This window comes from Hypanus sabinus, chromosome 27 (assembly GCF_030144855.1).
Source record: "Hypanus sabinus isolate sHypSab1 chromosome 27, sHypSab1.hap1, whole genome shotgun sequence".
Lineage (NCBI taxonomy): Eukaryota > Metazoa > Chordata > Chondrichthyes > Myliobatiformes > Dasyatidae > Hypanus > Hypanus sabinus.
The window spans coordinates 8,552,678-9,666,227 of record NC_082732.1 but is presented as its reverse complement, the minus strand read 5'-3'; the positions used below and the strand labels follow the sequence as shown (position 1 = coordinate 9,666,227).

General features: G+C 41.9%; 1 protein-coding gene and 1 non-coding gene across 14 annotated transcripts; both read left to right on the top strand.

Annotated features, from left to right (window-relative positions):
- The first annotated feature begins 254,001 nt into the window (after positions 1–254,001).
- On the top strand, positions 254,002–880,858 carry disp3 (dispatched RND transporter family member 3). 13 transcript variants are annotated; one of them, XM_059951721.1, is made up of 27 exons: positions 254,002–254,399; positions 379,991–380,074; positions 380,173–380,263; positions 421,084–421,169; positions 470,777–470,884; positions 493,895–494,240; positions 525,512–525,583; positions 584,805–585,877; positions 617,646–617,865; positions 642,517–642,653; positions 668,279–668,413; positions 680,302–680,462; positions 690,797–690,936; positions 749,028–749,188; positions 754,471–754,632; positions 759,696–759,857; positions 796,434–796,541; positions 801,619–801,755; positions 803,034–803,215; positions 806,587–806,717; positions 813,491–813,672; positions 813,795–813,921; positions 836,912–837,057; positions 845,121–845,280; positions 859,230–859,343; positions 873,934–874,100; positions 876,388–880,858. In XM_059951721.1, exons 8-27 carry the CDS (start codon positions 584,923–584,925, stop codon positions 876,748–876,750), a joined length of 4,050 nt encoding a protein of 1,349 aa, XP_059807704.1. In that variant the 5' UTR covers positions 254,002–254,399; positions 379,991–380,074; positions 380,173–380,263; positions 421,084–421,169; positions 470,777–470,884; positions 493,895–494,240; positions 525,512–525,583; positions 584,805–584,922; the 3' UTR covers positions 876,751–880,858. The 13 variants fall into 13 exon arrangements, with proteins under 13 accessions (XP_059807704.1, XP_059807700.1, XP_059807698.1 ...); XM_059951717.1 differs by lacking the exons at positions 379,991–380,074; positions 493,895–494,240; XM_059951715.1 differs by lacking the exons at positions 379,991–380,074; positions 525,512–525,583.
- LOC132382302 (U2 spliceosomal RNA) lies at positions 789,233–789,431 on the top strand. Its single transcript, XR_009508278.1, has one exon. It is a non-coding gene; the product is annotated as a U2 spliceosomal RNA (small nuclear RNA).
- Positions 880,859–1,113,550: the final 232,692 nt, after the last annotated feature.

Here is a 1,113,550-nt window from a genome sequence, read left to right as displayed (position 1 = left end):
GAGAAAATCAAAACTCTGAGAAGGAACAAGGAACAGAAAAAGTTGCTGGAGGAGGGAGGAAGTGAAGGGCATTGACCAGGAGGTCATGTCTTCTCTGCATGGGTGAGGGCCGTTTTTGATGTGGGCTTCAGTGAGGAGCAGCATGTGAGGTACCTGCGCCTGAGAAAGAATTTCTGCACTGAAGTCTGAGTCCTGCTACAGCCATGCTCATCACATCAGAGCAAGTCAAGGGCAGCTTTGTTATGATGTCAAGAAGGCCCTGGAGAGGGGTCGTGAACCTTTTTGAGAACCTTCACTCAAATTCATGATAATCTTCTAAAAAAATTCTCTCACATGCCATAGTAATTTTGTGCAGAGGCTGTTATTGATTAACAAATTAGTAACAATAATTATGGACTTTTTAAGGAAAAACAATACATCATGTTGCTTACTCATATGTATTTATTTTTTTATTAATAAAAGAAAAAAGGAGGCAGATTCATATAAATGAAGCATTTTAGAAATCGTGTTCAAAAATTAATATTAATCTTTCAAAATGACAATTGAAAAATAACCTAATTTTTAAATAGTATTGATATTTGTACCTTATATATGAAAAAAGAAATGTGAAATATGGAAGAGAAAACATAAGCAGAGTGAATTGGCCCAGCTATTTACTGTTCAAATATTGATACGTCCACTAGTTCTGTGAGGATTTCAAAATGTACCATCCAGCGTTAAGTTCACACAACAGTCTAGGTGGCATCAAATCCGTATGAGACATTTCCTATGTGAAGATCTTCCTGCCCTCAGGTTGTAAAATAATCATTCATTCTTCGTTTGGTAGTAAAGATAACCATTATCATTAGGTTTAAAGAATCGAGAGGCGGCACTGTACGTCATCTATCAAAAATAATTTGTGCGTGCCACCTTGTGTACATGTGCCATAGCTTCACCACCCCTGACCCTGGCCATTAAATATTATGCATCTCTTCTATGCTGCAGCTAGACATATTTCAACATCTTGCAGTTTGCTGCCCACCAATCCAATATGAGAAGTTACTGTAGATCTCTAAAGACTGCTGACAACAATTCATTCTTTTTTGCTAGACAATAGCCTGGGATCTCTAATGAGAGCTGATTATGAATGCACAAATCATACTGAAGTAACACTCCTGATGCTTGCTGTGTTCTGAAGGAGCACTGTGGCACACGGTAGATTAAACACCTACATTTGTGGTGCTCTCCAAAGTGTTGCACAGCTTTGCCATCAAAAGCAGGTCTCCCTTACCATTAGCCACATAAGAGCAAAGAGGAACCAAAACATAACGAAGACAGAGCAGAAATGCAAGAGAAAGGGAGAGGCCAATCTGTACACTGCCTTCCTGCATGGCTGCCAGTAAAGGATGCATTTTGGTATGATTCTGATAAACTAAGTTGTAATTCCCCTTTCACAACAGTACACCAGAGCACATTACCAGAGCAGCTGACCATCATAGCATTGCTTTCTAACATAGAAGGTGCCACAAAGTAAATGCTCCAATGCAAGCTAATGAATGAAGTTGTTTAATGTTGAATGCAAAGATAACTTTTGTATACAGAAACTCAAGAGGTTCTGCATAAGCTGGAAATCTTGAGCAACAAACAGAAAGTGCCAGAGGAACTCAGCAGATCAGGCAGTATCGATAGAAGAAATCAAACCAAAGATGGTTTAGGTCAATACCACAGTTAGTAGCCACTTTATTACTTATACCTGTACGCCTGCTTATTAATGCAAATATCTAATCAGCCAACCGTGGCAGCAGCTCAAAGTATAAAAGCTTGAACAACACAAGTTCAAGAGGTTCGGTTGGTCTTCAGAGCAAACATCAGAATGGGGAAGAAAATTGGTCTAAGTGATTTTAACCATGCGAAGGTTGTTGTGCAGATAGGATGATTTGAGTATCTTGGTAACTTCTTATCCCCTGGGATTTCCATGCACAACACTTTCTAGAGTTCACAGAGAAAGGTGCGAAAAACCAAAAAAAAAACACTGAGTAGCAGTTCTGTGGGTAAAAATGCCTTGTTAATGAGAAAGGTCAGAGGAGATTGGGCAGACTAGTTCAAGGTGACAGTAATTGGTGTGCAGAAGAGCATCTCTGAATGCACAACACATTGTACCTTGAAATGGATCTGCTACAGCAGTAGAAGACCTTGACCATGAACAGTGGCCTCTTTATTAGGTACTCCTGTATGTAATAAAATAGCCACTGAGTGTACTCTTGGTGCCTGTCACTGACATACTTTCTCTCGTTTCAATGCTCCTCAACATTGCTGTCCTAATCTAACTGATGGAAGGATTTCAGCATTGGTGGCCTGGAGTTTGGCCTCATGGATATCTGATGAGCAGATGAGCTTAGATGGAAGGAGTGGGAGGTTGGCTTCATGGGAGATGACAGCAGATTTATGTTCCATAGAGGACCTGGAATTTCTCCAGCATAGTACCTTAGTAATCCTACTAATTCTGTCCATTTCACAGGACGCTGCACTACTGTAACCATGGACTCCATTGCACAAGATTCATTATAATATGAAATCCATGATCATGTAGACAGCAGTCTAAGTTTACATAGCAGCAGCCCAGGATTAGTTTGGCATCAGTCTGAACTTGTGCTGCAGAACCCAGGCAATCCCCAATAGTCATCAAAGAGTGGACCTTGGATGGACCTATGTACAATGACGAAGCTGGTCTTCATCACCGTGCTGTAATGGATAGGATCCAAGAGACATGCTGTGGGCTCTTGGACGCTTCCTGAAACTGATCTCAGACTGCACAGAGCAGCTTATTGTCTCTTCCCACCAGTTTAATTCTGCAACCAGTCAACATCAGTGTCTTCTGCAGCTGATCTCCTACAACCTATAGTCAGCAAGGAACCACAGGATACTTACTGCGCCTTGCTTCAAAGCTGCTCATCCCTGATGTTTCACCTCACATCGATTCTGCTCTTAGCTTTCCACTAAAAAAAACACCGACTTCCTGGTCACTGTGAGTGTGCGGATTGTCTTAGAGTTAGAAAGCTTAAAATTAGGCCCTTCAGCCCATCCTTTACACCAAGCACCAATCTGAGCTGATCTCATATTATTCCTTTCTCATTCTCATCAGCTCCTCCCCACACTACACGAGTCACCTCCACCCTCGAGGCAGCTCATAGCATGGAATAAACCTACCAACCCACATACCTCTGGTTTGTGGGAGGAAACTGAGACAGCTAGAGGAAACCAATGTGGTCCCAGTGAAATGGGCAAAGTCCACATTGAGTTTGGACTAGTAGGTCCATGAGGCAGCAACTCAATTCACATTGTCATTTCCCATTTCCTTCCCTATCCCCAACACATAGGACTTGGCTAAAACATGAGGATCGATTACTCAAAATGACCTCTAGTGGATCGGTGGTACCTTGACAGAGGGGATTTAAAGGGAATATTAGGAGATGCAGTTACAGGAAAGTTAGTGAGAGAAAGGGAACGTTCCGTAGCCCAGCATTCATGCTTTTGGCTGAAGGGTCTCTTTCTGTGTTGTATGATAATGTGGATATGCCTTCATTACTCTTATTTTTGGTTTCTAGTATGTATGACAAAGTTATACATTTTTGGTACTGAAATGACAAGCAACACAGTGTTGAGGTTGTGCTGCAAGGGGATCTGAAAAGGAACAGCTGAGTGCTTATGCTTCTGGAAGTGTTTGGATCAGAGGAGTTTGTGTTTCGGGAAATAAGTGTGGTGTATTTGTATGGAAGAATATAGTGTACAACATAATCATTCAAGTGAATTACCTGTTAATCTGCATTAAAGAATAGCCACATACTCTAAATCTTCTGGTACGGCAGAATTTATACCAAGTGCTCATCAGCCCTCCTACAGTTACACCAGGGCACCTTCCATTACACCACGGTAGATATTATCAGGAGGAATTATAAGCAGAACTCCAGTGTTGATATTTTGATATCTGCTATTGGACATGAACTCAGGGACAACAATTTAGCTTTACACGGGTCAGATCAGCCTTAGCTGGAGATAAAGTGTCACAGTACTGATGCTCTGCTTAAGTCCCCTGCCATTCTGTGGTATTCACTGAGCTGCCTGCTCCAGAGCAAAGTGCAGCCAGTGAAAGGATGAAATCCTGACAGCAATCGGCAGCTGGGAATTACTCACATATTGTGATTCCAGCACTTACTTTCCAGGACTATTGGATTTAGTTTCTCAGTCACAGGGGATGTTTTAACATTTGTACTATAGTTTTGGAGGATATTGGATCAAGAGAAAATAATATAAATATGTTCTATCTTTTAATTGAAAGGAAAAATATCATTAGCAAATTCTAGTTGTCCAATTCCAAATTGTATTGAGGCTAGGTCAAAAGGTCATGGTGAAGAGCAGGCATTTTGACAGCACTGTCATCAGCCTCTTATAGTTTATGATAAAGAAATTACTTTCTTGACATTACTCAGTATTAAAATCTTCTGGATTTTGTCAACTGTACTAATACATTATCGGTTTCATTGCACAGATCATTTTCTCTGGTTTGCAGTTGAGCTTTATAATTTACAATTTTAATTATTCAGCAAGTTTTGCATTACCAATGTAATGATCTATGCAAGGAAGTTTAAATTTACAAGTGAAGATTGATTAGTTTGCAATAAATTGTTATGAATAATGAACATAGAAATCTATTTCACTGAATGAAGTTTTTATAAAACTTCCAAAAGGAAGTCATTTTAAAAATTGCAATACTGCCACATATCATCCCTTTAATTGCTTCCATTGTGAAGTTTAATCTTTTTCCCCATTTTGGCTGCTTTATTATAAATGTACAGCCCTTTATTTTCACTTTAGAAGTTTCTAATCAAACTGTAATGGAATTTTTAATTAATTGAACACTAAAACTAATGTGAGTAGTAAACAGGTATGACATTCTGCAGCAGAGAGATAAGACCACCAAATTATATTCTGGAACCTATCCATGGAGAGGAGTAGGATGATTTGAGCCAGAGGTACAAGAAGATCAACTCAGCAATGCCCAGGAACAGTTTCTTCCCTTCAGCCATCAGATTTCTGAATGGACATTGAACCCATGAACACTACCTCACTACTTTTTTTTTTGATTTTTGCATTACTTATTGAATTTAACTATTATATATAACCTTGAAGGCAATTAAAATGCCACAGAGCAACTAATTAGACAAAGAGGATACAAAAGGGATTGTTGAAATCAGGAGCAACACACAAGGTTCTGGAGAAACTCAGGCGGCATCTGCAGAGGGAGATGAGCAGTTGATGCTTCAGGTTAAGACCCTTGATCTGGATAGAGGGAAGATAGCCAGTGTACAAAGATGGAGCAAGAACTGACAGGTGATGGATGGGTAGATGAAGAGAGATAGATAGAGGAAAGAGTAGGAATAGCACCAAAAGCTGAGAGGTGATATGTGGGAGCCAGAAAGAGCTGAATATGATGGAATCTGACAGAGGAGAAAGGTGAAACATAATGAGGCAAATATCAGAAGTCGGGGGTTAACCGAAAGTTGGGTCAAAGGATTTCCTCCCACATTCCAAAGCCATACTGGCAGGTTAATTAGCCACTGGAAATTACTCTATGGTGTAGGTAAGAGGAGAAAAGAAGCAAAGGGGAACTGATGAGAATGCACAGGTTGCAGGGTTACAGGGCAACAGAGACAGACTGATGGGATTGATCAACAGGAGCCTGCATAGATCCAGTGGGCTGAATGGCCTCCTGTGTTATTTTTAATATAGAACATGTGTGGTAAAATGTCTAAAATAAAAGGAAGATTTCAAAAGAGTCTGGGGACTTCAGGGTGCTGAACTGATACAATCAGAACATCGGTCATCAACAATGTACTGAGAGAGGAAGAAGGGGAAAAAGAGCGAGGCACTCAAGATTAGAGCTGGGAAAAGAAAAACCCTCAGAGGGCTGTAAGGAAGTGTGGCAATAGGATTGATTAGAAATTTAAATTTGAGGCATTGTGGAATTTCTAACTGAAGTGGACTAATGAATGCAGTGGGTAGGGGTGAATGTGTTTAGGTGCAGGAGAGGAGTGGAGTTTTTGGCTGACTGTTTTATATAGCTAAACTCAGTAAGCTATATCTGATTGACCTTGCCAAAGGCTGCAGAGAGACAGAGCAGAGAAAAGTGATATGGGACCAAGCTCCAGGCCTTTATTTCGTATTTCTACATTTCCTTACATATTGAAGGAAGCCAGTTTGGCTCATCAAGTCTGTGCCACATCACAGAGCGTGTCCATACATCATACTTAGGTACACATTTATCAACAGTTATTTGCTCATTCATTATGCCTGCTTCAGTGACAACCAGTAGCAGATTAAAAATTCTCATATTTGCTCAATGTCCACATTGGACATCCATGTGCTGCACGCACAAACACACAGACAGACACACAAGGTTCCTGCTTCCCGGGGTTGAAATACAGTGCTTTTAAAAAGTATTCAACACCACCCCCACTCCCCGTAAGTTTTCATGTTTTATTGTTTTACAACACTGAATCACAGTGGATATAATTTGGCTTTTTTCCTGCATCTGGAAGGTCCAAATGCTGGAGACAAAAGGACACCACAAGCAACCCTGCAAAAAGATAATTGAAAAGCACAAGTCAGGAGATGGATACAAGAAAACTTCCAGGTCACTGAACATCCCTTGGAGTACAGTTAAGTCAATCTTCAAAAAATGGAATGAATATGGCACAGCTGTAAATCTGCCTAGAGCAGGCTGTCGTCAAAAACTGAATGGCTGTGAGAGAGGTCACCAAGAGACCTATGACAACTCTGAAGGAGTTGCAGGCTTCATTGATTGAGATGCAGTGATTGCACACACAACAACTGTTGCCCAGGTGCTTCACCAGTCACAGCTTTATGGGAGAGTGGCAGAGAGAAAGCCTCTGTTAAAAATTCCTCACATGAAATCACAGCTAGAGTTTGCCAGAAGGCATGTGGGAGACACTGAAGTCAGCTGGAAAAAGGTTCTATGGTCTGATGAACCCAAAATTGAGCTTTATGGCCATCGGACCAAACACTACGTTTGGCGTAAGTCAAAAACTGCACATCATCAAAAATACATCATCCCCTCTGTGAAACATAGTGGTGGCTGCATCATGCTGTGGGAATGCTTCACTGCAGCAGGCCCTGGAAGGCTTGTGAAGGTAGAGGGTAAAATACAGGGAAATCCTGAAGGAAAACTTGACTCAGTCTGCAAGAGAACTGCAAATTGCTTTCCAGCATGACAATGACCCCAAAAGTAAAGCCAAAACTACACAGGAATGGCTTGAAAACAACAAAGTTAATGATCTGGAGTGGCCAAGTCAGAGTCAATCCAACTGAGGCTGAATTTAAAAAAGGTTGTTCACTCACAATCCCCATGCAATCTGACAGAGCTTGAGCAGTTTTGTAAAGAAGAGTGAGGTAAAATTGCAGTGTCCAGATGTGCAAAGCTGATAGAGACCTATCCACACAGAATCAAGGCTGTAATTTCTGGCAAAGGTGAGTCTACTAAATACTGACTAGAAGGGGGTGAGTATATATGCAATCAATTATTTTGTGTTTTATATTTGTAATTAATTTATGTCACTTTGTAGAGACCTATTTTCACTTTGATATTTCTGTTTCTGTTGATCAGTGTAAAAAAAAACACAAATTAAATCCATTGTGATTCAATGTTGTTAAACAATAAAACATGAAAACTTCCAGGGGCGGGAGGGGGGGTTCAATACTTTTTACAAGCACTGTATTTCAGATACCCCCTGTCTCCTCTGTCTATGCCCGTCATAATCTTGTAAACCTCTATCAGACCTCCCCTCAGCCTCCGCCACTCCAGAGTAAACAACCCAAGTTTAACCTTTCATAATAGCACATGCCCTCCAAACCAGACATAAGAGACAGAATCCAGGTCTGAATTTTTCATGATTTGATCAAGTGACCTAGTGCTCAGTTGCTTCTGACAGGATTACGTAAAGCTGTCCAATGAATAAAGTGCAAACCTTCTGTGATACGACTTGGTGGCATATCAAGCAAGTGATTTATTAATTTATTTATTCAGAGAAACAGGGCAGAACAGGCCCTTCCAGCCCGATGAGCTGCACACCCAGCAACCCACATACTGAACTCTAGCCTAAGCACAGGACTATTTTCAAACACCAATTGACCTATCAATTAGTACATCTTTGAAATGTGGGAGGAAACCGAGGCATCCGGAGGAAATGCGCAATCTCACGGGAAGAACATACAAACTTCTTACAGACGGCATCGCAACTGAACACCGAAGTTCAACTGAAATAGCTCTAATAGCATTGTGCTAACCATTATGCCAGGTAAACTATTATTGGCAAAACTGCAGTATTTCATAATTTAAAACCAATTCTACTGTATAATATGCATTGTACACCAATCAGCTCCCATGGTAAACCATATCTTTACACACCAAACTTTGGACTGAGTAATTAGTTATCCAATCTCCTGCGTACAGTATTGCCTAGGGCTTCTGATCCTGAGTTAAAATGTAGAAATACAAGGTCTGCAACTGCACACTCAGAAAGAAATTAATTATGTAATGGATATCCAAAAGAGAATGGGTAAACTGCACATTTTCAATTCTTCCTGGGTATGCTTTTTATTTAAATTTGTAACTTGTCTTTTCTATCCATTTTTAAATGAGCTGTCATTATCTTATAAATTAACTGTCTCTCCATTGATAACGCAGGGTCAGCTTTCGGGAGATCTTAGATTTGATGACAAAGAGTGCATTTTTCAGTGGAGCAATGGAACAGCAGGTAGTGCTGCTGTCTCACACGTTCAGCCTCTTGCTTCTGTGCTCAGCAGTTCCCACCTGCTTCAGAGAGGCACCTATTATTCTGGTACCCAAGTAGAGCATGGTGACCTGCCATAGTGGCTATTTTCTGGTAGTGCTGTCAACAGTTGTAATGAAGTGCTTCAAGAGGCTGAGTATGGCGTAAATTAACTGTTGCTTCAGTTTCAAAAACAAGAGAAAATCTACAGACGCTGGAAATGCAAGCAACGCACACATAATGCTGGAGGAACTCAGCAGGCCAGGCTGCATCTATGAAGAAGTGTAAACAGCCGACGTTTTGGTCCGAGACCCTTCATCTGTACTAATGGAGGGTCTGGGCCAAAACATGGACTGTACTCTTCTCTATGGATGCTGTCTGCCCTGCTGAGTTCTTCCAGGGTTTTGTGTATGTTGCTGCTTCAGTCTATCTACCACCACAGCAGGTCAGCAGCTGATGTGATTCATCTAGCTCTTCATTCTGTCCTGGACTAACTGGGCAATGAGAACTCATATATCAGGATGCTGTTCATTGACTCTAACTCCGTGTCCAACACAATCATTCCATCCACACTCATCATTAAGCATGAAGACCTGGGCTTCTATACTTCTCTCTGCAACTCTAAATTGGATTTCCTTATCAGCACACTTCAATGTGAGGACTGGTAACAAGATTTTGTTGACCATCAACACAGGTGCATTGCAAGCTGGGAGCTTGGTACCCTGCTCTACTCTACTTAACTGTGTGGCTAAGCACAGCTCCAATGGCATTTATGAACTCTTGGTGTTGGACAAATCACAAGAAGTGATGAATCAGCTTACCAGAGTGAGACAGGACACCTGGTTGACTAATGCTGTAGTAATTACTTCTCACTCATTGTCAGTATATCTAAAGAGAAGACCTAATTGTTGAGTTCAGGAGAGGGAAGGAGGACAAACATGTGCCAGTCTAATTGGCGGACCGATGGTGGAGAGAGTCAGCAGCTTTAAATTCCTGAGTATTAACATATCGGATGTCCTGTCCTAGGCTTAGCACATACAGTAAATACAATCTCGAAGAAACAGTGCAGATTCTTTACTTTCTAAGGAGGTCAAGTAGGCTATGCCTGTCACAAATTTCTACTGAAGTTCTATTGACGGTATCCTGACTGGTTGCATCATGGTCTCATACGACAATTCAAAAATGCAGGAATATAAGAAGCTGCAGAGGTCCATGAACCCAGCCCAGTACATCACTGGCACATCCCTCTCCATTGTCAATGGTACCTGCAGGAGGCGCTGTCACAAGAAGGCAACAGCTATCAATCAAAGATTCCCACTGTCCGTCTTCTCGTAGCTACCATCAAGCAAGGGCCATAGAAGCCCAACATCCCACATCACCTGGTCCAAGAACAGCTACTTCCCTTCAACTACCTGGTTATCGAACCAACTGACACAACCGCAATCTCTTCAGTTTACTGTGACCACCTTGATCACTTTATATTAAAATGGACACTTTTTTTATTCTTATTGTGTACTTTCTAGTAAAAATTGTGCATACTTTACATTTTCCTATGAAATTTGTATACCTGATGCTATGTACCTGCATACATGAACTTGTACGTATTGCAATAAACAATGCTTTGACTTGGATTTTTTGATTTTGACATTTACGCAGGTATTTGAACATACAAGACACAGGAGGATGCAGAACCAGTGCAGGCAAATTGGATCACCAAAGATGGGCGAAAACAGTCTGCGTGGCTGTGGGCCAGTGGGGGCCCGTTTCTGGGTTGTGTGGCTCTATGACTCGATTTAAGTTTCCAATGTACTTTTCTCATACAGTAAATATTTTGGAATATGGGATTCATATTTAAAATGGGAAGCCTTATAACTGAAGATGCAGTGCAATATTCCCCAGAATTTGGTGTGTGGTGCTTTGGATTTCCAGCATTTGGTGACTTCCTTGTGTTTATCTTTGTGTTCAGTTTCCTTTATTTTCTAGTAATTTCCAGTAAGATGGCGGTTCACCCAGACGCAACAGCCACTCTGGGTCCAATCCAAGGTGTTTTTGTTCACTTTGTATATCTTTTTTATGATCACAAGTCACCACTGGATACTAAAAACATGAAGTGCCCCAAAACTATTTCATCAGGGTTGCTCGGTAGTGATGCAGCCAGCCTTAGTGTGTACCGATGCTGTGTTGCTGCCTGTACTGTTATGCCAAGAAGGTGTGTGATCCCAAATAAAAAGTGCAAGTGATTGTCTTGAATATTTTTATTGTAATCACAAGACCCTTTTGGAGACTGCTAGTGTAGAATATTGCAAGTCTGATTTACTGGTTCCTTGGAGAGACCAACGGCAGGGGAGTTGCATTGCCCTGGTTGTGGCGAGGACTAAGCCTAGGCCAAGGTGAGGGGGTCACTTGCAGCAGTTGCCCAGAGGGGAGGTACTGAGAAGGTACTTAATTGCAGTGTTTGCTCAGTGCTGCCCTGCGGTGTTTGCTCGGTGTTCCCTCTGGTGTTTGCTCAGTGGACGAGCAAGCAAGCTGGGCCAGGACAAAGGGACCTGGGCTGTTTTTTTTCACATTGTGACTGTATGTTTTTGTTCTGAAATGATAACAGTGTGAGCTATTTGTGCTACGTGCTCTGTCACTGTGTGTTTTTGGTAATGAGTTCTACACCTTAGCCCTGAAGGAAAACTATTTCATTTGACTATATTCATGTATGGTTGAATGATAATTAAACTTGAACGATCTTTAAATCGCTTCAGCTCAACAACCCTTTAATCGCTTTGTCCTCCCGTGAACAGCCTCATGTGCATACCTGATTCCTTAGCTCCACACATGTCAGGCATCCATTGCCAAGGCCCCAACCCCTAATATTCTCCCTGAAACTTCTACAGGTCACTGCCACTGTCATCTCATTTTAGACTCACCTTCATTCAAACCTGCCTCTTTAGCCTTCCCTGATACCAAACAGGTCGTTTTCTGTCATTGTTTATTTGTTAAACTCTATGACCTATTTATTTGAAGGTACGGTAACAAGTCCTTTCAGCCCAACAAGCTTACGGTGACCAATTACACACATGACCACGGGAACATTGGAAGAAAATGCATCTCCTTACAGACAGAGGCAAAACTGTTCGCTGGCACGGTAGAAGTGTTACGCTAACCACTATGCTACCATGCCACTGTTATGTTGGAGATGCAATATAATTACAAATAGTTCTTGCAATGCAACCTCCACTGAATCGCAACTAGTTGGTTCATAAACATGGTTTTGAAAACTGAGAGGGCAACGCACAGAAAATGCTGGAGGAACTCAGCAGACCAGGCAGCGCCTAAGGAAAAATGTATAGTGAATGTTTCCGGCAAGATCCCTCATCAGGACTGGAGAAAAAAGGAGGAGGAGTTAGAGTTAGAAGGTCGGGGAAAAGAAGGAAGAGACACAAGGTCTTAGGGGAAACCAGCAGTGAAGGGGTGGTGAAGGAAAGATCTGGGAAGTTGATTTGTTAAAGAAATACTGAGCTGGAGAAGAGGGAATCTGATAGGAGAGGACAGAAGGCTATGGAAGAAAGAAAAGGGGGGAGGAACACCAGAGGGAGGTGATGGCGAAGTAAGCAGACAGGGTCAGAGAGGGAAAAGGGAATGGGGAATGGTGAATGAGGGGAGCAGCTTTACCAGAAGTTCAAGGGGAGTTAAGGGTCAGGTCAGGAGTTAGGAACAGGGATGTGAGGGAATTAGAGGTCAGGCCAGAGTCCCCGACTCCACTCTGTGTTCAAAGACCAGTATAGTGGATAGGGGACATCCATGGTCAGATGTCGGATGTCAGGCCAGCAGAGAATGGATGAGGGGCCCCCAGACCAGCGAGTTCCCGACAGTTTCTGAAATTATTTGAAGAATACATCACACGATGCCTGAACATATCATCAGTGTTGTAACCTGGGGTCATTAGGTGTTCTGAGTCTTTCAACATTAAACACCCTCACCCAGGCAACTCAGCCATGGCTGATCAAGCCCACAACCTGTGTTCAGGTTGCACGTGCTGCAGATCCACACGGACCTTCTCTCCTCACCCACAGCCATCCTGGGGCTTCCTCTGTTGTCTTGATGATGTTGCCACTGGCTCTCTGTCTCCTTGTACCAGCTGTGCTCAACACGCTGCAGGCTCAGTGAAGAGGCTGTCCAGTGAAGCCCCAGATGCCCACTCCAATGAGCATGCAACTTGCCTTCCATCCCTGCCTCTGGCAGTTCCTCATACCTGGCAAGCTTCCTCTCATGGGCTTCCTCCCACGGCACTGTCAGCTCCAGCAGGATGATGTGTCTTGCTGTCTCTGCGACCAGGAGGATATCTGGTCTCAAGGTGGTCTTGACGTGGTGTGGGATCGCTAGTTGTTTCTTCTGGTCAGTCATGAGCTGCCAGTTGTGAATAGGTGCAGAAATCCCTGAGGGTGGCTTTATTCTTGCTTCTGGTTGCTCTCCTGCTCTCACAAAGGTGATGGTTCGATTGCAAGGTTCAGTTCATTTGCAGCTCCTGATTCTTAAGAAGGTTGCTTCCACGAGGGTCTTTAATATTTGTTCAGGTCTCCAGCGGCATTAGCCCACTTCAAGAGCTTTCGGCCAGCAGCGCACAATGTGTGCCAAGGCTCCCCTCCTGGAACACAGCAGACAGTCTGGGCATCAGCCATCCCTCAGTTATGCAGGTTTGATGGACTGGGCAAGATGTCAAACACTGCCTGGACAACGAACTTGATTTGGCATGGCTCTGCTCCCACCTGATCCAGGCTCCCTCCTGCTTCATGCCTACTGCTTTGGTGGATCTCTCTTCATCCACGTCTGCTCTCACTTCCTCCTAGATAAGCTTGTGTTACTTCCTCCACTTGAAGCTTCCAAGGCTAGCTCTTCCTCACGTCGTTGCTCCCACTAGGACATTGAGGCACAGCTGAGATTCAGCCTGCTGTACCGTCTCTTCGACCCCCCACTTCTTCCCGGTCTTCATGATGACCCATGCCTGGGCCACCTTTGGGTCGCTGAACTCTCTATACTGTGCATCGCCTCTCTAGTTCTTGTCACCTTGAACTCTTCCTCCAAGGATTTCAAGGGCAGCCATAGCTTGGTGTTCTTTTCATAGAGGGCGATATTGCTTAGAGTCCATCCCAGCCACCTCCAGAGAAAACTGCTGACCTTTTTCTCTAGGTTCTCGACAGTGGAAATTGAAACTTCATTTGCCAACAATGGCCAAAGTCCTGACGAAGGGTCTCGACCTGAAACATAGACTGCTCCTTTCAGCAGATGCTGCCTGACCTGCTGAGTTCATCCAGCTTTTTTGTACGTCTTTATTTGACCACAGCATCTGCAGTGCACTTCGTGTTTAATGGCCAAAGAAGGCTTGGTGAGATACCATGCCGATACATCCATGCCTTGAACTTGCTAAGTAGTCTTAGCTGATGAACTGCTCTCAACCAACGTTCTAGCTTCTGACAGGTTGCCTAGATTGATATCTTCCAGGCTGCTGTCAAGCACCTTACCAAGGATCTTCACTGCCTTTTCAGTGATGGTTGGAATGAATGTTTCTGGTATGTTAAGGCGGAATCTGTCAGTGACTCTGCCCTTCCTCAACACCAATGATATTGATTTTGTGGATTTGCAAATCATCCTTGACCATTTGATAAACTTCTCCAGTCCTTGCAGAATCCAAGGACTTTGTGATGACCATCAGGTCATTTATGAAAGCTCTAATTGGTGGTTCCCAGACAGCAGACTTAGTGCAGGGCTGCAGCACACTGGTTCAGCAGACTTTGCAATCATATTCATTGCAAGGGCAAAGAAGGTCACAGAGATGTTACAGCTTGTGATGATCCCAATCTCCAGCCTGTCACTAGCTGTAGCTGATGAGACTCTCATAATGAAGTGGTTGTAATAATCCAGGATGAGGTCCGTCACTTTGCCTGGATCATGATGCTTGGTCCATGGTTGTCTGCACCAACTTGTGGGCGATTGATCCAAAGACATTGGCCAGGTCAAGACAGAACACCGCCAGGTCTCCTGTGCCTTTCGAATGAGCTGGGTCACCACTCCTCCCTTCTCCATGGATGTATCGATGTAGCCACTGTTGGAGAGGAAAGCTAACAACCATCTTGTGACAATGCTGAAAAAGAGCAGGAGATGATCCTCCAGTTGATGTTCCTGGAGTTTTCTACCTTGGGGATGAGGACTCTATCAGCAAATCTCCACTGCTCAGGCATCATTCCTTAGAGAATGAGCAAGGTTCACTAAATCCACCAAGAATTAAAGTCCCTGCAATGCAGGAACAATAAGGCCAGTAAGGAGCAGCAACTACATCTGGTAGAGATGTGTTGCATCCTCAGGGGGAGGCTTATGATCCTGTACAGAGATGAAAGGCAAAGAAGATGCCCAAAGGAGAGAGGAGATGAGCAGCCTTCATAACCAACCCGTTCGGGGTCACCAAACAACTACTGGGGCAGAAGCTAAGTGGGACTTTGGTGTGCTCTGACATGGCACTTAGACCTACATATCCAGACCACTTACTGTGACCCCAGCAGAGGAAGAGATCTGGATCACTGTAGAATTTTGATAGATCCACCTCCACCCAGCGCTGAATTGGACAGCAGGGAACCACTTCTGAAAGAAGTGCAAGATGTGGTGAGGAAGGCAAGATCTAGCTCTGGACCTGGACAGGGTGGAGTCTTATACGAAGACTATAAGCACTGTCCCGAATGCTTAAGCAGCTGTGGAGGATTCTGAGCCATTTTGGAGGAGAGGAAAGGTTGTGAGTGATGCACCATCAATAACTCTCGGAGACGGGAGGTGAATGATAGGCTTTTATTAGCAGCAAAAGTGAGCACAGCATCTCGGAGACTGAGGGAGGAGCGGTGCCTCCAATCGCCTTTGTACAGGGGTCTGTGGGAGGAGCCACAGGAGCAGTCAGCAGAGGGGTGTGTCCAGACAGGTCTATGTAGTTCACCACAGTGAAGTCTGTGAGTCAGCTGGGAAAAGTCGAAGCTTAGTATCTGCAGGCCTGAGTCTGCCAGTGGTTAAAGGGCTGTGTGTGTGCAGGGATGGGAGGGAGCAATGGAGCTTGTTTAGCTGTTGTTGTTTTGTTGCTCGTTGTGTTCATTGTTGTTCAAACAAGCATCGTGGGCATGCTATGTTTGCGATGGAATGTTTGGCATCACTTGAGGGCTGACCTCAGCACACCCTCGGATGTGTTGGCTGTTAACATAAATAATGCCGCTACTGAGTGTTTCCACATGCATGTGACAAATAAGCTTGAATCTTGAATAGTGGAACGACTGAAGGGAAGCAGTTGGTTTCATCCAGCATGTGGGTGGAATACTGGAATTATACATGTTTAAAGCTCTCAGTGATTCTTTCTGGGTTATATGTGAGTAGAGAGTCAAATAGGTGAACATTAGACACTGCTAGTTAGCGAGTACATTCTACCGACAGTAACAGGTAGAAGATACTTAACTTACATAAATATCGAATTTTACTTCAAAGTGCGAAATTCAGCACCCCGTGGTGGTCGCCACATCCTCTGAACCCACAACTCATTTAAGTTTTATACATTAATTTCCCGTTGCTCTCCCTTTCTGAAGAACACCTTGCTCAGTTGTATACAGCTATTGGGCATTCAGACTGCTGACGAGCTCCCTCAATAATTCCCACTTATTGAGTTGTATGCTTCTGCCTGACTTTGTATTAGTTCCTTGAATAAGATCATTTGCAACCTCTTAACTTGACCCAGAGCTCATCAGAGTCTCGTGAGTAGTAACTGACTCTGGATTAACAACAGGAGCAGAATCATTATCATCATCACCACCACAGTCAGTATCTTACAGGTGTGTAGCTGTCATTATTTGATCTTCATAACCACTTCTGACAACATTTCCAATAAATACTACACTGAGTGCTTTTACAAACTACAGACATTGTCTGATTCATGCTGACTGGGGTGAAGTCAAGGTAACGCTAAATGGTGACTCCTTCGCTTGCATCAGTGGAAACACCTCTATTTCTATTTTTGATATCTCTTTCCTTCCTTTTCAATGTTCTTTTGGAGACCCTGACCTGGAGTTACACTCTGAATTTGATTCTTTGTGAGAATCGGACCCACTCTCAGGGCCTAATGACCGGCCTCTTTTTGATATCCCAAGGATGAGGCCCGGAAGACGAGCGCATCTTCTGAGTTCCGGGTTTTTGTGTCTCCGGGGACATGTCGATTCTAGGCCGGTGCCCCTGACTGAAGCGTCACGGGAGAACAGGGAACACCAGGAGCACTGGGTTAGCTGCCCGGGGTTGAGTGTCTGGAGTGTTGCGCCTCTTTGGTGCCGACTTTGGTGCAGAGCTGGGAAAAAATGGCGCAACAGACTTTTAACATCATAAATCAGTGAGTTGTTTGTTACGTCTCTCATTGTAAAATGGGGACACCTCTTTTTCACTTATTTGGGAGAGAGACAAACCCTGTGGTATGTCGAATTACCAGGTGAATGAGTAGTTTGTGGGGTACTGCAAGTCTGTGTCCTTATTGATGCTTTGCTGCACACTTGAGTGCTCGGTGGAAGGAGCCAATGCTTTTTTACTGGTGAGGGTGGGAGTGGAACCATTGCTTTACTGCTGCTTGTGTGAGGGAGGGGGAGCTGGTGGGGCTTTGGGGTACAAATGTTTTAACTGTCATTCATTCTTTGGGGCACTCCTCTGTTTTCGTGGATGTCTGCAAAGAAAAAGAATTTCAGGATGTATATTGTATAGGTTTCTCTGACATTAAAATCCTGAAATGGGGACACCTCTTTTTCACTTATTTGGGAGAGAGACAAACCCTGTGGTATGTCGAATTACCAGGTGAATGAGTAGTTTGTGGGGTACTGCAAGTCTGTGTCGCTTCCCGGAATCTTCTCGGAGACAGTAAAGCACTGGGTCACTCAAATAATCTCTAAACTGTAAATCCCAGGCTCTAACAGACCCAGATACACATTTAAGGTGAAAAACAGTTGTAAAAGAAGTAAAAAAAACATTTTCATGGGCTATCTAGAAGATATCAACCAAAGGAGTGTTGTACGCTGGTGCCATCTTGACCAGAAAAGCTGTCAGTAGATAAGCCAGAAGCCATTTTGACTGGCAGATAAGCGAAATGTTAACCACTGATGACTCATTGCCATGGTAAAGTGACCGCAGACTACTTGTTTCTTCAAGGTTTTCTTTAACAGACAGTAGATACAATACTCTCTGCTGTCCCCTGGGGAACAGGATGATGCAGAGATATCAGTAGATATTTAATGTCATAACATTTCATGAAATTCTCAAAGTAATGTGATGTATTGCCATCTCATGTCAAATACTCATTCTATCCTTAGCAAAGATCCATCACAGCTCTTCAGTTGCATATTCTGCTGTTGTACAACTGCCTACACATCCAACCAAATCTATTTTAAATGTGCTGCTCAGCGCTAATGAATGATTTTCCCCAGTTGGCAGAGCTTCGTATGCGCCTATTGAAAGGGTTGTGCAGGCACATTTCCATTTAGTGAATGTGTCTTCACCATAAAACTCTGCATTTCTTGTACTCTGTACGTGAACACACTTTCTTCCAAGTCTTCATCAATGTTTACGTTTTACACAAATACCTGGCAGTCCCCTTTTTACGGACAATTCCAGTGAATTTAGCAAGTAGTATGCCTAAAATCCTTTTCCTGCAAATACTTGGTGTGGCCAGTTAAAGTCCCTATTTTAATATCTTTTGTTGGTTGTTAATGAGGCTTGCTGTTTTAAAATAGCAATGAAGATATCAATCCTCTCAAAATATGTTCATAGACCCACTTAACTATTACGCCACGCTGGACTGTCTAAGAGATCTCAGCAGCAAAAAAAACCCTGACTATGAGTGGCAGAATGAAAGCCAGAATGTTTCTACCATGTTAGTTGGATTCATGCAATAATCTGAGCTGAGCATCAGCTAGAAAGGCTATGCAAGTTAGAGCCTTCTCTTTGCAACAAAGGATAATGAAAGGTGACTTATTGAGGTGAGTAAGATTAGAGTATAAGAGGCTTGGAAAAGGTAGACAGCCAGCTCCCTTTTCCCAGAGTGACAATGGCCAATACCTCAGGGCATCCATTTAAGGGGACTGGAGGGAAGTTTAGGGGAAATGTCAGAGGTAGGTTTTTATACACTGAGAGTTGGGTGCACTGCTGAGAGTGGTGCCTGAGGCTGATATATTAGGGACATTGAATGAACTCTTACATCTAACATAGATGTAAGAAAACTGGAGGATCTTGGGGCTGCATAGGAGGGAAGAGTTAGATTGATTATACAGGGCGGGCACAACATTATGTTCTAGATCTTCAGCAAACAGGTTCAGCAACTTCTGGAGCAGCCAAGAGTCAGCTGGAGGAATTCAGTGGGTCAAGCAGCATCTGTGGATGGAAAGAAATTGCTGAAATTTCAGGTCAAATCCTTGCACCAGGACACCAGTTGTGAGCTCTGAAGAGTGGAGTCTTTAGGTATGCTTATGGGATTCCTCTGGGTATTTCAGCTTCCTCCCACATCCTGAAGCGGTGCAGAATGATAGGCTGAGTGGACTATTGTAACAGAATGGTGTCAGAATCTGGGGCCAGTTGTTGAGAAGATAAGACGAACAAAGTGGGATTAGTGTAAAATCACCTGAGTGTTTGGGGTGGACTTGTTAAGCTGAAGGACCTGTCACCGAGCTGCTTGACTATGACTGGCACTGGTTCCTCTATAGTCCCCTGCAACTGTGGGTAACTTTCACCAACATGGCACACTGTGACCTTTTATGTCAGACCTGCTCCCACTGAAACCTCCCAGCCTGCATGTACAGGCACCATCCAGTCTCCACCCAGCCAATAGGATTCACTCATTCCAGACTCATCACCTGCAGTCTATTTAACCCCGTTTCTCATCCACAGCCCTTACTCGTTCATCAACCAGTTGCTCCTAGCCCACACTCTCCCTGTCCAAAGTTTACCTTGGTACCTGTTGTGTTCAGTTTCTATTTCTCTTTTTTACTGGCCCCTCATGGCTTGTTATTTTGCAGTCTATTATTAAAGTTAGTGGTCAATACGAAATTGTCTCCACTCCTCTGCTTTTGCGTTAAGTCTCCTCTACATTTTGTGTCTCCTTCCAGCCTCCGACTCTGGCTCCTCCCCTACTCCCATTTGGCCCCATTCCTTTCTCTCACTCTCTCCTTACATGCATGTGCCTATCACCCACCAGCAGATCATAAACATGGGGGATTCTGCAGATGCTGAAAATCTAGAGCAGGGTGCACAAAATGCTGGAGGAATTGTACTGAATGTTAATGTCCTATGTTATATGAACTCAGCAAGTCAGGCAATATCTATAGAGGGGAATAAATAGTCATCTCTTTGGGCCAGGGATAAAGGGTCTCTACCCAAACTGTTCACTGTTTCTTCTTCTTCATAGATCTGCCTAACTTGGAAGGAATTCCTCCCGAATTTTGAGTGTGTCACCCACCCACCCAACAATATGTCTTCCAGCTCTGTCCTTCCCTCTTCCCCACCTGGCTCCATCTGTCCATCATCACCCTTCTCAGATGGTACTGCCATCCCCCGTCAGCTCCTGCCCCACCTCTGCCAAGCCATCCCCCTTTTATACTGGCACCTCCCCTCTACACACTCAGTCCAGATCCAAAATCTCAGCTGCTCTTCTCCCTCTACAGGTGCTGCTCAGTTTGCTGAGTCCACCCCGCAGTTTCATGTTCAATGATTCTGAAGTGCATATTCATGGTTTCTTGTACCTTTTGACTGTATATGCTGGATTTATTGCTCCCTACTGCTAGAAACTATTCTGAGTTCATGTAGTCTTCCAACCTTTGTACTAGCTCTGTAAGTGGGATATCATTAACTTTCTGCAGAATGACTAAGCAAGTAATTACACATTGGAGCCCAATCCTGTTAATAATACAGTCTTCTTACAATCTCTTGCTGTAATATTCACTGCCTGTACACTTTCAGCAGTCTTCTACATCAAGACATGAAAAGCCTCTCCTGCCTATCCATGTAGGCTGTGAATAATTCGCACACTTTGTTAAACACCCCCAGGCTGACTACAAATTTTGAATCTCGACTTTCTTTTCCCACCTAAGTCTATGTCACGGCATTCAATTCTCCTTACATTCAGCTTGTTGCACCATTTGGAGAGTTGATTTTGTTATGTTTTAAAATTTATTGTCATGCCTTTAATTGCTGCTGCTTTGAAGGCAAGAGCAGATGCCTGTGTGTTCTCTCTGTCACCAGGATGACCAGACAGCACCCATTATTAACTTTGACTGTGCATTGGATTGTTCTGCATCATTTGCCTCCTATTTTGGAGGTTCCCATTAGGTCTAAGACAGCAGCACTGCTCAAAAAGTAAGAACTGACTTTCTGGATCTTTTCTGTTCCTCTGCTAATTTGTTTTAATGAGCTTAGACAACTTTGTTGCCAAATGTAATGTGTCCTAAGATGCCCTGTGTTATGTGCCCTTGGATACTGCTGGAGTGCTGATAAGTTCTTCCCACAAGATTAATTATAAGATAAAGGAGTTGCAAACAAGATGCTTATTCTATCTTGACAGATGATCTCTTTGTTCAACTCAATTTTATTTACTACATGTCATATATGATTATGTAACCCAGTCCACTGGCACCACATAACTCTTTAAATATTAAACATAAGGACACTACTGTGACCTTTCTAGCATACTGCAAGATTGAATTTCAGGACAAAGCATACTGCTGTGATGGTTAAAATTGGACCCCAAATTCTGAGAGTCTCGAATAGATTTCAAGAATCTTTGTTTTTCTCAAATAGATTTTTTAAAGTAGTTTCTTGTATAGCTCAGATGTTTGGATTAGGGATTGAAATTTGGACATTTCAGAGCTTTTTAAGTAAACAGACTGAATTTATAAATTATCATTTTATTATTGTATGGCAAACCGGGTATCCCTTCATCAGTTCTGTTGAAATGATCCTTTAATGCTATGCATCTGCCTACAGTCGCTGAGACAGGTGGGGGATTGCTGAGCCGATGATTGATGCTTCTCAGCAAAGAGAGGAGTTCTGTCCACCACTTACTGCGCAAATTGCCTCTTCCACCTGTACCATTGATTGAGTGTGCAATGTGCAAAAGACGCTTGGTGCTTCCCAAAGAAGCTCAGTATCAAACACCATGACAACATATTTTCACACAGCAAGGTCCTAATAATAAGTGTGATGATAGCAACGTTAAACTTTACTGTCATGATACTGCATTTGTGATATCCCTCAGCTGCAAATGGGCAAGAGTTTGCACTCTGAATGGTGATAATTGGGTTCCAATACTGCAGCTACTATGACAAGGGACTTTGAACCCCAGGTGAACCAAGAGTATTGGCAGGGGTCTTCCTCCTTACCACAGAGAAACACAGCATCTGCAGCACAAAGGGGTGCATCATCTGGCAATCAGAGTGACAGCACAGAAGGTCATTTGGCTCGATTCCATTCTCATTCACAGAGCTGCCCGTTAATCCTAATATCCAACATTTTCCCCACAGTCCTGCAAACCCTTTCCCATCTGCTACCTATCAGATAGGTTACTACTTTAAAAGATAAAATGGCAAAATGGTTGGAATTTCTGAAGATAATTTAAGTTTAATACCATTGCCACCACAGAACAAATAAATCTTACTGTGGCATGGTGAAATCACCCCAATCCTTTCAACCTTGCAAAATCCTCCTCACAAAACTGCTGTGGCTGGTCTTTAATTTGAAAGTTCTCTCCCACAGACTAATTAGGCCACACCTTAGCATGCACAGCATCAAAATTACAGACAGCATTCTGGTTTCCTCCATCACAGTCCCTGAGTATATCATATTCCACTAGCAGGACAGATCCATAGAGATTGGGGCATATGAATATACGGGCAAGAGGGTGTAGCCTCTGGAGTCATTAAAATTGACTGTAGACCTCCAGAAGTCTCATGGTATCATAGACCAGGATAGTGCCTCCTGATTACCACTTACTATCTACTATCATCAGAACGTTCTTCTATATTGAACTACACCTGGAAGAGGTAATAAAAGTAGCAGGGTCATGGATTGTATTCTTGGCGTGGTATTCAATGTCCAGCACAAAGAAAGGATTACAGCTGTCGATTGGGGGTTTGCAATGACTGGAAGTGATTAATCCGACACAAGAGACAAATCTACCTGACATCATTTTCGCCAAACTACCTGTGTTGATGCATCAGTCCACAACAGCTCATGAAAACCGTTTAATCCTTGTGGAGATAAAGCTTGTGTTGTGTGACACTTCAAGCATGAAAAATGAGATAGATTGGGTAAAGTTCTGTCAGATCAAACTGGCCATCCACAAATCATTGTGGATCATTACCAGCTGCAGAAACATCCATTACCACAATCTATAGCCTCACTGCCCAAGAAATCCTACATCCTCACGTTAGTATCACGCAGCAGTATCAACTCTGAGTCAATAAGAACTTCAGAACGGCTTGTCAGGAGCAGCTTCAGGGATGTTGAGAAATGATGAGGTGGCAGCCCAGTGAAGCCTGAACACTGGACTATATGTATATAACACATACAGGGAAGAGATCTCATAAATAACAGATCAGATTGAAGCACTGCAGTCCTACCACACCTAATGGTTGTCTTCGTCTTCCTACACCCACCGCGTTCCGTAGTTCTGCCATACCTAATCGTGAATAGAGGTGGACAACAAAATAGGTTTTGGGAGGATGAGATTCCCAGGACATTTCCCATCCTCAGTGATGGCAGAACCCAGACTAAGAATACAGGAGCCAAGGCTGAAACAAAGCTCAAGCAAATAAAAAGAGGGAAACCTCTAGCGGAGCGGCCTGTCGGAAAGTGGCCTGGTCGAGGGAAGTGCCTAGTGTGAGAAGTGCTAGTCTTTGGATCGAGAGTCTTCGGTGAGGAGGCTGAGGGAGGAGACTAAGTCAGGCACAATTGCAGAGGGTGGAGACATGACTGGTAAGCTGATTCAGTGTGCTACGTGCATGATGTGGGAGGTCAGGGACACTGATGGTGCCCCCGGCTGCTACAGCTGTGGAAATTGTGTCCAGATTCAGCTTCTGAAGGAGCATGTTGCAGCACTGAAGAAAGAACAGGATGACCTCAGGTTCATCCACGAAAACTAGGGTTTTCTGGACAGGACCTACAGTGAGGTTGTTACACCGAGGATACCGAAGAGAGAAAGGGGGCAACGATGAGGAAGGAAAGGATGTTTGAAGTACAGGAGACCCCAGGGGATGTACCTCTCGTAAACAGGTTCACCCTCTTGGAATCTGTCAGGACAGAAGATACTGCCAGTCTAAGAGGTCTGCGAGTCAAAAATTGGTGCAGAAGCAGAGCCGAGGAGTCAGACATCAGGAAGAGCCGTGGTAGTAGGTGACTGCAGGTACGGAAAGGGATTTCTGTGGCAACAGACAAGATTTAAGGATGGTGTGTTGCCTCCCTGGTGCTAGGATCCAGGACATCACGGACCGATTGTAGGGAATCCTCAGGGGTGAAGGTGAACAGCTGGAAGTGGTAGTGCATGTCGGCACAAATGACATTGGGAAGAAGAGGAAGGACAGTCTGCAGTGGGACTTCAGAGAACTCGGAAAAAGGCTGAAAAGCAGGACTTCCAGGGTGGTTATCTCTGGTTTGCTTCCAGTTCCTCGTGCTGGAGAGGGCAGGAACAGGGAGATAATGGATCTGAATGTGTGGCTGAGGAACTGGTGCAGGAAGCAAGGATTTACATTCTTGGACCACTGGGATCTGTTTTGGGGTAGGGATGAATTGTACAAAATGACGGTTTGCACCTTAATAGGTGGAGGGCCAGCATTCTGGCAGACAGGTTTGCCACTGCAACACGGATGTGTTTAAACTAAGTAGTGGGGGGAGGGGATGAACTGGAAATATAAGGATGGAGTTAAAGGGAAAGTGAAAATAAGAAAAGTTAAAAAGGACAACAGAATCAATGGAGCAGAAAGCTCAAGAAGAGATCATACAGTATGGCCAAGTGAAATAGGAATTGATATGAAATGTGAGGGGGGTAACAAATTAAAAGTATTATATATGAATGCAGGAAGTGTAAGGAATAAAGTAGATGAGCTTGAGGCTCAGATGGAAATTGGCAAGTACGATATTGTGGGAGTAACAGAGATGGCTTCAAGCAGACAGGGCCTGGGAAATGAATATTCAAGGATATACATCTTATAGAAAGAACAGACTGACTGGCAGAGGGGGTGGGGTGGCTGTGTTAGTGAGGAATGATATTCAGTCCCTTGTGAGGGGGAACATAGAATCAGGGAATGTAGAGTCAGTAAGGATAGAATTGAGAAATTCTAAGGGTAGAAAGACCATAATGGGAGTTATCTACAGGCCCCCAAACATCAGTCTGGATGTAGGGTGTAAGTTGAATGAAGAGTTAAAATTGGCATGTCGCAAAGGTAATGATACAGTTGTCATGGGGAATTTCAACATGCAGGTAGACTGGGAGAATCAGAATGGTACTGGATCCCAAGAAAGGGAGTTTGTGGAGTGCCTCCGAGATGGATTCTTAGAACAGCTTGTACTGGAGCCTACCAGGGAGAAGGCAATTCTAGATTTAGTGTTGTGCAATGAACCAGATTTGATCAGGGACCTGGAAGTAAAGGAACCATTAGGAGGTAGTGACCATAATATGATATGTTTTAACCTACAATTTGAGAAGGAGAAGGGAAAATCAGATGTGTCAGTATTACAGTTGAACAAAGGGAACTATGGAGCTATGAGGGAGGAGCTCGCCAAAGTTCAATGGAACAATACCCTAGCAGGGAAGACAGTGGAACAACAATGGCAGGTATTTCTGGGAATAATGCAGAAGGTGCAGGATCAGTTCATTCCAAAGAGGAAGAAAGATCCTAAGGGGAGTAAGGGGCGGCCGTGGCTGACGAGGGAAGTAAAGGGCAGTATAAAAATAAAAGAGAAGAAGCATAACATAGCAAAGATGAGCGGGAAACCGGAGGACTGGGAAGCTTTTAAAGAGCAACAGAAGATAACAAAAAAGGCAATATGCCAAGAAAAAATGAGGTACGAAGGTAAACTAGCCAAGAATATAAAGGAGGATAGTAAAAGCTTCTTTAGGTATGTGAATAGCAAAAAAATAGTTAAGACCAAAATTGGGCCATTGAAGACAGAAACGGGTGAATTTATTATAGGGAACAAGGAAATGGCAGATGAGTTGAACAAGTACTTTGGATCTGTCTTCACTAGGGACAACACGAACAATCTCCGAGATGTAATAGTGGTCAAAGGAACTAGGGTAAAGGATGAGCTGAAGGAAATTTATATTAGGCAAGAAACGGTGTTGGCGAGACTATTGAGTCTGAAGGCTGGTAAGTCCCCGGGACCTGATGGTCTGCATCCCAGGGTACTTAAAGAGGTGGCTCTAGAAATCATGGACACATTGGTAATCATTTTCCAATGTTATATAGATTCAGGAACGGTTCCTGCTGATTGGAGGATGGCTAATGTTGTCCCACTTTTCAAGAAAGGAGAGAGAGAGAAAACAGGGAATTATAGACCGGTTAGCCTGACGTCAGTGGTGGGAAAGATGCTGGAGTCAATTATAAAAGATTATATTACAGCACATTTGGATAGCAGCAGAAGGATCAGTCCAAGTCAGCATGGATTTATGAAGGGAAAATCATGCTTGGCTAATCTTTTGGAGTTTTTTGAGGATGTAACTATGAAAATGGATAAGGGAGAGCCAGTGGATGTAGTGTACCTAGACTTCCAGAAAGCTTTTGATAAAGTCCCACATAGGCGATTAGTGGGCAAAATTAGGGCACATGGTATTGGGGGCACAGTACTGACATGGATTGAAAATTGGCTGGCTGACAGGAAACAAAGAGTAGCGATTAATGGGTCCCTTTCGGAATGGCAGGCTGTGACCAGTGGGGTACCGCAAGGTTCGGTGCTGGGACCGCAGCTGTTTACAATTTACATTAATGATTTAGATGAAGGGATTAAAAGTAACATTAGCAAATTTGCCGATGACACAAAGCTTGGTGGCAGTGTGAAATGTCAGGAGAATGTTATGAGAATGCAGGGTGACTTGTACAGGTTGGGTGAGTGGGGAAATGTATGGCAGATGCAGTTTAATGTGGATAAATGTGAGGTTATCCACTTTGGTGGCAAGAACAGGAAGGCAGATTACTATCTAAATGGAGTCAAGTTAGGAAAAGGGGAAGTACAACGATCTAGGTGAGATCTAGGTGTTCTTGTACATCAGTCAATGAAAGCAAGCATGCAGGTACAGCAGGCAGTGAAGAAAGCGAATGGCATGCTGGCTTTTATAACAAGAGGAATTGAGTATAGGAGTAAAGAGGTCCTTTTGCAGCTGTACAGGGCCCTGGTGAGACCCCACCGGGAGTGTTGTGTGCAGTTTTGGTCTCCAGATTTGAGGAAGGACATTCTTGCTATTGAGGGAGTGCAGCGTAGGTTCACAAGGTTAATTGCCGGAATGACGGGACTGTCATATGTTGAAAGATTGGAGCGACTGGGCTTGTATACACTGGAATTTAGAAGGATGAGAGGGGATCTGATTGAAACATATAAGATTATTAATGGATTGGACATGCTGGAGGCAGGAAGCATGTTCCCGCTGATGGGTGAGTCCAGAACTAAAGGCCACTGTTTAAGAATAAGGGTAGGCCATTTAGAACAGAGATGTGGAAAAACTTTTTCACCCAGAGAGTGGTGGATATGTGGAATGCTCTGCCCCAGAAGGCAGAGGAGGCCAAGTCTCTGGATGCATTCAAGGGAGAGTTAGATAGAGCTCTTATAGATAATGGGGTCAAGGGATATGGGGAGGGGGCAGGAACGGGGTACTGATTGTGTATGATCAGCCATGATCACAGTGAACAGTGGTGCTGGCTAGAAGGGCCGAATAGCCTACTCCTGCACCTATTGTCTATTGTCTATTGTCTATTGCCATCCCAGTCAGCAAGAAGTATCAAATAGATGATCCATCTGGGTTCTGTCTTAACATCGCACCATCACCAGTCTTCTGCCAATTTGATTTACTCCTTGTGCTTTCAAGGAACAGCTGGACCCTGAAAAGTATTGAAGACCTGCATTCCTAAACAAGCTGACCCTTGAACTAATCAGCCTCAATGTTGCTACAACACTAACATCAAAAACTCGCCAAAATGGAAAATTGCCCTGGGAGAACCTTGTTCACTAAAAGTTGGACAAATTTGGTTTGCTTTATGACCGTCCTATCAGTCTCCCTGTCACCAGTGAAAACTGTAATCAATGGTGCTATACCTGCACACTAACATCCAAGCAACATGCACAAAACTTGGAGGAACTCAGTAGGCCAGGCAGCATCTATAGGAAAAAAAGTGCAGTCGAAATTTTGGGCCGAGACCCTTTGGCAAGACTGGAGAAAAACAGATGAGGAGTAGACTTAAAAGGTGGGAGAGGGGAGAGAGAAACACAAGGTGATGGGTGAAACCAGGAGGGGGAGGGCTGAAGTGAAGAGCTGGGATGTTGATTGGTGAAAGAAATACAGGGCTGGAGAAAGGGAGAGTCTGATAGGAGAGGACAGAAGGACATGGAAGAAAGAAAAGGAGGGAGGAGCACCAGAGGGAGACAAAGGGCAGGCAAAGAGATAAGGTGAAAGAGAGAAAGAAGAATGGGAATGGTGAAGCAGGCATGGTCATTACCGGAAGTTCAGGAAATCAGTGTCCGAGCCATCAGTTTGGAGGCTACCCAGACGGAATATCAGGTGTGGTTCCTCTAACCTCAGTGTGGCCTCATCATGACAGTAGAAGGAATGGGAATGGGAATGGGAATGGGAATGGGAATGGGAATGGGAAAGGGAATAAAAATGGTTGGCCAGTGGGCAGTCTCACCTTTTCTGGCAGACGGAGCTTAGGTGCTTGGAAAGCGGTCTTCCAGGAGGCCACACCGTGAGCACCGTACACTGTATATGACCCCAGCGGACTCACAGGTAAAGTGTCGCCTCACCTGGAAGGACAGTTTGGAGCCCTGAATGGTAGAGAGGGAGGAGGGGTAGGGGCAGGTGTAGCATGTTCTGCTTACAAGGGTAAGTGCCAGGAGAGAAATCAGTGGGGAGGGATGAATGGACAAGGGAGTCGTAGGGAGCAATCCCTGCGGAAAACTGAAAGTGGGGGGAAGGGAAAGACGTGCTTGGAATGGGATCCCGTTGGGGATGGTGGAAGTTGCAGAGAATTATGGGCTGGACACGGAGGGTGGTGACTGGTAGGTGAGGACAAAAGAAGCCCTATCCCTGATGGGGTGGTGGGAGGATGGGGTGAGCGCAGTGTAGATTGTGAAGGAAGGGAAGCCCCTTTCTTTGAAAAAGGAGGACATCTCCTTCATTGCCTTCTCCAGCCCTGTATCTCTTTCACCAATCAACTTCCCAGCTCTTTACTTCATCCCTTCCCCTCCAGGTTTCACCTATCACTTGGTGTTTTCCTCTCCCCTCTTTCAGCTTTTAAATCTACTCCACATCTTTTTTTTTCTCCAGCCCTGCCGAAGAGTCTGGGCCTGAAATGTTGACTGTACTTTTTACCATGATGCTGCCTGGCCTGCCGAGTTCCTTCAGCATTTTGTGTGTGTTGCTTTGATTTCCAGCATCTGCAGATTTTCTCTTGTTTGTGTTTGGAACGCTAATGTCCAATCTAGGTTGCACCTGCAACACTCAGCTTCAGACATCATCACAGTCTTGGTCCACATGTTGACCAGAGGTCAATTCTGATAGTGACCTGAGAATTTTCACCCTTGACTTTAGGCAACAGATGAGGAAACAAGGAGGCAACAGACATCACGGGCAAAACATTTCAATATCAGAGGTCTTCTTCGACTCACAGTTGGGATTGAGGATGCCCTGCTTCTCCTCTATCTCACTGTCGTGGCCCAGTCTGTGAAATCCTTGTTCTGGTTCACGATCCAGTCCATGGACTCTGGGTCTTCTGGCTCTCCCTTGTTTCAGTTGGGCTTAATCACAGGCACCTGATTCTCATATTGGGGCTGGAGTATAAGTGGCCCTGGGTTCGAGTGTGGGTGCTGGTTTATCTTTCAGTATCTTGTCCTTGTATCTGTGGGGTATGTCAGGCTGGCTTTGCCATTACCTTGAGGCTGGACTGTTCCCTTCCCTTCCCCTTCTTTCTGTAGCCCTTGGCTGAAGCCTTGCCCTGCAAACTGTATCGAGCCTTACATGCTACCTTTCACTTGGAGCCTTGCCTGTGTCCTCGCCTATTCTTGCTGTCAAGTTCTATTGTCAGAGCAAGACTGGAGCCTTGCTGTGTCCAGATAAGGAACCGTCTTTCGTTGTTTGGAGTTGTCTCTGTCTATGCCTTTGCTAGGGAGGTCTGGCTGTTTGCTGCTACCTAGCATTGGGAACTGTCTTGTTGTGTGTAGCTTTCTGTGTATGAGTCCTGGCCCTATGTTCTGTTCCAAAGGAGGGGTCCTGGCTCTGTGTCCCGTGTTCCTGTCTCCCAAGACCAAGTCTGGGCTTCATGTCCTCATCCAGCTCAGGATTCCCGCGTCTGGGCTTCATGTCCTCATCCAGCTCAGGATTCCCGCGTCCTGTCCCCAGGTCCAGTCCTGTTCCCTTGCCACGTCTTCTCCTTGCCTGGATCCAGAGTCCGAGCCCGAGTCAAGACCCAGGTTCCGGGCCCCTGTCAAGTCTCTTGCTCGGTGTCCTTGTCCAGGTTCCAAGTTCCTAGTTCCTTGTCCAGGACCTGCTTTCCCAGTCTAGTCCTAGCCCAGGCCCTGTATCCTAGTCTCGTCCAGGGCCTGCGTCTTCTCCAGTGTTGTTTCTTCCCCAATTCCCTTGCTTTCTTGACACACCTAGTCCTGTTCCTAGTACTTCAGTGTCTGTGTCTTGCATTTGGGTCCGTTCTCAATGCCCACCTTATGACACTCACATCACCATGACTTGGAAATGCCTCACTAGTCCTTCATCCAGGTCTAAATCCTGGAACTCACTATCCAATTGCATTTTGGGAATAAAATAGGGAATTCTAGCATTATTCAGCAGATCAGTAGCAATAGAATTAATGTTATAGGTCAAAAATTCTTTCAGGCCTGGGAATGAGAAAGCAAGCTGAGCTGCAAAGAGGGTGAGGGAGAATTAAATAGAGTAAAGGGAATATAGGATAAGAACTGAATTGCCATGGTGTGTTGCTGCATATGAAACTACCCAGTTGATAGATTAATGAGAGAAGTTGATGGGAAAGTAGAGGGATGTGGTAATGCTGGGAAATGCAGGTCAGTGCTTTTGCAGAGACTGAAAATTGAGAGAAAAAATTAGTTAATACTCTAAATGAATAACCATCTTCAGGAAGAGTGAGTGCTTGAAACTATTGCATTCATTACAGAGACTGGAAGGATGCAACATTGCCGATTGGATGGTAAGGTGTTATTCCTCAAACTTACATTTGACCTCATTGGAATAATGTAGCAGTCCACAGGTAAAAAAGTGGATTCTGATGGAAGATAATAGGTGCAGGCAATTTGAAGCTCAGAGTCTTCCCTGAAGTCTGAATGCAGTTGTTCGGCTCAGTAATCAGCTGATCTGCATTTGACTTCACCAACATAGTGGAATCCCTAATGCCTTCCAAAGGCAAAACACGAGATTGGAAGAAGTGGTGTTGTGCCTGAAGGGACACAAATCCCTGGATGGTGGGAAGATACAAGCTTAAATTCAGGAGTGTTATACCTTGCCACTGAATGAGAAAGGGCCCACGGTGGGAGTGATTGGTGCAGGTGGAAGGTGGGAATTGCAAAGGGAACATTCCCTTTGGATTGCTGACAGAGGATGGTGAAAACTTGTTGAACATTGCACAAACTGCAAAGCGTGATCTGTTGAATGTGGTGCAGGTGAATGGAAATGAGAAGCAGGAGAAAATTATCCTTGCTCCATTAGAGAGAAGAGTGGATAGAAGCAGAAGTGCATAATGTACAATACCTATTAAAAATTATTCACCAACTTGGGAGATTTCATGTTTTATTGTTTCACAACATTGAATCACAGTGGAGTTAATTTGTTTTTTCACACGGATCAACAGGAAGAAAATCTTTAATGTTAAAGTGAAAACAGATCTCTACAAAGTGAACTACGTTAATTGCAAATACAAAACACAAAATAGTTCATTGCATAAGTATTCACCCCCCTCCTTTAATATGGCACACCAAATCATCACTGGTGCAGCCAATTGGTTTTAGAAGTCACATAATTAGTTAAATGGGGATCTGTTTTTGGAGACCTGTGTGCAGTCAAGGTGTTTCAACTGATTGTATTAAAAATACACCTGTATCTGGAAGGTCCAATTGCTGGTGAGTCTTTATCTTGGCAAAAACTACACCATCAAGCAACTACAGGAAAAGGTTATTGAAAAGCAGAAGTCTAGAGATGGATACAAGAAAATTTCTAAGTCACTGAATATCCCTTGGAGTACAGTTAAGTCAATCATCAAGAAATGGCACAGCTGTAAATCTGCTGTGAGTAAGCTGTCCTCAAAAATTGAGTGACCATGCAAGAAGGGGACTAGTGAAGGAGGCCACTAAGAGACCTATGACAACTGTGGAGGAGTAACAAGCTTCAGTGGCTGAGATGGGAGAGATGCGCATTAAACAACTCTTGCCTGAGTACTCACCAGCTGATGATTTATGAGAGAGTGGCAAAGAGAAAGCCAATGCAGAAGAAATTTCACATGTAGTCGCAGCTAGTGCTTGCTAGAAGGCATGTGGAAGACCCTGAAGTCAGTTGGAAGGAGATTCTATGGTCTGATGAAATCAAAATAGAGCTTTTGGCTGTTAGACTAAAAGCTATGTTTGGCATAAACCAATCACCACGCATTGAACTGAATTGACTTTATTTCTTACATCCTTCACATACATGAGGAGTAAAAATCTTTATGTTACTTCTCCATCTAAATGTGCAACATGCAATCATAGTAATTTATAATAATTTATAATAAATAGAACAGTCAGTGTAATATAGAGTACACACAAATCTGTGTGAGTTAATCAGTCTGATGGCCTGGTGGAAGAAGCTGTCCCGGAGCCTGTTGGTTCTGGCTTTTATGCTGTGGTATTATTTCCTGGATGGTAGCAGCTGGAATAGATTGTGGTTGGGGTGACTCGGATTCCCAATAATCCTCTGGGGCCGTTTTTCCCACCTGTCTTTGTAAATGTCCTGAATCACGGGAAGTTCACAACTACAGATGCACTGGACTGTCCAAACCACTCCCTGCAGAATCCTGCGATTAAGGGAGGTACAGTTCTCATACTAGGCTGTGTGCAGCCAGTCAGGATACTCTCAATTGTGCCCTGTAGAAAGTCCTTAGGACTTGGGTGCCCACATAGGAGATTGGTGGGTAAAATCAAAGCTCAGGGGGGAAGACATTGACATGGATAGAAAACTGGTTGGCAGATAGAAAGCAAAGGGTAGCGGTGAATGGGTGTTTCTCGGAATGGCAGGTGGTGACTAGTGGGGTGCCACAGGGCTCGGTATTGGGACCACAGCTGTTTACAATTTACGTCAATGATTTAGATGAAGGCATTGAGAATAACATCAGCTAATTTGCTGATGATACTAAGCTGGGTGGCAGTGTGACATGTGATGAGGATGTTAGGAGAATTCAGGGTGACTTGGATAGGCTGGGTGAGTGGGCAGATACTTGGTAGATGATGTTTGATGTGAATAAGTGTGAGGTTATCCACTTTGGGAGTAAGAACAGGAAGGCACATTATTATCTGAACGGTGTAGGGTTGGGTAAGGGAGAAATACAAAGAGATCTAGGAGTCCTTGTTCATCAGTCACTGAAGGTGAATGAGCAAGTGCAGCAGGCAGTGAAGAAGGCTAATGGAACGTTAGCCTTTATTACAAAGGGAATTGAGTACAAGAGCAAGGAAATCTTCCTGCATTTGTACAGAGCCCTGGTGAGACCACACCTGGAGTATTGTGTACAGTTTTGGTCTCCAGGGTTAAGGAAGGACTTCCTGGCTGTAGAGGAAGTGCAGCGTAGATTCATGAGGTTAATTCCTGGGATGTCTGGACTGTCTTACGCAGAGAGGTTAGAGAGACTGGGTTTGTACACGTTGGAATTAAGGAGATTGAGAGGGGATCTGATTGCAGTATATAAGATTATTAAGGGATTGGACAAGATAGAATCTGGAAATATGTTCCAGATGCTGGGAGAGTCCAGTACCAGAGGGCATGGTTTGAGAATAAGGGGTAGGTAATTTAGGATAGAGTTAAGGAAAAACTTCTTCTCCCAGAGAATTGTGGGGGGGTCTGGAATGCACTGCCTCGGAAGGTAGTGGAGGCCAATTCTCTGGATGCTTTCAAGAAGGAGCTAGATAGGCATCTTATGGATAGGGGAATCAAGGGATATGGGGACAAGGCAGGAACGGGGTATTGATAGTAGATGATCAGCCATGATCTCAAAATGGCGGTGCAGGGTCGAAGGGCCGAATGGTCTACTTCTACACCTATTGTCTATTGTCTATTGTCATACCAAACTTCCTCAGCCATCTGAGGTGAAAGAGGCGCTATTGTATCTTTTTCACCACGCAGCTGGTGTGTACAGACCATGTGAGGTCCTCAGTGATGTGGATGCTGAAGAACTTAAAGCTGTTCACCCTCTCAACCCAGATCCATTGATGTCAATAGGGATTAGCCCGTCTCCATTCCTCCTGTAATCTACAACCAGCTCCTTTGTTTTTGTGCCTTTGATAGGAGAGGTTGTTCTCTTGACACGACTGTGTCAGAGAGATGACTTCTTCCCTGTAGGCCACCTCATTATTGTTTGAGATAAGGCCAATCAATTTAGTGTCAATTTAATTAACAGATTAGAGCTGTGGGTGGTGACATCCTCATGTGTATTCAGGGAGTAAAGTAGGGGACTCAGTACACAGCCCTGAAGGGTTCCTGTGTTGAGAGTTAGAGGGGGTCCACTCTTACCATCATCAAAAACACACCATCCCTGCCATGAAGCATAATGGAGGCTGCATCATGTTGTGGGGATGCTTCACTGCAGAGGCTCTGGAAAGCTTTTGAAGGTAGAGGGTAAAATGAATGCAGCAAAATCCAGGGAAATCCTGGAGGAAAACCTGATGCAGTCTGCAAAAGAACTGCAACTTGGGAGAAGTTTTATTTTCCAGACAATGATCCCAAGCATAAAGCCAAAACCACAGTTTAAAAACAACAAAGTTAATGTACTGGAGTGGCCAAGTCTGAATCCAGACCTCAATCCAATTGAGAATATGTGGCTGGACTTGAAAAGGGACATTCACTCATGATCCCATTGTAGAAATCTGTTCTCACTTTGGAAGAGTCTTTTTCTGTTGATCTGTGTCAAAAAAAAAGCCAAATTAAATCCACTGTGATTATACATAGAGCGGCAGGTGGCTGGAATGCACTGCCAAGTGTGCTAGTGAAGGCAAATATGAGAGAGGATTTTAAGAGACATAAATATGTAGAGTAAGGAGAAATATAGATCACAGGCAGGCAGAAGGGATAGGTCTCACGAGCACAAGATTGTGGGCTGAAGGCCCAGTTCCTGTGCTGTCTTACTTTAAGTTGTACGTCTTGGATCTCTAGAGGCATCAGGAAACAGTGGAGATCTCTATTCAGAGAACAAGCTGCTGGGTCAGTGAATTATTGGGCCTCAGTTTTCATCTTCCAACATAGCAGCAAGGAGGCAAACTGTGCTGCAGAGCATGTAAACGTTGGGTTTTATATATAAGACAACATTTGAAGGATTGACATCTTGTTCTCTCTGTGAATGTCCTTCAGTTTCCAGTTTTTTTTAAACCTCTCATTCAGAATTTTTTCTTTCCCATTTATTCCCTTTTTTTTTGCAATATTGATGCTGCAGGCCAGGTCAGTATTTATTGCTTTTAAATAACTGGTGGTGAGCTGCCTTCTTGAATTGTTGTAATTCTTCTGGTGAAACAGCACTTGAAAATTATCCCAATTCCTTTGTCTTTGTCATATTTACTCTGATGATGAGATTTCCCACACAAATGCTTCCAAGATATTATCTTTTTACCTTAACTACATCTGTCCCTGTGCCAAAGTTAACAGACTGTTGATTGTGCCTCATCTACAGTGCCTAGAAAAAGTATTGACTTGAAAGGGATGAGTAATTCTGCAATCAGTTATTTTGTGTTTAGTAACTCTAATTAATTTAGATCAATATGTAGAAATTTGTTTTCACTTTGACACTTTTAGAATGATATTTGGATTTAGGTCATTTACATTTAGCAAGTGGCTTTGGCTACCAGTCTTCTGTTCCTTGAAAATGTATAATTGATTTAATTTGGAACAATGCATTACTAAAAGCTGTGAATCCCCGTGTAGACGATGCTGTCTGTGGGATGGATGCGAATCAGAAGGTGTGAGATGTAGTTTCAAATGAAAGCATTGTCTACACTTTGTAAATATGGAATTGTCCTTTGTATTGAATACATAAATATTGAGCCCCACGTTGGGCCAGGGGACCTTTCCACCAAAAGTGTCTCCATATGATGCCTGCTGGACCTTGTTTTGTTGAAATCAATAAAGCCAAATTAAATCCTCTGTGATTCAATGTTGTAAAACAATAAAACATGAAAACTTCCGGTGTGGGTGAATAATTTTTATGGGCTCTGTACATTAACTAAGGCAGTGACAGTAATTGAAATAATACAAAAAAAGCTTTTTATTGAAGTTTGATGACTTCAAATGAATGGAGCCACTCTAGATAGAGGAGCTTTGGAGTTGTGAAGCTAAAGGAACAGATGAATATTGCAGACACAAAGATTGCAAATGCTGGAACCTGGAGAGAAACAAAAAAATATTTGATGGAAGAACACAAATGTGTTGAGCAGAATCTGAAGCAGAAAAGGAAATGTCAATATTTCACATTGAACCCAAAGTTCAAAATTTCAAAGTAAAATTTATTATCAGGGTACATGCATGTCACCACATACAACCCTGAGATTCTTTTTCCTGTGGACATATAGAACAGTAACTGTAAACAGGATCAATGAAAGAGCATAGAAGACAACAAACAGTGCAACCGCTATATTCTTGTTCTTTCCCTGATCAGAATTAATCCAGAATCAGAACTAAGAGTGGAGAGGTAGATGGCTGAAATAAAGAGGAGAAGGGGAATGGTGAGAAAGGACTCCAAGATGATTGTGGACTGAGGAGATGTATAAGGTGACAGGTTAGTTGTGCCAGGTAGGGGAGGGGAGCTAGGTACTGTTTTGAGATAGTAGCAGGTGAATGATAAGTGAGGCAGACAAAGAGAGAGAGAAGAGGATAAAAAGAAACAAAATCAGATGGAGTGAGGTGGGGTGGAATATGGAGTGTTTCAGTAAGATGGCAGTGTGTTCGGATACAGCTGCCTCTCCAGGGCCAATCAAAGGTGTTTTTGTCTTTAATATGATCACAAGATAATGCTGGACATGATGAATTCCACATACTGCAGGTCTACCCCATCAGTAAGTTACTCGATATTGAGGGGCAAAAGGAGCAGACCACGTTTTTGCCTGTTACAGACAGGTGTCAGAGTCAGTGTGTGCAGGGTATGTCCAGTCTAACAGCAAGTGATTGTATTGAACATTTTTCTTGTGATCATGAAACTCCATTGAACATTGTTAATGTAAAAGACTGCAAGTCTGGTTCACTGTTTCATCGGAGAGAAGCCGGCAGTGGGGGAGCTACGTGGCCTGAGTCTAGACCTCATGCTCCAGGCTTGCCTGTTGCACCAGTCCAGGAGAGGAGGCACCAGAGGTGGTGTGGTGCAACATCCATGCTGGGTTGGAGACTAGCCCCTCCCATTGGTGCTGCCCTCCAGTGTTAACCTGGTGGAAGACAAGCCGGATTGCAGGCACCTGACCATGTATGCATGCGCCCATGCATTCGTCTGTAGACTGCTGAGGGCTTCTTCTTAGTGAACAACGCCCATGCACCAACAATTCACAGGACATGTCATTATATTCATGGGTATACATGTAAGGTTGAAAGATAATTAAATTTGAACTTTGAACTTGAACTTGAAATTTGGAGACAGTGGCTGGAGGGAGACAGGCACATCGTGTATCTGCTTTCTAGATTATAGAATGTTCTTGGATTCAGTTCTTCCAGAGGTAAGATATGCCCACATCAGGTCAGTATAAAATTTATGTACATATGCACTGCCTTGTGAAGGCATGGAAGTACAAAGTTCTTTTAGCTGATGTTACCCAGCAGCTAACTAATGGTACTCTGGGAAATATTCAGCTAGCCTTCATTGGGATCCAGCCTGTTGCCTCTCTTATTCTTTCTACAGGTGCAACCTAGCCTGCTTTATATGCTTCCAATGCTTTTGCTTTCATTACAGTGCCAAGGTGTCAGTGCGTATGCAGACTGCCAGACTCCAGACTGTGTGGTGATCACTCAGCTACCAGGTTAAGGAGAAACCCAGTGGAAGGGACAGGGTGAAAGCCTGAGTGATTATTCATTATGAATAAACCTGCATCACCTCACTGTGGCACTTCCATTCATTTCACAGTGGGAAAATATTAATGACACAACAGCACACACAAAATGCCGGAGGAACTGAGCAGTCAGGCAGCATCTATTGAAATGAATAAACAGTCAATGTTTTGGGCGGAGACCATTCTTCAGGACTGGAAAGGAAGGAGGAAGACACCAAATTAAAAGGTAGTGGGAAGGGAAGGAGGCTAGCTAGAAGGTAATAGATGAAGCCCGGTGGATGGGGAAGTTAAAGGGCAAGAGTGGAAGGAATGTGATAAGAGAGGAGAATGGGTCGTAGTGTAGGTTTTTGCAAATAAAATAAAGTAAGGCATTTTGTGTTTAACAAAGCACGTAACTCATTTTATTGAACTCCAAAACCTATACAGCAAAAGCGTGCTAAAAAACCTTCTACGTAATAACGTCATCATGTCAGACCAGCCTCTTAAAGCAAAAACCCCAATTCAATGTCTGTGGTTGAGACTGATGTTCACTTCTCCCAGTTACGTTACCCTACACTGGTTCCCCCAGAATTCACTAAAACCGGCATTGTGAACCTGTCTGTGGCTCAAACAAGCCACCCGACTCGGGTCCTGTGTTCCATGGATGGATGAACCACAGTCACCTCTGGCTCACACAGAGGTGCATTGACATGCTCATGGTCACGTTGTGACACCAGAGGTAAGGCAGTGGAATACTCCAAATCTTGATTGCCAGTTTAAGCAATCCATAGAAATACATTCAAGTTTACCCCTCTTATCTACAGTAAAAGTCTTTTCTCCCCATTCCAAAATGTGGAATGGGCAGGCAGAATTGAGGTCAACAGGGACCCAAAAAATGCTGCACTCCATGATGGGAGGTAGGAATAGTGAAAAGGAATTGAATTTACTGAGGAGGGTAGAATGCTGGTGGCAGTCATGACATCAGGAATAAAATTACCTGGCACTCGTAACGACTGCCCACAGAGCATCTCAGCCACGGATGACTGCAGGCCTTCCTTTGGAGCAGTTCTGAGCTTGAGCAGGACCTATGGGAGCTGATCTTGCCAACACTTACCGGTCAGGGAAGTCTTCAGAGCAGCTTTTAAGGAGTGGTGGAATCGCACCCGTAAGTCATTGGGTTGCCGATGAAACAGATTTGTCAGGCTAGATTTTCCCTTGAGGAAACCATGCTGACTACGGCTTATTTTATGATCTACCTCCAAGCACCCTGACACCTCATCCTTTTAATTAACTCCAACATCTTCCTAACCACTGAGGTCAGCCTGTAGTTTCCTTTCTTCTGCCTCTCTCCCTTCTTGAAGAGTAGAGTGACATTGCTAATTTTCCAGTCTTCCAGATCCATTCTAGAATCTAGTAATTTTTGTAAGATCATTACTAATACCTCCATGATCTCTTCAGCAACTTCTTTCAGAACTCTGGGATGTACACCATTTGGTCCAGGTGACTTATCTATCTTCAGATCTTTCCCAAGAACGTTCTCTTTTGTTATGGTAACTTCACACACTCCATCACCCTTGACACCTGGAACTTCCACCATATTGCTAGCATCTTCCACAGTGAAGACTGATACAAAATACTTATTCAGTTCATCCGCCATTTTGTTGTCCTCATTACTGTCTCTCCAGCAGTCCAATATTTACTCTTCCCTCTCTTTTACACTTTATGTATCTGAAGAAACTTTTGATATCCTCTTTCATATTATTGCCTAGCTTACTTTCAGATTCCATTTTTACCTCATTAATGACTTTTTAGTTGCCTTCTTTTGGCATTTTAAAGCTTCATAACCTAACTTCCTACTAATATTTGCTCTATTATATGCCCTCTCTTTGGCTTTTATGTTGGCTTTGACTTCTCTTGTTAGCCATGGTTGTGTCATCTTTCCTTTAGACTATTTCTTCCTCTTTGGGATGTACATGTCCTGTGCCTTCTGAATTGCTTTCAGAAATTCCAGTTATTGCTGCTCTGCTGTCATCACTGATAATATTCTTTTCCAATCAGTTATGACCAACTCCTCTCTCATGCTCTGTAATCTCCTTTGCTCCACTGTAATACTGATAAATCTGACTTTCGCTTCTCCTCAAATTTCAGGGTGAATTTGATTCCATTATGATCGCTGGCCCTGAAGGATTCTTTTACCTTAAGGTCTGTAATCAATTTTGATTCATTGCACAGCATCCAATCCAGAATAGCTGATTCCCTAGTGGGCTCAACCATGAGCTGCTCTAAAATGCCATCTTGTACATACTCCAGAAATTCCCCTCCTGTAATCCACAACCAGCCTGATTTTCCCAACCTACCTGCATATTGAATGCAACATTGCCCTTTCAGCATGCATTTTCTATCTCCCATTGTAATGTGTAGGCCACATCCTGACTACTGTTTGGGGGTCTGTATACAACTCCCATCTGCGTTTTTTTACCCTTGGTGTCGCTTAGCTTTATCCAAAACTATTCAACACCTTCTGACCCTATGTCACCTCTTTTTAATGATTTGATTTCATTTTTTACTAACAGAGCAATGCAGCCCACTATGCTTTCCTGCTTATCCTTTCGATACAATGTGTATCCTTGGGCATTAAGCTCCCAGCTATTAAATTTCAGCCATGATTCACTGATGCCTGCAACATCATACCTGCCAACCTGCAAATGTGCAGCAAGTTCATCTACTTATTCCATATACTGTGCACATCCTGTTACAACACCTTCAGTCCTGAATTCACCTGTTACGATATTGTCGGCCTTTTACGTTGCAGCTCATCCTGTTGATTACAATTTTGTCCTGTCAACAGCCTCTCCTCACCACACGTTACCTGTTTGTAAACCAGCTAGCTCATCTTCAGCACTATTATCGGCCTTTCCTACAAAACTTCTTACATTGAAAGTTAGGCAGTTCAGGGCACTTGTCGCACCATGCTCAGCTTTTTGATTGCTAACCTTGTCTGAGGTCTTACCACACCTCGCCATTAACTGTTATGACATTTTGGTTCCCATCACCCTGTAACTCTAGGTTAAACCCACTGTGCAGCGTTAACGAACCTTCCCGCTGGGATATTAGACCCCTCCAGTTCAGATGCAAACCGGATGTCCCTCCTTCATTGGAAGAGATCTCAATGATCCAAAACTCCCATGCCCTCCCTCCTACACTAATTCCTTAGCCACATCGTCATCGCCTTCCCTTGAGGTCAACGATGATGGTCTTCATTCCGTTTCCACAGAGCAATGACACCTGTGCATATACTTGATGTTGCACTCTAAGAAGCACACAATATCTCACAAATCAACCAACCGATTCCAATGGCATGGAAGCCACGTCGACTGGAGCTGATGGATTTGTTGCAGCCTTCACCCGCCTTCACAGCCGTTGAGTTCAAAGTAACTTGTTCCTCCTGTTCCACCATTGAGGTCTTGGTTGGATTGTTCTTTGTCAGGGACCTCACCCTCGACCTTACCGCCATGGGTGACCCCACCAGGAGCATAGCTCCAGACAGCATCGCTCTCGGGATCTCAGGACCACACAAGCTTCTCCACCACGACAAGGTGACAATCCACAGAGAAGCCTTAGCCACATATTAAACTGTATAATCTTCCTAGTTCTGTCCTCACTAGCACACAGCATGGGTAAGCAATCCTGAGATCACAACCCTGGAGGTTCTGTCCTTTAACTTAGCACTTAATTCCCTGAACTCCCTATGCAGAACGTCATCATTTGCCCTACCCATATCTTTGGTACCTACATGGACCACAATTTCTGGCTGTTTACCCTCCCACTAAGAATGCTGAGGACTTGATCTGAGATATCCTGGACCCTGGCACCCAGGAGGTCACATACCATCTGGGAATCTTGTTCTGCCCCACGGAACCTTTTGTCCATTCCTCTAAGTAATGAATTCCCTATCACCACAGTGTGCCTCTTCTCCCTCTTTCTCTTGTGAGTCTCAGACTTTATGCCAGAGACCCGGACACTGTGACTCTCCTCTGTTAGGTCATCCCACCCTCGGCCAACCGTATCCAAAGTTATACACCTGTTGTTGAGGGAGACAGCCACAGCAGTACTCTGCACTGGCTCCTTAACCCCTTTCTCCTTCCTGACCATTACCCGGGTTTCCTGTGCCCTGCACCTTGAATGTATCTACCCCTCTATACGTACAACTGTCACCTCTACAGCTTCCTGAATGATCCAGAGTTCATCCAGTTCCAGCATCAACATCTAACAAGAGGAACTTCCAGCGAGAGAAACAATTCACTATCCTGTCTGTCCCGAGCTGAGCAGGAGAAGGAAAATGAAAAAAATTGAGCTTTTCTTTCCTTTGCTTTCTCTGACTAAAGCCTCGAAGAGCTAAAGATTCAAGATCACCACTCTGACTATGTCCACTCAGACAACGACTGCTGCAATGATGGCCACTGCACTTGTCCCTGCCTTCCTTTACTTCCTTTAATTTGTTCTTACTAATCAATCACAGATGCCCAATGGCAGCTGGTCATTCTCTATTATGCAGCCTTGACCTGCCGCTACTGCCTTTTATCCTTGGGCGGTGGACCTGATTGAAGCCCCCTCCTCTCCAAACTTCTGATGTCCAGATTGGCTGCTGGTCAAAGCTCTGCTGTCCTGATGCTCTAGCACTGTCAAAGCTGCAAAGCAGTCGGTACTTCCTAGCGTTCCTACTAAAGCGAGCATAGTGAAAGCACAGGCCGGTGTCATCTGTATTGCACCCGTGGGCATCCTTATGTTGGGGGCCTTGCTGAGCAGGCTTACTGAGGTAGAGAAAGGAAGAGGAATGATGCACCACTGCCCAGCTGAGTGTGAACTATCAGCTATTTTAGCAAGCAAACTATAGGCCCTCACGGGTACATTAGTGAGGGTTACGCAAATTGGATCAGGCATTTGCTGCATGAAGAGTTCTTTAAAAACTAAAACAACAATGGTTATTTCCCAGGAGAGGCAGCATGTGGTCCATTAGCTCCACAGACTTCACAGACCCGAGACCGGGTAAGGAGCACAACTGTTTGACGTGCTCAGACTCCAATAGTCCAAGCAGTATTTAAAAGGTGAGATTTCAGCAAATGGTACTTACTGTGCTCAGGAGGGGTGTTCAAGCAGACTCACCACACTCGTAGCCATGGAATTGCTGAGCGACACAACCACACAGTGGAACTTGGTGTTGTCGGCGGAAATTTCTCGCAGAGCAAACTGGGCTTCAGCTTGTACAAACCAAGCGACGGCAATTTGCTCCCAAAACTCTGGCAGTTTCAAAGTGACTGCGTTGGCCGACATATTCAATAAATCTGGAATCATCCTAGAGCATCACAATGGCCAATGTAGGTTTCTGCAAATAAAATAAAGTGCAGTGTTTTACGCTTAATGAACCCCAAAACCTACACAACAGAAGCACACTAAAGAACGTCTTATGCAATGATGTCATCACGTCAGACAGACCAGCCTCTTAAAGTGAAAACACAGCTCAGTGTCAGTGGTTGTAAATTACGTACATTTCCCCAATTTCATTACCCTACAATAGCATAGAGGGAAGGGAAAGAGACCCAAGGGGTGACGATAGGCAGGTGAGAAAAGGCAACAGGACATAGTGGGGAATAGAAGAAGGTGGAAGGGGGAGGAAATTTTGTTTACTGCAAGGTGAAATCAATATTCATGCCATCAGGTTGGCTACCCAGACTGAATATGAGGTGTTACTCCTCCACCCTGAGGTGGTGCTCATCTTGGTACAAGATGAGGCAATGAACCAACATGTCAGAATGGGAGTGGTAATGGGAATTTAAAAAGTTTGGCCACCAGGAAGTCCCTCTTCTGGCAGATAGAGTGGAGGAGCTCAACAGAGAGCTCCCCCAGTTTATGACGGGCCCCATCAATGTAGAGGAGGCCGCATTGTGAGCACTGGACGTAATAGACAACCCCAGCAGATTTGCAGGTGAAGTGTTGCCTCACCCAGCAGGGTTGATTGAAGCCCTGAATGGAAGTGAGCGAGAAGGTATAGGGGCAGGTGTAACACTTAAGCCACTTACAGGGATAAGTGCTGGGAGGGAGATTAGTAGGGAGGACAAATGGACAAGGGAATCATGGAGGGAAAGATCACTGCAGAAAGCAGAGTGAGGGTGGGGGAGGTAAAGGTACGTTTGATAGCAGGATTCCTTTGGAGATGGTGGAAGTTGCAGGGGATGATATTTGAATGCACAGACTCACAGGGTTATAGGTAAGGACCAGAGAAACACTATCACTGTTAAGGTGGCGGGAAGATTAAGTGAGCATGGATGTTCTGGAAGTTGAGGAGATGCGGGTGAGGGCAGAATCAATAGTGGAGGAAAGGAAACACTGATCTGCAAAGGAAAACTTCATCTTGGGTCAGAGGCAGCAAAGATGAAGGAACTCAGAAAAGGGAATAGCGTTTTTTGCAGGAGACAGGGTTGAAAAGCATATAGTTAAGATAACGATGGGAACTGGTAGGTTTATAAAAGACTGTCGGGTGACAGTTATCTCCAGAGATGGAGACAGAGAGATTGAGGAAGGAGTCAGAAATAGACCAAGTGAATTTAAGGGCAGGGTGGAAGTTAGAGGCAACGTGGGTGCAGGAAGCAGCACCAATGCAATCGTCAATGTAGCGGAGCAAGAGTTGGGGACTATTACCGCGGAAAACTTCGAACGTGGATTATTCTACACCCTTTGAGTCTGGAGAAATTGAGAGGAGCAGAAAGAAATATTATTGAGGGTGAAAACCAGTTCTGCCAGACAGAGGAGGGTGGTGGTGGAGGAGAAGGGGAAGAGGAAGAAAGTTGGCCTGGTATTGAGAAAGAAGCAGAGAGCTTTAAGGCTTCTTGTTGGGGGATAGAAGTGTATAGGAACTGGATATTCATAGTGAAAATAAGGCGGTCAGGGCCAGGGACTTGAAAGTTACTGAGGAGACTGAGAGCATTGGAAGCGTCAGGCAGGTAGGTGGGAAGGAACTGAACCAAGGGGACAGAATGGAATTGAGTTCAGTGGGGCGGGAGCAGGCCGAGGCAATTGTTCTACCCAGACAGTCACGTTTGTGGTTCTTGGATAGAAGGCAGCAATGAGCAGTACAGGGTAAGGGAACTATGAGTTTGGTAGCAATGGATGGGAGTTCTATAGAGTTGATGAGGTCAGTGATGGTGTCAGAGACTGTCTTCTGATGGTCTAGAGTGGGGGCTTCGTCAAGGAGTAGGTAAGAGGAGATGTCAGAGAGTTGCTGCCTGGCCTCAGCAAGGCAGAGGTCATTCCGCCACACTACCAGAGCACACCCTTTGTCTGAGGGTTTGATAGTGAGGCTGGAGTGGGTGCAGAGAGAGTGGAGGGCAGGGTGTTCAGAAGGGGTAAAGTTCACAGAGGACAGAGGAGTGCTGAAATCGAGACAGTTGATGTCTCGTCAGCAATTCAAGATGAAAAGATCCAGGACAGGCAGAGACCAAGAGCAAGGTGTCCAAAAACGGAGGAGGGTTGGAGACAGGAGAAGGGGTCAACAGAAGAAGAACTGTGCATCATGGCGGTTGAGGAGCTCACTGAGGTGTGAGTGAAGGTGAACAAAGGTAAGGCTTCTGCTGAGGTCAGACGTTCTGCTTCGGAGAGCCGGAAAGTCAGAGGGAATGGTGGACGCAACAGGAACTAGAGCTCAGATCAGAGGGCGGAGGAAAGTAGTGGTGCCGGAGGAGACAGGTTGGGGTGTTCAGGGAAGGTTGAGTTGGAGGAAGATGGAGACTCCGAGGACCCAAGAAGTGACTTGAGGGGGTTGGAGAGCGGTGGTGGGGGAAGGGGAGCCTGGGGGCCTAGTGGCACAGTGAGACATGGTTCAGTATAATGTAAGTAGCACAACATTACAAGTTAACCACACCAATAACTCTGCATCCTCAGAAGGCTGAGGAAATTAAGGAAGGCCCCAATGACCCTCACCAGCTTATACTGATGCATTAGGATCGTATGTGTACAGATAAACCATTGAAAATACCCTTTCTAAATGCATCACAGCTTGGTATGGCAACCCAAGAAATTGCAGAGAGCTGTGAGTACAGCACAATCCATTATGATAAACTGTTTCCTCTCCATGGACTCCGTTTACATTTCCCATAGCGGTTAGCATTACGCTGTATATTGCCAGCGACCCAGGTTCAGTTCCTCTGTTGTCCTTAAGGAGTTTGTACATTCTCCCCATGACCGCCCGGCTTTCCTCTGGCTGTTCTAGTTTTCTCCCACATTCCAATGACATGCGGGAAATGATGAGTAAGTTGTGGGCATGCTATTTTGCCATCTAAAGCATGGCAACATTTACGAGTGGCCCCCACAACATCTCATACCGTGTTGGTTGTTGAAGCAAACAACGCATTTCACTCTTTGATTTGATGATTCCATGTACCTGTGACAAATAAAGCTAACCTTTATCTTTAATCTTTAAACAAAACATAATTAAAAACTCCACCACACCTATCATTCTCCCTTCATACTACCTTCCATCAAGCAGACGATACAAAAGTTTAATCATCACCTCATTTGGACCGACTACAGTACTAGAATAATAGGAACTGATTAGAAGCTTGGCATTCACCACAGAAAGCATCAGATCTGGAAGCAACATAGCTTGGTATGATACCTGCACTGCCCAAGACGAGAAGAACCTTCAGAGGCTTGTGAAGACAGTCCAGTCGATTACAAAAACCAGCCTCTTCTCCATGGACCCTGTCTACGCTTCCTGCTGTCCAGCAAAGCAGTGAATATAATCAAGCGTTCTTCACAGCCGGTGATTCTTCCTTCTGCACCCTCCATCCGGCAGAAGACAGAAAAGATTCGGCAATGGACACCAGGCTTAAGAATATTTATCCCGCTGTTATAAGACTCTTGAACAGAGTTTTTTATTACAATAAAGATGCACTTTTGAGCTCTTAATCTACCTTGTCATGGCCCATGCACCTTATTTGGCTATTTGTACTGTACTTTGAAACTATAACACTACATTTTATTTTCTACTACCTCAATGCACTGATGTATGAGAATGCCTGTCTGGATGTCTTGCAAATAGAAGGTTTTTACTGTCCCTCGCACTCATGATGATAATAAGATCATTAGTAATTACTGTTCGCTAACCACTATACTACATTTGTGGGTTGGTGGGAAATGTAAACCGAGTCCATGGAGAGGAGACGGTTTATCATAATGGATTGTGCTGTACTCACAGTTCTCTGCAATTTCTTGGGTTGCCATACCAAGCTGTGATGCATTGAGATAGGATATTTTCAATGGTTCATCTGCACACATACGATCCTAAAGCATCGGTATAAGCTGGTGAGGGTCAATGGGGCCTTCCTTAATTTCCTGCAAACCTGTTAGGACACCTTTAGCATTCGGTGCTCATGGTGCGGCCTCCTGAACAGTGGTGAGACCCGACGTAGAATGGGGGATGCCTTCATTGAGCACCTTCGCTCCTTCCGTTAAAAAAGACCAGACCTCCTGGAGGTTACCCATTTTAATTCTAATTCCCATTCCCATTCCAACATGTCTGTCCATGGTCTCATCTACCACCATGAGGCCATTCTCAGATTGGAGGATCAACATCTCATATTCCCTCTGCGTGGCCTCCAACCTGATGGCATGAACTTGGCTTTATCCGACTTCCCATTTCTCCCCCTTCCCCTTTATCCAATCCCCATTCTGGCTCCCCAATCACTCCTTCTTTTCTTCTCATCTGCCCAATATCTCACTCTGTTGCCCCTCCTCCTTTCCTGTCTTCCCATGGCTACTCTCCTCTCCTATCAGATTCCTTCTTCTTCAGCTATTTACCTCTTCCAGCTTTCACATCCCAGCTTTTTATTTCCTTCTCCCCTTCCCCCATCTACCTACCCTCCCTGGATTTCACCAATCACTTACCAGCTTCTACTCCTTCCTTACCCCCACTTTCTTAATCTGGTTCTTTCTCTCTTCCTAATGAATTGTCTCAGCCTAAAATGTCAACTATTTACTTTCTAAATAGGCACTGTCTGACCTGCTGAGTTCCTCCGGCATTTTGTGTTTGTTGCTGTCAATTAGCAATTAAAATCAGTTTTCCATCCCCATTTTTACATTGTTTCAAAGTTCAAAGCAAATTGATTATCAAAGTATGTATGCATATTACACACTGAAATTCATTTTCTTGCATGTCTCCACAGTGCAACACAGGAATACAGAAGAATCAATGAAAAACTTCACAGAAACGAAGACTGACAGCCAATGTGCAAAAGAAGACAAACTGCACACATACAAATAAATAAATAGCATTGGGAATAGTACAATCCATGAAAGTGAGACCATAGGTTGTGTAATGGTGAGAGAAGTTATCCACGCTGGTTCAGGAGGCTGTGGTTGAAGGGTAATAACTGTTCCTGAACCTGGTGGTATGAAACGTAAGGCTCCTGCACCTCCTTCCCAATGATAGCAGTGAGCCGGATGGTGGGGTATCCTTGATAAAGAAATGCCATTTTCTTGCAGCTGTGGTCCTTGTAGATATGCTAATGGTTGGGAGGGCTTTTCCTGTCATGGAATGGGCTGGATCCATTATATTTTGTAGGATTTTCTGTTCTTGGACAGTTGTGTTTTCAAACCAGGGAACGGTTCAACAGGTCAGGATACTTTCCATTGTCCATCTGTACGAGTTTGTCCAAGTTTTAAGTGACATGCCAAATCTGCTCAAACTTCCAAGAAAGTAGAGGCATGACTGTGCCTTCTTCATAATGGTAGGACCTCTGAAATGATAATACCAAGGAACTTAAAGTTACTGATCCTCTCCACCTCCAATCCCCCAATGCGTACTGGCTCATTGAAATGTGGTTTCCTCCTCCTGTATTTAATAATCAGCTCTTTGGTTTTGCTGACGTTGAGTGAGACAATGTTGTTGTGGTACCACTCAACTAGATTTTTATTGACCCTCCTATATGTCAATTCGTCTCTACTTTTGATTTGACCAACAATATCAGCAACTTTAAGTATAGCATTAGAGCTGTACTAAGCCTCACAATCATAAGTATGAAGCAAATAGAGCAGGGGTCTAAGCGCACAGTCTTGTAGCACACCGGCGCGGATGGTGATTAATTGTTCCCATTCTGAATTGACTGGGGTCTGCAAGTGAGGAAATTGAGGATCCAGTTGCTCAGGCAGGTATTGTGCCCTTGGACTTGGAGTTTTTTCATTAGTGAGGAGGAGATAGTAGCATTGAATGCTGAGCTGTAGACAATGAAGAGCATCCTGATGTATGCATCTTCATTGTTCAGATATTCCAGGTCTGAGTGAAAAGTCAAGGACCGAAAGCGGCCTGGTTGAGGGAGGTGCCTGGAGTGAGAAGTGCTAGTCTTTGGCTTGAGAGATTCTGGTAGTTTTGGCAGTTGGATAGTGCAATCAAGAATTGATTAGCAGTTGATCGGCAATCAAGATTTGAATAGCTCAGACTCAGCAGAAGACAGCTGATTGGGCAATCGAGGTCAGGTGACCTTGCAGCTAGCAAAGCTCAAGCAAATAAGAGGGAGCGCTCCAGCAAAACAGCCTGTTGTGAGAACTGCTAGTCTTTGGTGAGGAGACTAAGTCAGGCAGAATTGGAGAGGGTGAAGACGTGACCGCTAAGCTGATTCAGTGTGCTACGTGCATGATGTGGGAGGTCAGGGACACTGATGGTGCCCCCGGCTGCTACAGCTGTGGAAAGTGTTTCCAGATTCAGCTTCTGAAGGAGCATGTTGCAGCACTGAAGAAAGAACTGGATGACCTCCGGTTCATCTGTGAAAACAAGAGTTTTCTGGACAGGACCTACAGTGAGGATGTTATACCGAGGATACCAGAAAAGAGAAAGGGGTCGATGATGAGGACGGAAAAGATGCTTGAAATACAGGAGACCCCAGGGGATGTACCTCTCGTAAACAGGTTCACCCTCTTGGAAGCTGTCAGGACAGAAGATGCTGCCAGTCTGAGAGACGGACAGGTCTGCGAGCCAAAATTTGCTGCAGAAGCAGAGCCGAGGAGTCAGACATTAGGAAGAGCCGTGGTAGTAGGTGACTCCATAGTAAGAGGTACAGAAAGGGGTTTCTGTGGCAACAGGCGAGATTTAAGGATGGTTTGTTGCCTCCATGGTGCTAGGATCCAGGGCATCATGTACCAATTGCAGGGAATCCTCAAGGGTGAAGGTGAACAGCCGGAAGTGGTAGTGCATGTTGACACAAATGACATTGGGAAGAAGAGGAAGGACAGTCTGCAGTGGGACTTCAGAGAACTCAGAAGGCTGAAAAGCAGGACTTCCAGGGTGGTCATCTCTGGTTTGCTTCCAGTTCCTTGTGCTGGAGAGGGCAGGAACAGGGAGCTAATGGATCTGAATGTGTGGCTGAGGAACTGGTGCAGGAAGCAAGGATTTACATTCTTGGACCACTGGGATCTGTTATGGGGTAGGGATGAATTGTACAAAATGACGGTTTGCACCTTAATAGGTGGAGGACCAGCATTCTGGCAGACAGGTTTGCCACTGCAACACGGATGTGTTTAAACTAAGAAGTGGGGGGGAGGGGATGAACTGGAAATAAGGATGGAGTTAAAGGGGAAGTGAAAATAAGAAAAGTTAAAAAGGACAACAGAATCAATGGAGTAGAAAGCTCAAGAAGAGATCATACAGTATGGCCAAGTGAAATAGGAATTGATATGAAATGTGAGGGGAGTAACAAATTAAAAGTATTATATATGAATGCACGAAGTATAAGGAATAAAGTAGATGAGCTTGAGGCTCAGTTGGAAATTAGCAAGTACGATGTTGTGGGAATAACAGAGACATGGCTTCAAGTGGACAGGGCCTGGGAAATGAATATTCAAGGATATACATCTTATTGAAAGGACAGACTGTCTGGCAGAGGGGGTGGGGTGGCTCTGTTGGTGAGGAATGATATTCAGTCCCTTGCAAAGGGGGACATAGAATCAGGGGATGTAGAGTCAGTATGGATAGAACTGAGAAATGCTAAGGTGTATAAAGACCCTAATGGGAGTTATCTACAGGCCCCCAAACAGCAGTCTGGATGTAGGGTGTAAGTTGAATGAAGAGTTAAAATTGGCATGTCGCAAAGGTAATGATACAGTTGTCATGGGGGATTTCAACATGCAGGTAGACTGGGAGAATCAGAATGGTACTGGACCCCAAGAAAGGGAGTTTGTGGAGTGCCTCCGAGATGGATTCTTAGAACAGCTTGTACTGGAGCCTACCAGGAAGAAGGCAATTCTAGATTTAGTGTTGTGCAATGAACCGGATTTGATCAGGGACCTGGAGGTAAAGGAACCATTAGGAGGTAGTGACCATAATATGATATGTTTTAATCTACAATTTGAGAAGAAGGGAAAAATCAGATGTCAGTATTACAGTTAAACAAAGGGAACTATGGAGCTATGAGGGAGGAGCTGGTCAAAGTTCAATGGAACATTACCCTAGCAGGGAAGACAGTTGAACAACAATGGCAGGTATTTCTGGGAATAATGCAGAAGGTGCAGGATCAGTTCATTCCAAAGAGCAAGAAAGATCCTAAGGGGAGTAAGGGGCGGCTGTGGCTGACGAGGGAAGTAAAGGGCAGTATAAAAATAAAAGAAGTACAACATAGCAAAGATGAGCGGGAAACCAGAGGACTGGGAAGCTTTTAGAGCAACGGAAGATAACAAAAAAGGCAATATGCCAAGAAAAAATGAGGTACGAAGGTAAACTAGCCAAGAATATAAAGGAGGATAGTAGAAGCTTCTTTAGATATGTGAATAGCAAAAAAATAGTTAAGACCAAAATTGGACCATTGAAGACAGAAAAGGGTGAATTTATTATTGGAAACAAGGAAATGTCAGATGATTTTAACAAGTACTTTGGATCTGTCGTCACTAGGGAAGACACAAACAATCTCCCAGATGTAATAGAGGTGAAAGGAACTAGGGTAAAGGAAGAACTGAAGGAAATTTATACTAGGCAAGAAACGGTGCTGGATAGACTGAGTCTGAAGGCTGATAAGTCCCCCGGACCTGATGGTCTGCATCCCAGGGTACTTAAAGAGGTGGCTCTAGAAATCGTGGACGCATTGGTAATCATTTTCCAATGTTCTATAGATTCAGGAACAGTTCCTGCTGACTGGAGGGTGGCTAATGTTGTCCCACTTTTCAAGAAAGGAGGGAGAGAGAAAACAGGGAATTATAGGCCGGTTAGCCTGACGTCAGTGGTGGGAAAGATACTGGAGTCAATTATAAAAGATTAAATTACAACACATTTGGATAGCAGTAGAAGGATCAGTCCGAGTCAGCATGGACTTATGAAGGGAAAATCATGCTTGACTAATCTTCTGGAGTTTTTTGAGGATGTAACTATGAAAATGGACAAGGGAGAACCAGTGGATGTAATGTACCTGGACTTACAGAAAGCTTTTGATAAAGTCCCACATAGGAGATTAGTGGACAAAATTAGGGCACATGGTATTGGGGGCAGAGTACTGACATGGATTAAAAATTGGCTGGCTGACAGGAAACAGAGTAGCGATTAACGGGTCCTTTTCGGAATGGCAGGCTGTGACCAGTGGGGTACCGCAAGGTTCAGTGCTGGGACCGCAGCTGTTTACAATATACATTAATGATTTAGATGAAGGGATTAAAAGTAACAGTAGCAAATTTGCTGATGACACAAAGCTGGGTGGCAATGTGAAATGTCAGGAAGATGTTATGAGAATGCAGGGTGACTTGGACAGGTTGGGAGAGTGGACAAATGTATGGCAGATGCAGTTTAATGTGGATAAATGTGAGGTTATCCACTTTGGTGGCAAGAACAGGAAGGCAGATTACTATCTAAATGGAGTCAAGTTAGGAAAAGGGGAAGTACAACGATCTAGGTGAGATCTAGGTGTTCTTGTACATCAGTCAATGAAAGCAAGCATGCAGGTACAGCAGGCAGTGAAGAAAGCTAATGGCATGCTGGCCTTTATAACAAGAGGAATTGAGTATAGGACTAAAGAGGTCCTTCTGCAGCTATACAGGGCCCTGGTGAGACCCCACCAGGAGTATTGTGTGCAGTTTTGGTCTCCAAATTTGAGGAAGGACATTCTTGCTATTGAGGGATTGCAGCGTAGGTTCACAAGGTTAACTCCCGGGATGACAGGACTGTCATATGTTGAAAGATTGGAGCAACTGGGCTTGTATACACTGGAATTTAGAAGGATGAGAGGGGATCTGATTGAAACATATAAGATTATTAAGGAATTGGACACACTGGAGGCAGGAAGCATGTTCCCGCTGATGGGTGAGTCCAGAACTAGAGGCCACAGTTTAAGAATAAGGGGTAGGCCATTTAGAACAGATGTGGAAAAACTTTTTCACCCAGAGAGTGGTGGATATGTGGAATGCTCTGCCCCAGAAGGCAGTGGAGGCCAAGTCTCTGGATGCATTCAAGGGAGAGTTCGATAGAGCTCTTATAGATAGCGGGGTCAAGGGATATGGGGAGAGGACAGGAATGGGGTACTGATTGTGTATGATCATAGTGAATGACAGTGCTGGCTAGAAGGGCCAAATGGCCTACTCCTGCACCTATTGTATATTGAGATGACAACTGCCCTTGACCTATTTTTAATCTAGGTAAATTGAAGAAGATCCAAGTGTCTCAGGCAGGAATTAACTAAACTCTCAAAGCACTTCATCACAATAGATTCAAGTGCTCTGGATGATAGCTATTGGGGCAGGCTATCATGTTCTTCTTAGGCACCTGTACAAGAGAAGCAGCTGACTACTATAGACTGCGAAAACAAATGGCCAAAGATGTCAGTAAACAGACCAGCCAGTGTCTGCACAGGTCTTCAATACTTGGCCGGGTACACCATCTGGGCCAGATGATTTCCATGGGTTCAACATACTGAAGGGTGCTCTCACAAAGGCCTCGGAGACTGAAGTGCTGTGGTGGTTCATGAAGGTGCCTCCATGTTCTGTTGGTCAAAGCAAGCTTATAAAATGCGTTGGGTTATCTAGGAGTGGAACATTGTTGTTACATACACTCAGCAGTCACTTTATTACCCCTGTACCTGCTCATTAATGCAAATAAATGATCAGCCAATTGAGTGGCAGCATCTCAACACATAAAAACATAAAAACTCAAACATGGTCAAGAGGTTCAGTTGATGTTCAGACCAAATATCAGAACAGGAAAGAAATGTGATCTAAGTTACTTTGACCTGGGAATATCTGTTGCGCCAGACAGGGCAGTTTGAGTATTGCAGAAACTCCTGATCTGGGATTTTCATACACAATAGTTTCCAGAGTTTACAGAAAATAGTAAAAAAAAACAAAATCAAAAATATCAGATGAGCAGCAGTTCAATAGGAAAAAAGGCCTTGCCAATGAGAATGGTCAGACTGGGTCAAGTGGGCAGAAAGGTGACAACAACTCAAATAACAATGTGTAACAACAGTCATGTGCAGAAGGTCATCTCTGAATGGTCAACATGTCACACCAGGGGTCAGCAACCTTTTTGCCTCTGGGCTGGATTGCATATTAATGAGTGGACAGTGGGCCAAATAAATGCCATAAAAACTCAAAATATGGGAATTACCATTTAAATACATCTAGTTATGTTTTGCCTCAAATTAATGAATAACGCATGCTAGAAAATCATTTGTGCTTAACCAAGGATGCCAATTAGTAACCAAAGAACTCAGTTTAGTTGCAATTTATTTCAATCAAGGCATCTTTTGAATCTATTAAAAGGACACAAAGAATCTTTAAACATAAAGCACATGATGCATTGAATGGTAGTAAATTAAGTATAATAAAAAGAAAACTTTAATGCAAACAGTTGATAAATCATTAAGAAACTTGTTGCTGTTTGTTGCTTGAAAGCTTCTCAATATTGGGTGTCAGATTTGTTGATGCCAAGAGGAAGACATTATCCAGATGGGCATCAGTCAATCTTGTTCTCAAATGGTCCACTAAGTTAGAATACTTCCCACTTGGATAAATATATTTTCTATAGAGGTCAAGCACTGACACATCTTCGGAATGAAATTTTGATCTCAATATGTCATCACACTGCATCTCAATCAATTCCATTTGCAAAATTTATGATGCAATGTCCACTTCCACATCAAATGGAGTAGCAAACAGCTTGAACTCATTTGCATGCAAGTGAAAATCAGCAAAAACAGATGAAAACTTTTTTCTCAATTCTTGGACCATATTCACAAAAAAGCCTGGATCTTGTGCTTTACTTTTTTGAGAAGTGGGAAAATGTGCACAATTTCCTTTTTGAAGCTGGTACTGCCACAATTGCAGCTTATTCAACAAGTATCATAGCACATGTAAATATCTGGTTACTTAGCGTGGATTTCTTGTCAAAACACAGTGACATTGTTTCTGTTTACAAATTTGAACGATCCCATCTGAAAACCTGCGCGTGCACGGAGAGTATCTAATACATATTAATCAGGTAGTCTGCCTTCCCATCGTTCATATATACCAGTGTTTGGTTTGGAACAAAACAGAACTTGGGGCCAGTGTCACAAGACACCATGCATGTCCATGAGTGTGGTTGCGTGAAACACTCAGAATAAGGAAAAATCACTCGTGGGCCAAATTAGCATAGTATCTTGATATTTGCTGGCAGGCTGGATGCAGCCCGCAGGCCATAGTTGCCTGTCCCTGCGTCAGACCTTGAAGTGAATAGGCTACAGCAACAGAAGACCACACTGGGTTCCAGTCCTGTACCTAATAAATTGGCCACTGAGTGTTTATCGCTTGGTTTTGCTTTGTAGGAGTTGATCACATTCAAGTCCTGCCACGGCTGTCAAGTATCCTTCTGTGATTCAAGTTTGACTTTAACTATTTGGTAAGTCATTTTGAAAAAGACTGTGTTTATGGCTTTTCATCCCCCAATGTTAGAAATAACAACCCATCCCTGACCCATGACTCCATTCCATCAAAATTGTTTATTAGATTTTTGAACATAATTAACTGGAGCTCTCCTTGATCTTTTCATGTATTTAGCTGCAAAGCAAAGTTATATGACTTTAGAAGTAACAACATCAAGCAGTATAGGCTCTGAGAGCCTGCACGAATTAGAGCAAGTGCCAGCGAGGATTTGTAAGTAGTTACTTGGGGGCATCTTCCTCAAAGCTCTGAGAACATCTATAAGAAACATATTCACTGCTCTCAGTCCATTCAGAACTGGAACTAGATTCGGCATTCATCAATATTATGAAAACAATAACAACATAAAAGAAGTCTCATCTTTTACACAAATCTGCTGCATCTGTTCATAATTAAAATAATAGTAATTTGTGCACTCCATTCAGAAACACTCTTTGAATGCTGCAGCCTGTTAAGATGAGATAATGGATTGTCTCTCAAACCTTTTCTGTCAGTGGAGTGACCGTTAAATCAATCACAGCCTCCTCAATTTCATGGCAGGAAATTGCAAGGCCATATACTTAGCAGCATCTGCAATCACTCTGAGCACTGATAAGAGCACTTCTGATTATTATAAAGAAATAACTGCAATATTGCTGCATCTTTCTCCAAAGCATATTACATTTAAGATTGTCATTAATGAAGAGCAGCAACCCCTTGATGTTGGAGTTTGTGTTAATTGAATCACGAGCGATACCGTATGAAAGCAGGCCATTTTGTCCAATATGGTGTTAATTCCATTTCATTCTTCACAACTGCCCATCAAGCCTTCTATATTCTACTCCACACCTAACCACTAGGGGCAATTTACAGTGGCCATTTAACCCATCAACCCGCCAGTCTTTGAGATGGAGAAAGGAAAACATGCAAATTCCATAAAGACAGCATCACAGTTCAGGATTAAACCCCTGCCATCCAACTTACTTCAGGTCTTCATCCTCTTAATGTTTGATTGCAAAACATTATTTAAATTCACTGAGTTACTGATGTCCAGAACCAGGAATAGTGAGTCCTTGGTGAGATTGAGTTTAATTCACTGTAAGGGAAAGAAAGAAGAAGTCCTGATTCCTTCTGTAGCTGGAAAGAAAAAAATGATACAAAGATACTGGATCCCTGCAACCAAAAGTTGCTAGTTACACAGTAATGTGGCACGTTACAGGTGCTTTGGATCAATCATACCTCTTTGCCAAAGATGTGAAATTTATCTTCTGACTCTGCCTGGAAGAAATCTTTGGAAGTATTAACTAATTCAAATCAAAATGAAGATAATGAGAAACAAAATGTTGACGCTTCAGTTGCCATAAGTGATAACAAGGTGAATTTATTTAAATGGTGCCACATGAGTGAACAATGTTATCAGGCACATGTGATGTTCCTGTAGTTCCTTAGTTATAGGGTCATTATACCACCCTAACTAAAGAGTGAAGATTGTAGCTTAATATATCTAACAATACAGATGGCCCTGGGACTGCACTATAACAGTAAATGAAATACAAACATTTGGCTCTAGATAATGAAAAGGGCAAGGCTAAGAACTGATCTCAAAGCTACAGGATCTGGTAGTTGAAAAGTTGATTCCAAATGCACCCAGTTTACCCTCCCCAATATTAGTATACAAAGCATCAAAGAGCAAACATTTCAAGGTGAGGATTAAGTGTGAATTGTTGCCTCTGCTTGTAGCTCATTACTTTAGTAGCTGCTAGATTTCTTGTTTTACTTTGAATTTTTTGTAGTGTGGTTCAACAATTATGTGCATCAATATCATGCAGTCAGACTGTGAGGAAGGGCAGACAGATGTTAGGACATAATTGCAGCGAGCAGGGTGAGTATCAGTACATTAGGGATGCAGAATCAAAAAGGGTAGCAAATATAGAGCTCAAAGTGTAATATCTCAACACATGAAGTATAAGAAATTAGGTGGATCATGTGGTTGCACTATTAAAGATGATCAGGTATAATGTCGAGGCTATCACTGAATCGTGGCTGAAAGATGGTTGTAGTTGGAGCTGAATGTCCAAGGTTTCACATTATATCGGAGGGATAGGAAGATAGACAGAGGGGATGGTGTGGCCCTACTGGTAAAGAATGGCATCAGATCAGTAGAGTGATGTGACATAGGAACAGAAGATGGTAAGTCCTTGTGGGTTGAGTTAACAAACTGCAATGGTAAAAGGACGTTGATGGCAGGTATATACAGGCCTCCCAACAGTGGCTGGGAGATAGACCACAGGTTACAACAGGAAATAGAAAAGGCGAGTCAAAAGGGCAATGTTTATGGTAGTCAAGGGAGATTATAACATGCAGGTCGATTGGTAATGGATCTCAAGAGAGTGAGTTTGTTGAATGCCTAAGAGATGGCTTTTTAGAGCAGTTTCTCATTGAGCCTACTCGGGGATCAGCTATACTGGATTGGGTGTTATGTAATTAGGGAGATTAAGGTAAAAAAAACCCTTAGGAACCAATGATCACAATATGACTGAGTTTAACTTGAAATTTGATAGGGAGAAAATAAAGTCTGATGTAGCAGTATTTCAGTGGAGTTAGGGAAATTACAGTGGTATGAGAGAGGAGATGGCCAAAGTAAATTGGAAGGAGCTTCTGTCAGGGATGTCAGCAGAGCAGCAATGGCATGTGTTTCTGGGGAAAATGAGGAAGGTGCAGGATGTGTGTATTCCAAAAATGAAAAAAAAACACTCAAATGGTAAAATAGTATAACCATGGCTGACAAGGGAAGTCAAAGCTATTGTAAAAATAAAAGAAGGGGCATACAAGAAAGCAAAAATTAGTGAGAAGATAGAGGATTGGGAAGTTTTTAAAAACCTACAGACAGCAACTAAATAAAATCATAAGAAGGGAAAAAAATGAAATATGAAAACAAGCTTACAAATAGTATTAAAGTGGATAGTAAAAGTTTTTTCAAGTATGTAAGAATAAAAGAGAAATGAGAGTGGATATAGGAGCACTAGAAAACCAGGCAGGAGAAATAATAACAGGGGTCAAGGAGATGATGAACTAAATGAGTATTTTGCATCAGTCTTTACTGTGGAAGACACTAGCAGTATGCCTGATGTTGTAGTGTGTGAAGGAAGAGAAGTGGATGCAGTTACTGTCACAAGAGAGAAGGTGCTCAAAAAGCTGAAAGACCTAAAGGTACATAAGTCACCTGGACCAGATGAACTGCACCCTAGGATTCAGAAAGAGGTAGCGTTAGAGATTGTGGTAGCATTAGAAATGATTTTTCGAAAATCATTGAACTCTGACATGGTGCCAGAGGACTGTAAAATTACAAATGTTACTCCACTCTTTAAGAAAGGAGGAAGGCAGCAGAAAGGAAATTATAGACAAGTTAGCCTGTTAAGGATGAGGTGATGGAGTACTTGATGACACAGGACAAGGTAGTTCAAAGTCAACATGGATCCTTCAGGGAAAATCTTGCCTGACAAACCTGTTGGAATTCTTTGAGGAGATTACAAATTGGATAGATAAAAGGGATGCAGTGGATGTTGTATATTTGGACTTTCAGAAGGCCTTTGACAAGGTGCCATACATGAGGCTGCTTACCAAGTTAAGAGTCCATGGTGTAACAAAACAGTTACTAACAAGGTTAGAGGACTGTCTGATTGGTAGGAGGCAATGAGTTGGAATAAAATGATTCTTTTCTGGTTGGCTGCCAGTGACTAGTGGTGTTCCGCAGGGGTCCATGATGGGACCACTTCTTTTTAGGCTGAATATAAATGATCTAGATGATGGAATCGATTGCTTTGTTGCCAAGTTTGCAGATGATACAAAGATTTGTGGAGGGGCAGGTAGTGTTGAGGAAACAGGTAGGCTGCAGAAGGATTTAGACAGATTAAGAGAATGGGCAAGAAAGTGGCAAATGAAATATAATGTTAGAAAATGCATTATCGTGCACTTTGGTAGTAGAAATAAATATGTGGACTATTTTCTAAACGGAGAGAAAATACGGAAATCGGAGATGCAGAAGGACTTGGGGGTCCTTGTGCAGAATACCATAAGAGTTAACTTCCAGATTGAGTCAGTGGTGAGGAAGACAACTGCCATGTTAGCTTTAATTTCAAGAGGTCTAGAATACAAGAGCAAGGATGTGATGCTGAGGCTTTATAAGGCACTGGTGAGGCCTTACCCTGAGTAGTATGAACAGTTCTCAGCCCCTCATTTTAGAAAAGATGTACTGGCATTGGAGAGGGTCCAGAGGAGATTCACAAGGATGATTCCAGGAATGAAAGGGTCATCATATAAGGAACATGTGATGGCCCTGGATCTGTACTCACTGAAATTTTGAAGGATGAGGGGAGATCTCATTGAAACCTTTCAAATGTTGAAAGGCCTAGAGAAAGTAGATGCAGAAAGGATGTTTCCCATGGTGGGAGTCCAGGAGGAGAGGGCACCAACTCAAGATTGAGGGGCACCCTTTCAAAACAGAGATGCGGAGAAGATTCTTTAGCCAGAGGGTGGTGAATTTGTGGAATTTGTTGCGACATGCAGCTATGGGGGCCAGGTCTTTGGGTGTACTTAAGGCAGAGATTGATAGATTCTTGATTGGACATGGCAACAAAGGTTACTGGGAGAAGGCCGGGAACTGGGGTTGAAGAAGAGATAAAAAAAAGGATCAGCCATGATTGAATGGCGGGGAAGACTCAGGGGGCCAGATGGCCTAATTCTGCTCCTATGTCTTATGGTCTCATGGTCTTTATTCCAGGGTGGCAATGGCTAAAATAAGAGGGCATAATTTTAAGATGATTGGAAGAAAGTATAGAGAGATGTCAGAGGTAAGTCCTTCTACAGAGAGTAGTAAAAGCGTGGAATGTACTGGTCGAGACAGATAATCTGGGACAGTTAAGAGACTCTGTGATAGGCACATGGATGAAAGAAAAGTGGAGTACTCTGTGGAACTGAAGCGTTAGATTGATCATGGAGTAGGTTAAAAGGTCAGCACAACATTATGGGACAAAGGGCCTGTACTGTGTGTGCTGTTCTTTGCTTTATCTTCCACACAATGTTCTATTTATGTTTAAAAAAATATATATATATATGATCAATTTCTTCTCAAATTCAGGCAGTCCTAAATCAACTTAATTCTAACACTAATTAGGGCGAAGATGAATTTTTTTTTAGCTTTTTGCCATCTACTTGATAACACAATTCCAAAGCATTGGCATCTCCCAGTGGTTCACACACTAACGGCATGTGCCTTTGATATTGGTGTGGGAGGATGGTATTCATCACAAGCGCACTCACCTGATGTGTGTACATATCTGCTTCATTGTCCATGCCAACAGTAGGATCTAGGCTCATTCTGAGAAACACTAGACTGGTAGTCACAGAGAGCTATCACCCAGCCAAGTGGCACAGAGTGGCAACCGCCTGTCGGCAGCCATCCTGTGTTAATACTTTTCTCGGCACATTCTCATCAGCGTGGTGATGCTGCCACTTCCTGGTACCATTAATTCTGCCTCTCCCGTTATTGTCACTTTTAGCATTTCTTTTTGCATTACCTCAGTGTACTTTGCATTATTCCGTTTTTGTGCTCGTTGCAATATTCACTGTTGCCATGTATACCATTTACCCCGTCATCTTCATGTGTGCAAGGAATTTTGTGGTGCCCTGGTGTATATTACAAAAGACTAGTGTGAATCTGGACTCTCCCCTTTGTGCTCACACTGCATTCTACTATGCCCTCACCCACACACTAAGGCTGACTTACAATGTCCAACTAACCTACCAAGGAACATGTTTTTGGGATGTGGAAGAAGACTGGAGCATGGCAGCAGGAATGTGGAAATTCCACACTGACAGAACCTAGAGGCCAGGAGTGAAGCCGGCACTCCGGCGCTGTGAGTCAGCAACTCTGCCAGCTGCGTCACTGTGCCAACTGATGGTGAAGTTTCAGTTTCCTGCGTGGAAAGCACCAACTGTCCACTCTACCAACTTATACATGTCTATCAAACCATCTCCTATCCTCCTTTGCTCCAAAAAGAAAAGCTCCAGGCCACTCAGGACTTCCTCATTACGCGAGCTCTCTAATCCAGGGATCATCCTGGTAAATCTCTTCTGAAATCCTGAAAACTTCCACGTTCATCCACATGAGGCGACCAGAAATGAACACAATTCTCCAAGTGTGATTTAACGAGAGTTTTAAGGAGCAGCAACAGATCTTGAACTCAAATCACATGACCAATGAAGGCCAACATGGTAGCGTACTGGTTAGCACAACACCTTACCGTACCAGTGACCAAGCTTCAATTCCCACCAATTGCCTGTTCTCCCCATGACCGCATGGTTTTCTTCCCGGTGCGCTGGTTTCCTCTCACCGTCCAGAGACGTACAGATCAGTAGGTTAATTGGTCATTGTAAATTGTTCTGTGATTAGGCTTAGGATAAATTGGGGGATTGCTGGGCAGCACAGCTTGAAGGGTTGGAAAACCCATTCTGCACTTTTTTTTGTAAATAAATAAACAATCATGTTCCTTCTTAACTGTCTTATCATCCTACATGGCAAATTTGAGTAATGTATAGACATAGGACCCCAAGATCCCTCTATTCCTCCACAGAAATAACAGAACCTCTCCTGTGTGCCTCAGAAAGGTGACTAAAGACCCATAAGAGAAGCAGGACAGTTAATGTCATTTAAATGACAGTTTCATACACATTAAGGTTCAGCTTTCAAGTCTGCTTTCTCAAGATCCTAACAGATGATGATCCCATGTGTTACTGTGTGAGGATATGTGTGATTAGTCACAAGCACAAATATGGTTAATAATGAGCATGCGTGCACTCGTGCATGAATTTGATTGAGTTAATACATGAGTTAACCAGCCCACGGTCATGCACAGAAGATAATGTCCCCTTTTGTGAATGTGGAGAAGAAATTCAGACAATGCATCATTCATCAGAAACTGCCCCATCATTTCCCACATACAGAACATCACGGGCATCTATGAAGCATTGCCAGAATTCAAGACTAAACGAAAATTGAAAAATCAACAAAACTGGAGTCTGATACAAGAACAAACAATGCAGGGGATGCTCAACAGATCAGGCAGCATCTGTGGAAACAGAAATAGAATTAACTTTTCAGTTTGAAGACACATTCATCAGACTTTAGCTTGTTTGTTATTGGGGTGTAAGGATGGGATTTATCACAGTGTGGTGCTTCCTAACTGAAGTCACAAGTACAAACCTGGCTCATTGATTTCTGCTATACTCAAACAGAGCTTTGCTTATAGTTAGGCTCAGTTTCTGCCTGAGATTAAGATTTAAGATTGCTACATCCACACAAAACTGTGAATGTGTGGGTGTGAGAGACCTTGGTGAATGTTCAGAACTAAATTGAGAACAATTTATATTGTGTGAACAAAAATGCCCCTGGCAGTGAAGAATAATCTTGTTCCTGAGTATGGGATCAAACGTGAGTGGTACTGCAGCCCAGTTGCTAGAACTGCTGTCTCACAGCTCCAATGATCCTGGCTTAATCCTGACCTGAAGAACTAATTGTGTCAATATTACACATTCTCCCTGTGACTGTGTGGATTTCTTCCAGGTATTTCAGTTTCCTCCCAAATCCCAAAGGTGCAAATGACCCATGTAAATTGTCACTGGAGTCTAGGTGAGTGAGGCTGACAGAAATGTGCAGGGAATAACTAGGTTGGCCTAAAATTGCACACCTGAATTTTAAAATTGTAGAATTGTACACTTGAATGCTGGCATGGCCTTGGTGGGCTGAAGGGTTTATTTCCATACTGCATCCCTCTATGACTCGACCCAATATAAAACCATCATTTCCGATATACCTCGGCTTACAAAAGGCAGAAGATAAACAAAAAAAAAGATCAGCCCGGGCAAACTTGGATTCTAATGCTGCAATTCACATGTGACTTTTAGTGGGTGTATATAACATCTGGAGGAATGTGCATGTGTCCTAAGGAGTTTGGGAAAAGGGAGGTAAAGGGAATCAGAGAGTGATAATCTTGCCACAACCCAATGGAATTTTGTGACAAGCTTTGAAGAGGATATGACTCCAGAATTGAATGACCACTCTCACCAGCCAGAGCACCAGTCTGCCATCAAGACTAAGTCTGGGGCAGGCAAGTTAATGAATAGCAAGTGATGGAGGTGCACCGTAGCATCAGTGGACAGAGAAGCAGGGCCAGCACTTGGTGCTCAAAGTAAGCTCTGCCCAGAAGCAGGTGACAGAAGCTCAACAGGAGTGCGTGTCACCTGTTTGTGGGCAGGTACAAATGGACATGAGCAAAACCATTGACAACTGCAGTTGTTAAAGACTAAATCAAAATAAAAAGCTTCTGAATATTGTCAGAGCTGTTAATAAGTTATAAAAACACAGGAAATGTAAAATATCTAAAGCTTGCTGCTATTCTCTCAGCTAAAATTAAGGCAAAGCACTCACTTTCCCAAATCCAGCAGGATCTAGGATCTTCATTGTGGTTGAAAACCCTCGCCTAAACTCTATGATCAATGTAGCATTAGAAAGTATATGAAACGATGGCAGCAAAATGTTGGCTATATCTTCCAGACCTCTCTCTTCACTTTTCCACAAAATCCAGGGCAATAATTCAATTTGATCCACGAGGTAATGGAGACAGAAAAGGGTGCATGACCCAAAAACAATTTACCTCTAAAACTGAAGATATCAACTCCCACCACAAAACCCAAGAAAACCTAAGTGGCCCAACTGCACCTCCACCAACTTATATTTAATCACGGTAAATGTGGTAGAATGCATCATTACTGCTCCCAGGCAGAGGACCGCTCATCAAAACTTTACTTTGCATTCTGCATAGTACAGCTCCAATACCTTATTCGTGTTTGCTGATGACACCACTGCTGTGGGCTGTATCAAAGATGGAGATGAATCAGCACATGGGAGAGTGATTGAAAATTTGGCTGAGTGGCGTCAGAACAACAACCTCTCACTCAATGTCAACAAAACCAACGAACTAATTGTAGTCTTCAGGAGAGGGAAACCAGAGGTCCATGAGCCAGTCCTCATCGGAGGAGCACAGGTGGAGAGCGTCAGCAACTTCAAATTCTGGGGTATCAAAATCTCAGAGGATCTGTCTTGGACCCGTCATATAAATGTAATTGCAAAGAAACCACAACAGTGCCTTTACTTCCTTAGGAGTCCACAGAGATTTGGCATGTCATCAAAACCTCCCAATCACTGAGCACATGTACATGAAACGTTGTCGCAGAAAAGCAGCATCCATCATCAAAGATCCTCACCACCCAAGCCATGTTCTTTTCTCAATGCTGCCATCAGGTAGAAGGTACAGGTGCCTCAGGACTTGCACCACCAGGTTCAAGAACAGTTTCTACCCCTCAACTTTCAGGCTCTTGAACAAAAGAACTACGTTCATTCTGTTTCTGGTGTTCCCACAACTGATGGTCTCACTTTAAGGAATTTTTATCTTGTTATTTCATGCTCATTATTTATTTATTACATGCTGTTGTTCATTGATCCTATTTACAGTTACTGTTCTATAGATTCGCTGAGTATGCAGGAAAAAAAGATCTCAGGGTTGTATATGGTAACATGAATGTACTCCGATAATAAGTTTTACTTTGAACTTTGAACTTTTGAACTTTAATAACATTAAGCAACACCTCTGATTTGGCCATAGGAGTCAGCTCTTATTACACTTCATACCTATTCTCAACATCACATCAGATTTTGTCTGTGTGAGCACCATGGAACGAGAGAGATAGTTCATGTGGTGGGATCAAGCGTAGAAACTCAGCAGTTAATGGAATGTTACTGGAACCAAAGGTTCTCTAGTTTCAATTTTCAAGGCTGTCTGATATGTCTGATAATCCACAAATGTCCTAGTGAATGCCATTGCTAGACAATTTCATATTTTAAATTGACTGTGTAGGTTGCCATTAATGAAAGAAGAATCCTTCTTTCAATTCTGAATGTCAGATTTAAATTATTTTTTGTTATTGTTTCCCAGTCCCAAACATCTCCCCACTCTCCCTTCAAACAACAGAAGTAGTTTCTTTTTTCTTCCCCTAACAAGTGACTTTGCATTTCAGAACTTTCACCAAATCATCATAAAGCTTCTGAATCTCTAGGATTATAAAAATAGATTGTATTTGTAATTTGGCTTTGTAACTCAACACTTAGAATTTTAGTATCTTCTCCTTCCAAGGTTAAACACTTTTTCTGGTGTCCAGCACAGCTCAAGTACTCCAGGGTGTGTTGAACCAAAGATTTATATAGCTTCAAAATTAGTTCTATCACACAAAACATCAATTCTCAATAATTAAACACAGACTTTCAATTAAATGCTTTGATTAACTTCTGTGCTTGTCTGTGATATTTTAATGTTCATCTTTAGAATCCTTTCTTCTTTTATGGCCTTCATCTTGTAGCAGTACACTTCTCTATCCTTTTTTAACTCCAAAGACCAACCACAGAAAACCATTTGTCACAGTTTCTTGCTTGGTCTTTTATAATCTCATTGTAATTTAATCATTCTGGAAGTATAATGATTCAAGTAATTGGATTAGCGGTTAGAATCTGGGCCATTGATCAAGGGACAAGTGCTGATAAATGGGATTAATAGGGAAATTTACTTGATAGCATGGGCATGTTGGACCAAAGGGTCTGCTTTGGTGCTCTTAGAAATTTGGTGTGGACAATAAATAGTGGTGTTACAAACGACACCTAAGTCATATTCTTTTTTTCTTTCCTTTGTTCCATTCCCTCTCCAGAAAACCTTTTCTGTATGTTTTCTCTCACAATGTTCATTCCCTTATCTTTTTATTTTTTCCAACAGTCCATCAAATGTCCCTTTTCCTTTCTACTTTTCTCATTTTCAGTTCTGTACATCTGCGTCATTTGTTCACTCTGTTATTGAACTTGCCTCAGTTTCCCCCTTTCCCTTCTCCTCTGAACTCTCTTCCAGGTCATCTCTCACTTTTATTCCACTTAACTCCTTCTTTTCCATATCTACTTTATGGCATATTCTATGCTTTATCTTCATTTAAAAATATAATGATAAGTTGCCTCATTTCAATTCCATTCCATTTCCTTCGCTTTAAATTTCACTTTCTTAGAGTTTTCATCTAACTCTTTTTAATCCCCTGCAAACTCCACCATCTCAGTCTCTCAATGCTTATCCACTACCTGCAGAGCCCTTGACCATGTCTTACCTATTTCTTGCACCTCTTTCACCTTGCCTTCTCCAGAACAGAACAAAAACAGAGCTCCCTTGCTGCTCAGCTTCCACCCCACCAACCTGTGTCACATTCAGCTGATCATTTCCTGCATTTTTGTCTGCTCGTAGAGGAGTCCAACATTGTACACATATTGCTGCCACCTACCTTTCATCATTTTGTACGGGTGTTCCCTTTGCAATACCTTGATCTGCTCTTCCATTTGTATTCATTCCACCCCATCATCTGGTACTTTCACATACAATAGCTGTTCTTTGACTTCCTCCTTTTCCACTTCCAGACAACTGAACAGTCTTTCCAGATAAGGCATTGATCCAAGTGCATGTCTTCCAATCTAATCTACAATATTCAGTGTTCACACTGGACAAACCAAACAGAGACTGAGTGATTACCTTGCAGAGACTTGCATTCCAGTCTGCAGGAATGACCCCTAGCTTCCTTTTGCATGCACATTGAACCACCATCCCATTCCCACTCCGGCATCTCTGCTCGTGTCCTCCTCACTGTTAAAACAAGGCCCAATGTAAGCAACACACACAAAATGCTGGTGGAACACAGCAGGCAGGCAGCATCTATAGGGAGAAGAACTGTCGACGTTTCGGGCCGAGACCCTTCGTCAGGACACTGACAATGTAAGCTCATCCTTCCTCTGGATATGTTGCAGTCTGTAGGACTCAGTATTGAATTCTCTAGCTTCAGATAATCTAATCTTTCTTCTATTTGTATCAAGACCAATTTTTTTTTTGTGTGCTGCAATTCCTCTCTTTTATTTAATTTTCATCTGTACGCCCTGACCTGCTCAGTACAGATTATACAATATAATCCAGACTTAGACGATAAAGCCATAAAACATAGGAGCAAATTCGGGCCATTTGACCCATCAAGTCTGTTCTGCCATTCAATCATTGCTGATTTATTTTATTTCTCAACCCTATTCTCATGCCTTCTCCCCATACCTTTGACACCTGACTAATCAAGAACCTATAAACCTCCACTTTAAATATATGCCCAGTGACTTGATCTCTACAGCCAAATGTGGTAATGAACTGTGCAGATTCACCACACTGCAGCCAAAGGAACTTTTCCTCATCTCTGTTCCAAAGGGACACCCTTCTATTCTGAGGCTGTGCCCTCTGGTCCTAGACTCTCACTATTGGAAACATCCACCCTGTCTAGGCCTTTCAAAATTTGGTAGCCTTCAATGATTTTCATTCTCCATTCTTCTAAAGTCCAGTGAGTATACACCAAGAGCTATCAAATGCTCCTCATGCATTAACCCTATCATTCCTGAGATCGTTCTCGTCAACCTTCTCTTGTCTATCACCAAAGCCAGCTTATCCTTTCTGCAATATAGGGCCTAAAACTACTGACAATGCTCCAAATCTTTTCTGACCTAAGCTGATAAACCTCAGTAGTGCATTCTTGGTTTTATATTTTAGACCTCTCAAAATGACTGACAACATTGGATTCCTTACTAGCAATTCCACCTGCAAGTTAACCTTTAGAGAACCCTGTACCAGAACTCCCAAGTCCCTTTGCAGCTCTGATTATGAATTCTCTCCCTATTTAGAAAATAGTCTAAGTCTTTATTCTTTCTACACTACACTAGATTCAAGATTTAAGATTGTTTAATGTTATTTCCAGTACACTAAAAGAGATTGAAACATTTGTTACTCCAGATCTAATGCAAAACAAAAAAAAATAAGATAGAATAATAAATGTGTTTATCGGCATTTACAGATGCAACAATTTACAGATTAATAAGATGCTTAAAAATGTAACCAAGGCAAGTACATGCTTGATAGAGTTCTTTAGAAAAGCATATAATTCAGATAATGGTAGTAGAGTCATTTCAAGCATGTATAAGGGGTTGTCAAATCTTAAAACACATTCGACTTCATACATTAAAACAAAATGGGAGAAGGAAGGAGGGATAATTATATCTGAGGAAGAACGAACAACAATGTGGAGATAACAGTGGAAGTGTACCAGTTCACAGAAATGGAGGGAGTTTGGATGGAAAAACTTGATAAGATATTTTATTACACCCTCTCAGAAATCCCATTATGATAGTAACCTCCCTGTTTGCTGGAGAAATTGTGGAAATCAAAATGCAAATCGTTATCATATTTTTTGGGACTGCCCTGTTATCAAAAACTATTGGAGGGGGATACACAATGCCCTACAAGACATCTTTAACTGTGAAATACCCTTGGAGAGTAAGACCATATATTTTGGATATATACCTCAAGAATGGTTGAAAAGAGACAAATATTTAATGATAATACTGTTGGTGCCTGGTAAAAAAACTTTAACTAGGAAATGGTTATCACAGGAGAGCCCAGCTTTAAATACATGGATGGAAATTACAATGGACATTTACAAAATGGAGAAGATAACAGCATCTGTTAATCATAAGCTGGAACAATTTGATTCATACTGGGAAAAAATGGTTTAACTACATAATGCTTCATAGGCCTGATTTTATTCTTGCAAATCAATGAATCTGTTGTAAAAAAAGAAGATCACTCCCTACTTGTACATAGTTCTTTCCTTTTACTTGTTTTTTCTTTCTGCTCTTTTCTGTAAGTGTATACCTCAGATAAATACTTTGTGGAGATTTGTGATATATATGTGCAATGTCTGAAATACAACTTATGGAAATGTTTGTTTGATGAACTTCAATAAAAAATGAATTACAAAGAATAATAAATGCACAATAAATATAAATACATAATGTTCCTTATATACATACTGTAGATTGATTGTGTGTTCATAAAGTGACACGAGGCACAGGTGTGTCTGTACGTGAGGTGACTCTGGCAAGTGCTGCTGAGTTGGGTTAGTGGGTAGAGGTGTTACTTCAGTTTACTGCTTAGGGAAGGTAACTGTTTTTGTGTCTTGTAATCATGATGTGGATGCTACGTAGCCTCCTCCCTGATGGGAGTGGGACAAACAGTCCATGAGCAGGGTGGGTGGGATCCTTCATGTTATTACTGGCTTTTCTTCTGCACTTTTCTGTATTTATGTCCTTGAAGGCAGGTAGGCTGATGCTGGTGAAGCGTTTGGCAGTTTTGACTACCTGTTGTAGAGCCTTCCTGATGAGAACAGTGCAGTTTCGATACCATGCGTGTTAGAATGCTCTCTGGTGCTCACCAGTAGGAGATCATGAGTTAATGTGTTTTACTGCTCCATCATCCTCCTCAGAAAGTAGAGGCATGGATGAGCTTTCCTGATTATGTAGAAAATGTTCTGAGACCACGAATGGTCATGAAATATGTGCAGTCCCAGGGGTCTGAAACCGCTCGCGTGTAAAGAGTGGTGTGAGTCCTCCTGAAGTCGATCGCCATCTCCGTTGTCTTGTTGACATCTCTTCTCTGTAGGTTGCCTCACTGTTGTTGGTGATGAACCCCAGCACTGCATTGTCATCGGCGAACTGGACAAAGTGATCACTGAGGTGTTTGGCTGTGCAGTCGTGTCCAGCTCCTGGCCTTCACAAGTGGCTTAGCCACTAAGCCCGACGGAACCATTTCTACCGACTGGAGAAGGGGCAAAGGCTGATTACTGGCACCTTAAAACCAGTCACTTCCTGCAGAAGGGGCATGGTTAGCAGCTCATCTAGAAGAAGGAAAACTCTGATCATAAACCTTGCTGTTTTATCCATTCATAGGAAAGGCTTCGGGAGTAAATCCCAAGGGAAAAATATGGAGCTGGATTCCCTAAGGCAGCCCTACACACTGAGTTCAATGCTAACTGGCAACTCCTGCAGTGCTGCTGGTACCAAACTGTGTCAGTCTCTGCCGTTCCTTTGGGTTCATCAGATGCGTGGAGAGGGGGAGCTTGCAACACTGGCAACAGCTTGCTCTCCATATCATACTGCCGAGGCATGTGTTTCTAGACAGCATGGACGCAATATCCATGGTCAACTCTGACTGATGAAGACCCTCACCTCACCTCATATGTATGGGCAGAGTGTAGAGCAGGTACCTCAGCACACAGCCCTGACAGGCATTCACGTTGGGGATAATGGGAAGGGAGGATAGTTGCACATCCGGACTTTCAGAGGTACAGAGAACTCCAGACATAGTCTTCTGAATGACCTATATAACTGAAACATAACTTTTCTTTCTTTTTCAATCTTTTTATTGATTTTCATATATACACATAAAAAAACATAACATAATAATAAGTAAATTATGAATACAATAGACTTGAAGTCACGTTGATAATAAGATAACAATATCCTATTAAACATCAGCAGAAAAAAAATACCTTAATCAATCAAGTCCATATGATTATATATGAAAAAAAAACAAAAATAACCATTAAAAGAGAGAAAAAAAATTTGAAAATATGTGAAAAAAAAGTATATATTAAGAAAAATAAAACACTAAACTAAACTAACATGGGCAATAATAACAGTTTGTAAGTATATGATAGTGTCAACAAACTCCGGAACTCCATACCTGAACATGAATAAGCAGAAAGAAGGTCTGGAAAAGGCCAAATTAATTCATATGAAAATGTCGAATAAACGGTCTCCAAGTTTCTTCAAATTTAATTGATGAGTCAAAAATAGTGCTTCTAATTTTTTCCAGACTCAGATAAGAAATAGTTTGAGAAAGCCATTGAAACGTGGTAGGAGGATTTACTTCTTTCCAATTTTGTAATATAGATCTTCAACTTTTATACTCAATTTCGACTGCAATAAACTGCAACAGTCTGCCAATGTTTCAAATTATTTGTTGCAGTTGCTCTCTTGTCTTTAGGAAATAGGACAGCCAGAGCTCTCCTATCCTCTCACCATTTACTCCATGTGCTTCTTTTCAATATTTCGGCATCCAAACAGATGTTAGAACAACTTTTCCGGATGGAAAGTAGACTTATTAAAACCAAAAACCAAGAAGCCAGATGGCTGTTGGTTCGGAATTCCAACGCCTGGTTGCACAGTGTTGCACTTACACCGAGGAGCAGATGTTTGCTCACTAGTGGCTGTGGGCAGTAGAGCTGAATGCCAAAATGGAATCCAGACACTGGACTCTGATGAGTATTCCTGTTTTTTTAGGTGTGTCAGGGCTAGGTGCATGACAGATGCTAACTGTTATAGAGCCATTCTGGTGGTAAGTACATTGGTGAGTGCCCAGTGTGGCAGGAATGGAGTTTCGATGTGTGTCTTTACCAGCTACTCGAAGCACTTCATTATGAATGGCATCAACGTCACCAGGTGGTAACTGTTTAGTTCCGACGGAGTGAAGGCGCTTTGAAGCATGTAGGGGATAGCAGGCTGGATGAGGACAGTGTTGAAGATGTCAGTTTGCTGGTGTGAGTCCTTGGCCTGATATGTTGTCCAGTCTCACAGCCTTATGGGGGTTGACTCTCTGCAGAGGCCTTTGCACATCTGCTGCTATTCAGACAGTAGGTTGTCAGCTGGAAAAGGCCTCCATTGTGTTGCATGTCTTGAAGCGCACACAGAAGTTGCGTAGAGCTTCAGGGAGAGTGTTTCCATTAGTACAATCGACACTGATTTTCCTTGCATAGTCAGCAAGGCCTTTGATGCCCAGCCACATATTTTGGCTATCATTATTAGATGGTAATGAATTTATTGTGCACAGGTAGTCATTGCATCTTGATGCTTGTTGAGATTTCTCCTGGCTACTCTGAGAACTATTATGTCTCCAGACTTGAAGGCAGTGCGTTGTCTCAGGCTCTTAGAATGAAGGCCATGTCTCATCTCAGGCTTTTAGAATGAAGTGCACCTCTGCATTCAGCCAATGTTACTGACTGGGTCGCGAGATGACCTCTCTTGAGGAAACAAAGTCATCTACACACTTACAGATGTAGCTGGTGACAGATCATGCATATTCCTAAGTTTATGTCTTTTTTGTTTGTGATGATTTTCTTGAAGCAAAGTGATTGCCTCATTAGGCCTTAAAGTGAAGGTCCTCTTTACTGGTTTCTCCATTTTCAGCAGTGGCCAGTGTGCTGGGATTAGCATGTGGTCAGAGAGGCCAAGACAGAACGTGCCATGGATTTGTAGTTTAGAATTCACAGTATTAGCAATGCATTATACAGTCAATGGAGGTTAACTCATTTTACTCGATCACAGACATTCCCTTTGTTTTCCATTTTTCCCTCCCCCAATTTCTCTCCCTTATTCTAACTTGATTTCTCCTTTTCTCGGTTCTGCTGAAGGTTAGGGTTAGGGTTAGGGTCCTGGAATGTTAACTATTTCTCTTTCCACGTATGTTACCTGACCTAATGAGCTCTTCCAGTAATGGTTCAGAATGGCTTCCATCCCACTGTTAAGGGACTCTGCTTGAAAAGATTAATTATTGAAGTTATATTCTCCCAACTAACCTTGTTGTAGGCTTTGCACTGAATTTATCTACCTGCACTGCATATTCTCCCTAATTACAACTCTATCGTCTACATTCTGGGTTTTTTTCTTGATGCACTCATGCATGGCATGATCTGTCTGGATGGTACACGGACAAAGGATTTTCACTGTATCTTGATATATGTGACGAAAATAAACTATTACCAATGTTCCACTTCTGATGGGAAAATGATCCAAGAAGAATGTTGAATCCATTCATGGGATTTCGCTTCCTCTCAGGAAGTGCCAGTTTCTTGATCAAGAAGCACCACTTTGTTGTCATGAAGCATATTCACCACTTCTGTCACAAGATTAAGAGGAAGAGTTAAGGGAGCCAGAAGGCAGTCATTCGGTCTCCAAAGTGTTATGGATGAAATAAATGTTTAGACAGAAATCACATTCGAAGCTGCTAGAATGAAACAATTTCAAAACGTGGTTTCAAACAAAATGGATATTAAAAATGAGTAGTGAGACAAGATGTAGGCCTGGTTAATAGGGATCACCTCCCATGAGCAGCAAAGACAAATAGAACATAGAACAGTACAGCACATTACAGGCCCTTTGGCTCACAATGTTGTGTCGACCTTCAAACCCTGCCTCCCATATAACCCCCCACCTTAAATTCCTCCATATACCTGTCTAGTAGTCTCTTAAACTTCACTAGTGTATCTGCCTCCACCACTGACTCAGGCAGTGTATACCACGCACCAACCACTCTCTGAATGAAAAACCTTCCTCTAATATCCCCCTTGAACTTCCCTTCCCTTACCTTAAAGCCATGTCCTCTTTTATTGAGCAGTGGTGCCCTGGGGAAGAGACGCTGGCTGTCCACTCTGTCTATTCCTCTTAATATCTTGTACACTTCTATCATGTCTTCTCTCATCCTCCTTCTCTCCAAAGAGTAAAGAACTAGCTTCCTTAATCTCTGATCATAATCCATACTCTCTAAACCAGGCAGCATCCTGGCAAATCTCCTCTGTACCCTTTCCAATGCTTCCACATCCTTCCTATAGTGAGGCGACCAGAACTGGACACAGTACACCAAGTGTGGCCTAACTAGAGTTTTATACAGCTGCATCATTACATCACGACTCTTAAACTCTATTCCTCAACTTATGAAAGCTAACACCCCATAAGCTTTCTTAACTAACCTATCTACCTGTGAGGCAACTTTCAGGGATCTGTGGACATGTACCCCCAGATCCCTCTGCTCCTCCACACTACCAAGTATCCTGGCATTTACTTTGTACTCTGCCTTGGAGTTTGTCCTTCCAAAGTGTACCACCTCACACTTCTCCAGGTTGAACTCCATCTGCCACTTCTCAGCCCTCTTCTGCATCCTATCAATGTCTCTCTGCAATCTTCGACAATCCTCTACACTATCTACAACACCACCAACCTTTGTGTCACCTGCAAACTTGCCAACCCACCCTTCTATCCCCACATCCAGGTCGTTAATAAAAATCACAAAAAGTAGAGGTCACAGAACAGATCCTTGTGGGACACCACTAGTCACAACCCTCCAATCTGAATGTACACCCTCCACCACGACCCTCTGCCTTCTGCAGGCAAGCCAATTCTGAATTCAGCTGGCCAAACTTCCCTGGATCCCATGCCTTCTGACTTTCTGAATAAGCCTACCGTGTGGAACCTTGTCAAATGCCTTACTAAAATCCATGTAGATCACATCCACTGCACTACCCTCATCTATACACCTGGTCACCTCCTCAAAGAACTCTATCAGGCTTGTTAGGCATGATCTGCCCTTCACAAAGCCATGCTGACTGTCTCTGATCAGACCATGATTCTCTAAATGCCCATAGATCCTATCTCTAAGAATCTTTTCCAACAGCTTTCCCACCACAGATGTAAGGCTCACTGGTCTATAATTACCCAGACTATCCCTACTACCTATTTTGAACAAGGGGACAACATTCGCCTGCCTTCAATCCTCCGGTACCATTCCCGTGGACAACAAGGACATAAAGATCCTAGCCAGAGGTTCAGCAATCTCTTCCCTTGCCTCGTGGAGCAGCCTGGGGAATATTCCATCAGGGCCTAGGGACTTATCCGTCCTAATGTATTTTAACTCCCAACACCTCTTCTCCCTTAATATAAACAAGCTCCATCTCAGTGGTGACTACCGAAGAGAAGTATTCATTGAGGACCTCGCTCACTTCCACAGCCTCCAGGCACATCTTCCCACTTTTATCTCTAATCGGTCCTACCTTCACTCCTGTCATCCTTTTGTTCTTCATATAATTGAAGAATACCTTGGGGTTTTCCTTTACCCTACTCGCCAAGGTTTTCTCACGCCCCCTCCTTGCTCTTCTCAGCCCCTTCTTAAGCTCTTTTCTTGCTATCCTATATTCCTCAATAGACCCATCTGATCCTTGCTTCCTAAACCTCGTGTATGCTGCCTTCTTCCACTGGACTAGATTTTCCACTTCACTTGTCACTGATGCACTATCAATAACTCTCAGAGACGTGAGGTGAGATATTTTATTGGCAGAAAGAAAGAACAAGCAGCAATTGACCACTACACAGCATCCTGGAGACTGAGAGGCCGGGCTCAGGCCTCAATCGCCTTTATACCGGGGTCTGTGGGAGGAGCCACAGGAGCAGTCAGCAGGGGGCGTGTCCAGACAGGTATATGTAGTTCACCACAGTCACCCATGGTTCCTTCACCCTACCATTCTTTATCTTCCTCACCGGAACAAATTTATCCCTAACATCCTGCAAGCGATCCCGAAACATCAACCACATGTCCATAGTACATTTCCCTGCAAAAACATCATCTCAATTCACTCCCGCAAGTTCTAGCCTTATAGCCTCATAATTTGCCCTTCCCCAATTAAAAATTTTCCTGTCCTCTCTGATTCTATCCTTTTCCATGATAATGCTAAAGGTCAGGGAGCGGTGATCACTGTCCCCCAGATACTCACTCACTAACAGATCTGTGACCTGACCCAGTTCATTATTTAATACCAGATCTAGTATGACATTCCCCCTAGTCGGTCTGTCAACATACTGTGACAGGAATCCATCCTGGACACACTTAACAAACTCTGCCCCATCTAAACCCTTGGAACTAATCAAGTGCCAATCAATATTAGGGAAGTTAAAGTCACCCATGATAACAACTCTGTTATTTTTGCACCTTTCCAAAATCTGCCTCCCAATCTGCTCCTCGGTATCTCTGCTGCTACCAGGGGGCCTATAGAGTAACTGCTCCCTTCCTGTTCCTGACTTCCACCCATACTGACTCAAAAGAGGATCCTGCTACATTACCCACCCTTTCTGCAGCTGTAATAGTACCCCTGACCAGTAATAATCAACCTTCTTACATAGCATGTGGAATAGCCAATTAATGCTCAGTGCTTCATTATTACTGATTAGCAGATTTCTTCCCCCACACAGAATCAGCTTTTATTCATCTTCCTCTTTGTCAATATTTCAGCACTGTTTGTACCTGTTCTGTTTCTTTTCTAATAACTTTGTAACCAACAGCCTTGAAAGTGTTAATCTTTTCCATACCTGAAGACCTTCCAGATTAATTGTGAATAACAAATATTTCCAGCTCATGTACCTGGTATGAACAAACCAATAAACTACGATCTGAGGAGCCTCCTTCGGCTCAGTACCTTGTTCTCAAAACTTCTTGGTACTGCAGAGAGTTTCCTCACGGTGCCAGAGAGTGGGGTCTGATTCTGACCTCCAGTGCTGGTTATAGGGATTGTGTGTCCCCTGAATCCTCTTGTTTTCTCCCACGTCCCAAAGATATGCTATTTGGCAGGCCGATTGCTCAGTGTTATTTACCCTAGCAGTGTAGGAGGCAGGAGCATCTGGCCGGGGGAGGAGTGTTGTTGATGTGTTTGTGACAGAGAGGAGATTACAAGGAAATAAATTAGGGGGTGAAATTTATGGGATTACTCTCAGAACCAGCATAGATGAGCTGAAATCTGATTGGCCACCTTCCTTTCCGTATACAGTACATATATATTCACAGTTATTTAAACTATCGTTTCTTCACTCTGGTGTAGTAATCCTCAACTGATCCACACAAGACGAATTGGCCTGACTCTGCCCACACTGGCTTCATGTTTGTCCCTCTCGGTTCAAGTGCAGAGAAGGACTGTCAAAAGTATGTAGCATCTAAAGGACAGTCCTAGTCCACAAATTTGCCCCGATTGGTCTGAAATAAAAGGATGAAAGAATAAAAAAAAACCCTGGCAAATTACAAATTACTTTCACTCAATTCTCTTTCTTCCTCTCTTTCTCGCGCGCACACACACACACACACACACACCTGCTCCCTCAACATTATACCAGCAGTGAAGATGCTGCACTATAAGTGTGCAAAATACGCACAAAATGCTTCGTCCTGAGGAAGGGTCTCGACCGGATATGTCGACAGTGCTTCTCCCTATAGATGCTGCTGTGGTGAACTATGTGCCTGTCTGGACACGCCCCCTGCTGACTGCTCCTGTGGCTCCTCCCACAGGCCCCTGTATAAAGGCGATTTGAGGCCTGACGCTCGGCCTCAGTCTCCAGGACATAGTATGATGGACACTCACTCCTGGTTCCTTCTTCCAGTCAATAAAAGCCGATATCTCGCCTTACGTCTCAGTGTGAGTTATTGATGGTGCATCAATTTTATTGACTGGAAGTTTTAAATCATGGAAACTGTTTTGCGTCCGGAAAGGTTGGATTTGGACCCTCATGACCCTGACGCAGCTCTCGCTTTTGGACACTGGCTTGCATGCTTCCAATCGTACTTGGAGGAGGTTCGTGCAACTGAACCCGCCGTTATGCACAGAATTCTACTCTCGAGGGTCACCCCCAAAGTTTACTCCATTATCCGGGACCTGCCGACCTACGATGGGGCACTGGATGCCCTCAAAAGACAGTACCTGCGGCCGGTGAACACCGTCTACGCAAGACATCGTTTAGCTACCCGGCAACAGCGGCCTGGCAAATCGTGCGCTGAGTTTCTCTGAGCACTACAGACACTCGTCCGAGCTTGTGACTGCAAGACGCTCACGGCAGAACAGCATGCGGAGCTGCTAGTGCGAGACGCTTTTGTGACGGGACTGAGGTCCGTGTACATGCGCCAGTGACTGCTGGAAAATGCCGACCTTACCTTACGCTCGGCAATCGAGAAGGCCAACGCTCTGGAAGCTGCTTTGCAAAATGCTGACGCTGTCCAGTCGCGCAATTCCCCGCCTGTTCCATGGACACCTCAGACCCCGCCACCGGCGGTTCCCAGGACCGAATTCGCCAACGCCGATGCCAGTCGCGATTCCACGAGCTCCCCGAACCTGACCACGGCTGCGGCCTGTCAGAAGCCCGTGCTTTGTTATTTCTGCGGCCATAAAAAACACCCTCGACAAAGCTGTCCAGCGCGAGAAGCGACCTGCTCCAGCTGCGGAAAGCGGGGCCATTTCGCCAAGGTCTGTAAGTCTCAACCTTGAGCGGAGTGCAGCGCTGCGGGTGAAACGTGGGGGCCGCCATCTTGCATGCCCGGATGTGGGCAGCCATCTTTGTCGGCGTCAGCACGCCCCACCCCCGACCCTCCGATGCTGACCGGGTACCCCGGATGTGAGCGGCCATCTTTGTCGACGTCAGCATGCCTCGCCCCCGGCCCTCCGATGCTTACCGGGCACCAAGACGGTGATTCAACTCTGGCCACTGTAACTCTCGACCAAAGCGCCCCACACCAGCTTGCAAGGTCCATGATGGACATCCGGGTGGAGGGGCAAAGGACTAGATGCCTGTTTGACATGGGCAGCACTGGGAGTTTTATTCACCCGGACACAGTGCAACGCTCCGGACTTGCAACGCGGCCAGTAAGTCGGAGGTTCCATTTGGCTTCTGGGTCGCAGTCCGCAGACATCCGGGCGGGTTGTGTAGCGACTTTGGTGGTGCAAGGCACAGAATATCGGAACTTTGAGCTGCTGGTCATGCCTAATCTGTGCGCACCTGTGCTATTGGGGCTGGACTTCCAGTGTGACTATGGTATACGACGGGCCCCTCCCACCACTCACTGTCAGGAATCCTCAGTTTTGTGAGACTTCTTCACATACCCCGCTACTGACCACACACACACACACACGGGCACATACATCCCATCCAGAACCAGGCCGACAGCTGCGCTACTGACACCACTTGCAGCCTCTCCACTCTCAAGGTCCCTCCCCCACCGCTGTTCGCCAACCTGACCCCTGACTGTAAGCCTGTGGCAACTAAAAGCAGGAGGTACAGCGCGGGGGACAGGGCCTTCATTCAGTCAGAGGTGCAGCGGCTGCTCAGGGAGGGGATCATTGAGCCAAGCACAAGTCCTTGGAGGGCCCAGATGGTTGTTGTTCGGACCGGGCAGAAAAATAGGAAGGTGGTGGACTATAGTCAAACCATCAATAGGTTTACGCAGCTTGACACGTACCCCCTACCCCGCATCACGGATATGGTCAACCAGATTGCTCAGTACAAGGTGTACTCGACAATAGATCTGAAATCCGCTTATCACCAGCTCCCCATCCGCCCGGAGGACCGCCCCTACCCCGCCTTCGAGGCGGGCGGCAGGCTCTATCACTTCCTGCGCGTCCCTTTCGGTGTCACGAATGGTGTCTCTGTCTTCCAGAAGGAAATGGACCGGATGGTGGACCAGTACTAACTGCAGGCCACATTTCCCTATCTGGATAACATCACCATCTGTGGTCACGACAGGCCAGATCATGACGCCAACCTCCAACGATTTCTCCAAGTGGCCGCAGCTCTGAACCTTACTTATAACAGGGACAAGTGTGTGTTTGGAACCACCCGCCTTGCTATGCTTGGGTATGTCGTGGAAAACGGGGTCATTGGCCCTGATCCCGACCGTATGTGGCCCTTGTTTGAACTCCCTCTTCCCACCACTCTCGCCCTCAGACGGTGCCTGGGTTTTTTTCCTATTACGCCCAATGGGTCCCCCATTACGCAGACAAGGCACGCCCCCTGGTCAAGTCTACCTCGTTTCCCCTCTCTGCTGAGGCCCGCGCGGCCTTCAGCTGCATTAAAGAGGACATTGCTAAAGCTACGATGCATGCGGTGGACGAGACCGCTCCCTTCCAAGTGGAGTGTGACGCCTCTGATTTCGCTCTGGCTGCTACCCTCAATCAGGAAGGCAGACCAGTAGCATTCTTTTCTCGCACCCTCCAAGGCTCCGAAATTCGGCACTCCGCGGTGGAGAAAGAAGCCCAGGCCATAGTGGAAGCTATTAGGCACTGGAGGCACAATCTTGCTGGCAAAAGGTTCACCTTGCTGACCGACCAGCGCTCGGTTGCGCTCCTGTTCAGCAACCAACAGCGGGGCAAAATCAAAAATGATAAGATTTTGCGGTGGAGAATAGAACTCTCCACCTACAACTATGATATCCTGTACCGGCCTGGCAGACTCAATGAGCCCCCTGATGCCCTATCCCGGGGAACATGTGCTAGCACACAGCTCGACCAGCTGTACACCCTTCATGCACAACTTTGCCATCAGGGGATCACCCGATTTTACCATTTTGTGAAAGCTCGGAACCTGCCATACTCCCTGGAGGACATCAGGACGATGACCAGGGACTGCCAAATTTGCGCTGAGTGCAAACCGCACTTCTACCGTCCTGACACGGCACAACTTGTCAAGGCCACCCGCCCTTTTGAACGACTGAGTGTTGACTTTAAGGGCCCCCTTCCCTCCACTGACCGCAATGTCTATTTTCTCAGTGTTATCGACGAGTACTCAAGGTTCCCCTTTGCCATCCCCTGCCCCAACACCACTGCCACGTCCGTCATAAAAGCCCTGCACCAGCTCTTCACTCTGTTCGGGTATCCCTGCTATATCCACTGATAGAGGGTCCTCCTTTATGAGTGAGGAGCTGCGCCAGTACTTGCTAGCTAGGGGCATTGCTACCAGTCGGACCACGAGTTATAATCCCCGGGGTAATGGCCAGGTGGAGAGGGAGAATGCCACAGTGTGGAAGGCCACACTTTTAGCCCTTAAGTCAAAAGGGTTGCCGGTCTCTCGATGGCAGGAGGTCCTCCCTGAGGCACTGCACTCTATCCGCTCTCTGTTATGCACGTCCACCAATGCCACCCCTCACGAACGCCTATTCTCTTTTCCCAGGAAGTCTGTCACTGGGACCACCCTACCAGTTTGGTTGACGTCCCCGGGGCCAGTGCTGCTCCGGAAACATGTGAGGAGCAATAAATACTCCCCGCTGGTAGAGAGGGTTCACCTTCTACATGCGAACCCCCAGTATGCTTACGTGGTCTTACCTGATGGGCGGGAGGACACGGTCTCCATCCACGACCTGGCACCCGCAGGTGCAGCAGACCACTACCCTGAAGGCTCTCCGGTAACTATGAACCCTGCACCTGAGGTGACACCGTGCTCACCAGGCCCTACACAGACTCCTCACGACACTTGTATACCGGGCGTTTCGTACGCATTTATACCAGGCGCCTCGCACATGCATGAGGGATCACCAGTGCCTAGTGGGCAGGAACAAGCACAACCTCCGTCTCCTGTGCAATCACCATGTTGCCGGCATCCATGCGATCACAGCCGGTGCTACGTAAATCGCAGCGACAGATTCGACCACCTGATAGACTTGACTTGTAAGAAACTTCGCCACATGGGGACTCTTTCAAACAAAGGGGGGGTGAATGTGGTGAACTATGTGCCTGTCTGGACACGCCCCCTGCTGACTGCTCCTGTGGCTCCTCCCACAGGCCCCTGTATAAAGGCGATCTGAGGCGTGACGCTCTGCCTCAGTCTCCAGGACATAGTATGATGGACACTCACTCCTGGTTCCTTCTTCCAGTCAATAAAAGCCGATATCTCGCCTTACGTCTCAGTGTGAGTTATTGATGGTGCATCAGCTGCCTGGCCTGCTGTGTTCCACCAGCATTTTGTGTGTTTTGCTTGAATTTCCAGCATCTGCAGATTTCCTCAAGTGTGCAAAATATATATGATTTGAAACCAGTACACTTGGCAAGGTGCCAGCAGACTTTTTGCAGCGTAGAAGTTCCTCCACACGTTACCAGGAGCAATACAGCATGGTTTGGATCCTGAATAAAGAAACCTCTACTCTACCTAGCATTAAATATTCTGTCCTTTATAACGTCCTTCTGGTGGCCTAGTGGGCAAGGCATCAGACTAGTAACATGAAGGTCACTGGTTCGAGCCTCAGCAGAGGCAACGTGTCTGTGTCCTTGAGCAAGGCACTTAACAACACATTGTTCTGCGATGACACCGATGCCAAGCTGCTTGGGTCCTAGTGCCCTTCCCTTGGACAACATCGGTGGCGTGGAGAGGGGAAGGCCTGCAGCTTGGGCAACTGCCGGTCTCCCATACAACCCTGCCCAGGCCTGCGCCCTGGAAATTCCAGGTGCAGATCCATGGTCTCTCGAGACTGACGGATGCCACCACCACCAGCCACTGCCTGGCTAAGTACAGAGTAAAGCATCTACATTGGCCAGTCATGCACTCCAAGACCAGTGGACCTCTTTCTAAGCTGCATTAACAAAAAAAAAACAAACTCAGATACAAGGTGTGTTTAAATCAGCTTAAAACTGTCTTGTCATTCCTCAGAAAAGCATATCAGTTCACTGACATGACTGAAATAAAAACACCTGTGCACCCAAGCAGTACCACACTCCAGGTAAAGCATGGGAGAACTTTGAATACAGGTTAAGTTCTGTTAAATTTTGCCATTTTTAAAACCAAACATTAAACTATCCACCAGGGAAGTTCTCAGTTGTTTTGCCCCTCATCTTGGGAATATCTTGAGCAATGGGGTCTCAGCAAACTTCTCCTCCTTTTGAATACTTGCTTCAGTGTGTAATTGAAAGAAAGGATATCATGTTCTGTGAACCTTCCTCAGTGTAATAGGCTGATGATTCAACTCTTCCCTCCACCTTCCTGTCACTTTAACAATTGGTTCATTTAAAATGATTAAAATTAATTCTAGAATCTAAATTTGGAATAGTCGCCATTTTAACAGCTTCAACTACTTCAAATTAAACTTTACTTACTTTACTTTATTGTCACCAAACAATTGATACTAGAGCATACAATCATCACAGCGATATTTGATTCTGCGCTTCGTGCTCCCTGAAGTACAAATCGAATTAAATATAATAAGAATTTAAATTATAAATCATAATTAGAAAATAGAAAAGGGAAAGTAAGGTAGTGCAAGTCAGGTCCGGATATTTGGAAGGTACGGCCCAAATCTGGGTCAGGATCTGTTCAGCAGTCTTATCATAGTTGGAAAGAAGCTGTTATGCTCCTGAACCTTCTCCTGGAGGGAAGAGAGACAAAAAGTGTCTTGGCTGGGTGGGACTTATCCTTGATTATCCTGGCAGCACTGCTCTGACAGTGTACAATGTAAAGTGAGTACAAGGATGGAAGATGGTTTCTGTGATGTGCTGGGCTATGTTCACGATCTTCTGCAGCTTCTTCCGGTCTTGGACAGGACAACTTCCATACCAGGTTGTGATGCACCCTAGAAGAATGCTTTCTACGATGCACCTATAAAAATAGTGAGGGTTTAGGGGACAGGCCAAATTTCTTCAGCTTTCTCAGGAAGTAAAGGCGCTGGTGGGCCTTCTTGGCAATGGACTCTGCTTGGTTAGACCAAGGCAGGTCATTTGTGATATTCACCCCAAGGAACTTAAAGCTTTTGACCTGTTCCACCTGCGCACCACCGATGTAGATGGGGTCGTGCAGTCCGCTACTCCTTCTGAAGTCAACAACCAATTCTTTTGTCTTGCTGACGTTGAGGGATAGGCTATTGTCTTCGCACCATGCCATCAGGTTCTTAATTTCCTCTCTGTACTCAGACTCATCATTACCCAAGATACGGCCTACAATTGTGGTAACATCAGCAAACATATATTGAGTTCAATGGAAACTTGGCTACACAATCATGGTTATACAGTGAGTACAGCAGGGGGCTGAGTACACAGCCTTGTGGGGCACCAGTGCTAAGAGTGATTGTAGAGGAGAGCTTGTCCCCTATCTTTACAGCCTGGGTCCTGTCTGTGAGGAAGTTGAAGATCCAGCTGCAGATCTGAGTGCTAAGACCCAGGTTCCGGAGCTTAGGAATCAGTTTATTTGGAATAATGGTATTAAAGGCAGAGCTGTAATCAATGAAAAGGAGCCTTACATATGCATCTTTATTCTCCAGGTGTTCTAAGGAGGAATGTAGTGCCAGAGAGATGGCATCTGCCATTGACCTGTTGCTCCGGTAGGTGAATTGCAAAGTGTCGAGGTTGACCGGTAGGTTATGGTTGATGTGTGCCATAACCAATCGCTCAAAGCACTTCATAGCAATTGATGTCAGAGCCACAGGTCAGTAGTCATTCAGGCATGCCACCTTGCTTTTCTTCGGCACCAGGATTATCGTTGCCTTCTTAAAACATGAGGGGATCTTAGACTGAAGCGGGGAGCAGTTGAAGATGTCAGCAAACACTCCAGCTAGCTCGCTTGCACAGGCCCGGAGAACCCATCCCGGGACGCCATCTGGGCCCATCGCCTTCCTTGGATTTATCTTCAGGAAGGCTTTTCTAACGTCTTCCTCAGTGACGATGAATCTCGATGACACCAGGTCCGGTTCATCCAGAGGGGGGCGGGACGCTCCTCTTCTGTTCGAATCTTGCGTAGAATACGTTAAGTTCATCAGGACGAGAAGCTCTACAGTTATTGATATTCCCAGCCTTTTCTTTGCGTCCAGTGATCTCATTTAGACCCTGCCACAGTCTACTGGCATCCCTCTGGTTAGCCTGGGCTTCCAACTTGGCTCAATATTGCCTCTTGGCGCCCTTAATGGCTTTCTGGAGTTCACGCCTGGATTCCATGTAGCGACTGGTATCCCCGGACCTAAAAGCCGGAGCTCTAGCCTTCAAAAGGGACTGGACCTCATAATTCATCCAAGGCTTCTGGTTAGGGAATACCCAGATCGTCTTGTGAGACACAGAGTCCTCTGTGCATTTCCAGATAAAGTCCATGACAGCTGAGGCATACTCATCGAGGTTAGCTGCCGAGTCCTTGAATACTAACCAGTCCACCGATTCAAAGCAGTCACGGAGGACCTCATCCGTTCCCTCTGTCCAACGCGACACCACCTTTGACCTCCCGCTTCAGTTTCTGTTTGTAAGCCGGGAGGAGGAGTACGGCCTGATGGTCCGATTTTCCGAAGTGAGGTTGTTGGACGGAACGGTAGGCATCCTTGACTGCTGTGTAGCAGTGGTCAAGTATGTTCGGGCCTCTAGTGGAGCAGGAGACATGTTGATATAACTTTGGCAGTGCTTTCCTGAGGTTGGCCTGGTTAAAGTCCCCAGCTGTAATGAGCAAAGCCTCTGGATACCTGGTCTCAAATTCACTGATGTTGGCATACAGTGTATTCACAGCACACTCCACGTCCACTGGGGGGGAATGTAGACCGCTGTCAGTATTACTGAGGTGAATTCCCATGGCAGATAATAAGGACGACACTTCACCAGCAGACATTCCAGGTCTGGACTGCAGGACCTTGTCAGTGCCACTGTGTCCGAGCACCATGCAGTGTTGATCAGTAGGCAGACTCCACCTCCCTTCATCTTGCCCGATAATGCCGTGCGGTCCATCTGATGGATCGAAAATCCCTCTGGTCGGATGGCACAGTCGGGGGTGGCAGGGGAGAGCCAGGTCTCTGTGAAACAGAATACACAGCAGTTCTGCATCTCCCTGCAGTAGGTGAGTCTCCCTTTAAGATCATCAACCTCGTTCTCTATGGCTTGCACATTAGCTAGTAGGATGGTGGGCAGAGGGATCCTAAAGCCCCTCCGCTTCAATCTGACCAGCAGCCCAGCTCTTTTCCCACGCTTCCTTGGTAATTTGTGCATCTTTCCAGATTTCCATCGATGCAGTGTGTGGTTGGCAGCTCTTTGAGGTTGGTGGACACGTCCTGTGGGGATCGATCGGCTGGTCACGTCGTCGGGTGCTCCAGGTTGGGCCAAGTGACGGGGGGGGGGGTGCTCCGCTGCCACTTCCAACTGTCAGGGACCCAGGCTGTCGATCGGGTCGGGCCCCGAAGCCGACACTTAATCCCGGAGGGCCAGGCTGGCAGCTGAAACAAGTCCATGAACTGTGTCACGGTTGCTGAGGCCTCCTCTCCAGCCGAGCCCCAAGCTCGATTTCTGAGCTCGGCGGCAAGGCCTCACTTCCGGCAGCTGTGGATATCCACCAACGAGGCTCTACAGTAGTAGATTCGGGGAAGCGTCTGGGGTATCTTGAGGTCTCCGACATCACTTCTGTGTGGCCATCTGCTTCGGAGAGGTGCTGGTTGGAATGAGCCGCGTCTCCAGGCGCTCCAACACGGTAGCAGGCCACGGATCTCCAGGAATGTGGTGGACCTCGGACCAGGCCTCAACGATCGGGTGCAGGTACGATCTGGAGTTGAAGCAATTCTGGCGCGTCGATGATCTCCAGCTGGGTCAGTAGCTTCACCAGGGTGTTGTTGATCTTGCTAGACATAGCAGATTAGAGGTTTAGAAGGGTTTCTCAGGTATAGCATAGTGTAGAGCGCAGTTTGCTCGGCAGAGCACGCGCAGAGTCGCCAGTTACCGGCGCCATCTTACTCAGCCAAAAATGTAATATTGGCTCCTATACTTTTACCAATAAATTCTGTTTTTCCTTTTCTATTTATGGGAATTAAAATCTCTCCCTTCGCCCAGCTAACTCTTCACCTTCTCCCACAGTAACTCGACTGGTGGTGTGCAACACAGATATAATATCTGTTAAATGCAAGGAATACACTCAGAGTGCTCTTAAAGGGATTATGCCATGTTGTCCAGCATGGGTTATGTCCATTATATAAACTATATTTAAGTGTCAAGCAGAACCAGCTGAGGAAAGAAACAGATAACTTTATGTACAAGCCAGGTTTCCAGTCAAGCTGTCAAATCATGAACTAACACTTATGATATGAGTTGAAGAAGCTTCCACTTCCTGTCAATCTCCATTCTGGCACAATCCTGAAGATGACAATCTATAAAGGTACTAACTTTTGCAATCTTTGAAGCACATTATTTCACACCAAGGGTTTTTATTTGTCAAATTTGATGTGTGCTGTAAATCCAAAGACCATTTGATGTGGTTTAGATTCAACCACATCATTTCCCTCTCTGAAACTCTGCTCGTTTTAAGAATATTTAAATATAAAATTGATTAACATTTCTAGAATCTACAGCTGGAGTAAAATATATGTGTATTTTAATTTGAATATATTTTAAATTAATTACTTTTCTTTCTAATACATACTCGGGTCTTGTATGCACGTCCATAGCTCCCTGAAAATGGCAGCACAAGTAGATAGGGCGGTAAAGAAGACATATGACAAACTTGAATTTATTGATCGGGATACTGTGCCGGGATAAAAGTTGGGAAGTCATGTCACAGTGGTACAACTGTTTGTTCAGCTATATGTGACGTTCTGGTCACTGCATTATTGGAAAGATGTGGCGGCATTGGAGAAGGTGCAGAAGACATTGCCTGGACAAGACAGTACTCGCTACAAGAAGAAGTTGGATAATCTTGGATTGCTTTCTCAGGAGTGTCAGGGACTGAGGGACAACCTGATAGAAGGATATAAAATTATAAATGGCATAGATCATTGTTTTTGTGCCAGAGCAGAAACATCAAAGCTTTAACGTGAGACCAGGAAAGTTTAAAAGAGGTTAAAGAGGTAGGGTTGTTTACAAAGAGTGTGGTGAAGCCTGGGGAAATGATGAAAGTACATACAATAGCAACACATGCGAGGCATTTACACAGGCAGAGAATGGAGAAGTATAGGACATGGGCAGGCAGTTGGAATTAGTTTGGATTAACATCATGGTCAGCACAGGCATTGTGAGCTGATGTGTGTGCCTTGTGTTGTACTGCTTGATGTTTGTATTGATTGATTTTATTCCACTTTCTAAATGACCTAAAGTTGTTACCTACAAAAACTAGTAAGCTATCTCTCAGGACAGTAATTTCACCAATTTGGTTGGTAGTTCTTTAGTTATGTGTAATTGAGTTTTGCTATTAAAGATTAATTATTTTTTGCTTGTAGTAAAATACATTCAGCATTGAACTCAAGAAATCAAGCACTATAAAGTTGTGTTCCAATATGTTCAAGAACATTCTGGAACCATGTAATTAATGAAACCTACTTGTATGATCTCAGAGGCTACTGAGGTGGGAGATACCTTGTGGGACCAAAGACTTCTTTGCACCTTAATCTTCAAACAATAAAATATCACTGTTTAATGGAATGAAACACACAGGGAGAATGGGCACTATGAAAGCACCCGGCCCTGACACCCTCAGATCTATGACCAGTGGCTGCAGTTTGGTTTATGGGATCCACAACTGTTTCAGTAACTGTTCCTTGCTCTGCAGAGTAGGTTATTCATTGTACCAAGGAGACAACAGAAAGGATTGTCAATGACAATTTATAAGGCCTTTATTCCAAAAGGCATTCAGAATACTGAAAGCAGCTGGAACAAGAAAGACGAAGGTGGTGGTAGAATCTCATTGAAAGTTGTGGAGGATGATTCATTAATTGCAAGGGAAATGACAAGGGAAAGTTTGGAAAATGACAAGTAGGGGATCTCTATCCTTGCTTTGTCTGGGAAGAGAACAGGTGTGAGAAGAAAATAGATGTGATATCGTAAATGTCATGGTCTAGATCAGTTTCCCTTTAAGTTTTTCTAGGTTGTGTTATGATCCGGACCACTGACTCCTTGTTCCCCTTTAGTTCCCTGATTCACGTGTCCCTCGAGCTTGGTGATTAAGGTAATTTACTCTCGACCGAACCGGCAGTTTATAAGCTCCTGGCTTCTGCCCTTCGGCGCGAGAGTGTTATGGAGCATTAGCGAAGTCACTGTAGCTACCGCGAGCCAAAGTCATCTAGCCGAAGCCAACTCAGATTCTCGCCGGAGCAAGCCAAGACTTCTCCCGCAGCAAGTGCCAGGAACTCGCCTTCCCTTCCCAGTGAGTCCGGAAAGGCTAACCCACCAGGGTGAGCTAAGGGCTCCCAAAGCTTGGAACAAACTTGAGTCCAGTGATAATACCATCCGTGGTTCTGTCATTGTATATCCAGCGCAGTAGGCAGGCCATTTGCTGCTATTCGCATGGACTGTCATTGTGTGGTCTCCGTATCCATATTCTGTCTAAAGAGGGGTCCCGGCCCTGTACCCTAGAAGGGTCCTGACCCGGTGTTAAAGAGTCCCGGCTCCATGCCTGGTGCCTGAAGGCGGAGTCCTGGCTCAGTGTTTCATGTCCTGCATTTGAGTATCAAGTCCTGACCCTGGTGTTCCAAGTCCCAAGTCTCCAAGTCCTGGCCCTGGTGTTCCAAGTCCCAAGTCTCCAAGTCCTGGCTGTGGCGTTCCTTATCTCCAAGTCCTGGCCCTGGTGTTCCAAGTCCCAAGTCTCCAAGTCCTGGCTGTGGCATTCCTCATCTCCAAGTCCTGACCCTGGTGTTCCAAGTCCCAAGTCTCCAAGTCCTGGCTGTGGCATTCCTCATCTCCAAGTCCTGACCCTGGTGTTCCAAGTCCCAAGTCTCCAAGTCCTGGCTGTGGCATTCCTCGTCTCCAAGTCCTGGCCCTGGTGTTCCAAGTCCCAAGTCTCCAAGTCCTGGCTGTGGCATTCCTCATCTCCAAGTCCTGGCCGTGGTGTTTCGTGCTCCAAGTCTCCAGGTCTGTGTTCCCCCAAGTCTCCAAGCCCCAGGTCTGTGTTCTATCCTTGCGTCACAGTACCCCTTGTAAAGAGTAATAAACTCTATTTTAGTTAACCTGACAAAAAACGTGTTTGTGTCCTGCTTTTGGGTCCTCCTTGAGCACCCTTGCCCCCCACCTCTTAGCAGTAAAAGGCTTTGTCAACTATGAAAAATCAGAAGCCCCCCACCATTCAGGTAGAAGGAGGATTTTGCAAAGACTCCTAAGTGGAATATTTCAGCTTCAGAGCAGATACAACAGAGACTGATGAACCAGGAGATTGAAACAGCAGGAGGCAGGATGAGAAGAAGATTGCTTGGGGTAGTTGTGAGATTTTAGTGGATGTTTATCACTAATCTATTTTGCAATATGGAAATACAGGGTTGCAGAAACTATAGGAATGAATCAGAAGTGGACCATGTGAAAATGAGTGAAGAGTGGAAATTTGCAGCAAATGTCATGAAATTTTCTAGTTCTGTATAAGAACAGGGAGCAGTGTTTATACAATCATTAATAGACCCAAAAAAAGTGTTCAATAAGACCAGAGACAAAGAGCATTCTCTGTATCCTACACGAAACAAATAGAACTTGGATTTGTCATGTGACCTCCTATCACTACACCTTTGATCTCGAGAAAATGAATTAAGACAGAGTTGTTTAGTGTGAGGATTCATTTTAGCATTTAAAGTTCAGAATAAATTTATTATTAAAGTAGACATATTTTGCCATATACAACCCTGAGATTAATTTTCTTGAGGGCATTCTTAATAAATCCAATAACCATGATAGAATCAATGAAAGCCCATACCAGCAGGGTGGACAACCAATGTCCAAAATACAACAAACTGTGCAATTACAAAAAGAAAAATGAGAAATAATAACAATAAATAAGCAATAAATATCAAGAACATAAGATGAAGAATCTTTCAAAATGAGTCCATAGGTTGTGAGAACAGTTCAGTAATGGGGCAAGTGAAGTTGACTGAGTTATCCCTTTTTGGTTCAAGAGCCTGATGGTTGAGAGGTAATAACAATTCCTTAACCTGGTGGTGTGAGTCCTGAGGCTCCGTTCCTTCTTCCTGATGGCAGCAGTGTTAAGGGTGCATGACATGGGTGATAGGTGTCCCTGATGATGGATGATGTTTTCCCGAAGCAATGCTCTGTGAAGATGTGCTCAATGGTAGGGAGGGCTTTATCCACTATTCTTGTAGGATTTTCCATTCTGAAGTATAGATAGGTGTTTTCATGCCAGGCTGTGATGCAGCCAGTCAATAGACTTTCCACAACGTATCTATATAAATTTGTGTAAGTTTTAAATGTCATACCCTGGCCTGCATGGCCTGCCCTCTCAGAGAAATTGCAAAAGGTCCGCAGACCTCCCATTGTGCGATGGAGATGAAAAAGATTGTATGTCCTAGATAAAGAGGAGCTAGTTGGGACCAGGGAACTGGACACTATCAAAGTAACTGAAGAGATCCGTAGTGTCACATACCTAAATGTAAAAGGACTGGTCTGGGTAAGACAGGATGGAGTCGAGTAGAGAGAATTAATTTCTGCAGACAAAATCAAGCAAGAACAATGTGTTTGCCAGGGGTTTGGTACTGTTTTGAGATCTTGGGGATAGAAGTGAGCTGTACATGTCTGGGAGAGAGTGAAGCTGAAAGTAGTGCTGGGAAAACCTTCCAATGAAATGATGGAGTCAGTGGCCTGATGTTCATGGTGGGGTCATAGCCCAGGAAGAGGTATGAGGAGGTGTCATGAGACCTGACATTTAGCCTCTGTGAGATGGAGATCAGTTTGCCAAAGCACAGTAGTGCAAATGTGTCAGCAGGCTTGGTGATAATATTGGGGTTGATTATGACAGTTTTAGAAAAGAGTAGATTAAAGTTAATAAGGGAAGGAGATAGATCAACAGAGCCAATGTAGTGTTACCACTAGGCTATAGGTAGGATGAGAGTGAACCAGGAAGAGACCAGAACTGATTTGCGTTCATGGTCTCTGTTCCATCTCCCCTCTCCTAATGGAAATATATTCCTCTGTTCACTCTATTCATGTCCCACCTCAGTTTACACATCACAATTACAACCACAATGAAGTAAGAAGTGGTAAAAATACAAATGATTTGGAAGTTATTAACCTAATTTGGCTCTAAGAGCCTTAGAACAGTTGAGAGGAAAAATCAAACGTGGATCACATCCTGATCACATCCTTGTAACAGATGCTGGAGGTGTGCACATGTTAGTTAACTGACAATTTTATTTGGTGAGGTATAGTGCCCCAATTATGCAACTCACGCCTTTTCCCTTGACACTACTCCCACCATCTGCTGTCATCATAAGTGAAGACATACAGCCAGCTGAGGTGAGAGAATTGGTCAGTGTCTGGGGAGTTATTATTTAGCTTCTTCCAGGCAAGAAAACTGATAGAATAAAAAAAATAAAACTCATACCAGACATTGGGAATGAACACCTCATGAAAATTGAACAAGATAAGCTTAATTTTTTCTGGTTTCATAAGCTCATTAGAATCAGACCTAGCTAGTAACTGCATGGTTGAATGCCATTGAATGTCGGAAGCTGCAGTTTTACATGGTGAGGAGGTGGAATCCACCATGTCATAGAGTCATGGAACCATAGAGTAATATAGCATAGACCAAGATCCTTCAAGTCTATTCATCAGTAAAACCATAAGATATAGGAGCAAAATTAAGCCATTTGCCCATTGAGTCTGCTCTTCCATTGCATTTCACTCTCAGCTCCAGTCTTCTGCCTTCTGCCAATATCTCTTCATGCCTGGACTAATCAAGAACCTGTCAACCTTTGCCTTAAATAGACCCAATGACTTGTCCTCCACAACCATCTGTGGCACGAATTCCACAGATTCTCCACTTCCCGGCTGAAGAAATTCCTCCTCATTGCCATTCTAAATGGACATCTCTTTTCTGAGGCTGTGTCCTCTGGTCTTAGACTCCACCACCATATCAACTATGATGCTAAGTCAAAAGCTGGTTCCATTTGCCCATATTTAACCCCCATCTTCTAAATCTTTTATATCTATGTGTCTGTCCAAGTTCCTTTTAAATGTTATTAATGTACCCACCTCAACCACTTCCTCACAGCTTTTGCCATACCCACACCCACCTCTGCATGAAGACATTGCCCTTCTGATCCCTTTTAAATCTTTCACCTCTCAACTTTAACCAAAGTCCTCTAGTTTGCAGCTCCACTACCCTGTGAGGCAGTCTAGGTGCACTCACCCTGCTTTAAGGTCACCCCTCAGTCTCTTACTCCAATTATCTATGTCTTAGACTTGCCAGCCTCTCCCTATTACTCAGCCCCTTCAGTTCTGGCAGCATTCTCATACATCTTCTCCGCATTCTTTCTAGTTTAATCCTATAACAGGATGACCACAACTGTGCACATGTCTCCAACTGTGTTCTCATCCACTTACAATAGAATGACCTTTATTCAATGCCCCTCATGATGAATGGCAACACACCAGTTGCTTTCTTTACAACCTTGTCTGCCTGTAATATTGCTTCCAGTAAACTGTACTTGTACTCCCTCTGTTCCACAATACTTCTCAGGGCCCAACCATTCGCTGCATAAGTTTTACTTCCTAAAATGCAATACTTAATATTTATCTGATTTTAAATGATCTTATCCAGAAACTACTACCTTTACCTCCCTTCCCTATACTGCCTCTTCTTTGCCCAAACTCTCAACCTACTCAAGTCCTTTTGCATGCTCCTTGTTTTTGTGACACTAAATGACCCTTATCTTGGTACCAACTGCAAACTTGCCCAAAATACCATCAGTTTGTTTACCTAGGTCATTAATATGTAATGGGAAAAGAAAATTAAACATATTTAAGGAATGTTTATCCAAATGAGTTAGTTTCGTTGAACCAAGTTCCGAGACTGATTTCAATATTGTAGTTTGCACTTTTCAGGCTGTGTTGAAAAAGGAAAAGGGAAAATAATATATTCACTGAAAAAGTAATCAACAGATGTTCTGGATAATGCACCACTGCTTAGTCAGTCGACTTTGGTTTGATATTTCCACGCTGCATTCCATCTTTAACCTTCTTCTGCCATTCCCTCACTGAATACTTGACACATCTTGGCACACCCATTCCATACAGAGTATGAGGAGGCACCTTGATACTCAATTGACCGGTAGTCATCATTCACCCTGCCCTACTTTCTCATCAGTCTTTTTTTGTTATTACTAGCAAGCAAACATGTGCAAAGGTGCAAACTAGTTTGGCAAGGGGATGGGAACAAAATGTAGAGGGATTGAGGGAAAGGTTTATCTTGAGGCTGGAGCAAAGTCATAAGATATAGGTTGAAGTGTGTGTATTTAATGCCAGGAATATTATGGGTAAAGGTGATAAACTTAGACGATGGATCAATATACAGAGCTAAAACATTGTAGCCATTAGAGAGGCTTGGGACAGGAATGGATACTTAATGTTCCACGTTTCAATGTTTTACGAAAGCTAGAGGAAGGTAAAAGGGTGCGGGATGAGGGGAGAGAGTTATACTACTAATCAAGGACAATCTCATAATTGCACTCGGAGGGGACATAATGGAGGGCTTGTCCACTAAGTCTATATGAATATAATTCAAAAACAGGAAGGGTGAAGTCATATTGAGACACAGATATACAGGCAGATTAAGAAAAGTTGTTAAAAACTTTTATGGGGTCTTCAACTTCCTGAATATAAACTGGGACCTTTTTAGTGCAAGAGATTTAATTGGGCAATATTTGTTAGGTGTTTTCAGGGTGGTTTCTTCAATCAATTGGTAGATAGTCCAAAAAGAGGAGTGAATCTTATAATAAAGTCTGGCCAGGTGACCAATCTTTCTGCAGGTAAGTAGTTAGGGAACAGTGACCACAGCTCCTTAAGTTTTAAAATTGCTATAGATAAGGATAAATAGGTAGCTTGTAAGAGAATATCAAAACTAGAGCAAGGGCAAATTATGAGAGCATCAGACAGAAGCTAAAGAGAATTAACTGGGAACAGAAGTTTTTGGGCAAGTCCACATCCAACATGTGGAGGATGTTTAAAGATCAACTGCACAGAGTACAGGAGAGGTATGTTCTACTCAGAAGAAAGAACAAGGATGGCAAGGTAAGAAAACGTTGGATCTCAAGAGAGGTGCTGAAATTAGTGAAGATGAAAAAGGAACTGAATGTAAATCTTAGGAAGCTAGAATCAAGCAGAACCCTTAAGGATAATTAAAAAAGCCAGGAAAAAATTCAAGTAGAGATTTATGAAAGGCAGGAGTGGCTATTAAAGATGTTTGGTAAGTAGGATTAAAGAGAATCTCAAGACAGAAGGCAATGGTCAGAGGGACTTATTCTAGCCGGAGGTCTGTATAAAGAGATAGTACACTGTTAAAGGCAAGATCCTTCACAGTATTGAGGAGCAGAGGGATCTTGGAGTCCAACTTCATAGCTTCACAGCTATGAAGGTAGTTAGCAAGGCATATGACATGCTTGCCTTTATTAATCGAGGCACTCAGTTCAGAAGTCAGAAAGTTATTTTGCAGCTTTATAAAGTTCTAGTCATGCCACATCCGGCATATTGCATACATTTCTCATTGCCACATTATAGAAAGGCTTCAGAGAGGGTACAGAAGAGGTTAGCCAGGATGCTGCCTGGATCAGAGGGCATGTGCTATAACTGGAGATTGGACAAACTTGCGTTATTTTTTCTCTGGAGTGCCAGACACTGAGGAGAGATCTGATGGAGGTTTATAAGATTATGAGAGGCATCGGTAGAGTAGACAAGCAGTATCTTTTTCCCAGGAACGAAATGTCTAATACCTGAGGGCATGCATACAAGGAAAGGTTATAATTTTAAAGGAGATGTGATTTTTTACACAGAGATTGGTGGGTGTCTGGAATGCACTGCCTGGGGCGGTGGTAGAAGTAGATATGTTTAAGAGAAGTTTAGATAGACACATGAATGTGGGGAAAATGGAATGTCATGGACATTGTGTAGACTCTGGGTATTAGCTTAGTTGGCCATTTGATTACTACTTTCTTTGGTTTGGTTCAGCATTGTGGCCTGATGGGCCTGTACCTGGACTGTAATGTTTCTATGTTCAATGTTTTAAACAAAATTAAACAAGTTTGATTCTTTTCCTAAATTCTGTAAAATATGGCAGTTGCAATAACAATCCAAACAGGCTATGCATTTAATTCATTATTAAAATTATCATTACTAGAAAAGAAGTGTATTAGTAACATTGAATTGTTGCAGGTGTTGGCCTTTTGATAAAAAGTGGTGGAAAGAATAATTGTGCTGTTGTCAAATAGATTTGCTGTTCAGGGTTTTAGGGTATATGCAAGTATTCCCAATTTTAGACCTCAGGCTCCATTTAATAAAGATCCATACTGTCCTAAGCATTTTCTTACAACGATCCTACTTTTTGTAGGCTTTTCTGTTCTTGGGCATTGATGCCAGGCCATGAGGCAACCAGTCAAGATATTCTCCACTGTGCATCTATAGAAGTTTATCAAGGGTTTAGATGATAAGCTGATTCGGCGGAAACTTCCAAAAATTAGAGGTGCTGTCATGTTTTCTTTGTAATTACAAGCTGGTCCCAGCACAGATCCTCTGATATCGTAAAGCCAAGGAATTTGAAGTTATTGATTCTCTCCAGCTCTGGTCCCAATAGGAGCTGGGTCATTGACTTCAACCTTCGTCTTCCTGTAGTCAATAGTCAGCTCTTTGGTTTTGCTGACATTGAGTGAGAGGTTGTGTTATGAAACCATTCAACCAAATTTTCTATCTTCCACCTGTAGGCAGATTAATCACCACCTTTGATTTGGCTTACAACAATGGAGTAATCAGCAAATATGGCATTGAAGTTATCTTTATCCACAAAGTGCAGAGAGCTAAGCACACAGGCTTGTGGTGCACCTGAGCAGATGGTGATTGTAGAGGAGATGTTGTTGCCAATCCATGTTGCCTGGCATTTTCAAGTGAGAAAAATTGAGGATAGAGTTGCACATTGAGGCTGAGAAGCATACTGTATATGGTTCTTAGATGGAAAGGTTATTCCCTTCTTAGGGAAGTGTAACGGATCAAAAAATAATCCCATCTTGCATCATATGTCCCTCCAAGAAGACTGCAACCTTATGGTCGGGTTTGGAGGCTTGCATGCTTCAATGACCCAGAGAGCTATGTTGGTTGGAGTCAGGGCTTTATGCTTTGGCTCTTAGTAGGGTCACCCATGCCAAACAGGTCAAAGGTAGAGGTCAGACCAAGAGCGGTCGACCAGTCCTCCAGGTTTGGGGGCTCAGCTCAAGGCTACCAGTACTGACTGGTCAAGCAAAACTGTTACAGAAAAAGCAATGACAAATCCTTCTATATCTGAGTGAACAAGGATGGAGTGTGTTTGTGTGTGTGTGTGTGTGTGTGTGTGTGTGTGTGTGTGTGAGACGTCCTCAGTATATCAGGGAGAGGTAACATCTCTGTTGAAGGGGCTTGCCATGTCCACTCCAGGACAACTGACTCACATTTGTCACCTACCAGACACTCAGCTCTCACCTGCGGCTCCAAGTGGCTGTTTGCATGGACAGTAGCCACACCCTGGTACACGACTTCAACAGGCGGGCAGCTGGCAGCCTCATACCCTGGTGAGATAGGGACATGCCTGTCCTAGCTTGCAAAGTCAGCTCTGGCAGACTGGCGGATGAGATCCCATGGCCTGGACGGCAGTTCTGCAACGCTCTGTGGAGAGTGAAGGGCATGACAAGGCACAGAAGGTGTCATGGCATCCACTGCAACCAAGGAAGACATCGTTGTCTGTACCTCTGGACCTGGACTTCTGAGGTCGAGGGAGAGGAAATGGTCCAGTGGCAACAGCTTTTCAAAAACTGACACACAGGTTTCCTGTCATCATCAGACACAATGAAAAACCACAACCACATCAGGAGGACCCAAAGGATTTGAGGGGGACTAATCAGGTGTCAGTGGGAGCCGATGGAAGAGTGTGATTTCAACAAGAGCGTGATGGAAGCCTTGGATTCCCTGTCAGAAGTTTAGCAATGGAGCAGGAGAAATCTCGGAAGTGCCCTGCTAACACGCTGACCAGTTGTATTTAATGGCTGCATTTTAGTAAATGTTCTTAGTAGAACTTTAAGACAGTAAGATGTTGGTATAGAATTTTTAGTCCAAGATACATTCTTAAGCGAGATTTGCCACCCACACCTGCAAAGAGAATAAAGACGGCAATCTGCTTTGCTGAGCCATTCAGTGCCTTTGCAATGGATGCTCATCATGTCCACTTTTTAATTACTATCATTTGAACCAGCTGCTCTGCTGCTCCATGGCTGTGCATGTTGTACCTCTGGCTCCCAAGCTGCTGATAGATAGGTGTGGATCACTCTCTCAGCTCAGTGACATATTGATTACTTCTGGGTCTATTACCAGTGGGGAGATTGGTACAGAAAAACAAATACTGCACCATTTACACGCATTTTATTAATTCAGTAATAGTCTTCTTCACAAATAAAAACATTAATCAGATGGACTAATTTACAGATGTATACCATTCACAGCTATGAAAAAACTTGAAGTAGAGTATGCTTTCATTTCTTGATGTACCTAGAAAACCAGGAAAAGTTAGTTTAAGTCTGCTCAGCATTCAATTTCAACTCAGGAAAGTTCTACTGAACCTCATGAAATTCCATTCAAATATTCAGAACACACTTAGAATTAAATGTTGTTAGTTTACATCCCCATGTGCTGTTCCTTATTGTGGTGGGGAGTTTTGTGTGCCCTAATGATGCTGGGAGCTATACCAGCTGGGACTTCAGTCCCTGGTAGGTTCAGTCTTGCTGGGCAGGTTCCAGGTGACGGGCCAGACGAATACAGCACCTGGTCCTCTATGTTGGGGGTTGGGCGTAGGGCCAGCAACCCCACCCTGTAAAATCTTCACCGCTACAGAAACCGAGACAAGGAAATTTATTGATGCCGGTGAGAGGATTGATGCAGAACTGGGGACAAAAGTTATGATGGACAGAGATCAAAGCCACCAGGACACCTCCGGACTGAGAGCTAATCTTCTTTCACCCAAAGAAGCTATCCATATTGGATGCTGGAATGTTCAAACTTTATATCAAACTGAAAAGCTTGCAAAGGCAATCAAAGAGATGCTTAACTACTGACTGCAGCTGCTTGGAATACAAGATGTACATCGGACAGAGTCTGGAAAGCGGCCCCTAGCATTTGGTGATACAATCATATGGTCAGGCTGCACAATCACCATTTAGAAGGTGTGGCACTCATCATGGACAAAGATGCTTCGAAGGCCTTATTAGAATGGAACCCCATCTATGAAAGACTCCTGTATGTATTTAAACTCTAAGTTTGCTGAACTGTCCATAATTGTGGTATATGCACCTACTGAGGATGCGGAAGAAGAAACTAAAGATGAGTTTTATAACAGCCTTCAAGCTGCTGTGGAAAAGATCCCCAAAGATGATGTGCTCATTATAATGGGGACCTTAATGCAAGAGTTGGGAGTGAAAACAACAATCACAAAAGTACTATTGGAAGGCATGGTGTTGGAGTCATGAATAACAATGGTGAAAGACTTTGCGACTTTCGTGAAATGAACCGTCTTACAGTAGGAGGCACCATTTTCCAGCATAGAGATATCCATAAACTCACATGGAAATCCCCAGATGGGAAAACAGAGAGTCAGATTGACCATATCATTATCAACAACAAATAGAAGAGATCACTCAACGATGTTCAGGTAAAAAGGCTAGCGATGTTGGCAGCGATCACCATCTCCCTGTAGCAAAAGTGAAACTAAAATTGAGGAAATTGAGAATGGGCTTAGGCAGAGGCCGACGCTTCGATTCCAGCAAACTTCAAAACTTTGAGGTACAGAGAAAATTTACGCTCAAACTTACAAACAGCAAACATGACAATCCACGACTTTAATAATGTGATGAAGGAGACTAGTAAAGAGATCCTGGGATACCAAAAGAAACGGAAAGAAGAATGGATTAGTGAGACAACCTGGATGAAAATAACGAAAAGGAAAGAAACCAAGAAAAGAAAGCTGAGTACAACTTCCCGTCGCCTGAAGGAGAGACTTGCTGTTGAATATGCCGAGAATGACAAGGATGTTAAATGAAGCTGCAGAAAGGACAAGTGACAGTATTTTGAGACACTCGCCTCAAAAGCTGAAGAAGCTGCAAAAAAAATGGATGTGAGAACATTATACAAAATAACCAAGTGCATGAAGAGGAACTATGGAAACAAGCATGATATCGCTATAAAAGCAAAGGAAACGAGAAAGGAATAACCATCAGATGGAAAGAACATTTTGAAGGAGCTTTGAATAGGCCAACACCTGGAGAAACCCCTGAGATTTGTGAGAGTAATGAAGACCTTGATACCTCCACAGAACTACCCACAGTTGAAGAACTCCAGCAAGCTATTAAGAAAATGAAATCAGGAAAGGCACCTGGAGAAGATGAGATAAGTGCAGAAATGCTTAAGGGAGATGGTAGAGAAATGTGCCGGATGCTATGTCAAATCTTTAACTCCATCTGGAAAAGTGAAGAAATACCCGAGAAGTGGAAAACTGGACTTACTGTAAAACTACCAAAGAAAGATTTAAGTATTAGCGACAACTGGAGAGGTGTTACACTCCTCTCAATTACAATCAAAGATTTCGGTCATATCTTGTTAAATCGGCTCTCAGAAGTTGTGGAAGATATCATCCGGAAAGAACAAGCTGGCTTTAGAAAAGGTTGATCTTGCATAGACCATTTATTTGTACTGACAAATTCTCAAACAATCTGCAGAGTAGAACAGCAATCTTTATGTACTATTTGTGGACTTTGTTAAAGCGTTTGACAGTATTCACCGAGAAACACTCTGGAAAATTTTAAGGAGATATGGATTTCCCCAAAAAATTGTAAACATTACCCAAATGATGTAGAGCAACTTTCAGTGCAAGGTGATTTGTGGAAAGCAACTGACAGAAAGCTTCAGGGTATGCACAGGAGTTAAACAGGGATGCATCTTATCACCTTTGCTCTTAATTTTAGCAATGGATTGGCTTATGAGGGAAACAATCACAGAAAAGAAACGGGGTATTCAATGGACACTTACATCAACATTTGAAGACCTAGTTTTTGCTGATGATATCAGTCTGCTAGCAAGTCATCATTGTGACATTCAGGAGAAATCAGACAGAAAAATCATATGCATCGCAACTTGAGATGAACATTCAAGTGAGAAAAACAAAGATCATGAAGATGAATGTTTCCAACCTCCAACCAGTAATCATCAATGATCAGCAAGTGGAAGAGGGAGATGAGTTCACGTTGGGAGTAAAGTCAACACTGATGGAGATGGTGGTAAGGATGTATTAGCAAGATTATCAAAGCAAATCAAGCTTCTGGCAGCCTCAGTGCAGTTTGGAAATCCACACAACTCAAACTTATGACCAAAATCAAAATTTTCAAAAGCAACGTCCTAAGCCTGCTACCTCATAGAAGTGAATGTTGGAAGATGATGAAAAACATATGCAAGAAACTTGAAACGTTCCAGACAAAATGTCTACGACATATCAAGAAGATCTTCGGGCCTGAGAAAATCAGAAACCAAGACTTGCTTACATCTTGCAATATGGAATCAATCTCAGTTTGTGTGAAAATATGATGATGGAGATGGCTGGGCCATGTAATGAGAATGCCAAATGATCCACTAGCAAAAGTAGCACTAAGGTGGACCCCACAGGGAAAGTGAAGTAGGGGCAGGCCCAAACTGACGGTGGCAAAGATCTGTGGAAGCAGAACTGAAAGAAGTAGGCATGAACTGGGTAACGGTAAGCAGCAGAGTGAAAGACTGGCAGAAATGGAGGGCCCTTGTGGAAGCCCCATGTGCCACCTAGGCACTAAGGGTTCAGACGACAAGTCGATGTTAGTTTAAGTGTTTGCCCATCCCAGCTGAGGCTATTTATAGAAGTCTCTTGGTAGCCAACATAACATTTCTCCTTTTTCTGCACACATTTTTCTACTGGCTATCTTTTTTACCCACTGCAGATGAAGGGTCTTGAGCCAAAATGTTGATTGTCTGTTATCCTCCATAGATGTTACCTGCCCTGCCCAGTTCCTCCAGCATTGTGCACATTGCTCCTGATGTTCGTCATCTGTACTCTCACTTGAGCTTGCATAAAGCTGTTCAGTTTTCATTTTAAAAAAGAAAGCTGAAACCAGAGTAATTCTTTCAAGTGTTGTGCAAAATAAGTGACTGTTCTTTAGAAAGCGTTTTTTACATTTGTCCACAAGGCCAGTACTGTTCCAAGTTGTATAGCAGCAATGTCCTGGAATATATGGCACTTCATGTGATGGGAATTAGTCATTCATTTGGCTTATTTTTTGGTGTATGTTACATTGATATTGTATACCCTTTGATACAGAATTGCAGTGCAAAACACTATTATTTGAAAGGGTAAGGAGAATACTCTCTGTACTTCCCTCTCTCAACAGGATCCTCAACTTCCTAACAGGAAGACCACAGCCTGTGTGGATTGGTAATAACACCTCCACCTCACTGATGATCATCACTGGTGCACATCATGGGTGAGTGCTTAGCCCACTGCTCTACTCTCTCTATATCCATCTATAGCTCAGACGCCGTCTGTGAATTTGCTGATGATACAACCATTGTTGGTAGAATCTCAAATAGACGGGAGGGCATACAAGAGCAAGATGTACCAGCTAGTTGAGTGATGTCGCAGCAACAACCTTGCTCTCAATGTCAGTAAGACCAAAGAGTTAAAAGGTAAGTCGAAGGAACACATACCAATCCTCACAGAGGGATCAGAAGTGGAGAGAGTGAGCAGTTTCAGGTTCCTGGGTGTCAGCACCTCTAAGGATCTAACCAGGTCCCAACATATCAATGCAGCTGTAAAGAAGGCAAGACAGCGGCTATATTTCTTTTGGAGTTCCAAGAAATTTGGTTTGTCACCTAAGACACTTGAAAACTTCTACAAATGTACCATGGAATGCATTCTGACAGGCTGGGAGTGGGGAATGGGGGTGGAGGGCTATTGCACAGGATTGCCATAAACTGCAGAGAGTGGTAAAATTAGTCAGCTCCATCATGGGTACCAGCCTCCATAGTATCCAAGACATCATCAAGGAGCAGTGCCTCAGCAAGGTGGTGTGCAGTACTAAGGAGCCCCACCACCCAGGACATGCCTTTGTATCATTGTTACCATCAGGAAGGAGGTACAGGAGGCTGAAGGCACACACGGCAACAATTTAGGATCAGCTTCTTCCCCTCTGCCATCTAATCTCTAAATGAAAATTGAATCCATAAGACCATAAGGAGCAGAAATCGGCCATTCAGCCCATCGAGTCTGCTCCGCCATTTCATCATGAGCTGATCCAATCTCCCCTTTAGTCCCATTCCCCCACCTTCTCACCATAATCTTTGATGCCCTGACTACTCAGATACCTATCAATCCCTGCCTTAAATACACACAATGACTTGGCCTCCACTGCTGCCCGTGGCAACAAATTCCATAGATTCACCACTCTCTGGCTAAAAAACTTTTTTTGCATCTCTGGTCTGAATGGGTGCCCTGCAATCCTCAAGTCATGTCCTCTCGTACTAGACTCCCCCACCATGGGAAACAACTTTGCCACATCCACTCTGTCCATGCCTTTCAACATTCGAAATGTTTCTATGAAGTCCCCCCTCATTCTTCCAAACTCCAAGGAGTACAGTCCAAGAGCAGTCAAATGTTCCTCATATGTTAACCCTCTCATTCCCAGAACCATTCTAGTGAACCTTCTCTGAACCCTCTCCAATGTCAGCACACCCTTTCTTAAATAAGGAGCCCAAAACTGCACACAGTATTCCAAGTGAGGTCTTACCAGTGCCTTATAGAGCCTCAACATCACATCCCTGCTCCTATACTCTATTCCTCTAGAAATGAAAGCCAACATTGCATTCACCTTCTTCACCACTGACTCAACCTGGAGGTTAAGTCCCGTTGCATCTCAGAACTTTGAATTCTCTCCCCATTTAAATAATAGTCTGCCCATTTATTTCTTCTACCAAAGTGCATGACCATACACTTTCCGACATTGTAATTCATTTGCCACTTCTTTGCCCAATCCCCAAATCTAACCAAGTCTTTCTGCAGACTTTCTGTTTCCTCAGCACTACCGGCCCCTCCAAAGACATGGATGTCTTTGTATCATCCATGAACACTACCTCACTACATATTTTATTTTCATTTTTGCACTACTTATTCAACTGTTTTATGTGTGTGTGTGTGTGCGCGTGTGTACACACACTTTTCTAAATCTGTTTTTGTACTACTTATTTAAATTCATTATTTAATATACACATATAAACTACAGCAATTCAGTTTTTTTCTATATTATCGTGCATTGCATTGTACTGCTGCCACAAAGGTAAAAAACTTTATGACATATACGGGTGATATTAAACCTGATTCTAATTCTGATTCATTTGTAGACTCGTTTTGACTCAGAATACCCACCAAACAGACCTCACTGTATTAAAATACGAGTGCTTGTATTTTTGTCTAGGTACCATTAAGCCACCCCATGCAGGTATCATATAACTAGACTCTGTCTTCACAGAGCTGGGAGAATAATGTGACAAGACTGATGGCAATCAACCTCCTTCCTTTTGTGATAACACACTATGAATAAACACAAGACACAAGTCCTGTTTTATCTCTGAACAGTTTGAGTGATCATTTCAAGAAGATAAAGGAGATTGAGTTCTATAATAAACTGCTGAAACCCACACTCTTTGACACATAATTGCCTGCATTAAAAATACACACTATAAATAAAGGCTCATGATGCATCTCTTTTCAAATCCTATAAGGACAGCTACTTCATATTATTTATTTCAAAGCTACATCTCTTAAAAAACTCTTTCTAATATAGATTCTGCAGATGCTGGAAACATTGAGCAACAGATGCAAAATGCTGGAGGAACTCAATTGCCAAAGCAGCACCTATGGAGGGAAATAAACAGTCTTGCCCTGAACTATTGACTGTTCATTCCACTCCATGGATGCTGCCTAGCCTGCTGAGCTCCTCCAGCATTTGTGTGTTGCTTGTCCTGATGTAACCGCTCATGAGTTGTTCAAAGACAACTTCATTTACTAATAGGAATGATATTCTATGTTTATCTTCTGACATTCACGAAGTTAGACTTTGCTGACTTGTGACTGGCATCATTAAAGCTTTATTTATTGCCTGGATAGGTTGGACATGAAGAGGATACTGAAGATAGGAGGGTCTAGAAACCAAAGACACAGTGTTAGAATGAAGGGACATTTCTTTAGAAATGAGATTTGGAGCCAAAGAGGGTCATGAATCTGTGACGTGTATTGCCACTGAGGATGCTGGAGGCCACATTAATAGGCTCTTGACTGGTAATATGCTTCAGGGTTACTGCGGGAAGCAGGACAAAGGGGCTGAGAAAAAATAGCTGTGTTTGAATGGTGGTGCTGACTAGATGGACTGAAAGGCCTCATTCTGCTCCAGTATCTTTTTAGTCTTTTGGTCTTCTTTCTAAATGCAAATACTTTTACACAAAGTAAGACTAGTGGTGACACTTGCCTGTTGCTGTCGAAACTAACACTACTCTTTGCATTTCTGGTCCTTTCCAGCATTCCCCAGGAGACTTATCCAGGAAATGCTAAGTCAAAAATATGTAAGACAGATGACCAGGGTCTTATTTATCAGGGGTAACAGTAATGACAATTTTGCTTGTCGTAATATCTGTCAAAATGAGTGAGGACCCTGGGTTTAGGTTGGGTTTTTCTTCCATTTAGTGAACTAAGCTACACTGTTGATTTAAATCATTGATTATTTTCCCATATCATTGATGCCTTCTACCAGTCCTGCAACTGCTACAGGGTCCTGGATTAGCACCTGTCAATCAGTGGAGGGAAGCATAACCTGGAGAGAACTCTGATTTCATGATGCAATTTAGATGCTTTTAGTGGCATTTCAGTCTGTATTTTGGGGCTGTGAGATCAGCTGTCATTGTATTAAATGACAGTTAAGTTGGTTATAATTCAGTATATGACATTTCAGATTAACTACTTTCTCTTCCCATATAGCAGTTTGAGAGTTTTAGTGTTTAGAATGTGCTGTTAAACCTGCTGGCATTTCGTTTAAAGGTTACCAAAAATTTCACTGTTTTTAAGCTGTTAAAATATTACAATATTTATTTTAAGGTTTGAGTCTAAGTTAATTTTAAGTATTTATTTGTGCCTCTAATTTTATTCCCAATAGAAAGGCAGCAAAGAATAAAGAAAAGATTTGCATTTATATGTGTGATTCCAATGTAATAAAATGTATTAGTCCTATAGTTATACATTGAGGGAATGCTTGCTCGACAAAGCAATCATTTTAGTTGCTGGAGAAGATGAAGGGATGTGTAAACAAAACTGCCTCAAAGTATTTCTTCCATTAGCACTTCGGCTTAATATGTAAGGATGAAGTGGTTTGGAACTTCAAATGTTATTACCGATGCAAAACATAAATGTCCTACACTATTTCAGTAACAAACACAAAATGCTGGAAGACCTCAGTAGGTCAGGCAGCATCTATGGAAATGAATAACCAGTCGATGTTTCGGGCCCAGACCCTTCATTGGGTCTGGAAAGGGAGGGGAAAGATTCCAGAATTACAAGGTGTGGGGAGGGGAAGGAATACAAGCTACAAAGTGACAGGTGAAGCCAGGTGGGCGGAATGAATTAAGTAGCTGGGAGGTGATAGGTGGAAAAGGTAAAGAGCTGGAGAAGAAGGAATATGATAGCAGAGGAGAGTGGGTCATGGGAGAAGGGGAACGAGGAGGAGCTGTGATAAGCAGATGAGAAGAAGGTAAGATGGGAGCCAGAATGGGGAATTGAAGAAGAGGGAAGGGGGAGGGTGAAAGATTACTGCTATTGGATTGAAGACTACCCAGACGGAATATTAGGTGTTCCTCCTCCAACCTGAGAGTGGCCTTATCATGGCAGTAGAGGAAATTATCTACAAGCATGTCAGAATGGGAATGAGGATTGGAATTAAAAAGGTTAGCCACTGGAAAATCCTGCATTTTGTGGATGATGGAGCAAAGGTGCTCAGTAAAGAGATCACCCAATCTATGTTGGGTCTCACCAATGCAGAGGAGGCCGCATCAGGAGCAATAGATGGTCCCAAAACATTTGTAGGTGAAGTGTTACCTCATTTGGAAGGACAGTTTGGAGCCTTGAATGGAGGTGAATGGGCAGGTGTAGCACTTGGGCTGCTTGCAGGGAGAGGGTCCAATGGACAAGGGAATCTCAGAGGCAGCGATCCCTGCAGAAAGCGGAGAGTTGAGATGAGATAAAGATGTGTTTGTTGACAGGATCCCATTAAAGATGACAGACGTTACAAAGCAGGTGGATATCCAGTCACACATCTGGTGGTTATACAGAGCGCACTGAAGCTGCCCTCTTCATTTTTCACAGTTCCACAAAAATAAAAGTTACAGGACGTGCAGGGGTGGGGCAGGTAACCGCTCAACCTGACTCAGCACTGAAAAAGACCTTTGTGACCTCAGCCACATGATCCCACCTACCTTGAAAATCTATCTCTTCAACCCGATGGGCTTCTGGTCCTCAGTTGGAATCTTTGAATAAAGGTGTCAGGGTGTATTACCCAATGTCATAGAGTCATGGAATCACAGAGTATACAGCTTAGAAGTAAGCTATTCAGCCCTCTGGTTCACACCTACCAATATTCCCATCTAAGCTAGTCTGATTTCTCTGTGTTTGGCCCATATTCCCCTAAACCAGGGTTCCCAACCTTTTTTATGCCATGGAGACTTACCATTGACTGAGGGGTCTGTGTATCCTAGGTTGGGAACCCCTGCTCTAAATCTTTCTTATCAAGTATCTGTCCAATTGCATCTTTAACTTGCCTCAATCACTTTCTCTGACAGCTCATTGCATGTACAAATGAGCCTCTGGGTGAAAAAGTTGCTCCTCTGGTTCTTATTAAATTTTTCTTTTCTCACCCTAAAACTATGACTTCTAGACCTCGATTCCTACCCTGATAAAAAAAAGGGCTGTGCATTCAACCTTTATACACTTCCATCAGATCACCCCTCATTCTCCTACCTTTCTCCAAACTCAGTCTCTTAAGTCTGATCAGTTGCCTCATAAATCTCATCAGCACTCTTTCTGGCTTAATGGTATTCTTCCTATAGCAAGGTGACCAAAACTGAACACAATATTCCTAATGAGACCTCAACAACATCTTATACAACCGCAACAAAACATCTTAATTTTAAACATCCTAATCTCAATGCCCTAACTGATGAAGATCAACATGCCAGAATCCTTCTTCACCACCATGCCTCCTGCAATTTTACAAAAATCTGGTTCCTGAAAGCCTGGTTTGGCTCACAAATCATTAACACTTTCACCCTACCCTTATCAATGAGTCATTTGAAAATGTACAGTCCTTATCTAGACAATCACTAGATGTCTGAATTTGGCTGACTCAAGTTATTCTCCATGATAATATTCACATTCCAGTCATTGTGTGTCAATCGTTGATTGCCACTAAGTCATTAAAAAAGAAGTTAGACTTTGAACTCATGAACTAACGTTTCTTTATTGGAACATTCAGCATAATATAACTGACAGTGCCACAGTTTTACATGGTTATGAATGAGGCACTGTCAGTTATATTATGTTAAATGTTCCAATAAAAAGATGTTGGTTCATGAATAGACACTTCAATTGGTATGTCAGCATCAGCTGGGCTTTATCCATTATGAGCTGATATGGCGCTTATGCTCTTGAACAAGTAGAATCTATGGATTGAATGTGGCTCACGTTTATCAGGTATTTTAGTATCAGCTCTACTCTGTGTATTACAAGATGGCATAATGAATATCTTGGATTTCCATCATTTAGATAGATAGGCAGCAGATATAATTTCCATGTATAGTTACAGCATGAATAACTTTGCATAAAAATCTGTTGAATTCAATAGAGTCTCATTAGTTCAAAATTGAACTCTCACTAAGGATCCAGGAGCCTCAACATTTTTGCTAATGATTGCTTTAGTCCCGTCAAGGAGGGCGTTGGGATTCTGTTATCTCTCCCAGGTTTGTTTTAACCAGCTGTACCTCAAAAGCCATCTTCTATATTAATCTCTTCTAATATCATCTTTGTTACATACCAATCAATTAGAACATGGCAGGGATTCACAAGGTTCAAACTATCTCATCATGATCCATGTTACATATTTCAAATAAACAAATTTTTGGATCTCTAAATGTGTCCATTAACCACAGTATACTTTTCACTTTCTTTGTCTCAAAATAACAACAATAGCATTTGATTGCTCTGAATTTCCTGTCACACTGATGGTATGCCTAGTTATTTATGCACACATTTTTTCTTTCAACGTTCAGCCTACAAGTGATTATCTTTGGCCACCTGTATGGAATGGTTAATATCTAGGAAAACTTATTCTCATTATTCAAATACAAGAGAGCACTCAGAATTCCAGCAATATTTCTGTTTTTCTAGAGATCAGTAACATGATATTGCTCCATTTTAAGATCACCCCCAAATATTTTAGGGTGATTTCCCTCCATCATAAGAACGTGGAACATAAAACATTACATCAAAAGAACAGAACCTTTGACCTACAATGTCTGTGCTAGAGGTTCTCAACCTTTTTCTATGCTATTGACCAATATCATTAAGCAAGGGGTCCGTGGACCCCAGTTTGGGAACCCCGGTCTATGACAAACATGATGCCAAATTCAATTAAACATCTTCTGCCAGCACACGATTCATGCCACTCCATTCCTGTATATTTATGTGAACACGTATTTCTTAAACACCATTATAATATCTTCTTCCACTACTTTCCCTAGCAGCTGGTTCCAGGCATCTACCATTCCCTGGATAAAAACCTTGACCTGCTTATCCCCCCTAAGCATTCTCCTCTCAACTTATCTGCATGTCCTCTAGTGTTCGACATTTCCTACTCTATCTATTCTATCTGTTTATATTTTATAAGACTTGCTCTTTACAAAGCTACCACAAGCCAGTTTAGTCTTTTATCAGCATTACTACCATCTTCTGATCCTCACAGAGTCTTACTCATTCTGTTTCTCTTCCCGGGTGCCTTTGTGTGTATGTTAGTTGTTGTTCGAAAGGTGGCCAGCAACTGATGCCAGAATAAGGCAGCTAAGTTAATAAACTGCAGTAAAAAGGGGATTAAGGACCCCATCCAAGCTCTAAAGGAATTCAGTGCTGCCCACATGCAACCTTTGAGCTGCCAGCAGCAAGACCAAAGTAATCCAATTGGATTCTCATGGGCTTTCAGTATTCCAGTAACCTGCTGCCTTTGTGAATTCCCTATTGATTCTATGAACCCTGTATATCTATGTTTAGTGCTGAACAAAATACAAGAGCAGTAACAGTACAAAGCATGCATCCATCAAATTCTAATCAGGAAACCTCGGCACTATCATGATGTGAGGAGCATTTTACTTGACCATTTCAATTTTGTCATGACAATATCAAAGAGCTCCTGCTCAAAGATTATTGTTACAGAGCGTTCATTACTAAAACTCCAATTACCAAAAAAAAATCAATTGATCAAATGATAACTCGGGTAAAGCAGATTCATTTTAGCTAGCCTTTCCTTTTCTTGACCAAGCCATGATCAGGAAAGCCACAGATTTGACTCCCCTGCTGAGTGAGATTTTAAAATGATTCCCTTGAGATTCTCTGAATAAAATATGTAGTGTTTTCTGACACTAACACTTCATGGCTAGAACTTTGGATTTTTCCCTCCTTTATTAATGTGTGGATTAGGTCCAGGAATATTATGAGGTTGAAATGAGCAACATCTGAATGGGTTATTCAGCCTAAGGAGTGGGTTATGAGAAAGAGCAATAGCCATTAATCTTTCTGATGTTAACCTTGTGTTTAGTGTGTAACTCGACCTGTAAAATGGAACATTTGTGTCTCGGGCCCCCGAGGGAAGGTTCCAATTATAAGAATGTGGGAATCAGGACATGAAGGAGCCAACTCAAGCATGTGGAGGGTTGTGTGAGTGCATTCAATGGAGAGTGGCTTAGAGCATCGTGTCACTTAAATATTTATTCTTATCCATTTCTGGGCTTTTGACTTGTTCGATATCTATAACATAATTTAGTAAGGTTGGGGCCCAACTTTTGTTTAATCTAAATGGAAGGGCAAATATAGTTAGATTAGCTGATGTTAAAGAGACACTGTCAAAGGCAGAAAACTATAGGAACACTGCTCCTGCAGGAGCAGGGGTTGCAGGCTGTAGAGAGGTGTGAAGGGCCTCTATTTTGGATGGAGGACCTCTACATAGGGTCACGGATACAGCATCATGGGTTTGATTCTGACCATGGGTGCTAAAATACAGACCTTTTCTGACCATATCAGTTTCCTTTGTGTGCTCTAGTTTCCCCCACCCACACATCCCAAAGACACGTGTGCTGGTAGGTTAATTAGCCACAGTAACACAGTCCTTAGCATATGGGTGAGTAAGAAGATCTGGGAACAGATGATAGGATTGTGGGGAGAATGAAGTGCATTCTAAAGATTAAATGGGTTTGTAATGGTCAACATGAATTTGATGGACTAAAGGGGAGGTGGTTGCTACTGCACAGGATTGAAATAAGCTGCATAGGGTTGTAAACTCAGTCAGATCAATCATGGGCACTAGCCTCCATTGTGTCTAGGACATCTTCAAGGAGCAATGACTCAAAAATGCAGGATCCACTATTAAAGACTCCCATCACCCAGGACATGCTCTCTTTTCATTGCTACCATCAGAGGCGAGATACAGGAGCCTGAAGGCACATACTTAATGATTCAGGAACAGCTTCTTCCCCTCTGCCAACAGATTTCTGAATGGACATTCAACCCAGGAGCTACCTCGCTACTTTTTCAATTTTGTTTTTGCTTATTTTAACTTACTGATTTAATTTAATAAGTTATGTATTTACTTATTTATTTTAAATATTCAATGTAATGTAATGTAATTGACAGCTTTTCTCTATTACTAAGTAGTGCATTGTACTGATGCCACGAATTTCACAATGTTTGCTGGTGATATGAAACCTGACTCTGATTTCTGTGCCGTTTCGCTTGATGACTCAATGAATTACAATTAGCATGGTAAGACCACAAAAAAAATGAACAAGCTCTCACATGCCCTCTAAAAACAACATTTTAGTGGCAGTGCTAGAGGGAGGGAGATAGGGGAAAAGATGCTTAGTATCAAATTTTCTAAACTTCCAGGTTAACATTAATTGTTAAAATTGGGGACTTACAGGCACAATTGGTCTTCATTACAGACACAGTGAAGCATGGACATATAGAGAGGGCAAGACAATAATGAGCCCATTCAGGTTTCAGACAAAGAGGAAGAAAATGCCAGGAAATTAATCATTTTAAAGGTAATGACCATTATAAACCAAGCATGGTTTCCCCATGACTAGATTAGTGGGCCTAGGTCATTTCTCAGATCGACCATATGCCCAGACACAACCTCACTGTATAATGTATACAAAATGTAAAATATTTACAAAGCATCAAGAAAGCCTAATGCAAGGAGAAGAGTGGCTGTGGCTGATAAAATACATACAGCTCATGGTCTCATTACAAGACCTACTGAACAACTACAAAAAATACACACGGAAGCATTCATTTGAGAAATTCATATGTCCGTATTCCTTTCCTATTTGGAAATGCTTCAGGCACAGAGGAGATGGAATGTTACAAATAAATCCCCAGAAACACACACTTGTATGTCTATTTTTATATATATATCCCATGCTGTATATGATCACAATAAAAATAATTGTAATTTATTTCTTTCTATACAGATTCTTTGAACGTGAATGTACTAGCACTGGACAAAATCTTTGATGCCCAAAAGGTTCCAAGAAAGCTATTGTGCTCTGAACAAAATTGAAAAATCAGGAATGAACTGACTGGAAGTGGATAAGTTACAAGCTGCCTTCCGTGTGGGGTTTGTATGCTCTCCCCCTGACTGTACAGGCTTTCCCCAGGTGTTCTGATGTCCTTCAATATCCTGAACATTAACCAGCTACTGTAGAATACCCCCATGTGGATTTAACTGGCAAAAGAATCAAAGCAGAACCAAGGTAGTATGTGAGAGAGTATAAATTGCAATAGTGTAGGGGAATATGTGGAAGAATTGGATTGTTGCGATTTCTCGGCTGGGAGCTAGTATGGATTCTATGGGCCGACTGAACATCTGTGTCATACTAGAAAGGTTAAATTGGTAAATTGATTTATCACTGTCACATGTACCATGGAAAAACTTTGTTTTGTGTGCCATCCATACAGGTAAATTCATCATATCTCTACATCGAGGTAGTACAAGAGAGAAGCAATAAAAGAACGCAAAATAAAGTGTTACAGAGAAAGGGCAGAGCAGGCATACATTGGGTACAAGGTCATAATGAAGTAGATAGTGAGGTCAAATGTTCCTCTTATTGTACAAGAGGACCACTTAGCTTTATCGGTGGGATATCCTCTGCCCAATGAGAAGGAGGAGAATAGAGGATGTCCGGGGTAGGCTGGTTTGCTGAAGAGCTGAGAAGATTTGACAGGGTCCATGGAAGGGAAGCTGATTTTTGTGATACTTAATGATCTGGCTCCTGGACTGAGAGAGTGTGTTGAATGGAGTTCCTAAGGATCAGTGATGAGATCTTCACTGTTTGTGACATGCTGAATGACCCAAGAAAGAGTCGTTAATTACAAATCTAATCAAACTAGTGCTCCTATGCTGAGAGAGGAATGTACACAGCACGTAGAACATTACAGCACAAGGCCCTCTAGTACTATGCCAAAATGTCAAATTAAACTAAATCTCTTCTGCCTTTTCACTTTATTTCCTGCACATTCGTGCATCTATCTAACATTCTCATTAACGTAACTATCACATTAAGATCCACTACTTTAAACTTTTATCAGGTCGCTCGTTAGCTTCTGATGTTCCAGAGAAAACAACATAAGTTTGTGCAGCTTCTTATTATAGTTCATTCCCTCTGATCCAGCCAAACATCTTCTGCACCATTTCCAAAGCCTTCTCATCCTTCCTGTTGTGGTGGACCAGGACTGTATACAATACCCCAAGTGAGACATAACCTAAGTTTTACACAGCTGTAACATGACTTCCTGACTCTTATTACTCATTACCCTGACAAGTGAAGGTACTGTAAACATGCTATTCACCTTCTTTACCACCTTATCCACTTGCATGGCTAATTTCAGTGAGCTATGGGTTTGGACCAAAGATCCCTCAATATATTGATGCAGAGAGTCCTGGTACTAACTACATACTTCCCGCTTTCATTAGATCTCCCAAAGTGCAACACCTAATACTTATGGAAATTAAACTGTTGAGACATTGATTTTTTTATTCCCCTCCATAGATGTTGCCTGGCCTGCTGAGATCCTCCAACATTGTGTGTGCTGCAGAAGAAAAGATATAATGTTTCAAGCCAACCAAAAAAGAAACGCTTCATCAGAATATTCAAAGCACTCAAGCTTAGGACAGAGAGCCCCTAAGTGACTTTCAACCTGGCCAGAGGAAACGCCAGAAGAGGTGGTGGACACAGATACAATTACAACACTTAAAATACATTTGGACAGGTTTAGAGAGATATAAGCCAAATGCAGGCAAATAGAACTGAGCTCAGGAAGACACTTTGATCAACCTGGATGATTTGGGCTGAAGAAGTTGTATTGGTGCTCTAGAAGGCTATGACTGTGTTCAACAGTTATTCAAAGCTGTCTCCACATGCTGTACATTATTTATTCAGTTCATTTCCCACATTAACTTTAAAGTAAAGAAAAGCATCTTTCAGAAACTTGTAATGCCGCAATCCACTTTACAGTCAATTAGGTATTTTTGAAGCGTGGTCATGAATTGATGCACAGGAACATCAATCAATTTGTAAAACATTGAAAATATAAATAAGGTTATTTTTCCAGTGATGTTTATGAAAGAATAAATACTGGGCAGGACATGGAAGAATTCCACCACTTTTCTTCGATATGGCAGGATTTTCAAAGTTTGCTTAGATGGCAGGTCTAATACTTCATCGAAAGGATGAACTGACTACAGTTCAGTGAAGTACCCACCTACATCTTGTGTTCATCTCTCACCTGGAATTTTAATCAGACAAACACCTGACCTACACTTGAGATTCTTACTAATGGAGCCTGAGATTGCATTTACAGAGCACAATGTGCAAGGATAGAATCAACAGAGAAGGGGATTTATCCCTTCGAATCCATGCCAGCTTCACATATGAACAATCCACCAGTTCCACTCATCCTCGCTCACTACACAGCCCTGATCTTTTGATCACTTGTCACACTTTATTTTGAATCTGCCTCCACTACGCTCAGACAGATTCAAACCACAGGTTGCATGGTACAGTTTTCTGCATGTATTTTTTTACAAATCATTTTCAGTCTATGTCCTCTGCTTCTTAATCTTTTCAGCAATGGAAGTCTAATTTGTCTCTACACTTCGTAATGTCAAACACCTTGGAAGATGCTCTCACAGCTCCTGCTGCTTAAGGTAAATCACTTCGCTGAAATGTTCACATTTTTCCCGGAAGTAGACATAATACTCCAATTATGGCTGAAACAGTGTCCCAGAAAGGTTCAACACAACCTCCTGCTCTATCACTCTGTGCTGCTATTTACAAACCATAGGATTCTGCCTGTTGTTTAACGACTTTCAAAAAGCTTCAATAATTACCTCTAGATTTTTCTTGTTTCTGAACCCCTTTAGAATTGTTCCCTTCAGTTTCAATAGCCTTTCCTTATTTTCCAAATAAAATGTGACAATTAGATAGTTCTATACTGAATTTAATCACCTGTTCATGTGCCTATATCCCACTGAAGTTCAGTATTATCTTCTTCAGAGATGCCAAGCTTTATATCATCTGTAAACATGACAACTCCATCTGGTGCACTGAAGTCTGATTCTCTTATACACATCAAAAGCCCTATAGGTCATAAATTCCAAGGATTCAGTCTCCTCTAGTTAAAACTCAGTATTATGCACTCTGTGCCAAGTGACTGATGCTTTATGCTCAGTCATTGAACCATGGACCTAAACAAATTCCTGCCCAATCAGTCATCTAAAAGAGAACTCTAAGGTTTAAATGATCTATTGGAGGGGGGCAGTTTGATACTGACTTCTAGGGTACATCACGGTGAATTTCCCCCAGACTAAAACAATAATGTTGCATTTAGTTTCAATAACTTAACCAATTTTCTATAAAGCTCTTACAGACTCTTCATAGGATTCAATCCTGAAATACATCCTCTTATTGAGAATTTTATTAAATGCTTCTGAACAACATCCACAACCCTCCAAACCTCCGGAACTCTCCCGTCCTCATTGATGATACAAAGATTATAGCCAGAGGCTTAGCAATCTCCTCCCTCACTTCCCACAGTAGCCTGGGGTACAAACCATCTGGTCCTGGTGACTTATCCAACTTGATGCTTTTCAAAAGCTCCAGCACATCCTCTTTCTTAATATCTACATGCTCAAGCTTTTCAGTCCGCTGTAAGTCATCCCTACAATCACCAAGATCCTTTTCCATAGCAAACACTGAAGCAAAATATTCATAAAGTACCTCTGCCATCTCCTTTGGTTCCATACACACTTTTCCACTGTCACACTTGATAAGTCCTATTCTCTTACATCTTACCCTCTTGCTCTTCACATACTTGTCAAATGCCTTGGGGTTTTCCTTCATCCTGTCCACCAAGGCCTTCTCATAGCCCCTTCTGGTTCTCCTAATTTCCTTCTTAAGCTCCTTCCTGCTGGCCTTATAATCTTTTAGATCTCTAGCATTACCTAGTTTTTTGAACCTTTCATAAGCTCTTCTTTTCTTCTTGAATAGACTTACAACAGCCTTTGTACACCACATTCCCTGTACCCTACCATAACTTCCCTGTCTCATTGGAACATACCTATGCAGAACTCAACACAAATATCCCCTGAACATTTGCCACATTTCTTCTGTACGTTTCCTTGAGAATATCTGCTTCCAATTTATGCTTCCAATTTCCTGACTGATAGCGTCATATTTCCCCTTACTCCAATTAAACGTTTCCCTAACTGGTCTGTTCCTATCCCTCTCCAATGCTATGGTAAAGGAGATAGAATTGTGATCACTATCTCCAAAATGCTCTCCCACTGAGAGACCCAATTCATTTCCCAATTCCAAATCTAGTACAGCCTCTCCTCTTGTAAGCTTATCTACATACTGTGTCAAGAAACCTTCCTGAACATGCCTAACAAACTCCACCCCACCTAAACCCCTCACTCTACGGAGATGTCAATCAATATTTGGGAAATTAACATCTCCCACCACAACAACCCTGTTATTATTACTCCTTTCCAGAATCTGTCTCCCTATCTGCTCCTTGATGTCCCTGTTACTATTGGATGGTCTATCAAAAACACCCAGTAGAGTTATTGACCCCTTCCTATGCCTAACTTCCACACATAGAGACTCCGTAGACAACCCCTCCATGACTTCCTCCTTTTCTGCAGTCATGACGGTATCTCTGATCAACAATGCCATGCCCCCACCTCTTTTGCCTCCCTTCCTGTCCTTTCTGAAACATCTAAAGCATGGCACTTGAAGTAGCCATTCCTGTCGCTGCACCATACAAGTATCTATAATGGCCACAACATCATAGCTCCAAGTGCTGATCCACGCTCTAAGCTCATCCACTTTATTCCTAATACTCCTTGCATTAAAATAGACACATCTCAAACCATCAGTCTGAGCATGTCCCTACTCTATCACCTGCCTATCCTCCCTTTCACACTATCTCCAAGTTTTCTCTGTTTATGAGCCAACCGCCTCTTCCTCCGTCTCTTCACTTCAGTTCCCACCCCCAGCAATTCCAGTTCAAACTCTCCCCGATAGCCTTAGCAAACCTCCCCTCCAGGATATTGATCCCCCTGAGATTCCAGTGCAACCCGTCCTTTTTGTACAGGTCACACCTGCCTCAGAAGAGGTATCAATACTCCAAAAATCAGAAAACCTGCCCCCGCTCCAATCCCTCAGCTACACATTTATCCTCTACCTCACTGTCACGTGGCACAGGCAGTAATGCTGAGATTACTACCTTTCTGGTCCTACTTCTCAACTTCTTTCCTAACTCCCTGTAGTCTGTATTCAGAACCTCCTCTCTTTTCCTACGTATGTCGTTGGTACCAATATGTACCACAACTTCTGGCCATTCTCCTTCCTACTTCAGGATATCATGGACATGATCAGAAACATCCTGAACCCTGGTACCTGGAAGGCAAACTACCATCCATGCTTCTTTCCTGCATCCACAGAATTGCTGTTTGACCCCCTAACTATAGAGTCCCCTATCACTGCTGCCATCCTCTTCCTTTCCCTACCCTTCTGAGCCACAGGGCCGGAATCTGTGCCAGAGGTATGGCCACTGTTGCTTCCTGCAGGTAGGCCGTCTCCCCCAACTGTACTCAAACAGGAGTACTTATTGTTAAGGGGTACAGCCACTGGGGTGCTCTCTAGCATCTACTTCTTGCCCTTCCTTCTCCTGACTGTTACCCACTTATCTGTCTCCCCCCCGCCCCAGAGTGACTCCTTGCCTATAGCTCCTCACTAACCCTGACCAGACTGCATCTCCAGTTCCCTAACATGGTCCCTAAGGAGCTGCAGCTCGACACACTTGGTGCAGATGCGGCTGTCCGGCAGGCTGGGAGTCTCCAGGCCCTCCCACATCTGACACCCAGCACAGAAAACCGGCCTCACACACATACTTCCTGTCCGTTTTCTAAACAGATAACCTACCTGGCCTCGACCCATGATCACCGAAGCCCTGTTGAGCCAAAGTCCTCCTACTCTGTCTCCCTCTACTCCATCACCCGCTCCTTCCACGCCCGCTCTGTAAATCTGTCTTCTTTATAAACTCTTCTCTCTGTTCTCACTGGCCGACTTCCACGCACTTGTGCCCCGTTCAAACTGCTGAAGAAATAAATTCATGCCGACTTTCCCTAATCTCCCCACAACTGTCCAGATGAGTGCTAATTCTGTCTCTGACAATCACTTCCAAGAGATTGTTCCCTCTCCCCACTGAGATTAGACTGACTGCCCTGCAGTGGCTGAATTTATCATTTATAACCATTTATTTTCAGGCATTGCCTGCACTTTCCACAATACTGCCACAATTTTCCTTCTTGCTTCCATCAGCAACCTTGGTTTCACGTTGCAGTAGCGAAAGCAAGATCTGTGTGAGAAAGGGAACATATGAAGAGGGAAATTTTGTTCTGTGCTTGTTTCTAATGGGCCATTAAAAGGAAGTAGGATTTAAGCGGAGTGACTATTGTTGGAATGGGAAGAGATAGAGTGAGGACAAGAGGCTCAAGAGGCATTGGTGAGAAGGGGTGGAAGCCATAGTTCTGGTTGCCAGTTTGGATTGGCCATTGTATGAGTAGGCCAATGAATGAGTTCAAAATCTGAGGCATTGGCTAATACCTCAGAATCTGAGGTATAGTAATTAACTAGAAAAATGTATTTCAAAATACAACAAATTAACTACAATGGAGATGCAGGATCAGGTGATGTGCTGTAGCTGCATAATATGGGAACTGGTGGGGCCCACTGTCGTTCCTGTTAAGCGCATCTGCAACAAGAGTTGCCTGCCCGAGGAGCTCAGGCTCAAAGTTGATAACCTGGAATCTGATCTTCAAACACTACATACATCAGGAAGAGGCCAGGTTACCTAAGCACTACACTTCAGGAGGCGGTCACATCCATTAGATTAACTACAACAAATTTGGTCAGTTGCCACAGACAACAAGGTGGAACTGTGAGTAAGGCACGTAGGGGGATTCACATAGGAGGACCCCTAGCCCTTGAACTTACCCAACAGGTCTGAGATTGTTGCTACCTACAAGGATGAGAGTGTTGGCTGTAGGAATGATGAGCCACTGAACTGCAGCACTGTGGATCGAGGGAATGGAAAGAAAAGAAATGCAGTTGTAATTGGGGATTGTATATTGAGTGGAATAGATATGATTCTCTGCCACAAGGATCAAGAATGCAAAAAGCTATGAGGCTTGCATAGTGCCAGGGTTTGTCTTATCTCAGGTGGGGGGACAGATCCAGCTGCCATGATCCAGGTGGGTACCAATAATGTAGAAAGAATAAGGAAAGAGGTTCTGCTAAGGGAATTTGAGCAGCTAGGGCCTAAATTAAAATACAGAACCAAAAAGGTAATAATCTCTGGATTGTTCTTGTGCAAATTGGCACGGGATTAATAAGGGCAGACAGCAAACTATGTGATTCAAAGATTGGTGTGAGAGAGTTTGATATGAATTTGTGGAACAATGATACCATTATTGGGAATGGAAGAAGCTATTCCGATGGGATGCACCATGAACCACGCTGGGATCAAGTTATTGGTGAATCACATAAATAGAGCTGTGGTAGAGCTTGAAACTAATCAGTGGGGTGAGGTGTAGTTTAACAACTTGGAAAAAGTATAGATAAAGTAAAAGGAGAAGAGATTGCAGGAATAGTTTCAGCAGTCTTCAAAATAACGAAAAAGACAAAAAGTTTAGAAAGTGATAAGAATTTCACTTTGGAGACAAAATTGAAAAGGGTTGTGAATACAGGGCTGGTATTATTTCTGAATGTATGTAGTGTATGGAAAAAGGTAGATGATCTTTTGGCACAGTAAGAAGTTGGCAGGTATGATATTGTGGGGATCATTCCATCATAGTTGAAAGAAAATCAGAGCTAAGAGCTAAACATCCAAGGATACACATGACATCAAAAAGACAGGCAGGTGGGCAGAAGGCGTGGAGTAGCTTTGGTGGTTAAAAAAATGAAATCAAATCCTCAGAAGTAAGTGACATAAGATCAGAAGATGTATAATCCTTGTGAGTAGAGTTTAAAAAAAAGGCAAGGGTAAAATCATTCTGATTGGAATTATACCCAGGCCTCTCAATAGCAGCTGGAATGTGGAGTATAAATTACAAATGGAACTAGAAAAACCATATAAAAGGGATAATGTTACAGTGGTCATGGGGGATTTCAATATGTAGGTAGATTGGAGAAGTCTGGTTGCTGCTAGACCCTAAGAGAACAAATTTGTAGACTGCCTGAGAGATGACTTTTTAGAGCAGCTTATGGTCAACCCAGAAGGAAAGGGCAATGCTGAATTGGATAATGTACCACACTTGATTAGAGAGCTTAAGGTAAAGAAAGCCTTTGGAGACAGAGATCATAAAATGATAGAATCTGCCTTGCAATTTGAAAAGGAGAAACTAAAATCTGATGCATTAATACTACAGTGTTGAGATGTCCAATGCTGATAGGAAGAAAACACTAGCAACAATGGCTAGAGTTTCTGCAAGTGTCAGTACCTCCAACTGAACTCTGTCTTTTTGTGTGTTTCCCTCAGCTGTGAGTCTGTGCTCCCGCTCCCGGTCCCAGCCCTGCCCCTGTATAGCCCCTGTATTACTGAGTACTCCATCTTTCATCTGCTTCTCATTATTACCTGTATTGCTGCCACCTGTCTCATTGTGCTCCGCCTATCATCTGCCTCTCTGTTTATTGCTCAGTGTATTTCACCTGTGTTTAAATACAGGTGAAATACTGTATTTTCACCTGTCTGCTGCCAGATTATGCCAGTGAATTTTCCAGAGCTTTTCCAGCATTTGTATCTGTCTGGTTCCCAGTTCTAGTTTTTGGATTTCTGTGGATGTTTTGATCTCTGTCTGAACTTTGATGCTAACTTTGTTTGTACCTTGAGATTTGTTACTCAATTAATATCACTTTGTGCACAGTACTGGGCCTGTGATTGAATCTCCATCCAGTGTCCTGACAGGGAGTAATTTGGAAGGTGCAAGATCAGTTCATCCCAAGGATAGCATGAAAGCAAAAGAGTTAACATAGTTTATAGAAAATATTAGTGGAAAGCTAGAGAATTGGAAATCTTCTAAAAACCAACAGGAGGCAACTAAAAAGTGGGAAAAAAAGAGAAGGAATGAAATGTTATGGTAAACTAGTCAATAATATAAAAGAGGATATCAAAAGCTTTTTCAGATATATAAAGATTAAGAGATGAAAGAGTGGCTATTGGACCATTCAAATGACACTGGAGAGGTAATAATGAGGGCAAAGAAATGGTTGATTAACTCAATAGGTATTTTGTATCAATCTTCACTTTGGATGACACCAGCAGTAGGCCAGAAGTTTGAGAATGTTGGGGTGAAATGAGTGTAGTCACACTTAGTAATTCTTCATAGTAATAGTATCAGATGATGAGAGACATTGATTGTGTGGATAGTCAGAGGCTTTTTCCCAGGGCTGAAATGGTTGCCACAAGAGGACACAGGTTTAAGGTGCTGGGGAGAAGGTACAGAGGAGATGTCAGGGGGGAAGTTTTTTACTCAGAATGGTGAGTGTGTGCAATGGGCTGCTGGCAACGGTGGTGAAGGTGGATATGATAGGGTCTTTTAAGAGACTTTTAGATAGGTACATGGAGCTTAGTAAAACAGAGGGCTGTAGGTAAGCCTAGTAATATCTAAGGTAGGAACATGTTCGTCACAACTTTGTGGGCTGAAAGGCCTGTATTGTGCTGTAGGTTTTCTAAGAAAGTTCTTTGAGTTAGAATGTCTGAAGTCTAGATCAGATGGACTTCACACCAGTGTTCTAAAAGAAGCTGCTAAAGAGATTGTGGAGGCATTAGTTGTGATCTTTCAAGAATCACTAGTCTCCAAAATGGTTCCAGAGGTCTGGAAAATTGCAAATGTCACTTCACACTTTAATTGAGGGAGGCAAAAGGCAGGAATTTATAGGCCAATTAGCCTGTTGTCTGTGCTAGTAAGATGTTAGAATCCATAATTAAGAATGAGATTTCAGAGTACTTGGGGGCACTTGATAAAATCAGCCAAGGTCTACATGGTTTCCTCAATGGAAATCATGTCTGACAAATCTGTTGGTATCCTTTGAGGAAATAACATCATCAATATACAAAGGAGAGTTAGTGGATTTTATTTGTTTGGATCTTCAGAAGGCCTTCAATAGGCACATCAGGCTGCTAAACAAGATTAGAGCCCATAAGAAAGATACTAGCATGGACAGGGGATGGGCAGCTAATAGAAAGCATAGAGTGAGAATAAAAGGAGTCTTTTTTCATTAGCTGCTGGTGACTGGAGATCTTCTGCAGGGATCACCGTTAGGTGGTGTATCTCCACTTCCATGCTCATCTCTCCACCCTACATTCCAATGCCCTCATCCAAAATATTGGTTCATCAAAAGAACTTGCACAATTCTCTCCTAACTCAAACTGATCTTCCTTGTTTCTCTCAATGCAAAGAGTACAGGTTGGAGTTTAGGTTATGAACTATAAAATGATAATAGTTCTTCCAAAAGAATACCTGGTATGTGAAAACAAAAACTGATTTTCAGCACTAAGGTCAAGTCTAATCTTAACAGCCAAAACAAAAAAATGTCAGAGGGAAGTTTTCAAATAGCTCCATTGGTAAAATAATATGCCAACCTTCCCACTCAACTTTCTTTGTCAGTTTCCTATTATAGATTTATAAAATGCCTGCCTGTTAATGCCATTGGGCAAATTTGAAGTTTTAGCACATCATACAACCTCTGATTCTTCAATCTCCAAAATTTATCACTTGCTAGCTTTAGGTTGCATCTGGAAATCTTCTACGCCAATCTGATGTATTGGGAAATTATGTACTTCCAAGTTACAGCAGTGGTTTGACGTTGCCTTCTGCCAGGTGAGTTTAAAGAGATCACCACCTCTTGCAGTGGATGACCAGGATCTCTAAGTGCCTTGTCATGCTCTTAGCGCTCCACTAATGCCTGCTGGCCTGCCTTCTTGACCGTTGGACCATTAATCAGTCTCCTCTGCTCCATCTGCCAGGGGCAGACTTCACACGCTGGGACAGGCAAATCCCCTACTTCACTGAGGGTCAAATACCCTTTGGCTACCCTCACCTGGTTTGGCCCGTCTGCCGAGATGGTTTACCAGGATGTGGCCGCAGCATGTGATACAGCTACTTGCATCCATAGGTGAGAGCTGAGCGCCAGGTGAGGACCAAAGGTGGACGAGCTGTCCTAAAAAAGGGCATGGCAAGCACCCCCCACCCATCAGAGGTGCTACCCCTCCCTAGACACCCCATACACCCCCTCCAAAGTTATACAGTCGGTCATACTTATCCATGAGGGATTAGTTCCCGGACCCCTCGTGGATACCAAAAAACCTGGTGCTCAAGTCCCTTATTTAATCTGTCTTGGTGAGGTGGACTTTAGGACCCAGCAGACCCCTGGAACTTACTTAATCTGTGTCAGAGAGGTGGCCTTTAAACCCGGTGGAGCTCTGAATCCGCAGTGTTTCTATTTGCTAAAACAATCACGATCACGATTGAAAATAAAGTGAAAATAATAAAGCGATCGGAGCAAGGTGAAATGCCATCAGTCATTAGAGAAGTGTTAGGCTATAGTCGGTCGACGATCGGAACAATTTTAAAAGATAAAGTGTGAAAGGCCCTGCCCCGATGAAAACTACAATTATTACTAAGCAACACAGTGGTTTAATTATTGAAGTACATATGTTTCTTAGGTGTTTTATATGGATAGAAAGGTAAAATACATACTATATAATAAGACAAACATTTGAACAAATAACACTAAATAATACCGGATGTACCTGTTCCGAATTACTTAGTAAGAGAACTTCCATTTTTTTTATACTGATCCATGATAACTTATGCACATCCTCCCATATGCTTTAAGTCATCTCTAGGTTACTTATAATGCCTAATACAATGTAAATGCTATGTAAATAGTTGTTATACTGCATTGAATAATGACAAGAAAAAAAGTCTATACATGCTCGAACAACAAATGCTGGGAGAGCACTTCCGGGTTTTCTTGGTTCGCGGTCGGGTGAATTTGCACATGCGGAATTCGCAGATAAGGAGAGCTGACTGTACTGATTAGAAAGCTAATACATATGCCAACATACATATATTGCAAATGTCTATTTTATAGTCAATGCACACACACTACAGTGGAAAGAAGGTGAACTATGATAGCTAATATATTGACACTCTTGGAAAACGAGAAAGAAATCTCCTAAAAATAGCAAATAGTCTTTGCGATCAATTTAACATCACTAATAACAAAAAGAAGCATCCATGGAATAATGGTTTACAAGGTTCATTTTGTAAGTGAGCGGTATAGGTGTGTAAGCATCACAACACATTGTTGGTGTGGTCACTGGTGTTCTTCCAAGCTCTTTTCTCATCTGGATTCACTAGCTGGTTCTTTATCTCCACAGAGGAAATGGCACTAATTATAAAACTTCCTCTGCTACTAGAGCGAAGATTGCAAGTGTTCAGACTTGATTCTTACTTTCTCTCAATAAGTAGGTTTAAATCAGTGCCTTAACGATGAAGTTCCATTGTACAAGTTGCCACTGACGGCTGGAGGGTAGGAAACCCCTTCTGTCCTAAGCAATGTAATTCAAGAGAAAGATTCAAGCATTTGTATTCTGGGATGATACAAGCAAAAGAAGAGGGAAGATTTCTTCACATCAACCTCTATTGTGATAGTTTATCAAAGGTATACCATTTCTGCAAAGTAAGAAATTTCAGGTAATTTGCTTTCATCTTCATTTCATGGCATCTTTTACATAAACAAATAATTTATTGATTAAAACATTAATGAAAATTGTCCAAACTATTGTGTTTCTTATGCTCATGAAAAGCTACAAAATAAAGATCCTGATAAATGAGATGATACACCTTTTAGTCAGATTCATGTTGTAGCTTTCTGTGAGTATAAGTGCAATTACAGTGTACAAAGAAAACCCAGAAGTGCCACTACTTCCTTAGGAGTTTGCGAAGATTCAGCATGACATCTAAAAATGCTGATAAACTTATGTGGCTGTGGAGTGGAGGGTATATTGACTGGCTACATCAGAGCCTGATATGGAGATACCAACACCAATGCTCGTGAACAGAAAATCCCACAAAAAGTAATGGATACGGCCCAGTCCAGCATGGGTAAAGCCCTTCCCTGCACTGAGTACATCTACATGAAACACTGTCGCAGGAAAGCAGCATCCATCAGCAGGGACCCCACCACCCAGGACATGTTCTCCTCTTGCTGCTGCCATCAGGAAGAATATACAAGAGCCTCAGGATTCACACCACCAGGTTCAGGAACAGTTACTACACTTCAATCATCATACTCTTGAAGCAAAGGGAATAACGTCACTCAACTTCACCTGCCCCATCGTTGAAATGTTCTCATAACAAATGGGTTCACTTTCAAGCACCCTTCATCTCATGATCCCGATCTTTAATGCTTATTTATTATTATTATTATTTCCTCTTTTTGTACTTACAGTGTTAGTTGTCTTCCGCGCTCTGGTCGAATTGCAGAGTGAAAATGGTTGATTCTGTCATAGTTAATACTTTATAGATTTATTGAGTATGACTACAACAAAATGAATCTCAGGGTGCTATATATGTACTGTGATAATAAAATTTACTTTGAACACAAAACCTTGCTTGCATTCTCACAATACTGAATGCACTAAAGACTTCTACAACCAATGAAACTCTTGTATTGATATGCAGGCATATCTAATGTTAGAAGTGTGACTGAAAAATCCCCACAAACAATCAGAAAATCTGCTCCTTTCAACGACTTTGCTTGCAAATTTGACCCAGTAGTTGGGATAACTACTTCAGAATACAACAAAGGAACTTCTCCCACCTGCTGATCCAATAAACACCGTCCCTTTAAATTATTGCTCTCTGTTCTAGCTTTATCAAGAATTAAACTGTGAAGAATAATTTTAATATTAGTACATAATATTAAATTCCCTCACACAATATTAATTCCTCCATGCACAAAATACCGGAGGAACTCAGCGGCATCTATGGAGAGCAATGGCCAGTCAACACTGCGAACCAGGAGCCTTCATCAGGATTGGAAAGGAAGGAGGAAGAATCCTGAATAAGAAAGTTGGGGTGTGTGGAGGAAGTGAAAGAGTACAAGCTGGCAGGTCACAGGCAAAACTCTGTGAGGGGGAAGGTAGGTGGGTGGGGGAGAGGGGTTGAATTGAGAAGCTGGTAAGGGATAGCTGAAGAGGAAGGAGACAGTGGGCCATGGGAGGAGAGGAAAGAGGAGCAGCACTGGAGGGAAACAATAAACAGGTGAGGAAAGAAGAGGTAAGAGGAGAGACAGAATGTAGAATTGAAAAAGAGAGAAAGTGGATAGCGAGAAATTACCAGAAGCTAAAGAAGTCAATATTCATGCCATCAGGTTACACTCCATCCAGATAAAATATGAGGTGTTGCTCCTCCAACATAAAAGATGGCCTCATTGCTATGGTAGAGGAGGCCAAGAGCTGACATGGTGGAATGGGAAGGGAAGTAGAATGAAAATGGGTAGCCATTGGGAAAAACTGCCTTTTGGGGCAGATGGAGCAAAGGTGCTTGAAGCTGTCCCCAATTTACGTCATGTCTCCTGATGTAGAAGAAGCTGCACTGGGAGCACTGGAGACACTAGATGAATCCAAACAACTTGCAGATAAAGTGTTGCCTCACCAGGAAAGGCTGTTTGCTTCCCCTTATCCTTACCTACCACCCACAAGCCTCCATATCCAGCACGGCCTTCTCTGTACTTCTGCAAACTTCCATGGGATCCTACCACTAAACACATATTTTCCTCAACTTATTCTGTGCTTTCTGCAGAGATCACTCTCTATGTGACTCCCTTGTCCACTTGTCCTTTTCTTCCTTCTGGCACTGATCCTTGCAAACAGGTCAAATGCTACACCTGTCCCCACACCTGCTCCCTCACCACCACTCAGGGTCATAACCCATCAGCCCGGATTTCTAGCACTTGCAGAATCTCCTGTGATTAATATTAGGAACTAAGAAATAGGTGTAGGCATTCAAGACTTTGAGCCTATTCCATCATCCAGTCACAAGATGGCTGATCTCAGACTTCAACTTGCCTTCTTCTCAAAACCTTGATTTTATTGTCTTGCAAGAATTGGTCTGTTTCAGCTTTGGTAATTTCGGTCATCTAGAGCTTTCAGAGGAGTGTGATTAAAATTCACATGGTTCTTTTGTAAAAAGGATGCCTTTTACTACCCTGAACAGATCAGCATTAACCCTCCCGATGAAGGGTTTTGGCCCGAAACGTCATCACTACCTCCTCCCATAGATGCTGTCTGGCCTGCTGAGTTCTGCCAGCATTTTGTGTTTAAATTAGATCAACATTAATGTCAGGTTATGGTAAGTTTCTCTCCCTCACCCAAACACAGCAGTGAAATTAGTTTTTATCTAATCAAATCCTTCAATCATTTTAGCTCTTTAATTTTCAAGGGGTCAAAGGTTCATTTTATTATCAAAGAACATATGCAGAATACAACTCTGAAATTTGTCTTCTCCAGATAGTCAAGAATACAGAAAATCATGGAAGTAGTTGAAAGAAAGACATCAATCTCCCCACCCCCATGCAAAAACGAAAAGAAACAAAAACTTGCAAACCCTAAACACTCCCAACCCCTCCCTCACACAAAAACTAACAGATTACCCAAACCCCCAGCCCGCCAATTGGCAAGAAGAAAGAATGGGCAAGAACATGCAAAAAACATAGACCTGAACGAGACCAATATGAACTGCAACTAGTTTGAACTGCAGTCCAGTCTATAAATCTGAGAATTTTGATAACACCTCTGAGAACATCGAGACCCAGCAGCCTCTCCGAGAGCATTGGACCCAGCAGCTTGACCGAGAACATCAGACCCAGAGGACTTTCTGAGGGAAATGACTCAAGCCAATCGCCCCTCCATGGAAAAAGACATCAACCAGCAGCTTTTCTGAGGGAAGTGACACAGACCAGAGGCCCCTCCAAGGCAGCAACACGAACCAGTGGCCTCTCTGAGAAGTGCTTGCTCTCCTCCGCATTTCCCTCGATGTTTCAATCTTCCTCAATGCTTTAAATGGTGAGAAATGTAATCAATCACGGCCCCTCATCTCATCTCTGAGCTCTTCGCATGGCAGCTTGTGCTCGCATTTCTTTCCTGGAGTTTTCCCGAGGACAACAGAGTTCTAGCTCACTCGATCACTAGTGGTCGCCAACCCGTCAATTGCGATCAACTGGTCGATCTTTGAGACTTTCCCAGTAGATCCCAAAAAAAATAAAGAATAAATACACAAATACTGTTGAGAGATTGTTTCCGGGTTGAGGGGTTTTAGTTCCGTTCTTTCTGACCAGTGCGCATGCGTGTAGCTCCCCTGCCACACACTACACAGTGTACTTCAGTGGTCCCCAACCACCGGGCTGCGAGGAAACGATATGAGTCAGCTGCACCTTTCCTCATTCCCTGTCATGCCCACTGTTGAACTTGAACGCACGCGAGGTCATCAGTTGCCTAAACACAGTGACACCCTTGCTCCAGGGATCACTAGTTGGCCTCGCGTGGCTGGCAGGAAGTGCCGATGCTACTAGCCTGGAGCGTGGACAGATGGGTGCCGCCTCTAAACCTGTTTAACACACCAAATATTCGTGGGGAACCCAGTGCTAAAATATTCACAGATGACCTAATTCGGGCTCAGGGTTTCGTAAGTAACAGAGCAGCTACCTTGCTGCGATCGACTGAAAGTCATCCCTCCAGCCAAGCTTTTGTTGGCTGATAGATCCTACTGGGGGGTGGGCGCTCATCCTGTCACACTCCTCACTCGGTTGGTTGCTCTCTCCAGACTGCGACTGCCACGGCCTCGGTACGGGGACCTCCGAACCTTACTTTGACCTCTCACCCCACCCACGACCAGCCACACCTGGCCAAGGCGTCTGACGGCGGGTGGGCGGGAGGCTGGAGTTTGGGCCCGGAGGCTGTCTAATGAGGCAATGAAGCTCCCAAAACTGCCTCATCACCTTGGCTAGAATCAGCTCCTGACTAAGCAAGGATCTGGACCCAATCGCAAACAAGAGGAAATCTGCAGATGCTAGAAATCAAAGCAACACACACACACACACACACACACACACACACAGGAACTCAGCAGGCCAGGCAGCATCTATGGAAAAAAGTACAGTTGATATTTTGGGACGAGACCCTTTGGCGGTTCTGAAAGGTCCTTCCTGTTGCAGGATCTCATCCCAAAACGCTGACTGTACTTTTTTCCAAAGATCTGGGCCTGCTTCAGTTTGCCTCTGGACAAATAGATTTACAATGGATGCAATCTCACTGGCTGTCCACTTGACCTTGGATTACATGGACAATAGCAAAACCTATGTCAGACTGCCGTTTATTGATTACAGCTCAATGTTCAACACCATCATACCCTCAATACAAATCAGCAAGGTCCAAAACCTGGACCTCTGTACATCCCGCTGCAACAGGATCATTAACTTCTTCACCAGGAGACCACAGTCAGTGTAGATCAGAAATAACATCTCCTCCTCGCTGACAGTCAACACAGGTTCACCTCAAGGATGCATGCTTAGTCATCACCCTACTCTCTCTATTCTCACAATTGTGTAGCTAGGCACAGTTCAAACACCATCTATAAATCTGCCCATGACACAGCTATTGTTGACAGAATTTCAGATGGTGATGATGAGTCATACAGGAGTGAGATAGATCAGTTTTTTGAGTGGCATCATATCAACAACATGGCACTCAATGTCAATAAGTCCAAGGATTTGATTGTGGCCTTCAGGAAGGTGAAGTCGAGGGAACACCCCAGTCCTCTTCGAGGGATCAGCAGTGGAAAGGGTGAACAGTTTCAGGTTCCTGGGATTCAAAATCTCTAAAGATCTATCCTGGGCCCAACATATTGATACAATTACAAAGAAGGCTTGTCAGCAACTATATTTCACTTGGAGCTCAAGGAGACTTGGTATGTTACCAAAGACTCTCGCAAATTTCAAGAGATGTAGGGTGAAGAGCATTCTAACTGGTTGTGTCACTGTCCAGTATGGAGAGGCCACTGCATAAGAGTGGACAAAACTGCAGAGGATTGTAAACACTGCTACCTCCATCATGGGCATCAGCTTCCCCAGCAATGAGGATGGCTTCAAAAAGCAATGCCTCAGAAAGGTGGCATCCAACATGAAGGCTCCCCATCACCCAGGGGAGATGATTCCAGGGATGAGGGAATTCAGATACACGGAAATATCAGAGAAGCTGGGTTGTTCGTCTATTAATACAGAAGACAGACGAGATACTTAAAATCATGCACACACAGCCAGAACAGACAGACAGAAACCGTTCTCATTTGCAGAAGGATTAAGAACAAAGGGACAGAGAAAGAAAGCAAATTGGCAAAACAATTAATAGTGACAGGAGGAAAAGTGTTTTAAACCCAGCAAATAGTTTCGGCCTTGTACATGCTGCTGAAGGCTGTGGTGAAGAAGGACTCAAATGTCATGTTCACAGGGAGCTGCATAATTATCTGAAAGAAGAAAAAATGTTTGCAAGACTACATCAAGAAGGCAATGGAGTGCAACAACCTGTAAATACTCTTACACAAAGCCAGTACCAACACAATAAATAGCCCCCAAGCTGTTGTACCCAAACTGATTCTGTGATATGTCACAAGTTGTTGATGATTCTGAATGATCAGCTGCAGCCTCTTCTGGGAAATAGTTAACTGTTAACTAGTTGCACTTGATTAAATATTACACTTTAGAGCTGATTTGACTCTGAAAAATTAATACAGGGATATTTATCAACTCTCTGATATTTTAAACTATCAACATTTAATTGGTAAACCAACAGCTTCCACTGAGTAAAGTATTGTTAATTCCGATCTCAGTTCATCATCCCCAATGTCAAGTATTTTCTACTTGGTCCAGAGATATAATCCTGTAGGGCAAGGTGTTCACTTACTCTACACCCTCGTTTCAATGATGCAATCAGGCAGGAGGTACAAGAGCCTGAAGTCCCACACCTCAAGGCTCAACGACAGGCTCAAGAAATGCCAGCCAGTTCTTGAACAAACCTTAGCAATGTTTTGGATTACGTTTCTTCTTTTTTTCTTGGTCTCAATTTGTATTATTTACTTAGTTATTGTGCAAGTTATGCAGAATCTGGTAATTTAAGTTTATGTGAGTTTATATTTGTTCTCATCTTGTTAAGTACTGTGCTGTTGCTTCAAAAAGCTAATTTTCATGAGATTTATACCCTATGCATGTCTGCCTTTGAATTTCAAGAAAGTTTGTTAAAGGATAATCAGGGACTCAGCATACAAAATACTCAAGAATCTCAGTGGGTCTGGTAGAGGGAAATGGACAGTTGATGTTTTGAGTCTGGGCTATGATGACTGTAATATCCATTCATTTGTTCAGCAAACTTTAAGTATGAATATACTGTATAAAAGCACAGAGACGTGCAGTGGTATCCAGTGGAACAGAGAAACACGGTGGTACCCAGTGGAACAGAGACATGCAGTGGTACCCAGTGGAAAAGAGAAAACACAGTGGTACCCAGTGGAACAGAGGCACACCGTGGTACCCAGTGGAACAGAGACGTGCAGTGGTACCCAGTGGAACAGAGACACTCAGTGATACCCATTGGAACAGAGACACTCAGTTATACCAAGTGGAACAGATACATTCACTGGTACCCAGTGGAACAGAGACATTCAGTGGAACCCAGTGGAACAGAGAGACACAGTGGTACCCAGTGGAACAGAGAAAATACAGTGGTACCCAGTGGAGCAGAGACACTCAGTGATAACCAGTGGAACAGTGACACTCAGTGGTACCCAATGGAACAGAGAGATACAGTGGTACCCAATGGAACAGAGACAATGCAGTGATTCCCAGAGGAACAGAAATATTCAGTGGTACCCGCTGGAACAGATACATGCAGTGGTGCCCAGTGGAATAGAGAGACACAGTGGTACCCAGTGGAACAGATACATACAGTGGTACGCAGTGGAGCAGATACACACCGTGGTACCCAGTGGAACAGAGACACACTGTGATACCCAGTGACACAGAATTCAGTGTGCAGATGTCACTTCCATGATTTTGCTGCACATGGATGCCATGACTGACCTGTTTTCTTCCATCCATTCTTCAAACCCATTGCAAATGTGTAACAAGGTCGCAGCTTGTGAAGTCCAGCTTAGGAAATGGCTTCAAGCAGGTCGACTTTAACTCAAAATTAGCTGCATATCCTTTTAAACCTCCCATCAAACCCAAAGCTGACCCCAAATACAGACCCTGCCCTACCCATCAGTAGACCACTCAACTCCAGTGCTAGTATCCAATTCTCTAGATTGTCAACTAATGACTTTAGCTCACCTGTTATGCTTACACTCTCTCCCCTCCCCTTAGCGAGTCTTTGATGTAGCTGCTTTCCTCAGCCTCCTTCATGGTAGTATCAGGGCTCAAGTGCCATAGAACATCGCAATGGGTGAGCCTGCAAGGAAATATTTCTTTGCTCGTTATACACTGCCTGCTTAATTTGCCACTCCAGATATTAAAGAAAACAGCACCTATCTATTACTAATACTTGAAAGTAGTACTCCTCACCTAAAGGAAGACTACAGGCAATCAAATGATTGATGAAATCCTGAGCAAACACTTTTCTGTTCATCCTCACTGAATCTGAACCCATTCAGAAAATCCCAGCCTAGAACAACATGAAACTCTCATTCTCCACAGGCCAATTTATTGATTTAATGGTCTGCTTGCATTCTGCAGCCAAATAAACTCTTTATGTCATTAATGTGGCCTCAGAGGTTTCCGGATCCCAGGGAAATTCGAGAAATTGTTCTGAGTGCAAATGTAATTGCTTAAAAGCAACTCTCTGTTTGAATTGTTTTTCGCAGGGATTCTATTAGAAAGATGGTTATAGACTGGCAAGGGAAAGTAACAAAACTGCAATTCGAGTTACCCCACACAGACTGGTCTAGGTATCTGTATACATTTATGAGAAATTTACAAGAATTCACGGGCCTAAGTTATAGAAAGACATTGGACAAGGTAAGGTTTTATTCCTTGGAGCATAGGTAACCTTATGAAAAGTGTATGATATCATAGATAAGTGATTGCATGGTCTTTTTTCCCAAGGAAAGGGAATCCAACTCCAGAGGAAATAGCTTTAAGATGGGAGCAGTAAGATTGAATAGGTACCTGGGGGGCAACTACTTTGTGCAGAGGGTGGTGTGCATTTGGAATGAGTTGCTGGAGGAAGTAGTAGTAACAAGTCCAATAACAGTACTTTAAGAAGGCAATTGGACAGCTATATGAATAGGAACGGCTTAGGAATATGGATCAAAGGTATAGAAATGGAACTGGCTTCGATGGGTTTGCACACGTGAACTGGGCTGAAGGGCTTGTTTCTGTGCCATCTTTCTTTATGACTCTAAGCCTTGTTTCTGGTTTTGAATAAGTCTTCCAGGAAGTCCTTTTACCGTCATAGTGCTTGTTCTTGCTGCCTCTCATGCTGCCCAGCTCATTAGAATATTTATATTGTGCATTGTGAGCTGTGTCCACTAAAAACCCTGATCAACATGAGATTTACCCCAACTGAGTAAGACCCAAGATTTAAGAACTGAAGGATCTTTTCCTCCTGCTGTAAACATACCCTGAAATTAAAGTGCCAGGTATCTTCTAACAGTGCATTTCAGAGCCCTTGACCTTCAAAGAAGCCCTTGCTGGCGTTTTTGATGATGTTGTTTTGAAGCAATCTGTAATACTGAAGGTGGCATTGCTAAATTGTTAATAAGCTTCCGTTCTTTCATTTATTCACTTCTCAGCATCTGATGCACTCAGTGAGTCTGCCTTCAAACACAAATCTTCGTCACACACTTCTGTGCAAATAGCTTTGCTCCCAGTCTTTCAGGAAGCAGCTCATGCTCTCCTCTGCCTTAATCAATCTTCGTTCCTTAAATACTTAAAACACACAAATAAAACATTTATTTAGTGTTGCAATTGCATAAAGAAGAAGCCACTTTAAACAAACAGCTATAAATAATTCAAAACTCAGAATCATCGAGTCATGCAGGTTGGAACAAGCCATTTGGTCCATTGTTTCCATGCGGATTATGATATCCCTTTACACTAATCCTATTTTATTCACTCCACGTTCCCAACAACTCAAACCCTTCCTTCCCCTCCACTTTCTTTCAGTCCTACTAAACTCACTTCCACACTGGGAGAAATTCACAGTGGCTGATTAACCTACCAATTTAAGCATAGAGTCATTCAACAGGGATGTATGCCAACCACAATTCCCATCTAAGCATGCCCCATTTGGCCCACGTCCCTCTAAACTTTTCCTATCTGTGTACCTGTCAAAGTACCTTTCACATGTCATTAAAGCACCTGCCTCAATCACTTCCTCTGACTACTCATTCCATATACTGTCCACTTTCTATGTGAAAATATCACCCTCATGTTCCTATTAAACCTCTCTCTTCGCACCTTAAACCAATGCCCTTCAGTTCTTGCTTCCTCAACCCCAGAGAAAGAATGTGTCTCAATGTGTGTCTCAATACCCAATGTGTCCCCCTCAAGAATTCCTCTACAACTTTGGGACACGGGAGGGACCCGAGCACTGAAGAGGAACACAGAGGATCGCAAGGAGAGGTGAAGGGCAGCAGAACTGCATTCCCTTTCACTGTGACTTGCTGCCAGATTATCATAGAAGGCTGATACAGATTCAGCAGCCCTTATTCAAAATGCTTGGGGCTGGAAGTGTTTCGGAATTTGGATTTTTTCAGATTTTGGAATTTTGTATCCCAGGGGATGGGACTTATGTCTAAACACAAAATCCATTTATTTTACTTATACAGCTTATAAATACACCTAGAAGGTAGCTGTGTAATAACTCTGTGCATGAAACAATAAGAAGTATGTAGAACCATCAGAAAGGTAGGCAATCACTACTTCAGCTGCCCAGATGGAGAATCACTGGCTGTTTGACATCGCCACCATTCCTGACTCTGAATTCTGAATGCTACCAGTAAGCAGAATTTGTCTTATCTTATCTTATACATCACACTAATGTATGTAACAGTAAAAATTATTGCATAGCATTAATATAATGTGTGCAGGGAATAAAGGCAGCACAGCAGCATCAGAATACATAAATGAGCTGTTGAACAGCAACAAACAATAGCCAGGCTTTCAGTCCCACCTACGATGCCATGTTTTGATTAAAAGATTACAGAACACTGTAATTGTATTTTAACTTTTGTTTTAGGTTTTGTGTAAGGTATAAAACAAAACTTGAGTTTAATTTCAGGTAAATGTGTTGAAAACTGAAGAAAAGCACAATATTTTATTCTTAATGCAATAATGGTGTTAGTCATGTTACACTCAAACATGGGATTTTAGATGGAGATGAAATTCAGATTTCATGCAAAAATCAGGTGTTTCTGATTACCAAACAATACACGCGATGATCTTCACTTACAAAAGAAGATAAGAGCAGCAACAAACACCAGGCCTAAGAAACTTGAGGGAGAGGATGCATCATTGTTGACACCACAGAGAGGAGAAACATCAGATGTGGTTGAGGGACCGGGAGGCAGATGCTCTTGGGTTGTGGATACACTGTGCTGGATGGTTTTCTGTAATGTTTCTTCCAGTGTCACCTGCTGCATTAACAGGGGCTTTTGTCTTTGGAATGCGGAAGGAAATCAGAGTACCTGGACGAAGCACTCACGGTCACAGAGAGAAAATACAGACTCCTTACACAGAGCTGCAGGAATTGAATTCTGATCTTCTGATCACTAGTGCTGTACATTGTTACGCTAACTGCTACACTACCAACTAATTAGGTAGAGGAGGCAGGAGGTGTTGGGAGAGGGGAGGCGTCGAGATGGTGAATGCTGTCGAGACCTAGGAATTAAAATTGATCTATATCTTGTACCACAAAAGAGGAGGCCATTCTGCCCCGAAGCCCATGGTGCCTCCAGTCCAGATTATCAGAGCACTCCATCAATGTCAAGTAATTGCTGGAGGAACTCGGCACATCAAGAAGCATCTGAGAAGGGAAAAGTATAGTCAATGTTTCAGATCAGACACTGATGTCTCAACTGAGTTCCTCAGCAGTTTGAGCTTTTTCTCTCCGCATTCCAGCATCCATCATTTTCTTATGTGTCAATCAATCTTGTTTTCATTTCATCTCTTATTTCCGTTACCTGATCTCTCTCTTATGTGCCTTTCAAATTCTGATTTTCTGTTATCCATGGCACTCGAGTAATTTAGAGCTTCCAATTAACCTGCCAATAGGTACGATGGGATTTTTAAAATTTTTTTATTAAGAAATAGCATGAAATAGGCTTTTGGGCCCTTCAAGCCATATTGCCCAGCAATCCTGATTAAACCATTGCCTTATCAAGGGACAATTTTCAATGACCAATTAACCTACCAACCAGTACATCTCTGGATTGTGGGAGGATACTGGAGCACCCAGACATCCTGCACAGTCACAGGGGGAATATACAAGCTCCTTACAGGCAGCAGTGGGAATAGAACCCGGGCTGCTGGTAATGTAAAGTGTTGTGCTAATCACAACACCAGCATGCTGCCCCAGATGTGAGAGGAAACTAGAGCACTTAGAGAAAGCTCATACAGTCGCACTGGACAAGTGCAAGCTCTGCACAAACAGCACCCGAGGTCAGGATTGAACTCAGGTCAATGGGTGTGTGTGGCAGCTGCACTACCTACTGCACCAGGCGTTAAGGTCACCGGTGGCCTTGTTCTTTATGACCCATTTTTGACATGGACCTTCCTCTTAGTCCTGCTCTTTGATGAAGTCAAATTTTTCTTGTTATATTTCTTCTCCAATTGTAAAGAATATCTTTGGAATGGATATTTTGAATCCATTCTCTCTACCCTGCCTCTGGCAGTACAAAAGCATGAATAAATTACAACACATCCTTTTTGGAAACCCTGGGTATGATTTTAAGCAGTCTGTAAGTGCTTCTTCTGTGGAGGTGTTTGAAACTGGAGGAGCAGTGGATTAGTCAAAAACAAGCTGCAAGTGCGAAAGTGAAATGTGGAAAAGTGCAGCGGTTATCTCTGTACATGTGGGCTGATATTGAAAAATAAATGCAATAATGAAAGTCTTATTAAGTGGAACTTTGAAATTGAGGGAGAGTGTAGAGATTTCAGAGAGCAGTGGTTGTGATATTAGAAAGCAATATTTTGGGCAGATAAGATCTTGCAAAAAATATGTTCAGGGCTTTATGGTTGAGTAAAATAAATGAACATTGAGAGGCAAATGTGGGTCGACTAAAAAACCTTAGGTTAACACCATAGGTGGAGAGCTATCTACTGCTTTAGATGGTATAATACTAGAAAGATATTATCTCATTAGAGTGCAATGCATGGATCAGGTAGAGATATGAAGTGGTATAAAAATGATGAAATCTTGAAGGGGTAGAGCAGGTATATTAAGATGGTGAAGTCATGGACAGAATTTAGGAAGCAGACAATGAGCACACGCACTATAATACTGCGTACTTAGCACACGCATTGGGCTTCCACTCTGAGCTGTTCTAACAGCGACAGGATACAAAGAACAGGGTCAGGCTGCTTCCCACAGGTGAGTGGGCAAGAACAAGAGGAGCAAGGCGTAACATTAAATATCAGGCATTTGGGATGAAGAGATCATGTCCGTGAGCAGGTGAAGATATTCTATCCCCAGATGGCTGTGTTGATAACAATGACTCAACAGAAGACAGGGTATTTTATAATTTATTAAACAGATAGCGAAAAGAAAGGAAAGAATAGGTGTATGGGAAGAGGATAGATAATTGGGATGATGGAAGAGGGGTAAACATCAACAGAAGAGCAAGAAGTTGATTACCATGGTGTTGGTTCTAATATTAATAGATGAAGACCACTGATGCAACTAATGAACAGGTGGAGAGAAAGAGAAGGATACAGAGAATGAGAGGGGAGAGAGAGAAAGAGAGGGAGAGAGCCCAGTTGAGCATACTACTTGAATCTATTGCTGCTATATTTGTTAAAGCAAAGAAGATCTAAGGGATCTGGATACACAGTCCATTGGTTTTGTGGTCAGGTCGCAGTTAGAGTACACTTTGTAGTATTGGTTGTTGTGAGGAAGGACCGGTACTGGAGTGAGTGCAGAGGAGATTCACTAGGATGTTGCCTGAGGTGTCGTAGAACATATGAGGGACTGGAGAAGAAGGTTCTATTTTCCTTCAAAAAGAAGTGGCTACGGGATGGGTTCTGGGTGTCCTGATAGAAGTATACAAAATTATGAAGGGTGTAAGTCAGATGGATAGCTAAAAACTTCTCCCATAGCGGACATGTTTAAAACCAGAGAACATACTGTAGGCTTAAGGTCAGATGTGGGTGGCTTTGAAGGGATCTGAAGAAAATTATTTTTTTATCCATACAATAGGAGAATCTGCCTTGCACTTCTTGACGTAGTATTTAAGAAGTACTCTCACAACATTTTAGAAGAACCTTAATGCAGCCTTGAATGACCAGGCTGTGGAGCAGTTTGGTTGGTGGGATTGGTATAAGCAAGTAATCAATACTTGGCACAAGCAGGGCTTGAGGACAGCAGGGTTTGTACTGGGCTGTAGGGCTTGCATCTCTGTGATGCAAACTGGAGCACAGAATGAAACATGAAGACAAATGGTTGCGGTTGTTCCCACATTTTTCATGACTTCAGTTTGTTCCGATATGCTTTAATAGTGCAGCATATTACTGAGTAGTCAGTGTTGTAATTAATGAGAGGCAAAAATCTCTTTGCTCAGTACAAGGTCCTCATAGAACAGCATGATGAAGACCAGATAATCAGTTTTTAACGATGCTGGTAGATTGGGCTTTGCATAATCCATTTGATATTTTGCATTTCCGATGGTCAGTTTTAGCAGTGAATAATCTGCAATAAACCAGAAGCCCCAAAGAGTTGCAGAGAATTAGTCATGTTGGAAGCACTTCTTCAGTTCAATTGATGCATCTACTTGGATTAAGCATAGGAAAAATCAATTCTACTTCTGACTAATTTAACACTGAAGAATTAACATCTGTTACTGAAAAAAATCCACATTGAAGCATCTGTCAACATGAAAGTATTCATGATACAAATTAGTGCTTTTAGAGACTTGGCCAATAAACACATGAGCCAGTGATCTGGCATTGATTCTAGTGTGGACTCAGGACGCTGTTTTTAGAAAGAGTGGCAGAAGTCAAAGAGGCATAAACATCCTCTGAACCCATTGACATGGAGAACTGAAAGGCATTCAGCTCGATCACAAAGCAGATTGTCAATATCCAATAAAGAGCATCTCTGATAGTCTGGGTTAAATGCTGGGGAGTAAAATGTCGCTGGCATCTATAAAATGGGCCAGAGTACCAATAAAGCACAAGATTAAGTCGACAAATGAGAGGTTTTGATAGCCAAGTTGCTGCAGGCAGCATGATTGGATTTATTATGGGAAGCAAGGCTGAAACTTTGTCATTTCAAAATCAATAATGAAAGGCAGGTTAATTAAATTCTAGAACAAATACAATTAAATTGTAGCTTTAACCCCAAGACATTTAACTGATATTTTCTTTGAAGTGCCCATTAATGACCTCTGGAAGGTCTGTTTATATTAGATTTTTCTTGTTCATTATTTTCCCTTTACCCTGTCAGGTTCTGAAGGGAGGTGGCAACTGAGCACAGTAGCATTGATTCCCCTGCAGTGCATCTCCCCGAACCACTGCACTCTTTCTAGATACGCTTGCCATTCTGCCGTGTTCAAGCAAAGACTTCAACGTGCCTGAGGAAGAGAGTAATTTTCTTTTTCTCCCCAGAAAATGAAGGAAAGTGAGTTACAAAGTAATACACATATTTATTTACAGTATCTCCTTCTGTACTTCTATTTAGGAAAACTTCAGCATGTAAATTATTTTGTTGGAAATTAGAATTAAATCAGGGCTTAAATTGCGAGAATAGGTTACATTAAGTTTGTTTCTTTGCCCTTCAACACAGGAGATTGTGGATTGATCTGGTTCAGGTGTCTGAATGCAGCAGGGTAAATACAGAGAAGCTACTTACTCTCAAAGGGACTTTAAGGATCTAACATGCAAATTAGAGCCAGGATGTTCATGACGGTTAATCAGAAAGCTATTTGTAGTCAAGAACAGCAGAAGAAATATAGGGACAATAGGTTCTGAGGATGCTGGAAACCTTGAGTAACACGTACAAATGCTGCCTGACCTTTTGAGTTCCTCCAACATTTTGTGCGTGTTAGTGAGGAAACATGGAATCATCTTCAAAGTTCAAAGATCAAAATAAATCTATAATCAAAGTACATATACAGTGCCTATAAAAGTATTCAACTGCCTTGTAAGTTTTTCAGGTTCTTTTGCTATACAACATTGATTCATAGTGGATTTAATTTGGCTGTTCTGACACTGATCAACAGAAAAAGGCTTTTGTGTCAAAGTGAAAGCAGATTTTTATAAAGTGTCCAAGGTAATTACAACTATAAAACAGAAAATAATTGATTGCATAGGTATTCAACTCCTTTAATATGACACAGCAAGTCATCACTGGTGTAACCATTTGGGTTTAGAAGTCACATAATCAGTTAAATGGAGATCACTGTGTACAGTCAAGGTGTTTCAATTGATTGTGGTAAAAATACACCTGTATCCAACAGCTGGCGGGTCAGTCTCCTGGCAAAAACTACACCATGAAGACAAATGAACTTTCCAAGCAACTCCGTAAAGAGGTTATGGAAAAGCACAAGTCAGGAGATGGATACAAGAAAATCTCCAAGTCACTGAATATCCCTTGGAGTACAGTTAAGTCAATCATCGAGAAATGGAAAGAATATGACACAGCTGTAAATCTACTTAGAGCTGGCCATCCTCAAAAACTGAGTGACTGTGCAAGAAGGGGACTAGTGAAGGAGGCCACCAAGAGACCTATGACATCTCTGGAGGAGTTACAAGCTTCAGTGGCTGAGATGAATACAACTATTGCCCAGGTGCTTCACCAGTTGCAGCTTTATGGGAGAGTGGCAAAGAGAATGTTACCAGGTTCAGGTATGTTCCAAATGCAGAGTGAGAGACACTGAAGCATTTCGACAGTTCACAGACTTTAATACGAACAGTGTTAAAGGGAAAATAAAACAATAAACGCTAGGCCAAACAGGGCTATTAACTAAAACTCTCAAAAGGAAAACGAAGTCTACACTGCGGCTGAAAAGAGCATCTGAACATTAAGCAAATACCAGTAGCCTTCAAAGTCAATTGATGAAAGTCCAATAGCTCAAGGAAGGCCGAATGCAAAACAGCAGCGAAGTGTTGCTATGCTCTGTCTGAGTCTCGCCAAAGCACTGCTACTAAATACTGACTTGAAGGGAGCTAATACTTATGCAATCAATTATTTTGTATTTTATATTTGTAATTAACTTCTATCACTTTGTAGAGATCCGTTTTCACTTTAACACGAGAGAGTTGATGGTGTTGATCATGTAAAAAAATTCAAATTTAATCCATTGTGATTCAATGTTGTAAAACAATAAAACATGAATACTTCCAAGGGGGTGAATACATTTTTATAAGCACTGTCTATCACCATATACAACCTCTGAGATTCATTGTCTTGTCGATAATAAATCCAAGAAACACTGCAGAATTAATGTAAGGACACACCCAACATGACTGACTAATGTGCAAAAGACAACAAACTGTGTAAATACAAAAGAAAAAAGACATAATATTAAATAAATCAGCCATAAGTATTGAGAACATGAGATGAAGAGTCAATGAAAGTGAGTCCACAGATTGTGGGAATAGTTTATTTCTTCATTTCTTTAATTTAGCAATATAGCGAGGTGTAGGCCCTTCGACTCACGCCTCCCCAGCAACAGCCCCCACAACCCAGATTAGCCCTGACCTAATCACAGGACATTTTACAATTACCAATTAACCTATCTGTCTTTGCAGTGTGGGGGGAAATCAGAGTACCCAGGAAAAAAAACACACATTCCGCTGGGAGGATGTACGGAGGCTCCTTATAGAATGGGGCAGGAGTTGAACTCCGAACTCGGGAATGCCCTAGACTGTAATAGGGATGTTCTAACCACTAAACTACCATGACACCCAATGATGTTCTGTGATGGGACGAGAGAAGTTGAGTGAATTTATCCCCTCTAATTCAAGAGCCTGATGGGTGAGGGGTAGCAACATTCCTGAACCTGGTGGTATGGGTCCTGAGGCTTTCTGGACGGCAACATTGAGACAAGAGCATGGCCTGAGTGGTGGGTGGGGGGGGGGGGGTGCCCTTAATGATGGATACTGCTTTCTGTGTCTTCTGCAAAAGGCTGCAAATGTTGTGTCAGCCAATACCTTTGAGATCAATTTTCCTAAGTGGTAGTGTTTATTTATTCATTTCTGTGAATCTGCAAGATATGGGATGTGGGGCCAAATTTCAGCTTGTACCAGATGAATGTTTCCAGGATTTTGTATCTTAATTAATATTGTCTTCTCTTTGCTGCTTGGCTACCTATAAATGCATGCCACTGGATGCTAATTCTCTCTGCAGCCTTTGCCTATTGGCCCCAACCAATGATTCCCCAATACCGTGGGTGTTTGGTATCTAAAGAGCAATCTCCAAGTCCAATAGTCTAGAGTTACCTTAGCAAAAATGGCACCATTCTACAGACAAGAGCACACAGAGCAAGCACAATAAATGCAAAGCGGAAGTGTAAAGCATTCAGCCCAGACCAGTGTAGATACTCCTCATCCAGAGTTTCACACAATCCAGTCTACTCATTTATCCCTCATGGACTTCATTGCTTTCCCCCAAGTCCTTGCTTTTAGCTGATAGCAATTTCCACATTCTAACCATGAGCTGTGTCAATGTTTCTCTTGAATTCCTTTATGGGTTTGTCAGTGACCATTGACATTCATAACTTCAAATTTCATCACTCATAATTTCTGTCTCCTTTGACTAGCCTCTTCATAACTTTTAACCTGATCACACATTAGTCTTTCTGGAAGTTTTAGAGAACTTTTCCTTTTCCTTTCCAGTGCTGATGAAAGGTCTTGGCCTGAAGCCTCAACAGCTTACTCGTTTCCATAGATGTTGCCTGACTTCTGAGTTCCTCCAGCAATGTGTGTGCTGCCTTGGATTTCCAAAATCTGCAGATTTTCTTGCGTTTGTGACACATTAGTCTTTGCTCACTTTATGGATGACCCCAACCTGTTCACTTTTGCATGATAGAAATATCTTCCCACATTTGATGTAAGCCTTACAAGTCTTCTTTGCAGCTTCTGCAGTGCCTCTTTGCAACATTGAGACAACTGTCTAGCATTCTGCAAGTGATCTCAGCACTCAACATAACGGCTCTGGTTTCTAATTTAGCTCTTTTTACTTGATGTGTTTTATCTAAAGCTCTTTTTTTCATGACCACCATCCTGGCTTTTGTGTGGCTTAGCTACTAAGCCCAGCAAAACCATTTCTACTGACAGGAGAATGGGCAAAGGTGGGTTACTGGTGCCTTAAAACCAGTCACTTCGGGCAGATGGGACTCTCAGCAGCTCAGCTAGGAGAAGAAAAACTCTGACCCCAAAACTCCTCTGCCTCGCGGCGATATCCATTCACGGAGAAGAGTAAACCCTGATGGAAAAATCTGAAGCTAAAGTTCCTAAGCCAATCCTACGTTGCGTTCAATGCTGACTGGCAACTCCTGTGTTGCTGCTGGTGCCAACCGTGTCAGTATCTGCCATTCCTTTGAGTTCCTACGACGCACTGAGAGGGGGAGCTTCCCACATGTTTAACATGTTGTGGCGAGCATTTGATCCATAATGACAGACAAGGATGCTCCCTGAACTCAACAACCATTTTATTGCGATAAACACAAAACAGACTGGGCATCATGACCCAGAGAGTGAACCCAGCCAGTCTCACACAGACAGGGGTGGTGACCATCACACACCCTGGTTACAGTCAGGGTGACCCACAAATGTACAAGCGAATAACTGTACAACCCAAGCTAAAATGTAACATGAAATGAACTGGAACTTCCCACCATAATCCAACAAAAGCATTTTAACACAAGAACAATAAACAATGCGGGTCATTAGAAATGCAGGGGCAGGCTGTTGACCATGCCACTCCACCTCCCCCCAGAGCGTCACAATATTGCTCTTCCCAGACTGGCACACGAAGACAGCCAGGATGTAACATCCATGACCGACCTTGACCAACAGATGCTCATAATAAAGGAGTATGTATGATCCCAGATCCACTTGATACCTTTCCCTCAGTTGCCAAATAAAACATGTCAGGTGTGTCTATTTTAAAACTCGTTGACAATACAATTTCAGAATATATGACTTTAAATTCACTTTCTAATACACTCAGTGGCCACTTTATTAGGTACTGGAGTGCAAGGAAGCCACAGGAATGAAATGGTGTACTCTTCTGCTCCAGAAGGCCGTCCACATGAAGATTTGATGTGCTGGGTGTGCAGGCGTGCCCTTCCTCACACTACTATTGTAGCGCATTGTTCCTTAAGTTATTGTCAGTTTGATCCAATCTGGCCATTCTCCTCTGACCTCTCTCATTAACAAGGCATTTTCGCCCACAGAACTGACAATCACTGGATGCTTTTCATTTTTCGGACCATTCCTAAATTCTAGAGACTATTGTACGTGTGAAAATCCCAGGAGATCTGCAGTTTCAGAGATACTCAAACCATCAAACAGCATTATGAAGGACCCCATGCACCCCTCATACAATCTCTTCTCCCTCCTGCCGTCTGGGAAAAGGCTCCGAAGCATTTGGGCTCTCATGATCAGACTATGTAACAGTTTCTTCCCTCAAGCCATCAGACTCCTCAATACCTGAAGCCTGTACTGACACCTTGCCCTACTGTCCTGTTTATTATTTATTGTTATGCCTGCACAGTTTTTGTGCACTTTATGCAGTCCAGTGTAGGTCTGTAGTCTAGTGTAGCTTTCTCTGTGTTTTTTTTTATTATGTAGTTCAGTCTAGTTTTTGTACTGTGTCATGTAACACCATGGTCCTGAAAAACATTGTCTCATTTTTACTATGCACTGTACCAGCAGTTATGGTCGAAATGACAATAAAAGTTGACGACTTGACTTGATTTGATCTGGTCTGGCACCAACAATCATTCCCCAGTCAGGTTCACTTAGATCACATTTTATCCTTTTCTGACGTTTGGTCTGAACTTCTTCACCCTTTAATGCACTGAGTTCCTGCTAAGTGACTGGCTGATTAGATAGTTGGAATAATGAGCAAGTGTACCTAATAAAGTGGCCACTAAGTTATGTAAATAATACGTCATTAATTATATGTTAATGCTAAATAGTAAGTGGACTACACTTGAAAATAAATGCTTACTTTTCTAAATACAGGGAAGGAGATGCCAACTGCAAATCCTACACCAGATACGCTGTCTTCACCTGGACCAGAATGCTGATCCAGCTTGTTAGTAAAAGTCCTGAGCACTCCAGGAAAGGAGATAGCGAATCAGTTCAGTTCCTTGCACTGATGTGAATTGAGTAGTATCAGTTATGCTGTGAGACGACTTTCTGTTCTTGTACAAATGATGCCATGGTAGCCTTTAACTTCCATCCAAGCTAGCAGCACAGCAACAGACAGCTTATTGTCTTCTGCTAAAGATGATAATGCAGCACTCTTCAGAGTGTTGGCTTGAACAATGAGCTTAGATATCATGGCAGATTTGATTTTGAAAATTTGTGATTTATTTTGTTGACAAAACAAGACCAGCTAAGGTGTGGACTGTGGACTTGTTAACTGGTCATATTATTCCATCCTACACCTAAACTCATTCATGCACTGAAAGAGCTTCATGGAAACTTCAGGGTTAAAAATGTGAGGGAAATGTTTTTACTAGTTCTTTCCAGCAGCCCATGATCTGATCAGAATCTGATGTCTTTACAAGAATCATTAGTCTTCTTCAGACTTTGAGATGGTAAACAAAAGGATATTGAAAATAATATCAACACTCACAAGGAATGTGAATACTGTTATAGCTCTCCTTTTTTCTTTTTAAATCTTTTTATTAATTTTAAACAAACATAAATGAATCATGAATACAAGGTGTTTGAGAGTACATAATTAATAGTTTAAATAGACATTCAGATATATAATAATAAAAATATATAACCTCCCAAACTCAGAACATTAATGAACAAAGAAGAAAAAAGAAAAAAAAAACACAAAAAAAAGAGAAAAAAAAACAAAAAAAAACACTACCCAACATGTGCCATTGAATAATGTGAAGTACATATACAGTAGTGCCAATAACTCCGAACCTCCATCCAAATAATTAAGGATAATATAAGTAAGGTTTAGGAAAAGACAATTCAACTCATATGAAAGTGTTGAATAAATAGTCTCCAAGTTTCTTCAAATTTAACTGAAGGATCAAAAACCACACTTCTAATCTTTTCTAAACTCAAACAAGAGATAGTTTGAGAAAACCACTGAAATACAGTTGGAGGATTAATTTCTTTCCAATTCAATAAACATGATGTTGTGCCATACTAATTAATGACATCTAATCTCTGGCTAATCCCATGGTCCACAGCCCTCCATTCTCTGCATGCTCATCTGCCAATCTGAGAGCCTCTTGATTGCCTCGATCATATTTGTCTCCACCACCATCCTGGCAGCACATTCCAGTCACACAGTACTTTGTCTAAAGATCCCTACCCCACGGAATCTCCTTGGAACATTCTCCCTCTCTCCTTAAATGTACGTCCTTTAGCATTAGCCGTTTTGAAATAAAGGTACCATCTGTTTACATTATCTATGCTTCTCATAACCTTATAAACTTATATCCCATTTCCTCTTAGCCACTAATTCAGGGAAAATAACTCCAGTTCCCCCAACCTCTCCTTACAGCACTTGCCCTATATTCAGGCAGCATCCTGGTAAACCTCTTCTGCATCCTCTCTATAGTGTTGGCATCCTGCCTATAAAACGGAACCAGAATTCTCTCAGTGTGGCCTAGCCAGAGTTTTACAAATCTGCAAGAAAAACCTCTTGAACTCAATGGCTCAACTTATAAAGGCAAACATGCTACACAGTTCACAAACCATATCAACCATTGACTTTTCAGCAATCTAAAGGACTGAACGCATCAAAAATTAGTTTGTGATCATGTAAGTGAATCTGTGGACAAATGAGAAACTGCCCAGCCTTAATAAATTAATCCCTGTTTTTGTATAAATATATTTAGAATATAGTACGGTACAGTTCAATGCAGGTCCTTCAGGTGACAATATTGTGCTGATTTTTTAACCCAGCCCTAGATAAATCTAACACTTCCCTCCCACGAAGCCCTCCATTTCTGTTTCATTCATGTGCCTGGCCAAGAGTCTCTTAACTGTCCTGAATGTATCTGCCTTGATAATGTTAGGTAATGTTAATGCATTACCCATCCATGCACTCAGCCCCTATACTTTCTTCCAACCATCTTAAAGTTACGACCTTTTATATTAGCCATTACTGCCCTGTGATAAAAGTGCTGGCTGTCCACCATATCTATGCCTTTTATCATCTTATAAACGTCCAGGGTGGGGTAACCCTTCTGGTGAAGGGGCTTATTGTGTCCATTCTGGGACAGCTCACTCACCCTACCCTGGCCCCCACAGGACACTCAGCTCTCACCTGTGGCTCCCAGTTTGCATGTGACAGCAGCCACCAGCCCAGTACACCGCTCCAACAGGTGGGCCGGACCAGGTGAGGGTAACCGAGTCTCATACCCCGGTGAGATAGGGACCCGCCTGTTGGAGCATGGGAAGTCAGCTCCAGTGGACTGGCAAGATGAAAAACACAATGAGATCCAGTGGCCAGTTACAATTTCTTGTAATGTTCCGTGGAAAGTGAAGAGCATGATGAGGCCCAGTTGTCCAGTGCAACCAAGGAAGTCGTAAGACTTGTTTTATACCAGTGTACTCAGATTTCTGAGGTCGAGAGAGTGGAACTGCCCCAGTGCAATGGCTTCTCCCCTTGAAAACGTTCCTGCACAGGTTTCCTGTCATTGTCGGACATGACAGACAGCCACCATACCAAACCTCTATCTCAAATTGCCTCTCATTCTCCTGCACTGCAAAGACAAAAGTCCTAGCTCATTCAACCTTTCCTCATAAGACACGCTCTCTAATCCAATTAGTATCCAGGAAAATCTCTGCACCTTCTCTAAGGTTTCCACATCCTTCCTATGACCAGAGCTGAACACTTTGCAATCTCAATAATAAGGCAACTAAGGCCAACCAGTTCCCTAATTGTCCTGTCCTGGGTATAATACACAATTCCTACACCCAGTACCTGAGTCTCAAAGCAAGCACTCTACTTCGAATCCGAGCGATTCCCAGTGGGACAGGAAATGCTTTACGGATGTCCTCAAAGCCTCCTTGATAAAATGAAGCATCCTCACTGAACTTTTAGAATCTCTGGCTGAGGAGCACACAGAAAAGGACAAAAAAAAATCTCAAGTTGCTCCGGGAGCACGTTCAGAATGAACACAGGAAGTAGAAAGAGAGGACAATAGGAGAGAGACAACAACCATCCATGCAACATCAGCAAAACTACGTAACTGAATGGGATGTCAAGCAAATTCATACAAACCTCATTGAAGAGTTGACAGGCTGAGGAGCTTCAACTTCCTGTGAGTCTCCATCTCAGAGGACCATCTCAAGGGCCTAGCACCATGACACAACCACATGCCAGTGTCTTCACGTCCTTAGAAGTTTAAAGATATTTGGCAGGTCATTGAATACTCTGACAAACTTCTACAGATGTACAGTGGGGACCTTTCAGGCTAGCTGCATCACAGCCTGCTGTGGGAACTCCAATGCACAGGAACACAAGAGGCAGTAGAGAGTGGTGAATTCAATAGGTTTCATCCCTGGTAAGAGCTCTTCCCCCTGTGAAAATGTACAGTGCCTATATAAACTATTCACCCCCTTTGGAATTTTTCATGTTTTTTTTTACAACATTAAATCACAATGGATTTAATCTGGCTTTTCTTTGACACTGATCAACAAAATAATGCTCTTCTGTGTCAAAGTGAAAACAGATCTCTACAAAGTGATCTAAATTAACTACAAATATAAAACACTAAATAATTGATTGCATTAGTATTCACCCCTTTAATATGATGCACAAAATCATCACTGGTGCAGCCAATTGGTTTTAGAAGTCACATAATTAGTTAAATGGAGATCACCATTTCAAGGTGTTTCAATTGATCATAGTAAAAATATACCTGTACCTGGAAGGTCCAACCGCTGGTGAGTCAATATTCTGGCAAAAACTACACCAGGAAGACAAAAGAACACACCAAGCAACTCTACAAAAAAGTTTTGGAAAAGCACAAGTCAGGAGATGGCTACAAGAAAATTTGCAAGTCACTGAATATCTCTTGGAGTACATTGAAGTCAATCATCAAGAAATGGAAAGAATATGGAATGAACAGTTGAAAATCTCCCTAGAGTAGGCTGTCCTCAAAAACAAAGAGAGCATGCAAGAAGGGGCCGAGTGAGGGAGATCATCAAGAGACTTATGACAGCTCTGGAGGAGTTACAAGCTTCAGTGGCTGAGGTGGGAGAGACTGTGCATACAACTGTTGCTCAGCTGTTCCACCAGTCGAGTTTTTTGGGAGAGTGACAAAGAGAAAGCCACTGTTGAAAAAAACTTCCATAAAATCTCAGTTAGGGTTTGTCAGAAGGCACGTGGGATCATCTGAAGTCAGCTGGGAGAAGGTGAAACCAAAATTGAGCATTTTGGCCATTAGACAGAACGCTATGTTTGGCACAAGCAGAATACCATACATTGTCAAAAACACACCATCCCTACCATGAAGCATGGTGGGGGCTGCTTCACGCTGTGGGGCTGCTTCACTGGAAGGCTTGGGAAAGTAGAGGGTAAAATGAATGAAGCAAAATACAGGGAAATCCTGGAAGAAATCCTGATGCAGTCTGCAAGACTTGGGAAAAGATTTGTTTTCCAGGAAGACAATGACCCCAAGCATCAAATCAAAGCTACATAGGAATAGCTAAAAAAAACAACAGAGTTAATGTCCTGGAGTGGCCAAGTCAGAGTCTGGACCTCAACTGAGAACTTGTGGCTGGTCTTGAAATGGGCTGTTCGCTCACGATCCCCATGCAATCTCATAGAGCTTGAGCAGTTGTTTAAAGAAGAATGGGGACAAATTGTAGTGTCCGGATGTGCAAAGCTGACAGAGACCTGTCCACACAGACTCAAGGCTATAATTGCTGGCAAAGTTGCATCTACTAAATGCTGACTTGAAGAGGTTGAGTAATTTTGTGTTTTATATTGATAATTAATTTAGATCACTTTGTAGAGATCTGTTTTCACTTTGACACAAACGAGTCCTTTTCTGTTGTAAAACAATAAAACAGGAAAACTTCCAAGGGAGGAAGTGAATGTTTTTTATAGGCACTGTATAAAAGATGCAGTGTCTCTAGAAGTCATTCCATAAAACACATTTTATGTTAAGTTGGATTCTATGAAGCTATATGCATAATTTATGATATTTTATACTTTGATAGCGGTGTATTCTAATCTGATGGATTCTGTACACTACATTATGTACTGAATTCTGCAATAAAATGAAAATACATATTGATTAAATTGATTATAAAATAATAGAAAAGATTTGTGGGTTAATTAAAAAGTTATTTAACACTAACCTCCCTTACCTGTAACACAACATTCTGCATTTTGTATTTTATTATACCTTGATGTAATTATGTATGATTTATTAATGATTATTTATTAATGATTTAGATGATGGGATTAAAAGTAACATTAGCAAATTTGCTGATGACACAAAGCTGGGTGGCAGTGTGAAATGTCAAGAGGATGTTATGAGAATGCAGGGTGACTTGGACAGGTTGGGTGAGTGGGCAAATGTATGGCAGATGCAGTTTAATGTGGATAAATGTGAGGTTATCCACTTTGGTGGCAAGAACAGGAAGGCAGATTACTATCTAAATGGAGTCAAGTTAGGAAAAGGAAAGTACAACGAAATCTAGGTGTTCTTGTACATCAGTCACTGAAAGCAAGCATGCAGGTACAGCAGGCAGTGAAGAAAGCTAATGGCATGCTGGCTTTTATAACAAGAGGAATTGAGTATAGGAGTAAAGAGGCCCTTCTGCAGCTGTACAGGGCCCTGGTGAGACCCCACCTGGAGAATTGTATGCAGTTTTGGTCCCCAAATTTGAGGAAGGACATTCTTGCTATTGAGGGAGTGCAGTGTAGGTTCAAAAGGTTAATTCCCAGAATGGCAGGACGGTCATATGTTGAAAGATTGGAGCGACTGTATTTTACACACTGGAATTTAGAAGGATGAGGGAGGATCTGATTGAAACATATAAGATTATTAAGGGATTGGACACACTGGAGGCAGGAAGCATGTTCCCACTGATGGGTGAGTCCAGAACTAAAGGCCACAGTTTAAGAATAAGGGGAAGGCCATTTAGAACAGAGATGCGGAAAAACTTTTCACCCAGTGAGTGGTGGATATGTGGAATGCTCTGCCCCAGAAGGCAGTGGAGGCCAAGTCTCTGGATGCATTCAAGAGAGAGTTAGATAGAGCTCTTATAGACAGCGAGTCAAGGGATATGGGGAGAGGGCAGGAACGGGGTACTGATTGTGTTTGATCAGCCATGATCACAGTGAATGGCGGTGCTGGCTAGAAGCGCCGAATGGCCTACTCCTGCACCCACTGTCTATTGTCTAATGTATGGAATGATCAATATGGATGCCTACTGAAGCATTTCACTGTACCTCAGTACATGTGACAATAATAAACAAACTTCTCATTACTAATTAATTCCTAGTCCTGCCTTGGTCTGTGTAACAGTAGGATGTTGACTGAAGAAAGAAATGGAGGCTAGTGGTGAAGATGACTATCTTGATGCTGCTGGCAATTCAACTGCGTTGTCATCTAGTCCAGCACAGAGCAATACCAATTCCTTTCATTGTGGCCGGGCTTGCAGCTGGACACACCATTTACCAAGCATCTTCACATGTGGCAGCACACCAGACCAATACCCAAAAACACTCACGGCCTCACCATCAGGTAGTCCTAAGTACTTTATAGACAATAGACAATAGGTGCAGAAGTAGACCATTCGGCCTTTCGAGCCTGCACTGCCATTTTGAGATCATGGCTGATCGACTACTATCAATTCCCGGTTCCTGCCTTGTCCCCATATCCCTTGATTCCCCTATCCATAAGATACCTATCTAGCTCCTTCTTGAAAGCATCCAGAGAATTGGCCTCCACTGCCTTCCGAGGCAGTGCATTCCAGACCCCCACAACTCTCTGGGAGAAGAAGTTTTTCCTTATCTCAGTCCTAAATGACCTACCCCTTATTCTCAAACCATGCCCTCTGGTACTGGACTCTCCCAGCATCTGGAACATATTTCCTGCCTCTATCTTGTCCAATCCCTTAATAATCATATGATTCAATCAGACCCCCTCTCAATCTCATTAATTCCAGCATGTACAAGCCCAGTCTCTCTAACCTCTCTGCGTAAGACAGTCCAGACATCCCAGGAATTAACCTCGTGAATCTACGCTGCACTTCCTCTATAGCCAGGATGTCCTTCCTTAACCCTAGAGACCAAAATTGTACACAATACTCCAGGTGTGGTCTCACCAGGGCCCTGTACAAATGCAAGAGGATTTCCTTGCTCTTGTACTCAATTCCCTTTGTAATAAAGGCCAACATTCCATTAGCCTTCTTCACTGCCTGCTGCACTTGCTCATTCACCTTCAGTGACTGATGAACAAGGACTCCTAGATCCCTTTGTATTTCTCCCTTACCTAACTCTAAACCGTTCAGATAATAATCTGCCTTCCTGTTCTTACTCCAAAAGTGGATAACCTCACACTTATTCACATTAAATGTCATCTGCCAAGTATCTGCCCACTCACCCAGCCTATCCAAGTCACCCTGAATTCTCCTAACATCCTCATCACATGTCACACTGCCACCCAGCTTAGTATCATAAGCAAATTTGCTGATGTTATTTTCTATGCCTTCATCCAAATCATTAACGTAAATGGTAAACAGCTGTGGTCCCAATACCGAACCCTGTGGCACCCCACTAGTCACTACCTGCCATTCTGGGAAACACCCATTCACCGTTATCCTTTGCTTTCTATCTGCCAACCAGTTTTCTATCCATGTCAATGTCTTCCCCCCGATGCCCTGAGCTTTGATTTTACCCAACAATCTCCCATGTGGGACCTTATCAAATGCCTTTATTGTGTATGTATCTATAAAAGTCCATGCAACTTTCAAATTTACACTTAAATGTATAAATAGAGTGTTATATAATCTGGGGAACACCTGTAATAAACCAGAGGATCAATCATCTAAATAATGTTTATTCAAATCCCAACAAGGCATTTCAAGAATTTGAAGACAGATTTCTAAAAGACCTGGAAATGCGTAAATGGTATCTGTAAGAGAAATCATCCCTTAGAAATTGATTGGAAAGCTGAGCCTATTGAACACCTCCCTCTGCAACTGGATCCTAGACTTCCTGACTGGGAGACCTCAGTCAGTCTGGATCGGGAGCAGCATCTCCAACACCATCACACTGAGCACGTGGGCTCCCCAGGGTTGTCTGCTCAGTCCACTGCTGTTCACTCTGCTGACCCACGACTGTGCTGCAACACACAGCTCGAATCATATCATCAAGTTCGCCGATGACACGACCGCGGTGGGTCTCATCAGCAGGAACGACGAGTCAGCTTACAGAGAGGAGGTGCGGCAGCTAATGGTCTGGTGCAGAGCCAACAACCTGTCTCTTAATGTGAACAAAACAAAAGAGATGGTTGTTGATTTCAGGAGGGCACGGAGCGACCACTCCCCCCTGAACATCGACGGCTCCTCAGTAGAGATCGTAAAGAGCACCAAATTTCTTGGTGTTCACCTGACGGAGAATCTCACCTGGTCCCTCAACACCAGCCCCATAGCAAAGGAAGCCCAGCAGCATCACTACTTTTTGCGAAGGCTGAGGAAAGTCCATCTCCCATCCCCCCATCCTCATCACATTCTACAGGGGTTGTATTGAGAGCATCCAGAGCAGCTGCATCACTGCCTGGTTCGGAAATCGCACTATCTAGGATCGCAAGACCCTACAGCGGATAGTGCGGTTAGCTGAGAAGATCATTGAGGTCTCCCTTCCCGCCATCATGAATGTTTACACTACACACTGCATCCGCAAATGAAACAGCATTATGAAGGACCCCACGTACCCCTCATACAATCTCTTCTCCCTCCTGCCGTCTGGGAAAAGGCTCCAAAGCATTCAGGCTCTCATGACCAGACTATGTAACAGTTTCTTCCCCGAAGCTATCAGACTCCTCAATACCTGAATCCTGGACTGACACCTTGCCCTACTGTCCTGTTTATTATTTATTGTAATGCCTGCACTGTTTTTGTGCAATTTATGCAGTCCAGTGTAGGTCTGTAGTCTAGTGTAGCTTTCTCAGTGTTTTTTTTTATTACGTAGTTCAGTCTAGTTTTTTGTACTGTGTCATGTAACACCACGGTCCTGAAAAACATTGTCTCATTTTTACTACGCACTGTACCAGCTGTTATGGTCAACATGACAATAAAAGTTGACTTGACTTGACTTGACTTGAACTTACAAAAATTGATTCACAAATATCACAAATAGAAGGGTCAGAGCTGTCTCTATTCCTGAGGAGACTGAGGTCCTTTAACATCTGCCGGACGATGCTGAGGATGTTCTATGAGTCTGTGGTGGCCAGTGCTATCATGTTTGCTGTTGTGTGCTGGGGCAGCAGGCTGAGGGTAGCAAACACCAACAGAATCAACAAACTCAATCGTAAGGTCAGTGATGTTGTGGGGGTGGAACTGGACTCTCTGACGGTGGTGACTGAAAAAAGGATGCTGTCCAAGTTGCATGCCATTTTGGACAATGTCTCCCATCCACTCCATAATGTACTGGTCTGGCACAGGAGAACATTCAGCCTGAGACTCATTCCACCGAGATGCAACACTGAGCATCATAGGAAGTCATTCCTGCCTGTGGCCATCAAACTTTACAACTCCTCCCTCGGAGCGTCAGACACCCTGAGCCAATAGGCTGGTCCTGGACTTATTTCCACTTGGCATAATTTACTTACTATCATTTAATTATTTTTGGTTTTATTTTGCTATATTTCTACACCATCCTTGGTTGGTGCGACTGTAACGAAACCCAGTTTCCCTCGGGATCAATAAAGTCAGTCAGTCTGTCTGAAATGGACAGACCCCAGACTGCAGATTTAGGTCACAAGTGCAGTTCCCCTTTAAGAAAACAGAAACACGGAAGACGTGCTGAGCTACAGGTACAGCTACAGGGTTTATTCATTCACTGGGCAACTGAGTCTTTTAAAAGGTAGAAGAGCTGGAGTATACCTTAATGGTTAACTCATTGTGCTGCACAAATATGGCAGTTCTGTCTCAATCCTGCTCACCTGACTTGGAACATCTAACTTGGAACAGTCTACCGAGGGAATTTTCCACCAACATCCTGGTAGTTGTGTACATTCCACCTCGGGCTAACGTCAGGCAGGCACTGGAGGAGCTGAGCACCATGATTAGCAGGAATGAGCAGCTCACCCTGATGCCTTCCTTATTATCGTGGGGCATTTGAACCAGGCCAGTTTGAGGAAGTCTCTGAGAAACAACCACCACATATCACCTGGGGAACAAGAGGAGCCAACACACTTGCTCACTGTTATACCACCATCGAGAACACTTACCATTGGAAAGTCAGATCACTTGGCTGAACTTCTACTCCCAAGGCAGAGACTAAAGACCAAGAAAATATGGTCAACAGAGATGGAGAAGCACTTACGAGACTGTTCTGAGTCAGTGGACTGGACATTATTCTGTGATTATCTTTGAATCTGAATGAATATGCCACAGCTGTTGGTGACTTCATCAAGACCCGATTGTTGAGTGTGTCTTTGTGAACATATTGGATATACCCAAACCAAAAGCCATGGATTAACCAGGATATTCGTAGTCTGCTGTGAGATAGATCTGTGGAATTCAAGACAAATGATCCAGAACTGTGCAAGAAGTTCAGTTACAACCTCCAGAAAGCTATTTTAAGAGTGGTAGAACAATTCCGATTGAAGTTGTAGATGGAATCAGATGCACCTCAGCTCTTAAAGGATTTACAGACCATTACTTCCTGCAAGGTGAAACCTACCATCATGGATGGCTGTGATGCTGTGATGGGGTTAATTAGGAAATAATTTAACATAAATCTCACTTATCTATAACACTATATTCTGCATTCTGTATTTTTGTACTTTGATGTACATTAAATCTAATTCTGATAGTGTTTTTCCAGAGGAATTAAATACAATAGTAGGAGGAAAAGGCTCCATATCTGAAATTTACAATTTACAGTATCGGTCTCCTTATTTAAAGATTGATGTTAATTCAATGGAAGTAACTCGGATAAAAATTAATTGGCCAATACTTGTAAAGTGAGAACTGTCTTGTGAAGGCAAGTTGGACATGTTAGGTTTGCATTCATTGAAGCTTGGAAGATTGAAACTGAACTTGAATACCAGCTCCTGAGAATATTGATATGGACAGGATATTTTCTTTTATGGGAGAATTTAAAACAAAAATCACTTTTTTCAAAATAAGAGATTTAAAGTCAGAGATTATGTGAAAAGTTTCTCTCAGAGGGTCATCAGCCTGACAAAATTTATTTTTCAAAGGGCAGTAGAAACAAAGTACTTCTACATTGTTAAGTTGGAGATAGAGAATTGGTAAGTTGGTTGGGGTTGTCTAGGCTTACTAGGGCTTGACAGGAATACAGAATTGAGATTACCATTAAATTTGTCCTATTCCTATTAAATGATAGAGTAGGCTCAAAGGGCTAGAGTGGCTGGCTCCTTCGCATATTTCCCATGTTCAGATGGATGGTGTGGGACATTAATCAGGGAGAGTTCCACTGCATCTTCTCCCAGTGCCACCAGATATTAGCTCTCCTAGAATGCTAACTTTTCCATGATTTTGGTAAACTTAGAATGTAGGCTTGGCTTGCAAGACTGACATCCATTGGCCAGCTATACATATTATACCTGGCTGAGCACCTCCGCACCATCTGCCATATGTGGGATTTCCCCGTATCTAAACATTTTAATTCTGATTCCCATTCCCATTCTGACATATCCCAAGATGAGGCCACCCTGAGGGTGGAGGAGCAATACCTTACATTTCATCTGGGTTCCCTCCAACCTGATGGCATGAATATAGATTTATCCTACTGGTGAAAAAATCTCCTCCCCCCCACCTTCCTCTATTCCCTACACTGACCTTTCACTTCTTCTCACCTGCCTGTTACTTTCCCGGTATTCCTCCTCCTCCCTTTCTCCTGTGGTCCACTCTCCTCTCCTATCAGTTTCCTTCTTCTCCAGTCATTGATCTTTCCCACCCACCTGGCTTCATCTACAACCTTTCAGCTAGCCTCTTTCCTTGCCCTTTTATTCTGGCATCTTCCCCCCTCTTTCTCAGTCCTGAAGAAAGGTCTCAGCCCAAAATATTGACTGTTTATTAATTTCTATAGATGCTGCCTGACCTGCTGAGTTCCTCAAGTATTATGAGTGTGTTGCTTTGGATTTCCAGCATCTGCAGACTTTCTCGTGTTTGTGATTGTACCTGGTGAAGCAATTTAAGAGCGAATCAGATTAATGTGGATTATAAATACCTCAGACTGTAAAAGGATATCAAAATTCCTTTCTGAAGATAGACAGACAGACAGACAGACAGACATACTTTATTGATCCCGAGGGAAATTGGGTTTCGTTACAGTCGCACCAACCAAGAATAGTGTAGAAATATAGCAAAATAAAAGCATAAATAATTAAATAATAATAAGTTAATTGTGCCAAGTGGAAATAAGTCCAGGACCAGCCTATTGGCTCAGGGTGTCTGACACTCCAAGGGAGGAGTTGTAAAGTTTGATGGCCACAGGCAGGAATGACTTCCTATGACGCTCCGTGTTACTTCTCGGTGGAATGAGTCTCTAGCTGAATGTACTCCTGTGCCTAACCAGTACGTTATGGAGTGGATGGGAGACATTGTTCAAGATGACCTGCAACTTGGACAGCATCCTCTTTTCAGACACCACCGTCAGAGAGTCCAGTTCCACCCCCTCAACATCACTGGCCTTACGAATGAGTTTGTGTTTCTATTGGTGTCTGCTACCCTCAGCCTGCTGCCCCAGCACACAACAGCAAATATGATAGCACTGGCCACCACAGATTCATAGAACATCCTCAGCATTGTCCGGCAGATGTTAAAAGACCTCAGTCTCCTCAGGAATTAGAGACGGCTCTGACCCTTCTTGTAGACAGCCTCAGTGTTCTTTGACCAGTCCAGTTTATTGTCCATTCATATCCCCAGGTATTTGTAATCCTCCACCATGTCGACACTGACCCTCTTGGATGGAAACAGGGGTTACTGGTGCCTTAGCCCTCCTCAGGTCCACCACCAGCTCCTTAGTCTTTTTCACATTAAGCAGATGATTCTGCTCAGACCATGTGACAAAATGTCCTGTACTCTGTACTCCTGTACTGTAGTCCTGTACTCTGCCTCATCTCCCTTGCTGATGCATTCAACTATGGCAGAGTCATCAGAAAACTTCTGAATTTGGCAAGACTGTGTTCTAGCTGAAGTCAGAGGTGTAGATGGTTAAGAGAAAGGGAGACAGGACAGTCCCCTGTGGAGCCCCAGTGCTGCTGACCACACTGTCTGACACACAGTGTTGCAAGCGCACATACTGTGGTCTGCCAGTCAGGTAATCAATAATCCATGACATCAGGGAAGCATCCACTTGCATCACTGTCAGCTTCTCACCCAGCAGAGCAGGTGCTCTGAGGATCAATAGATTTTCAAGATGATTTAAAACAATGTTGCATACTGTTGTACCCATAACTGTAACTGTAACTGTAATTGTAGATTTCATCTGTAGTTGTCCTAAATGGGAATATTTGATGATTCCAATCAGAGCTGCATACAAAGAGTCTTCCTTTATTGGAGCCATCTTGTCTAGACAGCTTTCTGTTAGTTTTCCCAAATACTTGCTGTATCTCCAGAACATCTATTTGCAAATCATGCACTAGAGTACCAGGATCCTTCAGAATGTCCGGCTTCTCAAACCTCTTCAGTGTCTACTGTAATGTGGACTGTCAATGCCTGATCAGAAATGGTTAGCATGTGAGGGAAATAGTGCTTGGCGAATCTTCTTAAGCCTTTCAAGGAAGTAACTAAGGGGACAGATGAAGGTAGGGCAGTAATTGTTGTCAAAAAGGCCTTTGACATGGTCCAACATGGCAGGCTGATCTGGAAACTTAAGTCAGATAGTATTCAAAGGAAGTGTGGTGAACTACATATACCTGTCTGGACACGCCCCCTGCTGACTGCTCCTGTGGCTCCTCCCACTGACCCCAGAAAAAAGGTGATTGAGGCCTGAGCCCGGCCTCTCAGTCTCCAGGATGTAGTATGGTGGTCAACTACTGCTTGTTCTTCCTTCCAATCAATAAAAGCCGATATCTCGACCACGTCTCAGAGAGAGTTATTCATGGTGCATCAATTTTATTGACTGGAAGTTTTAAAACATGGAAACCGTTTTACATCCGGAAAGATTGGATTTGGACCCCCAAGCCCCTGGAGCAGATCTTGCCTTTGAACTCTGGCTTGCATGCTTCCAATCATACTTGGAGGAGTTTAGTGCAACTGAACCCACTGTTATGCACCGAATTCTCCTCTCAAGGGTCACCCCGAAAGTTTACTCACTTATCAGAGACCTGTCGACCTACCAAGAGGCACTGGATGCCCTCAAAAGACAGTACCTGCGGCCGGTGAACACCGTCTATGCAAGACATTGCTTAGCTACGCAACGACAGCAGCCTGCAGAGTCAAGCGCCCAGTTTCTCCGAGCCCTACAGACACTCGTGCGAACTTGTGATTGCAAAACGCTCACAGCGGAACAGCATGCGGAGCTGCTAGTACGAGATGACTTTGTTACAGGAATCAGGTAAGTGTATGTGCACCAGCGGCTGCTGGAAAATGCCGATCTTACCGTACGCTCGGCGATCGAGATGGACGACAAACTGGAGGCTGCTCTGCACAACGCTGACGCTGTCCAGCCACGCAATCCCCTGCCGGTTCCGTGGACACCTCAGACCCCGCCACCGCCGGTTCCCGCGAGCGAATTCACCAATGCTGCTGCCAATTGCAATTCCACAAACTCCCCGAACCCGACCACAGCTGCTGCCAGTCGCAAGTCCGTGCAGTGTTACTTCTGCAGACTCGAAAAGCACCCCCGAAAACGCTGTTCGGCCCGAGAAGCAACCTGCTCCAGCTGCGGGAAGAAGAGCCATTTTGCCAAGGTCTGTAAGTCTGAACCACGAGCGGGGTCGGGCAGCGCTGTGTGTGAGGCATGGGGGCCGCCATCTTGCATGCCCGGATGGGGGCGGCCAACTTTGTCAGTGCCAATATGCCCCGCCCCCGACCCACCAGTACTTACTGGGCACCAAGACAGCAGTTCAACTCTGGCCACCATAACCCTCGACCAAAGCACCCCACACCAGCTTGCAAGGTCAATGACGGACATCCGGGTGGAGGGGCACAGGACTAGATGTCTGTTTGATACGGGCAGCACTGAGAGTTTTATTGACCCGGACACAGTGCAACGCTGTGGACTCGTGACATGGCCGTTAAGTCAGAGAGTCACCTTGGCTTCCGGGTCGCATTCCACAGACATCCGGGTGGGTTGTGTAGTGACACTGGTGGTGCAAGGCACAGAATATCGGGACTTTGCGCTACTGATCATGCCTCAACTGTGCGCGCCTGTGTTATTGGGGCTGAACTTCCAGAGCCATCTTGAACGTGTGACTATGGCATATGACGGGCCCCTCCCACCACTCACTGTCAGGAATCCTCAGTTTGGTGGGACTTCATCATATACCCCGCTACTGACCACACACACACACACCGACCCACACATCCCACCCAGCACCATGCCGACAGCTGCACTACTGACACCACTTGCAGCCTCTCCACCCTCAAGATCCCTCCCCCACCGCTGTTTGCCAACCTGACCCCCGACTGTAAACCTGTGGCAACTAAAAGCAGGAGGTACAGCGCAGGGGACAGGGCCTTCATTCAGTCAGAGGTGCAGCGGCTGCTCAGGGAGGGGATCATTGAGCCAAGCACAAGTCCTTGGAGGGCCCAGGTGGTTGTTGTTCAGACCGGGCAAAAAAATAGGATGGTCGTGGACTATAGTCAAACCATCAATAGGTTCACGCAGCTAGACGCGTACCCCCTACCCCGCATCGCGGATATGGTCAAGCAGATAGCTCAGTACAAGGTGTACTCGACAATAGATCTGAAATCTGCTTATCATCAGCTCCCCATCTGCCCGGAGGACCGCCCCTACACCGCCTTCGAGGCAGGCGGCAGGCTCTATCACTTCCTGCGTGTCCCCTTCGGTGTCACAAATGGTGTCTCTGTCTTCCAGAGGGAAATGGACCGGATGGTGGACCAGTGCCAACTGAAGCCACATTTCCCTATCTGGATAACATCAGCATCTGTGGCCACGACTGGCCGGATCACAACGCCAACCTCCAATGACTTTTCCAAGTGGCCAAAGCCCTGAACCTTACTTATAACAGGGACAAGTGTGTGTTCGGAACCACCCGACTCGCTATCCTTGGGTATGTCGTGGAAAACGGGGTCATTGGCCCTGATCCCGACCGTATGTGGCCCTTGTTTGAACTCCCTCTTCCCACCACTCTCAAAGCCCTCAGATGGTGCCCGGGCTTCTTTTCCTATTACGCCCAATGGGTCCCCCATTACGCAGACAAGGCCCGCCCCCCGGTCAAGTCTACCACGTTTCCCCTCTCTGCTGAGGCCTGCGTGGCCTTCAGCTGCATTAGAGGGACATTGCCAAAGCAACGATGCATGCGGTGGATGAGACCATTCCCTTCCAAGAAGAGAGTGACGCCTCCGATTTCGCACTGGCTGCTACGCTCAATCAGGCAGGCAGGCCGATAGCATTCTTTTCTCATACCCTTCAAGGCCCTGAAATTCGGCACTCCGCGGTGGAGAAAGAAAGCCCAGGACATAGTGGAAGCTATTAGGCACTGGAGGCACTATCTCGCCAGCAAAAGGTTCACCTTGCTGACTGACCAGCGCTCAGTTGCATTCATGTTTAGCAACCAACAGTGGGGCAAAATCAAAAATGATAAAATTTTGAGGTGGAGAATAGAACTCTCCACCTACAACTATGATATCCTGTACCGGCCTGGAAGGCTCAATGAGCCCCCGATGCCCTATCCAGGGGAGCATGTGCCAGCATGCAGCTCGACCGGCTATATGCCCTCCCTGCAAATCTTTGCCACCCGGGGATCACCCGGCTTTTCGACTTCGTGAAAGCCCGGAACCTGCCGTACTCCCTTGAGGACATTAGGACGATGACCAGGGACTGCCAAGTCTGCGCTGAGTGCAAACCGCACTTCTACCATCCTGAAAAGGTGCAACTTATCAAGGTCACCCGCCCCCTTGAGCGACTGAGTGTTGACTTTAAGTGCCCCCTTCCCTCCACCAATCGCAATGTCTACTTTCTTAATATTATCGACGAGCACTTGCGGTTCCCCTTTGCCATCCCCTGCCCCGACACTACTGCCACATCCATCATAAAAGCCCTGCGCCAGCTCTTCACTCTGTTCAGATGTCCCTGCTATATCCACAGTGATAGAGGGTCCTCCTTTATGAGTGACGAGCTGCACCAGTACCTGCTAGCTAGGGGCATTGCTACTAGTCGGACCATGAGTTATAATCCCCGGGGAAGTGGACAGGTGGAGAGGGAGAATGCCACAGTGTGGAAGGCCACACTTTTAGCCCTTAAGTCAAAAGGGTTGCCGGTCTCTCGATGGCAGGAGGTCCTCCCTGAGGCACTCCACTCTATCCGCTCCCTGTTATTTACGTCCACCAATGCCACCCCTCACGAATGCCTATTCTCTTTTCCCAGGAAGTCTGCCACTGGGACCACCCTACCAGCTTGGCTGACATCCCCAGAGCCAGTGCTGCTCTGGAAGCATGTGAGGAGAGGGTTCACCTTCTGCATGCGAACCCCCAGTATGCCTACGTGGTCTTATCTGATGGGCGGGAGGACACGATCTCCGTCCGCGACCTGGCACCCGCAGGAGCAGCAGACCACTACACTGAACATTCCCCAGTAACTATGAACCCTGTACCTGAGGTGACACCGTGCACACCAAGCCCTACACAGACTCCTCATGACACTCCTATACCAGGCGTCTTGTACGCGCATATACCAGGCGCCTTGCACATGCATGAGGGATCACTGACGCCTAGTGGGCTGACACCTCCAGTTAGGCCGGAACCAGCACAACCTCCGTCTCTGGTGCAATCACCACCGACACCTGTGTAATCACAGCCGGTGCTACGTAAATCGCAGCGACAGATTCGACCACCTGATAGACTTAAACTGTAAATATACTTGTAAGAAACTTTGCCCCATGGGGACTCTCTTTTAAAACAAAGGGGGGGGGGTGAATGTGGTGAACTACATATACCTGTCTGGACACGCCCCCCCCCCCCCCCCCCGCTGACTGCTCCTGTGGCTCCTCCCACAGACCCTGGTATAAAGGCGATCGAGGCCTGAGCCCGGCCTCTCAGTCTCCAGGATGTAGTATGGTGGTCAACTACTGCTTGTTCTTTCTTCCAGTCAATAAAAGCCGATATCTCGACATACGAATCAGAGAGAGTTATTGATTGTGCATCAGGAAGCTAGTTAAGTGGATTCAGGATTAGCTTTATGACAGGAAGCAGAAGGTGATGGCAGAAAGCCAATTCTCCAACTGGAGCTCTGTGACTAGTGGGGTACCCCAGGTATCAGTGTTGGGACCTCTGTATTTCATTATTTATGTAAATGATTTGGATATGAGTATACTGCAGATAATTAGCAAGTTAGCTGATGATACTAAATGAGGTGGTCTTGTTAGCAAAGCAGGTTACAATGAATTGCAAGGAGATCTTGACCAGCTAGGGTGACGGGCTGAGAAATGGCAAACAGATTTTAACCGGTAAGTGGGAGCTAAAGCATTTTGGACAGTCCAACCAATGTAGGACATCACAAGCATGAGAAAATCTGCAGATACTGGAAATCCGAAGCACACACAGAAAATGCTGGAGGAGCTTAGCAGGTCAGGCAGCATCTTTGGAGAAGAGTAAAGAGTCAACATTACAGGCTGAGACCCTTCATCTGGACTGGGTGTGTCTGGATAAGACAGACGGAGACTGGTCGGGCATTGCCACGAATGGTGAAACAGAAGGACCTGGGAACACTAGTGTACAGTTCACTGAACATGGCCGTGCAAGGAGACGGGGTGGCGAAGAAGGCACTTAACATGCTGGCCTTCAGCAGACAGGATGTCACGTTTAGGTGTACGGACATTATGTTATATAAGTCAATGGAGAGGCTGTACTTGGAATATTGTGTACATTTTTGTCACCCTGTTATAGGAACAACATTGTTAAACTGGAGATGGTGCAGAAGAGCTTTACGAGGATGCTGCCTGGACTAGAAAGCCTAAGGTAAGTATGAAACCCCCTTTTACTGGGCATCTCTGGAAATGTGGCTCGTTAGCCCCTCGCTAACAGCATCTGGATCCCGCGGCGAGACAGCCACCTTTCTCAGCCTCCGTATGTCCAGGGTGTATACACCAAATCCATGAGGTGGGATGTCCAACCCACCCAAACCCCAGTGGGAGTGATTGCTGTGTGATTCACTGACCCCCGGCAATCACCCATCAGCAAGAAATAACAGATCGCACACTGCATACAATGAATCGGGTGTATATTGGAGAGCGTTAACTTAAGAAAGCAGTTATTAAAGGAAAAAAAGTAAAAGAATGGGAAGGGCCCATAATACTTAAACAGTGACATGTACATGGTGGAACTCAAATCTTGAAGTTGTCTGTAACTCACGCACTGGACTCTTGATCTGTGTGAAAGCACACACCACATTCCGAAAGTCTCTCAAAATCCATTTGAGCAAGCAGGCTTTCCCACAGGAGCGTTGGCCTTTCTTCCTCGAGGCCATTCATCTGCACAAAGCACCATCTTCCCTGCTGTCCTCCCCCAGCTGAGTGAACTCGGCCTTCCCTCCTTGGAGCAACGGAGGATGAGAGGTGACCTGATAGAGGTGTATGAGATGATGAGAGGCATTGATCATGCGGATAGTCAGAGGCTTTTTCCCAGGGCTGAAATGGCTAACATGAGGGGACACAGTTTTAAGGTGCTTGGAATTAGGTGCAAGGGTAAGTCAGAGGTAAGTTTTTAACACAGAGAGTGGTGGGTGTGTGGAGTGCACTGCCAGTGAAGGTGGTAGAGGTGGATATAATAGGGTCTTTTAAGAGATAGGTGCATATAGCTTAGAAAAATAGAGGTCTATGCAGTAGGGAAATTCTAGGCAACTTCTAGAGTAGGTTGTGTGGTCAGCACAACATTGTGGGCCAAAGGACCTGGAATGTGCTGTAGATTTTTTATGTTCTATATTCTATCTATGTTCCTGCCTACAAAAACTTCTCTGCCCCACTTTCTCTAGAACCTTCTTCCAATTTCACCAACCTGATTGGCTGACACTACATTCCTAAGTTGAAAAACAAAGCCTCTTATCTCAGCTCAAACCCAAACAAGCTGAAAGAAGAATAGACTGCTCTTACAGAATTGCTAAAATGAAATGCACACAGCATAGCAGTAAAAACCTTAACCAAGGTGATTAAGAGAGATATAAAGAGAGTATAAAGAGAGTTTGGCAAGGGAATAAGATGTGATCTCATAGGAGTTTATAAAATCATGAGGGGTGTGGATAAGGTGGGTAGATAGAGTCTTACTCCCAGAATAGGGGAGTCCAAAGCTAGAGAGCACAGATGAAAGATACAAGGGTAGAGATTTAAGAGACTTGAGAGGCAATTTTTTCCACAGAGGGAAGTGATTACCTGGGATGAGCTGCCACAGGAAGGAGTCACAGTATGTATAGTTGCAACTTCTAAGAGGCATTTAGATAGATACATGAAGAGCAGAGGTTTAATGGGTCATGAACCGAAGGCAGGCTACTGGGACTAGCTCAGAAAATGTGTAGTCAGCATGGACCAGGCAGAAACTTGGAGGAATTTACTCAAAAGTCTCTTCCATCGTTTGCAGTTCTAAGCCCTATTTGGATCCCAATGTCATCATGAACAGCAAGAATGACTTACTAATAGTGAAATCTGAACATCCATTCAAGTTTATCAGTGACAGTAGGTCAAGAGTCATGGATTCAAAGCAGTAAAAGACAAATTTAGCTTTGATATCAGGAAGCTGGTGTGCACACGCAGAGATCAATCATTGAAATGGACTGTCAGATGATGTACTGGTGACAGAGATCCTATAATTATTTAAGGAATACTTGAATACAGTGACAGCAAAATTGTGACATCTGTTTAGATAGATAAGATGAATGGATCACTTCCTCTCTATCATGAGTCCAAAGTTGTTTCACCAGCTTATCGCTATTTAATTCTGTCATCAACATGGTTAATGATATACACTACCTTTCCTTTAAGTAACTATCTTCCACCATTTCAGACCTGCTCTTGGTTGATGTGAGTGCTCGTGCAGTGTTTGGAACAGGGAGCACTGGAGGTACAACAGACCGCAGATGCTGGAATCTGCAGCAACAATCTGCTGGAAGAAAGTAAAAGGGGTGAGCAGCATCTGTGGGAGGAAAGGAACAGGCAAAGTTTCAGTTGAACCCCTGAATCAGAATTCTGCAGCCATTCTGAAACAGAATTTCAACCCAAAATGTTGACAATTCCCTTCCTCCCACAAACGCTGCTCGACCCACTGACAGCAGATTGTTTGTTGTTCCAGGAGACAGCTGGACATCAGGTTAAGTTTCAATGGTTCAATAGTTCCATTTAATATCAGAGAATGTATACAATATGCAACCTAAAATTCTTACTCTTCGCAGGCATCCTCAAAACAAGAAAAACCCCAAAGCATGAATGACATAAAAACTCCTGAAGCCCAAAGCCTCCCCTCCACCTTCCACACACAAGCAGTGGCAAAGCATCAACTTTGTCCTCCCTTCTCCCCCACTTGTTCCAGCAGAAAGCATCTGCCCCGCCCACCACCCAGCATGTAGATAACAGCAAAACCCCAAAAGTGACCATGATCGAGAATCCATCAAAAACCACTGTGCATCCCAACAGGCTCTCCCTCTCACTAATGAGGAAGAGAGAGGTATCGCTCCATCCACAGGGAGAAGGAAGGCCAACAGCTTGCAGCTTCAATTTTACAGTCTACAGTATCACTTTATTTCGAGTTCCCCCAACTCGAGGGTTGGCAGCAAGCTCTCTCTCACCACAGTGTGTGAGAGAGAGAGAGTGTGCAGAGGCCTCTAACAGCTGCACCTGCTATCTCAATGTTGCGATCTCCAACAATGCATTATTTGGCAATATCGGCAAGGAATTGGGTCATCCACAGGGCTGTACAAGGCCACACCCCAAAGACATGAATCTTCCAGGCTGCACCTGGAGATATCACAAAATCTAGGCTGCTCAGTGAGCTCTGGGAGCAGCCGTGAAGAACAGCAGATTGAATGCGGCTGTAGATCATGGACTCCGAGAGGACCCCAGCCACCTTGAAAGGGAAAGAAAAGACATTAGAGAGAAGAATTCTTCACGTTATTCCCACTGGCCGGTGACAGGGGCCATAGGAAAGTTGATAAACTAAAAGTTAGGTAGCCATTGTAGACTCATTACTGATTGTAAACATCACATTACTTCATGGTTTATTTCCTTTGTGAAAAGGATTCAGTGATTTATTAATAGGGAATGAGAAGAAATCACTTAGCATGTGCTCCCTTGTCTGTCTTACCAGCCCATAATTGTCATCTTTCATGTATATACACTTCACCAAGTGATAAGTATTGATTCTTTCTATATTGTAAGAAATATTTGTGCTGAGAAGGAGGTTGTGGAGATACAACAGAATAAAGTTCATTATTTTCTTGACTGTTGAATTAATCTTAGTTTGATCATTTTTGTTTCTGGCCTGGCAGACTCGATTGGGTTATTCGTCACTTCTCTTGTAAAATATGTTTTAATTCTGCCAATCTAACTTCTGTTCAGCTTGCTGGTCTTCCTGCCATTACTCATTCTATTTACACTGTGTCAGTTAGGAATAGCCGCAGACTATAGCAAATCCCTCTGGTCTACTATAACATTTAATTAGGTCATGACTGATCTGCATTTTAACTCCGTCTGCCTGCCTTGGATTCATAATGCTTGAACGTTCTTACCTAACAATAGCCTATCAATCTCAGGTTTGAAATGTCCAACTTGTGTTCTGCACTGCACCAGAGGGAGTTGCAGTGTGAAGACTGCTGGTTCTTACAGGGCGTTGCTGGGCAACGTATGAGGGAACTGGCCGGCCCTGGAGTTGCTCCATCTCCTCCAGGATACCCAGAAGGCATTGGTGTTAAAATTCTGACTGGGGACCAAAAGGGAAAGAAAATCTACTCATAAAGAGGTTTTGGCCATAGAGAGATACAGCATGGGAACTGGCCCTTTAGCCATCAGTTCACAGTGACCATCAAGCACCCATTTAAACCAATTCGACATTAATACCATTTATTTATTCTCACTAACCACCCTCGCCTAAATTCTACTATTCTCCTACACATTTGGGGCCATTTACAGTGGGTAAATAACACCATTACTCACACTTTTGGAATGTGGGACAAAACCAGAGGTCTATGCGATCACAGGGAGAACATGCAAACTCCACACAGACAGCAACCGAGGTCAGGGTTCAACCTGACTCACTGTCACTGTGAGGTAGTGACTCAACCGGCTCATCCACCGTGTTATGCACAACACGCTGGGGGAACCTAGCAGGTCGGGCAGCATCTGTGGAAATGAACAGTCAATGTTTCGGGCCGAGACCCTTCGCCAGTACCTGCTGAGTTCATCCAGCGTGTTGTGTGTATTGCTTTGAGCCCAGCATCTGCAGTGTACTTTATGTTATCCAGTGTGTTACCACTTCTTATAAAAGTATCCCGTGTATAGGAATGACGAAAATGGAAAGCTGTTCTCCAGGCCACAAAGAGAAGTGCATTGTCTATACGTTACCGAGCACATCAACGATGGTGGATGCAGCTGAAGAGAGATGGCAGAGAAAAAAGTCAGTTTCTCTGTTTCACTGTAATATGGAGGAACAGAATTGATCCTGATATTTCAGAGATAATTTGGAGTAAGATCAGTATCATGCCTCACTACTAACAGTCTGTTAGATTGTGTAGAATATTGGATTACTGTGATCCAGTAATCTGATTAACTTTACTCTCGACAGACAGCCATCGGTTTCAATTCAGAAAGCAGCCATACCCCATCATCATGTCAGTGTCAGCTCTATCTAGTAAGAAGGGTATGACAAAGAAAAGGGACTACATACAGATTAAGTACCCCTTATCCAAAATGCTTGGGGCTGGAAGTGTTTTCGATTTTGGAATATCTGGCTTGCGGTCAGCGTCATCTCCAACTCTGTATTTACGTGCTACCGATAAGAAGAATTTGTCTTCCGCTTGTTCATCACCTGTAACAGCAAAAATGATTACATGTCATGAATATAATGAAAATCGAATGGGTGCAGGGTAAGAAGAGCAGCACAGTAGCATTGGGAAACTACCTGAACGACAACAGGCTTTCAGTCTCCACCTACGATGCCGTGTTTTGATTAAAACTGTTCTAAGCACCGTATTCTTATTTTACATTTTGTTAGGTTTTATGTGAGGTATAAGACCCACCCCCCCCCCCCCCGCCCCATCAGCATCGTGGACTTGCCTGGTGTTAGGTTTTCATCAGCGACGCTTTAAAAATTTCATGTCATGACGAAATCCATCTCACATGCCAAGTGGCAATTCCCAACCAAACCGGAATGACAGAAGGATGCCCCACAGCTTTGGCAGTGCTTGAATGCTGTCACCGCAAAACCAAGCGACATATGTGACAACAACATTCCACTCCCAGACGAGCTGACTGCCTCTGATGCTCAGTTTGACTGACAAAGCACGGAGACGCCCTTGCGAACTCTCACGGTCACTGATGACCCCGTGGTTTCCGTTTCTGAGGCTGGAGTGAGAGCATCCTTCAGGAAGGTGAACCCACGGAACGCATCTGATAAACCTGAGAAAGTCTGCAGTTGCTGGAGATGGGCCGAAATAAGGAGAGGTTGAAAGGCTGGATCGTTATCCTCTGTAGCATAAGAGAATACCATGTGATCTCATAGAAGTTTATAAAATCATGAGGGGTGTGGGTAAGGTTGAAACACTGCAATAGGACTCTCAGGTGTCCTAAAGTTGATAGTGATTCAAACCTATTGCCTCCCTCTCTATCTGGAACACATAATTTCCAGTGCAACATTGTCAATTCTGATGACCTGAAGTATTAACCTTGCTTTGCTCTTCACATATACTGCCTGACCCTCAACATTTGCTTTTAGTATTACCAGAGAGACCCTGTTCAGCTGTTGAAATGAAATGTAAATACCTAGTGACTGGATATAAGTGGAGAGGACAGAAAAAGAGCATCTTAATGGTAGAGCAAACACAAGGAAATCTGCAGATGCTGGAAATTCAAACAACACACACAAAATGCTGGTGGAACACAGCAGGCAAGGCAGCATCTATAAGGAGAAGCACTGTCAACATTTTGGGCCTAATGAAGGCCAGCAATTTGTGTGTGTGTTATCTTAATGGTAGCATTTGTTGCTCAAATAGTCATTAAAAAATAGATTAACTTGCAGCTCTCTTCACTGCTCTGCGAGCTTACTGAGCATAAAGTGGTTCAAATGACTGTAAGTGATTTCAGCTTCTATATGCACAGTAGCTCTCACGATTTACTGTGCATAATCACAATCCAATAATTCACTGTGTGGCTTTAACATGACGTTTCAAATCTTGCATCAATGAAAAGTGGAAAGATCTACTTTCAGCTGAAAATGCAATCAATTGAACCTCAATCCCACTAACCTCACAGTTTGTGGCAAAAGTGGTCATTCTCCACCCGCCCCCCCCCCCCCAACCCCAGTACTGTGAATGACAACCAAACAGAGAGCATGGCACCACACCTGTAGGGATACATCCAGAGCAGTGTTCGGGAAAACCTTATTATTTATTGTGAGGGGAAATGAGTACCTTCCCGGGTTAAGAATGGCTGACTTACGGACACTCTGTACAAACAAACGAACATTTGGTAGATGGATGGGGAAGGATTTTCCAGCAGCTGTAGGGCTGCAACATCTTCTACCGGACGGAAAGGAGCATTTCCATGTGCCTTCGCTTCCCCAGCCCCACACCGAACCACAACAGTCAGGGTCTGGGTCAATCCAAGCAGAGCAGGGAGCGCTAGGCAGATTCACTCACTCACTGTCAGTTTGGCTAGTCTTTCCATATCTGTTCACATTCATGTCACTGTAGTTCCTATAGCCCTTTGGTTTCTCATTTTCAACCGTTTGGGTTCTGAGGACAAGAGACACAAGAGATTCTGCAGATCGTGGACAACCTGAGCAACAGGAGTTCAGCAAGTCAATCAGAAGGGGAATAAACAATTAACCTTTCAGGATGAGACTCTTCATCTTGGGTTATGGGTTGTAAACAGTTCTCAGGTACAGAACCCTGGGGTCTCTCTTTAATTGTATCTTGGTCGTTTTCTTAGGCAGTCTCCCAGGATCCAAACACAAAAGAAAATCTGCAGATGCTGAAAATCCAAAGCAACACACATAAAATGCTGGAGGAACTCAGCATGCCAGGCAGCGTCAATGGAAAAGAGTAAACGGTCGATGTTTCTGGCCAAGACCTATCATCAGATAGATCCTGCCTGGCTTGCTGAGATCCCTCAGCATTTTATGTGAGTCGCTTCAGAATCCAGGTTGACTTGCTTCCATTCTGGGCTTGTGGGTTCTGAAATGGCTGTTGAGGTCCACAGTCTCTTCAGCAGGCAGGGTGGGAAGTTGAATTGTCAATTTGTAAGGGGGGCCTCTCCAGGTGAGGTTAATGCAAAGCTTCTCTGTGTTCACAATGCACAAACTCAATGGTCTCCACACCATCGGAGCTCCTTCTTTAAGTTCAGAGGTGAAGTTTACCAAATGTCATGTAAACCTGGTGATACTTGCAATGCACAGAATGAGGATAACTGATCTATTCACTGAGTCACACAGACTGCTAGTTCATAACACAATCTTGTCTCACTCAGGTGAATGAAGGTTGCCAGTTCAATAGAATTACAATTTCAATCAGACTTTAAGGGGCTAGAACAAAACAATTATCTGAGCCGGTCACACATTTGGAACGCTTTCACCAGCACCTTCCCACATCTAATACTAATCATTAATTAGTACCAAGAGGAAAGAAATGAATCAATAATATGCAAATTAGTCATTAATGTATAATTCTGAACTGCTCATTTTCATTCTTGAAAGTGTTAAGAGGGTTCAGACAGATAATTAATTAATATTGTACATCCAATCAGTGTAATAGAATTTAATCTTGCATGCAGTGAGATTCACTCTGGGCTTGTGAAGGTGTTCAAATTCAATTCCACCACAATATTGATTTGACAATGTTATCTGCCATTGATATTGCAGTCATGTCTTTGGAGGAGGAGCGAGGTGATAGCTGGGATGACAGATTTTGCTCTGGGGTCGGGGAGCTTTGTCTCAAAGGTGGTTTTATTTTCCAATTCCAGGGCAACCAAGGTCAGTGATCAACGCTCAGTGTGGTTAACACTGTGGAGGTAAATGCAGTTGGCCTCTGCTTTTCACTTCTGTATCTTGTTTTGCACTCTGTAACCTTGCTAACCATAGTCTGAAACCAAGTGGGGATGAATGAGCTCAGGAGGCCCGCAACTCTAGTGAAGACGGGAAGTGAAAGAGAGCACTCTTCTTGCTCTCAAATCGCTAAAGGCCATAAGGGCAGGTGAATGATTTCCCCACTGACAATGGCCCTGCTGGCAAAAAAATACAGAGCCCTTCCTAATGGGAGAATCAGTGAAAAAGAGGAATGTTTTCAATATTTCAGAACATCCCAGAGCACTTTACAAGTGCTGGGTGTACAATTGAATCAATATCACTCTGTGATGTGTGTTTCATTCACAATGTAGACCTTTCTGCAAAGTTGTAGGTTTCAATTAAGGAAAGTGACAGGAACCGAAGTAAAGAGAGTGTAACAATATTTAGTGGCTGTAAGGCTGCTACAGCCCTGGGCCCCACAAACAATACTAACTTCTCTTATGAGTACAGTTATGATTCAAACTGATGAGGGTTTTCAATCCAAGAGCCTCCCTCGGAGCAGAGGAGCGTCAGTGGGGAGGAAGCAAGGGGCTCAGTCTTCACAGCCGGGCACCATGCTGAAAGGAAAGCCAAAAATGGTCGGCAAGTCAGCAGCGTTTGTGGAGAGAGTAGCAGAAATAACAGGTGCAACAGGTACTGCAGAGGCTGGAAACCTAGAGCAATGCATACAACGTGCTGCTGGTACTCAGCGGGTCAGGCAGCATTCATGGATGGGAATAAACAGTCGATGTTTCAGGCTGAGACCCCTCATCAGGACTGGAAAGGGACTTGGCCTGAAATGTCAACAAGTTTCTCTCCATCTGTAGATGTTGCCTCATCTGCTGAGCTCGGCCAGTACATCGTGTGCATCGCTATCAGAGATAGCATTGAGGCCAATGGTATTTCATCGTGAACCTCAAATGTTAACTTTGCTTCCAGCTTTCTATGTTTGCAGCATCTACAGTTTGTTGCCTTCAGATAGTGGTAAGCGACTGTTCTTATGACCTGGTCCTAGACAAATGATTTGCAGATATATTCAAATCCCATTACAGCTGCAGGGGCAAAGTCATGTAATTAAGAATAAATCTGGATTTTATTCAAAGCAAGAGTCAGTCGCCCTGAAAGAACGTTTAAGCTTTTCATTACAATCTATCTTGCTCACTGACATCCTTCTGGGAAGGAATTAACATCTTCCTTACCTGGTCCATGTATAATTCCCAACTGACCAATCCCATTGACTAACACTTAAAAGCAGGAATACTCAGCAGGTCAGGCAGCATCTGTGGAAAGAAAACAAAGCTAATGTTTTAAGTTGATGGCCTTTCTACAGAGCCAAGGACGTGAAACACTGACTCTGTTTCACTCCCCGTACGGTACTTCTCACCCACTGAGTTGTCCCCGGTTTTCACTTTATTTCAGATTTCCATCATCTGCTCTTCCTGTCTCCTTAGGGTCAGTTAGAGACTGGTGATATATGTGCTTCAGCAACAATATCTGCATCCAGCAAGTTAATAATAAAAACTAAAGTAAAACTCTAGTGAAGTCCAATGCTATTACTTATTCAGTACATTAACCACATACTGTTCCAATAAGAACATAGTAGTCATTATTTTCTTTTCAATTATGCATCCAATTCCTTTTTGAAAGTCACAGTTGAATCCACTTCTTTTGCTCTTTTTTCCCCATGTAATCCACCTCAAACCCATCCACAGAACAGTCTGCAGGCTAGATCATGTTACCATAGGGCATCACGGTGGTAAAGTGGTTATCGTGAGACTTACAGCTCAAGCATTCTGGAGCTTGGAGTTCAATTCTGGCACCGTTCTGCAAGGAGTCACCGCACGTCCTCCCCAAGAAATGCATGGGTTTTCTCTGGGTGCTTCTGCTTCTTCCCGCCGTTCAAAGTTGTAGGCTAATTGGGCATTATAAATTGTCCCGGAATTAGTTTAGGGTTAATTGGGGTTGTGGGCTTGCTGGGGCAGCTTGGCTCAAAGGGCTGGTATCAGAAAATAAATCTTTGCAGAAAGAAATTGTTCATAGGCATGAGATCTTTCCCCACACAGCTAAATGCATAAATAAATATTTCAAAATAAGGTGTTACAGTTACAGACAACGTGCAGCACAAATGTTTGAAAGTGATGTTTCAATTTTATTAAAAGCTTGGAAGCTGCATATCATTCAGTGTATTTCTTAAAAGTAATTTAGTCACTTAAAATTGGTTGACTTAAAAGTGGCAGACCAGAGCCTTTGAATTACAATTGTTTTTTTTAATGAATAACACACTTTCAGTTACCTTAATGTATCTATGCCAGTTTACCATTCTGGGGCAATTTTGGGTACTATTTGCATCTGAATTACTGATTGCATCCATGTTGAATTTTAGCCAGCATTTGCACACACATCTGATAATCTCTTTTTCCAAAGTGGAAATGCTAATATCTGCCTTTAGATTGCAAATTGGTTCTGTAAGTTTGCTCTATGGAATTAAATTCTTTCCAAGAAGTGAGGACATTGATAGAAAGATAAATACACAGTTGGCATTTTAAGTGGGCAATTTCCATTACAAGTTTGGACACAGGGATTTACAGGAGAATATGGAAGTTCAATATTGGTACAAACGTATTTCTTCCCGCACAATTCCAGCTGCTATATGTGTCTTGACTGTGTTTGCATTTTGAACAATGTATTTGGCTCATCATCTCTACCAGATGCATTATTTATAGATGATTAGTCCCATAACTCATACTAATCTTTAGTACATTCACATCTTTTGATTTATACATTTCCTAGTTCTTCATTTCTAATTTGTTGCAATTCATTTTTGGTCAATCAACAAAATGAGACTATTAAAATACATTCTTGGAAATATATAGCACACCCAGGGAGTCCCTGCTTTTGTTTCATACATAATACATTATTTGTGGATTTCTCATCACATTGATCGAGTTAATGACATACTCTTTTATAGTAATGAAATATTTATGCCACCCTGTTCATATCTTCAAGACTGTTGTTTTACTGTGAATGAATGCAGTAAGTTCTCTATTTTAGATATTTTATTTATAGTAGCAGTTTTTTCTACAGGTATTTTTTAAAAACATATGCCTATTAAAATAAGGAAATAGGAATTTAAAGTACAAAGATGATAAAAAAATAATAGTCAAATCATGGCCATAGAAAATAAATCTTTGAAGAAAGATTTCATAGGCATAAGATTTTTTTTCCAATAGCATCTTGGTGTAAGTATATAATCTTTATTTCTGTTGAGTCCCAATATTAACCACTATTTCATATATATATATAAACAATTTCAAGACAAGACAGCAAAACCTCAATGATCCATTATATTATTGGACAGATTAGGAGAAGGAATTCAGATCATAATTTAATTTTGATTTAGTGTGGGTAAGAGAGGTTGGAAAAATAAAATCCAAAGCCAATGTCAATATTCATTTTATATTCTGCATTGCCGCTTAAATTGTTCACTAATAATTTCATGAAAGTATACAAAATAAAAGTCCAAACTGTAATTTCTGAAGGACTCAGTTCATTTGTAAAATCAATACCTCTACTTCAGTAAGAGTCTATTGCTAAAGATTATCAGTCTGTTCATTACATCTTCATGCATTCAGTCTTTAACTAACTCTGGATAATCTTCCATTGCCAGAATCTGAATTTATGCCAATGTAGATAATCAGAATCTGGACTAGAAGTAAATTGATAGAATAATTTGCCAGAAGGGCCATCCTTACAAGAGATTAAAATGAAAATCATGCTAATTATCCCAGTAGTGCCAACTGGATATTAAAGATGTTCAGACACTGTTCTAGGAAGAGAAAGACACTCTTGTCACATCCTGGAAAACATTCCTCTCTCAAATAATAATACAACAGAACAGATGCACTCTAGAAAGTGTGAAATGCTTTTAGGGAACATAAAAACTTGTCAAAAATGAAAATATTGTATTTTTAGAAGATGAAGTAAAATTGGAACATGACGGTTGAGTGATGAGATGAGCTGATGTGCATAGAGCACCAGGGTCCTGTCCAGATATCTGCTGAGTTCAGGATCAGTGGCATGCTCTAAACCCGCATGCCTTCTAAACCCAGGCATACTCTAAACCTGGACTTACCCAATGAGTAATTAATACTTTGTCAATCATGTACCTCAGAAAGGATTACACCCTCAAGAAATGGAAATAGAATTATGAAAAACGAGGTAAAATTCTATAAATGAATATGAAGATATGCAATGGGCTAATTGTCATCACAGTCCAGCATCCCACATGAGATGAAGTCTGATGTTGAGATTGTAGGCTTCCACAAATAAAATGGAGGAAGTGTTTATTTATTGAACAGAAGCAACTCATTTATTGAACACCAAAAAGCTGAATTCAAAGTGCACTAAAAAGCCTTCAAGTAATTACATCATCAGACCAGTTCTTAAGGTGAAACCCCATATCAATGTCAGTGGTTGTGAATTATGTATATTTTCACCAATTACGTCACCCTACACGGGCTCCCTCAGAACTCACTAAAACCAGCACTGGGAGACTAGCTGGAGGTCGGACAAGCCGCTCATCTCAGATCCTGTGCTCCAGGGGTGGAGGAAGAACAGGTGCCTCTGGCTTGTCCAGAGGTACATTGACATGTTTGTGGTTACATTGTGGTGACAGAGGCATGGTAGCAAAATCCTCCTAATTTTGGTGGGATGGTTTAAGGCTATCTCCCAAAATGTGTTCGGGTTTACCCCTCTTATCGATGATAAAAGTATTTTCTTCCCATTCCAAATCATAGAATGCGCCATCAGAAGGGGATGTTGGCGTGCATCGTGGCGGACAGAAACAAACAAGGCAAAATGTAGGTTAATAAGGACCCAGGAGTGCTGTGTGCCATGGTGGGGTGTAGGGATAGGCGAAAGGGAATGGAATTTACTGGTGGGGTGGGGGGGAGGGTGGGACACAGTAAAATGGCCGACAGGCAGTCATGGTGTCAGGAGTGAAATCACCTGGCACTCATAATGACTTTCCATATACAACTCAGCCGCTGACAACTGCAGATCTCTCATGGAGCTGTTCTGAGCCCCAGCAGGACCCACAGGAGATGGTCATGCCAACACTCATCAGTTAGGCAAGCCTTAAGAGCAGCCTTGAAGGACTGGTGAAATTGCTCATGTAGGCCATTGGACTGCGAGCGATTAACTGGGGTGCGAGGTAACCTAACACTGAGGTTCTGGGCCATTGAAGCTCAGAGAACTAAGGACTGCATTGAGAGGAAATATCAGATGGTGTGCCAAACCCAGCCACACGGGTGCTGACGAATGGCTGAGCTACATCTGCGGCTGTCATCGACGCTAAGGGGATGAACACTGGCCACCTGGTGCTATGGTCCACAATGATAAGGAAGTGCATGAAACCGTGGGGGGAGGGAAAAGGATCAACAAGGTCCCTCGGGGACCTCAAAGGGTGCCATTGGCACCTGAACAAAGCAGTACAATTTTGCCCACTGGCACTCCAAACAGGCTGCAGTCCAATCTTATGTCCTTTTGAAGGGCCACGCAACCTTCACTGCATCCAGTTTCTGTGAGGCCATTCAGCTCGATGCGAAGGGCCTTGTATGGAGTCATAGACAGTCCGTCTCCAGTCTGCTGCCACGATGGGGCAAGGGCAATCGGTTGAGAGGGCACAGGAGAGAAACCCCAGCTTCCTTAAAGTTAACGTCAGCCATCTGCAGGCCCATGACAGCTGTTCAGTCAGCCTGGACTTCTATGTCAGTAACTTGTTCAGCCGCCACGATAACATAGTCAACCCCTATGTGTATAGCCTCAATGGCTGGCCATGAGAGGCAATCAGCCACACCATTACCTTTCCCCTGGATATGTTGTATATTAGTTGTGAACTTGGATACGTAGGCCAGGTGGCGATGCTGCCATGCAGACCAAGGGTCTGACATTTTAGCTATTGCATGCTCAAGGGGTTTGTAGTCAATGAACGCTCTGAAATGGCGACGCTCTAGAAGAAAACAAAAATGGCGGACAGCCAGATAGAGGCCGAGAAGCTCGCAGTCCAATGTGCTGTATTTCCTGTAAGGGGTTGGAGCTGCCGGCTGAAGAAGGTGAGTGGCTGCCAGACATCTTCAACCAGCTGTTCATTGAACAGCACCCACAGCATAGTCTGAAGCTATGGGTGAGGGCACCAGTAAGATCGTGTTACAAAGAGCTTGTGTGGTATCACCATTTCCTCTGATGATGTCCGCTGATCAGTCAAGCACTTGATTAGGGGTATTACCTTTAAGCACACAATACAGGGCAAACATAGATTCAGCAGCTCACAGAATGAAATTATGTGTGATAGAAATTCACCATGCCTAAAAACTCCTGTGGCTTTTTAGTAGTGCCAGGCAGTGGGAGATCCATAATAGTGACTACTTTGATGGGAATGTTTTGCACCTTCTGCAGAGATGCGATGGCCAAGATAGTCAAAGGTTGATAGCCCAAACAGACAGTTAGCACGGTTAATAATCAACCTGTGTTGGCTTAAGCACTGGAAAAGTGTGTGGTGATTTGGACGCACTGGCAACAGGTATGTTATCCAGGTAAACAAAAAGAAAATCCAAGTCTTTTAATACAGGGTCCAGCAGCCATTAGAAAGTCTGTGCTGCATTTTTTCAGCCCAAACAGCATGTGCAGCAACTCAGAGGCCAAACGGGGTTGTCACAGCTGCTCTGGAAATATCCTCCGAACACAGGCACCTGATGGTAGCCCCTAACTACGTCGGCTTTGGAGAATATTGACTTTCCAGCTGAACGTGCTGAAAAGTCTTGGATGTGTGTGGCCAGGTGACCTCGTTAAGGTGTCAGAAACCGGCACATGGGTGGTAACCAGCAATGGAGGGGCAAAGCCCAGGGGCTATTCAACTGGCATAGAGTGCCAAACCTTTCCATGTTGGCAAACTCAGCCTTCGCAGTTGCTAGCTTTTCCGGGTCCAGTCAATGCATCCGCATGGTCTGGTGGGCCACTTGTGGAAATGTGGTGCTCAATCCCATGCTTTTTGACTGTAGTGGAGAATGTGGATTTGGTAAGGTTTGGGAATTTGCCCAGGAGTCGAGTAAACTGACTGGTGCATGCACTTTACAGAGTCGTTGTGGGGACCTTACTGCAGGAGCAGGGTAACGACCCAAAGTCCTTGACATTCACAAGCCGGCAGTTCTTAAGGTCGACCAACAATCCTTGGGCACACAGGAAATCTGAACCAAGCAGAGGTCTAGCCCCTTCAGCAAGGACGAAGTCCCATGTGCAACATTGCCCACTGAAGCACTGTAAGTCGGGATCCTGCTGCCGTTGGCAGCCTCTAGCAAGGTTTCATCACTCTTTGCCTTTGCATCAAAGGCAAAGCACACTCACTTAAGCACTTGTGTCACACAGGGAGTGCCACCCTGAAAGGGTTTCCATAGTGAACAGTAGACAACCCTGGCAGCTTGAACCCACGGTGTTCACAGACCTCCTATATTCCAATGCGCTGGCATTGTTGAAGCTGCTAGAAGGTCAGAACTTCCTAATGTTCATACCAAAGTGAGATGGTAAAATGTCTGGCTTGGTATCATCTGTTTCGCAGCCGTGGGCGTCCTTATGTTGGGGGCCTTTCTGACTGGGCTTATTGAGGTAGAGAAAGGAGGCGGAATGATGCATCGCTGCCTGGTAGAGTGTAGACTATCAGCCATTTTGACAAGCTCCCTAAGGTCCATCATGGGTGAATTAGCAAGAGCTGCAGTATAAGAACTTGATCAGACATTTGCTGCATAAAGAGTTCTTTAAAAATAAAACAAGGATGGTGATTTTCCAGGAGAGACAGCATATGGTCCATTAGCTCCAAGGGCTTACCATTGTCGAGGCCAGGTAAGGAGAGCAACTGTTGGGCACACTCAGACTCCAATGGTCCAAAAGTCTGTAAAAGGTGAGTTTTCAGCGATCAGTATTTATCATGTTCATGTTCACCACTCAGGCAGCCACAGAGCTTCCGAACAACGCAACCGTATGGAAATATTTGGTGTGGTCGGCGGAGATTTCTGAAAGTGCGAATTGAGCCTCCACTTGTACGAACCAAATGACAACATTTTGCTCCCAAAGTACCGGCAGTTTCAAAGGGACCACATTCGCTGACATGTTCAAGAACTCTGGAATCGTCCTAGAGCATCAGGGTCACCAATGATAGATTTTGCAAATAAAACGGCGGAAGAATTTTGTTTCAGAAAAGCAATAGCAACTCATTTATTGAACGCCAAAAAACTGAACTCAAAGCTTGCTAAAATCCCCTTACATAATTACGTCATCAGATCAGACCAACCTCTAAAATGAAACCCCAACTCGATGTCGGTGGTTGTGAATTATGTACACTTCCACCAATTACGTTCCCCTACAAGATAATATCAATGACTCATCGCTGCTGCAATGGTGCTACTGCTTTCTTAATCAGTGTTTCTCTAAAACAAAGTTTTCTGTTGGGGCACCTGAATTTTCCAAGTTAAAATATAACTAAAAGTGCCCACTTCTTGAAATGAGTGGACCAGCCAGAATCTTGATTTTTGAGAAGTTAAAAGGTAGAATTAAGAAATATCATTATCATAAATATGTTAAATTAAGTAATATCATTTACCTAAATTGTTTTTCCTGTACACCAAAATCTTGCTATCCATTATTGATGTGATTTCAGCCGCATTATAACATACTGTACGTCTTGACTTGCAATTCAACATATAATTGCCATTTATGTGTATTGTAACATAAGAAGAAGGTAGACGGCTGGTAGAATGGTACAAGTACAACAACTTGAGTCTGAATGTGGAGAAAACACATGATTGTGAACATTAGGAGGTACACTCCTCACTGTACATAAACGGTCCCTCTGCAGAGAGTTAGGCGCACCAAGTTTCTGGGAGCGCACATAGTGGATGATCTCACCTGGTCCCTCAATACCACCCCTTTGGTCAAGAAAGCACATCCTGAGGAGTATGTGCTGAGTGGAGATCCCCACCCCCACTATCCCACTCTTAGCAATTTTTGCAGGATCACAAGCAACAGAGTCATGACAGGTGAATTACCATCTGGTATGGGAATTGAAAGGTATCTGACTCTTGAATGACCAGAATCTTGTCACGGTTTGAAAACTTGTGTGTCTCAATGACCTGGAGAGCTATGTTTGCTGCAGTCAGGGCTTTATGACTGGTAAAACATATTTATTATAGAAACAGGAATGAAGAATCTTTCTACATCTCAGTGTGATGGTATTCCTGAGTGTCCACCCAGAACGTGAATGACTGATAGTAGTGAAAGCCAAGACACTGGCTCAATGAAAGAAGCCCTGAACACGTTCAGAGATGAAGGACTTTCATTGCTGCCCTAAATGCCAGAGATGTAATGGACAGTAAATAAGTAAGTGACCGCACCCTACAAATGATTGCAAAGACTGCTAAGAGGATCATTGGGATATCTCTTCCACTGATCAGAGATGCTTATTAGGAGCTCCTTGTACTCAGTGCCCTTAGCATGGTCATTGATCCCTCCCAACCATCCAACATTCTCTTTGAGCTTCAGCCAAGTGATATCATTTCATTAAAACAAGAACAATTTCTTCCCCCGGCCATAAAACTACTGAACTGCCTGCCACCACCCATGTCTTATCAAGTTTGAAGCACCATGGGAGTTATACTGTTTATTATTTGTTAATTTATTTGTGGTAATATTACTTTGTGTTGTGCATGTGTGTTATATTACAGTGTTGTGTACTTTGGTCTGGAAAAATTGTAGGCAGTATACATGTGTATGGTTGATTGCCAATTAACAGTACTTGAACTTAATTACTGTCAATGCCAACTGTGATGAACTGTGCTGTCCAGTATCTCTCTCTCATCCACTTCATTACAATTTTAGATTTGTCAAAAGTTCATTTGCATTCCTATTTTTATGGTGTATTATATAATATTATTCCACATTTCAATTAGATTTGTCCATCCCAATATTGTTGTTACAGCCTTTGGCACAACAAACACTGTGCTAATTCAATGAAATTTGATATTATTTCAGAGAAAACAGCCCTGTTTCATTATTGTCACATTATTTGACAGTATGATACAGTTCGGTAGAATTATTAGACTAGTGAATGTATATTAATAACTGCATAAGTGAACATGTGGTCTAATCTTAACAATTACATTTTCAAACTTCAGTTCCCTGATTTGTTCTAAAAGCGTGTGGTGATTGTCTATCATGTCCGATGATGACAGGAAATGCATGTGGGGAAATTTTTTAAGTGGAATAGCCGGTACACTGGAGCAGTTCCACTCTCTTGACCTTAGAAGTTCCAAGTCACAAACTGGACTCTATCCTGATGGCAGTGGATGGCCATGTCCACTTCTGTGCCTTGTCATGCCCTTCGCCGTCGCCATCAGTCTTATCCACCCAGTCTGCTTGAGCTGACTTCACGTGCTAGGACAGGCATGTCATATTTCACTGGGGTATGAGGCTGCTGGCTGCCCTCACCTGATTTAACCTACCTGTCTGAAGCGGTGTACCAGGGTGTGGCTGCTGCCACATGCAAACAGCTACTTGGAGCCACAGGTGAGAGCTGAGAGTCTGGCGGGGACCAAAGGTGAGTGAGCTGCCCCAGAATGGACACGACTAGCCCCTTCACCAGAGGTGCTACCCCTCCCTGGCCACTCCATACACCCTTCTAAACAAAAAAATCCAAAAAAGGCTATTTGTCTCAACAATTCTATACCAACTTTCGGCGTATATCCATCAATTTATTTCCGCCAGTTATTTGCTTATCACCTTTTCTCTCATACATGTCCAACAAACTTTAATTTCTCCTGCCACCCACCAAAAGTCGAGAGAATTTCCAGTAGCAAATTATCTTTTTAGTGTCAATGGGAAGTCAACATTTTAGTGGATCTGTTTATTTAAAATATAATCCATTTGGTGGGCTAGGATAGAGTGGGTATGAAAACCAGGTTATAGAGGATTAGCAAGTGTGAAGACTCCCATTGGTGTTTACCAGCAACTGAATCACACAATTCAGTAGCTAGATATATTAGCTCTCCACATCAATGTTGAAGATGCATTTAAAGAAGTGTTGTTATTCCTTAAGTACTGGATGAAAGATGGTTTGACATGCTATAAAATGCAGATGGCCACTGTCACAATTTTTCAATGTTTATGTCAATTACTTGGACTGAGTTTGTGAAGGAAATCATGAAGGTCACAATGTTTTAGTCTAGTATATGCTACAAGGATTAATCTCTCTTGCAACCCAGCAGGGTGAATTCATTTTGAATAATTCAATTCAAGAAAATTATTTAGAATTTAGTAACAGTTCATCAACCCTAGGCTGTTTTATCCCTACATTGCAACAATATTCAGAGCTGTGGTTTAACTTGTGAAACATTTTAAATTAGTATTCAGAGAGATAACACTGAATGCTTCAGCAACCATACATCATAAATGGTTAGGCTTTCCCATAATGGTTAATGTGTACGTTCAAGAAAAAGACTCCTCTGAGGACCACAACCTAGTCATAGGGTTTGGAGACTTCTGTGCCTCAATGGCCTAGACAGCTATACTGGCCAGAATCAGGACTTCATGCTTGGGCTCTTGATAGGGTTACCCATGCCAAACAGGTCAAATGATAGAAGCCAGGCTAAGAGTGGTCCACCAGTCCTCCAGGTTTGGGGGTTCAGCTGGTCACCCTGACTGGTAAAACAAAATTACTAGGGAAACAGCAATTACTACATCTGAGTGTGATGGTATTCCTGAGTCTCCACTCAGAACTTGCACGACGGACAGTAGTGAAAACCAGTAGAAAGCTACTGACATGATGAAGGAAGCCCTGAACACCACCAGAGATGAAAGAGCTTCATTGCCGCCTTAAATACCAGTGGCATAAAGGGCTGTAAGTAAGTTAAGAAAAACTAGGAATGTCAGTGCCCATTTCTTAGGCATCACAAGTGCTCAGAGCTCAGAAATAGGGCCCTTGCTTTCAGCTATATGCTGTAAATTTCACTCAGTCCCATTTTGGTAAAGACAGAAGCATGAGGATATTTACATTCATCTAAGGTCTGCAGAGCACGTCATTAGGAAATGAAAAGCAAAAATCTGCAGATGCTGGAAACTTGAAGTAAATACAGAAAAAAATCTGCAAACACGAAGCATCTATTGGCAAAGGAAGACTATTTCAGGTCGGGGACCTAGGATGGTGCAAGGACAGGAAGGAAAGTGTTGAATAAATTCATATACTTCCTAGTTGAAGAGAATGTGTACTGAGAGGAGCTGTATTTACTAAAGAAATTCCGTTGTTAAGCCGGTCCTTGACAGAGCAGCCAAAATGAATCAGCAGTATGTGAAGATTAAAAGAACTGCAAATACTGGAAAGCTAAAACAAAAAGGAATATACTGGACATATTCTGCATGCCAGTTAGCATCTATGGAAAGTGAAGCAGAATCAATGCTTCAATGGTCGGAGACCCGCCATCAGCTTAAAGACACATGTGATGGTGGCTCTGGTCAGTTGTGTCCAGATGCCTGGATATCATGCAACACAGCTGTCTGAGCATAACTTCGAAGGATTTGCTAATACTAAGCTGATATCAAGAATTTCTTACTCTCCATCCTCTCCAACGGGACTCCAGTGTACAATCTGGATTCCGGAATAGTTCCAAGGTAGGAAACTTAATACCTATATTTAAGAAAGAAGGGAGAAAGAAAAAAGAGAAAGATAAATGAGACAGCTCGGCACCAATAGAAGGTAAAATGCTAGAATCCTTTGCTGTCAAAGTAGAAAATCATTAAAAGACTGGGGAAAATGAAAATGAATTTATAAAAGGAAAATCATGTTTGACAGATTCATTGAGTTTTCTGAGATTGCAACTCTTAAGGGAAAATAAATTTTAATACCATATTTGACCATTCAGAAGAAGAACTGTTCCACACAAGAAGTTATTAAACACACTTAGAGCACTTGGTATTAGGGGTAATTCACTGGCACGGGCTGATGATTGGTTAATAGACAAAAAACAACAGAGGATAGGGACCAACAGGTCACTTTCAGGTTGAGAGCTTGTGATGAGTAAGATTTTGAAAGCATTAGTACTGGGTCTAAGCTAGTCATGATCTATATCATTGATATGAATTATTAGATCATGTGTAAAGTATCTAAATTTGTTGCTAATGTAAAGCTAGCTGGCAGTGTGGGCAGCAAGTAGTGGACAGACAAACTTCAAATGGAAAGAAATAGGCTAAAGGATACTTAAATGGTGAGAAATTGAAATATATTGGTGGTCAAAGAGACCCACATGTCCATTTATACAAAGTACTGAAAAGTAATATGTATGTCCTGTACAGAGCAACAAATTAACCTTATCTCTTCTGCCATATGTCTGTCCATTTCCTGAATGTTCATGTCTTTTAAATGTCACTATCACCTGCTTCCAGCCCTGGTATGACATCCAAGCTTCAATGTTCTGTGCCCCGCACATCTCCTTTAAACTTTCCCCCTCTCACCCACAGGTACATTGGCTTTTATTGCAAGAAGATTTGAATCCAAACTTGAAGATGTCCTGTTTTAATTATACAAAATCTCAGTTAGCACATCAGGAATATTGTGTACAGCTCTGTTCTCCCTTCCATGAGAATTCCAAAAAATGTTCCTGAGATGGATTGCCTTGAAGCTCTCAGTTCGGCTAGCACTTATTCTAGGGGAAGACAGCCCTCAGCCTGGTCAAACTTAAGAAATCTTGTTTGAGTGAATGCTGCCTGATGTGTCCCCTGTTACAAATCAGTAACACAAAATAACAAACAACACACAATATGCAAGTAAATGACTGAGCTTTATAATTCTTAATTTGACTATATGGTTAATCAAAAAACAAAAAAAGAGAAAAGGGCCCATTTCCATGAAACAGTCTAATATGCAATGTTGGAGCTCACAGTTCCATTCATTTGTTCCCCATTGACCTCCTCCAAGCATAGATGACCTTCAAATCCTCACTCCAAGTCCACTCCATCCAGCTGTCTACCAACTCTCTTCATTCACGTCTTCTCTCCTCATCTCTCCCCGGCAAAAGACTGCAAAATCCCTACTTCCAGACCCACAAGAGAGAACAACATCCTGCTCATTGGCTAGCATACATTCCAAAGCCCGGTTATCTCTAGTCATAAACCAAACATTGCTACTACAGAGAAACCAATACGTTAGCAGTGAAATCTTACAGTGCGTTACAGGCATATGAGGAGAAATGAAGCAGACTTGGCCTATGCAGTCTGGAACTTGAAGGAATGAAAGGTGATCTCATTGAAACATACAAAGTTCATATGGACCTGATAGCACAGATGTAGGGAAGATATTTCTCCTGGCTGGAGTGACTGAAGCCTAGGGTGAGCCATTAAGGACTTAGACAAGAAGGAAATTATTTCACTCAGAGGGCAACAGATCTTTGAAGGCATTTAATAGGTTAGATGCAAAGATAATAGGCAGCCCAGCAGTCAGTGCAGCAGTTTGTGCTCTTTCCCCACAGCTCCAGCATCCTGGGTTTGATACTGACCTCAAATCCTGCCAGCGTGCAGTTTGCAAGTTCTCCTGTGACCATATGGGATCTGCTCAGGTGCTCCAGTTTCCTTCCACTTTCCAAAGATGGGGTTCCCTAGAAATAAGTGAATGAGAGGTTCTAATGCAAATAGTTTGAGAGCCGGTGTTGACTTGGAGGGATGAAGCAGATCTTAGGTTGTGAGAAAATATGGAAGATATGGAAGAGCCTGGCAATGACCATAAGACCATAATATATAGGAGCAGAAGTAGGCCATTTGGCCATTGAGTCAGCTCCACCATTTTATCATGGCTGATCCATTTCCCTCTCAGCCACAATCTCCTGCCTTCTCTCCGTATCCCTTCATGACCTGACTGAACAAGAAGCGCTTGCTTTAAATATACCCAATGACTTGAGCAGCACAGCCACCTATGGTAACAAATTTCACAGATTCACCACCTTCTGGTTAAAGAAAGTCCTCCTCATCTCCATTTTAAATGGATGTCCCTCTACTTTCAGGCTGTGCCCTCTGGTCTTAGACTCCCCCCACCATAGGAAATATCCATCCTCTCCACGTGCACTTATAGAGATCTTTCCACGTTCGATAGATGTCAATGAGATCCCACCTTGTTCTTTAGAATACTAGTATGTACAGGCCGAGAGCCACCAAATGCTCCTCATATGACAAGCCTTTCAATCCCGGAGTCACTTTTGTGAACCTCCTTTGAATCCTCTCCAAAGTCACCACATCCCTTCTTAGATAAGGGGCCCAAAACTGCTCACAATACTCCAAGTGAGTCCTCACCAAGCCTTTATCAAGCCTAAGTGTTACATCCTTGCTTTTATATTCTAATGTTAACATCACATTTGCCTTCACACTGACTCAACTTGCAAATGAACCTTTAGGGAATCCTGCACGAGGATTCTCAAATCCCTTTGCATCTAGAATTTTTGTATTTTCTCTCCATTTAGAAAATCGTCTTTTATTGCTTCCACCAAAGTGCATGACCATACACTTTCCGACACTGTATTCCATCGGCCACCTTTTTGCAAGTTCTCCTAATCTGTCTATGTCCTTCTATAGCCTCTCTGCTTCCTCAATATTACCTGCCCCTTGGCCTATCTTCATATCATCCACAAACCTGGCCACAAAGCCATCAATTCCTTCAACCACATCAAAATTTATATTTGTATTGGTTTATTATTGTCTCGTGTATTGAAATACAGTGAAAAGCTTGTCTTGCATACTTTTAATAGATAATGTCATTACACAGTGCAGTGATGGAGTTCAAGGAAAAGCAATAACAAGGCAGAATAAAGTGTAAGAGATACCGAGAATATGCAGTGCAGCTAGACAATAAAGTACAAGATCATAATGAGGTAGGTTGAGAGGTCAAGAGGCAACCTTTTTGTAAAGGAGGTCTAATGAAATAGAATGAAATAGAAGCTGTCCTTGAGCCTGCTGGTACATGGTTTTAGGCTTCTGTATTTTCTGCCTGATAGGAGACTGAAGAGAGAATGCTGGAGTGGGTGGGCTCTTTCATTATGCTGGCTTCTTTACTGAGGGGAATGAGCTCTGCTTGGCCAGTCTAAGCAGGAGCTTATCACGAACTACTTTTACCTCGAGTGATGGCACAAGTAGAAGCAAAGTCAGATTGTCTTCTGCTTTAGATCAGCTCCAATTTCCTTTCACTTTGGTGATCAGCCTTTGAAAACAACACATGTAGGAAAGTACATGATTCGGTGATATCAGTTGTTGGTACACTAAACCATTTTGCCACAGCATTGACCGCTTGTTGAGGCACACTCCAAAATTTTACTCAAACTATCATCAATGATTTTCACAGCTAAATGAGTTGTGCAATATCCTTTTTCAATTATGCTCAGACAGTACTGCTTCTTTTGCAGAAAAGACAATAAGTAATGAAAGTAAAGTCTAGACCCATGCAATTTGCCTCAATAGATCCCTGTCAGAGTTCATACTCCATACAAATGTTCTCCCAATTTACTACATAACATTATATTCCTGCTTTCCACATTTGCTTGCTTAATTTCACCTTAAATGCATCAATGCTTTGTAGTTCAAGTCAATGCCCACCAAGCTCTTTAACTTTAACTAAGGAGGTCCCAATTAGATCTATAGTGATCCACTTTGTATTCTGTGAAAAGTAACAACTGCTTTGTAAGACACTTCCAGAGTAATACAAACCCTTAAAAGGAGGAATTTCTTTAAGCAGAGGGAGTTAGTCTGTGGAATTCATTGCTAGAGACAGCTGTGATGGCTAAGTCACTGAGTATACTCTAGGCAGAAGTTGATAGTTTTTTGTTTAGTCAGAGTCATCAGTGGTTATGGGGAGAAATCAGGAGAATGGGATTGAGAAAAATAATCCATCAGTCATGATGGAATGGCAGAGCAGACTGGGTGATATAAATGGCCAAATTCTGCTCCTGGGTCTTAATGTCAGATGGTCACAATGGTCACAATTAACAGCTCTTTCCTAGAGGAAGACATCAAAACTTATTTAAATTTGGAGACCCTGCCCCTGCCATAGGAAGCAAATCATTGCTTCCAACTAATGAAAGGGCAATCACACAGAATGCTAGGACTATTCGTATTCCAGAAATGTTGGTACAGATGACCTGTCCAGACCATCCAATAATTCAATGGATGCCCTCAGCAATAACAAAAACTGTGCCCTTTGGAAAATGCTCAGATGTTAGCAATGAACTGGTTGTCAGCAATACTTTTAACCACCTAATAACGTATACATGGAATATTTCACTCGTCATCAATGCACAATGATGCATTTTACAGCAATGACACACCATGAATAGATAGTGACCACCAGGATTTGTATCTCCAGAAAGGCACTGTTTTCATTTATCATTCCTCTGTTGAATCATTCACTTACAGATTTCTCTGGAATCTTTTTTAAGTAGCACAGACATGGCATTTCAGTTTTATTATCTTTGCAATCCATATGTGATTTCTGTTCAATTATAAATGAGCAATAAATTCTGCAAACACTCTGAGAATAATGAAATAGCAGCAGTCTACAAATTTCTCACATCATGCACAGTAATTCCAGAGAAAAAAAAAAGTGATTTATTTATGTATGGGCACCCTAATGTCATGTCTTTGATTTGTTTCTGTGCTGGTTATGTAAAGCCTTTAGTCTGGAAGTTAGAAAACAGGCACCGTCGTTTAGACCAAAACTGAGAAAATGCTGTGAAAATAATGGGTTTGTTAGTACCTGAGAAAAGGACAATATTTCAAGAAGAGGATTTCAACAGAACTGATTAAAGATGCACCAAAAATGGTAACCTGCTTTTCCTTTCATTTGATAATTGGATATGTGCTTCAAACTAAATGGTGGACAGAATAGACTGTTCCTGCTCCTATTGTCTTGCATATTTATTGTAAGCAAAACTAGCATTTATTGCTCAGCCCTAATTGACTAAGAAGGTGGTGCTGAGGAGGACGTTCCAAGATTTTGACCTAGCTACGTTGAAGGGCTAGTAACACACAGCTCACCACTTACTGTGGCTTAATGCAATTGTACTTTGATTGCTATGGAAGGCAGTTGGTACCATACGAAAGCAAATGTTTTCCTCACTCAGTGCCTGTCAACAACTCACTGAGCCACTTCACAGTTTCTCTCTCTCTCTCTCTCTCTCTCTCTCTCTCTCTCTCTCTCTCTCTCTCTCGTGAATAGCATACTAAGGCATAATGGTGATATAGTAATGGTACTCTGTAATGAAGGCTGGTTGCTGAAGGTAGATGATTGGTTGAATAACATAGAATAGAAAAGATACTGGGGAAAATAAACAGGGTGGATCTTAAGTTAAAGCAGATCCATTTCCCTTTCAGTCTCAATCTCCTGCTTTCTCCCCATATCCCTTCATGTCCTGACTAATCAAAAATCTATCAATCTCTGCCTTAAATATACTCAATGATTGGCCTCCACAGCGAGACACAACAGATTGCAGATCATGGAATTTGAAGCAACAAAAATCTGCTGGAGGAACTCAGCAGGTTGAGCGGCACCTGGTGAGGGAAAGGAACTGTTGATATTCAGGTTGAAACGCTGCATCCGAAACAAGGGTGGACAGAGCAGGTAGCTATTGTAGAGTCTACTTGCTTTCTCCCCTTTATGCTCCCTAATTCTCCCTCAGTCCTCAATCCCTCAGTCCATATTTTCCCTCTCTGCCCTCAGTCCTAATATAGGGTTTTGACTTGAAACCCTTCTGAGTTTCTCCAGCAGATTGCAGTAGCAGTAGGTTATAATCCAATGTAAACATTATTAAAAGAGCGTTATCTATAATCTTATACTCAGCATTAGATTAACCAACTGAAGCAAAAATAAATAAGGCTATTTCACTACATACTTATTTCTTCAATTATAAAGCTTTCCCCTTCCTTTTGCTTCACTAAATTCCATAGATGCTATACTAGAAAGGCTTTGTATGCTACATTAAAACATATCATCAAAATATCTTCTCCAACATGGTACATATAGAGTGCTACAAAGATATTGTTTTGTCCCTTCTATTTAGTTTCCACTCTATCACTTTTATGTACATGGAAGTAATGGAGAAAATTATTATCTATATTTTCATTCATATAATATCATTGTTCCATCTCTTATTGTTCGAAGTAAATTGAGCCATTAAGACAACTAAGACCAGAACTTAGAAACTGACAGTAATGCAAATTGCTTATAGCTATCAACATTTGTCATATGAAACAGCTAAGTTAGTTATATCATTAGGCACCAGATACTTGGTTATACTTTTACTTTTTTATTGAAGGAGAGAAAGAATACAACTGTGGAAATATTGACCTCTGCACCAAATTCAGAAACGGTAACATTGCTGCCAACCCAGATGACCTTACAAAATCTGCCTCTCAAGTATCTGCTGACTGGTGTGTAAATTGGGAGAGGAGAACTGTTCCCACTGAGCCTGATATAGTCACACTCAGAATCATACCGATGAATAAGATGCCAGACTCCTCTACTGTGCGATGCCATGTTCCACCACTGAGATAGACTCCTCTCAGAGATGGCGGCACAATGAATTATGGGGGGGGGGGGTGGGAGCAGCCCCGGGTGCCCTCAGCATTGACTACAGACCTCATGAGGCCTCACAGCATCAGGCCAGATGTGACAGGGCAACCTTTTCCCAATTGTCCTCCCTCAGCTCAATGTTCCGTCGTATTTTTCTGCACCTGGACTAAAGATTGAAAGTAGCAGGGACCATGAATGTAGACTGAGAGTAAGACTAAATAACCACCATGCAGCAGGTTTTGGGAGCACCGGCACTGACTGAATTGGTTGTGTCCTGCAATCAGGCTTAGTTTGTGGCCACTAGTGAGTAAACCACATCGGGTATTGAATCTACTTGACCTCATTCTCCCCAATCTACCTGAGGAAAATATCTAAGAGCTGTTACAAAGGTTGTTGTTGATGGCTTGGAGGGTTATATGTCAGGTTAGGGTTTAGGGATAGCAATGATGGAGAATGAAGTGTCAAGGGCATGAGCCACTGTTTAGATTTCAGGTTGGAATGCTCTGTGGCCAAAAGTCAGCTCTTTTGGAGGTTGGGTTGACAGGCACTCCCCCCACCACCTCACAATCCCTGGTTGGCGAATCCCAAGTTGGAGGTCCATATGAGCAGGATTAATGAAGGATGAAGGCCAGTGAATTCCCTCCCGCCACCCACCACCCTCCCCACAGATCACTGGGGTCAGAACCTGTTGTTGCCCGAAGAGCTCCATGGTCAAAGGTCAGTGATCACAGAGGTCAGGTCAGCAGGTGCTGAGGAGACCAGCAGTCTCCAGGTTGGCAAGACCTGAGTCTCGGGCAGGAATCATGACAACCTATGACCCTCTAGGGCACCGGAGTCAGAGGTCCATGCGAGTCCGGAAGTTGATGTCTGAAGATCAAACTCATGATCGGAGAGTCCTGGGGTCGAAGACAAAATATAAATGACAAAATACACTGCAAACAAGTCCTGGGGTTAGTCTGAAGGTCAAACCTGTGATTAGCAAATCCACAGGTTGGTGAAGTTGGGTGGGCAAAGTTGAAGGTCAAAGTCCAGAGTTAGAAAACCTGAAGGTCGAAGACCAAAGTTGGTGAGTCTAGAGGTAGAACTGAGTCTTGACCAGGACTGAAAATTGGAGACCTGACGTCTGTGTCTGGGGTCAAGGATCGGAGACCTGGAGATGGCCTGTCATGGGGATGGAGTCCTGAATATGTGTGTGAGGAAGTGGAGGGGCGAGTTAGGAGCTTGTTCTGCTGTTGTTGTCTTGTTCTGTTCCATTGTTTTTGTTGTTTTGTGCTGTTTTGCTGAACATTGTGGCCATGCTATATTGGTGTCAGAATGTGAGGTGACACTTGAAGAATATCCCAAGTAAATTTGAGAGTGTTGGATGTTAATGTAGATGACACATTCAACTGTGTGTATGTTTCAATGTACATGTGATAAATAAATTCGAATTGGAATTAGACTTACTCTGGACATTCACTGAGCCACAAACAGTGAACCTCCTTTGGCCAGAAACTCAACGAGACCAGCCACCTAAACACTATGGCTACAAGACCTATGGGTCGACACAGTGGCATGTCTAGAAGGCAGCTGTCTCACAAACTCAGTTATCCCAGTTCGATCCTGATCTCCATGAAGATTACTCTTACCCCTGTGATTGCACTGGTTTCATTCCACTTCCCCCCCCCCCCCCCCGTGGACAAGTAATTCGCAAGTAATAATGTTATAAAACGCACCTGGTATGAGGTGATGGCAGAATCAAGGAGAGTTAACAGGATTGCAGGAAGAATAAAATAAGATTAGTGTTGGATTATTTTATATAAGTCTTGACGGTCAACATAAGACCATAAGACTTAGGAGTAGAAGTAGACCATTCGCCTCATCGAGTCTGCTCTTCAATTTCATCATGGCTGATCCATTTTTTCTCTCAGCCCCAATCTCCTGCCTTCTCCCCGTATCCCTTCATGCTTGACCAGTCAAGAATCTATCAACCTCTGCCTTAAGTATACATAAAGACTTGGCCTCCACAGCTGCCTGTGGCAAAGAATTCCACATAGGGAAGGCGGGTTGAAAAGAACTGTTTCTGTGCCTTACAACTCAAAGGCTGCATATTCTGCCAAGTGTAGCTCACTTGTTAATGCACCAAAGGCAATAGACCACCTGTAGGATGAGATCCAAATGCCTAGATAAGTACTGCTCTAATGACTCAGCTCCATTGGTACACATATACCATAGTAAACATTCATTCTCTACATTGACAAAATGTACTGCAATTTTACTTGCTGAGACTACCCCAACAGCATCCCAAATGCACAAATCACCAAGAAGGACCAGTGTCTCTACTTTCTCAGCTGCCTTAGAGTGCTACCTCCTGTGGGGTCCTCCCCAAGTCAAACACCACGTTGACTTGGAGATGTATCACTACTCTTTCATTGTCACAAGACCTAATGTTTGGAACACTCCAACCAACAGATTGTTGAAATACCTTCACTGAAGTAAATGCAGCAGTTCAGAGGGGAACTTTCACAAGGAGAGTGAGAGGTTGGTAATAATTGCAAGCAATATCGAAGTCTCACATTGATATAAAACTGTGCAAGGATCACATTTATCAAAACAGGGAGGGCAAAATAACAGTAAATTCTTCTACCTAGCTACAACATGCCAGAAAACAGTCAATATCTAAATAGTAAATATTGTCCCATATCTGATGCCTAGAGTGCTAATCAGTTCTGATGTAGTGTGTTTTTTAAACCTTTGGGAAAGGTTTTCATCTGCTGATTTTACTTCAGGCTTCCTTTATCAATAAGTGGTGACAGATTTTCCACACGTCACTTCTGACTGATGATTCTGTTTATTCTGTCATCTGTAAATGGAGTGTTTCCAATTTGTCATGTGCACTGTTCTCAAGCTTATGGTATAAGTGATGTGGTGATCTCACTCTCTTTTGATCGCTGGGTGTTCAAAACTGCATTCAGGTTGTTTCTAAGTGATTACTTCCATAATAAAGAGTTTACTTATATTAAACCACTAACATTAGCATTTACAGAAGGCCAAATCCATCTTTCTGTCCACATTTTGAAACTCGATTTGAAGCTCTTGATGTTAATGAATTTGTTGGCAATGATTTAAATGACAGCTATAGTGGTTAAATTTAGCTTTTGGTTTTGCATATTTTAGCGTTTTGCATTTCTTGCCGTCCATCACACATGCCTTTCACGGGTGCTAAAAATTAAGGCTGTCCCATCAGTGTTGAACGTGATGTCGTTACTCCTGTCATGACTAATACACCTACAGCAATTTAACTGGCTTATACCATTCCAGTTTTATTCAGCCCTATTGCAAATGTACTACTGTTATTTTATATCCTTGCGAAATAGTTCTGATGAAGGATCTTGGACTAAAGCTCCACAGATGCCACTTGATCAGCCAAATTCCTCCAGCTCTTTGTATTATTTTTGCTTCAGATTCCAGCATTTGCACTCTCTTGTGTCTCCAAGAAAATTCCCTTTTATTTTCCGGTCTGGGTAGCATGATTGAATAATTCATTTTCACAGGCAACACTAAAATAAAACAGGAAGATTTAACTGTAAAATTTTGCATTGTCCTGGGTCACATTTAGTTTCCAATGCACCAAATGCTGGGTGTGATTAAGGAAAATTAAATGAAAGCAATGAAATCTCTTAAATACAAAGCCAGTCTTTTAGTGCCAGTGAAAGAAAAATTGAAAGGCTCATGTTTCAATGTGGGGACTTTCATCCAAAACGAGCTCTAATTAAGATTCCTTGCAGAATATTAACCTACCTTTCTCCTTACTTGTGTGTGACAGATTTGCTGTGAAGAAACAGCATTTATTTTATAGTTCCAATATTTCATGTCTCTTTGGAAATAAAGTGATGTGCTCCACTGAAATCTTTACTTCACTTTAGTGAAAAAATCTGTATTGCTATTCAAATTGGCTGTGATTTCAATACATCCATGCACATTTTAAACTTGTGCAAACATTGACAGGGCAGAGGTACAAAGCAATAATATTTCCTTGCAGTGTTGAACACTGTTCGAACATCCAAGGTCATAGTCCAACCATTGTTCCACTGTGCTGTCCCATGGGCTCAGTGCTGTGTGTGTTAACAAAACTGTAGAATTTACTTTTAGGGTCAGTGTTTGAGACAGAAACTGTATTAACAAATTAAACAAGAGGTTTTTAAAAATTAATTCCCTGGATATTAGGCAACACTTATTTAACTTTTCTTAATGTTGTAGACAAGATACTTCTTTATCTTGAACTACTGCAGTCCTTGGAATAGTGGTACTCTCACACCACTACTGAATAGGAGCTCCAGGATTTTTAACAGTGATGGCAAAGGAACCCCAATATACGTCCAAGGTAGAATGGCCAACAAAGCAAAGCACTGCAGATGCAGGAAGTATGAAATAAAAACATGAAATGCTGAAAACACTCAGCAGGCCAGACAGCATCTATGAAATCAGAAAGTATATTAACATTTCAGCTCATGATTCTCATCAATTTTGTTCTTGCACAAAACAGAAGGAGATCATCCAACGCATGGTGTGCATGCCAGTTGAAAAAGACATTTTGATCCTAATCTCTCTATCTGGCACAAGATTCGTGGCCATGCAAATTATGGTTCTCCAAGTACACATGCAAGTACTGTTCATGTGTTCTAACTCTGCTGTTAAAACACATTTTTGTGCTTAAATCTTAATGATTAACCTATGATGCAGGACTTTGTCAAGTGACTTTTAGAAAGCCTGGGAAACCACATCATTTTTTGCTTTTCTATCATTGATCCAATTATTTCATCAACAGATCTGTCGGGTTACTTCACAAATTCATTTTGGCATTCTCTAATCAATCCACACTTGTCCAAGGTACTGCTAATTTTGCCCCTGGTTGCTGCTGGAACTTGTGCTGTCACCAAAGTTATATTTATGTCTTCAGGTTCCAGGTTTATCTCTCAATGATGTTTTGAACAAGGTGTGGACATGTCATTCTGCATTCCTCCCTGAATCTATGGATGTTTGGAAAATTCTGGCCAGGGTTTTTGCTATTGCTCCGTCACTTCCTTCAGTAACCTAGAATGACCCCATGTGGACAAGATGATTTATCCACTGCAAGTGTAGCTACCCTTTCTGGTATCTCCTTTTTCAATTATAACCGTCCCAGTCTGAGCTGGATATGCCTATATTGTCAGATCTTGATACAAAATACTCATTTATTTCTTCAGCGAAGCCCAATCCATGGGTAGATTTTCTTTTCTGGCCCCATGTCTCTTCTTACATCCCTGTCCTACTTGCATAGCTCTAGAAAGTTTTTGATTTCCATTGTAGTTTTAATTGCTTGTTGGCTGCCTTATTTCCTTTCTTACTTTCTCTCTGAACATTCGATAACCAGGTTGCTTTTTGTTGACATAACACTGACATCTGGAATATGGATCTGCGTCATTTTATTTCCACAATAGGTTTCAATAGGTATGTTTAATGTCAGAGAAATGTATACAATATACATCCTGAAATTCTCCTTCTTTGCAAACATCTACGAAAACAGAGGAGTGTCCCAAAGAATGGATGACAGTTAAGCGTTAGAACCCCAAAGCCCCTCCCAAGCACAAGCAACAGCAAGGCAACACCCCCCACCAGCAAAAAAGCATCAGCACCCTCCACCGAGCACTCAAGCATGCAGCAAGCGTCAATAAAGTCACAGACTTACAATACCCCGAAGATTACTCATTCACCCGGTGAACATACCACAGGCTCTCTCCCCCCCCAATAAGGGAAAAAGGGGTGTCCTCATTTCACAGCAAGAGGGAAGACATAACAAAAACTCGCTGATTTACAAGCTCTGCACCCAGAGAGTCAGCCCCAGAAAGGAGCAGCACTCTGGACACACAAACCATGGCAGCTAACCCGTTGCTCCTGATGTTCTCTGTTCTCCCGCTACGCTTCAGTCAGGGGCACCGGCCAAGAATCAGCACATCGCCAGAGCCATGAAAAGCCAGCACTCATCTTCCGGCCCGCATCCTTGGGATATCAAAAACGGCCAGTCGTGAGGCCCTGAGAGCGGGTCCCATTCCCACAAGGAACCAAAGTCCAGGTCAGGGTCTCCAAAAGAACTTTGGAGAGGGAGAAAAGAGATATCAGTGATAGAAATAGAGCTGTTTCCAAAGATGCAAGCAAAGGAGATGCCATTTATCGCCATCCTGACTTCGCTCTTCGTGGTCATCAAAGAAACTTCTCTGCTTCCCTACTGTTGTACCTCATGGGAATGCACCCAGATTGCAGCTGCAGCATTTCCGGTTTAAAACTGTTCACTTATAGTTTGCTTGTCAAATTTTACTTCCAGCTTATCGGGTAGGATTTGTTGTCATCTCCCTGAAACTACTTTTCCATCGACTAGTTGGACCTTGGTGTGGTCTGTATCTTTTTGGACTGGTATTCTAAACCTGATGATAATATGGTCACTGGTTCTTCTTTGCTCCCCCTTCTGGTACTTTGCTCTGTTTCTACAGCCTCATTTCAAAGAACGGAATCCTGCTGTGCCCCATTCGCTTCTGCTCCCTTCTCTCAGTTCCTCCACCACACCTATTCTCTGGATGAGGCTTTTCCTATTCTCGACCATGCAAGATGCCCTCTTTTCTCACAGTAATCAAGGTTTCCCTTACACCACTACCGATACTGTCCTCACCCATATCTCCTCCATTTCCCACATGTCTGTCCTTAACCTCTTCCCCACCTCATCATAATGAGTGCCTTTGTAGCATAGCAGTTAGTGTGACATTATTATGTTCTGGGCCACTCGAGAGTTCGGAATTCAGTTCTGGTACTGTTCCATATCCTTCTCAACCCCATTCTCCAGCCTTCTCCCCATAACCTTTCACACACAGAATATCAAGTATCTAAGATGCACCTGGTAGGTTAATTGGTCATTGAAAATTGTCCCCGTGAATGGGTTAGGGTTAAGTGGATGTGCTGGGGCTGCTGGGGTGGTGTGGCTTGAAGGATGGGATGGACCTTCTCTGCACTGTATCTCTAAGTGAAGTAAATAATATAACAGTGATAGGGTTCCCCTTGTCACAACCCTTTGTATTCAGCACGGCATTCTCTGCAGCTTCCACTATCTCCAACAGGATCCTATCACTGGCCAGCTTTCCCTTCCTACTTCTTCTTCACTCTGCAGGGATCGCTCTCCTTGTGATTCCCTTGTCCACTCCTCACTCCCTACAGATCAAACGGGCAGTTATTCCTACAGTTGTGACGAGTGCCTCTCCTGCCCCTAGACTGCCCCTCTCACCATCGTTCAGGGCCTTAAAGCAATGCTGCCAGCTGAGGCAACACTTCACCTGCAAGTTTATTGTGGCCATTTGTTGCATCTGATACTCCCAGTGTTCAAAGTTCAAATATCAAAGTACATTTAATATGCATAACATATAGAGCCTTGAGGCTCATCTTCTTACAGGCTGACACAAAATACACACAATAGAATCCACAAAAACACCCATTTAACCAAGACCGTCAAACAGCCAGTGTGTGAAAGAAAGAACAAATCATGCAAACAATAAAAAAGTCAACAAGTACCACACAGACCATGAGCTACAGAGTCTCCGAAAGTGAGTCCACAGCCAAGGAGCTGGTTCGGTGCTGCAGCTGGTCCAGGAACTCGATGGCTGACCACAGCCATGGTGTCAGTTCAGTGCTGAGGCAAGTAAAGCCTCACAGAATAGTGAGCTGAAACCTGGTTTGTACTTCATCCTCAGCCACGACTCCTTGATCTTTAAAATCTGGCTTGGTGCTTAGATCAGCTAAACATAGGTTTGTTTTTCTGCTCTCAGACCTGGGCCCCACTGTGTCAATCTGGCCCAAAGATTCAGTTTGGCCCCAGATCTGCTTCAGCAATGGCCGCCATAGTCTTACCCGCATTCTTGAAAGTCCAGTTCACCGATTCGTCAAGATACTACAAAAGCACAGCGTGGTATAGATGGTTCAAAAGCACAACTCTCAGAGGGAAATTACAGGCTTTTGATTGCAGTGATTCTAGTCCAGAAAAAAAGTGTATTATAGCAGGTTTGTTTGTTGAGAATCAATGATGGGGCAAGCGAAGCTGACTGAAGTTATCCCATTTGATTCCAGCGTTTAATGGTTGAGGGGTTTTAACTGTTCCTGAAACTTGTGGTGTGAGTCTCGAGTCTCCTGTGCCTCCTTCCTGATGGCAGCAGTGAGAAGAGAGCATGTCCAGGGTGGTGGGAACCCCTGATAACAGATGCTGCTTTTCTGCAGCTGCATCTCATGTAGATGTGCTCAATGATTAGGAGGGCTTTGCCCATGAAGGATTGGGCCATATCCTCTACTTTTTCCTCGGATTTTCTGTTCAAGGGCATTGGTATTCACCTACCAAACCATGGGACTTTGAAATGTGCAAGGAAACAAGAGCACCCAGAGGAAACACATGAGGTCACAGGAGAGTACGTGCCTACACTGAATCCCAGCCTCTGCACTGTGAGAGAACAATTCTTTTAGAGATCAAAGTTCAAAGTTCAAGGTGCACTTATTATCAAAGTTCGTATGTAGTATACAACCCTGAAATTCATCTCCTCCAGTACCAGTCATCAAGAATCCATTTACCCAAATACTACATTAAGATGAGCTTTATTTTCCCACATTCTCATTAAGCACTCTCAGAATTCATCACTCACCAATCCACTAAGGACATTTACATCTGCCATTTAATCTACCATTACATCTCTTTGGATGTGGAAGGAAACCAGTGTACCTGGAGAAAACACCAGTGTCACATTGAGAATGGGTAAACCCAGACAGACAGCACTGGAATGTCAGGATTGAACCCAGGTTGCTGGGCATGTGGAACAGCAGCTCAACTCATTGTGCCATTGTCCTGGGAAGCAAAACTTCAGGGGTTCTTCATACTTTCAGGTTTTTAATCCAATGCAAAGAGTAATGAGAAAATAAACAAATAGGAGCAGAGCAGGCCATTTAGCCCCTTAATTCTGCTGTATCATTTAATAAACTACAACCCTCAAAGATGATAACAAATCAGCATACAGGATGGAGATGAAAATCTGGCTGAGTGGTGCCACAACAACGACCTTTTACACAATATCAGCAAAACCAAAGAGCTGCTTATTCACTACAGGAGGAAGAAATTGAGGGTCTATAAGTAAGTGCTTGTTAGGGAAGGTAGAGAGGGTCAGTAACTTTAAATTTCTGAGCGCAGTGGACCTTTGTCCTGCGACCAGCACGTAAGTGCTGTTTCAAACAAAAGAATGGCAGCACGTCTACTTCCTTCAAAATTTGCACAGATTCGACACGTCAACTAAAACTTCGACAAACTTCTACAGGTACACAGTAGTTGCATCATGGCCCGGTATGGAATTGCCAGTGCCCAAGACAGAAAAGCTTGCAAAAAATGGTGGATGCAGCCCAGTCCATCCCAAGAAAATCCCTTCTCACCATTGAACACAACTGAAAAGAACACTGCCACAAAAGAAGCGGTACCCATCCAGGACCCGCTACCAGTTAGGGCACGCTCTCTTATCACTGCTACTGTGGTGAAAGAGGTAGAGGTCCCGCTCTACCTAGGTCCCGCTCCACAATACTCCTGAAAAAGCAAACACCAGGAAATCTGCAGATGCTGGAAATTCGACCGCGCTTCTCCCCATTGATGCTGCCTGGCCTGCTGAGTTCCACCAGCATTTTGTGTGTGTCGATTAGACTCATGGACAACCTCACTCACCACAACACTGAAATGATTGCTGAACACAACCTATGGACTCACTTTCAAGGACTCTTACAACTCATGTTTTCAGTATTATTTATTTACTTTTTTTTGTATTTGCGAAGTTTGTCTTCATTTACACATTGGTTGACTGTTATATTTGAGTGCAATTTTTCATCAATTCTATTGTGTTTCTTTGTTCTACTGGGAACGTATGCAAGAAAATTAACCTCTGGGGAGTATTTGGTGATATATACATAATTTGATAATAAATTCATTTTGAGCTTTGAGCTTGTAAATATTTGGGATGTGGGAGGAAGTTGGAGCATTTGTGACCTACTGGTCACGTAAAACTCAACAGACACAGAAAACTCACCTGAGGTCAGAATTAAACCTGAATCACTGAAGCTGAATGGCAACAGGTCATCTTGCAGCACCTCTGTACCATACCAGTATTCAGCTGGAATAGAAAGTCATAATTTAGAAGAACTCAGCAATGTTTCTCATCCAGTAAATATGTAGATCTGTGCCAAGGATATTGCAGAAGGTTGGCTGTTCACCTGTTGTGCCCTCATCCTCTCATTCCTGCTCTAACTGTCATATGTGATACATAAGGTCAGCTAACACCAGCTACATGGCAGGAGTTAACAGAATTCACACTTACAACTGAGATCCATCCTGTGTACCTGATCTCAGTTACGTTGTTGGTGCTGACAGCAGCTGAGTGGAAAAGGTGCAGGGAAATGAGGAGGGTCAAAATGTGGGGAAGTGTTAAGAGGAAATGGAGAGAGTGGGGATGGTCATAGTGAACAATTCTAAGTGATTTGGGGACAACATCAGATGCACATTGACTCTGGCAGGGTCTGCGAGGCATTACTTCCTACAAAGCAAAACACAATAGTATGAATGGCAGCGATGCTTCACTACCAGATGAACTCAACACCTTCTATGCCTGTTTTGAAAGTGATCGATAAACTACTGAACTTGGTCCTCGGTACCCCCTCTGCAATTGGATCCTCAGCTTCCTAACCGAATGACCACAATCTGCTATAACATCTCCTCCTTGCTGACAATCAACACTGGCGCACGTCAGGGGTGTGTGCTTAGCCCACTGCTCTACTCTCTATATACACATGACCGTGTGGCTAGGCACAGGTCAAATGCCATCTATAAATTTGCTGATGATACAATTATTGTTGGTAGCACCTCAGATGGAGATGAGAGGGCGTACAGGAGTGAGATATACCAGGTAGCTGAGTGGTATCGCAGCAACAACATTGCACTCAATGTCAATAAGACCAAAGAGATGATTGTGGACTTTAGGAAGGGTAAGATGAGGGAACATGAACCAATCCTCACAGAGGGATCAGAAATGGAAAGGTTGAGCAATTTCAAGTTCCTGGGCGTCAGGATCTCTGAGGATTTAACTGGGTCCCAACATATCAATGCAGCTATAAAGAAGGCAAAACAGTGACTATATTTCATTAAGAATTTGAAGAGATTGTTTTTTTTTTCACCTAAAACACTCGAAAACTTCTATAGATGTACCATGGAGAACATTCTAACAGGCTGCAACACCATCTGGTATGTGGGTGGTGGTGGTGGTGGGGGAGGTGTGGAGCTACTGCACAAGACCGAAAGAAGCTACGGAGTGTTGTGAAATTAGTCAGCTCCATCTTGGTTACTAGCCTCCGGAGAATCCAAACCCAAGACTTCTTCAAGGAGCGGTGCCTCAGGAAGGCAGCACCCTTATGAAGGACCCCCATCACCAAGGACATGCCCTCTTCATCAGGAAGTAGGTACTGAAGCCTGAAGGCTTCTTCCCTTCTGTGGTGTACAAAGGCTGTTGTAAATCTAGCCAAGAACGAAAGAAGAACTTACGAAAGGTACAAAAAACTAGGTGACAACAGAGATCTAGAAGATTATAAGGCAAGCAGGAAGAAGCTTAAGAAAGAAATTAGGAGAGCCAGAAGGGGCCATGAGAAGGCCTTAGTGGACAGGATGAAGGAAAACACCAAGGCATTCTATAAGTATGTGAAAAGCAAGAGGATATGATGTGAGAGAATAAGACCAATCAAGTGTGACAGTAGAAAAGTGTGTATGGAACCAGAGAAGATAGAAGAGGTAATTAATGAGTACTTTGCTTCAGTATTCACTACAGGAAGGGATCTTAGTGATTGCAGGGATGACTTACAGTGGACTGAAAAGCTTGAGCATGTAGATATTAAGAAAGAGGATGGGCTGGAGCTTTTGGAAAGCATCAAGTTGGATAAGTCACTGGGACCAGATGGGATGTAGCCCAGTCTACTGTGGGAGGAGAGGAAGGAGATTGCTGAGCCTCTGGCAATGATTTTTGCATCATCAATGGGGACGGGAGATGTTCCAGAGGAATGGAGGGTTGGGGATGTTGTTCCATTCTTCAAGAAAGGGAGTAGAGATAGCCCAGGAAATTATAGATCAGTGAGTATTACTTCAGTGGTTGGTAAGTTGATGGAGAAGATCCTGAGAGGCAGGATTTATGAACATTTGGAGAGGCATATTATGATTAGGAATAGTCAGCATGGCTTTGTCAAAGGCAGGTCGTGCCTTATGAGTCTGATTGAATTTTTTGAGGATGTGACTAAACACATTGATGAAGGTAGAGCAGTTGATATAGTATATATGGATTTCAGCAAGGCATTTGATAAGGTACCCCATGCAAGGCTTATTGAGAAAGTAAGGAGGCATGGGATTGAAGGGGACATTGCTTTGTGGATCCAGAACTGGCTTGCCCACGTAAGGCAAAGAGTGGTTGTAGATGGGTCATATTCTGCAAGGAGGTCAGTCACCAGTGGAATGCCTCAGGGATCTGTTCTGGGACCCCTACTCTTCGTGATTTTTATAAATGACCTGGATGAGGAAGTGGAGGGTTCAGTTAGTAAATTTGCTGATGACACAAAAGTTTGAGGTGCTGTGGATAGTGTGGAAGGCTGTCAAAGGTTAAAGTGGGGCATTGATAGGATGCAAAACTGGGCTGAGAAGTGGCAGATGGAGTTCAACCCAGATACGTGTGCAGTGGTTCATTTTGGTAGGTCAAATATAATGGCAGAATATAGTATTAATGGTAAGACTCTTGGCAGTGTGGAGGATCAGAGGGATCTTGAGATCCGAGTCCATAGGACACTCAAAGCTACTGTGCAGGTTGACTCTGTGGTTAAGAAAGCATACGGTGCATTGGCTTTCATCAATCGTGGGATTGTGTTTAGGAGCCAAGAGGTAATATTACAGCTATATAGGATCCTGGTCAGACCCCACTTGGAGTATTGTGCTTAGTTCTGGTCACCTCACTATAGGTAGGATGTGGAATCCATAGAAGGGATGCAGAGAAGATTTACAAGGATGTTGCCTGGATTGGGGAGCATGCCTTATGAGAATAGGTTAAGTGAACTTGACCTTTTTTCTTTGGAGCAACGGAGGATGAGAGGTGACCTGATAGAGGTGTATAAGGTGATGAAAGGCATTGGTTATGTGAATAGTCAGAGGCTTTTTTCTCCCAGGGCTGAAATGGCTAGCAGGATAGGACACAGTTTTAAGGTGTTTGAAAGTAGGTACAGAGGAGATGCCAGGGGTAGGTTTTTTACTCAGAGAGTGGCGAGTGCATGGAATGGGCTGTTGGCGTCGGTGGTGGAGGCAGATACAATAGGGTCTTTTAAGAGTCTGCTGTACAGGTACATGGAGCTCAGAAAAATAGAGGGCTATGGGTAACCCCAAGATAATTTCTAAGGTAATAACATGTTCAGCCCAGCTTTGTGGGCTGAAGGCCCAGTATTGTGCCATCCTTTTTCTATGTTTCTGTCATATCTATCCTAAATGGCCAATGAAGCCATGAACACTACTTCACTTTTTTTATATATATTTGTAGACTGTTGTTCTTTCAACAATATGGTGACATACATAATACTGTGCAAAAGTCCTAGACCCCCTCGATTCTTTATACATTTTCAGATGGTATGGTTTGAACTTTGAACATTGTAAGGTCTCTAGTTATACATACAGAGGACTGGGAAAGGGTGATAGATTTTCTTCAGCCAAGGACATTCATGAAACTAGAAGAGTTTTTACAACAATCCTATTGTTTTATAGTTACTGAAATTGGATTTACTTTTAATTGCAGACTTCTGAATTTTTGAATTTAATTTCTGCAGTTGCCATGGCGGAATTCAGACTTAACTCTCTAGAACAATCGTCCAGAATTCATGTTATTAGTCCTGTAGCTTATCTACTATATCACCATACCCATATATGGCACTAGACAAGCACAAGGAAGTTGCAGCAATGAACTCACAATTACTTCTGGTTAATCTGATGCTCTTTTTAAAACCACCAGACAGAAACATTGTTAAAATCAAAGTTACTGGAAGAACTTGGCAGGTCAGGCAGCTTCTGGGGGCAGTGTAGAGAAAAATGATGTTTCAGGTCAAGGTTTTGCATCTGGAGTGAGATTGCAAAAAGGAGATAGCCAGTGTAATGAGGTGAGGGGGAAGTAAGAGGCAGGTGCAAATGAGCAGGAGGTAAGTAGGGGCTGATCTCCTCCTTACCTGGGACTACGGTGATGAAATGCTCTGACAGGTTGGTCATAACTTGAGTAGACCTCAGCAATGACCTGGACCCATTGCAAATGCCTGTCACCACAATAAGTCAATGGCAGATGCAATCTCAATGGCTCTTCACACGGCTTTAGACCACCTGGACAACACAAACACCTACACCAGGATGCTGTTCATCGAGTATAGCTCAGCATTTAATACCATCATTCCCACAATCCTGATTGAGAAGTTGCAGAACCTGGGCCTCTGTACCTCCCTCTGCAATCGACTTCACAATCAAAAGACCGCAACCTGTGCGGATTGGTAATAACATCTCCTCCTTGCTGACGATCAACACTGGTGCACCTCAGGGGTGTGTGCTTAGGCCACTGCTCTACTCTCTATATACACATGACTGTGTGGCTAGGCATAGCTCAATTATCATCTATAAATTTGCCGACGATACAGCTATTGTTGGTAGAATCTCAGGTGGAGACGAGAAGGCATACAGGAGTAAGATATGCCAACTAGTGAAATAGTGTCACAGCAACAACCTGGCACTCAACATCAGTAAGATGAAAGAGCTGATTGTGCACTTCAGGGAGGGTAAGATGAAGGAGCACATACCAATCCATGTAGAGGGATCAGAAGTGGAGAGAGTGAGCAATTTCAAGTTCCTGGGTGTCAAGATCTCTTAGGACCTAACCTGGTCCCAACATTCTGAGAGGCTGCATCACTACCTGGTATGGGGCGGGGGTGGAAACTACTGCACAGGATCAAAAGAAGCTGCAGAGGGTTGTAAATTTAGTCGACTCCATCTTGAGTACTAGCCTACAAAGTACCCATGACAGCTGCAAGGAGAGGTGTCTCAGAAAGGCAGCATCCAATATTAAAGATCTCAGCATCCAGGGCATGCCTTTTTCTCACTGTTACCATCAGGTAACCCTGACGGCATACACTCAGCGATTCAGGAACAACTTCTTCCTCTCTGCCATCTGATTCCTAAATGGACATTGAAAATTAACTCACTTTTTAAAAAGTATATAGTATTTCTGGTTTTTGCACGATTTTTAATCTATTCAATACATATATCTGTAATTGATTTATTCATTTATTTATTATTATTTTATTTTTTTCTTCTATATTATGTATTGCATTGAACTGCTGTTGCTGCTAAGTTAACAAATTTAATGACACTTGCTAGTGATAATAAACCTGATTCTGATACTGATGGGCAGATGGAGCTAAGTAGACTGGAACATGGGTGATGGAATCTAATAAGAAAGGAAGGTGATGAATGGGGCAGCTGATGGTGTGCCGAAGGGAACAGTAAGGGAGAGGTTAAGTGACATAATGGATTCATTGTGTTGGTGACAGTTGGATGGAACCAGCTGAAGAATGGGTAAAAATCCTGGGTTACATGAGTAGTGAGAGAGGGGTGTGAGGGGTGAGGCTGGTGAAAATGAGGGTGTGTGTGAGACAGGCTGGGTGGATCGGGACAGAGAAAGCAGTGTGGATTACCTAAATTTGGAGAATTTAGTGTTCATACTGCAGGGTTGCCGGTTACCTGGATGGAATATGAAGTGTTGTTCTCATCCTGGCAGTGGAGGAGGCTGAAGACAGACAGGTCAGTGTGGGAATGAGAAGGGGAGTTGAAATAGTTATCATTTGGGAACAGGATGGCAGAGCATCTATACCAGGGGTGGGCAAACTTTTTGACTTCTGGGCCACAAAGGGTTCTAAAATTTGACAGGACCAGGAGCAGATGGACGGAGTGTTTTAGTAATACACCTCATAAGAGAAAATAAAATATCATGGGATATGTAGAAAACATGTGCTTTAATTTCAATTGAAAATGAACAAATGGATTACAAAAAAATGTCTGTCTTTGAAGTCCCATGGTATTTAGCTATTTATTGAAATGACTTTTAAAACACTGAAAATTAAATTAATAAAATGCAGCTTTTTTTAATACTAACAGTTATTATTTTAAAGCACTGAAAATTCTGTTATCCTTCAAGATATTATCATCATCACTCTCCTCCTGACTGTCTTTATTTCAAAAACGGTAGGAGATGCAGGTCTACTTGCCCTGCTCCTTCTTATTCAATTGTCCCCTGTGCCAAAACTCAACAAGGACCAGCACAAAGACAGAACAATGACAGCGCGCCAGTATGCGGAGCGCGTTATTTGATCTGGAGCGCATTTTTTATTTTGAGAACGTACGTGCATCTGCGCACTACTCATGTCCATCAATGAACAGAAATGACATGTAACATGTAAGGCTTATTGAAAAAAATATTTTCAAATGCATTTTTTACATAACACAACGAAGAAACTTATTTTTAATTTCAGTGGGAACAGTGTTGTTGGTCTCCCTTTTTAGCCAGTGCATCAAAGTCTGGATTTAGTTTTGTTGTGGCGATTCTCAGGATGGATCTGAGGTGTTAGTCAGTTAACTTGGATCTGTGGCTGGCTTTGTTGATGTTCATGATGCTGAACGCCTGTTCACACAAATAGGTCGAGCAGAACAAAGAGTAAAGCGCAAATGTGGAGTAATACGCTGCACCTCAACAAAGGTCAATGTGTAGCGGTGTGCTACATGCAGCGCTAAAATTACGACACGGAGTTGGTAACTGCAGTCGAAGAAAAAAACTTTATTCGAAATCCCCAGCCTCACTTTTAAGCCTCCCTCAAACTGCCCCCCGTGGCGCAGAGGCTCCAAAGCTCTGTGCTCGCAAATCCCCTCAGGCTATCTCCCTTAGCCGGAATGCTGGCTAATTGTGAGCCGGTTCGGATGTGCCAGGAAATGGGTCGCCACAAATGTATATAGAGTGCGTCATCTATTGGGAAAACGCCAGAATTGCGGGGAAAAAACGTTAACAAGGTTTATTAATATAATTTCATCAAGTTCTGCGGGCCGGATTAAAAAGCTTAACGGGCCGCATATGGCCCGCGGGCCGTAGTTTGCCCATGCCTGATCTATATACTGGATTTCCTATCTGCTCCCCCTACTGTACCCATCTGCCCAGCTCCCTCCCTTATCTGGTTCTACTCATCACTTTTCTTTCTTATCAGATTTCATCATCTGCAGCCCTTTGTTGCTTCTACCCGTCACCTCCCAGTCTCTGTCACAAGATCCACGCTTTCTGTCCCACCTGACAACCTCCTCCTCTGGTCCCACTTTGCCATCTCCCTCTTACCTCTTTACACTAGCTATCTCCTCTGTACCCTTCCTGTCCTCATCCTGAAATGTTCATTATCCCTTTAATCCACAGTTACTGACTGATCTGCTGAGTTTCTCCAGCAATATGATCTTTTTATTTCAGATTTCAGAGTCTGCGTCTTGCATGTCCCCAGAGAGGAACATTAGCTCTTTCTCTTCATGTTGATTCTGCTTGTTCTGCCAAGCCTTTCATGCATTCCTTTTTATACTGTAACAGAGATTACATTTCAAAAGTAATTCATGGGCAAAATCTTCACTCACTTTTTTATTTCACTCTTCCTAAAATGTGGCACAAACTGAGCACTGAGGCATCAACCCAGGTTCGCACAGTAAATAACCAACGGCACAGTTGTGTCTGCGTTGTGTACGGGTATACAGTTGAGCACAGTGATCAGCCCTGGCATGAGGAAACAGTGTGGGCAATATCATGATTGTCTGGTAACAGGTTAAACTATGTCGTAATTTGAGATTTCAAAGATACCAGAATTTAGGTGGTTTTGACATTTCATTTTAAGTGTTCAAAACATTCAGCCCTAATATGCAACTTGCCTACAGTTGTTGTCACTGCACTGTTTTACACTATTATTCACAATGTTATTTGCAGTTTCACAAATGGTTATTGAACATTAGATCTGTGATTCACCGTTAGCAATTTGAAGAAATTAATCCAGCAAACTAAACCTCTTTTTGTTGAGACGTTCTTGTTGCTGAACTTGAAAATACTTGATTAGAAAAATGTATTTTTCCCAATTGGTAGTTACGTTCTACCAAAACTTCATGGCATATACTTAATTCAAAGGCTAAAATACGTCTTGAAAACTCTTTACTGATTGCACAGTTAACTGTGGAGTTACCAACCTAGCTTGTCAGCTCCAGTTGCATATTACCTGAGCAGACTTAAAACGCGTCCTGCAAAATTAATTTCTTCCATCTAAGACAAAAAAGACAGGATTCTGGAGAATAATTTTCTTTCTCTTTATTTTGTCTTTAAAAACATGGAGGGATGTAGTTGACTAAAACATGAAATCAGGTGCAAGGACAGTCTGTAATTAAACCGCTCTCCATTTAGTGTTACAGGGAGCATACTAAACGTATACTTCCAGCTCTTTTGAATTATTAGTGCACTGTACATGGTCATTCCTATATATAAATTGTACATTCGAGAAACTGTACAACTCATGTATGAATTACATGTTCCCTGTACCACTCTAAATGAAAGTGCTCTCAGGATACACTAAGCATTGGGAGAGTTTATAATTTTATGCTGTGATAATTCAAGCAATGACTGAACACAGAAGAGTGTTTGCCAAGGCTTCCAGCAATGCATTGGATTTTATGGTAGATGACATGGAAGGAAGAGATATTCTGAGTTCCTATTGGAGTGATTGGGTTGATGATTCTGGGGGTGGGGGCTTGTGAGACAATGTACTAAAGTGTTGAAATAGCCATGGTACCTCAGAGACCACAACAGTCCCAATGCAAGAAGCATTCCTCCTACAATGTGGAATAGGATTCCATGGTTGCACTTGCCTTTCAGGCAAAACTCTGAGGTAATATAATGATAATAATTAACAGAGATGAACGGACCAATAAACTCTTTTCAGGCTTCCAGCTGAGTCAGGTATCGATTATAACTAATGTTTCAATGACAAACTCCGCCTCTTCTTCAGAGATGATGCCTGAGCACGTCTAGTCCAGTCAATGTCTTGGGTCTAACATGTTGATGCAATCATAATGAAGAAACACCAGCAGCTGTACTTCATTAGGAGTTTAAATAAATTTGGCTTGTCACCAAAGACTCATGCAAATTTCTACAGATGTATGATGGAGAGCATTCTGATTGGCTGCACTACAGCTTGGTATGAAGCCTCCAATTCACAGGATCACAAGAAACTGCAGATCTTTGAACCCATGAACACTCCCTCATTATTTGTCTTCTGTACAATATATTTGGTTTTGTAACTTACAGTAATCTTTATGTCTTGGACTGTATTCCAGATGCAAAAGAACAAATTCCATGGTTTGTTAGTGATAATAAACCTGATAGTTGTTTTTGAGGTAAGATCTTTCTTGTGGTGAAGTTTCCATGCATGTGCATCTTGTAGCTAATGTACACCCTGAACAGGAGGCATTGGTAGTGGATGAAGTAACTGACTTAAGTGAGTCATATGGACTGATTTTGCTTTACAATTCACCTCAGGTCCTTAAGGAAAAGGCTTTTGTCTCTCTGTGTCTGCATTAACTATGATGCCAATCTAACTATTCCATCTGCCTGTAATGGTCCATATCCCTCTATTTCCTGTTTGTTTATATCTCTGTCTAAATATCTCTTCAACTTCTCTATCATACCTGCTTCCACCATGTCACCTGACAGTGTACTCCAGGCACCTAGTACTATTTTGTAAAAAACTTCACTAACAAATCTCCTTTAAACATCCCTCATCACCTTAAACCTATACCCCAGTATTTAACATTTCCTTCCTGGGAAAAAGCTCTGACTATCAACACTATCTATGCCTTTCATTATTTTAGACACAGTGATCAGGGTGCACTCAGCCTCTAAGGCTCCTGACAACAAAATCCAAATTTATCAAACCTCTTCTGAGCCAGTAGCATAAAATACAGACAAAATCCTGATGAACCTCTTCTGTTCCCTCTCTAAAAACTTTACGTATTTCCTCTTGTGTAGCAAACAGAGTTCAAATGCTGCCTAGCCAAAGGTTTATACTGCTGCACCACACTTCCCAACATTTATACTCCGTGTCCTAATGGATGAGGGCAAGCATGCTGTGTAGCTTCTTCAGCACCATATTTACTGTATTCTTTTCTCTTGCATTTGATCTCTCAAAGTATAAAACTCCATCTGTCATTTCTTCATCCAAATTTCCAAATGATGGATATCTTGCTGTATCCTGCAACAGCCTTCCACACTAACCACAACTCCACCTGTTTTCATGACATCTTGAAACTTACTAATCAGTCCATTTACGTTTTCATCTATTTTGCTTTGTATCAGGAATAGAGGTCTCAGCAATGATCCTTACATGACAGATCTCCAGTCAGAAGTCTCCCCTCCATCTTTACCTATGACCATATTGTCAATGATTATCTTGTGGATCCTGTGGCCCTGATAGAACCAAAACTCAACAACGATGAGCAAGCTACCACTTGGTAACATTACTGATAAACCTTACACTCACTTTGATGATGATTAAGAGCAGACTGATAATGGTGCTAATGGGCAAGAGTGGACTTATGCTGAGGGATTAGCAATGTTGCTATCTGACAATCAAGTGATCATGTTTTGATTGAACGGGAGCATCTTGGATGCAAGTGCATCTAGTTCTGCAGCATGTCTTGAATTTATTTCGGTCTACGATCTTGTCTCTCATGATGTCACAAGGAGTGAATCAAAATAGCTGAAGACTGCTTTTAGTGAAAACACAATCAGATTCGTGTTTATTATCACTGATGTATGTTGTGAAATTTGTTGTTGTGTGGCAGCAGCACAATGCAAGACATCAATACAGAATATTACCTAATAAAGTGGCCACTGAGTTCCTGGTCTTCTGCTGGTGTAGTCCATCCACTTGAAGGTTTGACATGTTATACATTCAGAGATCCTCTTCTGCACATCACTGTTGTAATGCATGATTACTTGAGCTACTGTCACCTTCCTGTCAGCTTGAACCAGTCTGTCCACTCTGCTCTGACCTTTTTGCCTACAGAACTTCCACTCTCTGGATGTTTTCTAAGCTTCTTGCACCAGTCTCTGTAAACTGTAGAGACTGTTGTGTGTGAAAATTCCAGGAGATCAGAAGTTTCTGAGATACTCAAACCACCTTTTGAATTAATATTTGAATTAATGAGCAGCTATACAATGAACCTATTTAGTGTTTAGTGGCCACTGAGGGTGTATGTATATATATAAAATCGAATACATAATGCAAAAAGAGAGCAAAACTAATTGAAAATAATTGTGAGGTAGGTTCATTGTTCATTCAGAGATCTATGGTGGAGGTGAAAAAGCCATGCCTAAAATATCGATTTTATGTCTTCAGGCTCCTGTACTTTCTCTCTGATGGTAGAAAAGAGAAGAAGCTATATCATGGGTGCCGGGGTCCCTTAAAGATGGATGTTGCCTTTATGAGGCATCACCTTTTGAGCATAACCTCAATGATGGGGAGGCTAGTGCCTATGATGGAGCTGGCTGAGTTTGCAGTACCCCGTAGGGAATCACAATGAATCATTCTCTTGGCCCTTTTTTATGCAATGAATTGTGCTCCGTGAATATACTTTCTCAAAGTATGAATGAAGCAAATTCAACAGCAACATCTAAACAAGATTTGAATTACTACTTGAAGGAAACTAGTCTTATAAGTAAAGACCCATTAAATGAGACCAACTGGGTAGCTCTATCAAAACAAATATATTTTCCATGAAGCCACAACTTTTATAGTTGAGCAGATGAAATATTAACTGAGTTGTTTGCCAGTTCACCAATTCAGGAAAAATTAAAAATTCCCATAATATTACTGGAAAAGAAGGAAAACAAGAGGCTCCCCTGGTGCTTTGAGCAACTCCTCAGAGATCATTCCACAATTCTTCCTATTTTTATGTTCACTAACTTCAACAGTTGTAACCATCCACAAGGACTTGTGTTCATTTATCTTCTGTGTACAAAATGGCTGTAACATTGGTACTACAATTTAAGGTAATTTGTTCCAGCAAGAGTTATGGCTCAGATGGGGAGATGTAGAAATGGGAAAACAAATTGACCATTTAATAAAAAAATTAATTACGAAATTGGTTAAAAGTAAGAAATACATTAAACTCCTGGGTATAGGAAGAAATACATTTTTCTAATTAATATTATATATTTTCCCATACTGCAAATCAATTTCTGAAGGGCTATGTTTCACATTAACAGTGCTTGCTTAAAAAAGTTATGTAAGAACAGTAGAGGCTTAACAAAGTATGAATAAGCCATTCGGCCCTGTTCCTACCCACCATGTAATACAATAATGGCTGATCTTCTGCTGCATTCTTGCAGTAATCCTATATCCCTGGATTCCATTAATACCTGAAAGTTATCAGTTTTTTTTCTCTTGAATAAACTCAGACACTGAAACTCCATAGCACTCCTGAAAGAAGGATTCCAAAGCCTCAGTACACCTGGGTGAAGAGATTTCTTTTCATCTGAACCCTGGCAGCTGCCTGCAATTGGTGCCAGGAGTACTGGTGGAAACAGATACAATAGTGCTGTTTAAGAGGCTGTTACACAGACACATGATAATGCAAGGAACTGATTGATATGGATTGTGTAGAGGCAGAAGAGATTTAGTTTATTTTAGTATCACATTTGGTGCAGACATCATGGGCCAAAGTGCCTGCTCCAGTGGTGTACTGTTCTATGTTCTATATGAATTGCCAACCCATTACTTAGAGACACTCACTAAATGTTGCAGGAACTCAGCAGGCCATGCAGCACCCATGGAAAAGAGTAAAGAATTGTTTTTGGCCAAGACCCTTCATCAGGACTGGGAAGGAAAAGGAGAAGTCAGAGTAACTGCCACAAACCTCATGGTTCTCTTACCCTGAACGTCCCATTTCTACCTGTTACCCAAGGTAAGCCTCACTCCCTCTGAACACACTGCTCTCCCAACTAATCCCAACCTCACCATCCAACCTGCAGCTAAGGTAGTAGTTGGGTGGGCTAACCTCTACCTTGCTGAGGCCAGCTGCCAACTCTTGGACACCTTCTCTTAACTACTCCTTGAATAGAACCCCAACAAAGGATCACAAGACCATTGTCTCCTGCACCATCACCAACTTTATCGACTCTGGGGATCTCCTACTCACTACCAGCAACCTCAGAGTTCCCTTACCCCACACCTCCCCTTTCTACCCCCCACCCAAGATTTGCTGAGCTCCTCCAGCATTTTGTGTACGTTGCTTTGGATTTCCAGCATATGCAGATTTTCTTGTGTTTGTGCCATTACTTAGAGAGTTTGACCCCAAGTAAGAGACATCCCATACAGGGAGAAGGTCATCTCCAAAGCTCACCTGTCTGGCTCATAGAGTCAGCACAGAAACAGGCCTTTTAGACCATCTCATCCATGCTGACCTGATCTTATACCGATCATATCCCTCTCATCCATGCATCTATCCAAACTTCTCTTAAATGTTACATTTGAAACCACATCTGCAACCTCCACTGGCGGCTCGTTTCACATTCACACCACCTTCTGAGTGAAAACGTTTCCCCTTAGATATCACTTAAATATTCCACCTTTCATCCTAAGCCTTTGACCTCTAGCTCTAGTTTCACCCAACCTGTGGGGAAAAAGACTCTATGCACTCACCCTAACGATACCTCTTATAATTTTGTATATCTCCTTCAACTCTCCAGTTATCATCCTGTACTCCGGAAATAAATTTCTATCCTATTAAACCTTTCCATATAAGCCAGATCCTCAAGTTCCTGGCAATATCCATATAAAATTTCTCTGCTTATTGATATTTTACTTATATTTTGGCTGACCAGAAATGCACACAATACTCTAGATTATGCCTCAGCACCATCTTGTATAACATCAACATAGCATCCCGAACTCCTATATGCAGTACTCTGATATATGAAGAGCAACGTGCTAAAATCTCTCTCTGTGATGCCAGTTTCAAGGACTTGTGAATCAGTATTCCAAGGTCTCATTGTTCCATGAAATACCTCAGAGCCTTAACATTCACTGTGCAAATCATACCCTGGTTTGCACTCCCAACGTGCAACACCTCACAATTGTCTGTGTTAAATTCCATCTGTCATTTATCATCCCATTGTCCCAGCTGATCAAGATCACACTGCAAGTATTGATTGCCTTCCTCGGCGTTCTCTACACCCAATCTTCATGTCGTCTGCAAATTTGATGATCCAGTTTACCACATTATCACCTAAGTCATTAATATAGATGACTCACAACAATGGATGATTTCGGGAATGAGAGATTAAGAGATTAATATATGAAGTGTTTGGCAGATTTGGGCTTGTACGCACTGGAACTGTGCGCACTGGTATGCACTGTATGCAACTGAAGAATTCAGGTGGTGGGGGGGGTCTCATTAAAACCTACCGAATGTTGGAAGGGTGGATGTGAGGAGGATGTTTCCAGAACTAAAGAGCACAGACTCACAATTGAAGGCGACCTTTTAGAACGAGGGTAAGAAGGATTACTTTTAGCCAGAGAGTGGTTAATCTGTGGAATGCTCTGCCACAATCTGCAGTGGAGGCCAAGTCTATGGGTTTATTTAAGGTGGAAGTTGATAATTTCCTGATTGGTCGAGGCATCAAAAGAAGACAGGTGTATGGGGCTGAGATCAGCCTTGATCAAATAGTGGAGTGACTCAGTGGGCCTAATTCTGCTGCTATGTCTTATGCTCTAAAAGATCCAGCACCGAACCCTGCAGCACACCACTAGTCACAGTGGTCTCCAGTCAAAGAGACAACCATCTACTAGCTATCTTTGGCTTCTCTCAGTCAGCCAATGTTGAATGCCAAATGACTTAACCTTCTAGGCCAGACTCCCATTGAGGAGTTTGTTGAAGGGCTGCCTAAAATGCATATAGACAATATCCACTACCTTTCTTTCATCAATCTTCATGGTAATCTCCTCAAGAAACTCTATAAGATTGGTTAGACCTGACCTACCATGCACAAAGCCAAGTTGACTATCCCTAATCAGGATCTGTCCATTGGAATACTTATATATGCTGTTGCTTAGAAAAGTTTTAAATAATTTACCCATGACTGACTTCAGTCTTACCAGACTATAATTCCCCACCTTATTCTTAGAGACATTCTTGAACAATGGAAATACATTAGCTAGCCTCTTTTCTCTGGCACCTCACACATTGTTTTAAATATTGCTGTCAGGGACCTTATAATTTCTGCACTAGGCTCCCACACCTCGTCAGGCCCCAAGGATTTATAAACACAAGAAATTCTGCAGATGCTGGAAATCCAAAGCAACATACACAAAATGTTGGAGGAACTCCAGGGGTCAGGCAGCATCCATAGAAATAAACTGTTGACATTTCAGGTCAAGACCTTGGGAATTCATCTGTTCTAGTTTGCCTTAAAACAGCCAGCCCCTCCTCTTCCATAATCAAGATACAATCCATAATCTTACTGCTCTTTTCCTTAGGAATTCTAACAATGTAACCAATCTTCAGTTTTAACACATTCAAAAATTTGAAGAATTCAATGAAACTCCTAAATTGAATAAGAGTACAAGTTAAACTTTATGTTTCAGTGATAAGATAATAAAATTAAAAATTATTTTCATAATATGAACATATTTATTATGAATTTATTAAAAATATTTCCGAAGACCAAATATTTCATTTACCCTGAACCAACAAAACACCAGGATGGAACACAGAGATCATTCGGTGAAATATTCCTTTAATTTTTATTCTAATTTATTTTCTATAATTTTACACCTATGGGATTATGTAATCTCGATCTAAAAATTTTGTTTGAGGGTAATTCTACAAACCCATGCTGGTGCTTGTTGTTACACTTTGCTTATGAACAAAGGTTAAAACCTAAGTTTAATTCATAGTGCAACAATGAGCTCTCCGCCCCACTAACCGGGGTTTGAGCCTGACCTCAGGTGCCGTCTATATTTTGATGAATGTGGATTCCTATATTCCAAAGATGTGTTGGCAGATTAATTGGCCACTGTAAATTACTCTTATTAGAGATTAATGACGAAAGAACCGAACTTGAGTTGTTGTACGTGTAGAAAAGAGAATGTGTTGTTACAATACAGGGAAATAAGCAGAGAGAGTGGAAATAGATTTGTTGAGATTGCTTCCCAGGGGGTTAATGTGCGGCTAACTGGTTTGCCTCTTTATTGTAAGGGAGAGAATACAAGGGAGAGAACTTTACATTAGTTTATATAATCATGAAGCATGGTTGAATAGCTAAGTTCTTTTTTCCAGGATAGGGGTACCCAAAACTAAAGGGAACAGTCTTATGTCAATGTATATATTAAATTTATGTATTTTTCTTTGCCATGTTTGTAATGTAGTGTATTGCTGCAAACAAAAACCAATTTGCACATTGGGTCTGTATGCCCATGATAATAAACTTGAATTTGGAGTGTTACAATTCAGCAACAATGAATATAGAATTGAGACAGGTTTTTTTATAAACAAATAAAACTTTTATTAAACACTGCCCAAAAAATACCCAAAAGTAAACAAACGACTAACTTAACCGGAAGTCAGCTGCTATACGGCAGCTTGAACAGTTCTTAAAATGAAAAATGCAAACACATTTCTTAAAAGTAGTAATGCAAAAGTCCAAATGATTCACACAGTCACTTAGGAGAGATTTTCCTAGAAGTAATGAATTCCTCGACCTCACTGATGATCCCAGCCGAAATATGCCTTGCCCAAAGGATTTACGATGAAGGAAATAAAAATGGCTGGAATGGACTGACCTTTTCCTTTTGGTGAATAACTCACTGCCCCAGTCCTTTCTGCTCTTACAGCAGGGACTATCATGGGTTGCAGGTTACTAATCCCTTCTGTTACGTACCTGTGATACGTGTACGTGGTACCCTTGTCATGTGACTGGGGTTGAAGCTATACTGGACATGAGATAATGGTCTTGTGATGGTGGAGTGACATCATGTTCCCGCCAGTAGAGGGCGTGTGACAGGTTTTTTTAAAGGGTATAAAAGGAGGACCCCTCCCTTTGAGGAGGGGTAGTTTGTGGCTGGATTTGCCATGTTGACTTCATGCCACTGCGTGATTTAATGTGATGATGCAGTTTAGTTGGAAGATGAAGTTTTATCTAATGCCTAAAGTTTAAAAGGTCATTGCCAGCAGTTTCTTTACAATACTGCTAGTTGAGAATCAGTGGAGAGTGAAGATCGGAGTTCGGGAGTTAAAGATCGAGGAGAATCGATTTTGACGGTGAAACAGGTTTGAACTTGTTTGATTCTTATTCAGAAGGAATTCGTTGACTGTTCTCGTGTTAATCCCTGTGAAATAGCAGAAAGGATTAGGAATAGTTCTGCAAAGGAAAGGTCAGTGCCTTTAAGCCGTTTCGTTTCGTAAATTCTTCGTGGGAAAAAGTTCGATCTTGGGAACCGAAACAACACGACGTGAAAGAGAATTTAAATCATCTTAAAAAGTCTCTCCCTTAAATGGACTGTGAGCATTTTGAACTTTTGGCAATACGACTTTAAAGAACTGTTTTTGCAACATCGCTTTAAGAACTGTTTAAGCTTCATTGCTTTAAGAACTGTTTAAGCTACCGCACAGCAGCTGATTTCCGGTTACGTTAGTAATTTGCTTACTTTTGAGGGGTTTGTTTTCAGTGTTTAATAAACATGTTATTTGTTATAAAACCTCCTGCCTGACCCATTATATTTATTGTTGCCTGAATCCATAACATAAATATGGGGGCTGCGTCCAGATTGGATCGTTTGAGTTTAAATGCTTGTTAGATTTTGAATCGGTGTTTTGGAAAAGGGGAATACTTGATTCTTTTGTTTGATTGGCTTGTGAGTGGTTTTCGGCAACAATGAATATTGATGAGTTTCTGGCTTTGCCTAACGCGGAGTTGTTAGCGAAGGCGAGAAAGACTGAGGTGTCTGAGATAACTAGTAGATTGCAACTTAATGGTATTTTGATGACTACATCGAAGGCTGTAATAACGAGAAAAATCGCGTCACACTATGTGGATTCGGGTGATTTTGATGAATCGATTTTAGAGTTGTTTCTGATAAGTGATCTGGAGATGCAGTTGCAAATCAAACATATGGAGTTGGAGCGTTGTAGGTTAGAAGCTGATCAGAAAAAAAGGGAATTTGAATATGCAATGATGGAATTAAGGTCTGGGAATCAGTCTTCTGGTTCTAAAAAGCCATTTGTTGCTAGTCAAGAATTTAAATTGGTCCCACCATTTAGTGAAACAGAAGTGGAAAGATATTTCCAACATTTTGAAACTATTGCTCGGATGTCAGAGTGGCCGAAAGATAAATGGTCAGTGTTGTTACAGAGTGTAATTAAAGGCAAAGCACAACAAGTTTACACAGCTTTAACTGCTGAGCAAGCACTTGATTATGATATTATGAAAATGCATATTTTAAAAGCATACAAATTAGTCCCAGAAGCTTATAGGGAAAGATTCAGAAGTTTGAAGAAGTCTGTGGAAAAGATTTATGTGGAATTTGCCTATGATAAAGCTGCGTGTTTTGAGAGATGGGTTTCTTCCAAAAATGTAAATGAGGACTATGATACATTGAAAGAGCTGATTTTAATGGAGGAATTTAAAAGAAGCATTCTTGTTGAAGTAAGGACCTACTTAAATGAGAGGGATACTGATAAATTGCAGGACTGTGCTAGATTAGCTGACGAGTATGCTTTAATCCATAAGAATAAATTTCCTCAGGGCCGAATTTTTAAGAGGAGAAATAACACGGAGTCTCAAGGTAAATCAAAAATTAAATCAGAAGTTAATGAGAAAGGTAAGGAGGAAGGAAAACCTGTGAAGGAAAGACAGTTTGGTCTTATTTGTAACTATTGTGAGAAGCCTGGCCATGTAATAGCTAACTGTTTCAGATTGAAAACAGAAAGAGAAGGAAGCAGTTCCCGATGCTTGTGTGCAACATATTGAAGCACCTGTAAAATTACAGGGTTCGATAAACAGAAATGAGGTTTTGTTAGAGTCTGACCAAGTTAGAAAGGGATATGATCATTTTATAACTGAAGGGTTTGTATCCTTGAAAGAAGGATCTACTCTGGTGCCAATAAAAATCCTTAGGGATACTGGAGCTTCTCAATCACTGATGTTAGACAGTGTGTTGAAGTTTAATGAAGAGTCTGATACTGGTGAGGTAAATTATATAAGAGGTGTTGGGAGGGATTTTATGCCTGTACATTTACATAAAGTAAATTTAAAGTCAGGGTCAGTTACAGGATTTGTTAAAGTAGGATTACAGCATAGCTTACCTGTGAAGAATATTTCTTTATTGTTAGGTAATGACTTGGCAGGTGGACAAGTTTTTCCTGAAGTGCATTTGACAATGGAGTCAGAGGAACCAGAGATGAATTCTAACACAGATATTCTTCCTGTGTTGTGACTAGAGCTATGGCTAAAAAGGTTGATGCGCAGAATGAGGTTGTTACTCATGACTGTTCAACTCAGGATTTGAGTTTTGAGGATGTGTCAGAGACTTTCTTACCTTCGTTGTTTGAACAAGATTCTTGGAGTAAGTCTGACTATGAAGATTTATCTCTGTCTCGGAAGCAGATGATAGCAGAGCAGAATAGAGACTCTGAGATTATAAAATTAAGAGAACAAGCTTTACTAGATAGTGAAATTGAGAAGGTGCCAGTAGGATATTACTTGGAAAAAGGAGTGTTGATGAGGAAGTGGAGATCGCCTACAATTCCTGCAAGTGAGGATTGGAATGTTGTTTACCAGGTAGTTGTCCCGAAAGTTTATCGAAATGAGATTTTGACTTTAGCTCATAGTGTGCCTTTAGGTGGACATCAAGGGGTAAGGAAAACTGTGGACAAGATTTTAAAACATTTTTACTGGCCTGGTCTAAGAAAAGATGTGGCGATGTTTTGTAAAACATGCCATACTTGTCAAATTGTGGGTAAACCAAATCAAGTTACACCAGTGGCTCCATTACAACCTATTCCAGCATTTGGTGAACCATTTTCTAAAGTTATTGTAGATTGTGTTGGTCCATTACCAAAGACAAAAACTGGTTATAAGTACTTGTTGACTATCATGTGTGCTTTGTCTAGGTTTCCAGAGGCAGTACCACTTAGGAATATAAAAGCTAAAATTGTGACAAAGGCCCTTATAAAATTCTTTACTTATTTTGGATTACCTAAGGAAATACAAACTGATCAAGGCAGTAATTTTATGTCTGGATTGTTTCAACAGATAGTTTATAAATTGGGAGCTAAGCAAATCACTGCATACCATCCAGAGTCGCAAGGTGCCTTGGAGAGGATTCATTCTACCCTCAAGACTATGATTAGGACATATTGTGTGGAAAATGAAAATGAGTGGGATGAGGGTATAAACTTACTTTTATTTGCAGTAAGGGGATCAGTACAGGAATCTTTAGGTTTCAGTCCATTTGAACTTGTGTTTGGGCATAGAGTTAGAGGACCTTTAGCTTTATTAAAAGAACAGTGGACTAGTAAGGAAATACACACTAATTTGTTGGACTATGTTTTGAAATTTAAGGACAGGGTACATAAAGCTTGTAGCTTAGCCAAGGAAAATTTAAAGTTGGCTCAGGAGAAAATGAAAACTTGGTATGATAAAGAAGCTAGGATGAGGATGTTTAAGCCTGGAGATAAGGTGTTGGTTTTTTTCCCAGTGCAAATAAATCCTTTACAAGCTAGACTTCATGGTCCTTATGAAATTGTGTCTAAAATCAATGATGTGGATTACGTGATAAAAACTCCAGATCGTAGAAGGTCAACACAACTTTGCCATATAAATATGATAAAACCATATTTTGGGAAACAATCTGATACTGTGACTGTTGTGGTTAGTGAGAATGAGTTTGATTTAACTAGGAACATGATAGATGATTCATTGGAATTTAATTCTAAATCCAACATTGTTTCTGTTAGGTTACCAAATGCAACCATTCTGGAAAATATTGATGAGAAATTAGTATATTTACAGCTAGAGCAGAAACAACAGATGAAGGAATTAATTTTAAAATATAAGGATTTGTTTCCAGATGTTCTGAGAAGGACTACTATAGCTTCACATGATGTAGATGTTGGGGATGCCAAACCTATTAAACAACAGCATATAGGATGAACATAGAAAAATGTGAACTTGCTGAGAAAGAAATTGAATATATGTTAGAGAATAATATTATTAGACCTTCTAACTCGAATAGGAGTTCACCCTGTGTTACGGAGCCAAAACCAGATGGTAGTATTAGGTTTTGTACGGACTATAGGAAGGTGAATGCTGTAACGAAAACAGATGCATATCCAATTCCTAGAGTAGATGATTGTGTAGATAAAGTTGGAAAAGCAAAGTTCCTTACAAAGATTGATTTATTGAAAGGGTATTGGTGTGTTCCATTAATGGACAGAGGTAGAGAGATTATTGCATTTGTAACTCCATCTGGGCTATATGAATATAATGTTCTTCCATTTGGGATGAAGAATGCCCCAGGTACTTTCCAGAGGATGATTAACTCTGTGATTCAGCGATTGAAAGATATTGATGCTTATATTGATGATTTAGTGACAGGAAATGATACTTGGGAAGCACACATTATTGTGGTGGAGAAATTGTTTGAAAGGCTTTCAAAAGCTATCTTAACTATTAATTGAGCTAAGAGTGAATTTGGACATGCCACTGTGACTTACCTTGGTTATGTTGTGGGTCAAGGTAAGGTAGCTCCTGTTCAGGCAAAAGTTTGGGCAATTTTAGAGATTCCCACTCCAACGGGGAAAAAAACTCTCAGAAGATTTTTGGAAATGGTAGGATATTATCGAACATTTTGTAAGAATTTTGCTAATGTTGCCCTTCCGTTAACTAACCTTTTGCAGAAGAATGTGAAGTTTGTGTGGACAGTGCCTTGTCAAGAAGCATTTGAAAAATTGAAAACAATGATATGTCAGCAACCTGTGCTTAAGGCACCTGACTATGAAAAGCCTTTTTCAAAGATGCTAGTGATGAGGCTGCAGGAGCAGTATTAATGCAAAGGAATGAGGGTGATGAGGTTGATCATCCAGTAGCTTACATTTCTAAGAAATTTAATAAGCATCAAAGAAACTATTCGACAATAGAAAAGGAATTGTTATCTCTTGTTTTAGCTTTAGAATATTTTGAGATATATGTTGATACAACTCAAAAACCACTTATTGTTTACACTGATCATAATCCGTTAGTTTTTCTGAGTAAGATGAAAAACAAAAACAGAAGATTATTAAATTAGAGTTTGATGTTACAGGAGTACAATATTGTGATAACTCATATTAAAGGTAAAGATAATGTGGTTGCTGATTGTCTATCTCGATGTTGAATGTACAATGTAATTTTTTTATGGAGTGGTTTTTTTTTCAATCGTAACACTCCTACTGTATTGTGAGTTGTAAGATATTACATGATGGTATTGTATATTGTGTATGTTATAAAATTTATATATTTGTTTTTTTTATAAATAATTTTTGAAATTTTTGTTCTTGTCAGACCAAAAATTTTTTTTTTTGGAGGGAGGTGTTATGTACTCATGACACATGACAGTGGTACCCTTGTCACGTGACTGGGGTTGAAGCTATGCTGGACTTGAGGTAATGGTCTTGTGATGGTGGAGTGATGTCATTTTCCCACCAATAGAGGTCATGTGACAGGTTTTTTTACAGGATATAAAAGGAGGACCCTTCCCTGTGAGAAGGGGCAGCTCGTGGCTGGATTTGCCATGTTGACTTCCTGCCACTGCGTGATTTAATGTGATGACGCAGTTTAGTTGAAAGATGAAGTTTTATCTAATGCCTAAAGTTTAAAAGGTCATTGCCAGCAGTTTCTTTACAATACTGCTAGTTGAGAATCAGTGGAGAGTGAAGATCGGAGTTCAGGAGTTAAAGATCGAGGAGAATCGATTTCGACGGTGAAACAGGTTCGACCTTGTTTGATCCTTATTCGGAAGGAATTCGTTGACTGCTCTCGTGTTAATCCCTGCAAAATAGCAGAAAGGATTAGGAATAGTTCTGTAAAGGAAAGGTCAGTGCCTTTAAGCCGTTTCATTTCATAAATTCTTCATGGGAAAAATTTCGATCTTGGGAACCGAAACAACACGACGTGAAAGAGAATTTAAATCGTCTTAAAAAGTCTCTCCCTTAAATGGACTGTGAGCATTTTGAACTTTCGGCAATACTACTTTAAAGAACTGTTTTTGCAACATCGCTTTAAGAACTGTTTAAGCTTCATTGCTTTAAGAACAGTTTAAGCTGCCGCACAGCAGCTGATTTCCAGTTACGTTAGTGATTTGTTCACTTTTGAGGTGTTTGTTTTCAGTGTTTAATAAACGTGTTATTTGTTATAAAACCTCCTGCCTGACCCATTATATTTATTGTTGCCTGAATCCGTAACACTTCCAAATGAAGATTACATAAGATCATCCTGTATTACTGCCGACACCAACTTTACTCGATCTTTCAGCTTCCCGAACTTCGATAATTCTTCACTCTCCAACTGGACTTTAACTGGCAGTGATGGTTAGAACTGCCAGCACAATGATTCTTACAGTAGATATTAAAACTCCACTCTAAAATGAAACTGCGTCATAAAATCAAATACACAGCAGAACGGAGTCACTGATGAACTAAACCACAAACAGACCTGCGTCGCAGCGATGTGTTCTCTTTTGATACCTGTTGAAAGAGGGTATCACGTGACCCCTCACTGGTGGGAAAATTACATCACTCTACCATCACAAGACCATTACATCATGCCCAGCAGAGACTCAATTACATCATGGTCATATGACAGTCACAAGATACCCACATGGTATGTAACAGGAGTGAGAGGAGAAAGGTTTAAAGGGACCCGACATAGTGGGTATATGAATGGGCAGCCAGAGAGGTGGGTACAATTAAGACATTTAAAGGGCATTTTGACCTTTCCATGGAGAGGAAAGGTTTAGAGGACTATGGGCTCAATACAGGGACATGGGACTAGCTCAGTTAGGTAACTTTGTCAGCGTGGACTAGTTGAACGGCCTGTGTCCATATTTTATAACTTTATGATTATGAGAAGCCTGAGCCTTTGTTAGGTGGAGAAGGCAGGAGCTCATGACAAGATGCTTGTGCCTATGTCAGGCATCTGGGAGAGTGCAATCTTAACCAGGAGACATTTGGTAGAGTGCAATCTTAACCAGGAGACATTTGGTAGAACACAGATCAGTACAGCCCAGGAATATGCCTTGGAGTTCCAAACTAATATTTAATGCACAACCAGACTGATCCCTTTTGCTTACACAATCTCCATATCTCTCCATTCATGCACATTCATCTGCCTATCTAAGAGGCTCCAAAATATCTCTTGATCTGCTTCTACGATCCCCTTTGGCAGCATATTCCTTATACCCACCATTTCCTTCACAGAAAACGTCCATTGCACATCTCTTATGAATATTCCCCTTCTTTCCTTGCTGCATTATGAACCTTCCTGAGCTTTCAAGTCATCTGGGGCAAATCTGCTTACTGTTCCCAGGATCAAAACTTAAACACAGCTTTTAGTTACTATGCTCCACATTTCTGGAACAACCTTTCAGATGATCTGAAGTCAGCTCCAACTTTAAGCTCTTTTAAGACAAGGCTTAAACTTTTCTTTTTACTGTAATTTTTGATTAGAATCTCCTGCATTGTAATTTTTATCCCTTTATTTTTATCTGTGATTTTATTCTCTTTATACTGTCTGAAATTTGATGTTAGATTTTTATATCTTGTTTTATGTAAAGCACTTTGAACTGCCTTGTGCTTGAAAAGTGCTATACAAATAAACTTGCCCTGCCTTACCTTAAATGCATGCCCTCCAGAATTTGACGTCTTAATAGTGGGAAAAAAGATTTCAGCTTCTACTTCATCAATGCCTCTCATAATCTTACAAACTTCTATCAGGTCTCCACCTCCCCAGGGAAAACAACCCAGGTTTGCTCTTTCTAGCACTTTCTAGGACATGCCCTGTAATCCAGGCACCATCCTGGTTAATCCATTTTGTGTCATCTCCATAGCTTCCACATCCTTCCTTTGATGTGGTGACCAGAACTTAATGCAATATCTAGATGTGGCCTAACCAGAGGTTTATAAAGATGCAACACAGTTTCTTCACTCTTTAAACTTAGTGCCTTGACTAATAAAGGCAAGTATGTCACACACCTTCTATACTACCCCAACAATCTGTGCAGCCATTTTCATGGAGCTGTGGACTTGGACCCCAAAATCTGTCTTTACATCAACACCATTAAGGGTCTTTCTATACATGTTGTACTGTTCCTACATTTGTTCTCTCAGCTTGCAAGGCTTCACATTTGTCTGGATTAACTGCCATCTGCCATTTTCCAGCCATACCTGCAGCTGATCCATAAACTACTGTATCACTTAGTAATCTTTTACACTATCTGTGGCACTTACTAACTCACCCATCCACATTTTCAGTTATAAATATCAGAAGCAGCAGAGATACCATTACAGAATCCTTCAGAACACCACTAGTCATGTACCTCCTTCCAGAATATATCCCATCGACCACTACCCCCTGTATTGTACAGACAAGCCAATTCTGAATGCATATGGTCAATTCAGCATGGATCCCAATCATGTTAATCTTTTGGATGAACCTATCATGAGGGAACTTATAAAACCTCTTATCACCTTATGATGTAGAATGTTTAGAAATATGTTTATTTCATTCCAACTTCATGGAATTTCCTAATGCATTTAGAGAGAAGAAAAATCAATCATTTTGACTGAAACAGGCCTTAAGGATTTAACTACCTCAACAAATCCAAAATATGAAGAGGAAAATTAGACATGCAAGTGACAGGAGTAACATCAATGGGGACTTAAATCTCACATATTAGCTTATTGTGAACATTGTATAAGATAACTTATTGGAATATGTGCAAGGATTTCTGGATCTCAATATTGAGGAAACGACTACGGGAACAGGCTATTTTAGTTCTAGTACAGTTCAATAAGAAAGGGCTTGTTCATGATCCAGCGGTACAGAAAGATTTGTAGTCATAGAAAACTACAGCACAGAAACAGGCCCTTCAGTCCATCTAGTCCATCCCAAACCATTTAAACTGCCTAGTCCCATCAATCTGCATAGACCTCCATACCCCTCCCATCCATGTACCTGTCCAAACTTCTCTTAATATTGAAATTGCATCCATTATTTGAGCTGGCAGGTCATTCTACATTCTCACAGCCCTCTGAGTGAAGGAGTTTCCCCTCATATTCCCCTTAAACATTTCAGCTTTCACCCTTGACTCATGACCTCTAGTAGTAACCTTACCTGACCTCAGTGGGAAAAAGCCTGCCTGCATTTACCCGACTTATACACTTCATAATTTTGTATACCTCTATCAAATCTCCCCTTGATTTTCTACATTCTAAGGAATAAATTTGTAGGAGGGATTGAATTCAAGAGCAGGGAGGTCATGCTGCAACTATACAGGGTACTGGTGAGGCCGCACCTGGAGTACTGTGTCCAGTTCTGGTCTCCATACTTGAGCAAGGATATACTGGCTTTAGAGGCAGTGCAGAGGAGGTTCACCAGGTTGATTCCAGAGATGAAGGGGTTAACATATGAGGAGAGATTGAGTCACCTGGGACTATACTCTCTGGGGTTCAGAAAAATGAAAGGGGATTTTATAGAAAAATACAAAAATTTGAAAGGGATAGATAAGATAGAGGTAGGAAAGTTGTTTCCATGGTGGATGAGACTAGAACCAGGGGACATTGCCTCAAGATTAAGGGGAGAAGATTTAGGACGGAGATGAGGAGAAACTGTTTTTCCTAGAGAGTGGTGAATTTGTGGAATTCACTGCCTAGGGAAGCAGTTGAGGCTTCTTCACTAAATATATTTAAGATACTGTTAGATAGATTTTTACATAGTAAGGGAATTGAGGGTTATGGGGAAAAGGCAGGTAGATGGAGCTGAGTTTAAGGACAGATCAGCCATGATCTTATTGAATGGCGGGGCAGGCTCAATGGGCCGAATGGCTTATTCGTGCTCCTAGTTCTTATGATCTCACCTATTCAATCGTTCCTTATAATTCTGTTCCTCCAGTGCTGGCAACATCCTTGTAAGTTTTCTTCTGTATTCTTTCAATGTTGTTTACAAACTTCCTGCAGGTAGATGACCAAAACTGTAAACAATACTCCAAACCAGCCCTCATACCACCTCATACAAGTTCAACATAGCATCCTAACTCCTGTACTCAGTACTTTGCAATACGAAGGTCAATGTGCCAAAGCTTTCTTTATGACCCTATCAACCTGTGATGCCACTTTCTATTAACTATGTACCCGTATTCCCAGATCTGTTAGCTTTACTACACTACTCACTGTGCAAGACCTGTCCTGATTAGTCCATTAAGTTGCAACACCTCACACTTCTCTATGTTAAATTCCATCGGCTATTTTTCAGTCCATTTTTCCCGCTGGTCCAAATCTTGCTGCAAGCTATGATAGTCTTTCTTGTCGTTCACAATACTCCCAATCTTAGTGTCATCTGCAAATGTGCTGATCCAATAAACCACATTATTTTCCAGATTGTTGACATAGTTGACAAACAACAGACCCAGCACCAACCCTTGTAGCACTCCACCAGCCGCAGGTTTCCAGTCAGAGAGGCAACCATCTACTACAACGTTGGTTTCTCCTAAAAACCAAAGTCTAATCCAATTTATTACCTCATATTGAATTCCAAGTGACTGAACCTTTCTGACCAACTTCCTAAGTGGGACCTTGTTAAGTGCCTTGCTAACATTCATGTAGAGAACATCCACTGTTTTACTTTCATCAACATTCCCACTACCTTCCTTGAAAAGCTCAAAGATTGGTTAAAGCTGACCTATCACACAGAAAGCCATGCTTACTATCCCTAATCAGACCCGTCTATCCAAATACTCATATATTCGATTCCTTAGAATACCCTCCAAAAACTTCCCTTTTAACAAATTCAGGCTCACTGGCCTGTAATTTCCTGGTTTATTCTTGGAACTTTCTTAAACAGTGGAAAAACGTTAGCTAGCTACCAATCCTCCAGTACCTCATGTGTCACTAAGGATGTTTTCAATATCTCTGCTGGGGCCCCTGCAATTTCTGTATTTGCCTCCCACAGGGTCCAAGGGAACACCATGCTAGGCCCTGGGGGATTTGTCCACCCTAATTTGCCTTAAGGGAGAGTGATCTTAATATGATAATATTTAGTAATAAGTTTAAAAATGATAAAATTCATTTTGAAATCAGGGATTCCAATCTAAACAAAAGAAACAAGTAAGGTGAGAGGAACAGGTTGGGTGTGATAAACAGGGAAACAACAGTGAAGGGCTCAATGTTTAGCATTTAAAAATTTAACATGATTTGGATCAAATATACTCTACGTCCCTACAAGGCACAAGGACATGACAGAAAAAGTGATTCAACCGTAACTGGAGACATTGAAAACAAGATTAAATCTAAAGAAAAGGTTTTGCAATTTGTCAGAGAAAGTGGTAAGCTGGAAAATTGGGAGCAGTTTAAGTCAGGAAAAGGTGAACAAGAAATTATACAAAGAAAAAAAAACAAAAGAGGGAAGAAATGAATGTAGTAAGAGATTTTATAGGTGACCCATAAGGAATAGATAGCCTAGAGCAGTGGTTCCCAACCTTTTCTATGCCCCACACCCCAGGAAATGTTTGATTAATGTTCGCACCCCCTACAAAAGTAATATCATATTTGAAGATGAAGAAGTCTAATTTCTAATTTTTGAACCACATACAATACTGCGGGTGAACAAATTGAACTTAAAAAAATAAGCTTTTAACTCAGTGCATAAAATGCAAATATAAATTGAGCAATTAAATTCTAATTTATTCAGAAAAAATTGTAAACAGTAAATTTATGAGACTTCTCAACTCTGAGCTGTAACTTCCAGGTAACACTGATGAGAATCCTCAATGCTGACTCGGGCAGCGGGAGTCTGGAGTGAGTTTACATCTCTCTCGACTTGGGCAGCGGGAGACTGGAGTGAGTTTACGTCTCTCTCGACTTGGGCAGCGGGAGACTGGAGTGTGCTTGGGATAAACGTTACTACCACTTCTCAAGGTACACTGGCAGCTGGCTGAGTGATGACTCGTGACTCGTCACTCAAGCACACAAGCCACTCTTTGTCGCACCCCCTGAAATTCCATCTTGCACTCCCTGGGGGTGTGGGCACACCTGGCCTAGAGTAAATGTGCATTAAGTGTCCAACAGAAATGAGAATTTATAATGAGGAATGAGGAAATGAATTAGGAATTAAACAAATACTTTTCAAGTGTCATAGAAGAGACATAAAACTTTCCAAAAACATTGTTGAATTAAAATTAAACCAAGTGGTGTCGGACCATGATAATGAAAGGCATGGACAGATCAAACTGGCACCACTACACTACCCTATCCGCCATAGCAACTCATACCTCACCACACAAAACTCCACAACCTTACCTCTCCCAGCCCCACATATATATCTGCCATTCCTACCCTCAAATCTAATCCTAAGGTCCAAGGGGTTACTTACCCCCACTAAATAGAGGAGCACACTGATTAACCCTGGCCACACCCCCACAAAACCGCAGCCACTACACTACCCCATCTACCAGATCCCTACGTGCTCACCACACAGAAGTCCACAACCTGATCTCTCCCAACCCAACATATACATGCAACAGCCCTACCCTCAAACCTAATCCAAAGATCCAAGGAGGCACACACCCTAGGCACACCCCAATTAACTCTGGCCACACCCCCACAAACCTGATGACTTGTGTAAGAAGGAGCAAGATCCAATAAAGGCAAGCGTTGGACCTGGTTAATGAAGGTATGAGCCAGTTCAAAATGGCAGGGCTCTGTGAAACTGAATCTCAAGTGACGAGATCAAGAAGCACAAGAGGGCTGATTCACCCACTGCCCGAAAATAAAGCAATACAAGATATAAGTATTTGTGAAATAATACAGCCAAAACACTTCCTAAAACTGAAAACTGATAAATACCACCAAAATAATGATCTAAGTCACACACACAAAATGCTGGAGGGACTCAGCAAGCCAGGCAGTATTTATGGAGAAGAGTACAGTTAACATTTTGGGCCAAGTCACTTCAGCAGGACCATTCAATCCTGCTGAAGGGTCTCGGCCGAAAAGTTGGAATTGGGCAGCATTAGTTTAATTAGGTTGGCATAATACTCCAAGTGTGATCGAACCAGAGTTTGTAAAGCTGCAAAATTACTTTGCAGCAGTTGAACTCAATCCCCCAACTAATGAAGGCCAGCAAACAACGCACATTCTTCATCACCCTGTCAACCTATGTTGTAACTTTGAGGGATCTATGGATGTGAACCACAATATCAGTTTGTTCGCCACACTAATAAGAATCCTGCCATAAATCCTGTTGTCTGCCTCCAAGATTGAGCTTCCAAAATGTGCATTTCACACTTCTCTGCATTGAATTCCATCTGCTGCTTCTCAGACCAGCTCTTCATCCTATTAGTTGTCCATTGTAACCATCAACAACCATATAAACTGTCCACATTGCTACCAAAATTTATGTCAGCTACAAACACCTGCAAACTAACCCACTTACTCATCAAATCATTTATAAAAATCACAAAGAGCAGCAGGCCAAGAACAGATCACTGTAGAGCACCACTGGTCACCGACCTCCAGGCTCCACTTACGACCACCCTCTGCCTATGGTGGGCAAGGCAATTCTAAATCCACACAGCCAAATTTCCCTGGGTCACTAGATCCCATGCGTCCTGACTTTCTGAATAAACCAGTCATGGAGAAACTTGTCAAATGCCTTACTAAAATCCATATACACCATATCCATGGTTCTGTCTTCATCAGTATGTTCTGTTACTTCCTCAATCAGTTCCTTGTGCATGTACAATATTTTCACGCACTGACTTTTAATATACAGATGCGGTTTCTTTATTTACTGTAAGTAGATTGTCCAGTTCACCCTTCCCAAGTTATGAGATATTTCTGATGCAATTACAGACTTACAGACTCAGAGTACTGTAACTCATCACCGAGACAATGTTTATTTAAATTAGTGCACTGAAGTTCCTATGGGAGCGAGTTACTATTACAATTAAACTGTGAAACTACATGCTGTGTCTTTAACCAGCGATAAAAGGAAACAAAAACACATTAACCAAACTGTGAACTGTCATGTTTTTAATAAATCATATGGCATGTGACAGGGAACTACGTGCGGGAATGGGATTGATGGTGGTACTGTGACATCTGGCATAGACACAATGGGCTCAAATGGCCTTCTGTGTCATGGTAAGAAAGATGAGGACACACTTCTTTCCTCAATTGTTATGCAAAAGAGAGTCACTTTACCACTAGGTAAATCATAGATGAAACTGTTCATATTTCACTGAATGCCATAAGTCACTTTGCAACCCCTGTCTAGTTTCCATGCTCCTTGTATCAAGTCAAGCCCCAATGTCAAGGAGCAAAACGGAAGGAACTTAGACTATGCTGTTCTGGGTGGTGCCCATTCTCGGGCATTTGGAGAAAAATATGTCCTTTTAATGGCAGTGTCAATCTGGGAAAACAGCAAAATAGGTGAAATAACTACCTATTTGCCAGTCTCTACAACCCAGCACTAAACCATCCTGATCTCTGTGTTCCCTAAATCAATGATTACATCAACACCCTAACAACCCCCGCCAACTTTGTTTCACTCCATCTATGGACCACTGCTGTTTCAAAGTCAAATCTGCAGGCACATGCCAGCCTCCCCAGTCTCACATTAAATAGTGTGCCACATCCTTTCAAAACCACTCCTTTCCAAACTGTCTGTCCACATGATGACTGCTCCAATTCATTTCCTCCTGACTCCATCAAATGCATTCGACCCCAAAATACTGTTGATGTTGCCACATACCTGAGCCGAAGCCCCAGTCGCGCTAGTCACCAGTAATGTTGGTGCACTATGGTACTAATGACAAAGGTAGAAAGGTCCTGCACACTGTGTATAGCTCACTGGGGAAGAAGCTGAAGAGCAGGACCTCCAGGATTACTCTCAGAACCACATGCTAGTCAGGGAAGGAATAGGATGATAGTACAGATGGATGAATGGCTGAGGGAATAGTGCAGGGGGCAGACTTAGATTTCTGGATCATTGGGATCTCTTCAGGGGAAGATATAACCTGTACAAAAAGGATGTGTTACACCCGAACCAGAGGGGCACCAATATCCTCCTGGGCAGGTTTGCTAGAATTGTTGCAGAGGGGTTAACTTGAGCTGGCAGGTGAATGTGAGCCAAAGGGAAGTGACAAAAAGGTCATTGGATAGTTATTAGACACCCTATTCTTATACAAGCTAGGGATAGGGAGACCTACAAGATCACCGTTACCAGAAAAATATACTTAGACTACTATTAGACGATGTAGTCCAGTCACTGCAAGACACTGCACTTACCAAGTGGGATCATCAACTACAAGGATTTGGTTTCAATTTTGTATTAAACTGGGTCCCAGGTGTCACAGGAGTCTTCACTTCCAAATAGATTACAGAATTAATGTTTAACCAACATTTATGTTAATTTAAGTTTATGTTAACTTATGTTTGTAATGAACTGTGCTGAGACTACAGAAATTTAATTTTCATTGGCATATATACACTGTATGTATACAAATAACAAAAAAACCCCGTAAACTTGGTGTTATCCAAGAATCTATTGTGATCTAACAGTTTCCAATTTATAAGCATTCTGAAATCAAGATCTAGCAACATAGTTACTGTTTTGACATATTAAGGAAAGATTTTGAACAGCACCAGGTTTTCTTTACAAAACTCAAACTCTCTAGTTATCAGATTATTCATTCAGAGCAAGTGATTGGAATTGACACCATTGATGCCATTAACCTAGGTTAATCCAATTTCTCTACACCACTGTGCTCAATAACTATTTCATATTCCCCCAATCCACATCAACAGCTAAAAGTTTAACTCTGACAAGGGATTTCACGGTTGATTTTAAACAGGTTAGGAGCAATATTGAACATAAATTTGCACCTTGATTAAGCAGTCACTCCCACACAACAATCACGGTGGAAATTCTAATTGGCAATCAGGCAATCATCACACAGCACTTACCCCATCACCAACTGTAGCCATTAGATTACTGGAGAATGTGAAAAGAAATAATTTATTTGAAAGGGATGGGAACCAAAGAGACAGGACTGAGAATAGGGCAGTTGGTATAGAAGTCAATGCGGAGTGTAAGAGACTGGGAGGAGGAGGAGGAGGAGGAGGAGAAGGAGGAGGAGAAGGAGGAGGAGGAGAAGGAGGAGAAGGAGGAGGAGGAGAAGAAAAAGAAGAAGAAGAAGGAGAAGAAGAAGAAGAAGGGAATTTCAGGCAGATGATTGCCGTCAGTGGGATGAGTTACAGTGTTATATGGGGGAAAAATTGAAAAGGGTGATGAATTACAGAACCAGAGGTGTTATCAATGAATGCACACAGTATATGGAGCCGTCAGCCTGGGAAGACAATCCACCTAAAAGAGGGAATACTCTGATTTCAAACCTCGGCTGCCTTGCAGCCATACCCGCTCATGGGAAAGGCTTCGGGAATAAACCCTGAGGACAAGTCTGGAGCTGGAGTCCCTAAGGCAGTCCAATGTTGTCTTCAACCTCATTCTGGCAACTCCTGAGACGACACTGGTGCCAAGCTGTATCGGCCCTTCCCCTTCCCTTGGACAACATCGGTGGCGTGGAGAGGGAGATTTGCTGCATGGGCAAAAGCCAGTCTTCCATACAGCCTTGCCCAGGCCTGCACCCTGGAGAAGACTTTCCAGGCGCAGATTCATGGTCTCACCAGACTAACGGATGCCATAAACAGTATATGGAATAAGGTAGATGATCTTATAGTGCAGATAGAAATTGGCAGGTCTGATGTTGTGGGCATCGCTGAGTTGTGGCTTTAAGAAGATCATAACTAGGAGCTTAAAATACAGGTATATGCATTGTATCAAAAGGACAGGCAGGTAAGCAGAGGGGTGGGGTAACTGTTTGTAAAAATGAAATCAAATTCTTCAAGAGGAGTGAAATATGATTAGAAGATATAAAATCCTTGTGGGCAGAGTTAAGAAACTGAAAAGGTAAAAAGATTCTGATGTGAGTTTGGGGATTCAGGCCCCGTAACAGTAGCCAGGATGTGGGATATAAATGTCAACAGGAAATTGAAAAGCCATGTAATAAGGGAAACATTGCAATAGATACCATCCGGTCAAGACAGTGCTCGTGAAGAACGCTACCTTGGACAGATAGTCCTCAAAACAGTTTCTTTCACTTCTTCTACGTCTTCTTTTTACTTTAAAAGTGTTTCTGGTACTGTTGGAGTCTGTGATCTAGTTTGAAGGTTGATTGAGTGATGCTGTCTCCATGGGAAATCCTGGAGCGACCACAAGGCCTGGGCGAGAGAACATGACCGACTGCATTTTTCATCGATCTTGCTGATTAAAGCATCAAGAAAGATTGGAGAAATTGAGGCGAAGGCACTTGAACGTTCAGTGCTGTCTGCCAGGCTCGTGCTTGCTAGCACCAGAGGTGGGTGTCTGCATGTGACAGTCTCTTGCTTGCTGCTTCTGAGGGAAGGTCCCTGCATCGGAGTGGTCTCGCCCTCTCTCTCCTGCAATGCTGTCAGAGAATGATACCAAAGTTCTGGGTCTGCAACTTATGGATTAAGCTGTAGTTCTCCAGGATACTTTCAGTTTTGCGTTTCATATTCTGTGCTTCCATCCATTATTTCTCGTTGCCATTTGCGTGAGGAAGTGTTTGGGGCTGAGGGGGGGTGGGTTTGATGTTCTTGTTGCTGTTTACATGATCTGCTTGTTTTTTTTTTGTGTGGGGGTTTGGGTTTGATGTTTTCATTCCTGTTCACACAAGTTGTTTTTTTTTTGCATGTAGTTTTCTTAGCACTGTGGCTTGCCTGGAGAAAACAAATCTCAGAATTGTATATTGCTTACATATTTTGATAATAAATGCATCTTAAACCTTGATAGTCATGGGGGATTTCAATAATGAGGTAGATCGGGAAATCAGGGTGGTGCTGGATCCCATGAGAGGAATGCTTCTGAAATGGCTTTTTAGAACAGCTTGTGGTTGAGCCCACTCCAGGGAAAGCAACTCTGGACTGGGTGTTGAAATCATATGATATAACAGAATTCACCCACTGTTTGAGAGTGAAAAGCTAAAGACAGATGTATCAGTATTACATTAGAGTAAAGGGAATTACAGGGGCATGAGAGAGGAGCAGAACAAATTGATTGGGAGCAGACACTAGCAGGGATAATGGCAGAACAACAATAGGTATAGAGCATATAGCAAAAATTAGTGGGAAATTAGAGGATTAAGAAGCTTTTAAAAACCAGCAGAAGGCAATTTAAAAAAAGCATAAGGAGAGAAAAGATGAAATATGAAGGTAAGCTAGCCAAAAATATCAGAGGATAGCAAAAGTTTTGTCAGATATAAAAAGAGGGGCGAGAGTGGATATTGGACTGCTGAAAAGTGATGCTGGAGAGGTAGCAATGGGATATAATGAAATAACGGATGAACTTTATTTTGTGTGGGAAATCGTATTTTGTGTTCTCTGTGGAAAATAGTAGCAATATGCCAGAAATCTGTAGTTGTATTACTAGGAAGCTGCTTTGGAAGCTGAAAGTTCTGAAAGTAGGCAAGTCACCTGGATTGGATGTACTACACCACGGTCTTCTGAAAGAGAATCTGTAGCTGAAGTGATCGCGGCAGCAATAGAAATGATCTTTCAAGAATCACTAGATTCAGGAATGGTTCTGGAGGACTGGAAAGTTGCAAATGTCACTCCATTTAAAGAAGGGAGGGAGGCGGGAGAATGAAAATTATAGGCCAATTAGCCTAACTTCAGTGGTTTGGAAGATGTTGGAGTCCATTGTTAAGGATGGATTTTTGGAGTACGTGGAGGTGCATGATAAAGTCAGCATGGCTTCCTTAAGGAGAAGTATTGCCTGACAAAACTGTTGGAGTTCATTAAGGAAGTAACACAGACAAAGACAGGCTGTAAATGTTGGTTCCTTGGATCAGAAGGCCTTTGACAAGGTGCTGCACATGAGACTGCTTAACAAGATAAGAGCCCATGGTATTACCAGAAAGATACTAGCATGGATAGAATATTGGCTGACTGGCAATAGCAAAAGAGTGGGAATAAAAGGGGCCTTTTCTGGTGGCTGCCAGTGACCAGTGATGTTTTGCTGGAATCTCTATGGGACCACTTCTTTTCATGTTGTACATCAACAATTTGAATGAAGGCATTAATGGCTCTGTGCTGAAGTTTGCAAACAATACAAAGATAGGTGGAGGCGCAGGTAGTGTTGAAGACGCAGAGGTTCTGGAGGAGAAAGTAGTCTGGAAGAACGGGCAGAGAAGTGGAAGATAGAATACAGGGAAAGGAAGTATATGGTCATGCACATGGTAAAAGGATTAAAGGCATAAACTATTTTCTAAGTGGATAGAAAATTCAAAAATCAGAGGAGCAAAGGGGTTTGGGAGTGTTTATGCAGGATTCCCTAAAGGTTAACTTGCAGGTTGAGTCAGTGGTAAGGAAAGCAAATGCAAAGCAATTGAGAGGACTAGAATACATAAGTAAAGGATACAATGCTGAGGCTTTATAAGGCAATAGTCAGACAGCACCTGGAGTATTGTTTTGGGCCCATTATCTAGGAAAAGATAATGGGAGGTTCAGAAGAATGATTCCAGGAATGAAGGGGTTAACACATGAGAAGTGTTTGATGGCTCTGGGGCCTGTACCCGCTGAAGTTTAGAAGAATGTGGGGGGGTGGATCTCATTGAAACCTATTGAATATGAAAGGTCGAAATAGAATGGATGTAGAGTGGATGTTTCCTATAATGGGTGAATCTAGGACCCAGAGAGTACAACTCCAGAAAAGAGGGGTGTCCATTCGGAACAGAGATGAGAAGGAATCTCTTTAGCCAGAGATGGTGAAACTGTGGAGGACAAGTCATTGAGAATATTTAACACAGAGGCTGAAAGGTTCTTGATTAGTCAGGGCACCTACTAGAAAATAGTCAACATCTTTATTCCTTCTACAAAAGTGCATTCCCGTACACTTTTTTACACTATATTCCATATGCCACTTCATTACCCATTTTCCTAATCTGTCTTAATGCTTCTACAGACTCCCTGCTTCCTCAAAGCTACCTCCCTTCCACCTATCTCCAGATTGCCTGCTAATTTCCTCATCCAAATCATTGACATATAATGTTAAGAGATGTGGTCTCAACACCAACACCTGTGGAACACCACTAGTCACTTACAGCCCACCAGAAATGGCCCCCTTTATTTCCGCTCTTTTCCTCCTGCCACTCATCTATCCATGCTAGTACCTTTCCTGTAATGCAATGGGCTGTTATCTTGTTCAGCAGCCTCATGTACATTACCTTGCCAAAGGCCTTCTTAAATTCCAAGTAAACAATATCCACTAAGTCTCCTTTGTCTATCCTGTCTGTTATATCCTTTAAAAATTCTGATCGATTTGTCAGGCAATATTCCCACTTAAAGAAACCATGCTGCCTTTAGTCTATTTTACCATGTGCCTCATAGTACCCTGAAACTTCATCCTTAATGGACTCCAACACATTCCAAACCATTAAAGTCAGGCTAATTGGCTATAATTTCCTGGCTTTTGTCTCTGTCCTTTCTGAAGGTATGGAGTGACATTTTCAACTTCCATCCTCTGGAAGCTTTCCAGATTCTATTGATTCTTGAAAAATCAGTATTAATGCCTCCACAATCTCTTTAACTACCTCCTTCAGAATCCTGGTGTGTAGTCTATCTTGTCCAGGTGACTTGTATAACTTCAGACTCTTCAGCTTCACAAGCAGCTTGGAGATGGTGGAGGAATTCAGCAGGTCAGGCAGCATCTGTGGAAGGAATAAACAGTCAATGATTTGGGCCAAGAGCTTTCAACAGGATTCCAAAGAAAGCATACAGAAGCTAGAATAAGAGGGTGTGGAAGGGTGGAGGGGGAGGACTACAGGCTGGATGGTGGAAGGTGATTAGGTGAGGGCTAATGATGTAAGAAGTAAGGAGACACATTCACAGGTCAAGTCCTTTCACCTATCTTGTGATCTGGTGTCAAATGACAGAAATTACAAACAGGCAGATCAGGGTAACAGCTGTGTAGATACCATGTGCCTACTCCAAATGAAAGGTTAATGACCAATGAGGGATTGTGCATGGGATTCTGCTCCATGTCACAGAACCATCAAATGCTAAGAGAACTAAAGACCTTTAGGGATGACTTGGAATAAGGATCCTAAACTAATTTGAGAAACTATATCTCATTGCTGTGGTAATTTAAATACATTTCTTGCAGGTGGAATGCAAGAATTTAGTACTGACTTACAATCTGCCAAATCATTATCCAGTGCTGGAGGCAAATTGATTTCACATATGGTGCTAGAATTTGAAGACCTCCATGATTTATGTTTGAATGAGGTGTTTTGGAGCTCTCTTAAATTAGTTTTTTTTTCAATCTATGGTTTATATACAGAAGCTGTTCCAAACATTTGATCTTAGATCAGTTATCTTGGTCATTGAGAGGCACTTCCCTGCCCCCCGTTGTTCACTGTTCCTACCCATCCATGCCATCCAAGTACGTAGTGAGCTTGTCATGATTACACATTGCATTAACAAGTCGTGTTCTGCTCATGAGAATCACTAAATATGATTCTCCTACTCCTAGCTGACTTGGAGAAAATGGATGTGGTGAAAAACCACTTTGAACTTTGTGAAGATGAAGCTGTAATGTTGTTGGATAAGATTGGCAGCATTCTGACTTGACAATGAGTAGCCAATAGGTAATACTTCAGAGTCTAAGGCCATTGAACCAAGGGGTGGGTGTCTTTCAAAGGATTTCTAGTCCTCTCCACATCAGATACCTCCCCCTCCCCCATGGTAGGGGAATCTAAAAATGTAGTTTGAAGGTGAGAGAAAAAAGATTGAAAAGAGACTTGAAGGGCTATATTTTCATACAGAGGATATATATGAATGAGTAGTCCAAGGAAGCTGTAGAAGTGGATACAATTATAATGTATAAGAGATATTTGGACTGGTATGTGGACAGGAAAGGATTAGACGCTAAACCTCAGAGAGATATGGGATAAGCATATGCAAATGCAACTAGCTCAGCTTGACAACTTAAACCGGCATGGATGAGTTGGGCCAAAGGACCTCTATCATTCACATCTGTGTAATTTCTAGGGATCTTAATGCACTGTGGCTATTGGCAAAATCATTTCCATAAGACAAAGGTGAGAAGGAAACTTAGTGGAAGCAAGGGGGAAATAGTTAGTGCTGCTTTAAGGCAGAAAGAGCTAACAAGAAAGGTGGGTGACATTTTTTTATTTCACAAACAGCTAAAATGGTTGTTTACAATATTTGGCCTGAATTAATGCACAACGTTATAGCCTGATTTTTGATTACTTTTAGAATCTGGTTATAAATGTAGAGCAAAATGTGAACTCCCACCAGGTTTTTCTTGCAGAGGAACTTTAGGTATATCAATATTGTTGAACCTGTAATCAGTACTTGAACAACTTTGACAAATCCTGCAAAATTACCCCCCACCCCAAAAAATGGCAATCAAAATAAAACGTTTGCACTGAAATCCAGACAGTAAATCTACATGAAAAAGAAATTCTATTAAGAAGTAAATTCTCAAAACTGTCAAAATTCACCCATTTTTGTTGCATTTTAATTGTCTATCACTAACTTTAATTCTCAACTTTCTCCCAAGACACATCCAACCCTTATAAAGTAGAGCTCATATAAGCCTGTATTCTAGTCCAATTCCCCCATCATACCTCAGCTAGTTGATCGATATTGGCAACTTGTCAAGCAAAGCCTCAATTTAAAAAAGTCTTATCCAAGTGTTATAATCCTACTCCCATTCATATGCATACACACAATATATACCATGACCTTACTGTTCCCTAGCTCAATGCTCCTTCAACCAGTGCTCATCCTGCTTTAAGCTGTAATGCCTTCATTTGACCATGTTGCTTTATGTCTTGCATTCCCTTCCTAAGTCTACTTAAGTATCTACCCTGCTTTCCTCTTTTAATGAGCTGGTTTAAACTTCATTGACCTATGCTATCGATGAAACCTGTCACTGGTACAGTTGTCTATTCCATTGGTTCAATGTCTAATTTAATGTTGAATGCCTTGGAATGTCCCATTATGTTGACTGTGTTCCATGAATGCAAATATTGATATCACTTTGCCTTTTGTTCCTCTGAATTGGGGCAGCATAGAATCGTGGGGGTCGGCACAACACTTTACAGTACAGGCGCCCCAGTTTCAATTCCCAGCACTGCCTGTAAGGAGTTAGTATGTTTTCCCTGTGACCATGTGGGTTGTTTCCAGTTTCTTCCCATAGTCCAAAGATATATCAGTTGGTAGGTTAGTTAGTTATTGTAAATTGTCCCGACATTAGGCTCGGATTAAACTGAGGCATTGTTGGGCATGTGTGGCTCAACGGGCTGTTGTATCTCAATAAATAAATGATTTTGACCCACTCTAATATTCCAAATGCACCTTCCTATATCAAAACCAAGAATCTCTTCACCATCTCCTCCATTTCTCCACCTTGATACTCTGAATTTCTTTCTCAAGAACAACTTAGATTTTCACAATCGTCCCAAAGTGCTCCACAGCTTGCTGCATATTATTCAGCCTTTCAAAGCCCAAGTTTGATATAACTAATATATCCTGAAGCGTTCTTTCTTTGAGCACAATCTGAATGCCCGCTTATGGGGTTCAGAAACTTGAAAATTTCACTTAGATTGCTGAGATGTACACTTACAAAATGCCTTTTGCAACCCCAGGACATCTCGCCGTTAGTTTACACCTGGGACTGTAGTGTTTGTGCCGATGGAAAAAAAATGACTGCCAATTTGAGCACAGCCAAACCTACCAAAGGACACTGAGATATATTCTTAAATGAATAGCCTTAGGAGTATTGATGTGCATGGGATAAGACTTTGGGCCAAACTCTCCTCTTTTCATTCAAGTAGCAGCAAGGGGCTTTACTACAAATAAAATGTAAATGACTACAGTGTGCTGGACTTAATCCTACCCCTCCCATTCCTCTCTCATGGAATCGATGCCAACAGTATCTTTCACTGGAATTTACCTTTTTTAACCACAGGATAGAAAAAAGCTGAAAAAGTTGTAGGTTCATCCAGCTCTATCATGAGCACCATCCTACCATCAAGGATGTTTTTGAAAGGTGGCATCTATCATTAAGGAACCTCACTGCCCAGGACATGCCCTCTTCTCATTACTACCGCCAGGGACAAGTACACGAGCCTGAAGAAGCACAGTCAGCACCTTAGGAACGGTTTCTTCCCTTCCGCCATCAGATTTCAGAGTGGTCCACGAACATAACTTCACTTTTTTGTTTTGTTTCTGCGCTGTTTGTTTGTTTATTTATTTATTTATTTTGTATTTCTTATTGTAGTCACGGAATTTTTTTATGCAGTGCACTCTCCAGTTTAAGATGGTGCTGCTGAAGGTGACAGACAACTTACTGGCTGTTAACAAAACAAGATATACAATTAAATACTTTATTAAGACCATAGCACTATAAGATACAGGAACAGAAGTAGGCTATTCAGCCCATCAAGTCTGCTCTGCCATTCGATCATGGGCTGATCCAATTCTTACAGTTATCCGCACTCCCTTGCCTTCACCCCATACCCTTTGATGCCCTGGCAAATCAAGAACCTATCTATCTCTGCCTTAAAGACACACAATGACTTGGCATCCACAGGCATTCGTGGCAACAAATTCCACAGATTTGCCATCCTCTGTGTTACATACTCGTGACACATGACAGTGGTACCCTTGTCACGTGACTGGGGTTGAAGCTATACTGGACTTGAGGTAATGGTCTTGTGATGGTGGAGTGACGTCATTTTCCCGCCAGTAGAGATCATGTGACAGTTTTTTTTTACAGGTTATAAAAGGAAGACCCCACCCTGTGAGAGGGGGGCAGTTCGTGGCGGGATTTGCCAAGTTGACTTCATGCCACTGCGTGATTTAATGTGATGATGCAGTTTAGTTGAAAGATGAAGTTTTATCTAATGCCTAAAGTTTAAAAGGTCATTGCCAGCAGTTTCTTTACAATACTGCTAGTTGAGAATCAGTGGAGAGTGAAGATCGGAGTTCGGGAGTTAAAGATCGAGGAGAATCGATTTTCGACGGTGAAACGGGTTCAACCTTGTTTGATCCTTATTCGGAAGGAATTCGTTGACTGCTTTCATGTTAATCTCTGCGGGATAGCAGAAAATATTGAGGACAGTGTGATAAAGGAAAGGTCAGTGCCTTTGAGCCGTTACGTTTCGTAAATCCTTCGTGGGAAAAAGTTCGACTTCGGGAACTGAAGCATAACAACGTGAAAGAGAATTTAAATTGTCTTAAAAAGTCTCTCCTTTAAATGGACTGTGAGCATTTTTGAACTTTTGGCAAGACTACTTTAAAGAACCGTTTTTGCAACATCGCTTTAAGCACTGTTTGAGCTGTATCACTTTAAGAACTGTTCAAGCTGCCGCACAGTAGCTGATTTCCGGTTACGTTAGTGTTTGTTTACTTTTGGGGGGGTTGTTTTCAGTGTTATATAAACGTGTTGCTTGTTATATAAACCCTTGCCTAACTCATATATTCATTGAATACGTAACATCTGACTAAAGTAGTTTCTCCATTTCTCAGTTCTAAATGGATGTCCTTCAATCCTAAAGTCGTGCCTTCTTGTCCAGGAATCCCTGACCATGGGAAATAACTTTGCCATATCCAATCTGTTCAGGCCTTTTGACATTCAGAATGTTTCTATGAGATCCCCCCTCATTCTCCCGAACTCCAGGGAATACAGCCCAAGAGCTGCCAGATGTTCCTCATATGGTAACCATTTCATTCCTGGATTAATAACACATTTCTGTTAAAGTTTATGATAAATGATCACTGTAAGCAATGAAGATGCGAGTGAAGGCAACGCTGAGTTGGGCGTCAAAGTGTGCAGGTGGAAGGTCGAGGCACATTTAAGAAATCCGGGTGAGGTCAAGGCATATTTGAGGCAACGTTGGGGCAAGTGGAGCGGAACAAGTTCAGAGGGGAGGAGAGGCAGATTCAGGCTCATCCATCTAAAACCAAGAGCAAAGTTTGCTTGATCTAAGCGCCGAGCTGATTTGGAAAGGTTGGGTATGGACTGAAGTGTGCTGGGGGATCCAACAGGGCCTGGTCTTAGAGTGAGGAATGACCTGATGTTTGGATGATTTAAATGCTAGGCCAGATGGATTGAAAAGGCAGGGTGCCGGGACCAGAGATGAGGGTTGAGCCAGTTCTGCAACGTTTACAATGTGATGAATGGAGGCTGAGGCTGTGGCTTGTTCCAGGCTTCACGTCTGGGGACTCACTTTTGTTCTGAATGCTATTTGCTTACTTTTATTGTTTTTGAATGATTCGTGTTTTTTCTCTCTCTCTTTTTTTATGGGTTCCTTTTGGGTTCTTTGTTTTGTGTCTGCCTGTAAGGAGATGAATCTCAAGGTTATATAATGTATAGATACTTTGATAATTAATGTATTTTTGAACTTTGAATTAACTGTTGTCGTAAAACAACAAATTTCATAACACGTCATAATAAGCCTGATTCTGAATGAGGGTCTAACTTCCTGGCCAGAGGATCCCAGATACCAGTATTATGGTCTGTTCTGGTAGCACAGTGAGACCCTGTTCTAGTAATGTTCCTGAATGCTCCAGCAAGTCAGAAAAGGGTCCTGCCTCTAAATTCATCAGCTGTAAAAATTGAATGATTTTCAATATCTTTTAAAGATCCATAATTCTCAGTGACATTTAAAACTGTTAAAAATTTAAGTAAATGATTGTAAATTTAATTAAAATTATCCCACAGGGATCAGTGCTATGTCCTTTGTTAATTGTCACATACACTAATGATTTGGAAGACAGTATCGGTAGCATGGATATTAAGTTTGAAATTGGTGGCACAATGGACAGTGAAAGTTGCCTGAGGTTACATCACGATATGGATCAACTGAAAAAGTGGGCAGGGAAATGCTACTGGAATTCATCAGACAAGTGTGAAGTGATGTTGTTCTGAAAGTTAAACAGGGCCAAAATACACTCAACAAGTGGCAGCGCTCTAAGGAGAGTTACTGAACTGCTAAACATTAGGGAACAGGTATGTAGTTACCTGGAAGTGGTGATATAGGTGACAGTGGTGAAGAAAGCTTGTAATATTCTAAACTTTATCAGATGGACAGTGAGTGAAAGTGCTGAGCTAGATTGGTTTGGGGACTAAATTACTATTTAAATATTTATTTTGCTTGTAATTTAACTTTCTTTATGCTTGCTTATATGTTTGAACAATCACCGATTTGCTTGTATGTTTAAATGGATTTTCAGTCATCTGTAGTATCATTGGTTCTGTACTCCTGTAGTTGCTTCGTCTGCAAGCCCGGGGTGTCTTGGCAGCATAAGTCAAGGTTGTCCATGTTGTTTCACAGACTAACCTTATCAGAGAATTCCCTTCTTCACCCAGCTTGAACTAGTTTATCGTATAAAAGGGGAACACAAGGTCTCTGGTCTTTTTTACACCTCTTGGTACTTTTTACTGGCCTCACTTCTTACTTACTTTGTTTCTTTGTGCTATGATGAACATCTGATAAAACAGCTGTTACCATAAAACCCTGGCTTCCAAAGAACCTTCCTGACAATATCATCTCCTGATCCAGCAGGTGTCACATTATAGTTATACATTCGTTGGACTGCATTTGGAGTATTATGTACAGTTCTTGTTGTCATGCTGTGGGAAAGATGTGATTAAGCTCAAGAGGATGCAGAAAAGATTCACAGGAACGCTGCTTGGACTGGAGGGTGTGAGTTGTATGGAGGGACAGGATAGGCTGGGACTGCTTTCCCTCAAGTGAGGAAGACTGAGGTGTGACCTTATGTCTACAAAATTGTGTGATAAATGTAGGGTACATAGTTCACAGTCTCCTTTCCAGGATAGGAGAATTCAGTTTCACTTTCATGATTGACAGTACACATCTGGAATTCTGATCACCTGACCAAAAACTCTATTGTTCCTCCTGGTTATCAATAAACAGGCCTATTCTTTCATAACCTGACAATAAGTAGTGAAAAATAAGGTGACAATATTGTCTTGAATTCAATCTAATATTGAAAAAGGATCTAGTGCCTTCCCAGGATATATGATGAATAAACTCTTCTCGGGCTTCCAGCCACAGGTATCAATTATAACTGACACTTTGATGACAAACTCTGCCATCTTTTTCAGGGATTATGCCATTCTGAAGAAGATGGCAGTCTGTCATTGAAACGTCGGTTATAATTGATATCTGTACTTGGCTGGAGGCCTGAGAGGAATTTATTTGTCTATCTAATTTTCTGGTAGTGCCCCTTAACTGGGTGCCCCTTGACCCAAAAATTAAGGCCTACTTACTTACTCTTGCACATATTCAGTTCACATTGTTTCTCTCCCTGCTAAGGATCTTAGGACAACATGTGTCCAGTTGTGATGCCAGTATGATGGCTTCTTAATGCTTCCTTTATTATATGTCCAATGGAAAATATATAGCCAATGAACTAAATTCTACATCTGAAATCCTTATGAATACAGCTGACCCTTTGCTCTGAGTCATAGGGTCATGTCACAGTCAACCCTGCTTTTAATCACTCAATACAACATAGACCCTGGAAGTCATCATCTCAATACTTAGTAGCTTTGTGGCAACTTTCTCTCTATACTATATTAATTACTGTTTAAATCAGATAGAATTCATAGATTAGTACTTCTTTTATAACACAGTAACACCATTCATGACAGTCTCCACAATTAAATGTTTCAATGGAAACATACCCCTGCCTGCATCTTTCTCTCTCTAACCATCCCCAGTACTGAGTTCTTTCTACAAACAGTCTATTCAATCTTCTATTAAAATCAATACTAGCTTTGTCATTTCTTTTACCATCATTTCGTATTTACTGTTCATTGAGATGGGAGGAACTAATTTACACCATCCTGGTCTCTTGTAGACTGCTGGAACTGTTAAGGGCTAAAACAATTCATGAATAAAATGGAAAATGACATTGATGAGACTGTTCCTTTTCCCTTTTACACTAAAATTCTATTACAGTTCAGATCCCTTTAGAAAGATCAAGATAGGGGACTTTATTATTTGATACCAAGAGGATAGCTTGTTCTATCATGACTTCACCAACTGTGTTGGCAGTGTTGTATAATCACTGTTTACATTATGTTGATGAAGTAGTCCTATAACAATGTAGAAAGAGGCTGTTCAACTGGTCCTCATTGGCTCCCAGGAGATCAATACCGACACCATAGTTTTGTTCCACATTCAAAAATGAGGAGAGTGGTAGTCTAATTGCTTGACAGAATTGATAGAAATGTAGGAAGAATAGGTTATTAGGAAAATCCAAGGGATTGATTTAATAATCCCAGACACACATGACTTTCCCATGATAGAAGCTGGGAATTTCAAGCAATCAAATGAACCAAAAATTTAGTATTAGTAATGGTAATCTTGATGCAACTAAATTGTAAAATCTTAGCAGCTTCATTTATATCCTACACAGAAGGTTATCTTCCATCTGCCTTAGTCTGGCTCATTTATGTTTTGCACTAATCTAGTAGAATCTTAACTGGTCTATAGCCTAGCACACTACTCAGTTCATAAAGTACATAGGGATGAACAATAATTGTCTTATAAAGTGATATCTCTGTCCAGTGAATTAAAAAAAACAACTAAATTACAATTTGGAAAGTATGGAAAAACCAAAATAATATTCTGTACTCACTAATTGCAATGATATAATCTGGCCAATGAACCAATAGGTACAACCATACATGCATCTTTTTTACAATTGCTGGCCCTGATCATGAGTTAACAACAGCACCTTTACAGGCAATTTAGAAGATGTGTAAAGTTTATGGCTGAATTCCATCATTATGAAATACATCCTGATATTAAGTATATTTTGAGCTTTGAAATACATTCTGAACAGGTAATAGATTGAATGCAAAATAATATTTCATGTCCTTTTGTACCAATACGAAACTCTAGTGATTTATGAGACATTAATACTGTACAGCGATTCTGAATGAAATTTCCAATTTTGGATCCATTGGGACGATTATGGCGAGTTACACTACCTAAGTTCATAGAAAATACTTCAAGCCGTAAGAGAGGAAAAAATTATTCCATGAATTTGGATGAAGAAATCTAGAGTGCCATTCACCCAAAATCCTTAATTCATCAAACAATTTGCTTTCTGACTATCAAGTGATTTAGCATTCTGGATATTGTGCTCACTCACTTGCTCTGAAGTTCTTCGCCTTTTAGTCTCGCTGGCAGACACATTCTCCTGTCAATTTTTCTTTACCAGATTGACTAAGAAAAAAAATGTTTTAGCTTATCCTGTGCTTCTGGTTCTCTGATGCTTGCCAAGTCCTTCTAAATACAGATGATATATTTTAAATGTTAAAAAAAATGCTGTACATTTCTATTCGGCAACAAATACGATTCTTTTTTTTGTAAAATCTTGCTTGTATGATTTGTATTAAAAGCAAAATTGTTGTTTTAAATTTTGTAAAAAGCAAAATTCTGGAAATCTGAAATCAATCAAAATGACTTGATATACACAGGAGGTCAGGCAGGATCTGTGAAGAGACAAACATTAGTAAGACAGGTTGATGAACTTTCATCAGATAAATAGTCATTGATCAGAAACATTGATTCCTTTTTCTCCATCAATTCTAGTTGACTTGCTGTTCAGTATTTCAGTTTCTAGCACTGTTTCTTTTGTCTGCTTGTCATCACAGTAGCAGAATACTGGTAACTATTGCTATACTAAAATGTGAAATTGTTGCCAACTGTAATTCATTCTTCAAACAGGAGTCAGAGACTGGGCCTAGAGGCAGCCAAGAGATTTGTAAACACCAGAATTAATCATGAGCAGAAGTTCGCAAATCATACATTTACAGTTCCAAACTACTTGCTGGCGATTCTTTTTGGGAGGTTAACCTTTTCACTAATGATTTATTTCCCCATGGACATTCAACTTGGTTGGTATTTACAATACCTAACATAATAGGCATCGCATCATGACCTCTGTAGTTGCAATCTTTCCAGCATCGTTGCTGAAGTGTGTTGCTAAGAATTTTACTGTGTTAGTAACCAGAGTATAATAATAGAGCTATTAAAACCAATACCAGTCATTGATATTTTCATTCACGTAAAACAGGAACTTGAAAATGTTTTGTATTAATAATTTTATATTGATATTTTAGTTAAACCTGTCCCAAAATTCCATATTGGAGGATTTTAATTGATTAATACCCGTCACCGTTAGCAGACAGAGCGAGAGGCAACGTGGAACACACACTAAATACACCTTTCCACGCTTGAAAAAGTACCGTGAGAAACTACTGGCCAAGAGGGAATCTCGTTTGGTTTTAAGAATCTATTAATGTTGTTCAACTCCGAAAAATACGCAGATCCAGCACTGTCACTGGGTTCGGCGCTCTCTGTGTACTGTACATAGCACATCGACTGAGTTTATATTCTGTCATTCTCACTTTCTCTCTAAGTAGTTTATCATTTTCCCACAAAATAGATCCCCTTTATCAATCTTGCGACGGTTTCGTCTTGATTTACACTTATGCTGAGTATGCATACGTCCAGCACGGATATTCATTCCTTCACCACTCGCTCGCTCTTCCCACCTCAAACTGCACACACACACACACACACACACGGGAACGCTGCTACCGAATGATATAGTAAGACCGCACCAAGCTGGTGGAATGTGCGGGGTTACCAGCTGCAAAGGAATTCCAGTTGTTGCGCAGTTTAACACCTGAAGCCTACAGCAACCGCTGTTTGCAGATGACAGTAAGCGCAAGAGTGACTCCTCGCCGGCCGGGGAAAGGGCTGAGGGTCGCGGACTGGAAGTGACAGGTCCTCCCCGGGCACGTTCACCTTCCCGCATGCGATTGGTGCGCGCCCAGAGCCGCCACCAAAACAAAACCGGTGCGTGTGACTGGAGTTGGAGATGAGAGCTGTGGTTCGGCGCTCGCCTCCTTCACCTATACCTATATAGATATAGATCCCTATCCCGCTCTCGCTTTCCAGCCTGCCGGGCTCATTCCCTAGGGCGCGCGCTCCAAGCACGCTCCCGCCACTCCGGGTGACCACCCCCCCTCCACTTAACCCCGCGGGCACGCGCCCCAGAGCCGGCGCGCGTTTCGGCTGCGTCCGTCGCCGCTTCAGCTGCCACCATCCCCGGGAGAAAGAACATCTCTATTAACTTTCAACGTCCACACAACTGGTTCGTTTTCCAGTCTTCGCTCGGCGATCGCGTCACCGTTCATGTATTTGTTGTTGAAGATTCTTTCCCCATCTCCAGCTGCATCACGTGCAAGGAAGACGCATTCAAACTGGTACGGTTGTTATCATTGTATGAACAAAGAGTGCACGGGGAAAGAGATTGGTGTAAATGGTACAAGTTTATCGTTTTTGAATTAAGTTTGCTTTGAGTTAACGTGTTTGTATCTTGATGGTGTGGACGAGGATGGGGATAAGGGGATGGTAACTGTTTCTCTCTTTTATCTTGGTATGAGCTTGACATTGTTTCTTCCCCCTTTAAAGGTTTGCAGGAACAGCAAAGATTTTATTTACCACCGACAACGCATTTCTGTTCAAAATCGACCTCAGATTTTCACTAATTTTGGTATCTATATTTGTTGTATAGCTATTAAAATAAGTGGCATCAGGTTTTACGACGATAAGTCTTATCGTTTTGGTATTCATGACAACCAGTGTTAACAGAAGTCTGATCTTAGTAGTATGCAACATCAGTCATTATATACACACCTTGTCACAGATTACAGCTGTCCCCTTTACAGAAGGGGACAAGAGCGGCTATTGAAATATGGTTCTTTTCTGGGGGGGTGGATGTGTGTTGTAATTGAATAATTGCAGTGTATATCAGGACTGGAAGCTGGAGGTTTGAAGCTGGCTCTTCCTTTCTGTGGGCTGTTATTATATTTGGTCAATGCTGAATTGTACAAAGTTTACGAAAATTGATGCTGATCTACATTTCTTGATGGTTTCAACTTCTTGTGTTGGGGAATCTTACAAAAACCTGTGTGATAAAATTGTGTATGATAGTGAAATCTATCTTTGAAAGTTTAAGTTCTGTTTTAACCACCACAGTGACATATCTGTCTGTGACAAATTGCCCTTGGGGATTGGAGACAGAACGAGCTTCACTGTAATTGCTGGAAGTCTTGAGATTATATGATAAAGTCAAGATTTGCCACATAGGAGGAGCCCATTTGGCACATCTGGGCAGCGCTGGTTGTAAAAGGGCGACCTTATCACAACAGGAATTCAACAATCCAGCTGCCTGTCTGCAGTTCCACAGGCACCGCTTTTCAAGTACTCATCAAAGTACTGACAGCACTTGAAGAGGATGCCTTGGCCACCTTTTCATGTAGTGAGTTCTGGATCAAAATCACCTTCTGAATGGGAGTGGTGGATAAATTCCTCATTTTTCCTTCAAACTATCTCTTAAAATTCATGACCCCTTATTCTAATCTGTCGAATAAAATCTCAAGGTTTGGATCTCAATGAGACATTCATAATTTTATGCACACTTAGCCTGCTCAGTCTAGTGAAAATAACACACAATCTATTCTATATCGACAGGTATCCAGTACTGATAACATTTGTAAGTATCTACTGCAGCCTCGACAGTGCAAACACATCTTCCCTTTAATGCACTGACCCATGCTATAGATAATGTTCCAGCTGTGCACTCACCAGTGTTACATACAGTTCCAACATGAACAAAACTGAGTATATTTAAGACAGAGACGGGTGGTTATTGTATTGATATGCTGTCTGGGCAGGAAAGTGGTGGTGAGGTAAAAGATATGTCATGCATTCGTTGAGTAGGGGAGCAGACGAGGGGGTGAATTGCCGTCAGGTTCCATTCCTTGTGTATTCTATGGCTCAGCTAATAAAAGAGTGTTTCCATTTGGCTTTTTATCAGAATCAGGTTTATTATCACCGGCATGTGATGTGAAATTTGTTAACTTAGCAGCAGCAGTTCAATGCAATACATAATATTGAAGAAAAAAACAAAATAAAATAATAACTAAGTAAATTAATTACAGTATATGTATATTGTATATATTAAAAATTGTGCAAAAAATATTATATATTTAAAAGTGAGGTAGAGTCCAAGGGTTCAATGTCCATTTAGGAATTGGATGGCAGAGGGAAAGAAGTTGTTCCAGAATCGCTGAGTGTGTGCCTTCAGACTCCTCTTCAGTATCTCCTACCTGATGGTAACAGTGAGAAAAGGCCATGCCCTGGGTGCTGGAGGTCCTTAATAATTGACGCTGCCTTTCTGTGACACCGTTCCTTGGCGATGTCCTGGGTGCTTTGTACACTAGTGCCCAAGATGGAGCTGACTAAATTTATAACCCTCTGCAGCTTCTTTCTGTCCTGTGCAGTAGCCCCTTCATACCAGACAGTGGTGCAGCCTGTCAGAATGCTCTCCATGGTACAACTATAGAAGTTTTTGAGTGTATTTGCTGACATACCAAAACTCTTCAAACTCCTAATGCAATATAGCCACTCTCTTGCCACCTTTATAACTACATTGATATGTGGGACCAGGTTAGATCCTCAGAGATCTTGAGACCCAGAAACTTGAAACTGCTCAATCTCTCCACTTCTGATCTATCTATGAGAATTGGTATGTGTTCCTTCGTCTTACCCTTTCAGAAGTCCACAATCAGCTCTTTCGTCTTACTGACATTGAGTGCCAGGTTGTTGCTAAAGCACCATTCCACTAGTTGGCATCTCTCACTCCTGTACACCCCCTCATCACCACCTGAGATTCTACCAACAATGGTTGTATCATCAGCAAATTTGTAGATGGTATTTGAGCTATGCCTAGCCACACAGTCATGTGTATATAGAGAGTAGAGCAGTGGGCTAAGCACACACCCTTGAGGTGCACCAGTGTTGATCGTCAGTGAGAAAGAGATGTTATCGCCGGTCCACACAGATTGTGGTCTTCCGGTTAGGAAGTCAAGGTTCCAGTTGCAGAGGGTGGTACAGAGGCCCAGGTTCTGCAACTTCTCAATCAGGATTGTGGGAATTGTGGTATTAAATGCTGAGCTATAGTCAATGAACAGCATCCTGACGTAGGTGTTTGTGTTGTCCAGGTGGTCTAAAACCATGTGGAGAGCAACTGAGATTGCGTCTGCTGTTGACCTATTGTGGTGACAGGCAAATTGCAATAGGTCCAGGTCCTTGCTGAGGCAGGAGTTCAGTCTAGTCATGAGCAACCTCTCAAAGCATTTCATCACTGTAGATGTGAGTGCTACCGGGTGATAGTCATTAAAGCAGCTCTCATTATTCTTCTGCCCCTGAGAAGGTACAAGACCCTCTCCATAGAATGAAATAGATTCTCAGCCCTCAACCTCAATACCGAGAGACTACTAGAATAGGCACTGGTATAAATGTTGCCTTTTTGAAGCAGGTGAGACCTTCCGCCCATAGCAGTGAGAGTGAAAATGTCCTTGAATACTCCCACCAGCTGGTTGGCACAGGTTTTCAGAGCCTTACCAGGTACTCCATCGGGACCTTCTGCCTTGCGAGGGTTCACTTTCTTTTTAAAGACAGTCTAACATTGGGGGGGGGGGGGTGAGAGAGAGAGAGAGATCACAGGGTCATCAGGTGCAGCAGGGATCTTCACAGCTGTAGTTGCATTCTCCCTTTCAAGGTGGGCATGGAGTTCATCTGGCAGTGAAGCATCGTTGCCATTCCTGCTATTGGGTTTTGCTTTGTTTGAAGTACAAACCACCTTATTTTCTTATTTTGCTACTGTTTAAGAATCTCTGGGCAAATATTCTCAGTCCTCTGTTCCTCCAAATCTCCTGCTATCCATCCTCTGTATTTCCTTGCCTATTGCACCTCCCCAGGATAACCTCACACTTGTTTGGAATAAATTACATTTCGAAGTTCAAAGTAAATTCAGAATCAGAATCAAGTTTAACATCACTGGCATAGCTGTGAAATCTGTTAACTTAGCAGCAGTAGTACAATGGAATACATGATAATATAGAGAAAAAAGTGTATATATAAGACCCTTTCCACTTCTGATGCCCTGATGAAGACTGGTTCACGGACCTCTGGTTTCCTCCTCCTCCTGAAGTCACTAATCAGCTTCTTGGTCATGCTGACATTGAATGAGAGGTGGTTGTTGTGGCACCACTCAGCCAGATTCTCATTCTCCCTCCTATATGCTAATTCATCACCACCTTTGATTCGGCCAACATCTGTGATGTCAGCAAATTCAGCAAACATTTGCCATTTTACTGCTCAACTGACCAAGCCATCTGCACCTTCCAGTAATCTAAAGCCTTTCTTTTCACTGACAGTCGTACAATTTTTTAAAATATCTGGAATACCCTCTGTGTTCTCCTAATTTGGATCAAAGTCATTCATATCTCATAAAGTTAGGGACCATGTAATGAGCTATACGAAACCCCACTGCTAACAGCCTATCAGCCACAACACTGCCAATCAACCCTTTGCTCAGAGTTTACCACCAAGTAAATATTGGAAAAAGAATGTCACTGCTTTTTCTTACTATTGACCAGCTTGTCCTGTCATCTGTTACTAAAATATCTCCAGCCTAAAGCAAGGAAGCTCTGCCCTCATCTACCTTCTGTGTTATCCATCAAAGAACAAAGTCAATATGTGACTTGATAAATCCATGCTGACTGTCTGTGATTAATTTGTGCCTTTCTGATTGAAGATTTAGTCTGTATTTTAGAATGGACTGGTTTATCTGTTCCTTCTTAAACAACCAGGACAACATCAGGAGGCATCCAATTCTCTGGTACAATTTCTGGCACTAGGGAGGATTGAAATTTTTAGTCGGAGCATGTGTGACTTTATTCACTAGGGATCTGCACTCCATGGTCATTTTATTAGCTGCCTGTGTACACCCATTGTTAATGCAAATACATAATCAGCCAATCATGTGGCAACAAGTCTGCATTCTTTTATACCCTGAGATGGTCAAGAGGTTCAGTTGCTCAGGAAAAATATCAGAATGGGAAAGAAATGTGGTCTGAGTGGCTTTGACCATGGGACGAATGGTGCATGATGGGGGTAGTCTGAGTACCTCAGAAACTATCGATCTCCTTGGATTTTCACACTCAACAGTCTTTGTAAAGAGTTTAAAGAGAATGGTATGAAAAACAAAAACACATCCAGTGAGTAGCAGTTCTGAGGGTGAAAATGCCTTGTTAATGAGAGGGGTCAGAGGAGAATGGCCAGACTGGTTCAAGCTGGCAGGAATGCAACAGTAACAGTGGTGCTAAACCTTGAAGTGGATGAGCTGCAGCAGTAGAAGAGCATTAGCATATTCTCAGTTGCCACTTTATTAGGTACAGGAGGCCCCTAATAATGTGGACACTGAGTATATGTCATCTGGGCCTAATAACTGAACTATTTTCAACAATGATAAATTATCCTTTGTTCTGTTTATTCCATTTAACATTTGACAGCCTTTAGTGAAAAAGATCAATGTAAACTTGTTATTGGTGTATGCATGTGTTACCATATACTATCTTGAGATTCATTTTCTTGCAGGAACTTACAGAAAAACTAAGAAATGCAATAGAATTTTATGAAAAAAATTATACATAAACAGACAAAACTGACACACAAATGCATAATATGCAAAAGACAAACTGTGCAAATAAAAATAATACTGAGAACATGGGTCTTAAAGAGTCCTTGAAAGTGTGCCCGTAGGTTGTACAGTTGGTGCAGAGTAGTGGTGAATGCAGTTATCTACACTGTTTCAGGAACCCGGTAGTTGTAGGGTAATAACTGTTCCTGAACTAGAGTGGGGTGTGTGATGGTAGCAGTGAGAGGAAGTTATGGCCTGGGTGGTGGTGTTCTTCGATGGGTGCTGCTTGTGGCAGCCTCACTCATATAAATGTATTCAATGGTGGGGAGAGCTTTGCCTGTGATGGTCTTAACTGCGGCATGGGTATCGTCCTTCTTACTTGTGATGACTGTCATCAATTATGTAAGAAGAATCTTCAAGCAACACACACAAAATGCTAGAGGAACTCAGCAGGCCAAGCAGCATCTATGGAAAAAAAAAGTGCAGTCGGTGTTTCTAGCATCTGCAGATTTTCTCTTGTTTGTGAGAAGACACTTGAATATTTATCTGCCTCCATACACAGATAATTGACCGGCTGGTGGCGTAGTGGCATCAGCACTGGACTTTGGGGTGAGTGGTCCTGAGTTCAAATCCGGCCAGCTTCCTTGCATGCTCTCCGTGCCTGGGTTGAGTGTCGAGCTAGTAACTCCTGCCATGGGATGGGCTCTGCCAGGTTTCAGATGCCCAAGACATGCTGTACGATGAGCAATCACCAAAAAGATCAGTGCAAAAGCAACACACACACACACACACACACACACACACACACACACACACACCTATTTATAAAATGCCTTTTGGATTTTTTTTGATTTCTTTTTGAGTGCTTTTGTCATAACTTTGATTTCTTTTTTAATTTCTAGCTCTTCTAAGTGCTCTGCTATGTTCAGCCATGGGTATCTGAGATAAGCTTCATTTCTCTCTCCTTCTACACTCTATTCACCTTGTTCAGGGAGCTTTTAGATAGGCCTACCTTTTTAAATCTTGGGAACACATTTGCCTCACAGCACAATACTGTTTCTAATCTGTATGTCCAGGGGCTTATGGAAAATTTGGTAGAAATGGTGTCTTGTGGATTGAACAAACAGCATCAAAAGGTGCTGTAGTCAATTTTCCAAGGATTCTCTGAATCTCTTCATTGTTAATGTGCTGTTGTTTCATGCTTTTATTCCCCCCAGCTCTCTTCACATGCCGGAGTTCTGGCAGGCTGAACTGGTCATTTTTCAATGCTGCTTGTGCAGTGATTAGCTGAATGTTAAAATACGAGTAACCCAGCAGTTGATCACATTATGAATACGTTCATAATCTATCCCAGTTTACTTCTTGGTGTCCTAACGGTATGGAAACGTCTCCAAGCCCTGAACTGGTGTAGGGCAGCACTCAATAATTTCAAAAATATTTAAATTCATTGAAATTATTTCCTTTAATACATGCATACACAGACAAGACTCTACATAAAAAGCAATTTAACATCAAACCTTCTCTGTATTATGCAAACACGACATTGTACCAGTGTTATTTCAAGGTGCCATTCCAGTATCCTGCTCCCACTGATTATTGGCTTATGTTTCACCCTGCTTAAACATCCTCCGACATGCTTGCTTGGACCATTTATGTGCTGGATGGCAACATTTGGTCTGAACTAACTACTTTTGTGGAAGATGAACATGTTTTGGGTGGACAAATCAAACCCAGTCTTACAGCTTGGTAACCCATGTAGCAGTACATTTTTTAACTTTGTGATCGATACCACCTTAACACATTGGCTAAGATCTGCACAAGTCTGGAAGCACTAGGAGTAGACAATATTTGTCCTTTTTCGGTCAGTGGTTAGTCTCTGTACACTGACTGCAAATTTTGGTTTTGCAGTTAGGTTTTTTTTGTCTTTGTCTGGAAATAAGACCTTAAGACAAAGGAGCAGAATTCGTCTAATCAGCCCATCAGGTCTGCTCTGCCATTCTGTCTTGACTGATTTATTATCTCTCCAATCCCAATCTCCTGTCTCTTCCTGTAACTGTTGAAACTTTGACTAACCAAGAACTTATCAATCTCTGCTTTAAATATACTCAATGACGGTCTCCACAGCCATTAATGCCAATGAATTCCACAGATTCGCTACCCTTTGGCTAAAGAAATTCCTCTAGATCTCTGTTCTAAATGATGACCCTCTATAACAGGGGTTCACAACCTTTCTTATGCCATGGACCAATATCATTAAGCCTGTACCCCATTTGGGAATCCCTACTTAGTTCTGAGGCAGGTCCTAGACTCACCCACTATTGGAAATATCCTCACCACATCTACTCATCTTGAACTTTCAATACTTAATAGGTTTCAATGAGAACCCTCTCATTCTTCTAAACTCCTGTCAGTATAGGTAGTTAACCCTTTCATTCTCAGAATCTTTGTGAACCTTCTCTTGACCCTCTCAAATACCAGTACATCTTTTCTTAGACATGGGGCCCAAAACTGCTCTCAGTACTCCAAGTGTGGTCTGATCAATGCCTTATAAAACCTCATTAAGACACCTTTGCTCTTATTTTCTAGCTCTCTCTAAAGGAATGCTGGCATTGCATTTGCCTTCCTTACCACCAATTTAACCTGCAAGTTAACTTTTAGGGAAACCTGCACAAGGAACTCCAAGTCCTTTCACACCTCTGATTTTTAGAATTTTCTCTACATTTAGAAAACAGTCTGCACCTTTAGTCCTTCTACCAAAGTGCATAACTATATGTTTCCCTACACTATATTCCTTCGGCCAATTATTTGCCCATTTTCCTAATCTGCCTCAGTCCTTCTGCAGCCTATAATTCTTCCACATATTTTCCTATTGTCTACAAACTAAGCCACAAAGCCACCATTTTCTCATCCAAATAATTGACATATAGTATGAAAAGGAGCATTCCAAACATTGATCCCTACAGAACACCAGCCAACCAGAATAGGCCTCTTTTATACCAACTCTATGCCTTTTGCCAATCAGCCAATCATCTATCCATACTAGTATCTCTCCTATAATACTCTAGGTTCTTATCTGATTAAGTAGCATCTTGACAATGGCCTTCTGAAAATCCAGGGAAACATCATCAACTGACTCTTCTTTGTCTATCCTACCTGTTATTTCCTCAAAAATTTCCAATAGATTTGTCAAGCAAGAATTCCTCTTAAGGAAACCATGCTGACTTTGGCCTATTTTATCATGTGCCTCCAAGTACTCCGAACCTCAACCTTAATAATGGACTCCAACATCTTTCCAACCACTGAAGTCAGGCTAACCTTCTTCTGCCTCCTTCCACCCTTTTGCAATCTTTTTGTCCTCCTGAAAAGTTCCAAAATCTATCGGATCTTGAAAGATCATTATTGCTTCCACAACCCTTCAGCTATCCATTTCAGAACACTGGGGCATAGTTAATCTGGTCCAGGTGACTTATCTACCTTCAGACCTTTAAGCTTCCCCAGCACCTCTTCTTAGTGATAGAAATTACATTCACTTCTTCCCCCTTGACACACAAATTTCTTGTATACTGCTAAGGTCTTCCACAGTAAAGACTTCCCATTAATTGTTACTGTATTATATGACCTCATTTTTGCTTTAATGCTGTTTTCAACTTCCCTTAACAGCCATAGTTGCCTCATCCTCCCTTTAGAATTCTTTGGGCTGTATCTATCTTGTGCCTTTTGGTTTGCATCTAGAAACTCCAGCAACTCTCTCATGCCTCTGTAATTCCCTTTACTGCGCTGTAATACTGATACATCTGACTTCAGTTTCTCCCTTTCAAACTGCACGGTGAATTCTATCATATTGTGACCGTTGCCTCCCAAGGGTTCCTTTACCTTAAACTCCTTAATCTAGTCTGGTTCATTACACAACACCCAATCCAGAATTGCCTTTTCTTCCAAAGTGGGATAAGCCACAAACTGGTCTGTAAAGCCATCTCATAGGCATTCTACAAATTCTCTTGTCTTTGGATCCATCACCAACCTGATTTTTCACATTCTACTTGCATATTTATATCCTCAATTACTATCATAACATTGCCTTTTTACATGCCTTTTTTTTTATATCTCCCATTGTAATTTATATTCTACATCTTAGCTACTATTCAGAGGCCTGTATATAAATCCCATCATGTTCTTTTTACACTTGAAATTACTTAACGCTACCATAAGTTTCCTAGATCTTCCTATCCTATATCACCTCTCTCTAAGGATTTGATTTCACTTCACCAACAGAGCCACCCCACACCCTCTGAATATTAAGCTCCCAACTACGATCTTCTTTCAGCCATGACTCATTAAAAACCAATATCATCATACCTACCAATCATTAACTGCGCTGCAAGATCAGGATTTTTTTTCATCCTTTTCAAATGTGCTCCCATGTTTCGCTTCAATTCATCCCACTGACTGCAATTTTGCTCTGTCATCTGCCTGTTCTTCCTCACAGTCGCACTACACACTGCATCTACTTGTAAACCAACTGCCCATTCCTTAGTCCTGTCTCTCTGGTTCCCATCCCTTTCAAGTAAATAAATAATTTCTCTTCACAATCTCCAGTAATCTAGTGGATATAGTTGGTGATAGGGTAAGTGCTGTGTGATGATTGCCAATTAGAATTTCCACTGTGATTGTTGTGTGGGAGTGACTGCTTAATCAAGGTGCAAATTCATGTTCAATAGTGCTCCGAACCTGTTTAAAACAAACTGTGGAATCCCTTGTCAGAGTTAAACTTTTAGCTGTTGATGTGGATTGGGGGAATGTGAAATAGTTATTGAGCATAGCAGTGCAGAGGAAATTGGATTAACCTAGGTTAATGGCATCAATTCCAGTCACTGCTCTGAATGAATAAACTGATAACTAGAGAGTTTTAAATTTTGTAAAGGAAACCTGGTGCTATTCAAAATTTTTCCCTTAATATGTTAAAACAGTAAATATGCTGCTGGATCTTGATTTCAGAACACTTATGAATTGGAAACTGTTAGATCACAATAAATTCTTGGATAATATCAAGTTTAGGTTTTTTTTGTTATTTGCATACATAAGTGCCAATGAAAATTATCTTTCTACAGTCACAGCACAGTTCATTACAAACATAAGTTAACATAAACTTAAATTAACATAAATGTTAGGTTAAACATTAATTCTGTAATCTACCTTGGAAACGGAGACACTGGAAGACACCCATCACCCAGCTGAGTACAAAATAGAAATCAGATCCTTGCAGTTGATGATCCCAGTTGGCAATTGCAGTATCTGCTGTGACTGGACCGCATGGACTAATAGTAGGCTTTTTTTTTGTTAATGGTGATCTTGTCCTTGGCTTTTAGAAAGATAGGGTGTCTGCTAGCTATTCAGTGGCTTTTGCTCAACAGGCACTTTATTGAAAAACAAAATAAATAGTGGGTTTTCTGTGTCACTGAGGAGGCCATAGTTTATTGAAGGTGATATAATATCTCTGCTATGAAATGCGGAAATACTTGTGGTGAAGGTACTCTGAGTGTTGATAAAATAAAGATGATGAAGTACTAATTATAATTTTCAGTTACTGAGTGGCTTGGGTAGGGAATGGGGGCAGCTGAACAAATGGTGACCCTAGACGATTAGCTCTTCTTGTTTATTCATGGACTTAAGGTGAGATCATGCATGAGTGATTTCTGCAAGCCTAATTGGATGTCCACGTGTTGCGTTTGTCTCCTCCCTCATTCTGCCACTAAGTCATTTTGGACAGACAAAATGTGAGGAAATGCATCATGGCAAAATCATCTACATTAGAAAATCAAGGTGGAGTATGTTAGAGCATTCAAATTTAAGGGGTAGTAAAAACAGCTAATCATCCTGATGCATTTCCTCAATATCTCTGACAAGAAGGCAGATTCCTTGCTAACTTAAGGATACTGAAAGTGTAATTAAGCCTTCTTGCTTAAATTAATCCTTGACGTGCTGGTTGCAAGTGATGTGAATAGGAAGATGACATTATCTTAGTTAATTGTGGAATTGTTGTGATTATGCAACTTGTTTTGTTCTGTCCAAGTAATAGAGGAAAAGTTCGGTATTCTTCATGATGATAGGAAGTCCTGTCATGAGTAAAGTAATAAAGGTTGCGTCAAATATTTCACATTATCAGTTAACTCCACAGTAGGTTTTCCCAGCCTTTTTTATGCCATGGAGCAATACCATTAAGTAAGGGGACCATGGAGCCCAGGTTGAGAATCCCTGCCGTAGAAAGTTCATTTATTTAAGAAAAACTGAATATATCAGAAACTTTGTGTGCGCAGTTCCTACATTTCTATTTGGATGAATTCCAGCAGATTTTTAAAAATGCATTTGCCCTGTTATGTGAATATTTAAAGGGATTATTGAATTGTTGAAGCAGCCCTGATATGGTGGGGCTGCTGGGAGCTACTGATGTGAATAGTGAGAGTTTGGTAGGTTATTATTGTAGCTAATTAACTTTGAAGAGGAAAGCATTCTGATACAAAGGAAAGGAAATGTAGTTGAGCATCATTGTAACCTATTCATATCAAATTTTCTTGTGAAATACAATTGCAGATTTTTGGCTCCATGGCTTGTCATTTTTGTGTGACTGGAGCTGAGGTTGCTGCAAATATGTCTTCCTTCACTGAGTCATTAGCCAGCCGGAAGTGTAGTGGCATCCACACTAGACTTCGTAGCGAGTGGTCCAGGGTTTGAATCTGACCAGCTCCTTGGAGCCTTTCCATCCATGCCATGTTGAGTGTCAAGCTGGTAACTTGGCCTCATTTAAAAAAAAAAGGCAAGTGCTAAAGAAATGGCGGGGTTGCCGTCTGATGCACCACAAGGTGCAGAGAGAAACACAAGTAAAAAGTCACCGAGTGATGCTAGAGGTCTAGACCACATTGCCTTGTGTTTCAGGGAGATCATGGCATGGTCATTTGTGTTGTTACTCACCTTCCAAGTCTTGAGTTCTCAACCTGGGGTCCACAAGACCTCTAGATTAATGGTAGGGATCCATAGCATTAAAAAGGTTGGGAACCTTGATTCTACGCATTCAATGGAGATTCTTGCAGTTCCCCAGCTCCCGTTGCACAGTTTATCTACATTTTATTTCTCAGACAGTTTAGTTGGCCTACAACTTCCATTAGGTTTACAAGATTCTCCATGGCACGTGGTTATTATGGATACCCCTGCTGTACTTCAGGTGATGCATGAAAACAATATGACGATCAACAAGAAGGGATTCCATTTCCTTCCAGTTGATGTGGCATCTTAAGTAATGCTTATTGGAGATCTATACTTTTCATCCTGATGATAGTCATTATACCTTAATTCAGTGATGCTTTGTTTGAGGCAACAATGTAATCCAAAGGCTGGGAGACAAAGCACCTTCTGACAAGATAGGTACACAACCTTCACAACTTTGCAGACTAGGATATCTGGAAAGAATTCTTCTGCAGCCTGACACACTGAAATCTGACTGTGTGGAAGTTAAAATCTGCTTTGTATTGAGAGAGCATTGTCCTGTTTCCAGCAGTGTTGCAAACTGCCGTGGATCTGGCAGAGCAGCGGTTACCATGATTGCCTCTTTCTGACTAGGCTCCTAGAAGGTAACTCGCTTGATTCGGGGAATCAACAAACAAACCTTTCTTTTCCAAATCATGAACTTCCTTACTTGTCCTCTTTCATCAGCCAGTACAGTATGCATCTCACCATGATGTCCGGATGGAAGTCCATATGACATACATTCAAATGATTTTTCAAGTAAAGCGGACAAAATTTTTGGGATATGACACCTAATCATACTGGTGCATTCTCACAATATCTTTTGTTTTTCCTTATCACAACATGGTTGCAGCACAGAAGCAGGTTCTTCAATCTTTTTGAGTTCTTTGGGCTTTTTCTCAGCAAAATAGCTGGTCTCCACTCTCCCGAATGTCTTGCAAATCCTGTCATTTCGGATAGTTACTCAGTTTCCTTTGGGAAACATGCAATTGAATCTGCCTCCACTGCTATCTTTATAAATTGTCATCACTTACTATGTCATCAAAAAAGTAATTGTCAAAATACTTTTAACAACAATTTTATTTGTGTTTCTTTTCCTAATCACCTTCATTTTATGCCTATCAATTATTTACCCTTCTACCACATGCTGTCTGTGTATTGTCTTTACCTGTCTTTGTTTTAAGTATCACTTACATCTTCCCTCAAGCTCCTGTGTTCCATGAAGAGCCTAGCTTTTCCTGTATATGTACATAATTAAAGTCCTCATCCCAAGAATCATTCCAGTATATCTATTCTGTATGCTCTTTCAAGAATTTATTCTGAATGTGCAGCATCCAAACTTGATCACTATCCCCCTGCTTGTGGCAAATTTCACAGAGTTTCCTTGCTGCTTTCTCTTGAGTAATGCCAGACCTCTATTTGTAACCATTTTCTTAATTACCCTGCTGCTTTCAATGAAGTATGAACATGAGACCCCCTTCCATATTTCTCTGATCTCATACCATGTTTGATGATGTGAAGTGAACCTGTGAATATTGTGAATGAATCTGAATGATAAGAGATCATTGGATGGTGAGAAATTAGATATGATGAATTGAAATTATTATGCATCAGTAATGACGAAGCCATGTTCTTCAGCTTGACTTCCAGCATTGACCATGACATCCATCTGTTTCCACTACATTCTGTTTCTCTGGAGGGCTCTTGTTCTCTATGAATTGATTGTATCTCTCCTCCTCTTCTTTCCTCTTCAATACATCATTACAAAGTCATGGGTGTCTTCATTCCTGTGCAGTGTTCTTGTCCAGTATCATGCAGATTTCAAAATGTTCCCAACAGCTGTTACATTCTTTCAACACCAGTGTCCTATTGGAGTGCCATCTAATAAGTTAGGGGGTGATGTGCACAACTTGCATTAGCGTGAAAGCAGCAGAAAGTTGGTGTTGTGGCAGAATGGGAATGAATGTTTTGGGTTGATTGCATAATACAATTATTGCCCATTTTTAAAGATGACTATAATTACCTTCACTTTAATTGTTTTAATAAATCAAAGTTTAAAGAAAATTTATTACCAAAATACATAGAATATCACAATCTACAACCCTGACATTTATCTTCTTGCGGGTAATCTCAGTGAATAGAATAAATATCAAAAACTGTAGATGAAGAGTCTTTGAGGGTGATCCACATATTGTGGTAACAGTTCAGTGATGTGACAGGTGAAATTGAGTGTGAAGTTATCCCTCTGATTCAAGAGCCTGATGGTTGAGGGGTAATAACTATTCCTGAACTTGGTGGTGTGAGTTCTGAGGCTCTAGTACCTTCTTCCTGATAGCAGCAATGAAAAGAGAGCATGTTCTGGATGGTAGGGGTCATTGATAGGTGCTACTTTCCTATGATAGCGTTCGGATTAGATGTGCTCATTTGTAGGGAGGGCTTTACCCCTGATGGACTGGGCTGTATCCACTACTTTTTGTAGGGTTTTCATACAAGGGCATTGGTATTTCCATACCAACCCATGATGCAACCAGTCAATATACTCTCCACCACACATCTACAGAAGTTTGTTAAAGTTTTTGATAACATGCTGAATCTTCACAAACTTCTAAGAAAGTAGAGGCGCTGCCATGCTTTCTTCATAATGGCACTTAATGTGATAGACCCAGGACAGATCCTCCAAAATGATAACACCGAGGAATTTAAAGTTGTTTATACTCTCCATCCCTGATCCCCGATGAGGACTGGCTCATGGACTGCCAGTGTCCTCCTCCTAAGCAATCATCATCTCCTTGGTCTAGTTGACATTGCGTGAAACGTAATTTATCTTGCGTTCATAATTTTGAAATGTAATTCCAATTTTTCAATGCTAAGCTTTTAGAAAAATTGCCAACTGACATTTTGAATTTAGTGCTAAATGTTTCATAAAGCTCATTATGATAAATAATGCGAAAACTAATCTTGAGTTCCAATACGGGCACTTCCCCAAATAACAAGCAGCACTGAATGAATAACAATTAGAATGTAAGACCGGTTATGGAATTTTCAAATGACATGGGATCTGTCTTTTAATATGTGATCTGGAACTCAGTGTAATGCATTTGCATTGAACTATACAAAAAGCAAAGAAGGCTACTGATTCAATTCCTTGACAGGAAATGATCAATAACCTCCTCCTGCTTGATCTTTCTTTTGCTTAGCAAATTGATGGTGATGTTAGGATATTGGGTTGATGATGTGACTTGGCATGTCTCTGTGAGAATATCAATGTTTGACGATGGTGAGCACCTCTTGAGTATGCATGTGTAAGTCCATGGATAATAATTAAACTCACTAAGAAAAAATCTTTCTTCTGCCATTACCAATGATCAGCTGAAAGTACTTCTAACTAAAGGGGATGAACTGGCAATCCATCTTACTTTGCTTCCTAACAAGAACTAAATTAACTTTTGTAGTTCATTTATACTTGGTGTGTAAACTGTAGTGTGCATTGTTTTGACTGATTAAAACTGGACTTTACAGATGCCGTAACTGGGAAATAATGAACTCTTTATCCACTCAGTGAAAGTCCAGGAAAATCCAAGAGAGTCTCTTTCTCTCCTGACGTGATGTTTTATACTTCACCAATGCTAAGATAAAAATAAAAGATTAATTTGAGTTTCAGTTGTTATAATCAGTTGCCATAATCACCCATGTTAACATTTGGCATGTCAGTAAATTTATAGAATTATGCATTTACAATGGCTGTACATCTCAACTATTAGTATCTATAATATTCAACGCTGGTTTCTTTTCCAAAACCTGTGAGTACAAACTGCAGATACCTCTTTTCTTACTATGTTGAAGGATGGTTCCATGAATAAACATCTAACCAGAGAGTTGGGTGACAAAACAGATCTGTCCTGAACTGTGCCTTTAAGCGGTATGCGCCTATCGCAGAAACATTCATCTATCATCTTCCCTTGTGTCGCTTCATTGGGACAGAATCAGAATGATTGGTTTCCCTAGCCACAAAGTATCAGTTGGAACTTCAATTGTGTACAGGTTTTATCTCCTAAGGCTGGCTCTCATTTTAGTCAATTCGTAATTATTCCATCCATAATTTTATAAGCCCAGAATGATCCCTAACATACACCAGTTACCCTGTGATGTATAATTCCATGTAAATTGTGAAATCTGCCTGTGAATATAAAGATGTGGCTTGTTAATACTGGCAATGAGAGGATGGGTGGTTATTTGCCCCAATGGCTTCATGCTGACTTCCAGCAGAGCAATCACATCAGAGCCACTTTCTCCTCTAGCCCGCTAGTATTTGCATGTAGCCTGCAGCTATTCTCTCTGTGTGCTCAATCTCCATCCTTTTATTTTTTTTCCCTCTCACCTATCTAAACTGAGGGGTAATTTACCGTGAGCACATCTTTGGAATGTGGAGGAATAGTCAAATGAGTAAACTCCACACAGACCGGACCTGAGAATAGAGTACCATCATTCCTTCAGGTGAAAATTTAAACGCGGTGTTTTCTGCTGGTGTAGCTGAATGGAAGTTTAGAACACTCTTCAGTAGCATTTTGGATGGTGCATATTTCCTCTTCATCAGTGCCACCACATAATTTATTGCAGTTGACAGCTCTGGGGGTATCTCATTGTTTCCAGCTGTCTACATTGCAGTGACCACTGTACATAAACAGCCTCATAAGCATACTTTTTGAAACATCTTGATAGCACAAGGACCTATAAAACAGTGTTTGATTTTAAATATGTGGTTTTGTTACATATCATGTATCTTGTCCTTTGCAAGGCATCTTGGCACTTTGAACATCTGTTTAGCCATTGGATCCAGTTTTCTTATTTGACAAAATAATCTTAATTTAGTAATGTGTCTTTTTTAAGTTCATTTTCTTTCTTCTCAGTTTGATTATTAATGTGTTATTAAGATGCTGTATGCTTATTGTGATCTTCCATGAACATTAAGAAAGCAGCTATTTCCAGATGAATCATTACACAATTCATTTGGTCACAGCAGCCCAATTATAATTGCTACTACTGATTGGCATGCTTTTGTTACCCTTTATCTAGCCAATTAATTATCCAGTTTGCAACTACTCTTTGCCTCTTGTAGTGTGACACTGATTTTGTTTACCATTCTTTGACATTGTATTATATAATTCTTGATTTAATATACTGCATATCATATTAACTAATGTGTGTATATATATATATATATATTGTCTTACCTAGTATATAAATAGGTTCCCAAGTTCCCAGTTGTGAAAGCAATGTTATTCTTGTTCAAGGACCATGGAAAAATAATCAGTAATCTGCATTACAGCTTGCAGCCATCCTAACTCCATCATCTGTCAATTCTGCAAATTATCTTGCTTGCCTGCCAGATGAGCATGTTATTGTAGAATATATTGTTTTTTACCTTTTCTGCGGCATGCCAGAATTTATTTTCTGCAAATGATTTTATTTATATCAATGTTTCAAAGCCAGATAGAAAGCATAACAAACACACTGTTTTAGGAACATTGCCTTCATGAAGATTTTTGTTGGGAAGATATCTGTTGACAGGAGCTGGGAGAACTGTGTGGCATTTTCATCTTGCTGATTTCATGCGCAAGTGGTGATATGCATTTTCGCATGTAGTTTCTGTCACTATTTTGAATATTTATTTGCCTGGACTTCTCAGTAAGAGCTACCTTCTTGCCAGTGTTGGTGAAAGAAATGGAAATGAATAGTAAGGAATAAAAATTCAATAGAAAGTGCGACCAATCCATATATCATCTGTTCTCTTCAAGATAGTTTGATGAATGTGATGATAGGTTTGATACCAAAACCTACTCAAGCTGAATTATTGTTTCCATTTTGGACATTAACCAAGTTTATATTATGGAATGTGTAATTTTAAAGATGGATGGGAATTAGAAGAATCACAAAGTGGACAATACTTCAGTGGATACTGATGTTTTGAGCCAAGATGCTGGGAGTAATAGAATAGATTAAACAATTATCAATCCAGCGTGCATTAACACTAATATAGAGAGGGTCTTCTTCATAGAAGATAACAAGAAGCATACTGGACATGAATAATATTATAGTCCCACACCTGCATGAGGATGAAATCTAACAAGTTCCAGTAGGACTTTGATAGGGAGATTTAATGAATGTCTATACACAAATGTGGCTGTCATAATCATTAGTGAGAACTTGCAGTGGAGACAAGATGCCATGTTTCCCAGACTGCTTGATCATCTTCATTAATACTGCTCTTTCCTTCATTTCATTGCAATATGTATCATAGAACTCCAATGGTCTGTCATCTGGTGACCTGGAAACTTCAGTGCTTCAGGATTTGGCTCATTGTGTGATGTTGATCTGCTCGCTCCCAACTCACCAGGGCTCTGGTTTCTGCATTCCCTTAAACCTACCTGGTTAAATTGAAAAAATAATTCAATACCATATAACAGTGTTAGTTTTAAAGTGTGAAATAAAAGTGTATTGAATATTAATTGAAATAGGATTTAACAGTCCAGAAAGTCTACTAGTCTGTGACCCTAAGTCCCAAGTTTGCCACAGAGTTTTATACTATTTGTTAGTCGCCAGTATTCTCTGCATAAGAGAGAGTATATCCCATTTAGGTAATGAAAATATAATTAGTGTGTAGCCTTCTGTCATCTCTGGCATATCTTTAGAATTAAAAGTGGCATTCATCCTTTCTGTTTTTGTGTTCTAAGATGGCAGATGCTGTGAGGACTGGAGAGTTTTTGCTGCAAGTTTAGATGGGGCAGGGTGCATGGGTGGCTTGTGAGATGGTTCACTCTTTCTGTCTCTGTATTGAGGCTTCTGGTTCTCCTTTTCCATGAAACTAACAGGAATTACTGGAAGAGACTACTGGTATCCCCTTCTATCAATGAATAGTTCTCTTCTGGGCAACAAGTGTATGAAAGGACACAACTCTCTGGCAAGGTGTGAATGGCAAAAAAGGTGGAGAGAAAGCCATTTCTCCTGGACTCCTGACAATTTGCTTTGGCATAGCTTTGCCATACCAATCACATTTTTTATTTGAGGCAGACATTAGACCTCATGATAGAATCTCTTGGGCCTGTTACTAGCAGTGTTAGATTACATCAGCGTCTGTAAAGAAGTCCATACTCCCCTTTCCAAGGTGACTACCTAATCTGTAATCTGCTTTTTATCTCCACAAGCTTGGCTCCAAAGTATTATTATCCACTTAAGGTTTTCCACAAGAAGATAATTTCGAAGCTCTCATGGATCCTGTAAAACTAGCCTTCACAGACACTCTGATCTCCTGCCAAGAGAAGCCACAAGGTAAGATAGCTTTTCAGCTGACTTGAACTTTACCATGATTGGCACCTGTAAGAAAAGTCTTGGGATTGGTACTGAGAGGCAAAAAACTGATTTCAAAAGAGTGAGTAACACACACAAAATGCAGGAAGAACTCAGCAGCTCAGGCAGCATCTACGGAGAGGAATGAAGAGTCCATGTTTTGGGCTGAGACTAGTTATCAACACTTGAAAGGAAGGGGCAAGAAGCTAGAATAAGTAGGTGGGAGGAGGGGAAGGAGACAAACTAGAAGGTGATAGGTGAAGCCAGGTGAGGGTGAAGGTAGGTGGATGGGAGAGGGAGAATGAAGTGAGATGCACTGATGTGATAGGTTGCAAAGGGAAGAAGAAGGGATCTGATAGGAGAGGAGAGTGGACCATGGGAGAAATAGGAGGAGGTGGGGCATCAGAGGGGGAGCGATAGGCAGGTGAGGTAAAGAGAAGGGGTAAGAGGGGAGCCAGAATGAGCAACAGAAAAAAAGAGAAGATAGAGCAGGGAAAAATACCAGAAACTGGAGAAATTTTGTTCATGTCATCAGGTTGGGGGCTAATGGAATGGAGTATGAGGTACATATCACCAACCCGAGTGAAAAGAATGACAATCCCTGGATTGAATGATCCACCATTGCCCAAGGGGAAAGAAATGTTTACTGGTACACCAATAAACGGTATAGCTCAAGTCAGCAGATTATTAAGTGGGATGCAGATCATTCTGCCTGCATATTCATTTAATCTCAGCCATAGTATGTTTGCGCTGTTGTATAAAACTTTTTCATGGAAGGTCTGCTCCCTGGCCAAGAAACAATATAAGGAGAAAGCATATAGAATATATTGACTATTCTCTGTGATGTCTTGAAATACTATCCCAGTTAAATTTTGGTACTACACTTACTTAGCTTGCTCTTTTCAGTGCATGCCTTCTCTGCAAAGATTTAACAGCCACCGAAGAATGTAATTACAGTATTATAAGGTTGATGGTGAGATTCCACAGGAAGGGCCTGTTACCAGGGTAACATTCTAGCTTGGTTAAGTATGTACAGCTGTGCCTTCAATGACAAATGGGCCAGAAACAAATCTTCCTTTGGCTAATGATTGCAAACCAGTTTTGATTTTTATTAATATATACTCAAATCAAAATTCTTCCCTTAATATATTCTCTTGCTTGTATTAATTTCTGTTGCACCTTGTTACATTCTTATTTTCTTATTGTCGATCCTCAGATGCTACACAGGAGTATTTCTGTTTCAACTTTTATGTAAATATTGCAAGTATTTTTCCCTCTAAACTTAATTGTGTTGTTGACACTTGGTTTACATACGATGCCTGACAAATTGTCAAACTGTCATCTCTATTTCATATTTGTCAGCTCTCTTCACGTTCCAAAAAATCTGGGTTATCCAGCTACAAATGGAATCAGAATCAGGTTTAATATCACTGGCATACATCGTGAAATTTCTTCTTTTGCAGTAGCAGTACAGTGCATAATTTTTTTTAAAAACTTGTTTAAACATTACTTATTGTAATTTATAAATTAAGTAGTGCAAAAAGAGAGGAAAAATAATGGGGTAGTGTACGTTCAGAAATCTGATAGTGGAGGGGAAGAAGCTGTTCCTAAAACTTTGGGTGTGTTGTATTCGGGTTCCTGTACCTCCTACTTGATGGTAGCAATAAGAAAAGGGCACGTCCTGAGTGATATGGGTCCTTTATGATGGATGCCGCCTTTTTAAGGCATCACCTTTTGAAGGTGACCTTAGTGCCCCTGATGGAGCTGCCTGAATTTGCAACTTTCTGCAGCATTTTCTGATCTTGTGCATTAGCCCCTCCACAGTAAATGGTGATGCAACCAGTTAGAATGCTCTCTACAATATATCTGTAGAAATTTGCTTGAGTCTATAGTGATGTATCAACTTTGCTCAAACTCCTAATTAAATGTAGCTGCTGTCATGCTTTCTTTGTAGTTTTATCAATAGGTTGAGCTCAGGAGAGATCTTTAGAGATCTTTAGAGATGTTGAAATCCAGGCACTTGAAACTGCTCAACCTTTCCACTATTAACATCTTGGTGAAGACTGGGGTGTATTCCTTTGAATTCCCTTTCCTAAAGTCCACAATCAATTCCTTGGTCTTACTGACATTGATTGCAAGGTTGATGTTGCAACACCACTCAAGAAGCTGATCTATCTCATTCCTTTACACTTCATCATCATCTGAAATTCTACCAACAACAGTTGAGTCATTGGCAAATTTATAGTTGATGCTTAAGCTGTGCCTAGAGACACATTCCTGCTGTAGAGAGAGTGGACTAAGCATACATCCTCAATGTGCCAATGATTATTATAGCATTTACTTCATGATTTCTCTTGACTTCATGATATCGAATTCATGAAATGCCCAATGCTGTGCTCCAAAATATAGTCACTATTGCATCATGGGAGAAACACTCGTCATTTTTCAAAAAAAGTAACCTCCAAAACAAAAGGAGAAGCCACCCTTTCTAATCAGTTTATTGACTGTTGTCATCATCCATGTTGATGCCATTATCCCAGCACACCACTGCATTGAAGATTGTACTGTTGACAACAGACTGGTAGAATATGTGAAGGAGAGGCCTGCATACTCCAAAGGACCTCAGCTTCCTCAGGAAGAAGAGACAAATATTCCTGTTTGCTGAATAATGCTTTCCATCTGGTTTTAAACAACATTTTCAACACCTTGTTTACAGTTACTTATCTGATTCTTTATCCATTCTGCTGTAGTGCTTTTTGGAATGCCATAAGTTTTGATAACACCTAATATATAGGATGCTGTCAAATGCTTCCATCAACACTGTCACTTTATCAAGGATGCATTCTTGTTTACACAAGATTGGCATTTAACAAATGCATTATGGCTTTCTCTAATCAAACCAACTTGTCTGAATAACTGTTGATGCTATATCTGATTGTTGCTTTTTGGTATTTTCTCCACACTGAACTTAAAGTTACTGGCTCAGTAGTTACTGGATTTATCTTTCCACGCTTTTTATCTACAAGGGTATACCAGTTGCAGTTTTCCAGTCCTTGAGCGCCCCTCTAGAAATTGCAGATGTCTGGAAGGGTGTAGATAAGCTGAATGTGCTCAGTATTTTTTCCAAGGAAAGGGAACCAAAATCTAGAGAGCATAGTTTTGAGGTGAGAGATAATATATTTAAAAGGTGCAGCTTCATGCAGAGGAATGAGTTGCTGAGGAAGTGGTTGAGGTAGGTGCAATAATATTTAAAAAGTATTTGGTTACAGATAGAGATAGAAAAGAAATAGAGCAGGGTTTCCCAACTGTTTTTATGCCATGGACCAATACCATTAAGCAAGTAGTCTGCAGATCCCAGGTTGGGAACCCATGGTTCTGAGGATATAGGCCAAATGCGGACAAATCGTGATTAGGTTAGGTAAGCACCTTGGTTGCATAGACTAGTTTCATGCTGTGTTAATCTATGATTATGATTAAAATCTCTGCAGTTTCTGTTTCATCCTGAAACCTGAGATACTGTGTATCCCTTTTGGACAAGGTAATGTATTTTTCTTTGTTTAGCGTAGTCCTTCCAGCATCTTTTCTTTAATTTTTAAACCATTTGGTATAACTCCAGTTGCAATGAGTAATGGAGCATAGAAACATGCCCTTCCCTGAAGATCAACCTCCCTGAGTAAGGTTTCTCATCCATTCAACCTCCTTTTCCTATTTGGAAGCCTATAGAGTATTTTGGTATTCCCTTTTCATTTTTGCTGCTTGTATCTCTCATAATTTCTCGTTACCTCTTTGTCTCTAAGCTTCCACTTGGCCTCATTCTTAGTTGTATTAAAAATTGACTTCTGTTGTATGTTTTATTTTTCTCTGTCATATTGATTATTATTAATTATTAATTGATATTGATTATTATTGTCACTTGTATTGAGATACAGGGAAAAGCTCTCTGTTTGCAACACAGAGCTCAGACTCTCTACACAGGAGCCCCTCAGGGCTGTGTACTAAGTCTCCTCCTTTACTCATTGTGTACCCATGACTGTATTGCCACCATAGCTTTAATCTGTTAATTAAATGTGCTGATGGCACTACATTGAATGGCCTTAGCTCAAACAATAATGAGGTGGCCTACAGGGAAAAAGTCATCTCTCTGACACAGTGGTGTCAAGAAAAGAATGTGTCAATGTTGCAAAGACAAAGGAGCTGATAATGGACTACAGGAGGAATGGAGACAGGCTAACCCCTATTAACATCAATAGATCTGGGGTTGAGAGGGTAAACAGCTTTAAGTTCCTTGGCATCCACATCACTGAGGACCTCATGTGGTCTGTGCACACAAACTGTGTGGTGAAAAAGGCACAACAGGACCTCTTTCACCTCAGATGGTTGAGGAAATTTGGTATGGGACCCCAAATCCTAAGAACGTTTTACAAAGGCACAATTGAGAGGATAAAAGCTAGGTCCAACAGGCTCCAGGACAGCTTCTTCCACAGGCCATCAGACTGATTAACTCACACTGATTCGAGTGTGAACATAGAATATTACAGCACAGTGCAGGCCCTTTGGCTCACAATGTTGTGCTGACCCTTAAACCCTGCCTCCCATTTATCCCCCCACCTTAAATTCCTCCATATACCTGTCTATTAGTCTCTTAAACTTCACTAGTGTATCTGCCTCCACCACAGACTCATTCCACGCACCAACCACTTACTGAGTAAAAAACCTTCCTCTACTATCCTCCTTGAACTTCCCTCCCCTTACCTTAAAGCCATGTCCTCTCGTATTGAGCAGTGGTGCCCTGGGGAAGAGGTGCTGGCTGTCCACTCTATCTATTCCTCTTATCTATCTTACATTGACTGCAATATTTATAATAAATTACCATGATGGCACATTGCACATTTAGACGGAGACATAACGTAAAGATTTTCACTCCTCGTGTATGTGAAGGATGTAAGAAATAAAGTCAATTTAATGCAATCCATACATAACTACATTGAGTTAGTAAAAAGGTTTGGGTTTGTTGTCTGTCTTTTTAATCAATAGGAGAGCTCTGCTGTTAATTTCCTTCTCTCTCAAAGAGATGAACCAAGACTGTAGCTGAAATATCTGCATTTTTAATACATCACATTCTTCTGTTACATTTTTGCCAGCCAAGCTTTGATTGCTCATGACCAGATTGGTTCTGGTTCCATTTTAATTGGTCCTCCTTCAACTAACTGTTGTTACATTGGCAGGAGGTACATTCTTATCAATATTTCTCTGAAAACAGCAACTAAGTCATAAGGTTTATTCAATATTTCCCCACTAGTAATTTCTCCATATACTCTAGTCATTTCCTGGAACCAAATCAAGAAATGATGCCTTCTTCATTGAATCAGAAACCCACCAGGTAATAATGTATTGAACAATTTTGTCAAAACCTCTTCTTTTCCATACAAATTTGTTGTTTCCACTAGTCAGCCTACAGAATAATCCTGGTGGGCCACACCTCCCATTATCTCTTAATACCAAATTAATAATTTCAGGATTCAGAGCAAGTCACTTGTGGTACTACATTTGTCAGTAGTTCCCGTTCATCTATTGCCTGTGTACAATACAGGTACAATTTATAACATTGGGCAAGTTTCTGAAATTTCTCCCAAAGCCAGGAAGCAATTTAAAGAAAAAAAAACATCAAACAACCAAAGGAAACACTTTGGAACATTTTCTCATGCTCCTAAATATTTTAAAGAAAAATAGTTGCACACTGACATGTATGACTTTTTGCCTGTCAGAGAGCCTCAGAATCCATTTATTTGGCTCTTTTTGTCTTCTGACCTTCTGGAGGTTGTTTGGCATTGCTTGGTACCTTTAAAGTAGGACTGGTTCAACAGTGAACATTGCTCAGGGGCCTGTCAGAGTTTGGGATACTTTTATAAATGGAAGCAGGGCTTATTTAAATGCTCTGAGTGTGCATTCTCCTGTCTGTGCAATTGATGTGTATAAGATTTACTAGTCAGAAGTGAAGTTAAACTTGTATTTTGTGTGGCAAGCTGCCTCTGGGGGCCAAAAGTGTTGGACTTCCAACAGGCAGTTAGAATGTAATCCTGGCCTTATTTTCCTTGCTTTGTACTTGAACAATGTAAACACACGGTCTAGCATATTGCTCATGAAGAGATACAGAATGACAAAGTCAAATGTTCAGACCATGAGTAATAGCAATAAGACCATGATCAAAATAAATATTAGAATTTATTTCCAGAGAAACATTATTGAAAAGCAGTGAATGCTTAACATAATGCAAAAGTGGTTCAATCACATCTGGAGTACATAGGGATGGGAGAAACTTCAAAACTATGCATGCAAGTTTATACCAGAACCGGGATGCTGTTTTGCTGAGAGACACACTTTTCTTAGAAATGCACAGGGAATGTTGTCATTTTGCATACCACTAATGTGGAATCTCAGAATCCATAAGCGTGAATGAGAAGTAGAAGTAAATTTCTGCAATGCTATGATATTGACTTATTGTCCTTTAAAACTTTTATTTTCTGGCCATTGGTATTATTGGGTGACGAGGACAAGCCAACACAGTGTTCAAATCTTTCCTTCCCAGAATTATAATGGCCAAAGTGTTTGATACACTGAGCTCCCTGGTTGCTTATAGCTTTCTAAAAACAGTTTTGAAGAATAACTGAAAGGCATTAGTAAAATACAAATACTCTTTTTTTTGTATGGTATGGATATTTGGGGATTTCAAAAGAACTCAACTTTGGACATGTAATTCAAAATGAGTAAATTAATTGAAACCCATCACCCAGATCTTTAACTGTCACCTCAATTACAGTGTAGTGTTCAGTAGAACACTTTGCAGTGCATTCCCACTGCTGTCTGTAAGAAGTTTGTACATTCTCGCAGTGACTGTGTGGCTTTCCACTAGGTACCCTGGTTTCCTCCCACAGTCCAAAAACATTACTGGTTGGTAAATTAATTGGTCATTGCAAATTGCCCTGTGATTAGGCTAGGATTAAATCAGGGGTTTGCTGGGCAGCATGGCTTGAAGGGCTAGAATGGTCTACTCCACGCTGCATCTCAATAATAATAAAAATATAATAATAATAATTTTCAGACGCACTATCAGTACACCCTTTCTGGTAATACTAGTCATTGTAGGTGAGCAAGATGGACATGGACTCTGCAATGCAGCAATTTTCAGAATGCTTAAATTCCACACCTGTGTTTGTATCTGTTTATAGCAGTCAACAAAAATGGGAAATGAAAAAATTACCTTCTTGGAGTTGCTGCAACTGCAGTGAGACTTTTGCGCACTCTCTGTGTAAAACTGTGGGCTGTATTCAGCACATTTTCAGTGTTATCATTCATTCAAAGGCCAGCTGAGATAGTGCAACTGTTAAGTTGGGAATTTTTAGCCTTTTGGCCCTTATCTCTGGTTCCCAGCTGTGTATTGTACAAGGGCTGTGCAGTATGTGATAATGCCTAACTTCTAGTTTCATGAGTTCCAAGGTGCTTTCATTAGGTACATGTTTCATGTTTCCTTGTGAGGAGGGTTTAAGAATGTTGGCATCTAATGCAGAGCTACTCATTAGGAAATGTTAAGTGTATTCCCAACATTTATTTGGTGCTCTTGATGGGTAGTTTCACAGGGATCACTATTGTGGGAAGTTGGCCTAGTTGTCTGTAATGAGTTTTTAATTTTGGTTTTCACAAATGAGGTAACTCCTCTTCTGGTGTAGAAACACACTGGGAAATCTGATGGTTTGAAAGTATGCTAATCCCGCAGTGCACATCAGGCCAACAAATGATTTTCATTCTAAAGGCTCACCCCATTGCTTTGTGTTATAAATCTTACCTTGCAGAATTGCTTCCTACTGGACCCCCTCCCAAGTGCAGATTCCAGAGACTGGACTGCCACATTACTCCTGGGCAATTGGAACTATTTTCCCTTAAGTCATCATCTCCCCCATCCATGAGTGTAGAGTTACTGTCTCTGACACTGGAAGGAGGAAGTAAAGATCAAATGTAATCTAACACTCAAAAGCAAAGCAATACAAACTGTGTGGATTAGAAGTAACATCTCCACATCACTAAAAATCAACATTGATGGCTCACCTCAATTATGTGTGCTTAGCCCACTGCTGTACTCTCTCTACACCCCTGACTGTGTGGCTAGGCACAGCTCAAATTCCGTCTATAAATTTGCTGAAATACTATAGTTGGCCAAAGATGTATCAACCAGTTGAGTGGTGTCGCAGCAGCAGCCTTGCTTTCTACATCAGTAAGACCGAAGAACTGGTTGTGGAGTTCAGAAAGGGTAAGACAAGGGAATACACGCAAGTCTTCATGGAGGGATCAGAAATAGAAACAGTGGGCAATTTCAAGTTGCTGGGTGTCAATATCTCTGAGGATCCAACATATCAATGCAGCTACAAAGACATCATAGTGACTATATTTCATTAGGATTTTAAGGAGAATTGATATGTCACCAAAGACACCTACAAATTTCTACAGATGTATAGTAGGGAGCATTCTAACTGGCTGTATCACTGTCTGGTATGGGGCGGGGGGCAGGTACAGAGACTACTGCACTAGATTGAAATAAGCTGCAGACAGTTGTAAACTTAGCTCCATCATGGAGCTCCATGGTATCCAGGACATCTTCAAGGAGCAGTGTCTTAGAAAGGCAGCATCCATCATTAAGGACCCCCTTCATCCATTGATCTCATTGTTACCATCAGTAAGGGGGTACAGTAGCCTGAAGATTCAAGGACAGCTTCTTGCCCTCTGCTGTCTGGTTTCTGAATGGACATTGAACTCACTATCTTTTTTATTTTTATTTTCTTGCACTACTTATTTAATTTAACTATTTAAGAAATAAATATTTTGATCAAGTACATTGGTGAGCGATCACAGCATTGAGGCTCCAGTTGCTATTAGTTGTCTGTGTTGAGCCATGCTGGGAATGCACTGAAATCCTGTGTAAGCGCTGAAGGGAATACACCACCTCAGTCATTACCCACATAGTCATCTTGTCAAGCAGCTCATTCCCCATCTGTGGAAGAGAGTGCTATTCCCACATCAGATTCTCAGTTGACTGAGGCTTTGAGATGAAATAGGAAACAAGCCATCATCAGTATCAAGGGTAGACCCTCAAATGCAGAAATTCCTTGCTGCAGCAAGTGAATTGTTGAATTTATCTTCCAGTTATATGTACTGCAAGCTGCTAAATGATAATTCAGTTAATGGCCATTAGCATGCTTTTTGAAGCTTCTATCTTTAGCTGACAACTGACTCCTTAGGTTTGCCTTGAAAGCAGCAAACACATTTAATTACAACACACAAAATACTGGAGGAACTTAGCAGGCTAAGCAGCATCAATGGAAAAGAGTAAACAGTCAATGTTTTGGGCCAAGATCCTTCTTCAACACACTTACGCATCCTGGTTCTGAAAATATGAAGAGCTGTGTGTATATATTACGGATTTTGGTATGTATGGAGCTGTGCTGTAAAAATTCAGCTTTGAAGAAGTTCAGGAAATACATTGGTTATATCCAGTTTTTGTATAAAAACATCATTAATTCATTGTCAGCAGTGTTTTACATTGACCTGTACTGAATGGATGGCAAATGTATATTAAAACAGATGCTTTATTCTAATATAACAATTGAACTTGGGATTTCATGCTTTGCAGTCGTTGTAAATTGGACAGCTTGTTGCTGGTGTTGATTTGGAGAATCACTCTGTTGTCACATGAACAAAGTCACCGGAGGGAAGTACTGGTAGTTATGAAGCAGTCTTTTTATTTGACAAAGTGAGATTCAGCAGGTATCGGATGGAGACCAGTACACAGGAAGAAGGTCTACTCGACTCAACGCTACGTGGCATTTTATATACTAAAGATCAAAGGACAGTTCAGGTCAATTCCATATTTACAATAATTCCTTTGAAATACCCACCATCCTCTTCACACCCACACTGCAGACATCCACCTAACAACTTTAAATTAGCATTTAATCTTCTAATGAACCTGGATCACTGTTCTTAGGAACCCTTTGTTCAGCGTTGCATATTAGATTTTTTAAAAACTGTGCCACTCTTCCTTCTGTCCCAATGCAGTGTAATTCTTTGTCTTCACCCCTTTCTTCTCTGATAGCTAAAACTCACTCTTTCCAGGGGCACCGGCAAAGTAAATCATAGCCCTCTCATTGATGTTCAGGAAGGGGTTTGGGTTGCCCTTTATTTGAATGACTGAAATGATCTCTCCCCAGTGGTACCCCTTTACGAGCTGTCCAGTTGATCACTGGCCCAACCACAGAAAGGCCTCAGCTCATTTGTATTCACTCCCCATTCAGACTGCCTTCAGATTCCATGTGCAATCTTTCTCAGACTGTCATGCCATCAAAGTTGTAGAAACTGATGTCTCTGCTGTAACTTAAATCCCTCTGCAGCTGTTTTTCCCCAATATATTTTCTATTCTATGCTAAATAACTAATCATCTACCTACAACAACCAGTCTTCGTTACAGAATACTGTTACCATCACACTTTAACATGCTGTTCACAGGTTTCGGTCTCATTCTCAGTGTCTTCTGCCTTCAAGTTTGCTGTGGGTCTGTTTCCATCAGCTGTGGTCAGGACTGGTGTGGCTGGCTAGTCTTCACCTCTTAGGTTCTCTGTAATTACATAGTTATTGGGTACATTTGATCTCCTACTCTGTCTGTAGGGGCAACAAGAAGATGAGTTGTACAGTTTAACCATTATTGTTCCCAGTTACTGTCACCTCTCCCCAGTCACTGCCTCACTTCCCCTTTAAAAAAGTTTTATTTCTTTTCATAGCTGGCATTGCACGGAGTTGCCCACATCCTGCACTCCCTGGGTCAAATTGTCCCCCATAATTCCTCAGGCATTTTGCTTTTGCCAACATATGAGTATCTTTAGGATGAATTTCAATCATTTCCTCAAGCTTGTGCCAGAATTCTAAATTCCCACTCGTGACTTTAAGTGAGGACAACTCTGACAAAATGTTCTGCTCCTTCTCGGAGATGAAGGGCTAATGAATGATCGTAATCAAGATCAAGGGGTAGCTTGGTCATCAAGGTTCTCAATCAGACCTGACCTCAGTAGGTGCCATTTTGATGGATACATCTGGGTAAAACCCCTCACTGAAATATCTCCAGACTAACCCCACACTACGTAAAATATAAATGATGGGTACAAAATAAACAATAGACACTTAAACCACTCTGCAATCTGTCACTTGTGTGCATTTAATCTCATGATGCCTGCTGTATTCCTTTGCAAATAACTGTTCCACCAAGGCACACATGCTTGCAAATGTCTGGAACGAGTATCTACACTCTTAATTGGCGTCTTGAACCTTCAATAGCTACCCTTTGCAACCGGTAACTGTCTCACCAAATTAACAAACTAAATTTAGTTTATTACACAAACACACATGCACGCATACACAACACAAACTAATTTTATCTACCAGTTCAGCTCTCTATTGTGTTTGTGACACCCAGTGATCCTGTAGCCATCAAACTGAACATGTCCAACTGAACATTTCTAATTTAAAAGAAAGTTCTCACCCACTCATAGCTGAGACCGCTGGCCCCTCGATGGGTCACACAAAGGTATTCTACTCCTGCCGCCACGTATTGCTGTGTGAACAAAGTCGTCGGTGAGAAGTACTGGTAGATATGAAGCAGTCTCTTTACTTGACAAAATGAGACACAGCAGGCATCAGATGGAGACCCTTTCAGAAGAAGAAGATCTGCTTGACCCAGCACTACAGGATAGTTTATATGCTAAAGATCAAGGGACAGTTCAGGTCAATCTGATATTTACAATGCTTCCTTTGAACTACACACAAACCTTCACACTCGTTGCCCCTACACCACAGCCGCACAAATGACACCCAAATACACATAATCTTCACACCTCCCTTTTCGCAGCCACACTATAGACACCCAAATGACACCCACATAACAAATTTAAATCAGCATTGTCTGGTCTTTCAGTTAACTTGGTTCACAGTTCTTAGGAACCCATTGTTCAGAGCTGCATTTCAGAGTTAATTTGCAGTTCATATTCACATCAGAGGACTGGTAGCTTAAGTTAGTTGCAATATATGTGCTAGCCCCTGCGAAAAAAAATGCTCTAACACAATCCACTTTCAGAAATTACACTACTCAACAGAACAAAAAATCAAGACCTACTACAACTTCTTGAAAACTATGGAGGGAAGATGGCATTGTGTGTTATATTTAAAATACTTGTGTCAATGTACCTTGATCTTCAGTGAGCTTTGTTTGAGAATGTACATGATAATTAAGTTGTAGGGCAGAAATGACTAGTCTTTGAATGCCAGTTCATAGTCTTGCACATCCAGCTTGTGAAGTCAAGATGCTTCTTTTTACTTACCTTTAAACCGTCTCAAGTTTTTAAAGTTTTTGTCAGCCTGAAAGTGTGGTTGACTCCTAATTGGTTGGCATCTGTAAGTTGGTGATGTATGCTGATTTAATGTGCACGTGCCTGCTGTGTCTTTGTATGTGTGCTTAGTATTCTAAGAAAACAAGAAGCTTCCACTTCAGGAGTCTTCTGTTCAGTCAGGTAAATGGACCAGAGAGTTAAGATTGGAAATGCAAATTTGTGTGAAGAAATAACATTATCAGATACTTTATTTAACAGACAATTTCAATACTCCACAGATCTAATTTGAGCTTGTGGACGAGCAGGGAAGGTGGCTGGGGGCAATAGTGAGCAATGGTTATCTAAATAGTCTGCAATCAAATGAAACCGTGCTGTTTTGGACAGATAATTTCCTGGAGTGTGGGGTCAATATATTACTCCATAAGTAAAGGCGCCAAGCATTGATTGAATGCTAGGTCTTTTTTTATTTCTCTTTCTTTTAGAAATTATAGAGGATAAAGAACTGCCATGTATTTGGAAAACATAGTTTTAACCCAGGGTGAAGCAAAATTACTCGTTAGCAAATCCTTTTGAGATTGAAAGAGAGACTCAGCACTTGAATTTCTGTTGGGAATTGTGTTAGTGCTGGAAGTATTCAATTGTGGCCCATCTCATCCATGTTGACTGTTGACTGTTAATGTCTATCTACGCTATTCCCATTTGTTCCCATTAGGCCCATGTCCCTCTACACCTTTCCTATTCAAGTACCTATTCAAATGCCTTTTTAAATTGTACCTACCTCTACCATCTCATCTGGGAGCTCATACCAGATATTCACCACCTTCTATTTGGGGGGAAAATACTTGCCCTTTATATCTCTTGTTTAAGTTTCTCTTCCTTGCCTTAAACCTGTGCCCTCTAGTTCTAGTCTCCCTTGCTTTTGGAAAAAGATTTGAACTATCTGTCATATTTATGCCTGTTATTTTACAAACTGCTGCAGGGTCAACCTTCTGTTTTCTACATCTGAATGAGAATAAATCCAGCCTATCCAACCTCTTTTTACAATGGCAGTTCTCCATTTTGGGCGCTTCCTGGTGAATCCCTTCTGCACTCCCTTTTGCTACCACATGCTTCCTGTGATGTGATCAGAATGAAACACAATACTCGATGTGCAGTCTAGTTAACAATGTGTACGAGTGCAATATGATGACCCAACACAATTCCACAGCTTAAGAAGGCAAGCATCTCAAATGCCTTTGTCTCTGACTTGTCTATCCATGTCACCAGTTTCAGAGAACTATGGACATTGCATCCCATGGTTTCACTGTGCATCATTGGTCCTGCCAGTTATTCTATATATCCTAACAAAATCTGACTTCCAAAAGTGCGTCACTTCATACTTGTCTGGATAAGATTCTACCTGTCAGTGTTCTGCCCAACTTTCCAGTTGATCCATGCTCCTCTATATCCTTAGACAATCTTCTTTACTACGTACAACTCCACCAATTTTTGTACCATCTGCAGCATATCATACCACCTGCAATCTTATTTAAGTGATTAATGTAAGGGCCCAGCACCAATCCCAGCGGTGCACTTCTTGCGTTTTGGTGTGAGATTGGCCTGATGATGCCCACTCTTGGGCAATATCAATTTCTGCTTTCCAGACTGCGGTTTTGAACCTGCTGCTTCAGAGCACAGTGTTTCTCATCCATTTGGAGCACGCAGTTGGACTCATACTTAATCTTAAAATCATGCTGTCTTAAAATCCAGTCACATTCAAACTTCGCCTGGTTGCTCCACTGGACTGTGCAGACTGCACTTACACTTCACATTCAGCCTTCATTGCCCCTCTAGCTGTATAACTTGTTTCCAACCAATATTGTGGAATGTAGGGAATGTGCAGAAAGCACCAGAGGACTGCCTGGGAGCAGATGCAAAGGCCAGCTTATTGAAGTTTAAAGGGTTCATAGACTTGCCTAGAAAACACAAATCTAAAACAACCTAAAAGAAAGTGTTGGAAATACTTAGCAGCTTAGGCCATATCTGTCCTGCAAGGCTTTCAACATGAAGTGTCGATCTGTTTCTTTTCTTGCAGATGCAGTGTAACCTGCTAAGCCTTTCCATCAATGTCTCTACTGGCTCCACTTAAATCCGGATCTTGCAAACTCAGAATATAAGTTTTTACAGTAATCTCTCAGCTGGAGTTGAGTTCGCAGTCATGCTTGGCTTGTGAGCCTCTGGATGATACTAGGTCGTTGCTGCTGAAATTCTGTTTGGTGCTCATTGCTACATTAGCAAGATCACTTGAGCTCCATGTGCTGAGGCACTTTATGTGCTTCTGGCCACAGGATGCAGTGGATGTGATGAGTTACTAATGTTAGAATTATCCCAAAAGCACTTGCAGATTCAGCAGATGGGTGGTATAGTGGCATAACCAGTGGAGCTGCTGGCTCGTAGCTCTAGTAACTGAATCCTGACTGCTGGTGTTCCCTGTGGAATTCAAATATTATGCTGTAACAGCATTAGTTTGCTCTGGTTTTCTCCCATGTCACAAAGACATATGGATTGATAGCTTAATTGACCAAGTTAAATTGCTGCTAGTTTATAGGATTGAATAAAGCGCCTTGAAAAAATATTCAGTCCCCACAACAGTTTTCATGTTTTAACCTCTCATCCTCTAAATTTAAAACATATTGAAGTAAGATTTTAAGCTTGTATACAAAATATCATGCATCAAAAGAAAAATTCAAAAACCTGTTAAACAAGTCTAAAGTTGTCTAAATTTAGGGATAGAGCGTGTCCTTGAGCCTGGTGGTATGTGTTGTCTAAATTTAGTTGCCAGAGAAGAATGACACTTCGTAAAAGAGGCTCCGGTGTTGCCAACAATCACTCTGAGGGAGCTGCAGAAATCAGTGGGTGCAACTGAAGATGAAGGTCATGGCTCTACAATCTCTAAAGTCTTGCACAAAAAGGGGATTTATTGAAGAGTGACAAGGAAGAAACCCTGGCTTTAAAAAAAAATCATATCCTTGCCTATAAAGACTTTGCAAAGTGTCATTTAGAAGATACTGTAAAGATGTGGAAGAAGTTCTTGTGGTTGGATGAGACTAAAGTGGAACTTTTTGGCCTCAACACTAAGTGTGTCATAAATCTAATATTGCACTTCAGCCCTACTGTAAAGTATTGTGGATGTGGTATTATGCTATAGGGATGATTTTTAGCAGCAGGGGCTGGAAATCTGGTTAGGATAGACGGGAAGATGAATGCTGAATGTTGCTAAATACAGAGAGATCCTGGGTAAAAATCTGTTAGCCTCTGCCAGAAAGTTTAAACTGGGGAGGAAGTTCATCTCTCAGTGGGACAACGACCCAAAGCACACTGCCAGAGCAACCATGGAGTGGCTTCAAATGAAGAAAATTGATACCATTGAGTAGGCCAGTCAGAAGTCTGACCTTAACCTGATCGCACATCTTTGGCCAGACTTCAAAGTTGCTGTCTACCACTGCTCCCAACTAACTTGGCATAGCTTCAGCCGCTGTACAAGGAGGAATGTACAAATCTCACTCCATCGGATTATGCAAAGCTAACAAAGACTGCTGTCTGTAATAGCTGTGAGACGTGGTTCAACTACTTACTGAACAAAGGAAGATAAATACTTTTGACAAACAAAAGAAAATCTGCAGATCTCGAAATCCAAGCAATAACACACAAAATGCTGGAGGAACTCAGAAGGCCAGGCAGCATCTATGGAAAAAAGTACAGTCGGCATTTCGGGCTGAGATCTGCTGGTGTTCCCTGTGGAATTTAAGCATTGCTGTAACAGTATTAGTTTGTTCTGGGTTTCCCCTGTGTCACAAAGACATGTGGATTGGTAGATTAATTGACCAAAGTAAATTGCTGCTAGTTTATAGGTGAGTGATTGAACGAAGTGCCTTGAAAAAATATTCAGCCCTCGTATCTATTTTCACATTTACTGCTCACTTTCTAAATTTTGAACTGCTCTCAGTCCTGTTTTTGAATTTTTAGTTTTTCATCTTTACTACTTTCTCTGCTTTTTTTTGGGACTCTACTGTCTTTTTTTTAAAAAAAGCATATGATTCACAAATGAAAATTCTCAGTCAGATTGATCAAAATCTAATACACAATCATGTGAACAAAGGGTTGGGAGCTGAATAGCCTTTAATGGCATTGTTTGTAAAGAATTAATAAGGAAATAGGGGAGAATAAAATGGGTTGGGTATAAATGGGCAACTCACAAAATGCTGGAGGAACTCAATAAGTCAGGAAGTATCTATAGAGGGAAATAAACAGTTAACCTTTTGAAGAGACTCTTTATTCCCCTCCATAGATTGTTCATTCCCCTCCCAGCATTGTTTTGTGTTTTGCTGAAGATTTCCAGCATTTGCAGACTCTTGTACTTATGGTGTAAGTGGGAGCTTGATGAACTCAGCAGGCTGTTTCCATACTGTATAACACTATTATAGGAATTTCACTCCTGGTGTCACTTCAGTAAACTTGCGCAGGCCATGCCTGACTTCAGCCATGGAGTGTTTCCATGAAACTCCATTTATATTGGACTTTGTCAAGTGCACCTTAAAATTCCATATGAAGAACAGCTATTTCATTAAATTTTGTTACCTCAATTACCGTACTCAATATGGATGGTCAAACCTGATTTGCCTTTAACAAATCACAGCCAGCTCCACATTTTATTGACTGTTTGTGCTGGTTAACTGGTACCTGTTGCAGACTCAATCTCGGTTCTAAACCCATTTTGGAACTTCTCAGGAATGGTGATTGAGCTGGCAATTGGCCGCTCTCGGTAATGGATATTGAGGCCACCTTCCAGAGTACACTCTGTACCATTGCTGCATTTAGTCCTCTCCGTATGCAGGAGCACTGTGACATTAACAGAATAAGGTTAGAGTTCACTGGGGTCATATGTCAGTGATGAGGACTCCTTGAAGCTGCTTCTTCCACTTGATTCACCACTGTGCCACCGGTGGGTCTTGTCATTGGGCTAGGATGAATACTAGGGTTATGATCGAGTTTGGCACGGTGTCAGTAAAACAGGGTTCTGTGAGACAACTGTATTAGGCTGTTAATTGATTAGGTCTTGTAACTGAAATAAGACCATAAGGTATAAGAGTGGAATAAGGCTATTCAGCCCTTTAAGACTCCTCCACCATTCTACCATGGCTGATTTGTTATCCCCCTCAACTCCATTCTCCCGTATTCTCCCAGTAACCTTTGATACCCTTACTAATCAAGAACCTAGATATACCGATATACTGATACTGATATAAATCAATTTTAGATATACCGGATGACTTGGCCTCCACAGCCATCCACGGCAAAGAATTCCGCAGTGAGAACAGGCCCAAAGCCATCAAATGCTCCTCGTACATTAACCCTATCATTCTCATGAACCTTCTCCAATGCCAGAATATCCTTTCATAGGTAAGGGGGCCTGAAACTGCTCGCCATATTCTAATTGAGTTCTGACCAATGCCTCAGTGTTACGTACTTGCTTTATATTCTAGTCCACTAGAAATGAATGCTAACATTCTATTTGCCTTTCTTAAAACCAAGTCAACCTGCAAGTTAAACTTTAGGGAATGGTGCATGAGGAATTCCAAATCCCTTTGCACCTCTGATTTCTGAATTTGTTCACTATTTAGAAAATAGTCTATGTCTTTCTTTTTTTCTACTAAAGTGCATTACCATACACTTCCCTACACTGTATTCCATCTGCCACTTCTTTGACAATTCTCCTAATCTGCCCAATTCTTTCTGCAGCTTCTCTGCTTTGTCAAAACTACCTGCCTCTTCACCTTATTTTGTATCTTCCGCAAACTTAGCCACAATGCCATCATTTCGCTCATTCAGGTCACTGAGATATAATATGAAAATGACTAGTCACTGGCAGTCAACCAGAAAAGGCCCCCTTTATTCCTACACTTTGCCTCCTGCCAAACTTCTATCCATGCTAGCTTCACGTAATATGTCGGTGATAATAAACCTGATTCTTTTCTGTAACATCATGGTCTCTTCTGCCGTTTAGCAGCCTCAGTTGTGGTACTTGGTTAAAGGTGTTCTGTAAAATTCAAGTTATAGGTAGCCTTTCCAGCACCTTTACAGCATTTTTCAGCATCTGCTAAATTTCTTGTTTATAGATGGTCTTGATAGTCTTCCTACTTCAGATGCTAGTTCCAAAATACTAAAATTCAACTCTCACCAATGTTTTAAAATCAGTGCACACAGAAGTGCTCGTATCTGGGTGCAGAATGTCTCAGTATGGCAGCTGTTCTGCACGTGACCACAAGAAACTGCGGAGAGCTGTGGATACAGTGCAACACGTTGTGGAAACCAGCCTCTATGCATTCCATTTATACTTGACTAAAGCAGCCAATAAAATCAAAGAGCCCACCCAGAATTTCTCCCTTTTCCTCTGTTCTATTGGTCAGAAAGTACAGAAGCCGGAGTGCACATAGCTGCAGGCTCAAGGGCAACTTCGGTCCCTAGTACGATAAATTGGACTCTGGCCCTCCCAATTAACCTCATTATGATCTTGCACCTTATTATTTGGCTGCACTGTCACTGTACCCTTTAGTTTGCATTGCTCTGTGATGCACCATCAATAACTCCAAAAGACTGGAAATAGAGTAAATACTGAAAGGCTTTTAAGAGCAGTAAAACGGAGCACTTCCATGCCGGATGACTGCCCTGGACTGTGGGAGGAGCAGTGACACAATCGCCTTTTATCCAGGGGTCTGTGGGAGGAGCCACAGGAGCAGTCAGCAAAGGGGCGTGTCCAGGCAGATATACATGGTTTACCGCACTCTGTCTAAATGTACTGTGTAATGATCTGATCTGTATGAACAGTTTAAAAGATAAGCTTTTCATTGTATTTTAGTAGATCTGACAATATAAATAATTCCGATTTCCTATATGCTTTTGAGATGATATGGTAAGGTCAGCTACTTTTCAGTGTAGTTAAATGAGAGGTGGTCTGCCCCTTCTTATTCTCCTTCTAACATGGCACCCATGGTACAGCTGACTGACTTGCAGACCCATTCTGAATGACATTGAAGAGTTAACTTCGTTGCTTGAGATCCAGAGTTACATACAGGGCAGGCCACGTTGGGATGGCAGGATTACTCTCCCCAGAAGCTCATTTGTAAATGGTATGGCAATTGTGCAGTGCTCACTGTCAGGGCTTTTTTTTAAAATCCTGATCATTTCTTTAACTGCTGAGTAGCCAGTTAGTTTTAATTACAGGTTTGTTCTTCATTGCACTAAAATTCTGATAATCCGGCACCCTTGGGAGTTTAATACCAGCCCAGCAGATTTTCTGCACTATTCAATATTATTTTGTTAATATTCCAACATACAGTACTATGCAAAAGTCTTAGGCACCCTTGATTTTTATATAGTTTCAGATGGTATGGGCTCCAGAGAGCCCTGATCTCAGCATCATCAAGGTTGTCTGAGATTACCTGGAGAGACAGAAGCAGGTGAGATAGCCAATATCTGCAGAAGAACTGTGGCAAGTTCTCCAAGATGCTTGGAACAACTTACCAGATGATTTTCTTATAAAATTGCATGGCAGCGTACTTAAGAGAATTGATGCAGTTTTAAAGGCAATAGGTGGTAATGCTAAATATTGACTTGATTTCAATTTTTACTGTTTACTGCTATTTTTCATAATTTTTTGGTTTTTAGAAACTTTTCAATTCATTATTTTTGAAAGCATCTGTGTTTTACAGAATTTTTTTTACATGTCTAAGACTTCAGCACGGTGCTGTATTTTACCAATTCAGTTTGCGTAGATATTGCTGTCTATGAAATTGACGAGTAAACTTAGAGCATTATGTACCACTTTGATCACACTTTTATGGGAAGGGCATTGTTAAGCAAGAAAGAGTGCAAAGAAACTTTATAAGAGTTTTGCCCGATCTTGAGGACCTGAATTATAGAGATTAGGCAGGCTAGGACTTTACTCAGTGGAGTATAGGAGACTGAGGGGTGAATTAGATGTGCATAAAATTATGAGGGTCACAAATGGGGTGAATGCACTCTTCTCTTTTTCTCAAGGAAAGAAAACCAAAAAGACTAGAGGGAATAGATTTAAGGTGAGAGGGTTAAGATTAAAAAGGGACCCGAGGCCAAATTGAAGATGTCTATGGAATGAGATGTGTGAAGAAGTGGTGGATGCAGTTCCAATAATGACATTCAAAAGATACTTGAACAACTCCATGGATAAGAAACATTTAGAAGGATGTGGACCAAATGCAGGGAAGCAGAATTGATGATGGGTATATTGGTTGGTTTAGGTGGGATGGCCTGAAGTGTATGTTTCTATGACTGTAAAAGAGCACAAGAACTGGGTCCTGGTGAATGGAAAGGGAGCATGGGGTACGTTACGTATGAGCAAGATGTTGAACTGTCAGGATTCTGGAACACTTAGATGGCTGTTTGTCAGAAATTTTATTGCTTTTTGTTCCTATTTTGTGGAAAGGTTCATAATGGAATGGTTTGAAGTCAATATTTTGTAGATCCATGCATTGAGGAAAAAGGCAATTAACAGATTCCTCTTGTGTTAACAGGGACAGCTGCTTCCAAGGCTGTCACTTCAATATGACCCAAGTAATTTGCCCACTTTTAATTGCAGACAATATTTAGACCTTGAGAAAGGTGGTGGAGCTGAAATTATTGAGAAAGTAAGGAAGGAGATGAGAGGATAAAATAGAGTGGAGTGGTAGGGAGTCAGTGGATAGTTGCCCACAGAAGTTTTTTTGAAGCAAAGTTCTTCCTTCTTCACTTATTGCTACTTTAACTTCACTCCAACTGATATACTGCAGGTACAAAAGTGATACTGAAAATCATGATCCTTTGAGGACTTCATGTTATTTTGAATTTGAAAGTGTGAAATAGAAGCTGCTATTCATGAGCTTACTATGCCCATTCTGGAGTGGAAAGAGGATGGAAGAGTACAGGGGAGGTGCAATAACTTCATTGTTACTAAGACCAAGGCATCTGGAATGTTAACATTTTCACTTCTCTTGGGTACAACTGGTTTGTTTTCAATGAAGGTGTTTAGGATAGTCAGTTTCTTTTGTTTAATGTTTAGCCTTAGTAACTGATCACTTCAATTCTCTGGTCCAGATATACTGCTTTCAAAATGCAGAATTTGCTCTTTGAATCATTTCTTCTTCCTTTACTCTGCTCCTTTCCCTCTCTGCTGTGCCCTTCAGTCAACAGTGGTAAAGTGGATTTGATTGGTTAGTTTTGAGTTGATGCAACTCATTTTAAAAATTCTGACTTTGAACATATTTAGAATCACACAGCACTGGAACAGACCCCTAGGCTGATCATACCCATGTCTTCCATCGAGTCCTATCTACACTAATCCCATTTATCAGCATTTGGCCCGTAGCCTACTACACTTTGATGCCAGTGCATGTCCAGATGCTTAAATGTTGAGTGTATACCACCCTCTAGCATCTTTTCAGACAGTATGTTTCAGATTGCAACTATGTTCTTAGTACAAAAAGTTTTTCTTGGATCATCTCTCAACTTTTTGCTTCTCGCACAACACCTACTCCCACTGGTCCTAGACAGCTGTACCATGTATAAATGTTTTTTACCATTTACTTACAACTTTTGTATATATTTATCAGGTTTCCTTTCCTCTGCTTCAAGGAAAACAAACCCAGCCTTTTCTCTCCCACCTCTCTCTCCCCCACCTCTCTCTCCCCCACCTCTCTCTCCCCCACCTCTCTCTCCCCCACCTCTCTCTCCCCCCTTCTCTCCCCCCTCCCCCCTCCTCCTTCCTCCCCCCCCCCCCCCATTACCAGGCATCATCCTTGAGAATCTCCTCCTTTCCATGCTCTTCAGTACAATCGGGTCTTTACAATGACCAGAAGTGACCACAGTTTCCTTGATGAAGCCTCATCAATATTTTGTGAAGTTGTACCAAGACTTTCTTGCTCTTGTTTTTTATGCCTCAGCTAATAAAGGCAAGCATCTTGTGTGCCTTCTTCATTGCCTTATCTACTGATTTTCATGTCGTCTTTTAATTGTACCTCCTGCATCTAAGTAAATGTATATAACCAACAGCAAGAGTCCCAGCACCGATCTTTATAATACACCACTGGTCACAGGCTTCCAATCACAAATGTAACCTATCTCCATCGGCATTCTCTATTACCTATCCAATTTTAGATCCAATTTGCCAACATCTTGGATTCTAATTGCTTTAACCTTTTGGACAAGCCTGCCATATAGAACTTTGTCAAAGTTCTTACTGAAATTCATGTAAGCCACATCAAATGCACCACCCTTATCGAGATATTCTGTTGCCTCTTCATAAAAACTCAGTTAATTTAATCAGATTATATCTCACATCAATAAATCAGTCTTGAATGTCCCGAATTAATCCCTTCCTTTCCAAACATAGATTAATTATGTCCATCAGAAAAATTTCTGGTAAAATCATAATTCTGTAGTTGCATGATTTACTCTGCTATCCTTCTTGAATATAGATATCATATTTGCTGTCTACCAATTATCAGACACCTTTCTTGTGGCCAATGAAGATTTAAATATCTGTGTTGGGCCCCCCAGCAATGTCCTCCCTTGCCTTCCATAGTAACCTGGGACACACTTCATCACTCCCTTTGGATATATCCAAGACATCAAATATTTCCATTTTTAATCTTAATATGTTCTAGGAATGTAACACCTCAACATTAATCTCCAATTACAATGTCTTCCTCCTTGAGGAATACAGATAAAAAGTATTCACTTAATTCTTATGATGCCATATACTGATTAACCCTTTGGACCCTACACTTTCCCTGGTTAATCTCTTGCTCTGAATATTACTTATAAAATGCCTTTGGATTTTCTTTGATCTTGCCAATGAAATTTTGTGGCCCCTCTTTGTCCATCTAATTTGCTTTTGATGCAAACCATTAATGCTTATTGATACCCAGGGTAACTTGGAACTTTGTGCTTGCCCTTCACCCTTGTGAGAACCCTTCGGCCCCAAACTCTTACTAATCTCTCTCCTCACTGTCCCCCCCCCCAAGACATGCACTTAATTTCCTTTCTCTTTCCTCTAGAAAGCTTCAGGGTATGTACAGGAGTTAAACAGGGATGTATCCTATCACCTTTGCCCTTCATTTTAGCAATGGATTGGCTTATGAGGGAAACAATCACAGAAAAGAAATGGGGTATTCAATGGACACTTACCTCAACACTTGAAGACCTAGTTTTGCTGACGGTATCAGTCTGCTAGCAAGTCGTCATTGTGACATTCAGGAGAAATCAGACAGACAAATCATATGCATCGCAACTTGGGATGAACATTCAAGTGAGAAAAACAAAGATCATGAAAATGAACGTTTCCAACCTCCAACCAGAAATCATCAATAATCAGCAAGTGGAAGAGGTAGATGAGTTCACGTACCTTGGGAGTAAAGTCAGCACTGATGGAGATAGTGCTAAGGATGTATTATCAAGACTATCTAAAGCAAATCAAGCTTTGGCAGCCTCAGTGCAGTTTGGAAATCTACACAACTCAAACTTAACACGAAAATCAGAACTTTTAAAAGCAACTTCTCAAGCCTGCTACTTTATGGAGGTGAATGTTGGAAGATGACGAAACACATCTGCAAGAAACTTTACACATTGCAGACAAAATGTCTACAACGTTTCAAGAAGATCTTCTGGCCTGAAAAAAAATCAGAAACCAAGATTTGCTTACATCTTGCAATATGGAATCAATCTTAGTTTGTGTGAAAAGAAGATGATGGAGATGGCTGGGCCATGTAAAGAGAATGCAAAATGATCAACTAGAAAAAGTAGCACTGAAGTGGACCCCACAGGGAAAGTGATGTAGGGGCAGGCCCAAAATGACGTGGTGAAGATCTGTGGAAGCAGAACTGAAAGAAGTAAGCTTGAACTGGGTAACGGTGAGCAGCAGAGCAAAAGACTGGCGGAAATGGAAGACCCTTGAGTAGGCCCCATGTGCCACCTAGGCACTAAGGGTTCAGACGACGACAACTTTCCAATACCATTTTGAAACTAATTCAAACGCCTGTATATTTTGAATAAGGCGTCTCCTCCAAAACAAAAAAAAATGCAGATTTGTTTGTTTATCAGATGGAGATAAATGCTACATTAGCCAGAGAACCTTGTGGCATGTTACAAGCTATGATTCTAGCGTTGCTAATGGAAATGGTACTGAAAGCCTTTAGGATAATCAATGATATGGCACTTGAAGAAAACAAATTCTTTGCAAACCTGAATTGTATGGGTTCTTTAAAAAAATGAAACCCTGTAGGGAGTGGGGGAGAGGGAGATCTTGGGTGTGGGCTGCAACTAAGAAACCTTCTAGACTTCCTTGACTTTTTGGCTTCTGGAAATTTAAATTGTTCTGAATGGTGTTGTTTCATGTGTTTTAAGTGGAAGTGGAGGCAGCTTTGGTGCAACTATGAGCATTTGGCATTTTAAAGCTGCAGGGCAATTAAAGTGTATATCTGTAATTTCTCCTGTTTTGGCAGAGTCTTTTAAACACACATCCCAAACTTATGCCTCTACAAAAAATGGTCAGAAGAATTTTGACCAGTGCCTTAAACCTCCTTTTTCCCATCGTCTGCATTCATCAAAAGATACTTCTAAATTTACCTCTCTCAGTTAATCTCTTGGCACTTTAGCATTTCATTTGTACTACTTCAGATTACACCACAATCTTTGCACAATTCTGCCGTGTTGCGCTTGTCTTTGTCCTTGTCGGTGTTTATTATTGCCACATATTGTTTACTGTGAGCTTTGTGAAAATGGGGCATTTCATTGCAAGCTTGAATATATGGTGATAAGATGTTCTGTAATTTGTTTTGCTTCCACAAAGATTCTGCTCTCAAATATGATAGGGAATATTACTGGAAGGCAAGAAACTAGATTTCTGTTGGGAGCCTGTCACCGTATGGCAAATCTAATGCTCCACTTTAGAATCCTGAACTCAATTACCTGTGTTCTAGATCATTCTATGTATCAAATGAAGATAGACACAAGGCTGAGTGCCATTTGTAACCATATCTAGCTGCCCACAAAGAAGGCTTTGTCTTTTAGTTACTGTACATTAGAAATTTTAATACCTACAGTTGGTCCTCCTTATCCGAGAGGGATTGGTTCCGGGACCCCTCGCGGATACCAAAAAATGCGGATGCTCAAGTCCCTTATTCAACCTGTCTTAATGCGGTGGACATTAGAACCTGGCGTAACCCCAGACCTTACTTGACCTGTCTCAGTGCAGTGGACATTAGGACCCAGTGGTTGAGCTCTGAATCCACAGTGTTTCTGTTCACGAAAATAATCACGATCACGATTGAAAATAAAGTGGAAATAATAAAGCGATTGGAAAGAGGTGAAACACCATTGGTCATTGGAAATGCGTTAGGCTACAGTCGGTCAACGATTCGAACAATTTTAAAGGATAAAGTGTGAAAGGCCCTGCCCCGATGAAAGCCACAATTATTACTAAGCAACTCTTAATTATTGGGTTTTGGGTTTTTGATCCTCCACATCAACCCGGCACAGAAGGAGAGTGCACTTGGAAGTGATCTGTCACTGGATCGAACTCGGGAACTTCCCAAGCCCACCGCTGAAACGTACATTCTTAAGTGTTTTATATGCATAGAAGGGTAAAATATATACTATATACTAAGACAAATGTTTGACTAACTGACGCTAAATAATGCCGGATGTACCTGTTCCGACTTACATAGTAAGAGAACTTCCGATTTTTTTTCGATCCTAATTCATGGTAACCTATGCACATCCTCCCGTATACTTTAAATCATCTCTAGATTACTTAAAGTACCTAATACAATGTAAATATTATGTAAACTAGTTGTTATACCGCATTGTTTAAGAAATAATGACAAGAAAAAAGGTCTGCACATGCTCGAACAATAAGTGCTGGAAGAGCACTTCCAGGTTTTCTCGATTCGTGGTTGGTTGAATTCGTGCCTGCAGAACTCGTGGATGAGGAGGGCCGACTGTATGAGTAGTAACGTGGCTGTTAAGAAAATGCAGAAACACATGAATAAAACTCAGGTTTTTAGCTGTTGTCTGAACCCTGTCATGAGATGAGATGTGATGAGATAGCTGGTTGGAAATTGCTTCAGGGGGTATTGTTTCTACTTTTATAGAATATATGTTCTGTCTGTCTTTGTTCTGCCATTCAGATTTTAAATGATTTCCTGATTTTCCACCAACCCCCCGCCCCCCACCCCGTGAGGCTGGACTTCAAAATTTTAAATCCTTCCACAGAAGTAGAAGCGACTTAATATGCTAAGTGTGGCACAAGCTTTCATATTTCACAACGAAGTCAGATGTCTGCTCTGCAAAAAAATATATTGCAACACAAATAAACGCAAATTCCCTCACTAACCTCGGCAGTACTTACCATTAAAAATATAATGACTGCATTAAAAATGTATTCAATGCTAATATATTTTCAAGCTGAAGTGCTTTAAACCTCTTTCTTGCAGTGTATGACATTGTCTGAACACACAGAAACTGCTACCTTGAAGAGAGCCACAGGAGCCGATTACGCTCTTGAGTTTAAAGCAAGTAGCTCAACTACACTTGAGTATCTTATTTCTGTTGCTTTGTAAAAAAACAATTGAGAAAATAGCCTGGATTCCCTTTGTTTCTTTAGGACACAATGTTGCTTAATTGGGACAAGAGACTTCAGCTGAACAGTTTCTATCTAGCATCAGTCACCTGCACTTGTGTCGCTGTAGTCTAGGACACTACACTATGTTTAAAGCGAACTGTTTTTAAGTTGTGTCAGTTGTGTTTGTTTGTGTTCACAAAGCAGTGATTTTTGTCCCTGATAGTTGGTGAGAAGTGAGGAGTAAGACAATTCAGCACTGTTGCTCACGGTGGTTTCAAGCATTGTGGTTTGGAGATGCCAGAAACAGGCAGGAGTGAAAATGAAATGATTTCACTACTTCAACAAATTAGGAGCTATGAAGAATTTGAAGATTTTGACAATCATCTTGAATGTTACAATTAAAATGAAGATTTGGATGATACAATCGATGGAAGCATTGTATGGAGGCAGTCCGTTATCTGCAGTCTCCGCTGATTATGTTCATTTACATTCAATCAAAGAAATGTGACAGCGTACACTGGATGAATTCCTGTGTTGATAACTATTAGGAACTAATACATAGTTTTATAGTACTGTAGTAGTATTGGTGGTATTCTAATTTGTTTGATATTTAAAATATGTAATTTGCTCCTCAGTCAAACAGTAGTTTATCTTTTTTATACCTTTATAACTATTTCCATGGAACATTATTGGATCCCAATGGATTCCAGTTAAATGGAACACATCGAATTCCAATCTATGGTTTTTGTCTCTTTTTGGATGCATGGCATTGCCTTTTTATCTGGGGGAGCATCTCTGAGGGAGGGATGCTCTGAATATATTGTTTCTAGTTTCAATTACTCTATTTTTTTAGCAGTATTTAGCTATCATTTCTCTCATTAAAGTTGATTTGTTTGGCCACTCTAAAACACTACTGCACAGGAACAGGCACTTTGCCCACCTAGTCCTTGATAGCACGGTCTTCTACCTAGTCCTATCCACCAGCACCCCAACCATAACCTTTCAAAGCCCTCCCATTCATATACCTATCCAAACTGCTCTTAAATGTTATTGTATCTGCATCTACCACTTCCACTAGTAGCTAGTTCCACATTTGCAATTAGTACCCCTCGCACACCCAGATTCCCTTTAAGTATCTCACTTTTCACACTAACCTATGGCCTCCAGTTCTAGTTTCACCCAACCTGACGGGAAAAAGACTGCAAGCCTATATCCCTTATTCTTCTGCGAGAACTCCCCTTAATCTCTAATGATATGGGGAATAAAATTCTAACGTATTCTACCTTTTCCTATTCCCTAATTTGCCCTGGAATCACTTGCCTTGGCATCAATTTTTTTTTATTGATAATCCTTTACATAGTGCTTTGGAATGTTTCTTCTGCATTCAAGACTTAATACAAAATGCAATTTGCTGTTGGACTTACATTCAACAAGATTTAAAAGTTGTTTTATCAGATTGGTACCCTCTAACGTGATAATCAAGCTTTCCCCACCCTCCTCTGTAGCCTTCTCTCATCTTTTATTTCTTCTCACCTGCTTTTATTACCCCCTTCCCTTTCTCCTATGTTCTCTCCTCTTTTAGCAGATTATTCCTTCAGTTCTTGACCTTTCTTACCTACTTGGCTTCACTAATCTACTTTCAGCTAGCCTCTTTCCCCTCCCCCCCCCAACTTTTTGACTTTTTGCATTTTCCCCCTTCCTTCTCACTCCTGGAGAAGGGTCTTGGACCAAAAGGTTGATTGTTTATTCATTTTTATGATGTGCTGTCTGACCTGCTGAGTTCCACCAGCATTCTCTATTGCTTTGTCTTTATTTTGCACTTGAAGTTTGACATTCTACCAAGAGTGGAAGTAGAAGTGGATATATGGCTATGGAAATTATTTCTGAGAGCTTTGGCCAGACCTTATTTCAGTGGATATGAATAATAATTTGTGTTTGATTTACTCTGTTGTATGTCATTAGTGAATAAATTATATTGTAAAAGATTTGTTGTATCTTCTGTGCTTCAGTGACCTTTGGCTAATGCTGCTGTCAGGGATTTTTTTTTGTCTTATTGGTTTATAAATAACAGATGCTGACAATTATTTTCAGTAGGAAACCTTTTTAATCTTGTTCATTGATTTAATTCTGTGGCTAGTTGTACTATACTGCTTCAAAGCTCCAACTAACTTGCAGCTCTTTCCTTTTCCTTTCCCTGTTGTTCTTGATTAGGATGTTGAGCCAGGCTGTGTGCTTTAGTGTGCACTTCTATGGTCTGCTCTTCGTTTGCCAAGCAAATACATGAGCCTCTTGCTGTTGTATCTTCATTGTTCTGCACCTGTCTCTGTCTGAGTCACTTCTCCCAGATCTTAACTGGTTTGCCAACAGCTCAAAGCAGAACTGCACCCAAGTACCATGCCATTGGCTGCTGATAGTTCAAAGCATTGAGAGAGTGGATGGTGGGTGGGGGCAAATCTCACCAGTTTCCAGCACTGACAGCCTTTATGTTCCCACTTATCTACCTTCCAGCTGACTCCACTTCCACAACCCCCAAATGGATTAATCCTTTTCCTTCTATCTCCTCTAGCTCTGTCTTACAACTCCATCCTACCTGGCTCTCTCGACCTGTCATCCTTCACCCTTCTTGATCCACCAGTCACTGAAAGGTTCCTGTCTCATTCCTTCCATGCTTCTTTTAAAATTTTGTCTTTCTTCCCTCTCACTTACAGTTCTGATGCAGGGTTTTGACCTGAACCATCAACAGGTTGCTTCCTCATCATTGATGTTGCCTGATCCACTGAGTTCCTCCAGCAGATTGCTTTGTTGCTCTAGATTCCACCATCTGCAGTCACTTGAGTCTCCAACTGTCGTTGTAGTTTGGTGGCTTTTTTTTCCAATTATCTTTTTAATTCTATGATTTCTGGTTCTTGGCTCTTCACATAACGAGAACAGTATCTCTCTAGCTACACTTCATGTTTTCAAAGACTTCCTTTCAGATCCCTTTTCCATGTTCTTTTGCAAGGAGGAAATAGCTTCTCCATGAAATTAAAATTTCTCATTTCAGGACTAATGACAGAATTTTTTTTTGGCAGCCCCTCTGACACAGGGACAGGCAGAATTTCCCAAAGTGTGATGCCCCAAGCACGGGCACACCTTGGGGATGTATACTTATCCCACTGCTCTACTCTTTTTCACACCCATTAACACGTGGTTAGGCACAGTTTAAATGGCACCTATAAATTTGCTGATGATACAATCATTGTTGGCAGGATTTCAGATGGTGACCAGAGATTGTACAGGAGCGAGATATATCAGACCTCATAGAAGGTCCTGATGCACCATCAATAACTCTTGGAGACAGGAAGTGAACAACAGGCTTTATTAACAGCAAAAGGGAGCACGACATGTCAAAGACTGAGGGAGGAGCAGTGCCCCAATCACCTTTATACAGGGGTCTGTGGGAGGGGCCACAGGAGCAGTCAGCAGAGGGACGTGTCCAGACAGGTTTACATAGTTTACCACATTCACCCCTCCTTTGTTTTAAAAGAGAGTCCCCATGTGGCGAAGTTTCTGACAAGTATATTTACAGGTTAAGTCTATCAGGCGGTCGAGTCTGCCGCTGCGATCTACGTAACACCGGTGGTGATTGCACCAGAGACGGTGGTTGTGCTGGCTCCGGCCTGACTTGAGGTGCCAGCCCATTAGGCATCAGTAATCCCTCATGCATGTACATGGCGCCCGGTATGGGAGTATCGTGAGGAGTCTGTGTTGGGCTTGGCGTGTGCGGTGCCTCGTGGGTATATACAGTGGTGGGTACGGGGCTCATAGTCACTGTGGAGTGTTTGGGGTAGGGGTCTGGTGCTCCAGCGGGCGCCATGTCACGGATGGAGACCGTGTCCTCCTGCCCATCAGGTAAGACCACGTAAGCGTACTGGGGGTTCGCATGAAGTAGGTGAACCCTCTTGACCATCGGGGAGTATGTATTGCTCTTCGCATGTTTCCGGAGCAGCACTGGTCCTGGGAACGTCAGCCAAGCCGGCAGGATGGTCCCTCCCGGTGGCCGACTTCCTGGGAAAAGAAAAGAGTCGCTCATGATGGGTGGCGTTGGTGAACGTGCATAACGGAGCGGATGGAGTGAACCTATTGATGGTCTGGCTATAGTCCACGACCATCCTATTTTTCTGCCCGGTCTGAACAACGACCATCTGGGCCCTCCCAAGGCTTGTGCTTGCCTCAATGATACCCTCCCTGAGCAGCTGCTGCACCTCCGACAGAATGAAGGCCCTGTCAACTGCGCTGTACCTCCTGCTTTTAGTTGCCACAGGTTTACAGTCGGGGGTCAGGTTGGCGAACAGCGGTGGGGAAAGTATCTTGAGGGTGGAGAGGCCGCAAGTGGTGTCCGTAGCGCGACTGTTGGCATGGTGCTGGGTGGGATGTGCGGGTCGGTGTGTGTGTGGTCAGTGGCAGGGTATGTGATGAAGTCCTACAGAACTGAGGATTTCTGACAGTGAGTGGTGGGAGGGGCCCGTCATACTCTATTGTCACACTTTTCAGGTGGCTCTGGAAGTCGAGGGGGCACTGCAGCTCCCTCAGTCTTCGAGATGTTGTGCTCCCTTTTTGCTGTTAATAAAAGCCTATCGTTCACTTCCAGTCTCCTAGAGTTATTGATGGTGCATCAATTTTATTAACAGCAAAAATGGAGCATGACATCTCGAAGACTGAGGGAGGAGCAGTGCCGCAATCGCCTTTATACAGGGGTCTGTGGGAGGAGCCACAGGAGCAGTCAGCAGGGGGCATGTCCAGACAGGTATACATAGTTTACCACAGGTCCAGAAGTGGAAAGAGTAAGCAATTCCAAGTTCTTGTGTGTCGATATCTCTGAGGATCTGTCCTAAACCAAACATATCAATGCAACCACAGAGAAGGCACGGCAGTGGCTATATTTCATTAGGGGTGTAAGGAGATTTGTATGTCACGTAAGAAATAGAGGCAGGAGTAGGCCATCTGGCCTCTTGAGCCTGCTCTGCCATTCAATAAGATCATGGCTAATCTGACCATCGACTCATTTTCCACCTACTGCCTATTTCCCTTAACCCTTAATTCTCCTACTATGCAAACGTCTATCCCACCTTGATTTAAATATATTTACTGAGGTAGTCTCATCGCTTCAGTGAGCAGAGAAGAGGAATCTCAGAGTTGCATACTGCATACATACTTTGATAATAAATTAATCTTTGAATCTGCTCACCCTTTCCACTGCGGACCCCTCAATGAGGATGGGTGTGTGTTTTTTACTCTTCCTCTTCCTGAAGTCCACAACCAATTCCTTGGTTTTACTAATGTTGAATGCAAAGTGTTGTTGCAACATCACTCACCCAGTTGAGCTTTCTCAATCCAATACACTTCCACATCTCCAGCTGTGATTTGGTCAATCACAGTCTTGTCATCAGCAAACTGGTAGATGGCCTATGAGCTGTGCCTAGCCACGCAGTCATGAGTCTAGAGAGAGAGGAGAGCAGTGGGCTAAGCATGCATCTTTGAAGTATGCTCTCCTCTGCCAGCAAAGAGAAAATGTTATTACCAATCTGTACTGAGTATTGTTTCCCGGTAAGGAAGTCAAGGATTAATTTGCAGAGGGAGCTACAGAGGTCCAGGTTTTGAAGCTTGTTGATAAGTACTGAAAGTATGATCATATTGAACACTAAGCTGTAATCAATAAACCATAGCCTGGTTTAGGTATTGCTCTTGTCCAGGTGATCCAAAGGTCAGGTGTAGAGCCAGTGAGAATAAATGATGAAATGCATATGTTTTAACAACACCTTGGATCTCCTGCATTTTGGGATTTTACAGCCTGGAGGTTTTCAGACAGTGTTGGCATGGAACAAAGCAAATTTCAATATCCCTTTTACATCCCAATACATTTTCTAATACACTGTTTTTTTTAAGTGTTCTATTTTGTCTTTTTGAATATTCAAACCAGAAAACATTTTTTTTAAATGAGTCAATCTGTAAAGTCTTCAAGGGGAAAAAAAAACTCAAATCGGCTGTTCTTGTTTTATTTAAATTAATGCCTTATACAACATTTTACCCTCTATCCTTTCTCTATCCTGAAATCTAAGCACTTGCCCTTCAATATAATCTGCTGTGTTAGTAGATTTATTTAATAATCATCTTTCCTTCCAAGTTTGAAATAAACAGCTTCTCACATTCCATTTTTTATAGCTTTCTGGGCTCTAACAGATACAGATACATCTGACTGAAGATTGAACCAGCCCAATGTCCCTCTTCCAAAATAAGAGCCAAGCTTTGCTTTTGTGCATTTGATTGCTGGAGCCATTTAAAGCCCAGCTCCTGGTGCCTTCTCTCAGCGCATGCAATTCCCACCTTTAAGAAAGCACTCTGCTAATTGGCAGAGGTGACAGCAAATAACAGTAATACCCAAACTTAGATGAGGGGAAAAAAAATTGGGGAGGTGGGGAAAATGATAGAACCAGAAAATTCATGAGGAAATGAAGGGTTTATCTGCATTTATCCAAAGTATTTGCTTCTCTGTGTAATAAGCGGCAGTAATTTGGCCTGCAGTATGTGATGAGATGATACAGGCCGTTACAATAACAATGGGTGAACATGTAGGTTTGTGGAAATGTTCTTTGATTTTAAAAGAATTTGTTTTTTTAATTAACTTCACTATAGTTGAAAAGCGTTAAGTACTTCATGTCAGCTGAATCTTTGGTGATTGTATTTTATAACCGTATAACCAAGTAACAATTACAGCACAGAAACAGGCCATCTCGGCCCTTCTAGTCCATGCCGAATGCTTACTCTCACCTAGTCTCACTGACCTGCACTCAGCCCATAACCCTCTATTCCTTTCCTGACCATATACCTATCCAATTTTACTTTAAATGACAATACCGAACCTGCCTCTACCACTTCTACTGGAAGCTCGTTCCACAAAGCTACCACTCTCTGAATAAAGAAATTCCCCCTCATGTTACCCTTAAACTTTTGCCCCCTAACTCTCAACTCATGTTCTCTTGTTTGAATCTCCCCTACTCTCAATGGAAAAAGCCTATCCACGTCAACTCGATCTATCCCCCTCATTATTTTAAATACCTCTACCAAGTTCCCCCTCAACCTTCTATGCTCCAAAGAATAAAGACCTAACTTGTTCAATCTTTCCCTGTAACTTAGGTGCTGAAACCCAGGTAACATTCTAGTAATTCTTCTCTGTACTCTCTCTATTTTGTTAACATCTTTCCTATAATTCGGTGGCCAGAACGGTACACAATACTCCAAATTTGGCCTTGTACAATTTTAACATTACATCCCAACTCCTATACTCAATGCTCTGATTTATAAAGGCCAGCATACCAAAAGCTTTCTTCACCATCCTATCAACATGAGATTCCACCTTCAGGGAACTATGCACCATTATTCCTAGATCACTCTGTTCTACTGCATTCTTCAATGTCCTACCATTTACCATGTATGTCCTATTTGGATTATTCCTACCAAAATGTAGCACCTCACACTTATCAACATTAAACTCCATTGGCCATCATTCAGCCCACATTCTAACTGGCCTAAATCTCTCTGCAAACTTTGAAAACCTACTTCATTATCCACAACGCCACCTACCTTAGTATCATCTGCATACTTACTAATCCAATTTACAATCCCATCATCCAGATCATTAATGTATATGACAAACAACATTTGACCCAGTATGGATCCCTGAGGCACACCACTAGTCACCAGCCTCCAACCTGACAAACCGTTATCCACCACTACTCTCTGGCATCTCCCATCCAGCCACTGTTGAATTTTAGTTGATATTTTTCCACAGTAACCTAATGTCACATTCCTTGCAACCTTTTGAATGATATTCATAATTTTGCCATTGCCAAAGTATACTTTAATACTTGAGTTACTATTGGATTTTACATTTGCTATTATTTGTTTGAATGATAATATGTCATTTTTAACAGGGCATTGACTTCCTAACTTGCTGCAGAAATTAATCTCAAAGGAGCATGCCAAACAGTTGAATACTAGTGTAGAATGATACTGCCCAGAAAGAAGTATTCCCCCGTTCTCTTGCGCTAACTATTTGAGGAATAATTAGTTCCACTCCTTTTGCCTTTTCCCATTCTACTCATTCCTCCCCAATGGGTAAATCCAGCACCCATGTGAAAATTGTTCTTGAATCTACCTCCACCATCCTGTTGCATACTCAGTGACCACTTTATTAGGTACCTCTTGTACATAGTGATCTGCTGCTCTAGCCCATCCACTTCAAAGTTCAATGTGTTGTGCATTCAGAGATGCTGTTCTGCACACCACTGTTGTAACACATGGTTATTTGGGTTACTATTGCCAATTTCCTGTCAGCTTGAACCACTCTGTCTACTAATTAGAATCTATTATTTTGATTCTCTTTAAGGAAAACTTAAAAATACCTATTCTGGAAATGCCTCTCGCAACCTGGAGGACAGTTACAACACTTGAAATTAGTGACTGGTAGTTACGGGCAATATTTGGTATGTGGGGCGAGAAATTGTAAATCCTCTGCCAGCAGTTGCTGCTTTGCCCATCTCCCTGAGAGTGCCTTGTGTAGAAGGCTTGAGATGCTGCCAGTGGATGAACAAGACTGCTTATAATTCTCCAAATGCATTTTCATCTCCCATTAGTTGAATGCCACAAGAAACCATGTTTTGCTAATTGTTACTAAGTTGGTACTTTTACCTTCAGGTATAGTACTTGCATAAAACTTCACCAGTGGGCAAAAGCTTATCCCAGTGGAGCCTTCAGAAGCTGTACCTAGAAGTGCATTATAAACTGTAGTCAAGAAGAAAAGACTACCTTCCTGGTAGTTGACTTCTTATTACATATTTTATGTATTGTTTTCTACAGGGACCTAAAATCCTTAAACACAATCCATCAAAAAGAATGAGGCACCTGAAATGCCTTGCAGTTCAATTCACTTTCAGCTGATTTAAGAAGTAAAAAGTTTATGGGCAAACTGTTAAGTTGAAATAAGCATTAGCTAAATGGTGAGAGGATAGGAGAGCTCTGGGTGTCTTATTTCCTAAAGACAAGAATGCAACTGCAACAAATAATTTGAAGCACTAACAGAATGTGACAGTGGAAACTGAGTATAAAAGTTATGTTTCATTTATATGGGGCATTGAGAAGAATATGTCTGTGTTCTGTGTACCTCTGATAGTCAGGATGCACGACTGCTCCCCTCTCTCCAGCATCCTCAACACCGGTGCCCCCAGGGCTTTGTGCAGAGCCCGTTGCTGTACACTCCAGTCACACATGACTGCATGATCAAACACCCAAGTAGTCACATTGCCAAGTTCCCTGACGACATGACAGTGGTGTGGCTCATCACCAGCGATGAGAAGCTGGATGAGCTCGAGACCTGGTGCCAAGCAATTGACCTCTTCTTCAACATCCACAAGACAAAGGAGATGGTTATCAACTTCTAGAGAACTCATGCCCCTCTTTACATTGGTGGGACAGCAGTGGGAGCAGCAAGTGGTTTCAAACTCCTGGGAGTGTACATTACGCACAACCTCTCATGGTCTCAGACCACATTCTACTTAATCAGGAAAGCTCACCGACACCTCCTCTTTCTGAGGAGACTTAACCGAACTGGGCAATGCACATCTATACTCGCATCCTTCTACAGATGAGCCGCAGAGAGCATCCTTGTAGGCCTCTGTTAGTCTTGATAGACCATGGATTTGCACCTTGGAAAGTTTCCAGGACGCAAGCCTGGGCAAGGTTTTTTTATGGGAGACCGGCAGTTGCCCAAGCTGCAAGTCTCCCCTCTCCACGCCACCGCTGTTGTCCAAGGGAAGGGCATTAGGACCCATACAGCTTGGCACTGATGTCATCGCAGAGCAATGTGTGGTTAAGTGCCTTGCTCAAGGACACAACACACAGCCTCAGCCAAGGCTCAAACTAGCGACCTTCAGATCAGTAGGTAAACACCTTAACTACTTGGCCACGCGCCAACACAGAGAGCATCCTACCATGCTGCATCATTACATGTTATGGAAACTGCACTGCAATGGAGAGGGATGCTCTGCAACGGGTGGTTAAAACTGCCCAATGCATCTTCGGCACCAGCCTACTCATCCTCAAGGGGATATATACAGAAAGACGCTGGGAAAGGGCTAGTAACATCATAAAGGATCTTACCCAACCTGCTTATCCCACTCCCATCAAGGAGGCGGCTTCATAGCATCAATGCTGGGACCACCAGTCTCAAAAGCAGCTATTTATCCCCAGGCAGTAAAGCTGATCGGCACCTCCACCTATTAACCCACTCCTCCACACCCCCACCACTACTACTTTGTTATTTCCCTGTCAGAGTCTCTTTATGTACAGACACTATTGTGCCTGGCATCACTTTCTTAACATGTAGTCAATCGATGTATGAAAGTTATTTTATGTATTTATATTTATTGTGTTTTTTTGTGCTGCATCAGATCCAGAGTAACAATTACTTTGTTCTTCTTTACACTTGTGGACTGGAAATCACATTAAACAATCTTGAATTTTGATATTCATCTTCATATTTAAATAAGAATGTGAATGCATTGGTGACAGTACACAGAAAAGTTATCAGACTGCTACACAAAAAGGGCAGGTTGTCCTATTGAGACGATGTTGCAGAAACTAGATTTGATTCCTCTAGAATTTGAAAATATGTGCAGGGATTGGAATGAAACATGAGATCTTGAGGGAACTTGCCAGGATGGATGCGGTCAGGTTGTTTCCTCTGTGTGAAACTGGAACTGAAGGTCAAAATGTAGAAATGTAGGTTGCCCATTTGTGAGAAAGATGAGGTGCAATTGCTTTTTCCTTTTTCTGGAATTTTTTTTCCTCAAGTGATGGTAGGAGCAGACTTTGAATACTTTGCAGTGGTGGTAGATGGCAGATTTCCATGATAAAAAGACGTGAAATAGACATTGTAGTTGGATCAGCCATGAATGTAGAACAGGGTCAAGGAGCTGAGTAGCCTACTTCTCCATTTCTGGAATCTTAGCTCCAAACTGGCATGGAATTTATTATCTTGTCTCATTTCGATTTAAACACTGATTGTGTGGAATATCCTACAGTTTGGACTGCATCTTCTAGTAATTTAGTGGCTAAATACACTTCCTGTTAAATTGCAGACTAGGTGCATCCCAGGTTTAATACTTCTTTGTTGCTAGTAAAATCAGAATCAAATTTAATATCACCGGCATATGTTGTGGAATTTGTTAACTTTATGGCAGCAATACGATGAAATACATGGTAAATAGATAGAGAAAATAACTGAGTTACATTAAGTATATATATGTCTATTAAATAGTTAAGTATAAATAAGTAATGCAAAACAACAGAATTTAAAAAGTAGTGAAGTAATGTTCATGGGTTCAATGCCCATTTAGAAATCAGACAGCAGAGGGGAAGAAACTGTTCCTGAATTGCTGAGTGAGTGCCTTCAGGCTTCTGTACCTCCTTCCCGACAGTAACAGTGTGAAAAGGGTGATCCTTAATGATCGAAGCCGACTTCCTAAGGCACTGCTTGGGTGCTAAGGAGGCTAGTACCAAAATGGAGCTGACTAATTTTACAACTTACTGTAACCACTTTTGGTCCTGCAGTGTAGCCCCCTCTGGCATACCAGACGGTGATGCAGCCTGTCAGAATGTTCTCCATGGTATGTCTGCAGAAGTTTTCAAGTGTTTTAGGTGTCCACTACAGGGAGGTGATATTGAACACCGTATCTTCAAGGACTCACCAAGGCAGCATGGTGAGATCGAGCTGCCAATACCCACAGTTTTTTTAGTGGAGTCCCCCTTCCTACCAAGGAGGAGGGAGATACCTCCAGCTAACAAAGTAGTTTAAACACATTTTAATTCTACGTCCCATTCCCATTCTGGTATGTCAATCCATGGCCTCCTCTACTGTCAAGATGAAGCCACACTCAGGTTGGAGGAACAATACCTTATATACCGGCTGGGTAGCCTCCAACCTGAAGGCATGAACATTGATTTCTCGAACTTCTGTTAATGCCCTTCCTCCCCTTCTTACCCCATTCCTAATTTTTATTATCTTTTTTCTCTCTCTTTCCCTCTCACAATAACTCCTTACCTGCTTTCCATCTTCCTTTGGTGCTCCCCTCCCCCTTTCTTTCTTCCAAGGCCTTCTGTCCTATGATACTCCTCCTTCTCCAGCCTTGTATTGGCCCTTTTGCCAATCAACTTCCCAGCTCTTGGCTTCATCCCTCCCCCTCCTGTCTTCTCCTATCATTTCAGGTCTCACCTCCCCCTCCCACTTTCAAACCTCTTACCCTCTCTTTTTCCCATTAGTCCTGACAAAACGTCGACTGTACTTCTTCATATAGATGCTGCCTGGCCTGCTGCATTCCACCAGCATTTTGTGTGTGTTGCTTGCATTTCCAGCATCTGCAGATTTTCTTGTGTTTGCATTTATAAACATATTATTTTATTTTTAATGATACTTATTTAAACGAACTGTTATTAACACACATTTAATACTCAGAGGATTTTTGATTTATAAAAGATTTTCAAATTATTAAAGATTTACACCCTACAAAGTATTTTTAAATACAGATACAATTTTTACGAACTAGAAGAACATACGGATGAATAAATCATCCATCACAGAAGCTAAATGTTGTGAAATGAATTCTAGCTTTTCTTTCCGTATCCTCCTATTTCTGTCATTCTCCTTGTTATTGATGCTGTTTTCTACTAGTTTTTTAAAAGCTATTTATTAATACTTTTTGGGAGGGTGATTTTAGATGCATATCATATTTATACTGAGTTAAATACTGTATGTAATTAGTTTTGCTACAATAAGTGTATGGGACACTGGAAAAATGTTGAATATCCCCTTGGGGATGAATAAAGTATCTATCTATCTAACTATATCATCTATGTGTGATGTTTTTCAGATACCTCTGTTGGGACAAAGTAACTCACACAGATGGTTTTAAAAGCTTCTGGCGACTGAGATACTATACATCCACAATTAATGCTATGAGGACTGACTCTCTGAATGTACAAATGTCCCAGCTTGTAACCATGTTTGATGTGCTATATGACAGTACCCCATTGTCTTGTGTTTGGTTAATGTAGGCAAGAGATCTCCTATTCATTTCACTTTGCAAACAAGACCTCTTAGCAACCTGCTGAGTGTGTGCAAGTTGTGCATTCAACTTAAAGTGGCTTATTGCTTGCAATTTACAGTAAGAATTAGAGACTGGTTCTTATTTTCAACAAAATAATTGTGCAATAACATTTGTTAAAATTATAACTTTATCACCAACAACTCTGACACTTTGGAAAGGTCATGTGGCTGTGCTAGAAAGCTGGGGCCAGCATAAGCCTTTCGGGCCCTGGAAATTGAATGTCTGCCACACACTGAGGCAGGTTACCACGTTCTTCTTTGACACTGTTATTATTGAATCCACCTTGAAGCAGGCGGGCTCCTCAGCCTGCCAAGGCTGTCAGTAAACATTGCAATCAGTTGTAGAGTCATAAAGAAGCGCTGCACGGATACAGGCCCTTTGGCCCATCTGGGCCATGCTGAATACTTAAACTGCCTACTCCCATCAACCTGCACTGGGACCATAGCCCTTCATACATCTACCATTCATGTACCTACCCAAGCTTCTCTCGAACATTGATTAGCACAGGTCTTCAGTGTACTGTACAGGGCAGATACACTGTTTTAGCCAGATGCTTTCTATGGATTCACCCTCAGAGCACGACGTTTTTGGGATCTGTGGGAATTTGTGAAGGTGCTTCCATGTTTTGTTGGTCAAAGAAGCAAAAAAGGCCTGGAACACATTGGAGAGAGAAACCTTGTTGTCACATGCTACTTGGTTTTGCTTTATAGGAGGTGATAGCATTCAAGGCCTGTCACAGCTGTCGTGCGTCCTTCTGTGTTTCAAGTTTGCTCAGGAGTTGCCACTTCCCATGTGTGATGGCTTTCCCGAGGGACCTGAGCCTCAGCCTCTTGTACTTCTTTGAGAACTGGTGAGATTGAGGTGTGACTTTCCAGTGCTAAACCAGGCCAGGCCAAACTGCTAGTCGAGTTGTGGAGGCATGTGGTGTTATCTTCTAGGGCACACTCTGGAACAATAACTATAGTCCAGGCATCCAGTGGCCAGCAAATGATCTGTGCATATGCCTTTGAAGCAGTGCAATGAGGTAGCAGATTGGCTGCAGGGAGATTGGGCTGGGGGTATTTGGGAGCCTCATCCATTTTACACCCTGCTAATTTCTGATCGCCCCAGAGCTGTATATGCCTGAAGATTTATTGCATTCAACACATTTTACTGTTGTAAACTGTAACCTATGGAAAACATTGCTTGCAGCTTAGAATTTGGAAGGACAGGCGATTCATGTCTGCTTGAATTTGGCCACATCAGCAAAAGTGCCACAGAAAGCAAACCACTTTGAACTGGGCATTCCAGTCGATTTATTGGTAACTTGAAATGGCCATTTATTCACTGTGCCTTGCAGTGATGGAATGCAGTAATCATCTGGGATGAAATTTACCGGTATGTGATAATTGATCGGGTAGGTTCTGCCATAAAAATAGAATTGATGACTGAGAAAGTGATCTATTTATATCAAAGGGTGGGAGAGTTTGCAATGGGATTGCAAGTGCCTGATCTGTTTTTCTATGTGTTTCTTTTCCTTTCTTTTTCTTCAGTTAAGTGCCTTGGACAACTAAGTTCACAGACCTAGACAATTGTGTGCACTCTTCATTTAGTTGGAATTAGTACCATATGTTGTGTTTTAATAATAGAAAATCTGAGTAAGTAAGTTGACAGCAGGAGTTATTGTTGGTGTACTCTGATCTATTTCAATAGATATCAAAAAGAATGTGCATCACATGATGGTTGTATTTGAAATATTACATTGTACAGTATTGGAAATAATTTTGCATACTCTTAGAAGGCAGTTGACTCCAAAAGTTATCAGAGTCTGGCCAAGTTAATATAACATATTTGCATTTTAAAAAAAAATTCAGCCATGAAACCTAGTATCTGGACTATTTATTGTATTTTTGAGTGGAGCCTGGAGCAAGGACAGAATTACTGAATTAAACCAAGCACAGATAATGCATTCCATATAACAGTATATTGTCTAAATTTTCCCATTGCTGTGAAATGACAGTATCTTAATGTAGGGTTATTTTCTAATATCTTGTTAGAGACAGAAACCCATTAAAGTAATGAGAAACACCATTGCTATAGTAACAGCAGGTGCAATCTCTCAGACCATGGGATAAACTTCTGTGGTGACAACCAGCATGTGATTATTGAGTTGCATGTCTTCAAGTGACTTAGGGAGTTTTGTTAGACATTAAAGGGATGGAGAATCTGATGTGTAGGGAAACAGAGGGGATAGGGACAGAGGGGGGGGGTGGGGGGGGGAGAGAGAGAGAGAGAGAGAGAGAGAGAGAGAGAGAGAGGGAGGAGGGGGGGGAGGGGGGGAGGGAGGAGGGAGGGGGAGAGGGGGAGAGGGAGAGGGAGGGGGGGGAGGGAGGGAGAGAGGGAGGGAGAGAGGGAGAGGGAGGGAGGGAGAGAGGGAGAGAGAGGGAGAGAGGGGGAGGGGGAGGGGGAGGGAGGGGGAGGGGGAGGGAGAGAGGGAGGAGGGGAGGGGGAGAGAGAGAGAGAGAGAGAGAGAGAGAGAGAGAGAGAGATATGTGCAAAAGGAGAATGTTTATGCAGGTAAAACCAAAAGCAAATTATAAGGGTTAAAATATAGTAGAAAAGCAATAAGTCCAAGTAAAAGAACAAAACATTGAGGCAAATTTTTTTGCAACAGACCATATAACCATATAACCATATAACAATCACAGCACGGAAACGGGCCATCTTGGCCCTCCTAGTCCGTGCCGAACCCTTAATCTCACCTAGTCCCACTTACCCGCACTCAGCCCATAACCCTCCACTCCTTTCCTGTCCATATACCTATCCAATTTTACCTTAAATGACACAACTGAACTGGCCTCACTACTTCTACAGGAAGCTCATTCCACACAGCTATCACTCTTTGAGTAAAGAAATACCCCCTCGTGTTTCCCTTAAACTTCTGCCCCCTAACTCTCAAATCATGTCCTCTAGTTTGAATCTCCCCTACTCTCAATGGAAACAGCCTGTTCACGTCAACTCTATCTATCCCTCTCAAAATTTTAAATACCTCGATCAAATCCCCCCTCAACCTTCTACGCTCCAATGAATAGAGACCTAACTTGTTCAACCTTTCTCTGTAACTTAATTGCTGAAACCCAGGTAACATCCTAGTAAATCGTCTCTGCACTCTCTCTAATTTATTGATATCTTTCCTATAATTCGGTGACCAGAACTGCACACAATATTCCAAATTTGGCCTTACCAATGCCTTGTACAACTTTAGGATTACATCCCAACTTCTGTACTCAATGCTTTGATTTATAAAGGCCAGCGTTCCAAAAGCCCTCTTCACCACCCTATCTACATGAGACTCCACTTTCAGGGAACTATGCACAGTTATTCCTAGATCTCTCTGTTCCTCTGCATTCCTCAATGCCCTACCATTTACTCTGTATGTTCTATTTGGATTATTCCTGCCAAAATGTAGAACCTCACACTTCTCAGCATTAAACTCCATCTGCCAACGTTCAACCCATTCTTCTAACCGGCATAAATCTCCCTGCAAACTTTGAAAATCCACCTCATTATCCACAACACCTCCTACCTTAGTATCATTGGCATACTTACTAATCCAATCTGCAAGAAGAAATTTGGCAATGGGAAACATGAATATTACTCAAGTGTAGCTGTGAAATGGGGCCCTCAATGTAACTGCAGCATCTTGAACATAATATCAATTTTCAGGTTAGTAGTTTAGGCATTTCAGCTTTGTAGTAACAAACTTCTTTTACTTGAAGTTATTGAATTATTTGTTGCATGGAAGCAATTTTGTGTGTTGTACTGGGTAGCGACTTGCTGGAACATGGCCAATTTTGATACTATATACAGTAGATTCTGGGTAATTGGGACTCCTGGTAACCACTACATTTTGGTCCAATTAAGCAGTTGCCATAATTAGCTTAAGTTTTATGAAAATGGTTAAAACTGTATTTTTTTCTTTAAAAAGACTAATTACCATTTAACTGAATAATAAATTATGTATTCAAATGAAATGCATAACAAATTAGAAGACTGACAATACTATTGCAGTACTATAAAACTGCATATAGGTTTCTAATAGTTATTGACAGAGGAATTCATCCAGTGTATAGTGCCGTGATCTTTTATTTGACAATAAATCAGTGTTTCCCAACCTTTTTTAGCCCAATGCCTCCGAGAGCACTTTCATACTTCCCAATGCCCCTCTTAGGCACAGTATACATTGGCGCCCCTATAGTATAAAAATGTGTCTACCATATGCTAAAATGAGAAAAATGATTCTGCATTAATTTTTTATTTGACTTCAAACTGAGCTTACACAGTATCTGTATGCAGTACAGCAGCTTCGATGTCAATGTTATCCTTGAGCTTGATGGTTTTTAGCAAATGTTGAAGTATCTGGTTCAAGATGTGACGGCAAAAGCCTTAAATCCCCACATGTAACAATGTCCAAGCAGTTCCTGTTTTTTTGTGAGCATTCAGTTTGCTGCACTGAGGTCTCTTTCAACAAGGTAGGAGGATGGAAATGCAATGAAGACCAGTTTGGCTCTTCTCCAAAGGCCCCGAAACTTCGTTGGACGGTATAGGCACACAACACAAAATGTGACATTTTTGAAAAGCATTTTGCTTCTTCATCATTCTGAATTTCGATAATTCGTTCTTCCAAGCTCTCTCTGTTTTTCCGCCTTGCAAAATAATAGGTTAATTACCCAGTCTAGAATTTCTAGATTGTTCGAATCCTTGTACTGATTCTGAAAAAACTTCTTCAGTGACTGCAGGTATAAACAGTACTCTTACAGATCACTGTCTATGAAAGAGTGCCATACTTTCCATGCAGTGAAACCGAGAATACTCTTCTCCCAATGTTTTGCTTATATTTTTCCAATTTTCCAATAAAAGTGGACACTGCACTTTTTGCCTGGATTAAATTGAAATTCTCATGCTGCCAGTAAATATTTAGAATGTTCATTTTGTCAATAGATTTGTTATGTATGCCACATTTCAATATACAAGTTCACTCTTGCTTCCTAAACTCTTGTTGACTTTGAGCAAAAATTCAACCACCATGTCAAAAAGATCAAAGAAACATTCTAATTTTGTTTATAGCAGATATTACAAGAGTCGTGCTTGAAAAAAATTGCTATATGAATTACACAATGGATTGCAAACAGACTTGGGGAAATTTCTTTTCTTGTAAACTAGCATGACGAACTATCTTATATGATGCTCCATCTGTTACACAAGAAATTGTGTTCCTAATCAGAATACTTTAATCCTCAATATATATTTTAAACTGATTGCAGATTGATTCTCCATTGGTATTTGTTTCTAATTTTTTACAGAAGAGAATTTCTTCATAAACTCTTACATTTTTATTAAACTGTACATGTTATTAACAATGCCTCATTTTCTCACACAGTTGACTCATCCAGTTTATATCCCAAATTCTGTTTTTGTAGCTCTTTGCATAGTTGGTACTCAATGTCTTCATTCATTTTGTGAACACGAGTTACAGAGTTATTTCTCAGAGGAACTGATTTTAAAATATTAGTATTCATTTTGAGAACAGTGGTGAGCACTTCTGATACAACAGGCATTTTTCACCAATTGTTTGAGATTTCCCACACTTTGCTATCATTTTGGAAATATTATAAGAAGCAATGAGACCATTATCAAGGTCATTTTTAGCTTCCTTGGCAAATGACTTTGAGTATGCAACACTTCTCAAATGCTTCTTTCATCTTCTGGAACTGAGTAATACCATAAGTAGCCTTTTAAGGGAGTCTTTTACGGCAATCTTCTTGGCTTGGTTACAGTCCAGTATTACAAATAAGACACATGGGGTATCACTGATCTGATGGGAATGGATTAAAACCATGCTCCAGCTATGTAACATTGCATTGACACACTTTCTGTAGTTTCTGTTTCTTAGCAGGATTAGAATTCAAGGTGTCACCACCTTCAGACTCGCAGATCACTGATTGGCTTTATTTCACCATTTGTTTCTGGACAGGCTATATTTTTATGTGACTTGTTTTCTGTAGATCTGTACAGAAAGTTGAGAGGATGTACTTGACTTACCAACTGTTAAATTACATGAAAAACACACAAAACGTTGGACGAACTCAGCAGGCCGGGCTGCATCTATGGAAAAATGTATAGTCGACATCTCGGGCTGAGACGTTGACTATACTGTTTCCCATAGATGCTGCCAGGCCTGCAGAGTTCCTTGAGCATTTTGTGTGTGGTTTGGATTTCCTGCATCTGCAGATTTTCCCTTTGCTAGTGATTAACTTGCATGAATTCATTGCATGGTGCGAGTCAAGGGGAACTGTTGGGCACCCTGGTTGCTAATTTATACATCCCGAATAATATCTGTTTGGTTGGTAAGGGCAAATGAGATTGCTGAGTTTCAGATGACAACAAGTGCTGATCGCCTGCAGAGCTGTGTTTTTTCCTACATTTCAGTGCTTCATCCTTTTTTTTTGGAAGTGCCTACTCTACTAACGGTTGGTCAGATCTTGTGCCTCAAGTTGTGGTGGGCGGTAAGCAGCACCTTAAGAATCTTGAATGGCCCCCTGATGACTTCTTTTTCCATTAATGACATGTAACCAACCCCTTGGGGGCAGTATTGCCCCCCCCCCATTGGAATCACTGCTATAAATGAACAAAATCTGTGAGACACCAAGTGCAGATAATGGGCTGGCATCGTACAATGCTTTTCACGATTGTATCTTCGAAATCTTCATTTTTCATTGCAACATTGAAGACGATTGTCGATACCTTCAAATTCGTCATAGTTCCTAACCTGTTGAAGGAGTGAAATCTTTTCATTTTCACTCCCGGCCATTTCTGGTATCTCCAAACCTGAACGCTTGAAACAGTAGCCAGCAAAGCAGTGCTGAATTGTCTTGCCATGTATTTCTTGTCAAATATCGGTGATAAAAATCACTGCTCTTTGAACAGAAACAGATGGGACTGACTGTTCACTCTAAGCATAGTGTAGTGTTTAACAGCCACGCAAGTTCATGTGACCAACGCTAGTTAGATGCTACTCAGTAACAGCCTTCTGCCCCAGTTAAGCAGCATAATGTCCCAAATAGATGAGACATTCCAGCTTTTCTCAACTTGTTCTGCTCTTTAAGAGTTGTATAAAAAAAAAGTAGCTGCCCTAACTAACTGATAGCTCAATTAACTGGAATGCTCTGTGATTCATATTTTGTTGTTTTGATTTTTAAGCTCACAGTTGAAGCTCAGGTATTTTCATGCTTTTTTTAGGCATTAGCTTTTAAAGCTAATTCTCATGAACAGTTGCTTAAACTATTGAGGTGAACTTGGGGAAGCTACTAGTGTTACGAATGAGGAGCAACTCTGATAGGCAGAAGGGTGCAAAGTCGCCCCCCCCTTTGAGAATCGAAAAATCGCTATTATTTCGGGTCTGATACCAAGGACTTGAGAGAGATAAACAGCTCATCTCAGTTAATGAGAGAGAGACAACACAGGGGTACACAAAAGTGGAATGTCTCCTCATAACAAAAGAGGAACGGAACCATTGATTACTACTATTGTCTCTTGGAGAAGGAATTGTGTATTGAGTACTGTACTATTCATTGAAATCCCTCAGGGGGCAACCAGAGTGGTCTGGTTGATGGATTGCATCATTCCAACCTGATTGACATCTGAGACCCCGTGAGTGGGGATAAAAGTAGGGTCTGGGGAACACCCCTCAGATGCACCAGGAGAGAGGCTACGAGACCTGTGGGGGCTTGTGTGTGTGTCCACCCTTGCCAGGGTGACGAGTCCTCCACAGAACGGTCTAGCTAAAGGATGGAAGGGTCATACGTGAATGGCCACAACAACAACAACGCATCGACGGATCAAGATCGTAAAAGGAAAGTCCCCAAGTCAATAGCTCTCCCTCTCTCCTCCCCCCCTTCAGAACAATTGCAACACATCGACAAAGAACTACCGCAGCCTGCATGAACTGAACTGAACTTTATATTTCCATCGGACAATTCATTATCCCCTAGACAACGATAGAGCTTATTTCTTCTTATTATTATTATACCCGCACTTTTAGGTTTAGTATTGATGATGTATATTATCTGTATATTTGCATTGATATTATTTTTGTGTCTTTTTACTAATAAATACTGTTAAAAATAGTATCAGCAGATGCCAACAGATACTCCTATCTTTGCTGGTAAGATACCCAATTATGGGGTTCATAACACTAGTTAAACTGGCATTGCAATACAATATTGTATAGCAAAACAAGATTAATGCTTCTGTTGGCTTTTTTAACTTGTATCATTTATGTACTGTTTGGATCAGGATGTATGAGTTTTAATCCTTCTCAATCAAGGTTTCTCAAAGGAGAGATGTATTTCATTTCATCTCCAGACATATTGGCAGCTGGATAGTTTATAAGCATAGATTGGTGAAACTGTGAAATGTGAACCCAATGCATCAATATCTAGAATGACCATGGTTGGTGATGGATATCTTGGGCCATTAGCACTGATTGCTTCCATTCAATGTTAATGAATAGTTAATTTAGCTTAATTAAATGCTGAAATATTGTTAACCATGCGTTTGACTCAAAAGGCAAATATTTTTCGATAGCGGTTTGTTTCTTAATAGGTATTTTCATTGCAGCAGCAACAGAGACCCCATCCTATGTTCACTCTCATTGTTTGCACATAAACTGCAACAACATCTCTAAGTTCCTTTGCACCCCAAAACAGATGTCTTTAAACCAGATACTAGACGGACAATGGGGTTTTCAGGACCTGAGCTAAGGATACTGTGATGTACTATTGGTCTTTCCACTCCTCTAGCTCAAATGGGAGGAACAGGGATCAGTTTGCTCAACTTGCACTTTCTGCCCAGATCTAGACATGGTTCAAGGACTTTGAACCTGTAATACAAATGCAAGAGCCAGAGCTCTTTCCTATAATTGTCTTGGGCATCGACTTGACTCTCTAGTGCTGCAGTACTTAATCTGATAGATCTGATTGCCTATCTGGATATTATGTTCCAGATATACCCCATCTACAATCATCGAAATGTCTGAACCTCGGTCTCCAGGTCACCAACATAAAGTTTATTATCATGTGCAAGTGCTTATACAATGAGTTTGTGGCGTAAGGTAGAATGAGTCAATTTTAGAAAACCCAGCAGATTTATTTTTCAACATATTACCCTCCTGCATTTAGTCCAGCGGTCATAGAGCATATGGATCTTGGACCTTCAGAAAGTGTCCACAGCAGGGGTGATTGATAGGGTCATGGCCTAAGGCAGAAGGAGATGAGTTATACAGCTCTCATTACATGCATATGCAGGTCAACTCTTCGAGTGATTATGCAGAAAGTTTGAAGTTAATAACTCATCGGGGTAATTGATAAGTTCGTGGCCTAAGGTAGAAGGAGATGATTTATTAACTTCAAACTTTCTGTATAATCACTCACAGAGTTGACCTGCATATGTATGTACCGACAGCTGTATAACTCACCTCCTTCTACCTTAGGCCACGAACTTATCAATCATCCATCTGTGGACACTTTCTGGAGGTCCAAGATCCGTATGCTCCACGACCGCTGGACTAAGTGTGTAAATGTTGGAGGGGACTGTATTGAAAAATAAATGTACTAGGTTTTATAAAGTTGACTCTTTCTGCTGTAGGCCACAAACTTATAAATTACTGCTTGTATTTACAGCTGTAATGAAAAACTTACTGGCAGCAGCATCTCAGGTAAATTGCATCAATAAGAACATAAATTAAGAAAATTATACTTTTTTTTACAAGGAAGAACATAATTCTAACAAAGTAAAACAATGTATTTTAGTGTAAAGTGATCAAATGGTCACCATGTTGCTGTAAAGAGATGGTGATTAGGTCTACCAAATCAAAACATGGAGGAAAATCAAAATCCAACAGCCCCTGATGATCCTATTATTTCAGTTTCTGAGGCCGATATGTGAGCAGCCACGGGGAGGTGAACCCACAAAAAGCAGCTGGTCCAGATAGGGTACCTGGCCAATTTCTAAAGACCTATGTTGATTAATTGGCTGGAGTGTTTACTGAAATCTTTCTTCTGTCATTCTGGCAGTCTAAAGTAGCCACCTGCTTCAAGCAAGCTTCAATTATACAGGTGCCTGAAAGGAATCTGGTAACCTGTCCCAATGACTATCACTCAGTAACACTTACATCCAGAGTGATGAAGTGTTTTGAGAGGTTGGTGATGAAACATATCAACTCTTGCCTGAGAAGTGACTTGGATCCGCTCTAATTTGCCTATTGGTACAAGAGGTCCACAGCAGGTGCCATCGGATTGGGTCCTCCCTAAACCCTGGAACATCAGTTCAGCAAAGATACATACATCAGGATGCTCATTATCAGCATTCAGTACTATCATTCCATCAAAACTAATCAATAAGCTTCAAGACTTTGGCCTCAATACCTCCTTTTGCAATTGAATCCTCAATTTTCTCACTTGCAGACCCCAGTCAATTTGGATTGGCAACAACATCTTCTCCACAAGCTCTACCAGTATTGGTGCGCCACAAGGTTGTGTGCTTAGCCATCTGCTGTACTTGGCTTATACATGACTGTGTGCTAAACATATCACTAATTCCATATTCAAGTTTGCTGCCCACACCACTGTGGAAGTCTAAATCAAAGGCAGTGATGAATCAATATATAGGAAGGAGTTTGAAACTCTAACTGAATGATGCCACAACAACAACCTCTTACTCAATGTCAGCAAGACCAAGGAGCAGATTATTGACTTCAGAGGAAGGAAACCAGATGTCTGTGACCCTGTCCTCATCAGAAGATCAGAGATGCAGGGCATCAGCAACTTGAATTTCCTTATCATTTTGGAGGACCTATCCTGGGCCCTGCAAGTAAGTGCGATTACAAAAAAAAGCACATCAATGCCTCTAGGAGGTTGTGAAGATTCAACATGACATCTAAATCTTCTATATTCCTCATCGTTGCCTGGTATCAAAGCACCAATGTCCTCGAATGGAAAATCCTACAAAAAGTAGTGGGTATGGGTCAGTCCATCACAGGTAAAGCCCTCCGCATCGTAGAACATGTCTACACAAAATGTTGTTTCTAGAAAGCAGCATCCATCATCAGGAAACCCCACCACCCAGAATGTTTCTCTGCCCACTCTAAGCACCAAGGAAGACAAAAGAAAGGAAATCAGAGGCCAGTTAGCCTAACCTCAGTGGCTGGGAAAGTGCTGGATTCTATTATTAAGGATGAGGTTTTCTGGTAATTGGAGACTAATGATAAAATAAGTCAAAGTCAGCATGGTTTCTGTAAAGGGAAATCTTGTCTGACAAATCTTCTTTAAGTTCTTTGATGAAGTAGCAAGCAAGGTGGACAAAGGAGAGGCAGTGGATGTCATTTACTTGGATTTTTTCAGAAGGCATTTGATAAGGTGTCACACATGAGGCAGCTTACCAGGGTAAAATCCAATGGCGTTACAGGAAAGATACCAGCCTGGATAGTGAAATGGCTGACAGACAGGAGGCAGTGAGTGGGAGTAAAAGAGGCCTTTTCTGGATGGTTGCTGGTGACTAGTGATGCTTCTTAAGGGCCGGTATTGGGACCGCTGCTTTTTACATTGTTTGTCAGTGATTTAGATAATGGAACTGATGGCTGTGTGGCAAAGCTTGCAGACGATACGACGATAGGTGGAGGGGTAGGTAGTGCTGAGGAAGCAATGCAATTATAGCAGAACTGAGACGAATTAAAAGAAAGGGAAAAAAGTGCCAGATGGAATTTAGTGTTGAGAAATGTATGATAACGCATTTTGGTAAAAGGAACAATAGTGCGGACTATTATCTAAACAGAGAGAACATTCAAACATCAGAGGTGCAGAGGGACTTGGGAGTCTTTGTGCAAGACTCCCAGAAGGTTAATTTACAGGTTAAGTCTATGGTAAAGAAGGCAAATGCAATGTTGGTACATATTTCAAGGGGAATAGAATATAAAAGCAAGGAGATAATGTTGAGCCTTTGTAAGACATAAGTCAGGCTGCACTTTGAATCTTATAATCTCAGAAAGGATGTGTTATTGGAGAGAGTCCAGAAGAGGTTCATGAGAATGATTACAGGAATGAAGAGGTTAAATTTATGAGGAGTATTTGGCAGCCTTGGTCCTGTACTCATTGATCTCATTGAAACTTACCAAATGTTGAAAGGACTAGAATAGGATGGATGTGGAGTCGATGTATCCTATGGTGGTGTTATCTAGAACTAAAGGGCACAGCCTCAGATTTGAGGTGTGACCCTTTAGAACAGGGGTAAAAAGGAATTATTTTAGCCAGAGAGTAGTATACCTGTGGAATGCTCTGCCACAGACTGCGATGGAAGCCAACTCCGTTTGTATACTTAAGTTGGAAGTTAATCATTTCCAGATCGGATAGCGCATCAAAGGATATGGCAAGAAGGTAGATACATGGGTTTGAGTGGGATCCCACAGATAATGCTTAGCCATATAACCACATGGAGTGTACAGCCGCTTTAAGATGAAGCTTCTTCAGCTGCAATTACTGAAGGTTTAATCATAATGGAATTGCAAGAGTATCATTCAGTGAACACAGCCATTACAGCAAAAAAAAAACACATGATATGCCATTTTATACAAAATATTCCATTTAATTACTTCATTTTGATGGCATTGTCATAACTTTACCTAGTTTCTTTCTCATCAAAGTTCATAGTCTATCAACAATGTACTGTCGAATTGTGGCATCCAAAGCAATGTATAGTTAAACTAGATGTGTCTTGGGGTGGATGAATGGTGTACTATGTATGGAGAGATCACTGTATTGTCATTGCTTCTACATCTCAAGGAACAGAGTGTTGGTTCAATTTTTTTCCTCTATACCACCACCATGAGTGTACCTGTCTTATTTTGACATTTATGGCAGGACTCTTGTTTCTGAGAACTCACTCTTTGTTACCCAAATAGTTTGCAAGTCAGAAATACAGCTACAAATAGAATTATAGACAATAGAAGATGCTTATAGTCCCAAAGCATCCAACACTTTCATCCCATCCATCTCCCAAAATGTTTGGACATAAATTGGAGAGACTTTTCTTTCCTTCTGAGGATGATATTGGGTTTCCTCTGTAATATGGGATACGGATCATTTCGGTGCACAGTGTGTCCACATGACTTCCTTTTTTATAAGTATGTGTCTATGGTACAGATATCTCCAATTCCTTTGACCTACTGCAAAATTAAGCTAGTGTTCACAATTTTGCTAGTAATTATCTGTAGCATTGTTCATTTCTATTCATTTATCAGCATTAAGTTCTATCTAATTGTCAGCTCATTTACATAATTAGAGCAGGTCTTATTGAAGATGATCAATCTTTTACTGGTTGTTACCTGCTATCTCATTATGCATGATCGACACATACTGTTCTGATTCGCATGTTGCAATTTGCAGAGCTTCGGGGGTTAGACTCTGCAGCACTCTATTATTATCTCAGACAACACTGTTCCATTGTTACGAGTTTGGGTGTTTCTGGCAAGGCCACTGTTTATTAGCCATCCCTAATTACTCCATGGGAATGTTGCAGCAGCACGGTGTGTTCAGAAAGGTAGGTGCAGATGTATTCTGTAATGGACAGGGAATTCTAGATTTTGGACTCAGTGGCAGTGAAAGAAATGCCACATATTTGCAATTTTGTGTTATGAGAGGAAATTACAATAAGTCATGTTAATATGAGATATACTTATGTGCTGTTCTTAGTCACTGGAGATTGCTGTTTAGTTTTAAAGGCTAACTCCAGCCGTTCTTGTACATAGAACAGTACAGCACAGTACAGGCCCTTCGGCCCACAATGTTGTACTGACCCTCAAACCCTGCCTCCCATGCAACCCCCTACCTTAAATTCCTCCATATACCTGTCTAGTAGTCTCTTAAACTTCACTAGTGTATCTGCTTCCACCACTGACTCAGGCAGTGCACTCCACACACCAACCACTCTCTGAGTGAAAAACCTTCCTCTAAAATCCCCCTTGAACTTCCCACCCCTTACCTTAAAGCCACGTCCTCTTGTACTGAGCAGTGGTGCCCTGGGAAGAGGTGCTGGCTGTCCACTCTGTCTATTCCTCTTTATATCTTGTACACCTCTATCATGTCTCCTCTCATCCTCCTTCTCTCCAAAGAGTAAAGCCCTAGCTCCCTTAATCTCTGATCATAATCCATACTCTGTAAACCAGGCAGCATCCTGGTAAATCTCCTCTGTACCCTTTCCAATGCTTCCACATCCTTCCTATACTGAGGTGACCAGAACTGGACACAGTACTTCAAATGTGGCCTAACTAGAGTTTTATAGAGCTGCATCATTACATTGTGTCTCTTAAACTCTATTCCTCAACTTATGAAAGCTAACACCCCAGAAACTTTCTTAACTACCCTATCTACCTGTGAGGCAACTTTCAGGTATCTGTGGACATGTAGCCCCAGATCCCTCTGCTCCTTCATACTACCAAGTATCCTGCCATTTACTTTATACGCTGCCTTGGAGTTTGTCCTTCCAAAGTGTACCACCTCACACTTCTCCGGGTTGAACTCCATCTGCCACTTCTCAGCCCTCTTCTGCATCCTATCAATGTCTCTCTGCAATCTTCGACAATCCTCTACACTATCTACAACACCACCAACCTTTGTGTCATCTGCAGTCTTGCCAACCCACCCTTCTAACCCCACATCTAAGTCATTAATAAAAATCACAAAAAGTAGAGGTCCCAGAACAGATCCTTGTGGGACACCACTAGTCACAACCCTCCAATCTGAATGTACTCCCTCCACCACGACCCTCTGCCTTCTGCAGGCAAGGCAATTCTGAATCCATCTGACCAAACTTCCCTGGATCCCATGCCTTCTGACTTTCTGAATAAGCCTACTGTGCGGAACCTTGTCAAGTGCCTTACTAAAATCCATGTAGATCACATCCACTGCACTACCCTCATCTATATGCCTGGTCAACGCCTCAAAGAGCTCTATCAGGCTTGTTAGGCACGATCTGCCTTTCATGCAGATAATAGCTATTGCGCAATGGTGCTGGAGGAAGTGAAAGTTTATGTTGTTGAGGGGGTGTCTATAGTTGCTTTAAATGAAGTTGAGCTTCTTTGGTGTTATTGGCATTTACTGTTCCATACAATTGGAATGTATTTACACTTCCAAGAGTGCCTTGAAGATGATTAAGGACTTTGGAATGTCAGAAGGTTAGTTGCTGACTAAAGTATATGTAATCTGTGAAATGTTGCGATACCCATTGAATAATGAGTCATGAGTTATTGGTTAGATTCTCTCAATTGAGATGCTTTTTGCCTAACACTCCAGTTGTGTGAATGTTCTCACAACATACAGGGCTGAATTGCTTTGTTTGCTGAGAAGTTGTAAGTAGCATTGCAATTTGTGCAACAATCTCTGAAATTCCTATATCTAACCTGTGCTCCTGCAAGTAGAGTTTTTTTTTGTTGCACCTGTGCATGCATGTACTTGTGCATAGGACAAAGTCAATGGAGGCAACTGAAGATGGTTAGGTATTCAGGCCCAAAGTGTAAGATGATTGACTTCCAACATCCACCACCTCTTTTGGGAAAAGATGATACTCAAAGTATAAATACTTCCTAGTAGTGTAGTTTTTCACTCCACATTTGTTTTATTGTCATCTTTCTAGAAGCTATATTTTTCTGGGTAACTCCTGCCTGAATCCCTGCAATCTCCAGTGTTCCAAGGAGCTTCACTAGGCTTTACGTATAATTAAAGTACTTCATCCCTGAAACTACCCCAAAAATCTCATCCTCTCAGACTTCCATATCTTAGCAAGTTTGCTGATGATACGAAGCTGGGTGGCAGTGTGACATGTGATGAGGATGTTAGGAGGGTGACTTGGATAGGCTGGGTGAGTGGGCAGATACTTGGCAGATGACGTTTAATGTGAATACGTGTAAAGTTATCCACTTTGGGAGTATGAACAGGAAGGCAGATTATTATCTGAACGGTGTAAAGTTAGGTAAGGGAGAAATACAAAGAGATCTAGGAGTTCTTGTTCATCAGTCACTGAAAGTGAATGAGCAAGTGCAGCAGGCAGTGAAGAAGGCTAATGGAATGTTGGCCTTTATTACAAAGGGAATTGAGTACAAGAGCAAGGAAATCCTCTTGCATTTGTACAGGGCCCTGGTGAGACCACACCTGGAGTATTGTGTACAGTTTTGGTCTCCAGGCTTAAGGAAGGACATCCTGGCTGTAGAGGAAATGCAGCGTAGATTCACAAGGTTAATTCCTGGGATGTCAGGACTGTCTTACGCAGAGAGGTTAGAGAGACTGGGCTTGTACACGCTGGAATTAAGGAGATTGAGAGGGGCTCTGATTGCAACGTATAAGATTATTAAGGGATTGGCCAAGATAGAGGCAGGAAATATGTTCCAGATGCTGGGAGAGTCCAGTACCAGAGGGCATGGTTTGAGAATAAGGGTAGGTCATTTAGGACAGAGTTAAGGAAAAACTTCTCCCAGAGAGTTGTGGGGGTCTGGAATGCACTGCCTCGGAAGGCAGTGGAGGCCAATTCTCTGGATGCTTTCAAAAAGGAGCTAGATAGGTATCTTATGGATAGGGGAATCAAGGGATATGGGGACAAGGCAGGAACCAGGTATTGATAGTAGATGATCAGCCATGATCTCAAAATGGTGGTGCAGGCGCGAAGGGCTGAATGGTCTACTTCTGCACCTATTGTCTATTGTCTATTACCTAAAGTATGTGATTGTGACTAGAACTAGGTAGAACATTTTGGTTATGAGAACAGTTTGCTATATTCCAAATTAATTTAAATTTGGCCATTATCATGGTTGGATCTGAGCTCTTGTCTCAAGTGACAAGAATTTGCCTATCTTTCATCAGCTATCTGCTGGTGCAAGTGCATGTGGATTTGTATAGAATGTCTTTTTTTATAAGTGCATACTGTGTTCAGTGCTGAAGTGTATAGTACTCTCCAATAAAATGTAGTTACTGACACTTTTTTTCTCTCAGTAATTACCCAAATTACCCAACCAGAAAACTTACTGGTTCTCACTGTTGTAATTTCACTCTATCAATTTGTTCCTATTGTCTACTGAGTGAAGGTATTTTATAAGGCTTAAATATATATTTGGTTATTTCAGGCCAATGTGAGCTCTTGTCTTAAGTATGTTGTTCTATCCCAAAAGGCTATTTTCAATGGGCAGTATGACCATGTTTGTGTTGCTTCATTTCAAGGTAGGTATCCTTGTTCACTCATTGGATCTTCCTATTTTTTGAGCACAATGGTAATAGTTTGTTCAGTGAATTACCAAGATAACAGTTCAAAGAAAATTGCAGGACTGTGATGTGATCAGTCTTGCTATATCTACAGGTAACTGCTGCGTTAATAAAGCGGCTGATGAAATATTAGCTCTTGTTTTGCTTCCTACTGCTTATGTTTCCAACATGTTTCAGACTTCCAGCATCTGCAGTTTTTTTAAGTTACTGGTGAGTTTTAGGCTCCCCGTCAAAGACTAACTGAACAGCTGAATTGCTTTTCTAAATGTGACAAGTATTTTAAATGGATACAAGTGATGTTGATATGAAATCTTTAAATCCAGTGAAGTCTGCTGTAAATTAATCATTACAGCACAGACCTATTTTTAATCAATTCAGCATTGTAAAATGCTGTCTGCTTTTGTGAAAATCTTGGCAAAATTTTCTAAACACTCGCAACTGTGGTGAGTAAAGAATGAAGTGTTCCTTCAACCTTGGCATGGGCCACACACCAAATGGAGGTGTGGGAGGGTGACGGCAGTAACCAGAGCAACTGCATACTGTGAAATATTTTCAGAAGTGAATAGAGGTACTTTACTGGGCATCTACACACAAAACAGATTTGATGAGCTTTGACTTTTATATAAAAAAAACAGCTTCTACAGTCTTGCATTGAACAAATAAACTGATCTCTCAGAAAATGTTTATCTAATACTGCAGATTGTTGATAAGAAAAATCGTAGCTGAAGAGTTTGTTCCTGCGCTGTACTATTCTATTTCCTCTCGCATTCGAAAGATGTGGTTAAAGTTGGTGAGTCATAGGCGTGCGGTGTTGGTGCCAGAAGTGTGGTAATACAAGCCTTACTGATTTGATTTGATACATGACAAATCAAGCCAACCTCTTAAAAATAAGACAAGTCAGAATGTTCTCCTGCACACCGTTCTGACATCAGATCTTCACTAGAACTTGAATAGCTGGAGGAAGGCACAACAAGCAATAATGTTGTACTGGTTGTGTGTTCCAGTGAAAAATGCAGCTTGATTTCTTTCCCTTCTGCGGTGTCAGCCATGGTTAAGTTGGTAATAGTTTCTCTTAAGTCCAAAGGTCATACATTCAAGAATCTGTCTCCGTAGACTCATTATTTCAGTTGACAGTCAAATAGTGCCACGGGAGTGAAGCACTATGGAAGATGCCATCTTTTAGACAAGATGATGAATTGAGTCCTAGGCTGTCCTCTTGGGAAAACATGATGCTTCCTACGGCACTGCTTTGAGGAGGAGCAAGTGAGCACATGTTGGAGCTTTGGGCAAGATTTATTTTCATCTGGCATTACTGAGGGTCTGGGGGTGGGCTGAGAGGTGGAGATAAACTGGCGTTCGTGTTTCATTTCATTTGTGAAACTGTTTTGTGTATGTATTACAATGTCATTGTCGCAACTCTAGGATTTTCTGTGAACTGCTTTTAATTAGCCTCGTTTTTGCAAGGTGCCATATCAAACAAATTTTATCTTGGAGACAGTGAATGAAGATTAAATAGTAATTTTATAGGGACATGGTTAAAGAACTTACAAAAATACAGAGACTGTGGCTAATGGATTGAGCCAGTGCAAACTTAGTGCCCCAACCGGTCTCTGTGAAAATCAAAAAATTGTGTTGTGACGAATATTGTGTTCTTCTGTAATGACCCAGTTCTGATGGAGGGTTTTCAAGCTGAAACCTTGAGCTCTATTTCTCAGAGATAGAGCCTGACTTTCTGAGTACTTCTAGCATCTTCTGTGTTCCCTCCGGCTGAGTGGCATAGTCTACAGGTGCTTCTGCAACCTTTCTTATGCAGTACTTCCTCATTTTCATTTCTAATGAGGTTCCTCTTAGCAGCTTCAGTTTTATTGTCTGTCAGAGCAGATTTGTAAATGTATACCCGAAGTTCTCATCCTTCCCCATACTTCAAGTGTGGAGATCATAGTCGATATCTTTAAGCAGAAAAGAAAGACAATTGATTCTCATTTACAGTTAGCTGCTCTGAATAGTTTTTTTTAAACTGTAGATTTATTTTACTCGGTGTTTTTGCTTTACGTCCTTGACAGAGGATTGCAGGTAGATACATGAGCGACATTCCAACCGATTCTGCTGAAGAATCCTAAATGAGATGCAAAATTTAAACTGACAAATATAACTTAAATTTAAATAGTACTTGAAACAAATGCACCTGAGAAGTATCCAGCTGGTAATTTTTTAGTCATCAATCCTGCTAAAAGTATGAAGCTGGTAATACTTGAAGTAGGACAGTTTCATCTGGCTGGAGTTGTATTTTGCTCAAAGGAGTGTCACTGTCAAAAGCTTTGTATTTATCAGCCGTATAACATTGTTGCAGGAATATTTCAGGAAGTGTCGTTGGCCCAAACTGTGGCTAAAGTCGGAAAATAAGCCATTTCACTTTGTTTCACCCTTAACTCCTTGGGTGATTGTATCCAGAGATATTGGCCACGTGACAGACGCACTGCCATCTGGCTGGTCGGAGGACACACCACATGCCAATCAACATTTGGTCCCTCCCAACTAATCATTGCACACCTAAATTATTGGTCACCTTAATTGGATTATCGCACCCAGCCCCATGCTACAAAAGGTAAGATGTGCCTGGCTCGGTCTCTCTTACAGACCACCTTATTGAAGGTAAGTGCATTGATTTATGTTTGGGAAGGTTTATCGTTGGTCCTGATAAGGGAGCCGCAGCTATCCAAGGTCAAGGGGGATAGCTGTCGTAGTGCTTTTCCCTTGTTCTTTGTATGTGTAACTGTACCCTGTCCCCACACCTCTTTCTGTGTATTGTACAGCCGACCCTGACCTTCCCCTCACGTGTTAACCCTAAAATTTTTTTGTTAGAATATTGTAGTTGCTTGTGTTGACTCGACTTCCCCTTGTAAATAAATTCCTTATCATTTAAACTGTGTGTGTCCAGGCCTCTACTGTTGAGACTCAAAGAACCAGTTATTTTCCATCACAACAGTGATATAATGGTTTGGTGGAAGTTGAGCATTGGTCAACAACCAAATGGATACATTAAATACCAGCTATTAAGAGAGGGTTAGAGGCTAGATGCTCTGTTGTGAATAGCAGTCATCTGAACCTCCGAAACATTTCTAGCACCTATGATTCAGAACTCAGCAATGTAATGGAATACGTTATACTTGCAAGGTTGAGTACAGCTTCAATTATACTCTTAAGTTTGGCAGCATCCAGAGGAAAGAATCCTGATTGGTTTGCATCCACCCCACCCTAAATGTTTGCTACTTCCACTGATTGCCACCATTTACACCAGTGGTTCTCAGAATGGCTGATATCCCTCCCTGGAAGCTGTGGGAGTTTCTAAGTGGGGGGGGGGAAATAAGAATCAAGGGAGTAGTGGGAGTGCTGAGTAGCAAGGGAGCAGCTGAGGGATTGTAGGCTTAATTAAAAAAATGAATTATTTATTATAAGCATTTTGATTCTTGGTACCTCATAAGAGATTACAATGATCATATAATCTCCTCACCTCTTGCTAACTCACCATTCTCTTAGACCAGTGATTCCCAATGGGGGTGGTTAAATATTCTAAGGGGGGGATGTTAGGGGAAATAGAAATCATCCGGAGAGGGGAGTTTCAAGTTTCTTGTGGAGGGGGGCGGTAAGTGGCACCCTAACTTGAGGCACAGGACCTAACCGACCATGTCAACTCGCTGTGGTCATCAATATCTGATAGACATTCCCAGTTTGTGATAATTGTATATTTTAATTTAGTCCTGTTAATGTCCAGTAGAAGTGGTCGAGGCAGGTTCGATATTGTCGTTTAAAGTAAAGTTGGATAGGTATATGGACAGGAAAGGAATATGGAGAGTTATGGGCTGAGTGCAGGTCGGTGGGACTAGGTGAGAGTAAGCATTCGGCATGGACTAGAAGGGCTGAGATGGCCTGTTTCCATGCTGTTATTGTTATATGGTTATATGGCTTAATGAGGGACAAATATGTACAGCGTGATCTCTATGAGTCTGAAGGCAGTGAAGCCTGGAATTCTAATCCTGCTAAGAAACAGAAACTACAGTAAGTGTGTCAATAAAATATTACACACCTGCACTTTGATTTTATTCCATTCCTGTCAGATTAGCGATGCCCAGTGTATCTTGTAATACTGTACTGTCTGTTGAAACCATGAAGCCATCAAGATTGCAGGGACACATCCATAGAAGAGACCCTGAAAAGGTTCCTTATGGTATTACTCAGTTCCAAAAGATGAAAGAAGCATTTGAAAAGCATCGCACACTCAAGTCATATGCCAAGAAAGCTAAAAATGACCTTGACAGCAATCTTATCGCTTCTGATAACATTTCCAAAATGATAGCAATGTGTGGAAAATCTCATACAATTGGGGAAAGATTAATAATGCCTGCTCTATCAGAAGTGCTCACCACTGTTCTCAAAATGGATACCCTGTAGCTCATTGTATTGATAAAATGAGTGAAGTCATTGAGTATGAACTATGCACAGAGCTACAAAAGACAGAATTTGGGATGCAACTGGATGAGTCAACTGTGCGAGACAATGAGCCACAAGGCATTGCTAATGACATGTACGATTTTTCAAAAATGAAAAAGTTTATGAAGAGATTTTCTTCTGTAAAAAGTTTAAAAACAAATATCAATAGAAAATCAATCCTGTATATTGAGGATAAAAGTATTCTGACTAGGAACATGATTTCTTGTGCAGGAGATGGAGCACCATACCTGACCCATGCTGATTTAGTGGCATTTATGGGGAACAAAATTCCAAGTCTGTTTGCAATCCATTGTGTAATTCATCCCACAGCCAAAAAGCTCATCCAGCAACCTTTTTCAAGCATGAGTCTTGTAATATCTGCTATCAAGAAGATTAAAGCTCATCCATTAAGTAGCAGAAAATTATGGCAGTTATGCCAAGATAACGATGAAGGGTTTGAATGTTTGCGTCTACACAATCATGACTTCACAATCTACCTCATCACAGCTCTTGTACTCTTGTGCTGTATTTTCTGTGTAACACTGTATCACTTTGTAACACTATATTGTGCATTCTGTAACTCTTCCTTTTCTACTACCTTGATATACAGTATTTAGGTATTGCAATGATCTTTACGGATGAGCTACAGAACAAAGCATTCACTTATCTCAGTATGTGATAATAATAAACCAATTATCTGATATTATAATGACATTTTTGTCATAATAGAAAGATAAAGGCATAATGATTTAGTGTATTATTCTATACCTCTTAGCCTTGTAAGCTGTGGATTGATATGCTTATCTATTGTGTTATTCGCCCCTAGGAATTTTTGCAAATGATCACTGTTTTTCGCTGCACATAAGTTTGTTTTGGATCTACTGCAGGAATAGGAGATGATGGATCTTGCTGGAAGATTTCTCGAATGCTATGCCAACCATTTCTAAGAGACCCTGTCTTAAAAGAACTAACGGGTGATATGGATTGTTGGAGAAAATTATTTACAATGTTTATAATATAAATACATAGGAAAGGTTTGGAGTGGTGGTTCCCAAAGTGTGGAATATCGCCCCTTTGGGGGCTATTTGGGTTGATCAGTAACAAGGCGGGCAACAGAGGAATTTACAGGTTTAATTGAAGAAATTGATTACTTATTATAAATAGTTGATCCTCAGTGCTTCATAATTGATTACAATACTCACCTCATCTGTTGCTTTCCCGTCGTTCTCTTACACTTTGCTCGAAGTGCATTATAGTTGCTGAAAAGCAAATGTGACGCTTCTGTATTTGGCATATGATGAGAAATCTGGACTACAGAAATCGTGTTTTCCTGAGTGGCCTGCGTATTATTGCCATTCAGAGCGGTGTTAGCTAGTATGAATCGCGCAGTGACACATTTCCTGTGAATTAGGGCATGGCATTTGTCAAGATATTAACAAAGTCACTGGAGAGACACTGAAACAAGTGGATAAAAAATTGTTTATTCAACAAAAATTAGTTACAGGCATCATAATTTGAGACATCTCCTGGAATAGGAGGCCTGCTCGATCCAATATTACATGACGTTTTATATGCTAAAGATCAATGGTAACATCAGGAGAATTCTACAGATATAATGTATTTACAATGATTCCTTTGAATTACATGTATAGTTTTCAAACCCTTCCTTCCTACCCGCACTCCAGATGCCCAAAATGAATGTTAATCAGCATTGCCAGAGAAAGCAAGATCTCCCAGTGGCCACATATTTTAATTCCATGTCCCATTCCCATTCTGATATGTCTATCCATGGCCTCCTCTACTGTCAAGATTAATCCACACTCAGATTGGAGGAACAACATCTTATATACCAGCTGGGTAGCCTCCAACCTGATGGCACGAACATTGACTTCTCTAACTTCCGTTAATGCCCCTCCTCCCCTTCTTACCCCATCCCTGACATGTTTAGTTGTTTTTTTTTCTCTCTCTCTGCCCATCACCCTGCCTGTTCTCCATCTCCCTCTGGTGCTTCCCCCCCTTTCTTTCTCCCGAGACTTCCTGTACCATGATCCTTTCCCTTCTCGAGCTCTGTATCACTTTCGCCAATCACCTTTCCAGCTCTTAGCTTCATGCCACCCCCTCCGGTCTTCTCCCATCATTTCGCATTTCCCCCTCCCCCCCACTTTCAAATCTGTTAGTATCTCTCCTTTCAGTTAGTCCTGACGAAGGGTTTCAGCCCGAAACGTCGACAGTGCTTCTCCCTATAGATGCTGCCTGGCCTGCTGTGTTCCACCAGCATTTTGTGTGTGTTGTGTTAATCAGCATTGTTTGGTTTGCAGTCAAAGCCAGTCTGCAGTTCTGGGAATACTATTGTTCAGAGCTGTAGTTTAAATTTAATCTACAATCCACATTCAGGTCTGAAGACTGGCTATTGTTCAAATTAGCATTTGCTATATTTAAGTTCAAAGTAAAGTTTATTATCAGAGTACATACCTGTCACCACACACAACCCTGAGGTTTTCTTTCCCCCAGAGGACATACTTGGCAAATCTATAGAATAGTAACTGTAAGTAGGACAAATGAAAGAGTATAGGAAAAAAAACAAACTGTGCAAATGTAACTAGCAATAAATAATGAGAGCATGAAATGAAAAGATAGAGTCCTTAAAGTGAGATCATTGATTGTGGGAACATCTCAATAGATGAGTGAAGTTATCCACTTTTGTTCAAGAGCCTGATGGTCGAGGGGTAGTAACTGTTCTTGAATGAGAAAAGGGCGTGCTCTGGGTGCTGAGGGTCCGTAATAATTGACACTGCCTTTCTGAAACATGTAATTTACAGGGCCGAATCCTCTACCTTTTGTAAGGTTTTCCATTCAAATGCATTAGTATTCTCACACCAGGCCATAATGCATTCAGCCAATACAATTACCACTACACATCTATAGAAGTTTGCCAAGGTTTTTGATGTCATACTGAATCTTCATTGACTCCTAAGGAAGTAGAGGAGCTGTTAGGTTTTCTTTGCAATTGCATTTATATGATGTGTCCAGGACAGGTCCTCTGAGATAGTGACACCTAGGAATTTAAAGTTAGCGAACTTCTCCGCCTCTGACCCTCCAAAGGAGACTGGCTCATGGGCCTCTGATTTCTCCTTCCTGACGTCCACAATCAGTTCTTGACGTTGAGTGCGGTTGCTGTTATGACACTACTCGACCAAATTTGTAATCTCTCTCCTATTCATACTCACCATTGATACAGCCCACAGCATGGTGGTATGAGCAATCTTGAATGTGGTTTTTGGAGTTGTACAGAGCCACACAGTCATAAGGGAAAAGCAAGTAGAGCAGGGGGCTAAGTACACATCCCTGTGGTGTACCTGTTCGAGATTGTGGAAGAGATGTTTTTGCCAATCAGAACTGAATTGAGTTGGCAAGTGAAAAAATCCAGGATCCAGTTGCACAAGGGGGTATTGAGGTCCAGATCTTGATGCTTACTGATTAGTATTGAAGAGAAGATGGTATTGAAGGCTGAGCTGTGATTGATAAAGAGCATGCTGATGCTTTCATCTTTGCTGTCCAGATGTTCCAGAGTTGTCTGAAGAGCTAATGAGATGACATCTGCTGTTAACCTGGTGCTTCAGTAGGCAAATCAGAGCAGATCCAATTCTCCACTCAGACAGGAGCTGATATGTTTCAACACCAGCCTCTCGAAACACTTCATTACTGTGGATGTAAGTGCCACTGGGCAATAGTCATTGAGGCAGGTTACCACACAGCTGTTGGGCACCGGTATGATTGAAACCTGCTTGAAGCAGCTGGATGTCACATATTGTCAAACCATATATACCATAACTCCAGAATAGCCTGACAATATTCAATGGGGTAAAGTTCAGAAGCTGCTCTTTTGCATGGTCTTGACCGTATTTCCCTAGCCTGACCAAGATATCAAGCCTCACTTTACGTACCTTCAGACTGTCGAGTTTTGCGTGAGCTATGATGTCATCATAACTCTCTCTTTATTGATCGCAGTGCTTGACGTAGTACTTAAGCAATAGGTGATTAGTGGTGTCTGTTAATCAATAACAAAAATGGTAGAAGCAGAACATTGATAAAGCAGTGTAGAAAAACAGCCAATGTGCCTGTTGTGTGAAAAAGTTTTTCAAATGATCAATGAAGCCGTTTAAGATCCTTGAATACTTGAATAGAATACGCTGATAAAGCATACAGGAACTCGGCTTATTTTCAGTCACTTCATGACAACTTTCAGAAATAGGAAGCACTTCAAATCATGTTTGCCAGCACTTCACAACAAAATACTGATAGTTTGCGTACTTGATACAACATTTTATTGCTCATTGCTAAATCTGGAAAGCCCAATACAATTGGAGAAGTACTGATTCTGCCAGCAGTAGAAGAGGTTCTGTGTACAGTTTTGCATAAGTTGCATGACCAAATAATTAAAGTGATTCTGCTCCACAACTCTATTAAAAAATAAAGATGAAATATCTGAGTATGTGGAAGACACATTGTGCAACAAACCTAGGACCACAGAAATTGCTCTGTAGTTGGATGAGTCAATTTTTCCAGACAACTTTTATGTTTGATTCATAAAAGATAAAAACATTGTTCAAAAGTTATTATTTGCAAGTTGAATAGAAACAGATATGAAGCAAGTGTCAACATTTTGCGTTGTTGAGCAATTTTTCAAAGAAAAGGGCATTCCGCTCACCAACATCCTTGAGTGTGCAACAGATCGGGCACCATCAGTGAAAGGACACCACCATTGAATTAGTACTTTCTTGAAAAAAGGCTGTATTTATTATATTTGCCATTTACTGTGTCATTCACAGGTGACACCTTGTCACAAAAGATCCTAAGTGATTGGCTGCATAAATCATTAAATAATGTTATCACAGTGGTAGATAAAATCAAGTCCTATGCTCTCAATTCTCTACTATTTTGAAGTTTCATGCTCAGAATGATGAGCAGTTTCAGTGCTTGTTGTTGCCCACAGAAGTCAGACGGCTCACAAAGGGAAGCTGTCTTATACGCGTTTGTACACCTTTTGAAATACTGTTAAAATTCTTTGAAAACTCAATCTAGTTATCAACTCAAGTATATTAGGCATGACATTGCTTATTTGCCGGAATTATTCACAAAGCTTAATGAAATCAATCTTCAATTGTAAGGAAATGACGTGGATCTTTTGAAAGTCAGATGAGTCATGTCCAAATTTCTGTCCAAGTTAACCCTATTGAAGTGCAAATTTGGCTGTCGCAACCTTTTCCAATTACTGTGCTGCTCTTGAGTTGGAAGGGAAAGTAACAGTACCTGATGCTGATCTTCATGTTAACTGTTAAAAATGTGGGTGAGCTGCATGAAGATATGTAAGAGTGAGATTTCAGGATCCAAATTCTAGAATTGGTAATAAATCCCTTCCTGAACACTTTAATGAGGAATTAACAGGAAGGATGGAGGAAGAACTGACTTTGCTGCAAAATGACTTTGAGCTGAAGCCAAGGTTCAAACACAGAATCATATCAAGACTTCTGGTTGCAGAAAAAAAATCTCTGAATGCTATCTTGCACTGTTGAAAAAGGTCATAATGTTGTTTATTGCCTTTCTCACATCATAACTGTGCTTTCAGTGCAGTTGCTCAACTTCTTTCAATGCAATGAAACGGCCTGCAAAGCATTGTACGTGGGGGTCTAAGTCCTTTTCAGAGTGACATTCAGCCTGATGCTGAGAAACCGACATCATTGCACCAAGTCCATGTATCTGATTGAAAGGTGAAGAAACAATGAAGTAGTGAATAGCTGGACTGCTAACATATGTTCTAAAATTGTTGATGAAAATAGTTTTTACTGTAATTAAGTACAAAATTATTTTATTTGTAGCTTTAAATGGATTTGAATATTTTTTGCAATGATTTGGCATTGCTGTGAATTAGCAATCCAGGCAGCATCTATGGAAAAGAGCAAACATTCGACGTTTCAGGCCGAGTCCTTATGAAGAGTTCCCACCAAAACATCGACTGTCTACTCTCTTCTGTAGATGCTACCTAGGCTGCTGAGTTTCTGTGCTGCTTTGGATTTCCAGCATCTGCAGAGTTTTTTCATGTTTATGAACTAGCAGTTCCTGATTTCTTTCACTATGCATCATTAATCAAAATTCATTATAGTTTTTGTGTCTTGGCCAGAAAGAGAGAGGAGCACTGGGGATGTGGTCGGTGTGCCAAGGAGGCAGTAACTCAAAAAATGTTTGGGAACCACTGATTTAGAGGGATAATGGGTCTTGCTCAGTTTGACAGCTTGGCCGACATGGGTGAGTTGAGCTGAAGAGCCTTTATCAAACTGTATAACTCTATAATGCCTTCATGTTGCATCTTTTGTTCTCACACAATATCTTGGGATCACTTCATGGGCTAAAGGTAGCTGATCTGTGATAGAAACCGCAGCTCATTTTGGAATGTGGATTTATGTTTAAAATAACAGTGCTCGCACACTTTTTTTCTGATGCTTACAGGTTGTCCCCGACTTACGAACAACTCTTACTTACAAACCAAGGAAGGAGAAAGCCGTCCACCATTTTAAGTCATTGCCATTGACACTGTGTTGAGTGTTTAACTTTGTGTTTGGCTTAAATTTTTCCTAGCAAGATTCACCTGACCCCACCCCACCCCTCCTTTTCCAGTGGGCTGGTGGCACAGTGAGATCAGCGCCAGGCTTGAGAATGGAGGTTGCCGAGTTCGATCCAGTGATAGACCGCTCCCGAGCGTGCCGGTTTGATGTCAAGCTTGCAACTCCACCTCATTTAAAAAAAAAACCACTGCCACCTCCAGTTTAAATTCCCACGCGGAATATTAAGGAGGATCAAATACCCAAACCCAGCACAGCCCCCACTTGTTCCATTTAACCTGTCTCAGTGTGGTGGACTTTAGGACCCGGGGAATTCATTGTGGTGGTCCTTAGGACCTAGCGGAGCTTGGGAGCCTGCAGGGGTTGGGATCCGCTGCCCACAGTGTTTCTGTTCCATTCACGGGAAGCGATCACGATTGAAAATAAAGTGGAAATAATAAAGCATTTGGAAAGAAGTGAAACGACATCGGTCATTGGAAAAGCCTTAGGCTACAGTTGGTCAATGATCGGAACAATTTTAAAAGATAAAGTGAGAATAATGGAGCATGTGAAAGGACCTGCCCTGATGAAAGCTACAATTATTACTAAGCAACACAGTGGTTTAGTTATTGGAATACATATGTTTGTTAAGTGTTTTATATACATAGAAAGGTAAAATATAAACTGTATACTAAGACAAATATTTAACTAACTGACGCTAAATAATACCGGAGTACTTGTTCTGACTTGTGTACAAATCCGACTTAAAGATGGACTCAGGAACGGAACTCGTTCGTAACCTGGGGACTGCCTGTACTACAATCAGCCCTCCAAGAGAACCACAATCTTGTCCTGGTTTGGAGGCTCGTGTGCCTCAATGACCCAGAAAGCTATGTTGGCTGCAATCAGGGCTTTGTGTTTTAGCTTTTGGTAGGGTCGCCCATGCCAAACAGGTCAAAAGGGTAGAGGACAGATTAAGAGTGGTCCACTGGTCCTCCAGGTTCAGGGGTTCAGCTCAGGGCTAACAACCCAATTAGTAAAACAAAATTGGTACAGAAATAGCAATGAAGAATCATTCTACATTTGAGTGTGTTGGTATTCTTGAGGCTCCACCCAGACTTGCATGTCTGATGGTAGTGAAAATGGAGAGGAAGCCACTAACATAATGAAAGAACATTTAATATGTATTTATAGATTTGCTAAGTACACCTGCAGGATAAAGAATCTCAAGGTTGTATGTGGTGGCATGTATGTACTCTGATAATAAATTATTACTTTGAAACCCTGACCAATGCCAGAGATGGAGGGCCTCCATTGCTGCCCTAAATACCAGCGGCGTAATGGACAGTAAGTAAGTATGTACAATCAGCTCTGTAAATTGGTCTGTTCGAGAGACGTGCCCCAGTGATGTACACCATGGTGGTGATTAATAACTGTTGCTGGAAGACCGTGATTAAAGAATTTGGCCTGTCCACAGCTGGTAGTCTCCAGAGCCAAGGTTGAGATGGAATATGCCAGCCCTCCCCAGTGTGCTGAGGGACACACCAAGATTGGCTTGGCTGCTGGAAGGACCAACTTGGCGAGTAGCCCTCCTATTTTTGCCATTTTTTCTCAGGGTGATTGCAGATTTCCTTAACTCTTTTTCTGTTATTACTCATGGAATCAGACGCCACAGAAACTGGCCTCTTTGCCCACCTTATCCATGCCACCTGGGATCATCCATCTGTGCCAAACCCATTCACCCACTTTAGGCCATGTTTCCTGCGACTTGTGTTGACTGAGTGCTGAGACTGTCACGCAGAATTGAAAACCAGCCACTAAACAGTAAAACTTAGATGATCCAGCATCCAATTGCTTGGAAATCCTGACAGTCCAGCATCTGGTCAACTGACTGGAGTGTGAGTAGGTGATCAGAGTGTAAGTGGGATGCATCGCTGGAGTCAGGTGGGGACTTGGGACACCAGGCGTCAGGAGCGTGGGTGGGAATGAGACTGGACCTGAGGTCCAGGGAGAGGGAGGGAGGGAGGAGGAGGGGAGAGAGAGAGAGAGCGAGAGAGCTACTTCCTTTACACTCACTGGATTTGTTGTTAAATCACTTGTATGACTTTGTGACATGCTTCAAAAAGTTAATGATATTAAAAGTGCCTTTTTTCTGAATTTATTTTTTGTTTATGATAGAATGCTTGAAGCTGAACACATAATTTTAGATTACTTGTATTGCTTGGGAATTTGGAAAAACAAGAAATAAACTTTAGTTGAATATAGGGCATTTGATTGCAAAATGGTGCTGATGCTTTGCAATTGTTCAACTAAGCCAAAAATGTTTAGTTGATGATTTTCATTTGGACTCTGTGTCTCAGGCTTCTCACTTAGGTGTTCAACAATAATCGGCATTAATAGATTCCAGTTGTCCTAATACCATTTCTCCATGTCCTGGCTAAACCTTCCACTATGCTCATTACTGAGAGCACCAAAACTGGCAGGGAAGAAGTCTAAATGGGAATGCAGAAAATGAATCTTTAGTGACATGCTACACTTCACGATTTTGTATGCTTGAAGCATGTTGTCAACCAGCTGCACATTGTTTGGTGCTCTGTAGTTGCCAATAAAATTTTCAACAACATCCTTGAATGTTTTCTTTTTCTCCAGTCAATTTTTCTTTAACTTGCCTGTCATTGATGACCTGTTCGATTTGTGGACCAACAAAAATGTCTTCCTCAATCTTAGCATCAGTTATTCTGACTTGAATTACGAATTGAAATAACAAATATAGGCAATTTCAAAAAATGATGCATGATAACGAGATTTCATGGTGTTTTTCATGATCAGCAGCCCAAAATATGTAAGATACATGCAGAAGTATTCAGGAAGCTAACTTTTTTTTATCCAATTTGATTGTTTGGTGTTAAAAGCAGTATCATCCAATGGTCTTGGGAAATCTGATAGTTGGGTATCATCCAAGTCCCACGAGTGTCAGATTATCATAGCTTTCCTGTACTTACTTACCCACCAAATCTCAAATCTGCAAGATGCCCTCTGTGACCCCATTGAGACTAAGTAAGTATGAAGTGGCAATTCCGGTGAATTGATAATATTTTACCTATTAATGGGAGTATTGTAATAATGACTATAATGAGGCTCCAAAAGTCCTTCAAGTTTGTCATTCATTTAACGTTGTGCCCAGTCCAATTAGTGAGTGGAGGAGTCTCAGAGCTTGTCCATCTAAATCAAGAGCAAGGTTGGATTGATCTAGGTGCTGGGTCAATTTGGGAAGGTCAGATACGGGGCACAGTCCCAGAGAATATCAAAGCGGTAGGGCCTGAGCCCTAGTGTGAGGGATGAGCCACTGCTTGAACAATGTAAATGGTGGGCTAGCTGGATTGAAAAGGCTGATTGTTGGGACTGAAGGTGATGGCTGGGTCAGTTCTGCTCGCTGTTCTGCTACACTTGCTCCTCTCTCTACCGCGCTGAGGCTGTGGCTTGCTCCAGGCTTCATATCTGCAAGCTCAGTTTTGCTCCACTGTGTGATGAACTGAGGTGGAGTCTGTGGGCTACCGGTGTCACATGTATGGACACATTTTGGCTCAGAGTGCTGTTGCTTGCTTTTATTGTTTGCACGATTTGTAGTTTTTCTTCCCACTGCACATTGTTTGTTAGTTACTTTTTTTAATGGGTTCTTTAGAGTTTGCTGTTTTGCAGCTGCCTATAAGGAGATGAATCTCAAAGTTTGTATTATATATATACACACACAGTTTGATAATAAAAGTACTTATTTTTTGAACTTAATGATCTTGCACAACTTTAACTCTGTAACTTCAACTTGCAAATACTTCTGTCTGAACCTGAACACTATTCATCTTGGTGATCAGTTGAGGCTCATTCTCAGCTGCACATTACCACCTCTGTCTGCAGATTTTCTTGCAAGTTACCAAAGCTTTGCATCAGAACATTTTCAGAGTATGTAAAAATCATGCCCATTATAATCTGATGCACTATATCATTTGTAATTGAATAGTCTATATCAGAAACGGATTTAATATCCTGACACGACTTGAAATTTGTTAGTTGTGGCAGTAGTATAGTGCAAAGACATAAGTCTCGATATAATAAAATTAAATAACGCAACCAATATAATGAGATAATGTTCATGGGTTCAGGACCTTTCAGGAATTTGATGCCAGTGGTGAAGGTGCTGTTCCTAAATGATTGACTATGGCTTTGAGCTGCAGTACCTCATCCTTGTATCCGTGATTGAGCTGGCTGAATCTACAACTCTCTGCAGCCTCTTTGGATCCTTTGCATTGGAGTCTCTAAACCAGGCTGTGATGCAGCCAGTGCCAGTCAGAATGCACTGCATCATATATGTATAAAAATCTGCAAGAGTCTTGGGTGCATACCAAATCTCCTGAAGCTTCTAATGAAGTAGCATCACCAGTCTGTCTTACTGATGTGTTGAACCCAGGAGAGGGCATCATCACCTGATACGATGACGCTCTGGAACGAAGCTGCTCTCCCTTTCTTCAAACCAACTCCTCAGTGAGAACTTCCCTGATGTTTCCTACTGAGTCGGTCATTAAGGAAGAAATAGTGAAACATTTAGAAAGGAGTGGTTCCATTAGACAGATGCAGCATGGATTCAGAAAGGGCAGGTCCTGTTTGACAAATTTACTGGAGTTCTTTGAGGACATAATGAGTGCAGTGGTTAGAGGGGAACAGATGAATGTCGTATACTTGGATTTCCAGAAGGCATTCGATAAGGTGCTGCACAAGAGACTTTTAAATAAATACAGCTGCATGGAGTCGGAGGAAGTGTAGACAGACAGGCATACTTTATTGATCCTGAGGGAAATTGTGTTTTGTTAGTTGCACCAACCAAGATTAGTGTAGAAATATAGCAATATTAAAACCACAAATAATTAAATAATAATAAGTAAATTATTCCAAGTGGAAATAAGTCCAGGACCAGCCTACTGGCTCAGGGTGACTGACACTCCGAGGGAGGAGTTGTAAAGTTTGATGGCCACAGGCAGGAATGACTTCCTATGACGCTCAGTGTTGCATCTCGGTGGAATGAGTCTCTGACTGAATGAACTCCTGTGCCTAACCACTACGTTATGGAGTGGATGAGAGACATTGTCCAAGATGGCTTGCAACTTGGACAGCATCCTCTTTTCAGACACCACCGTCAGAGAGTCCAGTTTCACCCCAACAACATCACTGGCCTTACAAATGAGTTTGTTGATTCTGTTGGTGTTTGCTACCCTCAGCCTGCTGCCCCAGAACTCAACAGCAAACATGACAGCACTGGCCACCACAGACTCGTAGAACATCCTCAGCACCATCTGGCAGATGTTAAAGGACCTCAGTCTCCTCAGGAAGTAGAGACGGCTCTGACCCTTCTTGTAGACAATCCTCAGTGTTATTTGACCAGTTCAGTTTATTGTCAATTCATATCCCCAGGTATTTGCAATCCTCCTCCATGTCCACACTGACCCCTTGGATGGAAACAGGGGTCACCGGTGCCTTAGCTCTCCTCGGGTCCATCACCAGCTCCTTAGTCTTTTTCACATTAAGCTGCAGATGATTCTGCTCACACCATGTGACAAAGTTTCCCACCGTAGCCCTGTACTCTGCCTCATCTCCCTTGCTGATGCATCCAACTATGGCAGAGTCATCAGAAAACTTCTGAAGATGGCAAGACTCTGTGTTGTAGTTGAAGTCCGAGGTGTAGGTGGTAAAGAGAAGGGAGACAGGACAGTCCCCTGTGGAGCCCCAGTGCTGCTGACTACTCTGTCTGACACACAGTGTTGCAAACGCATGTACTGTAGTCTGCCAGTCAGGTAATCAATAATCCATGACACCAGGGAAGCATCCACCTGCATCACTGTCAGCCTTTCACCCAGCAGAGCAGGGCGGATGGTGTTGAATGCACTGGAGAAGTCAAAAAACATGACCCTCACAGTGCTCGCCGTCTTGTCCAGGTGGGCGTAGACACGGTTCAGCAGGTAGACGATGGCATCCTCCACTCCTAGTTGGGGCTAATAGGTGAACTGGAAGGGGTCTAAGTGTGGCCTAACCATAGGCTGGAGCTGCTCTAGAACAAGTCTCTCCAGGGTCTTCATGATGTGGGAGGTCAGTGCCACTGGTCTGCAGTCATTGGAGCCACTGGGGCGTAGCATCTTCGGTACAGGGATGAGGCAGGACGTCTTCCACAGCACAGGAACCCTCTAGAGACTCAGGCTCAGGTTGAAGACATGGTGAAGTACTCCACATAGCTGGGGGTGGGGAGGGGCACCATCCGGGCTCGCAGCCTTGCTTGGGTGGAGACGTTTCAGCTGTATTCTCATCTGTTCAGCTGTGAAGCCCACCGTGGTGGTTTCAGGTGGGGGAGGGGTGTAGTCATGAGAGCAGGGTGGGGGTCTGTGAGGAGGGTTAGGAGGGGAGAGTGAAGTATGTGTTGGTTGGGAGCCGACAACAGATGAATCATGTGGGGGATGGGCAGGGGCCACAGTGTCAAATCTGTTGAAAAACAGGTTAAGTTCATTGGCCCTGTCTAAACTGCCTTCAGTTCCTCTGTTGCTAGTTTGCCGGAACCCAGTGATAGTCCTCATCCCACTCCAGACCTCTCTTATGTTGTTCTGCTGGAGTTTCCACTCAGGCTTCCTCCTATACCTGTCTTTAGCCTCTCTGATCTTGGCTTTCAGGTCCCCCTGTATTGTCCTCAGGTATTTCCATCTCTGAACACCCACTTTTTAGCGTTCAGGATGTCCTTAATGGCCTATGTTATCCATGGCTTGTTATTTGAATAACAAAGGACAGTTCTTGCTGGAACATTGCTGTCCACACAGAAGTTGATGTAACCAGTGATGCACTCTGTGAGCCCATCAAAGTCCTCTCCATGTGGCTCACAGAGTGCCTGCCGGTCTGTCACCTTAAAACAACCCTGGAATGCCTCATAAGCCTCTCCCAACCATTTCCTCACTGTCCTTGAGGTTGCAAGTTTACTGTTCACCAGAAGCACGTAGCAGGGTTTGAGATGCACCAGGTTGTGATCTGACCTTCCCAGTGGGGGGAAGGGGGAGGAGCTGTTTGCATCCTTAATGTTAGCATACATCAAGTCCAGGGTCCTCTCCCCTCTGATTGTACAGCTCACATACTGCGTGAAGTTGGGCAGTGTTCTAGCCATGATAACATGGTTGAAGTCACCCGAGATGGGTCGGGTGCTGGGTTTGTAGTCTGGCTATGATGGTGTGAATGATGTTACAGGCCAGTGTTGGGTTGGCAGAGACAGGGATGTACACAACAACTACAATTGCATGTGAGATTTCCCTTAGCAGATAATATGGCCGGAGTCCAACAGCAAAAAGTTCAATATCTGGGCTACAAACACGTTCCTTGATCGTAATATGACCAGGATTGCACCATCTGTTGTTAACCAGAACAGCAAGCCCCCCCTCCTTTAAGCTTACTGCTCTCAGTGCAATTCCAATCAGCCCGAACAGTCTGGAAGCCCTCTATGGAAACGTTTTGGCTGGGTATGTCCTTGTGCAGCCATGTTTCAGTAAAACACATAACACTGCTCTCCTGAAAAGTCCTCTGACTCCTGACTAGTGCTGCCAACTCGTCCATTTTATTACCCAGTGATCTCACATTTCCTGTAATGAGAGAGGGGAGACACGGCTTATAACTCCTCTCTGTTGTCTCGAACTGGTCCTCTTCCCTCGTCTTTTGGATCCTCCTCTGCATCTGCATGGATAGTGGATTGATTAACCAATAGAAGGCAGAGAGTTTGTCCGGGTGTTTCTCCAGTTGGCAGTCAGTGGTGAGTGGGGTGCCGCAGGAGTCGGTGCTGGGCCCGCAGCTCTTTACCATTTACATTGATGATTTGGAAGAGGGGACTGAGTGTAGTGTAGCAAGATTTGCTGATGACACTAAACTGAGTGGAAAAGCAAATTGTACAGACGATGTGATGAGTCTGTAGAGGGATATAGATAGGTTAAGTGAATGGGTCAAGGTCTGGCAGATGGAATACAATGTTGCTAAATGCGAGATCATCCACTTTGGAAGGAAAAATAGAAGAACAGATTATTATTTAAATCGTGAAATATTGCAGCATGCTGTTGTGCAGAGGGACTTGGGAGTGCTTGTTCATGAATCTCAAAAAGTTGGCTTACAGGTATAACAGGTTATTCAGAAGGCAAATGGAATGTTGGCTTTTAATCCTTATACACCTCCATCCCCCATCAAGAATGCCTCAAAGCCCTCCGCTACTTTTTGGATAACAGACCCCGCCAGTTCCCCATCACCACCACACTCCTCCGGCTGGCAGAGCTTGTTCTAACTCTCAATAACTTCTCCTTTGGTTCTTCCCACTTTCTCCAGATCAAGGGCATAGCCATGGGCACTGGCATGGGCTCCAGCTATGCCTGCCTCTTTGTGGGTTATGTGGAACAATCTATGCTCCAAATCTATACTGGCACCACTCCCCAACTTCTCCTCCACTACATTGACGACTACATTGGTGCTGCTTCCTGCACCCATGCTGAGCTTGTCAATTTCATCAACTTTGCTTCTAACTTTCACCCAGCCCTTAAATTCACTTGGTCCATCTCGGACACTTCTCTCCCCTTTCTTGATCTCTCGGTCTTCATCTCTGGAGACAGACTATCCACTGACATCTTCTATAAACCCACTGACTCCCATAACTATCTTGACTATACCTCTTCCCACCCTGCCCAATGCAAAAATGCCAATTCCCTATTCCCAGTTCCTCCGTCTCCGCCGCATCTGCTCCCAGGATGAGGCTTTCCGTTCCAGGACTTCTCAAATGTCCTCTTTCTTTCAGGATCATGGTTTCCCTTCTGGTGTCATCAAAGAAGCCCTCACCCGCATCTCCTCCACTTCCCGCACTTCCTTAACACATCCTCCCATCACCACAACAGGGACAGGGTTCCCCTTGTCCTCACCTACCACCCCACCAGCCTCCGGATCCAACATATTATCCTCCGCAACTTCTGCCACCTTCAACAGGACCCCACCACCAAGCACATCTTTCCCTCCCTACTCCTCTCAGCTTTTCGCAGGGATCGTTCCCTCCGTGACTACCTGGTCCACACATCCCTCCCCACAGAACTCCCACCTGGCATTTATCCCTGCAAGTGCAAATGCCACACCTGTCCCCACACCTCCCCCCTTACCACCATTCCGGGCCCCAGACAGTCCTTCCAGGTGAGGCAACACTTCACCTGCAAGTCTGCTGGAGTTGTCTATTGCATCCGGTGCTCCCGGTGCGGCCTCCTCTACATCAGCGAGACCCGACGCAGATTGGGGGACCGCTTCGTCGAGCACCTACTTCCTACGTCCGCCACAATAGACAGGACCTCCTGGTTGCCACCCACTTCAACTCTGCCTCTCATTCCTATCTAGGTATGTCCATACATGGCCTCCTGTACTGCCATGATGAGGCCAAACTCCGGTTGGAGCAACACCTCATCTACCATCTAGGTAGCCTCCAGCCTGGTGGTCTGAACATTGAATTCTCCAATTTCTGGTAATTCCATCTCCCCCTTCCCCTATCCCAGGTCCCTCTCTGCCTCTCTCCCCTTTCAACTTTCTGCTTCTTTATCTCTACAGTTCTTTCATGCTTATCCCCTCCCCCCTTTATCTTTCCTCTGATTGGTTTTCCACCTGGCACCTCCAGGGTTGGCTTTCATTTCTAGAGGGATTGAATTCAAGAGCAGGGAGGTCATGCTTCAACTATACAGGGTACTGATGAGGCAGCGCCTGGAGTACTGTGTGCAGTTCTGGACTCCATACTTGAGGAAGTATATACTGGCTTTGGAGGCAGTGCGAAGGAGGTTCACCAGGTTGATTCTGGGAATGAAGGGGTTAACCTATGAGGAGAAATTGAGTCGCCTGGGACTATACTCTCCGAAGTTCAGAAGAATGAGGGGATCTTATTGAAGCATACAAAATTTTGAAAGGGATAGATAAGATAGAAGTAGGAAAGTTGTTTCTATTGGTAGGTGAGACTAGAACTAGGGGACATTGCCTCAAGATTGAAGAGAGAAAATTTAGGATAGCGATGAGGAGAAACTTGTTTTTCCCAGAGAGTGGTGAATCTGTGGAATTCTCTGCCCAGGGAAGCAGCTGAGGCTTCCTCACTAAATGTATTTAAGAAACAGTTAGATAGCTTTTCACATAGTAAGGGAATTAAGGGTTATGGGGAAAAGGCAGGTAGATGGAGCTGAGTTTAAGGACAGATCAGCCATGATCTTATTGAATGGCGGGGCAGGCTCAATGGGCCGGATGGATTACTCCTGCTCCTATTTCTTATGAACTTATGAAAACCACAATCTGTTCCAGTCTTGCTTACATTGAGTGTGAAGTTGTTGTTAGGGCACCCTTCAAGCAGCCAGCCTACCTGGCTCCTGTAAATTTCCTTATTGCTATCTGCAATTTTACTAGCAAATGTATATATTTGCTGCTCCTTACTCTGAATAAATCACCTTATTGGCCCCATGCTACAGATGGATGATCAGCCTGTATTTTCACACTGACTGCCATCCTGTGACCGCCCCTCCCTCAATGGAGTGTGCCTGGTCTGTGGCAACACACAGAAACATGACTGAGATTGGGGGGAAAAGATTCAATCAGGAATAATTATCCAAGTTCCATGTTTGGAATGATAGCATTGGTGACAATCTAAGAATTCCTGAAACCCCATGCAGTTAGATTCAGCACCTTTCCCAGGAGCTAAGGTGCCGCTGAGTCAGCCATGTTTACAGGAAGAAAATACTTATTTCAATGTAAAGTCAGGGGCTGCACTATATAAAAAAAGGCTAAACCTTTATTCACAAAGTTCACCAAATTTTCTCTTCTGAATGAGCTACAAGAAGTCAGAGGACTTTTTCTTGAGATTTTTTAAAAAAAATAAGCATTTAAAAATGCACACACATATAAATTATATTCAGTCCAAAACATCAACTGTACTTATTTCCCTAGATGCACCCTAGCCTGCTGAGTTCCTCCAGCATTTTGTGTGTGTTGCTTGTGATTATTCATGATAGATTTGTGAAAACATTTCTTTACCAAGATGACAGTAATGCTTTGACATTCTTCACCCAAGAGGGCTGTGATACCATATTACTAAGTACAGTAAAGTTGTATCACTGGATTTTTAAATGATAAAGGGAACTGAGGGACATTGGATTAGTGGAGCTGGGGTGAAAGATCAGTCTTCTCTTGTTGAATGGTGGAATATATGAGAGAGGCCAGATGGATTACACCTCCAATTTCTTATGCTCCTAGCTAACATTCTTTACTCAGCAAAGATTTCCCTGTTCTGTAAGATTGTTTTTACTTGGCTGCAGGTCACTGGGTCACGTGGTTTTACAGCCATTCCAAGGAATTGTCTCAGCCCCGGGCCTTGGGGAAAAGGACTGATAAATCCACTCTTTCACTGCGGTATTTAAACCGATGATGAATCATATTCCTAATGATCCCAGGTTGAATTGCCTAATAAGCAAGGTTTATCTTCACTTGAAGCAGGTATAGTTGTTTTATGCCCTTTCTGCATCATTGATAGGATCAGCTTTGAAACTCCTGTGCATGACACTGGGATTGTAATCAGTCACTGGAGTGTTCCTGTTCAGCTGGAGCACTGAGGGCAAAAGAACGGCATATTTTTCCCCTGTGCAGTGCTCTTTCGGTTAACTAAGTGGTTAGGGCAGTGGGCAGGTTCAGGTTTGTTGTGTGTAAACAGAGGATGAGATGGGGTTGCTGAAAACCATGGTATTCTCCAGTCACCACCTCTTTACTTCTTCCAGTTCTAACCCAAGGAATTGTAAACATGTAAAATGTGCACCTTTCCAGTTCATCCAAATTCAAGAACTGAGCTTTGGCATGAAAGAACCACTTTAGTTTCAAGGAGCCATCTGTGGTTTGAGATTTAGCTGTTGCCACTCAACTGCCGTGCTTTCATTAAACCAATTATCTAGAGTTGAGTTAATCAAGATGATACTGGTGTGTAGCTTTGCATGTTGGAGTAATTTTGACATACTGTCAATATGATATTCACCCTATGTACATCATTTCCAGTTGTAATTTTGCAAATAATTTAAAGGATCCTCTTCATAAAATAAATCCTCTATTGGTTGCATGTGATTCAGATTTCTTGACTGAGTAACAAATGAACTCAAGAAAATGAATTTTTCAAGAGTTTTTCAACAAGATGAGAGCACTTACAAAAGATTTTTTTAACTAATTTATGTGAAAATGGAGTTTTATACAGCTAATAATTAATATTTTACTGTATTGCCACAGCTACAATTTAGGAAACAACAGTGGTGTAGCAGTTAGCACAATGCTGTTACAGCTCGGGGCATCAGAGTTTGGAGGTCAATCCAGCATCTTCTGTATGGAGTTTATACATCCTCCGAGTGAAAGGCATGGCTTTTCTCCGGGCGTTCTGGTTTCCTTCCACATTCCAAAGATGTACCAGTTAGTAGATTAATTGGCCATTGTAGGTTGTCCTGTGATTAGGTTAGGGTTAAATGGAAGGGTATGTTATGTGACATATCTCTAAGTGAGTAAGTAAATAAATAAATAAAACTGGTGAAGCTGTACTCAAGTAGTGCTGAGGAGTGATTTTCCTCTTTGCATTTTGCTTGTTACTACTGTAACTTGTAAGTGTTGCTTCCCATATAATCTTGTCCTTAATGTGAAAAATGTTACATATTTATTCTGTGCTTAATGAATACTTAATGAAAATTATTTATCTATAACATTATTCATGTTGTGCTTGAGTTCATTGAAGTAGGCTTCAGTAACTATTTCAAACAAGAGAAAATTTGCAGATGCTGGAAATCCAAGCAACACACACACAAAATGCTGGAGAAACTCAGCAGGCTAGGCAGCAGCTATGGAAAAGAGTACAGGTGATGTGTCAGGCCGAGGCCCTTCAGCAGTAATTATTTTCTCATCATATCCCAGCAATCTGTTTGTGTTTGTATGCATCCTTTCAATAGAAATTATATTTTTGCATTAAGTTGCCACACAGAGTCAAATAATTTAATTTCTTGAAATCTTCTTGTCAAATAGTTGATCTCAAGTGACTGTAGAGTGCTTTCTCATGTTGAAGTGAAGCATTGTCATTGACATTTCCAACTTGAGCATCATTTTGTGAATGTATCACAGGCTCAGAATGACAACAGGGGATCTGTCACTTCTTGAGGATCAAGCAGTGAGTGATTGCCTTGAGGTTTCATTATTAAGGAAATAATTCCACACTATAAGAGTCACCTCTGTCAGCCTAAGGGGCAAGTTTGCCTAATGTATATTGAAAACTGCAAAAATTTTAATATCATTTCAAAGAGCCGCAGTTAAAATTTATTCAGAACAAGTGCTCTTTTGTTTTGCATTGCACTGCCTTTATGTTTCTGACTGTGAGATGCTGGCATTGCTGGCAAGTAGGGCAAAAAATAATATCTACTTAAAGGATGTGTACTGTTGGATTAAATTTGTCTGCAGCAGTATTTGTGTGAGTTGAGAAACTTCTGTGGACTGTTCTTGCAGAAACATGACTCCAGGACAACATGCCTGCACCATCAATCCACAAAAGGGGCCACTCAGGGACCTAGGCTATATTGTTAACTTTTTATATATATTTTTTGTAACTATGTTTTTCTGCTATCATACCATGTGGGCTATATGTGCTGTTGGTCATTGTTAGTACTGTGTTTTGCACCTTGCTACTAGCGGAACACATCTTTTCCTTACCCCCAGTTTTTGCTTTCCGCAGGGATTGCTCTGTATGGGACTCCCTTGTCTAATTGTCCCTCCCCACTGATCTCCCATCTGGCACTTATCCTTGCAAGTGGAACAGGTGCTACACCTGTCCCTTCACCTCCTCCCTTACTACCATTCAGGACCCTAAACAGTCCTTGCAGTGAGGCTGCACTGCATGTGTGAGTCTGTTGGGTTCATACTCTGTGTTCGGTACTCCCAGTGTGGCGACATGACTATCAGTGAGTCCGACTTAGATTGGGAGACTGCTTCTCCAAGCACCTACACTCTGTCCGCCAGAAAAAGCGGTATCTCCCAGTGCCCACCTATTTTAATTCCAGTTCCCATTCCCATACTGATGTGCCTATTGAGGGCCTGCTCCACTGTCAAGATGAGGCCACTCTTGGGTTGGCGGAGCAACACCTTATATTCCATTTGGGTAGCTTAACCTGATGGCATGAACATCAATTTCTCAAACTTCCAGTAATACCCCCCAACCCGCTTCTCCAACACCATCTCCCAGATCCATTTTCCTCTCTCACCTTTTCTTCTTGCCCACCCATCACCTCTCTCTAGTGCTCCTCCCACCATTTTCTTTCTTCCATGGCCTTCTGTCACTTTCACCAATTTATTTCCCAGCTCTTTACTTCATCCCTGCTCCTTCAGATTTCACCCATCACCTTTTGTTTCTCTCTCCCCTGCCCCCCCTCACCTTTTAAATCTATCCCTCAGCTTTTTTCCCTCCAGCAGTTTGTGCGTGTTGTAGTGGAACACTTGTTTCATTTAGCTGTATTCATGTGTATCGTTGAATGACAAGTAAATATGAACTTGAATTTTTTAAAATCCATATGCTTCTTAACCACTTCATCAACCGGTGTAGGCTACCTTCAGGCAGCTATGCACTTAGACCCCAAGATCCCTCTGCTCAATGTTTGAACACAGGAGAACTCCCTGTTCTCCCTGTGAGGTATTGGTTTCTTCCAGGTGCTCCTGATATAGCATGGGTGGGGACATTGATAGGAGAATTTGTTGGGGTATTAATGGGGATAAAAAGGGGGAGTGTGAAATTGATGGGATTGTTCTGAAAGTGGGAATAGACTAAGTTGTCTCAATAGCTTCTTGTGTTGCAATAAATGTGTTTGTGTTGTTGAAGTTGTGCTGTTGTGCTTATGAATAAAGAGGAGAATATTTCATTTCTTGTCCTTTCTCATGTGGAGGTGACTTCAAAACTGTGAGTCAGGAGGTGAATTATTCACTGCTGTGTACCCAGCCAACAGCCTGCTCTTGGAATCATGACATGTGGTTGGTTCAATTTCAAAATTTTCCTGATCAGTGATCATCCCCAAGACTTGAATACTTGGTGAATTCTGGACTGTGATGCTATTGAATGTTAAGAAAAGATGGTCAGACAGCATTAAAAATAATCTGCGTCGGACACTTGAGTAGTTCAAATGCTGCCTGTCACTTAACAGCCCATTGTCAATGCATGCCATTGAGATTTTGTTGAATGGGAGTATGGCCTGTGCCCTTACTTGAGAAGTTGAGAATGGAGAGGAATCCTGCCAGGTTCACATTTCTGAAAGGCAAGTTCTGCCAATGTGATGCCACATTCAATTCATTCTCAAGGGTAGAAATGATTTTAATGTAACTAAAGTGTTGGGAACTGAGACTGGTTGTGAATATCATGTTATGTCATCAGATCTGGAAGTTGAGAGGAGAATTCATTCAGCTACAAAAGTCTTTGGTGCTTTGCAGAAGCGACTTTGGTCTTACCATGACGTTAAAATGGCAACCAAGGTCAAAGAGTATAATGCAGCTGTTTTACCATCTCTGCTTTATTCAACTGAAACAGTGACATTGTATCGGAAGCACATCAAGAAATTGACCAAGACACAACTCAGGCATTTACGCCAAATATTACACATCAAGTGGCAAGAGAGGGTACCAGATGTGGAGGTGCTCAAACGTGCTGGGACAGTCAGCGCAGAATCGCTCATCACAGCTTCTCAGCTGCGTTGGACTGGTCGTGTCACAAGAATGAGCGATGGTTGTTTACCCAAAGCTGCTTTCTATGGCGAGCTACATGAAGGAAAGAGGAAGCATGGTGGTCAGAAGCTGCACTACAAAGATGAGCTCAAGTGCCCAATGAAGAGCACTGACATGAATGTCAACACCTGGGAGAAAGATGCTTTGGACAGAAGAAGTTGGCGCTGCATTGTCAAGAAGGCAATCCCAGCTATCGAGGAGAAAAGGCAGAAGAAATATTAAGCGGGTCATGAACGCAGATGTTCGGTGCTAGACCAGTCAAATCACAAATCAACTGATGTGGGAGATGGTGCCGATCCAAAGCTGGTCTTGTGGCCCATAAACATGCCTGCAGAGACTAAACTCTCAGCAAGTCAAGATTGAAATTGATGGACAGCCGAAGAAGAGAAGGTTATATCACACTACGTTTTATTCCCCAGTGATCAATAAAAACTAGTATTTAAAGAGGAGACAACCTGCAGATGCTGAAAATCAAAGCAGCACACACAAAATGCTGGAGGATCTCAGTAGGCCAAGCAGAAGTCCTGAAAAAGAGTAAACAGTCAATGTCTCAGGCCATTCATTAGGACTGGAAGAAAAAACGACAAGTTACATCAAGAAGGTGGAGGAAGAATCTGCTGTAGGCTTGGCCGCGAAAAAAAAATAGGATTTTTTTTAGGGTGCAAAAGTCAACAGTTCCTCGAATTCTGTAGGTGTGTAGGGCTGAAATTATTGCTGTTATTCTGCATCACTTGGTATGAGATAAATGTAGTACATCTTCATGCCCAAGCCTACAGTAGATTTAATATTTGAAATGGTAATTAGCATTATGACTCAAAGCTTCCTTTAAGATCTCTGTAATTTTATTCTTTGTGTTTCCCATGGGATCAATTCAAAAGGCAAGTGCTTTAATTTGTTAGTTTATGCCTCTGTCAGCAAAGGCTCATCATATTTTTTGTTGTAAAAATGTATAAAGAAGAAATTTTCCTGACTAAGCAAAGGCAAAGGATGGCTTATGGTTGCTCTGCTGGTCACTGGGCTTGATGCTGCTGGTTGCAAATGTAAGCCCCTGTGAGAGGTGCAATGTTAGAGGCTAAAGGGGAAGGGGTGATTAATTGCTTAGAAATTGCATTTTATTAGAATTTACACCAACCATAAATTGTGTGTCATCAAAAACATGAGCAAAATTGGAACATCCTTTTGCTTAAAAACATTGTATTCACAGATTTTGCCCTTTTAAAGAACAATTGTGCAATTTAAACAGTCATTCCCACTTGCACATGAAAAGGAAAGTTCTATTCTTTATACGTTGCTCCAGAACTCAGTCAGGTAGTCAAGGCAAATGTGCCAGAAGCCTTCTTTCCCACCTTACTTAGTTCAGGTCAGTAAGTTACTTTGCAGCTTTTATAAAATTATGTTTAGGTGCATGTAGAGTAATGTATACAATTCTCGATGCCCCATTATAGAAAGGAAAAGGAAATTTTGGAGGGTGTGGAAGAGGTTAACCAGGATGCAGCCTGGATTAGAGAGCATGAGCCGTAAGGAGATGTAGGATGAACTTGTGTGTTTTTTTTTCCGGAGTGGTGGAGACTGAGGGGACAACTGATAGATGTTCTTAAAATTGTGGGAGGCCAAGAAAGAGTGGATGGCAAGTATCTCTTCCCCTGGGTCAAAATGCCCTACACTAGAGAGCATTTACTTAAGGGGAAGTGGAAGTGTGCAGGGGCAGATATACAAAGTAGTAAGTGCCTGGAATGAGCTACTAAATGTGAAAGTGGAGGCAGGTATGATAGAGTCATAGAGGCTCTTAGGTAGGCACATGAATGTGCAAAAATTGAGGGGTTTGGATATGCACATGTTCAGGAATTGTGTGTTATGTGTCATACTGAATTTTGTAATACATACGTTGAATGAGCGAACAGTTCAAAATGACAATTTAACTCTTTCTGAACTTTTAGCATGTGGGGTCTGTATGTTAGAGCATAATGTTTGTTGAAATGTCTGTACTGATTAAACACTGTCAATGTCTGCAGAATGTTTGCTGATAGTAAGTGGATTCTTTCTTCATCTCAGACACGAGGATGTCTGTTAATCACTAAGTGCTTGTTGGTCACTTTCAGAGTTAGGTTTCTTACTGTCTATCAAGTTGGTTTATGGTTTCTTTTTTTGGATTCGGGGCTTATATGTAATTTTAATGTTCTTTTATCAGTCCAAGGTATGTTGTATGCTACAAAATAATGCGAAGTGACGATTACAATGTCTACTCAGCAGGTCGGGCAGCATCCGTGAAAACGAGCAGTCAGCATTTCCACGGATGCTGCCCGACCTACTGAGTTCCTCCAGCGTGTTTGTACGTGTTGATTTGACCACGGCATCTGCAGTGTACTTTGTGTTTGTGATTACAATGTCTGATTGATTTATGAGGACTGTGTTAATGGATACAGGATTTTTTTGAAAACAGAGGTTGTGTTGAGACAAAGAGTTTGTCTGTCTCTGTGCGTCTCTCTGCACTTGTGGAACCTGTATTTATTGGGGTACCTTTCTTGGTTTTATCGGACTTCAACTGAGCCGGAAATCACGATCAGTGCCTAAGACCTAGGAGTAGTTTTACAAGTGAGTCAGAATTTGGAGTTCCCTTGACAACAGGAACAATTAAGTGGTGATTAAGAATTTGAGTCTGAAATCTTTGTGGAAATTTTGTTGAAATTTTGGTTATGTTGTACCTTGTGTAGTTTATTTGTGCTTTCTATTTTATGATAATGAATTAGGTTTAAGTTACTGTTGTGTGCTTATTACTATATCTGCTGGACACTCGAATAGCTTGTGTCTGATCAACCCAGCTCATTATAAGTCGTAAGCTTAATTAGTATGTCCCACATCGTGGGTTAAATAACAGACACTAGAGATTGTGCAGATGCTGGAAATCCAGAAAAAACATACACAAAGTGCTAGAGGAACTCTGCAGGTCAGGGAGTAGGTCTATGGAGGGGAATAAAGGGTGGACTTTTCAGGCCTTTGTCAGTACTGGAAAGGAAGGAGGAAGAAGCCAGAATTAAGAAGGGGGTTGGGGTAAGAAGTACAAGCTGGAAGCTGATAGGTGAAGCCATGTGAGGGGGATAGGTAGGTGGGTGGGGGAGGTAGGATGGAATGAGAAACATTGAGGTGATAGGTGGAAAAGGTAGAGGGCTGAAAAAGGAATATGACAGGAGAGGAGAGTGGATCATGGGAGAAAAGGAAGAAAGAGGGACACCAGAGGGAGTTGATAGGCAGGTGAGGAGAAGAGAAGGGGTACGACGGGAACCAGAATGAAGAATGGAAAAGAAGAGAACAGGAGCTGGCTGAAATTACTGGAAATTTGAGTCTCCAACAGGTTGGAGAATACCCAAATGGAATATGAGGTGTTGCTCCTCCTATCTGAGGGTGGCTTCATTGTAGCAGTAGAGGAGGCATGTCAGAATAGAAATGAGGCGTGGAATTAAAATGGTTGGCCACTGGAAAATCCCTCCTATTGTGGACAGAGCGAAGGTGCTCGACAAAGCAGTCCACCAGTCTACATTGTGCCTCCCTGTTGTAGAGGAGGCTGCACCAGGAACACAGATACAGTGGATATCCCTGATAGACTTGCAGGTGACGTTTTGCCCCACCTGGAAGGACTGTTTGGGCCCTGAATTGCAGAGGCAGGGTAACACCCCTTTCTTTGAAGAAGGAGAATATCTCAGATGCAGTAGAGATTGAGGAACTAAGAAAAGGGAATAGGATTTTTACACGTGAAGGGGATGGAAGGAGTACAGTCAAAATAGGATGGAAGAAGTACAGTCAAAATAGCTTTGACAGTCAATAGAATTGCCCCCTTTGAAAACTCTTAACTGCTGATGAGACTTCGGCACTCCTCTGTCCTATTCAAATCATACCCTCTCTGAACCTCCCCACTCCTTTGACCACTCCAACTCACAACCTCCCCAACCCTAGCTCTAATTCTTGTTGTGTTTTAACATTTTCTCCCTCTGAACTTCCTCCCTCTGAGGCGGAGCATTCTATCCTCAGCAAGGGTCTTACTTTCATCTCCCGGCACCCGCACCTCAATGAATTCTGCACCCACCACGACAGTAAGCTCCTCTGCCATATTCTCTGTCTCCAAGCCTACCTCTCTGGCAAGAATTCCACCCCGTACACTGATGACCTCTTCTCCCATCTCCAACACTCCTCTTATTCTTCGACCCCTAGCTCTGGTCTTCTGCCCACTCTGGATCTTTTCATCTCTAGCTGCCATGAGACATCGATTGCCTTGACTTCGGCATTCCTTTCTCTTATTTGCAACTTTCCCTCCTCTGAATGCAGTTCCACCCACTCTCTCTTTGCGGGCAGGTTTGCTGGAGCTGTTGGGGAGGGTTTAAACTAATTTGGCTGGCATATGGGAACTGAAGTGATAGGGCTGAGTTGTTTTACAAGCAGTGGTAGTGTATAGTGAGACTGTCAGGAAGGACAGGTGAATGATAAGACAAAATTGCAATCAGTGGGATCGGTTGCAGTGTGAAAAGAAGACAAATGGAAAACGGTGACAAATACAGACTGAAAGTGTTGTGTTTAAATGCATGCAGTATACGAAGTGAACCAGGTGATCTTGTAGGGCAGTGGAGATTGTCAGGTATGATTTTGTGGGTATCACTGAGTCATGGCTGAAAGATGATTGTAGTTGGGAGGTTAATATCCAAACATATGCAATCTATCGAAAGAGCAATTAGACAGAAGAGAAGTGTCCCTGCTGGTAATAACTTAAGTCTTTAGAAAGAGATGATATAGGTTTGGAAGACACAAAATCCTTGTGGGTAGAGTTAAGAAGTTGCAAGGGTAAGAAGACCCTGATGAGAATTATTTACAGGCCTCCAAACAGTAGCCAAGATGTGGTCTGCAAGCTAAAGCTGAAGATAGAAAAAGTATATCAAAAAGGGAATGTTATTTTTGTCAAGGGGGATTTCAATATGCAGATAGATTGGGAAAATCAACTTGATGTGGAACCTCAAGAGGGAGAATTTGTGAAATGCCTCTGAGACGGCTTTTTTGGAACAGCTTGTCATTCAGTCCATTAGGAGTTGAGCAATTCTGGATTGGGCATTGTGTAATGAACTGAATTTTATGAGGGAGCTTAAGGTAAAGGAATGCTGAGAAAACAATGATCATAATATTGATGGAATTCACCCTGTAACTTGAGAGGAAGCTAAAGTCAGATGTATCACTATGTGAAGGGAATTATGGAGACATGAGAGAAGAGCTGGCCAAAGTTGATTGGAAGGGGACACTAGCAGGGATGGTAGCAGAAGCTTTTTGGAGCAATTCAGAAGGCAGTAGATAGAGGCATTCCAAAGAAGAAGAAATATGCTAAAGGCAGAATGACAAAACAGGATCTGACAAAGAGTAGGAACAAATGGATAGGGATTTTTTCAGATTGCCTGCCAGTGACTTGTGGCATTCCACAGGCATCTGCATTGGGGCCGCTTCTTTTTATGTTCGTATGTCAACCATTTGGATGATGAAATTAGCGGATTTGCGGCCAAGTTTGTGGATAATATGAAGATAGGTGGAGGGGCAGGTAGTGTTGAGGAAACAGAGTCTACAGAAGGACTTAGACAGATCAGGAGAATGGCCTATTTCTGCTCCTTTATCTTATGGTTTTATGGCCTCTCTGCACCAATCCCAACCTATCTTGCTGAGGCCAAGGTCCTCTTCCCCTTGAAGAGGACCCCGCTAAGGATCATCAAGCCATTGTCTCCCACACCATCACCAATCTGTTGAAGATCATCCATCCACTGCCACCAACTTCATAGTTCCCTTACTGCTCATTTCTACCTCCTACCCAAGATCCACAAACCTGACTGTCCAGGTAGGCCCATTGTTTCTGCCTTATCCTGCCCTACTGAACTCGTGTCCATATACCTCACTCAATTTTGTCCCCATTGGTTCAGCCCCTCCCCCCCACGTTTGTGACACTTCCCATGCTCTTGATTTCTTTAACAACATTCAGTTCCCTGGCCCTGATTGCCTCATTTCCACTATGGATGTCCAATTCCTATATACTTCAAACCCTCATCAGGGAGGCCTTAAAGGTCTCCGCTTCTTTCTGGACAATAGACCTAACCACCATTCTTCACCCCAAACAGTCCTTCCAGATGAGGCAACACTTCACCTACAAGACAGTCAGGGTCACCTATTGTATTTGGTTGTTCCCAGAGCAGTCTCCTGTACATCAGTGAAAACCAATGTAGATTGGTGGACCAGATTGTTGAGCACCTTTGCTCCATTACGAATAGGGAGGATTTCCTGGTTGCCAAAAATTTTAGTTCCACTCCCCATTCTTATTCCTAACAGATTCTGCCTTCTTCAGCCTTTCACCTTTACCACCTATTATAACCTCCATACTTCTCAATTCATCATCCCTCCCCCACACACACATCTTCCCCTTCACCTGGCTTCACCTATCAACTTACAGCTGGTATACCTTCCCCTCTGCCACTTGCTCATTCTGTCTTCATCTTTCTTTCCTTTTCTTTCCAGTCCTACTGAAGGGTCCTGACCCGAAATGTCATCTCTTTATTCCCTGCCATAGATGCTGCCTGACCTGCTGAGTTCCACCAACCTTTTGTGTGTGTTATCATGGCCTAAAAGTTCCAGTGGAGCTTTCTTCCAGATGGTACATAGCTATGAGAAATAAAGGCATCAGGATATCAGAAGAGGTGACAGAGGGGTCTTGCTCGAGACTCCACCTTCAGATGGCAGAGGCCAACACTTGGGCCAAAGATAGAGGCATCCAGGAACTAGAAGCATCGAGGCCTCAATGCGCTTGGCAGCACCGGATGTGAGATTTTTAATACTTATAAAACTGACTCGGATGGTGATGGCATGTTTTAAAAATGACTGCCTAGCAGGGACATTTTAAGTCTGGAATAATAGGCTACTGTCATAGATCAAGCCACCAAGAGGACCACTACCTTGTCATCATTTGGAGGTTTGCATGCCTCAATGACCCGGAGAGCTGTATTGGCTGGATTAATGGCTTTATGCTTTGGCTCTTGGTAGGGAAGAAGCTGGACTAAGAGTGGTTCTCTGGTCTTCCAGGGTCAGCTCCGAGCTTACAACCCTGACTGGTAAAACAAAACTCTTACTGAAACAGTATGAAGAATCCTTCTATACCTGAGTACAATAGTATTCCTGGGTCTCCAGCCAGGACTTGCATGGCTGCCAGTAGCCAGTAGTAAATTGAAGAGAAGCTACTGAGATGAGGGAAAGCCCACAGGAGATGGTGGACCTAACTGCCAAATATGTAATGGGCAGTAAGTTAGTTCATGGATTAGGACCTTTTCAGCCAATGGCTGCTGTCTGCAGAGATGATGAGGAAAGAAAGGCACCACATTGGAGTTGATCATGAAAAGAAGTGGCTTGACATTTGCCAGTGCATAGAGTTTCAACAGGAAATAGTTTCAAACACATTTCAAAATCTATATAAGCATGTTTTTCTTTATGGCTTGTCCACAAAAAATAAACTAATAATGCAAATACAAACAAGAGAAAATATGCAGATACTGGAAATTCAGGCAACACATACAGAATGCTGGAGGAAGTCAGCAGCCAGACAGCATTGTGAAAAAAGGAGTACATTGGACATTTAGGGATAAGACCCTTCATCAAGTCAAATGGCTCCTTTCTGATCCAGTTTCTGGGTGAAGGTATACCATATATGGTGAAGCTACTACTGATTACTCTATCAATGTTGAATGTGCAAAATTATGAGGAGAAATTTGCAGAAGCATAAAACAAAGTACATGTATTTTGAGCTAATCCCACGGGGAGCGCAAAGAACACAAGATGTTAAATTAGATGCCGTACCTACAATTGATGGCACCAAAGTACAGCAACTCATTACAAGGTGATCTCTGCAGATCTTTTTCATTACAGCAGTGCTTTGAATGATTATAGTTGGAGTAATGAGAAGATCTGTATGGGTGACAGGCAAAACAAAGATTTTCTTTGTACCTTAGGTTCATTATTGTCATATGTACTATTTATCAGTTTACCACTCTGCAACACACACTGAAGCAACTTGCAGTGGCCAATTAATCTACAAACCATAATAAAATGAGGAAAGTAAGATGAAATAAAACCAAATGTATGCATTTTGGTGATCCAGCTGCTTAGATGGCATAAGGAAGAAAAGTGTAAATAAAATGGAATTTTTATTGTTGTTTAAAACAATGGTTTTCATAGGAAAAGAATGGCTTTTCTTTTTTTTTAAAAGAAAGAATGGTTGTAAGTATAAAAATCTACTAGAGGATGGGGAACCAGGCATTGATTGCCAATGCTAGTATCTCTTGAGTCATCCTCCCTGCAAGCAGTGCGATATGTTCTGGTCCTGAAACTGTAGGAATTATTACAGGTGCCACTGAATGCTGAACGCTGCGGCAATAGATCATTTCTTGATTTTATATGCATTTAAAATCCCACCTTATCTTAGCAGGGTGGTTAGTCATTAGTCAACAATTCCAACAGGAAAAGTTAAAATGTCAATGTAGTTCTTTAATTTGTTAATCCTTTCCTCTCCTCCTTACTGTGACAACTGTTGCAGTTACTTGACAGCATGTCACAGATGAATTCATAAATAAATTGTAACCCATTATTTCATGGGTCATAAAATGCCTAGGCTTTAGGTGAATGTTTTATAGTGCTGCGTTTGATGCAGAGTGTCCCAAGCTCCTATATTTTTCCAGCTCTTGGCACTAAAAGAGAATAAATGTGCCCTTGTAGTGATTTGCAGCATTGCACCTTTTTGTCTTCTTTTTTCCCTAACTTCCCCATTCTGATCAGGGATCTCTGAAGCGTCATGTGTTTATTCATTTCCATAAATGAGTTCCTCCAGCATTTTGTGTGTGTTGTTCTGGATTTCCAGCATTTGCAGAATCGCTCGTTTTTATCTAGTTGTAGTACGCTGAGTTGGCTGATATTTGACAGGTTCTCCAGTTAACAATGGACCATGCAGGAGCTGGGGGAGATTAGAAACTATAAGGAGCTTCACCTGCCTTGGTGCTGTAGAACAATAACTTGGCAAAAATCGGTCCATTTGGATAAGAAAATTCAAAGTGGATTGTAACCCCAATTCTAACTCTAATACCTCCTCACCACTAACACCCCCCCCCCCCCCCCACCACCACCACATTTCCCAACCTGTCAGCTGTTAGGGAGATTGGTGGAAATGTCAAGACGCTGCTTTGCGGAAAAGCTCGCTGAAGTTTTTAGATTATGATATCTCAGAAAAATTCCCCTCATGTGGTCGTGTTACAAGTTTAGTAGGCAAACAAACTGGGAGTGCCAGCCTAACTATCTGTCAAACATATTGCACAAAAATTAAAATTTGTCAGCTGTTAGAAGGCCCAAGTGCATATCCTTAATGTTAAAGACAAGTGCATTTATTGCTGGATTGTGGATGTGCACATATTTTGGGTTCATTTTGGGTTTGGTGAGGGTAGGATAGGTCTGGTGTGTTCATCAACTTTGGTTTTGAATAAAAACATTCAGAGATTTGGAAAAAAGTATACCATAAGACATATCATAAGCTATGACCATAAGACATAGGAGCAGCATTAGCTCATTTGCCCATTGAGTCTGCTCTGCTAGTCAATTATTGCTCAACCCCATTATCTTGCTTTCTCCCTTTACTAATCTATGACACTGTCATTAATCAAGAACCTATTTACCTCTGCTTCAAACATACCCAGTGAATTGGCCTCCACAGCTGTCTATGGCAATGAATTCCACAGATTCATGATCCTCTGGCTAAAGAAATTCCTTCTCATTTCTGTTCTAAAGGGATGTTCTTCCATTTTGTGGCTCTGCCCTCTGGTCGTAGACGTTTCCATTATTGGAAATGTTCTCTGCATGTTCACTCAATCTAGGCCTTTCAATATTTGATTGGTTTCCATGCAATTTTTCCCTTTCCCCCCATTCTTTTAAACTCCATCGAGTGCAGGCCCAAAGCCATCTAATACTCCTCATACATTTATACTTTCATTCCTGGGGTAATTCTTATTGTCCTCCTCTGGACCAATTCCAGTGCTATCACATTGTTAATTAGATATGGTGCCCAAAATGGCTAACAATACTCCAAATAAATGCTAATTTATCCAAATAGCATTTAAATATCTCCAAATAAAATACTGATTAATTATTACAAACAATTAGTTAAAGATGTAAATTGCTTATGTCTAGAAATGCATAGAAGTGATCAATGTTTGCTTAATGATTTTTTTTTAACAGCTGCGCAGACCAGCCATTTCTCTGAGTAGGAAATTTTTACACTGCCTAAAAACTGCATGGCTCCTTAATTGTATTTTTTTGTAGTAAGCATGCTATGAATATTCAGAATGAAAAATGAAAGATCACATACTTTTGATTTTACTTATGAAATACAAAGAAAATCTTTCACGTTTCATAAACTTCTAAACTTGTATGGTGTCAGCATTCAGAAAGCTAACGTTTCATTAACAATGAGTTACTGACTTCCATTCTGCATTTATTATTACAATTTATAATAGTGTTGTAACTTGAAACACTGACAACGTGAGTATGTTGAAGCACTAAAATATTTCAAAGTAAAGATTGTGTTATGTTATTTAGAAAATGTATGGATTATATTTATTAACACATTTAATTATAGGGTATTTCACAATTATGTTAACATAGATTTCAAAATAATATTAACATAATTTCAAAATTATATTAGCATTATATAAAAGAAAATTCCAGCTGCATGACAACAAAGACTATATGCACAGGGGCATTTTAGTTACTGTGTGCTGCACAGCTTAGAGGAAACAGTGGAACTGATTTTGTGGATTTTGTGAAGTAGAGTGAATAATTATTTCTGGGTCGTTTTGAATCACTGTCTCGCTTGGTGGCGCAATAATATCAGAGCCAGACTCCGGAGTGAAGGTTCCCCGAGTTTGAATCCAGGTCAAGCTGAGTGTCGAGCTAGCAACTCAGCCTCGTAAAAACACGAATAGCTTGCTATGGAAACACCGTCATGACAGTGCCCCGATAACTCCACTGCTGAGTTAAGGGCTATTCTTCTTTCTTGAATCTCTACCCTGGGCATGAAATACCCTTGCGATCTTGCAAGGATTGATGGCTTACCTTCTGCAACACCATCTTTTGAGTTATTGCACACCCCTACCATTTTTTGTCTCTGCAATCTTGCTAATCGGCCCACCTACATCCTAATCCAGATGTTCATATAGATTACAACTTGCAGAACATCACTGGCCACAGGCCTCCAGTCAGAAGAGAAATCTGATTTTAGTTTACCTTTTTTTTTGCTGTCCCTGCACCTCCCACTACCTCCACCCCCTCTCTTTCCCAACCCCCTATCCTCTACGCAGCTTGGTTTCTGTGACAGTAAACCATTTTGAACCCAGCCTCAAAACAAGGGTAGAATATCCATGCCAGAAATTTAAAATAATGTTCCAATTGAGCCAGAAGCCTGGCCCCATTGGAGTACAGCAAAAGTTCTAAGTAGTAATGCTAAACTTGGTAGATTTGCATTTGTTTCTTGGCTTAACCCTGAGTAAAGTGAGTGGGTCATGTCCCTTCACTGACATCTTAAGGTGTACCACAGTGGAATGTAGCTAGCAAAATCCCTGCAAGCAATGGAGCCACAAGACTGCAGATGATGGAAAATTGGAGGAATAATCGGAGGGAGAAATTAGTAGATCAAGCAGACCAGTGGGGAGGAAATGGAAAGTAAAGAAAACCTGATGCAGGGTATTGATGCAAAGCATTGACAGTCTCTTTCCTGCTAAGTTCTTCCAGTGGGTGGTTGTACCAGCAAACAATGGGGTTCAGGTTTCCTGCATTAAAGTGTATTGGCACAGGAGTTCCCAAAACTTCAGAGCATCTTAAGGAAGAAAATGCCAGCAGTTTAGTAGTCCAGTTTTTTTTCCCTAACTGCTATGTTAAGGGCATTCTAATTTTGTGCTTGCTTAGCGTTTCCATAGTTAACTGGTAGTTAGCATTTTCCTCTAGGGTTTCTTTGTGTTGTTGGAACATGATTCATCAAATATATTTGAGAGAATTTTTCAAACAAAATGTAGGGAATACAATTTCAATATGAGTTTAGAATTAGTTCAATATGCAGCTGGGGAAGTGGAAGTGCAGGATAGGGGCAGCAATCATAAAGTTAAATTGAAAGTTGCAGAAAAGCACAAGTGGAGAACTTTGCTCCTGATGCAAAACTTGATAAGACAAGGTTTGCTAGGGTGAGATAAGGTTTATCAGAAGTGGAAAAAGCTATGGGAAGGTAATTTACTATTAGGCAGACCAAGGTAAAACCAGTCTCATCTCTGTATTCCAGTATTCCAGGATCTTACTCTATAGAATGCAGGCGGTTTGAGGGGTGACCTTAGAGAGGTGTATAAAATGAGTGGGATGGATAGGGTGAATGCACACAGTCTCTTTCCCATGGAAGAGGAATTTAAAAACTAGAGTTAAGAGGGGTGAGATTTAAAAAGGAAATAAGGGATAAATTCTTCACTCAGAAGCTGCGAATGAGCTACCAGAGAAAGTGGTTGATGTGGGTACCATAACAGCATTTAAAAACATTTAGACAGGTTAATTGTTAATTGGTTTATTTTTGTCAAACGTACTGGGTACAGTGGAAAAACTTGGCAGAATCAGGTCTATTATCTTTGACATATTCCTTCAATTTTGTTGTTTTGTATTTGTAGTACATTGTATTGTATCTGGCTTTTTTAATTCTTAGAATAGATTGTTTAATTGGTATTTTCTTTGCCATTTAACAATTAATTATCTGTTTGGATTTTAAAAGCTCTTATATACTTTAACAGTTTATTATGCTTCCTTGTGGTCACAGTGAGTAGATGCAAGTTCAGTGTGTTCCTCTAGTGGTTATACAAAGTATAATTCTGGAAGTTTCTCGTTGCTCCATTATTTGAATAAGTGTTTTCTCATTGGTTGACTCTTATCTACAAATTTGAATAGAAATTTACTCATATATGGATAGAAAAGAGCTGCACCATAATGACAGTAACATTTTAACCTTTGATTTTTGGCTCCCTCTCTTCAATTAGTAGTAGCCCTCTCTCACTTTTTGTTTCAATTTCCTTTATTCTATCAATGCTTGATAAAACGATCATGAAGCAACAAGATTTCTGCCTCCTTCCTGATATTTGATAGAACCTTGGATTAAAGCAACAGAATCCAACAAATGCTAGATAACCATTACTATAAGTTATAAGTAATTAGTCCAAATGAGGATTAGTGAGGTAATTCATAGGCTGTTTAGAAATCTGATGGCAGATGGGACCAAACCATTTATAAAATGTTGAATGTGGATCTTTGACTCTTGTGTCTAATGAGAAGAAGGTGTGTCCTGGATGGTGAAGGTCGTTAATGATGGAAACCACCTTAAGACAGTGCCTGATGGAAACCACCTTAAGACAGTGCCTTTTGAAAATGACTTTGATGGTGGGGATGGTTGTGATGGAGCTAGTTGAGTTGAGAACTCTTTGCGTTTTCTTTTAATACTATACAGTGGAGCCTCCAATGCAGATGGTGATGCAACAAGTCAGAATGCACTCCACAGTACATCATTAGGAATTTGAGGAGATTTGGTATGTTTCCAAACACTAGAAAATTTCTACAGCAGTAAAGAAACTGGCATGCCTTCTTTGTACTTACATATAGATCTGTTAATGTGGAACAATGCATTATGGTAATAAGGTAAAACAATAATAGAGTGAAGACTCAAGTATTGCATGGGGTATGGTACAAGGTACATGAATAGGAGAGATTTAGAGGGATATGGGGCAAATGGGACTAGTTTGGTGGTACCCCATGATCGACACAGATGTGATAGGCTGAACGGCCTGTTTCCACGCTTTATTATTGTATAAATCTATTTGTGGTCTCTTGGGTTCCGTTGGAAGTATCCTTCGTTACCTCAAAACTTAAAGGATTATTTTAATCTCCTAGAACAAATCATTGAAGGAAAATGTGCAAAGTCTAACTTTAATGCCCTTCAGCCGCATTTGTGGTGTTGGAGGAGGACTGATTATTGCTGAGGTGATATTGATGTTTGCGAAGGGTGTAATGGATACAAGGAATAAAGAGACTAGTTGGCTGATGTCAGTTGAGAGCAAATTGCAGTAAAATGTTTCTAAGAGACAGCATAATTCAGTATTTCGAAGACCTGGGTTTATCAAGAACAGTTGGTATAGATTTGCTGATAGAAGGCTGTAGTTGATTAAATGTTTACGGTAATGAGCATTGTGAGTGAAGGAAGGGTAATTGAAGCAGTTGGAATAGGTTTTAGGAGGGCATTTGACACAGTGTACGTGGTTGATCAATTAAAAAAGAGTAATATTCCAAGGGATAAAAACAAAAAATGCTGGCAGCAGGCCAGACAGCACCCATGGGAGGAGGTAGTGACGATGCTTCGGGCTGAAACACTTCATCAGCATTTTGTGTTTTTATTTATTTCCAGCATCTGCAGATTCACTCGTGTTGCCCCAATATTCCAAGGGACGTGTGGCAAGATTGATCTAAAATTGTTTCACTAGCAAAAAGAAATGTGGAACAGTTAAAGGGAATGTGAAAGCCATGTGCAGTTTATGCTTAAGCTAGTTAAATATAAATAAGGGGAGGGGGAGGCCAAATTTTAAAAATATACAAGTTTGTTACAAAAATTGTCAATGTGGTCAGTAGTGAGAAAGAATGTCAGATTCAGAGTTATACTGACAGAAACATGACTTTGGGCCCAACTTGTCCTTGTTGACCATGTTCTCTAGGCTACAGAAAGTTATCAATGAACTGCTTATGTGGGCACAAGGTGTGAAACTGAATTCAATCCTGAGAAATTTGAGGTCCTGCATTGTTTGGAGGAGGAAGAAATCATGGTATTTAGGATGAGCACTTGGAAGTCTAATTTGCAGAGCTATGGACCAAGAGCTAGGAAATAGGGAGGAACTGTTTTTAGTGGCATGAATGCAGTATGTCAAATGACCATTGTCTTTACTATTAAATTCTGAGGCAGATTTTCCAATGCCACCGGCCAGATGCACTGATCACTGGTTTCTGTTCTTCCTACTGTTCATGGAACGATTTTGATTCACTACTTGTCACTACAAGCCATTTCAACATGTGTGATTCCTACAGTGCCTGTCTGCACAATGCTTTATGAGATGAACTTTCCTAATCCAGTTGTTTAGTGCGTGTATTCACTTACATTTCTTTAATTGACCTGAATTATTTCTGCTCAGAAAATAATTGGCAGTCTGTGACTGCATGCAATTTCAATTATCTTGGAAAGAAGATCAAAGGGTAAACAATGAGCTCCCAAGTGAAGGTGTTTTGTAGCTAATACTAAATTTTAAATGTCTTTTGGTTTTGGTTATTAAGTGTAACTATAAGACAGTGGTTGAATATCATTAGAGACCTTGAGGTAGATGGAGGTGCTCATAAACCAGGGTGTCGCAAGCAGCGGATTTTATGTAAGGTGCTCTCCCTCCCTATTTTCTCATGTATATCAAAATCAGATATTTATGGTCCTGTTGAAACCTTTGACTAACTTCTTAGGACATTTCAGATGTCCTGGAGTAGAACGCCTTATCTTGAGAGCAGATGCAGCGGAGACAGGGAAACTGTGAGAAAGAAATGGCATCCTTACAAGAGACAGGTTGGGATGAAGTAGCTTCTATTGTTGGCTTATTCACTGATTGATTGACACAAAGCCCAGACCTTTCCTCTGGGATGTGACGTACTGCATGATAGACAGCAGACTGATCTGCAGCTAATACATCAATTTAAACACTAGCTTTTCTATCTTACAATAGAAGAGCTAATAGTTATTGGCAGGCCATCACAAGTTGCGCACTCACTTTGCTGTGTTTTGATCTGCTCCTACCATCAAGCGGTATGAAGCATTTTCCAGCTGTGCATTAGAATTTGAGGAGGAGTCATTTTGCTCAGAATATTTCAGCTTTGGAGCAAAATAAAGGAAGCATAGCAAATTGGCATTTGAGTGCTGCAGTGTAAGATATTGATAACATAGAAACCTTTTGGTAACAAAAGAAATAATAATATTCTATTGAATAGTTTGCAAGAATTATGATGCAATTATTGAATTGACTTTATTTCTTACATCTTTCACATACATGAGGAGTAAAAAATTTACATTACATCTCCATCAAAATGTACAATGTGCAATCATAGTAATTTATAATACTTTATAATAAGTAGAACAGTCAGTATAATATAGAGTACACTCAAGTCAGCGTGAATTCATCAGTCAGATGGCCTGGTGGAAGAAGCTGTTGGTCCTGGCTTTTATGCTGTGGTACCGATTCCCAGATGGTAGCAGCTGGAATAGATTGTGGTTGGGATGACTCCGGTTTCCAATGATCCTTTTTATACACCTGTCCTTGTAAATGTCCTGAATCATGGGAAGTTCACAACTACAGATGCGCTGGGCTGTCCGCACCACTTTCTGCAGAGTCCTGTGATTAAGGGAGGTACAGTTCTCATACCAGGCAATGACGTAGCTCTCAATTGCACCCCTGTAGAAAGTTCTTAGGACTTGGGGGCCCATAGCAAACTTTCTCAGCTGTCTGAGGTGAAAGGCGCAGCTGGTGTGTACAGACCACGTGAGGTCCTTGGTGAAGTGGATGCCGAAGAACTTGAAGCTTGCTATACTGTTATTATAATGGTGCAGAAGTAGACCATTAGGTGCTTGCTGAATCCATTTCCTCTCCTTATTTTGCTGTACTCTTGCAACATATCTGCTCTCATACATACATGTACCTTTCCTTTGAGGCTTTTGCTATTAGCCTACACTAAGGGGTAACGTACAGTGCCAACTTTCCTATGGCTATGTCCACACTACACTGGATAAATCCATAACTGAAGCTTTTTCTCTTTGTTTTTACCCTCTGTCCACACTAAAATGGCGTTTTCATCCCCACCCCCCCGAAACTGGAGCTTTTCAGAAACGCTTGCCAGGGTGGGTACTTTTGAAAACACTGCTCGGGCAGATCAGTGTGGATGGGGTAACCGGAGACTTCTGAAAACGCTGTCAGACAGCAGCGCACTATTTCATTGTTTTTTTGAACGCAACCTAACAATTTCAGAACAGACGGCAACGAGACTGAAGTCAGAAGAGTTAGAAATGTACTCACCAAATACTTTGACCCATAACTTACTGAATAAATAAGTATACTCACTTTGCCCTGTTTCCTGTCCTTGCTTGTATGAAGGTGGTTTACCTATTTATGCAAGTACTTCTCTGACAATAGATGTGTAACAGCCTAATGTAATATTATATGGAAATACAAGTTAACACTGATGCAGACATGTTTTATACATTTAACAAGGTGCTTTATTAATGTAACAGAGTTGGTCAGTTTTTCAATGTTCGTCGTCAGCCGGGTCAGTCTGTCCGTGAACTCCCTGTCGCTTGCCTCCATCTGCTCCAATATTTGTTTTTTTTTTAAACTTTTAAGTTCTCCTGCGCGAGAGCCAACAGCTGTCCATCATTTTAAATTTTTCTAGTCAGTAACTATACAAACGTGCACTTTTATGGCGAGATTCGACACCAAACATGTTGCTTGTTTTCGGTAGATGTGTCCTGTGCATGCCCAGTAGGAGGAGGTTCGCCGAAATCTTCGTTTCTATGTGGATAGAGATAATTTCAAAAACTCGTAGTGCGGATACCTATCGTTTTTACGCGAAACTGGCGTTTTCAAAATTATCCAGTCTAGTGTGGATGTACCCTAAGAGTATTCTTTGGGATGCAGGAGAAATACAGGTATACAGAGTACTTGGAAGTCGAGAGTGTTAATTTGACTGTACTAATACAACTTGTATTAATAAAGTAGTAGAGTGTTTCATCTGAGCTGCTCTCACTTAATTGTTTGTGAGGAACACAGAATTCTTGTGCAACCTCGGAGAAATGATTGAAAGGATGTAAATAAGAGAAAATCTGCAGATGCTGGAAATCTAAACCACACTTACAAAATGCTGGAGGAACTCAGTAGGCCGGGCAGCATCTGTGGAAAAAGAGTACAGTTGACATTTTGGGCAGTGGTTCAGAGTGCTAATGAGCCCGCCATGAATTGTCCAGAGCATAATTAGCAAACATGTGAGGAATACTCAGGGTTAGGACAATCCAGAGTGGAATGATCCAGTCTTCCTGAAAATGTTGAAGGAAAGCCAGAGCTCAATCAATCAGGAAGGTTTAAATTGGGGTTAACAGTGGGATCAACCTATTTCATGATAGTATCATGAGCCAGGGAGATAGATCAGAGGAAGGGGAAGAGAATTTGTAAAGTGGCTGTAGTGAATGTAGCTGTAGCAAGGACACAGAGGACTTGTTTGTTATGCTAGCAACTGGGACACCTAGTAGACAGAGAACGGTAAAGGATATGACTTGTTACGGCTGTGGCTTCTCTGGCCTTGGTAAGAGGCAGTGTTGTAAATAGGGAGGAAAGAAGTTGCTACTGCAGGGAGGGGGTAAGCAATGAGTGCAGAGAGAAGTGAACTTCAGGATCTTGAGATTGAGGGATTGCAGCTTCCTGCAGATTTTTTTGGTGGGCCCAGATAATGATAATACATTCCTAGTGTTAGACACACTAAGCTAAGCAGGTGCTATCATTGATTTAGGAAAAGGAAAAAGTGGGATTGCAAATGCAAAAGGCACAGACAGATCATATCAGCAAGTCATGAATAAAGTGTTAAAGTGTAACAGTAATGTACTTTGTAATGGTTCTGGGGAGGAGGTGATTAGTTATATAGATCAGAATAGAAAGATATTGTGAAAGAAATGAGAAGGGATCCAAACTGTAGCAAACATCCAGTTTTACAACTTCGAAAGCAAGGCGGACTGAGAAAAGTGAATAAGTTGTACAGAACATCTGAATGCAGTCACTCCAGACAGTATGAGAGCCAACAGAAATGAGCTGGACCCCTTTCAGTGGTTGGGCCAGCAAGTGAAAGGACTCTGTGGGAAGAAGTGCCATTGGGGTGAAGTCCATACAAAGAACGCCCACCCCAAACCACCCCCTGTAGATTAATCAAAGGGACTGTGACACTGTTCCGATTATTTGGACACTCTTTTGTGGTGGCATGGAATGTGAATTGTTACCTGTGGGCCTAAAACAGTTACCTAGCTATTGCCTCCCTGCCCACAGATTAACCTACCGCACCCATGCCTAATGGTTTCTGTACCAGCAAATGAATGGGCAAAGATAGGGTGATGTATACCACAATGGGCCAGCAGAGAGGGGGGCAGAAAACAAACTGTCACAAACTACAAAGCTGCATTTTAAAGAATGGTTAAAATAAAGAGTACAGAAGTATCCAAAACGTGAATGTAGTCAAATGTCTGGAACAGCAATCTGTAAAGCTAGCAGTGACAATTAGCAATGCTGGTGTAGATGTAGATTTACATAGGGACATGTTTATGAATAACTGTGGAAGGGATACTAAGTGAAGAGCAATTTCTCTGCCCTACTGAATTAGATCCTCCTTAAAATTCGACCTTTCTGGGACAGGTTTCTGCCTATGGGCCAAGAGGATGGAGGGTACACTAGCTTCTTCCTTTCTACCTTCTGATTTCTGAATGCACACTTAACCCATGATCACTACCTCACTACTTTTTTTATTTCTATTTTTGCACTATTTAACTATGTATAAATATATCTACTGTAATTCACAGTTTTTTTCTATTAATATGTATTGCATTTTCTTGACATAATCCAGTGATATAAAATCTGATTCTGATGCTGATCACTCTGGAGGTATGAGTTTATGGATAACATAATAATGGATTAACAAAAATGAGCACCAGCCTTCAGGAAATAAAACTTTTACACAATTTAACTTCCAACTCATAGCCAGGGCGTCAGAGGGAGGAGGCAGGGTACTGGGGATGATGGGAAGAATTGGATCAGCCCATGATTGAATGGCAGAGCAGACTCAGTGAGCTGAATTCCCTACTTCTGATTCTATATCTTCTGGTCTTATACCTTGTGGCTAGTGAAACCGATCATTGGGTGTGGAACATTGCTGATTCTGCCCCATTGAAACTACACAGGGGAAGACAATAAATGAAAGTTTCTGCTATTAGAACATTATTGAAGACACCTGCCACTGAATGGACAGGATGATTCAGGACAGGATGAAGCGTCTTGGCCTGAAATGCTGACTTTTTATTCTTTTCCATATATACTGCCATGGTAGTTGAGTTCCTACAGGATTTTGTGTGTGTTAGTTCAGGACAGATCTGTTTTGTCACATAACCATCTGGCTAGTTGTATTGAGCATAAAAGAAGTATAATCTGGATGTCTGGAGTTTATACTCAGAGGCTTTTAGAACAGACACAAGTAATGAATAGTCAAAAGAGTTCTGTTAGTTGGGATGTGGTACCACTGTAACTATGCAATTCTGTAAATTTAACTGACTATACTCAAAATATTAAGTAGGGGAAAGTAGCAATTCAGAATGAGAATCAGGCTTATTATCACCAGCATGTGATGCGAAATTTGTTAACTTAGCAGCAGCAGTTTAATGCAATACATAATCTAGCAGAGAGAAAACAATAATAAACAAAATAAAACATAATAATTAAACAAGTAAATCAATTCTGTATATTGAATAGATTAAAAAGTGCAAAAACAGAAATATTGTATATTTTTTTTAAAAAGTGAGGTAGTGCCCAAAGATTCAATGTCCATTTAGGAATCGGAAGGCCGAGGGAAAGAAGCTGTTCCTGAATTGCTGATTGTGTGCTTCTGTACTTCCTACCTGATGGCAACAGTGAGAAAAGGGCATGCCCTGGGTGTTGGAGGTCCTTAATAAGACACTGCCTTTCTGAGACACCACTCCCTATAGATGTCCTGGGTACTTTGTAGGCTAGTACCCAAGATGAAGCTGACTAGATTTACAAACTTCTGCAGCTTCTTTTGGTCCTGTGCAGTAGCCCCTCCATACCATACAGTGATGCAGCCTGTCAGGATGCTCTCCATTGAAACTGTAGTTAATCATTTACTATTATCTTTGTGTTAAAGAAGTATAAAAGGTTGTGTCAGGAGAGTGAAATTCCCTTGGATTCCTCTGAATTCTCTTTCTTTTGGAGTTCCAGTGTGTGAATACTTATATTTCCCAGTTCTGACTTCCGGTAATCAGTTTTAGTCAATCACAACAAGGATCATCAAGTCGAACCATTTAATATTGCTGAGAATCTGTGATCTTCTTCAGTGTATGCAATGTTGAATCTGACATTGACTGCTTACTAGCTTCATGATACACTATTTCCCTGTGAAACGTGTGCTTGGGTATTTATCATAGGCCAACACTTTCTCTATTTGCAGAAGTCTGTATTATGAAGAAGCGTTAGCTTTTGAAGAGAACAGTTCTGGATAATAACTAAAATGGCACTAAACAGTGAACAGCAGGTTAGGAAACACTTGTAGGATTAATGGTCATTAGAAAATGTGTGTTCTTTCAAAGTAAGGTGTACTCTGTGGACTAATCCGTCCTGTTCCTTCTGCAGGCTTCTCCAGAAAAGGATTATTGATGTGAAGAACACACCACAAAACAGATTGATCGAGGGGTATTCCAGCATCTTAGTGCAATATATGCAGGTCAGTAAATTCCTCCAGATGGACAAGTTATTGCTATCGAGCAGTTTGGTGCTGACAGAGGGGAAGATACTAATTCACTTGTTGGTGTGCACAATCTACTATCCTTTGCATGCAATGAATGTTGTAAATTCTAAACAACCCAATTATATTGATTAAACTGCCTGAAGAGCAAATCACACTCTTCATTTACCGATTTTAAAACAAAACAAAATCCACCATACATGAATTAAGGCAACAATTAAGTTGCATTTATTTCTAAGTATTTTTGGCTGCTGCTTTGAACATATTGAAGATCACACCTGTGTTAGTAATGAGCAACATGAATGCCAAAATTATTTGCAGGAAACTGAAGAGTCTATGAGATGGGAGTGATTGATTAGACAAGGCCCTTTAATTTTCCATTCTTTACATCTGTTTTGATAAAAATAGATAAATAAGGATTGGGTACTCCATCATGACTTTCATCAAAATTCTTAAAGTATTAATCTTAAAAAGAACATGTGTCCTACACGTGTTAAAGTTCAGATGAAGCCATGGTGCAAACCATTTCCTTGCTGTCTGTTCACATTGATACGCAGCAAAGAAAAAGGGTTTTGTGACATTTACTTGATACCAGCTTCATCACGCTTCGAGTTGAAAAATTTGACTGACCTTTCTCATTGCCAGACTTGTTTAAGTACTTTCCTTGCTTCTCTCCTCTTTTCTTTCACTCTGTCATTCCCCATAAACATTAGACAAGTTAATTACACCACCTATCTGGCAGTGCATGTGGGGGCATAGTCTTTCAACTGGGAAAAAGATGCAGTAAGCGAGGTGTAGAACCAAGGGAAGAGTCAACAGTGCTGTGAACTGCAAGACTGAAGGGTGTGGTAATTGGCAGCCTATAGGCCTTCCCCATAAATTGGTCAGTGAAGTCTGCATTTGCAGTCCATTTGTTGTGATTAAACATAACAATTTTCAACGTGGTCTTACATGGGATTGATTTAACTTTAAGCTAGAAACAGAAGCAGATCACCTTCTGGGTAACATTTTACAGGTGACTAATGTTCAGCCTGTTACGTTATAGTAACAGCACACGAAAGACTCCAAAGGAGTGCAATATGAAAGAAGGCCATCTCTGTAGTTGTTTTGATTATAAAATCAGCCTTACACCATTTTAGTCAAAAGATGAAGTTGTTTTTTTTTCTCTCTCTCTCTCTCTCTAGAGCTTCTGAAGCTAGGGGGTGTCCTGAGACTGTAGTAATATATAAATTTGAAAGAGGTATGGATAGGGTAGATAGTCTTTTTCATAGGGTGGAAATACTACATTCCAGAGGGCACAGTTTTATGGTGAGAGGAGATTTTAAAGGAAATTTACGAGGCAGGTGTTTTTACACAGAAAGTGGTAGGTGTCTGGAGTATGCTTTCTGAGGAAGTAGTTGTGGTGAACAACATATACATGTCTGGACACGCCCCCTGCTGACTGCTCCTGTGGCTCCTCCCACAGACCCCGGTATAAAGGCAATTGAGGCCTGAGCCCGGTCTCTCAGTCTCCAGCCTTTACGTCTCAGAGTGAGTTATTGATGGTGCATCAGTAGTGGAAGCAGATTGAAGCACCATCAATAACTCTCTCTGAGACGTGAAGTCGAGATATTGGCTTTTATTGACTGGAAGAAAGAACAAGCAGTAGTTGACCACCATACTACATCCTGGAGACTGAGGGTCGGGCTCAGGCCTCAATCGGCTTTATACCAGGGTCTGTGGGAGGAGCCACAGGAGCAGTCAGTAGGGGGCGTGTCCAAACAGGTATATGTAGTCCACCACACAGATACAATAAAAGTATTTAAAATACATTCAGGCAGGCACATAAAGAGTTTTTGTTCTAGAGTCATTCGAAAACTACAGTATATCCCAATATTTTGGTATCTCAGACAGGCTCAGCAATTTGCAGCATGTAATGAAGCAATTCACCCAATTGATACGAAAACCTGCTTCTGATTTACAAAAGCAGATATTCAAGTGTTGTGTACATGGTAGTATGGTGAATGTTCAGGCAAATAATGCAGAATTTGTGATGGACGGAGCTATTGTGCCATACAATGTACTATCTGAGCAGTTATGGTTATTACTGTACTTGAAGACTAACCTCAACAGATCACATTTTTTGAAGGGAGTCACTTACCCTTTGTCAATGCTTTGAGGTGATTGCATTGAAAGTAATGTCAGAATTTATCACCCAGTCCTACTGTCCCCGCGTCTTTCTGTCCAAACAAGCATATCCCTTTTTCCTGAGCTCCAGTAAGTTCTTCTTCAGGCTCTGCCTTTGTAATCCTTGCTGCAAACTTACCCTTTGCCTGTTATTTTGCCATGAATGTTGGCATCTGTTTTGTTGTTTTGTTGATTTTACTTCATGTCCCTTAGTTCATTTGTGGGAAACAAGCTGCCCTTGCGTTTTGAATAGCTTTTAATTATGGAATTTGCAATCACTGCTGCAGCTTCCTGTTATCATGGCAAGTCACTTTTTATTGTCATTTCGACCATAACTGCTGGTACAGTACAACGTTTTTCAGGACCATGGTGCTACATGAAACAGTACAAAAACTACACTGAACTATGTAAAAACAACACTGACAAAAAAAAAACTACACTATACTGCAGACCTACCCAGGACTGCATAAAGTGCACAAAACAGTGCAGGCATTACAATAAATAATAATCAAGACAATAGGCACAGTAGAGGGCAGTAAGTTGGTGTCAGCCCAGGGTCGCAAGAGCCTAAATGCTTTGGTGCCTTTTCCCAGACGGCAGGAGGGAAAAGAGTTTGTATGAGGGGTGCGTGGGGTCCTTCATAATGCTGTTTGCTTTGTGGATGCAGCGTGTAGTGTAAATGTCTGTAATGGCGAGAAGAGAGACCCTGATGATCTTCTCAGCCGACCTCACTACCCGCTGGAGGGTCTGCTGAGCAATCCCACATCTTTCATCAGATAATCGATGAGTTGCGGAGTGCTAGCTCATATTCAGGCTACTAATTAATGCAGAATTAGGCCATTCAGCCCATCAAATCTGCTTTGCTATTCCATAAAGCCTGATTTATTATCCTTCTCCCCATAACTGTTGATTCCTTCATTAATCAATAATTCTCAACCTCTAATTCAAATATACTGATTGACTCGGCCTCCACAGTCACCTGTGGCAATGAATTCCACAGATTCACCAACCCCTGGCTAAAGAAATCTATCGTCATCTCTGTTCTAAAGGAGTGCCTTCTATTCTGAGGCTGTGCCCTCTAGTCGTAGACTCTCCCATGATAATAAACATCCTCTCCACACGCACTCTGTCTATGCCTTTCAATATTCAATAGGTTTCAATGAGACACCCCTCCCATTCTTCCAAACTCCAACAAGTACAGGCCCAGAGCCATCAAACACTCCTCACATGTTATGAATCTGTACAAAACATTGGACCTTAGCTCACTCTCATCGATGACTGAACGTGAAGTACGTGGAACCTCACTGGCTTTCCAGTGTCATGACCTCTGCCCTAGCTGCTACCTTGAGCTGCTCCAATTTGCAAAATAGTGATTTACTTATATGTGAGGGGCATACTTTTTATGTTGATTCATTATTAAAGTTGAAGCAGCTTTGTGTTGATGTGCGTTTTCTCAGGAATTTGGATTTAAAACTGAAAATACCGAAATGTTCAGATCAGGCAGTGTGTGCAGGGAGAGAAACAGTTAAAATTTTAGCTCACAGGCTTTCATCTGATGTAGCATGAACTCTTCGTATCACAGGCATACATGGAAACAGCCTGGCAGCCCGGTTACTCTTCACCAGCCACTTATACTTCATTATGGTTCATTTTCTCCACATTCCTGTTAACACTCCACATGTTCTACTACTCACAGCAGAAGAAACTGACAGTGGCCAATTGATCTACCAACCCACGTACCTTCAGATGTGGGAGAAAAGCAGAACACTCAGCAGAACTATTGCTACTGGTGCCTACATGATCACAAGGAGAACATGCGAAGCGATTTGAGTGTCAAATGGAACTGATCTTAGAGGTTAACTCTCCTCTCTCCAGCGATGTTGCCTGATCTAAGTATCTTCAATATTTTCAGCTCTCGCCTGTTGTTTTAAATACTTTACTGTTGTGATCAGAGGCAGCATTATGAATGCCCACTTCCCATCTGTAATCTGAGGCCAATACAGCCTCATCCCAGGTTGTGAATACAGGTGGCCCCCGCTTTTCGAACTTTTCGATTTACAACAACTCGCTGTTACAAAAGACTTACATTCATACCTGCTTTTGCTAACCAAAGAGGATTTTCGCTTTTACGAGAAAAAGGCGCCCGCTTTATATGTGTGTTTACCCCGAGAAAGACTACAATTACCGGGCAGGCTTGTGCAGGCAGTTGTTTGTGCATGTGCGTATGTATGCGTTTACGTGCTGATTTTTTTTTTCTCCAAATTGATTTTGGCTCGCTGCCTTCCTGAGTTTGATAAGTGAAACTACACTATACCTACAATATTTCTACTATATATAAAGTGTAAATTTATCTTATCATTCTTGGTTTTACTATATGTTAGTGTTATTTTAGGTTTTATATGTTATTTGCTTTAATTTGGTAGGTTATATTTTTGGATCTGGGAACGCTCAAAAATTTTTCTCATATAAATTAATGGTAATTGCTTCTCCACTTTACAACATTTCGGATTACAAATGGTTTCTAATGTAACGGTCTACCTTCAGTTTGCGGGAGAAACCTGTGCTTGAGTTATGGACACACTGAACATATGAATATGCTCCCATAAGTATTAACTTCAAACAAGAACTAGCTTGAAAATAATGCCTATTTCCATGTAACCTCCATGCAGTAATCAGACACCATTGACTTTTAAGAGCACAGGTTGCCAGTTTCACTGTGGCATACCAGTTAAATGGTTTGGAAATTGACAAGCAGTCACTTCTATTGCTACTTGTGCAATTATACTCTACTAAACAATGTAACATTCAATGATACCTCAGGCCTATTGAAACCAGTCATTGAACTGGGCTATCTAGAATCTGTTTTGATATTGTCATTAACTGGCCCTCATCAACAACATTCATTTGTCTAGGGTCCTAGAAAAGAACAGTACAGAAACAGGCCCTTCGATCCATCTAGTCCATGCCAAACCATTTAAACAGCCTGCACCAGGACAGTAGCCTTCCTTATCCCTACCATGGACAGGTACCATCCATGTACCTGTCCTGACTTCTCTTAACATAGAACATAGAGTTGTAGAAAAGTACAGCACAGACACGGGCCAATACAATACTGTTCCCATACCAAGTGCTGTTGTGTATTTTCTTATGCATGGACAAAATTAACTTACAAATGTCTGTAAAAATTAAACCAGCTTGTAACCCAGAGACTGCATGTAGTCTACCATAGGATATGATTCTTTTCATCTCTGTCTATATTGAAGAATTCTTCATTGCTGTTCCTGTAGCAATTGTATTTTGTCCAGTCAGAGTTGTTGGCCCTGAACTGAACCCCCAAACCTAGAAGACCATTTATCCACTATTAGTTTGGCCTCTACCTTTTGACCTGTTTCACATGGCTGACCCTACCAAGAACCAAAGCACAAGGCCCTGACTCCAGCCAACTTAGCTCTCTGGGTCATTGAGGCATGCAAGCCTCCAAACCCTATGACGAGGTTGTGGTCCTCCTGGGGGCTTTAAGGAAATGTGAGAAATGTAATGGTGTGTACTAGCTAACATTCTTTACTCAACCTACAAAGTAGTTTTGTATTTTTAGAAAGATTTAGTGGGTAGAAAACTATCTGCATAGTAAAATAATGCTTAATAGTTCTAATGTTATCTAATTTATATAGGTGCATCTACTTTTACTATTAATTTTGTTCTTGTTTGCTCATCTGACTAGTTTTTCTTGAACTCATTCAGTTTGACTAAGTTGCTCTGTTTTTATTTGCCCTTCTGCCATTCATTGCCCTTTCAAATACCCAGCTTTCATTGCAGGCTATTCCTGAGTGAGGAATGGGTTCCATTTTAACAGATATCCTTATATTGATTTGGTCCAGAAATCAGAAAGTACAGAAGTATTACTTCCTGTGGTAACCATACCTCTACAGTACTGTAATAAATGGCATCAAAAGCACTTAGAGCTGGTAAAGAGTGATTACTGAAAGTGGAAAGAGGAAACTAGTTTGCCATTTGTATAAATGAACATGAGAGTTCATTTACAGCATATGTAGGGGTGTGCATAAGCTAGGCTTTTGTAATCTGGGGATCATCTGTATTACTACTTATGTTTTCAGATAATGGAACTGGTAGATGCTACAGGTGAAAATGTCCTTACTGTCTTTGAAAGGCTTTATGGTTCGATGCTAAAGCAAAGCAGCCAAGAAACTGGGATTTCTAAATAATTTGCAAGATGGCTTTCCCATGCACTCTGTGCATTTTTTTTAAAAAAAAATGAGTTCTCCATGTTAGGTTTACTGGTCTTCATGTCCTTCTGTAGTGTAGTCAAGTCTAATTTTGTGTACGTGAAGAAGCATAGAAAATAGGTGCAGGAGTAGGCCATTCGTCCCTTCAAGTCTGCACTGCCATTCAGTATGATCATCCAACTCAGAACCCTGTACCTGCTTTCTCTCCATACCCCCTGATCCCTTTAGCCACAAGGGCCATATCTAACTTCTTCTTAAATATAGCCAATGAACCAGCCTCAACTGTTCCCTGTGGCAGAGAATTCCACAGATTAACCACTCTCTGTGTGAAGAAGTTTTTCCTCATCTCGGTCCTAAAAGGCTTCCCCTATATCCTTAAACTGTGACCCCTCGTTCTGGACTTCCCCAACATCAGAAACAATCTTCCTGCATCTAGCCTGTCTAATCCTTTTAGAATTTTATACGTTTCAATAAGATCCCCCCTCAATCTTCTAAATTCCAGTGAGTATAAGCCTAGTTGATCTAGTCTTTCTTCATATGAAAGTCCTGCCATCCCAGGAATCAATCTGGTGAACCTTCTTTGTACTCCCTCTATGGCAAGAACGTCTTTCCTCAGATTAGGGGACCGAAACTGCACACAATACTCTAGGTGCGGTCTCACCAAGGCCTTGTACAACTGCAGTAGAACCTCCCTGCTCCTGTACTCAAATCCTTTTGCTACGAATGCCAACATACCATCTGCCTTTTTTACCACCTGCTGTACCTCCATGCCCACCTTCAATGACTGGTGTACAATGACACCCAGGTCTCGTTGCACCTCCCCTTTTCCTAATCGGCCACCATTCAGATAATAATCTGTTTTCCTGTTCTTGCAACCAAAGTGGATAACCTCACATTTATCCACATTAAATTGCATCTGCCATGAATTTGCCCACTCACCTAAACTATCCAAGTCACCCTGCATCCTCTTAACATCCTCCTCAGAGCTAATTCCACCGCCCAGCTTTGTGTCATCCGCAAACTTGGAGATGCTGCATTTAATTCCCTCGTCTAAATCATTAATATATATTGTAAACAACTGGGGTCCCAGCACTGAGCCTTGCGGTACTCCACTAGTCACTGCCTGCCATTCTGAAAAGGTCCCGTTTACTCCCACTCTTTGTTTCCTGTCTGCCAACCAATTCTCTGTCCACATCAATACCATACCCCCAATACCGTGTGCTTTAAGTTTGCACACTAATCTCCAGTGTGGGAACTTGTCAAAAGCCTTTTGAAAATCTAAATATACCACATCCACTGGCTCTCCCCTTTCCACTCTACTAGTTACATCTTCAAAAAATTCTAGAAGGTTTGTCAGACATGATCTTCCTTTCACAAATCCATGCTGACTTTGTCCAATGATTTCACCTCTTTCCAAATGTGCTGTTATCACATCTTTGATAACCGACTCTAGCATTTTCCCCACTACCGATGTCAGACTAACTGGTCTATAATTCCCCAGTTTTTCTCTCCCTCCTTTTTTAAAAAGTAGGGTTACATTAGCCACACTCCAATCCTCAGGAACTAATCCAGAAACTAAGGAGTTTGAAAAATTATCACTAATGCATCATATTCATTAATAACTATCTGCACATTCAATTCATCCACCTTGTTACGAATGCTCCTCGCACTGACACACAAAGCCTTCAGGCTTGTTTTTGCAACACTCTCTACCCCTTATACAATTATGTTGAAAAGTGGTTCTTTTTGCTTTTTGCTCTGGATTTGCCTGCCTGCCACTTTTACTTTTCACCTTACTACTTTTTGCTTCTACCCTCATTTTACACCCCTCTGTCTCTCTGCATTTGTTCCCATACCCCTGCCACATTAGTTTAAAGCCTCCTGAACAGCAGTACCAAACTCCCCCTAGGACATCGGTTCCAGTCCAGCCCAGGTGCAGACTGTCCTGTTTATAACGGTCCCACCTCCCCCAGAACTGGTTCCAGTGCCCCAGAAATTTGAATCCCTCCCCCTTGCACCATTTTTCAAGCCACGTATTCATCTGAAATATCCTCCTATTTCTACTCTGACTAGCACATGGCACTGGTAGTAATCCAGTATTCATCTGAAATATCCTCCTATTTCTACCCTGACTAGCACGTGGCACTGGTAGTAATCCAGAGATTATTACCTTTGTGGTCCTACTTTTTAGTTTATCTCCTAACTCCCTAAATTCACTTTGTAGGACCTCATCCCGTTTTTTACCTATATCGTTGGTACCTATGTGCACCACGACCACTGGCTGTTCACCCTCCCATTTCAGAATGTCCTGTGGCCACTTAGAGACATCCTTGACCCTTGCACAAGGGAGGCAACATACCAACCTGGAGTCTCGTTTGCTGCTGCAGAATCACCTATCTATTCCCCTTACAATCGAATCCTCTATCACTATAGCTCTCCCACTCCTTTTCCTTCCCTCCTGTGGAATGGTGCAATGAACTCGGCTACTGCTGCTGCTTTCCCCTAATGAGACATCTCCCCCAACAGTATCCAAAACAGTATATCTGTTTAGGAGGGAGATGACCTCAGGGGACTCCTGCACTACCTGCCTACTGCTACACTGTCTAGTGGCCACCCCTTCCCTTTCTGCCTGTGTAGCCTTTACCTGCGGTGTGGCCAACTCACTGAACGTGCTATTCACTACTTTCCCAGCATCGTGGATGCTCCAGTATGAATCCAGTCGCAGCTCCAGACGCTCAATGCGGTCTGCCAGAAGCTGCAGTTGGACACGCTTCCTGCACATATAGTCGTCAGGGACACTGGAAGTTTCCCTGATTTCCCACATGCCGCAGGATGAACAAACCACGGGGCCGATCTCAGCTGCCATGACCTACTCAATATGTTGCCTCAACTTTTGAAACTTTTGAAACAGCCTCTGCTCGCCGAAGCCTCTCAAGACAAACCCTTCCTACTTTGTTTCCCTCCACTCCATCGCCCGCTCCATCTAACTGTTCTCTTTAAATACTCCCACTGCCTCACGGTCTGACTTACACACGCTTGTGCAGTCGTGCCCCCGTTAAACTGCCGAAGAAAATGACCGACTTCCACAAACTGTTGAAGCATAAACTGGATCAAATGGATGCATCGTTCCAAATAACCCAGAGAGCCCATGGAGAATGGCCTCCCTTTGTTACCTGTGCTTGTTGAAAAGTCAGAATTTCATGTGTAATGTATTTTCCCCAGAGGCTCTTTCTGTTCTGTGTGCAGGTATTGGTGCAGTGTATCTAGCATTAGCCTTGTGGTTCCATTTCTGGGGTGTAGCATTGGCAAAGTGACAGAAGAAAAACTGAAAGGAACTGGTCCTTGCCAACCAAGGTTCCCATCTATGTTCAGTCCAGTTTCCAAATCTGTGTGTCTCCATGACTCTATAAAATATCTAGGCATTTGGGTGGATGTATCTTTTCAAAGATGAGAACTCAGATAATTTTAAAATGTCTTTTTTTGTCTCTTTTTTTGCGGGCATTTCTTGTTAATTTCTGCATTTCTATTGAAACCCTCTGGATCTCTTTTTTAAAAAAACTTTCAGTTGTACTAGAAATGACCATTTGATTACTCTTTTATTCAGTTTATTAGTTCTACAGGGGTTAGTAATTTATCTCTTGCTTTTGCAATACACATTAATGATCTTAACCTAAGTGTAGAAGGTGTGGTAAAGATATAGAACCATAGAACATTACAGCGCAGAAATAGGCCTTTGGCTTGTGCTGAACCATTTTTCTACCTAGTCCCACTGACCTGCACCTGGACCATATCCCTCCATACCCCTCTCATCCATGTACCTGTCCAAGTTTTTCCTTAAATGTTCGAAGTGAGCCTGCATTTACCATTTCATCTGGCAGCTCATTCCACACTCCCACCACTCTCTGTGTGAAGAAGCCCATTCTAATGTTCCCTTTAAACTTTTCCCCCTTCAACCTTAACCCATGTCCTCTGGTTTTTTTCTCCTCTAGCCTCAGTGGAAAAAACCTGCTTGCATTCAATTTGTCTGTACCCTATCATAATTTTATATACTTCTATCAAATCTCCCCTCATTCTTCTACACTCCAGAGAATAAAGTCCTAACCTATGTGGGACCATGCAGGACCTTGTCAAAGGCCTTACTGAAGTCCATGTAGACAACATCCACTGCCTTCCCTTCATCCACTTTCCTTGTAACCTCCTCGAAAAACTCTAATACATTTGTTAAACATGACCTACCACGCACAAAGCCATGTTGACTCTCCCTAATAAGTCCCTGTCTATCTAGATACTTGTAGATCCTATCTCTTAGTACTCCTTCCAAGAATTTACCTACTTCTGATGTCAAATTTACCGGCCTATAATTTCCTGGATTACTTTTAGAGCCTTATTTAAACAATGGAACAACATAAATTTAAAAAAAAGCTATGATTAACAGTGACATGGAGACCCTTGGATAGCTGGTCAGGAAAATGGAACTGTAATCTAACAAAGTGCACATTAATGTATTTGTGGATGCAGTAAAATATACAAAATTTGTTATTATCTTGCAGGAAAGATAAGAAAAAATGTCGATGCATTCATGATTGTCGTTCGGATTAGAAAATTATGACTATGTGGAAAGGTTGGATAAATTGCACACATGAGAAATTCTGCAGCTGCTGGAAATCCAAAGCAACACACAAAATGTAGAGAAACCCAATCGGTCAGGCAGCATTTATGGAAATGAATAAAACAATTGGTGTTTCAGGTTCAGACCTCTGCTCAGTACTCATGAGAGGTCTCGGCCCAAAAAGTAAACTGCTTATTTGATTACATAGATCCTGCCTGACCTGTTGGATAATTGCCAATTGTTTTCTATGGATGGTGGTTGAGTGGAGATCAAATTGAGGTGCATAATTCTTGGAATATCTTACAGATGCTCTCAGCAATGGAGTCAAAAGCCAGGAAGCACACCTTAAAAAGGAGAGCTGAGGGAGAGGGGGTGTCTCAAAAGGGGGAAGAGTCAGAAACCATTCCCATTCTTAAGATTTATAGACTCATCATCGGCAGGATATATTTTACTGCATCCCCACAAGTGCATCACCGCGCACTTTGTTGGATTGAGTTCCATTTCCCTGGCCAGCAGTGACTTCATGCTAGGCAATGGATTAAGCTGAAGTACCATCTCCCTCACTGGCACAAACCTGATGTCTTCAATGGCCTTCAGTGTTACGAATTTTCCACAATTCTAGCAAAAGTATTGTATTGAAACCATAAAGTTCTGAAGATCAGCTCTTGCTACAACAGTGCAATTTACAGAATGTTGTCTTCTGTAGAAAATATAAGAATTGCATGCCAGTTGGCCCAGGTATTGTATATAATTTCAGTCTGTTAATACTTAAATATCCTTAAATCCAGCCTGCACTCGCTTAAGGAATGCCTCATGTAACTGGTTAGTGTTGCAGTAGGAATTGTGAAGAAGGTTCCAAACCAACATCGATTGAAAGACGATAACTATAAAAATGCTGGATGACTCCTTGAACTGTTTCATGAAAAAAATATTTCTGACTATCACCAGAACAAGAGAGATGCTGAGATGAAAATGTTAATTGGATGAAATCAATTGGAAATTCACATATGCACAATTATGCAGAGTTGACTGATTTTTGTTATTTACCCAGTAAGGGCCACACAATATTCTTCAAAAACCCTGAACTATGATTAAAAAGTTAAAACTGGTTATTTGCTCACATTTGCTGTCTTGCAGGTGGGGGAAAGGGAAGTGTACGTGTAAAAATGATGAGTTATTTAGTGCCATTCAGGAAAAAAAAACGAAGAACTGATGATTATAACCCTATTAGACAGGGACGTGAGAGGGAGAAGAGGTACCGTTTTTTTTTGTGTGATGGTAACAGATTCATATTACTGGGCCTAGATAGTACTTAATTTCTAAAGGGATATGGACGTTGTGTGCAAGGCAGCTGTGCCTGACGAATCCTCTTGCAGAACATGTGGTAAAGCCTTGAACCACTGCAGTCTGTTTGGGCCAGTGAACTGCGAACAGTGAACTCTGCCAGTGAAGGATTCCTGGATTTATGTCTGTGTGACCAATCTTTTAGGTCTGAATAGATTATGAGTTTGAGGGGCACTTTGCAGTTGGTGGCATCACTTTGACCTCACTGACTGTCTGCTTTGGTGTTGTGGAAATATTGGAGAAGAAGCCCTGCTGAATTGCTACGGGGCCATTTGTGGCTGGTGTATTCTGCAGAGGTGCTGTTGTGACTGAACAAAGTCACCGAGAGACACTGAAGTTGGTAGATATAGATATCTTTATTCAGCAAAACAACAGACATCATACTGGAGACACTCTTAGAAAGAAGAGGCCTCCTGACCCAATATTACATGACATTTTTATATACCAAAGATCAAAGGTAACAGCAGAACAATTCTATAGTTATAATGTATCCTCAATGCTTCCTTTGAATTTTCGGATACCTAGATTTTCACACAAACACTCCAGACACCCAAAATTAATGTTGATCACCACTGACTCTGGGCTGCATTCATGCATATGCAAACATCTCAGATCAATGATGAGCTTCTTGGCTTGCAATCAACCCCAGACTGCAGTTCCAAGAAGACTATTGTTCTGAGTTCTATTTAAAACTCAGTCCACAATCCACATTCAGGTACGAGGACTGATGGCTGTTGAAATTATTTGCTGTATGACATAACTCTAGAATATGCCCTAACAGTACAGTGTGAACATGGTGTTCACATCCTCACCCACCCACTATCTAGAGTGGGTATCCTCCTCTATATTACATCTGTCTCGAGGCACAGATGGAAGGGAGGCAAAATATTTTGTGTGACCTGAGCTGTGAGCAGCAATAGGAACTGCAGGGCTCTGTTTGCTAGTGGGATTAGTGTTGGGCATATGCAGGGGTGGACAGTGCCCTCCCATGTATACTGGGCTTGATCTTTCTCAGATGCAGCACCAGGACTCCTCATTGAAAATGGAGCTCAGTGTGATTTCTTGCCTCCTTTTTCCTTCCTCTGGCTGAGAACGGATCCTCTCTTGCAGAAACAGGTTTCAATCTGGGTCTATGCCTCTACTTAGATCTCGCAACATCAAAAGCAAAGTCAAGTTTATTATCGCATATGCAAGTTCAGGTCTGCACAGGTACAATGAAAACTTATTTGCAGCAGAATCACAGGCACATAGCGTCAGATAAAAAGCATTTGCATGAAAATCATTAAGTTAAACAAATTATATACAACTTTTACAAGAACACAGAAGTAATAAAAAAAGTCTGTATCAATACTGCTGTATTGAGGTAGTGATTAGAATTGTACTTGCCCTTCCCTAGTTAAGTACTTCCCCATACCATCTGTTCCACTGGGAGTCTCTTTTCCTTCCCTGAAGGACTAGTTTAGAAGAGTCTTGAGTAAAATGAAATATTAAGTTAATTTATGGCCTGTATGGTCTGAATTGGCTGGCAGGTGGTGTAGTGGCATCCACATTGGACTTTAAGGCAAGTGGTCCTGGGTTCAAATCCAGCCAGCTCCTTGCACGCTTTCCAGCCACGCTGGGTTGAGCATCGAGCTAGCAACTCGGCCTCATAAAAAGCAGGCAAATTCTAAAGGAAGTAAAGTTTCTGCCCAGTGCAAGGCACTGAGAGGAACAACAGTGGGCTGAAATGCTGTTCAGAAGCTGGAATAATTTGAAAGGTTAGTCAGAAAATATCAAAAATACTTCTGATACTCATCCTGAATTTAAAGTAATGACATTTGTCATGTTTTATCTCCTTTTCAGAATTACATTTCTTTCTTCCTTTGTGGATATATGAGTAGGTAATGTTTTTTTGATGGGTAATGCCAATGTGGATCATGTTAATTAAAGCAGGCTCCATCGCCAGATGTTTGTGATAATGGGGATTGTGGGCATGAATCTATCTGCCTTTTTCCTGCAGACTGTAGTCTTAACTACATAGTTAAGGTGATTTTTACTAGCAACCGAGTCCAATAAATTGCAGGTTACTTAGAAGTATTAATATACGTACAATTTCAGCATTTTTTGGTGGTTCCACAATATTCTTGAACTATACAACATAGTCACTGTAAATCAATAGTTCTGATGTATTGTAGATTACTTGGCAAAAAATTATATTTCCGTGACCACTACTACACATAATCTCCTTCAGCTGAAAGAAAAATCATTTGAGCATTTTGTTTGAAAACTTGAAATTCTAATATTAACATAGAGGTGATATTTACTTATTAGACATCATATGCTGAATAATGTTTGAATAAATTTTGTGTAGATTCCAAAGGTAAGCATGTTATATATTCAAATTACTACTTCGAGTGTTGGCTAGGCAGTGTGTCATCTTTTTATCTAAAGTGAAGTTTTGTGCATATTTGCCAGTAAGTGTAAAGAATTGATTGAGTTTGTAGCTTGGGGAAACTACAAATGGACCATCTCCCACTTGCTGCAATAATATAGAATCATCTTCACTTTGAGGGTTGAAATTAGTGAATTCAATTGCAGTTTCATGCTGCACTGTTCAAACAAAATATTAGCTGAGAAGGAGCATCAGTGTGGGGTAAATGGTTAAACACATTTGCACAGGATGAACTGAATGTGTGCACCTTTGCAAACTAGGACTTATATACTTGTTATTTTGCCCATTTTCCTACCTCAACCAATCTTGAGGTTCAGCATCTAAAGTAAAGGAATCTTCTTAAAATCTTGGCATATTCTCAAATCTGTATGTCTCTGATGAATGGAGTTGCAGCTCCAATAAAAAGTATTCACTCTACCTTGGAAGTTTTTATTTTATTGTTTTACAACATTGAATCCCAGTGGATTTAATTTGGCTTTTTTGACACTGATCAACAAAAAAAAACTCTATTGTGTCAAAATGAAAAAAAATCTGTGCAGAGTGACCTAAATTACAAGTATGAAACATAAAATAATTGATTGCATAAGTACTCACCCCCTTTAATATGAGACAAATCACAGGTGCAGCCAATTGGTTTTAGAAGTCACTTAATTAATTAAATAGAGAGCACGTGTGTGTAGTCAAGGTGCTTGAATTGATTGTCGTAAAAATATGCCTATATTTGGAAGGCCCAACTGCTGGTGAGTCATTATCCTGGCAAAAACTACACCATGAGGACAAAAAAAAACACTCCAAGCAAATCAGTGAAAGGGTTATTGAAACGTACACATTAGGAGATGGGTACAAGAAAATTTCCAAGTCACTGAATACAGTTAAGTCAATCATCAAGAAATGGAAAGAATGTGGCACAGCTGTAAATCTGCCTAGATCAAGCCATCCTCAAAAAACTGAGTGGCTTTGCTAGTGAGGGAGGCCAACAAGAGACCCATGACAACTCTGGAGGAGTTACAAGCTTCAGCGGCTGAGATGGGAGAGACTGTGCATAAAACAACTGTTGCCCGGGTGCTTCATCAGTCATAGCTTTATGGGAGAGGGGCAAAGAGAAAGCCACTGCTGAAAAACACTCCCATGAAATCTCAGCTAGAGTTTGCCAGAAGGCGTGTGGGTGACTCAGAAGTCAGCTGAAAGGAGGTTCTATGGTTTGATGAAACTAAAATTGAGCTTTTTGTAAACGCTGTGCACATTATCAAAAGCACACCATCCCTACCATGAAGCATGATGGCAGCTGAATCATGCTGTGTGGATGCTTCACTGCAGCAGGCCCTGGAAGCTTGTGAAGATAGAGGGTAAAATGAATGCAGCACAATACAGGGATATCCTGGAGGAAAACATGAGTCAGTCTGCAAGAGAACTGCGACTTGCGGGAAGATGTGTTTTCCAGCAAGACAATGACCCCAAGCATAAAGCCAAAGTTCAAAAGAAATGGTTTAAAACAACAAAGTTAATTCCTGGAGTCGCCAAGTCAAAGTCCAGACTTCAACTGAGAATTTCTGGCTGAACTTGAAAAGACCTGTTCACTCACGATCCCTATACGATCTGACAGATCTTGAGCAGTTTGTAAAAAAGAATAGGGAAAAGTTGCAGTGTCCAGATGTGCAAAGCTGATAGAGACCTGTCCACACAGACTTGAGGCTGTAATTGCTGCCAAAGGTGCATCTACTGAATACCTACATGAAGTAAGTGAATGCTTATGCAATCAATTATTTTATATTTGTAATTAATTTAAATGATTTTGTAAAGATCTGTTTTCACTTTGACACATGAGTTTTTCTGTTGATCCGTGTCAAAAACGCCAAATTAATTCACTGTGCTTTTCAATTATCTTTTCTCAGAGTTGCTTTGAGTGTTCTTTCATCTTCATAGTGTAGTTTTTGCCAGGATATTGACTCACCAGCAGTTGGGCCTTCCAGATACAGGCATATTTTTACTACAATCAATCGAAACACCTTGACTGCACACAGTTCTCCATTTAACTACCTGTGTGACTTCTGAAACCAAATGGCTTCACAGTGATGATTTGGTGTGCCATATTAAAGGCAGGGTGGGGGGGGGGGGGGGGGAGAGTGAATACTTATGCCGTCAATTATTTTGTATTTTATGTTTGTAATTACTTTAAATCACTTTGTCAAGATCTGTTTTCCTTTGACCCGAAAGAGCCTTTTTCTGTTGATTGGTGTCAAAAAAGCTGAATTAAATCTTCTATTTTTCAAAGCTGCAAAACAATAAAACATGAAAACGTCCATGGGGAATACTTCTTATAGGCACTGTAAATCCCTAAAGGAACAAATGCTGCAAACTTACTGTGCAGATTTACCTGACCCGTCCCAATCTGAAATTCAGTGATCTCTCTCTATAGTATTAGCTAGAGGCTTTTTTTTAAAAAAAATTTCCAATTGGTATCTTGAGAAACATTGAATTTTGTCTGTTTCACAGCAATTGATAGCAGTTTTGTTCTGATGCCTACATCAGACAGTGTGCAACTGTCTCTCCATTTCTGCATGAAGTCACAACTATCACAGTTAATTGTTCAGTTCTTGTTTTTTGAATTTGCCTTTTGGATAACTAGTATTGCTTTAGTTCTGAACCTTTCTTGGCAGACTGTCAAAATATAAGCAGCTGGAGCTCATTAAAGGACAGCGTTTTTTTTTTGGAAAGATATAATGTCACTTATTAAGGATAATGTGCGATTTTAAATTTGTATTTGGACTATCCCTGTAATATTGCATTGGCATTCATAAATAAATTGTTGCACTATCCAAATACGGTGGCTTCAGGTTAATTGGGACATATCGGGACCAGTACATTTTAGCCCAACTAAGTGGCTGCCCCAATTAGCTGCAATTTCCTGGAAATAATTAAAAAGGCATAATAAAGACAAACTACCATTCAACCGAGTGACAAATTATATATTTAAATGAAATGCAGAATATATTAGAACACGACCACAACTACTAGAGTAGTCTAAAACTCATCTATTTGTTCTTGATAGTTATTGACGGAAGAATTCATTTAGTGTACTCTGTATTTTTTTGATTGATTGTAAATTAACAAAATCAGGTAGTGCAGGTAATGGACTGCCTTCAAACAGCGTTTTCAATGATTGCATCCTCCAAATCTTCATTTTCATTGCAACTCTCAAGATGATTGTCAATACCTTCAAGTTGTCCATTGTTCCTAACTTGTTGAAGTAGTGAAATCGTTTCACTCATGGCCGCTTCTGCAACCTCCAAACCTGAATGCTTGAAACTGCAGTGAGCAAAGCAGTTCAGTGTTGTCTTGCTGTTTACTTCTCACCAACTATCAGTGATAACAAATCAGTGATTTTTGAACACAAACACACATGTGACACTATGTCAAAACTGTTCATTTTAAGCACAGTCTGCTGTCTAATGGCCACACGACTTCATGTGACTGATGCTAGTTAGAGACTGTTCGGCAACAGTCCCCTGCCATAATTAAGTGGCATAGCATTCCAAATAAACTGAGGCAATCGCTGCTATGTTCTTGATTTTCTTTTGTATTTTTTGAAGAGTTGTCCCAAATAAGAGGCTGCCCAATGGCCCAATTAACTGGAATCCACTGAACTGTAATTGTGCTTCTGTGGATGGTTTATACGGTTGCAGATTCAGCTGGGAATGCTGGATGGCGCAGTGTCAGATATGTGACTTTTCACTATCTGAATCTGGTATTAACTCAACAGCTCAGTCCATTTCTAAAGAAAGGCTTAGATATTAGAGATGTTAGCTTTGAAACTTAATTTATCTGATGCGGGCAAATGTGCCCTTTAGTGCAGTGTATACGGTATATACCAAAAAGCATGGCATTCTACGTTTATATAGATACTGTAATGCACACACTTTTAAACAGGTCTGTCATCTGGTGAACCATGAACTATGTGTACTGACTCAGTCAGAAACTATCAATCAACTAATTTTCCCATGAAATCATTAGACATGAGCTCCCAACTCTTTGTTATTCAGGCTCCTGATATACTTTTCCTTACAGTGTTGTTCTTGAGGTCTTCCACTATTCCTCTTTGGCACTGCTTCACATTTTGATACATTGATTTGTATGCTGATCATTTGTACATGGTACCAAAGACACACATAGCCTGGATTTTCCAGTTGTAGTAACAGTTTACAGCAGAGGCAGCTGTTGAATTGTGAATCTGACGTCAACTTTGGGATCTTTGCACATGCACTGTTACATGGTGACACTGCTGTCCCAACTCCAGAGACCTGGGTTTGATCCTGATATTTCGTGCTAACTGTGGAGAGTTTGCATCCCAAAGATGTAACTGTACATTAACCCTTTGTGGAAGTGGCAGAAGAGTCAAAGGGGAGTTGATGGATATGTTAGAAGGAATAAATTACAGGACTGTTCCAGCATTCATGTCCATGAACTGACTTTTGTCCTTATTGCTATTTGCTTACATTTATTGTTTGTACAATTAGTTTTCTCTTCTCTGCATGTTGGATGTTTATCAGTCTTTTTTTTACGGATTCTTTTGGGTTTCATTGTCTCATGGCTGCCTATAAGGAGATGGATCTCGAGGCAGTATAATGTTGATGATAAATGTACTTTGAACTTTGAAATTTGCCAAAAGGAGAAGGGAATTGGACTCATGAGATTGCTCCCATAATAGCCATAAGAAAATCTGAGAGCAACATAGAAGTGACAAAGTTACTGTGGATGATTTAGCTCTGAACTGCAGTCTGTGTGGTTATGGAGGCCTCTCTGCCAAAGTGCACAGAAATTAGTTAATTTACTTAGTTATTCAGAATACATTAAAATGTGCAAATTGTCTAAGTATCTTTAAGTGGAATCCTTAGCTATCATTATTAATGTTCATTGCACAACTGCAGGCTTTACCCTTCTTAAAGGATGTGAGTTGTGTTGGAATATTTGCAAAATCTGTCATGATATAATACAATTTTAAAAAATAATTTCTAGGTTGCTTATTTGGTCCTATTGGTATGTTCCAATCATTAACCTCATAAGAATGTTTACGAGTTTTCACAGGAGTTAAAGATTTGTATTTGTTTCAGATTCAGATTCAGTTTATTGACATTTATAACCGCAAATACAATGCAGTTAAAAATGAGACAACGTTCTCTGGAATGATATCATGAAAAAGCACAAAGCAGACCACACAAGAAAAACCACATAACGTTTGGTAATCCCCAATCCAGAGTCCGGAGAGGCTGCTGCGTATCGATATCTCTTTACCGTCTTAGCACGTTCCCTGGAAAGGAACTACAGACCCATCAGACAAAACTAAAGCTACAAGACCGACACAAAACCACATAGTTACATATAGTTATAGTTAACATATAGTTACAACAGTGCAGACAATACCATAATTGATAAAAGACTAACTGACAAAGACCATATAATTACGACACATAGTTTCAACAGTGCAAAGCAATGCCGTAATCTGATAAAGAGCAGTCCATGGCACGGTTTAAAAGAGAGTCCCAAAGTCCCGACAGCCCATCATCTCACGCAGACAGTAGAAGGAAGAAAAACTCTTCCCGTCATGAACCTCCAGGGCCGCAGCTTGCCGATACAGCACTTTGGGAGCTCTGACGACAGCCAACTCAGAGTCCGTCCGAAAACTTCGAGCCTCCGACACCGAGCACCATTTCTGCCAAGCGCTTCGACCCCGGCACCGGCTGCCAAGCAACAGGCAAAGCCGAGGATTCAGGGCCTTCCTCGTGGAGATTTCTCCAATCACACAGAGGCAACAGCAGCGAAACAGGCATTTCAAAAGTTTAACCAGATGTTCCTCCATGCTTCACACGTCCGTCTCCATCAAATCAGGATTGTACACGGCCCCTCCTTGACAGATAACAGATATTCATTCCGAAGTGGCCGCTGCGCACTGCGTCACGCCGCCTGTTTGACTGGCCAACCACCTTGATGAACACTAAGGATGGGGGCAATTTACAAAATGGGCTGTCATTTTGTTGTTAAATTCAAACCATCATTTAAAAACATTGTCTCAAAAACATTCGAAATCAATGATATTTCATCAGAGCTTTCACCTTTTAAGGTTCCCTGACCTTTTGAACATTCCCAGCATTTTATGAATATTTCACATCCTCAGCTTCCACAGAGCTTTGCTTTTTATCTGCACGAATATAGTTGGTTACATGTACCATCCAGCTTTGATTTATTTTGATCTGCTTTGTTGCTTGTTATACATAAACCTAGAACTGTAAAAATCATCCACAACAGGGACGGGGCACACGGGTAGGTCTACCCATCAACTTTTATGCTAAATCTTTGTACCTAGTTCAGACATCCAGCAGAATGTCTTCAACCAGATATTCCACCTTTGTTCTTGTCAAAATACACACTGTATATTTCTCCTGTGCCTTTTCATCTTACCCCTCCGGTCAATTTCTCTTCCTTTTTTCCCAAACAGTTGTAGAAAATTTATTACATAGGGAGCCCATTTCCCCTAAAATGCCCATGCCAGTCAAAAAATAAAAGCGCTCTCCACCTTCCAGATCTTGGTGGGTGGTCCTGCAGATTATGATTTGGATAAAATTTAAATATGGTGAAACTTTCTATCTCTGTTCCAAAGCCCTATCATCCCAACTCATGTTAAAGATACCTATGGTCACATAGAAAACAGAATAATATAGGCCCTTTGGCTCATGATGTTCTGCAGAACTTTCCTTCCTATTTAGTCCATAACCCATAAGTCTGTAGTTCTGAAGAAGGGTCTCGGCCTGAAACTTCAACTGTTTATTCTTTTCTATAGTTACTGCCTGATCTGCTGAATTTCCAGTATTTTGTGTGTATTGCCTTAGAATCCAACATCTGCAGATATTCCCATGTTTCGTCCATTACCCTCCATTTTTCTTTCATCATATGTCTGTGTAAGAGTCCCTTAAATGTCCCTAATGTATCCGTTTCTGCCACCAAGAGTGCAATCCAGGTATTTACTGTTCTCTGTGTACAAACAAACAAACTACCTCTGATATCTCCCTTGAAATTCCCTGCATTCACCTTAAAAAGAGTTTACCACCAGTATTAGCCATTACCTCCCTGGGTAAAAGGCACTGACTGTCCCCTTATTATATCCCTGTTATAATCTTATACACTTCTATCAAGTTGCCTCTCATCCACCTTACTTTCAAATGCCCAATGTCTGGAACGGAAAAGTCTACATAAAGTAGTAGAATCGGCTCAGTCCATCATGGGTAAAGCCCTCCCCACCAATGGGAGTGCTGTTGTAGGAAAGCAGCAGCTATCATCAGGGACCCTAACCATTCAGGCCATGCCCTCAGCCCCGCTGTCATAAGTATGAAGTGAATGGAGCAGGGGGTTAAATACACAGCCTTGTAGTTCACCTATGCTGAAGGAGATTGTTGAGGAAATGCTGTTGCCAATCTGGCCTGACTGGGGTCTGCAAGAGATAATCTAGTTGTACAAAGAGGTATTGAGGCCTAGGACTTCAAGCTTATTGATTAGTTTTGAGTGGATTGACTGCTGAGCTTTTGTTAATGAAGAGTATCCTGATGTATGCATCTAGATATTCCATGATTCAGGGTAGAGCCAATGAAATGACATCTGCTGTTGACTTACTATGACAATAGGGAAATTGGAGTGGATCCAAATCGCTTCTCAGGCAGGAGTTGATGTGTTTCATCATCGACTTCTCAAAGCACTTCATCTCAGTGGATGTAAGTGCTGCTGGATGATAATCATTTGAGGCAGGATATCACATTCTTCTTAGGCACCGGTATAATTGCTTGAAGGAATTGGGTACCTTGGACTGCCTAAGCGAGAAGTTGAAGGTATCGGTGAACACTCCAGCCAGTTACAGGTCTTTAGTATTCAGCCAGGTAGCTTGTCTGGGCTGGATGCTTTCTTTGGGTACATCCCCCTGAAGGATGCTCTCAAATCAGCCTCATAGACTGAAATCACAGGGTCACTGGGGGCTGTGGGAGTTCATGAATATGCGTCTATGTTTTGATAGTCAAAGCGAGCTTAAAAGGCATTGTGCTTATTTGGGAGTGAAGCTTGTTGACACCTATGTTGCTTGGTTTCACTCTATAGGAGGTAATAGCATCTGTGCCCTGCCACAGCTGTCAAGCATCCTTCAAGTTTGGTCTGGAATTGCCAATCTGCATATGAGATATCTCTCCAGAGGTTGTCCCTGGACCTTTTGTATTTAACTTGGTCACCAAACTGGCCCTCAGCAGATTGTGGACCTCATGGTTCATGCAGAACTTCTGGTTAGGGAAGACTCGGAATGATTGGGGACACACTCATCTGACTCTATATTTATAAAGTTGTTGGGACCCTCTGAGTTTTTGAATATAGCCCAGCCTACTGATTCAAAGCAATCCCATATGTGCTTCTCAGCCTCCTACTCTGTGTTGTCCTTATCTCTGGAGCCTTGCTGTTTAGCCTCCGCCAGTATGCAGGTAGGAGAAGGACAGATTTCCTGAAATGTCATGTAGTTATGGAACGGTAGGCATTCCAATTGTGCTGAATCTGTAGTAAAATTTGTTGGGACCTCTGGTCCTGCAGATGATATGTTGATGATAATTGGGCGAGTGTGAGTGTGTGTGTGTGTGTGTACTGATACAGAGAGAGAGAGCACCAAACAGATAGTGAGTTGCCATGGCTATGGAAGGGCAGAGCTATATGATGGACAGCTGGTGTTCAGCATATTTCGGATATATATAACGTCAGCTGGCTTTTCATACAGACACACAGGAGACACGGAAGACATAGACACTGGATGAGCTTTGTGTGCCCACGAAAGTGTGGGTTTCGCTCTCAGTGTGGAAAAGGGGTGACTGATGGAAGGCTGTCGGTGTGTTTAACCCTTACCCGGGTTGATAGCTTTACCACGTGAAGACGGTACCCTTTTGGGTGGTCACAGTCGGTGACTTTAACAGGACTTCGGAGGACAATGTGGAAGAATCAATGGCATCGGCTTTCTTGGAAAACAAATCGTTTCCCTCTCCCTCTCCCTCCCCCTCTCCCTCCCCCTCTCCCTCCCCCTCTCCCTCCCCCTCTCCCTCCCCCTCTCCCTCCCCCTCTCCCTCCCCCTCTCCCTCCCCCTCTCCCTCCCCCTCTCCCTCCCCCTCTCCCTCCCCCTCTCCCTCCCCCTCTCCCTCCCCCTCTCCCTCCCCCTCTCCCTCCCCCTCTCCCTCCCCCTCTCCCTCCCCCTCTCCCTCCCCCTCTCCCTCCCCCTCTCCCTCCCCCTCTCTCCCCCCTCCCCCAAATTTACTCAACTCAATATCATGAACTGAACTGACTTCATTCCTATACCATCGTAAGACTGTATCATTTACCATCTAAGCTTGAAGAATTTTGGGGTTTTATATTTACACACTTATATATGCATAAACTCTGCTAACCTGTTTGATTTGTCTGGTTTTATTACTATATTACATAGATACTAATAAACTAGTGTTTTGTTAATAGCAATACCAGACTCCAGATGTGTTCCATTTCTGCTGGTTCTTTTAACCTGTTACGGGGTACGTAACACAATTCTGATTGAATTCCCCGACAATGATTTGTAAGGGGTTGGGGTAGCTAACTTTGTCTTGTTTATTAACATTGGCCTTTAGCAGGATGTAAAATGTAGTCAGAATCACAGAGAGGACGTCCTTGGTGAGAAGGAAATAAAGTATGTTCACAATTTAACCTCAACTGATACCTTAAGACCATCAAAGCTATTCACTGGCTGTGGTACGTTTTGGTTCTGTATCACTGAAATTACACAGGGGTAGGTATACAGCTTCTGTATAACTCAGTTCAGCAGTCACAACAATGCCCATACCTCGTCAATCTAATCAGTAGTTCTTCTCTTGCCCATATAGTTTCTGCATTCTTTCAGATAACTTATTGTCTTCAAAATACAGCATTGCTAGCGATAATGCTAATAAGACTTTCAGTACACCATCATAAAAATATAAAGCTGATGGCAAATTCTGTCATCTATATGTTCGCAATGTAGAACTAGATGTTGGTTATAGCCTGTAATTCCGCAGAGTGGGTTGATGGTTTCTGCAAATGTAGACACCTTGTTAAGTGGACCTTTATTAATTTTTTATGGTATACTGAAAAATACTACTGCTGAACAATTCTGGCTCTGTTACCTAACTTGTCATGTCTTTATTGAATTTTCCTTTTTTATTTGTTTGTTGCTTTAGCTTCCTGCAATTTATTTATTTCAATGTACAAATTGGTACTTTTTAAAATTCCTTGTTAACTCTCTTCACCCGTCCGGTTCCTAAATGCCATTGAACCCATGAACACTACCTCACTTTTTATTTTGTTTTTATATTATGTCTGTTTTTGCACTATTTTTAATTTAACTATTATATACACATGTATACACTTACTGTAATTGATTTACTTTTTTTCCCTCTGTATTATCATGTATTGCATTGTACTGCTGCTGCTAAGTTAACAAATTTCACAACATATGCTGGTGATCTTAAACCTTATTCTGATTTTGATTCGAAACAACTTTAACTCTTGCAGATAGAGGCAGGCCTGACATCAAGATGGACATTGGAATGTTTATATCATGGTGTCTGCATAGACTTTGTAGGTGTTATTTTTCAGAGAACTGCTGAGTGTTGATGTCTGACATCAGCCAGATAATCCACTTGCTTGAGGCCCATTTACATTTCTCACCAATGAGGTTATTCTAGAGTTTGTATCCTTGGGCTTCTTGCGCAGGGTAAAGGCTGATAGGTTGTCACCCCCAGTCTATCAAAGTTCGCTCTGCTATATTCCAAATATTTTGTCTTTTATTTCCTGATTCTCAGGTGATCACACATTTCATGGGTTTTGTTTTTATGTGGTCAAGAAGAGGGTTTATGCTGGGTGAAACATGAGACATATCATCCAACAAAAGTTAAATAAAATGCTAAATTTGCTCAAGTTAGGAAAATAGAATACACTCTGTTATCCCATCTGGAACTTGTAGAAGCTAGGTGATGGCCTTAGTTGTGCTTGAACACTGTCATTCCTGGTACTTACTATCAACCTCCACTCCCATTGGAAAGACTGAATGGACTCGAGGTACTTGCTCTCTGTGTACAGAATTTACCATGCTAAGATAACTGAGGGAAATTGTTTACCAGAAATGCACCCAGCTTTTGGGCAAAAATAGATTCAAGTGATCTCCAAATCAGCTTTAAAAATTATAAAATAAATACTTAAATATTGTCTAATTAAGAAGACAACTACAACATATTTCATTCAGTAAACTTCTCTCAGGTCATGGCATACCTCTCACCTGAACTGTTTTGAGGTTTGATGCACATAGTATAATGAGATTTTGCATGCTATTAAATTAAACTGAAAGAATATACATATTTTAAAAATAGATAGTATATGTTGGCATTAATTTTATAGCTAAGTACACTTTCCTCTCTAGTGTCTTGTTTCTCCACTGTTGCTGCTAATTTGACAAGAGAATTTAAAGATTGACCAAAAGAAAAATTCTGCAAATACTGGTAATGTAAAAAAAAGTTTTACATTAGACTTGAATAGCATCTGTGGTGAGAAAAATAAAGTTAAATTTTTGGGTCAGTGTTTTTTCACTGGAGCTGACAAAAGTTCAAGACAGCAATCTTAAATCCCTTCCAGCAAAATATTCTCTGCTTTTATCTCACATTTGTAGCATCTGCATTGTTTTGGCTTTGTAGCCATGATTTTTGGCTCAACCCAGTATTGAATTGACTTATTTCTTACATCCTTCACATACATGAGGAGTAAAAATCCTTAAGTTACGTTTCAGTCTAAATGTGCAATCATAGTAATTTATAATAGAACAGTCAATGTAATATAGAGTACACCCAGATCAGTGTGAGTTAATCAGTCTGATGGCCTGGTGGAAGAAGCTGTCCCAGAACCTGTTGATCCTGGCTTTTATGCTGTGGTACCGTTTCCCAGATAGTAGCAGCTGTTGCAAAGTTAATTACCACCATCTGAAACAATTTACATAATTGACATTAAGATTTTAAAACACACAGTACACAGTATTTTTGACAGAGTCCTTTTTGAAGAATAAAACACTTTTTATTGAATTATGAACAAAATATTAGCATAGAAATGTGTAGAACAATTGTTCTGTCTGAAACAGCAAACAAAGCCAAGAAAGATGGAGAAGATCTTCAGTCTATGGCAGATGGCCAAAAAAAACTTAAGGGAGTTGTGGACATTCCTAAGTTCATTGCAGAAACCAGCCTCGCCTGCCTAGACCCTGTCTATATTTACTGGTGCCTCAGTAAAGCAGCCACCTACACCAAACAATCTCTTTTTACCCTCTGCTATCAGGTTTAAGATCAAAAGGCTGAAAGCACGTATCTCCAGGATCAAGGACAGCTTCTGCTCTTCTGCTTAGCCTCATATCTACCTTGTTATTACATTACACTTTATTGTCTACCAGCCCTGCACTCCACAGGTACCTATTACATTTTATTCTACATTCTGCTATTCTCTTAACATGTGCTCCCTCAATGCACTGTGTAATGAATTGTACCTTGGTACAGGTGACAACAACAATAATATATTTTAGATGTAAAAATCCTCCAATTTAGAGCTTACAAATAATCTGGCTGGTGAATGATTTTTCCAGAATTTGGGAGCCACAGACAAGGTCAGCATTTTTTATCTGTCCCTATTTCGCAGGATGAGCAGGAACCTTGAACTGCTGCAGTTCATCTGATGAAGGTGCTCCCATTGTGCTCTGGGGTAGATAGTTCCAGGAATAAACTTGGGGACAATGAAAGAATAATGATTTTTGTAAAATATATGTATCAGAAAAATGACTGAGGGAAGCCTGCATATGGTGGTACCCATGTAAATGCTGCCCGTAATAACTTTGTTAGTCAAAGCCATGGGCTTGATGGATGCTTTTGGAGTAGCCTGGATGAGTGATTGTTGTGAATGTTATTGATGGTGGAGGCAGTAAATATTTATGTTAGTGAGGAAGGTGCCATAATGGCACTGAATTCATTGACAAATAAGTTTCACTTCTTGGGATCATTTGGAAGAATTAAGTCACTGTGCCAAATATCTAATGATACAGAGATTTTGCAGCTGCCTCAGAACCTTAGTGACTGATGTTCAATTCTGACCTCGAGCTCTGACTTGCTTGGAGTGTACATGTCCTTCCTATGACTGTATGGATTTCCCTGTGTGCTTCCGAAAGATATGCTGCCTGTTAGGATTATGAAGGATCTCTGTCATAAAATGTTGACTCTCTCTCTCTCGTTGCTGATGCTGTCTGACTTGCTGAAAGTTTTCACCACTTTATGTCTTCTGTCCTGCTTAATAATTTAATTACACTGTACCAAGACCCCATTACTCTTTTCATTGTAACTAATGCTGCACTTAATTATACAGTTTATGACAGGCTTCTGTCCATGCAGTGATGGTCTGCAGATTCGTGATTTACTTCATGTTGCACGTCCTCTGGTGTAGATCAGCAGCTCATCTCTCTTGTGGTCATCTCTGCTGCATTTGCAGCAACTCAAGGCAGCTGCCTGAGATTGTGCAAGATTTCTTTGGATCTATTTCCTGTCTGCTACCTTCACATTCAGCTGTGCTTCTCATCCAAAAAAAAAGCCCAGGGTCTGAAACCACCTTCTGCTGAAATATCTCATCTATGCAAAGATCGATTAGCAATAAAGAATGGTCCCAGTGAATCTACAGGGGCATCTTTTGTTGTTTTGCATAAATACATGTTTTTATTTGAAACATACCTATCAGTAAAATAAAAAGTTGGTACCTCTAGCTCTCTCTGCACTTACATCTGTGATGGAACAAAATTGCATATGATAATTATTTCTGTGCTAATCCAAGTATTTGAGAGAAAAAATGCAAACGTTTGTATATAATATAATGCGCCTTAAGAGAATCAACAAATAGATAGGAATAGAAGATCTTGAAATAATAAATTGTTATAATACTACTAGCATTTGTCATATGAAATATGGTGACAAAATCATCAACGTGTTTATATATCTGGCTTCAGTAACGCAAGTGCCAAGTTTCAGTTTGAGGAAGAAATGCCTAGATCATTAAAATGCCTTCTTGGAAATCACCCATTATAGTAAACAATAAAAGTACGTATTGTAGCGGTGTGCTACACGCAGCACTGCAATAATGACTCGGAGTCGGTGAGCTGCAGTTACAGAAGAGATTTATTGGAACTTCGTGGCCTCGCTTTAAAGCCTTCCTGATCCCGCCCTCCCTGGGCGGGAATGCTGCATATTCACAGTCCCGTCCCGCATGCGGGCTTTTCCCCTTGCTGGTGAAGCAGGCTTGGTGCCCTCTTTGGGACCGGCTTCAAAGCTGGCACGCGCTGCTTTGTGAGCCGGTTCGAGTGCACTGGGAAATGGGTCGCCACAGTATGATGTTAATTTAACTTGATCAGAAAGGCTCTAGTAAAAGGGCTAATTTCTATTTGATAAAGCCCTTCACTGTTATGAATGTACCACAGCTCTGAGGGGCCGAAGGGGCGGGAGCAGCCCCCTCCTTCCAGAGAATAGCAAGATCACTATTAATTCAGGTCTCGGACCCAGGAAATGAGAGACAATGCAACGGTTTTGACCATTGTTCTTAGAGACACCTGTGTGAATTGCATGTCCCTGCTACATGACAGCTACCAGGGACATGGACACCCTCGGGCAATGTGGGGGTGGGGATTGCATCACCCTACTTTGATGGACATCTACAACTCTGCAAGTCAAGATAAAAGGGGACTGCAGGAGGCGGTACCCCAGCGACGCACCAGAAGGACACACCATCGCTCAACGCTCCCGTGCTAGCAGGAAGCCATTCAAAGCCACGTGCGTTCCATTTCTCCTTTGCCTGGGGAGCGGGTCTTCGAACTAACAACGGGGAACCAACGCTCCCCTGATTCAACGGAGTTGCTTCATAAAGACCCAGGCAAGTTTTCCTTTTCTCACCAATCTCTCTAAAACACGTGAAACCCAGCGATTCCCAAAAGGCTGAAGCCTGCAGACTTCTGAGTGACTTTTATATTTCCAACGGACAATATATTATCCCCTAGACAACAGTAGAGATTATTTCTTAATGATGATTATTACTATACCCACGCTTTAGATTGAGTTTTGCCGACGTATATGATCTGAATGTTTGTATTAACCTTACTTTTGTGCCCCCTTTATAAATAAAAACGTTTGAAAATCGTGCCATCAGACTTCAATGGACCTATCTTTGCTGGTAAGTGATCCAGTTACGGGATACGTAACATCACGCACAGCTCATCTGAGAGGTGGATAGGAATATTTACCAAGCAGGGGAGAAAGAAACCAAGTTTGATGCAAGCTTACACAGAGATAACTGCAGTGGTGAAGGAAGAAGGAATAAAAATAATGATGAAGCCCCATGCTTAATCCTTGTCCACATATATGATGTTGTTCAACATCTTCACATCCTCTATGAACCTTACTTCAGGTGAGATGCTCAACATTTTTGAGTTCTCTCACTCCTGTGCTCTCTCTAGCATTAATAGCCTAATTAATGCTATAATTCTGCACATTGAAATACCTCAAAAATATTTCATTGAGTTTATTGCTTTCAGAAACTAGTTCTTTATCCTGTTTCACACTGGGATCACTCCTGAACTGAAGTTTTCCAAATATGATTTAATCTGAAGTGCTGATGCAATGTTACCATTTCTTGCATTTCTCTAAAAAGGTGTCAGCCTGGCGCTATATAAAAATGCAAAGAGCAGGGAAAGACAATGGAACTTAGAAGTTGAATAATTGAATAAGAAATTGAATAATATATAGGATTGAATATGTGAGAAATGGGCTGCGATGGTCATTTTTATTTCTTAAAAAGTGTGGACAAATTTAGTATTCATCCTCAGTATTTGACCAAGGTGCTTCACATCTCTTTGAGCAATATTCTTTAGATTCACTTTCTTTTGTATTTCAAAATTCACACCACTTTGGAAAGTTACGTTTCAGCAAAACTTGATGAAAACAATATTTTGCTTCCCATGTATACCACTGATGTTAATGAAATATGGATATGTTGGAGATTGATAGTTTGTATCAGCTTTTTATTTCTCAGCACTTTACTGTGATTCACTCAATATAACTACATAATTAGGGATAAGAATACCAATACTCTCATGTGAACTAAAATTAATTTGTATTAGAATCATTTATTTCCCTGGCATTGATTGTATTTGCAGAGGTAGTGCACATTTTGATTTGTGATCAATTATTCCATGAAATATCTAGAGGCACCTATTGTCTTCACCAGGTAACTTCTGATCAACAAATATATTTATTTTCATTAAATAAATTCATTTTAATATTTGAAAGATCGAGTAAATACATTTCTTCTGACAATCATGCTTTCCTCTGCAGAATGGCCTGGAATGTTTTTATCTCAGTTTATTTTGTGATTAGAGGCCGAGCAGGAAAAATTTCTGGTCATGCAACTGAATTGTGAACATGAGATGAGTCCACTCATATAGTAGTGTCTTCTGAAACACACCTTAGAACAGGATTTCTCAACTGGGGTTCAGTGGTCTGAGCAGCCCTGTTAGCTATCTCAGCCCAGTATGCCAGTGGGCAGTTGGACCATGTTTATTTGGTGGAGTCCATTCTCAGTTTTTGATGCAAGTTAGGGGCGGCCATTGATAATTGGTGAGTGCTGCATTGCATGGAGGGGAGGATCGTAGGGCTGATAATGAGCACTGTATTACACAGAGGGGAGGATGGCAAGCTGTTGAGGGGCGTGAAGAGCACTTTCCAAGCATTGAATGAACTCGTGCAACTTGGGTTGAGACATCAGCCCCTCCCTCCTGAATTACGTTGCCCAGCTTTCCCTTATTCAACGCCGACTGACTTATGGGAGCAAACAAACTTCCAGTGTAGTCGAAAATTGGAAGGAAATTTTCATTCTCAGGATGGTCCAGTGTGGTGATTTTTGAAGAGGAGATGTGAGATAGAAAAAGAGGATTCTAGGCCTAGGTCTTCGGACAATTCTGATAAGGGCAATGATGAAGAATTACAATCTTAGTGATTTCACTGCACTAGTGCAACAATGAACACAAAAAAAGTCTGTCATTAGAATGAAATACATCAATGGGTTTTACATAGAGTTATGATCCAAGTTATCCTATTCCATTGTGCCTAGTCTGTGGCAAACAAATTACAAATGCAGAAATAGCTCCAGCAAAATTGAAAAGACACTGAACTACAAGAGGACATGTAAAAGTGTTGATTGTTTTGAATAACTCTTGGAAACTCAAAACAAATAGATTAAAGCTTTTGAGAATAAAGTCACAGTCAGTAAAATAGTTCAGGAAGCAAGTTGTTTAATAGCTTTAAGACCAGTTTACTCGGGAAGGTTTAAAAAAAACTGTGTGAAAACCTGGACAAAGGACACAACAAGCTCCTGCTACATACTGAAGCCTCTGGCTTAGCAGAGGAAGAATTTTCAACAGGGTATTTGAGCTGAATAGGGAATTGTTCCTTGAAAGGTACATTCAAGAAAATAATAGGCCAGATTTTGCTAAGTGCTTCAAGAATGAAGAATGGCTGCAAAAACTAGCCTACTTAACAGGTATTTTACCTCATATGATCCAATTGCACTAGAGAAATGTTTTGACTTCAAGTGACAAGATTCTTGGATTTAAAAGGAAAGTGAATCTTTGGAAAAATCATTTTGCAAAAGGAAATCTTGAAATGTTTCCATTGCTGCTTGAGAGTGCGGAAGGAAATCAGAAAGTCTTGAGTCTTATTGAAAACCACCTGGAAGATCTGCAGAACATAATTGAATTGTATATTTCCCCCTTTCAAAACAAGTGTATGGCTGGGTGAGTGACACTTTCTCTGGATCTTCTACTTACCCTGAGAACTTGACTTTGACATAAGGGGATGAGCTTTCTGATCATGCACTCAAGTTGAGATTTACACTACCTGGCCCTTGGCAAGTTCTGCATTTCCATGAAAGAAGAGTATCCTGCTATTCATAGGAAAGCAATTAACATTTTGCTGTAGTATTCAACTTTTTACATATGTGAGCAAGCTCTTTCTTGTTTAACAAGCATCAAGAGCAAGGATAAAAATTGTCTCATTTCAGTTGAAGGTGAAACCTGTGTGTGCTTATCTCAAGTTCAACCCAAAATTGAGAAATTTATTATGTTTGCCTCATGAGTTTTTAAAATTTATGAAAGGGAAAGAAAGAGATTAATATTAAGAAATGTAAGCTAAGCTTAATTATCTATTTTTCCAAGAAAGATTGGCTAAAAATTCATTCTCTATTCAAAAGAGCATTGACAATTATTTTTGGATGGTTATATCTACAACTTACTGATTGCACTTAACTTACTGTGAGCTGTAGATATAATACTTATTATACAGGGGTTCCCTGAGACCTGACAAGGGTTCCTCTAGGGCAAGAAGATTGAGAAAGGCTGCCTTAGATTAATCAGAACTTTGCATTCTTACTCAGGGCTATAACCAACTTATGGCAGGAAAGGAGAGATGATAGTAGTTTCATTTTTACCCAAGCTGTCTGAGAATGCCTACCCACCAAAATGGAAATTTCCCCAGTTCTTCAGATAGTTCTAAGCCAAACCATCTTCAGCTATTACACTGAAGATCTTCCTTCCATAATTATGTCAGAAGTGGGAATATTTTTTGACAAGTGCATGGTGTTCAATTTTCTTTACAATTTTCTTGGCAAATGAAGACGCCGACTGCAGCAAGATCAGATAACCTTCAGACATTGCCTGATAAATAGCAAGTAATCATGCCACAAAATTCCAGGACATTTTAAAAGTAAGTCAAGGAATTGATTTGCATATTTTTAGTAAGACTATGTAATGGCCTACCATTATTCAGTGGCATTAACATCCCGAGTGTTGCCTTTGACCAGAAGCTCAACTGGATCGTCACTGTATCTGCAAGAACAGGTCCAAGGCTGGGCATCAAAGAAAGTTAGGGGTGGTTGCTGGCTGCCCAAATAGTGGACTATTTTGTCTCTCTGATGCCTAGCCTCGGTCGGACCTGTTCTTGCAGACACAGTGACGATCCAGTTGAGCTTCTGGTCAAAGGTAACACTCGGGATCTGTAACTCCTGATGGTGAAGAGGATAGTGCCGGTAATGGAGAAGGCTGAGTCTAAAACTCTGTACAGTGAGGTTAATGCCTGTGATGGACAAGGCTGAGTCTGTAAATCCTGTTGCAAAAGGAAATCTTTAAACGTTTCCATTGCTGCTTGGGCTTGAGAGTGAGGAAGGAAATCAGAAAGTCTCGAGTCTTATTGAAAACCACCTGGAAGATCTGCAGAACATAATTTTCCAAAGATTCACTTTCCTTTCAAATCCAATCTAAGAATCTCGTCACTTGAAGTCAAAACATTTCTGTGCATTGGAACCTCATTATCAGGTTGTGATGCAAACAGTCAGAACGTTCTGTATATGTCTACTTCTGCATAATTATACTTGTATATAATGCTTTGGAGACATACCAAATCTCCTTAAACTCCTAACAAAATAGAGCCACTAGTCTGCTGCCTTCATAGTTGCATCAATGTCTTGTGTCCAGGATGGATCCTCCAAGATATTGACTCCCAGGATCTTGAAGCTGCTCACCCTTTCCACTGCTGACCCCTCAGCAAGGACTGGTGTGTGTTCTCCGAACTGCCCCTTCCTGAAGTCCACAGTAATTTCCTTGGTCCTGCTGACACTTCATGTGAGATTAATGCAGCAACAGCACACAACTGGCCAAACTAACTGTACCACAGAGTCATGTGTAGAGAGAGTAGAGCAATGGACTAAGTACACACCCCTGAGCTACACTGATGCTGACTGTCGGTGTACAGTAAGGCACAGTAGTACAGCAACTAATACTGCTGCCCCTCAGCTCCAGTGGCCTTGGTTTGATTCAGCTCTCCGGTGTCTGTGGCTTCGTGGGTTAATTGGCCATATTGCTTTGCTGTTAGTTTGTTAGCAAATTATAGAACCTTGTGGAGAGTTGATAGGGAAAATGATGAAAATTTTAAAATTGGATTAATCTGAATGGGTGTTTGATAATACGATCAGCTCACATTTGGTAAGGTGGAAAGAATGTTTCCAGCCAAAAACTCACTTTCTTCATTTATGGAATAAACATATTCTGTCATAATTACCTGAGAGAAAGTAGATTAAACTCCTTAGATTAAAAGTAGAAAGCACATTCTTTGGTTGCTCCTTCTGTCTGATTAAGGTACTATCAAGGTGTCTATGGGTAGGATATACTGTGTCTTAAAGGCAATGACAATCGAAGCAAAAGAAGCATAATACCAAGTCAGGATAGTGTGGAACTTGGTGGGTCCTGTGTGGTGCATTTCCAATCAGAACAAAGCAGCCTGGCAGTGGGCATGTAGTACAGTAGTTAAATTGCCGGTATATCAGACAAAGTTCTGGACTGTTGATGCTGAAATATCACTCTGATTCCTGCAATGTTTACAAATATGATTAAATAATGTCAATATAATGGGGGGACTTGATTTTGAGTCAATAAGATATCTTGAGTTTTAACAAATAATCATTGTAAAAAAAATGGATTGGCATAAAAATCCATCTGTACTTCAGGAAAAGCATGGAGCTGTGATTACAGTGTCCAGCGTTGTATATAATTTTAAATCCCCTTCTTGCTTGACACCTAATTAGAGATGAACAGTGAATGAACAGTAGGTGATGTCCATACCCATGGATGAAGGAATGGAAACAAACTTTCGGATCAAGGATTGACAGCTGATTGACTGGACACATTGAGCATTAATGGATACGATATAGACCATTCACAAGATTTACTATAACAACTTCATGATAGAACATCCTGAACATACAATGTGCAGCAGTTAGACGGTTGAGGGTAGCAAGTTCATGTGAACATTTCAAAAATTCCCCTCCAGATTACACAATATTCTGCTTCAAATTATGTCACAGTTTCCTTTATCATCATTTAGTTGGTATCCTAATGCCTCCCATCCAGTATTACTCTGGAAGTCCCTTATGTTGTCTGGAATAGAAGAAAGATGGCATTTTCTTACCAAGAGTATTATAGATATAATCTAAACACTGGATATCGAGTGACACCAACGTTTCATAAAGTTAAGTTCGACCAAATACCTCCGGCTGAAGTGGCACAAGATGCATCATACAACTACAGATTGATACTGGAGAGACAGAAAGAGACATCAGGTGCTAGAATCTGGAGCACCAGGATACTGGCGCCATCGTCTTGTTGGGTTGTAGTCAGACTGAAGCTGGGAGAGAGGCCTGTTAAGATCCATTGACAAGGTGTGCAAATCTAGCTTGGCACTTTCAGTAGCACTCTATTGTCTGAGCTGGAGTTTTATTGGTTTTAGCTATACTATAAGAATGAACTACATAATCTGGATTGACACTTCATTGCTGTACTGATAGTGTTGCAGTGTCCAAAAGAATTAAGTTCCTGTCTCACTCTATAGACGTCAATAGTGTATGTCTGTCAGATTTCTTCTTGATCATTTCATTTAAGGGAAGAAAAGAGATGCACACATTTTAATTTCATTTTGCCTTTGAGTAACAAATGAAAAGACCTCTTCTTATAGCTACATTTAAAAAAAGTATTTGAAAGAGTCGGTTACCTAACGTTTGGTGAGCTTAATCAGTAGTGGTTAAATTACATAAATAAGTTCTGCTTTTCAAAGTTTAATACTCCCAAAAAGAAAGTCCTTAAAGAACCAATCATATCTGACTGACAATGGAGTTCTACCACAGTGGATTACTTTGAGTTCAAGCTTCTTGATTTGAAACTAGGTTTTCAATATTCTGTACCTGTTAGAACTTCCAACTAGTAATTGTCCTATGATATGCAAATATCAGAACTGCAGGGTGGGTGAACATCTTTATTTTACTCTATGCTCTTTTATATCATTAACTTCCCATTAGAGGGTAGAGGGAAGGTGGCCCCTCAAAGATGCTGCCATTTAATGAGATTGTGACTGATCTCTATAATGTACTGGTTAGGCACAGGAGTACATTCAGCCAGAGACTCATTCCACTGAGATGCAACACTAAGCATCATAAGAAGTCATTCCTGCCTGTGGCCATCAAACTTTACAACTCCTCCCTCGGAGTGTCAGACACCCTGAGCCAATAGGCTGGTCCTGGACTTATTTCCAACTTGGCATAATTTACTTATTATTTAATTATTTATGGTTTTATATTGCTATATTTCTACACTATTCTTGGTTGGTGCAACTGTAACAAAACCAATTTCCCCTCGGGATCAATAAAGTATGTCTGTCTGTCTATCTGTTTGCAACATTACACTTCTGTCCACATGTGATATCCTTATCCTTACAGAGGCATGAGAGAGCATTTGGCCAGAATTGATTGGAAAAGAACACTGGCAGGGATTACAGCAAAGAAGCAATGGCTCGAATTTCTGAAAGGACAAAATAAAAACATTCTAAAGAGGAAGAAGTATTCTAAAGGCAAGATGACAAAACCCTAGCTAACAAGAAAAGTCAACCCTAGCATAAAAGCCAGAGAGGGGGCATATAATAGAGCAAAAAATAGTTAGAAGTTACAGGATTGGGAAGCTTTTAAAAACCAACAGAGGCAATTAAAAAAAGTCATTAAGAAAGTGAAGATGGAATACAAAAGTAAGCTAGCCAATAATATGAAAGAGGATACCAAAAGTTGCTTTAGATACACAAAATGTAAAGGAGAGGCAAGAGTGGATATCAGACCACTGGAAAAGGATGCTGCTGAGGTTGTATTGGAGGACAATGAAATGGATGATGAACTGAATAAGTGTTTTGCATCAGTCTTCACTGTGGAAGACAATAGCAGTATGGCAGAAGTTCCAGATGTCAGGGGCCATGAAGTCTGTGAAGTTAGGATTACTAGAGAGACAGTTCGTGGGAAGCTGAAAGGTTGGAAGGTAGATAGTCATGTGCACCAGATGATGTACACCCCAGGGTTCTGAAAGAATTGGCTGAGGAAATTGTGGAGGCATTAGTAATGATGTTTCAAGATTCACTTGATTCTGGAAGACTGGGAAATTGCAGAAAGGGAGAGAGGCAGATGAGAGGAAACTATAGGCTAGTTAGTCTGACCTCAGTGGTTGGGAAGATGTTGGAGTTGATTATTACGGATGAGGTTTAGAGCAGTTAGAGGCACATGATAAAATAGGCTGTAGTCAGCATGGCTTCCTCAAGGGAAAATCTTTGCTGACAAATCTGCTGGAATTCTTTGAAGAAATAGCAAGCGAGGTAGACAAAGGAGAATTGGTGATGTTGTGTATTTGGATTTTTAGAAGGCGTTTGCAAGGTGCCACACATGAGGGTGCTTAACAAGCTATGAGCCCTTGATCCTACAGGAAAGACTCTAGCATAGATAAAGCAGTAGTTGATTGGCAGGAGATAGAGTGGGAATAAAGGGAGCCTTTTCTGATTGGCTGCTAGGGAGTAGTGGTTTCCCGCAGGATCCTGTGTAGGATTCTTATGTTGTATATCAGTGATTTGAATGATATAATTGATTTTTTTTTGCAACATTTGCAGATGGAGGGGCAGGGTAGTTTTGAGAAAGTAGAGAGGCTACATAAGGACTTAGGCAGAGTAGGAGAATGGACAAATAAATGGCAGATCAAGTAGAGTGCCGGGAAGTGTATGGTCATGCACTTTGGTAGAAGAAATGAAAGGGTTGACTACTTTGTAAATGGAGAGAAAATACAAAAAACTGAGGTGTAAAGGGACTTGGGAGTCCTTGTGTGGGATTCCCTAAGAGTGAATTTACATGTTGAGTCTGTGGTGAGGAAAGCAAATGTGATGTTGGCATCCGTTTCAAGAGGATTAGAATATAAAAGTAAGGAAGCAATGTTGAGATTTTATAAAGCATTGGTGAGGCCTCACTTGGAGTATTGAGAACAGTTTTAGGTCACTTAAAATATGTGTGCTGAAACTGGAGAGGGTTAAAAGGAGGTTCACAAAAATAATTCCACAATTGAATGGTTTATCATGTGAAGAGTTTTTGTTGGCTCTAGGCCTGTATTCATCAGGATTCAGAAGAATGAGGGGTGACCTGATTGAAACCTATTGAATTGTGAAAGGCCTTGATAGAGTAGATGATGAAACGATGTTTCTTCTGATGGGAGAGTCTAAGACTGGAGAACACAGCCTCAGAATACAGAGGCCTCCTTTAAGAATGTGTATGAGGAAGAATTTCTTAGCTGGAGAGTGGTAAATCTGTGGAATTCTTTGCCACAGGCAGCTGTGGAGGCCAAGTCTTTATGTATATTTAAGGTTAATAGATGCTTGATTGGTCAGGGGAGAAGGCAGGAGAGACTGGGGCTCAAAGGAAAATTGGATCAGTGATGTTAAAATGGTGGAGCAGACATGATGCTCCTATATCTTATATAGTTTTATGGTTATAAAACTATGGTTTTATATAACTATCTTATAGATTTATGGTCTTCCACTTTATGTTTATGAAAAGCTTGCATTAAGAATATTCAAAGTCTGAATTCACTGTCTTGTAGAGAAGAGATTTCCAAAGGTTTGCAGTCCCCTGAAAGAAGAAATTTCACCTCAGTTGTTTTGAAAGGATCCCTAGTTTTACAATCTCCCATAAGAGCAAACATCCTTCCTATATCCACCCTGTCATAACCTCATGGGTCCTTTTACAGATATATCATGTGTCTTGGTTTAGTCAACAGCCTTAATAATATGGGATAAGGCCATATCATGATTAGTTAATGATAGCAATGATCTTGAAATCAATGTACCAGAACACAATATATCATTGGAGATAGTGATAGGTATGCGAGTTGTCATTGCAAATGTCCTTTGCAGATTCTGAATCTGCAGTTTATGGAGGTGTGTGAGAAAAAGATTGCCAGTTTTATCCTGGAGTAAAGGAGCTGGAGACGTTCCAATCCATAACAATGGGGTGGAATGGAGACAGGGGTGTTCTAATAATACACCTGGTGGTAATCTCAACAAAGGGGAAAACAGAACAGTAAAACTGAAACTTGTCAAGTTGGCATTCTATAGCAACCAAGTGAAAGTGATGTAGTCAAACCCATGGGCATAATGCTGGGAATAGCTAGAGGTTTGCCAGGGTTTAGCTTCAGAGTATTTCATTTCATCTGGGAATATGTATTAAATAGATGGGGAGCCTAATACTTGTTGAACAACCTTTGCAATTCTACTTTAGTTTTTTTGCTGAATTTTTAATCAGGATTTGTGTATGCATTTAAGAGTACACATATTATTTTTCTTGTTCAAGAGTGATGCACACAGGTATTGTAAATCCCCACTGCCTCTTCCACAGTATTCTCTTGAGTTATTCATCTATGCAATAAAATCTAAAATTAGTGGTTGCAGATCATGCTTGTCTAAGTACTTGAATTTTTGCTGTTGATGAGATTTTATGCGGTATTCAAAGAAGTATTGCCAACATTGTTCATACTCCATAAATTATTACATTTGATGGCTCCAGATAGGAGATGCAGCAATTTTGGTATTTACAAATCATTGTAAACATTAGAAAAATAATCAAGGGTACTGTATTAAAGGTCTATAATTCAAGTATACACGTAATTCAGAATTATGGAATATATGCATATTTCAAATGAGGAATTGAAGATGTACAACAATAGTTCATATTTAGATAATGAATCATTGTTCGCAAAAAGAAATATTTTTATTGACTGATGATAGGTCATTGATCAGAAATGTTAATGTTTCCATTTCCATAGAAAGTGCTGACTATTACCTACATTTTCTGTTTTTATCTCAGATTTCCAGTGTGAAATTCCTTTTAACTAAGTATAGCTTTGGCTTAATTGAATTGGCTTTCTTTTCTTACATCCTTCACATACACGAAGAGTAAAAATCTTTGTTAATTCTCCATCTAGATTGTTTAAAGAATACATCTTATTATACAAGAGGTCAATTCAAGAGTCTGATAACAGTGGGATAGAAGCAATTCTTGAGCCTGGTGGTATGTGCATTTAAGTTTTTTTTCTCTACTGCCTGAAGGGATCAAGGGAGAAGTGAGAATGTTTGGGGTGGGTGGGGTCTTTGATTATGCTGTTTACTTTACTGAGGAATTGAATTGAATTCACTTTATTTCTTACATCCTTCACATACATGAGGAGTAAACATCTTTATGTTATGTCTCCATCTAAATGTGCCATGTGCAATCATAGTAATTTATAATAAATAGAAGTCAGTGTAATATAGAGTACACTCAAATCAGTGTGAGTTTATCAGTCTGATGGCCTGGTGGAAGAAGCTGTCCCGGAGCCTGTTTGTCCTGGCTTTTATGCTGTGGTATTGTTTCGATGGTAGCAGCTGGAATAGATTGTGGTTGGGGTGATGAGTCCCCAATGATCCTATGGGCCCTTTTTTTACACCACTGTCCTTGTAAATACCCCGAATCGTGGGAAGTTCACAACTACAGATGCGCTGAGCTGTCTGCACCACTGTCTGCAGAGTCCTGCAGTTAAGGGAGGTACAGTTCCCATACCAGGCAGTGATGCAATCAGTCAGGATGCTCTCAATTGTGCCCCTGTGGAAAGTTTTTAGGATTCGGGGGCCCATACCATACTTCTTGAACTGTCTGAAGTGAAAGAGGCACTGTTGTGCCTTTTTCACCACACAGCTGGTGTGTACAGACCACGTGAGGTCCTCAGTGATGTGGATGCCGAGGAACTTGAAGCCGTTTACCCTCTCAACCCCAGATCCATAAATGTCAATAGGGGTTAGCCCATCTCCATTCCTCCTGTAATCCACAACCAGCTCCTTTGCTTTTGCAATATTGAGGGAGAGGTTCTTTTCTAGACATCACTGTGTCAGAGAGATGACTTCTTCCCTGTAGCCCACCTCGTTTCATCTCATGATTCATCTCAGTTTTTTTTATTATAGGTTTGAGTGACGTTAGAAGGCCATTTGGTTTGTATGGCTTTGCTAGTGCAATTCTGTTAATCCTATTTCCCTGGTGTATGTCCCTGTTACCCATTCTGTCTCATATATCCAATGACGCAACCCCACACCCCTTCCCCCCCCCCCCAGTTCTTCAGCCACCCACCAATTCATAGTAGGGGCAACTTTAAAGCAGCTAAGTCACCCACCAGCACATCCTTGGGATGTGGAAGGAAACTGAAACATCCAGAAGGGAAAGCATAGACAAACACTCAGTGCTGGAGCAACTCAACAGGTGATGCAGCATGTATGGAAAAGTGTAAACATGCGGCGTTTCGGTCCAAGACCCTTCATCAGTCCTGATGAAGAGTCTCAGCCTGAAGCATCAGCTGTTTACTCTTTTCCACAGATGCTGCCTGGCTTGCTGCGTTCCTCCAGCATTTTGTGTGTGTTGCTTGGATTTACAACTTCAGGAGATTTTCTTTCTTTTATCTATCTACCTACCTATTTATTTATTAATTTTTTAAGAAAATTACAAAGGATAAATGTAATGGAAAAAAAAATTGATCCTCCCCCCTCCCCCGCCTTAACCCTTATCTAAAGAAAGAAAAAAAGAAGAGAAGGATTGCCTGGATATCGGAGGATCCCCACATGCTCCATGGAGTTCAAAATAATTTTAATATTTATTTTTACTTTCCCCAATTACTTTATAATTTTATCTTCAAAGGACCTATATATTTAATCCCATCTTTTGTATGTATGGGAGCCAAATTTTCAAAAATATATCATATTCATTTCTTAGATTATATGTAATTTTTTCAAGTGGAATACAACTATATATTTGATTATTCCAATGATCCATAGTTAAATATATATCAGATTTCCAAGTAACTGCGATAACTTTTTTAGCTACTGCCAATGCAATTTTTATAAATTTTTTCTGATATTCAGTTTAAGTTTTGGTATTGTCCCTTCAATATCTCCTAATAAAAATAACATTGGACTATGTGGGAGTTGTAATCCAGTAATTTGTTCCAATAAAAGTCTTAAATTTATCCAAAATGGTTGAATTTTAAAATAAGACCAAGTAGCGTGTAAAAAAGTACCAATTTCTTGATTACATCGAAAACGTTGGTCAGACATATTTGAATTTAATCTATTTGTTTTCTGTGGTGTTATATATAATTGATGTAAAAAATTATATTGTATTAATCTAAGTCGAACATTTATTGTATTTATCATACTATCAGAACATAATCTTGACCAACTTTTTCCATCAATTTTAACATTCAAATCAGATTCCCATTTTTGTCTTGATTTATGAATTCCAGATTCAATTGTCTGTTCTTGAATCAAATTGTACATACAAGATGTAATTTTTTTTATTTTTCCTTTTTGAATTAATATTTCTATTTCACTAGGTTTTGGCATCAATATTGTGTGACCCAGCTTTTCTTGTAAATAAGCCTTTAATTGAAAATAACAGTAAAGAGTGTTGTTTGATATTTTATATTTATTTTTTAATTGATCAAACAACATCAATATACCTCCTTCAAAACAATCACCTATATATTTAATCCCCTTTTGGAACCAATTATGTAAAAGTTTATTATCCATTGTAAAAGGAATGAGCCTATTTTGAATTAAAGTTCTTTTTGCTAATAAAGATTTCTTTATCTCATCATCCATATTTACCTTATTCCATAAATCAATCAAATGTCTTAATATAGGAGATTCTTTTTTTCCCCTTATCCATTTGGATTCCCATTTATATATAAAATCTTCTGGTATGTTTTCTCCTATCTTATCTAATTCTATTCTAATCCATGCCAGTCTTTTTTTTCATCAAAAAAAGACGCAATAAATCTTAAGTTGATTTGCTTTATAATAATCCTTAAAATTTGAAAGTTGTAACCCTCCTAAATCAAATTTACATGTCAATTTTTCCAGTGATATTCTTGACATCTTTCCTTTCCAAAGAAATTTCCTTACATATTTATTCAGTTCTTGAAAGAACTTCTGAGGTAATTGTATTGGTAAAGTTTGGAATAAATATTGCAATCTAGGAAATATATTCATTTTTACAGCATTACCTATTAATGTTATTGGTAACATCATCCATTTATCAAGATCCTCTTTTATTTTTTTAATAATGGCAAATAATTTTGTTTATATAATTTTTTTACATCATTATCAACTCCAATACCTAAATATTTTATCCCATTTATTGACCATCGAAATTGAGTTACTAATCGACATTGATTATAATTTCCTTTGGTAAGGGGTAAAATTTCACTTTTATCCCAATTAACTTTACAGCCTGATACTTTCCTATTTTCTTCCAATCTAAAAGATAATCTTTGCAAAGATTGCAATGGGTTTGTTAAATAAATCAAAATATCATCAGCAAATAAATTAATCTTATATTCTTCTTGATTAACTCTAAAGCCCCCAATGTCTGAATCTGTTCTTATCACTTCAGCTAATGGTTCAATTGCCAATACAAATAAAACAGGTGATAATGGGCAGCCTTGTCTAGTTGACCTCGTTAAGCAAAATGGTGTTGAAATCTGACCATTTGTAACTACTTTAGCTTGAGGATTAGTATTTAAAGTTTTAATCCACTGTATAAAAGATTTTCCTAACTCATATTTTTCCAATACCTTAAATAAAATATCCCATTCCAATCTATCAAATGCTTTTTCTGCATCCAAAGCAACTGCCACACTCATTTCCTCTCTTTTTTTGTGCGAAATGAATTATACTAAGTAACCAGGTTATATTATCCATTGATTGTTTGTTTTTAATAAAACCTGTTTGATCCATATGTATTATTTTTGGTAAATATTTAGATATTCTATTAGATAAAATTTTTGCTATTATTTTATAATCTGTATTCAACAAAGAAATAGGTCTATATGATGTTGGTTTTAAAGGATCTCTATCTTGGCAATACAATTATGATTGCTGTTAAAAATGATTGTGGGAGTTTATGCAGTCTTTCCACTTGATATATTAATTCCATAAAAGGAGGAATTAATAAATCTATAAATTTTTTATAAAATTCAGGAGGAAAACCACCTTTTCCTGGGGATTTATTACTCTGAAGTGATCCTAAAGCTTCTTCAACCTCTTTTAATGTAAAGGGCATATCTAATCCTTTCTGTTCTTCCAAATTTAATTTTGGAAGGGTTATTTGTGATAAAAATTTATCTATCTCAGCAATCTTATTTTGTGATTCTGATTGATATAGTTCAGTATAAAATTTTTTTAAAGTTTCATTAATTTCTAAAGGTTTATAAGTAACCTTATTTACACATGTTCTAATTGCATTTATTATTTTAGAAGCCTGTTCTGTTTTCAACTGCCAAGCAAGAATCTTATGTAATCTTTCACCTAATTCATAATATTTCTGTTTAGTTCTCATAATTACTTTTTCTGTACGATATATCTGGAGTGTATTGTAATTTTTTATTAACAAGTTGTCTTCGTGTTTCTTCTGTCATATATCTTTGAGATTCTTTTTGTAAATTTATGTTATCTTTTTCCAATTGATCTATTTCTGCCATGTATTCCTTCTTAATTTTAGATGTATAACATAATCTGACCACTTAAATATGCTTTAATTGCTTCCCATAATACAATTTTATCTTCAACTGAATGTAAATTTGTATCCAAAAAAATTGCATCTGTTTTTTCATAAAATCACAAAAATCTTGATGTTTTAATAAAGTTAAATTAAATCTCCATCTATAGATCGATTCATCCATCATTATCATTGTCATTATCAAGGGGAAATGATCTGACAGTATTCTTGCTTTATATTCCACACTTTTCACTCTATCCTGAATATTTTTTGATAATAAAAAAAATCAATTCTTGAGTAAGTTTTATGTCTATTTGAATAAAATGAATAATCTCTTTCTCTTGGATTAATTTTTCTCCATATATCAATCAGATTTAAATCTTTCATTAATGATGAAGTTAGTTTTATTACTTTTGATTTTGTAGCAACTTTAGTTGACCTATCCAAAACTGGATCTAAACAAAAATTAAAATCTCCACCTATTAATATTTTATCATGTGCATCAGCCAAATTCAAAAAAACTTGTATGAATTTTGCGTCATTTTCATTTTGGTGCATAAATGTTCATAAAAGTCCATAATTATGAAAAAATTTGACAATGTATAATCACATATCTCCCCACAGAATCAATTACTACATTTTGTATTTTAATTGGTAAAGTTTTATTAAGCAAAATTGCAACTCCTCTCATTTGAATTAAATGAAGCTGCAATGACATTTCCAACCCAATCTTTCTTTAATTTCTTATGTTCTGTTTCTGCTAAATGTGTTTCTTGTAAAAAAAAAGCTATATCTCCTTTCATTTTCTTAATATATGTTAAAACTCTTCTTTTCACAGGTCCATTAAGTCCATTAACATTAAAACTTAAAAAATTAAGTAAATTAATCATTCATAATACCCTGGGAACTCTTTGAAATTCTCCATGTTGCTATGAGTTTCTCCCCAACCATCCAGGCAAAAAAGAAGAAAAATAGAAAATTGGTAAATAATATATAAGAAAAAAAATACCCCCCCACTAATGTTGCGAATAAAAAGAACACAACATTACACTCCCATTTTATGGGTCATGGCAATCGCCGTGATTATACACGTGAAACTCGCAGCCATCAATCAGGAGCTCCTCCAGCTCCCCCGCAAAAAAAAAAGAAAATATATTAGTGAAGAAAAAAAAGAAAATAATTAATGTCTCTACTCCCAATTAATACTCCTCAACTATTTTTGTTTTCCTTATAAATGTCCATCAAGTCCAACCTTATTTCAGTCTTCATCATTAGTCCACTTCATTTCTATAATTCTTCAGTCCTCTTCGTGGACATCAAATAATTCTTGTACAAATTTCTCCGCTTTCCGGTAATCAACAAAAGATCTTCTCTCTTCGTTATCCAGGAAAATTATCAATTTTGCTGGGTAGCTCAATAAAAATTTAAAGTCCTTTTCCCATAAAGATTTTTTCACTGGATTAAATTCCTTCCGCCTCTTCAGAAAATCATAACTTATGTCTAGATAAAAAAAAACTCTTTTCCCTTCTATTATCAATGGCCCATTTCTCTTTTTAACACCTTGAGTAGCTGCCCTCAAGATCATTTCTTTATCTTGATACCTTAAGCATTTTATCAAAATTGATCTTGGATTTTGATCTTGTTGAGGTCTTGGTCTTAAAGCTCTGTGTGCTCTTTCAATTTCAATTACTTGGCTTCCTCCTTTCATTTCCAAAATTTTAGGAATCCATTCTTGAAAGAATTTTATTGGATTTTCTCCCTCTGTACCTTCCATAAGACCAACAATTTTAATATTATTTCATCTACTAGAGTTTTCAAGTGCATCTATTTTTTTCAACATCCGTTTTCTTTCTATTGTCCAGGCAAGATTATTGTCTTCTATCTTATCTATTCTTTCAGTGTTTTCATCCATTTTTACTTCCATCTCTTTAACTTTATTATCCATCTTCTTTTGTTTTTCCACCACATTATCGAGTGTATTCTGCATCCTTCTTATATCTGTTCTTAAAGCTTTTAATTCATTCATCATATATATCAGGATATCTCTTATGTCTCCTTTAATCTCTCTCTTCTTTTCCTCTTCTTCATCATCTGTATTTCCCAAAGAGTCTGATCCACTTCCGATTCACTTCCAGCCGTAGTTGGGATTTGTAGTTTTGTTAATATCTGTTCATGCATACTTGTTTCTTCGCGCATGCGTTGTTCTTGCCGTTTCTTCTTCGAGACCGCCGACATTGCTGCAACTTCCTGTCCCGCATCATCAGAAGTGCCATGCACTTCGCTGGGAGGAGATCCAACTTGAGTCCGAGGCTTCGCCGATACGGTTAGGCCTTCTTCTCCGCTGATTTGCGCAGTCTTCAAAGTAGTAGCTTTCTTCTGTTTCGGTTTAGGAGCCATATCCAAAAATAATCCTGAGTTACTTATAATTAGTTTCTAGTAGGTATTTATTAATTCTTCTTCATTTAAACCCTATTTCATTACTTTTTAAGAGGGAGCTGGATTCCCAACGTCTCGACCTTACGTCATCACGTGACGTCCCGTTTCCCCCCCCCCCCACCCCCGTTCAGGAGATTTTCTTGAGTTTGTTACTTCACATAGATGACCTCAGTGTTCAGGATCAAACCTGCAAATCCTGTCCTGAGATAAATGGAATTTTTGATCCCAGCTTCAAATAACTATGGTAGATTGAGGCTGGAGCTGAATCTCTGAAATGTAACAAGTTGTTCATCTTTCGTAACAAAATAAACTTTTCATAACAACAAAAATTATTTTCAAAATGTACTGCTTTTAGGCAGAGTCTCAGGATCAAGCATCGCTTGTTTCACCGCAGGTTTTTGATGGTGAAATCATTAAACATTGGGTGGCTGCTGTGCAGAATCTACCACATTCTAGTCACGATGAAGCCACCGTCTTAACATCATAACAACCTCTCCCCTCTCCCTCTGCATGTACAATCACTGCCGACCAACATAAACTCTCCAATAACATGCCAGTCAAAGCAAATTTATTTTTTGTGTCTGTCTCAGAATCAGAATCAGGTTTATTATCATGCAAATATATCAAGAAATTTGTTGTTTTGTAGCAGCAGTACCACAGGATACCATAAAAATAATATATGGATAACAATAAAATACAGAGAAAGAAATAGAGTAAAATAATAAGGTAGTATTCATGGGTCCATAGACCATTCAGAAATCTGATGGTGGAGGGGAAAATAACTGTTCCTAAAACATTGAGTGTGTGCTTTCAGGCTCCTTGTCTCCTCCCTGATGGTAGTTCTGAGAGGAGGGAAAGTCTTTGGTGGCGGGGGTCCTTAACAGTGGATGCAGCCTTTTTGCAGCATTGCCTTTTGAAGATATCCTCGATAGTGGGGAGGCTGGTGACTACAGTGGGGCTGACAAAGTGTACGATGCTCTACAGCTGTTTCCAATCTGGTGCATTGGAGCTTCTATACCAGGTGGTGATGCATTAAGTTAGAATACTCTCCATGCAATGTCTGGACAAACTTGTTTTGAGTCTTTGGTGACATACCAATTCTCTACAAACTCCAAATGAAATATAGCCACTGGTGAGCCTTCTTCATAATAGCATGAATATGTTGGATCCAGGATATATCTTTTGAGATACTGAAACCCAAAATCCTGGAACTGCTGACTTTTTCCACTACTGACCCGTTAATGGGGTCTGCAGTGTATTCTCATCATTTCCCTTTCCTGAAGTTCACAATCAATTTCTTGGTCTTACTGATGTTGAGTACAAGATTGTATTGAGACTCCACTCAAACTAACTCAGATCTATATCACTGCTGTACTCTGACTGTCTATCATTCCGGATAAGTGTCAGGTGATGTAAAGCCATACTCCAATGTGAGGACAAACCAGAAGGCTGAGTACAGGGTTAATGGTTGGTTACTTAAGAGTGTGGATGAACATAGGGACCTTGGGGTTCAAATCCATACATCTCTCAAGGTCACTGCACAGGTTGATAGGATAGTTAAGGCCTATGGGATGCTAGGCTTTATTAATAGGGGGATTGAGCTCAAGAATAGAGAGGTCATGTTGCAACTCTACAAATCTCTGGTGAGACCACACATAGAGTATTGTGTTCAGTTCTGGTTACCTTATTATAGGAAGGATGTGGAAGCTATGGAGAGGGTGCAGAGGAGATTTGCCAGGTTGCTGCCTGTATTGGAAAACAAGTCTTATGAGGTAAGGTTAGCAGAGCTGGGACTTTTCTCTTTGAAGCGTAGAAGGATGAGAGGGGACTAGATTATGAGATTATTAGGGTGGATAGCCAGTACCTCTTCCCCAGGGCACGAATAGCAAACACCAGAGGACATATGTACAAAGTTAAGGGAGGGAAGTTTAGGGGAGACATCTGAGGTAAGTTTTTTACACAGAGGGTTGTGAGTGCCTGGAATAACTTACCAGGGATGGTGGTGGAGGCTAAAACATTAGGAGTATTTAAGAGTCTCTTGGACAGGCACATGGATGAAAGAAAAATAGGTTATGGGGTAGTGTGGGTTTAGTACTTTATTTTAAGGAATATATGGGTTGGCACAACATCGAGGGCCGAAGGTCCTGTACTGTGCTGTAGTATTCTAGTGTCTAGTGTCTGAGCTCACTTTGTGAGCACATTATATATCTCAATTTGAAAATAAAAGGTCATGGTCCAGGAGATAAGATGATGATTTGCTTAGAAGATTGGATGGCAAATGAGAAATGAAGAGAGTCATAAATGTGTCTTTATTTGGTTGATAAAATGTAATGAGTGGTGCCACAAGGAACAAGGGCAAATGTGTGCTGACACAGTGAGCAAGCATGTCAGAATGCTGAGAGAAAACATAAATAGCACATTTCTTGAGTCTGATCTTCTATTTATTAAGGTCATGACTAATTTAATTGTAACTTCAATTTCACAGTTTTATCTGCCTACCATAAACTTTCAACTCTGTACCATCTATCCTTAAAATAGTCGACGACTCAGCTTCCAACAACTTCTGAGGAAAACTTGAAAAAAATTCATGACCCTGAGAAAATAATTGGTAAAGTTTGTTCATCTTTCTCAACTCCTTAACTCCTTATTTGCAAGCTGTGACATCTAGTTCTAGGTTACTCCATAAGAAGAAAATTCCTTTCCACATCTAACTTGTCAAAACTTTCCAATGTCTTTAATGCTTAAGTCAAGATCCTTTTACTCTCATTAACTCTACTGGATATGACCCCAGTCTCTCCAATATTGCCTCATAAAACAACCCACCACTGCAAGAGTGAAGGCAGTTTTACTACTCGGGGTAAAAGAGAGGCAAGACTGTGCAGGCGCATGACATCAGCCAGTAGAATGGGAAAAGTTTATAAAGAAGACTGCCATATCCAGCGGGCAGCATTCGGAGGAGGAAACTGAGTGAGAGGTAGCGGAGTGATAAGTCTTTGGTTCAACGGGCTTAGGCGGTAATGAGGTGAGGTAGATCTACCTGTGTTGATTGCAGAAAGGAAGTAGTATGTCTGAGGCCGGTTTTCTGTGCTCAGTGTCAGATGTGGGAAGTCCTGGAATCTCCCAGCCTCCTGGACGGCCGTATCTGCACGCAGTGTGTTGAGCTGCAGCTCCTAAGGGACTGCATTAGGGAAGTGGAGATGCAGCTCGATGACCTTCGCCCGCTCAGGGAGAGCGAGGAGGAGATAGAAAGGTGTTTTAGGCAGATGGTCACATCTGGGCCACAGAAGACAGACAAGTTAGGTCAGAGTCAGGAGGGGGAAGGGGAAGAGTCAGGTACTAGAGAGTCCCCTGTAGCTGTACCCCTTCACAATAAGTACTCCTGTTTGAGTACTGTTGGGAGGTGGGGGGGGGGGGGAAACAGCCTACCTGGGGGAAGCAACAGTGGCTGTGCCTCTGGCACAGAGTCCGGCCCTGTGGCTCAGAAGGGCAGGGAAAGGGAAGATGAAGGCAGTAGTGATAGGGGACTTTATAGTTAAGGGGGCAGACGGGCAATTCTGTGGAACCAGGAAAGAAACTCAGATGGTAGTTTGCCTCCCAGGTGCCAGGGTCTGGGGTGTTTCAGATCGTGTCCACGATATCTTGTGGATATGTGAAATGTGACAAATGTGGTAAATGTTCAGGGGATATTTGAGTGGAGTTGTGCATAGGTACGTTCCAGTGAGACAGGGAGGTTATAGTAGGGTACAGGAACCGTGGTCAAGAAGGAAAAAGCTTACAGAAATTTCAGAGAATTAGGTAATGTTAGGGATCTAGGAGGTTACAAGGCTAATGGGAAGAGCTGAAAAAGGAAAGTAGGAGAGCCAGAAGGGGCCATGAGAAGGCCTTGGTGGGCAGGATTAAGGAAAATATAGAACAATACAGCACAGTACAGGCCCTTTGGTCCACAATGTCCTTTTTTTAAGGTCCACCTTAAATTCCTCCATATACCTTTCTAGTAGTCTCTTAAATTTCACTAGTGTATCTGCCTCCACCACTGACAGGCAATGCATTCCACGCACCAACCACTCTCTGAGTAAAAGAACCATCCTCTAATATCCCCCTTGAACTTTCCACCCCTTACCTTAAAGCCATGTCCTCTTGTATTGAGCAGTGGTTCCCTGGGGAAGAGGCGCTGGCTGTCCACTCGATGGATTCCTCTTAATAACTTGTATACCTCTATCATGTCTCCTCTCATCCTCCTTCTCTCCAGTGAGTAAAGCTCTAGCTCCCATAATCTCTGGTCATAACGCATTCTCTCTAAACCAGGCAGCATTCTGGTAAATCTCCTCTGTACCCTTTCCACTGCTTCCACATCCTTCCTATACTGAGGCAACCAGAATTCCAAGGCATTTTACCAGTATGTGAAGAGCAAGAGGATAAGATGTGAAAGAATAGGACCTATCAAGTGTGACAGTGGGAAAGTGTGTATGGAAACTGAGGAAATAGCAGGGGTACTTAATGAATACTGTACTTTACTTCAGTATTCACTATGGAAAAGGATCTTGGGAATTGTAGTGATGACTTGCAGCAGACTGAAAAGCTTGAGCATGTAGATATTAAGAAGGGGATGTGCTGGAGTTTTTGGAAAGCATCAAGTTGGATAAGTCGCCGGGACCGGGTGAGATGTAACCCAGGCTACTGTGGGAGATGAGGGAGGAGATTGCTCAGCCTCTGGTGATGACCTTGAATCATCAATGGGGACGGGAGATGTTCCGGAGGATTGGAAGGTTGTGGATGTTGTTCCTTTATTCAAGAAAGGGAGTAGAGATAGCCCAGGAAATTATAGACCAGTGAGTCTTACTTCAGTGGTGGGAAGTTGATGGAGAAGATCTTGAGAGGCAGGATTTATGAACATTTGGAGAGGTATAATATGATTAGGAATAGCCTGATTGAATTTTTTGAGGATGTGTCTAAACACATTGATGAAAGAAGAGCAGTAGATGTAATGTACATGGATTTTAGCAAGGCATTTGGTAAGGTACCCCATGCAAGGCTTATTGAGAAAGTAAGGAGGCATGGGATCCAAGGGGACATTGCTTTCTGGATCCAGAACTGGCTTGCCAACAGAAGGCAAAGAGTGGTTGTAGATGGGTCATATTCTGCATGGAGGTCAGTCACCAGTGGGGTGCCTCAGGGATCTGTTCTGGGATGCTTACTCTTCATGATTTTCATAAATGACCTGGATGAGGAAGTGGAGGGGATGGTAAGTTTGCTGATGACACAAAGGTTGGAGGTATTGTGGATAGTGTGGAGGGTTGTCAGAGGTTACAGCGGGACATTGATTGGATGCAAAACTGGGCTGAGAAGTGGCAGGTGGCGTTCAACCCAGGTAAGTGTGAAGTGGTTCATTTTGGTAGGTCAAATATGATGGCAGAATATAGTATTAATTGTAAGACTCTTGGCAGTGTGGAGGATCAGAGGGAACTTGGGGTCCGAGTCCATAGGACGCTCAAAACAGCTGCGCAGGTTGACTCTGTGGTTAGGAAAGCATGCGGTCTATTGGTCTTCATTAATCATGGAATTGAATTTAGGAGAATTTAGGTAATGTTGCAGCTATATAGGACCCTGGTCAGACCCCACTTGGAGTACTGTGCTCAGTTCTGGTCGCCTCACTACAGGAAGGATGTGGAAGTCATAGAAAGTGTGCAGAGGAGATTTACAAGGATGTTGCCTGGATTGGGGAGCATGCCTTATGAAAACAGGTTGAGTGAATTCGGCCTTTTCTCCCTGGAGCGACGGAGGATGAGAGGTGACCTGATCGAGGTGTATAAGATGATGAGAGGCATTGATCGTGTGGATGGTCAGAGGCTTTTTCCCAGGGTTGAAATGGTTGCCACAAGAGGACACAGGTTCAGGTTGCTGTGGAGCAGGTACAGAGGAGATGTCAGGGGTAAGTTTTTTACGTAGGGAGCGGTGAGTGGGTGGAATGGGCTGCCGGCGGTGGATGTGGATACGATAGGATCTTTTAAGAGACTTTTGGATAGGTACATGGAGTTTAGAAAAATAGAGGGCTATGGGGAAGTCTAGTAATTTCAAAGTGGAGACATGTTCTGCACAACTTTGTGGGCTGAAGGGCATGTATTGTGCTGTAGGTTTTCTACGTTTCTATGTACTAATATTATAAAAGGCTTGATATGAATGAACATCCTTCCTTTAATATGTAGACCAGTAGTAGTCTAACCATGGTTCAGTAATTTTTTTTTCAAGCTCCTCTAATTTTTAGGTTTTTTTTCCTGGAAATAAGTCTTGTGCTGTTTTACATTATGTTTACTTTAACCAACCTAAGCAATTCTCATCATTTAGGGTCTTTTATTTGTTGCAGGGTTCTTTAGGACTTCTGCTATTTAGATTCTAATTTCCAAAATGAGATCACTCTTCACTTTTTTTCTTTTACAATCTCATATGCCCAATTTATCTGCATTGAAATTAAATTAACAATTTTTTGGGCAAGCTACAAGATTCTGTAATAACAATTTCTCCTTCCATTGAACAAATTCCACTTCCCTTGGTCTATTCCCCAATTCTGACCTTTCACTTCTTTTCATCTGCTTGTTATTTCCCTTTATCTTATTGTCCATTCCCTCTCCTACCAGATTCTTTCTTCTCTAGCCCTTTCTGTCCCACTTGTCATCCCCCAACAAGCCTCTTTCCTCTCACCCCACTTTTTTATTCTGTCAATTTTCCCTTCCTTCTCAGTCCTGAAAAATTATCTTGGTCCAAAACATCAACTGTTTACTCTTTTCCATGGATGCTGCCTGACCTGCTGAGTTCATCCAGCGTTCCGTGTGTGTAGTTTCTATAATTTGTTGCCAGCCACTAGCTGGATATTCATCCCTTCCACTGACCAAATTCAGAAATATTATCTTTGTCCCCAAATCTCATGTTTATAATTTAAAATGTGATCAGTAATCATAGCAATAATCCAGTAAAACCCATTCTCCTGCCTCTTCTTCCACCTCTACTTTATCTTTCAGACAGCTAATAGACATAGTCTACTTATTATCATTTTAGCAAAAGCAGTTAAAAGCAGCTTAACACTGGCAAATTACAGGAAAAGATAAACTCATAGCAATTAATTTTGAGTTTTTTTAATGGTATCTAAGGAAAAGTAGAAAAATGAAGAAGTACAACTGTTGAAGAACTCTAGAAACTAGTGATGCAGATTATAATGGTTTGTGAGCAGTAGTCATCAAGCCAATTATACAAAATTCCACAGAGACTGTTTGAATAGATTTTTATAATTCAGCAACTTTGTAAAGGATTCTGAGCTTTAGCATTGATCCCTTGGAGAGTCAGTGATTTACCCGACAATTTAGTCATTTAGCTAGGAATCAAAGAGCATAGCCACATCAACAAACAAGTGTGACAAATTCCTCTTTTCCCAAAATACTCCAACCAAAACATTTTTTAGGCTATCTCAGTTTTATATTTGCATTGACGTTGCCAATAGATCTTTGCTTTTGAGCATTCCCTGTTCATTGTTCTTCATGTGTCATAATTGAATGAATTGACTTTATTACATATATCCTTCAGATATGTGAGGAGTAAAAGTCTTTTTGTTAACGTCTCTGTCTAAGTGTGCAATTTATAGTTATTTATAATAAGTTATGTACAACAGGACAGTCAATATAACATAGAAATACAATTGTGTCAGCATGAATTAGGTGGTCTGGTGGAAGAAGCTGTCCCGGAGCCTGTTGGTTTTGCCTTTTATGCTGCGGTCCAGTTTCCTTGATTGTAGCAGCTGGAACAATTTGTGGCTGGGGTGATTCCAGGTCCCCAATGAACCTTCAGACCCTTTTTACACAACTGCTTTGTAAATGTACTGAATAGTTGGAAGTTCATATCTACAGATATGTTAGGCTGCCCTCACCATTCTCTGCAGAGTCCTGCAATTGAGGAAGTACAGTTCCCATAACAGGCAGTGATGGAGCCAGTCAGGATGCTCTCAACTGTGCCCCTATTGGAAGTTCTAGGATTTGGGGGCCTATTCCAAACTTTTTTAACCGTCTAAGATGAAAGGGGCATTGTTCTTCCTTTTTCATCACACAGCCAATATTTACAGACCACATGAGATTCTTGGTGATGTTTATGCCAAGGACCTTAAAGATGTTCACCCTCTCAACCCCAGATCCGTTGATGTTGATAGGGGTTAGCCTGTCTCCATTCCTCTTGTAGTCCACAACTAGCTCCTTTGGTTTTGCAACATTGAGGGAGAGGTTGTTCTCTTGACACAACTGTGTCGGGGTGATGACTTTTTTTTCTGCAGGCTGCCTCATCGTTATTTGAGATTAGGCCAATCAATGTAGTGTCGTCAGCAAATTTAATTAGCAGGTTGGAGTTGTGGATGGCAACACAGACATGGGTATACAGAGAGTAAAGGAGGGGGCTTAGTACATAGCCCTGTGGGACACCTGTGTTGAGGGTCAGGGGGCAGAGATGAGGGAGCCCACTATTATCACCTCCCAGAAATCTGACCAGAAGTCCCGGATCCAGCTAGACATGGCAGGGTGAAGGCCGAGGTCTCTGAGCTTGTTATCAAGCCTGGAGGGAATTATGGTGTTGAATGCTGAACTGTAGTCCAAGAACAGCATTCTCACATAAGCATCCTTCTTCTCCAGATGTGTAAGAATGGTGTGTAGAGCTGTGGCTATTGTGTCAGCTTTTGATGAATTGTGTCAGTAGGAGAATTATAGAGGCTCCAGTATGGGTGGTAGCATGCTGCAGATGAAGTCCTTGTCCAGCCTCTCAAAGCATTTGCTTATTATTCTTATGCAACAGGACGCCAGTCATTCAGACATGTTACCTTGGTCTTTTTGAGGACAGGAGCAATGATTGAAGCAGGAGGGCACTCTACACTGGGAGAGTGTATTACTCTTTTATGTAAATAATTATATCACAGAAGACAGTAAAAACAAGACACATTGAAAGTAGGAAAAGTTCCAGGAACAAAAGATACTTCAGTCAAAATATTTTTATTTTCCTTTTAACTGAATCTTTCATTAAAAGTTTTTATACTATATATCCAGCCTGAAGAACAACTAACGTTTGAGTGTACTCACCCAGTACTTTCTTATTCATTAGAAAGATGTGCAATTTATTTTATATTAAATAACACTCCTATCTTTATACAGCATTGCATTCCCTGTCTTACTATCAACATTACAATGCAGCCCAGGTTTATGCCCATTTTAAGTTATCCATATTCTTGTACATAATTTTAAATGGGCAATAAATGTTGATGATGCTCATATCACATCTTTAACAATTCTTCAAATTTTGGGATTAAATATAATGCTACTAACAGCTGAAAGCTCATTATTATGGTAAACTCAATACAATAAATCACTGCCAGTTTTGGTTTGTTGAACATTTTCCATGTTTGATTTAGGATGTATAATGCAAAATGAATGAATCGCCAGGAAATTAACTAATAATATAAAATAATTAATGCAGACTCTTGTCAAATTATGAAGACTAACAATTTCTGAGAGGCTTTTTTTTGTTTATTCCATTTTTTGAAGCAGGGCTTTCTTGGTTTGCAAGTTGAGAGAGTGATCTGTAAATCTGGTTCATGGGCTTATACACCTGCGACAGCCACAAATTGTCTCTAAGATCATTGTTTCCAGCACAGTGGGAATCTGTTATTTATGAAACCCAGTTCTCCTTAGACAAAAACCTCATTATTTCTTTAGTGACTTGGGTAACTCTGCTGTGCTAACTCCCACATCATTGTCTTTACCTTGGACCAGCATTAGTTCTGGAATTTGTGATAGTCCGATAACAGTTTTTAACGCATTATATTTTAAATGTTGTATCTTGCTCCTTGCCTCAACCTGGAATGAAAATTTTCATTATTTTTCTGAGAAATGAAATGTCAAAGTATTTTCTTATTGATTTAATCTGCTTGACCAATATATCTATTTCATTATAGCTTCTATGCTATCAAACCAAAAGCACATTTAGTTGTCCTCCTGGCTTCCTGGGCTCCATTTGTGTGTGTCTAGTTGTATAAACCCAATTAGATCCAAGTTCAATTGCCTTGGTGTCCAACCTCACAGATGTATAAGGTCAGTTGGCATCCTTGTTTTTGATCGTGTTTTAGTAACCTCTGCTGAATTGGCAGATAACAGATGGCAGTAGACTCAGTTTATTTCTTTTGGTTATTTCATGAACTCTCCTTCCATTCCCACATACATCTGTTACACTTCTTGTGCCATCCAACACTTTGACAGCTAGCAGTTCCCTTGACCCAACTGCTCTATCTTTACCCTGGAGATCCGGTTACATCCACCTCCACCATTTTCTGTAAACTCTAGAGACCGTTATGTGTGAAATCCAAGAAGATCAGCAGTTTCTGAGGTATTCAAATCACCGTGTCTGGTACCAACAATCATTCCACAGTCAAAGTCACTTGGAGCACATTTCTTTCCCATTCTAATGTTTATTCACAACAACAACTCTTGACCATGTCTACATGCTTTGAGTTGCTGCCACGTGATTGGCTGATTAGATATTTGCATTAACAAGCAAGTGTACAGGTGTACCTAATAAAGTGACCACTCAGAGTATTTTCCCTCACACCAAGTTAAGGTCTCCTTCTCAGCCTTTCCTCCACATTCAGTTGACCATCCGTCATCATTTCAGAACTGCACCTTTAGGGATATCTTCCTTTTCTCTGTCTGGTCAACTCTATCAACTTCATTAACAATGACTTTTAATGTCACCTTCCTGTTCATTCACAGGAGAAGCAATATCTGCCATTCCATTTCCTCCCTTCCCACCATCCAGGCAGTCAAGGTTAAAGTTGAGTTTATTATTATATGCACAGGCGCAATTAAAAACTTGTAGTAGCACATTTTTCCAGGAGAACAAGCAATCCATTGGTAGTTCCTTTAGGTTAATAAACTGCATTTAGTGCTCAAGATTAGTCTCCTCTGCAAAGAGGAAACCAGACATGGATCAGTTGGCCATTTCAGAGAACACCTGTGTACCTCATTTAAGGGTAATATATCACAACAATGATTCATCTTTTGATTTGACAGATACGAACTTAACTCTGATGCCATTCCAGTCGTAATTATCATCTCAGTTATTAGAATTTTATTACCTCTGCTTCAGATATTTCATCTTCTCTTCATCTCTTCCAGATAGCCCACTGGCTTTTGCCCCTCTTGTTCAGCTGCCATACTATACTGGTGTGATTTAATCTCTTCTGATCCACTATGTATCCCACATGTTCACTCCATCACTATTTCCTCCTTCAGCGTAATGAAAAAACATGTTCATTTTGCAATACAGGTACTGTGAAAATATCATCGAACTCAAATGTTAACTCTCCATTTCTGCATTTCTCTCAGTGGACGCTGGCTAAACTGCTAAATTTTTCCATCATTCCCTGTTTTCATTGTGTGTTTCAGTCATCTGTAGCATTTTGTTTTTGATATATTGCCTCAAGAATGTCACTGAGCAGCAGGATTTTAAGAGCAAATAAACAAGTCCGATTGAAGTTAGAGATAGAATCGGATGGATGTCAGCTCTGACAGGGGTCCGCGGGTCAATACTTCTTACGAGGCGATACCCAACATCATGAATGGCTGTTGACACTTCATTCCCCGATGAGCACTTTGAAAAGGAGAATAGAACTACATCTGTGTCAATCCTTGCAGCATCTGGTCACCCTGTGATCTTTGGCTTGGAGACTGACATCAGAACATCTGTCACAAGGGTGTACCCTCACAAGGTGTCGGGCCCTGATGGTGTACATGGTAGGACACTGAAAACCTGTGCCGACCTGCTAGAGGGAGTGTTTAATCTCTCATTGTTGCAGTCAGTGCTTCCTGCCTGTTTCAAAAGGCTGATTATCTCAGTGCCCCAGAAGAGCAGGGTGGGTTGCCTCAATGACTATTGCCCAGTTTCACTCACATCTACTGTGGTGAAGTGCTATGAGAAATTGGTCCTGGCCAGAATCAACTCTTGCCTGAGGAAGGACCTGAACCCACTGCAATTTGCTTATTGCCACAATAGGTCTACAGCAGATACAATCTCAATGACTCTACACTCAGCCTTGGATCACCTGAACTATAGCAATACCTACATCAGGCTGCTGTTTATTGATTACAGCTCAGCATTCCACATGGTTAAACACAGTTTTGGGAAATGCATGATAGTGCATTTTGTTGATAATGCAGACTATTTTCTAAGTGGGAAGAAAATTCAAACATCAGAGGTGCAGAAGTCCTTGTGAAAAACTCCCAGAAGGTTAATTTACAGGCTGAGTCTGTGGTAAAGAAGGGAAATGCAAGGTTGGCATTTATTTCAAAGGGAATTGAATTTAAAAACAAGGAGATAATGCTGAAGCTTTACAAGACACTAATCAGGCTGCACTTGGACTATTGTCAACAGTTTTGAGCCCCTAATCTTAGAAATGATGTATTGTCATTGGAGAGAGTCCAGAGGAGTTTCACATGGGTGATTCTGGGAGTGAAGGGGTTAATATTTGGGGAAAGTTTGGTAGCATTGGGCCTGTACTCATTGGAGTTTAGAAGAATGCATGGGGATCTCTTTGAAACCTGCCAAAGTTTGAAAGGACTAGAAATGGTGGATGTGGAGAGGATGTATCCTTTGGTGGAAGTATCCAGAACTAGAGGGCACAACCTCAAAACTGAGGGGTGACCTTTTTAGAATAGAAGTAAGGAGGATTTTTTTTTTAGACAAAGAGTGAATCTGTGGACTGCTCTGCTACAGACTGTGGTGGAGCCCAAGTCTATGGGTATATTCAAAGCGGAAATTAACAGTTTCCTGATTGGTTGGGGTATTGAGAGATATGGTGACAGGGCAGGTGTATGGAGTTGAATGGGATTCAGGATCAGCCATGATGAAGAGGTGGAATGGACTCAATGGGCTGAATGGCTTAATTCTGCTTCTCTCTCTTATGGTCTTATGATCGTACCTTCAGTTCTGATCAACAAGCTGGGCCTCTATCTTCCTCACTGGATCCTCATACATCATAAAGGACTCCCATCACCCAGGAAATGCCCTTTTATTGCTACCATCAAGGATGAGGTACAGGAGCCTGAAGACACAGTGTTTCAGGAACAGCTTCTCCCACTCCTCCAACAGATCTCTGACTAGGCAATGAATCCTTGAGCATTACCTCACCATTTTTTGGCTCTCTTCTTGCAATACGTATTTAACTTAGTATTTTATATATTATATATTTCTTATTATAATCAGTAGTTTTTTATTATTATATATTGCAATATACTGCTGCTGCAAAAACAGCAAATTTTATGACATACTGTATGCCAGTGTAGTTCTAAAAGACATCCTTTTAGAATGGGATGAGAAAAAAATTATTTTGCTAGAAAGTGGTGAATCTGTTGAACTTTTTTGCCAAGACTGTGGAGGCCAAGACTTTATAAATATTTAAGGCAGAGGCTGATAGATTCTTGATTGCTCAGTGCATGAAGGGATACAGGGAGAAGACGAGAGACTGGGGCGAAGAGGAAAATTCGATCAGCCATAATGAAATGGTGGAGCAGACTCAATGGACCAAATGGCCTAATTCGGCTCCTATATCTAATGGATATTAAACCTGATTCTGATTCCAGTTGTTACGCCTGTGCCCACCTCCTTTTTGAGAATCGCAAGATTGCTATTAAGTCAGGTCAGGAGACCCAGGAAATGAGAGAGAGACGTTTCGAATGTCCTGGCCCTCAGCGATACAAAGCCACGGAACAGGTCATTGTCTCTTGGAGACGGAATTGTGTATTGAATACTGTGATTCATGGAAACCCTCAGGCAACGTGGGCTGGTTGGGGGATGGCATCATTCCACCCTGATTGACATCTGAGACCCCGTGAATGGAGATAAAAGAGGGTCTGGGGAACAGCCCCTTGACATGCACCAGGAGAGACGCTAGAAGTCCCGTGACAGCGTCTAATAGCGACAGCCGGTGGAGGGCCCACATGTGTCCTTTCCCGTTGCCCCGGGATTGAGGCCCTACCACGGAAGGTGGCTTAGCTAAGGAAGAGATCACCACCGATGCCATTTCGAAGGATCGACATCATAAAACGGAAACCAGGCAAGTTCTAAACCTTCGTTTCTCTCTCTCTCTCTCTCCAACCAAAAGCTGCAGCTTGACTGAACTAAAGTGACTTTTATATTTCCATTGGACAATACATTATCCCCAGACAACGATAGAGCTATTTCTTATTATTATTATACCCGCGCTTTTAAATTTAGTATTGACGACGTATATTATCTGTATGTTTGCATTGATATTTTTGTGTATTTTTATCAATAAATACTGTTAAAAATAGTACCATCAGACTTCAATGGACGCCTCTATCTTTGCTGGTAAGTGACCCAGTTATGGGGTACGTAACACAGTAAACAACTCTGTAGTAAAGTTGAGTAACTAGAGATGATAGTCCACAATTTTGTTCTATTTAGCAGGAAATGGATAAAGGAAATTTTCTGATTTTAAGAAAAACCATTCATACCAGATTATGATGTGCTATAGCAAAACTAGCTGGCTTAAATGATAATTGAGCCAAGAAATATATAGTTTCCAAAAGAAAATGGGATCCTCCTGTAAAAATTATATTAAAGAACATCTTTCTTTTTCCATTGGTCATTGAATTTTCCATTTCCATCCTACACCTCCAGTGTTTCAGTCCCACTCCTACTAGTCCACCTTCATTCTCTATGCCTTTGTCTACCTTTTTCATTTCCCCTTCCATCCCCCACCCCCAACGTTTGCCTTACTTTTATTATCCTCCCCTCTCTGGCTTTATCTGTCCATCGCCCACACTCTGAACCACCTGGGTTTCTTCACCCGTGCCTTCCCCTTTCAAGAACTCTTCATCTCATGTTCTCACTATCTGTTGATTATTTATTTATTTTTTTCTTTCTTTCATATTTGCACAGGTTGATGTTTTTTGCACATTTTTTGTTTGCCCTGTTAAGTGCAGTCTTGATTCTTTTATGATTCTTGGACTTACTGCATATGCCCGTAAGAAAATGAAATTCAGTGTTGTGTATGGTGACATGTATGTACTTAGATCAAAAAAAAATATTTGAACTTTGAACTCTTCCTGTCCCATGCTCCACCTGGTTCCATCCACTTATCTTGTTCCATTTATTACTTTCTAACCTCTTTCTACCTTCTCCTTCTCTTCCTTCCAGCTAGCTTGATCTGCCTGTTGTTTGTCTCTTTTCCCCACCAGCTTCTCTTAAGTTCCTTTGCTATCCAGTTGCCTTCATTAACCCATCGTCCCACACTTCATTATAGCCCACTTATCATGTGCCAATCCTTGCTCATCCTTCCTGCTCACCTCTTTATACTGGATATCTTTCCTGTACATATCCAGTCCTCATGTATTTCCTCAACAGGGAATACCAGCTATCTCTTGCTTCCAAAGATGCAGCTTGGCCTTTTGACTTCCTCTCGCAGTTTGTTTTTGTTCCAGCTTCTGTGGTCTGTTGTGTCTCTGTTGCAAGTGGTGTTTGAAAATGTAGGTTACATATCTTCATCTGGGTGTGGGCTGGCTGTGGGAAAATGCTTTCCAATTAAAGAAATAAGTACTAAGTACTTTAGATACAGCACTGAGTCAGGTCATCTGCAGAAATTCTCTGATCACTCAGCACTAGTTGGGTATATAAAGGGAGGATGGGAGGATGAATACAGGGCCCTGGTGGAGGACTTTGTCAAGTAGTGCAAGTTGAATAATCTGCAGCTCAACGTTAGTAAGAAGGAAGAGATGGTGATGGTCTTCAGAAAGATTAAGCCTCCATTGCCCTCTATTACTATTGATGGTGAGAATGTGGATGTGCTGAGAACCTACAAGTATTTGGGGGTGCACCTGGATTACAGACTTGAGTTGGGCACCAACACAGTGGCTGTAAGCAAGATGGACCAGAGTCGCCTCAACTTCCTGAGGAGGCTGAAGTCCTTTGGATTATGCAGGCCTCTCCTTCACATGTTCTACAGTTCTTCTATTCAGTCATCCATTTGAAAAATTTATGATTCCTCCATTATACAGTATCTAATCAAAGCTTGGCTCAGTGAGGCCATATTCCACTCTAATTCTTCAGTGAGGAGACAAAGCCTTTAGCTCAACACCATCTCTAGGCTGACACACAATGATAGTACTTTGCATAGTCAGATTGGATTTAGTACTCAAGCAGTGGTCCCATCTGCCTTCAGCTAATGAATTACAGCAACTTCATGAGGAGTTTGAAGAAATTAGGTTTACCATCTGAAGCACTCGGAAAAATTCTACTGATGTACCGTGGAGAGCATTCTGACAGGCTGTATCATTGTCTTGTACGGGGTGGGGGATGTGGGAGAGTGGTGGAGTGCTACTGCACAAGATCGAAAAAGCTACAGAAACTTGTAAAATTAGTCAGTTCCATCATGGGTAGTATCCTCTGCGGCATCCTAGACATCTTGAAGGAGTGTTCCCACAGAAGGGTGGCATCCACATCCATTATCAAGGACCCCAGTCATCCAGGATATGCCCTCTTCTCACTGTTAACATCAGGAAGGAAGTACAAAAAACTGAAGGCACATACTCAGAGATTCATAAACAGCTTCTTCTCCTCTGCTATCCAATTTCTAAATGGACAAAGAACCCATCAAGTCAAGTCACTTTTATTGTCATTTCGACCTTAACTGCTGGTACAGTACCTAGTAAAAATGAGACAATGTTTTTCAGGACCATAGTGTTACATGACAAAGTACAAAAACTAGACTGAACTACGTAAAAAAAAAAACACAGAGGAAGCTATACTAGACTATAGACCTACACTGGACTGCATAAAGTGCACAAAAACAGTGCAGGCATTACAATAAATAATAAACAGGACAGTAGGGCAAGGTGTCAATCCAGGCTTCGGGTATTGAAGAGTCTGATAGCTTGGGGGAAGAAACTGTTACATAGTCTGGTCGTGAAAGCCCAAACTCATCAGAGCCTTTTCTCAGACAGCAGGAGGGAGAAGAGATTGTATGAGGGGTGCATGGGGTCCCTTATAATGCTGTTTCCTTTGCGGATGTAGTGTGTAGTGTAAATGTCCGTGATGGCAGGAAGAGAGACCCTGATGATCTTCTCAGCTGACCTCACTGTCCACTGCAGGGTCTTGCGATCCAAGATGGTGCAATTTCCGAACCAGGCAGTGATGCAGTTGCTCAGGATGCTCTCAATACAACCCCTGTAGAATGTGATGAGGATGCAGGGTGAGAGATGGACTTTCCTCAGCCTTTGCAAAAAGTAGAGACGCTGCTGGGCTTTCTTTGCTATGGAGCTGGTGTTGCGGGACCAGGTGAGATTCTCCGTCAGGTGAACACCAAGAAATTTGGTGCTCTTTATGATCTCTACCGAGGAGCCGTCGATGTTCAGCAGAGAGTTGTCGCTCCGTTCCCTCCTGAAGTCAACAACCATCTCTTTTGTTTTGTTCACATTCAGAGACAGGTTGTTGGCTCTGCACCAGTCTGTTAGCCGCTGCACCTCCTCTCTGTAAGCTGACTCATCGTTCTTGCTGATGAGACCCAGCACGGTCGTGTCATCAGTGAACTTGATTATATGGTTCGAGCTGTGTGTTGCAGCACAGTCAGAGTGAACAGCAGTGGACTGAGCATGCAACCCTGGGGAGTCCCTGTGCTCAGTATGATGGTGTTGGAGATGCTGCTCCCGATCCAGACTGACTAAGGTCTCCCAGTCAGGAAGTCTAGGATCTAGTTACAGAGGGAGGTGTTCAGGCCCAGTGGGCTCAGCTTTTCAATCAGTTTCTGAGGGATGATTGTGTTGAATGATGAACTGAAGTCTATGAACATCATCCGAACGTATGTGTCTCTTTTGTCCGGGTGGGTTAGGGCCAAGTGGAGGGTGGTGGCAATGGCGTCATCTGTTGAGCGGTTGGGACAGAACGCGAACTGCAGGGAGTCCAGTGAGGGGGGCAGCAGGGTCATGACGAGCCTCTCGAAACACTTTAGGTGATGGATGTAAGTGCAAGGGGATGTTAGTCATTTAGGCAGGACACTGAAGACTTCTTTGGTACGGGGACAATGGTGGTGGCCTTGAAGCACGGTGGAACGGTGGTGCTGCACAGGGAGATGTTGAAGATGTCAGTGAGAACATCTGCTAGCTGGTCTGGACATCCTCTGAGCACTCTACCAGGAATGTTGTCTGGTCCAGCAGCCTTCCTTGGGTTAACCCTGCACAGGGATCTTCTCACATCGGCCACGGTGAGACACAACACCTGGACATTTGTAGGAGGGGTGGACTTCCTCGCTGCCAAGTCATTTTCCGCCTCAAACCGGGCATTGACGTTATTCAGCGCATCTGGGAGGGAGGCATCACCTGCACAGTCAGGTGATGTTGTCCTGTAATTGGTGATGTCCTGGATACCCTTCCACATGTGCTGCGTGTCGCCGCTGTCCTGGAAATGGCTGCTGATTAGCTGGGCGTGTGCACGCTTTGTCTCTCTGATAGCTCGGGATAGTTTAGTCCTTGCTGTTGTTAGGGCTGCCTTGTCGCCTGCTCTGAAGGTGGAGTTGTGGGACTTCAGCAGTGCACCCACCTCTGTGGTCATCCATGGCTTCTGTTTAGTGTGTATAGTGATGGTCTTGGACAGAGTAACATCATCAATGCACTTGCTGATGTAGCTAGTCACTGATATTGTGTACTCCTCTAAGTTGATAGAGTCGCCATCGGTTGCAGCCTCCCTGAACCTGTGCCAGTCAGTGTGCTCAAAGCAGTCTTGAAGAGCAGAGATGGCTCCTGCTGGCCAGGTTTTCACCTGCTTCTGAACTGGTCTGGAGTGCCTGAAGAGCGGTCTGTATGCTGGGATTAGCATAACAGATGTGGTCTGAGTGGCCAAGGTGGGGGCGTGGCTCTGCACGATATGAGTCGGGGATGTTTGTGTAAGCCAGGTCCAACACGTTCTCCCCCCTCGTTGCAAAGTCCACATACTGATGGAATTTGGGGAGCACTGACTTAATGTTCGCATGGTTAAAATCACCAGCGACAATGAACAGACCATCAGGGTGTGCGTTCTGCAGTTCGCTAATAGCCCCGTACAGCTCACAGGGCACCTCCTTAGCATTAGCGCTGGGGGGAATGTAGACACCGAATATAAGGACAGTGGTGAATTCCCGTGGTAAATAAAATGGTCTGCATCTAACAGCCACAAACTCCGCTAGCGATGAGCAGTGTCTGGAAACCAGCACAGAGTTCTTACACCATTCTGTGTCGATGTAAACACACACACCACCACCGCGAGTCTTACCGGAGAGAGCTGCATCCCTGTCCGCACAAAACAAGGCGAACCCGTCCAGCTGAATGGCAGCGTCCAAAATCCCATCAGTGAGCCAAGTCTCTGTGAAGACATACGCGGAGCAAACTCTGTACTCCCGCCAAGTATTACTTTGGAGTCGGATGTAGTCCATTTTATTGTCCAGGGAGCGGACATGGAGAGCAGAATGGATGCTATGAACCCTATCTTACTTTTTATTATTTCTGTTTTTGCACTACTTATTTAACTATTTTATATATAATTTATATTTACTATAATTGACCTACTTACTTTTTCTATATTGTCATGAATTGCTCGGTACTGCTACCGCTAAGTTCTACGTTTCATGATGTATGCCAGTCATATTAACCGATTCTATTTCTTATTCTACTCTGGGTATAAATGGTCTAATGTCATTATGTAAAGAACAACTCCTGATGTTTAGTGAATAGGTACCACTCAATCAAAACAACGTTTATCACTGAATTGTATGTTGTTAATAAATCTGATTCAATTATTATAGGTAACTTGGTTGCAACCTTGTTTCTGCTTTCTGTGTGTATGTTAGATCTTCAAGAGTTGCAGAGATGCATATACAGCACAGATGCAGGGCCTTCAGCCCCACTATGTAATGCTGACCATCAAGTACCAATCTATACTAATCTCACTTATTAGCACCTGGTCCATAGCTTACGCTGCCTGGGGATTCAATTCCTTATGCAAATGCTTCTTAAATGTTGTGGGAAAGGCCTGCCTCTACCATAATATTGAGGAGATTTTGGAAACGCACAGAAGAAATGTACCTGGATTATGTGCTATGATCTATAAGGACAAGTTGGACAAACTTGAATTATTCTCCTTTGGGGGGGTTAAAGGCAGAAGCTAGACCTGATGGAGGTTTTTTTTAAATTATGGAAGTCATAGACAGGGTAGACAATCAGAATCAGTTCCTCAGCATAGTAATGTCAAACATCAAAGGACATGCTTTTAAGATTTGAGGGGGAAAATACAAATGTTTGTAATAAAGGCAGCATGAAGGGCAATTTATTTTACATAAAGAGTGGTACGTGCCTGAAATGGGTTACTAGGGGTAGTAGTGGAAACAGGAATTTTGGTGGAGTTTTGAAGCTTTTAACTCTAAGACGACCATAAGCTCAATGACCCAGAGAGCTATATTGGCTGGAGTCTGGGCATTATGCTTTGGCTGTTGGTAGGGTCACCCATGCCAAACAGGTAAAAGGGTAGAGGCAAGACTAAGAGTGGTCAAGCAGTCCTCCAGGTTTGTGGGTCCAGCTCAGAGCTAACAACCCTGACTAGTCAAACAAAACTGTTTTGAATACAGAAGTGAAGTACAAACCTTCATTGCTGCCCTAAATGTTGTGGCATAGTAGCCATTTGGTTGCAGGTTTTTAGATAAATGCATTTATTTGAAAAGAATGGAGAGAGATGGATAATAAGCAGGAGGAGCTCACATAGAGTGTAAACTGGCATCAAAACTAGCACAACAATGTGGGCTGAATGGTCTGTCTACCTCTTTGTTCTTTGAACATGCTGCCATTGGACATCACCATTGAAGAACCAGCAATAAAGTTCCAAGTCAGAGTGCTGGATGAGGAACCTTTAGTGGTGATGTTCCCATAAAACTGCTATCCTTGTCCATTGTGAGGGTAAATATTGCAGGCATGGTGTGAGAGCTTGGGCAAGATGTATATTTTGTAGGTGGTATACATTGCAGCTGTTGTAACCCAATGATGGGAGAAAAGAAAGTTTAGCATGGTTAACTTTGCTGTGCATTTTACATTTTTACTAATTTTCTTTTTTTTAACTGGGTAACAATAACAGTGCAGAATGGTAATGTACAATTGCTTATGACCTTTAACTGCTCTCCTACAGGAGCCAGTATGCTTTTATGTGAATTGCTGCAGCTTGTACTTTGTTAGTTTTACGACCATTTCTGCTCCCTCCTTGGCTGTACAAATGCTTCTGTGGCTTCTTTTGTGATAGGAAGTTGCATCAAAAAGAAATTGCTGTGCTGTTACTATGCATTTCACATTGATTCTGAATCAATCTGTCTGGGCCATAAATCAAAAGGAGGGAAAAAGTAACAGCAAGGTTTCAGTTAAAACTGCAGACGCTTTGTTCTTGGATCATAACTGACTGAAGCATAGATTTAAAGCTTTTGACAATTACTTAATTCTGTTCCAAATGACTTTTTTTAACAAAAATATGTATATGTTGAACACAGTAGGAAATAGCTATTAAGGAGATCACAGAAAATTCTACAAATTACTAAAAGTAATAAAGAACTTGATGAAAAATGAATTTAAAATCTATCTTTTATAAAGCAGTTATTAACAGGAAGTTTGCGAAATTCTTCGAAGTAGTCCCTGGATAAAACAGTGGGATTTGTGGTTGCTCATTTATGTTATAATAGGAGTGCTCAAATGCTTCAGGGAATATCATGGATATTCTTACCCTTGCCTTTTCTTAATGATTCACTACATGGATCAAATATGTTTTAAAGTACTTTTGATTTGGTTCCTTCACATCACTGTCCTTGTAATGTATTGGAGACGAAACAGCTCCATGAGATTTAAGTTCTCTTTGCCTAAATCTGTCCTTTCAGCTACAGAGGCATGCAAAAGTTTGGGCAGCACTGGTCAAAATTTCTGTTACTGTGAATAGTTAAGTGAATAGAAGATGAACTGATCTATAAAAGTCATTAAATTAAAGACGAAACATTCTTTTCAACATTTTAAGCAAGGTTAGTGTATTATTTTGGTTTCATAGAATTTTAGAGTGGAAAAAAGGAAAGGAGCGCCATGCAAAAGTTTGGGCACCCCAAGAGATTTGAGCTCTCAGATAACTTTTGCCAAGGTCTCAGACCTTAATTAGCTTGTTAGGGCTATGGCTTGTTCACAGTCATCGTTAGGAAAGGCCAGGTGATGCAAATTTTAAACCTTAAAAAAATACCCTGACTCCTCAAACATTGTCCCAACAATCAGCAGCCATGGGCTCCTCTAAGGCTATATAGGAGATAGCAAAGCATTTTCAGGTAGCCGTTTCCTCAGTTCGTAATGTAATTAAAAAATGACAGTTAACAGGAACAGTGGAGGTCAAGTTGAGGTCTGGAAGACCAAGAAAACTTCCTGAGAGAACTGCTCGTAGGATTGCTAGAAAGGCAAAGTAAAACCCCTGTTTGACTGCAAAAGGCCTTCCGGTAGATTTAGCAGACACTGGCGTGGTTGTGCACTGTTCTACTGAGCAGCGACACCTGCACAAATATGACCTTCATGGAAGAGTCATCAAAAGAAAACCTTTCCTGCGTCCTCACCACAAAATCCAGCATCAGAGGTTTGCAAAGGAACATCTAAACAAGTCTGATGCATTTTGGAAACAAGTCCTGTGGACTGATGAAGCTAAAATAGAACTTCTTGGCTGCAATGAACAAAGGTATGTTTGGAGAGAAAAAGGGCGCAGAATTTCATGAAAAGAACACCTCTCCAACTGTTAAGCACGGGGGTGGATCAATCATGCTTTGGGTTTGTTTTGCAGCCAGTAGCATGGGGAACATTTCACTGGTAGAGGGAAGAATGAATTCAGTAAAATAGCAGCAAATTCAGGAAGTAAACATCACACTGTCTTTAAAAAAGCTGAAGCTGAAAAGAGGATTCTACAACAGGATAATGATCCTAAACACACCTCAAAATCCACAATGGACTACCACAAGAGGCACAAGCTAAAAGTTTTGCCATGGCCCTCACAGTCCCCCGACCTAAACTTTATTGAAAATTGGTGGATAGACCCCAAAAGATCAGTGCGTGCAAGACGGCTCAAGAATCTCACAGAGCTAGAAGCCTTTTGCAAGGAAGAATGGGCGAAAATCCCCCAAACAAGAATTGAAAGATTCTTAGCTGGCTACAGAAAGCATTTACAAGCTGTAATACTTGCCAAAGGGAGTGTTACTAAGTACTGACCATGCAAGGTGCCCAGACTTTTGCTTTGGGCCCTTTTCCTTTTTTGTTATTTTGTAACTGTAAAAGATGGAAATTAAAAAAAAAGTAATCTTGCTTAAAATATTAAAGAAATGTGTCATCTTCATGCCCTTTGGAAATCAGGTCATCTTTTACTTGCTTAGCTATTCACAGTAACAGAAATTTTGACCAGGGGTGCCCAAACTTTTGCATGCCACAGTATATTCACTTTAAGGTAATTATTTTTAATAAGCATTTAATTTTCAGGTGGTTTCCAATGCACAAATGGAACACTAAGTGCATTTTCCCTACTCATTTCCAATGTTTGTCAAGCCCTGACTTTGTCTTTGGGACTCCACAATGCATATTATTATTGGACAAATGCAAGTGATGGTTGTGATAGAATGCCTGTAAATTGAGAGTTGGATGTTTGTTTTGAGAAGAGAAGGGATGTAAAGCTCAACTGGATATATTTAGTAAATTTTCTAAGTTAATGTGATTTTCGTGGACTGTATTTTTGTATGATACCTCAAGTAGGGTAATCACAAACAAATGATTGACTAATAGTTTTGTTAATCAGTGAAAATTAGAGCAAAATAATCTTGATTTATTGCATGCAAATTCATTGTTAAAAGCTGGAGATGTTGCAGTTCAATGATAACATGTTGGGATTTGGAAATTAAGAGGAATAAAACCATTGACACATGATCTATTTATAAAATTATTGTCTGCATTGAGCATACTGAGGCTACCTGTGCTGTCTATTATAAATCAGTCCACTTTCCACAGTAGTCTTAATCTGAACTTAATTTGAATTTGGATGGACTTTTGTTTGCCACACTTGTTCTTGTGCATATTTGTAACAATGCTTCACTATGGTCAAACTTATTTGAACCCAGTTAAGCCTGTCCTGAAATCTGGGTGAACTTTGTATATGGATCAGGAGAGTTCTATGTTCAAATCACAGTTGCTGAATTTGCGTGGCACAATGATTTTCCTTGTACTTTGGCCCTTGTTGAAAGTACACACGAAGTTTTCGTGTGAATTGGCTGATGCTTTTTGAATCTCCCAACTTCTGATTTCATGGGAATTACCAAAGAGTTGTATTTGTAAAGTAACAAACAGAAAATCCGCCATCAACTATTCTTTCCAATGAGGCAATCACTGTGAAAACCAAAAAGAAAACCTGCAGAGCCTGGAAATATTCAACAGTTCGGCCTTTGGGAAAAGAAACTGGATTAACATTTCAGGTCAGTGACCCATCATCAGAATTATAAAGGAGGCAGTTGTCATGTCTTAAGGAATAAATATCTGGAAGATGACTGGTAAGTGAATAGTCCTCCAGCAAGGGAGTCTTTGGAGAAATCTGGCAGCAAAATCTTGGTGGGAAAAAATCATTAAGCTGACAATAATTAAAACATTGTCACAATAGTAGCGCAACAAATAATTTAATAGACTATGTGTGATGCCAAGATTTAAAAATTGTGGATAGCCATTATTTAAACTTTACCCTTCACTCCAATGCCCGTAAGGAGTTGTTAAAATTTCTCTTTAATCTGGTTGAGTTTTGATATGCCTGGGAGGCCTTTATCTGTCTTCGAGTAGCTATAGAAGCATTAAATTTTCAGTTCACAGAAATAAAATATGTAATCACCAGGCTGGGCACTGACATTTCACTGAGGCATGTCTGGATGCTCAGGTACAAAAATTACGTACCTGCTTCACCACCGAAAATTAATTTCTTCCTGAGTCCCCAGTTAACGCTCTCCCTACCATTGATCACATCTACAAAGAGCACTTCCACAAGAAAGCAGCATCCATCTTCACCATCCAGGCCGTGTTCTCTTCTCATTGCTACCACAGGGAAGGAGGTACAGGAGCCTTGGGTCCCATACCCTTGGGTTTAGGAACAATTTATTATCCTTCAACCATCAGGTTCCTGAACCAGCATGGACACCTTCATTCAACACAATGAACTGATCACTGAACACAACCTATGGACTCACTTTCAAGAACTCTTCAACTCATTTTCTCAGTGTTTATTTATTTATTTGTAGTAGTAGTGTTTGTATTTGCACAATTCATCTTCTTGTGCACATCGGCTGCTTGGCAGTCTTTCATTGATATTATTGTATTTCTTTGTTCTACTGCGAATACTTGCAAGAAAATGAATCTCAGGATAGTAATTGTTGACATATACATATTTTGATAATAGTTTGAACTTTGATTTGAAGAAGTGAGAGGCTAAACTGGCTTCTTTCTTAATGAGAAGTGTAATTGTTCTGATTGCTGTGCATGGTCCGTGATGCCCTCCTTGCAGGACTTGTGCTGGTGACATCAGATGTCACTTGTTCCCAAAAGTAGCCTTACGTACTGAGAAAAAGCTCATCACTCTACCCCACTTTTGATCTGAGGTTGATGGGTGTTGCTATTTGGCAGGAGCTTATTCCGTGTGATCATCTTCATGAGGGCAGCACAGGGGGAACAGCTAATAGATCTACTATCTCTCAGCTGTGGGAACTTGATGCTGGTTACTAACTATGTCCAGTTTACACCTTCTTGCTGTAACTGTGTGGGGTTTCCTAACGGTGTCTGGTTCCCACGCACTTTCCAAAGACATGCAAATTGGTTGGTTAAGAGTCTCATGTAAATTTTCTCTAATATGTAGGTGAATGGTTAAATCTGCAGTAGTTAAGGAGGTTGATGGAAGTGCAGAGGAAGGAAAATATAATTAATATAAGATTTGCGTAAACATATTTTAATGGTTGGCTTGGACTCAATAAGCTGAAGGATGTGTTTCTATCTTGTTTGCCCTTATAATATTTCCCACCAGTTATACTGTTTGTAGAACTGCCATCCGTAGATGTATTTATGGACCAACTGCTGATTACTGAAAACATCAGTTGCTATTTGAGAAGAGTAGTCATTACTGCAGGCTGAGATTAGTAGGTTAAGTGGGCTGGATGTGCATGGAACCATCTGTAGTTGGAGGCATATGAAACTTCGTTGACAAGAACATCCAGATTTCACTGTCCGTAAAAAGTCAGATGCACAAAATGGTACAAGAAACTTGTGGCTAGCAGGCAAACATAAAACAAATTACATTTTTAGAAGGACACATGATAGCTGTAGATGGGACCAACCTCAGGATGGAGGAGCGACACCTTGTAATCCATCAGGCATCGTCCAACCTGATGACATGAATATCGATTTCTCCTTCCGCTTAAAAAAAATCCCTTCTCCTCCCTTCTTTTTTTGTCCACTCTGGCCTTTTACCTCTTCTCACCTGCATATCACTTTCCCCGGCTCCCTTCCTCCTTCCCTTTCTACTGTAGTCCACTCCCCTCTCCTATCAGATTTCTTCTTCAGCCTTTTACCTTTCCCACTCACTTGGCTTCACCTATCACCTTTTAGCTAGCCTCCTTCCCCTCCCTCAACATTTTTATTCTGGCATCTGCGCCCTTCCATTTCGGTCCTGAAGAAGGGTCTCAGCCTGAAACGTTGACTGTTTATTCATTCCCATAGGTGCTTCCTGACCTGCTGAGTTCCGTCAGTATTTTGTGTGTGTTGCTCTATATAAAATATGCCATTAAGGCAATTCTTGTTTCTCCTTCAAAAAAACAACACACTCTATCTTCAACACAGCTTCTTACACCAAGATTTGTTCATAGAAAATCATAAAGCATTCCATGTTTCTTGTTTACTCATATGACTGATTAACCTTCATTGTGCATTTTCAATAGTATGACTTGAATAATTTTGTCTTCATTTCACTGCTTGGTTGTCATTCTCTGCACTGCTCACAAATTTTCTGAAGTCAAGCCAAATATTACCATTGCCAAGTTAAACCTACATCACAATAAGTTACCACTGTTGTGTCACTCAAAAGAAGTAGTGCGCGTGGTTTGGCTCTTTGATAGTTTGTATACACGTAAGGTGCACTCATATACACCCACTTTATCAGCACATCTCCTCTATTTACATGGATGTGAATTTGGTCTGATAAAAGTCTGATCAACAATACAGTACTTAAAATTTCATAATGAATATTTTTAAGTTGTAAGCCAGACTGAGATCATTAACCTCCCCAAAGATTTTGTTGGATCTGTATCCTTTAACAGCACTTCATCATTTTTCAGAAAAGGAAGGCCAAAAATGTAGAAGTTAAAGAGTTGGATTTTAATTGGGGGAGAGCATCAGTTCAATGCCTATATTAATCCATTGACTGTTTCTATGGCAGAAAATGTTTTTGACTGTGGTGGTGTAATGGTAACCTATTTGCCTAAGAACTCTCGATTTATGCACTTATATCCCAACCTGATGAGTGGCATAACCGGTGTCTTGGACATGACAGGGACGCATTGATTACATTTGAAGTAAACCCTAATTTATTAATCATCTGTAACTAGATAAGAATCAGTGAAATAATAGCATCTTGCATCACACTGTATTACCTTCATTTCATCACATTGTGTAACTGCATATACAACTCAGACTGTGTAAGAGTTTTTACAATTTTTTGCACTTATAACATCAAGATTCACCATAGAAGTACACATGATTTTGTTTTTAGTTTTCTAGAATATTTTGTTCAGAAATGGCGGATGGATATACACAATATATACAAACCAGTGTATTAAGTTGCCTACTTTATGTTAACCTATAGACACAGTGGCTTTATCCATCAATGTTCCCTGGATTCCAGACAAATGTCCCTTCAGTTGCATATGTTCAAATCTCACACAACTTTCTCTTTATCCCTGTGATGGTAGGCTTTGCTCAAGAACTGAAGATTGGCACCTACATGAAATATTATAAATTCACTTTGATGTGTAAGTGAATGGTAAGGAAGCTGATTGTGGTGAGACCAGAGTACATTCCTGTGCTGCATAATTCTCCCAATACTGTTCAAGAGAGGGGTGACAAAGCTAGAATTGGTCATTATTTACTGTAACACAAAAGCAGACCGTTCAGCCAAAGCCACCTCCTTGCTAAGTGATTGCATCAGAACCACATTCTCAGGCCTTTTTACCTCTAGTCTGACCCCAGTCAATCCCTATTTTAATTATTCACTATATATTTACACTGATAGATAACTTACAGAAATTTGCAGATGGTTCCTTAAGGTTGGCATAGCCAAGGGGTGGGGGTGCATAGTAGTGGGGATAAGCTTCCATTATGTATTAAATGCTCCCAATGGTGTGAGTCTCCAATAGCATTTGACAACCAAGTCCACCTCCTGGTCTTCACATGTGGCTTGGCTTCGAAGCTTGGCAAAACCGTTTCTAATGACAGAAGAAGAGGCAAAGGCGAGTTAGTGGTGCCTTAAAACCAGCTGCTTTGTACAGATGAGGCTTATTTAAAAGACGGGAACTCTGATCTCAAACCTTCACTGCCTTGCGGCTATATGTACTCATGGGGAAGGCTTCGGGAGTACACCCAGAGGGAGATTCTGGAGCTGGAGTCCCTGAGGCAGTCCCATTGTTGAGTTCAACGCTGATTGGGAACTCCTGTGATGCTGCTGTTGCCAAACTGTCTTGGTTTCCATTCCTTTGGGTTCATCAGCTGAGTGGAGAGTGGGGGCCTGCTACATGGGCAACAGCTTGCTCTCCGTATCATTCTGCCCTGGCTTTCAGAGTTTGTTAGGTCCACGGTTGACCCTGATTAACAGAGGGCCTACAACTTACAGATGCTGATTAACATCTGCATTTCTTTGGGATGATGTGGGAGGAACTGGAGCACCTGCCAGAAACCCTAATGTGGGCCCGGGTGGGAGTGCAGGAAAACTCCACATAGAATCACCAAAGGCCAGATACCTGGAGTTGTGGGACAATGGAAATAGTTGCTATACCACCATGCAAATCTTATTAAAGGGGAAGTTGTAGAACAGAATTAGGCTGAGTATCACTGTCTTAAATTATGTGAAATTTGTTGTTCTGCAGCAGCAGTATGGTGCAAAGTCACAAAATCACAGAAGGTTATAAATAAATAAATAGTGCCTATCACCCCCACCCCCCAGATCCCCACCTGCTTCCCTTTCTGCTATTGTCCACTCTCCTCTCCTTACAGATTCCTCCTTCTCTCACCCCTCACCCCTGACTTTTCCTCCCACCTTGCTTCACCTAGCTAGCCACCTTCCCCTCCGCCCACCTGCTTATTCTGCCATCTTCCCTCTTCTCAATTCTGGAGAAGAATCTTGCCCCAGATGCTGCCTGATCTCCTGAGTTCCTCCAGTGTTTTGTGTGTGTTGCTTTGGGTTTCCAGCATTAGCAGACTTTCTCATGTTTATAATGAGGTAGTGTTCATGGGCCATTCAGAAATTGAGAGCAAGAAGCTGTTTCTGCATCATTAAATGTGGGTCCTCAGGCTCTTGTACTTCCTTCCTGGTACTTAGAATATCCAGCAGAGTCATACGAAGGACAAATTGTGTGTGACAGCTTTGTTAGATTTTGTTCAGAATGTAACAAACTTTGTAGATAAAAGGAAGTGAGTTGTGAAGTATTGAGATTTTCAGAAAACAACTTATAATGTGACGTTTATACATTCAGTCCACAAGATTTAAATTAAAACCATGGGCTTGGACAGGCTAATATATTGTTCTAGATAAAGAGAGTGGTTAATTAACAGAAGTCTGGGCTAAATAGATTATTTTCAGATTGGTAATTAGTAACCTGATTGGCACCAGAGGGACTGTATCTCAATTGCAATCTATATAGTTACTAAATGAAGGAACCGAGTGCACTACGTTCAGATGAGCTAATGATTTTAAAAAATGGTGGGTTAGTAATTTGTGAGGAGAACATAAAGAGCCTGCTAGGAGAGTGAATGGGCAAGAAACTGAAGTTGGAGTATATGAGCGGAAATGTGAGATTAAATACTTCAGAAGGAAGAATGGAAAAGTAAGTTGTTATTTAAAGGAGACTATAAAATGTTGCTGCACAAAATAAAAATCAGTGGAAGCATTGAATATATTCTCAGGAAGATCTTAAGTACAGTTGAATTACAAGAAAGTTAAGATGTAATGGAAAAGTGTGGGTACAGTGCTGAATACCAAGACCGGAGTAGCCATTATGTTAAAGAAGGGTTGAAGAAAGGTTGAGGGCATTTTGGGATGAGTCCTGCTCCTAATTATAGGTTTCCCGGGTATCTGAAGGTAGAGCGTTCCTATGAAACCATTTGTAAGCCGAAATGTCGTAAAGCGAAGAAGCAATTACCATTAATTTATATGGGAAAAATTTTTTAACGTTCTCAGACCCAAAAAAGACCTACCAAATCATACCAAATAACACATAAAACCTAAAATAACACGAACATATAGTAAAAGCAGGAATGTATGATAAGTACACAACCTATATAAAGTAGAAATATTGCATGTACAGTGTAGTTTCACATATCAGAATCAGGAGGACAGTGAGTCAAGACTGATTTAGGAAAAAATCCGCAGGTACACGCATGCGCACACGCCTGCCCACACAAGGCTTCACTCGTCATGGTAGTCTTTCTCGGGGGTAAACACACGTTTAAAATGGGCGTCTTTTTCATAACAACGAAAATCCTCTGTCGGTCAGCAAAGACAGGTACTAATGTAGGTCTTTCGAAATAGTGGGGTGTCATAAAGCGAACGTTCGAAAAACGGGGGGCCACCTGTATTGTTCTTCTACAAGTCCAATGAAGTCCATAACTGTCTAGAGTTGGAGAATAGTCACTATTCTGTAAGTCAATGCATCTTTACTAACTATAATGCAAGAATTGTTTAGGAGAGTTATGATTTCCAGTCCCCACCAGGTCAGGGAGGAGAGTCTTGTGATATTTTTCATGATGAGGTAGATAAATTCTTGACCATCCTTGTGGTTGAGCAGTTATAATGTGAAGCTGTCGTCACATGAACGTAGAGTTCGGGCTACTGTTGAGATCTTACTGAATGGAAGAATAGCTTGGAGGAGCGAAGTGGCCAACTCTTCCTCCCTAATTGCTCCCATCTGCAAGGAGCAATTTAGCAATATTTTGACAGGGAGCTGACTCTGAAATTTATCACCAGATAATCCATCTCTCTCCTTGTCATCGTCTGAGATTCCTCCACTAACTGCTGTGTCACTGACAAATCTCTGAGCTGTGCGTAGTCATTAGTGTAGGAAAAGTAGAGTAGTGGACTAAATGTGCATCCTTAAGGTGTGCCTGTGTTGACTGTCTGTGAGACAGAGAAGATACTATTTACAATCTGAACTGACTTCTCTCCCAATGAGGAAGTCAAGTTTAAATTAAATTTATTATCGAAGTACAGTACATATTTGTCACCATGTACTTAGCTTTCACAGTCATAAGTATAAAGTGAGTAGAGCAGGTGGGTAAGTACACAGCCTCGTGGTGCACCTGAGTTGATTGTGATTGTGGAAGAGATGTCGTCGATCTAAACTGTTGCAGAGTTTGAGACAGAGAACAATGTATTGAAGATTATTGATTAGTACCTAGAGGATAATGTTGTTGAACGCTGAGCTGTAATCAATAAACAACACATCATCACTTGATAGAAGTGCTGGTGGATGATAGTCATTGAGGCACCTCACCTTGCACCTCTTGAGCACTGTACAGTTGAATTCCTTTTGAAGCAAGTAGGAATATCATACTGGTGCAGTGAGTGATTGAAGATTTCTTTATTTAACAATATATCACAGAGTAGGCCCTTCTGTCTCTTTGTGTGCCAGTAAACCTGACAAAACTGATTAATCTTAACCTAATCAAGGGACAATTTACAATGACCAGTTAACCTACCTAGTATGTCTGTGAACTGTGCAAGGAAACCAGCTGACCTGGAGAAATACCCACACATTTCACGGGGAGTACATAGAGAGACTCCTTAGAGAACAGCTCTAGAATTGAAGTCCAAACTCGGGATTTTCCCAAGCTATAATAGCATTGCACGAGCCAATGTTCTTGAACACTCATGTCAGTTGGTTTGCACTGGTTTTCAATCCTTGGCTAACTACACCATTGGGGTCTGTTGCCGTGAGAGGGTTCGCCCTCTTGAAAGGTGTCCTGACATCAGCCTCTGAGGTGGTTATTTCAAAGTCACCAGATGCTACAGGGATTCACACAGTGGAAGTTTTATTTTCCCGGTCAAACTGTGCATAACAGGCATTCAGCCTATCACAGAGTGAGGCATCACAGCTGTTTATGATGGTAGGTCTAACTTTATAGGAAGTAATCGTTTGCAAACCCTGCCATAGCTGACATGCATCCAATTCTATCTCCAACTTCACTCAGAGTTTCTTTTTTATTCTTAAAATAACCTTCTGTAGGTTATACTTGGATGAGTTTTGAGTGTCACAGGTCTAGCATTCTGCAGATTGCAAACCTCATGGGTCATCCACAACTTCTAGTTTGGGTATGTCCAGTATATTCTCAAAGGCACACAGTCATCCACACAACTCTTAATGAAAGTCATTGAACTGTGGCATATTCATATCAATCCAAAGATGAATCCTTTAACATGGTCTGGTACAGCAATTCTGTAGGAACTCTTCCACCTCCCTTGATCATGGCTTTGCAGTCCTTGTCACTGGCACTGTGGTCCTCATTTTTTGCGTATACCCTAGAGGTAGAAGTGTTTAGAAGTACCAAGTGCTAGCATCGTTTGGCACAATAAGCATTCTTGATGGTGGTGTATGAATGTTCAAGTTCAAGCTCCTCTGGTTCCACTAGTGACATGTTGCTAGTATTATAAGTGAAAATTTCCCATATCTTCAATTAGTGCCTGATGCATCTTTAACCTCTTATTACATGTGAGGCTAGGCATAGCTCAGGTACCATCTATAAATTTGCTGATGGCACAACCATTGTTGGTAGAATCTCAGGTGATAAAGAGAGGGTGTACAGGAGCGAGATATGCAGCAACAACCTGACACTCAATGTCAGTAAGACGAAAGAGCTGATTGTGGACTTCTGAAAGGGTGAGATGAAGGAACACATACCAATCTTCATAGAAGGATCAGAAGTGGAGAGAGTGAGCAGTTTCAAGTTCCTGGATGTCAAGAACTCTGAGGATCTGACCTGGTCCCAACATATCGACGCAGTTATAAAGAAGGCAAGATGGCGGCTATACTTCATTGGGAGTTTGAAAAGATTTGATACGTCATATAGATGTACCATGGAGAACATTCTGACAGGCTGCATCACTGTTTGGTATGGGTGGGGGGGGGGGGGCGGCTACTGCACAGGACTGGAAGAAGCTTAAGAAGGTTGTAAATTTAGTCAGCTCCATCTTGGGTACTAGCCTACAAAGTACCCAAGACATCTTCAAGGAGCGGTGTTTCAGAAACGCAGTGTCCATTATTAAGGACCTTTAGCACCCATGGCATGCCCTTTTCTCACTGTTACCAACAGGTAGGAGGTACAGAATCCTCAAGGCACACACTCAGTGATTCAGGAAAAGCTTCTTCCCCTCTGCCATCTGATTCCTAAATGGACATTGAACCCTTGAACTCTACCTCATTTTTTAAATATATTATTTCTGTTTTTACATGATTTTTAATCTATTCAATATACATACATTGTAATTAATTTACATATTTTTTCTTCTACATTATGTATTGCATTGAACTGCTGCTGCTAAGTTAACAAATTTTCGACACATGCTGGTGATAATAAACCTGATTTTGATTCTGTTGAAGGGCCATACTTTAGGTCATCTTGGGCACTGAGCTGTAGAGATTCCCACCAAAAAAAACAGAACTACAACACCAATAAACCACTCTCACACTGCATATAGCTTCTGTTCCCATTCTATGCTATCTGGACTGTTTTGCTGCATTCTTAATGTTATTTACCATTTGTTTCATATTTGTACAGATCTTGACAACCAGATCTGAAATGGAGAAGCTGTGATGTATAAATTAAACTCACTGAGTTGCTAATAGAAATTGTATATAGATATTACCTGCATTAGATATTAAATTGTTGCAGAGAAGAGGAGCGGATGTGCATGGCTATAAATACTGAAGGCAGCCCCCACTTTACTTATTTTCTTCCCATCTCCTGAATTTGTGAGTCTCTTTATTGAAATAGTTATCTTATTTCCATCTTAATCACAGAATTAACTGCTCTAGGACCACTTGAGATTATATTTAGTCTTACGTTATTTATTCAGTGAACTTTTGTTCCATTGTTTTAAGTTGTCTGCTCAATCAAGTAAAGCAATTTCAACAAAATGAAACCAAAAGTATTTATGTGATTTTAATTTGAATTAATAGGTATTTTAGTTTGGTAGCTCAAGAGGATTTGTCTGTATTATTCTGATGCTGAGCTGCATGAAAATAAAGCTTTAAGACATTTCCATCTGCCAGCTCAGTTTCTATCCCTGATCTATTTGGCCTGATGCTGTTACAGCTTGGGGCGACGGAGTTCGAAGTTCAATTCCATGTCCACTACAAGAAAGTTTATATGTCCTTCCTGTAAAACACGTGAGTGTCTTCGATTTCCTCCCACAATCCAAAGATATATCAGTAGTAGGTTAATTGGTCATTGTAAGTCGTCCCATGATTAAGCTAGGATTAAATCGTTGGGTGGCGCAGCTCGGTGGGCTGGAAGGACTTGTTCTGCTCTGTATCTCTAAATAAATAAATAACTTGCCATTCTTTCTGAATGGAATTGTTCCTATCAGGACTTCTGGCCAGCTATCCATACAGTTGCTTGTTCAAGCATTGGGTCATAGAATTATCGATGCTTGTTAAAAACAGACTGCACACTGCTCCTTGATTAGAATTTGAGCTTCAGTGGTGCTTGTTCATCATGGTGTGCTTTGTGAATGCATGTTTCATTGCTAGATTTCTGTTAATGATAGCTCAGTTAGTAGAATACTTGCCTCTAAATCAAAAGATTAAGTATTCAATTCCCTCTCCAGAAGCTTAGTCTAAATTAATACTCCTCTTAATTATGTGGGAGTGGTGAAATGTTGGAGGTACCTACCATTCAAACAAAAAGTAAATTCAATCTCTGATGATTGCAAAGGATTTCACACATCCACCTTGAAAATCCATACAATTATCACCTGTATTCTGGCCAGTATTTACTTCTGAAACGGTATATTTGGGCTCTGTGATAGTTTGCTACAAGATAAACGTTAACATGAGTTCCAAGGAAAAGATGTGACTGTCTTTAGAAGAGCTATTGTAGTGTAAATTGAAGTAAGTGGTGAAAAATTTGATTAAAACAACTGGATAATTTAAAAAAACATTTTCTGGACACTTAGGATGTTTTTGTTGCCATAAACCATCTGTCTAGTTTGCATGTTCCTATCTGCAGAATATAATGTGTTGGCTTGTGAGCTTTTGTTTTCTTATTGCTCTCTTATTTTCTCTCTAAATCCCTGTGCTCCTGGTGATGTGATGCCATTGTATTGCAAAATTCCCCAATTATAGCAGCAGAGATTAGACCAGTATCCAGGTTTCATCTACTGATATTCAGAAGCAGAAAGCGACAATCAACTGGCAGATAAACAAAGGAAAAATTGCTAACTCCTAGTCTGAGTTCAAACCCCGTTGTGGAACATACACATTGTGGAACAGTCATCAGAACAGCTGTGAAATGTCCTAAGGTGTTTCTCATGAAGATTCACAGATAACACTTTGTAGACTGAGCTGCATAACAATTGACCAGAAGTTTTTGTCCATGCATCTACATTGAAATCAGGGAAATGTCAGGAAATGAGATTACTACTGATTTAAAGTGAATGATTCCTTCTTGCTAGAGATGTTAAATAGGCTCCATTTCCCTTCAGTATATAGATGTATGAAAAAGTAAGTGTCTGAGTGACATTTCCAAGTATAACATGCATTCTGAGTGAATGTCCCATGTGTACGCATAGAACATACGGTTCAGAAACAGGCCCTTTGACCTATCAACTCTGTGCCGAACAGTTATTCTGCCTATTTTCCTGCATCTGGACCATAGCTCTCTATAACCCTCCCATCCATGTGCGTACACAGATTTCTCTTAAATGTTGAAATTGAATCTGCATCCACCACTTCCACTGGCAGTTGGATCCACCCTCTCATAACTCTCTGGGTGAAGAAACTCCCCTAATGTTCATCTTAAACATTTCACTTTTCACCCTTAACCTATTACATCTAATTCTAGGCTCACTCGCCCGCAGTGCAAAAAGCCTGCTTGCATTTACATTATCTATTCCCCTCATAATTTTGTATACAAAAGAAGTCCTAACTTATTCAGTCATTCCCTGTAACTCAGGTCCTCAAATCCTGGCAGCATCCAAATTTACTGATCCAAATCGTTCATATAGATGACAGCAATGGACCCAGCACCAATCCCTGTGGCACATACGAGTCACAGAGGTTCAGTCAGAGAGACAACCATTTTCTACCACTCTCTGGCTTCTCCTGTAAAGCCAATGTCAAATTCAATTTGCTACTTCATCCTGAATGTCAAGTAACTGAACTTTCTGACCAACCTCCCATGTGGGACCTTATCAGAGGCTTTGCTAAAGTCCATGTAGACAACATCCACTGTGTTTCCTTAATCAATGAACCTGGTAACTTTGTTGAAAAACACTTTAAGATTTGCACATGACCTACCGTGCACAAAGGCATCTTGTCTATCCCTAATCAGTCTCTGTCTATCCAAATACTTATATAACCGGGTTCCTTAGAATACCGTACAACATCTTAAACACTACACATGTCACAGTCACCGGCCTATAGTATCCTGGCTTATTCTTAGAGCCTTTCTTAATCACAAATCAATATTAGCTATCCTCCAATCTTCTGGCATCTCACTTGTAGCTAAGTTCATTTTAAATACCACTGTTTGAACTCCTGCTATTTCTGCACTGGGATTGGCCTGCAGCAAGGTGCAAGAGAACTTCTCATCAAGCCTTGGAGAATCATCCACCCTAATTTTCCTCATGACAGCAAGAACCTGTAATCCATACCTGGTCCAGGATGCTCTCGATGTATCCATCTCCTGCGTAAATACAGATGCAAAAAAATCTAGTTAAGATCTCCCCCATCACTTTCAGCTCCATACGTAGTTTATCATTCTGATCTTCAAGAGGACCAATTTTGTCCCTTGCTTTCCTGCTTTTGATATATTTGTAGAGGCCTTTGGGATTCTCCTTCACTTTGTCAGCTAAGGCGGCCTTGTGTCCTTTTTTTTACTTCTCCTGACTTCCACCTTAAGTGTTTTCTTGCATTTTTTATACCCCTCAACACCTCATTTGTTCCTTGCTGCCTATACCTGCTACGCACTTCCTTCTCCTTAACGAGCCTCTCAATATCTCTTGAAAACTAAGATTCTCTATACCTGTTAGCTTTGCCTTTTATTCTGACAGGAACATACAAACTCTCTACTCTTAAAAACTTCCCACTTAGAAAGCCCATCTATGCTAATAAACAACCTGTTCCAAGCCATGCTTGATAGATCCTTTCTGATACCATCAATATTAGGATTTATCCATTTTAGATCTGGTCCATGGGTTGAGGTTCTATCATTCTCCATAACTATCTTGAGGTTAATGGAATTATGATAACTAGATCCAAAATGTTCCACTGCACTCACTTACGTCACTTGTCCTGTCTCATTTCCTAATAGGAGATTCAGTATCACACTCTGTCTAGATGGGACCTCCATATATTGATTAACAAAACTTTCTTGAACACATTCGGTGAACTCATTCTCATCCAGTCCTTTTATAATATGAGAGTTCCAGTCAACAAGAGGAAAGTTAAAATAATGTACTGTCACAGCCTTATGTTTCTCGTAACTGTCTGCAATCACTCTACAAAGTTGCTCTTCTAAATCTTGCTGACTATTTGTTGGTCTATAATATAATCCCATTAATATGGTCATCCCTTTCTTATTCTTCTGTTCCACCCATACAGCTCAGTAGATGAGCTCTCCAGTTTGTCCTGTCTGCGCACTGTCAAGACATTTTCCCAGACTAGTAACGTCAGCCTTACCCCTTCCTCCTTCCTTCTGTGTGATGTCTAAAACAACAGAAACGTGGAACATTGAGCTGTCAGTCTCTCTTGCAAACAAGTCTCACAAATGGCTGCATGTCATAATACCACATGCTTCCAAGTGTTTGCAAACTGGTACTTACAGTACCAGAGAAATCTGCCTCAGCATGTGTTAATTTTGCAAAAGATGACTGTTGGACAGCTTTATTTCCAATTAGGACGAATGATCAAAGTTGTCCAGGAGTCAGCCAATTCTTATAGGACATACCATATAAAAAGTACAATCACTATAAGCCCACAGCTCAAACTGCTATCTTAATTATATTTGCCTTCACTCTGCTTCCTGTAAAGGATTCCATCTGACCTCACCACATTTGTTATTTATATACCTGTGATACTGCTGTAAGCAAGTTTATTTGTACACTTGTTCTTTCACTTGTGCAGTCATCTCTCCTGTTTTCCACCCTTTCACACAGTCACTTTTATTCTGTCAATCTCTACCCCTTCCCTGCAGATTTAAGCATCTTTGATTTCTAAATTTGTCTAGTTCAGAAGAAAGGTCATCGGCTGAAATGCCAATTCTATCTTTTACTCTCCACAGATGATTACTATTAACTACTAACTGTTTCCAGCATTTCTGGTCAGTTTCATATTTCCAGCATCTGCGAGTTGTTCCCTTTTAATGCCACATTCATACTTTTCCATGTTGTTTACATATGTCCCCAGAAAATTATTTTGCTTACTTATGTGTAGGGACTGGTGGAATTCTAAGGAATTTTGCTTGTGGTTTTATGAGAGGGAGAGATGTGGTTCAAAGTATTCAAAGTAAATTCGTCATCAAAGTATATATATGCTACCATATTGAACCCTGAGATTTGTTTTCTTGAGAGCATGCATGGTAAATCCAAGACACAAATAAAACTAATGAAAGACCACACCCAACTGGATGGGGAAATAATTAATGTTCAAAATGCAACAAACTGTTCAAATACAAAAGAAAAAAGTGAAATAATAAATAAATAAATAAATAAACAAGCAACAAGTATCGAGAACATGAAGTAAGAGTTCTTGAAAGTGGGTCCATAGATTGTTCAGTCATAGGGTGAGTGAAGTTACCGTGACTGGTTCAAGACCCTGATGATTGAGGGATAATAACTGTGCCTTCCCAGGCCATGATGTAACCAGTCGATATACTCTCCACAACACAACTCTGTAAGTTTGTTAAAGTTATTGATGCTATGCTGGTTCTTTGCAAACTTCTAAGGAAGTAGAGGCACTGCCAAACTTACTTCCTAATGGCACTTATGTGCTGGGCCCAGGACAGATCCTCTGAAATTTTAGCACCGTGGAATTTAAAGTTGCTGACTCTCTCCAGTTCTAATTTCCCCGATAGCTACGGAGCCTCCAGTTTCCTCCTGCTGAAGTGAAAAATCAGCTTCTTGATTTTGCTGACATTGTGTGAGAGGTTGTTTGGTGACACTACTCAGCCAGATTTTCAGTCCCCCTCCACTTTGCTAATTCGTCACAATGTTTGATTCGAACAACAACAGCGGTGTCATCAGCAAACTTAGCTATGGCATCTGAGCTGTACTTAGCTTAACAGTCATCAGTATAAAACGAGTAGAGCAGAGGTCTAAGCTCACAATCTTGTGCACCTGTGCTGATGGAGATTGTGGAGGAGCTGTTGCTAGTCTGAAATGACTGGTACCTGCAAGTGAGGAAACTGAGGATCCAGTTGCATAAAGTAACTTTGAGACCAAGGTCTTGAAACTTATTGGTTAGTTTTAAGTGGATGATAGGATTGAATGCTGAGCTGTAATCGATAAAGAACATCCTGATGTTCCGGGGGTGATTGAAAAGCCAATGAAGTGGCACCTTTGGAAAGCTGTTGTGACAGTAGACAAATTGGAGCAAATCCAAGTTACTTCTCTGGCTGGAGTTGCTATGTTTCATCACCAACCTCTGAAGGTACTTCATAGTGAATGTAAGTGCTACTGGACAATAGTATTTTTGTGGCAGGTTACCTCGTTCTTCTTGGGCACTGGTGTGATTGAAGCCTGCTTGAAGCAGGTAGGTACCTCAAGCTGCCAAAGCAAGAAGTTAAAGATATTGGTGAACAGTTCAGCCAATTGATTAGCACAGGTCTTTAGTATGCGGCAATGTACACAGTATGGGCTGGATGCTTTCCATGGGTTCGTCCTTCTGAAGGATGCTCTTGCATTGGCCTCAGAGATTGAAATCAGATGATCATTGGAGGCTGTGAGAGTTTGTGAAGATTCCTCCAAGTTTTGACAAGCATAGAAGGCACTGAGTTTATTTGGGAGCAAGGCCTTATTGTCACCTATGGCATGTGGTTTCCCTTTGTAAGAGGCAATAACATTCAAACCCTACTACAACTGTTGAGCATCCTTCAGTTATTCAAGTTTGATCCAGAAATGCCCCTTCACACATGAGATAATTTTGCAGATGTTGTAGCTGGACCTTTTGAATCTTAGTTGGTCACCAGACCTGAATGCAATTGATCTGGCCCTCAGCAAATAACGGATTTCATGGTTCATCCAGGGCATCTGGATGTGGAAGTTTCTGAATGACTTTACGGAGACACACTCGTCTGCGACTGTTTTAATAAAGTCCATGACAACTGTGGTGTACTCACTAAGATCTTTTGATGTGTCCATGAACACGGCGCAGTCCACCAACTCTAAGCAATCCCATAGCCACTCCTCTGCCTCCTGTTGGCACCCCTGGTGCGGTTTGTTTTATGCTGATGAAAATTGTGGAGAGATTTCTTCAAACAAGCCTGATGATTTCAAATACATTAGGTTGGGCAGTTTCTTGTTTGGTGAAGGCAACATTTCATATCTTGAGTGCCTGATAACATCAACTTTTGGCGATATGTAATCTGCAGTTATGAACACAGAGACTTCTTTTGGTAAGCAGAATGGTCATCACTTAAAAATTAGTTGTTCCAGGTTGGTGGAATGAGAGTTCAACAAAACTGTCACATCTGAGCACCACAAAGAGTTTATCACGAAACACAGACCTCATCTCTTCTCCAAATCAACAGTTTGTTTCGTCCTGTATATTGAGAAGCCTTCGGCTCTTCTGTAGATTGGTGGAACAGATGGATAAGTGCTGCATGGATTTATGTTTTTGTTACATTGCACTTCATCTATGGTCCATTTGTTAAGTCCTTTATTCAACTTTATGCAGTTTTAGATTGATTTTCAATTATTTCTGACAGGTATCTCTTGCAGACAACAAAAATTTAGAGTTTAATTGGTACCAGTTAGCTTATCCTGGTGGATTCATTGGTCATTCATTTATTTTATTGGACAGATTCTCATTATACCCTTGTACCCACTTGTCCAAGTGTTTGTTGAGCATTTCCACAACTGAAACTTCTCACCAAGAGCATAGATTTGTAAAATCTGACAAATTAACTTTGGCTGATAAAGAATGAATATTGTGAAATGCTGTTGCTTGAATACACTTGTGGATGTTTGCTGTACCTCTGTCAGATTCCTTTATCAGCTAACTAAAGGGTGGATGGTTTGCCCCCATTTTGGAATTCCAACCTAGAAATTTACAATGATTTTTTAATGAATTTTGCAGCCATTTCTTCCTAATTCAAACTAAACTACATTTTTCAATTAAAAGTTGGGGGAGATTAGAACATTCATCCTCCTCTTGGGCCAAACTGCTGAAGATCAGAAAATTAGGAAGAGACATTTAAGCACTTAAATTAAGGTGGAAAAGTAATGTGCAGAAGAAAGCAGAAATAGGTAGAGAGTCTGTGATGTGGATATGAATCTGGAATCAAAAGCAAGTTTACTGTAATTAAAGCAACATACACAAAATGCTGGTGGAATGCAGCAGGCCAGGCAGCATCTATAGGGAGAAGCACTGTTGATGTTTTGGGCCGAGACCCTTCGTCAGGACTGAAATTTCTTCTACAGCAGCAGTAGTATAGTGCAAGGCATAACTGTTACTATAAATTACAAAAATAAATAATGCAAATAAGGAAGAATGCAACAGTTTAGAAATCTAATTATGGAGGGGTAGAAGCTCTTTCTAAATTATTGAATGTGTATTTCAGGCTCCTGTACCTCCTCCCCAATGATAGTAGTGAGAAGAGGCTTGTCCCAGATAGTGAGGGTCCTTAATGATGGATGCCACCTTCACCAGAAGAAAATGACATCAACAAACAACACTACCAAGGATGGCACTCTCCAATTGGTCCATAAAACTGTTTCTTCCACTTCTTTTACATCTTTTTCTTTTAACTGTGGTTCTGATACTGTTGGAGCCAGTGATCTACAATCTGATGGTCTGTTTTCAGGCTGATTGAGTGATCTAGTGCTTTGCTGTCTCTCTGAAGGTTCCAGGAGGCAAGCAGCTTAGAGAAAAGACATGAGCCTATGATCAACTCCAATCTCTCTGGTTAAAGCATTGCAAAAGATTGAAAACATCGTGACGACTGTGGAAGGTGAGCGAATGTTCAGCGCATCTACCAGTCTCTCACTCGCTGCTGCCAAAGGAAGGTGTGTGTGAGTGATTCTCTCTCTCTCTCTCTCACTCTCTCTCTCTCTCTCTCTCTCACTCTCTCTCTCACTCTCTCTCTCACTCTCACTCTCACTCTCACTCTCACTCTCACTCTCACTCTCACTCTCACTCTCTCTCTCTTCTACCAAGGGAAGGCTCCTTCTTTCAGGTGGTCTCTCTCTTCTCAATGCTGTCAGAGGATGGTGCCTGAGCAGGGTTGAATTGACTCAGTTTGTAGATGGTTCACATTATGATGAGAGTTTTGTTGGTTTATGGTTGCTCTTTTTCCTCTTGCTATTTCTGGGCAACTTCGAATCAGGGTGGCCTGGAGATAATGAGCACTGAGCTAAGCTAAATATGGGGTCTTCGGTTTTGTGTTTTACAGTCTGTGTTCTCGCTCATTCTTTCTTATTGCCGTTTGCATGATTAGCTTTTATTGTGGTTGTGGGGAGGTGGTTGATGTTTTTCCTTTCAACGGGTTTCAAGGTTCTCTTTCTTGATTTTCTTTGTTTTGTGGTTATCTGTGGAGAAGATGAATCCCACAGTTGTAACAATAAATGGACTTTGAATCTTTTGAGTGAGGTATTGCTTATTAAAGGTATCCTCAATTGCTGGAAGGGTTGTGCCTGGTTTGAACCTGGCTGAGTCTACTAACCTCGGTAGCCTCTTGTAATCAGATACTTTGGAGCCTGCATACCAGGTGGGAAAAAGATAATAAGAGGGAGGATGTTAGAGATAGAATTCCGGAAGAGAGAAGTGTATGATAGCTTTGGACTTAAACATTAAATAGGGACCAAGATCCCCATTGCAGGGGATAGGGTGAAAGTTTTGTGGATATAAGGCTGTCCTTTGAGGTCTGTTTGTCCCATCTTACAGCTGTGCTAGCTAACCCGAATAAACTGCAAAGCTGGTTTCTATTCCACAAGATTTGTTACTAGCCTGTGCTTGCTGAGGACCAAATGCATATGGTGTTAATTTTTCAGTTTTGTTTGATTGAAGAATGACTTTTCATTTAAATGGTCCAGTCTATTACTTTTAATATAAACATTCTTCTTCCAAGAATGTTATTCTTTCCAACTGAATGGCCATGCAAACATGAAATGTTTGTACTTGCAGTACTAGAGCAATGTGTTTGGTTCTGATTATTCCAGGATTGTGAAGCTGTGGTGCATAGGACCTTGCTGACTTCAAGGTCTCCAATGGACTATTTAGATGAAGCCCAGTTTTCCTTGTCAATCAAATGCTTTTAAATAAAACATGACAATGCCAGAAGTGCCAGTGACCCAGTGAAAGGAGCAACTGGGTGACAGTGCTGGTGGGGATGGGGGTGCGGTGTTGGTAGTAATGACAAGAAGTTAATAAATGTGCAGAAAGAACTAAGGCCAATGTGTCATTATACATGGCCAAAAAATTCTCATCTTTTCAGTATAGTTAAAATTAAATCTGTTTCTCCTATGACTCTATAGAAGGTTATGGACCAGTTGAGGGCAAGTTGCACAAGCTTGGATGGGCATTTTGTTTGCATTGGACCAGTTGAGCCAAAGAGTCTGGCTTTACACTGTACAACTCTGAATCTCTCTTTGACTGGTCTAAAGAAGTGTTTTTTACATTTGGCCATGTACATGTATGCGTACTTAGAGTTTGTCAACACCAGAATTCCAAGAAGGAAAAGGAAATAAAAACCTAAAACAAAAACAAGGTCTCTGACCTGAAAAGTGGATTATGTGTTTTCTTCTGCCCTTAGCTGCAGCCTGACCAGCTACTTAGAGCAGCATGAGTGAATTTCCCATTTATTCTCGCAGTTTGGCCAAGAGGAAAATGGATCAATAGATTTAGACCCTGCCTAAAGTTCCAGACTGCTAGGAACTAGTCTGTTCACTCTTCATCTTTCCAGCCTAATGAGCCTTGGCCTCATAAAATTGTATTAATAGTGCATGCATTTGGTGTCTTAGACATTGGACAACATGCCTCTTTTAAAGTTAAAGGGCACATTTCACATTCGTAACTTAAGTGACAGACTCCATATGGATACGATCCAATTTTCCTTCCATCAAAATCAATGAATAAAAATCACAAGCCCGACAGTTTGCTCTTTCAGGTTACCTCACATTCAGTAGCTCTTGCACTGGGTGAACAGAGGATCTTTCATTTACTTATAAAACATTAAAATAGCCTTTAAGTGGAAAGGTTTTGATTCTAGTCATCCTACGTCGAAACTAATCCTTTACCATCAGACCCATGCCAAGGAAGATTGGAAGATTAGTCAAAGGCTCAGAGGACTGCAAATGTTATATCTCTCCTCAAACAATGAGTAGAATCATACTGACAGTTAAATATCACCAAGACCAATGCAAATGATGAGAAAATTACAAGAGGACGAAATGAATTGCTTTTTGGAGAAGTTTGATTACTCAGAATAGGACTGGAAGTAGGTCATCCATGAGATGCTCATAGAAGATTTATAATCTGGTATTGATAACAAAATACTTGTTTAAAGGTAAATTGAATAGAGTTTATTTAAATGTTATATCCATCGCACAACATGAGGGAGTAAAAATCATTGCGTTATGACTCCATTGCAATGTACAGACATGAGAATTTGGAAGTCTAATGGCTTGTAGAAAAATGTTGCCTGTTGATCCTGGCTTTAATGTTGCAGTACCGTTTGCCAGATGGAAGCATTTTCTTGTTGGGATGACTGGTGTCCCCGATGATCTTCCAGGCCTCCTTTCTGTAACTGCTGCCTTAAATGTCTTCAATGGAGGGAAGCTGACATCCACAGATGTGCTGGGCTGTCCGTACCACTCTCTGAAATGGCCAGCGATCAAGGTTGGCGAAGTACCAGTACCAGGCGGTGATACAGCCAGTCAGGATGCTCTCAGTGGTGCCCCTGTAGAAGGTCTTGAGGATTTGTGGGCCCATGCCGAACTTCATCAGCTGCCTGAGGTAGAAGGGATGCTGTTGCGCCGTTTTGGCCACAAAGCCGGTGTGTACAGTCCAGGTGAGATCATCGGTTCTGTGTATACTGAGGAATTTGAAACTACTCACCTCTCATCTGCAGACCCATTGATGTTTATTAGTCTGAGCCTGTCTTCGTTCCTCCTGTAATCCACAATCAGCTCTTTTTGCTTTTTGGACATTGAGAGAGAGGTTGTTATCCTGGCACCACAGTGTCAGGGTATCAACCTCTTCTCTGTAGACTGTCTCATCACTGCTAGAAATAAGGCCGATCAAAGTCGTGTCATCTGCAAATTTGATCAGCGGATTGGAGCTGTATGTGGCAGCACAGTCGTGGGCGTAGAGGAGGGGACTCGGAACACAACCCTTGGGGGTACCTGTGTTGAGGGTCAGAGGTACAGAAGTGAGGGAGCCCATCCTATCCACCTGTCAGCCATCTGATAGGAAGTGTAGGATCCAGCTGCACAAGGTAGGCAACAGGCTGAGGTGTCTGAGCTTCCTGTCACGTCGAGGGAATTATAGTGTTGAATGTTGAACTGTAGTCCAGGAACAGCATTCTAATGTATGCATTCCTCTTTTCCAAAGAAGTGAGGACGATGTGTAGTGCTGTTGCTATGGCATCATCAGTGGACCGGTTCTGTCGGTAGGCGAATTGTAGGGGGTCCATTGTAGGTGATAGCATATTGCAGATGTAGTCTTTAATAAGCCTCTCAAAGCATTTACTTATTATTGAGGTGAGTGGAACGGGGGAGGGGGGGTAATCATTAGGGCGTGGTACCTTGGTTTTCTTTTGTTTTCTGATGAAGTGAAAGAAGGTTATGGGCACTTGGATTTTAAGAAAAAAATTCCAAAGCCTCACATTAATTTGAATTAACTTTAATTTCATTAACAAGTTTATGAGATTTTGTACAAAGAGGCAGCGTAGATACAAAATATGCTTAAGGCAACAAACTTGGAAGTCAAAAGTAACACACACAAAATCCTGGAGGAACTCAGCAGGCCAGGTTGCATCTATAGAAAAGCATAAGCGGTCAATGTTCTGGGCCAAAACCCATGAGTACCTCCAGCATTTTGTGTGTGTTACTTTGGATTTCCAGCATCTGCAGATATTCTTGTGTTTATGGTCTAGAAAGTCAGAGTATAATGATAATTTCCTGACTGAGGGAAATGCTTGTTAGTGTTCGCAAGGAGTTCCATTGGGACATGGCTCTGTATGTGACAGCACATCAGAGCACGTGCCCCAACCCTGAAATCCATGGATAAGGTTAAGAAGAATTACTAAAATGGCCTTGGGTAAATCCTGACCCATGATCCACAGGAGGACCACGGATTCCTCATTAGTTACTTCAGTGGCAGCATTAAAAAGGATGCAGGTCAAGGGCATGATTGATAGGGGAGCAAAGTAGCTACCTCTGTCACAGAATTCCTCCTGGTAGACTGCTTGGGGGTCTCAGTCTTGTGATTACCAAGTCCTTGTTTCAAAAAGATGAACATCAGATTTGTGGTATCACCCCCCTTCTAGACATTGGCATCAGTTTGATTATGTTCCTAATTGAGTTAGAACTGACCAGGATGTCTGCGATAACCACACCATGACAGGTTGGGTTGGCTTCTGGCTAATCTGCTCTATTCTCAGCTGGCCCCAAAACAATGTCAGCAACACAAAAGTTGTGAGAATAAAATCAGTGCAGTAATGCTCAGTTCCCTGCAGAGAGAATTTTTATTTCCCCACATATCACTTTACCACACCACCACTCCCACTTATCCAGGGCCCACTGTGCTAAAATCCATGAATAAAGAAGTACCTATTGAGAATAGGGAGGCAGTCAGCACCCTGGAAGGAGCATTTTGAAGAACTCTGCAAACATGGCTCTGTTCTTCAAGTGAGTGTCTTTGACTCCATCCCACAGCAATCTAAGTCCTCAGGAGCAGATAGGATCTCAACTGAAACCCATAAAACACTGCATTCACAGCCACATCTCCCACATCTGCAAAGAGGAGATATGCCATGACCATAACCTCCCTCAAATATGGAAATAAACTTGATCTGCAAAGGGGAATCCTTGAGGTCAAAGTCATTGCTGCAGTACTCCTCGACATATCTCTCCAAGTGGCTCAAATTCCAGTCCCGAGGTACATTGGAGATTCGTGCCAAATCCAACACAACTACAAGTACACCAAGCACAGATGGCTTGTTCTGACTTCATACAACATCTGTTTACTCTTTCAGTTGAAAGGGACTGCTCAGTAAGCTTGGCTTCTGTCAGAAGTTTTTATCCATCATATGGTGGTTATATCATGCTTATAAACCAGAAGACTGACAACCTACCTAACTTCTGTGCAAGCTGCTGTCAAGAAAGACTTCATATTATCTCAACATTTTTCTCAATCCTTCTCACCATAATACTGTATCCCCCACTTCTATAGGGTCCCAGCTGAAATGGAACTAATTTATGGAGCAACACTTTGATCTGCATTATCTCCATTTTGTATTTATAATTTATTTAAGTCTTATAATCTTATTTATCAAGACCATTTTTCAAGAAAGTGAACCCTTGCAAGGCATAAGGTCCTGATAGTATAACTGGTAGTGCACTGAAAATGTGTGCCAAACAACTAGCTGGGTGTTTAAGGACATCTTCAACTTCTCACTGCTGTGGCTGGAGGTTCTCACCTGCTTCAAAAGGGCATCAGTCGTATTCTTGCACAGAAGTGTAGGGGGAACTGTCTCAGTGACTATTGCCTGATAGTACTGTGATGAAATGCTTGGCGAAATTGGTCATGGCTAGAATTAGCTCATGCCATAACAAGGACTTGGATGAAATGCAATTTGCCTATTGCCAAAACTGGTCCAGAATGGAAGTTATATCAGTTGCTTTCTGCTTGGTCTTGGACCAACAGCAATACCTACGTCAAGCTCCTGCTTACTAACTACACTCAGCATTCAGTACAATCATCTCCTAAGTACTAAACAAACTCAAAACTTGGGCCTCTGTGCCTCCCTCTGCAACTGGATTCTTGACTTTCTCATTAGGAAATCACAGTCAGTGCAGATGAAAACTAACATCACCTCCTCACAGGCATGTGTGCTTAGCCCACTGCTCTACTTTTTTTATTCCTGACTGTGTGACGAGTCAAAGTTCAAATGCCATCTATCATTTTGCCGATAACGTAACTATTGTTGCAGAAATTTTGTTGCTGATAAAGAGGCATACAAGAGTGAGACAGATTGGCTGATTGAGTGGTGTCGCATTAACAACCTTGCACTCAGCATCAACATTATCAAGAAATTGATTGTGGAGTTCAAGAACAGGAAGTCAGAATACACACCAGTCCTCATCAAGGGGTCAGCAGTGGAAAGAGTGATGAACTTCAAGTTCCTGAGTATCAATGTCTTAGATCTGTCCTAGGCCCAATATATTGATGCAGTCATGAAGAAGGAATGCTAATGGCTATATTTCAAAACAAGTTTGAGGAGAGTTGTATGTCAATAAAGACTCTCACAAGTTTCTACAGATGTACCATGGACAGCATTCTTATAGGTTGTGTCACTGTCTGGTGTGGAATCTCCGATGCATAGAATCAAAAAGGGCTGCCGAGGGTTGTAAACTCAGCCAACTCCATCATGGGCACTGACCTCCCCACTAATGAGTATCTCTTCAAAAGTGAATCCTCAAGAAGGCAGCATCCATCATTAGGGAACCTCACCTTCCAGGACATGCCCTCTTCTCATTCCTACCATCAGTGTGAGGCTGAGGGCAAACACTCGGCATTTGCCTTCTCCATCAGACTAATGGACCACGTCCACGAACTCATCATGAACACTACCTCACTCTTTTGCTGTCTTTTTATTGGTTTAGGTCTATGGTATTTTTTTTTGTATTGCAATGTACTGCTGCTGCAAAACAACAAATTTCACAAATATGTCATTGGTAATAAATCCGATTCTGACTCTACATACACAGATCAAACCTGTATATGTAGATGCTTGGAGGCTGAGAAAGTCAAAGTGAGCCTGTCCATTGAAATGTACAAGAGTGGGCCATGAACTAAACAGATAGAACATTTGGGTTCCTATCAGACTGCTGCTGTTGTTCGGTCCTGTCTCTTGGCAATAAAAGTCCAGAAAAATATGGACCACTTTCTATAATTTGAGAGCCCCCTATCAATGTAGGAAAATACTGGTGGTAAAATTGACCATGACCCAGTGAAAAAAGTAGGAGGCATGCAACAGTTCTTATGCAAGCAGCTCATCTGCCACATTCATCAGTTGCTGTGCAACCATTAGTTCTCATGTTAGTCTCATTATCACCTCAGAACCCGCATAGTATCTTTGACCCTGAAGGACTTCCTAAGAAGATGTTTCCGTATAGGTTCAAAAAATAAGATTGACTTGCCCAAAGAGTCAATGGGTCAAAGCAAAGTTGGCTGGTGCATGTGAAACATCAGCACTAGATTTGTGCATTGCAAACCTATCCCTGCAGCGTGGCATATTCTCATTCATGAACAAATGTGGAGCTTTGCATTGCTGTGCAGATGGGAACAATCCAGAAAATCAAAAATGATCTGGGCGAGGATCATTAATAAAATCCCTCCCTACTTTGCCTTCTGTGGTTCTCCAGTAATGAAGAGGAAGAATATCAAAGAATATTCTTTTGAGCGAACACTGTCCCAAATCCATCCAGATATTTGATAGTTTTGTCCTTAAATGGAGCCTTGTAAAGTTGCTTGACTTTAAAGTTAATTTATGAGAACATTCTTGAGAAAGAAACTGAATTCATGTACTTAAAATGAACTGATACATTTTGTTATGCAGTTTATAGGGTGGCATACTAATGAGTCTGTAATGCTTTCTCAGAAGCCAAATTTAAGTGCGAGTGGATATATTAGCTCAGTTTGCACTCACTTTCTGTTGTAAGAATTGTGGTGTGTGATTCTCATTGCAAAGCTTTCCTTATTGCATAAGGCTTCTGCATTATATAGATTAGAATGGAATTGGTTAAGTTCCAGATAACACCTCTGATGCTTTTGAACATCCAGAGGACTATATTAATGCAAGTTTGCTCCTAGTTTATAAAGATCCACTTCTATAAGCACAAAGATGAAGTAGACCAATTAAATAAAAACAAATATATGTAGCGCCTTTTATCTCCTCAAGGTATCCCAAATACTTTTCTAGTCTTTTTTTTAATGTGCAGTCACTATCAAAGTTTCAGAAATATGGCAACCAATTTGTGCACCGCAAGTTCCCATAATCAGAAAAGTACCGAGATAATGCATTTTCAGTGCCAGTGATTGAAGTGTGAGTAGCTTTCAGTTGCCCTGCTACTGTGTCAGGATATCACATTATGCCAGCATTGCAAAGTTGAAGCTCTGTGGCAGCTCTGCCATAAATTGCCTATGCAGTTTGCCTATCGCCACATCAATATCTCGAACTTCTGGTGATAGCCCCTCCCTCCCCTTCTTGACCATTCTCCATCCCCTTTTCCCAATGTCACCTTACCTCCTTTCCTGCCCGTCACCTCCCTCTGCTGCTCCTCCCCTTTTTCTTTCATCCATGGCCTTCTGTTCTCTCCCATCAGACCCCCCCCCCCCCCCACTTCTTCAGCACTGTATCTCTATCACCAATCAACTTGCCAGTTCTTTGCTTCATCCTTCTCCCTCCCGGGCAGATATACTATATCTATAGTATATCTACTCCTCATCTTTTTTTCTTCCAGTCTTGCAGAAGGGTCTCGACCCAAAACATCAACTGTACTCTTTTACATTGAGGCTGCCTGGCCTGCTGAGTTCCTCCAGCATTTTGTGTCCGTTACTTGGATTTCCAGCACCTGCAGATTTTTCTCTGGTTTGTGATTTCAAGGAGTGGTACCTCAGAAAGGCAGCGTGTGTTATTAAGGACCCCCATCACCAGGAACTGCCCTTATCTCATTGTTACCGTCAGGAAGGAGGTACAGAAGCCTGAAGGCACACACTCAGCAATTCAGGAACAGCTGCTTCCAGTCTGCTGTCCGATTCCTAAATAGACCTTGAATCCATGAACACTACCTGACTTTTGTTTTTAATATTATTTCTGTTCTGCACTGTTTTCATATATATACTTACTATAATTGATTTACTTATTTTTTTCCTCTGTATTACCATGTTTTACATTGAACTGCTGCTGCTAAGTTAACAAATTTCACAACACATGCCGGTGATAATAAACCTGGTTCTGAATCTGAATTGACCTACTTTTTCCGCTTTAATCTTAGAATCACTTAAGCACAAATGTCTACATCATTGTAATGGTTTTTACATTGTAAATGTGTCACAGCTTGTGAACCAATTATGGAATGCTGCAATTACTTATATAGAATAACACACCACCTCAATTAGTACACAGCAAGAACTCACAAACAGCAATGTGATAATGGTCATGTGTTTTCATAGTGTTGGCTGAGGGATGAATGTTGATTAGTGTTGTGGTCCCACAGAATCCTTTCTGCCAACCTATAAATGCAGCATTTTCCTAACGTGTGATAAGTTGTCATCTTAGACTTTCAGAATTATATTTCAGGAGGGCCACTTGAACCCACATTTTCCTGGGGCAAGCATAAATAAGAGCCACTAGCAAGATCAAGCGAATACTGAATTGTTTGTTCAAGACTAGATGTAGTGGGAAATTTTTCCCCCTTCTCATTTTTTTTGAATAGATGTCCCCTTTCTCCCATAGTCAACTCTACTCTCCTATCAGATTCCTTCTTCTCCAGGCCTTTACCTTTCCCACCCACCAGGCTTCATCTATCATCTTTGGCTCGTTTGCCTTCCCCTCCCCCACCTTTTTATTTGGCACCTTCCCCCTTCCTTTCCAGTTCTGAAGAAGGGTCTCGGCTAAAACACCAGCTGTTTATTCATTCCCATAAATGCTGCCTGACCTGCTGTGTTGTGTGTGTTACTCTGGATTTCTAGCATCTGCAAAAATCTCGTGTTACAGATTTATAATGTCCATCGTGTGTACTAGAATTGACTCCTCAAGTTGGAGACTTTTGTATCTTCCTTATTGGGAGAATTAACACAGAGGAGCTGTAATTTACTATCAGAACGATGGTGAAGTGTACAAAGAACAGTGCAAGTTGTGCAGTAGTATCAGGAGAGAAAGCTTTATTTCCAAAGCGTTTAGAAGCTGCTGTCTAGGATATAGCATTATCTTGACAGAAAACACATTTTACTGCATGCATCAATATTGAAGATGCATGAAGGATCCGAAGGAATTGTGTTTGCATAGTGGGTGATAAATACAATAAAGAGATAAATACCATCTATTTTAGTCCAAAGAGTTAAGGATATAGCAGAAAAATAGGTATTTGGGTCCACCATGCCCATGCTGACAATCCAGCACCTTGCATTCATTATTACTATTCAACCTTTGTCATAACAATTTTAAGATCCCACTTCTTTAAAATTCCTAATGAACTGTAAAATCATAATATATATATAATTTCATCTCAGTTTTTTCTGTTAATCCTGTCTTTCTTTTCCTTTCTACTTTTACTTTCTGCACATGACTTTGAATTCACCTGATGTTAATTTCACAGATCTCAAACTGATCAAACCCTTTGCAGTCTCCCAGGCCTAATTTGCAGTGTCCTGATTAGAAGAAAATCAAAGTCAAAGCCATGAGTTAGTAGATGTTACTAATGCTGGCCCATTGCGTTTACTTCTGTATCAGCATGTTGTTGTTTTGAATCTCAATCCAGAGAAGTGAGCAGAGAAACCGATGCTAGTGCTGCCAAAGAAAACACCATAAATTCTTAGATGAACCCAATATACAGCAGGTGCAAGTGAATGGAATACTTTATTATCAAGAGGCTGATTTTGAAGATGATCTGGAGATCTGTCACTGGTGTCCAAACAAATATTTGTCCCTTGACTGGTATCACAAAGATTTCCACCAGACTCTCACATTCACATCAAATTAAGTTTATTGTCACATGCAGAACATGCATGCCACACATCATGGTCCATATTTGATTATTCCTTCTTGCAAAGTCCCCATCACCATCTCAGAAGCTAAGTTAGTGACAAGAGGTGGTCTGGAGAAGGGCAGGTGATTTATTAGCATATAGGTACCAATAGCCTGATGCATCAACACATTAAAATTCTTGGTGCATTAGTAAACTTTCCTCAAGCATTCAGCCAGATACAGGTTTCGATGTTAACTAACGTTTGATGCCTAGAATGACGTCTGTGGTGGGAAAACTCTTGGAAAAGATTCTTAGAGATAGGATCTATGGGCATTTAGAGAATTATGGTCTGATCAGGGACAGTCAGCATGGCTTTGTGAAGGGCAGATCATGTCTAACAAGCCTGATAGAGTTCTTTGAGGAGATGACCAGGCATATAGGTGAGGGTAGTGCAGTGGATGTGATCTACATGGATTTTAGTAAGGCATTTGACAAGGTTCCACACAGTAGGCTTATTCAGAAGGTCAGAAGGTATGGGATCCAGGGAAGTTTGGCCAGGTGGATTCAGAATTGGCTTGCCTGCAGAAAGCAGAGGGTCGTGATGGTTTGAGTACATTCGGATTGGAGGGTTGTGACTAGTGGTGTCCCACAAGGATCGGTTCTGGGACCTCTACTTTTCATGATTTTTATTAACGACCTGGATGTGGGGGTAGAAGTGTGGGTTGGCAAGTTTGCAGACTACACAAAGGTTGGTGCTGTTGTGGATAGTGTAGAGGATTGTTGAAGATTGCAGAAAGACATTGATAGGATGCAGAAGTGGGCTGAGAAGTGGCAGTTGGAGTTCAACCCGGAGAAGTGTGAGGTGGTACACTTTGGAAGGACAAACTCCAAGGCAGAGTACAAAGTAAATGGCAGGATACTTGGTAGTGTGGAGGAGCAGAGGGATCTGGGAGTGCATATCCACAGAGCCCTGGAAGTTATCTCACAGGTAGATAAGAAAGCTTATAGGGTGTTAGCTTTCATAAGTCGAGGGATAGCATTTAAGAATCACAAGGTAATAATGCAGCTCTATAAAACTCTGGTTAGGCCACACTTGGAGTACTGTGTCCAGTTCTGGTCGCCTCAGTATAGGAAGGATGTGGAAGCATTGGAAGGGGTACAGAGGAGATTTACCAGAATGCTGCCTGGTTTACAGAGTATGCATTATGATCAGAGATTAAGGGAGCTAGGGCTTTACTCTTTGGAGAGAAGGAGAATGAGAGGAGACATGATAGAGGTATACAAGATATTAAGAGGAATAAATAGAGTGGACAGCCAGCGCCCCTTCCCCAGGGCACCACTGCTCAATACAAGAGGATATGGCTTTAAGGTAAGGGATGGAAAGTTCAAGGGGGATATTAAAGGAAGATTTTTCACTCAGAGAGTGGTTGGTGCGTGGAATGCACTGCCTGAGTCAGTGGTGAAGACAGATACACCAGTGAAATTTAAGAGACTACGAGACAGGTATATGGGAGGCAGGGTTTAAAGGTCGGCACAACATTGTGGGCTGAAGGGCCTGTGCTGTACTATTCTATGTTCTATATATCTCCTGTTGTCTGTCCCTGCTGATCGGTTACTCTGCAACCAATCAGGTTTCTGCTGCCCCATCTTGTTTACAATTGAATTCCAGTTCTTACTTAGAGCAAGACTTTCGTCGTTGTTAAAATTCTTTTCCTCTTGTTTTATTTCAATGGTTTCCTTCACCAGCCACCAAATTTGATCCTATGGACATTGCAAATACAGCGTTCTACTCCTGCTGATTTTTCTGGGTTAGCCAAATGAATACTCATCCTGTAGTTCTTGATGCAGGTTTCCTCTGTGCATAAACTGGGATTTGAGCTTCCTTATGGGTTAGTGGATGGTATTAATCTGGTATCTCTTAAGGATCCTGGTGATCATTCCAGAAACAATAGAAATATAGGGAAGACACGTTGTAGCTTATGTGGTTCTTTGTCTCAGATTGGCTGGCGTTAACAGGATTCCCAGTGACTGCGGGGCAGCGTATATCGGGCAGATGGGATGCATGCTGGTAATCTGCATCAGGGAACACAGGAGGTGTATCCGTTTGGGTCATCTGGAGAGATCGGCATTAGCAGAGCATTGCATTTGCAATGGCCGTAGGATTGACTTTGAAAGTACCAAACTACTGTGCTGTGTCAATGGGTTTTGGGACTGCCTAGCGATGGAAGCCATTAAAGTGAAACTAGAGGAAAAAATTTTTAACAAAACTGAAAGTCTCATTCTAAGTAAGAACTGAAATTCGATTGTAAGCAAGGTGGGGCAGCGCAAACCTGATTTGTTGAGGACTAACCAATCAGGAAGGATGGATGATGCGGCTATACATGCCTCTGAATTAGATGTGCCTAGGTATCATCCCTGATGAAGTTGGCAGAGTTTGTCATTTGTCATCCAAATGGCAGTTAAAATTGATACTTGTACCCGGCTAGAAGCTGGAGGAGAGCTTATTTATCATATATACAGGGAAAGCACTAGATATGTTATTTTATTATTTGCAATGTGGGAATATATCTAACTATAAACACAAGAAAGTTTACAGATGTTGGAAATCAAAAACAATATGTACAGAATGCTTGAGGAACTTAGCAGATCAGGCAGTGTCTATGTAAATGAATAAAGATTTGATATTTCAATCCAAGAGCCTTCTTCAGGACTGGAAAGGAAGGAGGGAAATGCCAGCATGAAAATGTAGGGGGAGGGGAATGAGGTTAGCTGAAAGGTGGTAGGTGAAACCAGGTGAGGGGGAAACAAAGGGCTGGAAAAGAGGGAAAGACAGGAGAGGAGAGTGGACCATCGGAAAGGGGGAAAGGAGGAGGGGATCTATGTGGAAGTGATAAACAGGTGAGAAGAGGTAAAAGGTCAGAGTGAGGAATGGAGGAAGAAGTGGTACGAGATTTTTTTTACTGGAAGAAGAATCAATATTCATGTTTGAGGCGACCTAGACAGAGTATAAGGTGTTGCTTCTCCACGCTGAGAGTGGCCTCATCTTGGCACAAGGGGAGGCTGTGGACCAACATGTCAGAACATGAATTAGAATCAGAATTAAAATGTTTGGCCACTGGAAGTTCCACGTGAGCTGGATGGAGGGGATGTGTTCCACAATTTACAGTGGGGCTCGCCAGTGTAGGGAAAGCCACAGTGGAAGTGCTGGACAGAATAGATGACCCCAGCAAATTTGCAGGGTGAATTGTTGTCACACTTTGGGGCCCTGAATGGAAGTGAGTGAGAAGGTGAATGGGCAGGCGTAGCACTTAGTCCACTTGCAGGGATAAGTGCCAGGAGGGAGATTAGTGGGGAGAGACCAGTGAACAAGGGACTCATGGAGAGAGCGATCCCTGTGAAAGCGTAGAGGGGTAGGGAAGTAAAGATATGTTTAGCAGTGGGATCCCTTTGGAGTCAGCAGAAGTTGTAAAGGATGCAGAGAATCATGGAGTGGTAGGTAAGAACCGGAGAAACTCTATCGCTGTTAAGGAAGATGGGGTGAGCACAGATGTTCAGGAAATAGAGGAGATGTGAGTGAGGGAAGGAAATCTCATTCTTTAAATAAGGAGGACACCTCTGATTTCCTGGAATGAAAAGCCACATCCTGGAGACAAAGATATTGAAAAAAGGGAATTGCATTTTTACAGGAGGTAGGGTGGGAAGAGGCATAGTTGAAGTAACCGTGGGAATCAGTAGGTTCAGAAAAGATGTCATTCGATAGTTTATCTCCAGAGATGGAGACAGAAATTAAGAAAAAGAATGGAGATGTCAGGGATGGACCCAGTGAATTTAAGGGTAGGGTGGAAGTTAGAGGCAAAGTTGATGAAATTGACAAGATCAGCACAGGTGCCTAAAGCACCAATGCACTTGTCAATGTAGCAGGGAAAGAGTTGGCAAGTATTACCAAGGAAAACTTTGAACATGGACTGTTCTACATAGCCAACGAAGAGGTCGGCATAGCTGGGGACCATATGGGTGCCCATGACTATTCCTCGAGAAATTGGGAGGAGCAGGATGAAAAGTTGTTGAGGGTGAGAACCAGTTCTGCCACATGGAGGAGGGTGGTGGTGGAGGAGAGCTGGTTGCTCTTTTATTGAGAAAGAAGCAGAGAGCTTTAAGGCCTTCTTGATGGGTGATAGAAATGTATAGGGACTGAACATCCATGATGAAAAAGAGCCAGTCAGAGCCAGGGGATCGAAAGTTACTGAGGAGGATGAGAGCATGAGAAGTGTCAGGGTTGTAGGTGGGAAGGGATTGTACCTAGGGGAAAAGAATGGAATCAAGGTATGAGGACAAGAGTTCAATAGGGCAGGAACAGGCAGAGATCATCGGCCTACCCAGGCCTGTTATCTGGGTATCATATTTGTGGATCTTGGGTAGGAGATAGAAGAGTGCAATGCAGGCTAAGGGAACTGTGAGTTTGGTGGCAGTAGATGGGAGTTCTCCAGAGATGATGTCAGTGATGATGTTGGAGATAGATTTCTGGGTCAGGTCCTCTGTGAGGGGTAGGTATGAAGTGGTGTCTGAGAGTTCCCACCTGGCTTCAGCCATATAGAGGTCAGTGCACCACACAGCACTACCACCCTGTTTGGCTGCAGGTTTGATGGTAAGGTTGGGTTTGGTGGGGAGAAAGTGAAGGGCAGTCATTCAGAAGGGGTAAGGTTCGAGAAGAGAAGAGTGCTGAAGTAAGGACAGTTGACGTCTCATTGGCAATTTGAAATGAAAAGATCCAGAGCCAGCAGAGAACCAGAGCGGGCTGTCCAAGAAGAGGAGAGTTGAAGAAGGGAGAAAGGATTATCAGTGCAGAGTGCGGAGTCCTTGCTAAAGAATTGGGCTTGGAGACGGAGGCAATAAGTGTGGCATTGTGGTGGGCGCGGGACTTACTGATGTGCAGGTGAAAGGCTCAGAAGTGAAGCCCTTGCCAAGGACAGAACATTCTGCCTCAGAGAAGGGAAGGATGCAAGGAATGGTGAAGACACAGCCAGGATTAGAGCTTGGTTCAGAGGTTGATGAGGGGGAAGAGAGCTGATGGTGACAGAGGAGAGAAGAAAGTTGAGATATTCAGGGAAGGTGGGACAGGAGAAAGATGACTTGGGCCTCGAGGGGTGACAGTGGAGCCTGAGAGGTACAGAGTTGGAGAGTGGTGGTGGGGGAAAGGGTCCCAGTAGCAGTGAGTAAAGTCTTGGCCTGGAGATGCTGGTGGTCAATGTTCAAACTGGAGTTACAGCTAGAGGCTATGCAGTTTGCAGTCTGAAAGTGTCCAGGGTCATAGGAACTGGCCTTGGCAGTGGTGGAATCTGGATTCTGGATCCACTTTGAGTGGCTGGAACTGCTGTTGCAGATGGTAGTGTCAGTGGTCCAGAAGTGTCTACACCCATCAGGGCCAGGGGTGGGGTCGGCAGCAGTCATGATCTGGCAATGGCTGATGGAATTGAGGTTAACAGAATTTGACAAGTAGAAATCATTTGTCACTTTTATGTGTCTGGTGGAGACCTGTTCAAACCAATTCCAAACTCAAACCAATTTTACAACTAACAAACTAAGTGAATTGAAAATTTAACTTCTGTACCTTAATCTGTGCAGTATTGTAGCTAGATTGTAAGTAGATGAGTTTTCTCTACCATGAATGTCAAATGCAGATTTGGTACAATGCTGAAGCAAAGTTCCTGATTGTAGATGAAGTATTAGAGTTTCATATCTTGAAACCAAATAAAATAGTTTAAATTTCCCAAGATGCCAGTGCTGTTTAAAAAGGAAACTGGATGAAAATAGTCTTCAGATTCAACATAGCCTTTGAAATGTCATATGAAACATAAACCCTTTTTGCATTTAGATTTATGCATTTCCAAAGGGAGCTTTTTTTGCAGGTGAATTTCAATGAAGAAGATCTAACATATTCCCCATTTCACTGCACAAGACCTGTGTTGTATTTAATAATGTCAGAGAAAAATATCATTAGCCTGAAATATTTAAAAAACCTCTGTCCCTCTCCCAATAAATGCTGTCTGACCTGTCAAGTATCTCCATTCTTTCCAGTTTTTATTAGCCCTGTGAAACCCTTTAATCTGTTACCATCCCTGAGGCTATTTCCAGTTGAAGGATTATTTTCAATGGTTTACCCCTACATTTCTCATGCGTCTTGTAAGGTTGCTTTCTTTTTGACAAAAATATGCTTCTATTTACTTGCATTGTATTCAATTGAGCATAATATTTTCATTTGACTTCATGTTTATACGATGTTTATACGAATTTGCCTCCTTGTTTTTTTAAGTACTTTCTTAACTAACAGCTCAATATTTTAGATTTATTATTCGATACAAGATCATTGGAAGAAAAGAAAGGCAAATTGCTCCTCAAACCTATTCTGCCATTTAATATTAGGGCAGATCTATGTATGCTTATACACTTTTCTCTCTGCTGCCATCAGGTAGAAGGTACAAGAGCCTCAGGACATGCACCACCAGTTCAAGAACAGTTACCACCCCACAACCATCAGGCTCTTGAAAAAAAGGGGATAACCACACTCATTTGCCCATCCATTGAGTTGTTCTCACAACCAATGATCTCACTTCAGGGACTCTATCTTGTTACTTTATGTTCTTGTTACTTACCGCAGTTTTTTATATTTGCATTTGCACAGTTTATCTTCTGCACTCTGGTTAGTCTTTCATTGATCCTGTTATAACTACTACTATATAGATTTGCTGAGTATACCTGCAGGAAAATGAATCTCTGGTTTGTACGTGGTTACACATATGTACTCTGATAATAAAACTTATTGTGTACTTGAACTTTGTTTACTATGAGCCCACATTTGGAAGGACGTGGAGAAAAAGAAAACTGGAATAACCAAACTAATAGTCTAACATTGGTAGAATAAAAGACGTTGCAGCTCTTGTGATGGAAGTAATGATGGAACACCTAGAAAGAAATCAATAGTAAACTGAACAACATTAGTATCAGTTAATGAAAGTGAATTCATATCTGAACTATTTATTGTTCTCTGATGATAAGAATATCGTAATAGATGAGGTGGAGCTAATGAAAGGCTTTCAATGAGGTCCTGCATGAGAACTAGTGAACAAGAAGGAACATGGGGAATGAAGTGAGGATAACAAGACAAAATAAGTACTTCAAAATTTATAAGGAAGAGATGTGATGGCAATGAAATTCAGGAAATCTGTCTGAGGCTTATATGGGGAGGATGTTTCCTTCAGCAGGAATTGTTATCACAGTTTTAGACTAAGGAGTAGCTCTGAGTTAAGGAAAAAAATCCTTTGCTAAGAGGTTGGTGAGTCTTTGGAATTGTCTCTGCCAGAGGGTTGCAGGAGTTTAGTCAAGTTTGTTCAAAATAATGACTGATGGATTTTTGAGTATAAAGGCAATTAAGGGATGAGGGGCTGATAGAACTGAATTTGTTGTGCTTATGTTGGACTTATTGTGCTACAACCGTGATTCCCAACGTGGGTAGTTATGTGTCCTAAGGGGGATTAGGGGAAATAGAAGTAATCAGGGTGCATTCAAGAATATTGCAGGGGGGCAATGTGGCATGTGATACCCTGACTTGAGGCACGAGAGCTGATCGACTATTAAAAAAATTGGGTGCTTCCAGAAACAATGATGAAGCACTGGAACACAGAAAGAAGCGTAGCTCTGCAGGTGGTGAGTTCTGGCCGTCACAAGATGTCTGAAACACAACAATCCTTACTAACCAAGCGGACATTATTGGGGATGCATAAATTAGCAACCAGGGTGCCCAACATTTCTTCTTGACACAGGGCACGGAACGAGTTCTTCAATTTAACAGCTGGTAAGACAAGTACACTCTCTCAACTTTATGTAGAGATCTATGGAAAACAGGTTGCACAATGATATATTGCTGGCCGGAGCCAAATAGTGCAATTGAGCCAAGCAGTGAACCTGCCAACCCAAGGATTGGGGTGTTCAAAGCAACCTCTGCTTCATATGTTCAGTCAAAAACTACCTTTGGGGATTATGAGCCTTTACATATTGATTAATTGTGCTAGCTGGAAAAGTATAAAGGTGGCTTATTGAACACCAGCTCATCCTGACCACCATTCAGATTCCAATCTGAATCCTTGTCAACGTATGTTTTGCTGTTGGTATCGTCTACATCTTCTCCTCGCCATTACTTTGCCTGTCACTCCCATCATTCCATCCATGTCAACTCACTACCATCATCAACATCTGATAGGCATTCCCAGTTTGTGTTATTTTTTTATTTTAATTTAGCCCTGTTAATGAGGGACAACTATGTACGGTGCAATCTCTGAATCTGAAGGCAGTGAAGCCTTGAATTCTAATCTGCTAAGAAACAGAAACTACAGAAAGTGCTTCAATACCATCTTACATACTTGGAGTATGGTTTTATTCTGTTCCTGTCAGATCAGTGATGCCCCATGTGTTTTATTTGTCATACTGAGCTGTCTAACGAAGCCATGAAACCATCAAGGTTACAGGAACTCTTCTGTAAAAGACACCCTGAAAACGCTTCTCATGGTATTACTCAGTTCCAGAAGATGAAGGAAGCACTTGAAAAGCATTGCACACTCGAGCCATTTGCCAAGAAAGCTGAAAATGACGTTGATAGTGGTCTTATTACTTCCTTTGACATTTCCAAAATGATAGCGAAGTGTGGAAAGTCTCATACAATTGGTGAAAGATTAATAATGCCTGCTGTATCAGAAGTGCTCACCACTGTTCTCAAACTGGATACCAGTATTTTAAAATCAATTCCTCTGAGTAATAATTCTGTAGCTCATCATATTGATGAAATGAGTGAAGGCATTGAGTATCAACTATGCACAAAGCTACAAAAAACTAAATTTGGGATACAACTGGATGAATCAACTGTGTGAGACAATGAGGCATTGCTAATGGCATATGTATGGTTTATCAAAAATGGATAAGTTTATGAAGAAATTCCCTTTGTAAAAAGTTAACAAATATCAACTGAGAATCAGTCTATGACCACCTCAAAATGTATATTAAGGATAAAGGTATTCAATCAGGAGCATGATTTCTTGTGCAATAGATGGTGCACCATATATGACAGGTCACTATGCTCGTTCAGTAGCATTTATGAAAAAGAAGTTCCACGTCTTTGTGCAATCTATTGTGTAATTCATTGTCAACATCTTACAGCCAAAAATCTCAGCCAACACATTTTTTTCAAGCATAACTATTGTAATATCTGCTATCAACAAAATTAAAGCTCATCCATTAAACAGCAGAATATTTCGCCCGTTATGCCAAGATAAAAGTGAAGAGCTTGAATGCTTTCTTCGTCACACTGAAGTGCATTGGCTGTCAAAAGGCTATTGCTCAAAATGTTTCTTTGATCTTTTTGACACTGGCTGAATTTTTCATCAAAGTTGACAAGAGCTTGAGAAACAAAATTGAACTTCTACACAGAGATGTGGCATACCTAGTCAATCTGTATGACAAAATGAACATTCTAAATATGAAATTACAGGGTTTGAATTTCAATTTAATCCAGGCAAAAAGTGCAGTGTCCACTTTTATCCGAATATTGCAAAATATTGGGAGAAGACTAGTCTCAGTTTCCCCGCATTGAAAGTATTGCCCTCTCTTTCAAAGATGGTGATTTGTAAGAGTATTGCTTACACCTGCAGTCACTGAAGAAGGATTTCCAGAATCGATTCAAGAACTTGAATGATCTGAAGTTCTGGACAGGGTAATTAATCCATGTCTTTGCAAGATTGAAGAACAGGAAGAGAGCTTGCAAGATGAAATTATTGAAATTCAGAATGATAAAACAAAACCACTTTTCAAGATCGTTGATATTTGTGGAATGTGGCTGCACTGTCATTACAAAGAGTCCTGGTCTTTAAAAGAGCCAAACTGCTCTTCATTGCATTTCCATCTTCCTACCGTGTTGAAAAAGGCTTCAGTGCAGTGAACCACAGACTCATGAAAAATTAGAAACCTCTTGGACATTGTTACAAGTGGTGTCTTGATGCTTTTGCTGTCACAGATCGAACCAGATACTTCAATTCTTGTTAAAAATCATCCAGCTCAAGGATCACATTGCTATCAAAGCTGCTGTACAGCGAACAGGCACTGTCTAAGCTACAAACGTTTGTAGGTTTAAAGACAAATAAAAATTTAAAGCAAATCATTTTTCTCATCTTAGCATATGGTAGACATTTTTAGACTATGCGGGTGCAGTTGGCAAGAAGGTGCTTTTGGGGAGGGTGTTGGCAAATATTAAAATGTTTTCGTGGGATGTTGGGCTAAAAAAGGTTGGGAAATACTGTGTTACAGAAAGTAACTCATACAAATTTCTGCTATCCATTCCCTAATCATAACAAATCCTTTTGTTCATTCATTATCATAGTGCTGTGTTGGCACATGGCCTAGTGGGCAAGGCATCAGACTAGTAACCTGAAGGTCACTGGTTCGAGCCTCAGCTGAGGCAGCGTGTTTGTGTCCTTGAGCAAGGCACTTAACAACACATCGCTCTGCGACGTCACCAGTGCCAAGCTGCATGGGTCCCGGTGTCCTTCCCTTGGACAACATTGTTGGCGTGGAGAGGGGAAGGCCTGCAGCTTGGGCATCTACCAGTCTCCCATACAACCCTTCCCAGGCCTGTGCCCTGGAAACTCCAGGTGCAGATCCATTGTCTCTCAAGACCGACGGATGCCACCTCCTATCATAGTGCTAGCCAACCTGTGATAATCTATTTATCTACTCACATTGCACTTTCCACTGTAGCAGGACTGTAACATTAATCTGTGTTCTGTATTCCTCATTATTACTTCAATGTACTTATGTATGGAATGATCTGTCTGGGTGGCATGCTAAACAAGGCTATTCACTGTATCTCAGTACATGTGACAATAATAAACCAACTACAAATACTGATTTTGGTCACTCCTCTGTTTCAAATTCTCGGCTTAAGATCCCTTTTTCTTCCTTATCTGTAGCTTTCTCTGGTCTCCGAACTCCTGCAGGTATGCTCACATGTGTCCCCCTGATTTTCATTGTTTTGTTGACTGCCTCGTCTTCGTCGGCCAAAAAGTTTCCTCTCCAAATCTTTCACATTTTTTTCTCCTGTAAAGTGCTGCTTAAAATTTGCCACTTCAAACAGTAGTAGTGCAAAGTATAGCATTTTTGTCTACTAATTCCCTTGCAAGCTCCCTGGAAATGTTTAACTGCATTAATAGGTGACTTATTCTGGAAGGTAGAATTTTAATTGAAATCTGTCATGCAAGGCAATCAAGGGAATTACTGTAGGCCACTGCATCTAAAGGCTCAAAGAACTAAAAGACAATGAGATATCAGCTTTGTCAAGATCTCTCTCCCCAAATACCTGCAGATAATGTACAGTAGGTCAAGATTTGCAGTTTTGTTCTAATGTTTATACTGTTTTTCTGGGGAATTTTATTGTATTCCCGTAATAACAGTGCAGAGGATGTAAATCCATTTGATTACTGCTTTCAGTTATTTAATCATGTGGCTGCAAATGTGTGCACTTAAGTCCTGTGTGGAGAAGAAGCAATCTGATAGTAGAGGAGAATGCACCATGGAAGGGAAGAGAGAATGGTGCTGGGGAAGATGATGGGCAAGTGAGAAGAGATAAGAGGTCAGAGTGGGGAATAGATGAACAGGGGTGGAGGAGAAATGAATTACTAGAATGAGAAATTGATGCTCATACCATCAAGTTGGAGGCTATCGAGATGGATATAAAGTATTGCTCCTCCACCCTGAGAATGGCCTCCGTGGCAAGAGAGGAGGCCATGGACCAACATGTCAGAATAGGAAGGGAGATAAGAGGAGAATGGGATGAAGTGAATAGGCAGGTGTAGCATGTCTGTTGTTTGCAAAGCACATACCTGGAGGGAAATTAGTGGGAAGTATATGGAACAATAGTGTGTGAGTATCTTACTTTTTGATGAGCAGTTCCTGCATTATATGATGTGAGAAATTCTGAATGGCTTTGGTATCTCATTCCTCCCTGTTTTTAGTACTGGACTTGGCTTCATGAACGAGATTCCTGGCACCATCCGTCATTGAACCTGAAAGTTAACTGAAAAGGGATCTGACCATCCAACTGCAAAAGAACATTCATTCTCTTTCCCAAGTCCACATCAATATGTCTGCAGATGCCAACAGCTGACTGATAATGTGAGAACTTAACTGAAGCAACTTAACACTTCTTGTGCCTGCATACCATGAACCTGTTTTGATAGTTATCTCTCAAGAGATGATAAAACGGAATCAGAATCAGGTTTAATATCACTGGCATAAATCATGAAATTTGTTAACTTAGCGGCAGCAGTACAAAGCAATACATAATACTAGAGAAAAAAGGTGAGTTACATTAAATATACATAATAGATAAATTAAATAAGTAGTGCAAAAAAGTGGAAATAAAAAAGCAGTGAGGTCGTGGTGCTCCTTGAAGATGTCCTGCGTCCTACGGGCACTAGTGCACATGATGGGGCTGATTGAGTTTACAGCTCTCTGCAACTTCAATCCTGTGCAGTAGCAACCCTGCCCCCCACCCCCCATGCGAGATGGTGATGAAGCCAGTTAGAATGTTCTGTAGAAATTTGTAAGTGTTTCATACCAAATCTCCTCAAACTCTGAATAAAATATAGCCACTGTTGTGACTTCTTTGTAGCTGTGTTGATAGGTTGGGCCCAGAAAGGATCTGCAGAGATATTGGCACCTAGGAAATTGAAATTGCTCACTTATTCCACTTTAATTCCTCTGTGAGGACTGGTGTTTGTTCCATCATCTCACTCCCTTTCTCATCCACAATAATTTTTTTGGTCTTACTGATGCTGATGCAAGGTTGTTGCTGCAACAACAAGATTCGCAAGGACTTGCGAGGTTCGCAAACACCTGCTTTATGAGTGGCCTCGTCAGTGAAACCAAGACTGTAGGTGCTGTCTCCTCTGCTGCATACCTATAGGTTGAAGCTCTACTGTGCATTAATGAACATGGAAGAAAAACTGTGGAGAGATCTACAATTTTCCTTTATCTCATTTTTCATTAAAATTGAATCACAGTGCAGAAAAGAACATGTAATGTAGTGCAATTTCTAGAGTCACATATCACTGAGTGTTTCCATAAATAAAGTAAAAGTGAGTCTTATTCAATTGAAGGCAACCTCCAAAAGAACTAATCCTTTTCTCATGTTTCACTGACTTATGCAGTGGAAGTAATGCATAAGTTATGCAGTGCCTTATGAAACAGTATTAAATCTTTATTTGGATTGCATTTCTAGATAATATAACAATGAACTTGAAAAAAAATACACGGACCCTATCCAGTCAGAAGAGGTGGAGTTAGAAAGTGGTCAGGACAGGTACCTTTAAAATTCATACCTGTCTTAAATTTAGGTGCATTTACTTTGCAACTTTGGTTAGGAGGGATCATGCATTTGATTTAACATTTAATTTCTCTGTGGTATTATGTCTTAGAAATTATTAACACCCAATATCTATCTTAAGTACTTTAATGATTCTGCATAACAATCACTGCACTGCAAAATGTGTTATTGGATGAATTATTCTGTAATATTTTAATGTCATAACTAAGCCCTGAAGAGCAGCAGCAGCAGCAGGTTATCAAACTTCTTCAAAATAAATCTTGAGGAATTTAATTTAAAATATATATTTTTGGAAAGGCAGCTAGTTACTTTTTCTCTGTGTAGTCAATGGTTTGTATGGAGAGAGACAGGCTTGCACCGGGTTTACCAGCCACAGACTGGAGAGTCAGTGCCGGACTGGGCTGCTCATGGGACCAGTGCAACGGTACAGCTCTTTTGGCTTATCTCAGCACTGAAAATCTTCATGGAAGTACCTTAGTAAGTGCTTATATAAACATTTTTGCTAAGGTAACCAAAATAATTCTACAAAATGACCTTGCCAACATTGCTCATATCCTTAGCAGAAGAATGTTTTAAAAAGCATGTACTTTTGTCAGTGTTGATCACCTGGGGACACCTTGCACCTACTTTCTTTTGCCTTCACAATGATGTGAAGCTGTGCTTTTTATCCAGCTTCACTTTTGTTTAACCTTCCCTTTCTTTCCCCCACCTCCCTTCCCACCTTCCTTATGAGTCTTGGCTTGAAACTCGAAGCTCAGCACCTGAACCAGTTGGCAAGAACTCTGTTTTCTGCAAGAGAAGTGTCCTATTATCTTAGCTTATGCTATGCTCCTCCAAAATAGTTTCACATCCATTTCCCACTCATTCCATGAGATCTCTTTGCCATGTTTGTTGTGGAACATTTAGTTTTAGGGAAGTTCAGTGGCATGCAAAAATTTTGGGCACCCCGGTCAAAATTTCTGCTGCTGTGAATAGCTAAGCGAGTAAAAGATGACCTGATTTCCAAAAGGCATAAAGTTGAAGATGACACATTTCTTTAATATTTTAAGTAAGATTATTTTTTTATTTCCGTCTTTCACAGTTACAAAATAACAAAAAAGGAAAAGGGCCCGAAGCAAAAGTTTGGGCACCCTGCATGGTCAGTACTCAGTAATACCCCCTTTGGCAAGTATCACAGCTTGTAAATGCTTTCTGAAGCCAGCTAAGAGTCTTTCAATTCTTGTGTAGCATCTGTGCCCCCAATTTACCCCCGTTCACCTAGGGTTAACCGCCGTCGCCCCGCCAACAGTGTAATACTTTGGTGTAAATATGGAGTAATGTCCCCCCACCAGTACATGCTCGCAACACAAATATCAGACAATACACCAAAGGCGAGTAAATAATTACAACTTTATAATGATTTCTTTGTGATGGGTTGGTAAAAACAGATAATCTAAAGGCACCAAATCAATGTTTATCAGTTTGTGCACATAATATTTTAATACGTTGGAGCTCACGCCTCTGGTTCCATCATCAACTACCTTCCGAGCCTTCGGCCACCGTCATAACTGCTGACGTCCAGCATCCACTGCCCTGGAACCGCTGTCCGCTCCTCACACGTCTGTCCTCCTCGCTCTCCTCCCAAAAAGAACTGCGAACTCCAGCTCAGCTCACACATACAAGATAGCATAACAATTCTCCATTGGTTAGTCCCCCCTTATCTGCAGTTATAACGCAAGCATTCCAGACAGAGAAACCCATTACAGCATTAAGTAACATTACAGAGAAGCCATTTCATTATAACAATACAGAGAAGCCATTTTGTTAGCCTTACAGTTAACACCACAGTTAATGGTACTGAGAGCCCTACACCTGTTTGGGGAATTTTCGCCCATTCTTCCTTGCAAAAAGGCTTCTAGTTCTGTAAGATTCTTGGGCCACCTTGCATGCACTGCCCTTTTGAGATCTATCTACGGATTTTCGATGATGTTTAGGTCAGGGGACAGTGAGGGCCATGGCAAACCCTTCATCTTGCACCTTTTGAGGTAGGCCATTGTGAAATTTGAGGTGTATTTAGGATCATTATCCTGTTGTAGAAGCCATCCTCTTTTCATCTTAAGCTTTTTTTTTTACAGACAGTGTGATATTTGCTTCCACAATTTGCCGGTATTTAATTGAATTCATTTTTCCCTCTACCAGTGAAATGTTCCCCACGCCACTGGCTGCAACACAAGACCAAAGCATGATCAATCCACCCCCATGCTTAACAGTTGGAGAGGTGTTCTTTTCATGAAATTCTGCACCCTTTTTTCTTCAAACATACCTTTGATCATTACAGCCAAAAAGTTCAATTTTAACTTTATCAGTCCACAGGACTTGATTCCAAAATGCATCAGGCTTGTTTAGATGTTCCTTTGCAAACTTCTGATGCTGAATTTTGTGGTGAGGACGCAGGAAAGGTTTTCTTCTGATGACTCTTCCATGAAGGTCATATTTGTGCAGGTGTCGCTATACAGTAGAACAGAGTCTGCTAAATCTTCTTGAAGGTCTTTTGCAGTCAAACGGGGGTTTTACTTTGCCTTTCTAGCAATCCTACGAGCAGTTCTCTCAGGAAGTTTTCTTGGTCATCCGGACTTCAACTTGACCTCCACCGTTCCTGTTAACTGCCATTTCTTAATTACATTACGACCTGAGGAAACGGCTACCTGAAAACGCTTTGCTATCTTCTTATAGCCTTCTCCTGCTTTGTGGGCATCATTTATTTTAATGTTCAGAGTGCTAGGCAGCTGCGTAGAGGAGCCCATGGCTGCTGATTATTAGGACAAAGTTTGAGGAGTCAGGGTATTTATAAAGCTTTGAAATTTGCATCACCTGGCCTTCCCTCACAATGACTGTGAACAAGCCATAGCCCTAACAAGCTAATTAAGGTCTGAGACCTTAGTAAAAGTTATCTGAGAGCTCAAATCTCTTGGGGTGCCCATACTTTTGCATAGTGCCCCCCCCTTTTTTCAGTCTAAGATTGTACAAAGCAAAAATAAATATACTAATCTTGCTTAAAATGTTGAAAAGAATGTTTCATCTTTAACTTTATGACTTTTGGAGATCAGTTCATCTTCTACTTACTTAACTATTCACAGTAACAGAAATTTTGACCAGGGTTGCCCAAACTTTTGCATGTCACTGTATACCTTTTCTAAAGCTCTGCATTTCTCCAGTTCATTTGATTCTCCTTTAAGTTGCTCTTTAAGACCATTAGATATAGGAGCAGTATTAAGACTATTTGGGGCACTGAGTCTACTCCGCCATTTCATAAAGGCTGATCCATTTCCATCTCAGCCTGAATCTTCTGCCTTCTCCCTGTAACCTTTCATGCTCTGACTAATCAAGAACCCATCAACCTTTTCCTTAAATATACCAAATGACAAGGCTTCCACAGCTGCCTGTAGCAATGAGTTCAACAGATTCTCCACTCTTTGACTAAAGAAATTCCTCTGCATCTCCACTCTAAATGGATGCCCTTCTATTCTGAGGCTGTACCCTCTAGTCCTTGGCTCATCCACCATAGGAAACACCCTATCTACATCCACTCTATTGAGGCCTTTCAACATGTGGTAGGTTTCAATGTGATCCCCCTCGATCTGTTGAATTCCAGTGAGTATAGCCAAGAGCCGTCAATCAGTCTTCATATGCTAACATTGCACTTGTCTTCCTCACCATCAACTCAACCTACAAATTAACTTTTAGGAAATCCTGCACAAGGACTCCCATATCCCTTTGCACCTTGGACCTTTGCATTTTCTCTCCATTTAGAAAATAGTTTGTGCTTGTATTACTTCTACCAAAGTGCATGATCATATACTTCCAAGCTCTCTATGCCATCTGCTATTTCTTTGCCATTCTTTTAATATATCTACATCCTTCTGTAGTCTTCCTGCTTCTTTGATACTGCCTACCCTTCAATATATCTTCATATCATCCACAAACTTGGCCACAAGGACATCAATTTTGTCATTCAACTCATTAACATATAATGCAAAAAGACCCCTGAAGACCACCATTAGTCACCGGCAAGGCTGCCTGTATTCCCACACTTTGCCTCGTGCCAATCACCCAATGCTCTATCCATGCTAGTATCTTTCCTGTATTACTATGGGTTCTTACCTTATTAAGCAGCCTCATATTGATACCTTGTCAAAGACCTTCTGAAAATTCAAATGCACAATATCCATCAATTTCCCCTTTGTGTATCCTGCTTGTTATTTCTTCAAAGAATTCCAACAGATTTGTCAGGCAAAATTTTCCCACAAGGAAACTCTGCTGAATTTGGCTTTATTTTATCATATACCTCCATGTGCCCAGAAGCCACATCCTTAACAATAGACTTCAACAACTTCCTAACCACTGAGGTCATGCTAATTGGCCCATAATTTCCTTTCTTCAGACTCTCTCCCTTATTGAAGAGTGGAGTGACAGCTGCAACTTTCCAGTCCTCCAGAGCAATTCAGAATCTATTGATTCTTGAAGAATCATTACTGATACATCCACAATCTCTTCAGCCACCTCTTTCAGAACCCTGGAGTGCAGACCATTTGGTCCAGGTGATTTATCTAGCTTCAGACCTTTCTGTTCCTCAAGCATCTTCTCCCTAGTAATGGTAAATCTCACACTTCTGCCCCCTGACATATTTGAATTTCTGGCATACTGCAAGTGTCTTCCACAGTGAAGACTGGTGCAAAATACTTATTCAGTTCATGTGTCATTTCCTTATCCTCCATCACTACCTCTCCAACGTCATTTTCCTGTGGTCTGATATCTACACTTGCCTCGCTTTTACTCCTTATATATCTGAAGAAACTTCTGGAATCCTCTTTAATATTATTGGCTAGCTTAACTTCATATTCTGTCTTTTCCCTCTTTGGGACATTTTTATTGCCTTCTCTTGGTTTTTAAAAGCTTCCCAACCATCTAATTTCCTACTGATTTTGCTCTATTATATCCCATCTCTTTTGTTTTTATGTTACTTTTGACTTGTTGGCGATGGTTGCATTGAATTGCTTTTAGAATACTTTTCTCTCTTAGCGATGTATCTAACCTGTGCCCTCCAAATTTCTCCCAGAAATTCCAGCCATTGTTGCTCTGTCATCATCCCTGTTAGTGTCCCTTCCCAGTCAACTTTGGACAGCTCATCTCTCGTGTTTCTGTAATGCCCTTTACTCCACTGTAATACTGATACACCTCACTTTAGCTTCTTCCCCTCAAATTGCAAGATGAATTCCATCATGTTATGATTAATTTTTGCCCTAAGGGTTTCTTTACCTTCAGCTCTCCAATAAATTCAGGTTCATTGCACAACACCTAGTCCAGAGTAGCCAGTCCCCTAGTGGGCTCAAACATGAGCTGGTCTAAAAAGCCATCTTGCAGGAATTCTAGAAATTCCCCTTTTTAGGATCCATCACCAACCTGCTTTTTCAATCTATCTGCATATTGAAATCCTCCATGACTTATTGTAACATCTTAACATTACCCTTTTGACATGATTTTTCTATCTCCTGTTGTAGTTTGTAGCCCACATCGGTGCTGCTGTTTGTAGGCCTGTATATAACTCCCATTACCTTAGATTTGCCGATGACCACGTGCTCTAATGTTTAGTTTGATGCGAAATACCCGTATAATAATAACCCCTTTGTGAAAGATGTGGCAGAAATGCAAATTTTGTGTAAAAGTGTCACAGCAATAAAATGGACTCCACATTAATGTTTTGATTGACATCTGGTTTATCATATGTAATTACATATTATGTATACAAAGAAATATGCATTACCACGAATTCATTGAGAATCAAATGTAAGGATATTGACCTACAGCCTTAACTCTGTTTCATTTTTCATAGAAGCTGTCAGCACTTTTTGTCATCTCTGTAAAGTTCTTGGGCAAAGCCTAGCCTGTTATTTGAAGAATAAGCAACGTGGTTGCTGCATTGCCTTGGGGGATTTTCAGTATAACATTATGGATTGACGTAGGTAGTTCTGTTCGCAGTTTATAGATTCCCTATTTCACAGAGGTTATTAAAGTATATATCAAAAACTTCCTGACAAATAGGTACCCATTATCATGTATTGTTATAACTCCACCATGCCGGTCCCAAGCCCAGCTGCAAATGTGGCCAGCAACTCCCATCTCCTAAAAACCCAACTCTACAGAAACACCAGCTGGCTCCAGAGACCTCATCCCTGGGCGAGGAAGGATCTTTGCTTAAGGTGGACTGCATCTGTGGACAACTTGGGAAAAGAAAAGCCCAGTACAGAGGACTTTGGTTACTGCATTTAGCAGCCTAAGCCCCAGTAGGAAGAAGAAGATGTACGGTTGTCTTTGACTACTTTGGTAATTTGAATTTTCTGTAGTTCATAAATCTAAGCAGGCATCTGTTTTATATGTGAGCAGGATGTAATGGCTTGACTACCCGTAGACAGATATAAGAGATGTTGAGATTCCTATCTGTACTCCCATCTCTAAAATGAGCTTTGGGTATCTGAAGCTAGAAGGAAATGATCAGCTTCTCTGGACTTCCTGAGTTGAGATTGAAAACTCAGTGGAATAATCGCAATATGGAATTTATACTCTGGTGTTGCATTCGCTCATCAATTTGCTTCACTGTTCTGCTTCCTATGACCACATTCTTTACTCTGATATATGTATTATTTTTGACATTTACACACATTTTCCTTATCCTTAAAGCTTACAATAACTTTAAATTAGTATTGCAACTCTTTGTTCTTGTCTCTGGTAATCTTGTGGTTGATATTGGACCTGTTGGTACAATGAGGTAGAAATGAGCCCAGATTTGTTACCATTACTGAGTTACTTGTGTTGAAAACAACAAACTCTGTTGATCTGGATAGTGTCAGCTGTGACCTTTTGGTCAATCTAAGTGCGAGTGTTGTGTATTTATCCCAGTCCAAGGAACTGAATCCTGAATTTTAGATTGATGCTTCAGTACAGTGGTGGTGGAGAATGTATTTCAGGGGTTTTGCATTTCCAAAGGACTGTCTAACTCCTCCAATAGATGCAAATTAACTATTGGCAGTAATTTGAGAAAGAACAACAGACTCGGTGTTCTGGTTAATATGTAATCTTCAGTTATCTGATCAATGGTCTGTTCAATTTCATGTGCACAGAATTGCTGTCATATTTCCTACATTTATATAGTGTGCAGATATTAGAAAAAACTGTAAACTACCATGTTCAAAGGTCATGAAATTTTGCTATGTCATGCAAGTGCAAGCCTGCTTTTATGGGGTTTTCATTTGTGAGATAAAAATCAAAATTTTAAAAGAAAAAGCATTTAAAAGAGTATGTTCCTAAAATTTAAAATAATTAAAGTTCACTTCAATTTTTGTAAATTTAAGCAATCTGTTTGAAAACTGAATATTTCAAAAACAATCCAGTCACTCGATTGAATAATTTGGTGTTGAATCATGGTCTACATTAGTATGTAAACAGACGATTACATTGAGTTGTGATATGTTGATTAGAAACCTGTACCAAAAGTAATTGGAAGAATTGTCAGATTATGTTGATTTTAATTTTTATGTGAGGTTTTGAATGCTAAATGCATGGAAATCAGGACAAAACACATTAGGAATGTGAGAATTATTTTGTGATTGATTGTTTTATGAAGGTTCATGAGCTCTGCAGCCCATGCACGATGAGATGAGTCTCTCAGCCACTGTATGTGTTTTGAGAGTCTTTAATACGTCATGCAGAAAGATCCTGACAGAATTAACAGTACACATTGTGGATCACACAGCTGTGATCAGCTTTCTGAAGTAACTCTAAACCACCGATTATTGAAGCATTCACTGTATTTGTGGAAGTTTTGAGTTTTGAAATTTCTTATGACCCAGATCATAGCACACCATTTTGAATAGCTGCCTGTTATTGAATAAAATTAGCTTTTCAGTAAAATGCTGGTGTAATTTAGCACTAATTCATTACAAGCCCCTGAGCCCATAATATATAGAAACAAATTAGTCCATTCAGTCCATTAAATATGCTATTGTAGCGGTGTGCTACACGCAGCGCTAAAATTACGACATGGAGTCGGTAACTGCAGTCGAAGAAAAAGCTTTATTCGAAATCCTCAGCCTCACTTTTAAGCCTCCCTCAACCTGCCCCCCATGGCGCAGAGGCTCCAAAGCTCTGTGCTCGCAAACCCCCGTAGGCTATCTCCCTTAGTCGAAAAGCTGGCTAATTGTGAGCCGGTTCGGATGTGCCAGGAAATGGGTCGCCACACTATGCCAAACAAACATGGGTGGTTAATTTTAACCCAATTTTCCTGCCTTCTCCCGTAACCTTTAAACCCCTTTTCAATCAAAAAGCTATCAATCTCTGCCTTAAATACACGTACTGATTAGGTTTCCACAATCTGCTGTGGCAAAGAATCTCACATATAAATCACCTGCTTGCTGAATAAATTCTTCCTCATCTCACTTACGAAGACTCATATCTTTAATCTGATGCTGTGCTATCAGACTTTAGACCAGGGGTGGGCAAACTTTTTGACTTGAGGGCCACAAAGGGTTCTAAAATTTGACAGGGGGGCCGGACCAGGAGCAGATGGATGGAGTGTTTTGGTAATACACCTCATAAGAGAAAATAAAATATCATGGGATATGTAGAAAACATGTGCTTTAATTTCAATTGAAAATGAACAAATGCATTACAACAAAATATCTGTCTTTGAAGTCCCATGGTGTTTAGCTATTTATTGAAATGACTTTTAAAACACTGAAGATTAAATGAATAAAATACAGCTTTTTTTAACAGTAACAGTTATTATTTTAAAGCAATGAAAATTCTATTATCCTTCAAGATATTATCATCATCACTCTCCTCCTGACTGTCTTTATTTCAAAAACGGTAGGAGATGCAGGTCTACTTGTCCTGCTCCTTCTTATTCAATTGTCCCCTGTGCCAAAACTCAACAACGACCCGCACAATGACAGAACAGTGAGAGCGCGCCAGTATGTGGAGTGCGTTATTTGATCTGGAGCGCATTTTTTATTTTGAGAACGTACGTGCACCTGCGCACTACTCATGTCCATCACTTAACAGAAATGACATGTAACATGTAAGGCTTATTGAAAAAAATATTTTCAAATGCATTTTTTACATAACACACCAAAGAAACTTATTTTTAATTTCAGTGGGAACAGTGTTGTTGGTTTCCCTTTTTAGCCAGCGCATCAAAGTCTGGATTTAGTTTTGTTGTGGCGATTCTCAGGATGGATCTGAGGTGTTGGTCAGTTAACTTGGATCTGTGGCTGGCTTTGTTGATGTTCATGACGCTGAACGCCTGTTCACACAAATAGATCGAGCTGAACAAAGAGTAAAGCGCAAATGTGGAGTAATACGCTGCACCTCAACAAAGGTCAATGTGTAGCGGTGTGCTACATGCAGCGCTAAAATTACGACACGGAGTTGGTAACTGCAGTTGAAGAAAAAAACTTTATTCGAAATCCCCAGCCTCACTTTTAAGCCTCCCTCAACCTGCCCCCCTGCGCAGATGCTCCAAAGCTCTGTGCTCGCAAATCCCCGCAGGCTATCTCCCTTAGCCGGAACGCTAGCTAATTGTGAGGCGGTTCGGATGTGCCAGGAAATGGGTCACCACAAATGTATATAGAGTACGTCATCTATTGGGAAAATGTCAGAATTGCAGGGAAAAAACGTTAACAAGGTTTATTAATATAATTTCATCAAGTTCTGCGGGCCAGATTAAAAAGATTAATGGGCCGTAGTTTGCCCATGCCTGCTTTAGACTCTCCTGCTAATGAAAGCATTGTCTCAGCACCCACTGTATTGTGGGTGTTGGATGGCAACAAATGGCCAAGTGGAAAGGTATAGTACAGTAGACAGAGCATGAGATTTGGGATATTAGATGACTGGAAATGTTAAGTCATTGTTGCTGTGTTTATTATAATGCATTGGATTTGTTAGTTCATTAACCATGTTCTGAAAGTGAATTTGTCCCACTCCGCACCTTTATAATGGAATTTACAACTTGCTATTAATCTAATCTCGAAGTTAGGAAGTTTTAAAACAAATTTAAAACATGAATATCCCAGAACTCATCAGAAATGCTTGCCACTCACAGGGAGTTCACACATGCCATGCTGTACTTGTAGTTCTGACATCATTGATTGTTCTGTGGGTTCAATTTGCCTCCTCAGTTCTTTGCAGATTCAAGGAGAAATGTGGCTCTGTGTTCAGATCAGTCTTTGCTCCTCTGGGAAAAGAATGCAAGTAAACACAAAACTAGTAAAGATGTAGGAGATGGCAGATGTTAGAATCTGCAGCAAATATAAAAACTATTGGAGAACTGGGCAAATCAGCCAGTGTCTGTGGAAACAGAGACATTTGACATTTTGTACCAGATAGATGAAAGGTCTCGACCAAAACACCATCTATCTATTTCCCTCTACATTTCCTCCAGCAGATTGTTGTTAACACATTAGTAAAGAGTTAAACAGCATTGAGACCAAAGAACATAATTCTCAGAATTTATAACTATTTCAATACAACAGTTCTCCACATTACAGGTGCAAGAATAGAGCCATGTATTTTAAAATTTCAAACTTGGTACTAAGGCAAGACACAAACGTGAGTTCGAGGAAAATGAACTATCTAAGCTTGGGTGGATTGTTTTCCAGCTTAGAGCTGTGTTGACTCGGGTTTAAGGGCAGGTATGGACCCAGTGAGACAAATAAACTTATACATTTAAGAAAGAAAGGTGCAATTATTAGTTATGGTTCAACTGTGGATGTGATATCTACATTAGCAACACAGGAGATTCAGTTGCTGTAAATTGGAGCAACAAACAATCTTCTGGAGGATCTCGACGGGTTGAGCAGTTTCTATGAGGTGGAAAAGAAATGTTGACATTTCAGGTGCAGTTTTGATTCAAGATTCAAAACCGTTTAATGTCATTTCCAGTACCTAGTGTAAAGGAGAATGAAATAATTATTACTCCAGATCCAATAAGATAACAAAATAATAAAAGGTACAGTAAATATAAATATGCAAGGAAACTTATATACATGATGCTATGCACAGGAGTGTCTATACAGAATCAGAACAGGTTTATCATCACCGGCATGTGATGTGAAAATTGTTAATGTAGCAGCAGCAGTTCAATGCAATACATAATCTAGCAGAGAAAAATAAAAATAAAATAAAACTAATAATAAACAAGTATATCAATTATGTATATTGAATAGATTAAAAAAGAGCAAAAACAGAAATACTGTATATAAAAAAAAAGTGAGGTAGTGTCCAAAGCTTCAATGTCCATTTGGGAATCGGATGGCATAGGGGAAGAAGCGGCTGTTGAGGAGGATGTGTTATCACAAATCTGCACACACTGTGGTCTTCTGGTTAGGAAGTCAAGGATTCAGTTGCAGAGGGAGGTACAACAGGTTTTGCAGCTTCTCAATCAGGAGCTGTGAGAATGATGGTATTAAATGCTGAGCCATAGTCGATGAACAGCATCCTGATGTAGGTGTTTGTGTTGTCCAGATAGTCTAAAGCCGTGTGGAGAACCATTGAAATTGTGTCTGCCGTTGACCTATTGTGGCAATAGGCAAATTGCAATGGGTCCAGGTCCTTGCTGAGGCAGGAGTTCAGTCTAGTCATGACCAACCTCTCCAAGCATTTCATCACTGTTGATGTGAGTGCTACCGGGCAAAAGTCGTTAAGGCAGCCCACATTCTTCTTCTTGGCATAGGTATAATTATTGACTTTATGAAGCAAGTGGGAACTTCTGCCCTTGGCAGTGAGAGGTTGAAATGTTCTTGAATACTCCTGTTGGTTGGGACATAAGGTACTTTTGCCCGGACATGATAAAGTAGTGGTGGTGGTCGGTGTGGAGTGGTGGATTAGTGGGTAGATGTATTGATCAACTTTATTGCTTGGGGAAGGCAAATGTTTTTGAGTCTGGTGCAACAAACTAGTCTATTGAACTATATAATACTTAAAAAAACATGCATTGTGATTAAGTTTTGGGACAACTGAATTTCACCTGTTGATTTCTCTTTAACCCCCAACAACCCCAATTTAACCTTAACCTAATCATGGGACAAGTTACCAATTAATTTACCCGATACTACTTTAGACTGCAGGAGGAAACTGGAAGACCTGGAGAAAGTCCACAGAGAGCGCGTACAGAGACTTTTTACAGAGGATGCCGTGATTGAATTCTGTTAACTGCAACACTGTTGTGGCACCCTGTGCAAGTCCAGGACATGCTTCATGTCAAATGCTGATGTAACTGCCGTTCTGTGAAGTGCCAGGTGATAGAGATCTGCTCTGCTGAGATTCCAGTGGGAAATTCCAATGGGATTTTGGATTAGAATTACCATTAACTCAAATCGGGAATTCCAAGCTGGTAGTGAGATGGAAGAGTGTAAATTACTTATTTTAAAGCTTTTAATTGTTTATTGGCATTTTAATTTGCTTTTTGAATTTTAAAAGATTTTGTTAGTTTATATTTGATATTTTAATTGTTATTATTTTATGTTTTTATTATATTTAACAGTTTTGAAATGCCTTTGAAAAGTGAAAAACTTATTATTAAAATGCATATATGTTACCATGTGCTACCTTGAGATTAATTTTCTTGCAGGCATTTACTGGAAAAAAGTACAATAGAATTTTCCAAAATATTGTACATAACGAAGGCTGACAAACAACCAATGTGCAAAGGAAGACAACTGTGCATATTGAAATGAAATTGAGTATGAGTTGTAAAGAATCCTTGAAAATCAGTGTGTCAGTCATAGAATTAGTTCTGTGTAGCAGTAGATTTAGTTATCCACACCAGATCAAAACCTTAATGGTTGAATGGAAAATCATACAAAAAGTAGTGAATATGACCCAGTCCATCATGTGTAAATCCCTCCCATCATTGAGCACATCTGCACGAAACGGTCGAGCAGGAAAGCAGCATCCTTCATCAGGAACCCTCACCACACAGAGCATGCCCTCTTCTCTCTGCTGCTATCAGGAAGAAGATACAGAAGCTTCAGAACTCACACTACCAGTTTCTAGAACAGTTATTACCCCTCAACCTGCAGGCTCTTGAACCAAAGGGGATAAGTTCATTCAACTTCACTTGACCCATCACTGAAATGCTCCAACAACCTCTGGACTTGCTTTCAAGGACTTTACATCTCATGTTCTCAATATTTCTGATTATTTATTTATTGTTGTTATTATTATTATTATTTAATTTTTTCATGTATTTGAACACATTGTTGTCTTTTGCACTCTGAATGAACACCCAAATTGGTGCATTCTTTCATTGATCTATTATGGTTATTATTCTATTATGGATTTATTGAGTATGCCCACAAGTAAATGAACTCGGGGTTGCATATGGTGACATATATGTACTTTGATAAGAAATTTACTTTGAACTTTGAACCTGTGGTGTTGGATGTAAGGCTTCTGTACTTCCTGCCCAATGATAGTAGTGAGTAGAGAGGATGATTTAGATGGTGCTTTCATGTGGCAGTACTCAGTGGTAGGGAGGGTTTTGCCCATGATAGATTGAGCTGTACTCAAAACTTTAGCCTTCTCCATTCCTGAGCATTGGTACTTCCATACCAGGCTGTTGTGCAACCAGTTAGGAAAATTTCTGCTGTGCATCTATAGATGCTATGAGATACAGAAAATCCTTGTGGGAGAGCAAGGACCAAGGCTGGTGGGTGGAGGGAGGAAACCATTCAGTTTGGATAGTGGAAACTGAGGATTGTTGTCAGGTGGGGGGGGGGGGGTATGTGCCTGAAGACAGTGGTCAGTGGTGAGTTATGCAACATATTTAAGTGTTCAAGTGATCTCTCTGTCTCTCCCTCAATGATGTTGACCAATAGGGCTGGAACAAAGTTTAATTGACATGGATTCTGGATTTGGACTCTAATTCAGTTTTTATATGTTCTAGTTCTGGTTATCTTTTTTTGTTACCACTGTTGAGCGAATCTTGTATCAGGATGACTGCAGATACTGCACATTGAGCTGAACTGTACTGAAATATGTCTTTTGTGTTTTATGTTCAGTGTTTTCGATAATTTGTTTTGTTGCCATTTGTTCATTCTTCTGCACGTGGTGGGGGAGGGATGTTTTTCTTTGAGTGGGTTAGTTCCATGGTTCTTCTTTGTTTCGTGCGTGTCTGTGGGGAAGACGAATTTCAGGGTTGTATACTGCATGCATTCTTTGATATTACATGTACTTTGAACTTTGGATAGATAAATATTTGAAATACCGAGGAATTGAGAGTTATGGGAAATTGGCACAGAAGAGGAGTTGAGATCCGCATAAATCAAGCATGATCCTATTTGCATGGGAGGACGGACTTGAGGGGCTGAGTGGCCTACTGATGGCGCTAATTTCTTAGGTTCTTCTTTACATACATGTATTGAGACTGATCTCCCAGTCACCGGGACTTGCAATTACACAAAACAATGGTTGCTGCTATTCTGCCTCCACCAAACGACACTCTGAGATTAAATTGTGTGAGACCATTTCTGATTTCCTAGGGGGGAACCACTTGAGAACCACTCGTCAATGAGGGCAAATATTGATGATAAACCCATTATCACCTTCCGTGTGCAGACATAGACTTGGACTTTGTTAGGGGAAGTGTTTTTGACCATTAGGACATTAAATTCAGTACGAAGCTCATGCTCTACTCAGCAGTAGTGAATTTTGTCCTCTTGCATACCTCTCAGTTATTGATTATCTAAGTAGGCATCTCAAAACACTTAAAAGGTGGCTTCAACGCTATCTTTGCCAAATCCTCCAAATCCACAATGGAAATTTAGTGAAATGATATCAGCACCATCTCCCTGTCCAACATCTTTCACTGAACTCCACATACACACTGTTGGGTTATCTTGGTGATTTATGTGCATGATGCAAAAGTACAAAACAGATGTTCTTATTTGAGGTCTGTCACAGCAAGAAATCAATGAGTGTGCCAAGGGAAAGATTCAAGGATGTTCTCAAAGCCTACATGAAAAAGCACAGCAACCACATTGACTCTGTAATCCCTGACCCGTGTTTGATTAGTGCTCTCTGGGTGGCATCAGGAACCTCTTGTATATCCATCAGGATCATACAGAAGCCCAATGTAATTGCTGGAAGGAGCCCCTCCTGAATTAACCACCTATTCATCCCAACAGTCACCTCTTTCCCCATTTGTGGCCGAGACTGCAGATTCCACACTGGTTTCATTTGGTGAAGAACTGGAGTGGAAGTAAGTCTTCCTCTTTCTCGGGATTGCTCGAGAGTGAGAGAAAGAGTGCATTCTAGAAAATAGAATTATTCTTCTGAGTTTGCAAATATCGATGTACTCTCTTGGATTTTGTCTGACATTTGCCACTTTGGATTCACCATTGCACTGTTGAATCCAACTGAAGTATTTAAATGCTAAAAAGCTGGCAGAGTTTCATTGAGCACCTGCCAATTGGGACCATCAGTACTCTGTTACTATGGAAACAGTCACTTTGTAGTGCTCTGATCGACAGTGTAGAACTAGACCACCAGGCTTCCAGATAAAGTTGATGATTTTCTGGTTGAAGAGGTTGAATTCAATAGCTTGAATTTTGTAACAAGCCAACCTCCTCAGCCAGAAATCATAAAACTACGTAGTGTGGACTTGTCTACTGGAAGAAGTCACGTATATTTTGATCAGCCTTTGGTATATTTTTTTTGGGGTGCACCTCATTGGTGGTACGAGCTGTGCAGACCATCACTGCTGATGCAGGACATTACTTCCAGGAAGGGTGAAGTAGAATATTGTCAACTTTCCAAGCTTTGCTTGCTGCAAGTAGAGCTCCCTTCTGGGAGCTCCAGTTTACAGAATCTGCCTATTGCTACAACAAGGATTAATCTCCTGACTGTGTGCCAATGTGAATCAAATAACAAAAAGAAGTGGACACTTGGCTCTTTTGCAAGTGAATACCAAACTGTGAATGAACTTTACATAATACCACTTCAACCCTATAACTCGACATGAGTATGAAGATTTCAGTGTGAAATGCTGTTCTGCATCACTTCACAGTCCATATGAATCACTTCTATAATATTGTTATCCTGTAAACATGTTACATTTTTAAATATTATGGTGCTGCATGCATATATTGGTGGAGCGTGTGTTTCACTAGAAGCTCATTAAAAGTGCCATGACAGTCCAGCATTTTGCGCTCTGTTGGGCATTTTTCAAAATGTGCCATGTTTTGTGTCATAACGAAAATATATCACTCTCTGGTTGAATTGTTTGGCACCGATATTCTAGAAATGTGCTTCCTGAGAATTAATATTGTTTGCCATATTGCAGACTCAGTTACTTCAATTACTATTGTCCAAAATAATGGTTCTGAGCAAAGACCCTAAATTCAGATTCCAGAACTAGATGATTAATATCTTGTTTTCATTTTAATATTTTTTTTATTCTAACACATAGAAGCCATTTATCTTTTGTTTGTGACAGTACTCAGAGTAATACTGTACGTCCCAATCCCTCACTTATTTGTAACCCATTCTCATTTGCTTGCTCCAACGCACACTTGTGTAAATCTACAATGCCCAATTAATATACCAGCATATCTTTGGTTGGAGGTGAGGTGGTAGTGGAGTGGGGGCGGTAGTTGAGGTGAGGAGCAACCAGAGCTTCTGAGGAAACCCATATAGTTGCTAAGAAAAGTGGCAAGCTCCATTTGCAGTATCTAAGATCAGGATCAAATCCAGGTATCTGGAGCAGTGCTTGTTGCTGCAGTCCGGTGCTGCCCTTTTGAATTTTGATTGCTCATTGGACCCTTGCCTTCTGTTACCGTTTGACTGAAAGGGCGGGGTGCTGTGAGATGGATTGGGAATGTGACAGTGGAATCAAACAATGGGATCAGAATCCTGAGATCCATCTGTCCTGTTCACCAGCTGTTTCAGTGGCATATATTGTACCGCTTTCTATTCAATATCTTCTGTTGCAATGATTTTTTGAAACTTCGGCTCAAACAGAATTCAGACTGAACAATTTTCTTTACTTTAAAAAAAAGTCTAAGTGGTTGTTGAGATTCCTTTTGTATCTTTTGTGTTCTTGAAACCTTCAAGTATTTTAATCAGAGAGAGGGAGACGATGAAGTCAGCGAAAGAAGGAAAGGGGAGAGTTGAGAATAGTCACATTCACTTAATTTTCCATCAAGAAACTCCAGCTAAATTTTGAAGCAAATGCAATAATCTAAATTGCCATTTATGTCAAGATAGATGTGAAGCATCTACCACCCATATAAAGTCTTTCATTCTCTTACAAGGTGTGTTTGGAATTTAAGTGCCTCTGGATGTTTATATCATTGAGGAATTCGGGAGCATTTGTCATTTTTTATGTGGAAAAGTCTGACCATTAAGTAGACCCTTTGTGGTGAGACTGTGGAGAAGAGCATTAGTATGTTAGTGTGTTGGATAATGGTATTATCTTCTTTTGTTACAAATATTATCACAAAAATGTACCAACTTAAGATCCCCTTCTCCTGTTCGTGAATGCCACCTGACTTGCTGAGTTCCTCCAGCATTTTTGTCCATTGCTCTGGATTTCCAGCATCTGCAGAATTTTTGTGTTTATAATTTAAGATCCAGTTGCTTAATTTGCTCGATACTTTGCATTTTAGACTGCCTTGTCCTTCCTTTCATAAATTTCTGATCATCCTGTACTATGTTAGACAATAGACAATAGGTGCAGAAGTAGACCATTCGGCCCTTTGAGCCTCCACCTCCATTTTGAGATCATGGCTGATCAACTACTATCAATACCCGGTTCCTGCCTTGTCCCCATATCCCTTGATTCCCCTATCCATAAGATACCTATCTAGCTCCTTCTTGAAAGCATCCAGAGAATTGGCCTCCACTGCCTTCCGAGGCAGTGCATTCCAGACCCCCACAGCTCTCTGGGAGAAGAAGTTTTTCCTTAACTCTGTCCTAAATGACCCACCCCTTATTCTTAAACCATTCCCTCTGGTACTGGACTCTCCCAGCATGTGGAACATATTTCCTGCCTCTATCTTGTCCAATCCCTTAATAATCTTATATGTCTCAATCAGATCCCCTCCAATCTCCTTAATTCCAGCGTGTACAAGCCCAGTCTCTCTAACCTCTAACCTCTCCCAGGAAATAACCTCGTGAATCTACGCTGCACTTCCTCTACAGCCAGGATGTCCTTCCTTAACCCTGGAGAGCAAAACTGTAGACAATACTCCAGGTGTGGTCTCACCAGGGCTTTGTACAAATGCAAGAGGATTTCCTTGCTCTTGTACTCAATTCCCTTTGTAATAAAGGCCAACATTTCATTAGCCTTCTTCACTGCCTGCTGCACTTGCTCATTCACCTTCAGTGACTGATGAACAAGGACTCCTAGATCTCTTTGTATTTCTCCGTTACCTAACTCTACACCGTTCAGATAATAATCTGCCTTCCTGTTCTTACTCCCAAAGTGGATAACCTCACACTTATTCACATTAAACGCCATCTGCCAAGTATCTGCCCACTCACCCAGCCTATCCAAGTCACCCTGAATTCTCCTAACATCCTCATCAAGTCACACTGCCACCCAGCTTAGTATCATCAGCAAATTTGCTGATGTTATTTTCAATACCTTCATCCAGATCGTTGACTTAAATTGTAAACAGTTGTGGTCCCAATACCGAGCCCTGTGGCACCCCACTAGTCACCACCTGCCATTCCGAGAAACACCCATTCACCGCTACCCTTTGCTTTCGATCTGCCAACCAATTTTCTATCCATGTCAATGTCTTCCCCCCGATGCCCTGAGCTTTGATTTTACCCACCAATCTCCCATGTGGGACCTTTGTTCATGTTCCTGTATCATTCCATTCACCTATTTGTATGTGGTAAACCCTTGCTTTGTTTCACTTTTCCAAGGTTGGATTCAATCCCAATGATCCTCCTTCCAGTGGCAATTCCTCTTGTTATGTGAAAAATAATCTGAATTCTCATCCTGCTTTCAGTTGCCTTCACAACTTTAGTCTGCACCCTAATTTTTTAAAATATCTTCACATTTTCTACAACCCTCGAAAATCTCTGCACTGATCAAGTTCTGACCTCCTGAACTAATCTACGTGGTTTATCATTGTTTTAATATTTGTGTCAGTGTTATTGTCTGTTTGATCCTTGTAATTGATAGAGTTTACACATGCTCCCTGTGACCACAAGGTTTCGGTGGTAGAATAATTGATATCAAATTCCCTAGTGTGTAAGGGAGTGGTAGAATCTAGGAGGTTTTGATGGGACTTGGGAGAGAATAAATGCAATGGGAATACTCTGACAGCTAGCATAGATCCCATGGGAAGAATGGCTTCATTTCCTGTATGGAAATTTCCAGGCAAGGGAAGAGTTGCCTGGTTATTGATAAATCATTCCTGAATATTGTAAAATTGCATAGACATTGCATGTATATCTTTGAAAATGCAGAGTTCAAAAAAGCATGTTTTGATGTACTTCGCATCTTACGTTCCCACTTTTGTTGTATTCCCTCCCTGTGCATCTCAGGATTTAGTTTAAAATGTGTAGGCAGCCACTGTGGCTGAACAGTGAGATGTTGTGCAGTTTCAGTTTTATGATTTGATGACTCTATTTATAGCCCTGTAAAACGAAGTAAGGAGGGGTGGAGTAATAAGACTGTTGGAGTTACTTTGTTGGGAGCTAGGATTGCCACAATGGGCCAAATGGCCTCCTTCAGTGTCAAGTTTAGCTGCCATGCTGAAAAAAATAACTGCAATATTTCAAAGAAATTCATTGCACTTGAGGTGTATTTCTGACTTGTGTGAAGTTAAGCTGGTACATTTGCTGGTTACATTATACTGCATTTTGTCAGCAGTAGTTCAAACACCTGTAATGGATATGTTGAGAAGCCAGTCACATTCCTCTTTTTAATTTGTACAAATATTCAGTAGCTTGAGTTGTTGAAAAGCATAAACTTATAGAAGCTGTCACTCTGAAATGAAATCTAAGTGCTGTAAACACTCAGCAGGTCAGGTCTAACTCTGCAGTATTGGAGGTCCTTCAGTTCATGAAATCTATGGCTGCACTCCAAACAATCCTATTCCTCCACTTGTTTCCTTGTAACACAGTTTTCCATCACACACCCATTAACTCCTCTCTCACCTCCCAATGGAGGTAATTAACAAATGAGGAGAACGGAGCTTCCAGTGGAAACATTCACAGTCACAGGGAACACCTGAAAACTCTCACAGTCTTGGACTTTGTATTGAAGTTGGATGACTGGAGCTTCCCTAGTAACTACTGTGCTGCTGTGTAAGGCTGCCTAGTCTGGTAGGCACTTCTGGCACTTATTGTTGCCCCATTGATTGTGACTCTTTTGTTTCCCATCCCAAATAATTCCACTGTGGGCTTTCGTCTTTGGCCATCTATCTCTACAAATTCCATCCCTATCGTAATACACTGGGAGACGGATTTCCCTCTTATCAGCTCTTCCATCTTCCACGTTCTCCAATGGCAGCTGGAACATGAGACGTAGCTCTAGGCTCATGAGCTCGTAAAGTGAATTCATGAAGTTAAGTCCCTCAGCACAGCTGAAAGTTTCTTTTATTATCAAAGTGCGTATGCAATGCACAGATCTGACATTTGTCTTCTCCAAATAGCTACAAAACAAAAAAACACAATGGAAGTTGTTTCAAAGAGAAACAACAAACACACCCCACTCCACGCAAAAAAAAAAGAACGGCAACCCAATCATCAACCTGCCAAATCCCCCTCCCCCTGCATGAAAAAACTTTCAAACCTCAGCAAGAACATCGACCCCAATCCCTCGCACCCTGCACAAAAAAGCTAACAAAACACAACAAGAACATCAACAAATGCAGAAGTTGAGCAGATAGGGACTATTTTCATTGGGTGAGCATATAGAGGTGTATAAAATCATTAGTTATCTCTGAGTTCCCTCAATATATATTAAAAAATGCTACAGGTGCTGGAAAGTTTTAAAAAAAAAACAAATGCTGGAAACACTCAGCAGGTCATGAGTGTTGGCACTGTCTGTAAGAGGAGTTTGTACGTTCTCCATGTGATCATGTGGGTTTCCTGCTGCTTCGGTTTCCAAAGTCGTAATGGTTGGTAGGTTAATTGGTCATTGTAAGTTGTCCCGTGATTAGGCTGGGATTAAATTAGAGGGTTGCTGGGCATCATGGCTTGAAGGGCCGGAAGGGCCTATTTTGTGCTGTATCTCATTAAATAAATAAAATAAATAAATGATGCCTCTGTGGAGTCAACCTTTCATCAGAAGTGAAAAGGAGACAAAAAAAGCTGCTTAAACTGCAAGAGGGAGATGTCTCTGAAAGGGATAGTCTGTGATCAGTAAAAGAATGGGTGCAGTTAAAGACTGAGAGTGTAGACAAAAGAGCATGGACTTGAGGTTACAACATGCCCAGTGGGTCAATGTGAACACATCCACCACTCCTAGAGAGGGAAAAGAAAAAGGACATAAAGAGGGAACAAGGCTGAACAAGTTAGGTCTTTATTCTTTGGAGTGTAGAAGGTTGAGGGGCGACTTGATAGAGGCATTTAAAATAATGAGGGGGATAGATAGAGTTGAAGTGGATACGCTTTTTCCATTGAGAGTAAGGGAGATTCTAACAAGAGGACATGATTTGAGAGTTAGGGTGCAAAAGTTTAAGGGTAACACGAGGGGGAATTTCTTTACTCAGAGAGTGGTAACTGTGTGGAATGAGCTTCCAGTAGAAGTGGTAGAGGCAGGTTCGGTATTGTAATTTAAAGTAAAATTGGATAGGTATATGGACAGGAAAGGAATGGAGGGTTATCGGCTGAGTGCGGGCCAGTGGGACTAGGTGAGTGTAAGCGTCGGCACGGACTAGAAGGGCCGAGATTGCCTGTTTCTGTGCTGTAATTGTTATATGGTTATATGGAAACAAAACTTAATCTTCTGACCACTCGTCTTCTGTACTACTATCTCTTTCTTTGTGCTGAAATCTTTCCCTGTTTACAATACTGTCAGAGACACTTCTGTTGCTGTATTGAAGGGTGGCTGCATTGCCATATTTATTTAAGGATGTTGTCATTAAAACAGCAAATAAAGCTCTTATTCATTGTGCTGTTTAAATTTAAGGGGTTTGTGTTAAATTTGGCCAGTGGAAATCAGGATTTTGTGCAGCAGCAGGATGATTGAGAGCTGAAAATGTTCTTTCAGCTTCCAAGGTTTCAGTTTTTGTCAAATTTTGAGATTTCTCAATGGTTAAGTAAATCTCTTCTATGCTGTGTCACTGAAAGCATTTAGAGAGCTGATTTTCAATTTGTCCTATGTTCAAAACTATACAGAAAATGCTCAATTACAGAAAATTTATTGCTGACCCCGCAGCTTCAGAAGTACGGCTGCCAGGAAAACATCATAGCATAAATCTTTAAAGGATTCACCTATGAGGTGGGAACATAGATTTCTTTATCCTGGTAACACATATAACTTCAGATCTTACAGAGCCAAAAGCATAATTCTTTTTTATTTGTTTGATCTCCCTTATGTTTGAACATAACAGTGATTATTCTGCAGCAATAGAGAAGACTGGTGTTTTATTTTCCAACACCAATAGCAACTGGTGCTTTAGTCTTTGGCAGTGTGCATATCCAGAAACGAGAGGGAAGACCAGGGGCCATGTCCACTCCTATCATCTTCATCATTCATAAGAGGAACAGGGTAGTGGTTACTGAACTGTAATCATCAGGATCCACCAAAGTCATAAAATAGATTATAAACCATCACGTTATGAGGTGCTTAGACAGAGTAAATGGATGGCTATTGTCCAGGTGCGCATTGATTGCATTTGGCCCAATTATAGTTTGGCTTGAACCAGATGGGCCAAAGGCCCTGTTTCTGTTCTGTAGTGCTCTGTGACTATGACATTATGATTAAGTCTTTCATGTAATTTTCAAGATAACCAATTTATGTTTTTTTCATAACAATCAGAGAAGAATCACAATAATACAGATGATGGGTGCTACTTAGACCATCCCGACTTGTACCATCGCCAGAGACTACTACAATACAGAGATTGCCCAAAAACAAACCTTCACGAAGATCTACTGGTCAATTACGTGACCTTGGCTTGCTGAGAGGAACGGGCCTACATTCCGCGGACTCGCCTGATGCTGGTAACCGGAGATGGAGATGTCATAAGCGATGTGCGAGGAAGCAGAAGTGAGGCAAGAGGACAGGAGTCCATGCCAGGCAAAAAGCAAACCCTAGCCAGCGGACTCTCCTGTCCATTCTGCTGTCCAACGTCCACTCCCTGGACAATAAATTGGATTACATCCGACTCCAATAAAATACTCAGCGGGAATACAGAGTCCGCTGTGCGTATGTTTTTACAGAGACGTGGCTCACTGATGGAATTCCGGACGCTGCCATTCAGCTAGACGGGCTCGCCTTGTTTCGAGCAGACAGGGACGCAGCTCTCTCCGGTAAGACTCGCAGTGGTGATGTGTGTATCTACATCAATACAGAATGGTGTAAGAACTCTGTGCTGGTTTCCAGACACTGCTCATCGCTAGTGGAGTGTGTGGCTGTTAGATGCAGACCATTTTATTTACCACGGGAATTCACCACTGTCCTTATATTCGGTGTCTACATTCCCCCCAGCGCTAATGCTAAGGAGGTGCTCTGTGAAATGTACGGGGCTATTAGCGAACTGCAGAACGCACACCCTGATGGTCTGTTTATTGTCGCTGGTGATTTTAACCATGTGAACATTAAGTCAGTGCTCCCCAAATTCCATCAGTATGTGGACTTTGCAACGAGGGGGGAGAACGTGTTGGACCTGGTTTACACAAACATCCCCGACTCATATCGGGCAGAGCCACGCCCCCACCTGGTTACTCAGACCACATCTCTGTTATGCTAATCCCAGCATACAGACCGCTCGTCAGGTGCTCCAGACCAGTTCAGTAGCAGGCAAAAACCTGGTGTTGTGACTCACCGTTGCCGACATGAGAATAACCCTGTGCAGGGTCAACCCACAGAGGCTGCTGGACCAGACAACATTCCTGGTAGAGTGCTCAGAGGATGTGCAGACCAGCTAGCAGATGTTCTCACTGACATCTTCAACATCTCCCTGTGCAGCACCACCGTTCCACCGTGCTTCAAGGCCGCCACCATCGTCCCCATGCCGAAGAAGTCTTCAGTGTCCTGCCTAAATGACTACTGTCCCTTTGCACTTGAATCCATCATCATGAAGTGTTTCTAGAGGCTCATCATGAGGCACATCAAGACCCTGCTGCCCCCCTCACTGGACCCCCTGCAGTTCACATACCATCTCAACTGTTCAACAGACGGCGCAATTGCCATCACCCTCCACCTGGCCCTAACACACCTGGACAAAAAAGATACATACATTTGAATGCTGTTCATAGACTTCAGTTCAGCATTCAACACAATCATCCCTCAGAAACTGATTGGAAAGCTGAGCCTACTGGGCCTGAACACTTCCCTCTGCTGGATCCTAGACTTCCTGACTGGGAGACCTCAGTCAGTCCGGATCAGGAGCAGCATCTCCAACACCATCACACTGAGCATAGGGGCTCCCCAGGGCTGTGTGCTCAGTCCACTGCTGTTCAATCTGCTGACCCACGACTGTGCTGCAACACACAGCTCGAACCATATCATCAAGTTCGCCGATGACACGACCGTGGTGGGTCTCATCAGCAAGAACGACGAGCCAGCTTACAGAGAGGAGGTGCAGCGGCTAACGGACTGGTGCAGAGCCAACAACCTGTCTCTGAATGTGAACAAAACAAAAGAGATGGTTGTTGACTTCAGGAGGGCACGGAGCAACCACTCTCCACTGAACATTGACGGCTCCTCGGTCGAGATCGTTAAGAGCACCAAATTTTTTGGTGTTCACCTGGCGGAGAATCTCACCTGGTCCTTCAGCACAAGCTCCATAGCAAGGAAAGCCCAGCAGCATCTCTACTTTTTGCGAAGGCTGAGGAAAGTCCATCTCCCACTCCCCATCCTCACCACATTCTGCAGGGGTTGTATTGGGAGCATCCTGAGCAGCTGCATCACTGCCTGGTTCGGAAATTGCACAATCTTGGATCGCAAGTCCCTGCAGCTGATTGTGAGGTCAGCTGAGAAGATCATCGGGGTCTCTCTTCACGCCATCATGGACATTAATGCTACATGCTGCATCCACAAAGCAAACAGCATTATGAAGGACCCCACGCACTCCTCATACAAACTCTTCTCCCTCCTGCCATCTGCGAAATGACACCGAAACATTCGGGCTCTCACAAACAGACTATGTAACAGTTTCTTCCCCTAAGCTATCAGACTCCTCAATACCCAGCGCCTGGACTGACACCTTGCCCTATTGTCCGGTTTATTATTTATTGTAATGCCTGCACTGTTTTTGTGAACTTTATGCACTCCTGGTTAGGTCTGTAGTCTAGTGTAGCTTTCTCTGTTTTTTTTTACGTAGTTCAGTCTAGTTTTTGTACTGTGTCATGTAAACCATCGTCCTGAAAAACATTGTCTCATTTTTACTATGCACTGTACCAGCAGTTATGGTCGAAATGACAATAAAATTGACTTGACTTGACTTGAATGCTGAGAAAATCCCTAGCGTGCTCATCATTGTATTCAGTCTGTGTTGTTAAGTAGCAGTTTTGGTCTCCACAGTTTCATGCACTTACTGATCCATCTATCTGCTGCAAGTTACATACTCCCTTTAGGATGAGTGCAGTTAACAGTTGCTTTTTTTGCACTTGGAAGTTGACCATAGCTGGTGACACTCTCTCTCTCTCTGATTCAGAAGGCTGGCTCCACTTTACGCCAGCATACCATAGCTGTAAGAAAAAAAAGCCTCTTCGTCAGAGGTCATTCAGATCAACAATTAAACCAAGCTCCCATCTGCCCTCTCAGGTGGAAAAGATCATTAGGTACGATTTTACAGGGGAATTAATTCTGCTAATTCAGTCATACTTCTCTCTCAATTAGCTCACTGAAATTAACTGGCCATTATTACATTACTTTATTGGAGCTTGTTATTCCTTCTGCATTCCAAAGAGTTGCTATGCTAAAAATAGAACTTAATTGGCTACCAGCAGCTTTTGGAAATCTTGTGGTTATGGACAGTGTAGTGTAAATGTAGATCTTGTTTTTGGTATGAATGAATTGTGCATTGATTAAGCTTGTTTGCGATCTGGAGCAGATCTGCATGTTGAAAGCGAGAGAAATTGTTAACCGAACTTTACGTACCTGATGGTGAAGATGAGGACAGCTCACAACCTGGCACAGTAATAAATAGCTGAAAAAGTCAACTTGTAGTTTATCAAGTTCTGATGAAAGGTAATTTCCCTGAAATGTTGATTCTATTTCTCCTACTACTAATGCAGACTGATTTGATAGAGATTTGCTGTGCTTTCCTTTTAAAATTAATTTCTAATGAGATTTAAAGTATGCATTATATTTCCATTCATAATTGGGGCAGCGTGGTAGTGTAATGGTTAGCACAATGCTTTCTTTACAGTACAAGTTACTCACGTTCAATTCTCACTACTGCCCATTTGGAGATTGTACATTCTCCCTGTAGATTTCCTAAGGGTGCACCAGCTTCCTGTCATGGTCGAAAGACATACTGGTTGGCAGGTAAATTCATCCAAGCTGGGATTAAATTGGGGGATTGCTAGGCAGCACAATTGAAGGGCAGAAGGGTCTAATAGGCGCTTTATCTCAATATATTTTTAAAAATGTGAACCACTGTGAATGAAAGAAACTTCAGTTTGTCCAGGTATCTGTTGACATGGAGTCATTTCAGCAATGCCAACTGCTTAAACAACACTCTTTAAGAAAAAGCTATTAGAACAATCCTTCCTCATGTTATTTTTTTATGTTGGTGGGCTGTTCAGGCAGCCCAGGAGTTTGTGGAGCCTATGAACAACAAGGAAATCATAAATTCAGACAAAAACTGGCAAAAGAAGCAGCACTAACATTTTGCCTCCCAAGGCAGGAAATGAATGTATTTTTGATGTGGTCTTTACCTCTGCAGGGGCATATTTGCATCTTTATTGGTATTGCATTGCCATCTTGACTGTTGTTATTCTGCATTTTAATGACTTTCTACTTATTGAATGTTGTAGCTTTTAACAAAAGGCTTGCTGGGCTCAAAGACACTGTGTAATGCAAGTAATTAGGAAGACTAATAGAATAATAGTCTTTTTTGCAGAGAGTATAAAATATGATACAATAATGTTTTGGTACAGCGTTGCATGACACTGATGTGACTGCAGCTTGAGTAGCTATGTTTGGTTTTGACCATATTTAAGTAAGAATAAGCTTGCATTGGAGAAAGTACAAGGCACAACCTCTGGGTTAAAGTCCTAAGATACCTCTGGGTTAAAGTCCTAAGGTCTATGAGCCAGCCCTCATTAGAAGATCAGAGGTGGAGAAGGTCAGCGGCTTTAAATCTCTTGCCAATATCATAACAATCAATTTGTCTGATGACCAGCATGTAATTGCTGCCACAATGAAGGCATGACAATGCCTCTACTGTCTTAGAAGTTTGAGCAAATTTGGCATGTCATTTAAAACTTTGACAAACTTCTTGCGATACGCAGTGGAGAGTATTCTGACTGATTGCATCGTGGCCAAGTATGGAAGCACCAATGCCCGTGAATGGAAAAGTGGTTGGTGCAGCTGAGTCCATCACAGGCAAAGCCCTCCTCACCAGTGCGCACGTCGACCAGGAGAGCTGCCAGAAAACTGCATCCATTATCATGGACCTCCACCATCCGGGAAGTAGTCATTTTTGCTGCTGCTGCTGCCATTGGGAAGGAAGTCCACACCACCAGCTTCAAGAATAATTATTACCTTTCAGTCATCAGGTTCCTGAACCAGTGTGGATAACTTAACTCACCTCAACTCTGATTGGATTCCAAATCCTCTGGATTCACTTTCCAGGACACTCGTGACCTCAGTATTATTTGTTTATTTATTTATGTTTGCACAGTCTGCTCTCTTTTGCACATAGGTTCTTTAACAGTACTTGTAAATGGCTTTTCATTGATCCTATTGTATTCCCTTGTTCTACTGTGAATGCCTGTAAGAAAATGAAAATCTAATAATATATAGTAACTTATACGTACTTTAATAATAAATTTACTTTGAAGATGAAGGGGATGAGCATGAAGAAAAATTGAGCAGCTTCTGTCGGCACACACTGGAGTTTGGAAGAGTGAGACATGATGCTGGAGGAACTCAGCAGGCCAAGCAGCATCTATGGAAAAAAGTACAGTTGATGTTTTAGGCTGAAATACTTTGGCAGGACTGGAGAGAAAAAAGCTGCCTGGCATGCTGAGTTCCTCCAGCATTTGATGTGTATTGCTCAGATTTCCAGCAACTGCAGATTTTCTCTTGTTCATTGTAATGCAAATTATTCTAAGGGTGAATGCTGAGAAGATGTTTGCCCTAGTTTTGGTTTCTGGAACTAAAGGCATAGTTTCAGAATAAAGAGTCATTAATTTAAGACTGAAATGGGGAGCAATTTCTTCTCTGTAATGTTTGTGATTCTGTGGACCCTCTTCTCCAGAGACCAGTAGAGCAGGTTAACTTATTTTTTATTTATTGAGATTCAGCATGGGGTAGGTTCTTCTGGACTTTCGAGCCATGCCACTCAACAATTCCCCAGTTTTGATCTGAGCCTAATCACAGGGCAGTTTACAATGAGCAATTAATCTACCACACGGACTGTGGGAGGAAACCCATGCAGACGTGTGGAGAACAGACAGGCTTCTACAGGAATCTCCTGTACTGTGAAGTGTTGTGCTAACCACTACACTACCATGAATTGAATATGTTTAAGGCAGAATGATGGAGATCTGAGCTACAAGTGAGAACAAGAAATAGGGGAGATCATGGGAGAAAGGTGTTGGGGCCATGATTTGACAGACAGAACCTGCAGAGAGCTATAAGCACAGCCCAGTTTATCTTTTCTTTCCATCCAGTCCATCTTTATGGTGAGTTGCTTCTAGAAGGCTGGCAGTGTCATTAAGGATGCCTGCCACACTGTCCATTCTCTTTTTTCTCCTTTCTGGGAGAAGATGCAGGAGCTTGAAAGCCCAGATGTCCAGACATAAAAACAGTTTCTTAACCCCTTTAGTTAAACACTTGAACCAATCACCTTTTTCACATCCCTTTCCTATTGCTGCTGCCACATTCTTGGCCTCTCTTATTGTCACTTTAGCATTTCTTTTGCCCTGCTTTAGTGTGCACTACTAGCTTTGCATCATTCTGTTGTTTTGCACCCATCACTGTGCTTATTGTACTTTTTATTACCACATATTTTGTTTACTCTGAACTTCATCTGAACAAAGAACTTCTTTGTATCCCGTTGGTGAATAACAGTAAACTAATCTAACTTCATCTACCGATGATCTTAGTGAATGGTGGAGCAGCTTGAGGCCTACTTATTGGCTAACTTATAATCTGTTTCTTTAAGTCCCAAGGCATTCCATAGTCAGAAGAGTACTTTCACAGAGGAGTCACTATTTTAGTGTAGGAACATGGCAGCCAGTTTGAGTGGAGGGCTTTGATGTAACATCTGAACCAAAAGGCATTACCTCTGGCTGTGCTTGAGGCTGCACTTTGGGAATTGAACCAAGTTCTTCATTCAGAAGCGAACGTGATGTCAGCTGAACCACGAGGATCAGACTCCCATCTGTCCCCAACCTCCATATTAAACACAGTCTGTGTATACTGTTGGACTTCTGGAACTATAGTATCAGAACTTACCACAAAGATTTATTTTGAGCTCTCAAATATGTTGCTAAGACTTGTGTTGGACAGAGCTTGTCATTCCTCTCTCCCTGTCGCAGAATCTGAATGATGTTTAATAATACATCACAATCATCAACTACTCTGGTATGATTTTTACATAACCCTAGCACACTGAGCTGACTATACAATGTTACAAAGGCATTTTAGTCGTCAACAAACTGATGGTCTGATGCCAGTACTGCTGGTTTGGCTGAGTGACGTTAATGGGAGGTCTATGTCTGTATTCAAGAGGCAGAATTTTAAATTTTGAAAGACTGTTAGATAAGGCATGAATTCCCACTAGCTTCTCCTTCTCTGTCATCGTCACTTTATCTAAAATCTCATTTACTGTATTTTCTGGCACAGTTGAAGCAGCAGAGCAGGAGAAGGTCCCAGAAAATCCATCCCAAGCTCCTGAAATCCTTGAGCACCTCTGCTGTAAGTATGACCTTCACAATGTTCTTGAAAGCAGCTTAAAAAAGGGCCATGCTCAAAAAAAATTGGAATCCTTCAAATAGACCATTGAGCAAATTCTAGCTGAATATTTAGACAGTGTTTGAAAGCAAATGCCAGAGACAGAAATTCAGGACATCACCGACATTAAAACCCTTTCTCTCTACGTTTGTGCATAATGTATTTGAGCAAACTTGTTTTTTAAGTAACTGTTTTGTTAAGTCACTGTTTTGTTAGGGAGATGCAGGATGCGATACTCATAAAATCCTAAACATAATAAATTATTTGACTCAGACGAACAAAGGCCTTATGCAAACAATATGTAGAGAAATGTTGGGGAGGAAGGGTGCTATGTGCGGAACTAGGTGTAAAACATGCCACACTCTAATGAAAAATATGCATTTTTGTAACACTCTTTAAGAAATAGCACGTGTCTACCAGCTGACAGACTGGCTGGAATCAGGGCCTTCACTATGAGAAAGAAGCTATTAAAATGTGGTTGATGATATAGTGCTGTTCAAAACCTCAGGATACTGCAAAGTATTTGTTTTTTTACGTAGTCAGTAATGTATGTTTTGAAGAATTATCAAAGGAGAGAACTTGTATTTCCACTGTGGGTCAAGTCCAGTTTATCCAGATCCAACACCAAGTGCTCACTTTTCTGATGAGAGCTTTGATAATAGGAAAGAGAACCAAATGTGAGAGCCATTACACTAAGAAAAAAAGGTGATTTTGCTTGGAGTCAGTTGTCTACATTCTGGCGGTGTGCTTTTGGGTCGATCTGGCGCTTTGCAATCTCCAAGGATGCTCCATGAGGCTGCAAGCCAAGCATACAACATGGAGGCCAGGAAGCTGGAAGACAGAGTGCCAGCCCATGATTGACTCACCCCTCTCTGATTAAGATGTTGAGTAAGATAGAAATCGTAGAGGCAAGCGAGCGCTTAGTGTCATCCAGCAGCCTCTCACTTGCTGCTGCCAGAGGAGGGTGTCTGTCTGTCACGATCTCTCTCCATCTGGCTCACTGTCCCCAAGAGAAGGTCCTTGCTCTCGAGTGATCTCTCTGTCTCTCTCGATGCTGTCGGGTGATTGTACAAGGTCTGACCATCTGGCTCACTGTCCCCAAGAGAAGTCCTTGCTCTCGAGTGATCTCTCTGTCTCTCGATGCAGTCGGGTGATTGTACAAGGTCTGACCATCTGGCTCACTGTCCCCGAGAGAAGGTCCTTGCTCTCAAGTGATCTCTCTGTCTCTCTCGATGCTGTCGGGTGATTGTACAAGGTCTGATTGATGTGGTGTGTGGATTGTAGACTCTCATTTATGGTTTATGATGTGCTCTAGTTTCTGGTCACTTTTGTGTTGTTAGTTTGGGCAATTTTGAATCGGAGTGGCCTGCAGATATTGAGCTGAATTGATAAATGGCTTTTGATATTGTGTTTTTATATCCTGTGTTTTCACTCATTTTTTTTCCTTGTTGCCATTTGCACAATTTGTTTTTTTTGACCGTGGGGATGAAGTTTGATGTTTTTTTTTCCTTTGAAAGGGTTCCATGATTCTTTGTTTTGTGACTGTCTATGGGAAGACAATTCTTGGAATTGTATACTGCATACATACTTTGATAATAAATGTGCATTGAATTTTTGAGGCTTTGAAATTTTCAGTCAGTGGGAAAAAATCTGGCATCCTTTGTAAGGAGTTTGTACATCCTCCCCATAGAATGCATGTGTCTCCTTCGGGTGTTCCAATTCCCTCACGTAGTCTGAAGACCTACCGTTAGTAGGTTAATTGGTCATTCTAAATTGTCCTGGGATTGCTGGGTAGCTCAGCTTGTTCCATGTGGTATCTTGAAATAAAATAAAAATACAATAGATGAGGAGTCTAGATTCAGTAGATTGCCTGTGCTGTTATACCTCTGACATTTAGTGGTGTCATTATTCTTTTCTCCGCAGTATACTTTAGGTCAGAGTGTGGCATTAGAAATTGTTAAATTAGATTGTGAAACATCAACGAATATTGCACAGTCATTAACCTGCCACCTTTAAAATAAATTTATCAATTGTGAGGTCAAAATCACCTGTCTTCATTCCTGAACCACACAGATGATTGTGCTTCCCTGATCAATTTATATGTCTGTAAATGCAGTCCTTCAGCTACAGCTTCGTTCAAAGCCGTGATCAGCATGTTAATTTGGGAACGCCCTTCACTTTAAACAATTTTGAGAGACTTTAACTTCAATCCAAATATTTACCAGTTAGTGTATGTCCACCGTGCTTCACAAGTGTGTTGTAAAGATATAGGCGCATCCAGTGTGGTAATGAAGAATTACCTCTGTTGGAGAAGCTCATTTTGGGATAAGACAATAAAACTAAGTTCCTTACACTGCTGAGGTAGATTAAAAGGATTTTGTGTCGCAGTTGCAAAGAATAGCATAGGCATCTTCTAAAGCTCTTCATCAAGATAGATTCTTCAACTCACAATACTGGAAAATACTGGAATGTAGGTCGGGCAACATCTAACTAGAGAGAAAGATAGAATTAATATTACAGTTAATGACCTTCAGAACTTGCTAGCAAGATGAAAAGTCATAAACATCAATTTGTGTTTTATTCACCCCTCCCCCCTTGCCCTCCCTCCTCCCCCCCCCCGACTTCCCTGTCAAGTGTTACCAGTATTCTGATTTGTTTCAGATTTCCTGCATCTGTATATTTCAGCCTTTCAATTAGAAAAATAGTTGACTGAATCTTTATTCAATATCTGTTTATTTACTTGCACATATTGTCGTTTTGTTCATTAACTCAACCTTATCTTTAAGCCTGCCTTTAATCTTCCCACTCTATGACCTACTGTAATATAAACATCTCCCAAAAAAATTTATTTTATAATCGTCTTCTTAATACTTTGCTAACTTTTATTGCGTCAGTAGTTAATTGTAGTCCAAATAACACACACAAAATGCTGGTAGAACGCAGCAGGCTAGGCAGCATCTATAAGGAGAAGCACTGTCGCCTGACAAAGGGTCTCAGCCTGAAACGTCGACAGTGCTTCTCCCTATAGATGCTGCCTGGCCTGCTGCGTTCTACCAGCATTTTGTGTGTGTTGTTTGAATTTCCAGCATCTGCAGATTTCCTCGTGTTTGCTCGTTAATTGTAGTCCAGTCACATTTTGGTATGTGAATGCATGGCAAGTTCCTCAAAAAAATTATGTAATAAATAAAGCAGAAGGGAGAAAAAGGGAGAGGGGCAGTATTCTGAGCCTAAAATCTTATTGATGCAGGTGTTGGATATGTATCTACTTGAATGTGAACTGAATACTAAATGGTATCTAATGAAAATTGCACCAATGTGCCAGTACTGTCTAGCTCTCGAATGTTCTACAGTCCTACCACTTCCCTGTACCTCAGCACTTCTCCATTCCTGACTGCTTTCATGCTGCCTGTTGGTAACAGCAGTGCCTAGAGCTCCTCAAATACTAAAGAGCAGAGATATAACGTTGTCTACGAAGATCTGTATAGTCAAGTCTATGGTATTTCCAGTCGTGTTATATGGCTGTGATAGCTGGACTATCAGGAAGGCTGAATACAAAAGAATCGATGCCTTTGAACTTCAATGCTGGAGGAAAATGTTAAGAGTGTGTTGTACAGCAAGAAGACCCAGCAAGTCAATACTTGAAGAAATGTAGCCAGACTGCTCACTAGGAGGCTTGATTATGAAGCCAAAGCTCAAATATTTTGACCACATCATGAGTTAAGTCAAGTCACTTTTATTGTCATTTCGACCATAACTGCTATGTACAGTGCATAGTAAAAATGAGACAATGTTTTTTAGGACCATGGCATTACATGACATAATACTAGACTGAACTACGTAAAAAACAACGCAGAAAAAAAACCGACACTAGACTACAGACCTATCCGGGACTGCATAAGGTGCACAAAACAGTGCAGGCATTACAATAAATAATAAACAAGACAATAGGGCAGTAAGGTGTCAGTCCAGGCTCTGGGTATTGAAGAGTCTGATAGCTTGGGGGAAGAAACTGTTACATTACGGAATGCTCCAGTGCCTTTTCCCAGACGGCAGGAGGGAGAAGAGTTTCTATGAGGGGTGCGTGGGGTCCTTCATAATGCTGTTTGCTTTGCGGATGCAGCGTGTAGTGTAAATCTCCGTAATGGGGAAAGAGAGACCCTGATGATCTTCTCAGTTGACCTCATTATCCGCTGCAGGGTCTTGCGATCCGAGATGGTGCAATTTCCGAACCAGGCAGTGATGCAGCTGCTCAGGATGCTTTCAATACAACCCCTGTAGAATGTGATGAGGATGGAGGGTAGGAGATGGACTTTCCTCAGCCTTCGCAAAAAGTAGAGACGCTGCTGGGCTTTCTTTGCTATGGAGCTGGTGTTGAGGGACCGGGTGAGATTCTCTGTCAGGTGAACACCAAGAAATCTGGTGCTCTTAACTATCTCTACCGAGGAGCCGTCAATGTTCAGTGGGGAGCGGTCGCAAGACAGATTCCTTAGAGAAGGCTCTCATGTTCGGGAAAACGGGGTAAAAGGAGAGGATGACAGAGGCTATGATGGATAGATGATATTACTCAGACAATGCATTTGACCTTGGGGGATCTTAGAGAGGTGGTTTCCAACAAGAAGGCTTGGTGTGCCGGAGTCCATGAGGTCACGAAGAGCTGGACTCGACTTAATGACTGAAAAACAAAGAGCTCCTCTGGTTCCAGGATCTGGAGTTCCTTAGCCTTGTTCTACGTACTGTTGCTTCTTACAAACTATTCAGGAAGTCAGGAAGCATGGGATCAGAGAAACTTGGCTATGTGAATGCAGAACTGGCAGAGGGTGGTTGTAGATGGAGCACATTCTGCCTGGGGGATTGTGACTACTGGTGTTCCACCAAGATCTGTTCTAGGGTCCCTGCTCTGTGATTTTTATATGTGACTTGGATGAGAAAGAGGAAGGATGGGTTAGTAAGTTTGCAATTGACATGAAGGTTGGTCGTGTTTTGCTAGTGTCGAAGGTTGTTGTAGCTTATAATGGGACATTGACAGGATGCAAAGCTGGGCTGAGAAATGGCAGATGGCGTTTAGTCCAGAAAAGTGTGAAGTGATTCGGTCAAATTTGAAGGCAGAATTTAGGGTTCCTGTGATGTTCTTAGCAGGTGGAAGAATAGAGGATCCGTAGATCCATGGAAGTTGCAGCACAGGTTGATAGGTTTGTTCAGAAAGAATGTAGTGTGTTCACCTTCATTAGTTGGAGGATCAAGTTTAAGAGCTGTGAGGTAATGTTGCAACTCTATAAAACCCAGATTAGTTTACACTTGGAATATTACATTCAGTTGTGGTTGCCTTGTTAAAGGAAGTATGTGAAAAATTTAGAGAGGGTGCAGAGGAGAATAACCAAGATTGAAGAGTATATCATCTGAAGAAAAGTGAAGTGAGGTTAGGACTTTTCTCTCTGAAGAGAACAATGATGACAGGTGACTTGATAGAGGTGTACAAGATGCTAAGATTGAATGAGTAGATAGCCAAATACTTGCTTCCAAGCATAAATGGCTACCTTATCTTTCACTACAACTGAGTCTGCTACTGCCTTAATTTGATGATGTAAAGTGCATTCGAATTACTTTGCTGTGTGGAAGAGGTTTGTTCTCATGTCACATCTGATTATTTTGCTAATTAGCTTCGTTCCATTCATCTGATTCTTGACCCTTACCTCAACAGGAACCATTTATTTTCTCTCTCTACTCCCTGTATATTTACATTTCTCTATCAAGTCCCCTCACAATCTCTCTTGTTCCAAAGACAACAGCCGTCGCTTCTCTAGTCTATCTACAGAACTAAAGTCCCTCACCTCGAGAATTAATTTAGTAAATCTCTCCCACTTTTATATCTTTCCCAAAGGTGGCATCCTGGATTGCACCTGGTGTCCTATTGTGGCTGTTCAAGTGTTTTTCAAGGTTCAATAGACAATAGACAATAGGTGCAGAAGTAGACCATTCGGCCCCTCGAGTCTGCACCGCCATTCTGAGATCATGGCTGATCATTCACTATCAATACCCAGTTCCTGCCTTGTCCCCATATTCCTTGATTCCCCTATCCATCAGATATCTATCCAGCTCCTTCTTGAAAGCATCCAGAGAATTGCCTCCACCGTCTTCCGAGGCAGTGCATTCCACACCTCCACAACTCTCTGGGAGAAGAAGCTCTTCCTCAACTCTGTTTTAAATAACTGACCTCTTATTCTCAATCCATGCCCTCTGATACTGGACTCTCCCAACATCTGGAACATATTTCCTGCCTCAATCCTATAAAATCCTTTAATTATCTTAAACGTTTCAATCAGATCCCCTCTCAATCTCCTCAATTCCAGCGTGTACAAGCCCAATCTCTCCAATCTCTCTGCATAAGACAGCCCTGCCATCCCAGGAATCAACCTAGTGAATCTACGCTGCACTTCCTCAATTGCCAGAATGTCCTTCCTTAAACCTGGAGACCAAAACTGTACACAATATTCCAGGTGTGGTCTCACCAGGGCCCTGTACAAATGCAAAAGGACATCCTTGCTCTTGTATTCAATTCCCCTTGTAACAAAGGCCAACATTCCATTTGCCCTCTTCACTGCCTGGTGCACTTGCTCATTCACCTTCATTGACTGGTGAACTAGGACTCCTAGGTCTCTTTGCATTTCTCCCTTACCTAACTCTACACCGTTCAGACAATACTCTGCCCTCTTGTTCCTGCTTCCAAAGTGGATAACTTCACATTTATTCACATTGAATGACATCTGCCAAGTATCTGCCCACTCACTCAGCCTATCCAAGTCTCCCTGTATTCTCCTAATGTCCTCTTCGCATGTCACACTGCCGCCCAGTTTAGTATCATCAGCAAACTTGCTGATATAGTTTTCAATGCCCTCATCTAAATCATTGAATAAATCGTAAAGAGCTGTGGTCCCAATACAGAGCCCTGTGGTACCCCACTAGTCACCTCCAGCCAGTCCGAGAAACACCCATTCACTGCTACCCTTTGCTTTCTATCTGCAATGTTCATCTATGTTCATCATGACATGCTTGCTCTTGTTCAAAGTAAATTCTTTTATCAAAGTAACATGCTATCACAACCCTGAATTTCATTTTCCTTTGGGTTTTCTCAGCAAATCTGTAGAATAGTATCTATAATAGGACTAATGAAAGATCAACCAGAGTGCAGAAGACAACAAACTACAAATGCAAATATAAATGGCAATAAATAACATGAAATGGAATCCTTAAAGTGAGGCCAGTTGTTGTGGGAACATCTCAATGGATGGGCAAATGAGTTTAGTTATCCCCTTTTATTCAAGAGCTAGATGGTTGAGGGATGGTAACTGTTCTTGAACCTGGTGGTAGAGTCCAGAGGGTCTTGTACCTTCTACCTGATGGCAGTAGCTAGAAGAGAGTATGACCTGGGTGGTGGGCTCTCTAATGATGGATGCTGCTTTCCTATGACAGCATTTCATGTAGATGTGCTCAGTGGTTGGGAGGGCTTTACCACTGATCTACTAGGCTGAATCCACTATCTTTTATTAGATTTTCCATTCAAAGGCATTGGTGTTTCCATACCAGGCTGTGATGCAGCTGGTCAATACATTCTGAACTATGCATCTATAGAAGTTTGTCAAAGTTTTAGATGTCATGCCGCATCTTCATAGACTCCTGAGGAAGCAGAGTTGCTGTTGTGCTTACTTCGCAATTTGCACGTGTGCTGGGTCCAGGAGAGGTCCTCTGAAGCAGTAACACCTAAGAATGTAAAGTTGCTTACCCTTTCCACTTCTGATCCTGAGGACTGGCTCATGGACCTTCGGTTTCCCTCTCCAGAAGTCTATAATCAGTTCATTGGTCTTACTGACATTGAGTGAGACGTTGTTGTTATGACACCACTAAGCCAAATTTTGTATCTCCCTCAATCTCCCTTCTGTATTCTGATTCATCACCACCTTTGATTCAGTTCACAACAGTAGTGTCATCAGCAAACTTGAATATGGTGTTGGAGCTCTGCTTAACTACAGTCATGAGTGTAAAGTAAGTAGAGCAGGGGGTTAAGCACACAGCCTTGTGGTGCTTCTGTGCTGAGGTACACACCTTCCCTTTATTTACATCTCCAGCCTCCGTGTGTGTGTGTTATCCACTTTCTGTTGCTTGGATTTCCAACATCTGCAGATTTTCTTTTGTTTGTGACTTTCTTAATCTATCCTGCCACCTTCATGGAAACTTGTTCAGCTACTTCAGCTCTCTGTTCTTGTGAACCATTTCTAATTATGTCCTCTGGATTATATGGCATCTCTTCATTCTTCTGTCCAAAATATGACACTTCACATTCTGCAGTATTAAACTTAATCTGCCATCTATCTAGCAATCCCATCCGCAGCTGCATATTTCTTGAGGTCTGTGCTATCATCCTCAAAATTCTTTATGCCTTCAATGTTTTATCATATGTAGATTTGGAAATTATGACCTGCCTGCACAAATCCCAGTCATTAATTTAGAAAAGCTTGGTCCCAGTACTGGTCCCTGGAGAGATCCACTCCAACTTTCTCATAAAAAAAATATAGAAACAACCTTTCACTGGTATTCTCTTTTTCCCCTTTGTATGTTCTTTTCAACCTAGAGCACAGTAGCATTTATGATTTACTAATCCTTGGGAACCATCATGTCAATAGATGTTTGGAGGATTTTGAGGCTCCCTTTTTCATTTCCCTCAGAATGCTTCACAATTAAAGTAACAGAAGATGGATGTGATATTCAACAGGTCAGGGAGCATCTGTGGAGATAGAAACAGTTAATGACCTTTAATTGGAGCTGGAAAAGTGGAAAAAGTAAGTGTATGTAAGTTTGCAGATTGGGAGGAGTGGAGAAAAAAAGACTGGAAACAATATTTTGTCCAGATGACTCAATTGCTTGTGCGATCTGGTTAATCAATAGTCATTAACGGGAGATGAATATGAGTAGATGGAAATTCAATACAATGTTGAAAATGTGAGGTGCTTAACTCAGCAATTGCTGTAGGTAAAAGAGAATGCTGTGGAAATACTTGGTGGATCAGGTGGCATCTGTGAAGAGAAGAAATTAGAATTCACATCATCACTGTTCAGCTCTGACACAAGTAAGAGAGGCTGATTATCCAAAGCTGTTGAAATAATTACTGAGTTTCAAGAGCTCCAATATTCTAAACTGAAAGTAAGTCATTGTTCGTCAGGATTTTATTAAGTTTACTTGAAACAGTGCAGTAGATCAAAGTTAGAGATCAGGGTATGATGAAGAACAAAGTGCAATCCCCACTGGAATATTTAGATGCAGTTAGTCTTTCATATAGCATCTTTTTCTTAATTTTTGCTGAGCCTCTGGTAGTCTGATCTTTCAGTTAAAACTTGTACTCTAACCTGCTCACTTATCCCATGTAGTACCTGAGTAACAAATTTTGTCGTAATGATCTCTACTATTTTACTCCATTAAAGGAAAGATATAAATGCAACATTATGAAATTACTTAATCTATTCTTTGAGTAGCTTGCAGAAAGAACTACAAACATTGGAGAAGTACTATCAGTGCTGCATTTTCAGAATCCTCCTTGTCTATTAGCAGGATAACTAGACCCAAATCAGCCTTTTCTCCCGAGCAACATCCTCAGAACCAAAGTTCTGACTGCCTCAGTTGGCTTCAGAGTACCAGCCACACTGATCAAACTCAAAGCCAATATTCTACTCTGAGCAGTCTGCCTACAATTAAATTCCATCAGCACAGAGAAAATGGTTTGAGGACATCCTGAAAACTTCTTTGAAGACCTGTAACATCCTCATCAGCTCATAGGAATCACTGAAGTAAGACCATTCAAACTGGCAGGGTAACAGTCAGGAGGGCAGCAAACATTCTCAAGGGGAGTAGACCAAGTGCAAATGACCAAAGGAACACGCAATAATGTAATCGGCCCACCACCCATCGAGACATGCTCCCCTTAGGGCTGTGTCTGTGAATCTCTTGAAGGACTCATCTGCAAAGCCTACGGAACTGAAGAGGAAGAGAGTCATCCTTAATTGTACAGACTACCAAAGAGGAAGATTCTTTGGGAGTATTCTAGGTCTGGAAATAAACATAGCAAATTATTATAATGTTTAAATGGTTATTTGATCATAACCTGACAGCTACATTTGGTGGCTGCTTTTCTTCAGTTATTACCAATTGTTACCACACTCAATGTTGAAACAACAGTGAAAGGCTTGAACAGCATTATCAATTGTGTAATTCTCAGCTAAAATCTACTGAAGATATAATTTAGCCTTGTGGGATAGCTTATAGGATTGTGATGGATATTAGCTGCCTGGTCCAGAGGACCTCTTCTTTTTGGCAAGATCTACTTTCTAAACACAGCAGTTGACATTTGTAAAGATTAAACAGTTGTAAGATAACCTTCCAACTAATATTCTTTGTTTAGCTTCTGGTCATAAATGGGAGCCAGTCTTCAGTTCTCAATGTAAATGACAAGTGGTGATCAGTAATGAGTATAAAAACACAGCTTCACAAACAAGCTCTGTATGGAGCCATAGACCTACTGGCTCATAGCACGAGTCTCCCTGCTGAAGAGATGCAGCATAAGACAATGGGTTGATTAATTTGATTAAGACTGCACACAATATTCTAGTTGTACAAGGCCTTGGTGAGACCGCACCTAGAATATTGTGGGCAGTTTTGGTCCCCTAATCTGAGGAAAGACATTCTTGCCATAGAGGGAGTACAGAGAAGGTTCAGCAGATTGATTCCGGGGATGGCAGGACTTTCATACGAAGAAAGACTGGATCGACTAGGCTTATACTCACTGGAATTTAGAAGATTGAGGGGGGATCTTATTGAAACGTATAAAATTCTAAAGCGATTGGACAGGCTAGATGCAGGAAGATTGTTTCCAATGTTGGGGAAGTCCAGAACAAGGGGTCACAGTTTAAGGATAAAGGGGAAGCCTTTTAGGACTGAGATGAGGAAAAACTTCTTCACAAAGAGAGTGGTGAATCTGTGGAATTCTCTGCCACAGGAAACAGTTGAGGCTGGTTCATTGGCTATATTTAAGAGGAGGTTAGATATGACCCTTGTGGCTAAAGGGATCAGGGGGTATGGAGAGAAAGCAGGTACAGGGTTCTGAGTTGGATGATCAGCTATGATCATACTGAATGACGGTGCAGGCTCGAAGGGATGAATGGCCTACTCCTGCACCTATTTTCTATGTCTCTATGTCTGGTTTCAAAGTAGAAAACACAGGCTAAGTTATTTAGTTCAAGGAAGCTTTCAGACCAGACATAGACAATCACTTAGCATATTAATAATGAAGAATTAATACAGATTAACACATAAAAAGCTGGAAGAACTCAGCAGGCCAGGCAGCATCTATGCAATATAGTCATGTTTCGGGCTGAGACCGTTCATCAAGACTTAGAACAGTTGTATAAAAAAGATATCTGAGGAAACATCTTAAACATATAAAGTCACCCAAGTGGCAGAAGAACTGTATATATGAAAGTGCAATTCAGGCTCATTAGGAATGGATTAAGGACATCAAGATTAACTATAGAAAGTTGGGGTGACTAGTAATCATTCTTGTGGTTTCGATTTCTGCAACGGATTTCTGTTCATCTGCATTCTTGGTATGCCTTTTTAATTTATAGGGATTTCACCTGTGTTTTGGAAATCATTTGTAATTTAGAAATGTTTTATGCAATAGAAATCCTCTGAGTTGTAAACAGGTTTTTTAAATGTTAGGATTTAAATGTCTATCACTGAAACTACTTTAAACTACTTTGTTAGCTGGAAGTATTGCCTCCATGTAGGGAGGGGTGACCCACTGCTCAAATAGTGGAAACTGGCAGCTAAACTCACCTTGGAGAATAAGCAGAGAAATGAACTAGTCTTTGAAGATTGGGTAGTTACAATATAATCTCCTTTAGTGAGTGTCCTTGTGGCTATTTATATCCACTAGGGCTTAAGATCTTTATTTGAGTTAAGAATTTTGCAGTCAGCAACCCAATGCCATCACAAAACGTAGCAATTCGAAATATACCAATACTTCTGCATATTCACTAATCTCAACCTGATTTTGCTCCTTTAGATAAATATTAATAACCCTTAATAAAATAGCTACAATTCATTAAATTAATTCATATTAGTAGGTGAACGCCACATGGGAAATAGTTCTTACTGTGTTAACTAGTTCTGTTATCATATGGTATTTCTTTGTTGCTTTTTCTTTATCCATCTGTACAGTTTAATTTTGCTTGACATTTTTGATTCGATGTCTGATCTTGAACGTGAATTGCACAGCCTTTTGTCTGTGTATTAAAGGTTTCACTTGCTCTCAGTTCTCCATTTCATCTCTTTATATTTTTCAATCTTACAACCATCCTTATGTTTATGTGCCTCATTTTATTTTGTCTTCTCTTTCATCATGCTGTAATCTTTCCTGGACCATAAAGGATCCTTCCTCATGGTCAGCTTTGCATTTCCTCATAACAGGGGCAGGAGATGCAATTTCAGAATCAGAGTTGGGTTTATTATCACTAACATACAATGTGCCATGAAATGTGTGTAACAGCAGTAGTACAATGTAATATCTAAAATTTGCTGAAGTTATAATAGGAATGTATTAAATAAATAGTGAAAGAGGCCGAAGTAGCATGGTAGTGTTCATGGGTTCATAGACCGCTCAGAGATCTGATGACAGGGGAAGAAGCTGTTTCTAAACAGTTGAGGGTGCATCTTCAGGCTCCTGTACCACCTCATTTATGGTAGTAGTACAAAGAGGGTATGTCCTGGATGGTGGGGGTCCGTTATGATGGAGCTCACTGTGTGTACAATACTCTGCAGCTTTTTTCCGATCATATGCATTGATACCTCCGCCCCAGGCAGTGATGCAACCAATCAGAGTGCTTTCCACGATACATAGATGAGTACAGCACAGCACAGGACCTTCGGTTCACAATGTTGTACTGACCTTTTAACCAATTCTAAGATTAATCTAACCTTTCACTGCTCCATAGCACTGTTTTCTTTTCAACCATGCACCTAAGAGTTTCATAGATGTCCCTCATGTACCTGCTGCTATTGCCGCCAGTTCCATGCACCTGCCACTCTCTATGTTAAAAAATTTTAAAAACCTACCTCTTCCATCCCTGCTATCCTTTCCTCCAATCGCCTTAAAAATTATGCCCTCTCATAGCCATTTCTATCCTGGGAAAATGGCTGTTATCTCTATCCATGCCCCTGTCTCAGAATTCCGTAAAATTGAAGTCAGGCTCATCAGCCTGTAATTCCCTGACCTATCCTTGCTACTCTCCTTGATTAGATCACCCTCTACAAGGGCCTCTGCAATTTCTTTCCTGGCCTCCTATAAACTCTGCAGTGCACTTGGGAATGTGCCCACCTTAACGTGGTTCAAAGCTGCAAATAATTCCTTCCTCATAATGTACATATGATATACAACCTCACTACTTATTACCCTCATTTGTTAGCATCCATGCTGTGCTCCTTGGAAAATACTGAGGAGAAGCAGACATTAAAAATCTCAGGCATCTCCTGCAGCTCCACTGATAGGCATCTCTGATGGTCTTTAAGAGGACTTAATTTTTCCCTAGTCACCATCATACTGATAATATATGTAAACAATCTCTTGAGATTATTGTTAACCCTTCCTGCAAAATTCATCTTGAATCCTCTTTTTGCTTCTCTGATTTTCCTCGTAAACCTTTTCAACTTCTGTCAAGGGATTCATTTGTACTCTGTGATGTACATTGCCTTTTTTTTTCCTTACCAGAGCCTCAGTATCTCGTGTCAGCCAGGATTCCCCAAACTTGGTACATCTGACCTTCACCCTAACAGGAACTTGCTGCCCCTAGACCCTTGATGTGACCCTTCAAAGAGTCTCCTACTTGCTAACTATTCCTTAGTCTTTAAATGGAGTCACCCAGTCAACCTTAGGTAGATCCTGCCTAATGCCCCTAAAGTTCTCTCAACTTCAGTTCAGAACTTTAACCTATGGACCCTTTCTAACTTTTCTAAAGCTATTTCAAAACTAATAGAATTGTGGTCAGTAGACCTACTGTTCTCCTATTGGCACTTCAGTTACTTGGCCTGACTTGTTCCCTAAAAGGAGGTCCAATATTGCTTCTTTTTGAGTAAGGTTCCTCCATATATTGCAAGAGGAAACCATCTTGGATGTACTGCACAAATTCTGCTCAGTCTTTGCTCTCTGGCTGGCCCAGTCAATATAAAGAAAATTAAAATCTCCCACTAGCACTACTCTACCAGATTAACCCATTGATTTTTAAACTTGTGAAACTCCCATTATCAAAATCCTGCTTGTGTATTTGGGAATAGCTTATCAAAAACTTATTGAAGTTAAATATTTGTCAATCGTTTTGTATCTTATAGCATGAATTAATAGCAATTACATTGAGTTTTTTTTTGATGGTGGCATGACTGTTGAGAGAACTGTGTTTCACATGAAGTAAATCCACTCCGGATTTTTGGTTCCTGCTTCCCTGAGGCAGACCCTCTCCACAAGATCATCGATTGTTAAATGCACTTTTCCAATGTGCACTCAGCTTTCCTCAATCAAAGCATGTCTACAGGTGGTAGACCTGGTAGAGATCACTGAGGAAGATCACTGTTAAATTAATTTAGTCTTCCATTATGTGTTTGGCCCAGCTTAGAATTTTATCACAAGGCACTTTCAGTGTTTAAAAAAGGATTCAATCATCGGAGTCAGTGTGAGGCCTCCCTGCTGATGATGAAATGCATTGCTCTGTATTGTGCATGAGTTGCATCCTGCTGACTTTAATTTTGTTGCCTTGTCTGAACTACGCATTTGTTTTTCTTGCACTGCCCCCATGCAATGTAACACAACCCTAAATCATCCAACCACTCAAGAGTAATGGTCCTGCACAGCCAGATTGAGAGCTCGGTTACAGATTTTTAATATGAATCTGTTAGTCCGCTGGTCCTTCCACTGAAGTTAATTGAAAACACCTAATTGTTCCATTCATTCTTGTTGATTAGTAGAAACCATGTTCTGAAGCAAAATAAAATATATTTTTCTGAAAATATGCAAAATGTACTTAAATGGAAAATGTGGTTACATAAATAATTTTTTTTTAATTTAGAAAATTGGCAGTGCTTTCCTTAGCTGGAGCTTTCCGAGTCATTCACTCACTCATGAGACTGGACAGATGATGTACACAAATTGAATTATGATTGAAACCCATAGGGGTACAAATGCTTTAAATGTATTGCTTTTTTCAGCTAGTTCATTCTTTGCTTGACTCTGTTTTTACGCTTGGATGCCATGTTTTGTCTGTATGATGATTAGAACCAAAAATTTGATTTCTGTGGTATTTCCTCCACTTCAACAGTGTCAGTATTTCATAATGTCCTTTTACTGGATGTCTGATATACTGGTTGAGAGGTTTCTGGGTGCTAAAAGCTTGCTTCGTGAAAGTGTAACTTGAACATGTGGTAACCTTTTGGCAGCAGATCCTTTCGTACATCTAACATTATAATTAAAAATCAGAGTTAAAGCTGACTTCAGCACTGCGCCTTATCCACTGCAGAATAAATGTGAGCTACACTTCCCAGGAAATGGGCTTCATTTTTGATCATCCTTCACATTATCACATTAAGCAATCTTCCTCTCACCAAACGTCCAAACTATCTCTATCATAATATTACTTTGCTTCAAACAGTGGTCCATGACCCCGAGGACTTCTCTTTCTCCCATAATATAAAATGAGGTGATATTTTTGTTAAAGTAATGGCACACAGGAATTATTACGACCTTGCGTTTTTATGAGAAAGACACCAATTATACTTATGTTCTAGTGATCCATATAATTCTTACAATTTTTAAACGAACTGCATATAAAGGAATATTTGACACCCTGCTTCCCACCTCTGGTCCTTTGCTCTCAACTCCTGATCTATCTAGTTCCTTCTATATTTACCAGTCAGTCTCTGTAATCTTGTTTCTTTCTCAACCTTCACTCACTCTGACTGCTTGTCACCCACATATACATCATATCATTTCCTCGCTGCCTTTCCCAGCTATTGGCCTCACTTCCGCTGTCTGGCTCCATGCTCCACCTTCCTTTCCTATAAAATTCCATCATTTACAGCCCCCTCATTGCCTCCACCCTCACCTTCCAGTTCCACTCTCCTCCATCTGCCTGTCACCTCTCCTCAGCTGGATCCACATATCACTTGCCAGCTCTTGTCCCACTCCTAACCCTCACCTCTTTACACTGGCTGTCTCCCCTTTATCTTTTAGTCCAGATGAAGGTCCTTCATCCAAAATGTTGTTGGTCTATTTCCCTTCATCAGTTTCTTATAAACTCGTGTATCCAATGCAATTTCTTTCTTCCATGGCTTTGTGATGAGGAGAGATGAGCTGCATTTATCTCTCCAGTACTTCAGACATTTCTACAGAGTTCTCCAACACTACTTTTTATCGGCACATTGGAGTTTGTACAAAATCTTGCATTATACTTTGTAGTACTTTTTCAAGTGCAAGTCATTATGGCAAAGGAGAGAATTCAGCTTTCTGGATCTCTCCTGTGATGGAGTTATTTCCCAGCAGCTTCTTATTCCAGTTGTCATTTTTGTTTTCTGTGTGTATTGAAATTAAAGTTATAACTGTGGCAATTACACGTGTCACGTGTAAGAACGTGATTGGACAGAGTTCAGAAATGAAAGAATGATCTAGAAGCATGGCATGTGTAAAACGTGGTTGCTGTTTGCTGTTAAATAAAAGTTCTAGTTATGTTCTTCCAGAATATGTTTCTTTATGAGTAACCCACAGTTCCTATAAAGAACACAACATAGTGTCAGAAGTTGGTCTGGAAGAATAATATGTTCGCTAAACACGAGAGAAGTGAAGATAATCGGGAGAAAAAAGGTGCGAACTTCTTTAGTGTTTACATATGGAAGGGTTGCAGCCTCCGAAAACATTTTAGCTGACTGGTAACGTAGCAGAGAACTGAAGAAGATTTAAATAGCAACTGAAATTTATTTAACGGCGATCAGATCAGATAAAAAATTGGACAAAATGAGAGCTGCTATTCTACTCCACGTGATTGGTGACGACGCAATTGAGGTATATAACCACTTTACTTTTGAAAATGGAGATAATTTGAATCTAAAAGCAATAATCTACAAGTTTGAAGCATTTTGTATACTGTATACTGAAGCGCAATATGACAAATGAGAGATAGAAATTCTTTACATGTAAGCAGAAAACTGGTCAAATGATTGATCAATTTGTTACCAAGTTGAGAAATTGCAGTAAAACATGCAAGTTTGCAGAGCTGACAGACTCTCTCATTAAAGACAGAATTGTGTGCGGCATTCTGGATAATACTCTGAGAGAAAGACACTTTGAGAGAATCAGACATAGATTTGGAAAAAGCTTTGAATTCTCTGCAAAGCTTCAGAGACCGTGACATCGCAAGCTAAAGGGCTTTTGATTGAGAGCTGCATAGATGCTGTGGAAAGGCGTAAACATGTTAGAAAAAATAATAAAACGTCAATGAAACCGACAGAGAGCAAGATGTCATCTGAAAGAAAAAACTTTGTGATCGCTGTGGGTGGGCGCACTGACCTAAAAAGTGTCTAGCATATGGAAAAATGTGCAATCACTGCGGTAAGATTTTTCGTGCTGTTGCAGAAGTAGAAAGAAAGTAAAACAAGTAAATGCAGTGCTTGAAAATGAACGTGAGGAGTTTTATATCGATGTGCTTTGTGAAAACAAAGTAAGAATGACTGGACTATGCCATTGCAGGTGAACCAAAACATTATTCTGCATAAGCTTGATACTGGAGCACAAGTAAATGTTCTTGCAGAATCTGAGTTTAGTGCGTTAAAGCCAAGACCAAAGTTACGTAAGACAAATATTAAAGTGACTGGGTATTCATGTGCAGTCATTTCAATTAAAGAAACGTGTGGCAAAAGTATCACACAAAATATTGAGCACACACTTTCATTTGTGGTAGTGCCAAAAAATGTACAGTCAATACTGGGTTTATCTGCCTGTAAGAGACTGAATTTAGTGAAAAGAGATTTAGTCCTGGACAGTGACTTGATTAAAGAGAGAGAGAGAACCGGATTTGATTCCAATGTGGTAAAAGTAAAAGAAGTCATAAAGAAAAATCCCAGAACCATCCCTTTGTTACCAGCATCTGACAAAACATTGCCATCAAAACCAAACTTGCCGGTACAGTACAATACTGACCTGAAGCCAAAGGGTGACAAGAATCAGAATCCAATTGAAGAAGAGAAATCACAAGTGAAGGAAGTGAGAAGTCCAAGTGCTGAAGTCTCAGCATAAACAAGAGATTACACAGTTGATGAATGAATTGCGATTTCTTCTCAAAGACCTCAAGAAAGCCAACTTCAGAGTTTCCATTAATTGATGAAGACCAGACAAAACATGAAAATAACAACAAAACACAAGAACTGTGTGAATCTCTTAGGTCTACCAGTGTTCATAAACCCCCAGAGAGACTGAGAGACATGTTAAATTATGCATTTGTTTTGATCAATGTTGTTAATTGTTTTCTTTTTAAGGAAAGAAAGATGTGGCAATATCACGTGTCACGTGAAAGAACGTGATTGGACGGAGTTCTGAGCATGCGCAGAAATGAAAGAATGATCTAGAAGCATGGCAGTGTAAATCGTGGTTGCTGTTTGCTGTTAACAAGAAGTTCTAGTTTTGTTCTTCCAGAATATGTTTCTTTATGAGTAACCCAGGTACATATAAAAACCACAGCAATAACAATTTGTGCAAAATGTTTTGTGTACACCTCTACATACAAGCTTGTATTCAGCCTCTAGTTGTTGAAGAGTTTGGTCTTGTACAGTGCAGAAACAGGCCCTTCACTCCACTGCATCCATGCCAAACATCAAATAGCTATCTATACTAATCCCATTGACCAGCAGTTGATATCTGCCCTTCTATTCCTTGGTGATTCAAGTTCCTATCTAGATACTTCTTAGTTGTTGTTCATTCAAGCAATGTGCTCCTAACTCCAATCACCTTCTGAGGGGAAGGAGTTCATACTCAGACCCCTTATAGACTCTTAAGCCTTAGTTCAAACGTTTTCACTCTGATTTTTGATATGCATCTGCTATGTGGAAAGAATTCCTACAATCTACCTTATCTAATTCATATAACTCTACCAGGTCCCCCTTCAGCTTCCTGCGATCCAGATTAGATCCTAGTGAATCTCGTCTGCAGAGTTTCCAGTGCAATCACATCCTCCTTGTAACGTGGTGGCAAGAATTGTACTCAGTACTCCAGCTGTGGCCTAACTAATGTTCTATAAAGTTTTACCATCATACTTAACATTCTATACCCTGGCTAATGCAGACAGCTGTTCTATATGTCTCCTTCATCTCCTTATCTACTGTTGGTGATGGATTTTTAAGAGGCACTATATTTTTTCCTTTTTATTTTCAACAACTTTGCTTTTCATTGAATCTCTGCTTTGCTTCTCAGCTCCTCACTTAGTTTGCTTATAATTTGTATCTTTGTGTAAACTTTAAAATAAACAATCATTAGGAATTATGCCTCCTCACCATTCTTGGCCCCTGGAAGAACACTATGGATCAGAAAATAACACAGATCCAATACTACCTTTACTGATTGGTCTGGTTACTATAGCTAATGATGTATGAGGAGCCACAAGTATTAACTGGTTTGGAGCCTCACTATAGTTGCACTTCAAGAATATCAGACATCCTTAGCCTTCCTGAGTCTAGCTTAGTGGTCACCAACCTTCTTAAGCCCAAAATCCCCTACCTCAGCCTTAGTGAAAGGCAAGATCAACCTACTAAATCGGTTAGTCACACGCAGGTACACCGGGCAGAAAAGACTGGAAGTAAAACCCCGCAACCCAGAAGCAGAAATAATGTATGTACATCAGGGGTCACCACCCTTCTTTTGCACTGCTGAATGGTTTAATATTGACAATATTCTTGTGGACCGGCCGACGGGGTGGGTGTTAAACACGACCGGAATACAGTGATACTCGAAGGGGGTTCCTTATGTCCAGTCTATTCTGCAATTTAGTGTACGTGGCTCTCAGCACTTGGTTTCTGTCCCGCTGCTCACATATTTTCCACTGAAAAACTCAACGGGGTTTGTCTTTAAGTGCAGGGTGCTTGGATTCAGGGTACCGAAGCAGTTTTGAGTGCTTCATTGCCTCATTAGACAGCCTCCGGGCCCAAACTGCAGCCTCCCACCCACCTGCCGCCAGATGCCTTGGCCAGGTGTGACTGGTTATGGGTGGCGTGAGAGGACAAGGTCAGGGCTGGAGGTCCCCGTACCGGAGCCGTGGTGGTCGCAGTCCGGAGAGAGCGAGCGATGAGTGCAACAGGGCATGCGCCCGCCCCCCTTGTGGGATCTATCGGCCAACAAAAGTTTATCTCGAGGGATGACTTTCAGTAGATCGCAGCGAGGTAGCTGCTCTGCTACTTACGAAACCCTGAGCCCGAATTAGGTCGGCTGCAAATATTTTAGCACCGGGTTCCCCACAAGCATTCTGTGTGCTAAAAAGTTTTAGAGGCAGCACCCATCTGCCCACGCTTCAGGCCAGTAGCAAAGGCAGTTCTCGCCGGCCGCATAAAGTGGCTGGTTACCAGTGATCCCAGGTGCAAGGGCATCACTGTGTTTAGGTGACTGATGACCTCGTGTGTGTTCAAGTTAAACAGTGGGCATGACAGGGAATGAGGAAAGGTGCAGCTGACTCGTATCGTTTCCTCGCAGCCGGGTGGTTGGGGACCTCTGAAGTACACCGTGTAGTGTGTGGCAGGGGAGCTACATGCATGCGCACTGGGCAGAAAGAACGGAACTAAAACTCCACAACCCGGAAACAATCTCTCAATGGTATTTGTGTACTTCTTTTTCTTTTTTTTGGGATCTACTGGGAAAGACAGGAAACTGGCTCCAAAGACTAAACACCCCATATGGCATACTGATTGAACTTTGGTGCATTGGAATACGCACTCATTGCATTGACATTTAAAATGATCACTGCTGACAAATGATTCCTGGATCATAATATTATAGGGAGATTTGAGAAGCAAAGTACTATCAGGGCACAAAAATAACATTGGCAGAATTAAGAGTTTATGGAGCGATACAGTGGTATTATTCTAAAGTCATTTGAATAAACATTTTGGTTTGTTATGATGCTTGTTCCTCTACGAATTTAAGGTTCCTTGTCCAAAGCAGTTACCTTGGTTTCAAATAAATCCAGGAGCCAAAATTAGCTTGCAGTCTCAAGATGAATCAGATTCGATCAAATTCAAAGTGGTTTTTTGAATCGGATTAAAAGAGTGGTATTTTCCGAGCTCCCTTTATTTAGTAGAATGTTTTTGGCTGTGCTGTTTCTACCTGGTTCAGCATTAGTCAAAGACAAGATTATTGCCATATGCACAAGTACCTGTATGCACAGATGCAATGAAAAACTTGCTTGTGGCAGTAGCATAGGCACGTGTCTTCATGTAAGCAGCAGTCACAAGAAAAATACACACAAATTTTACAAGAAAACATGCGTAGAACAAAAATATGCCCATTTTAGTGCAAAGTGATCAAAGTGTTCATAGTACAGCTAAACTGAAGAGATTAGGGTCATGCTGTGTAGTTGAAGAGATGTAGCTATTCTTGAACCTTGTCATATTCGACTTCAGGTTTCTGTATCTCCTGCCTGATGGTAGCATTGTCCATATGATGGGGTTCTTTAATGATAGATGTTGCCTTTTTGAGGCAGCAGTCATGTAGATACAAGCAATGATTGGAAGGGATGTGCCAGTGATGTATTCAGTAGTTTCCTCTAGTCTCTGCAGCTTCTTCCGTTTGTGCATATTTGAACTGATGTACCAGACCATAATGTTGTGGATCAGGATACTTTCTGAAGCACTGTCATAAGTTGATCAATTAATAGCTGAAAACTTGTGTGATTAGTGATCAGTATTCGCTGAGTTTTGGCTAAAGGGCTAAAAACTATTGTTAGAAAAATGAGGCTCAGCCTCCATCTTGCTCCAATCATAACACCAGCAAGTCTCTCGTACACAGTAAGAAAGGGAACTGGGTCCTGCCCTGTGCCCTCCCAGAATTAAAAGTAACCACATGTCCCCACCACAAGCCTAGCTTCATAAACAAAATCAGAATCAGATTTATTATCTCTAACTTGTTTCTTGCATCTTGAATTCTGGCCACTTTTGGACCAAAGGTGTGATGAATCCAGGCAAAACACAAGCATAACATCAATGAGCAGATCAATGAGAGGTAAGTACCTCATGATTAGGTAGTGATTAGCTGCTTTAGAATTTTTGTTTTGGGATCAAGACACACTGGGCCAGTTGTCTATGATCAGTGTTTGCAACGGAGCAGGGCATACCACTAAAGCCAGGTTTGGCTAAAGATTCTGCTCGTTCTGGGACACGGGTCTTCAGCATTGCCATTGTCATTTTGTCTCATCCCATAGCCATCGGTGCAGACATCATAGACCCAAGACTGCAGATGCTGGAATCTGGAGTAGCAAACACAATGCTGGAGGAATTCAGCAAAACAAGCAGCATCTATTTTTATTTGAAGTCATGTGGGCTGAATTGACTGACAACTAACTTGTATGATGTGAATATCAGGATGAAGTTAACATAAATCATCTACCCAGTACTTCTGAACAGGTATATTTATGAAGAGTCCTGCCCACATCTTCAGTTTTCACCTGCTGAGCCTTCCATGGTTGAAATTGAGAACCTTCTTGAGTCTCCCGTTCATTTTAGTTGTTTCATTGTCCACCAGTATCTCTGACCGGATGTGGTAGGATGGCAAAGCTTTGATTTCAATAATTGCTTGCAGGATTACTTAGCATGCTGCTTAGCATGCATAAATGCGATGCTTTTCTGCACAAAAACTACAATGGCCACGTCTACCAGTTATCATGGACAGATGCATCTACCACAGGTAGATGGGCAGGATCACATCGGATAATCTCACCTATAGGTTCACTAACCTTCTGGCACTAACTCAGATTTGTAGCCTTCAGGCCTCAACCAGTTTTGCCAGTGCTGATGCTACCACACCAGTCTTAGTGATGGAGATTCATAAACTCCACCAAAAATACATTCTGTGTCAGAGTAAATTGAAAACTGTTCCTGTTTACCTATTCCTATACATGGATCTAACTAAAATTTTAATCTGGTTTAAACGTAAATTAGCTGACAAGCAAATTATAATGTAATGGTTTGAAAATCCCTCGGAAGCCTTGTTTGTGTGTGCAAAAATTGTACAATGGATAGAAGTCATTGAATGCTATTAAAATGCTAGGCAAAAGTCATGTTTCAATGCAAGTTAAGTTGTGACTAAGGAGTATTTAATGTAGCCTGTCTCTGGTGAAGAGACAGAGAGCAATTTCAAATGAACACGGGGACTATTGAAATATTAATATCCTGCAGCATAATTTAAGTTTAGGGACTTCTGAAGCAAAGTAATGACTTTCCCACCCATTTGGGATCTTCTTTGCAGCACCTCCTTCCTGCTGTAGAACTGCTTCTGTTTCTTTCAGAGCTGCAGACCTGGATCTGACCTCAATGTCTCTTCACAGATCCGTCGACCAAGTCAGCCAAGTACTGGAGTGGCAAGTGCTTCATTCACCCTTGTACATGTGTGCTATGAGCTGAATGTAAAAACCTTCAGATTATAACCTATTAAATTGATTTGACTAGCACCCACTTTTTAGCTGCTAATTGTGCAAAGTCAGTGCTACCCTGAGGAGATTGCATCCATGGTCACGCTGCGTAAAACTGTACCCATTCTGAAATTGGACCAGACTCAATCACTATCCAGTCTAGCCTACCTGGTGCATTTCTAGCATCACCATTCACTTAACACCCATTTCTTAATTGCAAGCAGAGTGAGTGCCAGTTATTTTGTGAAATGATAGATCCTGGGAAAGAGCTGTCTCTCTTCTTTTCCCTAGATCCCTGTAGCATTTCTAACACCACACCTGTATGCTGATTTAACAAGAACCATGCAGGTGATGGCATTGATCTTCTGAAAGTAAGATTTCAGGGCCTGTAACAGAACATTAAGGAGATCCAAATCTTGAGGGACCTGAGACAAGACCTGAAGAGTAGCAGGTGCAAAAGGAAGTAGGTGGCAATGGGGGTTCATCCACAATCTTATCTCACATCTCAACAGAAAATGGAGGTATTGTTTCAAAGTTAAAAATAAATGTATTATCTAAGCACATATATGTCACCATATACAACCCTGAGATTCATTTCCTTGTGGGCATACTCAACAAATCTATGGAATAATAACTAGAACAGGAACAATGAAAGACCACCCAATTAGGGCATTCAATCAGAATGCAGAAGATAACAAACTGTGCAAATGCAAAAAGAATAAACAATATTAATTAATAAATAAGCAATAAATATTGAGAACATGATATGAAGAGTCCTTGAAAGTGTCTCAGTTGGTTGTAAGAACATTTCTGTGATGAGGAGAGTGAGGTTGAGAGAAATTATCCCATTTGGTTCAAGAGCCTGATGGCTGAGTGGTAGTAACTCTTCTGAACCTGGTGGTGTGAGTCCTGAGGCTTTCTGAAGAAAGCAGCAAGAAGGGAACACGTCCTGGGTGGTGGAGGTCCATGATGATTGTTTGCATTTGATACAGACGTCTCTTTGATAGGAAAAAGCTTCTCATGAGAAGCCTGAAATATAATAGTGCCCACATTACACTGTATGTCAATGTCTGGGTGACATGCAGAACTAAAGCTTTTCACTGTATCTCAGTGCATATGACAATAATAAACCGATACCAATGCCATTGCCAGTGACCAGTTGAAGGAACCCAAATGACACATTTAGCAATATTAATCTATTGTTCTGATTATTATCAGCGAGTACATTTTAGATCAAATTGTTAAATTTCCTTCAGGCAATTGTTTGTAGTAGGGTGACAGTTGTTTTTTCCAAGGATTAACCAACTGAATGTGTTTCCTTACACATGGTGGAAACAACAGTAGTCACTTCCTGCCAGGCATTTCTCACATTGGTCTCAGCAGCTGTCCTGCACACAGCACCCAGCCTCTTCCTCTTGGCATGTATCTGAGCAATCATAATATACAGCACTCCCCGCAGCCTCTCTCTGTTCTATGCAGCATCAGTACATGGCTGCTGTCAGTCTGCATGCGAGGGGTGCGTTTATAAGGCCTTTTGCAGATTGAACATAGAACAGTATAGCATGGGAACGGGCCCTTTGTCCCATAAAGCTGTGTCAATCTAATGAAACTGGTAATTAAATATCCACTAACTTGATCCCTTCTACCTATGCAATGTCCTTTATTCTTCCATTTGTGCACGTTCATGTGCATAAGTAAGACCCTTTTGAGTGCCCCTATTGTGTTGGTGCGTGGCCTAGTGGATAAACCATAGGTCTGGTGATCTGAAGGTCACTGGTTCGAGCCTCAGCTGAGGTGGTGTGTTGTGTCCTTAAGCAAGGCACTTAACAACACATTGCTCTGCGACGACACCGGTGCCAAGCTGCTTGGGTCCTGGTGCCCTTCCCTTGGACAACATCAGTGGCATGGAGAGGGGAAGACATGCAGCTTGGGCAACTGCTGGTCTCCCATACAAACCTGCCCAGGAAACCTTCCAAGGTGCAAATCTGTGGTTTCACGAGACTAATGGATGCCTATAATTGTGTTTGCCTCCACTACCATTCCAGTCACCCACCATTCTGTGTTTTAAAAAAGAACTTGCATTTGCATATCCCTTTAACCCCTCCCCATCTTAAATGTATGTTCACTGATGCTAGACAGTTCAGTCCTCAGGGGGATTGTACTGTCTATCTACTCTATCAATGCCTCTCATAATCTTATAAACCTCTATCAGATCTCCCCTCAGCCTCAGCCATTCGAGAGGAAAATAAAACAGTTTGTCCAACCTATTCTTATAGGTCATACCCTTTACCCTCCAAACCAGACAGTATATTGGTAAAGCCTCCACGTGCTTCCTATACTGAGGTAGCCAGAACTTTATGGAATACTCCAGACGAAGACTAACCAAAATTTTATTAAGCTGCAATATAACTTCCTGACTCCTGAACTTAATTCCTTCATTAATAAAGGCAAGCACACCATATGCCGCCTTTACCACCCTTTCAATCTGTGTATCCCCTTTCAGGGAGCAATGAAATTAGATCCCAAGATCCCTTTGCTCATCAACACTGTCTTGGCATTAAGAATGTCGTTTCTTTACATTCGATTTCCCAAAGTGCAAACTCTTAACTTTAGGATAGGTTGAATTCCATCTGCCAGTAAGCTATTGGAAGCTGTGTTAAGTCAACCCTGATTCAGTCAGAAACTGTGCAAGCCTAGTTTTATCATAAGTTTCTCATTGTAACACACCCTGATCTGCTTCTGAAGGTGATTTTGGCCATTTTCAGAATTTTCAGTAGGGAGCCTGAGTGGGCATTAGTGCTGAACAGAATGATTTAACGCTCAAACATGCAGTTAAAACTAAATTTCTAGACATCTGTGAAAAATGCAATATGTTGAATTTTTTTTTATTAAATTTCAGGCAAATTCAATTTGCAATGTAAATACAAACCTGTAATTTGGACTTCTGACAAACATGTAAACACATTTCTGTTCACACCTGCAGTGCTCAGTTCTTTCTAGCCTAGAGTTACTGGAGCAATTTGCAACTCCCACACTGTTGCCCAGCTGAGATCAGCGAACTCATTACAAACAGGGCACTGCAAAGGCTCCAAAATCCCTGATCTCAGTATGACACTAATTGATGGATTTTGCGCTGAGAATACTGAAGCCGAACTGTTCCAGGAAAGAACTGAGCCATTAATACTATAACAGTGGCAGAATTCTATTTGCCCATCATTCCCATCTTAAATAACTTAATTTACCTGCAGCTCCACAACTAGTTAATATTTGGCCAGAACATTGGAGAACATCATACTGATGTACAGAATAGGATGATGAGAATATAGGTGTTGATGTGCAATGAACCACAAGACTTTGCACATTTTTCTTGGTGCTAAAAGTGTTTTGCCATCAGTGATGAAGTATTATGTTCTGGGACCAGTTGGAGCAGTGACAACAAGATTGGGTTGGGTTGAAGGGCTGTTGTCCATGGGAAGAAGGTTGTGTTGGGTTCTTTAAGCCAGAGATTGTGGTTGTGGTTAGATTATGGTTGATCAGAGACCAGATAGATGTATGGGAAGTTCAGCGACTCTGAACTGGGAAGCTGTTATATGGAGTCATTCAATGAGGTACTGCCTAATCTTTCAGCTCAACATCACTTTCTTGCCCTAACCCTATATTCCTATTATCTACGCTGTGACTGAGCCATGAATTCTAAAGATCCACTATTCTCTGCATGAAGATACGTTTTAGTCCCAAATGAATGGACCTTCATTTTACCAACTGTGACTCCTGATTTGGGACAGCATAATAGGGGCACTTATCATCTCTGCATCTAGCCATCACGACCTGAAAAAAATCTGTGTGCTTTCATGAAATCACTGCTCATTCTTCTAAATTTGTGGAGATTGATGCGAGGGTGATGGATCATCCATAATACTACTGGAAATATGACCAAGGGTGTCTCAGGTGGACTCGATCACTTGAGGGAGTCTATTTACACTGAGAGGAACAGAAGTGGAGAATTTAATTTCTGAGCAAAACTTCTCACCTCTATTTCAAACCCCCATGGTCTTAGTTATGAACTAAGTTATAAACTTTCATTATTGATTGGGAAATCTTGACATTTATTTGCTGGTTTTAGTCAAAGCAAACCCCCTTGCATTGTACCTGCCTTGAAGGGAAAAGGCAATTCTACAAGAGATCTAAAGGGGGCATGAATGTTGTGGTCACTGAAAAATATAAGTGGCACTATGGGACAGCTAGCACAGCTGGAGCATGGGTTGTTGTTTGCATTGGGTAACTATACCAACTATGATTGGATGTTGGTGCTCCTCTCGGTGGTTCAGTGTGACATTCCAGAAGTTTGGGGACTAGACCCTGAGTAGCTTGTGTTTCAAGTCAGAGACGGCATGAAGAGAGAGCTACAGTGCCAGAAATGGCTTCACAGGTCGTATTGCCAACACATTTTTAGAATGCTGTTCCTGATACCCATGAATTTATAGATTCTGGAATTGAATATTAAAAAGTTGAAAAAAATATTTTAAACTATCATTGGAGATCATATAAACCTTTGGTTAACAGGTATGAAACCTGCTGACATTCAGTCATTTTAACGTGGCATTTTGAACTACATTTGGTTTAGAATCAGAAGATTTGTTATCAGAAAGGAATTTTTGTGCATTCAGGATAATTTTCTGTGACACTGTGCCTTAAAAATAACATCTAAATAAATTTAGCAATGGATAGTGCACCAAATTTAGTTAACGACTCAATAGTGTGTTAATAGTATTCTCGTTATGATTTGAGTTCATTCTGGTATTAAGAGGATTGAAATGTGAAACAGTCTCCATTTAGGTCGGTCTGATTTCACTGCAGTGGGACTGAGGTAGTCCACAATAAATTGGTAAAATCTGCTGATGTATCATTTCAAATATCGGTGAGAGTTGATCAGAAACAATCTGATACCGAACAAGGTTATCAACCCAATGAGGAAGAACCAACTTGACAAATAAAAAGGCCATGTTTGAGAGAAAGGAGAGGAGACAATGCAAAAATGAATGAACAGTACTTACAAAAATGTAACTTCTAGTGTGGGTCTAAGTGATTTGGGAAATATGCATAGACAAAAAAAACATGCCTGACTATAAAATCTTTAAAAAGGCACATTAAGATAAAGTTATTAGGATTATCAGCAGTACATGTTACTTTGACATTTATATTAGAATAAAGAGGGTGTTTTGCTGCAAGTAAAACAAAGCTTGATGCCCATACAAACTAAAGGAATGTGGAAAAAAATAGGATTAGAGTAGGGTCAGTGTTGATGGATGGCATAGAATTGGTGGGCCAAGGGTGAGTGCAAGTCAGATGGCAGCTGTGATCAGGGAACAATGGTTTTCAAACAGTGCCTGATCTGTGAGTGTTTCCAGCATTCACAGTATTTAATATATTGTGGTCTAGTGCTTGTTGAATTGATAGCAGTAACAACAAACGGAAACTGAAGTTCATTAGTTTGCATCAATGTTTACAACTGAGGACGAGTTCATAAACTCCTCCTGTATTAGGAATAAGGGCTCAGAAATTAACCACCCAAAAGCAACAATGCAGAAAATAATGTAATGGAGGAGTGACATCTCTTAGGAATAAATGATTGGATACATTTCCCATTTACTGTAATACTCCAAAGAACTCTTGCCTTGGAACTTTTCTTGTCAACTGGAAAATTAAACAAACCAGTCTGCTACTTAAAAAAAAGATGGGTTGGAAGCGGATGGATGCTGATGTTGTAATCCAGGCCATTATAGACTAGTTGCTATAACATTAAAGTATCAGAATTAGTCATGTTTACAATTAAGGATTGAATGATGAACATCTTGAAAACGTTTGCCCGATCACAGAGCACCAGCGTGAATATGTAAAGGGCAGTATATACCTAGTAACGTTCTTCATAACTGATTCATTGCTCGAGTTAAAAGTCATGAACACGAATTCCTGAACTGGTTTAGAAATTGCTAAGTATCATGCGTGGGCAGATAGAATGACCAGAAAATAAACAGAAGGAGAAGAAAATACAATGGATATTCAGCAGTTGGGTAAAATTATGGAGAACATTTTCAGTTCAAATTAAGTATCAATGACCTGAAATGTTAATTCTGCTGCTCTCTCCACAGATGCCACCTGATCTGCTAAATACCTCCAGCATTTTTTTTATTTCAGATTTCCAACATCAAGCTTATCAACATTAGTTGATTTTTTTTTTGTTTTTCATGTGGCTAGAAGTCTAATCTGAAATATGTAACTAATAGTGTTCCACAAAGACACCAAAGACATCTTTTTGTTTTCATTTTTGTTTTAATTAATCTACCATGACATTACTTAGTCTGTTGACACAAAGATAAATAGTATTGTTATTGTTGTAGATGCTATTATTAATCTCCTCCACAATTTTCATCTGTGCAGGTGCACCACAGGGCTTAATCAACATATCAGGCAGTATCTGTAGTCAGAAAGAAATTGTTAATGTTTTGGGTTTAAACCTGGCATCAGGATTGATTGTGGCATAAGAAAGCAGTGACATAGGCCAGTGCCCATCAATCTTCACCCATCCTTGGCTCACCAATCACTTACTGGCCCACATTGCATCCCTCTCCCTCCCCCTCTCCTCTTTAAATCAGCTATTTTCCTTCTCCACTCTCAGTCCTGATACAAGGTTTCTACACAAGATACTGGCATTTCCTTTTCCCCTACAGGTGCTGCTCGTCCCACTGAGATTCTCCTGCATATTGTCGGTTCCTTCAGGTTCCAGCATCTGCAGTTTCTTGTGCCTTGAGTAAAGAACCACATTTTTCAATCAGTCTGGAAATCTGACTAGGCATTTCCGGTGTGATTTACATTTGTTCCTGAGACACAGTTTTAACATCAGACACTAGACAAATGACGTATTCCCTTTCGAGCAATGTTGAGGAAGTTAGTCCATGTTGTCTTTAGGAGCAACTGCTATCTTACTGGTGGACTGGGACCCTAGTGACATAACTTGTTTACTTGACTAGCCTCCAATCACACCCCCATTTATTTTCCCCCCACCCACTGGTTATCTAAGGGTACAATATCGTTGTGCTGAACTTCTACCAATCTCACAATGTATCACCTCCTCATAGGCCCAAGTCTATAGAAGATGATCTGTGCCTGCTCATGCCTGTACTTCTGATAACTGATCACCATCTCCTTCCCCACGTTCCAGGGCACTGACCAGCACCCTTTTTTGAACCTATGGTGCAGGTTCAGTCTTGATCTCACTCCCTAGGCACTGGGGAATGAAATCAATAGAAATTATTTTGCAAGTAGAGTGGAATGCACAGCAGCTACTGTACAGCATGCTCCTGTCTGCCTTCCTGCGGAGTGACTTCCAGCTCTGGGTTCAGGCTTGGTATACCACCTCAACTGACTGCTTAGGCTGCACAACTGCTCTCATAGCCCCAAGAGATTCTGCAGATGCTGGAAATCTTGACCAACACACACGAAATGCTGGAGGAGCTCAGCATGACCTGCTGAGTTTCCCCACCAGTCTGTGTGGGCTGGTCTTTTGCTGCTCGGACCTCATGCTCACAATTTTCATGTGCCATCCGTGTCTTTATAAATGTTCTCTGCCCCAACTCCAGTGCAATCTCTTCTGTTCCCATTAATATTAGGGTTAGTGAAATCTCAAAAAATTCTGCCCTATTGTTTTGCATTTCTTTCAGGACTTTGTTCTTATATCTCCTTAAGATTATTTGGAGATCTCCACTATCCACCCAAAAGTATGATTGTCTTTGTTTTTATTCTTCTTTAGCTTAGCACATAGAAAATAGAACAGTACAGCACAGGAATGGGCCATTTAGCCCATAATATTGTGCTGGACCAGCTAAAAAGCAAATCAAAAACACCCAAAAACTAATCCCTCCAACCTACACTATGCCCATATCCTTCCATCTTCCTTACATCCATGTGCCTATCCAAATGTCTCTTAAAAATCTCTAATGCATTTGCCTCTGCCACCACACCAGGCAACACATTCCCTCTCTTTAACCTCTAAATGCCCTAACTTATTTATACACTCAGCACTGATCTCCTGTTCCCCCATTTCATTGGCAAATATTGAAGCAAAGTACTCATTAAGTACCTCATTGAATCACATTCTCCACATCCAAGTAAATGTCCCCCCCCCCCCCATCCTTTATCCTCAAATGGTCCCACCCTCTCTCTGGTTAACCTCTTGATCTATGTATAAAATGCCTTGGGATTCACCTTAATCCTACTTGCTAAGAAATTTTCATGCCCCCCCCCCCAGCTTTCCTAAACCCCTTCTTTAGCTCTTTTTCTAGCTTCTTTATAATCCTCATGTGCTTCGCTTATCCTAATTTCCAAAGCATAATATACTTCTCTTTTTTCATCTTGACAAAATTCCTCACCTCTCTGGACATCCCAGGTTCTCTTATCTTTCCATCCCTGTCCTTCTCTCTAATGGGAACATAACTTTACTGTACTCTGTGTAATTGATCTTTAAACACCCTCCTCAGGTCTGATGTGGATGTGCCAGAGAAAAGGTGTTTCCAATTAATGCTGCTTAGTTCCTGCCAAATGCTCTCATAATTTGCCCTACCCCAATTTAAAACTTCCCTGCATGCACCATACCTATCCTTATCTCTGGCTATCCTGAAAGTTAAGGAGATGTGGTCACCGTTCCCTAACCATTCACCCACTGAGTGGTCAGTCACCTGGCCAGGCTCATTACCCAACACCAGGTCCAGTACAGCCCCTCCAAGTAACGATTTAAGAAATCTTACTGCATACACTTAACAAATTCTGCCCTATCTAAACCTCTTGCACTAACAAGGTTTATAATAAGAAAGTTGAAATCTCACATGGCCATAACCCTATTATTTTTCACATTTCCTTAATCTGATTACACATCTGTTCCTCAATGTCCCAGTGACTATTTGGGGGTCTGTAGTGTGATTGTACCCTTCTTATTCCTGAGTTTTACCCAAATGGACTAAGTGTCTGATCCCTCCATTTTGTCTCCCCTGAATGCAGCTGTGATGTTATCCCTGATTAGTAGTGCAACTCCCCGTGCCCCTTTTACCCCCTTCCTATCTTTTCTAAAACATCAAAATTCTGGTATTTTAATCACCCATTCCTCTTCTCTTCTCAACCAAGTTTCAGTAATGGCCACAACATTGTAGTTCCATGTACTGATCCATGCTCCAAGTTTATCGTGTATAGCCTCATTTGATGATACATATTACGTATCATCCCTTCTCACAAGCGACATTGTTTCATCCACTAATGTTGCCAACACCCCTCTGTTTTATCCCTTTCTTTATTCCTGTTAACAAGAATGTTAAATTGACATTAAGTCATGTCTCAATAACAGGTAATGTGAATATCTTCAGTTCTCCTACCTTGTTCACAAGACTGCTTGTTTTATACATATTCAATGTCAGGGACCATTGTGTCTACTTTCCAACTCTGCTTGGGCCCCCTTTCAAACTGCCTCACCAATTTTCTGCTTTCCATCCTGCTGTTAACCTGGTTTAAATCCTTCCCAAAAACACAATTCTGAGAGATTTTGGGTTCCGCTGAGCAACAACATTAGTGGCCTGTGCGGTCCAGCTTCCACAGAGCTCATCCCAATATCCCGAGAGTTTCAAACCCTCCATCCCACACCACTCTCTACTCATGGATGCATCAGCACTGACTTGCTTAACTCACTGGCAGGTGCCTGTAAGAGTCATCTGGAGTCATCTGCCTAAGAGTTATTTTTCCAGACTCCTTAACATTTGCATATAGGGATCTCATTGCTTTCTCTACCGACTCGGCTGTTCACTCCGACCCTCCGAAGTGCTCTGCAGCTACTCTCTGATATCTTTAGCCTTGGCATTAGGGAGTCAATGTATCATCATGTCTGTTCCACTAACTACAGAACCGGCTATAACGATTGTTATCTTCACTTCCTTCATCCATATGGTTGAGCTACCAGAATGCTATGGTCTTAGATCTGGCTGCATTCCCCAGGGGAAATCTTGCTCCATTCGGGACCCAAACTCAATTCTGGTTATTGTGCTGTAAAGGGTCATGTGCTCACCCAGACCCGCCATCACATGTACGTATCCTTCCTAGGAGCTTGTCTTCACCGCCATCTTGTGCCACTGTCCTCTCCTATCAGATTCCATCTTCTCCAGCCCTTGACCTTCCCCTCATCTGGCTTCACCTATCACCTTCCAGCTGATCTTCCTCTCCCCCAGCTTTTCATTCTGGCATCTTCCCCCTTGCTTAGCCCTGGCGAAGGGTCACAACCCGACAAGTCTGGATGCTGCCTGACTTGTTGGATTTCTAGCATCTGTAGACTTTCTCTTGTCCTGGAACTACTGCCTGCTCTTTCTGTCCTTGACAAGCACTCAGCCCCTCCTTCTTGCAGTCTCTTTAAATTGCAAGGTGACCGTGATCAGTCACCCTAATTTTCAAGGTTTAAGAAGTAGATTAAACTTAGTTTCCATCCCTCCCATTTGAGGTACCATGTTAAATAGCTACAAGATGATGGCTAACGTAAAAGCAGCCAAGCTGTTAATTGCTTTTATTCACAGGGATATCCATGCACCTCACCCAGACTCCACACAAATTTCACGTTACCCTCTGCAACACAACCACCAGATGTACTCCCTATTCTTTCCTCTTCCACTTCCCGAATATTTTCAAAGTCAAGCATTCAAGAAAGGTAAATAATTGGGCTCTCATCTGTTTTGAGATTCCCCGCGGCATTATAAATAATAAGCAGCATTATCCACCAACAAGTCAGTTTTGTTTCTAGAGTCCAGAACTAGATTCAGTTCGATGGCAAAAACTGAATAATGAATTCTCTGTAGTCAGTCATATGCATTATTAAAGATCCACCCAACTAACATTTCTTCAGAGGTTTTAAATAAACGACTCAAAAAAAGTCTGGCAGGTGTATTTGAAGAGAAAGTTGTCTGTTAACCCACGCAGTGATCCATTGTGAAACAAAAGCCAAAATGCCTGATAACACTATTAAAACTGACAAGTGTTTTATTTTTCAATCACGATCCAATTCTTTTACATGTTTATATATGAGCACCTTTTAATTTGTTGTTTGACACTGTATATAAGTACATTAAGAAGGCAGGCTGATGCAGTGTCAAAATTCCTAAATAATAACCCAGAGTCCTGAAGCAACAATCTGAGACATTAATTTAGATCCCACCAGGACAGCTGTGGAATTTAAATTAAGATTAATGATCATTAACGATCAGGTATTTTAAAAAAATAATCTTAGTAATGATTGCTGTGAAATTATCCCTCAGTGGAGGAAATCTGCTGTTTTGTTTGTTCCTGATTCTAGATTTGTCGACATTTTAGCAAACAACTGCCTGCTATGCCACTGGTGTTTAGGGCAGCAATGGAGAACCTCCTGCATTCAGCTTCTGCTCGGTTTTCACTACTGTTGGTCATGGGAGGAGACTCAGTCACACTGAGAATTAGAAGGAGTCTTCATTGCTGCTTCCCTAAAAATTTTGTTTGACCAGTCAGGGTTGTTAGCCCTGAGCTGAACCCCTGAACGTGGAGAACCAGTGGACCATACCTAGTCCGACCTCTACCCTCTGACCTGTTCCATATGGGTGACCCTACCAAGAGCCAAAGCATAAACCCTTGACTCCAGCCAATTCTTGGGTCATTGAAGCACACAAACCTCTTGGAGGTTCAACATTGTAACTAAGGTTTGTGTCTGAGAAAGTGACTCAGTTGAATCGTGACTACTACATTAAAGTTCTACCCAGCAGAGACTTAGGGACAGCAAGGCTGTTCCTAGACCAAAAGGGTTGTCCCAATTCTGGTCAAGCAACAGCCTGATATGTTTTACATATGGAATCATGCTTTATAGACTTTGCGCCGGACTGCTCTATCACAATTCCTGGTTACATCCTAACCCACCACTGAGATAGACCCACAAGTAGCTGTGACTAATCTTGGAGATCTAAACATTGATTCCACACCCATGAGGTTTCATAGTATCAGCTCAAAGTTTAAAGTTTCAAAGTACATTTAGTATCAAAGAATATATAAATATATAAACTTGGAGTACTGTGCGCAGTTCCAGTCTCCTCACTACAGGAAGGATTTGGAAACCATAGAAAGGGTGCAGAGGAGATTTACAAGGATGTTGGCTGGATTGGGGAGCATGCCTTATAAAAACAGGTTGAGTGAACTCAGCCTTTTCTCCTTGGAGCGACGGAGGATGAGAGGTGACCTGATAGAAGTGTATAAGATGATGAGAGGCTTTGATCGTGTGGATAGTCAGAGGCTTTTTCCCAGGGCTGAAATGGCTGCCACAAGAGGGCACAGGTTTAAGGTGCTTGGAGTAGGTACAGAAGAGATGTCAGGGGTAAATTTTTTACGAGCATGGTGAGTGCGTGGAATGGGCTGCAGGCAATGGTGATGGAGGCAGATACGATAGGGTATTTTAAAAGACTTTTGGATAGGTACGTGGAGCTTAGAAAAATAGAGGGTTAAGGGTAACCCTAGTAATTTTAAGGTAGGGACATGTTCGGCACAACTTTGTGGGCCGAAGGGCCTGTATTGTGCTGTAGGTTTTCTATGTTTCTATAAATTATACAACCTTGAGAATTGTTTGCTTACAAGTAGCCACAAAGCAAGGACCTCAAAAGAACCCAATTTAAAAAAAAGACCAACAAGAGAAAGGGGACCAAAAATAACACAAATCATGCAGACAACAGAGGGGAGCAACACCATTCCGAGCCAAAGTGAGTCCACAGATCTGAACCCCGGAGTAGACCCAAAGCCTTGGTACCAGTTCATCATATCAGCGGGCATGGAGCACAGCAGCCAGGGCGGTCTTCTTAGTCTCAGCGCCATAAAGAGAGGAGTGTCCTTGCAAAGAGCGAGCGAAATATGCTCTCGCCTCTGATCCCAACGCCCAGTCTTTGCAATATATCTGGACCAGCATTTAATTTGTCCAAACAATGGATTGTACCTTGCATTAAGACCCCGGAAGCACTCCTGTGAAAGCCTCCAATGCCATGGAGAGAAGAGTGAGCATCATGGGAGAGCAAGTGAAATCCCAGCCTAGACCATGCTGCTCCGCGATTTACTCCGAGCCCAGATTTTGCCATTCTCAAACTCTCCAAATTAGCATTAGCTTGGTGTCTAGAGTGATCCAACTTCACACTGAGGCTAATTGTACAGGCATCAGAACCTGACCACTCTGCCCCAACTTCTCTCCCAATGGCCCACTCCATCTGCATCGATTCTGCAATGCACTGGCATGGCTTACCCTCCAAACTCACTTTGCCTTCACTTGCCTCTTCATTGTGTGCAGTGAAAATTAAATACAATTATTAATTATTAGTGTTAGTAATGCTTTTGTTGAATTCCTTGCTCTAATCTGAGGGAAGAAAATTCTCCTGACTGGCATCTACAACTTCCCACAGTTCCAATTTTCAATAATACCAAGCAGATATGAAAATTTCACAGAATGCTTGAGGACTTCATTGTCTGCTGCACCAGTGACTAAGCCTTAAATGTCCTCAGTGGCAGACTAGATCTTCAGCAGATAGTTAACAAACAAGTACAAGGGATAAACTTACTTGACATCCTCATTAAATTTACCTGATGGAGATGTGTTGGTAGAAATATTCCACTGCTCTGTCCTTGTGGAGATGCCTTCAGATTGAAAACACCATTGTGTGCTATGGTATGAAATTGGATTAAATAGGATAGGCAGCATATATCTTAAGTTAAAACTACGGTCCATTGCAGAAATGTTCACCAACACATTCTGTAACCTCATGAAAGGCATAGTTCTCACTGTGTACTCAAACAAAGGTATTAGTCATGGTTCATTGAGGAGTGCAGACAGACAAACTGAGTGTAACATTAGGATAACTATTCAGTTTTTAGGTTGTGGCTATTCATAGCAAGGTCATCATTATTCGCCCAGAACAAACTGCCCTTGAGAAGTTGGCAGTGACTAGGCCTAAGGTCAAAGAGAGATGCAGCACAGAAACAGGCCTTTCAGCCCATCGAGTTTGAGGTGACCATCAAACACATATTTGCCCATCGGGGTGGCACAGTAGTGTAACAGTTTGAATAATGCTGTTACAACATCAGCGACCCGGGTTCAATTTCTGTCGTTACCTGTATGGAGTTTGTATGTTCTCCCCGTGAACATGGGGTTTTTTTCTGGGTGCTCTGGTTTTCTCCAACATTCCAAAGACATGCAGGTTAGTAGGTTAATTGGTCACCTGGGTGTAATTGAGTGTTACGGGCTCATTCGGCCTGAAGGGCTCTTAGTGTGCTGTATTTCTGAATGCACTAATCACCTTTTATTCTCCCCTCATTGCCCAATGTTTCAGCAGTGGGCCTAAATTCTTGAAGCTGAATCTCTGCAGCCTTTGAAGCCTATAATCATGGCTGATTTACACCCTTCTTCTGTGCTAGATCTTTATAACCCTCTAATTCCTCAATCAATCAGTTATGTATCCACCTCTGCTTTAATTCTATCATATGATCCAGCCTCCACCCCATCTAGGCCGGAGAATTCCAGAAGCTCACTACGCTCTGAACAAACACAAGAAAATAGAAGCATGACTAGGTCTTTCAAGCCTGCCCCACTATTCAATATGATCATATCTAATCCATGCAAACCTCACCCCTTTTCTCCAAACCCCTCGATCTATTCCTCAATCTAGCAAATGTTTATCCACAAAAATTCAGGAGGTACTCAGCAGGCCAGAGTGCATCTATAGAAAAACAGTATAGTCGACATTTCAGGCAAAACACCCTCCAGAGTGCTGCGAAGGGTTTCGGCCCAAAACGTCAACTGTACTTTTTTCTATAGATCTGCCCTGGCCTGCTGAGTTCTTTTAGCATTTTGTGTGCATTGTTTGGATTTCCAGCATCTGCAGATTTTCTCTTGTTTGTGACAGGAACAATGATATCAGAATGAAGGGACATCACTCACACTGGAGGGCAGAGGGCACATTAGTGCATGTCCTACTCTCGTACTGAGCATAACATATCCTCGGAAGGGGAGTCAGTGTACCACACTCAGAGGTTGCAGCTCCTGCTTGAGTGTCTCAAGGGGCTGCTGCTCAGGTTCTGGTTGCACTTTAGCCCCATGCTCCCAGTATGGAAGGGTGTAGGTCGCAAGCAGGATCCACTGATGGGCTTGTGCCTGGGCATGGCCAAGATGACCATTCACGTGTCTATGCAGCAGGAAGTCAATTGACTGCCCCCTTCTGAGGATATGTTCGTGTTCAGCTGTCCTTGGAGAGAGAGCACACGGTCACAATGGGGAGTTTCCAGGAGTGATGGGCCTCCTGAGGAGATGATAGTTTTATAGTTGGTAATAATCATATTTTAATTTGAATGTATTCACTGTCTTGTAAATACTTGGTGTTTGTACTTTGTGTATTTTTTGTGTAAATAGATTTTTATAATTTTCTAAAAATGCATAGCTTTGCTTGACTGGCACCCCATCCCACCTTCCAAGACATTCATCCTTTCATCACTGTTGCAAAATCGTTGCAGTGTGCAGTGTCTAGAAAATGTAGCACAATTCCTCTCCTGACAGTGCCTCCCGAGCCTGCAATTTGGGGTGACACAGTAGCTTAGAGTGTAGCACAACAGCTGTAAGATCGGGTTCAATTCCTGTCGCTGTCTGTACATTCTCCCATGAGCCACTCTCTGGCCTCCTCCCGCATTTCAGAAGTGCATGGTGAGTTGAGAGCATGCTGTGTTGGTACCACAAGCACACTGATTTGATTTGATGCAGATTATGCATTTCACTGTATATATCGATGTACATGTGACAAGTAAATAAGTTTATTTCTCCCATTCAGAAAGACAAGAGCAGCAGACACATGACAGTACCTGTGTGTTCCATCCAGATCACACATTATGCTGAATTGGAAGTGATGCACCATCAATAACTCACACTGAGACGTAGGCGAGATATCGGCTTTTATTGACTGGAAGAAGGAACCAGGAGTGAGTGTCTATCATACAAGGTCCTGGAGAATGAGGCCGATCTTCAGGCCGCAGGTCTCCTTTATACAGGGGCCTGTGGGAGGAGCCACAGGAGCAGTCAGCAGGGGCGTGTCCCAACAGGCACATAGTTCACCACAGGAAGCAATTTGTCATTCCTTCATTGATGCAAAGCAGAAGCCCTGAGATTCCCTGCCCAGCGGTATGCTGGAAGTAGCTTCACCAACGGGGCTTATGTGGTTTGTAATGGCTGCTCATACCACCCTCTCAAGGGCAGTGAGGATGTCTACATTTTAAATTTAATATAATAAACAGAGCACTATGATTCCGCTGCTGCATTTCATTGTTTGTTTGAAGCTCATTGGTGTTAAAAACAAATAATGCCTGTTTGGCTGCCACTCTACAGAGCCTAGTTTCATTTTAGGTAGAAATTATTTCCGCTGGCCTTTGAATAATAGTTATGTTGGTAGAAAACAACACTGTCTCTCTTAATAAATCAGAATTGACTTACTATTAGGCACCAATTCAAATGTAAGTATAAATTAGTTTTGTTTTAACACCTGAATAAATTCACTCTGCCATGCACTGCCAGTGAGCGAAGCTGTTTCAATGAATTATCGTTCTATCTTTTTTTTAAATCCGAACAGATATATCGTTACAAGACATGCTTTTATAAGACCTCAGGAAAGATGGTCCTTGTTATTAGCATGTCTGATGATTTCGTGTACTCTTGAAGGGCTGATGAAGGAGAGTTACTGCCAGATTCTACCATGAGCACCGCAAGCTTGTGGAATATCTCCGCCAATGATGTGTTCATGCAGACTAGTTCACAACTGGTCCACAGAAAACAATGTAGCAAGTTTGAGTCACAAGGTTACGGATTCAATTCCCACTCTAGAGATCTGAGCCAACTCTTACAGCAGCAGTGAGGACTATGGTGGCAAAGGTGCTGCCTCTTGGATGAGACGTCAACCAGGGTCGTGCCTTCTTCTCACAGATAAATGCAGTAGATCCCATGGCACTGTCAAAGGAGAGCTTTATTTTCTATTTCAGATTTGCAGCTCCTATAATGTTTTATGTATTTGAGCAGGTTATTAAATCGGTATTGACTGCTCATTGGTTGGTTCTTTCTGCGTGAAATCTGGCTGCTGTGCTTCTCTCATTATACAATGGTCTCTGCTTCTATGACTGGGTAAAACCGGAGGCTGATGAAAGCTGCTATAGAAATGCAAACGATTTTGCTTATTTGAATCTTTTAAAAGATTGTAATATCTGCTGATCATACATTTTGAGTTCCTTTGTGTTTTCACCCAGCCTGGTGAAGTCATTTTGGTTTGAAATCTGCTCAAATGAACAGGATATATGGCTTTGTATCTTCTAATCATCACAGATAGAAGAAATGAAAGAAATTGTGATAAGCTCCATTCATGTGCGTTTAAACATTGTCTGCAACAGAGTCCACTCCTTATCTAACATGGGTTGTGAAAACCAAAGAAGCAAGGAAGTAGATTGTTAGGGTGTGCCTTTATTATTATTATTATTATTATTATTTAGCTGTGGTATGCTTCTTTGGGAAGGATTGATGCTATCAGTAAGCAAAAACACTTACTGCTGTCTGGTATGGAGGGGCTACTGCACAGGACCGAAAGAAGCTGCAGAAGGCTGTAAATCTAGTCAGCTCCATCTTGGGTACTAGCCTACAAACTACCTCGGACATCTTTAGGGAGTGCAGTCTCAGAAAGGCAGCTTCCATTAATAAGGACCTCCAGCACCCAGACCATGCCCTTTTCTCACTGTTACCATCAGGTCGGAGATACAGGAGCCTGAAGGCACACACTCAGTGATTCAGGAACAGCTTCTTCTCCTCTGCCATCTGAATCCTAAATGGACTTTAAAGCTTTGGACACTACCTCACTTTTTAAATATACAGTATTTCTGTTTTTGAACATTTTTTATAATCTATTCAATATGTGTACTTGTTTATTATTATGTTTTATTTTACTTATTAGTATTTTTCTCTCTGTCTGCTAGATTATGTATTGCATTGTACTGCTGCTGCTAAGTTAACAAATTTCACGTCACATTCCAGAGATAACAAACCTGATTCTGATTCTGTTCCTGACCTAATATATTTGATCCCAGTTGCACTTAAGTGGGTCAATTAAAAGTTCATTACATAATAAAAAAAGACCATTAGGTGATAATCAATGCAAAAGCTTAATGGTGATGAGTATAAATTCCATTGACACTGTGTACACACCCAGTGACCAATTTATTAGTTATCTCAGTGACCACTGAGTGTATGCGTTCAGAAACTCTCTTTTGCTCACCACTGTTGTAACGCCAGGTGATTTGAGTTACTTTCACCTTCCTATCAGTTTGAACCATTCTGACCTTTCTCGTTAACAAGGCCTTAGCCAGGCAGCATCTATGGAAAAGATTAAAAGGTCAATATTTCGATCCGAGACCCTTCATCAGGACTGGAAAGGAAGAGAAGTCAGAATAAGAATGTGGGGGGAGGGGAGGAAAAAGGACAAGGTGATAGGTGAAACAGAGAGAGGGTGAGGGGCTGAAGTAACAATCCAGAAATTTGATTGGCGAAAGAGATGAGATCATTGCTCCCTCTGTGATCTCTGCTACCCTCCAACCCCTTTAAACAAGTTCAGCTAAAATGATACCATCATCTGCATTCAGGAGGGTGAGGGTGGAGGTAAGATGCCTGCCTCATCAGCTTGAACCAGGAGAAGGTGTTTGACAGGCTATCACATACTGGTGTTCTGTCTAAAATGGGTTTTGGAGAGGAAATCAGGAATTGGACCCATCTGCTCTACAGACATCTGTAGTCCAGTTCAAATCGATGGGTGGGAAACAGATAGTGTCCCTAACAAGGCTGGAGTCAGGCAGGGTTGCTCACACTCCCCTGTCTTGTTTGTGTGCTGTACAGAACCCTCTGATGAACCCATCAGGAAGGATGAGAGCATCAGTGGAGTGACATTACTGAGCCGTGGAAAACCTCCCTGTACCTGGACGTTGGCACTGTTTTCTGCTCAATGACAAGGTCAGGTTGATCAGCATCTGCAAGCAATTTGAGTTGGTATCAGGGGCCAAGGTTAACTGCATGCAGGGTGTGGCGGTGCTCTTCAGCAAGTAGCCTGCCCCGTCTGGTGTCCCCTTTTCCATCAGCTTTGAGTCTCTTAAAATATCCCTTTGTATGTGTGTCCACCACTGTTGCTGGCAGTGCATTCCACACACCAACCACTCTTTGTGTGAAAAACTTACCCCTGACATCCCCTTTGTACCTACTACCAACCACCTGAAAACTATGTCCCCTTGTGTTAGTCATTTCAACCCTGATGAAATGCCTCTGACTATCCACATGGTCAAAGCCTCTCATCATCTTATCCACCTCTGTCAGGTCACCTTTCATCCTCCGTCGCTCCAAGGAGAAAAGGCCAGGTTCACTCAATCTATTCTGATGAGGCATACTTTCCAATTCAAGCCACATCCTTGTAAATCTCCGTTGCACTCCCTCTATAGTATCCACATCCTTACTATAGTTAGGTCACCAGAATTGAACGTAGTACTCCAAGTGGGGTCCAACTAAGTCCACAGCCCTGCTGTGTTAGGATTCAATCACTTATGTACAAGACAGGAGAAATACAGCTTCAACATTACTTCACAGCTGTTGAGCTCAGTCCCACGGTTAATGAATGCCATCACACCAGACGCCTTCTTAACAACACTGCCAACCTGCGCAGCAGCTTTGAATGTCCTGTGGACACGGACCCCAAGATCCCTCTGACCATCCACAGAGCCAAGGCTCTTACCATTAATATATTCTGTATTCAAAATTGACCTTCGGAATTGAACCACTTCACACTTATCTGTGTTGAACTCTATCTGCCACTTCTCAGCCCAGTTCTGCATTCTATCTATTTCCCGCTGTAATCTTTGACAACCCTCCAGACTCTCCACAACACCCCCAACATCAGTGGGGCATTCTGGGAGTTGTAGTCATGTGGCCGCACCTCCTCGCTCACTCCCTGCAAAAGCATTTTTCCTCAGCCACCACAGACTTCGCCAAAACAGACGCACCGACGCGTCAAAGGGGAACCACGCCCGTCCTTGTGGGTATCGAGGCCAGCGACCAGCGACATCAGCATCTCGCAGAACTCCGCCATGGCCCTGCCTAATCATAGGACAATTCCCAATGACCGATTAACTGACCATGTGGTACATTCTTGAAGTGTGTGAGGAAACCAGAGCACCCAGAGGAAACCCACTTGCACACGGGAAGAACATGCAAACTTTCATACAGAGGACGCCAGAATTGAACACCAAACTCCAGTGTACCAAGCTGTAATTAAATTGCACTGACCGCTGTGTTTCCATAGTGCCCAATCTGCCTGGGCTCGGCAACCTGCACCTGGACCATAGCCCTCCGCACCCCTCCCATCCAAGTACTTATTTAAACTTCTCTCTATCCTCAATCTCTCTACACACCACAAAGATGTCCAATGGTCCCTTAACTTCTTCCTTGAGCAGAGAGACAACTTGTCCCACTCATTTACCGGCTGAACAAGTTCTCACAGTGAGCAAAACATCCTTGAATCTCAATCTTTTTTTCATATTAGAGTTGGAGTTTTCGGGGAGTTGCCTGAATCCAGGGTGAGGTTTATTGTTTCTTTGTAGGACACTTGGAGCAGTCAGTGTTTCAGGCCCCGTCCCACACCTCTTTCTCTGCTGCATTAATTTCTGCACTGGTGCTTTTTTTTTGCATTGATGTAGAACATGAAAACTTAATTTACTTTGCTCCCAGTTCACCACCCCATTGCTCTTCTCTTCCCTTCACATGGCTCAGCATCACCCTCGAAGAAAGGTTTCATTCCGTTACCATATTTTGAACCCACGCCTCTGTCACTTTATGCAGTAGAGCTATTCAATTTGTCTGCTGGTGGGTAATAGAACGCTGCAGTGTCAAGTTCATGTGTTGCAATTATTATGATCACATTAAACGTATCTTAAATATGCCATCAGTTAACAACTTCATGGAGTGATTTTTCCAATTATTATATCATAAATATTATACACAACATTCTTAGCACTATACAATTTAAATTATTATTTGATTTCCTTCATTTTGTGATATACTAAATTAAACATTGATTTTTTCATTCTTGAAAAAAACTTTAATATGTAGCCTTTCAATTTTAATCAATGGGGAAATCATGTGGGATTGGTCAAGCATGGATTTTTTTTTGGTCTATAGGCTAGTGAGCCAGGCTGCTTTGTTTTATAAAGCTTTGTGAATAGAGTTGAACATTGTGTGGACATCACACTACTAAACACACAATATATTGGTAGAGATCTTTGGTAGGGTATTGCTGTGAGGAACTTTTGGAATGAAGTCCTGGTGCTGGGTTTTTTGGCTTCCAACATCTACATCCATAATTTCATGTTGTATATAACTAGAACCAATGAGAGAAATCCCAGATTCCTTATGTTTCCAGTTTTATCAGCATTTCTTGATAGGCCAGCTGATCTCTTGCTATCAAGGCCATTCACTCTTGCCTCTAGATTCAGCCTTTTTTTCTCCATAGTTAGACCAAGAATTTAATGAATATAACTGGTATTAGGGAACAAAAGCTGAGTATTAGCTACTAAACACGACTTGAGGGCATCGTAATTTATCCCTACAATTTATTGATGATTGACTGTAGAAGTGTTTATTGGCTTCTTGGATTTGTTGAGCAGGATATATCTGAACAATACTCTGCAGCAGATTGTCAGGGTTGTAGCTGTTCTGGAATTGATATAAAAGTAGTGACTTGCATGGGTTATGCAGCATTGGGTGTGTCTCTTCTGAAGAATTATATCGAGTGACCACCAGCTTTCTATGTACATGTCGATATTGAAAAGACTCATTCCCAGTGTTGGATTGCTGATGGTGGGAACACAAGGGAGATACTTCATGCTCTCTCCCTTTCTGTCAGCTATCACTCCCACTTCTGTAGCGCCACCCCCTCCACCGAACTACCTCACCCCTGACTCCCACCTACACTCATCAGCTATCTGATATTTCAGGGTGCTAATGGGTATAATTCTGGATCACAAGTATTCAGCATCAGAGCTGGACTTCTCTTGAGTAACATTCCCTTTGTGTATCGCATGTACTCTGTCATGTTTTGATATGATATGGAATAGAGTAAGCTCCCTGTAGAATTTTAAATTATCACCGTTCCGAGACAGGCTAGCCCAAGGGCAAATACTTGCAAATCCAGGTCTGTCTTCCGCTATATAAAGACAAATTTATTTTGATAATTAAAAGTAAATAATAATCCTAAAAAAAATCAAAGCAGGTTACAGCCAACTATCAATTGCATCTGCTGATATCACTTGAATTTCTACGAAGCTAATTTGGGAAATGGCTTTTAGAGAATATTCGCATTCCAAGTGATTATTTATAAGAACTAATAGATGCCTGTAGCTTTGCTTATGCAGGGTTTTCTGTTGAACTATACTACATGATCCAGTAGCGTTAAAGTGCATCTGAATTTGTGAAATCTACATATCTACTGGCTCCATGTAGGCACATCATGAGGATCACTTTTCTTTAATATAACAAGCAGAGAATCAGAATGGAATTGTTTGTATACACTGATGGCTGCTGGTGAATGACATTTTGCCCAAGATGCGATAATCCTACAGGAGGTGAATGCATTTCTTTCCCGATTTACTATGGAAAAGTGGTACATGACAGTGATATTTATATTATGATGACAATTATTATCCACCTATCCAGTAGATAGTGAATACGTGTTACTAGTAGTCAGAAGCAATTTACTTGGAGTATTTCGAGGGTAACAGTTTACTCTCAGTTTCTCAGTGGTTAATTTTCTAGTTGGTAATTCCAAAATAAAACTTGTAGCAACTAGTTTATTTTAATTACACAAATGTGTAATTAATGTGACTATGTCACATTACTGTCTATTTGATGTTCACTGTGTAGGACACCACCTGGTAACCACATTGACAAAGAACATTTACAGCAATATCACAAACACGAGGATGTCTGCAGAAGCTGGAATTCCAAATCCACACACACAAACTGCTGGAGGAACTCAGCAGGTCAGACAGTACCTATGGAAAAGAGTAAACAGTTGATGTTTTGGGCCAACACCCTTCTTCAGGACTGAAAAGGAAGGAGAAGATGCCAGAATAAAATGGTGGGGGGGGAGTGGAAAGAGGTTAGCTAAAGGCAATAGGTGAAGCCAGATGGTCCAGGGCTGGAGAAGAAAGAATCTGATAGGGGAGGAGGGTGCACCGTAGGAGAAAGGGAAGGAGGAGGGAAGTGAGAAGATGTAAAAGGCCAGAGTGGGGAATGGTGGGGGAGAGATTTTTTTACTGGAAGAAGAAATTGATATTCATGTCATCTTAGAGGCCATTCAGACGGAATATAAGGTGTTGCTCCTCCACCCTCAGGGTGGACTCATCTTAAAACGAGGAGGGCGTGGATCAATATGTTGGAAAGAGAATGGGAATTGGAATTAAAATGTTTGGCCACCGGGACGTTTCACTTTTGGCGGACGGTGCAGAGGTGCTCAATGAAGCAGTCCCCTGATTTATGACTTGTCTCACCAATGTTAGGAGCACCGGACACAATAGACAACCCCAGCAGGTTCACAGGTGTGCCTCAACTTGAAGGACTGTTTGGGGGCCTGATACAGCAAGAGTAATATCTAAGTGATAGTTGCTCTGATTCCCATAACTAGATTACTTAAACATCAAGGGTTGTGATTCATGCAATGTTTAGCAAAAAAACATTTCAAAGTAGATGAGTGAGATCAGTAGACTGCAGAGCACCCCTGTTTTCTTTACTTTGAGCTTCTGTTGCCATGTGAAATAGCAAATTTATTTCTCCAAGGACAGAGCTATAAAGCTAAAGGGCTAGCAAGAAAAAATCTTGAGAGGAATTGCTCATGGTTGATAAAGCATTTTATTTACATGTCTGTATTTATTGTTTATTACTTTATTATTGTCTATGACACTTGTGTCATTTTCCACTCTCTTCACATCACAAAAGTCCAGTTTAGTTTCTCCCAGATTCTTGAGGTAACCAAATGTTTTGATACAAAACCTGAAAACTTTGGATTTATTCACCAGACTGAGCCACTGTTACAAAGTGACCATTTCTGGTGAGGTTCCTTTACCACTGGTTGAAGTTGTAAATGAATTTAATTTTGAAAAGAATAAACTGAGAGTTTAAGAGGAAGCAATTGCTTACATACACTGAGGTGAAGAACAGAAAACGGTTCAAAAAGTTTTAAGGTAACAGTGTGGATATTTTAGAGAGTTTGCTAAACAGCATGAAGGATTGTACTGATAGACAGGGAAGCAAAAACATCTGGCTGTCTACAGAAACCTGGGAAGTTATTGTGAAAATAAAGGTAGATGGACATCTTGAGAAGCATGCTAGATTCAAGCTCTATCTTGGTATCACAAATATCGTGGAATTACCCAAATTACATCCCTAATTTTAATAGGTAGAGTCAACACCTGGCAACAAAACATGGCTTGCTAGAAGTAAAGCAGTCTTTATGGAGAGAGAAAGAACATTTGCTTCAGAATAATTGAATATTTATGGACACTGGAAAAGTGAAGAAAAAAATTAAGTTGTAGAGAGTTGTGTTTGAAGTTAGGGCAAGTGGGACAAAGGGACGTTTGTGATAAGGTGGTGACAAAGAGAATCCAGGAGGCATGCATGCTATTCAGGAGACTGATGAATGCTGTCAATAACAGCCCATCTCTGACACAGCTGCAGCTGCTGAAAGCATGAAATAAAATAGAATGTTGAATACTGATCTTTCAAATATTGAAAGATCTGTATAGAATAGATGTGGAGAGAATGGTTCCTATAGTAGATCAGTCCAGGACCAGAGAACACAACCTCAACATAGAGGAATGTCCAGTTAGAGCAAAGATGAGAAGGAGCTTCTTTAGCCAGGGCAGGTGATTTGTAGAATTCATTTCCATGGACAGCTGTGGAGGCCAAGTCATGGAGTACATTTAAAGCCGAGGTTGGTGGGTTCCTGATTACTCAGGGCATCTGGTTATGGGGAAAAGGAAAGTGAATAGTGTTAAGATGGATAATAAACAAGCCGTGATAGAATGCAGAGTAACCTCAATGGGCTAACTAGCCCAATTCTGCTCCTATGCCTTATGGTCTTATACCGAGCAGGTCAGGGGGCAAGAAGTGAATGGAATGAAATATTTCAGTGACTGTGACCAGCAGGTTGATTGCTAAAGTAGAAATGCACCAACAGAAGTATGTACATCTTGAATTAAGCTCCTGAGCTTGCATTCCCCACTTCCCCAGTGAACAAAAGAGCTCTGATCCCCCAACTTCCTTCACTCCCTAAAAAGCAGGTCACTAGAAATATCAATTAGCCAGGTTAGGATTTCCATTGCACATGAATAGTGGAAATACAGAGAGATGTTCGGCATAACTTTTATTTCTATACTGAAGTGAATAATCATTTTAAAAAAATGCTAACTGCTAATTTTGTAATCTGTTTTCAGACACCTTTCATCTATGAAATATAGCCTGGCCAGGATATCAGCTTGAGGTTTGAAACTCGAGGTGTAGAACATCAGTGGGGGTCAGGAGACACTGTGAGACGTGGAACTTCTAATGCCAGGAGGAATTTATTGCCTTGCTAATTAGGGAATTGTCTGTTGATGTAAGGGAACTGAAGCTTCCAGTTGTTATGCAGCTATATAGTTCTTCCACTTACTCAAAAAGTAGATTTCTTATGTGATTCATGATAGGATAATGTGTATTAGTGCATCAAGTAGGCAACTGCTGAACTAGGGTTTTTACTGCACGTGCCGAGATCATGACTAGATCATCTAGATTCAGTAAGGTGGCAATTATAATGACTGGCAATTCCCCCAGAAAGACAAAATTGTTAAAGTTCCGCACTTCATGACTCTTTGATCGTTCAGCTCTTTCTTTGATCAGCATTGTACAGTCTCGTTCATGAATCTATATCTTGCCATGTTGTCTTCATTAGGTCAGTGTTGGATCTTTAGTACAGTTTTAGGTTAAAGACCCAACTAATTGAACTGATTGACTGGCTAAGTTCTTCTAGTGTTTCTCTTTCTGTTTCCACTTCTAACATCTGCAATTTTACTTGTTTGCCTTGGATTCATTTTTATGCAGTGCCTGGAATTTCACCAAATTTTCATTGCTGAGGTTGGAAAAGCTGCAAGTGTGGATTTTGAACAGGGGTGGAAAGGCATTTGTTCGCTCAGCAAAATGCCTTTTATTTTCCAATCCATCTTTCTTTTTTAATTAGCTTACTCAGGATAATGATACCACAGGTCATGAAGATCTGCTTCTTATCATCAGCCCCCACCACCAATAACATAATCAGCATACTACAGAGACTAAGGAGAGAGAAATGGATTTTTTTCAAGAACATCAATACTGTCCGAATCAATCAACATCCAAATAAATCAAGAAGGCAAGAGCAGCAAATTAAGGGTGTCAAAACAATCAGGAATGGAGACCCTGGTTCTTGTTTCTCTATAACAGCATTATGGGATAATGGATCACAGAACTCATACAACATTTGGCCCAACTCATTCACACATACCAGTCAGCAAGTCTCTGTACTGAACCCATCACTAGCTCTTGGTTCATAGCCCTTTCTATTTAAGCAACTCAAGTGCTTATCTAAACACATTTTAAAGGCTGCCAGTAACTCAGCTTCAATCAGTCTTTCAGGCATGCTTATTCTGGATATTTACCACTAGCTGGGTAAAAAAAGGGCCCCATTATATCCCTAAACCTATGTTCTATTGTTTTATCTACTTCAAATATGAGGAAAACACTTCCTTGCAGAATCTAGATTTAGCCTTCAACGTGGAAGATATGGCAAATAATGCGAAGTGGAACATCCTGCTTCACCGACAGCTTGAAATTGAAGGTCATTATCTATGCCTATAAGACATAGTGTTTCATGTTGAGGTACTTTCCCATGCTCTTAGAAACTGCATTAGTATTTCACTTAATCACCCATTCATTTTGTGTTATTCCACAAGGTGACCATCTGTAAGATCTTTGCCTGCAGAGCAATAACAGCAGAGCTCATTTGGCACAGCAGAGATTACTGACTACGTGGTCTGATTATTCCCTAAATGTATCACACAAAGGTCGAAACGTTTTCATACCTTTCATCCTTTACTTTAAGATGGATGATATTGAAGTTGATATTAAAGTTGATACTTCCTGATATTGAAGATTGATTTTAAATCTGTCCCAGTGCCCTGTCTTTGGAGAGGCATTGCTGCCCTTGAATTGCTTTGTATCAGTCAGCTCATATTTCCACTTCAGTGTAACTGAAATGGAAATATGAACCATATCTGCAAAAAGATTCAGCCTTTCACTTTTATTTCCTTGCATTTCACAAGCACCTGTTAAAGAACAATAATGATATGGGTCTGATAGAAATTAAGCAAAATTCAACAAATAAACTGCTTTCTTATTGAAAAATAGTATTGTATATCTGAAGGATGTTAAAGCTAAATTCAGGAAACCAACCAGGGATATTCAGCAAACAACAAATAACATCACACACATTCAACAACCCTGCACTCTTTACCTAAGAGCATACAATCACAGAGACTCCAAGAATAGTGAACTTTTCCACTTATATATTTATTTATCTTTATTTATTTGGATGCAGCACGGAGTCGACCACTCCAGCCCTTTTGAGCCATGCTGTCCATGAGTCCCCTGACTTAATCTGAGCTTAATCACAGGGCAATTTACAATGATCAATTAACCTACCAACCAGTACATCTTTGGACTATGGAAGGAACCAGAGCACCTGAAGGAAACCCATGCTGTGTCAGGGAGAAAGTATAAGCACCTTATGGGCAGTGGTGGAAAATGAACCCAGGTCGCCTGTACTGTAAATCATTGTACTAACCACTGCGCTATCATGCCTCCACTTGCTGAGGCTGTGTTGATTTCAGAGTTTGTGTCAGGAAAGTCATTGTTGAAATGGTGGTATTTTCTGTTAGTGGTATTTCACTCAAAAATCAAAGTTAATACACTGGTCCAGCTGATGGTGTAGCTGCCTCATGGCTCCAGGATCCCAAATTCAGTCCCAACCTCGGGTGATCTCCCAGTGATCTTACTTTTCTCATGTATCCCAGATGCAGGCTGGTGGGTCCATTAATTAGTGACTGCAACTTGTAGAGGGCGATAGAAGAATGAGAAGTGGGTATAAAAGTGAGTAGGTGACGGGGAAATAATCAGAAGAATGAGATTGCTGGGATTGCTGTGGAAGCCAGAATAGAGCCAGTGGGTTGAATGGCCTCATATTATGAGAAGTAAAGTATAGTGGCAACTTACACAACCATACTAATTTTTATGATATTTGCAGGCTAGCTTTGCCAAATTCTCAATTCTTTTGAATCAAGATCTATAAGCAAGCAACCTCTGATCATCACTGACTAAATAAGGTGCCATTAAAATGTTTGCAGTTGGTTATTTGCCCAGCCATTGATACTGTCAGGTTCTAGCTCATGGAATCAATACTGCCTACCCATAGCTGTGTTAGCAAACAGTCTGAGCAGCCTGTCACATTGAAACATCTTAGACGAAAGGAAGCCAGGAATAAAAAACATGATATTGTAGCATAGCTACCCTACCTGGTTTGATAAGTCTCTCATCTACACACTTAATCATCTGATTCTCCTGACCCTTAACTACCTGGTTCCATCTGCCAATCCCTCCTTTATCAGGTTCCACTTTGTACCTTCCTGATTTATTAAATTCCAGAAGCCTTTTATTTCCAGTTATCACCTTCTAGCCACTGTCTGTCTTTTCATCCTCCCCTTTTCCTGTCTTCCACCAAAACCCCCCCTTTCTTTTGGCTCTCAATGGTCACCCACAAGCCACTGTCTTTCAAATCCAGTTCTCCCCTTTCACCAGGCTCCATCTCCCAATTTTCTCCGTACTCACCTGTTTTCATCCACACCTACTTCACTGCTCCCTCTCACCTCTTAATACCAGCTATCTCCCCTCTATATTCTCAATCCTGATGCGGAGCTAAACCAAAATATGTGGATTATGCCTTTTCCCCACAGATGCTGCTCCCACTGAATTCTTCCAGTAAATTGTTCTGCTGTCTCTTGTGTAGGAAGTTGAAATGTAAACATGCAATGAAATCAACTGAAAGCAAATTAAGAACTATACTGGATGGTGACAGCAGTGTTAAAGAATAGCATTGGAAAATGCAAACATATCAAGGGTAAAATAGTGTTAAATGAAAATTTTATGCCCAAATTTTACTGAGCCCTTTTGGTTGCTTATATCATCTGTGATAAAGTAGGCATGAGCTAAATCACGTGGAGGCTGAAGTAATTCTTTCCAAGGTCAAGTGGAGCCCATGGACAATGCCAGTGGTTCCAGTAACTACAGAGAATGGGTCTGTCATGAACTATGGTGATTTTAAGGTCAGCATCATCCCGGTGCTGGAAGTAGATCAGTGTTCTCTGCCCCGGAAAGAGGATATCTTTGCAAACCTTTCTGGAGGAAGGCATTTCAGCAAAGTGGACTTAGCTGAGACCTACCTAGAGATGGAGATGGAAGAAGAGTCCAAAGCATCTTTCTCCATAAATACTCACAAAGGGCTTTAAATTGACAATGGCCTTGAGTCTGGTTTGAGGTGTAAAATGTTTCAACCAGTAGTTGTATGGGAAAGAGTTTAGCCTCATTCCTAATCATCAACCACTTGTGTCCAATTCCTGTCCACAGAAGGGTGTTCCACTAACATCAGTTCCATGAATGTAGAGTTGGGCTCATTTTCTTGGTGGGCACAGTTACAAGATTGAATTCAAGAGAACAACTGATCATGGAAATGCTGATGGATTGTCCTGTTTCCCCGTGGATAAGGAAATACCTGAAAAGCTGACAAAAGAGGATACTCCTCTTGATGTATTCTCTCTAATGCAAATTGAAAGTTTCCCTATAATGGCAGAGATAGTAGAACGGGAAACCAGAAAAGACCACACACTGCTTCACGTCTACATGGCCACCCAAATTAGCTGGAATGTGCAGCAGAAATGACATTTGCTCCATTTTTATCAGTGCTGGAATGAACTTGTCCTTGACAGGGGTTGCCTGATGTGGGGATTGAGAGTTGTCTGCCATCCAAGCTAAGAGCAAAAGTGTTGGAGTAGCTTCATGCCAGTCATCTAGGCGTGGTTAAAATGGAAGCGATGGCGGGAAGCTTTGTCTGGTGATCTGGGAGAGAGAAGCAGATCGAGCAGCTTGCCATGCACTATTCAGGATACCAACATATCCAGAGGAAAGATGCCCAGAGCAGCCAGAACCTGCAATCCCGGAGTCAACTCCATCAACCACCACAGAGGAGGCCCCGGATGATTGTTTCACAGCCACAAGTGTGTCATGACAGGCAGAATGAACCCCCTTGTCAGAAAAAATTCAAAATTCAAAGTAAAATTTATTATCAGAGTATATACACGTCACCATTTACTTGGCCATCCACCAGCTGCTCACATGGCTTCATGTGGCCCTGATTAGTGGGGGTTGGGTTAAACATCTGCTGCACCTTGCCCCAGGGTGACCTGCAAGCTAATAGCACCTTGCACCTCCTTTGGTAGAGACGGATCTCCACCCCACCACCCAAATCTTTCTTTCTTTCGCAATCTTTTTATTATTATTAATAATATGAACAAAATACAAATAATATATTAATAAAGAAATTACAAACATACACATTCCCATTACAGATGAAAAAATACATAAGCAATGGTTACAGTATAAATGAGTTTACCAAAACATGAACCACACAGTATATGTATGAACATGGTAAGTCTAGATATTTTGTAATATATGATATAAAAAAACAGAAAAAAGAAAAAATATATATATAATGCAAAATTAACTAACCTACTAATCTAATAACTAATAAAGAAGAAAAAAGAAGCAAAAAAAGAAAGAAAAAAAGAAAAACTAGAAGAGAAAATAAAAAGGGCTATTTATAATATCTCACAAGAATACATAATCATCAATGTCGAAGCTAAAAGCTGGAAAGTCAAATGAACTTAGAACAGGGTCTACCCAAATCTATATAGTAGTTGTATTATATAGATTACTGCATATATTTAAATATATATAAGATGACTGGACATGAATCTGCTATGTATTTGAGTTGAGATGCATTCTATATTGAGTTGGAGTTTATAGCTAAGCAGAGGGGATCGTTGTGTGTTTGATGTTTCAGGGTAATATCTGAGTAATATTGTAAATATATTGTTTGATTAAGCAATCCTTTCTTTGTTCACATAATTCATTACGGGTTATGTAAGAAGTATGTGAATACCATATGTCATAGCACCACCACATCACTAGTGTGCGCTTCGCTAAGGGAAAAATGAAGTAGACGCGTTATCCCAGGCTCCTGTGCTTTTCTTTCAATTAGTTTGATGTTTTGGAGTTACAAAACATAACAGGTTTCCTCTTCTTAGGATCAAGCATGCAATTAAGTTGGAGCTATGCTGTAGCACACCATCAAGGATTCACAGAGTCGCCTTTCAATAAAGAGTAATGGAATTTTCAGTTTTACTTGCAAATATTATTCAGAAGTAGCAGAAGATGCTGCCAATTCAGTGATTTAATAGATTACTCCAGAAGATATTGCAAAATGGACAATCTATAGTAGAAGAAGAAGGGAATGTTAACAACAGCCCATAGATTTCTATACCCGGTTTTCAGTGGAATAACAATGAGCACTCTGATAACAGTTTTGTTATCACCTCTGTTGTAACCTAATAACAGCAGGCACATGCTTAAGATTCAGTCCTACTGCAATTATTTAAACTAGTCATATTTCTTGGTGTTTTGCCCTATTCGATGGATTTATTTTAACTGTTGTATTGCACCAGCCTAGGTTTGTTGTTCAGAGCTCTAGCGTCGTTAGACTCAGGTCAAAATTGAGACTATTGTTATATGCACAAGTACGCATACAGTATGGTCAGGTGCAGTGAAAATTGTATTTGCAGCAGCATTTACGGGCACACAGCTATCACATTAAGACAACTAAATTATGCTCATTTTTAAAGGAAAGTATACAATTTTGCCAAAAAAAACCCAAGTCCATTTCAGTGCAAAGTGATGAAAGTGGTTATGGTGTTGCTAAACTTCAGTCATGGTTAGGTTTGTGCCAATTGTTTAAAGAACCAAATGGTTGAAAGGAAGATACTGTTCTTGAAACTAGCGGTGTGAGACTTAAACTTCTGTATCTGGTGGCAGCTCCCAGAGGATGGCATGATCTCTAGATGGTGGGGAATCTTTGACAATGGATGTTGCCTCCTTGAGGCAAAACTTCCTGGAGATCTGTAGAAAAAACCGCTTGTGGGGAGGGATGAGCTGTGATGAATGAAATGGCGGCATGACGCAGTTTGCAGTGGGAACTGTGGAGCTGATATCTGTCGTTTGTTAAGCGGGGTGCCGTGCACAATTCTAATCTGATGAAAAACAGACATGGGAGCACGGAGGAACTTCTGGAAATCTCCTGCAAAGGCCTTCTTTGTTGCTGCTGCTGTTGTGAGGTCCAGGTCTCTGCTGAGAAGAACAGGCCCCCACTCCTCAGGGTCGCGTTGCTGGTGGCCGTTGGCAGGGGCATCGTAGTGCGCTTGGCAGAGGATAGTGCTCAGAGAGGCTGTGCCGGAGGGGATGGTCAGAGGGTTGACAGACTCAGAGTCCGCTGCGGTTGGGGCACTTTCACTGTGTGCTGCTTCTGCGAGGCTGGGTTCGACGGAGCTTTCATTGTGTGCTGTGTCTGCGAGGCTGAGTCCAGCACAGTGGAAGTCCATAGTGGGGGTATTCCCTTCTGCCACCTGTGCGAGATGACGAGCCTATTGGGACCCTGAGGACTTGTGGAAACTGTGTGGTGGTTTTTTTTGAACTTATAGTCTTTTAGCATCTTTGGACTATTTTCACTCTGCCCATGGTCTGTTTTTTTTTTAACAATTATGGTATTGTCTGCACTGTTGTAACTATATGTTAACTGTAACTATATGTAACTATCTGGTTTTGTGTAGGTCTTGTAGCTTTAGTTTTTGGTTTGTTGGGTGGTAGAGTTGGTCTCCTGACTTGGTGTGTCTGGGCAGTCTTGTTTAGTCTGGTAGCTCCTTTCCAGGGAACACGCTAAGATGGTAGCCTGACATTAATATGCAGCAGCCTCTCCAGACTCTGGATTTGGGGATTACCAAACGTTCCATGGATTTTCTGATGTAGGCTGTTCTGTTGTGTGCTTTTGTGATAGCGTTCTAGAGAATGTTGTCTGATTTTTTAACTGCATTGCGTTTGTGGTTTCTAAATGACAATAAACTGAAACTGAACTGAACTGAAGTTTTGGGCTGAGCCTACAATTCCTTACAACTTCCTATATTCCTGCACTTTCACATCGCCAAACCAGACCAACAGTAAGGATGCTTTCAACCGTAGACAAGTCAGCCTCCCAAGTCAATAAAGGTGAGCACAGCAGCAATAGAGCCAAACTGGCCATTGTAGCCCAGCACAGTGTGTAGATCACAAAACATTACATGCAACAGCGAGTTGTCGATTATCAATTTCAACATTCAGCAACCAGATCTGAACTCCACTGGAATAACAGGTGTGTTTGCTTCTAATGACTGCATCCAGTCATACATCAGTTATTTAAGGTAATGGGCTTCTGATTTTCTGGTTTTTTGATGTATATTCCTGAACAGATCATTGCGAAAGATATGAATAGAGACAGGAATTAAGTTAAAATCAATCTGTGAATAACAAGCTGATTTAAATAGAACTTCTCTCATGAGAAAGCAGAGATAATACCAGATAAACTTTGCTTATTTTTAAAAGAAATCATTTTCAACTGAAATGCTGACAAAAGTCATGAGCAATTGAATTTTTTGTTTCCTTGCCAAGAATGCACTTTACAATATATTATTATGCACTCAATTCACTCAAGAATGGAGCACCTTTCTGAAAGGACTTATGGAATAAGATGAATTACATCTAATGATGAATTCAGTCAGCCCAATGTGAACCAGTTCAATGCTTAATGCAATATCTGGAGATTGGAAAAAATACTCAAAACTGGAGAATGACATCCCATCTCTTGGTGCGGGGATCTCTACAATTTGAGAAGTGAGTCTGATGGGATTTGATAATATTGAATTCTTAGAAAAAGAATCTGAAATGGAATGTCAACGATCCTTTTCTTCAGAGCAAGGGTTCCCAACCTGGGGTGTGTGGACCCCTTGTTTAATGGCATTGGTCCATGGCATAAACAAGGTGGGGAACCCCTGCTTTAGAGAAAGGAGTGGTATGGGGTTGATGTGCCTTGAAAATTATGAAAAAGTTTGATCAAGCAGATGCAAAGAGAATCTTTCCATTGATAGAAATGAGTAAAATTAAAGCTTATTAACATAAGACAGCTATGTGGAAAATCCTTATTAGGGAATTTAGATTAAAAAAGTGATAAAATTGTAGAATCTGCTATAACACAGTAAGGTTGATATAGGTGTATATATGATAAGGTATATATTATAAGAATATGAAGAGTTGGCATCATATTGGATACTAGTTAGATCCCTGCCTGAGAACTGTGTACAGATCTTGTCCCCACTTTGGCAGAAAGATGTAATGACACAGAGGAGGGTGCAAAAGTGGTTTACAAAGAGCTTTGTAGCAGAGAGGAAAGATTGAGCAACCTGGTCTGATATATTTTGGGACAGAGAAAGCCGTGGAGAAACTTACTTGAAACTTAAAATTACGAAGAACTTTGATAAAATTAAAATTAAGGACCTTTTTGCCATAATAGACAGATCAGAAACCAAGGGTACAAATGTAAAGCAATTTTTTCTCTGATTAGAGAAGAAAAATAAAGTTTTTTTTTACCATTCTGGGGGGTGGTAGGATTCCGAAACTTGATGCCAGAGAAGTCCGGTAGAGGCAGAAACTCTCCTAACAATTAAACAGTTCTTGGGTATGTACATGGAAATCCATGACTGTGAGACTGATATCAAAAAAATGTTATTTTTTTGATACACACAGCCACATTGAAATGAATGTCCTCATCCTGTATTCTAGGATTCTGGGACATAATGCACTGAGTTTATCATTCTTACAGTTTATGGCAGTGTAAGTACAATAACTCTACAGAAATAATGATATAATTTCCAAGCCATTGGCTGATTCATTGCATTGAGTTAAATTTTAATACTGTGTGCCTCAGTGCTATTGCAAATCTCTTTAAATATTTATGGTGTCCCCTCATTTAAAAGTAATAAAATTTATTTATTTGTATTTTCTGTTGTAGATGTTGTTAAATTGGATGTTCACTTGGAAGACATACTGAAGACGAGGAGAGTCCAGGGTCCAATTCAGTTTTCTCTTCTCTTTCTATTCACACCTCCTTCCTTGGAACAGATATTAAAATGGAAAGTGATGACGACCCTTTGGTGCAACATTTGTGGCTGGAAGAAGAAGAATACGATGTGTCGGTTAGCTCCCACAGAGGTGAAAAACTCTGCAAGAAATGCCACTGCAGCTTTAAAAGACTGTTCCATGATTTGAAAGTTAAAGGCTTTTGGGGAGCAGTTGGGTGGATATTTACTAACCCATATTGCACTGCCTTAATATTAGTAATAGGTTGCACGATTCCAACAGTTCTCACTGTTTTCATGTTTATGCATTGTTCTAACCTCGACATAGATATATCCTACAATGCCTTTGAGATTCGTAACCATGTTTCCTCACAGCACTTTGATGCGTTGACCCTTGCTTTAAAGTCCCAGTTTGGGTCTTGGGGGAGAAACCGACGTGACCTGGCTGAGTACACATCTGCAACACTGGAGAAACTCATCATTGAAGAATTACAGAGACTGCACAGTAATAATTCAGAGTTTATTACTGCCACCCAAGGTAAAACTATTCATAAATCAAGTGAAACCCAATGGCTGGATAGAATCCAACTGCGTAAAAGAGACTTGATCTCAAATTCAGGCTTAAATGAGAGCTACGACAGATTCAAAATACGACAAGCAAGGGCTGTGTCACAAAAGAACTATCCAAGCACTTACGTTAACGGAGATACGCAGACACATGCCCTGTGGAGGATGGAACTTGTATTTCTGGCAAGAGGTGATGATGAGAGGAACATCTTCACCAAAGAGCGTTTATTGACAATTCATGACATTGAAAAGAAAGTCATGGACCATCCTAGATTTCGAGAGTTTTGCTGGAAACCCCATGAAGTTCTGAAAGACATGCCACTTGGTTCCTATTCCTATTGCTCACCTCCCAGTTCCCTCATGACTTATTTTTTCCCAACTGCACAAGGTGGAAGAATATACTATGATGGAATGGGACAGAAGCTGGCAGATATTCACGGTAAGGCGTCATCTGATTTTGTATGCTAATGAAATTATGTGATGAGAACTAAGAGCTGATATGAGCAACAATTTCAGCTGATGTACACTTTCAAGCCTCTCATTATTTCTGAATACAATTGCCCTAGTAGACAAACCAATATCCATTCCTCTCTGCCGCTAATACTGATTATACAGCAATGCAGGAATCAGTCACTGAGATACATTGTCTGGCCAGTAACTGAAGAAGACAGTCTAAAGGAAAGCCATTTTCCATGGATAAATATACGGTTATGATTATAAATCAATTGGTCATAACATTACAAGACTTTTCTCAGAAGGAATAGTTCTTGAAAGGTAAATGTGAAAATGAAAATAAGGAATGAATAAATATAAAGGAAGAAAACAGAGCAAGGAAAGCTGAATTTCTAATAGGTAATATAGATCTAGAAAAATTATTGATAAAAGTGTTAACTGAAGGTTTTAGAATTCATCATTAAGATGATCTTGAAAATCACAAAGTTTTTGTGGAATAGTTCAAGTCAAGTGAATGAGTACAGTTACAATAACACTGATCAGTATAACTAGATGTTAGAAGATAATGTTGCTTACATATTCAGTTGCTTTCAAGAATACATAACCTACAAAAATGTTGGAAGATGATTCAACAGCAGTTTCAAAAATACTTTTAAAAAATTTGCAAGAGACTGGGGATGAGGAGAAGAGAGTGGAACTAATTTGGATTGCTTAATCGAAAAACCAATGACATCTTCTCTTTCAGTGCAGTATTATAAAAATGGATGAAACTCTAATAAATATTCCAGTTCTCTTGTGCACATAGTATTTAATCCAACATCTTTTTTTTTTTTGAATGAATGCCTGGTGTACAAAGACTTTAATTTGAGCGTACACTCATTCAGAAAAAACACATTGCCTTTAGCTTTGGATGTTACCTTGCAGGATTGTGCTGTTATTGTAAATGCTCTAGTATGAATCAACAGCCTGTAACAATTCCAGCAGTTTCTGAGTGTAATTCAACTTCCCTGCCAAATGTTATCATACTTAAGAGCTCTGAGCAATTATATAGGTGAATGATCACTTGTTCCAAATATTGTACCAACTTCAGCACCTTTTTTTTGAGTTGAAGTTCTATTTCCTATAGAATTCCTCCAAAAAAATTGATGCACAAGTGTTGGGGATTGAAAAGTTGCAATTTTTTGTAATTTCGGACCTGATCAGCCTACTGGCTAGTTGGCATAGTGGCATCAGTGCCGGACTTCGGAGCGAAGGCTCCCAAGTTCGAATCCAGCCGGCTCCAAAAACCTGGAGAGAGATGGTTTCAGATGCCCAAGACATGCTGTATGATGAGCAATCACCAAAACGATTGGTGCAAAAAGCTTGTCATGACAGCACCCCGACAACTCCACCAGAAGTTAAGGGCACACACACACACACACACACACACACACACACACACACACACACACACACACACACACACACACACACACACACACACACACACACACACACACACACACACACACACACACACAGCCTAAAAGGTATGTCAACACATGATTCATGGTCTGGCCTCAGTGCTACATGAGAGCTCATGCAGCTTAAATGAGGCTCTTGCAGCAGTATTTTATTTGTGTTCAATCTTCAGTAGGGAATAGAGAAGCATGCTTAAGTGCATTGGAAATTTAAACTGAACGAGATAACAAACATATTGTATGTTTTATTTTGGCTTTAAGATTTATGTTGTGTACTTTGTCTGCAATCAGAAATTCAGAACAAGAATCCTAGTGTGTGTTTAGATGGCGGTATTGACAATATGAGGGGAGGAAATACACACAAAACTTAAGGAATGAGGTAACACGTACAACACGCTGGAGGAACTCAGCAGGTCGGGCAGCATCCGTGGAAATGAACAGTCAACTTTTCAGGCCGAGACCCTTCGTCAGGACGGAAGAGGGAGGGTCAGTCAGAAGAAGAGAGAGAGAGAGAGTAGCGAAATTGGAAAAGGGTAGAAGCTCCAACTTGTCGAAGCTGGGGATTTGGAACTCTGCTATACTCAAAGGGTGGGTAGATTATCGATCCAGTGCACTTCGAATGTGTGGCTGTCACTTCATGCAATCCATAGGAGTGGATTTAGGAATGTCCTGTGGGACCACTCGAAGTTAACCCTTGCCTGGGTGTGTAATGTGGTGACCCCTTGAAGACGACATGCCCGTGACAGATCACTCTGGTGGGAATTCGTATATGGATTTGGAATGGTTTGATGGAGGATCTTTGACCACTGGTATTTATTAATTACCATCGTGGAACCTGTGGAATTCGACGTAATTGCCTTCTCACTGTGTTTTATCTTGGATTACAAATATCTCTCTCCCGTCATTTATTCCGTGGATGAACTGAAATTTCAGGCTTAACCATCTGAAGACTCTTAGCCTTGTTTCCCCCCAAGCTCAATAGTTTACACACACGTACACATAACACTGTTAACTTTGTTTATCTTGGTTAAGTTGCTATAAGTAGATGCTAATAAAGATAGTGGTTTTAACATCAAAACCAGGAACCAAGGGTGAACTCTATTGCTGTTGGTTCATTTCTAAATTGTTACAGTTCATAACACTTGGTAATCAGCTGCCGATTGTAATCTTACAGTTGCACATTCATCACAAGCAAGAGTCAGAGAAACTGCACAAAAATAAACTGCAACACACTTCACCCTGCTGCTTGCTGCAGAAGTCAGCCCGTTCTCTATTTAAAGATACGCCAACTTAATTTCCTTTGGGAAGGTTGGAGATATCCTTTTCCACCGTATAAAGGTGATGTGCAAGTGCTGTTTAATGGTATTGTTGTGCAAGGCTGCACACTGCAATAACAATGTGAGATTTTAGATTTAAGGTGGTAGATGTGAAACTGGATCTATTCTCACTGGAACTGAAAAAAATCAAAGGAGTCAAAATCCAAATCAGAATCGTTCATTACGATTGACATAGATCATGAACTTTGTTATTTTGTGCCAGCAGTACAGTGTGAGACATGAAAACTACTGTAGGTTATAGATAATCAGTCAATAAATAAATAAATGTTTTTTCATTAATAAAAAATAAAGCATTGCGGTTAGCGAAAAGCTATTACAGCTTGGAGCATCAGAGTTGGGGTTCAGTCCTGGTGCCTTCTGTACGTATTCCCTGTGGCATACGTGAGATTTCCCCGGATGCCCTGGATTCCTCCCACAGCCCAAAGCCCTGCTGGTTAGTTAATTGGTCATTGTAAATTGTCACGTAATTAGGTTAGGGTTGTCGCGGTTGCTGCGGCAGCGCTGCTCGAAGGGCTGGAAGGACCACTCCACACTGTATCACTAAATAATAAATAGTGTGGAAGAGGAAATTATTCAAGGTTTCCATTGAACGATTGGGGCAAAGCTGGTCCCTAAATAGAGAACATCAATTTAATCTCATCAAAGAAATTAAAGGAAAGTCAGGAAAACTGCTTTACAATAAACAGTTCTTGGGTTCGACCAGACCAGTCATACATTTCAAACTGCTTTTAATTCTCATCTCTCCAATTGTTCAGGAAGATGAGGTTGTAGATTTCAAATAGTAATAACCGTATAAAGTCTGCTGCTGTAGGACAGCGTCTCTCTTTGACTTGCTTTTAACTGAACATAGTTTTGTGCTGTTATCAGCTACAGTCATCATGGTAATGAATAGAATTATGCCCTAGATGAACTCTTTCATATTAACACAAGAAATAGGAGCAGGAGTCAGCCATCAAGCCTGTGGAACCTACTCTGCCATTGACTCAGCTCCACCTACCTGCCTTTTCGAAATAAACCCTTACCTCCCCTGCATTTGTCCTACAGTGTTTGTTTAAAAATAGTACTAATTTAGATTGGTCAGTGGACTTTTCTGTTCCTTAACATTGTTATAGCCAGGGGTGATACTGGGGTTAAGCTCCCACTATATATTCAATACTCCCAAATAGCCTCTGACAACCAAGTCGAGCTCCTGGCTTTCAAGTGTGCCTTAGCTACTAAGCCCAGTGGAACCATTTCTACTGACAAGAGAAGAGGTAAAGGTGGGTTACTCACGCCTTAAAACCAGTTGCTTCAGGTAGATGAGGCTTGTAAGCCCGTGGTTGGCAGCTCATCTAGGAGAAGGAAAACTCTGATCTCAAACTTACACTGCCTTGCAGCAATACCCACTCATGGGGATGGCTTTGGGGTAAAACTCTGAGTAAAAATCCAGACACCCATGTTCAGTCTAAGGCTCACCGTGATGCCGCTGGTGCCAAACCTCATCAGTCTTTGCCATTCCTTTGGATTCATCAGCTGCATGGAGAGAGGTGCCCCCTACATGGGCCACAGCCTGGTCTCCATGTCGTATAGCCCTGTCTTGCATATCACGTAGACGGCTAGGGCACGATATCCATGGTCAATCCTGACCAGCGGAAAGAGAACCCCTAGTGTTAACAATAAATTCTACTTTAATCACACATGGGAATGCAGGAAATACTCAGAAGGTCAGGCAGAATCTCCTCAGAAAAAGAAACAACATTAACGTTTCATTAGTTCTACAAGATAAAATTTAAGTTTATCTTCTTCTCAACATGTTGCAGGCTTCCAACCTCACTATTGAGTTCTCCAACTTTAGATAACTTGTTGTTTCTTTCTGACATGGAACATCATGGAAGCAGGCTCTGTAACTCAACTCACTCATGCCACCCAAGGTGCCCACCTAAGTGAGTCCCATTTGCCCCAGTCCTATATCCCTGTAAATCTTTCTGATCCACATATCCATCCATAAATCTTTTAACATTTGTTATTGTATCTGCTTCAACTACTTCCTCTGACAACTTATTCCATCTCCACACCACTCTCGGTCTGAAGAAGATAGAAGTCAAATACCTTTAGGAAGGAGATTGAAAATGTCACTGAGCAATGCGTCTCACTCAAACATCAGCAAAATCAAACAGTTAATTATTGAGGACAGGGGAAAGAAGCCAGAGAGCCATGAGCCAGTCCTCATTCGGGCATTGGAGGCAATAAAGGTCGGTAACTAAATTCCTTGGTATTATCATATCAGAAAATCTGTCCTGGGACTAGCATGTATGTTGTATCTTTAAAAAGGCATGGCAGCATCTCTACTTTTTCAGAAGTTTGCGCAGATTTGGCATGCCGCCTAAAGTGCTGATGGACTTCCATTGATGCAGAGTGGAGAGTGGAGAGATCTTAATTGGATGCATCGTGGCATGGTATGGAAACACCAATGCCCAGAAATGGAAAAGTCTACCAAAAGTGGTGGATACATCCCAGTCCTTCATGGGGAAAGCCCTCCCCGTCATACAAGCACCTTTATTTATTTCAGATAAGCATGGAGGGGGCCCTTTGAGCCACAGCACCCCAGCAACCCCCCTCCCCATGAAATCCCAGCCTCATCATGGGAGAGTTTACAATGACGAATTAGCCTACCAGCCGGTTTTGGACTGTGGGAGGAAACCAGAGCACCCAGAGAAAACGCACCTGGTCACCTGGTACAAACTCCTATGGGAAATGAACCCAGGTCATCTGTACCTTAAGGCATTGTGGTACCATGAGCAGTGCCACAAGTAAGCAGCATCTATGATCAAAGACCCCTCACCATCCAGGCCATGCTGTCTTCTCACTACTACCATTTTGCAGAAGGTACAACAGCCTTTGGTCCCAACAGAATTCAGGAACAGTTAATACCCTGCAAGCATTAGGCTCCTGAACTGGCATGGATAACTTTATTCACCATAACTCTGAATTTATTCCACAACCTACGCACTCACTTTCAAGGACTCTTTAGCTCATGTTCTCAATATTATTTATTTTTTATTTGCACAATTCATCGTCTTTTACACATTGGTTGTTTGTCAGTCTTTGTTTATGCAGGTTTTTATAAATTCTATTTTATTTCTTTATTTTCCTGTAAATGCCTGGAAGAAAATTGCCTTCAAGGCTGTATATGGTAACATTTATGTACCTTGATAATAAATTTACTTTCATGTCATTTTTTAAACATCTTTCCACTCTCTACTTAAATCTATAAACACAAAAGACTCTGCAAATGCTGGAAATCCAAAGCTACACACAAAATGCCTTAGGAACCCAGCAGATTAGGCAATAATATGGAAATGAATAACCAGTCATTGTGGAGAGGACAAGCTAGAAGGTGATCAGTGAAATCAGGTAAAGGCCTAGAGAAGAATGAATCAAATAGGAGAGGAGACTGGACCATGTGAGAAAGAAAAGGAGGAGGGGGAAACAGGAAGAGGTAATAGCCAGGTGAGGAGAAGAGGTAAGAGGCCAGTTTGGGGAATAGGAGAAGAGGGAATAGGGAGGGCAAAAGAAAAAAAAATTAACAGAAGGAAAAATCTGTGTTCATGCTGCCATGTTGGAAGCTATCTAGATGGAATATGAGATGTTCCTCCTCCACCCTGAGAGCATGGCAAAAGAGGAGGCCATGGACCAACATGTCAGGATAGGGATTAAAATGGTTTCCAACATTTGCAGTTTTTGATGTTCATTTAATGTTTTAAGTCACTTTATTAGAAACTTAATAGATTGTTAATAACAGCAAAAACCATTCTGAAGATTATTTTTTCATGTTTGTTGTCACTGACGTGTGTCATGAAATTTGTTGTACTCTAGCAACAGTGCAATGCAAGACGTAAAAATTACTCTAAGTTACAAATTATAAATGAATAGATAAACAAACAAACAAATAGTGTAAAATGGGAATAGTGCGGTAATGCTGATGGGTTCATGAACTTCGGGCTCCCTTATCTCCTCCCTGATGGTAGTAATGAGAAGAGGATATGTTCCAGACAGTGTAGGTCTTTAATGAGGATCTTTATTTTAAACATGGCCTTAGTGATGGGGTGAATTGTGCCTGTGATGGAACTAGCTGCGTCTACAACCCTCTGCAACTTCTTTCAATCCCGCACGTTGGAGCCTCCATATCAGCAGGAAGACAAGCAGTCAGAATGCTATCCACTCTGTAGAAGTTTGCTAGTCTTTGGTGACCTACTAAACTTCCTCAAACTTCTGATGAAGTATAGTGCCTGGCAAGCCTTTATGATTGCATCAGTGTGATAGGCCCAGGATAGAGATGTTAATGCAAAAGAACTTGATGTTGCTCACTCTTTCCATTGCTAAGCCCTCGATGAGGAAGGTGTTCACCTGACTTCCCCTTCCTAAAGTCCACAATAAATTCCTTGGCCTTACAGATGTTGAGTAATCAACACTCATCGTTGCACTCATCCAGATGATCTATCTCACTCCTGATGCCTCCTCATCACCATCTAAGATTGTCCCAACAACAGCTGGGTCATTGCCAAATTTATAGATGGTATTTGAGCTAAACCTAGGCACATTGTCATGAGAGTAGGGACAGCAGAGCAGTGAGCTAAGCACACATAATTGAGATACAACTGTGTTGATCGTCAGCATGGAAAAGATGTTATTACCAATCCACACTGACTGTGGTCACCCATTGAGGAAGTCAAGCATTCAGTTGCAGAGCCAGGTAGCTTGTTGATTGATACTGAAGGGATGATGGTGTTGAACTGAGGCTACATCCACACTAGACCAGGTAATTTTGTAAATGCCGGTTTCGCGTAAAAACGATTGGCGTCCACACTGTGCGTTTTTGGGAATATCTGTATCCACATTGAAACGAAGATTTTAGTGAATCTCCTCCTCCTGCGCATGCGCAGGACACATCTACCGAAAACAAGCAACATGTTTGGTGTTGAATCTCGCCGTAAAAGTGCGCGTTTGTGTAGTTACAGATTAGAAAAACTTAAAATGACAGACAGCTGTTGGCTCTCAGGCAGGAGAACTTAAAACTAAAAAAAAAATACTGGAGCGTACGGCAGCAACCGACGGAGTTCAATGACAGATTGACCCGGCTGATAATGAACATTGAAAAACTGACTAACTCTGTTGCATTAATAAAGCACCTTGTTAAATGTATAAAACATGTCTGCGTCAGTGTTATCTTGTATTTCCATACAATGTTACATTAGGCTGTTACACATCTATTGTCAGAGAAGTACTTGCATAAATAGGTAAACCACCTTCATACGAGCAAGGACAGAAAACAGGGCAAAGTGAGTATACTTATTTATTCAGTAAGTTATGGGTCAAAGTAATTGCTGAGTACATTTCTAACTCTTCTGGCTTCAGTCTCTTTGCCATCTGTTCTGAAATTGTTAGGTTGCATTCAAGAAAACAATGAAATAGCGCACTGCCGTCTGACAGCGTTTTCAGAAGTCTCCGGTTACCCCGTCCACACTGATCTGCCCGAGCAGTGTCTTCAAAAATAACCCACCCTGGAAAGCGTTTCTGAAAAACTCAATTTTCAGGGGACGAAAACACCATTTTAGTGTGGACGGAGGGTAAAAAGAAAGAGAAAAAGCTTTGATTATGGATTTATCCGGCGTAGTATGGATGCAGCCTGAATATGTTACTGTTTGACTAGTGAGTAAACTGATGTAATAATGATGACTGTCCTCTCCCCTTCACTCTCCTTGTTGCTCCACAGATGCTGTCTAGCCTGTCCAGCATTCCTTGTTTTTATTTCATACAAAAATTGTGGTTAATGTGGGTTTGTGGCGACCCATTTCCTGGCACATCCGAACCGGCTCACAATTAGATAGCCTATGGGGGTTTGCGAGCACAGAGCTTTGGAGCCTCTGCGCCACAGGGGGCAGGTTGAGGGAGGCTTAAAAGTGAGGCTGAAGATTTCGAATAAAGTTTTTCCTTCAACTGCAGTTACCGACTCCGTGTCGTAATTTTAGCGCTGCATGTAGCACACCGCTACAGTTGCTGACCCCGACGGTCCAAACGATTTTTGGACCAGAAATGACCGACGCCGCCTCTGTTCATGCGGTTTCGTTGAAACTGCCGGGTTTCTGGACACAGCGACCGAACCTATGGTTCCAGCAAGCCGAAGCCCAATTCCACGTTCGCCAGATCACCTCAGAAGACACCCGCTACTATTACGTGGTGAGCTCCCTCGACCAGGACACAGCGGCCCAGGTCGCGGAGTTCGTACAGTCGCCCCCGGTAGACAGCAAGTACATGGAATTCAAAGCCCTGCTCCTCAGGACTTTCGGAGTCTCACGGCGCGAGCGGGCTGCCCGTTTACTGCACCTGGATGGCTTGGGAGACAGACCTCCATCGGCTTTAATGAATGAGATGTTGTCTCTGGCCGGAGGACACAAGCCCTCCCTCATGTTTGAGCAAGCATTCCTGGAGCAGCTGCCCGAGGACATACGCCTGCTGCTGTCCGACGCGGATTTCAGTGACCCCCGGAAGGTGGCAGCCCGGGCGGACTTGCTGTGGAACGCCAAAAAGGTCCATCGCATGGATCTCCCAGCCACGCTCCCAGCAGCAAACCAGTCCTGGCCCGGCCGCAGAGCCCGCCAACTCCCGGCCCAATGAACACTGGTGCTTCTACCACCAGCGGTGGGGCGCAGAAGCCCGCCGTTGTCGCCCGCCCTGCAAGTTCCCGGGAAACGCCAGGGCCAGCCGCCGCTGATGGCTACGGCGGCTGCCCATCGGGATAGCCTCCTGTATGTGTGGGACAGAAGGTTGGGATGCCGGTTTTTGGTCGATACTGGGGCTGAGATCAGTGTTTTACCTCCGACGAGTTACGACACCCGCAGCAGGGCACCGGGTCCCCCCCTGAGGGCCGTGAATGGCAGCACAGTAAGGACCTATGGCACCCGTCAGGTGCAGCTACAGTTCAGCTCCAGCCAGTTCACGTGGGACTTTACACTGGCCGCCGTAGCCCAACCGCTTCTGGGTGCGGATTTTTTGCGGGCTCACAGCCTACTGGTCGACCTGCCCAGGAAGAGACTGGTACACGCCGAGACCTTTCAGACGTTCTCCCTGGGTGTAGCCCAGTTGCCAGCCCCTCACCTCGGCTCCATCACGCTGTCCGACAACGACTTCACCAGGGTCCTGGCGGATTTCCCATCGGTTCTGGCACCGCAGTTCACAGAGGCCATACCCCGACACGGCGTACAGCACCACATCCCGACCCAGGGACCACCCCTCCATGCCTGCGCTCGGCGGCTTCCCCCGGACAAGCTCCAACTGGCGAAAGAGGAGTTCCAGAGGATGGAGGAATTGGGGATCATCCGGCGGTCTGACGATGTCCCCAAAACGGCTCTCATCACCCCGTTTGGCCTTTTCGAGTTCCTCCGCATGCCGTTCGGCCTGAAGAATGCCGCACAGACGTTCCAGCAGTTAATGGACGCGGTGGGACGGGACCTGGACTTCGTGTTCATCTATTTGGACGACATCCTCATAGCCAGCAGCAGTCATCAGGAGCATCTGTCCCACCTCCGTCAACTCTGCGCCCGACTGAGTGAGTATGGTCTTACAATCAACCCCGCCAAATGCCAGTTCGGACTCGATACCATTGACTTCCTGGGCCACAGGATTACTAAAGACGGAGCAACCCCTCTGCCCGCTAAGGTAGATGCTGTCCGCCACTTCCCCCGACCCACCACAATCAAAGGCCTTCAGGAATTCGTAGGTATGGTCAATTTCTACCACCGCTTCCTCCCTTCAGCTGCCCGGATCATGCGCCCCCTGTTCGCCCTGATGTCGGGTCCGAGCAAGGACATTACCTGGGACGAGGAGTCCGCCGCCACTTTCGTTCAAACGAAGGAAGCTTTGGCGAACGCCGCAATGCTAGTACATCCCAGAATGGACGCCCCTACCGCCCTCACAGTGGACGCATCTAACACGGCAGTCGGTGGGGTGCTGGAGCAACTCATTGCAGGTCGCTGGCAACCCCTGGCGTTTTTCAGCAAGCACCTGCGGCCACCCGAGCTCAAGTACAGTGCTTTCGACCGGGAACTGTTGGCGCTCTACCTGGCAATCCGGCATTTCAGGTACTTCCTAGAAGGTCGGCCCTTCACCGCGTTCACGGACCACAAACCGCTTACCTTTGCGTTTACAAAAGCGTCCGACCCCTGGTCATCCCGCCAGCAACGCCACCTGTCCTACATCTCTGAATACACGACGGATGTCCGGCATGTCTCGGGTAAGGGCAATGTCGTGGCTGATGCGCTCTCTCACCCTACCATTCATGCCCTTTCCCAAGGGGTAGACTTTGAGGCACTGGCAGAGGCACAGCAGGCGGATGAGGAGATTCCGAGTTACAGAACCGCAGTCTCTAGTTTGCAGCTCCAGGACCTCCCCGTGGGCTCGGGTGAGAGGACCCTACTCTGTGACGTCGCCACCGGCCAGCCCCATCCCGTCGTCCCGACAGCCTGGCAGCGCCGTGTTTTCGACTCCATTCATAACTTGGCGCATCCCTCCATCCGGACGACTGTCCGGATGGTTTCCAGCAGGTTCGTTTGGCACGGACTCCGCAAACAGGTCAGTGAATGGGCCAAAAAGTGCATGCACTGCCAGACGGCCAAGGTGCAGCGGCACACCAAAGCCCCACCGCAGCAGTTCCATCCCGCCCACCGGCGTTTCGACCACATTCATGTGGATATCGTGGGCCCCCTGCCAATGTCGCGCGGAGCGCGGCACCTCCTGACTATCGTGGACCGGTTCACAAGATGGCCAGAGGCGGTCCCGCTCACCGACACCACCTCCAAATCTTGTGCCCGAGCCCTGATCACCACCTGGATATCTCGCTTTGGTGTACCGGCCCACATTACCTCCGACAGAGGCGCCCAGTTCACCTCCAGCCTGTGGTCAGCTATGGCCAGCCTTTTGGGGACTCAGCTGCACCACACAACTGCCTACCACCCACTGTCGAACGGGCTAGTGGAGCGTTTCCACCGTCACCTGAAGTCGGCCCTCATGGCCCGCCTGCGAGGAGCCAACTGGGCGGAGGAGCTTCCCTGGGTCCTACTCGGCATCCGCACAGCGCCCAAAGACGACCTGCACGCCTCGTCGGCCGAGTTGGTATACGGCGCGCCCCTGGTCGTCCCTGGGGAGTTCCTACCAGCCCCACGGGGGCAAGAGGAAGATCCCGCAGCAGTCCTGGGCAGACTACGCGAGCTCGGTAACCTGGCCCCCATACCCACTTCACAGCACGGGTGGAACCCGACCTGCGTACCCAAAGACCTGCAGAACTGTAAGTTTGTGTTTGTGCGAAGGGGTGGGCATCGGTCACCGCTGCAGCGGCCATACGAGGGGCCTTTTATGGTGCTCCGGAACAACGGGTCCACGTTCGTGCTGGACGTTGGGGGGAAAGAGGAGGTTTTCACAGTGGACCGCCTCAAACCGGCCCATGTGGACCTGGCGCAACCGGCCGAGTTTCCGGCACCTCGGCGCAGAGGCCGACCTCCCAAGCAGGTTCCGGCCCAGACTGTGGACATTGGGGGGTGTATCGCCGGTTCTGGGGGGGGGGGGGTTATGTGGCGACCCATTTCCTGGCACATCCGAACTGGCTCACAATTAGATAGCCTATGGGGGTTTGCGAGCACAGAGCTTTGGAGCCTCTGCACCACGGGGGGGGCAGGTTGAGGGAGGCTTAAAAGTGAGGCTAAAGATTTTGAATAAAGTTTTTCCTTCAACTGCAGTTACCAACTCTGTGTCGTAATTTTAGCGCTGCATGTAGCACACCGCTACAGGTTGATGATTCTGCTATTATTCTAAGCTTCTTTATGTGATTGGAATATCACAGCAATTTTGTTAACATGCTTTTCTGGAACAGTGCTGTAGAGGAAAATTTGAACAGCAGTTTTATGGCCCAGTTCTTCTTCTGCCATATTGCACATAATCAGTGCCTGTGTTTCTCTGATGAGCTACTTAACAGGAATATTCACACTCTGCATGAATGTAACTAAATTAGCAGGGTGTTATACTGATGAAGTAGTTGTTAACTGCTTTGGGAGTGTTAAAGGCTCACTATTTTTGTATGCTTGTTGTGGTCCGCCCGATATTTTTGCATGATAACACGCATGATAATGATACCATTCTCCCAGGAATAAGAGATTCTCTAACAACAAACAATCTGCTGGAGGAGCTCAGGGACTTCAGCAGCTTCTGTGGCACGAAAAGAATTGCCAGCGTTTCGGGTCGAAACCCAGCATCGAGACTTATTTTAGATTTCAACCCAAGACGTCAATAGTTCCTTTCCTTCTGCAGATGCTACTTGGCCCACTGAACTCTTCCAGCAAGTTGCTTGTGGCTGCAGATTCCAGCAGCTGCAGTTTCTCGTGTAATAAACATGAACGTTTAATTCTCCAGTTTCAGGTAACCCTAAAACTCTCTGTTCCTTCCCTTTCCCTCTGACCCACCTAGGTCTTCTCACACATCCGCTTCTTTCCATAATCCCCAGCTGCCTCCGATTTCTTTCTCCTCCCCCACTTGGATCTGTGCGTTTATCATCTACACACTCAAACCATTGGGTCCTCTATCCCTTCCCCCTCATTTTCCCATCTGTCTCCCACACCTCTTGTATCTCGTTCCACTGATCATCTCACAGCCCCTTTCCCTACCTGGTTTAATTTGCCCATCAGTCTCTTCTCACTTGGATTCATCTACCACTTGCCAACTTCATCCTTTTCTCTCTCCCTTGACTGCTTTATTATGAGGCTATCTCCCCTCCACTGTCTCAGTCCTGCTGAAGGGTCGCGACCTCAAACAATCTCCATTACTTTGTAAACTGCTGGGAGGCTGAGAAGTTGAAAATTCCTCACCTCAGTTTTGGGTGAGTGATAAGTTGAACTTCTATCTATTTATTTGTTCATTCATTCGGAGATGCGGTGTGGAACATGCCTTCCCAACCCAATGTGTGCAATGCCCAGCCACCCATCTATTTAACCCTAGTGTAATTACAGGACAATTTGCAATGACCAACTAACCTACTAACTGGTACAGCTTTGGAATTTGGGAGGAAACTGCAGCAACTCGAGGAAACCCACACAAACAAACTGCCTACAGATAGCATCGGAATTGAATTCCAATACCCCAGAAGTTCAATGTGATAACTGCTCCACTACTGTGGGAATGTAGGGGAAATTATATAAGTATAGGACTGGTGTAAGTGGTTGCTTGATCAGCACCAGCTTAGTGAATCAAAGAGCCTCTTTCTGTGCTCTAATTCCAAGCCCGTATGATTCTATTCGGTACATCATCGGTCACGCTCCCCACACCCCCCACTCTTTTCACCATAACCTCCTCCCAAAGATTTTGTTGGAATTCAACTTCCTCCCATTCTTAGGTCTCCTGGTCAACATATCCCTCTTCACCCTTCCATTGGAGGCCATATATTCAGCTATCCAAAAGTTCTCTTCCTCAACATTTTACCTAAGTCTTTGATCACCTGAGCCATCAGTGACTTTTTTTGGTTCAAGGTACCGTGAGTTGCCTTGAGACAACTTATGAATCACAGTGTTTCACAAATAGTGGCTGGCTGCCTCCAAAATGAAGCACACAGATTTCACCATCAGGATTTAGGTCCAGGAAAACAAACATTCGGAATTAGTACTAGTTTAGTGGGGTGATGAGCGGTAGTGAGCTGCTGGATGAGAGAGCAGAAAAATAACACAACGATCCACGATAGTCAGGAGGTGCCGCGCGGAGCGCGACACTGGCAGGGGGCCCACGATATCCACATGAATGTGGTCGACCTTTTGTCCTGACCTACCACCCCACCAGCCTCTGCATCCAGCACATAATTCTCCAAAACTTCTGCCATCTCTAATGGAATCCCACCACCAAGAACATGTTTCCCTCCCCCTCACTTTCAGTTTTCTGCAAGGATTGATCACTACGTGTCTCCCTTGTCCATTTTTCCCTCCCTCCTGGCACTTATCCTTGCAAGCAGAACAAGTTCTACACCTGCCTCTACCCCTCCTCCCTCACTACCATTAAGGGCCTCAAACGGTCCTTCTAAGTGAGGTGACATTTCACCTGTGAGTCTGTTGCTCCCGGTGTGGACCTTCTGTATATCAGTGAGACCCAATGTAGATTGAGAATTCGCTTTGCTGAGCACCTATGCTTCATCTGCCAGAAAAAACAGAATCTCCTAGTGGCCACCCATTTGAATTCCACTTCCCATTCCCATTCTGACATTATCAATCCATGGCCTCCTCTACTGTCGCAATGAGGCAATGCTCCTCAGATTGGAGGAGCAACACCTATCCACCTCTGTCTGGACAGCTGCCAACCTGATGGCATGAACATCGATTTCTCTAACTTCTGGTAATGCCCCTCTCCTTCCCCCTTCACCATTCCCCATTTCCTTTTCCCAATCACCTTATCTCCATACCAGCCCATCACCTCCCTCAGGTGTTGCTCCCCCCTTTTCTTTCTTCCATGGCCTTCTGTCCTCTCCTATTAGATTTCCCCTTCTTCAGCCCTGTATCTCTTTCACCAATCAACTTCCCAGCTCTTTACTTCATCATTTCCCCACGACCCCATTCCCGGTTTCACCTATTACCTTGTGTTTCTTCCTCCCCTCCACCCACTTCTACCTCTGACTCCTCATCTTTTTAACTTCTGGCCTGATGAAGGGTCTCGACCTGAAACATGAACTGTACTCTTTTCTACAGATGCTGAGTTCCTCCAGCAGTTTGTGCGTGATGTAGGTTTATCAGTCTTGACATTCTGCTGTTAGGGTCAAGACAATAGTTTTCGCTGTTTTTGTCAGATGCATTGCATGGAATGAACTGCCCCAATACATCTGAATTTAATGCATATCCTGTATGGAGTTCTGTTCCACAGTCTCCTGCCATTCTGCAAGGAGTCTTGGTACATCCTCTCGTTGGAAGGTGTGAGTTTTCCCCAGGTACTCTGGTTTCACAGTCCAAAAGTGTACCAGGTAGCTTAATTGGCCATTGTAAATTGTCCTGTGATTAAATTAGGGTTAATGGGCATTGTGGGGTTGCTCTGGCAGTGTGGCAGATACTCCCCGCTACATTGCAAAATAAAGTAAACGAGCACATAAAGTTAAAACAGTCTCACCCTAAGTACTGCTTGAATGATGTGGTAATTGGTAATAGCTACTAAACAAACATTTGGGCTCTGAAACTTTGCTAATGTACTGTAAAATGGAAGCTAGCTACTTAAAAAAATTATATTTTAATCTTTTCTCTTTTTAATCTCTCTCTCTTAGGATTTCTTTCTCCCTTTATTTCATCTCCTGGACCTGATTTAATATTGAGTTAATCAACAGTAATTTAAGCTTCTTTCTTAATCATTTTGTTGCTCAGTTTAAAATCTATTTGTTGCACTAAATCTTTGGGATTCCCACTGCCTGGTTTCACTCACTGCAGAAAACTGTCAATTCACTCTTCTAATAGCTTATCATACAAACATAAATTGATAATGGGAAACATGTTAATGCAAAATGAAGGCAAACAATGGACAACCCTACAGCAAATTTTGGTAAAAAAAATGGTGAAAGGGTCAATAAGGCCTAGACAAGGGACAATGCTGGTAAGCTCAAGGCATATCCAACCCACACCTAAGGAAAGCACCAGTAAATGATTAAAGCAGGGGCTCCCATCTTGTGGTCAGTGGATCCCCTTGCTGAATGATATTGGACCATGGCATAAAAAAGTTTGGTAACCACTGAATTAAAGGAAAACTTACTGAGGAAGTAAGACAGAATAATTGAGGTTTTATGCAATAGAATAAGAGAAATTATGGTTCCACTCTATTTAAATGATAAAAAGAGATTAGCTTTATATGCTACATGTACAGTACATCAAAACATACAGTGAAATGAGTCATTTATGTCAAATCAAATCAGTGAGGATTGTGCTGGGCAGCCCACAAATGTCAGCATGCTTCAAGCATCAATACAGCATGCTACAACTCATTAATCCTAACCGTACATCTATGGAATGTGGGAGGAAACCAGAACACTTGAAAACTCCTTACAGACAGCAGAATCATAGAAGAGAACAGCGCAGAAACAGGCCTTGTAGCCCATCTAGTCAATGCTGAACCATTTAAATTGCCTACTCCCATCAAAGTACAGCTGGACCACAGCCCTCCATATCCCTACTATCCATGTACCTATCCTCACTGCTCTTTAATGTTGAAATTGAGCTCACATGCACCACCTGTGCTGGTAGCTCATTCCACACACTCCAAGTGAAGAAGTTTCCCCCCATGTTCCCCTTAAACTTTTCACCTTTCACCCTTAACCCATGACCTCTAGCTGTAGTCCCACCCAATTTCAGTGGAAAAAGCCTGCATGCATTTACCTTATCTATACCCCTGGTAATTTTGTATACCTCTATCAAATCTCCTCTCAATCTTCTACATTCAATGGAATAAAATCCAAACTTATCTTTTCCTCCAGTCCTGGCAACATACTTGTAAATTTTCTGTAAACTTATTCAACTTTATTTACATCTTTTCTGTAGGTAGGTGATCAAAGCTACATAAAATACTCCAAGTTAGGCCTTACCAACATCTCATACAACTTCAATATGTCATCTCATCTCCTGTACTCAATACTCTGATTTATGAAGGCCAATGTGCCAAAAGCTTTCTTTAAGACCCTATCGACCTGTGACTCCACTCTCAATGTATTATGGGCCTGTATTACTGGATCCCTTAGTTCTACAGCACTCCTCAGTGCCCTACCCTTCACTGTGAAAGAGCTACCCTGATTGGTCTTGCCAAAATACAGCACCTCGCATTTGTCCATGTTAAATTCCATCTGCCATTTTTCAGCCTGTTTTTCCAGCTGGTCCAGATCCTGCTGCAAGCTCTGATAGTCTTTCTCGCTGTCTTCTTCAGGCCCAATCTTGGTGTGATCCGCTAATTTGCAGATCCAGATCATTGATATAAATGACAAACAACAATGTACCCAACACTAATTCCTGCAGAATTCCACTAGTCACAGGCCTCCAGTCAGAAAGGCAACCATCCACTACCACTCTCTGGCTTCTCCAACAAGGCCAATGTCTAATACAATATTTCACTTTATCTTGAATGCCAAACAACTGAACCTTCTTGACTACCCTCCCATGCAGGGCCTTGCAAATGCCTTGCTAGAGCGCATGTTGACAACATCCAATGCCCTGCCTTGATCAACTTTACTGGAACCTTCCTTGAAAACTCTATAAAATTGGTTAAACATGACCTACCATGCACAAAGCTGTGTTGGCTATCCCTAATTAGTCCATTTGTCATGTTTGGAATAACTTCCAATTAATTTCCCAATACTGATGTCGGGGTCACCAGCCTATAATTTTCTGGTTCATTTTTAGAGTCTTTCTTAATCAGCAGAAAATGCTTTGAAACTGAAATGGTTGATAGTGTGTCAAAATTGAAAATGAATTGATTAAACAAAATGCGCTACAAAATTATTATTATTCATAATCTGAGCAGTCAAGAACTTCATCCATTGTCTTGTTGCTTGTTCGTCAATTGATGCTGTTTGTCAATGTGATGGAGAGGCATTGTATAGGCTGTGCATCTCTTGAAAAACAGCTGGCTCTTCCACAATAGCAGGTGCAAGTGTTTTATTAAGTGCTCCCAATTTTTCACACAAATTCCCAAAACATGAAAATATATGTACAATGAGGAACAATATGTATTATATATTTACACAGATACAATTGTATATATATATTATATGCAATATAATATTTACATGAATCAACTAATATTCATCTCCTTCCTCAATCCAGTTCACAAGCACCTACCACAATTAAGGTCTATCTCCAAGCACAGCCCAGGGGCTACACTGAGGCCCATGTTATACCTTTTGCACCTCCTGACACCCCTCCATTGCCCATGGTACGTCCCTTCTGCACACTGCACATGTACAGTTTCTCAGAAATGATACCACCCTGCAGGCAGAACCTCAATTTTGCCGAGACATATTCAGACAGCCAAAAGAACAAATGGTGCAACAGATTATTCAACAAAAGCAACAAATGTAAACGTTTTTGCACAGCGGCCATTCAGCGGTCTAAAGAAAGGGAAGATGTAGCATTGAGGTATTGAGTCATGGCAGTTTGCTGGTTTGAGAAGGGGCCAATCAGCAATTAGGATTGATTGCAGGAGCAAATTAAAATAAGACAGGGGCAAGCAGAGTGGACATCGCTGAAAAGGACAGTGTTGGAGTAGAGTTTTGAGGCTTTAGCTCTATGAAGCTTCGGAGAAGGCTAAAAAGCTGCAGGTACAGTAGATTTTCCCCCCAATTTACTTATTGCTTTCCTTCTTTAAAAAGTACATTTAGAACAGGAGGGATGCCAGGCAGCATAATTGAAATCTCCTCTTGCTGGATGTGAGATCTCCAGTGCCCCTGACGACTACAACTGCGAGAAGTGCATTCAGCTGCAGCATCTAACAGTCCCCATTAGGGAGATGGAGCTAGAACTGGATGAACTCCAGATCATTCGGGAGGCTGAGGGGGTGACAGGTAGGACATATAGGGTGGTGGCTACACCCAAGGTGTGGGACACAGGAGACTGGATGGCAGTCAGAAAGGGGAAAGGGGTTAAACGACCTGTGCAGAGTACCCCTCTGGCTATCACCCTCAATAACAGGTGCAACACTTTGGATGCTGTTGGGGGAATGACCTAGCAGAGGAAAGTCACTGCTGTCAGGTCCTTGGCATGGAATCTGGCTCAGAAGGGAAGGGGGAAGAAGAGGCGAGCTGTTGTGATATGGGATTTGTTAGGGGAACAGAAAAGAGATTCTGTGGACAAGAACAAGATTCCAAGATGATACATCACCTCCCAGGTGGTAGGGTCCAGGACATCTCGAGTGAGTCCTCAGCATTCTTAGGTCGGAGGGTGAGCAGCCAGAGCTTGTGGTCCGCTTAGATACCGATAACATAGGTAGGAAAAGTGACGAGATTCTGCAAAATGGGTTCCGTGAGTTAGGTGCTAATTTTAAGAACAGGATGCCCAGGGTTGTAATCTCAGGATTGCTACCTGCACCACATACTCGTGAGGCCAGAAACAGGAAGATCACACAGTTTAATAAGTGGCTAAGAAGTTGTTGAAGGAGGGAGAGCCTCAGAATTTTGGACCATTGGGCTCTCTTCCAGGGAATTTGGGGGCTATACAGTAGGAAATGTTTGCACCTGAACTGGAGGGGGGGGACTAATATCCTAGCGGGAAGGTTTGATAGTGCTGCAGGTTGGGAGGGGGTAGTGGTTGTGATTTAAAGTGATGTTGCAGGGGGATGGGATACAGAGTGCCAGAACGATAGTGAGATGGTTGTGGAGACAGTTGTTGTTAAGTACTCAGACAATGTCAGGAATCAAATGGTTGAGCGTAATGTGACTGATGTCCTGAACTGCACATGTTACAATGAAAAAAGTATTGTAGAAAAGCTAATGGATCAACACATGGAATTATGATTTTGTAGCCATAAGTGAGACTTGGCTGCAGGAAGGGCAAAACTGACAGGTTAATAAACGGGGGTTCTGTTGTTTTGGGCGTGACACAGCAAGAAGGATGAAGGGAGAAGGGGTGGTGTTACTGGTCAGGAAAATTGTCATAGCAGTGCTCGGTCAGAACAGACTGGGGAACTCCTGTAGTAAGGATTTATGGGTGGAGCTGAGAAATATGAAAGGTATGACCACGTTAATGGGGCTATATCATAGACCACCCAGAAGTCCAACAGATTTAAAGGAACAAATTTGTAGAGCGATCACAGACTGTTGCAAGAAACTTGAGGTTGTCAGTAGATGATTTTAACTTTCCACACATTGACTGGCACGCAGATACTGTAAAAGGGCTGGATGGTTTGTCAAAGAGTTCGTCAAATGTGTTCAGGAAAGTTTCCCTAATCAGTACATAAAAGTTCTAACTGGCTCCACCGCAGGAGCAGGTGCAGGTGTTTTATTAAGTGCTCCCAATTTTTCACACACAGTCCCAAAATGTGAAAATATATGTTCAGTGAGGAACAATATGATATGCATTCACACAGATGTAATATTAATAAAGAGCAACCAATATTTGTCTCCTCCCTCAACCTAGTTCACAAGCACCTACCACAATTAGGGTCTATCTCCAACCACAACCGGGGGGGGGTTACACTGAGGCCCATTTTATATCTTTAGCCCCAAACCACAAAGGAAAGAACAAACCAAAAGAGTGCTCAATAAATACAAATGTAAAACAGCAAATTATGTATTAATAAACTTATCATTTATTCCCAGTATGTGTTTTGTGTGTTGCTTCGAGGTTGTAAAGTTATTGAAGTGCTGCCAAAGGGCAGTGATAGAGCCCTCTGTCACAGTCTATGAAAGCTTAATGGCACATTGGGTTCTGGACAGAAAGTTTTACCATCACTATAAAACCAGATGAGTGAAAAATTTTGCTTCCTTCAAGTAATATGGTGATTGGTCAAGAAATGACAGCTGATTTCTAGGATCGTCCATGCCATTATTGATAATAAACTAGACTCTAGGGGTCTTTTGGCTCAGATGCCATATCTTATGATAAAAGCACAAGCTCATTAAGCAGTCAGCAACCCTTCTTCCTGTGTAATGTAGCCTCATCTTCCAATATTTTATTTAAATTCAGTCACAACAGAGTTTCAGTGAGAAATTGGAAATTATTTTGTGTGGTACACAGCAGCATCTCATCTAATTTAAGGGAATTACTGTTGTCTCCTAGGATTAAAGAAAATGCCTTTGTGAATTTAAAATGCCTACACACTTCATCGACAAAAGTCTTGCCACAGCTCAGAAAATATGTAATAAAATCTCAGACATAAAGCACTTCATGACAAAAGCTGTCAATCTGTTGTGTAAACAAACCGTATTAGAAGGTCTCAAGTCTAAAACGGAGATTTAAGTTAATCTTGTTCAAGTGCCTGCCTGAAATATACTCATTTGCAATAATGAATTGGAGACTCTAATCAACTTTAAGTCAATTATTGTCTCCATTAACTCTCCACAGTGTCTTATTTTTCAGACTTCATAAACCAATACTCTGCAATGTAATTTTAGTACCCTTGCTGCTTCCAGAGGATGAGAAAGAAACACGGGAGAGTGTCCAAATATCATACTTGTTTCTCTTTGTACTTTGACCATGTCTTAATTATTTCAACACTTTAACTCTTTGATATTGATAATTCTAAGGTCACAATTTCTGATTACTGCTGGAGAGACTTTGAGAGAAACAGACACATTTAACAGTATTCCATTATTGATTTGGTGTCAGTTGTACAAAACTGTTCAAGGTAACAAGTTGCTGTAGGAACTCATCAGGGGAGGCTGTATTTTTGGAGGGAAATGTGAACAGTCAATGATTTGTGCCAAGATCATTCACCTAGACTGAAAGAGTAGAGGGGAGAGTATAAAGGGATAAGGGGAAAGGATGGGGCAAAACTGGCAGAGGAGGTGGATTGACAGATAATCATTTGGAGGAGGGAGGGGTGAAGATTAAGATGATTCTATACATATAATACTTGCAAATGCTGGATTCTTCATACACTGTTCAGACCTGTATGAGTTAACAAATGGTCTTTGTATGAGGTTTAATGGGTAAGACTTACTCAGATACGCTCGGTAACGTGGGCTTTAAGTGTGATAAATAACATTGCTTGGAGACCACAATGCACATCTTGAAATTCAATATCTGTAGGTTACACCACTTTAGAGGAAAGATGGTCAAAATTCCAGTGCAACCTCCCAAGGTATACACTCACAACTGTGTGGCTGGGTTTTACTCTAACCCATCCACAGGTTTGCAGATGAGACCACTGTTATGGGCCGTATTTCAAATAGCAATTCATCAGAGTGCAGGGAGGAGACAGAGAGAGAGTTTAGTGACATGGCGTCCTGACAGCAACCTTTCTCTCAATGTCAGCAAAAGAGCAGGGCATTCACTGTAGAGATGGACTAGTGCGCTCGCCTCCATTTCAATCAGTGGTACTGGGATTGAGAGGATTGAAAGGTTCAAGTTCCAGGAAATGAACATCACCAATAGCTTGTCTTGGTTCAGCTCAGTTGACCCCAAGACTAGTAACGCTCACTAACACCTCTGTTTCCTCAGAAGCTAAAGACATTTGACATGCTTCCTGTGGCCCTCATGAATCTTTATTGATCCACCAATGAAAGAATCCTATCCTGGTGCATAATAGCTTGGTAGGACAACTGCTTTTGCCCATCACCATCAGAAACTGCAGAGTTGTGGATACAGCTCAGAACATCACAAAGTACAGCTGCCACTCCACAAACTCTGGCTACAATTCATGGTGCCTTGGTAAAGTGGTCAACATAATCAAAGGCCCCTCTCTCCCTGAATATTGTCTCCCTTCCCCCTCCAATCAATTAGAAGATTAAAAAAACTTTGTAACCTTGCAACTTGCATTGCATATTCTCCATTACTGTAACACTATTCTGCTTTCCATTACTGTTTTCTTGTCAATGACTTCAATGGCCTGTTGTAATGAAATTACCTGTACAGATGGCATACAAAACAAAGTTTTTTGCTATACCTCAGTACTGAAAAAACAACTTACTAACTTAATTTGCCAGTTCAATTGCAGTGAGCTACCATAGAAGTACGCCTCAACTTTCAATAAAACACTACTGTCAACTCTAGGTGATGCCACACATTTAATAATTGCAGAAGGACAATAATCAGAACAAGAATCGCGACATTCTGAATTTTAATCGCAAAAGCTTTCACTCTGGATTTGGAGTTTCCTGTCTATTGAGCACAGCTGAGGTGGAATGTTCTCCTGTCTACATAAATACAAGCAAAACCTGGTGTAATATATTGTGAAAAGGCTCTTTATGACCATAAAACATAGGAGCAGAATTAGGCCATTCAGCCCATTCAGTCTGCTCTGCAATTCAAACATGATTGATATATTTTACCCGCTCAACCCTGGTTTGCATTCTCCCACTAAGCTTTATAATAATAATCAAGAATCTATCAACATTTAACTGTACACATTGACCTGGCTTCCACCAATTTATCACCCTATGGTGAGAGAAATTTTCCTAATCTCTATTGAAAAACGACATCTTTTTATTCTGATTTTAATGTGATCTCCCATCGTCTTTTTAAACTACAGTGAGCACTGAACTAGAGCCATCAAATGCTCCTCATATGTTAACCCTTTCATTCCTAAGATCAGTCTCATAAACCTCTTCCGGACCCTATCCAGGGCCAGCATATCTTTCCTTTGGTATGGGACCCAAAACTGTGCACAGTACTCCAAATGTCTGACCAAGATCTTCTAAACCTTAGCATTTCATTCTTACTTCCATATTATACTCCTCTTAAAATAAATGACTATATTGAATTTGACTTCCTTACGACTGATTCAACCTGCTGTTTATCCTTTTGGAAATCCTGCCTGAGATCTCTCTAGACCATTTGCTCTTCTTATTTCTGGATTCTCCCCCCATTTAGAAAATTGTCTTCATCTTTATTCCTTGTACCAAAGTGCATGGCCATCACTTTCCTACACTGTGTTCCATCTGCTTCTTCTCTAAACCTGTCCAGGTTATTCTGCAGACTCCCTGCTTCCTTAACACTACCTTCCCCTCCACTTAACTTTGTATCATCCACAAATCTGGCCACAGAGTCATCAATTCCATCATCCAGATTACTAAAAATGATGGACCCAGCACCAACTCCTGTGGACCACCACTACTCACTGTCAGTCTTCTCTCTGTGCTGGTATCTTTCCTGTAAACCATGACCTCCTATCTTGCTTAGTAGCCCCAAGACCTTCTGAAAATCCAAGAAAACAATATCCAGATGACTCCTGATGAAGGGTTTCAGCCCGAAACATCGTCACTACCTCCTCCCATTGATGCTGTCTGGCCTGCTGAGTTCTGCCAGCATTTTGTGTTTTTATTTATTTCCAGCATCTGCAGATTCACTCGTGTTGTCCTTAATAATGGACTCTAAAATCTTACCAGCCACTGAAGTCAGGCTAACCATCTGGTAATATCCTGTCTTTTGCTTCCCTTTCTCTTTAAAGAGAAAGGAACCATTCGTGACTCTAGAGGTTCTTAAAGATCACTTCTAAGGCTTCCACAATTTCTTCAGCTACCTCATTCGGGGACCTGGGATATTGTCCATTTGTCCCAGGTGATTATCCACCTTCAGATCATTCAGCTTGGCAAGTACCTTCTCCTTAGTAATGGAGACTACACTCACTTCTATTAAATTGATGGTGTGTTGCTGCTGTCTTCCACAGTGAAGGCTGATGCAAAATACTTATTCACTTCATTCAGTACTACTGTTCCAGCATCATTTGTCAGTGATCTGATATCCACTCTTGCCTTGCTTTTATTCTTTATGTTTCTGAAAGACTTTATTATACTATTAGCTAACTTACCTTCATATTGAGTCTTTTCTTCCCTTATTGCTCTTTTAGTTGCCTTCTGTTGTTTTTTAAGGTTTCCCAATCCTTTAGTTTCACACAAATTTATGTAATATTATATGCCCTCTCTTTTACTTTTTTGTTATCATTGACTTCCTTTGTCAGCCACTGTTGCATCATACTTCCTTTAAAATGCTTCTTCTTCTTTAGGATGAAATGATCCACCATTTCTTTGCCCTTCATTACTATCTCTCCAGCATAATTTTTGCCTCTCTTTTACTCTTCATGTAGCTTAAAGAACCTTCAGTATTCTCTTTTATATTGTTACCTGTGTAAGCTTATCTTCATGTTTCATCTTTGTTCTCCTTATTGCTTTCTTAATTGCCTTTTGTTGGTTTTCAAAACTTTCCAATCATCTAGCTTCCCACTAAATTTTGCTATATTGTATGCCTTTTCTTTTGCTTTTATGCTATATTTGACTGCTCTTGTCAGCCACAGGTGCCTCATTCTCCCTTGGAGTACTACTATTACTTTGAGATGTATCTATACGTCACCTTCTGATTTGCTCCCAGAAACTCCAACCATTGCTTCTCTGCCATCATCGCTGCTAGTGTCTCCTTTCAATCAACTTTGGCTAGCTCCTCCCTCATGCCTCTGTAGTTCCCTTAACTGCACTGTAATACTGATACATCTGGCATTAGCTTCTTCTTCTCATGCTACACGGTAAATTCTAGCAAATTACAATCACAGGAAGCACAGTAGTGCTTACAGGGCTGCTGTGAATCAGTGGACTGGACTGTATTGAGGGATTCATCTTTGAATCTGGATGAGTATGCTGCAGTTGTTACTGACTTCATTTTTAAAACCTATATGGATGAGTGTGTGCCTATGAGAACTTACTTTACTTTATTACTTTATTGTTGCCAAACAATAGAGCATACGATCATCACAGCGATATTTGATTCTGTGCTCCCTAGAGTGTGACTTGCTGGGCATTCCCAAACCAAAAGCCGTGGACGAACTGGGAGTTTTGTTGTCTGCTGAGGCCCAGATCTGTGGCATTTAAGTCTGGTGACCCAGGTCTGTATAAGCAAACTAGGTATAACTTGTGGAGGGCTATTTCAAGAGTAAAGAGACAATTCCGAGTGAGGTTATCAGTGACATCAGATACGCAACAACTCTGGCAGGGTTTACAAAACATTACTTCCTACAAAGCAAAACCCAATAGCATAAATGGCAGTGATGCTTCACTACCAGATGAACTCAACACCTTCTATGCCCACTTTGAAAGGGGGTATATGACTAGATCTGTGTAGATCCCTGATACACCTGGGGACCCCATGATCTCTGTCTTGGAGGCTAATATCAGGCTGTCTTTCAGGAGGGTGAACCTTTGCAAGGTGGCAGGCCCTAATGGAGTTCCTGGTAATGCTCTGAAAGCTCGTACCAACCAAGCAGCGGGAGTATTCAAGGTCATTGAAAGCCTCTCACTGCTACAGTCGGAAGTTCCCACCTCCTTCAGAAAGGCAAGAATTATACCAGGCCTAAGAAGAGTAGTATGATAAGTATTCGTATCCCCTTCTCACAAATCCTCCGTCTCCGCCGCATCTGCTCTCAGGATGAGGCTTTTCATTCCAGGACAAAGGAGATGTCTTCCTTTTTTAAACAAAGGGGCTTCCCTTCTTCCATCATCAACTCTGCTCTCAAACGCATCTCTCCCGTTTCCCACACATCTGCCCTCACCCCATCCACCCGCCACCCCACTCGGGATAGGGTTCCCCTTGTCCTCACCTACCACCCTACCAGCCTCTAGGACCAACGTATAATTCTCCGTAACTTCCACCACCTCCAACGGGATCCCACTACCAAGCACATCTTCCCCCCCCCTCTGCATTCCACAGGGATTGCTTCCTACGAGACTTCCTTGTCCATTCATTCCCCCCATCCCTTCCCACCGATCTCCCTCCTGGCACTTATCCTTGCAAGCGGAACAAGTCCTACACCTGCCCTTACATTTTCTCCCTCACCACCATTCAATGCCCCAGACAGTCCTTCCAGGTGAGGCGACACTTCACCTGTGAGTCAGCTGGTGTGGTATACTGTGTCCAGTGCTCCCGGTGTGGCCTTTTTTATATTGGTGAGACCCGACGCAGACTGGGAGACCATTTCGCTGAACCCCTACGCTCTGTCCACCAGAGAAAGCAGAATCTCCCAGTGACCACACATTTTAATTCCACGTCCCATTCCCATTCTGATATGTCTATCCATGGCCTCCTCTACTGTCAAGATGAAGCCACACTCAGGTTGGAGGAACAACACCTTATATACCGGCTGAGTAGCCTCTAACCTGATAGCATGAACATTGACTTCTCTAACTTACGTTAATGCCCCTCCTCCCCTTCTTACCCCATCCCTGATACAGTTAGCTTTTTCCCCCTCCTCTTTTTTTTTCTCTCTTTCTGTCCATCACTCTGCCTGTTCTCCATCTCCTTCTGGTGCTCCCCTCCCCCTTTCTTTCTCTCTGGGCCTCCCATCCCATGATCCTTTCCCTTCTCCAGCTCTGTATCCCTTTTGCCAATCACCTTTCCAGCTCTCAGCTTCACCCCACCCCCTCCGGTCTTCTCCTATCATTTCATATTTTCCCCTCCCCCCACTACTTTCAAATCTCTTAGTATCTTTCCTCTCAGTTAGTCCTGACGAAGGATCTTGGCCCGAAACGTCGACAGCACTTCTCCCTCTAGATGCTGCCTGACCTGCGTTCCACCAGCATTTTGTGTGTATAGCTTTATTCGCCATATAGACTCAGTAGCCGCTTTATTAGGTACATCTGTACACCTGCTCATTTATGTAAATAACTAATCAGCCATCATGTGGCAGCAACTCAGTGCGTAAAAGCATGCGGACACGGCCTATGTGATTTCGACCGGGAAATGATTGTTGGTGCCAGGCAAGGTGGTTTGAGTATCACAGAAGCTGCTGATCTGCGATTTCCTGAAGTTTACAGAGAATGGTGTGAGAAACTGAAAACGCATACAGTGAGTGGCAGTTCTATGGACAAAGACACCTTGTTAGTGAGAGACAAAAAAAATCTGCAGATGCTGGAAATCCTAGCAACATGCACAAATTGCTGGAGGAACTCAGCAGACCAGGCAGCATCTGTGGAAAAGAGTAAACAGTTGACATTTCGGGCTGAGGCCCTTCATCAGGACTATACCATACGGGATGTACCTGATAAGGTGGCCACTGACTGTATGTTTACTGTAGTGTGTTGATCAGGGTGCAACATGCATTAAAAAGCAACAACTTTCAAGAAAAAAGAATGATATAAAAGTTAAAATGTGCATAATTACATAAATAGCATCATGAATTTACAATGTAAACTATATTATAAAAAGGGATTTAAAATTTTTATGGTGCATTGCAGTTACGGGGGGGCGTAATAGATAGGGGGAGGTGGGGAGGACTAAATAGCATGGCTGATTAGATTAATTGCTTGGGGGAAGAAACTTTTAAGATGGCATGCAGTTTTTGTTTTAATGGCCCTCTAGCAATTTCCAGAAGGGAGTTTATCGAAAAAGCAATTTGCAAGGTGGGTAGTGTTCACAATAATTTTCCTGCCCACTTCTTTGTCCTGGACACATACACGTCCTGTAGTAATGGTAAACTGTAGCCAATGACCTATTCTGTTGACCTGACATTTCGTTTTGGTTTTCTCATAGTGTGAGAGGATGCTACACCAAGCCAGACAATAATGACTGATATGAGGATCCTGTCTTTGACAGCAGTGTAGAATTGCACCAGTAGGCTCCGGGGATGATGGAATTGTACCAATTACTACAAGAAGTACATCCTCTGACAAACCCTTTTGATAATGAAGGAGAGATATGGTTTTTCATCACAACCATCCATGAAAACAGAGGAGTGCCCCAAAGAATGAATGATAGTTAAATGTTAGAACCCTAAAGTCCCGTGGAAAATATGATGCCCAGGAACCTGAATATTGAAATGGTGCTAATTGTCGATTTGTTGGTGATGAATGGGTGGGGAGGAGACAGACACATTTCTCCTCAATTCAGTATGCAGCTCCATGGTTTTGAGGCATTCAGGTCCAATTTGTTGTGATTGCACCAGGACCCTAGCTTATTTACTTCCTGGTATCACTTAGGTTTGTCTCCTCTGGTGATGTGTCCAATGAAAATGTGTCATCTGTGAACTTTACCAATTTAACCGATGGCTGACTGGAGACACGGTCATTGGTGTATAGAGAAATGGGAGATGGGAGAGAACTTTAATAACTTTAACACTGTCGTAATGTTGAAGTAATCTACAACAGACTCTGAAAGTTTTAAAAGGTAAAACAAGTATTTCCAACATTTACTATTTTTTTATTTCTAAGAAAAAGTCATGTATCCTGACGCATTGTACATGCTTTAATGTAGTTAATTTAGGTACTGAATTTCCCTATGTTTTAGCAATCTCACTACAAGGAAATGCACTCAATTCCACACACAAGCACACACACCACTCCTGAGGTAATTAAATTTCGAGGATACAGCACTGTTTTCACCCTTGGGCAAATGATGTGAGATTTTCTGTACTCCAAAACCCAGATAGCAAAAGCAGCTGTTGGTTCTTGTTTGGATGATTTGAATTGTTTTGCTCTCCACAGATGCTGCTGAATATTTCCATCTCTACTCTTGAGTAATTCTCTCAAGATGTGATTTCCCTGATAACACAGAAGATACTTTTTATTTCTCAGATTTAACCCCTACCCATCTCAGACAAGGTACCAGCTGGTTAGAAGGAGTAGGAGAGAAGACCAGACAAATTGGGAAGTGGTTCTGCTGTATTATATGAAAAACCATAGCTTTTAAGAAAATGTAATAATTTTAAAAATAAGTTGATGGCTGAAGGAATGACTGTTATTTGTCTTAATGATTTTCAGGGAAAACAAAATCTCCAAGACTTCTTAGCTCTGATTTGACTCTTCTGACTTTGGTCAAATGGGAATCTGATGTGTGAAGACGCATCATTTTAAGCAAGCTTCTGAACCCAGTTTAAAGCATAAGGAATATCCTGCATATTATTTTGCTCATTATCTGGATATGATATGTGTGTTTTTTCATTTGGCATATGGATCCCCACTTTGTAGATAGAGCAGTCCCCAGTAGCAGGCTTAAGTTCTGCCTTGCATAGGGAACTACACCAGTTTAAATGTCATTCAGATCAATTTTTTTACCTTCAATTTGAGACAGCAGATGGCAAGATTAGAGTTGATTTTCAATCTGTGTCTCTTGTGCCTTATTGTTAGGTATGAGTGCAAGGATCCATCACAGGCCGAGCTCACTAATGTATTACAAAGCAAGAAAACCTTGTGTTGATTTTTCATTTAACCACGCATCTCTGAGACAACTCAAGATTGTCAACATAAGATGAATTACTTCAAAATGAAGCAATGTTTATTATGTAGGCATACATAAATCAATAGTGTGTATTGTGTATAGGGTTTGAAGTAAGTTAGATGATCATTAGGAATTCATAAATCACTGACTGCCGCTGACAACATCTGTGTCTAACCCCTCCAGCAAAAAAAACAGTCTTGTATATTTACAGGGCACCACACAGGGTGGTACATTACACTAAGAGTGCACCCCAGGTGATGGTAGAACATTTAAGGTGACTTAACAGCATTGTTTTAAACATTGCTGAACAGTACATCTTCTAAAAAAAAGCTTTCTTAAGGCCTTGGCCCAACTTACTGTATATTTTAGGATGACCAAATCTTGGTATGGCGAATTGTTAATTTAAAATTGAAGGAGTAGCTCTTTCAAAGACAAATGCTGGAGATCTGAAATATATTAGAAAATGGTGACTCCTCAGCAGTCCAGGCAGCATCCGTAGTGTAACACACAAGAGTTCAACGTTTCAGACCATCAAGTTCATCCTGCTAAAGAGTCTCAGCTTGAAACGTCGACTGTACTCTTTTCTGTAGATGCTGCCTGGCCTGCTGAGTTCCTCCAGCATTTTGTGTGTGCTGTTTCTATTTTCAGCATCTGCAAACTTTATCTTGTTTCAGATCATTTTAGGTTTCGATGACTTGAAATCACTCCACAGATGCTACTGAATATTTCCATCTCTAATCTTGAGTATTTCTCTCATGATGTGATCGCTTTGATTGCACAGAAGAACCCCTACCCATCTTAGACAAGGTACCAGCTGGTTAGAAGGAATAGGAGAGGAGACCAGACAAATTGGGAAATTGTCTTAAAATGGTTCTGTTGTATTATGTGAAAAATCCTAGATTTTAAGAAGATGTAAGAGCTAAAGAATAAATTGAAGGCTGAAGGAATGTCACTGTATTTGTTTTAATGATATTCCAGGGAAAAGAAAAATTTCCAAGACTTGTTATCCTTGATTTGACTCGCATATCCTGCATATTATTTTGCTTATTAACTGGGTGTGATACATGTATCTTTTAATTTGACAGGCTCTCTCCAGCTGGCTATTACTCACCCTGAGTTTTACTGGTATGTTGATGAAGGTCTCACAGCAGAAAACATGAAAAGTTCGCTGCTTCGTAGTGAGATTCTGTTTGGAGCCCCTCTTCCCAACTATTACTCAGTGGATGATCGGTGGGAAGAGCAACACAAAAAATTTCAGCAATTTGTAATCTCCTACGTTGACCTGCTGGCTTCACAGTCCACCGAGTGAGTACATTAAGTGTGCAATTCTGCTTGAGAGAAGTATTGATTTTACATGGCACCTTGTATGCATATACAAAGTTGGACAATAAAGACTGGTGGGAGGGGGTATGGACGGGCAAGTTAGTGGGTGAAGGTTTGATCAGCAGGTGCCTGGGGAAAGTAACTGTTTAGGAGTCTCAAGCAACACACACAAAATGCTAGTGGAACACCACAGGCCAGGCAGCATCAGTAGGGAGAAGCACTGTCGACATTTTGGGCTGAGACCCTTCATCAGGACTAACATTAGGAGACTGATGGTCCTGGCGTGGATGCAATGTAGCCTCCTCCCTGATGGGAGTGGGACAAACAGTCCATGAGCAGAGTGGGTAGGGTCATTCATGATGTTAGTGGCCCTTTTCCGGTACCTACCCATCGTAGAACCTTTCAGTCTGCCACCATGCAGTGATGTAACTTGGGAGGATACTCTCTACTGTGCATTTGTTGAATGACATGAGTATAGATGTGCATAGCCCCGCTCTTCACATCCTCTCAAAGTAGGGGTGTTGGTTAGCTTTCCTAGTTGTGCAAATGTGTAATGAGATCATGAGAAGTTGTGCGAATTGTGCAGTCCCAGGAATTTGAAGCTAATCACAGTTTCCACTGCTGTGCCGCTGATGTAAAGAGGGGTGTTAGTTTTCCTGAAGTTAATAGCCATCTCCTTTGCCTTGAAAAAAATTGAGGAAGAGGTTATTTGCCTGCCATCAGGCCTCAAGATCTTCCACCCTCTGTCTGTAGGCCAATTTATTGTTTTTGTTTTATTCCCCCAGGTTCAGTCCCTTGCTACCTACATCCATGACACTTCATATGCTCTTGATCTTTTCAATAATTTCAAGTTCCCTAGGCTTAGTCATCTCATTTTCACCATGGATGTCCTGTCCCTATACACCTCCGTGCCCTGCTTCTTTCAATTTCGATTTCTTTCCGGACATTGGACCCAACCAGTTCCACTCCACCACTGCTGTCCCCCATCTGGTGGGATGTCCTCACTGTCAATAATTTCTCCTTTGGCTTCTCCCACTTCCTCCAAACAAAAAGTGTAGCCCTGGGCACTTGCTTGGGTCCCAGCCATGCCTGCCTTTTTGTTGGCTACGTGGAACAGTCTATGTTTTAAGCCTAAAATAGTATCACTCCCCAACTTTTTCTATGCTACGTCGACGACTGCATTTGTGCTACTTCCTGCACCCATGCGGAGCTTATTGACTTTATCAACTTTGCTTCCAACTTCCACCCTGCCCTTAAATTTACTTGGTCCATTTCCGACACCTCCCTCCCTTTTCTCGATCTCTCCGTGTCTATCTCACAGATAGCTTTTCTACTGATGTCTGTTATAAGCCCACAGACTCTCACAGCTACCTGGATTATACCTGTTCCCAGTATGTTACTTGCAAAAATGCCATCCACTTCTCGCAATTCCTCTGTCTCCAGCACATTTGCTCTCAGGATAAGGCTTTTCATTCTAGAACAAAGGAGATGTTCTCCATCTTCCAAGAAAGGGGCTTCCCTTCCTCCACCACCAATGCTACCCTCAACCGCATCTCTTCCATTTCAAACGTTGACTGTACTCTTTTCCATAGATGCTGCCTAGCCTTCTGAGTTTCTCGGGGTGGTGGTGGTGGTGGTGGTGGTGGTGTTGTGTGTGTGTGTGTGTGTGTGTGTGTGTGTGTGTGTGTGTGTGTGTGTGTGTGTGTTGCTTCCAGCATCTGTAGATTTTCTCTTGTTAATGACTGTTTACTCAGGTGACCTGAATTGAACACAAGATTCCAAATTTAGTCTGTCAAACATCTTATACAACTTTGGCATAACATCCCAGAAAACATCTTTTAAGATGTCTGCACATTGTGCAGCCTGTAGTGCTGCTAGCTAGCAGCTCCAGGAACTGGAGTTCGGTCATGCCTGGGGGTACTGTCTGTGTGCAGTTTACTATTTCCCTTTGTGACTGCGTGGGTTTCCTCCCTCATTACCAGAGATGTGCTAGTTAGTGGATTCAGAAACTGCTGTATAATTCCTCCAGTGCAGGTGGGCAACAGGAAAAGTGGGAGTGTGGAGAGCTGAAAAAGATGCAAAATGAAGAACTAATTTAGTATATGACTAAGTGTTGCTGGTCAACGCACACATACTGTATGTGCTGAAGGGTCAGCTTGCATGCTTTACGACTAGCACGCTTCTTTTTAAGTCTTATTCCAGCATTCTCCCTGTGCTGAAAGTTATGATTAATACATTCACGGCAATCTTCCATTCGATCCCCAGAGTAATTACTCCTCAAGTGATGTTCGTTCAGTGGGCTCTCGGCTGAGTAGTTGGGTCTGCCCCCATCACTCATTGTTCACACATCTGCCCTTCCACCCTGCTTGACATTTCAGATGGTGGCTGCAGGCAGAGCTTGACATTTCCCATTCCCTCGCTTTAGGAACTGAGGTTACTTGCATTAACAGTGCCACAGTCCTACACACTGTCCCAAGGCAAACATAGACGAATCACAGCTGAGATGACCAGTTCCACAGTGAAAGGGAAGCTGTTTTACACAAAGTTAACAAACCTCGTTTTGTTGCATTTTTAATTTAGTTGCAATCATCATTTAGAAGTAGGAAGTTTTTTCTTCCCAAATACACCTGGTCCTCTTCTTTCATACTGTGCATACCTTTTTTTTTCTGATGGATTTGTTTTATTGTCATGCAATATTTTTCCCACTGACTTGACCCGCATTCTGCAGAGTATCATTCTGGGACATCGATAATTCCTTTCCTCTTACAGATGTTCTTCAGCAGATTGCCCATTTCTCCAGATTACAGCCGTCTCTTGTCAACCAATATGAGAATCAGAATCAGGTTTATTGTCACTGACGAAAGTCATGAAATTTGTTGTTTTGTGTCAGGCATAAAAATTGTGTTGAGTTATAATAAATAGATTAGTATCAGATAGACCAATACTGGTTGGTTAGATAGAAAGATAGATAGATAGCCCATCCAGAAACTTGATGGCAAAGGGGAAAAAGCTTGTTGTTAAGATGTTGCCAGTTGGTCTTGTTCAGGCTCCTTTACCTCCTCATCCTGGTAGTGATGAAAAGAGGGCATATCCAGATGGCAAAGGTGAGAGGCTCATTTCCATGATGAAGCTGGCTGAATCTAATATCCTCTGCAGCCTCTTTCAATCCTGCACATTGGTGCCTCAATAACAGCATCAAAACAGTGGAATTACATATCTTTTTAATTCTTTATACAAGTCACTTGGCTCATGGAGCCAATGCTAGCTCAACAACCCAACAATCTGATTCCTCTACTCAGGGGTTCCCAACCTGGGGTCCATGGATGCCTTGCTTTAAAGGTTGGAACCTCCTGTTCTAATGTATCTTCCCTCACATGAATATCAAGCCCACCCTGTCCCTGCTACCTCTTACCATTACCAGGGATAATTTATTGCAATCAATTAACTGATCAGTCAGCACTTCTCTGGGACATGGGATAAAACCAAAGCAACCAGGTGCGACCCATGCTTTCAGAGAGAGAATGTGAAGACCCTACACAGGTATCATAGGAGGTTAAACTCAAACCAAAGTCACCAGAAGCTGTGAGGAAGCAGCACCACCCACTCTACCAGTGTGCTGCCAGTTTAGCCCGGACTGGGTAAGGAAGGACAATCTAATGAACCACACAGATCTGTTTCTCTTAATGGTGATTGGATAGCCTTATGATTGCCATTATTGAAATTATTCCAGATTTATTGAAATGACTTAAATTTAAATTCACGTGCCTCAGAAGGACTTGAGCTCATTCTCCATTTCAATATTCCAAGCTATTAGATGCCAGTCCGATGATTTAACCAGCATGCCACGATTCCCCAGATCTGGGTATCCCTGCAGCTGTTTGGCACGCAGCATAGTGGTAACTGTGCTATTCTCAAGGGGGAAGAAATAAGCATGCTCCCAGAACTATGCAGAGTGAGTAAATCACAATCACAGTGGTTATGACATGCTAATCCCGGAAAGATTGCCTATTGTTAAATTGTTCAACAAGTTCTGGCAGCAGAGCAACGTTATGATCAAGGAGGGAAGATGACTATTTTCTCATGCCAAATAATGATAAAATTATAAAATAAATTACCAGGGAAGTACATAGCATAAATACGTTCATCTTTTAAGTGCGACTGTAGGGATTTTCAGGCCAGAAAACAAATCACGAAGATCTCATGCTGCACAGACCTTAGCAATGTGAACAAAGGTTCAGGTTTTTCACCTTGAGAAAAATGTGCAAGATGCCTTCTTATTACTACAAGGAGGTGCAGGAACTTGAAGATCCACAGCTTCTTCCTCTCTGTCACCAGATTTTTGAACGGTCCTCGAACCCATGAACACTGCTTCACTATTCCTCTTTTACAGTGCTTAACTTTTACTGCAACTCATAATTTTTTTTTATGTCCTGCACTGTAGTGTTGTCGTAAAACTCCAGATTTCACGACATATGTCAATGATAATAAAACTGATTTTGATTCCAATTCTGAAGGTTTTAAGCCGTATACAAAAAGTAACCCTCTGACCTAACTGCAGCAATAGAATAAGGGGCTTCGTGGTGCAGATGGGCCAAATTCATTCCTCTTCTGAATCAATGAGTGACATGAAATTCTGAAATAAAAACAGAAAAATGCTCGGTATACTCAACAGGTCAGGAAGCACCACTGGAGGGAGAAACGGAGATAATGTTTAAGGCCAACTTGAAACATTGTTTCTCTCTCCACAGATGCTTCCTTAGCTACTGAGAACCTCAGCATTTTCTTTTTTTTTTGTTTGATTTCTAACATCTTCAGTATTCTGTTTTTCAACCATATTAAATTCTGATTAGTCTGGACACAGATCAGATTCCTGAAAGCGCTTTCAGAAAGTGTTTGGCTTTTGTGATACTGCATAATAAAAGCTTTACATGTGCTTGAGCAATGATGAGTTAAGTGGCCTTCCTCATCAAAATCAATTTTGTGTAGAAATAATTGGTTAAGATGTAGAGATGGTTTGTTGATTGATAAACATCTGTTCCCAACCTGCTGGATATCCCAGCATTTTGAATTTGTGTTCATTTTTTCACTGATACATATATATCTTCAATTGTAGGGGCTCTTATTTCTGTATGACTGCCCTAATGATACATGGCATGAATGAAAAGCAAGCTGAATTACAAAATGATATAGATTGGGAAAAATCTATTTGAAGGAAATGTATTTTAATGATGGAAAACGAAGCCCACTCCACACATATCCTGCGATCTGATTACCCTTCACAGTGTCTTTTATCCACTTTATATTCAGTTACATATGCCATGCTCTGCAGTGATTCCACAGTGCTGATCTCTTTGTTTCGCTCCTTCCCCTCAGTGCGTAGTCATTTTCTCTACTGCATTCACATGAATACTGACAGTAGAGTGGCAGAGAGATTAGCATCCATCATTTGCTTTTTAAATGGAACTCTAAGCCAGGGGGATCAGGTCTGCACAATGAAGGAATATTGAAAGGTTTCTTGGGAGATCTTGGCCGAGAATAAACGTTCCTTGTAATAGTAAAATAATATCCAGTAATGAATTATCTTGTGACATAGAGAAGTCGTGGGAATGTCAGATGATTTGGCACATTGTTAAAACTGAGAACACATTTCAAATGCACTATAAATATTAATATTGCACTAAATCAAAGTTACTGGTGCTGCAATTTGCTAAAATGTTGACTGATCAAAATATCTCTCTGAAGCAATTTAAAAGTTAATGCATTATAACTAGAGGAAACTTATAACCCTTAAGTGCCATATTGCTAGGTTCTTGACCTTGAAAGAGCAGTACCTGGAGCTGTCCGTAAGGATGTTAAAATGTATTCCATGTTATTTTAATGTTAGGTTGGTAAGTACAGGTTAAGTATCCAGTAACAGATTGCAGTTTTCTACCCAGTGATCTACTGTGCAAAAGAAATCCCATTCAACCAATAAGCCCAGTCTTGCAAAGGGAACTATTAGAAATTCTGATCTGCTGTGGCTCCTGTCTGTAAAGACAGTGTATGTCTATAGGCATGTCTAAGAATATGGAATTCTTAGTTTCAGCATTCAAATCAACTGGGAATATTGAGAATATTATTGGACATTATACCGTTGAGAAGTTCACTTGATCTTTAAGTATTAAAACAGGAGTAAAACAGTAAGTGTTTGAGGGATTGGTTTGAGTGCAAGCCACTTTGTTTGTGTAAGCTGATGGTGTTTGACAGATGCTGTCTGACCTGCTGAGTCCCTCCGGAAATTTCTTTGGTGCACCAGATTCTAGTATCTACAGTATCTTGTCTGTCTATCTGGCTACAGCAGAGTCTTGTAACCTTGTTGTACAAGCCAAGTCAATGTGAACAATAATGCCATAAGACTTGCATACCTGAAGTACACCCAGAATCTTGCAGGAAGAGTAGCATCACATCTAAACACTCAGTGGCCGCTTTATTTGGTATACCGATACACCTGCACATTAATGCAAGTATCTCATCAGCCAATGATGTGGCAGAAACTCAATGAAGTTCAAAAAGTTCAGTCATTCTTTAGACTGAACATCAGACTGGGATGAACATGTGATCTAGGTGACTTTGACTGTGAAATGGTTGCTGCTGCCAAATGGGGTGGTTTGTGTATCTCAGAAGCTGCTGTTCTCCTGGGATTTTTACACACAACAGTCTCAAGAATTTACAGAGAATGGTACGAAAAACAAAAAAAAAACTTCTAGTCAGCAGCAGTTCTGTGGGCGAAAGTGCATTGTTAATGAGAGAGGTCAGAGAAGAATGGCCAAGCTGGTTCAAGGTGACAGGATGGTGGCAGTAACTCAATTAACCATGTGTTACAACAGTCAGGTGCGGAAGAGAATCTCAGCGGTGGATGGGCTAAAGCAGCAGAAGACTATAAACATTCACTTATTTTATTAGATATTGGTGGTACCTAATAAAGTGGCCGCGGAGTGTATGCATTAAATTATCTCTACTTTAAATGTCAGGTAAAATTGCTTATTTGATGGATGTAAAACCCATCTACCAACATCACTGAATTGGCCTGAATACTTGGGCTCCTCTGTTAGGTGGATTCTATTGTGATATATATTCACTGCCTGGACAGGGGAGTGGAGGGGTTCTTCATATTTTTTGCCCCACTCAGCTTTCTAAACACAGCAGCTGACACTTCTAGTGATCAAAGTGTTGCTTTTGAGTTGAGTATGTTAAACTTCCAACCAATATTCTGTATTCTTGTCAATCTTCAATTCTTAATATAAATGACAAGCAATAATCAGTATGAAGTTAAAAGCATCTGCAGATTTTCTCTTGTTTTTGAAGTCAAAAGGACAACTTTGCAAACAGATGAATTGTCCATAGAATGCAGGATGTTGATTCGCAGTACCTGCGCTGACTCTTAAGGGTTGCAATGGGGAAAATACGCAGTGTCCAGATGTGCAAAGCTGATAGAGACCTGTCCACAGAGACTCAAGGCTGTAATTGCTGCCAAAGGTGCATCTACTAAACAACACATACAAAGTGCTGGTGGAACACAGCAGGCCAGGCAGCATCTATAGGGAGAAGCACTGTCGACGTTTTGGGCCGAGTCCTGTCGAAAGGTCTCGGCCCGAAGCACCTCGTATGCTCTCGTATGCTCCATGACTGCTGGACTAAGTGTGTACATGTAGGAGGGGACTAAGTTGAAAAATAAATGTGCTAGGTTTGGTTTTCTAAAATTGACTCCTTCTACCTTAAGCCACGAACTTATCAATCATCCCTTGTACTTTTAATTAGTCAATTAGTCTTTGTTTTATATTTGTAATTAACTTAAATCACTTTGTAGAGATCTGTTTTCACTTTGATGTGAGTCTTCTTCTGCTGATCACTGTCAAAAAACTAAATTAAATCCACTGTGATTCAATGTTGTAGAACCTGAAACTTCCGGGGGGGGGGGAAGTTTTTTTATAGGCCCTGTATATATAAATTATAAGTAAGCATCGGAAAGTTAAACTAAACTGAAGCCACGGCACTTTGTGCAGTAGATGCAAATTACTTAATGTAACACTGAAGGAGGCCATTTGACCCTTCAGATGCATGCTAGCTCCCAGCAGCACTATTCCATCAGCCCCATTTCTTTGTAGTTCTGCAACTTATTTTCTCACAGTCTCTTCACTTCCCATTTAACTACACTGCACAACAAAGATGTTGCTTCTTGAATATTTTTGGGTGTATCGTATAGATTTTGGGCTGCTGATCATGAAAATCACCACAAAATTTCCCTATCACGCACCATGTTTTGAAATTGCCCATATCTGTTATTTGAATTCCTAATTCAAGTCAGATTAACTGACGCCAAGATCAGGAAGGCATTTTTGTTGGTCCCTAAATCAAACAGGTTGGCCAACCTTGCCACTGTCAGTGACGAGCATGGTGAAAGGGTTCCCCGGGACACTTCAGTCACGGAGAAACAGTATCAGGTCAACTGGAATCCATCAATACTGTCTGATTATGTTAGACACTTAAGCAAAAAGTCTCAGACACTTAGTACCAATGAAAATTATCAACAAGATATTTTTAACTTGGGGCGGGGGGTAAAAAAAAATTTAAAAAAGATATTTTTAACTTAGTTGAATGATTGCAAAGCGTCCTCTCCATTATGCAATTAAACACATTATATTTAGTAAAAGTTTATTTCTTCTTTTTCCAAATTCCTACATGATATAAGTAGAGTGAAATTATATTTGTGTTCAGCGTCAAGCTGTTTATCATAAACAAAAAGAAAACTCTGAGGAAGCAACACGGAGGGGTACTTTACGGCAGCCATCCTCTCTGTGCGGAAAGCCGGAGACCAGAAGAATCCCACCCTCATGGGGAGAACACACAGACTCCACGCAGCCAGCTTCAGAAATCAGCATTGAACCAGGGCGCTTGAACCTGTGAGGCTGTGCCACCATACTGCGCAGCGGTGAACAATCCCATCTAAAGAAGTACGTACTAATTGATTCATAGAAGATCAAAGCACAGACACAGGGCCTTTGGCCCACCCAGGTCGAAGACAGCCACTGAACTAGTCACAAATTCCTGCAATTGTTCCATGTTACTCTGAGCCCCGCCTCTCCATGTACCCGTTCAAGTGCTTCTTAAATTATACTATTATACCTGCCTTCCTCTGACAGCTCATCACCCTCTGCAGTGTACTGATCTCTTATTTTAACGCCACCTGAAAGCAAATTAACTGATCTGTTCCTTCTGCCAAATTGTTGCCATATTTTACATTGTACATTGAAGACAGTTTTCTAAACGTAATTAATCTGTTGTGAAGGACTTTGAGATATTACAAAGATGTGAAAGATGATGCTTAAATACATTCTCCTCCTCCTTCCCTCAGAGCACTCTTGTTTCTGACTGCTTCACAGCAAGATTGGAGATGTCAAGGAGAAAAATAGTAACAGACTACAAAAGACTGAAAACAGTGGAAGTTTTTGCCTTTCAAATTCCACTGTTCGCAATGAGAGACTAAAATGAAGATATAGCAAATGCTCAGTTCCTTCATCTCACACAGTACAATTCCCTGTCTTACTGCACCAGCCTATTCTTGGGACACAGTGCTTTCTGATCTGATCATTTACAGCACTTCTGACTCTCCGTTGCATCTTTTCAGCATCTGCAGTAGTTTACTTTTGCCTTCCTACTTAGAATGAGGCTGAGTTTTATTTGACATTATAGCTGAACTGTGGCAGAAGAGGAAAGGTTTTTTCTTTTAGTTATTGGTAGTGAAATCATAACCAAAATTTAGAGTCATACAGTCCTGAAACATGGCCTTCAGCCCATCAAGTCTGTACTGATCAAGCATCTATTTACTTTAATCCCATACAAACCTTGTTTTAATCACCCCCGTTATCCCATCAATTTCCCCCCCCCACACACACAATTTTACTTGGGGCAATTTAGAGTGACCAATTAACCCACCAGACAATAAGTCTTTAAGATATGGAAGAATGTGAGAATGTGGAGAAACAGCTTGGTCACAGAGAGAATGTGCAAACTCCACAAAGATAACACTTTGGGTCAAACTGGATTACTGATGCTGTGCCACTATTCCACTCTTAAAATAGCAAATATTTAGCTGCGACGGAAGGAAACACATTTCCACACTCTTTCCCTGAAGACCAATATGGAAATGTAATGAATGAATGCACATAACTGGAAAGAATTTCACTTTTACTTGTTGCTAAGAGCACTTGGCCTCTCCATTCTTGAAGGTTGCCTTCCTGATCATCTTTCATGAAGTTCAAGGCAGCTTATATAAAATTTTGAACACTGTGCAACTAATTTATTTTAATTCCCTGTTGATACCTTTGCTCTGTCAACAGGAGAACATTCCTGGAAATTAGCTTTTATGTTCTACAAATCTAATTCTGCCTGCTTGCATACCATCTTTGTTGCATGCACAGTCCTTGTGCTGTTGTGACAGAGGATTGCTGTTGTAGGTGGCTAAGACAGCTCAAAAAAACACAGGAAATGAACACACTTCCCTTATTGAACATAACCAGTGACTATAATGCATATTTTTGCTTTTCCTCATTTTGAATTTTGTCAGTTGTGTTTGGATTTATCAGGCTGCCATTAAGAGAAATCAACTGAAATATGATTTTCTTATCATTGGAATCCAGTTTTGGTTATGGGTATAGTTATATATTGTTAGTTTTAGACAGCTACACTTAAAAAGATACTGGGAGCAAAATTCAATTTACAACCACCAATTTTATATCTGCAAGATGGTCATTCAACTTCCAGATTTTATTTTGCACTGTGCTGGATATCTGTCAGATGCCATCTTTATTTATGTCATTGAGGGTGCTTAGTGAAGAAACGATTAACATTTAATTTATTTGGGTTTCTCATTGCTAAATTGAATAATGGATGTACAGAGCTTGTGTCTTGTGGCTTTAGGATGCTTATTGAATCATGGTCATAAAGCAGTACAGAGCTGAAACAGGTTCTTTGGCCCATCTAGTCCATACCAGCCTGTTCTTCTATCTTGTCCCATCTACCTGCAGGTGCACCATAGCTCCCTGTTTTTCACTCATCCATGTACCTATCCAAACTTATTTTAAATTTTGCAAATGAAGTCATATCTACCACTTCAGCTGGCAGTTTGTTCCACATTCCCACCATCATCCGAGTGAAAAGTTCCCAGTCAGATTCCCCTTAAATATTTCACCTTTCTCCCTGAACCTATGATCTCGAGTTCTAGTCTCACCCAACCTGAGGAGAAAATGACTGCAAGCCTTTACCCTATCAACACGTACAACACGCTGGAGGAACTCAGCAGGTCAGGCAGCATCTGTGGAAACGAGCAGTCAATGTTTCGGGCTGAGACCCTTCGTCAGCACTGAAGAGGGAGGGTGCAGGGGCCCTATAAAGAAAGTGGGAGGAGGGTAGGAAGGAGAAGGCTGGAAGGTGCCAGGTGAAAAACCAGTAAAGGGAAAGATCAAGGGGTGGGGGAGGGGAAGCAGGGAGGGGACAGGCAGGAGAGGTGAAGAAGGAATGTAAGGGGAAAGCACTATGGGTAGTAGAAGAAGGCAGAATCATGAGAGAGGTGATAGGCAGCTGGAAGAGGAGACAAAGAGAAAGTGGGATGGGGGAAGGAAGAGGGAGGGAATTACCGGAAGTTGGAGAATTTGATGTTCATACCAAGGGGCTAGAGACTACCCAGACGGTATCTGAGGTGTTGCTCCTCCAACCTGAGTTCGGCCTCATCATGGCAGTAGAGGAGGCCATCTATGCACATATCTAAATGGGAATGTGAAGCAGAGTTGAAGTGGGTGGCAACCGGGAGATCCTGTCTGTTGTGGCGGATGGAGCAGAGATGCTTGACAAAGCGGTCCCCTCGATTTACTCCTCACGGTGGGAAACTTTGTCACATGGTGCGAGCAGAATCATCTGCAGCTTAATGTGAAAAAGACTAAGGAGCTGGAAGTGGACCTGAGGAGGGCTAAGGCACCAGTGACCCCTGTTTCCATCCAAGGGGTCAGTGTGGACATAGTGGAGAATTGCAAATACTTGGGGATACGAATGGACAATAAACTGGACTGGTCAAAGAACACGAGGCTGTCTACAAGAAGGGTCAAGGCAATCTCTATTTCCTGAGGAGACTGAGGTCTTTTAACATCTGCCGGACGATGCTGAGGATGTTCTATGAGTCTGTGGTGGCCAGTGCTATCATGTTTGCTGTTGTGTGCTGGGGCAGCAGGCTGAGGGAATCAACAAACTCATTCATAAGGCCAGTGATGTCGTGGGGGTGGAAATGGACTCTCTGATGGTGATGTCTGAAAAGAGGATGCTGTCCAAATTGCATGTCATCTTGGACAATGACTCCCATCCACTCCATAATGTACTGGTTAGGCACAAGAGTACATTCAGCCAGAGACTCATTCCACCGAGATGTAACACTGAGCATCATAGGAGGTCATTCCTACCTGTGGCCATCAAACTTTACAACTCCTCCCTCGGAGTGTCAGATACCCTGAGCCAATAGGCTGGTCCTGGACTTACTTTTCCACTTGGCATGATTAACTTATTATTATTTAATTATTTGTGGTTTTTATATTGCTATATTTCTACACTATTCTTGGTGGTGCGGCTGTAATGAAATCCAATTTCCCTTGGGATCGATAAAGTATGTCTGTCTGTCTGTTACATCCTTCACCTGCATGAGGAGTAAAAATCTTTATGTTACGTCTCCGTCTAAATGTACAATGTACAATCATAGTAACTTATAATAATTTATAATATATAGAACAGTCAATGTAATATAGAGTACAATCAAATCAGCGTGAGTTAAGCAGTCTGATGACCTGGTGGAAGAAGCTCTCCCAGAGCCTGTTGGTCCTGGCTTTTATGCTACAGTACTGCCTCCCAAATGGTAGCAGCTGGAATAGATTGTGGATGGGATGGCTTGGGTCCTCAAAGATCCTACGGGCCCTTTTTACACACTTGTCCTTGTAAGTCCTGAATCATGGGAAGTTCACAACTACAGATACACTGGGCTGTCTGCACAACTCTCTGCAGAGTCCTGCAATTGAAGGAGGTACAGTTCCCATACCAGGCAGTGATGCAGCCAGTCAGGATGCTCTCAGGATGCCCCTGTAGAAAGTTCTTAGGATTTGGGGGCCCATACCAAACTTCATTGAGGTGAAAGAGGTGCTGTTGTGCCTTTTCACCACACAGCTGGTGTGTACAGACCACGTGAGGTCCTCAGTGATGTGGATGCCAGGGAACTTAGAGCTATTTATCCTTTCAACCCCAGATCCATTGATGTCAACAGGGGTTCACTCATCTCCATTCCTCCTGTAGTCCACAACCAGCTCCTTTGTTTTTACAACATCGAGGGAGAGGTTGTTTTCTTGACACCACTGTGTCAGAGAGATGACTTCTTCCCTGTCGGCCACCTCGTTAGTGTTTGAGATAAGGCCAATCAATGTTGTGTTGCGGCAAATTTAATTAGCAGATTGGAGCTGGGGGTGGTGATACAGTCATGAGTGTACAGGGAGTAAAGGAGGGGACTCAGAAGGCAGCCCTGAGCGGCTCCTGTATTGAGAGTCAGAGGGTTGGATGTGAGGGAGCCCACTCTTACAACCTGCTGGCAATCTGACAGGAAGTCCAGGATCAAGGCAGGGACAAGGCCGAGGTCTCCGAGCTTCTTCTCGAGCCTGGATGGAACTACGGTGTTGAATGCTGAACTGTAGTCCAAGAACAGCATTCTCACATAAGCATCCTTCTTCTCCAGATGTGTAAGGACGGTATGTAGAGCTGTGGCTATTGCGTCATCAGTCAATCGGTTGTGTTGGTAGGCGAATTGGAGGGGGTCCAGTTTGTAATTCATTTATGTGGCAGGACAAAAAATACACCAGGTTTAAGCAGTATTGCTGAATGCATAGTATACTCAGTTCACTTTCTTGCATCTACCTGTAGGCCTGCTCATAATGTAAAAATCTGATCAACCAATCATGTGTAAGCTGTAACCTTTTTCAGGCAGTGGAAGATACATTGCAATGATGACACAGAGACTGCAGATTCCAGAATGTGGGGCAACAGACAATCTTCCAGAGGAATTCAGTGGGTTCAGTTGGAGCTGTGAGGAATTGTTGATGTATTGAGTCAAAATCCTGCAACAATTCACACCAATGCCGTTTGTTTGTTTGTCACTCCATGTTGCAAAGGTGCCTCACTTAGTATTCAGGACATGTTGCCAGGGATGAGAGCATCAATGGAATTAGAGAGTGCAGAGAAGCATCATTATGTATGTGTGTTGCTGGCAGTGATTATATCAGGGCCCCTGGTGTGAGTCCTGTAGTGAATCACTGCCAATTTAACGTTACCATCTCTGGGATGAGGAGAGCTATGAAGAGGCAGTGTCAGCAGCATATATGCAAGAGGAGTTGATGAGGGAGACTGTAGGGTCTAGGTGCTCTACCAACAAATGGAGCAGGTGCTGCCAGTCCACAGCAGTGGCACAAACAGAGTCAGCCCCGAGCCTCACACAGCCCTCGCCAACTTATCTTCCTAGTATGCAAAAATTATGAGAGAACTGGATAGGGTGAATGCTTGCAGATTTTTCACCCCCTCAGTCGTGTGAGACTAGAACTAAAGGGTCATAAGTTTAGGGTGAAAGGTGAAACATTTAAGGGAAATCTGAGAGGGAGCTTCTTCACTCCACACGTGGTGCGGGTGTGAAACGAGCTGTCAGTGGAAGTGCTGGATGCAGGTTCAAATATAACGTTTAAGACAAGCAGATCCTTTTTTTGTTAGAGAATAGTGAAGAACGTACCTGTCAGTAGTTGAGCTGGAGGATCAAGAGTGCTAAAAGATATCAGCGCTCTTTGACGTAGCAAGTGGGACTCTTTATTCACCTTATTTAAAGATAAGCTGGGACTCTAGCCAACATTTTTTCCCTCAACCATCACTTCCTAAACAGATACATTTTCCAACTTTTTATCGGATATTTCTGTATGCAAAATGGCTGCCTATAGCGACAGAACAATAAAAAATACAGAAGTCTATTCAGACCCTGTGTGGGAAATAACTCCTAAAATGTAATTGTGTAATTTAAAACCATTTCCCTATTTTTCCACATATCCAGTTTTCCCCAATCCTAATCCATTTCCTTTTCAAATTCTATTTACAGCTCAGTTGTTATTTATAGCAGAGCCTTCCATAATAGCTCACTATATGCAAGATATAGCTTTAGCTTGAACATTAACTGCTATGATAATCCAATTGGTAAATGTAAAATGGTTGTGGAATATTTGCCTTCCTTTCATAAATTTGGCAATTTATATTAAGTTGCTTGTTCCCATTGAAAAAAAAGGCACATTTTCAAACAAATCTTTTCATTGTGACCACAGCTTTTCCTGCTAATCTCATTAATCTTTTTTCTCTCTTGGTGCTCAGAACTCTAACTGTGACCTAATTAACATCTTGTACAAATTCAGCATCACTTTCATGCTTTTATAGCTAGCATCTTATTTGCATATTTATAGTCTTTTCCATCTTCCATCATTCAGGTAAATTTTTGCTTTTCTTAAAATATGAAATGTATTTATTTCTCTGCAAACACGAGGAAATCTGCAGATGCTGGAAATTCAAACAACACACACAAAGTGCTGGTGGAACACAACAGGCCAGGCAGCATCTATAGGGAGAAGCGTTGTTGACGTTTCGGGCCGAGACCCTTCATCAGGACTTGCTGTCGACGTTTCTCCCTATAGATGCTGCCTGGCCTGCTGTGTTCCACCAGCATTTTGTGTATTGCTCTGCATCTGCTTTCTTATTGCAGCTTTCTGAAGGTGCACTTTATTATGCCTCCTAATTTACCAAAATTAATCACCTCAAACATTGAATTAAAGGAAACTTAAAATATTGCATTACAGCATATAGTCTAAGTATCCTTTTATTGACAGGACATGGTGTGGTAGTGAAAGATTTCTTCATAGGACAGGAAACAAGTGTACCATGGAATTCTATACAGCAGGGGTTCCCAAACTGGGGTCTCCGGACCCCTTGCTTAATGGCATTGGTCCATGGCATGAGAAAGGTTGGGAACCCCTGCTCTGGAGCCTCAGTTTATATTTATACTAATCTGACTTGAATGCGCAGGGCACAATTTCCAAGTGCTCCAGTGACACTAAAACCTAGAGATGTGAATAGTGAATAGATTTCAAGGCAATATGAACCATTTGGTATAACAGTAATATGTGGCAGTTGAATGTTACTACTGAGAAATGCATTTTGTAATTTGGAAGGAAGTACAAGAAGGGGCACTATAAGTTAAACAGTTCTGAAAAGGGTACAAGAACAGAGAGGTTTAGGGGTGTATTTGATAGTTTGTTGAAAATGGCAGGTGGTTTGAAAGTGGTTAAAGAGCACACGGAATCCCAAGCTTTCTAAACAGTGATAGGGAGTACGAGAGCAAGGAGCATACTGGGCAGCTTGTTAAAACACTGACTTATCCACAACTGAAGTGGTGTGTCCCATCCAGGATTCCTTTGCCTGTATTATCTTGTCCACTTGCTAGCTAATGTTGCTTTCTTTCATGTTCCAGTATGCTGCAATTTGCCTATGGCACAACAGGCCCACAGTAAATGCCATTTCATTGACTCTTCACTCAATCCTGGAAATTCTGGACAGCAAAGATGCGTTCATCAGGATGCTCTTGAGTGACACAGCTAGGCATTCACAATATCAGAGTCAGGTTTAATATCATCGGCCTATATCGTGAAATTTGTTTACTTGTTGTCTTTGCGTAAGCAATACAATGCAATGCATAATAATAATAAAAACTGAATTACAGTAAGTATATGTGCTTGTGTGTGGGTGTGTAAATATGGTTAAATTAAGTAAGTACAAAAAAAGTTATGATGTAGTGTTCATAGGTTCCATGTCCAATCAGGGTGCAAAGATCTTGCCTCAGCATGCCAACTAGCTGATATATCTCACTCCTGTATGCCTTCTCATAATCACCTGAAATTCTGCCAACAATAATTATGTCATCCGTGAATTTATACATGCCATTTGAGCTGTGCCAAGCCACACACAGTCATGGGTATAGAGAGCCCAACATCTAGTGTTAAAATAAAATCTGTATATCCCTTGGTTTCCCCTTCCTGGGAGCAGTATTTTGTACAGATGATGAAAAGCAGAATCAGATATAGAAATCATGGCTGTACAGAAAATGCTGGGTCAATCAAGCTGCTTATTGCATTGCCAAGATTTCCATCTGTTGCTTATAAAAATGCCAAAGGCTTTTTGTTTTCAGATTGTCAAATTATGAAGCACAACTACAATAGTCAGGTCACGTCATACAAATACCTGATGAATGAATGCCAAAAGATATCCTTTTTAGCACATTAAAAACTGGAAATCAATTGGCAGTTGACATTAAAGGGATGTAGAAGCAAAATCTTATTAAAGGTAACAAATGGGACCAGCTCAGGAAGACACCTTGGTAGATATGGACCAGTTCAAACAAAGAACCCCTTTAAGGACTTAGAACACTACAGCATAGTAGAGGTCCTATGGTCCACAACATTATGCCGACCTTTTAACTTACTCTGAGATCAATCTACCACTTTCCTCCTACATTTACATGTTCCTGTGTTGTTTTACACCATTACCCTGGAGCAGGCCCAAGGAGATGTTCCTAACCAGTAACTTTTCATCCCACATAAGAAAGCTGGGAGAAAACTTGCACATTACTTTTCCAAACCTGGATGTCAGTGCCAGTTGAAGGAAACTCTTCTGTGGCATCCTGACATGGCGTTGTGAGAATCATGAACAGCTCTCTTCAACCCTCGCAGAGCTTAGCAGAAACTATGATATGGTTCCAGCTATCTTCTTAAATATTGTACAGATACCAAAAGTTAAAATTGTCGGCATATGATGGTCGGGTCAGATGGTGTAAAAGTCACATCAAGGCCTTACCTGCCTATATTGTTACCTTTTGTCCTACATTTGGTTTTCAACATTTCTTGGAAATTTCAGCTTATTGAAGGAACCCAACACTTGGTCCTGGCCTTGATACTCTTGAGGCAAAAGTTCAATGCTGTAGTCACAAAAATCTTCAGGCTGATTCCTCAACTGAGATAATCCTTATTACTTTAAATGGTGTAGCTTTCTTTGTTAAAACATCAGATGAGAACTTTGTACATTTTGCACAGCATCAGTGCACAAAGACTCTAAATGTTCTATTCCTTTGGAATACAGAACTTGTTGAAAATGAACATTAAATCTGTGACTATGTGGAAAATAGGAAGGATAGGTTAACAGCCTAGAATAGATTAATTTGCACAAATCCAAGTCACCTTTTTTCCTTCTTTCTTAGCAACCTAAGCTGCTATATTTCCAGCTATTTGGAGAATTTGTTTCAGGTTTTTTCCTTCTGTTTGACTGCCTCAAATAATTGGATACCAGATTCTCCAGCTCACAGTAAATGAGAGGCCTTCACCTTTTATAAAGTACATAAAAATTAAAAGAGGAAACACTACTTCTGAATACAGTATCAAATATTCATGAACAAAGCCTCTATTACTTGGGGCATGAGTCAGCAGACTGGATGCCAAATAGACTTCATGGTGCTCTGATCTTCATTACCTGCAAACAAGTTGAATAAGCTGGAAACATGGTGAATAAACAGAATTGTTTGAGTTCCAGAGACAGAAGATTCGAGTTAATTGGGCTATCGATTAATCAGGGCAGCCGCTTATATGGAATAACTCTTAAAGAACTATAAGTAATCAAGAACGTAGCTGGGATCCCATTCACTTATTTGGGACATTATATTGCTCAATTGGGACAGGAGACTGTTTCTGAACGATTTCTAACTGTTGTGAATCATGTGCAATTGTGTTTATGTTCAAAAAGCAGGGATTTTTGTCACTGATATTTGATAAGAAATAAGCAGTAGGACAATTCTGTTCAAAACAGTTTTTCTCACTGTGGGTTCAAGCATTCTGGCTTGGAAATGCCAGAAGTGGCTGAGAGCAATAAGTAAACAATTTGACTACTTTCACAAGTTATGAACTATGAAGAATTTGAACATATTGACAATCATCGTGAATGTTACAATCAAAATGAAGATTTAGAGGATGCAAAATGCAAGATTTGTTTGAAAGCATTGTATGAAGAAAGTTCATTATCTGCACTGATTTCGTTTATTTAGAGTCAAAAGAACTTGGTGACATACATTGGATGAATTACTTTGTTGATAATTATTAGAAACTAATACAGTTTTAGTGTACTGTAGTAGTATTGGTAGTGTTCTAATTGGTTCTGTATTTCATTTAAATACATAATTGTTGCATAGCTAAATAGTAGTTTGTCTTTTTTATACCTTTTCAACTATTTCTGTGAACTTCAGCTAATTGAGGCAGCCACATAATTGGGCCAAAATGTACTGGTCCCAATGCGTCCCAGTTAATCGGAATCCACTGTATTGAGAACACTATCCAGCTTAACATAAAGCAACTATCAAAACATTGATCTGTGGCTTGATATAAAAGAATATGGGCTTACAACAGGAGAAAAACCATCCAGTTAGCATTTGTGGTCTCATTGAGTATTCAGTCAGGATGTACACTTGACTGTTATAAAGTTTGTGTTGGAGACAGTATTCTGAAATCTTTTCTTCTGACAATCACCTGATTCTAACTTCTGCTATTTTTCATTGGGTACTCTCAATGTGAATGGGAAAATAAGTGCAAGTTATTTATGTCTAAATAATGATATGGATCTATCAGCATGATCAGCATAATGGTGATCTACTGAGGAAAAAGGAAGATTGTTGAAATGGAGTGCAAGGGGTTTCAACCTGCATTTAACTGCTCTCAAACATAGGAGTTGGTTGATGTCCTTTCTATAGATATCCAGAAGCCATTTGATTTTTTTTTTGTATCAAAGATTATTACAGAAAATTAAAACTTGTGGGGTCAGAGGAACAGATTGATGTGGTTAGAAGACTGACTGGGTAACAAGAGGAAGAGAGATGTACTAAATGAGTTGGGATGATAACAGTAGGTACTCCAAGGTTCTGTTTTTTTATAATTTTTTTTTATAATTTATACAAATGACATGGATGACAGCATCTAAGACCTGGTTCTTAAATTTGCCGATCAGAAACCTTAACTTGTTGTAAGATCATGGTGCACGTGGATGCATTGGCCTCTATGAAACCAACCAAAGGTGTTACTGCCTTTTTAAAAAAATGTCTTTTTTACAAACACAAGATACTACTGGACTATAAGAACTTAAAAAAAAACAGGTTTACCCAATCAGCTAGTTGTTGATTGGTGGAGGAGCTGGAATTGGTGCCTGATACAGAGAGGCTTGGAATCAATGTGCGAAGGTGGTGTGCATTCTAACAGCGCGTGGTTGTCTTAATCACTTTTCCTGTACTTGCAAGACCCTGTTGGACATTGGTAATGTCAAAGCTGCAAGTCCATCTCGCTGGTTCATTGGCAGGACTGGCGGCAGGGGAGCTGTGTGGCCACGGTCATAGCGCTGACTCAAACTCTTGCCGTGTTGTCGCCCATTTGCAGCGCCCGGGAGAGAGGTGTTGGATTTGGTGCAGGAGGTGGTGTGGTGAGGTGTCCGTCTGGGCATTGGTGCTGCTCTCTGGTGTTGGCTCTTTGGAAAATAAGCTGGAAGATCAGCTGCAGACCGCTGTGGAATGGCTCTTGCCGACACTTACATGCACTCAGGGACTTGGGCTTTATTACATTTTTTGTTTAATTTTATGTTTATTGCTATCTTATATGTGACTTGTGCCGTGCATGACTGTTGGTACTGTGGTTTGCACCATAACCCCAGAGGAACACTGTTTTATTCGGCTGTATTCGTGGGCATTCATGTATGTTTGAATGACAATTAAACTTTAATGTGAGAGGTATGTTAAGAAGAGGACGTACAGAGGTTTCAAAGAAATATAACACGCTGGCACAACTATTAAAGCAGCTTCCTAACAGCATCAGAAACCCGGGTTCAATCCTGGCCTCCGGTGCTGTCTGTGTGGAGTTCAGAAATGACCGTGTGGATTTTTTCTGGGCATTCCGGTTTCTTGTGTGCAGCATGTTAGCAGCTTAGTTGGCAGCAGTGGTGGAATGGGTGAGCAACTTGAAGTTTCTGGGCTTCAGCGTTTCAGAGAATCTATCCTAGACCCAACACATTGATCTGATCACAATGAAGGCGCATCAGCAGCTCTACTTCATTAGGAATTTGAGGAGATTTGGCACGTCACAGAAGACTCATACAAGTTTCCATAAAAATACAGTAGAGAGCAATCTGAGAGGTTACATCACAGCCTGGTACGAAAGTTTCAGTATAAGAGGTTGCAGAGTGTCATAGACTCAGCCAGTTCCATCATGGGCACAATCTCCCTCTTTTGAGGACATCTTCAAGAGGCGGTGCCTCCAGAAGATTACACCTATCATTAAAGACTCTCACTGTCCGGGACATGCCCTCTACATGCCCTCCATCAAGGAAAGGTACAGGAGCCAGAAAACCTGCTCACAACCTTTTAAGAACAGCTTCTTCCCCTCCGCCAAGAGATTTCTGAGCAGTCAATTAACATTGACACTACCCCATTGGCACTTTTTTTTTAACTCGCAGTAATTTTTATGTCTTGCACTGTACTCTGTTGCAAACAACAAAGTTATGGCATGTGTCAGTGATAATAAACCCAATTCTGATTCCACTTTAATTACCTCAAGATGGAACACAGAATCTGAGGGAGCAAATGAAAGATGGAATTAATATAGGATTAGCCTAAGAGGCTGTTTAATTTTTAGTGTGGAATCTGTGGGTTGAAGGGCCTGTCTCCATGTTGCATCTCTCTATGATTCTGAGGTAAGTGATCTGGCAAATGGGACATAATGCAGGAAAACGTCCAAGTGTCCTTTTTGGGGAAGCAAAGACACACATTATCTAAATGGTGCAAGATTGCTGAGCTCTGAGGTGGAAAGGGAACTGGGTGTCCCTGATCCATCATTCACCAAAACTATTGTGCAGTCATAGCAAGTGATCGGAAAGGCATTCAGAATGTCATTGCTGGAGACACGTGGGAGTGCAGATGCTGGGATCTGAAGCAAAAAATGAACTGCTAGAGGAACTCAGCACACCAGGCAGCATTTATGGAGGGAAACGGACAGTCGATGTTTCAGGTTGAGACCCTTTATCTAGACTGAAAGGATAGAGGAGAGATACCCAGTTTAAAGATCTGACAGAGCAGGGAGGGACAAGAGTTGACAAGTGATAGGTGGATAATGGTAAGGAGGATTTTATTTTTAGGAATAAGGAAATGGTTATAATGATTGGGAATTTTAGTAACAGCACTTCTGGAATACTGTGTATAGTATTGTCTCATATTTAGGGAAAGATATTAATGCCCCAGGAACAGTTCAGAGAATATTGGCTGAACTTGTAATAAACGGGTTCTCTTCTGAGGAAAGAGTGGATGGCTTTGTTGTATATCCACTGGACTTTGGAAGGTAAACAGGTTTGCTTGAAGACCCTGCTGGGTGTGAAATCAAGTTTAAAGGTAAGGGGCTACCATTTAAGGCATGTGGGATTAAAAATTATCGCAGATGGGCATGAGTATTTGGAATTCACTTACTCAAAGTGTCTTTAAATATTTTTAAGGCAGTGATAGGTTCCTGCCAAGCAAGGTGGTGAAAAGTTATACAGGCTAAGTGTAAAGTTTAGACTAGCTGGGATTAGCCATGATTTCATTGAATGATTTACTCCTGCCGCTGATTCACAGGTTCGTAGGGATGGATATGTGGAATCGGTAAAAGGTTCACCAAAAGGCTTCAGATAAAAGCTTGCATTTACATGGCATCCATGGTGATTCTAGCTTGGCCCAGTTGGTATACAGCTAATCGTTTATGCTGCAAGTGCAGGTACAGTTGTGTGAGCAATAGATTAAATGTAGTTACCAACATTGATGTATTAATTGTATTTGGTTAGTAGGTCTCTGCTGGACATTTGGAATATGCAATTTTCTGATTCAAATTGTTTAAAGTTAAAGTCTTTCCACTATTAATTCATGTACAATGAATTTAGAGAAGTTGTTAAATTAGTGGTCTGTGATCTCATCAGTTATCAAAGCAAGCCTATAGGAAAGGCCTTTTTTATTGTGTGAACTATTCATCTGCTTTAAAATGCCATGTGGCACAAATTAAGGGAGTATTTTAAGGCATTTTGGTAGATTACATGGAAGTGAAGGAGGCTGTTTTGCTTATTCTATTGCAGAATGAGCTCTTCCTTTTAATTCAATTTCATTGCTCTCTCTGTGTAATCTTTCTGTTCATCTTCAACTGTTACACAAAAGGGACTGCAGCTGCTGGAACTCTGGAGCAACACTCTCAAAATGCTGAAGGGACTCAGCAGGTCAGATAACACCGATGGAGGAGGTGAATTGTCAGTGTTTCAGGCTGAGACCCTTCATCAGGACTAGAACGAAAAGGATCAGAGTCCAGCAACTACCTCTCTGCAACTTACCCTGTCACCAACGGGATCCCATCACTAGACACATCATCTCCTTTCCTCTTCTCCTGTCTCCATTTCCACAGGGATCCATCTCTCCATGACTCTCTTCTCCGTTCATCCCTTCTCTCTGATCCTCCTCCAAGGACTCATCCCTACAACCATGCTAAGTGTCACACTTGCCCCCTCACCATCATTCAGGGCCCTCAACAGTCATTCCAGGTGAAGCAATACTTCACATGTTAATCCATCAGTGTCATTTATTGGACCTGGTGCTCCTAGTCTGGCCTCCTCTATATCACTAAGACCCCGTGTCCATTGGGAGATCATTACATTGAAACCTGCACGTCATCTGTCATAACAGCCATTTTAATTCCACCTCCCATTCCCATACTACATGTCTATTCATGGCCTGCACTATTGCCAAGTTGAGATTAGGCACAGGTTACAGGAACAACACTTCATATTCAGTCTTAGTATCCTCCAACCTAACAGCATCACATTGATTTCTCTAACCATTCCCCACTGTGACACTCCCACTCCCTTTTGTTTTGCATTATCACTCTCGGCCCCTTTACGGCTTCTCCTTTCCCTCCCCTGCCCTCATACCCTCCACCAACACTTTCACCTTCCTCCCTCTGGTCCACCACCTTCTTCCCTTTATTCCATGGTCCACTGTCCTTTCCGATCAGATTCCACCCTCTTCCATCTCTTACCTCCCAGCTTCTTACATCATTGCTAACACACACACACACACTCACACTCACACTCACACTCACACTCTTTCCAGTCCTGATGAAAGATCGTAGCCCAAAATGACTTTGGTTCATTTCCCTCTATAGATGCTGCTTGATCTGCTGAGTTTCTCCAGTGTGTATTTCTTCAATTTTTATCTAATATCCTGTAAAGTGTCATAGTTATCCAGCAACTAAAGCCATCGATGATACAGTGTTATATATTCTAATTTATCTTTTGCTGAGGTTTGTAGTGGGAATACTTGGATAAATATACTTGCAGTGATCAATACTGAAAATATGGAGCCAAATATTTCTACAAATCTAGCTACTAATTTTGTTTATTCCTTTGCAGAAAAGTGAAAGTTCTTTATGGTGGAACCGACCTGTTTGACTACGAAGTAAGACGAACATTTAAGAATGACATGTTGCTGGCTTTTATTAGCAGTGGATGTATAGCAGTCCTGGTGTACATTCTTACCTCATTTTCAGGTTAGTGCTGCTACCACTTTAAACCGTTACAATTTTTTCTTGCAGTCTGCATTGCTACTATTCCCCTGCCCTTGCCAGTGCCGTACAAACAGTGGCTCCTAATTGATAGTTAGCACTACAGGATTCTTCTGTCTTGAACTTTGCCCTATTCCCTTGCAGGCAAAGTTAGCCTTTCTTATCCAGGTAACCTTCTGTCCTTTGCACAGTTTTCACCAGCTCATAATTTTCCTTTTCTTTCTCTGTATTTTCTTTTCCAATATTTTTATATAAAAGGTCAAAAAAGATTTTAAAAACTACCAATTACATTATATCTGTTCATAACAACAATCACATTATCCCGTATTCATATAAGTTAATCAATAGTTATATTGAAATATACCAATTTATTACAAAAAAAAGAATCTAACCCCTACCGAGACCGAAGCTGTTCATTAAGGAGAAAAGAAGGTAAACTACCTTCTCATATAATTAAAATTAATTATAGCCAACATCTGAGTTTAAACGACGAATTGAAGGTTTTGAAAATAATTCAGAAAAGGTCCCCAAATTGTTTGAAAGTCTTGACAAGATTCAGCAATTCAACAACGAATCTTCTCTAAATCTAAGCATGACATACCGTCACATAGCCATTGAGCATGAGCAGGAGGAAAAACATCTTTCCATTTAAACAAAGGGATCCTCCTCGCTAAATGAGAGCTAAAGGCCAAAATATGTAAATCAGATGCCTTCAGCTTAATACAACAATAGGGCCATCAGAGGGTTAGGCTTAAAACTGACTTTAAAAAGTAAGGAAAAACGTTGAAAAACTTACTTCCAATATTTTTCAAGATTCGGACAAGTCAAAAACGTAAGAATTAATGAAGCTTCTCCATTATTGCATCTGTCACAGTAGGGAGATATATCTGAATAAAAATGAGATAGCTTAGCCGTAGTCATATGAGCTCTATGTACCACCTAAAATTGTATGAGCGAATGACAAGCACATAGCAATGAAGTATTAACCAGTTTAAAAATTTCATTCCAAGTTTCCTCAGATATTGATGTCTGTAAATCTTGTTCCCAGAGATTCTTAATTTTGTCTGAAGGAACATTCCTCGTCTCCAGTAACATACCATAAATATTAGATATTGAACCATTATGAAAAGGTGTCAAACTAAAAATTACGTCTAGTAAGTTCTTATCTGAGCTTATAGGAAATGAACGTAATTGAGATCTTAAGAAGTCTCTGATTTGTAAATATCCAAAAAAGTGAGTTTTGGGTAAACTATATTTATCTGACAATTGCTCAAATGAAAAAAGGTTTCCTTCAACAAACAGATCCCAAAAACATTTAATATCCAACCTGTCCCATTCCTTAAAAACTGAATCAGTCATGGAGGGTTTAAAATGAATCAGAATAAATGGAACTTGAAAGGGAAAATTTCAATAAACCAAAGTGTTTTCTAAATTGCATCCAGATCTTCAGAGTATGTTTAACCATCTATGAAGCAGGTGGTGATGCTGGAGCTGACAGTCCCATGGGAAGATCGCTTGGAAGAGGCCTTTGAAAGGAAGCTCTCCAAGTACGCAGGACTGGTCAGCATCTGCCAGCAGGCTGGATGGAGAGCGAGGTGTCTCCCAGTGGAGGTTGGTTGTAGGGGATTCACAGCCTGTTCCTTAGCCAGCGCCCCACAGCACAGATGCGGCAGACAGGGCCTCAAGGTGGCTGTGGCTCAGGAGAGGGGAGCCATGGAGTCATGTGTAGCTAGCCACCTGGACACAAGCTGGGGTCTGATCAGCCCCGGCTGGGTCACCTGCAGAAGGGTGTTTGATGTTGAAAAACCTGAAACACCCGATGATTCCAGGAACATCACTGATGATGTGTCCAGAAGCATCAGTAGATGTATGCACACAACTACTAAATTATCAGTTAGTTTACTTACAGATAAAGGAAGTGAGGATCCAAGAAGAGAAATAATAGAAAATTTATTAACAGAGTTAGCTTCTAAAGAAACCCATACTGGACAATCTACACGATTAATATAATATAGACAAAACATAAGATATCGTACAGTAACTGCCCAATAATAAAACCTAAAATTAGGTAAGGCTAAACCTCCAGACTTTTTATATTTTTGAAGATGAACTTTATTTAAATGAGGACATTTACTTTTCCATATATAAGAGGATAAAATAGAATCAAGAGAGTCAAAAATGATTTTGGAATAAAAACGGCTAAAACCTGAAAAAGATATATAAATTTAAGTAGAATATTTATTTTCTTACTTTCACTGTATTTTGATTGGTCAAGATTGTAAAACCAGGCCACAAGTGTGAGCAAGGTCTATAGCCTTTAAGTGGCAAAGCCAAATATAAACAAATTCAACTAATAAATACAGCTAATTAATTTGGGGGGTAAAAGGGCTGTATTTGCAACATGTAGGAACTTGTAAACCCCACTGCGGACAATTGGCTGCTCAAAGGACTTTCAATAGTATACATGTTGGCTGTTCAAGCTGAAGTCCAAGTCTGAACACGGTAATATGTCAGGTAGGGGAAGAATGACTTGGAAACAACATTATAGGAGACAGTCAAACTGTTTAACTACAGGATGTTGTGACTACAGAAAATGCAGGTAGAGGGATCGAGAGGGTAGTTCTGGAAAATCCTCAGCCCTTACCCTTGTCTAACCAGTATGATGTTCTCGATCCTTGTGTGGATGAAGATAATGAGTGCAGGGAGGATGTGCAAACTCCACAGAGCATCATGGTATGGAGAGCCATTCAAGTGGGACAGGAAAGAGAAATATAGTGGTGATAGGATACAGCATAGTTGAATGGATACTTTTCTCTGCAACAAAAGTAGAAAGCCCTATAGGCTGTGTTGCCTACTCCATATTGGATTTAAGGGTTCTAATTCATAGGACCCTTACTAGTGGGGAAGGAAGACTGGTCCAGTTGGATGACTGCCCTTTTGAATTGTGCTGGGACCAGTTTTCGGTAAATCACATATGTTGAGAACAGGCCAAATGGGAAAAGGAGGTGGTGTGATATGGTTAAACAAGGTACCAGAATGGTTTTGAACCATGATATAAAGGCAGTGGGTAATTGTATTGAACCTGTCTGGGTTGAAATTGTAAATAGCAGGGCAGGGGGTAGGTGGGTGAGAGTAGTCTATGGACCTGCAAAAGTGACCTCTTGATAGGTTAGAGCATAAATAGGGAAATATCAGGGGCCAGTTTGAAGGGGGCTACAAGTAACATGGGAGATCTTAATCTATTTATTAATTGGATGAACCCAACTGGCAATTGTATCATATAAGAAAATTATGGCATGCATCTGGGATTATTTCATCAAGCAGTTTACTGCAGAACTGGGAGTAGGTTATTTTAGATTTGATCTTATATACTGTAATGAGAAATGGATTAGTGACCATAATACAATAGAATAACAAATGCAGTATGAGGATAAACACCAATGGTCCACAAAAAGTATCCTCAGTTTAGAGAATCACTAGTAGATACTGAAACGGCTGGTCGGTTCTGCTCAGCAAGAGTTTATCCCAAACAAAACAAGGGATTCCATGAGAAAGAAGCAAATCCATGGTAACAAATGAAGTAAAGAAATTGAACTAGAAGGTCGAATATGCAGAGTGACTTGGGTTAATGGTAGACCAGAAGACTGGGAAGTTTTTAAGATCTGGCAACACAAGACTAAAAGGCTCCCAAGAAGGAGGAAAGTGAATTTTGAAAAAAAAATTGCGCATAATATAAAAACAAACATAAACATTTCTATGGATATATAAAAAGACAGCAGCTGAGGAAAATGTGCAATTTCTAGAAAATAAGGTTGGTGAATTAATAACATAAAGCAAAGAAGGAGCTGATATGTTGAATATATATTGCACCAGTTTTCAGGTGGAATAGGTGAATTTGCAAAGCTCCTTATTTCAGAGAATAAAGTGTTGGAGACACTCACAACATTAAAAACAGACAGGACACCAGGACCCGATGGAGTTTTAATTGCAAATGGCCACAGAGATAGGCAATTTATTGGTTGAAATTTCTCATAGCTTGTTAAACTCTGGGACAGTGTCAGAAAATTGAAAAATTGCCAATGTTTATTTGAAAAGAAGAAAGACAGAAGGCAGGCTACTGGCCAGTTAGTTTAACAGCTATTATTGGCAAGATGCTAGAGTCAATAATCAAAGAGAAAATAACTAATCATTTGGGAAAGCCGAATATAATTAAATATGGTCAACATGGTTTTATGAAAAGTAAATACGTTCGAGATACCAGCTCAAATTTTATGAGAATGTAACTGAGGGAGATGATAGAACGGAACCTGTAGGTGTAGTGTATTCCAAAATATGTTTGAAAGTGTGCCACATTGAATAAATTAAAAGCCTGTGGTATCAGAAGAAGTATGTTAGAATGGATTGAAAATTGGTTGGAATGTGACCATTAGAAGCATTTAAAGTGGAGGTGGATAAAAAAACTTAATAGGTTGTGAAATAGGGGTGTATGGAGAAATGGCACAGAAGAGTTGAGGCCAGCATAGTTCACCCATGACCACATGAAATGATGAGGCAGGCTTGAAGGGCCTGAAGACCTACTTCTGCTCCTATTTTGCTCTGTCTTTGACATTTGTGTTTTGTGCTCTTCCTGTCTTAAACACTGGAACAGCCTCCTTTGACCTTTGTACCTATCACTTTGTGCCCTGTTCTAATTGACACTCGAATTTCATCCAGTTATACGAACATGTTATATAATTCAATTGTTGTTGAAATCTTGGATGGAGTCATAGATCCTGCAAAGAAATGCACACATTAGTTCCTTCACTCCTCATATTTTGGAGCTTCTATATACAAGGTCATCTATTTCAAATACTTTGCTTAAGGAACCAGCACATGATTTTAAATTGAAAGTAAATTTGTTCTCAAAGTACTTATATTTCACCATATACAATCATGAGATTTATTTCCTTGCAGGCATACTTGATAAATCCAATAAACCTAATAGAATCTATGAAAGACCGCAGCAACTGGGCATACTTAAAGACAAAAACTGTGCAAAAACAAGAAGAAATAATAACAATAATACATTCCAACCACACATAAAACACAGAAATCAAAAAGAGAAAAATACCAGAAATATGTTGAATTAAAAAAGGAAATTGAAAGACTATGGAACAGAGCATACATTGTCCCTACAGTAATATCTACAATTGGTATCATCCCAAAGTCACTACACAATAGCATTAAACAATTAGGGCTACACAGTAGTATCTATGTAAATCGTCAGAAATCTATAATACTAAAACACCACTAGAATAGTCTGAAATTTCCTGACAATTGAGAAATGAGTGAACTTGGCAAGGCCTATACCTTAGGTTTTACCAACTTGAGCTGAGAGGAAAAAATAAATAAATAAGCAATAAGTATGGAGAACATGAGATGAAGAATCCATGAAAGTGAGTCCATAGGTCGAAGGAACATTTCAGTGATGGGGCTATATTGCAAGATATCTCCACTTAACTGAACTCTCACCCCTCAGATTTTATGTCAGTAGACAATGGACAATAGACAATAGGTGCAGGAGTAGGCCATTTGGCCCTTCAAGCCAGCACCACCATTCACTGTGATCATGGCTGATCATCTACAATCAGTACCCCGTTCCTGCCTTCTCCCTATATCCCTTGACTCCACTATCTTTAAGAGCCCTATCTAACTCTTTCTTGTAAGCACCCAGAGAATTGGCCTCCACTGCCTTCTGAGGCAGAGCATTCCACAGATCCACAACTCTCTAGGTGAAAGAGTTTTTCCTCAACTCCGTTCTAAATGGTCTATCCCTTATTCTTAAACTGTGGCCTCTGGTTCTGGACTCGCCCAACATCGGGGACATGTTTCCTGCCTCTAGCGTGTCTAATCCCTTAATAATCTTATATGTTTCAATCAGATCCCCTCTCATCCTTCTAAATTCCAGTGTATACAAGCCCAGTCACTCCAATCAATAGACAATAGGTGCAGAAGTAGACCATTCGGCCCCTCGAGTCTGCACCGCCATTCTGAGATCATGGCTGATCATTCACTATCAATACCCAGTCCCTGCCTTGTCCCCATATCCCTTGATTCCCCTATCCATCAGATACCTATCTAGCTCCTTCTTGAAAGCATCCAGAGAATTGGCCTCCACCGTCTTCCGAGGCAGTGCATTCCACACCTCCACAACTCTCTGGGAGAAGAAGCTCTTCCTCAACTCTGTTTTAAATAACTGACCTCTTATTCTCAATCCATGCCCTCTGGTACTGGACTCTCCCAACATCTGGAACATATTTCCTGCCTCAATCCTATCAAATCCTTTAATTATCTTAAACGTTTCAATCAGATCCCCTCTCAATCTCCTCAATTCCAGCATGTACAAGCCCAATCTCTCCAATCTCTCTGCGTAAGACAGCCCTGCGCCATCCCAGGAATCAACCTAGTGAATCTACGCAGCACTTCCTCAATAGTAAGAATGTGCTTCCTCGAATTTGGAGACCAAAACTGCACACAATACTCCAGGTATTGCCTCACCAGGGCCCTGTACAACTGCAGAAGGACCTTTTTGCTCCTATACTCAACTCCCCTTGTTATGAAGGCCAACATGCCATTAGCTTTCTTCACTGCCTACTGTACCTGCATGCTTACTTTCAGTGATTGATGAACAAGGACATCTAGATCTCGTTGTATTCCCCTTTTCCTTGCTTGACACCATTCAGGTAGTAATCTGCCTTCCTGTTCTTGCCACCAAAGTGGATAACCTTGCATTTATCCACATTAAACTGCATCTGCCATGCATCTGTCCACTCACCCAACCTGTCCAAATCATCCTGCATTCTCATAACATCCTCTTCACATTTTTCACTGCCACCCAGCATTGTGTCATCTGCAAATTTGCTAATGTCCCTTTTAATCCCTTCATCTAAATCATTAATGTATATTGTAAACAGCTGTGGTCCCTGCACTGAGCCTTGTGGTACCCCACTAGTCACTACCTGCCATTCTGAAAAGGACCGGTTAATCCCTACTCTTTGCTTCCTGTCTGCCAACCAATTTTCTATCCATGTCAGTACCCTACCCCCAATACCATGTGCTCTAATTTTGCCCACTAATCTCCTATGTGGGACCTTATCAAAGGTGTTCTGAAAGTCCAGGTACACTTCTCCCTTGTCCATTTTCATAGTTACATCCTCAAAAAATTCCAGAAGTTTAGTCAAGCATGATTTCCCCTTTGTAAATCCATGCTGACTCAGACCGATCCTGTTACTGCTATCCAAATGTGCCGCTATTTCATCTTTTATAATTGACTCCAGCATCTTCCCCACCACTGATGTCAGGCTAATTGGTCTATAATTCCCTGTTTTCTCTCTCCCTCCTTTCTTAAAATGTGGGATAACATTAGCTACCCTCCAATCCACAGGAATCTACAGAACATTGGAAAATGATTACCAATGTGTCCATGATTTCTAGAGCCACCTCCTTAAGTACCCTGGAATGTTGACTGTCAGTCCCTGGGGATTTATCAGCCTTCAATCTCATCAGTCTATCCAACACCATTTTCTGCCCAATGTGAATTTCCTTCAGATCCTCCGTTACCCTAGGTCCTCTGGCCACTACTACAACTACGAGACTGCTTGTGTCTTCCTTAGTGAAGACAGATCCAAAGAACCTGTTCAACTCGTCTGCCATTTCCTTGTTCCCCATAATAAATTCACCCGTTTCTGTCTTCAAGTGCCCAACTTGGGTCTTAACTAATTTTTTCGTCTTCACATACCTGAAGAATCTTTTACTATCCTCCTTTATATTCTTGTCTAGCTTACCTTCGTACCTCATCTTTTCTCCCCATATTGCCTTTTTAGTTATCTTCTGTTGCTCTTTAAAAGTTTCCATTCCTCTGGCTTCCCACTCATCCTTGCTATGTTATACTTCTCTTTTATTTTTATACTGTCCTGAACTTCCCTTGTCAGCCATGGTCACCCCTTATTCCCCTTAGAATTTTTCTTCCTCTTTGTAATGAACTGATCCTGCACCTTCTGTACTATTTCCAGAAATACCTGCCATTGTTGTTCCACTGTCATCCCTGCTGGGGTATCTTTCTAGTTAACTTTGGCCAGCTCCTCACTCATGGCTCCATAGTCCCCTTTGTTCAACTGTAATACTGACACTTCCGATTTTCCCTTCTCCCTCTCAAATTGTAGGTTAAAACATATCATATTATGGTCATTACCTCTTAATGGCCCCTTTACCCCGAGTTCCCTTATCAAATCTGGTTTCAGTTGTAAAAGGCAGTGGTTGTTTATATCGCTTCTCTACCTTAGCAACTAATGTTTACACAAGAATAGGCCATTTAAATCCCTTCTTTCCAAAGCAATCAAAACACAGAACACACTCAGTCTTCTCATCACACGTGGCTAGCAAACCACACGCATCAGAGATGCTCTGCCCTTACAGTGTGAGAACTGTGAAACCCATTAGAATATATAAATAGCACAGACAGAATACTGACAGATTCTATAATATACTACCCACAAGTTGCTTCCACAGTAGTTCTCTCCTCCTTGTTCCATATAACTTCTCCAACACATCCATCTACTTCTGTCCAACACATATTTATCTAGTTTTCCCTTAAATGCACCAGATTTAATAATTCTAGTTATTCCATGTGCTTGTACTTCCTTAGCATTTTCTAACCACTTTCTGAGGAACAGAGTTTCTCGAGAAATAGAACACAGAACTGTATAACACATTAGGCAGCCCTTTGGCCCACAATATTGCATCGACCTATACAAAATCAATCTAAACCCACCTGCCTTCATAACCCATACCCTGCTATTTTTCATTCATCCATCTGCCTATCTAACATTCTTAAATATTCCTAAAATACCACAGCCTCAAACAGCACCCCAGCATTGGATTCCAGGCACTACCACTCTCTGTAAAAAAATTACCTCCGACGTCTCCACTAAACTTACATATACTCACCTTAAATTCATGTCCTTTGGTACTAGCCATTGCCACCCTAGGAAAAAGGTGCTGGCTTTCCATTTATGTTTCTTGTAATCTTATACAGCTCGATCAAGTCACCGCTCATCATCCTTTGCTTCAATGAGAAAAGTCCTAGCTCGCTCAAACACTCCACATAAGACATGTCTTCTAATCCATATGGCATCCTGGTAAATCTCTTTGCATCTTCTTTAAATCTTCCACATCCTTCCTATAATGAGGTAACCAGAACTGAACACAATATTCCAAGCGTGATCTAACCATGGTTTTATAGAGCTGCAACATAATCTTGCTGCTCTAGCCCTCAATCTCCCTACTAATGAAGGTTAATACGCCATTTGCCTTCTTAACCACCCTATTAGTTTATGTGGCAACTTTGAAGAATCTATGGACTTGGAGCCTAAGATCCCTCTGTTCCTCCACACCATTAAGAATTCTGTCATTAACCTTGTACTCTGCCATCAAGTTCAATATTCCAAAGTGCATCCCTTCACACTTTTCCCTATTGAACTCCATCTGCTGCTTCTCAGCACAGTTCTGATCCTGTCTATACCCTATTGAAACTTCTAACAACCTTCCACACTATCCACAACACCAACAACCTTTGTGTCATCTGCAAACTTACTAACCCATGCTTCCACTTCCTCACCCAAGTAATTTATATTTAAAAAATCACAAAGAGCATGGATTCTAGAAAAAAATCACCGCACAACACCACTGATAGTAAACCACCAGGCAGATTACACTCCATCCACTACCACCCTGTGGGAAATCATATTCAAAATCCATGCTGCCAGGTTCCCTTGGACCCCATGCCTCCCGACTTTCTTGATCAGCCTTCCAAGGGGATCCTTATCAAACGCTTTACTAAAAAACAAAAGCAGCACATTGACTGCTCTATCTTCATCAATTTGTTTTGCTAATGAATGGATGACAAGGTATGGTCATTACTGCTGATACCTTACTGACCCAAGGTGTAGACCCTTGCAGTATTGATCCTGACCCAAGGTGTAGACTTTTCATACCCTCCCTGTCATGCCATGGATTTCCCCCAGTGTTTTAGGTTCCTCCCTTGACCCAGACTTGTGCTAGTTGGTTAATTGTCTGCTATAGATTGGCCCTTGATATAAAGGTGGCAAAGAAAATCAAAGGAGAGGTGATAGTATGTGAAAGAGGGAGTAAATTGCAGGGTTACAAAAAAAAGTGTAGAGAGATGGGACTTCTGGAATCATGCCCTAATAAACTTCCATCTGTTATATAATCTCTTTGTGAACCTTAGTTTTTGTGCCAGCCATGTTTACCCTTTCAAATATTTCAATAAACTAAAGCTTTCGATCAGAACACCCTGTCAGTGTCAGGCTGACACAGGCAGGCACCTCCCTATCTCCACACAGCTAATAGGAGTCACCTGCTACTCATTTCCAATCCAGCACCTGCGGCGTATTTAAACCCAGCTCTCATTTAAACTCCTCCTTCTCTCATCAAACCAGCCAGCCTCAATCAATTGCTCTGAACCTTCAGTTACTGTGCTGTGTTAAGCATCTGTTCTCCCTTATTTTCTGTCCCCTCATTGCTGGTCATTTTGCTGTTTATTATTGCAGTGATGGCTCACTGCTAAATCATCTCTGCTGGTTTGCGTTTGAGTTGAGCCTCTTCTACAGTTCCTGACAGGATGGGTGAGCCAGCAATTGACCCAGTAGAGATTGAGTGGCCAAAGGAAGTTGTCCACTGACACGAGTATACAGTCCTGAAGCTGTGAAAAACTGCTGACCACCTGCTTGCCACTCTCAACCAACGCCCTGTCCCAGTGCAGCCAGTCATCCTCCCCCCTCAGAGCCCAGAGTCTGGTAGCCATAAGCATCAACGGATCCCCAACCCAATGATACAGCTTCCTCTTCCAATGCGTCTTGCACTTCAGGCTGCAGCCTCCTTTCTGCTCTACGAACAGAGCCAAGAGCCTTTGTCATCTCTTTCTTGACTGGGTGAGCTCTGAGTTGGGCTGCCACTAACTGGGACAATAGAACCTCCATCTGCAATGAGTATGAGGAATTCACCGTTAAGATGCACCTGGCATTCAACCGTCTGGGAAGAGAAATGGAGGCACACGTCACCCGCATCATGGCTCATGCTTGGTGTCGGGCTGCAGCAAGGAATTCCGGATCCTCACAACGGAATGCAGAAGCTTGCTCTCGGAGCACTTGAAAGATGAGCTGCCTAACCAGGAGATGCTACGTGACCTCAAAAGCTTCATCACTCTGGCCCTCTATGTTGATGATTGCCTTATGGAATGACCCTCCAGATCATCAATCCAAAGCCCGGTTCCATTCCCAGAACTGTTTCAGGCCACAGGACCCTCATCAGCAGCGCCTCCAGAGCCCATGCAGTGAGGGAGAGCTCCCTTAACCCTCCAAGAGCATGAGCACTGGTGGAGAAACAACCTATGCACTTAATGCTGAGCAGCCGATCACCCACACATCAAATGCCAATGGCGTCTGGAAAAATGGCACCACCAGGAAGACATGAGGGATGTTCCATCTGGCAAGCCCTTTCTGGCCTCTCATTCTAGCGCCATAGCCTAACTTGCTTTCTTTGTCCTCCCCCGTGACCCTACACAGGAGGCTCTAGTGGGTCCAGCAGAGCAGACAACTTTCTGGACCAAACTGTGTGTGTGTGCAGTTTGGACTCCCTACTCAGTCTATCTCTCACCCTTCTGCATCAATGTCATAGAAGGACGTCCGTTGCCATCTGGGATGGTCAGAGTGTGCACACAGCTGTGCACATGAACATCAGAGAGTCCATCCAAATCCTTCCGATCCATCCACACAACACTTCTCTCATCTTGGTTTACCCTTGGCTCTCCACTCATGACCCTCATTTCATTTGTCATCCAGTTCATTGCTGAGTTGGGGACCCACCTTTCCACAACCTCAGTTGACCTCACCCCGTAGTTCTGCGAGGATGAAAGAAACTTCCAATGCACCAAACTCCTGCAGGTATATCACAACTTAGCCATCACCTTCAGTAAAAGGGAACCAGCATCCTGCTGCCTCACAGACCATAAAACTGCATGGTCAACCTCCTGCTGAGCTCCTCACTTCCTTGAGGTTGTCTGCTCTCCCTCTTCCCTCCTGAGACCCAAGCCACAAATGACTACATCTCTAAACTACCACAGTTTGATGTAATTCTACCATTATAGTCCCCTGTCTTTGTTAAAAAGAAACACGTAGGTCTCTGTCCCTGTATTGACTACCGTGGACTAAAGAAAATCATTATTATTCAGAACCACTATCCTCTCCCCTATATGGATAGCACATTCAAAATACTCCATTGGGCCCAGATCTTCTTCGACCTGGATCGATGAGCATACACAACCTGATTTGCATTCGCAAGGGGGTGAGTGGAAGACAGTGTTCATAAGCACCCTATGGTCATTACAAATACTTTCTGATACCTTTCAGACTTTCCAACAGTCCAGCCATTTTCCAAGCCTTCATTCATGAGATCCTTCGGGACATGTTACACAGGTATGTGTTTGTCTACTTTGACAACCCTCAACTTCTCCAAGGACTCCCAAGGCCACATCTGTCATGTCCAGTCCTTTAGCATCTATTCGAAAGCCAATTGTATTGCAAGTAATTTCCTTCCTGGGTTACGTCCTTTCACTCCAAGGTGTAACCGTGGACCCAGAAAATGGATGCTCCATTGTTGAGTGGCCCCGTCTGCGCACCCCCAAACAGCTACAGGGCTTCTTTCGCTTCTTCAACTTCCACGGCCATTTCATCAGGAACTGCAGACAAATTGCTGCTCCTCTCACCTCCCTCACGGATAGCCTGGTTTGTTGCCGTAGTCCATGTTTTCGAGAAGCTCAGGGGATGCTCCCACTCTCCGTCATCCAATCCCCTCCAGACTTTTTGTGGTAGAATTGAAGATATCTGACGTGGATGCCATGGCCACCCTCTCCCAGTGAGATCTATTCAGGAAGAGACACACTGTGCCGCCTTCTCATGCAAGTTCAAATCTGCACAGTGCTATTATGGAGCTACTCACAATTAAATAGGCTCTAGAGGAATGGAGACATAGGCTGATGGGGAACACAGAGCCCTTCCTGATCTGGAATGACCACCAGAACTTCATATCCATACAACAGTCCCACCAACTCCTCCCACTTCAAGCTCTCTAAACCCTCTTCTTTGAGCAATTCAACTTCTTCTCCTACCGACCCAGCTCCAAGATCACAAAGGCAGATGCCCTGTCACAAGAGTTGGACCAGCTGTAACAGAGGTAGACCCTCAGCCCATCATTCCATCCTCACAGATCCTTGCCCCAATCATCAGTGATTTTGAGAACCAGATCTGCCAGGCCCCACAGCATGCAACTGATCCGGCCAGCGCACCTCACCTCGCATGTATGTACCAATTGCCGTGCATTCTAAGGCATTCCAGTGGGCCTACTCCTCACCCCTCTCCAGCCATCCCGGCTCATGGCAGACCCTGGATTTTCTGCATGGCCCACCATGATTGCAGATGTACATCAATTTGTCATTACCTGCCCTCGATATGCCCAGCCCAATTCAGGGCTCCTGCAGCCCCTACTGGTCCCTCAATGCCCTGGCCCTGCATTGCCATGGATTTAACGCACTTCATATCCCTCCCCAAATTTCTGTCAGCTGCTGAGATGGCAAACCTGTTTCTCCAACATGTAGTTCATCTCCACGGACTGACCGGGGCCCACAATTCATCTCCTGCTTCTGGCAAGCCTTCTGTTCCCATTGTTCCCTGCAGAGCAGCCAAATTCGGAGGTCCCATCTGCCAGAGCACTGGTTCACTGATGCTGGACTGCCTGGAAGAGGGCTCGGAGGTCCTTCCCAGCGCCCATCCACACCTAATGCTGCAAGGCCAACAACTGGTGGCAGCCAGCCAAATTACTCCAGCCTGCAGACTCTGTCTGGCTGTCCACTTTAGATCTACCCCTGAACACTGATCCCACATATTCTGGCCCCGGTTCATTAGTCTCTGTAAGATCACCCATCAAATCTACCGTCACTTCCTGTCTCCAGCTACCACTGTTACTCAGGATCACACCTACCTTCCAGGTGTCCTGCCTTAAGCCCTTTGTCCATGGACCACTTAGCCCACCAGAAACAAGCATGGTGGAAGGTGGTTGCTCCAGCGTACAGAGTTCACTGGTTAGTAGATTCACATCGTTGTGGATAGGTGTGCAGTATCTGGTCAAATAGGAAGGATATGGCCTGGAGGAGAAGTCTTGTGTGCCTTCCAGTTTCATCTTGGATCCATCGCTCATTGCAGACCTATCCTGGAATAAACAGGCTAATCGGGTGCCGGTCGCAGGAGTGGGCAGAGGTGGTGGGGAGATTCCTATTAGGCCTGCACAGGTAGGCCCTTCCCACGCACCACCCAGCTATCCAGAGTCACCTGCCACTCATTTACACCTCATCACTTGCAGCCTATTTAAAGCTTGCTTTCATCCACAGTCCTTGTTCACCCATCAAACAAGCCAGCCTCAAGCAGTTGCTCCTAGCCTTCAGTTACCGTGTCGTGTTAAGTATCTGTTCGCTCTAGTTTTGTGGCCCCTTATGGCTTGTTATTTTGCAGTTTATTATTAAACTGCTAAATCTTCTCTGCTGCTCTGTGCTTGTGACAAGCCTCTTCTACATTTCCTGCTCTGAGCCTGGATTTTCCAAACAGTTTCATTCCTTACTTTTGTCATCTGAGTAAATCTTTTAGCCAAGCTTATCGTGCCTCAATATCATATTTCTCAAATGTAATTACTCATATTTCATTGTGGCATAAAAAGGAAGCTGTTCATTCCTTCAGATCTATGCAGCTCTCAGAGCCCCTTGCCACAATCCCCTTCTGCCACCTATTTCTATCTCTCCTACCTGTAATTTACTGTGGCCAGTGAGCAAACCAGCAGAATGACCTGGGGATGTGGGAGGAAACTGGAGTGCCTGGGGAAATCCAAGTGGTCACACAGAGTGTGCAGACTCCACACTGACACCACCAGAGGTCAGGATCAAACTCTGGCCCCTGTAGCTGGGAGACCGGTTGCAGCACATGCCATCCTCAGCCTTCCATTACTACTCATGGCTCTTAATCTGCGGTCATATTAAGCTTCTGCTAAATTCATTTTATTGAATCTTACCTTGCTCAACTAGCTTAGGTTAGCTAAATGACCCGCAGATCCTAATTAATTTAAAATACTTGCAGCTTCAATGTATAAACATGACTATATCAATACAAATATCCATGTGAGTTATGTTCACCCTGGCTCAACAATCTCTGACTACTAATGTTCCTTTAGTACCAGTACTCACCCAAACAGCACTTACGACACAGATCTCCCATTAGCCAAGCAAATGATCCTCCTTCACAGTTTAAACACAGGCTACACAATTTCTCTCATTTTTATTTCTGTCCTTCTGTAAATGAAGCCATCTCTTTGTCCGGATTCTTCGTAGTTTATTCGTAATGTGTTTGAAGAATACTGAAATAATTTTTTGTCTGTGATCTTCCTTGAGAGATTATTGTGACATCTTTATTGTTGCCATGTGACTTCCTAATTGATTTTCTAGCTGTAAAAGATTAGCTTTGAAAATATTGATGAGGTAGAGAAATTTGTTAGCTCATTCTCTGTGCCTGTGGATATAACTGGCCTAGTTTTACCTTACAATAACATTTTGAAATTACGAGGAAAATTTAATTCAGGATTGTTGAATAATTCATTGAATGAGTTTATTTAGCGATGCAGTACAGAGTCGAGCCTTCCGGCCTTTCAAGCTTTGGTGCCTCAGCAACTCCCGAAAAGCTCAATTAACAATGACCAATTAACCTACTGGGCATGTATTTGGGGTGCGGGAGGAAACTGGAAGATCTGGAGAAAACTTACACATTCCATGGGGAGGACATAGAGACTCCTCACGAAGCAGTGCCACAATGGAAATCCGAATGTTTCTAATGGTATCACACTAACTGCTGCACTACTGCAGCACCCAAGTTAACACATTGTAATTCCAGTAGAACCAAGCATGTGAACTAAACTTCCTCAGACATTAACTTCTGTATTGCTCATTTGGGTGTATTGTGTACGTGTGGTGGGTTAACTTCTCAAAGATACTAGTTCAATAGTTCTACTTAATAGCGGAGAATGTATACAATATACAACCTGAAATTCTTACTCTCTGCAGATAACAGAAGAACCCCCCCCACAAAAAACTGAATGTCAGAAAAAGAATGCAAGAACCACCAAAGCCCCCTGCCCCCTCCCATGCACATGCAACATCAACCCTCCCCCATTCCCTTCCCCAAGCTATTCTAGCATAAAGCTTCAACATTCCCACCACCCACCATGGAAGCAACAGCAAAACCCCCAAAGAGAGACCATGGTCTACAGTTCATTGAAAATTAATTGTTCGCTCCAACATTTCGACATCCCACAGGCTCTCTCTCTCTCTCTCTCTCTCTCTCACCAACAAGGGAAAGACAGATATCGCTCCTTCCACAGTGAGGGGGAGACAACAGTCACTATTTCGATGTTACAGTCAGTCTGAAGCATTGCATTAACGTTTAGGTTGACAAATGCTGTAAGTGTCACTCCGTCAGAAGTGTTACTGTTTTCATATTAGTTGGATGTGAAAGATCCAATATTGCCATATAAAGAGACATGATATATCTCTGATGTCCTGGCCAATGTTCATACTCAATTAACATTACAAAGATTATCATGTCATTATCACCGACTTCAAAAGCTTACTTTGGGTGTAAAACACATTGCGAGTCCATGTCATTTTTTGCTTTTTGGGTCACAGGATTTTCATTGCTTTTTTTTAAAACTTGGACATAAATCAAAGAAAATTTTGTCTCAAATTAGAGTGAGGCACATTTTTAGAAAAATATAAAGAGAAGTGCAGTTGCATTATAGAGATAATGATGCTAAGGGCTATGTCTTTATGAAGCAGGACTTGGTTTTCATGTCTGTAACTAAGATAAGTAAACAAGAACATAGTAATTCTAGGTTATTAAGGTTCACAGCTGGATGAGAAATGAGTACTAGTGTCCAGCAGGAAAATTGGCACAACCAGAAAGAGAATTAAAAGATGTAAGAAGCCACTTCTATGCAACAACTTTCTTGTCTGTATAATTCTGTGGCAATCACCTTTTCTGAAAGCAAACTCCAGTTGTGATTTCAGAGTTGCTAACTGTCACATGAGGAGTGAGCAGAAGAGATAGATTAGACAAAGTGAAGAAAAATTAATACCAGAAATTTGATGGTCCACTAGCTTTCTGGGGCAACCTCTGAATTTAAGTGGATGGCCAAATTATTCATTTACATTCACCACTTCTACAGAGAAAACTCTTAATCAAATTACCAGCAAAGCTGACAGCAGAATCCATGACTGCACTGTAACAGGGACACGGGTAGCTAATGGAGAATGGTCTGTGTCTTTCTCTCAGGGGTAATCATGAACTGCAGATGTTAGGCACCTCATGACTTTCCTTCAAGCTCTATGTATCTGAAAGAAAGTAAAGACTCTCAGGAGTACCAGCTTTCAAAGACAGTAGAATTCACTGGACACTTGCCACTGGGTCCAAAGCAACCCTCACCTGAAAATGCTGTATACCTGCAGAGAATTTCTGACAATGAATGGCATTTTCAAAATTACATAAGATAGAAGTGTTTACTTCTTAAAACATAAACAATTTGATAGAAAATTGGTACTTTTTCCTTCCCTACAGCCTCGTCTTGTGAGGGTCCGGTCCAGTCTGTAATCCGCGTTCCGGGTCTCAACCCGGTCTGAGTGTTCTGGACTCCGGGTCTTGCAGCTGTCCCTCCCGGCCCCTTTGAGCCTGTTAAGATCAGCCTGGACCAAGGAGGCACACCTGTGGCCAATTCGGCTGCAGGTGTTTATAAGGGACCATGGGACGGAGACCGGGCGGGTGGTCGTTTTGTTCTGTCCTGGTTGCCGCCCTGCTTGGAATCCTGCTCTGCCCTGGTTGCTGGACTGTTCTGTATGTGCTCTATCAGGTTGGTCATGTTCCCCTAGTTCTCTCCTGTGCGCTTGTCCCGCTGTTCCACCTTATTCTCCTTGCTTGCGCTGCCACGCTGTCGGTTGCCTTTCCCAATTTACCAATGTACCTGGTGGATCACTGTAGTTTTGCTGCTTACCCTAGACCCAGCTTCCTACCCGTTGCCTCCGTCGGGCAGGTCCAGCTGGACTGCCGCTGCCCGGCGGGGGTTCTGTACCTTCCACCTATTGCTCCCTAAGAGTTGTGCCCTTCTCCTGCCCGGGATCCATGCGCCCCGCCCTAGGGACTTATACCCTTTCCTCCCCTCATTTCCCATGGATTGTGCCCCGCACCTGCCCAGTTATCCGCGACTGGCCCAGGCCTCTGTGTTCCCGCCTGGGAGGCGGCCCTGCCCGGGATCCCTCCGGCCCGCCATGAGGAATCTGCCTGCCTCGCTTGAACTCTTGGATCCAGCCCCGCCTGCATTAACCCTTACATGCCATGGCATCCCCATCCTGTCCTCCCCCTAGTACATCAGTGCCTGCGCCCTGTGTCTAGGTCCATCCGGCCCCCATTCCTGACACCTCTGCTTTTCCTGCTTGACCCATCTTCTGTCCTTCCCTCTTGAATTGTCAGCTTATTGCAGGGCTTATTTTGCAAAGTGACATTTCACTTACCAGTGTGTATAGACAATGAACAGTGGATTTATTTGTGCCCTTATTTAGAGGTTAGACACCAACATTTTTAACCAACGTGACTGTATGCAGCTGTTATTTAGTCTCTTGCTGAACCAGAAGTTTAGATCCTATTAAGCATAGGATATTATAGTACAGAGATGGTCATTTGGCCTGTGAAATCTACAATAAATCTTACAATGGACTATCTGCTTCAATCCACTTTCCTGTTTTTCCCATTTCTCCACAATCCTTAAAGGTCCCTTTTGAAAGCCACCAGTGAATCTGTATCAACCGCAGGGTCAAACATTTTTTTTCCATATACTGAATAATTATTAAGAAGAAAAGCATTCCCTCATGTTACTTTTTTGTGACCATATCAAGCCTTTATAAACTGGACAACTTACTCTGCCTGAACATGAAAACATCTTTCAAGTTTCTGCATAGTCTTTCCTACCCTAAGGAGCAGTTTAAAAAGTATTTCTCCTCCATTGTCCTTTCTTATTCTTTGTACTAATGTATTATGACCAGGATTTTGAGGGGAAATTCTAAAAATTCTGCTCAGGGGGAAGTACCACTTTCCTGTACCAATACTACAAGTTTATAATATCAATTGTTCTTACACAAATCAAAATTAAAAGAAATGTAGGTGCTAAAACTCTGAAATTGAAACAGAAAATGGTGCAAACACTCAGCAGGTTAGGCAAAAGAGAAATAGTTAATGCCTGGTCAAAAATACAGCAAAAGCAAGAAAGCAGATGTAAGTTGCAGAGTGAATAGGGAAGGGATGAAGAGAAAAAAATTATAACTCTAATGGTGTGAGGCTGTGGTGGTAAGCTGTTGATGAAGCCATCTGTCTAACAGGCAAATGAGGAGCACTGGAGTGAGAAAATACAGGAATATGTGAAAGCAGTGAAATGTACGGCAGATCAGACCGTATCCATGCTGCTGCTTTGGTGTGGAAGCCTCACGTTTGCTCACAGTTGTTCTCCAGTGGTTGAAGAGCTGCTCTCAGAATCACAATCAGATTTACTATCGCTGGCGTGTCATTAAATTTGTTGTTTTGTGGCAGCACTACAGTGTAAGATAAAAAAATTGCTATAGTTACAATAAAAATAAACTCAAAATAGAGAGGCAGTGTTCATGGGTTCATGAACTGTTCAAAAGTTGGATGGAAAAGTGGAAGAAGCTATCCCTAAAACATTGAGTGAGAGTCTTATTGATCCTGTACCTTCTCCCCATGGTAGTACTGAGAAAAGGGCATATTCCTAAATGGTGAATGCCCTTCATGATGAATGAGGGTCCAATGTTGGACTCTTCATGTCATCCAGCGAGGAAGTACAAAGTTGAAGGGAGGATGGAGAGCTATTCCATAGCTGGTGAATCCTCTCAAACACCAAATTAGAACTGACATGGAAAACAGCCGTGAGGGAATAAGGAATGTATTAATAATAAATTAATTTAGGTTAAATATTTATGTCTATTTACAAGATTACTTAAATTTTAAATTTTTGACAGCTTAATTGTCATAGTGGTGCTGCTGGCAGAGCAGAAGCCTCATATCTTCAACAACCCACATTCAGTCATGATCTCCAATGCAATCTGTGTGGATCTTGCACACTTCTTCTGTGATACACAGGTTTCCCCCTGCTGCACCGAACTCCCCCCCTCCCCACACACACATCCCCAAAGGTGTGCTGGGTGGTGAGAATACTATGAATAATCCCTTTTGTAGATTAGAGGTGTTGATGGGCAGATGCAAAGAGTAGAGGGACCTAATTGCCCAAGGAGTTAAAATTGATGTCTTGAGCCAAATAGCCTCCTTAATTACCATAAGTAAATATGGTTTTTAGTAACGTTTGAATATTTTTCAATATTTCTGAACGTAACATAAGAAACAGGAATAGGAAAAAGCCATCCAGCCCATCAAGCTTGTTCCACGATTCAATAAGATCATGGCTGATTTGGCACTGGGTTCATGTCCACCTACTGGCCTTTAACCCTATCCTTTATTCTCCATGATACACAAAAAAAACCTAAGTTACCAAATTCTCTGAATTATCAAAGACATTGGGAGTGGAGTCTAATCAGTTGTCAAAAAGTCCTCAGAAATTTGAGAGTGAAGACTTGCTCTGGCCCCCATCTGAGCAAACGAGGCCCTTTTGTGGCCTTACCAATGATGAGCTGAACAGTTTTGTCCCACAAGTTCCGGGTGGGAGATCAGCTCAGATTAATTAGTGAGTGTGAATGGTTCTTCCTCCAAATGTCCGCAGATTTCTTCTTCCTCATTACAATTCTCTCACTCTTTGCCTGAAGCACCTATGGAATTTTTAATCCTTTCCGTTGAACACACAAGTAAAATTGATTAAAGTTGAAGAGGACGGTGGTGCAAGTGGTGAATGCATTTCGAGCCCTGAAATGGGTCAGCATCATCATTAAGCGCCGTGTCATATGATGTGAGTGATCATGATCTTTCCATGACCATCATAGTTCTTGGCAATTTTCTCTACAGAAGTGGTTTTCCATTGCCTTCTTCTGGGCAGTGTCTTTACAAGATGGGTGACCCCAGACATTATCACTTCTCTTCAAAAGATTGTCTGCCTGGTGTCAGCGGTCGCCTTACCAGGACGAATGATATGCACCAGCTGCTCATTGTCCACCCACCACCTGCTCCCATGGCTTCACATGACCCTGATCAGAGGCTAAGCAGTAGCCTTTCACTAATTGACAAATGTCTCCCTACAGATACTGCTCAATTGCTGAATGTTAACACTTCTGGATTTTATTTCAAAGCAGATGAAGGCCAGTGATCAGCTTGTGTTTCATCCAGAAGAAAGTTTGAAAGCAGGAAATAGATTAGATAAACAGATAAGCCCCGTCCACTGCAGTAGAGTGGAGGCCATGTTTCAAGCAGATGAAAGACATCTCAGAGACACTTGAGCAGTACGTCTCATATTTGACAGAGAGGGAGGAACTAGGAATGGAGTCCTTACCAGAGAGTGTGGGAGGGGGTACAGTCAAAGTAGCAGTGGCTGTCTGTTGGCTGGTAGTGAAGTTTGTAGCTGTCCATAACCTAAGAGAGAAATTGAGAGGTCCAGTGGTGTAAGGAAAAAGCCAGAGATGGGACATGTGATTGGAAGATCATAATTCAATTCCATTCGCTGCCTGTAAGGAGCTGGTACATTTTCCTTGTGACCATGTGGATTTCCTCTGGGTTCGCCCACTTCCTCCCAAATCCCAAAGACATGGAGGTTAGTGGGGTAATTGGTCACATAGGCAGCGTAGGATTGTTGGGCTGGAAAGGTCTGTTACTGTGCTGTATCTCCAAACAAATAATAAAATGAAACTATTTGCTCCCGGATGAGAAAATTAAATTGAGATAATATTGTAGCTTATTCTAATAACACAAGAAGTTCAACGAGGTATGGGGCCTATAGCTGATAGTCAGTACAAACCAAGTTTTTGTTTCTTCTGTAGGCAATTATAATATAAATACATGCAGTCTTTGATCCCCAAAATTTGACACTGTGGTGGTCAGTCTTGGAGAAGGGTTGTCCACACATCAGTTAAACATGAAGATGGAAATGAAGGATTTTGTGAAAATTTACCAACACAGCAGAGAATTACAGTGAGAAATCAAAACCTTCAGATAACACATCGGTTGCAGCAGTTACAACCACCTTCAATAGATGTCAGATTCTGAAGTGAATTCCATGACTAAGAAGCTATGTATCCATGCTGCTGTGTGCATTACAAGAATAGTAACATTGCACAGGCAGAGTTGAATAGATGTTCCTATTTTACACATGACAAGCCAAGTGTTCTTAGTAAGGGCACTAAAATAGCAGGGACTTACCTGCCTGGTCTGTCAGCCTAAATATGAATAATTTTGAAGACTTATTTCAATTTTTCCAGCAAAATTTTACTGCAATTCTTAAACTGAATGTGTTTAGGTGTTCAAAACATAAATGCTGTAAAACATAGGAAATACTGTATTGTTTCTCAGCTTTGAAAGCAGATTTATGGCAAAGCACCATGCACTGAGGAGCATGAGACTATAATCCCCTGGCTTGAAGTGTGTTTGTAGGCAGTGAGTCATCACCATCTGTTTATCTTGCTTTCAGTAAAGAAAAATTCATTGCTGTGATTTTGGTTGAAGAAACTAACTCAGATATCAATATCAAATATTCTGTATGAGTTACAATTCAATATTTAGTCAAATAATCATGTTTTGTATACTTCTTGGTGCCAGCCGTCAGAAAAATCCTATTGCCCCACTTACTTCCCTGTGACCAATTCTCTCACATTTGCTCAATAACAGTTGTCCATGGTGGGAGTCTCCTGACCACCCAGTACTTTGCATTGGCCAATTAATCTAATAATTAATGTATCGACCAGAATAACTCTTGACGTGGGAGGATATCAAGGCACTCAAGGGAGATGTATGAGTCTACAGGGCAAACATGTAAACTCCACAAAGCAGTAGAGCTCAGGGTTGAACCTAGCTGGCTGAAGAGAATGCCTACAGCATTGTTGTAAATAAACAGGCTGCAACTTCAACACCCTCTCCACCTACTAATAAGGAAATATTCAGAAACCAGAAGCTGCTTGAAGAACAAACGTAATTATTGTCTCAATATCTTAATACAACTTCCAAGTTTTTCAGATACTAACCCATCCCTTCACAACTCCCACCATCACTGTTGTATCTGTTCCTGTCAGTGACTTCTGTACAGACACCTTTGTGCCTCACGTCACGTTTTGGAAATATAATCATTGTATATATCTAAGCAATTTATTTATATTTTTTTTATTATTGCTTCTTCATCTTATTGTGCATTATTTTTTGAGCTGCATTATACTGTAGTAACAATTATTTTGTTCTTTATATTTGTGTACTGGAAATGATCTTGAATTTTGAATCAGACACTTAAGTAAATCTGGTAAATACTTTAATATTCAAGCTTAAAAGAAAAATTTTATTTTCAAAAATTAGAATTCAGACCCTTTTTCATGAAGATGTATTCTTCTATGGCTGCATATCTACCTGATTGCATCTTTCAATCCGCATGAATTTCAAACTCACTGTGCATCTGCTCATTTTACTGTTCAGTTTCCTCCTAACAGCTTCCTTATTGTTCAGTATAATTTGAGTTTTAAATTTATTCCCTGCTAAACCAAATCCATGTTATTAAAATTTTACATCAGTTTTGTTCTCTTGGGAACACTATTGTATTATTCTTCACAGGACGAAAAGTGTTCACAGATTCTTTGGGTCTCAAAATCAACCAAAATTCATGATTCTCCCAGACGTTGCAACCAATCAGGAAAAGCACAGCAAGCTAAAGTCACACTGTAGGGAAGTATGTAATTTGTTCTGTTGTGCCTGTTGCAGCTTGCTGAAAGAGCCACCTTTTCAATTAGTGCCCCCCCCCCTGCATTTTGCCTGCAGCCATACAAATACAGTATACCTCCTACAATCATCTATCCAATTAACTTGTGAAAGTTACTCTTGAATTTTTCTCTCCACCCATTCAGGCAGTGCATTCTGGATGCTAACCACCCACAGTGTAAACGTGTTTTTCACCTCTGTTCCATCCCCTTTTCCAACCTTGCTCTTCACCTCTAACTCAGCTGTTTTTCTCAATTATCCTGAGGCTAACTGTGATACGTTTTTTGCCCAGTATTTATAGTGAGAAGCTGCTGAAGGTTCTGTTCTCTCTGCAGTCTTTGATTTGCAAGTAAATTACTTGTTATGAAATAAACTGTTTGTTATGTGTGATAAGCCAAACACCTTCCCCTCCAGCCCATCTGTAATGCAGTGCTGTCAATAGCACTCTTTATTTTAATCCATGTATTCTGGCTACTGATCTTCTCCTAGTGGAAGCATTGCACCTGTAGTTACTCTGATTCAACACCAAACATCATTTTAAAAATAAGTAGAGATTAATATTTTTATTTTTGATGTATTTTATCTTTTTCTTCCAGAATAAAACCTCCCTGTTGTGTATAACCAGGAACTCTCTCAGGTTTAGGAAAATTAGGATCTGATTTTTTATCTGACCTACCCTTTCTAGATTTGAATGTATTCATCAGAACATGTTAGTTTTGGGGTGATGGTACAGGAGAATTGCTGATAATATGTTTTTATTAACCACGGCACTCATTTTTTCCACTATCCACCTGATTTCCTGAGGGAGGGGAAGTTTAATGTTTTTGTTTGAATAGGTTCCATGGTTCTTCTTTGTTTTGTGGGTGTGTGTGAGGAAAATGAATCTCAGGATTATATACTGCATCACGCTTTGATTAACTAAATGTACTTTGAATCCTGATGAGCTTTGTTAACATTATGAGGGAACTGTCCATTCAACACCATTTTTGCATTAAGAATAAGCCAAGCAAAATTGCCCAATGTTAATTTCACATGTATCAAGAATAGTGTGTAACATGCTGTTGTTTCCATGGTGTTCCCATTCTTGGGAAATCCATTTTGTTTCTCCTCTCCCATTATTCAGCTGAGGACTTGGCACCATTGCCAGTCCGCCACCTCTGAAAGAATACCAGTTTTGTACACACGTTAGATCCTGTTCCTTTGGACACTCATAACAGGAAAGAATGTTTAATTAAACTGAATAAAATGATGAGGGTCATGAGTACCATCCCTTTCTGGATATGAATAGTAGATGTAAGTGAATTTAATCCTAAAGTCTGCTAATTTTATGACATTTGACATGAGGCTGACTACGTAACCTAAATCACATACCCTATTTCGATGTATTTGCTACTTTTTAAATTGTGAAAATGAAAACTCACATTTTCTGCTTTGAAGATTTCATGCTCCTCATTAACAGCCACACTTTGGCACAAAAAGCAATCTAATCTCTACTGTAATTTTATATTTCTTCAGCTTTTCTGACCTTTTTTGGGATTGCCAGTATTGGTTTGAGCTGCCTGGTTGCCCTGTTTCTCTACCATGTTGTGTTCGGTATCCAGTACCTGGGCATCTTAAATGGAGTAGCTGCCTTTGTTATTGTGGGTATTGGTGAGTAACCTTTTAAAATCTGTCTATCTGGCAATGTGTGTTTCATATAAAGGTTTAAATCAGTAAATATGAATCAACGTAAGTGAAATTCACAAAATATTAATATTGTTGCATACGTGTATATTCAGGGTGAACCCATTCAGCTAATCGAATCTGTAGCCCAGTCATCACTGTAAAAAATAAGTAAAGATTAGTATTTTGAGTTTTGATGTATTTTATCTTTCTCTTTCAGAATATAACTTACTTATTAAGTATATCCAGCATTTCTGTCAGGTTTATGAAAATAAGTCTTTGTTTGTTATCTGACCTATCCTTTCTATATTTGAATGAATTCATCAGAACATCTTGTTTTTTGGATGGTGGTGATGGTGTAGATTCTGATGAAATTTGATAAAATTGTGAGAGAACTGTCCATTCAGCAGCTCTTTTGCATTAGGGGTATGCTAAGCAAAACAGGAACTTGTTCCTGTTCTCTCTCACTTGCCCATGCACCCACTTCTCCCCTCAAACCTCCATGCACCCTCTCCCTTCCTCGTGATTTTCCCACTATCTAACTACATTGGGGGTAATTTTTGTAGTAACAACATAACCTACCAACATCTTTGAGATCTGGGAGGAAAGTGGAGAACCAGAACGAAGCCCATGTAGTTGCAGGGTGAACATGCAACCTTTGCAAAGATAGCACCCGAGGTTGGGGTTGAACCTAGGTCAATGGAATTGCCAGGCAACAGCATTACCTGATGTGTCAGGATATTAATCAATGTAGGATTTTATTTATTCAATAATTATTATATAATTTTTTCATAATTATTAAAATGGTGACTATTTGTATGGTAGCACCCTATAAGGTTTCACTGCTAGTGTAATGGTTTCTCTGTAGCAGCAGTGTTTGGGTTATGACTGGAGATAACGGGGGCTATGGAATGTGTGCCATCCAATAAGAGGCATGTTGTTTCTTTCTTGTGGGACTGAGAGAAGGGATTTGCGGTCTCTCGATCGGCCAAAGATGGAGAGAAAAGTTGCCAGGACGGGGAAGTTGTGGACTGCGGGACGAAGTGGACTGGGAATGGGGTCGGGTGTTGACGCCTGGGGAGAAAATCAAGGGAGAATGAACAGACAGGAAAACAGTGAGCTCCAATGAGTGAAATAGACTGTTGCATGAGAATGGGCCCTTTTTCTTTTGTTTTTGTTTTTTTTTTACTAACCCTATAGTCAAATTAAAGCTCAATCATTTAATTGCACATGGTTGTTATTTTGAGGTACTGATTTGTAACAGCAACACATCACGCAGCATCCACCCAAAGAAGGTTTCTCAGGTTTGGCCGGGCCAGGGGCTGTCTTCCCCTAGATTAAGCCATTAGCTGAACCTGAGGATTACAATTGTGGGGGTATCATCCTGGGATTGATTTTGTTGGATGCAGTGTGATGATACCCTGAGCATTGAACCAGCGGGGTAGGCATTCAAGTTCTGGATAAATTGTTAATTCGCCTGTTAAGTACTTTTAAAGTTGTGATTGTGGGAGGAGGTTGATAAAATGGCAGTCGCAGCTGTCGTTTTATTGCAGACCAGCGTTGACATAGCGGTGGCAGAGCGGGCCGAATCACTAGTCGACTTTCCCATAGCTGGGGTCAGAGATTTCAAAGACAGGGTTCTATCATTTCTGAAGAGTGAGGGGAAGGAGTGGTCGGATTTGGACCATCCCCCCCCCCAAGGGAAGAGTGAGAATTTTGAGGTAGTATCCACCCTTACCTCTCTGGTGAATAAATGGAAAAATGCCCAGGTTCAAAGTCCCTGCTGTAGTAGGCTCCACCTATTCTCTGGAATAAGGGTAAGAGGAGGATGAGTCTTGGGTGGAGCAGACCTCTCAGTTGATAGATGAGTGGCTGTGTTCTGATGACGTAAGGGGACAGATATGGTTGAGAGTTTGAGTGGGTGGGCTGCTGATGTTGTGAGAGCCATCAGGTTGCAGTATCCCCTAGCAACCATGAGCACCGAAAAGCTCTTTTGGCCCGACAGGAAGCCCAATGGAGCTCATGGTGGGGTTTCAGAAGAAAGGGGAGAAGCTTTCTGATTATAGTTTTTGGCTAAGGAGGCAGCTAAATTGCTTGCAGTGCAGAGGGGTCATTCAAGCAGCTGAGGTGAATCAGTTAAGAATGGACCAGATAGCCAAGGGCGTTCAGTCCCATGACCTGCTTGCTTGGAGTCTCTGACGGTCTCGTAAGACAAGCCCCCACTCTGTTTTGTTGAGCTGATCACAGAGGTACGGGAGGAGGTGGATGCATCAGAGGTGTGAGAGGCCTCAGTCAGCAGGGTGCAGTCCTCGATAGTAATCCCCTGTGGTGAAGTGACCATGGACAGCCTCCCCCAGGGAGCGGTAGAGGAGATTGTGGCAGAGTTGAGGACTGAGATATCTTGGCTGTTATCAGCGGGTGTAACACCCCCATGTGATGGAGCTGATTGGGGGGAGGTGGATTCCCCAAAGGGGACGAACAATGCGGAAGGCTGCTAGCAGCCGGTGTCACGCGAGAAGGAGAGTGTGCTGTCAGGTACGTCAGCACAGGGAGTGGTTGGGAAAACTTAGAGGAAACCCGGAGAGGGAACAGCCCGGTTTCTCTGGGGGAACACGTTCCCAGCAATATACCAAGGAACCCCTGAAAACGAAAGACCCAATTCCTAAAGGCTTAGTGGGGCCATGCTCTGGTGTATCGCTACGGATGGAGGGTACTTATGTTAAAGCCATACTCGACACCAGTTCGCAGGTCACGTTGTTGTACCATTCGATTTACAACTGGTATCTGAAGCATTTATCATTGACACCATTCAGGGCACTGGAGATCTGGGGTCTTGGTGCTAGTGATTATCCATACGATGGTTATTTATCAGTGAATTTGGAGTTCTCGGAGGCGATGTGGGAGTGTCTGAGGTCCTTGATAAATGAGTGCTGGTTTGCCGGACCCCATTGAGAAGGGCGGTGTTTCAATTCTGGTGGTGACCTACACCCTGCTCATGTGAAGAGGCTCATGGGGCTCAAGGAGGAGGCTGGTGAGGGCTTTCTGGCACATTGTCTGTGCACCTGGTATTTCGAGCTGTCTTTGAGGAAGTGCATGGCTGCATTGGGCCAGATACCGAATTTAGATGAGGAACTGTGTGGTTCACCCGGTCGAAGCCAATGGTGGTACGGCCCGGGAGGTAGCGAGAGTCATGGGACCCCAAATTTCCCAGAGTGCCTGAATGCAAAGCCCTCTTAGTGGAAGTTCCAGAAGACCACGAGAGAGCGTCGGGATTCCCTGCTGGGGTACTGGTGAGGCCCGAACTGCAGAAGCCCTCGGTTGTACAGGCGAGCAGGATGGCAGTGATTGTCCGGAACACTACAAAGAGGGAGGTCACCTTCAAGTGGAGAATGCCCCGGCACATTTGTTCCTGGTGACGGTAATCTAGTGTCCCTGTGAGACAAGCAGTGAAGAACTACTGGGAAAAGGTGGAAAGTTGACCACTGAGTCATTCAACCTCAGGGATTCCCCAGTTCCTGCAGGTTGGAAGAGGAGGTTGGTACAGAAGATGTTGAAGCCATAAGGTGTCTTTTCCACTGACAAGTTTGATGTGGGTTGTTCCAAGAGCACTCATCGATACCCCGTTGAGAGAGAGGTCGCGGTGACTGGCCCCTGCAGAGGTGGAAGACGTTCGGCAGTATTTGTGTAAGTTGAAGGAAGCTGGGATCATCACTGAGTCCTGAAGCCCCTATGTGTCCCCAATAGTAGTAGCCAGAAAGAAGAATGGGAAGGTACGGATGTGCATGATCTATAGGACTCTGAACAGGCACACTATCCCTGACCAGTATACAGTCCCAAGGATCAAAGATGAACTGGCCTGCCTGAGTGGTGTGAAGTGGTTTAGTCTGCTGGATTTGAGGAGTGAATATTACCAGATCCCCATGAGTGAGGCCAACAAAGAGAAGATGGCATTTATATTTCCCCTGGGATTCTTCCAGATTGAAAGGATGCCCCAGGGCATATTGGGAGTCCCTGCAAAGTTCCAGCGGGTCATGGAGAAGACAGTGGGGGATATGAACTTGCTTGAGGTATTGGTGTATCTGGATGATCTCATAATATTTGGATCCACCTTGGAAGAACGTAATGCAAGGCTACTGAAGGTGTTAGGCCACCTGAAAGTTGAAGGGTTAAAACTTTCCCTGGACAAGTGCCAGTTCTGCAAAATGTCTGTTAGCAATGTTGGGCACATAGTCTCATGGCTTGGAGTAGCTACAGATCTGGCTAAGATCGAGGCGGTGACCACCTGGCCAAGACCCCAGACTGTGAGCGCTTTGCGCTCGTTCCTCAGGTTCTGTGGTTGGTATTGGAGGTTTATGAAGGGCAATGCAGAAGTGAGTCATCCATTGAATCAGCTTCTGTGTGGTTACCCTCCCTTGGGGAAGAAAGGGAGGGGGGAAAAGGACAGTGGGTGGAATTTTAGCCCATCAGAGCCCTTTGGACGGAGGTGGGATGCAAAATGTGAGGAGGCCTTTCAGTCGCTGAAGGAGCTGCTGAGCTACATGCCAGTGCTGGTTTTTGCGGACCCCCGATTACCGTATGTACTGCACGCAGATGCCAGCCGAGAGGGTTTAGAGGGCATCCTGTATCAGCATCGGGGCTCCATTTGTAAGCCAGAGTCTGTCTCCCTCCGAGGAAAAACTATCCCATACTCAAGTTGGAATTTCTGGCGTGGAACTGGACGGTGGTGGATAAGCTGAGTGACTACCTCTACGGGGCCAAGTTTGAGGTAAGGACAGACAACGACCCTCTAACATATCCTGACCTCAGTGAAACTGGATGCCACAGGCCATCAGTGGTTTGTGGCATTGTCTGCCTATGATTTCAGCCTGAAGCACTGGCCAGGAAGCAGAAATATTGATGCTGATGCTTTGTCCTAACGGGCGCATGAGGGACTGGTCAGGGATGAGCAGTGGGAGAATGTTCCTGCACCAGGGATGAAGGCCATGTGCCAGTTTGCCATCACCGTAAAGGCAGAGGGAAAGAAAGGGCAGGATCGAGCGGTGAATCAATTGGGAGCTTCTGATAACGTCATCCCCCAAGTTTTCTGTAACCTGACTGCTCTGAAGACAAATCAGCTGCCGGAATTGAGTTCTGGGGAAGTGGCAACTGTTTAGTGGTAACATTTGGTTAGTGGTCACCTGGGAGACGTGGCTCACACAGAGAAGACGAAACACGCGGAGGTGCCTCCATTACTGAGAGAATGGCCTCAATTGGTGTTGTGGAACCACATCCTATACCGGGTCACATCACCCCGGAGCGACCGTGCCAGCTGGTTCTGCCCGAGAAATATCGGAGGATTGCGCTGAAATCACTTCATGATGATTCTGGACATTTGAGGGTTAAAAAGACCTATGGATTGCTCAGAGACTGGTTTTACTGGTCGGGGGTTGAAGAATACTGCAAGTCGTGCATTCGCTGCATATGGTAGAAGACACTGCCTACGCGGGCAGCTCCCTTGTCCCAGTTGCAGAGTTGTGGGGCCCCTGGACCTGGTGTGTATGGATTTCCTGTCCATAGAACCCGATGCCAGCAACACGACAAATGTCCTAGTCATCGTGGACCATAACACCAGATGTGCTCAGGCTTTTCCTTCCAAGGGCATCCACGGTGGCCACAGTGTTATGGGAGAACTACTTGATTTATTATGGCCTTTCCAGGTAGATACATAGCAATGAGGGACGAGATTTTGAGGGCAGCCTCATTCATGAGTTACTGGGCATGCTTGGAGTCAAGAAGTCAAGGACCACTCCCTATCAGGATGATCCCCAGCTTGCTACCTTGATACCTTGCTAGACATACTCAGGACCCTGGAGATCAGCAAGAAGAGCAGGTGAAGTCAACATATTGGACATCTAGTCCACAGTTACAACTGTACCGGAAAGGAAGCTACTGGGTATTCGCCATACTGTCTGGTGTTTAGGCGTGAGGCGAAGTTGCCCATTGACCTTTGTTTTGGGACTGATGAGGGCAACTTACCACTGAAGCCTTATGTGAAGTATGTGTCTGACATGAGAAGAGAACTGAAAAAGGTTTATGCATTAGCTGGGGTCGCGGCTGCCAAGCAGAATCAAGGATGGGTTGGCGGATTATCTCAATGTCATGAGGACATGACTAAATTTGGTGGAGGGAGAGTGTAACACACTGTAGGGTTTTGCCGCTAATGTATTGGCCTTTCTGTAATGTTTCACTGCTAATGTAGTGGTTTCTCTGTAGCAGCAATGTTTCAGTTATGACTAGAGATTACAGAGGCTTTGGAATATGTGCCATCCAATGAGAGGCATGTTGTGGGGCTGAGAGAAGGGGTTTGCAGTCTCTTGTTCGGTGGAGGATGGAGAGAGAAGATGCCAGAACGGGGAAGTCGTGGACTGCGGGACGAAGTGGACTGGGAATGAGGTCAGGAGTCGATGCCCGGGGAGAAAATCGAGAGAGAACAAACAGACAGGAAAACAGTGAGCTCCAATGAGTGAAATAGACTATTTCATGAGAATGAGCCCTTTTTCTTTTGTTTTTGTTTCTTTACTAACCCTATAGCCAAATTAAGAATTATAAAGCTTAATCGTTTAATTGCATATTGTGTATTGTTTGTTATTTCTTTGGACTTACTTGTAACAGGGGAACATATCATGCAGCATCCATCCAAACAAGATTTCTCAAATTTGGTGGGCCAGAGGCAGTTTTTCCCTAGAGTAAGCCACTAGCCGAACCTGAGGGTTACAATACCAAACACATGTCACACTTACCATTCCTTGTTTCATCATCCGTATTGAGCCCAGGTTAGATAAAATGCAGAACAGCTGTGCAGCCCAACTTAAGGTGACAACTGCATTGCCCCAGAAATACAATATCTATAAACACAAGGGAAAGCCAAAGCCACACACACAAAATGCAGGTCAGGCAGCATCCGTGGAAATTAATAAGCAGTCCATGTTCTGGGCTGAGACCCTTTTCCAGAACTAAAAAAAAATCATGCCCACAACTTATAGGCTATGCTTGTCAGATCACAGTGTCTCTGTGAACTGGAGGCTTTAAGTCCATTCACATCACAACCCATTTAACAAGGACCACTGTCAGCTGGAGCTATTTCATTTATTTCACAGTAAAAGGAGAGTACGCTGAATATTTTGGTCAATAAATTTGAATCGCTGATTCTTCTGTCTCCTTATGTTGCTGCAACATATGTAGTTGAGCAAGATCGAGCATCAACCTTTTAGTATTTCACAGAGGAAATGTTTGCCAGAGTGTAAGGTCAGAACTTCAAAGGCTCTTACTGAAAGCAGTTAATGATACTTACCAACTGGCTTTGCCCAGAGAAGTGAGTGTGCTCAAAATTCTGGACTTTTCAAAGACGTCTAGAGAAGGTTTGTTGCAACAAAAGCGACCGTGCTGATATGCAGCAGGTTCATTTATCACCCGATTGTCTTGTCACTAAAGGGTTGCAGGCCAAGGAAGGAGAGGGATAAAAAGAGAATAAATCTCTGCTAATAAAAATAGCAAATGTGAAAATGAAGCAGAATAAATGGAGCAAGGCAAAAGGATCAGAGCAACTGGTGTATGGGGGCAATTATCGTCAGAAAGGTTATTCCTGGTCACATAAATGGGCACATTTATTAATTCAGCTGTTCCTAGGAAAGATTGTCTGTCTTAAACATTTCCTTCTATTTCCATTAAAGTTAACAATAGAGCAGAATTAATAAACCTGCAATCTAGTTTTTTTTATTTGAATAGCAAGATAATTAAGTGTTCTGCAACATTTGCACCTCGTATGGATTCATCTGTTTTGTAATTTGTTTCTAGACATTAAAATGTAATTATTGTTATAACACAAGGTATTTGAATATCAATAATGGCTTCAGTTATAATGATCTAATGAACTAGGACATCAGTGACTTTGCTTTTCAGTTCAGTGAGTTCCTTCAACTGGTTCTTCACTGAATTTGAAAATCAATCACCTGCTTAGTTGCACAGCACATCTTACTGAGCATTAAACTTCCAGTAGACAAGTACTTCCACTCAAGTTAAAGTCAAACAAAATGTGCTTATTTTGTTCCCTCCGCATCTTTCTCTCAGTTGTTTCTACTGAAATGTTAAAACATACTTTATCATCTGCTTATATTTTGGGTCAATATTTTAGCCAGAGTAGTTTAGTTCTAAAGATAGTCATGTCACTCATTTGGGGATCTAGTCTGCCTGAGATAAATCTCCAGCATTTATATTTTAAAATTATTAAATGAGCTCATACAGCAACATAAAGTTTGATGTATAATTATTTAATCAGCTTTCACAAATTGAATTTAAGAGTGAAAATGTGAGAACCTGTTCAGAGTACAAACATCAATTTAAAAAAAAAAAGACTTTTATTCCCTGCTAAATTTAAGTTCTTCCAAATAATTATTTTGGAGCGTTTTCAACTTCTAAAGAAATTCCCTTTTATTTTCTTATCACTTAACCAAACTTGTTATGAGTGGCTGATTTGACAGAACTCTGGTTTTAACTGAATCAGAATTCCCATGAGCACCACAGTGGTACAGCTGGTAGACCCACTACCCCACAACTCCAGGGACCCAAGTTCAATCCTCACCTCACCCTACTCGCATGGAGTTTGTATATTCTCATTATGACCACATGGGTTTCCTCCACATGTCCCCTCCCACAGCCTAAAAGCACCAGGTGGTAGGTTACTTAGCAATTATAAATTACTCTGAATGTTTATGTGACTACTAGAATCTAGATGACAGTTTCTCGTAGCATGGGAAGAACAAAACAAAACAGGATTAGTGTAAATTGGTGCTTGATGGTTGGCAGGGACTCGGTGGGCTGAAGGACCTGTTACGTGCTGGATCTCTCTACGTCTCTGAAGTATGCTTATACTGTAGAGCAGGAAAGGTTTGTTTCTGGGAAAGGGTTATGCGTTGATGGTACCCTACTTGGAGGTACAAGTTCTACTTTACAGCTTGTCTAAGATGTTTTCTTGCTCGGGCACTAAACTCAAGATAAAATTTGCTGCTGTGGTCAGGATGCTTTGTTGGTTAAGTTGTTGCCTCATGCTCTTTCAGGGATACAAAAAAATCTTTGTTAATTCAGAAACTAGAAAATGACCAGGATGAGCTGGCATGGAAGGATCTTTATTCTACGATAACTATGTATATTCAACACATTCCACAAGGCCAAAATTAAGTGGTTGGATACATGAACTGTTTTTCTCTTTGTGGAAAGTAAAGCAAAAGATGTTCATAATGGACACGTTAGTAACCTTCACTCCTTTGGTTTTCTTGCATTGTGGAAGCTTCAAAAAGGCAATTCAGAATTTCATTTTCCCATTCACAGTGCTGAATGAGTTAGCTGATTTGGCAAACAAGTTTTAGTACCAAAAATTTTAGCAATTTTTATTTGCACAGTTTGTCTTATTTTGCACAGTATATGTTCACAGGTCCTTGCCTATTTATATGTTGCTTTTCATAAAAATTCTATTGTATTTTCTTTTTTCCCCTATAAATGCCTGCAAGAAAATAAATGTCAGGGTTATATACAGTAATATCTACGTACTCTGATAATAAATTCACTTTGAATGTTGAACTTTACTGTGTAACAAGGGACAGTGTAGATTAGTCATCAGTAGATATTGTGATTGTTTCTCATGGATAAATGAAGTATATTTTGCTCAGTGCTTTCAAGCACTAAATCTTACCACAGCACTTTTGGCATCATTGATTTTTGTTTTGTTCAGTTTTCTCTGTAGCAGCGTGGCAAGAGCAGTATTTATTGCTTTTCCCAAATTGCCCTTGAGAGAGTGATATTGAACCCTGACCCTAAAGGGTGAAGGAGTTCCACAGTTTAGATCTGGCAGTGATGACAGAATAATATATATTTTCAGTCAGCTTGACGCATTGCTTGGAGAAGAGCTTGCAGGTGGTGATGTTCTCATACGCTGCTGCTCTTATCCTTCTTGGAAGTAGTGGTCAAGCACTTGGTACCTGAGGTGACCAGAAGGGCAAATGCAATGTATTTTGTACACAGCGTCCACACTACAGCCACTGTTCACAGTCATAGAACCATAGAACACTACAGCACAGAACCAGGCCTTTTGGCCCTTCTTGTCTGTGCCGAACCATTTTTCTGCCTAGTCCCACTGACCTGCACCTGGGCCATATCCCTCCAAACCCCTCTCATGTCCAGTCGATGGAGGAAATTAACGATCAGACTGGTGGAGGGGGTACAAGTAAAATGAGCTGCTTTTTCCTGGGTGTCGTTGACCTTCACGAACGTTGTTGAAGTTAAGCTCAACCGGGCAAGAGCTGTTAAGCCCTGACAGGTGGTGGGAGGGCTTTGGAGTATGAGGAGGTGGGTCATTCACCAAAAGGTATCTAGTTTTTGCCATTATTTGTTTATTTGGCTGATTAAGTTTTCTGGTTAGAGATGAGCCTAGAATGATGATGGTTGGGGCTCAGCAATACTCATTTCACGAGCAAACACGAGGAAATCTTGCAGATGCTGGAAATTCAAACAACACATACAAAATGCTGGTGGAACACAGCAGGCCAGGCAGCATCTTTAGGGACCTGACGAAGGGTCTCGGCCCAAAACATCGACAGTGCTTCTCCCTATAGATGCTGCCTGGCCTGCTGTGTTCCACCAGCATTTTGTGTGTGTTGTTTGAATACTCATTTCACCCTCTGTTGTTGGAGGTAATCAATGCCTGGCACTTTTGTGGCCACTTAACAGCTTACACCCGAATGGGGCCTAGTTTTGGCTTAATACAAGCTGTGGCTGCTCCATTTTCTGAAGAGATGTAAATTGATTGTTTATTTTGTTTTATTGTTCTTTAAAGCTCGATCTCCTGAACTTAGTTTGTTGAGTGTATGAAAGTAGATTCCACAAGTCTGCCGCCGTCTTGGGCACAAACTTCCAGATCTCAAATTAAAACAAGATCAAGCAAAAAGCAGTGTTCATGAATCTGGGATGAGTATGGTCTACACCAGTGAACAAAATTAGATATTTACACAGGTTGTAGAGCTGAAGGAGATGAGTGGTTGAGTACATACTCCTTCTAGAATGTGGTAAATTTGGTCATACCCAAGGCGATGAAGTAAGGACCCTAAAAAGTGACACCTTAATGTTTGTTTCGGAAAATAAATTAACCATTTGCCTGTAACATTGAACTCAATTAATATGTTAGGCATGCTGGCTACATCATGCAATTCAAACAATATATAGTGCACCTTGAGCGTTTAAGAACCCTTCATTACCTTCTGCAACTATTGATACCTTGGTGTGATGTCCATTGAAAATGCCAGAGGTTTCATTTGCTGACTCTCCAGCTGACTTTGAAACAGTCTTTTAACACTAAATACCAGTATGGGTACCAATTTAAGTAAGCCAGAGCCTGATTTGGATCCACCTAGCATCATGCAGGAGCTGTTTGTATTATTAACAAAAGGAATCAGGCCAACCATACAACTTCTAACAAGATTTTGGATCATCGATCTTGTATCTTTATAATTGGAAGTGCTTGGATATACATTTCATTGAATGAAGCAGGCAAGTCAAGTTTGTATGGATTTCTCTACAGTAGGGATTGGGGATTTCTAAGCCTTCCTGCTGGGGCTGAAATTTCTTTCCATTATTAAATAATACGTTTGTACAAAGTGTCATTTTCTGAAGTGTAAAATGAAACACTGAACACTGAACCACTTCGAATAACCTTGGGTTTAAGTGCTGGGCATGGGAATGTTAGCAAAGTGCTGAGACATGCTATGAAACTTCCACACTTCAGTTCTCAAGATAAAAATGCAATGTGTTTATTTATTTCTATTTTTCAGCAATTATCTTTCTATTTTCAGGGGTGGATGATGTCTTTGTTTTCATTAACACTTTCCGACAAGCAAGCCACCTTATCAGCCCACAGGAGAGGATGATTCACACCATCAAAACTGCTGGAAAAGCCACCTTCTTTACCTCATTCACCACAGCTGCTGCCTATGCAGCCAATATATTTTCCCAGGTTGGTTAATTATAAAGACCTGATGCTATGTAGCATGCTAATTTACTTCATTTATATGATTGACATCTTTTCCTATTTTCTGTTAGAATTCTTTTACCATACTGTCTCTTTCATAAGGTTCATCTCACTGGAAGATTCATGCTCCAGAGAGTGGAGTATTCTGTAAAATATGGTAATTACGTAAAGCAAAATGCTGCTGCTGGCCTGTACTCCATATTCAGCGCCACAGTGCAGATGGAAGGAAATACACAGGATGCTCTGTGCATATCAAGTGCCACGGAGAACATCAATGCAGAATCGTGGAGGAGTTTAGAGTATAAGGCATGCAAGAGAGATTTAACGCAGGCATGCAAAGTAATAAAGGCCCTTGAAAGGAAGATGTTGTACCTGTGGGTTGATAGGCAAGTAGACAGGAAGCACATTTAACATTGTTAGGGGAAGATCAGAGGGATTGAGATTTTTTATGGAGCGCGTTGTTATGATTTGGAACACACAGGGACGTACAGCAAATTGGAAAGATGCCTAATGAAAATATTGCAGGACAGTGGGAAACCAACAGGTCATACAAATCAAAGGACAACTCCTTCAACAGACACGTGGGTGGAAAGGGCCAGATGGCATGCTAGGATGCTGTATGATATTATTGTCAAGAGTTGCTCTCCATTGCACTTATTTGTTGAGAAGGATGGATAAACTGCAGGGATGGGGGAACAGTCCTATAGGGAGAAGATAAGAAGTCTGTACCTAATTTCTTGAGAGTTTAAAAGAATGAACGAGAGGTGGTCTAGTTAAAACATACAAAATATAACAGGGTTTTGACCAGGTAATGCAGGAATGATTCTCCTGCCTGACGCATCTAGAACCCAGAGTCACATTTTTGGAATGAGGGTCATCCACCCAGGTCAGTAATTGGAAGGAATTCCTTCACCCGGAACATAGAGGAACTTAGGAACTTTCTGCCTAATAAAATGATGGAAATTCAGTCACTAAATGTATTCAATACGGAGGGCGGATTTTAGGTATCATGAGATAAGGGTAAATGGTGCAGAGGTGGCATGTCAGCCATAATCAGAGCAGGTGTGAAGGATCTAGTGAGCTACTCTTCCTTTTATTTCTTATGTTTATTTAAGCAAGCCCATTTGACCGTCCAGTTTTCAGTAGTGGATTTGAACTCTGGTGTTCCCTTAAGAAATTGTCAGATTAATGCCCCGCTGAGACTGAATCATTCTATTTGTTTTACACTGGTCTGCATGTTTTGATTTCAGAGGCACTAAGCCAAATTTGATGACCCCTAGGATGAGAATCTACTGTTCCCACTCACTTGGTTTGAAACCACACTCAAAGGTATCCAAGCAAATCACCTGGTTATAAAAAGCTACCAAAAGTTCAGCAAGGCTCACTCTCGTCAGCTCGATATGATGCCGTTGGAAGGTTATCCCCAAACTTCCACTTCAAATTTTCAAACAAATTAAATCATTTTGTTTTAATGATTCAACTTGCTGATGCAGCTTGGAATTTTGGCCCTATCTTAGGTCAAAGACATAAAATCCATTAACAACATTTTGGCCTGTGCTGACGGTGGTAGGTAATATTGAAGCCACAAAGCGCTGGCAAAGACCATCACTGAAATGAGAACGACTGGCCTCCAAGTCAGCAGCAATACCACCCTTGCACTTCCCGATATTAACACTCTGGAAGTTAGCACTGATCAGACTCATTGGGAGCACCCATGTGATTGCAACAGAGCATATCAGAAACTGCAAACGCTTTGCTGAGTGACTCTAGTCCTAACTCCCCAACTTCTTTTACACAGTTTACAAGATGCAAATCAGGAGTGTAGTGAAATACCCTGCTTGCCAGAATAGGTAAAAATCTAACGGCACCATGAAACCTGACACCATCTGTAGTGTTCTCGCTCGGGTGTAAGAGAATGCCGAACTAAACACCGAGGTAAACTGTAGTCGATGAAAACAGGATCGCAGTAAGATTAACCGTTTACTGTTCACTCTTCCTCATTAACGTATGGTGAAAACTGTTGATAAAACAATACAACATTTGTACAGCATTTGTTTCCTTCTTGATATCACATGTACATCGTAAATACTTGCAAAAGTAAAACTACAACAACTACATTACATTAAAATGCAGCATACAGTCAGAATCTACCTTACTCCATTGACTGTTTTAAATACACTTCAACACAAACTATCCGCAACTCTTTAACTAACGAAAACATAAACCTTATCAACCGTCATTACTTTTAACAGAATCAGCGTTAACATTTTAATTCAACATATCGTCCATCTCATGAACTTTCGGCGTTGCTTCACTATGTTTCTAGTGCGTAAAAGACAACTTTCTCGTGCTGATCCTGCACATGTGAGCCCCCTCCTTCCCGTTTCTCCAAACCGGTATTTTCCCACAGGACGCGGCGAAACCGGATGTGACGTCATCGCGTGCCGCGATATATCACAGTCAATGAATTTACTTTAAACAATCCTAACTTTAACTAAAAAATGCTAACAAACGACTTACGAAAGTGAAAATATTATAAACCAAATAACTGCCATAAAGGCAACACACTCCCGCTTGACCTTTGTAAGGTCACAATGAACATAATACAAAACTTCAGTCTCTAAATCAGTCCTTAGGTAGAAGTAGAATGACTTCTGTAACTGGTAAATTTTCACATCACCTTGGTCGGTAGTTTTCAACTCAACCTTCCTGACATGTCCATCCCTACTAGGGAATGTGGCAGTGATTCTGGCCATTGGCCAGCTGTTGCAGGCGATTTGCTTGTCCCTGAGCAGGATTAAATCTCCAACTTGAAGATTCCTGCAGGGTTCTGTCCACTTTTGTCTGTGTTGCAACAAAGGTAGATATTCCTGTCTCCAATGAGACCAGAATCAATTTGCCAGAGCCTGGACCTGTCTCCGTTGCTTTGTGTACAGATTCTTATCAGAGAAGTCCCCTGGTGGAGGGGGAGCTCCTGCCTTCTGCGTAAGGAGCATTGATGGCGAGAGTATGAAGGGGTTTTCCGGGTCAGAAGACACGGGTAGGAGTGGTCGTGCATTTATAATGGCTGTGACCTCTGCCATTAGTGTGCATACTACCTCGTGGGTCAATCGGGTGCATTGCTGCATCTCAAGTTTCCTTTTCAGGGTTTTTTGCAAGGACGTGAACTGCTTGACTGCCTGCTCTTTGTTGTCTGGCAAACACTGGTGTGGTTCTCTGAAAGGCAGTGGGGTGACCCCATTATTTGCTTTATCTCTGAAGAATTTGGTGTCCTTTGTTTTTAAGAAAATGGCGTCTTGAGCTGATGGAGCAAGTTTATTATCATGCTCAGTTTGAGCGAAGACTGACTGACCCAGCATCTCGTCAGTTACTTTACATTTGTTAAAGCCTTGTCATGCTTCCTTAATACACATGACACTTCTGCGGGGTTGAAAAATTGACTGGCGGCCACTCTCTAGCACATTGGTCTTGAATGTGTTAACCGTCGGTTTGTGTACATTGCCAGAGCACACCTCTCCTATAACCACCCAGCCCAGATCCAGGCGTTGCGCAAAGGGGGCGTCGTGTGGTCCATTGACCTGCTGCCTAACCTTGTGCACCCGGAGAACTTCTCTCCCTAATAGCAGGAGTATTTCTGCTTTTGGATCCAGTTCGGGGATGTGTTTGGCGATGTGGTGGAGATGTGGCTGGTGTAGCACCGCACTTGGCATCAGGATCTCAGTGTGGTTCTTCAAAATTTCATTGCACTCTAAGAGTGGAGGGAGACAGATGAGGACTTTACCATCCAGGGACTCAAGCTGGAAGCCTTCTGCCTTCCTTCCATAAGTTTCCACGTTGCCTGAGCAAGTTCTAAGGTAGTATGGGAACTGCTCACTCTCAATGTTGAACAAAGAACTCTGGACTGACTAGTGAGCGATTGCTCTGATCGTCCAGAATTACATTGGCTTTGATGGCCTTGTCTTTGGCTCCCTTAGGGTACACCTTAGTGAGGCAGATCTTTGAACAAGAACGGCTTGACTGAGCTTGACCGCAAACTTCTGTGCAGTTCGAGCTGACAACAGTTGTCCTGGAGTGAGCCTCTCCCTCCCTGCCGTCCTGTTGTGGGGGTGAAGGAGCATTGTTGGTTTGCGGTAATGGGCCGGGATGCATGGCCCCATCGTGGTTAGTGCTATTACATTCCAGGCACTTCACAGCGATCGTACACTCTCTAGCAAGGTGAGAGGTAGAGGAACAGCATTTAAAACATATTCTTTTCTCCTTGAGAAGGGCCAGCCTCTCTTCAAGGGGTTTTTCCCTAAACGTTCTGCATTTTCTGAGGAGGTGGGGTTTGTTATGCAATGGACAATTCTTGCCAGGGTCGTTGTTAGTTGTAAAGGCTTCAGTCTTAAGCACTGAGACAGGTTTATTAATGTTGAAATTATTCAAAGAGTATTTATCTGGCTTGATGTAAATTGTACTGCTTATTGGACCCATGATACTAGGGTCATTTCGCTTCTTCGCCTCCTTGCACACAAACCTAGTGAAATACTCGAAGGGAGGAAATCGACCATTGTTCTCTTCCTTGTACTCTGAGGCAACAGACATCCACCTTTCCTGCAGTCCAAATGGAAGTTTGTCCGCGATTTGTCTAATCCCATATGAAGTATCTAGGTATACTAGACCAGTTGAGTAGCCATCTTCTTTGGCGCCTTGAATCTCTATGAGTAAATCTCCGAGCTCTCTTAACTTAGTGTGGTCCTCGGCTGACACCTTAGGAAAATTTTCCAGACGTTGGTATAGAGCCGCTTCAATAATTTCGGGGGCCGCATAGCCCTCCCGAAGTCTCTCCCATACTTTGCGTAAGGCTAGCTTGGGGTTGTTGATGTACACAGAATGTATGCGTCTCACCTGTTCGCATGATTCTTTTCCCAGCCATTTTGCCATAAGATCCAACTCTTGGGTTGCTCTGAGCTGGACTCCGTCGATAGCGTTAGTGAATGTGAAGTGCCATGCACGGTCATTTTCAGGTTTATCGTCAAACTGGTATAGTCCTGAAGTGACGAGATCTCATCATGCTAAATACAGTGCCATGGGTTCAACTGCAAGTGGCATGCAGGCTGGGGGAATATGTCGGCGGGTATATGACTGAGGGTGTACATCTGTTATGGAATTCGCAGTTCTGAATTCGGCCTTTGCCTCTCTTCTCACCAAATCTGGTAAGTTTGGTGTCGAGAAGTATTTGTCATCTGCCCTTTCGTTCTTGAATTCATCGTGGAGTTGCAAGGGTAAATTGACTTCCTCGGATGGATGTGATGCAATTGGGCCTCTCTGAGACTCCTCATGAAGTGGGGCGTTATCAAATAAGTATGGAGAGGAAGAACGAATCTTCCAGTCTGTTTGAGATCGGACATAGTCGCTTGTGCGTTCCAATCTGATCTTTTCTGAAGTAGATTTTACGTCAACCTGATCTTGCATTTCTTCAGCATTTTCTATTAACTCTGCTTCCACCCTGGCAGCTTCTGCTTCTCAGTGTAGTGTTAGCACTTCTAACTCTGACGCTATCCTTGCCCTTTCCAACTTGTTTTTGGCTTCTCTGGCAGCCGCTTCCATTTTCAATTTTGCTTCTTGTTTGGCGTAGAACGCTCGCACCTTGGCGGCTTCTGCCTTAGCTCTTGCATGGGCAGCCTTACTTGATGATGCCCTACTGCCCCTGGTCGCTGGATGGCAACGACTTGATGCTGGATCGAGTTGTCATTGCAGCACTTGAAACACCTGATAATGCTGCCTTTTCACTGTAGTGTTCTCGCTCAGGTGTAAGAGAACTCTGAACTAAACACTAAGGTAAACCGTAGTCAATGAAAACAGGATCGCAGTAAGATTAACCGTTTACTGTTCACTCTTCCTCATTAACGTATGGTGAAAACTGTTGATAAAACAATACAAAATTTGTTCAGCATTTGTTTCCTTCTTGATATCACATGTACATCGTAAATATTTGCAAAAGTAAAACTACAACAACTACATTACATTAAAATGCAGCATACAGTCAGAATCTACCTACTCCATTGACTGCTTTAAATACACTTCAACACAAACTATCCGCAACTCTTTAACTAACGAAAACATAAACCTTATCAACCGTCATTACTTTTAACAGAATCAGCGTTACCATTTTAATTCAACATATCGACTATCTCATGAACTTACGGCGTTGCTTCACTGTGTTTCTAGTGAATAGAAAGACAACTTTCTCGCGCTGATCCTGCAGATGTGAGCCCCCTCCTTCCCGTTTCTCCAAACAGGTATTTTCCCACAGGACGCGGCGAAACCGGATGTGACGTCATCGCAAGCCACGATATATCACAGTCAACGAATTTACTTTAAACAATCCTAACTTTAACTAAAAAATGCTAAAGTGACTTACTAAAGCGAAAATATTATAAGCTGAATAACTGACATAAAGGCAACACACCATCCATTTGCGTGACCCTATTCTCCTCATTAATCACCAGAGCTGCACAACATTTCTCACCCAGGGTACACTGGTGGTACCTGCCTGACTCACAGCCTCTAAAAACAGGAAAGGGCAATGGTTCTCCAGCATGGGGATACCACCTCCTGAACTTCCCCCCATCCCCACACCAGGCTTTCCATATCTCTGTTCCATCGATGTCACCAAGTCTTAAAAACCCTGAAACCTGGCTCAGTGCGAGTACCTTTAATCAGAAGAACTGCTCGATTAAAGAAGGTGATTCACTACCACATCATTAAGGATAATTCAGAATGGCTGTACGATAAAACAGTGGCAAAATCCCCCAAAATTTCCATGTTGAATTTCTTGCGAGTGTGGCAAGACTTGCCAATTCATATTTTGCCTTGGATTCAAATTTAATTTAAACTAATTCAGAGGATTATTTGTGCCAGCAACAAGCCACTGTGGGTACATACTGTATGTACTCCCCGCGCGATATAAGCAGAATAGATTTATTGAACATTTTGTAACCCAGAGAAAGAAGCAGCAGCTTACAAAGTCTCACAGCAGGTTGCTCAGGATTTCAGGGGTTCACCACTGACTGACTGTGGATGAGCTTCTGCCCCCTACTGTGCCCTTTTAATTATATTTTCTCTTCTTTCTTGTCATGCCATCTTTTTCTTTCTCTGTTTCCTTCTTCTTGGCTTCTCTCTCTAATCTCATGCTTTAGAGTTGTGGAGAAGGATACGGCAAGGGGACTGGCTCTTCAGCTGTCTGAGTCCATGAAAACATTTACACTAATAATGCATTAATCTCATACTTTATTCTCCCAGATTCAACTCCCCCAGGTTCTACCACCTAACTACACAACTAGGAGCAATTTACACTGACCAATTAACCCAGTAACCCAGTCATCTCTGGAACGTGGGAGGCAACCAGAGGGAACACAGAAAATGTATGAACTCCACTCAATCAGGAACGGAGGTCAGGGCCAAAGCTGGCTCTCACACACTGCGGGGCAACGGCTCCACCAGCTGCACCACTGTGCTGCTTCTGGTCTCACTCATTGATTTTACCTGTTAACAGCCTCCTGCACTATCTTACCTTTAATCATTTTAAAAATACATTCTCTGTTTTATTCCTTATAAGTCCTGCTTCTTATTTTGGAGGCTGAGATTATCATCTTTGTTTGCTCTCTTTCGGATGATTTAACCAGGATACACTTGCATTCTGTTACAACTGTTATTTTTGCGTCAGCTGATGTTTCAAGTTCTATACTTTGTCAGCATACCCCTAATCGAATCAGAATCAGAATCTGGTTTATTATCGCTGACATATGTCATGAAATTTGTTGTTTTGTGGCCGCTTACAGCGCAATAGATAAAATATACTATAAATTACAATAAGAAATAAACAGTGCAAAAATATGAGGTAGTGTGCCTGGGTTCATTGTCCTTTGAAAAATCTGATGGTGGAGGGGGAAAACCTGTTCCTAGAATGTTGATTCTGTGTCTTCTAGCTCCTGTACCTCCTCTCTAATGAGAAGAGGAGCTGTCCTGAACGGTGCGGTCCTTAATGAAGGATCCACCTTTTTGAAGCATTGATTTTTGAAGATGTAGTGCCCATGATGGAGCTGGCTGAGTTTACAACCTTTTGCAGCTTTGTCCAGTCCTGTGCAGTGGTCTGTCCATACTACCAGTTAGAATGCTCTCCACGGTGCATCTGTAGAAATGTGTTAGTCTTTCATGTCACGCTACACCACAAACTCCTACTGAAATATAGTTGGTGTCATGCCTTCCTCATAATTGCATCAATATCTTGGATCTGGAGCGATCTTAAAAGATGTTGATGCACCAGAACACAAAACTGATCACCCTTTCCATCATTGAACTGTTAGTGAGGACTGATGATGTGTGTCCCCTCGACTTCCCATTCCTGAAGTTCATAATCAATTCCTTAGTCTTGAAGAGGTTGAGTGAAGGGTTGACCTTTCTCATTCTGATATGCTCCTTCCTCACCACCTGAGATTCTGCTGACAACAGTCATCAGCGAATCTGTAGTTACCTTTTACACTGTGCCTAACCTCACAGACGTGAGTGTGGAGAGTGGAGAGCAATGGACTAAGCACACATTCCTGCCAGTCAGCAAGGAAGAGGTGTTATTTCCGATCCACACTGACTGCTCTCCAGAGGTGGAAGTCAGGGATTCGTATGTAGAGGGAAGTGCAGAGGCCCAGGTTTTGAAGCTTATTGATTAGTACTGAGGGAATGATGGTTTGAATGCTGAAATATAATCAATAAATAGCAACCTGATACAGTTCTCACTGTTGTCCAGGTAGTCCAAAGCCAAGTGGAGAGCCAGTCAGATTGCATCCACTGTAGACTATTGTGGTGATAGGTAAATTGCAGTGGGTCCAGGTCCTTGGTGAGGCAGGAGTTGACTATACCCATAATCATCCTCTCAAAGCACTTCATCACAGCTGAGTGCAACTGGGTGATAGTCATTGAGGCCATTTACTCTGGTCTTCTTGGGCACTGGTATGATTGATGCCAATCTGAAGCAGGTGGGATCCTCTGACTGCATCGGTGAGAGATTGAAGATGTCTTTGAACACTCCTGCCAGTTGTTTGCCATTGCTTTTCAGTACTCTGCCAAGTGCAGTGTTGGGGCCTGACATTTGTGAGGGTTCATGGGAGAGGTATTCTGATGGCAGTCTCTGAGACCGATATCACAGGGTTGCTGATGCTTCAGGTATTCACACAGTTGTAGTTTTATTCTCCCTTTCACAGCAAGTTGAATTCAACTGGGAATGAAGCATCACAACCACTTATGATGATAAGTTTCACCTTGTAGAATGTAATGGCCTGCAAACCCTGCCAGAGCTGACATGCATCCGATTCCATCTCTAACTTCACTTCACTCTTAAGATAGCCTTCCTTAGGTCATACCTGAACTTTTTGTAAATTTAATGCACTTCTACCCAGTACTTATCTGTCTGCTTCCAGCCTAATCCCACAGTCAAAATTAGTGCCCTGACCTTTACAGTCTGAAAGTTTTAAATATATTCTGTTTCAGCATGTACCTTGCAGTATACATCATTTTGACTTATCTGATCATCATGTTTTGATGTCATTATGATAATGCACAGTATATTTGCTTTAATAGTCTGTACAAAACCACTCAATGCAGAAATAGTGATAAAATACATTTAAAAGGCCCATAAAAGCACTTTAAAATAAGTTTAGCATATTTAAAAATTAATTTTTTGTTTCAGATACCCCTTAGACTGTCTCCATCCTTCATTTAGTGGCCCACATTTTAAGTGTCCTTTTGCAATGATCTTAAATTTATTTTTGCTTAATATTTAGAATGTATGAAAATAACTTTTCTAGAATTATGAATATAAAAACTGCTTAACTAGATGAATGTTACGGCACAATGTTATATTTTTAAAGATGGTTAACTACAGGGAAGAAACAAACAGGAAACACTCAGCAGTCAGGCAACATCTGTGGTAGCAAAGGAAGCATATTTAAATTTCAGGTTGCAGGCCATTTATTAGAACAGGGAAGAGCTCCTTCCATGTTTTCCCAGGTTGGTCCCTTCATTTTCACTGGTTTGCTGTAGCTCTCTCCCATTAACTCTCTTACTTTGGCTTCAGTGAATACGCTCCTAACTTGTGATCAGTATATATTCTCCAGAAATACAAAGTGATAACCATAAGCATAATTAATCACAAACAGCATGGGGAACAAGGCCAGCTGGATTTAAACCAAATCAATTGTCCGTATCAATGCCTAATTGTTGACTGACTCAGTGGACATTTACTGTTGAGGTAGTTGGTAACAATCCTGTTTTGCTCCCACCAGATCCCAGCTGTCCATGACTTTGGGCTCTTCATGTCTTTAATAGTGGCCTGCTGCTGGGTAGCTGTCCTCTTTCTTATGCCAGCTGCACTCTGCATTTGGAGTCGGTACATCACGCCTCTGGAGATATTCTGCTGCTCCAGGTAGGAATAAGTGTCTTTCGCCTCTATTTGTTTATCAGTGCAAAAATTAGCTTTACTGAAAAACACAGGGCATATTTTCAAAAGTCATTAAATATTGTAACATTAATAATAGTGTTATGCTCTGCTTCCATCTGAATCTATCACAATTAGTTGTAATATTTTTGTAGTATTTATAATATTTGCCGAACAGTCAGCTGGGCCAAAGTTACTTCAAGATTCATTCTCAAAACTGTAATAAGTTAATAGATCTGAATCTGTTACTTTCAAGCGCACCAATAGCACATTGTATTCCATTCACTCCTCTGCCCACCTCATGCACACCTCCATTGATTTCAAAAGCAGGTCCATCACATTTTGGGTCTGAGGGCCCAAAACTGCTCACAATACTCCAAGTGTGGTCTGACCATTGCCTTATTAAGCCTCAGTATTAAATCTCCACTCTTGTATTCTAGTCCTCTTGAAATTAATGCTAACATTGCCTTTCTTACCACCAACTCAACCTAGAAGTTAACTTTATGGAATCCTGCGCAAAGTCATTTTGCACCTATGTTTTTTGAATTTCCACCTCATTTAGAAAATAGTCTACACCTTTAATCCTTCTACCAAAGTGGATGACCATATACTTTCTCACAGTATTCCACCTGAGGTGTCCAGGGAGGGGTAGCACACTGGTGGCAGGCTTGTCGTGGGGCAGCTCGTCCACCTTTGGTCTCCACCTGCCCCGCAGCTCTCACCTGCGTCTCCAAGTAACTGTTTGCATGGGACAGTGGCCACACATCGGTACACTGCTTCGACAGGCGGGCTAAACCGGGTAAGCGTAGCTGGAAACCTCCAATCCCAGTGAGATAGCAATGTGCCTACCCCGGCATGCGAAGTCAGTCCTGTGGACTGGGTGGATGAGATCAACTACAAGATCGATCCAACGGCGAAGAAGGTGGTGCTGCAACACTTTGTTGAGAGCGAAGGGCACGAGAAGGTACAGAAGGTGCCGTGGCTATCCACTGCAGCCACGGAAGCCTCCAGTCATGATGATTTTTCGTACAAGTGCAAGGAGTTTTTCACTAGACAACTCTTCCTGCACAGGTTACATCATCATCGAAAACAACAGAAATCCAACACACATTCCATCGCCTTTTCTCCCAATCTATCTGAGACCTTCTGCATACTCCCTGCTTCCCCAACACTATTTCCCTTTCACCTACCTTTGCATCGTCCGCAAACTTGGCCATAAGGGCCATCATCCAAATCATAGTCACATATAACATGAAAAGAAGAGGTCCCAACACCAACCCCTGCAGAACACCACTACTCAGCAGCAGTCAACCAGAAAAGGCCCCCTTTATTCACAATCTCTACCCCTTGCCAATCAGCTAACCATTTATTGACACTAGTATTTTTCCTATAAAGCCACGCTCTTGTTAAGCAGCCTCGCATGCGGCAGCTTATGAAAGGCCTTCCAAGCAAACAATATCCACTGACTCTCCTTTGTCTACCCTGCCTGATATTTCCTCAAAGAATTCCAACAGATCTGTCAGACAAGATTTCCCCTTAAGGAAACCATCTTGACTTTGGCCTAATTTGTCATTTGCCTCCAAGTACCTTGAAACCTCATCCTTAATAATGGACACCAATATCTTCCTTAACCACTGAAGTCAGGCTAACTGGCCTATAATTTCCCTTCTTCTGCTTCCTTCCCTTCTTAAAGAGTAGAGTGACATTTGCAATTTTCCAGTTCTCTGGAACCATTCCAGAATCTAGTGCCTCAACAATCACTTCAGCTACCTCTTTCAGAACCCTAGGGTGCAATCCATTTGGTCCAGGTGGTTTGTATGCCTTCAGACCTTTCATCTTTACAAGCACCTTCTCCTTAGTAATAGCAACAATACTGACTTCTTCCCTGACGTTCTCAAATTTCTGGCATGCTACTAATGTCACCCATAGCGAAGACTGATGCAAAATATTTATGAGGTTCCTTCACCATTTCTTTGTCCTGCATTACTACCTCTCCAGCATCATTTTCTAGCAGTCCAATATCTACCATCACTTCTCTTTTAGCCCCTATATATCTGAAAAAAAACTTATACTCTCCTCTGATGTTATTGGCCAGCTTACCTATATATTTCATCTTTTCTGTCCTTATGCTTTTTTAAATTGCCTTTTGTTGGTTTTTAAACGTTTCCCAATCCTCCAACTTCTTACTAATTTTTGCTATATTGTATGCCCTCTGCTTTTATTCTGTCCTGACTTCCCTTGTCAGGCAGAGTTGCCTCATCCTCCCTTTAGAATACTTCTACAGCTTTGGAATGTATCTGTCTTACGGCTTCCAGATTGTCCCCAGAACCTCCAGCCATTTTTGATCTGCCGACAACTCTGCTAGTGCCCCCTTCCGATCAACTTTGGCCAGCTCCTCTCTTGTGCCTCTGTTTTTTCCTTTACTCCACTGTCTTTATCTTCTCCCTCTCAAGCTGCAGGGAAAATACTATCATGCAATAATCACTGCTTCCCAAGGTTCTTTTACCTTAAGCTCCCTAATTAAATTCAGTTCATTACCTAACACCCAATCCAGAATTGCCTTTCCCCTACTGGGCTCAACCACAAGCTGCTCTAAAAGGGCATCCTACAAATTCCCTCTCTTTGATCTAGCACCTACCTAACTATTGGAACATTGGTGCTTTTTGCATGCCTTTTCTATCTCCCATTGAAATTTGTATCCCACATCCTGGCAACTAATTGGAGGCCAATATAAAACTCCCATCAGGGCCCTTTTACCCTTGCAGCTTCTTAACCCTACCCATAAGATTCTGCATCTTCTGATTCTGTGTCAGACCTTTATAAGGATTTGATTTAATTTCAAACCAACAGATCAATGCCAACCCCTCTGCCTAAATGCATATCCTTTCAATACAATATGTATCCTTGGATGGTTAGTTCCCTGTTATGATCTTCTTTCAGCTATAACTTAGTAATGGCCACAATGTTATACCTGGCATCGTTAACTGTGCTGCAAGATCATTGTTATGTGCCATCTTGTTCTTTGCAATTTTTTTTACAAAAGTGGTTTTCTATTACCTTTTTCTGGGCAGTATCTTTACAAGCTATTATCAATACTCTTCAGAAATTGTCTACCTGGTGTCAGTGGTCACATAGCCAGGACTTGTCCTATGACCATCCACTTCCTGCTCCTGTGGCTTCACATGACTAAAGTCTAAAGTCTAAACAGGTGCTCACCTTGCCCGAGGGTGACCTGCGGGCCAGCGGAGGGAAGAAGCGCTTTACACCTCCTTTTGCAGAGACCTATCTCCACCCCACCACTCAATCTTCTATCTTATTCTGTATACAGAGTCATTCAAATATGACACCTTCAATCCTGTATTCATCACCCTTTTTGGTTTCTCCCCCCATTACTCTTCAATTCGTCCCACTAATTGCAACTTTGCCCCATCTTCTGCCTGTCCTTTCTCACAGTCTCACTATACACTGCATCTACTTGTACACCAACTGCCTCAGCCCTATCATTCCAGTTCCCATTCCCTACCAAATTAGCTTACATCCTCCCCCACAGCTCTACCAAGCCAGCCTACAAGGATATTATTCCCCCTCAAGGTCAGGTGTAACCTGTCCTTTTTTGTACAGGTCATACATTCCCCAGAATAGATCGCAGTAATCCAGAAATCCTAAACCCTGCCTCCTGCACCAATTCCTCAACCATGCATTCAACTGCCAAATCATCCTATTCTTACCCTCACTGGCATGTGACACAGGCAGCAATCCAGAGATCACTACCCTGGAGGTCCTGCTTTTCAGAATCAGAATTAGATTTAATATCATTGGCATATGTCTGAAATTGGTTGACTTTTCGGCAGCAATGTAATGCAATACATAATAATAGAGAACAAATACTGCATTACAGTAGGTATATGTATATTTAATAGTTAAATTAAAGAAGTAGTGCAGAAATAGAAATCTAAAAAGTCATGAGGTAGTGTTCATCAGTTCAATATCCATTCAGAAATTGGATGGCAGAAGGGAAGAAGCTGCCACTGAATCGTTGAGTGTGTGCCTTCAGGCTTCAGTACCTGTTTCCTGATGGTAGTGATGAGAACAAGGCGTGATCTGGGTAATGGGGGTCCTTCATAATGGACACCACCTTTTTGAGGCATCGCTGCTCGAAGATGTCCTTGATACAATTGACACTGGTGCTCACAGTGGAACTGACTAAGTTTACAACTCTCTGCAGGTTACTTTCATTCTGTGCAGTAGACCCATATCAGACAGTGATACAGCCAGTTAAAATGCTCTCCAGGGTACAGCTGCAGAAATTGAGTGTTTTTGGATACGCACCAAATTAGCAAATTTTTTCAAACTCCTTATGAAATAAAGCTGCCATCATGCCCTCTTTGTGGTTGCATCAATATGTTGGTTCCAGGTTGGATCCTCAGAGATATTGACACCCAGGAATTAGAAATTACCCACTCTTTCCACTTCTGACCCATCCATGAGGACAAGTGTGTATTCCCTTGTGCATTCCTTCCTAAGTCCACAATCAGCTCTTTGGTTTTACTGATGTTGACTGCAAGGTTGTGGCTGCAACACTATTCAACAGCTGGTATATCTCACTCCTATATGACTTCTCATCACTGTCTGAAGTTCTGCCAACAATGGTCATTTCATCAGCAAATTTATAGATAGCATTTGAGCGGTGTGTACCCACGGTCATGGGTGTAGAGAGAGTAGAGCAATGGGCTGAGTATCCCTGAGGTTCACCTGTATTGATGGCCAGCATGGTGGAGATTTGGTTTCTACCACACAGATTGTGGTCTGCTGGTTAGGAAGTCAAGGATCCAGTTGCAGAGGGAATTAAGAGGCCCAGGTTCTGAAGCTTTTAATCAGAGCTGTAGGAATGGTTGTGTTAAACACTGAGCTGTTGCCAATAAATAGCATCCTGACATAGGTAATTCTATCGTCCAGGCGATCCAAGGCCGTGTGAAGAGCCAGTGAGATTGCATCTGCCATAGACCTCTTGTGGCAATAGGCAAATTGCAGTGGGTCCAGGTCCTTGCTGAGACAGGAGTTAATTCTAGCCATAACCAACTGCTCAAAGCACTTCATCACCATAGATGTGAGTGCTACTGGATGATATTAAGGCAGTTCACCCAGCTCGTCTTGGGTTCTGGTATAATTGTTGCCCTATTGAAGCTGGTGGGAACTTCCACCTGTAGCAAAGAGAGATTGAAAATGTCTTTGAACACCCACACCAGTTGGTTGGCACAGGTTTCCAGGGCCCTGTCAGATACTCCATTGGGCCTGTCGCCTTGTGAGGGTTTACACTCTTGAAAGGCAGCCTGACATCAGTCTCCGAGACAGATCACAGGGTCGCTGGGTGCTGCATGGATCTTCATAGCTCAACTTTTATTCTCCCTCTCACAGCATGCATAAAAGACATTGAACTCGTTTGGGAGTGAAGTATCACAGCAATTCGTGGCGTTAGGTTTCACCTTGTAGAAAGTAAATGCCCGGCAAACACTGCCAGAGCTGACGTGCAGGTACTTTCACCTCCAACCTCATTTGAAATTGTTCCTTAGATTTCAAAATAGCCCTCTGCAAGTCATTCCTGGTTTCCTTGTACAGACCTGAGTCGCCAGACCTGAACGCCACAGATCTAGCCCTCAGTAGACTACGAACCTCCTGGTTCATCCATGGCTTTTGATTTGGAGATGTATATTAAGTTCTTTGCAGGCACACACTCATCCACACAGGTTTTAATGAAGTCAGTGACAGCTGTGGCATACTCATTCAGACTCAAAAGATGAATCTCTGGATAGAATCCAGTCCACTGATTCAAAGCAGTCCTGTAAGTGCTCCTGTGCCTCCCTTGTTCACACCTTCTTGGTCCTCACTACTGGTGCTGTAGTCTTCAGTCTCTGCTCATACTTAGTGAGTCGAAGTACAGCCAGTTGATCTGTCTTTCCAGAGTGTTGGTGTGGGATAGTACGGTACGCACTCTTGACAAAAGCCTAATGTGTTGGTTCCTCTGGTACTACAGGTGATTCGTTGGTAATAATTATTTAGAGACATACCTCCCTAACTCTGTATATTTTCTCTTCAGGACCTTCTCACATTTCCTACCGATGTCATTGGTACCAATGTGTAGCACTATTTCTGGCTGTTCACCCTCTCCCTTTGGAATGTTGCAGACCAAGAGCTTTCAAAGGGAATATGTTGGATAAGCTCTTACATACGGACAGTAGCTGATTTCCTAGAATGCGCTGCCACAGGAGCTTGTGGGATCAGATGCATTTACCATATTTAACAGGCATTTAGACAGGCACTTAAGCATACGGCCAAATGGGATTAGTGTAGACGGACATAAAAGTTGACATGAACATAGTTGGCTGATGGTTTAGTTTCTCTGTTGCATGGCTCTAGCTCTATAACTTCATAATTAGCACAGCTGGAGCTGTCTGGCAGCTTGTGAGGGATCATTAGGCATAATCTAGAATCCTTTGTCTGGGCTATTGGTGTAACATGCTATAGGCAATGATTGGAGTGTGAGAAAAGTCCCCTGATTTGCATTAAGGACAATGATTTTCCAGTTTCCATACTGAGAAGCAGCACTCTTGCAACCCATGTGGACGGTGCATGCTTCCTTGGCTCAGTACTTCACCCTGTTAAGAAAAGAAACATAGAAGTTTCTTTTCATCCCTTTCATGAACTGCTGACCCTTTATACTGAGTCTTTGACCCTTGGCTCAAGGCACCCGAATCAGAAGTATCATTCTATGTGTATTCCTTCGAGCTCTAGACATATCTTTTATATTTAAATGAGATAGCCTTTCATTCTTCACACTCAATCCTTCTTAATCTGTCCTCATAATGCAATGGTTATAGATGTAGATCATGATAAAGCAAGAATAAAAGTTCTAATTTGGAATGAAGCCAATTTTTTTTATACCAGACTGGGAAGTGAAATGGAAACAAGTACTTACATGTAAATAAGTGTGAGTCATAGCAAATGAAAATCAGAAAGAAAAATAATTTGAAAAGATCTAAATAAAAGCAGAAAGTGCTGGAAGAATTCAGGTAAGGTGGCATTTGTGGAGAGAGAATCAAAGGTAATTCTGCAGTTCAGAAACGTTTAATCAGAACCAGGATAGCAAGAGAGGGACAAAGGGAATATCAGAATCAATATCTGAGGTGTATTGGAGACCACAATGCACTTACTGGTGTCTAGGTAAGCGGAAGAATGAGTGCAGTTGGAGAGAAAGCAAAACTGAGAAGAATATGCATTCTTTTGTGCAGTTGCCGGAAAATAGACTGCTGGAAATACCTAGTGGCTAGGTCGTATGCTTATCTGATATTATTAAATATTGCATTGAGTGCTGGGGTCTGTAATTGGCTTGAATGGAAGCTGAGGTACTATTCCTTCTTGCACTGGATATCTGGAACAATGTGGAAGACCAATCGGGGTCATGTGGAGCCATGGAAGCAGGTGGTGGATGGTTGTGTGAGCAGCTGGTGCATTTCACACGTCCTGGTTATGTGACCACCTGACACCGGGCTGACAATCACTGAAGAGAATTGATAGTGGCTTGTGGAGATACTGCCCAGAAGAAGGCAATGGCGAATCACTTCTGTAGAAAATTTGCCAAGAACAATCATGGTCATGGAAAATCTATGGTTGCCTTTGTCAATATGACATGGCACATAATGAATGAATGAAAGTTTTAAAGTTAATGACAGAAGAACTAGAGAGGATGTGAGGAAAGAACTTTTTCCTGGAACTCAATGCCAGGCTGTCTGAGGGAAAAAAACTCTTGTCACGTTGAGGCAACACGCTCTCTGGGCATGCACCGCAAGGCATCCCAAGTGGAGCTAGGCAGTTTCATCTCATCTTCAGACAACTATCCTAGTGTTTTGGTGGGTCTCATTCTACTTGCACTCATCTAGTATGAGTAGTCATGGAAATGGGGAGCAGCCCCATGTTACCCTGTCTCTATCAATTCAAGCAGTGCCCAACACTGAAAATATCACCCCCTTCAGGATGAAGCATTCTAGATGTTAATGCTCAGGAAATTCTTAATGTGATCTATAACCCCCTGCAGACTGAAGAAGCAGTGTAATTGTTCTAGATATTTAGGAGGACCCACTATGGGCACAATGACTGCAAGCACCCATGTAAGGATCTGTTAATACTCAAAAATCCAAGAAAGATGGCAACGGAAAGTGGGAACACTTTGCATGCAGCTCCAAAGGGAACCATCAAGTATCCCCAAACAGGACTACTGCAGCTGAGGTCCACAGTCACAGCCATGGGCTTTAAGACATTTTTAAAAAATCTAACAATCCTCAAAAAATCAGCAGAGTCCTTTTAAGAAAAAGGAAATGCAGAAGGCATGCTGGGCTTCAAGTAAGAATGAAATGCAGAGCCCTTAGCCCTTATGAGTAGTCATGGAAATGAGAGCAGCCCCAATGTTCCACTGTCTTGCTGTTGAATGTACAGTCTCTGGAAAATAAAATTGCAGACCACAGAGCAAAATTGCAGGACCAGAGCGATGTCTGGAACTGCTGTGTACTTTGCTTCATGGAAACATGGCTCACCACCAGCATTTGGAATGCAGTATTATTGCCCAAGGTATTTAGCATTCACTGCATGCACTGTGGAGGTGAGTGTCTTAAACTAGAGGAGCAGAGTGTGCTTCAAGACTAACTGACTGCGGTACACTGACGTGGCAGATCTGTCTGGGTCCTGTTCAGCTGAGCTAGGACATTTAGTGGTCAAGTGTCATCCATTTTATCTGCCGAGGAATTTTACATTGTCATCCTGGTAACGGTGTGCAATCTACCTCTGGTCAGTAGCTGACTGGCAATGGAGGAGCTCAACAACCTGATCAGCAGTCGTGAAATAGCGTACCCTGATGACATCCCAATGATTGTTGAGGATTTTAACCAGTCCATCTTGAAGTTACACCACCATAAAGAACACTTAACATGCCATCCCACGCTGGCACTTTGGCAAGTCCGATCACCTGGCTGTACTTCTTCTCCTGGCATACAGGCAGAGACTGAGGATTGCAGCACCAGTGGTGAGGACCGTGAAGTTATAGTATGGTCAAGGGAGATGAAGGAGCATTTACAGAACTGCCTTGAATGGGTGGTCTGGACAGTATTCAGGGATTCATTTTCGAACCTGAATGAATATGCCACAATTGTCACCGACTTCATCAAGACCTGTGTGGATGAGAGTCTCCCACAGATGAACTGGGAGATTCACAGTCTGCCAAGGGCTAGGTCTGTGGCATCAAGACCGAATATCCAGAACTATACAAAAAGTCCAGGTACGACATACAGAAAACTATTTTAAGAGCAAATAAACAACTCAGAATGATGTTAGAGATGGTATTGGATGCACATCAGCTCTGGCAGGGTTTGCAGGCCATTATTACCTTCAAAGCAAAACCTAACATCGTGAATGACTGTGATGCTTCATTCCCAGATGAGCTCAATGCCTTTTATGGAAGCTTTGAAAGGCAGAATAAAATTACACCTGTGTGAATCCCTCAGCATCTGTAAATCCTGCAATCTCTGTCTCAGAGGCTCGCGCCGGAACATCTTTCAAGAAGTTGAACACTCACTAGATATCAAGCTCCGAAGGTATACCTGCTAAGACACTGAAAGCCTTTGGCAACCAACTGGCAGAAGTATTCCAGGACATCTTCAATCTCTGACTGCTTCCCACTTACTTCAAAAAAGCATCAATCATACCACTGCCAAAGAAAAGTAGAGTGATCTGCTTCAATGACTATCACCCAGCTGCTCTCACATCTACTGTGAGGAAGTGCTTTGAGAGGCTGATCATAGCCAGAATCAATTCCTGTCTCAGCAAGGACCTGGGCTCACTGCAGTTTGCCTAAAGCTACAATAGATCTGCAATGGATACAATCTCTCTGGCTCTCCACTCAGCTTTGGACCACCTGAATAATAGGAATTCCAACATCAGACTGCTGCTTATTGATTACAGCTCAGTGTCCAACACCTTCATACCCTCAATAAGCTTCAAAACCTGTGCCTCTCTACCTCCCTCTGCAATGGGATGCAACCACAATCAGTGTGGATCAGAAATACCATCTCCTCCCTGATAATCAACACTGGCACACCTCAAGGATGTTTGTTCTACTCTCTCCACACCCACAATTGTTTGGTTAGGCACAGTTCAAACACCATCTACAAATTTGCCGATGACACAGCTGTTATTTGCAGAGTTACAGTTGGTGATGAGGAGGTGTACAGGATTGTGTGAGATCAGCTGCTTGAGTGGTGTTGCAACAACAACCTTGCATTCAACATCAGTAAGACCAAAGAATTAATTGTGAACTTCAGGAGTGGGAAGTCACCAGTCCTCATCGAGGCATCGGCAGTAGAAAGGGTGAGCACTTTCAAGTTCCTGGATGTAAACATCTTTGAAGATCTATCCTGGGCCCAACTTATCAGTGCAATTACAAAGAAGACGCACCAACCATGGCCTTAACTATGCCACTAATTAGCGAGAACTCCTATCGTGTAACCATTTAAGTACATGTAATATGTGTAAAAGTTTTAGCTGCAAAATGTTGGAGAAAAGGGTTCACTGCTCACTGCAACACATTCTGAGAGGTGACTGAGGAGCCCATAACTACTTCTGAAGCTGTCCAGCCAGAGAAATGAAACACACAAGCACAATATGCATCTTGTTTTAGTGAGCAGCACAGAATTCTGACTACCATCTGAATTGAGTGGAAATGAGGACTGTGTGAATAATGTTGTCTTTAGGTGTACGTCTGGTGCCAGAGAACATCAAACATATTAGCTCGGATCAAGACTGGACGTGCTTGGTCCAATAAGCAAGTTACTCTGGGCTAATCAAATGTGAGTCATTTGACACAAATCTTTATCCCATTCCTACCTAACCTCACATTTTGTGAATGATATACTCTTTTAGAGTTGGTTAGCACGTAGAAAATCGATGTGTTTTGTGTGCTAGTCTCCCATGGGCTTAACCATCTCTCAGCATAACTCTTTACTGAAATAACATTTGTAATGGAAATCCATGAAATCAGTCTCTTCATCCACTAATAGTAAAGCTAGTATTTGAAGTATATGGTATTTATACGAATTTCCTAAATAACGGAGATAGCTTTTAAATAGCCCAGGTGACTTACTGCATCTCTAAGTGCTCCACATAGAATTAATCACTTTTAATTGCAGAGTTAAATAGGCAAATTCATTTCCCATTTTGTGCACAGCTGGATTTTAAAACCAGCAATTACATGAGTGAGCAATTACTTTTTTAAGTATTAATGGTAGAAATCTGAGAAAACAGCTTCCTTTTCTAATGTATTGTCATAAAATCTACATGTTTCATCATCAGAAGGAAGGACACTCTGTGATGTGCCTTTTATTTCGGATAGATACTAGAATAGAAGCATCTTAATAGGTTGAAGCCATACCGTAAAAGACAGATAAATGGAACCTTTATGCAACAGCACTGTTGGGGCCAAGCAACTTTTGTTTTTAGATAAGGAATAAAATGTTTTAGAAGCTGTAAATCTGAAATAAGGACTGAAAATGTTTGAACGTCTCAGTAGGTCAGGCAGCATCTGAAAAAGTTAGCATTTCAGGTCAAAGAGAGTTCATTAGAAGTGAAAGTGAAGAAACAATTTAAAGGAGAAGGAAGTGTGGCAAGAAATGAGGCAAAAGGAATCTTTTTGATAGGATGGGGATCTACTTGCCAAGGTGATTCCAAAGTTTACAGAGCCATGTGGTGAATATATTACTGAGGGAAGTTACAGAGTTAACAAGCAAAGGGATATGTACTGTAATACTGTGAAATGTAGATGGGAACAGTTACTGAAACTGAAAGGAAAACCCACAGCAGCATTTCAACACCTTGCTTATCAAGTGTTAATTTACCACTGATTTAAAGATATTTAATGTCTCTACTTAACCATGCTTTGAAGAAACATCCAAAGATATGTGCTATTTTGAGACAGAAAAAATTGATTCAATACCTTGTTGAAGATGACTTCCTTCTAAACTCGAACTAAATGGGTGATCCTCATAATTTTAGAGTTCTAAAGCACCAGTTTTAAATTCTCTCTGCAACCAACCTTTTAAGGTCCCTGAGGATTTTGTATGTTTTAATCAAGACCCAACAAGATAACCCTACTAAACCTTTCCTAGGGTCACAACTTTCCCAATCTATGTATCAGTAAATCTGCTCTTAACTATTTCCAGCATATTAATATCCTCCGTCAGAGAAGGGGACCCACAGTTTCCATGACTGATCACACTAATGTCTGATATAACTAATCTCCCTCCTGGTCCAAAGAACATTACATGTTCTTCTCTTTCCAAATTACTTACTGTGCCTGTTTACCAGCCTTTTCTAATCCAAGCACTGGAAGACCCAGATCCTTTGCACCTCTCACCATCTGGATATTTATTTGTCTTATTAGGGCAATTTTGCATTTCCCCACATTATACTCTAGTTTTTAGATCTTTGCTCCTTCACTTAACCTATCTACATCTCTTTGCTTTCTCCTTACATCATCTTCACAGCCTGTTTTCTTTTGATAATCTGCAGATTAAAGCAACCGTGTATTTGCTAACTGCATCCAAAATAGGGGAATCCACTCTGTGGTTCCTGGACCCATCAGTTAATGGTAGGGGTCCAATGGGATTAATTAGGTTGGGAATCCCTTATCTAAACCATATACATAAATCGTATCTCAGGGGGTAAACCAATATCTGTTTTTGGTAAGAAGTTTGTCCTAGTGTTTTGATTTCACTTCTCCCAATCTTACTTCCTTTAATGACTCAATTTCATTTATCATCATCTGTTGTGATGACAATTTCCACGTTAATGTGTTTGAGATGTCAACTTTCACAAGCGTGCTACCGCAGTTCACAGGGCTTATCACCACAGCACTATTTCCCGCACTGCTGCTTTCACCCCTTCTCCTCCCATTCACCCTCCACCCTTTTAGCCTCCATTTTCAATAGACCATCCTCCACATCTCCACCACCTTCAGTGACATTTCACCACTGGACTCTTCTCCCCCTCCCCTACTGATTCAGATTTTCCAGTCTTAGATTGCCCGCCACCGCTCCACCATCCACTCCCTTCACAGTCACAGCAAATGCCTCACTGCCTCCTTGATCTTGTCAGTTCTCACCAGCCAAGCACTGAACAGTCCTTCCAGGTGAAGCAGCCATTCACTTGCACATCTGCCAATTCAGAAGATTGCTTTCAGTGCTCACATTGTGGCCCCCAGTATACTTGAGAAGCCAGCCACTGATGGAGGTTGGCAAAAGAAAACTCAAACTACTGCAGACACTGACAATCTGAAGTAATAACAGGTCATCTCTCACCAGCATGTATGAAAGAGAAACAAAGTTAAAATTTAGGGTTGAAATTCTTTCACGGTCTGATGATGAAAAGGCTTTGGGGAATTCTTTGCAACCACTATATTGAAATTAATGGTGTCAGGCTTGTATTCAAGTATTTGTAAATATTAGCATAAATATATGTCCCTTATCCTCATAGGTATAGTCATCCACAAATCCTTCAGTCACAGACAATTTAGGGGATCAAGTGGTGGTGGGGATTCTTTATCTCTTGTCCCTTATAAAATGTAATTGAGAGGATGTACCAATTTCCACAGCAGAATCATATTTTTCCCAGCAGCTTTCGTAAACGGTGTTATCTTTTTCAATTATGTACTTATAAATCTCTGAAGGACTATGCTAAATGTCTGTTCAAATTGCCATTCTGCCAAGATCTGAATTGAAAACCTTTATCAGTAACGTGACTAAAATCCAGTTGTTAGTCATTTATCATGTACTTTTCTTCATCACTTATGTCTAAGATCGTATGAACACTGAGAAACAAGAAAATTATATTTGGTGCATTCTGGACATTGATCAGCATTTAAAGGGGAAGATGAGTTTTCCAATTTAGGGGAATGATTATCTGCCCTCAATTATGTGGCTGGCTGATCAATGGGGTAGGCATTTTTAGCACTTCCGTATTTAATTCAGCACTAATTTTAATAATAGCATATGCTTTTCTTGTGATGATATGGTATGGATGTGGGACTATTCCGTGCAAAATCCATCTGGCAAGATAGTATTCCTTGCTTGTTAATCTAAAAAGGCTAGAAGCAGTCAGAGTCTGACAGCATCAGCAGAAAGTGAAGTTGTTCAGTTACCAGTGAATAATGAGCCATTATTGATTGACTAACTTGCCAATTTCTATGCCAAACTCTCCATAGTTGGGATGATGCTACAACAGATCAGAGAATAATTTAGCTATAAATAATTTAATTAAAAAATGAAAATAATAAAGCAAGAGCTTGCAGATATATAGCACAAACATGAGGAAATCTGCAGATGCTGGAAATTCAAACAACACACACAAAATGCTGGTGGAACACAGCAGGCCAGGCACCATCTATAGGGAGAAGCACTGTCGACGTTTCGGGCCGAGACCCTTTGTCAGGATTTTGTGTATGCTGTTTTGTGTCTGTTGTTTAGATATATAGACCTCAGTAAAACTTAAAATCTGTTACAAGAGATGGTGTTGTCATTGTTGAGCAGCTCTGAAATATTACAGCATTGAATGTTTGAGTATGAGCGATGTAATCCAGGACATTGAAAACACCCCCATTCTTCTTTGAACAATAGCAAGAGATAAGGTTGATGGCAGAAATGGGTATGATTTAACAACAAAAACTCATTGAAGTATTCAGCATTTGAGGGGAACAATGTTCATGTCAATAACCTTTCATCAGCTGTCCAGTTTTCACCTGTTCTATTTCATATTTCCTGCATTAACAGCATTTTAAAGTTAAAACAACACACACAAAATGCTGGTGAAACACAGCAGGCCAGGCAGCATCTATAAGGAGAAGCACTGTCGACGTTTCGGGCCGAGACCCTTATAAATGCTGCCTGGCCTGCTGTGTTCCAGCAGCATTTTGTGTGTGTTGTTTGAATTTCCAGCATCTGCAGATTTCCTCGTGTTAGCATTTTAAAGTTGTTTTGTTTGCTCACCTGTAACTATTGATGAGACCTGAAGCCAGGAGACAGAACAAAGGCAGAATTTGCATTGAGTCTTTATTCAGTAAAACTACGTAACTACAAACATATCGAAACAATGGCCGATCAGTGAAAGTCAGCCTGGGATTGGTTGCCAGCTGATCAAAAGGCATTTCTTTGGTTCGGCTCACTGTAACATCTCCTTGCGGCTGAGCTGGCGCTAGTGTTCGGGGTAAACCAAACCCTTCCAGGAGGAGATGAAGGTCCACCTCTTTGTTTGGTGATCTCCCAACTAACTGTGCTGTGGGAGCACGTGACTACAACTGGTTGATATGGTGATGCCAATGATGTCAGTCTGTGCACTTTCCCATTTGTTTGACAATCTGACCTGGTTTCTTGCCCATTGCAAAACTGTCTAGCCCACACTACAGCTCTGGGCTTGAATGACTTCACACATCAATCAAGGTCTACACGACTGCCTTTGTGTACCTGTAATGTTCAAACATTCTTGTTCCCCAAGTTACCGGCACAATAAAGCTGAACATACAGCAAACATAAATACATTCAACAAACATACTTGGTTATAGCTGTGTGCAGAGCATTCCTACCCAATCATCTCGTTTTAAACAAAGGAATAAGAAAGCAAGCCCCTTCTGCGTGCTATTTTATATACTCAGGATATTTGAAACTGGACACTAGGCATCTATCCAATGGGAAAAGCAGCTGCAGCTTCTAAACTAACCAATCACAATGGAAACAATTTTCGGCAATCAGAATAAGGCCCGCCACCACAGGACAGCACTTGACCATCTGCTGTCTCAGGTATTGGACACTGGGCAGCGTTGCATCCAACGCTGTGCAGTTTTCTTCCCTATAGTGCTTCAGCTGGAGACTTCCCCTCAAGGCCTGATTGCGATGTAATTCAATACGTCAGCAGAATTGTGTTAAGAGCCTCAGTCGATGCTCTTTCCCCACTTGTTTTCAGAATTGTTCATTAGTGTCACAACCATGGACACTGCTTGCCCTCGCAATCAGTCCGCAGAACAGATTCGGCAATCGCGCTCATGAGAATGCGCATTCTAGCCAATTAGCATTTCAATTTGGTGGTATTTAATTCCCTTCCTCTCATTCCAATCTTGTTGAGACTAGACCGAAAATACAATGACATCTATGCTCCCTTCTTACTTTTATCCTCGTTCCAGGAAAGAAGTCTACCATTTTGATTGATGCAACAAAGGAGCAGTATTCAATTGGTGTTATGTTACTGCTTCCTAGCCACGGTGTTGGGCTTACCTTTCAGTTTGAGAGTTTTAGTTAACAGCCCTGTTGACCTAGCGTTTATTGTTTTTCCTTTGTCCTGCACAGTTCTTATAAAAGGCCAGTGAACTGTTCATCCACTTCAGTGTCTTTCCCTCTGCACTTGGGCCATGACCGCACACTTGTGTCAGTTTGAAGGTATCTGCAAACCTATCTGCTTGACCACTGGTCTGTGGGTGAGCAAATGTGGAAAATTATGGTCTGCGGTTCTGGCAGAATCCAGCAAACTGCTGTGAACTGAATTGAGTGCCATTGTCAGAAACAAGCATTTCTGGCACATGAAACGGCTGAAGATCTGCAGCAGCTGTTGAATGGTAGCGTCGGTTGTCATTGACTTCATGGATGGTACTTCAGGACAAGATAGATAGACCCAGTTATTGGGCCAGCAAAGTCAATATGCACTCCACGCTGAGCTCTGGCAGCCTAAGGCTGTGGTGGTGGATCATTCTACTTGGATTCTTTGCTGCCACAGAACACTGAGTATACTGTTTGCATATGGATGCAATCTCTTTGTGCCCAGTCAGTACACAACACTTTTTGTGAGGGCTTTCATTCGACTGATGCCCAGGTGACTTTGGTGGAATTATTTCAGTACTTTTGATCGTGTTCATCCAATCACTATTCTGTCTCTAAACCTTAGGCAGGAGTATGACAGGGTATGACAGCTCCCAGAGTAGTTCAGATGGCAGTATATTCTTCACCTGATCTAAAGCCTCTTGGTAATGTTTGGACCATTTCTATGTGGGACCCTTGTTGTGTGGCTCCCTCAGTTGTTGCATTGTGGGGAGAAATTCTGAATAATGACTGATCATACCCAAAAATGGTCATAAAATGCTGATATCTAATAGTGGAGGCATCTTTAAGATGGCCATGATGTTTTTGGATCTGGTTGACAACTGTGATGAATCCCAGATACTTGAATGAAGACATTAGGAGGCTGGATTTTTCTGCCTGAAATCACAATCCAAAGTCTTGTAGCTGCTCAAAATAGATGTCCAGATGTCCAGATAGTTCTGTGTGAACCATGGATGTCACTGAGGTAAGTGGCAACACAACCAATACCACTCAGCATGATGTCCATAAGCTGCTGGAACATTGTAGGAACCACCTACACCCCAAAAGGCAGCTAGAAAGAGGAACTCAACCCCTTATATGGTGTAATGGTGACAAGCATCTGTGAATTTTCCATCATTTCTACCTGGAGGTAGGCTTCAGCCCAGTCCAACTTTGCAAATACCAACCACCGTTAAATTTTGGCAAAAGATCTGCCAGAACCAGTAATGGGTACTGGTATGTCTCCAGAGCACCATTGAGACCAATTGAGAAGTCTGCCCTCAACACCACTGCAGTGTTGGTTTTCTTGATAATGACTTTTGGAGCTGCCCAATGTGAGTACTTGACAGCTTTGATTACACAAGCTTGTAAGCAATCTGGCTTTTTCCTCCACAAGTGGTGAGGCTACGTATGGTACTGGTCTTTTGGGGCAGAAAACTGACTTTGCTTCTAGACAGAAGTCTAATGCCTTGTGTTGTTGCAGCAACCGCTGTTGCAGTTGTTGTATGGTCTGATATGGTAGTGGCACAGTGTCAACTGACATAATTTGAACGGCCAATGTCTTCCTACAAATTTCATCCAAAGGGATGCTCTAGATCAGGGATGGCCGACCTTTTACATTCCCTGTGTCAATTTTTTCACACACAAGTTCAGATGCGATTTTTTCACGCACAAGTTCCATATTAACATATCTTTACAAGAATTGAATGGAGGTACAAGAGTTATATGGCGCATCTGAACTCGTGCATGAAAAAATTGATGCATGGTATGTAAAAGGTTGGCCACCCCTGCTCTAGGTGGTCAAACTTGCCCATCCAGTCAATGTTGAGGACATTTAGGTCTGGCTGGTCTGTTAGGTAACACACACCATTGACTTGATTACCATTCAGCTTCACCATGCAGTGCAATTGGTCAATCAGCTGGAGGGTTCCACCCAGTGCACTGCAGGCGGAGCAATGAGTAGATTTGGCTGTTTGGGATCCAAGTTCCTACGTGTACTTTTGGAGATAATGGTGATGTCTGACTCGATATCAACTTGTAGCTTGACCAACTGATTGTTGATAAATAAGTTGGCCTTCCGTCTCCTAGGAGCAAAGTCAACCTTGAACTTGACCATTAAAATCCTTGTAGTTTTTGGCTTCCGGTCCTTGTTTTTCACTGGTCTAGAAGCCAGTGAAGGATGGCAAAAGCCTTCTTTGTGATGACAGCATTGGCATCTGCTGCAAGTGTGTTTCTTGCATAATGCCAAACACAAGCTGTGCTTGGCCACTTGGAGACCTGCTGAGTGATGATGTCTGGAAACTGCATTGACGTGGTTCTATTCAACCAGGTTGGAATCATGCTTCAGGCTGATCAAACACTAATATTCTTGAGTCACAGCCTGGAGAGTCATACCAAGGTCTTGCTCTCGTCTGGCCAAGAGACATTTACGAACGTCTGCAGCCCCAGGTCCCTGAAGTCCACAAATAAAAATCACACAGTTGAAATGTGATTCAGTCAGGTTACTCAGATTGAACTATTTACATCCACGATTGATGAAGTCATGGGCATCGTGCTTAACAAGTTTTAGACATCGGTAGCAAACGCTGAAGAGAGATGACTGCTGTCCGAAAATGCTTGTTAGCTGTAGGACATTTTTGTCAAACAATAGGTCACATGGGTTCTTGGGCAAAATGAAGTTAAAATATTTTCATGTTCAGCAGTACCCAATTTTCAGAGCAAAGTGTATGTCTTCCATCAGTCATCTTACTGGTGAACTCAACCTGGAATATATCTTCATAATATTTGAACTATGATTTAAGCATAACTCCCGAAGAGGCATGAAACTTGCAGTTAGTAATGAACGCAACAACTGACTCGCATGAGTTCTGTTCAGTGTTTGACACTGACTTCATTGGACTCACTGATAACCTGCCGGTCGAGGTTTCAATTAACTTCAGCTAGGCCACCTCAAATTGAGCTTACTGCTGTTGCAGCATTGCGCACAAGTCTGCTGCTGAAATTGCCATGTCGATATAATACAGCACCTCATCGCCAACTTGTTGTGTTCACTTACCTACAACTGCTGATGAGACCCAAAGCTTGGAGATAGATCAGCGTCAGAACTTGATATAAGCCATACATCTGCAAAAATCTCAAAACTCAACAGTCCATCCCAAAGCACAGCTACTTAAATGGTTTGCCCAAGACCATTTGAGACATTGATAGGAACAATGACCGATCAGTGAAAGTTAGCCTGTGATTGGTTGTCAGCTGACCAATAGAAGTTTTGGCCATCTCGTCGTAACAGAAGTGACATTATATATTATCTGTTTTGAAATACAGCATTTCTGGGGATCGGTCTTCATATGCAGGGGTAGGGCTAATCTCAGTTAATCAAAGACTGGAGCCTAGTGAATTTCATTTCAGATTGAAGGAATGCTTTGGGACGTAGGATTAGTGACATTAGTGGATAAATGTTCAACATGCCTGAATAATATTAATCTATTCTATTCATTATTTCAGGACAGGCAGAAATCCATAAAATAAAAAGGGTTACTGCTTCCATTAGTGTGATAGGTAAAAAAGGTGATAGAAGCTTGTTAAATGCTCATCACTAACAGTCATTTCCAAGCATTTGTGGAATTAGAAACCTTGAACTGCATTTTAATGTTACATGTTTCATCTAAAGTTATTCTTGCAGTTATTGACTGTAGTTCTTGTTGAATAAGACAAGTAGGGTTAGCGAAAGAGCAGTCAGAAGCACCGGTGAGATTCTGGCTGTCTCACATGTAAAATTCATGATTGATGCTTCAATCTGCACTACAAGGGATAAGCCACTAAACTGTAGATTGGTAAAAATATTCTTCAACATATATCATTGTACTGATGTAAACTATAAATTAATGTTCTCTCACTGTCCTGTATAACACAAACCTCTGAAAAGATTAGTAGATGAACCATCATGAAGCTCATTGATTTTTCTGTTAACTTTGTACAAAATATTTTCTACATTTAAATTGCAAAACTATTTACAATCCTTCCCTTCAATTATCTTTTAGTATGAGCACATTAATACATTAATGCAGTGGTGCTTGATTTGGTTTAAACTCAAAAGTGCAGCCAGTCTCTTGTTATTTTGTAATTCACATGGGAACCTGCACAAAAGAGAGGATTGCAAGAAGCCAGATGTCCTTTGCGTTTTGTACCACAGGAGTTAGAATAAACTGGACACCGTCTTGTGTTCATCATCTACACAAGGCTGATGCACTTCTTCATTCCCTTGACAGCTTGTAAAAAGACAGAGGGAATCATTTTGAATGCAGCAGGTTGTTGAATAATAATTTCTAAAATTGTATGAATAATTAAAGAAATAAGATTGCCAAATCTATAATCTATACAAAGCTATATACGTGTGTGTATATGACAAATTCTTGTGGGTTGAATGGCCTCCTTCTGTACTGTAACTACTGATTCATCTCTAGTTGTCATAGAAGCACAATATTTAAATGGCTTCCATTTTTACCATGTGACTCTAAAATGGCTAAATTCCTTCACCTCTGAGAAAGTTAGATTTCAGTTTCAGCGAGTGTTGGCTAATGCACTGAATTAAGCAATGTTAGTCAGAGGTCCATTTCAATCCCTCACATCTTGTTAATCTGAGCTGCAGTGCTAATGCAAGTCAAACAAATGTAGATCAGGAACAAATATCAAGCCATCACGTGCCGCCCATTCTGGCCATTAACTCAGTTGGATAGATACTTATTATTAGAGGACTGAAAGAGACTTGTATCTGATCCAAAGTGAGGGTTATTGAAGATAAAACAAAAAAGGATTAGTGCCTTCTGAGCTACTTTTAGGATTAGAGGAGAAGATAAGTACTTTTTTTAAGCTGCTCGCATTCATGTTTTCCCTGATTAAAGCTGCTGTCACAATTGGAAGTCAATATACTGACTATTGAATACTTCCATTAAAAGCACCTAAATTGCTGAGCAGCTGGAAGAAAATTATCATATTCTAATAACCAAAACCTGAGCAGAACATTAAAGAAGAAACGAAAGGTGAGGTGGGAGTAAAATAATTAAATTTCATTTCACAGCAAAAGTAATTCAGGGCTAGAAAAAAATTACTTATGTATTTTCACTCCAGATGGCCACTGCCTCCTCTGAGTATTAGTCATTTCAATGTGGATGTTACTCTGTGATACTCCTGAAACTTGAAATAACTTCGCTGAATAATAAATTCTGCAGAATTAAAGTGATCAAAATCTTCTGAGTAACATATGCAATTTATTCTCATATGTAACCGGATCTTCAAACAGGTAATGGTTTATTTCCCACCTGAGACTGAAATTTAAGATTTATCAAGTATTGTGTATGTGCAGTAATTGTGCCAGCGCTCAACTATTCTATTCCCCAAGACACCATCGTTGTATATTCAGAATTTAACAGGCTGTGCTTTTCGCAGAAAGATTTATTGGTGGTTGGATCTATTGTTACTGATTCTTCACTGAAACATTCTTTATTGAGAGCTTTCTTTTTAATGAAGGCATGCATCATTGAAAAAACACAACAGCCACTGTCTATGCCATCTAGCCACGAATGCTGCTTTAATTCCATTTTATTCTTATTAATTCCCATCAGTTCAACTCCCCCCCCACTCACCCAAATTCTTTTACTAACTTTCATCCTAGGGGCAATGTATATTAACAAGTGAATCTACCAGGGTAGCGTAGCGGTTAGCACAATGGTATTGCAGCTAGAGGCATTCTGGAATTCAGAGTTTAATTCCGGAGACGTTCAGAAAAGAGTCTCTGTACATCCTCCCTGTGGAATGCATGGGCTTTCTCAGGGTTCTCTGGTTTCCTCCCACAGTCCAAAGACCTACAGGGAAGGTTGACTGGTCATCGTAAATTGTCCCATGAATAGGTTTGGGTTAATCAGGTTTGTCGGCGGTTGCTGGGGCAGCTTTTCTCTTAGGCCTAATCTGCACAATATCACTAAATAGTAAAATTAATTATAAGCAATAACTTGCAATTTGCACATCTTCGGGGTGTGGGAGAAAACTAGACTGCCTAGGGAAAGTGCAGATTCCACACAGGCAGTTCTGGAGGTCAGGGGTGAATCCAGATCTCTGAGGCTCTATTAGCTGCATCATTGTGTTGTCTAATATATTTAACTGAGTATTTAGAACAATGCTCAACTTAGGTAAAAACATGGAAAAGGAAACAGGTGGACTGGTGATCAGGAGTATAAAAGGTTAAAATAGCTGTTAAGGGATCATTTTCTCTGGTGAATCTACTCTTTATATTGGTTTGATCATTGTAATAGTAATGTTGATGCGGCAGTACATAAGTGAACTAAGAGCTTGCTTTTCATGAGAAAACAAGGGCGTCTGAACTTCTCTGAGCATTGCCAGAAAACAAAGGAATAAGATAATAGTATTCAAACCTGTGTTTTTCTCCTGGATACTAGGGTTCTCTCTTTTGAGAGAAAAGGGTCCATTTTGTTTCCTACGTGAACAAAAACAAATTCAAGGAAATATATAATTTAATTGTAAATTATAGATGGTGGAACCCTTAAAACAAAGCATAGTTGAACTTTGATTAACATTGATACTTGTGAATATCTGAACAAACTTTATAAAGCATTCATTTTAGGTCTGCAGAGAGAGACATCTGTACACTTGAATTGACAGTTTTATTGTACTGCCTTTCTAGCTGTTACAGCATCATTGGACTTCAGATTTTGATGTAATAAGTATGCTGACCTTTGATGCAGTATTTGCTTGGAAATTCAGTTACATCATATTTATTTTCAATGTAATGCAATTAGAATTTGATTTTTCCATGAGCTAAAGATGATAATGATTTCCAGAACATGGAAGAGGAGACGAAAGTTGTGGAAGGTGTAAAATAATTTCTCGGCAAGAGTAATTTTGGACTAGAAAAGATTACTTTTCATTCCAGATGGCTGTTACCATCATTTCGATGCAGATATTACTTTGCGATATTGCTGAAACATGAAATAAATTTGTTGAATGACAGATTCTGCAATGACCAAAATAGCCTAAATATTTTCAGTTACCAGTTGTAACTTATTGTCATATATGATTGAATCCACAAACAGCTCATGGCTCTATCCTGATACTGAACTGCAGTGTAAGGTTTATAATTGTATGGTATATGTGTGTCTACTAGTGTAGAACATAATTTAGAAAATTGGAATGGCTGGTTCAGCTTTGAGACAATCTTGTGATCAAAGCATAATTTCTATGTCAAGGTATTCATCCAATGGTATCTTCCCTGTGCAAAGCTAATTTGAAGCATGGCAGGAGAACTTGGATTACATCTTTACAGTAACTTAAAGTTCTTTGGTAAATTGCATTTTCACACACTTAAACAAGCTTGTTATCTTTTCTTGATCTCTAGCCATCGCCAAAGCTCCATTTCGCTTGAATCTGCATTCTGCCCTTCCCATGCTCTTAAGTCACAATCTTGTCAAATTCCTAAACACCTTCAAGCTGGACTCTGACCTAATCTCCACTTTACCCAATCAAGAGAAAATTTGCAGATGCTGGAAATCCAAACAAAACACACTCAAAATGCTAGAGGAACTCAGCGGGCAAGGCAGCATCTGTGGGAAAGGGTACAGGACTGAAGGAAAAAAAGCTGAAGAGTAGATTTAAAAGGTGGGGGGGAGGGCAGGGAGAAACACAAGATGATAGGTGAAACTGGGAGGGGGAGAGATGAAGTAAAGAGGTGGGAAGTTGATTGGTGAAAGAGATACAGGTCTTGAGAAGGGGAATGAAGTAGGAGAGGACAGATGCCATGGAAGAAAGAAAGGTAGTGGGGATCACCAGAAGGAGTTGATGGCAAAGAGATAAAGAGAGAGGGGGAAAAGTGGACAGGGAATGATGAAGGGAGGGGGGCCATTACCGAAAGTTCAAGAATCAATATCATGCCATCAGATTGGAGGCTACCTGAGTGTGGCCTCATAGCGACAGTAAAGGAGGCCATGGATTGACATATCGGAATAGGAATGGGAAGTGGAATTAAAATGGGTAGCCACAGGGAGATCCAGCTTTTTCTGGCAGATAGAGTGTAGGTGCTCAGCAAAGTGGTCTCCCAAACTTACCCCACCTTACCCCTTCCTTCTAAAAATACTAGACTCTGATTCCCCGCCTAACTCATCTCACCACACAGTTAGAACCAATTCCTTCCCTACAATCACAAAACCAGAAATTGTTGTCAAATTAAACACCAGCTCTTTTACCATATCATTCGATCCCTTCTTTCTCAGGAATCCCATCTAATAATCCTGTGGACAATCCATCTTCAGTTTGGTCCCTTACACAAAGTTTTGTTCCAATATATAAAAGTTTTATTATCAAGCTGCAATATAATACCATAGTTATAATTTTTCAACTACAACCAAGGCAAAGGATAGCACTGACAAGGCTCAGTGGGATCATTCTCAAAGGAGCTTTTGCGAGCACATGAATACCCAGTTCAACACCAAGAATGTATTAACACTGAACATTCATGTACTATCTTATACCCCCATAATCAAGCACCAATTCTGCTGGGGCTTGAGGCTTTCCCATTTGGCTCGCACATCAGTCATTCTGTCTGTCTCCGGCTATAATTATTGCTGCACTATGCAGGAAAGCAGAAACAGTGCCTCATCTTCACATTGACCTATGACATTATCCTACATATACAATAAGCGAATGGAGATAAGCCTAGAAATTTGAGCAACATGTTTTTAAGTACCTGGGTCTCATTTAATCACAATCCATGAACTCGATAGTACATCTTATCTTATGATGCTGGTAATACTGAATCATGCATTTTGGATTCCGAATAATGTCGCGGAGTTAGCAGCGACCCTCTGACATACACTGCACCCTCTTGGTTCTTTTACTTTCGTCTATCCTATCAGGAAGATCAGAAATGAACAGTAGGAAATGCATCTAACTTATAATATTAAAGACTCAAAGGTTAGTTTTATTGTCAAAGTATTCATGCACAATACAATTCTATTATTTGTCTTCTCCAGAGAGCCATGAAATACAGAAAAAAGCATGGGAGTCATTGAAAGAAAAGACATCAGCCTCCCTCAACCCATGCGAAAAGGAAAAAGAAACAAAACTCGCAAACCCCAAACCCCTTCCATCATAAAAAAAGCTTACAGATCGCGCGCACAGAAAACAGAGGCTGGAACATCAAGCCCCAAATTCCCAACACCTCCCTCACAAAAAGACAGCAGCAATAACATCAATCCCCAAACCTCCTTCCTCTCAAAAAAACAGTAGCAATAACATCTAAACCCCAACAACTTCCCTCTCAAAAAGTCTCAACTACACCATCAATCCCCCAACCCCCTCCCTTGCAGAAGAAACAGCGACAATAACATCAAACCCCCAGCCTCCTCTCTCATAAACAAAAGCTCACAGATCTACACAGAAAAACCAACAAGAATATCAGCCCCCAAATCCTCAACCCCTCCCTCTCACAAAAAGTAACATATCGCCCACTCAGAACCCCAAACTGCCAATTGGCAACAAGAAATAAAAAGACCGAAAACTGAAGGAGAGTTATATAAACTAGTCCAATAATCACATCAATCTTGGACTTTTGAAAACATCCTCCCTTCAAAATCCAACACAGTCCTTTTGTGAAGGGCAACCACCGTGCCCGTGACCGACACACTTCTGAACGTCACCAACCCGATTACTAGCCCATCGACTCATGTTAGACCCGTATTAGGCAGGAAGGAAAACAGAAAATGCCAGAGACACTTAGCAACATCTGTAGCAAGGATAAAACAGATTAATGATTTGGGTTGACACCCCTCCAGTAAAACTGGGAAAAAAATAAAATGATTTAATTTTAAAGTAATATAGGATATGGATAAGACAAAAGAAATTTCTCCAAGGCCATTGTTGGAGAAACTATTGGAAGAAGTATATAGATAGATACTACTCCTCATGATGTCAACTATTCTTGAGTAGTGGTTGCAACTGGTGAGCACCCATCTTTAAGAGGAGGCATGGCTACGTTTAACATAGGATGCCCACACTGGGTGCACAAGATTCCTGAAATTATTCTGTGATTCTGTGGTTCTGCAGAAATCACATCAGGTTCAATTTCTCACATCACTGAGGTCACTACTGCCCAGTAGGCTCCTACTTATGAAGATTGAGGTCTGGATCTTCAGATGTTCTTTTCCACATATGACGAGAGGCTGTATTGGTGGGCTAAAGGTGATGGTGAATTTCAGCATTTGTTGAGAGGTGGAATGCTGATCCTCAGGATATCGATTGGAGGACATTGTACACTGGGAGCAGTGTTGTCTAGCAGTGACCAGGTTGGGGTTGGAATTTAGTTTTGAGAATATTAAGCCCAATGTCTGTTCATTGGCATCAAGAATAAATTGATGATAAAAAATAGAGACATACAATATAGAAACGGGCTCTTTGGCACATCATATCTGTACTAACCACCAACCACCCAACTACACTAATCCTTCATTAATCTCATTTTTTATTCTCTCCACATTCCCATCAAATTCCCCCAGATTCACCCACGTCCCAGGAATGAATTAACCAGTTAACCTGGTTAACCTGTGGCCAGTAAACCTGTCCTGCATGTCTTTGAAGTGCTGGAGAAAATCGAGATACATGGAGGAAACCCCTGTGGTCACAGGGAAAGCATGGAAACTCCACACATGCAGCACCCTAGGATGAGTTTCGGGTGCTCTGAGGCAGTTGCTCTGTGCTGTGCTGCAACTTTGAGATGAGCCTCTGAGTGAACCACTTGGCCAGGTTCACCTGTGTGAGCTGTTCAGAGACTGAGGTTGGGGGGAACATGGTTCTGAAGCAGAGACAATGTAGTTTGAACAGTTCCCCTTTGGGTGAGTTGATCAGCTCCGTTCCGCTGGCAAGTTTGTTGGAGCGGAGAAGCGGCGTTGCAGTGAGAAAACTGTTGAGACAATGACACAGCTTTAGTTGACGCCAATGTGCAGTGAAATTGGGCCTTTTTGGTCCTGTCACAATCGCAGCCTTATATAGAAGCCGTAAGATGCAGTTGAAATTTTCTGCAGGCAACCAATCGAAGAATGATGCTGCACCTTGCATGTGGTGAAGGTTACGCACGTCCTTTGTACCTTCAGGTAGATAGAATCCACTCCACAAGCTCGGAAAGAGCTCTTGGCTTCCTGAGAGACAATGAGGAGAGGTCTCTAGTGCTTCCCAGTGACAAGCAGCGCAGAGAACTGTCAGTGGTTACCAAAGACTTGTTTGCATCTGGCTTGGTTTGGGGTTTTTGTACATAAGCCTCCACATCTCTCTGCTCTCCTCTTTACAGTAATTACTTTATGCCTCATGACTTGGGCCGCATTTTCATCAGCTGCATAATTGGTGCGAAACAAAACTTAGATTCACAGAGTCAGAGAAAAGTACAGCACAGAAACATGCCCTTCATCCCATCTAGTCTATGCTGAAACATTTAAACTGCCTTCTCCCATCAACCTGCAGTGGGGCCATAGCCGTCCATTCCCCTACCAACCATGTACCTGTCCAAACTTCTCTTAATCTTTGAAATCAAGCTCACATGCACCACTTGTGCTGGCAGCTGATTCCACACTCTCAGCACTCTCTGAGTGAAGAAGTATCCTGTTGTGTTCCCCTTTAAACTTTTCACCTTTCACCCTTAACCCATGACCTTTAGTTGTAGCCTCACCCAATCTCAGTGGAAAAAACCTGCTTGCGTTTACCTCTGCCAAATCTCCCCCCAATATTCTATGTTCCAAGGAATCAATCTCCTAACCTATTCAACCTTTCCTTATTGTATCACCTAATGTGAGACTTTGTTTCATTATTCTTCTTGTGAAGAGATTTTTGGAAGATTCACAAGATAATTTTACTGTTCATGTTGCCCTTCAATCACTTCATTGTGGAAAAATACTCTTGCTACAGGCGTCTTCAGTCTAATTGCATCGCTCATAACACCACAGATTATTTTGCTGTGGTAAGCCTCCAGCTCCGTATTGCATCTGACAGAACCACTGGATCTGTATTTCGAGATGTCTCAAAAGAACTGAAAATGCTTACACTGCTCAGCAAATTCTGTCACATTCATGGAGAGAGAAACGCTATTAACCTTCTGGTTGATGACACTTTGCAATCTCTATTCAAGGAGGAAAACATATTCTCTATAATCCTGGCTTCTCTGTTTGTCCCTTCTCATGTGAATGGTGTGAGTAAATGCAGGCTCAGCATTGAAAGGATAATAGATCCATGCATCATCAATAACAGTGCTGAGGTGGCCCCAGTAGAGGGAGAAGCTTCCAAACATGGGAAAATGTGCAGACGCTGGCAATCCAAAGTAACAAACACAAAATGCTGGAAGAACTCAGCAAGCCAGGCAGCATCTATGGAAAAGGGTAAATAGTCAATGCTTCGGGCCGAGACACTTCTTTAGGATCGATGAAAGGTCTTAGCCCAAAACATCAACTGTTTACTCTTTTCCATAGATGCTGCCTGCTCTACTGAGTTACTTTGGCATGACTTATTTATGTTTCTAAAAGTATGACCTGTATGCATGATCACTGGAACATGACTTGTAACTCCTGCTCCATCCATCTGTTTGTTCCACACCCTTTAAGCCTTGTAACTCCTCAGTGAGACAAATTAACCCACCAGCACAGTCCTCTCCAATTCTCTTGGCATTCAAAACTAAACCAGTAATTGCAGAAAGCTGATTTTATGTATAGAACAACAGCTGTGTGGAATTTGGTATTAGCATTTTAAGTACCTATCATCAGACCAGGTCAGCGGTCACTGTAATCTTCCTCCTCATTTTTGTTGAGTTGAGTTTAATTGTTGATCAACCTCCCTCGCCCCCAGAAACATCCAAATGCATTATTTTTAAAGCCCTGAAAACAATGCTCTCTTCAGTATTTAAATATGCAATTGTTTTAATTTCATCTTACCTTGTTTAAAAAAGGAATATTAATTTAGTAATGTATTTGTAAAATCATTTGGTAAGACTAGAATTTACAATTCTGTTGCCTCACTTTGGAATATATCTCAAAGGTTATAGGCATGGAACTTATTTAACAACTTCCTTGTAAAAGATTCTAGAACATGGCCATTCTCATAAGCTTGGATAGCGACACACACAAAATGCTGGAGGGACTCAGCAGGTCAACTTCTATGGAAATAAATAAACAGTTAACATTTTGAGCCAAGACCCTTCTTCAGGATTAATTGATGATTGCGAGTTATCATGAAAAATCTTCAATCAACAATAGCTGTTTCTTCTTCCACAAATGCTGCTCAGTTTCCTGAGTGTTTGCAGCATTTCCTATTTTATTTGCATTCAAGTAGTGTCTTGCACGTCTTCAAAAAGTTTAAGTCCTTCAGAACTAATAAAATGCCTTTGAAAGACAGTTATTCTCACAATGTAGGGAAATTGGTGAAATCCTCTAACTAGTAATGGGGATCTTGTTACATGCAAGAGAAGGGTGACAAAGCTTTAATTTAATATATTAAAAAAGAGCAGGGCAGAATTCCTGTATTTCTCAAGTTCAGCTTGAACCAGTGACCTTTCAACTTTTAATGTGTATTGTATTCTTTTAGAGCTTGACAAGACAGAGGTATGGATGATGTTTCTCCAGGAGACAAGAACTAGGAATCAGCCTTTCAGGGTTGATGTGAAAAGGATCATGGGCACCTATTATAGAAGATAGTGGATCTCTACAAGTGGTGCCAGGGAGGATCAGCCATTGAGTATATTCAAGGCAAATATGCAGAGATATTTGATACTTTGTGGAATCAACAGATATGTAGGGTTTGCAAGAAAGTGGCGCTGCTGTAAAACCCATGAACTCTTTGGTCATGATGTAAAGCCATGATATTACAAAACAGCTTTCAGTGAGTGCATGGCCTATTTCTGCTCCTATTTTTTAATCTTCAAATGAAAATGGACTCCCATGGTATAGAATTCTACTCATACAGCAAAGTATTCCCAAACCCAGATAGAGATAAGTTTCTAATTTTCACAGAGCCCTAATCACAGAGAGCTATGAATTGCAGTTTAAAGACCCTTGCCTGAAGGCAGGAGTGCATGCTTCATTAAAGTGAATACAGTTGTAGCCTCATGGGTTAGATATGAAATTTAAATCCATGCTGAAAGCAGAATTCACAACAATCAATGAAAGAAGAATTAAGTTTTTTCCACTTCTTCCTCCCCTCCAGGTCTCACCGGTAGCACATTATTTTAGATTTGATGCTATAGACTTGTACTGATATGGCTTGTTTCATTGCTCTTGAATGTCCCAGTCTGCTTTACATCCAATAAATACTTGTAAAGTACAGTCATTGTTGGAATTTGCACAAGCCAAGCCTCAAACACTAGAATGGTGCTGGTAAATATGTACCAGTTTTACTCCATTGCCACTACTGTCTGAAATTTGTGAATACCTCTCGAACAAAGTGTGTTTAAACAGTGCCAACCAGTTTTATCCATTAGCACATATTAATGGAAAATAATTTATGGGGTCACTGTTAGCCTATCTATCTGGCCAGTTGGAATTTAACTAGCCATCTAGCCCAGGTACTGAGATGGTCATCTGGGCTCAGAGCTGTTTTAGAATGTCTTTCCAAACCTCTGTACGACTAAAGACAAGCAGAGAGCCAGGGGCTCAGTTGCAAAGCTTAAAGTAGTAAGGCAAGCAAAACCAAATGGAAATTTGGACAACAAGAAAAAGCATAAAGATGATAAACCATCAGATAGATACAGACAACACACAGAATATAAACTATACTTAAATTATACAAGACAGTAAAGAGACAACAAAAAAAGTGACTACAAAAACAAGATTTTATTGCAAACAAAAATGACACCAGTGTTATTGATCTGAACATAGAACTTAGAAATTCAGCACATTACAGGCCCTTCGGCCCACAATGTTGTGCCGACCATGTAACCTACTCTAGAAACTGCCTAGAATTTCCCTAGAGCTTAGCCCTCTATTTTTCAAAGCTCCATGTTCCTATTTATGAGGCTCTTAAAGATGCTATTGTATCTGCTTCCACCACCGCCGCAGGCAGTGCCTTCCACACACCCAGCACTCTGTGTGAAAAACTTCTCCCCAACATCCTCTTGGTACCTACTTCAAAGCACCTTAAAACTATGCCCCCTTGTGTTAGTCATTTCAGCCGTGGGAAAAAGCCTCTGACTATCCACACAATCAGTGCCCCTCATCATCGTATACACTTCTATCAGGTCCCTCTCATCCCTTGTTGCTCCAAGGAGAAAAGGCCAAGTTCACTCAACCTATTCTCATAAGCTATACCCTTCAATCCAGGCAACATCCTTGTAAATTTCCTCTGCACTCTCACTGTAGTATCCACATCCTTCCTGTCGTGAGGTGACCAAAACTGAACACAGTACTGCAAGTGGGGTCTGACCAAGGTCTTAAATTTGATGTATGAATTTGCCTGGCATATTGATTTACCGGGTTGGTGTGTTCATGGTTTGTACAGTACCGCACACTCAGATGACCTGTAACAATGACAAAGCAGCATGACAGACTGTGACACTCCAGGGGGTTAGTTTCCCTTTTTATTTGTAAGCACTCAGGAGATACAGGCATATCCAGGATCCAAATTTCCCAATGGGGATACTGAGAACCCGCATTCCTTACCAGCTGCACTGTTTTGTTGAGCAGGAAATGCCACTAAGCAGGCAACTCCAACAGAATGATGGTAGTACCATAGAGAGATAATCAAGTTAGGATGGATTGTGATGTCAAGTCCACCTTTTTGCCCTTAGCGCAAGATTACCCTTTGGTGCATTTAGATAAATAGATCATGTTTTCAAAAAACAAAGGCTTCAAGAGTTCCCTGTGTTGGATGACGAAGGACTATAACCAAGTGCTTCCTGACTGCCAGTCGTGCATTATTGGTTTCTGTCTGGCCTGAATGAATTCGACGTGCTACATTGTCTTGGAAGCGATATTTATCAAGGAAAGTAGAAAATCAAAAGTGATATAGGATCTAGTGTTTTCCCAGGGCATATGTTGAATAAACTCTTGTCATGTTTCCAGCCAGCTACAGGTATTGATTTTTTTTCCAGTGTTTCAGTGACAAACTCTGTCATCTTCATCAGGGATGATGCCTGGATGAGCCTCGTCCAGTGGTATTTGTACCCCCGCCATCCATCCCTTCTGATGGGTTAGTCCTTATCCAATTGGGTTTCTGCGGTCCCACCTTGTTTACAATCAAATTCCAGTTCTTACTTAGAGCAAGACCTTAGTCTTTGTTAACATTCTTTTTCTGTAGTTTTATTTCAGTGGCTTTCTTCACCAGGCCGTCTCAAAAGCCATTATTCTGTGTTCTGTACCATCGAAGTTGATCCTACGGCCATTGCAAATTCAATGTCCTACTACTGGCAATTTCTCTGGGTAACCCGAACAGATGCACGTTTCCACTGTGCATCTCATCTAGCCGAAATACCCTGCTTCACGCTCACGTCCAGCGCAAACGCCAGCGGCCCTGTGTCCCAGGTCATCTTTGTGTGAACAGGGACACCACATCAAAACTGATCGTTATGTCCTCGGGATGTTGATTATCATTTTTACAAGGACAGTCGAATTTGTGATGTGATGCTCACAGCCCCCATCAAAGGGAGACATTCCCTGTGAATGCAGAGCAGCATATTTCGGTCAGATGGGATGCTCGGTGGCTACTGAAATAAAACTAGAGGAAAAGAATTTTAACAAAAACAAAGGTATTACTCTGAGCAAGAACTGGAATTCAGTTGTAAGCAAGGTGGATGAGGACTAACCAATCAGGAAGGACTGACGATGGGATTATAAATACCACTGGACTCGACTTGCCCAAGCATCATCCCTGATGAAGATGGAAGTTTGAATTGAAATAATGGTTAAAATCGATACCTGTACCTGGCTGGAAGCCTGAGAAGAGTTTATTAGAAAATCAAAAGTTTTGATAAGTTACACTCGTAAGAGTACTCTTGTCACTCTACTGTTCTTGCAGCATCAGTAATAACTAATAATTGTTAGAAATGCTCAGCAGGTCAGACGGCGTCTGTGAAGAAAGAAGCTGAGCTAACACATGATGCGTCTGGTACAGTCACTGTCTCATACCCTATCCCTGTCAGATATATAGCTCTTTACTTTAGTGATATTGATTGACCAGGACATTCAGGAGAAGCTTGCTTCCTTCTGCCTTGTTTTCATGATGTACAGCTACAAAATAGTAGAACTAGATTGAAAAGGAAATGAATAAATATCAAAGCAAACATTTAAGAATATAGTTGGAAAAAGCCCAAGAATAAAACGCCCCAGCAATCAGCCATCATTAGGGTTAATGATTGGAGATTTTTTTCCTAACTCACTTTGGCATTCTATGACTTTACATTTCTATTTGTTGCATTAAGTTTTAACAAAATCTAATTTTGATAGTGATTTTAAGAATAACATCTCCAATCGATAAAGAGAACAAGCCAGTGTGAAGGAAATCTGAGTCCAGATACCTAGAGTGTTGATACTTACTCTGCTGTTGCTGATGTGACTGCAAAGAACAATCTGAATTATATTCTTTTCAATGTGTCTGTCAGAAGGATGTTACATTTTTCATAACTTTTCAATGAAGCCTGTTCCCTTTTATTTGCTTATATCCCATGAAATGTGTGTGCTTCATTTTATCTGTGCATTGCTGAAGGGAAGTTGAAATGAGAATGCCACCTTGAATTGAGGAATTGACAAGATAATTGTAAAATGTTAATGACAAGGATTTATAAATGATTCAATCTTAATTAAACTTGTAAACATGTCTGTGGGATTTTTACAAGAATATTTATTTTCTGTGAGATAAATCTATAAAGATAACACAATCAGGTTCTCCTTCGTGAATCTCGAAAATCAAGATATGATGAATTTCAAAAAGGTATGAAAGCTAGCTGCAGAGAAAAGCATATTGAACTGTAGATGTACAGCGTAACGAGGTTTCTAAACAGAGTGTAAGTGTGAAAGAAAAACAGATGGGCAGTCAGTCAACAAACTCCAGTAGTACGGTGGCACAACTGATCCCCCAGCTCGAGCTGCCTAGGTTCAATCATGACCTGTGGTGCTGTATAGGCAGACTTTGCATGTTCTCCGTGACAGTGTGGGATTCCTCCAGCTGATTCGTTTTGCTCCCATGTCCTAAAGTCATGTAAATAGGTAGGTTCAATGGCCGTTGTTAATTGCCCCTCGTGTGTAGGTGAGTGATGGCATATTAAGAAAGGGAGGGATGTTGATGGAAATATGAGGGTAATAAAATAGGATTAATATAAATGGGTACCTGATGATTAGCTACACTTCATGTTCCTATCTCATAGAAACAGGCATAGTTTCTGCATGATAAATCTATAAAGATAGTACAATTAGGTTTTCCTTAAAGAATCTTGCAAATCAATATAATGTTCAGAAAGGTATGAAAACTAGCTCCAGAGAAAAGAGTAAACTGAACTGTAGTCATATAGGTAATGAGGTTGCTAAACAGAACCAATATGTGACACTGTGACTCTATGAAAAGCTGTTAGATTCTATTAATTATTGTTTGTATTTCAGGATAGGGACAGTGAATCAGACATCCTGTTAAGCTTAGCAATTTCTTCTCCTGAGGTTTGGCTTTTGCTGTCCAAGAATGCGTTGTGTAATGATGGAATACAAAGATAGGCTCACAAACATGAATTCTTCAGTAGCTGAAGCAGTATGAGTTAATGCGCGGCAGGAGAAAGGACTGTGTGCATCACACATACACACACACACACAATCATGACATTTGGTTGATATAATTGAGCAGGTAGACTATATGGTATAAAGCTCTGGTATGTAGTGTGATATTTTTGAGAAGTAAGAAGAGAAATTTAAGGCCTTCTTGATGAGGGAGAGAAGTGCAAAGAACTGGACCTCCATGGTGAAAATGAGGAGGGCAGGGTCAGGGGATAGAATGGAATCGAGACATGCAAAAAAATTAAAATGCAGCCAACATCTTTGAAACTCCATTTCACTTCTTACGGAGACCATGATCTTTTCCTTAAATTGTTTGCAAGTTCGGCTCATGAACTATTCCTGTTGCCTCCAGTAGAGATGCAGTACGAATCTACTCTCAATTTAGTACAAATTGCTATCAATTTGGCAAGGTTTCTTAGGTAGGGATCAAGGAAAGAAAATAAGGAGAAATGGGTAGGTTAAGAATACATTGTGGGTATATTCAGATTATTATGTCTGTCTTACTGTACATTCATGCAAGAAATCTCAAGAATGAGTGCTGGGGCTGAAAGTTGGATGCCAGAAAGCATGGGTATCAGTGGTGCAGGAGTGGTGGATCTGTAGAACACAAGGTTGTAGACTTATAGAAGAAGGTTGGGTCCCATTGATCTCTCCATCCTGTTCCATCTGACACTCTGAACAGCCATGTAAGCTGGCTGAAAATTCACACAATAATGAAAATCCTCTCCAGACTAGTTGCTGCATTAAAATCATCATTGAATATGTCCATTGAATTTTAGGTCCCTACTACTACTACGATGTCAACTCAGGCCCAGGGGGCTGGCATCAGGCACGATGACGGACTCTCCACTCCTTCCTCTCCCTCATCAGTCTGTTCAGTTCATCTACATTAGCCGCACCTCTACCTTTTAGGAGCGTGTTGACCATAGTCTTGGGAGGGCACCCAAGGTTCATCCTCCCATGCTTGGGCTCCCATGCGATGACTAGGCTGGCAGGTAGCTCAGGGTGGCGTAGACAGTACCCTGCTAGTTGCAGTCTTCTCGCCTCAACTTTAGTAATGAGCATAGATAAGTCATCATAGAGCTCAACGTTTGTCATGTGCTGTTGCCAAACCACGTTAAGGCGTTAGGTCCCTAGACATCCTGACAATGTGTGGTAGTTGTTTTTTTTAATCTTTTTGTGCACTTAATTGGTGTTACCAGAGGAATTGCTTCTAATATTCTATTATTTCCTTTATCTTTTAGAGATATAATATTCTTTGTTTATAATTTATTTTGTACAGTTGTAGAATCATTGAGTCATACAACATGGAAACAGGGCCTTGGTCCAAATCGCCTGCGTGGACAATGTTGCCCAGTGAGCAAATCCCATCTGCCTACATTTGGCCCATATCCTTCTACACACCACTCCTACCAACATACTTATCTAGATGGTCTTCAAACATTGTTTATGTACCTACTTCCACCACTATTTGAGGCAGCTCATTCCAAATATGCACTATACTTTGCATGAAGAAGCCACCCCTAATGTCCCTTTGAAATCTCTTGTATTTGATTTTAAAACTTTGTCCTCTTGTTTCTGCTCTATTCTCTATGGGGGGAGAAAAAAAACCATGTGTGTGTCTCCTTACTTATCTTCCCAAAATGCATCTTCTTGCATTTGTAGGCATTAAATTCCATTTCCACTGTTCCATCAAACTTTCCATCTAATCGGTATCATACTTTTCTTGCTGTTCACAAAACCAGTTGTCTCATCACTGGTGTGCAAGAGAGGGTCATTCAAATGAATCTAAACTATGGTTGCAAAGGGGCATCTTCTGTGCAAGATCTAAATGTGAGCCTCATTGATTTCTATATATTTCAATTAATAGTCTGTGATGCTAACTGCATAAATTAAAAGGTAACAAGGTATACTAAACTTTGCTAAGTCATCAGTTAAATCTCAGCTGGAGAGTTGAATCCATGTCTTTGCAACGTACCAGTTTGAATGTTATGGCTTTGGGTGAGTTCAGGGAATTATAATGGAACTATGGTAACATGTAATGATTGGAAAAGGTGAGGTTGCTGTTCTTATAAGAGGGGAGGTTAAAGGGAGGTTCAGCAAGAGCTGTTGATGTATTAAACTCATGATGTTGTCAATGAAGTAAAATAAAAGACATTTTCAAATGACTGACACATTGTGGTATACATGTTTTGCTATTATTAATACTTTCTGCAAACTATCCACCTACTTCCAAAATGATCCAGGCTTCTTTGATTATATGAAGCCATTTGTCAGTATTTTTATTACACTCTTAGTCTGATACAATTGAAAAACAAAATGTTGAAAATACTCATCAGTTCAGGCATCTGTGAAAAGTGAAACAGATAACATTTCAGTTCGAAGACCCATTGTTACATTGTTAGAAGTAGATGAATATCATTGATTTGAAAATTGTGCATGAGTTTCAAAATCTGTATGAAACACATGAATACAACTGAATACTGGTCGAACTCCACTCTTCATCTTGTCCCTGCTGGATGTAATGTATTAAATATCCTGAAGGTATGTGAGGAAGGTTGCCTTTATGAGGAGGAATAAGCATGCAATGTTTTGGGCTGAGATCCATCTTCAGGACTGGAGACGAGGTGTTGGGAGGGGGGAGGGGGGAAGCCAGACTAAGGAAGTAAGTGGAGGAGGAGTACCAGCTGGCAGATGATAGGTGAAACCGGGTGAGGGAGAAGGTGGGTGGGTGAGGAAGGAAGATGAAGTAAGATCGGAGGCAATACATGGAAGAGGTAAAGGGTTGAAGAAGAAGAAGAAATCTGATAGGAGTGGACTGTAGACCATGGGAGAAAGGGAAGGAGGAGGGACATCAAAGGGAAGTGATGGGCAGAAGAGGATAAGGGATAAGAGAGGACTGGAACAGGGAATGGGAAAAAGACAGAAGGGAGAGGAGAAACAAATTATCAGAAGTTAGATAAATCTTACACGTGACACAAAGTTGGTGGAGTTGTGAATAGTGTAGAAGATTATCGTAGGATACAGTATAATATTGACAGGATACAGAACTGGGCTGAAAAGTGATAGATGGCTTTTAAACTCTTGTAGTGTGAAGTGATTCACTTTGGAAGCTCGAATTTGAAGGCAGAATACAGAGTTCATGGTATGATTATTGGAGTAACGGGGACCTTGGAATCCACATCCAGACATCCCTCAAAGTTGCCCCGTATAATTTCATGAGATGGCTAAGAAGGTGTACAGTGTGTTGGTCTTCATTAGTCGGGAATTGAATTCAAGAACTGTGAGGTAATGTTGCAGCTCTGTAAAACCCTGGTTAGACCTCACTTGGAATATTGAGAATGCTTTAGAGAGAGTGCAGAGGAGATTTACCAAGATGCTGCCTGGATTAGAGAGCATGTCTCATGAGGATAGGTTGAGTGAGGGAGGATTAGAGGTGTGCAAGATGATAAGGGGCACAGATTAAGTGAATAGCCAGAGGCATTTTCCCAGTGCAGACATAGCTAATACTAGGGCGCATAATTTAAGGTGATTCGAGGAAATTATGGGGGGGGGTCTCAAAGATAAGTTCTTTATACAGAGAGTGCATGCTGGATAGAATGCTGTGCCATGGGTAGTGTTAGAGGCAGATACATTAGGGGCATTTAACGAACTCTTGTATATGGATGAGGATGATAGAAAAATCGAGGGATATATAGGAGCAAAGTGTTAAATTTAGCTTACAGTCAGTTAAAAGGTCAGCACAACATTGTGGGCTGAAGGGCCTGTAATGTTCAATATCTTATGTTCTATAAATCAATGATTATGCATCAGTTTGGAAGATACACAGATGGAAGATGAGGTGTTGTTCCTCCAACCTGAGTGTAGCCTCATTATGGCAGTAGAGGAGGCCATGGACTGACATGTTGGAATGGAAGTACAAAGTTCAATTAAAATAGGTGACCACTCAGAAATCCTACTTTTTGTGGCAGATGGAGCTAATGCGTTCAACAAAGTTGTCCCCAATCTATGTTGGGTCTTACCAGTGTAGAGGAGGCTGCACCAGGAGCACTGAATTCAGTAGATGATCCTCACAGTCTCATAAGTAAATTGTCACCTCACCTGGAAAGACTGTTTGGGGCCCTGAGTAGTGGTCATGGCAGAGGTGTAGGGGTACATGCAGCACTTGTGGCTTTTGCAGGGATAATTACTAGAATGGAGATCAGTGGGGGGGGACAAGTGGACAAGGGGTCAAATAGAGACCATTGTATAACTCCTATGCTGGTTTGATCTGGCATTTATCTGTGGAGTATGAGCACGCTCTTGGGGATCAGAGCCGAAGGACTGGTGAAGAACAGTGCCTAAAGTTGCTGTATTCAGGGTTAATCTGATCTATGTCTACACAACATCATTTAATTTGGCATTGTCCAGAGAAGTCTGTGCCAGCAAGCATCGATTATTTACTATTACTCAGAAATATAGCACAGAATAGGCCCCTCTGGCCCGTCAGACCATTTCACCCAGTCATCCCTGATTTAACCCCAGCCTAATCATGAGACAATTTATGATGACCTACTTAACCTTGGTAGTCATTAGTGATTACGGTTACTAATGTCTTTCAAGTCTTACATAATGTTAAACAACTGTTTAATTTATGTCATAAAGATGAATTGGGGAACAAATTTGTATTTGTATCTGAGTTCCTCCTGCCTTATGAATCTCAGCTGACTGTGAATTACTCCTGGAATGCAGTTGTTTTGGAAGTAAATATGTAGAACATACAGATCAAGACAACAATAGCAATGCTATCATTTGAGGTAAAAGATTTGGTATGGAAACATTAATGCCCTTGAATGGAAAATCCTACATAAAGTAGTGGATAAGGCCTTTCCCACCACTGATCACATCTACATGGAGCACTGTTGCAGGAAATCAGTATCCATCTTCAAGACTCCCACCACCCAGGCCATGATCTCTTCTCACTGCTGCCATCAGAAGAAGGTGAAGGAGCCTCAGGACTCACACCTCCAGGTTCAGGAGCAATTATTACCCCCCAACCATCAGGCTCTTGAACCATTGGGGATAACATCCCTCAACTTTACTCGCACCATCACTGAGCTGTTTATACAAACAAATTACACTTCTTTCAAGGACTCTTCAGCTCATGTTCTTGATATTATTTATTATTATTTATTTATTATTATTTCTTATTTTTACTTTTGTATTTGCACAGTCTATTGTCTTTTGCACATTGATTATTTGCCCATCATGTCGGCTGCAGTCTTTCATTGAGTCCATTATGTTTCTTTGATTTACTGAGTATTCTCACAAGAAAGCAAATTTCAGGGTTGTATACGGTGACAATATGGAGATATCAATGGAAGTGTAACAATTCACAGAAATGGAGGGAGTTTGGATGGAAAAACTTGATAAGATATTTTATTACACCCTCTCAGAAATCCCATTATGATAGTAACCTCCCTGTTTGCTGGAGAAATTGTGGAAATCAAAATGCAAATCATTATCATATTTTTTGGGACTGCCCTGTTATCAAAAACTATATGAGGGGGATACACAATGCCCTACAAGACATCTTTAAATCTGAAATACCCTTGGAGAGTAAGACAATATATTTTAGATATATGCCTCAAGAATGGTTGAAAAGAGATAAACATTTAATGAATATACTGTTGGTAGCTGGTAAAAAGACTCTTACTAGGAAATGGTTATCACAGGAGAGCCCAACTTTAAATACATGGATGGAAATTACAATGGACATTTACAAAATGGAGAAGATAACAGCATCTGTTAATCATAAGCTGAAACAATTTGATTCATACTGGGAAAGATGGTTTAACTCCATAATGCCTCATAAGCCTGATTTTATTCTCACAAATCAATGAATCTGTTGTAAAGAAAAAGATCACTCCCTACTTGTACATAGTTCTTTCCTTTTGCTTGTTTTTTCTTTCCGCTCTTTTCTATAAGTGTATACCTCAGATAAATACTTTGTGGAGATTTGTGATATATATGATTATATGATGTATATGTACAATGTCTGAAATACATCTTATGGAAATGTTTGTTTGATGAACTTCAATAAAAAAATAAATTACAAAAAAAAAGTATTCACCTGCCTTGGAAGTTTACATGGTTTACAACATTGAATCACAGTGGATTTAATTTGGCTTTTTTGACACCAATCAACAGAAAAGGCCTCTTTCGTGTTTGTCAAAGTGAAATAAGATATGTACAAAGTGATCTAAATTAATTAGAAATATGAAACACAAAATAATTGATTACATATGTATTTACTCCCCCCCCCCCCTTTAATATGACACACCAAATCATCAGTGGTGGAGACAATTGGGTTTTGAAGTCACATAATTAGTGAAATGGTGATCACTGTGTTCAGTCAATGTGTTTCAATTGATTGTAGTTAAAATACACCATATATAAAAAAAATAAATAAATAAATTAGAGAGAGTGCAGAGACGATTTACTAGGATGTTACCTGGGTTTCAGCAATTAAGTTACAGAGAAAGGTTGAACAAGTTAGGTCTCTATTCATTGGAGCGTAGAAGGTTGAGGGGGGATTTGATCGAGGTATTTAAAATTTTGAGAGGGATAGATAGAGTTGACGTGAACAGGCTGTTTCCATTGAGAGTAGGGGAGATTCAAACTAGAGGACATGATTTGAGAGTTAGGGGGCAGAAGTTTAAGGGAAACACGAGGGGGTATTTCTTTACTCAAAGAGTGATAGCTGTGTGGAATGAGCTTCCTGTAGAAGTAGTAGAGGCCAGTTCAGTTGTGTCATTTAAGGTAAAATTGGATAGGTATATGGACAGGAAAGGAGTGGAGGATTATGGGCTGAGTGCGGGTAGGTGGGACTAGGTGAGATTAAGGGTTCGGCACGGACTAGGAGGGCCAAGATGTCCTGTTTCCGTGCTGTGATTGTTATATGGTTATATCTGGAAGACCCAACTGCTGTTGGGCCAGTTTTGTTGCAAAAACTACACCATGAAGACAAAGAACACACAAAGCAACTCTGCCAAAAGGTTACTGAAAAGCACAAGTCTGGAGATGGATACAAGAAAATTTCCAAGTTACTGAACGTGCCTTGGAATACAGTTCAGTCAGTCATCAAGAAATGGAAAGAATATGGCCCAGCTGTAAATCTGCCTAGAGCAGGCCGTCCTCAAAAGCTGAGTGAGTGTACAAGAAGGGGACTAATGATGGGGGCCACTAAGAGACCTATGGCAATTCTGGAGGAGCTACTAGCTTCAGTGGCTGAGCTGGGAAAAACTGCACATACAACAACTGTTGCCTGGGTGCTTTACCAGTCACAGCTTTATAGGAGAGTGGCAAAGAAAAAGCCTCTGTTGAAAAAGCTCGTATAAAATCTCAGAGTTCGCCAGAAGGCATGTGTGAGACTCTGAAGTCAACTGGAGGAAAGTTCTGTGGTCTGATGAAAATTGAGCTTTTTGGCCATCAGACTAAACGCTATGTTTGGCACATCATCCCTACTGTGATGCTGCATCATGCTGTGGGGATGCTTCACTGAAGAGGCCCTGGAAGGCTTGTGAAGATAGAGGGTAAAATGAATGCAGCAAAACACGAGGAGATCCTGGAGGAAAACCTGATGTCGTCTGCAAGAGAATTGCATCTTGGGGGAAGATTTGTTTTCCAGCAAGACAATGACCCCAATCATAAACCTGAAGCTACACAGGAATGGCTTAAAATCAACAAAGTGAATGTCCTGGAGTGGCCAAGACAGAATCCAGACCTCAATCCAATTGGGAATTTGTGGCTGGACTTGAAAAGGACTTCACTCATGATATCCATGCAATCTGACAGAGTTTGAGCAGTTTTGTAAAGAGGAATGGGGAAAAATTGCAGTGTCCAGATCTGCAAATCTGTTAGAGATCAATTTACACAGACTGTTTCTGCTGCCAAAGGTGCATCTACTAAACACGGACTTGAAGGGGATGAATACTTATGCAATCAATCATTTTGTATTTTATATTTGTAATTAATTCAGATCACTTTGTAGAGATCTGTTTCACTTTGACAAGAAAGAGTCTTCTTCTGTTCATCAGTATCAAAAAAGCCAAATTAAATCCTCTGTGATTCAATGTTGTAAAACAATAAAACATGAAAACTTCTGGGGGGGTGGGGTTCGAATACTTTTTATAGGCACAGCATATACTTTGATAATGAATTTATTTTGAACTTAAGGCAAATCAGTTAACATTTTGGTAACTCACTTCACCATTTAGTCTGCAGTTTTTGATCAACATCAGAGACATGTTAGAGGTTCATCAATAGTTAAAACAATTGGCAAAAATTAAATCAGATTTGTGAAATTCAGTGTATTTATTTATAAGTGTGGTTTCCAGAGATATGTCATATTTAAAGCCAAAATCCACATGCCTCATTCCAGCTGAGTTGATCTGAATTAATGTTGCTGTGTACTAAGCAAACTCATGAAGTGAATTAAAATACATGGCAAATATTGGGGAGGCTGGAGATTTGAAATTAAAACAAGGACAGTCGCCAGTTGAAGCAAAGTATATGGAGAACAGAACTGAAACAAGCAGTTAGCGTTTCGTACCAGCTCTGCAGTTTTGTTGTACAGTAGCTGATCATTCACCTTAGCACAAATTCCTCTACACTAATCCTTTATCCCCTGAATCCCCCAGTATCAAAATATCTATCCATCTCTGTCTTCAATACTTCCTGACACTAAGCCTGCACCATCCTCTTGTGCTGATGATTTCAAAGATTCATCACCCTTGTATTCTCAATCCTGAATGACTCCGTGCCTGATTCTCCACACCATGGCCTGGGGAAACATCAATTCCACTTCTACTCTGTCAAGCCACATAAGAATTTTTTAAATTTCAATTTGATCATTTCTCATTTTTCTAAACTTTTGAGATTAAACTGCCAGCTTGCTTTATTGTACTTCATTGGCAAGCCTTCTGTCCAGGAATCAATCTGGTGAAACATCACTGTCTTTCCTCTGTCACAGGCATATCCTTCCTTAGGTAGAGAGACCAGACCTGTACACAGTGTTCCAGGTGCAGTTACATTACATAGCTGTAGCAAGGCATATACTCAAATCAGTTTTAGTAAAAGTCAACATATTGTGTGCATTCGTAATAGCTTGCTGTATCCACATGTTAAAGTTCATTTATTTTTTTTTCCCTGTGAAAAGGCAAATAATGATGTGACAAACAGTAGTTTTCAGACTATTGTGTTCTGTTGTATATCATCTCCTCATGCGATACATACCTAGCTCTTACATGCACAAGATATTTCAGATTCCTATCACAAACGAGAAAATCTGTAGATGCTGGGAATCAGCGGGCCAGGCAGCATCTATGGAAAAGAGTACACCGATGTTTTGAGCTGAGACCCTTCAGCAGGACCGGTAGTTTACCAGCCTGAAGCACGTAGCTGAGCCAAGACTTTCACAGCTGTGTTTGGTGCTGCTATCACCTGTTGTTGACATGTTCTTGCCCAGTATTTCCGTCTCAAGTCCAGCACACCAAGTCACCGCAGCAGCAGCTGAGCATAAAAGACTCTGAATCAAATGTAGCATACAACGTGCAGTAATTTAAAATTGACACTCAAATCATAGTTTCCAATGTATTTATGGGATTATTTATTAGACTCAAATGATAATTTCTATCCAAAGACTTTGACCAATACAAAAATAATTATTTTAAACTGGCATCAGTACAAAGAATGTTTTACAAACGTGTTATTATCTTCAAAGGTTATGGGTAGCATAGTCGTTAGCTCAATTGCTTTATAGCATCAGTGATTACTGATCTGGCATTTGATTCCTGCCACTGTCTGTAAGGAATTGGTACATTTTCCTCGTGACCAAGTGGGTTTCCTCCCAAATTCCAAAGACACACAGTTAGGGTTAGCATTAGTAAGTTGTGGGCATGCTATGTTGGCACTGGAAATTGGTAATACTTAAGGGCTGCCCCAACACAATCTTCACTGATCTGATCTGGTGCGAACAATGCATTTCTTTATATGCTTCAATGTTTCAAAGTACACATGACAGAAAAAACGAATCTCTGAAAAAAACAGATGGAGTTTCCTTCAAAGTTTAGGTCCTGGGTCATTTTCCCTGTTTTCCTACTAAAAAAAAATCTACAAGTTATGTATAATCTGCTGCACTGAAACAGTGGAGAGCGCTTGAGCTAGAAGACTTTCAGGCACTCAATCTAGACAGTCTCTGTTGCCTCAGTACAATGCCAAAAGAGGCAAATTAATTTAGCTAACAAATAAATTAAATTTGTTTATGTTCTACATGCTATTATTCAGTATCTGTCAATGGACAATTAAATATGATAGAGGTCTTTAAGAGGCTTTCAGGTAGACATGTGAATACAAAGAGAATGGAGTGATGTGGACCATGTGCAGGCAGCAGGGATTTGTTTAATTAGGCACCATTAGTCTAATTAGTTTGGCACAACATCGTAGGCCAAAGAGCCTGTTCCTGTGTTATAATGTTCCATGCTCTTTGCTCTAAATGAACATTTTTAGCATCGAGGTGAATAACTTCATATTTATTAAGACTGTATGACATTTGTGCAAATGTGGCTAGTTCCTAAATTGGTCTTGAAGTTATTCTCTAACAGATAACTAGAGATTTTTCTTCTATTCTGTAAAAGAAGAACTGACAAAATAAAGGGCAATTTGAAATATGCAAATTGCCAGCAAATTTGCTACCTCCCAGCAAATGATATAGTGTGGATGAAATGTATTCAACCCCTTTGGAAGTTAAATGATATATTTGGCTATCAGACTGCAGTAGGCCCTGGAATGCTTGTGAAGGTAGAGAGTATAATGAATGCAGCAAAATCCTGGAGGAAAACCTGATGCAGTTTGCAAAAGAACTGTGAATTGGGAGAAGAAATGTTTTCTAGTAAGACAATGACCCCAAATACATAGCCAAAGCTACACAGGAATGGCTTAAAAACAACAAAGTTAATGTCCTGCAGTGGCCAAGTCAGAGTCCAGACCTCAATCCAATTGAGAATTTGTGGCTGGACTTGAAAAGGTTGTTCACTCACAATCCCCATGCAATCTGACAAAGCTTGAGCAGTTTTGTAAAGAAGAATGGCGAAAAATTGCAGTGTCCAGATGTACAAAGCTGATAGAGACCTATCCACACAGACTCAAGGCTGTAATTGCTGCCAAAGGTGCATCTACTAAATACTGACTTGAACAGGGTAAATACAGGGAATCAATTATTTTGTGTCTCATATTTGTAATTAATTTAGATCACTTTGTAGAAATCTGTTTTCATTTTGACACAAAATTTTCTATTGATCGGTATCAAAAAAGCCAAATTAAATCCAATGTGATTCAATGTTGTAACATAATAAAACATGAAAACTTCCACGGGGGTGAACACTTTTTATAGGCATTGTACATCCCTTAATGAGATGCGTCCAGTAATGAAGTACAAAGCTTTATTTTCCAACCAGTGAAGTCAATAGGTAGAAAATCCAGAATGCCATATATCAGTTGTATGGATCTCCATGTACCATTCCTTCTCTTAGTAGAGGTCATATCAATGAGTACTATTTCATCTGACACAAAAAGCCCTTCACAGAGTGAAACTGTACCCAAATGACTAAGATATCCTGCCTCCTGGGTTCCATCAATGTCATTAATAATGGATGCAAAAGCAGATCCTTAAAACTGAACATTTGCAATGTTAGAAATTGCTGTTTGTAACTATCCTTGTTTTCGACCGTTGCTTTTCTCGGTTTTCTCTAAAGTTTGCAGCCTCTCTAGTCCATTGAGCCAACACCGTTACTATGTGTTTATGCATGTGGGTATCTATCATTACATATAAAATGCTGGAGGAGCTCAGCAGGTCAGGCTGCTTTGAAGGGAAATGAACAGGAGACATTGTTGCTCAAGATTTCCAGCATCTGTAGAATCCCTTGTTTCTCTGTGTGTGTCTATCATGCTGTTTAATGCTTAGAGGTTGATGCTTTTTGCTTCCAGCATTTCCTTAAACTATAGGAAAACAGAGTCCGCAGGCTGTGTCCATTATAACCTATCAATTTAACACCTTTAATGTAATAAAGTGCCTTGAGGTGCTCTAGTAGAATATAGATGTTTACAAAAATCATGAAGAACATAAACAAGGAGAACAGCCAAGGTCTTTAGCCAGGGTTAGGGGAGTAAAAAACCAGAGGGCATGTGTTTAAAGTGAGGGAGGCAGGATTTAAGAGGGACCTGAGGCATTTTTTCACACTGATGGTGGTGCGGATATGAAATGAGCTGCCAGTGAAAGTGGCATGGACAGATACAATTAGGACATTTAAATGACATTTGTACAGGTATAAAGACAGATCAGGTTCAGAGTGATATGAGCCAAATGTTGGCAAATAGGATTAGATTAGATGGGAATCTTGTTTGGCATGTATTAGTTGAGCCAAACAGCCTTTTTTCCATGAAGTACTCTAATTCTAACATTTGTCATTAAAAGACAATTTAAACCGCATAAAAATAATTAAGCTCAACATTAAATTAGGTTTGTGAAAGAGGTAAGTTTTAAGGATTATGTTGGAAAAGGAATTCCAGAACTGAAGGCATAGAGAACAGAATGCAAGGTCGCTAGCGGAGAAGATTTGGAAGAGGCAGAAATCTTGAAGAGCTGTGAGATACTGGGTCAGAATCAAGCTTTCAACATAAGAATGAAACTTTAAAAACAAGAATATATCTCTTTATTCAATGTTAATAAAGAGGTCATATCAATGAGTAATATGCTTTATTCATAATTACATGTTGGGACCAGGATAGGTCGGGTCGTCCAAAATTGTAACACTGAGGAATTTAAATTTGCTGGCCCTCTCCATCACTGATCCTCCAATGAGGACTGCCACATGGATCCCTGGTTTTCTCCTGCTGAAGTCAATAAACAGCTCCCTGGTCTTGTTGATATTCAGTGAGAGGTCGTCGTTATGGCACCACTCAGCCAGATTTTCAATTTCCCTCCAATATTCTGACTCATCACCACTTTTGTTTTGGCCTATGCCATCAGCATACTTGAATATGGCATTGGATCTGTGATATGCACACTGTCGTGTAGAGCGAGTAGAGGGGGTCAGAGCAAACAAGCTTGCGGTGCACCTGTGCTGACTGGGGTCTGCAAGTGAGGAAATCAAGGAGGTATTACAAAAGGTATAGGAGATTATTGATTAGTTCTGAGGGGATGATGGTATTGAATGCTGAGCTGTAGTCAATGAAGATCCATCCTGATGTATGCATCTTTGCTGTCCAGATGTTCCAGGGTTGAGTGAAGAGCCAATGAGATTGCATCTGCTGTGGACCTGTTGCTGTGGTAGGCAGATTGAAGCAAGTTGCTTCTCAGGCAGGCATCGATATGTTTCAACGCCAATCTCTCAGAGCACGTCACTGCTGTGGATGTAAGTGCTATGGGACAATAGTCACTGAGGCAAGTCACCATGTTCTTCTTGGGCAATTATATCCTGCTTGAAGCAGATGTTTGCCTCAGACTGCCGAAGTGAGAGATTAAAGATCTCAGTGAACACTCCAGCCAGTTGTTCAGCGAAGGTCGTTGTACTTGGCCCCATACCCCATTTATGCCGGATGACTTTCTTGGGTTCTCCTTCATGAAGGCTGTTCGCACGTCGGCCTCAGGGACTAAAATTATAGGATCATTTTGGGCTGTGGGAGTTCATGATAGTCTCTCCATGTTTTGATGGTCAAAATGAGCATAAAAGCCATTGAGCTCATCTAGAAGCGGAGCCCTGCTGTCCCCTCCATCACTTGATTTAACTTTATTAGAGGGGTTAGTATTCAAACCCTGCCACAACTGTCAAGCATCCTTTGTTGATTCCAGTCTAGTCTGGAATTACCACTTCACCAGTGAGATAGCTTTCCAGAGATTGTACCTGGACCTCTTGTAACTTTCTTGGTCACCAGACTTAAATACCTCTGATCTGGCTCTCGGCAGATTGTTCCTTCAGGGCTTCTGATTGGAAAGACGGAGTAATTTTGTGGGGACTCCCTCATCTACAACCGTTTTATAAAGTCTATGACAACCATGGTGTATTCATTCAGTTCCACAGATGAGTCCCTGAATGTGGCCCTGTCCACTGACTCAAAACAATCCCGTAGCAGATCCTCTGCCTCCCGTGACCACCTCTTTGTTGTCCGAATCTCTGCAGCTTTGTCCTGTAGCCCCTGCCTATATGCAGGTAGGAGAAGGACAGACAAGTGATCCACTTACCGAAATGCGGTCTAGGCATGGAATAGTAAGCATTCCTTCATTTAATATAACAGTGGTCTTGTGTGTTAGAACCTCTGGTGCTACAGAGTATCTGCTGAGGGTAATTGGGCAGGGTTTTCTTCAAGCAAGCCTGGATGAAGTTCCTAACAATGATTTGAAATGTGTTCATTGTTTAGAGATGGTATCATGCACTTGATTATAGTCGCTAGTCGGTCACTGGTGGCCGACTAAACTGCAGTCAGGATTCTGGAGGAGAAATCTCTTGGTAAATAGAATGGATGGCATTTGACTGTTTTGTGTTCAAGCTCAGGGGAACAGGAGATGGACTGAACCCCGACATCAGAGCACAGCTGAAAGTTTATCAAGAAACACACAATTGTTTCATCTTCAGAGCATCTATATATTTAATCCTGTCTAGGGGAAAGAAATAAATATACATATTAAAGTTATTACGAATTCCATGGAGCATGTGGAGATCTTCCAACAACCAGGCATTCTTTCTTTCTTTCTTTCTTTTTTTTCTATAGGGTAGTTAGGGGGGAGGGGTTAAGGGGAGGGGGTATGGGTTATATACATTGTTTTTTCATACTTTGTAACCATTTAAAAATGCAATAAAAAAAGTTTTAAAAAAAAGAAACACACAATTCTACCTTTTGCCTTTTCTGAATCAGCAGTTCGGAAAATTGAGAAGACTTCTGGTTTGAACACAATATCTGACATGCTGAGAGAAAGCCAAGTCTTGCTCAGATATAAAATACAATTGTCCCTCATTTTTGTCCGATACTGTAATGTTGCCCTCAGGTCATCAATTTTGTTCTCCAGTTACTGCACATTTGCTGACAAGATGGATGGAGCCTCATCCTTCTGTGTTTCAGCCTGGCTTGGAGTCCCCTCCACCCTGCTTCCTGCCTTGCTTCTGGCCATGATGATGAATCTTCATCCTTTTAAAGTTGCTGCACTTGCCTGGTCCACCTTGACCTTCAGACAATCGTGAAATCTGTAGATCATTAAGATGATTTAAAAGTAGATTACTTAAAGGGAAACTACATGCTGCAGATTGCAGGGAGAGTATTTTGAAAGAGGTATATTTAGAAGTATTGTCCACAGCTCACAGAACATCGCTGTGGTTCACCAGCACCATCATGATATGGCATGATTCTCCTCTAACTTTTCTATCCTCTGTAAACTCTAGTGACTGATGTGCATAAAAATCACAGGAGATCAGAAGTTTCTAAGATACTTAAATCATCATGATCAAAGTCACTTAGATCAAATTTCTTCCCCATTCTGATATTTGGTCTGAACAACAACCGAACCTTCTGGCATGCTTTTACATATTGATTTGCTACCGTGTGATTGTCTGATTGTTTGCATTAACGAGCAGGTGTACGGGTGTACCCAATAAAGTGGCCACTGAGTGTATATCTATTGCAAATGCCATACTTTGAGCTGAGGAAATGATTTTAATGTTGCATCAATATTGTCAAATTCCTCTACTTTCTCAAATATTTCTCAAAGCAGGACTGGTATTTGATAAAGAAAGAGAGAGAGACACTTCAAAATGAAGAGTCCTACCAGTATGCCCTTAACTACTCGAGATGTCCAAAAGGGGTGTCCATTTCAAGGCTCAACCAGAAATGGTATAGATGCATATTAGTCAGAATTGTGTCAAAGAATCTTAATTTAATGGACCAAAGGAACTCCGGAAGGGTGGGACTGTGCTGAGGCCATGTGTTGATAGAATAATTCAGACTGAACCGTTTTGTGCTCTCTTTAAATGGATTCTTATCCTTGTAGTACTAGTATACTACAGGCTTCCAATTCAGAGGCAAATGTGATATTAATGACTAGAACTGACTGCTATTTAATTTCTTAATAGATAGTGATGCACATTATTTTCTCATAATGCTTGAATGAATCTGCCATTAATTTCTTCAAAAACAATTATTAGCTAGTGATTGTTAATATTGGTCTGTCCAGCTTTTGTATGGCATGTATCTTGTGGGAACAGTACAGCGCAGTACTGTCTGGTCAGATCACAATGGTGTGTCCACCTTTTAATCTACTCCACAATCAATCTAACCCTTCCCACGTAGTTCCTGACCCTTCAATTTTTCCACATATCTGCATATCTAAGAGTTTTTTAAATGACCTTAATGTATCCGCCTCTACCACCACTCCTGATAGTGTATTCCAATCACGTAGCACTCTCTGTGTAAAAAAACTACCTCTGACATCTCCCCTAAATATTGCTCCACTCACCTTAAAGGAAACTGCTCTGGTAATCGCCATGGGTGCACTGTGATAAAGGCAAAGGCTGTCCTCTTGATTTATGGAGACCTGAGCCTGTAGTGCCCGAGGCAGTGGTCACGTAATGGGCCAACCTGATCAAAGGATCGGCCCAGGGAGGGTTGGAGAAAGTGATCAGGGTATAAAACAATCAGAACACCGGTGATGACTTCCCTTGGAATTGGGCTCACCACAGGTTAGTTCATGACTGACGCTGTGGACTGATTGGAATGGTGCACTGCAGTTAAACGGGCTTGGTTACGCTTCCGAGTTAAGTACCACTTATTCTAACTTAGCAATAAAGTGTGCTGTCTGCAGCATTACATGTGCAAGGCTTATTTCTATGGGATCTGCAAAAAGTTCTTAACTTTTGATACAACAATTGGATCCGTTGAAATAAACTGCACTCTCAATGTTCAAGAAGAGTAGAAAAGTCGAGTCGACTCCTGAAGAGTTCCGTGTCCCAGGGTGGACATACAACTCTAAGGGCTTCGGAAGTCTGGCCGATTTACTGGCGGCACATGATGCCCCAGTGGACTGGTCAGACAGGCATGGAGCTGGGGCACCGCAGGTCTCAGTGATCCAGGCAGGCAGGTTCCCAGAGAAAAAGGGTAGCCAGAGAGGAGCATTCTGGTTTCTGGGCTACCGCAGTAAGGGATCAGCAGGATGAGCTTAGGAAATGGAAGGAGGAGAATGAAAATTTAAAACAGAGATGCACCATGATGGGTGAATCTGTGCTATACGCTCAACAGAGGGCTGAGGCTTTAGAGGAGAGTAATGTGAATATGACCTGTGAATTATCTAGACTAGGAAGAAGTAAGTGGCCCAGCGATCCCCAGACCCCAGACCCGGCAAAGTTGCGGACCAGTCTTAAAGGGTGACGACCCAGAAAGCTGGGATGGGAACATATGGTATTCAGACGAATCTCGGGGGAAGCCAGCGAGAAGGCGCCTTTCCCTTCACCCCCACCATATTTGCCTTTCGCTTCCCCCCCCCCCCGCCTCCTGTGTTGCCCTGCGACCCCAGGCAGGACCCACAGCTGTCGGCTCTGAGGTGGTGAGCAGGAGTGTGGACAAATCCCTGCCACTTGGCTCAACCCCCAGAAGCCAGTCAGTGGTGAGGAAGGTGACCTGGGAGGGACGACCAATGGAGCTGGTCCTGCCTACGCAGCTGCTCCCCATCCCGCACAGGAGGCCCTCCCTCAGTTCCCAGTCTCTTGGGGATGCCTGTATGATGAACAGACTGAAGATGAAAAGAAAGAGGCTTGGTTTACAGACGGGTCCAGATGGAAGAATGGGGAACTTGAGGCTGCCACACTGCCTCTGAAAGCCCCCATCCGTCTGTGCGCAGGCTCCTGGGCTGTTACGTGGTTACGGCCATTTGGGTGACCTGATGGCACCAACAGCACTGGAACATCCATGGCCATCCATTATGAGGCAAGCTCCACTGGAAACAGGCTCAGCTGCAGCCCGTTCCCTTCTACCATCTAGATGCCCACACTCCCAGGAAGGATGACGATTCCACTTACATTGCCACTGCGCAGATGGTGAGTCTCACTACTGCACAGCTCGAGTTGGCGGACTGGGGGCACCAGAAGAGTGGCCATCTAGGGGTGGAGGCACGCAGGAAATGGGCCAAAGATGAGTTGAAGACTGTGATAAATCAAAGTGACAAGTGCCAGATAGTAAAACCCTGTAATTTCCACTTAAGGCCAAGAGTGACAGTCTGACGTTGAAGTGGCACCGGGCAAGTTTGGCAGATTGACTGCATTGACCTGCTGCCACCACAGAATAATAAGAAGCTCTGCTTGACCGCTGTGGACACTCAGTCAGAGGTACTCACTGCATTTCCCTGCGGCTGCGTAGAACAAGGAACCACCAGAAAATGAATGCAACAGCTTTCATCAATGTGTGGAACACCTCGGGAGATACAGTCGGAGAATGGATCTCACTTCTCCAGATCACAAGTCTGCAGATTCCGGTATATTATGGGTCTTCCATATCCCCTCCTACCCCCAGGCATCAGGACCTCGGAGGCAGCAGCTAAGACTACTGATGCCGACCCACTCATTGCAGGGTGGTTAGGAGTATTGCAGCTAATAATTTAAATGCCCAACCCTCTAAATACAGAGGCACACCGATGTCTAGACAGCTGTCCATTGCCGACAACCCAAAGGACTCAGGGATGATATAAGTTAATGTTCCCCCATAAAGGGCCATGGAAAGGAGAGGTGGTGGCCTGTGAACCTGGTAACACATGATGGGCAGCGGTAGAGGGGGAATCGGGGCTAATGCGCTTGAACACCCAACGGTTGACAAAATGAAAGTGAGTGTATGTGATTGCTCCACAGGGAGGATGAAGCTGGTATTTCTGGCGGTCGACTGCACGGATACCTCTCCCTACATCATTGAGGCTCCGGTCTGAATCTCCTTCCTCTCCCTCTGTTAAGAATACGCCAGCCACCTAAACCCGCCTGCCCGCTGGATCTGTACGCCGGCGCTTCACTATGGCAACGGAGGGATTCACTCTGGGCCACACCCCTGAATGAGAGTGAACAGTTGTATGTATGGGCCTTCTCTAATAAGACTGGGAGAAGAGTAGCCAGGGCCTCTGCCCATCCCACTGACTGTGGGTGTCACTCTTTTGAGAGGTGATGCCACCCGTCGCCCCTGCATCCCAACGCCATGAGTGATTTAAGTAAAATAGCCCTGGCAGTACACAGAGAACAGCAAGTGGAGGCCACCTACCATTGCAATAATGAAGGGAAAGGGTCCTTTATCAGTAATAGATCATGTACTAGTTACACCACGGCAGATCCCCCTGCTCCAGTCAAGGGTACCTACTGGGTATGTGGAGGGAAATCATACTCCTGGTTTCCTGGAATGCCAGGCGACTTGTGGGCCTTATGGGCAGATCCTAATCCCTGAAGAGGGTGCTGTTATCTGGTGTATGTAGTACCTCACATGCCGCACAACGCACCACGATCTCCTAGTCTTGAACAAATACAATAAAGTTCTCTTCTATTCTATGCCTCTTATAATCTTATAATGTCCATCAAGTCAGTTCTCATCCTCCTTTATTTCAGAAAGAAAAGCCCTACCTAGCTCACTGAGAGTTTCTTCATAAGCCAAGTTCTCTAATCCAGGCAGCATCCTGGTAAATCTCCTTTGCACCCTCTCTACAGCTTTCATATCCATGCTATAATGAGGCGACTAGAACTGAGCACAATACAATGCAATAGAGTCAATAGAATATAAGACATAGTATCCCACAAGTCATTTAGGCGTGAAAATTTTCTAAAGATAACATTATACACACCAGTACAGAAATAAATCCATTAACTTGAGTTAAGTGAATTTAGCATGTTTCCTTTCACCACGTTGTAATAGGAAGTATCTGCTTAAAGTCTTTAATCTAGATTGCATGCAAGCAAAACAGGCATTCTCCAAATTACTTGTAATCAATATTTAGGAGATCATCTTGTCATCCATTTGTAGAAAGCGCAAAATACAGTAGTTCTGTCTGAAAGAAATACATCTACATTGCCTACTTATCAAAATGGTGAATGTTTCGGAAGATTCTAACAGAAAAATATGCATGTTGACTGCATTTTTTCTTCATTGAGAAATACCGCTTTTCATTGTGCTTTGAAAAAATGGCTTTAGATGTCAGTAATAGAGGAACAGCATGGGTGTGGGTTATATATTCCCACTGGTTGCTCAGATCATAAAATCCCCAGTGATGAATTCCTTGCAGATTTTCTCGTCTAATACCCATGGAGATGGGAATCCAATCTCTGCCAATAAAGAACTCTATAAATCAATAGTCACTCATTGATTGCAGCTGCAGCAGTGATGAAATTGCATCTTAACCTGTCCTTCTGTGCAGTCTGATTATCTTCCTCCTGACAGAAAATTGTTTGTATCAAGGACGAACCTATCTCAATAAGAAAAGATTTCTGTTGGCACAAAAGGCTAGCAACTATGGTGGCATCTAAGAGGGGGAAAGGCAGGTTACCACTGCAGGCACAGACCCTGCAATGCAATTTAAAGCCTTTTTAATTCCCATGTTCCAAGAAAAATTGGAGTTGTAGTGAGCAGATTTTAAAGAATGCATCAGACATTCAAAAGTTCAGTTTATAAACTTACCAAAATGGAAAATAGAAATGGAGAATTAATATTACAGTTAATTTGTAAGTTTTTTAGGCAACAGTATTGCATATTTTTATGTTGCAACAACATGCAATATAAGACTTGTGTGTGTGTGCAGTGATCATCTAGCAGCGTTATTTCACAGAAAGCAAATTAGTAATCTAGAGGAGTAAGATTTTTTCCTTGAAGCAGGTTTAATACTTGCATAGCAGCTTAAACTTTGTCAGTTCTCTTTCCCTTATTCCCATGGTTCTATTGTTCTTAGGAAATTAGGACATTCTGATAGGTGATGACATCAGATAAGGGAAAACTCATGTTCTTACCCACTAAGCAAATGATTGTTAGATAGGAGAATTGGATGAAAATGTAATTGTCTCAAGATTGTTTAAGTACTTTTTATTTTTTCCTCCATTAATTGTTTAAAAAATCACAAATTATCATTTATTTCTAGTTTTATGGTTTGATTTTCTGTCATTGCTGTAACCTTTAGTAAATAATTACTGCATCCTGGGATTTCAAAAATTGTTAGAAATTCCCTTCATGAATGTTAGCATTTCTTAAGGAAAGTACTAATATAATATAGCTTTTAATAACATAGCAGCAATCTTTTATGTTCATCTTAGATATAATACTGATATTGGAAGCAACCTTTTACTGATTCCTTTAAATAGGAGTTAGAGAAAATCATGGGATTGGTAGGCTTTGGGATCTGACAGGGGTTTTCAAGACTCATCAGCTTTCCATTTTCCATTCATCAGGATACACACAGGAGTGCAGTACCAAAAAATCCAATTTTGTCTGCATTAGTAAGCAATTTCTCTTCTGTCTGTTTTAACAGCAATAACATTATTTACTATACTATTGCTGTTTTAACAATAAATGCACATTTGGTAAACTAGTTCCTGAATTTTAGACAGTTATGAAATTTACTAGTACATAGACACACTCCTGGATGGACCAAGGGCCATTAACATGAAGGTTTGGACTTATAGATTGTATACTGCTCCACCAGAATTTGCCAACTGTGCCCATTCTTCTAGTGGAAGAAGTATCTTAGCCCTGGCACTTTCCCTTGCAATCACACCACCATCAAATGACCTGAACAGTCCTTCTGGGTGAGGCAAACTTCACATGCACCTTCTCCAACCTTGTCCACTGCATTTGCTGCTCCCAGTATGGCTTATTCTACATCCAATCAAGCATTTTGTGGAGCTCCCACATTCAGTCCACAGTGGTTACCCCAAGCTCGCAGTTGCAGATCATTTCAACTCTGGTCTTCATTCCCACACTGACCTGTCTATTTTTCACCTTCTCTGCTATCAAGATGAAGCCCAATTCAAACTAGAGAAGCAACTTACATTCCATCTGGGTAGTATACAACCCAATAACATGAATATTGAGTTTCCCATTTTAAGGACACACCTGTTTTTTTTAAACTCCGCTTCCCCCACCCTTCTTCTGATCACCCACTCCCATGTTTGTTCCCCTTCCCATCTTTGTCCCTGTCCTTCTCCTGCATCCACCAACTTCACACACAAAATTACACCCACCCCATCTCCCATTTAGTTTCACTGTCATTCACTCTCCCTACTCCTCAAATGGTTCCCAAATCTCACAGTTCCTGCTTATCTCCATCCAGCAGCTCATCTCTCATCTCCTCAACCTTACTCTATCTGATATTTTTCCTTTCCTCTCTCTCTTTGTCCGCCTCAGTCTCCCTACTCCACCCTCACTCACCTCCCCTACCTGGCATTATCTGCCTGTAACCTTACATTGCTGCAAAATTCTCCACTACAAACAGCATAACCACGAGGAATTCAGCTCTGAAACCTATTTGCTGCAAGGGCTATCCTGGCATAATGACTTAAATGCTGTGATCCAACTACTATTCTTTAGGTAAATCCAGCAGTCATTCGTCAACCACACCGCTCATTGGGTCACCACATCTGCACCAAACTCTGAATGATGCTGGAGAATTTCAAGGTAAATCTCATCATGAAGGTGGAAGACCTGTCCATGCAACAGACATCTGTGTTCATTTGTTGGTCTGAGCTAACTTATGTATTATTTTAAGTGGGAATATAAATATAACAGCCTCGGAGTTTAGCGGGATACATTTATCACTAAACTTCTGTTTCAGCTGCCAGCATAAGTGTAAAAGGGAGAACAGCAACTTGACACAAGATTCAGCAGAGTGTGATGATTCACTTCTAGTCACAGAGCAAGACTCAGTGTTGACTGGTGGGACCCTGCAGTACCTGGATGATGACATCCCTCTGCTTTCAGTTGAGGAAGAAGCAGGTGAAAAAACTGACAATATGTTTCTTTTACTCCTTCCTACAAATTCTAATGAGATAACAAATGTTACTATGTGCAAGAATATGATGAAGATATGGCATCATCCAACATCAAACCTTACTCAAGTGGTACATTTAGTGAAGTTTTATTTTGAATGTGGTGATGGTTCATGTCTGCAGATCCAGCAATTATCCTTTGGCCCTATGGTCCATGACTCCCAAGATGACGACTAGCCATTTAATCTAGGTGGGGAGTATTTTGATCCTGTTAGTTAATGATAGTGTGACAACCACTTTCACCTTTAACTAGCAGGATAAGAATACCCACCACCTAGCTTGGTAGAACTCTGTGGTTTCTGTAACACAGCATTTTAAATTTCCTGAAGATATTTTAAGAAAATACCATTGTTACTTTCCAGCATCCTTTGTTAATTGAGGTCAGGTGACCAATCAGTTTGAAAAGCTCAAACAAATAAATAAAGGGTTACCTCAAGCAGAGCGGCCTGTGGAAAGCGGCCAGTGAGTGATTGGGCCAGTGAAGGAGTGGGGATTCGAGGTTTTGACTTGAGAGGTTTCGACGAGAAGAGGTGGAGGACGAGCTTGTTCCCAGTTAGTCTTTACAATGCCTCCTGAGACGGTGATGTGCCTCTCCTGTGAGATGTGGCAGTCTTGGGGGAGCTCCCTTCTCCTGCAGAGTCACATCTGCCAGAACTGCTTGCAGCTGGGTGATCTGAAAGACCGTGTGAAGAATCTGGAGCAGCAGCTGGATGATCTTCGACCCTGAGGCAGTCATAGATGAGAGCTACAGGGAGGTAGTCGCACCTAGGCTGCCGGAAGCAAGTTGTTTGGTGACAGTCCGAGGGGGGAAAGCGAAGGAGAGTAGACAGGTAGTACAGGGCACCCCTGTAGCCATTCTCCTGAATAATAAGTTTACCGTCCTGGATGCTGTTGGTGAGGACGACCGACCAGGTATGAGCTACGATGGCAGGGCCTCTGGCACTGACTCTGACCCTGTGGTGCAGAAGGATGGGACAGAGAAGAGGAGAGCTGTTGTCATTGGAGACTCTAAAGTCAGGGGAGCAGACAGGAGATTTTGTGGACGTGAGAAGGAAACCCGTATGGTTTGTTGCCTCCCGGGTGCCAGGGTCTGGGATTCTCTGACCAGGTGCATGACATCCTGGTACGAGAGGGAAAGCAACCAGAAGTCATGATAATGTTGGGACCAACAACATAGACAGGAAGAGGGATGAGGTCCTGAAGTGTGGGTTTCGGGAAATAGGCAGAAGGCTGAAGAACAGGACCTCAAGGGTGGCGTTCTCAGGATTGCTGCCAGTACTATGTGATAGTGATGGTAAGAATAGGAGGAGATGGCAGTTGAATGCGTGGCTGAGGAGTTGGTGCAGGGGGCAGGGTTTTAGATTATTGGACCATTGGGATCTCTTCTAGGGAAGGTGGGACCTGTACAGATTGGATGGGTTGCACCTGAACTAAAGGGGGAGCAATATCCTTGCTGGTAGGTTTGCTAGCATGGTTCGGGAGGGTTTAAACTAATTTGCAAGGGGGTTGGGACCCGGAGCGAAAGAGCAGTGAAAGAAGTGCATGGAGTAATGCCAGATCTAACATATAGAGAGGCTTTGAGGAAAGTGCAGCAGAATAAAGGGTGTAAAGGTGGTAAGGTAGAAGGGCTAAAGTGTGTGTACTTCAATGCAAGAAACATCAGGAATAAAGGTGATGAACTGAGAGCTTGGATACATACATGGAATTATGATCTAGTAGTCATTACGGAGACTTGGCTGGCACCAGGGCAGGAATGGAAGGGGGAAAAGGGGAGGAGGGGTGGCATTACTGGTCAGGGATACTATTACAGCTGCAGAAAGGGTGGGTAATGTAGCAGGATCCTCTTTTGAGTCAGTATGAGTGGAAGTCAGGAACAGGAAGGGAGCAGTTACTCTACTGGGGGTATTCTGTAGGCCCCCTGGTAGCAGCAGAGATAATGGGGAGCAGATTGGGAGGCAGATTTTTTAAAGGTGCAGAAATAACAGGGTTGTTATCATGGGTGACTTTAACTTCCCTAATATTGATTGGCACTTGATCAGTTCCAAGGGTTTAGATGGGGCAGAGTTTGTTGTGTATCCAGGATGGATTCCTGTCACAGTATGTTGACAGACCGACTAGGGGGAATGCCATACTAGATCTAGTATTAGGTAACGAACCGGGTCAGGTCACAGATCTCTCAGTGGGTGAGCATCTGGGGGGCAGTGATCACCGCTCCCTGACCTTTAGCATTATCATGGAAAAGGATAGAATCAAAGAGGATTAGAAAATTTTTAATTGGGGAAGGGCAAATTATGAGGCTATAAGGCTAGAACTTGTAGGTGTGAATTGGGATGATGTTTTTGCCTGGAAATGTACTATGGACCTGTGGTCGATGTTTAAGAATCTCTTGCAGGATGTTAGGGATAAATTTGTCCCAGTGAGGAAGATAAAGAATGGTAGGGTGAAGGAACCATGAGTGACAAGTGAGGTGGAAAATCTAGTCAGGTGGAAGAAGGCAGCATACATGAGGTTTAGGAAGCAGGGATCAGATGGGCCTATTGAGGAATATAGGGTAGCAAGAAAGGAGCTTAAGAAGGGGCTGAGAAGAGCAAGAAGGGGGCATGAGAAGGCCTTGGCGAGTAGGGTAAAGGAAAACCCCAAGGCATTCTTCAATTATGTGAAGAACAAAAGGATGACAGGAGTGAAGGTAGGACTGATTGGAGATAAAAGTGGGAAGGTGTGCCTGGAGGCTGTGGAAGTGAGTGAGGTCCTCAATGAATACTTCTGTTTGGTATTCACCACTGAGAGGGAACTTGATGACGGTGAGGACAATATGAGTGAGGTTGATCTTCTGGAGCATGTTGATATTACCGGAGAGGAAGTGTTAGAGTTGTTAAAATACATTCGGACGGATAAGTCCCTGGGCCCTGATGGAATATTCCCCAGGCTGCTCCACGAGGCAAGGGAAGAGATCGCTGAACATCTGGCTAGGATCTTTATGTCCTCGTTGTCCACGGGAATGGTACCGGAGGATTGGAGGGAGGCGAATGTTGTCCCCTTGTTCAAAAAAGGTAGTAGGTATAGTCCAGGTAATTATAGACCAGTGAGCCTTATGTCTGTGGTGAGAAAGCTGTTGGAAAAGATTCTTAGAGATAGGATCTATGGGCATTTAGAGAGTCATGGTCTGATCAAAGACAGTCAGCATGGTTTTGTGAAGGGCAGATTGTGCCTAACAAGTCTGATAGAGTTCTTTGAGGAGGTGACCAGGCATATAGATGAGGATAGTGCAGTGGATGTGATCTACATGGATTTTAGTAAGGCATTTGACAAGGTTCCACACGGTAGGCTTATTCAGAAAGTCAGAAGGCATGGGATCCAGGGAAGTTTGGCCAGGTGGATTCAGAATTGGCTTGCCTGTAGAAGGCAGAGGGTCATGGTGGAGGGAGTACATTCAGATTGGAGGGTTGTGACTAGTGGTGTCCCACAAGGATCTGTTCTGGGACTGCTACTTCTTGTGATTTTTATTAACGACCTGGATGTGGGGGGTAGAAAGGTGGTTTGGCAAGTTTGCAGATGACACAAAGGTTGGTGGTGTTGTAGATAGTGTAGAGGATTGTTAAAGTTTGCTGAGAGACATTGATAGGATGCAGAATTAGGCTGAGAAGTGGCAGATGGCGTTCAACCTGGAGAAGTGTGAGGTGGTACACTTTGGAAGGACAAACTCCAAGGCAGAGTATAAAGTAAATGGCAGGATACTTGGTAGTGTGGAGGAGCAGAGGGATCTGGGGGTACATGTCCACAGATCCCTGAATGTTGCCTCACAGGTAGGTAGGTAGTTAAGAAAGTTTATGGGGTGTTAGCTTTCATAAGTCGAGGGATAGAGTTTAAGAGACGCGATGTAATGATGCAGCTCTATAAAACTCTAATTAGGCCACACTTGGAGTACTGTGTCCAGTTCTGGTCGCCTCACTATAGGAAGGATGTGGAAGCATTGGAAAGGGTACTGAGGAGATTTACCAGGATGCTGCCTGGTTTAGAGAGTATGGATTATGATCAGAGATTAGGGGAACTAGGGCTTTACTCTTTGGAGAGAAGGAGGATGAGAGGAGACATTATAGAGGTGTACAAGATATTAAGAGGAATAGACGGAGTGGACAGCCAGCGCCTCTTCCCCAGGGCCCCACTGCTCAGTACAAGAGGACATGGCTTTAAGGTAAGGGGAAGGAAGTTCAAGGGGGATATTAGAGGAAAGTTGTTCAGTCAGAGAGTGGTTGGTGCGTGGAATGCACTGCCTGAGTCAGTGGTGGAGGCAGATACACTAGTGAAGTTTAAGAGAATACTAGACAGGTATATGGCGGAATTTAAGATAGGGGATTATATGGGAGGCAGGGTTTGAGGATCGGCACAACATTGTGGGCCGAAGGGCCTGTACTGTGCTGTACTGATCTATATTCTATGTTCTATGTTAAGATGTTAGGGTCTCTTATTCCCATCTGTATCCGGACTAATGGCAAGATTTCAGCAACAAAGCTCTTTTCGGCATCCTGGCCAATGGATATTAGATATATTTCAAATGGCACTTCAAGAGGAAGTAGGCAGACCTGTTTATTTTGCTCAGTTAGAAAAATCGTACATCATTTCAGGTTGGCACTTTGGTGCAGCAATTGGTGCTACTGCCTCAGAGCTTCAAGTGCCACGTTTCAGTGCCGACCTCGGGTGCTGTCTCGATGGATATCATATGTTCTCTCAGTGACTGTCTGGATTTCTGCCAGTCGCCACAGTTCAGAACCAGAATCAAGTTTATTGTCACTCTTATGTGATGTGAATTTTGTTTTGCAGCAGCAGTATGGTGCTGCTTCCACGTCTCAAATACATGCTTGTAAGGTAATTGGCTGATTACTGGCAAAAAGAATCAAAGTGAAATTGATGGGTGTGTGAGAAAGAGAACATGCTGAGGGCTGGAGGGAAGTAAAGACGGGGGAACAAGACTGTTGGTAATTATACCTCTGAGAGACAGCATGACTAAAAGGCCTGCTCTGTATGTTTGTAACATTTGCAGTATACTGAGTATCCATACTGAAGAGCCCCATTGCAAATATCTTTCACAGGAAAGATTTTTCACTTCAGTAAGATTATTTGCATTCTTCTTAACTGTTTACCTGTGAATATTTTGTTTGTTTAAATAAAGGCAATTTGAAAAACAGTCTCTAACGAAGACAGAGGTATAAAATGATGTTTTCTTTTCTCAAGTCTCTTTCGACAATGGAGATGTACCTTTGGTTTCAGTGGCACCTGAGCTTTCGCCACCCAAAGATGGGATTCACCATCCGGGACAGCTGATCACATGGATACAGGATGCACTTTACTATTGTGTTGCATGCCCTGCAGTAAAGTGTAAATGGATAATCTTAGGTAAGAAGTACACGCTTTACTGTTGATCTGCAGCAGGAATCTTAACATGCAAAATCTGGACAGAATAATTTTAGTGGATTTTGAAGTTTAATGTTCACCTCATAGGTTGGAGAAATTATATCCAATGGATCAGCAATAATTCTTTTAGATATATAATTATGTGAACACTGAAAAGATTTACATTTAAAAAGCCTACCTCAGCCTAAAAATGTCTCAAAAGGCTTTGCAGCCAAAGTGCTGCCCTTTACAATATGTGTTGCAGTGGAGTGTCAGCCTTGATTTTGTGTTCAGTCTCTAGAGTGGGATTGATCAAAGGCATGATTGCTACCATTGACCCAGAGCTGACACTCCAACGAGAGCACGTTAACCAAGAGACACAAGTGAGGATTTTTTCAGTGGGAATCATGAACCATTGAAAACAGTCCAGCAATGATCATAAAGAAAATAAAGATCAACAATGATTATTGTTTCCTCTGTCCAATTTGTAAATAGCTCCACTTTCCTGTTTTCCATGCAGTTTTAAGTTAACAGGTTCTCAGAAAAAAATCATCAAGGCTTTGCATTCTCAAGTTGTGTTGTAATTTGTTGCTGTAATGCATAGTACAGCCTGAGATGTAAGCAGAGGGACATTCCATGATGAGAATGGAAATTACAATCAACAGCTGAGTTTCCATTCCATCTTTACAGCATTCAGTTCATAGCATTTTGTTGGGGCTTTTACTATTTCTGTTTGATCATCTGAAAATAACTACAGTTAAGCTTAATGCATGTTAGCTGTGCACAGCATGTGTAGAAATTGATTCTTCCATTATTTCTGTATTCTTCAGTTCAATCAACCTCTCTATAGTTATTTGATTGATGTTTTTTTTATTGTGAACCTCATTTCATTTTTTGACTTCTCAAGTGTTTTTGACTTTTAGGGAAATCGCTTATCATGCCTTCTTGAAGCAGCATTTGAAGGATGTGCAAATTGGAGATAGACGAACACCAAACCTGACAGTAAATCAGAAGTGGATCTTTCTCTTTGAACTTTTTGTATACAATGAACACAGTTTCTCTTTTTTTCTCATCTATAATGGATTTTACACATGGCTGAAAGCAATTAATTGGCGATTGGACAATTGCTTGAAAAAGCCATCATTTGAATCTCATTTGACTCATTCAGGAATTGATCCAATATGCACCTTTTTGCTCTCTCAGCTATACAAATACTCTCCACTGAGAGATCTTTTGGAGACCTATGTTATTCTGAAATGATTCTTAACTCTGATTCTTCATATTATTCAAGTCCTTCTCCACTTTACATCAAAGGTTAATGACTAATTTCAAGAGAGTATGCAGGGTAAAAAAGCCTCAGGTCATTGAAAAGTTGATGAGGCCAAGAATAAAATGAAGTTTGCCAGGTTAAGTAGAGATGTTTAAGCCATTGCAATTGATAGTGCATATGCCAAAATCCATCTGTTTAATGAATTGTCATTGAATACTGTCTGCTACATCAGAACATTTGTGTTTGAGCTGATTAAAAATGTGTGTTAGATCTGAGTCTTACTCTATAATTAAACTTGAACTTGAAGTTAAGAAGTTCAGATATGGACTAGTTAAGGCAGGATAGTGGAATTGATAGCCAAGCTAATGACATTGTGAGTCCTGTATTATAAGAGAATGAACTAGCACTACTGCAGTCTTCAATGCACTGAACAATACATGACCCATTCATCAGTGAGTCTGGGTCTATCCCATCCAAGAGTGGTTTGAAAGGACACTTATTGCTTTTGTTTCCTGAACTCTGTAGTCATTGCATCTACTCCTAGCCCATTCCATGGTAGTATTCCCCTTGACCTCATCTTTGAGGCCAACTACCTCCGCATTCAATGGACCACAGTCCATAAATTTGCCCACTTACCACAGTAGTTCAAAAGACACAAGTTTGCATCCCTCTACACCTCTGTGGAATGCTCTTCCATCTCCATCAATGTTCCCCTTCTCAACATATTTCCACATGCAATAAGAAGAGAATTACTCCTGCCTTTTTATCCGGTTCTTTCTCATAATCCAAAGCTAAATGTTCCTTCCAATTCACTTGTACATGTTTCAGATTAGTGCATTGCACTAAGAGTTGCTGATACAGTTGCCTCTAAATTGGAGAAACCATAAACTGGAAGATTGCTTTACGAGAAACCTCCAAGCCATCTTCAAGAGTGTTTCTGAGCTTTCATTTGCCTGTCACTTTAATTTTCCACCCCACTTCCATGCTGACTGTCTTTGGTGTCTGTACCGTTTCAGCAAATTCCATCTTAAGCCCAACAGCACCAAATCTTCCATTCAGATGTATTGCAGCTCTCGCTTCAATACTGAACTCAACGTTGTCAAATAACCAACCTTTCCTGATTGAGTCAGAACTGGCAAACTCTGTGAAAAGTCGTCAGTCTGTAATATTACTGGTTTTATCTCTCACCATAGACGTTATTGATCTGCTGAGAATTTATTTATTTCAGGTTTCCAGCAACTGCTGTCTTCTATATTCAAAGATTCAAAGTACATTTATTATCAAAGTACCTATGCAGTATACAAATATGAGATTTGTCATCCCCACAGACAGCCATGAAGCAAAGAAATCAGACCCACAAAACGGCAACCTAAAAAACAATGAGTGAAGAACACTGAATATAAATCACAAAAATAGAACAAGTCCAGGCATAGTTCAGCTTAGCTCAGTGCTCACTACCAGCAAGCTGTCCCAATTCAAAGTTGTCCGAAACAGCAACAGAGCAAGGAGGGACTAGAAACCAGAAAAACACATTATAACGTGAACTACAGTCCAATCCACAAACCACAGACCCAGAAATTTGTACCATCCTCCCACAGCTTGAGGGAGAGAGAGAGACCATTTGACCATAGGAACTTCCCTTTGGGAGCAACGAGCAAAGAGAGAAAGGAACCATCACATGCAGATACCTTCCTCTGGCAGCAGCGAGTGAGAGGCTGATAGACAGGGCTGAACACTCGCTCACTTTCCACACTCGCCTCGATGTTTTCTCTTTCTTGTATCTCAGTGCATCTGCCTCTGGATACATCACCTATCATGTACAGATATATCTCTCTCCTGGGTTCCTGGGTGACTATCAAAGAACCTGGACTGCCTTCGTCCTTACCTCACATTGACCTTTATCATGTTATTTCCAGCCCTCTATGCAGCCCAAGTATATCCAAGCTTATTTTCTCAATATTTTTGTTGTGAAGGGCACCTCTGTTGTTCTCTTCACAGATGCTGCCTGGCCTAAGTATTTTCATCATTATCTTTTCTCACATGTTAAAGTGGAAGTTTCTTGCATTTGTTTCAGCACAGGACCTGGGAAATATTGGTCTGCAACTGGGCTCAATTGTCAGAAGGAACAATCAACTGAAAGAATTGGCCTACAGGCAAGAAAACCATGCACCAGTCAATAATGCCAAGCCCCTCCACACATCTCCTTTTGTTCTTCCTTCAACCTTGTACCCCTTCCTCTGACCCTGCTGTCATTGGGTCTCTTGGCAGAAAAAGAGGAAAAACGTGACTGAGGCATTGAGCACTTGAGCCTGTTCCATCACCCACAGGGCAAAAGCACGCTTGATATCTCAGCCCGTTTTGTTTCATCTTATCTACCAATAGAATTCTTAGTCAAGAAACACTCAATGGGCATTCAGAGCTTAGTGAAAATCGTTCTGCCTTTGCTTTCTTTCTTCAGCAGTTGGGTAGAATAAAGCTAGGATCAATGAAATTTTGGAAGATGACAACAAGTGAATTTATGTCATCTTTCCAGAAGTTCAAAATGCAGATCATCAGGTCCTTGGGTGTTTATTTCCCTTAAGTCCCACGTATTCCCCTAGTCATATCTACACCCGTACTAATCTCTTTCAGATTCTCATTCTCACTAATTCATATTGTCCCTAACTATATCAGGAAATTTTCTATTTTAATTTATGAAGACAGGGACAAAAATAGTTTTTAAATTTCTCTGTCTCTTCCTTAATCACCAACATAATTTCCCTATCTCGGGTTATATGATAATCAAATCAACCTTCACAAATCTTTTTCTTTTCAATTACTTGTAGAAACACTTTCAGACTACTTTCGTTTCTTGCAAGGTTACTTTGGTATTCTGCTTCCCATTTCCTTTGAGTTTCTTGGTCCTTTTCTGCTGAATTCTGAAATGCTTCCAACCCTCAAGCTTTCTGCTCTTATTGGGAATATTTTCTTTGATGGAAGCAGAAAAGAGGGAGTCGACTCCTCAGCCCAAGTCCGATCTGCCATTCAGTACAATCATGGCTGATCCTTTATCTCATTACAATACTCCCATTTCCTCCTCAGACCTCTTGTGCTTTGAAATATGTTTATTTTCTTTGCAAGTATATCCCTTGTCCTCCGTGGTAGAGAATGAAATAACTTTACCACCCTCTGAGTGAAGAAATCTCTCACTGTCTCAGACCTAGATTTTGCCCTCATATCCTGAGTGCATCCACATTATTTCTGAATCGCTTGGCTCTTCTGCCACGAAGACTGTTAGGCACACATGTGCTTCAGTCTTTTTCCATCAAGCTTCCAGATTCAATCACTCACCTATACACCAGGGGTCATTTACAGTGGCCAGTTAAACTACCAATCTGCACATCTTTGGGACGGGGAAGCAGGAGTGCCTGGGGGAAAACCAAGAGGTCACAGGAAAAATATGCGAACTCCAGGCACCACCAGTGGTCGGTATCGAACCTGGGACACTGGAGATGAGTGGCAGCTGCTTCACTAATTTGCCACTGTGCTGCTGAGTCCTGTCGGAATTTTTAACAAATACTATCATTAAGTTCCGTTGTTAGTGACGGGTGACAACCTTGCTAGGCCTCTTGTGTTTTAGAGATACAGACCTTTATTGTAAATCTTAATTTATCTCCCATTCACACAACCCAACTTGGGACCTCTTGGATATAAGCTATTCCAAAGAAAGCCATTTAACCCTCTTTTTTAAAAAAGTGTTCCTGTTTCATGAGATAGAATCATATTTTATTGATCTGCTTGTGTTTCCCCTTTCCAGGTCTCTATGTTATTACCCTGGTGATGTCCATTGGATTCACGACACAACTGCGCCCTGCCAGCCGAGCCCCATTACTCTTCAGCCCTGACACCAACATTCAGGTGCTCCTGGACCTCAAATATAACCTCAGTGCAGAGGGCATTTCATGTGTTACCTGCTCAGGTGAGATCATTGAACCATTACAAACTTTCATTTACCACTGGGAAAACGGGCACAGTGGTGGGGCTGTATAAATTTCTCAGTTCCTCAAAGTACTACGTGGTATTAACTTTTATTTGTATAAGGAGCTAAGAAATCAAAATAGAACCAAGTGGTGACATCATCATGTAAGTGAATATACTGTGATCTGTGTTTGTCCTGGAGGCTCATGAAATACTAACCTAGAAATTAGACTAATTTATGCCTGCTTTTTGCACAAGTTGCATCTAAAGTATCTTTAATGCATGTTTTATTGATTGAGCGACACTTCCTTTGATATCTTAAAAATCAAAGCTGTAGAAGCTGGCAATCTGAAGGAAATACGGAATTGCTTCAAGGGTCTCTGACTGAAATGTTAACTCTTTGCACAGATGTTCACTGACCTGCTGAATGTTTTCAGTTTGATTTTCTGTTTGAACCTTGTTCAGAATATTCCAGTATCATCCTGGATAGGAAGGAGTTACTTTCCTTGGACAATAGTGCATTGAGGGAAGATCTACTAGAGGTGTACAATATTATAAGAAGGATAAGCAGTAAGAAATTTTTGCCTTGGCAGATACGTTGAAGACTGAAGGACAATATTTGGTAAAAGGTTTAGCATAGAACTTATTCCCCTTTGGGATAAATGGAATGAGTATAGATAGATTGATACTTTATTAATCCCAAAGGGAATTACAGTGTCACAGTAGGATTACAAATGCACAGATATACAAATATTAGGAGAGAAGAAAGAATAAAATATAAATTACCTCAAGCAATCTAACAGGAGGGATCATCATTTCCCCGGCTATAGGTTGAATCATTACAGAGCCTAATGGTCGAAGGTAAGAATGACCTCATATAGCGCTCTTTGAAGTTGTCTTAGTCTATTACAAGAAGTGCTACTCTGTTTGGCCAATCTGGCATGCGGATCATGAGAAACATTATCCAGAGATTTTCTGGAGTGTCTTTTGTTCTACCTCAGCCTCCAGTATGTCCAGTTTGACTCCTGTAATGGAGCCAGCCTTTCTAATCAGTTTATTGAGCCTGTTGGCATCACCCGTGTTGAGACCATTGCCCCAGCACATCGCTGCTTAGAAGATTGTACTGGCAACAACACACTAGTAGAAGATGTGAAGGAGGGGCATGCACACTCCAAAGGAATTCAGCCTCCCCAGGAAGTAGAGGTGACTTTGGCCCTTCTTGTACACAGCCTTTGTGTTGGTGCTCCGCTCAAAGTCTGTCATCCAGGTGTGCCCCCAGATACTATTAGGTCTTCATCACATCTGCGTCCTCGCCATCAATAGTAACAGGGAGCAGTGCAGGGTTAGTCTTCCTAAAGCCATCACTATCTCCTTTGACTTACTGTTATTGAGCTGCAGATGATTCAGCTTGCACCGGTTGACAACGTCCTTCACCAGAGCTTCACCAGAGCCCTGTATTCATTCTCCCATCCTTCCTTCATACACCCAACTATTGCTGAATCCTCAGAGAATTTCTGCAAATGACATGACTCAGTGTTGTATCTAAGGTCCGAGGTATACAGGGTAAACAGGAAGGGAGTCATTACAGTCCCCTGTGGGGCCTCAGAGCTGCTTATAGCCACGTCTGACACACAGCTCTGAAGCCGCACAAACTGCGGTCTGCCAGTCAGCTAGTCCATTCTTCAGGATACAGAGATACCTGCTTATCCAAACGGGAGTAGGCTCTGTTCAGCAGGTAGATGGTAGCCTCGTCAACTCCAGTGTGTTTCTGGTAAGCAAACTACAGGGGATCAAGGGCTGGTCTGACCAGAGGTCGGAGGTGAGTCAGGACCAGCCTCTCTAGGGTCTTCATGATGTGTGAGGTCAGTGCCATTGTACGGTTGTCATTTAAGATGTTTGGCTGGCTGTTCTTGGGTACCTGGAACACATGATATTTTCCACACAATGAGGACTCTTTCCAGACTAAAACAGGTTGAAAGTGCACTGGAGAACTCCACACAGCTGCTCACCACACTCCTTCAGGACCCTGGGGTTCACACCATCCAGTCCCAATGCTTTGCCATGTCTGCGTTTTCCCCAGACCCTTTCTCAGCTACTCAGTAGTGAAGGTGAGTCCATGATGGCTGGGGAGTTGCTGGAAGGTGGGGGCTGGGGGACAATAGCAGTCGGTATGTGGAGGTGTGCATGGTAGTTACATGGCAAGGAGGGGATGTAGACACTGGTAGCCTGTGTCGTTCATCCACATCTGGAACTGGAGGGGGCAGGAGGGAGGAGGGGTGGCATTCGTGCTGAGGAAGCATTGGATGTCTTGGTCTGTTGTGCTGAGGGGGGTGTAAACAGGAGGCCAATAGCCAAACATATTGAATAATTGGTTTAACTCATTAGCCTATTCACGGCTGCATTCTGAGGCTCTACAGCTAGGCTGATTGAAACCAATGATGTTCTTCATGCCTCTCCACACCTCCTGTATGCTACTCTGCCCAAGCTTGTTCTCCAGCTCCCTCCTGTGTTTCTCTTTAGCCACCTTGATCTTCTCCTTTAGCTCCCTCTACACGTTTCAATTCCTCCGTCTCCTGATTGTGGTTGAGAAGAGCCTTTAGAGCCCAGGTGACCCATGGTTTGTTGTTCAGGAAGCTGCGAACAGTTCTTGATGGTATTAAAGTGTCCACTCAGAAGTTGAGTTGATGTAGCCACTACTGCAATCAATAAGTTCATTAATGTCCTCCCCATATGGCTCAAAAACTACATTCCAGTCAGTAACCTCAAAGCAGCCCTTCAAGGCCTTGATGACCTCTGGAAGACTATTTCTTTACTATCCTGGTGGTAGCTAGCTGTTGGGCTTATACTAGGGCATGAGTGGAACCAGGTTGTGATCTGAACCTCCAAGTGGGGGGAGAGCTGTGGAGTTGTAGGCATCTTTAACATTTGTATACAGGAAATCCAGTGTTTTATTTGCTCTTCAATGACACTTGACAAACTGATCGAAGGTGGGTTGGTTTGTCAAGAGAGAAGCATGGTTGAAGTCTCCTGATACTGCAATGAATGCATTGGGGTTTTGAGTCTGAAGTCTCGTGATGGTAGATGGGTCAGTATGAACATGGTGGGCAAAGAGGCTGTTATCTATTACATGATACCATGACTCACATCTCACACACATTGTTACCCTCGCAGTACTTATTGCTGCCTTGCACAGTGAGAGCTACGTGTTGCAGCCTCTGCAGAGTGATGATCCATGCAACAGTGTGGCCTGTAGGTTTTCATAGCATGGAGCCATGCCACACTGGCAACCATGGTGGGAGCAGGACCTCAGGGAAACACAATGCTAACGTAGCTGGCCCCTTCATCTTCTTTCCTGCTATATTGTAGTTGAATTTGAGAAAGATAGCCAAGGCTTCCAAGACCATAGGACATAGAAGCCTAATTCAGTGGCACTCAGCGCTGTCAGCCTGTCCCGACAACCACCCAGCTACCTGCCTCCTGTAACTGAGGGGAGACTACATCCCTGTAGTTCCTCCTCATTCTCCCATATAAGACAAAGTTCATCCAGCTGCACCTCAGTTCTCTAACTTTATTTGTAAGGCTGAAGCTGGATGTGCCTCATAGAGATACAGTCATCAGGGAGACTGACCCTGGAGCCATTCTCACCACCCTAGCTGTGTACTGATAGACAAACAATGATTTTTAAAAACTTAGCAGAAATTCATCTAGAGCCTTTGCCTCTTGTCCATAAAGCTCTTGATCCAAAGCTTGACCACTCTAACACTGGCCACTCCACTTAAACCTAACTGCTTTTTATTGGCTTTTGCCAAGTCCATAATGGATCATTATGAATGAGACCCATTGATGTGTCTCGAAAGACTCCAAACTCATCTTAAATCTCATGCTGCCTCACCAACAAGGGACTACTCGCAATGAATGAAGCCCATTGAAAAACAATCCCAATCTTCCAATGATTCTAACCAGCTAAGGTGTGGCAGTTTTGTTCTTCATGGTACCTTCTGCTGGGAAGCACGTAACTTACATATTCTTTGAAAGTCAACAATCAAACATTAGCTCTAAATGCAACATCATTTTAGGGAACAAAGAGATGGTGAACTGCAGTTGTTTGTCATACTTCAAAAATGCCAGTCAAATTAAAATATGGTCATTGCCTTGGTTTTTGGGAAATGTCAAATATTCAATATTGGTTGTCATTCTCTGGAGATGCCAGATGTGAGTTGAAGAAGCTATTCTGTAATTATCCATAAAAATGAGCTATCATGTAGCAACAAAATCCTCTGTCCTCAAAAGCCTCCTTGAATGTATAGTAATAGCTGTCTAATATCTGCAAAACCTCTCCCATCTTTGTAAAACCAAACATCTTCTAACTTGATATGAGCACACACACTATAAGAATGTCTGTAGAGATACAAAATCCACATTTACATACACCAGTTAACAATCTTTTACAGGGGGAATATTAACATTGCTGTTTCAGCCGGTGAGCTGGAAGCAGATTTTAATTTGCCGAGTCTAGGTAATGATGACTGGAACAACTGCAGAGTCTCTTGAGTACACCAGGATTATTTCAAAGCAAAATCAAGTGAGTAGAACATGATGCCAACTACTTGAATAATATCAGTCCCAACAATGCAGCCTGCAGATGGGAATATTGCAATCATTTTATAAAGCCAAATATGTGCTACAACTCTGTTTATGGGAACGGAAAGTGAGGCAGAATTGGCAACGAGTACAGTTGCTCCACAGTTTACATGACAGGAGATCTGTCTGTAAACTGATTTCTCTGTAAGTCAGAAATAGTAATCCATATCAAAATGTTCAGCATATACTTACTATGATTCTTTCATTTCATTAAATAATGACCCTAACACTACCCATAATTAAACTAATAAAGTATACACTGCATTCATTCATTAATGAATACCATGTTGCATTTTATTATTATTCCTATCTTGAAAAATGCTTTAAAATATACAGGAGAATTTGTAGAGAGGTAGATTTCAATGACGTAACCCAGGGAACCCCTGTATTTGGTTCTGCAATTCAAGATGTTTCTGACAGCTACTGATTTGTGCACTATTTGTACAATAAGGACACACGATGCAGACTTTGAAATCTCTAAATAATTTGAAATCAGAGACTAAAAGACACTGGCACAGTTAGTCGGGCTGCTTCTCACAGCTCCAGTGACCCAGGTTACATCCTAACCTCTGGCTATTGTCTGTCTGGAGCTTCTACAAACTCCCTGTGGTTGCAAGGGTTTTCTCTGGATTTTCTGGAGTTTCTTATTCATCCAAAAATGCGTTGGTAGATAAATTGGACGGAGCAAGCATGTTGGTAAGTACTAAGGGCCACTGGAGAGATTGATGGGAGAATAAAGTGCTTTAGGGCAGAATTAATGTGAAAGTAAGTGTTTGAAGGTCATTAGAACTCAACAGGCAGGAGGACCTGCTTCCATGACATACAGGAACATAGAACAGCACAGTAGCATAGTGGTTAGCACAATGCTTTACAGTAGCAGCAACCTGTGTTCAGTTCCATTGCTACCTGTGATGAGTTTGTACATTCTCCCCCAATTGGGTGCCTGGGCTTCCTTCCTCACACAAAAACGTACTGGTTGGTAGATTAATTGGGTGTTGTAAATTGTCCTGTGATTAGGCTAGGGTTAAATCCAGGGATTGCTGGGTAGCACAGCTCAAAGGACCAGAAGGACTGATTCTGCATTGTATATCAATATCAAAATGAAATAAATAAATGTACTTCTCCACGACACTATATGGCAAGGAAGAAGGCGAGTGAACCCATTGAAATTGCTGTTTGGAAACACAATGCAATTTATCCCAGACCCTCATCTTCTCCCAAAGAAGAGGATAGTGACAGATTGACTGCTGGATCATTGTTGAGAGTGGCATCATTTGGTATGAATGCTTCAGTGTATTTGTTTTGAAGTTTTTCCAGCTTAGAGCAGCACTGTCTTGAATCCAAACATATACAGTTACTCTATTTAATTGGTATAATGGCATTTCTCTCAGTCGTTTTTCTGTGTCTACATGGATGATGTAAAGGTAACAGAGGATGAAAAATCACTCTTTACATCTTTGATCACAGAAGTTTTAATACTCCTTTTAAAACCAATGTTCAGATAATATTGAAATGCATTTCATGCAGTTGTACCCCATCTGGACATCTAGCCCATCAAGAGCATGGATTTGGGAGAGTCGCTTGCTTTTCCAAAACTTGCCTTTCTGCCTTTTTCTTACTCGTCTTCTTTAGATATAATTGAGTAAGATCTTCCTCTGTGCTAAATCTCTTCACAGACCTCTGATTAAGCTTTTGTTCTATGCTCATCTTATCCAGAGATTTTCAAATAAGGTCATTGTCATTACTCAGCCTTTTCCAGAAATTCATGAGTAAGGCCTCCCATTACACCAATTATCAATCAAGGATATTGCAGTGCAGACCAGGAATCTAATTAGAGACATCTCTGTACTTCATGAATTTGTAAAGAAATGATATATTTAAGTCAGAATTAGAATCAGATTTAATATCAACCGCATATATCATGAAATTTGTTAACTTTACGGCAACAGTACAATGTACACATGGCAAATAGAAAAAAATGAATTACAGTAAGTGTATCTATGTATATTAAATAGTTAAATTTAAAAAAAGGAGTGCAAAAACAGCAGAAGTAATTAAAAATAGTGAGGTAGTGTTCATGAGATCAAGGTCCATTTAGGAATCGGATGGCAGAGAGGAAGAAGCTGATCCTGAATCGCTGAGTGTGTGCCTTCAGGTTTCTGTACCTCCTTCCTGATAGAACAACAAGAAGAGGGCATGTCCTGGGTGATAGGGTCCATAATAATGGACACCGCCTTTCTGACGCACTGCTCCTTGAAGATGTCTTGGATACTACAGAGGCTAGTACGCATGATTGAACTGACTAATTTTACAACTTTCTGTAGCTTCTCTTAAACCCGCGCAGCAACCCCCCGCCCCATACCAGATGGTGATGCAGCCTGTCAGAATGCTCTCTGTGGTAAATCTCCTCAAACTCCTAATGAAATACAGCTACTGTCTTATGGCTATATTGATATCTTGTGCCCAGGTTAGATCCTCAGATATTGATAGCCAGGAATTGAAATTGCTCACTCTCTCCACTTTTGATCCCTGTTTGAGAATTGGTTTGTGTTCCCTCATCTTACCCTTTCTGAAATCCACAATCAGCTCTTTGGTCTTACTGACGTTGAGTGCAAGGTTGTTGTTACAACTCCACTCAACTGTCTGGTATATCTCATTCCTGAGCACCCTCTCGTCTCCATCTGAAATTCTGTCTACAATGTTGGTATCTTCAGCAACTTTATAGATAGCATTAGAGCTATGCCCAGCAACATAGTAATGGGTATAGAGAGAGTAGAGTTGTGGGCTAAGCATACATCCTTGAGTGTGCCAGTGTTGATCGTCAGCAAGGAGGAGATGCTACTAGCAATCTGCACAGATTGTGGTTTTCCAGTTAGGAATTTGAAGATCTAGTTACAGAGGGAGGTTCAGAGATATAAGTTCTTTAGCACTTCAATCAGAACTGCAGGAATAATGGTGTTAAACACTGAGTCAATGAGTAGCATCCTTATATAGGTGCTTGTATTGCCCAAGTGACCTAAGGCCTCGTGAAGAACCATTGAGATTGCATCTGCCATAGACCTATTGTGGCAATTGCAGTGGGTCCAGGTCCATGCTGAGGCAGGAGTTCATTCTAGCCATGACCAACCTCCCAAAGCATTTCAGCACCGTGGATAAGAGTGCTACTGAACGATAGTCATTAAGACAGCTCACACTACTCTTCTTGAGCAATGGTATGATTATTGTCCTTTTGAAGCAGGTGGGTACTTCTGATTGTAGCAGTGAAAGGTTGAAAATGGCCTTGAAAAACCCACCAGTTGTTTAGCACAAGTTTTCAGAGCCTTACCATGTGCTCCATTAGGGCCTGCCACCTTGCAAGGGTTCACCCTCCTTAAAGACAGCCTGACATCAGCTTCTGAGACAGAGATCACAGGATCACCAAGTATAGTAGGGATCCTCACAGCTGTAATTATATTCTCCCTTTCAAAGCAGGAATTAAAGGTGTTGAGCTCATCTGGTAATGAAGCATTGCTGCCCTTCATGATGTTGGGTTTCACATTGTAGGAAGTAATGGCCTGCAATGTCTGCCAGAGTTGACATGCATTCCTTGTCACCTCCAATCTCTCTTGGAATTGTTTCTTCATTCTAGAAATAGCCCTCTGCAAGTTATACCTGATTTTCTTGTACAGACATGGGTGGCCAGACCTAAATGCCGCCGATCTAGCCGTCAGCAGGCAACGAACCTCCTGATTCAACCACAGCTTTTCGCTTGGGAATGTACTATAAGCTTTGTGGGCACAGAAACATCCATACAGGTCTCAATCAGGTTGCTGACAACTGCAGCATACTCATCCTGACTCAAAGATGAGTCCCTGGATAACATCCAGACCTCCAATTCAAATCAGTCCTCTAGGTTCTCCTGTGCTTCCCTTGTCCATATCTTCTTGGTCCTCACTACTGGTACTGAAGTCTTCAGTCTCTGCTTATACTTAGGGAGTAGAAGTACAACCAGGTGATCAGACTTTCCAAAGTGTGGCGTGGGATAGCACAGTAAGCACTCTTGATGGTTGTGTAACAGTGATCTAGTGTGTAGTTTCCTCTGGTACTTCAACTGATTTGTTGATGATAATTATTTAGTGACTTTTTTATCTGGCCTGGTTAAAATCTCCAAAATGATGTGTGAGGAGTTAGGGTGTGCTGTTTCATTCCTGTTGATCACATCGCTCAAACCATCATGAGCCTGTTTGACATTGGCCTGAGGTGGAATGCGCACGGCTACCACAATGATCATTGCAATCTCCCAAGACAGGTAAAATGGATAGCACCTCATTGCGAAATATTGTAGGTCTGGTGAGCAGAATTGGGACAACACTGATACATTTGTGCACCAAGAGGAGTTGCTCATGAGGCATATACCCCACTTCTGCTTTTGGGAGACACAAGTGTCCAATCCTGATGGTGTATAGTGAACCCGTTAATCTGAATCTCTACAATAGGTATGGAAGGGGTTAACCAGGATTCCGTGAAACGAAAGATGCAAGCAGTTCTAATGCCCCTCTGATACTGCACCCTAGCTCTGAAATTTTCGATTTTCTTTACCAGAGGTTGTATGCTTGCCAGCAAGAAGCTAATTCAGTTTTCTGGTCTGCTTTACTTCTATACTACTTATGGTGGGAGTCAGTAAAATTTATTTATGGAATAAATTAAGAAATTATTTTATCTTCCACTGACACTTGTTAAAGTTTCTGAGTTTTCAGTGAAATTGAAGATCAATAGAAGGGTGAATTCTAAGTTGGAGACATATCTATTCTGGTTGGGTTGAGTTCTCTGATTTGGCAATTTACTTGCAAATGTTCCATCACTATGCGAGGAGTCATCATTAACAAACTGCTGATTGTGGTGTATCCTCCGAATGCTTGACCTTTATCTACATTTCAATCAGCTTATTGGATGTCATTTCGGAAACTCAAGCATTCAGAGGATCAACAGTGCGCTGATGATGCCTCCTCGTGTGGTGACAAAATGTTTTTAAGTACAGTAAATTGCCAAGATCGGAGAACAACTCAACCCAGCCGTCAACCACCTGAGCTGCACATCCTCCAAATTGTTTCAAATCATCTATTCTCCCAGAATTGTGGAATATGCTCTCCAGAATAAAGGTATTGTTAAATTCAATGATATCAGCAGGAAATTAGAAGTAAGCTGGCTACTTGAAGTATTGACATGGTGGCAGAACCACAACAGATCTCTCAACTAATGTAGAAAATGACAAAACTGGCACAGAAGCACACCTTGCCTAAAGGGATAGCAAATCCATCAGGTTCAACACTATTTACAAGACTCTATGTACCGGAGCATGGCCTCTTTAAGGTGGTACAGTTTTAAGAACTGCATATACTTTAGCCACAGGATGTGACTTCCAGTGAAGATAGCGCCTGTGTACAATGTTTCTTCCGTCGGTGTCTTCTGGATAGATTATGCAACCATGTAGTTCACTTCTTTTATGCCTTTTATGTTTGTTTTTATCTCGGATGTGATTTTGGCACTGTGTGGAGCCTGTGATTTGCTGCTTGGAGTTTGATTGGGTGTTCCAGCGCCCTGCAGTCTCTGAGAGAATTCCGGGAGCAGAGACAGCATGCGCAAACCTCATGGTGATAAGACTGCGGGACAGGGTTTGACTCCATTTCACCAATTAAAGCTCCCATTGTGCGACAATTAAAGGGATGAGGGAGATTGAAGCATCGAGGCAAGTGCAGGGGGTGGGCGCTGGCTGCCTGTCTTTTGATCGCTGAGAACGTTGCCCAGGTTTTCTGCATTTTCAATATGGACTTGACACTCGAATTTTTTTCAGTCTTATAGTTTTTATATTCTGTGTTTTTCATCTCATCTTTCTCATTTTTTTAATGCGCACAGGGGGATTTGGGGTTGATAATCGTGCTGCCGTTCTTTTCTTTCTTGGTTTCATGGCTACCCAGAGCAAATTTTCAGTGTTGTAAACTTTGATAATAAATGATTGAACCTTGCAGTCATTTCCACCGGTAATTAAGCCATCAGCTTAACTCACGACAGAAACAAAAGGTTGAGAAACCGAAGAAGAACCTAGCAATGTTTGCTCATTTGCAATGCAGTTTCAAAAATGATCTTCTGTAAGGAATATGCTCAACTTGAATTAACTATTGACCTCCTTTATCGCAAATCAAAGGGCAGGTTAATGAAGGAAGGAATAGAATTGAAAAATACAGGCCTTGTTTATCTGCTGCTTCTGATTGTTTTGCAAGGACAAGCACATTTTAAAATCTTTCAAAATCTGTGCTGTTAACCCCAAATTGATCTTTTAATCCAAGCACACAATTGCAATCATTGTACCAAAGTGGCACAAGTCAGAGCCGACCGCCCATGAAATTAGATCTCATCCTGAAATTCAGAAACTGCAGTTTTAACTTGTATGGGAGAGGTGATATATGACAATGCATAACTAACTGTGTCATCTACAGTAACATTAATACATACCCAAATAATTATAAATGTATTAATATAATCAGGGAATTGGGAATGAGAGAACAAAATGGTCTCTAATTGGTGGGTCTGACCAACTCTGATTCACATCAAGTGCACTGACATTGCTGATAATCCCATAAATATGGATATAAACCACAGCCTTGTAAGCCACAGGTATGTAACCTTGGGATATGTCTTAAAAACACATCCTTTGAGTTGAAGATGACTTGCTTTGTCTCTAGTTCCATGAGTTCTGAAGTGACTGCAGAGTCTAAGCAAGACCTGCAGAAGATGTGCAAATAGTGTATGACATGGCTCCACATACCAATCACTTCACAATGCTTGTACTACATGCCAAATGAAATAACCTCACACATTACATTCAGTACTCATTTTCACTGATTTGTTACAAATTGATTTGAAAACTCTCAAGGTTAGACCTAAGCTACATCTTGAATTGCTTCTAACCACTTAGCACATCTACATGAATCGTTGCTGTAGGAAAGCAGCATCCATCATCAAAGATCCTCACCACCCAGGCCACGCTCTCTTCTTTCTGCTGCCATCAGTTAGAAGGTACAAGAGCCTCAGGATTCACACCACCAGATTCAAGAACAGTTACTACCCCTCTATCATCAGGTTCTTGAACAAAAAGGGATAACTACACTCATTTAAGGATTCATTTATCTTGTTATTTGATGCTTGTTTTTTATTCTTTATTTATATCTGCACCTGCACAGATTGTTGTTCACTGATCCTGTTTACAGTTGTGGTTCTATAGATTTGCTAAGTATGCCCACAGAAAAAGAATCTCAGGGTTGTATGTGGTGACATGTATGTACTCTGATAATAAGTTTTACTCTAAATTTTGAACTTTGAAATATATCTGTATAATCTGTACATGTATAATTTGGGAAACCAACCACTGTCTAATTGTTGACATTTTGGGCCAAGACCCTTCATCAGATCTCGCCCCGAGATGTCGACAGTTTATTACCCTCCATAGATGCTGCCTGACTTGCTGAGCTACTCCAGAATTTTGTGTGTGTTGCTGTAGATTTCCAGCATCTGCAAAATCTCTTGTGTTTATTATTGTGGCTGTAAACATTATGCTCAATTCCCAGATGCTTGTGTCTAGTGATTCCATGTTGTGTACAGATCATGCAGAGAACAATCTTTGTTTACACAGCATCAACTTGTTCTGATGAAAGAGGGGAGGGTTAGACTGATCTAAAGGTTAGCATAACATTGAGGGCTGAAGGTCCTGTACTGTGCTGTAAATGTTGTAAATCAGTGAAACGGAGCTTGTAATAATGGAAGAATGAGTTCCCACCTACAAGTGCTCTGGACTTCAGGGGTTATTTTTCCAATATGTCGCCTAATTCATTGTAGCAGACTTGTTGAAAGTTTTACCCACAGGAGCTTTCTGCGTTTTTTCTACCTTGTGTTTATGAATGCATTGCTTGACCAGGAGTAGTCAGTACCTGGTCACCCTTGAGTTGATCTATGAGTACAACTCACATCAGAGGATAATGACTCAGCTGGGCTTCCTGAAATTGGATCTGAGTGAGCCACCAAATCCTCCAAGTAAAGAGCAATGCTGTTTCTCATTACATTTTAACGTTGAAATGAACAGTTAAAAAACCTAGAGGCATCGATGTCGTGATTCTATTATGTTGTACAAGATTTACATGATAAATTTCACTAGAAAACATTTTGAGATCTGCTTACCATTCTCCACAAAGTTTGTGTTTTGTTCTGAGGTTTGCACAATGACACAGCTGGTGGAGCTGCTCCCACACAGTTTCAGCAACCCGGATTCAGTCTTGGCCTCAGCGTTGTCCTTGTGAAGTTCATACATTCTTTCTGTGAGAGCATGGGTTTTCGTTGGGTACTCATATTTCTTCCTCTGCTCCCCGTTTCTTCCAAAAGAAATTAGGCTTGATGGATTAACAGGCTATTTAAATTGCCCCTGATGTGTAGGTGAGTGAGAGAACCTGGAGTAGTTAATGGGAATATGGGAAAAATAACCATGGTTAATGCAAATGTGTACTTGATAGTTGGCACAGATTAGTTGACTAAAGGGTCAGTATCTTTGCTGTATCTCTCCGCATCCCTAAAGCCGAAGGACAGATGTTAAGTGTATTCAGAGCCTCTGACCATTGTTCCAAAGGGTGTGAGGTGGTAGGTTCAAAGTGGATGGGAGGAGTAAGTTTTTTACTCAGAGAGGGGTGGATGCCTGGAATGCACCCTCTGGTATGGTGGTAGAGGCAAATACATTAAAGTAATGTTTAGATAGGCACATGAGTGTGAGGCAGTTGGAGGAATATGGACGTTGTGTAGGTTGGAGCTATTAGTTTTTGGGTTTTTTGAACAACATTGTGGGAAGAAGGGCCTGGTTTTGCAAGGTACTGTTCTATGTCCTGCCTTGAGTGATGCCAGCGGTGGAGTGGAAGGTCAGGTGTGCCATCATCTGTCCTCCAGCTTGGCTCATCCTTCCCTGCTTCAACATGAACACATGAAGGTCAGCAGGTCAGCCCATCCCAAATGCAGAACATCTGCTCACTTGACCTCCGTCTCTGGAAAAACTCCAAGCGAGCAGCTGCCTGAACCAGTAATAGACAATAGACAATAGGTGCAGAAGTAGACCATTCGGCCCTTCGAGCCTGCACCACCATTTTGAGATCATGGCTGATCAATTGCTATCAATACCCGGTTCCTGCCTTGTCCCCATATCCTTTGATTCCCCTATCCATAAGATACCTATCTAGCTCCTTCTTGAAAGCATCCAGAGAATTGGCCTCTACTACCTTCTGAGGCAGTGCATTCCAGACCCCCACAACTCTCTGGGAGAAGAAATTTTTCCTTAACTCTGTCCTAAATGACCTACTCCTTATTCTCAAACCATGCTCTCTGGTACTGGACTCTCCCAGCATCTGGAACATATTTCCTGCCTCTATCTTGTCCAATCCCTTAATAATCTTATATGTTTCAATCAGATCCCCTCTCAATCTCCTTAATTCCAACGTGTACAAGCCCAATCTCTCTAACCTCTCTGTGTAAGACAGTCCAGACATCCCAGGAGTTAACCTTGTGAATCTACGCTGCACTTCCTCTACAGCCAGGATGTCCTTCCTCAACCCTGGAGACCAAAACTGTACTCAATACTCCAGGTGTGGTCTCACCAGGGCTCTGTACAAATGCAAGAGGATTTCCTTGCTCTTGTACTCAATTCCCTTTGTAATAAAGGCCAACATTCCATTAGCCTTCTTCATTGCCTGCTGCACTTGCTCATTCACCTTCAGTGACTGATGAACAAGGACTCCTAGATCTCTTTGTATTTCTCCCTTACCTATCTCTACACCATTCAGATAATAATCTGCCTTCCTGTTCTTACTCCCAAAGTGGATAACCTCACACTTATTCACATTAAACGTCATTTGCCAAGTTTCTGCCCACTCACCCAGCCTATCCAAGTCACCCTGAATTCTCCTAACATCCTCATCACATGTCACACTGCCACCCAGCTTAGTATCATAAGCAAATTTGCTGATGTTATTTTCTATGCCTTCATCCAAATCATTAACGTAAATGGTAAACAGCTGTGGTCCCAATACCGAGCCCTGTGGCACCCCACTAGTCACCACCTGCCATTCCAAGAAACACCCATTCACCGCTACCCTTTGCTTTCTATCTGCCAACCAGTTTTCTATCCATGTCAATGCCTTCCCCCCGATGCCCTGAGCTTTGATTTTACCCACCAATCTTCTGTGTGGGACCTTATCAAATGCCTTCTGAAAATTGAGGTACACTACATCCACTGGACCTCCTCCATTTAACTTCCTGGTTACATCCTCGAAAAACTCCCAACAGATTAGTCAAGGATGATTTACCCTTGGTAAATCCATGCTGGCTCGGCCCAATCCTATCACTGCTATCTAGATATGCCACTGTTTCATCCTTAATAATGGACTCTAGCATCTTCCCCACCACCAATGTCAGGCTGACAGGTCAATAGTTCTCTGTTTTCTCCCTCCCTCCTTTCTTAAAAAGTGGGATAACATTAGCCATTCTCCAATCCTCAGGAACTGATCCTGAATCTAAGGAACATTGGAAAATGATTACCAATGCATCCGCAATTTCCAGGGCCACCTCCTTTAGTACCCTAGGATGCAGACCATCTGGACCTGGGGATTTGTCAGCCTTCAGTCCCATCAGTCTTCTCATCACCGTTTCCTTCCAAATGTCAATCTGTTTCATTTCCTCTGTTACCCTATGTCCTTGGCCCATCCATACATCTGGGAGATTGCTTGTGTTTTCCTTAGTGAAAACAGATCTAAAGTACTCATTAAATTCTTATGCAATTTCTCTGTTTCCCATAACAATTTCACCCAATTCATTCTTCAAGGGCCCAGCATTGTTCTTAACTATCTTCTTTCTCTTCACATACCTAAAAAAGCTTTTGCTATCTTCCTTTATATTCCTCGCTAACTTGCGTTCATACCTCATTTTTTCTCCCCGTATTGTCTTTTTAATTAAGTTCTGTTGTTCCTTAAAAACTTCCCAATCATCTGTCCTCCCACTCACCTTAGCTCTGTCATATTTCCTTTTTTTTAATGCTATGCAATCTCTGACTTCCTTTGTCAACCACTGTGGCCCTTTCCCCCCTTTTGAATCTTTCCTTCTCTGGGGGATGAACTGATTTTGCACCTTGTGCATTATTCCCAAGAATACCTGCCATTGCTGTTCCACTGTCTTTTCTGCTAGGCTATCCGTCCAGTCAACTTTGGCCAGCTCCTCCCTCATGGCTCCATAGTTTCCCCTGTTCAACTGCAACACTGACACCTCCGAGCTGCCCTTATCCTTCTCAAATTGCAGATAAAAGCTTATATTGTGATCACTACCTCCTAATGGCTCCTTTACTGCGAGATCGCTTATCAAATCCTGTTCATTACATAACACTAAATCCAGAATAGCCTTGTCCCTGGTTGGCTCTCGTACAAGCTGTTCCAAGAATGCATCCTGTAGGCACTCTACAAACTCCCTATCCTGTGGTCCAGCACCAACCTGATTCTCCCAGTTCACCTGCATGTTGAAATCCCCCATAACTACTGCGACATTACCTTTGCCACATGCCTATGTTAACTCCCTATTCAACTTGCACCCAATATCCATGCTACTGTTTGGTGGCCCGTAGACAACACCCATTAGGGTCCTTTTGCCCTTACTGTTCCTCAGTTCTATCCACACTGACCCTATGTCCTCCCTTGCAAAGGACTGAATCTCATTCCTCACCAACAGGGCCACCCTGCCCCCTCTGCCCACATTTCTGTCCCTACGATAGCACATATACCCTTGTACATTCTTTTCCCAGGTCTGATCTCCCTGCAGCCATGTCTCCGTTATCCCAACAACATCATAGTTGTTGTCAGCTTGGCTGACTTCTGGCTACAAAAGCACTGACTGCAGGGAAGCTTAGGTCAGCCCATTACAGTTGTAACCGAGACACGTGTTCTGTCCGGCATTGTCATGAGCTGCGCTATACGATTGATTTTCTAAAACAATCTTTGAATGCACGTATATGCATATGTCAGTGTGTGACCTAATGTGTATATACAAGTAAGTGTTTTCATGTGTGTGTACTTATCAATCCACTATTGAAGTCAGTCTTTTTGACAGAATTGTTTCCCTGACTCATAGCTACACAAAATTTATACATAATATAACCACAATGGAGACTGAGCAATGAGCAGTATAACATAATATTTCACCTCACATTTTTCAATTATTTTGTCCAAGCATCTTGCAGCATGTGGAATATCCACTGGAAAGCACCTGAGAGACAAAAGAAATAGAATAAAAAATGTGCTAAATAAAACAAATCAAAGCACATCTTTCTCAGTCACAGAGCATCTCTCTGGGGACCATTGCTCCAACCGCATTGACTGAACCAGCTCAAGTTTTGCCTTTTGGTTAAAACACATAAAAACTGATTTTCCTGTTCACAGCAGAATATATTGGACTTCTTATTGTTCCTGTTTAAAACAAAATAACATTATGAAGTTCAACAGCTGCAATGTGAAGGCTCCCTGCTGGTGTTGAAAAAGGGGGCTTCGGAAAGAAACTGGTCCATGATATTAATGCGGTAGCCCTGAGCTATAATTTTTCTGGTGTCACGTCTGGAATGCCACAGAGGAATTTGCCAACATCCATCACCTGCCGTGCAGTTTTATACTTTGCTGTCTACTAGTAATGTCCCAGCAAAGTAATTGTGCAAATTAGCAGTGACAGATAACAGATTCAGTGCATCAGAGAGGGTGGCACAATGCAGGCAGTTGGCATAATATAAGTCGTAGGTTTGTAGACTGGAGTCTCTTGGCCCCAGGAGTCATCAGATTTCTTGTCAGCTATTCTGTGCAATGCCACCAAGTTTCAGCATTTCTCCATTCTATTTCTTTTGTCATTTTGATGATGTCCTGACAGCTTATTTCTGGAGCTGGAAATAAGCTTTTTACTTTTTTGTAATGACAAGTTGTCCATTTCTCTCAGTTAGTACAAGGCATTAAAAAAACGTCAGTCAATCAAACCTTGAGTCATTGGATGTGACACCAGTTAGATGTATCAACAAAAGCATTTTAGTTCTTCCTTGCATCCCAATCAGCATGCCAGCGTTTGCATGGATTGCAATAAGTTCATGCACAGCCATATTGTGGGCTGCTCAGAATTGCGCCAGGAATATCTGAGGGTCCCAGGAAGTGTATAATATTACTACTGCACTCACAACCACTTACCTACTGAAACCTCCACCTTCTCCACATTTTATGTCAGAGCTGGTTTAAACTCTGGTCACAACTAAAGATTACAATTTCAAAATTCCTCCTTCCTTGTTTTGTGGTTCATCACCTTCCATGCCTTTGTAAAAAGCCTTCAGAGACTTGGACAGTGGTCTCACACAAACGTGTTCTATATATGTTTTGAGCTTGTCTGGCAGGAACCTTGCAATCCATTGGTAAAAATCCCCTGAAGACCCAGCCAGAAATGGATTCTGTTTTGATCCTTTAGTTAAATCTCAACACTCAACTGGACTAGTTTCATCCTTTTCATGGGTGTCGCAACTCAGTGACTGTAATGGCCCAACCTGTACGAGAGAGCTGCCAGACTGTACTACAGCAGGTGGTGAGTCTAAGGGGTTAACCTGGCCAGCCTCATGCTTACCAGCCTACCAGATGCATCTGTCTATGGGAGCTCTGGTAGAAGTGCAAGACATAATTCCATCAATGGGGGGTTATCCGGGAGGCAGGGTTTGAGGGTCGGCACAACATTGTGGGCTGAAGGGCCTGTAATGTGCTGTACTGTTCTATGTTCATGCTAAGGGCACCCTCCATTATCAGGCTTGGCACTGTGATCATGCCAAATGGGACAGATTCAGACAGATCTGATGGCTTATTTCTATCAATGAGACACTGTGGACCAGCAGCAGCTACAGAAATGTCTACCTGAGCATGAATAACCTTAAAGCCTAGCATATCATTCACTCCATCTACACACACCAGGACCATAGCCTTTCATACTCCGTGTACATACCTATCCAAACTTCTTTAAAATATTGCAATTTAACCCACATCCACCATTTCCACTGGCAGCTTGATCCACACTCACACCACCCTCTGAGTGAAGAAGTTCCCCATCAAATTTCCCTTAAATATTTCACCTTTCATCTTAAACCTATGATCTCTAGTTTTAGTCTCACCCACCCTCAGGGTAAAAAGTCTGCCTGTATTTACCCTGTCCATACACTCATATTTTTGTACACTGTACCTCTGTAAGATCTCCTTTCATTCTCCTTCACCCCCAATGAATAAAGTCCTAAACTATTCAACTTTTCCCTTTAACTTTGGGCCTCAAGTCGCAGCAACATCCATGTAAATTTTCTCTGCACTCTTTCAATGTTTGCATTAATTATAGCTTTCAATAAGAAATCTAACAGAGTCTAATTAGCTTTGAAATGTAACAATGTCTTCAAATAATCATCCATAAAACTCAAATTATAATTATAACTCAAATCTCATCGTGGCCTGTTGTTAAGTGATAGGAGACTGAGAGTAATTACCCACTGGTAGCCAAAATGTTGCCTTGTGTCCCTCTGAGGACCACCTGGGTTCATCTGATAGATGGTCTGCACTCTACATTCTTGAAAATTAATTGTGATTGGTCAAGTGGACAGCCTGTCGTCTCCTTGTCAACTTTCCAAGGTAGGTGCTAATATGAGAGGCATAATTTTAAGGTAATTGAAGGAAAGTACAGAAGAACGGCAGAGGTACGTATTTTACGCAGAGTGCTCGGTGCCTGGTAAGCCTTGCCTGTGGTGGCAACAGATACATTAGGAGCATTTAAGAAAATCTTGGATAAGGCACATGGATGATAGAAAAAAATGGAGGCTATGTAGGTCGGAAGGGTTAGATTGAGCTTAGTGTAGGTTAAAAGATCAGCACAACATTGTGGACTCAAGGGTCTGTACTATGTTGTATATAAGTAGACTGTCTGCAAACTCCACAGAAACTCTGGTCTTCTCATGGTTGATGTGCTTGAATAGACCATTTTCAGACCATCTGTCTGATCTTTTTGAAGGCAATCTATGGTCTCTTTCTGGTTTAACTATGACTGGGGTTATGAATAATCAGTGTTCAAATGTTCTCAAATGGCTGGCAACGATGTGCTATGGACACTGTGGAGCATAGATGCAGCATGGAAACAAGCCCTTTGGCACAGCAAATTACATTGATCATCAAGCACTCACAGTTAGACTGATCCTACTCCAACCCACGTTATGCTCCCCTCATTCTCAGTCCCCCACCCCCCACACACACCAACCCACACAGGAAACTGGAGGAAACCCGCGTGATCACAGGGAGAACGTGAAAGTACCATATAGACACCAAGATTGAACATTGAGTCAATGGAGCTGTGAGACACCAGTTTGCATGCTGAGCCTCTGTATCACCTTGGGCACTGTGGTCTAGCACACATTCACGCTATTCCGTGATTTAATACACCACCACCTCATCTTTTCTCCCATAAGTTAAAATGCTATTTTTGTTACCATTAGGTATTGCTGAAGTATGCTTATCCCCTCCATCTGGGCTGGAGTCAGCTCTCAGCATAAAAAATGAAACATTCAGCTCATGTCAGAGTCTTGACTTGGTTTTATTAATATGCAAATACATCATCAGATGGCTTTAAAAGTTTCATTTTGAGAATTTGAATTTAGTTTATAAAACATCTGGAAATGAAAAGCTGATTTCCATAAAGGAGGTGATAAGATTGTTGTAAGATTCTATTTCGTTTGCAGTGTCTTTTGTGGAAGGAAGCCTGTAGTCGTTACCTGATGTAGTGTCACACCAATGTATTTGACCCTTAGCTCCCTCTGAAATGGCCTAGCAAATTGCTCTATTATATTACAGCTGTTGATAGATCATCACCACCAGCACGGGCTGGTGGCCAGAAATGGGTAATAAATACTAGTGATGCTGACATCCCTAAAATGAATTTTTTAATTTTGTTTTGCTCAACGTAGGAGGACAATTACAATCCTCCACTATCACAATAACAAGTAAATGGAACTGTTAAAACCAGCTGGTTGCTTTTAGTACTTATTATGCACTTCATGAAATTTTGTTCTTTTGTAAAACCTCATAAATGCTTTACTGTGTTATTGTTATAAGGTGGGTGTAAGACATTGCATTTTGAAAACCAATGATGTATAATAGACTGGTAAAAGTTTAATCACAATATTCCCACCTTGGGCTTGCCTGTGGTTTCTGTACTGTGGATTTATTTGAATTTCACAAATGATGAACAATAAAATCACGGACTTCTGACTTCAAACATCAGATGTGTTTCCTCACTTAAAGCAGGGGGTCCCAACCTTTATTATGCCATGGACCAATACCATTAAGAAAGGGGTCCGTGGACCCTCAAGTTGGGAACCCCTGCCTTAATTGAAGCTCATATTGTAACCACACTGTGTAAAGTTCAGAGCAGCTCTTGAAGGACTCTTGCATCTTGTCTCTGAGGCAGGCTTTCATCTGTCAGAACCACCCCATGAGAAGGAACCGCAATTCAATAACCCTCAGGTTATGGAAGATATGACTTATGGAAATCCCAACTTTCTGCAAACTCTCCTATAAAGTTTTGAAGAGTTTTTCTAGATAAGAAGTTAGTTACAAAATGCAGGCATCTTCAGGAGTTATGGAACAACAGGAGCTTGTTAATTCAAAAGAGAATCTATCTTCAAGAAAAAAAGTTCATATGTAACCTCCCAACAGTAATCAGACACCAGTGTTTCTAACATTTGATGCTTAAGAAATGCACTTTGGAAACTGAGGACAATCTCTTCTGTTGTCATCTGTACGTCCAGTCATACTTGAAGGCTATCAAATCTGTCCCATTGGAAGTCAGGGATTCTGATTCTGTACCATTGGAAATGCATGGAAATACAATCATTAAATGTTCATATTAATTGAATCTCATTGAAGTTGTTCATTTCTGACTTATGAAAAAATGATCTTACAAGCAATTCTCAGGATCAGAACCCTTACGTATCCCAAGGACTACCTGTAATTGTTCAAAACCTAAATGCTACAATGAATAGTGAAACCAAAGAATTCCACACTAGTGGCTTGCTTTCATGGACTTTTCCTGACTGTCCTTATCAGCGTAATGGTAAAGTACTGGCAAATGCAAAGAAAATAGAGTTGGGCTGGCCATACAGCCTATTCAACCTTTCCACCATTTGATATGATCACGACTGGTGATCCTAATTCAGGACCTTGTTTTTGCTCTCCCCATTCACCTTGATCTCTTCAGCCTTTGGAATATAATTTGTGGGTGGCACTGTAGACTAGTGGTTAGCATAATGCTAGTACAGTGCATGCAATCCTTGTTCATTTCCCACTGCTATCTGTAACAAGGTTGCACATTCTCCCTATGACCGCTTGGGTTTCCTCCAGGCGCTCCGGTTTCCTCCCGTATTCCAAAGACATACAGGTTAGTAGGTGAATTGATCACACTGGTGTAATTGGGTGGTGTGGACTTGTTGGGCTGAAAGGGCCTTCTACTGTGGCATATCACTAAATAAAATCAAATAAGAAATAAAATAACATCTTCTTGAATTAATTTAATTCATTTAACTACCTTTTGTGCTTACCACCCTGGGTGAAGAAATTTCTATTATCTCAGTTTTAAATGGACTATCCTGTATCCTTTGGCTGAGACCCCTGCTTCTGGACTTCGCCACCCCTCTGATTTCTAGACTATCCAGTCCTGTCAGGATTTCATGAGTTACTTTTAAATTCCTTCAGTTGAAAACCTTATCGTCCTGATCTCATTTCATACATCAAACCCAGGAACTAGTCTGATGAACTAACTTGCAAGGGGGATGGGACCCGGAGCAAACAGAGCAGTGAAAGAAGTGTAAAGCCAGATCTAAAATATAGAGAGGCTTTGAGGAAAGAGCAGCAGAATAAAGGGTATAAAGGTAGTAAGGTAGAAGGGCTAAAGTGTGTGTACTTCAATGCAAGAAGCATCAGGAACAAAGGTGATGAACTGAGAGCTTGGATACATACATGGAATTATGATGTAGTGGCCATTACGGAGACTTGGCTGGCACCAGGGCAGGAATGGATTCTCAATATTCCTGGATTTCAGTGCTTTAAAAGGGATAGAGAGGGGGGAAAGGGGGAGGATGGGTGGCATTACTGGTCAGGGGTACTATTACAGCTGCAGAAAGGGTGGGTAATGTAGCAGGATCCTCTTTTGAGTCAGTATGAGTGGAAGTCAGGAACAGGAAGGGAGCAGTTACTCTATAGGCCCCCTGGTAGCAGCAGAGATACCGAAGAGCAGATTGGGAGGCAGAATTTGGAAAGGTGCAAAAATAACAGAGTTGTTATCATGGGTGACTTTAACTTCCCTAATATTGATTGGCACTTGATTAGTTCCAAGGGTTTAGATGGGGCAGAGTTTGTTAAGTGTGTCCAGGATGGATTCCTGTCACAGTATATTGACAGACCGACTAGGGGGAATGCCATACTAGATCCAGTATTAGGTAATGAACTGGGTCAGGGCACAGATCTGTCAATGGCTGAGCATCTGGGGGACAGTGATCACTGCTCCCTGACCTTTAGCATTATCATGGAAAAGGGTAGAATCAGAGAGGATTGGAAAATTTTTAATTGGGGAAGGGCAAATTATGAGGCTATAAGGCTAAAACTTGTAGGTGTGAATTGGGATGATGTTTTTGCAGGGAAATATACTATGGACATGCGGTCGATGTTTAAGAATCTCTTGCAGGATGTTAGGGATAAATTTGTCCCGGTGAGGAAGATAAAGAATGGTAGGGTGAAGGAACCATGTGAGGTGAGTGAGGTGGAAAATCTAGTCAGGCAGAAGAAGGCAGCATACACGAGGTTTAAGAAGCAAGGATCAGATGGGTCTATTGAGGAATATAGGGTAGCAAGAAAGGAGCTTAAGAAGGGGCTGAGAAGAGCAAGAAGGGGGCATGAGAAGGCCTTGGCGAGTAGGGTAAAGGAAAACTCCAAGGCATTCTTCAATTATGTGAAGAACAAAAGGATGACAGGAGTGAAGGTAGGACTGATTGGAGATAAAAGTGGGAAGGTGTGCCTGGAGGCTGTGGAAGTGAGTGAGGTCCTCAATGAATACTTCTGTTTGGTATTCACCACTGAGAGGGAACTTGATGACGGTGAGGACAATATGAGTGAGGTTGATATTCTGGAGCATGTTGATATTACCGGAGAGGAGGTGGTAGAGTTGTTGAAATACATTAGGACGGATAAGTCCCTGGGCCCTGATGGAATATTCCCCAGGCTGCAACACAAGGCAAGGGAAGAGATTGCTGAACATCTGGCTGGGATCTTTATGTCCTCGTTGTCCATGGGAATGGTACCAGAGGATTGGAGGGAGGCGAATGTTGTCCCCTTGTTCAAAAAAGGGAGTAGGGATAGTCCAGGTAATTATAGAACGGTGAGCCTTATGTCTGTGGTGGGAAAGCTGTTGGAAAAGATTCTTAGAGATAGGATCTATGGGCATTCAGAGAATCATGGTCTGATCAGAGACAGTCAGCATGTCTTTGTGAAGGGCAGATCGTGCCTAACAAGCCTGATAGAGTTCTTTGAGGAGGTGACCAGGCATGTAGATGAGGGTAATGCAGTGGATGTGATCTACATGGATTTTAGTAAGGCATTTGACAAGGTTTCACAGGGTAGGCTTATTCAGAAAGTCAGAAGGCATGGGATCCAGGGAAGTTTGGCCAGGTGGATTCAGAATTGGCTTGCCTGTAGAAGGCAGAGGGTCATGGTGGAGGGAGTACATTCAGATTGGAGGGTTGTGACTAGTGGTGTCCCACAAGGATCTGTTCTGGGACCTCTGCTTTTTGTGATTTTTATTAACGACCTGGATGTGGGGGATAGAAGGGTGGTTTGGCAAGTTTGCAGATGACACAAAGGTTGGTGGTGTTGTAGATAGTGTAGAGGATTGTTAAAGTTTGCTGAGAGACATCGATAGGATGCAGAAGTGGGCTGAGAAGTGGCAGATGGAGTTCAACCCAGAGAAGTGTGAGGTGGTACACTTTGGAAGGACAAACTCCAAGGCAGAGTATAAAGTACATGTCCACAGATCCCTGAATGTTGCCTCACATGTAGATAGGGTAGTTAAGAAAGCTTATGGGGTGTTAGCTTTCTTAAGTCGAGTGATAGAGTTTAAGGGACACGATGTAATGATGCAGCTCTATAAAACTCTAGTTAGGCCACATTTGGAGTACTGTGTCCAGTTCTGGTCACTTTAGTATAGGAAGGATGTGGAAGCTTTGGAAAGCGTACAGAGGAGATTTACCAGGATGCTGCCTGGTTTTGAGAGTATGGATTATGATCAGAGATCAAGGGAGCTAGGGCTTTACTCTTTGGAGAGGAGGAGGATGAGAGGAGACATGATAAGAGGTGTACAAGGTATTAAGAGGAATAGACAGAGTGGACAGCCAGCGCCTCTTCCCCAGGGCCCCACTGCTCAGTACAAGAGGACATGGCTTTAAGGTAAGGGGAGGGAAGTTCAAGGGGGATATTAGAGGAAGGTTTTTCACTCAGAGAGTGGTTGGTGCATGGAATGCACTGCCTGAATCAATGGAGGAAGCAGATACACTAATGAAGTTTAAGAGACTACTAGACAGGTATATGGCGGAATTTAAGGTAGGGGTAATATGGGAGGCAGGGTTTGAGGATCGGCACAACATTGTGGGCTGAAGGGCCTGTACTGTGCTGTACTGTTCTATCTATTCTATTCTATCTATGATCCTTCTATAGAAAAGTACTAAAGTCTTAAGCACGTATATACTGTACAGCTAGGGTGCCTACAGTACTGAACAGTACTGTAGTAATTTTATATATTGCACTTTACTGTTGCCGCAAAAAAAAACAAATTTCATAACACATGTGAGCGATGATAAGCCTGACTCTGATATGGCTCTCTCTTGTGGACTGAAAGTGCAAAGGGGGCAGGGAGAGGGGAATCATGGTTGGGAAAGGGGGCAGGGAGAGGGGAATCATGGTTGGGAAAGGGGTAAGGGAGAGGGGAATCATGGTTGGGAAAGGGGTAAGGGAGAGGGGAGAAAGCAGGAAGCACCAGGGAAAGCACTGTTTGGAATCAAATGACCTTGCCTGGTATCTCAGTGCTGGGTGTGTGTGCACTGTGCCACCTTCTGCCCCACTGGTCCCACACCCCTCGCACAGCACTCTGCCCTCATCATTCCCAGCATCCGTTGCTCCTGCCAGATTTACAAAATTGTTCTCTGCTTCATGTTGATAAATACAGCACTATTCAAAAGTCTTAGACACCCTATCTATATATCGATATGCTTAAGACTTATGCACAGTACTGTATATCAGGTAAGGAATTCTAAAATATTCACTGTGTTCTCACCCTATACATTTGCACTGTTCCTATACATATTTCCTGTATCATTAGCTTTCTTAATTTTTCTGTTGCAGTTGCAAACTAATTTTCGTCAGCTGATGTGCAAGGACACCGTGTCCCATGGCACTTCCCCTTTCCTATTTTGTTGTCATCTGCCTTCATGCTTCTGACACCAATATGGACAACCTCACATTAATCCACATCATAGAACATCTGCCATGTATTTACTCACTCACTCAATTATTGAAATGCAAAGTTTATTTTCTCAGGTAAGGAGATTCTGCATTCTCCTCATAGTCACATTCCCAGACAGTCTTGTGCCAGAGGGTTGGCTATGGTTTAACATCTGTAATGTCTGCACTTCCTTCCTAGTTTCCATGAGAATGACCTGTGAAGTACACAAAGTTACCCATGTAACTTTGATCACAGAGATCACATCTCTCTTAAGCACAAGAGAATGGGGGTGATCATACAGAGGTGTATAAAATTATGTAGATAGGGTAAATGCATGTCGGGTTTTTCCAATTAGGTTCGGTGAAACTAGAACTAGAGGTCATAGGTTCAGAATGAAAGGTGAAATATTTAAAGGGAATCTGAGGGGGTTCACTCAGAGGGAGGTGGGAGTGTGGTAGAAGTGGTAGATACAAGTTCAATAGTAAAACATAAGAGAACTTTGGACAGATACATGGATGGGAGGGGTTTGGAGGGTTGTGATCTGGGTGCACGTAGATGGGACTAGACAGAAAACCAGGCCAGCAAGGACAAGATGACCAAAAGTGTCCGTTTCTGTGCTGTAGTAATCTCTCAATCTATAATCCATCAAATGTATTCCAGAGTGCAAAGTAAATTTATTACCAAAGTACATATAGGAGATTCATTTTCTTGTGGGCATACTTAATAAATCCATAATAGAATAATAATCAGAATAGAATCACGGAAAGACTGCACCAACTTGGGCATTCAACCAATGTGTAAAATTCAACAAAGTGCGCAAGTACAAAATGAAAGAAAGAATAATTAATAAATAAATAAATAGATAAACAAACAAACAAGCAAGTAAGCAATAAATATTGAGAACACAAAGAGTCCTTAAAAGTGAGTCCATAGGCTATGGGAATATTTCAATGATGGGGCAAGTGTAGTTGAGAGAATTTATCCCCTTTGGTTGAAGAGCCTGATGGTTGAGGGGTAATAACTGTTCCTGAACCTAATGTATGAGCCCTGAAGTTCCTTAATACTTCCTGATGGCCGCAGTGAGAAGAGAGCTTGTCCTGGGTGGTGTGGATGCTGCTTTCCTGTGACAATACTTCATGTAGATATCCACAATGGGGGGAGGATGATGGAATGGGCCATATCCACTAATCCTTGTAGGATTTTCTATTCAAGGGCATTGGTGTTTCCATTCCAAGCTGTTATGCAGCTAGTCAATATGCTCACCACCATGCATCTATAGAAGTTTGTGAAAGTTTTAGATGTCATGCCGAATCATCACAAGTTCCTAACAAAGTAGAGGCACTACCGTGCTCTCTTCATAATTGTACTTACAGGCTGCGTTCAGGATTGGTCCTCTGAGATTATTAACAATAAGGAATGTAAAGTTATGGACCCTCTCCACCTCTGATCCTCTGATGAGGACTGGCTCATGTACCTCTGGTTTCCTCCTCCCAAGGTCAATAGCTAGCTCATTGGTCTTGTTGACACACCTTGCAATATAGAGATGCTGATGCCCATTCCATTTCCCAAATGAGCAAGACACTTATTTCCATTCTCCTGCCCTTGTTCACATGTTTTTACCATTTCTCCTTCAGTTGTTTTTAGAGAATCTTCTTCCAGCACTTTCTGGGAGACAAAATGTCCAAGTAACCTCCAGTGTTGTTTTGGCAAGTATTGACCAATAGTGAAACAAATGATCTGGTAACTGTTTGCTATACAGTGTTTTGTTCTAAATTGTTCTGTAATATGAGTGACTACTTTTGCAAAGCACATCATTGATCGTGCAGTGCTTTGAAAGTATTTTAAAAGTTATATAAATGTAAAGTGTTTATTTTAATGTTCTGACTACAGTAAATCAATGACTTGAGACATTGCACTGTTTCTCCACTCTCCTGCTGGGTTCTCCTCTGCTTTTTCTAACCATCTTTATCAACACATTCTTCTCATTTTTATAGATTTATGAGCTTGAACATCAAGTCACTCTAGGTTTTCATGTAACTCCGCACTTCATGCAGTTGTCTTCCTTGTTTGTTTTCCAAATTGCATCATCTCTCTTCATTTTATAGATTCACAGGAAAGCTAGCATTTATTTTCTTTCCATTATTGCCTCTGAACTAGGAGGTAATGAGGAATTTTTTTTCTATATTCATTTTTTGCTGTCTGGACTTAGCTGTAAAGGCCAGCAATTATTGAGCACACATTGTTGCCCTTGGAAAGGTTGTGATTAACTACCTTGAAATTCTAAAGTTCTGGTGAAGATTATGGAGTGGTATTTTGAATGGAACCTGGAAGTGGTGGTGCACCTGCTTCCCTTTCCCTTCTTAATTGTGAAGGTCACGGGTACGGGAAGGTCTATTAGACTTACTTGCATTTTGTAGGTGATGCAGTATGTGTGGCCAGTGGTGAAAGGAAAGCATATCTTTGGTAGTGAGTAAGGAATTCAGTAACGCCACTGAGTGGTAAGTGTGGGTTGTTGAACTTGTACTTGTTGGAGATAGTCGTGGCATTGAACTTCACATGAAATGTCGTAGTGAATCAGATCATGAGTATTTTGTTCATAACTATCCTATACTTTCATTTATTCTAAGTTGAATTTAATTACTGAAGTTTTTCTCTCTTCATGTGGGTTTTGCCTGTGATTACATAGGATTATGTAACTTAAAACATAGAGCATAGGAGCCTGCAATAGTAAATACTGAAGAGAACTCAAGGGAATATTAATAAACTTGCAGAATACAGGTGATGTTCAACACAGAAGAAAATTTAAGATTGTATATTTTGTTGAAAAAACAAAGAAATCTTATTACTTATCCAAGTGGAGTAGAGGTAAGGAAAAACAAACTATCTGCCAGAGGAATTCAGTGAGTCAAGCTGAATCTGTAGGTGAGAGGAAGGAGTTATCAATGTTTTGGATCAAAACCCTGCATCAAGATTACGAGTGGAGAGTGGAAGAGGCCAGTATAAAGAGGAGAGGGAGAATGGTGAGACAGGGCCAAAGTTATTTAGTGAACTGAGGAAGGATGAAGGATGATGGTGGGAAGGAGAAGGTGAAGGGTGGCAATACACACAACATGCTGGAGGAAGTCAGCAGGCCAGGCAGCATCAATGGAAAAAAGTTCTTATCAGTTTAATATCTGATATGTCCCCTATCTGGGGACCATATATTAAATTGATTTTTGGAACAGGGAGATGGAATAGGGGCTTGCTCCGTCCACTCCATGCATTGACCCGGTATTGCAGTGCTTCCGGGACCGGTGCACAAAAAAAAAAGGAAAAAAGTACAGTCAACTTTACGGGCCGAGACCATAATGCTGAGTTCCTCCAACATTTTGTGTTGTGCGGATTCCCAGCATCTGCAGATTTTCTCCTCTTGGTGTAGGTGAAGGGTGGAGTTGGAATTCAGAGTTCTGTGTACTAAGTGCAAAGGCATACATTGTGTGTAAATAATAAATAAACATGGGGTTCATTACTTTGAAAAAAAAGGCTGAGGGGTGACATTATAGGACTTTATAGTCATTATGGGTTTTGGTAGTGTGGGCAGTTGCGGGAAAGAACAATACTAGAGTTGTCTGGAAGCCTATTAACGAATTTGAAGAAATTGTTTATTCAAAGATTAGTGTGAATGAGTGGCTCTTTGTCAGAGTGGTTGAAATGAACCAGAAAGGTGTATGGCTGCACAAGTATCTGCCAGACAAAGGATTGGAGGATTACTCTGATAGATGTGCATCAGGAGAAACGGGAAGGGGCTCAGGTGAAGCATAAATTGCAGCACATAATAGTTGAACTGAATGGCCTGCCTCTTTGCCTTGTATCTTGTAAACACAAGCAACAACCAAAAGAACCAAAGCCTGCAGCATCCTTTATGATCACAAAAATCCACCAAATATTTTGCTGGCGGTGATTTACTTATGATCTGTATTGTGAAAAGCACATGGAGCTAGTATTGGTTCAGCAAAACTGTAGCACCACAGTAGCATAAATAGAAGATAAACTGTCACTTTAGTGATATTATTCAAAGGATAAATACTAGAGAAGACTTTGCTTGGCCTTGTGTTCTTCTGTGACATGGTACCATTGGAAATGGTTTACACAGTGAAAAGATTGTCTTGCATATTGTTCATACAGATCAAATCATTTCACAGTGCACTGCAGATGAAGAAGGTAGAACAATAATAATACAGAATAAAGCGTAACACAGAAATTTCTCCAACATCCGCCGGAGAGGGAAGGAAGGCCTCAGTTCAAGTCAAGTCAAGTCAAGTTTTATTGTCATTTCGACGATAACTGCTGGTACAGTACTAAGTAAAAACGATGCGACATTTTTTCAGGACCGTGATGTTACATGACACAGTACAAAACCAGACTGAACTAAATAAAAAACACAGAGAAAAAACTACGGTGGACAACAGACCTACCCAGGACTGCATAAAGTGCACAAAACAGTGCGGGTATTACAATAAATAATAAACAGGACAATAGGGCAAGGTGTCAGGCCAAGCAGTGGGTATTGAGGAGTCTGATAGCTTAGGGGAAGAAACTGTTACATAGTCTGGTCGTGAGAGCCCGAATGCTTCGGAGCCTTTTCCCAGGCGGCAGGAGGGAGAAAAGTTTGTATGAGGGGTGTGTAGGGTCCTTCATAATGCTGTTTGCTTTGCAGGTGAAGCGTATAGTGTAAATGGCCATAATGGTGGGAAGAGAGACCCTGATGATCTTCTCAGCTGACCTTACAATCTACTGCAGTGTCTTGCGATCTGAGATGGTGCAATTTCCGAACCAGGCCATGATACAGCTGCTCAGGATACTCTCAATACAACCCCTGTTGAATGTGATGAGGATGGGGTGTGGGAGATGGACTTTCCTCAGCCTTCGCAGAAAGGAGAGATGCTGCTGGGCTTTCTTTGCTATGGAGCTGGTGTTGAGGGAACACCAAGAAATTTGGTGCTGTTAACCATCTCTACCGAGGAGCCATCAATGTTCAGCGGGGAGTGGTCGCTCTGTGCCCTCCTGAAGTCAACAACCATCTCTTTTGTTTTGTTCACATTCAGAAACAGGTTGTTGGCTCTGTCCGTTAGCTGCTGCATCTCCGCTCTGTAAGCTGACTCATCGTTCTTGCTGATGAGACCCACCACGGTCGTGTCATCGGCGAACTTGATGATATGGTTCGAGCTGTGTGTTGCAGCACAGTCGTGGGTCAGCAGAGTGAACAGCAGTGGACTGAGCACACAACCATGGGGAGCCCCCGTGCTCAGTGTGATGGTGTTGGAGATGCTGCTCCCGATCTGGACTGACTGAGATCTCCCAGTCAGGAAGTCTAGTATCCAGTTGCAGAGGGAAGTGTTCAGGCCCAGTAGGCTCAGCTTTCCAATCCGTTTCTGAGGGATGATTGTGTTGAATGCTGAACTGAAATCTATGAACAGCATTCGAATGTATGTGTCTTTTTTGTCCAGGTGGAGGGTGATGGCAATGGCGTTATCTGTTGAGCAGTTGGCTCGGTATGCAAACTGCAGGGGGTCCAGTGAGGGGGCAGCAGGGTCTTAATATGCCTCATGATGAGCCTCTCGAAACACTTATTGATGATGGATGTGAATGCAAAGGGACGGTAGTCATTTAGGCAGGACACTGAAGACTTCTTCGGCACGGGGACAATGGTGGCGGGTTGAGCACGTTGGAACGGTGGCGCTGCTCAGGGAGATGTTGAAGATGTCAGTGAGAACATCTAGCTGGTCTGCACATCCTCTGAGCACTCTACCAGGGATGTTGTCTGGTCCAGCAGCCTTCCGTGGGTTGACCCTGCACAAGGTTCTTCTCACATCGGCCACGGAGAGACACAGCACCTGGTCATTTGTGGGAGGGGTGGACTTCCTCGCCGCCACATCATTTTCCACCTCAAAACGGGCGTAGAAGTTATTCAGCGTATCTGGGAGGGAGGCATCGCCCGCACAGTCGGGTGATGTTGTCTTGTAATTGGCGATGTCCTGGATGCCCTTCCACATGCGCCGCATGTCACCGCTGTCCTGGAAGTGGCTGTGGATTCGCTGGGCATGTGCACACTTTGCCCCTCTGATGGTTCGGGACAGTTTGGCCCTTGCTGTTGTTAGGGCTGCCTTGTCGCCTGCTCTGAAGGCGGAGTCACGGGTCCTCAGCAGTGCACGCACCTCCGCGGTCATCCATGGCTTCTGGTTACCATATATAATGATGGTCTTGGACAGAGTAACATCATTAATGCACTTGCTGATGTAGCTGGTCACTGATACTGTGTACTCCTCTAAGTTGGTAGAGTCGCCATCGGTTGCAGCCTCCCTGAACATGTGCCAGTCAGTGTGCTCAAAGCAGTCTTGAAGAGCAGAGATGTCTCCTGCTGGCCAGGTTTTCACCTGCTTCTGAACTGGTCTGGAGCGCCTGACGAGCGGTCTGTATGCTGGGATTAGCTTAGCATAACTGAGGTGGGGGCGGGGCTCTGCTTGGTACGCATCAGGGATGTTTGTATAAACCAGGTCCAATGCGTACTCCCCTCGTTGCAAAGTCCACATACTGATGGAATTTAGGGAGCACTGACTTAATGTTTGCATGGTTAGAATCACCGTTGACAATAAACAGTCCATCAGGGTGTGCGTTCTGCAGTTCACTAATAGCCCCGTACAGCTCACAGAGAACCTCCTTAGCATTAGCACTGGGGGGAATGTAGACACCGAATATAAGGACAGTGGTGAATTCCCGTGGTAAATAAAATAGTCTGCATCTAACAGCCACAAACTCCACTAGCAATGAGCAGTGTCTGGAAACCAGCACAGAGTTCTTACACCATTCCGTGTCGATGTAAACACACAAGCCACCACCACGAGTCTTACCGGAGAGAGCTGCGTCCCTGTCTGCTCGAAACAAGGCGAACCCGTCTAGCTGAATGGCAGCGTCCGGAATCCCATCAGTGAGCCACGTCTCTGTAAAAACATATGCTCTGTCCTCCTGCCGAGTATTTCATTGAAGTCAGATGTAATCCAATTTATTGTCCAGGGAGTGGACGTTGGAGAGCAGAATGGACAGGAGAGCCGTCTGGCTAGGGTTTGCTTTTTGCCTGGCACGGATCCCTGCCCGTTTGCCTCGCTTCTGCTTCCTCACACATCGCTCACGACGTCTCCATCTCCGGTTACCAGCATCAGGCGAGTCCGAGGACTGTAGGCCCGTTCCCCTCAGCAAGCCGAGGTCACGTAATTGACCAGCAGATCTTCGTGAAGGTTTGTTTTTGGGCAATCTCTGTATTGTAATAGTCTCTGGCGATGGTAGATAGCCGCTCTGTTATCCATGTGCCGTAATCAAAAATAGTGTATTCACACTTAAATTAAAAAATTAAATGAAATTAAAGTAACACAAGGTCTGAAAGGCCACTGCTGCTGTGCCACTCCGCCTTCAGAACATGGTCCAGAAATCAGCACTCCACAGTGGATCAATATTGCAGGCGATGTCATGCATGATGTTTGCCGTCCGTTTTTTGGAACTGGGCTGAATAGCTATCCCCTGTGATGTAGCATTCTCCACAGAAGGAAAATACAGCTATTTCATCAGTGAGGTTGAAAAAGAATGGGGAAAAAATCGCATGTAATACTGAAGTTGGCATATTTGCCAATGACTGCTACTTCAAGAAGCTAAATTGGTCGAACCATTACAAAACCGAGACTAGGATGGATTCTGATGGAGTGTATCTACTATACTGACAAGCTGTGAAAAGGAGATGCTTGTTACAATATGTTGCTATTGTGCGGGCTAATATACTTGGGAGTACTGCTCGGTTATTTTTACACCAGGGCTATGTAACTGTTCAGAATCCATGGAAGGAGATTTTCTCTGGCCATAATGTACCAACAGCTTCACACACATAGAAAGGTGATAGCTTTCTTGTTAAGACGTCCTAATGAGTGTCTCATCCCAAAAATTTGTCTGTTTATTCCCCTCCATCGGCCCTGCCTGACCTATAGAGATCCTCCTGTATTCTGTGTGTGTCAGTCCCTTTCTTTACTTGTTCCAGCTAAGGGACAAAGGTAGTATGAAAGAAGTTGCTCTGATTTTATTATGATCAGGCCACTGTTTGAATGCTTCTCAGATAATTATGTAGAAAGTTAGATAGATAGATACTTTATCAATCCCAAAGGAAATTACAGTGTCACAGTAGCATTTCAAGTGCACAGATATAAAAAATATTAGAAGAGAAGTAATAAAGAATAAAAAATAAATTACTTCAAACAGCCAACAGGAGGTGATCATCACTTCCCCGGCTATAGGTTGACTCTTTATAGAGCCTAATGGCTGAAGGTAAGAATGATCTCATATGGCACTCTTTGGAACAGTGCAGTTGTCTGAGTTTTCTAAAAGTGCTCCTCTGTTCAGCCAGGGTTGCACGCAGAGGATGAGAAACATTGTCCAGAATTGCCGGGATTTTCCGTAGGGTCTTTTTTCCTACCACAGCCTCCAATGTGACCAGTTTGACTCCTATAACAGAGCCAGCCTTTCTAATTAGTTTATTGAGTCGGTTGTCATCACCCGTGTTGATGCCATTGCCCCAGCAGACCACTGCACAGAAGATTGTACTAATAGCAACAGAATGGTAGAACATGTGAAGGAGAGGCCTTCATACTCCAAAGGACCTCAGTCTCCTCAGGAAGAAAAGGTGACTCTGGCCCTTCTTCTATACAGCCTCTGTGCTAGTCCTCTACTCAAGTCTATCATCCAGGTGGACCCCAGGTACTTGTAGGTCCTCACCATCAATTGTAGCAGGAAGCAATACAGATTTAGTCTTCCTAAAGTCCATTACCACCTTCTTTGTCTTACTGGTGTTGAGCTGCTTGCACTACTTGACAAAGTCCTCCACCAGAGCCCTGTATTCATCCTCCCATCCTCCCTTTATATACCCAACTAGTGCTGAGTGATCAGAGAATTTCGGCAGATGTCATGATTCAGTGTTGTATCTAAAGTCCAAAGTATACAGGGTGAAAAGGAAGGGAGCCAATAGAGTTCCCTGTGGAGCCCATAGCTGCTTATACCCATGTCTGACACACAGCTCTGAAGCTACACAAACTGTGGTCTGCCAGTCAGGTAGTCCGTTATTCAGGATACGATGAAAGTGCCAACCTGATTGAACAGAGCTTTTCCTCCAGCAATGAGGGCTGTATGATATCGAAGGCACTCAAGAAATCAAAAATCATGATCCTCACTGCACTGTCCTGCTTATCCAAATGGGAGTAGGCTCTGTTCAGCAGGTAGATGACAGCATCATCGACTCCAATGTGCTCCTGGAGTATTTGGTGGAAATGTACATAATTTGCAACCACTGACATTCAATTGGAGTTTCACTTTAAGAGGCTGGTCTGACATGATGACATAATTACATAAAGAAATTTCACCATGTTTTGAGTTCAGTTTCTTGGAGTTCAATAAATGAGTTGTTGCAGTTTTTCTTAAACATAAAATGCCTCACACAATTTTATTTACGAAAACCTAGTTACATCTTTGTCAAAAGAAAACTATTGAACAACTGCGATCATTATTTTATCTCTCATACTGCTTCAGTCACATCAATTTTAGTGCCTTAAAATTAGAGTCTAATGACTGTGCAGTGTGGCAGTCATATATCCTGTGTAAATTTGTAAGCTTTATTATTTCTAAATGATTCTTTTATGAGTTTTTTAAAGCCATATTTCACTGTTTCTGGATATTTTTGGACAGACTCATTGACTCTGGAGATCAAATGAGATTCTGGTATATCCTTTTCCAATGGCTAAAGGCATAAATCTGAGGGTATAAATGATCACCAAACAAATGAAAGGAGAGTTAGAGAAAGTCTTTCATGTGAAGGTTTGCTCAGGAGGGGTGCAAGCAGAGCTCATAACACCTTCTAAAAAAGAAAATGGATCAGCCTATGAAAATGAAATCATGCTGGGAACAGACAGTGGAAATGAGCTCTGTTCAGGTTCTAAGCAGGTTCTCCTTATCTGTAATGATTTTGCTGATGCATAAAAGATATCAGTGGAGGATTTTGTCCTGGAGTTTTTCCTGTAGCATCCTTCCCTGAAGGGTCTGTGTAAAGATGAAACTATTTTATTTTTTCTTTTTGAAGAGTTCAATCTGAAGATATTTGTAGTTTTGATGTTGCACTATTCATTCTGCACAGTTCATTTCCTGTTGACGGATGATTGGTCAGTGTGAAATTATGTTGATATTTAATTTAATAATTCTTGGTATACTTTTGATGTTTTAATGCCACACTACTCTACATTAGGCCTGTTTCAGGAAAAACCACAACCTCTTCTAAATAATATCCGAACATCCTCAGACAAGAAGAAGCGAGGACAGAGACTCCCGTGGAATGAAGCAAGTGCAGCACAAGGTATAAACCCCCTTTATTGTTATTTTGTTATCAGTACCTTTCCACCCTCAGTTTCATCATCTAGTCACAGTTTGAAGTCTATACACTGCACTCTGTTCCAGTGGGTCTACTATCTAATCACCTAATGAAGTGGCCTCTGCATGGATACTCATCGTCTTCTGCAGCTGTAACCCATCCACTTCTGGGTTTCATGTGTTGTGCGTACAGTGATGCTCTTCTGCACACCACTGTTGGGTTATTGTTGCCTTTTCTGTCAACTTGAATCAGTCTGGTTATTCTCCTCTAACCTCTCTTATTAACAAGCCATTTTTCCCCATGGCACGGTCATTTACAGGATGGATTTTTGTTTTTCTCACCTTATCCATCATCTGAAGAGCAGCCTTTCTCAACCTTTTTGCTCTGGAGGAACCCTTGAAATAATTTTCAGTTCTCAGGGAACCCCTGTGTAAAAATTATTATATCACTGCTCACAGTATGTTAGCATGATAGTAGCTTGTAGATATCATAATGCAAAAGTAATCGTCAATGCTCTTTTGAGTAGAGAATGAATTTTTAGCCAACCTTTATTAAAAAAAAGGTAGTTAAGCTTTGCTTACTTTTCTTGAAATTAATCTTCCTTTCCCTTTCATAAATTTTAAAAACTCATAAAACAAACATAAGAAATTTCCGTTAAATGACTGGCTTAAGCCAAAATTGGATTTAATTTTTCTAAAGTTTGGCTCAGTAGATTTAATTTAAATAAAGGTTGTAAATTGATTTTAATTAATGCTATTTGCAACCTGAAAATTTATTGACAAAGTTAAAGCTGTGAGTTGTGACAATGTCAGAATTTTGTTTTACAAGAGAAACAAATCTTTCCGTGGGGCCAGCCATCATCAGTATAGATGCCAACACAGTTCCCTCCAAGACAGACCTTTTGCTTCCAGATATGAAGAAAAAACATTAAATATATCTTGGCCTTTGCTTGTTTTGGGTAGCTCTTTGCAACAGAAAAAGTTTTGTTGAATTTCAACATCTTTTATAAATCTTACAAATGCTACAGCATGACGTTTATTGGTGAAATTTGGTGACTCATCAACCTGGCTAGGGAAGTTATTGTTTTTCAACTTATCACAGAAGACCTCTTCAGCATCATGTGGCATGTTATCAATAGACTGACTTATTGTACTGTTTGAGAGTGAAACCTTTTCAATTTCTCACACTGCATCTTGTCCTAGCAGTTCACCCACTATAATTTTACACGCTGGCAACATTAGGTTCTCAGAGACTCTATGACTTTCCTTTTCTGGGTAATAAGTTCTGCTGCTAAATAACTTGCTTTCTGAATCTTTTTACTGATTGTGACTTTATTTATAAATATGTTTTGAGATTCCGATGACCATTTAACATAATGGTGGCTGTGGTTTGCAGTTCAGTGTCTTTACTTTTGCTGGAGTCATTGTGTAAGTTGTTTGCCACAGACCGGGCTCAATGGAATAGGACAACTTAGATCACCGGTTTATGTAAAACTTATTGATTAGTAGCTTTCATTGTAAAGGTGGGCTTTTATTGTGTCCGTTGTTGCATAATAAGAACAGCATAATAAATAGCTCAATGAGAAAACTGCAAAAAATATGAAAACTTTATAATACAATTCATTTCTAGCCTACACAAACCACCTTTTGCAACACTTACTCCAACAGCAAAGTGGCAGGCCAGCAGCTGAGTCACCATGTGTAAAAATTGCTTCTTTGGAATGAAAATTTCTCTCCAGTTTTCTACTACACTGGTAGTTTGTTCGCTCCCAATTTGGTGGCACGTAAGGGGAAGTTGGGGGAGGTAATTTGAGAGGGAGAGTCTGGCATCACAGCCCAGGTTGGATGAGTCCATTCAATGCTCGGAAAAAGCACTTCACACTCATCATCAGCCGACTGTCCTCCCCACAGTGCAATACAGTTCTTATCAATTATCAGCTTACGGTCCTCCTCTCCACACAAACAGCACTCACCAATTATCAGCCAACCCTCCTCCCCTCTGTGTGACCAAGCATTGTCAAATTATGAGACTACCATCATCCCCTCTGTCCAATACAGCGCTCACCAATTATCAGTGGCCTCCCCTAACCTGCGTCAAAAGCTCAGAATAAACATGGTTCTGCTGGGCATTACCATACTGGGCTGAGAGACCTCTAACAAAATTGCTAACGGGGCTGCTCAGTCACTGCCCACTAGCGGTTAGCATCACACAATGCACGAAGTTCAAAAATCGATGTTTTTCCTTTAGTCACGATCTCTCACCTCACAGAACCCCTGGTGATCTCTTGTGGAACCCTAGGGTGAGGTGAAACTCTGCTCTAGAGACTATTGTGCACGAAAATCCCAGGAGATATTCAAACCACCCCATCTACCATGGATATGGATATTACAGAGAGAGTGCAGGAGAGACTTACAAAGATGTTGCCTGGATTGGAGGGTGTACCTTATGAGAGTAGGTCAAGTGTACTTGGCCTTTTCTCCTTGGAGCAATGGAGGATGAGAGGGACCTGATAGAGGTGTATAAAATGATGAGGGGCACTGATCGTATAGATAGCCAGTGGCTTTTTCCCAGGGCTGAAATGGCAAATACCAGGGGGCATAGTTTTAAGGTGCTTGAAAATAGGCACCCAGGGGATGTCAGGAATAAGTTTTTCAGGGTACAATAGGGTCTTTTAAGAGCCTCTTAGATAAGTACATGGAGCTTAGAAAAATAGAGGGCTATGCGGTAGGGAAATTCTAGAGTAGATTACATGGTCTGCACAACATTGTGGGCCGAAGGGCCTGTAATGTGCTCTAAGTTTCTATGTACCACCAATCATCCATGGTCAAGATCACTTAAAGCACATTTCTTCCTCATTCTGATGTTTGGTCTGAACAACAGCTGAACCTCTTGACCATGTCTGCATACTTTTATGCATCGATGATTGGTTGATTAGATATTTGCATTAATGAGCAACTATACAGGTATACACTGAATGTATAGGGAATGCACTCAATCTTTTTCCAGTATTGGGGAATCAAAACTAGAGGGCATAGGGTTAAAGTAAGAGGGGAAAAATTTAGTAGGAACTTAAGGGGCAACACTTCACAGAGAGAATGACATGTATTGTAGTGGATGGGGTTGATCAGACCCAAACCAATTCAAGTGTCCAGGAGATGTAGTAATAAGCATACAAGTAAAATAAAGACACTGAAGCCTAATTTATTATCATAAAATAGAAACCACAAATAAACCACACAAAATACTACATAGTAAGTTATAAAGATAACAGGGCTCACAATTTTAGTAATCACCACAATTGTCACTGCTTTCAAGCAACCTGATTACTGCTGCTATCAGGGGAACTCCAAATTCTGACTCATGAAACCTTGGGTCCTACACACAGATCAATCATGATTCTTTGGTCCAGATGAGGTCCCAATAACTGAGCAAAGAGTACCCCAATAAATAAGAGTTCCACAAACATAGAGAGATATGCAGAGACAGATACACTCTTTCATCTTTTGCTGTCATGTCACTAGCTCAGCATGCTTTCTTTCATTCAAACAACTGGTGTTCATCGACAGACATCCTCATGCCACTGGTGCCCTGAGGCCAGAAAGACTCCAGCAGCTATCAGCAAACATTGGACATTAACAATCCTACAGGGTTTAACTTGTACAGACACCTTGACACCTTGCATGCTGCGAGTTCACAAAGCATTAACGTGTCACTTGGAGCTGTTCAGATTTCCATCAAAGATTTTACAAAATTTAATACACCACAACATATCTATATGGGATGAGCTGTCAGAGAAAGTGACTGAAGCAGATACTACAGCAACTTTTAAAAGACAGCTGGACATGGATAGAAAAGGGTAATAAAGTTAGAAGCCAAATGTAGGCAAATGGGACTAAATGGATGGGCATTTTGGGCAGCATAGGCCGAAGGGGCTGTTTCCATGCCGTATGAATCTATAAATGGTCATTAAATCTTTTTGGAGAGCTGTGGAGTTAGTGGGGAGGAGGGAGGTTTGTTAAAAGATGTGAAGTTATTTGAAGCTTTCGTTTACATGGCCAACGGCTGGGGATAGGGAACACGTATTGAGGGAGCAAACAGAGCCACAGGTAGTGGTGCTCCAGGTGTTTCAGTGGCCTGTATTTGGTCCTAACGTCAGGTACTTTCCAGAGAGAGTTTTTACATTCTCTCAGTGACTGCGTGGGTTTTCTCTGTGTGTCCTAGTTTCCTCTCATATCCCAATGGCAGGTTAATTGACTGATGTAAATTACGACGACTGGGTGAAAGAGACGCAGCTGATGGGCAGGTGAGAGAGGATAGGTTATAGTGAGATCAGATTCATGGGACTCCTCTGGCATGGATTCAATAGGCTCTCTGTTGTATGGTGATGATTAAACCCCTCAGGTATGCTGGTTAGGGAGAGTCAGGAGGCCAAGGATTGGAATCTAAGTTGGCCATCCAGAAGTCACAAGATGGGGAGGGTTTCAGATCGGAAGTACCATAGAGTGCAGAGGGTAAAAAGGTAAAACAGAACTGACCATGCAGCGCTCTCGGCCTGACACTTTACTACAAATGTCTAGTTCTCTCAGGAGTATTGGATGGTTCCAGGTTAATGTGGTCTAAAACTCATGGAAGTGGATCAAAAGGTATCCTACATTGGGACTGATGTGTCTTGATTTATGCCTGACACAGAAATCACACATGTAGGTAGTCACACTTGCTTTAGGCAAATTCTTCTTTTGAGGAAAGAGCTTTGTTACCCAGGTAAACTCTCCCAATGTAGACAGATGCTACAGATGTGCACAGAGTTATCTTGCTTGGGGAATCCCCTTCTTGGCAGGTAAGCTTTCTCTCTCCATTCTGTCAGCCAAGACTCTCATTGTGATCCCATCAGTGCTCACCTATCTCCACTGCCCATTCATCTCCAAGCACTTCAAACAGGGAGAAAATTCTATGATAGCAGGAGATGTGGGAAACTGGAGATATGAGATGCACTCTAATCCATTGATTTTATCAATAAAATATTTTGCCATTTTTCCTTTATGACGCTTATTGTTTTCATCAGATGGTATGAGGACCGTGTACGTCACAAAGTATGACGATGATGTGCAACCGCCAATGTACAGATTTTCTCTGGATTCCTCTGTTCCATCACCATGGCACCTTCAGTCAATGAGGAATGGGGAGGTCCCATCATTCAAAGTAAGTTCCTGCCAAAGGAATTCTAAATTCCCTGATAATTATCTGTTGTGAATGACTGCAAGAGGAGGAGCCAACCTTCAGGGTAAGCCTTCAATTGGAAATAGTTTCATGAAAAGATGGGGAAGGCTTCTTAGAGATCTCTGTAATGGGTAGATGTACAGAGGCTCTTTGGAGATGCCCTTATACGGGACGTAAATACAATAGCCATTCATAAATGCAATGCAGAATTCAAGACACGTTGGTTGGAAAGTGGAACTTCTACATATCATAACACAGAAGGAGGGCGTTCAGTTTGCCAAGCATCAGTACCAGAAGGGCAATCCCACCAGTGCTTTTCCCCTTCTGATTCTCTCATAGCCCTGCATTGCCTCTATTGCCTCTTTCATATGCCCAGTTACACACCCCCACCCAATTCTTTTCTGTCATTTAACTGTACTAAAGGATCATTCACAGGGCCAATCAACCAACTAGCACATCGTTGGGATCTGAGAGATAACCAGAGCACCCAGCAGAAACCCAGAACCTACTGTGCCAATGTGCCATCTTCATTATCACAAAGAGCTGTTATAGTAAATAATGAGAAGCAGAAAGGGGTGGAAGATGCTCACACAGCTGGATGAAGAACATAACAATGTTCACATGGTAGTAAACACCACTTGGACCAGTAGGACCAAATGGTCTGATCCTGTGCTGTCAATTTCACAGTTACATCGGCAATATCATTCTTCCAATGAATTACAAGTCAGCAGTTTAGTACATGGTCAAATAAAGTACTAGAGCAGACAGACCCTGAGCTTAGATTATATTTTCAGTAGGGATTGCTGCAATTGATCTCAGATTCTTAAAAGCAGTCATGTGATTTCAGCTGGAAGCTACAAAGACATAGATATTGATTAGGAATCACTTCTCATGATAAAATAGCCAGCAATTTCTCTTACTGGTATGAACTACATTACCTGGACAGTTACCTCAGTTTAGCTAGCAGTGATGGAGGCCCAGCCCAGTATAAATAAGTAATTTAGCATGAGGGAATAGAGATTTTGTTGCTAAATTTTAATACATGTTGGTCCTCTGCTTTTTGACTGGTTTCTGATAAGGTTAATTTGTTCTGAATTCTTTCTTCATATCTTTTTTTTTGTGTCTCACCCTGCTCCTTTAAGATCTTAAAACCCACCATGTTGGCTTCCCTATGTTGTTTAGTTGTGCTCTTCCATGAAGTGTACTACATTATTTTTTTAAATTTTATTGTTAACTCTTGAGCTCTATCTCTATTTCAAGGTTTACTCAGTGCCCTATGGTAACTTCACAAAGAAATTGACTGTGTGTTCATCAACTGTTGGATTGCCAAGCCCCAAGTGCCCAAGGAAGTGGATGATCACAACATTGTCCTGCAATGTTAGGAAAGGCTGGAAATTCGATTTTCATTTCTATGCATCAGCAACGGAGCAGCATTACACTCAGTAAGTTGAAAGATCAGGCAAAAGCCTCACTCATTACTTCAAGCCTTGAAATTTAATATCTGCAGCTTAATTTTGTTTATCCAATTGAATACTCCCAGCAAAGCTATAAAACCTAGAAAAGTAAATAATTATATTTATAATAACCTGGAAGACCCTGCACTCTAGTGGGTATGATGGAATCTGCTGTCCCTTTCTCTCTTAATTATGTAGCTCTCTCTAGCCCAGAGTAACTTCGAAGAAGAAATGGTGAGGTGTTCTGTTAATGCATGGACAGGTGTTGTCTATCCACAACAACAGCACACGCTCAACAACGAATGGCCACACAACTTGTTCAGCTCCCAGCCAACCACTCCAAAACAGGCTACGGGACAACTCATTGCTGCAGGATCTCCAACAAGGTTTCACTCCAAGGTCCCGAGTAGATGTTGAACATAACTGTGTGTGTTCAACGTGAAGGACCTAGAATGTTATAATGAATCCGTATTCTGCAGTATAACAGCATGCAGGGTGCCAATGTAGTTCTGTTATGCTGTACAAGGTATTTTAAGGTGAGAGAAAGATTTGATTTGGAAAGAATTTTTATGTCCCATGGTAGGGACATCAGCATACTCCTTAAAACTAGAGTGTCATTGTTAGAAATCACTTTTTCACAAAATAGGTGGTAAGAACTTCATAACTGAGACGAATGGGTTTTTATTGTGTGGGGATACAAAGGGATATGGAACTATGTTGAGTGGATGGAATTAAGCTAGTAGATGCTGGAAATATTCAGCATTGTGCAGCGAGAAATTAAATTCTTCGATTGATCAGATAAGTGGATGGAGTTAGGGTTCAGAAGGAACATGGTTTAAAAGATTAAGTGTATCCATCGCTGTTTGGATCTTTGTTTTTATTGCACAGCATCTAGAAAAGTAAAGCCTCTGTGACAAGGTAAAATAATGATACGAGACACTGCAGATGACAGAATCTGAAGCAAAAATTAAACTCCTGGAAGAACTTAGCAGGTCAGACAGTGTCTATATATGTGTGTGTTAAATAAGTAATTAATGAAAATAGAGATGAAAAGTAGTGAGGCAGTGTTCATTGGTTCAATGTCCATTCAGAAATTGCATGGCAGAGGAGAAGAAGCTGTTGCTGAATCATAGAATGTGTACCTCCTCCATAATGGTAACAATGAGAAGAGGGCATGTCCTGTTTGATGGGGGCCCATAATGATCAGCCACCACTTTTTAAGGCACCACTCCTTGAAAATGCCCTGGATACTACTGTCATGGTCCCATCTGGCAATTCCCTGCCTTGCTATTACCTCAGTAATTGGGCCTCAATCTTCTCGTCTAATTTCCAATCATTCCCAGTTCCACTAATTACACCAACCTGCCTTCCATCAGTAAATGCAGGGTAAAGACCCTGAAATCACAACAAGGAGATGCCAGTTTGTTGGTCTACTCTTGTATGAGTAACCTTGTTTCATGGTTCTTTAGGACTGTCGGTTCTAAGTTCCACATCGTTTCCTGGATTCTCTATGTGAACCTGGTCTCAGCGTAAAGACCCTCCTGGATACCTATTCCACACTCGCTACAGTGCTAATACCTCCCGACTCTGTCTCCGCGCCCGTGTTCTGCACTTGGGTTTGTCCCCAGCCATGTCCTTGCAACAACTACGGAGGGAACTACCAACCTTTCAGGTCAAGATCCTGCATTAGGACACTCCTGATGCAGGGTTTCATTCTGAAACAGTGACAATTCCTTTCTCCTCACATATGCTGCTCAACCTGATGAGTTCCTCCAGTAGTTTTTTTGTATTTCTCTGTGAAGAAGTATTGTATATAAAGTTGGAAGATCAGTAGTGGTTACTGAATGGCCACTTAAAGCATTCAGTGTGAGCTTCAAGCTGAAGTCCAACATAGATTAAGAATGTGCCACCTACTAGATGCAACCATGCTTATGAATTCTTTGAAATAAGTGGGCCATAGAATTTAATAGTGTTTGAGTGTAGGAATATTTTTAACTAGAAACCATTCACAAAGACTTGAGCAAGGATTACAACAAGCAAGGTTCTGCAGATGCGTTTTAAATTCAAGTTTCAAAATTGTTTGTTGTCATTCTTCTGTACAGGAGTGGAAAGGAGAATAAAGTGTTTGGTACTCCAAATCTGATGCTGCATAAAAAAATCATAAGCAAAAAAAATTATAAATATAAAAGCAATCCTATATAACACAATTTACAAGTAACTGTAAAGTGGCAGTGCACGGGTTTATGAGGGGTGCCTAGGGACTGTGGAGAGGAGTGCGGATGTAGTGATAGTGGGGGGATGGTGTGGTGGGTAATGGGTGGAGGTGGTGAACAGCCTGACGGCTAAGTGAAAGTAACTGTTTTTGAGTCTAGTAGTCCTTCCATGGGTGCTGCGTAGCCTCCTGCCTGATGGAGCTCCAGATGGTTTCTTCATCTGGCAGTGCAGTGTTATACTCTACTCAAGTATCCAATCCCTACGTACTATCACTTTCAGGGTAACTTGTGATTTTATCTGGTACTTTTCTACAAGAATTGATTTAACAGCGTTACATCTGGAAGATAACCATTTTTAATGCACGAGCCCAGGCAATGTGGAACATCACAATTCAGCACGTTCCTATCTTCCTCTTCAATGCCCTGGTAATAATCCTTGCAAACAAAGGACATTGGAGTGGAAACAGTGGCTGTTTTTCTCAACCACAACCCAAAAGGCTGTGCCATCACTTGTAGCCAGCTGTCAAACACTAACAGCTGCCATCACCTCATGAGTGAAATTTACTAACTACCAACAAGGGAAAAAATAACATCGAGAACTCTTAATCTGTGTGGCTCAGCAAACAGGCTCGGGCTATTTGAGGCTTCCAATAAAACAGAAAATGCTTCAAGTACTCAGCAGGTTAGGCGGCATCAATGGAAAGAGACACAGTGACCCTTGGTCAGAACTGAAAAGGAAATTAGTTTTCAGTAGGAGAGCAAGTAAGGGAGGGATGTGTAGAGAAATGGAAATCCTTAACAGGGTGAGTCCAAATGGCTTGATGGACATTTCCAAATCAGCATTGTATTTTTATAGCCATTGAAAGCATAACCACAGAAGCAACCAACTTCAACATCTGCAATACATCCTCACTAATCAACAGGATCTCAAAATCCTTCATAAGAGATTTTTTTAAAGCAGAGAAAGAATAGAGAGTATTTCCTTTGTTGCACCGTGGATATTCTCTGTTCTGGCCAGGTCTGTTCGTATCTTATTGAAGAATAAAACAAGATAATCAGAGTACAAAGCACTCATTTTATCTCCTGAATTTAAATATTTGAATAGATTCCAAGTTGGTGTCTCTGTTTAACTTTGGTTTGCTGTAGGAAGCTGTACTATGCCCAGCTGAGGAAGGCTCCGTACCACAGTCGGATCTGCCTGGCACCCCCTGGCTGCATTCTTAGTGGAGGACCGAATGGCCCTAATCAAGGATTTTTCTATGTCCCCTACAAGAAAGGTAGGTTGGTTATCTGGGAGAGGTGCACAATACTTTTTCAACAAGACTTATGAAGTATTCAGTTGAAGAAGGTCCAAGATATTGGTATTTGGAGCATTGAAGCTGAACTTAAAAATGTTTATATCTCTTTAAGAATCAGAAAATTGCAGCTGCTAGAAATCTAAAATCAGAAAATGCTGGATATACATAGTAGGTCAGGCAGCAACTGTGGAAAGCTGCTTCATGTAGAGTATCTTTTGTTGAAATGGAGACAGTTTTATAGTAGAGAGGGTGGTTAGGAATGGATTGGACAAAATTAATATTCCCTCTGGGGTAAGGCCAGAGTTAGTTTGGGGATATGCCATAGAGAAAGTCATTATTTACTAGTTTAATGCAGATAATTAGAGGCAAAAGGGACGTGAGCAAAGGAATTTATTGATTCAACCAACACACACAAAATCCTAGTGGAACACAGCAGGCCAGGCAGCATCTATAAGGAGAAGCACTGTCGACGTTTCGGGCCGAAACCCTTATAGATGCTGCCTGGTCTGCTGTGTTCCAGCAGCATTTTGTGTGTGTTGTTTGAATTTCCAGCATCTGCATATTTCCTCGTGTTTGCATTTTAAAGTTGTTTTGTTTGCTCACCTGTAACTATTGATGAGACCTGAAGCCAGGAGACAGAACAAAGGCAGAATTTGCATTGAGTCTTTATTCAGTAAAACTACGTAACTACAAACATATCGAAACGATGGCCGATCAGTGAAAGTCAGCCTAGGATTGGTTGCCAGCTGACCAAAAGGCATTTCTTTGGTTCGGCTCACTGTAACATCTCCTTGCGGCTGAGCTGGCGCTAGTGTTCGGGGTAAACCAAACCCTTCCAGGAGGAGATGAAGGTCCACCTCTTTGTTTGGTGATCTCCCAACTAACTGTGCTGTGGGAGCACGTGACTATAACTGGTTGATATGGTGATGCCAATGATGTCAGTCTGTGCACTTTCCCATTTGTTTGACAATCTGACCTGGTTTCTTGCCCATTGCAAAACTGTCTAGCCCACACTACAGCTCTGGGCTTGAATGACTTCACACATCAATCAAGGTCTACGCGACTGCCTTTGTGTACCTGTAATGTTCAAACATTCTTGTTCCCCAAGTTACCGGCACTATAAAGCTGAACATACAGCAAACATAAATACATTCAACAAACATACTTGGTTATAGCTGTGTGCAGAGCATTCCTACCCAATCATCTCGTTTTAAACAAAGGAATAAGAAAGCAAACCCCTTCCGCGTGCTATTTTATATACTCAGGATATTTGAAACTGGACACCAGGCATCTATCCAATGGGAAAAGCAGCTGCAGCTTCTAAACTAACCAATCACAATGGAAACAATTTTCGGCAATCAGAATAAGGCCCGCCACCACAGGACAGCACTTGACCATCTGCTGTCTCAGGTATTGGACACTGGGCAGCGTTGCATCCAACGCTGTGCAGTTTTCTTCCCTATAGTGCTTCAGCTGGAGACTTCCCCTCAAGGCCTGATTGCGATGTAATTCAATACGTCAGCAGAATTGTGTTAAGAGCCTCAGTCGATGCCCTTTCCCCACTTGTTTTCAGAATTCTTCATTAGTGTCACAACCATGGACACTGCTTGCCCTCGCAATCAGTCCGCAGAACAGATTCGGCAATCGCGCTCATGAGAATGCGCATTCTAGCCAATTAGCATTTCAACTTGGTGGTATTTAATTCCCTTCCTCTCATTCCAATCTTGTTGAGACTAGGCCAAAAATACAATGACATCTAAGCTCCCTTCTTACTTTTATCCTCGTTCTGGGAAAGAAGTCTACCATTTTGATTGATGCAACAAAGGAGCAGTATTCATTTGGTGTTAAGTTACTGCTTCCTAGCCACGGTGTTGGGCTTACCTTTCAGTTTGAGAGTTTTCGTTAACAGCCCTGTTGATCTAGCATTTATTGTTTTTCCTTTGTCCTGCACAGTTCTTATAAAAGGCCAGTGAACTGTTCATCCACTTCAGTGTCTTTCCCTCTACGCTTGGGCCATGACCGCATGACGTCGACAGTGCTTCTCTTTATAGGTGCTGTCTGACCTGCTGTGTTCCACCGGCATTTTGTGTGTGTTGTTTGAATTTCCAGCATCTGCAGATTTTCTCATGTTTGAATTTATTGATTGATTGATTGATTGGGATACAGTGTGGAATAGGCCATTCTGGCCCTTCGAGCCACACCACCCAGCAACCCCCTGATTTAATCGTGGCCTAATCACAGGACAATGTACAATGACCATTTAACCAACCAGCTAGTATGTCTTTGGACTGTGGGAGGAAACCCAAGTGGTCACAGGGAGAATATACAAGCTCCTTACAGGCAGCCGCCGGAATTGAACACACGTCACCTGTGCTGTAAAGTGTTGTGCTACGATAGAAAATGTAAAGGTTGTGCAATGAGATCAAAAAGAGAGAAAGGACATCAGCTCTTCACTGAAGACAAGAAGGAAAGCAGAAGACACTGAGGACATATATAATATGGACGAAACTCTTGTACAAGTATGGAGCATAACGATTTCAAGGTTGACATTTCTGGAAGAGAAGTAACAGTTAATTCAGTCGTCAATAAATGAAAATGCAAAAAAGGTAGATGGTAGAAATGTACAAATACTTCACAACCTCTGCTGTTCCTTCATCACAGACCAGATATTGCCTGTTTGATGCCCACGATGTGCTATTTAGATCATTTCAGTAATTGTAGTTAAAACATAGAAAACGTACAGCACAATACAGGCTCTTCGGCCCACAAAGTTGTGCCGAACATATCCCCACCTTAGAAATTACTAGGCTTACCCATAGCCCTCCATGTACCTATCCAAAAGTCTCTTAAAAGACCCTATTGTATCCGCCTCCACCACCGTTGCCGGCAGCCCATTCCACGCACTCACCACTCTCTTGAGTAAAAAACTTAACCCTGACATCTCTGTACCTACTCCCCAGCACCTTAAACCTGTGTCTTCTTGTGGCAGCCATTTCAGCCCTGGGAAAAAGTCTCTGACTATCCACATGATCAATGCCTCTCATCACCTTATACACCTCTACCAGGTCACCTCTCATCCTCTGTCGCTCCAAGGAGAAAAGGCCGAGTTCACTCAACCTGTTTTCATAAGGCATGCTCGCCAATCCAGTCAACAACCTTGTAAATCTCCTCTGCACACTTTCTAAGGTTTCCTCATCTTCCTGTAGTGAGGCGACTAGTTGCTGGATTGTGCCATCTAACTCAGTAAGCCTGATACAGGCAGGCCAAAGAGAGACAGGTTTCTCATTTCTGTTACATTTGAATGACCTTTGTTAGCCAATATGTGTGCCTGATGTGATAAAGTTGCTAGTTTTTTACAGCTTGCAATATTTGCTGCTTTCATTAGTGATTGAAAAATTGATATAGGGACAGGAGTAATAGATTGGGTGGTAAAGGGACCTACTAGTCAGTGATACTCCCTGCCCAGAACTCAAACCATCAGAATGAACAAATGTCCCTGACATGTCAGGGTCAGATGCAATTACTTGAGTTCACAGTGAAATGTTTGGAAATACATATACAATGAGCCAGATTAAACCAAAGGAGCGAAGGAAATACACACCTTGCTTCTAGCACAGAAGCAAAGTATACAGGGTATTGAATAAATGTGCTTAAAACTGGAACTTTGAAAGGAAGCAAAGTATGGAAAGAGGCAGTGAGTTAAAATTACAAACAGTTTGTAGTTATCAGGAAGAATTTACTAAGGAAGAGGTCTGAGGCAAGATTATAACCATCCTTAACTTTCCATCTATTCTGGCACATTTCTTATGAAAACTGGTGATTCCCTATTCCACCCCATTTACTGACCACCAGATGAACTGCGGTTTGACTGATACCCACATCGAGTTGAACAGAAATGCCTTCCACCTAAATATTGGGAAGATTGAAAGCTATATTTTTCTAATCCCCATTCTGTTGAGTTTTCCATCTGTCAGCTTCATCCGTTTCTCTGGCTAATGTTTGAGTTACAATTTACTACAATTACCATGTTCTTATATTTGAGACTAAGGTCATCTTTTGACCACATAATGGCACAATCTCAAAGACTGTTACTTCACTTATTTCAGGCAATACCAGAGTTCATCCATCCTCTTTGGCTTTGTAAACTCAAGATTTGATTATTTTTATATACCTCTCTTGGTCCACCCTCCGAAAGCAGGTACTCTAGTGGTGAAGCTCTCATGTCTAGCACCACTATTGACCAAGCTGACAGATATGCAGCCAGAATGGGTCTGCAGCAGGTAGAAAGTAAAGAAACGTGAAGGCCAAACCTGCCTGTCTTCCTTTCATCATTATATCAATGGTAGATACATCTGTCTATGAAAGCATTTGTAGTCACCACTTCACTTCTCTTGTGGAAACAATGTCCATGTGTAGGACAACAGTCAAGGTAAATGGGATGAACTCACCTCAAAACAGAGGTGGTATCAGCCAGCAGGTACATGCATTACCACAGCTTGTATCAAAATGGCCCATCGCATCCCTCACTCTACTTCTGCTGTCAAGGCAGGGTATCAGTACTGGTTCGGTGACAAGTACAGAGGAGATGGTGGGAACAACACTATGCATCAATGTAAAATGAGATGCCTGCCAAGTGCAGAGTCAACATAGGATGGAAACATGCAGCAGATGAAAATATCAGGACTGAGTGATACCACAACAAATAGATCAGATCAAACCTCTCATTCCTACCACATCTACGCAGGAACTATGTAGATAATTAAACAACTAATAGGTGAAAGAGGCTCCAAGAGGAACCTCTGTTCTCAGCACTAAAGACTCCAGTATATGATTGCCAAAGACAGCACTGAAACATCTGTAGCCATACTGAGCCAGAAGAGCCCCAGTTCCCACCTGAGATGCTCAGCTTCACTGAAGCCAGTGTCATTCAGTTTATTTAATTCCAAGTGTTAGCCAGAATTGAGTGAGGGCAGCAGTACAGCGAAGGTCATGGGAACAGGCAACGTCCTAGCTGTGGTGCCGCAAACCCGCACTCCAGCACTGTCTCTGCTTCTAGTCCAAATGTTCCAGTACAGTGAGTAGCCAATAATGTGCATAATTGACCGGGATTATCTTTATTCACAGAGTGCAGAGCAAATCCTGTCTGAGTAATTTCTGCCCAGTGATGGAAGGTATCGTCAGCAGTGCCATCAAGTGATATTTACACAACACCTATCAGTTGTAGTGCCTCGTCCGGAGTTTGCCAGGTTCCATTTGGCCCTGGACCTCATCACAACTTTGGCCCTAATATTGACCAAAGCAGTTGAATTCCAAAGTTGAGGTGCAAGTAGATGTGATTATGGCAGGGCTGGGAAACAGCAACACAATTGCCAAGCAGTAACCATCCCCAAGAAAGAACCTGGCCACTCTTCAGAGTTTTCAGTTGCATTGCCATCAGTAACTCCTCCATTTCTAATATAATGGGACACCATTCACCTGAAACACAGGAGATAAGTAACATAAATATTGCCAGAGACTGGGTATCCAAAGAGAGAGACTCATCTTTTAACACCCCAAAAGCTTGTCACCAAGTACAAGGCCAAATAAGCCATACAATGGAATATTCTCCACCTGCCTGAATGAGTGCAGCTCTAACGACTCTCAAGAAACTTTCCATCACTACGATAAGGCAGCCATATGCTTGGTACCATATCCACCTGCTTACACATTCACTCCATCCACCCCATCCACCAACGACATACAGAGTGTGCTATTTACAAAGTGCACTGCCATTATTTATCAAAGCAACTCCCAACCCTGTGACTAGATGGACAAGTATTTCAGACATATAGCAACACCATCACCTCTAGTTTCCCTTCAAAGTCACACCAATACATTATCACTGCATCAAATACCCTGGAAGTTCCTCTTCAATAGCACAGTCCGTGCACTTTCATTTGAAAGACTGCTGTGTCATAAGACTGCCTACTTGCAATCTCAGTGGAAATCTGTGATAGGCAATAAATTCTGGCCTCATTAGCAATGGCCCTAATTCCCTAAAATGAATCAATGGAACAAAGGCTGCAGATGCCCCCTGCCATTACTCACTTCCACTAGTATTCTTGGTTGCCTTGTCAACCTAAGTAATGTACACTGAACAAGCGGGAATTTCCCTCAAGGCGATGAAAGACAATTCTTTAGGCTTCCGTAATCCTAACACGACTTGGCTACTGAGGAGTAGATTAAATATTGAGGAAGAGAAGAGTGAGACACAGACAAGGGAATTAAGAGTGACGTGTAAAACACTACTGAATCAAGTCTGTGGACGAAGGTCTGGAGGTCAGAATATTGCTGTGGGTTTGCTATGACAGATTGAAGACAAGTCAGTTGCCGAAGGGTCAGCCGAGTGCAGAAAAATAAAATGAAAAAAATATCTTTTTTACAAAAAATAGGAAGAGGGAATACCTTCTGTCGGAAGGTGTTGAACCTCCAGAATTCTTTGTCTCCAAGGGTGGTGGAGATAGATGAGGATGTGAATGATCGGGGAATTCAGGGAAATAGGGAAGTGGTACAGTTAAACTGGACCCTGACAATCTGAGACCAACATGATTGTATTGAGTGGTGAGGCAGGTTTTAGGATCCCGATGGCTTTTTTTTCTGTTCTTATTTTCCTGTGTACTTACATTCTTCTACTTAAAATGATGATTAACGTCTTCAGAATATTTGTTTCATTAATGCCCCATGCTCACATTTAACAATGTGCTCTTACTTAGCTTTCTCTGTGTCCAAAGTTGAAGAAGCCCCAACCTTCGACTTCAATCCCTGCCTGAATGATGGCTGCGGGAAACCAGCTGTGCGCCCCCTAGTGGACACGGGAGCCATGGTTTTTGTTGTGTTTGGGATTCTGGGAGTGAATCGCACAAGGAAACAAGATAACCATGTGATAGGAGATATGGTACATAACTGCTTTTCCATCACACTTATTCAGCGTGCGTTCATTTCTTTTTCTCTTTGGCTTATTTTTGATAGGAGACAGGTTCCTTCTTCACCCATTTCTTTCTCTTTCTCTCCTGAAAGGGCAGTGTCATCTATGATGAGACCTTCGACCTGTTCCAAGAAATTGGGAATCTGTGTAAGATTTGTAAGGCCATTGGCAGTAACCCAGAGCTGGTGAAGCCAGGTGGAGCTCAATGTCTACCTTCTGGTAAGAGAAGAATCTATTCACATCCTTTCTCTGTGCATAGCTCATTTGGAGTAGCTTATTGATGCAGCATGTGAGCAGTTTTTAACTTAGCAGGACTGTGTAGGAGATTAATTGCCCTGTGGGCATGGAGAGTGGGGAGCTCCAAGAGTAGAGAAAGGATCTGATCATGATGTCATGACAGTTATGTTTGGGACAGTCTCAATGAACTGGTGTATCTTCTTTCTGCTTGCTAATTTGATTGACACAAGAGACTGCAGATGCTGGAATCTGGGACATCAACAATATGCTGGAGGAACTCAGTGAGTCAGGCAGCATCTGCAGAGGGAGGTTGTCAATGGTTTGGGTTAGGACCCGTTATCTGGACCATATTTCCAGCCACAGGTACTGACTGACTCACTGAGTACCTCCAGCAGCTTGTTAGTGTCACGGGGTGGGGACAAGGGTGCTGGGAGAGGACCTACATGCAGGACACAAACACGTGTTTCTTAGGTACAATAAAATAGTGTCTATTACTCACTACACAGAGATCGGGAGATCAAAGACAAAGAGGAACATGAACCTTGGACTAGGGACTTGGACAGGGGGAACATGGACAGCCGTGGACCTTGGACTTGGACGGGGGGAACATGGACAGCCGCGGACCTTGGACTTGGACGGGGGGAACATGGACAGCCGCGGACCTTGGACTTGGGAGGAGCATGGACAGCTGTGGACCTTGGACTTGGACGGGGGGAACATGGACAGCCGCGGACCTTGGACTTGGATGGGGGGAACATGGACAGCCGCGGACCTTGGACTTGGGAGGAGCATGGACAGCCGTGGACCTTGGACTTGGACGGGGGGGAACATGGACAGCCGCGGACCTTGGACTTGGGAGGAGCATGGACAGCCGTGGACCTTGGACTTGGACAGGGGGAACATGGACAGCCGCGGACCTTGGACTTGGGAGGAACATGGACAGCCGTGTACCTTGGACTTGGACGGGGGGAACAAGGACAGCCGTGGACCTTGGACTTGGACAGGGGGGAACACGGACAGCTGTGGACCTTGGACGGGGGGAACATGGACAGCCGCGGACCTTGGTCTTGGACGGGGGGAACATGGACAGCTGTGGACCTTGGACGGGGGGAACATGGACAGCCGCGGACCTTGGACTTGGGAGGAGCATGGACAGCCGCGGACCTTGGACTTGGACGGGGGGGAACATGGACAGCCGCGGACCTTGGACTTGGACGGGGGGAACATGGACAGCCGAGGACCTTGGACTTGGACAGGGGGAGCATGGACAGCCGCGGACCTTGGACTTGGACGGGGAGAGCATGGACAGCCGCGGACCTTGGACGGGGGGAACATGGACAGCCGCGGACCTTGGACTTGGACAGGGGGAACATGGACAGCCGCGGACCTTGGACTTGGACGGGGGGAACATGGACAGCCGCGGACCTTGGACTTGGACAGGGGGAGCATGGACAGCCGCGGACCTTGGACTTGGACGGGGAGAGCATGGACAGCCGCGGACCTTGGACGGGGGGAACATGGACAGCCGCGGACCTTGGACTTGGACGGGGGGAACATGGACAGCCGCGGACCTTGGACTTGGGAGGAGCATGGACAGCCGTGGACCTTGGACTTGGACGGGGGGAACATGGACAGCCGTGGACCTTGGACTTGGACGGGGGGAACATGGACAGCTGTGGACCTTGGACTTGGACGGGGGAACATGGACAGCTGTGGACCTTGGACTTGGACGGGGGGAACATGGACAGCTGTGGACCTTGGACTTGGACGGGGAGAGCATGGACAGCTGTGGACCTTGGACTTGGACGGGGGGAACATGGACAGCCGCGGACCTTGGACTTGGGAGGAGCATGGACAGCTGTGGACCTTGGACTTGGACGGGGGGAACATGGACAGCCGCGGACCTTGGACTTGGGAGGAGCATGGACAGCTGTGGACCTTGGACTTGGACGGGGGGAACATGGACAGCCGCGGACCTTGGACTTGGACGGGGGGAACATGGACAGCCGCGGACCTTGGACTTGGGAGGAGCATGGACAGCCGCGGACCTTGCACTTGGGAGGAGCATGGACAGCCGTGGACCTTGGACTTGGACGGGGGGAACATGGACAGCCGCGGACCTTGGACTTGGGAGGAGCATGGACAGCCGTGGACCTTGGACTTGGACAGGGGGGAACATGGACAGCCGTGGACCTTGGACTTGGACAGGGGGAACATGGACAGCCGCGGACCTTGGACTTGGGAGGAGCATGGACAGCCGCGGACCTTGGACTTGGACAGGGGGGAACATGGACAGCCGTGGACCTTGGACTTGGACAGGGGGAACATGGACAGCTGTGGACCTTGGTCTTGGACGGGGGGATCATGGACAGCCGCGGACCTTGGTCTTGGACGGGGGGAACATGGACAGCCGCGGACCTTGGACTTGGACGGGGGGAACATGGACAGCCGGGGACCTTGGACTTGGACGGGGGGAACATGGACAGCTGTGGACCTTGGTCTTGGACGGGGGGATCATGGACAGCCGCGGACCTTGGACTTGGACGGGGGGGAGCATGGACAGCCGCGGACCTTGGACTTGGGAGGAGCATGGACAGCCGCGGACCTTGGACTTGGGAGGAGCATGGACAGCCGCGGACCTTGGACTTGGGGGGAGCATGGACAGCCGCGGACCTTGGACTTGGGAGGAGCATGGACAGCCGCGGACCTTGGACTTGGATGGGGGGAACATGGACAGCCGCGGACCTTGGACTTGGACGGGGGGAGCATGGACAGCCGCGGACCTTGGACTTGGGAGGAGCATGGACAGCCGCGGACCTTGGACTTGGGAGGAGCATGGACAGCCGCGGACCTTGGACTTGGATGGGGGGAACATGGACAGCCGCGGACCTTGGACTTGGATGGGGGGAACATGGACAGCCGGGGACCTTGGACTTGGGAGGAGCATGGACAGCCGCGGACCTTGGACTTGGATGGGGGGAACATGGACAGCCGCGGACCTTGGACTTGGATGGGGGGAACATGGACAGCCGGGGACCTTGGACTTGGACGGGGGGAACATGGACAGCTGTGGACCTTGGTCTTGGACGGGGGGATCATGGACAGCCACGGCCCTTGGACTTGGACCTGGGGACCTTGATTCCCCGCCGCCAGACACTTGGATACCATGGATCACTGCAGCCAGAAACATGGACCCTAAACACAGGACAAGGAATCTTAACCCAGGACTCCTCATTCAGATCAGGCATCAAGCCGGGACTCTTCTAGGGGTAGACACAGACAACAGGCAGGAACATCGAGTCAGGACTCCGCCTTCAGCTCAGGCACCGAGCCAGGACTTCTTCAAAGGGTAGACATGGACACTGGGCATGACATTGAGCCAGGACTCTGCCTTCAGCTCAGGCACCGAGCCAGGGCTCTTCTTCGGGGGTAGACACAGTCAAGGGGCATAAACGTCGAGTCAAGACTCTGCCTTCAACTCACCCCTGGTAGATTGACCTTGCCCGGAACCACTCTGGTGATGGAAGGTGAATTGCTGGTACTCCGATGTGGGCTGGATCACTCTGGTGACGGAAGGTGAATTGCTGGTACTCCGATGCGGGCTGGATCACTCTGGTGACGGAATGTGTATTGCTGGTACTCCGATACGGGCTGGATCACTCTGGTGACGGAATGTGTATTGCTGGTATCCGATACGGGCTGGATCACTCTGCTGATGGAAGGTGAATTGCTGGTACTCCGATGCGGGCTGGGTCACTCTGGCGACGGAAGGTGAATTGCTGGTACTCCGATACGGGCTGGGTCACTCTGGTCATGGAAGGTGAATTGCTGGTACTCCAATGCGGGCTGGATCACTCTGGTGACGGAAGGTGAATTGCTGGTACTCCGATGCGGGCTGGGTCACTCCGGTGATGGAAGGTGAATTGCTGGTACTCCGATGCGGGCTGGATCACTCTGGTGACGGAAGGTGAATTGTTGGTACTCCGATGCGGGCTGGGTCACTCTGGTGACGGAAGGTGAATTGCTGGTATCCGATACGGGCTGGATCACTCTGGTGACGGAAGGTGAATTGTTGGTACTCCGATGCGGGCTGGGTCACTCTGGTGACGGAAGGTGAATTGCTGGTACTCCGATGCGGGCTGGATCACTCTGGTGACGGAAGGTGAATTGCTGGTACTCCGATGTGGGCTGGATCACTCTGGTGACGGAAGGTGAATTGCTGGTACTCCGATGCGGGCTGGATCACTCTGGTGACGGAATGTGTATTGCTGGTACTCCGATACGGGCTGGATCACTCTGGTGACGGAATGTGTATTGCTGGTATCCGATACGGGCTGGATCACTCTGCTGATGGAAGGTGAATTGCTGGTACTCCGATGCGGGCTGGGTCACTCTGGCGACGGAAGGTGAATTGCTGGTACTCCGATACGGGCTGGGTCACTCTGGTCATGGAAGGTGAATTGCTGGTACTCCGATGCGGGCTGGATCACTCTGGTGACGGAAGGTGAATTGCTGGTACTCCGATGCGGGCTGGGTCACTCCGGTGACGGAAGGTGCATTGCTGGTACTCCGATGCGGGCTGGATCACTCTGGTGACGGAAGGTGAATTGTTGGTACTCCGATGCGGGCTGGGTCACTCTGGTGACGGAAGGTGAATTGCTGGTATCCGATACGGGCTGGATCACTCTGGTGACGGAAGGTGAATTGTTGGTACTCCGATGCGGGCTGGGTCACTCTGGTGACGGAAGGTGAATTGCTGGTATCCAATACGGGCTGGATCACTCTGGTGACGGAAGGTGAATTGCTGGTATCCGATACGGGCTGGATCACTCTGGTGACGGAAGGTGAATTGCTGGTACTCCGATGCGGGCTGGGTCACTCTGGTGACGGAAGGTGAATTGCTGGTACTCCGATGCGGGCTGGGTCACTCTGGTGACGGAAGGTGAATTGCTGGTACTCCGATGCGGGCTGGATCACTCTGGTGACGGAAGGTGAATTGCTGGTACTCCGATGCGGGCTGGGTCACTCTGGTGACGGAAGGTGAATTGTTGGTACTCCGATGCGGGCTGGGTCACTCTGGTGACGGAAGGTGAATTGCTGGTATCCAATACGGGCTGGGTCACTCTGGTGACGGAAGGTGAATTGCTGGTATCCGATACGGGCTGGATCACTCTGGTGACGGAAGGTGAATTGCTGGTACTCCGATGCGGGCTGGGTCACTCTGGTGACGGAAGGTGAATTGCTGGTACTCCGATGCGGGCTGGATCACTCTGGTGACGGAAGGTGAATTGCTGGTATCCGATACGGGCTGGATCACTCTGGTGACGGAAGGTGAATTGCTGGTACTCCGATGCGGGCTGGGTCACTCTGGTGACGGAAGGTGAATTGCTGGTACTCCGATGCGGGCTGGGTCACTCTGGTGACGGAAGGTGAATTGCTGGTACTCCGATGCGGGCTGGGTCACTCTGGTGACGGAAGGTGAATTGCTGGTACTCCGATGCGGGCTGGATCACTCTGGTGACGGAAGGTGAATTGCTGGTACTCCGATGTGTGCTGGGTTACTGGTGATGGAAGGTGAATTGCTGGTACTCCGATGCGGGCTGGGTCACTCTGGTGACGGAAGGTGAATTGCTGGTACTCCGATACGGGCTGGGTCACTCTGGTGACGGAAGGTGAATTGCTGGTATCCAATACGGGCTGGGTCACTCTGGTGACGGAAGGTGAATTGCTGGTATCCGATACGGGCTGGATCACTCTGGTGACGGAAGGTGAATTGCTGGTACTCCGATGCGGGCTGGGTCACTCTGGTGACGGAAGGTGAATTGCTGGTACTCCGATGCGGGCTGGATCACTCTGGTGACGGAAGGTGAATTGCTGGTATCCGATACGGGCTGGATCACTCTGGTGACGGAAGGTGAATTGCTGGTACTCCGATGCGGGCTGGGTCACTCTGGTGACGGAAGGTGAATTGTTGGTACTCCGATGCGGGCTGGGTCACTCTGGTGACGGAAGGTGAATTGCTGGTATCCAATACGGGCTGGGTCACTCTGGTGACGGAAGGTGAATTGCTGGTATCCGATACGGGCTGGGTCACTCTGGTGACGGAAGGTGAATTGCTGGTACTCCGATGCGGGCTGGGTCACTCTGGTGACGGAAGGTGAATTGCTGGTACTCCGATGCGGGCTGGGTCACTCTGGTGACGGAAGGTGAATTGCTGGTACTCCGATGCGGGCTGGGTCACTCTGGTGACGGAAGGTGAATTGCTGGTACTCCGATGCGGGCTGGGTCACTCTGGTGACGGAAGGTGAATTGCTGGTATCCGATACGGGCTGGATCACTCTGGTGACGGAAGGTGAATTGCTGGTACTCCGATGCGGGCTGGGTCACTGTGGTGACGGAAGGTGAATTGCTGGTACTCCGATGCGGGCTGGGTCACTCTGGTGAGGGAAGGTGAATTGCTGGTACTCCGATGCGGGCTGGGTCACTGTGGTGACGGAAGGTGAATTGCTGGTATCCAATACGGGCTGGATCACTCTGGTGACGGAAGGTGAATTGCTGGTATCCAATACGGGCTGGATCACTCTGGTGACGGAAGGTGAATTGCTGGTATCCGTTACGGGCTGGATCACTCTGGTGACGGAAGGTGAATTGCTGGTATCCGATACGGGCTGGATCACTCTGGTGACGGAAGGTGAATTGTTGGTACTCCGATGTGGGCTGGATCACTCTGGTGACGGAAGGTGAATTGCTGGTACTCCGATGCGGGCTGGGTCACTCTGGTGACGGAAGGTGAATTGCTGGTACTCCGATGTGGGCTGGATCACTCTGGTGACGGAAGGTGAATTGCTGGTACTCCGATGCGGGCTGGGTCACTCTGGTGACGGAAGGTGAATTGCTGGTACTCCGATACGGGCTGGGTCACTCTGGTGACGGAAGGTGAATTGCTGGTATCCAATACGGGCTGGATCACTCTGGCTTGTCGTAGCGACGGTGGTGACTTGCGAAGGCTTCTTAACACTCTTGCCCCGACCGGCTAAAGCCAAGGGCTTATAAGCTGCCGGTTCGGGTCGAGGGTAGATTACCTTGATTGCCAAGCTCAAGGGACGCATGTGATGCACCATCAATAACTCTCCGAGGCGTGAGGCGAGATTTTGGCTTTTATTGACTGGAAGAAAGAACAAGCAGTAGTTGACCACCATACTACATCCTGGAGACTGAGGGCTGGGCTCAGGCCTCAATCGCCTTTATACAGGGGTCTGTGGGAGGAGCCACAGGAGCAGTCAGCAGGGGGCGTGTCCAGACAGGTACATGTAGTTCACCACAGAGTGAAACAGAATTAAAAGGAAACGAGGCGTCAATGGTCCGGATCGCAACCTAACTAAATTTAAAGGGGAACCAGTCTGGACCATGACAGTTAGTTGCTAACTGATATGTTAATAATCTGTTCACCTCTTTCCTACCCCATCTAGTTCTCTTTAGTATTGTGCTCTTCTTTGTTTTATCTGTTGGTGAAACTCAGAAACTGAGAGAAGCAGCGAGAATCTGCAGCCAAATTATTTTTGGCGATTTGTCACAATTTTACAACCAGTTTACTACCATAGCAATCTTAATATGTGCCCTGAAACTGCAATCATCCAAAATACACTGTTTCATGTAGTTTTCCAATTAAACAAATTCATCCAGTAAAAAATACAAATTGTAGAGGTGATCGCTTTGTACAAACCAGTAATGAGGGCACAGTCTGAAGTATTGAGTGCAAGTTTTGATGTTTCTTCGAGAAAGGATGTGAAAGCCACTGAGATTGAGAGTCACAAGTTTAGCAAGCTATAAGATGGGAGGCAGATGAATATTCAGTGGAAATTTTCTTAATCATGAAGGGTTTGGTGATAAAACCAAACCGATTTTCACAGTAGATATTTATTTAGGCTATCAGTTTAAAATTCTAGTTGAGAGCAGAGAGAAGTTAGGCAATTGAAATTTGCATTTGTATTTGTTCTAACTTTGAGTCATTAGACCTGTAATTCACAGCAGTTAAATGGGAAACAGAGGTTTGGATGACCCCAGGTTCTCTCTGAGGAGGAAAAGGGAGAAGGTCACTTGAGCACTCAAAACTGGACTAAAGCCATGCAGTCACTGAGTCACACAACACACAAATAGTCTGTGCAAACCAGTTCCTTCTGATCTCATTTTACTCCCCATCACATTACCATCAATTCCTCCCCATATTTTGCTACTCACCAAGTTACAATGGCCAATTAACTAACCAGCTTACTTGTATCTGGAATATTGGAGGAAACCTGAACACTGGGGAAGAACACTAAGATCTCAAGAGAGAATCTGCAAATTCCATACAGACAGCACCTGAAGTCAGGATTGAACCTGACAAAAGCACAAATGAAATTTTCAGCAGCATATGAGCAGAGGCAGGAGCAATCGTAGTCATGGAGGTGGTCCTAGTGAGTGCTGGACCATGTGGTCAAAGGGTCAGATTGCGCCGCTGCCTGTCACCGCATGGGTTTCTACCAGGAACTCCCGGTTTCCTCTGACAGTCTGAAGACCTACCTGTTGAGAGGTTGTTTGGTCCTGGTGAAATGTCCTGTGATTAGGCTAGGATTAAATCGGAGAATTGCTGGGCCGCACGGCTTGAAGATAGAAATAGAAATGTCACATTAAAATTATTTTTCATTTGAAGGACTAAAAGAGTTAACTAAAAGTCAATTTAGTTAAATAAAACTAAGTTAAATAATAGAAAAAGTAATTAATTGCCTGTCTGCTAGCAGCCAGTTCCTCCCATGCGTCAGAATGGGGCTGTACTTGCAATAGGTTTAGACCACCAAGCAAGCTTTCCAACTTCAGGGATGCAAAGCCTATGGAAGACCAAACTACAAGTTACTGGAGGAGCTCAGCAGATCAGGCAGCATCTGCAGTGAAAACTGAACGGTCGATGTCTCGGGTCAAAACATTGACTGTCTATCTCCCTGCACAGATGCTGCTGGGCTGCTGAGTTCCTCCTTGTGTTTTGCTCCAGATTCCAACATCTACAGTGTCTCTTGTATCACCAAAGACCACAGCACCCCTGGGGCATCCAATGAAGAGACAGCATAGCACTAGAAAGCAGGACACTCAGGAAAGCTGAGGGCATGTTGGAAGATCGTCAGGGATGATCCCAGACTGGTACCAGTGTTAATGGACAGTAGTGATTCGTCTGGTCACGCGAATTGCATGGCTAAAGACAGAAGCCACTGTCTAGCAAATTTATTTAAATCAATGTCCCCTGGGAGTCACTGAAACAGCAGACTGTATGTGAATAGTAGTTTGAACAGCGACCAAAGTGTTAAAGGTGGAAACAAGAGCTTGCTTGAGCAGATCAATGGTGCAGAAATGAAACAGTAAAAAGAGAACCAAAGGTTAGACAGCTGAGACTTTTGAAGTAGAGATGCAAATTAATTGGGCATAAAGACTTGAGGGACAGTTAGGATGGTACAGTGGCACTTCTAGAAGAGCTGCAGCCTCACAGGTCCAGTGAACAGGGTTCAGTCCCGATCTCCCTCTCTGTCTGTGTGAAGTTGGCTTCCTGTAACCGCATAGGCTTCCTTGAGGTGCTCTGGTTCCCAAAGAAGTGTGGCTTCCGGGTCAATTATCCACTGCCAGTTCCAACCAGTATGTTGGTGAGTGGCAGAGCATAGGGAAGGTGATGGGGATGGTAGAGAATGCTGCAGGATATTGGGAAAATTAGTGGGGAATGGGTTTGTGCGGTGAGCTGGCATTGATGGGGTTGAAAAGCCAAAGTGGCCTCCTCCTATTTTACATGGAATTGTGGTAAAGAGTGTGACACGGAGTGATGAGAGGTGATCTGTCTGATAGAAACAGGAGTGGGGAAGCCACAACATCAGCGCAGCAGCTGAAAATGTGTTTGTGTGAGGCAGTGATCAAGGGAGACTAGTAGGCAGTGAGCTCAACCAAGTTCAAGGTGAATTGTAGCACGGACAAAGCTGTGGCTGATTGGCAGGAGGCAAAGAGTGGGAATAAAGAGAACCTTTTCTGGATGGGTTCCAGTGACTAGTGGTGTTCCACAGGTGTCTGTGTTGGGACCGATCCTTTTTACATTATATGTCAATGATTTGGATAATGGAATTGATGGCTTTGTTACAAAGTTTGCAGACAATATGAAGATAGGCAGAGGTACAGGTAGTTTTGAGGGAGTAGACTGGCTACAGGAGGTCTTAGATTAAGAGAATGAGCAAAGAAATAGCAGACAGCATACAGTCTCAGGAAGCATATGGTCACGCACTTTGGTAGAAGGAATGAAAGGGTTGACTGTTTTCTAAATGGATAGAAAATACAAAAACTGAGGTGCAAATGGACTTGGGAGTCCTTGTGTAGGATTCCATAAAGATTAATTTGCAGGTTGAGTCTGTGGTGAGGAAGGCAAGTGCAATGTTAGCAGTCATTTCGAGAGGACTAGAATATAAAAAACAAGAAGGTAATGTTGATAAGGCACTGGTGAAGCCTCACTTGGAGTATTGTGAGCAGTTTCAGGCCTCCTATCTTAGAAAGGATGTTCTGACGCTGGAGTGGGTTCAGATGAGGGTCACTAAAATGCTCCCAGGATTGAATGGTTGTTAAGAGCATTTGATGGCTCTCACTCTGTATTCACTGGAATTCAGAAGAATGAGCAGTGGCCTCATTGAAACTGATTGAATGGTGAAAGGCCTTAGAGTGAATGTGGAGAGGATATTCCTCTGGTGAGAGAGTCTAAGGCCAGTAGACACAGCCTCCAAATAGGGGGGCGTACTTTCAGAACAGAGATGAGGAGGAATTTCTTCTGTGGAATTCTTTGCCATAGGCAGCTGTGGAGGCCAAGTCTTTATGTATATCGAAGGCAGAGGTTGATAGATTCTTGATTAGTCAGAGCCTGAAGGAATGTGGGGAGAAGGCAGGAGATTGGGCCTGAGAGGAAAATTGGATCACCCATGATGAAATGGCAAAGCAGACACGATGGTCCAAATGGCGCAATTTTGCTTCTATATCTTGTTGTGAATTGGCATTGAAATCATCACAAACTCACGTTTATATTTTATAATGAAACATACTAAAATATTAATTTTATTCTTTCTTCAAAAGTTTGGAGTAGAAACATTAATTTTTTACTTAATATGCTAGAAAATGTGGAGTGGGTGGAAGTGTGTCTATTTCAGAAACAAGGGTGATGAATTAGTGGATAGGTCAGTATATGGAACTCAACTTGTGGCCATTACAGAATCTTGGCTGTCACAAGGAAAGGAATGGCAGCTGAATGCTCTGGAGTTTATATGTTTTGAAAGGAACAGGGAGGGAGATAAAAAAAAAAGTTGAGGAAGTGGCATTACTAATCAAGGATATTATGACAGCTGCAGAAAGGAAGGATGCCATGAGGGTATGGTCAACTGATTTACTCTCAGTGGAAGTCAGAAGCAGGAAGGGAGCAATCATTCTATTGGGAGTACCCCCCCCCCCCCACAAATCAACAGAGGCACTGAGGAACAGTTCAGGAAGCAGATTTTGGAAAGGTGCAAAACTAATAGTATTGCTGGATTGTTGTCATGGTGGTCATCAACTTTCCTAATATTGATTGGCACCTCCTTAGTGCAGAAGGTTTCCACTGTGCAGAATTTGTTAGGTCCAGGACAAATTCCTAACCCAGTATGTAGGCAGACCAACTAGAGGAGATGCCATACTGGATCTAGTACTTGGCAATGAACCTGGTCACATGACAGATCTCTCAGTATGTGAGACAGTGACCACAATTCCCTGACCTTTACCATACTCTTGGGCAGGGAAAGGCGCAGATGGTATGAGAAAGTATTTAATTGGGAGAGAGGGTGTTTTTTTTAAAACTTTTTTTATTGCATTTTTAAGTAGTTACAAAATGAAGTATGGAAAAACAATGTATATAACCCTTCCCCCCTCCCCTTATCCCCTCCCCCCTAACTGCCCTATAGAAAAAAAAAGAAAGAAAGAATGCCTGGTTGTTAGAAGATCTCCACCTGCTCCATGGAATTCGTAATAACTTTAATATGTATATTTATTTCTTTCCCCAAATAACCAATTGTTTCATCTTCAGAACATTTATAGATTTAATCCTGTCTTTTGTAAATAAGGGCTCCAAATTTTCAGAAATGTTTCATATTTATCTCTTAAATTATAAGTAATTTTTTCTAATGAAATACAACCATAGATTTCTTTCTTCCAAGAGTCTATACTTAAATATGTATCCGATTTCCAAGTAACTGCAATAGCTTTTTTGGCTACTGCCAGTGCAATTTTTATAAATTCTTTCTGGTATTTATTTAGTTTGAGTTTTGGTTTTATCCCTTCAATATCACCTAATAAGAGTAATATTGGATTATGAGGAAATTGTGTTCCTGTAATTTGTTCCAGTAAAAGTCTTAAATTTGTCCAAAAAGGTTGAATTTTAGAACAAGACCATGTAGAATGTAAAAAAGTACCAGTTTCCTGGTTACATCGGAAACACTGATCCGATAAGTTTGGATTTAATTTATTTATTTTTTGTGGTGTAATATATAATTGATGTAGAAAATTATACTGCACTAATCTTAACCGAACATTTATTGTATTTGTCATACTATCAAGACATAGTCTTGACCAATTTGTTTCTTCAATTTTAATATTCAAATCACTTTCCCATTTTTGTCTTGACTTATGAACTCCTTGTTTAATTGCCTGTTTTTGAATCAAATTATACATACAAGATACAATTTTTTTAATATTTCCTTTTTGAATTAAAATTTCTATTTCATTAGGTTTCGGCAATAACATTGTTTGACCTAATTTTTCTCTTAAATAAGCCCTTAATTGAAAGTAACAAAATAAAGTATTATTTGATACTTTATATTTATTCTTTAATTGATCAAATGACATTAATATACCTCCTTCAAAACAATTCCCTATATATCTAATCCCTTTTTGAATCCAATTATATAAAAGTTGATTGTCCATTGTGAAAGGAATAAGTCTATTTTGAATTAAAGATCTCTGCTAATAAAGATTTTTTGTCTCATCATCAACATTTATCTTATTCCATAAATCAATCAAATGTTTTAATATAGGAGATTCTTTCTTTTCCCGTATCCATTTAGATTCCCATTTGTATATAAAATCTTCTGGTACGTTTTCTCCTATTTTATCTAGTTCTATTCTAACCCATGCCGGTTTATCTTTCTCGAAAAAAGATGCAATAAATCTAAGTTGATTTGCTTTATAATAATTCTTAAAATTTGGAAGTTGTAATCCTCCTAGATCAAATTTCCATGTCAATTTTTCCAACGATATTCTTGACATCTTACCTTTCCAGAGAAATTTCCTCACATATTTGTTTAACTCTTGAAAAAACTTCTGGGGTAATTGTATTGGTAATGATTGAAATAAATATTGTAGTCTAGGGAATATATTCATTTTTATAGTATTTACTCTACCTACTAATGTTATTGGTAATGCCATCCATTTATCAAGATCTTCCTGAATTTTTTTCAAAAGTGGTAAATAATTTAATTTGTATAAGTTTTTTATGTCATTATCAACTCTTATACCTAAATATTTTATACCATTTGCTGGCCATCTAAATTGAGTTATTAATCGACATTGATTATAATCTCCTTTAGTAAGAGGTAAAATTTCACTTTTATCCCAATTTATTTTATAACCCGATATTTTCCCATATTCTTCTAATCTATAGGATAATTTGCGTAGTGAATGTAATGGATCTGTTAAATAAAGTAGAACATCATCAGCAAATAAGTTAATCTTGTATTCTTCCTGATTAACTCTGAAACCCTTAATATCTGGATCCATTCTAATTAATTCAGCTAGTGGTTCTATTGCCAACACAAACAAAGCAGGTGATAATGGGCAACCTTGCCTAGTTGATCTTGTTAACTGAAATGATGTTGAAATTTGACCATTTGTCACTACTTTAGCTTTGGGATTAGTATTTAAGGTTTTAATCCATTTTATAAATGATGTTCCTAATCCATATTTTTCCAATACCTTAAATAAAAAATCCCATTCCAATCTATCAAATTCTTTTTCTGCATCTAAAGCAACTGCCACACTCATTTCCTCCCTCTTTTGCGCTAAATGGATTATACTAAATAACCAGGTTACATTATCTGCCGATTGTCTATTTTTGATAAATCCTGTTTGATCCATATGCACTAATTTTGGTAAGCATTTAGATAATCTATTAGATAAGATTTTTGCTATTATTTTATAATCGGTGTTTAATAAAGAAATAGGTCTATATGATGCTGGTTTTAAAAGGTCTCTATCTTTTTTTGGCAATACTATTAAAATAGCTGTTGAAAAAGATTCTGGAAGTTTATGCGTTCTTTCCGCTTGATATATTAACTCCATAAAAGGAGGAATTAATAAATCTTTAAACTTTTTATAAAATTCAGGTGGAAAACCATCTTCTCCTGGAGATTTTGAAGTGATCCCAAAGCTTCCTCAACTTCCTTCAATGTAAAAGGCGTATCTAATCCCTTCTGTTCTTCTGTATTTAATTTTGGAAGCGTTATTTGTGATAAAAATTCTTCTATCTTAACATCATCATTCTTTGATTCTGATTTATACAACTCAGAATAAAAATTCTTAAAAGCCTCATTAATTTCTAGAGGCTTATAAATAATTTCATTCACTTTTGTTCGAATTGCATTTATTGGTTTGGAAATCTGATCTGTTTTTAACTGCCATGCAAGAACTTTATGTGATCTTTCACCTAGTTCATAATATCTCTGTTTAGTTCTCATAATTGCTTTTTCTGTTTGATATGTCTGGAGTGTATTATATTTTAACTTCTTATTAATAAGTTGTCTTCATTTTTCTTCTGTCATATTTCTTTGAGATTCTTTTTCTAATTTTATAATCTCTTTTTCCAATTGATCTATTTCTATCATATATTCCTTCTTAATTTTAGAAGTATAACTTATTATCTGGCCTCTCAAATATGCTTTCATTGCTTCCCACAATATAAATTTATCATCAACTGAATGTAAATTTGTATCTAAAAAGAACTGAATCTGCTTTTTCATAAAATCACAAAAATCTTGACGTTTTAGTAGAATTGAATTAAATCTCCATCTATAAATTGATTCCTCTTTATCTATCATTGTCATTGTCATTATTAAAGGAGAGTGATCAGACAATATTCTTGCTTTATATTCCACATTTTTCACTCTATCTTGAGTATTTGTTGATAATAGGAAAAAATCTATCCTTGAGTATGTTTTATGTCTATTTGAATAGAATGAATAATCCCTTTCTTTTGGATTGATTCTTCTCCATATATCAATCAAATTTAAATCTTTCATCAATGATAGAGTTAATTTTGCTACTTTTGATTTTGTAATAGCCTTTGTTGATCTATCTAAAACTGGATCTAAACAAAAATTAAAATCTCCACCTATTAATATTTTATCATGTGCATTAGCCAAATTCAAAAAGACCTCCTGTATAAATTTTACATCATTTTCATTTGGTGCATAAATATTCATAAGAGTCCATTGTTCTGAAAAAATTTGACAATGTATAATTAAATATCTTCCTGCCGAATCAGTTAATACATTTTGTATTTTAATTGGTAAATTTTTATTAACCAAAATTGCAACTCCTCTCGCCTTTGAGTTAAATGAAGCTGCAATAACATTTCCAACCCAGTCTCTTTTTAATTTCTGATGTTCTATATCCGTTAAATGAGTTTCTTGTAAGAAAGCTATATCTATTTTCATTTTTTTAATATATGTTAAAATACTTTCTTTTTATTGGTCCATTAAGCCCATTAACATTAAAACTTAAAAAATTCAATAGATTAGTCATTATTTTTAATTATGTTACTCCAATCTATAATAATATCTAATCTTTCAACTTTCATTGTATCCTGGGAAATCTTTTTAGAAGTCTCCATGTTGCTATGTGTGTCCCCACCAATCATCCAGGCAAAAGAATAGAAGAAAAATAGAAAATAAAGAAAAAAACAAAATACCCCCCTACTAATGTTGTGAAAGAAAAAAAACACAACATTACCCACCTCTATTGTACGGGTCATGGCAATCGCCATGATTACACACGTGAATCCCGTAGTAACCGATTCAAAGCTCCCCAGCCCCCCCGCAACATAAAAAGTATATATACATAAAAAAAACAGACTATTCTCAGTTATTATTTATAAAATTTTACTTTTCTCCCTTATATCATCCTTAAATATCCATCAGTTCCATTCGCTATCTCTGTCTTCATCTTTAACCATTACATTTAAAAGTCTCTACGTTTAATTAGCAAAGAAATGGGAGTTTTTGTGCGAACACCTCTGCTTCTCGACAATCAGAAAAAAATCTTTTTCCCTCCTCCAAAAAAATTATCAGTGTTGCTGGGTGACGCATTAAAAACTTATAACCTTTTTTCCATAAAACATTTTTAGCTGGATTGAATTCTTTCTTTCTCTTCAAAAGGTTATAACTTATATCAGGATAAAAAAGAACTGGTTTCTCTGCTATCATCAATGGACCTTTTCTTCTTTTAGCACCTTGGGCAGCTGCCTTCAAAATCTTTTCTTTATCCTGGTATCTTAAACATCTTATCAAAATTGATCGCGTATTTTGATCACCTTGAGATCTTGGTCTTAAAGCTCTGTGCACCCTTTCAATCTCAATTGAAGTTTCTTCTCCCATTTCCAATTTTTCAGGTATTCATTTTTGAAAAAAGTTTATTGGGTCTTCTCCTTCGGTACCTTCTTTAAGTCCAACAATTTTAATATTGTTGCGTCTACTAAAATTTTCGAGTTTATCAATTTTTCCCACGAGTTGTTTTCTTTCTGATGTCCAGGCATCATTATCATCTTCCATCTTCTTCATTCTTCCATCCATTTCTTCCACTTTGACTTCCAAATCTGTAATTTTCTTTTCCATTTTTTCCTGTTTCTGTGTCATTTTATCAAACATAGCCTCCATTTTTGTTATTTTTTCTTTAATTACTTTTAATGCATTTAATTTTTCTAATTTATGCATTATTTGCCTCAAAGTCTTTTTTGTATTTTCAGAGGAACTTTCATCTCCATCTTCGTCTGATTTTTCCAGAGAGTCTGGCTCTCTCTCAGATTCACTTTCACTGTCGGTTTCAGTCGTTGCTGGGTTTTGTAGTTCTGGTTGCACTCGTTTGCGCATGCTCATTCCTTTACGCATGCGCAGTTCTCGTTGATCCTTTCCTTTAGAAATGGCCGATGCTGCCGCGGTCTCCTTTTCTGTTCCACCGGTGGTGTGTTGTACCTGAGTCCGCGGTTCTTCGGTAGAAGTAGGCCTTGATTCTGTTCCAACTTGAGCGGTCTTCGCGGAAGTAGTTTTCTTCATCCTCTGTTTATGAGGCATAGCTTAAAACAATCCAGAGTAGTTTATGAGTAACCTTAAAAAAGTATTGATTGACTTTTCTTCACTTAAACATTAATTTATGAACTTTTTTACGGGAGGGCTGAGTTCCAGCGTCTCGATCCTACGTCATCACGTGACGTCCCCCCGAGGGTGTTATGAAGCTTTTCGGAAGGAACTGGAGAGCATAAATTGGGAACTGATGTACTCAGGAAAAGGCACAACCAAAATGTGGAGGTTATTTAGGGAGCACTTTCTGCGGGGTTTGGATAGGTCTGTCCTATTGATGCAGGGAAAGGGTGGTAGCGTGAAGGAACCATGGTTGACAGGAGATGTGGAACATCTAGTCAAGAGGAAGAAAGAAGCTTAATTAAGGTTTAGAAAGAAAGGATCAAGCAGGATTCTGGAGAGTTTCAAGGCACCCAGAAAGGAGCTGAAGAATGAACTTATGAGAGCTAGAGGAGGCAGATGGCCTTAGAGAGTACGGTTCAGGAAAATCCAAGGCACTCTACATGTATGTGAAGAGCAGGAGGATGGCCAATGTAAGGGTACAACCAATCAGGGATAGAAGAGGAAACGTGCCTGGAGTTGGAGGAGATTGTGGATGTCCTTAATGAGTACTTTGCTTCAGAATTTCCAGTGAGAGGGACAGTGAGGACAGTGTAAAACACCCTGATATGCTTGAACTGGCTAATGTTAAGAAACTAAAACCTTTGAAAAACATCAGGATACATGTTCCTGGGACCTGACCAAAGTGAGAGAAGAGATCGCTGCACCCTTGGCAATGATCTTTCTGTCATCACTGGCTACAGGAGTAATACCAGAAGAATGGAGGGTGGCAAATATTATTCCTTTGTTCAAGAAAGGGATTAGGGATAGCCCTGGAAATTATAGACCAATGACTCTTATTTCAGTGGTGGGCAAATTATTGAAGATTCTTAGGGACAGGATTTACAAATATTTAGAAGAGCATGGCCTGATTAGGAATAGTCAACATTGTTTTGTGAGGGGTAAGTCATGCCTCATGAGTCCGATTAAATTCTTTGAGGATGTGACAAAGCATATTGATGAAAGCAGCAGAGTGGATCTTTAAATCCAAATGTAAAGGATTCGGACTTTATAAAATGTTTAATAAGATTCACAAAGTCAGGAGGATGGGATTGAGGGAAACTTAGTTGTGTAGATACAGAACTGGCTTGCCCATAGAAGGCAGAGGGTGCAATAGATGGAGATTATTCTATCTGGGGGTTGTTCTACAAGGATATGTTCTGGGACCCCTGCTCATGGTGATTTTTATAAATGACTTCAGTGAGGAAGTGGAAGGGTAAATTACTAAGTTTTCAGGTGACACGAAGGTTGGTGGAGTTGTGGATAGTGTAGAGGGATGTTGTAGGTTACAGAATGCAGAGGTGGGCTGAGGAGTGGAAGATGGAGTTCAACCCAGAAAAGTGTGAAGTGACAAATTTGCCAAATTTGAAAGCAAAATACAGGATTAATGATCGGATTCTTGTCAGTGTGGAGAAATAGGGATCCTGGGACCATGTCCCTAGATCTCTCAAAGTTGCCACGCAAGTTCATAGGGTGGTTAAGAAGCCAAATGTTGTGTTTGCCTGAAGTAGTTGGGGGATTAAGTTCATAAGCCACAAGGCAATGTTGCAGCTCTAATAAAACTCTGGTTAGACCACACTTGAAATATTGTGTTCAGTTCTGGTTACCTCATTATAGAAAGGGTGCAGAGGAGATTTACCAGGATGCTGTCTAGACTACATGACATGTCTTATGAAGATACATTGAGCAAGCTGGGGGGGGGTTTCTGTTTGGAGTGAAGGAGAATGAGAGTGAATTGATAAAGGTGTACAAGATGATAAGAGACTTTTTCCAAGGACGGAAATGGCTACTACAAGGAGCATAATTTTAAGGTGATTGGAGGAAAGTATAGGGGAATGTCAGGGGTAAGTTCTTTACATAGGGAGTAGAGGGTGTTTTGAATGCCATGCCAATCTGGTGATGGTAGAGGAAGAAATTCTTAGCTAAGGACATGACCCCGCACACCCTCTCCATGTTTGTTCTTCTGCCATCAGATAAACGTTACAGGAGCATCAAAACTAAAACCACAAGGCTACTAAACAGCTTCCTCCCACAGGCAGTCAGACTGCTAAATAGCTGCTCTAGCTGACTTTTGGATACTTTTAACTTGCACTGGACATTTATAACTTGTTTTTAACTGACATGTGGCTGTTGTGTTTTACTATTTATTGTTATGTTTATTATTTACTTTTGCATTTGTTAAGTTATGATTGCACTGCTCCTGGGAAATGCTGTCTCATTCTGCCCTGCAGAGCTGATGTACGGTTAGAATGACAATAAAATTTTTGAATCTTGAGTCTTGAATCTTGAATGATAGAAAAATAGAGGGTTATTTTGGTGGGAACGGTCAGATCGATCTGAAAGTAGGTTAAAAGGTCAGCACAACATCATGGGCCAAAGGGCCTGTCCTGTGCTATAATGTTCTACCTATGAATCTTTAATGCAGATTTTGTACGTGCAATGTGATGGAATTTCATTGAGACACCAACCAAAGAACTGGCTTTGCTCTGATGATGGTCACATCTGTCATTATCTTCTCATCATGTGAATGGACAATTCTGTGAACTCCTCTTGTGCATCTATGCCTCTCACTGTGCATCTCCTCCCCTGCAGCACCCCATCCAACCCACAGTTCCATGTCCTGTGCAATTTTTTATGGCATCCTTTTTCCTTGGTTCACATACTGTTTAAAGTGTTGATCTAGTTTTTACAATTTTGGAAACTGTTATTGACCATTTATTTACTAAAGTTAACAATTGGGTTATTGTATGATGGGACATCAATCCTAGTGGGAAACAAGTTTAGTACATCCTTTTCAAATGGAATAAAATGCACCAGCAGTAAATTGTTGTTTGGCACGTAGCAGTATTGATTGGAGGCTACACTCCTGTCAGCATCAAAGTTGATTGATTCCTAAGTGTTTTAACAAGGTCACTAAGACAACTTCCCCAGATCAGCTTCACTGTGAGTATTTAGTCAGAATGTGGTGAGTGAACTTTTCTTTCAAAATAAAAATCTTTAAGCTTCCTGACTGCATAACAGCCCAAAGTAGATTTTCAAAGCATTTGACAGCTGCTTTGAATAAATGCCTCAGGATAAAGCTGCAGTTTCAGGCAGTATTCACATTAATGATGGGTGGAATGAGCTATGAGAAGAGGTTACCTATTCACGAACATCCCTGTAATTGCTTTATACATTTCCCTTCACCAGGAGCAATGCACTCAGTTTAATTGCTCAAATTCAATCACTGCAAATCTTTGATTAAAATAGGCTTTCACTTTGCAGTCATTTTTAACAAGAACATAGGCTCCATGTTATGTATATATTTTTTTTATCTGAAAAGGAAGACAAATTTCAATTGCACCTTTCACAATCTTAGGTCATCCTAAAGTGCTCTACAGACAGATAAATACATTTGAAGTGTGCATTTAAGGGGAGAAACGCAGCAGCAGATTTGTGTGCCGAGGACGATGATGATCATGATAATGACATGATGGTCTGTTTTTAGGGGCGTTGGATGAATAATTTACCATGACACTGTAAAATGTCACTGCCTTCTTTGAAATGTTGCATTGGGATATTTCTCTGTATTGCAGCCCAGACTGAATTTCTAGTCAAAGTGCCTCTTTGACAAATTTCCTCCTGTCAGTTGGTAACAAGTAAGAACACGGTCCATCCCAAACTGTCACAGAATTAAAGATTAACCTTCTGGTCCTTACAGCAAGCAAGTTGAGAAAAATTAATATAAAAAGTCTCCTCACTTCCTTTCAAAACTTTATTTGTTGTAAAAGCATTGGAGATTAAGCAAGGCTTCCCTGTCAAATTGGGTGTGAAGGATCATCCAAACAAACTTCATCCATTCCTATTTTGAGGTTTTAGCTGTGTCAGCTCCCACTCTCTGCAGTAGGAAGGCCAGAAAGATTTCCTAGAAGAAACTTGTGTTCTGGAATGGGGAAGTATAAAAAATCTCCTGGAAGTTCTTCCTTCAAATGAGTCTGGGAGTATCTTTTTTTAAAATCTTTCCCAAGAGAATATAAATACTGTGATACAATGTATCATGGTCATCGAGTGATATAGCACAGGAAGAGGCCTTTTATGTACATAACCACCATTAGCCATTCATGTAAAGTAATCCTAAATTAACTCCATTTTATACTTCTTGTTTCCCTTCAATTCCCCCTCAGATTCCACCCCTCACCTGTATATGAGAGGTAATTTATAGGAGGCCTACCAACTCCATGACTTTAGGATAATGGGAGGAAAGTAAAGCACCCACGGGGTCAAGGAGAGAATGGGCAAACTCCACATGGACAGTTTCAAAGGGCAACACTGGAACTGTGAGCCAGTAGCTCTATCAGCTGTGCCACCTTGATGCCTCATGTTTCACAATAAGTTGGATGAACCAGAATATGTTCTTCGTAACTTCCTAACCAAAGGAGCTGGCTTTTTGAGTACAGGAGGGAAGAAGCCACATGTCCCATGAGCCAGGTCTCATTAGGGTAACAGCAGTGAAGAGGATCAGTAGCTTTAAATTCCTTGGTATTGACATATCAAAGGATTGGTTCTGGGACCAGTACATAAGTGTCATCACAAAAAAGGCATGAAAATCCCTGTACTTTCTTAGAAATTTGCATAGACACCAAAATCACTAGATGTACAATGGAGAGTATCCTAACTGGTTGCATTATGGCCTGGTATGGAAAGACCAATGCCTCGGAATGGAAAAGACGACAGAAAGTGATGGTTACAGGTCTGTCCATCATGGGCAAAGTCCTTTCCACTGTTGTACAGGTTTGCAAAGCAGCATCCATAATCTGAGACCCCCGTCATCTAGGCCATGCTCTCTTCTCATTACTACCTTTGGGCGGGAGATACAGAAACCTTAGGTCCCTTACCACCAGGTTCAGGAGCAGCTATTAGGCCCCTGAATTGGCATAGATAACTTCAATCACTACTTCTCTGAACTGATTGTATGGCGTACAGACTCAATACAACCCATGTTCTCAGAATCAATTTTTAATTGCACATCTTGCCTTATTGATTGCACATTAGTTGGTTATGAATCTTAGTATTTGTAAATTCTGTTGTATTTCTTTTCTCCTATAAATACGGCAAAAAAAATGAATCTCATGGTAACATATATGTATTTTGATAGTACACTAACTTTGAAAGTTTAACTTTGACTTAGAAACCTAGCATCCTTGAGTCTAATTTTAGCTGTTCCAGCTCCCAAATTTTGCACAGGTTAGCCTGGAACAATCCCAGAGTCAGCAGCTGGGAGATACCAAGAACTGCTGCTGTGGCACAAAGCAGCCGGACTCTTTCTGTTAAGTCAAAGTGATCAGCTAGCAAAACATCTTGCCTGCTGCAGAACTTAAAAGTGTAATTTTTTTTTGTCAGTTACTGATCTGTCAGCGGTCAGTTTCTGAAGGTTTGCTCGTAGGTAATGCTGAGTTCTTCTTGTGCTGCAGGTTACAGCGTTTCAACCTTCTTGCAAATGCTACATCCTGAGTGTAAGAGCATTCCAGAGCCCAACTTGCTTCCTGGACAGCTGTCTCATGGTGCTGTTGGAGTGAAAGATGGCAGAGTTCAATGGATCTCAATGGCCTTTGAGTCTGTAAGCATCGAAAGAAAAAATGTAAAGAAATTTATTGGTGCTTGGTTGCATTGTTGAATTATCTAAAGGTTTTCATCAAAAAGTTGTCTTTGAGATGAGTACTTTGCAGTGGTTTATGAAGGAAATAACCTTGTGTTCTTTTAGCAAGTATTGTGTGTACATTAAACAAAACATGACATTTTTGGATAGTAATGATATCATGTGAGCAAGTTCCTGTGTGGTCTGCATGGCCAGCATGGTAGAGTTGCACCTTTACTATGTTCAGCTGTAATATTCCATAGGACCATGACATTACACCATTCAGCCCATTAAATCTGCCCCACCATTCAATCATGGAAATTTTTTTTCAACCCCATTCTCCTGGCTTCTCCCTTTAACCTCTTTACCAATCAAGAACGTATCAGTCTCTGCCTTAAATAATCCAATGAATGAGATTTCTGTACCAAAAAATTCTGCAGGCTCACCACCCTCTGGGTGAAGAAATACTTCCTCATCTCAGTTCTGAAGAGTTATACCTTTATTCCCAGGCTGCGTCCTCAGATGCAGACTCTGCTGCTATTGGAAATATCCTCTCCATCGTTTTGTGGGATGCATGAATACATCTATTCATCCTCACCCTCTTCTATTGACTTAGTTGAAGGAAATCTGAGTGAAGTTTACTTGACTATCAAAAAAAAAGCTACAGATGATGGAAACATGAAATAAAACCAGAGAAAGCAGGAAACACTTAGAAGGTCTGCAGAAAGAGAAGTAGGGTTAGCACTTCTGTTTGAAGACAGCTGCTACAGATGCAAGATGTGTTCAGTACTTCTATCATTTCCTATTTTGGGAGATGATCTACTACTTCAGCAAGACAGTGAATTTATTTCCACAATTACACTGTTATAAAAGCAGGACCTATACCACGTCAAAGTCAAGTTTATGCATCTGCTCAGCCATTTCGTCATAACTGATCCAATTTCCCACTCAGCCCAAATCTCCTGCCTTCTCCCTGATTCCCTTCATGCCCTGACTATCAAGAATCGATCAACCTCTGCCTTAAATATAGCAAAGACTTGGCCTCCACAGCTACCTGTGGCAAAGAATTCCACTGATTCACCACTCGCTGGCTGAAGTAATTCCTTTACATACTAGTGGGTAGCTGCTGTGAATTGGCCCTGGTGTGTAAGATGAGTGAAGTGAGTGAGGTATGTGGGATTAGTTGATGTGTCATGATGAAGGGTCGACTGAAACATGAACTATACTCTTTTCCATATTTGCTGCCTGACCTGCTGAGTTCCTCCAGCATTTTGTGTGTGTTGCTTGGATTTCCAGCATCTACAGACTTTCTCTTGCTTGCAGTTGATGAGAATGCGGGGAGAATAAAAGTTGGAAATAGTGAAGAGTTTGTGCAAATGGGTGGTTGATGGTCAGTCTGAGCTTAGTGGACCAAAGGGCCTGTTGTGTGCTAAATCTCTCTGACTCTACAACACGTTAATTCAGCTACTAGCAGTTTTACTGACCTCAGAACAACACATTCAGAAATTATTGCATGTTTCAGTAACGTGTTAACAGTTGCAGGATCTTCCTGCCTTTTGGAATAAGGACCACCCCTACCTTACAAACAATGGTTTTCCCTGAATTACTCAGCTCAACGCAAGCCATGGTTCAACAGAGTAAAGTAACAGTGCAGAAAAATTAAAATGCAGCTTTCTTTAGATCTCTGAGCCCACCTGCCATATAAGATTATTGTCTTCAGGCAAAGCAGAAAAAACTTGGTGAAAGGAGAATTAAGTAGAACACCACTAGGTCTCATGCTGAACATGACAGCACTTGTTCATCTTCAGTTGTGTTTTTTTCATAATTTCTAAGCATATTTCAACAACAACCTAACATCTTCATTGCAGAAACTATTTCCTGGCAGTAAAGGGAAAAGAATTGTTTTTAACATTGTGCCTTCTGAGAAAAATGCATACAGTGTACTTTGAAATATCATAACTGCTACTGCATAAGTAAACAGACTAGTCATCATAGCAAGATCCCTCTGTACACTGTGGCTTGCATAACCTTCTTAGTTTATGATGCCACATATTGAGGAAGAAATATTGCTTTAGAGTACATTATATTTTAACTCACAGTACAAATAAACACAAGAGTACCATAGAACCATAGAACATTACAGCACAGAAACAGACCTTTTGGCCCTTCTTGGCTGTGCCAAACCATTTTTCTACCTAGTCCCACTGACCTGCACCTGGACCATATCCCTCCATACATCTCTCATCCATGTACCTGTCTAAGTTTTTCTTAAATGTTAAAAGTGAGCCCGCATTTACCACGTCATCTGGCAGCTCATTCCACACTCCCACCACTCTCTGTGTGAAGAAGCCCCTTCTAATGTTCCCTTTAAACTTTTCCCCCTTCACCCTTAACCCATGTCCTCTGGTTTTTTTCTCCCCTAGCCTCAGTGGAAAAAGCCTGTTTGCATTCACTCTATCTATACCCATCATAATTTTATATACCTCTGCCAAATCTCCCCTCATTCTTCTACACTCAAGGGAATAAAGTCCTAACCTATTCAACCTTTCTCTGTAACTCGGTTTCTCAAGTCCGGGCAACATCCTTGTAAACCTTCTCTGCACTCTTTCAACCTTATTAATATGCTTCCTGTAATTCGGTGACCAAAATTGCACACAATACTCCAAATTTGGCTTCACCAATGCCTTGTACAACCTCACCATAACACTCCAACTCTTACACTCAATACTTTGATTTATTAAGGCCAATGTACCAAAAGCTCCCTTTACTACCCTATCTACCAGTGACACCACTTTTAGGGAATTTTGTATCTGTATTCCCAGATACCGCTATTCTACTGCACTCCTCAGTGTCCTACCATTTACCTTGTATGTTCTACCTTGGTTTTTCCTTCCAAAGTGCAATACCTCACACTTGTCTATATTAAACTCCATCTGCCATTTTTCAGCCCATTTTTCCAGCTGGTCCAAATCCCTCTGCAAGCTTTGAAAACCCTCCTCACTGTCCATTACACCTCCAATCTTTGTATCATCAGCAAATTTGCTGATCCAATTTACCACGTTATCATCCAGATCAAAGAACAATGGACCCAGCACTGATCCCAGTGGCACACCACTAGTCACAGGCCTCCACTCAGAGAAGCAATGCTTCACTACCACTCTCTGACTTCTCCCATTGAGCCAATGTCTAATCCAATTTACTACGTCACCATGTATACCTAGCAACTGAATCTTCCCAACTAACCTGCCATGCGGGACCTTGTCAAAGGCCTTACTGAAGTCCATGTATACAACGTCCATTGCCTTCCCTTCATCCACTTTCCTTGTAACCTCCTCGAAAAACTCTAATAGATTTGTTAACCATGACCTACCACGCACAAAGTCATGTTGACTCTCCCTAATAAATTTTCCTAGTACAGCAAAATTTCGGCAGAAATAATAAGAAGGGGGCCAGTCAGTAATAGATCCCACATTATTAGTATCTTATGATATAGAAGGGCTCTTCAGCCCATCAAAACTTCTTGCCCTCAGTTGTTGGATTTCCTGGTAAATACTATGGAGTATTAAGTCATAAAACTTGAAACTATGAAGTGCCTGACTATATCAATGCTTAATGTATTCAACGATCATGTTTAAACAGCCAGTGTGAGTGGTTAACAGGATTCAGATTACACACGGGTTTGGTTTTTAGGGTTTAAAAGCTAAGTTTTCTTTCATACCTTGAAGTTCTGTAAATTGACGTCAAATGCACTACGCATCGGCTCTTTGGCGTTGATAGTATACTACGAAGATACTTCATCGAAGATTCACAATGAAAAAAACTTGACATTATTATAGTTCTATTGTTCTGAAGAGGTCACAGGTGATGTTGGCAATATTTCTTGACATAGAGACTTGTGGAAATTGAAGACCAAATCAACCAAGTTGTATTTTCATGGGTGGGGTGTGGAGGAAGAAGGGGACAGAAAAAAGGAGGGAAGGTGGAAAAGCATAGCTGTGGTCTAATTCACTGGCAGATGGATTTTGGGAAGGAGATGAATTAATGTGTTCCAATATAACACTGCTCATTATATGACATTTTTTTCATTTTCACTTCCAGTCAGATTACAGAGAGGGAAGGGGCAACATTAAACGATATTGCTTTGAAAGTTGGCAATTCTAGATGGTGGCAGTTGCACAGAAGAGTGAGGCAGAGAGAGAAATGCTTCTTCCAGGATCACCTGGGTGTACCTCAGAACTGATAGTGGTCTACTTAATGGCTTATCTGCGAACATAAGAATTGATGAGCCTTTAGACCCAATTCTGCCGTTCACTGAGATCATGTCCAAATCGAGACTTTGCTTCTTGTTTCAAATGGCCCTTTGTTCTTTGGACAACAAAAATATATCAATCAGATTTTAGGCAAGTAATTGATCTAGCTTTGCTGGGAGTCTATTGTTTTACCGTTCTTTGCATTAAGAATCAGAATCTAATTTAATGTCACAGCATATGTTATGAAATTTGTTGTCCTTGTGGCACCAGTTCATTGCAATACATAACAATAGAATAAAACATAGATTACATTATATATTAAATAGTTAAATTAAGCAAGTAGTGCAAAAATAGAAATAAAAATGTAGAGGTATTGTTCATGGGTTCAATGTCCATTCAGAAATCGGATGGCAGAAGGGAAGGAGCTGTTCCTGAATCATTGAGTGTGTGTCTTCAGGTTTCTGTGCCTCCTTCCGGATGGTAGTAATGAGAACAAAACATGATCTGGGTAATGATGGTCCTTAATGACAGCTGTCACCTTTTTGGGGAATCTCTCCTTGAAGATGTCCTAGATAGTAAGGAGGCTACTGCACATGATGGAGCTGACAATTCTCTGTAGCCTATTTCGACCCTGTGGAGTAGCCCCTGCCCCACTGCCCCCAACCATCCATACCAGGTGGTGATGCAGCCTGTTAGAATGCTCTCTATGATTCAGAAATGCTTCCAAGTGAATTTTTACTTCCACTATTTTTACAATTACATACCCACCACCTGAAATAATTCCTCTCCATCTTCTTGACCAATTCTATTTAATACCTTGGAACAAAAAAGCTGCAGGAAACCAAAAACAAAAGCAGAATGCTGGAAATGTTCATCGAGTGAAATAGGTGGGGAGGGAAACAAAATCGACATTCAGTACAAGGACCCTTCATTAGAACCGGAAATGGGAGGAAACAAGTTTATCAAAACTCAGTGAGTGGCGAGTGGGATTTTGGGGTCTGCTGCTGTGTGAACTGTTAGACATTAAGATGCAGACTAAAATTGTCATGGTAACAATTACTTTAAAACCCAGCATTCAGTCCTAGAGTAATACAATGCAAAAACAGGCCCTTTGGCCCAACTCATCCATTCAAATCAGGCTGATCATCTAAGCTAGTCCTATATGCCTGTTTTTGGCCTGTATCTCTTTAGTAATGTGGAAAGTGAGAGAAATAAGAAAAGAAGAGTACAGCAACATATCTAAAGACAAAGAAGTGTGGCTAAAGTGTTATGTTAGATTAATGTGTTAATATCTTGTTTCCAAACTCTGTATTTTTGTAACCCTCAGAGCCAGAGGGATCAGCTATCCAAATCAGAAGCCCTTTCAGATTTTGACAGACCCTCTTTTAACCTTTGTGTCAATATACCAAGTTAATTTCAGCTCATTTCTATTTAATGCTTATAAATTGATTCTTGAAACAGTTTAATACCATATGTATTTCTACACCTGAAACATTTCACATAATAATGGATGTATTAATCTTAGCAATTTAATCTTATGAATATTGTGAATCCCATGTCATAATTTCTGAAGACATGCATTAATCCCCTTACTGTTCCTGCCAATGGAATTATTTTGATTAATTTTCTAATTTATATGCTTTCTCGGTTTTTATTATGTATGACATTTTTAAAACACCACTGGACCCCTCAAATCTACCCCATTATTCAACTCCTCCTCTGTGCCTATAGTTTCTGGTTTTAAATATCTGCCCCTTCATCTAGTAACCATAAATATAAAGAATAAACAAATTGTCTAAATGGGGAGTGAATTCAGAAATCAGGTGCAAGGGAACTTGGGAGTCCGAGTGCTCTTTGAGAGGACTAGAATATGAAAGCAATGATGTGATGTTGAGGTTTCATAGGGCATTGATCAGACCACATGTAAAGCATTTTGAGCAGTTTTGGGCCCTGTATCTAAGCAAGGTTGTGCTGGCATTGGCGAGCACCCAGAGGAGGTTCACTGGAATAATCCCGGAAGTGAAGGCATCAACATGTGAGGAGCATTTTATGGCCCTAGGTCTGTACTCACTACTGTTTAGGAAAACGAGTGAGGGATCTTATTGAAACCTATTGAATATTGGAAGGCCTACACTGAGTGGATGTAGTAGAGAGGATGTTTCCAGTAACAGAAGAGTCTAAAACCTGAGAACACCATCTTAGAATGGAAGGACATCTCTGTAGAATGGAGATGAGGAGTAATTTCCTTAGACATTAGGTAATGAATCTGTAGGATTCAATGCCACAATCAGTGCGGAGGCCAAGTCAGTGGATATATTTAAAGTGAAGGTTGATCGGTTCTTGATTAATAAGTGCATCAAAAGCTATGGGGAGAAGGCAGGAGAATGGGATCAAGAGAGAAAATATATCAGCCATGATTAAATGATGAAGCAGACTGAGAACAGCATAGAACATAGAAGAGTACAGCACAGGAACAGGCCATTCAGCCCATAATCTTGTGCCAAACCAGCTAAAAAGGAAATCAAAAACACTCAAACGCTAATCCCTCCTACCTGCACCATGTTCAAATCCCTCCAAATGACCAAACTTAATAGGCCAAATAGCCTAATTCTACTCCTAATGGCCTTATTCTCCTCAATCAAGATTCCCCCACTTCTGCAAGTAGACCTTCTGCTAGTGGAAATGATGTTACTCTGACCAAACAAAGTTTGCCAACTTTATTTCTTGTAGATTTCATCACATGATCTTTCTCTTCCAACCTCTCTAGCTCACAATGCCTCCATTTGACATCTTCACAACCTACAGCGACCAAGCGGAATCTTTGTGTGTGTAACTTAAGTTGAAGTTTCTTATGTGATGAAGCAGACTTTTAAAAAATCTGGATTCTCATTTTTAAGGTTGCATGCAACAAATTCCTGAAGATTGAGTACTCAGACTTGAAGACTGTGAGGATTTTGGGAGGACTGATAACACAAATTGAAAAGTTTCAAATACCCTTCAGAGTAGGTTGTCAAATTTAGATCCCTGCATTGAAGCAACTAATCAGCTGTCTCTAATTGCAGTCACTGAATACCGCAAACTAACATAAACATGAGAGATTCTGCAGATTCTAAGGTTCTTGAGCCATACACACAAAATGCTGCAGAAAATCAGCAAGTCAGGCAACACTATGAAAATAAATGAACAGTCAATGTTTCGGGCCGAGACCCTGATGAAGGGCTGTCGGCCCGAAACGTCATCTGTTTATTCCTCTCCATTGATGCTGCCAGACTTGCTAATTTCCTCCAGCACTTTTTGTGTGTAACCATAAACTGACACTAAGTGTATTATATAGCCGAGCGTACTTCTTTCAGATTCTTGTCACCGTTCTAAATGGAGCAGTACCAATACCAAATATTTCAATAGTGAGTGAAATGATGAGGTTGTTCCGGAGTCCCACACACACACTCGTCTCTGATCAACACGGACCTCAATACAACAAAGCCTCAGTTTAGAGGGGTTCATCTCATATTCAGATTCCTTTATGCCCTTCAGCCACTGAGTGGCTGCTATGCTTTCAACAACAAATACCAAAACAGCTGCAGTTGTAGGAAGTCTAAAATAAACGCAAAAAAATCTTGTAAATCCTTGGCAATTCTGGCTGCATCTGTAGGAGGAGAAAATTCCCACAGATGTGGCATGACCTGCTGAGTATTTACAATATTATCTGGTTTAATAGTGTTTTAACAGCATAAGCTTGTTCAGTATTTTGGTTCTATTTGCAAAAGCCGTGTTCATCTCCTTGATTCTCCACAGACTACTTATAAAGGAAAGTCCTCGTTTCAGACCTATGCAGACTACTTGAAATGGGAGAACTACCTCCAGGAGCAGCTCCATCAGTTTTCTGAACAATCATCACTACGCCATGGATTTCAAACATGTGAACACTGGAAGCAGATTTTCATGGAAATAATAGGCAAGTCTCACATAATTCACGGTTCATATAGTAATAGTCTTGAATTTTTCAATTTGTATCATATTAAACTGAAAGGTATTAAGTAACACTGATCAAAATATTCTCCTTGAGCCATAGGTACCACAGAAAGGCTCCAGTTCCCTCCCACATCCCAAATAGGTAGATTGTTAGGTTAATTAGGGACTGTCAAATGCATTTATTTAATTTGTCGTACAACTCTACTGATGCTCTGCATGAATTCTCCAACTGCAGCATCTTTCTCCACAGTGAATACAGATTAGAAGTATTCATTGAAGACCTGGCTTACTTCCTCTGGCTCCATGCAGAGAATGCCACTTGGTTTGAATGACCACTACACTTTCCTTGATAACCTTCCTGTCCTCAATATGCTTATAAACTGTTTACGGATTTTTCCACAATATAACCTGCCAATGCCATTCTCTGCCCCTGCTTTGTTCTCCTAATTACTATTTTAAGCACCCATCCAATAAATTCTATACACTTGTAAGACCTCCCCAGTTTGCACTTCTGTAAGTCTGCCATAATCTACCTTTTATTTTATATCTAATCCCTGATATCTTTAGATATCCAAGGTTCTAAAACTTGATGGTCTTACCTTTCATCTCTTTACCCTCTTTACCTCTTTACTCACTTTTCCATTTTGGAATGCATCCACGTGATATCTACTAGACCTTCTTGCTGCTATTGCCAAATCCTGCTGTAAGAGATCGAAATTGGTCTTCCACCAAGTCAACACCTCCTTTCAAGACTAGCCCTGTCTCTCTCCATAATAACCCCTTAAAGTTTTACCTTAATGACCCTAAAAGGCAGGAGTCTTGTGGGAGGAGCAGGAGCACAACACCACATAAGCTGCCCACCAGCCTGGTATTTCAATCCCTAGGGACTATCTTAAGAAGCAGAAGAATTGTGGGCACAAGTTTTGTCACCGTGAAGCACTGGGCTATCGTGATGCACACAGATCTGTCATTGTGAAACACTGGGATATCGTGATGCACACAGATCTGTCACTGTAACATTGAGACACAGTGATCTGCACAGGTCAAAGTCAACATCCAAGGTAAAGTGTTAAAATATGCATAGTCAGCATAGACAACTTGTGCGTTCACTTTCTTGCAGGCATTTACAGAAAAATAAGGAAATACAATAGAATTTATGAAAAACTACTCATAAACTAAAACTGCTAACCAATGTACAAAATGTAATTAATACTGAGAACATGAGGTATAGAGTCCTTGATAGCAAGGCCATAGATTGTAGAATTAGTTCAGAGTTGTGATGAGTGAAGTTATCAAAGGTTCAAGAGCTTGGTCACTGTAGGTTAATAACTGTCCTGAACCTGGTGGTGTGGGGACCTAAGACTCCTGTGTCTCCTGCCTGATAATAGTAGTGAGAGAAAAGCAAGGCCTGGATGGTTGAAGTCCTCGATGACGGATGCTGCTTTTGTGTGGAAGCAATCCATGTAAATGTTCTCAGTGGTGAGGAAGGACATGCCTGTGATGGACTGGGTTATATTTCTACTTCCTGCAGAGTTTTCTGTTTCTGGGCATTGCTGTTTCCATACCAGGCCTTGATGCAACCAGTTAGGATACTCCCCACTGTGCATCTACAGAAATATATCAAATTTGATGACATTACGAGTCTACGCAAACTTCTAAGGAAATAAAGGTATTGTCATGCCTTCTTCATGAGAGCACTTACGTGCTGGTCCCAGGAGAGATCCTCTGATATGATAGTGCCAAGGAATGAAGCCCATAGTTCTCCTAATTCGCCATCATGTAGTCAATAATTAGCTTTTTGGTTTTGCTGACGTTGAGCACCAAGTTGTTATAGTGGCACCATTCTACCAGATTTTCAATCACCCTTCCATACACCAATTCGTCACCACCTTTGAGTCAGCCAACGACAGAGGTGTCATCAACAAAATTAAATATGGCATTGGAGGTGGACTTAGCCTCGCAGTCATGGGTGTAAAGCAAGTAGAGCAGGGGACTAAGTACACAGCCTTGTGGTGCACCTGTGCAGATGGAGATTGTGAAGGAGATGTTGTTGCCAATCCATACTGACTGGGGTTTGCAAGTGAGGAAATCAAGGATCCAGTTGCTAAGGAAGGTATCAAGACCAGTGATGAGTTTTGCGGGGATGACAGTGCTGAATACTGAGCTGTAGTCAATGAAAAGCAAACTGATACACGCATCTTCATTGCTAAGGTGTTCCAGAGCTGATTGAAGGGACATTGAAGTAGCATATGCATTTGGCAGATTGTAGTGGATCCAAATTACCTGTCAGGCAGGAGTTGATATTCTTCTTGAATAAACCTCTCAAATCACTTCATCGCAATGACTGTAAATACTTTTGGACAATAGTCATTGAGGCAAGGTATCAGGCTACTATATCCTCTTGGGCACCAGTATGACTGAAGCCTGCTTGAAACAAGTCGGTACTTTAGACTGCCAAAGCGAGAGGCTGAAGATGTTCATAAACATTCCAGCTTGTTGAAAAGCACATTTCCTCAGTGCTCAGCGAGATACACTGTCTGGGCCGGGTGCTTTCCATGGATTCAACCTCCTGAAAAATGCTCTCATGGTGGCCGCATCATTGGAGGGTGTGAGGGTTTGTGAGCGCGTCTCCATGTCCTGCTGGACAGAGCGAACATAAAAGGCATTGAACTCACCTGGGACTGAATCCTTGTTGACACTTATATTGCAAACAGGAGGAAATCTGTAGATGCCGGAAATTCGAACAACACACACAAAATGCTGGTGGAACACAGCAGGCCAGGCAGCATCTATAGGGAGAAGCGCTGTCGACGTTTTGGGCCGAGACCCTTCGTCCTGATGAAGGTCTTAGCCCGAAACGTCAACAGCGCTCCTCCCTATAGATGCTGCCTGGCCTGCTGTGTTCCACCAGCATTTTGTGTGTGTTGTTTGACACTTATATTGCTTGGGTTTGTTTTGTAGGAGGTGATGGCATTCAAGCCCTGCCACAGCTGTGGACCATCCCTCTGTGATTCTAGTTTAGTCCAGAATTGCAGGTGGGATCACCTTTCCAGAAGTCATACCTGGACCTCTTGTACTTTCCGGAGTACTACCAATCATCTGCCTCCATGACCACCCCTTTGTTGTCATTATCCTGGTGCCTCGCTCTTTAGTCTCTGCCTATATGCAAGGAGGACGAAGACAGCCAGTTGACCAAGGTATTGCAAAATACAATTGATAAATGGAACGACAGGCATTCTTGGTGTTAGAGTAGCAGTGGTCGAGTTGTGTTTGCCCTGTGGTATTGCAGGTGATGTGCTGATGGAAGCTGGGCTGAGATTTCTTCATGCTAGCCTGATGGAACTCCTTACAGTGATTTGAAAAGCATCAGGATAGGCCTTTTCTTGTGCGTTAATCATGGCATTGAGTACTTCGAACGCTTGCTTTGACATCTGCCTTGACAGTACACAAAAAGCAATCAGGATCACTGCGGAGAACTTCCTCGGTAAGTAGAACAGTCGGCACTTAATCGTGAGCTGTGTCAGGTCAAGAGTCAGATAAGACCACTACGTCCAGTCACCGCAGTGAGTTAATTATGTAACAGATGCCACTGCCTCTGACCTTTTCTGAAGATGCCATTCAGTCCACCAGATGGACTGAGAACCCCTCAGGCTGGACCATGGTGACCAGAGTGTATGGGTGAGCCATGTCTCAATGAAAGAGAGAATGCAACAATCCTTCTTTCCCTCCAATACAGTAATCCTGCACTCAGGTCCTCTATCTTGTTCTCCAATGACTGCACATTGGCCAAGGAGTGGTGGCCGTGTTCCCTGTCACTTCACTCTGCCCTGAAGCCCCCCGCAGTGCCCTCTTTTCTTGCAATGGTAGATGATGTTCAGTCACTTCTCAGCGCCGTACCTGCATTTCCGAAAACCAAGTTCACCATGTCCTTCAGTAACACTGGGATATGGTAACGTGCACAGTTCTGTCACTGTGTAACAGTGTAATACACAGAATTTTGCCACATTCCAACAATGTAAACTTTTTCTTATTAGGAGGCACAAGAGGCTAGAGATTTTGGAACCATGAGCTGCTGGAAGAATTCAGTGATTGAGACAATCTCTGTGGAGGGACATGGAGCCATTTCCCCTGGCAGGTGCTGCCTGGCACACTGAGTTTCAACAGCAGTTTCCTGTTTTCACTGCTTTTCTTATTTGGTCTTTGCTTTGCCCAAAGCGGAGGAGGACAGGGGTGAACTGAGGGAAGTGCATAAGATTCCAAGAAACATAGAAAAGGTCGGTTGACAAAATCTTTATGGCATTATTGCAGTATCAGATAAGAAGAGGACAGAGTTTTAAAGTGAGAGTAAGAAATTTTAAAAGGGATCTGAGGATATGTCCTTTATACAGAGAGTCAAGTCAAGTCAACTTTTATCGTCATTTTGACCATAACTGCTGTTACAGTGCATAGTAAAAATGAGACAACGTTTTTCAGGACCGTGGTGTTACATGACACAGTACAAAAAACTAGACTGAACTACGTAATAAAAAAAACACAGAGAAAGTTATACTAGACTACAGACCTGCACTGGACTGCATAAAGTGCACAAAAACTGTGCAGGCATTACAATAAATAATAAACAGGACAGTAGAGCAAGGTGTCATTCTAGGCTTCGGGTATTGAGGAGTCTGATAGCTTGGGGGAAGAAACTGTTACATAGTCTGGTCCTGAGAGCCCGAATGCTTTGGTGCCTTTTCCCAGATGGCAGGAGGGAGAAGAGATTGTATGAGGGGTGCGTAGGGTCCTTCATAATACTTTTTCCTTTGTGGATGCAGCGTGTAGTGTAAATGTCCGTGATGGCAGGAAGAGACACCCCGATGATCTTCTCAGCTGACTTCACTGTCCGCTGCAGGGTCTTGCGATCCGAGATGGTGCAATTTCAGAACCAGGCAGTGATGCAGCTGCTCAGGATGCTCTCAATACAACCCCTGTAGAATGTGATGTGGATGGGGGGGTGGGAGATGGACTTTCCTCAGCCTTCGCAAAAAGTAGAGATGCTGCTGGGCTTTCTTTGCTATGGAGCTGGTGTTGAGGGACCAGGTGAGATTCTCCGTCAGGTGAACACCAAGAAATTTGGTGCTCTTTACGATCTCTACCAAGGAGCCGTCGATGTTCAGCAGGGAGTGGTTGCTCTGTGCCCTCCTGAAGTCAACAACCATCTCTTTTGTTTTGTTCACATTCAGAGACAGGTTGTTGGCTCTGCACCAGTCCGTTAGCCGCTGCACCTCCCCTCTGTAAGCTGACTCATCGTTCTTACTGATGAGACCCACCACAGTCTTGTCGTCAGCGAGCTTGATGATATGGTTCGAGCTGTGTGTTGCAGCACAGTCATGGGTCAGCAGAGTGAACAGCAGTGGACTGAGCACACAGCCCTGGGGGGCCCCCGTGCTCAGTGTGATGGTGTTGGAGATGCTGCTCCCAATCCGGATTGACTGAGGTCTCCCAGTCAGGAAGTCTAGGATCCAGTTGCAGATGGAGGTGTTCAGGCCCAGTAGGCTCAGCTTTCCAGTCAGTTTCTGAGGGATGATTGTGTTGAATGCTGAACTGAAGTCTATGAACAGCATTCGAATGTATGTATCTCTTTTGTCCAGGTGGAGGGTGGTGGCAATGGTGTCATCTGTTGAGCGGTTGGGATGATACACGAACTGCAGGGGGTCCAGTGAGGGGGGCAGCAGGGTCTTGATATGCCTCATGATGAGCCTCTCGAAATACTTCATGATGATGGATGTGAGTGCAATGGGATTGTAGTCATTTATGCAGGACACTGAAGACTTCTTCGGCACGGGGACAATGGTGGTGGCCTTGAAGCACGTTGGAACGGTGGCGCTGCTCAGGGAGATGTTGAAGATGTCAGTGAGAACATCTAGCTGGTCTGCACATCCTCTGAGCACTCTACCAGGAATGTTGTCTCGTCCAGCAACCTTCCGTGGGTTGACCCTGTACAGGGTTCTTCTCACATCAGCCACGGAGAGACACAGCACCTGGTCATTTGTAGGAGGGGTGGACTTCCTCACATCTAGAGTGTGCTGCCAGAGTCAATGGTAGAATCAAATACAATCACTATGTTTTTGACGCACTTAATGGATACAGTCCTAATGCAGGCAAAAGGGGTTCATGTAGATGGGCTAAAAGTATGGATGTTATGGGCTGAAGGGCCTATTTCTGTGCTATATGACTCTACATTCAACCTTGCCCCAGTACTATGTCTCCTGTTATAGTTGTGCTCATACTGGCATTAGAATAAATCTTAAAGGCACTGCAGCAGATATTGAGGTCAGCTGAGAAGATCATCGGGGTCTCTCTTCCTGCCATCACGGACATTTACACTGTACGCTGCATCTGCAAAGCAAACAGCATTATGAAGGACCCCACGCACCCCTCATACAAACTTTTCTCCCTCCTGCCGTCTGGGAAAAGGCTCCGAAGCATTCGGGCTCTCATGACCAGACTATGTAACAGATTCTTTCCCCAAGCTATCAGACTCCTCAATACCCGAAGCCTGGACTGACACCTTGCCCTATTGTCCTGTTTATTATTTATTGTAATGCCTGCCCTGTTTTTGTGCACTTTATGTAGTCCTGTGTAGGTCTGTAGTCTAGTGTAGCTTTCTCTGTGTTGTTCTTTTTACGTAGCTCAGTCTAGTTTTTGTACTGTGTCATGTAACACCATGGTCCTGAAAAATGTTGTCTCATTTTTACTATGTACTGTACCAGCAGTTATGGTCGAAATGACAATAAAAGTGACTTGACTTGACTTGAAATGAACTGTTATATCGAGAAAAAAACAGGCATTTGCAAGATGGGTTGGGTGGCTTTAATGATGATATCATCAGTGTACCAGAGAGCCAGTCACATCCTTCCTGCATTCCTTGTGTTGATGAATGCCAATTGACACAGCGTGTACCACTACGTCAGCCTGCCTATTGTAAGTCAATTCAAAGGTCAACGAGCTTGTCAATCAACATATCAGTGATGAACATTGTGGTGGCAAACTCGGGGAAAAAAATAGGCTAACGTCATATTGAGCTCCCAGCAGTTCAAGGTCACAAATTTTCTTCATTCAGTGCTGATGAAACCTCAATTCTGCTCCTATCTCCTCAACTGTTGCCAGTCCTGCTGAGCATTTCCCAGCAAGTTCTGCTTTATGGCCGATCGGTGAAGAGGTGAGAATACTGGAGCAAAGAGGAGGCAACAGAGGGACAGCGGGGTGAAGCAGCAAGGAAACCACACAAAGGTACTGGAGGACCTAGCGGGTTAGGCAGCATCTACGGAGGAAAATGGGTGGACACTTCATCTCTACCGAAGAGAAAGAGGGGAGCTAGCCAGTATAAGAAGGTAGCAGGAGCAATGGCATTTCTGTCATTAAACATGCTTCCCATTAGCAGCCTTCAGTTTATATATCAGGCCTTCAACACTAATCCAAACACTACTATGTCTCTGGCCTGTTACTTAATTTTTTCAACCTTTTTATTAATATCAACATATTAAGATAACAAAAATTGATATATAATTAATACATAATTATTGGGATTACAAAATTAAAAGTTACCATAAAAGGATATATAAACAATAGGTACAAAAAAATTGTCTCCCAAAATCATACATGATACAAATATAATGTGTACAAGACAAGAAAACTAGGTATAACAATATGAAAAAAACAAAAATTGAACAAAAAAATTATACCCCAAACAAAACTAGAAAAAAAAGAAACTACTCTAACAAGCTAACCACTAACTAAAAAGAAACATGGGCTGTTTATAATATCTAAGAAAAGAAAAAGAATCATAAGTGTCATCAGCTCCCATCCTCTCTACGTGTATATAATCAGAAGCAGAAAGAAATAGATTTGGAAAAAGGTCAAATTATATCATATCAAAATATTGAATAAATTGCTTCCAAGTCTTTTCAAATTTAATAGAAGGATCATATATGACACTTCTACTTTTTTCCAAATTTAAACATAACATAGTTTGAGAAAACCAATGAAATGTGGTAGGGGGATTAATCTCTTTCCAATTCAACAAAATAGATCTTCTAGCCATTAATGTGAGAAATGCAATCATCCGCCAAGCAGAAGGAAATAAATGAATTGACTCTATCATTGGTAAACCAAAAAATTGCGGTGATAGGGTGAGCTTGTACATCAATACTTACCATAGAAATAATATCGAAGATATGAATCAATTTGTTTTAGCAATTCCTATTATATCTAATTTATTTTTTCATCCCTCTATCATGGACTTTTAGCTTGGAAGACTAAAGGTATATTACAATTTTCTGATTTACTTTTGGATAATTGTTTCATGTCTTTTGAATTATCTAATAAATATAATTTGCCCAGATCCCATTTTTTTTAGATATTTACAGATCAAGAACTTTTTAAACACTGTACTTCCTACCTTTCCAAATCTGGATTCTAGGGGTATTTTGGAGAAAATTTTATAATTAAATCCTTTTCAAAAAGGTGTAATAGCAAATGTTTACAATATAATTATGAAAATACGTTCAGAGGTTTCTTATAAAATTAAGAGTGATTGGGAAAGGGAACTTAAGTTTACTATTCCTATTGAGAAATGGGAAAAAATTCTTCAATTAGTTAATTTGTCCTCTATATGTTCCAAACACTCGTTGATACAGTTTAAGGTTGTGCATAGAGTTCATATGTCCGAGGATAAATTAGCTTGTTTTTATTCCCATATAAAATCCTACATGTTACAGATGTCATTCTGAGACGGCCTCACTAACTCATATGTTTTGGTCATGTCCATGTCTGGCCTGTTACTTATGTACTGAAGTTTGGGCTACAGGTATTGCAGCTCTTAACACATTTGTGCATTTGACCAACTGTGAAATAAATTGCACTTATTATTTGGGTTGCAGACACTGTCTAAGACTGTAAGACTTAGTTCCTCTAGCTGCTCTTCCATTCAGATGGTGCTGGCTGGCTGATATGACACTCCTCATCTCCACCTTCTTCCCTTTTCTCCCAACCTCCTGACTCCCTTACTGTTTAAATACGTATCTATCTCAGCCTTAAATACACCTAATGACCCTGGTTGCAAAGCCCTCTGTAGCAAGGAGTTGTAGTGATATACAACCCTTTGAAAGATTGTTCTGGAAGGATAAGGGTAACAAATGTGTAAGAGCACTATTTCATTCAGGTTCCTTTCCTTTCTAAATAACGCACTGTCGTGACTTGAAAAGCAACTGCTGTTCCTTCATCATCACCTGAGCACATTCCTGTACAGAATGAAGGTGGCAGTTATAATCGATACCTGTACCTCACTGGAGGCTTGAGAAGCATTTATTCGTCATATACCCCGGGAAAGCACTTGATAGTTTTTCACTTTCTTGGTGCTTTTATTTTTAAGTGTATGGGAGACTTTACCACACTAATGGCAGTGATTCAAGAGGCAGACTGCCAACTCCTCATGTGTAAAGGTTGCCAGTCTTGCTAGTGACGAACATAATCTATGAGTGTTTCAGCAAAAAGAAGCACTGGGTTGTCTTTATCTGTCATCCGTACTCCATTTGTGGTAACGCTAAGTGTAAATAAAAGCCTAACCTAATATTCCACAATCATCAGTGCACCAAGGAGATCCACAGAAGATATAACCTAATGATATTTTATTTCAACTTCCATTTTTTCTGCTTTATTTTCTGTTGAAATTCTTCACTTTCCACCCATGAGGATAGACTTCACCTGTACTGTAAGAAATCTCAATAAGCAAAAAGAAAATTTCTTGCAGCAGAGTAAATGTTGTTGAAATAAACTCCCTTTAAGAATAAGTAACCCTAAATGATAAAATATTCTGAATTCTCCACATTATCTATAACATACCTTGCAGAGTACAGGCAGAAGTGCCCAGGACAGAAATTACTATAGAACCTGGTTATAATTATTCCCACAGATGTGTATTTAATTGATTAGGATGAATTGTACTTCTCCTTTCATTTTACTCTTCGATGAAGTAAATAAGACCATATGACATAGGAACAGAGTTAGACCATTCAGCCCATCGAGTCTACTCTGAATTTCCATTAAGGCTGATTTATTATCCCTCTGCATACCATTTTCCTGCTTTTTTCCTTTAACTTTTGATGCCCTGATTAATCAAGAATCTGTCAAACTTCCCCTTAAGTATACTCAATGACTTGGCCTGCACAGCTTTCTATGGCAATAAGTTCTACAGATTCACCACCCTACAGCTAAAGAAATGTCTTTTCAACTCAGTTCTAAATGGCCATGCCTCAATTCTGAAGCAGTGCACTCTGGTCCTTGACTCTCTCACTATAGGAAAAATCCTCTCCCCATCCACTTTTTGTAGGTTTCAATGCCATCCTCTCTCATTTTACTAAACTCCAGCGAGTACAGGCCCAGAGCCATCAAACACGCCTCATATGTTAACCTTTTCATTTCTGGGAAAATTTGTATGAAACTCCCCTGGACACTGTCCGATACTAACACATCTTTTCTTAGATTAATGGGCCCAAAACTGCTCAGAATACTGCAAGAGCAGTCTGACCAATGCCTTACAAAGCATCTGTTAACTCTGCATTTGTCTTCCTTATCATTGACTCAACCTGCAAATTATACTTCGGGGAATCCTGCACAAGGACTCCCGAATCCCTTTGCACCTCTGATATTTGAATTTTCTCCCATTTTAAAAAATAGTCGACACCTTTATTACTTCTACAAAAGTGCATGATGATATTCCAACTGCCAGTTCTTTGCCCATTCCCCCAGTCTAAGTCTTTCTGCAGACCCCCTAATTCCTCTATACTACCTTCCCCCCACTTATCTTCCTTTCATTTGCAATCTTGGTCACAAAGTCTTCATCCAAAGCAATGACATATAACATGAAAAGAAACAGTCCCAACATCAACCCCAGCAACACATAAATAGTCACCAGCAGCTAACCAGAAAAGGCCCCTTTATTCTGACACATTTACCTTCTGCCAGTCAGTCAATCTTCTACCCATGGACCTGATGGTATACACCCACGTGGGTTCTGAAAGAGATTGTGGAGGCATGAGTAATGATCCTTCAAGAATCAATTGCTTCTGGCATGGTTGTGGAGGAATGGAAAATTGCAAATGTTATTCCACTCCTCAAGAAGGGAAAGTGACAGAAGAAGGGAAATTTTTGGCCAGTTATTCTCACTAAGTGGTTAGGAAGATGTTGGAGGTGATTGTTAAGGTTGTTGAATCGGGATACATGGAGGCACATTATAAAGAAGGCCAAAGTCAGCAATGATTTCCTGAAGAGAAAATCATGCCTGACAAATCGGATAGTATTCTCTAACAAAATAATAAGCAAGATGAACAAAAGAGAATCATTAAACATTGTGTACTTGGATTTTCAGAAGGCCCTCAACAAGGAGCACTCATGAGACTACTTAACAAGTTAAGAGTGGGAATAAAGGGAGGTGTTCCACAGAGGTCTGTGTTGGGACAGCTTCTTTTTATGTTGTATGAAAATGACATGGGTGACGAAACTGATTGCTTTGTGGCAAAGTTTGTGGATGATATGAAGATAGGTGGAGGAGCAAGTAGCTTTGGAGAAGTAGAGAGGCTACAAAAGGACTTAGACAGATTAGGAGGATGGGCAAAGAAGTGGAAGATGGAATACTTTGTCAGGAAATGTATGGTTATGCACTTTAGTAGATGAAATAAAAGCATAGATTATTCTCTAAATGGAGAGAAAATACGAAAATCTAAATCGCAAAGGGACTTGGGTGTCCTCATACAGGATTTCCCAAAGGTTAACTTGCAGGTTGAGTAAGTGGTGATGAAAGCAAATGTGATGTTAGCATTCTTTAAAGAGAACAAGAATATAATGTTGAAACTTTATAAAACACTAGTGAAGCCTCACTAGGAGTATTGTGAGCAGTTTTGGACCTTTTATCTAAGAAAGGATGTGCTGACATTGGAGAAGATTCATAGGAGGTTCACGAAAATATTTCCAGGTTTGAAAGGCTTGTCAAATGAACATTGTTTGATGGCTCTGGGCCTGTGTTCACTAGAATTCAGAAGAATGAGGGGTGACCTCATTTTGAATGACCTTATGTAAGTGGGTGTTGAGAGGATGATTCCTATGGTGTGTGGTAGGAGAGTCTAGGACCAGAGGATACAGCCTCAGGATAGGGGGATGTCCTTTTAGAACAGACATGAGGAGGAATTGCTTTAGCCAGAGTGGTGAATCTATGGATTCATTACCACAGGTGGCTGTGGAGGCCAAGTCATTCGGTATATTTAAGGCAGAGGTTGATAAATTCTTAATTTATCAGGGTATGAAGGGATAAGGGAGAAACATAGAAACATAGAAAATAGGTGCAGGAGTAGGCTATTCAGCCCTTCAAGCCTGCACCGCCATTCAGTATGATCATGGCTGATCATCCAACTCAGAACCCTGTACCTGCTTTCTCTCCATACCCAGTAGTCAGGAGATTGGGTCTCAGAGGAAAAATGGATCCGCAATGATGACATGGTGGCGCAGACTTGATGGGCCAAATGACCTAATTCTGCTCCTACGTCTTATGATCTTATATTATGATCATTGTCTCCTAAGAGTTACTTTACCTTAAGCTCACTAATCAAATCTGGTTCATTACATAGCACCCAAACTGGAGTTGCCATTCCCCCAGTGGGCTCAACCTCAAGATGCTCTTAAAAATCCATCTTTTAGGCATTCTACAAATTCCCTCTCTTGGGATCCAGCTCCAACCTAATTTTCCCAATTTACCATATTGAAATCCCCTATGATTATCGCAACAGTGCCCTTTTTACTTGCCTTTTCTATCTTCCATCTTAATTTGAAGCCAACATCCTGGCTACTTTTTGAAGAGCTGTATGTAACTCCCATCAGGGTCTTTTTACCCTTGCAGTTTCCTAATTCTACCCACAAAGATTTTACATCTTCCAATCCTCTTTCTGAGGATTAGATTTCATTTTTTACCAATAGAGCCACCCTACCCCCGCTGCCTACCTGCCTGTCCTTTTGATACAACGTGTATCCATGCATGTTAAGCTCCCAACTGTGATCTTCTTTCAGCCCAGACTCACGGATGCCCATGACATCATTCCTGCCAATCTCTAACTGATCATCTCTAACAAGATCATCTACCTTATTCCGTATATTGTACTGCATGCATTCAAATATAACACCTTCAGTCTCAATTCATCACCCTTTTTAATTTGAAGTAAATGATTCTGTATTCATCACCTTTGATTTAAGGTAAGTGATGCTGTTGGGCAAAGACCATGTGATCAAACTTTCTCCTGCAGTTCATAATTGTACAATCATTTCTGGGTCATATTTGTAAGTTTATAGAGCTTGATTATGAACTACAGAGCAGAAGATGTAGTGGCATGCTAAGGTGTGAAGAGTAATCACACACAAGAAAATAGACATGCAGAATTTCCAGTGGTAAAAGGACACACTGATAACATGCTTTGAGCTTGTAGTTTCAATGACATCCCACTACAATGCATCATAATGTGTATTTAAAAAATACAGTGAAGTCAGTTTCATCAGACCAATTCTTACCTACCTAGAACCCAAAATTCATAAGCAGTTGAATTTACAAACATTCAACTTATAATTGATTTTATTGTTCTGTGTGAGGGCTAGTTAATTGCTGTGCAGCAAAGAAATAAAAAAAGTTTAGAGCAGACCACAAATGTGTGTTACTTAGTTTCACACAAGTAAGTGAACTAGGATTTCCCAATAGATATACACAAAGCTGAAAATCTGAAAGTAAGTTAAAGTGCTAATTGAATTGTGGTTGTCAGTGATGTAGGTTGGGGATTTATGTTTATGTTGATTCTGTGTTCCATTTTCTTTTGAAATGCCTCAGAAAGCTCACCAATGTCTGTTCTCCCTCCGCAGGTGTTCAGAGTGCACTGTATAGTTTGATGCTCTCTCTGATAATCTGTGTTGCTGCAGTTGCTATTTTTACCACTCACATTCTACTACTTCTACCAGTGCTCTTGACTATTTCAGGTAAGACAAACAATATATATTTTGTGCGGTCTATTATGCACCCTATTAATTGCAGTGTTGATTGAAGTAAGTTGATGAGTTGGCTGATGGAGCGTTTCGGTCTTATTGGAGAAGTGTTGCTGTTCTGTTCAATACCCAATGGCAGTAACTACATGAGGAGAAGAGTTAACATAAACTAACCGCACTTCCAACACAATTAGTTGTGTAAACCTGAGAAAAGGCAAAGCATCAAACACACCAATATCACTCTGCCTTCTTCAATATTAATAAAATCTGTGCTAATTATGTTTTAGGATTTTTGAGTCTATTACAGTTAACTCAATTTTGTCACTAATTAATAATATGAAGAAAGCTCAATGACTGATATCATCAACATTATGTGATGTACATGACATCATTTTTATGTGACATGTTGTATGATGTGGATGATCATGGTCTTTGACCATGATTGTTCTGTCAAATTTTTCAACAGAAGTGGTTTTCCATTGTCTTCTTCTGGGCAGTGTCTTTGCAACACAGGTGACCCTGGCCATTATCAATACGCTTCAGAGACTGTCCGCCTGGCATATATGGTCCCATAACCAGAGCTTGTATTATGCACCAGCTGCTCATACAACCATCCACAACCTACTCCAATGATTTTATATGACCCTGACCAGGAGGCTAAGCCTTGCCCAAGGGAAACCTGCAGGCTAGCCTTACACCTCCTTTGGTAGAGACATATCGCCATCCCACCACCCTGTCAATAACTGATAACTTGAGATCGAAAAATTGAGATAACCATAAAACATCAAGTAATTGCATAGAACATATACTGCACGCATTGCTGAATGTGTATGTATTCTTGACACTCCTTCACTTACATTGTGGAGTCAATCCTAAATACGAGAAAGCCTGAAAGTTATGAAGCATCAAATTCATCTTATAGGAAGATTGATTGTGTACTTGGTGTGAATTGCAGGGCTATGAACCCTTGTTCCAGAAAGTGGATTTGCAGAGTTAGCTCAGAAATAAGAAGATTTGTCATAGAGCCATACTGCACAGAAACAGGCCCTTCCACATGTTAAAGCTGACCAGCAGTGAGAATCCATCTGCTTGTGATATTAATTCTAACAGCTCCTATCCTCCTGAATTGGATTCTGCATATTTCAACTCCATTTTGTTCCCCTTGGCTCAATCACTTCCCATCACTAGGCACATGTTCCCTTCCCTTCCCTGCTCTCTGCTTTCCACAGGGATCACTCTCTCTGTGACTTCTTTGTCAAATCATCCCTCCCTACTGATTTCCTAGCTGACACTTAACCATGCAAACAAGATAGGTGCCACACCTCCCCCTACACCTCCTCCATCAACACAACCCAGGGCACAAACAGTCCTTCCAGGCGAGGCTATTGTATCTGTTGCTCCAGGTGTAACCTCCTCTACAATGGTGATACCCAACAGAGATTGGGGGACTGCTTCATCAAGCACCTTCACTCCATTTGTCACAGAGCTGGATTTCCCAGCCGCCACCCGTTTCAATTTTACTTCCTGTTCCCATTCGACATGTCTGTCTATGGCCTCACCTGCTGTCACTCAGGTTGCAGGAGCAACACCTCCAATTCCATCTCAGTAACCTCCATTCTGATGGCTAGAGCAACAACTTCTCTAACTTATGGCAATTCCTCTCACCTTCCCTTCTCTCTTTCCCCATTCCCCGTTCTGGTTCCCCTCACAACCCTTCTCACCTGCCAATCATCTCTCTAGTGCTCCTCCTCTTTCCCTTTCTTCAAAGGCCCACTGTCCTCACCTGTCAGCTTCCTCCATCTTTAGCCCATCATCTCTTCCACCTCTCAATCCTAGTTTCTTAGTTCATCTCCTCTCCCACACCCAACCACCTTCTCCCATCTGGCTTCATCTATCAACTGCCAGCTTGTATTCCTTCCCCTCCTCCCACTTTCTTATCCTGGCTTCTGCCCCCTTCCTTCCTAGTCTTCATGAATGGTCTCATCCCAAAATGGAGTCGAGGTTTGCAGAATCAAATTGTTCCTCTCCATAGATACTGCCTGACATGCTGAGTTCCTCCAGCAGTATGTGTGCGTTCCTCTAGAAATCTCTTATCTTTAATCTATCTACTTGATCCATACTAATAGCCTGCTATGTCTTGGATATTCAATTGCCCGTCTATATGATCTTTAAATGCTGTGAAAGTGCCTCCCTCCACCACCTGCAGGTTCCAATTATCCTGTGAATGAAAAAGAAATGTTACTCAGATCCCCTCTAAACCTCTCAGTACTCTTTTAAGTCTATTAGACATCATCAACTGCCCTGCTATCTTCAATGTATTGAGTTACTTCTTTAAAAAAAAACTCAATTTAATTAATGAGATAGAATCTCCCAGCAAAAAAAGCCATGCTGACTGTGACAAATTCAATCAAGTCTATACACAGATTGATCCTGGCCCTCAGAACTTTCTCCAATTAATCCCTAACACTGACATTAGACTAACTGACCTACAACTAACATAAGACCATAAGACATAGGAATCAAATTAGGTCATTTGGTCCATCGCGTCTGTTCCACTATTTCATCATTTCCTCTCAGCCCAATCTCCTGCCTTCCCCTCCGTTACCCTTCGTGCTCTGACCAATCAAGAATCTATCAACCTTTGCCTTAAAAATACATAGAGACATGGCTTCTACAAAGCCTGTGGCAATGAATTTCACAGATTTACCACTCTCTGGCTAAAGATACCCCTCTAGATCTCCAATCCAAAAGGATGCCCCTCGGTTCTGAGGTTGTGTCCTCTGGTCTTAGACTCTCCCATTATATGAAAATTCCTCTCCATATCCACTCTAGCAAGGCTTTTTACCATTTGATAGGTTTCAATTAGGTCACCCTACATTCTACTGAATTCCAGTGAATACAGGCCCAGAGCCGTCAAACACTGTTTATATGACAAGCTGTTTAATCCTGGAATCATTTTCGTGAACTCATTTGGACCCTCTCTAGTTTCAGCACATCCTTTCTAAGACAAGGGGCCCAAAACTGCTCACAATACTCCAAGTGAGGCCTCACCAGTGCTTTATAAAGTCTCAACATTACATCCTTGCTTTTGTATTCTAGTCCTCTTGAAATGAATGCTATGATTGCATTTGCCTTCCTCACCACAGACAACCTGCAAATTCAGCTTTAGGGAATCCTGCACAAGGACTCCCAAGTCCCTTTGTGCTTTAGATTTTTGTATTTTCTCTCCATTTGGAAAATAGTCAACCCATTCACTTCTTCTACCAACGTGCATGACCATACATTTCACAACACTCTATTCCATCTGCCACTTCTTTGCCCATTCTCTTAATCTGGTTAGGTCCTTCTGTGGCCTCTGTACTTCTTCAAAACTACCTGCCCCTCCACCAATTTTTGTACTGTCTACAAACTTTGCAACAAAGTCATCAATTCCATCATCCAAATCATTGACATATAACATAAAAAGAATTAGTCCCAGCACAGGCTGCTGTGGAACACCACAAGCCACCAGCAGCCAACCTCTCTTTGCATCATGCCAGTCAGCCACTGCTTTATCCATGCTAGAATCTTTCCTGTAACACATGGGCTTGTAGCTTGTTAAGCAGCCTCATATGTGGCATCTTGTCAAAGGTCTTCTGAAAATACAAGTACACAACATCAACCAATTCTATCCTGCTTGTTATTTCTTCTAAAAATTCCAATAAATTTGTCAGGCAAGATTTTCTCTTCAGGTAACCATGCTGACTACAGCCTATTTTATCATGTGCATCCAAGTACCGCAAAACCAAATCCTTAACAATCAACTCTAACATCTACCTAACCACTGAGATCAGGCTAACTGGTTTATAAGTTCCTTTCTTCTATTCCTTCTTGAAGTGTGGAGTGACATTTGCAATTTTCTAATCTTCCAGAACCATGCCTGAAACAATTGATTCTTTACTAATGCCTCCACAATCTCTTCACTCGCCTCTTTCAGAAACCTGTGGTGTATACCATTTGGTCCAGGTGACTTATCTATCTTCAGATCATTCGGTTTCCCAAGAACCTTCTGCCTGTTAATGGTAACTTCACACACTTTATGACCCCTGACACCTAGAACTTCCACCATATTGCTCGTGTCTTCAGTGAAGACTGATGCAAAATACCTCATCAGTTTGACTGCCATTTCATTGTTCCCCCATTACTACCTCTCCAGCATCATTTTCCAGTGGTCCAATATCCACTCTCACCTCTCTTTTACACTTTATGTAGCTGAAGAAACTTCTGGTATCCTTTTTAATATTTCTGGCTAGCTTCTTTTTGTATTTCATCTTTATCTTCTTAGCAACTTTTGTAGTTGTTTTCTGTCGGTATTTAAAAGCTTCCTAAGCCTTTAACTTCCCACTTATTTTTTGCTCTATTATATGCCCTCTCTTTGGCTTTTATGTTAGCTTTGATTTCTCTTGTTAGCCATGCTTGTGTCATCTTGTCTTTAGAATAGTTTTTCCTCTTTAGGATATATATATCTATTCTTTCTGACTTGCTTCCACAAATTCCAACCACTGACAATCTGCCATCATCCCTGTCAGTGTTATTTTCCAATCAATTCTGATAATTCCCTTTACTCCACTGTAATCCTCATACATGAGACTTCTCCTGTCAGTTACTCTTGTTACCTGGTTTATTCCTGGTGCATACCATGTTTGAGATCTTCCAATCATCTGGTACCTCACACCTGTGAACAGCAGAGTTCTAAATATAGACGTACAAAAAAGCTGGATGAACTCAGCAGGTCGGGCAGCATCCATTGAAAGAAGCAGTCAACGTTTCGGGTCGAGACCCTTCATCAGTTCTAAATATCTCCATCCGGGTTCCAAAATCTCTTCACTTACTTCCCATAACTGCCTTGGACACATTTTAGCAGGCCCTAGGGAGTTATTCACCCTTATGCCTAATATCTAGTATCTCCTCTTTTTTCATCTTAACATGCTGTGAAATTTCAGCATCTGAATTGAAATCTACCCTAGACCCACCCTGGCATTCTCTTTTCTCCCCACTCCCATGAGGCAGAAGATACCAAAGCCTGAAAGTACGTACCACCAGGCTCTAGGACTTCTATCCCACTGCTAGCATCTTAAACAACCTCACGTACAATAAGATGAAGTCTTGGACTCACAATCTCCTTGTAATGATCTTGCACTTTACCATTTACCTGAACTGCACTCTTTTACCTATTCTAGCTCAATGCACAGAGTAATGATTTGATCTGTATGTACAGTATGCAAGACAAGCTTTTCACTGCATCTTGGTACATGTGACAATAATCAAACAGTACCAAAATTATACCATCTTTCTCCTTGAAAAGAGTTCACTTAAGACCTTGTCTGCATCCTCAGGCTCCGCGTTGATTGCCTTAATTACCACATTCTTTCCCTAATACCCTTCTGCTCTTATTATACTTACAGGTTTTCCTTAATTTTATCTGCTAGTAATATTTTGTACCCCCTCTTTGTCCTAGTACTATGCACATTTTCCATACCACTGAAGTGCCTCCCTAATTCCCAATACTCTATACCTTTCGCAAATTCCTCAGGTGAGGTGATACTCCTCCTGCAAGTATGTTGGGGTCATCTATCGTATCTGTGCTCTCAGTCCACCCTTCTCTACGGCAGTGAGACACAAAGTCTATTGAGGTACAGCTTTGTCGAGCACCTATGCTCATTCCTCCACAAATACAGAATCCCACAGCTGCTACCCATTTCATTTCATTTTCCCTTTCTGACATGTCTGTCCACAGCCTCCTCAACTGCCACCATGAAGCCAAACTCAGACATATACTGTCTGGGTAGCCTCCAACCTGATGGCATGAACATTAATTTCTCAACTGCCGGCCATTTCTCCCCCCTCTATCCTGCTCTTTTTCTATTCCCCTTCCTAGTTACCTTCTCATCCCTTCTTTTCTCCTCACCTGCCCATCATTTCCCACTGGTTACCCTGCTCCTTCCCATTCTTCCATAGTGCACTGTCTTCACCCATCACTTTCCCTCCTTCTTTAGACCTTCACTTCTTCCACCTATCATCTCCAAGATTCTTAGTTCATCTCCTCTCCCACACCCACCTATCTTCCTGCTCATTTGGTTTTACTTATCAACTTCCAGCTTGTATTCCTTCCCCTCTCTCCACCTTATTCTGGCTTCTGCCCCCTTCCTTTCTAGTCTCGATGAAGGGCCTCTGCCCAAAACATTGACATTTTATTCCCCTCTATAGATGCTGCATGACTTCCTGAGTTCCTCCAGCATTTTGTGTGTTTATGATATGCTTCCCTTTGTTCCTTTATCAAACCATTGTTATCTCTTAATATCCGGGGTCCCCTGGTCTTGTACGTTTACTCTTTAGCTTTACAGGAACACGTTAGCCTTAAACTCATTATTGCATTTGCAGAACTGAAGTTAAGTTGGAAGGATATCTCCGTTGTTTATCAGGCCACATCAAAGTCAAATACAGAGGCAATGTTATCAAAATATAAAAATATCTTCCAAAATACATACATATAATCACCAAACACAAGACAGTTATTTAGATTGGCGTTGAACCAATTTGCATAAAACTTAATTTGTTGTATGCTTGTGCTCAGAAGTAACTCTCAGTAAGTCAATGTTAAGGGTTGTTGTTATTCAGAGTCCAAACCTCATCAACGATCTTACAGCCAATTCTGAGTAAAACCTTTGCAGGTTAATTGTCCATGGAATTTGATCAATTCCTATAAGAATATAAGAGAATAGTTGGCATGTGGCCTAGTGGGCAAGGCATCAGACTAGTAACCTGAAGGTCACTGGTTCCAGCCACAGCTGAGGCAGCGTGTTTGTGTCCTTGAGCAAGGCACTTAACAACACATTGCTCTGCGACGTCACCGGTGCCAAGCTGCATGGGTCCTAGTGCCCTTCCCTTGGACAACATCGGTGGCATGGAGAGGGGAAGGCCTGCAGCTTGGGCAACTGCCGGTCTCCCATACAATCCTGCCCAGGCCTGCGCCCTGGAAATTCCAGGCGCAGATCCATGGTCTCTCGAGACCGATGGATGCCACCACCAAAAATAAGGGAATAAGAGCAGGAGTAGGCCACTCCACCCCTCAAGTTGATTTCCTCCAGCTCGCATTTTCTCATCTGTTCCAATCCTCAATCCTTCAGAATTTTTTTTTAACTCTACTTTAAATATTACTAGAATTCACAGCTCCCTGGGGTAGGGATTTTCAGAAATTCAGTACCATCTATGAGATGAGATTTCAGCACACCTCAATTTGAAATGACTGTCTCTTTATCTTGAAACTATGCCCTCTTGATCAAAACCCTCCTACTGGTAAAAAGATCTCAACTTGTACCCTATTTTGTCACTTTAAGATCTTATATGCTTCAGTAAAATCACACTCCCGTCTAAACTTCAGAGAATACAGACCTGCTTCATAGCTCTTAAAAGGACAACCCTGTCATCCCAAGAATTAGCCTGGTGAATCTCCTATGGACTGCCTCCAATGCTATTGCATTCCTTCTTGGGTAAAGGAGCGAAAACTTCCTACTGCTCCAGGTGTGGCCACACGAACACCCTGTATAGTAATACTTTATAATACTGTATAGAACATGGATCAGCAGCTGGGCATGGAATGGCATGTCAGTAATTTGTGGGGTTAAATGGGATCTGGTAGGCTTAAGTTATGAGGATAAACTTGATAGGCTGGGGCTGCTTTCCCTAGAGTGAATGAGGCTTATAGGTTACTTTGTAGAGGTGTTTAAAGTATGGGAAGTATAGATAAGATGAATGGCCACAGTATTTTTTGCAAGTCTAAAACTAGGCTTGAGGTTTAATGGGAGAAGGGAATGATTTAAAGAGGACCTGATCGGCTGGTTCCCACCCAGAAAGTGGTAAGTAGGTGCCAGAGGCAGGTATAATTGCAACTTTTAAAAGACATTTGAAATGTTGCAATTATACCATCATAGCCTGGTGTGGGAGCACCAACGCCCTTGAATGGAAAATCCTGCAAAAATTAGTGAATATGGCCCAGTCCATCATGAGTGAAGTCCTCTCAACTATCGAGCACATCTACATGAAGTGCTGTCTCAGGAAAGCAGCATCCATCATCGGAGGGCATGCTTCCTTCTCACTGCTGCTATCAGGAGGGTATGAGAACCTCAGGATTCGCGCCACCAGGTTCTGGAATAGGTACTATCCCTCACCCATCAGGTTCACTCAACTTCACCTGTCCCATCATTGAAATGTTCCCACAACAAGTGGATTCACTTTCTTTATCTCGTGTTCTTGATATTTATTGATTATTTTTTTATATTATTGTTTCTTTTTTTTTGCATTTGCACAGTTTGTTGCCTCCTGCACTCTGGTTGAATGCCCTAGTTGAGTCGTCATTAATTGATTCTGATATAGCTATTATTCTATAGATTTGTTGAGTATGACTGCAAGAAAATGAATCTCAGGGTTGTATGTGGTGACATATATATACTTCCGTAATAAAATTTACTTTGAACATTTAACTGTGAATGTTTGAACAAGTTCATGGATAAGAAAGGTTTGAAGGAAACCAGGTAAATGGGACTAGCTCAGGAATGCTCCTTGGCCAACATGAACAGGTTGAACCAATGGGCCTGTTTCCTTGCTATACGAGGGGTGATTGATAAGTTCGTGGCCTAAGGTAGAAGGAGTCAATTTTAGAAAACCTAGCACATTGATTTTTCCTACATTTACACATTTAGTCCAGTAGTCGTGGAGCATACGGATCCCTTCTTTGCAGAAGTCGGTGTCTTGGACCTCTAGAAGTGGTCCACAGCATGGTGTGATTGATAAGTTTCTTGGCCTAAGGTAGAACTTCAAACTTTCTGCATTTTCACTCAAAGAGTTGAACTGTATGTGCATGTAATGAGAGCTGTATTACTTATCTCCTTCTACCTTACGCCACAAGCTTATCAATCACCCCTGCTGTGGACCACTTCTACAAAGAAGGAATCCAAATGCTCCACGACTGCTAGGCTAAGTGTGTACAAGTAGGAGGGGACTATGTTGAAAAATAAATGTGCTAGGTTTTCTAAAATTGACTCCTTCTACCTTAGGCCACGAACTTATCAATCACCACGTACAATTCTACGGCTTTATGACAAGAATTCCTGGCAGGAATAATATGTGCCAAAGATTCTTTCTTTTCAGATCTTTTTATTATTTTTATTATTCAAAGATAACACAGGTACATCGAAGTAACAATACTTACAATGCCTCCAAAAAAAAATTATCTTAAGGATTGAAAAGTCTGACCGACATGTTATTGTGTTTGTTACATTGATAGCTAGGAGGGCCATCTTGTTGAAATGGAAGGATGTATCAGCTCCTACTTTGTCGCAATGGTTCTCTCAAGTGATGCTTGGAGAAAATTAGAAGTCGAACATTTGAACCTTTCTTTGATTTTGAAAAGAGATGGGGCTCATTTGCTCGTTAATATCATCTCAGTTAACTGATAGATTTCCTCCACAATCTGAATGCCAGAGATTCACTGATGGAACATTATTGCACATTGAAATAATGGACCTCACTATTCCAGCCACAGGAACAATAGGACATCAGATGGATGGTTGGAGGAGATAAGGAGGATGATGGGATAAATTTATTGGAGACTGAGTAGGAGTGAGCTAAGAAGTATCAGTGAGGTTGGCTGGAATTGTTTACAAATGAGGATGTTGAAATAGATGCAGGAAGATAGAGGAAGAAAATTAAGGTTTCCAAAATTAGGACATGTAAATGGTCTTAGAATGTTTGTAAAAATTATCCATGAATAACCGATCAGTGGAGTAAATTATCGCTGTGCACATTTGCTGACTTTGTGCATTTATTTCTCCTCCTAATGAAGACTTACCTAACAGTTGCTTATAATTCAGGTTGTTACTGCAAACCTGGAGCCAGGGAAAACAAAAATTATAGACATCATCATCCTAAATAACATTACTTGCTTGTCCCACCCGCTATTTCCGCTGTGCTTCAAAACACATTATCTTCCCAGAATCTTGGCAAAAAGAGAGCAAGCTGTCAAGTGGAAAGCAAGGAATACCAGAAGAGTGGAAGGCTGTCATGTACAAGAGTAAATAAGCCACCTGCCACTGGTTGATAAAGACATGTGAGAAACAAAAGTTCGTTCCAAACTCGCCATCTCAGATTCTGCTTGCACTTGCAGACACAGGATCCTGTTCCTGTCAACCAGCCTCAATCTGAGTTCCCAGGCAGCAGAACGTGCCTGCAGCTCCACATCGGCTGGCAAATCATTCCACCAGTTTTCCATATGTAAAAGCTGTATGCAAACCAGGCATTTGTAACTTGTTTTCCTAAATAGTCTTGCTCAACAGCACTGTCAGAAGGTAAAATGGTATAGCACAGTAGTGGACCTTCAGCCCTCAATGTTGTACTGACCTTTTAAGCTACTCAAAAATCAATCTAACCTTTCCTTCCTACACAGTCCATAAACTTCAATTTTCTTTCATCCATGTGCCTATCCAAAAGACTCTTAAATGCATCACCATGCCCGGCAGTGCATCAAGGCACTTGTATAATAAAACCTACCTTTGACATCATCCCTAAATGTTCATCCACTCACCTTATATGGATTTTCTCTGATATTAACTGTCACCCTGGGGAAAAAGTGCCTGCTGTCCACTCTGTCTATGCCTTTTATAATCTGATACACCTCTATCCTAGTCACCTCTCGTCCCCCTTCACTCCAAAGAAAAAACCCTAACTTGCACAACCTTTCTTGATAAGACATGATGTCTAATTTAGGCAGCGTTCAGGGAAATCTCCTCTAAGGCTTTGTTAAAACTTCCACATCCTTAATAATAAAATATAAAATGGAGAATGACAAATAAAACATTTTGTATCTCTTCAGTTGTAAGCAACTGGATTGAATTTTGTCATTTTCCTGAATGTGTGATGTTTTATTTTGATGAGGGGGCTGCCTGTGGTATAGATGGATTGGCAGAGTTTGGCTCAATGTGACCTGATTTTGGAAAAGATTTGTGTGACACCTGGGAATTTCTAAGGTCCATTGGCTTTACCCTTTCTCTTGTAGTCAGCCGATCTTGATATCAAATGGAGCCTCCTGAGTTAAGAGATGATGGATTCAGGGAATTCCTGAGATTTAAGCACATAATCAATATTGACATTTCAATGCAGTTTTATTTTCAGAAGTGCTGTCAGCAACTAGTCATTACCTAAGGGTCCTTGAAGTTGAACAAAACTGGCTGCTGGGCAGTCTTAATCAACCAATCAGTGCTTCAAAAAATGGTTAATTACCTGGTTAGTTAGCTTGTCTCACAAACACAAGAAAACCTGCAGATGCTGGAGATCCAAGCAGCACACACAAAATGCTGGAGGAACTCAGCAGGTCAGACAGAATAACGCCATAAGACATGGGAGCAGAATTAGGCCATTCAGCCCATCGAGTCTGCTCTGCCATTCCATTATGGCTGATCCCAAATTCCCACTCAACCCTATACACCTGCCTTCCCACCATATTCTTTGATACCCTGACCGATCAGGAAACTGTCAACTTCCAACTTAAATATACCCACGGACTTGGCCTCTACTAGCAGTCTGTGGCACAACATTCCACGGATTTACTACTCTCTAGCTAAAGCAATTCCTCCTTACCTCTGCTCTAAAAGATCATCCCTCAATTTTGAGGCTGTGCCCTCTAGTTCTGGATACCCTCACCACAGAAAACATCCTCTCCACATCCATCTTTCAATATTCGGTACGTTTCCATGAGATCCCCCCACATTCTTCTAAATTCCAGTGAGTACGCCCAAAGCTGCCAAATGCTTCTCATATGTTAATCCCTTCATTCCCAGAATCATCCTCGTGAACCTCTGGACTCTCTCCAATGACAACACATCCATTCCGAATATGGGGCCCAAAACTGTTGACAGTACTCCAGGTGCAGCCTGACCAGTGTCTTATAAAGACTCAGCATTATCTCCTTGCTTTTATATTCTATTCCCCTTGAAATGAATGTCATCTTTGCCATCATTGGCCTTCTTTACCACAGACTCAACCTGTAAATTAACCTTCTGGAAGTCCTGCACAAGGACTCCGAAGTCCCTCTGCACCTCTAATGTTTGACCCTTCTCCCCATTTAGATAATAGGCCGCACTATTGTTCCTTTTACCAAGATCATACATTTCCCACCACTGTATTCCATCTGCCACTTTTTGCCCACTCTTCCAATTTGTCTGAGTTCTGCTGCAATTGCATTGCTTCCTCAGTTCCACCTACCCCTCCATCTATCTTCAAATCATCCGCAAACATTGCCACAACTCCATCAGTTTCGTTATCTAAGTTACTGGCAAACAATATGAAAAGCAGTAGTTCCAATACTGACCTCTAAGGAACAATACTAATCACCGGCAGCCAACCAGAAAAGGCCCTTTTTATTCCCACTCACTGCTTCCTGTCTGTCAGCCATTCTACTAACCACACCATTATCGTTCCTGTAACACCATAGGATTTTATCTTGTTGAGCAGCCTCATGTGAGGCACCTTATCAAATGCCTTCTGAAAATCCAAGTAAATGGCATCCACTGCCTCTCCTTTGTCCACCCTGCTTGTCACTTCCTCAAAGAATTCCAACAGATTTGTCAGGCAAGATTCCCCTTTAGAGAAACAATGCTGACTTTGATTTATTTTATCTTTAGTCTCCAAGTCCCCCAAAAGCTCATACTTGGTAATGGACTCCAACACATTTCCAACCACTGATGTTAAGCTAACGGGTCTATAATTTCCATTCTTTAGCCTTCCTCCCTTCTTAAAGAGTGGACATTTGCAATCTTCCAGTCCTCCAGGACCATGCCAGATTCAATTCTTGAAAGATCATGACCACTGCATCAGTTATCTGTTCAGCAACCTCTCTCAGGACTCTGGGGTGTATTTCATCTGGTCCAGCTGATTTATCCACCTTAAAACCTTTGAGTTTGCCTAGCACTACCACTTTTGTAATAGCAATGGCACTCACTCTTGCTCCCTGACACACACACAGTCCTCTGGCACACTGCTAGTGTCTTCCACAGTGAAGACAGATGCAAAGTTCCCATCTGCCATTTCTTTGTCCCCGCATTACTTCCTCACCAGCATCATTTTCCAGTGGTTCAATATCAACTCTCACCTCCATTTTACTCTTTATATAACTGCAAAAACTTTTGGTATCCTGCTTTGTATTATTGGCTCATCTGCTCTCATATTTCATATTTTCCCTTCTTGGAACTTTTTTAATTGCCTTATGTTGGATTTTAAAATCTTCCCAAACATCCAACTTCCCATTCACTTTTGCTACCTTATATACTCTTTCCTTGGCTTTCATGCCGTCATTAACTCCCTTTGTTAGCCATGGTTGTCTACCCTTGTCATTTGAGAACTTCTTCCTCTGTGGGACATAGCTATCCTGCACCCCGTGAACTATGCCCAGAGACTTCAGCCAACTCTAATCTGCCATTATCCCTGCCAGTATCCTCCTCCAATTCACTTGGGCAAGCTTCTCTCCCATGCCTCTGTAATTCCCCTTATATTATTGTGATACTGATGCATGTGAGTTATGCTTCTCCCTCTCAAATCGCAGCATGAATTCAATCATATTATGATTACAATCTCTAGAGGGTTCCTTTATGTTAAGCTCCCTAAAAAGATCTGGGTTATTACACAAAGCCCAATCTAAGATAGCCTTTCCCCTCGTAGGCACAAGTACAAGCTACTTTAAAAAGCCACCTCATGGCATCAACAAATTCCCTCTCTTGTGATCCGACACCAACCTGATTTTCCCTACCCCCTTGCATAATGAAGTCCTCCATTACAATTGTATTATTATCCTTATTAATTGCCTTTTCCAGCTGCCTTTGCAATCTCAACCCCACATCGTGGCTACTATTTAGAGGCCTATATATGAATCCCATAACGTCTTTTTTACCCTTGCAGTTTCTTAACTTCTTCCACAAAGATTCAACATTCTCTGACCCTATTTCTCCTCTTTCTAAAGATGTAATTACATCTCTTACCAGTAGAGCCACAGCATCGTCTATGCCTTCCTGCCTGTCCTTTTATGTTAAGCTCCTAACTATGGCCTTCTTTCTGCCCACAACATCATGCCGACCAGTCTCCAATTGTGCCATGAGTTTGTCCACCTTATTCCGAATGCTATGGCATTTGAATACTGCACCTTCAGTCCTGCATTCTTCACCCCTTTGAATTTTGCCTCCGTACAATTTAACTCTTTGCTCTGTCTGCATTTGTACCCAGTCATCGGCTTGCCCTTCCTTCCTTTCATGTTACACCCATCACCCAGCATCTATGGAAAAGACTAAACAGTCAAGGTTTCGGGCTGAGACTGTTCATCAGGACTATTTATCTTGTCTATTCAAATGATATTGTTGTGCACAATCAGGGTACTTGCTTACAAACAATGCATCAGTGTTTATACCATATTCCTTTCCCCTATTCTTTGTCCTTGGTGAAGTGTGGGGGGGGGGGGGGTCACATATTCTGTACAATAACATGCTTATCTGTTATATTTCACTAGGTGTTATATGCTTGATGGTTGCTATCATGTACTGGTTGGGCTGGGAAATGGGAGCAGTGGAAGCCATCTCATTATCAATCCTGGTGGGATCTTCTGTGGATTATTGTGTCCATCTCGTTGAGGGTTACCTGCTGGCTGGGGAAACCCTTCCGACAGCCGAGACTGATGTAAGTGGAACCAGTTAAATGTTTTGAATTTTCTTTTGATTTATAGCCCTTTATCTACCTTGTGGCTCCAAAAATCTGAACCATGTGAGATACCTAACATCTAGGGATGTAGTCTAACTAAGAAAACAATAGAAGTAAAGGTGGGGAGTTACAGGGTTTCCATGTAAATTACTGTGAAACAAAGTAATGAGTTAGCAGGCTGGTGGCGTAGTGGCATCAACAACAGACTTCAAGGTGAACAGTCCCAAGTTTGAATCCTGCCGGCTCCTTGCACGCTTTCCATTTGCGCTGGATTGAGCCTCAAAGTAGTAACACAACCACATAGAAAACAGACAGAAAGGACAAAATTGCCACCCAATACACAAAAAGAAACACAAAGTAATGAGAGTCTATATGAAAAAATACATTTTGGAAAAACAGAGAAAACACTTAACTGCACAGATCAGTAGCTGTACATTTGAGGCAAATCACATACTTGACTGAATTATCACTTAACATCATGGTAACCAATTGTGCATAGCAGCAGGGAATTGTATAAAAGCTCAAGTCTTACACGATTTATTTTCTATCAATCAATGGTACAAATATTTGCTAAGACTAAGAGATGGCAACAAGAAGGCTGTTTACAGTGTCATTTTTATGTGCAGTTATGGATCTGGGAGAAAAAGAGCTGAAATGGAAACCTTTCACCCAACTCCCTCTGCTGGTTGTTGCATCTGATGTGACCTCTTTTTGTTGAAATCTGGAGCCTATGCAATGCTCACTGTTGCAAAGGAAGAGGTCCACCTCTAGTTTCTCTGTAAACATTGGTTTTCTGGAGGCTTGACTTAGATATAGAAAGCAATGTTTTCAGGAACATAGATATAAAAGGGCAGATTAGATGATTCTAGAAAACACACAAAATACTGGAGGAACTCAGCGGGTCAGACAGCATCAATGGAGGGGTTGATGTTCCGTGCTGAGACCCTTCATCAGGACTGTTTATTCCCCTCCATAGATACTGCCTGACCTGCTGATTTCCTCCAGAGTTTTGATTGTACTAAAGGAAGAATTGTAGAAAAAATCATTGCCGTGCTGGCATTCACTTCTAAATTCAGGGAGATCAGGGGAATTTAACAACAGATCCTTCTTGTCACTGTGCATCTTCACAAGCACTGTGAGCTCTAGCATATCACTCATCTCCCTGGTATGCAAGGATCACATGTTGCTCAAGTCTGGCATCTGCAGAATGTCTTGTGCCTATTAGGTGGTTTTAGTAAGGGCAATAGAGTGAAGTGTGTGTTTTCAGTAAGAAAAAGATGAGGCATTTGACTAAAACCAGAGAAAATACCCAAAGAAAGGGAGCTTCCCTCTGATCACACGAGCAGCAGGACAGTAGTTTCATGCACCTGTGAGAATAGGGGAAGACACTATGGATAAGGTGAGCAAAGCAATGGCATAAGGGAACCTAAGAGAGAAATGAGACAAAGATGAGATATCAGATTAGGAACCAAGAGATTCTGCAGATGCTGGAAATCTGAGCAACACACAATATCTGGATGAGCTCGACAAATCAGGCGGCATCTTCGGAGGGGAATTAGGAGTGGGCGTTATGGGGATGGTCTCAGCCCAAAAGATCAATTGTTTATTCCTCTCCATAGATGCTGCCTGACTTGCTGCAATCTTCCAACATCTTGTGTGTGTCCTGTATATGAAGCTTAGAATTGTGAATAGGGGAAAGATAGCAGAAGACAGAAACACAAGAATGGTGGTGTCAGCCTGAATGAGAGGGAGGTCTGGAAAATTTAGAACTGGTTTATTATTGTCACGTGTACCAAGATATAGTGAATTGCTTTTGTTTGTGTACCACCCAAGCAGATCAAACCTTTCATAGTACATTAAGGTGGTTTAAAACAACGTAGAATATAGTGCAGCAGCTACAGAGAAAATGCAGCACAAGGAAACTAATAAAGTACAAGGCCCACAACAACATAGCTTGGGAGATCATCCTTAGTATATAGGAGGTCCATTCAAGGAGATAACTGTGGTTGTAGATATTCCCTTTGTCCTTTGCACATCTCCCTCTTTCAGCAAACTTAACCATATTAAATTTCTAAATTTTCCTGGTTTTGATGAAAAATAATTGACCCAAATAATAATTCAACTTCTCTCTCCACAGATGCTGCCTGACTTGTTGAGTACTTCCAGCATTTTCTGTTTCTGTTTCAAACTTCCAACATCAGCAGTTTTTCTTGGTCAATTACTGGTTGAACATGTCCACTAACATTCCGCCTTGTTTGATTCATAGGATAAATGCAAAGCAGGGAAATGGAGAACTCTGGCGGCTGTGAGACATGTTGGTGTTGCCATCGTATCCAGTGCCATCACCACTGTCATAGCAACAGTCCCTCTCTTCTTCTGCATCATTATTCCATTTGCCAAGTTTGGGAAGATTGTTGCCCTGAATACCGGCATCTCTATCCTGTACACATTAACTGTTAACACAGCCCTGCTTAGCATTCTGGCTCCAAGTGACTTCTATCGGTCAAGAAGATCTTTTCTCAAGGCAGTTATAGGAGTAGTTATCATAGGTAGTGGAGGTTTCTGCATCTGTCTCATACTGATTAAATTGGGAGTCAAAATCCCTCTCCTCAGTGTATCAGCTCTGTAATTTATTTATACATTTTAACAGACTTCAAAAAATGCTTTAAAAAGGGAAAATTGTCACAACGCAAAAAAAAGAGTAATTGCTATTTTATTTTATAAACTTTTTCCTCCCTTGGTGATAAATGATTTCAGACTCCCTGATCCTACTCCATACAACGTCTACAAGGGATATTATGAGTACAGTTTCCCTCTTGGTTAGGCAGATTCTGAATACTTTCACCATTTTTAAGAGGACAAGTTTAAATAGTGGAATATATGGTTTTTCTCAGTTTGTAGAGACCTCTTCGCCAGTTATACTTCTTGCACATGACAGTGAAGAAATCTTCCTGTCACTGCTGAAAGTTGAAAGCTGTCAAGTTAATACAGTGTTCCATCTTCTAGCTGAGCAAAGGTTGTTCTAATTTGAATGATTTTCTTCCAGATTGTTGTCAGTCTCCATAGTCAGGCCTCAGGAATACAAACCAGGACTGTAAATTCACTTCAGTTGTACATTCTGTATCCCTGAGAAGGAAGGAGCGTTGACCATAGGTTAGAACACTACACACAGGGACCGTCGAACATGTTGCAAGACTAATTTTTGTTTCAGTCAATGTTATTCCATTTGGTGTTTTACGTTTTAAGTATTACATGGATACTGCTTCAAGTTCTTGCCCTTTCTTCCCTTCTCCTATTGTCCCGTGGATGCTGCCACGCACTCTTATCACCCATATGCTGGTCTTCACCCATGGGTGCTAAATTAGTGTTCATACAGCACAGTGCCAGCAGAGATCATACAAGTGCTCATTTTCCTTTGTCATCCTTAATGAGACTAGATGTCCTAGCCTACATCCTGCAGGATAATACTATCAACTCTTTATATGTGTCATTGGGGAAAGCAATGACACTAATTCCTGTATGATCATGTGCTTTTCATAAGATGTTAAATGGATTCTGAGAGTAAAATAACTTGTATCTGTCTCAGTCCTCTGGACTTCTCAAAGTGCTTCACAGTTCCCAAAAATTGTTGAAGTGCAGCTGCTATTATGGAGACAGACTACCAAGGTGGCAAATTTATGATCAGCAAGGTTCCAGCAATTAGCAGCTAATGTGTTATGATAGAGTTTATAACAGAACAACAAGGAGATCCTCTATTCTGAATGCAGAACATTTTGCAACTTTAAATATGTGATCATCAGTTTCATGTTTTGTTTGAATGGTAGCATTTCCAGCAATCTCTTTGCATATGAAAAACACTGCTACTTGAGCCAAGCCAACATCTTTACCTTCAATAATTTGGTTTCCTTGTTGCGTAGACTTTCATGAAATGTCTGACTGATTAACGTTACAGAGCCGTACAACATAGAAACAAGCCCAATATGTCTATACCAACCAACATGCCTATCTATAATAAACCCATTTGCCCGGATTAATTCAATTTATCTCTATGCCCTACTCATTCAGGTACCTGTCCGGATGCCTCTTAGAAGTTGTTACTGTTCCTGCCAACAGCAAATCCTCTGCCAGTTCAATCCAGCAACATTTTATGTGAAATTTCCTCCCTTTAACCTTGATTTTTCTCTATTGCATGCTCCTCTTTTGAAGAAAAATCCAATTTCAAATCAAATTCAATCCACACTAAAATACCTGAACACCTTGGATGAAGCCAGAAGTGTAGAGACAAAGAGGTGACAGAAAGGTCATTTCAGAGGGAATTACCAGTACAACTAAACTTAAGTGCTTAAACTAGTTGGGAGTCGAGTGTAATAATGATGCAGGGTTTGTATAATTAATTTATTTTTTATTACCCCTGCCCCCAGTTCACTTAAAGAAGTCTGATACTTATCACATTGACCAGATAACCTACGTTCAGATGTCGTACCATGACCAGTGTAAGGGGTTTCAACTAACTAAGCAAAACAGAGCAAAAGGCTAGTCTGAATTCTCATTCCTCCTTATTGTCTATTAACTTTATTGTCTATTAAAAGTGAGATTTTGGCTCACTTTTCACTATGTTTTATAAATTTGCAATGAAAGGTCAAATGCTTTGAACGTCAGGCCACGAGAACATATATTCCATTTGACTCCCATTCAGATAAGAATATTTTGAACACATTGTGTTGGTCGTGGTCACCTACGGATGAAGGATGTATTGGAGGGTGACTAGAACACCTATCCAAGCATATGTCTTGCCTTTAGCACAGAAGCTTGGTAGTCAGATAGGGGATACAAGCAGAGAAGTTAAAAGATATTTGGTGTCTCCTTAAAATGGAAGACATGGCTCAATGCTTAGAAAGTGAAAGTGTACATAAACATTATAAAGAAAAAAATCGATTTATCGTTCCTAGTTCAGAAGAAGAGGATTATATGAATGCAACACAAATTATCTCATTGCATCTATAAATTAACTAATTATTATTCAGAATCAATGCATTCATCTTGTTTAAGGAGCATTGTCATTCAACAGGAGCTCACATGTATCTAATTAGCTGTTGTTTCAAAGGACAATTTCATGGTTACCTTAAAAACACAAGCTGACTGCATCCATTCTTCATTACATAATTGAATGTAAGTGAAAGCAGGTAGTCCATATCCAGCAGTACATTTTTACATCAATTACAATGGACATTTTTAACTTGAAGTTCGTGCTCTTTGCAAGTGTGAGCCAAAAACATAAAAGACCAAGTATTCTGTTGTCCAGTAATCCTGACTATGAAGCCCAGGTAAAAATTGTTTGGCTCTTAAATTCTGGTGATCTGTGTTCGCCTATTTCATTTTACAGCACAGCACAGCACAAGCTCTTCAACCTAACTCGTCCCTGCTGACTGTTATGCCTATCTACACCAGCCCCATTTGCCTGCATTAGGCCATTATCCCTTTGCACCTTTCCATTCCAAGTTCCTGTACACCCACCTATTAAACATTGTAATTGAATCTGCCTCCACCACCTCATCTGCTGGTTTATTTCAGACTAACAACCAACCTCTGAGTGAAATACTTACCCTTAAGATCTCCTTTGAATTACTTCCTCTCACCTCTGCCCTCTAGGTCTATATTACCCATGCCCTGAGAAAAAGAACAACTATCTATCTTGTCTACAATCCTCTTAACAAAACAGTCACAACATAAATTATATTAAATGCAGGTACTGAACCATGTTTCAAAAAGCTAAAATTACATTAATACTTAACAAGTATATTTAATATAAATTAGATTGCTGTCAGAGAGAAATAAAGATGAATAATAATTAAAAACTTATTGACACTTTAATTTATAATGTGACATTAATATAAATTATATAACACTGAATTGTTGAAAAAGGTAAGGAACAAAATGCTTGCTGCAACCAGTTTTCAGATGCATGTTGTTAAGTTATTCAGTGATCCAACAAGAAGAAACAGACTCGGTTTTATAAACATTATAAATGTTTATAAACATTTGGGTGATCAGATCTCAGGTGCTTTTTGAGATATTCCCCCTTGTGAATATCAGGAGTGAACTGATTATGACACCAGGTTTTCTTCCCTCTGTGCCAAAATTCCTATGGTGCATGAGATCCTTGCCATGAGAATTGCTAATGTACAAGATCTACTTGTTACATGGATGCCTCTGCTCAGAGAGACTGAAGGAGTTGGCCCAAATATGTTGCCCTTTTCTAAATTTAAATTCACCCATCACATTCCTAAATTTGCATAAAACCATTTACAAAGACCTCGCTAGGCCATGTGTAATTTCTTTCCATGGCTATGGTCAGTAAAAAGGTGGAAATATAGTAACAGTTTCCCAATTTATACCTAGTGACCAAAAGAAAGTCTACCACGGTGTATTTTGATATGACTATTTTACAAACAGCTGAAGGCAATCCTCTCAAAAATACTGAACTGTCCAACACATGTACATTAATATCAACATTTAACAAAGTCTTGAAAATTGCAGAGTGACACTAATTACTGCATAGTGTTAGATTTAGTATTTTTTTCCTTATTGTGTAAATTTCTTAAGTAATTTTGTAGAAAGAAATAATCTTTGAACAATGTTCCTTGTTTTGGGAACTGTTGTTAAATTATTTGACATTCAAATTGTTGTATTTACAGCTGCTTTAACTCAAATCGAAATAAATTTCTATTCATTGTCAATGAAAACCTTTTACTGGAGTTGATACTTTGTTTCCTGCCATACCTGTTTACACTTAGAAACAACACAATCGATAAAGAGGGGTTTGCGCGCAGATTATAGTTTTTGACTGGGCTTCACAAGAACTAATCAATTGGTTGACAGCTGCCACAGATGGAGTTAAATCAATGCAATGAATGGTATTTCTACAGTCTGTTGAGTTACACAAGTGCAGCTCATAGGCTCGCACCACATGGATACATGCCTTTCAGCCCATACAGTCTGCACCAACCATCGAACACGTTTATTTATTTATTAATTAAGTTACAACGTGGAACAGGCCCTTCCGGCACTTTGAGCCACACCATCCAGCAATCTCTGATTTAATACTTGCCTAATCACAGGATAATTTACAATGCCCAATTAATATACCTACCAGTACATCTTTGGACTACAGGAGGAAACTAGAACACTTGGAGGAAACCCAAGTGTTCACAGGGAGAACGTACAAACTCCCTACAGACAGCAACAGGAAATGAACATGGATAACTGGTACTGTAAAGTGTTGTGCTAGCCACTATGCTAATCTGATATTAATACCACTTTCTCCCCTTATTACCATCAACTCCTTCCAGATTCTAACATTCACCTACAGACTAGGGACAACTTCTGTGCTCAAGTAATCATTTTTACTCTGGGATATAGTCTCTGGTTATCCATTACATCTTTGCCTCATAACATCTTGTACACCTCTATCAAATCACCGCTCACCCTCCTTTGTTTCAAAAACAAGAAAACCTAGCTCATTCAACTATCCTCATAAAACCTGCTCTCTAATCCAAGTAACGTTGAGGTAAATCTCCTTTGCACCCTCCCTAAAGCTTCCACATCCTTCCTATAATGAAGCAACCAAACACTCCAAGTGTGATCTAATCAGGGTTTATAGATCTGCAACATTACCGTGTGGCTCTTGAACTCAGTCCTCGGACTAGTGAAGGCCAACATACCATATGCCTTCTTAACCACCCTATTATCTTGTACAGTACTGCAATTTTGAGAGATCTGTTGATGTGAACCCCAAGATCCCTCTGTTCCTCCATGCTGTTAAGAATCCTGCCATTAACCCTACATTCTGCCTTCAAGTTACACCTTCCGAAATGAATCACTTTGCACTTTTGTGGGTTGAATTCCAGCTGTCACTTCTTAGCCCTGCTCGACATCCTATCAATGTCCTGTTGTAACCTACAACAACCCTCCACACTATCAACAACTCCACCAACCTTTATGTCATCTACAAACTTACTAACTTCCTCATCGTTTATAAAAATCACAAAGGGCAGAGGTCCCATAATAGATCCCTATTAAACACCACTGGTCACCAGTCCCCAGGTAAAAGACAGTCCCTCTACTACTACCCCTGCTATCTGTAAGCAAGCAAATTCTGAATCCACATAGCACATGCCCCTGACTTTCTGCATAAACTTGCATATTGCAGCTTTTTTTTTCACCTACCTACAGGAAAGGTTGAAATTATAAAAATAATGAGGAAATATCTTACAAATATTAATAGACGTTATAAGGAAAGACTGACTAGGTTAAGACTTTATTCTTTGAAATGTAGAAGATTGAAGGGAGATTTGATGAAGATATACAAAATCATGAGGGATACAAATAGGGTAAATACAAGCAGGCTATTTCCACTAAGCTTGGGTGGAACTACAACTAGAGATCATGGGTTAAGGGTGAAATTTGAAAAGTTTAAGGGGAACATGAGGGGAAACTTCTTCACTCCACCATCTCAATAAGATAACTGACAAATGTAAAGGGGGCATTAAATATCTTTAGATGTCTGTGGGGATTCTTGGGGTGCTACACAAAAATCTCTGATGACTATTTATATTTGTTTAATTGGATCTGGACTTGATTATGGCTATGCGGCTTATGGATCAGCTTCATCTTCAAATTTAAAATGTTTGGATGTGATATAAGCACAGACTTTAAGACTGTGTTGTGAATCAATAAAGTCGCCCCCTGTTTCAGCTTTACTGGTTGAAATGGGACAATTACCTGACAGTTATGGAGGCTGAAGTTGATGTTAACCTACTGGATTGATTTAAGGGATGGAGGAATGATCACTCTGTTAAAAGTGTGTTGGAAGACTTGGGAACATCACAAGAAAAGTGTTTTTAGTTTTGAATGGCTGGGTTCTTAACACACTAAGAATACGAATTACACAATATGCCCCACTGTACCCTTTTTGGTAACCCCACCATGGTTTTTACTAATGGCTTTAGTTGATTTTCAGTTCAATGATTTAGTGAAGTCCAGGGATCCTGATGTGTCTGAGATCCTGTTGGTTCATCAATATGTTAGGAAAATTATTGTGATATGTTAACCATTTTTACAGATGGATCAAAAGATTATATAACAGGGAATGTCAGTGTGGCTATTTTTGTGCCTGAATTACAGGTAACAATAAAGAAACGTAACCATTTATTAGTGTATACAGCAGAGCTGGTTGCCGTCATTTTAAGCTTACAGTGAGTGGAGGAAATCTGTCCTTGCAAAGTTATAATTTGTTAAATTTCTTTCAGTTTCCCCCTCAACTGGTCTCATCTAACACCTGGCAGCTGGAATCCCCCCCCCCCAACACCCCTCCTTACTCTTTAAGTCCTCGTCTTTTACCAATTTGTGGCAAGATTTTTTCCCTTTTATAACTGAGTGTAAACAATGGTTGTAGGTCACACTTTCAATAGTTAGTTTCAGTTAGGAGATGCAAAATTAACCAGGAGATGTCATTAAACCCATAATTGACACTGGGAAAATGTCAGATGCACTAAGCAACCAACTTCTCACATCCTGGAAATTATCTCGTATAAATGTATTTTACTTGGTCATAGAAAACTAGTCTAATGAGTATTTTCTAAGAACCTTGTGGCACTCACAGATGACCTAAACAAAAGGTACACCTTGACCGAGATATCTTCAAGAATTTAACTCCTCTGGTTTAAAAGCACTGGGATAATTTGGATTTAATGTATTTTCTGGAACTTATACAGCCTATTCCAACATTTAAGTTACATTGTAGTTCACTTTTTAATTGAGTGAGACATATGTTCAGAGTCTGGAGCCTAATAATAGACTGAACAGTTAACTGATTAACAAGCTTCAGTTGCAGTTTCGTAAGACTGTTAATAACGCACGATCGGAGAAAACAAACAATTTTACAGTTTCTTCTGATTAACACTTAGGTTACATTTGGTGTCAAAATAATTTTCTCTTATACACATAAAAAGCTCTGCCTTCTGCTCAGACAGCAACTGGGTAAACTTCTGTCCTATTTTCTCCTCTCCTTCCTTCAAGGAAATTTTAAATATCTCTTAAATGTCCCTTAGAACCTGTTTCCCAACAAGAGGAAAAGAACTTTTTGCCTAGTTTCTTTAAAAATGTAATCTTACTGAGTTCTGACTCTGCTTAAATCTGTATTGGCCTTCCATCCTCCAGATGTACAGTGGACATTGATGTAAGGTAAGAGGAAAAGAATTTAGAGGGGATCTTTGGGGACCCTTTTTATTCCAACCAGAGTGTGGTGAGTACATGGAATACACTGCTGGGCAGAGTGGTGGAAGCAGAGACATGGTAACAGTTCAGTGTCTAGACAAGCATTTGAATCACCTAGGCTTAGAAAGCTATGGACCAATTACTGGAAGATGTGATTAATACAGATGAGTGCTCACTAGTTGGAATTGACATGGTCAGCTGAATAACTAACTGCTTTGTTATTGGATGTTTTATATCTTCATTCTAGAGGTGCCACACATGTGATGAAGTGGTTATCAACCTATATACTACCTAACTTTGCTCCTGTAGAAATCAATTTAGTCTTTTTAGACAGAAGAGCATGTGAATGTTTTGGGGTAGAAACATGAACTGGGTTATCAGAAACCCTTGGTGGCCTTTGTGGGTCACTCCGTCCTTGTAGACTAGCATTCAATCAAAGGATTAAATCAACGTTTATTATTATCTGCACAAGTACATTTATGTGTGGGAACAGGCAATCAAAAACAGGCACATAGCATCAGATCACAAAAACGCATACAAAATTTCTGCAAGAACAAAGAATTAGAACAAAAATAAGTCCATTGTAGTGGTAAAATGACCAGAACATTGCTATACTGAGTTAGTGATTAAGGTTGTGCAGATTGGTTCAAGAAATGACTGACTGATGGAAGTAAATGTTCATAAATCAGGTGACGTGGGACTTCAGGCTTCTGTATCTCCTGTCTGATGGTAGTACCACACAATATCAACAAATCAAAGTTGAAGCTCAATCAAAGTAAATTTATTATCCAAATAAGTACTGTATATGTCACCATATAAGACCCTGAACTTTGTTTTTGTGCAGGCATACTCAGTAAATCCAGTTCTGGTATTCATGCAAATATGCTGTCATCATTTGGCCAATTAGAGGTTGTGAGTGAGAAATGTTTTTCTGTTTTTTTCACCCAGTTTTATCTCAATCCCTTCCAAAGTTGAGCTCCACAAGTATGATCTGCCATTTGACACTTCACATTCTTTCACTTTTCACTCCTTTTCAGGCTCACGTATGCAAATTCTGAGCCACACAAAAGATAATAAAACAATACAGATCTGGACATGCCATTTAGCCCACATGTCTTTGTGCAAATTTACACTAAATGTCATCCTGTGTATTATCCATATCCCCTCAGATTCATGTGTTATCTAAAAGCCTTGGAAATTTATTAAACTGCCTGATTCCATTACTATTCGAAGTAACATATTCCAGGTACTCGCCACTCTGTATGTAAATTGTATCCCTCGTCTCCTTTAAACTTTCCCCTTCAACCTTAAAAATATATCCTCCGGTGTTTTAACAATTTTACCCTGGGGAAAAAGATATTGGCTGTCAACCTTCTCTATGCCTCTCAGTTTTACAAACCTCTGTCGGGTCTCCCATTTATTCTCTGAAACTTCCAGAGAGAACATAATTTGTCCAACCTTTCCTCATAGCTCATACCTTCCAATCCAGGCAACTTCCTGGCGAACCTCTTCAGAACCCTCTCCACTGTTCCTTCTCATAAGGCAACAAGATCTGCACCCAATGCTTCCAAGTGTGGTCTGACCAAAGTTTTATATTGCTGCAACACAACTTCATTACTCTCATACTCAGTACCCTTGCCAATGAAGGTAGGCATGCTATATAGCTTCTTTACCACCTTGTCCACTTTCAATGAATTCAGAGGACCCCAAAATCCCTCTGTACCACAATGCAATTAAGGGGTGTACTATTAACTGTATGGTTTCTCCTTTCATTTAACTCTCAAAGGGCAACACCTCATACTTGTCTGGATTAAACTCAATCTGCCACCTCTCTGTCATATCTATAACCGATCTGTGTCCTGCTGAATTCTCTACACTGTCTGTAACTCTGGCAGTCTTGATGTCATCTGCAAACATGCCAATCCACCCATCTCCATTTTCAGCCTAATCATGGATAAATATCACAAATTGAGGTACCAGCACCAATCCTTGTGGAACATCAGTGGCCACAGACTAAAATAATGGCCTTCCATGCATATTGTCTTTCAAGGGCAAGCCAGTTCAGACACCAGTCTTACAATTCACCCTGGATCCCAAGGATCTTTATCTTCTAAAAAAAACTAAATGATACATTGGGGAGAAATCTACCATGAGAGACTAGGGAGAAACCAACCATGAATGACCATTTCAGATGCATTACTGAAGTCAACATACAAACGTTTGTAAATAACATCCATTATCTTACTCTCATCAAGCTCTTTTACCACCTCAAAAAAAAATACCTTGAATTTGAAAGACATGAACCGTCCTGTACAAAGTCTGCTGACTGTCTCCAAGCAGGTGATGCCTTTTAAATACACACAAATCCTATCCCCTAGAATCCTCTCAATAGCTTCTCTACCACAGACTTGAGGGGCACTGGCCTATAATTGCCTGGATTATCTCCATTCTCTCTCTTGAATAAAGCCATAACATTTTTTACCCTCCATTCCTGCAGGGCCTCATCTGTCATTAACAAAGACGCAAAGATCTTTGTTAAAGCCCCAGCAATCTACTCACTTGTTTATTTCAATTTTCTGGAATATATGCCATCAGGCTCCTGGAAAATAGCCATCTTATTGCTTCTTAGAAGACCGGAATGCCTGCTCAATTTCAAATGTCCCAGCATATTGGTATGCCCATTCTCAATATCTAATGGTAAATACCAACTCAAAACAGCCCAGTCATTTGCTCTGACTCCAAGCGCAAATTGGAATTGGTTACTAAGATACAGTGAAAAGTTTAGCCTATATACAATTCATAGAGATCAAATCATTACATGTGCATTGAGTGAGAAAATGGCCATATAACAAAGCAAAATGTAAAAATCAAACAAAAAAGTGCAGTTCAGGTTAATGATAAAATGCAAGATCATAACAAGGTAGATCATAAGGTTAGGAATCCACCTTATACAAGGGGTCTGTTCAGAAGTCTGATAACATTGGGACAGAAGCTGTCCTTCAGGTTGGTGGTTCAAGCCTTCAACCATTCCAATCTTCTGCCCGTTGGGAAAAGGGAGAAGAGAGAACATCCAGGGTGGGCGGGGTCCCTTTTTTATCCTTCTGTGGATTGCTCTCTCCTTAGTTATCCTCTTTTCAGTATGAGATGTTTTGGAATTCTCCTTGATCCTGCTCACCAACTGCATCACATTGTCCTTTTGGTCTTACTGACCACCTGCTTGAGCACTTGCCTGTTATTGTTATATTCTAGTCTGATTTTAGCTTTTTAAACTTGGCATATGTCTTTCTTTTCTAACTAAATTTAGGACCTCTCAGGTAATTCAAGATTCCCTTAACATCCTTGTCCTTGTTCCTTATCAGAACATGCTGATCCTGAACTTGGATCAGCTGATCTTTAAGTCACATGCCAGAAATGGGCTTGTCTGACATCAGCTGCTCTCAATTAATGCTCATGAACATATCCTGTCATAGTTTGCCTTCCCTAATTTAATACCTTTCTGAAGGATCTTATTTGTTTCTCTTACATGTAAGTATCCTATGACATGAGTTGTGGTCACTATTCTCAAAATGTTCATCCCCTACCAGGTCTGTCACCTGGCATAGCCCAGTTCCCAAAACAAGATCCACAATGTTTTATCCTTTAGTTGAATTCTCCACATCCGGTTTCAAGAACCCCCCCCCCCTTTGGATCCCACCCATCTAACCTTCTTGTAAAATAAGTTCCAATCAACTAAAGAAGTCCCCCTCTTTGGCAACCTTGTGTTTCTGCAATTTTCCATAAGTTGTCTACATATCTGTTCCTCCACTTCTCAGGGACCTGTGGTATCATCCAATCAGCATGGTTGCATATTTCTTATTTCAGAGCTTGACCCAAACTGCCTCTGTGGATGTCTCCTCCAGTATGTCCTCTAAACGCAATCCCTCTACATATTTTAGCACTCCCCACCCACTCTATCACATCTGAAGCAACAAAACCACAGGACTCTGAGTTGCCAGTCCTGCCCCGCACATAGATCTAAGAACATTAGATATACTGATTCAGGCTCTAAGTTCAACCTTCTCACCCATAATACCCCTAACATTGCAACAGACACATTTCAGCCCATCAGTCCCACCATGTCTATTAACCTGCCCCTTGCAGTCCTCACTTTCAGTCTTATTTGCCAAACCATTTTTCATGTGTTCAACTATCTGTTGTAATGGTTCCCATCTCCTAGCACTAACAAATCTCTCAGCAAGGGAATTGGTTCTCTCTGGTTCAGATGGAAACGATCTTGTTTATACATGTGCCACCTGTCCTGAAAGAGAGCCCAGTGATCCTTAAATCTGAAGCTCTTCCTCCTGCACCAGCTCTGTATCCCAGTAAGACACTGCATTATGCATCAACAGTATTTCTTAGCTCACCATCTGGCCAGACCATCTGGCAGAATGACTCAATGCCAGCCATCACCAATAGCACTCCAGACCCAGCCTGGCTGGCGGTAAGAGTGCCCTCCTAGTCAGATCCTACCTGCACAGCCCGAGCAACAGTCCCACAGCACGCTGCCCGCGGGATGACTGTAGTGGGGAAGAGACAGTGGCTCGCCTCCTTTCAGACTGTGGGTTTGCGAAGTGGGTGTGGAGAGAAATGTAAGGGCCTGTGCCGTGGCTCATCCTGGGCAGTTGCGTGACAGAGGACTCTTTGACCTTTGAGGCTGCTCCCAGGGACACATGCAAACAGACGAACATCGAGTATTGCTGGCAACTCAGTGAAAAACCCCCTTTGGTCCACCCGAAAATTGTTGGTCTGCCAGTTCACAGAGATGTCTGTGGTGGAGGAATGCTGCCACTGTAAGGGCTCTGTGGGGAGAGACCCCAGTGTAGGGTTCTTCTGCTTCTGAAGAGGGAGGGAGCTCCTCAATTATTGTAGTAGTATATTATCCCAGAAGGTAACATGAGTGGCAGCAGTGCTATGGACGTGCAGGAATTTAATAGAAGAGTATCGAAAGCATTGATACTGAATGTAGAGAATGAAAAGCACCACACTGTTTATTCTTGTAAAACTTTTTTTATTATGAATAACGTTTATTTGTTTTTAAAACTTTCTCACCTCAGTAGCACATAGCACAGGTACAGCTCCTCAGGTTACAACTCTAGAAGACTTGCTTTTTTAACTTTCTACTTAGCTCCCTAAAATTAATTTGCAGGTCCTCATCCCTGCTCCTTCTGCCTTTGTCATTGGTAACTATATGGACCACAACCTCTGGCTGTCCACCCACCCCTCTCAGAATACCCTGTACCCAATGCAAGACATCCTTGAGCCTAGCACAGTGGAGAATACACACCATCCTGGAGTCTTGATTGAAACCACAGAAACACCTCCACGTTCCTTAGAAGCAAGTTTCCCATTTCTCTGCCTGACTTCACCCTTCGCTTTTCTTTTGCCTGGACCAGGCATGTTGCCACTGACCCAGCTGCTGGTGTAGGCTTCCAAAAGGTGATCCCCCACATGACACCCCCTCCACACCGGTATCTTATTAGTGAGGGTAATGGTCATAGAGGAGCCCTGCTCTGTCTGCCCACTCCATTGCTTCAGCAGCCACTGCCTGAGAAGTGACCATCTCACTAAAATTCTCACCCATGATATCCTCAGAGTCCCAGATGATCCTGAATACAACAAACTCTAACTCCAGTCCAGTTCTCTTACCCAGTCGGTCAGGAGCTGAAGCTGAGTGCACTTCCCACAGATGTAGACATCAGGGACACTATGAATTCTCTGGCTACCTATGTCTTACAGGAGGAATATTCCTCTGTCCTGACTGTCATTTCATCTACTCTCTTACAGATTAACAGGGAAAAAAACTTTACCTGATTTTTACCCACCAAAACCTTAATTCACACTCCTACTCGTCCACTCTCACAATGGTCCCTCCAAATGATCCTACCTACTTTTTACTACTTATGATGTTGTGGCCATTACTGAAACTTGGCTGGAGGAAGGGCAGGATTGGTTGATGCAGGTACTGGGGTTTAGGTGTTTTAAAAGGAATAGGATGGGAGGTAGAAAAGGGGGGGAGTAGCATTACTGGTCAGGGATAGTATCATGGCTATACAAAGGGAGGACGCTGCAGAGGGAGTGTCCACGGAGTCAGTGTGGGTGCAAGTCAGAAATAGAAAGGGATCAATCACTGTGCTGGGAGTAGTCTATAGGCCATAGGCCCCCAAGTAGCCCTCAGGGCACCAAGGAGCAGATAAGCAGGCAAATTTTAGAATGGTGCAGCAAATACAGGGTTGTAGTTATGGGTGATTTCAACTTCCCTCATATTGACTGGCACCTCCTGACTGCAAGGGGGAGATGGGGCTGAATTTGTCAGGTGTGTTCAAGAAGGATTCCTGACACAGTATGTGGACCGGCGGATGAGAGGAGAGGCTATACTGGATCTGGTTCTGGGTAATGAACCTGGTCAGGTGACAGACCTCTTGGTCGGTGAGCATTTTGGTGAGAGTGACCACAACTCCCTTAGCTTCAGCATAGCTATGGAAAGGGATAAAAACAGACAAAATGGGAAGTGTTTAACTGGGGAAGGGCTAACTATGAAGGGATGAGGCAGGAACTAGTGAGAGTAAATTGGAAACAGATGTTTAAGGGTGAAAACACAGAAATAATGTGGAGGAAGTTTAGGGACCACTTGAGCTGGGTTCAGGATAGGTTTGTCCCACTGAGACAAGGAAAAAATGGTAGGAAAAGGGAACCGTGGCTGACGAAACACATGAGGCAACTTGTCAAGAGGAAGAAGGAAGCATGTTTTAGATATAAGAAGCAGAAAGTAGGAGGGGCTCATGAGAAATATAGGGTAGCCAGGAAGGAGCTTAAGAAAGGACTTGGGAGAGTTTGAAGGGGGCATGAGAAGGCCTTGGCATGTAGGATTAAGGAGAACCCCAAGGCGTTCTATGCATATGTGAAGAACAGAAGGATGACAAGAACGAAGGTGGGGCCACTAAAGGATAAAGAAGGCAACATGTGCCTGGAGGCGGAGGAGGTTGGGGAGGTCCTAAATGAATACTTTTGCTTCAGTATTCCCAAGTGAAAAGGACCTTGATCAGGGTGAGCTTGAAATAGAACAGGCCTGTGTGCTGGACAATGTGGAGATTAAGGAAGAAGTGCTGTATGTTCTTAAAAGCATCAAGATTGATAAGTCCCCAGGGCTGGACATGATATACCCCAGGTTGCTGTGGTAAGTGAGAGAAGAGATCGCTGGAGCAGTAGCTATGATCTTTGAATCCTTTTTGGCTGCAGGGGAGGTGCCGGAGAATTGAAGAATGGCAAATGTAGTTCCCTTGGTTAAAAAAGTTAATAGGGAGAATCCTGGGAACTATAGACCAGTGAGTCTTATGTTGGTGGTCTGCAAACTATTGGGAAGGATTCTTAAGGATAGTCAACATGGCTTTGTGAAGGGAAGGTCATGCCTCACAAGCCTAATTGAGTTTTTTGAAGAGTTAACAAAAGAAATTAATGTGGGTAGGGCAGTAGATATGGTCTACATGGATCTTAGCAAGGCATCTGTCAAGGTCCCCCATGAGAGACTCATCCAGAAAGTCATGAGGCATGGAATCAGTGGAACCTTAGCTGTTTGGATAAAAAATTGGCTTACGAGAAGAAAGCAGAGGGTAGTTGTGGAAGAAAAATATTTTGCCTGGATGTCGGTGACTAGTGGAGTGCCGCAAGGACCTGTCCTGGGACCCCTGCTCTTCGTGATTTTTATAAACGATCTGGATGTAGAGGCGGGAGGATGGGTGAATAAGTTTGTGGATGATACAAAGACTGGAGGAGTTGTGGATGGAGCTGTAGGTTGTCGAAGGTTACAAGAGGATATAGACAGGATGCAGAGTTGGGCAGAAAAGTGGCGGATGTTAAATCCAGACAAGTGTGAGGTGATGCATTTTGGATGGACAAACCAGAAGGCTGAGTACAGGGTTAATGGTCAGTTACTTAAGAGTGTGGATGAACAGAGTGACCTTGGGGTTCAAATCCATACATCTCTCAAGGTCGCTGCACAGGTTGATAGGGTAGTTAAGAAGGCCTATGGGATGCTAGGCTTCATTAACAGGGGGATTGAGTTCAAGAGTAGAGAAGTCATGTTGCAATTCTACAAATTGCAACTCTAAGATCAAACTTAGAGTATTGTATTCAGTTCTAGGCACCTCATTATAGGAAGGATGTGGAAGCTATGGAGAAGGTCCAGAGGAGATTTACCAGGATGTTGCCTGGATTGGAAAACAATTCTTATGAGGCAAGTGTAAAGAGGGTTTCTTCTTTTTGTTAACTAGCAGGAATGCTAATTTACTGATAATGAGAATGGTATTCCTTTGTAAACCAAAAGGGGATTAATGTTCTTTCTTCTGAGTCTGTAAGCTTTTGTTGACGGGCTTTTGGGCAGATCGGCGCGAGGGGGTCGAGAGAGAGGACGCAATGCTCTAAGCTGGGTGAGGATCGGACCCCAAAGGGGGGTCCGAGGCCGGGAGATTGTCCGAGGAGGGGGGGGATGAAGCTAGATGTGCTTGGTTGACCACTCGGAGGGTCCTGAGCTGTTTGGAGAGTCCAAGGAGTTCGGAGGGTCCTGAGCTGCGAGTCGAGGAGTTCGGAGGGGATCGAATGGTAGCCAGAAGACTTCAGAAATTGAGCTCCAACGGTTGTGCACGAAGTGGTTTGGACTTTGATAAGTTTGGCGCCTTTTCTTTAATTTTCTCTTCATATATACTGTATCGTTATTAATCACTTAGTTATAGTAACCTTTATAAATTGTACTCATTTAATCGCATATGGTGTACTGTCTGTTTTTGGGCAAGGCGGGGACATCACACAGCATCCACACCAGCTGATTACCCAGTTTGGCGGGGCCGAAGGCTGCTCCCCCTAGACGAGAACGAGCTGAGCGAGCCTGAGGCGACCCAGGGGGTTACACAAGATTAGCAGAGCTGGGACTTTTCTCTTTGGAGTGTAGAAGGATGAGAGGGGAATTGATAAGGGTCTACAAGATTATGAGGCATAGATAGGGTGGATAACCAGTACCTGTTTCCCAGGGTACGACGAGCAAACACCAGAGGGCATATGTACAAAGTTTAGGGAGGGAAGTTTAGGGGAGACATCTGAGGTAAGTTTTTTACACAGAGGGTTGTGAGTGCCTGGAATGACTTGCCAGGGATGGTGGTGGAGGCTAAAACATTTAGGGGTATTTAAGAGTCTCTTGGACAGGCACATGGATGAAAGAAAAATAGAGGATTGCAGGGCAGTGTGGGTTTAGTACTTTTTTTTAGAAATATATGGGTCGGAACAACATCGAGGGCCGAAGAGCCTGTACTGTGCTGTAGTATTCTAGTGCCTAGTGTCTAGTATTGGCAAAGTAAATAGCACCTCAGCCAATCAGAAGCCACTATTTTCTCAGTGGCTGCTCTGGCTGCTACAACAGTTCCAAAACAGATAAAAGAAAAGAATTGGAAACACTCGGAAGGTCAGGCAGTATCCATGGAAAGGAAAACAGTCAGGGTGTAGGGGTGTCTGTTTTTTAAATGTAGACAGCCAAAAATCCAGATAAAAACATTAATATAAAAAGCAGGAGTGTGGTTTTTGGGCAGAACTGACAACAATCTTACAAGATTATTTCAGCGCTATAGTTTTTCAACCATCATCACATTAGCAATTCAGAAATTTTTTGAGAAGCCATTGAACTTTCTCAATTAGATCTGGACAAGCAGTATGTCAATGCATATTTACTGCAAGTAGTAGCAGTGGAATCATTTATTGAAACTTCAACAAATTCTGAGTGGGCTGTTCAAAGAATATAAAAGATGCAAGCAGTTTGGCACGAGCTCTGCCTTAATCATCAGCTAACGTCTGAAGGGGTTGAGAACCCAATGACAAATTCTTCAATTAATGAAGAATTTAATTTCCCTGGAGTACCGTCTCAGTGATTAATTAAAAACAGTTTGAGTTATAGTGCTCTTTCCCAGCATAAGATAGGACACATAAAGATCACAAACACGGTTTATAATTGTCATTTCACAGTCTGTGATGGCACAGTGGCCCTACTGGTAGAGCCATGGCCTCTCAACACCAGAACCCTGGGTTCAATCCTGACCTTCGATGCAGAATATAAGGAGTTTTCATATCATCCCTGTGACCACATGGGTTTTCTCTAGGCGCTTCAGTCTCTTCCCATATCCCAAAGACAGAGAAGTCAGTAGGTTAATTGGCCACTGTAAATTGTCTCCAATCTGCAAATGAGTGATAGAATCTCACTCACTTCGTACACCACATTCCCGAGGAGACACCAGATTGCTTGGACGTAGAGAGAGTTTAAGAGAAGCAAGCACACTTTTTAACACCATAGTCCTGAGGAACCATTGGATTGTGTATAATCAGGTATTTGTCAAGGACTAATGAAAAATAGCTTGGTTAAAGAGGAAGAGCCATTGTGCAAATGGGCCAGTGCTGGAGAGGAAAGTGAGGCAAGACTTTGGAAAGGAGAAGTTAGGCCATAGGTGGAATTTTATAAAAATTATTAATACTTCCTTTATTTCATGTGGCATACTTAGAGCAATGGGAATGCCAGACAGGATACTGGAATGTTTATTGTGTGACCTGGAAAGGCAGAGAGACCTCCAGTGTCCCCGAAGGCTAAAGTGCATCCAGGTGCAGCTTCTAACAGACCATATTAAACATTCAGAGCTGGAACTGAATAAACTCTGGATCATTCAGAAGGTTGAGGGGATGATAGACAAGACATACAGGGAGGTAGTCACACCCAAGGTACAGGACCAGGCAACTGGGTGACCATCAGGAAGAGGAAAGGGAATAGGTAGCCAGTGAAGATTACTCCTGTGGCCATTCCCCTCAACAGTAGGTATACCACTTTGGATACTGTTGAGGAGAATGACCTAGCAGAGCAAAGCCACAGCAGTTAGAACTATGCCACTGAATCTGGCTCTGTGGCTCGGCTCAAAATGGAAGGGGTGTGAAGAGACGCGCAGTAGTGATAGGGGATTCGTTAGTTAGGGGGACAGAGAGGAAGTTCTGTGGACAAGACGAGATTTCCAGATGGTTTGTTGTCTCCCAGGTGCCAGGGTCAAGGATATTTCAGATGGAGTCCACAGCATTCTTAAGTGGGAGAGAGTAGCCGAGATCGTGGTCCACATTGGTACCAATGACATGAGTAGGAGGGGTAATGATGTCCTGCAAATTACATTCAGGGTGTTAGTTACTAAGTTAAAGGACAAAACTGACCTTCAGGGTTGTGATCTCAGGATTGCTACTCGTGCCAGGTGCTAGTGAGGGCAGAAATAAGAAGATCATACAGTTTAACATGTACCTAAGGTGTAGGTGTAGGAGGGAGGGCTTCTGATTTTTTGCATAATTGGTTCTCTTCTAGAGAAGGTGGGACCTATGCAGGAAAGACAGTTTGCACCTCATGCACCATCAATAACTCTCCGAGACATGAGGCGAGATATCGGCTTTTATTGGCTGGAAGAAAGAACAAGCAGCAATTGACCACCATACTACATCCTGGAGACTGAGGGCTGGGCTCAGGTTCCAATCGCATTTATCCAGGGGTCTGTGGGAGGAGCCACAGGAGCAGTCAGTGGGGGGCGTGTCCAGACAGGTATATGTAGTTCACCACAGCACCTGAACTGGAGGGGACTAATATCAAAGCAGGATGGTTTGTTAACGCTGCATGGTGGGGTTTAAGCTAGAGTTGCAGGGGAAATGGGAGCCAGAGTGCCAGACCAGATAGTGGAGAGGTTGTGGAGATGGGTGTTGGTAAAACTGCAGCTGAAGTTAGCAATCAGAAGTTTGAGCATGGTGCGACTGTTGTCCTGAGTTGTGTATATTCCAATACAAGAGGTAGCATAGGAATAGAGCTGAAGATGAAGTAGCTGAATTTTCCGGGGTCCATTGTTTTAGACATGGGAGAGCATGTGGGAAATAAACTGCCAGACTATTACTTAGGTGGGGAGAGAATTCGAAATGCAGAGATGCAAAGGGACTTGGGAGACCTTGTGCAGGATACCCTAAAGGTTAACCTCCAGGATGAGTCGGTGGTGTTGGCATTCATTTCTAGAAGTATAGAATAAAAGAGCAGGGATGTGATATTGAGGCTCTATAAGGCACTCATGAGAAAATAATTGGAGTATTGTGTGCAGTTTTGGGCTCCTTATTTTAGAAGGGATATACTGACATTGGAGAGGGCTCAGAGAAGATTCACGAGAATGATTCCAGGAATGAATGCGTTACCGTATGAAGAATGTCTGGCAGCTCTTAGGCTGCTTTCCCTGGAGTTCAGCAGAATGAGGGGGGGATCTCATAGAAACATTGCAGATGTTAAAAGGCCTGAACAGATTAGATATGACAAAGTTATTTCCCATGGTAGGGGAGTCTAGGACAAGAGGACATGATTTCAGAATTGAAGGACATTCTTTTAAAGCAGAGATGCAAAGAAATTACTTTAGTCAGAGGGTGGTAAATCTGTGGAATTTGTTGCCACGTGCAGCTGTGGAGGCCAAGTCAATGGGTGTGTTTAAGACAGAGATAGATAGATTTTGGATTAGCCAGGGCATCAAAGGGTATGGGGAGAAGGCAGGGAAGTGGGGATGACTGGAAGAATTAGATCAACCCATGATTGAATGGCAGACCAGACTCGATAGGCGAAATGGCCTACTTCTGCTCCTATATCTTATCTTATGGTCTTATGGATTAAAAGGGAAATGGTGGCCTGACTAGTCAGGGAAAATATACAGTGTTTAGTCAGAACAGACTGGAGAGCTAATCTAGTAAGGCTTTATAGGTAGAACTGAGGAGTAAGCAAGGTATGACCACCTTAATGGGATTAAGTTGTAGAACACCCAGCAGTCTGTGGGATTCAACGGAGCAAACTTGTAGAGAGATCACAAACTGTTGTAAGAAACATAACGTTGTGATAGTGGGAGATTTTAACTGTAAACTTACTAACTGGGACTGCCATAATGTAAAAGGATTGGATGGGAAAGGGTTTGTCAAGTGGATTCAGGAACATTGCCTTAATCACTCCCAGTGAGAGGGAGTGTGAATCTAGATCTCCTTTTAGGGAGTGGGACAGAGCAGATGTCAGAAGTTTCCACAGGGGAACACTTTGCATCTGGCAATCATAATGCCATTAGCTTCCAAGTAAATATGAAAAGGATAGATCTGGTCTTCAGGTTGAGACTCTAAATTAGAGAAAGGCAAATCTTGATGGTACCAGAAAGGATCAGGCAAATGTGGACGGAACAAGCTGTTTTCTGGAAAAAGTGTAATTCATAAGCGGGAGGCCTTCAAAAGCGACATTTTGAGAATGCAGGTTTTGTATGTTCCTGTCAGAATAGAAAGCAAGGATAATATGTTTAGGGATTTTTGAGAGATATTGAGGACCTATTTAAGAAAAAGAAGAAGGTGCATTACAAGTATAGGCAGGCAGGACCAAATGAGGTACTTGAGAAGTATGAGAAATGCAACAGAACATTTAAGGAGGAAATCAGAAGGACTAAAAGAAGACATGAGGTTGCTCTAGTAGTAGGCAAGGTGAAGAAAAATCTTAAGAACTCCTACAGATATATTAAGAGTAAAAGGATGGCAAGGGACAAAATTAGCCCTCTGGAAGATCAGAAATCTGTGTGTAGAGCCGAAAGGGATGGTGGAGGTCTTAAATGGATTTACTTGGGAGATGAACTTACAGGGTCTATAGATGAGACTGTGGTGAACTACATATACCTGTCTGGACACGCCCCTCTGCTGACTGCTCCTGTGGCTCCTCCCACTGACCCCTGTATAAAGGCAGTTGGAGGCACTGCTCCCCCCCCCCCCACCCCCTCAGTCTCCAGGATGTTGTGTGGTGGTTTCTTACAGCTAATAAAAGCTTATCGTTTGCCTCCCGTCTCCGAGAGTTATTGATGGTGCATCAGAGACAATGCAGGAACAAGCTCATGGACCCTATACAGATTACAGAGGAAGAGGTGTTTGCTCCATGAACCTTGTGGGAAGCTAGTGCAGAAATTGCAAGGGCCCTAGCAAAGATGTTTTAAAAATCCTTAGCCATGGGTGAGGTGCCAGAACATTGGAGGATAGGTAATGTTTTTCTGTTGTTTAGGAAAGGTTCCAAGAATAAGCCAGGAAATTATACACCAATGAGCCTGACATCAGTAGTGGGAAAGTTATTGGAAGGTGTTCTAATGGTGTGTGTGTATGTGTGTTCAGGTGCCTTGCCGTTTGGCGTGGGCGATCACGTCTCTCCATCCATCACAGTCCCTGACCCACCGAATTGTAGTTTCTAGAAATTGTAATTTCTAACCGTGACTTTGATTCATCTATCATTCTCATTCTCGGTCTGCCTCTGCTTCTTTTCCCTTCCAGCTTTCCAGTCGTAACTAGATGTTCTAATGTCTCTCTTCACATGATGTGTCCAAAGAATTTTGATTGCTGTTTTCTGATTTTTTTTAAGTATGGTACATTTTGTTTTCGTTCTCTGTAAAACTTCTCCGTTGTTTATTCTGTCCGTATATGACATGCATAGCTTTCTTGTGAGGAACCACATCTCTGCAGCATTGATTCTTTTTTCCTTTGCATTTGTGAAGGTCCATGACTCACAGCCATACATCAATGTAGGAAGAATAAAGCAGCTGAGAGTTCTAAGGCGGATTTCATTTGCTATTTTCTTGTTCGTTAGGATGTTTCTTATTTCTGTAAATGCTGTTCTTGCCGTTGCTATTCTTGCTTTTATGTCTGTTTCGCAATTGCCATCAGATGTTACCCATGATCCAAGGTACTTGAGGGTGTGAACTTGTTTCAGGTTTTCATTTCCCAATATGATCCTACAGTTTGGGATATCAGGTTTCTTTGATATTACCATTACTTCAGTTTTCTTTTTGTTTAAGGTTAGGCCAAGTCTTTCACTCTCTGTGTTGATGTAGATACTAGTTTCTGAAAATTTACTTCACTGTTTGCTGTCAGTACTGTATCATCCGCATTGCGGAGGTTGTTGCTCTTGTATCCTCCTATACTTCTTCCAGGTAGGTCTTGACATGTCTTCTCATGACATTTTCGCTATACAGGGAGAGCAGGTCTGGTGATAGAACACAACCCTGTCTGATTCCTCGCTTTATTGACTGATATTCACCAATCTCATTGTCCATCCATATGGCTGTACCTTGTTGCCAGTCGAGATTCCTGATTATTCTTAGATCTTTTCTGTCGATACTAATATCTTTAAGCATTTTCATGATGACTTGGTGTTTCGCTGTGTCAAAGACTTTTGTGTAATCAATGAAACAGAAGTATAGGTCTTGTCGTACTTCCATTGACCTGTTGATAATATTCCTGAGAATGTAAGCTGCGTTTGATGTTCCCTTGCCTTCAACAAAACCACACTGTTCTTCACTGATCTCTGGTTTAATTTTGTTTCTTATTCTGAGCATGATGATTCTAGGTAGAATTTTTGTGAGGTGGCTCGTTAAGCTAACTGTTCTGTGTTGTCCACACTCTGTTGCACCTGGTTTCCTTGGCAGTGCAATGAATACTGCCTTTAAAAGATCTTATGGCACTTTGCCGCTGTTGTATATTCTATTCAATAAGATTGTTAATTTCTCTACACCAAAATCTTCTAGCGCTTCATACAGTTCAACTGAAATGTTATCTGGTCCTGATGATTTTCCCTTTCGCATTTTCTTCATAGCATGTTCCACTTCATGTTCCACTTCATGTTCAGTATTGGTGGACCCTCATTGTTGCCAATGGCAAAGTTGTCCTCTCCGACTTTGTCGTCGTATAGGTCTTTGATGTATTCTGATCATCTTTGCAATTGTTGTTACTGTGCAATTGCTCGGCAAAAGGAGGTCTAAGGCACTCCTTCCGTCCAATAGCCTACAGGCCACCCTTGGGCAAGGTGTAGTACCTGTTTAGCCTCCCACGTGAAGCCACGGTTTGCAGGTGGTGGATGGTTTTTTTTACAAACAGATTCTACAATCGGAATTTATGGGTGTAAAACTAAAAACACTGGGCAGATGAATCTGCTGATCAATGGCCAGGGTTACCCGTCCAGTATGGACGCTGCAACTGAAGAAGGCAACGGGAAACCACTTCAGTATTCCCCCCTTGTATAATCATGAACTCAATTCTAATGGTAAGGATATATAAACATTTGGATAGACAGGAACTGAATAGGGTTAGTCAACATGGCTTTGTTCGTGGTAAGTCATGTCTAACCAAATGTGTAGAGTTTTTGCGGAAGTTACCAGGAAATTTGATGAAGGCAAGGCAGAGGACATTTACACAGATTTTAGCAAGACCTTTGGCAAGGTCCTGCATGGAAGATTGGTTAAGATGTTTCAGTTGCTCGGCATTCACAATGAGATGATCAATTGGATTAGACATTGGCTTCATGAAAGAAACCTGAGAGTGGTTGTAGATGCTTGTCTGCCTGACAAGTTTGTTTGTCATGTTTGTCAGCTATGTCAATGATCTGGATGACAACGTGGTAAACTGGATCAACAAGTTTACAGAGGACACCAAGAACAGGGATATAGTGGACAGCAAAGAAGACTATTAAAGCTTGCGGCAGGAAATGGTCTGAAAAATGGCTGAAAAAGAATTTAGTGCAGACAACTGTGAGGTGTTTCGCTTTGGGAGATAAACTAGGGTAGGTCTCACACTGAGGACTGTGGGAATACAGATCCATATGTAAGTGATGGGTTCATAAGAAAGCTTTTGGCACATTGGCCTTCATAAATCAATGCATTGAGTACAGCAATTGGGGTGTTATTTTGAAATTGTATAAGATATTGGTGAGGCCTAATTTGGAGTATCATGTCCAGGGTTGGTCACCGACCTACAGAGAAGATGTCAATAAGATCAAAAAAGTGCAGAGAAAATTTACAACGATGTTGCTGGGTCTTGAGGATCTGGGGTCTAGGGAAAGATTGAATAGGTCTGGACTTTATTCCCTAGAATGTTGCTGACTGAGGAGAGATTTGATAGAGGTAGTCAAAATTATGAGGAGTATAGATAGGGTAAATGCAAAAATACTTTTTCCACTGAAGTTAGGTGAGACTACAACTAGAGATCATGAGTTAAGGGTGAAAGGTGTGATGTTTAAGGGGATCATGAGGGAGAACTTCTTCACTCCGAGGGTGGCAAGAGTGTGGAGTGAGCTGCTAGTGCTAGTGGTGGATGTGGGGTTGCTTCTAACACGTAAGTGAAATCTGGATAGTTACATGGAGGGCTGTGGTCTGGGTGGAAAATGATGAGACTAGGCAGATTAATGGTACGGCATGGATAAGATGGCCCAAAGGGCCAGTTCCTGTGGTATAGTGTTCTATTACTCTAACCTAGGATGAAAGAAAAATGGGATTAATCTAGGATTGAGTGTATGGTTGCTGTGTGTGGATTTGGTGGGGTGGGGGGGGGGGGTTATTGCGACAGGGCCTCTTTCTGTGCTATATGACTCCATGACCCTTCAATAAAAATCTCAAGAGATTGAACAACAAATACTCCATGAAAAACCTATTATTTTTACACCATGTCCTGCAGAGAGTGTGGGAAAATAGACTGTAAATCCAAATTAGAAGGAAAAGAACAAGGGAAGCTGGCATTACTCTCTTGCTCCCTCATCACACACTCCACCTCTTACTTTGCAAACTACTCCAAGAGGATTTGTTGGGATAGGTGACTTAATCGAATGAACTGAAAGTGATAAGGAATTGAAGTTGTGCTTATTATTTGTATTCAATATTCATTCTTGTCTATCTATTATGACTGCAGGCAAAACTTATAATTATGAAAATTTTACTGGATGCTTAAGCCATTGATAAACAGCTGTCCATTATTTGAAGTTGTGAGAACATTAATGTGTGTGTATATTGGTACAGTTATTGCAGTAGAATGCCCCAAGGTATCTCACAGGACTATTAACAAGCAAATTCCTCTCCTAGACAAGTCAGATTGGAAAAAGGGAGGATATATGAGTAGAGAGAAATAGAAGGCTCAAAAGGCTTAGGGAGTGAATCACAGAGCCTGGGAGCTTGACTGTTGAATCAAGGGCAGCCAAATAAATCAGGCATTAATAGCTGGTAATCACATCCTGCCATATTGAAGAGTATTTGCTGGAAGTTCACTTCCATCATGGAGAAGATACAAAAGCCTGAAGCGTGTACCACCACGCTCAAGGACAGTTTCTATCCCACTGATAGAAGATTAATAAATAATTCCCTAGTATGATAAGTTGGACTTTTGACCTCACAGCCTACCTTGTTATGATCTTGCACCTTGCTGTTTACCTTCACTGTGCTTTCTCTGTGGCTGCTTTATTCTGCATTGTTATTGTTTTACCTTATTTTGCTTCTGTGAACGATGTAATGATCTGAACAAGGTATTCACTGTACTTTAATACATGTGACAACAATAGACCAATTCCAATTCCAATCCCCGTTTTTGCAGTCATGAACTGATCGCAGCTGTTATCAACACAGGCTATTTTTGTCTTAGATGCAGGAAAAGGAGGAATATGTCAGGATAGTGGATCAAAGACAGGGATGAGAGTTAAAGCAGAAGGAGAGCTGAAGTAGGGTCAGCATCGGGCAGTCAGTCTTGTGGAGGGGAAGCAGATTATCATAGCTTGTTACACATGCATTTCAGCTCGAGTTGTAAGCAATGTCATTCAGTCAAAACTGTAACCAGAGAGAGGGATGAAGTATGGAAACAGAATGAGGGGTGAAGATCACAAACACCAGAAAATCTGCAGATGCTGGAAATCTGAGCAAAACCCATAAAATGCTGGAGGAACTCAGCAGGCTAGGCAGCATCTATGGAAAAGAGTAAACAGTCGACGTTTCAAGCAGAGACAAAGGGTCTCAGTTTAAATCTGAACCCTGGAGCAGCATGGAGTAGGCCCAAGGACTCAATTATCAGTTCTTCATATTAGCAAGCACTGGAGCATAGCAGCTAGGCAGTCTTCATAGCCTCAACACCATGGAGAGGAGTGACCAACGTGGAGACCGAGTGATATCGGCATCTCACCTTTGACTTGGACCACTATTTAAACTGTCTAAACAGAGCACTGTACCTCGTATTCGTACCCAGCTGCAGCAAAAGGCTTGGGCCTAGACTATGCCCCTAGCAACTCACTCCACGCCCCCACTCAAGCTCTTCAAATCAGGTTGAACCTCACACCCAGATGAACGAGCATTGGAACTTCTCTGCCCCATATTCTGCAACATCCCACAAACTCTCCTCACCCTTCACTGTTTGCGACAAAAATTTAATACAATTTACCACAGAAAAGGTATTTTTAGTGATGTTTTTAGACTGATTTCTTTTTGACTACCAGAAGCTGACGCACACATTTGGTAGCACCATCTTAACTGGAAGTTAATTCGTCTGCTCCCTGCCTATCAATGTGGCTTTCTTAATGCCTCCTAAAGGTTGTTGTTGTATTTGTTTCTACCACCTCTCCTGGCAAGGCATTCCAGGCACTGTGTAAAAACTTGCACCACGCATCTCCTTTTAACTTTCCCCCTTTCATCTTAAACCTTTGCCCTTCAGTTTTTAACATTGCCACAATTGGAAATTATTCCAGCTACCATAATCATGCCTCTCATACTTTTATGTGCTTCTATCATCTTGCTTTTCAGCCTCTGATATTCCAGAGAAAACAATCCAAGTTTGTCCAACCTCTCATTTTAGCTCCAATCTAGCCAACAACCTGGTGAACCCCTTCTGCGCCCTCTCCAAAGCATCAATGTCTTTTGTTCAGTGTAGCAACCAGAAATGCAAACAATACTCCAACTGTGGCCCAACTAATATTTTGTATAGCTGCAACAATATTTGCCAACGTTATACACAATGACCTGAACTATTAAGACAAGCATGTCCTAAGGCTTCTTTACCATGTTAAATATTTGTGTTGCCATTTACATTGATATATATCACAAATAAAAGAGATCCCAGTACTTATCATTGCAGAACACCAAGAGTCACAGACATCCTGTCAGAGGAGCATCCCTCTAGCACTTTGTCATCTATAACCAGCCAATTTTATATCCAACTTCACGAGGATCCCATGTGAGTTATTTTCTAAACCAACTTATCATTTGCAACATCCACTGTCTTATCCTCATCAATCATCTTTGTCACTACCTCATCAAAACAATAAAATTTATGAGGTGGGATCTCCCCTGCACTAAATCATGGGGTAATGGTGGGGTAATGGTTAGTGTGATGTTATTATAGCTCAGGGGGTTCCAGAGTGCAGAGTTCAGTTCTGGAGCCGTCATGGCCCTGTGGGTTTCCTTCGGGTACTCAGCTTTCCTCCTACAATCCAAAAACATAACAATTAGTGTTTTAATTGGTCATTGTAAATTCTCCTGTGATTAAGTTAATGTTAAGTTGATGGGTTGCTGGGTGGAGCAGTTTGTTGAGTTGGAATGGCCTGTTCCGTGATGTATCTCCAAATGACTACCACAATAAATCTACACTTTCCCAAATGCAAGTAAATCTTGTCCTAATTAATATTCCTGCCACCGATATAAGGCTCCCCAACCTGTAATGCTCTGCCTTGTTTATGTTGCTCCTCTACGAGGAAAGCTGAGCAAGCCCAGGCTTTTCTCTTTGGAACAAAGGAGGGTGAGAGATGATTTGTAGATGTGTACAAACGGATCAGATGCTCAGGCTGTGTGGTGAGCCAGAGACTTTTCCCAGAGTGGAAGTGGCTAATACCTTGAGATTCAATTTGAAGGAGATTTGGGGGAAGTATAGAGGTGGTGTCAAAAGTAAGTTCTTTTCACCGACAGTGGTGGTTGCATGGAACACTCTGCCAGGGTGGAGGGAGAGGTAGATATCTTAGAGATATTTATGAAACTCTTAGATAGACATTTAGATGACAGAAAAATGGAGAGCTGTATAGGAGGGAAGGGTTAAATTGATTGTATAGGTTAAAAGGTTGGCACAACATCATGGGCTGAAGGGCCTGTACTGTACTGTACTGTAATGTTCTCTGTTCAGTTTCTTAGACATAAGAACAACATTGGCTGTTCTCCTGTCTTCAAAGACTTCGCTTGTGTCTCTGTCAAGACCCAGCAATTTCCTTCTTCCTTTGCCTCCCTTAGTATCCTAGCATACATTCCATCAGGCCCTGGGAACTTACCTATTTTAATATTTTTAAGACACCAAACACCTCCTCGTTCTTAATGTTGACATGCACTAGAATATCAACATCTCTCCCCGATCTCATCACCAGCCATGTGTTTCCCCATGGTGTATACTGATTCAAAATGATTAAGGACCTTGCCCATGTCCTCTGGCACCTTTGTTCTCGACATTGGTTAGCTACTCTCTTCTAAAATGCAATGAATTGCGGTTAATTGGGAGACATTGGAACCAATACATTTTGCCCAAATTAGCCAATGTTTCACAGAAGTAGATAAAAAGATGTAAAAAAGACAAACTGAGTAACAAATTATGTATTTAAATGAAATACAGAACACATTAGAACAGTACCAATGGTACCAGAGTACTATAAAACTGTCTATTAGTTTCTAATAGTTATCGATAAATTCAGGTAAATTCAATGAGCGAAATCAGTTCAGGCACCTAATGCAGGTAATGGACCGGCCATGCAGCACACACAAAATGCTGGAGGAACTCAGCAGGCCAGGCAGCAACTACGGAAAAGAGTGAACAGCCGATAATTCATGCCAAGAACCTTCAACAGGACTGGAAAGAAAGGTGGGTGGAGGGGAGGAAGAAATACAAGGTGGTAGGTGATAGGTGGAACCGGGAGTGGGGGAGGAGTGAAGGAAAGAGCTGGGAAGTTGATTGATGAAAGACATACAGTAAAGAGCTGGAGGAGGGGAAATCTGATAGGAGAGGATAGAAGGCCATGGGAGAAACAGAAGGGGAAGGAGCACCAAGGGAGGTGATTGGCAGCTAAGGAGATGAGGTGAATGAAGGAAAGAGGAATGGGCATGGTGAAGGGATGGGCAATTACCGGAAGTTTTGAGAAATCGATGTTCATGCCATCATGTTGGAGGCTACCCATGGGGAATATAAGGTGTCGCTCCTCCAACCTGAGTGTGGCCTCATCGTGGCAGTAGAACAGGCCATGGATTGACTTGTCAGAATGGGAATGGGAAGTAGAATTGAAATGAGTGGCCATAGGGAAATTATGCTTTTTCTGGCAGACAGAGTGTAGGTGCTGGCGAAGCATCTCCCAATCTACATTGGGTCTCACTGATATACGGAAGGCCACACCGGGAGCACCAAATACAGTACATGACCCCAACAGACTCACAGGTGAAGGGTCACCTCACCTGGAAGAACTGTTTGGGGCTTGAATGGTAGTGAGGGAGGAGGTGTAGGGGCAGATGAGGCACTTTTTCTGCTTGCAAAGGTAAGTACCAGGAGGGTAATCAGTGGGGAGGGATGAATGGACAAGGGAGTCGCATAGGGAGCAATCCCTGCGGAAAGCAGAAATGTGGGAGGGGAGGGAAAGACGGGCTTGGTGGTTGTTTCTGGTTAAAAATGGAGGAGGTTATGGAGGATTATATGCTAGAGTCTGGTGAGGTGAAAAGTAAGGATGGGGTGAGGGTAGATGAGCGCAAAATGGAAGAATTGCAGGTGAGGACAATGATGGTGAAGGAAGGAAAGCACTTTTCTTTGAAGAAGGAGGACTCATTAGTTCTGGAATGAAAAGCCTCATCCTGAGAGCAGATGTAGTGGAGATGAAGAACTGAGAGAAGGGGATGGCATTTTTGCAAGTAGCAGGGTGGGAAGAGGTGTAGTCCAGGTAGCTGTGAGAATCAGTCTGTTTATAAAATATATCAGGAAATAGACTATCTCCAGAAATGGAGATAGAGAGATTGGGAAAGAGGAGAAAGGTGTTGGAAATGGACCAAGTAAATGTGAGGGTAGAGTGAAAGGTGGAGGCAAAGTTGATGAAGTCGATGAGCTCAGGATGTGTACAGGAAGCAGCACCAATGCAGTCGTCGATGTAGCATAGAAATAGTTGGGGAGCAATTCTGGTGTAGGCTTGAAATATGGATTGGTCCACATAGCCGTCAAAAAGGCAGGCATAGCTGGGACACATACAATTGCCCGTGGTTATACCTTTTGATTGAAGGAAATGGGAGGAGCTGAAGGAGAAATGATTGAGAGAGGACCAGTTCCATCAAAGAGAAGAGAGTGGTGGAGGAGGGGAACTGGTTGGGTCTGTTGTTCAGAAAGAAGTGGAGAGCTTTCTCTACGTGTGTTGCTTTGGATTTCCAGCATCTGCAGATTTTCTCAAGTTTGTGCCTTCATACTACACTATCAACGATTGCATCCTCCAAATCTTCATTTCCATTGCAACATTCTAGATGATTTATTAATACCTTCAAATTCTCATGGTTCCTAACATTGAAGCAGTGAAATCATTTCATCTTCATTCCCAGCGTTTCTGGCATCTACAAACCTGAATGGTTGAATCCGCAGTGAGCAAAATAGTTCTGAATTGTCTTACTGTTTATTCCTCGCCAAATATTAGTGACAAAAAACATTGCTTTGTGAATGCAAATGCATACAACTGACACTCTTTAAAAAGGTGTTGCTCTAAGCACAGTGTAGCATCTAACTGCCTCACAAGTTCACACAACTGCGCTTGTTAGAACCTGTTCAGCAAGTCTCCTGAACCAATTAAGCAAAGAAACTAAGGGGATCCCGGCTATTTTCTCAATTTGTGTTTATTCTTTAAGAGTTGTCCCCAATAAGCAGCTGTCCGGATTAGCCAGTGATCCAGTTAACAGAAATCCATTGTGCATATAAAATGGCTCAGGATTTTCCATAATCCTACTTTCCAAGGTCCTTTCATAGCCCCTTTTAGCCCTCCTAATTCCTTGTTTCACCTTTTCTGAATATCTGCCTCTTGGTTGTTTGCTGCCTGTGATTGACTGACAGTGGGTGTTGGTACGATCCAGTCAGGTACTAAAAAATATATTTCTATTAAAGCCACAAAGGCTGCCAATAAAGCATTAAACAAGAAGTGAACATCATCGCTGGCCACCAAGATTGATGAAGTCCTGAGATAGACTCCAATGGTGACTCCTAATTCCTTGTTTAAGTTCCTCCCCAATTCATTGAGGTCTGATGCTATTGGTGAACAACTGGCAGCTGACATTCATTGGTGCTGCCAAAGGACATAATGTGGATGAGAAAGGACAGTTTCACTCTGTGTCTGTCATACAATGATATGCAAACCATCGATCTAAACAACAGATCTACCAAGCTTTGTTCCAAACCTCTTCTCCATCTTCCTCACTGCAATATTGCACGTCCTTTCTAACAAATGCCCCAATGACATGACACTAGTAGACAAAGTGAACAAGAAACTGGTTGAGCATTGTTCGGTTATCTTCATAAAATCGCACGACCATGTCACAGGAGCAGAGTTAGGCCATTTGGCCCATTGAATCCATTCCACCATTCCATCATGACTGATCTATTATCTCTTTCAACACCATTCTCCTGCCTTCTGCCCGTAACCTTTGATGCCCCTTCTAATCAAGGATCTATGAACCTCGATTTTAAATATAAGATGTAAGGCTTAGGAGCATAATTAGGCCATTCAGACCACCAGGTCTGCTCCACCATTCCATTATGGATGATTTATTATCCCTCTCGGACTTATTCTCTTGCATTCTCCATTAACCTCTCGACTAATCAAGAACCTTTCAACCTCTGCTTTAAACATACTCAATGACATGGCATCCATAGCCATCTATGGCAATAAATTCCACAGATTTACCACCCTCTGGCTAAAGAAATTCCTCCTCATCTTTGTTCTAAAGGGACATCCTTCTATTCTGAGACTATGCCTCTGGTCCTATACTTCCCCACTATAGGAAACATCCTCTCCATGTCAATTTTATCTACGCTTTTCAATATTCAATGAGTTCCTATAAGATCCCAGCTCATTCTTCTAAACTCCATTGAGTACAATGCACACTCAATGGCTGAGCTCCAAATCATCACTGATTCAATCACTATAGTGGATGAAAAAGTGTGTCTTACACTCGTAGTCTGTAAGAGAAAGACCTTTACCAACTTGCCCTTGCCACACGACATTACCCCCCAGCAACAGAGATCCTGATGAGATGTTGGAAAGCAGGATCACTCTCCAAAGTCAAAGTCAAGTTTATTGTCATTTAAACAAGTAAGTGCCTGTATGTAGGGGTGAAATAAAAACTGTACTTGGAGCTGCATCACAGGTACCTAGTATCAGATATACAACATTCACAAGGTGAACTTTTCACTGCTTCAGTAAGGACTAGATGGGATAGAGTTTGTCAAATGTATCCGGGAAAGTTTCCTTCATCAGTACAAAGATATTCAACAAGAGAGCGTGCAGTACTTGATCTGCTATTAGGGAATGACAAAGGGCAGGTAGCAGAAGTTTGTCTATGGAAACACTTTGCATCTAGTGCCATAATGCAATTAGTTTCAAAGCAAATAAGGAAAAAGAAAGTGGTCTCGGGTTCATATTCTAAATTGGGGAAAGGCCAATCTTGATGGTATAAGGAAGGATCTGGCACATGAGTTCTGCCACAGGCTATTTTCTGGCAGTGATGTACTTGGTAAGTGAAAGGCCTTCAGAAGTGAAAATTTGAGAGTACAAGGCTTCTATGTGCCTGTCAGAATAAAAGGTAAAGAAAACAGTTTTAGGGAAACTTGGTTTTCAAGGGACATTGAGGCCCTAATTAGAAAAAAAAAGGAGGTGCATAGGAGGTATATGCGGGTAAGAACAAATGAAGTATAAGAAATGCAAGGGAGTGCAGGAGGGAAATCAGGAGGGTTGAAAGAAGGCATGAGGTTCCTCTAGCAGACAAGGAGAAGGATTACAAGAGACAAAATTAGTCTCTGGAAGATCAGAATGGTACCTATGCATGGAGCCAAATGAAACAGGGAGATCTTAAGTTGATTTTTTTTTGCATCTGTATTTACTCAGGAGATGGACCAAAGTATATAGAACTAAGGCAAAGCTGCATTGACTTCAAGGATGTTATACAGGTTACAGAGGAGGAGTTGTTTGCCATGTTAAGGCAAATTAGGGTGGATAAATCTCCAGGACCTGACAAGGTGTTTCCTCAGACGCTGTAGGAGCCAAGTACAGAAATTGCAGAGGCCCTAGAAGAGATATTTAAATCAAACAGATGAGGTACTGGAGGATTGGAAGATAGCCAATAGTATTCCCTTGTTTAAGAAAGGTTCTAAAAATAAACCAGGAAATTATAGGCCAGTGAGCCTGGCAACAGTAGAGGGAACTTCATTGGAAGATATTCTAAGAGGCTGGATATGTAAGTGTTTGAATAAACATGGACTGTTTAGGGATAGTCAATGTAGCTTTGTGCATGGTAGGTCATACCTAACCAATCTTACAAAGTTTTCAGTGAAGCTGCCAGGAAAGTTGATGAACGCAAGGCAGTGGACATTGTTTACATGGACTTTAGCAAGGCACTTGACAAGGCCCCGCATGGGAGGTTGGCCAAGAAAGTTTAGTCACTCAGCATTCAAGATGAGGATTAGATTTAAGAATTGGATTAGGTATTGGCCTTGTGAGCAAAGCCAGAGTGTGGTAGTAGATGCTTGCCCCTCTGACTGTAGGCCTGTAACCCATGCAGTGCCACAGGGATCAGTGCTCTTTGTCATCTATATCAATTATCTGGATGATAGTGTGGTTAACTGGATTAGCAAATTTGCAGTTGACACCAACATTGGGGATGTAGTGGACAGAGATGATGACTATCAAAACTTACAGCGGGATCTGGATCAGCTGAAAAAAATAGGCTGAAAAACAGCAGATGGAATTTATTGTCACATCTACAAAGATAAAGTGAAAAATATTGTCTTGCATGCCATCCATACAAATCACTTCATTACAACAGTATATTGAGGACGTATAACATCTATTTATAGTTTTTACAAAAATAATACAAATAGAAGCAGAAAAGATAATCATAGTGCAAAGTGATATATTGAGGTAGTGATAAGTAGCTCTGCTCAATAAGTGGTGAGAGTTCCATCACTCAGAGGTCATCTGCTAACAAAAGCAGGCTCCGATGGCAAAAATTCACCCATCTCCTGTGTACCAGCACCATCTATGGCCATCTGAAGAAATGAGTACTGGAAGATATAGATCTCAAATCCATCACCGAATTCCTGATCTATCAGGCAACAGTATTCCCTGCTTTCCTAGCTACTTCAAGACTTCAGGCATCTGAAAGCTCCAGAGAATTAGTACCAGCTCTGTGTCTCTAAAAAACTTAAAACCGGTGGCAGGGGATAGGAAATATCATCCATGCCCTGTCCCAGGGCATCATCTACAGCATGAAAGATCTCGTTACACTCAGCCATCTCTGACAGACAGGCCACATTATTTAAATGGCTTTCACGAGACTCTCAGAGAAAGCACTCTGTTCTGAAGTCCACCTCATTGAAAGGGTTCGGGGACAGGGAAACCAATTCAAGGATGTCCATAAAATCTCCATGAAGAAATGTAACTTCTTGATTGAGTCATGGCAATCTCCTCAAGTTGGAGGCTGAGTTTTCAGGATTAGGTCTCTTGAGTCTCTTTGATGGGAAGAAACAGAAGCCCAGCGTCAACTGCAGAGGGAGCACAACACCTGGAAAACAACCCACTCACCCTTCACGTTCTTCTCCTGAGATTCTTGATGGGAGTCTTAAAGCCACATTAGAATCCTAGTAATGGAAAGGAAGCCAGTCACCCCCACTCCTGAAGGACAGCCAAGGAAGAAGAAGGTGAACTCGAGATGAATGTTGTCAACATATGTGTGGAAAGGGGTGTTAAAATTTCAAAAGCTATTGTCCAAGGGCAAAACATAGATGGGAAATAGAAACTGGCCAAGGAAATGAGGAGCGTTAGCAGAGAAACCATTGCTGCCAATTCTCTGGCTATGAGTGAATAAATGGGAATAGAACTCAGTGGGTTTATTCCACTGTGCTGACTGATGAAGTCAGTAGGCAGTAGATGGCATTAGGAGAGAAGGTGTGATAAAACTTGTCAAATGCTGGAGAGTAATCAGGAAGGAGCAGAAGTCAGAAAGGTGTTGCATTGGCTTCCACGCAGAGATAGAATACAATTTCAAAGCCACAACAATGTGCTGCCAAAATCTTCAGAAGATTCACCATTCTGATTAATCAGAGCACCATCACGACACTCCAGAACAGAGCTGCTGGTACTAGTTGCGAAGTGAGAGTATGTATTTATGTCATTCCTGTTTTGTTTTGCTTTAATAGCAGCGATTTCATCCGTGAAATTTAATTTCCAGTAGAGCATCACAATTAAGAGCATCAACTTTTATATAAAGTGGTATTTTGAAGTGTAATGCTATGCTAATATTCAAAGATGAGATTCATTGAGCTGTTGTAATGCAGCAAATATACATAAACACAAAAACACTCATTAAAATTCTTATCTAATTGCCAGGAAATTGTTTTCCAGTGTGGAATATGGCAAGCTGGTGGAACAAAATCTAACAGGGTGAGATGCTAATTGTGCAGTGAGTGAAGCAATACCCCATTTACCACAGAAAGCAATGGGTTCGAACCCGGCTAAAACCAACAAAATTAATCCTTTAATATAAAGCTATGAATGTGCTATGTGCAATTATTAATCCATTATGTGGCTGGAATGATCTGGAATAGCCTGTGTATGATTGTTTGAGTTTTTCAGTGCATAAACAATTAACAAAGGAAAGATGTTCCAAATTAGACGTAATCGCTTCCACCTGGAAGGTGAAGTGGAGCTGCAGGAGAGAATTTCACCTCCAAGCTCCTCGTCAAGCTACACGCCACCCTGATTTAGAAATTTACCATCATCCATAATTGTCAAATTCCTGACGAGCATCAGTGTGGAAGTACCTTTACTCTACAGAAGGCAGTGGTTCTTCAAGAAGTCTCTGCACCATCTTTGCAAGGTCATCTAGGATGGACAATAAAATGCTGAGCTGTCTAAATATTAGAAACTATCATTTTAAGTGTCAGTCAGTTTCACAGGCACGGACTTTCTAATAGAGCACTTTGCAGAGAGTTAAGTTCCCTGCTTTCAGATTGACTCCAGTGATTTACTTTAAGAAGCAGTGGTGGTTATGTCGTTCACAGTTTGGCTAAAAATTGGGTATATAGTGCTTAGTATCACTTAATTGTAGTCCATTATTACTGCTCAAAGTGAATAGAGGGAACATAAATAAGTGGTGTCAGATCCGTAGATGTAGGTTGGACAGATGTAGGTTACATATGAGGAAGGTAAAAGACATGGGAGGGAGTTGCACTACTAATCAGGGACAATATCACAGCTGCATTCAGAGGGAACATAATGGAGGGCTTGTCCACTGAGTCTATATGGGTGGAACTCAAAATTAGGAAGGGTGTAATCACTCTGAAGGGATTGTACTACAGAGACCCCTCCCCCCCACCACCCTACTTAGTAGTCACCAGGACACTGGGAACAGAATATGAAGGTAAATTAAGGAAGTGTGTAAAATCAATAGTATTGTTGACATGGTGGTTTCAACTTTCCTATATAAATTGGATTTAGATGGGACATAATTTGTTTGGTGCATCCAGGAGGGTTTCTTAAGTCAATAAGTAGATAGTCCAACAAGTGGATGGAATGTATTGGAGTTGGTGTTGGGTAATGAGCCTGGTCAGGTGATCAGTCTTTCAGTGGGTGAGCAGTTAAGGAACAATGAGCACAATTCCTTGATTTTTAAGAGAACTGTAGATAAGGATAAGTATGGACCTTGTGGGAGAGTATTAAATTAGAGCAAGGCAAATTAGGTAGGATCTAGGTAGGGTTAACTGGCTTAGCTGTTTTCGTGCAAACACACATCCAACATGTGGAGGGTGTGTAAAGACCAATGGCACAGAGTACAGGACAGAAATGTTCCAGTCAGAAAGATGGACTAGGATGGCAAGGTAAGATACCCTTGGATGTCAAGAGAGCTGATGGATTTTGTTAAGAACAAGGAAAATTATGTAAAGCTTAGGAGGATGGAATCAAACAGATCCCATGAAGTCATAAAGAAGCCAGAAAAAAAACTCAAGGGAATTAGGAAAGCCAAGAGAAGCCATATAAAGTCCTTGGCAAGTAGGATTTAAGGGAATCCGAAGGCATTCTATACATACATCAGGAGCAAGATGATAACTAGAGTGTGGATAGGACCACTCAAGGATAAAGGGGGGGAAATTTTCAAGGTAAAGGAGGTAGTGTTGGGACTCTTGAAGAGCATTATGGTGGATGTCCCCAGGGCCTGAAGGGTTATACCTCAGGTTACTGAGAGAGGCAAGAGGACAGACTGCTGGAGCCTTGACCAATATCTTCATGCCCTCTCTAGCCATGGGTGATGTCCCAGAGGATTGACAAGTAGCCAATATTGTTCCATTATTCAAGAGGGGAACCAGGGATAATCCTGGGAACTACAGAGCAGTGGGTTCCATGTCAGTGGTAGGGAGGTTACTGGAGAGAGTTCTTAGGAATAGAATTTATGATCATTTGGAAAACCATGGCCTAATTAGTGAGAGCCAGCATAGCTTTGTGCATGTCTCACAAATTTGTTTAAGTTTTTTGACAAGTTGACAATGTTGATTGATTAGGTAGATCTGTGGATGTTTTCTACATGTATTTTAGTAAAGCATTTGATAAGTTTCTTCAAGGGAGGCTCGTCCAGAACATGGGATCAATGGTGAATTGGCTGTTTGCTTTCATAACTGGCTTGCCTATAAAAGACAGAGGATATTGGTCAATGGAACTTAACCTAGCTGGATGTCTATGCTTAATGGTGCTCCAGAAGAATCTCAACTGGGACCTCTGCTGTTTATGAAATATATAAATGGCCTGGATGAAAATATGGATGGGTGGGTTAGTAAGTCTGCAGATGATAAAAAATCAATGGTGTTATGGATAGTGTAGAAGACTGGCAAAGAATACAGCAGGATATAGTTGCAGGTATGGACAGAGAAATGGCAGATGGAGTTTAATCGCATGTAATGTGAAGTGTTGCATCTAAGTAGGTCAAATATAAAGAGATAGTACACTGTTAGAGTAAGTCGCCTTACAGTGTTGATGAGCAGAGAGATTTTAAGGTCTAAGTTCATAGCTCCCTTGTTATGTTACTTCCAATTAAAAGTACCGTGGGTTAACAGTAAAGAATCATATTCTGGAAGAATTAGAGAACTTTTATTTACAGTAATAAACAAACACATCATAACCCAGCCACATGCTGGAACACTCGGGCAATCCCGCGCATGCTCGGTGCTCTGTCCAATCATGTACTGGCACATCATTGCACGTGATATCACCACATCTTCCTTTCCTTAAAAAAATTGACAATAAAATCAAAGCAAATACATAGTTCAACAAGTCTCTCTCAGTCTCTCTGTGGGTTTACGAACACGAGTAAACCTCCTAAGTGGTACACACAGATCTTGTGTTTCCTTGTTATTATTTACATGTTTTGTCTCTTTTGCATCCGTTAACTGAATCTCTGAAGTAGGCTCTTTCTTGAGGTCTTTGCGATTTCTTCTTACCACTGCTCCCTCCTCTGCTTGGATTATATATGATCTGGGTTGTACTCCTTCAAGTACTGTAGCTTTCTGTGTCCATGTGTTCACTTTGTCTTGTATTCTTACTTCATCTTCCTGATGCAGTTCAGGTAATGGACAAGAACGTCTATCAAAGTATATTTTTCTGCTTTGCTTTGTGTTCATCTTTTCACTTGTTCAGCATCCTCTGTTCTCAGAAGGCTGTCAGGCATTGGCAGATTAGATCTCAAACGTCGTCCCATCAAGAGCTGAGCAGGCGAAAATCTACATTCATGTGGAGTACTTTGGTAAGCTAACAAGGCTTTATAAAAATCACTTCCACCATCTTTTGCTTTGTGCATCAGTTTCTTGAAAATTTCTACCGATTTCTTAACTAATCCATTAGACTGAGGGAAAAATGGACAAGATGTTGTATGAACAAAGCCCCATTCACGAGCAAAATGTTTCATGCATTCACTACTGAATTGTGGACCATTGTCTGTGAAAACTTCATCAGGTACATGATGTCTTGAAAAAACTGATTTCATGCACGTAATTACATTTTCTGCAGTCATTCTGCCCAGGCAACATAGTTCAGGATACAATGAGTAATAATCTATTATTAATAGATAGACTTTGTTGTTAGTTATGAAAAGATCAACGCCTACCTTCTGATAAGGTCTATGAGGATTTGGATGTGGATGCAGTGGCTCCTTAGGGTTGCTTGGTTGGTATTTAAGGTATAATTGACAAGAAGACACCAAGTCTGCAATCTCTTGATTCATCCTGGGCCAAAACATCACTTCCCATGCCATTCTCTTACATTTTTCAATGCCTAAGTGACCTTCATGAGTTTTATCAAGCATATCTTTATGCAGACTTTTAGGTATAACAATTCTACTACCTTTGTACAATATCCCATCCACAACAGACAGTTCTGATCTGTGGTTCCAGTAATCTTGTACTACTGTGGTACAGTCATGCCTAGTATCTGGCCATCCATCCAACACAACTTGTATTACCTGATTGAGAATTTTTTCCTTCTCTGTCTCAACACACAGCAGTTCCAACTTTTTGGGAGCAACAGGTACAGTTTCTGTGACCATATCAGTGAATACTTGAACATCAATAACGTTCCTGTGACTGTCTTTTATTGTTGGATCCACAGCTTCGGAAAGTGTGTCAGCTGTGTACATGAATTTTCCAGGTGTGTATGACATATTTTTCACACATATCTTTGCAATTTGATCATCATCCACTGAATTCGCAAAGGACAGAGGCTTAAAGTTTTGTTAAACAACGCAATCAACAACTTACGATAGGTTTGATCAATAGGTTACCCTGACCCAAACTGATGAGATCTCTTACAAGCAAACATAATGCTGAGCAATTCTTTTTCAATTTGGGCATACCTTGTTTCTGGATCAGATAATGAACAAGATGCATATGCCACTGGTAGCCATTCCTGATCATGTTTTTGGAGTAATACTGCCCCTAAGCCCGCTTGAGATGCATCACATGAGATTTTGATGGGTCTCTCAGCATCATAAAATTTCAACACAGGTTCTTTTGTGAGCACTTTCTTGAGATTTTGCCATGCCTTCCCCTGTTCATGGTTCCAGCTCCATTCATTTCTCTTTTCTTTTAGTTGCTTCAATGGAGCAAACTGTTCTGAGAGATTGGGTATAAATTTTCCCATGTAGTTGACCATTCCCATAAAACTCCAAACATCCTTTTTACATTGCGGTCTTGGCATGTTCTCAATAGCAGAAACCTTCACTGGATCAGGACACAAACCCTCTTTGCGGATGATATCACCCACAAAGGTAAGTTCAGTCACTCCTAGCTGACATTTGTCTTTATTCAACTTCAGGTTAGCCTTGCGTGTTGCCTCAAAGATTTGTCCAAGTCTGGCGTCATTCTCTTGTTTAGTCGATCCGCAAATAATAATATCATCCATGGAAGTATCATCGTGCTCATATAACATGTGAATGGTTTTATGGTACAATTCAGGAGCTGATGCAATTCCAAAAGGAAGCCTAAGACAACAGCGTCTGGCAAAAGGAGTGTTAAAGGTGCACAATTTTGAACTCAATTCATCTAATTTGAGTTGCCAGAATCCGGAGTATGCATCTAATTTACTAAGATTCTTTGCATTAGCAAACTGTGTCATAATTTCTTCATGAGTAGGCAATTTGAAATGCTCTCTTTTAATGGCCTGATTCAAGTCTCTTGGATCTAGTCAAATCCTCAGTTTTCCATTTTTCTTATCAACAATGACAAGTGAATTGACCCGTTCAGTTGGTTCATCAATTATTTTTATGACTCCTAGCCTTTCCCTTCTGTCTAGCTTTGTTTTCAGCTGATGATGTAATGCAAAAGGTACTTTTCTGCATGGATGTATTATGGGTGGCACTGTATTGTCAATTTTAATCGTGTGCTCTCCTGGAAGACAACTAAGCCCTTTGAACAAGTCTTCATACTCTTTCATGAAGTCACTGTATTCTGACTCTGTGTCGCTATCCAGGACTAAAATTCTTTTCACCAAATTAAGTCTTTCATAGGCAGATAACCCAGAATTGACTGTACATTTTTTGGCATGACCACAAATAAAAGCGCATGCACAGCATTTTTGTGTGATACCTTTCCCACGCACGTTCCTTTAACTGGAATGTCTGCTCCTGAGTACCCAGTCACTTTTATATTTGTCTGATGTAACTTTGGTCTTGGCTTTAATACATTAAACCCAGATTCTGCAAGAACATTTACTTGTGCTCCAGTATTAAGTTTAAACAGAATACTGTATTGATTCACTTGCAACGGAATAGTCCAGTCATTCTTACTTTGTTTATTTTCAGAAAGCTCATCTATATAAAATTCCTCAAGTTCATCTTCAAGCACAGCGGTTACTTGTTTCAATTTATTTACCTTCTTTCTACTTTTACAACAGCGTGAAAAATGATTAATCTTACCGCAGCCATTGCAAATTGCGGGACCCTGATTTGGACGATGTTCCCGTGTACAGCAATCACATTACTTTCTTTTCCTATGCTGTCTTGCTCTCTGTTGATTTCGTCAATGTGTTATTATATTTTTAGATGTATTCGCGCTTTTTTACAGTACTTACATTGCAGTTTTCGACAAAAAGCTGTTCAGCCTGCAACGTCAGGGTCTCAGAAGCTTTGCAAATTGCCAAAGCTTTTTCAAAATTTCAATCTTGCTCTCTCAACCGCCTTTCTCTCAGAGCTTTATCTCAAATGCCACAAACAAGTCTATCTTTAATGAGAGGGTCCATGAGCAATCCAAACTCGAACGTTCTACTACGCTTTCTTAACACAGTAACATTCTGATCAATTGTTTCAGCAGCTCTCTATGCACATGTGAAGAATTTATATCGCTCATATGTTAAATTACACTTAGGTATACAAAATACTTCAAACCTGTCCAGTATCAACTTTAAATTGAAATTATGTCCATCTTCAAAGACAAAATTATTATATACCTGTACTGCATCATTCCCGATTACATAGAGCAAAAGCACAGCTTTGGTTTTTTCCAATTTTCTTCTTAATAGATCGCTGATAAGAACAATTCAAACTGTTGCTTGAATATCCTCCAATTCTCAGCTACATTGGCAGTCAGCTGAAGTTTCGGTGGGGGTTGTAAACCTTCCATTTTACCGTTTACAGTTTGAATTTTTTCTTCTCAATTATCTTCGATTCTCCCTTATTATTCTTCCAGAACCACTTCACTTCTGTTTAAACGTACTGTGGGTTAACAGTAAAGAATCATATTCTAGAAGAATTAGAGAACTTTTATCTACAGTAATAAACAAACATGTCTTAACCCAGCCACATGCTGGGATTTTCTGGTAATCCCGCACATGCTCAGTGTTCTGTCCAATCATGTACTGGCACATCATTGCACGTGATATCACCACATCCCTGAAAGTGGCTTCACAGGTTGATAGGGTGGCTAAGAAGGCATGTGACATGCTTGCCTTTATTAGTTGAGCCACTGAGTTCAAAGGTCAGGAAGTTATGTAGCAGCTTTATAAAACTCTAATTAGGCCACATCCAGACTATTGCATAGATTTCTGGTCACCATACTATAGGAAGGATTTTTGAGGCATTGGAGAGGATGCAGAAGGTTACCAGGAAACTGCCTGGTTTAGAGGGCATGTGCAACCATGAGAGGTTGGATAAGCAGATTTTTTTCTCGGAAGCGGCAGAGACTGAGGGGAGATCGGATAGAGGTCTGTAAGATTATGAGAGGCATAGACAGAGTAGACAGACAATATCTGTTTGCCAGGGTTGAAATGTCTAATACCAGAGGGCATACAGAGAGTGGTGGGTGCCTGGATTTTTAAAGGGACTTCTAAGAGACTTTTTAAAAGGCACATGAAGTGAGGAAAATGGAAGGATATGGACATTGTGTAGGCAGAAAGGATAAGTTTAGTTGGCCATTTGATTTAGGTGGTTTGGTACAACACTGAGGACCATAGGGCTTGTTCCTGTGCTGTATTGTCCAATGTTCTATATTAAGGAAAAAGCAATCACATTTCCACGAGTTATTGGAGCTCTTTGATGGTGTGATGTGCTGTGGGTAAAAGTGGATATACTTGAGTATCATGTGGTGTATACTTGGGTCCCTTATCTGAAAAAAGATGTGCTGGCATTGGAGAAGATCCAAAGGAATTTCATGAGAATTATTCCGGGAATGAAAGAGTCAATGTTTGATGGCTCTGGGGCCTTAACTCACTGGAACTTAGAAGAATGAGGAGGGGATCTTATTGAAACCTATCGAATATTAAAAGCCCTAGATAGAGTGGATGTGGAGAAGATATTTCCTATAGTGGGAGAGTAAGGGTCACTAACGAATTCAAGTGCAGGAATCACAGAGACTTTGGTAACTCAAACAAAACTAAAGATTTATTACAGAAATTAACCAACAAAATGAACAAGAGCTCAGGCAAACTATACAGAATACTGAAGAACGGAAATCACGCACGATACATAGGAGAATTTGTCTGAATTTCACCAGACAACAAACCACAACAGCTGAGCAAAGAGGGGTTGGGCATGGCCCCCTGAAATACACCATGGAGCACATAGGAATGCAAGACATTGAGAATGCCATACTACTTAAATTATCCCAAATTAAATAAAAGTGATAAATACAAAGAAAGATGAACAATTCCCAAGATACCAAATGAAACACCTGCAACACAAAGTGTAAACCCAGAACTAGTCCAACGACAAACAATTAGACACAAAAGGCAAACAATTCAAGGAACACAGCATACCCACAAGGTGACACTGAGAAGATACAATCCACATACTAACTGACAAATATCCCTGCTTCTTCTTTTAACAATGACCCCTGATTGTGACAGAGGGAGTCAAAGACCAGAGGGTATAGCCTCAGAACAGAGTGACATCCTTTAGAACAGAGATGAGGAGAAATTTCTTTAGCTAGACAGTAGTAAATCTCTGGAATTTATTGCCACCGAAGGCTGTGGAGGCCAAGTCATTGGGTATATTTAAAGTGGAATTTGATTCATTATTGATTAGTAAGGGCAATAAAGGTTATGGACATGCTTCATTAATGATTGGATACAGTATATATTCCATTAATTATGGGTAGTGTGAGGGTGGCTATTCAATGAAATAAAAGAACTATAGCAAATGTGGAGCAATACAACAGCATTTAAGATGGAAAACAACTATTTCCGACATATGGAAAAATCACCTAAAGGACGGTTCTTGGGGACAGTAACTTTAAGTAGCACAGGGACTGCCGTTATTAAGAATTTTAGAAAGGACTTGATAAGATGCAGATCCACAGGTAATGCAGGAAAAAAGCCAGTGATATAGGAGGTAAAGTATTGCCTCAGCCGGATGACAAGCTGGCTAACAGGAACAAACAGAGAGCAGGCTTCAACAGGTCTACTTCTCGTCAGCAAAATGCAACAAGCTGTGTTGCATGGTTTGATGCTGTGGCCAGTGCATTTACCATTGTTCACTGACTTGTATGAAGATGCCAACAATGTACATGTGAAGTTTGTTGATGACACCGGTAGGCAAATAATTTGTGAAGAGGACATTAGAGGCCACAAAAGGATGTTGGCAACTTAAGTGAATGGGAAAGGGTCTGCTAAATGGAGAAAACAGAATCAGAATTAGATTAAGTATCACCCCCTATGTTGTGAAATTTGATAACTTTGTGGCTGCAGAACAATGCAATAGATAGTAATAGAGAAAAAACTGTGAATTACGGGAAGTATATACTCTATAAATTAAATAGTTACATTAAATAAGTGCAAAAAAGCCGGAAAGAGAAGCAGAATGAAAGGTGTAAAGGTAGTAAGGTAGAAAGGCTAAAGTGTGTGTACTTCAATGCAAGAAACATCAGGAATAAAGGTGATGAACTGAGAGCTTGGATACATACATGGAATTATGATGTAGTGGCCATTACAGAGACTTGGCTGGCACCAGTACAGGAATGGATTCTCAATATTCCTGGGTTTCACTGTTTTAAAAGGGGTAGAGGGGGGTGAAGGGGAGGAGGGGAGGCATTACTGGTCAGGGATACTATTACAGCTACAGAAAGGGTGGGGAATGTAGCAGGATCCTCTTTTGAGTCAGTATGGGTGGAAGTCAGGAAGAGGAAGGGAGCAGTTACTCTATTAAGGGTATTCTATAAGCCCCCTGGTAGCAGCAGGGATACCAAGGAGCAGATTGGGAGGCTGATTTTGGAAAGGTGCAAGAATAACAGGGCTGTTATCATGGGTGACTTTAACTTCCCTAATATTGACTGGCACCTGATTAGTTCCAATGGTTTAGATGGGGCAGAGTTTGTTAAGTGTGTCCAGGATGGATTCCTGTCACAGTGTGTTGACAGGCCGACTAGGGAGAATGCCATACTAGATCTAGTATTAGGTAACGAACCGGGTCAGATCACAGATCTCCCAGTGGGTGAGCATCTGGGGGACAGTGACTACCGCTCCCTGGCATTTAACATTATCATGGAAAAGGATAGAATCAGAGAGGACAGGAAAATTTTTAATTGGGGAAGGGCAAATTATGGAATGATGTTTTTGCAGGGAAATGTACTATGGACATGTGATCGATGTTTAGGGATCTCTTGCAGGATGTTAGGGATAAATTTGTCCCGGTGAGGAAGATAAAGAATGGTAGGGTGAAGGAACCATGGGTGACAAGTGAAGTGGAAAATCTAGTCCAGTGGAAGAAGGCAGCATACATGAGGTTTAGGAAGCAAGGATCAGATGGGTCTATTGAGGAATATAGGGTAGCAAGAAAGGATCTTAAGAAGGGGCTGAGAAGAGCAAGAAGGGGGCATGAGAAGGCCTTGGTGAGTAGGGTAAAGGAAAACTCCAAGGCATTCTTCAATTATATGAAGAACAAATGATGACAGGAGTGAAGGTAGGACCAATTAGAGATAAAGGTGGGAAGATGTGCCTGGAGGCTGTGGAAGTGAGCAAGGTCCTCAATGAATACTTCTCTTTGGTATTCACCAATGACAGGGAACGATGACGGTGAGGACAATATGAGTGAGGTTGATGTTCTAGAGCATGTTGATATTAAGGGAGAGGAGGTATTGGAGTTGTTAAAATACATTAGGACGGATATGTCCCCGGGGCCTGATGGAATATTCCCCAGGCTGCTCCACGAGGCAAGGGAAGAGATTGCTGAGCCTCTGGCTAGAATCTTTATGTCCCTGTTGTCCACAGGAATGGTACCAGAGGATTGGAGGGAGGCTAATGTTATCCCATTGTTCAAAAGAGGTAGTAGGGATAGTCTGCGTAATTATAGACCAGTGAGCCTTATATCTCTGGTGGGAAAGCTGTTGGAAAATATTCTTAGAGATAGGATCTATGGGCATTTAGAGAATCATGGTTTGATCAGGGATAGTCAGCATGGCTTTGTGAAGGGCAGATCGTGCCTAACAAGCCTGATAGAGTTCTTTGAGGAGGTGACCAGACATACAGATGAGGGTAGTGCAGTGGATGTGATCTACATGGAGTTTAGTAAGGCACTTGACAAGGTTCCACATGGTAGGCTTGTTCAGAAAGTCAGAAGGCATGGGATCCAGGGAAGTTTGGTCAGGTGGATTCAGAGTTGGCTTGCCTGCAGAAAGCAGAGGGTCGTGGTGGATGGAGTACTTTCGGATTGGAGGGTTGTGACTAGTGGTGTCCCAGAAGGATCTGTTCTGGGACCTCTACTTTTTGTGATTTTTATTAACGACCTGGATGTGGGGGTAGAAGGGTGGGTTGGCAAGTTTGCAGACAACACAAAGGTTGGTGGTGTTGTAGATAGTGTAGAGGATTGTCGAAGATTGCAGAGAGACATTGATAGGATGCAGAAGTGGCCTGAGAAGTGGCAGATGGAGTTCAACCCGGAGAAGTGTAAGGTGGTACACTTTGGAAGGACAAAACTCCAAGGCAAAGTACAATGTAATTGGAAGGATACCTGGCACCACTGCTCAGTACAAGAGGACATGGCTTTAAGGTAAGGGGTGCAAAGTTCAAGGGGGATATTAGAGAAAGGTTTTTTACTCAGAGAGTGGTTGGTGCGTGGAATGCACTGCCTGAGTCAGTGGTGGAGGCAGATACACTAGTGAAGTTTAAGAGACTACTAGACAGGTATATGGAGGAATTTGAGGTTGGGGGTTATATGGGAGGCAGGGTTTAAGGGTCGGCACAACATTGTGGGCCGAAGGTCCTATACTGTGCTGTACTGTTCTATATGTTATATATACATTCTTAAAAATAGATTTTAAATAATAGTGAGGTAGTGTTCATGGGTTCAATGTCCATTCAGAAATCTGACAGCAGAGGGGAAGAAGCTGTTTCTGACTCATTGAGGGTGTGCCTTCAGGCTTCTGTATCTCCTTCCTGGTGGTAGCATTGAGAACAAGACATGACCTGGGAGATGGGGGTCCTTAATGATGGATGCCACTTTTTGAGGCTTCGCCTCTTGAAGATGTCCTGGATACTATGGAGGCTGGTGCTCATGATGGAGCTGACTGAGTTTACCACTCTCAGAGGCTTGCTTTGATCTAGCATCTCCTCCCCCCACCCCCCCCCCCCCCAAGCCAAGTGGTGATGCAGCCTGTCAGAATGCATCTGTAGAACTTTTCAAGTGTTTTTGGTGACATACCAAATCTTCTCAAACTCCTGATCAAATATAGTCACTGTCATGCCTTTTTTGTAGCTGCATTGATATGTTGGGACCCAATTAGATCCTCAGAGATACTGACATCCAGGAATTTGAAACTGCTCACTTATTCCACTTCTGATCCCTCTATGAGGACTGGTGAGTGTCCCCTCATCTCACCCTGACTGGCAATGTGTAAACTTGAAGAAAGCAAAAGCCAAGGAGGTTGCAAACTTCCTGAAGACCACAATGTTGATCAGTTGGTTATAATTTAAGCATACTGCTTGCAACACACCAAACAGCACAAATGTATGATTAAACTTCGGGTGAAGCATTTCCCAGATATTGAACAAGCCATTTCGATAATGAGGAATCTAATGTTGTGCTCAACAATTACTAGATAATTACCAAAGGCCAGAGCTGCAAAATCAGCACTAAGTTTGACCAAAGGCACTGAGACCAATTTCAATAGTTTTAGACAACATCCTAATTGCTTAAGATCCTGGATGTTTATTGATTTTATGTACAACCAAATGAGTTATCCCTGGGAGCCATATATTTTATCTAAACAAATGTTTCATTTCCCTGAATGATTTTTTGCCTTTCCGAGCAAAGCAATGTGTCATTCCACTGGAGCGTGCGGGTTAACAGCACAAGTTCGCTGAAAACTTTGTGTATATCTTACAGTATGAGTATGATATCAAAAGTCATGTCGTTTCCACAACGAGTTTCCTTTTACACTGACCGAGCTTCTTCCACCTACAGCAGTACAGTGGCACTTGCTTCATTGCAGCTTTGATTTTTTCTTTGCCATGGGAGCTGTGTTTACACTCAGAAGATTTACATGCAGTTCTGAGATCTTCTAGCAACTGGCAAAAACTGTCCTAGACATGGGACGGCACAAGAAATTATCAGTGGGATTTAAATTCAGTGGCTAGCACATGACTTGGAGATTATACACTTGGAGCTCAAGTGCTCACTGCAAATGGGTGGCTTGCATTTGGGGTTGCAAATACACAAACTGGTGGCTCATGGTCATTCATTCATGCATGCATTCATTTATTTATCTATTATTGTAACCTGTGGTAATTTTTTATCTCTTGCACTGTACTGCTGCTTCAAAACAACAAATCTCATGACATATGTCAATGATAATAAACTTGATTCTGCTCTATCACAATGCAAGGCTGTTACCAATAATTAAAATACAAAATGTTGGAAATACTCATCAGATCAGGCAGCATCTGTGGAGGGAGAACAGAGTTTACATTTCAAGTCGATGAACCTTTCATCACAACCTTAGTTTTCCAAGTTGCCACCATTCAGATACAGATGAAAATCTAAAATATAGTAAAATATAGTATAATCTGATTTCCATCCACTGGGAAATCCTGCTGGTTCCATGGGCAAGTAAAGGTTAGTGGCTGCTTTCTTGAGGTATAGCCTCTTGAAGATGTTCTGCTGTTGTTACCCACGCATCCTTGAAGCTTACTGGGTATGCTGGAAACTGTATTATTATATGGTGAAACATATAAAATCCAGTCAATTTAGTGTCTTAGGATATAAGTAGAGAAACATCTAAGAGCCCAGAAAATCTGCTAGACAGCCATCACTAAAGTCTGGAGCTGCTAGAGTAGACTGCAGGGCTTCTTTCTCTCAATAACACTGGTCCACAAGGTTAGAAATCTACTTGCCATCATGACAAAAAGTTTTGACTAGTTTCACAATGAGAATCAAAATCAGGTTCATTATCATGAAATTTGTTGTTTTGTGGCAGCAGTACAAGATGTTAAAAATACTATGTTACAATAAAACCAAATAAATAATTAATAGACAAAGAAATAAATGAAGTGCACAAATAGTGTAGAAGAGGAACAGTGAGGTCATGTCAGAGACCATTCAGAAATCTGACAGGAGAGGGGAAGAAGCTGTTGCTGAAATGATGAGTGTAGGTCTTCAGGCTCCTGTACATCTTCCCTCATGGTGTTAATGAGAAAAGGACGTGTTTTGTTTGAGCATGAAAACTGTGCCTAGCCTCGCTGCACTCATGTATCCGCAATCAGCTGAGATTTTTTTCTGGGATGTAGTAAACAGTGAAACGGCCAGCAGTTAACATTAATCAATGAAACTATAGATTCATGTATTTCAGCTCATATTCATTTTATTTTTGCAAAATACAACTACTGGAGGAAATCAGTGAGTCAGGCAGCATCTAAGCGATTACTGCTGTACGGATGGACTGCCTCTCTGCCTCCACTGATGCTGCCTGACCCTACTGAGTTCCTCTAACAGCAGGTGTTATGATTTGTAAGTTTAAAATATTAAACTAATTCAGGGGAAGATGCAGGAGTCCAAAACTTGAGTCTAGCTTTGTGTTTGCTTTAAGCAAGTTGAGCATGTATCACCTAGTAGCACGATGACGTATGCAATTCAAGTATTTTTACATATAACTCATAGTGAATTACTTAAATGAAAAAATGCTTGATCAAACAATATATATATATATATATACACACACACAAGGTTTCTCAAATATTGATGATGATGATGGCTGGTTCTTTGCTTGAAAAGATTAGGAGGGAAGAGCAATCCTCAAGAGTGATGGCACGATCATTGATGACTGTAGAGGTGCCCCTTCTCCATTGCTGTAGGATTTCTTTTCTTCACACCTGTGCTGCGAAGGTTTATCGTGAGGATCGGTGAGCGTGAACTAATTCCATTCTTTAGGCTGGGGGAAGTTCCACAATGGCACAGCAACAACTACGGCGACCGCAGGGCTGTAGATTGAGTATCGGACTTTTCCTTCTCCTAGCCGGACTGCATGGCAGGGCCAGCAAGTCCCATCTACCTGGGTTTGGAATTGGAGTTGTTCTTCTCCAAGACTGGCTGCCAACCAAGGCAGATGAGCCCAGCCTCCTGCCCCGTTATACCACTGGACACTCGGTCGCACCATGACATAGCAAACTCAGCAAGAAGAGGGACACCATGTGAAGGCGTTGCTATGGGCACAGTAGAGTAGGAGAGACCATATGCGAGTGACCATGGCAAGCCAAACAGTGGTCCTGCGGCGATCACTGCTCAAATGTTAAATGCACAACAGCTTGTTTCTTGTTCCAGCAATCAGCATCTGCAGCCTCCTGTACCTTCATTACACAGCTGCCAGTGGTGAGCTTTGAACTCAAATTTCTGGATTATTAGTCAAGCCTACCAAAATATTAGTGCAGTAACTTACTTGCCACACTCCCACCACAGCCACAGTCACATACAGTGTTCTTAAAGCAGAATTGTACTAGTGTTGCATTACAAAACAACACTAGACTGTGTGTGTTTAACTAAATTTGAACAACGTACAATTGCATCCATGCATCTTTATACCTTTGGTGTCATGTAATGTAGAAACAGTGTGCTTCCTTGCAAGCAATACACTACTGTACAAAAATCTTTGACATACTAGATTTTTTATAAGATTTCAGATGGTATGGCCTGCACAGAGCCCTGATTTCAAAGTCATCAAGGCTGTCTGGGATTGCATGCAGTGACAGAAGAAAGTGAGACAGCCGAAGTCTGCAGAAGAACTGCGGCAATTTCTCCAAGACGCATAGAAATCCAACCTGTTCATTTTCTTATAAAACTGCACGACAGCGTACCTAAGAAAGTGTATGTAGTTTTAAAGGTAAAGGGTTGTCGCGCCAAATTTTGATTTGATTTATTTTTTTTACTGCTTACTGTTCTTTTGTAGTAATTGTTTTGATATTTAGAAACTTTTCAATTTGTTCTTTTTGAAAGCATCTTCGTTTTACATAATTTTTTTGCTCTGTGCTGTGAGACATCTAAATTGCAGGTACGTTCACTCAGTGTCAGATCCACTAATTGGCCTGCACTCCTGCTCAGTGTAATTCAATAGCCCTTATTGTGTATGACAGCAGAGTAGGCTAACCTATTCTGAACATTTACAGCACCAGACAAAATGTTAATAGGTTTTATTTTTATTCTTCAGTTGTATGCATAATTCTGCAGTGTCTGTGATACTTTACATTGCAACAAGTTTTCAGTTTCTTTCCCCTCATTCTCCTTTTTTTTGGAATTCAGCAAGTGTCTGATCTAGTTATAACTTAATAAAGCAATGGTGCAAAGAAGCAAAACATCTGTCAACTTCATACCTAAAGACCATGGAAAATGTATCATGCCTTTTATTAACAACAAGGAGAATTCAAGGTAATGATCCATTAATCTCTGATCAGGTGCAGTTAATCAGACACCTACTGCATTGATACTTACTGTCTGTTCAGTTCAAAATGAAGATTAAAAATGTTTTGAGTGGCTGTCCATCATGGAAAAACACTTTAGAATTCATACCACTATTAAAGTGTTTGCAGGTAAACTCTTTGCAACATGCAATATTGATTGTGAAATATAATAAACTTCTTCATCTCATCGGTTGCTGAAATGCTTGTGGATTTTCGCAGGGATTTTATTAACACCTGTCTGAAGTGGCTGCATTGTGGCCAGCTTCCCTCATTCTTCTCTTCAGCAGGTCGCAGTTAAGTGACCTTGCTCAATGTCCCCTTAAAACCTTTCTCACAATTTCTAACAGAGTATAGGCCCTTCCAAAAGATGTGAGGGTAGACGGTCAAGAAGAAGAATGGCAGGTGTTGGAAAAGAAGAAGTCCAAGAAGACACCACCCAAGAGACAACGGGTTGCCAAGAGTAAAAGGAATGGGTAGAAAAGAACGGGGCATCAAAACAGACCCCAGCAACCTCTCCTCATCGGAGGATGAAGCAGATGTTGGAAAACAGTGACCCAGACAGAGGAAGCTCCAAACTGGATAGGATAAAGTGGAAGGGAGCCAATAGGCAAATATGGATAAGGAAGAAATGCTGCTGACTCTTCTCAGATCCGAGAGACTGGGGGCAACACAGAAGCCATCAGCCCCAAGCTCCAGGAGACTCAGAGCAACAGAACATCTAAGACTTATTAGCTCCTGAGGACTGGGAGCAGAACAGGAACCACCAGTCCCCAGCTCCTGGAGACAGGGAACAGCGGGAGCAGGTAACTACCCCAGCTCAGATATATGCAGGTTGACCATAGCAAGATGTCCGAGCAGCAGGAAAGACTAACATCCCACCCACCCCACACCCCGAGATACCACCAGCATCATGTCAGCCAGGAGGAGCATTCTCAGTATCTGATCTCACAAGCAGTGAGGCAGTTCACCAAGGCTGAGGGCATGGCAGCTCATGCTGAGTGACAGTGGACTAGGATTGTGATTCCAACTCAATCATGGAGATAAAACTGGAACTCTTAAACACGTGGAGAGGACTGTGTGGTGTGTCAATGCCTTGCAAAACCTTGCCAAGCTCAAGGCTGAAGTGACCATTTTTACAAGAGTGTGGGTTACCTCACCTCTGCAGCTGCTGGAGGTGGGCATGATGGTGGCCACATGGTTTGCCTGTGTAGTCATGGGATACAGACTGTCACACTTCCCAGCTTGGGAATTCTGTTGCGGGGAGACATATTCTCAATCACCCAAGGTAGAGAGCTGGTTGGGGTGTCTCCTCCTGCCAGGCATAATATACCGAAACACTTCACTGCTGTTAATTAATGTGTATTCCTCACCCAAGAGGCTGGCCTTGAACAGCTCACACCGCTGCTAGTGACGTCCCAGCCTGTCATTCTGGCCAATGACTTCAAATGCATCATTGATGAGGCTGGACATTGGATCTAAAGTTCTTCTCTGACTACTGTCTCCTCTGAGCCTCCTGTCAACTACAGGAGGGCCAGAAGGTGTGCGGGGGATATGGAAGTTGAACATCAAGCTGCTGACACCAGAGAACATTGAGGAGCTGAAGAGGGCTTACACAGGTTTGGAGAACATTGAAAACATTCTTCAGAAAGCAGGGCAGAACCCTTGTTCAGAAAGCCAACTGCAAATAGAGTTGCAGCATCTTTTCCTTCTGCTGTGCAGTGGGATGGATGTGAAAGAGCAAACAGGAGAGGTGAAGGGCCAGAAAGCCCAGCTGTTTGTCACCAGCTCCTCCAAGATCACGACCAATCCAGGGCCCATTCCCTGGAGCAGAATGAGATGTGCTCATGCAGCTTCTTCCGAAAGGTTCACAGGTGGAGCTTTGTGATCCACAGCCTTACAGAAGAGGATGGCTCAGTGCCATCCTCATAGATGGACATATTGAGGATGTGCAGATCCTTCTTTACTGGTCTGTATAAACGAAAGGCCACAGACAATGCAGCCTTCCAAGGCATCCTGTCCTCTATCACAGAGGCGTTAGATGCCAGCAAGCAGGAGAGCCTGCGGAGTTCATTGGCTCCATCTGTTTTCTCAACTTGAATAAAACTCCCAAAAGCTGAGTTATACTTGGATCTGTGAGACTGGATGGGCCCAAACCTGCTGGACGTGTACAACACTATGCTTCTAGCTGGCAGCATCTCAGACTAGAGGAAGGGCACTGATACCCTCATTTACAAGCAGAAGGGTGGCATTAGAAATGGAAGCTCACCTCATTGTTGTCTACAGGTTACAAGATCCTGTCCAGGGCCATCGCCAATACACTTAAGTCTGCTCTGGGACTGGAATCAAACCTGTACTGTACCTGGCAGGAAGATCTTCCACAGCCTTGTGCTACTCAGATACCAACATCTATGTGCAGGCAGTGGGGTGGATGCCTGCCAGATCGACTTGGACCAGGAGAGGGCTTTCGACAAGATATCACACATGTGTATGATAGAAATGCTCTCCAGAAAGGCCTCTGGAAAGGGAATCAGGATTTGGATCCAAATACTCTACACAGACATCTTTTAGTGCAGTTCAGATCAAGGGGTTGGAAGAAGCTTCTCCATCAAGTCTGGAGTCAGGCAAGGTTGCTCACTGTCCCCTGACTTGTTTGTATAGAAATCTTTGCCGTATCCAACAGGAAGGACGAGAACACAAGGGGGGTAGCACTGTCGGGCAGTGGAGTGACCCAGATGAAAACCTCCCTGTGTAACAGCAATGTCACCACCTTCTGCTGAGCTCCAAGATTGGTTTGCAGGTTGATCATTTTGAATAACCAGATTGATACTCACTGGAATTTAGAAGATTGAGGGGGGATCTTATTGAAATGTATAAAATTCTAAAGGGATTGGACAGGCTAGATACAGGAAGATTGTTTCCGATGTTGGGGAAGTCCAGAACGAGGGGTCACAGTTTAAGGATAAAGGGGAAGCCTTTTAGGACCGAGATGAGGAAAAACTACTTCACACAGAGAGTGGTGAATCTGTGGAATTCTCTGCCACAGGAAACAGTTGAGGCCAGTTCATTGGCTATATTTAAGAGGGAGTTAGATATGGCCCTTGTGGCTAAGGGGATCAGGGGGTATGGAGAGAAAGCAGGTACAGGGTTCTGAGTTGGATGATCAGCCATGATCGTACTGAATGACGGTGCAGGCTCGAAGGGCTGAATGGCCTACTCCTGCAACAATTTTCTGTGTTTCTATTGAAGGTACTTATGCTAGAGTCAAACTTGACACTGGTTCTCAAGTTACTTTATCTTATAAATCTTTTTATAACCAGTATTTGAGGCATTTACCATTGACACCACTCAGTGCCTTTGAGACCTGGTTGGATGAGGACTAACCAATCAGGAGGAACAGCTAATGGGTGTATAAATACCACCAAAGTGGACATGCGCCAATAAAGTTGGCAGAGTTTGTTTCAAATCATTAATTAAAATCAATACCTACACCCAGCTGGAAGGCTGAAAGTTTATTTGTCAACCTTGTGAATTTGTGTACGGTATTGGAGCTATGCTTAGCTACATGTTAGTGTGTGAAAAAGGAGAAGAGCAGGATGCTAAGCATACCTTGAGATGCTCCTCACTGGTAAATGATGAGGAGATGTTGTTACACAAGAGCATAAGAAATAGGAGCAGTAGTCGGCCATCTGACTGCTCAGAGCCTGCTCTGCCATTCAGTAAGATCGTGACGATTCTAGGCATGGACTCAGTTCCACCCATACTATTCCCCAACAAGGAAGTCAAACATGAAATATGAAGGCAAACTAGCCAATAATATATAGCAGGATACTAAAACTTTTTTAGTTATATATGGAAGAAAAGGAGGTGAGAGTTACTATTGGACCACTGGAAAATGATGCTGGTGAGGTAGTAAAAGGGGATAAAGAAGTAGTAGGTGAACTTAATAAGTACTTTTGCTTCAGTCTTTAGTGTTCCTGAGATCTGTGCACATCAGGAAGCTGGAGTGAGTGCTATTGCTATTACAAAGCAAAAGGTTCCAGGCAAACTCAAAGGTCCCTTTGATATGTCACTTGAACCAGATGGACCACATCACAGTGTCCTTGAAAGGGGTTTGCTGAAGAGATAACAGATGCATTGGTCATAATCTTTCAAGGATCACTTGATTCTGGCATGTTCCTGGAGGACTGGAAAATTGCAAATGTCACTCCACTCTTTAAGAAGGGAGGAAAACAAAAGAGAGGAGATTATCGGCCAGTTAGCCTAACCTCAGTGGTAGGGAAAGTGTTGGAGTCCAAGGATAAGGTTTTGTGGTACGTAAAGACTAAAGATAAAATAAATCAAAGTCAGCATTGTTTTTCTAAAGGGGAATCTTGCCTGACAAATCTGTTGGAATTCTTCGAGGAAGTAACAAGCAGGGTGGACAAAGGAGAGGTAGTAGGTGTCACTTACTTAGATTTTCAGAAGACATTTGATAAGCACATGAGGCTGCTTATCAAGATAAAATCCTATGGTGTTACAGGAAAGATATTGGCATAATTAGAGGAATGGCTGACAGGCAGGAGACAGCAAGTGGGAATAAAAAGGGCCTTTTCTGGTTGGCTGTCGATGATTAGTGTTGTTCTTCAGGGGTAAGTATTGGGACCACTACTTTTCACATTGTCAATGACTTAGATAGTGGAATTAATAGCTTTGCGGCAGAGTTTGTGAATGATACAAAGACAGGTGGAGGGGTAGGTAGCGCTGAGGAAGAAATGTGATTGAAAGAAGGACATAGACAAATTGGAAGAATGGGCAAAAAAGTGCCAGATGGAGTAGTGTTGGGAAATGTATTTTGAATTGACTTTATTTCTTACATCCTTCACATACATGAGGAGTAAAAATCTTTACGTTACATCTCCATCTACATGAGAAATGTGCAAAAACAGTAATTTATAATCATTTATAATAAATAGAACAGTCAATGTAACATAGAGATACACTCAAATCAGTGTGAGTTAATCTGTCTGAAGGCCTGGTGGAAGAAGCTGTCCCAGAGTCTGGTGGTCCTGGCTCTTATGCTGCGGTACCGTTTCCCAGATGGCAGCAGCTGGAACAGTTTGTTGTTGGGGTGACTCAGGTCCCCAATGATCCTTCGGGCCCTTTTTACACACCTGTCTTGGTAAATGTCCTGAATCATGGAAAGTTCACAACTACAGATGTACTTGGCTGTCCACACCACTCTCCGCAGAATCCTGTGATTAACGGAGATACAGTTCTCATACCAGGCAATGATGCACCCAGCCAGCATGCTCGCAATTGTGCCCCTGTAGAAAATTCTTAAGTTTTGGGGGCCCATGCCAAACTTCCTCAACTGTCTGAGGTAAAAGAGGCACTGTTGTGCCTTTATCAGCACACAGCTGGTGTGTACCGTCCACGTGATAAAGCATTTTGGTAAAAGGAGCAATAGCATAGACAATTATCTAAGTGGGAAGAAACATCAGAGGTGCAGAGGGACTTGGGAATCCTCGTGCAAGACTCCCAGAAGGCTAATTCACAGGTTGAGTCTGTGGTAAGGAAGGCAAACGCAATGTTGGGATTTATTTCAAGGGGAATAGTTGTATATAAAAACAAGTTGAAAATGCTGAAGCTTTGTAAGACACTAGTCAGGCCGCACTTGGAGTATTGACAACAGTTTTGGACCCCTTATCTCAGAAAGGATTATTTATTCAGCGGTGTGAATGGGGCACGACTGCGCAAGCGTGTGGAGGTCGGCCAGTGAGAACAGCAGGAAGAGTTTAAAAAGAAGATAGATTTACAGAGCGGGTGACAGAGTAGTGGGAGACAGAGTTGAAAGGCTTTGGCTCAACGGGGCTTAGGCGATAACGAGTCGAGGCCAGGTAGGTTATCTGTTTAAAATAAAGACAGAAAGTATGTGTGAGAGGCTGGTTTTCTGTGCTCAGTGTCAGACGTGGGGAGTCCTGGAGACTCCCAGCCTGCCGGACGGCCACATCTGCACCAGCTGTGTCGAGCTGCAGCTCCTTAGGGACCACGTTAGGGAACTGGAGCTGCAGCTCGATGACCTTCGTCTGGTCAGAGAGGGTGGGGAGGTGTTAAAGACAAACTATAGGCAGGGAGACACTCCAGGGCCTGGGGAGACAGATGTGGGTAACAGTCAGAAGGAAGGGCAAGAAGCAGATACTAGAGAGTACTCCAGTGGCTATCCCCCTTAACAATAAGTATTCCTGCTTGAGTACTGTTGGGGGAATGACCTACCTGGGGCAAGCAACAGTGGTTGCGCCTCTGGCACAGATTCTGGCCCTGTGGCTCAGAAGGGTAGGGAAAGGAAGAGGATGGCAGCAGTGATAAGGGACCCTATAGTTAGGGTTCAGACAGGAGATTCTGTGGACACAGGAAAGAAACTCGAATGTAGTTTGCCTCCCTGGTGCCAGGGTCCAAGATGTTTCTGATCGCACCCACACAATCTTGAAATGGGAAGGAGAACAGCCAGAGGTCATGGTATATATTGGTACCAGCGACATAGATAGGGAAAAGCAAACTATAGGGAGTTAGGAAAGAAGTTGAACAGAGAAAGGTTGAACAAGTTAGGTCTCTATTCATTGGAGCGTAGAAGGTTGAGGGGGGATTTGATCGAGGTATTTAAAATTTTGAGAGGGATAGATAGAGTTGACGTGAACAGGCTGTTTCCATTGAGTGTAGGGGAGATTCAAACTAGAGGACATGATTTGAGAGTTAGGGGGCAGAAGTTTAAGGGAAACACGAGGGGGTATTTCTTTACTCAGAGAGTGATAGCTGTGTGGAATGAGCTTCCTGTAGAAGTAGTAGAGGCCAGTTCAGTTGTGTCATTTAAGGTAAAATTGGATAGGTATATGGACAGGAAAGGAGTGGAGGGTTATGGGCTGAGTGCGGGTAGGTGGGACTAGGTGAGATTAAGAGTTCAGCATGGACTAGGAGGGCCGAGATGGCCTGTTTCCGTGCTGTGATTGTTATATGGTTATATAAGTTGAGAAGCAGGATTTCAAAGGTAGTCAGCTCAGGGTTACTGCCTGTGTCACGTGACAGTGAGTATAGGAATAGAGTGAGGTGGAGGATAAATGCGTGGCTGAGGGATTGGAGCAGGGGGCAGGGATTCAGATTTCTGGAGTATTGGGACCTCTTCTAGGGCAGGTGTGACCTGCACAAAAAGGATGTGTTGCACTTGAATCCCAGAAGGACCAATTTCCTGGTGAGAAGGTTTGCTAAGGCTACTGGGAAGAGCTTAAACTAGAATTGCTTTGGGAACTGAAATGAGGTAATGGAGGAAAAGGAGGTTGGCTCACAAATAGAGAAAGCCTGGAGACAGAGCGAAAGGGAGGATAGGCAGATGATGGAGAAGGGACACGCTCAGACTGATGTTTTGAGATGTGTCTATTTTAATGAGAGGAATATTATGAATACAGCGAATGAGCTTAGAGCGTGGATCAGCACTTGGAGCTATAGTGTTGTGGCTATTACAGAGATTTGGATAGTGCAGGGGCAGGAATGGCTACATCAAATGTCAGGCTTTAGATGTTTCAGAAAGGACAAGGAGGGAGGCAAAAGAGGTAGAGGTATGGCACTGTTGATCAGAGATAGTGCCACAGCTGCAGAAAAGGAGGAAGTCATGGAGGGGTTGTCCATGGAGACTCTGTGGTGGAAGTTAGGAATAGGAAGGGGTCAATAACTCTACTGGGTGTTTTTTATAGACCAACCATTAGTAACAGGGACATCGAGAAGCAGATAGGTAAACAGATCCTGGAAAAGTGTAATAATAACAGAGTTGTCGTGATGGGAGATTTTAATTTCCCAAATATTGATTGGCATCTCCCTAGAGGAGGGGTTTAAATGAGGTGGAGTTTGTTAGGTGTGTTCAGGAAGGTTCTTGACAAAATATGTCAAAATATGACAAAATATCTGGTATTGGGAAATTAACCTGGTCAAGTGTCAGATCTCTCAGTAGGAGAGTTTTTTGGAGAGTATGATCACAATTCTATCTCCATTACCAAACAGTGGAGAGGGATAGGAACAGAAAGTTAGGGAAAAGTTTAATTGGAGTAAGGGGAAATATGAGGCTATCAGGCAGGAGCTTGGAAGCATAAGTTGGAAACAGATGTTCTCAGGGAAATGTATGGAAGAAATGTGGTAAATGTTCAGGGGATATTTGCGTGGGGTTCTGAGTAGGTACTTTCCAATGAGACATGGAAAGGATGGTAGGGTACAGGGAATGTGGTGCACAAAGGCTGTTGTAAATCTAGTCAAGAAGAAAAGAAGAGCTTATGAAAGGTTCAAAAAACTAGGTAATGATAGAGATCTAGAAGATTATAAGGCCAGTAGGAAGGAGCTTAAGAATGAAATTAGGAGAGCCAGAAAAGGCCATGAGAAGGCCTTGGTAGACAGGATTAAGGAGAACCCCAAGGCATTCTACAAGTATGTGAAGAACAAAAGGATCAGATGTGAGAGACTATGACCAATCAAGTGTGACAGTGGGAAAGTGTGTATGGAACCGGAGGAAATAGCAGAGGTACTTAATGAATATTTTGCTTCACTAATCACTACGGATATTGGCAATTGTAGGGATGACTTGCAGTGGATGGAAAAGCTTGAGCATGCAGATATTAGGGAAGAGAATGTACTGGAACTCTTGGAAAGCATCAAGTTGGATAAGTCACCGGGACCGGAAAGGATGTAAGCCAGGCTACTGTGGGAAGCAAGGGCAAGATTACTGAGCTTGATGATCTTTGCATCATCAGTGAGGATGTGAGAGGTTCTGGAGGCCAGAGAGACTTACTTCAGTGGTTGTTAAGCTGATAGAGAAGATCCTGAGAGACAGACAGACAGACAGACAGACAGACAGACAGACATACTTTATTGATCCCGAGGGAAATTGGGTTTCGTACAGTCACACCAACCAAGAATAGTGTAGAAATATAGCAATATAAAACCATAAATAATTAAATAATAATAAGTAAATTATGCCAAGTGGAAATAAGGCCAGGACCAGCCTATTAGCTCAGGGTGTCTGACGCTCCGAGGGAGGAGTTGTAAAGTTTGATGGCCACAGGTAGGAATGACTTCCTATGATGCTCAGTGTTACATCTCGGTGGAATGAGTCTCTGACTGAATGAATTGCTGTGCCTAACCAGTACATTATGGAGTGGTTGGGAGACATTGTCCAAGATGGCATGCAACTTGGACAGCATCCTCTTTTCAGACACCACCGTCAGAGAGTTCAGTTCCACCCCCACTACGTCACTGGCCTTACGACTGAGTTTGGTGATTCTGTTGGTGTCTGCTACCCTCAGCCTGCTGCCCCAGGACACAACAGCAAACATCATAGCACTGGCCACCACAGACTCGTAGAACGTCCTCAGCATCATCCAGCAGATGTTAAAGGACCTCAGCCTCCTCAGGAAATAGAGACGGCTCTGACCCTTCTTGTAGACAGCCTCAGTGTTCTTTGACCAGTCCAGTTTATTGTCAATTCATATCCCCAGGTATTTGTAATCCTCCACCATGTCCACACTAACCCCTTGGATGGAAACAGGGGTCACCTGATTCCTGAGAGGCAGGGTTTATAAACATTTGGAAGGGCATAAAATGATTTGGAATAGTCAGCATGGCTTTGTCAAACACAGGTCGTGCCTTACGAGCCTGATTGAATTTGTTGAGGATGTGACTGAACATTGATGAAGGTAGAGCTGTAGATGTAGTGTATATGAATTTTAGCAAGTCATTTGATAAGGTACCCCATGCAAAGCTTATTGAGAAGGTAAGGAGGAATGGGATCCAAGGGGACATTGCTTTGTGGATTCAGAACTGGCTTGCCCACAGAAGGCAAAAAGTGATTGTGAATGGGTCATATTCTGCCTGGAGGTCAGTAACCAGTGGTTTGCCTCAGGGATCTATTCTGGGACCCCTAATCTTTGTGATTTTTATAAATGACCTGGATGAGGAAGTGGAGGGATGGATTAATAAATTTGCTGATGACACAAAGGTTGGGGGTGTTGTGGATAGTGTGGAGGGCTGTCAGAGTTTACAGCAGGACATTGATAAGATGCAAAACTGGACTGAGAAGTGGCAGATGGAGTTCAACCCAGATAAGTGTGAGGTGGTTCATTTTGGTAGGTCAAATATGATGACAGAATATAATATTAATGATAAGACTCTTGGCAGTGTGGAGGACCAGAGGGATCTTGGGGTCCAAGTCTAATGGACACTCAAAGCTTCTACGCATGTTGACTCTGTGATTAAGAAGGCGTACGGTGCATTGGCCTTCATCAATCATGGGATTGAGTTTAGGAGCCGAGAGGTAATGTTGCAGCTATATAGGACCCTGGTCAGACCCCAGTTGGAGTACTGTGCTCAGTTCTTCTCACCTCACTACAGGAAGGATGTGGAATGCATAGAAAGGGTGCAGAGGAGATTTAGAAGGATGTTGCCTGGATTGGGGAGCATGCCTAATGAAAATAGGTTGAGTGAACTCAGCCTTTTCTCCTAGGAGCAACGGAGGGTGAGAGGTGATCTGATAGAGGTGTACAAGATAATGAGAGGCATTGATAGTCAGAGGCTTTTCCTCAGGACTGAAATGGCTGGCACAAGAGGGCATAGTTTTAAGGTGCTTGGAAGTAGGTACAGAGGAGATGTCAGGGGTAAGTTTTTTTACGCAGAGGGTGGTGAGTGCGTGGAATGGGCTGCCGGCAGCGGTGGTGGAGGTAGAAAAGATAGGGTCTTGTCAGAGACTCCTGGATAGCTACATGGAGCTTAGAAAAATAGAAGGCTATTGGTAAAGCCTGAATAGTTCTAAGGTAGGGCATGTCTGGCACAGCTTTGTGGGCTGAAGGGCCTGTATAATACTGTAGGTTTTCTATGTCATTGGAGAGAGTCCAGAGGTGGTTCACAAGGATGATTCCAGGAATAAAGGGATTAACATATGATAAGTGTTTGGCAGCTTTGAGCCTGTATTCACTGGAATTTAGAAGAATACATGGGGATCCCATTGAAACCTACCGAATGTTGAAAGGTCTAGACAAGGAGAGGATGTTTCCTCTGGTGAGATATCCAGAATTAGAGGGCACACCCTCAAACATTAGGGGTGACCTTTTAGAAAAGACGTAAGGAGGAATACTTTTAGTCTAGAACCTGTGGAATGCTCTGCCAGCGACTGAAGTGGGACTATGGGCATTTTCAAAGCGGAATTTGATAGATTCCTGATTGGTCAGGATATCAAGGGATATGGTGAAAGAGCAGGTATTGGGTTGATTGGTATCTGGGATCAGCCATGGTGAAAGGGCAGAGTGGACTCGGTCGGGTGAATGCCCTAATTCTGCTCCAATGTCTTATGGTCTTATAGTCTGAACAGTAATTCTATGAAATTTAAAAAATAACTGCTGGAGGAATTCAATGAGTCATGAGCATATGTGGAGACAAAAAGCTTAGTCAATGTTTCAAACGAAGACCCAGCATGAGGAATGAGATTATAGAGAGAAGATAGCCAGAAGATAGAAATACTAATTATAATGTTATATAGTACTTCCAGAAAAACTGAAGGATGCTATTTCATGACATTTCTGTTGGTTTTCAATTTTTTTTTCTTCCTGCTTTGTTTGATTTTGAATCCTGTACAGTGTCTTGTTTACTCGGGCTAGTCAGTATGTAAATAAAAATGCTCAATGTGTAAACATCAAGTTATGAAGTACAAACATTTGTAAATGTCAGAACACTATTATAGAGAACAGCTGGAAATGAGCAAAAATATTGAGCAAAATTGACATGGATGTTTGAAAGAGAATTCATGTCTGACTAATCTGCTACTCTTCTCTGAGGATGTGATTAGTAGAATGAAGAATTAGGAACTAGTGGATGTGGTGTGTTTAGGTTTACAGAAGGCTTTTATTCAGATCCCACAAGGAAGTTGATCAACAAAGTTAGAAAATCTGGAACTGATGGAGTAAAATACCAACAAGGATTAAAAACTGGAGACACAAGAGACTGTACATGATGGAATCTGGAGTGAAAAAAAAACAAACTGATGGAGGAACTCAAGCAACATCTGAGGAGACAAAAGGACAGTCATTTTAGGTTAAGGCTTGATAAGAGTACTAGGAGTGTAGAGGTCAGGTAGTTAGTATAAAAGTGAGAGAGGAGTCTGAGATATGGGCTGGTACCAGGTGAAGTGGGAATGATGGACACTGTGAAACATGTCGGGGACAGTCATCATGGCTTGGCTTCGCGAACAAAGATTTAGGAAGGGGGATGCCCAAGTCTGCTGCAGGTTCGCTGGTGGCTGACGAGGCCAATACGGGAAAGGCAGACCCGGTCTCAGTGGCTGAAAGGGATGGTCATAGACGTGGGCATGTCCTTCGGCCTGCGCAATTTTCTTTAGGTGGAGGGCAGTGTGTGCGGTACTGGCCTCACCCTTTACACCCGGGGTTCATCTGCCGTAGCCTAGCAAGCTGGGATGGTGACAGCGAGGTCCTCGGGTCCTAGGAGTTACATCGGACTGACCTTCACCTAGGTGGATGGCCTGACGAGGCTAACAATCTCCACCTGCCCGGGTTTGGAGTCAGAGTTGTCCTTCTCTTCGGCTGGCTGCCAACCAAGGCTAACGAGCCCAGCCCACCCATCCTGTTATACCGCCGGATACTCGGTCACGCCACGACGTAGCAAGCTCGGTGGAAACGGGGGCACCAATGAGAAGGTGCTGCTACGGACGTATCAAGACAGAAATTGGTGGATAATAAGTAGAAGCAGATAAGGTAAAAGAAGTGGCAGAAAAACCAAGTGGCAGAGGAGAGAGGGGTGGGGGGGAGGGTATAGGCAGAGACTGGAAGGCTGTAAGTGGAACCTGATAGGGGAAGGATGATAGTTAGATGGAAGCAGATGGGGGAAGGGATAAGAAAGGTAGGCCAAGGGACAATAGACCAAGGTACAATGGTCTAAGAATTGATTAACATATAGAAAGCAAAGAATGTAAATAAATAGGTCTTTCTCAATTTGACAGGATGGGACGAACAAGACACCCCAAAAATCAAGGTTTGGGTCCAACTGTTCACAGTCTCCCTCAATGAGGAGACAAAATGTCATATTTCCAATTTTGTAGATTTTACAGTATCAGCTAGAGCAAGAAGAAAGATGGAATCCTGATCTTTTAAAGGGATGTAAACAAGTGAACTTGCAAGAACATGATAGAATATAATGTGTAGCCTTGGTGCATAAGGCAGGCTTGGTTTTATAAGATGACATGTTAGGTAATATTGATATTCAAAGGGACAGATGCATTTATTATGTGAGGATTTGAGTATAAGAGTCTTTTAGGAGACTATATGCAATCATATAGAGCTTTGACAAAACTGCACCTGGTGTATTGTTTACAGATTAATCTTACTTTAAAAAGGACGTATAGTTTCATTGCTATAGAAAGAGTGCATTGAAAATTCACCAGAGTGGTTCCTAGGATGGTGGGCTTGCAGCAAAAAGAGATTGAGAAAACCAGGTCTATATTCTAAAGGATTCTAAAACTGAGGATTATTGTTTCAGAATAGGGCAGGCCATTAAAAACTGAGAGAAGAACATTATTTTCACTCAGTGTGTGTAGAATATTTAGAATTCTCTGACCGAGCTCAATCATCTAGTTCACTCAAATCAGAGGTCAATGGGGTTCTGAGTATAAGTAGAATCAAAGGATTTTGTTGGGGGTGGGGGGTGGGGAGTTGAGGAGGAAGATGGAACTGGGGTAGAAGATCAGCTATGATCTTGTTGAAGGGACCTGATAGATATCTACACCTGCTTCTAAACTATATGCTCTTATGGATTATTTCCTGTGGAAGAATTTCAAAATAGCAAGTGTCCTATGAGGTACGAAATAAAAGTTTCAGGAAAGTTACCCCTCTTTTATAAACATGTTGATTCTAGATGCTACACACAGAACAAGCCATGTCAATTCACTTACCATTGGATAATAATAACTTCAGTAAATAGGGTAAGACCATTTCAATATTCCAACATGGCATTCTCTTTCTTCAACATTACCCAAAACAGTGGGCCACATCAGGCAGATGGGCAGAGAGCAGTCTCAATTGTCAGGTTGTAGTGGCTCAGTTCTGCTCACACATCCCTTGCATACTCAGCCAAACATGGAAGTTCAAGGCAAATGAAAGTCAATTACCGATGCATCAGACCTCTTACTCCATTGATGGAATCTCATGGAGATTGGAAAGAAGGTTAGAATACCCTCTGCACTCTGGAGGAAAGATGTATGAATTAAGAGCACCCCCATTTATTTAAATGTACCTATTGACAATGGTAAAAATTAGGGGCAGGTAAATGTTAGACTACTATATAATTTTCATGTTTTAATTATACTTAGTTTAACTTTGTTAGTGCAATAAAGCTTTAAATTGAATTGAATTGACTTTATTTCTTACATCCTTCACATACAGGATGAGTAAAAATCTTTACGTTATGTCTCCGTCTAAGTGTGCAATGTGCAATTTATCGTAATTTGTAATAACTGGCAGAGCCGAGAGATAATGTTGCAGCTAAATAGGACCCTGGTCAGACCCCACTTGGAGTACTGTGCTCAGTTCCGGTCGCCTCACTACAGGAAGGATGTGGAAACCATAGAAAAAGTGCAGAGCAGATTTACAAGGATGTTGCCTGGATTGGGGATTGATGGAGGATGAGAGGTGACCTGATAGAGGTGTATAAGATGATGAGAGACATTGGTCATGTGGATAGTCAGAGGCTTTTTCCCAAGGCTGAAATGGTTGGCACAAGAGGACACAGTTTTAAGGTGCTGGGGAGTAGGTACAGAGGAGAAGTCAGGGGTAAGTTTTTTACTCAGAGAATGGTGAGTGTGTGGAATGGGCTGCTGGCAAAGGCGGTGGAGGTGGATACGATCGGGTCTTTTAAGAGACTTTTAGATGGGTACGTGGAGCTTAGTAAAATAGAGGGCTATAGGTAAGCCTAGTAATTTCTAAGGTAGGGACATGTTTGGCACAACTCTGTAGGCCAAAGGGCCTGTATTGTGCTGTAGGTTCTCTATGTTTCTAAATAATATGTACAACAGGACAGTCAATATAACATAGAAATACAATTGTATCAGCGTGAATTAATCAGTCTGATGGCCTAGTGGAAGCAGCTATCCCCACGCGTGTTGGTCCTGGCAGCACTATTTCCCGGATGGTAGCAGCTGGAACCATTTGTGGTTGGGGTGACTCGGGTCCTCAATGATCCTTTGGGCCCTTTTTGCACACCTGTCTCTGTAAATGTCCTGAATAGCGGGAAGTTCACATCTAATGTTTTTACATTTTAATTGAAGAGAATAAAATGCCTCATTGATATCCAAGATTTCTCAATGTTAATTGAATCATGAATTTTGTCATAAACTCTAATTCAAACTTCTTTCCAATTGACAACAAGCAGATATAATGCATAAAAGTCTCATTGGACAGCTAGTTCACAGCTCTGACTGCCTTAATGCTGAAGAATTTGCATGGGCTCATTGAAACAGAGGTTTCTAATGCCATTCCCTCATGGTCTTTGATCTCCTTTTGCAGTAATCCAGTAATTTGTGCAATGAAAGTTTCACTGATACCCTTAATACATCAGCCTAAGAACAACCTGAGGATATATTGGATGGGAACTAATTTAGTACTAGTCGGTCTCCCACAATGTTTCACACAATGTTGAGACCAAGTGCAATCTCCAGATAAACTGTTATAAATTTTGTGAAACCTCTTTCAGTAATTAGCCTCTAACTGATGTCATGTTGTGAATATGTAAAATAACATCCCCACCGGCACTCAGTGTCAGGAAATAAAGAGGAGGATTGACCCAAACACAGAGCAGTGGAGTTGATTCAGTGGTGAATATTAACTTTAATAATAGACTACAGAGTAACAAGTCAATAGGGGACACAAAACAAGAGAGAACAGAAACTAAACACAACAGGAAACTGGGTAAACTTTAGGCAGGGAGAGTGAAAACTAGGACCAACTGCTTCCTTCATCAGTAATTTAATTACTGTTATCTTTCCATGTGGGAAAGGCCTCTTTCCACTTTTACTAACAGATATTTTTATTGCCCAATTGCTGATATATGTACAAAGTCTATCTGCAGATTCATGAATGGAAAAGATAGTCACATTTCTACCATCAGCTAAGAGGATTTGTCACTATCATTCCTGTTTTGGGACCAAAATAGGCTAAGCCAATTGGAATGGTGCCCTGAATTTGCTCTTTTAACCATTTCACCATCAGACCCAGATCTTTGGGCTTAGGCGGGGTTTTATACTCAGGGATATATGAGGAATGGAGTGGTCTCTTTCCAGTAAATAATTTATCTGGGAAGGGTCTAGCTGTATTTCAGTGGCTATCCATCCAGGGCTAAAAAACATTTGGCCCTTAAAGCATATATTATAATACTCTTCGTCATAACCCTTGGCTTTTTTCATATATCAACATCAATTTGAATGTGTATGCTTCTTTGGGTTACAAACAATCTAAAAAGGTTTGCACCACTAAAGGTCAATTCTGTTCCAATTGTACTCCTGTACTCTTTTACCATGCATCTTTAAACCAGGAAAAGTGATCTATTACCCTTTTTCAGTTGGCATCTCATGACCTCCCCAGAATTACTATGCTGTCTGGCCCCTGCTGGGATTTTCTCTTTGGGCTGTTCTAACCATGTATGCAGATTGGGATTGTCTTCACCTCCATATGCATTCAGGACCCAATCGTCATTTGTTCCCACGTACAACGAATCACTGTTTGAGGGTGGACCAGGTGCTGCCCACAGGAGTCACTATACATGTTGTAGTAAAGGGTTAAAATTTCAAAAGTTTGTACTTACCAATTGTGGAATGTATTAGGTGTTCCTAATAGGGTTAGGGGCTCCACCAATCCTACTCCTAACCGTAATTGATTTTCTGGTTATATTTATGGTTATGGTTTATTTTATTTATTATTATTTTTTTCTTCCTCTCTGCTAGATTATGTATTGCATTGAACTGCTGCTGCTAAGTTAACAAATTTCATGTCACATGCCGGTGATAATGAACCTGATTCTGACTCTGCAGAGGTCCGGGGCTTGAGTATCTGTATATCTCCTACCGTTATCTGGGTACCTGCGTATGGGTTGTACTTTCAGGTAGCCCACTTCTCCTATGGCTATCGCTAGGTCCTGCTACCTGCTCCATAGACTGTACTCATTCAGTCCGTGACAGTGTTTGCATCGCTACACCCCGTGGAGCGTCAACAGGAGGTGACTGTTCTTGCTCCATGGGAGCAGAAGGATCCCCTGTGCTCCAGACGCCCGATGGGGAAACCTGCTCACTTGAAGGAAGCTCAGACAATTGTATTTGTTGTTGTAGCTGCTGGGCTTACATTGTGTAGCCACCGCACCAAACATTGCTATTTCCATAATAGGATCTTTCGGCAGCCCGTCATCTAGAACTTTGGGGTAGAGTCCCACAGGGGAGAAAGGGTGGGGGTGAGGAGGAACTACTTCTGGTTTTGCCTTCAGCTTAGGCTATGGTGGTTGATGCCTTTTGGCCACTTCTTCCCATTTACTGAAACACTGCATCATGTTTTCCAAATCCCATTTCAGGTCAACGTTCCCTCCTTTGTTGTCACCTTTCCAGGAATGAATTTCTTTAAATCAAGAGAGCCTCTGCAGAGCCAGTCTCCCTGGCTCCACCCATATAAATCACTAGAAAAAGAAATCACATACCTGCTATCTCCAGTTTCCATCGGGGAGCCTGGAGACATTAGGGGCTCACCCAGAATTAGCTTAGTCTTATACTTCTCTACCCTTTTCTGTATGTTTATTCATCGGAGCCTTTGTCAGTGGATTTGCAGGCCTCAAAGCTGTGTCTCTTCTCTTCGGCATAGCACTGGTGACATTTGTGCATTTACTTTCACTTCTATCCACTCCTCACCTGTTAGTCTCAGGTCAACCTGTAATCAAATTTAGTTTTCAATCACAATACAAGTCTCTCACCCTTTTCTGGCCAGAATATATCTCAGTCTTCAAAGTCCCTATTTAATTTGACTATTCATTAGACTCCCTGTGGGTCTACCGTCTTGTCCCCACTCCAGGAGCTCAGCGATGGTCACTTTCATCCACACTGGTCTTGAACTATTGGGTCCTCACAGAGGCTCACAGTCAAACATTCCCCACAAACACTTCCCAAAAGTAACTCATAGTAGCTTTCCTTATGCACTGATCTCGCTTCTCAAGCTCATAGTAACTCACAGCATAACACTTCATTGGACCCCATATAAAAGGGGCCCACGTTGGGCGCCAAATAGTTAGAGAAATTAATTTGCTAAGGAGATTTGAGTAAAGTTGATTGCAAGTGAATTAGACACAAAGTAAAGAGAGCTTTATTCATGATATCGTGGAACTGCTAACAGTGGGTTTTGAACTTCAAACAATTGAGAACACATATACAAATCGATTGTAAAAGCAAAGTCTGTTCAATTAACCTTGTGAATTACAAAAGATAAGTTAGGTTCACATGCATTTCTCTTATGATAAGCTATAGCAACAACCAAAACTAAAAATTCAGTGCTGTGTACAACTTTCTATTAACAGTTTGTCTCATACCCTTGAGACCAATTGTTACAAGATAAGCAACTGTAAGTATTTGTTCTAAGAATTGTCATTGCTAAAATCCAAGGCCATATCTCTCACAAACCAAGCGACAAACTGGTTTCCATACTCAAAAATGCCAATATTAACCCCTTGTCTATCAAAATCTTTAACTCATGATTTTGTTCTCCATTCACTGATAGTGAGGTGTCAGCGGGAGCAGATCTGACAAGACCAATCCCCTACTGCCGGCCCCCAATGGCCAGGGACAATACAGATGGGTCTGGTGGAACTCATTGATGAGCCATGGATCTAAGATATAACTAGATGGTAAGTGTGATTTTGAGTGACGGTGGTAGCTGGAGACTGTAAGTGATGGGTTTGATATATTGGTTGATCTTGAGGCAACCGATGAACCGGGCCAACAGTTTGCAGGAATCATTGCGCAGGATGGATCTTGGGTGGACAGCCAGATACAGTCCCCAGGCCAGAAGAGTCGGGCCGGGCACCAGTGGCAGTTGGCCTGGCAGCAGAAGGCACGGTTGGCGGCTAGGATAACCCTCTCGACCATCCTCCAAGAATTCTGACGACCTTGAACTGGGGTTCTGGCAGATGGGATCTCCACCACCATGTACATCAACGGGATTGGTATACATGAAAGGCTGAAATATCTGTCACAGAGGAGGTGTGTAGACTATAAGGCAACTCAGCCCAGACGAGTTGGAGGCAGCAAAGCATCACAGACTCTTCTCCACTTGCTGATTGGTGCTTTCTGGCTGACTGTTGGTCTGCAGATGATAGTCAGAGGACAAGCTCATTGAGGGTGCAGAGAAGTGAAGAGACCAGAAGCAAGAGACAAGTTGTGTGTCCCATCTGACACAAAGTCCTGAGGGGAGCCGTGAAGGTGAACTATATGTTGGCAAGCCAGGTCCGCCATCTCAGCAGCTGACAGAAGCTTGTGGAAGGCAAGGAATTGGAGAACTGGTCCACTATTGTGATGATCACCATGGCCCCATTGGAATGTGGCAAACCAGTGGAGAAATCCATGGTGATGTGGGACAAAGGACATTGAGGGACTGGAAGAGGCGCAGGAGCCCAGAAGCCTGCTGGTTAGAGGAATTGGACAAGGCACACTGAAGGCAGGCAGCAAGGAACTGACATACATCTGCGATTATGGTACATCACTAGAACAGGCATTGCAGAAAATCCAAGAGACCATCATACTCCTGGATGGCTGGAGAAAGTTAAAGAATAGACCCACAGGAAGGAGACGGAGCGCACAGCCATTGGTGTGTACATGCGGTTGTTAAGTATTCCAGGCAGAGCAAGCTCGTGCTCTACGGCCTGGTAGATCTGGTTCTCAAGATCCCAGACAGTGGGGGAGAGGATCTAAGAGGATGGAATGATGGACTGAGGATCGATCTCCGTTTCAGCTGGGTCAAACTATCATGACAGGACTTCTGCCTTAGTGACCTTGGAGTCTGATCAGTAGGAGATAGTGAAGTTGAATTTATTGAAGAAGGTCCAGTGAGCCTGACATGGATTGAGTTGGCTCTATTATATGAATATTAGGTTCAGCTGGTCAGTTCAGATCAGCCAATGAGTCCATTCCTCCAAACCCAATTTGAAAGTGAGTAGCTCCCTGTCTACTACTCCATAACGGACTTGCACGAGTAGTTGGCTAAAGGATGTGTCTTCCCGTTCAGCTCTCAATGAGAGATGGCCCTGTTGCCCATGTCAGATGTGCCCAACTCTACCACAAAAGTTCTGGAGGGCTTCTGATGTCAAAGAGTGGGAGAGATGCCAAAGCATCCCTTGAGCTCCTCAGAAGTTACCTGTGAAGTAGGTGATTTGGTGACGGAGGTGAGAGGGCTTTGGTTTTTGTTTTTGATGGAGCGGTGGTAGAATTTGGAGAAGCCCAAGGGCACTGGAACTGTTTGAGTTTACACAGATGGGGCCACTGGATGATGATGCACATTTCCTCTGGATCTATGCTCATGCCTTGGGACGTATCCCAGGAAGGACATGACTGGGGCATGGAACTGGCATTTTTCTTAATTGCAGTACAGTTGGTTTTTGAGTAGATGCTGATGGACTGAATGGACATGACAAAACAAGGTCTAGAGCTCTTGGAGAAGATGAGGATGTGGTTGAGATAAACGAATACATATTTGTGTAGCACATCTCAAATCATCTCATTAATGAAGGCTTGGAAAATGGTAGGACTATTGGAAAGTCTGAAAACTTCACCAAGTATTCATTGTGGATGGGGTTATGAATGCAGTCTTCCACGCATTCTCTTGGCCAATGCAGATCAGTTTGTATGCAGTCTGTACATCCTGTTTGGTAAAGTTCTAGGCTTGTGGAATGTTCTGGATGTGCTATCCATCAAGGGGAGATGGTTACATTTCTTACTGGTGATTCTGTTGAATTCGCAGTAGTCAATGCAGGGATGAATACTCCAGTCTTTCTTTTTGTTGAAAGAAGAACTCGGCACTGGCTGGAGACTGGGATGGACAAATGAAGCCTTACTGCAGTGCTTCAGCAATATAGTCATTCGTTGCTTGGGTCTCGGGAGGAGAGAGGGAGAACAGATGACCTTGGGGAGTGGCGGTGCCTGGGAGGAGGTCGATCACACAATTGTATGGTCTGTGAGATGGCAGGGTGCTGGCTCACCTTTTACTGAGAGTGATGGCTAAGTTGTGATATTCCTAAGGGAGTTTGGTGAAGTCGCGGGTTTCCTCCAGCTTTGCGGATTTACAAGGTGAAGTCAACTTTCTTTGCAGGCAGGAGGGTCCCCAACTCAGCAGTGCTCTGGATGACCAAGCGAAGTGAGGGTTGTGAGTGGAGAGCCAGACAAACTAAGATGAGAGGAGTGTTGGGCGATTCCATCAGGAGGAATTGGATGCGCCGATGGTGCTCTCTGATATTCATGTGCACAGGCCTTGTACACACTCTGACGAGCTCAGACCACCAGTGCTGTGATGTTGAAGAGGTGAGAGGTAGATTTGGTAGGGAGCCCATGCTGTACATGCAGAGTCTGGTCCAGAAATCCTCCTGTGCCTGTAGAGTTGGTGGAGTGTGGAAGAGGACAGAGAGACTGAGAAGGTTTACGGTGCTGGAACAAAGGGGCAGGGAGATCCTGCCAGATTGGAATCTCAGTGGGCATTTGATATGTTGGTGGTCAGCTGCACACATTAAACACACAAGATGTTTCAGCAGGTTGAAATGGTTTTGGGAACCAAATGGGGGATTGAGCTGATGATATGGAGGGTCGTTCCATAAGATGCTTGTCAATATGGAGAGCCAGAGTGATGAAGCTTTCAAGGTCATGGACATCTCCTGAGTAGACAACTCATCATCACAGCTTTCTGAGAGGCCATGATAGTAATGATCCAGCAATGCTTCCACACTGCAGCCGCACTCTGCTGCAAGGGTCCTGAATTCCACAGTGTAAGCCAGCACAGGGCATAAGCTTTGATGCAGGCAAAGTTTCAGACTCACTTCCTCCATTCCACTTCCCGGATGGTCAGCGGTGCATCTCAGTGGTGAAATCCTCATATTTGTTGCAAATGAGTGTTTTCATTGTCTCAGTTAGCACCGGGCAAGCCAGAGCTCATCCAATCAAGGGAGAGGTGAAGAAGGCAATCTTAGCCCAGTCCATAGAATCCAGAGACAGCTGGAGCTTGAAGTGTAAGGCACTGGGACAAGAAGTTGTAGCATCGAATTGGAGATCCATCGAAGCGTCCAGACACGGGAATTCCGGACTCAGCAGGAGGAGGTGGACTGGCTCGCAGTTGCACCAAGACAGAGAGTTGGATTAGAGTGGCGAGCAGATGGTCAATAGCTTCTGCTGCTTCTGGACCACGTACCCATGTCAGTCGATGCTTCCTCTAGGTGAGTATACTCTGCTGGGTTAATTGAGGGTTCAGTAGTCCTGTCAGGAAATGTAGAGGAGGCTTGACCCAAAAGCAGAGCAGCGGAGATTATTCAACAGCAAATGATAACCTTAATAATAAGGTTAAAATAACAAGCCAAAAAAGTGCCACAAAACAAGAGTGAACAGAAATTTAGCACAACAGGCAACAAGGTGAAGTTTGGGCAGGGAGAGTGAAACTCGGGCAGCATGGTAGCATAGCGGTTAGCGCAAAGCTATTACAGCTAGGGACATTGAAGTTCAATCCCGCCACCCTCTTTAGGGAGTCTCTGAATGTGCTCCCTGTGGAATGCATGGGTTTTCTCCAAGTCCTCCAGTTTCTTCCCATAATCCAAAGACCCACGTAGTAGGTTAATTGGTCATTGCAAACTTGTCCCGTGATTAGATTATGGTTGTTGGGGGGGGTTGAGGTGGTGATCCGGAGGGGCCTATTCTATGCTGTGTCTCAAAAACAATAGGAGCAACTAGTTGAGGTCGACTAGTTCAATGATGAACAAAGACTGTGGATGGGAACTGGGGTTAAGTAGGCTGCAGGTGATGGGTCTGGAATGGTGTCAGGTGAATTCGGTTAGCAGGGCGGAGACTAGGAGTTACCTGCACGTGCAGGCTGTGATAGCAGGTCTGACACTCAGCATTGTACCCCATCAGTTACACAAACCAGCAATCCGTTAAAATGATCCAGTATCCATCCAGAGTTAAAAGTATTCCAAAGGGGATGCACTTACTGCATCCATCGTACTCCTGCCTGTCACTCTTCAGCCATCACATCTCTGGGTTCACTCTTTCATGTCATAACTCCTAACTGATTGTGGACTTCAAGAAGAGCAAATTGGGAAAGCATCAGCTTCTTACTCTCCGCCATCAAATTTCTGAATGGCCCATAAACACCACCCCTTTTCTTCTCTTCAGCACCATTGACTTATTTTTGTGACTTAGAGTAATTTTATGTCTGCACTGTACTGTTGTTGCAGAATAATGAATTTGATGACATACGTCAGTGATAATAAACTTGATTCTGAATCTAATCAGCGACAGTAAAGCAGGACTACCAATACGCAGGCACATGTCGTACTTCTTAAAATGGCAGATGTGCAGAGCTGAGGATTTTATGTGACTCTCTTGAAGATTCCTATCAAATTGCTCAGAGCTAGGCCTTTTCAACTGAAGTCAAGGTGTGGAAGAAGATTGTTTTAACTATCCTCTTAACTCGAACTTGGAAGCTAAATGTTGAGGTAAGTCGATAAAAGGAGGTATCGGTGTACATAGACTGTTGTGTATAAGGAGCTGGTAACCAAGGATTAACCTTGACTTGCTGAAGAGTAAACAGGATGATAGATCACTGTACTGAGAGAATTTTGGGTGACACTGCTTTTAATGCTATGAACAAACTAAAGCTTAATCATGACTCACTGAGCTGTCTAAGTGATAAACATAAAGAAGGCCTACTGATTGATTCCTGTCTTTTTACAGCCTCTAGATTAGAAAGCATGTGTGCCAATGGTAAAAGACAACTGTAGATCCAGACTTCAAATGATCATTTGTTTAACTAGCCCTTGAAGGTCCAGGGCTGGTCTGTTTTGTTTCTTGTTTCATCTCCATGCTAGTAGATAAATCAATAATCCTCACATGCAAGACTGTATTTGTGTGTTTCTGTCATGGTAGACTCAAGTCCACAAACTTTTTATCTGCTGCATTTTCACACTAGCTTATAATAGAATATGAATATAAAATTTAAGATAATTACAAAATCATTAATGGTCCAAATAAGGTGGGTGAATGGGAATGTTTCGGCAGATGGGATGGGTGCATTGTGCTTCCATTACTGAAGTGGAATTGAGTATATTCCACCATTGCAGCTGAGAAATTCATGCTAAATTAATCTAATAAACCTAGAATTCAAAATAAAAAAGAAAATCTTGGTAACGTATTGCTGTATAAACCACCTGGCTCATTAATCTCCTTCAAGGGAAGATGTTTGCCTTACTAACCAGATCTAGCGATATGTAACTCCAGATCCATCAATATAATTGACTTGTAGCCGCTCAATTCAGGGGCAAGTAGGGATGAATCCGAATCGGATTGTGGTTTATTATTACTGACATACGTCATGAAATTTGTTGTGCAGCAGCAGTAAGGCACAATACATAAAAATGATCGTAAGTTACATAATAAATAAACAGTGCAAAGGACAAATAATAAGGTAGTACCCATGGGTTCCTGGACCATTCAGAAATCTGATGGCAGCTGTTCATAAAATACTGAGTATGGGGTTTCAAGGTCTTGTATCTTCTCCCCGATGGTAGTAAAGTGTTATGAATCCCGCAACTGGGGAACTTACCAGCAAAGATAGAGAGGTCCGTTGAAGTCTGATGTCACTATTTTCAAACGTTTTATTTATAAAGGGACACAAAAGTAGGGTTAATACATACATTCAGATAATGCACATCATCAACACTCAATCTAAAGCGTGGGTATAGTAATAATCATCATTAAGAAGTGAGCTCTGCTGATGTCTAGGGGTTAATAGATTGTCCGTTGGAAATGTAAAAGTCACTCAGAAAGTCTGCTGGCCTCAGCCCTTTGAAAATCGCTAGGTTTCACGTGGGGCGACCGAGAGAGAGAGACTGGGGGGAGAAGAGAAAGAACTTGCCGAGTCTTGATGAATCTTCCGTGAAATCGGGGGAGCGTTGGTTTCCTCTCCCCGATATTAGTTAAAAGCAGTTTTCTGTGATTCCAGCCACAAATTCCAATCCCGGAATCTAACGCACGTGGCTTCCTTCAGAATGGCTTCCCACTGCTGCAGGATCACTCTCTCGTGTCTTCTGGGTGCATCTGAGGGGCTGTCCCCCTGTGACTCTCCTTTATACTTCCTCACGGGGTCGCAGGTGTCAATCAGGTTGGGATGATGCAATCTCTCTCTCAACCAGCCCACCTTGCCCGAGGGCTTTTCACATGGTCTCCATGAGACAATAGTCGCTGGCATCTTATTCTGTATCCCGGGTGGGATGTGCAATTTGGCACATTTCTCTCTCTCTCACTTCCTGGGTCTACTGACCCCCCCCCCCCCCCACCAACGGGTGCTCTTACGATTCTCACAAAGGAGGGGGCTGGGATCATAACAAAAGCAAAAAGGGTATCTTCCTGTGTAAAAGTCTTCAATAGTGGATACTGCCCTTTGAGACATCACCTCTTAAGAGGTCTTTGATTGTGTAAAGGGTTGCACCCCTGATGAAACTGGTTGTGTCCACAACTCTCTGAAGCATCTTGGGATCCTGTGTGTTGGAGGATACGTACCAAACTCTGATGCAACCAGTCAGATTACTCTCTACCACACATTTATAGGAATTTGTAAGAGTCTTTGGTGACATACCAAATCTCCTCAAACTCATAATGAAGCATAATCCCTGGCATACTTTCATAATTAAATCAATGTGTTGGGCTGAAGTATTGACACACAGGACCTTAAAGAATTCCCACTACTGACTCCTGGATGGGAATTGGTGCATATTCTCCTTTCTTCCCCTTCTTGAAGTCCACAGTCAATTCCTTAGTCTTGCTGATGTTGAGTGTCAGGTTGTCGCTGTGACACAGCCAATGTATGACTGCTCCATCATCTGAGATTCTGATAAAAGCAATGCTGTCAGATGCAGTTTGAGTTGTGCCAAGCCACACAGTTATGAGTGTAGAGAGACTGGAGCAGTGGGCTAAACACTCCAGCCTCGAAGTGCGCTAGTGTTGGTTGTCAGCAAAGAGGAGATATTATTACCTGTCTACGCTGACTGCGGTCTCCTAATAAACAAGTCAAGGATCAAGTTGCAAATGGTGGTACAGAGGCCCAGATTTTGAAGCTTGGTGATAAGAACTGAGGGCATGAGGGGATTGAACATTGAGCTGTAATCAATAAAAAAACTGACTGGTGTAGGTGTCGTTGCTGTCCAGGTGCTTTAAATCCGAGTGGAGAGCCTATGTGATTGTGTCCACTGTAAACAACAACAGTGAGAAGCTGATGAAACTCCAGCCAGAACAAGTTTTCAGTACCCTGCCAACTACACCATTGGGACCTGACGCCTTGTGAGGGCTCATCCAGCTAAGCTATGTGCTGGCATCAAGATTGCCAGATGCTGTAAGGATTCACACAGGCGTAGTTATTCTGCCTCTCAAAAATTGTTGAGTTCATCAGGGAGTGAAGCATGACTGTAATTTATGCTGTTAAGTTTTGCCTTATAAAAATTAATGATATGCCGACCCTGCCACAGCAGCTGAGCGTATGACTGTGTATCTAACTTCACACAGAAGTGTCTTTTCATTCTTATGATGGTTGTTTCTAACTTGTACGTAGATGTAAGGTTCTGGATTGCTGATCTTGAACATCACAGATCTAGCATTTGGCAATCTGTGAATATCCTGACTCATCCAGGCTTCAGATTTGGGAAGACTCAGTTTGTTCTTAAAGGCACAAACCCATCCACACAGGTCTTGATGAAGTCAGTAACAACCATGGTACATTCATTCAGATCCAAAGGTTAATCCCTAAATGTGGTCCAGTCTCCAATTCAACTCAGCCCTGGGGGTGGCATGGTAGCATCATGTTTAGCACTACACTTCACAGTACCAGCGACACGGGTTCAATTCCTGCTGCTGCCTGTAAGGAGTTTTTATATTCTCCCCATGACTATGTGGGTTTCCTCCGGGTGCTCCAGTTTCCTGCCACAGTTCAAAGAAGTGCCAGTTGGTAGGTTAATTGAGCATTGTAAATTGTACCATGAATATGCTAGGAATAAATCAGGAAATTGCTGGGTGGTGCAACGCGAAGGGCCAGATGGGCCTATTCCACACAGTATATCAATGAATAAATAAATGCTCTTCCACATCCCTTAGCTATACCTTTGCCACCTTCACCACTGGTGCTGTGTTCCTCAGTCATTGCCGATATGCTGGGAGTAGAAATTCAGCAGGTAATTGGGCTTACTAAAGAAATACAGTAGCGGGGTGGCAAGATGGTGCATCCTTGATGGTGAGTGTAAGCATTCTTGATGGTGGATTGTTGGCTCCTCTGGTTCTGCAGATGACACGTTGCTGGTCATTTGTTAGTGACTTCTTCAAATTAGGCTGGCTGGACAATAAATGTTGGTATTGTCAATGACTGTATGCTGAGAATAAGTAAGAAAAGATGAGGGACCAGAAAAAAGAATTAAGCTTTCAGGTAAAATAAATTCAGGGATGACATTGAGGGAAAGATATTAGTATCCAGTGAGAACTTGTGGGCTGGAATTTACTGCCTGAAGGGCAGATTCAGCTGGACCAATGAGAAAATTGTGGAAGAAAAAAATGAGGGTTTCTGGTGAAAGAGCTGGGGAAGAAGAGTAGCCTGATTGTTTTTATGGAGAACCACTGTAGGCTCATTGAGTGGGTTGACCCTACTTATTGTCATTATTTAACACTTCTATTAGTCAAACATTAAAACCTTGTTCCTTTATTTGAAGTTCTATCTCACACAAGTTTTCCCCTGTGCAACATACAAAAAGCTGGAGGAACTCAGCAGGTCAGACAACAGCTGTGGAGGGAAATAAAGTCTATGTCTCAGGTCAAGACTGGAAAGGAAGAGAGCAGAAGCAAGATCTCACTGATGTAGATAAGGCTACTTGGGAGCACCCCGTACAACAAATGACCCTGACAGACTCACAAGTGAAGTGTCACCTGACTTGGAAGGACTGTTTTGAGGGAGAGGGTGTAGGGACACATAGAGTTCAAAAAATTCAGGCTACAAAAATGTAAAAATTATAAAATGAAAAAAAGCAGGAGTTAGACCCAATATCAAGATCTTGATTTTCTACCTCAGTTCTGTGTTGCAACACCATCCTCATAAGCCTTGATTTCCCTAATATTCAGAAATTTATCGCATCCTGTTTAAATGAACTCTTATCACTGTGCTTCCACTATCCTCTTGAGCATGGGTCAGCTGAAAGAAAGCCTGTGGATATCAAATAGAGACCAGTAACTCTAGTACTGGTGGGACCACAGCTAAAGGTAAATCATGAGTTACTGCTGTATTAACTGGTTATTGTGTATCAGCAGGAACCCAAAGCTCATTTCACAAGAAAACCGATGGGCTTGTCATCTTACTGAAGATTCAGCAAACTGGTCTTGCACTCTCTTGAGTTCAGAAGAATGAGAGATGGTCTCATTGCATGGCTTGATGGAGTAGATGACGTTTCCCCTGGCTGGAGTGTCTATTACCTTAAGGAGTCATTGCTTTAAGATGAGAGTGTCAGTAATTCAGGAATGTGATAAGAATATCTTCACCCAGAGGGTAGTGAGTCATTGGAAGATAATAAAGCATAGAAAATGGAAGCAGGAATAGTCCACTCAATCTTATGGGGCTGCTTATCAAAGTCAAGGCTGAGGATATTGCCATATGCACTGGTACATGTCTGCACAATGCAATGAAAAACTTTACTTGCAGCAGTATCACATCATATACTGTAGGCAGCATTCACAAGAAAAACCAAATTAAACACCATTTTTAAAAGAAAGAATGCGCTTGATACAAAGATCTCCATTTCAATGCAGAATGATCAAAGTAATCATTCAACACATCCCTGGCTGATCACTAATCACAATAGCACACTCCTGCCTTTTTATCTCCCCAAAACCTGTGTTGACTCTTCCCGCCCACTTCTTTTACCCCACTGTGGTAGTTTCCATGTCATCCTTCAACTTGTAAAGCACTTGGATGTAACAGAATGGGAGTCAAAACGAATCATCCCCAATCCCAAGGGATTGCTTGAGGTCTTTCAAGGCCAAGCGTTTTGGTTCTGCCAACAATAATTATACTTCTATTCCATCTATGCTTTTTTTTAAAAAAAACAAGATTGATCTGATCTTACTTTACCACCCCTAAGGTCTAACACGAAAATAACATGCAAATAAGATATACACCTCTGAGTATGCTCTCTGATATAAGGAAGCAAAACTTCCATGATGATCCTGATCTTTTAGCATATTGGGAAGCTCAAAGGAATTTGGTTCTATTTCAGATGCACTTCCCAAAATAGCCTAAAATATAAACTGATTACTTCCCTACCAAGATTATGCCTGACTTGCAGAATTTTGTGTGTCTTCAATAGCTCAGTGGTTCCATTTAATATCAGAGAATGCATAGAATATGCGAGCTGAAATTCTTACTCCCTGCAGATATCCACGAAACAGAGGAGAGCCCCAAAGAATGAATGACAAAAAAATGTTAGAACCCCAAAGACCGCCTCCCCACCCCACACACAAGCAGCAGCAAAGCCTCAACCCTCCCCGTCCCCACTTTTCAGCAAAAAACATCAGCACCCAGGCAAGCAATAGTAAAACCCCAAGAGAGACCATGATCTGCAATACAGGAAAACTACTCGTTCACCCGACAATTCAACAGGCCACAGTCTCTCTCTCGCCCTTAGAAAGAGGCAGAGAGGTATCACACAGCGAGAGGGGAGATCAACAAAAACGAAACAACTCATTGATTATGGTGTTTGAGTCTGCCGTGCCCCTTTTTTCAAGTTCCCTGACACGAGAAACAGCAACAAACTTCCTCCACCAGTGAGAGAAAGAGGGAGAGGAAGAGTGATTCGCCAAGTACCGAGTGTGTTGATCTAGGCTTAGCTTTGCTTACGTGATTCCCTGGTTAAGATTTTTACTGCTCTGCTGTAGGTATTTCATTTTAGCAGTTCTGTAAGAGCAGTCTGTTCTGCTTTTAGCACATTTGGGTTTGAATTAAAGACTGTGTTGTTGAACAGTGTTGTGTCACCAAAGCAGGATGGAGGAATTTGGAAAAGGTTCTAGGGAACACTGGGCAGAGAGTGTTCCTCCACCATCAACGCTGCCCTCAACCACGTCCCTTCCATTTTATACATGTCTGCTTTTACCCCCTCCCCCTGTCACCCTACCAGGGATAGACCTCCTCTTGTGCTCACCTACCACCCCACCTGCCTCTGTGTCCAGCCCGTAATTCTCTGAAACTTCCGCCATTTCCAATGGGACCCCACCACCAAGCACATCTTTCCCTGCCACCCACTTTCTGCTTTCCACGGGGATCACTCCCTACATGACTGATCTCCATTCGTCCCACCCCACTGATCTCCCTCCTGGCACTTTCCTTCAAGCGAAACAAGTGCTACACCTCCTCCCTCACTACCATTCAGGACCCTAAACAGACCTTCCAGGTGAGGTGACACTTCACCTGTGAGTCCGTTAGGTGATGGCCACTGGTGTGGGTCGAGGTCTTTTTAGCAGCTGTGTGGAGAAGACAGGAGAGGAGATGGCTGAGGATGCCATTCCTGTTGCACCAGCTGCCTTGTTGAGATGAATGGCTTCAAGGAGGAAGGATCAATACTCCCATTTGTTCGAGGTGGAATTCGAGCGACATTCAGAAGGTGGTGTGGTGTGTGCTTTCACACAGACTGTGAGTCCAGCATTGGAGGGAGTTAAAGATAACTTCAAGCTCAACTTCAACCTATGTTCAGATTTGGACTGGGTTAACTGCAATGGACCCTTTTTAATTTTTTTCTTTTCTTCTTCCTACTAACTGTTCAATAAAGCTGTAATTTGCAAATATATTTTCTTTATAATTGTATGCAGTGTACGGTCTGTTATTTCTTGCCAGCAGGTAACTGCAAGTGGGCAGTGTTTACATAGTATTCTCACAGATCAGGGTTCGGGTGGTCAAAACATGCTGGCTCTCCCAGTCTGGTGCGACCCAGGTCATATCAACCCTAGGTGTACGGAGTTTGAGGAAGGTGGCTTTCTCACCACTGAGTCCATCGGCTTGTTAGCAAGCAGCTAACCAGCCGTGTTTCCAGAGACGCCCGGTTAAAAAAGAATTTCAAAGTGGGGGCTACCCTCTGCGATTTGATTCTCTGAAAACTGTGTAATTGCACTAAGAATTGTTAAAGTGGTTTGTGTCTTTCAGCCTGTATTAAACTACTGTCAGGGAAAGTGATTAAAATGTGTGGTTATGGACACCACAGGGATTAAGCTCTGGTGCGATTCTAAGAGGTTACCCGAAACAAATGCTTATGTTCTGAGTGGGTGGATGTCCACAGCCCAGAAGAATTGTTGATTAAGGTTTTGAGTACCACTAAAGTATTAGGGAAAGTTACCCTTGTTGAACAGCATTTTGATCAATTGGCTGGTTAGTCCAGACCGGCAAGGATGTGATGGGAATGGTTCTGCCTGGTGCGATTGGGGTACCCGAAGAGACTGTACCTTGGGCCATCAACACTGTCTGGTATGGAGGCTACATCACAGTCTGGTGTGGTGGGGCTACTGCACAGGACCAAAAGAAGCTGCAGAAGGTTGTAAATCTAGTCAGCTCCATCTTGGGTACTAGCCTACAAAGTACCCAGGACATCTTCAAGGAGCAGTGTCTCAGAAAGGCAGTGTCCGTTATTGAGGACTTCCAGCACCCAGGCCTTCCCATTTTCTCAGCAGGTCGGGCAGCATCCGTTGAAATGAGCAGTCAACATTTCGGGCCGAGGCACTTCGTCAGGACATTTCTCCTCTTCAAACCTCCTTTTCATTCTTGAATGAAAGAGATGTCCTCCTTTTTCAAAGAAAGGGGCTTCCCTTCCTCCACCATCAACGCTGCCCTCAACCACGTCCCTTCCATTTTATACATGTCTGCTCTTACCCCCTCCCCCTGTCACCCTACCAGGGATAGACCTCCTCTTGTGCTCACCTACCACCCCACCTGCCTCTGTGTCCAGCACATAATTCTCCGAAACTTCCGCCATATCCAATGGCACCCCACCACCAAGCACATCTTTCCCTGCCACCCACTTTCTGCTTTCCACGGGGATCACTCCCTACATGACTGATCTCCATTCGTCCCACCCCACTGATCTCCTTCCTGGCACTTTCCTTCCAGCGAAACAAGTGCTACACCTCCTCCCTCACTACCATTCAGGGCCCTAAACAGACCTTCCAGGTGAGGCGACACTTCACCTGTGAGTCCGTTAGGTTCATATGCTGTGTTTGGTGCGCCCAGTGTGGCCTCCTGTATATCAATGAGACCCGACATAGATTAGGAGACTGCACCTACGCTCCGTCCACCAGAATAAGTGAGCTCTCCCAGTGGCCACACATTTTAATTCCACTTCCCACTCCCATTCTGATATGTCTATCCATGGCCTCCTCCACTGTCATGATGAGGCCACACTTAGGTTGGAGGAACAATACTTATATTCTGTTATTTGTAGCCTCCAACCTGATGACATGTACATCAACTTCTCGAACTTCCAGTAAAGTTCAGGTTATTGTCAGCTGCACACTTGGAAAGGCTTTTCCCCACTGGCAAAATCCCGGTGATCACTACTTCCCAGCACTGACCTGGGGAAAGAACTTAATTACTGCAGCTCCTAAGACAAGGCATGAGTTATGTTCACTGCATTGGCAAACTCACCCTCATGTCTTGTGAAACTATTCTGTCAGCTAATGAATACGGCAAAACAGAGAAGCTGAAGAAGTCCAGCAGAGTGAAGAATGCGGACTACTCCCTAGTCTTAACCTAGTTGTAACAAAGCGGCCAGGAACACTGCCTCTCTCATTAACTAGTGCAATACTTAGTGAGGTGTACCATGTACAAGAATGAATGGTGACAATCTGTCAAAGTTTCTTCCAAGGAAAGCCTTGAGCTGTGTGTTCCTGTTACCATCTAATACCTGTCAAATGGATTTCTGAGTCACACATAGAAGCCTCACTTGGGAAAGTATTTTGCCGTTCAGTTTTTCTCCTTATGTTGAAGCCGTACCCATAACAGGAATGTCGATGTCCCTGACTCACAAGTAAGCTCCTCAACATCTCAAATCGATAATCCAATAGAATAATAGAAAGTAACAGCACAGTAAACACAAAGCGCACTGCAGATGCTGCGGTCAAATCAAGGCATACAAAAAAGCTGGATGAACTCAGCAGGTCGGGCAGCATCCATTGCCCGACCTGCTGAGTGGCAGCACAGGATGGCCCATTTAGTCCATGTCAACTGTTAATCTGCCTCATTCCTTCAACCTTCTGCGGCCCTCCATACCCATCCCATCCATGTATCTACCCAAACTTCGCAAATTTTGTAAACAAACCCACATCTACCACTTCCACTGGCAGCTCATTCGACACTCACACTACCCTCTCTAAGTTCCACTCATGTTCCCTTTAAATTTTTCACCATTCACCCTTAACCAATAACCTCTAGTTCTAGTCTCACCCAACCTCAGTGGAAAAAGCATGCTTGCATTTACCCCGTCTGTACTCTGCAGAATTTTGTGTACCTCAATCAAACTTCCAGTCTTACGCCTAAGGAATTAAGTCCTGACCTACTCAACCTTTATCAACAACTCAGATCCTCAAGTTCTGGCAGCAACCTTGTAAACTTTCATATACAGCTTCAGTGGTCAATATCTTTCCTGTAGGGAGGAGACCAGAACTACACACAGTACGCCAAGTTTGGCCTCAACATCATTTTATTTATTTTCAAAATAACAGCCTAACTCTTGCATTCAGGACTCTGAATTATTAGGAGCAATGTGCCAAATGTTCTCTTCATAACCTTATCTATCTGTGGCACCACTTGCAAGGAATTATGGATCTGTATTCCCAGATAGATTTATTCAAAGGCATTCTTCAGTACCCTACTGTTCACTGTGTAGGTCTTATCCTGGATTGTCCTTCCAAAGTGCAACATTTCACTCTTGACTGCATTAAATTCCATCTTCTCAGCCTATTTTTCCTACAGGTGCAGTCCTGATCCTGCTCCAAGTTTTGATGGCCTTCCTTGCAAATTTGCTGATCCAATTTGCCACATTATCATGCAGATCATTGATACAAATGACAAGCAACAATGGACCCAGCACCAATCCCTGCCCACATCACTAGTCATAGGACTCCAGTCAGAGAGGCAACTATCTATTACTACTCTCTGGCTTCTCGCGCAAAGCCGATGTTGAATGCAATTTACAACTTCATTCTGAACGCCAAGCAACTGAAACCTCTTGATCAACCTTGCTCAAATCCATGTAGACAATGCCCACCTCATCAACTTTCCGGATACACTCGGTGAGAATCACTATAAGTTGGTTAGACATGACCTATCATGCATGAAGTCATGTCGACTATCCCTAATCAGACATGTACATCCAGGTACTTATATATCCTGTCCCATAGAATACCTTCCAATAACTTACCTTTTCCTGACATGAGGCTTGCTAACCTTTAATTTCCCACCTTTCATGAACAACAGAGCATTCACTATCCCCCAGTCCTCCGGCATCTCACCGTGGTTAAGCAAGTTTTATATACCTCTGCCATGGCCCCTGCTATTTCTGCACAAGTCTCCCATAAGGTCCAAGGGAACTTATTCATCCAAATTTGCTTCAATATCAATTATTAGAGAGAAATAATTAAAAACAAGGAAAACCCAAAAACTTATCATGGCAGAGTTCCCTGTTGACATCTCTTTAAGAGCTTCATGACATCATTGCAGTCCAAAACAATGGTCTTGACCTGAAACATCCACTGTCCATTTCTCTCCTCAGGTGCCATCTGACTCACTGAGTTCCTCCTAGAACATAGAAAAGTGTAGCACAGGAACAGACCACTTAGCCCACAATGTGGGTGGGTGGGTTAGTAAGTTTGCAGATGAATCCAGTATTGGTGGAGTTGTGGATAGTGTAGAAGACTGACAAACAATACAGCGCGATGTAGATCAGTTGCGGATATGAGCAGAGAAATTTTAAAAACATCCTACTTAAGATGGTGACGGTTTTCAAAGCCTATGATAAAATACTCTTACTAACACGTTTTACAGGGAAAATTGTGGTAAGCGATCACTGCAAACAAAGACGAGTCTGCGTATATGAGTCAGGTCGAAGCGTAGTGGAGGTACGTTCGACTGACTGGAGTGAGTTCAAGGCACGCTTGAGATAAAGCCGCAGTCGGAGACGAGCTTTGGAGAGAGCGGAATGAGGAATAGTTGAAGCAGAGTTGTCTCGGAGCATGTTCACTTAATCAGGGAGCACGATTGGATTGATCTAAGGGCCAGGCTGATTCAGAAATGTTGAACACAGGCTGGGATGCAGAGCCTAGCCCAGAGCATATTGCTGCGTTGGGGCCCACGTCCTACTGCGGGTGGTGACCCTGTACTTGGACAATTTAAATGCCAGGCCGGGTGGACTGAAAAGGCAGGGTGTCCGGATTAGGGTTCATTAGTCCCAGCCTCTGGTTCTACTCTGCTGTCCTCAGAGCTGAAGCTGAGGCTGTGTCATGTTCCAGCTGCTCGGAGCTTCAGTTTTATGTACCCAGTTTCATTCTGAATGCTGATATTTGCTTTATTGTTTGCATGATTTCTCCCTCTCTCTCTCTCTGCACATTGAGTGTTGGTCTTATTTTTAATTTGGGTTCATTCGGGTTTCTTGGTTTGTGGCTGCCTGTAAGTAAACAAATCTCAAGGTTGTATAATTTATATATACTTCGATAATAACTGTACTTTGAATCTTTGAAATGGCAGGTGGGGGTTTAACCCAGATAAGTATGAGGTGTTGCACCTTGATAGGGCAATTGCAAGAAGACAGTACGTTGTGAAGGGCAAAACCCCTAAGAGTGTCGCTGAGCAGAGAGATGTTGGGGTCCAAGTTCACAGCTCCCTGAAAGCTATTAGGGTGGTTAAAGAAGTTTATGGAATGCTTGCTTTTATTATTCAAGGCATTGAGTTCAAAAGTCAAGAGGTTATGCAGCAACTTTATAGAACTCTGTTTAGGCCATATCTGGAGTATTGCTTACCCCACTATAGGAAGGATGCTTTGCAGAGTGTGCAGAAGAGGTTTATCAAATTCCTGCCTGGTTTAGAGGGCATGTGCTATCATGACAGGGTTGTTTTCTCTGGAGCAGCGGAAGCTGAGGGGATCTGAAAGTGGATTATAAGATTATGAGATGGATAAGATGGAGTAGACAGGGAGTATCCGGGTAGAATTGCCTAATACCGGAGGGCATGCATTGAAGGTGGGAGCGAGCAGGTTCAAAGGGGATATGAGGAGTAATTTTTTATTTTTGCTTACAGGGTGGTGGGTGTCTGGAATGCACTAGCTGGTATGGTGGTAGAGCAAATACATTTGAGGGTTTTAAGAAACGTTTAGATAGGTACATGAGTGTGAGGAAGATGGAGGGATATAGACATTGTGTAGGTAGGAGGGATTCGTTTTAAGGGTTTTTTTTTATTTACTTTTTGGCTGGTTCAGCACAACATTGTGGGCTCAAGGGCCTGTTACTGTACTGTACTGTTCCATGTTCTATGTAAACGTTCAAATAAGCACTATCGTGATTAAGCCATTGCAGCCTGTATCAGACCAGTTTCCAGCTCTGAAAGATACCAATGCAATGAAAAACAGCTTGGAGAATTGAAAAATTCAAGCTTTGCAAAATGCACACCAAGAACATTGGACTGAGAAGAGTACTCTGCAATTCAATGTACCTGGAAAAGTGCCAAGTAGAAAATTGGAAAATGGAAGGAGTACAGTCTGTGCACACAGTTAACAACCTTTCATGCTGCTTTATAATGTGCCCAGAACCTGCTGGAATACAAACCTAAGAATTGATCTCCCTGCTTTTCTCATAATGAAGGTCATCATCCAAAGTACAATCAGCAGCTTCTGCGGGGTCTAGTGAAAGGATTCTCAATTACATTCCTTCAGCCAACAACAGCTTAAATCTCGACATGTAGAAGACGTGTGAATTATTTTATTGAAAATCACTGTTTTGAAACATGAAATTATTTGAATTGTAAATACAACTGGGCTGTAATTACTGTTATCATAACAGTGCAGTTCTGATTTTCAGTTATATTTTATGATTGAATTTAGAAACATGTGATTACTATTGCCATAACCTTAAATCTAAAAATAATCTGGACCCTATCCTTTTCTGGTCGTCTCTTGGATTCTCAGCCTTCTGCTCAAAACTGAGAAATATTTATGTTCAATCTTTATTTCAGAACTGCAAAGTTAACATCTATAAAGGTGTATAGATCATGTGCTTTTTAAATGGGATGTTAACACAATACATTAAATTCAAGTGTGTTTTATTTACTCTAGTTGCTTATTCCATCATTTTAAACAGTGAAAGAGCAAAATGAACAGCTTAATGAGTGTAGTAAAGCTTCAATAATCCAACATGTCCAAGGCTTTGGTGTCTCTAGATTTTCCAAACTATTGGATGTTATGTTATTAACACCCCAAAATATGTTGTATCTTCCTTGACCTGGAACGTTTGATGGTCAAGTACCGTACATTCTATCTGCCATCATCTTGGAAGTGGTGTATATTCCTCCCCGGCAGATGTCAGGCTGGCACTGGAGGAGATCCATGATCAACAGTCATGAGACAGCACACCTTGACGCCACTCCAATCATCATGGGAGACTTCAACCAGGCCAGTTTCTGACCAGCTACCATCAATATATCGCCTACGGAACTAGAGAAGCCAACACACTCAATCACAGTTTGCTGAGGTCCAGATCTGGTGCTGTTCAAGACGGTGGCTTCCAGAACCCTGCACCAACTCCGGGTACGACCTTTGGAAGGCAATCATGAGAGCGAAAAGGCTAATCCATTTGAAGTTAGAAACATAACTGGATGCAAGTCAGCTGTGGATGGTTTGCATGCCATTGCTTCCGATAAGGTGAAAGCTAACTGCATAAAGAGCAGTAATACTTCACTTCCCATTGAGTTCAAAGTCTTCGAAAGGGAAAATAAAACCTGTGCAAATTACTGTAGCATTTGGCAACCCTATGATCTCTACCCCAGAGGCCAACGTCAAAACATCTTTCAAGAGGGTAAATCCTTACAAGGCATCAGGCCCTGATGGTGCATCTGACAGGGCACTGAAAACTCATGCCAACCAAGTGGCTAGAGTGTTCAAATTCATCTTCAACCTCTCACTACACCACCTGGAGGTTTTCAACTGCTTCCAAAGTGCATCAGTCATACCCAAGAAGAGCAGGCACTACTCAACAACTATTGTCCAAAAGTATTCACATCTGCTAAGATTTGTGCTTATTTTGAGAGGTTGATTATGGATTAACTCTTGTCTGAGCAAGGGCCTGAACACACTGCAATTTGCCTGTTGCCTCCAAAAGTCTACAGTGGACACAATATCTCTTGCTCTTCACTTGGCTAAACTTTAGCAAAGCATGTGTCAGGCTACAGCTTATCAATAGCAGCTTGATACTCAACGGGCTTCAGAACTTGGGCCTCTGTACTTCCCTCTGCAACAGGATCTTTGACTTCCTTATCAGGAGACCACAATCAGTGCAGATCGGTAATAACGTCTCCTCAATGACAATTAACACAGATGCACTCAAGGATATGTGCTTAACTCATTGCTCTACCCTCCCTACCCATGACAGCATGGCTAGTTGAAGCTCAAACACCATCTAAAAATTTGCCAATGATACCATTGCTGTTGACAGTATATTAGATGGCGACAAAAAGGCATACAGGAGTGAGGTACATCTGCTGATTGAGTGGTGTCGCAACAACCTCACACAGAATGCCAACAAGACCAAGAAACTGGTCATGAATTTCAGATAGGGGAAGTCAGGGAAACACATGCCAGTCCTCATTGTCAGGTCAGCAATGGAAAGAGTATATAGCTTCAAGTTTCTTGGCATTAACAACCCAGTGGATCTAAACTGGGCTTCTACTAAATCAGGTACTTGAGGAAATTTGGCATGTTTTCAAAGACTCTTGAAAATTTCTACAGAGGTATGGTGGAGAGTACTCTGACTGGTTTCATCACTGCCGACTATGAAGTCAGCATCAGAAGAGGCTGCTAAGAATTGCAGACTCAATCATCTCCACAACCTTCCTCACTATCGAGGATATCTTCAAGACAGAGTGCCACAAGATTGATGGCAGCCATCATTAAGAATCCTCATCCTCTAGACATGCCATCTTCTCTTTACTACCATTACTACAGGAGCCTGAAGACCCACACTCAGCATTGTAGGAACAATTTCTTCCCCATCACCATCAAATTTATGAATGGTCCAACAATTCAAGAATGCTTACGAGCCTGACTGAGTTTTTTGAGGATGTGACTAAACATGTCGATGAAGGTAGAGTAGTGTATATGGATTTCAGCACGGCCTTTGATGAGGTACCCCATGCAAGGTTTATTGAGAAAGTAAGGAGGCATGGGATCCAAGGGGACCTTGCTTTGTGGATAAGAACTGGCTTGCCCAAAGAAGGCAAAGAGTGCTGTAGATGGGTCATATTCTGCATAGAGGTCGGTCACCAGTGGTGTGCCTCAAGAATCTGTTCTGGGACCCCTTTTCTTCGTGATTTTTATAAATGACCTGGATGAGGAAGTGGACCTGTTCATGTGGATTTTGCATGTTTTCCGTGAGACTGGGTGAGTGTCCCCAAGGTCTTCTGGTTTCCTCCCATATCCCAAAGTCAAGTTAATTGGTCACAAAACAAGAAAAGCTGCGGATGCTGGAAATGCAAAGCGAAGTACACAAAATGCTGGAGGAACTCAGCAGGCCAGGCAGCACCTATGGAAAAGAGAATCGACTTCTCCCCTTCTTTTCCAATCCTGATGATAGGTCTCAGCCCAAAACATCAACTGTTTCTTCTTTTCCATAGATGCTGCCTGGCCTGTTGAGTTCCTGCAGCATTTTGTGTGTGTTGCTACAAATTAGTTGTTAATGTGAATGGTCATGAAAAATTGCCTCCAATGTGCAGATGAGTCTAGAATATGTGGAGCATTGATGGGAGTGTGGGAGGATGAATAAAATGGAATGAACATAAGATGAGTTTAAATGAGCACTTGATGATATAGCATTAAAGGGATGAAGGACCTGTTTCCATGCTACATGATTCTGACTCCAATTACCGTCGTCCCAGGGGTTTTAAAGGATCATTCTGGGTTCCCATTCTGAATATTTATCCACCAAATGCTGCAGTAAATTTCAAACACACAGGAGTTCTTTGAGATCTAGCCATTTTTATGCACTCACACGTAACAAATAAACATTAGACTCCTCCTGATGCTTCAGTGCCATTAATGAGGAATAGTGCGTTGTCAACACCGTTTCATTAACAAGGTCTGAAAGGGTATGATATACATATGAATAATGATGACAGTTCAAGGTCATCATAAGCTCTGAAGTTCCTATCAACATAAGAAGATATCACACTAAGCTTTATAAATGCAAGTTACTTTTAACTTCTTGATGATGCACTAATGTCAACACACACTTGCTTGAAAAACGGGAATTCCCGATACTTGTAAGTTCATCCATATTACTGTTCCCACATGGAGCCACAGCCACTTGGTTACTGCAGTCTCTTGCTTCTTTTGGCAAATCCAATCCAAGGTCATATGGAACATCTCCAGAACCAACAGAAGCAATGGCAAGACCCTACGGGCCAATAGGTGCATGGCCCTGCTCTACGAGTGAACTTTCCATACGACACCAGCTTAGAGCTGTTTGTGGAAAGGCACAATGACACAAAGGACCTGCTGTCATTGACTTCTACTGTAGCACATCACTCATCTAGCTGAGTTTGGAAGTAAACACTAAGAAAGGTAACAACTCTTTCTACAATTCTTCCTCTTGGCACATGCAAAATACTGGAGGAACTCAGCTGGTTAGGCAGCATCAATGCAGGAGGATAAATTGTTGATATTTCAGGCTGAGAGTCATTATGAACAGTCTCAACAGGAAACATCACATGTAAGTCATGAAAACTGCATTAGCAACTAATAACATTTATGGTATTTTCCATACCACTGTTTCCCATAAATCCCACTTCTCTCAGGCTCCCCTCTATCCATCATCACCTCTTCATTCCTTGAAGCCCCCATCTTCCTCGCATCCTACCTTCCCTGAACAACCCAGTCCTCTCCTCTGATTCCTCCAACACTCTTCCTCCTTCTCCCCCACCATGTCTTCACCTTCCCCTCCAACCTCCTTTGCCTCTTTCTGAGGCAAAATGTTCTGTCTTTAGCAAGGGCTTTACCTTTGTTCCCCAAGCGTGTTCCTCAGTGCATTCCGTTCTCTCCATCTCCGAGCCTACATTTTTATCAAGCATACTCCATCCTACACTGATGACCCTTCTCCTGACTTCAACCCTCCTCTTCGGTTTCGACACCCACTCTGGCCTTCTGCCTGCTCTGGATCTTTTCTTTTCTAACTGCCACCAAGATATCATCTGGCTCGACTTCAGCGCTCCTCTGAATACAGTGCCCCCCACTCTCTCCACACCAAACACAACCTCACCATCAACTTCCCCAGGTCCCCTCCTTCTTCCCTTTCTCCCATGATTCATTTTCCTCTCCATTCAGATTCCTTCTTCTTTAGCCCTTTATCTTTTCCAGTTATCACCTCTCAGCTTCTCACTTCATGCCCCCCCCCCCCCACCAATCTATCTTCCTCCTCACCTGGCTTCACCTATCACTTGCCAACTTGTACTGCTTCCTGCCCCCCCCCACCACCTTCTTATTGTAGGTCCTTCCCCCTTCCGTTCTAGTCCTGATAAAGGGTCTCAGCCCAAATCTTTATTATGTTTATTCCTCTTCACACATGCTGTCTGACCTGCTGAGCTCCTCCAGTAGTTTATTTATGTTATTCAGGATTTCCAGCATCTGCAAAATCTCTTGTTTATAGTTGAGATATCTTCTAGATTTCTGACTCAAGGCCCATGTACAAAGGAAAGAACTAATCTCCTCCTCTAAGAAATGGCATTTACAAGCACCTGAAGAGAAATTGCATTGAACAGAATTCTGCATTAATATTTTGCAGAGATAATCACCCAATCATATCCTTTATGTCATCCGCCTAATTACTTATAGCCATACAGCTTGTCAAATTTCACACTACTTCATAATTTTAGATTATCCCTCCCTTGAAGAGAGCCCATTCTGCTCTGTAACAAATTAATGTTTTCCCATAGTAAAAATGGAATTTTGTTAAGAGAAGTCTGGGCTATTACTGAATCTGGGGATTTTTACCTCACCCTGGAACTTCTACTGATCAACCCCATTCACTGGGAAAAGAAATGTAGGAGAAATATTTGGAGAACTTGAGATCCATTTCCGTCCACAGGGCAAAATTGCAAATCAGTGATGCAAAAAGGGAAATCAGAGCCAGGCCATTCAAACTCTGGAGCCTTATTCACCACTCAGCTAAATCCTAACAGTAATTTAACTCCACGTATTCCAGTTCCCTTCCTTACAGTTTAGTAATCTTACCTAAAAACCTCTATCAATTCTATTATTTCAATTAACCTCCCTAGCTTCAGTACCACAAAGGTTCTTGGAGGAGACAGACAATTCTTCACACTGTGAGATGTCTTTGGGTTTGTGACTTCATTCACCACATTCCAACTTTAAAATAAACTCCTTGTTTTCAACTCTGCCATCAATGGAGCAGCTTTTCTCTATCCAAGCTGTCAAAAATGTTAGATCACTCCTTAATCTCACATATTTAAAGGAACAAATCTAGCAGTTTAATTCTTGGAGCCCCAGTTTCCTCATGGTGAACCCCACAAAGATAAAATATACTGTATATATCTCCAACAGTAGGATCTGACACTAAATTTGTTACTCAAGATAAAGTCTGACCAGCGTTTTAGCGTAACAATGGTATCCACCTATTTATATTGCAGCCTTGTGGATAATAGGGTTCTTCTTCTGAACGCATTGATCAAGGAGACGAGAGAGATTGTTTAATTTCCCAAAAGATGTGATAGGAGCCATGCATTTGTTCTCTATTTGCTTTGTATTTTGTGTTGCATGCTTATTACGTTTATTATGATAACGAGTCACCAGTGGGTGTGTGGTAAACACAAAGGGATTAAGGTACATATTCTTGCGTTTTTTGTGGCTGTTCATGGCTTAGGATGGCGGAGGTCATACCTTTGCAGACCACTTAATATCACTTCAAGATTGTACGTTTGTTAATTGCTAATAAAGGATCAAAATAAGGAATTCAACTCATTGGAACAATCATTTCATTGGAGCTGAGTGTGCATTGGGCATGTATAACAACCCCCTGATGGTTGCAGGCAGGCAGAAATTGCTCTGTTTTGATTCTGGAGCAGTTATTTGCCACTACAGGTGTAAGTCCCAAGGTCTGAATGTGCAAGATTAAAAGTTATTTCAGACACAAGGTTGTATTTGGACTGTCACAAACATTTAGAAATTGGATTGAGACTGCACAAAAATATTTGGCAGCAAATGGTTCTTAGAGCAGGGGATTCAAATCATTTTTATGCCATTGACCAAAACCATTAAGCAAAAGGTCGGTAAACCCTAAACTGAGAACCTCTATCATAGAGCTACACATATCTACAGTCAAAAAAATTAGGTGTTAGCAGTTCCTTCATTCTCCAACCTGTTCCATGTTTGCTCTTAGTCTTCATGGTTACATCCTTCCAGAGAAAGCAAATGAAATGAGCTATGACTTACTCCCAACACTGCTGACAATACCAATACAGCAAAGTGTATTTATAGCTAAATCCTGCCTGTGACAAGATGTCACAACATTAAGAGTGCCTTGGAATCATGGCTGAATTTCACATGATAGTGAAATACAATGTAGATGTTAAATTCTGAGCAACCACCAGCATCTAGAATCCAAAGGCATCTTATAACTTTTTATTTATCTTTACGGTGACAATCTTTAGATTGGAATGTCATCTCATCAAGAGTGCAATACACCACATTCAATATTTGAGTGATAAAAAGCAACTGGTTTTATTGGAGACATTAACTCAATTAATGCACATAAGATAATGTCTCTGATGTGGGAACAGAATTTTAGTCGTAAAGATTCTTCCACTAGGCACAATTATAAGAATGCACCAAGATTAGGCCATTCTGGTCCTTTGGGATGGACCGAAGAGGAAGGAAATACCTCTCTAATTCCTTATTCCCTCCAAGATAACAGACACTACAGGTTCCTTTTATTTCCTTATCTTCTTGGAATGGCACCATTCATGCAAAGTTAGGGGAGGTGGACGGGTGGTAAACAAACTGCACAGGTAACCAGAGTAGTGACAAAACAAGCTCTCAGTGGAATGGTCTCATTTCTACTCTGAAGCAAAATGTGGCAAGTTCAAACCCAACCTTGCTCCCTGGCAGTAGAAACTGAAGATGCAGTTCTGAATGTTTAGATGACATCTACCAGGTTAAGTGTATTATGGTGACTTCCCTTGTTGTACAGATCTGGGATCTCATCAAACAATACTGCCCTAACAGTCCAGGCAATTAAATGGTCATAGACAAAAGTTTTACTTTGTGGCTTTTCCACTATTTCACATTTTCCTGAAAAGAGTGATTATCAAGATACAAAAATATTGAACTCCCACACTAACAATAAAGCAAAAGAATTACCTCTAAAATGCGACAAGTTTTTGAATCCCAAAAACGTACTGAAAACAAGAGAAAAACACGTGGTCATTCTGAAGGTTTCAATTCAGTTACAATCCTATTTATTGGCAAGTCTGTATGAACCCAATGTAACTCCTGGAGCTTATCTTACTCAATCACTGATCTTGTATTTATCTCATTAGCCTATTTGTTTAGATCAATCTTTTTAGGCTTGGCCTTCAATAATCATTGTGAATTGTAATTGCATTATTGATGTTTTGGATAAAATACAAGTTCTATTCTAAAGGCTTCTTGCTTGCTTTCCAAGCTTTCATAATTACACTTGAGGTCAGAAAAGCAGCAAATTGGTTAGGAACTAGATTCATTTATACTTCAGATTTTTGTGTACCGTATCTTAGGCAACTGGCCATGCTGGCAAGGTTGTTTAGAGTTGACTCTAAGCCTATATGTAAAATATAACAACACAAAGGCATTCGATATTGCATGGAACTGTGAACTTAACTACATATTCAGTAATGCAATGGATTTCGAGAAAAAGCAAAGCAAAGCATCCTGTACCCATCTGAAGCTAAGATCTCTGGCAATGAAGTATTGTCTCTGTAGTTCACTGTGGAGTTTCAGCCTATGAAATGGAATTTGATTTCAGAACCTGATTCAGAGATAAGAAAGCTCCCCACTGATGCTACAAAATTACAGAAAAATATATTGGTCTAAGAAATCTTTTCTGTCCTTTCCTGTACATATTGCATATTGCATCATTTACAATGGAATTTTTAATACTCTTTAAAATGGGAGATGGCAAATTCTGTGCCTATTTAATTGCTCCCTGGAACTGACATTCAGCTGAATTACAAACAAGAGAAGATCTACGGATGCTGGAAATACACACAAAATGCTGGAGGAACTCAGCAGACCAGACAATGTCTATGGAAAAGACTGGAGTGTCGACATTTATATACCAGGGAGATTCGTGGAGAAGGACAAATGGACAAGGGAGTCGCATACTTCCAGTAATTTCACACCCAATAGACAATAGACAGTAGGTGCAGGAGTAGGCCATTCAGCCCTTCTAGCCAGCACCGCCATTCACTGTGATCATGGCTGACCATACACAATCAGTACCCCATTCCTGCCGTCTCCCCATATCCCTTGACCCCGCTATCTATAAGAGCTCTATCTAACTCTCTCTTGAATGCATCCAGAGACTTGGCCTCCACTGCCTTCTGGGGCAGAGCATTCCATGTATCCACCACTCTCTGGGTGATAAAGTTTTTCTGCATCTCTGTTCTAAATGGCCTACCCCTTATTCTTAAACTGTTGCCCCTAGTTCTGGACTCACCCATCAGCGGAAACATTCTTCCTGCCTCCAGTGTGTCCAATCCCTTAATAATCTTACATGTTTCAATCAGATCCCCTCTCATCCTTCTAAATTCCAGTGTATATAAGCCCAGTCGCTCCAATCTTTCAACATATGAGAGTCCCACCATTCCGGGAATTAACCTTGTGAACCTACGCTGCACTCCCACAATAGCAAGAATGTCCTTCCTCAAATTTGGAGACCAAAACTGCACACAGTACTCCAGATGGGGTCTCACCAGGGCCCTGTACAGCTGCAGAAGGATCTCTTTACTCCTATACTCAATTCCTCTTGTTATAAATGCCAGCATGCCATTAGCATTCTTCACTGCCTGCTGTACCTGCATGCTTGCTTTCATGACTGATGTACAAGAACACTTAGATCTCATTGTACTTCCCCTTTTCCTAACTTGACTCAATTTAGATAGAAATCTGCCTTCCTGTTCTTGCCACCAAAGTGGATAACCTCACATTTATCCACATTAAACTGCATCTGCCATACATTTGCCCACTCACCCAACCTGTCCAAGTCACCCCGCATTCTCATAACACCCTCTTGACACTTCACACTGCCACCCAGCTTTGTGTCATCCCCTTCAACATTCCCCATTCCCATTTCCCTCTCTCACCTTATTTCCTTACCTACCCATCACCTCTCACTGGTGCTTCTCCTTCCCTTTCTTCCAAGGCCATCTGTCCTCTCCTATCAGATCACCCTTTATCTCTTTCACCAATTAACTTCCCAGCTCTTTGCTCACCCCGCCCCACTCCCGGTTTCACCTATCACCTACAACCTTGTATTTCTTCCTCTCCTCCACCCACCTTCTTACACTGACCAAATCTCTTTTTTCCAGTCCTGATGAAGGATCTCGCCTCGAACCGTCGACTGTTTACTCTTTTCCATAGATGCTGCCTGGCCTGCTGAGTTCCTCCAGCAATTTGCGTGTGTTATTCAGCTGAATTGTTGCTTCATAGAATTAAGTAAAGAGGGGATAAACTGAAAAAGTGCTGGAGAGAGAAAGATATAATCAACAGCTTCAATGATGATCCATGATTCCCAGTTAAGTGGCTCAATGCCTAAGCAGTAAGTATAAAGCAGGGATGAATCGACAAAGTACATTTTCTGGTTTTTTTTCCATTCTCATATTGAGCATTTTCTTCTTTAACTCCAAACCAACAGTGCAGTAACTTGACTTATATATCCCAAACCACAGTTCACTTTTCTTTGTGGGTTTTGTGGAATGGTCCTTGTTTCAGTCCTAATCAGGTCCTTCCCTCAACACTTTTCTTGGTGCATTAATGTCTCTATTAGTTTTGCTTCCTGCACTTCCACCAGTGTGTCATCTTCACATGGTCCATTTATGACTCTTTTCCTGCCTCTCAGGGTTTCACTATCTCTTCATCAGGAGATAGGTTAGCAGTAGCCATCCATTCGAAGCTCACAGATCCAATTTCTCTCTAACTTCCCCCAGTAGAATTTTCATTATGTTCGCCCAATTCCTCCATCTCCATCACTTCTGCTCAGATAACAAGATAGATTAACTGTTAAAACATTTTCCATCTTCCTTAATCTTGGTTTATCCAGCATCATAATCAACAGAGCACATGGGTGCACTTCACCTATTTCCTGCACTTCTCCTCTTTTCCTCTCTCCTCTCAGAAAAACTAATGATATAGTTCCCCCCAGGCTTCAGAGTTAAAATATTTTTTTGCAGAACTTCTGTCACCTTCAAAGAAATTCCAGCACCAAATATACCTTTCCTTCCCCTTCCTTCTCAGCATTACAAAATTATTGCCTATTTGATACTCCATGTTCCACTCTTCTGTCTCTGTCAACAACTCCCATTTTCCCATGCAGGAAATGCAACACCAGTCATTTTACCTCTTCCCTTCTCATCATCCATAGACACATGCAGAACTTTTGGGTGAGGCAGCAATTTCCTTGCAAACTTTCCAATATTCTGTATTGCATTCAGTGCCCATGCTATGGTCTCATTGATCTGTATTGCATTCAGTGCCCATGCTATGGTCTCATTGATCTGTATTGCATTCAGTGCCCATGCTATGGTCTCATTGATCTGTACTGCATTCAGTGCCCATGCTATGGTCTCATTGATCTGTATTGCATTCAGTGCCCATGCTATGGTCTCATTGATCTGTATTGCATTCAGTGCCCATGCTATGGTCTCATTGATCTGTATTGCATTCAGTGCCCATGCTATGGTCTCATTGATATTGGAGAAGTCAAACCCTGACTGGATGACACTAGAGATTCTGTAGATGCTGGAAGTCTTGAGCAATGCACACAAGTTGCCGGAGGAACTCAGCAGGTCAAGGCAACATCTATGGAGAGAAATAAACAGTCAATGTTTTGGGCCAAGACCCTTAACCTGGAAAGAAAGGGGACGGAAACTAGATTGGACAGGGGCTACCCTAATTTCCTGTTGCTTGTAACTTTAATTCTCCAACATACTCTCACTCTGACCTCCTGCACTGTGCTAATGATGACCAATGTAAGCCTGAGGAATGACACTTCATCTTTTGTCTCCGTGCATTTCTGTCTTCAGGACTTCGTATGAAGTCCAGCACAGTGACGCAGCTAGCTGAGCTTTCGCTACCTCACAGCACCAGAGTCCCAGGTCCAGTTCTAACCTCAGGTGCTGTCTGTGTGGAGTTTGCATGTTCTCCCTATGACAACATAGATTTTCTGCTCAAATTTCCTTCCACATCCCAGATACGTGTGAGTTGGTGAGTTAATTGACCATTATAAATTGTGCTTAGTTTTGTAGGTTAAATCTTGGAGAGTGTTGGTGAAATTGGGATGAGAATAAAAGAATGAGTGTAAAGTAGGGTTAGTGTAAATGAGTAGTTGGGTTGGTACTGACTTGGTGGGAGAAAAGGCTCTTTCTATGCTGCATGATTCTATAACTATACTTCTTTTCTCTCTTCCCTTCTGCATGTTCAAGCTTCAAGCTGCAGTACAGCTTCATAGAACCAGTAGCCCTCTCTTACTCAATTAATCATTCTTCAAGAATAAGTTTGGCAAGCAACAGTTCATCCATCACTGCTTCATTCAGTCAAGTCTTCTACACGCTTATGTACTGGAATTGGGAATCATCTGGATTGGTGTTTCTATTTCTCTCTCCTAAGGGGAGACTATATAACTGAGTACTGGCCAACTGGCCTATCAGGCAATGGTTACAACTGAATACTGATGGACTTAGCTTAATGTGAAAGGGGCATCTATCAGTCAGTCAAATGTGATGGCCATCAAATTACTTTCAATGGCTACGATCTATAACCTCAGAAAGTTTAGATTTCCAAAATTCAGGCTAGTTCAAGGTTGCAAATGACTTTGCAATTGACTTTGCAATTTTGGCAATTGTAAGATCCTAGAAGCAGTCAGGAGGGGAGACATATATTGGTTGTCAAAATTTCAGAACTTGAGAGAGATTTGTGGGTGGGTTATGATGAGCAGCTGAAACAGGGTGGGATAGAACAAATTCACTGCACAGTTTCTCAACCATCATTGCTTAACCCACAAGTAGTTCACTCAACATCACTTGCCCCATCATTAAAGTGTTCCCACAACCAAAAGACTCATGTTCAAGGATTCTTCACCTCATGTTTTCATTATTTATTTATATTTTCATTTGTAGAGTTTGCTCTCTTCTGCATTTTGGTTGATTGCCCTCTTTGGGTGGTCTTTCATTGATACTGTTATAGTTACTATTCTATAGATTTGTTGAGTATGCCCACAAGAAAATGAATCTCATGGTTGCATATGGTGACAGATATGTAGTTTGATAATAAAATTTACTCTGAACTTACCTAAGGTATTCAGTCCTTCTTATCTCCTTTCATCTCTCAGCATTCCCAAGGTCTGAGCAGCTGATACACATGTGGTTACTTGCAAATTGCTCCTTAAAATGCATCTAAAGTAGTTAAATTGCCAACTCATTTCTCTAGAATAAATTGATTGCAAACCACTCAAGCTATTTTGAATAACATTTAAACTAAAAACAGGAAATGCTGGAAACATACACCAGGCCAGTGGGTAGATATACAGTGTCAACATATCAGTCAAAGATCCTCCACCAGAACTGGGAAGAAGACAACAGAAACTTGCTAAACTTTAGGGGGAGCAGGAAGTTTAAGACAGATATTTTTGATAGACTATAACTGTTGTGACCATGAGATAATCTGTAAACAGGCTTATCTTAGTCAATGGCCAAATGGGAGCGATTGGAGAGAACATGGATAAAAGAATATTGACAAAGAATGTAGAAGATGCAAAATCAGAGCAGGAAGACATGCCCAGTAGGTCACTCATCACATGTCTTCCACTTGCAGAAAAAATTATTAAAATGTTTTTAAAAGTCAATACACAGAATGGATGACTTATACGGAGAAATTATGTGACCTGAAGTTGTAGAATTCAATGTGTGTGTGTAGGCCTCCGTTAGTCTCAATAGACCATGGATTTGTACCTTGGAAAGTTTCCAGGGCGCAAACCTGGGCAAGGTTTATTTTTGACAGGCAGCTACCCAAGCTGCAAGTCTCCCCTCTCCATGCCACCAATGTTGTCCAAGGAAAGGACACTAAGACCCATACAGCTTGGCACCGGTGTCATTGCAGAACAATGTGTGGTTAAGTGCCTTCCTCAAGGACACACACGCAAGCCTCAGCCAAGGCTCAAACTAGCGACCTTCAGATCACTAGACGAACGCCTTAACCACTTGGCCACACGCCAACACTGTAGAATTCAATACTGAGTTCAAAAAGCTGCAACATGCCCAGATGGAAGATGTGCTGGTACAAGACGCCACAGGCCAAATGAGATGCAGAAATAAAATGGCAGACAACAAGAAACATATAACAGGGGTCTAGAGATGTTGTAGAACAAAGTGGCCTTGGAGTCAGGGTACATGGTGAAAGTAGAGTCACAAGTAGATAAGGTGATGAGGAAGGCTTTTGGCAAACTGACCGTCATCAGTGAGGCATTGAACAGATATCTGAGATTCATTCTCTCAAAGACAGTCACAAAACAAAGAAAACCCTGGAATCCATTCAAAGAACAACATCAACCCTCTTCCCCCAACACACAATATAAAACAAACACAAAAAAAGAAAAAAAAAATTAAGTGATAGAGTCGAGACATGTTCAGTTCAGCTCAGTCACTTTAGTTCAATGTAGCACTGCTGTTTACTGTCTGCAGGCCGATCCAATCAAAATCACCCAAAAAGCGACCAGGCACCAGAGACACATCATAATGTGAACTACAGAGTCTAATCTGCAAACTATGTCAATAAACCTTGCCCAAGAGCCAGGACCCCAGTAAAATCCTTCAGCAGCATTGAGCGAGAGGCTGTAAATGGAACTGAACACCCGCTCACCTTCCACACTCATCTCAGTGATTTAAATCTTCCTTAACACTTTAATCAGCAAGATCAGCGAGAATGGAGTCTTTCATTGGCCCACACCCCATCTCCAGGCTCTGGGTCTTGTCTGAAACCTCACAGAACCCTCTTAGAACCATAGAACCATAGAAAACTACAGCACAATACAGGCCCTTCAGCCCTCCATGTTGTGCCGGCCCATATAATCCTTAAAAAAATGTACTAAACCCACACTACCCCTTAACCCTCCATTTTTCTTTCATCTGTGTGCCTGTCCAAGAGGCTCTTAAATACCCCTAATGTTTTAGCCTCCACCACCATCCCTGGCAAGTCATTCCAGGCACTAACAACCCTCTGTGTAAAAAACCTACCCCTGATGTCTCCCCTAAACTTCCCTCCCTTAATTTTGTATGTATGCCCTCTGGTGTTTGCTATTGGTGCCCTGGGAAACAGGTACCAACTGTCCACCCTATCTATGCATCTCATAATCTCTCATAATCTTGTAGACCTCTGTCAAGTCCCCTCTCATTCTTCTACACTCCAAAGAGAAAAGTCCCAGCTCTGCTAACCTTGCTTCATCAAACTTGTATTCCAAACCAGGCAACATCCTGGTAAATCTCCTCTGCACCCCCTCCATAGCTTCCACATCCTTCCTATAATGAGGTGACCAGAATTGAACACAATACTCTAAGTGCGGTCTCACCAGAAATTTGTAGAGTTGCAACATGACCTCTCTACTCTTGAACTCAATCCCCTAGTTAATGAAGCCTAGAATCCCATAGGCCTTCTTAACTACCCTATCAACCTGTGCAGCGACCTTGAGGGATGTATGAATTTGAACCCCAAGATCCCTTTGTTCATCCACATTCTTAAGTAACTGACCATTAATCCTGTACTCAGTTTTCTGGTTTGTCCTTCCAAAATGCATCACCTCACACTTGTCCAGATTGAACTTCATTTGCCATTTTTCTGCCTAACTCTACAGCCTGTCTATATCCTCTTGTAACCTTCAACCACCTACAGCTTCATCCACAACTCCTCCAATCTTCATGTCATCCGCAAACTTACTCAACCGTCCATCCGCCTCTACATCCAGGTCATTTATAAAAATCACAAATGGCAGGGGTCCCAGGACAGATCCCTGCGGCACTCCACTAGTCACCGATCTCCAGGCAGAATACTTTCCTTCCACAACTACCCTCTGCTTTCTTCCCTTAAGACAATTTTTTATCCAAGCAGCCAAGGTTCCACTTAACCCATGCCTCATGACTTTCTGGATGAGTCTCTCATGAGGGACCTTGTCAAATACTTTTCTAAAGTCTATGTAGACCACATCCACTGCCCTACCCTCATCAATTTCTTTTGTTACCTCTTCAAAAAACTCAATCAAGCTCATGAGGCACGATCTTCCCTTCACAAAGCCATGTTGACTATCCATGAGTAGACTGTACTTCTCCAAATGCTCCTAGTTCCTATCCTGTCCTATCTTGGAGACAGCAAAGCACCAGATCGCTCAATCGACCAAAAAACACACCAGCAAAATGTAGATCACAGGCTCTGAATGATATTTGAAAGGAAAAGAAGAAATAGGAGCAGTGAAAGAGGTAGCTTTGTGACCCATCTGGAGGCTTTTGCCCTTGGTCGTATTGCTTGCTGGCACTGTCTTCTTCCATATCGTGTACAGTTTTGAAAATTTTCCTTGGAATATAGGAAGTTAAGAGGTGATCTTACAGGGTATATAAAGTAATATTAGGCATTGATAGAGTAGATGCACTCAGTCTTTTTCTGAAATTTTGGGAATCAAGAACTGGAGGGCAAAGGCTTAATGTGAGAAGAGCAAGATTTAATAGGAACTTTAGGGCAATTAGATCTCCCAGTGAGCTGCCTGAAGTGGTTGAGTTAAGTACAATCCTAACTTTTAAAACACATTTAAACAGGTATGTAGATTGAAAACATGGTTAAATGGAACTAGAGTGGTTAGGCACCGTGGTCAGAATGGACCAGTTGGGCTGAAGAGCCTGTTTTTATGCTGCATTACTCTGGGATTCTGTGAGTCATGATGGCTCCTGCTGACTGAATGTGAGTTCTCCACAAAGCAGGCAACCAGGCTTCATTTGATTCCTCAAACAAATCAAATATGGGCAGATTTAAGGCAGTTCTCTTCCTGTTCCAGATATTTTTGCAATTTAACTGCAGACATGACACACACTCAGGATTAAGATTCCGCCCAGCAGCTGAAGCTGGTGCCATGGCAAATCAGAATCAAGTTTAATATCACTCAAGCATGACAAAACATTGTTGTTTTGTGGCAGCAGTACTAAAGTGTTCAAAGTATATTTATTATTAAAGTACATATATGTCACCATATACAACTGTGAGATTCACTTTCTTGTGGTTATTCACAGTAAATACAAAGACACACCATAGAATCAATGCAAAGCTACACACCACAAAGAAGGACAAACAACTGATGTGCAAAAGACAGCAAACTCTGCAAGCACAATAAGAGAAAATAACTAAATAATAATACTAATTAAATAAGCAATAATTATCAAGAACATGCAATGAAGAGTTCTTGAAAGTGCATCCATAGGTTGTGGAATCCATTCCATGTTGGGGTGTAGGAAGTTGAGTGAAGTTATCCCCACTGGTTCAAGAGCCAGATGGTTGATTGTTCCAGATCCTGTCAGTGTGGGCTCTGTGACTCCTGTACATTCTTCCTGATGGTAGCAGTGAGAAGACAGCCTTGCCTACACAGAGAGAGTTCTGGATGCTGAAAGCTGCTTTCCTGCAACAGTGCCTGTGTAAATACGCTCAGCGGGGCTTTATCACCATGGAGTGGGCTGTATCCACTATGTTTCGTAGGGTTTTCTATTCAAGGGTGTTGGTATTTCCATACCAGCCCTGTGATGCAACCAGTCAAGCTTCCATGTTTTGACAGTCAAAACAGCCATAGAAGGCATTGAGCTCATCTGGGAACAAAGCCTTGTTGTCACCTACGTCACTTGGTTTCACTTAGTAGGAAGTGATAACATTCAAGCTTTGCCACAGCTGTCGGACATCCTTCAGTGATGCACGTTTAGTCCGAAATTGCCACATCACACATGAGATGGCCTTGCGGAGATCATACCTGGACTTCTAATATTTTACTTGGTTGCCCAACCTGAATGGCATTGATCTGGCCCCTAGCAAGTTGCAAACTCATACTTCATCCAAGGTTGGAGAACACTCAACAACTCAAAGCAATCCCATAGCCACTCATCTGCCTCCTATGACCACCTCTTTTATCATGAAACACAAGCCCCCCCAAGTTTTTCCTTCTCTGAATCAACAGCATGGCCCATCCTGTGTATCGAGAAGCCTTCAGGTCTTATCAGCATATCCGGTGTGAGTGAGCCATATCTCCATGAAACACAGGAGCAGCAATTCCTCATTTCCCTCCAAAGCAGTAATCTTGCCCTTAAGTCCTAAGTCTTGCTAACAAGATGCCAGGCGTGGAAGTTTCGTACCCCAGCATTTTACCCCAGCTTGGAAACTTCCCACTCTTGCTTCTTTGGCTGCGGTGATAGACCTTTGTCCTCTTAAAGAGGCTGTACCTGCATGCTTGGGAGTTAAATCTGTTGACTTCTTCAGAAGATCATGAAAGCACTAAGATGGTTCAAAAGTGTTTTAGTTAAAGGGAAACTACAGGCCACAGATTGCAGTGAAATTCAATCAGAAAAAGTACATTTAGAAGTTTTGTAAGCTGCCTGCAACACGTTGCCATGGTTCACCAGCGCCATCTTTTGTCCCTGCTTCAAACAATTAAACCATTTCCTTGCTGCAAAAGCAATTCAACAAATTAATATGCAAATCATATCTCCTTTTGTAATATTAAAGCAGTCCTAATAATTTCCAGATGACTGAATGGTCTCTTAAGTGTTATACACAAATGTATAATTATTTTTGATTTTCCCATGCATTACATTAAAATGTCAATCTTGTAAGTAATAAAATTAGCAATCAAAAACAATATAGATAGATATTTACAAGATTTTCTGCTTATAAAATCAAACTGGCAGCGTTTAGCTTGAATTTAATTTTGCATCTCAGATTGTAAAGCCACTCAAGGATTAAGAGCAAAATCTTTATCCCATAATTGGGGCCTGTAACTCAAGATCTTAGGCTAATTTAAATTTAAATTTAAATTGCTGGAGAGCGATTTTAAATGTGCTGGGTCCTGATTCGCTCCCTAATGTTCACTGTGGATTTTCCTCCTTCCTAAACTCATAATAAAGATGGAACATTTTCCAGGAAGTTTGACAATGTTCTTTATACAATAGAGGGTGGCCAAGTTACTTGATCATATTTGACATTGAGTTCTGTAGTGTGGACCTTAATGAATTGAGTGAAGAGTTTTCCAAAGGAATAAGGAACATATTTCATTCTGGTACCGACGTGTCACTAACTTTGCCAACTTAGTCCATTCTGTGAGAAAAAGTTGCTGATCGGCCTATTCCAGGCTGCACTAATGGATGCGCTGAAGTTTGGAGCAGCTGATGTAAAGGCATTGTAGGGAAGGACTGCAGTCTAGGCTTTTTCTGTTACCAGACATGAAGAACGGACTGTGATGGGAAAATCCTTCAGACGATGAAAGGGCGTATCTCCCTGAAGGACTGCTTGAGTGGAAACAATGCCATAGTTTTAAAAAATGTTAACACTCCTGAATGTATTCATCAAATGACAATAAATATGTAGAACATCTTGCACTGTTTATTCTTTTGTAAATGCAGTATATTTTATTATGAATGTAGCTTATTTATAGAAAACAATCCATCTGTGTTGGTTGATCAGCCATTTTCCCACCATACCCTGTACCAGCCTGTACGGGTTCAATTGCACCTCTGGAGTTTACCGACTCAAACTAAGTCCAAGCTAATTCCCTACTCTGATCTGAGAGTCTAGCAATGTACTCTATGCTTCTCTCAGAGGTCCATAATTTGCAGCCCCATAGGCTAGATCGTTTGAAATAGTTATGATGGAGATAGATGAATCCTTAAAAGATCAAGGGATTGAGGATAACAGAGGAGGAGATGATGCCAGCTTAGATCTGCCATGATCGTGCTGGAAGTGCCGACTAGCCTATCCATGCTACTACTGTCTTGTATTCTGATGTGCTTCTGTTCCAAATATGCATCCCTTGACTTATACACACAATACATTTAGTTACAGATACCCATAGATTTTGACTCTAGAACTATATAATAATTTTGGTGTTCCAACATTCAATAATAAGGTGCCATTTCTAACGGAAACTTCGAGATGCACAAATCACAAACAATAGAAGTCAATGAATAAATAATGGGGCCTAATACAGGAGCCGAGCACAAGCTGAGGGGAGCCATCAACTCCATTGACTGGATTGGTACTGTTGTAGGGATTATAACATTGTAGGGATTATAACATTTACAGTATGTCGTTACTTTATATGATAAATTATTCAACAGTGAAACTCTAGGTATTGAGGTATCTAGTTTACACATCCAGATGTACAATATTTCAATTCTTTTAATGATCTCAGTTAGTCTTTAGTAATAATTAAACTTTAGTCAGTTGGCATGAAGGTTGAATAGAAAAGTATTGATTGAACTTATAAAATTAATTTCAGTTTATTTTAAGAATGATTATATCAATATCAGAGTGTGGATTTTAAGTGGAATGAAGGAACAAATCCCAAGGTCAACACAAAGTACACTGCAGATGCTGTGGTCAAATCAAGACATACAAAAAGCTAGATGATATCAGCAGGTCAGGCAGCATTCGTTGGACGAAGGGTCTCGACCCAAAATGTTGACTGCTCGTTTCAACAGATGCTGCCCGACCTGCTGAGTTCATCCAGCTTGTTTGTACATCTTGAAATCCCAAGGTTGTAACCCCTCCCCATTTGGTAATTTCAGGAAACATTTACACTGTGTGCCTATTTACACAAGATGTGCCTCTGTAAGGAAAGGGTTAAATCTGATTCCTCCTTGGTATATACTAAAATAAAATGGAAGACTGTTCGACAAAATGGTGTTAGGCTGGAGTGGGATTGTTTTGATAAAGTTAAAGGAATACAAGTCTACAGCTTTGAGCGTAGAATAATGATGAATACATGTTTGCCTAAGGAAGGTGAGGACTTTGTGTAGGTACTAAATGGTGTCTTATCATGAGAATGTACTGGGAAGAGTTATTTTAGACTTTGAAGCATATAGAAGGGGACACTCTTTTTGCAATAGGGAATCTTCTCCTAGGCTAGGTCATGACATGTTGCCAGTGCTACAAGTTGGAGAACATAGGGAAAAGTATGTTGAGAGAGAGAGAGAGAGAGAGAGAGAGAGAGAGAGAGAGAGAGAGAGAGAGAGAGAGAGTGAGAGAGAGAGTGTGAGTGTGAGTGTGTGTGTGTGAGAGAGAGAGAGAGAGAGTGTGTGAGAGAGAGAGAGTGTGAGTGTGTGAGTGTGTGTGTGTGTGTGTGAGAGAGAGAGAGGGAGAGAGAGAGAGAGTGTGTGTGTGAGAGAGAGAGTGAGTGTGAGTGTGTGTGTGTGTGAGAGAGAGAGAGAGAGAGAGAGGGAGAGAGAGAGAAAGAGAGAGAGAGTGTGTGTGTGTGTGTGAGAGAGAGAGTGAGTGTGAGTGTGTGTGTGTGTGTGTGTGTGTGAGTGTGTGTGAGTGTGTGTGTGTGAGTGTGAGTGTGTGTGTGAGTGTGTGTGTGTGTGAGTGTGAGTGTGAGTGTGTGTGTGTGTGTGTGTGTGTGTGTGTGTGTGTGTGTGTGTGTGTGTGTGTGTGTGTGGGAGAGAGAGAGAAAGAAGGCTACATGAAAGGTTTCAAATCTGTGATTCCCTCTGGCATTCTGCAGACCAACTCATTTAGCGGATGATTAGTATTAGTTTGTTTTCTGTACAGCCATTCCATTAACCATTTGTTATTCTATCTGTATTGCATGTTTCATATAACTCTATTAAAGTGATTTCTTACAGTTTATCACATCTACAGCAGCTTCTTGGTTTGTGAATATTTATGCAAATCCCCTTGCTGAATTTAGAAAAGTGAAATAATTTTTGTTACAGCCACCAGCCAGTCAAACCAAGCTGCAGTGTGATATACAAGAACACAAGAGGATAAGAATATAGTAGGCACCAAATCCCTCAAGCGTTTCCTACCATCAATATGCTTCGGGCTGATTTACCTCTGAAATCATCTCCTCCTCTGTGACAGATCCCTATCACTCTCAATCCCCTAATCCTTCAAAATGTATCTACCTCTACAAACAATCTTGTCTCCATAACTCTCCAGAGTAAAGAAATCCAGAGATTTGCTATCCTCTGCTGGAAAAACATTCTATGTACCTTGGTTCTTAATGATTGTATCTTCAAATGTCCAATCACAAACAGAAGGAACTCTTCAGATGCTAGCAACGCACAGCAGAATTTTGAGAAATCGATGTGCATGCCATCAGGTTGGAGGCTATCCATATGGAATATAGAATGTTGCTCTTCCAACCAGAGCAGAATTAAAATGGGTAGAATGATTGGGAGATCACTTTGGCAAGCACCTACACTCTGTCCACCAGAAAAAGTGGGATCTCCCAGTGGCCACCTATTTTAATTCTACTTCCCATTCCCATTCTAACATGTCAGTCCATGGCCTTCTCTACTGCCACGATGAGACCACAGTCAGGTTGCAGAAGCAAAACTTTATATCCTGTCTGGGTAGCCTCCAACCTGATGGCATGAATATTGATTTCAGGAACATCCAGTAAAGCCCGCCCGCCCCCTTCCACAATTCCTCATTCCCATTTCCCTCTCTCACCTTATCTCCTTTCCTGCCCATCACCTCCCTCTGGTTGATCTTCCCACTTCCCTTTCTTCCATGGACTTCTGTCCTCTCCTATCCCCCTTCATCAGCCCTTTTTCTCTTTCACCAATCCATTTCACAGCTGTCTACTCACCCCTCCCACTCTCCCATTTTTGCATATCACCTACGACCTTCCTCCCCTCACCTTCTTACTCTGACTTCTCATCTTTTTTTCTCCAGTCCTGATGAAGGGTCTTGGCCCACATAGTTGACTGTTAGCTCTTTTCCATAGATGCTGCCTGGCCAGCTGAGTTCCTCCAGCATTTGTGTGTGGTGTTCAAACTGTGTTCCCTCATTTGAGACCCGGTGTCTAGTGAGAACATCTCAACATCTACTCTGTCTTGCTCTGTCTTATATGTTTCAATAAGACCATCTGCCTTTCTTCTAAACTCCAAAGAATGCGGACCAAATTTGTTTAGCTTCTCTTGATAGAAATAACCTTCTCACCCTGGGAATTAAGCTGAAGAATGCCCTTTGAAAAGTGTCTCCAGTGTTCCAAGTGTTACCTGAACAACACCCTGTGCAATTATTACATAATGTCCCTATTTCTATACTGCTTTTTCCAATAAATACTTTTTTTTATAGATATCCATTCAAGAGATATGGTTTACAGGCTGAACCTGCATTTAATTGCTCATCCTAGCTTCTCTTGATGACTTGCTTTCTTGAATCACTGCAGCCCTCGCTGTTAAATTACACCCACATGCTGGATAAGATACAGTTCCAGAAAAACTTACTGCAATATATTTCCAAGCAAGGATGGTGTGGGGATCAGAAGGAAACCTCCAGGTGATGGTTTTCCCCATGCCTTTGCTGTGCTTGGCTTTCTAGCCGGTGGAGATGGTGAGTTTAGAAGGTCTTGTCCAAGGAGTCTTAGTGCGTTGCTTCAGTACATCCTGGAACTTAACTACTTGCTGTATCTGCCCATTAATATGGGGCAGCACGGTAGCACAGTGATTAGCTTTACAGTTCAGGTGTCCCAGGTTCAACTCCTGCCGCTGCTTGCAAGGCGTTTGTACAGTCTCCATGTGACCGCTTGGGTTTCCTCCCAGTGCTTTGGTTTCCTCGCACAGTCCATAAACGTACCGGTCAGTAGGTCAATTGGTCATTGTAAATTGTCCTGTGATTAGGCTAGGATTAAATTTGCAGGTTGCTGGACAGTGTGTCTCAAAAGGACAGAATGGTCTAGTTCACGCTGTATCTCAATAAATAAGTAAATAAATAGAATTTCAAGGTTCACGTTTATTATCAACATATATATACCGTATACAACCTTGAGATTCATTTTCCGGCAGGCACCCAGAAAACAAAGAAACACAGTAGAGTCCACAAAAAACACACACACAAAAACGACTGACAAATATCCACTGTGGAAAAGAGGACAAAACTTGCAAATAGTCAATTCAGAAGTGAGATGAGTGATGCCGGTCCAGGAGCCCAGTGGTTGCAGGACAGACTGCTCCTGAACCTGGCAGTGTGAGGACTGCATCTCCCACCATATGGTAATGGCAAGAAGAAAGCAAGATGGTCAAGCACATAAAATTGCCAGTTCGTTTAAACTCTTCAAATATCCTTTTCTTAAAGGAAAGTTAGAGGCTGCGGAGTGCAGTGATTGCATTTCAGAGAATGAGCTATTGAATGTGATTTGAATGGTGGTTCATGCACCAACACCTATATCCCTTTGCACTACACCCATTTGCAGTCTCGTTCCACTTAGATCAGCCTTTCACAACCTTTTTGCCCTGGAGGACCCTTGAATTTTTGATTGTGAATTTAATCTTATAGATATACTGCTTGGAACTGAAACTGGAGTTAACTATAATACTTAAGAATAGGTATTATATTTTGTTCTCTAATTAACTAGGGATAAATAACAAGGAAAGTTAGTCTGTAAACTTTTAAATAGAGAATAATATTAGATTGAATTATTTAGAGAGATTAGAGTATTAAAGGCCAGCTGGTGGTGTAGTGGCATCAGCGTTGGACTTTGGGGTGAGAGGTCCCGAGTTCAAATCCAGCCGGCTCACGTTAAGAGCTGGTGATCTCTTAAAAAAAGCTCACCCGGCAGAAGGCAATGGCAAACCACGGCTGTAACTTGCCTGGTACGCGATTTCCCAATACGGCAGAGTGGCGTGAAGGAAATCGTCCACTACCTGGAAATAATTCTGGATGTGACATGTGACATGCGGCATGCAACATAATTCTGGATGAGAATAAAGGAATCTCACTGATTCTAATTAATGTGTTGTGGTTTTATATCAAAGATTTGGAACCTAAACAGACTGTTGGAATCTTGAATTGTTCTTGTTCATGTAAATATTTTGTACATATTGCTTTTTTCCTTATAAACAAACCTTTTCTAATCATTGCCTCCTTCTGATAGCTAGAGCTTCTGATGGCCTACTAGCACCTTGCGTAGTACTGTGTAGTTCAATTTTCTCACAGAGTGCCCTGACTAGTCACATGCAATAAGACCAGTGCTACACAAGTGTTAGACTTAGCTTACCGTTCTTGAAATTAATCTCTTTCCCTTTCATAAGGCAAATATAATAATTTTCTCAATTCTGTGCCGAACTTGAGATAAGCACACATGGATTTCATCTTCAACTGAAATGAGCCAATTTCTATCCTTGCTCTTGATGCTTGTTAAACTAGAAAAAGTTTGCTGACACATATAAGAAGTTGAAAACTACAATGTAATGTTAATTGCTTTCCTATGAATGACAGGCTACTCTTCTTTCACAGAGGTCCAGAACTTGTCCAGGGGCAGGTCAGTAAATCTACTTGAGGGCATGATCAGAGTGCAACTCACAAAGTTCTTCCTCTTCTCTCAAAGAGAAGTTCTCAGAAGATTCAGAGAAAGGGTCCCTCAGCTATTCATGCACTTGTGTTAAAAGGGAGTAACAATACTGTTCAATTTTGTTCTGCAGTTCTTCCCGGTGGTTTTCAAAAAGACTCGAGACTTTCTGATATCCTTCCACACTCTTGAGTCCAAGCAGCAGTGAAAACATTTCAAGATTTCCTTTTGCAACATGATTTTTCCAAAGATTCACTTTCCTCTTAAATCCAAGAATCTTGTCACTTGAAGTCAAAACATTTGCTCTGAGGTCTTGCAGAGGTTTGTTCAGCTGGGTTCATATGATGAAAAATGCTTGTTAGGTAGGCTAGTTTCTGCAGCCATTCTTCATCTTCAAAGCATTCAACAAAATCTGGCCTACAATTTTCTTGGAAATATTCCTGCAATTCACCCTTCGGCTCAAACGCTCTGTTGAGAGCTCTTCCTCTGGTAAGCCACTGGATTTCTGGATGTAGCAGGATTTGGTGTGCTCTTTGACGAGGCCTTCACATAGTTTTCAATAGGTACTTGTATTGTCAGAGAAATGTGTACAAAATACATCCTGAAATTACTTTTCTTCGCAAACATCCATGAAAACAGAGGAGTGCCTCAAAGACAGTTAAAACATTTATATCCCAAACCACCCCCCTCCACACACACACAAGCCACAGCAAGGCAACAAACCCTCCCCCCACCCACACCAACAAAATAACATCAGCACCCTTCACCAAGCACCCAAGTGTGCAGCAAAGCATCGATAAAGACACAGACTTATTGTACCCCAAAAAACTACTCATTCACCCGGTAGTTCGATGTACCGCAAGCTCTCTCTCTTCCTAATAAGAGAAAAAGAGGTGTCCCCGTTTCACAGCGAGAGAGGAGCCATATCGGACAACTCACTGATCTACAAAGTTAAAGGTCTGTTGCGTCGCTTTTTCCAAGCTCTGGGCCCAGAAAGTCAGCACCAGAAAGGGGCAGTTCTCCAGACACACAACCCCCGGCAGCTAACCCACTATATCTCGATGTTCCATATTCTCCCGCGACACTTCAGTCAAGGGCACTGGTTTAGAATCAACCCGTCCCCAGAGCCACGAAAATCCGGAAACCTAAAGTCATGCTAGTCTTCCAGGCCGTGTCCTTGGGATATCAAAAAGCAGCCAGTCGTGAGGCCCTGAGAGTGGGTTCCAGTCCTGCAAAGAACTGAATTCAGATTGTAACTCCAGGTCAGGATCTTCAAAAGAACCTTGAAATGGGGAAAAAAGAGATATCAAAGATAGATATAGTGTTGTTTCCAAAGATGCAAGTAAAGGAGTTGCTGTTTACCGCCATCTTGACTTCACTCTGCCACCAAGGATTTTAAAAATTCTCTGGTAAACTGGTCTTAAAGCTACTAAATAACTTGCTTCCTGAGTTCTTTTACTGACTATGACTTTGCTTTCAAAAGCTTTACTCTGTTTGTTTTGAGAGTCCAATAGTCATTTAAAATAATCAGCCCTTTTACGTGTCCCCTGGCTGTGATCTGTAGTTCAGTCTTTTCAATGTTGCTGGAGCCATTGGTACATTTGTAAGTTGTTTGCCACAGACTAGGCTCAATGGAACAGGACAACTTGGATCACCAGTCCAAGAAAAACCCACTGATAAGTAGCTTTTGTTGTAATAACGAACTTTTTTTGTGTTCGTTATTACACTAGTGCAGTGAAATCACCAGAGGATTGTAATTCTTCATCATTAACCTTATCAGAATTGTCCGAAGGCTTAGACCTAGGCCTAGAATCCTCTTCTTCTATCTCACACCTCCTCTTCAAAATCACCACACTGGACCATCTTTAAAATGAAAATTTCCCTCCAATTTTCTACTACACTGGTAGCTTGTTTGCTCCCATTAGTCAGTCAGTGGAAGTTGGGGGAGGTAATTCCAGAGGGAGAGATGTCACAGCCCAAGTTGGGCGAGTCCATTCAATGCTTGAAAAATGTACTTCATGCTCCTCAGCAGAAACCGTCCTCCCCTCTGTGCAATACATCACTCACCAATCAATGGCCTCTCCCACCCCGAGTCAAAAAGTGAGAAAGGATTCAACCAAATATGCACAGTCCTCCTGTGCACTGTCATAGTGAGCTGAGAGACCTCTAGCAAGATATTTAATAGGGCTGCACTGTCACTGCCCACCACAGCAAAAGCTAGTATCAAGCTGATGCATCATCAATAACTCTCGGAGACGTGAGGCAAGAGATAGGCTTTTATTAGCTGGAAGAAAGCACTGTCAGCAGCAAGAGACCATCACACAACATCCTGGAGACTGAGGGAGGAGCAGAGCCTCCAATCGCCTTTATACACGGGTCTGTGGGAGGAGCCACAGGAGCAGTCAGCAAAGGGGTGTGTCCAGACAGGTATATGTAGTTCACCACACAAGCATTGCATGAGGTTCAAAAAATGCTTATTTTTTTAATCACAATCTCTCGCAGCACCCCAGTTGAGAAATGCTGAATTCAGATAATAATCTATGTTCCAAGCCTACATTGGTGGCCATCTCCTACTTTTCCTACGCTTCACTGATGACTGCATTGGTGCTGCTTCCTGCAACCATGTGGAACTCGTTGACTTCATCCACTTTGCCTCAAACTTCCACCCTGCCTTCAAGTTTATCTAGTCCAAGTCCGACACCTCCCTCCCCTTTCTCAGTCACTATGTCTCTGTCTCTGACTCTGGTTTATAGTAGACTGATGTCTATTATAAACCCACGGACTCTCACGGTCTACACCTTTTCCCACCCTGTTACTTGTAAAAATGCAATTTCCTTCTCTCAATTCCTCCATCTCCACTGCAGCTGCTTTCAGGATAAAGGTTTTCATTTCAGAATGATTGACTGAAGGCCTTTCAAGGAAAGGGTTTCCCTTCCTCCACATTGCTTCCTTCAACCACATTGCTTCCATTTCACGCGCGTCTCCTTCCACCCATCCTCTCGCCACTCTACCAGGTTGACAGTAGAGGAGGGTTCCTTTTCTCCTCACCTACCACTGCACCAGCCTCCATGTCTTGCACATAATTCACCACAACTTCTACCATCTCCAACGGGATTCCACCACCAAGCACATCTTTCCCTCCCACCCACTTTCTGTTTTCCACAGGGATCACTCCCTATACGACTCCCTTGTTGTCTCGGCCTCCCCACTGATCTCTCTCCTGGCACTTATCCTTGTAAGCAGAAATAGTGCTACACCTCCTGCCTCACTACGATTCAGGGTTTCAAACAGAACTTCCACCACCACCTGTGAGTCTGTTGAGGTCATACACTGTGTCCGGTGCTCCCAGCATGGCATCCTGTATATTGGTGAGGCCCGATGTAGATTGGGAGTCCGCCAGAAAAAGTGGGATCTCTGGTGGCCACCCATTTTAATTCCACTTCCCATTCCCATTCCAATATGTCTATACATGGTCTCCTCCACTGCCATGATGAGGATACACTCAGGTTGGAGGAACAACACCTTATATTCTGTTTGGGCTGCCTCCAACCTGAACGTCAAATTCTTGAATTTCCAGTAATTGCCCTCTCCCTTCACCATGCCCCATCCCCTTTTCTCCTTGCCTACCATCACCTCCCTCTGGTGCTCCCTTTCTCTTATCTTCCATGTATCTTCCATGGTCTTCTGTCCTCTCCTATCAGATTCCTCCTTCTTCCACCCTGTATCTCTTTCACCAAACAATTTCCTAGACAATAGACAATAGGTGCAGAAGTAGACCATTCGGCCCCTCGAGTCTGCACCGCCATTCTGAGATCATGGCTGATCATTCACTATCAATACCCAGTCCCTGCCTTGTCCCCATATCCCTTGATTCCCCTATCCATCAGATATCTATCTAGCTCCTTCTTGAAAGCATCCAGAGAATTGGCCTCCACCGTCTTCCGAGGCAGTGCATTCCACACCTCCACAACTCTCTGGGAGAAGAAGCTCTTCCTCAACTCTGTTTTAAATAACTGACCTCTTATTCTCAATCCATGCCCTCTGGTACTGGACTCTCCCAACATCTGGAACATATTTCCTGCCTCAATCCTATCAAATCCTTTAATTATCTTAAACGTTTCAATCAGATCCCCTCTCAATCTCCTCAATTCCAGCGTGAACAAGCCCAATCTCTCCAATCTCTCTGCGTAAGACAACCCTGCCGTCCCAGGAATCAACCTAGTGAATCTACGCTGCACTTCCTCAATTGCCAGAATGTCCTTCCTTAAACCTGGAGACCAAAACTGTACACAATATTCCAGGTGTGGTCTCACCAGGGCCCTGTACAAATGCAAAAGCTCTTTACTTCACCCATCCCTCTCTTGGTTTCAGCTATCATCTTGCATTTTTCTCTCCCCTCCTCCAACCTTTTTAATCTGCTCCTCTTTTTTTTTTTCTCTCCTGTCCTGCTGAAGGGTCTCAACCTATAAATGCTGCCTGGCCTGTCGAGTTCCTCCAGCATTTTGTGTGTTTTGTTTGGATTTCCAGTATCAGCAGACTTTCCTTTTTTGTGATTAAAATTCACTTACCAAGTTTTCACTCAATCTTTCATTCCCATTTTGTATCAGTTACAGAGACACAATATCTTTGTCACAATATGGCTTTTTACATATTTCCATATCATTGGCAAATATGCACAACATTTGGCCAGGTTTGGTATTGTTGGGCTGCATTGAGTGGTCGAAGAATAAGGGTGGCTGGGGAACTAAGGGACAATAGTTCAGTGGGGAATTGGACTGGTGAGTTGTGATCAGTGACACAAGGGATTCTGCAGAGGCTACACATCTGGAGCAATACACTCAGCATCATCTATGGAGGAAAATAAACAGTTGATGTTTCAGGACTGATACTGCCTGACCTGCTGAGTTCCTCCAGCATTTTGTGTCTGGTGTTTGAGGAAACGGTCATCTGTGGCCTCCTGTCCCTTTACAATAGGGCCCAATACAAGCGTCAGGACTTCCAGACTACATAAGATGTAAGAGCAGAATTAGGCCATTCAGGTGATCAATCAATCATCAGAGGTTACAGCGGGACATTGATGGGATGCAAAACTGGGCTGAGAAGCGGCAGATGGAGTTCAACCCAGATAAGTGTGAGGTGGTTCATTTTGGTAGGTCAAATATGATGGCAGAATATAGCATTACTGGTAAGACTCTTGGCAATGTGGAGGATCAGAGAGATCTTGGGGTCCGAGTCTATAGGACACTCAAAGCAGCTCGGCAGGTTGACTCTGTGGTTAAGGCGGCGTACAGTGCATTGGCCTTCATCAATCATGGAATTGAATTTATGAGCAGAGAGGTAATGTTGTAGCTATAAAGGACCCTGGGCAGACCCCACTTGGAGTACTGTGCTCAGTTCTGGTTGCCTCACTACAGGAAGGATGTGGAAGCCATAGAAAGGGTGCAGAGAAGATTTACAAGGATGTTGCCTGGATTGGTGAGCATGCTTTATGAGAATAGGTTGAGTGAACTTGGCCTTTTCTCCTTGGGGCGACGGAGGATGAGAGGTGACCTGATAGAGGTGTATAAGGTGATGAGAGGCATTGATCATGTGGATAGTCAGAGGCTTTTTCCTCAGGACTGGAATGGTTGCCACAAGAGGACACAGGTTTAAGGTGCTGGGGAGTAGGTACAGAGGAGACGTCAGGGGTAAGTTTTTTACTCAGAGAATGGTGAGTGCATGGAATGGACTGAACGGTAGTGGAGGCAGATACAATAGGGTCCTTTAAGAGACTTTTGGATAGGGACATGGAATTAGAAAAATAGAGGGCTATGGGGAAGCCTAGTAATTTCTAAGGTAGGGATATGTTCGGCACAACTTAGAGGGCCGAAGGGCCTGTATTGTGCTGTAGCTTTTCTAGTTTCTATGTTTTATTCAATCGTGGCTGATTTGCTTTTTACTCTCAACTCCATTCTCCCACCTTCTCATCATAACCTTTTAACCCTCTTACCAATCACCTCTGCTCCATCTAAGCATCATGCAGCTTTCTGGCCTCAACACTTCACTTACACCGGTAATGGTAACTGAATTTCTGCTGGAATCAGTCACCCATCTGTGATGTTGGCTCATCCTATTTCTGTGCTTTTCCTTTTTTTCTCCTCTGGGAGTGGAGAAACTTCCAGCCTAACCTGCCAGGCACGTTTTCTTATCTTCACTTCACAACTCCCACATTCTTTTTATCTGTTTTCACTCTCCAACTTCACTCGCTGACTTATAACCTTCTTTGCAGCTTACCCTCCGTTTTCTCTCCCTGTTGGAGACATCCCAACACCCCCACCTTTCTGAAGCTTCAGCTTCTCTCTCCTCCTTCTCAGTCTTTTATAAAAAAAATTAGACAGACGCGTCCTGACCTGCTGAGTTTTTCTGATATGATCTTTTTTTATTTTATATTTCCAGCATCTCCAATTTTTTTTAAATTTTCATTTACAGAACTGTTTTATTGCATTTTGTAAACATTCACCAACACACAATGAAAAGAATTCTGGATAACAGGCAATAAAATTTATTTTCACTCATGAGAAAAGATTACCTTTTTTTTAACATCATTTTATTCCATTTGAGGCATTTGCCATTTGTCATCATTCACAGAATATGCTCAAAGTATTCAGCTGCTGAGCATCAACAGCAAAGTGAATATAGAATAGTAGACAACCAGGGATTTGTTAATAAGGCTGCAGATTACACTGGTGTTGATATGACAATGATGTCTATTCTGGAAATTACAATAATAATGCAACAATAAATCAGTAGATGTTCCCATATTACTGGGGACTTCATGTCATTGGTTACTGGATTAAATGTTTTTCACATCTTCCTGTAATAGAACAGAACATTATAACACAGTATAGATGCTTTGTCAAGTATTTTGTCAACATTTTAACCTTCTCTAAAATCATATAACCCTTCCTGACTATATAGCCCTCCATTTTTCAGTCATCCATGTGCCCATCCAAGAGTTTCATAAACAACCTTAATGTATCTAACTCTACCACCACACCAGGCTGGGCTTTTCATGAATCCACCACTGTAAAAAAAACTTACCTCTGATTACCCCCTATACTTGCGTCCAAACACCTTAAAATTACGCTCCCTTGTATAAGTTATTTCCACCCTTGGAAAAAGTCTCTTGCTATCAACTCGATCTATGCCTCTTATCATCTTGTATACCTCTATCAAGTCACATCTCACCTTCTTTCATTCCAAAGAGAAAAGCCCTGTCTCATTCTACATATCCTCATAAGACATGCTCTCTAATCCAGACAGCATCCTGTTAAATCTCCTCTTCACTTAAAGCTTCCACATTTAATGAGGCAACCAGAACTGAACACAATATTCCAAATGTGGTCTAAAAAGTTTCTATTGAGGGACATTACCTCGTGACTCTTGCACTCAATCCCCTGACTAACCATATGCCTTCTTAACAACCCCGACAACTTGCGCTGCAGCTTTGAAGGATGTATGGACGTGGACCCCAAGATCCCCCTGTTGCACCACACTGACAAGAATCCTACCATTAACTCCTGTATTGGACCTTTAAAAGCGACCTTCCAAAGTGAATCACTTCATAGTTTTCAAGATCAAATTTCATCTGCTACTTCTCAACCCAGGCAGACAATCTCTGAAGAGTATTGATAATGGCTGGGATCACCCATCTTGTAAAGACACTGCCCAGTGAAAGGCAATGGCAAGCCACTTCTGTAGAAAAATTTGCCGAGAACACCCATGGTCATGGAAAGACCATGATCGTTCACGTCATATGACAGGGCACATAACAAATGAATGAACTTCACAACCCAACTCTGCATCCTATCAATGCCCCATTGCAACCCACAACAACCCTCTACTCTAGCCACAAGCCCACCCACCTTCATGTCATCTGCAAACTTACTAACTTACCCTTCCACTTTTTCCATCCAAGTCATTTATAAAAATCACAAAGAGCAAGGGTCCCAGAACAAATCCTGACAGAACACCTCTTGTCATGGACCTCCAGCCAAACTATGCTCCATTTTCTATAACCAACAGGCAAGCTCTTTCTGAATCCACAATGTCCATGTCTTCAACTTTCTAAATGAGCCTACCATGGAGAAACTTATGAAATGTCTTACTAAATTCCATATACTTCACATCCAGGTCTCTACATTCATGAATATATTTTGTCCTCAAAGAAGTCTATCAGGTTCTGCCCCCCCCCCCCCATAAAGCCATGCTGATCATCTCTACTGCTTCTCCAAATGCTCAAAAATCCTGTCTGTAAGTATTTTCTCCGATAATTTGCCCACCACTGAAGTAAGACTCACTTAATTCCCATGGTCATCCCAACTCCCCACCTTGAACAAAGGAATAATATTTAAATTTCAAAATATATTTACTATTTAAATTTCAAAATATATTTACTATCAAAGTATTTTGATATTGTATATTGCCATATACAACCCCAAGATTAATTTTCTTATGGGCATTCTCCATACTCAATAAATCTGTCATAGAAAAAATGAAAAACCACACCAACTTTGGCGTACAACCAGTGTGCAAATGACGGCAAACTGCAAATACAAAAGCAAATAAATAATAATAATAAATAGATAGATAGACAAACAAATAAACAAACAAATAGATAGATAAATAAGGAATGAATGTTGAGAACATGAGATGAAGTGCCCTTAAATGTGGGAACATTTCAATGATGGGGCAAGTGAAGTTGAGTGAATTTATTGAAGAGCCTGATGGCTGAGGGGTAATAACTGCTCCTGAACTGGGTGATGTGAATCCTAAGGTTCGTGTACCTTCTGCCTTGATGACAGCTGCAAGAAGAGAGCACTACCCCAGGTAATGAGTGTCCCTGATGGTATCTACAGGAGTACAATTGAGAGCACACTGACTGGCTACATCACTGCCTGGTATGGGAACTATACCTCCCTTAACTGCAGGACTCTGTAGAGAGAGGTGCGGACAGCCCAGCGTGTCTGTAGTTGTGAACTTCCCATGGTTCAGGACATTTACAAGGACAGGTGTGTAAAAAGTGCCTGTAGGATCATTGAGGACAAGCGAGGGACAAGGTAGGTGGGTGGCAGAGGAGGAATGAAGTGAGAAGCTGGGAGGTGATAGGTGGAAGAAGTAAAGGGCTGAAGTAAAGAGGAATCTAATAGGAGAGGAGAGTGGACTGTAGGAGAAAGGGAAGGGGGGCACCAAAGGGAATTGATAGGTAGGTGAGGAGAAAAGGGGAGACAGAATGGGGAATGGAAAAGCAGAGAAGGAGGAGTGGGAAAATTTACAGGAAGCTAGAGAAATCCATGTTGATGTCATCAGATTGGAGGTTATCCAGAAGGACTATGACATGCTGAGCCAGAGAGTAGCCTCATCATGGTAGAGGTGGTCAGGGATAAATATTTCAGAATGGGAATGGGAAGTGGAATTAAGATAGTTGGCCACTGCAGATGCACTGAAAGTGCTCAGCAAAAAGACCTCAGGCTACGTCAGTTCTCACCAACGTGAGGAGGCCACGATGGGAACATCTCTTATAGTAGATGACCCCAACAGGCTCACAATGTAATGCTGTATTGACTGAAAGGACAGTTTTAGACCCTGATGGAGATGAGGGAGAAGGTGAATAGGCAAGTGTAGCCAAGAGGAAGGTCGGAAGGTTGGGACAAATGGACAAAGGGATCACAAAGAAAGTGATACCTGTGGGAAGCAGAGAAAGGGAGGAGGTAAAGGTGTGTTGGTAGGATCTGACTGAAGATGGAGGAATTTGTGGAGAATGATGTGCTGAATGTGGATCCTTATGGAGTGGTAAAGAATGAGAAGAGGAATTCCATCCCTGCCATGGTGGGTGGAAAATGTGATGAGGGAGATTGCTCGGGAAAGGGAAGAGATGCTCGTAAGGGCAACAACAATGGTAGGGGAAGAAAAACCCCCTGTTTGAAGAAGGAGGGCATCTTAGATGTTCTGGAAAGGAAAGCCTCATGCTGAGAATTGGTGTCGCAGAAACGAAGAAGAAAAAGAAGAATAGCCCTTAACTCTGCACTGGAGCTATCAGGGCACTGTCATGACTGTGTTTCCGTAGCAAGCTATTCTTGCTTTTACCAGGCCGAGTTGCTAGCTCAACGCTCAACCCAACTTGGATTCGATCTCGGGAACCTTCACTCCGGAGTCCAGTGCTGATATTGTTGCGCCACCAAGCGGGACGGCAGAAACAAAAGAACTGAGAAAAGGGAATGGCACTTTTACTAGTGACAGAATGGGAAGAGGCATAATCAAGATAGCCATGAGAGCTAGAATGTTTATAAAAGTTTTCACTAGGCTGTCTGTCTCCAGAGATGGTACCAATGTAGATCAATGTAGTGCAGAAAGAGTTGGGGAGCTTTACCAGTGAAGGCTTGGAATATGGACAGTTCCATGTAGCCAACAAAAAGTTAGACTTAGCTGGAGCCCATGCAGGTGGTTTGGTTACACGTTGGGTTCAGAGAAAAATGAGAGGAGCCAAAAAAGAAACTGTTGAGTTTGAGGACAAGTTCTGCCAGATGGAGGGGTGTAGTAGAGGAGGGGAACTGGTTAGGTCTGTTGTCTAGAAAGCAGAGGAGAACTTTATGGCCTTCTTGATGGGGTCAGAAGCATTTAGGAACTGGATATCCATATTGAAAATGAGGCAATCAGGGAACTAAAAGTTGTTGAAGAGATGTGAAGTGTCAAAGGATTGCAGTAGAGGAAGACATGGACCAACATTCTGGAAAAGAAATGGGGAGTAGAAATGGGAAGGGATGGAACAATTTGGGATAAAATAGAGTTGAGGCATGTGGACACAAATTCAGTGGGGCAGGAACGAATAGATACAATGGGCCTTTTGGATCTTGGGTAGGAGCTAGAAGCAAGTGGTGCAGGGTAAAGAAACTATAAGATTGGTGGCAGTGGATGGGAGATCTTCAGAGTCGATGATGATGGTGATGTTGGGGGAGACAATAGCCTGATGCTCTGTAATGGGGTTCCTTTTCAAGGGGTAAGTATGGGGACATGTCAGAGGTTTGCCACTTAGCCTCTGCAAGGTAGAGGTCACTCTGCCAAACTACAACAGCAAGCTCCCCCTTCCCCTGTCCATGGGTTTGATGGTGAGGTTGATTTTTTATTGTAGAGGGTGGAGAGCGGAGGACAGTGCATACATAGAGTGGACAGTTAGAATAAGAGACGGGGGATGGTTGATTTCTTGTTGCCAGTTACAGATTAAAAGATCCAAAGCAGGCAGAAGTCCAGAGTGCAGTGTCCAAGAAGAGGAGGAAGGCAGAAAACTGGAGAAGGGGTTAGCGGTGTGGAGTGAAAAATCCTTGCCAAAGTAGTAGGTTTGGATTCAGAGGCAACAGATGTGGAGCTCAGTACTGTGGGTACGCAGAACTCACTGAGGTGTGGCACAGGGGGGACAAAGGTAGGGCCCTTGCTGAGGACAAAGCTTTAAGCAAGCCTCTTCCTTCACCTTGACTGAATGTTCCACATCTCTTGATGACCACGTCTCCTTCACTGTGTGTCATTTCCCTGCCTCAATGAACAATTCTATCCAGAATCTCATACTAGTGCTTCCTAAATTATGTCCACATTTCCCTGAGAATTCTGTTCCCAATTTGTGCTAAGTTCCTGCTGAATAGCATCTCCCTCCACCAATTAAATGTATTCCCCTACTGTCTGCTCCTACCCCTCTTCCAGGCTATGATAAAGGTCAGGGAGTTGTGCTCATTCTCTCCAAAGTGGTCTCCTGCAAGGATATCTGACTTGGGTCATTGCCAAACACTAGATCTACTATCACCTCTCCTATAGTCAGTCTGTCTACATATTGTGTCAGGAATCTTTCCTGGACATTCCTAACAAGTTCCAACCCATTGAAACCTTCTGCACTAAAGGGGTACTAATCAATTTAAGGGAACTTGAATTGTATTTTTGCTCCTTTCCAAAAATTTCTTCCAGATCTGTTTGTCAGTGTCTTATGCTGTGGGAGGGGGATGGCTTATGGACTATTCGCAATGGAATGATTGTTCCTTTTCTGTTTCTGACTTCCACCTACTCTGACTCAGACAATCCCTCCATGACATGCTCTCTTGCTGCAGCTCTGATATTATCTCATATTAGCAAGCCAATCCCCACCTCTTACCTCCCTTCCTGTCCCTTTGAAACATCTAAACCCAGGAGCATCCAATGGCTGTTCCTGCCCTCGGAACAGAGAAGTCTCCATAATGGCCACAATTGGTAGTTCTATGTACAGACCTATGCTTTAAGTTCATCACGCTTGTTTCAATACATCGTGCATGAAAATAGACACATTTCAACCCATCCCAAAGATAAAGAAAAAATGAAACTAATAAAAAAGAATTAATAGAAAGAGGCTTGAGGGGAGAGGGTGAAAAGAAAATTATTAACAAAAGGGAGAGAAAGAATTGAGAAGGTAAAATTAACAAGGACAAGCAAGACAGAGAGACAAAGAAACAAATAAGATTGGAAACAGAAACAGTTCAAGAAATGAAGAGAAGGAGATGAACATGGGAATGCAGAAAGAAAGATGCAGAGAGGCAGGGTGGAGGGAAATTTATAAAGAAAAGCTTAGGCATTACATCAGATAGTATGAGAGAATATGAAATAAGAGGAAGAAATATGAGACAGCAAGTCATTAAGTAGTATTAAGTATTGTGTTAATATAGCACATAACTGCTCTTGCACAAAGGTTTTAGATTGAGAAATGGGAACAGTTGGTAGCTAAGGTGACCGTCATTCATTTGTGTGTAAACCAGCTATTGATTTGCCTGCTTTATAACACTTACACATGGAATTACAACTAAAAAGTAAACCATTGATTCTAGTGTACTGAAGATTATTTCATTCATCCAGAAAAGGCTCTGAAGATGCTCTACAGATTTGTGTGTTCTTCATAGATAATTCTTTCCTTCAACATATCCCCATGACTCCTCTTAAACCACTAACACAACAAGAAAAGATAGGAGATTGAGAGGGATAATAAACTACTGGCCACAGAAGCTTTATGACTGGTTAACAAATCTAACCACACTATCCTTTGGCATTGACAGTCACATACATACAGATACTGCTTGCAACATTTCAACAGTAAACCAACCCTCTTCCTCAGACACAAACTAGTCAAGAACCCCCCCGGGACACCTTCTAATGTACCCTCTTGAATGAGCGGGCATGGGATTAATGCTTAATCCTGATTGGCTGGATCTAAATTGCCTATTTCTGATTGATTAGCTTAAATCAGTCTTGTTGTGATAGGTCAATTTCTTGGCTGGCAGGCTGGGTTTTTTTGATGTTTGTTCAGTGCTGGTTTCCCTTACTTTTGGTTGGCCAGTTTGTTTAATTTTACATATTCTATTAACTTGTTTATTCAGCCTAGTAATTTGAAAGGGTTAGTTTGTAGCCTATGGCTGCAAAAGGGGAGGGAGGGTTGAGATTGAAGGAGGAGGGTGGGAGATTGTGGAATATTCCAGAAGGGTAGCTAAAAACGAGGTGCATCAAGTGAAAGACCTGATGTAATAGGGGACAACAAATTGAGGAAAATGGGTGACTTGGAGGAATTTGTAGTTCTGTATAAAATTAAAGGTCAGAAGGAAGGGGATGGAGGATTTAGAGCCCTTAATCCTTTGAAAATGGCAGCAGCATTAGAGAACCAAATAGGTAAAGGATTCCAGGCCAAGATTTTATATAATGGATTATTGAAAACTTGTTGCAAAGATGTTGACCGATGTAACAGTGCTAAAACAATGGGGAAATTGGTTGTGAAAGTGGAGTGTATTACTCCAAAAGAAAGGAAGGATGTTAGGGGGGTAGTGTATGGTATTTGGTTTGGTATAACTGAAAAGGAAATTTTGGACAATATTAAAAGTGGTTGAGTGACTGAAGCCAAGCGATTAAAATGGAGAAAAGGAGGTGATTGAGATTCTCCCATCCTACTGGTTTTTGCAGGTGATGTTCTTCCAACTAGAGTCTATCTTAGGAGCATGTCTTATCAAGTTAGAGAATATATTAGACCTCCCTTGCACTGTTATAATTGCCAGAGATTTGGACACGTCGCTGGTTTGTGCTGGGGTAAAAGAAGATGTGTGAAATGTGGAGAAGATCATGATATTAAAGTGTGTAAGGCAGCGGCACCTAAATGCAGTAACTGTGGAGGGGACCATATAGTGGCATTCAGAGGATGTGAGTATTTTATTCAGGCAAAGCAGATTCAGGTTGTTAGTAACCAACAAAAACTATCATATGCTGAGGCAGTAAAGAAAGTTAATAGAGAGCAAAGGATAAGAAAAGATTGGAGTGATGGGGAGTTAGCACATTCTGCGTTCTCAAACTATGGTTCCTTCAGATATGTTGTTGATGACTAAAGAGTCTTTTTTGGCGTTTGTTGTTGATGTACTGGTCGGGGCTAAAACTGTAACCAAGAGGTCAGATATGATAAAAGTAGTTGTTGGAGCTGCAGAAAGATTCCTTGATATGAAACAGGTTTTACCAGAAGAATTACATGAGTATATGACAGACAAACAATCACTGAATACGTCCCAGTTGTTGGGTCAGGGAGTATGGGGGAGCTTTACGTGGATGAAGGGGCCAATAATTAGTATTTGGATGTTTTTAATATTACAATGGAATGCAGGAAGTTTAATTACAAATGGTCAAGAATTTAAAAGGTTTATTGGAACTTTTAAAGATAAGCCTGATTTGATCTGTATACAGGAGACACAGTTAAAGCTTCATTTTGATTTTGTGATCCCTGGGTATGATAGTTTGAGAGCTGACAGAATGGGTAAATCTGGTGGAGGGTGTGCAACTTTCATAAAAACAGGACTTCCATTTAAAAGACTTGATTTTAAATCTAACCTTGAAATTGTGGCTGAGGAGGTTTGGAGCTCTTGTGGTCAAACAACTTTGATTAACTTCTATAATCCATGTAATATGATGTTATCAGATTTTGATGGAATTATGAATAAGGTAAGATCCCCAGTAATCTGGGTTGGAGATTTCAATGCCCATAACCCTATGTGGGGTAGTGAAAGTAAAGATAGTAATGGAATGGTGGTAGAGGAGTTTCTAGATAAATACAACATGGTACTTATAAATGACAGAAGGCCTACAAGATTTAATATTGTAAAGAATACTTGTAGTCACTTAGACTTATCGATCACTTCCTCAGACTTAGCCAGGGTTGGGAAATGGGATGTTATGGACAGGTACACACTAGGAAGTGATCACTATCCTTTATTATGTAGATTTGGTAGAAATCTAATAGTAGAAGTTGAGGAGATGACTGCTAGGTATAATTTTTCATTGGCCCGGTGGGATGAGTACCAGGAGAAAGCTGTGGATATAATAGAAGAGATTGATAGTGAGGGCTCCATAGACGAGTGGAATGAATCCCTCTGTTCTGTAATTCATAAAGTTGCTCAGTTGACTATTCCGCTGCGGAATGTTCCTAAGGCTCGAGCATTAGTTCCATGGTGGAATAAAAACTGTGATATAGCAGTAAGAAACAGAAATAGAGCTTACAGGAAATTAAGAAAGTACCCAGTGTTAGATAATGTTATGGAGTATAAAATGGAAAGAGCAGTAGCAAGGAGAGTAATTAAAAATGCAAAGAGGGATAGTTGGAGAAGATTTTGTGGAACTCTGGGCCCTGAGACATCTATAAAGCAGCTATGGAGGATCGCTCACAGAATGGCAGGGATATATAGAAAACCATCTATCCCAGCTTTGCTGGAAGGAGATATTGAAGCTGTAACGAACAAGGAAAAGGCTGATATGTTTGTAGAGCTGTTCCAAGCGTTACACAGTTCTGGAGAGCCAGGTGATTTGAGAAAGGAAATTGTGTTAAAGAAAAGTTAGAAATTGGACAGGAGCTTGGATGATAACAGCTCCATAAATTAGTTTTTCTCCCTTCAGGAATTGCAGGAACCTGTCCAATCAGGTTCAAACACTTCTCCTGGTAGGGATGGACTGTTACGGATTGCTTACGCATTTAGGTGACTCTGTATTAATAGAAATGCCAGCTTTGTTTAGTTCAGTGTGGAAAGAAGGAAAATTACCAGTAGAGTGGAAGCAGACGGTGGTAGATTTTAAGCCAGGTAAAGACGTGTCTAGTCCTAGTTAATATCGGCCTATAGCTTTAACATCAGTGCTTTGTAAAACTATGAAACAAATGGTCACCAACAGACTTATTTTTTAGAAAATAAAGGACATTTTGCTGCCTATCAAAATGATTTTAGAACTGGAAGATCAACAATGGAATCTGTTGCCCTTTTAGATTATGATATTAAAAAGGTGTTTCAAAATAGAGAAGCAATGGTAAATGTATTTCTAGATATTGAAAGAGCATATGACACTATGGAAGGATGGTTTATAAATTAAACTCTGTGATGTGGGAATTAGAGGTAGAAAGTTTAATTGGATCAAAGATTTTCTTAAGGAAAGGACAATTCAAGTAAGAATAGGCGGAATAAGCTCCAAGTCAGTCAAAATAGATATTGGTATCCCTCAAGGAAGCGTCATTAGTCCAGTTCTTTTTAATGACATGATAAACGATATCTTTGAGCAGGTAGGGACAGGATTTGACAAATCGTTGTTTGCAGATTATGGTGGAATCTGGAAAAGAGGAAGAAATGTCAAGTATACATTAAAGCAGGTACAAAAAGCTTTAAGATCAGTTGAAAACTGGGCAAACAACTGGGATTTCAGGATTTCTGCTTTTAAGAACAAATATGATTTTTGGCTTTAGAAGAAAGATTCCTGATTGTGAATTGTGTCTATATGATTCTCCACTGGAAAGAGTCAAGGTATTTTTTAGGTGTTTTTAAGTTTTTAGGTGTCTGGTTTGATGAAAGACTTACTTGGAGGGTTCATTTATATAAAACAATTGGAAAGTGTGAGATAGTTTTAAATGTTATGAGAAGTATTGCTGGATGCAACTGGGGAGCAGGACGGGAAACTATGTACTTATATCTAGCTATGATTAGATCAGTAATTGATTATGGTTATTTTGCTTATGGTTCCGCTGCTACGGCAGTGCTTGAAAAATTAGACAATGTGTAGTCCAAAGCACTGAGACTCTGTTATGGAGCTTTTGGAACAACATCAATCCTACATTATGTGTGGAGATGGGAGAAACGCCTCTACATTTAAGATGAGTTAAGTTGGACCTGCAGTATTGGGTAAAACTAAATGGCTTCAATCACATCTGACCATCAAAATGTCTTTTGCAGGAGACGTCGGAGTGCCAAAGTGAAATTAAAAGATATGCATTTTTAGATTTGGTTAATATCTGGGCTGTGAAACTGATTGAGGAAGACATAGCTGACCAATTTGCTTGCCACCCATTCCTTTTTGGCTTTTGTCAGAACCAGAAGTAGACCTATTCCTCCTTTTTCAGTTTCAAAGGAGCAGAGCAATTTCAACAGCATCGATGGTAAATGAATATTTAAATAATAAATGGGTATCTTATATGAAGATTTTCACTGATGGCTCAGTGGACCCAGAGAGCAGTAAGGCAGGATTTGGGATGCACGTGTCTCAACTTGGAGTTGAGGTTTGTCACTGGGTTTCAGATGGTGTTTCTGTCTTTGCAGCAGAATTATTAGCAACCCTCTGGGCCTTATGGCGGACAGAAGACTCTCCACCATGCAGGGTTGTCATCTGTTCGGATTCTGCTGCTGCCTTGGAGGCTATAAAAGGGAATAAGTCAAATGCTCATCCGGACATTGTTATTGAGATTCTTTTAGTTTTGTTTAGAGTAGAGAAGATGGGTTGTGAAGTCAGATTTACATGGATACCTGGGCATGCTGGGGTGGAGGGAAATGAAATTGTGGATGGCATTGCAAAGTCTTCCTTACAGAGCGGGCAAGTAGAAATTAGAATACCCCTGGGCAGAGCAGAATTGAGAAGTAGGATTAAAAAAAGGCAGAGAAGAAATGGCAAGAGGATTGGAAAAATGAATTAAAGGGAAGGCATTTCCTTTCTAGTCACCCTCTAGTTAAAAAAGGTTACTGTTACTCTTCAAATCATGAGATAAGGTGAAATTAACAAGACTTAGGTTGGGGCATTGTGAGCTAAACTATTACTCAAAAGATAATAGGAAAATATTCAACTGGATAAGTGACTGTGGTAGCCCAGAGACAGTTTTGCTGAGTTGTAATCGATATAAAATTGAAAGAAGAATATTGTTCAAGCGGCTGTCTGACTTAAATGTATTTTGTTTTTCTATTAAATCTTTGTTTGGCCACCAAGAGAACCACCATCTGATTGAAAGTTTATTATTCTGTTTCTACGTTTATATTTGAGAATTTGAGTTTCTTGAATTTCTGTAATTAATTGTACATCCTGCAGAGGGCAGTAATACATCTAGATGCGTCTAAACTGTCAGAAATAGAAGAAGGAGGTCAATTTCTTAGGCCAATCTCTCTTTGGGAACGTTAATATTAACTGAACACAATATGTTTGGCAAATTCATCAGCTTTTCAGTTAAGCTGCCACTGTATGGCACAATAGCTGTTCTATCTGGAGGTTGTCTTTGTTGTGGTGGTGTGATGCGCACCATTCCTTTCTCAATTATGTGCAGAGGGGAGCCATTTTTCTTGAATGCTTCTCTGATCCTCTTGCACTCTTCCTCCTTTGCAGCTCTAGTTGGGCACAAGGTATTTACTCTTAGTGCCATGCCTCAAACAATGTCAAACATTGTCGTCTTTGGATGCTTTGACTGGAAATTCAGGTACTGGTCTGAATGGCATTTCATCAAATGTAGCAAAGGGTAAAAGCTTTGTGGAAAAGATTAAAGGCCTTCAAATCGATTCAAATGTGCATGGTGAGCTTTGATGCAGTTAACATATTTGCCAGTGTGTGAATAGACCAGTTCTTTCAGGATGTAACAAAACACATTGATGAAGGTATATGTAGTGTATATGGATTTCAGTAAGGCATTTGATAAAGTTCCCCACTTCCTCATTCAGGAAGTAATGAGGCATGGGATCCAAGGAGACCTTGCTTTGTGGATCCAGAATTGGCCTGCCTACAGAAGCCAAAGGATGGTTGTAGGTGGTTCGTATTCTTCATGGAGGAAGGTGACCAGTGGTGTTCCACAAGGATCTGCTCTGGGATCCCTCCTATTTGTGATTTTTTAAATGACCCGGATGAGGAAGTAGAAGGGTGGGTTAGTAAGTTTGCTGATGATACAAAAGTTGAGGGTGTTTTGGACAGTCTGGAGGGTGTCAGAGGTTAAAGCACAACATCAATAGGATGCATAACTGGGCTGAGATGTGGCAGATGGAGTTCAGCACAGATAAGTGAGAAGTTGTTCATTTCAGTAGGTCAAATTTGAAGTCAGAATATAATATTAATGGTAATATTCTTGGCAGTGTGGAGAATCAGTGAGATCGTGGGTCTATTCCAAAGGACAAAGCTGCTGCACAAGTTGACAGTGTTGTAGAAAAGGCATATGGTGTGTTGGCTTCATCAACCATGGGTTTGAGTTCAAGAGCCATGAGGTAAAGTTACAGCTATATAAGACCTTGGTTAGACCCTACTTGGAGTACTGTGTTCAGTTCTGGTCACCTCACTACAGGAAGGATTTTGACACTATAGAGAGAGTGCGGAGAAGATTTACAAGGACGTTACTTGGATTGGAAAGCATATCTTATGAAAGTTGGTTGCGTGAACTTGGCCTTTTCTCCTTGGAACACCAGAGGTGTATAAGATGATGAGAATCATTGATCACGTGGATAGCCAAAGGCTTTTTCCCAGGGCTGAAATGGCTAATACAAGGGAGTATAGTTGTAAGGTGTCTGGAAGTAGGTACAGAGGTAACATTTTCACACAGAGTGGTAGGTGCATGGAATGCACTGCCAGCGATGGTGGTGGAGGCAGATACAAAAGGGTCTTTTAAAAGACTCTTAGATAGGTATATGGAGCTTAGAAAAATAGAGGGCTATCCAATAGGGAAATTCTAGGCAATTTCTAGAGTAGGTTACATGGTCAGCATAACATGTGGGCCGAAGGGCCTGTAATGTATTGTAGATTTCTATGTTTCAATGGCATGCTTGAAAGAGGCAATGAACAAAAATGATTCATGAAGAGAAAAGACACAATTGAATTTAGACCAAATTTTGGAGTTGACTACATTTTGTGTGTCTTGCAGAGTTTTCCAGTTTGGTGAAAATTTCCACAAACAGAAGGATGGAATGGCCATAGGATCTTTCTTTCTTCTGAACTTTGCAATTTAATTATGGACAGCCTTGACACAAAAGCCTTGGCTGCAGCAACTATACGGATGACACATTTAACCTGTGGTCAGGAAGTATGAGAGGCATTTTAACACATTTAAATAATTAGAACAAGGCCATACAGTTTACCATGGAGGTAGAGATTGAGAGTATTTGCCATTTTTTTAGATGACACGGTAAAACCGATGGGAGACAAGCTGGAGCTGAGTGCCTACAGGAAGACTCACACAGGCCAGTACCTGAACTTCCAGTCAAATCATCCAAAGAAGACAATGCTTGGCATTGTTTAAGGCATGGCTCTAAGAGCAAATACCTTGTGCACAATTAAAGGTGCAAAAGAGGAAGAGTGCAAGAGAATCAGAGAAGAATTCAAGAAAAATGGCTCCCCTCTGCACAGAATTGAGAAAGGAATGGTGCGCATCACAACATCACAACAAAGACAACCTCCAGACAGAACGGTTATTGTGCCATACAGTGGCAGCTGAACTGAAAAGTGAAGACAGATTTGCCAAAAATATTGTGTCCAGTTAATAGCAAAAGTGAGGACACAATTAGCAAAAGGCTAAGCAAAATAGCACCTAGAAGACTTAAAGAACTGTGCCAGAGAGTTGTGTACTGCACAGGTCTATCACTATGCCAAAAAGTATGTATTGGTGAGACTGGAAGGCCATTGAAGACTAAAATGGCAGAACATAAGAGTGTCTTAAAAACTCAAGAGCAGAATGAAGTGAGGTCGCTGAACTCTGCCCATCATGCTTATTCAGACCAAGGTTTGATGAGGCCAATAACCTTGGCAAGAAAGGGAATGCCTACAAGAGAAAGATTAGGGAATCACTAGAGATGGGGTATGTGAGAGACCTCAATGTACGTTCTAAGACTAGGGACAGCTCCAGTCTGGGTCCATACATTCCTAACGAGAGTTTGGCATAAAAAATCAACCAATCACAACAAGGCTAATTTAAACTAACCAATCAGGAATAGGTAATTCAGATCCAGCTAAGCAGCATTGAGCATTTAGCCATGACCATGCTCTGCTCACTCAAGAAGATACATAAGGAGGTGTCTCTAGGGGAACTTGTCATTTGACTAACTTGTGCCTGCGGAAGAAGGTTGTGTTTACTGTTGAAATGGCCCAATCAATATCTGTATATATGTGACTGTTGGGGCTGAAGGATGGTATGGATAGAGTAATAAATCAGTGATGATGGAACGGCAGAGCAGACTTGATGGGTTGAGTGGCCTAATTCTGTTCTTATGTTTTATGTTCTTATGGAAAGCAACGCAGTGGGGGTGTCTAATTGAACTATTTACAGCTGGTTTGTGCTACTTTTGCCTTGTTGAATGTACAGTATGTATGAATTGAGGCTGAAATATTTTGGCATCAGAACACATCAGCAGGAAGCTCACTAATTAGATAGGAAATGAAGCTTTATGTTAAACTACTGTGGTTCTCTGGTTCATCATGCATTTTGCTATTATGCAAACTATGATGTTTTAATCAGCATACTGAGCTACAGCACCTGCTGGTACAATCAGTGTTATGTGTCCTGGGGATATAAAGTTTGGATACATCAGTGGTTTTATTGAATAGCCTAGTCTTTCCAAGTGCTTTCCATTTTATCCTCATTCCACCACAAGTCAGAAAGTTAGTGTCATGCAGCAAGTTATTTTTATCAATAATGCCTTGTTATTACATATCATTGCTTAGGTGTAATAGTCATGGGCTCTTTGGTTTAAGAACATCAAGAGGTTCTCCATCCACAAATGGATTAAGAAAGCAAGGCAGACCCAGAGGGAACTGCACCAAATCCAAACAGACTTGCAGCACCTTCTTCTGCAGTCGAGGCCGTTGGATGTGAAGGAGGAACTATGAGTGGTAAAGAACCAGTAAGCCCAACACTCTGCTTCTGAATCCTCTAAGATCATCTTCTGGTCCAGGGTCTGCAGGATGTATTGTGCTTGTGCTACTTCTTCCAAAAGGTTCACAGGGGGAGCATTGTGAATCACAGCCTTAAGGAAGAGAATGGCTCAGTAGCATCCTCATAGATGGACATATTGAGGATATGCAGATCCTTTTGTCCCCTATCACGGAGGTGTTAGACGACAATAAGCGGGAGAATCTGGACCAACCACTGACACTGGGAGAACTGACTGGCTCCATTCATTCCTTTGATTAGAATGAAATTGTGGAATCAACAGCTTACTCGCTGAGTATGCTTGTTTGTTTATTTATTGATTGATTGGATGGAATAGGCCCTTCAGGCTCTTGGAGACATGTTGCCTAGCAACCTCTGATTAACCACAGCCTAATAATGGGACAATTTGTAATGACCAATAAACCTACTAACCAGTACATCTTTGGACAATGGGAGAAAACCAGAGCACCCAGAGAAATCCAATACATTCCACAGGGAGGTCATATAAACTCCTTACAAGTGACTTTGGAATTGAAATCCAAATTCTGATGCCCTGAGCTGTAATAGTGTTACACCAAATGCTATACTACCATAATGCTCTCTGCTGTATAGGACTAGACAGGCCTGGATCTGCTGGAAATGTTCTGCTTCTAGCTGGCAGCATGTCAGACTCCAGGAAGAAGGTCATCGTTACCCTCATCTACAAATATGATGACATCAGGGAATGGTGACCCACCTCACTGATGAATGTAGATTTCAAGATCCTGTCCAAGACCATCACCAACAGGGTTAAGTCTGCTCTGGAAGCCTGTGCTGTACCTGGGAGGAAAATATTTGACAAAATTGCACTGCTCAGAGATATCAGCTCCTACATGGAGGACAGCACGATGGATGCCCAGTTGGTTGTCTTCGACCAGGTGAGGCCCTTTGAAAATATATCACATACATTCTTTGGGAACTGGCACAGCCGATCCAACATCCCCTTCCCGTCAAGCTTGATTGCCTGAAAGTGCTGTGGATATAGTTCAGAGGGGGCAAGGCATGTAACAGGAACTGGTAGGATGGATTTAGGAAAGTAAAACCATAACTGGGACTGTGAGGAGGATGTTTCTTCTCAACAACTGTGCAGAAATTGGTCATCAGGTGTGAGGTGCTCTCAGGCCTGCTGTACTTGACATAGATGTGGCCCATCTGCTGCTCGTCCAGCTTGGAAATCATCCAAGCTGTCTTCTAGCTTATCTGGGGATCCAAGATGGAGCAGGTCAAATGGGTCATGATACAAAAGTCCCTGTACAACGTGGGTGGAAGTGGAGGGAACATGTTGTTATGTGTGTACATAATAAAGAATGTAAGTTCCCAATGTGAAATGTGGGCTGTTCATCCCAGAAAAGGAAGTGACAATACAGAGCTGGTCGCGTGTGCTCATGTCAAGCTGGAGCCATTACTGGAATGTCCTGTAAATAAAATCTGTAAGCATTATTAAGAGTAAACATAACATGATGTCAGAACTTGGTGTGAGGACTAAACATGGAGAGTAAATGTACCACAAGTGGTTAAGAAAGAGTCGTTAGGTTCCGACTGAGAAAAGCTGCCAGCCAGAGACCATGTTGTGTCCTGAAGCTGCTGCTGTTCATGAAATTCACCAAGAGATTCAGGTGAGAGCCCAAAAATTCTGTAAGTCCTCCCACACCTATGCAGTTTACCTGGAACCTGAATGGTAACTGGAAACATTTCAAACAGTGATTCAATATATATTTAGCAGCAAGCAGAGCCAGAGGGAGGGATGAAGGGAAAACTGGAATTTTTCTATGCATAATTGGCAAAGGTGTTTTGGACATCTACAACAGCTTTTAAATTGGTGAGACAACCTTGACATTGAGCAATCTGATGACAAAATGTTTTGATTATTTTTGTCCCAAGTAAAAGCATCAGGTTTGAGAAATAAAAGTCCTTTTCCTATGACCAAAAACAAGGTGTTAGCTTAGACCAATACTTAGCTGAGATTTGCACACTGATTAAGTCCTGTGAGTTTGGAAATTTGAGAGACTCATTAGTTAGAGGCAAAATAGGTTGTGGAATTCCAGATAATGTTCTCAGAGAAAGATTGCTCTGTGAAAAAAGTTTTAATGCTGGAAAAGGCTGTAGATATGTGTAGGGCAGCAGAGACTACACAACCTCAGGCTAAGGAGCTGCACAGGACAGAAACAACAGCACATGCTGTAATAACAGAGGGGCAAAACACAAGGTGTATCCCTAAGCAACAGCATAGCAAAGAGGTAGGCCCAGACAGTAAAGGCAGCAAAGATGTGTCCTCCTTATGGATAGTCTGCAATAATTGTGGGAAGAAGAATTACTTTCCAAAGCGAGAGCTACTAATAGAAGTGTGCACAGAATCGCTGAGTAAGTGGAGGAAGTCTTTGTGGATTCTCTAGAGACTGCCGGTACTGATAAGACAAAATGATTATCCCAGTGACCGTGAATGAGACAGTAATTCCACTCAAGCTTGACACCAGAGCCCAGGTGAATCTGTTATCTATGTATGATTACAAGACCTCAAAGTAAAGAGCAAGGTTTACCCAGTGAAGTTTAAAAAGTGACTGGCTATACTGGAGAGAACTTTCTATTAAAAGGGAGCTATATTGTGACCTTCAAGCAAAAGGGGCAGCAACTAAAGGCACAGGTACTAATTGCTCAAAAGCAAGTATCACTACTATTAGGTCTGAGATCTTGTGAAAACCTCAACCTGGTGAGAAGAGATTTTGTAGTGGCTTCACAGTCCAAAGATGACCACACAGCAGTTATGGAAGAGTACACAGATGGATTTGAGAGGATTGGATGCATACCTGATGTAACTTGTGAAACTCATAATAGCATTCATGAGAGCTCCAGAGAGATTTTGCAAGAGAAGTTCAAGAACTTCACCTTCCATAGACATCTGTACCAGCTACACCATCATGACAGTCCAGATGCCAGTGCTAAACAGAGTGATCATGATGAAGAAGTCACCAGTCTTGCTTCTACACCATGCAGCTGTGGTTCAAAATCTGTCTCATCAACTTCCAGTTAGAGACTGGAAATCAGAAACATCTCTACAATCCTCTCCGACATTGAAGAGCAAAAATAAAAAGGAAGGAAAGAAGAACACACAGCCCCCAAGGGTCAAAACAACAACAAAAGTTCAACACAAACCAACAGAGGGAGTTGAATCTATGATACACAGTCAACAGACTGAGCTCTGTGAATTGAGACAGAAACAGTTTGAACTTGTGCAATGACTCACTGATCACATGATGTATTATGGGGCTCCATTATAAAGCATGTGGAGTAAATTATGGTCACATAGCAAGAACAAGAACAGAGATAAACAGATAAGATCTTGGCAGAAGGATGTGTAAGAAATGAATATGTTGATCAGAGTTGTCAGAAAGACACTAATATTAACTCAGAAAATGAAAGCAATAAATATGTGGAGACAAATAGCGGGCCAAAAAGATTATCAAACCAATTCAGAGACCGACTGAAAGTTAATGAGTGAATGATGGTCTATCTTTCTTCATTATAATTGAAGTTGATGTAAATATCTTTGTTGGAAAGCACTATTGTTTCTTGCACATTTATGGGGACATGTGTTTGTTTTTTATTTCTTTAAAGAGGGAAGATGTGTTATAATGTGTGTACGTAATAAAGAAACTCAGTTCCCATTGTGCAATGCGGGCTGTTCACCCTGGAACTAGAAGAGACATTGGGGAGTTGTTTGCACACACTCGTGTTGAGCTGAAGCCATTACTGGAGTGTCCTGTAAATAAAATATGTGCTAGTAATTTTGCCCATGCTGTTGTCTTTATTAAGAACAAAGCAGTGACTGATTTGCTTGCATGTTCAGAAACAGCTCTAATTCTATCTCTAATATCTATTTTTTCCCTCTCAGGGTTCTTTTGAAGACCCTAAACTGGAGTTAAATGCTGACTATGGTTCTTTGTGGGAATGAGACCCACTCTCTGGGTTTCGGCACACCATGGGCACAGTCTAAGAGCTTCGCTTGCCTTCGGATGTCCAGGATTTCGTGGCTCTAGAGATGAGGGGATTGAAGGTCGGTGTCTAGGCAGGAGATTGGTGTGTTGTGGGAGTCAGAAGATCTAAGGCTGTGTGCCTGGAGACCTTAAGATCATTGGGCACAGAGCTTGGAAAAAGCGATGCAACGGATTTTAACATTGTAAACCAGTGAGTTGTTCGTTATGTCTCCACTCTCACTGTGAAATGGAGACATCTCTTTCTCCCTTATTAGGGAGAGAGAGAGAGCCTGTGGTATGTTGAATACTGGGTGAACAAGTAGCCTTTGGAGTATTGCAAGCTTGGGTCTTTGCTGTTGCTTTGTTGCATGCTGGAGCACTTGGTGGAGGGTGCCAATGCTTTTTTTGATGGTGGGGTGAGGGGGATCTTTGCTTGCTATCGCTTATGTGTAGGAGGGAGGGGAGCTGGGGGGCTTTGGGTTCTATCATTTAACTGTCATTCATTCTTTGGGGCACTCCTCTGTTTTCATGGATGGTTGTGAAGAAAAAGCATTTCAGGATGTATATTGTATACATTCCTCTGACATTAAATGTACCTTTGAAACATAACAGGTGGACAATAATAATACCAAAAGCATGAGTTACAGAGTCCTTGAAAGTGAGTCTGTAGGACATCGAATTAATTCAGAGTTATGGTGAGGAAAGTTATCCAGGCTGGTTCATGAGCTGATGATTGCAGAACAACTATTCCTGACCCTGATGATCTGAGATCCGAGGCATCTGTACATCCTGCTGAATGTTAGTAGTGAGAAGAGCATGGCCTGGCTGATAGGTGCATTGGTGGTAGATGCTGCTTTCTAGTGGTAGTGCTCCATGTAAATGTCCTCAATAGTGGGGAGGGCTTCATCTGGAGGATTGGCTAGGCTGTATCCACCAATTTTTGTGAATTTTTCCATTACTGTGCATTGATGACTCCATATGAGGCTGTGATAGAACTAGTTGGGATACTCACCAAAATATATCCTTAGAAGTTTGTTAACTTTTACTGTGACATGCCAAATTTAATAAACCTCTAAGAAACTAGAGGCACAGTCATGCCTGAGTTGTAATGGCACTTGTATGTTGTTCCCTGGACAGAGCCTCCGATATGATAACGCCAAGTTACTGACCTTTTCTGCTTTCAATCTCTAGAACAATAGAAACATAGAACATTACAGCACAGAAACAGGCCTTTTGGACCTTCTTGGCTATGCCGAACCATTTTTCTGCCTAGTCCCACTGACCTGCACCTGGGCCATATCCCTCCAAACCCCTCTCATCCATGTACCTGTCCAAGTTTTGCTTAAATGTCAAAAATGAGCCTGCATTCACCACTTCATCTGGCAGCTCATTCCACACTCTTACCACTCCCTGCATGAAGAAGCCCCTCCAATGTTCCCTTTAAACTTTTCTCCCTTCACCCTTAACCCCTGACCTCTGTTTATTTTCTCCCCTAGCCTCAGTGGAAAAAGCCTGCTTGCATTCACTCTATGCCCATCATAATTTTATACACCTTTATGAAATCATCCCTCATTCTCCTACGCTACAGGTAATAAAGTCCTAACCTATTCCACCTTTCTCTGTAACTCAGTTTCTCAAGTCCCAACAACATCCTTGTAAACGTTCTCTGCACAATTTCAACCTTATTAATATCCTTCCTGTAATTAGGTGACCAAAACTACAAACAATACTCCAAATTCGGTCTGACCAATATACAACCTCACCATTACATTCCAACTCCTATACTCAATACTTTGATTTATAAAGGCCAATGTACTAAAAGCTCTCTTTTCAACCCTATCTACTTGTGACACCACTTTTAGGGAATTATGTATCTGTACTCCCATTTCCCTCTGTTCTACAACACTCCTCAGTGTCCTCCCATTTACCTTGTATGTTCTACCTTGATTTGACCTTTTGAAGAGCAATACCTCACACTTGTCCGCATTAAACTCCATCTGCCATTTCTCAGCCCATTCCTCTAACTGGTCCAAATCTCTCTGCAAGCTTTGAAAACCTTCCTCACTGTCCACCACACCTCCAATTTTTGTATCATCAGCAAATTTACTGATCCAATTTGACACATTATCATCCAGATCATTGATATAGGTGACAAATAACAATGGACCCAGCACTGATCCTTGTGGCACACCACTAGTCACAAGCCTCCACTCAGAGTAGCAATCCTCCACTACCACTCTCTGGCTTCTTCCATTGAGCCAATGTCTAATCCAATTTACTACCTCTCCATGTATACCTAGTGACTGAATCTTCCTAACTAACCTCCCATGTGGGACCTTGTCAAAGGCCTTACTGAAGCCCATGTATACAAGATCCACTGCCTTCCCTTCATAGACTTTCCTGGTAACTTCCTCAAAGAACTCTAATAGATTGGTTAAACATGACCTACCATGCACAAAGCCATGCTGACTTTTTCTAATAAGTCCCTGTCTATCCAAATATTTGTAGATCTTATCTCTTATTATTCCTTCCAATAATTTACCTACTACTGATGTCAAACTTACTGGCCTATAATTTCCTGGCTTACTTGTTGAGCCTTTTTTAAACAACAGAACTACATGAGCTATCCTCCAATCCTCCAGCACCTGACCCATCGATATCGACATTTTAAGTATTTCTGCCAGGGCCCCTGCAATTTCAACTCTAGTCTCCATCAAGGTCCAAGGGAATACCCTGTCAGGTCCTGGGGATTTATCTACTCTGATTTGCCTCAAGACAGCAAGCAGCTCTTCCTCTTTAATCTGTATAAGTTCCTTTACCTCCCTACTTGTTTGCCTTGTTTCCATGGATTTCATTCCAGTTTCCTTAGTAAATACAGATACAAAAAACCCATTTAATAACTCTCCTATTTCTTTTGGTTCCACACACAGCCGACCACGCTGATCTTCAAGAGGACCAGTTTTATCCCTTACTATCCTTTTGCGCTTAACATACCTGTAGAAGCTCTTAGGATTGTCCTTCACTCTGACTGCCAAAGCAACCTCATGTCTTCTTTCAGCCCTCCTGATTTCCTTCTTAAGTATTTTCTTACTCTTTTTATACTCCTCAAGCATCTTATTTCCTCCCTGTTGCCTGTACATGTTATACATCTCTCTCTTCTTTATCAGAGTTCCAATATCCCTCGAACTAAAGTTCCTTATTCTTATTCATTTTGCCTTTAACCCTGACAGTAACATACAAGCTCTGTTCTCTCAAAATTTCTCCTTTGAAGGCCTCCCACTTACCAATCACATCCTTGCAAGAGAACAACCTGTCCCAATCTATGCTTTTTAGATCCTTTTTCATTTCTTCAAATTTGGCCTTTTTCCAGTTTAGAACTTCAACCCAAGGACCAGATCTATCTTTATCCATGATCAAGTTGAAACTAATGACGTTATGATCACTGGAACCAAACTGTTCCCCTACACACACTTCAGTCACCTGCCCTAACTCATTTCCTAATAGGAGATCTAATATTGTATCCTCCGTAGTTGGTACATCTATATATTGATTTAGAAATCTTTCCTGAACACATTTTACAAACTCTAACCCATCTACACTTTTAACAGTATGGGAGTCCCAATCAATGCGTGGAATATTTAAATCCCCTACAATCACAACTTTGTCTCCTGCAGTTGTCTGTTATCTCTCTGCAGATTTGCTCCTCCAATTCTCACTGACTATTGGGTGGTCTATAATACAACCCTATTAATGTGGTCATACCTTTCCTGTTTCTCAGCTCCACCCATATGGCCTCAGTAGACAAGCCCTCTAATCTGTCCTGGTGAAGCACTGCTGTAATATTTTCCCTGACTAGCAAAGCCACCACACCCCCACCCTTCATACCTCTGCCTCTAACATGTCTAAAACATTGGAACCCTGAAATATTGAGCTGCCAGTCCTGCCCCTCCTGTAGCCAAGTTTCAGTAATGGCTATGATGTCATAATTCCATGTGTCAATCCAGACCCTCAGCTCATCTGCCTTTCCCACAATACTCCTCACATTGAAATATACACTCCTCAGAAGATTATTACCACCACACACAACCTTACTATTTGTGACTTTGCATGAACTACTAACATAATTTATTTTTACCCCCGTTACACTATCTACTCTGGCACTCTGGTTCCCATCCCCCTTCAAATCTAGTTTAAACCCTCCCCAGTAACACTAGCAAACCTCCCTGCAAGTATATTGGTCCCCTTGTAGTTCAGGTGTAACCTGTCTCTCTTGTACAGGTCCCATCTGTCCCAGAAGAGGTCCCAATGATCTAGAAATCTGAAACCCTGCCCCCTACACCAGTTCCTCAGCCACATGTTCATCCTCCAGAGCATCCTACACTTACCCTCACTGGCACGTGGCACAGGCAGCAATCCGGAGATTACTACCCTCGAGGTCCTGTTTTCAACTTCCTACCAAGCTCCCTGTACTCACTCTTCAGGACCTCCTGACCCTTTCTACCTATGTCATTGGTACTGATGTGTACCACGACATCTGGCTGATCACCCTCCCACCTCAGAATGCTGTGCACACGATCAGAGACATCCCTGACCCTGGCACCCGGGAGGCAACAAACCATCTGGGAGTCTCTGTCACGAGCACAGAATCTCCTGTCTGTACCCCTGACTATGGAGTCCCCTATCACTACCGCTCTCCTCTTCTTCCTCCCTCCCTGCTGCACTGCAGAACCAGACTCCGTGCCAGAGATCCGGCTGCTGCAGCTTGTCCCAGGTAAGCCATCCCCCCCCCAACAGTATCCAAATCGGTATACCTGTTTTGGAGGGGAATGGCCACAGGAGAACCCTGCACTAACTGCCCTTTCCTCTTCTCTCGCCTGACGGTAACCCAATTACCTGTGCCCTGTTCCTTAGGTGTAACTACCTCCCGGATGCTACTATCTATAAACTGCTCAGTCTCCCGAATGATCCGGAGGTCATCCAGCCCCTGCTCCAGTTCCCTAACGTGGTCTGTCAGGAGCTGCAGCTGGATGCACTTCCTGCAGGTATCGTTGTCAGGGACACGAGAGGTCTCCCTGACTTCCCACATCCTGCAAGAGGAGCATTCCAACATCCTGCCTGGCATATTCTGCAGTCTGAACAAAAAAAAGAAGAAAAACAGAAACTTACCAGAACCTACCCTCACCTCTGCCTGTTTCTCGCTGAAGCCTGATTGAGCCAAAGCTGTCCCACTCTGATTCAGTCCACTCCAACAATGGCCGCTGTATATGGCGGTCTTTCCTTTAAACCTTGGCGCGCTATGTCACGTGCCTGCGCAGTCCAGCCTCTTTTCCCCGAGCTGTTAAAGAAAACCGACCTTCCCTCTGCAATGCCTTCAGTCTTCCACTCTCAGCCTCGTGCTTCTAATGATAACGTCAGCAAGATTATTGACTTTAGGAGGAGAAAACCAGAGGTCCATGAGCAAGTCCTCATTGGGGATCAGAGTTAGAGAGAGAGACAGCCATTCTGTTATCTTTTCAGAGGATCTGTCCTGGGCCCAGCACGTAAGTGCAATTGCGGAGAAAGCACAGCAGTGCCTCTGCATCTGTAGAAGTTTGTGAAGATGTGGCAAGGTATCTAAAACTTTGACAAATTTCTATAGTTGTGTGGAGCAGATTATATTGACTAGTTGCATCACAGCCTGTTAAGAAACACCAATGACCTTAAACAGAAAATTGTACAAAAAGTAGTGTGTATGGCCCAGTCCATCACAGGTAAAGCTCCCCACCATTGCGCACATCTACATAGAGTGCTATCATCATGGACCCCTACCATCGAGGCCATGCTCTCTTTTCTGCCATCGGAAAGAAGGTGCAGGAGCCTCGGGACCCATCCCACCCAGTTCAGGAACAGTTATTACCCTGCAGCCATCAGGCTCTTAAACCAGAGGGGATAACTTCACTCAACTTCACTCTCCCCTTTACTAGACTATTCCCACAACCTATGGACTCACTTTCAAGGACTCTTCATCTTGTTCTGTTGCGATATATTGCTTATTTATTTGTTTATTTTCTCCTATGTACTTGCATTTTTTTGGGTTTTGCATATTGGTTCTTTGCCCATGGTGTGGCCATTTTAATTCTATTGTATTTCTTGAATTTACTGCGTAGGCCTGCAATTAATTGAATCTCAGGGTTGTGTATGATGATATACATGTACTTTGAATATAAATTTACTTTGAACTTTGTGTAGTGGCTCATGGATTTCTTCCTCCTGAAGTGAATAATCAGCTGACATTGAGTGTGAGGTTGATGTGGTGACACAATTTAACCAGATTTTCAATCTCCCTCCTATATGCTGAATCATCGCTAACGTTGTTCAGCCAAAAGCAATGGTGTCATCAGCAAACAGATATGGCATTGGAGCTGCGTTTATCCTCACAATCGTAGGCATAAAGCAATGAGCGCATGGATTATGCACACAAACATGGTGATTGCGAGGAGATGCTGTTGCCAATCCATACTGACCGGGGTCTGCAATTGAGAAAATGAAGGATTCAGCTGCACACAGAGGTATCAAGGCCTGGGTCTTGGAGCTCAGAAATGAATTTTGAGGGGATGATAGTGTTGAATGCTAAGCTGTAGTCATGCATCTTCATTGTCAAGATGTTCTAGAGTCAAGCGAAGGACCAAAAAAATGGAATCTCCTGTTGGCCTATTGTGACAGTAGACAAATTGCAGTCGATCAGTCATTTCTCAGTCACCAACCTTTTTTTGTGGAATGAGCTTCCTGTAGAAGTAGTAGAGGCCAGTTCAGTTGTGTCATTTAAGGTAAAATTGGATAGGTATATGGACAGGAAAGGAGTGGAGGTTATGGGCTGAGTGCGGGTAGGTGGGACTAGGTGAGATTAAGGGTTCGGCACGGACTAGGAGGGCCAAGATGGCCTGTTTCCGTGCTGTGATTGTTACATGGTTATATGGTTATATGGTTTCCATCAAACCTACACAAAGTTAAAAAACCAGTAAAATAGGCGCATCAGTTGTCACACTATAGAGCACAAAAGAATGGGCCTGAGTAATCATCCTTGAACTTCAACATAATTCATCTGTCTATGATATGCCTGTAATATGCTGTGTATTTCTTATATCCAAAACATGCTGCTCTATCACAAGTTTAGCATTAATGCAAAGTGTTTTAACATCACCCTACAATAAACTTCAGGTAAATCTATTTGAATGGGCTCCTTTTGTGTGTCTTGCTCTACTTCCCATTGGTCCAAGTCTGGCCCTAATTTACATGTAATTTGAGAAGTTTGAAGGTGACAGGCTCAGCTTCAGAATATCCAGATGAAGGGGCTTGACCTGAAATATTGACTATCCGTTCCACGAGCCCCCACAGATCTAATGAGTTCTTCCAACTTTTTGTGTTTCTCCAGATTTTAGCATCTGCAGTCCCTTGTGCTTCGAACCTTAGCAGGTGCTGTTCTTCTGGAAAGAGTTCATCATAAAGTCTCATTCTGCTTTCTATCATTACATTTGTTGCTTTCACCTTCATCTTCATAATTTTCAATAAGTGCAGAGAATACTTGAAGGTCCTTCTGCTTCAACTGCAAATACAGAATGAGGAATTAAGGTTATGTTAGGTCTTGGGGGCCAGGTTTAGGAAGAATTAAAAGTCAGGGGCAATAAATGAAGAGTCAGGGATAGGAGCCAGTGTTTGAAATTCAGCTCAGTGCACTCCATGGCTGAAGGCCAGCAATCCCTGTGGATGGAAGTTGCGTCAGCAGGTGTTGAGGATGAAAACCAGTGACCCCCAGGCCGGTGGACACTGACGGCAAGCACCAACAAACCCCCTGCCCCATGCTCATCGAGTCTGGGGTCAGAGGTCTCAAATCCGGAAGTTGGTCTCCCGTGAACCCCAAGGACAAAAGCTCAGGCCGGGATCGAGGATGAAGACGTGCATTCCCCAAGGTCAAGGTGAAGGGCAGTGATCTCTGTGGTCCAAGAGTCCAGAGCTGAAGTCTGGAGGTCAAAGACCTAAAGGTGGCGTGTCCTGGGATTGGAGTCATTATGTTAACAGGGCTGGAGATCAGAGTGCCCTGACCTGCTGAGGGTGTAAAGAAGAGGTTTGCTTTGCAGTTATTGGGTTTGTCTTGAACCATGTTAGTTGTGTGTTGTTCTGCTGAACACTCTGGGTATGCTATGTTGGCACCGGAAGCATGGCAACACTTGCTCACTGCTTCCAGCACATCCCCAGATTGTGTTGTTTCTTAAAGTCAATGACACATTTCACTATGTTTCAATGTACATGTGATAAATAAAACTAATCTTGAATCTTGTACTGCCTCCTTTACAAAAGCTGTAAAATAAGGCACATTGTCCCAGAATTTGCCTTGCACTTCACAGCTGCAGCTCTGGTAAGTATTCTGTCAGCATATCTTGCAAGGTATTGAAGCAATTAACTTCCTTTAAGATTTAATGTTTTGTTGTAACTTTGAATGAACCCCACAGAGATCAGAGATGGAGATCAAAATGGAAAATGTCTTTATTCTGCAAAAGCAGACATTCAGAAGGGAGGAACCTCCTGGGAGAATCACTCAGTGGAATTTCTTGGAAGAACCTCGCTGAACTCAAAGTATATTCAGGTTTTACAACACAAAATAAACAGCCAGTGTTAACATATAGTTTCAGAATCAGAATTGGGTTTATTACCACTAATATATATTATGCTATTCATTGCTTTACAGTAGCACTACAGCACAAGACTTTAAAAAAAGTCGTAGTCATAGAAAAGTACAGTACAGAAACAGGCCCTTTGGCCCATCCCATCAATGCCAAACAATTTAAACTGCCTACTCCAATCGACCTACAGCAGGACCATAGCCCTCCATAATGTAAGTTACAAAGATGGTTAAATAGTGCAAAAGGGGAATAGTGAAGTAGTGTTCATTGACCAGAGAAAACCTAAGCACAATACAGGCCCTTCGGCCCTCAAAGCTGTGCAGAACATGTCCTTACCTTAGAAATTACCTAGGGTTACCCATAGCCCTCTAATTTTCTGAGATCCATGTACCTCTCCAGGAGTCTGTTAGAAGACCCTATCATGTCTGCCTCCAGCACTGTCACCAGAAGCCCATTCCACACAGTCACCAGTCTTTGCAAAATAAAAAAAAACTTACTCCTACATCTCCTCTGTACCTACTTCCAAGCATCTTAAAACTGTGCCCTCTCATGCTAGCCATTCCAGCCTTGGGAAAAAGCCTCTGACTGTCCACATGATCAACGCCTCTCATCATCTTATACACCTCTATCAGGTCACCTCTTATCCTCCATCGCTCCAAGGAAAAAAGGCTGAGTTCACTCAACCTATTCTCATAAAGCATGCTCCCCAATCCAGGCAACATCTTTGTAAATCTCCTCTGCACCCTTTCTATGTTTTCCACATCCTTCCTGTAGTGAGGTGACCAGAACTGAGCACAGAACTCCAAGTCGGGTCTGACCAGGGTCCGATATAGCTGTAGCATTACCTCTCAGCATCTAAACTCAATCCCATGATTGATGAAGGCCAATGCACCGTATGCTTTCTTAACCACAGAATCAACCTGCGCAGCAGCTTTGAGTGTCCTATGGACTCGGACCCCAAGATCCCTCTGATCCTCCACACTGCCAAGAGTCTTATCATTAATACTATATCCTGTCATCATATTTAACCTACCAAAATGAACCACCTCACACTTATCTGGGTTGAACTCCATCTGCCACTACTCAGCCCAGTTTTGCATCCTATCAATGTCCCACTGTAACCTCTGACAGCCCTCTACACTATCCTCAACACCCCCCAACCTTTGTGTCAAATTTACTAATCCTTCCTTTCACTTCTTCATCCAGATCATTTATTAAAATCATGAAGAGCAGGGGTCCCAGAACAGATGCCTGAGGCACTCCACTGAACTCCATGCAGAATATGACCCGTCTACAACTACTCTTTGCCTTCAGAGGGCAAGCCAGTTCTGGATCCAAAAAGCAATGTCCCCTTGCATCCCATTCCTTCTTGCTTTCTCAATAAGCCTTGCATGGGGTACCTTATCAAATGCCTTGCTGAAATCCATATACACTACATCTTCTGCACTTCCTTCATCAATGTATTTAGTCACATCCTCAAAAAATTCAATCAGGCTCGTAAGGTACGACTTGCCTTTCACAAAGCCATGCTGCCTATTCCTAATCATATTATGCCTCTCCAAATGTTTATAAATCTTGCTTCTCAGGATCTTCTCCATCAACTTACCAAACACTGAAGTAAGACTCAATGGTCTATAATTTCCTGGGCTATCTCTACTCCCTTTCTTGAATAATGGAACAAAATCCACAACCCTCCAATCCTCAGGAACCTCTCCCATTCCCATTGATGATGCAAAGATCATCTCCAGAGGCTCAGCAATCTCCTCCCTCACCTCCCACAAGCAGCCTAGGGTACATTTCATCCGGTCCCTGTGACTTATCCAATTTGATGCTTTCCAAAAGCCCCAGCACATCCTCTTCCTTAATATCTACATGCTCAAGCTTTTCAGTCTGCTGTTATTCATCCCTACAATTGCCAAGATCCTTTTCCATAGTGAATACTGAAGCAAAGTACTCATTAAGCAGCTGCGCTATCTCCTTTGGTTCCTTACACACTTTTCCACTGTCGCACTTGATTGGTCTTATTCTCTCACATCTTATCCTCTTGCTCTTCACATACTTGTAGAAAACCTTGGGATTTTCCTTAATCCTGTCTGCCAAGGCCTTCAAATAGCCCCTTCTGGCTCTCCTAATTTCTTTCTTAAGCTCCTTCCTGCTAGCCTTAATATTCTAGATCTCTATCATTACCTTGTTTTTTGAACCTTTCATAAGCTCTTTTCTTCTTGACTAGATTTACAACAGCCTTTGTACACCACAGTTCCTGTACCCTACCATCCTTTCCCTGTCTCATTGGAATGTACCTCTGCAGAACTCCACGCAAATATCCCCTGAACATTTACCACATTTCTTCTGTACATTTCCCTGAGAACATCTGTTCCTAATTTTTGCTTCTAAGTTCCTGCCTGATAGTCTCATATTTCCCCTTACTCCAATTAAACACTTTCCTAACTTGTCTGTTCCTATCCCTCTCCAATGCTATGGTAAAGGAGATAGAATTGTGATCACTATCTCCAAAATGCTGTCCCACTAGAGTTCTGGCACCTGACCAGGTTCATTTCCCAATTCCAGATCAAGTACCGCCTCTCCTCTTGAAGGCTTATCTACATACGGTGTCAAGAAACCTTCTTGAACACACCTTATAAACTCCATCCCATCTAAACCCCTTGCTCTAGGGATATGCCAATCGATAGTTGGGAAATTAAAATCTCTCACCACGACAACCCTGTTATTGTTACATCTTTCCAGAATCTGTCTCCCTACCTGCTCCTTGCTGTCCCTGTTACTATTGGATGGTGTCTGAAAAAACACCTAGTAGAGTTATTGACCCTTTCCTGTTCCGAACTTTGACCCACAGAGTCTCCGTAGACAACCCCTCCATGTCTTCCTCCTTTTCTGCTGCAGTGACACTAACTCTGATCAACAGCACCATGCCCCCACCTCATTTGCCTCCCTCCCTGTCCTTTCTGAAACATCTAAAGCCTGGCCCTCGAAGTAACTATTCCTGCCCTTGAGCCATCCAAGTCTCTGTAATGGCCACAACATCATAGCTCCAGGTGCTGATCCACGCTCTAAGCCCATCTGCTTTGTTTATAGTACTCTTTGCATTAAAATAGACACACCTCAAACTATCTGTCTGAGTGTATCCCATCTCTATCAACTGACTATCCTCCCTCTCGCATTGTCTCCAAGCTTTCTCTACTTGTGAGCCAACTGCCCCTATCGTCTCTTCAGTTTGGTTCCCACCCCCCAGCGATCCTAGTTTAAACTCTCCCCAGTAGCCTTGGTATACCTCCCCGTCAGTATATTGGTCCCCCTATGATGCCACAATGGAAGAAACCATTCCTAAAAAAATTGAGTGAGAATCTTCACGTTGCTGTACCTCCTTCCTGAGGATAGTAACATGTCCCAGATGGTGAGAGACCCTAATGATGAATGACACATTCTTGAGGAACTGCCTTTTGAAGACATCCTGGATGGTTGAGAGAGTTGTGCCCACGACTGGGCTGGCTATGTCTAAAACCTTCTGAAGCCACTTGCATCAGAGCCTATATACCAGGCTGTGATGCAGTCAGAAGGTACTTCTGTAGAAATTTGCAAGTGTCTTAGATGAGACACCAAATATCCTCAAACTCCTGCTGAAGTAGAGCCATGAACATGCATCAGTCATGATTGCAATGATGTTTTGGGCCGAAGACAAATCTCAGAATCAGATCTGTTACCACTGCCTTATAAGATGTGAAATTTGTTGCTTTGTTGTATCAGTACAGACTTAAACTCACTACAAATTACAAAACAAATAAATTGTGCAAAAAGAAAGGTATCATGAAGTATATAAGCATGCAATCCTGTACATTGCAGACTTCATACCAGACAGAATACATCTATAGAAATTTGCAGGAGTTTTGCTGACATATCAAATCTCCTCAAACTCTTAATGAAGTAGAGTTTCTATGGATATAATGGCATAATTTACTTCAATATCTTTGGTATAGACAAGTGGCTCTGTAGAATTACATATTTACAATGGGAGCACAATCTTAATAGACAAGCTCTGAATATTCAACCTCCAGTTCTTGGGAATCCAGACACCAGTTATTTTATAACTCTATTAAGGGATGTCTCTCTGGATAAAATAATGCTCCAAGTATAGTCTGAGACAAATAAAATGCGCATAAATGTGTGGTCAATATAAAAGGATGTCTGGACTATTTCCCTGATATCATGCTGGTGTTTCAACATAGTTTGATTAACATAAATATTAATTTACTGTTCCCTAGTGTGGTTTATAATGGTACAAAACCAATTCCTAATGGCTTCTCCTCAAAGTATTGATGAATGACGTTATTTAACAAAGCAACTTTATACAAGGGTCAATAGAAGAGATTGTTTTGTCAGTTTCCAAAGCATATCTCTTATGTGATCTCCTGCTGTGAGTTGGTAGCTTGCAAATCTTTGCAGACAATGTTTGATTACTGTTTTTAATCTACATACAGACAGCTATTTTTGAAGATTGGCTTGTGTTTGTTTCACAGATTAGTAGGAACAGAGGACTTGATTAAAATTGACATTTTACCCTTACCCATTTAATGTGAAATTTGCATTAATAGCATTAATTTGCAGACTAGGCAGAAAAATGGTTCGGCACAGCCAAGAAGGGCCAAAAGGCCTGTTTCTGTGCTGTAATGTTCTATGGTTCTATGATTCTAATAGTGCATTCTGTAGCACATTATCCATTTCTTGAAATATATATCTAATGGTTGCTTTAGGGATATGTTCAACTTGGCATTAAGTCCCAAGGGTAGCACTGCGGCTTGGTGAAAGATGAGGTACTGTTTCTTAAAGCTTAATTTAGGCTTCAGTGGAACAATGTAAGAGCTCAAGGACAAAGAGGTCACACAGGGAGTGGGGAGGGGAGAATTAAACTGACAGCTAAAAATTCAGGATATCTCATACAGTCAGTTGGAGGTGTTACACAAAATGATCACCCAATCCTTTTGGTTTCTCTAGTGTAGAGGTGACCACATCAGGAGCACTAAATGATGTACATTAAATTGGAAGATGTGTAAGCTAATCTTTGCTGCATCTTGAAGAGGTATTAGTCTCCTCAGACAGTAGAAAGGGAAGTGATACAAAGGAATGGGTGTACCATCTCCTGAGACTGCATGGAGAGAAAATTGGATATAGGTAGAAATGGAGGAGTGAGCCAAAGAATCAGGGAGAGGAGTGAGGCTTCAGACTGCAGAAAAATGTAAGAAGGGAAAAGTGTGCCAAATTATGTCATATTTCTAAGGCTAGTGGAAATGTCAGAGGAAGATCCACTAGATGTGGAGGCTAATGAAGTGAAAGGTGAGAACAAAGGAAAAACGATGAAGGCAGATGTGCAGGAGGTGTAGCAGATGTTGTTGAGAGCCCAGTCAACCAGGGTAGGGAGAAGCCACAGTTAAGAAGAAAGGAAGACATTGTAGAAATGCAACAAGAGAAAATGTATGAATGGAATGGAGCGAAGTTCATTCATCAGAAATATCAGGCCTGTTTCTATTTCCAGTGATGGTTACCTAGTATTTTGAACATTTGCTATTTCAGATTTCTATCATATTCAGCTTTTTGCTTTAGATACTGAGGCCTGGTCTTCTGCTTTTGGCTCTGTTTCAGGCCTCTCCTGCCAGGTCTCATCCTTCCAGCCTCCCACACCGGGGATATGAGGCCTCAGTCATGCAGCATGCTGGAGAACTATGTTTTATACCTCCCTCTTTGCTGAAATCACAATTAAAATGACAGGAGGCGGATCCCAGCGCTCTGTCTCGTCCTGCAAGTCATGAGCAATCAAGTAACTGAGCTGACTTGCAGAGGTGAGATGAAAGCAAGCACAAAAACAATATTTAAAGAGTGATAAAGTCATGGAGCAATACAGCATGGACATGAGCCTTTCGGTCCAAGGTCCAAACAATTTCATCACTGACCTTCACTCCATTGTCGCTGATGATTATACAATGATTAATCTTGTTTACAGTCCCTCAGCAAATGAAGCAGCCCTTACCACAGGAAGGAAGATCGAGACAACATAAGATGAGGCCTATAAGTGACAATCACAGGGGTGTTTCACCTCTCAAGGTTCAATCCCATGTCCGCTTCATGAAAGATGCAAATGGGTAAGTCCAGCCAACACCACTCTGGTAAAACTGGATATACCAATCCCTTGTATGGTGGATACACTGGATTACAGAAATATTGATGAACTCCACTGGGAAGTCACCAAGGCCTATGCTCCTTTGGGAGCTAAAGCCTCCAGGAAGAGAGGAAGAATATGAAGGAGATGCCACACTATTTCTAAATCCAGCAGCAGACTTGACATTCACATATTGTTTCACACAAGACTCCACAGAGTCATTGCCACTGAAGATATTATCTTTCCTGCACCTTCTTCCTTTTCCTTTGTCTCTTCTGACCTGCAGCTTGCCACGTTTGTACCATGAGCTGAACGAGCACAGATAAGCAGCCTATATGACTGTACTAATTGAATCTGATTGGTTCCTCATGTGGCATTCAGAAAGACTCTCTTTTCTTCCAGGGCTAATAAGACAAAGATTAAAATTGAATTGGCCATTCTTTCACTAACTGCCAAATTTAAATGTGGAACCCAACACAGACCAAGAACAACAGTTGAGAGCTTTTTAGACTGTTCTGTACCAACCTTTTGCAGGTTTTAGCTGGCAGTGCAAAAATGGAAAGCTGCTGGTTACTGAGCTCCAACAAGGCACAGTGAGTGGAAGAGAGAAAACTGAATGAAAAATATAACCTTTAGTAGTAGTTGCAACCTTGTGTGTGTGTTTTCTTACTGACTAAACGGAGTCACATGGAAACTGTAACTAGGAAATATAAAGGTATTTATTCACACAAGAGAGGGTCCACGAAAATATCACTCTTCTGACACAATGTTTTTTAATTTTTAAAACCAAAGATAACAATAAAATGATAATCTACAGTTTCAGTGTCTATAATCACCTACTTAACATTGATGTCTTAAATATACTCAAGTAACTGAACAATAGTAACACATCCCAAAGCTGAATATTCGATTCTGCTGTCCGTTCCAAAAGCTTCTCAACATGATACTGACACCTGCTGCAGTGTTCGGTGTCTGTGAATATACAACTCGCCAGAATGTTAAGTGATGGAACAGCCCTGCCCTGTACTGCGCGTTAAATACCAGTAAAAATGTGCTAATACAGGAGATAGTCACTGAATCAACACACACAAAATGCTGAAGAAACTCAGCAAGTCAGATACCATCTATGTAAGGGAATAAACAGTTGACATTTCAGGCCACGATCACACACCTTCTCACTCACCTGGTCTCACCCTCACCTGCCTGCTTCCACTCCTTCCCCTCTCTGTACCTTCCTATTATAGACAATAGGTGCAGAAGTAGACCATTTGGCCCTTCAAGTCTGCACTGCCATTTTGAGATCATGGCTGATCATCTACTATCAATACCTGGTTCCTGCCTTGTCCCCATATCCCTTGATTCCCCTATCCATAAGATACCTAGCTAGCTCCTTCTTGAAAGCATCCAGAGAATTGGCCTCCACTACCTTCTGAGGCAGTGCATTCCAGACCCCCACAACTCTCTGGGAGAAGAAGTTTTTCCTTAACTCTGTCCTAAATGACCTACCCCTTATTCTCAAACCATGCCCTCTGGTACTGGACTCTCCCAGCATCTGGAACATATTTCCTGCCTCTATTTTGTCCAATTCCTTAATAATCTTATATGTTTCAATCAGATCCCCTCTCAATCTCCTTAATTCCAGCATGTACAAGCCCAGTCTCTCTAACCTCTCTGCATAAGACAGTCCAGACATCCCAGGAATTAACCTCGTGAATCTACGCTGCACTTCCTCTACAGCCAGGGTGTCCTTCCTTAACCCTGGAGACCAAAACTGTACACAATACTCCAGGTGTGGTCTCACCAGGGATCTGTACAAATGCAAGAGGATTTCCTTGCTCTTGTACTCAATTCCCTCTGTAATAAAGGCCAACATTCCATTAGCCTTCTTCACTGCCTGCTGCACTTGCTCATTCACCTTCAGTGACTGATGAACAAGGACTCCTAGATCTCTTTGTATTTCTCCCTTACCTAACTCTACACCGTTCAGGTAATAATCTGCCTTCCTGTTCTTACTCCCAAAGTGGATAACCTCACACTTATTCACATTAAACGTCATCTGCCAAGTATCTGCCCACTCACCCAGCCTATCCAAGTCACCCTGAATTCTCCTAACATCCTCATCACATGTCACACTGCCACCCAGCTTAGTATCATCAGCAAATTTGCTAATGCTATTCTCAATGCCTTCATCTAAATTGTTGATGTAAATTGTAAACAGCTGTGGTCCCAATACCGAGCCCTGTGGCACCCCACTAGTCACCACCTGCCATTCCGAGAAACACCCATTCACCTCTACCCTTTGCTTTCTATCTGCCAACCAGTTTTCTATCCATGTCAATGTCTTCCCCCCGATGCCCTGAGCTTTGATTTTACCCACCAATTTCCTGTGGGGGACCTTATCAAATGCCTTCTGAAAATCGAGGTACACTACATCCACTGGATCTCCCCCGTCTAACTTCCTAGTTACATCCTTGAAAAACTCCAACAGATTAGTCAAGCATGATTTACCCTTGGTAAATCCATGCTGGCTCGGCCCAATCCTATCACTGCTATCTAGATATGCCACTACTTCATCCTTAATAATGGACTCTAGCATCTTCCCCACCACCAATGTCAGGCTGACAGGTCAATAGTTCTCTGTTTTCTCCCTCCCTCCTTTCTTAAAAAGTGGGATAACATTAGCCATTCACCAATCCTCAGGAACTGATCCTGAATCTAAGGAACATTGAAAAATGATTACCAATGCATCCGCAATTTCCAGGGCCACCTCCTTTAGTGCCCTAGGATGCAGACCTTCTCGACTTGAGGATTTGTCAGCCTTCAGTCCCATCAGTCTACTCATCACCGTTTCCTTCCTAATGTCAATCTGTTTCATTTTCTCTGTTACCCTATCTCTTTGGCCCATCCATCTGGGAGATTGCCTGTGTCTTCCCTAGTGAAGACAGATCTAAAGTACTTATTAAATTCTTCTGCCATTTCTCTGTTTCCCATAACAATTTCACCCAATTCATTCTTCAAGGGCCCAACATTGTTCTTAACTATCTTCTGTCTCTTCACATACCTAAAAAAGCTTTTGCTATCTTCCTTTATCTTCCTGGCTAGCTTGCGTTCGTACCTCATTTTTTCTCCCCGTATTGCCTTTTTAGTTAAGTTCTGTTGTTCCTTAAAAACTTCCTAATCATCTGTCCTCCCACTCACCTTAGCTCTGTCATGCTTCCTTTTTTTTAATGCTATGCAATCTCTGACTTCCTTTGTCAACCACTGTGGCCCCTTTCCCCCCTTTGAATCCTTCCTTCTCTGGGGGATGAACTGATTTTGCACCTTGTGCATTATTCCCAAGAATACCTGCCATTGCTGGTCCACTGTCTTTTCTGCTAGGCTATCCATCCAGTCAACTTTGGCCAGCTCCTCCCTCATGGCTCCATAGTTTCCCCGTTCAACTGCAACACTGACACCTCCGAGCTGCCCTTATCCTTCTCAAATTGCGTTCTGGCTACTGCTCCCAAAGTGATCACTGATAAAGGGTCTGGGGCTAATACCTTGACCTCCATAGATGCTGCCTGACTTGCTAAGTTCCTCCACCATTTTGTGTGTGTTACTCAAGATTTACAACATCTGCAGAATCCCATGTGTTTATGGTAATTTAATGCCTTCCCTGATCTCATTCTGAAGTTTTAAATGATCACCGATTTGCATGAAGGTTCATCTATTGTCTTCCCCAGTGTCATTTCATTGGGACAGAATTATATTTTCCCACATGCAATAGCACTGAACAATGTTTTTTTTCCCAAAAGTGTTGTTTCCTCAGCATTTTTTTATACATGACAGAACACTTGAAACTGAACACTAATGTAACTCCAAACTACTTGTATCACCTTGGAATTTGGAGAAACAAGAAAATAACTTCTATTGAATATAATGTGTTAAATTGCATAACAAGTCTAAATGGGAATGCAGTAAATGAATCTTTAGTGACCTTCAACTTTGAATATTGATTCATAAGATGGACCCAAAAGTACAGTATTCAGGAAGCAATTTTTTGTTGCCTAGTGTAATTGATTTCACTAGCCACAAAGTATCAGAGGTTAAATTATAAACAGGTTTTATTTCCTGAAGACTGGTTCTCATTTTAAGTAATCCTTTTTATGTTACAGTTCTGTAACTCCAGAATCCCTAACAGTGAGAAAGACCACATGAAGCACGTAGGCAATCCTAAAACTCATGCCACTAACAACCAGTTTTTCTTATGCTGCTGGAAGGTTTTTCATTGTCCCTGTGCTTACATGTAGTTCTTTGCCTGACAATAAAATCGACTTTGACTTTGATCTCATCTTGCAGGATTTGAACAAACCCCACACTGAGAGTAAATCCAAGTCACTCCACAGATCAGAAGGAAGCTGATTAAGACATTACATTGTGAAATTGTGCTGTTCAAGAGGCAATCAGAATAAGTCCTTGTACACTACTTGAGTCCTTGAACAAGTAGAACAAGAGTCCTTGTTCTGTTATTTCCCTGTAGTCGTGGGCTTCATGCGGAGTTGTCAGGCCTATCACTATAGTTATCCCAGTTGTCTTTGAGTATCACAAGATTTTTCAATAAAAAGCAGTATTTCTCTCTTTGATTTTCCACACCTCATCTTTAATCGCCCAAAGGCCACAGTTAGGCATCAAGTGTACAGATGAAAGACCAGGCTCTTTGTTCAAATAGTTATTTTGTATGCATTTGCCCTGATAGTTTTGTATGGAATCATGGGCAATCTCAGCCATTCCTGGAAGATAATACTGTCAATTAAGTTTGCCTGAAGTGTAACTAATGAAATAGTACAGTTACTGGGGCAACCAAATTGGACACAGCAAGATTCCATAAGAATCAGATGTTTGTTTTAGAGTCACTGAGAGATACAGCACAGAAACAGACACTTTGAGTGAGCCTGCACTAACCATCAACCATTCTTTTCCATTAATCCCATCTTTTAACTCTCCAAATTTTCATCAACTTTACCCCAAATTTCTCCACCCAATACAGACTAGGGAAAATGTAAAGTATATTGTCCGATATGCATGCTTTTGCAATGTGGAAGGAAGCCTGAGCACTTAGCGAATGCACACGCGAGGAAATCTGCAGATGCTGGAAATTCAAGCAACACACACAAAATGCTGGTGGAATGCAGCTGTTGCATTCCACCAGCATTTTGTGTGTGTAGCGAATGCACATGTGTTCGCAGAAGAATATGCAGACTCCACAGAGACAGGACCCAAGGACTGAAATCAGATCTCCAGCTTTATGTGATGTTGACACAAATGGCTGTGTCATTGTGCTGCCCCGATGATGGATGAGTATGGTTGCGGTACCACCAGTAACATATGGAGAGACACAGTAGCATAGTGGTTAGCATAGTGTTTTACAGTACCAGCAACCTGAGTTCAATTCCCAGCACTGTCTACAAGGAATTTGTAAGTTCTCCCCATGACCATGTGGGTATCCTCCAGGTTCTCTGGTTTCATCCCACAGTCCAAAGACATACTGATTGGAAGATTAATTGGACATTGTAAATAGTCCTGTGATTAGGCTAGGATTAAATCAACAGATTGCTGGGCAGTACATCTCAAAGATCCAGAAGGGCCCATTTCATACGCTATATCAATAAATAAATAAATAAATAAATAGACTTGCTCTTCATACTTCCTCAACACCTCTTCATGATATCAAAGGAGGCCATTCAGCCAAATGCATTATGAAGTCTGCATTAGATAAGAAAAACAGCATTATGTGTCTTAATGACTACCGCCCAGTGGCTCTGACATTCACCATCATGAAGCGTTTCAAGAGCCTGGTAATTGGGGGCACCAGAGTAACATGGAGGGGTGGGGAAGGGGCCTCAGTAGCATAGCGGTTATCACAATACTATTACATCTCAGGGTGTCGAAGTTCAGATTTCAATTCTGACGTTATCTGTAGGAAAGTTTGAACATTCTTCCTGTGTGCACGTGGGTTTTCTCTGGATGTATGGTTTCCTCCCACAGTCCAGAGATGTACTGGTTAGAACATTGAACTGTTACGACACACACCCATCGTGCCAGCTTCTGAGGTCCAGACGCTCTAACTCCCTGGAGTATGGATAGCTGGTGTGGCCCCTTTAAAGATTCAGGACAGTCATGCTAATTGGCAATCATATTTTGGGCACCAAGCATTGAGCAGTGAAGGAGCACCTGAGGAGTACCTAAGGAGCATCTAAGAAGTTCAGTGCTCCATCGTAAGCCTACTCATGATTTTGTCTAGTGTTTATTTTGTGCTCAGGTTCTCAATCCAGTTTGAAGCCGTGTCTCGGTCCTAGCCTCAGATACTCCAGCATTTGGGTCCAAGCCACCCTTAACAAGAGCTTTCGTCACAGTACGATTGAGCCACCTGGAGCTAGCCTTCAGGTCAGCAGTGGACAGGCCACAGCGAGAAAAGTTCAAGACAGAGCCTGGAGATACGCGACCTCCAGGTCACAGTGTGCTAACTATTGCAGGAGGAAAGCCAAAGAAGCTCGGGTGAGGCTGTCCGTCGCTCTGCCGAGCCAGTTCATCTTCCCACCCCGGAGAGATTCTACAGTGACCTTGGTTCTTTCCGCAGCTTCCTCATCCAATACTCATTGGTGTTTGAGCTCCAGCTGTTCCGGTTCCCTTCAGAGTGCGGAAAGGTGGCCTTCTTTATCTCCCTTCTGACTGGAAAAGCCCTGGCCTGGGCACCACACATTGGGAAGGCAGGTCGGAGATTTGCTCTGATCGGAGGAATTTGTCGCCACCCTGAGGAAGGTGTTCACCAGCTGGTGGCGTAGTGGCATCAGCGCCAGACTTCGGAGCGAAGGCTCCTGAGTTCAAATCCAACCGGCTCCGTTGCACGCTTTCCGTCCATGCAGGGTTGAGCGTCGAGCTAGCAATTTGGCTTCGTAAAAACAAGAAAGCCTGCTAAAATATGCAGTCACGAGAGCGTCCTGATAACTCCACTCAGAGTTAAAGGCTTTCTTCTTCTTCTTCATGAGGAAGGTGTTCCATCACTCTGCCGGAGCCAGCCAAGACTCAGACTGCCTGATGAAGATTCGACAGGATGGAGGGGCAGCAGCTGACTGTGCAAATTAATTTCAGACCTTGGACCAAGAGGGTGACAGAAACAGAGAGGCCTTGGACATGCTGTACAGCCACAGACTCTGAGGTGAACTGAAGGATGCCCTCGGCTTGGGAGAACCAGCTGAGAACGTAGAGGTTCTGATTGACCAATCCATTTGGCTCGATAATCGTCTGGCAGAGTGTGAATGAGACTACATCAAGAAGTTGAAGAGGGCTAGCCCAAGCCTGGACGCAATGCATCGAAGGTCCTCCACCAACTCCCCCACCCCCCCCCCCCAGTCTTGGACCATGATCAGCCCATCACCTGCTCAGGATCCTGTCCAGCCCATGCAAATCTGCCGATGAGAGGCTCCATCATCGGAGTCGAGGTTGTTGCCATTACTGTGAGAAGCAGGTCACCTGCGGGCCAAGTGTCCGAATCTGCAGGTGTTGGGAGAGCTGTTCGGATGGTTCAGAACTGTGATGATAGCGGCCACCATGTCCGACCCCACAGATTTTGGTGACATGTTGAGGGTGGAGATCTCCTGAAGTTTGAATTGATGAGAGGTGAATGGTTTTTTTTAGATGCTGGAGCAGCAGGACATTTCCTGGACTTGGGGACCGACTATTGGCTCAATATACCACTGTGAGAGTTGAATCAGTCATTGCTTGCAACAATCTTGGACCGCCGCCCCCACTAGGCTCTAGGCAGATTCAGCAACAGACTGGGGCATTACAGATGAGGACCGAGGATAATGTGGAAGACATTAGTTTCTACATTATTGACACTCCCCTCATACCCCAGATCTTCAGGTATCCTTGGCTGTCTCAGCATAACCTACCCGTGTACCAGAAGGGGGAAAGAATCACTGCTTGGTCCAGCCATTGTAAGAGGGTTTCTTCACGGCTTTGTGTTCAAACTCCCGAAACCAACAGTCAATGAGGGGTCAGACTTCTGCTAAGGATAACCTGAAGACTTCAGGAAACCCAGTCCTTCCTTCAAGGGAAGGCAAGTTTGCTCCAGCAATAGGCCGATGCGAGTCCTGACCCAGTCCAGTCAGATGGGAATGCAATCTATAGTTCAGGAACAAACCAGGGACATGCCCAAAAGTATGGAACTCTAGCAGCTAAACCAAAGGACTCCATTTCATGACAGGGATCCTTGGAACCTAGACCAAGGAGCACAAGGACCATTTGTCGCACCTCCCTGCTGATGTCTGAGGAGATGCATGAAGGTTTTGTTTCTGTTTTCACTAACAACTCCTGTGGACCTATGGGGGGGAAACTCTGGTTCTGCTGAAGTACCCCAGCAACCGATGAGTCTCTGAAGCTATCTTCAGAAGAAGGTTTGGGGGTCCATGCAGCACCCAAGCAGGTAGAAATCCTTTCCAGTTACAAGGATTCGAAAAAGGTCTTCAGTAAGGGGAAAGCCTCGACTCTTCCATTGCACCATCACTATGACTGTGCAATAGATCTATTGCCTGCACTTGTCCTCCAGGGGGCGGGGGGGGGGGGGGTGATGCACCATCAATAACACTCTGAGACGTAAGGCGAGATATCGGCTTTTATTGACTGAAGAAGGAACCAGCAGTGAGTGACCACCATATTACATCCTGGAGAATGAGGCAGAGGATCAGACCTCGATCACCTTTATACAGGGGCCTGTGGGAGGAGCCACAGGAGCAGTCAGAAGGGGGGGGGCGTGTCCAGACAGGTACATAGTTCACCACAGGGGGGGATGGTCGACTATGTGCACTCTCAGGCCCGGCCGGAGAGAAATGCTATGGAGGAGTGTATTAAGGAGGCTTTTGCTCTGGGATTCATTCCCTCCCTCCCTCCACCTCTCCAGCTGGCGCTGGCTTCTTTGTACAGAAGAAGGACAGGAGGCTGCAGCCTTGCATTGATTATGGAGGGCTGAATTGTATAACAGTCAAGAATCTTCACCCTCTTCCAGTCACGAACACTATTCTTGAGATTCTCCAAGGGGCAAGAGTATTCTCGAAGCTGGATTTTCAGAGTGCATACAACTTGGTTTGCATAAAGGAGGGTGATGAGTGGAAGACAGCATTCAACACACCGACAGGACACTGAGTAGTTGGTCATGCCCTTTGGCCTTGTGAAAGTGCCAACTGTTTTCCAGGCCTTTATGAATGACGTTCTCCAGGATGCTCTCCATAAGAAGGCCTTCGTGTATTGGATGACATCCTAATTTTCTCAAGGTCCATGAGGGAACATGCCGCTCACTTCAGAGATATCCTAAAGAGGCTTCTTGATCAAGCTGGAGAAGTCTCAATTTCACGTCACCACTATTTCTTTTTTTTTGGGCTTCATCATCTCTAATGGCAGTCCCAAGATGGACCCTAGTAAGACACAGACAGTCAGAGATTGGCCAGCAGCATCCAACGTGAAGCATGTGATTCTTGGGATTTGCCAACTTTTATTGAAAGTTTATCAGGATCTTCAGTTCCACTGATGACACTAACCAAGAGCTCAGCGGGTCCTGTTGTTGGGACTCCCCAGGTAGAGACCGCTTTCACAGAACTCAAACAGCAGTTTATGACAGCTCCTCTTTTGGTCACACCCAACCTAGGCCTTTCCTTCATTGTGGAACTGGATTCCTCAACATCGGAGTGGGTGCAGTGCTGTATCAACAGACACCTTTTCCAATCAAATATCCCTAGCAGAGGTGAAATTCAACATTGGAAATAGAGAGCTGCTCACAGTCAAGTTGGCTCTGGAGGAATGGCATCACTGGCATGAGGGGACCAAGGACACTTCTTTCCTATGGAGGGACCAGAAGAACCTGGCTTATATTCAGGGGCCCAAGAGAATGAATTCCAGCCAGGCTAGGTGGACTTTTTACTTTAACCATTTAATTTCATCCCGACCTATTGCCCGGGATCTAAGAATCAGAAGCCAGATGCCTTGTCCCGTCAGTTCGACAAGCCCATGCAAGAAGAGCAGCCTACCACCATTTTGCCTCATGCAGAGGCGATAGCGCCTATTGGTTGGGGGATTGACATCTTTGTTCGCAAGGCCCAGGCGCAAGGGGAAATTCCTCAGAATGGCCCTCCAGGTCAGTTGTTCGTTCCTAGTCCCGTCCGGTCTCAGGGTCTTCAGTTGGACATGCACTGAGACTAACATTTCACCCAGGGATTGCCAGGACCCTCCAGTGCATTGAGGGAACATACTGCTCTATTTATCCCTGTCATAATCTTGTAAACCTCTACCAGATCTCCCCTCAGCCTCCAACACAGCAGAGAAAACAATTTAAGTTAGCACATGCCTTTTAAACCAAGCAACTTCCTGGCAAACTTCTTTTGCACCCTCTTTAAAGCCTCAACATCCTTCCTTTAGTGGGGCGATCAGAATTCTACGCAATACTCCAGGTGGGGCCTAACCAGAGTTCTATAAAGTGATGCACCATCAATAACTCACTCTGAGACGTAAAGGCGAGATATTGGCTTTTATTGACTGGAAGAAGGAACAAGCAGTGAGTGACCACCATACTACATCCTGGAGACTGAGAGACCGGGCTCAGGCCTCAGTCGCCTTTAGACTGCATGGCCAATTTCTGCTCTAACTCATCAACAAGTTTGCAAATAATACCACACGTCGCAGTCACTTGAGAAACAAAACCACTGAGAGATAGAGTGATGGAATTAACACTGTATGATGTGCTTCCAAATAATTGTGTTCCATGTCGAGAAAAGTGCTTTCAATCCTTTAACACAGAACCACCAAAGATGAGTGATCCAATATAGCGATTTCTGTGAAGCTAGTGGAATTAGAGAAATATGCAAAGATCATAAATAAGTAGTCAAAAAAAAATATTCATTCCCTGGCTCAGCCGCTCTCCAACTAAACTAGACTAACAAGGACAAAGCACGAATACATGACTATACTCATTTGCTTCCACCAGGACAGTAACACAGAGTCATGACAACAAACTTTTCCACAATGTCAGCAAATCAAAAGGACAGGTGATAAACCTCAGGAAGGGTGCTGACCACATTCTTCTGTCCACATCAATGGTGCATGCTGAGGCTGAAAGGGTTGAAGCTTCTAGCAGTTAACATAATGACATAAGAAACAGGAGCAGGAGCAGGCCCCTGTCCTGCCAAGCCTGATCTACCATTCAATAAGATAAAGCTATAGAGACATAGAACAATACAATAAAGAAACAGGCCTTTTGCCCCATCTAATCCATGACAAACTATTAATCTGCATAGTGTCTGGACTATGCTCCTGGACCATAGCCCTCCATACACTCCCTACCTTTTACCTATCCAAATTTCTCTTAAAGTACAAATGGAACCTGAGCCCACCACTTCTATTGCAGCACGTTCTGCACTCTCACCATCCTCCGAGTAAGGAAGTCCCCCTCATGTTCCCTATAAACATTTCACCTTTCACCCTCAACCCATGACCTCTAGTTTTAGTCTTACCCAACCTCAGTGGAAAAAACCTGCTTACATTTGACCTATCAGGGGAGAAGATTTAGGACAGAGATGAGGAGAAACTGTTTTTCCCAGAGAGTGCTGAATCTGTGGAATTTTCTGTCAGGGCTTCGTAACTAAATATATTTAAGATACAGTTAGATAGGTTTTTACATAGTAGGGAATCTAAGGGTTATGGAGAAAAGGCAGGCAGGTGGAGCTGAGTTTATGGACAGATCAACCATGATCTTATTGAATGACGGGGCAGGCTCGATGCACTGGGTGGCCTACTCCTGCTCCTATTTCTTATGTTCTTATGTTATGTTATCAATATCCTGCATTATTTTGTCTATCTCTATCACATCTTTCCTCATTCTACTATGCACCAAGGAATAAAGTCCTAACCTATTCAACCTTCCCCTATAATGCAAGACAAGTTCGGGCAATGTCCTTGTAAATTTTCTGTGCACTCTTTCAATCTTACTGACATCTTTCTGTGGGTAGGTGACCACAATTGCCACAATACACCAAATTAGGCCTCAGCCATGTCTTATATAACATCAACATAACACTCCGTCTCCTGTACTCAATAATTTGACTTACGAAGGCTAAAGTGCCAAAGGTTTCTTTACAAACCTATCTGCCTGTGATGCCATTTTCAAGAAATTATAGATCTGTATTCCTAGATAGCTCTGTTCTACCACACTCCTCAGTGCCCTACCTTGGTTGATCCTCACAAAGTGCAACACATCACACTTGGCTGCATTAAATTCCATCTGCCATTTTTCTAGCTAGTCCAGATCCCACTGCAAACTTTGTTAGTCTTCCTTGCTGTCCATTACCTCCCCCCACCCCCCAGTCGTGGTGTCATCTGCAAATTTGCTGATCCAGTTTACCACAGTGGATCACTGATATAGATAACAAACAGCAACAGACCCTGCACCAATCTCTGTGGCTTTCCACTAGACACAGACTTCCAGTCAGAGAGGCAACCATCTATTGCCATTCTCTGTTTTCTCCCACAACGTCTATGTCTAATCCAACTTACTTCCTCTTCTTGAAAGCCAAGCAACTGAACCATTTTGATCAACCTCCCATGTCGGATCTTGTCAAACATCTTGTCAACTTCCACTAACTTGCCTTCATCGACTTGCCTGGTAACTTCCTTGAAAAATTCTATAAGATCGGTTAGACATGACCTACCATGCACAAAGCCATTTTGACTATCCCTAATCAGTCCCTGTCTATCCAAATACATGTAACCCTCAGGTTCGGCTAGCGCTTAATCCAGGAGAAAACAGCTCCGGCCCGGCCAACCTTAAGAAATCTTGTTTGGGTGAATGCAGCGCGATGTGTCCCCTGTTACAAATCAGTACCACGAAATAACAAACAGTACACAAAATGCAATTAAACATTTGAGCTTTATACTTCGTAATTTGGCTGTAGGTTAGTAAAGAAAGAAAAAAGAAAAAGGGCCCATTCTCATGAAACAGTCTAATGCACAATATTGGAGCTCATTGTTTTCCCGCGTGTTCATTTTCCATCGATTATCTCCTCGGGTGTCGACTCCTGGCCCCATTCCAAGTCAACTCCATCCCGCAAACTATGATTTCCGCATTCTGGCATCTTCTCTCTCCATCTTCCCTCATTGGCCAGCGCGCATTCCAAAGTCCCTGTCACCTCTAGTGATAACCCAAACACTGCTGCTACAGAGAAACCATTACATTAGCATGAAACAGTACAGCTCATTACATGCAGTGTGTGTGTATATATATAAAATAATCTCCTGGCTTATCCTGAGACCTTTTCATAAACAACAGAACAATTTTAGCTATCCTTCAATCCTCCTGCATGTCACCCATAGTTAAAGACATTTTGATTATCTCTGCTAGGGCCCTTGCAATGTCTGTACTGGCCTCCCGTCAGGTCTGTGGCAACACTTTGTCAATCGCTTGGGACTTATTTACCATACTTTGCCACAAGACAGCAAATACCTCCTTTTCCGTATTCTGTATATGGCCCATGACCTCACTACTGCTTTGCCCCACTTCTATGGACTCTGTGTCTGACTCCTGAGTTAAGTACCAATGCAAAAAATCATTTCAAATTCTCCCCTATCTCTTTTAGCTCCATGCATAGTTGATCACTTTGATCTTCCAGAGGATCAATTTTGTCTTTTACTATCCTTTTGCTCTTAATATATCTTAAGAAATTTCTGTTACATGTGGCAACAAAAATCCAATTTACCATTAATCAATTGCAAGTACAGTATGCTGCAGACTCTTTGGGACAAATCTTCTACTAAAATCTCTATCAGACCCATCCACAAGTTGGCAGGTCGAGAATAAAGGCTTTCTGCAGAGTGCTAGCACTGCCTCACAGCTTGGTATGGAGCAACCAATGCACTCAGAGAGGTCTCCATACACACAGCATCCAAGGTCAGAATTCAACCCATATTGCTGGAGCTATGAGACATGAGTTCCATCAACGGTGCCAGTACATCTTCTCTTTCTCTCTGATTTAGTAAAATTAATTGCAATGTTTTAATTGTTTCAAGTCTCTTGCTTAGCCTTAATTTTCTAAATAATTTTACAATAGACAATAGACAACAGACAATAGGTGTAGAAGTAGTCCATTCGGCCCTTTGAGCCTGCACCGCCATTTTGAGATCATGGCTGATCAACTACTGCAAATACCCGGTTCCTGCCTTGTCCCCATATCCCTTGATTCCCCTATCCATAAGATACCTATCTAGCTCCTTCTTGAAAGCATCCAGAGAATTGGCCTCCACTACCTTCCGAGGCAGTGCATTCCAGACCCCCACAACTCTCTGGGAGAAGAAGTTTTTCCCTAACTCTGTCCTAAATGACCTACCCCTTATTCTCAAACCATGCCCTCTGGTATTTTGAAATCATATGCTCTGAGTGATTGTTAAACTCTGTGAATACTAACAATCCACATAAAATTCAATTAAGTACTGTAGTAGGAGCCAGCCAGCAAACCCTCATCACTGTCCTTGTCACTGCAACAAGGAGGAGATTTGCACTGCCCAGTGTCTCTACAACGTGCAAGAAGCCAGGCTCCCTGTGGAAGACGGTGCAGGAAGGAACCGTGTGGTGCAGGGCAGAACCATCCAGTGTCACAATAGACAATAGACAATAGGTGCAGAAGTAGACCATTCGGCCCCTCAAGAAGACCTCAGCATTCCAGTCACTGATTGGAAGAAGGGAAATGTCAGGTCACTATTCAAAAAGGATGTAGGCAAAAGGCAGGTAACTACAGAGCAGTTTAATATCTGTAGTTAGGAATATCTGTAGTTAGGAAAATGCTTGAAGCTATCATAAAAGAAGAAATAGCAAGGCATCTGGAAAGAAATGGATCCATCAGCTTGACACAGCATGGATTCAGCAAAGGCAGGACCTGTTTAACAACTTACTGGAGTTCTTTGAGGACATAATGAGCACAGTGTATAGAGGGGAACAGATGGACATTAGTTACCTGGATTTCTAGAAGGCATTCGATAAGGTGCCACACAAAAGACTTATCCATAAGATAAGGATGCATAGAGTTGGGCATGATGCATTAGCATGGATAGAGAGTTGGGTTAGAGAGTTAGCATGGGTGTTTCTCTAGTTGACAATCAGTGGTGAGTAGTGTGCGGCGGAGGTCGGTGCTGGGCCCACAACTGTTCATGATATACTTTAACGATCTGGAAGAGGGGACCGAATGTAGTGTATCTAAATTTGCTGATGACACTAAATTGAGTGGAAAAGCAAATTGTGCAGAGGATAAGGAGAGTCTGCAGAGAGACATAGGTAGGTTAAGTGAGTGGGCAAGGGTCTGGCAAATGGAGTACAATGTTGGTAAATGCGAATCATTCACTTTGGAAGGGAAACTGGAAGATCAGGTTACTATTTAAATGGTAAAAGATTGCATCATGCTGCTGTGCAGAGGGACTTGGGAGTGCTTGTGCATGAATCACTAAAGGTTGTGTAACACTTATGCGGTCGGCTGGTGTACGTCTAGGGGAAGATTCATCCACCCGCCAAACCGCACCTCCCGTATACGTGGATGCTGTGAAATGCACACTAATACAAACTCACACACACAATATCAAGCACACATCATGTACGTTTACAGAATACAATTCTCATTATCAGTAACTATGACCCAAACAAGCTTCGAGAGTGCTCTGCAAGAAGAGCAGTTGGCATAACAAAAAAGCATTTTTACTTTTAACAAACAAAGAAACCATTTTGATTAACGTACACAGTACACTTGGTTTGCAGCTGCAGCAGGCTATCAAGAAGACAAATGGAATGTTGGTCTTCATTGCTAGAGGGATTGAATTGAAAAGCAGGGAGGTTATGCTGCAACTGTACAGGATAGTGCTGAGGTCACATCTGGAGTCCTGCGTGCAGTTCTGGTCTCTTTACTGGAAGAAAGATATAACAGCTTTGGAGGCAGTGCAGAGGTTGTTCACCGGGTTGATTCCAGAGATGAAGGGATTAGGCTATTAGGAAAGATTGAGTCCACCTGGGACTGTCCTCACTGGAATTCAGAAGAATGAGAGATCTTATAGAACCATATAAAATTATGAAAGGGATAGATAAGACAGAGGCAGGAAAGTTGTTTCCACTGGTTGGTGAGACTAGAACTAGGGGACATAGCTTCACGATTTGGGAGAGTAAATTTAGGATGAAGATGAGGAGGAACTTCATTTCCCAGAGAGTGGTGAACCTGTGGAATGCTCAGCCCAATGAAGCAGTGGAGGCTACTTCAGTAAATATATTTAAGACAAGGTTGGATAGACTTTTACACAGCAGGGTTATTAAGGGTTATGGGAAAAAGGCAAGTAGGTGGAGATGAGTCCATGGCCAAATTAGCCATGATCTTATTGAATGGCAGAGCAGGCTTGATAGGCTGCTATTTCTTATGTTCTTATTTAAATCTTCAGTTTCCCTCCCATGTAAAGAATATTTAGGGTTGCCAAGTTTTCTTTGCAATATCTTAGATATCTTCAGTTTGACAGCAGCCAGCAGCTTCATGAACAAAATGGAGACACCAGAGACTCTGGAACAAAGCATAAGTGCTGGAAGAACTCAATGAGTCAAGCCACATCTATAGGGGACTGTCCATTTTGTCTCTAGATGCTGCCTGGCCCATTCAAGTCATAAACCCGACAATCTTCAGAGAAAAAAAAGTTTGATGACCTACTTTAGGACTTATTTTCCAGCAACCGTGAGTAGCTTTTATGCTGGATTTTGATATACTGTCTCCTTCAACATTAATACTATGACTTTTTTCTCTCTTTGATTTGCTTGTAATAATTCTGGTTTCTTGTCAATGCTTCTGAGAGCAGGTTATTAGTTTTCGAGTTTACTGAATACTTGCAACTTAATCTTGTGAATGCATCCTGAGTACTTTGTTAGCTTCGAGCTACAGGAAGATCCATGAACAGCCAGCAGATGTGTGGTTGTGGATCATTTATTGTGGTAACGCTCATAGTGAGGAGAATGTTGTTTAAAACATTGTGAGCTCTCACCCTTCATAGGAACTTGAACAATCACTGAAGTACTGTATCTTATCAAGAAGATGGATTAGTTCGAACATCTTATCAAAAAGATACTTATACTTTCAGTAAGTTCACAGCTTAATAACACTAATTCATTCTAAAGAATATCACCATGCCTGGTAATGTTGGGAACCTAAAATACTGAGAGAGCTAGAAATATTCTGCACATTTCCCCACAAGGGAGAAATCTAATGTAGCATAGTTTTGAGATGAGGTGTGAAAGGTTTAGAAGGGATCTGAAGAAGAAATTTTTTGCCCAAAGGGTGATTACAATCCAGAATGCACTGCCTGAGGAGGTAGTGGAGGCTGTTACTCTCGCAGCTTTTAATAAATTTTATGGAAGAACATTTGAATTGACAAGGTTTAGAGAGCTACTGGTAAAATGGAATACTATAGACAGGCATATTGATAGTACGTTCATGATGGACTGAAGGGGCTATGCCTGTACTTTATGACTTTATAGCTCTCTAAGTCAAGCTGGATATGCTGAAATAGAAACAGGTCACCCTTTATCAGAGACTTCTACTTCAGTAATAAAAATGCTGGAAAATACTGGGCAGGTCAAGTTCTATCTATGGGAAGAGAAGCAGAATTAATGTTTCAAATTGAAAACCATTTATCCACTTCACCATTTTTAGTTCAACAGGTTTTCTCAGCCAGCATGGTGGATGAACTTTGTTCTGGTATTTTACTGCACCTTTCTAAATAGTGACTGCTTGAAACTTAAGAGAAACATGTTGATGCCTAAAATTACTTTCAATCGTATTTTACTGGTGAATATGTTGAACTCATTTTTGAAGCAAATGATTGCACGTTCAGTTCAGAGATGTGAATGGTTAATCCAACGTACCATAAGACCATAATACTATAAGACATTGGAGCAGAATTAGACTATTTGGTCAATTGAGTCTGCTCTGCCATTTCATCTTAGCTAATTTATTATCCCTCTCAGCACAGTTCTCCTGCCTTCTCCCCATAACCTTTGATGCCCTGATTAATCAAGAACCTGTCAAACACTGCTTTAAATATACCCAATGAACTGGCCTGCTCAGCTGTCTGTGGCAATGAATTCCATAGCTTTATTATCCTCTCCAAAGAAATTCGTACTCTTCTCTGTTCCAAATGGGTGCCCTTCAACGCTGAGGCTGTGTCCTTTGGTCCTAGACTCACCCACTATAGGAACCATCCTCTCCACATTTACTCTACCATGGCCTTTCAATATTCAAAGGTTTCATTGAGATATTCCCTCATTCTTCTAAACTCTACTGAGTACAGGACCAGAGCCATCAAATGCTCCTCCACCACTGAAGGTGCCTTCATCTGTATCTCCACCATTTCCAGAATATCTGTGCACACTCCATCTTCTCGTTGCCTTAACAGTCATAGAGTCCCACTTGCCCCTGCCTACCATCACTTGAGCCTCCATAACCAGTCTCACATCCTTTTCCAGCAATTGTTGCCCAGATGGGATGGCTGCATCTACCAGCACATAGATGAGAGGACCCGGAATCCAAAACACTGTCAAGGTGCCAGTGAAGGATCTGAGCAAGGGAAGCCTATTCAACAGGTACTGCTTCATTTGCAAGGTTTTGCTCGACTGCTGCAAGTTTGAAGCAAAGGATATCTATTGTGTTCAAGACTTCATGGTTTCTTCGACATAACTTTCAAGTACATGTCAGGAAGGCAGATGCTCCTACAGGATTTTCAAGAGACGGGGAACATGGTGCTGCTGTTACTGTGGAAGGCACAGCCCCTTTGCAACATCCCCACCCAAAAGGAAAGTGGCGTAACAGTGCACATGGTCAAACCTACATATGCCCATCCTAAACGTCCTCACTTTCCTTGCCCATTATGGTGAGGATGCAGGAAATTATGTGGAAATGAAGGACATGTTCAGGACCTGGAAAGCAAGCATCAGGTCAAGGTCAAGCTGAGGGTGAATTCCAATGGCTCCTTCATCCACCTTCTCTCAGTGTTTGCTATTGGAGGGAACCACGGTTACATGGTGTACATGGGTCAACCAAGGGTAGGCCATAGCCGTAACAAGTCAGGACATGTCACAGCCCAATACAGTGCACTGATCTGCAAGAACAGCAAGTAAGAAGGCCACAAGACAAAGGACAGCCAGGGGACCATATGCCCATCACCAGGCCCATCATAAGGCCCATCCAAATCATGGCAACTTCTATGCACAGGCAACAAGAGGGACATGCCCATCACCAGGACAGAGGCCATACCCAGCACTGGCTTAAAGACTGTGACTGAGGAAAGGCTGACCACCTTGAGTTCCCACTTCTCAGCTCAAAATCCCCAGGCCCTTCCATAAGACCAGGAGGAATCCATGGAAGACGGGAAGACAGAGGTTCAAGAAGAAGTACGTCAGGTAGTGAAGAGGAAGAGGTCTCAGAAGACACCACCCAAAAGACAATGGGCTGAAGAAACAAAAAGGAATGGGAAGAAATGGGCAGGGCAACAAAAGCTGCCAGCAACCTATCCTCGACAGAGGATGAAACAAGTGTGAGCAGCCAGCAGCCCAGGCAGAGGAAGTGTGTAGCAGAAGGGGAAAAGCCGGAAGAGGAGAATATAGATGTGAAAGGAGTCTTGCTGACCACCCTCTGGGAGATTGGCGGCCAGCATAGAGGCTATAAGACCCCAGCTCCAGGAGACTGAGAGCAGCTCTGGGAGTAGCGCAGAGGCATCTGGACCCCAGCTCCAGGAGTTTGGGAGCAGACCGACATCTGGCACACTGCAGCTCAACAAGGTGGAGCGTGGTGGTCAGCCCATGCAGGAGGTAGAAAAACCAGTGGAAAACCTCCTCCAGGTCACACCACCAGGACTGCCGCACCTGGGGGAGGGTTATCCTCAGTACCTGAGCCCACTAAACCTGTGGCATGACGGCTCGGGCTGAGTGACCAGGTAAGAACTGTGCCTCAAGAACCAATCAGAGAGGGAATACACAGGATGGAAAACCTTGAAACACTACTTTGATTCCCCTGTTCACTGGTGGGAAACAGCCAAGGAGAGCATCAAGAGATTCTTAATCCATAAACGGGTTCTGAGCGCAAGGCAAGGTCAGAGGGAACTGTGTAAACTCCAGACAGAGTTGCAGCAACTTCACCTTCTGCAGTCGAATGAGTGGATCTGAGAGAGGAGTTATGAGAGGTGAAAAGCCAGTAAACCCGGCACTTCAACCCCCGAGGTCATCTTCTGATCCAGAGTCTACCCCATGGAGCAGGATGAGACATGCCCACACTTCTTCTTCAAAAAGTTCACAGGAGGAGCTGTGTGATCCACAGCCTTAAGGAAGAGAATGGCTCAGTAGTATCCTCACGGATGGACATGCTGAGGGTTTGTAGGTCATCTATGCCAGCTGTGTTAGACGACAGCAAGGAGGAGAGTCTGAACCAACCGCAGTCCCTGGAGGAGCTGACTGGCTCCATCTGTCCGTTTGATTTGAGTAAAACTCCCAGAAGTGACAGCTGAATTGTACTCAGCTCTGGATGGGCCCCAGCCTGCTGGAAGTGTACAATGCATGCTTCTAGCTGACAGCATGTCACACTCTATGAGAAAGGGCATCATTGCCCTCATCTACAAGCAGAAGGAGGAAAAGGGTGACATCAAGAATTGGAGACCCATTTCTGTTAGTGTCGCTAGTGAACTCAAGAGCAAGAATCAAGGCGACTTCAGCGATTTAAACAAAACTAAAAAATTATCGCAGAGAAAACTAACAAGCTCAAGCAAACTATACAAAATCTGATGAAGTGAAATTACTCATATATACACAGAAGAACTCAGACAAGGAACCACAACGACTGAACAAAGAGGCATTGACCTGCTTCCTGAAATACAGTCCAAACATTGACATTACTGTGCCAATTAAATTACCCCAAATTAAATGCGAATGATCAAAACAAGTTTAGCAACCCCCATGATCTGAGACACCTGCAAAGCAAAGTGAAAGACCAGAGTGCAAAGACAAACAATTAAACAGGGAAGGTAAATAATATCAGGTATCAGATACTGATCAGTACAATAATCTGAGGACAATGCATACCCACAAGAGAAAACAGTCTGCATATTTAAAAAAATCTCTTTTTAAAAATTACCCCTGGTTATGACACATTTCACTCTTGAATGTGGACTATAAGATCCTGTCCAAAGCTATCACCAACAGTGTCAAGTCTGTTCTGGGACAGGTGATCCACCCAGACCAAACCTGTGCTGAACCTGGCAGGAAGATCTTTAACAACCTCGTACTGCATGCGGGACCTGCCTGGTTTTCTTGGACCAGGAGAAAGCCCTCGATAGGAATCAGAATCGTAATTGAGTTTATTATCACTGGCATGCGACATGAAATTTTTTAACTTAGCAGCAGCAGTTCAATGCAATACATAAAATAGAAGAAGAAAATTAATAATAATCATAATAAATAAATAAATCTTATTCAGTATACTTTATTCAGTATACTTTATACAGTATACGTATATTGAATAGATTTAAAATGGTGCAAAAAACAGAAATAATATAGAGAGGTGATTGATAAGTTCATGGCCTAAGGTAGAAAGAGCTGAGTTATTAACTTAAAACTTTCTGCATAATCACTCAGAGAGCTGACCTGCATGTGTATGTAACGAGAGCTGTACAACTCATCTTCCTTCTACCTTAGGCCACGAACTTATCAATCACCCATCTGTGGACACTTTCTCGAGGTCCAAGATCTGTATGCTCCACGACCGCTGGACTAAGTGTGTAAATGTAGGAGGGGACTATGTTGAAAAATAAATGTGTTAGGTTTTCTAAAACTGACTCCTTCTGACTTAGGCCACGAACATCAATCACCCCTCATATATTAAAAAAGTGAGGTCGTGTCCAATGATTCAATGTTCATTTAGGAATCAGATGGCAGAGGGGAAGAAGCTGTTCCTGAATCACTGAGTGTGTGCCTTCAGGCTTCTGTACCTCCTACCTGATGGTAACAGTGGTCAAGGACAAGGAAATGGCAGGCAAACTGAATAAGTATTTTGCAACAGTATTCACTCTGGAAGACACTAACAGTACACTGGAAGTTCAAGAGTATCGGGGGCAGAAGTCGACACAGTTGCTATTACTAGGGAAAAGGTGCTTGGGAAATTGAAAGGTCTTAAAGTAGATAAGTCATTTGGACTAGATGGACTACACCCCAGGGTACTTAAAGAGGTGGCCTAAGAAAGTGTGGTTGCATTAATATTGATCCTTGAAGAATCACTAGATTCTGGAATGGTCTGGAGGACTGGAAATTGCAAATATCCACACTTTCAGAAGGGAGGGAGGCAGAAGAAAGGAAATTATAGGCCAGTTAGCCTGCCCTCAGTGGTTGGGAAGATGTTGGAATCATTTTTTAAAGATGAAGTCTCTAGGTACTTGGAGCCACATTATAAAATTGGTTGAAGTCAACATGGTTTCCTTAAGGGAAAATCTTGCCTGACAAATTGGTTGGATTTCTTTGAAGAAATAACAAGCAGGATAGATAAAGGAGAATCAGTGGAGGTTGTGTAATTGGATTTTCAGAAGACCTTTATCAAGCTGCTGCACATGAGGCTGCTTAATGAGATAAGAGCCAGTGGTATTACAAGGAAGATACTTGCATAGATAGAGGATTGGCTGATTGGCAGTAGGCAAAGAGTGGGAATAAAAGGAGCCTTTTCTGGTTGGCTGCCGATGACTAGTGATCTAGGGGTGGTGTTGTTACCACTTCTTTTTATGTTATGTACCAAAGGTTTGGATGGTAGAATCGTTGGCTTTGTGGCCAAGTTTGCAGATGATACAAAGATAGGTAAAGGGGCTGGTAGCGTCGAGGAAGCAGAGAAGCTGCAGAAGGATTTAGACAGATTTCGACAATGAGCAAAGAAATGGCAGATGGAATGCAGTATTGGGAAGTGTATGGTAATGCACTTTGGTAGAAAGAATAAAAGCATTGACCATTTTCTAAATGAGTAGAAAATTCAAAAATCTGAGGTGCAAATGTACTTTGGAATCCTGGTGCAGGTTAAGTCAGTGGTGAGGAAGGCCAATGCAATGTTAGCTTTCATTTAGAGAGGATGAGAAAATAAAAACAAAGATGGAATGCTGCGGCTTCGGAAGGTACGGGTCAGACTGCACTTCAAGTATCAGGAGCAGTTTTGGACTCCTTATCTAAGAAAGGATGCCCTGGCATTGGAGAGTGTTCAAAGGAGGTTTCCGAGAATAGTAACGGGAAAGAAAGCATTATCATATGAAGAGTGATTGATGGCTCTGAGCCTTTGCTCACTGAAATTTAGAAGCTTGAGAAGGGATCTCATTGAAACCTAATGAATGTTGAAAGGCCTCGATAGAGTGGATGTGGAGAGCATGCTTCCAATAGTGGGGGAGTCTCGGACCAAGAGGGCACAGACTCAGAATAGAGGGTTGTCCATTTAGAATGGAGGTGGGAAGGAATTTCTTTAGCAAAGGTATGGGGAAGCTGTGAAAATTGTTGCCATAGGTGGTTGTGAAGATCAGGTAACTGGGTATATTTAAGGCAGAGATTAACTGATTATTAATTAGTCAGGGTGTAAAAGGTTACAGGGAGAAGTCAGGAGAATGTAGGGAAAATGGATCAGCTGTGATGAAATGGCGGAGCAGCCTTTATGGGATGAATGGCTTAATTCTGCTCCTATGTCATTTGGTCTTCATTTTGCCCTATCATCTGCCAGTCCTTCCTTACAGACTCGCTACACATTGCATCTGGTTGTATAATAACTGCCCTATCTCAGTCCTATCACTCTGGTTCCTATCCCACTGCCAAATTTGTTTAAACTCTCCCTCACAGCACCAGCAAACCTGCTGTCAAGGATACTGGTCTCCCTCAGGTTCAGGTGTAACCCAGCAGAAAACTGGTTTATTTTCTCACATTCATTTGGTAACAAACTTTCATTAATGGAGCGCACATGATGCAAAATGTGTTTGAAAGCCAATTGAAGCACATAGCTAAGTTTGACTACTGTTTCACTCAACCAAGTGGGATTCAAACTAAAATTTTAATTTACCTTGAAACCTCCAGGTGCCAAAAGCAATAACTGTAAATGATATAGGAACAATAATTCCCAGATTACCTGTGCAACATATACATACATACATACAATGAAAAAAGGGAGGAAGATATTAGAGGGAAAGGAGTTTTAACAGAATGGAGAAAGATGAAGTGGTTAAAAGAAAGAATTTTAAAACCTGGGGTTGGATGAGTTGAAAGCACCTTGTGGTACAGGGAAAGGAATAACGTGTGCACAGGAAGTACAGAAATCATTCTTTGGTTGCAGCAAAGAATGAGACTATTCAGCCTGTCATGCTTGTGTCAGCCCTCTTTCAGAGCATCTTTCTGGTTTCATTGTCCAAGCTACATCCTTGCAATTCTTTTTTTACCTGATATTTATCCAATTCCTTTTGAGGGCCACAATGGAACCTACCTCCGGCACGTCTCCAGGCAGAGTGTTCCAAGGTATAACGTTATTATTTCCTAACTTCTCCTTTAACTTTTATCTGTGACCTCTGGTTCTTAACCTCTCCACCATCATAAACAGCCTCTGACTATCTGACTGTCCAGATCCTTCACCATTTTCTGTAGTTACATTGGGTTTGCTCTCAGCTTTCTCTTCACTAAGGAAAACAGTCCCAGCCTCTCTAGCATCTTCTAGTTCCCCATCCCAGCAACCATTCTCATTAATCTTTCTGGATCTTCACTTCTTTCCCGTAATAAGGTGATCAGATATTAACACAGTACTCTATTCAAGACTGAGCCAATGAACTTCTGGTTAGATGGCAGTGCATGCAAGCACAACAGCCTCTCAGGAGCCAGCCAAAGTTCCTTTCTTCTTTTCTTTTTCTTTTTCAATCTTTTTATTGAATTTCATATATAAAGAAAACATAACATAATAGTGAATAGGTTATAAGTGCAATAGACTTGAGATTACATTAATAATAAGATAACAATATCCTATTAAATATCAACAACAAAAAATAGTATATTAATCAATCAAGTCTATAATAATTATATATGAAAAAAATTAAAATAATAATCAAAAGAAGAAAAAAAAAATAAAAATACAGGAAAAAATATATATTGAAAAAAAAACACTAAACTAAACTAACATGGGCAATAATAACAGTTTATATGTATATGATAGTGTCAAAAACTCCGGAACTCCATACCTGAACAAGAATAAGCAGAGAGAAGGTCTGGAAGAGGTCAAATTAATTCATATGAAAATGTCGAATGAACAGTCCCCAAGTTTCTTCAAATTTAATTGATGAGTCAAAAACAGTGCTTCTAATTTTTTCCAAGCTCAGATAAGAAATAGTTTGAGAGAACCACTGGAACGTGGTAGGAGGATTTACTTCTTTCCAATTTTGTAATATAGACCTTCTGGACATTAATGTTACAAAAGCAATCATTCGTCTAATTGAAGGGGAAAACTGATTATCATCCTCATTTGGTATACCAAAAATTGCAGTAATAAAATGAGGTTGTAAATCGATATTCCAAATTGAGGAAATGGTAGCAAATATGTCCTTCCAATAGTTATGTAAAGTGGGACATGACCAAAACATGTGGGTCAATGAAGCCACATCTGAATGACATCTGTCACATTGAGGGTTAATATGAGAATAGAATCGAGCAACTTATCTTTAGACATATGAGCTCTATGTACAATTTTAAATTTTATTAAAGCATGTTTAGCACATATAGAAGAAGAATTAACCATTTGTAAAATTTTTTCCCATTTTTCTGTTGATATATTATATTGAAGTTCTTTTTCCCATTCTTGTTTAATTCTATCTGATATTTCTGGTTGTATCTTCATAATCATATTATAAATAAAAGCCACTAATCCCTTTTGACAAGGATTTAAGGTAAAAATCAAATCTGAGAAATCCATTGAAGTTGAATTGGGGAAAGATGGTAGAACTTTATGTAAAACATTTCTGATTTGTAAATATCTAAAAAAATTAGATTTAGGTAACTTAAATTTGTTGGAAAGTTGGTCGAAAGACATCAAACTACCTTCAAAAAAAAGATCACGAAAACATTTTATACCTTTCCTTTTCCATATGCTAAAAGCTTGATCTGTCAAAGAAGGTTTGAAAAAAAAATTAAGTAAGATAGGGCTATCAAGAACAAAGTTTTTCAGAGTAAAAAACTTACGAAATTGAAACCAAATTCGTAATGTATGTTTGACAACAGGATTAGATATCTGTTTATTGAATTTAACTAAATCAGTAGGAAGAGAAGAACCAAGAACAGAGAATAGAGAATATCCCTGTACCTCATTGCATTCTAAATTTACCCACTGTGGGCACAATGGTGAATCCAAATCTAATTTCCAATATATTAGGTTACGAATATTATTCGCCCAGTAGTAAAATCTAAAGTTAGGTAAAGCTAAACCACCATCTTTTTTAGATTTTTGTAATTGCCTTTTACTTAACCTGGGGTTTTTATTTTGCCACACAAATGAGGAAATTTTTGAATCAATATTATCAAAAAAAGATTTAGGAATAAAAATTGGTAAAGCTTGAAATAAATATAAAAATTTCGGTAAAATCATCATTTTAATAGCATTAATCCGACCAACTAATGATAAGGATAGGGGAGACCATCTTGTAGTAAGTTGTTGAATTTGATGGAGCATAGGTAAAAAGTTCAGTCTAAATAAATCTTTATATTTCTTGGTAATTTTTATACCTAAATAGATAAAGTTATCAGTAACAACTTTAAATGGTATCCTATCATTCAATAAAGTTTGCGCGTTTAAAGGGAATAAATCACTCTTATCCAAGTTTAGTTTATAACCAGAAAAACTACCAAATTGAGCCAACAAGGATAAAATAGCGGGAATAGACCTGTCAGGATCAGAAATATATAACAACAAGTCATCAGCATAAAGTGATAACTTGTATAACTTCTCATTACGGGTAATACCAAAAATATTAGGAGATTCACGAATAACAATGGCTAAAGGTTCTAATGCGATATTAAATAATAAAGGATTTAAGGGACAACCTTGTCTCGTACCACGAGATAATTGAAAAAAAGAGGATCTGTAATTATTTGTAAGAACAGAAGCAACAGGTTTATAATATATTAGCTTGATCCATGATATAAAATTAGGACTAAAATTTAAATATCTCAAAGCGTTAAATAAGTATGTCCATTCAACTCTATCAAAAGCTTTTTCAGCATCTAATGAAATAACACATTCTGGGATTATGGGTGATGAAGTATAAATTATATTAATCAATTTTCTAACATTAAAAAAGGAATACCGATTCCTAATAAAACCAGTTTGGTCTTCTGAAATAATCTGTGATAGTACCTTTTCTAACCTAATGGCTAAAATTTTTGTAAGAATCTTAGAGTCTACATTTAATAGTGATATAGGGCGATAAGATGCACATAAAGTAGGATCCTTATCTTTTTTAAGAATTAGAGAGCTAGTAGCTTCATAAAAAGATTGAGGTAATCTCTTCTTAGCAAATGCATCATTAAAGATTTCACATAACCAAGGGGAAAGCGAAGAAGAAAAAGTTTTAAAAAATTCTATAATATAACCATCAGGACCAGGAGCTTTCCCTGAATTCATTGATGAGATGGCCTCTCCTATTTCAGCCAGAGAGATAGGAGCATCAAACAAGCTACGATCTTCATCTGTCAGTTTGGGAATATTCAAATTGTTAAAAAAATTATCCATCATGGACAGATCACCATCAAATTCTGATTGATATAAAGATTTATAAAAATCTTGAAAAGTGTTATTGATTTCTTTATGATCAGTAGTTAGATTACTGTCTTCTTTACGAATTTTAATAATTTGTCGCTTAGTCAAAATAGCTTTTAATTGATAAGCTAACAGTTTACCAGTTCGATCACTATGGATATAAAATTGAGCCCTGGTCCTAATTAATTGATTCTCAATTGAAGAAAATAATAATAAGCTATGCTCCATTTGAAGCTCAACTCTCTTCTTATAAAGTTCTTTGGTAGGAGTCACGGAATAAATCTTATCAATTTTTTAAATTTTATCCACTAATAAAGCAATATCTAAATATCTTTGTTTTCTTTTACCAACGGAATATGAGATAATTTGTCCACGGATAAAAGCCTTAAAAGAGTCCCAAAGTATTCCTCTGTCAATCTCTTCAGTATAATTTGTTGAGAAAAACAAGTCAATTTGCTGTTTTATGTAGGTGATAAATTCTGAGTCTTGAAGCAAAGTAGCTTTAAGTCTCCAAGATCTAGTATTATTGGAAAAGTCCGAAATCTTGATAGATAACTTCAAAGGTGCATGATCTGAAATAGTAATAGAATCATATTTAAAATCAGTAACATCCGTTAATAAACGATGATCAATAAGGAAATAATCAATTCTAGAATAACTGTGATATACATGTGAAAAAAATGAAAATTCTTTATCTTTAGGGTTCAAAAACCGCCATATTTCAGTAATTCCCGAACCAATCATAAAAGAATTAGTAAGTAAGGCTGATCTATTCGGAAGAATTCGAATAGGTTTAGATCTATCCATCAAAGGATTCAGACAACAATTGAAATCTCCACCCATTATCAACATATATTCATTTAGATTAGGAAGGGAAGTAAATAAACGTTTAAAAAATTCAGGGCAGTCAAAGTTTGGAGCATAAATATTAACTAGAACCACTTTTCGATTAAAAAGTGAACCAGTTATCAACAAAAATCTGCCCTGTAGATCAAAAATAATTTCATGATGTGCAAACGAAATTGAGGGGTCTATAAAAATAGACACACCCCTAATTTTGGCGGTACAATTCGAATGAAATTGTTGAACCTGCCAGAACCTAAAAAAACGTTGATTATCCTCCCTCCTAATATGGGTCTCCTGTGCAAAAATAATATTAGCGTTTAGTCTATGGAATACTTTAAATATTGTTTTTACATTTAATCGGATGATTTAAACCATTAGTATTCCAAGAGATAAAGTTAATAGACTTATCCATCATGCCAATATTAGTTGTGTATATCATAAAAGGTTAAAAAGACACATAACCCATGATTCAGGAAGAAGGAAAAATGATTCAGGAGCAACTGGAGAATATGACACCTCAACAATATTAATAATTTAAAGTCAGCCCATAAAGTAAAAGCAAAAAAATAAAAAGCAAAAGCGTGAAAAAAGATCCCTACCCCCTCCCCCAACCCCTCGAAAAAGAGCCAAGCGGCAGGCGCACGAACTAATACTAATATTACCCCCATTTCAAGATGGCAACTTCATGAAAAGAAAGAAAAGAGAAACTATATAACACCCAGATATAAATACAGGGTTTTAAAAAGAAAGAATATATACCAATCAAAATGAAAAAATAATATAAAAAAGCAAAAAATCATTAATAAAAAAAGGATAATCATTGAAATTTGAAGTAGTGTAATATGCCTTTAAAAAAAGATCCCATATTCAAATATAAGAAAATGACATTTCAAAAACAGAGACTTATGGGAAGAAGAAACGACATTTTGAAAGGACCATATTACAGAATATAAATGTAAATTCGCCAATCTTTTTTTAAAAAAAAGGTCATCAAAATAAGATTTAAAAAGGATTCAATAACCACTACAATATATATAAAAAAAGGTTCAAAAATTCAAGACACTCGTCCCATTCTCAAATACGGCCAAATAAACACTTACGGAAAGCAAAGTCTTATGGGAAAAAGAAACGACATCTTAAAAAATAAATCATTATTACAAAATCTTAACGTGTATATCTAATCCAGAGGGAAAAAAACTTACTTAAAAAAAAACATTATAGTAAAATTAAAAGAGCATCTGTAAATCATGATAATAAAAAAAACCAGGTCTACAGACCAAAGTAAAAAGCTATACCACAGCTTCATAAGTTAAAGCCTAAAAGCGGAATGGCGTCTTCTCTCCAAAAATTCTTCTTCAACATAACGCATAGTTCAACTTGTACTAGAAGACCGATATTCTTCAACGGATTTCTTTGCTTCTTCTGAAGTATTAAAGAAGCGCTGACTGTCATCACTCAACGTAATTCTGAGATTCGCTGGGTATCTTAAAGCTTGTTTAAGTCCAATCGAATGAATCTCTGCCATCACCGGTTTAAAAGCGATTCTCACCCTCATCACCTCGAATGAATAATCCTCCACAATACGAAACTTGTTGTTTTTGTGAGAAATCATACCTTTCTGACGAGCTAATCGAATTAAAAGCTCTTTCTCCCGAGGATAATGGAGACGGACAATCACAGCTCGTGGCTTGTCTCTCGCAGCCGAAAATCTCAGAACTCTGTGGGCACGGTCAATAGTAGTTTTAACCCGCAAAGCGTCCTCGTCAAAAACTTCCCACAATAAGTTAGAGAAATATTCAGTTAAGTCACCAGACTCAACATTTTCGGGAAATCCAATAATATGCAAGTTCTGTCTGCGAGATCGGTTTTCAAGATCGGTGATTTTAAACTTATACTGCTCCACTATTTTAGCGGTCGATCGTACCTTCTCCTCCAAAGTTTCAATTGTACGTATTTTTTCACAAATTATCTTGTCAAGAGCCGCAAACTTTTCTTCATGCCGTTCAATATCTGCTGCCTGCGATTGAAGCTTGATATCAAATGATTTAACGACATCTTCAAGCTCAGACATTTTCGCAGTAAGTTTATTTTCCAGACTTGCAAGTTTAGTATCCAATTTAGTATCCAGAAGACTGGAGATTGCATCGAGAGATACAGGGTCTTTAGACGATTTCTTAGGTACAGACATTTTAAGTTTGAAAAAATTAATTCAAGTATTATTTTAAAAAAGAAATAAATCATAAATATCAACCCATGTAGTTAGGTATGAAAAGATTTGATTAAAGGGTGATTATAGCTTAAAAAACGAAAAGCGCCTAAAAGGCAGATGTCTACGTCGCCATCTTGAAACTCCACCCGTTCCTTTCTTCTTTGTGTAGTTAGTTTATTATGATCCAAATGTAATTCCACTCCAAGAACATCAGGTAATGCAGGGCTACTCCATCAGTTGATTGGAATAGCTAGATTGGTGTTGGCAGTGGAGACAGCCGAGGTGTCAGAGGAAGCAGTCAGAATATTGGAGGAGCCAGTTGGGATATTGGAGGAGTCCATCAGGATATTGAAGAAGCCCACCGATGGGTCAGAGCAGCTGACCCAGCTGCAGGGCGAGTTGTTAGCCACTACTCAGAAACATCTGAGTTGCTACAGTGTAACCATGGGACATTTCAGTCGTGATCGCAAGACCCTGCTGGAAAGTGATAAGTCGCCACAGGCCTGTTATCCTTGTCTGGTGGCGGGACAGTTGACATTGGAGCTGTGTAGCCTCGGTTGGAGCGAGTACTAGGCCTCAAGCCTTGGGCTTGCCTGCTACTGCAGACCAGGAGAGAGAGGTGGAAGTGCTACAGCTTGATTGAGCTCTGCCCAGGCCTGGCCTCACCCATTGGTGCTGACCTCCCATGTTGAAGTGGTGGAAAGACAGACTGGATTGGATGTATCTGCGTACTGCCGGAAGCTCAGAATCAGAATCAGGATTATTATCAGTGGAATGTGTCATGAAATTTGTTAATTTAGCAGCAGCAGTTCAATGCAATGCATAATATAGAAGAAAAAAAAGAACACAAAATAAAATAATAATAAAAAATCTATTACAGTATACATGTATTGAATAGATTTAAAATCATGCAAGAAACAGGAATAATATATATTTTAAATCTGAGGCAGTGTCCAAGGGTTCAATACTCATTTAGGAATCAGATGGCAGAGGGAAAGAAGCTGTTTCTGAATCGCTGAGTGTGTGCCTTCAGGCTTCTGTACATCCTTCCTGATGGTAACAGCGAGAAAAGGGCATGTCTTGGGTGCTGGAGGTCCCTAATAATGGACGCTGCCTTTCTGAGACACCGTTCCTTGAAGATGTTCTGGGTACTTTGTAGGCCAGTGCCAAAGATGGAGCTGACTAGATTTACAACCCTCTGCAGGTTCTTTCAGTCTTTTGCAATAGCTCCTCCATACCAGACAATGATGCAGCCTGTCAGAATGCTCTCCATGGTACACCTATAGAAGTTTTTGAGTGTATTTGTTGATGTATCAAATCTCTTCAATCTCCTAATAAAGTATAGCTGCTGTCTTGTTTTCTTTATAACTGTATCAATATGTTGGAACCAGGTTAGATCCTCAGAGATCTTGACACCCAGGAACTTAAACTGCTCACTCTCTCCACTTCTGATCCCTCGAAGAGGATTAGTATGTGTTCCTTTGTCTTACCCTTCCTGAATTCCACAATCAGCTCTTTCATCTTACTGATGTTAAATGCCAGGTCGTTGCTGCAGCACCACTCCACAAGTTGGCATATCTCACTCCTGTATGCCCTCTCATCACCACCTGAGATTCTACCAACAATGGTTGTATCGTCAGCAAATTTATAGATGGTATTTGAACTATGCCTAGCCACCCAGCCATGTGTATACAGAGAGTATAGCAGTGGGCTAAGCACACACCCCTGAGGTGCGCCAGTGTTGATCGTCAGCGAGGAGGAGATGTTATCACCAGTCCACACAGATTGTGGTCTACTGGTTAGGAAGTCAAAAATCCATTTGCAGAGGGAGATGTGGAGGCTCAGTTTCTGCAACTTCTCAATCATGACTGTGGGAATGATGGTATTAAATGCTGAGCTATAGTCAATGAACAGCATCCGGACATAGGTATCTGTATTGTCCAGGTGATCCAAAGCCATGTGGAGCCATTGAGATTGCATCTGCCATTGACCTATTGTGGCAATAGGCTAATTGCAATGGGTCCAGGTCCTTCCTGAGGCAGGAGTTCAGCCTAGTCATGACCAGCCTCTCAAAGCATTTCATCACTGTAGATAGGAGTGCTACTGGGTGATAGTCATTAAGGCAGCCCACATTGTTCTTTTTAGGCATTGGTATAATTGTTGCCTTTTTGAAGCAAGTGGGAACTTCCACCCATAGCACTGAGAGGTTGAAAATGTCCTTGAATATTCCTGCCAGTTGGTTGGCACAGGTTTTCAGAGCCTTACCAGTTACTCCATCAGTCCGATTGCTAGACATTGTTGCTAGGGGTCTTGGACTATAATTTTTGTGAATATGTTTCCTTGCTCGATATTTTGTATTTTGAATTATGTTACTCACAATTTTTGAATGATTGCTATTTAGAATATTTTGCACCTTGAGGAATCCTGTGTCATTCAGCTATATCTATGTATGGTTTGGAAGATAAGTAAACTTGATTTGATTTGATTATAAAGTCGCAGTATGACTTCCCAACTTTTGTACTCTGTGGCTCCACTCAAAATTCCAGTATCATGCATTCCTGTCTCATCTTGCACAGATTCCTGTTTCATTTTCAATGATGTGTGCACCGGTATTTCACCTTTGCCCTTCACCCCTTTTAGAACAAAATTGTAAGTTTATATCGTCTCTCCTTATTCTTCCGAGCAAAATGCAACATTCTATTTCACATTAATCTTCAAGTGCCACATGACTGCCCAATCTAGCAGCTTGCTTATATCCTGAAGATAGTGTGGCTGGAAGATCTTATGGGATAAAGTTGAACCATGAAGGAATTTGAACAAAAGAATGAGAAATTTAATACCAGGTTTGATTGGTGAGTGGGGCTTGGACAAACTTACAGGGTGGGTTGTAGGTTTCTTTTGGAACAAATGAGACCTGTTAAAGAACATCAGATTTGAATCTAAAGACGAGAAAAGAACTGATGAGTGCTTCACTTAGAGTTTCAGTATCAGGTTTAATATCACTGGCATGTGTCGTGAGTTACATTGCTTTGTGGCAGCGATACATAACAAAAAATCTATAAGTGACAATAAGATTTATATATTTAAAATAAATAAGTAGAGGAAAATGAGAGTAAAAGAAACAAGTGAGTAGTGTACATTAATTCATTGTCCACTCAGAAATCTGATGGCAATCGGGAAGAAGCTGTTCATACAATATTGAATGTGTCTTCAGGCTCCTGTACCTCCTCCTTGATGGTAGTAATGAGAAGAGGGCATGTCTCGGGTGATGGGCATCCTTAATGACGGATATCACTTTTTCAAGCATCGTCTTTTTAAAATATCCTCGATGCTTGGGAAGGCCCATGATGGAGTTGGTTGAGTTTTCACCTTTTCTGCAGCTTTTTCTGATCCTGTGCAGAGCCTCTCCATATCAGATGGTGATGCAACCAGTTAGAATACTTTACATGATAAATCTGTAGAAATCTGCCAGAACCTTTGGTGACATACCAAGTCACCAAATCAAGTCATACCATATCAAACTCTTAATGAAATACAGCCTCTGTTTTTGTAATTGCATCAATAAGCTGGGCCCGGGTTAGATCTTCAGAGATGTTGACATGCAGGAACTTGAAACTGCTCACCCTTTCCACTGCCGACCCGTTGATGAGGACTGGAGACTGAGGCAGAAACAGGAACCTGTGGTCAAGGACAAGACAGACAGTGAGAGTAGAATAATTTGCAATCCATCAGGTTGGATGAAACAACTTCTCCTGCTCCACCAACTGATCTCTGAACAGTCCGTGAACCTATCAAGACTATCTCATTATTGCTTCTTTTTTTTTTGCATGGTGTTTATATTTGTAATTTATACTGATGTAACGGCCTGGTTAAGATTTGTACTGCTATGCTGTAGGTACAGGATTTCAATTTATCAGTTCTGTAAGAACAGTCTGTTCAGCTTTCAAGCAACACACACAGAATGCTGGTGGAACACAGCAGGCCAGGCAGCATCTATAGGAAGAAGACTCTTGAGGTCTCGGCCTGAAATGTCGACTGTACTTCTTCTTATAGATGCTGCCTGGACTGCTGCGTTCCACCAGCATTCTGTGTGTGTTGCTTGAATTTCCAGCCTCTGTAGATTTCCTCGTGTTTGCGTGTTCAGTTTTCAGTTTGTTTGGGTTTGAACTGAGATAAGGGCCTTGTTGTTCAACTTAGGAGTGTGGTGTCAGCCAATCAGGATTGGGAGAAGGTCCTAGAGAATGCTGGGCAAAGAGTTCTGGTGAGGGACAGTGGTGTGGGTTGAGGTCACCTTTGGCGGGAACTGGGAGAAGACGGGGGCAAGGTGCCTAAGGATGCTGTCTCTGTTGCAAAGGGTGCTTTGTGCAGATGAATGGCTTCGAGGCAGAAGGACCAATACTCCTGTTGGGGATCCCATTTGTGCAAGATGGATTTTGAGCGCCGTTCTGAAGGTTGTGTGTGCTTTCATGCACACCGAGGCTCCACTGTGTGAGTTAGACAAGTTCAAGATGAGCTCCAACTTATGTGCAGATTTGACTGTTTAGATGGGTGGGACAGCCCAACCTCATGAGTTTGGTGGGACCCAAGTCACATACACCCTTTTTGTTTGTTTCTTTCTTGCCCTTAATAACTCTTTAGTTAAATTAACATTCATAAATATGCTTTCTTTATCATTTTTATGCAGTGTATGATCTGTTATTTCTTGCTGATGGGTTATTACAGGGGGGCAGTAAGTCACACAGCCTCTACACAAACTGCGGTTTAGGTGGGTGAGATGGCCCCACCTCACGGGTTTGGCGGGACCCAAATCATATACACCTTAGACATATGGAGCCTGAGAAAGATGAGTTTCTCACCGCAGGGTCCAGTGTCTGTTAGCAAGGGATTAACAAGCTGTATTTCCAGAGACACCCAGCTAAAATGGTTTCACTGATTTTATGTCTTTACACAGTATGGCTGCCATAAAACAAGCTTCATGTCACACAAGTCAGCGATTGGATCTAAATCTGAATCTGAAGATCATCCTGATTCTGATTACAGAAGATCCATGACCCCTAGTTCTTAAACGTGCTCCCATACAGCGACTCAAATCATGTTTAATGAAGTACAACTGCAGAAGGATGTGGTGTCTCTTTCAATTACATTCTGGTCCTTTGAATGATATTTCTAAATGTTGCAGCTTTGGATTTTTATCAGTTGTCTTTCTGAAATTATTTACAGCAATTTTCATGAAAGCACCTTGCAATGATAGATAAAAAATTAATTTCCATCAATATCCTATTATCAGCAAGTTGGGTAATATAAAGGCCATCAATAACACCAGTGCAGAGCAACGGAGTCCCTTCCTGCTTCAGTAAAGCCTCGTTTCAGCAGATTATGGTTGGGAATCAACATTAACCGTCCCTTCAGGTGCTGCCTGACCTGCTGAGTACTTGTGGCAGATCTCAACCAAAGCGGAGCATAGAGGAGCCCAGCACAGGAACAGGCTGTTCGGCCTACAATGTTGAACCAAACCAGCTAAAATGCAACTCAATAACACCCAGACGCTAATCACTCCTACTTACACTGTTACGAGGGATGAACAACTCTGATGGGCAGAAGGGTATAGAGTTGCCCATGTCCCCCTCCCCTGGGAGAATTACAAACCATTACTGTTGCCATGCTGCTAATGAGAGAGAAAGAGAGACAAAAGGAAAACGAAAACATGCCAGAACATCTGCTACTGATAAGAGAGGGGAGAGAGACTTGTTGTTCCATCATATTATGACTCCTGAAAGACTTATGGCTCCGGAGAGGGCTGTTTACTTGGTACCAGTCTGTTCATTAAAATTCCTCAGTGGACAGCTGGAGTGGGCTGGTTTGATGGACTAAGCCATTCAAAACTGATTGACACCTGAGACCCTGTGAGTAGGGATAAAAGTGAGGTCTGGGGAGACACCCCTCAGACGCACCAAGAGACACTAGTGAGCACTGCTTAAGTGTTGGAACCCACGAGAACGTGTGGGGCATCGGAGACCGAATGAAGGATCAGTCAATTTTAACTCACAGTGTTAATAGCGAGGCCGGTGGGGGCTTGTGTGTGTGTGTCCACCTTTGCCTGGGTGACGAGTCCACCACAGAAGAACGGTCTAGCTAAAGGACAGAGGGGTCATACCTGAATGGCCGCAATAACACATCGTACGATCAAGATCGTAAAGGAAGGTTTGACTGACTATAGCTGTCACTGTTTGCTCGCCCTCTCTCTCTCTCTCTCTCTCCAACGGTTACAACAAAAGAACCAACAACTACCTCAGCCTCAACATCCTTCCTATACCGGGCCGACCAGAACCGTACACAATATTCCAGATGCGGCAGAACCAACATTTCATAAAGTTGCAACACAACCTCCTGACTTTTGAACTCAGTGCCTCAACTAATAACAGCAAGCATTCTGTAAGGCTTCTTAACAACCTTATTGACCTGTGTAGCCACTTTCAAGGAGCTATGAACTTGGATCCCAAGATCTCACTGCTCAGCAACACTATTAAGGACCTTACCCATAACAGTGTCCTTGCATGTGCACTAATGAGGTGCAACACCTTACATTTATTTGGATTAAACTCCATCTGCCATCTCTCAGCCCATATCTGCAACTAATCTATATCATGCTGTATTTTTTTCCAGTATCCACAACTCCACTAATCTTGGTGATTGCATCCTTCCTATTCCTGAGTTCCACCCAAACAGACTCAGTGTCTGACCCCTCCATTATGTCTCCTCTGAGTGCAGCTGTGAAATTGTCACTGATTAGTAGTGCAACTCCACCCCCTCTTTTATCTCCTCCTCTATCTTTTCTAAAACTTTGAAAACCTGGTGCATTAATCACCCATTCCTGCCCCTCTCTCAACCAGGTTACAATAATGGCTACAAAATCTTATGCTTTGGTGTTTTTATCATAGTTCTGAATTGCTCATTGTTACCTTGAGATACTGCCTGGATACTTGGATGTCTTTGACCCAGGAGACAATTGTGCTAAGGTCTAATGATGCCAAATATTATGTTGCTCTTGGGAGTCTGAACTTTCAGTAAGTGTTACCTACTTGCCACTGCCCACAGTGTGGGAAAGGTGATCATTAAAAATTAAGCTAAATGGCAAAGTCAATCATCTTGAATTGATTTTAAAACTAAAGTATGAATTAATGAGGCTAACTGATCAATAAAATTCTTGCACATAACAGCAGCTCGATAAGAATTATAGAAAAGAGCTCAAAACTGTATCTCTGATAGCCCTGTCCTCTACAAAACACATGAACATTTATACCAGCCTCAATGGATTGATTCATTACTGTTAATGCATGGAGTTCATTTATAAATCTTCAGCTCCCTCAGAATACTGTTATAATTCATGTATAAAATTGCTGTGGTCCTTGCAATTTGACAGCCCCATATTGATGGTGATGGATGGGGCTCCACTGCATTATTTTTGTAAGGATTGTCAAGTTAATGTCCTCTACAGCAACATAAGAAGGTAGCAATGATGATTTATTGTACATCTTTCTTATTTAATAAACAATCAAGTGAAAAATGTGGACTATTTCTTGGCAGGCTGTCATGGGATGTGATCATCTGATCCGTAAACTGGGATTTAAGGAAGTTCCTGTTAATTCTCTGGTTGCAAAGTGATTAGATTGAACCCCTCAACATTCTCTGATGTGACCTCACCTCCACCACCACCCCCACCTGGATTTCTGTGCTCCCAGTTTATACAAGTCTGGGTGACTCTTCCTTCAGTGAACCAGGAATTATTGAGACTTACTAGAACAATTTGTATGGATTTGTGGCAAGGGTCTTTAAGAACTGGTAGGGTTGAGGGGTCTTGCAGGAAGGCATGAGGAAGGGGGTTGTGGGGAAGAGTTCTGTGGTGATGGTGCATTGCCTGGAATGGAAAGGGTGTAGAGAGGAAGTGAGGAGAAATGTCTTAGAGGGAATAAATCTCAGTAAAGGAATACTGAGCTTTGATCTTGTGGGAGGGATATTTATGCAATTTTAAAATGTTGTTAAGTCCCCCTTCCTCACAAATGAATGATTTGGAAAAACTTTTTAATTTTATGAGATGTGACTATTACTGAAGAGACCCATATTTATTTGAGATAGAGATACCTTCAGAGAAGGACCTTGCCTTTCTTCTCTGAAGGTAATGGGACAATGCCATCAAGCGGGGACTTGCAGTATTTAGGCCCAGCGATGACAACAAAAGCAGGATATGCAACACGGAGAGAACCAGTGGGTGGTGGTGCAAATCACAAACACAAGTGATGCTGCAGATGCTGGAAACCTTGAGCAGCAGACACAAAATGCTGGAAGATCTCAGTAGGTCGGGCAGCATCAATGAAGAGGGATAAACAGTCAACATTTTGGGCTGATACCCTTCAGCAGAGTGGGGTTGTTCCCTTGTCCACCTTGGTAGTACAAGTAATGGATCTGGGAAACGCTGTTGGGGTATCTGCACTACATTTTGTAGATGGTACACACCACAGATATTGTTCACCAGTGATATAGGGAGTGAGTATTTAGGGTGGTAAAGGGGATGTAATCCTTCAGTGCTGTTGGAGATGCACTCAGTTAGACAACTGGAGAATATTCTATCACAGTCCTCTCCTGTGATTCACAGACGATAGAAAGTCTGTCGTGTGTCAGAAACTGAGTTCCCTGCTTCAGCATATCTAATCCCTAACCTGAATTTGTAGTCACTCTATTTATGTAGCGGGTCCAGATGAGTTTAAAGCCAAGCTTGATGGTGAGGAGCTTGGTGATGTTCTTTCATTGAATATCTAAGATATGTGTTTAGATGCTGTCTTATTGTCCATAACTTGTGTAGCATGAATGTTACTTACCATTCAACAGCCTGAATATTCCTCAGGTTTTACTGCATGCCAGGAAGGCCTGCTTCAGTTGCTGAGGAGCTGTAAATATAACTTGAAATAGTGAAATCATTATTAAACATAAACACTTCCGATCTTAAAAATGGAAGGAATTTCCTTTCTGAATAAACATGAAAAAGTCTGCAGATGCTGGAATCTCAAAGCAACACACACAAGGGCAAGAGCTGGAGAAGAGGGAATCTGATAGGAAAGGAGAGTGGACCATAGGTGAGTAGAACACCTGGTGAACTCTTGCTCAGATGGTCTTGGGTGATTAACCTCCACCAAGTAGTCTTTTTCCTTTGTACTGGATATGATTTCACCAAGGCAATATTTCTTGTTTGGTGTCTATTCACATTAGCTTTACTAAGGCTCCTTGGTGCTACACCCAAGGTCAAACCCAATCACTTGCACCTCATCTCAGGAGTTGAACTCTTTAAGCCATGCTAGAAGCAGAGATGTGATTTGGTCTTCAACTGAGTCGCTCTGAGAAAACCCAAATTGAGCACCAGTGAGCAAGTTACTACAGAGTAACTGCCACTGGGTAACACTATTGGAGGCACCTTACTAAGGGTTAAGGGAAGGCTGGTGATAATTAACTGGATTAGATTGGGTTTCCCTTTGTGAAGGAGCCTTACTAGGAGGGTTTTATCCATTGTCATGTGGATGCCAGTAGGTGCTGGAAACTTAATGAGAGCCAAAGCTAGTTGTGAAGATTAAGTCCTTGGTACCACAACTGAGACTGTGTCAGATCCCAGAGCCTTTGCTGAATCCATGGCTCTCATCATTCAGATGGAGTGAATCCGATTATCTGAACAACGTGTTTTATAATGGAGATCCCAGAAGGAAGCCAAAGTGGACCTACTTGGCATCTCTAGCTGACAATGGTTGTGAATACTTCAGTTTTCCCTTTAGCAGCCATTGCTTAGTAGTCACTTCCAGTTTAAGATGGTGCTACTGAACACATGTCACAGCTCTCTGGTAATACAAAAGGCAAGAAATTTGACTAAAAACATTACTAATAACACCTTTTCTGAAGTAAATTGTGGTAAATAATCACCACAATCAAGAAAGAGGCAAGTGAAGGAGAAGCAAATTCAAGGGATGGAAAGTGCTGAAACATTGCAGAATCAACGCAGATGGAGTGAGCCATTCAGTGAGGAGAAGTCGAGACAGAGGAACGTTAAAGCTCCTCTGCCTTGACTTCTCCTGACCGAGTGGTCCACTTCATCTGCATTAATCCTGAAACGTCCAACTGAACCACTCCGGGTGCTGAGCTGATTTGGAGGAAACATGAGTGGCTTCAGGTGGAGTGGTGAAACCTGGGCCCAGAGCTTTAGGCTGTGGCAGTGTCCAGGTCCTAATGCAAGATACGATACACTGTTTGCGCAATTTAAACACCAGCCCAGGTAGACTGAAATGACGGGGTATTGGGATTGGAGGTGAGAGCAGATTTCGCGCACTCTCCTGTGATGTTCATACCTCTCTCCATGACGTTGAGGCGATGAAGACTGCTCTGACTGCTGTGCTCCATACCTGCTAATATGATAAACTGATACCAAGGCATTGGGCCCACTCTGGGCTACTCGGGGGTTCAGGTCTAAGGACTCATTTTAGTCCAGAATGTTATTGTTAGCATGATTTGTTGTTCTCCCCCTTTCTCTGCCCATTGTATGTTGGTCTTTATTTTATATTTTTTAATTGGGTTCTTTTGGATTTCTTGCCTTGTGGCTGCCTGTAAGCAAACAAATCTCAAGGTTGTATAACCTAAGCACTCTTTGATAATAAAAGTACTTTGAAACATCGTGGACCATCTCTTTCTCAAGGATGGAAATGTACTTGGAGTTTCCTTCCCTGAACATCTATTAAAATTATCCACCACCATTCAAATCTATCTGATTTCAGTTCCTCAACTACATTTTCAGTTAGAGAGGGTAAGTATCAGGTGGCCTACCAGCACAAGAAAAGTACAAACCAAGAAACGTATCTAAGTATCTCCCCATCAATCTCCTGGAAGGACCAAGCTCTAGATTTTATCGATGCACACAAGAGTCATTGTTTCCTATCCATGCTAATGAGCAATGTATGGAACAGATTTTGACCGAGGTCCAATCTGCTCCACTCAGTCAGAAATTTGGCAGGCTTGTCAATATAAAACAAGCAGTGAACTTCACAGTCATGAAGTATCTATGAGTCATGGGCAGACATCCAACCAGATAATCTAGCCCACTGTGTGATTACTGCTGTTCAAGTAGTACCACCTCACATCAGACTCCTACAACCTGACACCAGACAAGCAGAAATGCAAATACTGGCAGTACATTGTTTTATTGAGATGCTGATCGTTCCAGCTGGCAAGGGGAATGTCTGACAATCCACTAACCTTTTACTGTTCCTACAGTTCTTACTTACATTTATCATTAGTGGCAATTATCTACCCTGTTCTGAGATTTCCCTATTCGACAAAGCTGTCACATCACACCCTCCCTCCCTTAGTCTTTGACCCTTTTGCAATCTGCTGGCTTACAAAGAAAACACTTGCATTAATGTTTACATTTACACCAACTGAGCCATCTTGTTGATTAAATGAAATCAAATCAAATGAACCATCTGGAAGAGGTAGTGGCTCAGGAAGACAACATTCATCATTACGGAGACACACCATCTGAACCATGCCCTTTTCTCAATGCCACTATCATACAGACAGCACAAGAGACTGACGACCCATAACTCAGGGTTGAAATGACTTGAACAATTCTAATTCTACCTTGAACTGTATATCCCTCAGCTTGCACCAACATCTTATTTTTGTTTTTGGGAGAGACGAAGGTTACGAGAATAAACCCAGACGGCAAATCTGGAGTGGAACCCCTAAGGCATCTGGACATCATTGAACATCCTTCCAGCAGCTCCTGCAGCCAAGCTGGTGCCAAACATATTGCTTTATTAGTTTTCCTTTGGGCTGCACTGGTGAGACCAAGAGGGGGATCTTGATGATGGGACATCTCAGGATCTCCATACCTTCCGCCCAGGATTGTGATGATGATCATCATCACCCATTGTCCTTCCATACTGTTACCAACCAACTACATTTTTGTTGTGTAAGTTACGCACATTGCATGTTAATCTAAGTTTATGGAATTTATGTAGCAACACACAAAGTGCTGGCAGAGCTCAGCAGGTCAAGTCAAACGTTTTGGGTTGGGATCCTTCATGACTGGAAAGAAAGAGGGGAGATAGCCAGTATAAAAAGGTGGGAGAAGGAATGAAGCAAGAACTGGCAGGTGATAGGTGGACTCAGGCGAGAGGCATGATAGGGAAATAGGGAGGGGGAAAGTGGGAATGATGTAAGAAAATGAAAGGTGACAGATGAACTTACTGTATATTATCATTTTGTAACATACTGTGTTGCTGCTGCAAAAAATTAATTTTCATAGCATTTCTACCATGGGTTTGTATGCTCATGACAATAAACTTGAAACTTGAACTTGAAATGTCAAATATGTGACAGATTGCACACAGTCAGCTGACATGGTTGGTATACTTGGCCAGCCAAATTTTATGTGATATTATATGAAGGATAAATATTAGCCGAGAAGTTTTGCACAACCTCGTCATTTTCATGCTCCATATTTTTAGATTCCAGATTGACCGGTATAACCCCAGCCTCAACTTAATTGACTGATATGGCCCCACACTCAAACTAAGTTTAAAGGAAGAAACTGGTAACAGACCAGCACACAAAATGCTGTAAGAATATCATTGGCAGAATATAGTTGATGTTTAAGGTTGAGGTGCAGGTGGGGTGGGGTGGGGGGAGTCACTATGTAATTTCCATCTATCACTCACAGCTTCTTCCATCTCTCCCATTTTCCCACCCTCCCTCAGCTGTACCTGTTTATTCTGACTATCTTCCCGTTTCTTTCCATTCCTTACCTGAAACATCGACTGTCCACCTCCCTCATAAATCTTGCTGAGCTCCTCCAGTACTTTGATGGTTCCTACAACCGCAGTCTCTTGTGTGTCTTCACAGGTGACAGAGGAGACTGAAAGCTTTCATTGTTTATTTAGTTTTTAAATTCTGGTAACTTCTCCCGCCTTCCTTCTTCTCTCTTTTTCTGTTCCATGTTCCGTTCACCCTCTCACCTTGCAAAACAGTACAGTCGTGCCTGACAAGAGAGGTCAAAGCTAATGTAAAAGCAAAAGAGAGGACATACAACAAAGTGAACATTAGCGGGAAGACAGAGGATTGGGAAGCTTTTAAAAACCTACAGAAAGCAACTAAAAGAATCATTAGGAGGAAAAAGATGAAATATGAAAGCAATCTAGCAAACAATATCAAGGTAGATAGGAAAAGCTCTTTCAAGAATATAAAAAATAAAAGAGATGAGAATGGATATAGGACCACTAGAAAATGAGGTTGGAGAAATAATAACGGGGATCAAGGAGAAAGCAAATGAAATAGATATATACTTTGCATCAGTCTTCACTGTGGAAGACACTAGCAGTGTGCCTGATGTTGAAGGGTGTGAGAGAAGAGTAGTGGATGCAGTTACTATTACAGGAGGGAAGGTTCTCAAAACCTAAGTACTGGAGGAACTCAGCAAGGTTTATGAGGGAGGTGGACAATCAATGTTTTGGGTCAGCACCATTCATCAGGAATGGAAAGATAGTCAGAATAAACAGGTACAGATGAGGGAGGGTGGGAAAATGGGAAAGATGGAAGAAGCTGTGAGGGTGGTGAATTTGTGGGATCTGTGGAGGCCAGATTGCATGGTGTATTTGAGGTGACGATTAATAGGTTCTTAATTGACCCTGGCATCAAAGGTTACGGGGAGAACAATGACACAATGATATGACAGTCATGGAGGATTTCAATATGTAGGTGGCCTGGGAAAATCAATTTAGTGCTAGATCCCCAGAGAGGGAACTTGTAGAATGCCTACAAAATGGTTTTTTAGTGCAGCATTATCGTTGAGCCCACTAGGGGAAAGGCAATTCGGAAGACAGTGGTGTGTAATGAGCCAAATTAAATCAGCCATGATCAAACGGCAGAGGAAACTTGATGGGCTGATTGGCCTAATTCTGCTCCTATATCTTAAGGTCTTATTTACTTGTCACTTGCTTGGATGGCAGGCAAGCGAGTCTTTCACTATATCTGGGTACCGGTGATAATAATAAACTCATACCAGTGCCAATTCACAATATTTTATGACATGCTTCTGCCTTTACCTAAGATAAAAATATTGTCAACTGATGAATGTCTACGTTGACACAAACATAGTGGATGTTCACGCGCTAATGCCACCAAGAATGATTCACTGCCAAAATTACTTGAATTGAATGTACCTCACTGATTGTTCAAGAGCCCTGTCTCAGACACTTCATCAATAGCAATCGATCAGAATTCCTTATTTTGCATGATATACCTTTACTTGAGTTTGAGCAATTACAATACCACTATGTACCTCAAACACTTTTGATGTAATGGGATCTGACTTTTCTTTCAAAAATAAACCTAATTTATAATATATACACAGGAGTATGATACAAGCAGTACATACCTTTCTTTACATTTATAGTATGATCAAGCTGATTCATATGGAGGTCTAATGCCACTCAGATTTCTGAGGACTGACAAGGTCACTCTCCCCAGCTGCGCAATGCCTATCAACACACCCGTGTCGCCACTGATTAACTACGCTCTGAAAGCTCAACTCATTCCTCAATCATACTTTATTTTAGTCATACACAAACAGAACAGCATGGCCCCTGTCACAGCACTACTCTGAAATCTGAACAGAAAATATTTATTTTTGTACAGAATTGTCTAGTAATTACGGATATTGACCATTTGCTGAACTGTGTATGTTTGCTCTTCTTCACTGCTCTACTTTCAACAATACAGGTGTTAAAAGTAAATAGAGACTATAAGCTAACAACAGAAGTTAGTAAAGTAATTCTCCTTCTCCATTCTTATTCTTGATGCAGGGTCTCAAATCAAAATGTTGACAAGGACCATAGTGTTGAGTCCTTCTGCTATCAGATATTGAGGAGCTGAGAACTATGGGGAGTTGCTGAAACAGCGGAAGGGTGCTACACCCCACTGAGGGCCACATGCTGCTCTGAACAAAAGGACATGTCAACATTACAGGATGTATTTACCAAATGACACAAGGAATCCAAAGAGCTATTATTTGTTATATATATATACTTGTATATTTTGAATAAAGTTTACATTGGGAATTTAAAAAATCATTTTCCCTTTGCAAATGCTGCTCAGCTCAGCCTGCTGAGTACCTCCAACAGCCACACCTCCTTGCCTTTATGTTTGCTGTTGTGTGCTGGGGCAGCAGGCTGAGGGTAGCAACAGAATCAACAAACTCATTCGTAAGGCCAGTGATGTTGTGGGGGTGGAACTGGACTCTCTGACGGTGGTGTCTGAAAAGAGGATGCTGTCCAAGTTGCATGCCATCTTGGACAATGTCTCCCATCCACTCCATAATGTACTGGTCTGGCACAGGAGTACATTCAGACAGAGACTCATTCCACCGAGATGTAACACTGAGCATCATAGGAAGTCATTCCTACCTGTGGCCATCAAACTTTACAACTCCTCCCTCAGCGTGTCAGACACCCTGAACCAATAGGCTGGTCCTGGACTTATTTCCACTTGGCATAATTTACTTATTATTATTTAATTATTTATGGTTTTATATTGCTATATTTCTACACTATTCTTGGTTGGTGCGACTGTAACAAAACCCAGTTTCTCTCAGGATCAATATAGTATGTCTGCCTGTCTGTCTGTATTCTAACCTCACCATCCTCTCCTATCAGATTCTATCTAATTCAGCCTTTCATCTTTTCTACCTGTCACCTCTCTGCTTTCGGAAACACAAGAAATTGTAGAAACTGGGATCTGGAGAAGCAAATAATCTGCTTGAAGAACTCTGTTGGTGGAGCAGTGTTGGTGAGAGGAAATGAATTATCGACACTTCAGGCTGAAATCCTACATCAGCTGCAAGAGTGGAGCAGCAAGATGGCCAGAATAAGGAGGGAAAGGGGAGTGGCAAGAAAGGATTCCAATGGACCAGTGAGGGGTGTTAGATGACAGGCAGGTGGTTCCAGATAGGGCAGATGAGCAGGGGCGGAGTTGGAAGACCGGTGAATGGGTTGATGGAGGTAGATAGAGAGGGGATGAAGATAGAGAAAGGTGAGGACAGAAGAGTTGTGGAAATGGGAGACAGGAAATGGAGAGTGATAAGCAGGAACAAAAAAAGACTACAGAGCTAGATTCGGGTAAAGGAAGGAGGTGAGAATGGAATCATTAGAGAAGAAGGGAGGGGCGAAAGACATTTGAATTAGATGGAGAGGCTGGTTGGGCAAAACCAACTGGGAGGATGAAGTAAGAAGAGGAAAGGGGACAAGGATGGGAAAAGTGAGGTTTGGGGAGGATGGAAAGGGGACAAAAATAGGAGGACCAAAAGATTAGAATGGAAAAAGAGATGAGAAGAAAAGGAGATGAGGAGGGAGAAAAAGATTCTGCCTCTCAGAATCTCACATCATTCTAAACCTGTCCCTTCCCTCAGCTGCCTACCACCCCACTCACCTGGATCCACATATCACCTGTCAGCTTGTGCTCCATCCCTTTCCCCACCTTCTTATACCATCTATCCCTCTTCTTTCCTTCCAATTCTTATGAAGGGTCTTGATCTCAAATATCAACTGTCCATTTCCCAGTAGAAATGCTGTCTGACCCATTGAGTTCCTGCAGCCGTTTGTTTGAGTATTACCCTCATGCTGAATGGCCTTCCTTTTAATGTTAAACTCTATTAATATTTATCAGCCATTATTTCAAAATTCAGAATTAGGATCAGGTTTATTATCAGTGATATATGTCATGAAATTTCTTGTTTTACAGCAGCAGTATGGTGTAATACTACAAATTTCAATAAGAAGAATTTGAAAATAAATAAATAAAAAAATAAATAAAGAGAGAACAAAATTTCCATCTGATTTTACATTAAATATATTCTCCTCGACGGGAGTACAGAGTTTGCTCCACGTTTGTCTTCACAGAGACACGACTCACTGATAGGATTTCGGACACTGCCATCCAGCTAGACAGGGTAGCTTTGTTTTGTTCGGACAGAGATGCAACTGTCTCCGGTAAGGTAATATGGTCTCAGCAAACAGGAATTCAGTCTGAACTGAATGTACTGTATGTGGCACTTTATAAAACGCCGGTGAGGCCTCATCTGGAGTATTGCATTCCAACTCTGGTTGCCCCATTATAAGAAGGGCGTGGAGGATTTTTTATTTTATTTTTTATAGACTTTGGAGAAGGTGCAAAAGAGGTTCACAGCTCTCCAGGATGCTACCAGGACTAAAGGGCATGTGCTAAAAGGAGAGAAGCTGGCCAAATGTGTGTTGTTTCCTCTCAATTGGCAGAGACTGAAGGGCAACCTAAACGAAGTTTATAAGATTTCAGCCAGAAACCATTTTCTAGGGTCGAAACACTGAATTGCAGAGGATGTGAATTTAAGTTCAGAGATTCAGAGAGTACTACAGCTCTTTGCCCCATCTAGTTCATGCTGACCTGATATGTGTTAAGACATGTTCTTGAGTTATGATATATAGCAAATATAATTTTAACAGCAACTAGTCTTCAGATCTGAATGTGGATTGTAGATTTAGTTTAAAATGCAGCTCAGAACAATGGTCTCCTGGAACTGCAGATTGGGGTAATTGCAAACCAAGCAGTGTATTGGGATGCATGGGTGTTTCTCTAGTTGGCAATCAGTGATGTCTGGTGTGCTGTAGGGGTTGGTGCTGGGCCCACAACGGTTCACGATATACATTAATGATCTGGAAGAGGGGACCAAGTGTAGTGTATCTAAATTAGCTGATAACAGTAAATTGACAATAGACAATAGACAGTAGGTGCAGGAGTAGGCCATTTGGCCCTTCTAGCCAGCACCGCCATTCACTGTGATCATGGCTGATCATACACAATCAGTACCCTGTTCCTGCCCTCTCCCCATATCCCTTGACCCCGCTATCTGTAAGAGCTCTATCTAACTCTCTCTTGAAAGCATCCAGAGACTTGGCCTCCACTGCCTTCTGGGGCAGAGCATTCCACATATCCATCACTCTCTGGGTAAAAAAAGTTTTTCCGCGTCTCTGTTCTAAATGGCCTACACCTTATTCTTAAACTGTGGCCTCTAATTCTGGACTTCCTGCCTCCAGTGTGTCCAATCCCTTAATAATCTTATATGTTTCAATCAGATCCCCTCTCATCCTTCTAAATTCCAGTGTATACAAGCCCAGTCGCTCCAATCTTTCAACATATGACAGTCCCACCATTCTGGGAATTAACCTTGTGAACCTCCGCTGCACTCCCACAATAGCAAGAATGTCCTTCCTCAAATTTGGAGAACAAAACTGCACACAGTACTCCAGATGGGGTCTCACCAGGGCCCTGTACAGCTGCAGAAGGACCTCTTTACTCCTATACTCAATCGTTCTTGTTATAAAGGCCAGCATGCCATTAGCTTTCTTCACTGCCTGCTGTACCTGCATGCTTGCTTTCATTGACTGATGCACAAGAACACCTAGATCTTGTTGTACTTCCCCCTTTCCTAACTTGACTCCATTTAGATAGTAATCTGCCTTCCTGTTCTTGCCACCTCACATTTATCCACGTTAAACTGCATCTGCCATACATTTCCCCACTCACCCAACCTGTCTAAGTCACCCTGCATTCTCATAACATCCTCCTCATGACATTTCACATTGCCACCCAGCTTTGTGTCATCAGCAAATTTGCTAATGTTAGTTTTAATCCCTTCATCTAAATCATTAATATATATTGTAAACAGCTGCGGTCCCAGCACCGAATCTTGCGGTACCCCACTGGTCACAGCCTGCCATTCCGAAAGGGACCCATTAATCACTACTCTTTGTTTCCTGTCAGCCAGCCAATTTTCAATCCATGTCAGTACTCTGCCCCCAATACCATGTGCCCTAATTTTGCCCACTAATCTCCTATGTGGGACTTTATCAAAAGCTTTCTGGAACTACATCCACTGGCTCTCCCTTGTCCATTTTCTGAGTTACATCCTCAAAACACTCCAGGAGATTAGTCAAGCATGATTTTCCCTTCATAAATCCATGCTGACTTGGACTGATCCTTCTACTGCTATCGAAATGTGTCGTAATTTCCTCTTTTATAATTGACTCCAGCATCTTTCTCACCACTGACGTCAGGCTAACCGGTCTATAATTCCCTGTTTTCTCTCTCCCTCCTTTCTTGAAAAGTGGGACAACATTAGCCACCCTCCAATCAGCAGGAACTGTTCCTGAATCTATAGAACATTGGAAAATGATTACCAATGCGTCCACGATTTCTAGAGCCACCTCTTTAAGTACCCTGGGATGCAGACCATCAGGTCCCAGGGACTTATCAGCCTTCAGACTCAACAGTCTATCCAACACCGTTACTTGCCTAATATAAATTTCCTTCAGTTCATCCTTTACCCTAGTTCCTTTGGCCACTATTACCTGGGAGATTGTTTGTGTCTTCCCTAGTGAAGACAGATCCAAAATACCCATTCAACTCGTCTGCCATTTCTTTGTTCCTCATAATAAATTCACCTGTTTCTGTCTTCAATGGCCCAATGTATGGTCTTAACTTTTTTTATGCTATTCACATACCTAAAGAAACTTCTACTATCCTCCTTTATATACTTGGCTAGTTTACCTTTGTACCTCATTTTTTCTTGGTGTATTGCCTTTTTTTGGTTATCTTCTGTTGCTCTTTAAAAGCTTCCCAGTCCTCCGGTTTCCCGCTCATCTTTGCTATGTTATACTTCTCTTTTATTTTTATGCTGCCCTTTACTTCCCTCATCAGCCACAGCCGCCCCTTACTCCCCTTAGGATCTTTCTTCCTCTTGAATGAACTGATCCTGCACCTTCTGCATTATTCCCAGAAATACCTGCCATTGTTGTTCCACTGTCTTCCCTGCTAGGGTATTGTTCCATTGAACTTTGACCAGCTCCTCCCTCATAGCTCCATAGTTCCCTTTGTTTAACTGTAATACTGACACATCTGATTTTCCCTTCTCCTTCTCAAATTGTAGGTTAAAACATATCATATTATGGTCACTGTAGGTTAAAACATATCATATTATGGTCACTATTGAGTAGATTGAGTAGAAAAGCAAAATGTGCAGTGGATATGGAGAGTCTGCATAGAGAAATAGATAGGTTAAATGAGTGGGCGAGGGTCTGACAGATGGAGTATAATGTTGGTAAATGCGAGGTTATTCTTTTTGAAAGGGAAAATGGAAGATCAGATTATTATTTAAATGCTAAAAGTTTGCAGCATGCTGCTGTGCGGAGGCACTTGGGAATGCTTGTGCATCAATCATAAAAGGTTGGTTTTCAGGTGCAGCAGGCTAGCAAGAAGGCAAATGAAATGTTGGCTTTTGTTGCTAAAGGGATTGAATTTAAGAGCAGGGAGGTTATATGTACAGATATTGGTGATTCTGCATCTGGAGTGCTCTGTGCAGTTCTGGTCTCCTTACTTGAGGAAGGACATACTAGCTTCGGAGGCGATGCAGAGGAAGTTCACTAGGTTGATTCCAGAGGTGAGGGGGTTAGTCTATGAGGAGAGATTGAGTTGCCTGGGGCTGTACTTGCTGTTCAGAAGAATGAGAAGAGATCTTATACAAACATACAAACTTATGAAAGGGATAAATAAGATAGAGGCAGGAACGTTGTTTCCACTAGAAGGTGAGACTAGAACTTAGAGACATAGCCTCAAGATTTGGGAGAGTAAATTTAGGATGGACATGAGGAGGAACTGCTTTTCTCAAAGAGTGGTGAATCTGTGGAATTCTCTGCCCAATGAGGCTACTTCAGTAAATATATTTAAGGCAAGGTTGGATAGATTTCTGCATAGTAGGGGAATTAACGGCTATGGGGAAAAGGCAGGTAGGTGGTGTTGAGTCCATGGTCAATCAGCCATGATCTTATTGAATTGCACAGCAGGCTCGACAAGGTCAGATGGCCTGCTCCTGCTCCTATTTCATATGTTCTTATGTTCCTCTTGTTGGACTATCTACATATTGCTTTAAGAAAACTTCTTGGATGCACCTATCAAATTCTGCCCCATCTAAACCACTTGCACTCAGAAGGTTCCAGTTTATATTAGGGACGTTGAAGTTCCCCATGAGAAAAACCCTATTGTTTTTACACCTTTTCTTAATCTGTCAGTATCTCTGTTCCTCAATGTCCCGGTGGCTACTGGATGGCGGGGAGTGGGATGGGGTGTAGTACACTCCCAACAGAATGATTGCTCCCTTACTATTTTTGAGCTCTAAATAGGAATTTATGGACATCATGTCCACTCTGCTGTAATATTGACTCTGATTGGTAGAGCATTTCACTCCCCTTTCTCTGATGTAGTTGTTAAATTCCTGCAGGGAAAACACAATTTTATTGTAATTATTCATGGTTTATGATGGTGTTACACTTCAATTGCCAAGCAAAGCTTCAATGGTGCCACATTTCAACTGTGAGTGTATTAATTTCAAGACTTCCCATCTCTCTCTTTCCTTTGAATCGCTGCCTTTATTTTGCACCCTTGTTGTGAAAGGCTGAATTAACTAACTGTAAACAGCTCTGTCCTTGAATCTCAGCAGGATTTCGACTGAAGTACTGTATTTGTCTGCTAGTTTGCATATTGAAGTGCTGTTCTACTGATCTGCAACTCAACATCAATCTACAATTTGACAAATCAAAACAAAAACTGCAGTTGCACTGAAGCTCTGAAATGAAAACAGAAAACACAAGGGAAACTGTTAAATGTTTCAAATTGAAGCCCCTTTGTCAGACCCAAGAGGCAACAAATAGTTGCAGGTAGCAGCGAAGATGGGAAAGGCAATAAGTGGAGCGAATGGAACATCTGCCAAAGGTGAAATGATAAGGATTTTAAATGAACAGTTAAAGTCCCTTGTGCCCAATATGTGTTTGTCAGTTTTTGTTTTACAATATCTATGTTTTTTAATGAATTCTACTGTATTCCTTTATTTTCCTATAAATGTCTGCAAGAAAATCAATTTGATGGTAATATTTACATACCTTGATAATAAACTTACTTTGATTCTCAGTTTGAATATGTTTGAGCTCAACTGACCAGTGGGTCTTGGACTTGGGGTCTGCAGTAGGATCCACCTGCTCCATAATCACATCAGGGGTAAGAGAGAAAGGCCAAAAAGATGTTGCAGAGAGGCTGCAGTAGACACCCTTTCCAAAACCTGAAACCCATTTTGCAGAGCACCTCCATCATGTATATGTGTGATATCCTGTTGAATGCTTTCTCCTGGTCCAAGACAACCAGCCATGATGACAGTATCCCTAGCAGGAAAAAGGCTGTCAAATATCTTCCTATCAGGTACTGCACAGATTTGGTCAGGTGGATCCACTGTCCCAGAACAGACTTGACCCTTTTGACAATCCTTGGAAAGATCATGTAATCTACATTGAACAACCAGATGGGTCTCCAATTCTTGATGCCACCCCTGTACTCCTGTAGTTAAGGGTAATGATGCCAGTTAGAAACATCATTCTTCCAGCATGTCCCAAAGAGCCAAGTACAACTCAGCTTGTAAGCCATTGCTTCCAGGAGTTTTATTTAAGTCAAGTGAATAGATTGAGCTAGTCAGTTCCTCCAGGGTCAGTAGCTGATCCAGATTCTCCCACTTGCTCTCATCTAACATCTCTTTGATGGAGGAAAGGACAACTATGCAGTCTGTGACCTTTCTGTCATACAGGCCAATGTAGAAGGATCTGCAGATCTTCAATATGTCCATGCGTGAAGTTTCTACTGAGTTGTCCTCTTCCTTAAGGCTGTGGATCACAGAGATCCCCTTTTGGAAGAAGATGCATGATCACATGTTGTCCTGATACATAGAGCAGACCCTGGATCAAAAATTATCTTGGAGGATTCGGAGCACTCCTGAAGAGAAAACTGGATGTCTGTCAGCAGTCAGAAGAATGGATGGGACCCATTGTAGAAAGTGCATATCACCAAGTCATAGAGTGACAGTGCTATACTGCATAAATGTTACTGTTGTTCTCCTAAACATGAGGAGCTGACAACACTATACCCCAAGTAAAGGCAACATGAGACAAGATGATTCAGATCATTATCCAAGTGATTCAAGGACAATTTCCAACAATTAACGATTCCACTGCAGTACTTAGAGTTTTGCAATTTCCTGCAAGTGCCACTTACTGGAGTTGTGACTGTGACATCTCTTCAGCTGGAACCACTTAAAGAAAATTTCAGAGGATGAAAGTCACTTATTTTCTGGAAGTATTCATCATAAAGCAGACATAGAGTTCAGATAAAAAATTACAGCTCATGTTACAAATGCAGTTTATAACTCGACAAAAGGCTCCTCGGCTTTTATTGAAGATTTTATTACAATTTTTAAAGCAACAAAATGCTTGCCACTTGACCTCATGAAGTGCATCTAGGTTTTACTTACTCCTTTTTCAGCATGATTTTAATGCTTTATTCCTTATTCCTTTCAGCTTTTTCATTCCCACTTACACCTGTGAGTGTTATGTGGCTTGTGGAGCTAAAAAAAACATGGATTCTCTGGGCTGAAGGCCCTGCTTCTGTGCTGTACTTCTCTGTGTCTCTGTGAATCAACGAAAACAGAACATAAAACACGGACAAGAGAAAATCTGAAGATGCTGGAAATCCAAGCAGCACACGCAAAATGCTGGAGCAACTCAGCAGTTCAGGCAGCATCTATGGAATAGAGTAAACAGTCAACATTTTTGCATATCGCCAAATCCTAGAGTGATAGTGCTGCACAGCACAGAGGTACTGTTGTTCTCCTAAACATAAGGAGCTGACAACACTATACCCCAAATAAAGGCAACATGAGACAAGATGATTCAGATCTTTATCCAAGTCCCAGCCTTTTCTCCTTGGAGTGACGGAGGATGAGAGGTGACCTGATAGAGATGTGCAAGATGATGAGAGGTATTGATCATGTGGATAGTCAGAGGCTTTTTCCAGGGCTGGAATGGCTAGCATGAGAGGACACAGTTCTAAGGTGCTTTGAAGTAGGTACAGAGGAGATGTCAGGGGTAAGTTTTTTTATGCAGAAAGAGGTGAGTGTGTGGAATGGGCTGCCAGCAATGGTGATGAAGGTGGATACGATAGGGTCTTTTAAGAGACTCCTGGATGGCTACATGGAGCTGAGAAAAATAGAGAGCTATGAGTAACCCTGGGTAATTTCTGAAGTAAGTACATGTTTGGCACAGCATTGTGGACCGAAGGGCCTGTATTGTGCTGTGATTTTTCTATGTTTCTATGACATTTTGAGCTGAGACCCTTTATCAGGACTGAAGAAAAAAAATGAGAAGTTAAAACAAGATGGTGGGGGATTTCTTCTTCTCCTTTTAACTTCTCATCTTTTTTCTCCAGTCCTGTTGAAGGGCCTCAGCCCAAAACATCGACTGTTTACTCTTTTCCATAGATGCTGCCTGACCTGCTGATTTCCTCCAGCATTTTGTTTGTGTTACATAAAACACGGAACAATTCAGCACAAGAATAAAGTTTTCAGTCCATAATGTTGACGCTGACTATGATGCCAATCCAAACTCATCACCTGCCAGCACGTGATCAATGTCCCTCCATTCTCTGCCTGTTCCTGTACTTGCCGGAATGCCTCTTCCACTTTGCTATGATATCCATTTGCAGCAGGTCCTCTGGCAGCACTTTGCAGGCAATATTGTCCATAAATTTATCAAAGGCTCTGTTGTGACTGGTGAAAACTGAGCCAGTTCCACATCTGTAACTGGGAAATATAGAACTCTTTACTCACACAGTGAACCTCGAAGAGAGAGAGAGTCCAGGAGAATCCAGGAGAAATCCCCTCTCCTGGCATGTTGCTTTACACTTCTTCAACACAAAACTAACAATAAACATTTAACCACCATTTTAGGAAACTTTGAAGAATTTGCCTGACTATATTCAATATGTTAATTTAAATTTACAGAATTATATATTTGCAATAGTAGAACATTCCAGCTAGTAGAATGGCTTTGCATATTGAACACTGGTGTCTGTTCCAAAAGCCTCTGTATAAATTCCAGACATCCAAAATATACCCCTTTTGTTACAGTGTGGAAAAATGGCTCTTCAATATACAACTAACCAGAAGGTTCTTTGACAAAACAGAACTGTCCAGCCCTGCACCTCAAGAGGCAGGAATACATCTTTAATAATATGCTAGTATCAAGAACATTCATCTGCTGTTCCCTAAATAATTTCAATGGGACAGAGAATGATTGGCTTCACTAGCCACAAAGTATCAGTTGGAAATCAAATTGTACACAGGCTGTATACAGGCCTGAAGTCTGGGCCTCAGTTTGGTTAATCCATCAACAACAGCTTGATGCACTGTTGGGGGGTGGGGGGGGATGAACTAGCAAAGGAAAATCACAGCAGTCAGCTCTCTGGTCAGGTCTGCCTCTGTAACTTAGAAAGGAAGGGAGAGAAGAGGTGAGCTGCTGGGATAGGGGATTCGTTAGTTAAGGGAACGGAAAAGAGATTCTGTGCCCAAGAACAAGATTCCCAGATGGTATGTTGCCTCCTGGCTGCCGGAGCCCGAGTCATCTCGGATCAAGTCCTCAGCATTGTTAAGTAGGAGGGGAAGAGCCAGGGGTTGTGGTCCATGTAGGTACTAATGACATAGGTAGAAAGAGGGCATTCTGCAAAGTGAGTTCAGGGAGTTAGGTGCCGGGACCTCCAGGTTTGTGATCTCAGAACTGCTGCCTGTGTCACGTGCTAGTGAGGCCCAAAATATGAAAATCATATAGATTATACAGGGCCAAGGAATTGATGTAGGAAGGAGGGTGTCAGATTTTTGGATGACTGGGCTTTTTTCCATAGAAGGTGGGATTTGTTCAGAAGAGATAGTTTTGATCTGGAGAGGGACTAATATCCTAACAGGAAAGTTTTCTAGTGCTGCACAGGGTGGGTGGAGGGGGGAGGGTGTGATTTAAACTAGAGTTTCCAAGGGATGGGAACCAGAGTGCCAGAACAGATAGTGGAGCGGTTATGGAGACAGATGCTGTTAAGACCTCAGACAAAGTCAGGAAGCAAAAGTTTGAGCAAGGTGCAACTAATGTTCTGCATTGTGTATTAAATGCAAGGAGTATCGTAGGAAAGGCAGATGAGCTCAGGGCATGGATCAGCACATGGAATTATGATATTGTAGCCATTAGTGAGACTTGGTTGCAGGAAGGGCAGGACTGTCTGCTTAATTTTCCAGGGTTCCATTGTTTTTCTCGTGACGCTGCAGGAGGGATTAAAGGAGGAGTGGCAATATTGATCAGGAGAAATCTCACAGCGGTGCACACTCAGGACAGCCTTGAGATCTAGCCTAGTGAGGCGTAATGGGTGGAACTGAGGAATAAGAATGGTATGGCCAAATTAATGAGGCTATATTACACACCACCAACCTTCTGAGAGTTAGAGGAAAAAAAATTGTAGGGAGATCACAGACCATTGCAAGAAACATAATGTTCAAATCATCCTTAGCGAAAAGTGAGGCACTGGAGCATTGGAGTATAGCTAATGTTGTTCCACTGTTTAAGAAAGGCTGTAAAAATAAACCAGGAAATTATAGTCCGGTAAGTCTGACATCAGTAGTAGGGACTTAAGGGACCAGATATATGAGTATTTGTCCAGACATGGACTGAATAGGGGTAGTGAGTACATTTTTGTGTGTCGTGTCTTACCAATCTTATAGAATTTTTTGAGGAGGTTACCAGTAAAGTTGATGAGGACAAGGTAGAAGATATTGTCTACATGGGCTTTAGTAAGGCATTTGACGAGGTCATGCGTGGAGGTTAGTCTAAAAGGTTCAGTCACTCGACATTCAAGTTGAGGTGGTACATTGGATTAGACATTGGCTTTGTGGGAGAAGCCAGAGAGTGGTATTAAATGGTTGCATCTCTAATTGGAGGCCTGTGACTAGCGGTGTCCACAGGGATCTGATGTTCGGTTTTCTGTCATCTATATCAATGACCTGGATAATAATGTGGTTAACTGGATCAGTAAAACCTGTGGATGACACCAAGATTGGGGGTATAGTGGACAGCAAGGAAGACTATCAGAGCTTGCAGCGAGATCTGAACCAGCTGGAAAAATGGACAGAAAAATGGCGGATGGCATATAATAGAGAAAACTGGGAGGTGTTGCACTTCAGTAGGCCCAACCAGGGTAGGTCTTACACAGAGAACAGTAGGGCACAGAAGAATGTGGTAGAACAAAGTGCCCTGGGTATACAGGCACATAATCCATTGAAAGTGGTGTCACAGTAGGTAGGATCATAAAGAAAGCTTTTGGCACATTGGCCTTCATAAATCAATGTATTGAGTACAGGAAATGGGATGTTATGTTGAAGTTGTATAAGACACTGGTGAGGACTAATTTGGAGTATTGCGTGGAGTTTTCATCACCTACCGACAGGAAAGATGTCAATAAGGTTGAAAGCGCACAGAAAAACTTTATAAGGATATTTGCCAAGATTGGAGGACCAGAATTATAAGAAAAGATTGATTAGGTTAGGACTTCATTCCTTGGAACATAGAAATTTGAAGAGAGATTTGATAGGGGATACAGAATTATGAGGAGTATATATAGGGTATACTCCTATCTCCACTGAGATTGGGTGTGACTACAGCTAGAGGTCATGGGTTAAGGGTGAAAGGTGAAAAGTTTAAGGGAACATAAGGGGAAACATCTTCATTTAGAACATTGTGGGAGTGTGGAATGAGCTGCCAGCACAAGCTCAATTTCAATGTTAGAGAGAAGTTGGAACAGGTTCGTAGATGGTAGCGGTATGAAGGGCTATGGTCTCAGTGCAGGGCGATAACTCCAGAATGATCCCCTAATATACCCTCTTGTTGTTCACTGAACAGAAATCTGTCCAAGGAAGGGAAAACTTTAAGGAGGATCTTATCCTTGTGGTGTCTGCATCATTCCCTCTGACCTTCTCCTCTCTAAGGCAGAATGTTCTAAACTCAGAAAAGGCCTTACCTTTGTGTACTTGGGTGCCAATGCATAATTTTTGATGTATTGAGAAACAGAATTTAAAGTGAAATTCAAGGTTAATTTATTATCAATGTATATACAGTATATGTAACAATGCTATAATACTTGAGGTTCATTTTCTTGTTGGCGTTCTCAGAAGAACAAAGAAATACAATAGAGTCAGTGGAAAGCTGTACCCAAAGGCTGACAAACAACCAATGTGCCAAAGAAGACAAGGTGCAAATAAAGAAATAAAGGAAGAGAGGGAGAAAGACAAAACTGAGAACATGAGTTGTAGGCTCCTTGAAAGTGAGCAAGATTCTGCTTGTAACAATGAAGTAGATGATTAGTCATTCTGTTCTAGAGCTGTGTAGTCAAAAGATTGTGATACCATTTCCTACAGAAGTACAAAATCTAGAATGACATTCAGGTACTCAGGCTTGTGACTAATAAGCTAGATTTAGCTAACTATTTACCTAATTGTGATCACAATGTGAATAAAGATAATAACAGAGTCATAGTCATGTTGTACAGAACTCGGGTCCTTCAGCATACATTTTCGATGGTTGGTGTATCCAGAACTAGAGGGCACAGCCTCAAAATTGAGGGGCAACCCTTTAGAACAAAGGTAAGGAGGGACTTTTTTTTTTAGCCAGAGAGTAGTAAGTCCATGGAATGCTCTGCCTCAGACTGCAGTGGGGGTCAAGTCTATATGTGTATTTAAAGCGGAAGTTGATTGTTTCCTGATTGATCAAACGATATGGTGAGAAGGCAAGTGTATGTGGTTGAGTGGGATTTAGGATCAACCATGATGTAATGATGGAGCAGACTCGATGGGCTGAATGGCCTAATTCTGCTCCTATGTCTTATGGTCCCCCTTTGCTTGCACCTCTAGGTGTTCTGCACCTGCTATGAAGCTGAGCTCTTCTTCCATCACCTCCATCTCTGAGCCCAGTTCTTTGGCAAGAAATCTCCATCCCATACTGATGATGCCATTTCCCACCTCCAATCTTCCCCCTATCCTTGGATGCCCTGCTCTGGTTCCCTACCTTCTCTGGATCACTTCATCTCTAATTGCCAATGAGACATTAACTGGCCCGACTTCACCACTCTTCTCCCTCTGAAAGCACTGCCCCCCACCCTCCCTGCACCAATTCTAATCTTAGCCTCAAATTCTCAGACTTCTCCTCTTACCCACCCTGAAAAGGACTCCACTCTGGACCATCAGGCTACCATCTCCCATACCAGCACTAACCTCATTAATTCTGGAGATCTCCTATCCATAGCCACAAAACATATAGTTCCCTTACGCTGCAATGATCGCTTCTACCTCCTACCAAAGATCCTCAAACCTGACTGCCCAGGTCAGCCCACTGAACCCATGTCCACATACCTCGACTCCATTCTACCTCCCCTGGTTCTGTCCCTCCCCACCCACGTCCATGACATTTCAGATGTGCTTGATCTCCACAACACCTTTCAATTCCCTGACCCTAACCACCTTATTTCACCATGATGTCCAGTCCCGACACACTTCTGTCCCCCAGAAGGCCTTAAAGCTCTCCAATTCTTTCTCTACAAAAGACCCAACCAGTTCCCTTCCACCACCACCCTCCTCTGTCTGGCCGAACCAGTCCTCCCCTCAGCAATACCTCTTTCAGCTCCTCCCAATTTCACCAAACACACGGGATAGCCACGGGCACCCACTTCTATGCCTGCCTTTTCATGAGCTACGTAGGACAGTTCATGTTCCAAGCCTTCCCCGGTAATGCTCCCCAACTCTTTCTGCACTACATTGACGACTGCATTAGTGTTGCTTCATGCACCCGTGCTGAGCTCGTCAATTTCATCGACTTTGCCTCCCTATCTTACCTTACCCTTTAATTTACTTGGTCCATCACTGACATCTCTCTCTATCCTTTCTCAATCTCTTTGTCTCCACCTTTGGAGCAAACTGTCTACCGATATCTTTTATAAACCTACCGATTCCCAATTGACTATACGTCTTCCTACCCTGTCTCCTGTAAAATTCTATTCCCTTTTCTCAGATATCTGGAATTCACCTCATTTGTTCCCAGAATGAGACTTTCCTTTCCAGGACATCAGAGACTGATGATCTTCCAAAAAAAAGGTTACCCACCCTCTGCTGATAAAGGGTCCCAGCCCAAAACGTTGATTGTACTCTTTTCCATAGATGCTGCCTGGCCTGCTGAGTTTCTCCTGCATTTTGTGCATTTTGCTTAAATGACACATTTGCTCATACACCTCCTTCCTCATCTGCGTTCAGGACCCCAATCAGCTTTTCCAGGCGAGGGAGCACTTTGCCTTCGAATCTGCTAGGATTGTCTATTGTGTACTACGTTCTCGATATGTCAACGTCTGCACAGGGGAGACTCATCATAAACTGTGGCACCACTTTGTTGAGCACTTCTGCACTGTCTGCCATGAGCCAGACTACTTGGTGACCAAAGATTTTTGTTCCAATTCCCATTTCCATTCCAACCTGTGATCCACGGCCTCCTCTTGTGCTAAGATTTGGCCACCCTCAGAGTGGAGGAGCAACACCTTATATTCTGTTGGGGCAGCCTCCAACCTGATGGCATGAATATTGATTTTTCCTTCCAGTAAACAATTTCCACCCACCCCCCACCTCTAGTCCCACGTTGACCTTTGACTTCTCACCTCTCGTTTGCAGGTCTGCTAGAAGTAAAAGTGGCCAGATATGAAGCAACAGCTGGTGTTCATTACTTAGATCCTGTGTAGTGACATTGTTACTGGATCGAAATGGCCCCTAGGTTTGTCTGCGAGAGTGACAAAGAGGTGAGTCATACCTTTTAACCTGAGTCCATTATTTCCACTGGCTGCCCCATCAGTTCTGCACTCAGACACAGTGCCATTTGTCAGGAGCACACACTGTGGTCCTATCCACCTGGGAGTGACCCTGCCCTTTCAGGCATCTCCCTTAACAAGACTTGGTCACTCAGTTGTGAGAGGATTATCTACTCCCCCTCTTCCTCTGGCTGATTGGCTGCTCTGTCGCTGTTGTTTTGCTCTGGCCCGCAGTGTGTTAGCCAGGTTACCATGTCCTTAGATCTCTTTAGATCTTATTAGGGAGCGTAACATAAAGGAACCCTTAGGAAGCAGTGATTATAATATGATTGAATTCACACTGCAATTTGAGAAGGAGAAGCATAACACGCATGTATCAGTATTGCAATGGAATAAAGGAAGTTACAGAGGCATGAGAGAGGAGCTTGCCCAGATGGATTGGAGGAGGATACTGGCGGGGATGACGGATGAGCAGAGATGGCTGAAGTCTCTGGGTTTAGTTCACAAGGTGCAGGAGAGCTAACTCAGAAGAAGAAGTTCTTAAATGGCAGGAGTAGGCAACCGTGGCTGACAAAGGAAGTTGACTGCATAAAAGCCTGGGAAAGAGCATATAAGGTAGCAAAAGTGAGTGGGAAGTTGGATGATTGGGAAGCTCTTAAAATCCAACAAGGGCAACTAAAAAAGCTACAAGGGAAGAGATGAAATATGAGGGCAGACAAGTCAATAATATAAAGCAGGATACTAAAAATGTTTTCAGTTATATGAAGAGTAAAAGGGAGGCGAGCATTGATATTGCACCACAGGAAAATGATGCTGGTGAGGTAGTAATGGGGGACAAAGAAATGCAGATGAACTTAATGGGTACTTTGCATCTGTCTTTACTGTGGAAGACATGAGCAGTGTACCAGAGGTCAGTGTACCAGAGATCATACTTGAGATGTCAGTGATGGACTAAGCAAATTTAAGGGTAGTGCAGATTGTGAGATAGTCAGTGAGATAGATGTGTAGGTTGAGTGGCTTTGCGACATCAGCAAGGGCAAAGAATTGATTGTGGACTTCATGAAGGGGGAACACACACCAGTCTTCTTTGAGGAGTCAACAGTCGAAAGGATGAGGAGCTTTAATTTCCTGGGTGTCAACATCTCAGAGGAGCTATGCTGGGCTCATCATATTGGTAAAATCACAAATAGGCTATACTTTGCTAGGAATTTGAGGAGAGTTGATATTTGACTCAAGCAAATTTCTGCATATGTGCAGTGGAAAGCATTCTGACAGGTTCCATCACCATCTAGCATGGAGCCTCCGGAACACAAAACTGAGGAAGTCTGTGTAGAGAGGCTGCAGACTTTGCCCGCTCCATCGGGGTACAAGTCTCCCCATTATCAAGGACATTTTCAAAAGGGGATTCCTCAAGAAGGCGGCATCCATCATTAAAACCCCTCACATGAACTCTTCTTATTACTGTCAGCAGGGAGGGAAATCAGGAGAGCTAAAGGTTGCCTCTAGGAACAAGGTGAAGGAGAATCCCAAAGTCTATAACAGATTTATTAAGAGCAAAAGGATAGCAAAGGACAACATTGGTTCTCTTGAATGGTCATCTATGCATAGAACCAAAAGAGATGAATGGATTTTTTACATTAGCATTAACTCAGGAGACAGACACCAAGTCAATAGGACTGAGGCAAAACAGCAGCGAGGTCATGGACCATATACCAATTATAGAAGAGGAGATGCTTGCTGCTTTGAGGCAATTTAGAGCAGATAAATCTCAGGGGTCTGATAAAGTGTTCCCTCAGACCTTTTGGAAGACAAGTACAGAATTTGCAGGAGCCCTAGCAGAGATATTTAAAACATCATTAGTCAAGGGTGAAGTGTCAGAGAATAGGAAGATAGCTATGTTGTTTAAGACAGGCTCTAAGAATAAGCTGGGAAATTATAGCCTGACATCAGTAGTTGGTGAGTAATTGGAAGGAATTTTATAAGTACTAGGATAGGAATTGACTAATAAGGGGTAAGTCAGCATGGCTTTGTGCGTGATAGATTGTGTCGAACCAAACTTACAGAGTTTTTCAACAAGGTAACCAATAAAGTTGATGAAGGAAAGGCAGTGGATGTTTGGTACATAGAGTTTAACAAGGCCTTTGGCAAGGTCCCAGATGGGAATTGATCAAAAAGTTTCAGCAGCTTGCCATTCAAGATGAGGAAATAAATTACGTTCGACAACGGCTTCACAGGAGAAACAGAACCAGAATCAGATTCAGGATTTGTATCACTGGCAGCACAATGACATAGTAGTTAGTGCAATGCTGTGCAGCACTAACAATCAGCAACAGAGATTCCATTGTAAAGAATTTGTGCATTTTCCCTATGGCCGTGTGGGTTTCCTCTGGGTGCTTCACTTTCCTCCCATATTTCAAAACCATATGGGCTAGGTTAGGATTGGAAAGCTGTGAGCATGCCAACACTTCCAGCCTGCCTCCAGCACACCCTTGAACTGTGTTGATAGTTAGTGCAAAAGTGTATTTCACTGTATGTTTCACAAAATGTGCATGTGACAAATGAAGCTAATCTCTTTAAAGGAGGTAAGTGGGATTATTATAGATAGGCATGATAATCAGCACTGGTACGGTTGGCCCAAGAACCTTTTCCTATGTTGCATATTTCTTTAACTTTATAATTAAGATAATTACCCAATTATGATTTGGGTAAGGCTCGAGAAGCTCTCAACTACTGGACACAGAGATGTTTAGAATTCCACACCAAGTGTTGCTGGAAGATCACCAACTCAGTGAAAGGTACCTGAGACCAGTTGGTCTTCCATTGAAATAGGATGTCCTTAAGTTTATGCCTCTGATCGGCAGATTCTAAGCTGCAGGAGTACACATTAAGGGACAAACTGAAGCTCAGCTCTGTGCATCCTTTGTCAGGAAGGACTGAAGTCTGAAGTTCAGCCATCTCTGAATACTAAGGGGCTGAGTCCTGTGTAACTCCCTCTCCGCTCTGTCCTGATGCCGGGTTTTGATCTAACATGTTAACGATTCCATTTCCCCCCCACAGAAGCTGTTTCACCTTCTGAGTTCTTCCAGCAGATTACTACATGCCAATGATACGTACATACTGTAAATATTTTACTTCCTGTATATATTCCAATTGTAAAAAAAAAGGTTACAACAACATCAATCCCAGCAGTTTTGCAGTTTGCACAATTCACTGGGTATTTCTATGCGACGCTATTGCAGCTTGGGGCGTCAGAGTTTGGAGTTCAATCATCTGTAAGGAGTTTGTACGTCCTCCCCATCAACATGCAGGTTTGCTCCAGCTTCCTCCATGTTCCAAAGGTGTACCAGCTAGTAAGTTAGTTGGTCATTGTAAACTGTCCTGTGATCGGGCTAGGGTTAAACAGGGGTTGGTGGGTGGTGCAGCTCAAAGGGCTGGAAAGGGCTTGTTCTGCACTGTATACATACATAAATACACACATAGATAAATAAATAAGTGTATCACTTACTGCTGGATCTTATCCTCTACTTGATCTGGTACATAATGTAAATCCTAAGATTAGAAACTGTCATATATGCTTGCTTGATCATCAATCAATATAATTGATTTGAAACTAATTGGATGACTAGGAAAAAGGTGGGGTAGAGTGAGCAATGATGAACCTATTCCTTGTGGTGGATATTTCCAAGGAAATAACATCAGCAGCAGAGGGAAGGGGGATTGCAGAACTGATTTTTCAACCGGCTGATCCAAATTCATTTCAGCAATCATGTACTGTGCAATGGATCTCCTGTGGAGGTTCTGCCTTATTGAATCAAGCCAGAACAATAGACTGAGACCATTCATGTGCACAATGAGTTTGATGAGAGAGAGAGAGAGAGAGAGAGAGAGAGAGAGGGAGAGAGGGAGAGCAAGAGAGCGAGAGAGAGAGAGAGAGAGAGGGAGAGAGGGAGAGAGAGAGAGAGAGAGAGAGAGAGAGAGGGAGAGAGGGAGAGAGAGAGAGAGAGAGGGAGAGAGGGAGAGAGAGAGAGAGGGAGAGAGAGAGAGAGTGATAGGAGAGAGAGTGAGAGAGAGAGAGAGAGAGAGGGAGAGAGGGAGAGCGAGAGAGCGAGAGAGAGAGAGAGAGGGAGAGCGAGAGAGCGAGAGAGAGAGAGAGAGAGAGAGAGAGAGGGAGAGAGGGAGAGAGAGAGAGAGAGAGAGATTCAGTTTATTCTCAATTGCCCAGGTAGTGAGGGGCAAGTGAGGGACTGAGAAACTGGCTTGCAACAGCATCACAAACAGCTCAATTTAGATAACACACAGACCAAGAATTTTACTTAAAGTATACAGAACAGTGAAGATGCAATGCAAAACAACACAATTAGAAACAAGTCCATGATTGTACAAGAAGTGTTTCGATTGGGGTTACGCAGGTCAGTTTAAGAACCTGGTGGCAGTACTTAGACTTGCTGATGTGACTGACTAAAACTGAGCTACATGAAAACTGTAACTGGGATACCACATATAAAAGTTTTTATTCACGCAGCTGACCACCAGGAGAGAGGAAGTCCAGGAGGATCCAAGGAAGTCTCACTCTCCTGACACAGAAACATCTTCCACACAAAAATACCATAAACGATCAACCACAGTTTCAATTGCTATAATCATCTACTTAACTTTACCATTTTGATCATAGTCAAGTATATTGATAGAATTACATATTTACAGTGGTAACACATTCAAAGTAGGGCTCCTTTGTTCAAAGCTGACATCTGTTCCACAAGCCTCTGTAAAATCCCAGTCACACAAAATATACCCTTTTTATTACATTGTTGAAGGATGTCTCCACGAATATACAACTAACCAGAAGGTTGAATGACAATAATGCACACAGAAGAAATGCTGGAGGAATTCAGCAAGTCAGGCAGCATCTATGAAGGGAAATAAGCAGTTGACAATTCGGGTCAGGATCCTTCATCAGAACTGAAAGGAAGGTGACAGAAGCCAGAAGGTGGTGGTGATGGGGTAAGTAGAAGCTGTAAGGTGATATGTGAAACCAGGTGAGGGAGAAAGCGGGTTTGGAAACTCTTTATTTTTGCAATAGAATCTGCCTGGCTTGCTGAATTTCTCCAGCATTTTGTGTGTGTTGCTCATGATTTCCAGCAGCTGAGAATGTCTTGTGTAGGTGACAAAATAGACCTTTCCTGAACTGTGCCTTGAGAGGCAGGAATACACTATTAGCAATGTTCTGAGAGCAGGAACATTCATCTGTTGAGTTTCCCTATGTAGTTTAAATGAGACAGAATCAGAATGTCTCACAGATTGATTTCACTAGCCACAAAGAATCAGCTGGATGTTAAATTATGTGCCAGCTTTATTTCCTGAAGACATTTTAGTTCGTCCATAATTACGCTATCCATATTTTATAACTGCAGACTGATCCCTAACAGGGTGGGACTTCAGGCTTCTGTACTTCCTGTTTGTTGGTAGTTGCGAGAAGAGGGCATGACCTGGAGGATGGGAATTCTTAATAATAGATGTTGCCTTCATGAGTCAGCATCTCATGTAGATGCTTTCGGTGAAGGGAGCATGTGAATGCATGTATTATGTGTCAGTGTATTTTTACGAGCGTGTGTGTGTGTTTATGCCTGCGTCAATGCACACGTGTATGCCTTACTGCAGGCGTCTATCTGTGTTAACGGTACTCTAGGAACCAATGGCACATCAACTTATGCAATAAAGGAGTATCATTTGTGTTCCAATGAAGTCTGACAATCTTCATCATCCGTGTTCCAGTGAAGTATGACTATTTTCCCATTATTGTGTTTAGATATTTTTTTCAAAGACTCCAGTGCTGTGATCTCAGCTGCCTTGCTGGAAATCTTCCAAACTAACAGAGAAACCAGTGAGCTAATTAACGCAAGAGGCAATCCAAAGGCAGCACACACAAACTGCCGGAGGAACTCAGCAGGCCAGGCAGCATCTATAAGAAAAGAATAAAGAGTCGATGTTTCGGGCTGAGACCCTTCATCAGGACTGGAATGGAAGGGGAGGAGTCAGAATAAGAAGGTGGGGAGAGGGGAAGAGAAACAAAGTGTCAGGTGATGGGTGAAACTGGGAGGGGGGAGGGATGAAGTAAAGAGCTGGGAAGTTGATTGGTGAAAGAGATAAATGGTTGAAGAAGGGGGAATCTGATAGGAGAGGACAGAAGAACTTGTAAGAAAAGGAAGAAGGAGCAGAAGAAGGAGGTGATGGGGAGGTAACAAGGTAAGGTGAGAGAGGGAAAAGGGAATGGAGATTGGTGAGGAGGGGGTGATTACTGGAAGTTCAAGAAATTAATGTTCTTGCTATCAGGTTGGAGGCTATCCAGTTGGAATATATGCTGTTGCTCCTGCATCCTGAGTGTGGCCTCATAGTGTTAATAGAGGAGGGCATGGACTGGCATATCAGAATGGGAATGGGAAGTAGAAATGTAATAGGTTGCCAGTGGGAGACCCTGTTTCTGGTCTGAACAGAGCAAAGGTGCTTGGCGAAGCCGTCTCCCAACCTACATCAGGTCTCACTGATACACCAGGAGCTCCAGATACAGTAGGTGACCACTGCAGGCTCGCAGGTGGTGTTGCCTCACTTGGAAGGTCTGCTTGAGGGTCTGAATGGTAGTGAGGGAGGAGATGTAGGGGCAGGCGTGGCACTTGTACTATCTGTAAGGATAAGTGCCAGGCGGAAGATGAGCAGGAAGGAACGAGTGGACAAGAGAGTCGCGACAGGAGCAATCCCTACAGAAAGTGAGGGTGGAGGGGAGGGAAAGATGTGCTTGGTGATGGATCCCTTTGGAGATTGTAGAAGGTACAGAGAATTATGTGCTGTACGCAGAGGCTCCTGGGGTTGGAGATGGGGACAAGAAGAACCCTACCCTGGTGTGGCAGTGGGAGGATGTGGCGAGGGCAGGTGTGTGCAAAATGGACGAGATGTGGGTGAGGGCAGCGTTGATGGTGACGGAACAAAAGCCACTTTCTTTGAAGAAGGAGGACACCTCAGTTGTTCTAGAATGAAAATGCTCACTCTGAGAGCAGATGTGACAGAGACAGAGGAACTGAGAGGAGTGGATTCCATTGTTACATAGTGGAAAGAGGTATCATCCAGTAGCTGTGAGAGTCAGAATCAGGTTTATTATCACCGGCATGTGTCATGAAATTTATTAACTTAGCAGCTGCAGTTCAATGCAATACATAATATAGAAGCAGAGGAAGAAAAAATAATAAATCAATCAATTACAATATACATATATTGAATAGATTAAAAATCATGAAAAAAGCAGAAGCAATGTATATTAAAAAAGTGAGGTAGTTTTTATGGGTTCAATGTCCATTTAGGAATTGGACAGCAGAGGGGAAGAAGCTCCTGGATCACTTGAGTGTGTGCCTTCAGGCTTCTGTACCTGCTATCTGATGGTAACAACGGGAAAGGGGCATGCCCTGGGTGCTGGTCCTTAATAATGGACGTTGTCTTTCTGAGAAACCGCGCCTTGAAGATGTCCTGGTTACTTTGTAGGCTAGTACCCAAGATGGAGCTGACTACATTTATGACCCTCTGCAGCTTCTTTTGGTCCTGTGCAGTAGCCCACCCCCACCCCCACCCCCATACCAGACAGCGATGCAGCCTGTCAGAATGCTCGCCATGGTACATCTGTAGGTTTTTGAGTGTTTTTGTTGGCATACCAAATCTCTTCAAACTCCTAAAGAAGTATAGCTGTTGTCTTGCCTTCACTATAGCTGCACTGATATGTTGGGACCAGGTTAGATCCTCCGAGGTCTTGATACCCAGGAACATGAAACTGCTCACTCTCTCCACTCCTGATCCTCTATGAGGATTGAGATGTGTTCCTTCATCTTATCCTTCCTGAAGTCCATAATCAGCTCTTTCGTCTTACTGACATTAAGTGCCAGGTTGTTGCGGTGACACCACTCCACTAGTTGGCATATCTTGCCCTCTCATCTCCATCTGAGATTCTACCAACAATGGTTGTATCATCATCAAATTTACAGATGGCATTTAAGCTAGGCCTAGCCACACAGTCATGGGTATGGAGGAATAGAGCAGTGGGCTAAGCACACACCCCTGAGGTGCACCAGTGGTGATCGTCAATGAGGTGAAGATGTTATCAACAACCCGCACTGATCGTGGTCTTCTGGTTAGAAAGGACAGGGATCCAATTGCAGAGGGAGGTACAGAGGCCCAGGTTCTGTAACTTCTCAATCAGTGGGTTTATAAAAAATATCAGTAGATAAGCTCTCCCCAGAAATGCAGACAGTGAGATCAAGAAAAGGGAGAGCAGTGTCAGAAATGGACCAAGAAAATCTGACGGAAACGTGGATGTTGGAGGCAAAGTTGATGAAATCGACGAGCTCAGCATGGGTGTAGGAAGCAGCCCTACTGTAGTCATCGATGTATCATGGGAAGAGTTGGGAAGTGACGCCAATGCAGGCTTGGAGCATGGCCTGTTCTACATAGCCCACAAAGAGGCAGGCATAGCTGGGACCCATACGAGAGTCATGGCTACACCTTTGATTTGGAGGAAGTGGGAGGAGCCAATGGAGAAATTATTGAGGGTGAGGATCAGTTCTGCCAGTTGGAGGATAGTGCTGGTGCAGGGGAAATGGTTGGGTCTGGTATCCAGAAAGAAACAGAGCTTTAAGGCCCTCCTGATGGGGAATGGAGGTGTATTGGGCTGGACATCCATAGTGAAAATGAAACAGTCAGGGCCAGGGAACTTAAAGTCACTGAAAAGATCAAGAGTGTGTAAAGTGTCACAGATGTAGCTAGGAAGGGACTGAATGAGGCAAGATAAAACAGAGTCGAGGTATTCACACAGAGTTCAGACAGAGTTCAGTGGGGCAGAAATGAGCAGGAACAATGTGTCTACCTGGACTGTCAGGTTTATGGATCTTGGGTAGGAGGTAGAAATGGGAGATGCAGGGTGAGGGAACTATGTGGTTGGTGGCAGTGGATAGGAGATTCCCAGAGTCGATAAGACCAGTGAGGTCAGTGATGGTGTGGGAGAAGATGGCTCCTTACTGGTGTCCTGTTTGAGGGATAAGTAAGAGGGGCTGTCTAAGATTGTGTGCCTGGCCTCAGTCCACCAGACCACGACAGCACCTCCCTTACCTACGTGCTTGATAGAGAGGTTAGGATTCATGCAAAGAGATTGGAGGGCAGCATGTTCAGAGGGAGTGAGGTTTCAATTGGAGAGAGGAGTGTTAAAGACAAGAGGGTTGATATCTCATTGGCAGTTGATGATAAAAAAGACCCAGAACAAGCAGAAGACCAGAAAAGGATATCCAGGATGAGGATGGGGGGAGGGGTTGAAGATGGGAGAAGGGTTTTGGTGAGGGCTGGAGAGTCAGGGCCAGGGAACTTAAAGTCACTGAAAAGATCAAGAGTATGTGAAGTAGGCACAGAGACGGGGGCAATGGAAGAAGAGTTTGGCAAAATGGTGGGCGCAGAAGTCATTGATGTGCCGTTTGCAGGCGCAGGGGGACAAAGGTGAGGCCCTTACTGAGGACAGAATGTTCTGCCTCAGGGAGGGGAAGGTCAGAGGGCATTGTGAAGACTTGGCACGGATGAGAGCTGGGATCAGATGGGCGGAAGAGATTTGGTAGTGTCTGAGGAGAGAGGAGGGTTGGGATGTTCAGGAGAGGTGAGGTGGGAGAAAGATGGAGTTTCTTCGGACCCAGGAGTTGACAGTGGGGCCTGAGAGACAGGATTGCAGAGTGGTCATGGGGGAAGGAGAGACTGGGGTTCCAGTGGCAGCACATAAAATCTCAGCCTAGATTGCTGTCAGTCAGAACGAGAGGTTGCACAGTTAACGGTTTGAAAGTGTCCAGGGTCATTGGAACTGGCAAAAGCAAGAAGCCTGGAAATAAACTGGCATACAACACAATTTGTCAGTTACTTCCAGGCTTCCTGCTTTTGTCAGCAGTAGAAAGAAACAACAGATTAACGCTCGGGATCTAACTGTTTGTAAGAAGTATGAATTCTGAGAATTATACTAGGTGACAACAGTGATGTAAGGGAAGCCACCAACCTCGTAGAACTGGGTAACAAATAGAAGCTGCAGTATGAGTGATACGCTGTCATCGACCAGACCGGTAGAGGTTGGGGCTCTACCTTACTGAAGGAGAGTGAAACAGAGAATGTGAGGAGGCCAGAAATTAGGGTTGCAAGGAAACTGAGTAGGGAAATTCTAAAAAGGAAAGGAATGAGGAATGAGCTAAGAGAAAAGGGGAAGAATGAAGAGGGAGGCAACTGAAAAAGATAGGGATTGGCGGAGCAAAGAAACTGAAGGGTGACTGATAGGCAGAGAAAGGATCAAGGTAGATGATGTGAAGGAGAAAGACAAGATGAGTAAACATACAGGCATTTGTGCTCGTATGTGGCAGAGATGGTAGCACTGCTACCACACATCTCCAACATTCCAGTCTCTATCCTGGCCTTGCATCTTCTTTTGTGATGCATGGGTTTCCTCCGGTTCTCTAGCCTCCTCCCATATCCCAGCAATCACTCAGAAATCTGGCAGACACATGAGCCAATTGCTGTAAGGAAATATGGAGAATGTATGTAACAGGGCTCTGGCCAATGAGCGATCCGGATATCAGAAGGTTGAGAGGAGGGGATTTCAGTCAGGTCCACTGCCCAAGTAGAAAAAGGGAACAGCAGGTTCCAGCAGCATAACAGCACTTTGACCAGTGACCAATCTGCGTTTGAGAATGATTAGCAAGAGCAAATTAAAGGAAGGCAGGGACAAGTGCAGTTAACCATCGTCTGAGTGGACAGAGTCAGAGTGGTTATCTTGAGGCTTTACCTCTTCGAAGCTTCAACAAAGAGAGGCTACAGTCAGAGGAAGCAAAGAAAAGAAAAGCTCTAGGTAATCCATGCGTGGAGACAAACCAGATGGGAGAGATCTTAAATCCATTCTTTGCATCAATATTTACTCAGTACTTGGGAGATGGTCACAGAGTCTATAGAAGAGAGGCAAAGCAGTACAACTTCATGGACCCTATACAGATTACAGAGGAGGAGGTGTTTGCTACTCTGAGGCAAATCAGGATGGATAAATCCCCTGTGCCTGACAAGGTATTCCCTTGGGATGCAAGTGCAGAAATTGCCAGAACCCCAGCAGAGATATTTAAAGCAACAGAAGAGGTACCATAGGATTGGAGGAAAGCCAATGTTGTTCCAATGTTTAAAAAAAAGACCATAAACAGAAACTAGGAAATTATAGGCCAATAAGTCTAGCAGCAGTTGTGGGAAAGTTATTGGAATGTATTCTAAGGGACCGGATGTATAAGTATTTGGATAAACATGTACTGATTAAGGATAATCAGCATGGCTTTGTGCTTAGTAGGTCATGTCTAACCAATCTTACAAAGTTTTTCTGGGAAATTAACAGGAAAGTGAGATTTGAAAGGCGTTTGAAAAGTTCTCACGTGGGAGGCTGGTCTAGAAGGTTCAGTTGCTCGGCATTCAGATGAGGCAATAAATTGGATTAGACATTGGCTTTGTGGGGGAAGCCAGAGAGTGGTAGTAGAGGGTTGCCTCTCTGACTGGAGACCTGTGACTAGTGGTGTGCCACAGGGTTTGTTACTGAGTCCATTGTTGTTTGTCATCTATATCAATGATCTGGATGATAATGTGTAAACTGGATCAGCAAATTTGCAGATGACACCAAGATTTGGGGTGTAGTGGACAATTGGGAAGGCTATCATGACTTGCAGAGGGATCTACATCAGCTGGAAAAACAAGCTGAAAAATTGCAGATGGAATTTAATGCAGACAAGTTATGGCAGTTCCCCACTGTCCACTACATCCCAGTCTTGGTGTCATCCACAAATTTGCTGATCCAGTTAACCACATTATCATCCAGATCACTGATATAGATGACAGCAACAAACTGAGCACTGATCCCTGTGGCACACCACTTGTACCTAGGTAGGACCAACCCAGGTAGGTCTTATACAGTGAACAATAGGGCACTCAGGAGTGTGATAGAACAAAGGGATCTGGGAATACAGGTACATAATTCTTCAGAAGTTACAGGTAGATGGGGTTGTAAAGAATGCTTTTGGCATATTGGCCTTCATAAATCAATGTATTAGGCACAGAAGATGCGACATTATGTTAATGTTGTATAAACCATTGAAGTCGAATTTGGAGGATTGTGTGCAATTTTAGTTACCTACCTACAGAAAGTTATAAGCAAGGTTGAAAGAGTAGAGAGAAAATTTACAAGGATGTTGCCAGGAGATTTGATAGAGATATACAAAATTATGAGGGGTAAATGCAAGCAGGCTTTTTCCACTGAAGGTGGGTGGAACTACAACCAGAGGTCATGGGTTAAGGTTGAAAGGTGAGAGGTTTAAGAACATGAGGAGAAACTTCTTCACTCAGCAGGTCATAAGAATATGGGATGAGCTGCCAGCACAAGTGGTCCATGAGAGCTCAATTTCAACTCTTAAGAGAAGTTTGGATAGGCACATGGATAGTAGGGATGGGGGGAGGGCACTGGTCCCATGCAGATAATTAAGAGTAGACAGTTTAAATGGTTTTAACATGGTCTAATGGGCTAAAATGCCTGTTTGTCTGCTGTACTTTTCTATGACTCTATGAGCCTATGATCAGAGTGCTTCTTCTTATGTGTTTGTGTGCATGTGTGTTCATATGCATGTGTGTTGTTATTTTTCTGTGTGTAACTGTGTTCTTACATATGTATATGTGTGAGTACATGTTTCTGTCTGTCTGTGCGTGTGTGTGTGAGTGTGTATGCGTACCCATATATTCATGTGTCCGTTTCCAATGTTCCAGATGTCTTGACACACAGGGAAGTAATTCTTAAGTGGTCACAAGCATTAAACATTTTTAAAGCTGCCTTGTGTTGCACTCTGCTTCTAAAATCCATCTTCACTGATATACATATATATGTATATAAATTGATGAAATTAAGTAAGTAGGACAAAAATAAAAATTAAAAAGTGGTGAGGTAGTGTTCATGGTTTCAATGTCCATTCAAAAATTGGATGGCAGAGGGGGAGAAGCTGTTGCTGAGACATTGAGTGCGTAGCTTCAGGCTCCTGATGAAAGCAATGAGAACAAGGCATGTCCTGGGTGTTGGGGGTCCTCAATGATGGATGCCGCCTTTTTGAGCATCACTTCTTAAAGATGTCTTGGATACTACGGAGACTGGTGCCCATGATGGAGCGGACTCTCTGCAGTTTATTTTGATCCTGTGCAGTAACCCCCTCACCCCCACCCACTATACCAGACAGTGGTGCAGCCAGTTAGAATGCTCTCCACAGTACATCGGTAGAATGTTGCAAGTATTTTAGCGACATACCGAAACTCCTCAAACTCTCAATGAAATATAGCCTCTGTTGTGCCTTCTGCTGCATTGATATGTTGGGCCCAGGATAGATCCTCAGAGATATTGACACCCAGGAACTTGAAATTACTCACTCTTTCCAGTTCTGATCCCTCGGTTTACCCTAAGCATTTCAGAAGGCGAGTATCCTTAATGGTGGATGCACATTCTTGAGGCACTGCCTCTGAAATATGTCCTTGATGCTGTGGAGGGTTGTGCCAATGATGGAGCTGGCTGAGACTTCAAAACAGAACATGTGAACTTGCATCTAGCACAGGCAAATAAGAAATTAAAATTGACTTTTGTACAGAATGGATGGGTAGTTCACATTTGCTGTACTGATCAGCTCTTTAAAAATAGCCTGTTAGGAAACACACTGGAAGTTTTAAAAACCCACAAAGCCCTGTCTGCCATGGGTCACACTTTCAGCAGAAAAGAGACATGGAAGGAAGAAGTTATTTGTCACTTTCCTCGTCCTTAAGTACAGGTCTAGTAACATTTGATCCTGACCCTGTGGAGTCTGCATGTGCTCCATGTGACTGCACAGTCTTCAGTTGCTCCCACATCCTAAAAATGTGTGGGCTGATAGGGCAATTGATTATTACCCCTAGTGTGTTGTAGGTGAATCAGTGGTGAGTTATTAGGCATGTGGGAGAGAATAGATTGAAGGAAAATTAATGGGAGTTTGAGTCAAATAGACTGAATAGCCTGCTTCTAAGCAAATATAAAGCCCTAGAATTATTCACAGTGCAACAGAGTTATAAAGTTAGAGCAGATCATCTCTCAGCAGTCTTGCCATACAGTATTAATAACTCAAATCAATTTTATTGATTGACTGTGAAATCTAAAGGAAGACCTTGGGGATAAGGATCCATAAATAGCACCTACAATATAATGATGATTATTTATTCATTTGAGTGTACAGGATTTAAATAAAAATCATTGCAGACAAAACAAAAAGGTTATTTGTTCCTTGTCCTGTTGGTGGCATAAAGAGCAATTGCAGCTGAGAAACAATTAATAGTGAGGCAGGCAGTGTAATATATTGCACTAATTAGTCTCGACCTAATGAAACATCATTTGGAAAGCTGTGAAAATAGCATCAGCCGGTCATTGAGATAATGAACTATCTGTTAAAAGACTAATTGTTAAGAAACAACTCTTTGCGTTTCAGTAACCTGGGGTGTTAGTGAATTAAGTAAGCAACAGGGACACTACCCAATGTGAGCCCAATACTCTTGGTAATTTTCCAAGAAGCCTTCTGTCACTATTAAGTCAGCCACTTAACCTGTGCAATACATTTACTTTGTTTGCATAGTTGGTGTGTTGGCAGCTGCTGTTAAATGCTCCTACAGGTCCATTAAAACTTGCATATTCAAGTGCAAAAAAAAACATTTTTTATTCTTAGTAAATTGCTATATCTGAACTGCAGTAAATCAGAGAATGATGTAATATACATCTGAAAACATTTGTAGAAAGGAAAGATGGATTAAAAATTCATCTGAAACATTTAAAAGGCACAGGGAGTTGGGAAACTTTTCCTCTCAAACTAAGTGCCAAAACTACAGGATAAAAGTAAGGAGTGGGCAGTTCAGAGCAGATCTGTGGAGGAAATCTTTCACCCAGAGGGTGGCTGTGATCTGAAATACGCTGCTTGAGGAAATGGTGTGGGCAGATACTCCCAAAGACAAAATCAAAGTCATAATTGAGTTTATTGTCATATCCTCTTTGCATGTAAGCACAAGTGCAACAAAAAACTTACTTGCAGCAGGATCTCAGGCACATAATATCATATAATCGACTATATTTCAAAGGTATCCAGGCAAGTACTCAAACCTCCAGGGCACAGAGGACTTCAACCATTAGCAGGAGAGATTAGAATCCAAGGGCAGAGCCTCAGAATAAAGGACATAACTTTAAACTCAGATGAGCTGGAATTTCATTAGCCAGAGGGAAGAGGACCTGTAGAATTTTTGTCATGAAGAGTTGTGGAGGACAAGACATTGGGTGTGTTTAACGTGGAGATTGATTGGTAAGTAGAGAAGGGTTAAAAGTTACAGGAAGAAAGTGGGAGAATGGGGTTGAAAAATAAACGATAATATCTGCAGATGCTGGAAATCTGAGCAACACACACAAAGTTCTGGAGGAACTCAGCAGGCCAGGCAGCATCTATGGAAAAGAGTACAGTTACGTATCAGGCCAAGACACTTCAGTAGGACTGGAGAAAAAATGATGAGGAGTCAAAGCTTAATGGTGGGGGCAGGGAGGGAGAAACACAAGGTGATAGGTGAAACCAAGAGTGAGAGGGGCTGAAGTAAAGAGCTGGGAAGTTGATTGGTGAAAGAGATGCAAGACTGGAGAAGGGGGAGGGGATCTACTAGGAAAGGACAAAAGGCCATGGAAGAAGGAAGAAGGGGAGGAGCATGAGATGGAGGCAATGGGCAGGCAAGGAGATAAGGTGAGAGAGGGAAATGCCATGGTCCCTTCTGGCACCTGACTATCTTCCTCAGGAATTGGGCCTTAACAACCTTGTTTAGTTCCCAATCATTCCCAGGTTCCAATAACTACTAACACCTGCTTTCCATCAACCAATGTAGTATAAGAATCCTGTGACCACAACTAGAATGTCCCAGTTCATTGGTTGACTTGTGTATGAGTAACCTTGTTCCATGGTTCTTAGTTCTAAGTCTAGTGTTGTTCCTGAACTCGCCACTGAAAACAAGACTCTGGGAAAAGACTCCCTTGGCACCAGCTCTGCGCCTGTGTTCAGCACTTAAGTTTGTTCCACTGCCACGTCCTTGCAACAGGAAAAGGGAATGGGGAAGGAGGAGGGGGGGGGGGGCTTTACCAGAAGTTTGAGAAACTGATGTTTGTGCCATCAGGTTGGAGGCTACCCAGACAAAATATAAGATGTTGTTTCTCCATCCTGAGTGTGGCTTCATCGTGACAGCAGAGAAGGCCATCCATTGACATGGGAATGGGAAGTGGAATTAAAATGGGAGACCTCTGGGAGAACCCACTTTTACTGGCAGACAGAGCATAGGTTGGGATACTACTTTGCCAATCACCTATGTTGGGTCTCACCGATATACAGAAGTCCACACCAGGAGCACCAGACACAACTGGTGACCCCAACACTCTCACAGGTGAAGAGTCACCTCACCTGGAAGGACTGTTTGGGGCCCTGAATTGTAGTGAGGGAGGAAGTACACAGGCAGCCATAATTGAATAGTGAAGCAAACCCAATGGACTGATTATGCTCTTGTGGTCTAAGTACTGTTAAGTGGATCAGACTGGTACCTGGTGTATGGTGTAGATGAATGGCCTGATTGACTCAGTGACTGTGCAAATACTGATCTTTTTGGATGTAGATGTGTACATTAAGCAATTACTTTGTTCTGATCCAAAACAGGTGTATAATCTTGTTCCAATGCCAGAGGTTAAATCTGACTGAGGAAACTCCCTGTTAGCAAATTAGTCCCACACTGAGACTTGGCCATATTCAATCTGAAATGATAGTTCTGCAGCTTACAGGTGAGAGGTGATACTGTGTTCTGTCCACCAATTTGATTTACACAGTTAGATGTAAAAGAGCTAATGGTTCTGTTTAAAGAAAAGCAGAGAATGCTCTTTATTTATTACCATCTTTTGTATCTCAACCAACAGGACTAGGAGAGCACATTGGCTAAATGGGAGTAGTAGATACAGTGTTGAAGCCATTTAGCATACAAATCTTGTTCCATGAAAATAAATGTAAAACAGTCCCCTAAATGATATTTGAAATGGAATGAACAGAATGTTATGGTGATCCCAAAATTAGGTATCAAACCTAATTTAAGTAAAAGCCTAATTGGCAGAAAAAACTTAGCAAATTAATATCAATTACAAAATTACAAAACAGCATTTACCTTGTAAAGAAGGGACGGCAGCAGTTTTGTCTTGTTAGAAGTTTGAGGAGAATTAGTATGGTGCCAAAGACTCTTGCAAATTTCTACAGATGTATGTATGGTGGAGGGTATTCAGACTGGTTGCATCATCTGCTAAGGAGCCTCTGATGCAGAGGGCTGTAAGCTCAGCCAACTTCCTCATGGGCACAACCCTCCTTGTCATCCAGAACATCTTCAAGAGGCAGTGCCTTTGATAGGGGTTGCCTCATGTTGGCATCGAAGCTGAGAGCTAAAGCTGAGAGCTGAGGAGGTAATTGATGGTCACGTAGGCACAGTCAAAATGAAACCATATGCTCAAAGCTTTGTCTGTTGGCCTGGGACGGATCGGCAAATTGAGGGGCTTGCTGTGTGGGAAGCCAAAACATCCAAAAAATGCCAAGAACAGCGCCTCTGCATTCCTGGGAATGGTCTGCATTATCCTGCCAGAGGATTCGTGTGGATTTTGCCAGGCCATTCATGGGCATGATTTTCTTGGTAGTAGTGGATGCAGCTACAAAGTGGCCAGAAGTGTTCCCAATAGCCTCACACTATTGATGTGTTGAGAAGCCTCTTCACAAGGACTGATGTTCCAGAACACTCAGTCAGTGATGATGGACCATGGTTTGTTGCAAAACAGTTTCAGTCGTTGCTAAAAATGAATGGAATTAGACATTAAATCTGCATCATACCACCCAGCTACAACTGGTTTGGTGGAAAGGTTTGTCCAGAGTCTAAAGAACACACTGTGAGCAATGTCAGCAGGACACACTGCACTAACACTGAATCAGAAACTCACCAATTACTTCCTTGCACATCACAGTGCAGCACACTCCACAACCAACAACTCAACAGCTATGTCATCCCTCGTGTTCACACCTGGATCTCCTCAAACCTAATCTCAGAAGAAGTGCGCAGGACAAATATTTGCAACAAGTTGAGGACCTCCCAAACAAGGAGGTTCAATGATTCACTCCTGGACAAGCAGTCCTGGAGAGGGACTACTGAGATGATCAAAAGTGGGTACTTGGAAAGATTAAGGACAGAACTGGATCACTTTCAAACACAGTGAAGATTGTGTTTGATGTCAACAGGAGACAACATATCAATCAGCTGAGGAGAGCAGAGTCAATTGTTAGAGAAGAAAGATGCCCAGGAATGTCAGAACCACTTCCTGCAATCCCAGAGTCAACTCCTACAACCACCACAGAGGAGGCCCCAGATGCTGAGATTGTTTCACAGCCACAAGTCTCAACTGCCAAGCAGAGTGACCCCTTTGCCAAGAAAGATATTACCCGCAGAGTAAGACATCCTCCACAGAAATTATACCTTTAGGCCTGAATGGGACAAGTTACTGTGCTGTCGATGTCTGTATAGTAGTTGTATTATATAGAAAACTGTATAAAATTGAGATGCATTTGATATTGAGTTATAATTTATAGCTAAGCAGGAAGGAGTGTTGTATATTTAATATTTCAGTAATATTGTAAATATATTTAGCTTAGCATTTTTGTTCATATAATTCACAATGTGTTATTGTCACAGCTACAGATTCGGCAGTGCAGCAGATACAGCAATTGTGCTCATGAATAT

What these genes read in the sequence shown, in the direction of transcription:
- disp3 (XM_059951724.1), top strand. Translation starts at nt 584,923, where the DNA reads ATGGAAAGTGATGACGACCCTTTGGTGCAACATTTGTGGCTGGAAGAA. An exon ending in CAGCCAATATATTTTCCCAG is followed by an intron (nt 680,463 to 690,796) that starts GTTGGTTAATTA and finishes TGCTCCCACCAG; the next exon opens with ATCCCAGCTGTCCATGACTT. An exon ending in GAGATATTCTGCTGCTCCAG is followed by an intron (nt 690,937 to 749,027) that starts GTAGGAATAAGT and finishes CTTCTGTTTCAG; the next exon opens with CTGCCAGCATAAGTGTAAAA.